This window comes from Mirounga angustirostris, unplaced genomic scaffold, assembly GCF_029215605.1.
Source record: "Mirounga angustirostris isolate CCGP_5_RB_7025 unplaced genomic scaffold, mMirAng1.0.hap1 SCAF_11, whole genome shotgun sequence".
NCBI lineage: Eukaryota > Metazoa > Chordata > Mammalia > Carnivora > Phocidae > Mirounga > Mirounga angustirostris.
This window is the reverse complement of record NW_026991719.1, coordinates 54,353,159-55,506,591: the sequence shown is the minus strand read 5'-3', so window position 1 is coordinate 55,506,591 and position 1,153,433 is coordinate 54,353,159. Positions and strand designations below refer to the sequence as shown.

The 1,153,433-nt window shown below is 40.0% G+C and overlaps 5 protein-coding genes and 3 pseudogenes across 28 annotated transcripts; 2 read left to right on the top strand and 6 right to left on the bottom strand.

Annotated features, from left to right (window-relative positions):
• Window positions 1–25,652: 25,652 nt before the first annotated feature.
• EFNB1 (ephrin B1) lies at window positions 25,653–38,732 on the bottom strand. The gene is made up of 5 exons (XM_045879228.3): window positions 37,823–38,732; window positions 29,021–29,298; window positions 28,132–28,224; window positions 27,798–27,926; window positions 25,653–27,492 (listed from the first exon to the last, which is right to left on the bottom strand). Exons 1-5 carry the CDS (start codon window positions 37,948–37,950, stop codon window positions 27,080–27,082), a joined length of 1,041 nt encoding a protein of 346 aa, XP_045735184.1. The 5' UTR covers window positions 37,951–38,732; the 3' UTR covers window positions 25,653–27,079.
• An 85,773-nt stretch (window positions 38,733–124,505) lies between these two features.
• Window positions 124,506–202,976, bottom strand: STARD8 (StAR related lipid transfer domain containing 8). 20 transcript variants are annotated; one of them, XM_064574178.1, is made up of 17 exons: window positions 157,609–157,810; window positions 156,691–156,789; window positions 156,182–156,291; window positions 154,904–155,029; window positions 137,734–137,805; window positions 135,628–135,709; window positions 134,593–134,656; window positions 131,691–133,117; window positions 130,911–131,084; window positions 129,762–129,921; window positions 129,105–129,303; window positions 128,486–128,696; window positions 128,103–128,217; window positions 127,622–127,846; window positions 126,426–126,643; window positions 126,147–126,323; window positions 124,506–125,996 (listed from the first exon to the last, which is right to left on the bottom strand). In XM_064574178.1, exons 3-17 carry the CDS (start codon window positions 156,192–156,194, stop codon window positions 125,879–125,881), a joined length of 3,381 nt encoding a protein of 1,126 aa, XP_064430248.1. In that variant the 5' UTR covers window positions 156,195–156,291; window positions 156,691–156,789; window positions 157,609–157,810; the 3' UTR covers window positions 124,506–125,878. The 20 variants fall into 20 exon arrangements, 17 of the variants coding, with proteins under 17 accessions (XP_064430248.1, XP_064430252.1, XP_064430246.1 ...); XM_064574182.1 differs by lacking the exons at window positions 154,904–155,029; window positions 156,182–156,291; window positions 156,691–156,789; window positions 157,609–157,810 and adding exons at window positions 184,760–184,793; window positions 193,475–193,545; window positions 202,715–202,973; XM_064574176.1 differs by lacking the exons at window positions 154,904–155,029; window positions 156,182–156,291; window positions 156,691–156,789; window positions 157,609–157,810 and adding exons at window positions 165,029–165,202; window positions 184,760–184,793; window positions 202,715–202,973.
• A 59,121-nt stretch (window positions 202,977–262,097) lies between these two features.
• On the bottom strand, window positions 262,098–289,725 carry YIPF6 (Yip1 domain family member 6). Of its 2 annotated transcripts, none has more exons than XM_045879200.2 (7): window positions 289,267–289,725; window positions 276,991–277,119; window positions 275,602–275,680; window positions 271,752–271,794; window positions 269,143–269,268; window positions 268,352–268,509; window positions 262,098–266,639 (listed from the first exon to the last, which is right to left on the bottom strand). In XM_045879200.2, the coding sequence occupies exons 2-7, from the start codon at window positions 277,051–277,053 to the stop codon at window positions 266,521–266,523; spliced, it is 588 nt and encodes a 195-aa protein (XP_045735156.1). In that variant the 5' UTR covers window positions 277,054–277,119; window positions 289,267–289,725; the 3' UTR covers window positions 262,098–266,520. The 2 variants fall into 2 exon arrangements, with proteins under 2 accessions (XP_045735156.1, XP_045735152.1); XM_045879196.3 differs by having other exon boundaries at window positions 289,301–289,725.
• Window positions 289,726–332,103: 42,378 nt separating this feature from the next.
• On the top strand, window positions 332,104–1,061,927 carry OPHN1 (oligophrenin 1). Of its 4 annotated transcripts, XM_064574171.1 has the most exons (26): window positions 332,104–332,421; window positions 332,949–333,119; window positions 508,872–508,967; window positions 543,537–543,598; window positions 549,440–549,511; window positions 550,944–551,006; window positions 616,854–616,955; window positions 642,800–642,910; window positions 645,438–645,542; window positions 647,316–647,445; window positions 650,036–650,136; window positions 654,368–654,459; window positions 660,299–660,377; window positions 661,892–661,925; window positions 662,458–662,520; window positions 663,798–663,872; window positions 723,835–723,919; window positions 729,061–729,119; window positions 730,269–730,374; window positions 745,024–745,183; window positions 785,139–785,286; window positions 801,868–802,194; window positions 820,350–820,515; window positions 821,555–821,605; window positions 829,778–829,819; window positions 831,055–847,862. In XM_064574171.1, the coding sequence occupies exons 2-25, from the start codon at window positions 332,966–332,968 to the stop codon at window positions 829,809–829,811; spliced, it is 2,475 nt and encodes an 824-aa protein (XP_064430241.1). In that variant the 5' UTR covers window positions 332,104–332,421; window positions 332,949–332,965; the 3' UTR covers window positions 829,812–829,819; window positions 831,055–847,862. The 4 variants fall into 4 exon arrangements, with proteins under 4 accessions (XP_064430241.1, XP_064430244.1, XP_064430242.1 ...); XM_064574172.1 differs by lacking the exons at window positions 550,944–551,006; window positions 829,778–829,819; window positions 831,055–847,862 and adding exons at window positions 933,766–933,845; window positions 1,061,798–1,061,924 and having other exon boundaries at window positions 332,106–332,421; XM_064574173.1 differs by lacking the exon at window positions 550,944–551,006 and having other exon boundaries at window positions 332,106–332,421.
• LOC123851838 (U2 spliceosomal RNA) lies at window positions 483,795–483,925 on the bottom strand (annotated as a pseudogene).
• Window positions 602,519–607,092, bottom strand: LOC123843189 (small ribosomal subunit protein uS2B-like; annotated as a pseudogene).
• On the bottom strand, window positions 1,012,880–1,013,319 carry LOC123857778 (transcription factor BTF3-like). The gene has a single exon (XM_064574832.1). It carries the CDS (start codon window positions 1,013,255–1,013,257, stop codon window positions 1,012,958–1,012,960), a length of 300 nt encoding a protein of 99 aa, XP_064430902.1. The 5' UTR covers window positions 1,013,258–1,013,319; the 3' UTR covers window positions 1,012,880–1,012,957.
• On the top strand, window positions 1,017,725–1,024,106 carry LOC123848566 (shugoshin 1-like; annotated as a pseudogene).
• Window positions 1,061,928–1,153,433: the final 91,506 nt, after the last annotated feature.

Sequence of the window (1,153,433 nt, the reverse complement as noted above, 5' to 3'; positions counted from 1 at the left end):
CTCACCTCTGATGCCACCAACCTCCTCCTTGCTGAGCCCTCCAACATGACAAAGCTCTTAGAACGTAGTGAGCACTCAGAAGATGTTAGGTGGTGGGTAAGAAAGAAAGAGAAGAAAGGTGGACGGGGCAGGGAGGAAAGAGGGGGGGAGGAGGATCACTGGAAACTCAGATACAGCAGTTCACTGACATCACAGACTCCAGCCTGGAGGAGCTCAGAGTCGGTCTCCTCTTCAGCACTCATCTCTCCTTCCTGAGGCGACAGGACTCCCCTTCCTGGTCCAGCCTCATATGCCCAATCTTCCTCTGTCAGGGGAGACAGTTGAGGCCAAAGGAATAGATGAGTCTCCCACGGTAAGATATTAGAGGAAGAGAAGGAATCCAAGGGAAAGCATGCAGAATCCTGAGGAGGACTAGGAGAGAGAAAGGAGGATTCAGAGAGCACAGTCCCATAGAAAGCCGGGAAAGGACGACAGCAAGGAGAGGCTGGACAACGGTGTCAAAACTGAACGGGTGTTGTCGAGGCCAAGTTGGGAGGAGATGACCTCGAGTCCTGCAGACATCAATGGCTTTTGCAGTGAGAGTAGAGTGGAAGGCCGTCCAGGCCAGGAAACAGTGCAGGTAGATGCTTGGCTATGACCGGGTAGACAAGCAGGAGCGTGGGAGCTTGAGGGGGTATATAGCATGGAGGAGAGCATATTTTCAGGTGGGAAAAACTGGAATGTATTTGCAGGCTGGGGGGCAGGGAACCAGCAGAGGGGAGAAAATGACTGGAGCATGGTCCCCTAAGGGATGGGTTAGTCGGACTTCGGAGGAGAAGGGCCAGTCCTTTCTTTGAGGAGGGTAGGGTGAGGAACGGAGGAGGGCCACTGAGAAGAGGGAAGAGGGGAAAGAGGAATCAAGCCCGTGACCATCGGCCTCCTGCTTTGTTTCCCTGTTCTGCTATGTCTTACCCACCAAGGACAATGTCAGCAGCTCTTCCTCAGCTCTGGCCTTCACATTTAAGGGATGACTTGGGGGTGCAGGCGGGAAGAACAATGAAATGGGGTTTTGCAGCCACCCCTTTGATCTGCCCTGGGGCCTATGGGAGCCTCCCAACATTGGGCTCAGGTGAACGGGACAAGTGGAGCTCATACCTGGTATGGCCTCTCTCCCTGGCTCCCTTGCCAGGTTTCCTCAAGACCCAGACCAGCTCCCTCAATGACCAATTCCCACGCCTACCACCTGAACTCACACTCCAGCCTCAATGTGCAAGGGGAGCTAAGCACGGCGGGACTGGGACCACTGTCAGCGATGCTACCTTGAGGCCCAGCCCAATGGCCTCACGCTGCTCTCAGCCCACAGGCTCTGGGTCAGGACTTCGGTACACATGGGCACCCACGGTTAATGCCTCCAAAGATCTTCTGAGGAAGGTAGTTTTATTATGCCCTCTTTACAGTTGAGGAGATGAAGCGTAAAGAGATGCCGAGATGCCATCAAATTGCCTAAGGCTGCCCAGAGCCATGGGCCAAGGGAAAAATTCCACAGGAATTGTCAGCGCTGGGATCTTATAGCATCTGTCCAAAGGCAAGAACAGTGACTGAAGCAGGAAAGACCCTCTGAGCCCATCACAGGGCATCCAGTCCCAGTATAAATGGGAAAACAAAGGATCTGGCAGGGACAGTGGCAAGGTCACATGGGGAATGTCAGGTTCTGTGTCTTCTGGCTCCCTGGCTTGTCAAGCTACCAAAGTGAACTGCCGATGCAAGGGTTGGCCACCTGCCTCTCGGAGCCATGAAGAAGGCAACCTATGTGAAGTCATGGAGAAGTATGGCTAAGAATGCACTAGATTCCATGGTCTTGGGGGGCAAGGACCTATCTGCCTGATCAATGTCCTGACAAAATCCCTGGCAACAAGAGGCAAGGCTCAGTGAATAAGTGTTGAATGGATGGATGGAAGAATGGCTAGGTGGACACATGTTTGGAGCAAACCCAGAAGGAGGCCCAGGCAGGATACCCAACACTGGTCCTAAATTCTCTCCCAGATCCAGGACCTCACTCCTTACCCCAGCCACCTGGAGGCTGGGCCCTGGGGACCTGACTCCTGCTGGGGCAGAGAAGAGTGGAGAAGAAACTCTGCCAAAATTGGCCTGGGTCTCTTATTGAAAGCTGAAGCCCCAAACCCATAGAGGCACCATCAATCAGCCTCTCATTCTCTTCCCCAACCCTCACTCCAGGAATGTCCCCTGAAGCCCCCCTTGACCATGCTAACGAAACTCCTGCTCTTTGTACAAACACACATGCACACAATCTCTTGCCCTCCTGAGTCGGAGACACTAAGGGAGCAAACTCCTTCTCGGTTCCCAGGGCCCGCAGAGAACAGCTTTGTGGCTGGGGCTTGCTTCCAGGGCCCAGAGCCTGCTCAGTTCCCTGGGGCCTGCTCTCCTTTCCATGCTTCCCATTTCCCTCTTACCCGCCTTCGCTGTTGCGCTTGCCCTTTGGCACGCGCTCGGGAAGGGCTTGTTTTTGTTCAGAAGCAGGGAGTGGTAGGAACAAGGACTGTCACCCATGGGCACCATCCCACATCCTGCTCTCTCTCTCACACACACACCCTGGTTATGGACACTCACGCACATGGCACTATTACACACTGGTACATGTAGACACGCACACACAGAGATGTGTGCCAGAGATAGACCCGATTACACGGAGGCACACATCTCTCCTGCCAGGGCCAGTCTCTGAGGTCTCTTTGCTGGGCGGACCTGTCTTTGCTGAGGTGGGACTGGTAAGAAAAGGTGGAGGGGCGCCTGGGTGGCTCAGTCGTTAAGCGTCTGCCTTTGGCTCAGGTCCTGATCCCAGGCTCCTGGGATCGAGCCCCGCGTCGGGCTCCCTGCTCGGCGGGAAGTCTGCTTCTCCCTCTCCCACTCCCCCTGCTTGTGTTCCCTCTCTCGCTGTCTCTCTCTGTCAAATAAATAAAATCTTAAAAAAGAAAAGAAAAGAAAAGAAAAGAAAAGGTGGAGGCTAAGCCGGCCAGTGAATGCAATTGTGTCTCTTTTATGTGGAAAAGGGTCTAGGGTCCAAAGAACATGAGCCAGGGTTTGGACCTCATTCCCCCAGGCCCCCCAGGCCCCAACCTCCCTGTTGTACTTCTTCCCAAAACTCAGCCCTCTGCCCAGTGACCAGCCTGGTGGTCTGGCCTGGCGAGTCCTCTGGGTGCCAAATACGTGGCCAGGGCTCAAGTAACAGGCCTCGTCTTGCCCAACCTGGGAAGCTGCTGAGTGGTGGAAGAGGGCCCCCTGGGCCAGAGGTTATCTACTGCTCCCACTCCTCTGAGGGAATGCAGCCCAGGTCCTCTGAGGCCTTCTCCAAAGAGAAGGCAGGAGGCTTCCTCAGAGGGGAAGCCATCTTTCTCAGTATTGACAGGCCTGGCATGGATCCTGCTAAGAGGAAGTGGGAAAAGAAGAGGGCGCTGGGGCCATCAGAGCTTCGGGTAAGGGGGAGGCAGCCCTTCCTGACTCCTGCTCTGCTGAGCCCCCATGAGGAATTTCCCCAAGCCCTTCACTGCCCACTGTCCCCACCCCTTCTTGTCTCCCCCATCCTGCCTCTCCTCTCTGCACCATCCTTCTCCTGATCCCCTCATGAAAAATGGATAGAGCTTTTATTAAACTGTTTTCTCTTCAAAGGAGCTTTCAATTTTTAATGCTTTGCTGGGGTTGGGGAGACAGACTGGCCCAGACAGACTGTCAGGGAGGGGGCTAAAGAGGTCTTCCCTGGACTGGGGGAGGGGGCAGGGAGAAGAGGGGCTCTAGACCTGCCTGAGGGTCAAGGGAGCTGAAGGCAAGAGAAGAGATAGCTGCCTAGACAGGTCGTTAGTCTTTGGGGTGGAAATACTTTCCTGTCTTAAATGGTGCAGTCCTATCCCAACTGGGTTTCAGTTTACTATGTGTCCCCTTATATTAATCACTTCACTCCCCTGGTGACAGAGACCTGAGTACCCTACCTCCTTCCTTGGCTCTCTTGGCAGATGAAGCCACCGTGGAGGTTTGAGAGGAGCCCAGTTACTAGCTGAGAGAGTAAGCCTCCAGTAGGACCAGTCGGCACAGGACAGGGACCCACAGTCCCAATCCCAAAGTACCCATCACAGTGTTTGGTACATGGTTTGGTTCTGCACTTTGAACATGTGCGTTCAGCTTCTTATTGTGGGATTTATGTTTGTTCGTTACAAAAGTAATACATGGTCATTGTAGGAAATTCAGAAAACACAGAAAAACCCGTTAAAAAAAGGAAGAAATCTACTTTGAATCCGTACTAGCTATAGGGTTGATTTAACCTCAATTTGTCCACATGCATCTCTTTGAATTCTGAGGCCAGAGGATCTACTTCAAGACAGATATTGCAGTGCAAGAGTGTAGAAAAAGGAGGCATGAGGCCCAACTGAATGCAATTCAAGCATGGGCCCAGTGGTGCTCTAGGCAACTCCAGAGAGAACGAGATGAGGACTTTTGTTCCAACCCGTCTGGTCTGGTTCCAAGTGAAATGATGAAAAAAAAAAATTAGTTCTGAACGATAAACTAGAGAAAAAAAGATCATACTCCTTTAGTGATTGTTTTTCCAGTTATTGGTCATTTTGACATACTGTGCAATGCTTCAGCAAATTTTCTGACAATTTTGAGAATTTTTAGGGCATTGTTCACTTCAAAGGGAGGGGCTCGTTCTTTACTTGTGGGGCATTCTTTCTAATTCACTGAAACTCCCATTCTTCCTGGTCAGATGCACTGAAGGGTATTTGTTTCATTTCGGTGGAAGGATCAACACGTGCAAGGCCAGTGGGGCAACCACTCCGAGCCTAGACTCCGCTCTGCTGCTACCCGGGAGAGGGGCCCAGCTCAGTTTTTGAGGGAGAGCCAGGGTTGGGAGCACCGAGGCTCAGACAATGTGCATCAACACTGAGGCAGCGGTACGTGGGCCGCAATGAACCCCACGCCCTGATCCTTTTCACTGCCTTCCGATGCTTCCCTCACCTCACACCCCGCCTGGTGTGCTGTGTGTGTGGACAATGTGCCCGCTGGCATTTTCCTTGCCAATACTTTCAAGCACCATTAACACCAACAAAGCTCAGCCCAAGTCTGTCCCTGTCCCAGAAACCATACAGCACTTCAATCCTGACAGCAAGCAGCATTCCCAGTGGGAACAAATGATTGCCGTGGCGCAGTTGAAAAGATGCTAAGCAAAAGCCGCTTAGGTTGAAAAGGGGTGTATGTTGAAACCGGTGAGAGCGTAGGTTAAAGATAAAGAACGTGGGCATCACCTGTTAAAAAAAAAAAAAATTCAATTCGCAAAACTTAAAGGCAAATCACTTGAAAAGCAGATTGTGTTGCATTGAAAGGTTGTATATTCATCCTAGCTTACACAAACTTCTGGAAGCTGGGACTAGCAGATGGAAACATTTCAGTTTCAACTTACTTGCTTTTGGGGCGATTTATTTAGAATCTGAGGTACAATTTCAAAGTTTGTGCAAATCTTGTTGAACGACCAGAGCAGGAAGAATGAGTTGAAAATGAATCCCCGAATTACTCTCCCCTGAAAAATAAAAACTGAAAAATTCAGAAAATAGGCCAACACACTCCAAGTGCAAAAAAACAAAAAACAAACAAACAAACAAAAACTTCCCCATAGTGCCTGGAAATTATTATTACATGGAAAACCTTTGGCTAGACAGATCTATTTTCAACCAATTTATGATCTTAATGAATTTGCGGTCGCCACTGGTTTTTTACTCGTTTGTTTCTGACATGCCACCAGATCCACAAAGATCTCACCGTCTCGGGTCTCCGATGGGACAGCCTAAGGCTAGTGAGCAGATACTACATCAGGAAGCAGACCGAATAGTTCCTAGCTTCATACCCTGGGGCCCAACCGTTCCCCCTCTCTGAGCCGCAGATTCCTCTTCTGTGAAATGGGGAGAAATGACCCACCCAGGCCCATTTCCAGGGCTGTTACCACAAGGATCACATGAGACAGGGTAAGGTTAAGAAACTGTGCCCAGGAATCGGCCCGCCTGGCTCTGCCACCTAGAAGCAGTTTACTTAACCTTTCGGGATCTCATTTTCCGCATCTACAAAAGGGGGCCACAGCTTCTTCAATGACATCTCAACATCTTATAGGTAAAGAAGTACCTGGCATATCGTAAATGTTCGGTAAGTGTCTGCCGGCCAGAGGGATGGGAGAGTCCGCTTGGAAGAGTTGGAGGCATTGCCGTGATCTTTGCACCTGCCTCCTCAGACCGTGCTGGAGCAGGGAGAAAGCAGGGGCTACATTTGGCCCATCCGTGTGTGCCTCACAGAATGGAGACACCATAGTCACCGTGGCATGAAAATTTGAGTCCTACTTCTCCCCCGTTTGTCCTCTGGCTGGCCGCATCTCTTGAAGAGATCCAAATGGCCATGCAGGTCCCACGAACAGAAGGAGGACCAGACGAATCTTAATGGAACTATCTGAGGCACACACTTCTGCCACCCTGCCTGCCCCTGCCATGGCCTGAGCCACCACCCTACAAGTGTGACAGGAAGAGTTCTGGGCCAGGTTGTGGTCTCAGCCCCGCTCCTGACTTCCTGCAAGACTTCAAGCAAGTGCTCAGCCCTCCATAGGCCTCAGTGTCCTCACCTGAAACATGAAGGGGCTGAACCAAATCAGTGCTTCTCAGCCATGGAGTGGAATCCACAGCTCTTCCCCTTATTGGATGAACATTCCAGCAGAACCAGCCCCTGAAATGATATCTTTGAACAGCTACAACTCCCACCCCCAGATCTGCATGTCCCTCATTTGAGAAATGTCTTCAGAATTGAACAGAGGCTATGAAAATGTCTTCCAGTGTGAATTATAGCTGTTGTTGTAAGTGTAAGAAAAATCATGTTTAGATTACCATCAAAACAAGAATATAAAAGTTCGATTCTCAAAGAACTCGTGACCCCTGAGAGTAGACCACCACCTCCCCCCTCCTCCCAGAAATCACGCAAATCACAGGCTGAGAATCACTGGGCCAGATGTTTGCCAACATGCTCTGGACCTATGCCTACTTTTATGGTCTCTTGGCTGTGTATATACCTTAATTCCATGGACCCAGACATGCCCCCTCTCTCCGTCTCTTCTTGTTACCCCCAGCCCCTCTGGCAGACTAGATAGACTTCTCACTTTCCTGCCAGGGCCCCCAGAGCAGTCGTGTGGTCAGAATGGGAGATGGGCCTGGGCAGAAATCAGCTCGAGGCCCCACCTTTCACCCTCCACTGGGGCTGGGCCAGCTCCAGTGGAGCTCCCATATCCAGAGGAAGAAATGGAGAGCAGACTCTGAGCCCAAACTTTTCTGCTGCCCCCAGATCCACTTTTAGGTACCCCCTAGAAAATAGCCGCTGGGCCCTGGAGCCCCTTTTACTTCTGTGGACACTGTTCTTCCTTGTCAGGTCAAGTCACCTGTGTAAGAGGGAACTTGTTCTATAGGTGCTGCTGACAAGAGGAAGAGGGGGTGGGGCGGGGTGGGCAGAAAGCCAAGGTCGACCATCTCTCTGCTCTCTTTCCTCTGGGAGGTTGCTGTGGGCAGGAAGAGCCCTGGACCAGCATGGGGGGCAAGGGTAGGAGGATCCAAGACTGGCCCTGGGCGAAAGGAGAAGACTGCCATGCTTGGCATCCATCAAGGACTTGCTGCTGCATGACCTCACCTCCCTGGAAGTCAGTTTACTCATCTGGGAAGTGGGCGGGATCCCCGTTGTTAAGAGGATTGGAGGAAGTTATAGGTGAGAAGGCCCTTGGTAAACTGTAAAGTGCTGGGCCCTGGGCACGTGTGTACATGTACATGGAAGCATGCATCCCAGCAGGCTTTGGGCCCCTCCCGCCTGTATCTAATGCTTACACTTAGGCTGCATCAGAATCACCTGGAGGGCTTATTAAAACACAGATTGCTGGGCCCCACCCCGAGTCTCTGATTCAGTAGGACTGGGGTAGTGCCCAGGAATTTGCATTTCTTTTTTTTTTTTAAGAGTTTATTTATTTATTTATTTATTTAATTTTAAAGATTTTATTTCTTTATTTGTCAGAGAGAGAGAGAGAGGGAACACAAGCAGGGGGAGCAGCAGGCAGAGGGAGAAGCAGGCTCCCCGTTGAGCAGGGAGCCCAATGCGGGACTCGATCCCAGGACCCTGGGATCATGACCTGAGCCGAAGGCAGACGCTTAACCAACTGAGCCACCCAGGTGATCCAGATTTTATTTATTTATTTGAGAGAGAGAGAGCAGGAGGGAGAGGGAGAGAGAGAACCCGAAGCAGACTCCATGCTGAGAGCAGAGCCCAATGCAGAGCTCGATCCCACCATGGCAAGATCATGACCCGAGCTGAAACCGAGAGTCAGATGCTTAACCGACCGAGCCACTCAGGCGCCCCAGGAATTAACATTTCTGACAAGTTCCCAGGTGATGCTGATGCTGCTGGTCCGGGGACCACAGTTTGGAGAACCGCATGCAAGTGGTTTCACATCCACCATGGTATCTGTGCATGTTCTTGCTAATGTGTGCTGCTCTTATAACAGAGGGTTAGGGGACCCAGACGTCAGGTCACAGCTCTTTTGAACCACAGGCCCCCAACCCCCAGGCTTGGTTTGCCCTGTGCGGCAGACAGCCCCTGTGCAGAGCATGACAGAGCAATTGGGAGTTAGCCAAGAACTCCTCCCAACTCACAACCAACCACACACAACCATTATGTGCACGCACACACACACATACACACACACGCACACACACACAAAATCATCATGCACACACACTCATCTCACACCTGTATACCTAGTGGCCAAGTACAAAGACTCATAAACACAAACGCCAAAATTGTTCAGCTCCCCCATTTCTTTTTTTTTAGATTTTATTTATTTATTTGAGAGAGAGAGAGAGAGAACAAGCGGGGCAAGGGGCAGAGGGAGAAGCAGACTCCCCGCTAAGCAGAGAGCCCCATGTGGGACTCGATCCCAGGACCCCGGGATCATGACCTGAGCCGAAGGCAGACGCTTAACCGACTGAGCCACCCAGCTCCCCCACTTCTAACTTGTAACCTTGGACAAGTCACTCAACTGCTCTGAGCTTTGGCTTCCTCACCAATAAAAATAGGGTTAATACTACTTCATAGGGTTATTGACTCAGTGAGATCATGAATGGAAATCTCTTGGAAGAATGCTAAATGTTAGCTATTCTTCTAATTTTTAGCAGTGGGCTCCAGGTCCCCAAAGGAAGCCTCAGTAGAAGAAAAAAAGAAAAAAAAAAAAAAGCAGGGGCAGGCCCTCACTATGAACAAATTCACTCAGGTCACAGGAGCCTCCCAGCTCAGTCATGACCCACTTGGGAGGCAGGAGATCTAGAGCCCAGCTCCAGGTGTTTCTGACTTACTCACCGTGTGCCCGTGGGTCAGTCCCTTGCCGGCCCTGGGCTCAGCACCCCCATCTATCCCGTAGGGGCTGAGCTGGATTGGTCGGCAGGGCTTTCTTCCAGCTCTGCCACATGGCGGGTTCATGCCCAGTGGTGCATGGCCCAGCCCGTGGCCCAGTTCATCCTGACTGGAGCTGAGAGAAGCGGCTCCCCCTCCCCTGAGCAAGAGGCTGTCAGCAAGTCTCCCACGGCCTTCTCCCTCACTGGCTCCTCAGGCGCAAAGAGCCTTGGAGCTGCCAGAGGCCTGGAAAGGGATGCCAGAGAAGATTCGTAATAACCCCTTTACCCTGGGCTCTGCCTGTCAGATTAGAAAGCACCGTTGTGTTCAGGCTCTTCCCACAGCCTCACGAGGCAGGATGCACAGGAGAAATAGAGGCTCGGAGGGGCGGTTTCCTGCCCAAGGTGCTAGGACTTGAACCCAGGCGTCTCAGATCCCAAGTCCACTGGCCTGGGCTGCGAACGTCTATAGGAACCAGACATGGAAAGAGTCCTTCATACGGCCTCTGCTTTCTTCACATTTTTGACTTAAATGTCACCTTCCCGAAAAGGTCTCAGGCCAGCCCCGACCTCACAATTCCAATTCTCCATATTGTGCTCTATTTTGTCTTTTTCTGTAGCTCTTCCTCACCTTCTCACGTCATATAGAAATTTCCTGTTTATTACGTCTATTCTTTATTGTGTGTCCCCGAGGGCAAGGAGCTTGGTCCATGTTGTTTCTTGCCGTGTCTCCAGTGCCGACCACCGTGCCTGGTGCTTAACAGTTGCTCAATAGATACTTGTTGAAGCAGGGACATATACGGTAGCAGGCTCAGAACTGGGTGGCAGAAACTGTCTCTTACCTGGTCTCCTTGCCTCCACACTCCACGCTGCTCTGACTACGTGGCTGACTTCTCAAACCCAGGTCCCTGCCCTGCCTTTGACATTGCCAGGACTCCCCATCTGCTGTATGATGAACTCCAAATGCCTTTAGCCCGTCAGGAATTGGCGTCCTTACCCGTCCAGCTTCATCTCTTAGGCCACCCAACACATCCCCTGCCTTTCAACCAGAACAGATTATTTGCAGCTTCTCCAACGTGCCCCGGTCTCCCCCGCCTTTGTGCTTTTGCCCATGTGATTCCGCCTGTCCTCCGCCGGCAGCCTAGCAAACCCGTAATCGTCCTCTACTCTTTGCTCAACTCCCCCTCTTGGAAGCATTTCCCAATGAGATGATGACTTAAAGCATTTCCTGATCCTCGCTGACCTTCTGCTCCCCACCCCTGGCTGCCTCTGTGTTTCCCAAACACCCTGAAGAGGCCCAAGTTCCAGCATCTGCACTGTGATCTCTAGTCTTCATGCATGTCTCACTCAGTGAGTCAGGAGCCCCTCGAGGGTGGGGACACATCATGTCTTAGTTATCTCTGTGTCCCCCGTGCCCAGCCACATAGTAATTGCATGATGGATGAATGCATGAATGAATAGGGGTCCACAAAGGCATTAATGAACATCCACAAGGCTCTCAATTTTCAAAAGCCCTAAGGGAAAATGAACATTTCTTTATGGTAGGATTGTTCAAGCTAAGGCATCAAGTTCTTTCGCCTTGGGCTAGAATTCTATCACCCCGACGAGGCAACTCTGCTTATCTTACGGAAAAACCAATCATATCTTTCATCTCACTGTCCGTCTGCCATCTATGCCTATCATATCTGCCTACATCTATTTATCTAATCTGCCATCTATATACACGTATCCCCTAGATACCCACCTGTGTACCTACCTTCCATTTATCAGAGGCACACTGCAGAGTGAGGGTACAGCTCTCGAGTCAGATGGCACGGGTCCCTACCCAGATCTACCAAGCCATATGACCTGGCGTGAGTAACTTAGCCTTTCGGAACCTTAACTGCCTCGTCTGTAAAAGTTGAATAATAATAACAGCCCCTGGGGTGCCTGGGTGGCTCAGTCAGTTAAGCGGTTAAGCGGCTGCCTTCAGCTCAGGTCATGATCCCAGGGTCCTGGGATCGAGTCCCACATGGGGTTCCCTGCTCAGCGGGGTGTCTGCTTCTCCCTCTGCCCCTCACCCTGCTCATGCTCTCTCTCTCCTCTCTCTCTCGATCTCTCTCTCAAATAAATAAAGAAAAATATTTAAAAAAATAATAACAACCCCTTTCTCATATGGTTGTTGTGTGATTAAATAGGCTAATTCATGGTGGCTCTTACAACAGTCATTTATATCACAAGTTAGTCATTAAAGGATTTGGGACAACTGAACAAATGCTATAAAATATAAAATGATAAACTAGGTACTTGAGCGAAATCAAGATAAAGAAAAACAAGGTCAGGAAAATAATAAAGCCAGAAGATTCACACACACACACACACACACACACGCACACACAAGGCCTTCTCTAAAGTTCTATACCGATATCGGAGCCTGCTCCTCTGATAGCCTCATAAAAGAGGGAAACATCATCAGTTTTAAGCTTCATGGCATCCGTAACATAAAGATAAAGCAAGTATTCCAGAGAAGCATGGCTTTCCCTGGTCAGAAAAGAAAGCACATCTTTTCCTTGGCCCTTCACAAAGAGGACCCCGGGAGAGATGACCACACAATGTCTTCGACATCCCTGCAGCCAGTGAATTCCAGGCTGACTTTCTCACAATGTTCCCTCTAGCCACCTACCACAAGGACCCAAAGCAATTTTCCCCAGGATAACAATAAATAACGACTGCCACCATTTACTACGTGCCAGGGATTGAATCCCCCCAAATAAATTCAGGAGGTGAGCAATGTTATTATGCCCATTTTACAGATGAGGCAACTGAGAGTCAGGTGAAATCATTTGTTCAAGGGCACACAGGCAGGACGGTGGGAGGGCTAGACACAAACCCAGACCAGTCTGTCGCCGGAACCCAGATTCGTAATCGCTATACTCTCCTGCCTTCAGAAGGAGATAGGCTGGACACTCCGCTCTGCGGACTGCCCACCATAAATATTGGTTCTCCCAACTGAGCTCTTGATAAGGCTGGGGCATTAGGGGCTTCAAGGCTGAGTTATCTGGAGGAAGATCCTGGCGTGTCACAACTGTGAGGATAGTATGAGAGCCCCACGCTTGGCTGGAGAGCTAGGCAGAGGGGAGGGCTTACATGGATCAAAAGGGCCTAGGAGCGATTCTCACAGAGAGGCCTGGAGGGGTACCCATGTGCAAGGGCAATGTTCTCCTGAAAACAGTTCTGAATCCCCTCCAACGTGCAAAGTTCTCTGCCATCGAGCCAGGCCTGTAGCCATTTCTGTCTGGAATGCTTTCAAAGCAGGCGTTACCAATTGCCACTGTGGCCATTTAAAAACTCAATAAAACACCCCTAGAACATCTAATTTAGGCAATATAGCTTCCTGGTGAACCCTCCAAGATGAATTGGTTGCAAATTGCACCCCCAGGTAACTAAATGATTTGACCTGCTGTATTAAATTGTTGGAGAGAAACCAGCTGAATGCTGGGGGCTGTCTGCCAACGCTGATGATCTGGGTTTTCGGCTAGTTGATCTTAAGGTCTGCTTTCTGATAATAACTGGGCAGTCGGATCAATTGTCTGTTGCAGTCAGTCCTACAGCATGACAATAAAGCCGTATCAACAGCAGAGCGAAAAATACTGATCTTTCTATTCTCATTTGCAGGGGGCCCAGCCCCGGCCCCGGCTTTGCCCGGAACTCACATGGACTCATTCAAACTCAAGTTCAGAAGAAGCGGGGTGTGTGGAGAAGGCAAAACCCATACACCTCTCAAAGGTAGTATCTGATTTCCCGGGAGACCTGCCTTCCCCAACCCTGCTTTATATTTTTTAAATGCAGAGGGTTTGGTAGACAAGACCCTTCAAAGCTGTGGTATTGAGGGCAAGGAGAAGAGAGGCGTGGGGAAGACGAATTCCAAAGGACAGCCCTAGGTGGTGAAATGGTTAAGGACCACAGGCACTGAGCACCCTATATAGCTTCGGGAGGGTGGTCACACCTGAAGTGTCCCTCTAAGTCTCCCCTCCCCCACCCAAAATACTTCCCCAAACCCTGCCTCTCCGGGTGCTTGCTTTGAACCATTAGCTTTGGAGATGGGTTCAGAATAAATACCTGGAAAGACAGGGTTTGTGTTCGTATATGCATGGATCTTTTGCGTGTGTGTGTGGAGGGTGGGGAGAGGGTCATTCCAAGCTGAAGAAACTGACTAAACCAGGGCTGGCAAGCAGGTAAGTGCCCTTGATGTTCTGGAAGCAGTCACTTTGAACCACTCAGCTACTTTCCCTCCCTAGAAACAGTGTATGACTCCCCAGTACCGACAGGATAAAGTCTCAATTCTTTAAGTGGCCACTTAATGCTCTCTTACCCCTCCTTCTCCTCACACCACGGATCACCTATAGGTACTGGGGAGTCATAGACTGTTTCTAGGGAGGGAAGATAGCTGAGTGGTTAAGAGGCCAAACTCTGGAGTCAAACGATGTGGATTCCAATGCTTGATCAGCAGGTTAGTGGCAGCGTGAGGTTTGGCAAGTTGCACAATATTGCTGTGCCTCAGTATACCCATCTGTGAAATGGGAACGATAGCGGGGATTCCATGTAAAACTGTCGTGGAGATTAAAGAAACCATCACACAGGGAAGCACTTAGAACAGTGCCTGGCACACAGTAACCACTCAGCTGGTGTTAGGCTTCGTCATTATTAGCAGAAGAGATGACAATACGGGGTGCTCCCTCTTCCTCCGGGCATGGAGCTAAGTGCTTTACATCATGCTCTCAGTTCATCCCCACGACCCCAAGAGCTAGGTCTGCTTTTTATCCCCACTTCACAGAGGAGGAAGCTGGGGCCTAGCAAAGGAGAGCACATAACCTGGACCTGGAGTTTAAGAAGGTCAGCCTGGCTTCAGTGTGCAGAAGGTGAATTAGAGGGGCCATGGGAAGGCAAAGTGGGACAAGGAAGGATGTGGGGCAGGGGCTCAAGTGAGAGGCTGTGGGGCCGGGGTGACACAAGCAGGAGCAGGAAGACAACATAGGGATGAGGGAGACCTGGGCCTCTGCACCCCAGGCAGGGATCAAGATCCCACAAGACCTGTGCAGACCTCCATCTTGAGGTAGTTGGGTGCCAGAAGCCTCATGGCTTCCTACAAAGCCCAGTGGGTCTCAGACCTCACCAAAGGGCAGAACACAAGGACTGAGCAGCCCCAGGTTTTAGCCCTTTGGCCAGGACCATCCTAGCCATGAAAGGGCAGGCGTGGGAAGAGCCATTGGAGCCCGGGCCACTGACGGAGTCAAGCCTTAGTCAGTCCCCTCATCTGGGGCCCTCAGTTGACCCAACTGTGAAGTAAGGAGGTGGTTCCAGGGTGTTTCCGAATAACGTTGGGCAAAGGAGCACACAAAGGAGGAACGAGCAGGGTGAGAGGCCAAGGCAAGTGCCAGGTGAGAGTGGGAGGGATGGGAGGCACACTCCACGGCCCTGCCCTTCCTTAGCACAATCAAACTGCTGTCTGGCCGTGGGCACTCACAGAGCCTGTGTGCACCCCGCCACTGAGGGGGGAGGGAGAACAGGGGAGAACTGTGCCCCTGACACGCGAGGGCCTGCCCCTTCTTCTGGCTACTAAGAATCCTGGTGGGAAAGGAGGGGGCAGCCGCCAGAGGGGCACACGGCCTAGGGGAGAGCTGGTGGAAAGCAACTCCTTTCTGCCCTTCAGTGGCGACCACATCCCCTTGTCCTGTGCTCCTACCGCACTCCAAGCAGAGACTGCTTTCTGCCCAGGCTCGTTGGTGAAGACCGAACAAACACAAGCAGCTATGCCCTTGTCTGGGAGTGTGGGGGTCAGGTCAGAGGATGCTGGCATCTGGGAAACCTCTCTCTCGGAGCCCCCCACAAGACGGCAAATGGAAGGGGCTTTCATCCGCATGTTAGAAGACCTGGGGCCAAGTCCCATATTTACCACACCCTCCCCGCACGAATGAGGGCGAGTCTTTTCTCCTGTCTGGCCTGTGGAATTCGACTGCAAGGTCTCAGCTCATTGTTTCCTGAAAATCCAACTCGAATCCAATGGAAGCCTGGGGGTCTGGTGTCCCGGGCACTGACTCTGTGTCATGTCAGTGGGTCCCATCTTAATCCAAGCATCCAGAGACTGCAACCATCCTCAGCAGATCAGGGCGGGGACTGCAGGGAGAAGAGGAGCCTTGGAAGCAGAAAGCTCTGAGGTTGAAGTCTCAGCTCTGTCAGGTACCGCCTGTGTGATGTGGGCAAGTCCAGAGGCTTCTCAGAGGCACTGTGCCCCTGGCAATAAGCAGGGATAATGTGACTGCCTTGTAGAAGATGGTAATGAGGGTTCGATGACATGAGACATTCAGAGCACCCACGATCACTCAGAAATTGCCCTCCCCGCTCAGCCTGCCACACCCAGCATAAGATGCTCCCTGGCCAAAGAGCCAGACTAGCAAAGCAGGGGTCGATAATGACCAGGGGGCCTGCCCAAGGCTGGGAAGGTGACTTCCGCCTCCACAGAGGGCAGAGGGCAAAGCAGGGAACTTGGATGGGGTTGGAGAGGGGCAGAAAAGGGCTGGGGAAGGGGAGGTAGAAGAAAAGGGGAGCCTCTGAATGGGAAGAAAGGGAAAGGGGGGCAGGATAAAGGAAGTTTATTATTCTTCTTGCAGACCAATCATGGGGCTCCTGGAGTGTCGAATTCCAACTCCTGCAGCCAGATGTGACCTGTTCCTGTTATCATGGAATATTAATCAGAGGGGCCCTTGGGTAATTGGGGAGTTTTGATTAGAGAAATAGCCCTTACAATAATAAGCAGGCAGGAGCCTAGGGAAACCCACCCCCACTCCTGGTTGCCCACCTCTTAAGCTCCATACTTCTGAGGCTCGGAAAGCTGGACTGAAGGGTTGGGGAGCATGGAGAGGGGGATGGTACCAAAGCTGGCATGGGGACCAGGGTCAAACCTGGGTGGGGGTGGGTGCAGGGAGAGATGGCTACAAATGGGACTAGAGACTGGGCGTTGCAAGGGCCTGGTGCTGGCCTGGCTTCACTCACCTCCCCATCAATCATCACATTAGCTGTTCCAGGGCCTTCCCCCTTGCTGGGCCCCTCCCAGCCAGCCCTCTGCCTGCACCACTGCCTCAGGCTCTGGCCCTGCTGGGACCCCAGCTCTGTTGCAGGCTGCACATGGCCCCTGGGCTCTGTATATTTAGACGGTTAATGAATCTTCCTGTTTGGCTGGGCCAGGCTAGAGCCTGAGAGAGAGAAATGAGGGCAAGAATGGGGAGGAGAGTCAGCACAACTGCCCCCAGCCTTGGAGACTCTCAACATAGGCTCCCGGACCCAAAGCATCGAAAGGGCCTGGGCAGCTCAGCTCGAGGAATCCAGAAGTTTGCTCCCAACCCCCAGCCTCACCCCCAAATCCCCAGCACACCACAATCTGTGGACAGAAGACCCAAGTTCTAGGCCTAACCCTTGACTCGCCCCCTCCTTGGGCCTCAGCTGCCTCTTCTGCACGTTGAGGCCACGGGACTAAATTTCTTCTCTCATCAAACTCCCTCAGCGCCTACTCTGTGCCACACTCCATACGGGCCCTGTAGATTCAGAGAGTAAAAAGAGATGTAGTATAGTCTTCACCCTCAAAGACATCGTGGTGTAACTGACAGAGGGAGTCATGCAACTATCTCACAATGAGATAGTAATCGTCATACTAAAATGAATTGAGTGATGATGGCCCTGCGTTGAGGGCTTGACATGGCATCTCTTTAACAACCCAACACTTTTAGTGGTATCAGCAGTCCCATTTTACAGATGAGAAAACGGAATTACTGAGGGGCAAGGAACTCAGTAATTGTGATCCAACGTGTTAGATCCCAGGGACACCCACAGAGCTCAGAAAAAGAACCTGGAAGGTTTCTTAATGGAGACGACAGCTAATATATGCTACCTCAAACCATTTGCATCATTACCAGAGGGTGTGTGTGTGTGTGTGTGTGTGTGTAGATGATGAAAACTTACCAGAGAAGGTGGCTTTTGAAGTTTCTCCAATTTTCCGATTTTAGAAAAACCCTAAAACTATGTACAATTGCAACAAAAATCCTGTACACAGGCCCTTAATCCACAGTGGAATTGCTAGGTCAGAGGCTCTGCACCTTTTGGGGGGCTTTTGATATGTATATTATTATCTAAGTGACCTCCAGAAAGACTGCACTGGCTTACACTTCACCAGCTGAGTAAGTATAGAAAGAAGCCATCTAGCGTAGCGGCTTTCTTTTCAAGGGTACCCGGAAGCTCCAGTGACCCTGCTGAGGAAGGGAACAAGAAAGTCTCTGGATGTCAGGTTTTGGTCAGTGCGCTTCTCCTGAATAGGGCAGCCCATGCTTCTTGATTTCCCAGAAGCACTGCAGACCACTACCGGAGGAGCACTCCTGCTTTGGAGCTGGACCTCTGGCTGCTGGAGCCTGGTGGGGGGTGGGCACGGAGAGACACTCGCTTACTTATTCATTCATCAGCCCTTTGCTGACTGCCAGGTTCACTGGCCCAAAGGAACCCACATTCTTTTTTTTTTTTTAAGATTTTATTTATTTATTTGAGAGAGAGAGAGCACAAGTGGGGGAGTGGGAGAAGCAGGCTCCCCGCTGAGCAGGGAGCTGGATCCGGAACTCGATCCCAGGACCCCGGAATCATGACCTGAGCCGAGGGCAGCTGCCCAACCAACTGAGCCACCCAGGTGCCCCAGAAACCCACATTCTGGTGAGAAGTGGTGGCTCCTTACATCGAAGTTCAGTGGATGCTTTTTACCAAGCAGTTTTGCTTACACCATTCCTTTCCCAACCAATGATGAAGAAAGCCAGGCCCCAAGAGATAAATTATTCAAGTATTAGTGGCAGAGTCAGGCCTCAAACGCAGGCCTCCCAACGCTGAGTCCCAGCTCGGGGGCGGGGGGTGGGGCACAACAGACTGGATGTTCTTTCGTCTGGGCCTGAAGTAGCCGGCAGCCTACCACCGCTGGACTCCCACCGGAACCATAGTGACCCAGGCTGAGGCTGAGGCCAGAGATTCTCTGGCTGCTGAGGCCCTGATTCCAGTGGCCACACAGAGACCAGCCTGGAGCAGACCTGGCGGCCTACAGCGGGGTGAGAAGCACCAAAGGCCGCTCCGGGACTCCGGGGCTAGTAAACGGCACGCACCGAGCAGTTACCAGGGCGCTGTTCCCAGGGCTTGTTAGGCGGGCCTTCGCGTAATCCTCGCTGCAATCTCATGAGGACGGCCGCTACTCTCAGCCCCATCTTCCAGAGCCAAAACCAAAGGCACAGAGGGGTTTCAGGAACTTGCTAGAGAATTCAGAGCCAGAAAGCGGTAGAGCTGGGGTGCCAACCCTGGCAGCCTGACTCCGGAGTCTGGGCTCTGAACTACCACCGGCAACCGGCCTCTGAGGCCACGTGGCTGAACATCAACAGCGCAGGCTGCGGGGCCCAGCTTCTCCCTCTCCCCTGGCCGGCACTACCCCCTCACCTCAGCACCGCGGCAAAGTGCCTAAGCATTTGGACTCTGGAGTCAGGCCTCTGGAGTTCAAATCCTTGCTCTGCCACTTCCTAGCCACGTGCTCGCGGACAAGGTACTTTCCCTTTCTGAGCCTCCGCTTCCGTACCTGGGGCACAGCGTTAATCATAGCCCTACCTCAGATAAGGCCCCCTCTGGAACCTCACTGAGACCTGAGTTGTCAAAGGAGGAATGCGCGTCAAGTGTTGAGCACAGTGCCTGGCCCATACATAGTAAGGGTTCAGTCAATGTTCTCTGTTATTGTAGGGTAATATAATAACATGTCGGCGCTCCAGATTGGCTGGACAGTAATGTAAGCAGGTAGAGGGGCAGGGACAGGGCCCTGGGATGACTGTCCCAGCCCATCCAAGCCCCTTCAATTCGACAAACATTTCAAAAGGGTACTGACACTGCCTCTGTACTAAACTCTGTTCTGGGCCTCAATCTAGGTGAGATACGGAGATGAACTAGACAGGGTTTCCGGCCTCCGGAAGCTCACAGTCTAGTGGGGGAAACAGACACAGGCCACGTAGCGTGAGCAGAAGCGCTGTGAGAGCTGAGAAGAGAACCCTACCCTGGCCTGGATTTGCGGATGAGAACGTTCATGAAGGAGTAATAGGAGTTTGCCAGGCCAAGGGCAAGTGGGTGTGCATTTCTGGCCAATGTTAGGGTATCCAGAAAGGCTCAGAGGCTTAAGGGTGCCTGTCCCGGTCAGGGACCAGAGATTAGGTTTGTGTCGTTAAGGTGAGTATGGCGTGGAAGAATGAAAGGTTCAAAGCTTAAAATACAGGCAGGGATCAGATCACCCAGGGCGCCGATACCCATGCTGAGGAGTTGTGGATGATTGACACATTTGAAAGGTAAACAGAGATTGGCCATATCAGGATTGAGTTTGGGCAAGATCATTTTGGCTGCTGTTTTGCAAGAGAGGGGGACGGGATGGAAGCAGGGAGACCAGGTGGGAGGCTATTGCCATCGTCCAGGCAGGAGATGAAAGGCAGCTTGAACCAGAGCGGTGGTGTTAGGGGTGGTCAGCAATGGGCAGAGTCAAGAGCTGTTTCAGAGGCAGAGACTACAGGATTAATCCTATAGTTTCTAGCTTAGGCCCATCTGTGGCAAGACCACGGCTAAGGTGGGAGCAGACACCTGTGCTCTGTAAACTGGTCTCTTTTTCCCCTTTGGTGTTTATTTTTGTTTCCTTGTAAAGTTCATTGCAGAAAATTCTGATCTTGTTTCAGCTGAACTGAAAGAAAGGGAGATTTTTCCATCCCGCAGCTGGGACCTGGGCTCCCGCACCTCCTAGGGCCCGGGTCTTACTGGTGGCAACTCCAGCAGAGTGATTATACACAAAGCTAGAAAGATCTGGTGAGGCTAGGGCCCAGGAGAAGGTTTGGCGTGGTTTGGCAGGCCTGCTGGGGCGGATGGGGGGGTAGCCGGGGTGGGGGGTAGGGGGTAGGGTAGTGAGAGCAGTTTGGCCTGGATCAGGGGATGGGGTGGGGCGGGGTGCTGTGTAGAGCGAGAAATGTACAAATCCTGCCTACTGGCTTTTTCAAAGGAGAATGGCTCCCTTCCCTGGGCAATGTCCGTAGGTCATAGATACCTCTGGCCTTTTCTTCTCTGGATTTGACCCTCCCAGGCCCTACTGGGAGGTGCCTCAGTTGAGCATCTGTGCTAGAGGGAGGGATCCCAGAGTACACAGTAAACAACCCGTGGCAGGGGGGTGGGGTGGGGGCGGGGGTATTGGGAGGCTGTGTGGTGGTTTGAAGAGGCAATGGGCTGGAAGTCAGAAGACCTGGGTGAAGGCCAGTCGTGGTGAACTTTGTGTGTGACTCTGGGCAGTTCCTTCTTCCCCTCCCTGGGCCTCAGTTTTCCCATCCATCCAACAAGGGGGCTGGACTAGAAGGTCTCTAACGCCCTAACAACTTGAAAGATTCCATTCTCTTCTCTGAATCTGCCCAGGGGGAGGCCTTGGGGGCTGGGGCGCCGGCAGGGGCTGAGAATTCCATAGCAATTTGCATGTGAAAGCATGTTACTGCCATGGCTATTAGTGTGTGCAGGGGGGCTGAAGACAGGGCAAGGACAGCTAACTGTCAGGCTGGCCTGAGAGGCCCAGGCTGGCTGCCTGGGTGGGGGAGTGAGGGAGGAAGGGAGGAAGGTCCCGGAGGTGTGCACAGGAGGCTGGACCACCTCACTTGTCTCCCTTTAAGGCCCCGCCCAACGGAGATGCCCAGTTCTGGGTCCGGGCCATGAACCAGCGGGTCTGGCCTCCACAGTCGCTCCTAATCTATTGTACCTAGTGACTTCGGAGCTGTGTGAGGTGCCACAGGAGAGGGGCGGACCCAGGGAACGGGGCAAACTATGAGTGCATTTTCCAAGTCGGCTGTGACCAGGCCTAAACCTCCCAGGGCCATGTTTCCCTCAGGGTTATATATAATGTGTCGTTTTGGTAATTACCTTGTGTAAACTTACATAGTTTGTCAATATAAATACTGTGTATATATGGATTTGTTTGGTTCACTCACAGGCACAGACTTCTGGGGATTCTGAGAGATCAACAATGTGTAAGAAAGAGCAGGCGACTGTGGCCTGTGAGGCAAAGGAGCTGGTTCTGAGGCCTGGCTCGGCCGGTCCTCCCTGTGTGTCCTTGGGTAATAAGTCCCTTCTTGTGTCTGGGCCTCAGTTTCCCCCTAAGGGGCTTGGTCTGGAAAGGAGCTCTCGGGAAAGTCCTAGCTCTACCATTTCCGGGCCTCTGGCCTCTCAGATTCTACTGAACAGGCCTGAGGGCAGCCAGGGAAATCTGGCTCATCCCCCTGAGAGCGAGGGCTCTGCCCAGTAGAATCCAGCCGGCGTGAAATCCCCGTGATGCAGGGTGGATTCCAGGATCTCCTTGGCTTCTCCTGGTCATCTGGAAGCTAAGGAGCCACCTGGAGCCTCTCCCTAGGGCCCTGGCCAGAGAAAAGGGGCAGCTCCTCTCTCAGAAGCCAGTTCCTCAAGCGCTGCCTCTAGGGAGGCTGGGAGAGACGAACCCATGGAGCCACAGGGGTAGCAAGGGCTATGGACACACATCTCTTCTACTTTGGCTTTGGAAGAGTTTATTATGGGTATATTGTGCCCAGCCCCCAGCCCAGGAACCTGGGACTGCGGCTAAGGGAGGCAGCCTGGAGACTGGAGCCTCAGGGTAACTTCTGATGGGGATGTTCAGGAACTTTACAAAAGGCCAGCTTTGGTCAGTGATGATGGGAACAGCCAGGGGCTTGGGGTCCCCAAGAAGCCCAGCCGAACTGCCCATTCCCCGCCTCACGAGAAAAGCAACAGGTACCATTTATTGGTGCTTACTACGTGCCCAGCATTCGACAATTCATGGGGAAAAAAATGGATGAACGAATGCATGAAAGGCTAACTTTAGAACCCAAGTTTCTAATCTGTGTACCTTCTATTCTGCCTCTCACATTCCCACGACCCATCACCACACAAACCCTTAAGAGCTAACCAGGCACTTAAGGGCCTTTCTAGAATGTGAGGTCCCTGGTAGCAGGGACCTTGTCTATTCTGTGCATCACTGTACCCTAGTGCCCAGACCACCAGCTGGTATATGGGAGGTGCTCAGTAAATAGTTTCTGAATAGATGACGAAATCTTGTTCTACTCCTCATTACCCAGACAGGGAAACTGAGGCCCAAAGCAATGGGGGCCTGCCTGCCTCTGGTCAAAAAGAGTCAGGCTGGAGCTGGGATGGGTCCTCAGTCTGGAGCCTCTCGGGGCTCTTTCCCCTTTATCAAAGGGCCCTCCGGCAAACTCCTCCCATCCTCCCCTATCCCTTCACACATTCCTTATTCCCCCCGCCCCCCAGCTTTTCCTCTTTTCTTTCTCTTTGCCAGCTGGGTAATTAACCATTGGAAACAGAACCTATAATTACTGTCTCCCCCATGCCCTTACATTGCTTTCAGTTTGGGATCCGTGACCCCTGTCCTGGGTGGAGGTTGGTCTCCCCCTCAGCAGCCAACCTAACAAACACCAGCTGGGGCTCCAGGCCCCCCACCCCAGGTCTAATGGCCAGCTGTACAGGAGACCAGCAGCAGATGGGCAAGGAGGGTCCCCAGGCCGGCTGAGGCTGACTCAGCTGGGGTGTCAGAGGGCCTGTGATGTGCCTGGGCAGGACAGGAGGGGAGGCAGGCAAGGCTGGATTTCGGAGAGCGAATGGTGCCGCGTGGCCAAAGGGCCGCTGGCTCAGCAGGGGCAAAGCTAGGATGGTCCCAGTGGGGCCCGTATCTCTCCTTGGGTTCTTTGGCCCACCCTCAGGCCCCTGCCTAGAGTGCGCCAGGCCATCCCCATCTGCGGGGAGGCCTCCTGTGAGCATAAAATGGACCAGAGCAATACATCACCAGAGCCCCGGTTTTCCAGCTCCGCGAGGCCCGTCCCTTCAAGGGAAACTGAGGCCTGGTTAGCACCTGCCCAGCTTGCCTCATTGGTGATCTGGGCTCAGCCTGCAGAGGAAGCCAGGCAGCCGCACCCTCACCTGGAAAGCATCCTCTATCCCTGACTCACCGGGAGCTTGGGCCCAGCTGGGACAGGAAGGAGAGCTGAGGGTGGGGCTGGTCTGGGCCCTACCACGGGAGGCTCACACCTCCTGCCTCCACCTAGCTCAGCTTGGTCTCTCTCTGACCCACACCGGTGGGAAGGCAGGGTTGGGGAGGCCTCCTGTTCTTGAAGGTCCCTAAGGAAGCACGCTTGCTCGGTCTCACGGGAGACAGGGCAAGGGGCAAGGGGGTGGGGAGAAGGAGAATCACCTTCAAGGAACTTCCATTTGCTCACGGCGTAGAAAAAGGCCTGGGCTCCAATCCTAGTGCTCTGGATCCCTTGCTATGTGTTCCTGGGGCAAGTCACTGCCCCTGATAGGGTCTCAGCTTCCTCATCTCAAATATGAGGCAAATGATTGCCCACCGTCCACCCTCACAGGAAGGTTTATGAGACGCCGTGACAACAATGTGCGTAAGGTAAGTGTTTGAAGCAAGCGGCAGGCACTGTCCAAGCGAAGGACACTCTGCCACAGGGAGCTACTGAGCACCACTGTGGGGCCAGCCCAGCTTGGGCACTGAGCCCAAACCAGCACTAGCCGCGGCACCCGGGCCAGGGCAAGTGGGAACGGCCAGTCCCAGATCTGGGCTGTTGGAGAGATGGCCCCACACTTTCCCCTGCTCTCTCCCGCAGATTTTACTTCACACCCCCATAGCTACCCCCAAGGGGCCCCCAGGATCTCGACCCCCCCACCGGTAGGGTGAGGGCAGCTGATGTCATGGGCTGGGCGGGGGACCACCCAAGGACACTGAGTTGCAGAAGTGCATGAAGGGCTCACCCAACCCGGGTCAGGCTCCACCTCAGTTAGAGACATCAACCTGGCCTGAATCAGCCCTGGTTAAAGACCCCCCGACCCAGGCTGGGGGCCCCACTCTGGGCAGGCAGTCAAGTAGCAGAGGCCCCATCTGATCCAGGCACTTCCTTTGGTTAATGAGAAACCAAATAAACAGCCTCTGCCCCAGCTGGCTCCAGAAGCACCCCAGCCGGGCCCAGCCCTGCTCCAGCCCTGCTCCAGCCCAGCCTCCCTTCCCTTCACCCTACAGGTCCCGTGGCTCTCCTCCCCCTTCCTTCTCCCAGCGCTTCCCACTTCCCTACAGCCCTGCCTGCCCCTTGGCTGGTTCTCTGAAGCTTCCTGCTCTGGATCACTAGCTAGCCCTCCCCTTCCTTCCTCCTCCTTCTTTCCTCTAGTGCCTTCTTACCCATTTCTAGCTACTGGGATCTCATTCGCCTCCTCTCCTGACATCTGCCTTGGCCGTCTCTACAGGGAGCTCCCCACCCCCAGACAGGAGCAGGAAGGCCCCGGGCCCTTGCCAGTCTGCCTCTCTGTTGTGGGATTGAGGCCAGACCCTCTTCAGGGCCCCCTGCCACCCTCCTGGACCATCGGCCTGTGGGAGGGAGACCGGGTGCTCACGGCTGCTCACGGCTGCCTAGCTCTAGGGCTTCGCCTGCCAGCCAGAAGCCCCTAAGTATGCCCTGGTGAGGACTCTGGTGTGGCCCACCTCTGAAGACAAGAGAGGCTAAGAAGTGAACTGGGCGGCCTGAGGCAACCGCAGTACCCAGTGGGCCACAGCTGAGGCCCAGCTCTCGGAAAGTTATTTCTATCCACCTTTAGGTGTCTTGAGGCAGGGCAGGGCCGGGCCTGCCGGCAGGTCCCAGACGTAGCTCCAGCCAGGTGGTGGCAGTGCTGGCGGACACACCCAGGGCCCCATGGGAACACCCCCTCCCCCATCAACTCTCTCTAGCAGAGCCTGATGGCAGACTGGGCAGATGCTCATGGCCTGTGCCACTGAGGTGACAAGATGGGCAGGGAGAAAGGGTCACAGGCTCCAGCAGAACAAGAGAGCAGAGGCACTTGGGGGCGGGGGGAGAGAAGAGGACAGGCATAGAACACCCAGAAACATCTTGCTCCACTAGGAAAGCCACCCTCTTCCCATACTTGCCCAGATCTTCAGTGATTTGGGCACAGGAAATCTCTCTCTCTCTCTCTCTCTCTCTCTCTCACACACACACACACATACTCACACCTCATTCCCCAACATCATGACACCATTTTACACCCATTTCTCCATGTGGTTAATTTTTTTTTTAGTTCTCATTTTTTTTTCTAAGAAAAAAGCAACAAGAAAATAATTCAGAGTTTATACAAAACATCTTTACATTATTTCTTCCAAAAAAGACTAGTATTTACACAAATGGCAACAGAAACAAAACCAAAAAACCCTTCCGACTGCCACCTGGAAGGGGCTGGCTGTTTGGCTCCCTCTCCCACCTGGCACTGGGGTGGGCAGCGGGCCAGGAGCCAGTGTGGAGGTGGGGGGCATAAAGGCCCAGCTCCTTCCACGGCCACTCTGGGAGCGCCTGCAAAGCACACTCAAGTGGCCGTCTGTACGCAGCCGTGCTGGCAAGGAGCCGGGGTCAAAGTGCACGGCGTGCTGGCCCAGCCCTGGGCAGCCTCTTCCTCTTTCCAGGCCCCGGCCCAAGACTGGAGGGGCCAGCGGAAGCTGGGTTGAAGGGGCACCCACCTGTGCTAGAGCCCAGAAAAGGAGCAGGCCGCCTGGCCTTATACCCGCTTAGGTCTCTGCCCTGGGCCTCCGTTTCCCCACCAGGCCAAAGGATGCCAAAGGTGAGGAGAGAACAGGGCGGGGAGGGGGAGGGGCAACTCCCAGCTCTGCAGGGCAAATAGCCACCTGGGCACCTCACCTCCCTCCACCCCCATGAGGTCATCTGCCTGCAGCAGCTCTCCTGTTCCCCAGGCAACAGCCAATTAAGACGTTAATTACCGTGAGAGTGAGGGAGGCAGGAGATGCCCAAGAATCCCACAAGGAAGAGATTTTTTTTTTTTTCTGTTTGTTTGGTGGAAGGGTGGCAGCCACTACCCCATTGCCAAGATCAGCTTTGTAGAAGGAGGGTCAGGAGGGCAGGGCGAGACACTTTGCCCAACGGCCCTCCCGTCTTCCCTCCTGGGCAGGAACAGCTCTGGCCTGCCACCCCTCCCCCAAATACCAAGGCGTTTATAAAAGAAATGCCATCCTATGCTTCCTGGCTGGCCACATCCTGCCCCAGTTCCCTTAAACCGGGCTAGGCCAGGCTCAGAAAGCCGAAGGAGGGGCTGCCTTTTACATTTTTCCATTTTTCTTTAAAAAACAGATGAAAATGAGGTGACAGCTAAAAAATGAACACAAAAACATTAAAAACAGTGATGATAGCGGACAAACAGTCCTGGGGGGGGGGAGGGGGGAGGGGGGCAGGGCCAGGGGAGCATCTTCCTGCCTGCTGTCCATCAGCGTCCAACCCTGCCCTCCAAGAAGGGGCGCCCCTGCAGAGCCCAGAGGCCTGGCCAGAGGGGGAAGGCACAAGAGCATGGGGGCTGGGGGCACAAGCACCCCCTCCGAAGCCCAGGGGGCAGGGCAAAAGGGGGGTTATAAAAGCCAAGAAACTACAAAACTAAATACAAAGGTGGGCACAGCTGGTCAGGGGAGGGAGCGTAGGGGAGAAAGGAGAGGTGCAGTCCTGGCCGACTGTCCCTCGGGGGCCCGAGGCCGCGCTGGGCCCTCAGACCTTGTAGTAGATGTTCGCTGGGCTCTGGGGCGGCATCTCCTGGACGATGTAGACGGGGTGCCCGTAGTCCCCACTCACCTTCTCGTAGTGGGGGCAGTAGTTGTTCTCTGTAGTCCGTAAGGGGATGATGATGTCGCTGGGCTCGGTGCCCGCCGTGCCACTGCCCCCCTTGGGACTGGCCAGGGTACTGAGCGAGAGGGCGGGCGCCCGCTGCTGGGTGTGCTTCCGGTGCCGCTTGCGCAGCTTGAGCAGCAGAACTGTCAGGAAGATGATGATGAGCAGGAAGATGACACAGCCAGCGCCGACAGCCGCGAACAACGCCACCTTGGAGTTGAAGAAGCTGTCGGGGTCCCCACTGCCACCTCCGCTTGCCCCTGGGCCACTTTTCTCTTCCTGGTTCACAGTCTCTGAGGACAGAGGAGGGAGGGAGACGAGGTCGGCCACAGGTCCCAGGGACACGCTGCCCGCTTCAGGCTGGGCCCTGTGCCGCCGCCCTTCAGAGACCAGGGCCTGAAAAGGCAGCGAGTGCTGGCAAGGAGCCGGGGTCAGCAGAAGCTGGCTTGGGGGGGCACCCACCTGTGCTAGAGCCCAGAAAAGGAGCAGGCCGCCTGGCCTTATACCTGCTTAGGTCTCTGCCCTGGGCCTCCGTTTCCCCACCAGGCCAAAGGATGCCAATGGCTTCCGCCCTTCGGGAGACACCTATAGCACTCACCATGCTTGCCATCGGAGTCACCCAGGGAGCCCCGGCCGCTGGGGGCCTGCGTGGCCATCTTGATGGTGTTGCCTGCCTCCTTGCTGGGCCGGCTGGTGGTCAGCTGCTCAGGTGTCACAGCATTGGGGTCTGGGGGCGGGGAGAGGACAGGTGAGCGGGGGAGCCCACGAGCATAGGTGCCTCAGTCATCTAGCATGAGCCAACAGTGACCTGTAAGTCAGACCCCAGACACTCTGACCCTCTTGCCCCTCCCCTACTCCCAAGCGCAGCCATACCCAGCCAGGGACATCTGTTGCAAAGGCTCAACTGGGGAGCCCCCACACCGGGCACTCACCTTGCCCAACCTTCATGACGATCTTCATGGTGCGTGTGCGGCACACGCCTCCCTCCCGGTTTTCCAGGCCCTCCAGGCTCCCATTGGATGTAGCTGTATAGCAAGAGGCCAGAGAAATCAGGGGGAGAGACAGGTCTGCCCACACTACCTAGACATCCTAGTGCTGTCTCAGCCCGTAGGAACAGACCTGGGAGCTGGGGCGAGGGGGTGACAAGCAGCTCCCGCCTACCTGCAAACCTTTCCGCTTGGCGGCTCCCTCGTGCTGGGAAGAGAGTAGCCGGCCGGGCCCAGCCCACGTCGGAAACTAGCGCTTCCCCCAAGGGGGCCGCTCCCTTATCATGACCGGGCCTTAGCCCTTCTTTCTCAGTGGACACTGAGGTATCTTCTCTCTGGGCGATGCTGCTCAGAGGCCAAACAATTAGAAGTGGAATCATGGGGGAGGCTCCTATACAGACTGGAAGGAAGCCAGTCAGGTAAACTGGGCTGCAGTCCCAGTGCTATTCCCGGCTCCCCGAGTGACATGGGGCTGGAAGTTCCTTCACCTCTTGGGGCCAGTTTCCCACAAAGAGAAAGGCCCAACAGCCAGCTGAGGCCAAAGGGTTCTGCCAACTCTGCCATTCCCGAGATTAGACCCGAGGTAGGCCAAGAAAATGAGAGAGGGCACCGCGAATTGGAGTCTCCTCCCACCCAACTCCTAGAGCCAAGGTGAGCGGGCAGCCAGCCCCTTGGCGAACGTTAGGGCCAGAAATCCCAGGCCAGGCTGGAAAGAGAGCATGCCAGTCTTCAGAGGGGACCGGATCAGGACAGGCCGTGTGCGGTGTCAGCGTACTACTTAGAAGCTCCTGCTGCTACCAGATAAGAGAGAGCCCTACGATGGGAAGGGACTCACAGGTAATGTAGTAATCGTGGTGCTTCTTAAACTCCAGGCCCATGTAGTTGGGGCTGAACTCCTGGAACTTAATGGTGAAGCGGATCTCGTGCTCCGGCCGATTGCAGGTGACCAGCACGTTGGGGTCCAGCACAGTGCTGCAAGCGGCCGCCTGCTCAGGCCGCACCAGGTATAGCTTGTAGTACTCGTAGGGCCGCCCTGCTTCTGCTCGGGGGCAGATGATGTCCAGCTTGTCGCCGATCTTCGGGTAGATCACCAGGCCCTTCCCACGCAGGAACCTGCCCAGGACGGAAGACACGGTCAGCCTCGGGGGCGGGCGTCCTGGGCCATCCCCCGGATCAGGGGCGCACGCGATGAGGGCCACAGGCTGAGCCTACTGGGGGCAGATGGCAAGGACAGGCATTCTGTCCTTCCTCCATCCTCAGGCTGGCGCTGAGGAGAGCCGATCACACTGCCAGCAGGGCGTGGAAGGGGTGGCCCATGGGCAACGCTGCCAGGCTTTGACTGCTCGGCAGGGTGGGGCACTGCCTAGCTGGGGGAGCCCGTTGTCCTAATGTGGCATTTCCGCAGGCGGGCTGACATGGCCAATGGTGTCAGGCTTGGGCTGCCTGGAGGTGGCAGCCCTGTTCTCCTCCCACCCCCATCACACTCACGTTCCTTCAGAGCCACTGCTGCCATCTCCCCAGCACACATGCGTGTGTGTGTGTGCACACCTGCACCCAAATACATGGTGCGCGTGCGCACATACACACACACCAAGCCCACACATGCCTTAGCCACCACCCCTGTGGCTCCCAGGCTACAACTGGGGAAGCTCAACCTATCTGGGACCCAAGCCTTCTCTCCCATCCTTGCTAATCTTGGGCAGGATGGGGAGATAGGAATAGGCATCGCCTGGAACCAAGGGGTAATGGACACAGTCTCTGGCCAGCTGCGACTCCACACGGCTCTCCCCACTCCCCACACCCACAGCACAGTGTCTTAGAGGGGGGACCCATCCAACCCCCATAACGTGAGAACCTGAGTCCCTAAACTTGACCAGGCTCAGTCCTAAAAAGAGCAGAGGGAGGGGAGAAGGGGCCCAAACACGGACAACAGATCATGTAAGACAGGGCCCCAGGAACCTCACACATCTGTGTTCTAATCCTCCCACCTCCACATCTGCCTCTGTTCCAGATCCTGAGGGAGACGGGCAAATGCCTTCTGAGCCAGGTTCATCTTCTAATCTTGAAGGCCAGACACAGGGAATAGCAGAGGGAGGGCAGCTGCCCAAGCCCATCTATTCATATCACTCTGTCCTTACCTAGGCACACAGTAAAACAGTGCTGCTATCTTGGCCATTTCTGAGCCTGCGCAGGCTGGAGCCAGGAGCAAGGCAATAGCACGGAGGAAGGAGAAAGCAGACAGACTTTGGAACCAGACAGACACGGCCCTTCCTAGCTCCGTGACCTTGGATGAGCTGCCTGATCTCCCTGAGTCTCAGTTGCCTCACTTACAAACAGGCAGTGGTAAGAGCCCTGCGCCCCCGGGATTGGGGACGGGGTGCAATGGCGCATGCAGAGTGCCTAGCGCGCAGTAGGCACTCCCCATGTTTGACTCTCACTTAGAAACAGTCTAGTCTGCCAAAGAGGCAAGACACTAACAGCAAGTACCTACGAGGCCAGTCTTGGGGGGTTTTGGCGGGGGCGGGGAGGTGGCTGGCTAGGAAGAGAAGCTATGGCCCCATCCTCGAGGATTTTACTGTCTGCTGTGGGTCAGAAAAGTAAAAATGGTCCGTGCTTTAGCAACAGACAGTACCAGGCTATCTGTAGGTTATGTGGGAGGACGGTGGTTCAAGCCGCAAGGGCTGGAGGCCGTGAGAGGAAGGAGAGAATTCATCTGACAGGAGATGGTTCCTCAGAAGGAGCAGAATGAAAGTGAGTCCCGGGGGGCAGCGGATAAGAAGTTAACACAGAGCAAGAGTGGACAGGAGTGGCTGGAACACAAACCCCAGGCCAGTGACTGGCCCCAAAACTGGTAGAGAGAAGCAGAAGAAGAGGTGGAAAAGCTCAGCTGGGGCCGGACCAAAAGGCCTCAACAAGCAGGGTGGCTTTCGTCCCACTGGGGAAAGACCTTCTAGCAAGGACAACGAAGGGTTGAAAGCAGTGCTTCAGGAGAACAGAGCTGACAGCAGAAGAGCATGGCTCCACTTCCCGGGGGCCCGTTGCGCACTGGGGACCACAAGGTACAAGAGCCTACCGGGAGCTCAGGGCCCTCACTCGAGGGAGGCAAATGATACCCCAGGAGGTGAGTCTAGACCAAGTAGATGAAGAAAGGCAGCCCTCCCTCCATGTTAAATGAGGCTTCAACAAGCTGAGACCTGCCATCTTTCTGTACAGGAGGGTAAAAACCACAAGAGGGTCTTTCCCTTAGTACCTAGCTTTACTGCACTCCAGAGGGCCATGGGATGAAGGTCCCTACAAACATTTGAGAGCGAACACCCTCACCCCATGCCCCCCATGATTCCCAAGGCAGTTTTCACTTCCCCAGCCTCACACTGGGTCCACCCAGACAGCAGGATTAGATGACTTATAACTTCTTAGAGCCAGAGGAACCTTCGAGACCCACTGAGTCCAGGCCCCTCATGTGAGGGAGGGAGGGATCAGAGAACATTTCCTATGGAAGAGAGGTGCTCAAAGCCAACTGGAGGAGGCTACCCTCACCCAGGACGTTAACCCCTAGGGGTCTAAGAAGCCTTGGCTGAATCCTTGCACAGCTGCACTTCAACGAGACCCTCCCTGGAGGGGACGGCAGGGTACACAGAGGGCATGCGAAGGGGCACAGGCCAGCTCACCCCTCGAACCACTCGGCCTGGGCTTCCTCACCGGGGAGGCTTGGCTGTTCTGAGCACATCTACGGCCACTCAGGCTCTGGAGCTCCGGAACTGAAACACAGGGCTTCCAGCTACTGGGGGCTCTACCTTGAATCCAGAGACATCCAGAAAACATATGTCTACACAGTGGATGGAGGAGGGGGAAGAAAAGAGGACTATTGCCCCTAACACCCCTCAGCCTCTCTTCAACCTCGGCGATGACTTCATAAATATTCATCAGTTCATTTGCATAGCAGCTGGCAGAGGGAAACTCACCTTCCCCTAAAGTGCAGAAGGGAGAGGAGCCTGATGAGACCTGCCTCCCCTGACCCTGATCCCCCATAATGGTGCCTCCTCAGCATCTTCTCCAACATCAGGAGAACTGCTTCTTGGCCTATGAGAAGCCCAGGAAAGTGGCAAGGGGACAGAAGGGGCAGGTGTGTAGCCAGTGAGAGTGAAGCCTGAAGCCAGGTACAACACTGGTCGTACTATACAGGGGGGACCCTGCAGGTAGGTCTTCCCTCATACATGTCAGGTTAGGAGTAGGGGCAAGAGAGGAGGAGGAAGAGATTGTCCCCAAGTTAAACTCTTTATCCCCCACTTTTCAAAAACTACCACTCCCCCATTATGAAGCCAAGCTTTCTTGCCTGGGGCCACCCCCAGACAAAGCCCTTTTCTGGAAAATAAGGGGATTGACAAGGCCCAGCAGGAAGCCTGAAGCAGGTCGCCATGGTAACCCCTGAGGCCTTCCCTCCTTAGCCTCTGATAGCCCCAGGACCCCAGTGAGCCACCCCAGGGAGTAAAGGGACTTGCGGCAACCGCAGCAGCCGGAGCATTCCAGCTCCTTCTTATGGCCTGCCTCTTCCCTTCCACCCTAGCCCAAGTCTCTCCCTCAGCCTTTCTACTGAGTCAAGAAGTGCCACCATGACTGCTAGTAAGAATCCTGGGACACAAGAAGCCTGAAGGGTCTGGGGCAGTAGCCCAGTCAGAGGCCAACTGCCCGCCTGCTTCTGGCGTCCAGCTGAGCCCCTCTCCGCCCAAACACCTACAATCTGCAGGGGGGCCAGCTTGCAGCTGTAGGGGTCATGCCCAGAAAGGTGCCCACACTTGCTTCCCTCTCGCCCTTCCCACAGGCTCTGGGAACCTGTGGTCAGAGAGCGGCTGAAGGGACAGCCCGGTCCCAGGCCGTGCCGGGCCAAGCTTGGCAGAAGACTCCAGCCATGGCCTCGACTCGGGGACCCTGGTGGCACTGCACCTGCACCCACGGAGTGGCAGGACGAGTGGAGGACAGACCCCAAGCCAGAGCTCAAGTCTGCTCTCATCCCAGCAAGGGTGGGGAGCCCCCAAATTAAAGGCTCCTCTTTCATTCGCCCAGCTCCACCCAGCCCCCGAGGCAGCAGGAGCAGGCCTGGCGTGTCCCAGCAGTGCCCGCCCAGGCGTGGGTGGGCAGGAACAGCAGCTGGGTCCTGGCGCACACACACACACACACACACACAGCACTGTCGGAGACAGGGAAGCCAGGAGAGTCCCAGAGGAAGTCACCCTCCCCACATACACTGAACTCTGCCCTCCCCTCTGCCCCACCAGGCTCATACTTGGGTCCACTGGGGGGCCTAACACCCCTTTTCTTGTTGTCTGCTTTCTGTGGGATCCCTGAGAGGAAGTGAGGTTCCTGGCCTAGAGAGGAACCAAAGGTGCTGTTCAGAGCTTGGGAGGGAGAGTGCCAGGCAGTGAGCTGACTACCTCTAGTTCAGGTCACCCAAGCAGGCAGACCTAGCAAAATCGAACAAGGAAGCCAGGGCACTGCTCATCCCACACAGGCAGGGCCTGAGTCACAAGGACAGATGCGCACACACCTGTGAGGTAAGAGGGGAACCCAGGAACAGGGAGCCGGCACCTTTTTCCAAACCCCACCTTGAATTCCTCTCTCTCCTAGATTCCAAGGTAGCAGGATGGCGTGGAAAGAATGGCACAGAGCAAGCTCTACCCCCTGTGAGCTGAGTCTAGACAAGTCACTTCCCTCTTCCAGGCACAGGCCTTCTCATCTGGAAATGGGGGGAATTCCTACTCCCTGGGGCTGTTGGGAACCAGCAATGAACTTACAGATGAGGATGCTTTGTAAGTAGCAAGGTGCCGCCTGATTGTTAAGGTAGCCTGCCAAACACAGTACCATTTAGAAGTAAGACACTTCAGGAGCTTCCACGCCTGGCTGCAGGCATCCCCACGCCCCGAAATGACCACTACGAGAACACACACAGGAGGGGCCGCTATGGTGCCCAGGGCCAGGAGCCCAGGATGTGGCTGGTGAGCATCCCCCCACCTCAGCTCCCCTAATAATCACAGAGTGGACCCTCCCCCAAACCTGGTGTTCTCTTGGCAACAAGCAGCCTCCCGGCTGGCCCACCCCTCCCACACTCCCAACCCCAGAAAACAGTGGTATCCAGGGCCTGCCCATCCCCATCCACCTGAGCTGATGAGGCAGTGGAGAACCTGAGGGGAAACAGGGAACCCTCCAGTTAGCCCCCACCCCAGCCTCACAGGCCCTTCTTGCCCCGGGGCCCCGGCTGCCTGGGGTGGGGGTGGGGAGGGAGGGGAATGGGAAACTTTAGGAGCCCCTGGGTTCCCATCACTCTCAAGCCCCCACCTGTGGCCAATCAGCCACAGAGTAGAAGAGGTCAGGTCCCTAGCCGCCCCGGAAAGGGGCCCCCTGAGCTGGCCTCCCCAGGACTGTGAGCTGGAACAGCTGTGAGGGGGCTGGGACCAACGTTTTCGGCTTGTAGCGGGCAAGCCTGGGTTGGGGTCTGCAGCTGCCCCCACCCATGCTGGATGGAGTCAAGGGTCCTGGACACCAAGCCGAACCCCCCACCCCCACCCCCTTATAGGGAAGATGTAATGTGATCTCAGGCACATTCCCACTCCCTGGAGGTGGGGGAACCTGAGTGGGGGGCAGGAAGGGGTCAGAATGGGACTGAGAGACTGAACTGCAGCAGCTGGACTTGGCTGAGGACTCAAGTGTGAGGCCTGCCGGCTGCCCCAAGCTCTCTGGGGAAGAGGCTGGGGGAGGGGGCCGCTCTGGGACCTTCCATCACAGCCCCCAACCCACCCAAGCACATGCATACACTCTGGTTGCTCCCAACCTGGAGTGGGACTGAACCTGCTTCCCCACCCCCTGCTCATCAGGCAAATCTGACGAGAGGGGCGAAGGAGAGGCAGAAGCTCTCGCCACCCAGGGACTTCCACGCTGAAAGACCCCCTGCACCAATTCGGGAAAGAGCCTGGAAGTCTTTAAGTTGGCCCTTCCTGCTCTCCTCTTCCAGTCAGGGCTAGGGCTGCACGCACCCTGGAACCTGGAAACATACCCCCAGCCCCACCACTTCTTTATTTTGATTTTTTTTCCCCCAAGAAGGAAGCAATTAAGCAAGGTTTATGGGCACTGGGAGATTTGACCGGGGGGGGAGGGGGGTGCCGGTTCCTGACAAGGTTGAGGAAAGACACCAAAAGCAGGGAGGAAGAGGGGAGGGAAAAGAAAATGAGCCTGTGAGGGAGAGCACGGGCATGTGCGAGAAACAAAAGGACTTGAGAAAAAGAGGCAGAGAGTGACTAAGAGTGAGAGGGAGTGTGAGAAAGAGGGAGAGCAGGCGAGCCTAGCTGGAGAGGGGAGGTGAGCGCAGCTCACAGAGGGTGTGAGAGGGCGAACCGACACAGACCTGAGAGGGAGAACTCGGGCAGGAGGCAGAGAGGGAGAGACAGACAGAGAGACACTGTTTATTTGAAAGGCTGGGGCAGCCTGAGGGTTGGGCGCGGTGGTAGAGGCAGCCCCCAGAGCTCTAGCGGAGCTGAGGGCAGGGCCTCCCTCCTGTCCTCCTGCCCACCCCCCATGCACCAACACACACAGACCCTTGGGCGGGGATGGAACTGGGGTGGGGGGTGGTGTGCAGGGGCACCAGGATCAGTCCCCCACCACTCTCAGGATCTGCTCAATTACAGGGCAGAATTCGTGCGGGTGCTACTGAGTCCTGCTGAGTCCTCCCCCGCCCCCCGTGCCGGATGCCTGCCCCCTCAGCCTGAAGTGGATGGTGGGGTGGGTAGAACTCAAAAACCTGTAAACTGGTCCAGAGCACTAAAGGCTCAAAACACAAAAAGGGAGAAGCTCAGAGAGATCTTGTTTCTCCCAGCCCCCCCCCAACTCTGCAGGAGGGCTCCTTTCCAGCTGTGGAGCTGCCTGCTATCTCTGGTTAGAGACCCGAGAGAGCAATTAGGTCACTCCCATGAGCCCCTATAATGGGCTACCCCAGGCGGATTTCAGCTATCCTGGCTCAAGAGAGAGCATTTCCAGCCTCCACCTCCCCTGTAAGCAGGGGGTGGAGGGGAGGAACTGGGCTCTTCACAACCTTTCCCCTTGAGCTAAGCAGCTCAGGGCCCCCAGACTATCTTGACTCCCTGCTGTTAGGAGAGCGCTGCACCCAGTTTAGCTTCTGGGTGGGGGAGAAATTCTCGTCAATCCCTTTCCTTGTACCTTGTTCCCTTTCCGGAACCCTCTACACTGACCTTGTTTTAGGCCATCCCACAAACCAGTAAATATGACCCTACCTTAACCCAAGGAGAATAGAACTAGAGAAGGTGCCTTCTCCCCACTCCAGGGCTGAGAGATGCACTGTCCCTGGAACCTAAGAGGCCAAGGCAGGCAGGAGCCCGGGAAGTTAGCCGGGGAGCCCAGGAGAGTGGAGAGAAAGAGATTCCAGATACAAAAAATCAGAGAGCACAGAGGGCAGGCCAAAGCCCCCCAGTTTCCCACTAAGTAGGGGTATCCGCATATTGCCAGGACCTCCACAAAACAGGAAGAGCAATCTTGACCCTGGATTCCAACCCCAGTCCCGAATGCCAAAAGAGTAAAAGGTCCAGAGGTCACTACACAGCCCCAGCGACTCTTCACTAACAGCCTCCCAGAAACCACTGAGCCACCGCCCTAAAAGGTGTGCGTGTTGTTTGGGGGTGGGGGGGGATTGTGAAGGGAAAGGAGGAGGAAGAAAAGAAAGGATCTCCTCTATGTAGCTACATCCCCAACCCCTTGGGAAAAGCAAAGCATAGATAGCTCCCCAATCTGAGGGACAGAGGGTGGGGGGGGGCACTGGGACCCGCCTGGGCAGGAATCCTTCGACCCCAACCCACCTCCCTCGCCAGCTCGGACGCCACTCTCTGCCTGGGCTGACCCTCGAAGCTCTGCCGCCGGCTCCATTGGACCCCCGACGGGCGCCGGATCGAACCCCCCCTTCGCCAACAAATCCCTCTCCCACTCCGCCCCTCTCCACCGGCCGCCTTTGTGAGCCTGGGAGCGGCGCCCGCCCTTCCACGGCCCCCGCAGGGAGAAAAGAGGGGCCAGAAGAGACGGCAAAGCGAAAAGCTGGGGAGGCAAAGAGGGAAGAAAGAGAAATGGAAATAGGAGAAGCCCGAATGGGGATACAGGCGCTGCCCCCCGCCCGAAGCGCGGAGTCCCGAGCCGTGGTCCCTTCCCAGCTGAACAAACGAGAAACCTGTGTTCCGGCCTCGTCCCCCGCCCAGGTCAAGCTCGCCCCTCGAGCGGCTCTCGGAGAAAACCGCCACGTTCCCAGGGGCCCCACAGGGGAATGCGTTCTCTCCCCCACCCAGCTCTCGGGTGCGCCCTCGAGCGCCCGGACTCCCAGCTCCGCCAGGCGCGACCATCCCGACTTGAACCGGGACGTGAGGAGGAGAGGGCGGGGAAGCCAAGGGGTCACAACCCAGCCGAGTGCCCCCCACCCCACCCCGCCGCACCCTGCCCCGCCCGCCCGCAGGAAAACACACTCGAAAACGCCCGAGACAAAATGGGGCGCCGCTCCTCCTCGAAACACCTCCCCGCACGCACTCGGGGGCGCGTGGCCTCACCTGCAGGAGTGCCTCCCACCCCCAGGGACCAGAGCCAATAAGTTACTCACTTGGGGTTGAGGGAGCTCCAGGACACGGGCTCCAGGTTCTTGGCCAGCGGCGTGGCGAGCCGGCACAGTGCCAATACGACCATCGCCACAAGCCACTTGCCGAGCCAACGCTGCCCAGGCCGGGCCATCTTCCCGGGAGCAGGCTGCACTTGGGATCCCCTGGCGCCTCCTCAGCAAACTGGCCTCGCCTTCCCGTGCTGCGCTGCGCTCTGAACCGCTCAGGCGCCCATCCTCCGCAGTCGCCGGCCTTGAAGTGCTCCCCTCCCGCCGGCTTCGGTGTCGCTCTTCTCCGCCCGGCGGGCCAGGAGGACTCACTGGGCAGCCGTCCCCAACCCGGGCATGGGCCGCGGCCTCCGAGGACTCGCTCCCCTGGTCTCTCCGCCGCACGAGGCGCGACGGGGGCTCTGCGCCCCCGGGTGATCCGGCCCGATTCCGCTTGGCTCCCCGAGACTGTTCGGGACTGCGCGCCCTCTCCCTGACTGGGTCTCCCCACTGAGGACTCGGCGGCCGCCCCGACGCCTCGGCCGTCCCGGGATCGACGCCCCTCGGAAGAAGTGGGAGTCTCCCCCCAACGCGAGCTCAGTCCGGGGGCTCCCGGCTGGGTCGCCCTGGCACGGTCTCCGTTCCTCCAGGCCACACTGGGACTCTGGGCTGTGCGCCCCCCGACAGCTTCTACTTCAGCGGGGGCCCCGTTCAGTGTACTCAGAAGAGCGGGAAGGCGCTGCCGAGCGAGCTAGTCCCATCAGTTTGCGCTTCTGGAGCCTCGGCCCGGTAGCCCCGCAGCCCCGTCGCCGAGTCCTAGCTCCCCCGCGATTGCGCCCGAAGGTCTGCGGCCAGTGCGAGCCTCGCACACCTCCCACGGCTGTCCAGCGCGCATAGACTCCCTCCGCCGCCGCTGAGCTGTCTACTCCCCTGCTCAGGCGAACGCAAGGCCAACCCTACTCCTCTTAGCCAATAGTAAGCTCCGTCTCGGGGTCCTTGTCCCGTGCCACGCCCCCAGAACAGGAAGGGGGCGGGGCTTCTGGGAGCTCTTAAGGACGCCGTGCTCGCGATGGCACCAATCTGAGAGTGCGGCTCGTGCGGTTAGGGGTGGGTCCGGTTTAGTCCCGTTCCCAGAGCGCTCAGCCCGTGGGAAGTTGGCGCTCCTCTAGGTCTGTCGGCCTGCTCTCCTCCCGCGCGCCTAGTCAACACTCTGGCCCACTGACCGGGGCCAGACAGGCCCTGTCACAAGTACCCCGGGAAAGTACTTCCATTCTCTTTACACAGGAGCCCCGAAGTCCTGCTCTGTGGCAAAAGTAGCCGCTTTGCTCCCCGTCCCATCTCACGTAGGGCTCTGGTGGGCCTTCCTCCTTCTTACCTCGCAGCGCAGTGTCTGCTTGCACATGGACCTGGAGTCCTAAACATACGGATAGCGGTAAGGTGATGGAGACTCAGAGAGGTCAAGTACGGGATGGAGGTGGATGGGAGGTGCGTTCTTTGCCCCTGGGGACCAGGCCTTCGGATTCTCAGCTTCGGGGGAGAGCCTTGTGGGACCCGGGAGCCCAAACTTAGAGTCTTGTCCTGTCTGAAGGGGCAGGCAAGGCCCCAGAATAGGCCAGCGGGAATGAGAGGGCACCTCGATAAAGAAACACACCTCGAGGGCAAAGAGGAAAAGGCGCAGGCAGAGGCCTTTTGAAAAAGCAAAAGCGGGCGTTCTGGCCCCAAGACGCCAGACTCTAGCCCCTCCCGGCCTCGCCATCTGGGTCTTTGTCTCCCAGCCCGGGCCCATTCTCCCCGCCCCTCCTCGCTTCCTTGCTTATAACTTTGGCTCCATCCCATAGCTCAGACCCTCCCGGTCCGGCCCGCTCTCCTGGTCGGACCCCAACAGGCATACCCACGTGCTAATGTCTCCCCCTACTGGTCTTCCGTAGCACTGCGGGAGCCCCGGACAAATGGGAAGCTCCCACCCAGGAGCCTGGCCCACAGAAACCTAGCGCTTGACTTGAACACGAGACTTGGGACTGGCGTGGTGGCCTTGGCAAGAACCGCGGCCCAGTATGGAGGTGGGGATAAGGGAAAGCACTAGGAGGAAGATCTGGGTTTGGGGTTGGCTTTGGGATATAGTCTCGCCGCGTCTTGATGGAGACAATTAGGTGAGCAACATTCCCAAAGGGCTCTACCATTTGCACAGGTCCGTGTCCTCATCGCACTCAAGTAGGAGTTTCTCACTATGATGATCTCTTTGGCTGTAGAGTGGACCTGGATTTGGGGGGCGGAATAAGAAAGGAGAAGCTAGGCCCCTCCTCCTTTTAGGGACAGGGCCTGGAGGGTGAGAGGGATCTGGGTGGACAGGGACCAGGAGGAGCTATGTCCGGTCTCTCAGCCGACAGCTGGACCCCTTATTGGGGTGTGAACAAGGAGAGATGAGAACAAGGGCACACCAATAGTCCAGCTTGGGGACTAGGATCCCTTGAAGTGTGTGCATGGCACCTGAGTATGGAAAGAAGCCTGCTGCTTACTGAGTGCCGAGTCCGTGCCAAGAACCGAGTTAGATGGGTTTCCTCTCGGAGTCCCTTGAGCTAAGTTCCACTCCCCCCCTTTCACATAAGAGGGAAGATAAGGCTCAGGGAAGAGGAGTCGCTCTGCTGAGGTCACTGGGCTAATCGATGGTAGAAGCAGGACGTTCCCCCAGGCTTATCTGTCGCCAAAGCCTATACCAATTGCAAAGCCCGTACCATACCGACTTGCCACATGTTCAGCCCCTTCTCGCCTACTTGCTTATTTAATTCGTTCCTGGCCAAAAGCTGGCTCAAGCTTGGAAGGCAGCAGCGGTCCGGATAGCCAGGACTTTACTCTTCATTCACAGGTTACTAGGCCTGGGAAAGTTCGGCCACATCTCGACGTTCCCACCTAAAATCACCACCAACCCCAGAACCAGCCTCAGATTCTGCTGCCAACATGCTCCCAGGGCCCTTTGGGAGGCAAGCCCAAGACCAGGTGGGGGATGGGGGAGAAGAGGCTATGGTGCCAGACTTGGGAACCCTGAGCGACTCCTGAGTGTGCGTTGGCACACCCTAATTCTGGGTGGGGAGGGCAGCAGAGGAAAGAGGAGAAGACTCCTTATGTCGAGGCCCGCTTTACATGATGGGCACCCTGGTCACAGCACAACCTTTCTGCCTCAACCTGCCCACTCCAGCCCTAGGGGCCTCAGTAGCAGGACCGGGCCCACTCTCGGCCACAGCCAGGGCCAGTGACTCCAGGCCCCCACTGCCTGTGCCACCCTAGAGGGGCCTCAGATGTAACGATTCAGGCCCCTGGGGTAGAGAGAAATTACTCCGCAGGGGAGCCTGAGAAGAAGTTGGGATCTGTGCGGCAGGCGGGCCCTCTCTTATCCAAGCCCTCCCTACTCCAGTAGCAGTCACACCCCTCCCCAAGCCTCCCAGATCAGCGTCATCACACACACACACACACACACACACACACACCCATCAGGGTTCAAGTCCACCAGAGTTTCCTGAGCACTGATGCTGTGCTAACCTCTGAGCTGGGCCTATCCTGGTGACCCAAACAAGAGCCCCGCCAAGCCCTGCCTTTGAGGAGCTCCAAGCACACCGAAGTCAGCATGTGGGGACCTCCCAGGCCAGGGATCATGCAGCCCCCGGAGAACTACAGAGAAGTTCCTTCTGAGCTCAGCTTCCCACACCCATGGGAGGCAGGGAGATAGAAATTTCCGAGTCCCAGACTTCACCGCTTATCAGCTCTGTCTCCTCGGGCAAGCTACTTTGCTTCTGGGTGTGCATCTATAATCTGGAGATCATCCCTCCTTCCCAGAGCTGTGGTGAGGGGTGAATGAGATAATGTACAACAGGGCCTTTCGCATTATGCCTGGCCCACCATGGTGCTCACTATACAGAACCTCATTCTTCCAGAGACACCCTCAATCCTAGTCATACAGGTTCTCGCTTTTGCCTGTTCACACGTTTCGTGTGCACATGCACAGTTTTTAGCCCCTCTTGTATTTTCACATACAGGTGCATAGTCACACAAGAACACTTGGTGTCTCTCACCTATCGATTCATGCAGCCCCACGTGGCAGGCTTGGTTCCCACTCCTGTGGAACCTAGAGTCTAGCCTCCACATTTTTCTCTTGTCACTGTTACATACACATGCACGAACACACACATACGCACACACAATTTCTGTGGCCCTTGTCCTCGACCTGTCCTTGCCTGCCTGGAACTCTGAGACAAGAGAGGTGAATTAGTTTACCTAAGGCCACACAGCCAGGAAGTAGGAAAGTCACAATCTTAACCTAGGCTACTGAGCTACACAACTTGTGTTGTAACCGATGACTCTCATGAGTCTACACTGATATCCCAAGGCTCTGGAAAGGAGTGTGTGCCAAGGGGTGAGCCTTGCATACCAAAGGGTAAGAGCACAGGAAGCCTACCCCGGGGCCCAGGGCAATGTAAGCTGGGAGAGCCCAGTGAGGCTAGCAACCCTCTATTGTACCTACAGTCATCCCCAGCCTGCCCTAGGTCTCCTGTCTGTGCCCTCAAAGGCGCACACAGCCATTCCCTTCAGGGAGAGGGAGAGCTTCGTTTCTTGAACACCCACTGTATGCCGGGCACTTACCTGGGTACTTTCACTTTGGCTGCTGCGTTATCTGAGTTTAATTCTCTCAACATCCCGGAGGTAGACATTGATAGGCCTACTCTAGAGATGAGAAAAACTGAGGCCCCAGACTCAAACGGTCTGCATCCCCTGCCCCCAACCTCCGCTTGTGAGGCCCTCTCTTGCCGGCTGGCTCATTCCGGCTGTCCATTTCTCTCCTGTTCTTCCCTCTGCCCTCAGGGCCCTCCTAGCTGAGATTTGCTGGGGTCTATGTTGGGCCCAGACTGTCCTCCCTCCCCCACAAATACCTGGTTTTTCCCAAATCACTCTCTCTCTCTGGGTTAGTCTCAGGGCAAACCCAGGGTGGGGCTGGAGCCCTCCCGTTCTTCCTCCTCCCCTTTCCTGGATGCACCGCACCCCAGCACTAGGTCAGATGGAGCTCCAGGGAGGTAGACCTTGCAAGTCTAGTTCCACTGCAGCCATGACAATTTTCAGTGGCTGGTGAAGGAGGGGTTGGTCCCAAACGCCCAAGGTTCAACCAGACTCTCAACCCCCGGTCCCTGCCCCAGCTTCACGCCTGGTTTACAGGTGTTTGTGGTGAGATCACCTTGATCTTCCAGGTGTCAGCCTGGCCCCTGCTCAAGCTGTCGGCAGGATACTGGGGATAGGAGGAGCCCGTCTTCTTGAGATGGTCCTGCCCCCTCCCTCTCTCTTAATCCCCTCCTTATTCCACTTTACCCTACCCTGGACTTCTAGAAGTCTGTCCCAAACCCTCAGGCCCCATACAGGCAAATGACCTGCCCCCGTCCCTGAAAAGAGCCTGGAACAGGACATCTGAAAGACAGAGTACGGCTCGGTGTGGCAGACTAGGTGGTACAAGGCTCTGAACTGCAGCTGGAACCTTGGGTTCCTTAGAAGCCTCATCTTTGGACGTCCCTGCCCTCCTGTCCCCTCTAGCAGTCCCTCCTGTCCCCTCTAGCAGTCCCTCCTGTCTTGCGCTCTCTAGCCCAGCAGGGGGCAGTCTTGGTGGGGGGGGGGAAGTCCCACAGCACTCTGGCCCAGCCCTCCCATTGTTCTCTCACTCCCCCGTGACTTGGAGAGTATGCAAAGCAGGACTGGGCCATTCATCACGGTCAAGGTCTCAGGAATTTGGGGAAGTGGAAGTGGTAGCTGTCCCCACCTGTCACTGGCCCCAGCCTAGCTCCCCATCTCAGACGGCCAGTAGGCCTGGGGGAGGATGATGCTGGCTAAAGAAATAACATCTTTGTCCAGTCCTGCTCCTGGCTCCTTAGAGAACACACTGGACATGTCAGGCCCCATAAACACAGGGAATAATGTTCCCCTGGAGGAACACCCCAAGCAGAGCAAGCATCTGGACAACCCAAGGAGCGCAGGGAAGGGTAGCTGCTTCCTCATCTCTCCAGCCCTTCTAGATCTGACTTCTTACCAGCCTATGAGCTAACTTCCTACATCCAATCCTGCCATGAAGGCTAAAGGGTCAGGTCCTGGGCTTCCTTGACTGATAAACCGAGGCCTACTGGTAGAGAGGTCATGAGCCTCTGGGGGCATCCTGAGGAGAGACAAAGGACTGAACCCAGCTGGCCAGATACCCACTGGCAGATAGATATATGGCACCCAGGCTCACCAGCCTCCAGCTGCCCCTAAACCAACCCAGCCAGGATCTCTGATATTGAAACCTCCTGTCCCCACTCACAACATAGTCCAGCTTGGTTTCCAGACCTTCCGTCCTACCTTCAGGCAGGAGGGCCCCAGTGCTCCCTCCTGGGCTCAGTGTACCTCCCAGTGAGAGCCCAGTTTCCTTCTAAGCCATTAGTCTCCTCACCTAGCCTCTCCCATCCTGCCCCCACCACCTCTATTTGGGGTTGGGGTAAGACCTCCATTAAGGAACCACCCAGCATCTTCCTTATGGGAAGCCAGCTCCTCAGGGGAACAGAAATTTCCTTGGCCTGGCTGGTTTTTCTTTCCTAGACCCTCTCCAGGACACAAAGTAGAGCCCCCAACCTCAGGAGGAATTTTCCTCCTTGGACTGGTGTCCTGGGAAGGAGTGGGGAAGTCAAGAAGCTGGGGGCTTCTGAACTAAGAGCACCATAGGGCATTAAGGCTCTGAAGACATGGGAGGGAGGAGGTGGGATTTCAGCGGTGGGGAAATGAGGCATTAGGTATGTTGTTGAATCAAAGCGGTAGAGTCCCCAAGGAAATCCCCCCCTCTCCCCGTAGCCTCCCTATTCCTCAATCTCTGTCGACCCCCAGTGGCCAGCCCAGTACTTGCATTCCCAAAGCTGACCTAGCCCTAAACCTGGCCACTGACAGCCAGCAGGAAGTAGGGGACACTGCCAGCTCTGGGTGCTGGCCTGGGCTGGGCTAAGCCAAGAACATCCTTCCTTCTCCTCCCCATCCTCCCTCCCGGTACTATCAATCCAATCTATCCAGGCCCACATTAGAATCCACCTCCTCTGGGCAGCCTTACTGGCAGGTCCTAGAAACTTTCCTTCCTTTGAGCTCCATATCATGACTGTACTGTCTGTGATTGGCACTTGAATTTTCATTATTTGTGTACATCCTAGCTCTCCCACTACATACTAACCTGGCGCAGAAATCACTGACTGCTTCTCCTTTACCCTCTGCGTCAAGGCCAAGCATAAGACTGGACATACAATAAATGTTAATGGTGATGATGATGGTGGTGACAGCTGCCATCTACTGAGCACCTATGACATCCCACGTACTTCGTATGCATTTTCTCATTCAAAAGTCGTTTTATGTACAGACCAGGGAACTAATGTTATCAGAAGTCAGTTGATCTAAGTAACACTTCACATGTAGTAAGTGGCAGACTCCGAGGCTTGATGCGGGTTTCTCTGGCTCCAAGCTATAGGTATCTCCATCTCCTACGGGCCAATACACTGCCTTTACCACTGGAAGGGATGTGGGGATGACTACGACTCAGGCCCTGACGACGAGGCATGGTGTGGGCCACGGCAAAGACGATATGCTCCATAGAGCATGGAGGAACTGGCTCCACATCCTTCCAAGTTTTCTCTAGTTTGCTCTTTGACAGAGCAGATTGCCAAGCCCAGATGCAAGTCTCCCGGGTCCCATCACACAAGGAGACTGGGGCCAACAAGAAGACTTCTATGGACAATGAGTGCTTAAAAGAGTCAAGAATCCAGTGCCACAGAGGACGAGTCCATCAGAGATTGCTCTCAGTGGGATACCCAGACCCTCCCGAGAACCAACATGGGTCAGTTCAGTTCACCAGGCTCTGGGAGCCTGACAGGAGCTGGAATCTGAGGTTTAAAGAGATGAGCGAGATGAGCCAGTTACTTCCCCTTTCTCCATGCTGTGCCCAGTTAGCTAACAGTCTCAGGCCAGTAAGCACCAGTGAGTAGAGCACGCACTGATCTGAACCTTACTCTTGTCCATGACTTCCCTGAACCATTTTGCCTTTTTCCAACCTGGTGACCTAAGAGGAAACTGAGTCATCTCACGCCTGCCCTCCCTCCTTTCCCAAGTAAAGCATTCACCTGAGATTCTTTCCGTCACTCCATTCTTACTAGTCCTTGGTGCAAAGAGTACCTGCTTGGGCTGAAAAGGAAAAGAGCCCATTGTGGGTGTCTGAGGTGGTTCAAGCTCCCCCTCCCGTGCCTGCCCCCACCACAAAGGTCCCAACAAGGCTTTGGCTTAGAGTTGACAACCCTGGAAAGCAGGAAGCTCAGTTCCCCAGGCACATGCTACAAGGAGCAGACCTTTCAGGTTTCGGGTTGGACTTTCCACGGACAGTTCACTAAGGGCTTTTTTTGTTTTTTTGTTTTTGTTTTTGTTTTTGTTTTTGTTTTTGTTTTGTTTTGTTTTTTGTTTTTTTGCCGAAGTGGATGAGTGGTAACACCCACTTTTGTTTTTGTTTTTTGTTTTTTTAATATTCATTTATTTATTTTAAGGTACTGTTCAATGATTCCTTAGTTGGGTATAACACCCAGTGCTCATCACAACACGTAACACCTGCTTTTGAAAATGTCCAATCTGAGACGCCTGGGTGGCTCAGTCAGTTGAGTGTCTGACTTTGGCTCAGGTCATGATCTCAGAGTCCTGGGATCGAGTCCCATGTCTGGCTTTGCGTTCCAGTGTGGAGTCTGCTTGTCTCTCCCCCTCTCCTTCTGCCTCTCCTCTCTCTTGTGCTTTGTCTCTCTCTCAAATAAATAACTAACTAAAATCTTTTAAAAAATAAGAAGTCCAGTCTGAAATGACCAGGCACAAGCCTCTGACTCTGGAACCCGTTTTTGTTTTTTGGTTTTTTTCTCACATGGGTACAAAACAGAACTGCTTCCCATAGGAAATCTCAGCCCTGCTAGCAGGGCCTCTCAGGGCCACTGCTGGGCAGAAGCATAGTGATCTTCCTCTAGGAGCGAACGTGCCCTCACCGGGCAACCCACCTTCCATTAGCAGCGAACAACCTCACTCCCAGCCTAGCTGATTGCTAAGACTGATGGGTGTGCACGTACCCTGCCACAAAGAATATTTGCACTCCAGGAGTTCATTAGGGAAGTTGGGCTCACACACTGCCATCTAGCACTTAGCAAAACGTGTACGTTCAGAAATAATGACTCCAGGAGCCTTGTCTGAAGGCGTGCAGCCCAGCAAGCTCTCCTGACACCCTAAATCATCCCAGGGATGAAATCAGATGCCCGGGGTCAGTGGCCCTCAGATGGAGATTGTGGGGGCACACATCCCTGCACACAAGTCAGCAGACCACTGTGGATGGGGCAGGTGTGTCACACAGTATTGGGTAGCCTGGTGGCATTCACTGTGAGGGGCTGGGGGTCTATTTCATAGAGTTGTTGGGAGGGTTAAATGGGTAATATATGTGAAGCATTTATGTAGCATGTACCATGGATGTGGTAGCCCTTATTAACTGTCTTTTTGCCCTCTTCAAATATTTATTAGCCAATTTGTATTTCTTCTCAGCTTTACATATTCCTCTCATTTGCCTTTGCGTTTTTTTATTAACACGTAAGAACAATTTATCTGTTAAGAATATTAATTATTTGTCGAAACTCTCTTGAACTTGGAGCCCAAATTATTTTATTATGTTTTTGCTTTTCAGATTATCCCTGATAACAGCTTTATTGAGATATAATTTACATACCATAAAATTCACCCCTTTAAAATGTACAAGTCAGTAGGTTTTAGTATGTTTGCATAGTTGCACGAACATCATTATTATCTAATTTCAGAATATTTCATCATGCCCCACAATGCCATATCCATTAGCATCCACTCCCCACTCCCCATTCCTTTCTCCCCCCAGCTCCCAGCAACTGCTAATAGACTTTCTGTCTTGGTGGATTTGCCTATTCTAAACATTTCATATAAATGGAATCATACAACACATACATCTTTTGTGATTGGCTCCTTTCACGTAGCATAGTGTTTTTGAGGTTCATCCATGTTGTAGTACATGTCAGTAGCTTTCCTGTTTTTATTGCCACACAATATGTCATTGCATGGATATACCACACAATTTTTAGGCGTTCATCAGTTGATGGACATTTGGGTTGTTTCTACTTCTTAGATATTATGAATAATGTTGCTATGAACATGGATGCACAGATTTTTGTGTGGACGTATATTTACATTTTTCTTGGTTACATATACCTGGGAGTGGATTTGCTGGGTCATGTGGTAATTCTATCTGTAACTTTTTTTAGGAACTGCCATATTGTTTTCCAAAGCAGCTGTACCATTTTACATTCTCACCAGCAATGTACGAGGGTTTCAATTTCTCCACATCCTCCCCGACATCTATTTCCTTTCTTTTTGATTATAGTTATCCTAGCGGGTGTGAAGTGGCATCTCACTGCGGTTTTGGTGTGCATTTCCCTGATAACTGGTAATCTTGAGAACATTTTCATGTGCTTATTGGACGTTTGCACATCTTCTTTGGAGAAATGTCTATTCAGATACTTCACTCATTTTTACTTGGGTTATCTGTCTTTTTAATGTTGAGTCCTAAGTACACTTTATATATTTTGGACACAAGTCCCTTACCAGGTATATGATCTGCAAATATTTTCTCCTATTCTGTGGGTTGTCATTTCGCTTTCTTGATATGGTCTTTAATGCACATTGTTTTCTTTTGTTGCTTATGTTTCTGGCATCACATCAAGAAACCACTGCATAACCCAAGGTCTCAAAGATTTACTCCTAAGGTACTTCTAAGAGTTTTATAGTTGTAGCTCTTACATCTAGATCTTTGATCCATTTTGAGTTCATTTTAGTGTCTGGTGTGTGGTAGGGGTCCAACCTCATTTCTTTCTTTCTTTCTTTTCTTTTTTTTTTTTTTTTTTTGCAAGGGGATATTCAGGTATCCTAGCACTTTTGTTGAAAAGACTTTTCTGTCCCCATTGAATTGTCCTGGCACCCTTGCTGAAAATCAATTGACTATATGTGGGAATATTTATTTGGGGGCTCTCAGTCATATTCCATTGATCTACATATCTATTCTTATGCCCATATGGTACTGTCTTGATTAGTAATGTACTAACTTTGTAGTACACTTTGAAATTGGAAAGTGTGAATCCTCTAACTTTGTTTCTCTCTTTCAAAATTGTTTTGCCTTTTTAGGGTCCCTTGCCTTCCATATATGAATTTTAGGATCTGCCTGTCAAATCTGCAAAACAAAGCCAGCTGGGATTTTCATGGGAATTGCACTGAAACTATAGATCAATTTAAGAATGAAATTTAAAATATTAAGTATTCCATTTCATGAACACAGAGTATGACTTTCCACATATTTAGATCTTCTTTAATTTCTGACAATAACACTTCGTAGTTTTCCGATTACAAGTCTTGTACTTCTTTTGTTAACTTGATTCCTAAGTATTTTATTCTTTTGATGTTATCATACATGAGACTGTTTTCTTAATTTTATTTCAGATTATTCATTGTTAGTATAGAGAAATACACATTTTTGTACATTGATCTTGTATCCTGAAACTTTGCTAAATTCATTTGTTATTTTTATAGGCTTTTAGTAGATTTGTTATGCTTTTCTATACATAAGATTATGTATTCTATAAGTAGAGATAAATATTTACTTTTTCTTTCATTATCTGGATACCTTTTATTTATTTTTTCTTGCTATATTGCCCTGGCTAGAGCCTCCAGTAAAAATGTTGAAAAGAAGTGGCAAAAACAGACATCCTTGTCTTACTCCTGAACTTAGGGAAGAAGAACTCAGTCTTTCCCCATTTAGTAAGATGTTAGCTGTGAGTTTTTTTGGTAAATGCTCTTTATCTGGTTGAAGAAGTTCCTTCTCATTCTAGTTTGTTGAGTTTGGGGGATTTCATTTATCACGAAAGAATGACAAATTTTACCAAGCACTTCTGTGTCTAACGAGAAGATTGTGCAGGTTTTGTCCTTAATTAATATGGGTGTTAAATAAACCTTTTATTCCAGGGATAAATTCCACTGATTGATAGAGCTTAATCGTTTTTATTTATATGTTACTGGATATGGTTTGGTCTGTAGTTTTCTTATGATGTCTTTGTCTAGCTTTAGTATCAGTAATATTTACTTCATTTGAATGAGTTGAAAAAGGATTCTCTCCTTGTATTAGGATTTTCCAAAGAAATAGAACCAATAGTATATATATGAATTGGCTTATTCACTTCTGCAATAATGGAGGCTGGCAAGGCCAAAATCTGTAGAGCTGGGGTGCCAGTTCAAGTCGGGAGGTTGATAGCTGCTGTAGAACCAGGAAGAGCTAATGTCCCAGTTCAAAGGCCTTCAGGCAGGAAGAGCTGATGTTCTAGCTTGAAGGTTGGCAGGCAGGAAAATTGTTTGGGGCAAAATCAAGTAAGATTGGGGGGATCAACCCTTTTATTCTATTCAGGTCTTCAACTGATTGGGTGAGGCCCATCCATATTATGGAAGGCAATCGGCTTTACTCAGTCTGCCGATTTAAATGTTAATCTCATCCAAAAAACACCTTCACAGACATTCCCAGAATAATGTTTGACCAAATATCTAGGCACCCCATGACCCCATAAAGCTGGCACATAAAATTATCTATCACAAGTCCACCCCTTATCAACTTGACACCCATATCCATCTCCTTAAACCATACTTAATCTCCAAATAAAGACTGTAACAAGGTTATAATTCCACCAACATGATGCAATTATCCTGCCTACAACCAAAAGCACACTAACCCCTTTCCCAGACCAAGCGGTAAAGTCCTTGAGTGATGTTTACTCTCCCCATGATATCCCCATAACTTAAATAATATGATGTACAGTTAACAATACTTGAATACTGATACTCAAATCTTCCTGTGCCTTTCTGTTGTAAGAACACTTGTCACTGAATTTAGAATGCACCCAGATAATCCAGGATGATCTCCTCATGTCGAGCTCATTAACTTAATCATACCTGCAGAGATAGATCCTTTTTCCAAATAAGATAACATTCGTAGTTTACATAGTATTAGGGCGTGGGCATATATTTTTGGTGGCTACCATTCAGGGAATGGGGTGAGGATCAAGTGCAGAGAGGGTATAAAAAGGGGCTGTCATGTTGTGTTTGTCTCAGTCACCATCATCACCATCACAAACATTTATTGAGTGATAACCATGTGTCAAGCTCCATGCTAAGCCCTTTATGTACATTATCTCATTAAAGTGGCCCAACCCTCTGAGTTGTTACTATTATTACCCCTATTTGCCAGTGAGGAAGCTGTGGTACAGAGAAGTTAAGCAACTTGACCACACTCACATAGCCAGGAAATGGTGTGTCTGCTTACTAACTAGCTGCCTGACTTCACATCCAGTATCCCTAACCACAACTCTCAGCTTCCCCCTCACACAGGCCTGGGGATTGGCATTCAAGGCATTGGCAGTGGTTTTAGAAGCATCCTGATGTGATTTTGGGGATCCTGGGCTCTGAGTCAAACAGGCTTAGGTTCCCATTCTGTCTATGCCTCTTATTACTTGTGTGATCTCCCTGAGCTTCTGTTTGCCCTATGATAAACTGGGGAGAAATCATTTATTCATTCATTAAATGCCTACTATCTGCCAATAAAATAACACTTACCCATCAGCAAGCTGTGCAGATTGAATGAGTATGTAAATATCCCGGCACATACTACAGGTTTAACAAATAGTGGCTATTTTTATTACTTTATAGTTACAGCTGAGAGAGAGAGAGAGCGAGAAAGAGGGGGAAATGACCGGAAGGACTTACATTTGGAGTGAGACCAGATGGAGTCCCCAAGACCTAGGCTGATTCAAATGCCAAGAAGGCAATGGTACAAACAGGCAGAGATAGCCTAGGACCCTTGGCTAGGCCCTGGAGAAAGAAAACTCTCCCAGGAGGGTTACAGGTTGTCATCTCAGCCTGAATTTATATGAGGTGAACACACGAGGGCGTGTGATTCTCACAACAGGCTGGCTCAGAGACTCCCAGAGAAGCCCCGGGTTCATTCTCCCTTGTTTCTACCTCTAGGGCAGCAGGCCCAGGCCCTGTGACTGAGAAAGAGGCTGATGGAGGGAGGGAGGGGGCCGGAGATTAACAGGGTCCTCTCTGGGCCACAAAAGATACCTTATGTCAACCCACGGAAGGGAGTAAAAGGGAAAGTAGAACTGGCTCAGCACATTTAGGGTTTGAGCGGGGAGGGAAGAAGTCACAATACAAGGGACTGAAATGACCTCATAGCCTCCAGGCTAGGCAAGTAAACAACATTAGTGTATTACACACACACACACACACACACACACGAGAGAGAGAGAAATTACGAGGGAGTGCCAGATTTCTGGAAGGGAACATGAGTGAGGCATGAGAATGTCCAGTTGGGAGCATTTGGGGTCATACTACATCTCAGTCTTCATGTTATGATTATAAAAAATAAAGGCAGCAAAGCTTCATGTCTCTATAGGGTTAGTATGTGGAACAGCTTAGTGAGAAATCAAGCCTGTTTTGAGGTTAGAAATCTCAAAGAACTTTTAGCCTGAGCAGGATGGTTGAAACTTCAGAATTAAAGGAGCAAGGAATGGTAGCAAGATGCACCAGATTTGGAGTCAGGCACGTTCACTGCACACTTGCTGGCTGTGTGGCCTTGGGCAAGTTTATAAGCTCTCTGATTTGGTCAATCTTTCAAATGGGCATAATAATAGTAATAGTACTACTAGGTAAGAGTCAAGCAAGATACTGGGTATGGAAGTGTCTGGTACACAGCAGGTACCTAGAAAATGCTCAATCTGCAGCTATCCATGAGGGAATCTTGAGAAACAACCTCAGTGTGAAACTTTGGGGACCCTGAGGCAGGTTGTCTTACTTGGGAGCAGTAACCTACTGTTGGAAGATAAAACCCATGTAGGACTGGACCTTCTCCAGATAATCTTTAGGAACATTCCACTCCTGAGACAAGGAATTATGGGAGGTGCAGAAAGATATCTAGTTCTCATCAGCCAAATCTCAGCTCAATTGCCACCTCCTTGGAGAACCTTCTCCAACCATCCAGACTAAGTTAGTGCCGCTTCCCCAACCCTAGCCATTGCCTAAGCAATTATCTTGTTTATTTCTTCATAACAGTTATCACAGTCTAAAATTACCATTTTCTTTATTGGCTTACTCTCTGGCATGCACACACACACACACACACACACAAGCCCAGTAAAATTTGTTGCTGTGATGTATAAGAAACGGACCCTAGCATCAAAGGACTTATGATACAGGTGTAAAAGTAGTTCAGGGCTCATGTGTCAAGGTCAGGAGCTCACTTCCAGCCAAGGGGTATGAGTTCTGGGAGTTATTGGGGTCTTGAGCAAGGCTTTGAAGGATGAATAGCATTTGAAAAAGTGGAGGTAAGTGAAGAGAGAGGAGTCAATGAATGACAACAGCAACAGCAGTTCTTATTTTCTGAACACCACCATGACAACAGACCTGGTTCTCAGCCCTGCAGCAGAGCAGTGAACAAGCCAGAGGAGACCCTGGCTCTGGAAAGGCATTCAAACTGCAGTTGAGAGGAGACAGGACCCTTTCAAATAGTAATCAATACAATGTGGAGGATAATGCAGGGTAATGGGGTGGAAGGAGATGGACATAGATGTGGGTGGGGTTCCTATAGAGGTAGGTAATCAAGGGGTCTTTGAAGAGGCCATGTCTGAGCTAAGATCAGAATGATAAAAAAAAAAAAAAAAGCCAGGCACCCAGATTCCAGTCCACTGTTCTACACACAAGGCTCATTTCCCCTGCATTCAGCCCTTGCCACCTCTTCTCTTTGTCCTCTGATCTTTCCCCAGAGCCTTTCTTTGCTTCCTCTGGCCACTCTCTACTCCTTTTACTGTAAATCACTCTAGCCTTTCAAAGCCTCTTTCGATTTTCCTTTATTTAGTACCAATTCAACAAACCAAAAGGCCCCAAATCCAGCCAGAAAACCCAAGAAGCTTCTTAGAAAGGGAAAAAGACTGGGAGAAGACAATGAATCCTCATGCCTCATTTTTTCCTGTCACACTGGTGAACTCAAAATAAAAACAGTAACCTGACAGGGATGCTGTGGGAATTGTCCCACCTAGCACATAGTAGGTACTCAAGACATGTTAATTCCCTTCTCTCCCCCACTCCTTGATATTTTCAAATGCAAAGTGTCTGTTTTTAATGTTATGTGTTCATCATAGAAGAAATGAAAGACACCATGAAGAAGAAAAGAAAAGAATAGCAATCACCCTCATAAATTTCTCAGGACTCAGAAGTAACAACCAAGTAACCTTTCGGTGTATTTTTTTATTAAAAAAAAAAAAAACAGATTCATTGAGATATAATTTGACTACCATAAAGTCCACCTCTTTGAAGTGTATAATTTCTTATCATATTCCCAAAGTTGTGTGATAATCATCACTATCTAATTTTGGAACATTTCATCACTCCGAAGAGAAACTTGGTACTCATTAGCAGTCACTCCTATTTACCCCCACCTCATGTCCAGCCCTAACTAAACCATTACTTTATTTTCTGTTTCTACAGACCTGCCTATCCTGAACATTTTATAAAAATGAAGTATTTTGTGTCTGGCTTCACTTAGCATGATTTCAAGGTTCATCCATGTTGTAGTACATATTGGTAATTCATTCCTTATGAATTCCTTATTCCAACAAATAACATTTTGTTGTATGGATATGCCACATTTTGTTTATACAGTCTTCAGTTGATAGACATTTGGGTTATTTCCATTTTTTACTATTATGAATAATGCTACTATTCATTTTTTATGTGGACATGTATTTTCTTTTTTCTTGAATATTGTATATACCTAGAAGTGGACTTGCCAGATCATATGGTAACTGTTTAACATTTTGAGGAACTACCAGACTATCAATGTTTCTTTCTTCATGTTATGGTGATGCTGTAATACAATCACCTGTACTAGCTTTCTGAGACTTTATTTTTTCTCCTAGTTTCTTAGTAAAACTTATTTTTTCAAGCTTCCTTTTAAAAATGCATTTGAGTCAATAAGGCATGGACTAAGCCCTGGGAATACAAACATAAATAAAAGCTGGTCCTTGCTGTCAATGAGCCCACAATCTAGCAGGGAAAGCAAACACATCAAGTTCAATTCCATGTGGTCTGTGCTATAGTAGAGAGAGATTTACAAACTGCTGAGAGAGCTTGGACGAAGAGACCAAAACTCTTCCCGTGGGGTGGTAGGGAAGGCTTCCTGGGGGAGGTGACATTTGCCGAGTCTGAAAAGATGAGTATGGGTTCATCAGGTTGATGAGGAAGGAGGGGAGGAGGAGAGGGAGGAGGAGGAGAAGAATGCCAAGCAGAGGCAATAAAATGTGAAAAAGCATGTAAACACGAACAAAAATGGCACCCAAGATGCTACAAATAAACTGGTGTGGTCAGAGTCCCACCGAGTTGTGATACTGGTAATGTAGGTCAGGGCCAGATTTTGAAGGGCTTTGAATGACACGTAAAGAATTCATAATTTAACCTGTATCTCTGGAGAGCTTTAGAAAGATTTAAGGCTAGGAGTTGGCATGGTTAAAATTACAGAATTTAAAAAGTAATTGTAGGGGTGCCTGGATGGCTCAGTTGGTTAAGCACCTGCCTTCGGCTCAGGTCATGATCTCAGGGTCCTGGGATCGAGCCCGAGCCCTGGGTTGGGCTCCGCTCCCTGCTCAGCGGGGAGTCTGCGTCTCTCCCTCTCCCTCTGCCCCTCCCCCCCACTCATGCTCTCTCTCGAATAAATAAATAAATAAATAATATTTTTAAAGAGTATTTTTATTTTTTTTAATGATTTTTATTTATTTATTTGAGAGAGAGAGAATGAGAGAGAGCAAGCACATGAGAGGGGGGAGGGTCAGAAGGAGAAGCAGGCTCCCCGCCGAGCAGGGAGCCCGATGCGGGACTTGATCCAGGGACTCTAGGATCATGACCTGAGCCGAAGGCAGTCGCTTAACCAACTGAGGCACCCAGGCGCCCCAGAGTATTTTTAAATCAAAATAGTATACATGTATATGGTTAAAAATCAAGGACCAGAAGTGTTTATTATAACAACCAGCAGTCTCTTACTCCATTTGTCCCACGTCAGACCCTCTCCTCTTTTGTTTCTCCTGACAATTAGTTCCTTTATTTATTCCTACTAATATACATAAGCAGCTATTTCTCGACCTATCAGTTTAAGACACAACCTCCTTATTTTTATCTTTGCAATATACACCGTATCTTTGTATATCGTACTCCTATCTATGTACTCCCATCTTTCAATGGACACCACACCATTTTACATTCCCATCAGCAATGTATAAGAGTTTCAATCACCCCCTTGCTTTTCTGTGTAGCTTTAGACAATATACTTGTATCTGTATTTCTTGTTTTATCAACACTAAATATCTCTTGACCCTCCATTCTGTGAGATAAGGATATTAGTGGCCCTGCTTTTCCCTAATGCTCTTCTCTCCTTTCTACATCCCATTTTCTGTCACCTGTATTTTTAACTTTGCATTGTCAAGACTGATGATATTTGCATTCTGTTCTATAAGCATAATTAACTCTTCCATGTTTTCTCTATACGTTGATTCAAAATAAACAATGGTTGCATTAATTATTGTGACTTGTACATTTTGTCCCTTTTATAGCCAAGTACTTTAGTGCCCCCATTTCCCTTTCTTATATAGCTTTTTGTGTATTCTGCTGCTGCTGGGTGGAGGATTCTGTATATGTCTGTTAGGTCTAGTTGGCTTATAGTGTCATTTAAGGTCTCTATCTCCTTATTGATCTTTTATCTGGTTGTTCTATCCATTATTGAAGGTGGGATATTAGAGTCTCCAAAAATTATTGTAAAATCATTATTCCTCCCTTTAATTCTGTCAGTTTTTGCTTCATATATTTGGGGATCTGAGTTCAGTCACAAATGCCATTCAGATGGTCTCAACACCACATTACTATCTCAAGGCTATACCCTTGGGACAGCTTCTAGGAGCAGGAAAGGCAAGCAGAATGCACATTCCAAGGACAGAGGAGTGGGTGAGGAGCTTCTGATTGCCCTGGTCCAGCTCACCAGTCAGTTGGTGGTCATGTCCTCTCCATGACATCCCTTAACCTCGGATTTGGCAATGGGTTCTCACATACGACACCAAAACACAAGAAAAACAATTCAAATAGACAAATTTGAATTTGAATTCATCAAAATGAAAAACTTTTATGACATAAAGGGCTATCAAGAAAGTGAAAAAACAATCCCCAGTATGGGAGAAATATTTGCAGATCACAAACTCTTAAAACTCCATAATAGATGATCCAATTTTTAAAAATGGGCAAAGTATCTGCGTAGACATTTCTCCAAAGAAGATATACAAATGTCCAATAAGTACATGGAAAGATTCTCAAAATCATTAGTCAATCGTCAAAACCACAATGAGATACCACTTCACATCTACTAGGCTGGCTACAATCAAAAACAGATAATAACAAGTGTTGGTGAAGATGTGGAGAAATCAGAACCCTCATATATTGATGGAGGGAATGTAAAATAGTGCAGCCACTTTGGAAAGCAGTCTGGCAGTTCCTCAAATGGTTAAACATTAAGCTACCATATGACCCAGCCATTTCGATCCTAGGCATACACTCAAAAAAATAATAATAATAAAAACACACATTCACAGAAAAACTTGTTTATGAATGCTTATAGCAGCATTATTCATAATAGCCAAAAGGTGGAAACAACTCAAATATCTATCAACTGATGAATAGATAAATTAAATATGCTCTATCTGTATAGTGAAAATTTATTTCACAATTCAAAGACATAAAATTCAGACACATGCTACAACACAGGTAAACTTGGAAAACATTACATTAAGTGAAAGGAGCCAGTCACAGAAGGAAATGTATTATATGATTCTAATTATATGAAATGTCTGTAATAGGCAAGTCCACAGATACTCCCGGTTGTCAGGAGTTGGAGAAAAGGAGGAAGGGGGGATGACTGCTAATACAGGTACAGGATTTCTTTTTGAGGTGATGAAAATGTCCTAAAGTTGACTGTGGTGGTAGTTGCACATACACTAAAAACCATTGCATTGTATACTCAGTAATGGATGAATTGTATAGTATGTGAATTACATCTCAATAAAGCTGTTCTTAAAAAAAAAAAAAAAAAAGCTCCACTTGGACCATTAAAAAAAAAAAAAGAAGAAGAAGCTGTGATGCATTCAGACCTGCTCAGTTAGAGGAGGTTTCATGTACAAAGCAATAAGGAAATAAATATGGGACTTGAAGAGACAGAACCTTAAAATGATCTGGCCTCATGGAGACTGGAACTGGATTCTAAGCTACTCCAGAGATCCCAGCAGCAGGAGTTTAAAATACTCACTCTTAGCCTCTCTTTTCATCTTTCAGATCCAACTTTCAGTGCTGACTGCTTGATGATTTTCTCTAGTTCCTGTATCAGAATTCCTTTTGCATAGAGTTTTCTGCCAGACCACCTTTAAGGTACCACCAAGTGGGCTGCCCTTTGGTCAAATAACCAACTTGATTCAACTAACCATGCTCACCTCTACTCTACCTCACCAGATTCAATTACTTCCTCTTCTCTTCCTTGCTCCCACAGCACTCTGAGCCTCTCCCTATTATAGTCCTCAGCCTCTTGGATTCTTCAAATGTAAGTATACATTTCTCTCCCAGAAACCTGGCCCAATTCTTCCCTGCTTCTCCCAGGGCATGTGGCACAGTCAGGCACAATATAGGTACTAAGTCAAAATGCATTCAACACTAATGATAATAGCATTTATCAAGCGCTTAGAATATAGCAGGCATTGAGACCTTTTCATGCATTAACTTAGTTAATCCTCACATCAACCTTATAGGGTAAATACTATTATATTCTGATAATACTGATGAGGAAACTGTGACTTTAAAGAAGTTAAATAGCTTGCCCAAGATCACACAGCTAATAAGTGGTAGAGCTAAGAATTAAACACAGCAGCCTAGCTCTTGAGACTTTGCAAATTGCATGAAATCCAGAGGACTAGTAGTGATGACAGTGAATCAAGCATCAGAGAGTTCTTTGCAGGCTGGAATAATGAGCTGAGAAGGACAAGGTGAAACATTAAAGTGCCAAATGTAACCTGTAACTAGCCCCACGCCTCACCCCTCAGTCCAACTGCACGAGTCTAAGAAAGGGAAGGTGGGTCGTAGCAGCAGTGAATTTGGAAGCCCTTTGAACTTGCCCCTTTCCCTTTATTCCCTCTAATCAACCATTTGCCAAGTAAGGCTGCAGTCATTTCCACCCATGCCCTGCTCTCCATTCTCACTCATTCTGCCTTAGTTTAAGACACTAACATCCCTTCCCTAGACCACAGCAAAAGTCTCTTAGATGACCTTGCCTCCAGCCACCCCTTCCTCACACCTAAGGTGAATCTAAAACCCTACCTGGCAGACTTCCCCTTCAAGACTCCCGATCTCTCCCCCCTTACTAAAATGTGAGCCCTTGAGATAGAGGTCAGACCTTGTTTATCTTTCTATTTCTCCCTACCATCACACACACACACACACACACACACACACACACACTGTGCTCAGTGCAGTTCCTGGTGTGACAAATGCTTCTTAAATATCCTGGGTCTACCAAAGAGAAATTTCAATTTCTTCACTAAAGATAGTATGCAAGTGAGGAGAAAGGCCTATATCACCGCCACCCTCGCATACTTCTGTGCCCCTGGGCTACCATGACCCTGGGCACTCTCCATTACCAGCTGATGAAGCAGTATCCTTTCCTTCCTTGCCATCGGCCACCAGCAGCTCTTTCTGGCATATATAGACCCATCTGATCATCAATTAAGTGAAACCACCCAAAGGTTTATCCAAGGTCCAGGCATGTGTGGATAGCTAGAGGAGCTTGGACATCTCTACCTCTCAGCAAAGAGTGAATGAGGGTGGCATCCACCAAAGATTTTTATATCTTGCCTTAAGATTTTCACATCATTTTCATCCTTAAGTATCCTGCAAAGGAGGTAGGACAGGAGTTTCATATTTCAGATGGGGAAACTGAGACTCAGAGAAGGAACAGGAACTTCCCAGGGTCACTGAGGCTGCACATGAAATTCCAACTCCAACACGCACACATAGTACCCAGAGCACATTGTGGATACATAAGTGGTGGTGTCTTACTCATATTCATTCCTGCCATCCTGATAAATACAAGGATCTGAGATAGCACGTACAGTCTGCATTGGTTAATCAGACTTGTTAGTCACACTGTCAGGGTTTCAGTTTCAGATGAAAGGAAGTAGCCACCAAGAATCAGTTCTGGGGGCGCCTGGGTGGCTCAGTTGGTTAAGCGACTGCCTTCGGCTCAGGTCATGATCCTGGAGTCCCTGGATTGAGTCCCGCATCGGGCTCCCTGCTCAGCAGGGAGTCTGCTTCTTCCTCTGACCCTCTTCCCTCTCGTGCTCTCTGTCTCTCATTCTATCTCAAATAAATAAATAAAATCTTAAAAAAAAAAAAGAATCCGTTCTGGACTGTGAGGGTTGAGGTGCTATTACTCTGTGTATGTGTGGTGAGGCAGGGTGGAGATAGGGGGTGATGTAGTGGGAAACGAGAAGAAATTAGAATGCAGGCACCATGAAATTCCAGGCTCACACCAGTCTCTAGGGAGCCCACTTAGGTCTCTGGCTCCTCACTGTGACTTCCACTTATAGGCCTGGTAGTGAGCTCACCTCTCCCTGGCCTTGCCCTTCCCCTGTTCAACATCCCCCTGCAGGAGAGGCTTCTCAGTTTCTGCAGGCCTTTGACCTCCCTACTTATAAATAAAACATACACCTCTGCTAGCAACTTCTTAGATCCCTTTGATCCTTACTTTTTCTTCTAACATTCTATACATTTTTATTTATTTTGTTTGTCTGTCTCCCTTCACAAATGTGAGCTCCACAAGGGAAGGGATTTTTATATGTTTTTGCCTCTCGTAGTCACTGCTGTGTTCCTCAGTGTCAAGAACAGTACCTGGCATATCATGGGTGCTCAGCAAATATTTGTGGGATGGATGGCGTCTCACAGTACAAATCTTCCACTGTCAGCCATCCAGACTATAAAACAGCACTGTGTGCACGACATGCTACAAGCCCATGAAGTATGGAATGGGGAGTGTAGTTACAGAGACTCCTTGGTCCCCTTGGAGGGCTAAAGCTGGTATCTTTCCTTCTGGTTTCCATGTCATGGCATGTACCTCATACCCACCCACCCAGCCCTGCAGCCTGGACAGACTTCCCCTTCTCTCAACTTACCTAGTCCTTCCTAGCAGAAACATCAGATGTTAGCCAAAACTCTGTCTGACTACCTCAGATTCAATCCCAGTCCTATCCCCTTTCATCGACATCTACATCTACCACCTCTTCCCCGGGTAGTAATTCAATCCAATAAACATTGGTTTACGGTGCACAAGATACCAGGCTGTTTCCAGAATGTTCATTCAACACACAATTATTAAGCACCTACAAGGTGCCATATGAGGACAAATAAGACTTGGTTCCTGTCCTCAAATTGATCCCAGTAGAGTAAAGGAGTCTGAAATGTAACTAGATTCATACTAATTAGTGTAATTAATTTTGTGACAAAGAGAAGCGAGGGGTTGTGGGAGCCCAGAAGGGGAACCTCCAACCCAGACTGGCTTTCAAAAAAAGAAGTTGGGCAAGCTGAGGCTAAAAGGATGAGGAGTTTGCCAAGTGATGAAGTAGGAAAGAAGATGTTTCAGGCGGAGGAAGAAGTGTGTGCCAAAATCTGGAGATGGGCAAGAGTGATTTGTAAGATAGAAGTGTTGCCATCTACTAGGAAGTGAAAGAGATGAAGCTGGGAAGAAAGCATATATCAGACTATGGGGGGCCTTGTAGGCCAAGGTGAGGAGTTTGGATTTTACCTAAAGAGCAATGGGGAACCAGTGAAGGGTATTTCAGGGATGTGGAGAATGGTTTGGAGAGGCAAGAGTGAACTCAAGGAAATCAGTTAGGAGGCACTCTGGTATTCCAGGTGGTAAAAGATGATGATGACCTTGTGTAGATATGGAGGACAAGGCAGATTCAAACTTGAGATGTAAGGAGGAGACAAAAATCAAGAACAAAAACAAAAACCGACAACACTGGACTTGGAGACTGGTTCACTGGAGGATCTGATTTGGGAGGAGAGAGATGCTGAGTTGGGTTAGGGCCAACAAAAGCCATTGTGGCTTTGAGTTGTTGGTGGGACTTCCGAGGGAAGATGTCCGGTAGGCAGATAAACTTATAAGTGCTGACATTTTTCTCAAATAGCTCAGTCTTGCCCATCTTTGGATTCTCCATTCTCTTTATTATTTTCATCCAGTGCCTTGTCATTTTTACTAGATTTCTATGTACATACCTCTCTTCAATCTTCTTTCTGAGGCCATCAGTTTGCCCACCTCCATCCCATTATGTTCTTCTCTGTTCCATCCCAACTAAATATCTCTAAGTACATCTGAGTATAACTGCATATATCCAAATAATACATTATTCTATTTTCCATCAGTCAATTTTTTCCCCATAGTGAATTTTTAATTGCAGACATGTACATTAACTCTTGACATAGCATCATCTGATCAGAGGCTTTTGAGCTACTAAATAGAAATACCCTTAGAATGTGAATCCCAGAGAGAGGAAGTGAGTTGTCAAGAAGATCACACAGTGAGTTCATAGTTGAAAGGGGACCAGAACCTAGTACTTCTGCACCCCAAGCTGGTGCTTGAGTGCATACAGTGGGTTCTTCTTAGCATGAAAAGGGCTGTTTAATATATTGAGCAAACAGAGAGGGTGCTTACTTGCCATGAAGACATAAAGAGGAGCTATGAAATTTCCTCTTCCAAACTCTCTCAGCAGAAAGCTGCTATTCAACTGACTGGCTTTTCTGCTTCAAAACAGGCATTTTACTAGGCTGACCTCTGCCTCGTATACATTCTCACTGGGTCAAATACCACCTAACAAGTATTAAGTAAGTTATTGGGACCAGCCCATGGGGAGAGAATGGAGACAGGTATTTCTACTCCAAGTACCCTGTTACAGCAGGGATGTAGGTGCCTTATCGGCCAATCCAGAAATCATCCAGGGATGACACACTTGTTCAAACAGTGGCTTCTGAGAGCTGGGAGCCCAATGGAGAACAATAAATGTAAATTACCCACAAGGACTGGGGTCCATCTCTTCCAGACCTTCCTTAGGGAGAAGGAAAACATCACAATGGGGGTAAGTGAACTTCTGAGGCCTCCAACCCACTTGGTGGCCTCTCTGAGACCTGAAATCTGTGCCAGCATCCATCCAACTGACCCAGAATGACCTATAATTATCACTGAGGGGCAGGAGACCTAAAATCCAATCTACTCCACTACTTAGTAGCTGTGTGATCTTAAGCAAGTTACTTAATCTCTCTGAGCTCCAACTGCTAATTCTGTAAAATAGAGGTAATTAGTATCCACCTCACAGTGTTGTGAGATGCTTACAGAAGAGTGTGAATATGAAAGAACTCTATAAACTGTAAACCAGTGCACAAATGGGAGGAAGTTTTATTGCCAGGAATTCTTCCTGCTGTCTGACCGGCAGTCCCACCTCTAGCATGGTCTCCTCTTGCTGTAGTGTCAGCCCATGCCCTCTTATGAGTCCTTATTCTTCAAAGGTGCATGAGGTCGCTTCCAAAGACTACAACTGCTTTCCTGAATCTTGTGTAGCCCCCACTCTCATTTTACTGAAAAGTAGAGACTCAGGGGTACATGATCTCTGACTTCAGACCTCAGAGGTATTGTCACAAGCAGAGGTTGTAGATGGGATCTGGGTGGCCCCCAGGGTGGGAGAGATTAGGACCCATGCTCAAAATTTGCTCCTTCCCTTCCCCTAGCAGCCCTTCTTCCAATAGCAGATGACAAGCCCCACGAAGCCACCTGAGAAATCTGCATTTTTAACATACACCTCAGATGATTCCAGTGAAGAGTTCCCCAGACCAGACAGCTACCTTAATTAATCTACATGGACAGGGCCAATAGCCTTCCTAGGTTCCTCGCAAAGCAATACCTTATCTTAAATGATGGCAGTGAGACATTGTGAGTGACAGGTGGGAGTGACATTTGGGGTCCAGCCTCTCCACTTCTCTCAGATGGTACCTCATGAGTGTGACCACGGGGTCCCATAAGGTGCAAATATGCTTTGATCTTCCCATGTTTGAGCCAAACAAGCTTTGTTTGTCCCCAGCCTCTGCTACAATTCAGCCTGGGGGGCTGTGAACACCACAGGAACCACAAATAATGGAGAGGCACAAAGCCAATTTTTGTGAGTCTGGGAAGAATACACACAGTGGCTTGATGGAGGAAGACAGAAGGAGGCCCCTTTCAAAGAGGACATAAGAGGAAAGGAGACAGAGCAACTGAGGGATTTGGTCAGAGCCCAGGATGCATGTTCTAGGAGGTGTCTTTGAGGGAAATCCAATGACAGCATGGGGCAGAGGACTGTGTGGAGGTAGGGATGATATGATTTCCAAGCAGCTTGAGAAGAAAGTCCCCCAGCTCCTTTTCTCCATGGCTATATCACTAACAGCAGAAACTGGTGCCCTGCATTTTGTTAGTGTCATAAAACACACACCAGACAAGGAAGCAGGAATCCCAGGTCTGAGTGCCACCCCTAATACAGATGCACGAGGAGTGGGGAGAGAGGAAGTATCTATGGACAGGTTGCAGCTCTGCATCTGCTACTAGTACTAGGACCCCCAGAAGTTCCGGACAGCACTTGACAAGGATGCTGCACAGAAAGCCCCAACACAAAATAAGGGAGGAACCAGAAAACTGTGAAGTCTCTGTCATCCCTAATTGTCTGTTTCTTTATCTCTCTACTTAATCCAATCAAGATGAAGAGATTTTCCAGGTGGAGATCATAGTAATAAAGCTAACATTGATTAGATGCTTTATTATATGTCCCAGACTGTTCTAAGCCCTTATGTATCACCCACGTAATCCTTATAGAAGATGGGGATTTTTATGACTCTAATTTTACAGATGAGGAAACTGAGGTGCAGGGAGGTTAAGTAACTTGCCCATAATTCCGTTTTGGGCAATACAGGCCAGGTTATGCTGCATTAATAAACATCACTTAAATCTCAGGGACTTAAAAAGAAATCTTACTCTCACTCATCTTATATGTTCATTGTGGGTCAACAGGAGGGTTCTAGGACCCAGGCTAGGGGAGCAATCACCATCTTATGACAGTGACACCACCATCTCAGCCTGGGCTTCTACCATTGTCAAAATTATGGAAGACAAAGGTGGACAGCTGAAGATGTGCCATTAAATGTTTAGATCCAGATGTGACCCTTGTCAGTTCTGTCCTCACTTCTTTGGCCAGAACTAGTCATATGTCCACATCTGACTTCAAGCCAGTGGGGACATATAATCCTCTGTGTACCTAGAAATGCAAACCAGAGCCTACTATTGATGAATGTCAGTGATGCCTATCACAGTCCCACACCTGGCCCAGATTTAACCTCTGGCTGCCTAGTTCTCAAGCCTCCACTCTCTACTACAGAGCTTGACTTCTCTCCTCCTGTGCCCCCCAGGAAGAATGACTGACACTCTTCCTGTGAGAGAGCTAGCAATTGATATGGTTTGGGGGCGGGGGGGGAGACGTGGGCCTCTCTCTGCCTGTTCAGTTTCTGTCTGTGACTCTTGCCACCAAATCCCTCAGGATCCCAGGGTGTTTTCTACCTGCACTCCTGGAATAAGTCCAAGTCCAGTATCCCCTTCTATTCTCTGATCTTGGAGGGTTAGGAGTGCATAGGCTTCTGGTGAACCTTATCACACCTCCCCCCTTCCACTAGCTCAGGCTCACATAAATACTTTCTTGTTGAGTTTTGGGTGCTGGGAGATAGAACAGTGGAGACAGAAAAGCCAGAGGGAAATTGGAAGTCCTCATCCCGGTGAGCAGAGAACAGTAACAGAAGTTTAACTTGATGGCTGAAGCTTCTACCACAGCCTACCAAGGTGATGTTAGGAAACTGAGGGGAGGCTCGTATAAAGGAATCTGGGGTGGCATCATCACAGAATGCAGCAGGAGAGATTAAAGTTAGCTACTGAAGACTTCCTGATGATAAATGTAATTGTTTCTGTATGCCTGTCTCCCCATTCATTGAGGGAGAAACTATTAAGTTCATCTCTAGATCCTCAGCACCCAGCATAGGCCTGGAACAGTGCAAGCACTCAGAAAATATTTGGGGCGGGGGCACTAGAAGCAGACATTTAAGAAGGTAGAGATAGCCAGGCTGGCTTAGGCCCCTTCCAGGTTAAAGAATGCCGCCACTAAGCCTTCCTATACCATGCTGGGTTGCTTGATGAAAGGCAAAACTGGGCTCAGGCCTGGGGAAGCTTAACAGACTACTGTTTCCACAGGAACTGAGCAACCAGTTTCCTCCACAGGCCTCATTCCTCCTTTCAAGTGGGGCCCACAGTCCCTGACCCTTGGGTACCTGGAAGGGGATTAAGAAGGAACAAACCCCACAGGGTGGCTCAACCTCTTTGCCCCAGTCATACCAGTCTCCTTCTAATTCTTTAAGCAATCTGATATCTTCCCCATTTTGAGGCCCTAGCTTAAAGTAGTCCCTTGACTCTTGATTTGGCACTTCCTACTCACCCTTTAGTTCTCATTTTAGGGCCTTTTCCTCATAGGGGATTTCTTTGACACTCCCCTCCCCACCAGTCTGAATTTTGCTTCCCTTGCTATATACTCTCAAAGCCTCTCTATTTTTTTTTCAGAACATTTATCACACTTTGTAATTTGGAATCAATTGGGGGAATGATTTGCTTTATGTCTGTTTCTCCCAGTAGACTGTAGTTTCATGAGGTCAGAGATCATGTTTTTTCACTGTATAACCCCAGTATTTAGCATGATGCCTGATGCATAGTAGGTTCAATAAATGTCTGTTAAATAAATGGATAAAATTATGAATGAATGTTGGGGCACCTGGGTGGCTCAGTCGTTGGGCGTCTGCCTTCGGCTCAGGTCATGGTCCCACGGTCCTGGGATCGAGCCCCGCATCGGGCTCCCTGCTCAGCGGGAAGCCTGCTTCTCCCTCTCCCTCTGCCCCTGCTTGTGTTCCCTCTTCTCGCTGTGTCTCTCTCTGTCAAATAAATAAAATCTAAAAAAAAAATTATGAATGAATGTCTAACTCTAAAGTCTTTGCTCTTTCCGTTAAACCATGTTTCCTTTGGTGTCTATTATGGCACCTGGACCATAAGTGAAGTTCGATTAAAGTTTCTTCTCTCCCTCCTCCTTCCCTTCCTCCCTCTGTCCCTCCCTCCCCTCCTCCTTTCTTCCTTCCTTCTCTCACTAGTCCTTTCCCTGGGAAACTCCTGCCTAGATATAGATCTTCTACTGAGAACTTCAGACGCTAAGACTCCAGATGGGTCAGCAGGAGTGAGGAACATGGCTGAGCCACACCATGCTCAGAGTAAGCATGCATTAGGAGGCAGAAAACACGCTACCTGATCCCCAGCATCTCCCATCTCCAGGCAGATGCCAAACCACAGTGGGACCTGGGTTTGGTGTCCAAGGCCCACCTGTTACCTAGCAACTAAGATTACATTGAGGTGGGGACTCAAGTGCAGGGGGAAAATAAGAAGAATGGCAGGGATACCAAGGGGTCTCTCAGAGACTACTCACTAGCCCCAGGGGAACTTTGTTGACCTGGCTGGGTAACTGCACCCCACTATCTGTCTATGGCAGAACTCTATGGGGTCATCTCTGGAAAACAACTGGGCAGAATCTCCAAATTTCGGCTCTCAAAGCAGGAAAAGATATGGAAGTCTACCTGGTTCCACTCCATGCCCACTGCCATTGGCCCCTGATGCCCCATGCTGTAGCATCCCCAGCAGGTGTTCTCAGAGCTTCTGCTTGCACATTCCCAGTCACAGGGAGCTTACTACTCCTGAAAGAGGAAAAACCGGAACCCTCTGCTATATCATTTGGGTACCCCCATCCACTGGATTGTGCTGTCATAGCTCAGATCCCATCTCAAGGGGATGGTATTGGTCCAGGGGAATGGTCCGTCGCTCAGTCTGGGAACATAGAGGTATGGGGGGCTAGAATCCTCTGTCAGGCCTCCAAAAGTCCTAGGGACCCTGCTTAGCATGCTCATATACAGTCCATGCCAGAGACTGTGCGGAGCAGCCTGTACAAGCAGCTAACCTGATGGTCAAGGTGCTCACAGGCAAAAGAGCTTCTTCTTGAGGGTGGGGATCACATCTCTCTGGTTTACCGCTTCTGTCACATGGCTGTTGCCCAGTAAAGGATAAGGACTGAGCTGTATTCATCTTCGTGACCAGCACAGTTCCTGACCTTGTTCATCAAGTGAATAGGTGGATGGGTTCTCCTCCCTGCGTAAGTTACTTCACTTCTCTGAGCCTCATTTTCCTTTTGCTTCAAATGAGCCCCATGACCCTTGCCCTCTCTAGCTCCTAATGACAGTTGTTGGGAAGGGGAAGGCAATATCAGTTGGTATACTTTGGAAAGAGTGTGAGAAATCATTGGTATTCTCAGTTTTTGTTTCCACCTTTTATTTCCACCTTGCAGAGGACCATCCACCTCTCCTGACTGGTTCTCCAGTCTCTGCCTCCCCCAAGTTTTCTCCACCAGAAGCTCACAGGGCTGCCCCACTCATGAACAAAAGACTCCACAGGTTAGGCCACCCACTTCACAGGCACCCTTCATGCCTTCAGACGTTCTTGTCCCTATAGTCCCTGGCTTCAATTGTCCCCACCCTTCTCCCACTTCTAGAAAGATCTTGGTTGCTCTAGTTGCCCACTGGACCCTGGAAGATACCCTTAAAGGTAACTTTGTGGGCCCTGGCAAAGACTGCTTCTTGGCAGCTGCCACAGTGGGTGGATAAGCCAGGAATAGGGATTTATCACCAAGAAGGCCAAAGCTATAAGCAGCCTGGATTTGGTTGAAGAGCCACTTGAGAACTTGGAGGAATAGTGTGTCAGTTCAGAGAGCAAACAAAAATAATCCAAACTATTGCTGAAATAAATTTCCCAGGGAGAACAGAAAAGAAGACATTCCCTCAGAGAGGGTATTTAGCACAAGAGGAACTTTAAGAGTACATCTCAGCCATTCCCCTGCCTCTGTTCTGGGCTACCCTGAAGCCATCTCACACTAAAGAGACTTTCTTTCTTTCTTTCTTTCTTTTTTAAAGATTTTATTTATTTGACAGAGAGAGACAGAGCGAGAGAGAGAACACAAGCAGGGGGAGTGGGAGAGGGAGAAGCAGACTTCCCGCCGAGCAGGGAGCCTGATGTGGGGCTCGATCCCAGGACCCTGGGATCATGACCTGAGCCGAAGGCAGACGCTTAATGACTGAGCCACCCAGGTGCCCCCTAAGGAGACTTTCTACACTGTTTAAAACTTGGCAGTTTAAGATAAATTGGAAACACCCTAAACGCCCAACAATAGGGAATTATTTAAATAAATTACAGCTCACCCACAGGATGCAATATATATATATATGAAAATATGCACAATTTGCATATATTTTTAAAATATACATATATAAAAAATGCTTAAATTATACGTAGATATAGATATAGATAAAAGATTGGAAAGAAATACACTAAAATGTGTACACTGATTACTCTGGGTGGCAGAGTTATATATGATTTTTATCTTCTTCACTGTACTGTCATTTCTTACCAAATTTTATCCATTAAATAAATGTAATACTAAAGTACTGATCAAGGCTACAACATGAATGTACCTTGAAAACAGCATTTGAGGAAGTGGCTTTCCCCAAGCTACAAGGTGAATACTCAGCAAATCTTAACTTGACACCTGGGACTGAAGTAAATTATGAATTCTGTGCCCCAGTGGAGCTTGGAAAGAAAGATAGAAAGCCTAGTGGGTAGAGGAATGGGTCTAGTCCCAGCTCTGCCTTCAGCTCACTGACTGACCTCTGGGACAAAGCACTTGAAAACCCAAAACTCTCAGAACTGGAATGAGCTCTTAAATACCCTCTAATCCAAAGAGGGTAAATGGGTGGCCTGTATGCTACCGCCCCCTTCTCCCTCATCCATGGCAGACACCGCTGATTCATTCTTTCTCCTTTAGCCCAGATGTCCTCGGTCTAACTCCAGGTAGTGATCCAAGTAGCCACTGCTTATTGTGCAAATTTATATTCCCAATTTGATCTGATCCCTCCATTTTATAGTTAAGGAGAAAAGTGTCCTAAGGCCATAAAATGAGTAAGCAGCCATGCCAGGACTTGCACCTGGGACTCCTGCATCCCTGTCCAGTGTGCATTCCACTTACCATCTATCTCCCTCTCAGGATACCTCTTTGTATATTTGGAGGGGTCAAATAAGATAATTTATGTGCAAGCACTTTCCAAACTGTTAAATGCAGTACATACATGTGGGCGAGGGATGACTGTTATAGACATTGGGTAATTTATCAGTCCATATATATTTCAAGTGCCCAGGCTGTGTGAGGTTTGCTGGAGGAGAAGAGAGGAGCACACAAAAGAACACATTATTCTAGGAAAGAAGCTAGTAAGCCCAGGTGCCAGTGAGAACAGACTCCAGACATGCAATAAGCACCAGTCCACAGGTCCAGGATCTGAAAGAAATCAGGTAGTAGATGGGAATTTGTCCCCCCCGCCCCATTTGGTTTCTTCTTTGCATTCTGTTCCAGCTTTTCATGGTCACAGCTGCCACAGGCTAGAGTTCTAGAAATATCTGCTACAGGAAGTAAAAACTTACAAATTATATACAAATTAGAAGCTGGAGAATGTGGATAGGGCCAAAGAGATGAATACTTGGCCAACCGTGCTGTTCGTAGCGGCTCACACTTTGGGCCTTACATCCAAGGCCAACCCCATTTATCCTGAGCTGGATGTACTATTCTTGTATAAATAGTTTTGAAATATCTTTATGGTTTGTGAATATCTGACTGCATGGAGAGCTTTGCTGATATCATGGGTGGTCTCCTCTAGGGAGGGTTTGATAAATGGCTGAATTCAAGGGGGTGCTTCAAAGACATGTGCAGTCTACAGAGCAAAGCTCACCAGACACAGTGGGTACCACCATCTATGGCTGGCAGAAGGTGCTTCTTCTAAACCAAGACTCTGGAAAGCAGGAAGGACTGGACCTTTCTGTGGCTATAAAACAGCTTTTCCCACAGCGCACTAAGGCCTGTTCTTCAGAGCAAGGGCCTGAGCCTCAGGCTGGCCTGTTTTCTGTTCTCACTTCTTTTTATAAGGCCTTGGCATTGTCATCTGTGACAAGAGGATAATGACAGTGCCCCAAGGGTAGCCATCAAAATGCAGAAGAGAACATAAAGAGCATAGAACACAGGGCTGCACGTGGAGGGGCCATAGTAATCCACCACTTCACTTCGTTTCTTCAGGAAGAACCATTCAAAGAAGGGCCTTTGCCTCCCCAACCTGCAGCCCAACTCTCTGCGAGAGCAGACCAAAGAACATGATAAGGAGGCCAGCCAGCCAAGAGATTCTACTTCCACTGTCAGAGGTCTCGTTTTTATTCATGGCCTCACTTAACGTCTCCAGCCACCTTAGAAGCTCTAAATTATCATTAGTTCTGTATTAGGGATGAGGAAACAGGCTGCTTAGCAAGACGAGGGGACTTGCCCAAGGTCACAACTTTCACAGTGAGGTCTGTCTGTCTTGGAAGACTAGGCTTTGTTTATGATGCTGCATAAGAGTCAAGAGAGCTCCTGCTCACAGAGCTGCAATGTTCAAGGCACTATGAATGGAGAGGATCAAGAAAGCCTTCCCATGAGACAATGGATCCCATAGAATTTCAGCTAAATCAAACAAGGGAAAGGAAGGAAAAAAGACAATCCAAAGATGCTAGCATAGAGGGTACAAACTGAGTAAAGCATCAGTTAGGGATAGAGGCTACAACTCTGTCTCTTATAGCTGTGTAACCATGGAAATTTTACCTTACTTCTCTGGGCCTCAGTTTTCTCATCTGTAACATGAAAATAGTTACAGGACCTTCTGTATAAGGATATTATGAGAATTTGACGAGATAATACATGTAGAGCTCTTAAAATAACATCCAACTCATAGTAGACATCTCAATAAATAGAAATTAGTACTACTATTTAGTAGAAGGGGGGAGATGAACTTGGGGAGGTAGGTTTGAGCCAGTTTCTAGACAATGATGGATGTCTACACGCTAAATTTTGGACTTTTTCCTACAGGTAATGGGGAGCCATTGGTAGTTCTCGAGTCAAGGAGTGTCATGAGCTAGAGCTGTGTTCTAGGAAGATCAGGTTAACAAAGTCATAGGCCAGACTCTCCTAGAAAAGACTGAGAATTCTGGAATTTTCCTCATGTCCAGTAGATATGTGAACAATTAGTACTTTGGAGATTTGGTGGGAAGGAAACCGTGGTAGCCTGAGTACTTGAAACTTAGCGCTGGGATTTGGTCTCCTAGAAGTGTGACAGCCTGTGACTGGAGGCTCTCTTGTGCTCTGTTCCTTAATCCTATCACACATTCCCCGACCATCCATTATTCAAGGAGGCTTATCCTGGGATGGGCTGCTGGAAATGTCATGATGTTTGAGTGCAGGGAGTTGCAAGCAATGACTCAGTCCACCTAGCTCAGGCCACCAGAACATTCTTTACCTCGGTGGTGGTGATACCAGCCTTTTTATGTCTGTCATTTGTCAGTTTATATTCAGATCTTGTCTCTGGCCCTTCCTTCCCTCTGTTCTATGTTGGGTTTGGCCAATTTGAGGCACTGGAGGAAGACTAGAAGGCAAGGGGAAGTAAGTCTTTCTTCATCTCTGGTCCTGCTTTGGGGACTGGCTCTGGAAGCAGCTGTGTCTCCTCTGTGCTCCATCTCTCACCAGCAACTCTCTGTGGTTCTAGTTCCCCCTGAATTACCCAGCATCTGTGCTCCAGCAACACCACCTCTTCCTATCGTTCCTCCAGTCTAAGGGTGACAGCGGCCTCCTGCTGCTGCTAAACTGTGGGCTGCCTCACCATCCTCTGTTTGGCCTCTCAGATCAAAAATATTTGTTGGATGAAAAGAATGACCTCCTACCTCCAACTCTCCTAGTGAGGTCAGGCTGGGGAGGGCAGGGCCAGGGGATAGCTGAGCCAGATAAGCCCTTTCCAGCTATTTGACTTTGCCCTGCCTGCTGAGGCCTGGGGAAGACAGAGGGAGTGCCTGGCACCTGAGAGCAGGAAAGCCCTCTAATGCCTCTTTCTCCCTCTCAGAAGTAACTATTTCCTGACTTTCCAGGAAGCATAAGCTGGCAGTGTCCTGGGGTTCAGCTGAGACTGTTGGGCCATAGCCAGGCCTGACATCCCAAGTTCTTCTCCAAAGCTGGAGAGGTAGATGTCCTACCTGAAGGAGGACAAAGGAAGAAAGCTGGGCTTTTAGAGCAATTCAGACAGGGCTGCTGAGTGTGTGCGTGTGTGTGTGTGTGTGTGTGTGTGTGTGACAGAGAAATCGTGATTGTGAGTCTATGTGTGAGCCCCTGTGTGTCTCTGTGTGAATCCTTGTGTTTCTGAGGGTCAAGGATGAGGCTGAAGGGAAAAGGAGTATGTGCCATCTGGTGTTGGCAGCTGCATGTGAATGTGTATATGTGAGTGCCAGTGCGTGGCAGGAGCCAAACTGTGTGTGTGTGTGTGTGTGTGTGTGAGAGAGAGAGAGAGAGAGAGAGAGAGAGAGAGATACTATGTGAATGAGTACATGTGTGACTATGTGAGACCAAGGGGGTTAGGAGGGAGGGAGGTGGGCAGGAGAGTAAGGGAGAAGGAAGGAGGGGAGAGAGGGAGAAAAGAGAGAGCCGAGTCTACCCCAGCCAGTCAAGGGCCCTCAGAGATGAGCAACTTCTGCCAGAGATTTCCTTCTCCCTATGCTCCCAACAACCTCAAGAACACCTCCTGTCTGCTCATAGCCCTCTTCTAAGCCTTTACCAATAAGTGCCTGCTTGTTCCCTTCTGCTTTCCTTCCCCCCAGGGGAGCAGAGAGTGGTTTCCTTAGTCCACAACTGGATGAGAGGCTGACCTGTTTGCTGTCCTAGAGAGTTCGAGTCATAGAAAGGTGGCCACCAACAGGAGGGGTAGTTCTATCAGAAGAAGGTGCTACCACAGGGGGGAAGTAGAGAAGAACCATCTTGATTTCTCTCCATTCCCCCCCTCAACCCTTGCAGGTGCCTCCCATTGACTGAATCCAATGGGAAGCTAGAGGGCAAGGGAAGCCAAGTGATTCTGTCCCTAAGGGCCAACTGCCTCCTGCCCACCTGGGGTAAAGAGCAGGGTAAAAGGGGGGAAAGAATGAAGCTGGGGGAGGGGGTGAGGAGCAAAATGGAGCTAATCAAGGAAGGCTCTCTGGAAGAAGTGGGCTTCAAGGGAGAGGTTAGGGAGCCCAGCCTCTGAGGCCTAGCAGTTGGGTTCAGGTTGGGTGGGCTGAACAGAAACTGAAGGGTGTGGGCCTCTGGCTTAGTTCTGGGCAAGGTTGCCTAGAGGTCAATAAATGGGACAGTGAAGTTATATCTTTCTTGAGGAAAGTTCTGGTCACTTTGCTGAATGGGGGACATCCAGGAAGGTAGGTGGAGCTGTGAAATTGGGTGGGCAGCTCCTTCTATCAGGGTAGGTTGGGTCTCGACTTTTCCTGAGAAATGAACATTCTGGAGTCATCAGACCATATCATCTGAGTGGGGAATGCTGAGCTCCATAGGAGCTCTCTCTCTCTCTCTCTCTGAATAAAAACATCTAGAGGTCTTAGCAAACCCCTGGAATGCCAGCCAGAGAGGGGAGCACATGGTGGGATACAGATGCAGCAAGTACATTCATTTTCTCTTTGCTGCCCTGGCACTGAAGTCATTTCTGGAGCACTCCATTCTCCTCTCCATCTACTTCTTCCTTCTATACCTTCAGGGGAAACCCTGGGCCTCTCTTGGCAAAACACTCTGAAATCTCAGATGTTACATGGTGACAGAACCAGAAGAGCTGGACTGCATATGCCAGCTACAGAGATTGGGATCAGACATTAAAAAAAGGTGAGGGAGGGCACCTGGGTGGCTCAGTCGGTTAAGCGACTGCCTTCGGCTCAGGTCATGATCCTGGAGTCCCGGGATCGAGTCCCGCATCGGGCTCCCTGCTCGGCGGGGAGTCTGCTTCTCCCTCTGACCCTCCCCCCTCTCATGTGCTTGCTCTCTCTCATTCTTTCTCTCTCAAATAAATAAATAAATAAAAATCTTAAAAAAAAAAAAAAGGTGAGGGATATTCAAACACTAAACCAGTTGCCCATGAGAAGGTATAGGAGCCTATGCCTGGAGGGGGTGGCCTGGTGCTATGGAGGAAACCTGGCTTCTAGTACTCGTTTTGCCACTAACTCTCGTCTTCAGAAAGTACATTCTGGCCTTTGAGCCTCAGCTTTCCCATTTATAACAGTGAAATCACCAGGTGGGCCTCAAATGGGTTTTATAAAGAAGAAAGCATAAGGCGAATGAGGAAGTATTTCTAAAACTATAAGTCACCAGGTAAACCTGAAGTATGGTAAAATACAGTAATAATGCTGACAGGCGCTCCCAGGGTGTCCCTTGGCAGGGAAACATGTCTGTTGACTAGACGAATGGACGTCTTTATACAGACACACATTTCCATGTGTACCTAAACTTGAAGTCTGCAGAAGCTTGAACATTCTATCGGGAACATTTTGATCCAGAACATACATATATCTGAGTTCCTGGGTGTAAGGATCTATGAAGGCTGTAGTGTCTGGGTGGAAAACAGCCTGGAGGAATGATACACAGCTTGCTTACTGCCAGCCCCAAAGATACACACTTGTGCTCACTTTTACTGAAAACTCAGTTCCTCTGGACAAAGTCAAGCTCTAGGCAGGGCCTCACAGCCAATTCCATCTTGCCATAGCCACTCTTCTTCCAGCTTGCCTTTGAGTCTGTCCGAGAAATACATTATTCACTGTGATTTGAAGCTTCGCCTGGGTTTGGGGGAGAGGAGTTAGATGGGAGAGTGAATGAGATTTCATAATCAAAAGAGCACTGGACTGGGAGACAGAAATTCCCTTCTATTCCTGGTCGGCCATGAGACCTGGGGTAAGTTCCTTGCCCTCTTTGGGCACCTGCATCTGAAGCCAGGGGGAAGTGTCTAAAGGCCAAGTGAGCTAAAATCCACTGTAGGCTCTCGAAGGGGCCTTTCTATCCTGGCAAAGAACATTTTGGAGAAAGAGGAAATTCTGCCAGAGGAAACCAGGAGCTTTAGCCAACTGTCTTATGAACTGCAGGCATTCTGCCTGAGATATATACTTCAGAAGCAGTGGTTGGAGAATAGCACTGTGCACAATATGCTCTTTCCTTTCAGAGGGTTGAATGATATCAGAGGCCTCCTGAGAGGAGGTATGAAGAAGGGCAGGGAGCTGCTTGCAGGATGAGTCTCAGGCCATATGAGCCCACTGACACCTCGTGAGAGGGAGGGCAGTGTTCAGCTCCTTGCTCTGGGCTGCAGCTAGGTTGGAACTGGGGTTTTGTCCATTTTAGAGATGGGAAGACTGAGGCACAGTAAAGTGAGGCCCTTCAGCTACTGGGCAACAGAACCAGAATATGAACTCAGATAGTACGGTTCCAGAGCCTGTGTGCTCACTTCCACACCTCTTGCCATCACACTGGACAGCCATGCTAAGGGCTCTCAGCAAAGAGGTAATCCAGCTTCTGCTCGGTGCCAGGCGCTGCTCTAAGCAGTGAACAAGACAAAATCCCTGCCCTGATGGGCTTCAAGTCTAGTGCAGGGAGACGGACAGTAAACCAGCAAAAGGTTAACACTGTGTTAAGTTGTGATAAGTGCTTTGATAAAAGGTGAAGCAGGGTCATGTGCCGAGAGTGATGGGTGTGCTGTTTTAAACAGGATGGTCCCAGATGGTCTCATGAAGAGCTGATATTTTTATCTTTTTTCTGTGAGGTATAATTTACATAGAATACAGGTACACCAATCCCCCATACAGACAGCCAATTGCTCCAAGCACCATTTACTGAAAAGATTGTCCTTTCCTCCATTGAATCACAGTGAGGGCCTTTTTTGTAAGTCAGTGACCATGTTTGTGTGAGTCCATTTCTGGCGTGAGCTGAAACGTGAATGAAGTAAGGAAGCCAGCCACGGTGCTAAGCAGGATAGAACATCCCAGGGCCTGAACTAGGGTGAGGCAGTTGCCTTGGGCTGAAATTTAAGGGGTCACCGAAAAATCTTGGTAATTTTTATGTATTTTACCGTAATATTTTTAAAAATCAGAATGAATGCAAGAAATCCACGATAAAAATATATCAGAACTGTACAAGCAGGCAGACTGGGTATTGCTGATTTTTCCTTTTGTCTCCGGCTCCGGTGGGGTTTGACATTGCCCTGCTGCGTACAGTGCTGAAGGCGGGGTAGGGGAGCAGCCCAAAGTGCCTAAGCAGTTGGGCCTGAATTGAGGGAGGTGCATATCAGAGAAGGCCTCCCAGAAGAGGTGATATTTGACTTAGTCTTGAAGGAAAACTAGGAGTTTCTAGGCAGAGTCTGGGGTAGGAGTACAGCACAGGCAGAGTACAGTGGGAGCAAAGAGATGCTGGCCTGAAAAAGCCTGGAATTTGAGAGAAATCAAGAGGTAATCTGATGTGGCTGGGTTCGGCCCACAGTGGGGAAGGAGAGAGGGTGAGGGAGAAGGCTGGAAAGATATGCTGAGACCAGATGGCGAAGGGCCCATAACTCCAGCTAAGTATGGGCTTGGTTTTGAAGGTGAAGGGAAGCCATAGATGCATTTTTTTGGTTGGGGGTAGTTAGCACATGCAGTGCTTAGGAAGAGGTTAGCCTCCACAGAGGTCTTCCCTCTGCCTGGGTGCTTGTCTGCTGGAGGTGTGGACATCAGGGCGTGGGCTTCATTAAAGGATAAGAGTTCCAGGGGATGGAGCCCAGAGCAAAAAACCACCAGACTCCCACATTAGCCTTTACTTCCCTTGGGGACTTCATTCGAGTCACTGATCACTCCAGACATTGGGCTTTCAAGCTGGATATTTGGACTCTGCCTGTGCACAGGCAGGCATCATTGCCGCCCTCCTCCTCCACCCTCTGGCAGGTGGCTCACTCCACTTCAACATACGGTCTTCCCAGAGAGGCCTGTTCCTGTCCCCCTGCAGGGTCCTCTCCCCTCCATGAGGAGCCTTCTCAGCTGCACACAGTCTCTATGCCATAGAATTTAGGGCTGAAACGCAGTTCACAGACCATCTAAGACAGTGGTTCTCAGCTCTGCCTACACATTGGAATCACCTGGAAAACATTAAAAAATACCAATGCTTGGGTTTTGTCCCCAGAGACTCTGATGTAATTGGTCTGGGGTGTGGCCTGGACATCTGGTGACTGGCTCACAGCCAAGTCTGACAACTACCAATTCAGGGTTTCTTAAACATCCCTGATGGTAAGAATCACCTGGGGTACTTGTTAAACCTACACATTTCTGGGCTCTACCTAAAAATCTAGACAGGCTTCTTTCTGACTGCCCTTAGGTCCAGGGTTCCCAGCATGTGGATAACTCCTTCCTGCTCCTTCTCTTCTTACCCACAGAGATGAGCCTCAGGGAAAATGGTATGCAGGTTGTGGGTGAAGAGTTGGAGTTAGGGGCCTCTCACAGAGCCATTTGCCCTGGAGTATTATATGTTAGCATGTTTATTGAGCAGCAAGCAGATTCTCAAAGCTTCAGCAACCCTAAGTGTAGATGAGGCCTCAACTCTAGGGGATGCTCCCCCCCCCCTTTTTTTAGCGGCTGTAAATTCCAGGATGATCTGGGCAGAAAAATAGGACAAGGAAGCTGGAATAGAGTTCCCAATAATAGCTTTCCCCTCCTGCCTTGGAAGAGATAGTGTTGGGCAGATAAGCAAGAGATTGGGTGTGGAGGGAGAGGAGCAAAAAATAGGGAGCAGGAAGAGAAGGGGTAGGTTCAAGGTACTGAGTGGGCAATGGAGAATGCCCCCACAGGGCAGGCATCAGAGACACAGAGCCCGGGGCACAAAAGCCAGTGCCTGAACCTATAACATATCCCTTTATTACCCAATGTCACAGACAACTGCAGAGTGGAAACTTTAAGCTTAGCCATAGTAGACTCTCAAAAGATATTTGTTCAATAAATGAGTAACGTCAAGCTTTCAGGTTCTAAGAACATGCCTCTAGAGCAGCCATTGAGGGGCAAACTGGCTGAGCTAAGTGGATACTCTTCACCAGAGCCAGCCCGCTTTTACTTGTTTCATATTTTTTTTTCTGAGTTAGATTTCACTGGAACATAGAATTTTTAAAGTATTTTTAAGTGCGGAAACCACAGATGTGTTCCAATGTTTTCATATTACAGATAAAAAGGAAACTGAGGCTTGAAAGAAAGAAGGGACTCACCTTGGTCACATGCAGTCAGTGACAGAATAGGAACTTAGGCCATGGCTATCTGAGGCCTAGGATTCAGCCTTCCCCAAACTGTCTGAAGGTCATTTTCATTAGATCAGGCTTCCCTCACCTCAGATCTCTATTTCTCCATCTCTATTTAAATGACCTGGAAATTGGGCGGGGGGTGGGGGAGTGAGGGAAGGAAAGGAAAGGGATGGAGGAGGAAGGGAAGGAAATAATAAAGGAGAGAAAAGAGGAAGGTAAGGAAGAAAAGAAGAGCTTGCTGCACTGTGTGTTCTAAAAGAAGAGGATTGGGAGAGCAGGGAGTATTAAAAAACCAGGGATTTCTTGAAGATTAACATTTCTCTGGATAGAACTTGACTGGACTAGAGAGTGAAGCAAGGTGAGACTGAGGGAAAAAAATCAAACTTAAAAAAATATATATCTAATTTAGTTCCTGAAGGGGGCCCGGGATGAACTCTGCAATGGTTTGGGCACTTGGAGATACCTCTCTTGTGATGCATGAGAGTCAGGAGGCCTGAGCGTCTGTGGACAAATAAATCATCTGTGGACAGATAAATTGGACTTCATCAAAATTTAAAACCTTCGTGCATCAAAGAACACTATCAAGTAAATTAAAAGATACTTTATAGAATGGGAGAAAATATTTGCAAATCATATATCTGAGAAGGGTTTAATATTTAGAATAGACCTGTTACAACTCTTATTACTCAATGACAGAAAGTCACACAGCCCAATTCAAAAATGGGCAAAGGACTTGAACAGATATTTCCCCAAAGAAGAGATATAAATGGCCAAGAAGCACGTGAAAAGATAGTCAACATAATTGACCATTAAGGAAATGCAAATGAAAACCACAATGAGACATAACTTTGTGCCCACTAGGATGGCTATAAATTATATATACATATATATTTAAATATATAATATGTATATTTATATATTTAAAAAAGAAAACAACAAGTGTTGACAAGGATGTGGAGAAATAAGAACCCTTGTACAGTGTTGGTGGGAATGTAAAACAGTATGCCCTCTGTAGAAAACATTTTGGTACTTCCTCAAAAAGTTAAATAGAGTTAACGTATGACCCAGCAAATCCACTGCAAATATATACCCAGAAGAATAAAAATGAGTACTCAAACTCTTGTTCACAAATGTTCATAGAAACACTACTAATAGCCAAAAGGTGGAAACAACCCAAATGTCTATCAACAGATGAATGGATAAACAAATTGTGGTTTATCCATACATCAAATAAGATTCAGCCATAGACAAGAAATGAAATACTGATAATATCAATAGGGAGAGATTTGGATGAACCTCAAAAACATAAGCTAAGTGAAAGAAGCCAGACACAAAATCACATAATATATGATTCCTTTTATATGAAATATCCAGAATAGGCAAATCCATAGGAACAAAAAGCAGATTAATGGTTGCCAGGGAATGGAGGAGGGGTGATTGAGGAGTGACTGCTTAATGCATATGGGGTATACTTCTGGGGGTGTGAAAAAGTTTGACACTAGGGAGAGGTAGTGGTTGCACAACATTGTGAACGCACTAAATGCCACTGAATTGTATACTTCAAAATGGTTAATTGTATGTTGTGTGAATTTCACCTCAATAAAAAAATCATGAGAGATCACAGTTGCCATCATTAAATAGAAGACATGCCACCTGAACAGTCAGCTCCTCAGAGCTAGAATCATGTGGCCTTCTGTACCATGAGCAACACATTTTCTATACATTCAAAGCTTAGCTTGATAACCTATAGCAGCTCAAAGATGCAAATAGTGTCCCCTAGTTAATCAATCTGGTTATAGCCAACTCAAAGTATGAAAACTAGAGCTTCCCCATGCTTTTCTCTTTCTTACTGGAACCCTGATTTTATTCAGGTAATCACCCTCCTCTGCAAGGTCATGTGATTCAAGAGATGGGTCCTGATTGGTTTAAAACTATTGTAGAACCATTGACCCCTGGCCTGTGATTGTCTTAGGCATGGGTATGTGACACAGTTCAGACTAATGAGATACTTGGAGAGGCTTACTGGGGGACCTTCTGGGAAAGCTTCCCTTGCTTTATAACAAAACTACATAGGAAGAGATGATCTCTCCCATCTTTTGTGAGATGTTATTGGGCTGGAAAGGATATCCAGAGCAGTGGCAGCCATCTTGGAACCAGACTCAGATTGAAGCCACCATACGGATCAGAGAGGAGCCATAGGCGGGTAAATCCTGCAATCATCTTGACACACATCTTCATCCCTTATAGTAATGGCTACCCACAGGTATCAAGTCCTAATCATTAGAAAAGGGGTCTTTGCATATGAACTCAGAGGCTATGTATTTGCATATGTAATTAAGTTAAGGGATTTGAGATGAGGCAATTACCCTGGCTTATCCAGGTAGGCTGTAAATGCAATCACATGTATAAGAGAAAGGTTTTGAGAGATACACAGAGGAGAAGACAATGTGAAGACAGAGGCAGAGATTGAACTGATGCCAACTACAAGCCAAGGAATGGCAACAATTGTTGAGAAATCACCAGAAGCTAGGATAGAGCCATGGAACAATTCTCCCCTAGAGCCTCAAGAGAGAGTGTGGCACTGCCAACACTTTGATTTCGGACTTCTTCCCTCCAGAGAATAAATCCTGTTGGTTTAAGCAACCCAGTTTGTAGTAATTTATTACAGCAGCCCTAAGAAACTAATATACATCCCCCATATACTCTGTGCTTCCCTTGGGCAGATTTCCTGCTGATCCATTCCAGTTTCAGTGGCAATACCCCCCATCAGCCCTGTTTCCTGGGCCAATTTTCCTGCGGCTGCCTCCCCCAGCTCCTATGCTGCAGTAATGGGCTGGTGTGTGACAACTGGTGCTGATGAGGAGGGTCACGGTGAATCCTATCTGCCCATTTCCCCACCCTTAGCCAACTCACCCACCCCAGAAGCCCCTGGTAGCCCCACTCGAAGCATTCAAGCATACTTAGCTCTTGGTCTTCCATGGCCTCCCATTAGCTTCCTGGCACCTGACCCATAGGCTATCCTTATTCCTTCCCAGAGGACTGTGCCTCCATTCTCAACCTCTCCCCACCCCAAAAGCTGCCTTCCCAGAGACATATCTCATCACATCCCAAGAACTGATCCTGTCTACCAATCAGGAAGGGCTATAGATAAGAAGTGGGTTCTGAGGCTAGGGGGAGAAGTAGGAGCAGTCTCCCTTCACCACACAAATCCACCACCTCCCTTTTCAGGATCCCTGGCTCCTCATCAGTCACATGACAGTTTCCGGAGTCAGGCAGATATGGAGTTTAAATCCCACTTCCCCCACTTAGCAGCTATATAATTGCAGGCCAGTTCCCTAATCCCTCTAAAACTGGGGATAACAATATTGAAAAGATTTTTATCTATAATAGCTGATCCTTCACTTTCTGCATTAATAATATTTCCAAAGTTTGGAATGTTTACCCCAAGACAGCAATTTTTTAAAGGTACATGAAAAAGTGTATTTATATATGCATAATTTCCGTTAACCATGAAGACAAATACATAACTTGTCACTGTTATAACTAAATATGTATTACCAGTGAGACTGTCATTGTGGTATTACTAGGCTCAGGTGACATCCACACCATTCTGTCCATATTGCATGAATTGGGTCACTGTGACCTCAACCAACATTATACACCTTCATCTTATGATGAGCTGTGGTGCTCAGTAAATCATCATTGTGTTATTATGGTGTTGTTTCTTAAGAAAAATTGATGTCCATTTAAAACATCCCTTATAACAATTCCTTTGCTATTCAGATGCCTTGGGTGTTTAGGTTCCAAATGAGTGACTTTCTACTGGGTTTCCTTCTGTCATCAGCTAGACCCAAGACCTGACCTTTACTGCCCATCTGCTTGCAACTGCTGACCTTTGTCCCACATTTTTCCTTAAGCTCTTCTTTCCAGCTTATCTCTTAACTCAGGCAAATGGAAACCCAAACCACCCCTCAAGCAAGAGCAACTGCCCTGACAAGACCTCCAGCCAACCCAGACCACCCAGACCAGTTTGAGTGTAATCCTCAACTAACACTTAGACAAATGGACCATGGACTGACCTCTAGAATGACTGACAACTACCTTTAACTCATTATAATACCAAAATCTCCACCCAAGGAGGAGCACAAGCCTTATTTACATAACATACAAAGTATGTATAGGCATGTTTCCTTAAGGCACATATAAGACCTTATGCCCGCTTCTACATAAGATAACAAGTCTTCCCTATTCACCTAACCCTAAATAAAAGGAGCCTATTCACCCTTGCTCGGGAAGTCATGGCTTTGGAAGTTATTCCCTGTGAGCTCCTTATTTGCGGCAAATAAAGTGTACTTTGGCCGACAACTCCACCTGGTGTATCTGTGACTCACCAGGGAGCAAACTCATGTTGGTTCGGTTCCACTTCCTCCCAGGGTGGTATTAAGAGAGAATATTCAAATTCCTGTCCACAAAGTCCCCAGTCAAATGCCAGGTCCATGGAGCCTCTTGGCACATGGGAACCCTTACAGTGAGGAGGCAAGGAGGATCTGCTTGGGGGCTGTCCATTCCCCTCGCCCCAGCTGTCCTCTTTCCTGTCTCCTTCTCAGTGAACATTAGTGGATGGGTCCAGCTTTTGGACTTGATCAGAAAGTGAAACAAGTGTGAAAGTGGGTTAAAGAGGACCAGCCATGAAGTGAGTAGCTCTCAACAGGAAGGCTCATCTTCACCCTCTCCCTGGGTGTGATAGCTAGTGTTATGTGTCAACCTGACTGAGACATGGGGTGCCCAGATATTTGATCAAACATTACTCTGGGTGTATCTGTAGGGGTGTTTTTAGATAAGATTAACATTTGAATAGGAGACTGAACAAAGAAGATTGCCCTCCCTGATGTGGGAAAGCCTCATCCAATCAGGTGAAGGCCTGAATAGAACAAAAAGGCTGACCTTCCCAGGAGTAAGAGGGAACTCCTGCTTGACTATGTAAGCTGGGACATCCGTCTTTTCCAGCCTTCATATTTCAACTGAAACATTGGCTCGTCTTGAGTCTCAAGCCTGCCAACTTTTAGATTGGAACTTATAAGATCAGCTCTTCTGGTTCTCAGGCCTTTAAACTTGAACTAGAACTACACATGGGCTCTCCTGGGTCTCCAGCTTGCTGATGGTAGATCTTGGGACTTATCAGCCTCCATAATTGTGTGAGCTAATTCCTCATAATTAATGGATCTATTTATCTGTTTATCCTATTGGTTCTATTTCTCTGGAGAACCCTAATACCCTAATAACCTGTCATCCATTTCTTCCAAGACATAGAGCTCCTTACACATTGAATTTGAAATCAGGAGACCTGGGTTCAGATCCTGACACTACCACTAATCTGCTTGGGTAACTCATTCACTGTTCATTGCTGGTCTCAGTAGATTGGTTTGTAAAGATGGAAAATAATACCTGCTCTGCCATCTTGCTGGACTGTTGATGCATCCAGCCATGAGGCAATGGTAGATCCATAATAATTGAAAGCCTCCACCCCACCACCCTCACATTTTCATCAAGAGAGACTTTTTCCCCCCTGGCAGAGCAAAAAAGTTTTGAAGAAGGAAGGCACCTAGAATCCTGGCATCTGGATCCTCCTCTATTACTATCTCACTGAGTAGCCTGGGTTGGGTCAATTGCCCAGCGAGTACAGCAAGGAGAGTGGCCAAGGAAAATTGGACCATTCTAGGAACCTAAGAGACATTGACCCACAGAAAGGAAAGAGCCATTTCCACAGTAGATTCAAAGGTGCCCTCTATGAAACCATCTACCAAGGACTGGGTCCCAGATCTTTTAAGTCCAGCTTCCAGGACATGGTTCTATTTGGGGTTTGATAAGCAGGCAGCTCTGTTCTCCAAGTCAGTCCATCAATCTCTCTTTCTCTTCTCTCCTCTTTCTTCCCCACCCCATCACTAAAGTTTTCAGAGATTTGCTCAGCCCAGTCATCCAGAATCAGGTAGGCAGTCCAGCCTCTTGATTTGACTCACAAACCTCTGAATGGAGAGAATTTCCAGGCAACCTAATGCAAGGTTGTTATTAGCTTCTGATTGCCAAGACTTCTTCTGTGGTGTTTCTTATTAAAGAGACATTAGTTGTTTAATACCCAGATCCCAGGATCTGGGTTTCAGGAGTTTTGGAGGTATTTCTAACACTCCACTCTTCTCCTTCACTTTCTCTCCATCTTTCTCCCCTTTTCTCTTTTTTCCTGGGTCTTCTCCTCTGTCCTTAGTAAAAGCCCTTCTTGGCATCCTTTTTTTAAATTGTGGTTTTAATATGCAGTGCTTCAGTTACACAAGATACAGAACAGTTCCATCATCCCCCAAATGCTCCCTTGTAGTCAGGCCCCTCCCTCAACCTCTAAACCCTGTGGGTCAGTGGCTTGAGTAGCATTCTAGAGAGTGGAGACTGCTGTGTGTTTTCTTTCTGGTGCCAGCGTACTATTCCATCAGGTGCCTGGACTCTGGGCTTCCATAAGGCTTTAATGGCAGAGGAGAGTGCAGAGCTACCCCTGGAAATCTGAGGATGACCACTGCATAACCATAAGCCAGAACTGCTCTGAGGTGTTGAATTCATTCTTAGTGAATTTATGCAAACTTTGATGTCGACTTTCAAATGTATCCTTGTTTATTAATTTAAAAATGACCAGTGATCTCTTTCTCACCTCCCCTTTCCCCATTATATGAAGCTGTACTTTATCTGTGGCTTCATAGTAGCCCTTTCATGGAGCTGGGTACTATTTTATTTCTGAGGCAGGGACCCTTTCCAGAGCTTCCAAGACCTGGTGTGAAAATGGAATCCTATACAATACAATTAGGAAGTAATTTTGTTCCAGGGAGGGGCTTACTATGGGATTCCTTGGCGTCAAATGCCACTTCATCCCTCCTCACTCCTGCACTTGAAGCATAAGTGGGTGTGCCAATGTTTGATTTGCATGCTGGTTTTTTTTAGCATCACATCTGTTATTCAAGCCCAGGAATACCTAGACTCATTAAACAACCTGAGTTATTTGGGCACTTCTTGGAGGCCAGCTATGGCAAGATTCAACATTACCTCAAGGTCACTGAATCTCTTAGACATTTTGTTTATGGGAGAATGACATTATTTCTCTCTTGAAATCCCTGGATGCTGCAAAATCATAGGACAAAAGTATTTTAGAGCTGAATGGGTTGTGTGTGGCAGGTTAGTAATCCAGTCCAGCCATTTCACATTCTTAAAATATTTTATCATTTTATTTTATTTCATCATGGTAAGTGTACTCTTTAATCTTCATCCCCTATTTCACCCATCCCCCACCCACCTCCCCTCTGGTAGCCATCAGTTTGTTCTCTATAGTTAAGATCTGTTTCTTGGTTTCTCTCTCCCTCTCTCTCCCTCTCTCTCTTCTTTCCTATGCTCATTTGTTTTGTTTCTTAAGTTCCACATATGAGTGAGATCATATGGTATTTGTCTTTCTCTGACTAACTTATTTCGCTTAGCATTATACTCTCGACCTCTATCCATGTGGCTGCAAAAGGCAAGATTTCATTCTTTTTTTTTTTTTAAGATTTTATTTATTTGACAGAGAGAGACACAGCGAGAGAGGGAACACAAGCAGGGGGAGTGGGAGAGGGAGAAGCAGGCTTCCCACAGAGCAGGGAGCCAGATGCGGGGCTCGATCCCAGGACCCTGGGATCATGACTTGAGCCGAAGGCAGACGCTTAACGACTGAGCCACCCAGGCGCCCCAAGATTTCATTCTTTCTGATAGCTAAGTAATATTCCATTGTATATATACACAACACATCTTCTTTATCCTTTCCTCTATTGAGGGAAACTTGGAGTGCTTCCAAAGTTTGGCTATTGTAGAGAATGCTACAATAAACATAAGGGTGAGGGTAGCCCTTTGAATTAGTGGTTTTGTATTTTTTGGATAGTGCGATTACTGGATTGTAGGATTGTTCTATTTTTAATTTTTTGAGGAACTTCCATACTGTACCACAGTGGGTGCACCAATCTGCATTCCCACCAACAGTGCAAGAGGGTTCCTTTTTTTCCACATCCTTGTCAACACTTGTTGTTTCTTGTCTTTTCGATTTTAGCCATTCTGACAAGTGTAAGGTATTATCTCATTTTTATTTGCATTTCCCTGATGATAAGTGATGATGAACATCTTTTGATGTGTCTGTTGGCCATCTGTATGTCTTCTTTGGAGAAATGTTAGCTCATGTCTTCTGCCCATTTTTAAATGGACTATTTGTTTTCCGGGGGTTATTGAATTATATCAGTTCTTTATAGTTCTTGGATACTAATCCTTTATCAGATATGACATTTGCAAATATCTATTCCCATTATATACATTTCCTTTTAGGCTTGTTGATTGTTTCCTTTGCTGTGCAGAGATGTTTTATTTTGATGTAGTCCCAATAGTTTATTTTTGCTTTTATTTCCCTTGCCTCAGGAGACATATCTAGAAAAATTTTGCTACAGCTGATGTGAAGATTACTGCCTGTGCTCTCTTCAAGGATTTTTAGGGTTTCAGATCTCACATTTAGGCCTTTAATCCATTTTGAGTTTATTTTTGTGTATGGTGAAAGAAAGTGGTCCAGTTTCATTTTTTTGAATATGGCTGTCCAGTTTTCCCAACACCATTTGTTGAAGAGACTTTTTCCCATTTCATATTCTTTCCTCCTTTGTCGAAGATTAATTGACCAGATAATTGTGGGTTTATTTCTGGGTTTTCTGTTCTATTTCACTGAACTATGTGTCTTTTTTTATGCTAGGACCATACTGTTTTAATTACTATTGCTTTATAATATAACTTGGAATCTGGAATTGTGATGCTTCCAGTTTTGTTTTTCTTTTTCAAGATTACTTTGCCTATTCATGGTCTTTTTGGTTCCATACAAATTTTAGGGTTCTTTGTTCTAATTCTGTAAAAAAATGTTAGTATTTTGATAGGGATTGCATTAAATCCATAGATTGCTTTAGGTAGTATAGACATTTTAGAAATATTTGTTCTTCCAACCCATGAGCATGTAATGTCTTTCCATTTCTTTGCATCATCTTGAATTTCTTTCATCAGTGGTTTATAGTTTTCAGAGTATAGGTCTTTCACTTCTTTGGTTAAGTTTATTCCTAGATATTTTATTGTTTTTTGTGCAATTATAAATGGGATTGTTTTCTTAATTTCATTTTCTGCTGCTTCATTATTAGCATATAAGAATGCAACAGATTCCTGTACATTGATTTTGTATCCTGCAACATTACTGAATTCATTTATTAGTTTTAGAAGTTTTTTGATAGAGTCCTTATGTTTTTCTATATACAGTATCCTATCACCTGCAAAGAGTAAGAGTTTTACTTCTTCCTTACAAATTTGGATGTCTTTTATTTCTTTTTCTTGTCTGATTGCTATGGCTAGAACTTCCAGTACTATGTTGAATAAAAGTGGTGAGTGGACATCCTTGTCTTCTTCCTGATCTTAGGAGGAAAGCTCTAAGTTTTTCACCAGTGAGTATGATGTTGGCTGTGCGTTTTTCATATAAGTCCTATATTATGTTGAGGTATGTTTCCTCTAGACCTACTTTGCAGAGGGTTTTTAGAATGAATGGATGTTGTACTTTGTCAAATGCCTTTTCTTTATCTATTGAAATGATCATATGATTTTTATCCTTTCTCTTATTGATGTGATGTATCACATTGATTGTTTTCAAATATTGAACAACCTTTGCATCCCAGGAATAAATCCCACTTGATCATAGTGTATGATCTTTTGGTTTTTATTTTTATTTTTTTGAGTAGGCTCCATGCCCAATGTGGGGCTTGAACTCACGATCCTGAGATCAAGAGTCACATGTTACATTGATGAGCCAGCAAGGTGCCCGAATGTGTGATTTTTAAATGTATTGTTGGATTTGGTATGCTAATATCTTGTTGAGGATATTTGCATCTATATTCATGACAGATATTGGCCTGTAGTTCTCTTTTTTTTGTGGTGTCTTTATCTGGTTTTAGTATCAAGGTGACACTGGCTTCATAGAATGAATATGGAAGTTTTCCTTCCTCTTGTATTTTTTGGAATAGTTTGAGAAGAATCAATATGAACTCTTCTTTAAATGTTTGGTAGAATTCACCTGTGAAGCCATCTGGTCCTGGACTTTTGTTTGTTGGGAGTTTTTTGATTGCTAATTCAATTTCATTGCTGGTAATTAGTCTGTGCAAATTTTCTGTGTCTTCCTGATTTACTTTTAGTAAATTATATGTTTCTAGGAATTTATCCATTTCTTTGAAGTTGTCCAATTTGTTGGATTGGAGGTTTTCATAATATTCTGTTACAATTGTTTGCTTTTCTGTGGTGTTGGTTGTTATTTTTCCTCTTTCATTAAAGATTTTGTTTATTTGGCTTCTCTTTCGCTCTCTCTCTCTCTCTCGATGAGTCTTGCTAGAGGTTTATCTATTTTCTTGATCTTTTCAAAAACTATCTCCTGGTTTCATTGATTTGTTCTATTCATTTTTCAGTTTCTATATCATTTATTTCTTCTCAAATCTTTATTATTTCCTTTCTTCTGCTAATTTTAGGTTTTGTTTGCTCTTTTTCTAGCTTTTAAGGTGCAAGGTTAGGTTGTTTATTTGAGATTTTTCTTGCTTCTTGAGGTAGGCCTGTATTACTTTAAACTTCCCTCTTAGAACTTTTGCTGCAAAAAAAAAAAAAAAGAACTTTTGCTGCAACCCAAATGTTTTGGACCATTGTGTTTTCATTTTCATTTGCTTTCACGTACTTTTTAATTTCTTCTTTGCTTTCCTGGTTGATCCATTCATTGCTTAGTAGCATGTTATTTAACCTCCACGTACTTGTGCACTTTTAGACGTGTGTGTGTGTGTGTGTGTGTGTGTGTGACTGACTTTCTAGTTTCATAGTGTTGTGGTCAGAAAAGATACATGGTATGACTTCGATTTTTTTTTAATTTTTTGAGGCTTATTTTGTGGCCTAATATGTGATCTATTCAGGAGAATGTTCCATGTGCACTTGAAAAGAATATGTATTCTGCTGTTTTAGAATAGAATGTTCTGAATATAGCTGTTAAATCTATCTGTTCCAGTGTGTCATTCAAAACCAGTGTTTCCTTGTTGATTTTCTGTTTGAATGATCTGTCCATTGATGTAAGTGGGGCGTTAAAGTCCCCTACTACTATTGTATTAGCTATCACATGTTTCCTTTCTGTTATTAACTAATTTATGTTGAGTGCATAAATATTTACAGTTGTCATGTCTTGTTGGATTGTTCCTTTTATCATTATATAGTGTCCTTCTTTGTCTCTCCTTAGTCTTTGTTTTAAAATCTATTTTGTCATGGGGTGCCTGGGTGACCTAGTCTGTTAAGTGTCCAATTCTTGATCTCAGCTCAGGTCACAGTCTCAGGGTTCTGAATTCAAGCCCCATGTTGGGCTCCAGACTAGGCATGGAGCCTACATTTTTAAAAAATCTATTATGTCCAATATAAGTATGGCTACCCTGGCTTTCTTTTAACATCCATTTACATGATAAATGCTTCTCCATCCCCTCACTTTCAATCTGCAAGTGTCTTCCAGTCTGAAAAGAGTTTCTTATAGGCAGCATAAAGATATGTCTTGGTTTTTTTAAGGTTTTATTTAAATTCCAGTTAGTTAACATACAGTGTTATATTAGTTTCAGGCGTATAGATGGGTCTTATTTTTTTAATTTTATTTTATTATGTTATGTTAGTCACCATACAATACATCATTAGTTTTTGATGTAGTGAGCCACGATTCATTGTTTGCATATAACACCCAGTGCTCCATGCAGTACGTGCCCTCCTTAATACCCATCACCGGGATAACCCATCCCCCCACCCCCTCCCCTCTAAAACCCTCAGATTGTTTCTCAGAGTCCATAGTCTCTCATGGTTTATCTCTCCCTCCGATTCCCCACCTTCATTTTCCCCTTCCTTCTCCTAATGTCCTCCATGCTATTCCTTATGTTCCACAAATAAGCGAAACCATATGATAATTGATTTTCTCTGATTGACTTATTTCACTTAGCATAATCTCCTCCAGTCCCATCCACATTGATGTAAAAGTTGGGTAGTCATCCTTTCTGATGGCTGAGTAATATTCCATTGTATATATGGACCACATCTTCTTTATCCATTCATCTGTTGAAGGGCATCTCGGCTCTTTCCACAGTTTGGCTATTGTGGACATTGCTACTATGAACATTGGGGTGCATATGGCCCTTTTTTTCACTACATCTGTGTCTTTGGGGTAAATACCCAGGAGTGCAAATGTTGGGTCATAGGGTAGCTCTATTTTTAGTTTTTTGAGGCACCTCCACACTGTTTTCCAAAGTGGCTGCACCAACTTGCATTCCCACCAACAGTCTAAGAGGGTTCCCCTTTCTCCACAATCTCACCAACATTTGCTGTTTCTTGCCTTGTCAATTTTTGCCATTCTAACTGGTGTAAGGTCATATCTCAGTGTGATTTTGATCTGAATTTCCCTGATGGCTAATGATGGTGAACATTTTTTCATACGTCTGTTAGCCATTTGTATGTCTTCTTTAGAGAAGTGTCTGTTCATGTCTTCTGCCCATTTTTTGACTTATTTTTTTGGGGTGGTGTTGAGTTTGAGAAGTTCTTTATAGATCTTGGATACCAGCCCGTTATCTGTAGTGTCATTTGCAAATATCTTCTCCCATTCCGTGGGTTGCTCTTTGTTTTGTTGACTGTTTCCTTTGCTGTGCAGAAGCTTTTTATCTTGATGAAGTCCCAAAAGTTCATTTTTGCTTTTCTTTCACTAAACTTTGGAGATGTACCTTGAAAGAAGTTGCTGTGGCTGATGTCAAAGAAGTCACTGCCTGTGTTCTCCTCTAGGATTTTGATGGGTTCCTATCTCACATTGAGGTCTTTCATCCATTTTGAGTTTATCTTTGTGTAGGGTGTTAGAGAATGGTCAAGTTTCATTCTTCTAGGCTGTCCAATTTTTGCAGCACCATTTATTTATTTATTTATTTTTAAAGATTTTATTTATTTATTTGAGAGAGAGACTGAGAGAGAGAGAGCATGAGAGGGGGAAGGGTCGGGAGGGTCAGAGGGAGAAGCAGACTCCCCGCTGAGCAGGGAGCATGATGCGGGACTCGATCCAAGGACTCCAGGATCATGACCTGAGCCGAAGGCAGTCGCTTAACCAACTGAGCCACCCAGGCGCCCTGCAGCACCATTTATTGAAGAGACTTTTTCCCATTGCATGTTTTTTCCTGCCTCCTCGAAGATTATTAGACCATAGAGTTGAGGGTCCATATCTGCGCTCTCTATTCTGTTCCATTGGTCTATATGTCTGTTTTTGTGCCAGTGCCATGCTGTCTCGGTGATCACTGCTTTGTAATATAGCTTGAAATAAGGTAACGTGATGCCCCCAGCTTTGTTTTTCTTTTTCAACATTTCCTTGGTGAATCGGGGTCTTTTCTGATTCCATACAAATTTTAGGATTTTTTGTTCCAGCACTTTGAAAAATGTCATTGGAATTTTGATTGGGATGGCATTGAAGGTATAGATTGCTCCGGGTAGCATAGACATTTTAACAATGTTTATTCTTCCAATCCATGTTGCTACCCCTTTTTTCCATCCTTTTGTGTCTTCTTCAACTTCTTTCATGAGTGTTCTGTAGTTCCTAGAGTATAGATCCGTTACTTCTTTGGTTAGGTTTATTCCAAGTATCTGATGGTTTTTGGTGTTATTGTAAATGGAATCGTTTCTCTAATTTCTCTTTCTACAGTTGCATTGTTAGTATATAAGAAAGCAACTGATTTCTGTGCATTGATTTTGTATCCTGCCACATTACTGAATTGCTGGGTGAGTTCTAGTAATGTGGGGGTGGAGTCTTTTGGGTTTTCCACATAAAGTATCATGTCGTCTGTGAAAAGAGAAAGTTTGACTTCTTCTTTGCCAATTTGAATACCTTTTATTTCTTTTTGTTGTCTGATTGCTGTTGCTAGGACTTCTAGTACTATGTTGAACAATAGTGGTGAGAGAGGGCATCCTTGACGTGTTCCTGATCTTAAAGGAAAGGCTCTCAGCTTTTCCCCATTGAGGATGATATTCACTGTGGGTTTTTCATAGATGGATTTTATGAACTTGAGAAATGTTCCTTCTATCCCTATACTCTGAAGAGTTTTAATCAGGAAACGACACTGTATTTTGTCAAATGCTTTTTCTGCATCAAGTGAGAGACCATATGGTTCTTCTCTCTCTTCTTATTAATGTGTTCTATCACACTGATTGATGTGCGAATGTTGAACCACCCTTGCATCCTGGGGATAAATCCCACTTGGTTGTGGTGGATGATCCTTTTAATGTATGGTTGGATCCTATTAGCTAGGATTTTGTTGAGGATTTTGGAATCCATATTCATCAGGGATTTTGGTCTGAAATTCTCCTTTTGGATTGGGTCTTTGCCTGGTTTGGGGATCAAGGTAATGCTGGCCTCATAGAATGAATCTGGAACCTTTCCTTCTGTTTCTATTTTTTGAAACAGCTTCAGGAGAATAGGTATTATTTCTTCTTTGAATGTTTGATAGAATTCCCCAGGGAATCCATCAGGCCCTGGGCTCTTGTTTTTTTGGGAGGTTTTTGATCACTGCTTCAATCTCATTACTGGTCATTGGCCTATTCAGGTTGTCAATTTCTTCCTGTTTCAGTCTTGGGAGTTTATAGGTTTCCAGGAAGGCATCCATTTCATCCAGATTGCTCAGTTTATTGGCATATAGTTGTTGATAATAATTTCTAATAATTGTTTCTATTTCCTTGGTTTTAGTCGTGATCTCTCCCCTTTCACTGATAATTTTATTAATTTGGGTCCTTTCTCTTTTCTCTTGGATAAGTCAGGCTGGTGGTTTATTGATCTTATTAATTCTTTCAAAGAACCAGCTTCTAGTTTCATTGATCTGATCTACTGCGTTTCTGTTTTCTAATTCATTGATCTCTGCTCTAATCTTAATTATTTCTCTTCTAATGCATGGCTTAGGCATCGTTTGTTGCTTTTTCTCTAGTTCTTTAAGGTGTAAAGTTAGTTGGTGAATTCGGGATTTTTCTATTTTTTTGAGTGAGGCTTGGATGACTATGTATTTCCCCCTTAGGACCGCCTTTGCAGTATGCCATAGGTTTTGGACTGATGTGTTTTCGTTCTCATTGGTTTCCATGAATTGTTTAAGTTCTTCTTTGATTTCCTGGTTGACCCAAACATTCTTGAGCAGAGTGGTCCTTAGCTTCCAAGTGTTTGAATTTCTTCCAATTTTTTTCTTGTGATTGAGTTCCAGTTTTAAAGCATTATGATTTGAGAATATGCAGGGAATAATCTCAGTCTTTTGGTATCGGTTGAGACCTGATTGGTGACCCAGTATGTGGTCTATTCTGGAGAAAGTTCTGTGTGTGCTCAAGAAGAATGAGTATTCTGTTGTTTTAGGGTGGAATGTTCTCTATATATCTATGAGGTCCATCTGGTCCAGTGTGTCATTCAAAACTCTTGTTTCTTTGTTGATTTTCTGCTTAGATGATCTGTCTATTGCTGAGAGTGGAGTATTGAGGTCTCCTACAATTAACATATTGTTATCAATATGACACTTTATTTTGGTTAACAGTTAGCTTATGTAGATGGCTGCTCCCATGTTTGGGGTGTAGATATTTACAATTGTTAGATCTTCTTGTTGGATAGACCCTTTAAGAATGATATAGTGTCCTTCTGTGTCTCTAACTACAGTCTTTAGTTTAAAATCTAATTTGTCTGATACAAAAATTGCTACCCCAGCTTTCTTTTGAGTTCTTTTGAGGCATGGAAGATGGGTCTCCATCCCTTCACTTTCAGTCTGGATGTATCTTTGGGTTCAAAATGAGTCTCTTGTAGAGAGCATATGGATGGGTCCTGTCTTTTTATCCAATCTGCAATCCTGTGCCGTTTTATGGGAGCATTTAGGCCATTCATGTTGAGAGTGATTATTGAAAGATATGAATTTATTTTCATCATGTTGCCAGTGAAGACCTTGTTTTTTATAGATTGTCCCTGTAAATTTCTGTTCTGTACCACCCTTGGGGTCTTTCTCCTTTTATATAGAACCCCCCCCTTAATATTTCTTGCAGGGCTGGCTTAGTGGTCACATATTCTTTCAGTTTCTGCCAGTCTTGGAAGCTCTGCATCTCTCCATCCATTCTAAATGACAGCCTTGCCAGATAAAGTATTCTTGGCTGCATGTTCTTCTCATTTAGTACCCTGAATATGTCTTGCCAGCCCTCTATCTGGCTTGCCAGGTCTTGGTGGATTGGTCTGCCATTATTCTGATATTCCTCCCTCTGTATGTAAGGAATCTCTTCCCCCTAACTGCCCTTAAGATGGTTTCCTTGGTTCTGAGATTTGCAAGTTTTACTATTACATGCTGGGGTGTTGGCCTGTTTTCCTTGATCTTGGGAGGGGTCCTCTCTGCCTCTAGGACATGAATGTTTGTTTCATTCCCCAGATTAGGGAAGTTCTCAGCTACGATTTGCTCAAATATATCTTCTAGTCCTCTCTCTCTCTCTACCCCCTCAGGGATTCCAATAATTCTAACATTGGAATGTTTCATGGTGTCACTTATTTCTCTGATTCTATTTTCATGGATTCTGAGTTGTTTTTCCCTGGCCTCTTCTTTTCCCTTTTTATCTATTAATTGGTCTTCTAGGTCACTGATTCTTCTGCCTCGCTTACCCTAGCTGTTAGATTATCTAGATTAGATTGAATCTCATTGATAGCATTTTTAAGTTCTGCCAATTCAGCTTTCATTTCTGCCCTTAGAGACTCTATGTTGCCATTAATTGATTTCTCCATTCTAGCTATTGTCTTCACAATTGCTAGCCTGAATTCCATCTCCAACATTTTGATTATATCTGAATCCATTTGTAAATCTGTGGCATAAATCATAGTGTCTGAGTCTTTCCTATTTGGGGAGTTCCTCCTCCTAGTCATTCTGTTGATGGGTGGTTGAGGGAATGTATAGAGTCCAAATTATTGACCAGAACCCAAGCAAGATGTACGTGTTTTCTAGGGACCTTAGGGTTGCTGGCCTCTTGTTTTCCCAGGCTGTCTTCTGGGGGAGGGGTCTGCCACACTATTACTCAGGCAACCCTGTTTGGGCAGAGTTGCCGTGCCCCCTGTGGCGGGGGATGGGCTCATTGAAAACCATTGTTTTAGGGCTTTTGTTCTCTGGCTGCTTTCCACGTCTTTCTCTTTCCAGAAGAGACCATTTCCAACCCTCTGCCTCAGAGCAGAGAGATTGCAGTCTGTTCTTCAGTGAGCTGTCCAGGCCACACTATTTCCATTTCTGTCTGTACTGCTATAAATTGCAGCATCCTGGGTTGTGCACCCCTCCACAGCACTCCCAATCCTGCCTCCAGGTCGGGGCACATCTCTGCCCTTTTTGCTTCTAAAACTGCCCCCAGTTTGCACACATGACCTCACTGCTCCAGGTTTCCATCCTGGGGGCTGCCCTAAAGTCCCTTCCCCACCGCTACCAGTCTGCGAGTCTGTGCCCGGTCCCCAGCTCGGGAGGCTATTGCTCACTGGAGGTGTAGGATCCCCCACCACCAGGCTCCCTCCTGCTGCCGTTTATCCTCCAATATCTGCCCGCAGAATCTCAGCTCCCCGCTTCATACCTCAAAACCAACGGCCTGCGATATTCTGTTTGTAGAGATCCAGATCTATCTTCTTACATCTCAGGCTGATTTCATGGGTGTTCAGAGTGGTCTGGTAGATATCCAACTTAATTCTGGGGACCAGTTGGAATAAGGTCCCCTACTCCTCTGCCATCTTTTCCCCCTCCGGGTCTTTTTTTTTTTTTTTTTTAGTCCACTCTGTCACCCTATGTCTTTTGATTGGAGCATTTAGTCCATTTACATTCAAAGTAATTATTGCTAGATAGGTTTTGTTACTTGTTTTTTTTTTTGGTTCTTTACTTAGATTTTCTCTGATCCTTTCTTTTCTTGCTCTCTTTCATGGTTCATTGGCTTTCTTTAGTGATATACTTGGATTTCTTTCTCTTTATTCTTTGCCTATCTATTAGTGGTTTTTGACTTGTACTTACCATTAGGTTTGTATATAGCATCTTCTGCATATAGCAGTCTACATTAAGTTGAGGATGCTTAAATTTAAACCCACATTTTAGGTATATGACATCATATCTTTCATCCTTTTATTTTATGAATCTCTTGACTGATTTTTACAGAAATATTTATTTTTACTGCTTTTGTGTTTTTTACTTTTCATACTCTCACTTGTGATCTTTCCTTTCCACTAAAAGAGTCCCCTTTAATATTTCTTGTAGGGCTGATTTAATGGTCATGAACTCCTTTAGTTTTTGTTTGTCTGAGAAACTCTTTATCTCTCCTTCTATTCAGAATGATAGCCTTGCTGGATAGAGTATTCTTGGCTGCAGATTTTTCCCATTCAGCACTTTGACTATATCATGCCATTCTCTTCTGGCTTACCAAGTCTCTGCTGAAAAATATGCTGATTGCCTTATGGAGTTTCCCTTGTATGAAACTGTCTTCTTTTCTCTTGCTGCTTTTAAAATGTTTAAAAATATTTATCACTATTTTTTGTCATTTTAATTACCATGTATCTTGTTGTGGACCTCCTTGAATTTTTGTTGGGATCTGTGCCTCCTGGAGGTAGATATCTCTTTCCTTCCCCAGATTAGGGAAGTTTTCAGCTATTATTTCTTTAAATAAATTTTCTGACCCCTTTTCTCTTTCTCCTTCTTCTGAGATCCCTATACTGTGAATGTTATCATGCTTGATGGAGTCACTGAGTTCCCTGAGACTATTCTCAATTTGCATAATTTTCTTTTTTTTAAAAAGATTTCATTTATTTATTTGAGAAAGAAAGACAGAGATAGGGACAGATAGCAAGAGAGCATGAGCAGAGAGGAGAGGGAGAAGCAGGGTCCCTGCTGAGCAGGGAGCCCAACATGAAGCTCGATCCCAGGGTCCTGGAATCATGACCTGAGCCGAGGGCAGACGCTTAACTAACTGAAGCACCCAGGTGCCCCTCAATTTGCATAATTTTCTTTCCTCTCTTTCCTTCAGCTTGTTTACTTCCTATTACTCTTTCAGGTTATTAATTCATTCCTCTACTTCATCTAGTCTGCTATTTATTCCATCAGGTGTATTTTTAATTTCATTTGTTGTGTTCTTGATCTGTAATTGGTTCTTTTTTATTTCTGTGTTAAGGGTCTCACTGGTGTCCTCCACTCTTCTCAAGTACAGTGAGTATCTTTATGATCATTAAATTCTCTATCCATGCATATTACGTATATCCATTTCACTTAGGTCTCTTACTGTGGTTTGGTCCTGTTCTTTCATTTGGGACATATTTCCCTGTCTCTTCATTTTATCTGACTTTCTGTGTCTGTTTCTCTGTGTTAGGAATGTCAGCTACTTCTCTTGCTCTTAATGATAATAGCCTTACAAAGAAAAGGCCCTGTAGTGCCCTGAAGTGAGTGTCCCTTGATCCCCAGGACCTGGCAGTTCTGGGAGTGTCTGCTATGTGTGTTGTGTATGTTCTGATATTGAGTCCTGGCCTCTTTATCCTTTAGTCCAGTTGTCTGCAGAGGCTCTTTTTGCCTATTGTGGGCAATGTTTGGTGCCCAGCAGGGGTGGGGTGTGTTTTAACAAGGTGTGTGGTGATATGCTTGCCAAATGAGACCTGCCCCCCCACCCCCGGCTGCATCCTTGGCATTCTTAATAAAAGACAGCTTAACTGGCCCATGGTTAACAGTGGAGGGAGACTCAACTTGGGGACCTCTCACTAATTACTGCTACTTCCTTATCCCCAACTCCATACAAACATTGGCAGGACCCATTTAATGTTTTTGGCCTAGGGGAGGACCTCGGGCATTTCTCTTCATTCCCTGCCCTCAGTGTGGAATTGTATAGCCAAAGCTTTCCTATAGGTGCTTGGATAATAGCAGGGCAATGACATAAAACTACATCATCCAGCTTACAACAGAACCCATCCCTGAGGCCCATGCCAGTCCCACCTCAGCTTCTAGCCTACTACCACAATGCAGGTACCACCCAGAAACCCATGTCTAGCCCAATATTCCAACAGGCTAAAGAGGTTCTGTCTTGTCAAATGGCCACTTCTCACAGTTTGGGTTTCTGTATCAGGATCTGCCTCTTCCCCAAGTCAGTGTCTCCTCTCTAGGAGAAAGCCCACCCACACACGGAGTGCCAAAATGCAGCACAATAACCAACCATTCATACCCACAAGAATATCTACTTGGTAGATGGAAGAGATGTCCTTACCTTTCTTTCCTTTATCTCCCTTGTTTGTCCCTCTCCTCATTGTCACCTCTATCCTCAATATCTACTTTGTTTCTTTGTTTCTTACTTTCCACCCACAAGCACAACATCATTTCTACTTGTGTGTTCTGGTAGTCTTTCCAATGCTGGGGTCTCAAAGCTTTCCCTAGTGTCTTTCCCTGCCCTCAATGGACAGCCCAGGTCAAATGGTTGGTTTGTACCCCTTCCTCCAGGGTCACATCTCTGCCTTGTTCAGATGATATTCCCAGTCTTTGCTCAAAAGCACAGACTAAGCTCTACTCAGGCCAAGTCCAAGCAAAGTGCTAGGGACTTTGAGGAACTGAGTCATATTTCTTGCCTTCCAATGATTCACAGTTAGTTGAGATGAGAACACACAAACAGGCAATTAAAATGCAGTATTGCCAGTGTCATGTAAAGTAAATACAGGGGCATCTATTCCACACTGGGATTGAGGAGGAAGACCAAGGAAAGTTTGCAAGAAGACGTGAAATCTGACTTGAGACCTGAAGAAGGAATTAGAGTTAACCAAAGGAAAAGAAATGGCATTCCAGACAAAGGAAACTGCATGTTCAAAGTCTAGGAAGAAATGAAAGCATGACATATTCCAGTAACTGCAAGAGATTGAATGTGGCCAGAGCAAAGAATGTAAAGGAATTTAGTGATGAAGGATAAAGTACAAGGGCAGGGCTGTGTTATGGAGAGCCTGGTATGTCATGTCAGGAATCTGAGATTTTATCCTGAAGGCTTGAGGGAGTCATTGAAGACCCAACCTCATGGGCCTTTAACTTTGGTCCCCAAGCAGAGAGGGTGAGTGGTACAACCAGCCCTGTGCCCTTGAGAGTTGCACACCCAGCTCACTTGGCAGAATGGCTTAGAGATGAAACACCTGGGCTCTGGAGCCAGACTGCCTGGGTTGGAAATTCTGTTCTGCCCCTGGATGCAAGTGACTTCAGATAAGTTTCTAGACCTCTCTAGACCTCAGTTTCTTTATCTATAAAATGGGGATAATTATAGTACCAATCTTGGAGTGTAGTTATGAGGATTAAATAAAATAATACATGTAAAGTATCAGGCACCTACAAAGTACTTGATACATAGTAACTGTTATGTCTTATTTATTACAGGCATAAAGCTCTCACTATATGTAAGGCACTGTTCTAATTAGTAACTAAGTATTAACTCATTTAACCGTAACAACAACTCTATGATGGCTGGATAGAAGGAGCTACATAAACCTCTTAATTAAGACTGACAAGGCCAGCAATCAGCCCAAACCTGGACAGAGTTCCCATAAGCATGGGGGGGTGGGGTCGGGGCAGTGTGACACTCCCCTCAAAACACAAGTTTCTGGCTGGACTGATGTGATTGATATGTGTGTGTGTGTGTGTGTGTGTTCAGAGGAATGAGACACAGTGCCTGTACCGGGCCAATCCCCTGCAGCTGCAGAGCCAGCTTGGCTTGTGAGAAGAGTGGCTATGGAATGGTCTTGTATGAAGACTTTTGGGCTCCAGGAAGAGACCCCTCCCCACATAATCTGGGTGGGCCTGGCCTGAATGAGGGGTAAATGCTTACCCCTGGCCCTGTCCCCTGCTAATGTGGTCTGTTTAGAAGGCCTGGCCCAGGAGCTGTCTGGACCAACACCTCATTTCAGCCTGGAGATACTGCCCTACTAACTTTTCTTCTCCACAGCCCCCAGTTGATTAGAGGATCAGACTCCCTCCCTTCTCTCTCCCAGACAGGCTGCCATCTTTCTGTACAAGGCAAGTGCCTAGGACAAAGACATTCCCAGGACACTGCAAGGGACATACAGAGCAACACCCCCACATATGCACTCCTGTTGACGGGGCTGACCACGTGTGTGATTCACCCCTGGGGGAGGACAATAGGGCGGTCAATGGCTGCAACCAGTCTTGGATCTCCAGCCCTCCTTCAGCCCCACCAGCTCCTGGATAAGCAGTTCATCTAATACTCACATTTTGAAGGGCTACAAGTGCCTGCATGCCTCTGCCCTTGTCCTATGACTGGTGTGCCCACCACACACCCTGATTGCAGCAGAGGTTGTGTCACCAAGACACAATACAACCCAGAGTTGCATAAATAAGTAAACGAGAAGGGGAAATGATGTGCGTTAGAGACTCCTGTGTGTTTGTGCAGGCACCTGTGTGTCTTTGTGCCTGGGATTGTTCTTTTGTGCCACTGTGTACACATGTGCCTGTGTGCCCTGCATCCCCATGCATCCCCATAGTCAGCACATCCTGACACAGAATATTTTGAGGGCATTCTACTGGAGCCATTAACACACTATACCCAGATGACTGGGTTACAACATAAAATCACCATGATTTTATTACCACCAGGTAATGGACTTCTGCAACATCCTTGAGCCTCCCTTCACCTGTGAATTCCTCTATCAATCCCCATCAGAGCCAGGGTCACCAATAGAGTGAGGTGAAGTGGTGAGGTGAGCATGTCCTTTTCTTTTTCTTTTTAGAAAATAAACCACTAATCTGATTTATTTCTTATTTCTTTATTGTAGGGCCAAGACTTATTTGATTTTATGCATCATCTTTTGGTGCATAAAATGCCTCCATAATGAATCTTTTATCATTTTCAGTTTTGGTCTCTTTTCTTTTTTGCCCAGAGTTATTGAGAAAAAATTGACAAAAATCACTGTATAAGTTTAAGATGTACAGCATGATGGTTTGATTTACATATATTGTGAACTGATTAGCACAATAGGTCCAGTTAGCATCCATCATCTCATATAGATACAATAAAAAGAAGAGAAAAAAGAAAAAAATGTTTTTCCCTTGTAAAGAGAACTCTTAGGATTAACTCTCTTAACAAATTTCCTGTATATCATAGAGCAGTGTTAGCTATAGCCAGCATATTACTTCTTATAACTGGAAGTTTGTGCATTTTGACCACCTTCTTCCACTTCCCCCTCTCCCACCCCACCTCTGGTAACTGCAAGTCTGATCTCCTTTTCTATGAGTTCTATTTTTTTAGATTTCTACATATAAATGAGATTATACAATATTTGTCTTTCTCGTCTGACATACTTCACTTAGCATAATGCCTTCAAAGTCTGTTCATGTTGTCATAAATGATAGGATTTCATTTTTTATGGCTGAATGATGTTCTATTGTAGCTATATATACACCACACCTTCTTTATCCATTCATCCATTGATGAACACTTAGATTGTTTCCATATCTTGGCTGTTGTAAATAATGCTGTCATGAACATGGGGTGCAGATACCTTTTTGAGTTAGTATTTTTATTTCCTTTAGATATATTCCCAGAAGTGGAATTGATGGATGATATGGTAGTTCTATTTTTAATTTTTGAGGAACTTTCATACTATTTTCCATAGTGACTGTACCAATTTGCATTCCCATCAATAGCTTACAATGGTTCCCATTTCTCGATATCTATGCCAGCTCTTGTTATCTCTTGTCTTTTTGATGATGACTGTTCTAACAAGCATGAGGTGATATGTCACTGTGGTTGTAATTTGCATTTCCCTAATGACTAGTGATGTTGAGCATTGTTTTCATGTACCTGTTAGCCTATCTTATGTCTTCTTTGAAAAAATATTTGGGGTGCCTGGGTGGTTCAGTCGTTAAGCGTCTGCCTTCAGCTCAGGTCCTGATCCTAAGGTTCTGGGATTGAGCCCCTCGTCGGGCTCCCTGCTCCACGGGAAGCCTGCTTTTCCCTCTCCCACTCCCCCTGCTTGTGCTCCCTCTCTCGCTGGGTCTCTTTCTGTCAAATAAGTAAATAAAATCTTAAAAAAAAAAAAGAAAAAATGTTCAGATCCATTGCCCAGTGTTTAGTTGGTTAGTTTGTTTAACTACTGAGTTGTATGAGTTCTTTATGTTTTTAGTTTAATTTTTAAAATTTTAATTCCAGTATAGTTAACATACAGTGTTACACTATTTTGAGGTGTACAATATAGTGATTCAACAATTCTATACATTATTATACATTATTCAGTGCTCTGTATGAGTCTATATATTTTGGATATTAACCCCTTATCAGATATATGGTTTGCAAATTTTTTTTTCCATTCCATAGGTTGTCTTTTTACTTTGTTGATGGTTTCTTTTGCTGTGCAGAAACTTTTTAGTTTGATGTAGTCCCATGTGTTTATTTTTTATTCTGTTTTTTGTGCTTTAGGTGTCATATCCAAAAAATCATCACCAAGACCCATGTCAAGGAGCCTTAAATTTTCTTCTAGGACTTTCATGGTTTCAGATCTTACATTTAAGTCTTATTTTTTCTTTTAAAGATTTTATTTATTTATTTGACAGAGAGGGAGACAGTGAGAGAGGGAACACAAGCAGGAGGAGAGGAAGAGGCAGGCTTCCCGCTGAGCAGGGAGCCTGATGCGGGACTCGATCCCAGGACCCTGGGATCATGACCTGAGCCGAAGGCAGAAGCTTAATGACTGAGCCACCCAGGCGCCCCAGTCTTTAATCCATTTCAAGTTAATTTTTATGAGTGGTGTAAGATAAGGGTCCAGTTTCATTTTTTTACATATGAATATCCAATTATCAGAACACCATTTATTGAAAAGACTTTCTTGGGGCGCCTGGGTGGCTCAGTCATTAAGTGTCTGCCTTCATCACTTACATATAAAACCCAGTGCTCCAATGAATCATTGAACACTACATCAAAAACTACTGATGTACTGGGGTGCCTGGGTGGCTCAGTCGTTAAGTGTCTGCCTTTGGCTCAGGTCATGATCCCAGGGTCCTGGGATTGAGCCCCACATCGGGCTCCCTGCTTGGCCAGAAGCCTGCTTCTCCCTCTCCCACTCCCCCTGCTTGTGTTCCCTCTCTAGCTGTGTCTCTCTCTGTCAAATAAATAAATAAAGTCTTTAAAAAAACAAAAAGAAAAGACTTTCTTTTCTCCATTGAGTATTCTTGGTTCTCTTGTCAAGTATTAGTTGGCTGTGCATACTTGGGTTTATTTCTGGCATCTTGATTCTGTTCCATTGGTCCATTTGTTTGTTTTTATGGTAGTACCACACTGTTTTGATGAGTATAGCTTTAAATCAGGAAATGCTATGTCTCTAGCTTTGTTTTGCTTTCTTAGGATTTTTTCGATTTGGGGGGTCTTTTGTGGCTCCATATAAATCTTAGGAGTGTTGTTATACCTATGTAAAAAATGCCATTGAACACTTGATAGAAATTGCATTGAATCTATAGATGGCTTTTGGTAGTATTGACATTTTAACAATATTAATTCTTCCATCCCATGAACACAGGATATCTTTCCATTTATTTGTGTTTTCTTTGATTTCTTTCATCAGTGTCTTGTAGTTTTCAGAGTAGAGATCTTTCACCTCCTTGGTTGAATTTATTTCTAAGTATATTATGGTTTTTGATGCTCTTGTAAATAGGGTCAATTTTTTTCACTTTTAGAAATTTTGTTGTTAGTGTATAGAAATGCTACTGATTTTTGTAGTTAATTTTGTATCCTATGACTGTATTGAATTCATTGATTAGATCTAACAGTTTGTGGGTTATTTTGGTTAAGTCTTAAAGGATTTTCTATATTTAAAAGTATGTCATCTGCAAATAGAGACAATGTCACTTCTTCCTTTCCTATTCTGATACTTTTAATTTCTTTTTCTTGGCTGATTGCTGTAGCTAGGACTTTCAGTACTATGTTGAATAGGAGTGGTGAGAGTGAGCACCTTTGTCGTATACCTGATCTTAGAAGAAAAGCTTTCAAACTTTCACCATTGAGAATGAATTAGCTGTGGGCTTGTCACATATGGCCTTTATTATGTTGAGATATGTTCCTTCCATGACTAATTTGTGAAGAGTTTTATATGAATGGATGTTGAATTTTGTCAAATGCTTTTTCTGTATCTACTGAGATGATCTTATGATTCTTTTATTCTATTAATGTGATTGATTAACATATGTTGCATCCCAGGGATAAATCCAAGTTGACCACGGTGAATGTTTCTTTTAATGTGTGCTAAATTCAGTTTGCTAGTATTTTGTTGAGAATTTTTGCATCTATACTCATTAGGGATATAGACCTGTAATTGTTTTTTGTTTGTTTGTTTTGTTTCTTATTGTTTTGTTGTTGGTTTTTTTTCTAGTAGTTTTCTCTTCTGGTTTTGGAATCAGGGTAATGCTGGCCTTATAAAATGAATTTGGGAGAGTTTCCTCCTCTTAGATTTTTGCAAGAGTTTGAGAAGATTTGGTGTTAATTCTTCTTTAAATGTTTGTAAAATTCACCAGTGAAGCCACCTGGTCCTGGGCTTCTTTTTGTTGGGAGATTTTTTATTACTGATTCAATCTCCTTACTAGTAATTGGCCTATTCTGATTTTCTATTTCTTCATGATTCAGTCTTGGTAAGTTGTATGTTTCTAAGAATTTTTTCATTTCTTCTAGGTTTTCCAGTTTGTTGACATATATTTGTCCATAGTATTCTCTTATAATCCATTGTATTTCTGTGGTATCAGTTATGTGTCCTTTTCCATTTATGATTTTGTTGATTTGGATTTTTCTCTCTTTTTCCCTTGGTTAGTCAAGAGTTTGTCAATTCTGTTTATCTTTTCAAAGAACCAGCTCTTAGCTTGTTTAATCTTCTTGATTGTTTTTTTGTTCTCTATTTATTTATTTTTGTTCTAATCTTTATTATTTTCATTTTTCTCTTAACTTTGGGCTCAGTTTTTTTGATTTCCTTAACATATAGAGTTAGGTTGTTTTGGGGGGCTCTTTCTTGCTTCTTAATGAGGTGTTGAGGCTCTGAACTAACCCTTGGAACTGCTTTTGCTACTTCCCGTAAGTTCTGGTATGTTGTATCTCCATTTTCATTTGTCTCAAGAAACTTTTATTTCCCCTTTAATTTCTTTTTTGGTCCATTGGTTGTTCAGAAGAGTGTTGTTTAATTTTCATGTGTTCATAAATTTTCTAGTTTTCCTCGTGTTATTGATTCCTTGTTTTGTGCCATTGTGGTCAGAGAAGATACTTGGTATGATTCCTATCTTTTTGAGTTTATTAAGACTTGTTTGTTTTGTGGCCTAATGTATGGTCCCATGTGCACTTGAGAAGAATGTGTATTCTGCCATTTCTGTATAGAATGTTTTGTATAGATCTGTTAGGCCCATATATTCTATAGTGTGTCAAATCCACTGTTTCCTTATTAATTCTTTGTCTGGATGACCTATCCATTGTTGGGAGTGTGATATTAAAGTCTCCAACTATTATTGTTTTAGTGTTTATTTCTCCTTTTAGCTCTGTTAGTTTTTGCTTTATATATTTAGATGCTCCAATGTTGGATTCATAAATATTTATAATTGTTTTATGTTCTTGATGTATTAATCCCTTTTTTATTACATAATGGCCTTCTTTCCTCTTTTCATTATTTTTAAAGTTCATTTTTTTCTGATATATCTACCTCTGTTTTGATTTTGTTGTTGTTGTTGTTGTTGTAACCTTTTCCTTGAAAAGACTTTTCCCATCTATTCACTATGTGTGTCTTTAAGGCAAAAGTGAGTTTCTTGTCAGCAGTACCTCTTTAGGTCTTTTTAAAGAATCTATCCAACCTTTCTGTGTCTTTCAGTAGGAGGTTCTCCTGTCTTTTTTCATGTTTTGATGTCTTTTGGTGTTAGTATGCTTTGACTTCTTTATCATGTTCTTTTGTGTAATTGCTACAGGTTTTTCCCTTGTGGTTACCATGAGGCTTACATAAAATATCTTAAAATTATAACACCTTATTATTTTTTTTTATTTGACAGAGAGAGACAGCGAGAGAGGGAACACAAGCAGGCAGAGTGGGAGAGGGAGAAGCAGGCTTCCCGCTGAGCAGGGAGCCCGATGTGGGCCTCGATCCCAGGACCCTGGGATATGACCTGAGCCGAAGGCAGACACTTAACGACTGAGCCACCCAGGCGCCCTATAACACCTTATTTTAAGCTGATAACAACTTAACTTAATAGAACTTCTGAACTTTAAACTTTTATTTCTCTTCCCCTCACATTTTGGTTATTGCTGTTAAAAGTTACATGTTTTTATATTGTGTAACTAGTAACAGATTATTATGGTTATAGTTATTTTTATTACACTCATTTTTTAACTTTTAAACTACAGTTTAAGCGAATTATTCACCACCATTACCAAATTACAGGATCTACCTTGAGATGTCCTTTTCAAATAGCACTTGATAATAATAATCATTTTTTTTTAAAGCTGAAAGTTTACTGGTTTAATTTTAGGCCTTTTAAAAAGATCTATCAAATCCACCACATTAAAACAGTCAGAACAAAGTGTTCCTGGTGTCCAAATGGATGCATCAAAGCAACCAGGTCAAAATGCCATGTACCCGTGTGTGTGTGTGTGTGTGTGTGTGTGTGTGTGTGTGAGAGAGAGAGAGAGAGAGAGAGAGAGAGAGAGAAAGAGAGAAAGAGAGAGAGAGAGCGCCTCTGTGTGAGTAAATAAGGGTCACTGGCTACATGTTTCCTTTTTTGAACACTTGGGGCAGCCCAAGTACCTATAGGCCTGGGGGCCTTGTTCGGTGTACATAGTGTGTGTCCACATGGGCAAAGGTGCTTATCACCATTACCCACAGAAATAGTCTGTCAGAGTGTTTCCTTCTGCGATCTTGAAATTGCATTTGGCTGGGGTGAGGAAGTAAGGCTGATCCATGGGGTGAAGAGCTGTTATTTGCACCCCCCTCCTCACTCTTTCATTGCTTCCACCAGTCTAGCCAGCCTTCTCAATAAAGTCCCTCCAGTGGAAAGTCTTAAAATGCTTCATAAAATAGAAGGGAGCTTGGTGCCAGGTCTGCTCAGGCTGCGAATCCCATTAGGGAGAAATGGAATTGAGGAGTATAGGCCTTGTGAGACCTCAGCCTTTTAAGGTTTTAAGGTGGAAAGAAGCTAGGAATCCAACCTTCGTAAGTGCCAGCACACTGGTATCCTTGGCAGTTGGGAGGAGTCGGGGCTGGGAGGGTGACTGGGGCTGGGTGGGGAGTGCAGACAGACTTACAGTGAGACTAGGCTGGCTGAGGGGGGCTCAGTATTAGTCTGTGAGCAAGCTTTAGGGCACATGGACTGCACCAAATTCAAAGATGATACAGGCTTCAATGCCATCCGTCACCCCTGCTGCATCCTTGCTATGGATGGAACTCTCGATTCTTTTGCCTGGGTGATTGCAGTGGTCTCTTCTGATCTCCTTGCAGTTTCTCCCTCTCTAGTCCATGACCCACTCAGTGTCCAGAGTGAGCCTTCTAAAACAGGCTCAATCTCATCACTCCCAGACTGAAACCCTCTGCTCGTTCCCTAATGTTTATGGCAGCATTTCTCAAACTCTGTGGCCTGGGATGATCACTGGGATCTTGTGACAAAGGGGGCTCCAAAGGTAAATAAGTTAAGAGGATACTGGGTTCAACAAAGTAAAACAGGTGTCTTTACTGCAGGACAGATCAGCACCTCTACTATAATAACGTGTACTGAGACTCACCAAAACCCTCCTCTCTACCAACTTTCTCACAGGACATTGTGTTCATCAGAACACAGTTTGAGGAACACTGGCTGGACAGGTCTCTGGAACCTAGTGCTTGCCTGCACCTCCAGCTCCCGTATGTTCACTAATGCTGTCCTCTCAACTCATATGCCTTCCTTGGCCCTCCCATTGCCTAATTCGTACTTAATCTTTGAGGACTCTTATACTTGTGCCTCCTCCAGGAAACTTACTATGGCTACCCCCACCCCTTACTCATCACTCACTCTCCCGGCTGTGCCTGTCTCTGCCTTGTCAGTAATGGCCATGTATTGAAATGATTTCTATATTTGTCTCTTGCATGAGATTTTTAGCTCCTTGTAGGCAGGGTCTCAGCTTTATTCAACTCTGGGCCCAGAGCCCAGCACAGGACTTGCCAGTTCTCAGTGAATGCTGGATGGAAAGATGGGACAGAAAGAACAGCAGAGAAGGAGAAAGAGATTTTAAGAAAGAGAAGGATAGAAAGAAAGAGGAATGAAGGAGCAACAGCAAGTACAGTTAACCCTTGAACAACCCTTCAAACCCCTGGGTTTGAACTGCATGGGTCCACTTATATGTGGATTTTTAAAAAAGATTTTATTTATTTATTTGAGAGGGAGAGAGAGAGAGGGAGAGAGAGCTCAAGAGCAGGGGGAGGGAGAAGCAGACTCCCCGCTGAGCAGGGAACCCAAAATAGGACTCGACCCCGGGACGTTGGGATCATGACCTGAGCCAAAGGCAGACGCTTAACTGACTGAGCCACCCTGGTCCCCCGTATGCAGATTTTTTTTACAGTACAATACTGTGAGTGTATTTTCTCTTCCTTATGATTTTTAATAACATTTTCTTTTCACTAGCTTACTTTATTATAAGAATACAGTTTATAGTATATAATACATACAACATACAAAATATGTTAACTGTTTATGTTATCAGCAAGGCTTCCACTCAACAGTAGGCTATTAGTAAAGTTTTGGGGGAGTCAAAAGTTATACATGAATTTTCGACTATGTGGGGAATCAATGCCCCTAATCCCCATATGTTCAAGTGTCAACTATATGGAAGCTTTTGTTAGGAAACCCTCAGAATGCTCCAGGTTCTGTGTGTCAAACAAACGGACTTGAAATTGAACAGCAGACATTATATAAGATACTATATGCTGCTTTAGTAAGAATGGCTGATCATTCTTAGCTTATTGGCATCCAGTAATGCTGTAGCCCACACACAGTAGTGAGGCCAATACACTGGGCAAGTCCATCCTACTAATTCAGCACTGTTCACTAATTTGAAAAAAAAAAAAAAAAACAATGTCTGCTAAGAAGCTCAGGTGGCCCCCATTTGGCCCACAGGCAGCGTGTGTCAGTGTCAGGTTCTACTCCACTGGGGCCTTACCCATAAGCTGCTGTAGTGCCTCTATGGAAGGAAAAACCTGAGGACTCACCCATCTCCACAGAAGGGCACTGGGGCATCCTGGCCACCACGCAGGTGATGCATCTCTTGTCTCTCTGGGCCCATTTCCCTCTCCTTCCTTCTGAGTCTCAGAGTGAAGTGTGGAAAAGAAAGACACTAGAAAGACTAGAAAGAAAGGCCAAAGTTAAGGTTTGTATGGGCTTCCTTGTGGGCAGAACCCTAGCCTTCCTAGAATCTGATATAAAATAAGTACTCAAGGAATCTTTGTTAAATGAGTGAATGTAGGTCAAGAGATATGAGCTTGGGGCTGGAGTGAAATTCAAGGAGTACCTCAAACCTCACTTTTTCCAAGAGTCATTCTTTGAGGTGGCTGCAGGGCCTGAGTTTCCACCCTTGGGGTTGAAACATTGTGTTTTGAGAGGTCTCCTTTGAAATGCAAACATATTACCAAAGAGGAGAAACCACTTTTTAGTCACTTCATATTTGCCTATCAACTTGCCCTAGTATCTGTTCATTGATCAAACACTGGGTACATACAAAGTGCCAGGTCCTGCATCAGGTGGGCATAGTCCTTGCTCTGATGGACTCACAACCCATGTTGAAGATGCTTCAACCTGGGCACCAATCCAACTGAAGAAGGGTAGGGTTTCCCAGCTTGACTTGAAGGGTTTCACTGCTAATCATTCAATGCTTATTCATTGAGTGTGTACTAACTACTGCCCTGATTCTGGTGATACAGCAGAGACCAAACCTATCAAACATCTCTGCCCTTAGTGGGGCTTCTGCTGAGTGGGGAGGGACAGGCAATATATGAAATTCATCAGTGACATAGTATGTCAGATGGTGTTAAAGTAGAAAAATCACATAGGGAGTGCTGGGCCATGGATGGGCTATACATTGCCATCTCAAATATGTGGCCACAGAAAGCTTCACTGATGCGGTGTCTGGGTGGCTCAGTTGGTTAAACGTCTGCCTTCAGCTCAGGTCATGATCTCAGGGTCCTGGGATCGAGCCCCACATCGGGCTCCCTGCTCAGAGGGGAGCCTTCTTCTCCCTCTCCTTCTGCCCCTGCTCGTGTGCTCTCTCTCACTCACTCTATCTCTCAAATAAATAAACAAAATATTTTTAAAAAAAGAAAGCTTCACTGATATTTGAGTAATAACTCCAAGGAGGTAAGAGAGAAAGCTTTGCCAGTATCTGGGGAGTTAGGCAATGCAAGGACACCAAGGCAGGAGTAGGCCTGACAAGGGAGAACAAGGTGGTCAGTGTGGCCAATGCAGATAAAATGAGGGGGAAGTAGCAGACGTGGTTAGAAAGGTAACAAGGGGCAAACTTGGGCAGGGCCTTGTAGACCATCACAAAGACTTGAGCAAATCAGAAACCATTGGAGTTTTGAGCAAATGGTCTTTCTGGTTTCTATATTGAGAATGAATTGTGTAGGAGGCTAGGGTGGAAATAGGAAGGCCAGTTGAGAGGCTCCTGCAATCACCCAGGGGAGAGATGATGTTAGCAAGGACTAGGGTGGGATCAGTGGGTGTGGTAAGGGAGCAGGAAGTTTCTGGATGGATTTTGAAAGGAGAACCAACAGAACTTGGATTGAATGTGGGGTATGCAAGAAAGATAGGCTTTTGGCCTGAGCAACTGGAAAGATGGAGCTGCCAATTATTGATAGTTGCTGCAGATAATCAAACCAATTTTCAGGGCATGGTGAAAGTAGACCAAGTTCCTGCAAAGCCCATTTACCTTCCTCAGTGCAGGCCCCACTGCAGATCCTGCTTGACTTAGTGAAGCCCCATGTGTTTTGCTGGAAGGAAGGGAATGAGATATCTGGCAGGCCCAGATAGAAATACTGGAATCTGGGAGAGTCAATGGAACCAGAGACAACACATGGGGATCTGGTTCCTCCCTTGAGCCCTGGGCTTCTCTGGGGCACGGAAAGCATTGGATATTATAAGGTACCCCAGCACCTTTCTTTGCTTAACAGCTTTTTTTTTGACAACTCAGTCCACCCTATTACACCCAAGGCTTTCAAAGGTTTGTCAGAACTGAGAAAGGTGTGAGTGCTGGGTTTCCTGGTTGGAGCCTGGTTGTTAGGGAGTAGGGATCGGGTAAGGCTTTGGGAGCTAGAGAAAGGTGGAAATGTTCAGCTGTTTGGCTGGGTACGAGGGGAGATTGGGAACCCAGCCCAGAAAGAAACTTGAGCTTGGGGTGGCCTTGGTATTGTTTGGAGCCCACGTTTACTGGCCACTGGTTATTAGCCTTTGGCAGAGGCCAGAAGAAAGGGAAGTGTGTTCAGCCCTCAGTTATAAGTGACCTTATACCCGGGACACCTGGGTGGCTCAGTGGTTAAGCAACTGCCTTTGGCTCAGGTCATGATCCCAGGGTCCTGGGATCGAGTCCCGCATTGGGCTCCCTGCTCAGCAATGAGTCTGTTTCTCCCTCTTCCTCTGACCCTCTCTGCCTGTTTCTGCTCACTCTCTCTCTCTCTCAAATAAAGAGAATTAAAAAAAAAAAGAAAGAAAGAAAGAAAAAAAAATAAGTGACCTTGTACCCGAGAATTACACTTGTCTCTGATCCTAGGGATTACTGGTCAGGTCTGAAGGGACATCTGTTACTGCTTTCTGTCCCAGACCTTACCAAGTCCTTCCTTAACAAAGATGACCAAGACTTTAGTCCTCACTCTTGGTCTAAGACCAAAAGAACCATCACCACTCCCATTTGTTCCCTTGGCAACCCTGGGCATTTGGTGGGCTGACTGGCCCCTTTGGAGAAGTGGTTGTTATAAGGAGGCAATACCCTTAGGGCAAAAGTAACTTTTAGAAAAATTAATCCTCCATGGGAAGACTCACCAGAGAAAAAGGTCTGTGTCTTTCATGGCCAACTAGGAATTTGCCATGTATTTCTCACTTAAATTAGATTTGCTCTTTTTAACTCAAGCCAGTCCTCCTTGACCCTTGAGCACACCCACTGCCCAGGTAAGCCCCATGCCCAGTCCTGCCCTTGTCCTAGACTCTGCTCTGTCTTTTGGGGCCCTTGTGGTGCCCTCTCCCTGGCTCTTTCAGGCCCTTTCCCTGGAGTGTCTGTGAGTAGCTTCTTTCCTTATGGGAGTGGGAAGGAGATGGAAAGGAGTCCAGAAAAGCCTCAGTGACTGTTGGGAAAGGCAGTCTCCTACAGTCTTCCACCCCTCACCCTCCATTTCCCCCTACCTCCACTGGGCCTTGGGCCTAGAACATTGTGCTGGGCTTCTAGCCTTGTGAGGGACTATCTCTCCCTGTTCTGGGCTTGATGCCTACTCATGTGTTCTGCTTAAGCTCCCACATCAGTGGCCCTCAAGCCTGCCCCCAGCTTTCTGTATTTCAGACCCCACAGGGGATAGGATCAAGTCCTTCCACCAAAGCATGAAGTGGGGCACCTGCAGTCATGCTGCCAGCTATAAAACAGATCCTCTGGCATGGGGGATCCAACACTCTGCAAGGGGCTGGGTATTGTGCACTTTCTCCTCTCTTGCTGCAAGTAAGAGTCATGCCACTTGAGTCTGGTGTGTGTGTTGTCTATTCTCAATGACCTCAAATCGTGTATGGGTCTCTTCCCTGGGTGGCACATGTCACCTTGACTGTATAGCCTCAGCACCCCATGAACAGTAAAATAGTGAGACCAATTCATGCTTTGGTTGCTGGCAGTCACCTCTTGTGTTTGGATAAACCAGAACAAAGCAAGGCTGAGGGCCTCGCAAGGCCCACCCTTGGAAGGAGACTTCACCTCAGATGTTCAAAAAATTCTTTGGCCCCACTATGAGGGCAACTCCATGATGCTTTCCTCGAGGCTGTCCAGGATAAGGACAGCAATTCAGGGAAAGGCTGATTGGAGACCACACCTCTGTACCCCATCTTGGAGATAGGCCTCCTGCCCGGGCAGTGCCCACGTGCTGTACCCGCTTGCTGAGGCTTGCCTCCCGCAGGATGTTAGATGGCAATAACCTCATCCAGCTGCTCCTGGATACCTTTCTGAGCTGAGTTTCTTCTAAGGAACTCACCTTTCTGTAAATTCTTAATCCTGTCCTCCTTTTTCCCCACATTTGCTCCAGCCAGGGAGCAAAGAATCTGGTGACTGTGTGTGTGCACACATGAGCATGTGTGTATAGTACACATGTCTGTAAGCGTGTGTGTGTAAGCATAGACCTACCTGCAACCAAGAGAGGGACAGGAGCTTCATCCCAGAGAACAGGGGCCCAGAAGTCCCCAAGTCCATCCCCTGGAAGTGGTGGGGGTGTGGAGGACAGACCCTGCTTTAGGTCCCTAGACCATGTCTCTACTTACACTGGGTGGGCTTAGAGGAAACACTGAGCGGTGGGGCGGGGGGGGGGGGGGGGGTCTTGCTCAAGGTCACATAGTTCAGAAGTCACAGAGCTGTGACAGACTCCATGGCTCCTGATTCTCAGAGCAGTGTTTTTTCTACTTCCCCAGAGCAGAGAGAAGAATCTCCATCCTGCCAGTCCCGTGGAGCACCTGTGAAGCTTGCAGGAACCCGTGCACAGAGCAATGCTTAGTTGGGTGTCAAGGGCCATGTGGCTGTGAGAGGTGACTCTTAGGCGTTGGGTCTCCCGGGGCGTCTGGTAGAGTCCTGAGTCCCTGGCGAGCACTCAGTCCTGCCTATTTGCTTGTCACCTTCTAGCTTCCTGCTGCACAATTCTCTCAGCTACTACATGCCCACTTCATCTCTGTACCTAGAGACCCAAGCTGGGGGCCCCTCCTTCAGAGCTCTGGGAGTAGGGCTGGGGGGCTCACAGTCAACTCTCCGCAGCCATTCCTTTCCTCTTCCTTTATCTTCTCAACCTTGATTTTCTGGATTTACAGACGTCGGTACCAGTGGCCTTAGCCAGTCAACCCAAATGGCAACCGGAAGGATTTGAGTTAGACCAGCATTTCCCAACCTTGGCACTACTGACATTCTGGGCTGGGAAATTCTTGGCTGTGGAGTCTGTCCTATGGCCTGAGCAGCAGCATCCTTAGCCTCTGTATGGCGTTTGAGGTGCCAGGACCACATTTCTCCCCACTGTACCCTAGTTGTGACAACAAAAAACATGTCTAGACATTGTCAAATGTCCCCTGGAAAGAAAAATTGCTTTCAGTTGAGAACCACTGGGTTAAGCTGAAGGCGGCTACTCTGGTTCTGCCTCCCTTTCCTGAGAAGGCTGTGGTGTGGGCGGTGAACTAAACCAGCTCCAATGCTCCCCGTACCTCCCTGAGGCCCTCTTCCTGCCAGGCCCCTTGCCTGCTTGCGGCTAAGACCCAGAACTCCAGGAACCAACGCTTGTGAGCTAGGCCCAAGCACTCCCAGCCATACAAACTAGGAGGACTTGGAAGTAGATTGGGATGAGAGCCGGTAGGGCGGGAAGGGGACAGGGATTAGGGGAGGACACTGGGCCTTGCCTTTGTATTAACAGTGAAATGGCATTTGTTTGCAAGGCCAAGTCCTAGGGCAATGTGCCACTTTCCTTCTAGAGCCCAGCTGGGTCTTTTGAAGACCTTGCCTGTCCCGCTAGGTGCTCACCATGGCCGAGCATCATAACTCCTTGGTTTTCTCCTCTCTAAGAAATCTGTCATCACCATGGGGTGCCTGGACAAAGGCAGTGCCACCAGGGGTGTCCCTGGGCTCAACGCTCCAACTCCTCTACCCTGCGGGTCCTAGAGTGTGACACTCTCAATGGTCTGAGCACCTCCATGTGTCAGGGCTGTAGGGCCTTCATTGTGTTGTAAGTGACTCCATTCTCTGCACACTTGCCCGTAATGCCTCTGCTTAACCACCCCTCAGGCACCCTCCCCTTTTCAGTCTTGTGGCCCACGTGGCAGGAGTAACCAAGGTTTTGAGTTGGTTCCTCCAGGAACTCTTGGAGGGAACTTGGCAAGTTAGAGCTACAGGATGTCTTGGCTCTAGGACCCTTGGAGAACCAAAGCCCAAACCACTGTGCAGATCAGAGCCCTGAGGCCAAGAGAAGAGGGATAAGGACTCAGTGGCTGTATGGGGTCTAGAACTGACACCTCTTGGCTCCCAGTCCATGACCTTTAACTTCTCGTTCCAGGAGTCTTAGAAACAGCTTTCTCCTTGGGTTTCGTGCACCCCTTCTAACCTCACCCCACCATGCTGCCAGATTTATCTTCCTTAAGCATAGCTTTCATTACACTCCTCTCCTGCTCAAAAACTTTCAGTGGCTCCCTGTGGCCTAGGCCCTAGGGAATTCCATTCAAAGTCACCCTCTGGGGAGCTTCTTCTCCAGACCCATCCCCCTTCTCTCCCTGCCTCCACTGCACTTACCTGCCAGCCCGGTTCCTTAAGTTCCCTAGGTGAGACCTGTGCTCTCCCAGCTGCCAACTCTAGCTCACACTCTTCTCTCCTCCATGAGATCTCTTCCTCCCATCCTCCCCAAATCATCCTACTCTTCTAGCTTCTCTCAAATGCTACCTTAAAATGATGCTCCCCCTGCACTATACCATTAGAATGAAATCTTGCCTCCTTTAAACCTCTGCCCCTTGGCATATCTTCCATGCTTCCTCTCACATTCTAGCACTCCCCGAGTCTCAGTTTCCCTGGCCTGTAAAATGAGTCTCTAAGCCTTTATCACATGGACCTGCTGTGGAATTCAGATCGAAGCAGCCTATGCAGCCTGAAGGTGTTTGACAGTGCTGTCCTGCTGCCCTTCCTCGCCGTGCCATCCCTAGTGACCCGAGGCCTCAGCTGGTGGTGCACTTAACTCAATGATGCTGCCCTGCACACTGTCCTCCAGCTCCCCATCTTGTGGGAGCACGGGGCGGGGGGCAAAGCCTTCTGAGAGGCTGGGCCTCTAATCCTCAGAGTAGGAAGGAAGTTTGCCGCTCAGATGTAAATAATCAAATATGCAGCCAGATCCAAACCTGGCCTGGGAGGGGGCAGGTGGTGGAAGAAATCTGGTGCTTGGGGCTCAGGCTCATTTCTGTTCCTCCCACCTGTCCCTGGGACCTGGTCTCCAGAAAGGAACTCAGCCCTGCTGTTTGCCAGATCATCCTTGCCTGTCCTCCCCAAATTCTGGTGCAACCTCCAGGCCTCATGGGAGTCATTTTAGACAGCCTCTGTCTCCAGGTAAGATGCTGCCAGGTAAGCGGTGCTTTAGTGAGCCACAGAATGAGGAAGTGCTCCTTACCATCCAATGCCCAGTGTTTCCAGTCGTTCCCCTAGACCTACTTCCTCTCTTTCCTCCATGGACAAGGAAACCACTTGTCACCACCCTTTGGATGAAGAGTGTCTCGGTCATGTGTTGCTTCTTCTCTGGCTGGGCTCCATTTTCAGCCCCCTCACTCTGCCAACCTTATCCCACTGGGTCTAATGCCCACTGCCGTGCCCAAACACTGCCTTTCTTTGGTCTTCAGAGTCTGACAGCCCAAGCTTCCAATTCAGGCTCCCCCACTTGCTAGCTCTGTGACCTCAGGTAGGTCCCTTCACCTCTCAGGGTTGCAGGTGTTCTCATCCATAAAGTGGGGCTATTAATCATAGGGTTGTTGTGAAAAGTGAATGATCTCATGCATATAAAGTGCTCAACACTGCTTAGCACCATAATTGCACACTAAGCATTAGGGGAGGAAAGGCATGTAAACTGTGTAAGCAGTGCTTGGATATAGTAGGCACTGAATAAATGTTAGCTACCCTTATGCTGATACCCACCTGAAGGTCTTTTGGAAGCAAATCGAGTGTACTTTACAGGAGGCAGTAAGGCGACTGACCGGGCCCCCCAGACAAGTGAAACCACGAGAAAAGGCAGTCTTGCCTCACTCATTCTCCCCACCCACCTCGCTGACTAATCTTTTCCCACCCACCCAACACTGAGTCACACAGACCCAATTTGTTCAAATCTAGCTCCAGTACTAAGTAGCTGAGTAGAACGTTGGGCAAGTAGCTTCCGTCACCTCTCTGAGCCTTAGTTTTTGCACCTCTAAAATGGGGCTCAAAATTATCCCTACCTTCAGGGTTTTGTGAGTAATGAGAAAACAGGAATGTGAGCTGTGTCAACCACACTGGAGACAGGCTGATTTTCATTTCTGTGGTTCCTCCTCCGTTGCATAGGCCCTGGGCCCTGCCTCCTTTCTTAGCACCCTGCCCCCTTAGCCTCCATCTCACCTTCCTCCCACCTCCTCTTCCTCCTCTCCTCATAAAGCAGTCACAGGCCAGGACATGGCCATTTACTCTGCACTTGTTTATGCCGGCGTTTTTTGGTGACCTGGACAATGTGTCCCACTCCACGGACAAACTGAAGCCACTGACTCAGCTGCTGATTCAGAGGAAAGAAGGCCGGGAACCCCAGGAGCTCTGCCTCCCAGTCATGAGCCCTGGGCTATATTGCTCTCATTTGACAGCGAAGAACTTGTCCAAGGCCACAGAAGCCAGTTAGAGGCCCTGGCAGAAACCTGCTTGCCTCCCTGGACTAGGAAGCATAGCTGGAGTGGAGTTAGAAAATGAGAAGAGGTGTCTACACTCCAACAAGGGAGGCCAGAAGTGCCCTTACAAGTCGCACATGCTAGATCACAGGAAGTGTAGAGTCAGGCATCCAGCGGCCCAGGCCTGAGTACCTCTCTTCCCCCTGAGCAGCAACGTTTTAACTTTAATACGGGCTCTGTGCTGCCCTCTGCCAGGGCCACCTTATCATTAGGCATATTAGGACTGGCATCTAGGGCCCATAAAAATGTTTTCATCCTAATTTATTTTAACATCAGAAGAGAAAAGGAGTATAATAGCAGCACATATATAATGAATAGGGCAGCCCAAATAATGTTTACCTTTATACCGATGCAGTTGTAAAATATAATTTTAAATATTTTTTCTAGAGGAAGGACGCATGGAAGTCCAGATGCAGCCTTGGTCTCTGCTCAATCCCAGGCCCTCCCCGTTGATTGAGGCATCATCTGCTTGTCTTAGAGGTACGGCAGCAGCCCAAGGCCACCTTAGGGCCCTCTGGAGCACTGCTAGAATCCAGGAGGCAGGGCAGGGCAAAGCAGGCCAACTCCCAGTAGGCTGTGAGGGCAGACGAGGGCAGTCTCTACATCACTGTGCATCCTACCATCCCTGGCCCTCTTCCCTCTCTCCTGGCCAGACTACTCTTCAGCCAGCATTCCTCAAACACATTTCCTCCTTTGTTCAACAGCTCTCATACCTACCACTCCCAGTTCACTCCCCACTGCCCCCCCCACCCCCCAACACACACACACTGAAGCCAGCAGTGGGAGGTAGGAGTGTCCTCTCCCTTTGCACTGGGCTCCGGTGGAAAGAAGACAGGCTTAGGAGTCTGGGCAGAAGTCCCCATTCAGTCCCTTACTTGTTGTGTACTCCAGGGCAAGTCGCCTTGTTTCTCAGACTCTGAAATCTCCATCCAGAAGGGGGGGTGCTAACACCTCACAGGGGACTTTTGAGGTTGAAAGGACATCGTGTGAGGGAAAATGCATGGCATGGTGCCTGCCATACAGCAGACAGTTCAGTATCCATCCGTTCCCTCGTAGGCAGGAGAAGGGTTTGATGCAGTTCTCACCCACTCTACCAGGCTCCTTTGGGCTCCTGTGCACCCACCCGCACACTCCCTGCCTCATGCTCTCTCATGTCTCCCTGCTGCTACATCCAAATACGTAACTGCATTCAGCACACACTTCCTGAGACCCTGTGCTGGACACTGGGGCCACAGAGATGACTCTTACTGGGTCCCTGTCCTTGATGTCACAGCCTAGGCCAAGAGACAGCCTTGTCCATTTGAGGTTAGTTTTGTGCGACAAAAAGTGCTTTTTGAGTGATCCACTCAAAAAGTGCTTCAGGAGGTCGGGGGTGGATTGGTTAAGAAAGGCTGGCTGGGGCTGGAAGGGTGTGAACAGCTGGTGGAGATAAAGGAGAGCAAGCCAAGTAGAGGGAACCTTGTAGAGCAAGGGCTTGGAGTGAACAAGGCCACATAATCAATGGTGACGAAACACTCCCTTTAGGCCTATCAGTGTACTAGGCACTGTGCTAGGCGCCTGGGCTCCTCTCAACACCCACTTTACAGATGAGAATGCTGAAGCTCAGAGAGCAAAGGGGCTTGCTCGAGATCACACTGCTAAGAAGTGGCAGAGCCAGGACTTGAACCCACCTCTGTATATCTCCAGATGCCCTCCACCAGGCCTCCCTGCCTCTCTGGGCTGGGCACTATGAAGGACTCAGAGATGATCCTCACTAGGATCCTGATCCCAGGTGCTCCCAGGCTAATGGGGGTCATGTGACTGGTACCCAAAGAACACTAAGAGGAGACATAAGCAGGATGGAAGCTTGGAAACAGATGCAAAGGGCAATGAGGACTCAGAAGAGGGAATCAAGAAACCTTGCTGGAAGCTTCAGGAACAGCTTCATGGTGGGGATAAACTGGCATTGGGCATTGCCAGACTGATGAAGTCCGGGGGTAATAACACTTTGTAATAATTGACCTACGTTGCTAAGTAACCTGCACATCTCTCCAAGCCTCATTTTATGTATGGGGAAACTGGGCTCCCAAAAGTTTCAATAACTTGCCCACAGCCCCACAGCTAAGAAGTGGCAGAGCTGAGACTTGAACCTGGGTCTTCCAAATCCAAGACAGTTCTATGTCTGCTCATGGCAGAGGAAATGGAAGGAGCATGTCGGGCACATGGCCGAAGAAGGGAAGTGAAAAGAAGAAACTTGGTGGACAAGGTCAAGGCCACATCACGGGGTCCTGAATGCCACAGTCTGAAAAACATAGGCTGATACCTGACTTTTTGACTTTTGAATGATTCACCTGGTACTAAGTATAGGTGGAAATGGGCAGGATAAGAGAGAAAGGAGGTGAGTGCCCCTTCCTAATGTCTCGGTGGAAAGGCATGCAATATGAACAGGGTGCCCTAGACACTGGGTCGAAGCTGGATACAGGAGACACGGCCGGGGTAGATCTGACAGCATGTGTGGCTAGCTCCCCTTTAGGCCCACAGGATCCAGGCCTCTACTTACCTCTCCCACGCCCTCTCCTTCTACCCTCCCTTTGCTCCTGCATTCCAGCCATGCTAAACAGCTGCTCACCCCCAGAAAACGCCAACTTTGCCTCCACCCCAGGTCCATTGTATCTGCTATTTCTTCTGCCCAGAACTCCTCCCCTTAGATCTTTGCCTGGCTGATTCATTCTCCGCCCTCAGGTCTTGGCTTACGTATCACCTCCTCAGAGAGGCCTTCCCTGATCATCCTATGGACGTAAGTGCTCAGTCACCACTGCCTTACCCTGCTTGATTGGCTTCATCACCCTTATAGCTGAAGTTAGCTTGTGTATGTGTTTATCGTCTACCTCCCTCCACTTGTCCAACTGCTAGGATGGCTGCTAAAGGCATGGGGGAACCTTGTTGGTCTTGGTCACTGCTGTATTCTCGGTGCCTCGAGTCTGGCTTATATGCCGGCATTCTGCGACTACCTGTTGAATGGCAGAAGGTATGAGGGTTTGGACTGATGGATGGATGCCTGTATGCATTGGTTACGTGGGAAGGTGAGAGGGAGGGAGGAGTTCTGGCTGATTTGGAGAGCTGAGCCAGGAAGACAACAGTGCTAACAGAGATAGAGCAGGTGGTGGGGAGCACACTATGTGTGGGAAGATGGTGAGTTTGGCTTGGGCCTGGTGAGTCTGATATGCAGGTGGGGCCTCCAGGTCGAGAGGCCCACTCATACAGCGGGAAATACCGGCCTGAGCTCAAGGAAGTGATGAGGCTCTGGGAGTGAGGGGGGCATCTGCACGGAAGTATAAACTGAAACCATGGACGCCAGCGAGGTCCCTGGTGAGAAAGGTGAAGCAGGGTGGTGGAAAAGGAAGAACTTGGAGGAATGACCGAGGTTGAGGTGGGACAGAGGGAGAAGAGAAGTGAAAGGGGCAAGGAAAGAGGGTCAGAAGCCGTGGTCAAAGAAATGGGAAGAGCTCCCCTTGTGCAGAGGAAGGAGGGAAGATAGGGCCAGGGAGCCAAATTCTCAAGGCGGAAGTGGTGTGAAAACCAGTCGGTAGTTAGGATACAAAAAGGTCACTGGGATGTTTTGAGCCTGATGAGGTGTGTCCAGCATGGTGGCAGCTGAGGCCATGGGGGTCTGAGAGCCAAGGAGGTAGGCAGGGCCTCGATGCCAAGCAGAGCATAAGGTGCATACCCACCCATCCCCCCAAGCCCAAGCCCTCTGCACAGAGGCTGACTGGCGAGGGGGAGGCAGGTAGGAGGCAGGGTAGGGGAGCCTACCATTTATTCGTGTCCACCATGTGCTGGGCACTGTGCAGCCACATTCATAGCCATTGGCTCATTCGACCCTAATGACAACACTGCAGTATACAAGTAATTATTAGCCTTATCTTCTGTGAGGAAAAAGAAGTCAGATAGGTTAAATGTGTCACTTAAGGTCACAGCCAGGAAATGATGGAGCTAATTCTGAACCCGGGTCTACCATCTACTCTCAGCCACTCTGGCAACGAATGCCAGAGATGGGTACCCACACTGGGCAGCTGGTCCAGGGCTAGGGTCCAGAGCTGAAAGGTTGGAGGAATTCTCTGGCTCTTCCAAGAATCTCCCTCATACACGACTATTTGTCTCCTAGCGACCATCACCGGGGCAGTCATTTTCATCTCACCCATTGACAGCATGCTCAACCCTATACTCTGTCCCATCGCCCCAGCCTCCTTCCACGAGCAGGTCAGGCGGCTGCCTGCCTCAGAACACTAGCTGGAGCTTCCCCCTGGTGTCCCTTAAGACCAGCCCTGCTTGAGCCATCTCCCATCACCCATACCCACATGTGGGGGTCTCCACTGTTCTCCCACAGGCGAAGGGCTGACAGGACCTCTGTTCCACCATGCTCCCTCCTAAGGCTAGGTGAGGTCCCCAGGCAGCAGCAGTGAAGAAAGGCCAAAGGCACGTAGGGACAGCTGAACCCAAAAGAAGAGAATGAAAGGTAACAGAGAAGTGGGACTTGACAGATGCCCCAACCTGTCCAGGCCGAGCGGGGCAGGCCAAACTGAAGGCTTGCTGAGCCGGGCTTGTGCCGAGATGTCACTGGCCTGTTTGGCCCACGAGGAGGCAGATGTTCAAATAGAGGGAGAGCAGTAGGACTTGTTTGCCCCAGGCGGCCCAACGGCACTCAATGGGTACAAACATAGATTGGATCGCAAAGCCTGCGCTTCCTCTCTAGCTGCCCCTAGGAGCTTGGGAGCTTTATGGCTACGGCAGTGCGGCAAAGAGAGCCTTTTCCTGTGGGGAAGTAAAGACGAGGGGGCCTTTCTAGCCACCCCCCCGGGGCTTTGCTGGCCACTGGAGCCAGACCAGGGGCTGCCTTCAGGCACTCCGACCTCTCTTAGGCTGGATTATGGGGAAAACAGGGTCTCCAAGCCTCCAGGGGCTGGGTTTCCAAGCCTCCAGGGGCTGGGTTTCCACTCTTCATCCTGAAGCCTGGGTTGTGCGTGACAGGTGAAGGAAGGAAAGCAGAGCCGGGAGCATCTCTCCCTAGGGCTACTGTCAGGATGCCTGAGGTCATCCTTGTGCGCCACTCCGATTGGGGGCCCTGGCCAGATCAGGGGACAGGGGGTCTGCAGCTTCTGCCCAAGCCCTGGCTTCCTGGAGTGGCACCTTCCCCACCCCCAAATCACCTCCCACAGAGAAGAGCTGAGGCCCTCCCATTCCTACTGTGGCCTCCCCCCAAATCCTACACCGGTAATGTTCACAATTTCTGACGCTAACGCTAAGCCCACATTGTAACCTGCCCTCAGTCCCCAGCCTATCATCTCAGGGAAGACAGTCACACAACCAGAGTCCATCTCTAGCAATGCTTTATTGTTCTGCCGAGGGGTCACATGGTTCCTGCCCTCCACCTCCCTCATCCCTGCTCCCTCGGGCTTTCCAGACCCCTGCTCGCACCCACAGATTATAATATACTCACGATAGAATATGTGTGCATATATAGATGTGCATATGTATGTATCTATATATATATATACACAAATACATATATATATTCTGACTGTACAGTATTTATAGGTACAAATAAAATAGGCTTAAAAATTACAACATTGGCTGGGACCCATCCCACTCCAGTTTACTGAGCTGAAAGAAAAATAGAGCACCAGTTGGCATCTGAACGTCATTTGGAATTCCACGTAAGCCAAGATGGCTGCTGGGTGGGATGGATCAGGTTTGGTCAAGCCCCAGCCGGCTGAGGTGAGACTCAGCCCTTCCACCTGGCTGGCCAGCTGCCGGAAGCAGGGGCCAGGTCTCTGCTTGATGACGGTGCTCTTATGTCAGCCTGTCACCATAGGCAGGAAGAGCAGGGAGAAGGGACACAGACACAGATATGTGTCTCTTCACTACCATCTGTTTTTGCTTGGCCTGTGTGGTGGCAGTGAGCCCGTTTGCTCTCCAGACATAAGAGCGTGTGACCAAGGGCCGCACAGAACACCAGGGAGTGGCAGATCAATTAGGGGGCCCGAGCCGGGGAGACTGAGTCACTGGTCTCCTGAGACCTGAGAAAGGAAGCCCCCTGCCCCCCACTAGCATGTCCCAGGCTGCCCCAAACTGCCCTGTTGCCTGCTGGTAGTGCCCACTCTTTAAATCAGCCTCATGAGAATCGGCATCGCATTTACACCAATAAAACAGCTCATGGCGGTTGGGGCTGCCCCGTGCTCATCCTCTCTAGTCCGCTTTCTCTGGCTGAGCCGGTTCAGGGCCAATATTAGGCCCCGAGGCAGGACCAGAGCCTCCTGCCAACCTCAAAGGGACCCGAGCACCAAAAAGGACGGCCTGGCCTCTCGGAGTGGCAGAGAGCCGGATGCACACACTGCTCGCTAGCTCCTTCCCCCTGCAGGGGGGGTGCTGGCAAGGCTTCAGACTGATGGTGCCTTGGTGGGCCTGGAGGGCCGCAGCAGGCTTCTGCTTCTGAAAATGACTCCTCTCTCTTGGGAGGACAGACCACAGGCTGGTGGCTGCAGGTGGAGTAGAGATGGGACACTGAAATCCTCTCCTCCTCCCCTGTATGCGTGGAGGAGCTTCAGGAAGCCAAGGGGACAGCAGGCTGCTGGATCGGCAGGGGCCTGGCTCTGCCCCTGGAAGCAACACGTGGGGGCTGCTCTCCTCTCCTTACCCCCTTACTCCCTTGGTGCCGAGGGGCCTGGGTGGTGCCAGCCTGGCGCCAAGCTGAGGCTCACAACTTTGTCTCGGGGCCAGCTGCCTGCAGGGTGGGGAAGGAGTCCCGGATCTTTGCCACTTCCATGGCACACAGGTGCCCAAAGACTTTGTTGTACCAGTCAGGAGAACGGCCCCTGGGGAGGTAGAAGCAGGCAGGCATGAGTCATGGGTTCTGCCCTGGAGCCCTGGGCAGGAGGGAGGAAGGAAGGCCTCGCCCCAGCCCCCAGGGATCGATGGCGCAGGGCAGAGGTGGGGAGAGTGCCGCGGCCGAAGGGGCCTGGTACCTGAGATCAGCGCGGCAGATGTGAGTGAGCCGGGAGCGGCCCAGGCCGCAAGGCTCCATGAGGTACTGGGAAGTGAGCACCAGGGCCCGCACCCCTGACTCTGGCACGGGCTGCTCCGGATCCAGGGACTGGGAGACTAGCAGGCAGCCGCCGCGGGGCAGGTCGGAGCGCCACATCCTGTGGGGAAGGGACACACACACGGTCAGGTTCCCGGCGTCCACTCCCAGTCCACCTCCCTGGTCCTGCGCGCACGGCAGGCCGACAGCCAGAAGCCCTCACCGGAGCACCACAAAGTCGCGGCAGGGATGGGGCGCCATGCTGTCGGTGACATAGTGGTACAGCTCCACGCCCGGCGTCAGGGCTTCCAACACCTGGGCCCGCAGCAGGTCCTCGTCCCAGAGGGCCCTCTCCCGCAGCACACGGTGTAGCACCACGGCTGGAGGGGCCGCCACCTCAGTGGACGCCTTCCACACACGCAGGGGGTGCCCGTCTGGCGCCTGCGAGCCACGGGAGTGGGGACGGGGGACAGCCATCAGAGCTGGAGAACACCCACCCCGCCCCTCCCAGCTCCAGCCTGCCCTCGCTTCAGCCCCTGACAAGGGAAGGCTGCAGGGGTCCAGCAGGCTGACTGCTAACCCTAGCCAGATCCGGACAGGCCGTCCCTGTGCTCCCTGTCCTCTCTCTCCTTTCTGGATGTCTGCTTCTCCACCTAGTCAAAAGCACAGAGAGATGGCGAGACACAAGTCCTCTGGGGCTTACCAGGCTCTACCATGAAAGGGACACGGGGCTTGGAATTTCTGGAAGTGAACAGGAAGAGAAGATGGTGATCATCCTCAAGGAACCCGCCATCTAGCACAGGCGGGAGGACAGGGGCACAGCTGCCACTCGGCGGGTCTTCCGTATGTGCCAGGCGCCGTGCCAGCCTCTCATCCCGATCCCAGGAGGGAAGTTTCACCATGACTGGTGTATACACAGCAAACCTCGGCCTCGCGGTCTTACTTGGTGTGGGAATCCAAGAAAGAGGATGGCTAGCGCCAAGAGAAGGACAGAGAAGTCACCTCCGGTCCAGGACATGACAGGAGGCTCTGACCGAAGGAGAGGGCATATCAAGTTGAGGCTTCCTGTGGCTTGGGACATGTAATGCTCGGGGCAGGTCAGCCGGGGCCGGAGCACAAAGGTGCAAGTGTGAGCACTCCGCACGGCCGTGGTGCAGAAAGATACGGGAGGTGAGGCTCTGCACGCACGGAGCTGACGTGTCTGCAGTGGGGCTTTGGTACAGGAATTCCGGCCGGCGATGCCCAACAGAGAGCCCCTGGTCTCATCGGGTTCTCGGGTCCTGAAGGTCCTTGGCTCTGCCGGCTGACACCGTCCAAGATCAAGCCGAGGCACGGTGCGACTGACGGGACTCTGGACCTCCCTGCCTGCCCTGCGAACTCTCCCAGCTCCGCGGCAGCCACGGGCAGTGTGCTACTCACCTTCCTGCAAGCCAGCTCCGTGTGCTGGGGCCCTGGCATACTCATCCAGCCCTTGAAGCGCTCGGCAGCGTCACGGAGCAGCTCCTGGACGCTCTCCTCCATGTAGAGGCTCAGGCTCCTGCCGGCAGCTTGGGCCTGCCGCAGCTCAGCCAGGCCCGGTCCGGGAGGGCTGAGCTCAGCCGCGCTGTAGGAGCCACATAGTTGCAGCACCATGTCCTGGGGGACCTGGGAGAGCACACATGCACTAGGGCCGTGGGGAGCAACAGAAGGTCAGGGGCCATCAGTCCCAGAACCCATGGGATCTCTCGGGTCCATGTTCAGGGGCAGAGAGGCCTGGCCACGGCAGTGAGGTAGATGAGAAAGCTTGTAAGGCAAGAGTTGGAAGTTGAGGGGGTATGTGTCAAGTTGGGCCCTGTCCCTGACTGTGGGTGCAAACCTCTGGCCTGGTGGTTCCCCTGGATCTGGGCCTAGAGTTACTCACTTGGAAAAGTTTCTTGCAGTCACTGATCATGTGTGATAGGCCCTGGGTGGCAGCCATGTTCTCACTCAGGTCCCTAGGGCCCGGCCGGCCAGCCAGGCTGCGTTTGCTCCTGATCCTGGAGGGAAGGGGAGGAGAGGATGGCGCACGGGCACAAGACAAGATGGATGACCAGCTGGCTTCTAGCTCCCCCGAACACAAAACAACCCGCTGCCCTTTAGAAGGCCCTGCTTCCAAAAACATCCAACCGGTCCCAGACCCCCGAAGAGTCAGGCTGACCCCTTGTGGTGACGCCTGGGAACTGCAGGGCCAGCCCTCAAGGGTCCGCAGCCCAAGGGGGCCCAGACCCTCCCCGCCTGGCCCTGCCACATCCTGCCCTGTTTCACCTGGGTGAGGGGCTATCCTTCTTGGAGACGTTGAGATGGAAGATGGAAGGTGCCAGGCACACTGCTAGGTTGCCGGCTGTCATCTGGTTTTCTTCAGCAGAGGCGATGTCACTTAGGAAATAGAGCAGGGTCTGTAGGACCTCGCGGTTCTCATCGGGGAGCAGCAAGGTGGCGGCCTGCGCTGCTGCCAACCACTGATCCTTGGGGAGGACTGTGAGGAAGGAATGGCAGAACGGCTTTCTTATTCCCCTAGAAGCTTCCGGCAACAAGTCTCCTGCTTCTAGGAACGCAGAGGGCACAGTGGTCCCAAAGGAGGTCAGTGAGAGGAAAGGGTAAAGATGGGCTCTGGGAGGTCTCTGCGTACTAGATCAAGCCCCACTCTAATGTACAATGTAACCTTAGGGAAGCCCCTGCCTTTCCTCGGGGCCTCAGTCCAGGTCTCCATATGAGGGGTTTGGGGAATAGAGTGTGGTCTCCCTCCAAGGGCCTTCCAAGCTCTGGATAGCAGATCTTCCAACGAGCTCATTCATGCCCACACCGGGTTCATCTCCCACAAGCCCCAGGATTCAGGGAGATCGAGAACGGGGCAGGATGCTGGGGACAGGTGCAGGTGACTCACGCTGGTAGATCTGCAGGAAAGTGGTGGTGAGCTTGCTGGTGAAGATAGGCTCTGGTAGGTCCCGGAAATACTGCTTCAGCAAGTCGGCCACATCGTAGGCCGACTGGCCGTCATAGCAAACATTGTCTGGCGAGGTCTCATTCATTTGGCGCAGGTTCTGGATCCTGGACTTCACCCCCGACTTGCGGAAGATGCCCACCTGGTCCATGCAGGGAAGGGAGGGAGGGAGACATGCAGGGCAGGGGTGGGGTGGGGAGGAAGGTTATGAGGCCAGCCCTGGACCCGGTGTCAGGAGCGTAGGCCACCCCAGAGACTTCCAAGCCTGCCGGGCAGGCTTCCTGCTGGGCAGGGTAGGAGAAAAATGGCAAAACCAAAGAGAAGGTTTTTATAGCCTCAGGGTCAAGGAGAAAGATGGCTGTAGCAGGAATGAGTAGGAAAAGAGGGGCCGAGGCTAAGGCAGGCTCCTACAGATGGGGCGTACAGTGCCCGGGCCAGAAAGAAGCTGGCAGAGAGCCGGGCAGAGGGGGGCTTCAGCTTAGGAAGGCCCAGAAGGGTCTCTAGTGGGCCAGAAAGGCCCGAGCGGCTCCCCTCCCCCACTCGTCAGCCTTGGCTTTCCTCCCCAGCGCCATCTCTCTGCAGGCCCCCCGCAGGGCTCACCTGGTCCAGGCACTGGCTGCGCAGGTAGCGCATGGCTTGCTGAATGCTCTGTGGCAGCGGCTGGCCGGTGCGCTGCACGTGGATGAGGGGGGGCACCCCGAACACGTGCTGGCCCCGGTAGTCCGGGGTCTTGTGCCTTTTCATGAACTTGGGCACTGACCTGTTTGGGGGAGTGGCAAGAGGTCCGTGAGGGGTGTGGGGTCGGCCCAGACACAGCTTGGAGACTCCGCAGTCTCAGGGGGCTTGGGCAGGGATGCGGGGCTGAGAGACACACCACGTCCCCAGGGTCAACACTGCCTGAGCACGTGCTCGGGGCCCGGCCCTAGGGAGTCACAGAGGCATCCAGGGAGCTCTCGGTCTGCTTAAGGGGATAATTGTGTCAACAGGCAGGGACAGTTTACATGGTCAGGAGTGGAACAAGCAAGAACTTAGGGGAAGACCCACAAGGAAGGAGAACTATACCTAGCGGATCAGAGAAGGCCTCAGGGAGGATGTGGAAATTCAGCAGGCTCTCGAGGGATAGGTAGGTGTTGTCCCAGAGGAGAAATGGGGAAAAGGCATTCCAGGCGGAGAGAACAGCATGGAGAGAGGCAAAGAGGCAGGAAGAAGAGGACGGCCCACTCAGGGAAGGACAACGAGCCCACTAGCCTACATGGTGGCATTGCTTGAGGGCGGCAGGCTAAGAACCCCAGCAGCTGGGGCAGGGCCAGAACACGAAAGGGTCAGGATGGCAAGGAAGCTGGACCTTCCCTGGCACCAGGGGGCGGAGGGGGGCGGGGCATGGAAGGGTGTTTATCAGGAGAGCAGCAACCAAAGCTGCCTTTCAGGACAATCTCACTGGCGGCAGCCTGGAGGCTGGGATGGAGGTACGGCTGGAGGACCTGGGGTCCCCGGCCCCCACTCCTCCTCGCACATGGCACACATACACACGCACGTCCCACGAGCATCCCCCACAGACCACATGCAAGCCATGCCACGGCCCCTCCAGCTTTCTGGCACAACCTACCACTGCTGGCTTCTGGGCTCCTCCCGCTTGCACCCACCTTCTGGGGCTGACCCTCCCAGGGTCCTGGAGCGGGGACAGGGAGGGAGCCAGGGCGTGGGTGAGCAGCTCCCCCCGCCTCCCCACCGCGGCCCGGGAGCACTCACCAGACCCATCCCGGCTTGTGCGGCACGGTGTACTTCTCCATGAAGGCGGTGAGCCGCAGCAGCGAGCCCTTGTGCAGGAGGTGGATCTGGCCGGCAAACTGCCGATTAATCTCCAGGGACTCTGAGTTGAGGCTGGGCCGGTGGGAGTTCTGGAAGCTGTGCCAACGGAGCTTCCTGGTGAAAGATGAGGGGGGCAGGGAAGGTCAGGGAAGCAGGTCTGGATGAATCTTAAGGAAGGCTGAGTTCTTCTGGTCCCTTTATTCTCCCCAAAGAGAGCAGATGCGGGGAGACGCGACTGCTGTTAGTGCTGCTACTGGGTCCCAGGGTGGAAAAACTGAATCTTAGTTTCCAGGGCTGCCCAGTGGCCAAGATGCTGTCAGGGAGGGTGGCACCGAGCTGAGGCCCATCTAGAGCCACCAAGCAGTACCATCATCCCCTTACCCTTCCAAGACTGCAGCAGAGGGCCTGCTCTAAGAACCCAGGATGGCAAAGCTGGGGACCAGAGACCATCTCCTCTAATACCTTTGATTTGCACATGGGGAAACCAAGGGCCAGAGAGGAGCTAGAATTTGCTCAAGGCCATAGCAGAGGCAGGCCCAGAACTTAACCGGGAGGGAACGGAGACCCTGCCCCTGGGCCTTGGGACTAAGAAATTGGCTTGAGGGAGAGTTGTGTGGCAGAGAGAGGGGCAGGAAGAGAGAGAAGAGAAAGGGCGGGGAGGGGGAGAGACAGAGAGACACAATAGAGTCCTCTGTCACCAGCCCTGCTCAAACCTCCCACCTGCAGGGTCTGGTAAGTGAGGCCCCAACGCCTGAATCTCGTCGTTCCCGTGGTGCTGATGCCTGAGGCCCAGCCAGCGAGCCTGCGGCCTCGGGCTCATTCACCGACTTTCCACTACGGTCCAGTTCACTGGAGGAGGCCACAGTGTCAGCAACGGAGTGCCTGTCTTCGACCATCAGGCTGGGGGCAGAGGTGGGCTCCCCGCCTGAATTTGCCTCCTGCCCATTATGTTGGGCTGGACTCCGGGCCTGAGCCCCGGCCTCGGCCTGTGCCTGTGCCAGGGGCTCAGCCTGCGCCCGACCCTGAACCTGAGCTGGGACCACTGACGGAACATCAGCCTGGCCCAGGGCCGAGGACCCTCCGTGGGCCAGGGCCTCCATCTGGGCCAGAGCCTCAGCCTGCCCCTCGACCTCAACTGTGGCCATCTCTAGTGATGAAGTGACCTCCTCCTCCCCTTCGTCCTCCTCCTCTTCTTCCTCTTCCTTATCTCCAGTCTGCAGGTCTGGGTAGATGGCCCGGGACCAGAGCTCTACCCGTTGCTGCAGCCCCCACACGTGCTGGAGGATATCGTCCAGGTGGGCGTAGCCGCCCCTGCCCTCGTCCTCTTCGGCTGCAGCCCCGGCCAGTAGCGGCTCCGCTGGGTACAGCTCAGGCATGTTGTCATAGATGCTGGCATGGCTGCCCGTGGAGCCGCAGGAGCCCCGGCGCCCTTCGTAGCCCCGGGGCCGACCTGGCTGCCAATCTGCCAGGCGCTGTCCATCCTCAGGAAGCAGGCTCTCGATGGACAGGGAGCGAGGGAATGTGCCTGGCTTGTGGTCCCCGGGCACGTGCACAAGGCAGTCCCCCCGGTGCACCCGCTGCGGATGCCGAAACGTGGCCACAGGCCAGGCCTCCCAGGCCCTCTGAGTCGCAGGGCCGCAATCACCAGCGGAGGTGGCTGCTCTGTTCTTGGCCCTGTAGAATCCAGCTGAGAGGAAGCCACGGCGACTGCAGAAAGAGGAGGCTTTTGTGGCCTTCTCTAAGGTGGCTGGGCCACGCGCGGGCTCCGCTTGCTGACCGCCACCCTTTTCCTTCCGCCTCAGAGAATCGAGGTGCTTAAGGAAGCTACGAGAACGGTGCTTCTTGGCTTTGTCCCGGGGACCCTCTTGGCCCTGGGTGGGGCTAAGGAGGAGCTGGTTACTCAGGCTGGGGACACGGCAGGGTGAGGGCAGGTCCGTTGGCTCCGGCGATAGGCTCACGGTGATGGCTGGTAGGGAAGTGGCGCTGAGCTCTGTGAGGACGCTCTCACAGCTGGAGGTCCCCGGCAGGCCAGGGCTCGGGGGGGCCAGCAGGTCAGAGGAGCCCCCACGAGACCAGCATTTACTTTCTCGCTGGAAAGCCCAGTGGTTGCTGATGCTACATTGCTCTTCTTCTTCTGAGTCTTCATTCTGGGGAAGGAGCCACGGGGTCAAGGTCAGAGAAGTCTAGTCCCCAAGCCCTTGTTTGTACCCCCACGCTCTGCCTCCAAACTCTTGGGGGACTTTGAGGTAAAGGGCCCCGCTTTCTGATGGAGGACATGTCCTAGATGGGGAGCTGGCTCTGGGAGCACCAGAATAAGCCAGGGCTCAGAGACGGAGCCCAGATGGATGGTAACGGTCATCTCATTAATCTAATCCCTCCTCATTTTACAGACAGGGAAACCCAGACCCACAAATGAGAAGCTACTTGCCTAAGGTCATACAATGGCATGCAGTAAGTCAGTGAGAGAGCCGGGGTTAGAATCCAGGTGTCCCGGGATGCCTGGGTGGCTCAGTCAGTTAAGCGTCTACCTTCGGCTCAGGTCATGATCCCAGGGTCCTGGGATCGAGTCCCACATCAGACTCCTTACTCAGTGGGGAAGCCTGCTTCTCCCTCTGCCTGCTGCTCCCCCTGCTTGTGCTCTCTCTCTCTCTCTCTCTCTGACAAATAGATAAATAAAATCTTTAAAAACAAACAAAAAAAGAATCCAGGTGTCTTGACCTCCTGTCCTCAGCAGCCTCCCAAGTCTCTAGGCTATAGTCTTAGATTAGAACCACAGAGTGCCAGAACTGGAAGGAGATTTTAGATTTTCTAATTTTCTATTTTGCAATATGGGGAAATCAAGGCCCAGAGAGGGGAAGAGGCTTGCTCAAGGCCACTGACCAGTCAGTGGCAGAGCCAGGACCAGGCTCCAGGGGTTTCCTGCTTCCCAGGCCAGGCCTCTGGCAGCTTAGCTGGCCCTCCTGGCTCCAGACCTCTGGTGGAGAAAGCCCCAGAAGAAACCCACAAAGCCCGACCCTGTGGAAGGACAAGGTCATCAGGCTAGCATTCCAGGGCTCCATGCGGACTAAGAATCCGTTTCTGCAATTCCAGATTGGCAGAGTCAGAAAGGCTTCTTGAGGCTATTAATGCCCCCCTCCAGTTCGGCGTAGAGATGGGGAACATGAGGCTCAGGGGTGTAAGACCTCATGGGGACATAGTTGGGGATCTTGACTTCTCAGATCATATAGGCCATGATTTTTCCACCACATTATTCTGTCTCTGCTCCCTGTCAAGGAATTCTTGCCGTCACAAAGCAGGTAGAGGAGGCAAAGAGATTTCTCTGAGGAAGGGCCATCACTAGACCAAGTTATGAGTAAACTCAGTGGGGAGAGGTGTGCCGAAGTGGGTGGGTGAGGCCATGGGCCAGGGTACTTGTTCTCAGACGCCAACCTCTAGGCCACGCTTGCCAAAACCCAGCAGGCTCATAGAACCCCTTATACTTCACTCCCAGGCTGGAGCAAGGCACCTCTCTGTCCATCCCAGACTCCCAGGACACTGGAGCTAGTTTTGCAAGTGCCCTGTGTATGTCCTGGGTTCCCTGTGGTGCCACAAGGCCCCAGGCTCCACCCTTGCCATGACTCACCTGCTTGCTTTGAAAGTGAACTTCCAGTTTCATCGAGGCACAGTTGTTCAAGGTCATCAGCCTCCTGTAAGGAAAGAAAGCAAGCGCTCACCCAAGGGTCCCAACCAAAGGCTGCGGGGCATGACCCACCAAGACAGTCCCAAGATGCCATCCACTACTTTACATGCCCGAGCCATCAAAACATCTCCCAAGACCCAGTGTTCGTGAAGGTTTCAGTGCCAGACACAATGCTCGGGAGATTGCGGCTTCTGTCCTCTGGGAGCTTATATATGCGGAATAAACCACTACAGAGATGGGGCAAGTTCAAGAACAGGGTAGACCGAGGCACAGCAGGCACACAGAGGGTGGGACAAGGAACTTCCATGAAGGGGGATTAGGCAGTCAGAGAAGGCTTCCCGGAGGACAGGGGTGGGATTCTGAAGGGGAAAGAAAACAGGGACTTCTATCCCAGGCTTCCACAAGAGGCTGTGACAAGGGAGGGAAACAGTCAGTAAACAGACCAGCGCTGGTGTGACAGGGGAGACTGAGGCTGATACGGTTGGTCAGAGCCAGATTGCAAAGGTGCCTCATGCTAAAAAAGCGTTGCTTTCTTCTGCAGGCAGTTGCACACCCCAAGCAGAGGGGAGCCTGCTTGGAAGTGGCGTCTGGTGGCCGTAAAGGGGCTAGATCAGGGCGAGGAGGGGAATGGCAGGCAGGCCAGTTAGTAGGCTACTGAAGCAGATCCAGAAAGCCGTGGTTTGGCCTGAAAGAAGGCCCAAACCCGTGTAGGTAGAGAGGGGCCAAAGCAGAGGAATGTCTGGGGAATCGAACTGAAGGGAGAAGACGAATCACGGCCAGATCTTGGCTCTCTAGCTAGAGGGCCTGAGCGCTGCGGCATCACAGACAGAAGACAGAGTGAGCGGTACGACCGCGGCAGAGGGGTGCTGTCACAGGCTGGCCTCCTCCTCTGTTGGAGGGGACACAGACTGTTTCTTTCCCCGGGGAAGCCCCAAGCCAGGCCCTGACCTCCCAGGCCTGGCCCTTAGTGCCCCCTACCTGCACAGGGCCCCCAAAGAGTCCTCGTCCAGAAAACTGTGGTCCTTCTTCACAGAGCCAATATCCAGGGGAAACAGACCTTCTGTACGGCGGAGAAAAGCCAAGATGAGTCGAGGGCAGTAAGTCAGAAACTCAGTGCCAGTAGCCCTTGAGGTGGGAAGGGGAGGCCAGGGAAGAGAGGAGGCAGGAAGGCAAAAAGCCGAGCCGAAGGAGCAAACCTGGGGTAAGGGAGGGGCCCAGGGAGTTTGGGTTGACCATCAGAGGCAAGTTCAGGGTTGAGGGAAAGGAGGGTTGAGCTGGATGAGAGGACCAACAATAAGACAGGTCCCCAGGAGATGGCAGGCCCGAGGCCTTGGGTGGCTGCCAAGAGCGAAGCTCACCCTCCCACCCCAGGGCTACTCAGACAGGGAACCTCCTCCCCGGCCCAAGGTAAACTGGGGGGAGCAGGGAAAGAGTGAGGACAGAGAGGACAGTATGCAGCCAAACAATGCCTCATTTCCTCCTACTGGTCCAGACAGGGGAGCCCACTCCCTGGGATGTAGGAAGGGGAGGGGAGAGAGGAAGGAGTGGGATCAGAGGACAGAGCATCCAGGAAATCCCACACCTCTCTGCCTGACTGCTAAAAGAAACCCATTTTCTCATTTAACTAACATTACTTGAGCACCTACTTGATGCCAGGCACTGGGGATACAACAGCGAACGAGATAAAAATGATCCCTGCCTTCGCGGAGAGACTGTATGTGGAACAAGATAATACAGTTCTAGGGGTGCCTGGGTGGCTCAGTCGTTAAGCGTCTGCCTTCGGCTCAGGTCATGATCCCAGGGTCCTGTCGTCGAGCCCCGCATCGGGCTCCCTGCTCGGCGGGAAGCCTGCTTCTCCCTCTCCCACTCCCCCTGCTTGTGTTCCCTCTCTCGCTGTGTCTCTGTCAAATAGGTGAAATCTTAAAAAAAAAAAAGAAAGAAAGATAATACAGTTCTAAATGCCATGAAAGACATTAGCCAGGGTGATAGGGTAAAGAGAGGCTGGCAGGGTGGGGGCCACTCGGAGAGAGGTGACTTCCGAGACGAGTCCTGAAGAATAAGAGGGGGTTGGCCGGGCCAAGAGCCTGGGAAGAGGATTCCAGGCAGGACTAACATTAAGGCTCTGAGGAAGGAAAGGTGTGAGCGAGTGGCAGGAAGGAGCCTGGAATGAGGATGATTCCTGGATGACTCCTGGCAGTGGGGCTTGAGTGGACGGTGGTGCCCTCGGGAGGTGGAATTTAGACCTGTTCAATCTGAGATGCCTATCAGACAGATGAGGAGAGACTGAATTGGTGGAATGGATGAATCTGGAGCTCGGGAATGAGGTCTGACAGAGATATTTGGGAATCACCAGAAAATGCACGGTACTTGGAGAAGGATCTCCTGGGAAAGAAATGTGGAGAGGGAAGAGGGGCCAAGATTGAGCTCTGGGACACCCCAACATTTCGATATCCGTTAGAGAAAGCAGAGTCTGGTATAAGAAGACTGACAGTGGCATCTAGAGAGGCAGCCAAGAGAGGCGAGGGTTCCAGAAGCTGAAGTGAGTGGCCAACTTCCCTGAATGCTGTTGAGAGATTAAGACTGGGAAGGGACCGCTGAATTTGACCACGTGGGAGTCCCTGGTGACCTGGACAAGGATTGTTTGGCTGGCAAAGCGGGAGTGAAGGCAGGGTATGGTGGGGAGTGTGGGAAGAAGAGGGAAAGTGGAAACAGCAAATATAAATAACTCTAAAGAAAAAAAAAAAAACAGAAAAATGAAGGGAAACAGCAATCGAGGCCGTGCGGGAGCTGAGATGAGGTCAGGGACCCCAGGATGCATCTCTGCAAATGGCATCCTCAGAAGTGCTACAGTGCAGGGGCCCTGGTCAAGACAAGGTACTTTAACACACTGGTGACACCAGAGCTTAGGAGAGCCAATCAGAGTGACCCACTAGAGATGACGCTGTCGTGACAGGAGCAGGACCAAAGAACACAGCTTCTTGTGTGGTTGGAGAAAGGTTCCGATTGGCCTCCTTTTGCAGATGAAAAACAGAGGGATATGGCAAGCTTTGCGGTAGGGAAGGGGGAGCAACTGAGTAACCTTACCTTCAAAAAGCTGAGCATACTGAGGGAATCCTGTTGCTCGAAGCCACTTGCATGCTCTCTTGGCTTCAACTTCTAAAACGGAACAGAGGGACACAAATAGGCAGAGAAATGGGGTTAGCTGGGGGCTGGCACTGAGCCACCCCGGGTGTACGTTGCCTCACCTTCCGCGGACAAGCACCTCCAGTCCTCGGGATCTGGAAATGGCAAGGAAGGCACGGAGGGACCTGGCATATTCGCTGCGTGTCTCAGCCAGCTGGGATTTACCTTCAGTGCCCCATACCCTACCCTCTGTATGTCCTGGCGCACCTTTCTTGAGCCTCACTCCCTGCCCGTGCCAATACCCCTGTCACTCTCCCACCCCTGCCCAAGAACAGAACCCACCAGCAGCAACTCCCAGGAAAGCGTGGAGTCAGCCACAAAATGTTCAACGATTATCATTCTCTTTCCCACGCTTATTATACCTAACATTCCCCAGCACTTTGAGAACCAAATCTCACTTAACACACACAATATGCTGGGAAGAAGGTCTTACTCTCTCTGTTTTATGGATCTCCAGACAGGCTCAGGAAGGAAGGGACTCATCCACAGTTTCACAGTTGACCAAGGTAGCAGTGCTGGGGCCAGAGTTCAAGCTCAGTCTGACTCTCACTCAGGGCTCCTACCCTTCTGAGGCGGCAGCTTCCCCAGTGCTCACCCTCCCCGACCACACATCGATTTCCAGCCCTCCCTCCCCAGGGAGCCTCCCAGGACTGCTCCAGCTCTCCCCGGTGGCTAGGCCTATGTGGTATAATCCAGTGCTGATTGTCATGGTGACACAGTGTGGGCCTGTGAGAATCTTGGAGGACACTGGTTGGGTTAGCCTCCCACCTCTGCTCTGGGAAGGCCCAGCACCCCTCCCAGCCTCAGTGGAGACATGCACCTGGACTAAAGGAGGCCAGGGTGGGCTGAATGCCGTTAGCAAAGCCCTGGGACTGCCCAGGCAGCAATGTGTTTCCTACCCAAGTGCTGCCAAGGAGCAGTGGGGTTGGGACTATGGGACCAGGCACTGTGGGGCTGGGGGATGGAGGAGGCTGCTGGCTCGGCAGAGCTGCTCTGGCCACAGAGCATGCACCCAACATCTCCTTGATTTCCTTAACGCCCATGACCAGGGGACTCCAAGGCGACTGGTGAGGTTTCTCTGAGACGGGAAGAGCTCTTTCTCTCCAGTGCTCTCCCACAGGGAAATCCAGGATGAGGTCCTGGCAGCTGGGACTGAGAAGTTAAAAGACAAAAAGGTACTTGAGAGGATGCCGGGTGGGGACACAAGGGAGGGAAGAGGGCAGAAAGGTGGAAGTCGGTCAGAAAAAACAACAGGCTTCTCAAGGGTCACACACTGATGAGGATTTGGGGAGGGAGAAGAGAAGGCTCTGGAGCCCCCAAGGGTTTTGGGGGCAAACAGGAGTGGGGCGGGGATGAACATCTGCGCGTTTCGCAGAGTGAGGGCCACCCCAGCATCTGCCTCTGCACGCAGGTGTAGCCAAGTCTGCTCATGTCCGCGATCCGTGAAGACTGGTGTGGGATGGCGCACCCGTACGCACACGCGGACAGGCCCCTCAGTCTGTGTGTGCACCCGAATCTGTATGTGCACATGTTTTTTGTGACTGCAACTTTCTAACCTATGATAAAGATCTAGGGGTCATCAGGACTTCTGAGAGGTCCTGGAAAGCGTTTGTTCCCATAGAGCTCAGCCAACAGCACTGCAGACCCTCTGGCAGGGGGCAATGCAGGCCTGGGAGAGGATGCAGGTCTCTAGGCAACAGGCCGCCTGGGAGAATCGTGCTAAGAGCTGCTGGAAGGGACTTCACATCAGCCCAGGAAGCATTAGAGGACATGGTTTTGCTGTTAGGACAGCTGAGCCAGCTGCCATAACCACCTCCCTGTCTCCTGATCCTACCACATCCCCAGAAGAAGGCCCTTCTCCATCGTCAGAGCCCCTCCCAGCAGCCAGCTCTGCTATCCCATCATTAGGACAAAGAGAAGGTACCGAAGGAGGGACCTGGTAGGAGTTTCCAGAAAGGCAGGCACAGAAGGAAACAGTGATCCCTAAAGGGCCACGAGTCTGGTATGGCCACCCCGGGCAGGGCAGCCAATCCCCAGGGATAGGCCTGCATGCTAAGAACACACCCTCAAGGTCCACTGCGGCCCTCAGTCCTTCGTGACTAGAGGCAGAACAAAGAGCAGAGGGAAGGAGAGAGGCACCTGCCTGCCCGTTACTCCTGAGCTCCCTCCTAAGCCTGAAGGAGGTGGGAGAGTGCAGTAATAAAGTCCTACATCTTAAATATCTGCACCATCTACCCGAGCCACGGAGGCAGAGCCCATAGGAGAGTGGTGAGGCCCCTGCCCCTCTCATGCTAGGCATCAGCCCTAGCCAGGGTTGTCGGGAAGGAAACAAGCTCACGTGGATGGGCACCAAGTTCTTTCACTGCTACCTAGAGCCCTCTAGCCCCTTGCTATTCCAAGTGTGATCCCTGGACCTGCAGCATCAGCATCACCAGGGACCTTGTTAGAAATGCAGAATCCCAGGGGCGCCTGGGTGGCTCGGTCGTTGAGCGTCTGCCTTCAGCTCAGGCCATGATCCCGGGGTCCTGGGATCGAGCCCCAAATCGGGCTCCCTGCTCCGCGGGAAGCCTGCTTCTCCCTCTCCCACTCCCCCTGCTTGTGTTCCCTCTCTGGCTGTGTCTCTCTCTGTCAAATCAACCAATCAATCAATCTTAAAAAAAAAAAAAGAAATGCAGAATCCCAGACCTACTGAATCAGAATTTACATTTATTTAACTAGATCCTGAGTTGATTTGCATGCACATTAAAGTTTGAGAAGCACTGGCCTATATCACCTAGTACAAGGATTCTCACCCTTGGATGCACATTAAAATCAGCTAGGAAGCTTAAAAAATACCAATTTCCTGGGGCCCCAGCCTCAGAGGCTGATGTAATTGGTCTGTGGTGAGGTTCTACAAATCAGCACTTTAAAAAAGCTACAGTATGGGGCATACTGAGGCCCAAGGGACTTCTCCAACTCCCACAGAGTTACATGTCACAGCTGAGACCATGACCCTGATCTTTTATTTTTCTTTAAGTTTTTGTTTCAATTCCAGTTACTTAACATACAGTGTTATTTTAGTTTCAGGTATACAATATAGTGATTCAACATTTCCATGCATCACCCAGTGCTCATTACGACAAGTGCCCAAGTCCTTAATCCCCATCACTGATTATACCCATCCCCCCAGCCACCTCCCCTCTGGTAACCATCAGTGTGTTCTCTATGGTTGAGCACCCGTTTCTTGCTTGCTTGCTCTCTCTCTTTCCCCTTGCTCATTTGTTTTGTTTCCTAAATTGTCTTTCTCTGACTTATTTCGCTGAGCATAAACTCTCTAGCTCCATCCACGTCGGTGCAAACAGCAAGATTTCATTCTTATTTATGGCTGAGTGATATTATATATATATATATATATATACCACATCTTCTTTATCCATTCATCAATTGATAGACACGTGGGCTGCTTCCATATCTTCCCTATTGTAAATAATGCTGCAAAAGACATAGGGGGTATGTGTATCCCTTTGAACTAGTGTTTTTGTATCCTTTGGGGTAAATACCAAGTAGTGCAATTGCTGGGTCATAGGGTAGCTCTATTTTTAACTTTTTGAGGAAACTCCATAGTGTTTACTGGAGTGGCTGCACCAGCTTGCATTCCCACTAACAGTGCAAAAGTGTTCCCCTTTCTCCACGTCCCCTCCAACACCTGTTGTTTCTTGTGTTGTTGATTTTAGCCATCCTAACAGGTGTGAAGTGATATCGAACTGTAGTTTCGGTTTGCATTTCCCTGATGGTAAGTGATGCTGAGCATCTTTTCATGCAGCTGCTGGCCATCTGGATGTCTTCTTTGGAGAAATGTCTGTTCATGTGTGACCCTGATCTTTTCATTTCCTGTCCAGCTCTCTCTTTTCCAGTGAGTTATGCCACTTGCCCTCAGATGCCAGGTAAACAAAGGGTTTAGACTCCAAGGAACCAACTCCAGGTCCCCCCAGTTTTTTCCACCCTTCTGATATAGTGGAGTTACAAGCCTGAGTTGAAATCCTGGTGCTGCCAGTCACGAGCTCTCTGACTTTGGGCAAGTTATTTAAACTCTTTTAAGACTCAGTTTCCCCCTCTGTAAAATGGAAGTAATAGAGTCTACTTGGAATAACTACTGAGGGCATTAAGTAAAATACCGGAGAGGAAAAAAACAAACAAAACCCTGGCACATAGTACAAGCACTCCCCACTAACTGAAGGGTCCCAGGAAAAAAGAACAAACAGAAGAAAGAGGCCCAGCTGGCATCTCCTTTCGGGTCTGGAAAGTGGCTGCCTCCACATTCCTGTCAAAATTGCAGCCAAATGGCTCTGGGAAGTGCGGTTAGTTAGGAGGCAGACATTTCAAAGAGGCCACAATAGCTCCAAAAAAACAAAGGAGCCAAGGAGTTTGAAGCAGGGCTACGGACTGAATCCCCAGCAAGTACTCCCTGGCAGGAATCTGGAGAATGTAATGGGCCATTACCCAACAGGATGTCAGGGACACTGGCTCCCAACAATACACCACCTCATGGAGGCCTGGGAGGCCCTGAGGCTCCCTCCCAGATGGAGCAGTCAGAGACATATGTCTTGGTGATTAAGGACCGAGCTAAAGCGCTTTGCGTTCATCCCTCCCACCCGTCCCAGCCTGCCCAGGCTGGGCCCAGAAATGACCAGCCACCCCCAGGAGAGTCCACTCACCTGAGGTTGGGGCCCCAGTGTCGCAGACTAAGGATGGCCTTATGTGCCCGGCGGGGAGAGTGACACCGGGCAGGCTGAGGCGAGTGATGAAGGAATGTCTGTAACCCCTAGTCCTGCTTCTATGTCCAGATGTGCAGATTTCAGCAGTTTCAACCGCTATATTCTGGAGGCCATGCTCTGGCCAAGGCTAGGATGATATGCTGGGGCAGGTCAGGAATGGCACTCAGCTGGCACAAGCTGGATTCCACAGAGATTTAAGCCCGGACTCTCTCCCTGGGGAGAGTCCCAGCTGATCTGAGCCATAAGAATTGGGGAAAAGGGCATACTCAAAAGCTCCAGGGTCAAATCAGGTCTCAAGGCCATGCGCACAGGTTTCCTGGAGGGAATGTCCAGGAAAAATGGCTGAACAGCAGCAGATGATTTCAGACAGCAATCTGCACCTACACTTACGTAGGCCACATACCAGGATCCTCTTAGCACAGAGCTTTTTTCTATTCAGAGGAGGATGGAATGAGGAGAAAAGCAGGGCTTCTGTTCCTGAGAAACACTATATGAACAAGGGTAGTTTATGTACTCAGGAAAGGGGCAGCAACATCTCCCATGGAGGAAATGCAATAATGCTCAAAGATGATAGAACTGAGTTGAAGAAAGAGCTTTTTCCAGTCAAGCTAGCTCCCCTACTCGCTGCCTAAGTCATTTTAGCCAATTTGCTTCATCCCCTAAGCTTTGGATTTTGATCTATGTAGTGAGGACCAACAGCTTTCCTGCCTACCTCCATGGTTACTGTGTGGAATGGGTCAGGTTTTGCCTGGTTTTGAAAGTGGCTGTATGAAAGTTATCATTAGAGAGCACTACTTTTGTTAAGACTACCTGAACTTGGTGTCTCTCTCTCTCTCCTGGAACTAGTATTACACTGTACGCTAAGTGAAATTTAAATAAAAAATTTTTAAAAAGAGTATTTGACCTTGGTGTACACACATTCACAGTCTTTAAGGCTCAGTTCAGAGTGTGTCCTACTTGTAAAAAAGTGAGCATGAGCCAGGAGGAAAAGAAAAGGTAACCGGCAACTAAGTTGACTGGGAGGTCAGGCCTCACCCAGCCAAGATCACCAACCCCACCCTCTTCATGCCACACTCAGGGGACTTGAGTCCTTCCGTCTTATGGTCACTCAGTGGACTATGAGAGAGCTGCCCAGACCCCACTTCTGCCTACTCTTTCCCAACCCAAAACCCAGCTCAGGCATAGGTACCAGGTAAGACCCAGGGCCCAAGACAAGTAATGAGTGGATGTCACAGAGGCCCAGATCAACGGGCTCTTTGTTACTGTCAAAAGAGTAACCTCTCAACTCAAACTGCACATTATAATCTGAGAGCTTTTAAAAATTCCAGGGCCTAGGGAGGCGCCTGGGTGGCTCAGTCGATTAAGCGTCTGCCTTCGGCTCAGGTCATGATCCCAGGGTCCTGGGATCGAGCCCTGGTGGCGGCATCATCACCATCATCAGGCTCCCTGCTCAGCGGGGAGTCTGCTTTCCCCTCTGCCCCTCCCCCCCAACTCATGCTTGCAAGCACACGTGCACTCTCTCTCTCTCTCTCTCTCAAATAAATAAAATCTTTTTAAAAATTCCAGTGCCTGGGCCCCAGTCATGACCAATTAAATTAGAATCTCTGGGAAAGTTTTCATTTGTTTTTGAGAGCTTTCCACATGATTCTCAGTACAGGCAAGGTAGAGAACCACTGCCCTGAACAAACACGGCCAGCTAAAAAGTCACAGCGTAGGTCTCTGGAAAGATTCTAGCCAGAGGCTATACTCAGGTCCATTCTGGTCACTGGTCCATGTTCTCTCTAGGCCCAAGTGAAGGAGCAAGAGAGCAATGAGCAGTAATACGAATGCATATGGTGGGACAGGGGAGGGTGAGTCTGTGGGTGTTTGCGAAAGTAATTTATTCAAACAGTTAGCTGACCTACTCCATAAGGAAGTTTTGAGCAAATGTGCTGACTTCCTTTGCCTTACTTTGCTTTCTATTTGGAAAGACATCTCCTTCATGGCCCTCGCTCTAGGATGAATGTCTCCCAAACGAGGTCTGGGATCAGCATGGTCTCTCCCACCTTTAGTGAGCCCAGGAGGAAAAGCCAGCGTTCTGAGGGAGCAGAGAAAGACCTGGAATGCCACTGTCTGTGTGACAACCCAAGTTTCCAAGGTGGGCTTTGCAAGGCCGAGCTGGTATTCCAGGTAGGCAGAAGGGCCCCCCACCACTCCAGGCCCTGCCGCTATAGCTGGGAAATGCTAGGTCCTGGCAAACAGATCGTCAGCTCATTTCTCTTGGTGGATGCAAAGCCCTTTGCCTTTGCCCACCTTCACTCCCAGAGAGGGATCCTTTAAGGAAGAGATGTGGGCTTCCTGGCAGGGGCTTGTATGTCACTTGGCCCCAAGTGGTTATTAGCAGCTCCCTTCACCCTCCCATAAGGATATATCTAAGGAACCTAGGCCACAGGAAGTGTGCCCACCCGACCTTGAGCCTTGGATCCCTCAGAGGCGGCGCATCATTCAAATTTACACAAAAGCTGCAACACGTGACTGCCTGGCTATGCCCCCCCACCCCGGAGGGACAGAGCGAGAGGAGCCCTCACAAGGGCTCATACTAACAGCTGTCATGACTTCTACGGCTGCCAAGACTGTAATCACAATTCTTACTAGATTCCTACGGGGCAGGGGGCAAAGGGGGGAAAGAGGCAAGACCGAAATAGCTCTCATCCCACATTCCAAACCCCACGGTAGGGCTGTTGGATTTCAAGCAGCCAGCTTGGCGGTGCTAGCCACTGGCTGGCCTCTAGCTTGTTAGGTCGCAAGGCAGGACTTGGGGCCCCTGCTGCACCTGTTGGGGTGCCAGTCTTGATCTCAGCCAGAGCTACAGCTGGACGCCAAGCTCCCGGGCCCGTACGAGCAACGCTTCCGGAGTCTCCCTGTCAGAACTGCGGCACCACCAAGGCACACAGCCCAGGAAGGGACAGTACCATGCGACTGGGTGGCAACGCAGTGAAGCCACTGAATCTTCCTGCTGGCTAGTGGCAGGTTGATATGTGTGGTCCCTGTTCTAACCCCCCTCTCTCCTTAACGCTCCACGTCCACACCAAAGCCAAAGGGAGTCAGGGAGTCTCAGGGAGTCTCAGCCAGGGATAATGTTATGCCCCAGGGACCTCTGGCAATGTCTAGAAACATTTGTGGTCATCGCAGCTGGAGAGGGATGCTATTAGCACCTAGTGAGTAGAGGCCAGGGATGCTGTTCAGCATGCTGCACTATCCGGGACAATGCCCCCAACAAAAGAAAGGCTGACTCCAGACCCGAAGGGTGACACTGAGGTCGGCCTCCACCTTCCCTGGGGGCCTCAGGCACCCCCTCCTTGAAGATGTCCTGAGGGATGAAGCAAAGACTGGATGCCCGATTCAGTGGAGGTCCCTTGTCTCTGGACACTGTCAATCCCTTGCAGCCAGGGTCAGGTCAGCCAGGGACAGGTGGCAGTTCGAGTTTAGAGTTTTTATACAAGAACCCCCCCCCACTCCCGCCAACCGGGCCCCTCTCCCCCACGAAGCTGTAGCCTGAGATCTGGTATGCAGCTTCAAGTGAGGGAGGCTCAAGAGGGCCCTGTGGCTAAACCAGGCCTCTGGCTTCCTGGGGCTGCTTGAAAATTGGGGCCCAGAGTCCAGCCTGTGGTCTCCGAGGCTGGTACTTGATACTGCAGGGTTAAAGCACGCACCTGACATTCTTGCCCAGCCCGTGAAGGTCAAAACTGCCACCTACTCTGCTGCAGTCACTCCATTAGCTTTCTTGCCCTCAGGGGATCCTGCCCCCAACCCAGTCCCAAGTGCTCTGACAAGGTCATGGTTACAAGGAAGGACTGGTGTTTTGGTAAGTCATGCACTACTCCATCACCTCCAGTCGCCAGCCTGGAGGCAAGAGATGCCAGCCTAACTGGTCTGGGGCAGATGTTAGACCAGTGGTAACGGCTCTCCACTACGGCACAGGTGGAAAGATTACTGGACTGAAGGTCAGGAGAAATACATTCTAGCCTTAACTGTACTAGGAACTTGTTGGATGACCGTGGGCAAGCCACCAACTCTGTCTGGGCCTCAGTTTTTCCGTCTCCTAGTGGCCACTCACCAAAATCTAGACCCAGAGCAGGGGGATGTGTGATTCACACTGGCTGATTCAGTAGAGGGAGCTATCCTCCTCCTGCACATTCTCTTCTGGGAGACTCCAGTGAGGGTGGTCAGCGGGGATCAAGACCAAACCCATCTTCCCTTCCCACTCTGGCTCTCCTGCTTTCCTGCCTCCCAAGGCACCCGAACACCCAGGCTTAAACCACTAGTCATCCTGTTCTGTCCTCTCTCGACTCATGTATTTAGTCACCAGGTTCTATCGACTTTTCCATCAAGCGGTCACGGTTTCCCAAGCCCAACCGTGCTCTAGGCTGGCATGCCTGGATTACTTAAGCCCTCCAATTTCCCGGCCTCTAGTCTCTCCTTTCAACAGGTTGTCCTGCCAGCTTCTTCTCACAAGAGCCCAGCTCTGACCTGGCCACTCTCCTACTCTGCAGCCTAGCAGGCTCCCCACTGCCCACAGCCCAGAGCAGACACCAGCCTGCTTTCCACCTGGCACTCGAGGCCTCCTACACCCTAGACCCAGCCTGACTTGAAGCTGCAAACCCCCATTATTCATCAAGATGGAGGTCATACCCCGCCCCCCATGAAATCTTCCTCCCCTGACCTCTCACTAACCCCCTACCACCCAACGGCTCATTCAGATTAAGTGACCCCCTACACATTCCCATTACCTTCTCAGTGGCACATGAGACTGTCTACCCCATTCAACTGGAGTCCCACGGCATTGGATCCTATTGGTCTCAGTATCCCTACTGCAGTGTGGTAAGGGCTACAGAATGTTCTGGCAACACCTAGACGGGAAGTCCTGCTTTCCAGCTAAACAGTGCACAGGCCTCTGACTCCACCCATTCCTCTGGCATCACTACAGCAAAGACACGGAACTGAGGAGACACGCTTGCAACTCGGCCAACTAGATAGCCGGCAGAACACCTTGCCCCAGGGCAGAAACCACGGGGCCAGGAACCAAGGCCCAGAGGTGTAAAAAGGGAAAATAATCTCTGCCTGAGGGTGAAGGCATTCTGGCCTCAAGGAACCCTCAGCTCTTTCTTCCCAAGCTCCTGTGAGGGCACACGAGAAGGGACATGCGCCATCTCCTGCTTCCTCTCTTGGCCTGCAAAGTCTTGGCACTCACCCATTTTGACCCTGTGCCACCACTTTTACATCCCACACCCCCCCCCCTTGCCTACTTCCTTTTCCTTTTGCTGAGGCCAAATATAAACTCCTGGGCAGGAAATGCCTTGAAGGAGCCTGGCCCCACCCTGAGATTCCAGAAAAAAAATTGTCTCTTACTGAAAGAAAATGGGCCCGAGAGAAGTAGCCTCTTCACAGGGTCTGTTCCCCCTCTGGAAGCCAGTGGACACAAGCCTCCCCTGAGCCCTGCAGCCAAAGGGAGGGCTGTGATTCTGGGCAGAAAGGGGAGGGCAGGGGCCTTCCTTGGCTTTATGGGCAGGGTGTGGCAACATGCATGCTTAGGCCATGTGGGGTGAAGGGAAGGAGAATCCAAAATGGTGACCTAACAGCTGTGTAATATCTAGAAACAGAGGTTTTCGGGTACAGTGGGAAGACTAACAGGCTAACAATCTGAGAATGTGGCTTTTAGTCGTGGCTCTGCTACTTCTCAGCTGTGGTTGTGTTCCTTATTGATAACAATACTTATGATACTGAATGTATTTATTAAGAATAATTAAGATTAAACACTAATACTTACTGAGTACTCACTACGTGCCAGGCCCTGAGCTAAGAACTTTACACAGATTACACTGGGCAAGACTTAACTTCTCTGTGCTTTGGTGTCCTTATCCGTAAAATAGCGATATGATTATATCACTGACAATAGGAGGTTTTTGCAAGTATAAAATGAGATAATAACAACAACAACCAAAGGGTTCTGAGTCATTATTGTGTCCCAGGCATAGGTACTTTTTATATGGTTTATATCACTGAATCTTGACAACAACCCTCTGGGGGTAAGTGCTATGAAATTTCTATTTGACAGATGAGAAAACTAAGGCCCAGAGAGATCGAGTAACTTGCCCCAAATCAGCAGCTAGGAAGTGGTGGGTCAAGGTGCAAATCCAGGCAGTCTAGATCCAGAGTCCTCCAAGTCCACCCAGTTAGAATACTCTTCATTAAATAGGAGAAGTCACCTTGGCCGTAGACACAAGAAACATACACCAGGAGTTTTGCAGCATGAACCCTTAGTCTGAAGTAACCTCCCATCAGTGGAGAAAACACTTGACCATCCCACATCTCATGTGCTCCCTATGACAGCCCTGTCCAAAGCAGACCTACTGCACAAATGGGGAAACTGAGGCTACAGAAGGTCAAGTGGTTTCCACTGGAATACGGACGGGGGCCAGGAGCCTGCCGAAATGCCCATTGCCATCCTGTCAATCTGTTCCCATGTTGTCTCCCTAGGATCTCCCCTCCAAATCCACTCCTACTTGGTGCCAGGCCCCGTGCTAGGCACCAAGGTCTGAAACTGAACAAAAGCCAAACTCTCCTAGAATACCTGACCAGACCTGCTACCAGGCCCATGCTTCCCAGGGAGGCAGAAGCTAAGATGGGCTGTCCTCTGAAGCACTCTCTGGCCTCTGTTGGGAGACAAGATCACAGAGAATGAGCTCGAAAGCAATGGAGCTGACAGCTGGTACAGCCTATGGGAAGGAAGTTTGTAGCCCCCCGAGGGCCCTGAGGTGGGAACATTGTGGGGAGGGCTACAGCTTCTGGACAAAAGCTTACCCCTCCCCATGCCCAATACCAGCATGGGTCACACCAGCTGGAGGGGTCACGCAAGTTAATCCAGCCAAACTCCTGCCTGCCCCTAACCACCCACACCTTCTAAATAACGAAATCTGGTTGTCAGGAAAGATCATTATAACGTCTCTTCTTCCCTGATACCAGCCAGCACCCTGTTTTCCACCCCTAGTGCTAGAAGGTGCTAATTAGGCAGGCCTGCCGCTGTCAGAACGACCTCCCCAGCCTCCTCCTGCACACCCTCCCCCAACAGTGCAGCTCTGCTTTAGAGCCTTGATACCCAGCCCTTTGATTCTTCTCTCCTCTCCATCTGTCCACCTTGGTGGGGAGAGGGCAGGCAAGGGCCTAGGGACTGTGTGCCCAGGAGTGACTGATCACTGGTGGGTAAAATAAGCAGTCAGGGGCAGAAGGGAGACCCAAGCCCGAGCTCTGGCCTCCTGGCCGGGCACCCGAGAAAGGGAGAAGAAGAGGCATGGCACAGTTGCTAAGGGTGTGGGCGGTGGACTCAGCCTGCCTGGGTCCTGATCCCAGTTCCATCATTCCCTAGCCAAGTGACCTTGAGTATGTTCTTCCTTTAGACTCTCCCTGCCTATTTCTTCATATGTAAAATGCGGATAAGGATAGTAGTTCTTACCTTACAGAATTACCATGGGAGCTAAATAAGTTCAAATGTGTCAAGAATTTAGAAGAGTTTCCTATGATTATTGTCATTATCATGGTCAAAAATATCACTCGAGGAGGCCAGAAGGATCCCTCCCTACAGGGTGGGCGTGGCCAAGGAATGCTTTTTGGGAGGAAGTAGAAGCTGAAAGACAGAGAAGTCCAGACCTAAGGCCTAGCGGGCAGCATGTTTGAGCACCGCACAGCCCCAGGTCAGTGAAAAACAGCAAAGAGGCAAGGTGGCAGAAAGTACCCCTAAATAACAATAATAGTGAGAAATCTGTTCATATTATCGGATTTACTACTCACCAGGTAGGTAGGTACATATAGCTCCATTTTATAGCTGACAAAACGGAGGCTCACAGAGGTTAAGTAATTTGCCCAAAGTCACCCAGTGCTGTTTATCCCAGAGCCCCTGCTCCCCACCATGACACTTTCCTGCCCCAAGCTCTGTGTATACAACTCAGCATGCCTTTGGCTTCATCTCTATTCTGGCCCGTTTCCCACACGCCCCTCTTTGCTTTTCCCATTTAGAAAGGCCTGCTCAGGTGGGGGGCTGCTCAGGCCAGATGTCTGGGGCCAAGCACTTCCCAAGCTGCCTGCTGGTAGCCCCAGCCTGACTTGACCTTGGCCTGGAGCAGAAAAGCTGGCTGCAAGTGCGTGTCTCACACCTCAGACAGGCCAGCCTTTGGCCAGCCCAGATAAAGGACAGGAAATCCTTGGCCACCTCCCCTGGAGATTGCTCCCTCTACCATGGGAACAGAGTTGCAGCCTGGGCAGAGGTTCCTCTGTAGTGAGGAAGCTGCCGAGTCAGCCCCAGCTGCCTTGGCTGCCGGGTGTGGTTTGGGGGAAATAGGCAGGGCTGAGCATCAGGAGACTTGGGCTCCAAATTCTCCCTCCTCGGAGACCAGGCCCTTCCCCTATCTGGGCCCCAGGTGGGCATCAGCAAGGATCACACTGCTTATCTTACCAGGCTACTCTGAGAACAGAATGGAATCGTGGAAGTGAAAGTGCCTTGGAAATGGAAAGAAATAGGAAGACTCATCGTGGTCATCATCATCAACTGCAGGGGAGGAATGGCTGAGTTGGTGTTTCTCCCCGTCTGATTCACCCTTCTAGGCCCCACTGTGGGCATGGCTCATACTCATTTCCGGCTTCGATGCTCCTCAAAATATCCCCTTCCCCCCACCTACACCAGCTCAAGGGAAGAAAGCAAGTGGCAGGAAAACAGGATATACTGGCAGCCCCCACAGGGTACACTGCAGTCAACTCGTCAAAAGTGAGCACCTCCTCTCACCAGACTTGCCCTCTGCTATGAGGGCCCCAAGAAGAACGCCCTTGCCTCCAAGGGCTCCCCAGTCATGAGAGCTGACCGGGCCTGACCAACAAACAAATCAGAGAGTTGCATGAGGTGTTTGGACCCAGGACTCTGGGGGTTCAAAAGGCACCTGCTGGAATCACCAGGAAAAGATAATGGAGAAGTCTTGTAGAAAAGTTCAGGCTAGGGGCTCCTGGGTGAGCCGTCTGCCTTCGGCTCGGGTCATGATCCCAGGGTCCTGGGATCGAGCACCGCATCGGGCTCCTTGCTCAGCGGGGAGTCTGCTTCTCCCTCTCCCTCTGCCTGCCACGCCCCCTGCTTGTGCTCTCCCTCCCTCCCTCTCTCTCCACTCTCTCTCTCTCTCTCTCTCAAATAAATAAATAAAATCTTAAAAAGAAAGAAAAGTTCAGGCTAGAAATAAACAGAGGAGAGTGAGGGACTTCCAGAGCCCCATTTCCCATTCCCAGGGCCACCAATAGTAGCGTGTGCAAAAGACAGTAACGAGGCTGGGAAGGGGACTGGTCCCAGGTCCCTTGAGAAATACTTGGAGGAACTGAGACTGTTTGGCATACAGAAGAAGCAGGGGGACTTGGGTTCTGTCCTCAGACCTCTGGAAATCAGAGAGAACAGACACTGGCTAGGTGGTCCCAGGGGGCAGAGCTGGGACCCAGGGTTGTAGAAGCCATGGGGATATGGCATTCAGTTCAACATAAACAAACGCTTCTGGACGTCCCAGGAATGAAAGCAACTGCTTTGAAACATTGTGCTCCCAGGTACTGAAGATGGGGACACAAGAGCTGTACACATACCTGGTGGAAAGATCTAGGTTCACAAGGAGAGTTGGACCGAGTGTCCTCTAAAGGCCCTTCTCCCCGGAGCTCTGTCTGCTTCCTACCTCTGGGGTATTGTGGGAGAAAGCATAAAGGTGACTGGGGCTGGCTGAGCCCTTGGCCACTTCCCACAGAGACCTGGGATCCCAAGAGCACCTCGGGCTGCTACTACCCAGGGAGAGCAGGTGACTCATTAACTTGTGGCTGAATGGGTCAGAGGGTGGCCACTTGGGACACACACAAACATGGGGAGGGGGCTGGAAAGCAAACTGCACAAAAGCCCATGGCTCAAGGAAAACCCAAGCTGTGGCAGTTCAAGGCCTTTTCAGCCCAAACTGACCAGCCAACTGGCGAAATTTAGTGACCGGGCCTGGCAGAATTTAAAGCCAACTGACCTTTGCCTTGTGGACAAGCAAAAGGCTTTGGTTGGGAATGCATAATCTTTGGCTGGAATGGAACCTGAGAGACCACTGAGTGCACGCCACCTGCCCTGCCAGTTTTAAAATCGTGGAAACTGAGGCCCAGAAAAAGCAAATGTCACTCATGCAGAGGCAGCTACAGAGAGGCACAACCAGAAGCCAGGCTTCCTGACTCTGTCCCTAAATGTTGGTTCCTTCTTCTTCTCACTGAAATTGCAGAAAACCGCTTGGGGTCCAGAGCTTTCCCAATGGGACCTGGCCTGACCCTTCCCAATTCCCACTGCTTGTCAAGATACAGGCTCTTGCAGGAGGCCTCAGCCTTACAGTGGTGGCTGCGATGTGGCTGACAGCCCAGGCCCCTGCCTAGTGTGGAGGAGGGACCCACAGCTGCACTGAAAACGGACACACGCGCAGCCCCACTAATGGCAGATCCTTTGGGTGGGTATTTCTCGCTCTTTCAGACTGACCTGAGTGGGGGGGTCAAGTGCTCCCGGAAACCCCCAGCGCCTTCTGACTCTGATGCCTAAAGATCCCCCTTACCCCACTGGCCATCTGAATCCCTATCAACCCAACTCCCTGACCCTCTCAGTAACTACCCAAACGAACGTGTGTCCTTCAGCAATGTGAGGAACGGCTTCCGTCTGCCCAAACGAGGACAGAGGGGCAGATATTTAATTGGCCCCGGAAGTTCCCGTGAAGGAATGTTTGTTAGTGTCCCCTTGGGGGAGGCGAGGGTTAAGATGGGACCCCCTTAAGGCCTGGGGTGAACAGGGAGTTAGTTAATGGCCATCCCCCAGAGGTGACTTTTCAAGGTGGTTATTATGTGGCTCAATCATTAACCAAGCAGTGGCAGGACCCCAGGCTTGTTGGAAAGGAGCCACTCCTTTCCCAAGGACAGCCCAAGAGCAGGAGGCTGCAGCCAGGGAGAGCACTCGTGGGGTCTTGCCGTCCTCTCACAGCCTGCTCTGGAGCAGTGGGAAGAGAGGCCCGGATGAGGGAAGCTCTCCCTCAGCTCCACATGGGGGTGGAGGAGGGCTGGCCCGGATGTGGAGGAAGTCAGCACACCCTTACTGAAGCGGAGGGAAAAGGGAGACAGTGAGGGTTTTTATCATGAATGAGAGAGGAAGCTCCAAGCTGGGCCTTGGTGATTAGATGACAAGCTGGGAAAGACGCTCATCCTGAATGCATCCTGTTTTGCTCCAAAGTGGCCTCAGGGACCAGGGGAGGGGCTAGGAGGAGAGGAGCCTCCCAGGAATTCTCCCAGGCCTGCTGACCTCAAGCTCCTGGGTGGCCCTGGAACTGGGGAGGCAAGTGGGAGAGGTTACCCCATTTACTGTTAGAGGAGCAAGGCACAAAGTTTCTTGTGCCTCTGGAGCGGCAGTCCCAGAGACTGCGGCTAATGCTGTAAAATGAGGGGCTGGGGCACCCTAATCGCTCCAGCTCTGACTCCGCCCGGGCCTCTCTTCAGAGGTTCAGCTCAAATGTTACCACCTCGCCTCTGTCAGTCACCTTCCCCTTAGTCAAAAGCAAGGGCTCCCTAGTCAGGCCTACCTGGGCAAAACAGCTCCCTTGCCAATTGGAAATATCAACACTGTCAGGATATCTGATGATATTAAGGGGCTATTCTAGGTGTGCTAATGGTACAGTAGCTATTTTTTATGAATCCTTATCTATCTATCTACCTATAGAACTACTTATAGATAAATTGGTAAGATGTCTGGGATTTGTTTCAAAACAAGAAAGAAGGTGAAGTAGATGGAAGTATTAATAGGCAGGTTATAGCCATGGGCTGTTGAAGTTGGGTGATGAGTACAGAGGGCCCAATTACACCCATCGTCTCTACTTTTATACATGTTTGAAAGTCTTCATAATCATTTTTTTAAAAAGCCCTCACTGAGGTAAAGACTTAGTATGCCATGAATTATTTACGCCACAAACCCCCAAACTAGATTCCCTGAAGATGGGGGTTACACTCTGTGTCCTCCGCAAGACCTAGCCAAGCCTGAACTTAATGACTAATCATTTGTACGGTACTTGCTAGTTTACAAAGCACTTAGCCATGGATCCCCTCGTTTAATCCAGTGAAGTGGAAACAGTGGGGAGAAACTAAGAGTCTGAGAGGTCACAAGGGGAGCAGCGGGGCCTGGATTTAAACCTGCCATATGTCCAGCTCCCAGGCCCCTGTCCTTCGCCCCCCACCACCCTGGATTCCTGAGGAACTTAACGTCCGCTTACCTGTACCAGTTCCCTGAGGGTCGGAGTAAACAGGGACAGCAATAGGCGACATGTGAGTTCCCAAAGTGGAGGGTTGGGCAAGAGCAGACTCAACACACAAACACAGCATTTCAGACCTGTGACAGACTGATTCGAAGACTATTAGTACCCCCTCGTCACATACACACGAACCAAGAACGCGCGCGGGTCACAGATGAAAAGAGCCTTAATAAACACTGGACAGCAATAACTGTGGGCCCAGGTCTGTGCTCAACTACTTTGTTTAGGGTTGCAGGATGGGGGAGATCACACTTCCCATCCTAGAGCCCTTGTATTTTTGAGATCGTTTATCTCTATTTTATCTGATAATAGCCTCCCAAGGGCCCAGGGCCCAAGGCCAAGGCACTTGATCTTACCCAAACCTGAAGCCCAAAGAAAAAGTTCTATTTTATTCAAGCCAGAGGCAATTCCTTCTTCCAGCCAAAGACCCCTTGCCCCACCTTCTCCAAAAAGGTGAGGGCACAGTCTGCTTTTGTTAAGCCTGCCATCCACGGAACCTGAACATTCCGTGGCTGGAACAGAGAACTCCAAGAGGGTCCTAGCAGAAAAGCGCCAGCAGCTGCAACAGCATCCAGATTAGAGACTCCTTCCTCTCCCCCCTTTGGAACCTTCTTGCTTTTGTGTTGCTGCGGGTATCCCTGTAGCTGGCTCCAGGGGTTCTCTGCTCCCTCTCCAATCCCTAGCCCTAAGGGCAGAATTTTAAAACTTCAGGAAGGCAGAGAGGGTCAAAGTTCAGGCCTCTTTGTGCCACTTTCTCGGCTCCTGTGCTCAAACTCAGGAGCCGTGCTTTAATAAGGAAGGCCCTTCCATCCCCCCTGCACAACTCATGCCCCACTCCTCAGCACTCACACAAGCTACACAGCGCCTTTGTGCACCTTCTGTCCCTCTTCTTGCTCTAAACACCTCCAGGTATCTCTCAACCGTGTCTCCTCTCCCAATGGGGGAGGGGAGCTGCGGATGCACCGCGAGGTTTAGCATACTTCTCTAACAGTTGCTTAAGAGATGGACAGAAGGCCAGTGAAGATGGGAAACGGGATTCTGTCCATGTGGTGTTTTCTAGCCCTAATGACAGAGGTCCAGGGAACAGAAATTCCAAACCCCAAATCCAGAACAAAACTGGACAGAGGTCATATGCTGCAAATGAGGACCAAACCCAGAATGTCCAGTGATAGGGCAGCTGTAGCTTTAGGGCGAATGAATCCCCAACCCCCAACACCATCATTCCCATCACACTCTTACCCAGTTGCTCCATCAACCATCCATAAACCACCTGCAGCCGTGCCTCTTTCTCTGTGCCCTTGGGCTGGCTGCCTTCCCATCCCCAGATAGAAATTGTCTCTCCTTTATTCCTGGCAGATGGAAATGAGGGGAAATTTCAGAGAGAGAGCAGTCAGAAAAGATGGTGGGTGGAGACAGCAACCCTCAGAGTGAGGGTGGGCACGGGTCCCACAGTAGGAGTCCGGGTTTGAAAATAGCCCTGGGTGTGATTCATCACCCTCTCCTCCTACGTGGGCAGACCTCGGGGCTCCAAGGGGGACAGAGACAAGCCAGGCTTCTCCAGCCCGACCTCTGGGGTCCCAGGCTCTGAGTTGGCCCCACTCCTCCCCACCTTCAGTCTGGCTGCTGTCCTGCTCACCCTTCCCGCCACTACTAGTTTTCCAGCTTGCTTGGCGGCATAATCACCACAAAGCTTTCCATCTGCATAGCTTCTGTCGCCCCAAGGATCTCAAAGACAACCTTTTACCTACCAGGGAGGAGCCTGAACCCGTGTGACAGGTCAAAATGTCATGGAAGAGACTGGCCCTTTAGATACTGAAATCCAGCCCAGCACCTGAAGTTGAGTACAGCTGAAAGTGAACAAGTGCAGTTGAAAACACTGTGGCCCGCAGAAGTAGCATGACTCACGTGTAAGGTCACATGAATTAGTGGCTGAACCCCAGTTTCCTGAGTCCTAATTCGGTGCTCCACTTTAAAGAGTGTTGGAAGAAGAGAAATGGAGAGACCCCCAGACTACCTAATTTGGAAATCCCAAAAACTTCCACTAAAAGGAAACCTTTCCTCAGAGCTTCTGTAATCCAAACCCATTTGGGACTTCATGGGGCAACTGAGCCCTGAAAGATGCGACTTATCCAAAGGTTTTCACTTGATCCCCACAGCTGCCTTAATACCAGGAAAGTCCGGAGCGTTTCTCAGAAGGGAGGACAATGGCCAAGGGGAAAGCCCATAGGGCCCGACCGGGGATTCCTGGAAATACCCTCAAAAGCAGAGGAAGGAAAAGGGTAGGCGAGGTGGCACCGAGCCCGAAGGGCCGCCCCCCCTGCCCAGTACCAGTCCCCCTCCAAAGCCCCACAGCTCTGGCTCCAGAATTCCGGCCAAGCCCGGGATAACGGGCGGAAAGCCTTCTTCTACCACCCGACTCGCGGGGCTTCCCTGGGGAGAAGCGCTGCCAGCGGGCTCAGGGAGCCCCCCAGTTTCGGCGACTCCGACCCCAAAGCCCCGGGGGCGAAGGTGGCTCGGCCTGCGTCCTCTGCGTCTCCTGCGCGCGCTGCCCTGCCGAACCGCTAAGAGCGGGGGCGGGCCAGAGCGCGCCGGGGACTAGGCCGGGCCAGGGGGCCCAGGAGGCCCCGTTGGTCCGGATTTTTGCCTGACGTCGCCCCAACTCCTACCTGGAGGCCGCGCCCACCACTCGGGGTTCGAGACCCTGACACGGCGGCCAGTGGGCAGGAGGTGAGTGCAGGAAGGACTGCTCCCGTCCGGGGCACGCGCGGAGCCTGGGGTCGGGCGGGGGTAAGGGTGCCAGCCAGAGGAGCAGCTGCCGCGGCTGCTTAGCTGTTGTCAACCCGAGGCCACTTTCGGCGCAGGTGGGGAGGGAACGGGCGGCGAGTGGGGCGGTAGGGACGCCCCGCCCACCTACAGGACCCTCGACCAATGAGGGCGCAGTCCGGCCCACCGGCCTCCCCAGAAAGTCGCCCAAATTGTGGTGGGCGGGGCCCTGCCTCCTAGCTCCTCCAATATCCGCGCGGCTGCCTCTTGCTCAAGTCACACCGCTGGTGGGGAGGGGGTAGGCGGGGAGAAGGCACCGCCGGAGCTCGCGACGGAGGGTGAAAGAGCGAGCAGCCGGCCAGGCGCACAGACTATTGGGCTCTGAATGTGCCTGGCACCGTATGGGGGATTTAAATACATGTGCCATGTGCACGTGAAGGTTCAGTGGCTTGCTGCGGGTAATTTACGGGGAGTTCAGAAGACAGCTTCAGTGAGATCTCCGATTAGTGGGGACAACCAAGAGACAATCTTGGGCATTAACAATTTGAGCAGGAAGTTGCCATTCCCACCTTGCTCAGGCCCCAGCATTCTGCAACTTGCCCACTACCCCCAGCTCTCTGCCTCAAGTCCAAACTCTACCTCCGCGGAGAACGCATGGAAAACTTGGGGCATATGCATTAATCATGACAGGCGAGGGCTCCCAAGAGTGTGACGTCAGAAAGCTGGCTTAAATTCTATAAGAAACAGAGTTTTAAGATTTGATTTCTCTCTTGCCTTTCCTCACAAGGGTCCAATACAAGTTCACAGCCATGACTTCACTGTTGAATTGAGGACTCCCATTAGTGGGGACTGGGAGTACTGGGAGTACTCGAGACACCCAGTTCTTTAAAAAAAAGTAATCAAACCAGACAACCGAAAAAGGGAAAACTACAGAAAGTACAAAAACTACAAAAGAGCAATTGCTGGTGCCTGGGTGGCTCAGATGGTTAAGCGTCTGCCTTCGGCTCAGGTCATGATCCCAGGGTCCTGGGATCGAGTCCCACATCGGGCTCCCGGCTCAGCGGGGAGCCTGCTTCTCCCTCTGACCCTCTCCCCTCTCATGCTGTTTCTCGCTCGCTCGCTCTCTAAAAAATAAATAAAATCTTAAAAAAAAAAAAGAGCAATTGCTATAAATAAGTAGAACAAGAACTTCACAGCGCCTGGCATAGAGTACGTACTCAATAAAAACATCTTTTGAATGACTAAGTGAACACAATAGTCAGGAAAAGCTACAATCCTAATATTTGCCATGCACACTGTGACATTTTTAAAATGGCCAAGCCAAAAAAAATAATAATAAAATAAAATAAAATAGCCCAAGCAATGTCCAGGCTATTTCTTTGGGTCTTTCTTGATCTTCTCTTAACCCATGAGCTTTAGAAAGGCAAGAACTCAGCCTCTTTAGAAGGAGATAGCTCGTTCCCTTCAATTCTTGCTCCCTGATCTACCCCCCAGGCCCTGACCTAAGTCAGAGCCTTGCGTGGAACAGATACATAGTAATGGTGCCTGGAACAGATGAGGAAATGGTACCTTTTCACAGTCTCCTTTCTGGGCTGCATCTCGAGTGGCTCTGGTGATAACTGGAGCCTTTAGGTCCTCGGTGTCCCTTTTCCCACAAGCCCCCACTATTGCCTGTGTGTCCTGCAGTGCTGTTACCGGTGCTACCCTGGACGCCAGCTCGGCCATTAAGGGGGGAAACGTAGAGTGCAGGAGAGCAGGCTGAGGGCGGGCGGAAAAGCCTTGGGGTGCACGTATGCATTTCTATGCCCTAGACATGGGGCTTCCCTCTGTCTGCCCCTACCAAAGCCCAGTTGGGTCATACAAAGAGCAGTATGATGGATTCTGGAGCCGGACAGCCCAAGCACAAAGCCCAACTCTGCTACTTACTAGCCATGTGACCTTAGGCCAATTACTTTCCACCTTTCTGTGCCTCAGTTTCCTCACCTGTAAAGTGCGGATCATCACAGTCCTGACCTTATATGGCTGTTAGGTAGATCCACTGGGCTAAATAGCACTTGGAATGGTGGCTAGCTCACAGTACATGCTCCTAAGTGTTAGATATGGTGACAGAGGCACTGGGCAATGAAGTAAAAGACTTGGGTACTACTCCAGTTCTACCACTTTCTGGCTGTGTCACCGAGGGGAAGGCATTGTGCCACTCCAAGCATCAGCGTCTCCACCGGTGAAATGAGGATAGAGCATAATCCCTAGCAGGCAAAATTAAGACAGTGGATGTGAGGATGTGCTGTAAAGGGTGGTGGCAGGTGACGGGATGGCCAAGCAAGGTGTTGGACAGCTCAGCTTCTTTCCAAGGCCAATCAGCTCTTTTCTTCTAGGAGGTGGCAGAGAGAAACTCCAGATGCTGTTACTGTGAGCCACACTCCAAGACACTTGGGTCCCAATAAGTGCCTATCTGGACTTCTGACGGCCCCCACAGCCCTCCCTGTCTAGGAATGGGGATTCTTCCGACTGTTGCAGGCAGACCCATAGCCCCACTCTGGAATGGCTGAGGGTAATGAAACAGGTGCTTCCACTACTCTTTTTCCATGGAGCAAAAGGATCAACAGCAAATAATTCCAGGGAACCCAGCTGAGAAGAGAGAAGGCGGGTAGGAACCACGAGGGGGAAATGAATTACACTTGGACCAGCCCTCACACTTGCACACACGTTCCCGCCTACCTCATCAAGAGCCCACCAGTCAAGCCTGGGACGGGAAAGGCCTGCTCTTCGAAGGTTCAGGGGCCCCCACCCAGCTTCATGAAAGGGGGCTACTGATCAGATCTCCACAACATGAGACAGTTACAGCTCATTAAAAAAAAAAAAAAAAAAAAGGCCTCAGGAGCCATGCCATGGCAGGGGAGCTTGCACTAAGAGGGGCAGCCAGAACAGGACCAATGTAGGAAGAAAGGGATTTGGTAGTGGGAGGGGCTTGAAAAGGTGAGGGGTGACAGGCACCTCGCTGTGCATTGCTGAGTGGGAGTGGGGGATGGAGCTAAGCCCTGGGAGGAGCACAAAGACCACCTCACCTCTCAGCCCACAGCCCAGGAGACCACTATGGCCGTGCCCACCCCACACCCAAGAGTACCCTGAAAGGGGGGGGCTCCATGCTGGGTTGACTGTGAGGAAAGCTGGAGTACTGGCTGAGCCAGGCACAGGCCAGGGGAGTTTCAGGGATCGCTTACTCTCCCAGGACACCCTCCCCCCGAACTCCAAGCTAGGACACAGATGCATTTATTCCCTCTCACCTGCCTCCTGGAACTATTGAAAGGAATGTTTGGGGCAGCTCAGGATGAACCTCCAGGCACTTGGACTAGGCAGCTGGAGAGGGAGAACCCAGGCCCCCTCAGTCTCTGCCTCCCACTCTTCCCCAGACACCCAAGAGCCTGCCCCCATCTTACCAACAGATGCCAGGCAAAGTGTCAGCTGCTGGAGAGCCGGCCCCCAGCATCCGCACAACAGACCCACTGAGCCATGACAGTGTGGCGGGCCCCATTTCACACCCAGGATGGGCCCCTGGCCTGGCTTTACTGGCTCCTTTGAGACTGGCCAGTGAGATGGTGAGATGAGCAAAAGCAAGTCAACTTCTAACACGAACACCCTCATCCTGCCCCACTCCACCCTCATGCACAGCTACAAGCAGCTGAGACCAGAGGAACCCTCCCTGTGCCCCCCAACAATGTTCCCCTCTGCCTGACTTAGTTTCAGCCATTGAGCTCGCTCCTTCCTGGCCAGGTTCAGTTTCCTCACCTGGAAAAACAGAGCTGGGTCCTGGGTTCTTGGATACCTTCTTTCTTTTATTTTCTTTATTTTCTTTTTCTTTCTTTTTTTTTTTTTTTGAGAGAGAGGGGGAGGGGAGGGGAGGGCAGAGGGAGGGGCAGAGGGCCCAGAGCCCAACGAGGGGCTCAATCTCACAACCCTGAGATCATGACCTGAGCAAAATCAACAGTCGGATGCTTAACCGGCTGAGCCACCCAGACGCCCCTGGTACCTTCTTTCCATTACATTCTCTGCTTCTGTGAGCTTCTCTGTGTGTTCGTTCCCGTGGGGGTGAGGCTCCCAGAAACCCAACATCCCTGGAGCTTCTGCAGAGGAAGGGAGTACTTGGGGTTGTAAGAGTCCTCTGAGGATGAAGAGAAAGAGCAGAGGAAAGTGAGAAAAAGGAAGGAGGAAGGCTGAGTTCAAAGGCAGAGAAAGAGGCGGGGCGGGTGCTGAGGTCAAACCAGCCTAGAAGTCTAGAGACCTGGCCCCTGCCTCCAGCACTGCTTCTAGCTCACCCGGTGGCAAAGGACACACAGAGCCTCTGAACAGAGCTCAGGATCCCGCCCCCTTGCCTGGGACCTTTCCACTTGTCCCTCAAGGGAAGCAGCTCCTGGGACAAAACAGAAAGGGTGAGGAGGAGATGGAGGAGGAAGAAAGAGTGGGCTCTTCCTTCCCACCCAACAGGCTGCCCCGTCAGTCCACTATGGTCTGACCTCATGCTGCAACCAGATACAGCGCCCACAAAGTTGGAGGGCTGCGGGTGGGAGGTGGGAGCGGGGGATTCGCTTTCACAGGCCTGCCCAGAGTCTGGCCCAGTCCAACCCTGAGATTATGGGTCTCTAGGGCTTGGTATTCTCAATTCAAGCAGACAGAACCATGCCCTGGCCACCCACCCTGTCTATTTCCCCTGAAGAATAGTCCGCAGAGGCCCCTGGGTGACATCAGAGAGGGCACAGGATGTGTGGTGACGCTCGAGGGCCACTCAACTAAGGGTCTGGGCTCTTGAAGCGCCTCTCAGTGTGCCCTTCTCCAAACATAGCTACCCCCTCCACACCCCTCCACACACACACACACACACACACACATTCTCACTAAATAAAAATTCTGAGCTGATCTACAGCCAGGGCCCTGGTTTTCCTATACATATGTATCAACCCATCAGTCAACATGGGCACCCAGGCACTGGGCGTGGAGGGGGGGTGGCGGCGGTTGGAGCAGAGAACAAGGCAGGTAGGCCCAACAGCCAGGGCCTCTGCCTTATGGAACTCCCATGCCAGTGGAAGAGTCAACAGAAGCCCCCAGATAGAGAAGACCCAACCCAGGCAGGTGGGCAGCCAGATCAGGTCCCAGAGGACAGGGAGAGAGGGGACAGCAAGGCCCCCAGGTTTGGACACTTGATATCTCTGGATCAACAGACCCCCAGGAAACACCAGGAAAGTGACTCCTGGATCAGGGGCCAGGACACTGCAACTCTGGCTTCTCCTCCTTTTACCACTGAGGAGCTGTGTGACCTGGCTGAGAGTCTTGCCCTCTCTGGGCCTCGGGGTCCACATATGTACAATCAGAGAGTCTGTTCTGAGGATTTCTGCGGGCCCTGTCCTTTAAGTGTGTTCGTGTTCCATGACAAACCCACGTTGAGAAAGCCAACCCAGTTTGCTATGTCCTCCCTGCCATTTGGGCAGGAGCAAGGGAGAATTTACTGGGGAAAAGGAAGCGGCTGAGCCTGGAAATTTTTTTAAGTGCTCCGAGAAATATATACTTTTTCCAAAGTACCGGGTAGTCTGGGAGACCCGCTAGAGTGGAAACAGGCCTTGGAAATGGAGCTTTTAGGCAATTCAAGGTGACTAAAAACGTGCTGCTAGGGTGGCTGGGCCATGTCAGGCAACTAGGGGACAGAGTGAGGCAGTAAATGTCCCCTGGAGCGATAGGGGCTGCATGGAGCTACTGGCTAGGTAGTAAGACCCAAGGATACAGAGACAAAAAGAGGGATAGAAGGACAGACGGTGGGATGAAGTCAAAACATAAGCGGAGGGCCAGACATAGAGCGGGACAGGAAGACAGACGGGAGGGTGGAAGTGTGAGGCCAGAGGCAGGGACAAAGAAACTGCTGGAGCACTAGGGGGTAAGGGACATACTGTTTGTTAAAGGCCTACTATGTGTTAACAACCAAAATGTCGCTCTTTTTTGAGGGGAGGATGAAGGCAGAGGGAGAGAGGCGGGACGGACGAAGCCAGAGGGACAGCTGGGATGAAAGGATGGGGGCGCCTTGAGAAAGCCCAAGAGCTGGCTAAGAATTAGAAGAATTCTTAGGAGTGCGGGGATGGAAGGTCTGAAAAAAGGAGAGCGCCGGCCAGGGGTGGGATTCAGACAAACGGACAGAGGACTAGTAGATGAAAGCGGGACTGGAAGCAAAGACGCGGAGGCGAGAGGGACTCAAGTTTTGCCTAGCCAGCCGGCAGCGCCGAGGCTCCCAGCGACGTGCGAGCCTAAGCCCTGACCTCCCGCCGGGGTCCGCCCAGCTCTGTTCACCTGGCTTCCAGCGCGGCGGGTCCCACCGAGCGCCCGTCACACCCCGCGGCTTCCACGGCACCCACGTCCGGGGCTTTGGGAGCCACAAGGCTGGCCCCCCGCCCGGCGCTTCAGCCATGAGTCCACCGGCGACTCCCAAGCGGAGCGCTGGCGCCTCGGGTGGTCGCGCCGGGCCTGAGCCGCAGGCGAGGACGGAGCCCAGGGAGCGAGGGAGGGGCTGAGGGAACGACGGCCCCGGTTGCCCGGCCCCCCAGAAAAGTTCCACGCCCCCACCTTGAGCAGGAAGCCCCCCTTCTCGATCCTGCACTGGCCTCAAGTCATTTCTTTAGCTCGGCTCCTCTGCCTCGCGCCTCGCCACTGCGCCTCCTCTACTGGGTTGCGGTGGCCCTCCGGCCTTTTGCATACTGGCCCCCTATGTGAGGGGTGTCTCACCACCGATCCGACTCCTCTTTTGCTGTCCTATGCCAGTGCGAGATAGTGAGGGTCAGCCCCTCCACCTCCCGTCTCCCCCAGATCTCGTCGCCAGGTCAGCCCCTCCACGGGCCGTCTCCCCCAAACCTCGCCAACCACGTTACATGGCAGGAGCCCTTGTGCCACAGCCAGCTGGAGTGGGGAGCAGCGGCTCCAGCCCACTTGGTGGACTGACTCACTCACTCACTCCCTCAGCCTCCTCCACGCCCTGCTTCTTACCACCCTCCCAGCCCCATGTTCTGTCTGTCTGACCAGAGCAACGGGACCCCGGCTTCCAACGAGGATGCCTTGAAGTCCTTCTAGCACCGACAATATCCGGGACCTTGGGAGCAGAAGCGTTCCTTTCTTATAGACTCTCTTACATTAGAGAAGCAAAACCGAGGCCCAAGAATGCAAATGGCCTGGTGGTCATCTCAGTGGGACAATTATCTGTGTTGCAGTGCTGTTGTGAGGCTCCATCGCAGCTCAGGATGGTGCCTGGCACAGCGTGCAGTCTCCATAAAGAAAGATTAACTCCTGGGGCACCTGGGTGGCTCAGTCGTTGGGCGTCTGCCTTCGGCTCCGGTAGTGGTCCCGGGGTCCTGGGATCGAGCCCCGCATCCGGCTCCCTGCTGGGCGGAAGGCCTGCTTCTCTCTCTCCCACTCCCCCTGCTTGTGTTCCCTCTCTCTCTCTGTCTCTCTCTGTCAAATAAATAAAACCTTAAAACAAAAAGAAAGAAAGAAAGAAAGAAAGAAAGAAAGAAAGAAAGAAAGAAAGAAAGAAAGAAAGAAAGAAAGAAAGAAAGAAAAAGAAAGATTAACTTCTATTCGCAAAGATATCAGCACTGAGGATCTGCCACGAAGAAAGCCTGGACCAGGACCCTAAATTACATGACTCTTTCCCTGACCCCTAACCTCCACCCACGGCAAGCAAACTTGCATGCCCTGATTTGGGGATGGTGGGGAGTTCTGTCCGCCTTTGTTTACAGTGGAGGAAAGGCAGAAAGTCGCCAGCTCTCAGACCTGGGTACTTCCACTCCGCTTCTGGTGGTGGCCAGTAAGGAGGCAAGATTCTAATCGTGGCTCTGCCCGAACTCGGCAAAGCCTGGGCGGTTTTGCCTCTTGCGCCTCCACTTCCTTGTCTGTAACATGAGGATAATAATCCCATGACTTAATCAGAATAATGGTTAAAGGGATACACAGGTGAAGGTCACAGCCCCTCCTTTGACCATCCCCATACCTTGTGCCGCTAGACTAGGCCCAAACAGCGCCGTTTGTGAGGGACAGGCTAGGAAGAGGAAGAGGGGTTTGTGAATTCGTATGTGCTTATTTGCGCGAGATTTGCACTCGCTTTTCATAGATGCCACGTGCAGAGCTGGAGAGGAACGAGAAAGAAAGATGTTGATCTCCGAGCCGGTCACCCTTTGCCCCAGGGCGGTGTTGGCACACAGTAGGCGCTCACCGAGTATTGCCCGAACGTATGCTTCCCACGGGGAAGAAAACTTGCCCAAAGTGACACAGTGAGTCTGTCTCACAGTCAAGACAATCTCCTGTCTACTCCTCCTTCTACTAGGCCATGCTACTTGACGGAATTTCTTCTCCCCCATATGATCATAAATCAGTGGGGAGCTCATTCCTCTCCCCCGGAACCCTCTGGCCTATCAGCAACCCCCATTCCTGACGAGCTCAGCCAGGAGAAGCAGCCACGGGGAGGCCCCTGTCTGTGCCCAGCTTGGGACCGCCAAGCCTTTGACCTCTGAGTTTCTCGCAGCGCCTGCACTGCCTCTGCCCCCCAGGGGCAAGTTCCTCTCTGAGGAACAGGAGGCCCCGGCTTCCTCCAAGCCCAGGAGTTTCCCTTTTGCTCTCTGGTGGGGTGGGAGTGCGGGACACAGCCTCTCGGAGCAGTAGGCTCGAAGGAAGGGCGGCGGCAGCCATTTCCTACCCTGCTAAGGCATCTCCCTCCCTAGCTAGTCCCTCCCGTTTCCTGAGTTCCGCCGCTTCAGCCCCAGCCAGAACAGTGGCATGAAAGGGGCTCCAAAGTTTGCCTTGAATCACAGAACCTTGGAACTGGAAAGGACCTCAGAGCCCATTTATTCCCACCTCCTCCCTACCACCGGGAATGCCCTCTGGTAGCAGAGAGGAGGCAGGCATGTGATCTAACCTCTTCCAGCTTTCATTGCCTCCTTCATAAAATGGGCGGGATGACACCTACCTGCCAGCGTTGTTGTGGGACGGAATGTGAGAACAGATTTAGCAAAAGCTATTGTGCCCTGAGCACTAACTCTATGCCCTGCCTTGGTCCAAGTGCTTTTTGGGTATTCGTCTATTTAATTTTCACCACAACCCTCTAAAGTAGGTTACTGTTATTATTGTCATCATCATCACCGTCACCCTCTTTGCACAGATGGAGAAACTGAGGGATGACAAAGGTAACGCGACTTGCTAGGTTCACACAGCTAAGAAGTGACATGTGTCTGTGTGGCTGGAACTTTTGTACCCAATGCGCCTGACGGCTGAGGGGGAAGAATGCATAGAAACCCTGGGGGAGCCGAAGACATAACGGGAAGCTTCGGCTCCATGCAGAGGATGTCTTTGAAGTCCCCGCTCTTATCTTAAACACCTACTTGGATTTCCTGGTTAAATCTGGTGTACATCCATGTCGTTTTCTGAGAAAAATGGGGGCTTTTCTCCTTTAAGCCTTTGAGGAAAGTTGACACTCCAGGAAGACAGGCTACACTGGTCCTGTGCATTTGGGTGCTCCAGGCCACCGCCTTTGCCCCCAGGGGTACCACACGCCTGGTACAGGGTGGGCCCTTAGTCACTGAGACGAGCTAACGTTAATGAAGTGCTTTTGTATGAACCAACATTCCCCAACACTTTCCACATATGATTTAATCATCGTGACAATTCTATGAGGAGGTAAAATGATTATCGTTGCCTTTATTTTCTAGTGGGAAAACTGCAGCACAGAGAGGTTAAGCAACTAGCCCCAGGTCACACAGTCTGTAAGTGACCACTAGGCTTTAAACCCCCCCAGCCTGAGTGTCAGCCTTGGCTTGTAATGGCTCTATGGACTGCCCCTCAGGCCACAACAGAGCCTCTCATCCTCACCCGTCTCCACCACTTCCTACCAGGATGATGAGTTGATTCTTGGCAGAAGCAGGACTGAGTCCCATTAGAGGAGCAGCTCCTTGAGGGCGGATACATAGTGTCTCCCCCACCGACCCACCCTTTCCCAGATGATGCTGAGCCAGGCTCTGGGCTGTGCATAGGGCTTGTCCTCCATTCGTGTGGGGCAACTGACTGCTCTCTGGCCTGTGGCAGTCTCTGGGACCTAGCACCCACTGGGCTGCTTTCACACAGGAATCCTCTGCCACTCTGTGCGGCAATGATCCAGCTTCGGAAATGGCTGCCCATCATCCACAGGGGACAAGTTCATGCCTCTAACATGGACATTCAAAGCACTGCGCAAGCTCACCCAGCCAAATCGGCCGGCATTCCCAGAACACTCTATACCTCATTAACCTTCCAAATGTGTTACATGGGATCTCCTCTCTCGCAAAAATGCTCATTCTGATTTCTTTTGACTTTTTTTTTTACAAACACTTATGTGGTGCTTTCTGTGGGCCTGGCACTGTTCTCAGCTGTTCGCATATTTTAACTCAAGGACTCCTTACAGAAACGCTGCAGGTATTGTTACTCTCCCATTCTACAAGTGAGAGAACTGAGGTACAAAGAGGCTAAGTTATTTGCCCTATCTCCTGCACCTGGCAAAGTCCTGCATGTTCCTGCAGCCCTTCCTATGAATACCATAAGCCATTCCCTATCTGGGCGTTCCCCCAGCTCATTTGTATCGGCACTCATTCTATGTTGAGTTTAGTTATCTCTGTGTCTTCCTGCCCAATAAGAGTGTGAATTCTCTGAGGGCCAGGACTGTGTTTTATTACTTTTGGCCTATCCGTTGCTCGGGAAGGAGTTTGGCATTGAGTTGGCACTTAGGGGATATTGGCTAAAAGACTGATGACAGTTGAGAGAATGAATGACTGGCCCCAAAGGAGCCTTGACCAAACCAAATGGTGGCTGAGAAATTTGGGGTTTTCTTTCCCCAATGTCATTGGGATAGTGGATCGTAAAGATGACCAAGCACGAAATGCAACCACAGGTAGGGATAGGGGAAGAGAGAGAACGAACCCCCCCGCCCCGGCCCCGACCACCACTATCCTGCCATTTGTGTGGCTGGACCGCACCTGGCACACAAGGCCATTTGGGTTGACGGGGCATCTAGTAAGCCTCAGAAGCTGGCAGCTCTGGGGTCTGCTCTGGAGAACTGAGCTCACTGGATTCTGCGTTTCTCCCTCAGAGGCCCCAGGACTGCCTCTTCAATTCAGAGGTTCATATGGAAAAGAGCAAAGGGCTGAACTGTCACACCCAAGGGGTTGGAGTTTGCTGCTTTTGGTCTCAAACGCTATGCTTCAGTGAACTTTGTCTTGCTGGCCAAATGCACTTTGTGGGAAAGCAGAGGGGGGTCTGGCCCAACTCTGGTCTCAAGTCCTGGTTCCGCCATGCAGTAGCTGTGTGACCTTTGGCAAGTTACTGAACCTAGAAAAATGGAAATAATTTTTTCTGCCCTGCAAACAAAACTTGAGATAATGGATCTGAGAGCCTTTGTAAGGGGAAAATGACCAGATGCAGAGAAAATGGCAGCGGGAGGGCTCCTTCTAGCAGCGTTCTGCAGCTTTCCAGTTGAAGGCAGCTAGGTGAGGGACCTGAGCCTCAGCCTCTCCCCTCTCTCGCCCTGCCTGAGTATGACTCCGGTACAATCATCAGCCTTTTCTGGGCCTTTGTACAACGGGAAGGATAATTCCTAGGCCCTTGCAGCCAAGTCGCAGCGGGGTTGCTGGATGGGAAGCAACAGCATATCCATGTATGGATTTTATCAGCTCCAGAGAAGGGGATCCCTGAGCACTGCACTGCAACTCTCAAAGCACCCTTGGGTTTGAACACCAGCTTTTTTTTTTTTTTTTAAGATTTTATTTATTTGAGAGAGAGCATGCATGAGTGGGAGGGGGGAGCACAGGGAGAGAAAGAAGCAGGCTCCCAGCTGAGCAGGGAGCCCGACACGGGGCTCGATTCCAGGACCCCGGGGATCACGACCTGAGCTGAAGGCAGATGCTTAACGACTGAGCCACCCAGGCACCCCTGAATGCCAGCCTTAACACTTACTTGAGGACATGTCATATCACCTCTCTGGGCCCCCATTTCCTCACTTGTTCAGTGGAGACAATAACACCTGCCTCCCTCAAATGTTATGTGGATCAAAAGTGAAAGGGTCAGTGAGATACCTTTATCAATGACAGGATGGCCCCTTAGCCCTTCACCCTGCTTCATGTCTTTCTTCCTGCCCTTGATTCATGTAGGCTGCAGAGTTGGAACCTTCACTGATTCTTTCTGCCTTTATCTGGGTCCACCCCCAGCCACCCCCCACCCCCGGTCCCCAACCTTAGTCCCTATTCCTTTGCCCTGGTCAAAACTCGCAGAGTCCCTTCCTCCTCTTCCCATCATCTGGCGGGGTGCACCACCAACCCCACAGGAATGCATACCTTGCACTATGGCTCAGGGGTTCCGGGCTCTGTCCATTTGAGCAACTGGCCTTGCCATAAGCAAAAGCTGCTTTTATGCCAAAGGAGTAGTTTGCAAGTTAGGGATCGTTATTCTGCCTCCTGCATCCTCACCCTCTTGTGCCTGGTCCAACGGGCCAGCAAACCATGGCAGGGGGCAGGCTTTTTTGCATCCGTCACCTGGTATGCTCCCCTGGGATTCTAGACCAGCGCATGAGAGAGCACCCAAGTGGTGGGGGGCTTCCACAAAGGACCAGCCTGGAGCTGGTGGGCCCTCAGAGCACATCTGCTCCACTCCTTCATGGTCCAGATGAAGATCTTGAGGCCTACCCAGGGAGGGGCAAGCAACTCAGGGCCCCGCACCCTGGATTTGCCCTCCAGTATTTGCCTCTGGAAGATTCAGTCTTCTAGAGCTCTCATGGGGCCTGAGTTGCTCAAGTGATTAGGTCAGAAGAAGGGATTCCAGAGAAGTCCCAAGGTTCTCTGGGAGGAACTTCTCCTGTAATTTCTCCTCCATGGGGTGTCCTCGGGTAACCCACGCTGAAGTCTGGAAATAGAAGTTGGCAGCACACAGGTTCTCAGATTAAAGAGCAGCACACCTGGAACAAATAGGCGCACCCAGGTGCACAGCTGTAAAAGGGGCGGAGCATCGGGCCACTCCCCCGCACTTTCCTGACAGCAATGGGTTGGAAGCCAGGCTGCCTTCCCAGAAGCCTGGAGGCGAAGGAGCCGTATAAAAATGCCCAGCTAAGGCCAAGAGCCCAGCCAGAAGGGCGGAATTTAGCCCCAGGTCAGATGCACCCCACAGACTAGAGACCTCAGGGACAGGGAACTACATCCCTTGTCAAAACAGAACCCCAAACCCTGTGCAGTGAGAGGCCCCATGACGGTAGGGCACTGTCGTATTGTCTTGAAGTCTAGGGTGGCTCCAGTAGGATAAGAGGGTTCACAGGGTCTGCTCACACCCAGGACTCAGGGGCAGGGCCTCTGGCTCAGCCTCCCCTTTCCGCCTGCTCACCTTCCTTTCCTAGCTGTTCTCTGCCCAAGCCTTCTGTGTTCTGGCTTAACCAAGGAGGCTTTTCTCCTCGACTAACTTATTGCCCTCCATGCCCCGTGGTGCCACCTGTGCCCCCCTCTAGCTGTGCAACCTTGGGCACGTGACCCGCCCTTTCAGGGTTCATGATACCTTCATCTGAGCATGAAAAGGTGGGACGGACTACATCAGCGGGCCATTTACCTTCCGAGTGATCATTATACACCACGATACAAGTAGAACATTTAGAGCAGTGCCCAGCACATAATGATGATGTCAGTTGTAGCCACCATTTGTGGAAAACTATGTGCCAGGAATTGTGCCAAGGCTGTACCTGGGTCAACTCAACTGATCCTTACAGATCGTCTCAAGAAGGTATTATTATCATCCTCACTTTACAGATAAGCACACTGAGGCACAGAGATGTTAAGCAACTTGTCCACGATCACACCGCTGACGAGAGGCACAACGGGGATTCGAATACAAGCGGTTGGGCTCTGGGGCCCTCATTGTTCATCAGCGCCAGCTATGGGTTCTCAATAACTACGTAGCTATCTGTATCGTTCTTTGGGTTATTATTTTCATTGGCAAATGACATTACCCCTCGTCTGGAAAAGGGGCTGAGTTCACCTCACAATGTGACTCTGTGCCTAAAATCGGATCGTGGCTGCAGAGTGAGTGGCATTCCCACTCTGACGACCAGTCCAGACTGTATGGATGGTGACCTCGCGTGCCAAATCTGAGGCCAAACCTACAGTCTGGGGCCACTTCTGCAAACAGTGCTATGGAAAACTGCTGCATCTGCTAAGAAAATAAGGACTGGCTTGCACGTTCAGAGTCTAAAAGAAACCGAGCAGCCGAGCTGGTGGGAACTTAGAAGGCGGCTAGATGGGCCTGTGTGCAACAAAACACTACTAGACTCGCTACGTTCAGCCCTTACTGAGCCTACTACTCCCAATATTCTCCATCTGCCTGGGTTAGCCTTCCTTCTTCTCCTTTTTTTTTCCCCTTTTCTGCCCCCCTCTATTTTTCTCTTCCTCTCTCCTCCTTCCCCTTGCTCAGCAAGACTCCTAAGAACTTGCTAAACCACAACCCTCATGTTTCTTATATTTCCACTTTCCAGGGGAATTTGGCAGATGGCCCCAACTGCTTCTCCTGATTGATGCCCCCTCTCTGCCCACATTCATCTCTTTTTGGGCACCACCCACTCTCTCCAGGCCAGTTTCCTTAACTTGAGGGCCCTCAGCCCAGAGGCTTGCCTTTTCCCTCCATAACTTGGCTGTCAGAGCCACTAGCTTCCTGGGATAATCCCTTCCCTTTTCTGGGTCTCAGTTTCCCCAGCTGGTACAGGCTAGAGAGTGATTGGACTAAATGATACCTGAGGATCTTTCCAGCTCTCGTTTCCATTTACAGCTAGTCCATTTAAAAAATTGAATCTTCTTAGCCACCTCTCTCTCTCTCTCCTATATTTGTATCTATATGTACATCCACAGCACACGCACAGGGAACACCAAAAGCATTAGCTGGGCCAGAATCTGAGGAACTGGGACCTGAGGGAGGTAGAGGCTGAAATACCAGTTGCAGGATTTTCAAAGCCGAGCGTCATTTGAAAAGCCAAGTAACTTTAGAAAATAACGGTCCTCTCGGCTGGGTTTGTCTCCAAAGGAAGGTCAAGAACTCTGTGCCCAGAAGCAGGACAGGAACAAAGCACCAACCCCTCTAGGTATATAGCACACCCTCTGGGATTGAGTTCCGTATCTCCTATCATTTGCCACCTGCCTGTTCTAGACAGGTCATCTGGGCTGAGGGCAATGGAAACTCGGCCCCAGAGGGACCAAGGGTTCTGTTCTCAAGGTGCTTACGTTCAAGCTGCGGACACAAGCATGGAGAGAAATAGAACACCCCTTACAGTTTCCAAAAATGCTTGTATTTCTTTTGTCTCATTTGATCTCTACAACAGTCCTGTGAGATAGCAGGAAAGGAATTGTTATCCCATTTTACAGAGCAGAGGACTGCGAATCAAAGAGGGGACTGGGGCGCCTGGGTGGCTCAGATGGTTGAGTGTCTGCCTTCGGCTCAAGTCATGATCTCAGGGTCCTGGGATCGAGTCCCACATCGGGTTCCCTGCTCAGTGCAGAGCCTGCTTCTCCCTCTCCCCCTGCCACTCCCTCTGCTTGTGCTCTTCTGTCTATCTCTCTGTCAAATAAATAAATAAAATCTTTAAAAAAAAAAAAAAAAGAGGGGACTGAATTCACCCAAGCTGATCTGACCAGCAAATGGAGAGCTGAGGCACAAACCCAAGTGTTTAGTCTCCAGAGCCAGGACTCTGTCCAAAGCATCATGCTTTGGCCTTTTCAATAGCTTTGACAGTAGGAGGCTTCCGGGAAGCTGCGAGGAAACCTCCAAACAGTGGTTAGTTACAGAAAGTGGGAATGAGGGATTATAGGACTTTGGTTCTCCATTTTATATCCAGATATACAGGTTGAAATTTTTCCTTGGAGAACATATTTTATTTCTAATCTACATGTGAAAGGAAATAGCTCCAACATGAGGCAGAGTATGATCCGTGCTAGAAGACAGACACACAGTATGCTGGGGATTTGAAGGTGGAGGCAACAGTATTTGAAATGAACTTTGAAGAATGGCAAAGGTCTAAACAGGCTGAGATGGGGGTGGGGAGTCCCAGAATCCCAGAGACAGCAGCAGTCAGCTTTCCAGCTCAGCAGCTGTTGCTGACTTCTGAGACAACGCGCCAGCCTAGAAGGAATTCTTCCTGAACAATTAGGTGCATATAGTGGACAGGATTTCCTGTTTTCTTCCCTTTCCTCATTTTATATTGTGAGGTACCTGGGTCAGAGCCCAGGGCTTGGGAAACACCTGCTTCATCCACCCCTCACCTGGACTGTGATCCCAGATTGCCAATCCAGCCAGACACAGGCACAAGGACCAGCAGATTTAGAAATGGAAGGGGGTTCCAGCAAGGCCTCCCCACACCACTTTCCACTGTCTTTTGTTTTTGTTTGGTTGGTTTTTTGGGTTGTTTTTGTTTTTGTTTTTACTGGGGTCCAGTATCAAACTATCAGGTGATCAGATTGATCACTTTTTTTTTTTGGAAAATCAAGGTCAAACACCTTTTCAGTTAAGGGTCACATAACCATAGTGTGTAGGAGATCGAGGGCCTTAGAGCCCCACCCTCTCCAATCTCCTCATTTTTTTTAAAGATTTTATTTATTTATCTGACAGAGACACAGCTAGAGAGGGAACACAGCAGGGGGAGTGAGAGAGGGAGAAGCAGGCTTCCCGCCGAGCAGAGAGCCCGATGTGGGGCTCGATCCCAGGACTCCAGGATCATGACCTGAGCCGAAGGCAGACGCTTAACGACTGAGCCACCCAGGCACCCCTCCAATCTCCTCATTTTAATGATGAAGAAGTCCAGGCCCAGAAGGAGAACATACCTGCCCAAGGTCACAGAGTTTGTTAGCAGTCAAATCATCATGCCTGGTTATACTTTAGCTCCTACTGACAAATGACCCTTGCTGTGAGCTGGGCCACCTAGGAGCTCATCGGCAGACATGAGAAAGCAAGCACATCTGGTCTTTGGAGACCTGAGGTGTATCGGGCACATCTGATCCTTCCATCACTCCAGGGGAAGAAGCTGCCCTCTGGCCTGCACACTGCTTCCCTGAAGTGGGGGTGGGGCTCTAGAGCCATGATTCAACATGGGCCTTCCCCATCCCAGAGGCCCAGGGGCTCATTCCTGAGGCCTCAGCTCCTGCTTTCTTAATCTCATATCAGACTTCTGGGCTGCAGAAAACATCTCTCCCATCCCTTACCCTCCTGCCTGGGCTAGTCATGGCGGTCATTTTATAATCTTAATAACTATGTTTTGCATATTGCCTGGGAGTTTATAGAGCACTCTTATACCCACTACCACACTAAGTTCCCACAACAACCCAGGAGATGGGTATTTTGATCTTCATTTTAAAACTGAGGCTCAGAGAGGTAATCACATAGCTAATAAGTGACAGAGTCATAATTCAACACAGAGCTGTCTGAATTCTCCAGAAACTGAGTTCTTTCCACCATTTTAAGGCTACCTTTTTTTGTTTGTCCCTTGACGAGGACAAATAGGCAGATGGCTGGATGGAAAGATGAAACAAACAGTTCTTGAGCACACCCTGTCTGTGGCTTGCTCTGTATTGGGCATGAAGATACAGAGAGCAGTGAGACGAAGTTTCTACCCTCAGGAAGCCCACCATTTCAGTGAGTGCTTCTCAGACTTTTGCACCAAAGTAACAAATGGTTGAACAGAATGAACTCATTTCCCACACAGCCCCAAGGAGCTGGAGAAGCCCATGTAGTCAGCCACAAGTGTGAAATTTCCTTGAAGTCTCCACTTTTAGCTCACAAATTCATGTGAATTTTGCATGCTATTCCATAACATATATCTGCGCTTGTTTTAATATAAAAGTAATGCTCCCCCCACCTGGATCTTTTAAGGAGAATGAGCCATTCCAATCAGATGCTCTTGGAAGCATCTTCCAGGAAGAGGCTCTGCTTACCCCTGGCCCAAGGGGACACATAGTTCCCTTTGAGAAGGAAGAGACAGTAGTACATTTTTGTGTTTTGAAGGAGCTGTTACTCTGCAAAACTAAGATTTTTGGTAAAGATGCTGTGTGTGTGTGTGCACATGTACATGCATGTAACACATGATCATGTGCCTATAGAAGTTCCAGAGGTGACCAGAGCTGTTCCTTTGTGGGACCATGTTCTTTTGGCACCCAGATGATCCACACTTTTACCCTGCCAACTACCTGAGAACTAATCATGTTCCTCAATGCAAAAACCAGAACTGGAAAGGACCTAAGGGGTTCTGGAAGGTTTTTTCCTTTTTCTTTTTCCTTTTTTTAAAATATTTTATTTTATTTTATTTATTTATTTGAGAGAGAGAGAGAGTGAAAGAGCACAAGATGGGGGAAGGTCAGAGGGAGAAGCAGACTCCCCAATGAGCAGGGAGCCCAATGTGGTCCTCGATCCCGGGACTCCAGGATCATGACCTGAACCGAAGGCAGTCACTTAACCAACTGAGCCAACCCGGTGCCCTTCTTTTTCTTTTTAATCTTATTTTTTTACATTCAATTGATTAACATATAATGTATTCTTAGTTTCAGAGGTAGAGGTCAGTGATTCATCAGTCTTATATAACACCCAGTGCTCATTACATCACATGCCCTCCTTAATGCCCATCACCCAGTTACCCCATCCCCTCCCCCCCAGCAACCCTGATTTTGTTTCCTATGGTTAAGAGTCTCTTATGGTTTGTTTCCCTCTCTGATTTTGTCTTGTTTTTATATATACAATGGAATATTATTACTCAGCCATCAAAAAATGAACTCTTGCCATTTGCACCAACATGGATGGAGCTAGAGAGTATTATCCTAAGTGAAATAAGTCAGTCAGAGAAAGACAATTATCAGATGATTTCACTCATATGTGGAATTTAAGAATCAAACCAGAGAAGCAGAGAGGAAAGGTGGAAGGTTTTTTATAAAAGACCTTTTGCATTGACTCTTTTGGTAATTGTGGTTAGGAAAAAAGATGGAACCCACCTCCCAACGACAGAGAGCTGAGAGAGGAGAAAGCCAGGCAAACTTACAGCAGCTCATGTGGGGCAATGAAGTAGTTATCCTGAGAGATATTTGGGGACTGGCAAAGTGCTTCCCTCCTTTTGTAGGCTTTAAGACAAGAGGCATTTACTTTGTGAAGCCTGAATGCTGTTCTGCCGTTTGTGGGTTCTGTAATTAATTTATGTCTGCTTTTTCTTGGTTTTAAAGGAAGGTTCTGAGTGACAGCCTACTTTGATGATACTCAGATAAACAAGAAAGGAGGCTTGGACCTTCTTCTGGGCCATAGGTTAAAGGGAGCAGGGGATCTCTGGGGGCCAGATGTGGTGATAACAGCAGTAAGATCAAAGTACGACAGCTCCAAGTTGTGGATAGGGGAGAAGGGTTGGAGATTCTGAAATAGCTGCCCCTCCCCTCCTTAAGAGTCTCCTTTGGCCTTTTTCTCTTTCCAAACCTTAAAGGGCTTTGTGTTTTGTTTTTAATAAGGAGGCCGTTCCCTTCTCTTGTGGAATGTATTCTCTGAAATATCCTGTTCCAGGGGCACATGGACACAGAGTTGGAAGCCTCTGTTCTCAGGAGCCCCACTTCCTATGTTTTCATTTTTCTTCTCAAAATGTAAACCAAACCAGCTCTTCCTGTTTCTGGGTTTGGGATGTGGAAGGTCACACAGCAGGGACCCTCTAGCAAACAGGTCAGTAGGGGCCTCTGAAAGCTGCCCCTTGGCTGCCCTGCCATGGGAGGAGCACTGTTTGAATGGAATTTAGTCCTATGGAAAGAGGAGGAGGAGGAGAACAGCCTCCAGGCTGTGGTGAGGGAACAGTTCTGTTTTTGATGCCAGTTTGCTTTCCTTTGCCTTTGCCCTTACCCCAGGCCAATGAAAACCCGGGTGCCATAAAGCTTTCACCAGCTGAGCTGCTGATCTTCAGCCACTGGTTACTGTCAATCAAGAGTAAATTTAGGGAATAGTCATCAGGATTGTGAGGAATCATTTTAGGAGTTGGAGCGATTTACCCTGGGGAAAGACAGATTCAGGGGAGGACGTTATAGATGAGTGGGAACTTGGCTTCTAGTCTCAGTTTTACCACTGATGAGCTGCCTGCTGTTGTGCAGATCATCTGCCTTCTCTGGGCTTTGGGCTCCTCAACTACAATGAAGGCATTGGACTGTATGAACTACAAAGTCACTTCCATCTATGACTTTTGGAAATTCTAAATGCCAGTAGATAGGTCATAGGGAAGAAGGAACAACTTCCATGAGACTCCAAGGGGTGAAAATGAGACAGCTGGGTGAAAGTTGTAAGGCAGATTCTGGTTCTATATAAATAAGAATTTTCAACTGAGTACAGAATGTAGAGGGATATTTGACCATACCTGGAGAGTTTGGTCCAAACCCAAGTGGATACATAGCAGGCATGATATAAAAGGGAGGCCATTAGCTGTTAAGCACTGGACTAGAGCAGTGGTCTCCAACATCTACTTTTATGTGGTCAACTCCAGTCTCCAAATGAAATCTTCATGAAATCTCCAAAAGGTAAAATAGAGTTGGTTGAATGAAGCACCCCTCAACTCTGTCTTCCTTTCACATACCCCAGTGAATCTCTGGGAACTCTAGAGTTCCTCAGTATTTCGTTTGAAAACCACTGGTTAGTAAGGTCCTTAAGTGCCCTTCCAGCCTTGAGATGTAAGGCAACCTCAAAGTTTCCAGGGTTTGGTGGAAATGTGTTTTACATGGATCTGCACCATTAGCTGGAACTACAGGAACTTCAAGACCCCATCTCAAGACAATTTGTCATCTGGAGACAGTGGGGTCTGTGTGTCAATTTAGAATAGCAAGTGCAGAGCTGAAATGATAGAGAAGAAAGTCTGCTGAGAGGAAGAAGTCACTAGCCTGATTACCAGCAGTTCTTTTGCTATGCCATCAAAAATAAAAGACAGTCTTTGCCAGATTCATTGTTTATGTGAGGCCCTGTGTTTAGTTCTGGGACTACAGGAGTCAGTCAGATAGAGCTCTCGTACACGCATGGTCTGTGGGAGATATAGGAAAGAAAGGAGGTAAATGAGGAACAATATGTTCTGTTATAATAGAGATGTGGAACTGATGGAAAGGGAATCTAGAGGATGGCTTAACAGGCCAAGTGGAGGGGGGTTGTTGGTAAAGACACCCCCAGTGAAGAGTCCAATATGAGAGTTCATTGTATGTATAGGAAATAGGGAGTTGTCCCATGGAGCTCAGAAATGTGAGGATGTGGCAGTAGATGAAAGAAAGATAGGTTGTTTAAGTTGTGAAAGACCTTGAATGCCAATGCAAAGAATTTGGACTTTGACCAAAGGTAAGGAACAATCAAAAGTTTTTGAGTATGACCAAATTGTTCTCTTAAAGAGTGAACTCTGGGGGCGCCTGGGTGGCTCAGTTGTTAAGCGTCTGCCTTAGGCTCAGGTCATGATCCCAGGATGCTGGGATCAAGCCCCGCATCGGGCTCCCTCCTCCGCGGGGAGCCTGCTTCTCCCTCTCCAACCCCCCCCCACCCGCTTGTGTTCCTTCTCTCGCTATGTCTCTGTCAAATAAATAAATAAAATATTTAAAATAAATAAATAAATAAATAAATAAATAAATAAATAAATAAATAAATAAAGAGTGAACTCTGGCAGCAGTATGGGAAATGGACTGGAAGGGAAAGCATGGTGGCAGGGATACCAGTTAAGAAGCCATAGCAACCATCCTTGCCAGAGCTGCTAAGGTCTGAGATGGAAGGCTATCTTAGTGTGGATGAAAAAGAAGAGGCAGAAGTAGGAAACATTACAAAGAAGTTTCTTGGCCATGATTTGGCGAGTGGATGACAGCAAATGAGAGAGACAGAGGAGTCCAGATGATTCCCAGGATTCTTGCTTGACTGGGTGGATGATGGTGCATTAACCAAGAAAGAGAGTCCTGTAGAAGGAGAAGGTTTCCAGGAATATGATGATGAATAATGATGTTTAGTGTTGAGTTTGAAGGATTTATGGGATGTTCTGGTAGAAGTGTCCAATAACACTTCCCAGATCTTTTCCAGACCTGTCATTCCTCCTGCAGTTCTCATTCCCTTCCTAGCCCCCGGGTAGTTATCCCATGCCATCCAGGCCTTGCTCTGATATTCTGGATTGGTCCAGGCTATGAAAATGTCCCACTAGGCTGTGCCTCAGGACATTTGCCTGACCTGCATCTGTAAACCTGGGTCTGACTTACTGTTTTGCACTCCTGAAAACAGGCGTTGGGAACCCAGCCCCTTTTGACCCAAAAGGAAGCTGTTACACTCCTCCACAGGTCTGGAAATCCTTCTCCAATCCCAAAGAACATCTTGAAATTGCCCTTTCCACTGACCCTATCTCCACCTCTCCCTCCTTTCACTCTGACTCTGGCAGGGGTGGAGGGTCAAGGATGACACAGAATCTGAGTACAAAGGACGTTGGGACCTTCTATTTCAACCTTTTTATTTTCCAGATGAGAAAATTGAGGTCCAGGGAAAGGAAAAAACTAAGTCAAAGTCACAGAAGGAGTTAATGTCAGACCTGGGACCAGATCTTAGAATTCTCAACTCACAGTCCAGTATTTTTGCATTGGCTGAATTCATTATAGATCATGGTTGAAAGATTTCCTGTCTCAAATGATAATCAATTCCAGATACCCCCTAACTAAATAGATCTTTATACTATTCCAAGTTGCTGGATAAACTATTTGTCAAATGCTAGATAAGTTATACCCTGCAAATATTCTTCAAGAAATAGCAAGTGTTAAATGGCCAAATCTGTCAAGAATTAGTTACAAGAATGATTTGGTCATTTTCAAAAGAAAGAAAGTTAATTGAATTATTATTATTGATTTTCTTTGGCTCGTTATTTCAGTCTCCTGCCCTCCTGAGCCTTGGAAGTGATACCCAACAGCAGCTTAAATAAATGCACTTAAATTAATGTATTTGTTTCTATTTTTTCCCCTTTAAACTGGTCTCCCTGCCCCCTTAGAGCTGGAGAGAGGGGTCTGGGGCAGCTGATACACAGAGTCTGGTGCTAAGGCCAAGCTTGCAGCCAGGCCAGAGCCAGTTGGGTTGGGGAGCCAGGCTCTTGTTACAGGCCAGCTATTACCCCCCACGTCACCTCAGCCACTTCTGCAGGAGCCTGGAGAGAAGCCCTGAATGGCTTCAGGCAACAAAAGGAGTTTTGTGCACTGGGGACAAGGGGCCTCAGGGAGGATTTAGTACAGAGGTTGCAGGAGGTCAGCTCAGCAGCCTCCCACCTCTACAAGCTGCTGGAAGCCAATGGGTTAAGCAGAAGTGTGAGGTCTACAAGTGAAGGAGTCATTGAATTTCAGAGCAGCAGGATACCCTTGAGGCCATTAGACCAAATTAGTCATTTTATAGTTGGGGACACTAAGGCCCAGAGAGGGAATGGGACAGGCCCCAGGTCACACAGCTGGAAAATGGCAGAGCCATTTCCAATCAGGCAGCCACCTCCACTGACGTCCTGGAACCTAGATCTTCTGGTTCCCTAGTCAAGTGTTCTCACTTCAGTATCTGTGAGGCCATTGAGAAGTGTGGATTTTGTTTAGAAGGAGGGAGCTCCGTTTAGGCCCCAGAACCTATTTCCATCTCAGGAGCAATTCGTGCTTGCATAACATGATATGAGGACTTGGAAGGAGTATGTAGTGTTTCAGGGAGCCCAAGAGCACTTAGTGAGTCTTGGAGTGGGCCCTGAAGGCCTGAACCTCCTTCTGACCTGCTGGTTTGTGTTACTGCTACCTCTGTGTTTTCCAGTATTTGTATATATGCACAGGATGAGTTGGAGTGATACACTGACATTTTGAATCAGGATAGATATATATTGAATTCAGTATTTACTAGGAAAGATGTAACTGGTAGCGCAAACACTAATTTCATAGATATTATGGCTTCGAGTAAGGTTATTGTTTAAAATCAGATTGATGTGAAGAAAAAAAATAAGTACGAACTGGCACGGGATGAAGTGATGGCAAAAACTGTGAAGTTGATTCACAAATATGTAAAATCTGGGAAACACTGTGCTGGTGGATTCTTGGACCATTATAGCACAGCTGTCAGAGGTCCTTCAGCCCATCCTCTTGGGCCTGGGCAGCACTACATATGTTGAAGCAAGTTGGACATTCCTAATGTCCTCCTGTGAAGACCGTGCCAAAGGTTTCCTCTGTCAGTGAGACCACCAGGACAAAAGCAGTAGCATGTCAGAGAACCCTTCAGCTGACTGATCTTAATATGAAGAAGATGACATATGTAAATCATATTCAATTGTCAGCTTTGAATCAATTCCTTGGCTTTTTTTTCTCTACAATGTCCCTGGTTGGTCCTCTCCTCCATCATATCTGTTCAACTCTGGTGGAAATTGTCAGAATGGCATATGAGAGCACAACAGTTTTAATGTGCAGATGGAACACTGAGGGTCAGAGAGCGGAAGGTTCTTAAGATAATTCAACTGTGAGTGGAACAGTCAAGACTGGATCCCAGGCCTCCCGATATCCAAACTCGGGCTTCTTCCACCACTGCCCCACATTTCCCGCTCCACAATTCCTTCTCCATTGCCTTTCCCACACATTCTCCTCAGCAGGACGCCCCCCCACTCCAAATCAGGCAGCCACCTCCACTGACGTCCTGTCTAGCAAACTCACTTCAGACCTTTAAACTCATCAAGGGCCCGGGAAGCTGGTAACACTGGTCACCTCCAAGAGGATTGCTGGGTGCTTGAGAGACAGAGGTGGGAAGAATTTTTATTTTCGTATCTCTTGAAGTTTGAGACATGTGAAGGTATTACATATTCCAAAAATAAATGAATAAAAAACCAAAGAGTTCTGCTCCTTCCCTGAGCTAGATCTCAGAAATAATATTTGTTCAGCATTTTGACATCTTAATGCACTATCTTGTATGATGCATACAAGAGCTCCATGCAATAAGTTCCATTTTATAGATATGGACACTGGTCCAGAGATAGGGAGTTCCTTATTTGGGCTCATACAGTGAGCTGGTAATAAAATTTGGACTAAAATCTAGGTCCTTTGATTCCCAGTGCCTTGTTGCTTCGGTTGCCACATACACATAAAGTCATAATTTGTGCCAGATGGTCCTTGGATAGGCCTGAGACAATGTGTTCACGTTTGCCCTTAAATAGACATTTTCAAACTTTAACCTAAAGAAGTAGGACAAAAACTAGTCAAAGCTCGGGGTGCCTGGGTGGCTCAGTTGGATAAGCGACTGCCTTCAGCTCAGGTCATGATCCCAGGGTCCTGGGATCGAGTCCCGCATCGGGCTCCCCGCTCTGCGGGGAGCCTGCTTCTCCCTCTCCCACTCCCCCTGCTTGTGTTCCCTCTCTCGCTGTGTCTCTCTCTGTCAAATAAATAAATAAAATCTTTAAAAAAAAAAAAACTAGTCCAAGCTCAGCTTTGCACGTGGCAACTTCTTCTGCCTGGGCCCACCCCCTAAAAGACACTCTCTTTCCTCAGGAAGCCACAGACCTCTCAGCCACCTGGGGCCCACCCTTCCAGGATTCAGCCCTGTTGACTGAGCTTGGCACAGACATTCTAATGAGGCAACTTGGCAGCTGCAAGTAACATTCATCTGAGGGGGTCACTATTTCAGAGTCTGAAGGGTTTCTTTTTAGCCTCTGCAGCTGGTGTCTCTGAAATGGAGAAGTTTGTTCTTCTCCCAGGATGGGCAGCCCACAGATCTTGTGTCCCCGGAAGTCGCTTTTGCAAAGCAGGAACTGTGCTCAGCAAGAAGTGCTGGAATGGTGATGGGGGAGGAGGTGGGGAGTGGAAGAGCAGATGTATGCTGTATGCTGATCGACGCAGTGTTCCTGCTTCAAAATAGGTCCCCTCTCATCTGCTGTCATGGCAGTGCAAATAAACACCTCGCCCTGACAACTCTTCTTTTTTTCTAGCAGCCACCACCCAAGAACTCAAGATCTTAAGGTGGGAAAGTACTTGAGAGGTCACCAGATACCCTCTCTGCCTTCAGGTAAAACTGTGCCCAAACTGGCTCCAACTACTGGGGGAGGTCTTCAGGAGCAAGAGATCAGGTCATCTCTTCCAATTGCTCCCTAAGCTGCCTCACACAGGCTCTTAGCCTGCCACTTGATCATTGATGCCTTTCTGTTTCTGTGACCCTCAGCCCTAGCTGCCACCTAGAAACCATGTTCAATCAAGTCATGAGCTCATCCTGAAGAAACACTGTAGCCAATGGGAATGGCTGAGGTCGGGCTAGAGCCAGGAGGATGGCCTACATGGCCTCAGCAAATCTGAGCCAATGCCAGGAGTTCGGACTCGGGCAGCAAATTCATTCCTGGCCAGTATCCTTCTTTCTCTTCCTCTCCAAACAGGGTATCCCCTCCAGACAGCTGTGTCCTCCTCAATGAAAGAGAATTGTTCCCAGAATGCCACTAACTTGCCCACCCCCAAGTAGGACACCAGGGGCAGAAGGCAAAGAAACTTGTTAGAAAAAGGAGAGAATTTTTCCCTTCAAGGCTATATGTTTTCCCTCAGTCCTAACTCACCCGATCAGAAGCCTTTCAGATAAAACAAGTGTTGGTACTATCACAGACATGAATCCGAAGTGTCATGTCTCTCTCCTTTACCTTCCGTTTACTTATTCCTTTTCCCAGCATACCTCCCACCCCTAATATACTTCCTGGGGGAGAGTAGGCACCTGAGAACAAGGGAAGCATATGGATGGCTGCCACTTGCTGATAGTTCTTTAGGGAAATCCTCCCCTGGCTCCCTGACCAGAGAAAACCCTCCATCTGAGAAATAAAGAAGTTCTGCATGCTCACTCCCTCCCAGAAGGAAAGACTGGAGGAGGTCAGGAAATGCCCACTGGAGGGAGACAGAGGATGTTTCCAGATTTTGCGTCTCAGCCATTGATAGGTCAGGAACCAGATCAGCCAGCTCATGAGTACCACTGAGAAGCTCAGCCCCATGCATGACACCTGTGACCCCCACCTCACACACTTACCGGTGTTCTTCCTCCTCTGCAGCAATGGGAAGCACTGCAAAGGAAACAGAGAAAAAATCAACACATTGCAGAGACCCATGCAATGTCAGAACTGGAAGGAATCTCTGAAGTCAGAAAGTTCCATCTACTCATTTTGCAGAAAGACACACTGAGGCTTACAGAAAAGGAAAATGAAGTACAATAGAAGCCAAGTCGAGCCTAGAAACCCGGACTCCTGCTGCCTGATCCATAGTACTTTCTCCCACTCCACTGACTGACTCCTCTGGTTCACTTCACTCTCATGGATTGGGGAGTGTCCCTAAGTCGGGAGTTGGAGACAGTCTGCACAGCTCACAGTGCTGTTCCAAGAACCGACGGTAAGGATTATCAAAGAATCAGTTAACATTTGCTTGGCAACATACCGTCATTAGTTAGAAGCAAAGTATGTTGGTGGGAAGAGCAGTATTTAGAATTGGAAAACTCAAGTTCAGGGCTACCTTATTATGTAACACTGGACATACCTTCTTGAGCCTCAGTTTCTGCATCCCTAAGACTACGATGGTAATAATCCCAACCTCACAGGCTTTGTGAGACATTAATTTACATGAAAGCACTTTTTAAAATAAAACACATTATAGGGGCGCCTGGGCGGCTCAGTTGGTTGGGCGACTGCCTTCGGCTCAGGTCATGATCCTGGAGTCCCTGGATCGGGTCCCGCATAGGGCTCTCTGCTCGGCGGGGAGTCTGCTTCTCCCTCTGACCCTCCCCCCTCTCATGTGCTCTCTCATTCTCTCTCTGTCAAATAAATAAATAAAATCTTAAAAAATTAAAATAAAATAAAACACATTATAAAGTCTTTCATTCAATAAATATTTTTAGAGCACCAGTACCCTATAGAGCACTATGCATTATGCTAAAGCTCTAGCAGTCATCTAGACAGATAAGGTCCCTGTTCTCATAGAGCAGGGACAAACAATGAATAGGTAAACAAATAAATAAGGAACTTTCAGACATCACTAAGAACCAAGAAGGAGAAACTAAAAAAACAGGATGAGGGGGCGCCTGGGTGGCTCAGTTGGTTGGGTGACTGCCTTCAGCTCAGGTCATGATCCTGGAGTCCCTGGATCGAGTCCCGCATCAGGCTCCCTGCTCGGCAGGGAGTCTGCTTCTCCCTCTGACCCTCCCCCCTCTCATGTGCTCTCTCTCTCTCATTCTCTCTGTCTCAGATAAATAAATAAAATCTTTAAATAAATAAATAAATAAATAAATAAATAAATAAATAAATAAATAAATAAACAAACAGGATGAGGTAGGGAGTAATAGGGTAGGAAAAATAGGGATAATTGCTTTAGAAAAGGTGGTCAGAGAGGGTGTCTTAGAGGAGCTGAAATTTTTTTTAAGTTTTTAGTTTCATCCTAATTAGTGAACATATTAGTTTCATGTGTACAATATAGCGATTCAACAATGCCATATTATCAACCAGTGCTCGTCACCACGAGTGCACTCCTTAATCCCCATCATCACCCCTATCCCCCTCCCCTCTGGTAACCATCAGTGTGTTCTCTATAATTAAGAGTCTGTTTCTTGGTTCTCTCTCTTTTTTTCCCCCTCTGCTTATTTATTTTGTTTCTTAAATTCCACATATGAGTAAAATCACATGGTATTTGTCTTTCTCTAACTGACTTATTTCATTTAGCATAATACTCTCTAGCTCCATCCATGTCATTGCAAATGGCAAGATTTCATTCTTATCTATGGCTGAGTAATATTCTATTATATATATAATATATATTATATATACCATATCTTACGTTGTGTGTGTGTATGTGTGTATATATATATATATATATATATATACCATATATTCTTTATCCATTCATAAGTCAATGGATACTTGGGCTGCTTCCATAATTTGGCAATTGTAAATAATGTTGCTATGAACATAAGGTTGCATGTATCCTTTTGAGTTAGTCTTTTTGTATTCTTTGGGTAAATACTGAGCAGTGTAATTGCTAGATCATAGGGTAGTTCTATTTTTACTTTTTGAGAAACCTCCTTACTGTTTTCCAGAGTGGTTGCACCAGTTTACATTCCCACCAACAGTGTGTGAGGGTTCCTTTTTCTCCACATCCTCACCAACACCTGTTGTTTCTTGTGTTGTTCATTTGAGCCATTCTGTCAGGTGTGAGGTGATATCTCACTGTAGTGTTGGTTAGCATTTCCCTGATGATAAGTGATGATGAACATCTTTTCATGTGTCTGTTGGCCATCTGTATGTCTTCTTTGGAGAAATGGCTGTTCATGTCTTCTGCCCATATTTTTTGAATTATTTGTTTTATGGGTGTTGAGTTTCATAAGTTCTTTATATTTTTTTGGATACTAACCCTTTATCAGATATGTCATTTGCAGTGTCTTCTCCTATTCTGTAGGTTGCCTTTTAGTTTTGTTGATTGCTTCCTTTGCTGTGCAGAAACGTTTTGTTTTGATGTAGTCCCAATAGTTCATTTTTGCTTTTGTTTCCCCTGCCTCAGGAGACATATCTACAAAGTTCCTATAGCCAACGTCAAAGAGGTTACTGCCTGTGCTCTCTTCTAGGATTTTGATGGTTTCTAGTCTCACATTTAGGTCTTTAATCCACTCTGAATTTATTTTTGTGTATGGTGTAAGAAAATGGTCCAGTTTCATTCTTTTGCATGTTGCTCTCCAGTTTTCCCAAAACCATTTGTTGAACAGACTTTTTCCCATTGGATATTCTTTCCTGTTTTGTCAAAGATTAATTGATCATATAGTTGTGGGTTTATTTCTGGGTTTTATATTCTGTTCTATTGATCTATGTGTCTATTTTTGTGCCAGTACCATACTGTTTTGATTACTGCAGCTTTGTAATATAACTTGAAGTCCAGAATTGTGATGCCTCCAGCTGTGCTTTTCTTTTTGAAGATTGCTTTGGCTATTTGGGGGTCTTTGTGGTTCTATACAAATTTTAGGATTGTTTGTTCTAGTTACATGAAAAATGCTGGTGGTATTTTGATAGGGATTGCATTAAATGTGTAGATTACTTTGGGTAGTATAGACATGTTAAAAATATTTGTTCTTTCAATCCATGAGCACGGGATGTCTTTCCACGCCTGTCATCTTCAATTTCTTTCATCAATGTTTTATAGTTTTCAGAGTACAGGTCTTTCACCCCTTTAGTTAGGTTTATTCCTATTCATTATGTTAGGTGCAACTGTACAAGGGATTGTTTTCTTAATTTCTTCCTCTGCTGCTTCATTATTGGTATATAGAAAGGCAACAGATTTCTGTACATTGACTTTCTATCCTGTGACTTTACTGAATTCGCATATCAGCTCTTGCAAGTTTTGGGTGGAGTGTCTCATATGTTTTATGTAGAGTATCACGTCATCTGCAAATAGTGAAAGTTTTACTTCTTCCTTACTGATTTGGATGCCTTTTATTTCTTTTTGTTGTCTCATTGCTGTGGTTAGGGCTTCCAGTATTACGTTAAATAAATGTGGTGGGAATGGAAATCCTTGTCTTGTTCATGATCCTAGGGAGAGAACTCTGTTTTTGCCCATTAAGGATGATGTTAGCTGTGGGTTTTTCATAGATGGCCTTTATTATGTTGAGGTATGTTCCCTCTAGCCCTACTTTGTTGAAGGTTTTCATCATGAATGGTTGCTGTACTTTGTCAAATGTTTTTTCTGCGTCTATTGAAATGATCACATGGTTTTTATCCTTTATTTCATTGATGTGATGTATCACATTGATTGATTTGCAAATATTGAACCACCCTTGCAACCCAGGAATAAATCCCACTTGATTTTGGTGATTGATCTTTTTCGATGTATTGTTGGATTTGGTTTGATAGTATTTTGTTGAGAATTTTTGCATCCATGTTCATCAGGGATATTGGCCTGTAGTTCTCTTTTTTAGTGGAGCCCTTATCTGGTTTTGGTATCTTGGTATCAGGGTAATGCTGGCCTCATAGAATAAATTTGGAAATTTTCCTTCCTTTTTATTTTTTGGAATAGTTTAAGAAGAATAGGTATTAACTCTTCTTTAAGTGTTTGGTAGAATTGGCCTGTGAAGCCATCTGGCCCTGGACTTTGGTTTGTTGGGAGTTTTTTGATTACTGATTCAATTTCTTTGCTGGTTATTGGTCTGCTCAAATTTTCTATTTTTTCCTGTTTCAGTTTTGGTAGTTTATATGTTTCCAGGAATTTATCCATTTCTTCTAGTTTTTCCAATTTGTTGGCATATACTTTTTAATAATATTCTCTTAAAATTGTTTGTATTTTCATGGTTCTGGTTGTTATTTCTCCTCTCTCATTTGTGATTTTGTTTGTTTGAATCTTTTCTCTCTGCTTTTCTTTATAAGTCTGGATAGACTTTTATCAATTTTACTGATTTTTTTTTTTTCAAAGAACCAGCTCCTGATTTCATTGATCTGTTCTACTGTGGGTTTTTTTTTTTTTTTTTTTGGTTTGTTTTTTAGTTTCTATATCATTTATTTCTGCTCTAGTCTTTATTATTTCCTTCCTTCTGCTAATTTTAGGTTTTGTTTGTTGTTCTTTTTCCAGCTCCTTTAGGTATATGGTTAGGTTGTTTATTTGAGATTTTTCTTGCTTCTTGAGGTAAGCCTGTATTGCTATATACTACCCTCTTACAGATGCATTTGCTGCATCCCAAAATCTTTGGACGGTTGTGTCTTCATTTTCATTTGTTTCCATACGCTTTTATTTCTTCCTTTTTGCTTAGTAGCATGTTATTTAATCTGCATGTATTTGTGGTCTTTCCAGATATTTTTTTGTGGTTGACTTCTAGTTTCATAGCGTTATGATCAGAAAAAATGCATGGTATGACTTTGATCTTCTTGACATTATTGATGATTGTTTTGTGGACTAATATGTGATCTATTCTGGAGAATGATCCATGTGCACTTGAAAAGAATATGTGTTTTGCTGTTTTAGGATGGAATGTTCTGAATATATCTGTCAAATCCATCTGTTCCAATGTGTCATTCAAAGCCATTGTTTCCTTGTTGATTTTCTGTTTAGATGATCTGTCCATTGATGTAAGTGGGGTGTTCAAGTCCCCTACTATTACTGTATCATTGTTGATAAGTTCCTTTATGTTTGTTTTTAACTGTTTTATGTATTTGATGGTCCTATGATGGGTGCATAAATATTTACAATTGTTATATCTTCTTGTCGAATTGTCCCCTTTATTATTATACAGAGGACCTGAACTTTGAACCAGAGGCCTGCATGATAAGACAGAGCCAGTAATGTGACAACCTGGGTGCAGAATATTCCAGACAGAGGTTGAAGAGAGAAGCAAGGGCTTTTGAGGGCCAGGGGAATAATTGGGGCTTTGATTTAAATTACATTAGGAAGCCATTGGAGGGTGTAGAGGAGAATGACAGTATCTGATTTTCACTTTAAAAAGATCATTCTCTGGCTGCTGTGTGGGAAATGCATTGCGGAGCTAGAGTGAAAGCAGGGAGACCTTTTAGGAGGCTTTTGCAGTAGTTCAGGAAAGCAATGTCGAGATGTTACTTCGAAAGAAGGGTTTCTCTTATGCAGCCAATCAAAAGCTTATGCGGAAAGGAGTTGTCATAGTATTTGTCATCTCTCTTATCCCCTGAACAATGATTGCCACACCAGGTGCAGACACTTGACTACAGTGATTTCTAGTCTTAGGAGATTAGTCTCAGCCCTAGATCACTTTAAAATGGCTAAAGTTCAGCTCCACCCTGGTAGACCACAAGACAACCTGGTGAACCTTCAACCCACAACTGGCCACAGAAGACAGGAGGGGTGGGAGGTGTTCCCCTAAGGGTTCATTGACAAGAACCTTGAGGGATGCTAGTATGAGAGAGATGGCAAATTATAGAATGAGATAGGTGTAAAAAGAGGAGAAAGACCAACCAAGAGGGACGGATATGGTATTCTCCTACAAGCTACAAAGGGACCAATGATTAACAAGTCAATATAATTCTCAGTGGTGGACAGAAGGGGAGTAAAAGAAAAGGATAAGGGAGTGGGAGAGAAGGAGGAAGTAGTCCCCTATGAGGTCCTAAATGTGACCATTCTGGGAAATTAGGAGATGAACTGATGGGTGGAAAAGACTGTAACTCTGCAGTCCTGTTCTATTCACATTAAATTCCCTCTTCTCCCACCCTATCCCCCAACCCATCATGGGTGCAACAGATTAAAGATAGATCAAGAGCTAATTAAGCTTTAATTTTACACGGAATTTACAGTTTACAAATAAGTGACCTTGTTCGTCACACACATTCCACATGGTAGGTTTTTTATCCTCATGTAGCACATGAGGAAAATGAGGTCCAGAGAAGTGAAATGACTTACCCAAGGTCACACAGCTAGTAAATATCAGAACCAAGTTTATACTTTAGGCCTATGGAGCTTCCAATTTTATTGTATCCTATTCTTTTCTCCCTGGGGTCCAGAATAACCTGAACTGGGCCAGGGCTATGAGTTCCACTCTGCTTTGGACCCTGATCTTAGTAGCTGAGAACCTTACAGGGAAAGGTGAGGCATAAACTTCTATATCAGAGAGTTCTGCTGTAGAGTGGAGGCTCTTTTTGTTTCCTGTTGCAGAACATATTCCTCACACTTGGGGCTGTTCTGAACCCAGGAGTCTAGCAGTTACAGAGACAGCCACTCTGGAAGAGACCAGGATTAGTGGTGACAGTGTTCCCATCATTCATTCATTCATTCATTCACTCCCCACAAGCTTCTTCAGGGCCAGCCCTGTGCTAGGTATTCAGGGATTCAGACAAATCAGGCACATTCCCTGCCATTGAGTAATTCACAGCCAAGTGGGTGGGAGGGGAAGCCACATGCACATATCATCACAATTCCATGTAAGTGCTATTGGAAAGTATAAAACCTTGTGGATCTGAGCAAATGGAGTAATTGGTTGCTGGTAGTGCGGATGCATTGTCACGAGGGCCTTCATGAAGGAAGCAGCATTTAGAACAGGTCTTAAAGTTGTTCATGAGGAAGACAAGAGGGCAAAGAGCACGGCAGGTAGAAAGAAGAGCATAGAAAGGGGCAAGGAGGTATAAAAGCATGTGGTTTGTGGAAGTGTATAGTCTGGCTGGAGAGCAGAGTAAGAAATGAGTCTGGAACAGGGGTAGGGACCAGGTTATGGACCTTGTAGGTCATGTGAAGGAACTTGAACTTTATCCAGAGCCCAGTGGGGAGCCATTGAAGGGGCTTACAGAGAAGGGTACTGTAGTCAGATTTATACTTCAAAATGTTATTTTACCTGTTGAGTGAAAAAATAGATTGGGAATGGGACTGGAGGAGGTTAGAGAAAACTAGAGACAGAGAGGCCAGAGCAGATTGGAGCAGTGGTCTTTGGGACAGAAAAGGAAAGGACCAATATATGAACTATTTATATGAGGATGAATCCAAAGTTTCTGGCCTATGCAACTGGGTGGATAACAGGGCTATTAACTGAGGTCAGGAATGGAGGAACCAGCATGGTTGGGGGTAGAGGGAAAGAGAGTCTTCCTTTTGTAATGAATCACAGTTTTGAACTTGTTGGATTTGAGGGGTCTGTGGAGAATCTGTTCAGAGCTGTCCAGAAGGCAATGTGGTAGACCTACAGAAGCAAAGTCACACAGAAGCAGGTATGGTCCCTGCCCTTGAGGATCTTGCAGTCTAGTGGGCAATAGAGTCGCCAGCATAAAAAGACAAATCAGGAGTTTTTGAGAGAAACAGGGAATCATGTTGAAAGTGTGAAAAAGAGAGAACACAAGCTAAAAAGGGGATGGGAGCAGAAACCTGGTTGCTGGGTGAGAAGGTGGGAGGTCTAAGCGGGGTGGTTTTGGAGGCAAGCTGCAAAGGCAGACCTTGTCCAAACCTGAGGAGTCCTCAGCAGTAAGTGGCCAGGATGGACCTCACTCTCTCCAGCAACCTCTCTGTTGGGCCTGCAAGTGCTATGACCAGCCCTTGCCCTGCTATCTGAGGGCAAGCCTGGAGACTTTTCAAACTTTCTTTGCCTAGTTTCTCTGCTCCCCCTCATCCCCTGGCCAGCCCTATGCCACAGGCCCAAGCCTGAGGCCAGTCATGAGAGCACGTTCTTCACATTCCAGCCTCCCCCAGCCCTATCAGCTAGGACACACAGAGCCTTATTCACAGCCTGACCCTCCCAGCCTCCAGAGTGGGCCCTCACCACCTCCACGTGGAGCCCCAGCTGGGGTTTTGCCAACACAGACTGTGGCCACTGTGGGAAGCAGGCTTTTCTGATTCCTCAAGAGCTTATTTCTCTGCATCTTAGGGTTTCTATGCTGGGATGGGGTGCAGTGGGTCCAGCCACTAGTATGTGCATGAGTATACATGTATGTCCTATACACTCAGCCAACTTCCTCTAGGCTAGGCCTAGAATAGGGGCTGTGTGGGGCTGGACACGTGTGGATAAGACACAGGCTGGGTCCTTAGAGGAGCTCACAGTCCAGTATGGAGACATCTGGATAATGAAGGGCATTGTGCGGGCTGAGTCTGGAATCATCCTGTCACCAGGTCCTAAATTGGAGCATTGGTGTCATGATGCCACTTTTAAACCCCATCCTGGAGGCCTGGGAACATGTGTGTCATGTTCAGGGTGTGATGTCTGCTGGGAGGGGGTGCTACAGCCCTGAGGAATGCCAGTCTTTTTCCTGGAAAGGAGAAAGGAGACCTGATTTAGAGTAAGACTCACCCACACAGGCATTCTGGGCCTGACCATGTGACTTTGACCAATTCTTTGCTGGTCCTCCAATTCTTTGTTGCCTATAATGATAAGAGAGTCCTTGACAATTCTCATCCTCCCATCACAGGGAGGAGGGTAAGGGACAACCCCAGCTGGGAAAGGGCAATGGAAGACATGATTTCTAGAAGGTCTTTGTAGAACACAGAGTCTGGGACAGCCTTGTGAGGAATCCCCAGAGGGTCTACTTCCTTTGTCCCCTCTCTGAAGGTACAAGCTGTCCCATGCTAGCTAGGAGTGTGGCCCCAGAAAGCCTGACTGTCCTTTCCTAGCCACCAGGACTATGGTGGTCTCATATCTACTCACCAACCTCCCAAAAAGAGTACCTGACCTGTAGCCTCGGGAATGCTGAACTACATATCATTTTATAACTCCTCCCATGACAAAGTCCTGCTGCCTTGAACTCTTTTCACCTTAGTTCCTTCCTGCCCGTTGTGGAAGGGTCTCATTTCCTCCTCTCTCACTCCCCACTTCTCACCTGGCCAGCAGGGTTGTTCCAGGCCCAGCCCTTTGCCTTTGGGCCTCTTTCCCCCAGCCTTCTGTCCTTCCTTACTGTCCTTCCACCTCCACAGCAGGCGAGAGAGCTCGAGCCAGGGAGAAGAGTGAGCAGCTGCAACCCCCAGGGGTTCTCTGGATAATCTCAGGAATGTCATATCCCTAAATCTTGACTTTCCCACCAACCAACAGAGACCCTCCTTCCTGCCCAGAGCTTGAGAGTCCTTCCAGGAGGGGGGCCTTGGATGGTGTGAGTGCAGGGAAAGACTGAAGGGGAGAGACACAGTGGTTCCAGGGTGGAGCAAAGCCTCTTTTCTAGACTCTGCAACTAGTTCAACAAGGGGTGGGAGAAGGGGTGGGGAGAAAAGAGGGGAATCCACCTAAACAGCCCACTTCCTGAGCCTCAGGGTAGTAACACCAGGTTTCCTACTGTCTTTTTACTTCCAGAGGATGTTCCCAAGTCCAGGCTCTCCTCAGGCAGGTAAATCTTATTTTTCAGATGAGGAAACTCAGAGCACAAACCGTGGGCCCAGGATCACCTAGAGCAACCAATCAACTATCTTCAAATTTAACTCAGATTTACTGAGCACCTACTCTGTGGCAGGCCCTTTCATATATGTCATCGTTGCAATCAATTATGAAGTAGAGAATATTCTCCCCATGTTGTACATGAGGAAACTGGGGCTCAGAGAGGGGAAGTAGAGGCTGACCCTGGGCTAGCAGATTGGTGTCCTATTTCCAGCAGCTACTGGATTATATCATTATACCATATTCTTCTCCCAAGGTCCAAGGGTGATGCAGCCCCAGGCAGAGGAGAGTCCAGGGAAAGTCAGCCCACACCAATTTCCAGGACCTCAAACCCCATTCCCCAAGTTCAGGGCTTCCTTTCCTCTAACCCTTGGCAACCCCAGCCTTGGAACTGCCAGTTGAACTGGACTCCAAGGTCCCTGGTTGCAGCAACAGCAGCTTCAAGGGTGGGCCAGAAAGGTGGGGGTCAAGGAGCTCCATTCCTCCACCCCTTTGTGAAACCTCTGACCCCATATCCCAGCATAGGCCACTTAAGCTCTGCTCCCTGTTATTGTTCCTAGTGACTTGGAAATGCAGGCCAGGCCCTGGCTCCCAGAGCTTGCCAAGCCTCCAGCTGTCCTCAGGCCCTACTGGCTGCTGGGAGGACCAACCTCCATGGCAGGCTCATTCTCCTGCGCCTGAGCTCCCTTCCCCTTCCCCAGGGACCTTGAGTAGAAATCACTGACATTTGGGGAGCAGATTTTTTTTTCCACTTTGCTTGGAAGTTCAAAGAACTATATATGAAAAATGATGAGAGTGGCAGAGCTAGAAAGACTCTCAGAGATAAATCAGTCTAACATAGTCATTTTATAGGTGGAGAAACTGAGCAGAGATTATATAAACACAGTGGATAGAATATGGACTTTGGACCTGGATTACATGGGTTTAAAATCCCAATAATGGCTGTGTGACCTTGGGTAAGTTTCCTAACTTTTTTTTCTGTGTTTCAGTAAAATGAGGATGATGGGAATAATAGCCTTGCAGTTATTGTGATGATAAACTGAGTTAATATATGTGAAGGGTATGGAACAGTGTCTACCACATAATGTGTGCTCTATAAATGTTAGCAATTAATATTAGTTTTAACTTGCTGTAGTGCTTTGGAGGGAAAAAAACAAACCTGGCATTGCCAATCCGCAACATTTTCCAGTTACTTCAGCCTTCACCAGCCATATTGTCAGATATGTCTTCCACCCCCCCCACCAGCCCCCACTCATACTCCTTTTGGTGCCAATGAAACTAAAGGTAAAGTAGGAATTAGTGTCCGAGACATAAGTCAGACACTCCCCTTCTCACCTCCGCAGTGCCCATCTCCATCTCTCCTAGTTCCCAGAACAAATACTGTCCAATCTCGTGAAGACTTGATCAAACAGTACCAATTGTGCTGAAATGGGGCAACTGGGAGAGAGGGACAAGGGCTAGGAGTTCAGATCAGGCAAATTCTGGAGGTCCCCATCTCCATCTCCAGGCTGGGCCCACTTTTAAGATTGTTCTGGCCATGCTGTTGCAGGAAGTACCGGGGACTCCAGTTTAGCCATTCGTTTGCCTTGAAGACTAGGTGGGAATTGCCATGCACTGTTGCTAGATAGACTAAAATTGTTAAGCAAACAGTTTCATGCCCTGGCATTTTCTGGACTGAATCAGTCATACCCACCAACAGGGCACTTGGGGGTTGTGAGTATGAAAAACTCTCATTTTACATCCACTAGACAGTAAGTTCCATGAGGTTAAAGACCCACAGCTATTTTATTAACCATTGTCTATCCCCTCAGGGCCTGATGCATAGTAGGCCCTGAATAAATATTGCTTGTTAATGACTGAAGGAATGAATTCCTCAAGGCTATTCCCAGCTTAAGGAAACCTCCCATTTTCTTCAAGATAACAATAAATAAACATGTCAACAGTCCTTGCCGTCATTATTTCATGCGTTCCTCACTACAACCTTGTGAGGTAGGAATTATGATTTTCCCCAGTGTACAAATAATAAAAACGGCTAATACTCACTAACTGGGTGCCAGGTGTTTTATACATGTCAACTCAGTTAAGCCTCATAACAACGTTATGAAGTGGGTACTATTATTAGCTCCATTTCACAGAGCAGGAAACTAAAGCTCAAAGGGCTGAAGTACTTTTCTCAAAGTCACACAGCTAGAAAGTTGTGGCTCAGAGAGTGAAGGGCTTGACTCCATGTTTTGTTACTCTAGGGACCCTGGTTTTTTCACTGCATCAGGAGAACCCTCAGTAAAGTTGAACTCCCACACACAAATTTGCAAGTTTCTCATTTTGACTCTTGCTCCCATAACTGTACACACCCAATTTCTACATCCAGGGCAAGTCCCCTGGCTCTCTGTGCCTCCTCTTTCTCTTGTCTCCAACCTTACTCCTCCTTGAAGAAGCCTCCCTCTTTTTCTCCATAGATCATCTCTTCAGATTCTGATCCAATTGTGCATCTACCATGTGTTGGGCTTGTAAATACATTATTTCCTTGGCAATTCCACTAAGTCTTATCCACTGAGGAAAGATGGCTTGCCCAAGACCACTCAGCTTAGATGTGGCAGAGGTGGGCACTACATCCAAGCCAGTCTGACTCCATGTCCAGTGTTCTTTCTGCCACACCAAGCTGCCTTCTGTTCTGAGCCAGGAAACTCCTCACAGAAAGCTTTCTAGATCACCCAGAAACCAACTCACAACTCTCTTTAAGTCCATGTGTGTCAATAACATTAGCACACCTGTTCTTTTACTTCATCCCATTGACCTGGGCCTCACAAATATGTAACATAGGCCAGCATCTAGGCAATTTACAATTAGCCACACAGGGACAAGCCAGAGTGTGGATTTTTCACCCATGTCAGGAGGCAGTACCCACCACTCAATCTGACTAAGCTGTGGAACTGCAAAGAGAGGTCCTGAGGGTGAAGACTCCTTCTATGGGGTATAAGGCCTTGCCCTCTCCTCTCTAAGTGGTTTTCCCATGACCTGGGAGAGTATATCATAATTCCTTTCTTTGGGTCCAGTAATTGAGAGGGGACTATATGTACAAGTCTCAGATGTACAAGTATACACCTACCACTTACACACACACACACACACACTGGTTAAGGCAGTGTCCTCAGACAAAACAGGCTATTTGAGGGGTGCCTGGGTGGTGCAGTTAGTTAAGCATCTGTCTTTTGGTTTTCACTCAGGTCATGATCTTGGAGCTGTGAGATTAAGCCTCATGTTGTGCTCCATGCTCAGTGGGGAGTCAGCTTGGGACTCTGTCTCTCTCTCTCTCTCCCTCTGCCCCCCTTTTCTTTCTCTCAAATAAATAAATAAATCTTAAAAAAAAAAAAAAGAAACAGGCTATTGGAGGAGGTGGTGAGCTCTACATCCCTGGAGGTATGCAACAATGTCTAGCCATCCTTTTGGCAAGATGTGATAAGACTCCTACATGGAATGTGGAAATGGCATCCAGATGCATTTAACAGTTTCTATACACTCATATGCTCTCCTGAATTCTCTACACTCCTTCCTGCCCCTCCCACAATGAATACACTCTGCATGTGGAAAATGGGTCTTGCTTGAGACAATAAGGGCCAAGGCCTGGAAAAGTAGAGACATCCTGGAGGCTGGGAGTACAACTGCTGAATCACCCAGTTACCATCACACTTTCACCCTATATCCTGCCAGGCTGATTCTGGACAAAGACTGGGAAATTGTGAGTTGGCCTGGGGACAGAAAGAGCCCCAGGGGTGAAGAAGCACACATGAGTATGTGCGCTCACATGAGTGTATATATGTACATAAATATGAGCGGGCAGAGGGAGAGTGAAAGTACACACCCATATGAACAGGCGCCTAGGAGCCACGTATAAGAACAGCCACATACAAGTCCCATGCACACTGTGGCAGTGAATTCATAGGAGAGGATGCTTGAGAATATGTCCTTGTGCACCTATGCACTTATATGCATGACTAAGTATGTGAGTATAGAGACTGGGGAAAAGTGTGGTGTCCCTTGTTGGACCATGACTGGATGGTTAAACTCTCTGAGGCTTCCCAGTTTACAAAGGACTTTTCTGTCCATAATTTGCTTTGCCTCCCATAGAAGCTCTGCAGGTAAGTGAGACAGGGGTATTACCATGTGTGGTTCTATGTGACACGTGTGTTAAAGTCCCACCTGGTATTGCCCTTAGATTCTACCGCAGACAAGTTGTGTTTGGATTTTGCCACAGAGGAAGGAAGGAGATTATGGTCTATTACATAGACCATGTGTGGACCCGGCTGTGTCCTGACTGCCCTACCTGTGACCTTGGGCACATCTCTTTCCGTCTTTGGGCCCCATCCATAGTTTAGAGGGAGGGAAGGGGGAGGAACGGGTGACCTCTATGGACCTTTCAATCTCTGATATTGTATCACTATCTGTTATAGGAGAAAACAGTTGAAAGACAGCAGGGAATACTGACCCTCTCAAAGTCACCTAGAGGTCATGGCTTAGATAGAGTTCCAGCCAGATTCTCCACCTTCCAGGTCAATGCCCTCCAGGAATAGATATGCCCACCTGATACAAAGAGAGTTCCATGAGAGAGGATCCAAATTCTGGTCACTTGTTACGTGCATTAACACCATGCTAAGTGCTGGTGTGTGTGCATGTTTGAGTGTGAGGCTGGAGTGGGGACCCATATGCATGCTTGGTTGTGGTTAAGAGCCCACTGATACCTTTCTGGCCCCTGCCGGCCTGTGGGGAAAACACATCAGACACATACGAAACTATTTATACTGGGTTCATCTCACATCCAAAGGTCTTATCCCTTGGCTGCCCCTAACCCCAGTGCAGCTCAAGCAGTCCTGGGCCCTGGCCTGGCATCTTGCTACCTTCTCAGTATCCCTGGCTTCTGAAGTAGCACTTTTCAGCACCCAAATGGGTTGCTTCTGGTCCTAGATTCACGCAGGGCCAGAGCATAGAGTGCTGAAGGGAAGTTGTGGCTAAGGAGCAGATAAGACCTGAGCTCTTAACCCTGGAGTTTCCAAATACAGAATAATCCTTGTTCTTTGCCTCGTGCCCCCTGTGTGTCATTTGGAAACCTGCTTCCAGCAAGTCATGTGTTGACCACCTACCTACTCCATGCCAAGCACCTTAAAGACACAAACTCCTCAAATCCTCATGGCATCTCTGTGAGGCAGGCACTGATTAGTATCATTTTTTTTAGATAAGAAAACGGAGGCTCAGAGAGGACTTGCTCAAAGGCACACAGCTAGTGTGTGTGTGTGTGTGTGTGTCTTTCTGTCTGTGCGTGTGTGTGTGTGTATCGGGGGGTGGAATTCAAACCTAAGTTTCTCTGCTTCCCCCCCTTCACACCTCTTCAGCTGATGGAGAGCACCATATGGTATGGGATGGTAGGGGGCTCGGTTTCTCCATTAGGACCACAAGAAGGTTGAATGAGATGATCTAAAAGATCCCTTTCAGCTATGGCAGACTCTGCTACAACCTGCCCCTCTCTGCACTCAGCTCTCCCACAGTCAGGCAACTGCTCACAAGGGGGCCTGGCTCAGAAAGGGAGGGTGGCTCAGAGCAGCCCATGCCCTTGACTGGGCTTATAAGGCCAGAAGGCTGCCTCTCTGACCGGGACCTCAAAGCAGTAGCATTGGAAAAGTAGCATGTATGTGGGTCTGGCAGGCTGCCTCTTAGCCCTGAGACATAACCATGTGTTGATTCACATCTGCCACAGCCCTGTGTGTGGGTGTGCATGCATACGTACCTTTGTGCCATGTGCATGATTTTGTATGTCTACGTGATTTTGTGTATGTGCCTAGGTCTGGGTGTGTCTGCATGCTTGTGCATGGGAGGGTATCTATTTGTGTACACGTGTGCCTGTCTGTGTATGTGCATGCAGGCATACGTGCGTGAGGTTACATGATAGTGGATGTGCACCGTCTGCATGTGGATGTGCATGTGCATGGGTTTGTCCTGATACGCATGTGTGTGCACATGTGAATGGTGTGTCTATGCACATGAGTGTGTAACTATAAACATATACACATGTGTACATCCTGTGTTTGTGGAAATGCATGAGAGAATGTGTCTGTGTGTGTGTATGTCAGTGTCTGGGACTGGGATAGAGGTCTCCAAGCCTTCTGGGGTGTGGGGGGGATTCTCCTGCCCTAACAATTTCTAAGAGCCTGACATGGGCAGGGAGTGTTTTCGGGGAGTCTAAGAGACTGAGGTAATGAATGCGAAGTGATTCCAATCCCTGCCAAGCACCCAGAATGGTTAGCCAGAGTAGAGGACAGTGGTACCAATCAGGTGTCAAATCTCACAGATACTTTTGCTTCCCTGCTGCCTTGTCCTTATTAGATCCATCTCCCATCCTCTCCTCCCCACCCAGCCTCATTGCCATCGCAGCCACCTTCCTAGCCTCAGCATCACCACTTGGGCCCTTCCACACCGGCGTGGAAGGCTGCTGCAGTGTATTTCTTAACAGTGTCCATTGAATTATATCCCTACTTCACTGAAATCCCCCTGATCCCCTAAAACAACAGTCTCTGGACTTTGGAATTTCATAGATGAGAAAGACAATTTTTAAATAAATAAATAAGGGAACAGAGCATTGCAAACTTTTTATTTTGCTGAGGACAGATATTTTTAAAGTCTCTTACTCTTGAACCCCACCTCATTGGAAAGCCGTAATAATCTCCAAATAAAGAATAGTCTTTTGAATTGACTTAATTTAGCTTTCTGAAAATTGTACTACATTATTCCCACTTTTCTCCCATTTCACCGCAGATGGGTGAGAATCTCATTTAGGACCCCCGCTAGGTAAAGACCACAGCCCCATGGATCAATTGCAAACCCTATGGGTGGCAGCCCCATTCCCCCCTCTCTAGCGTCTCTTCCCTCAGACCCTGTACTTGAGGCAACCCATGAAACCAGCCCCCCCAACTCACCACCACTTGACTGCCTCCAGACTCTTGCTCCCAAAGTTCCCTCTGCCAGGCATGCCTGGAATGCCCTTCCCCACTTTTTGGACTGACAAAGTCTTCCTTCAAGCCTCAGGCCCAGCCCAAATGTGACCTCCGGTGAAACCTTTCCAAGTCCCTTCTGGTGGAAGTGATTTTTCCCTCCAAGGGTCCCAGCCTTCTCTTCATCCTATTTTACAGCCAGGCTAGTTATTTAAAAGTTTCCCTACTGAATTAAACTGTGGGACGCCACATAGTGTCAAGAGAGGTATGGACTTAGGAGTTCAGATCCCAACTCTGCCAGGCATATCTGAGTGACCTTCCTTAATCTTTTACAGTGTCCCTTCTGCATCTATAAAAACAGGAAAACAATGGGTTTTGGTAAAGATTACCACCACAGTTAATGAACTGAAAGTGCCTCTGTCCGATACATAGCAGATGCTAAATAAATATCAATTTCTGGGATCTTGAGAGCAGAAATTATGCCCTGCACATCCTTGTGGGTCCTGTTGTGCTCATGTATTCCCCATGTCCAGGATATAGTAGGCATTCAACAAATATTTACTGACCGACTATCTAGCATAGTATCTAGTATATAGTAGGTGCTTGATAAAGATCTGTCACTTTTCCTACCTCCTCTTTGAGGACAGAAGCCATGTCCCTTTTTGTCTTCATGTAACTCCTATGGTGCCTAGCACAGAGCTTGATATATGTTGATGGAAACTAGTAATAGTAATCATAATAATAGTTACTGTTACTCAGATGGATGCTCTATGCAAAGCATCACGCTAGGAACTTAACACACATTATCTCTTTTATTTGCAAACACTTAGTATGGAAACAAAAATACCAACCTCATCGCCTTATTGAGGTTGGTACCACCACTGTCTTCATTTTAAAGCTGAGGAAACTGGGGCTCAAAGGGGCTAAGAATCTTGCCTTTGTGGCAAGGCCTGGGAAGCAATGGAGGCAAGTTTTATGATAGGCAGCTAGCCTACTTATTTTTATGGGAAAGCAGCAGACATTTACAGAGCTGGTTAAGTGACAAAAGCAAGACTTGAATCCAATTCTTTCTAGCTCCAAGGTAGTCTCAGAAGCCCATCTGCCTTCCAGCTGGCACACAGTGGTCCCCGGCTGCCTCCGTCCCCTCTGAGCCCTTCTGAGTGGAGCGGGCTGGGTCTGGGCAGCCACTTACCTTCACTTTCCTGAAGCAAGCCCAGAAAACGTCCAGCAGAGGCATGGTGGGGTGCAGGGAGCTGGCAGGGTCCAGCAGAGTTCTGCCGGGCACAGGCCTCTTTCTCTCTAGGGACTAGACTAGAGAGGATGCGGGCCTCTGTGAGAATCAGCCCTGGCCCTGTGCTCCATCAGCCGCCCCAGCACACCAGCGAGGGGAGACGCACAGAGCAGCCTGGTCTGAGCTCAGCTTGCCTCCTCTTCAGGCGCCTCCCAGAGGGCCCCAAGGAGGGAAGTAGGGAGGGAGGGAGGGAAGGAAGGAGGGAGAGAGAGGCTAGCTAAGGAGGAGGGACCAGGAGGCGGGTCACTGATTCAAACTCGGCACCGTTAACCAGTTGGCTGGGAGTGGAGAGCAATGCCAGTTGAAATTCCTTGAACATTACAGTTCCCAGGCTTGGAGTGTCCAGCCCGCCTGCCGGCTCACCCGTCACTCTGCCGCCGGCACTCTGGCATGCATGCCTTCTTGCCTCCTGCTGAATGACACACCAGCTCTCCCCAGGGGCCACTGGGGACAACCAAGACCACACAGGGGCTGTGGAAAGAGCCCAGGGAGGGGAACATTCAACCCAGGCAGGACCTAGGCCAAATGTGAAGGCGGTTGGTGGAAGCAGAAAAGCTATGAGCCTGGGGAACTTTCTCAGACATGAGACTCTGGGCCCTTGGTCACTGGGTCATTCTCCAACCCCCACTTTAAAGTTAAGAATCATGAATCACTCTGGCACCCTGGGGAGGCACTTTCCTTTCTGGACCTCAGTTTTCCTGGCTGTGCAATGAGAGGCAGGGTCACAGGTGTCTATGTCTCAAGTATGTATGACACCCGTTTGGGGTTAGGTACAGGGCAAAGTCTAGAAGAAACTGCATTCTGGACAACAATTACAGCGCCTCTCGGAACTCCTGTGCGGCCCATAAGCGGTCAGGTAACGTTCCAAAGCCAATCTGTGCCCACAAAGGCCATTTCATTGATCTGCCTGCCTCAGGGCATCATAACTCTCGCCCGCCTCAGATAACCCGGGTGGATGCCCTTTTCTGAACATCTGAGGAGATGATAGCTTTCCTCCTTTATCTAGTCCCATGCTCAGAAACCTGAGCATTCCAGGCTGAACTTCTGGATCTGTTCAGTCCGGAATGCTCAGGTTTCTGTTCAGCCTGGAATCTGAACTTGAACCTCCTGGAAACACTGAAGTCAGTTCTTCCAGCAAAAATAAAGTTAACGCTAGGCAGTTCTAGAGGTTTTATGGGCACGAAGCCACTAAGAAGCAGTGATTCTCCCCTCCCCCAAGCCTCAGCAGGCAGGGTGCTGTGGCTGGCAGCCAGAAGCCTCCTAGGAACCCCATGGCAAAGGGCCAGGCGTGAGTCTCTGGGGGCATGTGTCATCACAAGGCCCAGAATAACTTACTCCCCCCTGGCCTCACTTCCCTTTCAGAGACCCCAGCTGGTCAGGCAAAGGACCAAATCCTGGGACCCTTTGAGGACGCCTCTGCTTCTTTGAGGACTTTCTTCATTACTGGTTTGGCCCAGAGGTTTGTCCCTAGAGTCCGTGAGAATCTTTCCAGATCTGCTTACAATTTACTCTGTGGCCCTCTGTTTCCCCATTTGTCTCCTGGGGAGCTTACGATAACCGATCTCTCATCTTCTCTCTAGCCCTGACCTCTGGGGTGCCTCAGATGTCTGTTCTGTTGGGCCCTGTCAGGATGACAGTCAGCCATAGACAAGACAAGTGGCTCCTTCCCACTCACCTCCAGCTGGACACAGACTTATAAGGCAAAGCCCCCTGTATGGGGCGGGAGGGTAACATGAAGACCCAGAGCAGAGTAGTGCTCCCTCCTTTGAGTATATGCCCTCTTCCCCCACAGCCAGAGACCTGAGGATGGAGAACCATGAAACAACTGTTGGAGGAGAGGCTGTATGGCAGAACAGACCTCCTAGGATGGCCCCATGACTTCTTGCTCCCTGGAGTCCATCTCCCTCTTTAGATTCAGGCCACTGGGAGGAGGTGGCTTTGGCCATTCACTCTAGAGGTGAGAGTGCACAATACACAGACCGGAGAGACCAGGAGAATGGTTTCAGTTCCAGGCTTCTCACACCAGTTTAGCCTTGAGGATATTAGAAAACAGTATTAAGCCCATGAACTCCGGAGGTAGACTGCCTGGATTCAAATCCCAGCTTTGTTACTTTCTAAATGGGTGACCTCGGGCTTGCTATGGCCTTAGTTTTCCCATCTGTAAAATGGGGAATAATAATAGCACCCACCTAGTTTGGAGGTTTAAATTAAATGAGTTAAAGCATTTAGTATAGGTTTAGTATCGTGCCTGGCATAAAGTAAATTCTCAATAGATGTTATTTGTTATTATAGAAGAAGCTAAGGCTTTGGGACCAGACAGACTTAGATTTGAACGCTGGTTCTGTTACCTTTTAGCAGGGTTCCCTTAGGAAACGCACTTCACTTCTCGAAGCCTGGTGCCTCATCTGTAAACTGTGGATTCACTGTTTACATAAAGGGACCACTGCTGGGAGTCAATGAGGTAACATCCACTTATACTTAGCATGCTCGGCACATAGTAAGTGTTCAGTAGATATTAGTTCCCTTGTTCTCTCTTCCTGTCCTGGGTATTCCTGACTCTCCCTGCTTCTGGTAAAGCAGAAGGAGCATTGATCTGGCATCATCCAGACCTGAGTTCAGATCCAAGCCCAGGCGCTTTTTGACTGTGTAACTACCTAAGGCAAGTCACTTTATCTCTAGGACTCTGTTTCCCTGGCTGTAACATGGGAAAGAGGATAAAGATATTTACTCACCTCCCAGCCTTGTCATTAAGGAAGTAGGGACATGAAGAACCTGACATGTAGTGGGTTCTCTCAGTTAACATGAATTCTCCCACCTCTCTTTCTTCCTTCTGCCTCCTATGCTCCATAAGGACTCTGAATCTATGAGTGCCTCCCTTGCTTCACACCGAATACCTCCCAAGATCAGTATAACAGACATGAAGCCTGCTTTCTTTGATGGTGGGTAGGGGATGGTGGTTGGGAGGAAGTCAGGGAAGGGGGCTGGCGGTATAGAAAGTGCAGCACTTAGGGCAGGGGAACAAGCAGGTGTGTGTGTGGGGGGGGGCTATCTATCACATTAACATTCACCAGACCAGTTGCTTTATTTCCTTACCCAGGAACTGGCACTGCCTGTGATAGGGTGTCTTGTTTAAGGCCAGAATCACCAGTCCATGCCAAGGAACCCAGGTAAAGGAGAAGAAGAGTCTTGGTATGGTTGAGACCTGTGAGTTAGGAAGAATGGCCTTCCTCTCGGGGTAACTGTGTCCATCCTTCTGCCAGATATTGAGCAGATCACAGTTGGAACCACTGGAAGGAGAAGCCTGTACCAAATGAAGACAGGAAGTCAGAGACATACCAGAACAGCGGTTCTCAAGACACTTTTCCACCATTAAAAGTTATTAAAGACCAGAAATTGTATTTGTGTGGATATTTATGGATATTTATCATATTAGAAATTAAAACTGAGACATTTAATGAATATTCTTTGATTTTATTCATTCAAAAAACATGTTTACAATTTAGACATGTTAACATAAATGACATATTTTAGAACATGTCTGTATTTTATTTCATTTTAGTTTAGTTTAATTCCAGTTAGTTAACATACAGTGTTATATTAGTTTCAGGTGTACAATATAGTGATTCAACACTTCCATACATCACCCAGTGCTCATCACAAGTGCTCTCCTCCTCCATCCCATCACCTATTTCCCCCAGCCCCCACCCCCTCCCCTCTGGCAACCATCAGTTTATGCCCTATAGGTAAGAGTCTGTTTCTTGGTTTGTCTCTTTCTCTCTTCTTTTTTCCTTTTGTTCATTTGTCTCATTTCTTAAATTCCACATATGAGTGAAATCATATGGTATTTGTCTTTCTCTGACTGACTTATTTTGCTTAGCATTATACTCTAGCTCTATCCATGTCCTTGTATATGGCAATATTTCATTATTTTTAATGGCTGAATAGTATTCCATTGTATATATATGCCCCTTCTTTATCCATTCATCAATTAATGGACACTTGAGCTGCTTCCACATCTTGACTATTGTAAATAATGCTGCTATAAACATAGGGGTTCAGGTATCTCTTTAAATTAGTATTTTTGTATTCCTTGGGTAAATAAATACCCAGGGGTGTGACTGCTGGATCATAGGGTAATTCTATTTTTCCCCTTTTGAGGAAGCTCCATACTGTTTTGCAGAGTGGCTGCACCACTTTGCATTCTAACAGTACAAGAGGGTTCCCCTTTCTCCACATCCTCGCCAATACCTGTTGTTTCTTGTGTTGTTCATTTTAGCCATTCTGACAGGTGTGAGGTGATATTGCACTGTAGTTTTGATTTGCATCTCCCTGATGATGAGTGATGTTGAGCATTGTTTCATGTGGCTGTTGGCCATCTGGATGTCTTCTTTGGGAAATGTCTGTTCATTTCTTCTGCCCATTTTAATTGGATTATTTGTTTCTTGGGTGTTGATTTGTATAAGTTCCTTATATATTTTCGATACTAACCCTTTATTATTGGATATGCCATTTACAAATATCTTCTCTCATTCTGCAGTTTGCCTTTTAGTTTTGATGATTGCCTTCTATGCTGTGCAGTTTATTTTTGCTCTTATTTCCCTTGCTCAGGAGACATATCTAAAAAAAAAAAATGCTGCTATGGCTGATGTCAGAGACCTTATTGCCTATGCTCTCTCTAGGATTTTTATGGTTTCAGGTGTCACATTTAGGTCTTTAACCCACTTTGAATTTATTTTTATCTATGGTGTAAGAAAGCTGTCTAGCTTCATTCTTTTGCATGTTGCTGTCCAGTTTGCCCAAAACCATTTGTTGAACAGACTGTCTTCCCATTGGATATTCTTTCCTGTTCTGTCGAAGATTAATTGATCATATAGTTGTAGGTTCATTTCTGGGTTTTCTATTCTGTTCTATTGGTCTATGTGTCTATTTTTTGTGCCAGAACCATACTGTTTCGATTATTACAGCTTTGTAATATGACTTGAAGTCCAGAATTGTGATGCCTCCAGCTCTGCTTTTCTTTTTTGAGATTGCTTTGGCTATTCAGGGTCTTTTGTGGTTCCATAGAAATTTTAGGATTGTTTGTTCTAGCTCTGTGAAAAATGCTGTTGATATTTTGATAAAGACTGTCTTAAATATGTAGATTGCTTTGGGTAGTATAGACATTTTAAACATATTTGTTCTTTCAAATCATGAGCATGGAATGCTGTTCCATTTCTTTGTGTCATCTTCAATGTCTTTCATTAGTGTTTTATAATTATCGGAGTACAGGTCTTTCAACTCTTTAGTTAGGTTTATTCCCAGCTATCTTATTGTTTTTCGTGTAATTGTAAATGGGATTGAATCCTTAATTTCTCTTTCTGCTGCTTCATTATTGGTGTATGGAAATGCAACAGATTTCTGTACGTTGATTTTGTATCTTGTGACGTTATTGAATTTGTGTATCAGTTCTAGTAATTTTTTTTTTTTTTTTACTTTTAGTTCTAGTAATTTTTAGATGGAGTCTTTTGGCTTTTCTATATATAGTATCATGTCATCTGCAAATAGTGAGTTTCACTTCTTCCTTGCTGATTTGGATGCCTTTTCTTTCTTTTTGTTCTATGATTGCTGTGGCTAGAACTTCCAGTACTCTGTTGAATAAATGTGGTGAGAGTAGACATCCTTGTTTTGTTCCTGACCTGATGTTAGGTGTGGGTTTTTCATAGATGGCCTTTATTATGTTGTGGATGTTCCCTCTAAACCTACTTTGTTAAGAGTTTTTATCATGAATCAATGTTGTACTTGAGTGCTTTTTCTGTATATATTGAAGTGATCATAGGGTTTTTATCCTTTCTCTTATTAATGTGATTGATTTGCAAATATTGAAGGACACTTGCAACCCAGGAATAAATCCCACTCGATTCTGGTGAATATTTTTTTAATGTATTCTTGGATTAAGTTTGGTGGTATTCTGTTGAGGATTTTTGCATCTATGTTCATCAGAGATATTGGCCTATAGTCTTTTTTGTGTGTGGTGTCTTTATCTGGTTTTGGTATCATGGTAATGTTGGCCTCATCAAATGATATTGGAAGTCTTCCCTCCTTTTTTTAGTTTTTGGAATAGTTTGAGAAGAATAGGTATTAACTCTTCTTTAAATGTTTGGTAGAATTGGCCTGTGAAGACATCTGGCCCTGGACTTTGGTTTGTTGGGAGATTTTTGATTACTGATTCCATTTCTTTGCTGGTTATCCATCAATTCAAGTTTTCTATTTCTCCCTGTTTCAGTTTTGGTAGTTTATATGTTTCTAGGAATTTATCCATTTCTTCCACATTGTCCAATTTGTTAGCATATAGTTTTTCATAATATTCTCTTAGAATTGTTTGTATTTCTGTGCTGTTGGCTATTATTTCTCCTCCCTCATTTGTGATTTTCTTTATTAGGGTCCTTTTTCTTTTCTTTTTGGTAAGTCTGGCTAGAGGTTTATCAATTTTCTTAATTTTTTCAAAGAACCAGTTCCCAGTTTCATTGATCTGTTCAGCTGCTTGTTTTTTAGTTTCTATATCATTTCTGCTCTAATCTTTACTATTCCCTTCCTTCTGCAGACTTTAGGCTTCATTTGTTGTTGTTTTTCTCCTTTAGGTGTAAGGTTAGGTTGAGATTTTTCTTGCTTCTTGAGGTATGTGTGTATTGCTATATACTTCCCTCTTAGGACCGCTTTTGCTGCATCCCGGAAGTTTTGGACCATCGTGTTTTCATTTTCATTTCTTCCCATGTATTTTTTGTTTGTTCCTATATTTCCTGGTTCACCCATTCATTGTTTAGTAGCATGTTATTTAACCTGCATGTATCTGTGGTCTTTCCATATTTTTTCTGGTGATTGACTCCTAGTTTCATAGCGTTATGGTCAGAAAAGATGCATGGTATGACTTTTCTGTTTGTTGAGGCCTTTTTTGTGGCCTAATATGTGGTCTATTCTGGAGAATGTTTCATGTGCTCTTGAAAAGAATGTGTATTCTGCTGTTTTAGGATGAAATGTTCTGAATATATTTGTTAAGTCCATCTGTTCCAGTGTGTCATTGAAAGCCTTTGTTTCTTTCTTGATTTTCTATTCAGATGATCTGTCCATTGATTTCAATGGGGTCTTAAAGTCCCCTACTGTTATTGTTCTGTTATCAATTTAGTTCTTTTATGTTTCTTATTAATTGTTTTATATATTTGGGTGCTCCCACATTGGGTGCATAAATATTTATAACTGTTGTATCTTCTTGTTGGATTGTCCCCTTTATTACTATATACTGCCCTTCTTTGTCTTTTGTCACAGTCTTTGTTTTAAAGTCTAGTTTGGGGTGCCTGGGTGGCTCAGTTGGTTAAGCAACTGCCTTTGGCTCAGGTCATGATCCTGGAGTCCCTGGGTCGAGTCCCGCATCGGCCTCCCTGCTCGGCAGGGAGTCTCCTTCTCCCTCTGACCCTCCCGCTCTCATGTGCTCTCTCTCTCATAGATAAATAAAATCTTTAAAAAAAATTAAAAATTAAAGTCTAGTTTGTCTGATATAAGTATTGCTACTCTGGCTTTCTTTTGACATCCATTTGCATGATAAATGTTTCACCATCCCCTCACTTTCAATCTTCAGGTGTCTTTTTGTCTAAAATGAGTCTGTTGTGGGCTTGTTTTTTAATCTATTCTGCCACCCTATGTGTTTTGATTAGAGCATTTAGTCAATTTATATTCAGAGTAATTATTCATATATTTAATGCCATTTTGCTACTGGTTTTGTTGTTGTTTCTGGAGATTTTCTCTGATCCTTTCTTGTTTTTCTTTCATGTTTTGCTGATTTTCTTTAGTGATATATTTGGATTTCTTTCTCTTTATTCTTTGCATGTTTATTAGTGGTTTTTGATATATGGTTACCATTAGGTTTGTATTTGACCTTTTTGCAAATAGCGGTCTATTAAGTTGATGGTCATTTAAGTTTGAACCCATTTTTTATGCCTCTCCTCCTCATGTTTTAGGTATATATATTATATTTTATATCTTTTTTTGTGAGTTCCTTGACTGATTTTTTACAGAAATATTTATTTTTACTGCTTTTGTGTTTCCTGCCTTTATACTCTCACTTTTGGTCTCTTCTTTGCTCTTAAAGTGTCCCCTTTAATATTTCTTGCAGGGCTGGTTTGTGGTCATAAACTCCTCTAGTTTTTGTTTGGGAAACTCTTTACCTCTCCTATTCTGAATGATAGCCTTGCTGGATAGAGTATTCTTGGCTGCAAATTTTTTCTTTTTAGCACTTTGAATATATCATGTCACTCTCTTCTGTGTTGGAAAGTTTCTGCAGAAAATCCCCTTCTGGGATTTCTCTTATAAGTTAATGACTTCTTTTGTCTTGCTGCTTTTAAGACTGTCTTTATTGCTATATCTTGCCAATTTAATTGCAATATGTCTTTATGTGGATTTGCTTTTTGTTGATTTTGATGAGAATTCTCTCTGATGTCTGTTTCCTTCCCCCAAATTAGGGAAGTTTTCAGCTATTATTTCCTCAAATAAATTTTCTTCCCTCTTTTCTCTCTCTTCTTCTGGGACTCCTACAATAGGAATATGACTATATTTGGTGAAGTCACTGAGCTCCCTAAGTCTATTCTTGTGTACTATAATTCTTCTTTCTCTCTTTTGTTCAGCTTCATTGTTTTCTGTTACTGTGTCTTCCAGATCATTAATTTGTTCCTTTACTTCTTCCCACCTGTTATTCATTCCATTGAGCATATTTCTAATCTCCTTAATTGCACTCTTCATCTTTGATTCTTTTTAACTCTTTAATTTCTTTGGTAAGGGTCTTACTGATGTTTTCAATTCTTTTCTCAAGCCCTGTGAGTATCCTTATGATTGCTGCTTTAAATAGTCCATCAGGCATGTTACTTTATCTGTTTCACTTAGATACCTGGCCGTGGCCTTATCCTGTTCTTTCATTTAGGATAAATTCCTCCATCTTCACATTTTGTCTAAGTCTCTGCCTTCTCTGTTTTAGAAAAGCCAGTTATGTCTCCTGCCCCTGAAAGTACTGGCCTTAGGAAGAAAGGTCATGTAGTGCCCAGGACTTGATGCTTCAGTACGTGTCTCCAATGTGGTTGTGTGTGCTCTGCTGTTGTGTTTTGGCTGCTCTGTGCTTCAGGACAGTCATCTGAAGAGGCTCTCCTTGCCTGCAGTGGGAAGTGTTTGGTCCCTGGTCTGAATGTGGTTGAGTTTTAACTAGGTGTGCTCAGGTCCGCTTGTGAAATGAGACCTGTCACCACCTCCACTGGAACTAGGCCCTCCCAAACTCTGTTTTGGGGAGATGTGGTATGGACAAGGGTTTGTGTTGGTCTTCTCGGGGAGGGGCCCACCTCACTGAAACTGAGTCAAGTTTGACTAAGACGGGGAGAATGCAGGGAGGGGTGGAGCTTGGTGCAAGCAAGTTAGGCAGCCACTGTCCACGCTGAGCTGCTTCCTGCAGGTGGCTCTGTGTTTATGTTGAGAGGTGGGGGGATGGAAATGTTGCCAGCCAGCTCCTTTGTTCCTGGAGTGGTGTCTCTGTGAATGCTGACTCTCATGGACTCCCTCTGAGAAGAGCAAATACTCTCCCCGCTGTGTACCCCAGGCAGTCTTCAGATCACTGTTTCCACACTGTCTATCCCTGGTTTGTTTGCCTGCCTTCTCTCCAAGAGCAGCACAGTGGTCTCTGGGCTCTATCCCAGCCAAGCCCACTGACTTTTAAAACTCCAGGCTTTAAGCCCCACTGGCTGCAAGAACTTACAAGATTCAGCCACTCTCATTTTCCAAGCCAGTGGCTATGGGAAAATGTTCTCTTTGTGGGATCCCCTGCATGCTCCTCTTTCTCCCTTGCCCTTTTCCACCACCTCCCTCTCCTCTGTAGCAGCCAGGATCCATTTCTCCCCTAAATCACATCTCCAACACTTCCTACCTTCTTAGATGTGGCTTTTTCTCTCTTTAGTTGTGGAGTTTGTTCTGTCAGTCTTCAGGTTGATTTCTGGGGTATTTAGGATGATTTGTTAGTTATCTAGCTGTATTCATGGGACGAGGCAAGCCTCGGGTCCTCCTACTCCACCACCACCTTCCTCCCTGTCTCTAGAACATGCTTTTAGTATAGTTTATAAATAATAATATTTTCTATAGCTAAGATAAATTGACTGAGAAGAGGGACATGGTTTCACATTTTTTGATATTCTCTTTAATGTCTGTCTTAATAGAAGAGAACTGCACTCTCATAGATGCTCCTACATTCAGTCTGCTGTGACATGCTGTTTTGGTTGAAGTATATGAAAATAATACTTCCTCCCACAGATATATAGTTTGAAAAGGGAGACCTCACTGAACCTTGGAAAGGGTGTCAGTTATCCGTAGGGACTCTTGGGCCACACTTTGAGAACCACTGTATTATGAGATCTTGATTAGACCTCATTACAGGATCCTAGAACATGTGAGCTGGAAGAATCTAGCAGATCATCCAGTTTGAGACTGTCATTGTGCAAAAAGGGAATCTGAGGGCCACATAAGGAAAGGGATTATCCAATTATACACAGTAAGTCAATGGCAGAGCTCAGATGTGGACCCAGGTCACCTGCTACTTAGGAAAGTTCTTTTCCCAACACCTCTGAATAAATATAGCTTTATAATTCTAAGGGTAGTACAATGGAGAGTACCCTAGTCTGATTTATAGAGAGGTTTGGGTTCTAGTACCGATCTGTCATTGATGCAGCAGTCAGAGATTTTCAGAGCATTCAAAGATCATAGAATAGATAAGAACATAGCAACAATTATAAAGTAGTGAGCCCCCTATCACTAGACATATACAAAGGAAAAGTTGGCCCAACTAACCTCTCATGTTCCTATTGGCCTCAAGAGCTTACTGGAGGTGACTATAAATGGCACTTGCACCAAAGTTCAGGCAGGGTTCTTGTGGCAGGGCCTGATGGGTCACTTTTCCAGGTTGAACTGGGAACGTGATAGGCACCTACTATATATCAAGCAATATACTGAGTGTCTTGTTCCAACAAAAGCCATAAGTGATTTCAGATGATAATAATACATATCACTGCACTAGAAAACCATCTATCTCACTTCCTTTTGTTTCAAGTTCTATCTGTTTATTTTATGCTCATTTTAATAAATGCCATGGACCCAATGAACCCTCAAATTGTTGGGGGTGGCAATGGTGAGGAATCAGAAAAGTGAACCTCAACAAAACATGGCATTTCTATCTCATCTTTCTCCCCCTTGATTTCCAAGTATTTGCCAATCTTTCAATCAATGACTTTCACTGTAACAAAGGGAGAGAGCAAAGCCCAGTGGAAATAAAGTTTCTTGGCAGTCCATAGGAAGGTAAGGATAGAGTGAAAGGCACAAGTCTAGATTTTCATTTCCAGTAATTATTGTAGAGACTAGAAGCATAGAAGAGACAAACTGTGGAATAATCTCCAAACAACAATTTATACCCCCAGAGAGGAATATGGTATTATATACAGCTCCTCAAGGGCAGAAACTTTCTCCTGGGGGAACATGGTTTTCCATGCACATGTATTTTCAATGCAAAGCTGTTCACATTGGCATCTAGCATTGTCAGTAGGGCACAGGATCTTATATTCAGGCCTCTTACTTTTATTCGTGTATTCATGTATTCCTTCATTTATTCATTGAGTAGATTTTACTGATAACTACTCTGTGCTTCACCCTGAGGTTACAGAGATGGTGATTTATAACAAAAGCTAACATATATTGAGCACTTTCTGTATACTAGCTCTGTTCTAAGTGCTCTCAAAGCTTCATCTCATTTAGTTTTCACAGCAACCCTATGTAGAAATTACTCTTAAAATTCCCATTTTACAGATGAAGAAACTGAATACCAAAAAGATGAAAAATCTTGCCCAAGGTCATATAGCTGGTACGTGGCAGAGCTGAAATTCAAGCAAAACCCATCTGACTCCAGAGCTTATGTGTTTACGCATTACTCTCTATTCAAATATGGTCCCTGCTGTGACAGAGGGCTGGTGTATGATCCACAGGAGAGTTAAGACAAGTAGATAAAGAACTCTCATTCAAGACAGAGCATGAAGAGGGGAAGAAGAGAGACAAGGAGGCTAGATGAAGATCAGCTCAAAAAATAAGAAAGCTTAAGAGAGGATGTGGCATTAAGGTTGAAGAATGGGCAGGATTTGGGAAAATAATGGGATGAATATTCCAGACAGAGAGAACAGCATAAGCAAAGGCCTAGAAGAAAATTTTCAGAAATTACATCTGGCACATATGACAAAGTTCGTTCAGGTGGTCTATGGTGTAGGGTGCTTAGAGTTGCCAGACTGAGCTAATATGAGTACAGGATGCTCAGTTAAATTAAATTTAAATTTCAGATAAACAGTGAATAATCTTTTTAGTATAAGTATGTCTGAAATTAAAATTTAACTGGCATCCTGAATATTATATAGCAACCATAAGGGTGTATAAATGAAATGCTAGAATGAGAAAAGATAAATTAGAACTGATCATAGAGGGCCTTCAATGTCAGGTTAGGTAGTTGCCATATGACCTTGAAAATATGCCTCTCTGAGCCTCAGTTCTCCCATCTGTAATGTGAGTGCACTGGGCTAGACCAGTACTTCCTGAACCTGGCTGCACATCTATATTTAAAAATATAGATTGTCAGGCCCCTCCCTAGATATTCTTAGTCAGAACCTTAAGAGGTAGGGCCTGGATCTCTGGTGATTCTGATGAATAGCTGGGTTTGGAAACCAATGGGCTGGGTGGTTCTAAGGGTCCTTCTAGCTCCCATGTTCTTTGTGACGAATCCAAGAATTGATTATACTGGAGAAGCAGGATATACCTTTATGCTTTTAAATCCCTGAGCCCCTTCTGTCCCCCAGGTTTCCTCACCAGGAGGCCTAACACAAAAGACTTCAGAATTCCCATTCTATTCCTCTCCCAGTGGCAGAAGGCTACCATTTTAAATGCCCACACTATGGGGAGTTCTGGCAGATGGGAAGGAGCTAATCATTTCTTTGCTGAAAAATGATCCTTGTCTTGGCAGGAATTTCTTACTGCCAAGGCAAGGGACCAGGGATGGCTGGAGGATGGGATGTAGACTAGAGTTCTGTGTGTCACAGGACCATCAGGGTAAGCAGCCAGAGACTGAGGCAGGCCAAAAGGTGATGCCCAGAAAAGACATTAAATGCCCCTTGGGGAAGTGAATCCCTGGGGTGGGAAATACTGACTCTCCAGCTCAGGAACACAGTATCTCTGCACACCGCCACAGTGGCTCTGCCCATAAGTAGGTCAGCTCAGCACCTCCTACCTCCTGTTGCCCTTACCTCAACCAGCCTGGTATGCTGAGAGTTAAAGGGCAGGGGACATGATCCCTAAGGACCAAGTTCTGGGACCTAGCCAGGCCCAGCAACCCACACCTTAAGCCACTTTACTCTGTCTCTCTGGGGAGGCCTTGGGCTCCTTTCTTTCTTCTTCTTTTTTTTTTTTTTCAAGTATGATTAACATACAATGTTACATTAGTTTCAGGTATACAATATGATTTAGCAATTCTATGCATTTCATCAAAATAAATGTACTCTTAATTTCCTTCATCTGTCTTACCTATCCTCCTTTCCACCTCCCCTCTGGCAACCACCAGCTTGTTCTCTGTATTTAGGATTCTGCTGTTTTGTTTGTCTCTTATTTTCTTTGTTTATTCATTTGTTTCATTTCTTAAATTCTACATATGAGTGAAATCATATGGTATTTGTCTTACTCTGACTTATTTCACTTAACATTATACCCTCTAGGTCCATTCATGTTGCAAATGGCAAGATCTCATTATTTTTTATGGCTGAGTAATATGAAGTATTTTATATATATATGAAGATTATATAGTGTGTGTATATATATATCTCCACTCATCTATCGATCGACACCTGGGTTGTTTCCGTATCTTGACTATTGGAATAAACATAGAAGTGCATATATCTTTTTGAATTGGTGTTTCTGTTTTCTTTGGGTAAATACCCAGTAGTGGAATTACTGGATCATATGGTAATTTTATTTTTAATTTTATATTTAATTTTCTGAGGAATCGCCATACTGCTTTTCACAGTGGCTGCACTAACAATTTGCACTCCCACCAACAGTGCAAAAAGGATTCCTTTTTCTCCACATCATCAGCAACATTTGTTATTTCCTGTTTTTTATTTTAGCCATTTTGACAGATGTAAAGTGTATCTCATTATGGTTTTATTTTGCATTTCCCTGATGATTAGTTATGTTGAGCATCTTTTCATGAGCCTGTTGGCCTGTTGGCCATCTGTATGTCTTCTTTGGGAAAATGTCCATTCATGTCTTCTGCCCATTTTAATAAGATTGTTTGGGGGTTTTTTGGTGTTGACTTGTGTAAGTTCTTTATATATTTTGGTTACTAACCCTTTATCAGATATGTCATTTGCAAATATCTTCTCCCATTCAGTAGGTTGCCTTCTTGTTTTGTTAATGGTTTCCTTCACTGTGCAGAAGCTTTTTATCTTGGTGTAGTCCCAATAGTTTTTGGTTTTGTTTTCCCTGTCTCAGGAGACATATCTAGTAAAATGTTACTAGGGCCAACTTTGAAGAAATAATTGCCTGTGTTTTCTTCTAGGAATTTGATGATTTCAGGTCTCACATTTTGGTCTTTCATCCATTTAATCCATTTTGTGTATGATGTAAGAAAGTGGTCCAGTTTCATTCTTTTGCATGTACCTGTCCAGTTTTCCTAGCACCGTTTGTTGAAGAGATTGTCTTTTAGCCATTGTATATTCTTGCTTCCTTTGTCATAGACTAATTGACCATATAAGTATGGGTTTATTTCTGGGCTTTCTATCTTGTTCCATTGATCTATGTATGTATGTATGTATGTATGTATGTATTTATTTATTGCCAGCATCATACTCTTTTGATTACTACAACTTTGTAGTGTATTTTCAAATCTGGGATTGTTATACCTCCAGCGTTGTTCTCTTTCACAAGATTGTTTTGGCTGTTTGGAGTCTTCTGTGGTTCCATACAAATTTTAGTACTGTTTGTTCTAGTTCTATGAAATATGCTATTGGTGTTTTGATAGGGATTGTGTTAAATCTATAAGTTTCTTTGAGTAGTGTAGACATTTTAACAATATTCGTTCTTCTAATCCATGAGCATAGAGTATCTTTCCATTTGTTTGTGTCGTCTTTGTACTCTTTCATCAGCATTTTATAGTTTTCAGAGTAGAGGTCTTTCACCTCCTTGCTTAAGTTTATTCCTAGGTATTTTATTATTTTTGGTCTTGGGTTCCATTCTCAAAGTTGAGGGCTCCTCAGGGCCACAGCTAGCTTGGCAGGGCCTCACAAGAAGTGATGACAACTGAGAGCTGAATCCCATGAGCATCTGATTATCAGCAGAATTGTTGGTCATTATCAGTCCAGCACATGAGCAATCTTCTGCATGAAGTGGTGGCTTCATGTTCTGGCAGAGGGGCTACTGCCTTGGTTCTCACGAGTCAGATAAAACCTGGCCTCGCTAAGTGGGAGCACTGGCCAGCAAGGGAAGAGAATAAAGTCTAGTCCAGTGACACAGCAGAGGATGTCTCCTTAGACCACAAGATGGTACATGGGCATGTCTCAGGGGCTCAGGGGAGACCCTGGGTTAGTGGCATTTGATGCTTGAGAATTTCTTTGTCAAACTTAGTGGGTGCAGTCAAATTCCTTGTCATGGGATCATGGACTCAGTTTGCTGAAGCAAACCTGGATGCCCTGACATATGACAAGACCTAAGAGGCAGTATGGGATAGGCCTTCTTACCCCTGCAGTAAGGCAGGCAGAACAGGCTCTCTGGGGAGCTGAGGTGACAGCTGGAAATGGGATACCTCGGGGCGGCGGGGGGAGGCAGTGGAGGTCTTCAGTCTCACACATCTCAGCAGAAAACATGGCAACTGACAAGTAGTCTGGGGGTAGGTGATGCCAAACACTCTAGGAGGCAGCTGGGATGTTACAGCTGGAGGGTGTCTGTCTACACACAGCAGGATTCCAGCACAGGAAAAGTACCAGATTTCAGTCTGTGAGAGGACCAGCAAAAGCAAGGCAGGGTTCAGCTTTCAAACCATCAAGGATGGAACCAGGGATCAGAACTGGTGTGGGTAAAATGGAGACTTGGTCACATTACCAGTCAGAGCCTAGTGACTCAAACTAGGGCACAGGTCCAGGTACAAGCCATAGCAAGGCTCTGATGTTGAAGCCGGTAGGTGGGCTTAGGGTTGCCCAGTATCAGGATGGGTACCAAGGATTGGGTTAGGCCTGCAGCTGGGATCAAAAGGTCTCAACTATGGGAGATGGAGACCAGCAGTGGCTGGGTCTCAGGCAACATTTAGATAATAGATGCCCCACAGTGCTAAGTCCAGCCCAGAAGCATCTGCCTCCCTGTGCTTGATATCGTTCAGCTTGCACAGTGTGACTCAGACCCTACCTTAGTGGCAAGAAGATTTCCCAAGAGGCCCAAACTCAGCAAAAGCAAGCCCTCAGCTGGGAAGGTGTGGCCTTCTTGGTGACTTGGTGAACTATGAAACCTGGGACAAACCACTACTGAGCTTCTGTGCCTCCATTTTCCCATCTACCATCAATACCTAGGGCTGGAGGAAGAAAAGTGCATAGAATATATGGAATGAAAAATAAGGCAAAATAAGAGAAATAATAACAATGATGAGGATGGTGAAATAAAATAAATAACAGTAGAACAATAAAGTATTGTTGAAAACAGTATAATGGGTTCTAGCAAAATAATGACAATCATGGCTAACACGCATCAAGCACTTACTTTATGCCAGACACCTCTCCAAACACTTTTCTTGGATTGCTTCATTTAACCCTCACAATAACTCTATCTGGTAGGTAAAGATGAGGAAACGGAGGTGGTTAGGAGATGTTTGCCTGAAGTCATACAGTCGGTAAGTGGTAGAGCCAGCTTCCTAATCTTGGCAGGCTGGCTCTTGAGCCTGTATATGTAACTCTCAAGCTCACCAGCCTTCCACAAAAAAGGGAATAATAAAAAACAACCCCCAGGCACCCCTGCTAGCCCATCCACAGTTAGTAGGGGTCCCTCCACCAGTGGGCATGGGCATAGTCATCCACACTCTCACCCAGTTCCCTGGACCACTGAGGGGATGCTGTCTGGCCAGGCCCAGGGGCTTAGCTTATGGCTAACGCCAGAGCTTTCCTTCATATAAGGCAAATGGCCATTTGCAAGATGGTGACTACCACTGGCCCTGACCACCAAGTCCAATGTTCCTCTTCTAGTGTCCTAGCCACCAAATCAACAGAGTGGTTTTAGTGCAGCAGTTATGACTCCATGGAAATAAAGAGAGCACTGTCCTGAGAGTCAAGGGAAAGAAGGACATGGGATCTTGTCCTGTCTGAAACAGGGACTACCTGTGTGATTTGAGACAAAGCTGTTCCACTTTGTGGAGCTTGATTTCCCCATTTATAGATTTCCTTTTTGATTAAACAAATATTTACTTAGCTGTCATCATATTGCCAAATGCTCTTCTAACCACAGGAACTTCAACAGTGAATGAGATGACTATAGTCCCTGCCCTCCTGAAGCTTACCTTCTAGTTGGGAAGACAAATAATAAATAAATTAACAAGTAAATATGCAATAAAAGTAAAATAAAATGCCAGCTAGTGATAAGGGCTATAAAATATAGCAGAGGAAGAAGATGAAAAATGATGGGGTTAGAGGAAGTGCTATTTTATCTAGGATGGTCAAGAAAGCAGGGTCTTTAGACCTAGGGATAATGGCCCTTACCTCCAAGGGCTATTGTTGAGGTTCAAAATACAAAGTGGTCAATGACTGTGAAAGTATTTTGGAAATTGTAAAAATGCCCAAATGGGAGGAGTTATTCCTATTGTTATTCTTAGTAGGAGGGTTTATTTATTGCCTTTTACCTTTTGTCACAACAAAGAACCCTTCTCTCAGCTCCTGTCTCATGGATGTTTCCCTTCTCCCTGCCAGTCCCATGATTGTCCCTTCTAAGATGCTGCTGAAAGTCTCCATCATACAAAGGACATTTTCCAGGGAAGAAGGCAAAGCAGATACCAGGGGCCTGAGGTGTGCTGTCCATGGGCAAGGGAAGTGGCACTTCTGGAGCCCTGTGGCTTCCACCTCAGCAAGGTCGGAGAGCCAAGGTGTGAGAAGGGAGGACAGTGGGGAAAGAACCTTTCCCCAGATAGCCAGTGTGACTCCTGGGAGTAGAGTAAGACAACGGCTTGGAGGTATGGATGCTCAGGAGATGTCCTGTGAGCCCCCTTGCCTAGGACTGCCTGTGAAGAGGTAGGGGCCACATGCTGGCAGGGCTCTTAGCAACAACACAGCCCAGCAGTTCTCAAATGGAGGATGCGTAAATAGAATCAGCTGGGAAGCTGTCGCCAAAGACACAATCACAGTTCCCACCTCCTGGAGATTCTGCTTCAGTAGATTTAGAGTGAGGTCTTGGGACTTGTGTATTTTGAAAAAAAACTCTTCAAATTATGCTGATCAGCAGGTCTGTTTATGAACTAACACTCTGGTTTAACCTGCCATGTAATAGGGAGACTGAGAACCAGAGGGTAAAATGTGTCTGCCTGAAATCACACAGCAGGTCAAAGCACCAGGGCTGGAACTGGAGCCTCAGTGTCTCTATGCTAATCCAGGCTTCCTTTCACTGTCCTACTCTGTCTCCTCACCTTCCAGCCCTCATCTCACCACCCCCCACCAAAAGCCCTGGATTCTGTCACATCCTATCAAGGCGAGGGCTCAGTGCATGTGGTGGACTGGTTCTTCCCATGGGCAATGGGAGTCCCCTCACTAGCCATTAGGAACAGAAGCTCAAGGTTACCTTTGTCTTTCTCTCTCCTTCCTGCTGCCCTGGGCTCTGGGCCCATGAGCAATAGTGCTGACCCCTGGTGGCAAGGCCAAGCAATGCATAGAGAGGTTAATTTCCTCATAAATTCTGGAACTCACTAGCAGAGAGCCCCTCAGCTTTCAGAAGCAGGTGAATCTGGGCCTCATTCGCTGAATCAGGCAGTCACCAATTTTTTCAAGCATCAGCCATGTGGGTTTACCCAAAATAAATAAGGTACAATCCTTTCCTCAAAGAGCTTGCAATCTAGTCTCAGGAACAGAACAGACATTTGTTTTGTTTGTTTGTTTGTTTGTTTGTTTTTAAAGATTTTATTTATTTATTTGACAGAGAAAGACACAGTGAGAGAGGGAACACAAACGGGGAGTGGGAGAAGGAGAAGCAGACTCCCTGCCGAGCAGGGAGCCTGATGCGGGACTCGATCCAGGGACTCCAGGATCATGACCTGAGCCGAAGGCAGTCGCTTAACCAACTGAGCCACCCAGGCGCCCCCAGAACAGACATTTGTATTGGAAGGGAAGGCCTAGGCTCAGAGGCAGTAGGTATACCTTGTAATCCCAGCTCAGTCCCTTATAGCTGAGTAATCTTGGGAAAACCTCTGCATGACTCCATGCTTCAGTTTCCCCTTCTGAAAAAATCTGGATAATAATCTCTGTCCTGTCCACCTGCTAGAAATATTTTTTTTTAATTTTTTTTTATTTATTTGACAGAGAGAGAGAGAGAGAGCACAAGCAGAGGGAGAGGGAGAAGCAGGCTTCCCCGGCTGAGCAGGGAGCCCAATGTGGGGTTCGATCCCAGGGCCCTGGCATCAGACCTGAGCTGAAGGCAGATGCTTAACAACTGAGCCACCCAGGCACCCCTAGAAATATTTTTAAGATCAAATGATATGATGGATGTGAAAGTTATTGGAGATCTATATAAAGTGCCATGCAAATAGAGGGAGATATTTACCCTTAGCCTGAACAGCTAAGCTGGCAATGGCATATAGGTTAACTGAGACAAGGACAGGGTTGTACTGTTCAACACATTTATACTTATTTCCATAAAAATGAAACTCTAAAAGCAGCTTGGCTTTAACATCAACCTCTACTAAGTTAAATATTTAAATCAATGCAAAACTCACATATGATTTTAAAGTATACAAACGGATACAATTCCATTATGCATGAGAAATTTTTTTTTTTTTATAAATTGGAAAATACTATGGAAATGTGTCATTACTATCAAATGTAGACTCCATCACATTTCCTTCTAGAATCCTCTAATTTGGAATTAGGCAGTCCAGTAGGGCCTAATTGTCTGGCAAGTCCGGTCATTTTGGCATCAAAGGTGAGTGCATCTGTCACAGTGGTAGGATGAGATGGGTTCCTTGGGCCCAGCTGAGGTCCAGTGAGAAGGACACCAAGCTGCAGTAGGGTGGGCCATAGTGGGGAGGGGGACTGATGGCTTCCCCACAGAGAAAGAAGCCCTCAGGAGGAGAGAGACTTGATCTGGAAGCATCAAAAATATCAGCCATTCAGTCCCCTTCCTTGGCATTTGGAGTATAGGGACCAACGGGTACAGGGATTAGGATAGGACTATCAGGCTTTAGAGATACCACATGGCCTCCCGTGTCCATGTTTGTGTGCAGACTTGGCTCCATTGGGAAAAAAGAAAATGTAGAGGGAAACATGTGAAAATCTCAGGAGCTGAAAGGCTTCAGGGACCCCTCACTAATCTCTCATGCTCAGTTGCTTTGTCTGCTCAGCAATTTTCCCCCTTCCGTGAAATGTCCTACTCTCCATTTCTTAATGGAACTTGTCATATTCTTAGATACCCAGTACTACCATTCCCTTCTAAAACATAGTTCCTGACAGTAGCTTATTGATCCAGAGATGAATCTAGGAATGGCTGGCTGACTTAAGTATGAACCAGCAAATTCTTCCCTTTAGCTTTTCAAACTGGAGCTTGGAAAAGGGATTGTCACTCTCTGGTTATACAAGGCACAGAGGCCATGCTATCATGTGAAGAAGGCCAGTATGCATTTGGAGATAATGAAGATGACACGTAGAGATAAACTTATTAGTGAGATACAGCTAGGTTCGAGTCTTGGTGGTGTTCAAGGACTTGGTCCCAGTTGTTCCTGAGGCCCAACTGTATCCCTGCCTATCCTAAGGTTTGGTTGTTCAACCCTATATTACACTTTTTCACCTATGCTACTTTTAATTGAATTTTGGGGGTCAATTTCTAAGAAAATGAGTCCTGAAAATTCTCTGTCCTTCGTTTTTCATCTTCAAATCTTTCACAGCCAGCACTGTCAAGGGGCCCTGAGAGAGAAACCAAAGAAACTCACCTTTTATTCATTTTCTTATTTGACATCTCCACTGAATTTAACTATTGATTACTTTATCTTCTTGAAACACTTCTCTTCCATTGAAGACTCCACATTTTCCTTATTCTCCTCTTCTGCTTCTGGTTCATCCTTCCCCATGTCCTTCAGGGCGACATCCTTTTCTGCCTATTCCCTAACGACTGCTTTTCTCTAAAGTTCTATCCTAGGATCACTCTACTCTCCCTGGATAATCTCACTTAATCCCAAGGTTTCACCATTTATATCCTGATGATTTCCAATCTTTGTTTTCAGGTCAGACCTCTCCCTGAGCTTCAGACCATGCCTACTCAACATATCTGCCTGAATCTGTGACAGGCACCTCAAATGCAACACATCCAACATTGAACTCATAATTTTGCCCTTTCCTATATTCTTCATCTTAATGAATAGCATCCCTACACACTCAGTAACATAAGCCAGAAACCTGGGAATCCTCCAAGCTTCCTCTCTCTCTTATTCTAATATCAAACCACTGTATTTCATCAGTTCTGCCTGCAAAATAACTCTTAGTTTGTCATTTATTTTTCCTTTCCCCGATGTTAAATGGTAAGAGTTATTTGTAGCAAATTAGAAATGGCCCAAAATATGCCCCTTCTTATTGACAAAACTGTAACAGTTTGTAATTAGCTATCTGAGTTATTATCATGACTGGTCTGACAAACATACTACACACACCTAACTCTTGAATCTTCTCAGCCTCCCCATCCCTACCATCCTTGGCCTAGGCCAGGCCTCAGCTTCTATTTGGGGGCATTCAAAGTATTCTGAGAAGTATATCAAGCCACCATGAGGGGAGAGGGAGAGCATCAGAAACTAGGGCTCTAGACCCCATTCCTGCTTCAACCAGAGCACTGCTGATTGATTGACTCCTTGATTCCTTGATTTATATACTGGGGATCCAGGAAAATTTCATTGAAATAAAGGGTTCCAACTGGCAAAAGAAAGAGAAAGAGAGAGGGAGGAAAGGAAAGAATGGTGGGGGGGAGGGAGGGAAGAAGGGAGTGAAAAGAAAAAAAATGAAAACCATTGAATTAAATATTTCAATACCTTCCTAATTGGTCTCCTTGCCTCTAGTCTCCACCCTTCCAATTTGCTTTCCAACAAATGCTTATGAATTTTGGTTTATGAAATAATATTTTAAACATTTTTTAAGATTTATTTATTTGAGAGAAAGTGTGAGGGGGAGATGCAGAGGGAGAGAGAATCTTCAGACTCCTCACTGAACGCAGCCTGACGTAGGGCTCGATCCCAGGACCCTGAGATCATGACCTGAGCTGAAATCAAGAGTCAGCCATTTAACTGAATGAACCACCCAGGTGCCCCTAAACATTTTTAGAACATAAGTACTATACAAATATAGGTTAGCAGTAAAAATCCAAATAATAAATCTATGACCATAGTCTTTCAACCTTGGCACTATTGACATTTTGGACTGGATTCTTCTTTGTTGTGGGAGTTGTCCCATGCCTTGTAGAATGTTTAGCAACATCCTCGGCCTCTTACCACTAATTTCCCATAGCACTTTCCTACCCATGACTACAAAAAAACCATGTGGAGACACTGTCACATGTCCCCTGCAGACAAAATCTTCCCCTGTTGAGAACCACTGCTAAAGAGTAAAATGTGCATGTTCCCCTTCACTTCTGCCAATCCCGCTCCCCTCTTCAGAGATAATCATCAGTATCAGTTGACATCTATCATTCCAGATCCTTTCTATGCACTTACATAACAATATGATCTTGATCTTCCAAAATGCAGATTTGATTATATTACTCTTCTGATCCAATTTATCTCAAATAGTCTGTAGGAGAAAATGAAAAATTCTTAGGCATTTGAGGCCTTCAGAACCTGGCTTCTTCAGGCTCTTTACCTGCCATCCCTTCCTGGTGGTAGAGCCTCTCATTGTAAAGGCTAAAAATGCCATATACTCACTTTCCAGGCCTCCCTTGCATTGAGGGCAAGGGCAGAGGACTGGAATAGATGTCTGATGGAGAGCTTTAGTGAAAGGTTTTCCTGCCTAATAAAGGGACGTATGTAGAATTAAGTGGTCCTCTTGTTCTTCACTGGATGTGGTTGTGCCCGCATGTGACACAATAATCATCTTACAATCCAGAAGACATTGAAAAAACAAGGGTAATAAAGCAGAAGGATAAGAAAGCCTCTGGGACCTTGATGACAACATTGAACCACTGAACCTGCCTGGGAACTAACTTCCTTTGGACTTTTTGTCATGTGAGATAACAAATTAATTATTGTTCATGTGTTCATGATACTTTTGGTTGGATATCCACTTAGCTGCAATTGAAAGCATCCTAACTAAGACACGCCATATTCAGCAATTGATAGTTGCCTCAATACACCAGTACATGCCTTTGTGCATGTTCATTCCTCTGCCTGGAGTGCAGTCACCACCATATCTGCATGACAAATACTCATACACCAAGTCCCATTTTAAGTGTCACCTTCTTCTCTATGAAGTCTTTCTAACCATCAACCTATACCCAGAACATCCCTCCTTCATGAATCTGTCTCATCTTGCTCACATTTTATTATAAAATGTATCACACTAAATTGCAATTTTTAAATGTGTCTATCTTTTCCATTAGATGTGAGTCCCTTGAGGGATGAGGCTATATCTGAAGCACATTCTGAATGAATGTGCTCATCACAAGGCTTGGCACAGAGAAGGGACTTAGTAAATGCTTACTGAGTGAATTGATTGTTAGATGGATTGGTGAATCAATGAGGACACAAATGAACTAACCAAGCCAGCTGGGCAAGTGAGATGGTAATGAGTCTACTCTCAAAGTCCTGCCTCAGCTCATGCTGGTTGGGACCCTCAAAAATTAGGAAAGGTGAGGGTTCTATGGGTAGGAAATGTCCTTATATGACCCAGTCCATTTATGCTATAGTTCTGCCACCACTTCCCTGACCAGAGTAGGGCCCTGTGCCCTTTCTTTTCACTACCAGGCTCTAACTTTGAATTGAAGTAGAGAAACAAAGTATGCAGTCAGCCCCTTGTCCCAGAGAAGAGTAATCATCTCCAGGGTAATTATTGGTTGAAAACATTGTCTCTCATAATTACTTCAAGGTATTGCTTCATTGTCTTCTAGAATGCAAAACTTTTTTATAAGAATTCTAAGGTTACTCTGGTTCTTATTCCTTTGTATGTGACCTATATGTGATTTATACTCTGAAAGCTTTTAGGATCTCCACTTCCTCCTTAATGTTCTGAAATTTTGACATACTGTGGTTAGGCATGGGGCTTCTTTTCATTCCTTGGGAGGACATTCACTGTACTCTTTCAATTTAGAGACTCACGTCCTGTGCCTCTGAGAAAATCTTTTGAATTATTTCTCTGATGATTTTTTGACTACACCTTCTCTCCTCTTTTTTATAGTATCACCCTTATTTAAATAATGAGTCTCTTGGATCATTTCCCTTATGTCCCTTATCTTTTTAATTCCTCCTGTGTTTTCTTTATCTTTGTCTTTTGGTTCTCCTTTTGGGGGATTTTCTTGCCTTGTCCACCAATTCCTCCATTGATTTTTTTGAAATTTAAAAACATTTTAAATTCCAGGAACTCTCTTTCATTCTTTACTTTTTTCTTATTAATATGCTTTTCTATTCTAAATATATTTTTAATGACTCTGAAGAGACAGAGTTTAATTTCACTTTTATTTCCTGAATTTTTTACTGTTTCTTCTAGAATAATCTATTTATCTGTCCTGTACATTTACTGTTGGAAATATTGATCGTGTGTCTGGGGATCCTTGATTTTCCATTCATATTTTATTATGGGGCATTAAGAATCTCATTAGGAATAAATAAAATCAAAAAGGATAAAGGAAAGCCAAAAATGACAAACAGAAACAAATAAACCCAACTATATTTCAAATGAATAACATAATCTCACTGAAGAAGGAAATAAAGAACTACCTAAGTAACTTTAAACACAGCATTTTTACTGTATATCTTCTGGCTATAGACAAAAAAAGAAATATAAGCAAGTATTAAACTGTAGTTAGTTGGTTTGTTTTTTACAGTGGTATGATTTATTATTTCCAAAACTACTTTATATGTGTTCTAGGATTCAGCACAGTAGTAAATACATTGTGGAAAATGGGAGCCAAAATTTTCACTATTAAAGAAGGGAGTTATAATATGGAAAGGAAGATGATTACAATTAACCATATGGTGTTAAGTTGGAATTGGAAGTAACAGTAGGATTTTTAATAGATGTCTATATATGCACCTATTCTAGCTCATCCTCTGAGAACTTCATCTGTATTTATTTCATTGTCCATTAAAAATGAAGAAATGCACAAAAGACCTGAATAGCTAAAGCAACCTTGAAAAAGAAAAGCAAAGCTGGAGGTATCACAGTTCCGGACTTCAAGTTATATTACAAAGCTGTAGTGATCAAAACAGTATGGTACTGGCACAAAAACAGACACACAGATCAGTAGAACAGAATACAAAACCCAGAAATAAACCCACAACTATATGGTCAATTAATCTTCAACAAAGCAGGAAAGAATATGGGAAAAAGACAGTCTCTGTGGTGTTGGGAAAAATTAGACATCAACAAACAAAAGAATGAAACTCAACCACTTTCTTATACCATATACAAAAATAAATTCAAAATAAATTAAAGACTTAAATGTGAGACCTGAAACCATAAAAATTCTAGAGAAGAACACAGGCAGTAACCTCTTTGACATAGGCCATAGCAACTTCTTTCTAGATATGTCTCTTGAGGCAAGGGAAACAAAAGCAAAAATAAACTACTGGGACCTCAAGACAAAAAGCTTCTGAACAGCAAAGGAAACAATCCCCAAAACTAAAAGGCAACCTACAGAATGGGAGAAGAGAATTGCAAATGACATATCTGATAAAGCATTAGTATCCAAAATATAGAAAGAACTTATAAAACTGAACACCCCCAAAACAAATAATCCAATTAAAAATGAGCAGAAGACATGAATAGATTTTTTCCAAAGAAGACATACAGATAGCCAACAGACATATGAAATGATACCCAACAGCACCTATCATCAGGAAAATACAAATCAAAACTACAATACAAAACTATCACCCCACACCTGTCAGAATGGCTAAAATCTGTTGAACAAGGGGAAAGACAGGCAAACCAAGAAAGAGACTCTTAACTATACAGAACAAACTAATGGTTACCAGTGGGGAGGTGGGTGGGGAGATAGGTGAAATAGGTGATGGGCATTAAGGAGTGCACTTGTTGTGAACACCAGGTACTGTATAGTTGTATGGGAGTGTTGAATCTCTATATTGTATACCTGAAACTAATATCACACTGTATGTTAACTAACCGGAATTTTTTTCAAAAAATTTTTAAATTCTTGTTAGTTAACATACAGTGCAATATTGGTTTCAGGAGTAGAATTCAGTGGTTCATCACTTACATACAACACCCGGTGATACCCATCACCCATCTAGCCCATCCCACCCACCTCCCTCCATAAACCCTCAGATTATTCTCTATCATTAAGAGTCTCTTCTGGTTTGGGGGCTCCTGAGTGGCTCACATGGTTAAGTGCCTGCCTTTGGCTCAGGTCACAATCTCCAGGTCCTTGGATCGAGCCCCGTGTTGGGCTCGCAGCTCAGAGGGGAGTCTGCTCCCTCTCCCTCTCCCTTTGCCTCTCCCCCTGCTTGTGCTCTCTGTCTCTTTCTCTCTCTCAAATAAATAAATAAAATCTTTTTAAAAAGAGTCTCTTATGGTTTATTTCCCTCCTCCTTTTTTCCCCTCTCCCATATGTTCATCTGTTTTGTTTCTTAAATTCCACATATGAATGAAATCATATGGTATTTGTCTTTCTCTGATTTATTTTACTTAGCATAATACACCTCTACCTCCATACATATCATTGCAATTGGCAAGATTTCATTCTTTTTGATGGCCGAGTAATATTCCATTGTATATATAGACCACATCTTCTTTATCCATTCATCAGTTGATGGACATTTGGGTTCTTTCCATGGTTTGGATCATTGATAATGCTGCTATAAACACCAGGGTGCACGTACCCCTTCGAATTTGTATTTTTGTATCCTTTGGGTAAATAGTAGTGCTATTGCTGGATAGTAGGGTAGTTCTATTTTTAAATTTTTGAGGAACCTCCATACTGTTCTCCAGAGTGGTTGCACCACTTTGCATTTCCACCAAAATTGTAAGAGGGTTCCCCTTTTTCCACATCCTCGACAACACCTGTTGTTTTCTGTGTTGTTAATTTTAGCCATTCTGACATGTGGGAGGTGGTATCTCATTGTGGTTTTCATCTGTATTTGCCTGATGATGAGTGATGTTGAGCAACTGTTCATGTGTCTGTTATCCACCTGGATATCTTCTTTGGAAAAATGTCTATTCTTGTCTTCTGCTCATTTCTTAACTGGATTATTTGATTTTTGGGGGTGTTGAGTTTGATAAGTTCTTTCTATATTTTGGATATTAACCCTTTATCAGATATGTCATTTGCAAATATCTTCTCCCATTCTTTAGGCCACATTATAGTTTTGTTGATTGTTTCCTTCACTATGCAGAAGATTTTTATCTTGATGAAGTTCCAATAGTTCATTTTTGCTTTTGTTTCCCTTGCCTCTGGAGACGTGTCTAGTAAGAACTTGCTACAGCTGAGGTCAAAGAGGTTGCTGCCTGTGTTCTCCTCTAGGATTTTTATGGTTTCCTGTCTCACACTTAGGTCTTTCATCCATCTTGAATTTATGTTTGTGTATGGTGTAAGAAGATGGTCCAGTTTCATTCTGTATGTTGCTGTCCACTTTTCCCAATACCATTTGTTGAAGAGACTATGTTTTTCCCATTGGATATTCTTTCCTGCTTTGTCAAAGATTAGTTGAGCATATACTTGTGGGTCCATTTCTGGGTTTTCTATTCTGTTCCATTGATCTATGTGTCTGTTTTTGTGCCAGTACCATACTGTCTTGATGACTACAGCTTTGTAATATAGCTTGAAGTCCAGAATCGTGATGCCTTCAGCTTCGTTTTTCTTTTTCAGGGTTGCTGTGGCTATTCAGGGTCTTTTGTGGTTCTATACAAATTTTAGGATTGTTTGTTCTAGCTCTGAGAAAAATGCTGATAGTATTTTGGTAGGAACTGCGTTAAATATGTAGATTGCTTTGGGCAGTATATACATTTTAACAATATTTGTTCTTCCAATTGATGAGCATGGAATGTTTTTCCATTTCTTTGTGTCTTCTTCAATTTCTTTCGTAAGTGTTCTATAGTTTTCAGAGTACAGATCATTGACTTCTTAGGTTTATCCCTAGGTATCTTATGGTTTTTGTTGCAATTGTAAATGGGATCGATTCTTTGATTTTTCTTTCTGCTGCTTCCTTATTGGTGTATAGAAATGCAACAGGTTTCTGTACATTCATTTTATATCCTGCGACTTGGCTGAATTCATATATTTAGTTCCAGCAATTTTTTGGTGGAGTCTTTTGGGTTTTCTACATAGAGTATCATGTTTTCTGCAAATAGTGCAAGATTGACTTCTTCCTTGCTGATTTGGATGCCTTTTATTTCTTTTCAATGTCTGATTGCTGAGGCTGACTTCCAGTACTATGTTAAATATTAATGGTGAGAGTGGACAACCCTGCCTTGTTTCTGACAGTAGAGGAAGAGCTCTCAGTTTTTCCCCACTGAGGATGAAATTAGCTGTGAGTCTTTCATATATGGCCTTTATGATGTTGAAGTATAACTAACTGGAATTTAAATAAAAACTCTGAAAAAATGAAGACATGGCTGGTTTCAGAGCTGGAACAAAGAAAATACAAAATGAGCCTGAAATATCTTGGTGTGCCAAAAACTAAGGATATGCTCAAAGAATGTTGGAGACATGTCAAAAGGACACAGGAGCCAGTTTGAAGGGGGCTCCTATAGGACAAATCTGAGACAATTTGAGTATCAAAATAAATAATGAAAGTATAGAATATAACCCATAAAATATATGAGAATCCACAAATCCATGCTGATATAAATAAATTAATGCATAAATGGAGATGGAAAAGCTTTTCTTTATACTAGAATGCCAACTAATAAATGTAAGAGAAATACTGGAATTAGAAAAATGTTATTTGACAACCACTATAGTAATGATTGTTTTAGGCAAGAATCATCATTGGAGGGGGCAGAGCAAGATGGCAGAGGAGTAGGAGACCTGGATTTCGTCTGGTCTCAGGAATTCAGCTGGATGGGGATCAAACCATTCTGAACACCTACGAACTCAACAGGAGATTGAAGAAAAGAAGATCAACAACTCTCTGAACAGAAAAGCGACCACTTTCTGGAAGGTAGGACGTGAGGAGAAGTGAATCCGAGGTGATATTCGGGAGGATAGACGGCGGGGGAGAGGGCCTCCGTCGGCCACTTCTGGCAAGTGATAGAGCCACGGAGCACAAAATCGGAACTTTTAGAAGTCTGCTCCACTGAGGGACGTCGCTCCAGTGGCTAAGCGGGGGGTGGAACCCTCGTGGGACAGTGTGGTCTCAGGACCCTCGGGGTCACAGAAAGACCGGGGGTGCCTGAGTGCGGCAGAGCTCCCAGGTATCAGAGCGGGGAAGCCGGCTGCAGAGATGGAGCCGAGGAGCGGGCTCTCAGCTCGGGGTTGCCATAAAGCGTGATCTGCAGCACAGTTGGGCCACTGCTCCTCCAGCAGGGACCCAACAAGCAGCAGATCTGGGGAGACTCCCCTTCCTCCCCTGGGAGGAGTGGGGTGGGAGTGCACCGCAGGGATCTGCTGGGTTTGGAGACTCCACACCGACTCAGGTGCCAGAGATAGAAATGCTCAGTCACAGGCCGGGTGAGCATGGAGTGTGGCCAGAGACTGGGGAGATGGGAGTGACTGACTGCTTTTCTCTGGGGGTGCATTGAGGAGCGGGCCCGAGTTCTCGGCTCCTCCGGGGCAGAGATTGGGAGGCCGCAATTTTCACTCTCGGCCTCCAAAGCTATATGGAAAGCTTGTAGGGAACAAAAGCTCCCGAGAGCAAACCCGAGCAGATTACTTAGCCCGGACCAGCAAGGGTGGGGCAATTCTGCCTCTGGCAAAGACATTTGGGAACCACGGCAACAGACCCCTCCCCCAGAAGATCAGCAAGAACACCCAGCCAAGACCAAGTTTACTGATCAATAAGAACGGCAGAACTCCAGAGCTAGGGGAATACTGCACGTAGAATCCATGGCTTTTTTTTACCATGATTCTTTAGTCTTTCAAAGTTAATTTTTTTTAACTGTCTTTTTTTTTGAATTTTTCTTTTTCCCTTTTTCAACCAACATCTTATCAATCCCGTTTTTAAAAAACATTTTTATTTTTCATTTTTAGAGTCATATTCTATTCCTTCATAGTAGTTACCCTTATTTTTGGCATATATATATGTTGTTCTCTCTTTAAAATTTTGGGATACAGTTTCTTCTAAGAGATCAAAATATACCCTAAATCTCTAGTGTATGGCTTTGTTCTAGTCTCCTGCCTGATCATGTTCTCTCCCTTTTTATTTTTTTCTTTTAAATCCTCTTCTTTCTTTTTTCAAACAACTTCTTATCAATTCCTTTTATAAAATTTTTTATAATTTTCATCTTTACAGTCATATTCCATCCCTTCATCGTATCAACCCATATTTTTGTACATATATAAGTTTTTCTTTCTTTAAAATTTTGGGAGGCACTTTCTTCTAACAGACCAAAATACACCCAAAATCTAGTGTATGGCACTGATCTATGCACCAGCCTGATCATATTTGATCATATTTTTTTTTCTTCTGTTTTTGTTTGTTTTTGTCTTTTTCTTTTTTCTTTCTTTCCCTTTCTTTTCCCCCAGCTTCAGGTCTTTTCTGATTTGTTTAGAGTATATTTTCTGGGGACATTGTTACCCTGTTAGCATTTTATTCTCTCATTCATCTATTCTCTGGACAAAATGACAAGATGGAAAAAATCACCTCAACAAAAAGAACAAGAGGTAGTACCGACTGCCAGGGACCTACTCAATACGGACATTACTATGATGTCGGACCTAGAGTTCAGAATCATGATTTTAAAGATACTAGCTGGGCTTGAAAAAAGCATGGAAGTTATTAGAGAAACCCTTTCTGGAGAACTAAAAGAACTAAAATCTAACCAAGTCGAAATCAAAAAGGCCATTAATGAGGTGCAATAAAAAATGGGGGCGCTAACTGCTAGGATAAATGAGGCAGAAGAGAGAATCAGTGATATAGAAGACCAAATTATGGAAAATAAAGAAGCTGAGAAAAAGAGAGATAAACAACTACTGGATCACGAGGGCAGAATTCAAGAGATAAGCGATACCATAAGATGAAACAACATTAGAATAATTGGGATCCCAGAAGAAGAAGAAAGAGAGAGAGGGGCAGAAGGTATATTGGAGCAAATTATAGCAGAGAACTTCCCTAATTTGGGGAAGGAAACAGGCATCAAAATCCAGGAGGCACAGAGAACCCCTCTCAAAATCAATAAAAATAGGTCAACACCCCGACATCTAATAGTAAAACTTATGAGTCTCAGAGACAAAGAGAAAACCCTGAAAGCAGCTCAGGACAAGAGATCTGTAACCTACAGTGGTAGAAACATTAGATTGGCAACAGACCTATCCACAGAGACCTGGCAGGCCAGAAAGGACTGGCATGATATATTCAGAGCACTAAATGAGAAAAATATGCAGCCAAGAATACTCTATCCAGCTAGGCTGTCACTGAAAATAGAAGGAGAGATAAAAATCTTCCAGGACAAACAAAAACTAAAGGAATTTGCAAACACAAAACCAGCCATACAAGAAATCTTGAAAGGGGTCCTCTAAGCAAAGAGAGAGCCTAAAAGCAACGTAGACCAGAAAGGAACACAGACAATATACAGTAACAGTCACCTTACAGGCAATACAATGGCACTAAATTCATATCTTTCAATAGTTACCCTAAATGTAAATGGGTTAAATGCCCCAATCAAAAGACACAGGCTATCAGACTGGATTAAAAAACAAGACCCATTGATATGCTGTCTGCAAAAGACTCATTTTACACCCAAAGACACCCCCAGATTGAAAGTGAGGGGGTGGAAAACCATTTACCATGCTAATGGACACCAAAAGAAAGCTGGGGTGGCAATCCTTATATCAGACAAATTAGATTTTAAACCAAAGACTATAATAAGAGATGAGGACGGACACTATATCCTACTTAAAGGGTCTATCCAACAAGAAGATCTAACAATTGTAAATATCTATGCCCCTAACATGGGAGCAGCCAATTATATAAGGCAATTAATAACAAAAGCAAAGAAACACATCGACAACTATACAATAATAGTGGGGGACTTTAACACCCCCCTCACTGAAATGGACAGATCATCTAAGCAAAAGATTAACAAGGAAATAAAGACTTTAAATGACACACTGGACCAAATGGACTTCACAGACATATTCGGAACATTTCATCCCAAAGCAACGGAATACACATTCTTCTCTAGTGCCCATGGAACATTCTCCAGAATAGATCACATCCTAGGTCACAAATCAGGTTTCAACCAGTACCAAAAGATTGGGATTATTCCCTGCATATTTTCAGACCACAATGCTTTGAAACTAGAACTCAATCACAAGAGGAAAGTTGGAAAGAACTCAAATACATGGAGGCTAAAGAGCATCCTACTAAAGAATGAATGGGTCAACTAGGAAATTAAAGAAGAATGAAAAAATTCATGGAAACCAATGAAAATGAAAACACAACTGTTCAAAATCTTTGGGATGCAGCAAAGGCAGTCCTAAGAGGAAAGTATATAGCAATACAAGCCTTTCTCAAGAAACAAGAAAGGTCTCAAGTACACAACCTAACCCTACACCTAAAGGAGCTAGAGAAAAAACAGCAAATAAAGCCTAAACCCAGCAGGAGAAGAGAAATAATAAAGATCAGAGCAAAAATCAATGAAATAGAAACCAAAAGAACAGTAGAACAGATCAACGAAACTAGGAGCTGGTTCTTTGAAAGATTTCACAAGATTGATAAACCTCTGGCCAGACTTATCAAAAAGAAAAGAGAAAAGACCCAAATCAACAAAATCATGAATGAAAGAGGAGAGATCACAACCAACACCAAAGAAATACAAACAATTATAAGAATATATTATGAGCAACTATATGCCAGCAAATTAAATAATCTGGAAGAAATGGATGCATTCCTAGAGATGTATCAACTACCAAAAGTTTACCAGGAAGAAATAGAAAACCTGAACAGACCTATAACCACTAAGGAAATTGAAGCAGTAATCAGAAATCTCCCAACAAACAAAAGCCCAGGGCCAGATGACTTCCCAGAGGAATTCTACCAAACATTTAAAGAAGAATTAATACCTATTCTGAAACTGTTCCAAAAAATAGAAATGGAAGGAAAACTTCCAAACTCATTTTATGAGGCCAGCATTACCTTGATCCCCAAACCAGACAAAGACCCCATCAAAAAGGAGAATTACAGACCAATATCCTTGATGAACTGGATGCAAAAATACCCAGAGGAATGTTGGAAAAGAAAAGCAAAGCTGGCGGTGTCACAGTTCCAGACTTCAAGCTCTATTACAAAGCTGTCATCATCAAGACAATGTGGTACTGGCACAAAAACAGACACATAGATCCATGGAACAGAATAGAGAGCCCAGAAATGGACCTTCAACTCTATGGTCAACTAATCTTTGACAAAGCAGGAAAGAATGTCCACTGGAAAAAAGACAGTCTCTTCAACAAATGGTGTTGGGAAAATTGGACAGCCACATACAGAAGAATGAAACTGGACCATTTCCTTACACCACACCCAAATATAGACTCCAAATGGTTGAAAGACCTAAATGTGAGACAGGAGTCCATCAAAATCCTAAAGGAGAACACAGGCAGCAACCTCTTGGACCTCAGCTGCAGCAACTTCTTCCTAGAAACATCGCCAAAGGCAAGGGAAGCGAGGGCAAAAATGAACTATTGGGACTTCATCAAGATAAAAAGCTTTTGCACAGCAAAAGAAACAGTCAACAAAACCAAAAGACAACCAACAGAATGGGAGAAGATATTTGCAAATGACATATCAGATAAAGGGCTGGTATCCAAAATCTATAAAGAACTTATCAAACTCAACACCCAAAGAACAAATAATCCAATCAAGAAATGGGGAGAGGGGCGCCTGGGTGGCTCAGTTGGTTAAGCGACTGCCTTCGGCTCAGGTCATGATCCTGGAGTCCCTGGATCGAGTCCCGCGTCGGGCTCCCTGCTCGGCAGGGAGTCTGCTTTGTCCTCTGACCCTATCCCCCCTCATGTGTTCTCTCTCTCTCAAATAAATAAATAAAATCTTTAAAAAAAAAAAAAAAAGAAATGGGGAGAAGACATGAACAGACCTTTCTGCAAAGAAGACATCCAAATGGCCAACAGACACATGAAAAAGTGCTCAACATCGCTCGGCATCAGGGAAATCCAAATCAAAACCTCAATGAGATACCACCTCACACCAGTCAGAATGGCTAAAATTAACAAGTCAGGAAATGACAGATGTTAGCAGGGATGCAGAGAAAGGGGAACCCTCCTACACTGTTGGTGGGAATGCAAGCTGGTGCAGCCACTCTGGGAAACAGTATGGAGTTTCCTCAAAAAGTTGAAAATAGAGCTACCATACGACCCAGCAATTGCACTACTGGGTATTTACCCTAAAGATACAAATGTAGGGATCCGAAGGGGTACGTGCACCCCGATGTTTATAGCAGCAATGTCCACAATAGCCAAACTGTGGAAAGAGCCGAGATGTCCATCGACAGATGAATGGATAAAGAAGATGTGGTATATATATACAATGGAATATTATGCAGCCATCAAAAGGAATGAGATCTTGCCATTTGCAATGATGACGTGGATGGAACTGGAGGGTGTTATGCTGAGTGAAATAAGTCAATCAGAGAAAGACATGTATCATATGAACTCACTGATATGAGGAATTCTTAATCTCAGGAAACAAACTGAGGGTTGCTGGAGTGGTTGGGTATGGGAGGGATGGGGTGGCTGGGTGATAGACATTGGGGAGGGTATGTGCTATGGTGAGTGCTGCAAATTGTGCAAGACTATTGAATCACAGATCTGTACCTCTGAAACAAATAATGAAATATATATTAAGGGAAAAAAAAGAAGAAGAAGATAGCCGGAGGGGAAGAATGAAGGGGGGGAAATCGGAGGGGTATACGAACCATGAGAGACGATGGACTCTGAAAAACAAACTGAGGGTTCTAGAGGGGAGGGGGGGTGGGAGGATGGGTTAGCCTGGTGATGGGTATTAAAGAGGGCACGTTCTGCATGGAGCACTGGGTGTTATGCACAAACAATGAATCATGGAACACTACATCAAAAACTAATGATGTAATGTATGGTGAATAACATAATAAAAAATTTTTTAAAAACTAAAAAAAATAGTTTAAAGAATAAGCATCTTTACCATTGCTAATAAAATATACCAGTTTATTTACCAAAATAAACCAGTTTAACAAAACACTAAAAAAAAAAAAAAAGAGGGCGCCTGGGTGGCTCAGTTGGTTGAGCGACTGCCTTCGGCTCAGGTCATGATCCTGGAGTCCCGGGATCGAGTCCCACATCAGGCTCCCTGCTCAGCGGGGAGTCTGCTTCTCCCTCTGACCCTCCCCCTTTTAATGTGCTCTCTCATTCTCTCTCAAATAAATAAATCTTAAAAAAAAAAATTAAAAAAAAAAAAAGAATCATCATTGGATGCTAAAACTAGTAGGTAAAAATGCGATAAAAAGGGCACCTGGGTGACTCAGATGGTTAAGCGTCTGCCTTCGGCTCAGGTCATGATCCCAGGGTCCTGGGATCGAGTCCCGCATCGGGTTCTCTGCTCCTTGGGAGCCTTCTTCTCCCTCTGCCTCTCTCTCTCTCTCTCTCTCTGTCTCTCATGAATAAATAAATAAAATCTTTTAAAAAAATGTGATAAAAAAACCCCAGGATATTTACATAACCCAAAGTATCTCCCCAGAACCTCGTTATTAACTACAAAGAGAAATGTAGTAACTTTATAGTGGACAGACTTGGCAAACACCACCTTAAAACAAACATTAAAGTGAACATTACCAGTAATGAGACAGACATTATATACCTGTTGATATGATGCACTGGGAAAGATAAAACATCACCTCTGCAAAATGCTTGATAAAAATGCATAACCCAGATCTAATCTTGAGGAAACATCAACAAACTGAAAATGAGGAATATTCATTTCACAAAATAAATAGCCTATATGCTCCAAAATTTTGAAGGTCATGTTAAGAAAGATGGGGGAACTGATCCCAATTAAAGGGGACTAGATCGGATCCTGGATCAGAAAAAAATTTTATTTTTATTCTGCTATAAGTATATTAGTGAGTCAGTGGAAACTGAATACAGTTTATAGATTAGATAATAGTATTACATCAATGTTCATTTCATGATTTTGATAATTCTACAGCAGTTATATGGAGAATGTCTTTTTTCTTAGGAAACTGGCACTGAAGTATTTAGGAGTAAAGTGGTATCATGCCTGCCACTTCCTCTCAAATGGTTTAAAATTATATATGTAAAATTTTAGGCAGATAAATGTAAATGCAGATAGATAGAAGACAAAGCAAATATGGTAAAATGTTAACACTCTGGGGAATGTGAGTGAAGAGTATACAGGAATTCTTTTAGCATTTTTGCAACTTTTCTGTAAATATGAAGTAATTTAAAAATAAAATAAAGAAGCATTTAAAAAATCTGGTTCGGAGCTAGTGGGAGGGACAAGCTTCATTTTAGGATGACTGGGGTGAGCTGGACAGTTACTAGGGAACCCCAAATGTCAGAAAATGAAGGTACTTACTTTTTCTGGAGTTTGTCGATTCTTTAGAGAACAATCATCCAATTTTTTGGAAATGCTGACTGCTTAGAATGGGAATGAATAAGTTGTTAGACTGCTTAGCTGACTGCTAAGAATGGGAGTGAAGAAGTTGTTAGAAGGTAATAGGGTGATAGGGCTGAAATCTTAGTACCTGTGTTCTCTGCCTAATATCTGAACTATTCGAGAAATTGACAAAGGAGACAATTGAGATAAAAAAGAAAAGGATATGCACAACAAAATATCATCTTTATACCCATAAATCTGAAATTATATGAGGCTAAATTGGTTTCCTAACACTGAAGCCTAGAATTAGAGCGTTTCACCCACTCAGTTGTCTGCAATGCTGGACCATCCACCCCACGCCTCCCCATACAGGCAAGGTTTGTTCTGCTAAGGTGGCTGCATGGTGGAGATCCATTGAGAGTATGCTTTCTCTGTGGGCAGGACCCTCCCTAGAAGAAGCAGAGAGGAAGGGCCTAGACTCACCTGCTTGCTTTCACCTCCCAAACTCACCAATTAGAGTTGTGGGAAGAGAAAAGAAATGTTTAGGAAATTCCTTCTCCTGGAAACCAGGAATGGAGAGTTACTCCCTACAAAGAGGGGTTAGCTCTTCTAGAGTATACAGACTCTCAACACCCATGTCTTCAGCCTCACTTTCCACATCTACCCAGCATCAAAACTGGCATTTTTAAACAACTACTCTGAGGGTCAGCAAGAGAAGATCCTAAAGAATACAGAGAAGGCATAAGCAGAGAAGTGGAACAAAAGCTCACTTATATGAAGCTGTGTCATGTAGCTCACAGCAGAATCAAGAGCCAAGAAAGAAGGGATTGTCAACAATGTTATATCAATAAAAGGCTGCACTAAGATGAATATTGGAGAAAAGCCTCTGGATTGTAATTCTAAACTGGAGCATCAGTGATATATACGGAGAAAGGTGATGGCAGAAGCTCTACTGCCAGGGGTCAAAGGGGATTGAACATTTCCCTCCTTGTGTCTTCCTTCGTTACCTTACAAAGCATCCTACACATGACCTGCCTCTCCCACTAAGGATACAGACTTTATTATCTTGGCCATCACACTGTTTAGCTCTCCTGTCAATTCTGGCTCTGACTCTGTTCAGCAGTGTGATGATGCAGAGAAAGGATGTAGTAAGAGTGTCTTGTGCTAGCAGGCTGGCTCTCACCTCAGTGCTGGTCATATGTCAGCTTTGCGCAGTCAGTACTTTTCCCAACCTGGGTGCTGAGAAAAACTAAGAACTGCTTTGCCCAGGCCAGAACAGAATTTCTCCCACTCCCAGAGAGTCAAATTTGACTTCATAAGGACCTGCAGTCAACCCACCTGAGAGAGGTCATGTAGAAGCAGAATGGCAGAGAGGAATAAACATTAGCTCTGTAATCAGATATGGGTTCAAAACATACCTCTGCTATTTACCACATGAATGACATTGGGTAAGTTACTTAACTTTTCTGAGCTTTAGTTGCCTCAACTATATAGTGGGGATAGCATCCATGCACACACAAATATTTACTGGGCATCTACTAAGTGACTAAAACTGTGAGCAACATAGGCACAACCTCCCAGAGCTTATAGTCTAATAGGAAAGCAGACATTGCCAAAATAATCACAACACATGTTAAGTGCTAATGGAGTGGACAGAGGGGGAAAGGACTTATTAATCTATGTGGAGTTAACCAGATGAAAATGGGGTAAAGAGAGCACACCAGAAATGGGGGGGGGGGGGATTCAGTGTGCAAAAGCTCAGAAATAAAAGAGAATGTAATACTTCAAAGAAAAGAAAATAATTTCAGCATTGTCTGAGAATAGAGTGCAAAGGAGTGAGAAATGAAGCTGGAAAGATAAGAACGAGCCAGATCTTAGTGGGCCTTGAGGTAAAGTTAAAGATTTTGAACTATTTTTCCTTAGTGCAGTGGAGAGAGCAAGATAAAATATTTTTAAAGCAAGGCCACTAAGAGTAATGTCATCCATAATAGCAGAGTAAGGGACACCAGAAATTATTTCCTCCATGAAATCAACAAGAATACTAGCAGAAATGATCAGAATTAACTTTTTTTCAAATCTTTGGAAACGAACTAGAATTTTTCAATAGTTAGAGGAGTGTTTATTCAAGAAGGCTGAATCTCACTAACAACAACATATTTTGTGGCATTTTAAGTTGCCCTATTGCCATATACCCTTTCCAGCTCTACATGGCCCACAATCACAGTGAAATTGGAAGCCTTGTAGGCAAAGAGGCAGAACAGAGTTGGAGCTCTATTCTATAAAAGTGTAACATTTTCCTATACTATTGAAATTAAGTAGATATTAATCTAAAGTAGATTGTTTTAAATTAAGTTGTGAATTGTAATCCCCAGGACAAAAAGTAAGAAAATAATTCAAAAGCATAGTAAAAGAGAAGAAAAGGAAATTAAAAATTATACACTGAAAATACCAATTTAACATAAAAGAAGGCAGTAATGGAGGACTAGATAAACAAAAAAGACATAAAATGCACACAGAACAAAGCAAAATGGCAGATGTAAATTGTACCTTATTAATACAGTAAATACACATGGTTTAAACACTTTAATCAAAAGCAGAGATTTGCAGAATGGATAGAGAAACATGATGCAACTCTGTGCTGTTTATAACAGACATACTTTACATTAAAAAACACAAATAAGGGGCGCCTGGGTGGCTCAGTCGTTAAGCGTCTGCCTTCGGCTCAGGTCATGGTCCCAGGGTCCTGGCATCGAGCCCCACATCGGGCTCTCTGCTCAGCGGGAAGCCTGCTTCTCCCTCTCCCACTCCCCCTGCTTGTGTTCCCTCTCTCGCTGTGTCTCTCTCTGTCAAATAAATAAAATCTTAAAAAAAACCCACACAAATAAGTTGAAAGTAAAATGATCAAAAGATATGCCATGCAAACACTAATCAAAAGAGAACTGGGTTGGTTATATTAATATCAAACAAAATAGATAAGTCAAAGATTGTTAATAATGATAAAAAAGGATATTTAATAATGATAAAAGAGTCAATCCATCACGAAGATATGACCATTTTAAACATATACACATTTAAAAATGAAGCCCCAAAATACATGAAACATAAACTGACAGAATGGAAGAAACAGACAAGCAAACAATATTAACTGGAGACTTTGATACCCCACTTTTACTTACGTATAGAACAACTAGATAGAAGATCAACAAGGAAATAGAAGATGTGAACAATACTATATACCAACTATAACTTCTAGAAAACTCCACACAACAAAAGGAGAATATATATTTATCTCAAATAAATATGAAGCATTTAATAAAATTAGTAATTAATAACAGAAGGAACTTTGGGAAATTCACAAATATGTGTAATTAAATAACACAGTTCTAAATAACCAATGGGCCAAAGAATAAATCATAACAGAAATGAGAAAAGAAACTTTGATATGCATGAAAACAAAAACATAAAACACAAAACTTGTGAGATGTCCTCTCTGGGGTTTCTTTTCTAAGAACACTAGTTGCATTCAGGAGGGCTTCACCCTCATGACTTAATCGCCTCCCCCAAAGCTCCACATCCCAGTACCATCACATCAGGGGTTAGGCTTCAATATATGCATTTTGGGAAACGCAAATATTCAGTTCATAGCATGGGAGGAAGCTAAAGCAATGCTTAGAGGGAAATTTATAGATATACAAGCCTATATATATTTTTTAAAAATTCAAATCATTAATCTAAATTTCCACCTTAGGAAGCTAGTAAAAGAAAAGCAAACTAACCTCTAGCAAGCAGAGGGAAAGAAATAATAAAGATTAGATGGGAAATAAATGAAATGGAGACTAGAAAAAGAATAGAGAACATGAAAGAAACCAAAAGTTGATTCTTAGAGAGCACCAGAAATATTGGCATACATTTGACCAGACAGAAAAGGGGTTGGGGGAGAGAAAACTGAAATCACTAGAATTAGAAATTAAAAGGGGGACATTACTACCAATTTTAAGGGAAAAAAGGATTATAAGGAAATGCTATGAACAGTTGTATGCCAAAGATAACAGATGAAATAGACAAATTTCTAAAAACACACATACTACTAAAAACAACTGAAGAAGAAATAGAAAATCTGAATAGACCTAGAACAAGCAAAGTGATTGTATTAGTAATTAAAAAAAAAAATTCTTATGAAGAAAATCCCAGGGCTAAAATGATTTCACTGATTAGTTTTACCAAATATTTAATAAGAAATTAACACCAATCATTAAAATATGTTTCCAGTAAATGAAAGAAGTAGGAATGCTTCCCAATTCATACTATGAGGACAGTATGACCTTGATACCCAAACCAGAAAAAAGACATCATAGGACAATAAATTACAGTCAATATCTCTTATGAATATAGACACAGAAATTCTCAACACAGCACACTAGCAAACTTAGCAACATATAAAAAGGATTTTTAAGCATGAGTAAGTGGTATTTATGTGAGAAATGCCAGGTTGGTTCACCATATGAAAATCAATTAGTGTAACACACCATGGCAATAGAATAAAAAACAAGCACCACATAATCATTTTAAAAATAAAGTATTTGACAAAATCCAGCAACCTCAACAAATTAGGATTAGAGGGGAACTTTCTCAACCTGATAAAGGATATCTATGAAAATCTTATAGCTAACATCATGCTTAAAAGGGAAACACTATTTTCTACCTAAAAGCAGGATGAAAACAAGATATCTGCTTTTGTCACTTCTGTTTTGTTTTGTTTTGTTTTAAGATTTTATTTATTTGAGAGAGAGAGAGTAAGCGAGAGAGAGCAGATCACAAGCCAGGGGAGGGGCAGAGGGAAGAGGGAGGAACAAACTCCCCACTGAGCAGGGAGCCCGATGTGGGACTCAATCCCAGGACCCTGGGATGATCTGAGCTGAAGGCAGATGCTTAACCAACTGAGCCAACCAGGCACCCCTGCTTTTGTCATTTCTATTTAACATTGTAATGGCAGTATTAATCAGAGAAATTAGGCAAGAAAAAGAAATTAAAAGGTATCCAGTTTGGAAAGAAAGAGTAAAACAATCTCTAGTTGCACAAAACATGATCTTTTATATATAAAACCACAAAAATCTATTTGAACTAATAAATGAGTTCAGTAAGGTTGTCCAAGATCAATACACAAAATCAATCATATTTCCATATAATAGCAATGAGCAATCTCAAAATTAAATTAAGGAAACAATTCCATTTACATCACTCTTGAAAAACAATGAAATACTTAGGAATACATTTTATTTTTAAATTTTTTTACCAAAAGAATTCTCATGATGCCTAAACTTTCAACTTTATATTGAGATATAATCGATTGACATACATTATATTAGTCTCAGGTTACAATATAATGATTTGATATTTGTACATATTGCGAAATAAGTCTCGCTAACACAAATCACCATACAAGCTTACAGAATGTTTTTTTATGTGATGGGAACATTTGAATTTACTCTCAGCAACTTTCACATATGTGATACTGTATTAATTAACTATAGTCAACAGGCTGTACATTTCATTCCCAAGACTGATTTATTTTTTAATTGGATTTTTGTGCCATTTTACATCTTTCACACATTTGGCCCTCCCCCAAACCCCCAACTCTGGCAACCACCAATCTGTTCTGTGTATCTGTGAGTTGTTTTTATTTTTTATTTCTTACTGAGTTTTTTAATTTTAATTCCAGTATAGTTAACATACAGTGTTATATTAGTTTCAGGTGTATAATATAGATTTAACAATTCTATGCATTCTTCAGTGCTCATCATGATAAGTGTACTCTATTTTTTTTAAAGATTGATTTATTTGAGAGAGAGAGAGCACACGCATGAGTGGGGGGAGGGGCAGAGGGAGACAGAGAATCCTGAAGCAGACTCCATGCTGAGCATGGAGCCCGACCCAGGACTCTGAGTTCATGACCTAAGCCAAAATCAAGAGTGGGTCACTTATCCGACTGAGCCACCCATGTGCCCCACTAAGTGTACTCTTTAATCCAAATCACCTATTTCACCCATCCCCCCACCCACCTCACCTCTGGTAAACATCAGTTTGTTCTTTACAGTTAAAAGTCTGTTTCTTGGTTTGTCTCTCTCTTTTTTTTTTCTAATGCAAGTTTGTTTTGTTTCCTAAATTCCACATGAGTGGAAATCATGGTATTTGTCTTTCTCTGACTTATTTTGCTTAGACTTATGCTCTCTAGCTCCAACCATTTTGTAGCAAATGGCAAGATTGCAGTTCTGCATGGCTGCATAATATTCCATTATATATTTTATTTTATATATATATATATATATATATATATATATATATATATATATATATATATGTATATATACACAATACCCTATCTTTATCCATTCATCTATCAATGGACACTTGGGCTGCTTCCATAATGTGGCTACTGTAAATAATGCTGCTATAAACATAGGGGTGCATGTATCCTTTTGAATTAGTGTTTTTGTATTTTTTGGGTAAATACCCAGTAGTGCAATTACTGGATCATAGAGTAGTTCTATTTTTAAATTTTTGAGGAAACTCCATACTGTTCCCCAAAGTGGCTGCACCACTTTGCATTCCCACCAACATTGTAAGAGGGTTCCCCTTTCTCCACATCCTCACCAACACCTGCTGTTTCTTGTGTGTTTTTTTTTTTTTATTCTATCCATTCTGACAGGTGTGAATTGATATCTCATTGTGGTTTTGATTTGTATTTCCCTGATGACGAGTGATGTTTAGCATCTTTTCATGTGTCTATTGGCCATCTGTATACCTTCTTTGGAGAAATGTGTATTCATGTCTTCTGCCCATTTTTAATTGGATTGTTTGTTTTTTGGAGTGTTGTGTTGCAGAAGTTCTTTATATATTTTGGATACTAACCCTTTATCAGATATGTCAATTGCAAATTTCTTCTCCTGTTCCGTAGGTTGCCTTTTAGTTTTGCTGACTGTTTCCTTTGCTGTGCAGAAGGTTTTTATTTTAATGTAGTCCCAATAATTTATTTTTGTTTTTATTAACCCTGCCTCAGGAGACAAATCCAGAAAAATGTTGCTAGGGTCAATTTCAGAGAAATTACTGCCTTTGTGCTCTTCTAGGATTTTTATGGTTTCAGGTCTCACATTTAGGTCTTTAATCCATTTTGAGTTCATTTTTATGTATGGTGAAAGAAAGTGGTCCAGTTTCATTCTCTGCAGGCAGATTTCCAGTTTTCCCAGCACCATTTGTTGAGTAGACAGTCTTTTTCCCATTGTATATTCTTGCCTCCTTTGTTGTAGACTAATCATATAATTGTGGATTTATTTCTGGGTTTTCTATTCTCTTTATTGATCTATGTGCCTATTTTTATGCCAGTATCATACTGTTTTGATTACTACAGTTTTGTGATATAACTTAAAGTCTGGAATTGTGATACCTCTACTTTTGTTTTTCTTTTTCAAGATAGATTTGGCTATTTGGGCTCTTTTGTGGCTCCATACTAATTTTAAGATTGTTTGTTCCAGTTCTGTGAAAAATGCTGGTGGTATTTTGATAGGTATTGCATTAAATATATATCTTGCTTTGAGTACTACATTTTTTTAAAATTTATTTTGTTCGGTTAATCACCATACATTACAGACATTTTTAACGATATTTGTTCTTCCAATCCATGAGCATGGAATGTCTCTCCATTTCTTTGTGTCATCTTCAATTTCTTTCATCAGCATTTTATAGTTTTCAGAGTACAGGTCTTTCACCTCTTTTGTTAGGTTTATTCCTAGGTATCTTATTGTTTAGGTGCAATTAGAAATGGGATTAATTCCTTAATTTCTCCTTCTGCTGCTTCATTATTTGTATATAGAAATGCAACAGATTTCTGTATGTTGATTTTGTATCCTGTGATATTACTGAATTTGTTTATCAATTCTAGCAGTTTTTTGGTGGAGTCTTTCAGGTTTTCCCTATATAGTATGACATCAGGTGAAAATAGTGAAAGTTTTACTTCTTCCTTACCAATCTGGATGCCTTTTCTCTCTTTTTTTATTTTTATTTTTATTTATTTTTAAATTACTTTATTATTTTTTTAATTTAAATATTAGGTAGTTAACATACAGTGCAATATTGGTTTCTGGAGTAGGATTCAATGATTCATCACTTACATACAATACCGAGCGTTGTGTTTTTCTTTTAATACAAGTGCCCTCCTTAATACCCATCACCCATCTAGCTGATCTCCCACCCACTTCCCTCCATCAACCCCGAGTTTGTTCTCTATTGTTAAGAATCTCTTATGTCTTCTTTCCCTCTCTCCTTTTTTTCTTTTCCCCCTTCCCATATGTTCATCTCTTTTCTTTCTTAAATTCCACATATGAGTGAGATCATATGGTATCTGTCTTTCTCTGACTGACTTATTTCACTTAGCACAATCTACTCTAGCTCCATCCACGTCATTTCAAATGGCAAGATTTCATTCTTTTCTACAACTAATATTCCATTCTGTGTGTGTGTGTGCGTGTGTGTGTGTGTGTGTCTGTACACCACATCTTTATCCATTCATCAGTCGGTGGACATTTGGGCTCTTTCCATAGTTTGGTTATTGTTGATAATGCTGCTATAAACATCGGGGTGCATGTACCTCTTCGAATCTATATTTATATCCTTTGGGTAAATACTTACTAGTGCAATTCCTGGATGGTAGGTTAGTTCTATTTTTACATTTTTGAGGAAACTCCATACTGTTCTCCAGAGTGGCTGCACCACTTTGCCTTTCCACCAAAAGTGTAAGAGGGTTCCCTTTTCTCTGCATCCTTGCAACACATGTTGTTTCTTGTATTAATTTTAGCCATTCTGACATGTGGGAGGTGGTGTCTCATCGTGGTTTTCATTTGTATTTCCCTGATGATGGGTGATGTTGAGCAACTGTTCACATGTCTGTTAGCCACCTGGATGTCTTCTTTGGAAAAATGTCTATTCGTGTCTTCTGCCCATTTCTTAACTGGATTATTTGTTTTTTTGTGTATTGAGTTTGATAAGTTCTTTATAAATTTTGGATACTAACCCTTTATTAGATATGTCATTTGCAAATATCTTCTCCCATTCTGTAGGTTGCCTTTTAGTTTTGTTGATTGTTTCCTTTGCTGTGCAGAAACTTTTTACCTTGATGAAGTCCAAATAGTTCATTTTTTTCCCTTTGCTTATGGTGATATGTCTAGTAAGAAGTTGCTATAGCTGAGGTCAAAGAGGTTGCTGCCTGTGTTCTCCTCTAGGATTTTTATGGTTTCCTATCTCATATTTAGGTCTTCATCCATTCTGAATTATTTTTGTATATGGTGTAAGAAGGTGGTCCAGTTTCATTCTTTTGCATGTTGCTGTCCAGTTTTCCCAACACCATTTGTTGAAGAGACTGTCTTTTTTTCCCATTGGATATTCTTTCCTGCTTTGTCAAAGATTAGTTGACCATATAGTTGTGGGTCCATTTCTGAGTTCTCTATTCTGTTCCATTGATCTGTGTGTCTGTTTCTGTGACTACAGCTTTCATTCAAAATAGAAGGATAAATAGAGTTTTCCAGACAAACAAAAACTAAAGAAATTTGTGACCACTAAACCAGTCCTGCAAGAAATGTTAAGGGGGACACTGAGTGGAGAAAAAAAAGGCCAAAAGCAACAAAAACTAGAAAGGACCAGAAAACATCACCAGAAACACCAACTCTACAGGTAACACAAAGGCACTAAATTCATATCTCTCAATAATCACTCTGAATGTAAATGGACTAAATGCACCAATCAAAAGACATGGTTATCAGATTATCATGATTATCAGAATGGATAAGAAAACAAGATCCATCTACATGCTGCCTACAAGACACTCATTTGAAACCTAAAGACACCTGCAGATTGAAAGTGAGGGGATGGAGAACCATCTATCATGCTAATGGAAGTCAAAAGAAAGTCGGAGTAGCCATACTTATATCAGACAAACTAGATTTTAAAAATAAAGACTGTAACAAGAGATGAAGATAGGCATTATATCATGATTAAGGGGTCTACCCATCAAGAAGATCTAACAATTGTAAATATTTATACCCCCAACTTGGGAGCACCCAAATATATAAATCAGTTAATAACAAACAAAGAAACTCATTGATAATAATACAATAATAGTAGGGGGCAACTAACATCACTTCTACAGCAACGGAAAGATCATCTAAGCAGAAAATCAAAAAGGAAACAATGGCTTTGAATGACACACTGGACTGGATGTCCTTAACAGATATACTCAGAACATTTCATCCTAAAGCAGCAGAATATACATTCTTCTCAAGTGCACATGGAACATTCTCCAGAATAGATCACATATTGGATCACAAATCAGCCCTCAACAAGTACAAAAAGACTGAGATCATACCATGCATATTTTCAGACCACAACACTATGAAACTGGAAGTCAACCGCAAGAAAAAATTAGGAAAGACCTCAAATACATGGATGTTAAAGAACATCCTAATAAGGAATGAATGGATTAACCAGGAAATTAAAGAAAAATTTTAGAAATACATGGAAGCAAATGAAAACAAAAGCACAACAGACCAAAACCTTTGGGATGCAGCAAAAGCAGTCCTAAGAGGGAAGTACAGTGCAGTACAGGCCACAAGAAGCAAGAAAAGTCTCAAATACACAACCTAACCTTACACCTAAAGGAGCTAGGAAAGGAACAGCAAATAAAACCTAAAGCCAGCATATGAAGGGAAATAATAAAGATTAGAGCAGAAATAAATGATATAGAAACAAAAAAAAATAGTAGAAGGGATTCGTGAAACTAAGAGCTGGTTCTTCAAAAGAATAAAATTGATAAACACCAAGCCAAACTTATCAAAAAGAAAAGAGAAAGGACGGACCCAAAAAGATAAAAGCACGAATGCAAGAGGAGAGATCACAACCAACACCACAAAAATACAAACAATTATAAGAGAATACTATGAAAAATTACATGCCAACAAACTGGGCAACCTGGAAGAAATGGACAAATTCCTAGAACCTTATAAACTACCAAAACTGAAACAGGAAGAAATAGAAAATTTGAGCAGACCCCTCACCAGCAAAAAAAAATGAATCAGTAATAAAAAATCTCCCAACAAACAAAAGTCCTGAGCCAGATGGCTTCCAAGGGGAATTCTGCCAGACATTTAAAGAAGAGTTAATACCTCCTCTTCTCAAACAGTTCCAAAATATAGAAATGGAAGGAATACTTCCAAACTCATTCTACGAAGCCAACATTACCTTGATCTCAAAAGCAAAGACCCCACTAAAAAGGAAAATTACAGGCCAATATCCCTGATGAACATGGCTGCAAAAATTCTCAATAAAATAGTAGCAGGGGCGCCTGGGTGGCTCAGTCGTTAAGCATCTGCCTTCAGCTCAGGTCATGATCCCAGGGTCCTGGGATCAAGCCCCGCTTCCGGCTCCCTGATCTGCAGGAGGCCTGCTTCTCCCTCTCCCACTCCCCCTGCTTGTGTTCCCTCTCTCACTGTGTCTCTCTCTGTCAAATAAATAAATAAAATCTTTAAAATAAATAATAAAATAAAATACTAGCAAATAGAATTCAACAGTACATTAAAAAAATTATTCACCACGATCAAGTGGGATTTTTTCCTGGGCTTCAGGGGTGGTTCAATATTCACAAATCAATTAACATAATACACCATATCAATAAAAGAAAGGATAAGAACTATATGATCCTGTCAATAGATGCAGAAAAAGCTTTTGACAAAATACAGCATCCTTTTCTGATAAAAACCCTCAACAAAGTAGGAAGAGAGGGAACATACCTCAATATCATAAAGGCCATGTACAAAAGACCCACAGCTAATATCATTCTCAATGGGGAAAAACTGAGAGCTTTTCCTCTATGGTCAGGAACAAGACAGGGATGACCACTCTCACCATTTTGATTTAAAATGGTACTGGAAGTCCTAGCCTCAGCAATCAGACAACAAAAAGAAATAAAAGGTATCCAAATCAGCAAAGAAGAAGTCAAACTTTCACTATGTACAGATAACATGATAATCTATGCAGAAAACCCAAAAGACTCCAAAAAATTGCTAGAACTCATACATGAATTCAGCAGTCACAGGACATAAAATCAATGCACTTCTATATACTAATAACGAAGCAGCAGAAAAAGAAATCAAGGAATCAATCCCATTTGCAACTGCACCAAAAACAGTAAGATTCCTAGGAATAAATCTAACTAAAGAAGTAAAAGATCTATACTCTGAACACTATAGAACATTTAAGAAAGAAATTGAAGAGGACACAAATAAATGGAAAAGCATTCCATGCTCATGAATTCAAAGAACAAACACTGTTAAAATGTCTATACTACCCAAAGCCATCTACACATTTAATGCAATCCCCATCAAAATACTACCGGCATTTTTCACAGAGCTAGAACCAGCAATCCTAAAATTTGTACAGAACCACAAAAGACCCTGAATAGCCAAAGCAATTCTGAAAAAGAAAAATAAAATGGGAGGCATCAAAATTCTGGATTTCAAGTTATATTACAAAGGATGCCTTTCATTTCTTGATTGTTGTGGGTAGGAGTCCCAGTACTGTGTTGATTAAAAGTCATGAAAGTGGACATCCTTGTCTTGTTCCTGACCTTAAAGGAAATCTTCAGTTTTTCCCCATTAAGGATGATGTTAGCTGTGTGTTTTTCACATATGGGCTTTATTATGTTGAGGTATGTTCCCTCTAAACCTACATTGTTGAGGGGTTTCATCATGAATGGATGTTGTACTTTGTCAAATGCTTTTTGTGTGTCTACTGAAATAATCATAAGGTTCTTATCCTTTCCTTATTGATATGATGTGTCACAAGGATTGTTTTGCCAATATTGAGCCACTCTTGCACCCCAGGAATAAATCCCACTTGATCGAGGTGAATGCCTTTTTTCATGTATTGTTGAATTTGGTCTGCTAGTATTTTATTGAGAATTTTTGCATCCATGTTCATCGGGGTATTGGCCTGTAGTTCTCTTTTTTAGTGGAGTCTTTATCTGGTTTTGGTATCAGGGTAATGCTGGACTCATAAAATGAATTTGGAGGTATTCCTTCCTTTTCTAATTTTTGGAGTACTTTGAGAATAAGTATTAACTCTTCTACCAAACATACAATTGGCCTGTGAAGCCAATCTGGTCCTGGACCTTTCTTTGGTGGGAGTTTTTTATTACTGTTTCAATTTCTTTGCTGGTTATCAGTCTGTTCAAGTTTTCTATTTCTTCCTGTTTCAGTTTTGGTAGTTCATATGTTTCTAGGAATTTATCCATTTCTTCCAGGTTGTCTAGTTTTTTGCCATATAGTCTTTCATAATATTATCTTAAAATTGTTTGTATTTCTGTGGTGTTGATTGTGATTTCTCCTCTCTCATTCGTGATTTTATTTGTGATCTTTCTCTTTTCTTTTTGATAAGTCTGACTAGATGCAATTTTATTAATTTTTTCAGAGAATCAGCTCCTGGTTTCACTGATCGGTTCTACTGGTTTTTAAGTTTCTGTATCATTAATTTTTGCTCTAATCTTCATTATGTTCTTCCTTTTGCTGGCTTTAGCCCTTGTTTGTTGTTCTTTTTCCAGCTCCTGTAGGTGTAAGATTAGTTTATTTGAGATTTTCTTGCTTCTTAAGGTAGGCCTGTAGTGCTGTATACTTCCCTCTTAGGACTGCATTTTCTGCATCCCTAAGTTTTGGACCATTGTGTTTTCATTTTCATTTGTTTCCATGTGTTTTCTTTTTTTTTTTTTTTTATTTCAAGTTTTTACTTGAATTCCAGTTAGTTAACATATAACATAATATTAGTTTCAGGAGTAGAATTTAGTGATTCATTACTTACATACAACACCCAGTGCTCATCACAACACGTGCCCTTCTCAATACCCATCACCCATTTAACCCATCCTTCTGCCCATCTCCCCTCCAGCAACCCTCTGTTTGTTCTCTATAGTTAAAAGTCTGTTATTTTGATTTCCTGTTTGACCCATTTATTGTTTAGTAGCATGTTGCTTAACCTCCATGTATTTGTGGTCTTTCCAATTTTTTTCTTGTGGTTGACTTCTAGTTTCTTAGTGTTGTGGTGAAAAAGGATGCATGGTATGATTTCAATCTTTTCTATGTGTTGCGGGCTGATATGTGACTTAATATGTGATCTATTCTGGAGAATGATCATGTGCACTTGAAAAGAATGTGCATTCTGCTGTTTTAGGATGGAATGTTCTGAATATATCTGTTAAGTCCATCTGGTCCAGTGGGTCATTCAAAGCCATTCTTTCCTTGTTGATTTTTTGCTTAGATGATCTATTCCATTGATGTAAGTGGGGTGTTAAAGTCCTATTATTATTGTTTTATTATCAATGACTTTTTATGTTTGTTATTATTTTATATATTTGTGTGTTCCCATCGTGGGTGTATAAATATTTACAATTGTTGTATCTTCTTGTTGGATTGTAGCCTTTATTATGATATAATGCCCTTCTTTATCTCTTATTACAGTCTTTGTTGTAAAGTCTCATTTTTCTGATATAAGTATTGCTGGCCCAGCTTTCTTTTGACATCCATTTGCCTCATAAATGATTCCCCATCCCCTCACTTTCAACATGCAGGTGTATGTAGATCTAAAATGAGTCTCTTGGGGTGCTTGGGTGGCTAAGTTGGTTGAGTATCTGACTCTTGGTTTTGGCTCAGGTCATGATGTCAGGGTGGTGGGATAAAGCCCCACGTTGGGCTCCACACTCAGCGGGGAGCCTGCTTGAGATTCTCTCCCTCTCCCTCTGCCCCTCCCCCTGCTTGTGCTCTCTCCCTAAAATAAATATTTTTTAAAAATAAAATAAAATAAGTCTCTTATAAGCAGAATATAGAGAGGCCCGGGTTTTTTTGGTTTTTTTTTTCCCATTCTGACACCCTATGTATTCTGATTTTTTTAGTCCCTTTACATTCAGAGTAATTTTTTTTTTAAGACTTATCCATCCATTTTGAGAGAGAGAGAGCAAGCACAGAGGGTTGGGGCAGAGGGAGAGGGATAGAGAGTCTTAAAGTAGACTCGGTGCAGAGTGGGGAGCCTGATGCAGAGCTCAATCTCATGACCCCAAGACCACAACCTGAGCTGAAACCAAGAGTCAGATGCTTAACCAACTGCCCCACCGAGGTGCCCCTACATTCAGAGTAATTATTGACAGATATATTTTTAGTGCCACTTTATTACTTGTTTTGTCATTATTTCTGGAGATTCTCTCTGATCCTTTCTTGTCTTTGTCATTCTTGGTCTTTCCTTTCCAATCAAAGAGTCCCTTTTAATATTTTTTCCATGGCTGGCTTAGTGGTCACAAATTCCTTTAGTTTTTCTTTGTCTGGGAAACTATCTCTCCTACTATTCTGAATGATAGCCCTGCTGGATAGAGTGTTCTTGGCTGCAGATTTTTGCATTCAGCACTTTGAATATATTATGCCACTCCCTTCTGGTTTGCCAAGTTTCTATTGAGAGAGCTGCAGATAGCTTTATGGGTCTTCCTTTGTAAGTCAAGGACTTCTTTTGTCTTGCTGCTTTTAAGATTTTTTTCTTTATGAATATATTTAGCAAATTTAATTATAATATGTCTTGGTGTTGGCCTGCTTTGTTTGATTTTGATGGGAGTTCTCTGTGCCTCTTGAATCTGGATGTCTGTTTCCTTCCCCAGATTAGGAAGTTTTTAGCTATTATTTCCTCAAATAAATTTTCCGTCCCCTTTTTCCTCTCTTCTTCTTCTGGGACTCCTATCATACAAATGTTATTACATTTGATGAAATCACTGAGTTCCTCAGTTCTATTCCTGTGTTCATAATTCTTCTTCTTCTCTTTTGTTCAGCTTCATTATTTTTCTTTCTTTTTCTTCTTCTTTTTTTTTTAGAGAGAGTGCGCACGAGTTGGAGGGAGGTGCCGAGGGACAGGAAGAGAGAATCTTAAGCAGGCTCCATGTCCAGTGTGGAGCCTGATGTGGGGCTTGATCTCATGACCCTGACTGAGATCATGACCTGAGCCAAAATCAAAAGTCAGATGCTTAACTGGCTGAGCAGCCCAGGCACCCCCGGCTAATTGTTTTTCATTATTTTGTCTTTTTTTAAAGATTTATTTATTTATTTGGGAGAGAGAGAGAGTGCAGGGGGAAGGAGCAGATGGAGAGGGAGAGAGACACTTAAACAGATTCTATGCTGAGCACAGAGCCCAACATGGGGGCTGATCTCATGACCCCGAGATCACGACCTGTGCCAAAACCAAGAGTTGGACGTGCCACTGACTGTGCCACCCAGGTGCCCCATATATTTTGTCTTTTACATCACTAATTCATTCCCTTGCTTTTTCCAGCCTACTGTTCATTGCATCGAGGCTGTTTCCAATCTTATTTATTGCACTCTTCATCTCTGATTCTTTTTTAACCCTTTTATCTCTATTAAGGGTCTCCCTGATGTCCTCTATTCTTTTCTCAAGCCCGGTGAGTATCCTTATGATTGTCGATTTAAATTATCCATCAGGCATGTTGCTTATATCTGTTTTGCTTAGATCTCTAGGCAAGTCCTTATCTTGTTCTTTCATTTGGGATAAATTCCTCCATCTTGGTATTTTGTCTAACTCTCCGCCTTCTTCTCTGTGTTAGGAACACCAATTATGTTTCCTGCTTCTGAAAGTAATAGCTTTACGAAGAAGCGGTCATATAGCGCCCAGGGCTGGCGCTTCACACAGTGTCTGTTCCACGCACTCTGCTGTTGTGCTATGGCTGCTCCATCCTTCAGGCCAGTTGCCTGTAGAGGATCTCCTTGCCTGCAGTGGGCAGTATTTTGTCCTTGGACTGAATGTCGCAAGGTTTAACTATGTGTGCTCTGGTCCGCTTGTGAAAGGGGACCCCATACTTCTTCCAGCAGAATGGGGCCCTGCAGAACTCTCTGATCAGGAGATGTGGTGTGGGCAGGGGTTTGTGCTGGTCTTCTGGGGGAGGGGCTTGCCGTGCTGGGACTGAGGCTAGCATGTCTGAGAAGGGCAGTTCCACCAGACAGCAGGGGTTTGGGGCTTGGTGTATGCAAGTTAGGCAGCCCGTGTATGCAGTGTGCTGCTTCCAGCAGGTGGCTCTGTGTTTATGCTGAGGGGTGGAGGAGAGAAATGGTGCCAGCCAGCTCCTTTGTTTTCCAAGAGGTGTCTGGGTGAAAGCTGCCTCTCAGGGACAGGCTCCAAGCAGAGCAAATAATCTCCCCACTGTGTGCCCCAGGCATTCCTTAGATCACTGTTTCCATGCTATCTGCCCCTGGGTTGTTTGCCTTCTCTCCAGGAGCAGGGCAGTGCCCACCAGGCACTATCCCAGCCAAGTCTGCTGACCTTTAAAACTCCCAAGAACTCACAAAATCCAGCCCCTCTGTTTTCCCAGCCAAAACCTTTGGGGAAACGTTCTCCTTTTGTGTTCCCCTGTGTGCCCCCGTCTCTCGTCCTTCTCTGTGACCATGACTCCCTCCCCTCTGCAGCACCCATGATCCATTTCTCCCCTAAACCATGTCCACAGGTCTTAAGTTCCTTGATGTGGCCTCTTTTCTCCCTTTAGCTGTGGAGTTTATTTTGTCAGTCTTCAGGTAAATTTGTGGGGTATTTAGGATGATTTGATAGTTATCTGTGTTTGTGGGACGAGATGAGCCCAGTGCCCTCTTACTCCACTGCGAGGAGTACTTGGGAGGACACTAGCCTTGCTTGGCAGACTATGTAAGCCATGAGCTGTGCTCTCTTTTCAAGTGCTATTATATATAGGGTTGTTGAATGGGCTATGCAACTTCCTGTGTGCTCTGGTTAGGTTCCCTGGTAGGATGGGCTGAGGGCTGTATTCGGCGGTAAGTAGGGCTATGAATTAGAGTCCCTGCCCTGGCACAGCAGGAGAAGCACCTCTAAAGGCAAAAGCTCTTTGTTGTCTTAAGTCACGTCAACCTACACCCCAATTCCCTGACTGAACAAGGCCACTGTCTTTCCTCTGAAAATTATTGGCTTTGCCTACCTCTTGGCTCAAGTGCTGCTGAGCCACACAGCTTCCAGGAGTTGTCTCCAGCTTTTCTGGTCTGATGAGACCAGAAGACACTCTTCACAGCAAGTGGGCCTAGGTCTCAGCTCCCTGACCTGGCTGGGGGTAGGGGCACTCTAGGCTACTCTCAACTTCTCAGTCTCTTGGATTGGAAGGGGCTAGGAGCTATCCTCAGCTTTGGCTATGAATTAATCCCCCTGCCTGTGCATAACACAGGAATGCTCCATGCCCAATACTGGCTTTGCTCAGGGGGTGGTCAGTCCTGCTTTCCTGCATCTCAGTTCAAGCTCCACTGGGCCAGCACAGCTTCCAGGAATTGTTGCCAGCCCTTCTGGTCAGATGGGGCTGGAAGACCCTCCACGGTGGGTGGAGCTGGGATTCAGCTCCTTGCCTCTGCATAGGCAACATGGGTTCTAGGGCCAGCATATCTCATTTGAGGATCTGAATCAGGCACACCTGCACCCCACCAAGTTCCCTAGGCAGGGTGTGCCTCCAACTTGGTTCTGTAGGTGAGCAAAACTGCTAGGTGGGATTACTACACAGGTATTGTAGATATGAATTTGGTCTGCCAAGATCCATGTGCTGGTTGTTGCAAGCTTCTCCCTTCTCCATCAGATTCCAAGTGGTTGAGCCCCATAAATTTCCCTACAATCCCAATGGTGTGAGATCAGAGCAGGGGCTCCTGCAGAGCAACCCACAATGATGGAGGGGCTGGTTGTCCCCCTTGGGCTATCTTGTCCCACTGGAGGAACCGGAAGCTTAGGGGAGACCTCTCCCCATGGTGTTGTGCTGGCCTGAGGGAGGAGCAATGTCGTCAACATGCAGGTACTTCTTTTGCCCTTCTAATTCCATCTGTCTTGGTCTCTGTGGTATAGGGGGATGCTTCAGCTTCACCCCTATGTTCTAGGGTTCTCCCAGTGGTGTCTTGTTCTTGAATAGTTGTTAGTTTTCTTCTTGTGAGGGGGGAGCAAAGTTAGGAGTAATCTATGCCACCATCTTGGTGATATCACTACCCTGAGGCATTTCTGAATCCTCAATATCTAGCATAATGTAATGGTCAACCAGTTTGTTGAATGTGTGAACATTTAATCACCCATGCATCTAATCACTCATTCTTCCCTTTCACCTGACAAGAGATTTCTCTACTTTCTCCAAGGCTAAATCTACCAATTCTATTCAGAATCCTTTTCATCTCCTTTGGGTAGTTACTCCCTTAATAAACCCTTTTACTTGGAGCCTATCACTATTTCTCATGAGCTTCTTCCTTTTCCACTGTTATATATGCACATATCCACTGACAAAGTGTTGGTGACTTTTTTTTTTTTTTTTTTTTTTGCATTAGGTTATGGCCCTTTCAGCTACTCTACTGTGTTATGTTATATAAAGAGCAGTGGACTGGAAATGAAAACTGTTTTATTCTGGTTCCTTTCAATAGTGTTGAGTAAGTAACCTTCCCTCTCTCTGGCCCTCAGCTTTTCATTTTATAAAATGAGCAAATGGAATTAATTATCTCTAAAATTCCTTTCATCTCTAATGTTCTGTGCCTGATATGACTCTACAAATAAGAAACCAATACTCAGTGCCTCCATCTCCTAATAACTTCAGAAACATCAAAAAATTCTTTTAAAGAATGGCTTCTGTATCCAGTTCTCTATTGCCACTATAATGCTGCATACCGAACCACTCAAAATTCAGTAGATTAAAACAATAAGCATTTATCAAGTCCTTGAGTCTGCAGATTGGCAACTTAGGTTGGGTACAGCTGGGAAGTTCTTCTAGTCTTAGAGGACTCACTCATTTATCTGTCAGTTGGTGTTGGGCTAATCTAGAATAGCTACGGCTGGAATGACTGGGCTATGTTCCATATGTCCAGCAGGCAAACTCAGGCATGTTCTCACAGATATGGCCGAGAAATCAGAGACAAATAAAAAACACACAAAGTCTCAGGTATTCAGGGTCAGAACTGGCACACCATTACTTTTGCCAGATTTTATTAGGCAAAGCAGGCTACAAAGACCACCTAGAAAGAAGGGGTAGAGAACAGGTTCTGCCTTTTACTGAGAGGAACTCCAAAGTCACATGGCAAAGGGCAGGGATTCAGAGAGGAGTAAAATACTGGGACACTAATGCAATCAATTTACCATAGCCTTCTAGCCAAATATATTTTCTCAATTCTTGCTTCTCATCATGCCTCCACACTCAGCATGTAGTACCTATTTACTGCCTACTTTTCTTCTAACTAATTCAACACATTTCCTGAACACCTACTTTGTGCAAGGCAGTCGTTCTTAGGCTGTCCGCGTACAAAACTTTCTATAAGGGTAGCAGAGCATAGCAGAAAGTGCATAGGCTTTTGAGTTAAGACAGAGCTGTGTTCACATTCTGCCTTTGCCACTGACCAAAGCCAAACTGCTTCCTCCTCTAAAAATGAAGGAAACTACCTCAAAAGGTTAATGTAAGATAAAGGTAGCATGTAGAAATCCACAGCACATAAATAAGTTTCATTCCTTCCTTCTCATCTTTGATTCTTATCCAGTCCTGCCCTTTAGCAACTATACCTGTCAACAAGACTGAAACAATACATTCTCTCAACATGCATCGCATCTGCAAGCTCAAATTTACATTTCTGGCTATGATTTTTACTACACTTCAGACTCTTATTTCCAGTTGTCTTAGGATATGGCCACTTTGATAGCCAAACTCAGCACTTCCCCAACTATTCTCAGAAACACACCATTCTTCCAGGCCCATGGTTAGAAATATATTGGCACTCCTTTCTTCTCTCTACCCTACTTGGATTCCAATTTTTCAATATGTCCTCATTTATTCCTTTATAAGTAATTTTCTTCAAGATATTCCCCTGCTCCAGAACTTTTGAAAACATCCTATTTCCTACCACAGTACTCACTATTCCTACCACACCTACTCACAATTTCCTACTTTTCAATACCTACCCTCAGTAACTTGGTCTCATCTTATCCACCAACTTTATTTCCCATAGTTGAATTCATTTCAGTATGCAAGCTATCATTAGAAAAGGATCAATATTAACATGAAGAACAACTTTCCAATTGTGTTCCTGAAACTGGCTTCATCACCCAAGGCATATTACTTCACTTATCTGAGCCTACTTCCTTAGCTATAAGCTTAGAAGTTTTACCTACCTTGCAAAGTGAAATAAAATATATAAAGGCAGCTAGAAAATTTCACAAAATTTTGACTATGTACAGGACAACAACGTGACACTTGCACATGTGCAGATAGATGGCTTCAGACTTGCCTGCTCCCTCTCACCTTTGTTCTTAAATATTCTCTACCATCTGGAATGTCCCCCTTCTCCTCTTGGATGATACAAATTCTCCCAATATTTCAAAGACTTTTTCCTGTACTCACTGACCATCCTGAGGGCTTATGTGGTACCAAAAATAAGAACCACAATGCATTTCAACTATTAGTGTGTACAGATGGTGCGGAACTTGGTTTCTCCAAGTAGATCGTAAACTGAAGGCAGAAATTAGTACAGTCCCCAGCAGATGGGTGAAAACCCAGTTTCCCACCATATTATTAAGCTACCTGATTGATGTGGCTTAGGTTAAGTAGGTAGATATGATTTTAGTTTGGCAAGGAACTAATATAGAAGACTATGGAGTCATAAAACCTGAGTTTGAACCCTGGTTGCACCACTCACTGTGACTCTGGGCAATTTATTTAACCTCCCCCAATTTCCAGGTTCCAAAACTTTGAAATAAGGATAATACCAAAACTTTAAAAGGCTGCTGTGATTAGAGGAGATACTGTTATAAAGTAGCTAACATAACACCTGGTATATATTACTTGCTCAGTAAATGTGATTTCCCTTTTTACTTGCTGCCTGTGCAATCCTACACAGCATTCAGTATTGTCTGATCACAATATATTACATCTGAAAACAGTATGCAGGAAATATGTCTGCGTCTTTCAGCTCAAGAATAGGCACGTACACAATCTCCTTTTCCAGTGTTTTTATTTGCACATTTAACATTCACAAATCATTTTACAGATTTATTCTTTCCACAGGTTCATTATTTACAGGAAAGATCAGGATTAAAATGGAGTATTGAAGAGAACCAAGAAATTACCAGCAGTGATAGCATAGAGTACAAAGGCTCTGAAATAAACACAACAGAGTGGACAAGAGCAGCGTGTGGCCACTTCCTACCAGGCGGAATCACTGACTTCATTAAGGCAAAGCCTTTACTCTGTTATTTCCCCCACCTAGTTTAACCCAAGTAAAAAAGGGATTTTATTCTCACACTACTGCTCTCTGAGGTCTTAGAAATATAACTGGTATTATAAGTGACTAGATGCATCCCCTGACTATAAACACCTGAATAAACAGGTTAAATTTTGATGCATTAACCATCCCTCTGGGAGAATAAAAATGAAAGAGGCAGAAGTCGCTTGACTCTTAAGACTTTGGGAAAAAGGAGAGGAGAGAGAGAGAGAGAGAGAGAGTGTGTGTGTGTGTGTGTGTTGGGTGGGGGGAAAGGAGAGAAAAGGGGCTCAAGGTGGGAGAGGGCAGCAAACCTAACTCTTTCCAATGTACAACTGCTCTTGTGTTTTCCGCAGATGCTAATATAGTGTTCTATTACTCAGGGAAAAAAAAAAAAGAATGAGAGTTATCTATCTCCAGTCAGTTGTAGGGTGTAATGGCTAATGACAGGGAGCATACCCTGGGAAAGGGGTACATTCATTTCATGTATATAACAATGCAATTCAAAACTGTCTTACTATGCTCCCATCTACAGTGTTTTCCTATTTTAAATCAATTTACTGTGTGACCTTGGGCAATTTACTGAACCCTTCTGTGACTCAATTTTCTACTTGTAAAATGAGAATTATAGCACTTTATGTTAAGGAGTAGAGGAGATACATAAAAAGCACTTAAGAATAGTGCCTGGCCAAATCAACAGAGACAGAAAGCAGATTGGTGGTTGCCAGAGGCTGGGGAGAAGGGGAAAAGGAAGTGATGCTACAGGATATGGGATTTTATTGTGATGTGATGAAAATGTTTTAAAATGAACTAGTGGTGATAATTACACAATTATGTGAATATACTGAAAAATTACTTAATTGTACATCACTTTAAAAGGGTGAATTTTATGGTAAAAGTATATCTCAATAAAGCAGTTATAAAAATTCTTAAAAAAATAGAATATTGCCTGGCACAATGTAAGTGCCCAATAAATGTTAAGCCATTATTAGTAGTAATATTATTGTCATTATTATTACTTGGCCTTCCTATGGCCTGAGTAAATCCCTAGAAATCCTTTATTTTCAATAAAAGCCCACAGAATCTAGAAAAGTATTTCTAATTTACATACACGAATTAACATTCACACATTTATTTCTATTCAAATTGTCTCAGAAATTAACAGTCTAAGAATAACAATTTCAGTGTTTTACTCTGGAATAAAACAGCTCATGCAATGGATGTCTGATCATATCATTATAGCATTTAAATAAATTTCAATGACTTGATGTCACCCTAGGATTTGAAATGACCGAAGATTTTCATTTTCATCTTCAGGAAAAAACAGGAAGTCCAGGTACAGTAAGTAGTTAGATTATAAGAAGTATACAATTAAATCTTCAAATACAGGCTTGCTAGCCTTCTAATCACATCCGGCGGATACTTCATAAAAAGACAAATATAGTAAAGAGCAAAATGCAGACTGGTCCTATGCCCTGTGACAAGCCCACCTTGCCCAACAACAGAAAAAAACCCATCACAATAAAAAGATCCTATTCAACTCATGTAATAAGACTCCTAAGAGGCAAAAGACTTGACAGTTAATGGTTGACATTTAAGACTACACTGCACATTCAAATATGTTTGCATCAGTTTTTATAATCTGAACAGCAATTACATCCAGTCTTCACCTTTCCTATTGCTAAAGAATGTGACAACAGAGGCTCAATCTCAGAAGTAGGAGCAGCAAATGACAAGCCATGACAGTGATATACCACATTTGGTAATGATGCTCACACACTTGAGTTCCATCTAAAGCATGAAACTTCCCAATTCCTGGAACAGGGTTTCCTTTGTTAAAATCCCCTTCTCCTCTAGTCTTTCTTTCTAAAATTAGCCATGTGCCTTTGCAGCAAACCAGGGAAAGCTGTGTTGAGGGTTACAACTTCCAGATAATCAGGTCTTCTTGCCACAGAGAGCAATGCACTTTTTTTTTTTGCATATATTAAGAAAATAATCATTTATACCATAAAACTGACCATTCATTTTCAGAAAGATAATCTCCATTTTACATCTTCATTTAAATCAAATGAAACCACTCCTTAAGTCACCCGAGAGCAACAGATTAACACACAGAACAAGCTGCCTTAATACCCAATGAGATAACCCCCTCTCCCCTCCCTCTACCCACACAACCCCCACCCCTGTTGTAGCCTTAAAAATTTCTGACCAAAATATTTAGCCTGAGTACAATTCAGTAGGCAATTCCCTTTTGAGAAACATGATCATTTCTTTAATTTTTACATTATAACCATTGGGACAGATTATGAAATAACTTCGGAAGAGAGATGTTTTTAGTAAAGGTTAGGAAATTTCAGACAATGGAAATGGATGGTAACTTAAGGACCAATTTCAAATCAAAACCAGTTTCAAAATATTGTCTTTACCAATTCAAGATTGAAAAATCGGCTTTGTGCTCACCAGGTTTATTTTAATTAGAAGGGAAACTGAAATGAATATAAATATATAACCAAAACCTCTGGACAAGGCTGGGACAGAAGGGACCAACTTTGTAATGCTCACTAATTTAGTATCACTCCAAGAACTCATTTGCCCTAGTAGTGTTCTTAGTTAATCTGGGAATGGAGAAAATATGTTTTTAAAATTATATATCTATGTGTAGATAGTCTTTAGATAGAAAATGAATAAATATTTAGAGTCCATGATAAAGAAAGACCGTGGAATAAATTCCTATCTTTGTAAGTAACTGTATATACAATGAATGTTTTCTGCCTGACTCCTAATCTTTTGTCTATTAAGAGTTCTTCAATGTGCAATTTATAGAAGGCAGTAGCTCGTATTACCTTAAAGGAGCCCTGTTTAGCTTAGAATCAGCCTTTCCAGACACTCTGCTCCCTGAAGAGCCTTCACACTTGTGTGTATAAATAGCTGAGGATACAAGTAGAGGTGCACATGTGCAAAAAAAGTACTTGTCTAAAGAAAAGCTAAGTAGCTTTACAAATAAAGTCTAAAACCAAGAAAACAAATTGCTATTCCCCAACCCAAAAAGCACATCTAATGAAAAAACTGCTAAGCCCACTATGGAGAGGTGGCAGCTGTAAACGCACGTCACCCAACGTCATGCTCTAAGCATCTAGCTGTTCTGTGAACCAGCCAGCAGAACACTGAATCCCTCCATGTGCACATGGTTAAATGCAGGCTTCAGATTTAGCTTTACTTTCTAGTTAGAGGCCAGATTACACAGAATAATGAAGAATTCCTTAGAGCTATGCTGTATCCAAACTGCCTCATTCTACCCTGAAGAAGAAACAAGTGCCCAAATGATAATATGCATTAAGGACCAACCAATCTAAATTTCTGAGGTCTTCCACTCGGGTAAGTTCAAGCACTGGTCCACTGAGAACTTTAATGAAAGGAAAATTACATCTTGACTGCTAACAGCTTACATATTCAGAGCTAGGGAGTAAGATTAAAAACTAGAGTATCAATGCGGGGCTGTTAATAAGCATGGCAGAAAAGGGACTATACAGAACAACTAAAGAAGCTGATTCTTTAGATGTCCTTCGCTTTTTTAAAAAGCTACGAGTGCAGAATTTTCTCCGGTCAAAATCTGAATACTGGTTAATGCATGTTTTCTCCTCCCCAATTATGAAGCCCCTTCCCAACGTCTGTCATTGCCTTTTTAAGCCTAAGAAAGAAAGAAAACAACATGGAGAGACCACCCATTCCTATTTATGAAAAGAGAGGCATATTCTAATAGTCATAAGGCAATGTGTTTAAGAGCTGCACCTGAACTGGTATTCTCAAAACTGAAAATACAGTTGCTAAGTCCACTCAACTTGCAGGATGTATATCCATGTGCTTCCCAAATCATTGGCTGTCACTCACTGTCACACAGTGATCCTATCATGCCTTGAGGCAGTATACTGCATATACTACGCATTTTGAAGAAATAACATCAGGAGGCAAAGGACAGCCTTTCAAACATCGGTTCCTTACATAAGCAGTGACGGTGCTTTATGGCTCCCTTTTAAATCTCCTCACATACCAAATACCTCCAAAATTAGACAAAAGAGGGCCAGAGGCAAAGCTCCATGGTGAATTGCATCTTTCAGATGAGCTTTCAATTCACTGGTTTTTAGTTTCCATTTCCTGATTTACTGAGGAGTGAATGTGAGAATCATCCAACTGATGACAAAATAGAACAAGAAAACGGGATAAATGGCCAGGGCTTTGCGGTTTGGAGGCTGGCTATCGGCAAGAAAAGCTGTAGAGGCTAAACAAAACAAACAAAACAAAATGGAATCTTTAATATAGTAAGATTGTCACAACTGCTAACATTTACTATACTTTAATGTGCTTGGCATAGTCTGGAACACAGAATTACACAAAAAGCTCAGTTATATTTGTGATCTTCAGAGAAAAAGGCATTCTGCAGCATAGTTTTCCAGACAGTTGACAGCTACTTGTTTCCAATACTAAACTTTGAAAGTTTTTGACCATTTTACATGAGAATCTTTCTAAAAGGAGCTTCCTACCCTTTTCTGAGAAGTTACTGACCTGTGCCGAATACACTGAGAAAGACGTATTGGCTCTTTTAGATGCCATTCTTCTTGTCCACCCAGGAAATGAGACTCATCCTTTTACTCATCAGTGATCACCCTTCATGGGCAGTCTTTCCTGAACACCCATCCTGTATCCCACCATCCCAGGCGGAACTGCCCACTTACCTCCTGTGTGTCCCTACCATACCCTGCATAGACTTCCAGCTCCCACCTGGGATGCCTATTGCCCTTAAGTGTTTCCCTGTCTGGCTGTTCCACTAAGTTCTGAACTCTGAGGTTAGAGACCATGCCTAGCAAAATGCCTGACACATAGTTTGTGCTCAAGAAATATTTGCTGAGTTAAAAAATGGAATGCCTTTCTCTCTCTTCTAAAATTCTACTTTCTGAACTGCCATGAGCCTGGACACTGGATATTTAGAACTACAAGTATGGTAAATTATCAGACTCTAAGTGAGGGAATGAGGGGGTTCTCCCATGGGTAAAGCACTGGAGCTTAACACACAGTCTTCATAATATCAATTGTGGCATTCTCAGACCTTATTTTTGGGTTACTTCTTGGATTTTAACCATGTTCCAGAGCAAAGATATGTTAATGCACTTAAAAATATTAGGCAGTCTGTCTGCCCCATGAAGTAAGAAGCCAGTGAACAGTTCTAGTTGAAGGTAGAATTTTAAGAGAATTTTAGGAATGCAACAACAACGAGCACATAGCATTCACTGCCACCACTATAGGCTCTTCCTAATCTTTGGCAGAATTTTCTACTGAAGCAGCAAAGTAGTGTAGATGATATACCTAACAACCTATACTGGGAGGTAGTATAATACAGTTCTAAACAGGTGTGTCACCTGCTTGGGTTTGAAACTTCATTCCGTATTCACTAGTTATGTGTCCTAGGGCAAGTTGCTTAACCTCACTGGGTCTGTTCCTCATCTGTAAAAATGGGACTAATAATACTAGTTTTTATTTCTTAGAGTTGTGAGGGTTAAGTGAGATAATGCATATAAAGCACTCACAACAGTGCTTGCCTAGAATAAGCAATCTGTAAATGCTGGCTACTATTCTCATCATGATTAATTTGTCAGGAAAAAGCCCAAGTCATTTCTCAAGTCACCTATGCCTCATCCTATATGCTAGGCTCTGAGCTAGGTCTAGTGTAATCTCCTTTCCCGACCCTATCCATTATTTAAGAATAAAAAAGAAAGGATATGACTGTCCACATCTCAGAAGTCCAGATATCCAACTCAGATAAGGTGGACAGCATCCCTATCATTGCCTACTCAGAGAAGAGGGTTCTATGGATGATACTGGCAAGAATCCTACCACTCACATATGACTCAGGAGTTACACTGCACCTCATCCGGTCTTCATCTCTAACTCATGTTTTTGTCTGCTTTGCTACCGTAGAGATAAGTACATTCTTACCTACTATAGACCAGGCAAACATGACGATCACCACAAAGAGCCGGACCATGAAGTTTATAGGTCCTGGCTCAGCCAAAAGCACCAACCGGCAAACCAGCATTGCCACTGTCAAGGGAAGTATACAGTAACCCAGCACACAGAGGCTCTGAAAAAAAGATCTAAAAAATAACATACATCTGTAAAGATCATAAATATAGTTGATCTGTATCATGATACAGTTTATTACACAGATTTCTATATATCATGGATTGTTACCTTCCTTCAAATACATAATACCTATACCCTAACATTGATTTTATGAGGAGAGGCTTCTGTATTAAGCATATGCTTTAATTTTTCTCTCCCCGTACTCTTCCTCCTTTCCTCTCAAACTCCTTGAGAGTCAACCATCTAAGGTACCAGATGATCTACTCTAATTCCTAGAGACTTCCTTCTCCCACTGAACCTCTAAGACAGTTGTTCTTAATCTTTTCTAGTTTAAAGACCTACTTGAGAATTTGTTGAAAGCTACAGACCATCTCTTCCGCAAAATGGACATAATCTTCTAACACAAAAAAAGTCTCCATATGATTTCAGGAGTTGGAGAGAGCATCTGAAGCTTATCATAGGACCCTAGATAATTTAAGGTAAGTTAAACTAGGTTATCTCTGTTCAGTGGGTTTAAGAGAACTTTCTCTTTAGCCCTCATTTATTTTCATTTTTCTTTTAAAAAAATACCTAACTAGCCAGACTTCCTTAAAAATCTGATATGCTACCTGGCAAGGGAAAAAGTACATTTTAATAATACTCACATGTTTCCTCCAAGAAGTTTTGAGTTGAGGGTGATAGTAACTGCACCAAACCAGACAATGACAAACACTTCTGCAAACTGGGGCCCTCCATCCTTTTCACTATCTATAGAGCTTCTTTGAAGCATTCTGTGACAAGGAAATGACATGAGAATTGCTTCATCTTTTATTTAGAGCAATAAAGTTAAGGCAAACTTTGAATCAGGCAGCTGTCCTAAACCTTACCTGAAGATCTGTAACATACAGGTTGTACGAAAGTAAAATGCCAGAAATATTTGGCAAGGCTCCCTTACTTCCAATTCCAAATGCCTCAGGACTACAAGGGTCACCTCACTTGGCCTTGTTGGGATGTGTAAATGGATTACTGAAGACCTTTTTGGTTAAGCAGAGGTTATAAATTGAAGGGTCAAATGTGACTCACAGACATGAGGTTGTCAGTCCGTACAAGACTTAAAATGGGTTTAAGTTCAAGTGACAGTTTTTAAAATTGGGAGGTTTCACCTAAAAATATGTATTTCTGGATTTTCCTGAAAAACCTGAAGACTTTCTAACAGTGGGCTTACATTCCTACATGGCAACAACTGGGAGCAGTTGACTGACATAGAAGCAGGTCCCTTCACAAGGGGCTTCAGGTCACCAAATCATGCACACATTTAAGTTACTTCTCTAGCCCCTAGACACATTGCATTTGTAATCCTTTGGTTAAGGCTTTAGTTCTGACATTTATTATTTTTTTAAGATTTTATTTGAGAGAGAGAGAGCAGAGCAAAAGAGAAAGTATGAGCGGGGGGCGGGGGAGAGCACAGGGAGAGGAAGAAACAGGCTCCCCACTGAGCAGGGAGCACGACATGGGGCTGGATCCCAGGACCCCAGGATCATGACCTGAGCCCAAGGCAGACACTTAACTGACTGAGCCACCCAGGTGCCCCTAGTTCTGACATTTCAAAATGGAAACAGTCTATAAACCTATTTAGGTGATTTTTTTGAATCAAAACACAGATTATTACTAAAAGACTTTGCTTTAAAATGGAGTAGTTGAACAGTCACTGAAATATTTTCTTTGTCTAAGAATTTTACAGACATAAACTGTTTTGAATTGTGGACTAGAACACTTGGACTGAGTGTCATTTTTTCCCCCAGAAAAATAGTAACACCAAGCTCCCAGTCTCTTTTTATTACATAGTATAGAGGAATCACATAGTAAGTCTCGCCCTGCTATGCTGTTTGCCGGGACAGGCTTCTGTATTCTACAGTTGTATGTACTCCGTTCTGGTCCTGACAATCCGATGCAAGGAATGCTGGTACTCATCACTTGTTGTCTAGAATCTCTACTGCTTCAGCATGGTATCATGGGAGAACATTAATGGGCCTCGAAGGCAGGAGATCCAGAAAGTGACCCTAGTTCTGTCACTAGGTGTATAAACTAGAGTAAATCACTTGATGTCTTGGGACTCCAGTTGTCCTCTCTGCAAATAAATTGGGTTAAACTACATAATCTCTAATGTTAACCTTTTAAAACTAAAAAAGTATATGCTCAGTGATTCTACTATAAACCTGTCCGTCAAGGCACTGAGTATTGCCCTTGATGTGGTTATTAAAGGCATAAGAAATAGCACTCTATGTTATTACCTAAATTACCACATTAAATATGGGCAGAGAAGTCATTAGAAATTTGCTGAATTTAGAATCATCAAAGGTCAAGCCTGCAAGGGATCCTTAGCCATTTCCTTTTATAGATATGGAAGAGGAGACCGAGAGGGGTTAGGTGGGAAGAGACGTATAATAATCACAGAGGAAGAAAATGGGCAATCAAGGAAATCTGAGGTTGAATCCCAGGTCTACCACTGATTGTAGTGATCTCGGTTCAGTCCCCAATCTCTTTGAACCTAAGCTTGTTTGTCGAAAAAAGAAAATAATATTCTTGCTATGAGGATAAAATAAAGAGAAGGTATTTAAAAGTTTTCTGTAAACCGGGAAAAATCATTATACACATTTTAGGGTTCTAAGTATCCCAAAATCGCTTTGCTGATAGCACAGTCAGGATGAGAACCCAGAACTGAATCCTAATGCAGTATTTTTTTCCATGCTACCAATGGTTATATTCCCCTTTCCAATGGAACTTCGCTCTTCTGTCTTCTCCCTTTAAGTACAATGTGTATGGAAAGCCTAACACTTTGAAACATGATCTTGCTTTGAACTCTACCAGTTCTACTCTAATTTATTCTCATTCTCATCTTTATTATTATTAAGATTTAAAAAGAACTATGTTCACAAATAAACAGTGCTTAAACCTATAGATATTTAATTCACTTAGTTTAATGATGGGGAGGTGCATGAGAATAAACAAATAAATGTCAGTTCAACAGAAATGGCTAAAACAGGCTAAGAATTTATTGGTAAACAGAGAGGAGCGCAATTTTCATACCTTTAATTCCATCACTCTTTGAATTGATCTGGAAACCTGCTTCATGTTTTAGATTTAAATCATAAGGAGTACAGTATGTCATAGAAGTCCTAAATTAAATATTCAAAATTCCCCTCAATTTTGAAACTCCACACAAAAAAAGTATAGTCTATCTCAAATGACAAAGGAAGGAAATGTAAGTACTTACAATGCAAGTGTCACACAAAGGATCAAAGGGCCCCACAGATCCCCTATGAGGCAAGAAAAAACAGAAGACTATTAAGAAACAACTATGTAGTATTTTCTAACTTTATTCCAATTATCTACCTCTCCCACTCTTGGAATTCAGACATCAAGGCTCCTTCTGCCTGCCCAAGCGTTCCCACTTCTCCTACCCCTCTACCTGCCCTCCCTGCTCCCCAATTCTGAATGCCCTTCTTCATATATCCTTTAAATTTTGTTGACTTCTTAGACCACAAATCACCTCTCTCTACCACCTACTAAGCCACATTCCAGCATGCTGTAAAGACCAAGGGGCCGGGAGTCAAAAGACTTAGGTGCCCCACCCTCAGAAAGACTAGAGCCAAGTCACTCCACCAAACTGAGACTACATTAGACAAGGCAAGTATAATCAGGCTCACCTCAAGAATATGAGAAATGGAGCTTAGAAGGAAGTGACTTCCCCAAGTTTATATAAATAGTTAGGTATGGAGGGGGAACCAGACCCTTGGTCTTCTGAGTCCTACTCCAAAGTTCTTTCCACTCTGCCACACTGCTTCCCTTCTATAATCATTACACTGAACTAGTATGGAATTGCTGTTCTTATAGGTGAAAAAACAGGCCAATACTGGTAATTTCATAAGGTCAAACCTTAGCAAATAACATGAAAGCTTTTGGAAAAGTATAAACGGCTCTGCCAACATCAGGTCTAAGCACAGCGGTTCTCAATTAATAGCTGTTAGGTAAATTAATCAGCCAACAGTTCAGTTACATACAGCCTACAGCAAAATTACCTTCCTCCACTAATATGAAAAAAGATACATATACCATTTCTAACTTTAACCTCTTATGTACATAACTTTAAAGAAGTATGCATATGTACATACTTATATTGGGTTTTTTTTTTTCACATTATATATGTAATTTTGACACCACTGAGGAAAGTTTGGAAAAGGTATAAAGAAAAATTATAATCCTACCACTCTGATAAAATATTGTTTTTCTTGTTAAATTTTTGAACTTATCAACTAAAAAAGTGAATTCAAGTACAACTGACATTAATACACTGGCTTTTAAAAAAATACACTTAAGTTTTTTTTTAATTCATAAAAAATCTGTAACAGTATTTTAGAACATTTTCTTATTTTAGCAGAATATATATATATTTTTAGTAGAATATATTCTATTTTTAGTAGAATATATTCTACTTAGTAGAATATATATATATATATTCTATTAAGGAATTTACCATTTTAGTCACTTTTAAGTGTACAGGCTTTGGGTACATTCATTGTTGTACAACCTTTTTTTTTTTTTTTTCATTGTTGTACAACCTTTGTATCATCCATCTCCAGAACTTTTTCATCTTCCCAAACTAAAACTCCAACCCTGAAATAATAACTCCCATTCCCCACTTAGCCTCCAGCAATCATCATTTTACTTTCTATCAATTCAACTACTCTAGGAACCAAATGTAAGTGAAAAAACGTATGTCCTTTTGTGACTGGCTTATTTTACTTAGCACAATGTCTTCACGGCTCATCCATGTTGTAGCATGGATCAGAATTTCACTCCTTTTTAAAACTGAGTCATAGGGGTGCCTGGGTGGCTCAGATGTTAAGCGTCTGCCTTCGGCTCAGGTTGTGATCCCAGGGTCCTGGGATCGAGCCCCGCATCAGGCTGCCTGCTCAGTGGGAAGCCTGCTTCTCCCTCTCCCACTCCCCCTGCTTGTGTTCCCTCTCTCACTGTGTCTCTGTCAAATAAATAAATAAAATCTAAAAAAAAAAAAAAGAAAACTGAGTCATAGTCTATTAGTATATAGTATATGTCATGGTGTACATACCACAATTTGTCTATCCATCCGTCCACCTTTTGGCTATTGTGAATAAGGTTGCTATGGACATGGGTGCACAAATATCTGCTTGAGTTCCTGCTTTCAATTTTTGGGTATATACCTAGAAGTAGAATTGCTGGATCATATAGTAATTCTATGCTTAATTTTCTGAGGAACCACCATGCTATTTTGCACAGCGACTGCACCATTTTACATTCCCACTAGCAATGCGCAAGGGTTCCAATTTCTCCACATCCTCACCAATACTTGTGATTTCTGTTTCTTTGATAATGGCCATCCTATTGGGTGTGAAGTGATATCACATTGTGGTTTGTTTTTTTTTTAATTTATTTTTAAGTCGTGAATTTTTTCCTTGCCACTTTGCCAAGGGTTATGCTAACAGGGCAGGGCAGAAGTGCAAATTTGGGCCATGACTGACTTACCCTTTGTGCCAGCCTATGTGTTTATCCCCACAAGGTCTGGGAATGGACCTTAACACATGACATAGCTAATCATCATCACTAATCGGCAAGATAACACACTGGTTCTGCATTGTCACTGAAGCAAACTTGTTTTGGACTGAGCCACAGCAGCAGTTGAAGGGGTATCCTCACATCTGGGATAGCAGTGGTAGAATGGAAAGGGCAATGAACTTGAAAACTGGGTGCTAGTCCTGCCTGTGTCATCCTGACCAGACATTCAGCTTCTCTGAGACTCATTCTCTTCATCTGTAAAACAGGAGCAATAACTCCTACTTCACAAGGTTGTTGTAAGGATTAAAAAAGAAGTGTGTGTAGGGGGAGGGCAAGGCACTAGAGTAACAGCTACCATTTATGGGGTGCCTACGAAATGTCAGATGCTGTGCGAGGTGGCTGATATGCATTATTTCTAAGCCTCACCAGCAGATACACGGTATTATCTCCACTTTAACAGAGGAAGAAACTTGAGCCTCAGAAAAGTTAACTGTCTTATCCAAGATCACATAGGTAGTGATGGAACCACTATTCAAACCCGGATCTGTCCATGGTCTTTCCACTACATACCTGCAGTAGCAAATCATGTCAGCTCCAACCCACAGTGTACTATGTTAAAAAAGATTCTGACACTGCATCCATGTGCCACATATTTGACATCCCTACATTACAGCTGAAATGCTGCCAAAATAGAAGGTACACTCATGTGCAACATCATTGTTACTACTCTCAAACAACTGATTCAATTTTTCTGATAAAGGGTACTATGAAAGCAAAAATAAAAGGTCTAACAATTTTAATAATAAATTCTAAATAAAGGGCGCCTGGGTGGCTCAGTTGGTTAAGCGACTGCCTTCAGCTCAGGTCATGATCCCAGGGTCCTGGGATCGAGTCCCACATCGGGCTCCCTGCTCGGCGGGAGGCCTGCTTCTCCCTCTCCCACTCCCCCTGCTTGTGTTCCTGCTCTCGCTGTCTCTGTCTCTGTCAAATAAATAAATAAAATCTTTAAAAAATAAAAAATAAAAATAAATAAATTCTAAATAAGAGCATAATTTATTGCAAACACTGTTTTGATAGACCTCGTGGACAAAAAAAAGCAGTCATCAGACTAAGTAATAGTTCTGCAAATAGAAATGTCAATAAAGGTATTAATTTGCTAATCCTTAATGGGTATTAGCTGTTACTCTAATTTAATATTCAGACATTTTGCCTTTCCCTTGGAGACTGTCAGCTCTGTGGTTGAATAAAGTCCCTATGTGTTTGCACCTTCCAGAAATATTTTTTTCAGTGGCAGGTGAAGATATACAGTCTATATTTATTGATGAAGACAATATATTAAGCAAAATCTTCCAATCTCTGAAATTCCATTCTAAATGTTTAAATTCTTCAGAATGTTCATTTGCATGTTCATTTATATATTTTTTCATTCTGCAAAATGTCAGTTTTCTTATCACAGAAATTTAGCCATATAAAAGTATTTACGATAAGGTACGCTGAAAAATAGCAAATCCTCAAAAAACTCATATACTTACAATCTCTCAAAAGAGTATTACTTTTCCTTGGGTACAAAACATGCATGAATTTTTTCCCAACAGCTTTTAGATCACGCATCTGAAAGACAGAAACAACTTGTTGTATTGTCATGACCAAGGTTACCAAGTAGTTCCCTCACTTAGTTTGCTCAAATTTCTTTTATTTTAACCTCTTGGGTTCATTGAATTTGGGAGCTACAATTCCAGTTTAACTCCTTCACTATACAAACAAACAGAAAGATAGTGCGTTTCTTATTAACTTTTTTCTTTTTTTAATTTATTTAAATTCACTTAACTAACATATAATGTATAATTGGTTTCAGAGGTAGAGGTCAATGATTCATCAGTCTTATATACTACCCAGTGCTCTATTAACTTTTTTATTAACTCTTTAAGCCAACATTTAACTCTTTACCACACCCACCAGCTCTGTTTTTTTAAAGCTCTGTAAAAGAGAAATATAGCTGTCCCAATATGTTACTTAAAGAAACTAAAATAATATAACTATTAAAATCTACTCTGCAACACATGGCATCTGACTTTCAGTTCATAACTGATGAAAGTCCTAAGGGCCAATTAGCCTGCTTCCCAGCTACCACATTATATACAATATAAAACAAATTAATCTCCAACATTCCCAATTTAACTGGTAAGTGAATCCTAAAAGCCAGATTTTTAAAAATCAAGACAGTTGAGGGGCATCTGGGTGGCTCAGGTCACAATCTCACAGTCCTGGGATGGAGCCCCCTGTTGGGCTCCCTGCTCAGCAGGGAGTCTGCTTCTCCTTCTCACTCTCCCCCTGCCTCCACCCCATTCATTTTCCCTCTCTCTCAAATAAATAAAAAAACCTTTAAAAAAAATCATGACATTTGAGGAAGAGTACAGTAATACAAATATAACCTGTCAAAATATAGTTGAGATAATTCTGTCCTGACTTTTTTACCTAGAAATTTCTTCATGTCATTAACAGTTCTTTGTAAATACATTTTTAATGGTTGTTTAGTATTCCATTACATAGATGTAACATAATTTACTTAACTGATATCCCCTCTGTTGTTCAATTTCTCCTTATCATAAGGAATGTTGTAATAAACATCTTTGTATATTAATATTCTTCTGTATTTTGAAAAATATTTTTTAAAAAAATTCCATATACTGTATGTGGAGCAGAATTATCAGCTTAAAAATATTCGAACATTATAAGATTCTTAATACTCATTATAGCCAAACTGCTCTCCAAAAAGCCTGTACCAAATTATTCTCTAGGGGAAAATCTTAAATTTCAATAAATAAGATATACTGAAAATCAGTTAGCCAAATAAAAATAATTACTATAGTTATTTAGTCCCATGATACTGAATAGAAGTTCTCTCAGCTAGTCTCACTTACAATGGTATTCTGAACAGATTCATTTAATGTGGAGCTGTCAAATTCCCGAATGTGAGATCTCATAGGAATGGTGATTTCTCCTTCCACGGGGATGTCTTGTGAGATTGATATATCGGAAAGGCCTGCAAACTGAGAAGAGTTGGGGAAAAAAAAGTAAAGTCTATAATCAACTGCAGCATTCCTCAAAGACATCATTTCCTAGTGAGTAGGGACTATGTCTTTTTGTAGGGTTTTATACAGTTTTTCAAGTAACGTATTAGTTTACCAGACATTAAACAATATGGTCAACTAAAATTCTCAAATGCTTATTTCTTTTAACTTAAAGAAGGAGATCGCATATGATGGAAAAAATTGCGAAGTAAATGGCATAGACACTTTCTTGCCCTCAAATATTTGCTTTCTTTCAAGCATGAAACCTTCACATGGCACAAGCTAACAAGACTGCAAAGCTATTTGAAAGCGACCTTTCGGCAATCACATCTTCACACAGCCACAATTCTGTAGCTCTTCTGCTCCTTGGTAGGCTCCGGTGGCCTCTGCTGGCTAGAAAGGAGCATTAGGTGAAGCCTAATGGGAAACTGGGAAGAACAGGGAAATAGCAAAATAAATCTTGATTTCTACTCTTTTTACCAGGTTACCTAGCAAAACAGATCAAATAACATTTCCAAAGTGAATTATGAGATTGCAAGCTTATAAACTCTTATGTTCATCTGCCAAATTTTATTATTCTAACTAAAACTCTGAAATCTTCAAGTTCCTAAGAAAACAAAAGCAATCCCTTCTCACATGGATTTTGGCCCAACAGGCACAATATTTAGAGCGTAGCAGTTGTAGGTAAACCAAGTACAAGACAGTATACTGAAATTTTAGGAAGAATAAAGTTGCTTAAAGAACTTATGAAAAACAAATTCTCAAACACACTTTTAATAAGAAATGCAAATTAAAGTTACTTGTAATAAAAATTTTTCCCTGTTAAGACTGGCAAAAATCCAACAGTTTGACAACATACTCTGCAGGTGAAGCATTCACACACATCTGGTACTACAGTCTACTGAAGATGAATCTGGCAATATCTAGCAAATTTATATATGGATTGCCCATTGACTAAGCAATGCCACTTTTAGGAGTCTAAAGACAAAGTGGCAAAAACACAAAAGGACATATAAACAAAACTACTCATTAGAACACTACTTGTAAAAGCAAAATCCTGAGAATAATCCATATGCCCATCAACGGAGGACTACTTGAATAAAGTATGGGATATGCACATAACAGAGTTCTATGCAGCTGTAAAAGGAATGGGAGTATCTCCAAAGAACTATTTATGGAGTGTTAAATAAAAAAGCAATGTGGAGAAAAGTTTGTATAATATGCTACCATTTATCTAAGAAAGGAGGGAATACAAATAAGACACTCTCGCACCTGAATGTTATCTTTTAAATGTAAGAAATGTGTAAGAGATAAATCATGCAGTGTGATGTAAGTCGTATGTAAGAAGTAAGTCATATGGGGCGCCTGGGTGGCTCAGTTGGTTAAGCGACTGCCTTTGGCTCAGGTCATGATCCTGGAGTCCCGGGATCGAGTCCCACGTCGGGCTTCCTGCTCATCAGGGAGTCTGCCTCTCTCTCTGACCCTCCCCCCTCTCATGCTCTCTATCTCATTCTCTCTCTCAAATAAATAAATAAAATCTTAAAAAAAAAAAAAAAAGAAGTAAGTCATATGATTTTTTTTTTTAAAGAGACTTCCTATTAAGGAAAGTGGGGAATAAGGTAGAGGAGACAGGGAGAGAAGTTAGGCTTCTTCAAATACAAGCTGTTCTATATATATGACTTGAGAGCTTGAAATCATATAAATAGTTGCAATAATTATGAAACAAAATTAAAACTTAAAAGAAGTCCTTAAGACAAAGAAAAATGAAACAAATGAACCTACTGTATGTTGAATTAAATGCACAACCACACAGCAACTATTTCAAGTGACTTTAATACACTGTAATTCGACTTGTGATTAGAATGTAGAAAGCTGGAAAGAATACCCCTCCCACTAGAACAATGAGAAAAAGTTAGATAAACTACAAAATCATAACTTTCCTCGAACCCATCAGAGAGTTGAGGCCTACAGCAACCAAGCAGCCTGATTAAAATCTAAGAAAAGAGAGGTACTTCCAGGAAAACATGGGACATGAGCACCACTTTGCACATTGTATCATAACACAGAGAATGACACTAGGCATCACACAGATGCTTAAGAATTCTGCTAAAATTTAGAATTAATTGCTAAAGGCCAAGCATGGACTAGTACGAGGGTACAGAGCCCCTGGAAGCATCAGACACAAGGGGAGTTCACACCCACTTGCAGAGTCTTCTCCACCGACTTCCACTGGGTGTGGGTTTTGGGGAAGGGAGGAGCTGCCAACTCTGAGAAAAGCAAAGAGCCCTGCTCAGACCCTTCTCCCCTACAGAACAAGAGCCTTAGGGCTACTGGGAGAACTCTGTTGTCTCCAGGGCACAGGCGAAGACCCGCTGTGGCTGGGGAAAGGGAAAAGACAAATCTCTCTACTCCTGGGGGAGGGATAGGAAAACATCCTGAGGCCAGACCACGACAGTCTCCTTCAGCTGGGGGGAGAAACAGAATCACTGAGCAAGTCCCACTCAGGAGACACAGGGATACACGGTTTGCCTAAGGCTGAGGCTGGACCAACACAGCAAAGAATCCCCCCTCCCTTGCTAGCCCCACCGCCCAGGCTAGCAAGTATGGAGTCAAAACCAACAGCAGTCTACTGCTAGGGGAGGGCCTAGAGATTGGAGAGAGAACCACGATCTTATGCAAGGGCAAAGGGAAAATGCAGAGAGCTGAGAATAGAACAGGAACGTTAGTAAAAACACAGGGATGATCTAGCACTCACCCCAAGCACAATGTAATGGAAGAGGAATTTGAAGCTGGGGACACACTGAAGGTTCCCATAGCAAGGATAAAACCCAAGCACAGTTCAACTCCTGACCAGACTGATTTAATCCCCACAGGAAAACCTTGGCAGAAAAGATGTGCCACTTCCAGGCAGTCTCTACTGTTCTATACATGATGGCCAGCATTCAATAAAAAAAATTACTCCCCCCACAATGAAGAAACAACCCACTATGATGAGACATAGCAATCAATAAAACCAGAGAGACTCTGAGAGGCCCCAGATGTTAGAATTACCCGAGGAAAATTAATAGGACTATGATTAATATGTTAAAGGCTCTAGTAGAAAAGGCATATGCACAAACAATGGTGAATTTCTGCAAAGAGATGGAAACTGTAAAAGTCAAATGGTAATCCCAGAAATAAATGAACACAGTAACAGATGAAGAATGCCTTTGACAGCTTTATCTGTAGATTCAACACAGCCAAAAAAAGAAATCAGTGATAGGTCAGTCAAAATTATCCAGACTAAAACAAAAAGAGAAAATTTTAAGGAGAAAAAAATATATCAAATCATTGTTGTACACCTTAAACTTATACAGTGTTATTATGTCAATTATATCTCAATAAAACTAGAAAAAACAAACAAAACCCAAAACAGAATAAGCATCCAAGAGCTGTGGGTCAATATTAAATGGTCTAATATAGATATAATTGGAATCCCAGAAGAGTGAGAAAATGTGTCTGAAGAAATATTTGGAAAAAGAATGCTGAATATTTTCCAAAATTAATGACACACATCAAATGACAGATCCAAGCCCAGAGAACCTCACTCAAGATAAATACCTAAAGACAAAACAAAACCAAAAATCCACAAACCTGGACACAATCAAACTACTGAAAACCAAAAATAAAGAAAATCCTGAAGGCCGCCAGAGAAAGACACTGCATTCAGAGGGACAAAGATAAATAACAGACATTTCACCCACAACTACCCAAGCTAGAAGAAAATGGAAATACCTTTAGAATGCTGCAAAAAACTGTCAACCCAGAATTCTAAACCCAGGAAAAATAGCTATCAAAAATGAAGGCAAATACTTTTTTCAGACAAGCAAAAGCTGAGACACACACTACAAGAAATGTTAAAGAAAGATCTTCAAGAATGTGATACCAGAATGAAACCTGGACTAACACAGAAAAAGAAGATCTCCAGAAGTGGTTAAAATGAAGATAATTATAAAAAATATTTTTTCTTGTTTTAAATTATTCTAAAAGATGATTGCCTAGAGCAAGGGTCACAAAACTTTTTCTGTAAAGGGCGCCAAAAGTAAGTGTTTCAGGCTCTGAGAGCCATGTAGATTCTGTTGCAACTACTCAACTCTGCTGCTGTAGCATGAAAGCAGTCCAAGACAAGACATAAACAATTAATAAAACCTTATTTATAAAAATAGGTAGTGGGCCAGATTTTAAATCATAAAAATATGACATTTAGGAGATAACTGGAAATGTGAACACTGACAAGATATTTGATATTAGGGAATTACTAATTTTTTGGATGTACTAATGATACTGTTATGTTCTTTAAAAACAGACTCCTTTTCTTTTAGAGATACATGTTAAATATTTACTAAAGTAATGATGCCTAAGATGTGCTTCAAAATAGTATAGAAGGGAAATGGACAGGGCTATAGAAAAAAGAAGACTTGCCATAAATTGGTAAGTACTGAAGGTTAGGTACATAAGGGTATATTTTACCATTGTTCTTTTGTATACCTCTTAAACTTTTCTTAATAAACAGTTAAAAAAACAAACATTCCGACGAACCATGAGAGACGATGGACTCTGAAAAACAAACGAGGGTTCTAGAGGGGAGGGGGTGGGGGGATGGGTTGGCCTGGTGGTGGGTATTAAAGAGGGCATGTATTGAATGGAGCACTGGGTGTTATACACAAACAATGAATCATGGAACACTACATCTAGAACTAATGATGTAATGTATGGGGATTAACATAACAATAAAAAATTAAAAAAATTAAAGGATTAAAAAAAAAAACATTCCTAATTTTAGGGGCTATCTGAGTTCTTTTTATTCTTGCCCCTCCTCCAACCGAAATGAACCTGAACACAATCAAGCCTCTATATCTTAGAGTTAACAGGAAATATGTGGATAGAGGAACATACTAAATTCTCAGAGAATACCAATCAGCCAAATACAGAAAATGAAGAGTTCAACAAGACAAATGACTGAATTTAAACAAATAAAGTACATTAAAAACAGGAGAATGTTTAATAGTAAAAGAGACTTATGAGACTTATTATCCAAATGCAATTTGTTGACTTTGGATCCTCATATGGACAAACTATAAAAACACACGTTTTTAGAAAATTGTGAGATGATGAGCAGAGATTAGATGATACTGAGAAATTATTAGTCTTGTTATTGTGATAACAAAGAAAACGTCCTTCCCTGTTAGAGAAACACACTGACGTATTTACAGGTGAAGTGATATGTCTAGGATTTGCTTTTAAACACTCAGAAAAGATCATGAAAGACAATGAAAGACCATTAAAGACTGAAGGGAACTAAGGAAAAACAACAACTCAAAGCAATGTGAGATCCTGGATAAGATCCTGAAACATTAGTAGAAATGTGGTATAATTCAAGTAAGATCTGTGATTTAGTTAATAGTATTGTGTCAATGTTAATTTGCTGATTCTGCTCATTGTACTATAGTTATGTACAATGTTAACATTAGAGGAAACTGGGTAAGGGCTATATAGGAACTCTCTGTTGCAACTTTTCTGTAGGTATAAAATTAGTTAAAAATAAACAGGTTAAAACTCATACTCCAAAGAAAAAGGAACCTTTGTGCATTGTTGGTGGGAATGCAAGCTGGTGCAAGCCACTGTGGAAAACAGTATGGAGGTTCCTCAGAAAATTAAAAAGAGAATTACCATAGGATCCAGTAATTCCACTACTGGGTATTTACCCAAAGAAAACAAAAACACTAATTTGAAAAGATATATGCACCCTATGTTTACTGCAGCATTATTTACAATAGCCTAGATATGGAAGCATACCAAGTGTCCTTTGATAGATGATTGGATAAAGATATATGCACAATGGAATATTATTCAGCCATAAAAAAGATTGAGATCTTTCCATTTGCAGCAACATGGATGGATCTAGGGGCGCCTGGGTGGCTCAATCGTTAAGCGTCTGCCTTCGGCTCAGGTCATGATCTCAGGGTCCTGGGATCGAGCCCCACATCGGGCTCCCTGCTCGGCGGGAAGCCTGCTTCTCCCTCTTCCACTCCCCCTGCTTGTGTTCCCTCTCTCGCTGTGTCTCTCTCTGTCAAATAAATAAAATATAAAACAAACAAACGGATGGATCTAGAGGGTAAGTAATGCTAAGTAAAATAAGTCAGAGAAAGACAAGTACCATATGATTTCACTCATAAGTGGAGTTTAGGAAACAAAAACAAATGAGCAAAGAAAAAAAGAGACCAAAAAACCAGACTCTTAAACATAGAGAACAAACCTGTCGTTGCAAGATGGGAGGCTGACTGGGGGGATGAGTGAAAAAGATAAAGGGGATTAAGAGTACACTTATTGTGATGAGCAGCACTGAGATGTGTATAGAATTGTTGAATCATTATATTGTACACCTGAAACTATTATAACACTGTATGTTATACATACGTGAACTTAAAAAATAAACAACAAAAAAAGATTAAACAAAAAAATAAAATCGTATTCCAGAAAAAAAATGTGGTGGGGAGATGAAATAAGAACAGCAGAATTTTGATAGGTACCTGGGTTCATTATACCACTCTTTATTTTATTTATATACTTAAAAACTTCTGTAATAGAGGGGCACCTGGGTGGCTCAGTCGTTAAGCGTCTGCCTTCGGCTCAGGTCATGATCCCAGGGTCCTGGGATCGAGCCCCGATTCGGGCTCCCTGCTTGGCGGGAAGCCTGCTTCTCCCTCTCTCACTCCCCCTGCTTGTGTTCCTGCTGTTGCTATCTCTGTCAAATAAATAAATAAAATCTTTAAAAAAAAAACAAAAAACTTCTGTAATAGAATTCTTAAATACATCATTTCCTTGTTTCTGCCATTCCCTCAAACTACTCTCCTTCCCCTCCTCCTCCCTGATCAAACTGCTCTGCACTTGCCCACTCCCTTAATCCTTTGTAACTTGGCACTTGACCTTCCCACAACTTTACTTTCCCCACGGCTCTGTAACAGTGATCTCATAACCAAGAAGTACAAGGATCCCTTCGCCCTCTGAATATTCTTCAGCACTTAATATGTCAATCACCCCTTTTGAAGCTGTATTCTCTCACTACTATGACACTGACCTTTCAAGCTCCAGGATTGCTGTTTTGACTTTTCATGCTGCCTGCAACTGCTAGGAAAGGCAAAGCAGTACAGAAGGAACGAGCTTCAAAGACAAATTGGGCTCTGCCCTCACTTGGAGACAACACCATCGTAAGAATTAGGTAACACCAGCATTGCACCTAGCACACGGTCAATGCTCAACATACGATATTTGGAGCGTATTGGTTAAGTGTGCTGCTGGAAGCCATTCAGCTCTATCATTTACTACCTATGTGACACTGAGCAGGTTCCTTAACCTCTCCATACCTCAGTTCCTCATCTATAAAATTGAGAATAGTATCATCATCACAGGGTTGTTGTGACGAAGAAATGCATTACTGTGTGTAAAGCACTTAGTAAGAGGCTCACAGCAGGGGCTAGATACAGGTTAGCTCTAGTTCAAGATTCCCAGGGGGTCAATTCCAGTTCTGTCCCTTGTATAAAATGGGGAATTTGGCTGGCCTTTGTCTCCTGTTCCTGCAAGGTAGCCTCTAAACCCTTGGAATTTCCTAAATGATAGTGTTATTTTTGTTATTCATGGTGGGCCCTAACAGTTTAGCTAACAGGTGAGTCATGGTAGGCCCCTAGACAGTTTATGCTAATGAGATGACTCAGCATGGGGGCAAACCATTCCAGACAGACAAAACACAGTATTAGAGGGTTGAAGCTTTGACTCCTGTGACATAAACCTGGCCTCTGGGAAGGCAGCTATGCTCACCACTATACCACCAACGCAGATAAACCTGGCCTCTGGGGAGGGGAGGAGTCAATGATCTAGTCAATCATGCCTGCATAAAGAAACACTAATAAAGACTCTAGATACATGACTGCACTTCACTGGTGGGCAATATTCTGCCTATTGTCACAGATTGATGTATCAAGGGGTTAACAGGGTCCTGACTCCACAGGGAGAAGACAAGGAAGCTTTGTGTTAGGGGGACCCTCCCAAATCTCACCCTATACATCTCCCCCTTTTGCTGGTTTGGAGTGTATCCTTTTGCTATAATAAAACTGTAATTTTAAGTATAGTGCTGTCCTGAATTCTATGAACCATTCTAATGAAGTATGGAGCTTGAGGGGATCATGGGAACCCCTGAATTTGCAGCCAGTAGGTTAGAAGTAAGGGTGGTCCTGGGAACATTCAAACCTGTGGCTGGTGTCTGAAGTAAGGGCAGTCTTGTGGAAGACTGCCCTTAACCTGTGAAGTTTGGCCTAAGTCCAGCTAATTGGTTTTGGAAGTCACTGCAGTCACTAAAGTGTCATGTGATTCCTATCCTATTCCCCCATCCCAACATTTCCTTAATATCTCTTCTCAGGAGAATCAGTGATATGGTTCAGAGAGCTGAGACAGGATCTGTGGACTTCAAGCCCCACATATGACAAACAGGACTGCTAGGCCCTCAGCTAGTCAGGTCTAGTGGGCACTATTCTTGCTCTCTGACTAGCAATATCCTTGCTCTCTGACTAACCTCTCAGGGGGGATGAAAGGTGCCTTGGGACACAATGTCTCTTCCCTTCTCCCTCTGCAGGTAGGCTCATGCACACATATGCACACGTGTGCACAGAAACCCATGTGTACACTCTGCTGCCTGGCTTGGGCCAAGGAGGGGAGCAGGTAGAGGCAGGGCCAAAAAGATACAGTAGAAGCAGGGACTGCAGACTTAAGAAAGCAGCTGGGACCAGATGGGTTATACTACTGACCAAAATCCTGGAGCAAAGAGTCAACAAGTTGGGGGGTGGGGGGCATCAAGCAGAAACCAGCTCAGTCCAAGAGGCCTGGCTCCAAGAAGTGGGGAGGGGTGACTAATGGTGTGGTCTCCAGCTAGCCCCTTTACCTGAGGCCAACATCCCTCCAGCCCTCAGGCTAAAGCCATTATTATAACTCTTTTTCCTGCTCCCTAAACAGACAAACAATAGATAAGCATTACCAAAGACTGTCTTCTCAACTCTATGCAAATGACTCCTAATTAAACCTAGTCCTGACTTCTGAGCCCTGAAGTCCAGGTTTTAGACAAACTGCCTGCTGGGTATCTACTGGATGGTCTGCCAATATCTCAAACTAAACATGTCCCAAAGTGAATTAATCAACTTTTAGGGTCCTCATCCTCCTCTTACGTATTTCTGTTCAGGGCATCAGTATCTTGCTTTTCAAAATGTGGTACCGGGGGACACCTGGGTGGCTCAGTTGTTAAGCGTATGCCTTCAGCTCAGGTCATGATCCCAGGGTCCTGGAATTGAGCCCCACATCGGGCTCCCTGCTTGGCCAGAAGCCTGCTTCTCCCTCTCCCACTCCCCCTGCTTGTGTTCCCTCTCTCACTGTCTCTCTCTCTGTGTCAAAATAAATAAGTAAAATCTTTAAAAATAAATAAAATAAATAAAATAAAATGCGGTACTGGGAGCAGCAGCGGCAGCAGTATCACCTGGGAGCTTGTCAGAAATGCAGAATCGCAGGTGTCCTCTCAGACCTACCAAATCAGAATCTGCCATTTAACAAGATTCCCCAGGTGACTGCTATGCACGTTACAGTTCGAAAAACTCTGATCCAAGACACAGTCTCCCCAGCACTCCAAACCCTCAAGGAGCCTGCCTGTGTCCAGTCTTCATGGCTCCCACCACTGCTATAGTCCAGGTAGCAATCACTTGTTCCTAGAACTACTGGTTTTGCTAGTCTAGCTTCCAAACATTCCTCATGGTAACTCTCCCTCAATTATGTTGTCAAATTCATGACTTTAAACCCTTCCCTCCTCAAAAATTTCCACTGGCTCCTCATTGCCTATTAAACCTCCAAGCTTAGTAGTCAAGAAGAAGAAATATTGTATGATCATTATTAGTATTGTATGATCATTACGTGCCAGGCACTCTACCAAGTATTTTACATGTCTTAACTCATTTAATCCACCTAACAACCCTATGAGCTAATTATTACTGTATCTTCATTCTACAGATGGGGAAACGGAGGCATGGAGAGGTTAAATGACAGCTGGGAATCAAACCTAGGCAATTTGACCCCAATGCACAAATTCCTAACCACTGTTTCATACTGCTCCCTAATTCAGTGGCCTTATTTTTTTTTAAGGCTTACCTCCTAAGACTTCCCTGTACTTTAGCCAAAGTGATCTACCTGTTGTTCTATAAATACATTAACACTTCCCAACTTCTGAGAGGTTGTGCAGTCTTAATGGAAATAATCTGGGCTTCAGAAGCAGACATAGTTTCAAGTTTTAGGCCTGGCGACTAACTGGTTCTAAGACCCTAGGGAGATGATCAAACCTCTCTGAGTCTCCTCTTCTCATCTGCAAGTAAAACACAATTTAAAAACCACCTAACTGAAATGGTTGCTGTGAAGTTTAGAAAATATGCAGAGGATGTCTAGTACAATCTTGGCACATAGCAGGTGCTCAATCATTGATAGCTCTTATGCTCACCTGAAATTTCAAATCTTACCCACCCTTTGACACCCTCTCAAATATAACTTCTACTGTGTAGCTTGCTTTGTCACCCCAAATGGACATGATAGCATCTTCCTTTAAATTTTGTTAATATTTTATGTGTAACTGTCTCTGATTTACCTTATTTTAGCATTGTACTTGTGTCGTATTAGACTTTAAGCACCATAAGGGCAAGCCCTAAAACAGCTAGCATAATGCATTGCACATTTGTGGGAGTTCAATAAACATTACAGAGTAGAAGTGGATTGGACATTGAGTTACGAATGACCAGAACCACTAAAATTAATTGGGGAAAACTTCATAAAAAAAGAGGTGGAACAGGAACTAAAAACAGCTAAGCACCTGTAACTATGTCACACGAGGCACTGTGTGTATAATAGCTCATTAGTACTCTCAATAAGTCTGTGATGAGTTACTATCCCATTTTCCAAATGAGGAAACTGGGGTTGAGAGTGACTTCCTCAAGGTCACAATTGTTCCATGAGAACTTGGAGCCACTCACTCTCTTTCACTGCTGTATCCCCAGTGCCTAAAGGAGTGCCAGGAACACAGTAGATGCTCAATAAATATTTGTTGAGTGAATGAAGAGATGAAAAAATTGTGCTAGTAAGCAGAACCAGGACTAGAAGCAATTTCACCTGACTCCCAGTTCAGTCCTCTGCTGTTAATTTGCCAATTTAAAACAGAGGAAAGGGATGTACCATTTATTAAACAACTGCTATAAAACTGAACACCGTTTGGGAAGAGGGATCTTAGGGCAGAATGTTGAATAATTACACTCCTCAGTTCATGACACTGATTGTGTTTGACACTTTACATAAATTATATCATTTCATCTTCCTAAAAACTCTTTGAGGCGGCTATTTTTATATCCATTTTACGGATGAAGAAACACTCTCCATGAAATGATTTGCCCAAACTCTCATAAGAGGCAGAGCGGGTGATTCCAGCCCAGATAGGTTTAACTCCAAAACCTGTGTTCTTAAATACTTGTCCAGGCTTTGGGCTTGTACTTGCAATGGAAATCGTACCCCCTGTAGAGACAGGAGCAAGACAGCATCATGAAGAGCAGGGCATCACGAAGAGCACTGCAAGGAACTGCAACAGGGAGGGCAGGGATTAAATCAAGACTACTGAGGTCACTGAACAAATCAATAATCAAGTTGTAACGTCCTTTGGGAAGCAATCTCATGAATCCAAGAATACTGCTACTCCAACAAGAACTAGTGACAGAACTTGATAACATGAAGGACAGCAGAAGCAAAGGTACTTAAGAAATCACCTAAAGCTTGGCATTTAACACAATGTACGGGAGGAGGACAGGCCCTGAGAGTATGGGACAGGAAAATGAATAGGAGTTTCACAAGAAGGCGTGGAAGGAACGAGGAGGACAAGGGGAAAGCGGTTAGCCCAAAGAGCAGCTGCAGTGTTGAGACTGGTTCTGGCATCGGGTATAGGAAGGGCCTACCGGGAGGAAGGAGTTCCGGCCTTCTCAGGCCAGGAGCCCGTCACCCGACTTCCTTAAGGGCACTGTGCCTCACCCTCAGTCCCTTCTGCCGCAGAACCCAAGCTCACCAGGGGCCTGGGCGATGTTGTCCCCGGGTCTCCTGAAGACTCGGCCGCTTTCGCCATCTTGGCCCTCCTTCTCCCCGGTCGCTCCCACAGGCCTTTGCGGAACCTGAGACGTGGAGGCCGCCGCTGGTCAGCGCGTCATCGCGCGGCGGGTGCGTCACCGAAAGGCGCCCGGTACGGGCTGTCGGTCCCGTCGCTCGTTGCTGTCCCTGTCCTCCGGGTGTCCGGGAGCGGTCCGAGTCGCCGCGCCTCGCTTCGCTTCTTAGGGACCGTAGGTCCCTTTAGACATGCTCCCCCTTTCATACTCAACCCCGATCCTGAGACCGCTCCACGGCTGCCTTGTTTTAATCCATCGCACCCGCGCACCCGTTTCTCGCTCTCAGGGCGGGTCCGCAGAGCTAGCACTTCACGGAAAAAGCCTGCGCCTCCCCGGGCCGCAGAAGAAATTCGCGTTTCCGTGCTCCTGAATAAAGAGATCAAGGCCGCCTGACCCACTGCTTCCTCCGCCGTCGCTGCTGCCTTGCGCTCCCCGCCCCCCCCCCCCCCGCTACCAGCCGCTTTCCACTTCTCAGCTTTTATAAACTGTACAAGATTACTTTTCTTTCTCCCTCGCCCCCTTTGAGGGGGGGCGAAGCTAGCTTCTCTATATACGGTGGCCAAAATGTTAATCTCACTACAACTTCTAAAATTGCTAAGTGATGTGGAGCAAGTACTAAAGATGTTTAAGGTCCAAAAGAGGGTGATTATTGTAGTAATAACTTCAAAAAAAAAAAAAAAAAAACCCTGCATGTCCCAACCTCTTTTCCCTACCTAATTCCGGGTCTTTCTCACTCCACTTTACCTCGGCCCCAGGTTAAAATGCGATCAGGTAATACAATCATTTTTGATGCAAGGAGGATTCAGGATACCTGAGTGTCTTTCGGTGGTATGAATATCAGGTTTCCGCTTTTAACAAACAGGGTAGAGATGGGTGTGTAATAAAGTGCTTTATATTTTCGGATAGGCAATCCAGAAAGAAATCAAGTCTTAAATTTAAGAAGAAAGAATGTGGAATATGGTGGGACGAAATTCTCAAATGTTGGGGTGGGGGGTGTAGGGGGCTTGTGTGGGGTGTTTTGTTTATTCTCAATTCTTCAGCTCAAGCACATTTTCAGTACTTGCTCAAGTACTGATGGGAGTGATATTAAAATTGAGGCCAATAGATATGAAACATCTTTTGAAACATTTTTTTAAAAAGATTTTACTTATTTGAGGTAGAGCGAGAGAGCAGGAGCAGGGAGAGGAGAGGGAGAGGGAGAAGCAGGCTCCCCGCTGAGCAGGGAGCCCCACGTGGGGCTGATCCCAGGACAGCGGCATCATGACCTGAGCGGAAGGCAGACACTTCATGACTGAGCCAGCCAGGAGTCCCTGAAACATTTTTTTTTTTTTTTTTACAAGAGAATATTAGGTAAATTCCCCAGCCCAGCTTCGCCACCCACTCTACCCCTCCCGCTTCCACCCCAGTCCAGATTTCCGGCACTTGTTATCGGCTTACCAAGTCCCTTCCCATTTTCCTGAGGCCGTTGATAATCTCTTCTATTTCCTTGCCAACCTCCAAAATTAAGTTCTCTCTCCCTAACCCCAAGCTCCAACTTCTGCCACCTAACCTCATCTCTTGGTCTCTTTGCTACTGGTTTCAAGATGGCTCTGATGCTGGGTTAAGAAGAGGACAGGCCATAAAACAATTGTTCAGTCAGTGTTCAGTTCGGGTTCCCTAGGGATTAATTAGTTCCGGCTAACATGTCAGTTTTCCTCATTTAACTAATAGGGTACAGGTTGAATATGAGGTAATATGCTGTGAAGAAAAAAACTCAGGACAGTTGTAGAGGAGGCAGGTGGCACAGGGACATGCTCCTAAAATAGGAATTATTTTATGTTTTTATTTTTTTTTTAAGATTTTATTTATTCATTTGAGAGAGAGAGAGTACAAGCAGGGGGAGCAGCACACAGAGGGAGAAGCAGGCTTCCCGCCGAGCAGGGAGCCCGATATGGGACTTGATCCTAGGACCCTGGGATAATGACCTGAGCTGAAGGCAGCCGCTTAACGACTGAGCCACCCAGGCGCCCCAGAATTATTTTATGTTTTTAGTTGCAAATATATCTTACAAAATTGCCAAGCTCGGTATTCTTTAACACACTTTCAGTCATTACCCTCTGTTAGACTATGAACATTTACAGTGCAGCAGGACTCAACATGACTTGCCCAAAGTTGCCCAGAAACTTTGTAAGTGGTGGAAGTGAGATTAATATTTAGGCCAATAGGTATGGAGAACTTTTTTAGTTGTTCTAAATTACAGAACAATACAAAGCGCAACTCTAAGAAAACAACTAGAAAATATTGAGGAAACAGGCAGTTTCCTAGAAAAATGGTCAAAATTAATTCAAAAAGGAAGTAGGGAATTTCATTGGGATAAAATTTTGGAAATGAAAAATCAAATATATAAAAAGCAAAGTACAGAACAGTTTGTATGGTATGCTACCATCTGGGGAAAAAGTAAGGGGGAGGGAATATATATTCATATACTTGAATTTTCACTGACTATGTCCCAATGGCTACACAAGAGATTGGTAACAGTGGTTGCCTCAGGAGACAAACGGAGGGACTGGCAGTAAGAGGTGGGAGGGGCTACTTAATGACTTTCAAGGGAGGACTGTTTGTTGTATAACCTTTCATGCAGTTTGAAATTTTTACCATAGACATGTATTATTTTAACATAAAGTTGCCAAAATCTATCCTTCCCTCCCACCCACAAAGTGCTGGATGGTTTCACAGGCTATTCATTCAAGCCTTCAAGGAGCAGATCATTTCTACATTACATAATTTTTTCCAGAGAGAGGGAAAAAGAAAATTTACGAGTTTATTCTAGGGACCCAGTATAAACATGGTATCAATCCTGACAAAGAGTAAAAGAGAAAACTGTATCAGTCTCACTATCAATATTAGGTACAAACATCTTTACACTAGCAAATCAAATCTGGCAAAATAATACAATAATAATATCCCATGACCAAGTAAAGTTTTTCTCAGAAATGTAAAGTTCATTCAGAAACAGGAAATGCAATAGTGATAACTGACCATTTTAACATGTCAAAGAAGAGAACCATCATCTCGAGGCTGAAAATTCAAACTTCATTCCTGAAAATACATTATTAATAATAACTATACAATAACTACATTAGGATACCTAATTTCATAAAGAAATCTGTCTCAAACCAAAAGTCAGCATCTTGCTATACCTGGCCTTCTATTTAAGCCAAGACCAAGAGAAGAATGCTTATTATCACCACTATCATTTGACACTGTCCTGGAAGTGCCAGGCCGTGCAATTAGACTCTTCCTCCACTGGGGGCCGGGGGTAGCCTTGCTCATTCTCTTTGAGGCCATTGGTCCCCCTGGATATTCTCACCCATAAACCCCACCTTAACCCTCTCTCTCTAATACACAAGCAAACTTCTAACCCTAGAAACTCCAAGTCTGTTTCCCACTTCCAGTATTTTCTTTTCTTGGCACTTGCCTCTCCCGAAGTATAGCACTTCTCTGTGTAAACACTCCACCCTTCCTGGTGTAAACATAGTTTCTTCCCTCTCCTATTGTAAAGAATTACTGATAACTCCCCTCCCTAACCTATCTGCCTCCACCTCTTTCCCAGTTGCTGCCTTGGCCCAGCCCTTCCCTTACCCCATTCTCCTCCAGTCCTTTTCCACTTTCAGAGGCTTTAAAAAAAAAAAAAAAAGATTTTATTTATTTACTTGAGTGAGTGAGAGAGCAAGCGAGAGGAAGAGCATGAGCGGGGGAGGGGGCAGAGAGAGAGGGAGAAGCAGACGCCCCGCTGAGCGGGGAGCCCGATGCTGGGCTCGATCCCAGGACCCCAGGACCCCAGGACCTCAAGACCATGACCTGAGCTGAAGGCAGATGCTTAACTGACTGAGCCACCCAGGTGCCCCAACTGAGGCTTCTTATACCTTTTATTTTCACACCTATCTCCAAACTAGGTTATTTCTCTGATTCCTCTACCATGTACCTCATCCCTGGGCTTTCTCAGCGCTTCTGACTCAGGATTGCCTTGCCCCTGGGCTAGGAGGAGGTCAGGCTATGAAGTAATTGTAGATTCAGTCAGTATTAAGGTTACCTGGGTGCCCTTTCAGGCTACACATACCCGTTCCCTCTTTACCAAATAAGGTAGGAGATTGGTATGAGATGAAGTAGAGTGCTGTGTATTTTTGGATAGGCACTCCACAAAATTTCAGAGTCGCTCTAAAAGTGAAAAGATGTAAAGGACAGAAACAACTCACAGAATAGGAATTGCCATCGCATTTTTTTCTGTTACAGGCATATCCAGCAACATTTATGATTGTGTATACCTACATTAATTATTCTTTTTAAAAACATGGATATTTTCTGGGGCGGCTGAGAGGCTCAGTCGTTAAGCGTCTGCCTTTGGCTCAGGTCATGATCCCAGGGTCCTGGGATCGAGCCCCGCGTCGGGTCCATTGCTCTGCGGGAAGCCTGCTTCTCCCTCTCCCACTCCCCCTGCTTGTGTTCCCTCTCTCACTGTCTCTCTCTCTCTCTGTCAAATAAATAAATAAAATCTTTTAAAAAAAATGGATGTTTTCAATAGAGCAGTTGACATATGATTTTTTTAATCCATAAAATTACATTCATACCCTTAACATGTGACAAATTATAATTTTGTAGCAAAAGAAATAATTTTACAATTTATTTTTAATATTTGTACATTTGTCCATATTTTTCAATTTGATTCATACTTCCCCAAAATTTTGCTATGAAAATATCCAAATATATCCAAATATCCAAATATATAGAAAAATTGAAAGAATAGTACAGTGAGCCCCCACCTAGATTTCTACAATTCACATTTCACTATTTCTGCCATCATACGTGGATACATCTCTATCCATCTGTCCATCCAACAAATCTCTTCATGCATCATTCATTTCATTCTTTATACATTTCAAAGCAAAGACATTAGTATACCTCATGCTTAAACACTTAAGCATGCATTGTTTGGAAAAGGAAAAATAGGTCTTTGTGTATTGACATATGAAGATATCCGTGATATATTAAAAGAAAAAAAGCAGCATATAAAAAACATAATTTGTGTTAAGTAGAGAGGTTAATGCAGACAGGAATTTAATTGCCTCAACAATATCCATTTTTCCCTTATTCCTTCTTGATAGACCCCACTTTTGTTCAGTTTGGCAATGTGTCCAGACCCAAGTATTGAATCATGATCAATTCAAGTCAATCATGGCAATCTTTCCAACTTCCTTTGCTGACATGGATGACCATATGATCCAGTTTTGGCTAATGAGAACAAAAAGAAGTCATCCAGGGAGGCTTCTGGGAAAGCATTTGCTTTGTAAGATAGAAGAAACAGATTCAGCTTGCATGGCTTGCAGCTTCCCCCAGTCCTCCTTCCCTGAATGCAGGTATGATGTCTGGAGGTGTAGCAGCTAACTTGCAACTAAGAGAAGACAAAGATATGGACAAATTGTCATGGGCTGAGAACGGTCTTTTCATATTCTATGTAATTTTTTTTTTAAAGAATCATCACATGTTATTGCAATATATGAATAAGTAAATATGAAAATGGAGATATACTATCAACACTTAATTCAAACTAAATTTTGGAGGCTTAAATGAGAAAGTAGCAAAGTGTGAACAATAAAGTTAAAGTTAAAGTTAAATATATTCTATTGGAAGAGTAGTCTGTCTTACCCTGCATTTCCTTCAGAAAGCAGAGCCTGAGACAAGGACTTTTATATACATGTTGATGTTGGGAAGTGATCCCAGGCAACAGTAGGAACTGGGAAGAGTGAAGCAGAAATGGAAGGAAGTTCATTAGAAGGGTACATTTTCAAGCTGCAAAACTGGGGATAGATACCACTGGGGAGCCATGGAGAATGTGCTTTACAATTGTCCCTGGAGAGACAGAAGAGGGAACTATTTCTCTACAGCTCCCACATCCCGTTGTCAAAGGTCGCTATGTGGAGTGTTAAGTCTCTTGCACCTCCAAACATGCACGCACTTCAGAATGGCAGAAGAGATTTCCATAGGCCTTCGACAGAAGGTGAGATACAGCACAGCATAGACAAGTGCTTTTCGGTTCGGCCTGGCAGAATGGAGGGCTAAGAGGATGTGAGGCTGGGCCTGAGCGGCAGATGCCTAGTCTAAACACAAGATGATGGACATCTGAAAAATAGTGGTGGCAGTAGGAATGCCAAAGGAGCAATTTTGTTTTCCTTTTTTCTTTATTTTTATACTTGCATTTATAAAAAGAGAGGCAACTTAGTGAAGTGAAGAAGAACATAAACTCTGGAACCAGAACACTTGGGTATGAAACTCAGCTCCACCATTTACTCATTTACTTTTTAGTTGACTTTTGTCAAGTTACTAAACCTCTCTGTGCCTCAGACTCATCATCTGTAAAATGGAGACAATAACAATAGCTGACTTTTAGAGTTGTAAGGACTATGAGTTAAACGTTAGCTATTAATACTGACGATGAAAATACATGTTTGTTGTGAGGAATCAAAATACATACGTATATAAAACACAAAGTGTCCTGTATCTGTTAGAAAGCTTTTGTTTTCAAGTGAAAGAAAAGCAAACCACCCTGCCAGGGAGGGATTGGACACGGATGGGATATTGAGATAGGAAGTCTCGGGCTTAGGCAATTGGAAGGTGACACAAAATATTCTGTCAGCAATGTCAGGTCAGGTCAAGTGTTGAGGGAAACTGAGGAGTGGAAAGCAAAGCAGGTAAATTGAGTGGTGAGTGTTAGTATCTAGCTAGCCAAGGAGGAGTATTCCTCCCCTTACCTCCTTTGGTTATTCCTTCTGCCTATTTTTCTCGTCCTTCAGTATCTTGCTTGTTAGCAGCAATGCCCTTCGCTTCTGTAGCTAGGAAGAAGTAGGACATGGGACTACTGTGGGAGAATTTCTTGGCTCAGTGGACCACAAGAACTAAAAATGTAGAATGTCTGGTCAATGTTTGTTCTGAATAAGTTCATCTGAAAAGTGTACTTTTCAAAAGTGAACAAAACCTTTGCAATTAGACTTTCATTGAAATTACACACAGAGCAAAGAGAAATGTGTCTGCTGGACTACACATTTCTTCTTCCCACCCTTCCCCAACATCTCTTTTTCAAAAAGGGAGGTTGTAAATAAGGAGAGCAGGGGGAAGGATAGGAAAGGAAAGAACACTCTGAGGAGTATGGAACAGCTTCACTTCCCTTTCTTTAAGTAAACTGCAATATGAAAACACCATTTGGAATCATTTTGAAGTAGGTTTCCTCTATAAGAAGGTTGGGAAAGGAAAATGGTGTGAGTGGGCATGACAAAGTGAGGCTGAGGCCACTGATTTTCCTAGATCTTGCAGTCCCTAAGGAAGCATACATAATCCACTAATATCTGAACTACTTGTATGAGAACTTAAAATATAGTTAATTCTTTAGTTCAGCCCACCAAATTATTTCCTACCTCTGTTTATGTGTGAATTCTTAGAAAAGCCCACTGCTTTAGTGTATGTGAGATGAGCAAGAAACAAGCTCAGGGAGAAACAAAACCACCTCACTCCTTCTATTCTTTGATTTCATTGGGACTTAAAATTAATTGATCTACTGATATTTCACTGTCCCACATCCCGCTGATGTCTTCTCTTCCCTACTTATACGGCTCAAACTCCATTAATGATCACTATACTCACTCCCTTGCAAAACTCTCAACTCCTTTGGCCCTGTTTTGCTTCATCATATCTATGTGGCAAAAGTCTAGCCCTGGTTGAACGCAACACCAGATCTCCTTGGTGCCTGCCACAGTCAGCTAAGTGTGATTGGAGTAAAGCATGCAACTGTGCTGACTGGTCTCACTTAAAATGACCACAAAGCTTTATGGACTGGTTAATGCTGCCTGGTGATCACACATATTTTGTAAGTCCAGTCACTCACCCAATCGCTTAGACGAGTATTTTATTATACCTCTGTCTCCTCAACATTTTCTCTCTAGTCCTAAATTTCACATGACAACTTTGCCTTCAACTTGACTAACATAAAAGCAATAAAAAGAGAACTTCTACAGACTTTTACCACCACAACTACCCACTTATAAACATCTGTAACCACACTCTCTGCCCTTGCTCCTGACAAATATCATTATTATATAAGGCTAACCCCCTTCACTCGTGTACTAGATCCAATCCCTTATCTTCCCACTCAAAGGTAACATGTCAAAGTTAAAAGGAAAAGTCTACATAAATGAAATGAGTTGGTTAAAATAACAAATAACCTAGCAGGTTAAAAATAACAACTAGCCTCAACTTGGGCTCAACTATTTTAGAAACCAATTTCACATACATTATTGCATCTTATCCTCACAAAAATTCTGTGAGGTAAGTTTTATTATTCTTCCCATTTTAGGAGACTATGAGACTAAAACAAGATAAGTGATTTGTTCCAAATTGCTCAGAAATTTTGTAGTGATAAAAGTGGGCTTAAGGGGCACCTGGGTGGCTCAGAGGTTAAGCGTCTGCCTTCGGCTCAGGTCATGATCCCAGGGTCCTGGGATTGAGCCTTGCATTGGGCTCCCTGCTCAGCGGGAAGCCTGCTTCTCCCTCTCCCACTCCCCCTGCTTGTGTTCCCTCTCTCGCTGTGTCTCTCTCTGTCAAATAAATAAAAATCTTAAAAAAAAAGTGGGCTTAAAATTAAGGCCAAGAGTAATAATGAAGTTTTTTTTTTAATTTATATAAGAGTACTATATACATATCCATGCAAACAAGTTTAAAAACATCAAAGAGATGGATAGATTCTTAGGAAAATATAAATCAAAACTGCCCCAGGAGGATTTAAAAAACCTTGTCAGAACAATACCTTTGTAATAACATATTGTATTTTTTAAAAATATTTTACTTGAGTATGGCTGACACACAGTATTACATTAGTTTCTGTTGTACAACATAGTGATTCAACTTCTCTATATGTTATGCTGTGCTTACCACAAGGGTAGCTACCATCTGTCACCATACAATGCTATTACAATATCATTGACTATATTTCTTATGGTGTGCTATTTTATTCCTGTGATTTATTTATTCCGTAACTGGAAACCTATATCTCCCATTCTCCTTCACCCATTTTGTACAATCCACTCTCCTCCTTCCCTCTGACAACCACCAATACTCTGTATTTGCAGGTCTGATTCTGTTTTTTGTTTGTTTATTCGTTTTGTTTTTTAGATTCCACATATGAATGAAATCACGTGACATTTGTCCTTCCCAGTCTGACTTATTTCACGTAGCATAATACCCTCTAGGTCCAAGCATGATGTTGCAAATTGCAAGAACTCATCCTTTTTATGGCTGTGTGACATTGCACTATATTTATCTCAATGGACACTTAGGTTACTTCAATATCTTGGCTACTAAATAATGCTGCAGTAAGCATAGAGGTGCATATATCTTTTCAAATTAGTGTTTTCATTTTCTTTTGGTAAATACCCAGTAGTGGAATAACTGGATTGTATGGTATTTCTATGTTCAATTTATTGAGGGACCTCCACAAATCTTACCACAGTGGCTGCACTACTTTACATTCCTACCAACAGTGCATGAGCGTTCCTTTTTCTCCATATCCTTGCCAACACTTGTTTCTTGTCTTTTTGATATTAGCCATTCTGACAGGTGTGAGGTGATATCTCATTATGGTTTTAATTTGCATTTCTCTGATGATTAATGATGTGAAACATCTTTTCATACATCTGTTGGCCAACTCTATGTCCTCTTTACAAAATATCTATTCAAGTGTCTGCCATTTTTAAATCAGATTATTTGTGAGGTTTTTTGGTTCTGAGTTTATTAAATTTTTATATATTTTGGATATTAAGCCTTTATTGAATACATCATTTGCAAATATCTTCTCCCATTCAGTAGGTTGCCTTTTTGTTTTGTTGGTTTCCTTTGCTGTGAAAAAGGTTATTTTGATGTATTCCCAATAGTTTATTTTTGGTTTTGTTTTCCTTGCCTTAGGAAACATGCCTAGAAAAATGTTGCTACAGCCGATGTCAGGGAAATTACTGCCTGTGTTCTCTTCTAGGACTTTTATGATTTCAGGTCTCACATTTAGGTCTTTAATGATTTGTAGTTTATTTTTGTGTATGGTGTAAGTAGTCCAGTTTCATTCTTTGTATGTCACTGTCCAATTTTCCCATTGGATATTCTTGCCTCCTTTGTTGTAGATTGAAAATATAAGCATGGGGGTGCCTGGGTGGCTCAGTCGTTAAGCATGTGCCTTCGACTCAGGTCATGATCCTGGGGTCCTGGGACCGAGCCCCGCATCGGGCTCTCTGCTCCGCGGGAAGCCTGCTTCTCCCTCTCCCACTCCCCCTGCCTGTACTCCCTCTCTCACTGTGTCTCTCTCTGTCAAATAAATAAATAAAACCTTAAAAAAAAAAAGAAAATATAAGCATGGGTTTATTTCTGGGCTCTCTACTCTGTTCTGTTGATCTATGTGTCTATTTTTGTGCCAGTACAATACTGTTTTGATTACTACAGCTTTGTAGTATATCTTGAAATCCAGGATGACAATACCTCCAGCTTTGTTCTTCTAGGACCATTTGTTCTAGTTCTGTGAAAGATATTGTTGGTATTTTGATAGGGATTGCATTAGATCTGTGGATTGCTTTGGGTAGTATGGACATTTTAACAATAGTAATTCTTCCAATCCATGAGCATAGATATCTTTCCATTTGTTTGTGTCATCTTCAATTTCTTTCACTGATGCTTTATAGTTTTCAGAGTATAAGTCTTTCACCTCCCTGGTTAGGTTTATTCCTGGCTATTTTCCTCTGTTTGGTACATTATGAATGGAATTGTTTTCTTAATTTCCCTTTCTGCTACTTCATTATTAGTGCCTAGAAGTGCTACCAATTTCTGGGTATTAATTTTGTATCCTGCAACTTTCCTGAATTTATTTATTACTTCTAATAATTTTTTTGGTAAAGTATTTAGGGTTTTCTATGTATAGTATCATGTCATCTGCAAATAATGACAGTTTCCTTAGCTACATGGATGCCTCATTTCTTTTTCTTGTTTAATTAAAGTGTCTGGGACTTCCGTACTATGTTGAATAAAAGGGGTGAGAGTGAATATCCTTGTCTTTTTCCTGATCTTAGAGGAAAAGGTCTCAGTTTTTCACCATTGAATATGATGTTAACTGTGGGTTTTTCATATGTGGTCTTTATGATATTGAGGTATTTTCCCTCTAAACCCACTTTGTTGAGAGGTTTTTTTTTTATCATGAACAGATGTTGAATTTTGTCAAATAACCTTTTCTGCATTTATTGAGATGATCATATGATTTTTATCCTTTGTTTTGTTGATGTGATGTATCACAATGATTGATTTGCAGGTAGTGAATAATCCTTGCATCCTTAGAATAAATTCCATTTGTGATGTTTTTGGTTTTGGTGTCAGGGTAATGTTGGCCTTGCAGAATGTATTTGGAGATTTCCTTCCCTTTCTCTGTCTTGGAATAATTTGAGGAGAATAGGTATTAACTCTTTTTTAAATGTTGGGCAGAATTCATCTTGAATCCATCTGGTCCTGGACTTCTAAGTTTTTGGTTTTGTTTTTATTACTGATTCAATTTAGTTGTTACTAGTTGGTTTGTTCAGATTTTATATTTATTCCTGATTCAGTTTTGGAAAATTATGTGTTTCTAGGAATTTATCCATTTATTCTAGGTTGTCCAATATACTGACATATATTTTTTTGTAGTATTCTCTTATAATTCTTTATTTTTCTGTAGTGTCTGTTTTTACTTCTTTTCTTTCTTTTTTGATTTTATTTATTTCGGTCCTTTTTCTTTTTTTCTTAATGAGTCTACCTAAGGATTTATCAATTTTATTTATCATTTCAAAGAAGCAGCTCTTGGTTTCATTGATTTTTTTTATTTTTATTTTTTTTACTCTATGTGATTTATTTCTGCTCTGATCTTTATTATTTCTTTCCTTCTACTCACCTTGGGCCTTTTTTGTTCTTCTTTTTCTAGTTCCTTTAGGTGGAAAATTAGATTGTTTATTCGAGATTTTTCTTGTTTCTTGAGGTAGACCTGTATTGCTATTTATTTTCCTCTTAGAACTGCTTTCATCCCATTCCAAAGATTTAGAACATTTGTGTTTTCATTTCATTTTTCTCCATGTATTTTTTAATTTCTTCTTTAATTTCCTCATTTACACATTGGTTTTTTTATTAACATGTTACTTAATGTCCATGTGTTTGTGTTTTTTTCCAGTTTTTTTCTTGTGATTGATTTATAGTTTCATATCATTGTGGTTGAAAATGATGCATGGTATAATTTTAGTCTCCTTAAATTTATTGAAACTTGTTTTGTTGCCTAACATATGATCTATTCTAGAGAATGTTCCATGTGCACTTAAAAAAAATATGTATTGTGTTGTTTTTGGATAGAATGTTCTATATAAATCTGTTATGTCCATCTGGTCTAATGTGTCATTCAAAGACACTGTTAATTTATTGAATATCTGCCTGAATATCCATTGATGGAAGTGGAATGTTAAACTGTCCTACTATTATTTTATTATCATTCATGTCTCTGTATGTCCATTAGAATTGCTTTATGTAGTCACATGCTCCAATGTTGGCTGCATAGACATTTACAGTTGTTATATTCTCTTGTTGGATTAATCTCTTTATCTTTATGTAATGCCCTTCTTTGTCTCTTGTTACAGTTTTTTTTAATTGCTAATTTTATGTATTTTGTGCACACATGTAGGTAACATGCGGTTTTGAGTGATGGGATGACAGATCACTTTTTCACTCTGAATCCAACCAAATCCCATTTTAATCCCATGAATATTGTGAACTTAAACTGATGTCACTTTATCAACTTTAAATATTTGGAAATTTTAAAATATTATTTTTGTTTACTTTTTCACTTTGTTTTCTAACAGACATTTTTAAGAGTGACTTTTAAAAAGTATTTTATTTATTTATTTATTTATTTATTTATTTATTTATTTATTTATTTATTTATTTAAGAGAGAGCAAGCGAGCACATGAGTGAGGGTGGGGGAGAGGGAGAGGGCGAAGCAGACTCCCTGCTGAGCTGCAAGCCTGATGTATGGCTCCATCCCAGAACCCCAAGATCACATCCTGAGCCCAAGTCAGATGCTTAACAGACTGAGCCACCCAGGCACCCCTAAAGGTGATTTTTTTTAAAAAGAATTTTTTTTGTTTTTATTTTGAAATGAGTATAGACTTACAGAAAGTTGCAAAGTACAAAAGAGTGCTAGGTAATTCTGACCCCAGAGTGGTATCTTATATACTTGTAGTACAATGTCAAAACCAGAAAATTGACATCAGAGAACTAGACTACCAACAACTAGAGAACTAGACTACAGACCTTAGTAAATTTTCACCTTTTTAAAACCTACATTTGTGTGTGTGTATGTGTGTGTGTGTGTGATTCATTACAGTCTTTATTTTAAAGTCTATTTTGTATGATTTAAGTATTGGTCCCCAGTTTTTTAAAAAACATATTTTAAATAGTCAGAGAATCAGTTCTATAAATCAGAGGTTGAAAAATATTATTTGTAAAAGGACAGATAGTAAATGTTTTTGGCTTTGAAGACCTATTGGTTCTCTCGCATATTCTTTTTGTTTTATTTTGAATTTTTACAGCTCTTTAAAAATGTAGTGTCTTAGCCTGTTTGAATGGCTACAACAAAATACCACAGACTGGGTTCCTTATAAACAATAGAAATATATTTTTCACAGTTCTGGATGCTAGAAGTCCAAGATCTAAGCACTGGCACCAAGGCCCTCTTTCTGGTCATAGTTGGCACATTTTCACTATGTCCTCATATAGTGGAATGGGCTAGAGGGCTCTGTGGGTTTTTTGTTTTGTTTTGTTTTGTTTTTAGCAGAGAACATGCTTTATTGAGGAGTAGATATAGAACAGCATATTCTACCACATGTGGGGAAGGGTTAGCTTTGGGAAAAGACCTTTACCCCTTAAGAAAACCCCCAGTGAAGTTGCTTTTGGATAAACATTAACAGTGACACTGAAACTGGAGGGGGGCTGCCACTGACGTGCTGAAAAGGGGCTCCCCCCAGCCCACAGTGAGTATAAGTAGTGTACAGAGAGGACAAGAGAACTGTGGATTCTCTTTTATAAAAGTGCTTAATCCCATTTGTGAGGGCTCTACCCTTATGACCTAATCAGCTCCTCAAAGCTCCACCTACTAATACCATCCCCTTTGGGGTTAGAATTTCAACATATGAATCCGAGGGAGGGGACACAAACTTATAGACCATAGCACACAAAAACCATTTTTGACTTAAGCGGCAGCACAAAAACAGTCTGCAGGCTGGATTTTGTTTACAGGCTGTAGTTTGCCAATTCCTGCTTTAGATCTAGCTACCTGTTTACAAGATATACAGAAGGCAGAGGAACATGTTCAATGCTACCATAGGGATGCAATCAGCAAAATCTGAACTTAGGGAAACTCTAGTCTACAAACAACCTGTTTGTGGTGTATCCTCAAAAGCTCAACATCTCTTCAGTCCCAACTTTGAAAATAAATTCAAAAGCAAAAATCAATTGCTATGCGTGAATTTTACTTGGATCGTGATTCAAAAAAACAAACAGTTAAAAAAAAAACACCATTTGAGACAATCTGGATAATTTTCAATACTGATGATATTTTTGATGAGATTAAGGAATGGTTTTATTTTGTTTTGTTTAATTTTGGTATGATAACAGCTTGTCTATATCTACCAAAAATCCTGTTGGGATTTCAATTGGAATTGCAATTAATTTATACGTCAACTTGGGGAGGACTGACATTTTTAACAGTATTGAGGCTTCAAACACATGAATATAGAATATATCTATTTATTGGGTGCCTGGGTGGCTCAGTTGGTTGAGCGACTGCCTTTAGCTCAGGTCATGATCCTGGAGTCCCGGGATCGAGTCCCACATCGGGCTCCCTGCTCAGCAGGGAATCTGATTCTCCCTCTGACCCTCCCCCCTCTCATGTGCTCTCTCTCTCTCTCTCAAATAAATAAATAAAATCTTTAAAAAAAAACACCTTTAAAAAAAGAATATATCTATTTATTTACATCTTTGATTTCTTTCATCAATATTTTTTAGTTTTCAGCAAAATGCGTACATATTTTTGTTAAATTTATTCTTAAGCATTTCATTTCCAGCATTATTGTAAATGGTATTTTTAAAATATCAAATTCTACCTGTTCATTGCCAGTATTTATATTGACTTTTTATCCTGTAATCCTGCTAAACTCATTTGTTAGTTTTAGGAGATTTTTGTAGATTTATTTAGATTTCTGGGTGAACAATCATGTCATCTGTGAATAAGGACAATTTTATTTCTTCCTTTCCAATCTAGATGCCTCATTTCTTTTTCTTGTCTTTTTGCACATAATAGGACTTCCTGTATGACATTGGGCAGGAGTGGTGAGAGAGGACATCCTTGCTTTCCTCATAAATTAATTAAGTATGACATTAGAGTAGATTTTTCACTGATGCCTTTTAGTAGATTACGAAAGTTCCTGTCTATTTATGGTTTGCTGAGAGTTTTTATCAGGAACAGGTGTTGAGTTCTGTTGAATATTTTTTCTGCATCGATTACAGAAAATGCATACCATATGACATGATCGTGTGGTTTTTCTTACTTAGTCTGTTAAAATGGTGAATTACATTGATTGATTTCTCAAGTGTTGAACCAGTCTTGCTATCCTAAGATGAAACCTACCTAGTGGTATTGTATTATCCATTTTACATATTGCTGGATTTGATGTTAGTGTTTTGTGAAGATTTTGTTGAAGAAAGGATTTTGATCTGCAGTTTTCTTTTAATATTTATGCTTCGGTATTAAAGGAATGCTGACCTCATAAAATGAGATAGGGTGTGCAATATCCTATTTTCTGTAGGGAAGTGTTTAGAATGGGTATAATTTCCTTGTCAATATTTGGTAGAATTCATCAGCGAAATTATTTGGGCCTGAATTTTCTTTTTTGGAGGTTTTTTTAAAAAGATTTTTTAAAAAAGATTTTTATTTATTTAATTGAGAGAGAAAGAGCACAATTGAGAGAGAAAGAGCACAATTGAGAGAGAAAGAGCACAAGTGAGAGAGAGAGCAGAAGCAGAGCAGCAGAAGGAGAGGGAGAAGCAGGATCCCTGCTGTGGGGCTCCATCCCTGAGCTGAAAGCAGGCACTTAACCTATTGAGCCACCCAGGTGCCCCAAGATATCATTTTTTTGATATCCGATAGAAGGGGTTTTTTTAAACTGTAAATTCAATTTATTTAATAAACACAGGACTATTTAGGCTATTTCTTCTTGAGTGATTTTTGATGGTTGAGCTCTTCTAAGGAATTGGTCCATTTTATCTAAGTTGTTAAATTATGGGCATAGAGTTGTTTGTAGTAATTTTTCTTTATTATCCTTTTAATATCTGTGCAATCAGTAGAGATCTCTTTCATTTCTGATGTTGGTAATTTGTGTCTTTTTTTTCTTATTCAGATTTGCTTGAGGTTTATCAATTGTATTGATCTTTTGAAAGAACCATCTATTGGTTTCATTTATTTCCACTATTATTTTTCTATTTTTGGCTTCATGCATTTCTCCTCCAATCTATATTATTTTCTTCCTTCTGCTTGCTTTAGGTTCAATTCTCTTCTGCTCTTTTTTTTTCTAATTTTATAAATTAGAGGCTTAAGTTACCACCGTAAGGTCTTTCTTCTTTTCTAATGTAAGAATTTAATGCTATAATTTTCTTTCTAAGCACTGTGATAGCTGCATCCTACAAAAAATGATATGTTTTATTTTCATTTTCATTTAGTTCAAAATATATATATATATTTTTTAGATTTTATTTGAGAGAGAGAATGAGAGAGAGAGCACATGAGAGGGGGGAGGGTCAGAGGGAGAAGCAGACCCCCCGCTGAGCAGGGAGCCCGATGCGGGACTCGATCCCGGGACTCCAGGATCATGACCTGAGCCGAAGGCAGTCGCTTAACCAACTGAGCCACCCAGGCGCCCCTAGTTCAAAATATTTTAAATTTCCCTGATTCTTCCTTTTGATGTGCCAGATATTTAGAAGTGTGTTGTTTAATTTACAAATATTTGGGAATTTCTCAAGATATTTTGTTATTAATCTTATTTAATTACATTATAGTTTGAGAACATATTTTGCATGATTTGTATCCTTTTAAAATTTAATTTTTGTTTTATTACTTAGAATATGGTCTATGTTGGTGATTGCTTCAAGTGTACTTGGAAAGAATGTCTATTCTGCTTTTGTTGAGTGGAGTGCTCTATAAATATTAGTTAGGTCAAGCCGAATGATTATGTTGTTCATGTAATCTATATTCTTTAATATTTTCTGCCTACTTGTTCTATCAATTACTAAGAAAGGCGTGTTGAAGTCTTCAATTATACTTGTGAATTTATTTATCACTCTTTTCAGATTTATCAGTTTTTGCCTTATATATTTTGAAAGTTCATACACATTTAGGATTTTTATGTCTTCCTGGAGAACTGACAGTTTTACCATTATGTAATATCTTTCTTTATTCCTGATAGTATTCCTGGTTCTAAAGTCTAGTTTTTCTGAGGTTAGTAGAGGTACTCCAGCTTTCTTTTGGTTAGTGTTTGCATGGTATTTTTTGCTATCTTTTTACTTTTAACATATAGATTTTTATATTCAAAGTAATTTTCTTTTAAATAGCATACAGCTGGATCTTACTTTTTTACCTAATCAGACAATCTTTGTATTGTAATGGATATATTTAGATCATTTCCATTATTGATATATATGGTGGTATATATACCATCTTGCAATTTGTTTTTTATTTGTTCCATTTGATTTTTGTTTCTCTCTTCTTCTTTTTCTGATTTCTTTCTCATTAATTCACTGTTTTTTATCATTCCATTTTTTATCCTTTTTTTGGATGGATAGCTATAATTTTTTGCTCTATTAGTTCAGTGGTTGCTTTAAGGTTTATATTAAATATCTTTAATAGGATGGCGGAGGAGTAGGAGACCTGGATTTCGTCTCCTCTCAGGAATTCAGCTGGATAGGGATCAAACCATTCTGAACACCTACAAACTCAACAGGAGATCGAAGAAAAGAAGAGCAACAACTCTCTCATCAGAAAAGCGACCACTTTCTGGAAGGTAGGACGTGCGGAGAAGTGAATCCGAGGCGATATTCGGGAGGATAGACGGCGGGGGAGGGGCCTCCGTCGGCCGCTTCTGGCAAGTGATAGAGCCGCGGAGCACAAAATCGGAACTTTTAAAAGTCTGCTCCGCTGAGGGACGTCACTCTGGTGGCTAAGCAGGGGGTGGAACCCTCCGGGACAGTGTGGTCTCAGGACCCTCGGGGTCACAGAAAGACCGGGGGTGCCTGAGGGCGGCAGAGCTCCCAGGTATGGGAGCAGGGAAGCCGGCTGCAGAGGCGGAGCCCAGGCGCGGGCCCTCAGCTCGGGGTTGCCATAAACCGTGATCCGCGGCCCAGTCGGGCCCCTGCTCCTCCAGCAGGGACCCAACAAGCGGCAGATCCGGGGAGACTCACCTTCCTCCCCCGGGAGGAGCCGCGCGGGAGTGCACAGCAGGGATCTGCTGGGTTTGGAGACTCCAGACCGGGTCGGGTACCGGAGATAGAAACGCGTGGTCACAGGCCGGTTGAGCACGGAGTGCAGCTGCAGACCGGGGAGACGGGAGTGACTGGCGGCTTTTCTCTGGGGGCTCACTGAGGAGCGGGCCCTGAGTTCTCGGCTCCTCCGGGGCGGAGATTGGGAAGCCGCCATCTTCACTCTCCGCCTCCAAAGCTGTACGGAAAGCTTGCAGGGAACAAAAGCCCCGGAGAGCAAACCCGAGCAGATCACTTAGCCGGGAGGGGGCAAGGGCGGGGCTATTCCGCCTCCGGCAGAGACATTTGGAAACCACGGCAACAGGCCCCTCCCCAGAAGATCAGCGAGAACAGCCCGCCAAGACCAAGTTTACCGATCAATGAGAACAGCAGAACTCCACCGCTAAGGGACTACTGCACATAGAATTCATGGCTTTTTTACCATGATTCCTTAGTCTTTTAAAGTTAATTTTTTTTTTGAACTGTCTTTTTGTCTTTTTATTTCTTTTTGAATTTTTCTTTTTCCCTTTTTCAAACAACATCTTATCAATCCCTTTTTTAAAAAAAAAACATTTCTATTTTTCATTTTTAGAGTCATATTCTATCCCTTCATAGTAGTTTCCCGTATTTTTGGCTTATATATATAAGTTGTTCTCTCTTTAAAATTTTGAGATAGTTTCTTCTAACAGATTAAAATATACCCTAAATCTCTAGTATATGGTGTTTTCTATTCCCCTGCCTGATCCATCCTCTCCCTTTTTTTTTCTTTTTCCTTTTTCTTTTTTAAATCCTCTTCTTTCTTTTTTCAAACAACTTCTTATCAATTCCTTTTATAAAATTTTTTATAATTTCCATTTTTACAGTCATTTTCCATCCCTTCATCATATCAACCCTTATTTTTGTACATATATAAGTTTTTCTTTCTTTAAAATTTTGGGAGACACTTTCTTCTAAAAGACCAAAATACACCCCAAATCTAGTGTGTGGCACTGATCTATATACCATATAGATCATATTTGATCACATTCTGGTTTTTCTTTTGTTGTTGTTGTTTTGTTTTGTTTGTTTTTGTTTTTATCTTTATCTTTTTCTTTTTTTTTTCTTTTTCTTTTTTCTCTCTTTCCCCTTCTTATCCCACTGCTTCAGGTGTTTTCTGATTTGTTTAGAGTATATTTTCTGGGGACGTGGTTACTCTGCTAGCATTTTGTTCTCTCATTAATCTATTCTCCTCTGCACAAAATGACAAGACGGAAAAAATCACCTCAACAAAAAGAACAAGAGGCAGTACCGACTGCCAGGGACCTACTCAATACGGACATTACTACGATGTCAGATCTAGAGTTCAGAATCATCACTTTAAAGATACTAGCTGGGCTTGAAAAAAATATGGAAGTTATTAGAGAAACCCTTTCTGGAGAAGTAAAAGAGCTAAAATCCAACCCAGTAGAAATCAAAAAGGCTATTAATGAGGTGCAATCAAAAATGGGGGCGCTAACTGCTAGAATAAATGAGGCAGAAGAGAGAATCAGTAATATAGAAGATGAAATGATGGAAAATAAAGAAGCTGAGAAAAAGAGAGATAAACAACTACTGGATCATGAGGGCAGAATTCGAGAGATAAGCGATACCATAAGACGAAACAACATTAGAATAATTGGGATCCCAGAAGAAGAAGAAAGAGAGAGAGGGGCAGAAGGTATAATGGAGCAAATTATAGCAGAGAACTTCCCTAATTTGGGGAAAGAAACAGGCATGAAAATCCAGGAAGCACAGAGAACCCCTCTCAAAATCAATAAAAATAGGTCAACTCCCCGACATCTAATAGTAAAACTTACGAGTCTCATAGACAAAGAGAAAATCCTGAAAGCAGCTCGGGAGAAGAGATATGTAACCTACAATGGTAGAAACATTAGATTGGCAACAGACCTATCCACAGAGACCTGGCAGGCCAGAAAGGACTGGCAGGATATATTCAGAGCACTAAATGAGAAAAATATGCAGCCAAGAATACTCTATCCAGCTAGGCAGTCATTGAAAATTGAAGGAGAGATAAAAAGCTTCCAGGACAAACAAAAACTAAAGGAATTTGCAAACACAAAACCAGCCCTACAGGAAATCTTGAAAGGGGTCCTCTAAGCAAAGAGAGACCCTAAAAGCAACATAGACCAGAAAGGAACACAGACAATATACGGTAACAGTCACCTTACAGGCAATACAATGGCACTAAATTCCTATCTTTCAATAGTTACCTTGAATGTAAATGGGCTAAATGCCCCAATCAAAAGACACAGGCTAACAGACTGGATTAAAAAACAAGATCCATCGATATGCTGTCTGCAAGAGACTCATTTTAGACCCAAAGACACCCCCAGATTGAAAGTGAGGGGGTGGAAAACCATTTACCATGCTAATGGACACCAAAAGAAAGCTGGGGTGGCAATCCTTATATCAGACAAATTAGATTTTAAACCAAAGACTGTAATAAGAGATGAGGAAGGACACTATATCCTACTTAAAGGATCTATCCAACAAGAAGATCTAACAATTGTAAATATCTATGCCCCTAACATGGGAGCAGCCAATTATATAAGGCAATTAATAACAAAAGCAAAGAAACACATCGACAACAATACAATAATAGTGGGGGACTTTAACATCCCCCTCACTGAAATGGACAGATCATCTAAGCAAAAGATCAACAAGGAAATAAAGACTTTAAATGACACACTGGACCAAATGGACTTCACAGACATATTCAGAACATTCCACCCCAAAGCAACGGAATACACATTCTTCTCTAGTTCCCATGGAACATTCTCCAGAATCGATCACATCCTAGGTCATAAATCAGGTCTCAACCGGTACCAAAAGATTGGGATCATTCCCTGCCTATTTTCAGACCACAATGCTTTGAAACTAGAACTCAATCACAAGAGGAAAGTCGGAAAGAACTCAAATACATGGAGGCTAAAGAGCATCCTACTGAAGAATGAATGGGTCAACCAGGAAATTAAAGAAGAATTAAAAAAATACATGGAAACCAATGAAAATGAAAACACAACTGTTCAAAATCTTTGGGATGCAGCAAAGGCAGTCCTAAGAGGAAAGTATATAGCAATACAAGCCTTTCTCAAGAAACAAGAAAGGTCTCAAGTACACAACCTAACCCTACACCTAAAGGAGCTGGAGAAAGAACAGCAAATAAAGCCTAAACCCAGCAGGAGAAGAGAAATCATAAAGATCAGAGCAGAAATCAATGAAATAGAAACTAAAAGAACAGTAGAACAGATCAACGAAACTAGGAGCTGGTTCTTTGAAAGAATTAACAAGATTGATAAACCCCTGGCCAGACTTATCAAAAAGAAAAGAGAAATGACCCAAATCAACAAAATCATGAATGAAAGAGGAGAGATCACAACCAACACCAAAGAAATACAAACAATTATAAGAACATATTATGAGCAACTCTATGCCAGCAAATTAGATAACCTGGAAGAGATGGATGCATTCCTAGAGATGTATCAACTACCAAAACTGAACCAGGAAGAAATAGAAAACCTGAACAGACCTATAACCACTAAGGAAATTGAAGCAGTCATCAAAAATCTCCCAAAAAACAAAAGCCCAGGGCCAGATGGCTTCCCAGGGGAATTCTACCAAACATTTCAAGAAGAATTAATACCTATTCTTCTGAAACTGTTCCAAAAAATAGAAATGGAAGGAAAACTTCCAAACTCATTTTATGAGGCCAGCATTACTTTGATCCCAAAACCAGACAAAGACCCCATCAAAAAGGAGAATTACAGACCAATATCCCTGATGAACATGGATGCAAAAATTCTCACCAAAATACTAGCCAATAGGATCCAACAGTACATTAAAAGGATTATTCACCATGACCAAGTGGGATTTATCCCTGGGCTGCAAGGTTGGTTCAACATCCACAAATCAATCAATGTGATACAGTACATTAACAAAGGAAAGAACAAGAATCATATGATCCTCTCAATAGATGCAGAAAAAGCATTTGACAAAGTACAGCATCCTTTCTTGATCAAAACTCTTCAGAGTATAGGGATAGAGGGTACATACCTCAATATCATAAAAGCCATCTATGAAAAACCTACAGCAAATATTATTCTCAATGGGGAAAAACTGAGAGCTTTCCCCCTAAGGTCAGGAACGCGGCAGGGATGTCCACTATCACCACTGCTATTCAACATAGTATTGGAAGTCCTAGCCACAGCAATCAGACAACAAAAAGAAATCAAAGGTATCCAAATTGGAAAAGAAGAAGTCAAACTCTCACTCTTTGCAGATGATATGATACTTTATGTGGAAAACCCAAAAGACTCCACCCCAAAACTGCTAGAACTCATACAGGAATTCAGTCAAGTGGCAGGATATAAAATCAATGCACAGAAGTCAGTGGCTTTCCTATACACCAACAACAAGACAGAAGAAAGAGAAATTAAGGAGTCGATCCCATTTACAATTGCACCCAAAACCATAAGATACCTAGGAATAAATCTAACCAAAGAGACAAAGGATCTGTACTCAGAAAACTATAAAATACTCATGAAAGAAATGGAGGAAGACACAAAGAAATGGAAAAACGTTCCATGCTCATGGATTGGAAGAACAAATACTGTGAAGATGTCAATGCTACCTAGAGCAATCTACACATTCAATGCAATCCCCATCAAAATACCATCCACTTTTTTCAAAGAAATGGAACAAATAATCCTAAAATTTGTATGGAACCAGAAAAGACCCCGCATAGCCAGAGGAATATTGAAAAAGAAAAGCAAAGCCGGTGGCATCACAATTCCGGACTTCAAGCTCTATTACAAAGCTGTCATCATCAAGACAGCATGGTACTGGCACAAAAACAGACACATAGATCAATGGAACAGAATAGAGAGCCCAGAAATGGACCCTCAACTCTATGGTCAACTAATCTTCGACAAAGCAGGAAAGAATGTCCAATGGAACAAAGACAGTCTCTTCAACAAATGGTGTTGGGAAAATTGGACAGCCACATGCAGAAGAATGAAACTGGACCACTTCCTTACACCACACACAAAAATAGACTCCAAATGGTTGAAAGACCTCAATGTGAGACAGGAGTCCATCAAAATCCTAAAGGAGAACACAGGCAGCAACCTCTTTGACCTCAGCCGAAGCAACTTCTTCCTAGAAACATCGCCAAAGGCAAGGGAAGCAAGGGCAAAAATGAACTATTGGGACTTCATCAAGATAAAAAGCTTTTGCAAAGCAAAGGAAACAGTGAACAAAACCAAAAGACAACCGACAGAATGGGAGAAGATATTTGCAAATGACATATCAGATAAAGGGCTAGTATCCAAAATCTATAAAGAACTCATCAAACTCAACACCCAAAGAACAAAGAATCCAATCAAGAAATGGGCAGAAGACATGAACAGACATTTTTCCAAAGAAGACATCCAAATGGCCAACAGACACATGAAAAAGTGCTCAATATCGCTCGGCATCAGGGAAATCCAAATCAAAACCTCCATGAGATACCACCTCACACCAGTCAGAATGGCTAAAATGAACAAGTCAGGAAAGGACAGATGTTGGCGGGGATGCGGAGAAAGGGGAACCCTCCTACACTGTTGGTGGGAATGCAAACTGGTGCAGCCACTCTGGAAAACTGTATGGAGGTTCCTCAAAAAGTTGAAAATAGAGCTACCATATGATCCAGCAATTGCACTACTGGGTATTTACCCCAAAGATACAAAAGTAGGGATCCGAAGGGGTACGTGCACCCCGATGTTTATAGCAGCAATGTCCACAATAGCCAAACTGTGGAAAGAGCCAAGATGTCCATCGACAGATGAATGGATAAAGAAGATGTGGTATATATACACAATGGAATATTATGCAGCCATCAAAAGGAATGAGATCTTGCCATTTGCAACGACGTGGATGGAACTGGAGGGTATTATGTTGAGTGAAATAAGTCAAACAGAGAAAGACATGTATCATATGATCTCACTGATATGAGGAATTCTTAATCGCAGGAAACAAACTGAGTGTTGTTGGAGTGGGGGTTGGGGTGGGAGGGATGGGGGGACTGGGTGATAGACACTGGGGAAGGTATGTGCTCTGGTAAGCGCTGTGAATTGTGCAAGACTGTTGAATCTCAGATCTGTACCTCTGAAACAAATAATGCAATATATGTTAAGGAAAAAAAAAAGAAGAAGAAGAAGGTAGCGGGAGGGGAAGAATGAAGCGGGGCAAATAGGAGGGGTAGACGAACCATGAGAGACGATGGACTCTGAAAAACAAACAGGGTTCTAGAGGGGAGGGGTGTGGGAGGATGGGTTAGCCTGGTGGTGGGTATTGAGGAGGGCACATTCTGCATGGAGCACTGGGTGTTATGCACAAACAATGAATCATGGAACACTTCATCTAAAACTAATGTTGTAATGTATGGGGATTAACATAAGAATAAAAAAAATGAAAAAAAAATAAATATCTTTAATATATCACAGTCAGGTGATATATTCAAGTAATTTATACTGCTTCATTTACAGTATGAGAATCTTATAACACTTCCATTTCTCTCTTCCTGGCCTTTGTGCCCTTGCTTTCATATATTTTACTTCTACATATATTATAAACTCTGTCATACATGGTTGTTTTTCTTTAAACAGCCAATAATCCTTTAAACATATTTAAATAACAAGAAAGGAATTATTTATATTCATACATATATTTACCCTTTCTGCCTTTCTGGTGTTCTTCATTTCTTTGTGTAGCCCAAGGTTTCCCACTGGTATCATTTGTCTACCATTTGAAGGAATTCCTTTAATATTTCTTGTAGTGTAGGCCTACTAGTGATAAATTATTTCATCTATTTTATGTCTGAAATTATCTTTATTAAAACCTCAAGGGTTGGGCGCCTGGGTGGCTCAGTTGGTTAAGCAACTGCCTTCGGCTCAGGTCATGATCCTGGAGTCCCGGGATCAAGTCCCACATCGGGCTCCCTGCTCAGCAGGGAGTCTGCTTCTCCCTCTGACCCTCCTCCCTCTCATGCTCTCTGTCTCTCATTCTCTCTCTCGCAAATAAATAAAATCTTAAAAAAAAATTGAAAAAAAAAACCTCAAGGGTTTTTGTAACAGCTCTATTGAGATATAATTCACATATCATATAATTCACCCATTTGAAGTATATAATTCAATGACTTTTAGTATATTCACAGAGTTATGCATCCATCACCACAATCAATTTTACAAACTTTCATCACCCCAAACAGAAATCATGTATCCTGTAGCCATTACCTGTCAATTTCCCATTGCCCACTCCCAGCCCTAAGCAACCACTAACCTAATTTCTCTCTAGAGATTCTCCTTTTCTGGACATTTCATATAAATGGAATCATACAATATGTGGGCTTCTTTCACTTAGCATATGTTTTCAAGTTTCATCCGTGTTGAGGTATGTATCAGTATTTCATTCTTTTTTATGGCTGAGTAATATTATATTGTATAGATAAGCCACATTTTGTTTATCCACTCATCAGTTCATGGACATTGGGATTATTTCCATTTCTTTTGGCTATTATGAATAATGTTGCTGTGTACTTTTGCATGAAAGCTTTTATGTGGACATAAGTTTTATATACCTAAAAGTAGAGTTGCTGGGTCATATGGTAATTTTATGTTTAACATTTTAAGGAACTACCACCCTGTTCACCAATATGGCTGCACAATTTTATGTTCCCAACAGCAGTTTATGAGGGTTTAAATTTTTCCACATTCTTGCAGACACTTGTTATTTTATATACTTTTTGTATATGTATTATAGTCATCTAGTGGGTGTGAAGTGATATTTAATTGTGGATTTGATTTGCATTTTCATAAAGACTACTGGTGTTGAACATCTTTCACTTCCTTTTTGGCATTTTACCCATGTTCTTTGAAGGAATTTCTATTCAAACTTTTGGCCCATTTAAAAATTATTGTATTTTTTATTGTTGAGTTATTAAGAGTAATTTACATATTATATATACATTTTTCCTGTAAGATATATAATTTACAAATATTTTCTCCCATACTATGTGTTTTCTTTTCACTTTCTTGATAGTTTTGTTTGATGAACAATAGCTTTAAATTTCAATGAAGTCCAATGTTTTGTTGCTGTCCCTTTGCTGTCATAGCTAACTCAAAGTCACAAAGATTTGCCTCTATATTTTCTTCTAATAATTTTATAGTTTTCAGCTCTTTTATGTCTATGATCTATTTTCAGCTAATTGTGCATGATGTAGATACTCATTTTTTCCACATTTAATTCTCATTGATTAAAAACCATTTGTTAAATTCTGCCTTTTCCCATTGATTCACCTTGCACCTTGTAAAAATTCATTGATAAAAGATGTCTGGATCTATTTCTGTGCTGTCTGTTTCATTCTATTATCTATGTGTCTATTTTTTGTCATCAATACCAACTCCTTTGTTACCGTAGCTGTACATTCAATCTTGAAATCAGATAAGGTAAGTCCTTTAACTTTGTCCCTTTTAAAAATGTCTTTGGTTGTAGGTGCTTAGCATTTTCATATAAATTTTATTTCCTTTTTTATCATTTTATTTTTTTGTTTCATCACGATAAGCATACTTTTTAATTCCCATCACATATTTCACCCATCCCCCATATAAATTTTAGAATTAGCTTTTTAACTTATATTTTTAAAGCCAGTGGAAATTTTTATTGGGATTGCATTAAATCTATAGATCAATTTGGGGAAAATTACCATCTTAACAATATTAAATAATTAAACATTTTTCAATCATGAATATAGTATAGCTTTTAGATTATTTAGATCTTCTTTAATTTATCTTAGCAATATTTTTGAAGATTATAATGTACAGATCTTAGATATTTTTTAAAAATTTATTTCTTGCCACTTATATTTACTGTATTTGGATTTGTAAAAAAATTTTCACATTTCTTTTGCTAGTATGTAAACATATCAATGTTCTTATTAACCTTGTGTTCTATGACCTTGTTAAATCCATTGACTGTAAATTATTATTCTAACTGTTGTTTTGTTTTTGTTAGACCTTTTCATTTTAGCCACTCTTGGAAGTGTGTATCAGTACGTCACTGAAACTTTAATTTGCATTTTTTATAACCAATGGTGTTGTGCATTATTTTCAGGTTAATTTACCTTTCTAAAAATTGAGATTTACTTCGCACAAAATGTTACATTAGTTTCAGGTGTATAACATAGTGATTCATCAACTCTATATGTTATGTTATGCTAGCCACAAGTGGAGCTGCCATCTGTCACCATACTATTACAATACCATTGACAATATTCCCTTTGCTGTACCATCCATCCTTAGGACTTATTTGTTCCATTACTGAAAGCCTGTACTTCACTTCCCTTCACCCATTTTGCCCATCCCCCACTCTCCTTCTCCTGGCAAGTACCAGTTTCTTCTCTGTATTCATGGGTCTGCTTCTGCTTTGTTTGCTTAATCATTTGTTTTATTTCTTAACTTCCACAAATGAGTGAAATTATATGGTATTTGTCTTTCTCTGACTGGCTTATTTCACTTAGCATTATACCCTCTAGATCCATCCATGTTGTTGCAAATGGCAAGATCTCATTCTTTTTATGACTGGGTAATAGTCCATGGTGTGTGTGGGGTGGGGGGGAGGTGTGTGTGTGTGTGCCACATCTTCTTTATCCATAATTTGGCTATTGTAAATAATGCTGCAATAAACATAGGGGTGCATATATCTTTTCAAATTAGTGTTTTCATATTCTTTGAGTAAATAGTAGTGGAATTACTGGATCATATGGTAATTTTTTTTTTTTGTAATTTTTTTTTTTTAAGATTTTATTTATTTGAGAGAGAGATTGAGATATATATAGAGAGAGAACACATGAGGGGGGGGTCAGAGGGAGAAGCAGACTCCCTGCTGAGCAGGGAGCCCGATGCGGGACTCGATCCAGGGACTCCAGGATCATGACCTGAGCCGAAGGCAGTCGCTTAACCAACTGAGCCACCCAGGCGCCCCGATCATATGGTAATTCTATTTTTAATTTTCTGAGGAACCTCCACACTGTTTTCCATGGTAGCTGCACCAGTTTGCAATCCCATTAACAGCACATGAAAATTTCTTTTTCTCCACATCCTTACCCAACACTTGTATTTCTTCTGTTTTTGATTTAACCATTTTGACAGGTGTGAGGTGATATCTCATTGTGGTTTTGATTTGCATTTCCCTGATGATCAGTGATGTTGAGCACTTTTTCATGTGTGTGTTGGCCATCTGTATGTCTTCTTTGGAGAAATGTCTGTTCATGTCTTCTGCCAATTTTTAAATTGGATTATTTGGGTTTTTTGGTGTTGACTTGTGTAAATTCTTTATATATTTTGTATACTAATCCCTTATCAGATATGTCATTTGCAGATATCTTCTCCCATTCAGTAGTTGTCTTTTAGGTTTGTTAATTGTTTCCTTTGCTGTGCAGAAAATTTTTATTTTGATCAAGTCCTATTAGTTTCTTTGTGTTTTTGTTTCCCTTGCCTTATGAGGTATAACTAGAAAAATGTTGCCATAGCCAATACCAAAAAGAGTACTGCCTGTGCTCTCTTCCAGGACTTTTATGGTTTTAGGTCTCACATGTTGGTCTTTAATCCATTTTGAGTTTTTTTCTTAAAGGTTTAGTTGCATTCTTTTGCATGTAGATGTCCAGTTTTCCCAACACCATGTTTGAAGAGAATGTCTTTTTCCCATTTCACTTTCTTTCCTCCTTTGTTGAAGATTAATTGACCAATATACTTGTGGGTTTCTTCCTGGGCTCCCTATCTTGGTCCATGGATCTATGTGTCTAATTTTGTGCCAGTACCAAACTGTTTTGATTACTACAGGTTTGTAATATAACTTGAAATTTGGGATTATGATACCTCCAGTTTTGTTCTTTTTCAAGATTGCATTGGCTATTCTGGGTCTTTGTGGTTTCACAGAAATTTTAGTATTATTTTTTCTAGTTCTTTGAAAAATGCTGTTAGTATTTTGATAGAGATCACATTACATCTGTTGATTGCTTTGGATAGTATGGACATTTCAATAATATTTGTTCTTCCAATTCATGAGTATGGAATATCTCTTCATTTTTTTGTGTCATCTTCAATTTCTTTCATCAATGTTGTATAGTTTTCAGAGTATAGGCCTTTCACGTCCTTAATTAAGTTTATTCCTAAGTATTTTATTATTTTTGGTGAAATTGTATATGGAATTATTTTCTTTTTTTAAGTTTTTATTTTAATTCCAGTTAGTTAATATACAGTGTTATATTAGTTTCAGGTGTACAGTATAGTGATTCAACATTCCACACATCACCCTGAGTTTATCATGACAAGTGCACTCCTTCATCCCTATCACCTGTTTAGCTCACCTCCACCCCTCTGGTAAACATCAGTTTGTTCTCTATAATTAAGAGTCTGTTTCTTGATTTGTCTCTATCTTTCCCCTTTTTCCCTTTACTCTTTATTTTATTTCTTAAATTCCACCTATAAGTGAAATCATATGGTATTTGTCTTTCTCTGACTTATTTATTTCACTTAGCATTATACTTTCTAGCTCCATTCATATCATTGCAAATGACAAATTTTCATTCTTTTTTGTGGCTGAATAATATTCCATTGTATATGTATATACCACATCTTCTTTATCCATTCATCAATCAATGGACACTTGGGTTGCTTCCATATCCTGGTTATTGTAAATAATGCTGCTATAAACATAGGGGTGCATGTATCCCTTTAAATTAGTGTTTTTTAATTCTTTGGGTAAATACCCAGTAGTGTGATTGCTGGATCATACAGTAGTTCTATTTTTAACTTTTTGAGGAACCTCCATACTGTTTTCCACAGTGGCTGCACCAGCTTACATTACCACTAACAGTGCATGAAGGTTCCTTTTTCTCCATATTCTCACCAATACTTGCTGTTTCTTTTGATTTCAGCCATTCTGACAGGTGTGAGGTGGCATCTCATTGTGATTTTTTTTAAGATTTTATTTATTTATTTGAGAGAGAATGAGATAGAGAGAGAGCATGAGAAGGGGGAGGGTCAGAGGGAGAAGCAGACTCCCTGCCGAGCAGGGAACCCAATGCGGGACTCGATCCTGGGACTCCAGGATCATGACCTGAGCCGAAGGCAGTCGCCTAACCAACTGAGCCATCCAGGTGCCCCTCTCATTGTAATTTTGATTTGCATTTCCCTGACGATGAGTGATGTCTGTTTGTGTGTCTGTTTGCCATCTGTATATCTTCTTTGGAGAAATGTTTTTAAACAATTAGTTTTGCCCAAGTTCTATCTTATGAATCTTTTTAAGGGAGCAATTCATTTTGTAAATCTTCTCTGTTGTTTTTTCTCTTCTCTATTTCATTATTTCCCTTATCCTTATTATTCTTTTCTAGTATTTTCTCTATGCACTTCTTCCCAATTTATGATTTGAATGTTCAACTTTTTTTGTTTTTAATCTTTCTGGTTTCCTGTTCAAGTTATTTAATGTCATAAATTTTGGCCTGTATACTTATATAGCTTTTTTCAGGTATGGCACCCAAATTTTGACATGCATAGTTTTATTATTCTATTCTAACATTTCTTAATTGCCTTTATGCTTTTTTTTTAGCTAAAGGATTATTTATTAATATGTAATTTTATTTCCAAATATATGTGATCTGGTACTTATCCTTTGTTATTAATGTCTAGTTTTATTGCATGAATTTTTATAGTAACATTATTTATAATAGCCCCAAAGTGGAAAGAATCAAAATGATCAATTGATGAATGGATAAACAAAATGTGATATATTTATACAATAGATTTTTATTCAGCAATTAAAAGGAATGAAGTACTGATTCACATTAAAACTGATAAGTGAAAGAAGCCAGGCAGTAAAGGTCCCATGTTATATAATTCCTTTCATATAACATGTCCAGAATAGGCAAATCTGTAGAGACAGAAGGCAGAATAATGGTTGGTAGAGCCTGGTTGCTAGAGGTGGGTTTGTGGGGAAATGGGGAGTGATTCCTAATACGTTTTTATTTATTTATTAATTTTGAGGTAATGAAAAATTTATAAAATTTATTGTCATGGTTGTTCAATTTTGTGACTATGCAAAAAAGCATTCAATTGTACATTTTAAATCTGTGGATTTGGTATGTGAACTATATTATCAATAAAATTGTTAACTAAAAAAAGATGTCTAGGGCTGTTGCAGCAAAGTATTGATTAGGCATGAGAGTGACTGAAGTTTTCGGTTCTCCCAGAATGGTTATTTCAAGAACTATGCACTGTTTCATATTTGTTTAAAATTTAAATAGTGCCAATGTACTCTTTATTGATAAAAGCATGTTAAAAATGTAAAATAGAGGGACGCCTGGGTGGCTCAGTCAGTTAAGCGTCTGCCTTCGGCTCGGGTCGTGATCCCAGGGTCCTGGGATCGAGTCCCGCATCTGGCTCCCTGCTCCGCGGGGAGCCTGCTTCTCCCTCTGCCTCTGCCTCTCCCTCTCTCTGTCTCTCATGAATGAATAAAAATGTAAAATAGCTTGTATTTTCTCCTCAGTGTTCTATTTATTTAATTTTGTTTTACCTATATAGTTTAACAAGGCAGTTTTACATAAGCTCACATGAACCACAAAAAGTAAGCATTTTCTTAACCACATGATGTACAATTTTAAATTGGGTCCCACATTAAATAATCTAATGCCTCACTTAAATTTTTTGGTGAACCAAACTCTCCCCACATCTTTGGGTTCGGTGGGGCTTTTAAAAAATGTGTTATTGCTGCCTACAAGAAAGCTTGGCTTTACTTTGCACAATCTCAGAATAAGTAAATCAGGAATATGATTTTATGGATTATATGAATATTCATTATATGAATAGGGGAAATAAGAATTTGGGTATGTGAACTGGTAGTACACTGGGAAGAAAACAAAAAAAGTCGTGTTAAAACAAATGAGCAACAAGGGCACCAGGGTGGCTCAGTCGGTAAAGCGTCTGCCTTCCGTTCAGGTCATGATCCCAGGGTCCTGGGATGTAGCCCCGCAGCAGGCTACCTGCTCAGCGGGGACGTCTGTCTCTCCCTCTCCATCTGCCTCTCTCCCCCACTCATGCTCTCTCTCGCATTCTCTCTCTCTCTCTCAAATAAATAAATAAAATCTTAAAAAAAAAAACAACAAGCAACAGAAACAACTTTTTTTGGCTCCTTAGTGAATTAGATCAGGTCACACTACAGGTAGCTGAGTCAAAAAGTATTACTGCCAAACAGGGAACCCAATTCAGTAAAGTCTAGGTAGCTTTTGGGATATGAGACTGGGAATGGGAAGAATGGGATAAGTCCCTTAAACTGAAAAGATCTGAGACTGCATCTGTGCTATTTTAGGAAAGCAGTGTCTTTTGTTAATTAGGCTGGGAATATCTGGGTTTGTGGTTTAGGTAAGCACTAGGATGGCTGGACATGGTCTGTTGTGTAAATTAGGGCTACCTCCTAGTTTTATCTAGTTGGGCCTATACCCATGTCTGCAGGACAAGTCAGGATTTACTTTGGGATATGAGATCACTTTAGTGGGTAGTAATCAAAGTTTTTTTTAAAAAAATGAAATAGAGTAGAATATAATAGGATAGAAGATAGTAGAGCACATACTATGTAGTATTCTGTGAAACTTATTTTAGTTATAGATATAGATATAGATACATATATATGTTCTGGTCTATGATGTAAAATGTATTACTTACTATGTATTGCTTGCTATGTTCATTGTCAAAAAAATTCAAATGGTACTGAATTAAGTGATGCTCCTTGAGTTTTTGGTTTTGAGGATTTTTTTGAGTTTTTTTGGTCTTAATTTTATTTTTAATAAGATATAATAAAAACTCAAACTGTCTAGGAGGGTGTAAAATGAAAGCCCCCCCCCATCGCATTTCCACTCCCTCAAATCAGGACCCTTAAAATTACTTGTGAATAAATACATATATACATACACACAGTCCTATTTTATTTAGATACAACTTAAAAATGTTATAAATTATAATATATGATATAAAACACAAAATTTGTCATGCTCTAGATACTAGTGTAAAACTAGTTTTCAACTAGTTTGTTTCACTTACATACCTTGGGTGAATTTTTGTACTAAGTTGTTCTCTTTATGTGTGCATAATCTCCTACTGCATGGATGTATATCATTTACATATCTAGTTCCATAATGGCCATATCAGGGGTTTCCAGTTTGGCTACTACAAAAAAATGCTGTAGTACACATAGTCGTCCATATCTTTGAATTCTTCTGCGATGAAATATATAGCACAAATTCCTAAAAGTAAAACTGTTGGGTCAAGGGGAATATGCATTTAAAATTTTGATATATATTACCAAATTGCCTTCCAAAGTGTTTACACCAGTTTACATTCCCATAATCCGTCTATGAGGGTTCCTGTTTCTCCTTGTCAACGTCAGTTTTTAGAAACATTTTAAGCTTGTCCAATTTGATGCAAATAATATCACCAGCACATAGGCAGGCTAGCATAGAAATTAAGAATGAAATCCTGGGGTCCCAGCAGCTGGATTTGATTCCCAGCTCAAACACTCCCAAGTTGTGTGACTTTGGTCGAATTACTTCATCTATTTAAGTTTCAGTTTCCTCATCTGGGGAATGGCAATGATATTCCTAGGTACCTCGGACGCAGTAAATGTTAGTATTTATTTACCTTTTGGTATTTAACATTATTAACCTAAAATTCAATGTTGTTTTTGAGAATAGAAAGTAGAGTAACTTAGTGGTCTAATCAAGCTTTTTGAAGGTTGAAATGCAAATTCACCCACAATTCATTTTTAGTAAAGTTCTGAAACCAGTTTCCTTCCTGCGGTAATGTTGGTTTAACAATGAGAAAGAGAAAGCATGATTGGCAGGTACTGGCCCCTTGCTACCTTGCCAGAGCATTGCCACTGCACTGTTCCCTTCTTTAGACAACCATCTTGATGTTCGTGGTGTGATGTTTCCATTTATAAAGTTGCTAGTATAAAATTACTGCAAATTTGTGGGTAACGGTCCAATTTATATTGCTCTAGAATTATTAAAATGCTTCATTCTATATCTTAATATTTTACTTGAAGTATAAATACATATCCATTTGCAGTCAGTGACATGTTCCTCTTTACATTTGTCTACTGCTTGTTTTACTCTGAAAAAAGGAAGAGATTTAAAGAAAGAATCATATGTTTTATCTTGTATTGTTTTACTTTAAGAGAAACTAAAATAACTTGCTAGCCTCAATTGTCTGAAGGCTTCCTCATGTCTTATCATCCTCAGAGCCAGAAACCTGTTGGAAAATATCTCAGTTGTTTTATTTTTCTCAAGTTATTCTAGTAATTCTGTTAAAAAAGGAGGTAATGTGCTATGTGATATGAGTAAAAATGAGTATGCGGTGTATGACCGCATACAAAACGTTAAACAAATGCCACAGTTATTGAATCACATTTATTTAATTATTAGCTTAGAGTGTAAGATGAACTGCCACGGAAGTCAGAAAGTCTAACTTTTGCCAAAATGAGGAGTGGAAACTTTCACTCATGTTATTAATCAAAACCACTGTTGTAGGAGGAATGTCATGTCTAAACCAGTTTTTAATAGATAAAACCCTATGTTAATGACTGGATGACAGGACTGTGGACCCCCTCCAACAAAACCACATGTTGGTACTTGTTTAAAATTAAGATTTCCCAAGAACTTACCTAGGTCTCCTCTCCCTCCATTTTTTGGATTCCTTGTAATTTTTGGGCCTCAATTCATATTATTTGGCCTCAACCCATACCTGAATCCATATTATACTATCAGACTCTGGGAGAGGGATTCAGGAAAGTCTTCATTTTCAACAAACACCCTGGGTGATTCTTATGTGAATCAAAGTTCAAGAAACATTAGTTGAACATCATGACTTAGGTTCCACTATTTAGTAGGACTCTTTAGACATTTTTGGAAAGTTTCTGGCCCTTCAGTAGATCATACTACCTTCTAAGATGTTAGAAAATGGAGTAGGCAAGCAGGCTGTACTGGAATGGTGGGTATTGGTATCTTTCTGGGAGTTTTAAAAAATATTTTATTTGTTTATTTTAGAGAGAGAGAGCACATGTGTCTGAGCAGGGAGGGGCAGAAGGAGAAAGAATCTGAAGCAGACTCCGCACTAAAGCAGGGCTCGATCTTATGACAGCAAGATCATGACCACGATATCATGACCTGAGCCAAAACCAAGAGTCAGATGCTTAACAGACTGAGCCACCCAGGCACCCCTTTCTGGGAGTTTAAATGTAAACAGCCATGCCTTCATCATCCTTAGAATGTCTCTCAGAATTGAAATAGGCTCTGTTTGGATTTTTTTTGGAACTGTGGCTAGTTAAGAATCAAAATGGACACATAAACGGCCACAAGGAGACCATCCTCAGATCTTTACCAATAGACAGCTTTGACATAGTCCTGCTGATATGAAAGTGTGATGAAAATGCTAAATTCTAGGAATAAAGAATTTTGGTGGATAGTAAATCACATGGATTAAATAGATTACAATTTTAAAGCTATAAGTTGATGGTTTTTTTCACCAAGAAACATCATAAGGGGAGACTTGAAGAGGGAAGTTAAGTGGAGCGTTGGATATCTGGATAACTATGGAAAAGGATTTTCCCTTCCTTCAACCGTTTGCCACTTATAGCTACTAAAATCTTGGCCTAGGCTAAGGAAAGAAACTAGGCCAAGTCTAGTCAAAACAGCGAATGGGCCAGAGCCAAGGCTGGGGCTTGGGAATGGTGCCAACAATAATACAGGATTTAGGCTAGGCTAGAACTAGGAGCAAGCTAGCCATGCGGTGGGGCTGGGAAGCTGATATGCACTTGTCTTATGTTCCATGCAGTTCAAGTCTGGAAAATGTAGAAGGTTGGGCATATGTAACATGGGAGCCAGATTTGTCAGCTGTCTTCAAAGAAGTTCACCATAAAAACTTCGTTAATATTAAAACTAGGATAATTTCAAATTATTTGCTGCAGTTACCAACAAATGACCTTGAATTATTTTTTTCTGTGTTACAGTACTAAGTACACCCAGTCACATAAACAGGAGGGAATGGAGATTAGATATTGATGTATTAGACTGGAAAGCATTGTAATGCAATGGCAAAAAAATGGCTTCAGATTCAGACATGGATTTAAATCTCTGGTACATCATTTAATGTCTTGGCCAAGTAGCTTAACTCCTCTGAGTTTTAGTTTCCTCATATGCAAAATGAAGGTGACGATAGAACCTTTCTCACGGAGTTGTCATGCAAAGTAAATGAGAATATTTATGTAAAGTGCCTGGTGTAAGAGAAGTCATCAACCCGTGCTGCCCCCTAGCCCTCCACTTACTCCTGCTTCCCCTCTAGTTTCTCGTTACTGATACAGCCCAGTTAACTTCTGTATCTTTTCTATGTTTTTGTGAAAGAAGAACTGTAACATTTTAGAACAAACACCTTTAAGATTTTTTATAAGAAGCAGAAGGATTATAAAATATTACTTTATATCTTCAAGATAGAACTCTCTTAAAACACATCTCATAAGTTACTGGAGCTTAAAATGTCATTTGGAAAATTACCTTTTTTTCCAGGCGCCCAGAGCATTAAAAACAAAAACAAAAAACCTTCCTTACATATATTTTCACATGTGGATAAGAGCAAATGGTTACCAAGCACTGTATTGAAATATTTTAATGAAGCCAGCTGTGATCCCAGATGGGAGAGATGAAGTAGAAGTTGGCATATTAAGTTAATTATGGATATTTATTTGATTTTCTCAGGGAGGTATATTGCCTTTCCTAAAAATCTATGACATATGGTTTCTTTACTTTCCCACTCCTTATATCTTGCAAATTGTGAAATCAATTTTAAATTTACAAGAGGCTGATCTGCTTCATTGGGTTAAAGGGTTATGGCTCTGATTCCAACATGAGGGACAGACAGACAGACACATCAAGTTGATAAGCTCCTATCCTGGAGGACCTGAGCTGAACAGTGTCGAGACTAATAGCTGTCCTGCAACTCCACCTTAGAGTAATCCACTCAAATGATTAACTCCTGGGGATTTCAGGTTCTGGTTCTTAAAACCTGAAAGGGAGTCTTGGCCTTGTTATGCTGTGGACTGAGTGTCCTGAAAGTTGAGGAAGCATATTTAACCAGACCACAAACCAAGATATAGTTTCTGTATTAGTTGAAATGTAAATTTCTCTGAGCATGTTTTTTTGTTTTCCTATAATGATAATGAACAGGGATCAGGTTGTGTTGTTATATAAATAGTAATGTTTTTCTAGGAATATCATTGTAAGCAATCTGACTCTCTCTGCCTCTGATGCTGTCCATCAGACCAAGAACAATGAAAAAGCTTTGGGCTCAACCAACATTTATTGAGGAGTTATTATATGCCAGGTACTTCCACATATATTATCTATAGTTAATCCTTAGAAAAACTTTTGGGGGTGCCTGGGTGGCTCAATCGTTAAGCGTCTGCCTTCGGCTCAGGACCCAGCCCCGCATCGGGCTCCCTGCTCCGCGGGAAGCCTGCTTCTCCCTCTCCCACTCCCCCTGCTTGTGTTCCCTCTCGCGCTGTGTCTTTCTCTGTCAAATAAATAAATAAAATTAAAAAAAAAAACTTTTGAAGAAGATATTATTCCAAAGAGAGTTTACATGACTTACTCAGGTCACTGAGATTCTAAGGGGTGGAGCTAGACCATATTTCAGCTCTGTATGACCAATATTGTTCCAGCTCTGTGTTCTTTCCACAGCATCACAGCTAAAATAGAGTGACTGCTTAGGAAAGAGATACTGTCCTGCATTAAGACTGTAGAGGTGGTGTTACCTTTACATACAGGAAATAGGGGAAATGGGATTTGTTTCCCCCAACATTTTTTAAAAACTTTATTTTTAGATCAATATTAAGGTCACAGCAAAATTGAGAGGGAGGTACAGAGATTTCGCATATACCCTCCACCCCCCCACATGCACAGCTTCCCTTGTTATCAACATCTCCCACCAGAGTGGCACATTTGTTACAGTTAATGACCCTACATTGACACATCATAATTACCCAAAGTCCACAGTTTACATTAGGGTTCACTCTTGGTGCTGTACAAATGTATAATGATACGTATCCACCATTGTAGCATCATACGTAGTATTTTCAATGCCCTAAAAATCCTGTTTTACTCCACCTATTCATTTCTCTCCTTCCTTTCCATATCCTCTAGCACAACCTGTCTTTTTACTGTCTTCATAGTTTTGCCTTTTCCAGAATGTCATAATGTTGGCATCATACAGTAGGTACCCTTTTCAGATTGGTTTATTTCACTAATAGGCATTTAAGTTTCCTCCATGTCTTTTCTTGTCTTGATAGCTCCTATCTTATTAGCACTGAATGATATTCCATTGTACGGATGTACCATAGCATATTTATACATTTGCCTACAGAAAGACATCTTAGCTCCTTCCAGGTTTTGGTAATTATGAATAAAGCTGAAAGGGGACCAATTTCCAAATCCTCAACTTTCTTTAGTACTACTTCCTAAAAAAACTTATTTGCCTTCTCTCACCTTCTCTTTGCCTTTCCTACTTCCCTTTCCAAGTCTCTAAAAATGAAAGCATACCTTTCAAAGGTCAAAAATCTTACTAAGGTACATTGACTCAGGGTGTAAAAACCCTTGGTGCTAAGCAAGGCAACAATTTCAAAAATTGATGTCCAGGAATTTTCTTTAAGTCAAGGCCCTGTGCTACCCCTTCCCCATCCATCTCACTAAGAGCTGCATTTCCAATAAAGTTTATGTTTTAAGTTTAATAATGATAAATACCATAGGCTTTCACTCATATGTGGAATTTAAGAAACAAAACAACCAAGCAAAAGGAAAAAAAAAGAGAGAGGCAAACCAAGAAATGGACTCTTAATTACAGAGAACAAACCCATGGTTATCAGAGGGGAGGTGGGTGGGGGGATGGATTAAATAGGTGATAGGGATTAAGGAGTACACTTGTGATGAGCCCTGGGTGTTGTACGGACATTTTGAATCACCATATTGTATACCTGAAACTAATATTATACTGTATGCTAACTAACTGGAATTTACATAAAAACTTAAAAAGAGAAAAACCTCTGAATGACACTTAGGCTTTCCCAGTCAAACAATATCATTAATTGACTCAAATCTTTGATCCGTGGAACAAGATATCCTAGGGATAGCAGCACAATCCTATTACATGGTTCATATTGATAGGATGGTTTATGACCTTGATGTTGGATCTCAGGTTACCCTGATTGTGTAATGGCTATTTGAGGCATGTTGTTACAAATAAAGTTTATGAGATCTGAAAAAAATAATAATCACAATATATAAGAGTTTCATGCTGTTTTTATCTATTGTGTTTGCATCACAATTGCAATTGTAACTGAATCCAGAAGATTTTTTATACTTGGAGGCTATGATCACAAAGAAATAAAAATAATTCAATTTCTATTTATGGACAAATCTTTGTTGCAGAGAAATTCAATATGGTGATCAATAGAAGACTTTCAAGTATAAAAATCTATTATGATGGAATACAATTCTGTGGGGAGAATGCAATGGATACTTGATTTCAAGGAGAAGAAAGGAATGATGCAAATTTTCTGAAGGTTAAAGGAAAGTTTACACTTTTGTGTTTAATGTTTGATAGTGGGCATCAAATTGCTCTGGTATTTAGAATCCAATGAAAATCTTTAAAAGCATAATATAAAAGTTTTATTTTAAGTTGTCAATATGTATAGTATACTGGATATTTTACCTTTTGCAACTATTTAAACATGATGAAAAATTTAGATGTCAACCTAAAAATATGTGAGGGAGTACATAGCTTCTCAAAATTCTTCTAGGGGTTATGTGAATAAAAGTTTGAAGATCCCAATCCTATAGGGTTGTTGTGAGGGTGAGGTATAATGTGTGCAAAGCATCTAGGATAATGCTCAGTTAACGCAGCTATTATTTGAGGACTGAGTTCTCATTTTAATCCTCTTTCTTCTTTGGTATTTGATCCGGGGCATTTGATTTCCTCTGCACTTTAGCCTCATTGTCTAGATAAAGGATAAAACAGATGATTGTAAAAACACTTTGGGTATAGGAAGTTAGACAAGTAAGAGTGTACCTAACATCAATAATGTCAGTGGTAGTATTCGTAGTGATGAAAACAGGTATAGACTATAAGTCAAGGCCTATAGCAGATATGCAATAAATGCTTGTCAAATTAGTGAATGAATGCTATAAGGAACCTTGCTAGAATGAAAGACCATATACCCATTTATTGGGCACCTTCTCTAGTACCTGCATCGGTGTTTTAAAAGCCCAATTTGGACATTTTCTCATAAAGATAAAAGGAGTAGGCAATAAAATCCTTCCCTGGGACGTGGCTACTCATTAATTTTCTGAAGGCGTTTCTTCACTGGATTCTTTACCAAACTGCAGTATAGTGTAGTGGTTAAGAGCAGTGCCTCTAGAACCAGCCAGGTTAGGCTCAAGTTCAAACACAGCCACTTAAGTAGCTGTGTGTCTTTGGGCAAGTCATTTAACTTCTGTTCAACTCAGGTATCTTTACATGGGTATAGTAAGAATACTAACCTCATAGGATTGTTTTGAGGGTTAGTGAAATGGGTTTATAGAATTATAGGTTGTGTGGAGGGTGGAAGAATGTTGCCCCCAAATATGTCCATGTCCTAATCCCTGGTACCTGTGAATATATTACTTTATGTGACAAACAAAATAATCGCAGCTGTGATTAAGTTAAGGATCTTGAGACAGGGAGATTATCCTGAGTTAGTTGGTGGGTTCTTATGAGTGAAAGTGGGCAGGAGAGTCAGCGTCAGAGCAATGCAGTGGGAGAGACTTGATCAGGCATTACTGGCTTTGAAGATGAAGGAAGAGGGCTATGAGGCAAGGGATGTGGATAGCTTTTAGAAGCTGGAAAAGGCAAGGAAGTGGATTCTCCCCTGGAGCCTCCAGAAAAGAACACAGCCCTCTGACATCTTGGTTTTGACCCGGTGAGGTCCATTTCGGATTTCTGACTTCCAGAACTCTAAGATAATAAATTCATGTTGTTTTAAGTCACCAAGTTTGTGGTAATTTTTTACAGCAGAAATAGGACACCCATGCAGGTGGGTTAGCCATTATTACCCTATTTACAACCCCCTTCAGTTCTGGCTTTTCTTGGCTTTCTTCACAGGGCCATGTAATCTAAACACTTCTCCACAATAAAAATGGATCCTTCTGCCCACGTACACACGATTTTCCACCGCGAAGCTGCTCTTAATCTCAAGGCATCCACCTGTAAGAGTAACCCCAGTTCTCCCACCTTGGACAACGAACAAAAGGTCTCTTAGCCAAGCTGCAAGACAATTTATAACATCCTCTTCTTAGGTTTTCCACTTACACATGGAAAATCATGTGCTTTAATGAACAACCTATGCAATGAGTTGAATCACAAAAACCATGCTCTGAGGTCCTATTCAGAATAAAGTGAATTCCTAATTATGGCCTCCCTTCCTTTGGCGGGGGGTTCTGAGCCTAACATTGAGATCCTAGAGTAGGCGTCAACCCTTGAGGTTGTCCAGGTCGAGGGCCCATGGGAATTCAAACACGGGGATCAGGACAAATGGGCAAGGGAAGGGAAAAGGAAGTTGCTCCCTCAGAGGGAAGCTGGAAAGAGAGTAAGGAAAAAAAAAAAAAAAAAAAAAAAAAGAAAGAAAAAAAAAGACAGCCAAGTAATGGGAAGTGAGAGATGGCCTCCCACAACCGACGCCTCCCGGGTTCTCTCGCTCGTTTCGGAAACTTTTCCTCTTAGGCTCCAGTGCGGCGCACCTGCCCCTCGAGGCTGGGCCTGGGGAGCGAGCCTGGGGCAGGCTGGGAAAGTCTTGCTAGGAGAGCCTCCGCCCTGGCGGGGTGGTGGGGAGATCGCAGGGAGGAGTCATGGGGCGAGAAACGGAAAGACTACATCTCCCAGGCCGCCACGCTTTCCAGCTGGAGTCCTAGGGCGCCGACTGCTCCCCAGTTTCCGTAGGCAAGCGCCAGGCTACCGCAGCTATTGTGCGCAGCGATATCGCCCTCCTCTTCCCTCTCGGGTGTCTCGGGAGGAAGGCTACGTCTCAATTGCCGCCGGGGCTTAACCCCTCCGACGCCTAACAGGACAGCAGGCCGGCTCCCTTGGACCAGGAAGAACTCTTGGGAGCGAGAACACTCTGGTCACGCAATCCCAGGGTGCGAGGAAGACAGCCGAAGAAGGAGCCCGAGGGCTGGGGCTCGGCACAAAGGTTCGCTGGGGCGGGGCGGCAGCTCTGGCTTTAAGAAGGGGGAGGGGATAGTGCAATCAGGGTTGCCCGCGGAGTTCGGCAAAGGAAATCTTCGGCTAGCTCGGGAACGAGGAGCGAGGAGAGCAGGCTTCCAGGACCAGCGCCCACCCCAGCCTCCACCCCGGGCGGGCCGAAGTGTCACGTTTGCAGTGGCTCAGGAAGGACTCCCGCTGGTCTCCGGAGGCAGGCTGGGCTGCCTGTCGGGGGAGGCAATGCCTTGGGGGCATGCTGCTTGCTAGGCAGAACCCCTCCGGGGTCGGGCTGCATTAGTTAGCTTTCTGTGTCATCTGAAGCAATTGCCGGCCGCCCGCTTCTGGCACAGACCAGCCAGCTTTACCCAGGAATCTCCACGGAACAGGTACCTGTCCTCCAAAGGGAGGGAGGCTACGAGTTTCCCAGGCGGGTCCCGCGCTCAGTTCCTCCCATCTGCTCCCCCCTACTGTGCCGCTGATGCTCTTGGTCTTTGTGTCTTTCCTCTCTCCTTTCAGCCCTCGCCATCAGAACCATGGGGCATCCCCCGCTGGAGTTCAGCGACTGCTACCTGGACAGCCCCGATTTCCGCGAGAGGCTCAAGTGTTACGAGCAGGAGCTGGAGAGAACCAATAAATTCATTAAGGACGTCATCAAGGATGGCAACGCGCTTATCAGCGCAATGAGAAGTAAGTGGAAGGTTTCGATGGATGAGCTGTTTCCCTGAGCTAGTGGCTCTGGCCTTTAAGCTCTTCCACACCGCAGGGGAAGGGAGGATTCACGGTGCTTCCCAATCCAGTTCTCTGGGGCGAGTGGGTTTCTGAACACTTCGGAAGCGGGGTCAGTTGAAGTGGAAGGTGGTGGTTGTAACTAGAACTTTGGTGGCCTTGACTTTGTAAGACTTGATCTGTACCTGTGCCAAGGACCCTCTTGCTCTCCGACTATCCTTACTTGGCAGATTGGTGTTCGGAAGGGATAATTTGCCTGTACTGTTGCTCATGTTTAGTACTCATGTCTTGGGTAAGGAGACATTCAAGCTGACCAAGGAACTGCCCTATGCCCTAGCACCTCCTAAAGAAGAGAGGTTTGAAGCCAGCAGCTGGAGTAATGGTTTTGTCCTGGCTTCTGGTTGCTAACGGAGGATGGTGGGGGCAGTTAAAAAAAAAAAAATTACCTGTATCAACCTGTTTTCTAAGGAAAGCACCTTTGCCCCAGTGACTTTTTTCCTTTAAGGTCCTGAGCTATGGTTTTGGTCAGAGTCAGTCTAAGCCCAGAATTATTGGATGGCCTCACGTGCCCCTGAATTCTGCTTGGGGTGAAACTGAGACCTGCCTGGTACCTGGCATAAGGAGCCCAGCCCCCAGGGAGCATACTTCAGGGCCAGGGTTAAGGGCCACTGGTCCGAAGGAACCTCATCTAGCTTGGCTTTCCCAGTGGTCACAGCTGACAGCTGTGGGACCCTACCCCCCTTCCCCACTGTGTGGAGTTTTTATTTCTGCTAGTTGGCAGAAGGCTTGGAGTAAGAGAAAGAATAATAAATATTCCCAACAAGAGTGCAGGCAAGCCAGCCCATTGTGCCAAAGTACATATACCCAGAAGAATGGAGGATAGCGATTGGGTGGAGTGATAGGTTTTTCTCTTCTTGGCTGAAAAGTCGTTGCAAAAAATAAAGTCACTGGTCAGAGTCACTGGTAAATATGTCCTGTCTGCTTATAACTTTGTTCTGAATGGGCTTATCCCCGAAAAACTGTGTCCAGAGTCCAGTGTTGGGGACCTTCTCAAGGCAGATGGAGCCGATGAAGAGCAGGGAGAAAGGCTTGGGAGTGCAGTGGTAACAGCTACCAGCTGGTATTTGTGTGCAGCTCTTTTGCTCCTGGGAATCTGTGCTTTCACTGCCAGTGTTGTCTGCCCACTTTGGTGAGAGTATATCAATTGCCCAAGTTCCTGCTGGTCATTTGATTGAGTTTGATTATTTAATTTTTTTTGTCGTATTGTGGTCGAAACAAGAGCACACTCTTGGCAGCACCTTCAAGATGGGGTATTTGAAATGCTGATCCTTAGAGACGTATAGGCTAGGCTTTGGGGTGTGTTGCCACTTAATAGAACTCACTGAGGGGTTAAAGATATGCAAGTTATGCCACAAAAGTAGTTAGAGAGATTGAGGGTTCATTGAAAGGAAAAGGGGAGAATGTTCGGATTTTTAAAAATTTTTACTCATGATAAACTGCTTGGTGTAGTATCTACAGTCAAATGTAGCTCATCATAAGCCCCAGGAAGGGAATGGTTTTGTGAAGTGTATGGTAAGCTGAAATTGTTTGTGCTAAAAAGTGACCAGCTACAGAGAGATTAAGATTAACATTAACGTTTGAGGAAGGGCAGATTTTTGTATGCTAGGGGCAAGTAGTGGTTCTTATACTCTTTCCTTCTTCTCTGAGACTGAGACTGGTAAGAGTCAACAGTTATGCAGGCCTAAACCTTTGCAGATGGGTGGAAGATCCAAGAAATAGTTTGGCCCATGGTGTTTCTTGATATTCAGGGTGGTTTTCTGTTTCCGAATATACATAGAAAGCCAAAATAGGGCAGGGAGGAAATAAAACCCAGCAGCTAACCCACACTCCATTTCTTTTCCTTTAAGTTGTATGATTCTAAAAACATGATTAGATAGAGGCAAAGGCGGGATGTTTCCCACTGTCTTGACCACAGTAATGTTTATACTCCCACTCTACTTCCTCACACTGTGCTAGCTTTTTGAGAATAAGTGGGGAAGCAAAACAAAGGTATGCTTTTGCTTTGTGTGGAGGAAACAGGAAAAGAGAACCCTGGAACTGGAGTTAGAAGACGTGGCTTGGCTTCGCCATCTTGGAATAAGATGGCACAGATTGCTGACTTCATCTGTTAAATAGGGGTGATTATACCCATCTCACAGGGTGGTTGTGAGACTCAAAGGAGTTAATGGATTATGAAAGTGCTTTTTGAATGGAAACAGCTAAACATAGAACGTTGTTGATAATATGTCTTTAGGCTAATAATGTAGCTGCTGGTGAGTGTGTATTTTTCAGTAGGTTTCTGAAGGGAAATGAATAAGCAGAAGTAGTTGGAAACATATTTTTTGCTGTCATCTTATTGGAAAATGTCACTCCCTACATTGGCATGTCTCAGCGATTAATTTTGTATTCACGTGTGGGGATTCATTTTGGCATTTGGAGCTTGGCATTAACGTCAGAAAGAATGACACCTTTCCATTTAACTCACTAAATTGACTAGCAAATCAAATGGCTAGTGTTTCTAGGAACCAATGAAACTTGGTGCATTGTGCTGCAAAAACTAGCTGCAGTTTTTGTTAAAGTTGCTAGCCTAGGTGGAACTGGATTTCTACATTTATCCTACTTGTGTCTGATTTTGTACAGAGCTCCAGATAAGGTTTAAGTCACAACTTCGTGTCATGATTTAGTCATTAAACATAGGTCCCTTTTGAATATTTAGATTTACTTACATCTGTACTCAGAGGTAATTGATGTTATGAACAATACTCAACATGTCTCCCTTGGGGAAGTGGTTGATTTCCCCCCTTTAAATGTGATTTATTTATAATCGTTGGGGTACAAGATGATGATTATAACTTAAACTAGTGGAAAATAAAAGCACCATGACTCTGAAAGGTGAACATATTGCCCGCTTTTCTGTTTGTCCTTTGTTTTTATGTTGGCAGTTTTGGTCCCTGGTGGTGTTTGAATATTTTCTAAGCACTCAGGCTAGGAATTACTCAGAACAAGTGACGTGGCTCCTGCTTATATCACAAGGCAACATGATACACCTAATAAATGATATATATAGTTCAGTGAACACATACCATTCATTCAGTAAATACTTGTGCACATACTATATTCAAGCCACTGTGTTCAGGGCTGTCACAGATGTGGCAGGCTTAGTCATACATGGGTCCTGCCCTCAGAGAGTTCCTAGACTAGTAGGAGAGAAAAGACATGGGTAGAGATCACTATCCTGTAAGGCAGTAGATATGGATCAGAGCCATAAGAATGAAACAGGTGGGGCGCCTGGGTGGCTCAGATGGTTAAGCGTCTGCCTTCGGCTCAGGTCATGATCCCGGGGTCCTGGGATCGAGTCCCGCGTCGGGCTCCCTGCTCCTTGGGAGCCTGCTTCTCCCTCTGCCTCTCTCTCTCTCTCTGTCTCTCATGAATAAATAAATAAAATCTTAAAAAAAAAATTATTTCAAGAATGAAACAGGTGGATATCAGGGCACAGGACACCAGCAGGAGAGCTCATTTCTTGGTGGGAGGGCAAGGAAAAGGAAAGGAGGAAATGGCATTGGAATTTGACAGAATTCATACTTACTGCTTGTTTAACTGTTCCCAGTGCCAGGCATTAAAATATTTTAATAGCCTTATGAGATAAGGATTATTATTCCCATTGTATAGATGAGAAAACTGAAGTTCAGAGGTGCTAAGTAACTTCCTCAACAAATAAGGGCGAGAGTCTGAATTAGAACCCAGACCTGACTCTAAAGGCCCTGCTTATACTTTACTGTGTTGCACTGTATTCGGGATGAGGCATTTCATGTAGTAGGAATGACTTAGAAGATATAAAGGGACAGCAGATAATTGAAGTCATCTGCAGTGGATAGGTTGCAGGAAGGACGTTTTGGGAGATGAGGTTGGACTGGAAGGTTGAGGCCTTAATTGTGCAGGGACCTGTTAAATACTTCAGATTTTTCTTTATAGATAGAGGGAATATTAAAAATGTTTTTCGTTAGGAGAGAGGCATGGTGGCAACTGCCTTCGGCTCAGGTCATGATCCCAGGGTCCTGGGATCGAGCCCCGAATCGGGCTCCCTGCTCTGCGGGAAGCCCGCTTCTCCCTCTCCCACTCCCCCTGCTTGTGTTCCCTCTCTCGCTGTGTCTCTCTCTGTCAAATAAATAAATAAAATCTTTAAAAATTTTTTCATATGTCATAAAATATTCTTCTGCTTTTGAATTTTTCAACTGTTTAAAAACATAAAAACCATTCCCACCTCAGCTAGGGGAGGGAGACATGCAAAAATAGGCAGAGGGTTGGGTTTGTCTGTCTGGTAGTAGTTGGCAGACCTCTGATATAACTAGTCAACCTAAAAAACCCTAATTGGATTTTTATTGGTAAGGCAATGAAAATAGCTAATGGTAGAATATAATGCCATATTTCACATTTCCATCAACTAGGTTTCCTTTGCTGTGCTGTTAATTGTGCCTGATCCGGATTCGGGGATCACAGGTTCAAGTGCTGTCAGAGGCCAAGGAGAAAACAGAAAAGTATAAAGCTGTTGGAAATGGGTTAATAGGGCTGGAATGATTGGGGCAAAATACAGCAGCCTCACCCCATTCAAATGGCCTTTACTTTTTTTTTTTTTTTTAATGTGCCAACTAAATAAAATACATTCAGAGCCTATATTTAATCAGATTGCAACTCCTGAGCTAGATGATCTAACTCTATTAGTCTATGAGTCTTGGATGCTTATATGCTAGGGAAATGAAAGGCAATAGTCTCCAGATAGAGATTTCTCTGGGGAAGCACTACTGGGCACTGTTTCCATATGAGCAGAGACAGAATGATAGTATAATGGGGAACAATCTCTAGACATGACGATTAGATACCTGGGTATGGTTCTGTTACTAATGGGATCTGTGACCTTCGTAAGTCATTTTTTTGGGGCCCCAGGTCTGCAGCTTTATAAAGGTAGGGGCTGGGCAGGAGATCTGTAAGCTCACTTTCAGCTCTAACATTCCATGGCTTTTGTTTTGTTTTGTTTTGTATTGCATATTGTGGTTTAATCATTTGGGAAAGAAATGACTAACCCAATTATAGGAACTTATTTTATGCCTACATAAATTTTCACATTATTGTAGTGTACATGTCAGTATTTAGTTAAATAGAAACATTTAAACAAAAATTTTAGTCTTTCAAAAACCAAGGATAGCATACATTATGTATGTTTGTATATATAAAGCAGATGTCAGAAAAAAAGAATTATATCACTAAGCCTACCCATGTACATGTACAGTCACACATACATAGGCTGTCTGGGACTAATGAAAACTTATGTTTTAAAAGAATACAAAAGAGGGGTGTCTGGCTGGCTTAGTCAGTAGAGCATGGGGCTCTCGATCTTGGGGTCATGAGTTCGAGCTCCATGTTAGGTGTACGGATTACTTACATAAATAAACTTCAAAACATTAAGAAAATAAAAATATAAAAGATGCATTCTGTACTAAAAATGTACATGAAGTTGATAAAGTAGAAATCATATAATTTCTATAGCTTTTATAACCTAGTCTTAAATTCTTTAAAAATGTCCACTTTCTTATATTCTGTACTTTTAAAGACAAGAGTTTTAGATGTTTACATTAAGGTGACCTTTTGGGGTATCTGTTCACCTCTTGCTTTGGCAACTGGGGCACCTGTCTGGTAAGTGCTTTCTTGGAAGGACGGATTGATTCCTTCTGTGAGGCAAATTTGATCTTGAATATCAATGGGGAGCCATCTCTAGCTTGACACAGAGAGTACCTGGTTGCTAGTTCCAACTCCTGTCACTAGCTTGCTGTATGACATTGAATAAGTCTTTAGCTTTGTGAGCCCGAGTTTTCCCATTTGTAAAATTAGAGTTTTGGTCAGTAAGCCTTAGCATTCCTCCTGGCTTTATCATTCTCTGTTTTCTGGGCTGCAACTGTCTTGCTCATAGTCAAGCAGCCTAAATTGATTCTGTTATAAACTTTAGAGCCAATTCACCTTTACTCTGGAAGAGTAGGCAAGGGGAAAATCAAACTGATATGTCTAGCATAAGTAGATGACTTGACTCGTGCTAACTTATCTGATTATCTTCTTGATGAATGCTTCCTGAAAGGTGTTGCCTGATGGCCTTTCATTCTGTCCTGAATAGCTCTCTAGTGAGAGAACCCAAAGCTTTTAATTCCTTTGGGGTAGGTATAGTGTCATGGTGTGCAGGGAGGAGTTGGTGATGTAATATACATTCTCAGCAGATATCCTGTCATTACCTTGGTGATATTTAATTAGTGCCTTAGAACACATGGGGTTATTTTAGATATTCTCTGAAGTCAGACCAATGTAATGAGTATGTCATATGGTACAGTTGTTAGTAAGTGTTAACCGGTGTCGAATGGAATTTGGTGGAGGCATTACTGCCATGTTCATTGAAGGCCCTCAGGAAACCAGATTCCAAAGTCTAAAGTAGTTGCACTAGTAGTGCTGTAGGGACTTGGGAGGAAAAGGGAACCAAACCAGCCTTTCAGTATGACCATTTATAAGAAGTTTTTTGTTGGGGGGAATGGGGGGTGGTGTTGGGATGGGGTAGGGAATGTTGTGGCTTAACCTGCTTGTTAAGAGAAGTTTTTCAGAGTTAATAGTGATGAAGGGAAGTTACTTTTCAGCTTAATTTTTATAGCCTCACTTGTTAAAGCATAGCCACAGTCTTGTTTATTCTGGTATCTGTTTCTCTAATCATTTACTATAGGAATTTTCTAAAGCCCATGAAGATCTAGAAGGAAATATGGGTTTCCAGGGGAGTACCCTGGAAATCTTGAGCTGATTTTTTTTGCTAGTGGGGTAGAGAGCCCACATGATGCTTTATTGGACTTGCATCAAGTGCTAAAGCCTTGCACAATGTAAAGGCATTTCAATTTAATTCAACATGGATTTGCTAAGCACTTATATGTGTCAGGTACTATCCTGGAAATTGGGGGAATAATGGTGAATAAGGCTGCTATGGGCTCTCCCTCTTGGAGCATACATAAAACATCTGATTGCTCATTTAAATAATTTAATTACAATTGTAAGCATAGCAGTGAAAAGTTCAGGGTATGATGTATATTCTATCACATGTCACAAGGAGGATCTTTGTGGGGGAGAAAAGGGAGTTAGACTATGGGGATGTAACTGTCCATAGGAAAAAGAATGAACTGAAAAAGGAAGAGTTCGTAAGTCAAAGCTACCTGTCTTACTACCCTTCCCTTGGTAGTTAATGGTCCTGGCTAATGGTAGTTAATAGATACTTCAAATGAGTGGAAATTTTCTCAGAAACAGACAGGGTGTAGTACATTTCATGGGGTCTTCAGCGAAAATCTAAAGTACCTACTATCTCCTTTTATAAGTATATTACAGTTTTTTTTTTTTTGATTGGTAACACATGAGCATGGTACAAAATTCAAAAGGTACAAAAGGCTAAACCTTCTGCCTCCTCTTATGTCCCAGTTCCCCAGTTCTCCAGCCTAGCAGCAACGGCGGGTAGCTGTTTGTTTATTCTTTAAAAAGAGTTTACCCCATTGCTTCTTTTAACTTCTGTTTCCTCAGGAGTGTGTTTCATTGTAGGCAAATTTCCAGCCACACTGGGGCAAGATTTCTTTAAAATTGTGTTTGGAGGGAATGGTAGATTAAATACCTCAGAAAATCAACTCTGTAAAAGCAAAAAGGACACTGGCAAAAATTATCAAAATTAATTTTTTCAGAACTCTGGAAATTAACCAAAAGGCTTGCAACAATCTAGAGTGTTTACTGATGAAAAGATGTTGAACCTTTGTAGCAGCAGGGTTTGTGGCATTTTAACTTAACCTGTCTCATTTTCCCTTCTCCATAGTTTTGGGGTAACCTTGAAAACCAACAGCCTCATAACCACTTTAGCTGTGGAAACCAGCCCTTTTAGCATCTGAGGGGGAAGACTGGGTTTGTAGCTCCTCAAGAACTCACATACCCAGAGTCTTGTCGCTATTTAACCTGTCTCAAAGCTACCTAGAAAAGCCCATTTATAGGACTTCTCTTTACTTCACCTGACTTAGGGCTAGCTCAGTGAGAAAAGTTCTATCCCTAGGGTGTTTAACATTACAGCTGCGTGAGACTGCAATACCAGTAGGGCAAGCAAGAGCCTGGCCAAAAACATGAAAGGAAGAAATAGGGAATGAGATACCCACTGGGGGCTTTGGAAAGCTCTGACATATTCTTGGAGATCTAGAAGGCCATGTGCATGCCCAGGACTATGCATGTGCCTAGAAAAGACCTCAGAGGGCTCTAATTTCTCCCCTATGTCCGAACTTGAGGCAGAGTTGTGAAGTACCTGGCTGAGTGTTGAGGGAATGTCCCGACATACACACAGAACCCCTTGGCAAAAGGTGGCAGTCTTAATGGTTCAAGACATTTAAGAAGGTCTCTGAAAAGTCACTAGCTGGCCACTAAGCTAACCAAGCAGAGATGTCAGTGGCAAGGAATACAAGGAATACAAACATTACAGAAATAGTCCAAGAAAGACACTAAACAAAGCAACAACAACAACAACAATAGCAACAAGACCTGGGTGGGAGTCAGGATCTGATTTCCAGAGGTACCACATTATATATATATATATATTTTTAAGATTTTATTTATTTATTTGACAGAGAGAGATGGAACACAAGCAGGGGGAGTGGGAGAGGGAGAAGCAGGCTTCCCGCAGAGCAGGGAGCCCGATGCGGGGCTTTATCCCAGGACCCCGGGATCATGACCTGAGCTGAAGGCAGATGCTTAATGACTGAGCCACCCAGGCGCCCCCACATTATATTGTTTAAAATGCCCAATTTTCAAAAAAAATAATCAGGCATACCAAAAAAATATGACCTCTATGTAGGAAAAAAAGCAGTCAGTAGAGACTGTCCCTGATGTGGCCTAAATGTTGGAATTTAGACAAAAAATTTAAATCACCTAATATAAATATAATCAAAGAAATAAAGGAAACCATGTCTAAAGATTTAAAGGAATTCATGAGAACAATGTATCAACAAAGAGACACTACAAACAAATAAATATTATAAAGAAGAACAAGAGAAATTCTGGAGTTGAAAAGTAAAATAGCTGAAATGAAAAATTCACTAGAGAAGTTCAGTAGCAGAATTGAGCTTGCAGAAGGAAGAGTAAGGAACTTGAAGATTGAGATTATCTAGTTTGAGCAAAAGAAAGAAAAAAAAAATGAAGAAAAATGAACAGAGCCCCAGAAACTGTGGGACACCATCAGGTATATAAGATATGCATAATGGAAGTCCCAGGAGAAAATAGATTGAAAGGAGCAGAAAGAATATTTGAAAAAATAATGGCCTAAAATTTCCCAAATTTGATGAACAACACTAATCTCCAGGTTCAGGAAGCTCAAAAAGCTCCACATAGGAGAAACTAAAGGAGAGCCATACCTAGATAGGTTATAGTTAAACAGTTAAAAACCAAAGACAGAGAGAATCTTGAAAGAAGCAAGAGAAAAGTAACTCACCAGGTAAATGGGATCCTTAAAAGATTAAAGGTAACTTATCAAGAACCATGGAGACCAGGAGGCAGTGCTGCTGAAATTCAAAGTGCTGAAAGAAAAATAATGACAACCAAGAATTCTGTATTCATGAAAACCATCCTTCCTCCTTCAAAAACAAAGGAGAAATTAAGACATTCTCAGGTAAACAGAACCAAAAACTGAGAATTTGTCACTAGCAGACCTGCCCTATAAGAAATACTAATGGGAATCCTTCAGGATGAAATGAAAGAATGATGAATGGTAACTCAAATCTGTACAAAATATGAAGAGTACAAGTAAATATAACTATATATGAAGACATAAAGACAGTATAACTGTCTTTTAGTAATTCTTTTTTTCCCTCCCTGATTTAAATGACAGCTGCATAACGCAGTATTTACAAAGCTATGTTGATGAGCTTATGATATATAAAGATGCCATACATATGACAATACAGCACAAAGCAGGGGAGAGGAAACAATTATACTGGCACCATTGTTTCTGTATGCTTTCTAAATTAGGTTAAAATTAATCTGAACCAGATTGTCTTAAATTAAGATGGTAATTGTAATCCCGAGGTCAGCCACTAATAAAACAACTAAAAAATATATAGTGAAAGAAACAAGGGAATTAAAACAGTACACTAGACAATATTTAACACAGAAGAAGGTAGTAATGGAGGAATAGAGGAAACAAGATTAAGATATATCAAAAATAAATGATAGACATAAATCCTGCCTATCTGTAATTATATCAGGTGTGAATGGAATACACACTGCAGTAGAAAGGCAGGAATTAGCAAAATGGATAAATTGATTAAAATATATACTGTCTTTAAGAGACACATTTTAGATTCAGAGACATAAATGGTTGAGAATAAAAGGATGGAAAAATATGCCAAGCAAACAGTAACCAAAGAGAGTTGTGGTGGCTATACTAATATCAGACAATGTAGATTTTTTTATTTTTTATTTTTTTTTAAAGATTTTATTTATTTATTTGACAGAGAGAGACACAGTGAGAGAGGGAACACAAGCAGGGGGAGTGGGAGAGGGAGAGAAGCAGGCTTCCCACGGAGCAGGGAGCCTGATGCGGGGCTTGATCCCAGGACCCTGGGATCATGACCCGAGTGGAAGGCAGATGCTTAATGACTGAGCCACCCAGGCGCCCCAATGTAGATTTTTTTAAAAAAGATTTTGTTTATTTATCTGAGAGAGAGCGAGCAGAGAGAGCAGCAGAGGGAGAGGGACAAGCAGATTCTGTGCTGAGTGTGGAGCCCGAAGCAGGGCCCAATCTCATGACCCTTGAGATCATGACCTGAGCTAAAACCAAGAGTCAGATGCCTAACTGACTGAGCTACCCAGGTGCCCCCAGACAACATAGATTTTAAGACAAAATATTTTTGACATACAAAGAAAAATATTTTATAATGGTAAACACAGTCCATGTATCAGGAAGATATAAAATTATAAACATATGCACCTAACAACAGAGCCTCATAATACATGAAGCACAAGTGACAGAATTGAAGGGAGAAATAGATACTCTAAAAATAGTAGTTGGAGACTTCAGTATTCCACTTTCAATAAGGAATAGATTAACTAGACAGAGATCAGCAAGTAATAGAAGACTTGAACAATACTATAAACCAACTAGACCTCTTACAGGTATTTGTAGAACACTCTACATGACAACAGCAGATACACATTCTTCTCAAGTGCACATGGAACATTTTTCAGGATAAACCTTCTGCTAGGCCACAAAACATGTATTTATTCACATGAATCATATTCTCTAGCTACCGTGGAATTAAATTACAAATCAATAACAAAAGGATACTTAGGCAGTTCACAAATATGTGGAAATTAGTTATCAGACTCCTAAGTGTCTTTTGGGCCAAAGAAATCATAAGGGCAATTAGCAAATACTTTGGAATGAATAAAAATGAAAAATGCCAGAAATTATGGGATGCAGGAAAAGCAGTGCTTAGAGGAAAATTTATAGCTTTAAACACCAACATCAGAAAAGAAGGGAGATCACATTTCAGTAATCTAACCTTCCACATCAAGATACTAGAAAAAGAACAAACTAATCCAAAAAAAAGTAGAAGGCAAGAAGAGATAAATATAAAGTGGAATTAAATGAAATAAGGAATAGGAGAGCCATAGAGAAAATTTAAAAAAATCAAAAGTTGGTTTTTAAAAAGACCAACAACATTGAGAAATCATTAGCTAGACTGGCAAAGAGAAAAGATAGAAGATTGAATTATTAAAAGCAGGAATGAAGGAGGGGACACTACCAACCCTATAAAAATTAAAAACAAAAAAAAGAAAGGGAATACTATGAATAACTTAATGCCAATAAATTATGTAATTTAGATGAGATGGTCAAATTTCTAGGAAGACACAGACTACCAAAATTGACTCCACAATAAATGGAGAATCTGTATAGACTTACAACAAGTAAAGATATTGAATTAGTAATCAAAATACTACCCACAAAGAAAAGCCCAGGCCTAGCTGGTTTCATTGGTGAATTCTTCCAAACATTTAAATAAAAATTAATACCCATCCTTTGCAAACGAGAGAGAGAACACTTCTTAACATATTCTCTGAGGCCAGTAGTAGCCTGATAGCAAAACTAGACAGCACAAGAAAATAAAACTATAGACCATAATCAAGTGGAATTTATCTCAGGAATCTGAAGTTAGTTTAACATCTGAAAATCGATCAATGTAATAATGCACCAAATAATTGAAATAAGAGAAGAAAACATATAATAGATACAGATATATTTTTTTAAAGATTTTTATTTATTAGAGAGAGAGCATGCTCAAGCACGAACTGGGGGAGGGGCAGTGGGAGAGGGAGAAGCAGACTCCCCACTGAGCAGGGAGCCATGATGCAGGCCTCCATCCCAGGAACTTGGGGTCATGACCTGAGCTGAAGGCAGACACTTAACCGACTGAGCCACCCTGGTGCCCCCATATGATACAGATATTTTAAAAACCTTATTATGTTAAAAACATTAAAACTAGGTATATCAGGTTAGTGGTTGTTTAGGACTGGGGGAGAGGGTCGTGATGTATTATGACTGTTAATAGGCGAAGGATTTCTGTTTGGGGTTGTGAAAATCTTCTAAAATTAGATTGTGATGATAGTTGTACAACTCTGTGACTATACTAAAACCCACTTAATTGTACATTTTAATGAGTGAATTTTGTGATATGTGAGTTATATCTTAAAGCCATTTTTTTTTCACATTGTGCATGTGAAACAGAGGTGCTTGGCTTATAGTCCTACTTTTTCCTTTGGTTCTTATAGAATAACAGACCTGGAAGGTTGTTTAGGAAACTTTACATCCACTCTGTTGAGTTTATGTCTAGGGAAAAGGAAGCCAAGAGAACTGACTCCTTCAGGGACCTAGAGCTGGCATCCAGATTGGGACCAGAATCAGATTTCCTGGTTTTTAATTCTAAGGTTCTTTTTATACTGTACTCTAAAGCGGGTATCTTGCATTAAAACTGCCTGGATATTTTTTATTGGGACTGGGGGTACTTTTGTTTGAAATGACCCAGTTGGCAGTAAAGAACTGGACCAGTAGTAAGTTTCCTTTCATTCCCTCCCCTCATCATGGCTGGGATTAGGGGTTTCCCTGTTAAGCAGTCTAGCCTCAATTTAATTAGGATCTGGTTGTGTTTTCTGTCCTTTGTCATAGAAGAACGGCTATACATTCTGATGGTGTGACACCGTCCTCATTGTTTCCTTCCCTAAGAGCCTACACCAGCTGGTTAGGCAGTTCCAGAGGCCTCCTCTCTTCTCTGCTCATTTGTTGATGTCTTTTGGCAAAAGCAGCTGCTTTTCTTGTAGTGGGTAGTGTCTAATTGGGAAATGTGTGGCATTACTAAAGGGTGACAAAGTCCTCCCCCCCTATTATTTTTATCGTAAGGCAGCATGAAATTTCTCCTCTAAGTGACAAGCAGTAGGCCCCACACTATAGTACCATATTAGGAACTTAAAGGCAGTTCTTTGCAAAAGGTTTTCATTAAGGACTTCCCAGAAATAGGAGGGCCACGTTTCAGCTTCCAACTCTCTTTCCAGAGCCAGGCTGTCGTGGAAAAGCCTTTCCATGTGATTGGAAAAATATGTATTTTGCATGTGGCAGTTGACAGCTGGGGACTAATCCTGAATTCATCCGTCCTGAATTCATTAGGTGGAGGGAGGGTGGTGAGTAACAAGCCATCAAGGTGTTTTATAGCTGCCCCTTACAACTTTTGTCTAGAGCAGGAGAAAAACTCCAAAGGGAGTTGTAGAGAGAATGTCCTTGTCACCATTGTCACCATGCTGAATTTCTCTTGCTCTGAACATGGTAAATATTGATAGCTCTCCATGTCTGGTTTGTCTGGAGAGATCTCTCTTCTAGAATCCCCGACCATGCCCAGTGTTTCAGGGTTTATGGGAATGATTATTCTGTTATGGCACTAAATAGGAAAGCAAAAGGTTATCAGTGTGCTAATTGGGTAACAGCTCAGCCAGGGATTGTATGGCTGCACTAGCAGAAAGGAAGGGGAGGGAAAGCTGGGACTTCTTGGCATTTTGTTTGCTTTTCCTTTGTGAAAAGCAGTTGCTGTTAATTTCCTTTTCTTTTTGACTAATGGGCCCAATCTTGCTGGAAATGGACGCATAGAGTTCCAAGGGCCCTTCAGAGAACATTTAACTCTTTCATATTTCAGATGAAGAAGCAAACTTAAGAGGGGATGTTCCTTGTCTAAGATCATGGAGCCAGTTAGTCAGAGAGTCAGTACTGGAACTCAGTAACCAGTCCCCTCTCCTGGGCTCTGTGCAATATCACTGTGCCTCACAAAACACTCTACTCTTCACAGCCTCTGCTGAGCCTATGATTTTTTTCAGAATCACTTTCAGATTGTGAAAGAAAAGACTTCTTTTCTCTTTACTGCCTCTTGCCAAGAATGCACCTCCAGTGTTGGCCTAAAGACAGCCGTGCATTTCACAGACCTGCGGGAATGGAGTAGGGGAAGGAAGGTTCAGGAAGGCTGAAGTTACTGCTGTACTTTTTCTAGTTGGCTCTTGCCTAGCTTGATGAAGCAGATCAGGAGAACGATCTTTTATAATAGAATTCCCCTCCAGATATGTGGAATTTAGAGAATCCAATTATGCATGAGGAAGAAGTAATTCTAATACAAATTGAGTTGTGTTTCAGGTATGGTGAAGTTTGTGCTGGGCAACAGCAAGGCTGGGATCTGTGAACGTGATCTTACTCGGGTTGACCAATTACCTGGATGTGGATATAGATATAGGCATAAACTGTGGATATAGATATGGGTATAAATTAACATTTGCAAAGCACTTTATGGTATACAAGGCACTTTCACATACGTTATGTAACTTAATCTGGGAAGGAAAATGTTCTCTCCATTTTATAGATGAGGAAACTAAGGCTTAGAGAGCTTAAGTACTTTCCCACTGCTGGTCAGTAGTAGGACTAAGCCTTAGATTTTCTGAGTAATCTTTCCGCTGTTCCACATTGCTTTTTTTCCCTTTAACGATGAAAGAGAATATAAGTGCTATTCAGAGGAACAGATAGTTTAGAAAGAACAGATATGAAAAAGAGATAAGTCGCCTTCTGTAGAGAAACAGGAGTAGCCACCAGTATGCGTGTATAGGGGAAGTGGCCATTAAGAAAGGTTTGAAAGCTGGAGAACAGCAGTAAAGAAGTGGGTAGCTGGGACGCCTGGGTGGCTCAGTCGTTAAGCGTCTGCCTTCGGCTCAGGTCATGATCCCAGGGTCCTAGGATCAAGTCCCACATCAGGCTCCCTGCTCGGCAGGAAGCCTGCTTCTCCCTCTCCCACTCCCGCTTGCTTGTGCTCCTGCTCTCGCTATCTCTGTCTCTGTCAAATAAATAAATAATAAAAATCTAAAAAAAAAAAAAAAAGAAGTGGGTAGCTGGCAGGGCGGATAGCCCAGAGCTCGTGGTAGAGTTTCTGGCATCATCAATCTACTGTGTGCTATTCTGGGAAGGCTGCTGTGAAGAAGACAGTCCAGACCAGTGTAGAGGTCTTTAAAGGAGAATTCTCCGAAGCCAATGGAGGTGGTGAAAAAGAATTGAAGAAGCTTCATATTGATGATGGGTGATGAGGGGGTTGGCCCTGGGCAACGTTCATTACAGATTTGGGATGTAAAATGAAGCTTAAAATAGTACATTAGCTAATAAGGAAGTAAAATAGGTGGGTATTTTAATAGGCCACTTAGTTTTCTATTCTAGAGGTTTCATTGGTGGTGCAGACATTTTTTAGTCCAAGTTATGTGAATGTTGACTTTTAGGGCTAATGCATATCTTGTTTGAAACCAGTTTCATCCTTAGATGGAGTTGTGTGTTTGCACTGATATCATACATAATAATACGTCATAAAAATAATGGAAGTAAAACATCTGTCTTAGTATTTTTCAGTTCGCCTGTTTTACCTACTATTTTAATTTGATCTTTACACCAACCCTAAGAGCTAATCAGGCAGGGTATTATTAGTGTTCCTCTTTATACAGGTGAAGTGACCAGGGGCAACTAATGGTCTCCCAGTATTACGGATGAGGAAGTTGAAATTCAGAGAAGTTAAGTGATTTGCTCAGTTATTCAGCTAATGTGTGGCAAATTGGGGTCCAAACCCGGATTTTCTGGCTCTCAAGGGCTTCAGATTTTATTCTTATTCTAATGTATTCTCTGTAGAATGGGGTCAGTAGTTATGCCTTACAGGGTGGGTTTGGGAAGTCTGTGTCTCTGGCTTTCTTGTATAGTCTCTTGCCATGGTAGGTACCTGATTCTCCCTGATGTGTGTCCCAGCTCTGGCCTGGCTTTGCACTCAGTCCTCTTCTGCTCCTTGAGCCTGCCCTGCTAACACCATTTTCTTATATATCTCACTATCTGTTAAACTCTTACTATTCAGTCTTCTCACTGTTGCCCATTGCCAGATGCCATCTCCTACCTTCTGGATCCTAGGAAGCCCTCTCAGAAACCTTGCCTTTCTGTGCCTTGTTTTTATGCCTAGCCATCTCTTTCTGCTCTGATGACTTACCTGCTACCCTGCGAATTGTGATTTAAAGTCTTTGGACCCCTCCTTCAATCCATGTGTTAGACAGCCCCTATTCAAAGGAGCTCATAAATATTAGGTGTGCCATGGTATTTAGGACCAATCCTTTGCTTCTCTCTTACCCCTGTGCCTTTAATCAGCTTCTGCTTCCCTGGTAATATGAGAATAATTGGCATGTTTCCTGGGCAAAGCCCATTATATAGATTTCCTTTGCAGCAAGCTGTTTTGCCCTGACCCATGTCTGGCATTATTACCAAAGCTATTGCTGGTGTTTTGTCAGGTCTAACAAGTCCAGCAGGATCTGGCTGATTAAAGCATTGAACCAGTCACTGGGCAAGGAGGCACTTGCTTGGCAAGTCTTCTTTCTAGGGAGGATTCTTTTCTCTCAGTAGCAGTCTCATCCTGAAGGAGTAAGTAGTCCTCTTTAGGACTGGCTTTCCCAAAGTGTGGCCCTCCAGGAGCTTCTGGGTGTTCGTGAAGGCTGCTGGACAATTGTGGCTTTGATGTTTCCTAGGGGATACTGTCTGAGTTTCTCCATCAGGCAAGAATTAATAATGTGATGTTTAATAAAAAAAAAATGTATCATTCCATTGGCATATCAGAGAATGTCACTCTGGTCTCTTTTGGATCAGCAAAGACTTTTGTTTTCTAATGGTGACAAGTAGAAGTTGATGGAATGGATACTCACAGGCATCGTATACTTCGAAGTGTTTTGTAGGCTCTGACTTTAAGAATAAGTGATTGAGGGAAACTTTCTAGCCTTGCGCCTTTGCTCTTTGCTCCTTCTTAGAAGTCCTGGGCTGAAGGGAGAGGGGATAAGGAGTTACTTGATTTCTCAAAGAGGTCTCCTTGCTCTGTTTGCACCAAAGCAAGGGTCCGCATACTATGGCTCATGGACCAAATCCTGCCCACCAACTATTTTGTAAATAATGTCTGTTTTTGTAAATAACATTTTATTGGCACAGAGCCACACCCACTTGTTTATATATTGTCTAAGGCTGCTTTTGCACTAAAATGGCAGAGTTAAGTAGTTTCAGCAGAGACAATATAGCCCTTGATGACTAAAATAGTCTGTGTAACACTAATTGGCTATTGTTGGGTAGGGCAAGATACGGAGTTTCTTGAACGTTCCTTGGGCCCTTTAGTTTTTGTCCAGCTTCATCTGGGTTTGTGTAGAGAGGTATATAAGGAAGTGGTTTTAGAAATAGCCTACTTCCTAATACACAATGAAGGCTTAGAATCCATATGGTACTACTAGGTGTTTTTGTTTCTGTTGTTGTTGTTGTTTGAATGGGTAAAAGCCTCCATCATCAGTGATGCATCCCTAATGCCTAGCCCAGGGCCTGACTCAGTCTCCGCTCTGGTCTCAAGAAGCTATCATCCAGGGTTTTTGCTTTCCCCAGTGACCAGTCAGAAGCACATTGCTTCTCCAGTGCAAAAATTGATCATCTTTCAGTATTTGGCCATGAACCCCTGTTTCCTCTTTCCCATTAGAGACCATCATTGGGTAAAAGATCATTGGAATCTTTTACAAATCCCCTGAAGAGTTTGTATGCATTTGTTGATTTTTTTTTAAAGATTTTATTTATTTATTTGAGAGAGAGAATGAGATACAGAGAGAGAGCATGAGAGGGGGGAGGGTCAGAGGGAGAAGCAGACTCCCTGCTGAGCAGGGAGCCCGATGCGGGACTCGATCTCCGGACTCCAGGATCATGACCTGAGCCAAAGGCAGTCGCCCAACCAACTGAGCCACCCAGGCGCCCCCATTTGTTGATTTTGAATTTTGAACTGGTATATTAAGCCCTAAGGTGTAATCTATGGCTTTGCTAGAAGGGAAACGCATGATTTCTGTTGTATGATTTGTCATAAAATAACAAGAATCTTTTCTTCTCCTTGACCAATTTGGGAACTTCTGGTTCATTAAAGGGGCCAGATAGCAGTTCCCTTGAGAGTTAACAATGAAGGTGACAGGACAGGAACCACAAAAGTCACAACTGGGCATGCTGCCCAGTCAGGCTTTCTCCAACTGGTCAGATATTATTTCAGAGGTCCAAAGAAATGGAATGTTATGAACAGGAGTACCTCTCAGCATTCCTGGTGTTTATTTATTCCTTGTGATTAATTGGTATGATTTTGGCATTTTGGTATGATTTAATATAAATTTTAAAAGCATGGCAATTGCTAGATGTGATTTCATGTTATTTGTGGTACCTCTACTAAAATGGAACAGTCTGACCTCTAAAACCTAGTTTTAGAGAATAACCACAAGTTCCCCTATATAAGTAAGGCAATCAGAATTACAGTGTTAGAAGGGGTCTGGGAGGTCATGGAGTCAACAACAGCTCTGTTTACCAGGCACCTACATCAGCCAAAATAGATGAGAACTAGAAAAGGTATGGGTTTAGATTGTGGCCTTAGGGATGTTTTCCATCATTAACTTCTGTCCTTTTGGGAGCACTGGGTACTAGTTTGTTAGGGAAAATATAACTTTTGGATCCCAGGGCTTTAATTAAGTCTTCTATTTTTTTTTTTCTTCAATCTTACCTAAAGGACACTTGGGACTAAAGTAGTTAAAGATACGCTCTTGGTTGAGGTTATGTTACTGAGCTTAGGTTTCAGCATATTCTCTGTCTAGGAAGTAAGAGTTTATCAGCAAAGAATGACATGGCGAGGCTTAGCACAGTAGCTTGATGTTTTGTGTATTCTAGGCACATAGATCTGGGTTAAAATTCCATATTTGCCTTTGACGGCATTTGGCAAGCTACCAGCCTCTTAAAGTCTCAGTTTCCTCAACTATAAATGGAGATAGTAATACCAACCTTGGTCATTGAGTGTATTAATGAAATAAGATATTTAAAAGTAACATGCTCTTCATAATTGTTAGGATCTCCTAAGTATTTTTTAAAAACATATTTGTGGCAAATGCTTGTGCCATAAATAAAGTTAAATTGTAGTAATCAACAACTTGGTTGGAGTTTGGATATGGGCCATTGAGAATTCAAGAATATGTTTTACAAAGAGAAGAGCAAAGGAACATGAGTCATAGTGCTTTCTGTCAGACAGCCCTGCAGAGATGCCCCAATGAAGAGTAAGTAAGGTAGGGACTGATCAGAAAGCCTTCTGATATAGCATATAAAAGAATTTCACTCACAAGGAAGGTATCAGTGTGCCTGATCTTGGTCTCCTTTTCTATAATAATAATTTGAGAAAGATTAGTATTGCTATTTGCAGTTGAGTGTCATATTTTTGCTGCAGTTCTTCTGGCACTGAGCAAGGGAACACTCTTTAGGTCTGGTCAAAATGCCTAACATAGTGCCTGACCCTCAGTATTCTCTAAGTATTCTATTCGAATGAATAATGAGAGCCATTTTACAACAGGTAAATTGAGAAAAAGAACAGTTAAGTGGCTTATCCAAGGAATAACACAGAAATTGTGGCCTTGTCCCTAATGGGACCTGGTCTCCTACTTTGGTTTTTTAACACAAATCCTTCCCTTTCCAGTCTCTCTTTCCTCTTGCCCCATGCATATCATGCAGTATAATGTAAAGGGACTTCCTTCCCCCTCACCAGCTGGTGATCAGCGTCTACCTAAATTAGGAGAGTGGGTTAAAAATGCAGTGAGAATGCTATATGGCAATTCAAAGTACAGTGTTTTAGCTAGGATTTCATAGTTGTTGACATTGCAACAAATAGGGAGGGCCCTTTTTTGTCTCTATAATCAGAGAAGAGGTTGAACAGAGGGGCCTAGGTGGGAGTATGGGGAAGGATGGGTGTCATGGCATGGATTTTATAGGTGTTGACTTTGAAGAAAAGCAGAGTAACAGTGATGTGTGGATATGGGTATAGAGGGTATATCTCATTCTACAGCCTTGGCTCCTTGGATCTGACTACATTCCTCAGGGAGGTGGCATTGATTAAAGTGAGTTATTCTGATAGAGCCACAGGGTAGGGCTAATGTACATTAATAAAACTGTGTATAGAAGTCCTCTCTCTGAATATACAGACACCCTCTGTCTCTAGAAAGCTGGCCCCTTTTTGAACTCCTCACTGTGCCCCAATTGTTGCAGAAGTAATTTGGAAACCCCAGCGGAAATACATAAACAGGGTCTGTTACACAGTGGACCTAAACAAGTTGGAGAGGTATAATTTCACATTCGATGGCAGGCTATTTGACTGTTTTTGTCTTTTCCTCTTCCTTTGCTTCCTGTCTGCTTTTGAGTCACTGCAGCAGCTCTTTTTTTCCTTTTTTTTTTTTTTCCTTTTTAAAGTCTTTTTTTTAAATTGAAGTACAGTGGACACACAATGTTACATTAGTTTCGGTTGTACAGCATAGTGATTCAACTTCTCTATATGTTATGCTGTGCTCATCACAAGTGTAGCTACCACCTGTCACCATACAATGCTATTACGATATCATTGACTAGATTCCCTATCCTGTACCATCCATCCATAACTAGAAGCCTATATCTTCCACTCCCCTTCACCCATTTTGACCAAACCCCACCCACCTACCCTCTGGCAACCATTACTTTGTTCTCCATATTTATAGGTCTGATTCTGCTTTTTTAAAAATTGGTTTTGCTTTTTAGATTCCACATATGAGTGAAATCATACAGTATTTGTCTTTCTATGACTAACTTTCTTTCACTTAGCATAATACCTTCCAGGTCCAGCCATGTTGTTGCAAATGGCAAGATCTCATCCTTTTTATGGCTATGTAATATTCCATTGCAAATATATACCACATCTTCTTTATCCATTCATCTATCAGTGGACCTTTAGGTTATTTCCATATATTGGCTGTTGTAAGTAATGCTGCAGAGAACATGTGGGTGCATATATTATTGTGAATTAGTATTTTCATTTTCTTCTGGTATATACCCAGAAATGGAATTGCTGGATAAAATGCAGTTCTATTTTTGGCTTCTTGAGGAACCTCCATTTGTTTTCCATAGTGGCTGCACGAAATTGCATTTTTACTAGCAGTGTATGAGGATTCATTTTTTCCCACATCCTTGCCAACACTTGTTATTTCTCATCTTTTTGATAATAGTCACTCTGACAGGTGTAAGGTGATATCTCATTGTGGCTTTGATTTGCATTTCCTTGATGAATAGTGATATTTAGAATCTTTTTATGTGCCTGTTGGCCATCTGATGTCTTTGGAAAAATCTCTATTCAGAGCCTCTATTTTTATTTATTTATTTATTTATAAAAGATTTATTTATTTATGTATTTGTTAGTTTATTTATTTACTTAGAGTGAGAGTGGGGGGAGGGGCAGAAGGAGAGGGAGAAAGAATCTGAAGCAGACTTCCCATTGAGCATGGAGCCTGACATGGGGCTCAATCTCATGACCCTGAGATCATGACCTGAGCTGGAATCAAGAGTTGGATGCTTACCTGACTGAGCCACCTAGGTGCTCTAAGATCCTCTATTTTTAAATAAAAAAAATTGTTTTTTTGCTACTGAGTTATATGAATTCATTATATATTTTGGATATTAACCCCTTATTGGATATATCATTTGCAAATACCTTCTTGTATTCCGTAGGCTGCTTTTTTTTGTTGTTGATGTTTTTCTTTTGTGTGCCAAAGCTTTTTGTTTTTCATGTAGTCCTAATAGTTTTTATTTGCTTTTGTTTCCCTTGCCTTAGGAGATGTATCTAGAAAATTATTGCCAGGGCTGATGTCAGGGAAATCACTGCCTGGGTTCTTTTTATTTTTTTTATTTTTTTATTTTATTTTATTTTTTTAAAAGATTTTATTTATTTTTATTTGAGAGAGAGAGAATGAGAGCGAGGGAGTACATGAGAGGGGGGAGGGTCAGAGGGAGAAGCAGACTCCCTGCTGAGCAGGGAGCCCGATGCGGGACTCGATCCAGGGACTCCAGGATCACGACCTGAGCCGAAGGCAGCCGCCTAACCAACTGAGCCACCCAGGCGCCCCTGCCTGGGTTCTTTTTAAGGATTTTTATGGTTTTGGGTTTCACATTTAGGTCTTTAATCCATTGTGAGTTTATTTTTGTTGATGGTGTTAAAAGATGGTCCAGTTTCATTCTTTAACCTGTAGCTGTTCAGTTTTCCCAGCACCTTTTATTGAAGAGACTGTCTTTTCCCCCTTGTTTATTCTTCCCTCCTTTGTCATAGATTAATTGACCCCATAATCACGGTTTATTTCTGGGCTCTGTATTCTGCTCTGTTATCTATGTGTCTGTTTTGTGCCAGTACCATACTGTTTTGATCATTATAGCTTTGTAATATAACATAAAGTCTAGAATTGTGATGTCTCCAACCTTGTTTTTCTTTTTCAAGATTGCTTTGGCTATTTGGGGTCTTTTGTGGTTCCATACAAATTTTGGTATTTTTTCTAGTTGTGTGAAAAATGTTGTTGCTATTTTGATAGGGATTGCATTAAATCTGTAGATTGCTTTTGGTAGTATGGAAATTTTAACAACATCTGTTCTACTAATCCATAAGCATGGGATATCTTTCCATTTATTTGTGTCATTTTCAATTTCTTTCATCAGTGTTTTATAGTTTTTAGAGTCCAGGCATTTGACCTCTTTGGTTAAGGTTTTGTTTAGGTATTTTATTCCTTCTGGGATAATTGTAAATGGTACTGTTTTCTTAATTTCTCTTTTTGCTACTTTGTTATTAGTGTGCAGAAATGCTACAGATTTCTGGGTATTAATTTTTTATCCTGCAACTTTACTTGATTCATCTATTACTTTTAGTAGTTTTTTGGTGGAGTCTTTAGGATTTTCTACATATAGTATCTTGTCTGCAAATAGTGAAAATTTTATTTCTTCCTTGCCAATTTGGATGCCTTTTTATTTCTTTTTCTTATCTGATTGCTATGGCTAGAGCTTCCAGTACTGTGTTAATGGTAAGTGGGGAGAGTGGACACCCTAGTCTTATTCCTGATCTTTTAAGGGAAAAGCTCTTAGTTTTTCACCATTGAGTATGATGTTAGCTGTGGACCTTCCTCATATGGCTTTTATTATGTTGAGGTATGTTCCCTCTACACCTAGTTTGTTGAGAGATTTTATCATGAATGGAGGTTGTACTTTGTGAAATGCTTTTTCTGCATTTACTGGGATGATCATATGACTTTTATCCTTTCTCTTGTTAATATGGTGTATCATGTGTATTGATTTTGTGATTATGGAACCACTCTTGTATCCCCAGAATAAATCCAACTTGATCATGGTTAATGATTTTCCTAATGTATTGTTGGATTTGGTTTGCAAATACTTTGTTGAGGATTTTTACATCTATGTTCATCAGAGGTATTAGCCTATAGTTTTCTCTTTTTGTAGTGTCTTTATCTGGTTTTGTTATGCGGGTAATGCTGGCCTTATAGAATGTATTTGGAAGCTTTTCTTCCTCTTCTCTTTTTTGGAATAGTTTGAGAAAAATTGGAATTAACTATTCTTGAAATGTTTGGTCAAATTCACCTGTGAAGTTATGTGGTCCTAGACTTTTGTTTGTTGGGAAGTTTTTGATTATTGATTCAATTTCATTACCAGTAATTGATCTGTTCAACTTTTTTATTTCTTCCTGATCAGTTTTGGAAGGTTATATGTTTCTGGGAATTTACCCATTTCTTCTAGGTTATCCAATTTGTTGGCATGTAATTTTTCATGGTATTCTCTTATAATCCTTTGTATTTCTGTGGTATTGGTTGTTATTTCTCCTCCTTAATTTCTGATTTTATTTATTTGAGTCCTCTCTTTTTTTTTTTTTCTTGATGAGTCCGGCTAAGATTAATCAATTATGCTGATCTTTTCAAAGAGCCAGCTCCTGGTTTCATTGATCTATTCTATTGTTTTTTTAGTCTCTATTTCATTTATTTCTGCTCTAATCTTTATCATTTCCTTCTTTCTACTGGCTTTGGGCTTTCTTTGTTTTAATATGACTCTTTAATTTTTCTTTAAACTGATTCATTGAAATTTCAAGATGATGCCTACTTAAGTTTTGGTTTTTCAGATTTCCTAAAAAACAAAAACAGAAAACCCCATGTATTAACATCTCCTTACCTTGTGTGACTTTGCCAGTTTCTATTTTCAGTTATCAGTCCTCATCTTTTCAGATAAAGTAATTGTAGTTGTTCCATTAGCATTTCATTTTAAAACACATCAGTTGCTTGGCCAGCATTTTGTCCTCTATTTCTGGATCATGTCCAGGTCTTCTATGACATTCTGAACATTGTCATCAGCATTCCAGGGCAATGCTGAAGCCAAGGGAGGCGATTTCAGTCTGCAAGGTGTATAATTCCCTGCCTAGTGATAATCACCATTTTGTTGGGCTTGTAATTTTTGGAAACAGTCCACACCTCCTCCCTTTGAGGACTGTAGCTGATAAAATGCTCTTCAGAGTTGCTGTACTTATGGAGATGCTTTGGTGTGTTCATGAGTGTCAGTGTGGTCTAGTACCAGGAAGACTGGCCTAGCATTCCTAGAACCAGGAGTCAAGTCCTAAATCTTTGCTACCCACATATTAGGTACAGTTTATCTTTTAGAGCCTTAGTTTCTGTATATGTGAGATGGAATCAAGAACACCTGCCCTGTTTACCCAGGTTCCTGAGATCAAGCCCTGTATTGGGTTCCCTACTCAGCAGGGAGTCTGCTTCTCCTTCTCCCTCTACTCCTCCCCAACCCCTCCCTGCCCGTGCTCTCTCATTCTCGCTCTCTCTCTCAAATAAATAAATAAATAAATAAATCTTTAAAAAAAAAAAAGGAATACCTGTCTTGTTTACCCCTTAAGATTATTCTGAGAATCAAGTGAAATTATAGAAGTTAGATTACTTTTTCATTAAGTGCTGTACACTGGTGGGAAATGTTGATTGATTGAGACTTAAAGATTATAGGATGTATCAAATAATTTTGCTTCCCTGACTTATTTATAAGCCATTGGACCAGTTGCTAATTAGGGTAACTAACCTAACGTGCATAAAAATGCTCTTACTGCCTCATTGCAGTAATAGCACTATGTATTTGAAGGTCAGTTTTCTTATCTCAATATCCAGAATAAAACTGGGAGTCTAAAGGTTGGCCTTAAATGGTCTTAAATAGCTAAAGTGGTTTTCACTGGACATTCTACTCCATGAAAGAGCATGTGGTTTCCTACCCCTCAGAAATTTAGAGGCAAAAACTAAGGAAGTGAAGATGAAGTAAGAAGGGGTCTAGAAACAGAACTTTGATATAAAGAATAAGTGATCAAATTTAATTGAATTAAGGTTAGGGAGGAAACTCAAAATATCTGAAAAACAGGTATAAAGTCTATAAAACATTTTGTTTGGGCTTATTTTGTGGAGGGATAAACAGTTCCATGTACCTGAACATTTGTTGAGTATATGATAGTCTTAGATTGATTGATGGTATCATGATGATGAAATTGAGTCATCCAAAATCTCTTTAGAAGGAAGTATTAAATGAAAGCTTTCCATTAAAATGGTTAAAATGAAGAAAATCAATGCTTAAAGGGTTAAGCCTCATTCAAATTAAAAATTAACTTTCTTTAATGATGCATTATCCAATAATGCTGAATAAATAGGACATTATTATATTAATATTTTAGTGATCATCATAAAATTATTTTTATTTATTTATTTTTTATTTGTTTTTAAGATTTATTTATTTATTTATTTGACAGAGAGAGAGAGAGAGAGACAGCGAGAGAGGGAATACAAGCAGGGGGAGTGGGAGAGGGAGAAGCAGGCTTCCCGCGGAGCAGGGAGCCCGATGCAGGGCTTGATCCCAGGACCCTGGGATCATGACCTGAGCCGAAGGCAGAGGCTTAATGACTGAGCCACCCAGGCACCCCTAAAATTATTTTTATTTTTCACAGCTGGATACTTTAGTATTATTACACCTAATGTATAGTAGAGGGCCTTAACAGGGTACTGTTATGCCAGATTTGTGGCATCATCTGGAGAGAAACACATGGTTCTTATCTTTTCTGGTATGTTACCTACAAATATAAATAAAGGACTTTCCTATAGGCATTGTCTCATTTTACAAACTGCACAGTGATCCATTGAGGTACATATTGTTACTCCCATTTTACAGATGAGAATACTGAGGCTTCAGGTAGGATCCATGCAATCTATTCATATACGTGGTTTGCATCTTGTCTCTAGACTGTAAAGCTTTTGTTTTGTTTCAAGTCTTCCACATAGTTAGCATTGTTATGCTCTGCATTTTAGAACAGTTCTGAAAAGTAGGTAGGGCATATAGGTATCATTGCTTCCATTTTACTATCTGAAGAAATTGAACTGAAAGGTGCCAAGTAACTTTCCCAAGGGTCACATGATGGCTAGAACAAAATGGGAATATGGACACCCTCTTTCCTTTGCACTCATCTCAAGTTGCTTGCACCTTTTGTGAAACCTCACCTACCACCCAGGACTGTTGAAGATAGAGATCACTTATTCGGCAGCAGCTTCTGCTTTCAACAAGGCAAGGGCCTGGGCATCTTCCAGCTTTCCTGTTGACATCTAGGAAATCCCAGTCATGTACAGGTCTGATGTCAGTTGTATTACAGGAATGTGGCTGTGCCAAAATAGAGGAAAAATAAAATAATTTCAGGGACTGTAATGAGTAGAATAGGGGATATAGATGATGAACAAGAAATGTTGTACTATATAAATATGTAGGACTTTATTATTTCAAATGAATATGCATTACTTTAATGAACCTGTTTGCATCTCATACAAATTATTTGAAATAGGGTTGTTGTCATTAACCCTGTAGTGCAGATAAAGAAGCAAAATAACTCAAATATACAAAGTCACACAGTGGTAAAGCTGAGACTTGAATCCAGGTCATCTTACTCTGCATTCTGTATCTCATTTCCTCCTTTTTTACTTCCCTGCTTATGCCATCCCTCCAGAGCTCCTCAGACGTGATTGTGGTACTTCTATTTTAGAATTTTTCTTTTTTTTTTTTTTTTTTTTAAAGATTTTATTTATTTATTTGAGACAGAATGAGAGAGAGAGAGAGCACATGAGAGGGGGGAAGGTCAGAGGGAGAAGCAGACTCCCTGCCGAGCAGGGAGCCCGATGCGGGACTCGATCCAGGGACTCCAGGATCATGACCTGAGCCGAAGGCAGTCGCTTAACCAACTGAGCCACCCAGGCGCCCCTATTTTAGAATTTTTCTTGAGCCTGTGTGGTATAGATGTCCCGTTGCTCAAGTAATGTCCCAGCCATCAAACAGTGTGTCTGGTGTAGTACCTGACTTGGAGTTCAGAATGCTGCCTCAGGTGAGACTCATCACTGCTCCTTTGCCTTGTGCTCTTGAGCTCAGGATCACACACAAGGAAGTAGCCAACTGTCACAGCTCTGTGAGTCTCTATGGCATTAGGTCATTGATAGGGAATTTTCCTTTTTAGAGTTGAAAGGCACAGTTAGTCTTTGATTTAGTTGCTGAGCACTGACCCCCTCCCCCTTAGATTTCTCCTGATTTAAAGCAGGTATTATTTCAACATCAACACTTCCAAAAATAACACATGCTTGCACACATGTGAAAAGGTTGTTCATCTGTAGGGAAGAGAAGCAGTTCTAAAAAAAAAAAGGCATATGATTTTTATATTTCAGTTGTAGCACATTATTACCCTTCTCTCTAGGAATACTTCCTACCACAAGTTGTGTCTCCCTGATTTGAGTTTTTAAATTTGGTTTTCAATTTATTTGGTGTCTTTTTCTTCTTCCATAGGAATCATCTTAGTATTCTCTTTTGCTAAAGTGAAAGGCATTTGATACTGGTTCTTTGGGCTCTGACGTTAGTGGTGTGAAACTCCTAAGACCAAGCTCCCTAAGCCATAGATTGCTAAATAAACAGTGTCCTTCTGGAATCTGCAGACTTGAAACATTTGGTGTTCGTGTTCCTATTCCTATTCAGCACACAGGGACAGTTGGCAGCAGGGACTGTATCTTAATTCTCTGTCTTTGGCTTTGTTTCTTTATCATCTTCCCATCTTACCTGCTTATGATTTAGTGCTGGCTTGTTCAAGTTCCGTCAAGGACACTATCATTCTTTCTAGGCAGGCTATCAAAATGTTGAATATTTACTTCAACTACTCCTATATAATTATAACTCTATTAGGAGTTTTGTGGAAGCACCCCCCCACTTTTATTTATTTTTCATTTTTATTGAAGTATAGCTAAAATACAGTGTTATGGTAGCTTTAGGTGTACAACATAATGATTCAACACTTCTATACATTACTCAGTGCTCATCACAGTAAGTGTGCTCTTCAGCCCCTTTATCTGTTTCACCCAATCCTCCCACACACCTCCTCTGGCAACCACCTGTTTGTTCTATTTAAGAGTCTGTTTTTTTGTCTCTTTTTTCTTTGTTTGTTCATTAGTTTTGTTTCTTAAATTCCATGTATGACTGAAATCAGAAGGTATTTGTCTTTCTCTGAGTTATTTCACTAAGCATTATACCCTCTAGGTCCATCCAACATCCCCTCCCCACAATTCTATATTTTAATGTGTATGTACTAAGGTATGTTTTTCTCAGGGAGCAAGTCCATAGTGTTTGGTGAATTTCCAAAGAATGAAAACTGCTGGCCATATGTGGGACCTATCTTGGCCCTTTTCATTATGAAAATACGTTGCAAACCTAATCTTATAAGCACTCATCTGAATATCTTACCAGGGATTATTTCTTTGGTTTCTAGTTCTTGGTGTAGCACTATCTCTAACTCTTACTGAACTGTTTGAAGAGAACATATCTTAAGGCCTGTCAACATAAGGTATGCAGCAGGGTTTATTTATACCTGGGGTTTAATAATTTGATTTACTTTGTCTTTGTTTTGAGTCAAAACCCAGCTAAGCCTTTTCCCCACATCCTGCTGACTTCCTTATTTTGGTTCATGGTATCCCCAGCTGGCCAGTTGGCCAGACTTGAGACCTCAAAGACAACTTTTCTTTCTTTTTTTCCTCCCATGGCCCTAAAATCCAATAAATGGCCAAGTCTGGTAGGTTTATCTCTGGCAGTGTCTTTCGTATTTAACTCTACCTTTCCCTTGCTCTTCTTCTGGGTGCATTTCAAACTGTTACCACTTTTTACTGAGCAAAAACTGGTCCTCAACTGTTTATCTTTTTTCCCCTTTAGTTTGTCCTATACTGATTCTAGATGAACTGTTCCAAATCAAAGCACCCATCATGCCACTTCCTGTTCAGAAACATTAAATGGCTTCTCATACTGTGAACTTCCTTAAAAAAAAAAAAAAAAAGAATGTTTGGTCTGACCTTCAAGATTTTCCAGATTAGGCACCCAAGTGTCTTCTCCAGACTCATTTCCTGCTACACCCATTTGTATCCTTTGTTTTCAAGCTAAATTGGACTCCACACTGTTTTCCAAACCTATGCTTAGCTCTGTACCACCTTAGTCCTTTTTGCCCTAGACATTCTTTTGCTTTTGTCTCCCATCATCTCTCTCTGTTGTAATCCTTCCATCTTACAAGGCCCATGTCAAATCTCACCTTCTTCCTTCTTTCCAGATCCTCCCAACTGAATGTGATTTCTTCCTTATTTGAACTCTCATGGGCCCATCTATGTCTCATGAGGCTTGTATGATTCTTGATATTACAGATATTTATGTACTCATCTTCACTGCTTCATTGGATATTGTCCTTCAAAGACAGCAGTTGTTTCTTAATAATCTTTATATTACTGAATAATATGAGGCCTAGAGCTTTGCATATAACTGGCTTTCCAAAATTATTTGTGAAACTGAATAGAGTTCTCTTTAGTTATCTTTATTGTTTCAGTAGTTTATCTGACATTTTTGTAGGCCAGGCTCACATGCCACCTTCTCAATTAGAACTAGCACTACGTCCACTGATGATCATTTATATGTTATTTATACTGTATTTACAGGCATCTATCTTGTTATTAAGTTAGCTAAATTTGTGAATATCTCCCTTCCCTTCCTGGGAGAGGGATTGGCTCTGATTCATCTTTGTATATCTCCTGACATTAAGCACAGTGCCTAGCTCATAGAAAGATATTCAGTGACTATTAGTTGAATTGAGTAACTATAATTATCCTAAAGTTTATATTTTTTCATCTTCTTTTCAAAAAAGCTGTTCTTATGCTCAGCCACATTCATAGAGTGATTAGTATATAGAACAACTTTTCTCCCAATTATTTGAGATCCACTCTAAGAACCTTTCCTTTTCTTTTTTTTTTTTAAGATTTTATTTATTTATTTGACAGAGAGAGAGATAGCGAGAGCAGGAACACAAGCAGGGGGAGTGGGAGAGGGAGAAGCAGGCCTCCCGCTGAGCAGGGAGCTCGATGCGGGGCTCGATCCCAGGACCCTGGGATCATGACCTGAGCCGAAGGCAGATGCGTAATGACTGAGCCACCCAGGCGTCCCAGAACCTTTCCTTTTCAAGGTCATGAATGGTGAAGTTCCAATATCCACTAGGAAGTAGAGGCTATATGAACACGTCTGGGGTTGATGTTGTGTGTAAGAATAGAAGGTTATGACAAAAAAAAAATCTGTGAGTGTAATACTAAAAATCAGTGGTAAGATATATCGTGAGGATGGTCTACCTCATGCTGCAGTACCAAACAACCTACAAAAAAATCAATGGCTTATAATAACAAAGGTTTATATCTTTATCATGGTGCATATCCATGGAAGTTTGTCTGGGTGCCCTGTTTATCATAGATACGCATGGACTGAGGCTGATGGAGCTTCATTTTTTTTTTTTTTGCTTGTTTCAATTTTGTATTTAAATTCCAGTTAACATATAGTTTAACGTGGTTTCAGAGGTAGAATTTAGTGATTCATCACTAACATATAACACCTAGTGCTCATCACAAGTGCCCTCCTTAATGCCCATCACCCATTTAGCCCATCCCCATCCACCTCCCCCTAGCAACCCTCAGTTTGTTCTCTGTAGTTAAGAGTCTCTTATTGTTTGCCTCCCTCTCCTTTTTCCCCTCCTTCCCCTATGTTCATCAGTTTTGTCTCTTAAATTCCACATGAGTGAAATCATATGGTATTTCTCTTTCTCTGACTGACTCATTTTGCTTAGCATAATACTCTAGCTCCATCCATGTTGTTGCAAATGGTAAGATTTCATTCTTTTTGATGTCTGAGTAAGATTCCATTACATACCACATCTTTATCCATTCATCGGTTGATGGACATTTGGGCTCTTTCCATAATTTGACTATTGTTGATAATGCTGCTGTAAACATCGGGGTGCATACATCCCTTTGAATCAGTATTTTTATATTCTTTGGGTAAATACCTAGTAGTACAATTGCTGTATCATAGGGTAGTTCTATTTTTAACTTTCTGAGGAACCTCCATATTGGTTTGGAGAGTGGCTGCACCAATTTGTATTCCCACCAATAGTATAAGAGGGTTTCTCTTTCTCCACATCCTTGCCAACACCTGTTGTTTCCTGTGTTGTTAATTTTAGCCATTCTGACAGGTGTGAGGTGGTATCTTATCGTGGTTTTGATTTGTATCTCCCTGATGATGAGTGATGTAGAGCATCTTTTCATGTGTCTGGAGCTCCATTTTCATATATGCTTTTCATAATGACTGGGGCAAAGAAAAAAAATGAGGGTCTCCTCCATGGCTCTTAGAGCTTCTACTTGAAATGATACACATCACTTCTGCTTATATTACACTGGCCAAAGTAAGTCATATGGTCAAAGCTGCCTTTAGAGAAGATGGGAAAGTGCAACCCTACCAGCTGCCTTGAAGTGGGAATCAGCAATATTTGATGTACAACACTAATATCTACCATACATAGTAAAGGCTTCATGAAAACCATATTGTAAAAACTTAATCCAGGATGCTTAGGGAGGGCAGGGGAGAAGGATAAGGAAGTGTTCAGCTCAATTAGAATTTAAGTCCTTCAGCAGTACTTATTGAGCACCTTTTTTTTTTTTTTAAAGATTTTATTTATTTGACAGAGAGAGACACAGCGAGAGAGGGAACACAAGCAGGGGGAGTGGGAGAGGGAGAAGCAGGCCTCCTGCGGAGCAGGGAGCCTGATGCGGGGCTTGATCCCAGGACCCTGAGATCATGACCTGAGCTGAAGGCAGACGCTTAACGACTGAGCCACCCAGGCGCCCCTTGAGCACCTTTTGTATATTAGGCACTGGGATAGGGTGATGAACAAGACTAATATGGTCTCTGCTTTCAGGGAACTAACATTCCAGAGGCAGGCAAAAAATAAGTAAGCAGACCAATATTGTGGTAAAAATTGTGATGGGACTACACAAAGGTTGAGAGAATAATGAAGGGAGACTTTCTTTTGGTAGCATGGTCAGGGAAGGCTTCTTAGAAAGGGTGGCATTTAATTTGGAACTGAATGATAAGAAGGCACCAACCACACAAAGGGATTAGGAGAACATTGCAGGCAGAGGGAACAGTGCATGCAAAGACTCTGAGGTTGCAAAGAGCTTCCTTTTTTCCCCTTTAAGATACTAAAAGAAGAGCAATGTGGTTAGAAGGTATTGAGTAATTGCCTATTCACTCAGAGCTTATCGGGCAGGTAGGGATATAAAATGTAAACCCATTAGAGAGTTTAAAACAGGAAGATTCAAGTGATGTAATTTATATTTTCAACTTACTCGGGTTGCACCATGGATAATGAATTCAAGGTGGGCAAGAGTGCACAAGGGGAGACTGTTTAGGTGGTAGGTGCAGTAGGTACATGTGAAATGATGATGGCTTAGATTGGGGGGAGTCAGAGAAAAGTATATTAGAGAGATATTTAGGAGTTTAAATCAATGGTTTTGGTGACAGATTAGATATGGAAAGTGAGGGAGAGGGAAATATCACAGATACCTGGTGTCTAGATGGATGTTGGAGCCATTATCTGTGATGGGGAATCCTGGACAAACAAAAACTGTTTTGGGGAAGATTGAGCATTAGATTACATATATATTGAAGAGCCTTCCTGACACACAGTCCAGGCATACTGCCTGTAGGTTAGGGCCGGCTCTCTGATACTGTATAAATGTGCTCCTCATTTGAGGCATGGGGACCAGGGTAAAGTGACTTCTTTATGAGCCTGAGAGCCCTGTATGGTTTCCTTTTCACCATTAAATGCATCATCACTGCAGGAATGGAACACATAGAAGGGGCTGCAGAACATTTTAGCAGGTTTGAAAATTTCAAGTGAAAAATGTGTTGGCTTGAAATATTTGGCAGCCATTCCATAGGGTTATTATAGCTGCAGCTGAAATCAATTAATGGAGCAGTAGATGAAAATACAAAACATCCAAAGATCATTCAAGTATTGGGGCACTATGGAAGAGGGTGATCTTTAGGTGGACCTTTCTCTTATTGGACAGAGGGTAAGTTGAGGAAAATGCACACAGATGCAGTCATGAACAACTATAAAAGTGTCTCCTAAAAATACTAGCAAATAAAAGCTAGTAAATGGAGGTACAGAGAAAAGACAGGAGGCAACATAAGATTGAAGTCAGTTCCAGGTTCTTTGCAGTCCTTTGTGTCCCAATCTGGTAGTTTTCCTGTAGATATTCTGGTCTGGAATAGCTGGCCTCTTAGTCTTTCTTTGACTCACTTCCCAACGCCAAGGAAGATCATTAAGTTACCTTTTTATAAATGTTAGAGGATGGAAGTAGCCTGATTTGGGAAGAAAAAGTAGCAAGCAAGAGCAGTGCCAAACGAAAGATGGTGGTGATAAAAACAAAAAACAAAAACAAAACCCAAACAACTCAGGGAATTAAGAAGGGTTAACTAGTTAATCTAATAGAGAAAAAAAAAAAGCCAAAAGAAACAGACAAGCTGTGTTGAGGCCACAGTGTGGAAATGAATTCAGCTACCTGAGAAACTGCAGGCTTGTAGTGAAATGTAATTGGCTTCACTGATAAAAGGCCTGGGGCAAGGTTTGGGGGGAGAGGGGGCATGGGGGTGGGGAAGCCTCTTTTGTAAACTGGCTGGTAATCCTGTGGCAAATGCATATGGTCCCCAGTTAACAGCAAATTTTAAGTTAGAGGTTAAAAAAAAAAAAGAGGAAAAGGTTGTTAACCTTGCTGTGATTTTATCTAAATGGAACTTCCATTACAGGCTTAGAGAAGATTAAAAGAAATCGGAGTGAACTGTACTGGAGGCTGTTTCAACATAACTCTTGTTAAACAGCCCTGGGACTGCTCCCAAGGCAAGAGCTGCTCACAATGGGGACATAATTTTCATTAGCCACCCAGAGAAGATTAACAACAGGATCCAGTTATTTGCAGTTTCCTCAAGCCCCACAGTCCAGACAGAATCACATGCTTCTGGGAGCAAGTTCCCCTAGGAAGGCAGGAAGTGATGGGTAAAGTTGTAGCCAGTTACTACTGACCAGGGGCTCAACCTGCAAGACAAGTATTCAGAGTTAGTAACTCCCTGGTAGTCCTTCCTATAAAACCTTAAGCCATAGACATGGGGAGAAGGCATGTGGATTCACCTAGCCTTCATATTCTTGATGCTTACTGCCTATACAGGGAGATCCTGCCTTGTTCTGTCTCAGGGAGGAATGGTTTGAGGATCCTAACAGCCAGCTTCCAACCTCAGTAATCTATTGATCTGAATCTTTGCTATGCATTCAAAGAAAGGACCCCAGATTCCTCAGGAATCCTGAAATTGCCTTCATGTGAAGTAGTAAAATTAGAATATATAATGAAAGGAAAGACTTCATTTATTTATTTTATTTAATTTTTAATTTTTTAATTTTTTTTTAAGATTTCATTTATTTGTCAGAGAGAGAGAGAGAGAGAGCACAAGCAGGGGAAGCGGCAGGCAGAGGCAGAGGGAGAAGCAGGCTCCCCGCCGAGCAAGGAGCCCAATGTGGGGCTTGATCCCAGGACCCTGGGATCATGACCTGAGCCGAAGGCAGACGCCCAACCGACTGGGCCACCCAAGTGTCCCTATTTTATTTTAAATTCCAGTAAACTTAACAGTGTTATATTAGTTTCAGGTGTGCAATATAGTGATTCAACAGTTCTGTACATTACTCGGTGCTCATCAAGGTAAGTGTACTCTTAATCCCCTTTGTCTTTTTCACCTATCACTCCACCCATCTGTCCTCTGGCAACCACCAGTTTGTTCTCTATATTCAAGTATCTGTTAGGAGGGATCACTTTATCATGATGAGCACTGAGTAATGTACAGAACTGTTGAATTGCTCTATTGTACACCTGAAACTAATATGACACAGTATGTTAACTATTATGGAATTAAAATAAAAGTCTCTTTTTTTTCATTTGTCTCTTTTTTTCTTTGTTCATTTGTTTTGTTTCCTAAATTCCACATATGAGTGAAATCATATGGTGTTTGTCTTTGTCTGAATGACTTAATTTCACTTAACATTATGCCCTCTAAGTACATCTATGTTGTTACAAGTGGCAAGATTTCATTCTATTTTAAGGCTAAATAATATTCCGTTATATCTATCTATCTATCTATCATCTATCTATCTCACATCTTCTTTATGCATTTAATGATGGATAGTCACGTGGTGGTTTGATTCTGTATCTTGGCTATTGTAAATAATGCTGCAAGAAACATAAGGGGTTTTGAATTCGTGTTTTGGTTTTCCTCACTAGTGGAATTACTGGATTATATGGCAATTCTATGTTAACTATTTGAGGACTTTCCATACTATTTTCTTTTTTTCCCATACTGTTTTCTACAGTGGGTGCACCAGTTTGCATTCCCCACCAACAGTGCACGAGGGTTCCTTTTCACCCACATCCTTGTCAGCACTTGTTATTTCTTGTGTTTTTGATTTTAGCCATTCTGACAGGTGTAAAATGATATCTTATTGTGGCTTTGATTTGCATTTCCCTGATGATTAGTGCAATGTTGAGCATCTTTTAATGCACCTATTGGCCATCTGTATGTCTTCTTTGGAAAAATGTCTGTTCTGGTTTTCTGCCCATTATTTTTTATTTTTATTTTTATTTTTATTTATTCATTTGAGAGAGCATGAGATAGAGAGAGCATGAGAGGGGGGAGGGTCAGAGGGAGAAGCAGACTCCCTGACGAGCAGGGAGCCCGATGCGGGACTCGATCCTGGGACTCCAGGATCATGACCTGAGCCGAAGGCAGTCGCTTAACCAACTGAGCCACCCAGGCGCCCTCTGCCCATTATTTAATCAGATTATGTGGGGTTTTTTTGGTGTTGGTTTGCATAAGCACTTTATATATTTTGGATATTAACCCCTTATCAGATATATCATTTGCAAATGTCTTCTTGCATTCGGCAGACTGCTTCTTTTGTTTTGTTGATGGTTTTCTTTTCTGTGCCAAAGCTTTTTGTTTTTCATGTAGTCCTAATAGTTTTTATTTGCTTTTGTTTCCATTGCCTTAGGAGATGTATCTAGAAAATTACTGCCAGGGCTGATGTCAGGGAAATCACTGCCTGGGTTCTTTTTGAGGATTTTTATGGTTTTGGGTTTCACATTTAGGTCTTTAATCCATTGTGAGTTTATTTTTGTTGATGGTGTTAAAAGATGGTCCAGTTGCATTCTTTAACCTGTAGCTGTTCAGTTTTCCCAGCACCATTTGTTGAAGAAACTGTCTTTCCCCCCATTGTTTATTCTTGCTTCCTTTGTCATAGATTAATTGACCCCATAATCATGGTTTATTTCTGGGCTCTGTATTCTGTTCTGTTTATCTATGTGTCTCTTTTTGTGCCAGTACCATACTGTTTTGATTATTACAGCTTTTTTTTTTTTTTTAAAGATTTTATTTATTTGAGAGAGAGAGAATGAGAGAGAAAGAGCACATGAGAGGGGGGAGGGTCAGAGGGAGAAGCAGACTCCCTGCCGAGCAGGGAGCCCGATGCAGGACTTGATCCAGTGACTCCAGGATCATGACCTGAGCCGAAGGCAGTCGCTTAACCGACTGAGCCACCCAGGTGCCCTGATTATTACAGCTTTCTAATATAACCTAAAGCCCGGAATTGTGATGTCTCCAGCTTTGTTTTTCTTTTTCAAGATGGCTTTGGCTATTTGGGGTCTTTTGTGGTTCCATACATATTTTGGTATTTTTTTCTAGTTGTGTGAAACATGTTGGTATTTGGTAGCAATTGCATTAAATCTGTAGTAGGTTTTGGGCTTTGTTTGTTCTTTCACTAGCTTCTTTATATGTGAAGTTTGGTTGTTTATTTTAGATTTTTCTTGCTTTTTGCAGTAGCAAAAATTATATTGGCATAATATTCCCTCTTAAACAGCTTTTGCTGTACCCAAGAGATTTTGGAATGTTGTGTTTCATTTTCAGTTGTCTCCATGTATTTTTTTGATTTCCTCTTTGATTTCTTGGTTGACCCATTCATTGTTCAGTAGCATGCTATGTAGCCTCCATGTATTTGTCTTCTTTCTAGAATTTTTTCTAGTGGTTGATTTTTTTAGTTACTTATTGTTGTGGTCAGAAAGGATGCATAAAATGATTTCAATCTTTTTGCATTTATTGAGGCTCGTTTTGTGTCCTAATGTGTAACCTATTTTGGAGAATGTTCCATGTACACTTGAAAAGAATGTGTATTTTGCTTTTTTCAGATGAAATGTTCTGACTATATTTGTTAGGTCCATCTGTTCCAATATGTCATTTGAAACCATTTGGTGATTTTCTGTCTGGATGATCTGTCCATTGATACAAGTGGGGTGTTGAAGTCTCCTACTATTGTTTTATTACTGTCAATTTCTTCCTTTATGCCTGTGAATAGTTGCTTTATGTATTTAGGTGCTCCCATGTTGGGTGCATAAATATTTACAATTGTTATATTCACTTATGGGATTCTTCCCTTTATCATTATGTAGTGACCTTCTTTGTCACTGTTACAGTCTTTGTTTTGAAGTCTAGTTTGTCTGATACAAGTACTGCTACCTGAGCTTTCTTCTTGCTTCCATTTGAATGGTAAATATTTTTCCATCCTGTTACCCTTTCAATCTGTGTGTATGTTTAGGTCTGAAGTGAATCTCTTTTTTTTTTTTTTTTTTTTTTTTTTTTTTTTTAAAGATTTTATTTATTTATTTGAGAGAGAGAGAATGAGAGACAGAGAGCAGGAGAGGGAGGAGGGTCAGAGGGAGAAGCAGACCCCCCGCTGAGCAGGGAGCCCGATGCGGGACTTGATCCCGGGACTCCAGGATCATGACCTGAGCCGAAGGCAGTCGCTTAACCAACTGAGCCACCCAGGCGCCCTGAAGTGAATCTCTTGTAGGCAGCATATAGATTGGTCTTCCTTTGTTGTCTATTCAGTCACCCCGTTTCTTTTAATTGGAGCCTTTAGTTCATTTAAATTAAAAGTAGTTGTTGATAGGTATGTACCTATTGCTGTTTTGTTACTTCTTTTACAGTTATTTTTTGCAGTTATTCTCTGTTCTTTTCTTCTCTTGCTCTCTTCCCTTGTGGTTTAATGGCTTTCTTTAGTGATATGCTTGGATTCCTTTCTCTTTATTTTTAGTGTACCCATTACTTATTTTTGATTTGTGGTTACTATTACGTTCATATATAACATCTTATGCATATAGTGGTCTATATTAAGTTGATGGTTGCTTAAGTTTGAACCCATTCCAAAAGCATTAAATTTTTTGTCCCTAACACCTATTATGTGTATGATGTCATACTTTACATCCTTTTAGTTTGTGAATCCCTTGATTGGTTTTTATAGATATAATTGATTTTACTGCATTTGTGCTTTAACCTCTGTACTGGTTTTATAAGTGATTAATCTACCACATTTATTATGTTTGTATGGAAGTGTATAATTTTTTCCTCTCCTAATTTTCTTACTTCTGATTGTGGTCTTCTCTTTCCATTCAAAGAATTATCTTTAATGTTTCTCATAAGGCTGGGTCAGTGGTGACAAACTTCCTTAGCTTTTGTTTTTCTGGGAAATGCTATGTGTCCTTCTATTCTAAATGATAGCCTTGCTGGAGAGATTATACTTGGTTACAGGTTTTTTCCTTGCAGCAATTTGAATATATCATGCCACACTCTTCTGGTTTGTAAAGTTTCTGCTGCAAAATCTGCTGATAGCCTAATGGGATTTCCCTTGTATGTAACTGTTTTCTTTTCTCCGGCTGCTTTTAAAATTCTGTCTGTGTCACTGGGGCGCCTGAGTGGCTTAGTCAGTTAAGTGTCTGCCTTTGGCTCAGGTCATGATCCCAGAGTGCTGGGATCGAGCCCCACATCAGGATCCCTGCTTAGTGGGGAGTCTGCTTCTCCCTCTCCCTTTGCACCTCCCCCTGCTCATGCTCTCTCTCACTCAAATAAAAATCGTTACAAAAATTCTCTTTGGGGGCGCCTGGGTGGCTCAGTTGGTTAAGCGACTGCCTTCGGCTCAGGTCATGATCCTTGAGTCCCGGGATCGAGTCCCGCATCGGGCTCCCTGCTCAGCGGGGAGTCTGCTTCTCCCTCTGACCCTCCTCCCTCTCATGCTCTCTGTCTTTCATTCTCTCTCTCTCAAATAAATAAATAAAATCTTAAAAAAAAAAATTCTCTTTGTATCACTACTTTTTGCCACTTTAATTATTACATGTCTTGGTGTACCTCCTTGGGTTCATTATTCTGGGGTCTCTCTGTGCCTCCTGGATCTGGATGTCTGTTTCCTTTCCTAGATTAAGGTTGTTTTCAGCTATTATTTCTTCAAATAAATTTTTACCCCCTTTCTCTCTTGTCTTCTGGGATCCCTGTAATGTGAATGTTACTGTTTGAGGCTGTCAGTGAGTTCCCTTAACCTGTTCTCATCTTTTATTAACTTTTTTTTTTTTCATTTGCTGTTCAGCCTCGGTTGCTTTCCATTACTATCTTCCAGTTTGCTGGCCCATTATTTTGCCTTTTCTAATCTATTGATTCCCTCTAGTACATTTTTAAAACATTTATTTGAGAGAGAGCGGGAGGGAGGGGCAGAAGGAGAGGGAGAGAGAATCTCAAGCAGACTTCCCAGTGAGCACGGAGCCCAATGCGGGGCTTGATCTCACAACCCTGAGATCATGACCTAAGCTGAAACCAAGAGTTGGACACTTAACCGACTGAGTCACCCAGGTGCCCTGGTTCCTTCAAATATATATATATATATATATTTTAAAGATTTTATTTATTTATTTGACAGAGAAAGACACAGCGAGAGAGGGAACACAAACGGGGAGTGGGAGAGGGAGAAGCAGACTCTCTGCCGAGCAGGGAGCCCGATGCGGGACTCGATCCAGGGACTCCAGGATCATGACCTGAGCCGAAGGCAGTCGCTTAACCAACTGAGCCACCCAGGCGCCCCGTTTCAAATATATTTTTAATTTTAGTTACTGAGTTCTTCATCTCTGATTGGTTCTTTAAAAATTTTCTGTTTGTTGAAGGTCTTACTGAGATCCTCTGCTCTTTTGTCAAGCCCAAAGAGTGTCTTTATGACCCTTCCTTTAAATTCTTAATCAGGCATATTGCTTATCTCCATTAAATTTAGTTCTTCTGTTGTTTTGCTGTTCTTTTACTTGGGACATATTCCATTGCCTCTCATTTTTTTTTTTTTTAAGATTTTATTTATTTATTTATTTGAGAGAGAGCGCGAGAAACAGCATGAGAGGGGATAGGGTCAGAGGGAGAAGCAGGCTCCCTGCTGAGCAGGGAGCCCGATGCGGGACTCGATCCCGGGACTCCAGGATCATGACCTGAGCCGAAGGCAGTCGCTTAACCAACTGAGCCACCCAGGCGCCCCATTGCCTCTCATTTTGTCCAACTCTCTATTTTTTTCTATGTATTAGGAAAATCAGCTAAATCTCTTGATCTTGAAAATAGTGAACTTATGAAGAAGAGGTCCTGCAGTGCACTGTTGCACAATGCCCCCTATTTACCAGAAATAGGCACTTCAGGGGCATCTCTTATGTATATTGTGTGTGCCCTCCTATTGTGGCTGATCTGTGTTTGCCTTCAGTCCAGTTGGCTGCAGTCACCCACTGTGCCTGTTGTGGGCAAGAGTTTGGTCCCTGTGTTGTTAAGGGGCCAGTCTGCAGCTGCCATAGGCTTATAGTTGGGCAGTATCAGCAGTCAGACCAGATGCCTGTTCTCATCCTGTTTGCCGAGGCTGCAATACCACTAAACTGCAGGGCGCTCTCCCTGTGTTGTGTTCTGAGATACTTTTGTTGGTAGATGGGTCCTGCAGTCCAACCTGATGCCTGTCCCTAGTTCATTTTTGGAGCTATAATAGCACTGACTTGCAGGGTGCTCTTCCTGCCTTGTCCCTTGAGAGAATTTTGTTGGTGGGTGAGGCTGGCAGTCAGACTGGGTGCTTGTCTCCGGTCTGTCTGCTGGGGCCACAGTGACCTTGAACTACAGGGTTCTCTCCCTGTGCTGCCTCCCTGAGAGATTTTTGTTGGTGGGTAGGGAGAGAAGTCAGATCAGATATCTGCCTCTAGTCCATCTGCTGGGGCTGCAGTTGAACTGGTGTATGTGGTTATCTTCCCCTCTCTCTAACGCACTTTAGAGTGGCTTTAGTCCCTGCTGGGGCTGCTTACAGGATGAGACATGGCAGGAACCACTTTAGAGGGACTCTTGCTGAGTGTGGTGAGTTGGATGGGGTGGATGTCCCAGAGAACCTGGAAGTGGGGCAGGGGATGTTAGCAAGTTAGGTGGTGGGTGTTAGTGCTGGTTCCTGCAAGTGTCCAGCTATCTAGGCTGGTGGAGGGGGTGGTGAGAAACGGTGCCTGCTAGCTCTTTTGTTCTTGAAGTCTCCTAAAGATCCCTGCCCTTCCAGAACATGTTCTGAGATTAGTAAGTGAATCTCCTTCACATGTACCCCAGGCACTTTTCAAACTGTTGCTTCTATGCCATATCTCAGCAGGGTTGTGTGTTAGGCTGGCTCCTTAAGGGCTGGGGCTGTTCATATCATCCTCTAGCTTTCCCAGAGCTAAGCCTGCTGATTTTTAAAGTACTGGGTTTTAAGCCCTACACATTGTAAAAACTCCTGAAGTTAAGCCCCACTGGTTTTCAAAGCCAAATGTTATTGGGACTTGTCTTTCCACTGCAGGTACCCCTTGTCTGGTGTGACTGGTGTGGGTTCTGTTCCTCTCCCTTTTCTGTGCTTCTGGTGTCCCTCCCATTTGTGGTTAGTGCCCCTGGGAGTTTGGTTCCTGACTGCATGTCCGCCTCTCTTATCGTTTTTGATGTGGCCCCCTCTCTATGATTAACTGTGGAAAGTCTATTCTGCCAGTCTTTGGGTCATTTTCTGGGTTAGTTGCCGTGATGTGTCTGCTATCTAGGTGTGTTCATGGGGTGAGGTGAGCATCAGATCCTCCTGATCTGCTATCTTCCCAGAAGTCTCCAGAAAGACCACATTTAAATAGTAATAGAAAAGAGAAAATATCGGGTGCCTGGGTGGCTCAGTTGGTTAAGCGACTGCCTTCAGCTCAGGTCATGATCCTGGAGTCCCGGGATCGAGTCCTGCATCGGGCTCCCTGCTCAGCGGGGGGTCTGCTTCTCCGTCTGACCCTCTTCCCTCTCATGCTGTCTCTCATTCTCTCTCTCAAATAAATAAATAAAATCTTAAAAAAAAAAAGAAAAGAGAAAATATCTAAAAGTAGACTTAATAAACAATATGTAAGTTCTACATGAATGAAAAAATAAATTTACTGAGGAACATAAAAGAATATTTAGACTAATAGAAAGGCATGGCATATTCTTAAATGGAAAAATAATATAAAATATATTAATTTACTCAAGACTTAAGTAAATAGTAAGATAAATTAAACTCAGTTCAAGTAAAGATACATTTTTTTGTTAAGCTGGATGTAAAAATCATATGTGAAAACAAGCATGAAAACCCGGAGAAATTTGGAAAAGGGGAATAGTTAAGGGAGATAAGTTTTATCAGAGATTAAAAATGACATCTTTAAGCTACAGTAGTTAAAGCAGTGTGGTACTGCTACATGATTTTATGGACAAATCAATGAAACAGACTAGAAAGTCTAGAAATAGATTGAAATTGGATAGAAATTTAACATCTGATAAAGGTGGCATTTTAGATAAGTGAGAAAAAGATGAATTACTTAAGGGTCACCTTGGTAGCCATTTGGGAAAATGAGTAGCATCCATACCTCATACTTAACCACAGTTAGATCAAAGATTTAAATGTAAAATATTGGGCCATAAAACTAATAGGAAATATGAGAGTGTTTAAAAATTAAGTTTGGAGTAGGTATTTCTAAATTGTGATACAAAATTAGGAAGCAATAAGAGGAAAAGATGCATGAAACTCAAACCTCTGGAAAAAGAGCATCATGGTAAAGTCAAATGAGTTACACTCATACATTACTGCAGTAGAGATTGGTACGTTCGGCATGTAGGAAGTTTGGCAGTTTAAGTCAAAATGAAAAATTATATACTTCAACCCAGGAATTCTAATTCTTTGGGTTTATTCTATTGCTATATCCAGTATATCCATACATGTGCAAAAAGATACATGTCCAAAGATGATCTACATTGCCACTGTAACACATGACCACAAATTTAGTGGCTTAAAACAATACAAATTTATTCTCTAACAGTTCTGGGGGTCCTAAGTCTAAAATCAGTTTCACTGAGCAAGTCAAGGCATGAATAGGGCTGGTTCTTTTTGGAGGCTCTGAGGGGAAAATTTGTTTTCTTGCCTTTTTCAGCTTCTAGTGGGTGCCTCAATTCTGTGGTCTGTGGGTCTTCCCTCCATTTTTAAAGTATATCTCTCCAATCTTTGCTTCTGTTGTCACTTAGCTGTTTTCTCCCCCCTTAGCCCTAATTCCTGCCTCTCTCTTATAAGGATCCCTGTCCTTATATAGGGCTTATCCAGACAGTTGGTCATAATCACCCCATCTCAAAATCCTTAATCATATCTGCAAAGTCCCTTTTGCCAGTAAGGTAATATATTAACAGGTTCTGGGGATTAAGACATGAACATCTTTGAGGGGCCATTAATTAGCCTACCATGGACATGTTCTTGCATATCCTCTCTCTGGAAGAAGAAGAAACCGCTAATGATAATTGCCTCTAGAGAGAGGAACCTGGGGGCTGAGGGACAAGGGTGTGACAAAGACAATTTACTGTATGCCCTTTGAACTTTTTGTGTTTGTATGTCTGTATTGTCTCTTTAAAAAAAGTGACATATGCTCATTGTAGAGCTTTTGGAAGTTGCAAAAGAGTAAAACTTAATCCGACCATCCAGACTCAACACTGTTAATATTTTTTCTATATTTCCTTTTATTTTTTTAAATTCAAAGTTATGTCTGTAGTAGACAGAATAAAGGACTCTCAAAGATTTCCAAGCCCTAATCCACAGAACCTGTGAATATACTATACCACACATGGCAAAAGAAACTTTATAAATATGATTAAGCATTCTGAGATAGGGAGATATTCTGGATTATCTGGGTTGAGTAATGCATCTAGGAGCCAGAGAATGTCTACAGCCTTGATCAGCCGAGAAAGGGAAGGACTGAATTCTTGGACTTCTGAGCTCTGGAGCTGTAAGAAAATAAATTTATGTCATTTTAAAATACAGAATTTTTGGTAATTTGTTACACTGGCATTAGAAAACTAATGCAAGGTCTTTAAATGATAAGCATTTTCCCACATGCTTTAACTTTTTTTTGTGAACACTGTAATGGCCCTTTACTTTAATATTATCACTGTTTGTTTGCTTTATTTTCTAGACTGTAAGTTGTACAAGGGTAGGGACTATTTATGTATTTTTTTCACAGTTTTATTGAGATGTTATTGACATATCTGCACATTTAAGATGTGATGATTTGATACATGCATATATTGTACAATAATTACCACAATAAGGTTAGTTAGCACCTCCATCTCCTCACATAATTACCTTTTTTTTTTTGGTGTGTGGTGATAACATTTTAGATCTATTTTCTTGACTTTCAAGTATATAATACAGTACTGTTAATTATAGTCACCATTCTGTACATTATATCTTCAGAACTTACGCATCTTAAAGCTGGAAGTTTGTAGCCTTTAACCAAAATCTACTCATTTCCTCCAACCCTCAACCCCTGGTGACCACCAGTCTGCTCTCTGAGTTCAGCTTTTTTAGATTAATGAAAGCATACAGTTTTGTCTTTCTGTGACTAATTTCACTTAGCACAGTGCCCTCAAGGTTCATCCATATTGCAAAAGGCTGGATTCCCTTTTTTATGGCTGAATAATATTTCATATATTAATATTCTGTATGTAAGTATATATATATACATACCACATTTATATTTATACTACATTTTCTTTATCCATGCAATGCTTAGGTTGTTTCCATGTCTTGGCTATTGTGAATGCAACAAACCTGGGGGTACAGATATCTCTTTGAGATAGTGATTTCATTTCCTTTGGATATATCCCCAGAAGTGGGATGCTAGATCGTATGGCAGCTCTATTTTTAATTTTCTGAGGAACCTCCATACCGTTTTCTATTTTGGCTCCACTAATTTCCATTCCCATCAACAGTTCACAAGGTTTCCCTTTTCTCCACATCCTTGCCAACACTTGTCCTTTTTCTTTTTGATAATAGCTGTCTTAAAAGTTGTGAGGTGATATTTTATTGTGGTTTTCATTATTGTGGTATTGCTCCAGTGATTAGTGATATTGAGCATATTTTTCATAAATATGTTGGGCATTTGTATATCTTCTTGGTCAAATGTCTATTTGGGTTCTTTGCCTATGTTTTAATCAGATTACTTGGGTTTTTTTGCTATTGAGTTGTTTGAATTCCTTATATATTTTGGATATTAACTTATTAAATGTATGGATTGCAAATATTTTCTCACGTTCTATAGTTGTCTCTTCACTCTCTTGATTGTCGCCTTTGCTGTGCAGAAGCTCTTTAGTTTCATGCACTTATATTTGTCTATTTTACTTTTGTGGCTTGTACTTTTGGTGTCACATCCAAAAAATTGTTGCTAAGACAAATGTCAAAAACTTTTACTTCTATGTTTTCTTCTAGTAGTTTTATAGTTTTGGGTCCTACATTTAAGTGTTTAATCCATTTTGAGTTAATTTCTGTGAATGGTGTAAGATAGGGGTCCAATTTCATGCCTTTGGATGTGTATATCCAGTTTTTTCCAAAACCATTTATTGAAGAGACTGTTGTTTTCCTATTGATTATTCTTGGCTCCCTTGTTCAAATATTAGTTGGCCATATATATGTGTGGATTGATCTATGGGCTCTCAATTCTGTTTCCTTGGTCTATGTGTCTGTTTTTATGCCAGTACCATAATATTTTGATTACTATAGCTATGCAATGAAGTTTGAAATTAGGTATTGTGATGCCTCCAGCTTTGTTCTTCTATCTCAGGATTGCTTTGGTTATTGGTCTTTTGTTGTTTCATGTGAATTTTAGGATTGCTTTTTCTATATCTGTAAAAATGCCATTAGAATTGTGATAGGGATTGCATTGCCAAATGGCTTTGGGTAGTATGGACATTTTCGCACTATTAATTCTTCCAATCCATGAACATGAGCTGTCTTTCCATTGTTTTGTATGTTCATCAATTTTTTATCAATGTATATGATTTTCAGTGTACAAATATTTTATCTTCTTAGTTAAATTTACTCCTAAGTATTTTATTATTTTCGATGCTATTGTAAATGGGATTGTTTTCTTTATTTCTTTTTCAGATTATTATTAGTGTATGGAAACAGCTGATTTTTGTATCGTGGTGAGCATAGCTACCTTCTGTTTATGTCTTGATCACCATTATATTTCCAGTGTCTTTTCCACAGTGGCCCCTTAATAACTATTTAGTAAATTAATGAATATGCCATCATTTATCTTACTAGTATTTCATTTAGCTATTAAGTTTTTTCCAATGTTTTGCTTTTTCCCAAAAGGAGCTCTTGCCATACATAGCTGATAATAATATTAATGATAATAAAATAATAATAATCTCTTAAGTGCTTTACATACATGGTCTCAATGTAATCCTTATAAAAATCCCATGAGGGATAGATGCTATTATTGTCACCCTTGCCCAAGATCACACAGTTTGTAAGTGGCAGAAGCCCCGATCTGTCAGCCTCCAGATCTAATACTCTTAACCACTATGTTCTACAGCCTGCTCAATAATCGGCTCATACTGTATATGCTGATTTTGATAACTTGCTTTTTTACCAAATCACACATCATAAGCATCTTCCCATATCATTACAGATTTTTTACTGTCATTTAAACATGTTGCTTAATATTCCATTAGATATATCTACTATAATTTATAGGACCGAGATCGTATTAGCACTTCCTTTGTAAACTTAATTGAATTTGTTCCCAGTTTTAATTTGGAAAATTTCGAATATACACAAAAGTAGAGAGGAATATAAAGAACACCTGTGTACCCGTCATGCAGCTTCATAAATTATTAACATATGGACTATCTTTTTTATCTGTAACCCTCACCTGATACCTTACCCCTGGGCTGGATTTCTTTGAAGCAAATTTTCAGACATATAATTTTATCTGTAAATACCTTAGCATTAAACACAATTTTTATACTATTCAGTTGTAGCAACTGTATCCTAGTAGCTTAGTAATTCAAGTTAGTGTAGAAATTAGTATTCAGAGACAACCTGGAAAATGGGTAGAGCCAATGACCTCACTTTGGTTGGGAAAAGCACAGTTGGGCATCCATCATCAGTGATGTGCAAGTGATAATTGAGTGTGCCCCAAGAGAGGAAAAAGTCCAGAGTTATGGTTCTCAATCTTGGCTGAACATTGGAAGTACTCCAGGTACTTTAAAAATACTGATGCCAAGACTACTTCCAGAGATTCTGATGTGATTGATCTAGGATAAGTGTGGGACACTGAGGTTTTATTTTATTGTGGTAAAATATACACAATGTAAAATTTATCATTTTAACCATACTTAAATGTACAATTCAGTTGCATTTAGCACATTCATAATTTTATGCAACCATCGCCACTGTACATTTCCAGAACATTTTCATTATCTCAAACAAAAACCCTGTACCCACGGAATAATAATTCTGTTACTCCATCCCCTCAGCCCCTGGCAATCATCATTTTACTTTTTGTCTATGAGTCTGCTTATTCCAGGTACGTAATATAGAGTAGAATTATATAGTATCTGTCCTTTTGTGTCAGGCTTATTTCCCTTAGCATAATAGTTTCAAGATTTATCCATGTTGTAACATGTATCAGATTTTCATTCCTTTTTAAGGTTGAATAATATTCCATTGTATGTATTACTACATTTTGTATCTGTTGTTTCTGTCTTTTGGCTATTGTGAATAGTGTTGTTATGAATATTGGTGTGCAGTTATCTGCTTGAGTCAATTCTTTTGGTTATAAACCCAGAGGTAGAACTGTTGGATCATATGGTAATTCTGTTTAATTTTTTGTGGTACTACCATACTGTTTACTGCAGTGGCTGCACCATTTTATTTTCCTTCCAGCAGTGTACAAGGGTTCTAGTTTCTCCACATCCCTATCATAGTGCTTATTTTTTTAAAAAAATAATCGACATCTTAATGAGTGTGAGGTGGTATCTCATTGTGGTTTTGTTTTCATTTCTTTATTTTTCTTTAAAGGTTTTATTTATTTATTTGAGAGAGAGAGAGTAATTGAGAGAGAGAGAAAAGGAGCAGGGGGAGGGTCAGAGGGAGAGGGAGAAGCAGACTCTCTGTTGAGTGGGGAGCCCAACGTGGGGCTCAATCCCGGGACTCCGGGATCATGACCTGAGCCAAAGACAGATGCTTAGCAGACTGAGCCACCCAGGCACCGCTGATTTGCATTTCTTTAAATGGCTAGTGATGTTGAAAATTATTTCGTGTGGTTATTGTCTAATTCTATATCATGTTTTGAGAAATAACTTTTCAAGTCCTGTGCCCAGCTTTGAATTGTATTTTTTGTCTTTTGTTGTTCAGTTGTAAGAGTTCTTTATATATTCTGGATATTAATCACTTAACAAATGAATGATTTGCAGTTTCTTTCATTCCATGGGTTGCTTTTTCAATCTCTTGATAGTATCTTTTAATTAACAAAAGTTTTTTAATTTTGATGAAGTCCATTTTTGTCTATTTCATTCTTTTGTAACCTATACTTTTGGTGTCATATCCAAGAAATCATTGCAAAATCAAATGCTATGAAGATTCTCCCCTATGTTTTCCTCTAAGAGTTTTACATGTTTACCTCTTACATTTAAGTCTTTGACCCATGTGAAGTTAATTTTTGTATGTAGTGTAAAGATAAGGGGCTATCTTCATTCTTTGTATGTGGACAGTTTACCCAGCACCACATGTTGAAAAGACTTCTTTCCCCATTGAATGGTGTTGACATCTCTATTGAAAATCAATTGACCATATATGCAAGGATTTATTTCTGGATTTCTCTTCTATTCCATTTGTTTATATGTCTGTTCTTATGTTCAGTTCAGTATGTTTTTTTCTTATTATAGAACCTTTGTAGTAAGTTTTGAAATAGAGAAGTATGAGTCCTCTAACTTTGTTCTTCCTTTTCAAGATTGATGTGGCCATTCAAGGTCCCTTGAGATTGTGTATGAATTTTAGGATGGGTTTTTGTATTTCTGTAAAAAATGCTGTTGAGATTTTGACAGAGCTTGCATTGAATCTGTTGATTGCTTTGGGTAGTATTATCATCTTAGCAATATTAAGTCTTCAATTTATGAACACAGAATGTCTTTCCATGTATTGTGTCTTCTTTAATTTCTTTCAGTGATGTTTTGGAGTTTTCACTATAGAAGGCTTTCACCTCTTTGGTTAGGTTTATTCCTAAGTATTTTATTCTTTTTGATGCTAGTGAATAGAATTTCATTTTTTAAAATTTCCTTTTCATATTGTTCATCACTGCTGTTTAAAAATGCATTAATTTTTTATTTCTTTGCTTTTTGATTTTAGCCATTCTGACAGGCATAAGGTGATATCTCATTGTGGTTTTGATTTGCATTTCCTTGATGATGAGTGATGTTGAGCATCTTTCATTGTGTCTTTTGGCCATGTGTATGTCTTTGGGAAAAGGTCTATTTAGTTCCTCTACCCATTTTTTAATTGGATTGTTTGTGTTCTTTTTGGTGTTGAGTTACCTAAGTTCTTTCGTATTTTGGATATTAACCCCCTTATCAGATATATCATTTGCAAATATCTTCTTCCACTCAATAGGTTGTCTTTTTGTTTTATTGATGGTTTCCTTCACTGTACAAAAGCTTTTTCTTTAGATGTAATTCTAATAGTTTCTTTTTTGCTTTTGTTTCCCTTGACTTAAGAGCCATATCTGGAAAAATGAGTGATTGCCTGTGTCAGAGAAATTATTGCCTGTGTTCTCTTCTAGGGTTTTATGGTTTCAGGTCTTATATTTAGCTCTTTAATCCAATTGGAATTTATTTTTGTGTGTGGTATTAGAAAGTGGTCATTTCATTCTTTTGCATGTAGCTGTCCAGTTTTCCCAGCACCATGTATTGAAGAGACTATCTTTTCCCCCTTGTATATTCTTGTCTGCTTTGTCATAGATTAATTGACCACATGATGATGGGTTTATTTCTGGGGTCTCTGTTGTGTTTCATTGATCAATGTGTCTATTTTTGTGTCAGTACTGTACAAAAAAGGGAAAACTACATCTCTGATGAACATAGAGGCAGAAATACTCATCAAAATATTAGCAAATTGCACTCAACAAAACATTAAAATAATCATTCACCATAATCAAGTGGGTTATATTCTGGGGATGCAAGGGTGGTTCAATATTCACAAATCAATAAGTGTGATACAACACATCAACAAAACAAAAGATAAAAATTATATGATCTTTTCAACAGAGAGAGAAAAAGCATTTGACAAAATTTAACATCTATTCATAATAAAAACTCTCAACCAAGTGTGTTTAGAGGGAACAAACCTCAACAATATATGAAAAACCCACAGGCAATATCATACTTCATGGTGAAAAACTGAGAGCTTTTCCCCTAAGGTCAGGAACAAGACAAAAATGTCCACACTCACTATTTTTATTCAACATATTACTGGAAGTTCTAGTCACAGCAATCACAGAAGAAAAAGAAATAAGAGCCACCTATATTGATAAGGAAGAAGTTAAACTGTTACTAGTTGTAGATGGCATGATACTATACACAGAATATCCTAAAGACTCCACCAGACACTACTAAAAGTAAAAGATGAATCCAGTAACGTTGCAGGATATAAAAGTATTATCCAGAAATTGGTAGTGTTTCTATACACAATAAAGTAGCAGAAAGTGAAGTACAAAGAAAAATTCCATTAACAGTTGCACCAAAAAGAATAAAATACCTAGGAATAAACTTACCCTAGGAAGTAAAAGGCCTATACTTGGAAAACTATAAAACACTGATGAAAGAAACTGAAGGCAACACAAACAAATAGAAAGATATCCCATCCAATGGATTGGAAGAATATATTGTTAAAATGTCCAAACTATCCAAAGCAATCTATGGATTTGATGCAGTCCTTGCCAAAATATCAACATTACTCAAAGAACTAGAACAAAGAATACTAAAATTTTAAGGAACCACAAAAGACCTCAAATAAGCAAAGCAATCTTGAGAAAGAAGAACAGTGCTGAAGCTATCTCAATTCTAGATTTTTTTTTTTAAAGATTTTATTTATTTATTTGACAGAATGAGAGAGAGAGCACATGAGAGGGGGGAGGGTCAGAGGGAGAAGCAGACTCCCTGCCAAGCAGGGAGCCCCATGCGGGACTCGATCCCGGGACTCCAGGATCATGACCTGAGCTGAAGGCAGTCGCTTAACCAACTGAGCCACCCAGGCGCCCTCAATTCTAGATTTTAAGAGATACCACAGAGAGAGGAAGATGGCAGCAGATTAAGGAGGATCCTAGGCTCATCTCCTCCCACAAATAAAACTAGATGAATATGAAATCATCCTAAGTACCCTAGAAATTGCCCTGAAGACTGACAGAACACAACTAAAGGGAGAGAAGAGGCCATATAGAAGAAGATAGGAAGTGTGGAGACATGGTTTAGGGAAGAAATGGATTGCAGGTGCTGTGGAGGGAAGGGAGCCATGGTCACAGAGAAGGGTGAGAGAGAATCACACAGGAATGCACAGGGAAAACATTTCCTCAACGTCATTGGCTTGGAAAATGAGAGGGGCTGAATTTTGTTAGTTCTTGCAACCAGTGGGGCTTAAAGCGTGAAGGTTTGAAGATCAGCGGGCTTGGCTGGGATAGAGCCTGGAGGGCACTGCACTGTTCCTGGAGTGAAGTCAGGCAAACAGCCCGTGGAGAAGACCCCATGGGAGCAGCGATCTGAAGAAATCCTAGGTCATGTATGGGGAGATCATTTACTCTTCTTGGAGCATGTGTTTGACGGGCAGCTTTCATGGAGATGCCTCTCTGGGAACAAAGGAGCTGTCTGGTAGTATTTTCCTCCTCTGCCTCTCAGCATAAGCACCATAGTTGTGGACACTGGTTCCCTTACTTACTCCAAGCCCTATTCCCCTGTGCTCTGGCAGGGCTGCCCTTCTCAGTTAAGTTTGTATCAGTCCCGGTGCAGCAGACCCATTCTACAGAAGACCAGCACCAACCCCTGTCCACAGCACATCTCTGGACCAGAGAGCTCTGTAGGGCCTCAGTTTTGGTGGAGTTGGTGTCAGGTTTCATTTCACAAATAGATCAGAGCACACCTAGTTAAAACTGTCCACATTCTGGCCAAGCACCAAGCACTGCCCACTCCAGGCAAGGAGAACCTCTGCAGATGACTGGCCTGAAGGATACAATAGGCAAAACAGAACAGCAGAGCACACAGCACACACCAGAGACACTCCCTGAAGCACCAGGCCCTGGACACTATATGGTCTCTTCTTAATAAAGCCATTACTCTCAGGAGCAGTTAACATAGTGGGCTGTTACAACACCCAGAAGAAGAACAGAGACAGACAAAATGCCAAGTTGGAGGAATTCATCCCAAATGAAACAAGATAAGGTCATGGCCAGAGATCTAAGTGAAACAAATATAAGTAACATGCCTGATGGAGAACTGAAAGCAAAAATCATAAGGATACTCACTGGGCTTGAGAAAAGAATGGAAGACTTCATGGAGGCCCTTACCACAGAGATAAAAGAGTTAAAAAGCAATCAGAAATGAAACACTTAATAATGAAGATTCAAAACAGGCTTGATTCAATGAACACGAGGATGGAAGAAACAGAGGAATGAATAAGTAATATAGAAGATAAAATAATGGAAAATAATGAAGCTGAAAAAAAAAAAGAGGAAAAAAAGAATTATGGAACATGGGAATAAACTTAGGGAACTCAGTGACTCCATCAAATGTAGTAACACTCATATTATAGGAGTCCCAGAAAAGGAAGAGAGAAAAGGGGGCAGAACATTTATTTGAAGAAATAATAGGGGAAATTGGGGAAGGAAAGAAGACATCCAGATCCAGGAGGCACAGAGAACTCCCATCAAAATCCACAAAAGTAGGCCAACACTAAGACATATTGTAATTAAATTGGCGAAACATAGTGATAACATAGTGATAGAGAACCAGTCTTAAAAGCAGCAAGACACAAAAGAAGACAGTAACATACAAGGGAAATCCCATAAAGTGATCAGCCTATTTCTCAACAGAAACTTGACAAGCCACAAGGGAGTGGCCTGATATATTCAGTGTGCTGAATGTGAAGAATCTGCAGCCAAGAATACTCTGTCCAGCAAGGCTGTCATTTAGAATAGAAAGAGAGATAAAGAGTTTCCCAGACAAAAATTAAAGAAGTTTGTGACCAGTAAACCAGCTCTGCAAGAAATATTAGAGGCTCTTTGAGTGCAAAGGAGACACCAGCATTGAAAATGTCAAGAAAGTTTCAGAAAATCTCCAAAAGCAAATACAAAACAAATAATAAAATGGCACAAAATACATATTTGTCAGTAATTACTTAGAATCTAAATGGATAAAATGCTCCAGTCAAAACACATAGGGTGTCAGAGTGGATAAAAATAAAAGATATATCTATATGCTGCCTACAAGAGACTCATTTTAGACCTAAAGACACCTGGAGATTGAAAGTGAGGGAATGCGGAAATATTTTTTGTTCAAATGGACATCAGAAGAAAGCCAGTGTAGCAATACTTATATTAGACAAACTACACTTTATGATTATATAGTGCCATTCTTTGACCCTTGTTAAAATCTTTGTAAAGGGGAAAATCCAAGGAGAAGATCTAACAATGGTAAATGTTTATGCAACCAATGTGGGAACACCCAAATATATAAAAATAGTAAAGGTAAAGGAATTAATTGATAATAATACATTAATATTAAGGGACCTTAACACCCCACTTATCAACTGACTGAGCCACCCAGGTGCCCAACACTACTTACATCAATGGATAGATCATCTAAACAGAAAATCAACAAGGAAGCAATGACTTTGAATGACACACTGGACCAAATGGACTTAACAGATATATTCAGAACATTCCATCCTAAAACAGCAGAATGCACATTCTTTTCAAGTGTACATGGATCATTCTCCAGAATAGATCACATATTAGGTCACATATGAGGCCTCAACAAATAGAAAAAGTCTGAAATTATACCATGCATCTTTTCTCACCACAACTCTATGAAACTAGAAGTCAACCATAAGAAAAAAAAATGGAAATACCACAAATACATGGAGGTTAAACAACATGCTACTAAACAATGAATGGGTCAACTAGGAAATCAAATAATAAATAAGAAAATATCCATATGCTGTCTACAAGAGACTCATTTTAGACCAAAGACACCTCCAGATTGAAAGTGAGGGGGTGGAGAACCATTTATCATGCTAATGAACATCAAAAGAAACCTGGGGTAGCAATCCCTATATCAGACAAATTAGATTTTAAACCAAAGAGTATAGTAAGGGATGAAGAGGGACAGTATATCATACTTAAAGGGTCTATCCAACAAGAAGATCTAACAATTATAAATATTCATGCTCCTAGCGTGGGATCAGTCAATTATATAAACCAATTAATAACAAAGGAACAGATTGATAATAATACAATAATAGTAGGGGACTTTAACAACCCACTCACAGCAATGGACAGATCATCTAAGAAGAAGATAAACAATGGAACAATGGCTATGAATGACACACTGGACCAGATGGACTTCACAAATATATACAGAGCATTCCATCCTAAAGCAGCAGAATACACATTTTTCTCGAGTGCACATGGAACATTTTCCAGAATAGATCACATACTGGGTCACAAATCAGGTCTCAAGTGGTGCCATAAGATTGGGATTATTCCCTCCATATTTTCAGACCACAGTGCTTTGAAACTTGAACTCAATTGCAAGAGAAAATTTGGAAGGAGCTCAAATACTCGGAGGTTAAATAGTATCCTACTAAAGAATGAATGTGTCAACCAGGAAATTAAAGAAGACAAAAAATTTCATGGAAACACATGAAGATGAAAACACAAATGTTCAAAACCTTTGGGATGCAGCAAAGGCGGTCCTAAGAGGGAAGTACACAGCAATACAAGCCTTTTTTTTTTTTTAAAGATTTTATTTATTTATTTGAGAGAGAGAATGAGATAGAGAGAGCATGAGAGGGAGGAGGGTCAGAGGGAGAAGCAGACTCCCTGCTGAGCAGGGAGCCCGATGTGGGACTCGATCCCGGGACTCCAGGATCATGACCTGAGCCGAAGGCAGTCACTCAACCAACTGAGCCACCCAGGCGCCCAGCAATACAAGCCTTTCTAAAGAAACTAGACAAGTCTCAAATACACAAGCTAACCTTACACCTAAAGGAGCTGGAGAAAGAACAGCAAATAAAACCTAAACCAAGCAGGAGAAGAGAAATAATAAAGATTAGAACAGAAATCAATGAAGTAGAAACCAAAAGAACAATAGAACAGATCAATGAAACTAGGAGCTGGTTCTTTGAAAGAATTAATAAGATTGATAAACCCTAAGCCAGACTTATCAAAAAGAAAAGAGAAAGGATGCAAATTAATAAAATCATGAATGAAAGAGGAGTGATCACAACCAACACCAAACAATTTTAAGAACATATTATGAGCAACTATATGTCAACAAATTAGGCAATCTGGAAGAAATGGATGCATTCCTAGAAATTTATAAACTATCAAACCTGAACCAGGAAGAAATAGAAAATCTGAACAGACCCATAACCAGCAAGGAAATTGAAGCAGTAATCAAAAATCTCCCAACAAACAAGAGTCCATGGCCGGACGACTTCTCAAGGGAATTCTAGGAAACATTTAAAGAAGAATTAATACCTATTCTTCTGAAGTTGTTTCAAAAAATAGAAATGGAAGGAAAATTTCCAAACCTGTTCTATGAGGCCAACATTACCTTGATCCCAAAACCAGACAAAGACCCCACCAAAAAGGAGAATTACAGACCAATATCCATGATGTACATGGATGCCAAAATTCTCACCAAAATACTAGCCAGTAGTATCCAACAGTACATTAAAGGATTATTCACCATGCCCATGTGGGGTTTATTCCTGGGCTGCGAGGGTGGTTCAACATTTGCAAATGAATCAGTGTGATACATCATATTAATAAAAGAAAGGACAAGAGCCATGTGATCCTCTCAATCGATGCAGAAAAAGTATTTGACAACATACAGCATCCTTTCTTGATTAAAACTCCTCACAGTGTAGGGATACAGGGAACATACCACAATGTCATAAAAGCCATCTATGAAAAGCCCATAGTGAATATCATTCTCATTGGGGAAAAACTGAGGACTTTTCCCCTAAGGTTAGGAACATGACAGGGATGCCCAGTCTCACCACCTTTGTTCAATATAGTATTAGAAGTCCTAGTCTCAGCAATCAGACATCAGAACGATATAAAGGGCATTCAAATTGGCAAAGAAGTCAAACTCTTACTCTTCGCAGATGACATGATAACTTTATGTGGAAAACCTAAAAGACTCCACCTCAGAATTGCTAGGACTCATACAGGAATTCAGCAACGTGTCAGGATATAAAAGCAATGCACAGAAATAAGTTGCATTTCTATACATTAGCAATGAGACAGAAGAAAGAGAAATTAAGGAATTGATCCGATTTACAATTGCACCAAAAACTTTAAGATACCTAGGAATAAACCTAACCAAAGATTTAAAGGATCTGTACTCTAAAAACTACAGAACATTTACTAAAGAAATTGAGGAAGACACAAAGAAATGGAAAACCATTCCATGCTCATGGATTATAAGAATAAATATTGTTAAAATGTCTATGCTCCCCAGAGCAATCTACACATTCAGTGTAATCCTTATCAAAATACCATTGACATTTTTCAAAGAGCTGGGAGAAATAATCCTAAAATCTGTATGGAACCAGAAAAGGCCCCAAAGAGCCAGAGGAAATCAAAGCTGGTGGCATCACCATGCTGGACTTCAAGCTATATTACAAAGCTGTGATTATCAAGATATCATGGTACTGGCACAAAAACAGACACATAGATCCATAGAATAGAATAGAGAACCCAGAAATGGACCCTCAACATTATGGTCAACTAATCTTCAACAAAGCATGAATATATATCCAATGGAAAAATGATAGTCTCAATAAATGGTGTTGGGAAAATTGGACAGCCACATATAGAAGAATGAAACTTGACCATTGTTTTACACCATATACAAAGATAAACTCAAAATAGATGAAAGACCTAAATGTGTGACAGGAATCTACCAAAAACTTAGAGGAGAAGAAAGGCAGCACCGTCTTTGACCCCCACCATAGCAACTTCTTGCTAGACACGTCTCCAAAGGCAAGGGAAACAAAAGCAAAATGATCTATTGGGACTTTGTCAAGATTAAAAATTTCTGCAAAGCAAAGGAAACAGTCAACAAAACTAAAAGGCAACCTATGGAATGGGAGAAGATATTTGCAAATTACATATCAGGTAAAGGGCTAGTATCCAAAATCTATGAAGAACTCATCAAACTCACCACCCATAAAACAAATAATCCAGTTAAGAAATGGGCAGAAAACATCAACAGGCATGTCCCCAAAGAACACATAAAAAGGGCCAACAGACACATGAAAAAATGCTCCACATCACTTGGCATCAGGGAAATACAAATCAAAACCACAATGAGATACCACCTCACATCAGTCAAAATGGCTAAATTTAACAAGACAGGAAACAACAAATGTTCGGGAGGATGCAGAGAAAGGCACACTTACACTGTTGGTGGGAATGCATGCTGGTACAGCCACTCTGGAAAACAATATGGAGGTTCCTCAAGAAGCTTAAAATAGAGGTACCCTACGACCCAGCAATTTCACTTGTAGGTATTTACCCCAAAGATTCCAATGTAATGATTTGAAGAGGCACATGTATCCCAATTTTTATAGCAGCAATATCCACAATAGCCAAACTATGGAAAGAGCCAAGATGTCCATTGACAGATAAATGGATAAAGAAGATGTGGTGTATATATATACAATGGAATATTACTCAGCCATCAGAAAGGATGAATACTTAACATTTACATTGCTTTGGATGGAACAGGAGGATATTACGCCAAGTGAAATAAGTCAATCAGAGAAAGAAAATTATCATATGGTTTCATTCATGTGGAATATAAGAAACAGTGCAGAGGATCATAGGGGAGGGAAAACTGAATGGGAAGTCATCAGAGAGAGATACAGACCATGAGAGACTCTTAACTATGGAAAACATGCTGAGGGTTGCTTCAGGGATGGTGGGTAGGGGGATGGGTTAATTGGGCAATGGGTATTAAGGAGGGCATGTAATATGGTGCACACTGGGTGTTGTAAGCAGCTGATGGATTGTTGAGCTCTACATCTGGAGCTGGTGATGTATTATATGTTGGCTAATTCAATTTAAATCAAACAAAGATGATTTCTACGCAGAAAAATAAGAAATAAGAAAATAACAGACTCTTAACTGTAGAAAACAAAGTACCAGTTGCTGGAGGGGAGGTGTGCAAGGGGATGGGTCAAATGGGGATGGGTATTAAGGAGGGCACTTGCTCTGATGAGCTCTGGGTGTTGTATGTAAGTGATGAATCACTAAATTCTCCTCCTGAAACTAATATTACACTATATGTTAACTAACTGTAATTGAAGTAAAAACTTGAAATAAAAAAATAAGGAAGTACATGGAAAGAAATGAAAATGAAAACACAGCGGTCCAAAACTTAGGGATGCAGCAAAACCGTCCTAAGAGGGAAGTATACAACACTACAGGCTTACCTTAAGAAGCAAGACAAATCTCAAATAAAGAACCTAACCTTATACCTAAAGGAGCTAGAAAAAGAAAAAACAAATGAAGCCTAAAGCCAGGAAAAGAAGCATGTTATAAACATTAGAGCAGAAATAAATGATTTAGTAACTAAAAAAATCCCAATAGAACAATTCAATGAAACCAGGAGCTGTTTCTTTGCAAAAATAAGAAAATCTCTAAACTTCTGGCCAGACTTATGAAAAAGGAGAGAGGACCCAAATAAATAATATCACAAATGAGAGTGGTGAAATAATAATCAACACGACAGAAATAACTGATAATTAAATGACAATATTATAGGAAAGTATATGCCAATAAATTGGACAACCTGAAGAAATGGATAAACTCCTGGAAATATATAAACTACCAAACATGAAACAGGAAGAAAACGAAAACTTGAACAGGCTGATAATCAACAAGAAATATTGAATCAGTAAGTGACAATCTCCCACCAAAGGAAAGTCCAGGACCAGATGGCTTCACCAATGAATTTTACCAAAGATTTAAGAAGAGTTAATAGCTATTCTTCCCCAACTATTTGAAAACTAGAAAAGGAAGGAAAACTTCCAAATTCATTCTATGTGGCCTGCATTAATGTGATACCAAAACCAGATGAGGACTCCACTAAAAAAGGAAACTACTGGCCAATATACCTGATGAACATGGATGCAAAAATTGTGAATAAAATACTAGCAAACCTAATCCAACAATACATTGGAAAAGCATCATTCACAACCATCAAGTGGGATTTATTCCTGGGTTGCAAGGGAAGTTCAATATTTGTAAATGAATCAATGTGATACATTACATCAATAAGTGGAAAGATAAGAACCACATTATCATTTCAATAGATGCAGAAAAAGCATTTGTCCAAGCACAACATCCACTTATGATGACATCCCTTAACAAAGTTGGTTTGGAGGCAAAATACCTCAGAATAATAAAGGCCAGCTACGAAGAACCGATCATCTTATATGGGAAAAAACTGAGGTCTTTTCCTCTAGAGTTAAGGAACAAGACAAGGATGTTCACTCTCACCACCTATATTTAACATAGTAATGCAAGTCCCAGCCACATCAATCAGACAATAAAAAGAAATAAATGGCATCCAAATCGGCAAGGAAGAATTAAAACTTTCATGATTTCCGGATGACATGATACTCTATATATAAAACTGAGACTCCACCAAAAAATCTGCTAGAACTGATAAACAAATTCCGTGAAGTTGCAGGATACAAAATCAACATATAGAAATCTGTTGCATTTCTAAACACCAATAATGAAGCAGCAGAAAAAGAAATTAAGGAATCAGTTCCATTTACAGTTTCACCCAAAACAATAAGATAGCTAGGAATAAACCTAACCAAAGAGGTGAAAGACCTATATTCTGAAAACTATAAAACACTGAGGAAAGAAATTCAAGGCAACATGAAGAAATGGAAAGACATTCCATGCTCCTGGATTGGAAGAACAAATATTGTTAAAATGAATACTACCCAGGGCAACCTACACATTTAATTCAATTTCTATGAAAATACTACCAACAGCATTTCTCATGGAACTAGAACAAACAATCCTAAAATTTGTATAGAATCACAAAATACCCTAAATAGGGATAGCAGTCTTGAGAAAGAAAAATAAAGCTGGAAGCATCACAATTCTGGACTTCAGATTATATTACAAAGCTATAGTAATCAAAACAGTATGGTACTGGCAGAAAAAGAAACACATTAGATTAATGGAACAGAACAGAATATTCAGAAATTAACCCACAACCATAAGGTCAATTAATCTTTGACAAAGCAGGAAAGAATATCTAATTCAAAAAGACAGTCTCATCAACAAATGGTGTTGGGAAAACTGGGCAACAACATGCAAAACAGTGAAATTGGACCACTTTGTTACACCATATGCAAATATAAATTTAAAATGGATCAGAGGCCTAAATGGAAGACCATAAAAATCCTAGAGGAGAACATAGGCAGTAACCTCTTTTGCTTTGGCTGTAGCAACTTCTTCCTAGATAGGTCTCGTGAGGCAAGGGAAGAAGAAGCAAAAATAAATTGTTGGGACTAATAAAAATAAAACCCTTCTAAGCGAAGTGAAGGAAACAACACAACTAAAAGGCAACCTACTGAATTAGAGAAGATATCTGCAAATGACATATCCAATAAAGGTTAGTGTCCAAAATATATAAAGAACTTATAGAAACCTCAACAGCCCCCCCCCCAAAATAATCCAATTAAAAAATGGTCAGAAGATATGAATAGATATTTTCCAAAGAAGACATACAGATGGCTAACAGACACATGGAAAGATGCTGAACATCACTGTTCATCAGGGAAATGCAAATCAAAACTACAATGAGGTATCATTTCATACCTGTCAGAATGGCTAAAATCAAGTACACAAGAAACAACAGGTGTTGGCAAGGATGTGGAGAAAGGGGAACCCTCTTGCACTTTTGCTGGGAGTGTAAACTGGTGTAATCGCTGTGGCAAACAACATGGGATTTCCTCAAAAATTTAAAAATAGTATTGCCCTATAATCCAACAATTGTACTACTAGTTACTTATGCAAAGCATACAAAAATACTAATTCAAAGGGAAATATGCACCTCGATGTTAGCAGCATTATCAAGTGTAGCCAAATTATGGAAAGAGCTCAATTGTTCATTGACTGATGAATTCATATGGAAGATGTGGTGTAAATATACATAATGGAATATTACTCAGCTGTAAAAAAGAATGAAATCTTGCCTTTTGCAGATTTGTGAATGTAGCTAGAGTGTATAATGCCAAGCAAAATAAATCAGTCAGAGAAAGATAAATACCATATGATTTCACTCATAAGTGGAATTTAAGAAACAAAACAAGGAAGCAAAAGGGAAGAAAAGAGAGAGGGGGTAATGCAAGAAGCCGATTCTTAACCATAGAGAATAAACTGCCAGTTACCAGAGGGAAGGTGGTGGTGGGGAAGCTGAGTAAAATAGGTGGTGGGGATTAAGGAGTGCACTTCCTGAGATGAACACCGGTTGTTGTATGGAAGTGTTGAATCGGTATATTGTACACTTGAAACTACTATTACTCTGTATGTTAAGTAACTGGAATTCAAATAAAAACGCTTTTTAAAAAATTGAAGAGTAAAAAAATATAGTGCAAAGCTGTAGTAATCAAAGCAGTATGGTATTGGTAGCATCTTTTAATTTTTCTGCCTCCCTTTAGTTTATTCCAAATGTTGGTATACTCTTGGCCTTACTGCCTAGGTTATCTTCCTTAAAAACAAATCTGTCCAGACACTTAAACATTTGTTGAATGGATGAATGTTTTTCACTCTTTACTTGCACTTGACTCCTCCCTGTGTATAGGAATTAATACCAAACTTCTTAAAAAAGCATGTTCATTTATTATCTGAATGCCGCCCACCTCTTCAAGCTTCCTTTCCTAGCTTTTCCTCCCATATATATTCTCCATTCTAGCCACCAAACTACTTAATTTTTCCTGACCGTTGTTGTCATTCTCATGCCCCATATCCTTGCTTACAACTCCATTCTCAGGCTGTGTTGTTCCCTTTGCCTGTCATACACATTGCACATTTTCTCAGTCTGGAAAATGTATGCATTCTTCAAGCCTCCAGCACATCAACAGAAGAAGGGCCAACAGTTAAATAGGATCTTTTGAAAAAATAGCTTTGAGGAAAAAAATAGGTTTTCTGATTTTTCTGGACACAAACTATAATAACCCCATCCGTACCCATTACTCATCAAAGCCAGATTTAACCCCTTCCTGAAACCAGCCAAGAGATTACAGCAAATAAATCCAGCAAATAATCTTCTGCTCACATTTATTCTCTTCTGTGCAGCTTTCTGCATCTCACCAAGTCAGATGACCCCCTGTTTTATTTTTCCAGGTCCTCTGATTTATACTTTTATTGTTGCATTCATGACATTGTATTATAATTATTTAATGTCTATATCCCTCATATGAACTCTTCCAGGTCAGGGACCATGTCTTCTTTGTCTCCATCACCTATCGTCCTTAGCACCATTTTGTAAAGTAAGTGCTCCCTAAAAGTTTGTTCAATAATCATTCATTCATTCATTCTGCATGTTTACTGAACATCTCCTGTATGCCATGAAATGATCTAAGTGTTACAGATTCAGTGGTGAAAGAGACCAAGTCCTTTCTCTTATGGAGGTTGAATTTTAATGAGGTAAAACATAAAATGTAGTAAATAATTAAATAAGGTATTTTGTTTTTTAAAAGTTTTTATTTTAACTCTAGTTATTTAGCATATAGTGTTATATTAGTTTCAGGTATATAATACAATTACATACATCACCCAGTGCTCATCAGGATAGGTGCCCTCCTTAATCCCCATCACCCATTTCACCCAGCCCCCCAATCCTTCCCTTCTGATAACCATCAATTTGTTCTCTATAATAAGATATTTCTTGATAGTTATTAGTTCTATGAAAAAATACAACAGGATAATGGGATAGAGAATATCATATGTATTATATTTTTAAGAGTTACTTGTAGCTTTTGTAAGTTTAATGAATTATAGGAGTAAGAGTTGGAAGCAGGAAAATCATTTAAAGGGCTATTACACTAATCTGGCTAAGAGATGATGGTGGCCTGGACTGAAGTAGTGGTGGAGGTGGTGGAAGTGCACAGGGATTCAAGATATTTAGAAACTGGAACCACTGAGGCACCTGGGTGGCTCAGTTGGTTAAGTGTCTGACTCTTGATCTCAGTTCAGGTCTTGATCTCAGGGTCGTGAGTTCAGGCCCTGAGATGGGCTCCATGCTGGGCATGGGGCTGACTTAAAAAAAGACAAAACTGGAGCCATCATTATTTATTACTTGCCAATGAATTGGTTGAGAGATATAGAAGGGAAGGGAGAGGGAGGGAAAGAGAGGAAGAGAGAGATCAAGGATGAGTCACAAGTGTTCTTGGCTTGAGAACTGGATGGTGTGTGTGTGTGTGTGTGTGTGTGAGAGAGAGAGAGAGAGAGAGAGAGCGAGCGCGAGAGAGCACAGAAGAGTGAGTGTGAGAGAGAAGAGTTTTATTTGGACATAATAAAATTTGAGATGCCTATTTGAAATGAATAAAACAAGGATAGTTTTTGTCAGTCTAGAATTTTTATCAGCTGGATAGCATAAGCAAAACTTCATTCCCCTATCCTTACTTCTTTGATTTGTGAGAGCAGAGATGAGAGAAGGAAGCATTTTGACAGTTGACAGTTGGCTTCCTTAGGCATTAACATTACTAGAGTTTATGTAGGTTTTTCTTATATTTCACCTTTTGCAAAGGTTAGATGGAGATAAGATGTTTGCCCCTCCCTTTCCTTATTCAGTTTTCAAAAAACCTGACCCACACAACTGGCCCTTTAGAAGGGCCATATTGGTCTTTGAAAGTTAATAACAGTTGTGGATAGATTGGCTAGAAGTCAACTGGTGGGTGGCAGGGAAAATAATTGATTAGTCAGAGCCAAATATAGATATTAGTTCTTCAGTATAGATGAGAATTTGTTGGGAGCAAAATATTCTTAGAAGACACTACTAAACAGTAAGGATGATTGTTCAGTATTGGGTTTGGCTTATTTTGAAACATTAGACCCTAGAGTTTGGATACCAGCCCAGTGAGGCCAGTGGTAAAAACTGCTAGCGCAGATTCAGGATTTTTAAATTTCTGGAACTCTAGGCTATATTCTAGGAGACTGCTGCCAAGGTGGGGTTTGCCATAGAGATCTGCTTTTTCTGCCACAGAAAATAACTGCTTTTTGAAATACATCCTTAAAAGGAAAGGATTTATTTGCTGTAATCTCTTGGCTGGTTTCAGGAAGGGATTAAATCTGGCTTTGATGAGTAATGGGTATGGATGGGGTTATTGTAGTTTGTGTCCAGAAAAATCAGAAAACCTATTTTTTTCCTCAAAGCTATTTTTTCAAAAGATCCTATTTAACTGTTGGCCCTTCTTCTGTTGATGTGCTGGAGGCTTTTATGTTCTTCCTCTGGCTGCTGGTATTGTATCAGTGAGTTAATTATCAGTTTATAACAGTTTGTGGTTAAGACCCTGGAGTTAAAATTTTATTCCAATTGATTTACCTTCAGATTGATAAGTAGCAGATACAAAGTAGCTCATTGTTTCTGATCCATAAGGCAGAGTACTTATGTTGGATTTGTGGGAAGAATTTCAGAGCAGGAATTAAAAATAGTAAATTATATTAAGTAAAACCTCTTGACTCTTGGGTTACAGTTAATACACAGCCACTCATGTTTTTTTATTGGCCTGAAACACATGGATCCAGCAGAGTAAATATTTTGCTGTTCTATGAACACTTTTTCAACTCCTTTTCTTACTTGCTGCTAACTCAGTTTCACTTGGATTTCAAATGTGAACAGCAAAGTCTAATGGAATTTATTGTTTGTGTTTTTTTAAACAAATGGTCCTTAGGAACATCTGGTTGCAGTTAATAGTTCTCTGTGTGTGTGTCTAATGTCTTCATTCGTAAGGTTCATTTCCAGATTCAGATCTGTTCTAAAAGAGATTTTGTTAATTACATGTTTTATAGCATGAAATGCAGAGTAATTTCTTTATTTTTCTTTTCTCCTCATTTACCGAGCCAAATATGACTGAAGTTTCCCCACTGTTCAGTCTTAATAGAGCAAACACAGTATTGCAGTATTCTTTGTTAAATTTGCCTATGGCAAAGGATTTTAGAGGTTGACAAGATCTTATTTTGTCCATTTATTTCTGGGTAGGAGAGATTAATATGCTCTTGACATTTTAGACAGGATAGTTCTTTAATTTTTATTTTTTAAAGATTTTACTCATTTATTTGTCAGATAGAGAGAGATCACAAGCAGGAGAAGCAGCAGGCAGAGGCAGAGGGAGAAGCAGGCTCCCCGCCGAGCAAGAAGCCTCATGTGGGACTCAGTCCCAGGACCCTGGGATCATGACCTGAGCCAAAGGCAGACACTTAAACCACTGAGCCACCCAGGTGTCCCACAGGATAGTTCTTCATTGTGTTTGTCTGTTCTGGGCATTGCTAGCTGTCCAGTATTTTAGCTGTCCCTCCCTATCTTGCAATAAATGCCAGTAGTTCTCCTCGAGTCATTGTGCCAACCAAAATCACCTCCACATATTTCCAAGTGTCCCCTGGCTACATATTACTGCCTTGAGATTGAGAACTATTGATATATTTTAAACTCCTCATATTTTAGAGGGGTGACTGAGGACTAGAGAGACCTGCTGAAGGTTACACAACTAGTGACAAAACTGGACTAAAATTCAGCTCTCCTGAAATTCGCCTAGTGTCCTTTCTTGCCAGATATTTTGAAGGGTTCATTTAATTACTTTTAGGTTGATGTCTTTTGTACTTTTAGGGGGTTTTGACTGGTGAGAAGGTATTCCCAGGCATACATATGGTCAAAAGGTAGTAGAATCTGGAATTTAATTAAAGAATATTATGTTCAGTTTTTACTTAGACAAGAAATTTAGCTCATGTCTGCTGTGTGACAGTTTGAAAAAAATGGTACTTCTCATGAGCCTCTACTTTTGAAATAATATACATGGGAAGAGGTGGTGATATGAAAAAAATTACTTAAGGCTCTGGAAAGAAGTCTTTTTTTAAGTTGAATGCAATGAAGTATTTGCAACCCATTCTCTCCTTTCCTCTCCATAGCTGCTTCCCAGTATTCACTAAAAATCAGGTATGATCACCAGCTGCTTTATTTTTTCTTCAGTCACTCTTCCCCCGTAAGTTGTAGATGACATATAAACTTGCTTTCTGGTTATTTAACCCAGGTCAGAGTGTGAGCTCATAAGGTACCTGGCAAATGTTCCTGCTTGGGGAAATGAGTCTGAACTTATTCTCATGTCAAGTGGTGGCATCTCGCTCAGTCTTACCTTTTTCACCAGTGACAATGAGGCAAATAAATAAACACAGAACTGTCTTCTCTGCCGTGGGGTTTCTGCCTGAGATTACTAAATATGATTAGCTCTCTCATGGATAAGAGAAAGAATTGAAAGAATGCGTTGGAGCTGTCTGAGGATCTCTGAGGATCCCTGAGGGCTTGTCCTCTTCTGGACTGCCCATTGTTTTCCATTTATTTTTCCCTTGTTTTCAACGTTGAGCTTCCCTTTAGAGGATTTTCCTCCAACTGCCTGTTTAATTCCATTTTGATCATGCCAAAATGTTTTACAAGTAGACTTAGGCAGTCTATAGTTGGTCTGAGATGAAAAGTGATGTTTTTCTACCCCTTTATCTCTGATTTCAACTCAGTAGCATTTTTAATGTAATCTGTATGCTTAGCATGGTGACCCTCACCCCTCCTCCTAGGTGGGCCACAACTACAAAGATCTTGCCAGATCTTGCAAATACCCAGAAAAGAAAGTAAACCTTGGTATTCTACAGGCTTCGGACAAATAGTGTTAATAATATGCTTTTGGGCAGAGATCCTTTTATGTTCTACCTCCTGTTCCAATTAATGAATAGATCCAAGGCCTATTTTGTTTTGGGGGTTATTTTTAAAACACCATACAGTTCACCCATTCATACTGTACCATTCACTGGTTTTTAGTACATTCATAGAGTTGTACAACCATTACCACAGTCAATTTTAGAATATTTTCATCACTCCAAAAAGAAACCTTATACCCATTAGAAAGGCCTACTATTAAGCCTAGGTCAATGTCAATCATAATGGCTAATGTTTGTTGAGAGTGTACTCTGTGCCCTGGGCATGTATTATCTCATTTAATACTTGTCACAACCCTGTAAGCTTTGGACTGATACTGTCCCCATTTTACAAATGAGGAAACTGAGGCATGGAGACATTTAAAACTTGTTCAGAATCAAACAGGTTTTAAGTGGTGAAGCCTGGATTCAAATGCAGACTGTTTGACTCCATAGCATTTTTTAAGTTTCTAATTACAGTTAATAAACATACAGTTAATAAACATATATAATTACAGTTATATATATATTATATATAATAATATAACATACAGTGTTATATTAGGTTCAGATGTACAACATACTAATTCCGTACTTCCATACATCACCCTGTGCTCATCACAAGTGCACTCCTTAATCCCCATTGCCTATTTAAACCACCCCCAACCCCCTCTCCTCTGGTAACCAAGAGTTGTTCTCTATAGTTAACAGTCTGTTCTTGGTTTGTCTCTCTGTCTCTCTGTCTTTTTTCCCTTTGCTCATTTGTTTTGTGCCTTAAATTCCACTTACGAGTGAAATCATATGGTATTGCTCTTTCTCTGATTGACTAATTTTGCTTGGCATTATACTATCTGGCTCCATCCATGTCATTACAAAAGGCAAAATTTCATTCCTTTTTATGGCTGAATAATATTCCATTGTATGTATATTCCACATCTTCTTTATCCATTCATCAATCAACGGACACTGCTGCTTCCATAACTTGGCTATTGTAAATAATGCTGCTGTAAACATAGCGGTGCATGAATTAGTATTTTTGTATTCCTAGGGTAAATACCCAGCAGTGCAATTAATTGCTGGATTGTAGGGTAGTTCTATTTTTAACTTTTTGAGGAACCTCCATACTGTTTTCCACAGTGGCTGCACCAGTTTGCATTCCCACCAGCCGTGTAAAAGGGTTCTCCTTTCTCCACATCCTCGCCAACACCTCCTATTTCTTGTGTTGTTGATTTCAGCCATTTTGACAGATGTAAGGTGATATCTCATTGTAGTTTTGATTTGCATTTCCCTGATGGTAAGTGATGCTGAGCATCTTTTCATGTGTCTGTTGGCCATCTATATGTCTTCTTTGGAAAAATATCTATTTGTGACTTCTGCCCATTTTTAAAGTAGATTATTTGTTTTTTGGGTGTTGAGTTTTGTAAGTTTTTTATATATTTTGGATACGAGCCCTTTGTTGGATATGTCATTTGCAAATATCTCTTCCCATTCTGTAAGTTGCCTTTCAGTTTTGTTGATTGTTTCTGTGCTGTGCAGAAGCTTTTTTTTTTTTTTTTAATGTAGTCCCAATAGTTTATTTTTGCTTTTATTTCCCTTGCCTCAGGAGAGCTATCTAGAAAAACATTGCTACCACCAATGTCAGAGTATTTATTGCCTATATTCTCTTCTAGGATTTTTATGATTTTAGGTGTTTTATTTAGGCCTCTGATCCATTTTGAATTTATTTTTGTGTATGGTGTAAGAGAATGGTTCAGTTTCATTCTTTTACATTGCTATCCAGTTTTCCCAACACCATTTGTTGAAGAGACTGTCTTTTTTCCGTTGGTTATTCTTTCCTGCTTTGTGGAAAAAAAACTGACCATATAATTGTGGATTTATTTCTCGATTTTCTATTCTGTTCTATTGCTCTTTGTGTCTGTTTTTGTACATGTACCATGCTGTTTTGATTACTACAGCTTTGTAATATAACTTGAAGTCCAGAATTGTGATGCCTCTAGCTTTGCTTTTCTTTGTCAAGATTGTTTTGGTTATTTGGGGTCTTTTGTAGTTCCATACAAATTTTAGGATTGTTTGTTCTAGTTCTGTGAAAAACGCTGTGGGTATTTTGATAGGGATTGCATTAAATGTGTAGATGGCTTTGGGTAGTATAGACATTTTAACAATATTTGTTCTTCCAATCCAGAAGCATGGAATGCCTTTCCATTTCTTTGTGTCATCTTGAATTTCTTTCCTCACTGTTTTATAGTTTCCAAAGTATAGGTCTTTCATGTCTTTAGTTAGTTTTTTTTACTAGGTATCTTATTTTTTTCTTGCAATTGTAAATGGGATTGTTTATGCAATTTCTCCTTCTACTGCTTCATTATTGGTGTATAGAAATAAAATAGATTTCTATATGTTGATGTTGTATCCTATAAATTGACTGAATTTGTTTATCAGTTCTAGCAGTTTTTTTTCATGGAGTCTTTAGCGTTTTCTACATATAGTGTCATGTCATCTGCAAATAGTGGAAGTTTTATTTCTTCCTTACCAATTTGGATGCCTTTTATTTCTTTTTGTTGTCTGATTGCTGTGGCTAGGACCTTCAGTACTATTTTGAATAGAAGTATTGAGAGTGGACATCCTTGTCTTGTTCCTGACCTTAGGGGAATGGCTCTCAGTTTTTCCCATTGAGGATGATGTTCACTGTGTGATTTTCATAGATGGCCTTTATTATGCTGACATCTGTTCCCTCTAAACCTACTTTGTTGAGGGTTTTTTATCATGAATGGATGTTATACCTTGTAAAATGCTTTTTCTGCATCTATTGAAATGATCATATGGTTATCCTTTCTCTTATTGATCTGGTGTATCACGTTGACTGATTAGTGAATATTGAACCACCCTTGCATCCCAGGAATAAAACCTACTTGATCTTTTGTTTATGATTCTCTTATGTATTATTGGATTTGGGTTACTAGTATTTTGTTGAGGATTTTTGCATCTGTGTTTATCAGAGATATTGGTCTTTAGTTCCTTTTTTCTTTGTTGGGTCTTTGTCTGGTTTTGTTATCAGGGTAATGCTGACCTCATAGAATGAATTTGGAAGTTTTCCTTTTATTTTTTGGAATAGTTTGAGAAGAATAGGTATTAACTCTTTAAATATTTGGTAGAATTTGCCTCTGAAGCCATCTGGCCCTGGACTTTTGCTTGTCGGGAGTTTTTGATTACTTACCAATTTCTTTGCTGATAATTGGTCTGTTCAAATTTTCTATTTCTTCCTGGTTCAATTTTGGTAATTTATATATTTCTAGGAATTTATCCATTTTTTTCTAGGTTGTCCAATTTGTTGCCATATAGTTTTTCATAATATTCTCTTAGAATTGTTTGTATTTCTGTGCTGCTGGTTGTTATTTCTCCTCTTTCACTTGTGATTTCTTTTCTTTTAGTCCTTTCTTTTTTTCTTGATAAGTCAGTCTAGAGGTTTGTCAATTTTATTGTTTTTTTCAAAGAACCAGCTCTTGGTTTCATGTGTGTGTTCTATTTTTTTTTTCTTTTAGTTTCTCTATCATTTGTTTTTGCTCTAATATTTATTATTCCTTCCTTCTGGTGGTTTTAGGTTTTGTTTGTTGTTCTTTTTAGTTCCTTTAGGCATAAGGTTAGGTTGTTTATTTGAGATTTTTCTTGCTTCTTGAGGTAGGCCTGTATTGCTAGAAACTTCCCTTTTGGAACCACTTTTGCTGTATCCCAAAGGTTTTGAGCCATTGTGTTTTAATTTTCATTTGTGTCAATGTACTTTATTTCTTCTTTTATTTCCTGGTTGGCCTGTTCATTGTTTAGTAGCATGTTGTTTAAGCTCCATATATTTGTGGTCTTTCCAGAAATTTTCTTGTGGTTAACTTCTAGTTTCATAGCATTGTGGTTAGAAATGGTTCTTGATACCACTTCCATTTTCTTGAATTTGTTGAGGCTTGTTTTATGGGCTAATATGTGATCTATTCTGGGGAATGATCTGTGTGCACTTAAAAAGACTGTGTATTCTGCTGTTTTAGGATTGAACGTTCTGAATATATCTTTTTTTTTTAAAGATTTTATTTATTTGACAGAAAGAGACACAGCGAGAGAGGGAACACAAGCAGGGGGGGTGGGAGAGGGAGAAGCAGGCTTCCTGCGAGCAGGGAGCCTGATGCGGGGCTCGATCCCAGGACCCTGGGATCATGACCTGAGCCGAAGGCAGACGCTTAACAACTGAGCCACCCAGGTGCCCCCTGAATATATCTCTTAAATCCATGTGTTCCAGTGTGTCGTTCAGTCATTGTTTCCTTGTTTATTTTCTGTTTAGATGGTCAGTCTATTGATATAAGTGGGGTGTTAAAGTTCCCTACGGTTACTGTATTATTATTGATTTTATTGATCATGTTTATTATTAACTCTTATATGTATTTGGGTGCTCCCATTTGGTGTGCATAAATATTTACAGTTGTTACATCTTCTTGTTAGATTGTCCCCTTGTTATAGTCTTTGTTTTAATGTCTGTTTTGGCAGATATAAGCATTGTTACTCTGACTTTCTCTTGCATTATCTATGTTTCTCCGTCCCCTCACTTTCAATCTGAAGGTGTCTTTAGATCTAAAATGGGTGTCTTTTAGGCAGCATATAGATGGGACTTTTTTGTAATTATCCATTCTGCCACCCTTAATGTCTTTTGATTGGAGCATTTAGTCCATTTACACTGAGTTATTATTGACAGATATGTATGCATTACTATTTTATTACTTGTTTTGTAGTTGTTTCTGAAGATTTTCTCTGAACCTTTTTTGCCTTTCTCTCTTTCATGGTTTGCTGGTTTTCTTTTGTGATATATTTGCATTTCTTCCTCTTTATTCCTTGCATATTTATTGGTCGTTTTTGATTTGTTATTACCATGAGGTTTATATATAGCATCTGCTTATAGCAGTCTATAGTAAGTTGATGATTCTTTTAGTTTGAACTCATTCTTTACTCCTCTCCTCCCTACATTTTAGGTGTATGGTGTCATATTTTACATCTTTTTATTTTGTGAGTTCCTTAACTTAGTTTTTACATAAATATTCACTTTTACAGCTTTTGTGTTTCCTGCCTTGATACTGTCACTTTTGATCTTTAATATTTCTCTCAGGTTTTGACTAATGGTCATGAACACCTTTAGTTTTTGTTTTTCTGGAAAACTCTACTTCTACTTCTATTCTGAATGATAGCCTTGTTGGATACAGTTTTCTTGGCTGCAGATTTTTCCCATCTAGCACTTTGAAAAAATCATGCCACTCCTTTCAGGCTTGGAAAGTTTCTGCTGAATAATTGGCTGCTCACCTTATGGGGTTTCCCTTGCATGTTACTATCTTCTTTTGTCTTGCCGCTTTTAATATTTTTTCTTTATCACTGTATTTGGCAGTTTCATTACAATATGTCTTGTGTTTTGTTGATTTTGTTGGAGGTTTTTCCATGTCTCCTGGATCTGGGTATCTGTTTCTTTCCCCAGATTAGGGAAGTTTTCAGCTATTTCTTCAAATAAATTTTTGCCCTCTTTTCTCTGTCTTATTCTTCTGGGACTCCTATAATATGAATATTATGTTTGATGGAGTCACTGAGTTCCCTAACTCTGTTCTTGTTTTACATAATTCTTTTTTTCTCTTTTTTGTTGAGTTTGGTTACTTTCCATTACTCTGTTTTCTAGGTCAGTAATTAATTTTTCTGCTTCTTCCAGCCTGCTGTTTATTGCATCAAGCATGTTTCTAATCTCAGTTTTTGCACTCTTCATCTCTGATTGGTTCTTTTTTTTATCACTGTGTTAAGGGTCTCTCTGATGTCTTCTACTCTTTCCTCAAGTCCTGTGAGTATCCTCATGATCATTGCTTTAATTACTCCATCAGGCAAATTACTTATATCTATTTTGCTTAGATCTCCAGTCATGACCTTGTCCTATTTTTTCATTTGGTACAGATATCTCTGTTTTCTCATTTCGTCTCTCCTTGTTCCTGTTTGTTAGGAAGTCAGCTATATCTCCTGTTCTTGAGGGTAATGGTGTTATGAAGAAGAGGTCTTATTTTGCTGTTCCATGTAGTGTCCCCTGTTCCTCAGGGCTTGGCAGTTCTGGGAGTGTCTCCAATGTGTGCTCTGTGTGCACTGCATTTGTGTCCTGGCTGCTTTATCCTTCCAGTCACTTGTCTGCAGAGGCTCTCTTTGTATGGTGTGGGCAATATTTGGTTCCTGGCCTGAATCTGGCAAGTTTTTATTAGGTATGCTCTGGTCTGCTTGTCACATGAGACCTGTTGCCACTCTGCAAAACTACTGGGTCAGCAGACATGGTGTGAGGTGGGGTTTGGGCCCGTCTTCTGGGGGAGGTTGCTTGCCATGTCAAGTGTGACTGGGAAGGGTGGTTTCACCACAGTGTGGGCGGGCAGGGCTTGGTGTAAGCAAGTTAAGTAGCATGTGTCATTCCTGTGCTGGTTCCCATAGGAGGCTCTCTGTTTATGCTGAGAGATGGCAGAATGAAATGGCATCTACCAGCTTCTTTGTTCCCAGAGAGGTCTTTCCATGAATGCTGTGTCTCTGGGACATGCTCCTAAATGAGCAAATATCCTCTGCAGTATGTGCCCACGTGTTCTTCAGATCGCTGTTTCACTGCTGAATGTCTAGGGGTTGTTTGCCTTCCTTCTTTCCAAAGTAGCACAATGCCTTTCAGGCTGTATCTGTGCCAAGCCCACTGCCCTTTAAAACTCCAGGCTTGAAGCCTTGCTGGTTGCAAGAATTCATGAAATTCAGCCCCTCTCACCTTATAAACCAATTGCTATGGGAATTCATTTTTCCCGTGTTTGGTGCTCCTGTTTGCTAGTCTGTCTCTTGCCCTTCTCTGTGTTGCAGGTACCTCCCCACTGCAATGGCCATGATCTTTTTTTCTCCCAGTCCCTATCTTTGCACTCCCTATCGTCTTTGATGTGGCCTATTCTCTACCTTTAGTTGTGGAGTTTGTTCTGCCAGTATTTAGGTCAATTTCTGGGCTACTTAGGATGATTTGATAATTATCTAGTTGTGTTCATGAGAAGAGGTGATCCTAGGGTCCTTGTAGAGTGCCACCATCTTTCCCTCCTCTTCCTTGACTCCATAGCTTTTAACAAATCATCACCCCATCACACTTTGGTCATGTGATAGGAATAAGCACAGTCTTCCCTCCTTTTTGTCAATGTGAACCATGATTTGAGATGTTCTATCATAAACTGGTGAGTGAACACACAGAGTAACTGAGTTGCCAGAGGGAAGAGGGGGTGGGAGGATGGGCGAAATGGGTGAAGAGTGGTAGGAGATAACAGACTTCCAGTTATAGAATGAATAAGTCATGGGAATGAAAGGCACAGCATAAAGAATATAGTCAAATATAACATAATAGCATTGTATGGTGAGAGGTGGTAGCTACACTTGTGATGAACATAGCATAATGTTTAAGCTTGTCATATCACCATGTCATACACATGAAACTAATGTAACATTGTGTGTCAACTAACCCAAATAAAATAAAAATAAAGGAAGTAAGTCCATATTTATTGATTACTTGCTACATATCAGGTACTGGTGCAGAAGCAAAGTGGCATGTGAGAGGACTGAAACAGAGATCATTTCCTTAAAAAGTTTCCAATCTAGTTGGTTGCTGGTTTATAGTGTAGCACCACACTTTAGAAATGCCGTACACTTTCCACAGATGGTTGATACTGTTAAGCCTAGTGGAAGGTGAGATTAATGTGGGCTGGTGTGATTAAAGAAGACTTCCAGAAAGAAGTAGGTTTTACCTAAATGTAGATAGGAATAACATCAAAGGCATAGGGTTGGGAAGGCCTGGAAACATATCAGGAGGATCTTGAGATAGGTTGGAGATCGGAAGATGGTGAGGGAGACCATTGTGCAAGTCAGACTGTGAAGGGCCTTCATATCAGACAAAAGAGTACATTCATTCATTTAATGGATGTTTATTGAGCAATTGCTATGCACTAGCACTCGTGTAGATATTCAGGTGGAGCAGTAGGCAGAAGACAAAAGTCCCTGTCCTTAAAGAAACTTAAATTCTGTTTGAGGAAGTAGATGACAAATAAGTCAGTTATATAATCAGATTGTATGACTGATTAAGTAGGGGATAGGGTGTGTCAGGTGTAGGAGGTAGTGGCTATAAATGTATAATTTTAACTTTTCATGTCGATAGCAGAGAGCTGTTAACAGACTTCTCATACTTTGTTTTGGCGGAACATTTATCCTTGGGATTGCCTAAGAGAGAGGATTTGGAAGTGAGAAGTTAGGTGTGGAGAAGCATAGAGGCAGGTAGGAAGGTCAAGGGCAAGTCAGAGTTGGGTCTAGCTTGTTATTCTGAGTCTAGCTGCTGTGGTATTGTGGAAACATCACTGGATTTGAATCCATATGGTTTGGACTCTGCCAGTAACCTTAGGTCACTTCAATTCTCTAAGCTTTGTTTTCTCTTCTGTAGAAATATCTAACAAGAGTTTTTTCTGGATTACTTGGCATAATATGAATAAAAATTTTATTAGTTGTGTAGTACTGTACAAGGTGGAGAGTTATTATTATGGACAGTGCCTGTGAAAATTGCATTTCCATTCCTTTTGGTCTGTCTACAGTTCTGATAGTAGTAATTTTTTGTGTCAACGAAGTCATAAAGTACAACTTTAAATCACAAAGTGCAACTAATACAAGACACTCTATAAGAGGTACTATCCTAGATACTGGGAGTGCACTGGTGACCAATACTGCTTATACTCCAGGAAGTTTTCTTTTTTGTTCAAGGCTGCCAGCATGAAAGAAGGGAAATTTGGTTGTGGAGTAGGTAGTATATTCCATACTGGCCACACTCCTTCTGCAACCTTGCCCTGTCTAGCAACCAGCCTTCCCACCACACTGAACCATATTATCACTGATATTTCTCTTTGTCTCTTAGTCTCTTTGTCTTTCTGTCTGTCTATCATTCGTTCATTTGCAGCTACATTTCCTTCTGCATGAAGCACCCTTCCCTGCCATATTTTTTTTTAGCAGTCTCTAATTTCACATCCTCAACTCATGTATCCCCCCCTTCAGGACGCCTTCTCTGATATTTTTCCCGCTGTCAGAGTTATTCTGCTGAATTGCACTTGTTCCATGTGAGTCACCATCACCAGAATGAGCTCCTCGAAAGCAGGATTGTCCTTTGTCTCTCTTTGGGTCTCTGGTACTTAGTGCTGGAATTGGTATTAAGGAAATGCTTGCTGACTGAAGGAATCATAACTATACAGGTCCCTATGTGTTATCTAAGAAAATTTTCAACAGTCCTGTATTTGTGAATCTTTAATGAACCTAAACATAAACCAAAGGCTTAGTGACTGAAGAGTGTATCATAGACAGACTATAGAATATAGTAATAAGGCTTTATAACAATTATGAGAATATAATTCTAGATCCAGATTACATTGTAGCTCCTTCTGTTCCTGGAGATGGGGCCTGGAAGCAAGTCCTTTAATCTCTCTGTGACCCACTTTTCTCATCTGTAAGATGAGGATCATAGTCATCTCTACCTCATAGGGTTGTTTTGAGAATTACATGAATTAATATATGTATGTGTGTGTGTATGTATAATATTTGATGCTTCTTAGTACATAGTAGGTACTCTATAAATGTTAGCTTTTCTTACCTAAATCAACTAGTTACCCAGCATATTTATGGACAAGGCAGTTTGAGAGAAGTCTAGTGAGCTCTTTAATTTCAACATTACTGAAAACAGATATTTTCTGAGTGTCTGCTATGATCTAGGTACTAAGGCAGAGTTGGATAAAATTTGGTGTCTGCTGCCGTCAGGAATCTTTGCTTCTTGTTTTGAAAGATTTTCCTGCAGAAAGTCTTTGACATTCTAAGATTTTAGTCACACATAATATTAGCATTTGTCATAAGAGTTTCTTGAAAAAATTTCAGTTGTTCACCATGTGATTATTCAACAAAGAATTCCTGTTATCTCTGCACATATAGCTACTGGCATATTTCTCAAAGATGTCTGCAGGTTTTCCTAAGGTCTCAATTTTGAATTCTTTTACCTCAGGCAACCATTGATCTGTTTCTGTCTCTATAGTTTTGTCATTTCGAGAATATTTATTAAATGGAATCCTATAGAATGTGAACTTTTGAGACTGGCATTTTTTTTTACTCAGCATGATGCCCTTGTGATCCATCTGAGTGTTCCATTGTATGGATGTACTAATTTTTTATCCATTCACCAGTTGAAGGACATTTGGATTGTTTGTAGTTTTTGGTGATTACAAATACAGCCGCGTTAAACATTGTCATACAGGTTTTCATGTGAATGCAAGTTTTCATTTCTAGAGGATAAATGCCCAGAAATGGGATTGTGGGCTCATATATGTACATGTTTGATGTTGTAAGAAACTGACTAGCCCTTTTTCAGAGTGGCTAAACCAATTTATATTCCCACTAGCAATGTATGATAATTTCATTTTCTCTGTATCCTTGCCAGCACTTGGTATTGTCACTATATTTTATCGTAGCCATGCTAATAGGTGTGTAGTGATATCTCATCTGGGCCTTAATTTGCTGTTCCTTTGTGGCTGATGATTCATGTGCTTATTTGCCATCTGTGTATTTTGTTTCACTAAGTATCTGCTCAAGTGTTTTGCCCATTATCTCATTGGGTTGTTTGTTTTCTTACCTTTGGGTTTAGTAAATCATTTATATATTCTGGATATGAGTTCTTTGTAAAATATGTAATTTACAAATATTTTCTTCTAGTCTGTGGCTTACTTTTTTGAACATTTTCTCATTAGGGTCTTCAACAGAACAAGTTTTTAGTTTTGGTGAAGCCCAGTGTATTTACTTTTTCTTTATGTATTGTGCTTATGGTGTCCAAGAACATGTCACATAACCCTAGGTTACTAAAATTTTATCTTATGGTTTCTTGTAGAGGTGTCACAAGTTTAGGTTTTACATTTAGATCTATGGTCTATTTTGAGTTCATTTTTGTATAAGGTGCAAGGCTTAGGTTGAAGTGGTTGATTTGTTTTTGCCTATGGATATCCAATTGCTCCACAACATTTGTTGAAAAATCTCTGCCACTTCTTAACTGTGACACCTTGGGAAATTATTTAACCTCTCATGGCCTTCTTTTCCTTTCCTCAAAAATGGGGATAATAATAGGACCTAACTTCTAAGGTTGAAGTGAGGATTCTAGACTATATGTGTAAACACCTGGTAGTAGTCATTATTATTATACTTACAGAGTTTCACATTTTGGTATTTTATTTTATGATTTACAAAACTTGATCACATACATTGTCTCTTTTAATCCTTTCCAAGGATGTTGGGGAACATGGATCAGTGCTAATGCAGGGTTCTGGCAGATGGATTCTGTTGAGATGATGACTGAAAGTACTTGTAGTGAGGAAGTGACAGCAATTCCCATTGGGAAGAGGAGCTGAGGCCAAGGCCAGTTCAATACAAGTCAAGAGTAGGTGTAGCCAAAAACGGGAAATAAAAAATGAAGTCAAATGTTATGGAAGAGAGAATTCAAGAAATTTTTTCTGAATAGGTCAGGGCAAATGGGGTTCTGGACTTTGTGTATAGAGCAAAATATTGAGATACACTCTTATTGAGTTGTGGCCTCATAGCCTTTTTTAAAGGTCTTAGACTTGGCGTTTCACTTCAGGATGCTCTTTACTAGCTGTGTGGGGAGTCTTTTGCCCTCTCTTCTCTAAGTGAATTTAGTCCAAGACCTTGTTTTGCTGTGAGCACTTCTGCTCTGATGCCAATAGTGTGGTGATGTGCCAGGTGCCCTCTGGGAAGTCTTTCTAAAACATACCGCTTAATAAAGCTGTAAAGGCTGAAGAACCTTCTCAGAAAGCTGATTGTGCCTGTGGTAGGTCTTGGTCTGGAAGCCATTTCAAAAACTGGATACCATTGCCACTTTGTTGATCCCCATTATGCTCTCTGGCACTGCATATCTTGTTGGCTGCCTAGGAACTCTCCTTAGTCTCCCTGAGAAGGAACTGGAAGCTTCAATTTTTTTGTTTGTTTGTTTACTTTTTTGTTTGGTTTTTACTCCCTCTTTGGTCTGTGTTCTGAGATCCTACATGAATTAATCTTTTCTGATAAGCACGTGTAGTCACAACCATTCTGACCAGAGATTCCTATCAGTCTGGTCAAGTGTGAAGTTTTACTTAGGGTAGTGTCATTGGAAACCGATAGTACAATTGAAATTGCCTCTGAGCTGCAAGAAATAGCAAAACAAATATGTTTTATTGCACAGTACTGAAGATCAACTTATTGTGGTGGTTTATGTGTAAATCTCCAAGATGATAATGGTACCTGACTTCAGTCCTTTGTAGTTTAGAAAGCCCTGTGATGTGCCCTATTTAATTTGACAAGAGAGGCAGGGCAGGGATTATTATTCATATTTTATAGATATGCAAGCTGTCAGGGACTTGGAACTGGAGGGGGCTGGGTTATCACCCATAGTGTTCAAGAGCATAGTCTCTGAGGTGGATTGCCTACTTTTTTTTTGATTTTTGGATTTTGGTAAAATATATATAACATAAAATTTGTGATTTTGAACATTTACAAATGTACACTTTAGTGGCATTACATTCGTAATGGTGTATAACCATTACCACTGTTTCTAAAATGTTTTCATCACCCCAAACAAAAACTCTGTAACCATTAAATAACTCCCCATTAGCCCTCATCAGCCCCTGCTAACCTCTAATCTACCGTCTGTATGAATTTCCCTATTCTAGATATTTCATGTAAATGGAATAATATAGTATTTGTCCTTTTATAGCTGGCTTATTTCACTTAGCATAATGTTTTCAAGGTTCATTCATGTTGTAGCACACATCGCTGTCATTTCTTCCTATTGGCAAGTAATGAATATTCTGTGGTTTGTGTGTATATGTGATATATATATCACATATTACTTATCCATTCATCTGTTGATAGGCATTTAGGTTGCTTCCACATGTTGACCACTGTGAATTGTGCTCTATGAACATTTGTGAACAAGTTTTTGTTTGAATACCTGTTTTAATTGTTTTGGGTTATACCTAGGAGTAGATTTGCTGGGTCATATGGTAATTCTTTTTTTTTTTATTTTTAAAGATTTTATTTATTTATTTGAGAGAGAGTGAGAGAGAGAGCATGAGTGGGCAGAAGGGCAGAGGGAGAGAGAGAATCTCAAGCAGACTCTGTGCTGAGTGAGAGCCCGACGCATGGGGCTCAATCTCACCACCCTGAGATCAAGACATGAGCCAAAATCAAGAGTCGGATGCTTAAACAACTGAGCCATCCAGATGCCCCCATATGGTAATTCTGTATTTAGCTTTTTTTTTTTTTTTAAGATTTTACTTATTTATTTGAGAGAGAGAATGAGACAGAGAGAGAGAGCACGAGATGGGGGAGGGTCAGAGGGAGAAGCAGACTCCCTGCCGAGCAGGGAGCCCGATGCAGGACTCGATCCAGGGACTCCAGGATCATGACCTGAGCCGAAGGCAGTCGCTTAACCAACTGAGCCACCCAGGCGCCCCTGTATTTAGCTTTTTGAGGAACTTTCAAACTTTCCTACAGCAGTGGTACCACTTTACACTCCCACTGGCAAAGTACAAGAGTTCCAACTTCTTCGTATCTTCACCAACACTTCCTAGTTATTTTTTTTAAACTACATCCTAGTAGGTGTGAAGGAGATATATTATTATTGATTTTATTTTCATTTCTCTAATGACTAAGAATGAGCATCTTTTCATATGCTTATTTTCCATCTGTATATCTTCTTTGGAGAAATGTCTATTCAAGTCCTTTGCCCATTTTTAAACTGGGTTATTTATCTTTTTGTTGCTGATCTGTAGTTCTGTATGTCCTGGCTATTAGCCCTTATCAGATATATGACTTCCAAATATTTTCTCCCATTTTGTAGGCTTTCACTTTCTTGATGATGTCCTTTGTTGCACAACAGTTTTAAATTTTGATGAAATCCAATTTTTCTATTTTTCTTTCTTGTTCATGATTTTGTTATTATATCTAAATTCATTGTCAAGTCCGTGGTCATGAAGATTTACTCCCATGTTTTCTTCTAAGAGTTTTATGCTTTTAGCTCTTATTTTAGGTTTTACTCACTTGAGTAAATTTTGGATGTGATGTGCTGTAAAGGTCCAAATTTATTATTTTGCCTGTGGAAATACACTTGTCCCAGCCACATTTGTTGAACACACTGTTCTTTTTCCATTGAATGGATTTGACATCCTTGTCAGTTTCTAACTTAAAGTCTATTTTGTGTTTTATTAGTATATCCACCTCAACTCTCTTTTGGTTCCTGTTTGCAAATAGTCTCTTTTTATGGCTGAATAGTATTCCATTGTATATATCTGTATATGTATACATACACACCACATCTTTATCTATTCATCCATCAATGGACATTATTGTTTCTATATCTTAGCTATTGTTAATAATGCTGCAATGAACATAAGGGTGCAGATTTCTTTTTGAGTTAGGTTTTTCATTTTCTTCAGATAAATACCCAGAAGTGGAATTACTAGATCCTATGGTAGTTCTATTTTTAATTTTTTTGGGAAACCTCCATACTATTTTCCATAGTGACTGTACCATTTTATGTCCCTACCAGCATTCACAAGGATTTCCATTTTTTTCCACATCCTTGCCAACACTTATTTCTTGTCCTTTAGGTATTAGCATTCTAACAGGTATGAGGTGATAACTCGTTGTGGTTTCAATATGCATTTCCCTAACGATTAGTGATGTTGAGCATCTTTTCACGTGTCTGTTGGCCATCTGTAGGTTTTCTTTGGAAAAGTGTCTATTCAGTGGCTAAAATTAACTCAGGAAACAACGGATGTTGGTGAGGATGTGGAGAAAGGGGAACCCTCTTATACTGTTGGTAAGAATGCAAACTGGTGCAGCCACCCTGGAGAACAGTATGGAAGTTCCTCAAAAAGTTAAAAATAGAACTACGACCCAGGAATTGCACTACTAGGTATTTATCCAAAGGATACAAAAACAGTGATTTAAAGGGGCGCATGCATCCCAATGTTTATAGCAGCAATGTCCACAAGTGTCAAAATATGGAAAGAGCCCAGATGTCCATGACGGATGAATAGCTAAAGAGGATGTGGTATGTGTGTGTGTGTAATGGAATATGTATATATATTTCATTCCAGTCAGAGAAAGACAAATACCACATGATTTTACTCATATGTGGAATTTAAGAAATGAAACAGATGAACATAGGGGAAGGGAAGGAAAAATAAGATAAAAATAGAGAGGCAAGCCATAAGAGACTCTTAATTATAGGGAAGAAACTGAGGGTTGCTGGAGGGGAGGTAGGTGGGGGGATGGGGTAATTGGGTGACAGGTATTAGGGAGGGCATTTGATGTAATGAGCACTAGGTGTTATATGCAACTGATGAATCACTAAACTCTACCCTGAACCTAATAATACACTATATGTCAACTAACTTGAGTTTAAATTAAAAAATAAAAAAAAAGTCTATTCAGATTCTCTGCCCATTTTTAAATCAGATGTATTTTTTGTTTTTGTTTTGTTTTCTATTTAGTTATATGGGTTCTTTACTTTTTTGGATATTAACCCCTTACCAGATACATGATTTGCAAATATTTCCTCCCATTCAGTAGGTTGCCTTTTCATTTTGTTGATGATTTTTTTTTTTTTTTTTTTTGCTGTTCAGAAGGGTTTTTGTTTTAAAGATTTTTATTTATTTGACAGAGAGAGATACTGCGAGAGAGGGAACACAAGCAGGGGAGTGGGAGAGGGAGAAGCAGGCTCCTTGCTGAGCAGGGAGCCTGATGCGGGGCTTGATCCCAGGACCCTGGGATCATGACCTGAGCTGAAGACAGTTGTTAATGACTTAGCCACCCAGGCACCCCAGCTGTTCAGAAGTTTTTTAGTATGATGTAGTCCCACTTGTTTATCTTTGCTTTTGTTGCCTTTGCTTTTGGAGTCAGATCCAAAAATCCTTGCCAAGACTGATGTCAGGGAGTTTACCATCTATATTTTCTTCTAGGGGTTTAATGATTTCAGGTCTTACATTCAAGTCTTTAATCCATTTTGAGTTAATTTTGTGTATGATGTAAGATAGTAGTCTCATTCCATTCTTTTGCATGTAGCTGTTTAGTTTTCCCAGTACCATTTATTGAAGATACTTTTCTTTCCCCATTGTATATTCTTGCCTTCTTTGTCATAAAATAATTGACCATATACGTGTGGGGTTTTTCTGGGCTCTCTATTCTGTACCATTGATCTGTGTGTCTGTTTTTATGCCAGTGCCATACTGTTTTGATTACTATTTGTATGGAATAATTTTTTCCATCCTTTATTTCTTTGGATGTATTTCTGTCTTTGGATCTAAAGTGAGTCTGTTGTAGATACCATGTAGTTGAATCCTGTTTCTTAATCCATTCTATGGATTAAATTCTATGTAATTATTTAATTGTATGGATCCATTCTATGGATTCTGCCTTTTTATTGGAGTGTTTAATCTATTTACATTTAAAGTAATTATTGGTAGGTAAGAACTTACTTCTGCCATTTTGCTATTTGTTTTCTGTGTGTCCTCTACTATTTTTGTCCCTCATTTTCTTGTACTGCCTTCTTTTGTGTTTAGTTGAATTTTTTGTAGTGAGACATTTTTATTCCCATCTCATTTACGTATGTTTTTAAAATATTTTATTTGCGGATACCTTGGGGATTACATTTAACATCCTTAATTTATAACAAGCAAGTTTGAATTGATACCAACTTAGCTCCAATAGCATACAAATCTCTGCTTCTTCACAGCTCTGACCCTCCCCTGTGTATTGTTTTCACAAATCACATCTGTATTCACTGTGTGTCCAGGAACATAGACATGTAATTATTTGTATGCATTTGTCTTTTAAATCATGTAGGAAATTAAAAAGTGGTGTTATAAACCAAAAATACAATAATGCTAGCTTTTATATTTGCATATATAGTTACCTTTACAGGAGATCTTTATCTTTTCATATGGTTTTGAGTTACTTTCTAGTGTCCTTTTATTTCGACCTAAAGGAGTCCATTTAGCATGTTTTGTAAGGGAAGTATAGTGGTAATGAACTCCCTCAGCTTTTGTTTATCTGGGAATGTCTTATTTTCTCCCTCATTTTGAAGGACAGTTTTGGCCTCCATGGCTTCTAATGGGAAATTGGCTGTTAATCATAAATGAGGATCCCTTCTACATGACAAGTCACTTTTCTCTTTCAAGATCCTTCCTTTATCTTTGGCTTTGTGGCAGTTTAATTACAGTGTGTCTGTGTGGGTCTCTTTGAGTTTGTTCTCCTTGAAGTTTGTTGAGCTTCTTGGATGTATAGATTTTTATCTTTCATCAAATTTGGCATGTTTGGGGCCATTATTTCTTCAGATATTCTTTCTGCCCCTTTTACTGTCTGTCCACTTTCTGGCAGTCCTATAGTGTATATTCTTGTCCGCTTGATGGTGTCCCACAGGTCTCTTAGATTCTGTTCACTCTTTAATATCTATATATTTAATGATTCTCATTTTATTTATGTATCATATTCCTAATTTTTATTTGCTGTTTTCCTTTAGCTCTTTTAGCATATTTTAAAAAGTTACTGTTCTGAAATCGTTGCCTGGTAAATATGATATGTGGACATCCTAAGTTTCTGACTATTTTGTTCCTTTGAACAGTACTTTCCTGTTTCTTCATATGCTTTGTGATTTTTTTGTTGTTGAAAAGTAAACATTTGAATATTATAAAGTGGTAACTCTGGAAATTAGATTCTCTCCCTTCCACAGGATTTTCTTTCTTTTTTCTTTAAACTGTTTTGGCAAAGACTATATCCTTTGGCCTTGTCCTGTGGGGTCACTAATGTCTCTGATACTTAGCTTGTGTTCAACTAGAATTTTGACACAGATTTTCTTGAATGCCAAAAGCTGAAAACAAATATACAAACCAATAAACAAATAACTCTCCCAGTCTTTCCTGATTGGCCCTGTGCTTGTGTCATCCTTTAACAATTAGCCAGGCTTGCACTGACTAGGGATTGGCCCAAGGTGAAGGTTTAGGGTCTTCTCAGGTATTTTCTGAGTATGCATCTTGCTCTGGGCATGAATGTGGTTTTGTTTGATTCCCCATATACACAGTTGCTTTTAAATATTCTAATTTTCCAGGGAAACTCTCCCTTAGCTTTTGCTCCCATGCCGTAGTCAGTGTATTGTTTGTTTCAACATAATCTCCTGCCTTAGGCATCAGAGGGTTGTTAGGTCAGCTGGCAGTATTTTCGAGAATTGCCCAACTACTTTCCCAGCTTGAGTTTTGAGTTACATGAAACAAACACAAGCACCTGTCCTCAGTCTTTCAGGTATCCACCAGACAGGTTCAAACAGGTATACATGATGATTTGTGAAAAAGATCTGACCTGCACCTTCTAGAACCAAGGGCTAAGGTCACACACTAGGAACACAGGCTGCCACCATTTTAAGACCACAAATGCCATTGCATCAGAGATGGGGTGGATAAAAGGCAAGTTAAAAATCCCACAAATCTTCCTACTATCGTGAGGTTGCCTTATTTTTGATTCAGCATTTTTTTGGTGAGTGTAAACTTTTGACTGATTTCCAGAGTTCTGATGAAGTTGGTTCTGACATTTTCTACTTGCTTTCTGATGTTTCTGGATGAGGGAATGGGGCGAGAGCTTGGAGCTGCTGCCATTTTGCTAATGTTATTTCCTGACTACACTTTTTAAAAATTTTAATTCCAGTTAACACAGTGTAATATTAGTTTCAGCTGTACGATACAGTGTTTCAGCAAGTTCCATACATCACCCAGTGCTCATTACAAGTGTACTCCTTAAGCCCCATCACCTGTTTCACCCATCCCCTTGCCATCCTCCCCTCAGGTAACCATCACTTTTCTCTCTGTAGTTAAAAGTCTGTTTCTTGGTTTGTCTCTCTTTTTAGTCCCCTTTGCTCATTTGTTTTGTTTCTTAAATTCCACATATAAATGAAACCATAGAGTATTTGTCTTTCTCTGACTTATTTTGCTTAGCATTATACTCTCTAGCTCCATCCACATCATTTCAAATGGCAAGATTCCATTTTTTTAATGGCTGAATAATACTCAGTTGTGTGCATATGTATGTGTATATAGATACATACTCCCTTCTTTATCCATTCATCAATTTGATGGACACTTGGGCTACTTTCATAATTTGACTGTTGTAAATAATGCTGCTATAGACTTTGGGGTGCATGTATCCCTTCAAATTAGTATTTTTATATTCTTATGGTAAATATTTAGTAGTGCAATTGCTAGATCATAGGTAGTTCTATTTTTAACTTTTTGAGGAATGCCCATACTGTTTTCCACAGTGGCTGCACCAGTTTGCATTCCCACAAACAGTACATGAGTGTTCATTTTTCTCCGTGTCCTTACCAACACCTGCTGTTTCTTGTGTTGTTGATCTTAACCATTCTGACAGGTGCGAGGTGATAACTCACTGTACTTTTGATTTGCATTACCCTGATGGTAAGTGATGTGGAGCATTTTTTTCATGTGTCTCTTGGCCATCTGTATGTCTTCTTTGGAAAAATGTCTGTTCATGTCTTCTGCCTGTTTTTTACTGGATTATTTGTTCTTTTGGGTGTTGAGATTTATAAGTTCTTTATATATTTTGGATACTAATCCTTTATCAGATATGTCATTTGCAAATATCTTCTCCCATTCAGTAGATTTCCTTTAAGTTTTGTTGATTGTTTCCTTTGCTGTGCAGAAGCTTTTTATTTTGATGTACTCCCAATAGTTTATTTTTGCATTTGTTTGCCTTGCCTCAGGGGAACTATCTTGGAAAAAGTTGCTACAACCAATGTCAAAGAAATTGTAAAGGGGATTGTTTTCCTAATTTCTCTTTCTGTTGCTTCATTATTGGTGTATAGGAATGCAACAGATTTCTGTACATTGGTTTTTTTATCCTGTGAATTTACTGAATTCATTTAGTAGTTCTAGCAGTTTTTCATGGAGTCTTTAGGTTTTTCTGTATATAGTATTCTGTCATCTGTAATTAGTGAAAGTTTTACTTCTCCCTACCAATTTGGGTACCCTTTATTCCTTTTTGTTGTCTGATGGCTGTGGCTAGGACTTCCAGTACTATGTTGAATAATGGTGGTGACATCCTTGTCTTGTTCCTGACCTTAGGGGAACAGTTCTCAGTTTTTCTCCATTGAGGATGGTGTTAACTGTGGGTTTTTCATAAATAACTTTTATTATGTTGAGGTGTGTACCCTATGAACATACTTTGTTGAAGGTTTTTATAATGAATGGTTGTTTACTTTGTCAAATCCATTTTTTTTGCATCTATTGAAATGATCCTATGGTTCTTATCCTTTCTCTTATTGATGTGTTGTATCACATTGATCGATTTGTGAATATTGAACCACCCTTGCAACCCAGGAATAAATCCCACTTGATCTTTTTGAATGATTTTTTTAATGTATTGTTGCATTAATTTTACAGTACTTTTTGTGGATTTTTGCATCTGTGTTTATCAGAGATACTGGCCTGTGGTTCTCTTTTTTGTGGTGTCTTTTTCTTGTTTTGTTATCAGGGTATTGCTGGCCTCATAGAATAAATTTGGAAGTTTTCCTTCTTCCATTTCTTAGAATAGTTTCAGAAGTATAGGTATTAACTTTTAAAACTCACATAGGTATTAATTCTTCTTTAAATATTTGGTATAGTTTGCCTATGAAGCCATGTATTACTGGGCTGTACTTGGTTGGAAGTTTTTGATTACTGATTGAATTTATTTGCTGGGAATCAATCAGTTCAAATTTCCATTTCTTCCTGGTTCAGTTTTGGTAGTTTATATATTTCTCAGAATTTATCCATTTCTTCTAGGTTGTTCAATTTGTTGCCATATAGTTTTTCATAATATTCTTTTAGAATTATTTGCATTTCTGTGGTGTTGGTTGTTATTGGCTGTGATTTTATTTATTTGAGTCCTTTCTCTTTTTTTCCTGATAAGTCTGGCTAGAGGTTTATCAATTTTATTGATTTTTTTCAGTCAGCTCCTGGTTTCATTGATCTGTTCTGTTGTTTTTTCAATTTCTATATCGTTTATTTTTGCTCTAATATTTATTATTTCCTTCCTTCTGCTGGTTTTAGGTTTTGTTTGTTTTTCTTTTTCTAGCTCCTTTAGGTGTAATGGTGGGTTTTTTGTTTGAGATTTTTCCTGCTTATTGAAGTAGGCCTATATTGCTATGTACATCCTTCTTAGAACTGCTTTTGCTGCATCCCAAAAGTTTTGGACCACTGTGTTTTCATTTTCATTTGTTTCCATTTAATTTCTTCCTGATTTCCTGGTTGACCCATTCATTGTTTAGTAGCATGTTATTTAACCTCCATATATTTTTGGGCTTTCCAGAAATTTTCTTGTGGTTGACTTCTAGTTTCATAGTGTGTTCAGAAAAATTTTGTGGTATGACTTCCATCTTCTTGAATTTGTTGAGACTTGTTTTGTGGGCTAATATGTCACCTATTCTGGAGAATGTTCCTTGTGCACTTGAAAAGAATGTGTATTGTGTTGTTTTAGGATTAAATGTTCTGAATATATCTATTAAAATCCTTCTGGTGCAGTGTGTCATTCAAAGCCGTTGTTTCCTTGTTGACTTTATGTTTATACGATCTGTCCATTGATGTAAGTGGAGACGTAAAGTCCCCTACAATTATTGTATTATTATCAATTAGTTCTTTTATGTTTGTTATTAACACTTATGTATTTGGGTACTCCTATGTTGGGTGTATAAAAATCTACAATAGTTATATCTTCTTGTTGGATTGTCCCTTTATTATTGTATAGTATCCTACTTTGTCTTTTATTACAGTCTTTTTTTAAAAGTCTATTTTGTTTGATGTAAGTTTTGCTACTCTGACTTTCTTTTGACATCCATTTGCATGATAGATCTTTCTCCATCCCCTCACTTTCAATCTGCAGGTGTCTTTAGGTCTAAAGTGAATTTCTTGTAGGCAGCAGATAGATGGGTCCTGTTTTTTAATTCATTCCGTCACCCTGTATATTTTGTTTGGAGCATTTAGTCCATTTACATTCAAAGTAATTATTGATAGATATGTGTATATTGCTATTCTATTACTTGTTTTGTGTTTCTGAATATTTTCTCACTACTTCTAAGTAGAGGGTGAAATGATATTACTTTTAAGTATTGATTGGTAGATGGTAGATTTCCACTAATTGGTAGTTTTCTTTGCTACTTCTTGGAGAGAAGTTTGTTCACTGACATTTTCCCATCTCCGCTCAGACCTTGTATATGATTATATTATTGTGTAAAATTAGAGTAGCATTATTCTCTTCAGTGAATTTGCAGATGAGGGAAAAGGTAATAGCTATAATTGGTCAGAGAGACATTCCTAATGCTGAGTGGGAAGACAGCTGCTTATGGAAAATGAACAAAAAATGGTCATTACTTCATGTCAGCTTGTACATTATGAGATTTTTGCTTCCTGTTGGTGTTTTCTTATATTAACCATGTAACGGTGTCCTTACTAAATTAACCAAGTCCCCATCTACTTGCCATACTGATCTTCTACCAGTTTTTTCAGCATGCTAGGTCCTTTTGTAAGCAATTTGTTAGTATTATCAAGACTTAGTGTTAAGGCTGTATAAATTGGAAAAATTGTTATTGGGAATAAATATTCTTAGCCATTACTTTAAAATCCATCTTTTTACCATATTAACTATACAGCACAAAAATGAAACATTGCAGCAGATGTTGGGGGGGATGTTATTGCTCTGGCTGAAACACAAACATATAAAAGTAATTATTCCAATGGAAGTTTAAAATCACAGAAATACTACTGCCTTAAGCATCTCATCAAAGACAACTGGTATTGGGCTAAAGGAACAGGAGATTATGAAAACCACCCAGTGAGCAAAGTTGTTGCTGACATGACAAGAGGTCCTAGAAAAAAATCCATGACAGACTCTTCTTGTGAATGGATATTAGAGATTGAGGAAGAATGCATTTTTATTAATTACTGAGAAAACCCAGCTTCCCCACACAGAACATACATTGAGTAAGGGTGGACATATTACAGGCTATAGAATCAAAGAAACTTAGGGCTAGAAGGAAACTTTGAACTCATTTGGTATTTCAGTGCACACATATTTAAAAAATTTATTACAGAAAATCTTAAACATACCAAAACCAGAGTCTGGTATAATGAACCGCATGTATCCATCACTTAACATTTTGTCGATGTTATTTCATGTATTTCCTCCCCCCACCCCACCAACACACACACACACACACACACACACAGTTTTTTTTCTGGATTATTTTAATACAAATCCCAAGTATGTCATTACAACCACAAATATTTCAATATGTATCTCTGATAAGGACTTTTTAAGTATATGTAACCACTACAGATCATCATATTCAATAAAAATTGCCAGTAATTTGTTAATATCATCTACTACCCAGTCTAAGTTTACATTTTTTGATTGCCTCAAACTGTATCTTTTTATTAGATTTAATTTTTTAGAGCAGTTTTATTTCATAGAAGCATTGAGTTGAAAGTACAGAGTTTTCATATGCTCCCTAACTACACCCCCACCTTTCCCATATTATTAAAATCTTGCATAGTTTACATAAGTGTTTACTCTTTATGTTGTACATGACCTGGGTTTTAACAAATGTATAATGATATATATCCACCATTACAGTAGCATACAGAATAGTTGTTGTATGCTAAACATCCCCTGTGTGCCACTTATTCATTCTTATGTACCACCCCCTACTGAGTCCTTGGCAACCATTGATCTTTTTACTGTCTCCATAGTTTTGTCTTTCTCAGAATGTCATGTAGTTGGAATCATATGGTAGGACCCTTTTCAGATTGGCTACTTTCACTTAGCAATATGCATTTAGAGTTTCTCCATGTTACTTCATGGCTTGATAGCATTTTTTTTTTTTTTTTTTGCTGAGTAATATTTTATTATCTGGATATACCATAGTTTATCCATTCACCTACTGAATGATATACTGGTTGCTCCCAAGTTTTGGCAATTATGAATAAAGCTATGTAAACATATGTGTGCAGGCTTTTGTGGGGACAAAAATGTTTAACTCATTTGGGTAAATACCAAGGATGGTGTTTGCCAGATTGTATGATGAAAAGTATGTTTACTTTTGTAAGAAACTGCCAAACTGTATTCCAAAGTGAGTGTAGTATTTTCATTTTCATTAGCAATAAATGTTTTTTTTTTAAAGATTTTATTTATTTGAGAGAGAGAGAGAGCACACAAGCAGGGAGAGGGGCAGCGGGAGAGGGAGGAGCAGACTTCCTGCTAAGCAGGGAGCCTGACGCAGGGCTTGATCCAAGGGCCCTGGGATCATGACCTGAGCTGAAGGCAGACATTTAACTAACTGAGCCACCCAGGCACCCCCTCCTTTACTTTTGAAGTATAATTTTGCATTTGCACATAATTCTAGGCTGGTGGATTTTTTTTTTCGCCTCAGCATGATAAATATTTTACTCCATTGTTTTCTTGCTTGCATGGTTTCTTTTCTTTTCTTTATTTATTTTTGCTTGCATGGTTTCTAAGGAGAATTTGGATATAATTCTTATCTTTGCTCCTCCATAAGTAAGGTGTTTTTTCCTCTGTCTTCTTTCTTTTTTTTTTCTCCCTTTATTTTGATTTTCTGCAGTTTGAATATGATATACATGAAGGTAGGACTTTTTGGTATTTACCATGCTTCGTATTCATTGAGCCCCCTAGATCTGTGGTTTGGTGTCTGAAAATAATTGGAAGGAGATTCTCAGTCATTATTGCTTCAACTATTTCTTTTCTTTTCTTTCTTCTTTTCGTGGTAATTTCATTATGCATATGTCACACTGTTTTTAATTGCCCTACCATTTTTGGATATTCTGTCTGTCTTTCAGTTATTTTTTTCTCTTTGTATTTCAGTTTTCGAAGTTTCTGTTGACTTATCTTCAAGCTCACACTTATCTTTCCTTGGCCTATTCCAGTCATTTGATGAGCCCATAAAAGGCTTTCTTCATTTTTGTTCTTGGTTCCTAGCATTTCCTTTTGATTCTTTTCTGTAGTTTACATCTTTTTGTTTACATTACTCATCTGTTCTTGCATGTTGTTCACTTTTTTTCATTAGAGCCCTTAGCATATTAGTCATATTTTAAAAAAATTCCTGATTTAATAATTACAACACTTGTGAAATATCTGAGTCTAGTTTTGAAGCTTGCTGTGTCTCTTGAAATTGTGTTGTTTTTTAGTATGGTTTGTAAATTTTGTTAAATGTCAGGCATGATGTACTAGATAAAAGGAGTTGTGGTAAATATACCTTTACTATGAGACTTTATGTTTATCTGGCTAAGACTTGGGTTGTATTGCTGTTTGCTATTTCTGGAGGTGTCAGAAACTAAAATTTCCTTTGGTATCCTTGTTTTTGTCTCCTTTTTTGTCTTTGGGTTTCCCTAGTGATTTCTTCTTAAATAAGGTTTGAAAGGTACAGTACTTTCAGTTGTATTTTCATCATATTATACATAAACCCTTTTGATATTCTGCTAAATTTTGGGGGGAGGGCAAGATGAGAAGCACTCAGTAGTCATGTGTTTAGAATTTAGTGTTTTAGTGATCCTGTGCCCCTGGGCTGTGACCTTTGCAAGTGCTTCTCAGTTCTCTTACCTTAGGTTATGAGAGGAATGCTGGTGGGGCCTAGAGTTGGTATTTTCTTTTTCCTGCATGGAAAAGTAGAGGTCGCTGGAGTTGAGTACTTTCATTTCTCTATGTGAATGGTGAAATTTTGCTTGAGTTGGGAATTTTCCTTTCTTCACATTGATTAGGCTTTGATAAAACCCTAGTCAATTAGGCTCTCATAAAATAATTTCCCTTGAGTTTAGGTCTTTTTAAGAAGAATAGAATGCTCTGGGTGTATTTCAGAATGGTTATTTCCTCCCCTCCTCTTGCTGGAAACATAAGGGTGTTTTTCTCTGATCTTCATTGTGAGAACCTGGTAGGGCTCCTGGTGCTAAAACTCACAGAATTGTTGGGGGACTCCCTAAGACTGCCCCACACCAGAGCTTTTAAATCTCAGACTTGTCCACACTGATCCTCCAGAAATTTAAACAATTATAATTTTGTTTTCATACCCTGGTACTGTCTCCAATGAGGGTTTGTACTCCTGAGCTTCTGCTCCACCAAGGTATGACTTTTTGTATTCACTTGTTTGTCCCTCCAAATTTGAGGCCCAGGTTTGTCCTGTGACCTCAATTATCTGATGAATTTAAGAACTATTGATTTGCAGTTTGTTCACCTTATTTTTGTAGTGATGTCTTCCATGCTCCTTATATACCTGACTGGAAACCAGGAGGTTCTTTCAAACTTTATAGCTTAAGCCACTTGTTTTAAGAGATTTATCTAATGTCACCCAAGTAGTTTGTAAATTACAAGCACTTATTATATGCCAGGCACTCTTACAAGTACTTTAGAAAACGTATAACATTAGTGTGCTAATATCATGCTCATTTTACAGAACAGGAAGCTGAGGAACAGAGACGTTAAGTAACTTGCCTAAGGCCGCAAAGTACCTTTCAGAGTAGAGATTTTAACTTAGGCAATCAGGCTCTTCTCTTCTAGATGATTCCTAACAAGTGATGAGTATTACTACTGAATGTAGGATGGGTGTGAATATGCCTTTTTTGGGGCCTATTTGTAATATGCTCTAGGAAGCTCATGTTTCAGGGGAGTTTCCTTTTTAATCATCTCTAATATTTTCCTTCCATGATCTCTTGTGCTTCCTCACAAAAATAGAAACTACTCATTTCCCATTCCAGTCATTCTGTTTCATAAAAGCCATAGGTCCTATGGATATGAGACCACTGGAGGCTTGTGTTTATTATAAAGCATCAATAAATCCATACGTACCCCTTAATATTTTCCTTCTGTGATCTCTTGTGCTTCCTCACAAAAATAGAAACTACTCATTTCCCATTCCAGTCATTCTGTTTCATAAAAGCCATAGGTCCTATGGATATGAGACCACTGGAGGCTTGTGTTTATTAAAAGCATCAATAAATCCATACGTACCCCTTAATATTTTCCTTCTGTGATCTCTTGTGCTTCCTCACAAAAATAGAAACTACTCATTTCCCAGTCCAGTCATTCTGTTTCATAAAAGCCATAGGTGCTATGGATATGAGACCACTGGAGGCTTGTGTTTATTATAAAGCATCAATAAATCCATACGTACCCCAAACCTTACCTGTAGAATAATAGTGTGAACACTATTTTTAAAGTTTATATATAATAAATATCACTGCACTTGTGTTTTCTTATTTGGTGGATATTATAAATTACAATTACAATCACATGAGAAGGTCCAAAATTTGGGAGGGGCATGCATCAAAAATGTTTTTTTCATATTTGAATGGGGTAACCATTGCTAAAGAGAATATGAATGAAATAATAGAGCAAAGATGAGTAGAAAACAAAACCTTTGGTTAGAAAGGGAAACCTTAGCTTCAGTTTTCCAAACTGACCAGGGCTGTCATTTTGGGAGAATAGGAAAAGAAGACATACGTGAGGTGGTACTAAGAATATTAACCCGAGGGGTTTTTGGCATTGATATTCTTAGATTGGAATCACATTTCCACTGTTTAATAGTTGTTTGATTTGGGACAAGTTACTCTCTCTGAGTATCAGCTTCCTTATCTGAAAATGGAATTCTTAATATGCAAAGTAAATCACAGAATACATAAGGCAGCAAATAAGGTGGCTAGGAACTCAGGTTCTGGGAGCATGAAGTCAAATGGACTGGGATTCAAATCCTGGCTCTGTCACTAACCTTGAGGAAGTTACTTAACCTCTTTCAGCTACATTTCCTCAACTGGAACTAAGAGTGGTTCCTATCACAATATAGTTATGAGTAGTAAAGTAAAGAATCCTTGTAAGCCATTTGGCTTAGTGCTTGATATATCATATGTTTTCAGGAAAATGATGGTTCTAGTCTTGATAATTATTATACTAACACAAATGAAACTTGCCTAACATGTATTTGTAGTTCAGTAACTAAAGTTGAGAAGAGATGGTGGTTTGTGGGTTTTTTTTTTTTTTTTTTTTTTTGTAGACAGATGATTTATTTCTATACTTATATACCTCAGTTATGTCCTTCTTTGACTCTGGGCTACCTCTAGCATGGGTTTTAGACTCCTTTTTGCTTTTAACTGTGGACTAAGGTTTTATTGTGGAGAGCACCTCTTGTCTTCACCAAACTCTCCTTATGGCAGATCCTTTTCTTCTTTCTGGAAAAGGAGAATATTTCTTCTGTGTCTCTTCTTCCTGGGAGAGATTTTTTTTTTTTTACCGTCAACTGGTCTTCTTGCCAAAGATTGATGGCTCTTTGAATAAGCCTCCTGAGAGCAGTAGTTCTTTTATTTTTTTTTAAAAAAGATTTGATTTATTTATTTGAGATAGAGAGCAAGAGAGAGAGTGAGAGCAGGAGTTGGGGAGCAGACGGAGAGGGAGAAGCAGACTCCCCACTGAGCAGGGAGCCTGATGCAGGGCTCAATCCCAGGACCCAGGATCATGATCTGAGCTGAAAGCAGAGGCTTAACTGACAGCCACCCAGGTGCCCCTGAGAGCAAGGGAGTTAAAAACCTGATGCCTGGGATCCACAGCTAGAAATTCTGATTTAATTGGTCAGAGGTGCATTCTGTGCACTGGAAATTTTAAAGCTCCTGTCATTCTAGTGTGTAACCAGGGTTGAGAACATTTGCCCTAAAACATCCCTTGCCAGAACCTTCAGTGACTCTATTATGTACTCAAAAAATATGGACATCTGAGCCTGGTTTTCAAGCACCTCCATGAACTGGCCTGTCCTGGTCAGCTTTTCTGAGTGTTATCTTTCATTACTTCCCAGTGTGAACCTGCTCTTGTTAATCTAGAAGACATATTACTCTTTGAAGGTGCACTTTCTTACATCCATTCTTTGGCTAATATATATATTTTTGCTTGGTATGCCCTCCCCATTTTTTAGCTGTTGAAATAAAGATCTGTATAAGATCTTTAAAGCCCAGTTAAAAAAAACACTTCCTCAGAGAAGCCTCTTGTGATTTACCCCGTGGAAACAATTCTTCCTTTCTCTGCCTAAACTTTGGCAGCATGCATATTGCACTTACCGAGCACTGCCTTGTATTTGGACTAAATTTAATAAAATTTTGCAACAATATACAATAGAATAAAATGCATTCTACAGTAGTTTATTTTATGAAGCTTAGAGAGTAAAGAGTAATAATTATTATTTTAGTTATAATAACAACTCAGTAAATAGTAGGCACTATTATATTCCAGGTCCTTTATTAAGTATTTTTATAATATTAATTTAATCCTCAAGACAATTTTATGAGGTAGGTATAATTATCATCATTTGGTAGATGAGGAAACTGAGGCAAAGACAAATTAAAGAGTTTGTTTTGAAGTTAAAAAGCCTGTAATGGATAGAGCTGGAACCCAGGCAGGCTGTTTCCAGAATCTATGCTCTTTATTATTTTTTTAATATTTTATTTATTTGACAGAGAGAGAGAGAGAGAGCACAAGTAGGCAGAGAGGCAGGCAGAGGGAGAGAGGGAGAAGCAGGCTCCCTGCTGAGCAAGGAGCCCGATGCGGGGCTCGATTCCAGGACCCCGGGATCATGACCTGAGACGAAGGCAGATGCTTAACCATCTGAGCCACCCAGGCGCCCCCAGAATCTATGCTCTTAAGTAGTACATTTTACTACCTTTCTGAAGACAGTCTAAAGATGGTTTAAGCGAAGTCCACTAGGTGACAATTTAGTCTTTGGCACAGTGGTAGAGTGGGATTTGTACCCAGGCAGTCCGCATATTGTTATGTCTAGAACTACCTTGTGTACTATGGTGGGCACTGACCACATGTGCCTACTGAGCAGTTGAAGTGTGGCTAGTCTGAATTGAGATGTACTGTAAGTGTAAAATATATATTGGATTTCAAAGACTTGGCATGATAAAGTAGGAAATCTCATTTTTACATCTGTAGATACAGAATATCATCTTTTTTTTTTTAAAGCTTTTTTTTTTTTTTTTAAAGCTTTTATTTATTTGACAGAGAGAGACACAGCGAGAGAGGGAACACAAGCAGGGGGAGTGGGAGAGGGAGAAGCAGGCTTCCCGCCGAACAGGGAGCCCGATGCGGGGCTTGATCCTAGGACCCTGGGATCATGACCTGAGCCGAAGGCAGATGCTTAACCGACTGAGCCACCCAGGCCCCCTTTAAGATTTTATTTATTTATTCATGAGAGACAGACAGAGAGAGAGAGAGAGGCAGAGGGAGAAGCAGGCTCCCCAAGGAGCAGGGAGCCCGATGTGGGACTCGATCCCAGGACCCTGGGACCAGGACCTGAGCCGAAGGCAGACGCTTAACGACTGAGCCACCCAGGCGCCCCCAGAATATCGTCTTTTATATTGATTACATATTGAAATTATATTTTGGGTAAATTGAGTTAAATAACATCAAAATTAATTTCTTTTTACCTTTTCAATGTGACTACTAGAAAATTTAAAATTATATACGTGTTTGCATTTGTGGCACACATCATTTTCTATTGGACGTCACTGATGTAGAAAGTATTTTCATGGAAGAGGTCATTTTAATTCTTATGACAGAATCATAAAGCAACAAAACAGATGCTTTTATCCTCATTTTAATTTTTTTATAGACAAGGAAACTGAGGCTTATAAAGATTTATGAATTGACTAAGGTCACACATCTGGAAGGTGCTGGTGATGGGACTTAAATGGTCATCTTCCTAATCCTGGATGCTAAATACTGTTTTAATTCCATTTTATGCCATAATTCTTCATTATGCAACTATTTAGTATATTATGGGATATACTTATTTGGATCTTGTGAACTTGGTTACTGATCACAATTTCAAATGGCTTTCAAGACTCTAACAAATTACTGTTGTATTTGGTAGGCAGAGATATTTCAATCTGCAATATTAGTCTTTCTTATATCACCACCATCTTATCAAACCAGCTTTCGATTGAGAATGAGTTTTTCAGGTCCATTTTTTCATTGTGTCCAATAATGCAACAAGCTCTATTATAAAGTTTCATCCAGATCTCTGCTGTGTGAACTTTATTCTGATGATGAGAACTCATAGCTGAGCCTTAGTTTTCTCATTTGTAAAATAGGATGATATCAACTTTCACATAGGGTTGTTAGGATGATATGAGATGATATAAAGTACCCAGGGCAGTACCTAATACATGATAGGAAATTAGTTAACAGTAGTTTCTTTCCTTCCTCCACATGGGTCACCATCAGGAAACCTTTTACAAGCTCCCTAAACCAAGTTCATTATTCTTTTCCTAGGTACTACCACAAAACAACTCTGTTATAGCTCTGATTTCATTCAGGATCGTGGTAGTTTCTGCTCTCCTTTTCTCCACTTTATGTACTGTAAACTTCCCAATGGCTAGAATCACATTTTATTCATCTTGTAATACTATAACTTCTGGTACTGTGCTATACCCAGAGTAGGTGCTCATGACCAGCCCAGAAGTTAGAAATGGAGCTTATGACCTGGTGGTTAGAATGGGAGTCTAGGGTGACTTTTTTGTTGATTATTATAATAGATACCTGCTTGAAAATGAAAATGTTAAAATATTTATCATATATAAAATTTAGAAAAGATTATGCAACACACACACACACACACACACATTGTAGGGGACTTCCCCTCTGGAAATACAGAGTAGATGCCCTTTTTTTCTATCCCTCCTGTAGTGTACAAATAAGAACCATGGGCATTATATATAAAACAGATATAGTACAAGAAGACTATGAGTAGAAACAAGCAGACAAACTGTCTAGGAACCTTGACCTGAGGAAGTACATGGTGGTGAATTCCCTGGGTGTTCTTTTGGTCTCATATACCCAGTCTGGGAGCTGTAGAAGCTGGCAACCAGATAATGCCAATAGGCAGAAGCAAAAATAAAAAACAAAAACCCAAGCAACTTCTGCTCTCTTTCTAGGGGCAACCTAGCCAGACAGAAGACTTTTAGATAATAACTGTTCTTGTCAAGTCAAATACCACAGAAAACTGTATGGCTCTACCTCCATCGCTGCCACCAAAGACCAACTAAGGGATCTACACCATCCTTGCCTGATTGAAATGAATGAAGCACCCTAACCACTTCTTCCAGCTAGGGTAGTATCAGTGGAAGCCTATTGAGGTGCTGAGGAACCTGAACTCCCACTCCTATGTAGTAGTAAGGAGAAACCCTTCCTCTTCTAGGTATCAATGAAGGCCAAGATCCTCGATTTTCCCCAGGACCTGACAATAATGGTACTTCCCTTCACCCATCAGAGAGGTGTCAGAGGAGGCTCACTAAAACACAAGATTTAATGAGATCAGGGATTTCATAACAGAATACCTTAAATGCCCAGGTTATAAGAAAAAATCTGTTATACCAAGAATCATTAAATGTTTAACGTCTGTCATAAAATTGCTTTAATCAGCAGTTGTTAATATGCTTGAAATAAATGAAGAAATAGAAATCTTAGCAAAATATAGACAATAGAAAGAAGAATAAAATGAAAATTTAAAATTGAAAAGTAACTGAAATTAGAAACTCAGTGGATAAAGCCAACAACAGAATGGAGAGGAAAGAAGAAAGAATCTGTGAATTTAAAGATAAAACAATAGAAACTCACCAATCTAAACATAAGGGAGAAAAAATAGATGAAAAAATGAACTGAGCCTAAGGGACCATTGTGATTATAATAAAATGTCTAATATTTGTGTCATTAGAGTAGAGAAAAAAAAGGAAAAAGAAGGTGGGGCTGAAAAGTGGAATATATACCAGTAAAACCTGAATATTGCCCTGGCATTTGAATATTTGAGTTTCTAGCTCATCAATGTGACTTAATCCCTCCCCCCTCCCTTCCCCTCCCCTTCCCTCCCTTCCCCTCCCCTTCCCTTCTTTCTTTCTTTCTTTCCTTCCTTCCTTCCTTCCTTCCTTCCACTTAGCATAATATTTTTTTTTTTTAAGATTTTATTTATTTATTTGAGAGAGAATGAGAGACAGAGAGCATGAGAGGGAAGAGGGTCAGAGGGAGAAGCAGACCCCCGCTGAGCAGGGAGCCCGATGTGGGACTCGATCCCGGGACTCCAGGATCATGACCTGAGCCGAAGGCAGTCGCTCAACCAACTGAGCCACCCAGGCGCCCCATAATATTTTCAAGGTTCAGACACATTGTGGAGCCTGTTCTTAAAAGCTCTGCATTTGGAGGTGAGATTCTGCTGTATTAGTCAGGGTTCTCCAGAGAAACAGAAGCAATAAGATGTGTATATGTATAGAAAGGTATTTATTTTAAGGAATTGACTCACACAATTGTGGAGGCTTGCCAAATTCAAAATCTGATCAGGGAGGCCAGCAGGTTGGAGAAGTAGGAAAGAGTTGCAGTTCTAGTGCAAAGGCAGTCTGCAGTAGAACCAGTGTCTTAGTCCATTTGGGCTTCTATATAACAAAAATACCATAAACTGGGAAGCTTATAAACCATGGAAATTTATTTCTCCCAGTTTTGGAGGCTGGGAAGACCGAGATCATGGTGCCGGCAGATTCAGTATTTGGGGAGGGCCTGATTTCTAGTTCATAGATTGTGTCTTTTTGCTGTAACCCCACGTGGCAGAAGGGGACAAGTGAGCTCTCTAGGACTTCTTTTATAAGAGCACAAATCCCACTCATGAAGGCTTTGTCCTCAAGACGTAAGCACCCCCTCAAAGGCCCTACCTCCTGACAGCATTACAACTGGGTATTAGGTTTCAAAATATGAATTTTGGAGGGACACAAACATTAAATCTATAGCAACCAGGAAGAGCCAATAGTGAAAATAAAGTCCAAAGGCAGTTGTGTGTGTGGAGAAAGTCTGGTCATTTAGGCTAGTTCCCCAAAATGTGCCTAAGATATGTGTGCCCATGTCATTTGAAGGAGTGTTTGGCCTAGAGGTATGGAATATTAGGGGTAAGGACAGCCTTACGTAAGGTCACAAAGACAGTAAGAACTATGGCCAGAATTTGAACTACAAAGCCAGTGTTCTTTTTACTTCATCATGGCGTTTCAAATACTATTCAACAGTGTCTTGTCCAGAGGCATTATTAATGGCTAAAATCATTTCAGTGCTGTTTTGTCAAAATAGATACTGATTTTATATGAATAATTGTGAATTCAAATGTATATCTGAGTCAGAAGCCTCGTTCTTTGAAATAATGTACTTTTTGTAACTTTTTGGATTTGAACATCCATTTTGAGAAGTCTTCACTATGATCTGGGATGTTGAATTGATAGCATTGAAAGATCTGGCTACCTATTTTGCTTCACTGCTAACTTTTTACAGGATTATATCTTAGCAAGAAAAAAGGACTTGCTGCATGCTTTGTTGTATAGCTACATTGAGTATATGTTAAAAAAGTTATGGTCTTTGCAATGAAGAAATTACGCAGTGAAAATTATTAGAGTAGAATGGAATCTTACAAATGATTTCACTTAAGGGAGAATGATAAGGAATTATCATTTTTTTGACATTATTTGAAGATGCCATGCTTTAATGTTCTAAAAAGGGCATAGTTTGTTTTTTAAATTATTTTTTTATTTTTTAAAGATTTTATTATTTATTTGACAGAGAGAGAGAGACAGTGAGAGAGGGAACACAAGCAGGGGGAGTGGGAGAAGGAGAAGCAGGCTTCCCGCGGAGCAGGGAACCCGATGCGGGACTCGATCCCGGGACTCCAGGATCATGACCCCAGCCGAAGGCTGACGCTTAACGACTGAGCCACCCAGGCGCCCCAAGAGTGTAGTGTTTTATTTTTATTTTATTTTATTTTATTTTATTTTATTTTATTATTTATTTGACAGAGAGAGACACAGCAAGAGAGGGAACACAAGCAGGGGGAGTGGGAGGGAGAAGCAGGCCTCCCACGGAGCAGGGAGCCCGATGTGGGGCTCGATCCCAGGACTCCGGGATCATGACCCAAGCCGAAGGCAGACACCCAATGACTTAGCCAATCAGGCTCCCCTGTAGTTTGTTTTTAAGTAGGAAATAAAAAACAACATAAATTTACCTTTTACACTTTAAATGGGTGAATTTTATGATATATGAAGTATATCTCAATAAAGGTATTTAAAAAAAAACTTCACTTAATCTCCCCATTATTCTGATTTGTTATGTCTTTCTTTTTTAATTTAATTTAATTTAATTTAATTATATTCTGTTAGTCACCATACAGTACATCATTAGTTTTTGATATAGTGATCCATGATTCATTGTTTTCGTATAACACCCAGTGTTCCATGCAGTATGTGCCCTCCTTAATACCCATCACCGGGCTAACCAATCCCCCCACCCCCTGCCCCTCTAAAACTTGCAGTTTGTTTCTCCAAGTCCATAGTCTCTCATGGTTCATCTCCCTCTCTCATTTCCCCCGCCTTCATTTTTCCCTTCCTTCTCCTAATGTCCTCCATGCTATTCCTTATGTTCCACAAATAAGTGAAACCATATGATAAATGACTTACTCTGCTTCACGTATTTCACTTAGCATAATCTCCTCCAGTCATATCCATGTTGACGTAAAAGTTGGGTATTCATCCTTTCTGATGGCTGAGTCATATTCCATTGTATATATGGACCACATCTTCTTGATCCATTCATCTGTTGAAGGGCATCTCAGTTCTTTCCACAGTTTGGCTATTGCAGACATTGCTGCTATGAACATTGGGGTGCATGTGCCCCTTCTTTTCACTACATCTGTATCTTTGGGGTCAATACCCAGTAGTGCAATTGCTGGGTCATAGGGTAGCTCTACTTTTAATTTTTTGAGGCACCTCCACACTGTTTTCCAAAGTGGCTGCACCAACTTGCATTCCCACCAACAGTCTAAGAGGGTTCCCCTTTTTCCACAGCCTCTCCAACATTTGTGTCTTTCTAATGCAGAAACTTTTCTTTTCCTTTGTCAACAACATTCTTTTTCCTTATCCCAAAGCATTGAAAAGCTCCTCTGCCCTTGGATGCTGCTCTTTCCTGTAACTAGTTTTAGAGCATACTTTTTCTCTTCCTAATTTGTATCAAAGCCCTATCTAATTCTGACATTGAAATGACTTTATGAAAGGTTTTGTGTTTTAGTTTCATCAAAATCCCCAATGAAACCCAAGTTGCTTTCCATTCTAAGCCTTGCGTTTATTTTAATAAGGAATTGTTTTCCCATAGCTGAGGTAAGTGCCTAGGCCTCGTCCTCATCTTTCTGCCCATAAATACTCACATTGTAATTGTAGCTCTGGTGATATTATTCCTTTACATAGAGGTTAAAGCTTATGAGAAAAGTGTACATAGCAAGTCAGTGGGCTCTGCTGGTAATTTACTTCTTACTAACAGTAATGTGCTTTGGAGAGGGCTTGTTTCTCTCCCCCCCCATTTCTTTTGTGAATTAATATGAAATTTAAAAAAAAAAAACTTCTAAAGGATTTTTCTAGGAACAAACTACTGAATCTTAAGAGGAAAAACTTTTAGGAATGAAATGAATGTTCTGTGGCAAATTTTACGAAGTTTAAGACTCTTTTTTTTTTTTTTTAAAGATTTTATTTATTTATCTGAGAGAGAGAATGGGAGACAGAGAGCATGAGAGGGGGAGGATCAGAGGGAGAAGCAGACTCCCCGCTGAGCAGGGAGCCCGATGCGGGACTCGATCCCAGGACTCCAGGATCATGACCTGAGCCGAAGGCAGTTGCTTAACCAGCTGAGCCACCCAGGCGCCCCAAAGTTTAAGACTCTTAAGAGGGTTTTACCCACTGGATGCCGTGAGGCTACCATGAAGTTCTGTGCTAGGCCTAGGAGATAGAGAGATGAAGTAAACACAGTGCCAACGTATAGGTAGCACATGGCCTAATGGGAAAGATAGGCATATTTACAACTAGCCATACTATGGTCACCATTCTTAGTGAACCCAAATTTGAAATATATGCTCTTTATTAATAGGACTGTACTTACGTGCTTAAGGTAACAACAGGATAGAATATTTTAAATTAGTGCTGTTCCTTATTTTCTGAGACACTTCGTACTAATAACAGACAAATGAGAATTTTGTAATTCTCTCTTGAGAGCACCCCTGAACTTACAGACTGGGGTGAGAAGAGAGGAAATAATCCTACTGAATTTCTTGCCTCTTTCTTCCCCCTCCCCTGACATTTTCATGTTGTTGAAATCTGGTTGAGGGAATGCCATAAGAATTTCTGATAAAGAAGCCACTAAAAGATAATGTGTAAAAGATAAGAAAATATGGCAGAGGCAGTCTTATATTTTGGAAACACTTGGCATGCTAAAAAGCTCTTTTTTACCATGTAAATATGATTTGGTTATTCTTTGGTTCATAAAAGCTTTTGTAGGTTGAAATTTAAACTTTTTAAAAAAAATTTAAACTTTGTATCACATAACAAAACTCTTCATAGTTGTTCTTCTATTTATAAGACTTTTCCAGATTTATTTTCTACTGTTCTTGCCCATAACTCTACTTGCCAACTGCATGAGGTTCTTAGAGTATTTCTATTTTTTTCCATATTCATTATCTCTTTATCGGCTATTTCTTTTGCCCAGAATTTTCTCATGCCTTCTCACCTGGGTAAATGTCTCTTTATTTCTCTAGTCACAACCAAATATATATTACTCTTTTTTATGAAGTCTTTCCTACATCAAAACAGTTGCTCTTTTGTTTGTCTTTGTGGCTCTAGTGTCTGCCATAGTTCGGACACAGAATAGATACTGAGTAAACATTTTACATGAGATTTATCCTCTTTCTCACTAAAATGATAATTTCAATATATGCTTGCTAAGAAAATTTGGGAAATACGGAAGATATAAATAAGCAAGTAACAATCATGCACAGTCCCCAGTAACCACTTTTTTTGACAAGTGTTCTTTCAGTATTTTTCTCTAAGCGTATCTTATATTCTTTAGATAGTTTTGCGTTTTTTGGTAAATGTTTAATAAGCTCCCTTTATTAATTCTTTTTAATCTCATGTTTCATTATTTCCCTAGTTTATTTGTTTGTTGTTTGTTTGTTTGCTCTGTTCATGTTCATATAGCTGCTATCTTCTCTCTTTTCTCCATTTTCTGCTTTCATATTTAGTAGTTTCCTCCTGAAAACTTAATTATATGGTATTCTGTCTGTCAGCTATGCCTGCCACCTTCACTGATCTTGTTTTCCTTTCAAGCCTGTTATAAAATCAAAATTCCAAATACATTTTGCATGATTCAATCCACCTACTTTTCTACCTTGTTCTTTAAACACCAATGGAGATTAAATTTGGATGTTTAAGCTGGAAGATATCTTGGGGGAGATAGTCCTCCGTTATTATTTTCAGATCAACTCATGTGCCTGGCATGTAATAGGTACTCAGTGAATATTAGTGTCCTTCCTGCTCCCAGACTCTTGTTCCTATTAAGGTCACACACTGGTAATTGGCACATTAGGACTGATTACAGGTCTACTGATTCTCAGGCCAGCATGTCTTCTTTTTTTTTTTTTTTTTTTAAAGATTTTATTTATTTATTCATGAGAGACAGAGAGAGAGAGGAGCAGAGGGAGAAGCAGGCTCCCAAGGAGCAGGGAGCCCGATGTGGGACTCGATCCCAGGACCCTGGGATCATGACCTGAGCCGAAGGCAGACACTTAACGACTGAGCCACTCAGGCGCCCCTCATATGTGGAATTTAATAAACAAAACAAACAAGCAAAGGGAAAAGAGAGAGAGAAAATAAGAAACAAGACTCTTAACTATAGAGAACAACTGATGGTTACCAGAAGGGAGGTGGGTGGGGGAATGGGTTAACTACGTGATGGGGATTAAAGAATGCACTTGTCATGATGAGCACAAGGCAATGTATGAAAGTGTTGAATTACTATGTTGTACCCCTGAAACTAATTAATAGCATTGTACTTGAACTATACAGGAATTGAAATTTTTAAAAAAGTGTGAGAAATGTTAACATGTGAAGAACCTAGGTTAAGAGTCTCATGCTCTACCGACTGAGCTAGCCGGGCAGGCATAAGAACCTAGGTTAAGAGTAAAAAGTTTATATAGAAATTCCTTGTACTATTTTGTAACTATTCTATAAATTTAAAAATATAAAGTTAATGAGAAACCTCAAAATTGTATTTATACAATAACTAAATGTATTTTTAAAAAACTGGAATGATAGACTTTTTTTTCAGTTTGTACCTTTCAACCACCTCCACCCAATTCTCACACCCCTCAACTCTGTTTCTGGCAAACACCAATCTGTTCTCTGTTTTTATGAGTTCAGGTTTTTAGATTTCCACATATAAATGAAGTCATACAGTATTTTTTCTCTGACTTATTTTACATAACATAATGCCCTAACATTATAGTCATGCTATCACAAATAACAGGATATCCTTCTTTTTATGGCTGAATAATATTCCATTGTACATATATACCACAACTACTTCATCAATTCATCCACCATTGGACATTTAGGTTATTTCCATGTCTTGGCTATTATAAATAATGCTGCTATGAACATGGGGGTGCAAATATCTATTCGAGATAGTGATCTTGTTTTCTTCAGATATATTATACACCCAGACATGGAATGCTGGATCATATGGTGGTTCTAGTTTTTAATTTTTTGAGGAACCTCCATACTATTTTCCATAGTTGCTACACCAATTTACATTCCCACCAACAGTGCAAGAGGGTTCCCCTTTCTCTACACGCTTCCCTTTCCTCCACATCTCTTGTCTTTCTGATAAAAGCAATTCTAACAGGTACAAGGTGATATCTCATCATGGTTTGGATTCTCATTTCCCTGATAATTAGTGATGTTGAGCATCTGTTCATGTACCTGTTAGCCATCTGTATGTCTTCACTGGAAAAAACATCTATTCAGATCTTCTACCCACTTTTTAATTGGACTGCTTGATTTTGTATACTGTTGTATTAATAGTGGTTGAACCAGAGTGGTGGATCCTGAAGTGATTGGTTTTCCTCTTCTTATTTTCCAAATATTTTTTATGCAGTTACATTACCTTTATACTGAAAAAGATTATTCAAAAACATGCATAAAATATATATGGATAAAATGGGACAAGAACATAGAAATACTTAAAAGCTAAGCTTACGGATAAAAAATTTTTCAATATTGTTAAAGTAATATTTTGATAGTAAATAAATACCCTTTTTAAAGAAAGCACAGAGACTATTAGCAGAGATACAAACTGCATGGCCTTGAGATACACATACTGTTATATCTGGTGGTGTTCCAGCTAAAATAATATATCAGTGGAGTCCTCTGAGCACTGAATGGTTGTCAGAACTGATGAGCTGAGGAGAGAAGTGACAAAGAAGACAAACCTCTATTAATAGGAGAACAATAGAGTCTGGTGAGAAATGAACAAGCAAAGAAACAACTGTGAAATTCAAGAGAAAACAAAGGGATCTACAGAAATGACAAATGCAGCATGCCCGTTAGTCTGTAGCATGAAACAATCTAATTAGGCAATAGGGAGAGAATCGGGGCCTCTCCTGGAATGCAGCAGATGGCTAGAAGGAGTGGCTGCTTCAGCAGAATGCTAAAAATGCCTTTGGAACCTAGGATATCAACACAAGAAGATTCACAAGAGGAACCAATATAACCTCCGATCTTACAAAAGGGGAACCGAAGGCCCAGAGAGCAGGGGAAGGGTCTTATGTAAAGTCCACAGTGAATTCTGGGAGTGCTAGGACTGAATCCCAGACCAGAACTCTTTCCACCAACATCAGCTGCTTTCCCCAAAGTGTGTATGCTGAGAATGTTACTATTTTTACGAAGGGAATCTAAAACTCCCAAACAATCATGCAGTTGACCCTTGAACAACACAGGTTTGAACTGCATGGATCCACTTACACACAGGTTTGTTTGTTTGTTTTTCATAAATATGGTACAGTACTCTAAATGTATTTTCTCCTATTTTATTAATAACATTTTCTTTTCTTTAGCTTACTTTATTGTAAGAATACAGTATATAATACATAAAACATTATAAAATATTTGTTAATCAACTATTTTATGTTAACAGTAAAGCTTCTGGTCAACAGTAGGCTATTAATAAAGTTTTGGGGGAGTCAAAAGTTATGTGTGGATTTTTTACTGCACAGGGGAGAGGGATCAGTGCCCCTAATCCTCACATTGTTCAAGGGTCAACTGTACTCCAAATTAGGTTCATCATAAAAACGGGGCAATGTAATCTCAATTTCTCTACAGAGAATTTCTCTGAGAAAGCAATCCAATTTCTTTAACTTGAGACAATTGCTCCTGTGTATTTACAACACAGGACTAAGGTGTAGGAAGCAAATGCATTTTTGTGGACCATTTCACATTTGTAAATATGATCATTGCTGTATGTCACAGGAAAGACACATATCCAAAGCCCATCTCTTTCACCTACTCTCTGGCTTCTGCCTAGACATATTCTCTAGTGTCTTCAGTACAAATGGCAGGAGGCCTGAGCTCCTAGTGGTGTCTGCCATTGTACAGCTAAGTGATCCTTAGCTCCATTTCCTTCGTCAATAAAGTAGGGAGCTCTACAGGATGACTTCAACGGTCTCTCCCAGTTCTAACACCCTATGATTCTGTGAACCTAAGTTAACACTGCTATCATCAGACTTTCAAAACCTCCATATTAAATCTGTATTTCTTTAGGAGAAAATTAGGAACTCTCCTCAGAGAAACCAGTGGGCCCTAATGGCCTAAATTCAAAATCTAGGAGCTGAAGCTATGAATTATATTCCCAGCTCTAATAAGAAGTTCTCTAGGTGAGCCTGGGAGAAGTCCCGAAGCAAGGAACCATTCTACCTTGGGTCATTTAGTCAGTCAAACTAACATCTCAGGAACACTAATTCTGCAAGAATTTTGATGAGAAAAGACTTACGGATTTTGGAGATAAAAGGTATCTTCAACAACCGAACAACACTTGAACAGAGTAGCCAATCAAGAAGACATGCTGGGGGCGCCTGGGTGGCTCAGTTGATGTACACTTGGGCTGTTTCCATATCTTGGCTATTAGAAATAATGCTGCTGTGAACATGGGGGTGCATGTATCCCTTTGAATTAGTGTTCTTGTATTCTTCGGGTAAATACCCAGTAGTGTACCTGCTGGATTGTAGGGTAGCTCTATTTTTAACTTCTTGAGGAAGCTCCATACTATTTTCCAGAGTGACTGCACCAGTTTGCATTCCTACCAATAGTGAATGAATGTTCCTTTTTTACCACATCCCTGCCAACACCTGTTGTTTCTTGTGTTGTTGATTTTAGCCATTCTGACAGGTATGAGGTGATATCTCATTGTAGTTTTGATTTCCATTTCCCTGATGATCAGTGATAATGAGGATCTTTTCATGTGTCTGTTGGTTGTGGCACTGCTTTTGATGGGCTCCAGCCAAGGGTGTACTGGTGGGGGCAGTTCTGCAGGAGAACATGGGGCTGAATGCCTCCTATTAGCAAGGGTTGCTCAAGACTGCTGTAGAGGGGACTTGAAGCTGAGGCTTGGCTGGAGAGGGTGTGTCCACAGGAGAATATGGGGCAGGGCGTACTGTGAGCAAGCTAGGTAGTGCTTTTTGTGCTTCACTCTTCTCTGCAGTGTTGTTTATCTAGGCTGGGTGAAGGGAAGGGAAATGGTGCTTCTCAGCTCTTTTGTTCTTGGAGAAATCTCCCAAAGATCCCTGCCCCTCCAGCACAGCTTTGAGATTAGTAAACAAATCTCCCTCTTGTATATCCCAAGTGTTTTTCAAACTGCTGGTTCTATGCTGTGTCTTCCCAGGGCTGTTTGTTGTGCTGTCTCTTTAAGGGTGGAGACTCACTTTCCTTTTGCACTCCTGTCCTTCCCAGAGTCCTGCCTGCTGATTTTTAAAGTTCTAGGTGTTAAGCTCTGCTGATTGTAAGAACTTGTGAACTTGGGCCCTTTTGGTTTTCAAAGCCAATGTTATGGAGATTCATCTTCCCTGTGCAGGTTCCCTGTGCCTGGGTTACCTGGTGTAACAGTCTCCCCTCTCAATGCCTGTGGCATCCCTCCGTCCCTCGGACAGCCCTCTGGGTCAGTTTAGCTCTAGACCACGCATCTCTGCTTTTCCTACTTTCTTAGATGTGACTTCTTCTTTACATTTAGCTGTGGAGTCTGTTCTGTCAGTCTTTGGGGTGTTTTCTGGGTTATTTGCACTGATGTGGGTGTTATCTAGTTGTATCCATTGGATGAGGTAAGCTTAGGGTCTTCCTATTTCACCATCTTTCCCAGAAATCAGATTTTTTAGTATCCTTTGTAATAAATTGGTCATCTCTTAAGTCAATGGGTTTCCTGAGTTTTGTGAGCTGCTCTAGCAAGTTAATCAAACCCTAGATGGGGGTCCTGGGAACTTCTTGACTTCCAATTGACCTCTGAAGTAGAGGGCAGTCTTGTGGGACTGATTCCTTAACCCATGGAATCTGATTCTATCTCCAGGTAGATAGTGTCATAATTAAATTCTTCTTTGTATGGGAATCTGCCCCATGCAACATACACATTGAAATTGGGTTCAGAATCTTTTACTATTGTAAATGGTTTTCTTAATTTCATTTTTGGATTGTTCATTGCTAGTATATAGAAACATGATTTGTTTTTATATATTTATTTTGTAACTTACAACCTTGCTAAATTTGTTTATTAGTTCTAATTGGTATTTTTACTGATTCCATTTGAGTGTATACAAGATCATGTCATCTGCAAATATAGTTTTTCCTTTTCTCCCTTTTTTAAGATTTTATTTATTCATTTGGGAAAGAGAGAGAGACAGAGAGAGAGCAAGAGAGAGCACGAACATGGGGCTTGATCCCAGGACCTGGAGATCACGACCTGAGCCAAAGGCAGATGCTTAACCATCTGAGCCACCCAGGTGCCCCGAATATAGTTTTTCTACTTCCTTTCCAATCTGGATACCTTTTATTTCTTTTTTATTGTGTGTGTCTGTGTGTGTGTGTGTGTGTGTGTGTGTATGCCATGGCTAGAATCTCCAGTATAATGTTGACTAGAACTGGTGAGAGTGGACGTCCTTGTCTCATTCTTGAATTAGGGGGAAATTATTCAATCTTCACTACTAAGTATGAAGTGAACTGTATGTTTTTCATAGAAGCTCTATACCAGGTTGAGGAAATTTCCTCTATTCCTAGTTCGTCAAATGTTTTAATAAGGAAAATTGTTGGATTTTGTCAAATGCTTCATTTCTATCAACTGAGATGACTATGTGATTTTTCTCCTTTATTCTATTTTTGGTTGGGGGGGGTGGCAAGGGGCAGAAGGAGGAGAGAGATTATCTTAAGCAGACTCCTTGCCCAGCACAAAGACGATGGACCCTGAGATCGTGACCTGAGTTGAAATCAAGAATCGGGCATTAACCAACTAAGCTATCCAGGTGCCCCACTCTCCTTTATTCTATTGATGTAATGCATGACATTGATTTTCATGTTGAACCATCCATGCATTTATTTTTTTTTAAGATTTTATTTATTTATTTGAGAGAGAGAGAGAGTAAGCCAGAGAGAGAGAACATGAGCAGGGGCAGAGGGAGAGGGAGAGGGAGAAACAAGCTCCCCTGAGCAGGGAGCCTGATGTGGGGCTTGATCCCAGGGATCATGACCTGAGCTGAAGGCAGAGCCTTAACTGACTGAACCACCCAGATGCCCCCACTCATGCATTTCTGAAGTAAATCCCACTTGGCCATAATGCATAATCCATTTTATATGTTGCTTTAATATTTTCTTGCTTATACTTTATTTTTATTTTGTTCTTCTCTTGCCAGTATCTTAAGAGGAAAGGTTAACAATTTGACATCTTAAATATAAGTATTTGTAGCTATAAATTTTACAGTAAGCACTGCTTTAGCTACATGCCCTATGTTTTTGTGTATTGTGTCTTCATTTTCAATCATCTCTAAGTATTTTCTAATTTCCCTTGTGATTTCTCATTTTACCCATTTACTACTTAGTAGTGTGTTTATTTTCTGCATACTTGTGAATTTCCCAACTTTATTTCCATTAGTAACTTCTAATATCATTCCATGTGGTCATAGAACATATTCTATGATTTCAGTTCTTTCAAATTTATTGAGGATTGTTTTATGGACTAGCACATAGTCTAAGTGGGAGAATATTCTATGTCCACCTGAGAAGAATGTGTTTTCTGCTATAGTTGGGTGGAACGTTCTATAGAGGTATGTTAGGTCTAATTAGTTCATGATGTGTCCAAGTCTTATATTTCCTTACTGATTTTCTGTCTAGTCCTTTTTTTAAAAAAGATTTTATTTATTTATTTGACAGAGAGAGAGAGACACACAGTGAGAGAGGGAACACAAGCAGGGGAAGTGGGAGAGGGAGAAACAGGAAGTGGGAGAGGGAGAAACAGAGGGAGAAACAGGGAGAAACAGGGAGCAGGGAGCCTGATGCAGGGCTTGATCCCAGGACCCTGGGATCATGACCTGAGCTGAAGGCAGGCGCTAAATGGCTGAGCCACCCAGGTGCCCCAATTTTCTGTCTAGTTCTAACCATTATTGAAAATAGGTTATTGGATTCTCCAACTATTATTGTTGAATTGTTTATTGTTTATTTCTCCTTTCAATTTTGTCATTGTTTGTGTTACATGTACTTTGGGGGCTCTATTGTTAGATACATATATGTTTATAATTGTTATACCTTCCTGATGAATTGGCCTTTTTATCATTATAAAATGTCCTTCATCATTTCCAGTATCATTTTTTGCTCTGAAATACATTTTATCTGATGCATATATAACCACTAAAGCATCTGTGTCAGGCTCTGTGCTGGGCATGGAGCCTGCTTAAGATATTCTTTCTCCCTCTCCCTCTGCCCCTCACCCCCACTCTAAAACATAGAATAAAGGAGAAAATTCACATAGTCATCTCAGTTGATAGAAATGAAGCATTTGACAAAATCCAACAATTTTCCTTATTAAAACACTCAACAAACTAGGAATAGAGGAAATTTCCTCAACCTGGTATAGAACATCTATGGAAAACATACAGTTCTTTTCATACTTAGTAGTGAAGACTGAATAATTTCCCCCTAATTCAAGAATGAGACAAGGACGTCCACTCTCACCAGTTCTAGTCAACATTATACTAGACATTCTAGCCATGTTTTTCATCTTTTTACTTTTGACTTAGTTGTGGCTTGAATGTAGTATGTGTCTCCTATAGGTAGTATACTGTTGAGTTGTTTTTTTTTTTTTTTTTTAAATCCAGTTTGCATTCAGTCTTTTGATTAGGTTATTTGATGAATTCGCATGTAATGTTTTTCTTGATGTAGTGGATTTATGTCTGCCATTTTACTTTTTTTTTTTTTAAAGATTTTATTTATTTATTTGAGAGAGAGAATGAGATAGAGAGAGCATGAGAGGGGGGAGGGTCAGAGGGAGAAGCAGACTCCCTGCTGAGCAGGGAGCCCGATGCAGGACTTGATCCCGGGACTCCAGGATCATGACCTGAGCCGAAGGCAGTCGCTTAACCAACTGAGCCTCATGCCTATTTTGTTCATATATTCCTTTGCTGCTTTCTTTTGTATTAAATGTTATCATAGTTATTATTGTTATACATACTACATCTTTTAAAAATCCAGTAATAGATTGTTATAATAATTATCTTATGAAGCTTTGTCTTTTAAAGAAGTTGAGAGAAGAAGGAGAATAGGCATATATTTATAGAGTTTGTTATATTAACCTTCTTGGGTGCAGTTTTTGGTTATCTTTATTTGCTTTTCTGGATTTAAGATATCATTTTTTATCATTTACTTACTGTATTATAGCTTTGCTTTTACCTTCTTTGTGATTTTATTATAAAATATGTTTCCTTATGGTACAGACCCCAAAATGCAATTATATACATATTGTTTCACACAATTGCTTTTTACATCAGTTAGAAGAACAAGGAAGAAATATGCATTTATACTGTCTTTTATAACTAAATAATTACTTTGTAAGAGATCTGAATTTTTCATATGAATTTGAATTACTGTCTGTGTTCAGTTGCTTTCAGCCTGAAAAAGTCCTTTAGTATTATTAGTTGTTGTTGTAAGATGAACATGAATCTTATCCTGTGCAATTTAAATCATCTTTGAGGGTGGAGCCAGGCAAAATTGATTAAAAAATATCATACCGTGTTATTTTAATAATAAACCAGGGGCTATAACCACTGGACTAGGGTTTTCCGAGGTCCCTTGTGGTTCTGACATCTGTGATACCATAGGCAAGAGTGATGTTATCCCTGAGATTCTTTTTTTTATGTTATGTTAATCACCATACATTACATCATTAGTTTTTGATTTAGAGTTACAGGATTCAATGTTTGTGTGTAACACCTAGTGCTCCATTCAATACGTGCCCTCTTTAATACGCATCACCAGGCTAACCCATCCCCCCACCCGCCCTCCCCTCTAGAACCCTCAGTTTGTTTTTCAGAGTTCATGGCCTCTCATGGTTGGTCTCCCCCACCGATTTCCCCCCCTTCATTTTTCCTTTCCTACTGTCTTCTTCTTTTTTTAAATTTTATTTATTTTATTTATTTTTAAAGATTTTATTTATTTATTTGAGAGAGAGAGAATGAGAGACAGAGAGCATGAGAGGGAGGAGGGTCAGAGGGAGAAGCAGACTCCCTGCCGAGCAGGGAGCCCGATGCGGGACTCGATCCCGGGACTCCAGGATCACGACCTGAGCCAAAGGCAGTCGCTTAACCAACTGAGCCACCCAGGCACCACTGGTCTTCTTTTTTTTTTTTTTAACATATAATGTATTATTTCTTTCAGAGGTACAGGTCTGTGATTCAACAGTCTTACACAATTCACAGCGCTCACCATAGCACATACTCTCCCCAATGTCTATCACCCAGCCACCCCATCCCTCCCACACACAACAACTCCAGCAACCCTCAGTTTGTTTCCTGAGATTAAGAATTCCTCATATCAGTGAGATCATATGATACATGTCTTTCTCTAATTGACTTATTTCACTCAGCATAATAGCCTCCAGTTCCATCCACGTCATTGCAAATGACAAGATTTCATTCATTTGATGGCTGCATAATATTCCATTGTATATACATACCACATCTTCTTTATCCATTCATCTATCGATGGACATCTTGGCTCTTTCCATAGCTGGCTATTGTGGACATTGCTGATATAAACATCAGGGTGCACGTACACCTTCGGATCCCTATATTTGTATCTTTGGGGTAAATACCCAGACAATTGCTGGGTCATATGGTAGCTCTATTTTCAACTTTTTGAGAAAACTCCATACTGTTTTCCAGAGTGGCTGCACCAGCTTGCATTCCCACCAGCAGTGTAGGAGGGTTCCCCTTTCTCCGCATCCTCGCCAACATCTATCATTTCCTGACTTGTTAATTTTAGCCATTCTGACTGGTATGAGGTGGTATCTCATTGAAGTTTTCATTTGGATTTCCCTGTTGCTGAGCGATGTTGAGGACTTTTTCTTGTGTCTCTTGGCCATTTGAATGTCTTCTATGGAAAAATGTCTGTTCATGTCTTCTCCCCATGTCTTGATTGGATCATTTGTTCTTTGGGTGTTGAGTTTGATAAGTTCGTTATAGATTTTGGATAGTAACCCTTTATCTGATATGTCATTTGCAAATATCTTCTCCCATTCTGTCGGTTGTCTTTTGGTTTTGTTGACTGTTTCTTTTGCTGTGCAAAAGCTTTTTATCTTGATGAAGTCCCAATAGTTCATTTTTGCCCTCGCTTCCCTTGCCTTTGGCGATGTTTCTAGGAAGAAGTTGCTGCAGCTGAGGTCGAAGAGGTTGCTGTCTGTGTTCTCCTTTAGGATTTTGATGGACTCCTGTCTCACAGTGAGGTCTTTCAACCATTTGGAGTCTATTTTTGTGTGTGGTGTAAGGAAATGGTCCAGTTTCATTCTTCTGCATGTGGCCGTCCAATTTTCCCAACACCATTTGTTGAAGAGACTGTCTTTTTTCCAGTGGACATTCTTTCCTGCTTTGTCGAAGATTATTTGACCATAGATTTGAGGTTCCATTTCTGGGCTCTCTATTCTGTTCCATTGATCTATGTGTCTGTTTTTGTGCCAGTACCATATTGTCTTGATGATTACAGCTTCGTGATAGAGCTTGACGTCCGGAATTGTGATGCCGCCAGCTTTGCTTTTCTTTTTCAACAATCCTCTGGCTATTCGGGGTCTTTTCTGGTTCCATACAAATTTTAGAATTATTTGTTCCATTTCTTTGAAAAAAGTGGATGGTATTTTGATAGGGATTGCATTGAATGTGTAGATTGCTCTAGGTAGCATTGACATCTTCATGATATTTGTTTTTCCAATCCATGAGCATGGAACATTTTTCCATTACCTTGTGTCTTCCTCAATTTCTTTCATGAGTATTTTATATTTTTCTGAGTACAGATCCTTTGCCTCTTTGGTTAGATTTATTCCTAAGTATCTTATGGTTTGGGGTGCAATTGTAAATGGGATCCACTCCGTAATTTCTCCTTCTTCTATCTTGTTGTTGATGTATAGGAATGCCACTGATTTCTGTGCATTGATTTTATATCCTGCCACTTTACTGAATTCCTGTATGAGTTCTAGCAGTTTTGGGGTGGAGTCTTTTGGGTTTTCCACATAAAGTATCATATCATCTGCAAAGAGTGAGAGTTTGACTTCTTTGCCAATTTGGATGCCTCTGATTTCTTTTTGTTGTCTGATTGCTGAGGCTAGGACTTCCAATACTATGTTGAATAGCAGTGGTGATAGTGAACATCCCTGCTGTGCTCCTGACATTAGGGGGAAAGCTCTCAGTTTTTCCCCATTGAGAATGATATTTGCTGTGGGTTTTTCATAGATGGCTTTTATTTTATTTTATTTTATTTTTAAAGATTTTATTTTATTTTTTTTAAAGATTTTATTATTATTTTTTTAAATTTTATTATGTTATGTTAGTCACCATACAATACATCATTAGTTTTTGATGTAGTGATCCACGAGCCATTGTTTTCATATAACACCCAGTGCTCCATGCAGTTCGTGCCCTCCTCAATACCCATCACTGGGCTAACCAATCCCCCTTCCCCCCGCCCCTCTAAAACCCTGTTTATTTCTCAGGTCCATAGTCTCTCATGGTTCATCTCTCCCTCCAATTGCCCCCCCCCCCATTTTTCCCTTCCTTCTCCTAATGTCCTCCATGTTATTCCTTATGTTCCACAAATAAGTGAAACCATATGATAATTGACTTTCTCTGCTTGAGTTATTTCACTTAGCATAATCTCCTCCAGTCCCATCCATGTTGATGTAAAAGTTGGATATTCATCTTTTCTGATGGCTGAGTCATATTCCATTGTATATATGGACCACATCTTCTTTATCCATTCATCTGTTGAAGGGCATCTCGGCGCTTTCCACAGTTTGGCTATTGCGGACATTGCTGCTATGAACATTGGGGTGCATATGGCCCTTCTTTGCTGTGTAGACACAGACACTACATCTGCGTCTTTGGGGTAAATACCCAGGAGTGCAATTGCTGGGTCATAGGGTAGCTCTATTTTGAAATTTTTGAGGCACCTCCACACTGTTTTCCAAAGTGGCTGTACCAACTTGCATTCCCACCAACAGTGTAAGAGGGTTCCCTTTCTCCACAACCTCTCCAACATTTGTTGTTTCTTTCCCTTTTCATTTTGGCCATTCTAACTAGTGTAAGGTGGTATCTCAGTGTGGTTTTGATTTGGATTTCCCTGATGGCTAATAATGATGAACATTTGTTCATGTGTCTGTTAGCCATTTGTATGTCTTCTTCAGAGAAGTGTCTGTTCATCTCTTCTGCCCACTTTTTGACTTGATTATTTGTTTTTTGGGTGTTGAGTTTGAGAAGTTCTTTATAGATCTTGGATACCAGCCCTTTATCTGTAGTGTCATTTGCAAACATCTTCTCCTATTCTGTGGGTTGCCTCTTTGTTTTGTTGACTGTTTCCTTTGCTGTGCAGAAGCTTTTTCTCTTGATGAAGTCCCAAAAGTTCATTTTTGCTTTTGTTTCACTAGGTTTTGGAGATGTATCTTGAAAGAAGTTGCTGTGGACGATGTCAGAGAGGTTACTGCCTGTGTTCTCTGATAGGATTTTGATGGATTCCTGTCTCACATTGAGGTCTTTCATCCATTTTGAGTTTATCTTTGTGAATGGTGTTAGAGAATGGTCAAGTTTCATTCTTCTGCATGTGGCTGTCCAATTTTCCCAGCACCATTTATTGAAGAGACTGTCTTTTTTCCATTGCATGTTTTTTCCTGCTTTGTCAAAGATTATTTGACCATAGAGTTGAGGGTCCATATCTGGGTTCTCTATTGTGTTCCGTTGGTCTGTTCCGTTGTGCCAGTACCATGCTGTCTTGGTGATCACTGATTTGTAATATAGTTTGAAATCGGGCAGCATGATGCCCCCAGCTTTGTTTTTCTTTTTCAACATTTCCTTGGTGATTCGGGGTCTTTTCTGATTCCATACAAATTTTAGAATTGTTTGTTCCAGCACTTTGAAAAATGTCATTGGAATTTTGATCGGGATGGCATTGAAGGTACAGATTGCTCTGGGTAGCATAGACATTTTAACAATGTTTATTCTTCCGATCCGTGAGCATGGAATATTTTTCCATCTTTTTGTGTTTTCTTCAATTTCTTTCATGAGTGTTTTGTAGTTCCTAGAGTATAGATACTTTACCTCTTTGGTTAGGTTTATTCCAAGGTATCTTATGGTTTTTGGTGCTATTGTAAATGGAATCGTTTCTTTAATTTCTCTTTCTACAGTTGCGTTGTTAGTGTATAAGAAAGCAACTGATTTCTGTGCATTGATTTTGTATCCTGCCACATTACTGAATTGCTGGATGAGTTCTAGTAATTTGGGGGTGGAGTCTTTTGGGTTTTCCACATAAAGTATCCTGTCGTCTGCAAAAAGAGAGAGTTTGACTTCTTCTTTGCCAATTTGCATACCTTTTATTTCTTTTTGTTGTCTGATTGCTGTTGCTAGGATTTCTAGTACTATTTTGAACAATAGTGGTGAGAGTGGGCACCCTTGACGTGTTCCTGATCTTAAGGGAAAGGCTCTCAGCTTTTCCCCATTGAGGATGATATTCGCTGTGGGTTTTTCATCGATGGATTTTATGAACTTGAGGAATGTTCCCCCTATCCCTATACTCTGGAGAGTTTTAATCAGGAAAGAATGTTGTATTTTGTCAAATGGTTTTTCTGCATCAAGTGAGAGGACCATATGGTTCTTCTCCCTCCTCTTATTAATGTGTTCTATCACACTGACTGATTTGCGAATGTTGAACCACCCTTGCATCCTGGGGAGAAATCCCACTTGGTCGTGGTGGATGATCCTTTTAATGTATTGTTGGATCCTATTAGCTAGGATTTTGTTGAGGATTTTGGAATCCATATTCATCAGGGATATCGGTGTGAAATTCTCCTTTTTGATGGGGTCTTTGCCTGGTTTGGGGATTAAGGTAATGCTGGCCTCATAGAATGAGTTTGGAAGTTTTCCTTCTGTTTCTATTTTTTGAAACAGCTTCAGGAGAATAGGTATTATTTCTTCTTTGAATGTTTGGTAGAATTTCCCAGGGAATCCATCGGGCCCTGGACTCTTTTGTTTTTTGGGAGGTTTTTGATCACTGCTTCAATCTCGTTACTGGTTATTGGCCTATTCAGGTTGTCAATTTCTTCTTGTTTCAGTCTTGGCAGCTTATAGGTTTCCAGGAAGGCCTCCATTTCATCCAGATTGCTCAGTTTATTGGCATATAGTTGTTGATAATAATTTCTAATAATTGTTTCTATTTCCTTGGTGTTAGTCGTGATCTCTCCCCTTTCATTCATCATTTTATTAATTTGGGTCCTTTATCTCTTCTTTTGGATAAGTCTGGCCAGTGGTTTATAATCTTATTAATTCTTTCAAAGAATCAGCTTCTAGTTTCATTGATCTGATCTACTGTGTTTCTGGTTTCTAATTCATTGATTTCTGCTCTAATTTTAATTATTTCTCTTCTAATGTGTGGCTTAGGTGTCGTTTGTTGCTTTTTCTCTAGTTGTTTAAGGTGTAGAGTTAGTTGGTGAATTCGAGATTTTTCTGTTTTTTTGAGTGAGGCTTGGATGCCTATGTATTTCCCCCTCAGGACCGCCTTTGCAGTATCCCATAGGTTTTGGACTGATGTCTTTTCATTCTCATTGATTTCCATGAATTGTTTAAGTTCTTCTTTGATTTCTTGGTTGACCCAAACATTTTTGAGCAGACTGGTCTTTAGCTTCCAAGTGTTTGCTTTTCTGCCAAATTTTTTCTTGTGATTGAGTTCCAGTTTTAGAGCATTGTGGTCTGAGAATATGCTGGGAATAATGTCAATCTTTTGGTATTGGTTCAGACCTGATTTGTGACCTAGTATGTGGTCTATTCTGGAGAAAGTTCCATGTGCGCTCGAGAAGAATGAGTATTCTGTCGTTTTAGGGTGGAATGTTCTGTAAATATATATGAGGTCCATCTGGTCCAATGTATCATTCAAAGCTCTTGTTTCCTTGTTGATTTTCTGCTTAGATGATCTGTCCGTCCTTGAGAGTGGAGTATTGAGGTCTCCTACAATTAACGTATTGTTATCAATATGACTCTTTATTTTGGTTAACAGTTGGCTTATATAGATGGCTGCTTCCATGTTGGGGGCATAGATATTTACAATTGTTAGATCTTCTTGTTGGATAGACTCTTTAAGAATGATATAGTGTCCTTCTGTGTCTCTTATTACAGACTTTAGTTTAAAATCTAATTTGTCTGATATAAGAATTGCTACCCCAGCTTTCTTTTGAGGTCCGCTGGCATGGACGATAGATCTCCATTCCTTCACTTTCAGTCTGGATGTATCTTTAGGTTCAAAATGAGTCTCTTGTAGACATCATATGGCTGGGTCTTGTCTTTTTATCCAGTCTGCAACCCTGTGCCTTTTTATGGGAGCGTTTAGGCCATTCACGTTGAGAGTGATTATTGAAAGATATGAATTAATTGTCATCATATTGCCTGTGAAGACGTTGTTTTTATAGATTGTCCCTGTAAATTTCTGTTGTAGATCACTCTTGGGGTCTTTCTCCTTTTATAGAATCCCCCTTAATATTTCTTGCAGGGCCACCTTAGTGGTCACATATTCTTTCAACTTCTGCCGGTCGTGGAAGCTCTGCATCTCTCCATCCATTCTAAATGAAAGCCTTGCCGGATAAAGTATTCTTGGCTGCATGGTCTTGTCATTTAGTACCCTGAATATGTCTTGCCAGGTCTCTGTGGATAGGTCTGACGTTATTCTGATGTTCCTCCCTCTGTACTTAAAGAATTTCTTCCCCCTAACTGCCCTTAAGATGTTTAAGATTTGCAAGTTTTACTATTACATGCCGGGTTGTTGGCCTGTTTTCCTTGATCTTAGGAGGGGTCCTCTCTGCCTCTAGGACTCGAATGTTTGTTTCATTCCCCAGATTAGGGAAGTTCTCAGCTACGATTTGCTCAAATACATGTTCTAGTCCTCTCTCTCTCCACTCCCTCCGGGATTCTAATTATTCTGACATTGGAACTTTTCATGGTGTAACTTATTTCTCTGATTCTATTTTCATGGATTCTGAGTTGTTTTTCCTTGGCCTCCTCTTTTCCCTCTTTATCTCTTATATTGTCTTCCAGGTCTCTTGTCTCTTCTGCCTTGCTTACCCTCGCTGTTTGATTATCTAGATGAGATTGGATCTCATTGATAGAATTTTTAAGTTCTGCCAATTCAGCTTTCATTTCTGCCCTTAGAGACTCTATTTTGCCATTAATTGATTTCTCCATTCTAGCCATTGTCTTCACAATTGCTAGCCTGAATTCCATCTCCGACATCTTGGTTATATCTGCATCCATTTGTAAATCTGCAGCATAAGTCATAATCTCTGAGTGTTTTCTGTTTTGGGGGCTCCTCCTACTAGTCATTCTGTTGATGGGTGTTTGAGGGAATGTATAGAGTCCAAATTATTGACCAGAACCCAAGCAAGATGCACCTGTTTTCTTGGGACCTTAGGGTTGCTGGCCTCTTGTTTTCCCAGCCTGTCTTCTGTGGGAGGGGCCTGCCGTGCTGTTACTCACACAACCCTGTTTGGGCGGAGTTGCCCTGCACCCCTGTGGAGGGGGATGGGCTCAGCGGGAATTAGTCTTTGGGGCTTTTGTTCTCTGGCGCATTTCCCTGGTGGCTTTCCGGGTCTCTTCCGTGAGTCAGAGCAGAAGAGACCGTTTCCAACCCTCTGCCTCAGAGCAGAGAGACCTCAGTCTGTTCTTCAGTCAGCTCTCCAGGCCACACTGTCTCTGTTTCTGTCCGTGCTGGTATAAACTGCAGCGTCCTGGGTTCTGCGCCCCTCCGCAGCACTCCCAGTTCTGCCTCCAGGTCAGGGCACGTCTCTGGCCTTTGTGCTTCTAAAACCACCAGGCGCTCCCAGTTCACGTGCGCTACTCTGCCACTTGGGGTTTACACCCCGAGGCTTGCAGTTCACCAGTGGGACCTGGGCGCACCGGGTTTCCGTCTCGGAGGCTGCGGTTTGCGTGCGCGGGACCGTCGCTCAGGTTTCTGTCCGAGGGGGCTGCAGTTCGCGTGCGCGCGACCCCGCCAGTCTGGTTTTCCACCCTGGGGGCTGCCCTAAAGTCCTTTCCCGTCGCTGTTGGTCTGCGAGTCTGTGCCCCGTCCGCAGCGTACGAGGCTGTCAGCGAACGAGGCGGTGTAGTTTCCCCACGTCCAGGCACCCTCCTGCCGCTGTTTATCTTCCGATATCTGCCTGCAGGATCATGGCTCTCCGCTTCCTACCTCAGAACCAACTGCCTGCGATATTCTGTTTGTAGAGATGCAGATATTCTTACATCTCAGGCTGGTTTCGTGGGTGCTCAGAGTGGTCTGGTAGATATCCAGCTCAATTCTGGGGACCAGTTGAAATAGGGTCCCTTACTCCTCTGCCATCTTTTCCCCCTCTCCCATAGATGGCTTTTATTATATATTCAGAACATTCCATCGCAAAGCAACAGAATACACATTCTTCTCTAGTGCCCATGGAACATTCTCCAGAATAGATCACATCCTAGGTCACAAATCAGGTCTCAACTGGTAATGAAAGATTGGGATCGTTCCCTGCATATTTTCGGACCACAATGCTTTGAAACTAGAACTCAATCACAAGAGGAAAGTTGGAAAGAACTCAAATATATGGAGGTTAAAGATCATCCTAGTAAAGAATGAATGGGTCAACCAGGAAATTAAAGAAGAATTTAAAAAATTCATGGAAATAAATGAAAATGAAAACAGAACTGTTCAAAATCTTTGGGATGCAACGAGGGCAGTCGTAAGAGGAAAGTATATAGTAATACAAGCCTTTCTCAAGAAACAAGAAAGGTCTCAAGTACACAAGCTAACCCTACACCTAAAGGAGCTGGAGAAAGAACAGCAAATAAAGCCTAAACCCAGCAGGAGAAGAGAAATAATAAAGATCAGAGCAGAAAGCAATGAAATAGAAACTAAGAGAACAGTAGAACAGATCAACAAAACTAGGAGCTGGTTCTTTGAAAGAATTAAGAAGATTGATAAAGCCCTGGCCAGACTGATCAAAAAGAAAAGAGAAATGACCCAAATAAATAAAATCATGAATGAAAGAGGAGAGATCACAATCAACACCAAAGAAATACAAACAATTATAAGATCATATTATGAGCAACTATATGTCAACAAATTAGGCAATCTGGAAGAAATGGACGCATTCCTAGAGATGTATAAACTACCAAAACTGAACCAGGAAGAAATAGAAAACCTGAACAGACCTATAACCACTAAGGAAATTGAAGCAGTCATCAAAAATCTCCCAACAAACAAGAGCCCAGGGACAGATGGCTTCCCAGGGGAATTCTACCAAACATTTCAAGAATTAATACCTATTCTTCTGAAACTGTTCCCAAAAATAGAAATGGAAAGAAAACTTCCAAACTCGTGTTATGAGGCCACCATTACCTTGATCCCCAAACCAGAGAAAGACCCCATCAAAAAGTTGAATTACAGACCAATATCCTTGATGAACATGGATGCCAAAATTCTCACCGAAATACTAGAAAATGGGATCCAACAGTACATTAAAAGGATTATTCAGCATGACCAAGTGGGATTTATTCCTGGGCTGCAAGGTTGGTTCAACATCCGCGAATGAATCTATGTGATATAATACCATGAAGAAAGAACAAGAACCCTATGATCCTCTCAATAGATGCAGAAAAAGTATTTGACAAAGTACAGCATCCTTTCTTGATCAACTCTTCAGAGTATAGGGATAGAGGGTACATACCTCAATATCCCTGAGATTCTTAACCCATATTAGACTGCATATTCCTGACTTGTCAGTGTGGCATAGATCTGTAGTTGTCAAAGCGTGTTCCCTAGACCAGCAGCATTAGCATCACTGGGCACAACGTTAGAAATGCAAATTCTCAGTTCATATTCCATACGTACTAATTCAGAAACTGTAGGAGTTGGTGCACAGTAGACTGTGTTTTAACAAGCTTCATCTCTCCTTTTGGTTTTGATGCACTTTGAAATTTGAGAACTGCTGACATAGGGAAAGAACATTGTGGGCTTTGTGGTAGGAAGACTTCCAGTGAGTTTTGGAGCTTTCACTGGCCAGCTCTCGGGTGTTGCTGGGCAACTTATCTCCTTTGAGACACTTTCACCTTTTTTTCTAAGGAGAAGAATGGTTGTTCTATATAACTCACATAGTTGTGAGACTAATCAGAGACAAACAAGCTCCTTTGTAAACTATTAAGCCTGTATGCACATGTGGGCCATCATTATTGACAAAGGAAAGTAAAATTTACTGAGTATCTTTTCTAGGCCAGGAACTCTGTATATGTTATCTCATTTAGTGCCTAGCCACTTTACAAGTAGTGTTAGAATTATTTAGCAGTTCAGTGTAGTTTTCCAACTGTATTAAAATCTAATCATTGAAATCCAAGATTAAAATCCAATTACATCAAAATCCAACTAAATCAAAATGCATCTATATCAAAATATAGCTACATAAAAATCCAGTTATATCAAAATTCAGGATAGAGAGCTAGAGAGGGAATGCTGTTTATTAAAATACTAAGAGAATTTTGTTGCATTTTGTCACTTCCTCACCAAGAAAAGCACATCATTTTTTGTCCTCTCAGTAGTTAGAGCATGCTAATAGTTAGCTCTGACACTACAGTAATTACTTCTGTGCTATAGAGGAAATCATGTTTCCTCCTTTGACTTCAATCTTTCTCATTTTAAAATAAGCAGTTTTGCAAAAAATCCCCTTTAGTGATCTTTTCCACTTTAGTCTGTTAAAGATGTGTGGTTACGTGTGAAATTTAGTGATTGTTAAAAGGTATAAAAACTGCTTTCCTTTTGAACTTTAAGAATTAGAGAAGGAGGTATCTTTTTGGATTTGAGTAACTATCAATGTCATATTAGAACTGATTGGATTGTATTGGACCTTATTAGAAAATACTAGTTGAATTAGCTAAAATTTCCCTGTCAATATTGGTCCTTAGGAGTGTGATTAGAGACTCTTAAAACTCAGGGGTGGGGGTTCTCATATTAATGACACATTTATTTCCTGATAGGTACTCACTGTTAATATGAACATAAAATTCAGCTATTTTGCCACAGCCCTCTCATATATGGGGATGTGTGTGTGTGTGTTTTTGTGCACAGTATATTTGCTTTAAAGTACCAATCTTATTGGCTGCATATTGTTACATTATATCACATTTACATTCATTTCTTTGTTACGTTATATGTACTGTCATCGTGATTTATCGGGGGCCAGAATGTCAGCTTAAATTTGTAGCATTTTGGTTCCTTTCTCTAAGTTTGACTGGACCTAGAAGCTAGCCAGTGATAGAGTAGTCAGTCTCTGAAGAATTTTGTTTTCCTGTGCTAAAGAAAGAAATTTGCCCCAAAATGACATTTGCTATTGTTTCTACACCCAGATAGCAGAATTTGTTTTGCTTTACCTCCTGTAGGTCTCTCTACAGGCATAACAGCAGCCTATATTCTTATGATTTGAAGGCTTTAAGCTCTCTGCTTTTTAAACAATTTCCACAAATGACCAATTAGAATAGGAGAAATTGTGGGGAGCTTATAAAGATTTTCTCTCAGTCCTTTTTGGCCTAGAAGTCTCCTTTTTTGTTCTCTCAAAGGCTGAGTCTTTTGCAGAGGCTTTGCCAAGGGGGGAAAAAATTGGAGTTTTCCCTTGGGAATCAGAGAATGGCCCAGTACTCAGTAAATCTGAAAAAAGACAAGCTTTTCAGATGTTAATAAGACTAAGCAGGACCCTGCAGTATGGAGGGCAAATTAAATACCCAAGCAATATAACCTTTCCCTGGCCTATGGCCAGATCCTTAACTATTGGTGATAACTTTAAGAAGGGATCTCAAAGGTAGAATTCCACCAGAAGGCATTTCACTGACTTTGGAATTTCATATACCTCGCAAAGGTCACAACAAGCCAAAAAGCACTGGTGCCTATTTGGGTGCCAGGTTTTCACATTTTCTCTGGGTTTCTCTCTGTGTCCCTAACACCGCTGCTAGTGAGCGCTAAACTGCCAGTTGCTGCCCCAAGCACGGAGGAATCTTGGACAAAAAAGTTACCTGCTCTGGGGGTGCCTGGGTGGCTCAGTCGTTAAGTGTCTGCCTTCAGCTCGGGTCATGATCCCAGGATCCTGGGATCGAGCCCCGCATGGGGCTCTCTGCTCAGCAGGGAGTCTGCTTCTCCCTGTCCCACTCTGCCTGCTTGTGTTCCCTCTCTCACTGTCTCTCTCTGTCAAATAAATAAATAAAATCTTAAAAAAACAACAAAAAAAGTTACCTGCTCTGGAAAGAGAACAGCAGACACAGGCAAAGCCAACCATACTTCTTCTGCTGCTGCTTCTTCTAGTAGTAGTACTATTATTAATGAAAATTAAAAAGTACAGAGAGTCGTATAATAAACATTGTTGCATCCATTTCCTGAAGATGAACATTTGTCATGTTAGTTTTATTGCTCTCTTTTTGTGCTTTTTATTGCTCTCTTTTTCTAAATAAAACGTTACAGAGATAGTGAGGTCTGCTTTTAATTCTCTCTAGTCCTCAACACAGGCAACCACAATGCTGAATTGGGTGTATATCCTTCTTGGCCATACTCTTTCTGTATGTATGTATCTCTGTCTGTATCCATATATCTCAGAGATATTTGATATGTTTATAAAACATATTTATAAATATGTTTATAAAATCTTTATATATATTTATTTAAATTTTTTCACAAATGAAATCATACTACATGTACCACTGAAATTACTTTTTTACTCAGAATTATTCCTTTTATTTTTTTATTTTTTTTATTTTTAAAGATTTTATTTATTTATTTGCGAGAGAGAATGAGAGACAGAGAGCACGAGAGGGAGGAGGGTCAGAGGGAGAAGCAGACTCCCCGCTGAGCAGGGAGCCCGATGCGGGACTCGATCCCGGGACTCCAGAATCATGACCTGAGCCAAAGGCAGTCGCTTAACCGACTGAGCCACCCAGGCGCCCCAGAATTATTCCTTTTAGATGCTTTGATATTTCCATGTTGAGATTTTATATATATAATATAATATGTAGTATATAATATATGTAATATATTGTATATGATATATGTAATATATATGTAATATAATATATAATATATGTAATATATATATAATTTATCCACTTTTAATACTGAATAGTATACTTCTGTTATGTATATTGTTGGGGAAATTAAAAATAAAATCTGCTAATCCAGGAAATCATTTTTGTGAATATAGAATAGAACGAAAACTGTTTTATTATTGAATAAACATTAAAATAAACTGGGATGTAAATCCACTACTAAGATTGCAAGGAGAGAAAGAAATCTCACCCTTTTGTGTAGCCAAACAGATACAATCCATTATGTACATGTTCTAAGCTAAACTATAACTTGTCCTCAAGTCAAGTGACTTGACAGCACTGTTAGATATACATAGATCATCCAAAATTCACCTGGTAATTGAAATGCTATGCATTTAAGTTGCCTTTATCAAAAGGGAAAAAAATAAAACTCTTCTTATCTCTTATGACTAGCAGGCAATTAAAACTTGAAGCAAGGCACCTAAAGTAAACTTCCAGGGTAACAGGGAGATAAGGACTTAATCTTCCTTTATGTTAATATTTCAAAGAGATTGCTCCTAGGAGTTTAAGAAAAATAATCCTGGGTCATTTTGCTTATATAGCTTTGACAAATATTTACATATATATCAAAGGGACAGAAGGTAGCTTTACAATTAAATTTTCTCAAGGAAATGAACTAAGAAAAGGGAGAGGGGAAAAGGTCTTTCCTTCGTGGCAACCAGGAACATTCAATCCCACAATATAACACATATTTATCTATTAATTTCTCTATTAATGGGCTTATAGGCTGTTTCTAATTTTTCATTATTGCTAATAATATGCCAATGAACATCCTCATATATGCCTTCCTGGAAAATGTGCAAGAGTTTCTCAGGTAATGAACATTTTTGGCATTACCAGATATTTCCAAATTATACTTCTGAGTGGTTATATCCATTTATACTTCTACCAACAAATATGGGATTCTCCATTTATCCACATCCTCAATGCTTGATATTGTACCTGAAAAATTTTGCCAATATGATGACTCTGAAATGGAATCTCATTATTGCTTGATTTTTATTTTCCTATTTTTTAAAATTTGAGTATAGTTGACACACAATGCTACATTAGTTTCAGGTGTACAATGCAGTGATTCAACTTTATTGTATGTTATCCTGTGCTCACCACAAATGTAGCTACCATCCATCACCATATAATACTATTACAATATCATTGAATATATTTCTTATGCTGTATCTTTTATTCCTATGACTTGTTCAATTCCATAACTGGAAGCCTGTATCTCCTACTCCCCTTCACTCAATTTTTCCATTGCCCCCACCCCTCTCCTCTCTGCTAACCATTAGTTTGTTATCTGCATTTATAGGCCTGATTCTGCTTTTTCTTTATATATTCATTCATTTGTTTTGTAGATTCCGTGTATAATTGTGAAATCATATGGTGTTTGTCTTCTCAGTCTGACTTCATAATACCCTCTAGATCCATCCATGTCGTTCCAAATGGCATGATCTCAACCTTTTTTATGGCTGCATAATATTCCTGTGTGTGTGTGCGCGCACACTTGTATATGTATACATCACATCTTCCTTATCCATTCATGTGTTCATGGACACTTAGTTTGCTTCCATATCTTGGCTATTGTAAATATAATGCTGTGATACACATAGGGTGCCTATACCTTTTCAAATTAGTGTTTTGGTTTTCTTTGGGTAAATACCCAAATAGTGGAATTATTAAATCATATGGTATTTCTCATTATTTTTCACTGTTTTCAACAGTGACTGTACTAATTTATGTTTTCACCAACAGTGGACAGGTGTTCCTTTTTCTCTACATGCTTGCCAACACTTGTTATTTCTTGTCTTTTTGATTTCAGCCATTCAAACAGGTGATATCTCATTGTGGTTTTAATTTCCATTTTTCTGATTATTGGTGATATTGAGCGTCTTCTTATGTATCTATTGGGCATCTGTATGTGTTCTCTGGAAAAATGTCTTTATAGGTCCTCTGCCCATTTTTAAATCAGATTTTTTTTTTGATGTTGAGTTGTATAAGTTCTTTATATATTTTGGATTTATATAAGCCCTTTATATATTTAACCTCTTATTAGATATATCATTTGCAAATACCTTTTCATATTCAGTAGATTGCCTTTTCGTTCTGTTGATGGTTTCCTTCCCTGTGCAAAACTTTTTTTATTTTGATGATGTCCCAATATTTTTTTCTGTTTGTTTTGTTTTTGTTTCTCTTGCCCTAGGAGACATATTTATAATAATGTTGCCAGGGCTGATGTCAGAGAAATTACTACTTGTGTTCTCTTGTAATATTTTTATGGTTTCTGGTCTCACATTTAGATCTGTAATCCGTTTATTTTTTGTGTGGTGTTAAAAAGCAGTCCAGTTTTTACTTTTACATGTAGCAGCCCAGTTTTCCGTGCACCATCTTTTGAAGAGACTGTCTTTTCCCCATTGTATATTCTTGCCTCCTTTGTCATAGATTAATAGACCACATAATGATGGGTTTGTTTCTGGGCTCTCTATCCTGTTGCATTGGTTTATGTGTCTGTTTTTGTGCCAGTACCATACTGTTTAGATTACTACAACTTTGTAATATATCTTGAAATCTGGAATTATAATACCTCTAGCTTTGTTCTTCTTTCTCCAGATTGCTTTGCCTACTTAGGTCTTTTGTGGTTCTATACAAATTTTAGGATTATTTGTTCCAGTTTTTTGAACAATGCTGTTGGTATTTTGATATGGATGGCATTAAATCTGTAGACTGCTTTGTGTGGTATGGACATTTTAGCAATGTTGGTTCTTGTAATCCATGAGCATGGAGTATCTTTCCATTAATTTGTGTCATCTTCTGTTTCTTTTATCAATGTTTTATAGTTTTCAGAGTACAAGTCTTTTACCTCTGGTTAAATTCATTCCTAGGTAATTTTTTTGATGCAATTATAAGTGGTGGTGTTTTCTTAATTTTGCTCCCTTGTTATTAGTATCGCATCATCTGCAAATAGTGCCAGTTTAACTTCTTCTTTATGAATGTGAATACCTCTTATTTATTTTTTCTTATCTGATTACTGTGTCTAGGACTTCCAGTACTATGTTGAATAAAAGTGGTAAGAGTGGACGTCCTTGTCTTTTTCCTGATGTTAGAGGAAAAGCTCTTAGCTTTTCACAATTGTGTATGATGGAAGCTGTGGGTTTTTCATAGATGGGCTTTACTAAGATGAGGTATATTCCCTCTAAACCTACTTTGTTGAGAGTTTTTATCGTGAATGTATATTGTACTTTGTCAGATTCTTTTTCTGCATTTATTGAGATGATCATATAGTTTTTATCCTTTCCCTTGTTGATGTGATATATCATGTTGATTGATTTGTGAATATTGAACCATCCTTGCATCCCTGGAATAAATCCTACTTGATAATGGTGAATGACATTTTAATTATTTTGTGTTCTGGTGTGGACTTCCTTTGGCTTCACCTTGTTTGTAACTCCTTGGTCTTCTTGGACTTGTATGTTTATTTTTTTCCCCTAGGTTAGGGAAGTTTTCAGCTATTATTTAAATAAATTTTCTACCCCCTTTTCTCCCTCATTTTTCTTTTTTTTTAATTGTTATGTTAATCCCCATACATTACATCATTAGTTTTAGATGAAGTGTTCCATGATTCATTGTTTGTGTATCACCCAGTGCTCCATGCAGAATGTGCCCTCCTCAATACCCACCACCAGGCTAACCCATCCTCCCACCCCCCTCCCCTCTAGAACCCTGTTTGTTTTTCAGAGTCCATCGTCTCTCATGGTTCGTCTACCCCTCCGATTTCCCCCGCTTCATTCTTCCCCTCCCGCTACCTTTTTCTTCTTTTTTTTTTCTTAACATATATTGCATTATTTGTTTCAGAGGTACAGATCTGAGATTCAACAGTCTTGCACAATTCACAGCGCTTACCAGAGCACATACCCTCCCCAGTGTCTATCACCCAGTCACCCCATCCCTCCCACCCCACCCCCCACTGCAACAACACTCAGTTTGTTTCCTGCGATTAAGAATTCCTCATATCAGTGAGATCATATGATACATGTCGTTCTAGGTTTGACTTATTTCACTCAACATAATACCCTCCAGTTCCATCCACGTCATTGCAAATGGCAAGATCTCATTCCTTTTGATGGCTGCATAATATTCCATTGTATATATATACCACCTCTTCTTTATCCATTCATCTGTCGATGGACATCTTGGCTCTTTCCACAGTTTGGCTATTGTGGACATTGCTGCTATAAACATCGGGGTGCACGTACCCCTTCGGATCCCTACTTTTGTATCTTTGGGGTAAATACCCAGTAGTGCAATTGCTGGATCATAGGGTAGCTCTATTTTCAACTTTTTGAGGAACCTCCATACAGTTTTCCAGAGTGGCTGCACCAACTTGCATTCCCACCAACAGTGTAGAAGGGTTCCCCTTTCTCCGCATCCCCGCCAACATCTGTCGTTTCCTGACTTGTTCATTTTAGCCATTCTGACTGGTGTGAGGTGGTATCTCATTGAGGTTTTGATTTGGATTTCCCTGATGCCGAGCGATATTGAGCACTTTTTCATGTGTCTGTTGGCCATTTGGATGTCTTCTTTGGAAAAATGTCTGTTCATGTCTTCTGCCCATTTCTTGATTGGATTCTTTGTTCTTTGGGTGTTGAGTTTGATGAGTTCTTTATAGATTTTGGATACTAGCCCTTTATCTGATATGTCATTTGCAAATATCTTCTCCCATTCTGTCGGTTGTCTTTTGGTTTTGTTGACTGTTTCCTTTGCTGTGCAAAAGCTTTTTATCTTGATGAAGTCCCAATAGTTCATTTTTGCCCTTGCTTCCCTTGCCTTTGGCGATGTTTCTAGTTAGAAGTTGCTTCGGCTGAGGTCCAAGAGGTTGCTGCCTGTGTTCTCCTTTAGGATGTTGATGGACTCCTGTCTCACAGTGAGGTCTTTCAACCATTTGGAGTCTATTTTTGTGTGTGGTGTAAGGAAATGGTCCAGTTTCATTCTTCTGCATGTGGCTATCCAATTTTCCCAACACCATTTGTTGAAGAGACTGTCTTTGTTCCATTGGACATTCTTTCCTGCTTTGTCGAAGATTAGTTGACCATAGATTTGAGGTTCCATTTCTGGGCTCTCTATTCTGTTCCATTGATTTATGTGTCTGTTTTTGTGCCAGTACCATGCTGTCTTGATGATGACAGCTTTGTAATAGAGCTGGAAGTCCGGAATTGTGATTCTGCCGGCTTTGCTTTTCTTTTTCAACATTCCTCTGGCTATGCGGGGTCTTTTCTGGTTCCATACAAATTTTAGGATTATTTGTTCCATTTCTTGGAAAAAAGTGGATGGTATTTTGATGGGGATTGCATTGAATGTGTAGATTGCTCTAGGTAGCATTGACATCTTCACAATATTTGTTCTTCCAATCCATGAGCATGGAACATTTTTCCATTTCTTTGTGTCTTCCTCAATTTCTTTCATGAGTATTTTATAGTTTTCTGAGTACAGATCCTTTGTCTCTTTGGTTAGATTTATTCCTAGGTATCTTATGGTTTTGGGTGCAATTGTAAATGGGATCGACTCCTTAATTTCTCTTTCTTCTGTGTTGTTGTTGGTATATAGGAATGCCACTGACTTCTGTGCATCGATTTTATATCCTGCCACTTTACTGAATTCCTGTATGAGTTCTAGCAGTTTTGGGGTGGAGTCTTTTGGGTTTTCCACATAAAGTATCATATATCTGCAAAGAGTGAGAGTTTGACTTCTTCTTTGCCAATTTGGATGCCTTTGATTTCTTTTTGTTGTCTGATTGCTGTGGCTAGGACTTCCAATACTATGTTGAATAGCAGTGGTGATAGTGGACATCCCTGCCGCGTTCCTGACCTTAGGGGGAAAGCTCTCAGTTTTTCCCCATTGAGAATAATATTTGCTGTAGGTTTTTCATAGATGGCTTTTATGATATTGAGGTATGTACCCTCGATCCCTATACTCTGAAGAGTTTTGATCAAGAAAGGATGCTGTACTTTGTCAAAAGCTTTTTCTGCATCTATTGAGAAGATCATATGATTCTTGTTCTTTATTTTGTTAATGTATTGTATCACATTGATTGATTTGCGGATGTTGAACCAACCTTGCAGCCCAGGGATAAATCCCACTTGGTCGTGGTGAATAATCCTTTTAATGTACTGTTGGATCCTATTGGCTAGTATTTTGGTGAGAATTTTTGCATCCATGTTCATCAGGGATATTGGTCTGTAATTCTCCTTTTTGATGGGGTCTTTGTCTGGTTTGGGGATCAAGGTAATGCTGGCCTCATAAAATGAGTTTGGAAGTTTTCCTTCCGTTTCTATTTTTTGGAACAGTTTCAGAAGAATAGGTATTAATTCTTCTTGAAAGGTTTGGTAGAATTCCCCTGGGAAGCCATCTGGCCCTGGGCTTTTGTTTTTTGGGAGATTTTTGATGACTGCTTCAATTTCCTTAGTGGTTATAGGTCTGTTCAGGTTTTCTATTTCATCCTGGTTCAGTTTTGGTAGTTGATACATCTCTAGGAATGCATCCATCTCTTCCAGGTTATCTAATTTGCTGGCATAGAGTTGCTCATAATATGTTCTCATAATTGTTTGTATTTCTTTGGTGTTGGTTGTGATCTCTCCTCTTTCATTCATGATTTTGTTGATTTGGGTCATTTCTCTTCTCTTTTTGATAAGTCTGGCCAGGGGTTTATCAATCTTGTTAATTCTTTCAAAGAACCAGCTCCTAGTTTCGTTGATCTGTTCTACTCTTCTTTTAGTTTCTATTTCATTGATTTCTGCTCTGATCTTTATTATTTCTCTTCTCCTGCTGGGTTTAGGCTTTATTTGCTGTTCTTTCTCCAGCTCCTTTAGGTGTAGGGTTAGGTTGTGTACTTGAGACCTTTCTTGTTTCTTGAGAAAGGCTTGTATTGCTTATATACTTTCCTGTTAGGACGGCCTTTGCTGCATCCCAAAGATTTTGAACAGTTGTGTTTTCATTTTCATTGGTTTCCATGTATTTTTTTAATTCTTTAATTTCCTGGTTGACCCATTCATTCTTCAGTAGGATGCTCTTTAGCCTCCATGTATTTGAGTTCTTTCCGACTTTCCTCTTGTGATTGAGTTCTAGTTTCAAAGCACTGTGGTCTGAAAATAGGCAGGGAATGATCCCAATCTTTTGGTACCGGTTGAGACCTGATTTATGACCTAGGATGTGATCTATTCTGGAGAATGTTCCATGGGCACTAGAGAAGAATGTGTATTCCATTGCTTTGGGGTGGAATGTTCTGAATATGTCTGTGAAGTCCATTTGGTCCAGTGTGTCATTTAAAGTCTTTATTTCCTTGTTGATCTTTTGCTTAGATGATCTGTCCATTTCAGTGAGGGGGATGTTAAAGTCCCCCACTATTATTGTATTGTTGTCGATGTGTTTCTTTGCTTTTGTTATTAATTGCCTTATATAATTGGCTGCTCCCATGTTAGGGACATAGATATTTACAATTGTTAGATCTTCTTGTTGGATAGATCCTTTAAGTATGATATAGTGTCCTTCCTCATCTCTTATTACAGTCTTTGGTTTAAAATCTAATTTGTCTGATATAAGGATTGCCACCCCAGCTTTCTTTTGGTGTCCATTAGCATGGTAAATGGTTTTCCACCCCCTTACTTTCAATCTGGGGGTGTCTTTGGTTCTAAAATGAGTCTCTTGCAGACAGCATATCGATGGGTCTTGTTTTTTAATCCAGTCTGTTAGCCTGTGTCTTTTGATTGGGGCATTTAGCCCATTTACATTCAGGGCAACTATTGAAAGATAGGAATTTAGTGCCATTGTATTGCCTGTAAGGTGACTGTTACTGTATATTGTCTGTGTTCCTTTCTGGTCTATGTTGCTTTTAGGCTCTCTCTTTGCTTAGAGGACCCCTTTCAAGATTTCCTGTAGGGCTGGTTTTGTGTTTGCAAATTCCTTTAGTTTTTGTTTGTCCTGGAAGCTTTTTATCTCTCCTTCAATTTTCAATGACAGCCTAGCTGGATATAGTATTCTTGGCTGCATATTTTTCTCATTTAGTGCTCTGAATATATCCTGCCAGTCCTTTCTGGCCTGCCAGGTCTCTGTGGATAGGTCTGTTGCCAAGCTAATGTTTCTACCCTTGTAGGTTACATATCTCTTCTCCCGAGCTGCTTTCAGGATTTTCTCTTTGTCTATGAGACTCGTAAGTTTTACTATTAGATGTCGGGCTGTTGACCTGTTTTTATTGATTTTGAGAGGGGTTCTCTGTGCTTCCTGGATTTTCATGCCTGTTTCCTTCCCAAATTAGGGAAGTTCTCTGCTATAATTTGCTCCATTATACCTTCTGCCGCTCTCTCTCTTTCTTCTTCTTCTGGGATCCCAATTATTCTAATGTTGTTTCGTCTTATGGTATCGCTTATCTCTCGAATTCTGCCCTCGTGATCCAGTAGTTGTTTATCTCTCTTTTTCTCAGCTTCTTTATTTTCCATCATTTCATTTTCTATATTACTGATTCTCTCTTCTGCCTCATTTATTCTAGCAGTTAGCGCCCCCATTTTTGATTGCACCTCATTAATAGCCTTTTTGATTTCTACTTGGTTGGATTTTAGCTCTTTTACTTCTCCAGAAAGGGTTTCTCTAATAACTTCCATATTTTTTTCAAGCCCAGCTAGCATCTTTAAAGTGATGATTCTGAACTCTAGATCTGACATCGTACTAATGTCTGTATTGAGTAGGTCCCTTGCAGTCAGTACTACCTCTTGTTCTTTTTGTTGAGGTGATTTTTTCCGTCTTGTCATTTTGTGCAGAGGAGAGTAGATTAATGAGAGAACAAAATGCTAGCAGAGTAACCACGTCCCCAGAAAATATACTCTAAACAAATCAGAAAAGACCTGAAGCAGTGGGAAAAGAAAGGGAAAGAGAGAAAAAATTAAAAGAAAAAAAAGAAAAAGAAAAAGATAAAGATAAAAACATAAACAAACAAAACAAAACAACAACAACAACAAAAAACCCAATGTGATCAAATATGATCAGGCTGGTATATAGATCAGTGCCACACACTAGATTTGGGGTGTATTTTGGTCTTTTAGAAGAAAGTGCCTCCCAAAATTTTAAAGAAAGAAAAACTTATATATGTATAAAAATAAGGGTTGATATGATGAAGAGATGGAATATGACTGTAAAAATGGAAATTATAAAAAATTTTAGAAAAGGAATTGATAAGAAGTTGTTTGAAAAAAGAAAGAAGAGGATTTAAAAAAAGAAAAAAGAAAAAAAGGGAGAGGATGTGATCAGGCAGGGGAATAGAAAACACCATATACTAGAGATTTAGGGTATATTTTAATCTGTTAGAAGAAACTATCTCAAAATTTTAAAGAGAGAACAACTTATATGTATAAGCCAAAAATATGGGTAACTACTATGAAGGGATAGAATATGACTCTAAAAATGAAAAATAAAAATGTTTTTTTTTTTTTTTAAAGGGATTGATAAGATGTTGGTTGAAAAAGGGAAAAAGAAAAATTCAAAAAGAAATAAAAAGACAAAATGACAGTTAAAAAAATTAACTTTAAAAGACTAAAGAATCATGGTAAAAAAGCCGTGAATTCTATGTGCAGTATTCCCCTAGCGCTGGAGTTCTGCCATTCTCATTGATTCTCATTGATCGGTAAACTTGGTCTTGGCGGGCTGTTCTCGCTGATCTTCTGGGGAGGGGCCTGTTGCCGTGGTTTCCAAATGTCTCTGCCGGAGGCGGAATTGCCCCGCCCTTGCCCCCTCCCGGCTGAGTAATCTGCTCGGGTTTGCTCTCCGGGGCTTTTGTTCCCTGCGAGCTTTCCGTACAGCTTTGGAGGCGGAGAGTGAAAATGGTGGCCTCCCAATCTCTGCCCCGGAGGAGCCGAGAACTCGGGGCCGCTTCTCAGTGAGCCCCCAGAGAAAAGCCGTCAGTCACTCTCGTCTCCCCGGTCTCCGGCTGTACTCCGTGCTCACCCGGCCTGTGACCGCGCGTTTCTATCTCTGGCACCCGACCCCGGGTGGAGTCTCCAAACCCAGCAGATCCCTGTGGTGTGCTCCTGCGCGGGTCCTCCCGGGTGAGGAAGGGGAGTCTCCCTGGATCTGCCGCTTGTTGGGTCCCTGCTGGAGGAGCAGTGGCCCGACTGTGCCGCGGATCACGGTTTATGGCACCCCCGAGCTGAGAGCCTGCGCCTGGGCTCCGCCTCTTACCTGGGAGCTCTGCTGCACTCAGGCACCCCCGGTCTTTCTGTGACCCCGAGGGTCCTGAGACCACACTGTCCCGGAGGGTTCCACCCCCCGCTTAGCCACCCGAGTGACGTCCCTCAGTGGAGCAGACTTTTAAAAGTTCCGATTTTGTGCTCCGCGGCTCTATCACTTGCCAGAAGCGGCCGACGGAGGCCCCTCCCCCGCCGTCTATCCTCCCGAATATCGCCGCAGATTCACTTCTCCGCACGTCCTACCTTCCAGTAAATGGTCGCTTTTCTGTTCAGAGAGTTGTTGGTATTCCTTTCTTCGATCTCCTGTTGAGTTTGTAGGTGTTCAGAATGGTTTGATCCTATCCAGCTGAATTCCTGAGAGGAGACAAAATCCAGGTCTCCTACTCCTCCACCATCTTGCTCCGCCCCTCCTCTCCCTCTTTTTTCTTCAGGGACTCCTATATTGTGAATATTTGTTCACTTGTTGTTGTCCAAGTGATCCCTTAAACTATCCCCATTTGTATTTTATTCTTTGTCTTCTTTTGCTGTTTAACATGGGTACTTTCCCTTACCCTGTCTTCCAGATTGCTGATATATTCTGCATGTGCTAATCTATTATTGATTCTCTCTAGTGTATTTTTTATTTCAGTTGTATTCTTCAACTCTGATTGGTTCTTTTTTTATATTTTCTATCTATTTATTAAAGGTCTCACTGAGTTCTTCTGCTCTTCATTCCAGCCTAGTGAGCACCTTTTAAGATCATTACTTTAAATTCTTTATCAGACATACTATGTATCTCCATTTTATGTAGTTATTTTTCTGAGGTTTTTTTTTCTTGTTCCTCTTTTTGGAGCATATTTCTGTCTCCCCATTTTGCTTGACTTTCTATATTTGTTTCTATGATTTGGTAGACCAGCTACCTCTCCTAAACTTGAAAGAATGGTCTTGTGTATGATTGTCCTGTGTATATAGACTGTGTGGGTAGGGTAACTTTTCCTCGTTGAGTGGGAGCTATGGCTGGCAGGAGCTGGGAATTATGGGGTTTTTCACATAGTGGATGCCCTGTCAGGACAGCTGAAGCTGAAATGGGTGCAGGCTGTATTATCCCAAGGTGTTTATCATGGTGGGGGAGGGTCCCTGAATGGTTTAGAGCTGATGCCAGTGCAGGCAGGTGTGTTCCAGGATGCTCCATGTAGGGGAGCCCTGGTGAAGTGGCTGTAATCAGTGCAGACATAGGCTTGGGGTTCCCAGAGATCTCCACATGGGGTCACCCTGGCTGGGTGACTGAATCTGTGGCTGACATCAGTCAAGAGGTTCTAGAGCATTCTGCACCAAGGCTGCCTTTGTAAGTTGTCTGAAATCAAAGTGGTGTGGGCCTGGAGTGTTTGTGGTACTTTGCATCCATGTCACCCAGACATGAAGGCTGGGGCTGTAGTGAGTGCTAACCAGTGGTGTCCCAGTGTGCATCGCCCATGACCACCTTCACTGGATGGCTGTGGCTAGAGGCCTGGGGATTCACTGAGGCAGCAGGCCAGTTAGGGTGTCCAGACTGTGCACTGGTCTGTGCTTTCAAAGTGGAAGGGTAGTGTAGACGATGTCTGTTGGCCCTGCCCACCTGGAAAATGTTACAGTAGCTACGCAACTGTTGTTTGGTGAAGTTCTAGGGCTGAGGCTTTTATATAACAACAGTTTTTTTTTTTTTTTTAAATTAAGTCTTTTTAAAGAATACAAGGAAAAAAGAAAAAAAGGAGTAAAAAGAAAGGAAAGAAGAAAGAAACAAGAAAAAAGGAAAAGATAAAACAAAAAAAACGTGAGAGTGAAGCAGGACGCTAAGCTTGCCTCATCTCACACATACAACTAGATAACACATCAGGGTAAATAATGCAGAAAATGACACAAAGACTGGCAGAACAAACTCCACAACTAAAGGTAGAGAAGAGGCCGCATCAAAGAAGGTAGAAAGAGCAGAGACACAGTTTGAGAGTGAAACATACTGTGGCCATCTGTGGGTGGGAGGGAGCCAGTGGTGCAGAAAAGGGTGAGAAACAGACTGTCATGCTGGGAAACCTATATGGGGAAGACAAAGCCCCATATTTGGCTTTGAAAGTGAGATGGGCCAAATTTCATGAGTCCTTACAACCAGTGAGACTTAAAGCTTGGAATTTTAAAAAATTAATAGTCTCAGCTCTGGGAGAGCCTGGAGGATACTAGGAATCTGAGTCCCCACTTTTAAAGAGATAGCATGACAAACAACCCATGGAGATACAGTGTAGAACAACCAGTTTGAAAACCTATGGGGCATATGGGAGGGGGAGTTATTTACTCATTTCAGAGCATGTACCAGAGAAAAGGATACCAGGGAGACCCCTCCAGGAACCAAGGAGCTGACAGGTGCCATTTCCCTCTGTGCCCCACCCCCAGCATAACCACACTGACACCTGCAGGAACCAGTATAATGCTGACATTTGCTACCTAACTGGTTTGTACCAAGACCTGCCCCCATGTGCTTTGGCATATCTGCCCTTCCAAGTCATGCTTGTCTCAGTCCACAACACTGTGGGTCCACTCCCCCAGAAGACCAGTACAAATGCTACCAACACCACATCTCTGACCTGTGCATTTTGCATAGCCATAGGTCTGGTGTCAGTGTGGCAGGTCTTACTTGTCAAGAACACCAGCATGCATCTTGTTAAAACACACTCCACCCTGGCTGGGACAAAATGCTGCCCATAACAGGCAAAGAGCCTCTGTAGATGACTGCACTGGCGGAAAAAGCAGGACGCAACAGGAGGGCATAGGCAACATATATAGTCAACACTTTCTGACATGGCAGGTCCTGGGGAACAGGGGACACTGCATTGCAGGGAATTGCAGGACCTCTTCTTCCTAAGGCCATTACCTTTAAGAACAGAAGACATAGCAGACTTTCATAATACACCAAAACAAACACAGAGAGACAATAGGAGACAGAGGGGCATGTTCTAAATGAAAGAACAGTACAAAACCACAGCACGAGACCTAAGTGATATGCCTGACAGAGAATTTAAAGAATGATTTAAAAAAGGTAAAAAAAAAAATTATCATAAAGATACTCAGTGGACTTGAGAAAAAGAAGTAGAGGACATAAGTGAGGCCCTTAAAAAAGAGATGAAAAAAGAAACAATCAGAGATGAAGAACACAATCTATAGATTTAATGCAATCCCTATCAAAATAACGACAGTATTTCGTACAGAACTAGAACGAACAATCCTAAAATTTGTATAGAACCACAAAAGACCCAAATAGCCAAAACAATCTTGAAAAAGAAAACCAAAACTGGAGGTATCACAACTCTATACTTCAGGTTATATTACACAGCTGTAGTAATCAAAACAGTCTGGTACTGGCAGAAAAACAGACACATAGATCAGTGGAAGAGAATAGAGCACCCAGAAATGAACCCACAATTATATGGTCATTTAAACTTCGACAAAGGTGTAAAGAAAGTGCAATGGAAAAAAGACATTCTCTTGAACAAATGGTATTGGGAAAACTGGACAGCTACATGCAAAAGAATGAAACTGAACCACTTTCTTAAACTATACACAAAATGAAACTGAAAATGGATTCAAGACTTAAATATGAGAGCTGAAACCTTAAAAATCCTACAAGAATGCACAGGTATTAATTTCTCTGACATCAGCCATAGCAACATTTTTTCTAGATATGTCTTTTGAGGAAAGGGAAATAAAAGCACAAATAAAATTTTGGGAGCTATATCAAAATATAAAGCTTCTGCACAGCAAAGGAAACAATCAACAAAACTAAAAGACAACCTATGGAATGGGAAAAGATATTTGCTAGTGACATATCTGATAAAGGGTTAGTATGGCATGTGATGTGATGAGCACTGGGTGTTATATGCAAGTAATGAATCATTGAACATTATATCAAAAACTAATGATGTGCTATACATTGGCTAATTGAATTTAAGTAAAAAAACCAAAATGTACAAAGAACTGATACAAATCAACACCCCCAAAACAAATAATCCAATTAAAAATGGGCAAAAGACATGAACAAACATTTCTCCAAAGAAAATAGAGGATGGCAAATAGGCACATGAAAAGATGCTCAAAATCAGTTATCATTAGGGAAATGCAAATCAAAACTATAATGAGATATCACCTCAAACCTAACAGAATGGCTAAAATCAGGAACACAAGAAACAACAATGTCAAGAAAAAGGAGCATTCATGCACTGTTGGTGAGAATGGAAGCTGGTATAGCCATTGTGGAAACAGTATGGAGGCCCTCATAAAGTTAAAAATAGAAGTGCCTTCTGATCCAGTTATTGCACTACTGGATATGCAAAAATAGTAATTCAAAGGGATAATGATTAATAACTGAATTCTACTCCAGAAACCAGTATTGCACTGTATGTTCACCAACTAAAATTTAAATAAAAAAAAAAAAGCCAAAAAATAAATCCAAAGGGGTACATGCACTGCTATGTTTATCGCAGCATTATTTACAATGGCCAAGTGATGGAAGCAGTTGAATTGTGCATTGATAGATGAATGGATAAAGAAGAGGTGATATATATGTACGTGTGTGTATACACACACACACACACAGAGGAATATTATTCAGTCATAAAAAAAATGAAATCTTGCCATTTGTAAGGATATGGATGGAGCTAGTGTGTATAATGCTAAGTGAAATAAGTCAGTAGGAGAAAGACAAATAACATATGGTTTCACTCATATGTGGGATTTAAGAAATAAAAAAAATGACCAAATGAAAATAAAAGAGAGACAAATCAAGAAACAGACTCTGTAGAGAACAAACTGATAGGAGAGGGGAGGTGGGAAGGTGGATGTGTTAAATCGGTGATGTGGATTAAGTAGTACATTTATGATGAGCACTGGGTGATGTAATAGAATTGTTGAATCACTATATTGTATACCTGACACTAATATAATATTATATGTTAACAATACTGGAATTACAATGAAAGCCAATAAAAAAGAAAAAAAGGGGATGACTGGATGGCTTACTCGGTTGGGGATCCAACTCTTGATTTTGGCTCAGGTCATGATCAGGGTCCTGTGATCGAGTCCTGCACTGGGCGTGGAGCCTGCTTGGGATTCTCTTTCTCCTTCTCCCTCTGCCCCTCCCCACCCCATTTGTGATCTCTTTCTCTCTCTAAAAAAAATTAATTAATTAAAAAATTTAAATAGGTAATTTAAAGAAAAAAGAGAAAAAAAGAAAGATAGGAAAGAAAACCTCTTGGCTTATTTTCTGTGCCCCAGCATAACCAGGGCTGTTGTGGGCTTGTGGATTCTGAACTCACTCAGTCAGCAAGCTCACTGTGTGCACTGGACTCTGTTTTTATCTGGGTTTTAATTTTTTTTATTTATTATTATTATTTTTTAATAAATTGTTTCTTATTTTATTTTTTAAATATTTATTTATTTGCTAGAGAGAGAGAGAGTACAAGCAAGGGGAGCACAGAGGCAGAGGGAGAAGCAGGCTCCCTGCTGAGCAAGGAGCCCCATGTGGGACTTGATCCCAGGACCCTGGGATCCTGACCCGAGCCAAAGGCAGACACTCAACCGACTGAGCCACCCTGGTGTCCGTATCTGGGCTTTTAATGTGAAAGTGGAGACAGCATTTGCGTAGCTCCTTGGTCCTTTTAAATTGCGACTTTTTTTTTTTTTTTTCTGTGCCTCAATGTGCCCTGGCCTGGTGTGGGCTTACAGACCTGGAACGTTTTTGAAGCATCAAGCTCACTGTGTGGACCAAACCCTCTGGATATTTTGTCTTGACCCAGTTCTGGTCTGGGCTTTTTAAGTTAGAGGGAGAATGTAAACTGTGTAGATCTCCAGTCTCTGACTCAGAGAGGGTTGCTGAAGCTCTTCTATCATTTGTCAGAGTTCTAGTGTTGTCTGTGATGAACTAGTTGCTCTTTTAAACCATGCCTTTTCTCTGTGGCCTGGCACAGAGGAATCTGTTCCTGGTCCTTTAGTATCCCTCTCCACTGCCATTCTCAGCATCAGGGTGGGGTTTCCTTTTGTCACCATGTTTCCCCCTCTCTTGGTGTTCTCTTTTGCTGTCCTCTATTGTGCAGATTCTGTTCAGTTGGCCCTCAGTTCTTCAGGAGGAATTGTTCTATATATAGGTGTAATTTGGTGTTTTCCACAGAGCTGGTGAGTTCAGGGTCTTCCTACCTCACCACCTTGGACCAGACTTTATATTTTTTAAACTATTAATTGAGCATTTTATAATATGTTTATTGGCCATTCATATTTCAACTTTTGTGAATTGCTTGTTTTTGTATTATTTACCCATTTTGTCTTTTGGTTTGCTGGCTCTTATTATGGGCTTATAAGTGTTATTTGTATATTCCAGAAGTTAATTCTGTTAAATATGTTACAAATAACTTTTCTCTCTTCCTTAGTCTTTTCCATTGCCAAAGGCAAACACTGTTCACCTTCTCTCCCTTTTTATCTTGTTTATGATGCCTTTTGTCATAAAGAAGTTTTTAACTGTTAAATATATTCATATTTTCCTTTATTATTTGCACATTTAGTATTTTTAAAAATTGTTACACTAAAGTTAGAAAGATATTTTGTTTTCTTCTGTAAGTTTTAAAGATTTGATATTCACATTTAGGTTATAATGCATCTAGGCTTATCTTATATCTAGCCTATTGATAGGGTGAGTTTTACCAACTTGTTATTCATTACTTTCCTTACTATTCTTGGACTGGCACTTTTCTTTTGAAAGATTGAGTTTACCAAGTTCCATAAAAAATCCTACTGATTAGAATTGCATTGAATTTATAGATTGAGAACTAACCCCTTATGATAATTCGTTTTTCCATGTATGGAAATGGATGATTGCGATATTGATATGGGGACATTTGTGTCTTTCAACATTGTTTAAAAATTTTTTACATAAAATTCATGCACTTCTTAGATTTACTTCAAGGTAGCTTATTCTTTTAGTTGCTATAATGAATCCCTTTAAGCTATATTTTCTAATTATTTTTGACATATAAGAATTCTATTATTTTTTATATGTTGATCTTGTATCTAGGAACCTTGATGAAATCTCATTAGTTCTAATGATTTGCCTGTAGGTTTGCTTGGATTGGCTAAGTAGTAAATTATGTCACCTATAATTTTAAGACTTTCTTTCCAGGCTTTATACTTCATATTTCTTTTTCTTATCTAACTGCAATGGCTGGAATTCCACATAATGTTTGTTAGTAAGAGTTATAGGGGTTTCCTGGATTTGGTCTATACTTTAATGGGAATGCTTCTAAAAATTCACCATGACATCTGGTGTTTGATGGTTTTGGTAGATAGTAGTTGTCAGGTTAAGGAAGCCCCTTTCTTGTCTTAGGCTGTTCTTCTTTTTGTTTTTGGTAATAATGAATATGAATGAATGTGGTACTTTTATCAAGTGCTTTTTTGTATCCTCATTTTATAAATATGGTAAATTAATAGATTTTTAAATATTGGATTATCCTTGAATTCTTAGAATAAACCTTACTTGAACATGCTATATAGTGACTTTTTTCAGTTTTATTGAAATATATTTGACATACAGCACTGCATAAATTTAAGATGTGTAGCACAATGACTTGATTTACCTATATTACAAAAAGAATACCACAATAAGTTTACATAACATCCATTTCCTTGTATGTATAAAAAAGAGAAAAAATGTTTTTTCCTTGTGATAAGAACTTTTAGGATCTACTCTCTTAGCAACTTTTAAATATACCATACAGCCCTGTTAACTATAGTCTCTTGTGTTGTACATTGCCTCCCAAGTACTTATTGGTCTTAAAACTGGAAGTTTGTATCTTTTGACCACCTTCATCTAATTCCCCCAGGCTCCCACCCCCTACTCCCTGCCTCTGGAAAACACAAGTCTGATCTCCTTTTCTGAGGTTTTTTTTTTTTTTAGATTCTCCATGTAAGTGAGATCGTAAGTATTTGTCTTTCTCTGTCTGACTTATTTCACTTAACATAAAGTAATAATGTGAAAGTGGAGACAGCATTTGCGCAGCTCCTTGGTCCTCCTTGGTCCATTGCCCTCAGTGTCCATCCATATTGTTGTATGTGGCAGGATTTCCTTCTTACAGTGACTTTTTTTATGCATTGCTTATACACCAATATTTTGTTTAGGATTTTTGCATCTATCTTCATAAATGAGTTTGGTCTAGAATTTTCTTTCCATGTACATTTTATCATTCACTCATTCAACACGTATTTATAATTTCATATTGTGTTCCATGTATTGTTTTAATAAATGTGGAGATAGTAATGAATAAAGTGGGTAAAAATCCTTGCTTTCATTAAACTTTATATTCTACTAGGAAGAAGACAGATCATAAACAAGATAATTAAATATATAGTATGTTAAATATTGACAAATGCTAATGATAAAAAATAAGCAGGAATGGGGATAGAGTTTATATATATGTGTGTGTAGGGTATATGCGATCTTAGATAAGAATTCATAAGGAAGGCTCTCTGGTAAAGTGACATTTCAGTAAAGATATCTGGGGGAAATTTTAATGGCCCTGAAGGGTGCATGTTTCTGGTAAGTTCAAGGAACAGAAAGAAAGCCACTGTGGCTAAACCTGGTTTTGCTATCAGGCCAATAAATAATTGGATAGCTTTCTCAGTTTTTAAAAAATAGATTTTTTGAAATAATTATAGAATCACTGGAAATTAGGGTGCCTGGGTGGCGCAGTCAGTTAAGCAACCGACTCTTGGTTTTAGCTCGGGTTGTGATTTCAGGATCGTGAGATTGAGTCCTGAGCCATGCTCCTGTGTTGTGCTCTGCGCTTAGCAGGGAGTCTCCTTGGGACTCTCTCCTTTCCCTCTGCCCCTCCCCTCTGCTGTCTCTCAAATAAATAAATAAATCTTTAAAAAAAGGAATCATAGAGAATTACAAAGAAAGTATAAAAATGTTCCTTTTACTTTTCATTGAGTTTATCATAATGGCTACTTCTTAAATAACTATTATACGATATCAAAACCAGGAAACTGATACGGGTTTAGTGTGTATGTAAAGTCCTATGCATTTCATCACACTTGTGGATTTGTGTGACTATAACTTCAATCAAGATATATAACTAGCCCATTACCACAAAGATCTCCTTCATGCTACCCCTTTGTGTTTGCACTTACCCATCCTTATCCCCTGGCAACCAAGAATATGTTATCCATCTCTATATTTCTTGTCATTTTGAGGATGCTATACAAATGGAATCATATAGAATATGATTTATTGAGACTGGCTTTTTTTTTTTCCCACTCAGAACAATTTTTTGGAAAATCTTTCAAGTTGTTGTGTGTATCAATAGTTTGTCCCTTTTTATTGCCGAATAGCATTCCTTGGTATGTACATATCATAGTTTGTTTAACCATTCACCTGGTGAAAGATATCTGGGTTGTCTCCAGGTTTTGACTACTAATAAAGCTGCTATAAATATTTGTGTAGAGGATTTGGGGCAGGCATATATTTTCATTTCTATGGAGTAACTGCCCCAGAATACAGTTGCTGGGTTTTATTGTGTTTTTTAAGAAAATTTCAAACTGTTTTCCATAGTGGTTTTACAGTTTCACATTTGCAGCAGTAGTGTATGAGATTCAGTTTTTCTGCATCCTTGTCAGCTTTTGATATTGTCACTATTTTCAGTTTTAGACTTTTTGATAAGTATATAGCAATATCTCATTGTTGCCTTAATTTGCACTTCCCAAATAGCTAATGATGTTGAGTATCATATCTTGTACTGATTTGCAATCCATATGTCCTTTTCAGTGAAATATTTCTTCATATCTGTTGCCCAGTTTCTGATTGGATTGTTTGTATTTAGTTTTCAATTTTGGTTATTCTTTATATATCTCTATTCTGTGAAGCTTTTCTGATATATGTGGTTTGTAAATATTTTCTCCCAGTCTATAACTTGTCTTTTCATCCTCTTTAACAGAGTCCTTTGCAGAGTAAAATTTTAAAATTTTGGTGAAATTCGATTTATAGATATATTTCTTTTATAGATAATGCTTTTAGTATCAAGTCTAAGAACCCTTTAACAAGGACTATGACCTAAAGATTTTCTCCAAGTTTTCTTCTAAAAATTTATTGTTTTAGGTTTAGGGCTATGGTCTATATTGAGTTAATTTTTGTATTTTTTATACCTCATGTTTAATGACTCGAGGACTTTATGTTGAAAAAGCTATCCTTCTTTCAATCAATAGTTTTTACACTTTAGATAAAAATCAGTTGGGCAATAATTTATGTAGATATTCTGCACTCTAGGAGGTGGAGCATAACTCCTGTCTGAGTGTGGGCTGTACACAGTGTTTTCCGTCCAAAGATACAGTATAGAATAAAGGAAAGAAACACTAATTTTAGTGTGGACAATCTTGAGAAACACTGCTTCATCCAGGTAAACAATGTCAACATTAGCAATGATAAGTCATGTTGATAGTGTGTGTCCATGATATGATGTGATAAGAATGGCACTTTTGTGTTTTGCTTCCCAAAATATTTAACCCTAGGTTATGAGAGAAATATCAGAACATTCTGATTGGATGGTATTTTACAAAATACCTGACTAGTGCTCTTTAAAATTGTCAAGGTCATTAATATAAGAAAAGACTGAGTAACTGTCACAGCTAAAAGGAACCTAGGGAGACATGACTACTAAATGTAATGTATGATCTTCCAGTTATAAAATAAGTAAGATAAGGGGATGTAATTTACAATACAGAGCATATGGTAAATAATGTTGTAACTACTTTGTATTGTGATATATGGTAATGGCTTATTGTGGTGACCATTACATAATATTTATAAATATCAAATCACTGTGTTCTACAGCAGAAACTAATAAAATATTGTATGTCTCTTTTTTTGTTGTCAGCCAAGAAAAGAGGAAGTACTGAAATAAAAGCATTTATTTGGGGGTCTTAGAATTGCAGTTCAGGGAGTATAGATTCAGGTAGCATCACAAATGTGTCCTGTTGAAGAGTAAAAGTCAGGGGTCTTCATTATTAAATTGTGGAGTTATTAGGAAATGCATGGAAGTTGTTTTCCAAAGATTATAATTGGAAGATATAATTACATTTTACTACACTTGATCTTAGCCAAAAGGCTGAGAAGCGATTATAATTACATTTTACACTCACTGGTTTTCTGGGTACCCTATGTCTGTTACTAGGAAAATATATGTGCAGAGTGTCTAATTTTTTTCAAGAATGTTGGTGTAACAGTCTTGTGTTCAGTCATATACTTCTGCCCACTTCAATAGTTCAGTGTAGTCCCTATTTCAAAAAAGCAGGATGAAGTTTTTAGTCCTAAAATAAAGTCTCATGTTCAGAGGTTTTAAACAGATTTACATGTCCCCCTTTTGATTGAGATATCTCCTCTGTAAAACATCACAGGTCAACGTTTGACCCCTCATTGCCAGAGTGGTCTTCAATACCTGCTCTGGTTTCCTCCTATACCTTGGATGGGAACATTAGTGATCCTGTTCTGGTATCCTAGGTTAGAAGGTAGATTCATATGGGTTGTCCACTTTGTGAATTTTAGTAATGCCAAGCATGGTCATGTGGCAAATCATAAAGCATGTGACTGAGCTGGGTACAGCAGAAAGAATAAGTTTGGATATGCATTTAAGAATCATTAAATTAGAGTAGTATAAAAAACATAATGAAACCAGTTTAGTGTGTAATGACTGGAAACCATTGAGGTCACATTTAAGTAACAACGAAGGGTAGTAGAGAGAACATTCATGTACTTCCCATCTAAAGTATATATCTTATCAAGGTCATAAGCATTGGAGATCATCTCAAAACACTGAACTACCATCATCCTATTTAGTGCATTATTTTTGCAGAAATTTGACAGGCAATAGGTACAAATTTTAAAATAATTATATAAAAAAGGATTGAAAGTACTATGATAAGTACAGTTTATATGATAATTCTAAACCAAGTGCCCAGACCTGAAGGTAACCAGTTAAATAGATTAAAAGACCTGGGGTTTTTAGGTGAAATTCACTGCAGCCAATGTGCTTGTTTTCTGATTTTATGCAATTACGTTTCTGCTTTCCCAGAGAAATTTATCCATGTGCAGCAGGTGGTATTACTATTAAATACATGCCTACATGCCTCCTTGTTCAGTAAGTAATCAATGGCTAGGTGCATTGGGCATCCTGTTACAAGGAGAACAGACTTGTATTGAACTTATGCAAATATACACATTGTCATGGAAAATAAGAATATTTAGAAGAGTTTCAGAATTCTAGAGGGATAAGGTAGGGAGAAAAAGATAAAGACTTCAACCTTTGTTGTAAAGATATGCTTTACCAAGTTGTAAGTTATAAATAGCTTAAAGGAGAGGAGAAAATGGGGTCCTATAAATCTGGAAAACAAAACATTGAAGAAATCTGTTTCCATTTAGAGTTTGAGAAATTCTTACCCGCTTCAGTGTTAGGATCTTAAATTTATCAAAACCTGTGTTTTAGATTATAAATCTCTTTGAAGATAAAGCACTTAAAACCATAACTGTCCATAAATGACAAAAGACTTAAAAAAATAGAGATCTGAAGCGAGTTCATTATGATGCAAGTGACAAGCAGATTCGGTGATTTCTGTGGCGCACCATTTCATGATAATAACTAGAATTATCTTTATACCAGGACATATCAGGATTTTAGGAATATTACATTATTTCTAGAACACTTAGAATATATTCCTGTACAAATAGAACATTAAAGAAGTATTACTTTTTGAAATGCTTCCTATGTAAATTAACATATTAGGTAATCATAATTATTGTAACATCTCATTTTTTTATAAGGAGAGGGAACAAATCTTTTGAGAAGTTCCAGGGGCCATCTAAAACTCACAAAGTTATGGGGGTGGGGGTTGGGCAAAATGGGTGAAGAAATGTGGGAGAGACAGACTTCCAGTTATGGAATGAATAAATAATGGGAATAAAAGGCACAACATCAGGAATATAGTCAATGATATTGTAATAGCTATGTATGGAGATTGATGGTAGCTACGCTTGTGGTGAACAAAGCGTAATTATGTATAAACTTGTTGAATCACTATGTACACCTGAAACTAATGTAATATGTGTGTCAAGTATACTCAAATTAAAAAAAAAAAATTACAAAAAAAGTATACTAGGGCGCCTGGGTGGCTCAGTTGTTAAGCGTCTGCCTTCGGCTCAGGTCATGATCCCAGGCCCAGGGTCCTGGGATCGAGTCCCACATCGGGCTCCTTGCTCCACGGGAAGCCTGCTTCTCCCTCTCCCACTTCCCCTGCTTGTGTTCCCTCTCAGGCTGTGTCTCTCTCTGTCAAATAAATAAATAAATTCTTAAAAAAAAAAAAGTATACTAGAATTTGATTTGGGGAAGTTTGTTAAAAATATCAAAATTTTTGGAATACTTGACCAAATAGGATCACAGATCATTATGAAACAGTATTTAATTATCTATTTGACCACTGTGACAATAGAAGATTTCAAAGACAAGGGCGCCACTTTGGGCTTCTCCTTCAGCATGGACTCTGCTTGAGATTCTCTCTCCATCTCCTTCTGCCCTTCCCAGTCATGCTCACTTGCTCTCTCTCTCTAAAATAAATAAATCTTTAAAGAAGAGAAAAAAAGATTTCAAGGACAAATATAAGGGTTACATAGTTGTACAGGAAATTATTTTGATAAAATACAAAATCTTTTTAAAATATATTAGTTTGAAAGATAAAGAAAACCTTTCACGATATCTTATCAAAGCAACTCAGTACTCCAAGAAAGCTTTGTCCTTTTAACAGGTAAAAGATAATTTTTAGTTTTACATAAATATGTTATGGGTATTAAGACTTAATTTTATTTTTAATTTTTTTAAAAGATTTTTATTTTTATTTATTTGACAGAGAGAGAGTGAGAGAGGGAACACAAGCAGGGGAGTAGGAGAGGGAGAAGCAGGCTTCCCGCCGAGCAGGGAGCCCGATGCAGGGCTCAATCCCAGGACTCTGGGATCATGACCTGAGCCAAAGGCAGATGCTTAACGACTGAGCCACCCAGGCGCCCCAAGGCTTAATTTTAAAACCCTTATAATAACAATTCAATCTGTAGCCAACTTGATCATACATATAATTCTTTTCACCAAGTTTCTTTTCCATGAACATTTTACAGCTTTCTATATCTATTTAGGTTTGTCCTATCTTTTTCCTGGAACAATTATTTTATTTTTTTTTTAAAGATTTTATTTATTTATTTGACAGAGAGAGACACAGCGAGAGAGGGAACACAAGCAGGGGGAGTGGGAGAGGGAGAAGCAGGCTTCCTACTGAGCAGGGAGCCCGATGCAGGGCTCGATCCCAGGACCCTGGGATCATGACCTGAGCCGAAGGCAGACGCTTAATGACTGAGCCACCCAGGCGCCCCTGGAACAATTATTTTACTTTAGTAGGACAAAATTACATTCTTTTTTCCTTTGCCAACTTCACTACCATGTCCTTTTTATCTTTCCTTATCTAAAAAATACATTCTGTTTTCCTTACTTTTCATATACAGTCACTACCTTTCACCCTTATTATTTCTAATAGATTTGTAAAAAAAAACAAACTCATTTTTTGACAGTTTCAACTTTATTAGTTTAAATGTTATTTTCTCAATTTCAAAAAAATTGCAAATCTTATCTAGAAAAGAAATTATGTGAGACAGTTATTACAGAATAGTTACAGATTTACTCTTAAGAGGATAGCATAATTGCTTGTGCATTACATTAAATGCATATAAACTCTTTCCATATTATATAGTTAAAACATACCATACACATTTTGGACATTATAGTATGACATTTATTTGCATTTTAAATTATCCTGACATTGCTCTGCTAGACTGGTAATGATAGAACAGGCAGGGGCAAGAGGGTCACCAAATTGTTGCTGAAGAGGGTTATTCTAAGTTGACTAGGAAGAATAAAGGTTTTTAAAAATGGTACAATTTCTAGACTGATAGGAGAGCAATGTCTGGGAAGCTATCACCAGAATTCCCAGATAGTTACTAGCAAGTAGTTATAAGAAATGGGAAGAGTTCTTTTAAATAAAGAGTGCTGCCTGCCTGCGTATCTAAAAAACAAGGCAACAAAGTATGAGCCTATTAAAGAGTGATAACATTTTGGCCTTGAGGAGCTAACACTATGTGTGTACTGGACAGAGAGGGTGATGGTTCTTGTATTGGCCTTTCTAGCTTTCTGCACAGACCCTTTTGTTGCTCAGTTTATTGTGGTATGAGTAGTAGCCATAGGGAGAGGAGCAACTCAGGTGGCTGTATAGTAGGAGGACACTAGACTCCTCTATTCCCTTGAACACAAGTAGATAATTATCAAATCATTCTGAATACCCAAGCAGTCAGCCTGAAGACTGACTCCACACTAGAGGTAGAGAAGAGGCCACATGGAGGAAGGTAGGAAGTGCAGAGAGGTGCTTTGGAGGAGAAAGGGATCGCAGGTACTACAGAGGGGAGGGAGACCTGGTTGTGGAGAAAGGCAAGGGAGAGAGGAGCACACAGGGGAATGTATAAGGAGAACACTTCCCCAGAGCCATTGCCTGGGAAAATGAGAGGGGCTGATTTTTCTGAGGTTTTGCACTCAGGGGTGCTTTGAAGCATGGAGTTTTAAAGGTTAGTGGGCTTGGCTGGGATAGAGCCCTTAGGGCACTAGACTACTCAGGGAGAGAAGGCAGGCAAATAAGCCAGAGACAGATTGAAGGGGAACAGTGATTTGAGGAATGCCTCAGGCACACAGTGGGGAGATATTCACTCTTCTTGGAGCACTTGCCTGAGAGGTAGCATTCACAGGGACGTATCTCCAGGGACAAAGGAGATAGCAGGCAACATTTCCCTCCCCCACGCCTCAGACTATACCGAGAGCCACCTGCAAAGGGCAGTTTGGCCCCTACTTTGGCTGCCTAGCCTGCTTGCTCCAAGTTCTATGGCCCTGCACTCTGGCATGATTGCCCTTCTCCATAAAACTTCCCTCAGTCCTGGCATGGCAAGACTCTACCCCAGAAGATGAAGGCAGGTCCCTGCCCACACCAATTCCCTAAAGCCTAGAGTTGTAAAAGTCAGCAGGCTTGGCTGGGATAAAGCCCAAAGGGAACTGCGCTGCTCTTGGAGAAAAGGAAAGCAAACAACCCAGAGGCAGACAGCATGGAATCAGTGATGTGAAAAATGCCTTGGACACACAGAGGGAGATTACTGGCTCTTCTTGGAATGCTTCCCTGAGTGGCAGTATTCACTGATATGCCTCTCTAGGGACAAAGGAGATGGTTAGTGCCATTCTCCCTACCCCCACCCCTCATCATAAACACAGAGCCACCCACACTGGCTATCTGACCCACTTACACCAGGTCACACACCCCTGTGCTTTGCTGGTAGTGCCCTTTTTGGACAAGTTTGCCTCAGGCCCAGCATGGCAGGCCCCTCTCCCAGAAGTCCAGCAGATACCTCTGCCCACACCATATCTCCCGACCAGAGAGTTCTGCAAGGCTTCAGTTCTAGGGGAAGTAGTATCAAGTTTCATTTAACAAGCAAACCACAGTACACCTAGTTAAACTCTCCACCCTCTGGCCAAGGACCAAATACTGCCCACTGCAGGCAAGGAGAGCCTCTGTAAATAACTGGCCTGAAGGACAGAGCAGCCAAAACACAACACAGAGTGCATGCAGGACATACCAGAGACAATTCCTCAAGGGCCAGGCCCTGGACAGTATATGACCTCTTTTTCATAAAGCCATTACTCTGAGGAGCAGGAAACAGAACAGGCTTTTCTAACACAAAGAAGTCAGAGATTTAGACAAAATGTCAAGATGGGGAAATTCATCCCAAATGAAACAACAAGATAAAGTCATGGCCAGAGATCTAATTGAAACAGATATAATCAATATGCATGAAGGAGAATTTAAAGCAAAAAATCCTAAGAATATTCACTGGGCTTGAGAAAAGAATGGAAGATTTCAGAGAGGCCCTTATTGCAGAGATAAAAGAGTTAAAAATCAGTCAGAAATGAAAAATGCAGTAATCTGATTTAGATCAGACTGGTTGTAATGAACACAAGGATGGTAGAAGCAAAAGGACAAATAAATGATATGGAGGATAAAATAATGGAAAATAATGAAACTGAAAAAAGAATTATGGAACATGAGAATGGACTTAGGGAACTCAGTGACTACATCAAACATAATAACATATGTATTATAGGAGCCCCAGAAGAAGCAGATAGAGAAAAGGTGACAGAAAATTTATCTGAAGAAATAATAGCTGAAAAATTCAGCTCACAGAGAACTCCCATCAAGCACCAAGACATATTGCAATTAAATTAGCAAAATATAGTGATGAAGAAAAAAATCCTAAAAGCAGCAAGACAAAAGAAGTCCCTAACTTACAAGGAAAGACAAATAAGGCTAGTTGCACCTCTCTCCACAGAAGCTTTGCAAGCCAGAAGGGAGTGGCATGATATATGCAACCTGCTGAATGGAAAAATCTGCAGCCAAGAATATTCTGTCCAGCAAGGCTATCATTCAAAATAGAAGGAGAGATAAAGAGTTTCCCAGACAAACAAAAACTAAAGGAGTTTGTGATCAGTAAAGTATCTCTGCAAGAAATATTAAGGGGAACTCTTTGAATGGAAAGGAAAGACCAAAAGTTATAAAGATAAAGGATTATAGAAAATCTCCAGAAATAATGACAAAACAAGTAATAAAATGGCACTAAAAACATATCTATCAATAAATACTCTGACTGTAAATGGACTAATGTACCAATCAAAAGAATAAAGGGTATCAGAATGAATTTAAAAAAAAAAAGGCACCTCTATATGCTGCCTACAAGACACTCATTTGAGACCTAAAGACAACTGGAGATTGAAAGTGAGTGGATGCGAAAAACATTTATCATGCATATGGACATCAAAAGAAAGCCAGAGTAGCAATAATTATTTTGGATAAACTAGACTTTAAACTGAAGATTGAAACAACAGATGAAAAAGGGTACTATATCATAAAAAAGGGACAATTCAACAAGAAGATCTTACAGTTGTGAATATTTATACACCCAACATGGGAGCACCCAAATATATAAAACAATTAAAAACAAACATAAAGGAAATCATTGATAATGATACAAAAATAGTTGGGGACTTTAACACCCCACTTACAACAATGGACAGATCATTTAAGCAGAAAATCAACAAGGAAAAATGGCTTTGAATGACACACTGGACCAGATGGACTTAACAGATATATTTAGAGCATTCCATCCTAAAGCAGCAGAATATACATTCTTTTCAAGTGCACATGGGACATTCTCCAGAATACATCATATACTGGGTCACAAATCAGGCCTCCACAGGTACAGAAAAGATTGAGATTGTACCAGGCATATTTTCTGACCACAATTCTATGAAACTAGAAGTCAACCACAAGAAAGTTTGGAAGGATCATAATAAATACATGGAGGTTAATCAACATGCTACTAAAGAAGGAATTGGGCAACCAGGAAATTAAAGAAGAAATTTAAAAATACATAAAAAAAATGAAAATGAAAACACAATGGTCCAAAATCTTTGAGATGCACCAAAAATAGTCCTAAGATGGAAAGATACAGCAATTCATGCATACCTCAAGAGGCAAGAAAGATTTCAAATAAAGAACCTAACCTTACACCTAGAGGAGGTAGAAAAAGAACAACAAATGGAGTCTAAAACTGGCAGAAGGAAAAGAATAATACAGATTAAAGCAGAAATAAATGATATACAGACTAAAAAACAATGGAACAGATCAATGAAACCAGAAGCTGATTCTTTGAAAAAACTAATAAAATTGTTAAGTGTCTATCAGACTTACAAAAAGAAAAGAGAAAGGACCCCAATAAATAAAATCACAAAGGAGAGAGGATAAATAACAACCAACACCACAGAAATACAATTAGAATATTATGAAAACTATATGGCAACAAATTGGACAAACCGGAAAAAATGGATAAATTCTTACAAACATATTAACTACCAAAACAAAAGAGGAACAAATAGAAAACTTGAAAAGACTGATAACCAGCAAAATAATTGAATCAGTAATAAAAAATCCTAGCAAACAAATGTCCAGGACAAGATGGCTTCACAGGTGAATTCTACCAAACATTTAAAGAAGACCTAATGTCTATTCCTCGCCAACTATTCCAAAAAATAAAAAAAGGAAAGAAAACTTCCAAGTTCATTCTATGAGGTCAACATTATCCATACACTAACACCAACTAAAGACTCCACTAAAAAGAGAAGTATAAGCCTATATCCATGATGAATAGGTATGCAAAAATTCTCAATAAAATACTAGCAAACAGAATCCAAACAATATATTAAAAGAATCAATCATCCTGATCAAGTGGGATTTGTTCCTGGGTTGCAAGTGTGGTTCAATATTTGCTAATCAATCACTGTGATACACCACATTAATAAAAGAAAGCATAAGGACCATTTCAATAGATGCAGAAAAAGCATTAGACAAAGTACAACATCCATTCATGATAAAAACCTCCAGCAAAGTAAGGTTAGAGGGAACAATAAAGGCCATACATGAAAAACTCACAGCTAATATCTTCAGTGAGGAACAACTGAGAACTTTTCCTCTATGGTCAGAAACAAGACCAATGTTATTCAACATAGTACTGGAAGTCCTAGCCACAGCAATCAGACAACAAAAAGAAATAAAAGGCATCCAAATCAGCAAGGAAGAGGTAAAACTTTCTCCATTTGCACTATGACATGATACTGTATATGAAAAACGAAAGACTCCACCAAAAAACTGCTAGAACGGTTTCCCTTTCCTCAGGAGACATATCTAGAAAGATCTTGCTAGGGCCGATGTCAAAGAGGTTACTGCCTGTGTTCTCTATGATTTTGATGGTTTCCCATCTCACGTTTAGGTCTTTCATACATTTTGAATTTGTTTTTGTGTGTGGTGTACAAAAGTGGTCCAGTTCCATTCTTTTGCATGTTGCTGTCCAGTTTTCCCAACACCATTTCTTGAAGAGATTGTCATTTTCCCATTGGATATTCTTTCCTGCTTTGTCAAGGATTAACTGACCATATAATTTTGGGTTAATTTCTGGCTTTTCTATTCTGTTCCCTTAATTTATGTGTGTATTATTATGCCAGTATCATAGTGTCTTGATCCCTATAGCTTTGTAATAGAACTTGAAGTCCGGAATTGTGATGCTTCCAGCTTTGCTTTCCTTTTACAAGATTGCTTTGGCTTTTCAGGGTCTTTTGTGGTTGCATACAAATCTTGGGAATGTTTGTTCTAGCTCTGTGAAAAATGATGGTGGTATTTTGATAGGGATTGCATTAAATGTGTAGATTGCTTTGGGTACTAGAGACATTTTAACAATATTTGTACTTGCAACCAGTGAGCATGGAATGCTTTTCCATATCTTTGTGTCATCTTCAATCTCTTTCGTCAGTGTTTTATCATTTTCGGAGTACAGATCCTTCACCTCTTTGGTTGGGTTTATTCTTGTGTATCTTATGGTTTCTGGTATAGTTGTAAATGGGATTGGTTCCTTAATTTCTCTTTCTGCTGCTTCATTATTGGTGTTTAGAAATATAACAGATTTTTGTATGTTAATTTTGTACCCTGTAACTTCACTGAATTCTGTATCAGTTCTAGCAAGTTTTTGGTGGAGTCTTTTGGGTTTTCTATGTGGTGTATCATGTCATCTGCATATAGTGAATGTTTTCCTTTTTCCTTGTCGATTTGGATGCCTTTTCTTTTTGTTGTCTGCTTGCTGTGTCTAGGACTTCCAGTTCAATGTAAATGACAGTGGTGATAGTGGATATACTTGTCCTGCTCCTGACTGTAGGAGAAAAGCTCTCAGGTTTTCCCCATTGAGGATGATACTACCTGTGGGTTTTAGTATATGGTCTTTATCATGTTGCAGTTTATTCCCTCCAAACTTACTTTGTTGAGGGTTTTTATCATGAATGGATGTTGTACTTTGTCAAATGCTTTTTCTGCTTCTATTGAAATGATCATATGGTTCTTATCTTTCCTTTTATTCATGTCAGGTATCACAGTGATTGATAAGCAAATACTGAACCACACTTGCAACACAGGAATAAATTCCACTTGACCGTGGTGAACGATTCTTTTAATATATTGTTTGATGCTCTTTGCTAGTATTTGATAGAGAATTTTTGCATCTATGTTCATCAGGGATCTTGCCTTGTAGTTCTCTTTTTTAGTGGAATCTTTATGTGGTTTTGGTATCAGGATAATTCTTGCTTTTTAGTATGAATTTGGAAGTTTCACTTCCTTTTCTATTTTTTGGATTGGTTTGAGAAGAATAGGTGTTATGAAGCCACCTGGCCCTGGACTTTTGTTTGCTGGGAGATTTTTTTATTGCTGATTTAATTTCTTTGCTGGTTATCAGTCTGTTCAAGTTTTCTGTTTTTTCCTGTTTCAGTTTTGGTAATTTTTATGTTTCTAGGAATTTATCCATTTTTTCCAAATTGTCCAATTAGTTGTCATATAGTTCTTCATAATATTCTATTATAATTGTTTTTATTTCCATGGTGTTCTTATTTGTCCTCTTTCATTTGTGATTTTACTTATTTGGGGCCTTTGTTTTTTTGTTAAGTGTGGCTGGAGGTTTATCAACTTTTTTTCTTTAAAGATTTTATTTATTTATTTATTTGACAGAGACACAGCGAGAGAGGGAACACAAGCAAGGGGGAGCAGGAGAGGGAGAAGCAGGCTTCCCACGGAGCAGGGAGCCCGATGTGGGGTTGGATCCCAGGACCCTGGGATTATGACCTGACCCGAAGGCAGACACTTAATGACTGAGCCACCCAGGCGCCCCTGGAGGTTTATCAACTTTTAAAATTTTTTTGAAAAACAGGTCCTGGTTTCATTGATGTTTTCTGCTGTGTTTTTAGTTTCTCTATAGAAACACATATAGAACACATTTCTTTGTGTTCTGATCTTTATTACGTCTTTCTGTCTGCTGGTTTAGGCTTCATTTGTTCTTTTTTCTAGCTCCTTTAGGTATGAAATTAGGCTGTTTATTTGAAATTTTTCTTAGCTCTTGAGGTAGGCATGTCATGTATTACTATATCCTTACCTCTTAGGGCTGCTTTTGCTGCATACCAAAGGTTTTGGACCGTTGTGTGTTTATTTTCATTTGTTTCCATATTTTTTTTTTGTTTATTTCTTCTTTGATTTCCTGGTTGACCCATTTATTGTATGGCATTATGTTGTCTAACTTCCATGTAATTGTGATATTTCCAAATTTTTTCTTGTGGATCTCTTTAAGTTTCATAGTGTTGTGGTCAGAAAAAAATGCGTGGTGTGAGTCAATCTTTTTATATGTATTGTGTATTGTTTTGTGACCTAATATGCAATTTGTTCTGGAGAATGACCCATGTGCACTTGAAAAGAATGTGTATTCTGCTGCTTTAGGTTGGAATATTCTGAATATATCTGTTAAGTCCATCTGGTCCAGCCCGTCATTCAAAGCTATTATGTCCTTTTTGATTTTCTCTTTAGGTGATCTGTCCATTGATGTAAGTGGGGTGTTAATGTCCTCTACTATAATTGTATTATGGTGAATGAGTTCCTTTATGTTTGTTACTAATTGTATTATATATTTGGGTGCTCCCATGTTGGGTGCATAAACACAATTGTTAGATTTTCCCTTTTATGATTATATAGTGCCATTCTTTGTCTCTTGTTACGGTCTTTGTTTTAAAGTCTAGTTTGTACGATATATGTATTGCTACAGTGGCTTTCTTTTGATGTCTATTTGTATGATGAATGTTTCTTCATCCCCTTGCTTTTAATCTTCAGGCATCTTTAGGTCTCAAATGATAAGCCACATATAGGGTCTTTTTTTTTTCCATTCTGAAGACACCTTATATCTTTTGAGTGAAACATTTTGTCTATTTACATTCAGAGTAATTATTGATAGATATGTATTTAGTGCTGTTTTACTTGTTTTGTCATTGTTTCTGGAGATTTTTGTGATCCTTTCTTGTCTTTGTCAGTTTTGGCCTGTCATTTCCACTCAAAGAGTCCCCTTTAATTTCAGGGCTGGCTTAGTGACCATGAAATCCTTTAGTTTTTGTTTGGGAAATTCTTTAACTCTTCCTATTCTGAATGATAGCTTTGCTGGATAGACTATTCTTGGCTATAGATTTTTTTTCCATTCTGCTCATTGAATTTATCATGCCACTGCCTTCTGGCTTGCCAAGTTTCTGTTGAGAGGGCTGAAGCTAGCCTTATGCCTCTTATTTTGTAAGTTAGGTACTTCCTTTGTCTTGCTGCTTTTAGGAGTTTTTTTCTTTATTACTATATTTACTTATAACATGTCTTGGTGTTGGCCTGCTTTTGTTGATTGTGATGGGAGTTCTCTCTGCCTCGTGGATCTGGATGTCTCTTTCCTTCCCTAAATTAGGGAAGTTTTCACCTATTACTTCCTCAAATAAATATTCTGCCTCCCTTTTCCTCTCTTCTTCTTCTGGGACTCCTGTAATATGAATGTTACTACATTTGATGGAATCATTGAGTTCCCCAAGTCTATTCTTGTGTTTCATAATTCTTCTTTCAGCCTTCTGTTCATTGCATTAAGTTTGTTTCCAGTCTCAGTTATTGCATTGTTTATCTCTGAGGTAAAATTCTCCTTGTTGCCTTCCATTCTTTTCTCAAGTCCAGTGAGTATCCTTATGATTGTTGCTTTAAATTCTCTAGTAGTCTTGTTACTTATATACGCCTTGCTTAGAACTCTGGCCAAGGCCTCATCTTATTCTTTCATTTGCAATAAATTACTCCATGTTAGCATTTTGTCTAAGTCTTTGTCTTCTTTTCTATGTTAGAAAAGCCTGTTCTGTTTCCTGTTCTTGAGAGTAATGGCTTTATGAAGCAGTGATCACGTAGTGTCCATGGCTTGGCACTTCAGGGTGTCTTTCTGGTGTGTGCTCCTGTGCTCTGTTGTTACGTTTTGTCTGCTCTATCCTTCAGACCAGTCATCAGTAAATCTCTCCTTGCCTGCAGTGGGCAGTGTTTGGTCCTTGGTCAGAGTGTGGCAAGTCTTAACTAGGTTTGCTGTGGTCTGCTCTTGCAAAGAGAGTGGATCCTACTTTATCTAGAACTGAAGCATTTGGAGCTCTGGTCAGGGGACATGGCGTGGGCAGGGGTTTCTGCTGATCTTCTGGGGAAAGGGCCCACCATGCTGGGACTGAGTCAAACTTGATGGAGAAGGGCAGTCCCACCAAAGTGCCGGGGTCTGAGAGTTGGTATAAGCAAGTTAGGCAGCTGTGTCAGCCCTGAGCTCTTTCCTGCAAGGGTCTCTGCATTTGTGCTGGAGGGGGAAGGGAAATGGCTCTAGCCAGCTTCTTTGTTCCTGAAAAGGTATCTCTGAAGGCTACCTCTTAGAGAAGCACTCTGAGAAGAGTGAATAGTCTTCCCCCTTTGTGGCCCAGGGGTTTTTGAGATTTCTGTTTCCAAGTTGTCCTCCTCAAGGTTTTTTGACTGACTTCTCACCAAGAGCAGCACAGTGACCTTTGGGCTCTAATTCTGCCAAGCCTGCTGACCTTTAATACTCCATGCTTTAGAGATGGAGTGTGGGTAGGGGATTGTGCTGGACTTTTGGGGGAGGATCCTGCTGTGCCGGGACTGAGGCAATCTTGACTGACCAGGGTTGTCCTGCCAGAGCACAGAGGTGTGAGAATTGTAATCAAGTCAGGCAGCCTGTGTAGGCCCTGTGCTGCTTCCTGCAGGTGGCTCTGTGTTTATGCTCTGGGGGGGGGGAGTGAAATGGGATCAGCCAGTTGTTTTGTCCCCAGAGAAACATCTCTGTGAGCACTGTCTCTCAGGGAAGCACTCACAATAGAATGAATTATCTCCCCTCTGTGTGTCCCAGGCATTTTTCAGATTGCTGTTTCCAGGCTGTCCGTCTCCCCCTTTTTTGCCTGTCTTCTTCTCTCCAGGAGCAGGGAAGTTCCCTCCAGGCTCATACCTGCCAAGCCTGCTGACATTTAAAACTCCAGACTTTAAGCCCTGCTGGTTGCAAAAACTCAGGAAACTCAGCCCTCTTGTTTTCCCAGTCAGTGGCTTTGGGAAAACATTCTCCTTCTGTGTTCCTCTGTCTCTCACCCTTCTCTGCAGCTCCCATGATCCATTTCTCCCCCAACCATGTCTCCCCACTTCTTACTTTCTTCAATGGGGCTTTTTCTCTCCCTTTAGTTGTGGAGTTTGTTCTGTTGGTCTTCAGGTTGATTTCTTGGGTATTTAGGATGATTTGATAGTTATCTCATTGTATTCATGGGACTAGACCAACCTAGGGTCTCTTTGTTCTGACACTATCTTCCCACATCCTGGTTTATTTTTCTTTGATTTTACCCTGGTAGACTCTGTTTACTATTTATTATAAAGCAGATTTGCTAGCAACTAATTCAGTTTTTGTTTATCTGGGAATATCTTCCTTTTTGAAGGTTAATTTTGCTAGATGTAGAATATTATTGTAGGGTTGTAGGGTTTTTGTCTCACAGAGTGGAACAATGAATCTCCTGGACACAAAAGGGTGAAGTGAAGTCAAAGTTTATTAAGTGAAGTCGAGAAGAGAAAGGAGAGGAGGGGAGGGAAGGGAAGGCGAGGGGAGGGGACAGGGGAGGAGGGCAGGGGAGAGGAGGGGAGAGGAGAGAGGAAAGGAAAGGAGCTCTCTAGAGTGAGAGGGGTCCTGAATGGGTTGCCACTGAGGGCTTTTATGGTTAATCTTTTGTAGAAAACCATCAGGGAACTTGGCAAATTTCTTGTCAATAACAGGTAAAAACAAACGTGGTGTGTTTGTAAATATCATGAGAATATCCTGTCTATATTTAGAACAACATGGTGGATTTGTAAATATCATGAGACTATACTGTCAACATTTAGAACGAAGATAGTGGATTTGTTACCTTCCCTTCTTTCTGTTTAATATCTCATCTATAACATTTCTTCACATCTGGGATTTCTGTGAGCCTAGTCATATAGCTCCCTACCTGTCTTTCTCTTCCTAGCCTCTCCTGTCCCTTACTCATTATCTTGATAGTTCCCTCCACCCCAGCATTTTGAATATGCTACTTTGTCTGATCCTTCATGATTCCTGATGAAAAATTCCACTGTTAATCTTATTGAGGATTCCTTGTTCATGATGAGTCTTTTTCTTTTGCCTTTTTCAAAGATTTTGTCCCCTTTCTTTATCTTTCAGCAGTTGACTGTGATATTTTTAGGTATGTATATCTGAGTTTATCTTCCTTTAGGTGTGTATTGAGCTTGTTGGGAGTTAAGATGATTTTTATTTTTATCAAGTGTGGCAGATACTCTTTCTTCATCTTCCTCTCCTATTCTAGGATTCCCATCTTGTGTGTTGTTATGTTTATGGTGCCTCATAGATCTCTGAGAATCTGTTGATTTTTCTTAATTCTTTTTTCTTTCTGTTACATAGATTTGGTAATCTCAGTTGACCTGTCTTTAGCTTCACTGATTCTTCTGTCTGCCCAGTTCTAATCTTGAGCTTGTGTAGTAAATTTTCCATGTTTATTATTGTATTTTTTAATGACAGAATTTTTGTTGATTCTTTTAAAATATTCTCCAACTCATTATTGGTATTCTGTATTTGGTGAGACATTGTTCTCATTCTGTCCTTTAGTTTTTTTAGATATGGTTCTTTTTTAATTCTTTGAATATATTTAGAATAGCTAATTTAAAATCTTTGTGTAGTAAGTCCAATGTCTGGGCTTTCTCATGGACGGTTTCTGTTGATTACATTTTTTTTTAGTATATAAAGCCAGTGTTTCCTGTTTCTGTGTGTCTCCTAATTTCTTGTTGAAACGTTTACATTTAATATCATATAATGTGACAGTTCTTGAAATGAGAACCTCTTTCCCCATGGTTTGTGTGTGTGTTGTTTCCTTGTTTATTGACTTCTTGAACTAATTCTGTATTAAAGTCTATTTTTTGTTGTGTGTAGCCCCTGAAGTCTTTGGTAGGTTAGCTTAGTGATCACCTACTGACTGGACAAGGATTCCATGGAATATCTTGAATCAGCAAGTTTCCCAGCCTTTGGTGAAGGGCTTTGTTGGTGTATGTTATGGCATGCCCCCAACATTCAGCCAGTCAGTTCACAACTCTGCCTACCATTTTCTCTTCTTGTTCAGGGCCTCAAGGTCAGATAGAAGTGAGAGATTAGGGCCATCTCAAGTCTTTCATGGACATAGACACACACAGTCTGAGGTGTGCACACATTCCTTCACATGCACATGTCTTTCTAGATTCTTAGGGATAGGTTGTAGCTTTGCATAGGGCCTGTGCACATGTCATTCTCCAAATTGTCATTCTCTAATTTTTTTATGAAGCATTTTGTGATCTTGGACCCAATTCCAATGTATTTTTGGGAGTAGATTCCCTACACTAACAAGCAATTTTCTGAATACCAGCTAGATGTCCTACCATTCAACTGAACTATGACACTATCTCCCTGGAAACCAGATTATGCAGGTTAAGGTTTCAGTTGTACAAGACTGCGCTACCACTTTCAGATGTCTATCACAAGTCCAGTGCTTCTGACCAATTGGCTATAAACTAGAGGTTCCCACAATGTCCTTAGGTTTGATTAATTTGCTAAAATGACTCGCAGAATTCAATGAAATATTTTACTTACTAGATTACAGGCTTATTATGAAAGGATATAACATAAGAACAGCCATATAGAAGGTATGTATAGGGCATATTATGGGAAAAGGGTGTGGAGCTTCCATGCACTGTCTGAGCATACAATTCTCCCCACTTCTCTACATGTTTACTAACCTGGAAGTTCCTTTTAGGTTTTTATGGAGGCTTCATTGCATAGGCATGATTGACTAAATCAGTGGCCATTGGTGGTTGATTCAACCTCTAGTCTCTCTCTCCTCCACAGAGGTCAGGGGAGTGAGAATGAGAGTTCCAGTGCTCTAATCACATGGTTAGTTCTCCTGGCAACCAGTCCCCATTTTTAGGTGTGGTCCAAAATCATGCGATTAACCTAACAAAAGACAATTTTATGGCTCTCATCAGAGAAAATTTCAAGGGTTTTGGGAGCTGTGAGCTGGGAATGGTGGATGAAGACCTACTATATATGAGAAATGCATTCTGGTCATCTGAATGATCAAATATATATTTCTTATAAATCATAATATCACAGTAAATATTTTGGTCAACCTCTTGATAACTCCAACTTTTACATTGCCTTGGGCTACCACAATTTTTTAAAAATTTGAGATGATTGTTTTTCACAAATGCCCCCAAAACAGCACTGTTTACAAAGAATGAGCTTTGTTAGAACAGAGACTAGACTTAAGAATGGAACGTTAAGGACCTGTTAAAATAGAAAAATAGTGATAGTTCTGTAAGAGTGCAGCCTTGTAAAACTCCAACCCCATTCTGCCCTAGCTGGTGGCTGCGAACCTGTTGGTTTTCGCAGCTATCATAGTTGTGAAACTGTTGGTTTTCAGTGCTACAGCAGAGCTAGGGAGAGAGTGATTTGATTAGGTTTACTTAATACACAACAAAGTACACTGGTATTATCAAGATTCAATATTTTATCTTAAACAGAGAATCCTTAGATTGTTAAGGCTTTAATTTATTAGAGACTATTAGGTATATTATATAATCTATCATACATATATATTATATAATCTGTTATATATAACATATATGACAGAAAAATTTGTGTCCAGGATATATAAAGAAATCTTATAGCTCAATAACTCAACAATAAGAACACAAAAACCCAAGTATAAAACTGGCTAGAGGGGCGCCTGGGTGGCTCAGTCGTTAAGCGTCTGCCTTCGGCTCAGGTCATGATCCCAGGGTCCTAGGATCGAGCCCCGCATCAGGCTCCCTGCTCCGCGGGAAGCCTGCTTCTCCCTCTCCCACTCCCCCTGCTTGTGCTCCCTCTCTCACTGTGTCTCTCTCTGTCAAATAAATAAATAAAATCTTTAAAAAGAAAAAAAAAAAACTGGCTAGAGTCTTAACAGACCCTTCATGAAAAAAAGATATTGTAAATGCCCAATAAGTTCATGATAAACTACTTAGCACCATTAGTCATCAAGAAAATGCAAATTAAAACTATAGTGAGATACCACCACACATCCATTGGAATGGTTAAAATTAAAATAAAAAGTCATTTACCAGATTTTTATTGTAGCTTTATTCACAATAGACAATATATGGAAGGAACCCAAGTGTCCGTCGATAGATGAATGAATAAATAAGATGTGGTGTGTGTGTGTATACATATATATATACGTATGTATACATATATATTAATTATTAGCTATCAGGGAAATAAAGCTATCAGGGAAATCAGGAAAATATTTCCCTGATACACACACACACACACACGCACACACAAACTGGTGGTTGCCAGAGGGGAAGTGAGTAGGGGAATGGGCAAAATGAGTGAAGGAGTGAAGGAGAATGGGAGTTACAGGCTTGTAGCTATGGAATGAGTAAATCATCAGGAAGAAAGGTACGGCATAGGAATATAGTCAGTGGCATTTTAATAGCATTGTATGGTGACAGAGGGTAGCTATGCTTGTGGTGAGCATAGCATAATGTATAGAGTTGTTGAATCACTATGTTGTATACCTGAAACTAATATAACATTGTATCTCAGAAATGCTTTACTAAAAAGATTTTATTTTTTTAATTTAATTTAATTTTATTAGGTAATGCTGGTCACCATACAATACATCATTAGTTTTTGATGTAGTGATCCATGCTTCACTGTTTTCTTATAACACCCAGTGCTCCATGCAGTATGTGCCCTCCTTAATACCCATCACCAGGCTAATGCATCCCCCCACCCCCTTCCCCTCTAAAACACTCAGTTTGTTTCTCAGAGTCCAGAGTCTCTCATGGTTCATCTCTCTCTCCAATTTCCCCCTCTTCATTTTTCCCTTCCTTCTCCTAATGTCCTCCATGCTATTCCTTATGTTCCACAAATAAGTGAAACCCTATGATAATTGACTTTCTTTGCTTGACTTATTTCACTTAGCATAATCTCCAGTCCCATCCATGTTGATGTAAAAAAGTTGGGTATTCATCCTTTCTGATGGCTGAGTCATATTCCATTGTATATATGGACCACATGTTCTTGATCCATTCATCTGTTGAAGGGCATCTCGGCTCTTTCTACCATTTGGATATTGCGGACATTGCTGCTATGAACATTGGGGGGCATATGGCCCTTCTTTTCACTACGTCTGTATCTTTGTGGTAAATACCCAGGAGTGCAATTGCTGGGTCATAGGGTAGCTCTATTTTTAAATTTTTGAGGCACCTCCACACTGTTTTCCAAAGTGGCTGTACCAACGTGCATTCCCACCGACAGTGTAAGGGGGTTCCCCTTACTCCACAACCTCTCCAACATTTGTTGTTTCTTGCCTTGTCAATTTTTGCCATTCTTACTGGTCTAAGGTGGTATCTCAGTGTGGTTTTGATTTGAAATGCCCTGATGACTAATGATGATGAACACTTTTTCATGTGTCTGTTAGCCATCTGTATGTCTTCTTTGGAGAAGTATCTGTTCGTGTCTTCTGCCCATTTTTTGACTTATTTGTTTTTTGGGTGTTGAGTTTGAGAAGTTCTTTATAGGTCTTGGAAATCAGCCCTTTGTAGTGTCATTTGCAAATATCTTCTCCCATTCTGTGGGTTGCCTCTTTGTTTTGTTGACTGTTTCCTTTGCTGTGCAGAAGCTTTTTCTCTTGATGAAGCCCCAAAGTTCATTTTTGCTTTTGTTTCACTAGGTTTTGGAGATGTATCTTGAAAGAAGTTGCTGTGCGCAATTTCAACGAAGTTACTGCCTTTGTTCTCGAACTCTAGGATTTTGATGGATTTCTGTCTCACGCTGAGGTCTTTCATCCACTTTGAGTTTATCTTTGTGAATGGTGTTAGAGAATGGTCGAGATTCATTCTTCTGCATGTGGCTGTCCAATTTTCCCAGCACCATTTATTGAAGAGACTGTCTTTTTTCCATTGCATGTTTTTTCCTGCTTTGTCAAAGATTATTTGACCATAGAGTTGAGGGTCCATATCTGGGCTCTGTGTTCTCTTCCATTGGTCTGTATGTCTGTTTTTGTGCCAGTACCATGCTGTTTTGCTGATCACAGCTTTGTAGTTTAGGTTGAAATCAGGCAACGTGATGCCCTCAGCTTTGTTTTGCTTTTTCAACATTTCCTTGGCGATTCCAGGTCTTTTCTGATTCCATACAAATTTTAGGTTGGTTTGTTCCAGCACGTTGAAAAATGTCATTGGAATTTTGATCGGGATGGCATTGAAGGTATAGATTGCTCCGGGTAGCTTAGACATTTTAACAGTGTTTATTCTTCCGATCCATGAGCATGGAATATTTTTCCATCTTTTTGTGTCTTCTTCAATTTCTTTCATGAGTGTTCTGTAGTTCTTAGAGTATAGATTCTTTACCTCTTTGTTTAGGTTTATTCTGAGGTATCTTATGGTTTTTGGTGCTATTGTAAATTGACTCATTTCTCTAATTACTCTTTCTACAGTTGCATTGTTAGTGTATAAGAAAGCAACTGATTTCTGTGCTGTCATTTTGTGTCCTGCCACATTACTGAATTGCTGTATGAGTTCTAGTAATTTGGTGGTGGAGTCTTTTGGGTTTTCCACATAAAGTATCATGTCGTTGCGAAAAGAGAGAGTTTGACTTCTTCTTTGTCAATTTGAATACCTTTTATTTCTTTTTGTTGTCTGATTGCTGTTGCTAGGACTTCTAGTACTATGTTGAACAATAGTGACGAGAGTCCACATCTTTGATGTGTTTCTGATCTTCAGGGAAAGGCTCTTACCTTTTCCCCATTGAGGATGATATTCACTGTGGGTTTTTCATAGATGGATTTTATGAACTTGAGGAATGTTTCCTCTATCCCTGTACTCTGCAGAGTTTTAATCAGGAAAGAATGTTGTATTTTGTCAAATGCTTTTTCTGCATCAAGTGAGAGGACCATATGGTTCTTCTCCCTCCTCTTGTTAATGTGTTTTATCACTCTGATTGATTTGCGAATGTTGAACCACCCTTGCATCCCGGGGATAAATCCCACTTGGTCGTGGTGGATGAACCTTTTAATGTATTGTTGGATCCTATTAGCTAGGATTTTGTTGAGGATTTTGGAATCCATATTCATCAGGGATATCGGTCTGAAATGTTCTCCTTTTTGATGGGGTCTTTGCCTGGTTTGGGGATTAAGGTAATGCTGGCCTCATAGAATGAGTTTGGAAGTTTTCCTTCTGTTTCTATTTTTTGAAACAGCTTCAGTAGAATAGGTATTATTTCTTCTTTGAATGTTTGGTAGAATTCCCCCAAGAAATCCATCAGGCCCTGGACTCTTGTTTTTTGGGAGGTTTTTGATCACTGCTTCAATCTCATTGCTGGTTATTGGCCTATTCAGGTTGTCAGTTTCTTCCTGTTTCAGTGTTGGCAGTTTATAGGTTTCCAGGAAGGCCTCCATGTCATCCAGATTGCTCAGTTTATTGGCATAGGGTTGTTGATAATATTTTCTAATAATTGTTTCTATTCCCTTGGTGTTAGTCATGATCTCTCCCCTGTCATTCATCATTTTATTAATTTGGGTCCTTTCTCTTTTCTTTTGGATAAGTCTGGCCAGTGGTTTATCCATCTTATTAATTCTTTCAAAGAACCACCTTCCGGTTTCGTTGATCTGATCTACTGTGTTTCTGGTTTCTAATTCATTGATTTCTGCTCTAATTTTAATTATTTCTCTTCTAATGTGTGTCTTAGGCATCGTTTGTTGCTTTTTCTCTAGTTCTGTAAGGTGTAGAGTTAGTTGGTAATTTGACCATTTTTTGTACGTTTTAAGGTTCACTTTCAACTAATCCTGTAACCCATAACCATGTAAAAACCATTACGTATTTACCCAAGGTAAATGAAAATACATGTCTTAGAAAGATTGATATATGAATGTTTAATGTTCTTCACAATAGTGAAAAACTGGAAACAGCACAATGTCCATAAATAGGTGAATGAATGAATTATGGTATATTTATATAATGGAATCTACTCAGCAAAAAAAAAAAATGAATTACAGGTCAATTAATTTCTAAGATTTTGTGAAGACCAAAGTAATTTGGATATAAGAGTATGTTCCATATGATTCCATAGACAATAATAGTGATAATAAGTAAATTGGTTTCTATACAACATTAATTACCTGACTAGTCTTGTTTTAATTTACCTTTTTCCCAGAAAGCTTCAGTTGCGTAAGAAATACTATCCTGCTACACTGTAGAATGAGTGAGTGAAAAACACTATAAAAGACAGATGAATATGAATGTGGTGTAGAGATAACCCTCAAAGATAGCTTGAACACCTATGAGATAGAGGCTTGGTCGAAAGGGATGCAGAAGTATTAGGAAAGATAAAATAACGATGCAATAGAGTGATGCAGTAAATTTTATTTTGATTAGGAAATAAGTGCCCCATAGATAACAAGGATTGCTATGTTATCTATTGATTCTTTGGAGTCCAAAAGTTACCCAACTCATTTATCTGAAATATAGGACTCATTCCTGACACTCTTCTTATTAGTACAGAGGCCATTTATATGAGACCTTCTTTTGATCAAGAGCTGCAAATTTATGCTTGTTCATATTTGTGAATGTGATTTGTTTGCATTGTCTTATTTTTTATTTGTTTATTTATAAGGTAAGTATAGGAATGCCTATCTTTGTGTATTCAAGAGGAGTAAATGAGAGTGCTTATGGAAAGTCCTTCGTAAACTTTTTCAAGCTCTGTGCAAATGTAAAGTAGTGTTTTCAATCAGGCCTGAGGTCTGGAGAAGTTGGTGCAAATAATGAAAATGGGAATGAATGCAACTTCTTTCTTACCCCATGCTTTTACTTACAAAATAATATAAATGTAAAAAATCATAATATTTGTGGTTTCTGAAATGTTCAAATAGTTCTAAAAGAGGAGTGATTATTAAGTGTACCTTGTTTGTATTAAGAAAAAACTGAAGGAATCCAGGTATTTGTGAAAGGTCAATATAATGAATATTCTTATTTAATTTCCCTGAGTGACACAGAAAGCACATGGGGGAATTCTGAGCTTGTCCTTTTCTGCTACTGGCCAAGGAGGCCAGAGGAAAGTGATTGTTTTCCAGCCATGGAGCCAGTTTTGTGTTCTCTTTATGATGACATATGGAAAACAGGGTGTGCATGTTCTTCTTACATTTATGTGTACCAGATTTGATGTAGAAAATGTTACTCCAAAGTGTGGAAATTTGAGAAGGCATGGTAAGTTGGTCTGTAGTCCCTACTCTTTGTCAAACCTTTCTTCTTCTTTTTTAAAAGATTTATTTGAGAGAGTGTGAGCGAGTGGGGGGAGGAGCTGAGAGAGACAGAGATTCTCAAGCTGACTCCCCGCTGAGCACGGATCCTGACACAGGGCTCAATCCCAGTACCCATGAGATCATGACCCGGGGCAAAATCATGAGTCAGATGCCTAACTAGCTGCGCCACTGCTCCTCTCCTCTTCTTCTTTCTCCTCCTTCTCCTCTTCCTCCTCCCCCTTCTCTTCCTCCTCCTTCTCTTCTGCTTCTCCTCCTCCTCTCCCTGGCTCCTCCTCACCAGTGATGTGTTTAAAGGGTCAAGGATCTAAATACTGAAAATAAGCTCTTCTGTAAATGTGATGTAGGCAAGAGGACAATAAAATTCTAGGCAGGTTAATCTTTTCCAACCCAATGTCTGAACATGTTCTGTTGTGTTTGTGCCTAACCGTCTTAGCTTTTTATTGAAAGGAATAGATGTTATTGTTTGCATTGTCTCCCTTTCTGTTAGTCTGAGAGTAAAAACTCTCATAAGGCTATGTATCTGATAGATGTGAAAGTGGAGGAGGATGAAGATATGGAGTTAAAGAAGAAATAGGAAAAGGGAAGCAAAAATAACCAAAAGTTTGAGCGTCCCTAGAAGATAGTCTAATGTGTTACTTTAGTTAGTGGGAGGAGTGCCCCTTAAACTTTAAAGGACGTATGAAGTATATGAAAATGCAGTTTCTGATTCTGTAAGTCTGCAGTTTGACCTGGGAATGTGTATTTCCGTAAAGCTCCCTGGTGATGATGATTCTGCTCTGAGAACCACTCAGAGTAGCAAGGCTGGAGAGTTTGGCTGTACCTTTTGGTGAAGGTCATATTTTAAAAATTTCACTAAAGATAATTTGTCAAAAGGCTAGCTAAATGTGATTTAGTTTTATACGTTCATTAGACTTTCATATAATAAAATTCAAAATTATTCACCAAAAATAAAAGCATTTGTCTGGGCATACCACCCTGAAGTTTTTCATTAATTGCCTCCCTAGTTCAGGTCCCTTGCTGAAAACTATGTGAACAATTTGTTCTCCTGCCAGATAGTATCCTAACCCAGGCTGCCATATGGTTAATGTGTAAAATGTCTAGGTTGTGCCTGTGTTGCCATGGAAAAGGCCCTGGAGAAACAGACAGACCATCTGGCTTCTACTTTTGATACTGCTGACTAGCTCAGGGACTTTGAGTACCATAGCTCTAAAATTCAGCTATTTTTTTCCTTTGTGGAATGATTGTGGGTATTTGTTTGGTGAGAGGTGAGAAAGCATTTAGTTAGTGCCCGTAATTGGTGCTCAATTAATGCTTAAAGAGCCTCTTTAGGAGTAAAACTAAGTAATTTTAAGTCTTACAGGCTTTGGGTAGGAGGGGTCAGAGAGGACAGGAATTGAGATTAAAACATGTCCTATAACTTAAAAGAAGGACTTCACCATGCTGCTCTCCTTCCTCTTTAATGGTTTTAGTTGCTTAAATCTTGTACTGAAGTTCTGATCTTTTGTTTAACTTTATTAAATGCAAGTTGCTAACTACTGGGAGAACTTCCTTTTGCTTTTCTTCTATCAGCCTTATCTGAAATGAGTAAATCCGTTAAAGGACAGCAGTCTTGACCATTTCTTCTGTTGCTCTTACTTTGCAGATTATTCTTCAGCTGTTCAGAAATTTTCTCAGACACTTCAGTCCTTTCAGTTTGATTTTATTGGAGACACTCTGACTGATGACGAGATTAACATTGGTAAGTCTTCAGCTACATGTGGCCTTGTGCCTCTGAAGGCAGTTCTGAAACTCCTCGGTTTTTGGATACAGGGAACCTGGGCATCTTCATCCTCTGTGGTCTAGTGTCAAGATCATAGGAGGCTGCTTAAGAAGGGTAAAGAAACATTGTCTCCCAGTCCCCTTCCCCTCTCAAACCAAAGCAACAGGAAGATAGCCCTTAAGCCTCCACTGAGGCCTTTGACTTAGTCAATCTGTAGGGAACTTTTTCTTTAAAGAATCTAATACATGAAAATAGATATTTTTGTAAAATATCAATTAAAGAGTGATTTTTTTAAAAAAAATTCCAAAATGATTTAGAGTAACAGTCCTCCAAGGAATAATCTCCTCTAGAATGTTTAAAAGTAACATCTATATATGTCCAGCTTTTCAGACAACAGGACATTTGACATCTCTCTTGGGAACTGAATTTAACAAGTCACTCTATGAGCTGTGTGATCTCGGACAGATACTTCCTTTTTCTGAGCCTTAGTCTTATCATCTATAAAATGTGTTTAATATTAATATCAAGAATGTTACCAGGAAGAGATTGAATAGTGGACGTTAAAGAACTTTGTATTAGTTGTTATGAAGTTATAGTAGTGTCAGCAAACTATGGCCCTTGGGCCAAATCTTGCCTGCCACCTTTTTTTGGTAAAGTTTTGTTGGAACACAGCCACATATATTCGTTTAAATATGGTCTAAGGGAAAAAAATATTGTCTAAGGGTACTTTTGTTGTAGGACAACAACATTGAGTAGAAGTGGCAGAGACTGGATGGCTTTCAAAGCCTAAAATACCTGCTCTGGTCATTTAAGAAAAAGTTCAGTAACCAGTGAGCTAAAGAATTAGTGTAAAGCATTTGCTAGACAAGAACACTGAATCACAGAACTATTGTGAATAATTTAATGTCAGTGAAACAAGTTAGTTACAAGGTTGTATTTATGAACCCCGGCATTAAAATATGAAAATGTATTATTATTTAATGGTCATTGTAGTAAATATGAATAATATATAAAAGTATAAAATTACCTATGATAGTAAGATATTCCATCACAGAAACAATGTATTAGATGGTATTAGCATGTTATATTTTAGCTGTCTTTTGTACATGTATCTCTTATGTGTATGCAATTTAGTTCATGCAAAATACATAATTTTATCTTTTTAACCTAACAGTTTATCATCATCAGCTTCTGATATCATTTAAAATTCTTTGTAAGTTTCATGGGGGAGCAAGGACATTGTTTTTATTCACTGTTATTTCCCCAACATGTAGAGGGTGCCTAGCATATAGTAGATACTCAGCACATGTTTGTTGAGTAAATAAATAATGGATGAATTCAGATCTCTTTATTATAGGAGCCATAGTTTATATGATATTCAACTGTTTAGCTTATTTCCAATTTTTCACTCTTATAAATAATACTGCAATGAATACTTCTATGAGACTAAGATTGATGACTGTTTTGGTAAATGTGGTAGTTTAACTAATGAGGCACACATTTGCATTTAGATTATTTATTCACTCCACTTCGTTTTAATTTTACAGATCTATTTTTGTTTAAGGGCATGACTTATTTAAAAGTTAATATCATGAGCTCTAGAGTCAGATAGCCCAAATTTGAACTCCAGCTTTGGAACTTATTATCTATGTAATCTGGGGAGGTGGCTTTCCCTTTTTTGAGTGTTAATTTTTCTCATCTTTGAAATAGGGTTGAGATGATCAATGCCAAGTGTGCACAGTGCCTAAATATATGTTAACTGTTTAGTCATTGTTAATATAAGACTTGATTTCTTTGTACTCTGCAATGGACTAAGTGTTTCTGTGTCCCTCCCAAAATTCATATGTTGAAATTCTAACCCCTGATATGATGGTATCAAGAGCTGGAGTCTTTGGGAGGTAATTAGGTCATGAAAGTGGAACCCCTCATGGATGGGATTAGTGCCCTCATAAAAGAGACACCAGAGGACTCTTTTACCCTCCTTCCATCACGTGAGGATACACAAGAAGTTGTCAGTCTAGAACCTTGAAGAGCGCTCACCAGAACCTAACTATGCTGACACTCTGATCTCAGACTTCAGCCTCCAGAACTGTGAGAAATAAATTTCTGTGGTTTATAAGCCACCCAGTCTATAGTATTTTGTTATAGCATCCTAAACTTAGTAAGACAGAAAGAAATTGGTACTGAGAAGTCGGGGTGTTCTGTACCAAATACCTAAAAATGTGGAAGTAGCTTTGGAACTGAGTAATGGGAAGAAGCTGCAAAAGTTTGGAGGTGCATGCTAAGAAAAGCCTAGATTGTCATGAATGGAATTTTTTTTTTAAAGATTTATTTATTTATTTGAGAGAGCGAGAATGAGAGAGAGTACATGAGAGGGGGGAGGGTCAGAGGGAGAAGCAGGCTCCTCGCTGAGCAGGGAGCCCGATGCGGGACTCGATCCCGGGACTCCAGGATCATGACCTGAGCCGAAGGCAGTTGCTTAACCAACTGAGCCACCCAGGCGCCCTGTCTTGAATGGAATTTTAAAGGCAATTGTGGTGAGAGCTCAGAAAGAAAAAAGGCGAGCCATAGAGAAAGTTTCCATGAAGAACATGTTATTAGACAATGGAGAAAAGCAATCCTTGTTATAAAGTAGGCAAAGAACTTGGCTGAACTGTGTTTGCATTCTAGTGTTCTGTAGGAGGTAGTGCTTTCTGACTGAAAAAATTGAATATTTGGCTGAGGAAATTTCTAAGCAAAGTGTTAAAAGAATGGCTTGGTTCCCCCTGTTTCTACCAAAAGCTGAGAGGAGAAAAATGAAGATGGAATTATTAAACAAAATGGAACCAGAACTTCAAGATTTGGACACTTCTCTGCCTGTCCACGTTACAAAAAATGACAGTGTGTTTGGAAGAGAACACCAAGGGTGTGGTGGACTGACCATTGCATAAGGAGATCAATGTGGGTGTGAACCATGGAACAGAAGCCAGGAATAGAGATGGGATTATATGAGCAGAAACACTACCAGCTGGGACTATAGGAAACAAAAATGGGACAAAATGAAGGAAGACTGACTTCTTAGACCCTATTAGACCAGACCATATAGCTATTTGGCTATGAACATGCACTATTTTTCAAAGACAAGAGAAGAAGGACTCTGAAGCCAATGCTGAGATCATCAGGGCTGCCACTTCCATCACATGCGTAGAGTGCAGAGGCCCTGGAGCCTCCCCCTAGATTTGAAAGGGTGAGACCAATGCCCAAGGAGCTGTAAGGGGTGGGCCCACTGAGGGTACAACACCCATCTTACCGTAAATGTCAACAAGTGCTGTTTAGGAAAAAGGTGTGTGAGTTTGAGCGTGATGGCTTATAAACAAAAATAAAAATAGCGCCGCCCCCTCCACCCCCCCCACCCCCCCCGCTATTGATGCCAGGTTCTTGTGGGTGTTTGTGAACTCCATTTAAGCTGCTTGCTGTGACACAGCTTCTTAATGTATGCTTTACAACAACACTTTAACTCAGTTGCCATTTGCCTACCATCTCCAGAAACTCATAGTTACCATCTGATCATTGCCTTTAGGGATGATGACTTATGAATTGACCTTTCTTGATGGGGACTGAAAAAAGATTTTGAGGTGTTAATTGGCCTGTCATAGTCATTGTCCTTGTTGAATGTGTCATTTTGAGAACTGGGATTTGTGGTGGTAGTGAGAAGAACAACCAGTGCTCCAGCAGTTTAAGGTAAGGCTCTTTAGAGGCTTTGAGAGGAAATATTAGACACCCTACTGGGAGGGCATTGTTGGGAAACATTTCCTTTGGAAGCTGAGACAGGAGAGTGTGCCATACCCTCCAATTGCCAAGATTACTGGCCCAGAGTAGGTAGATCTTCTGTTTAACTGGAAAAATTGGTAAAAGTACAGTTATGATAGAATTTTGGGTTGAGATTTAGATTTCACATTATATGTGAAGAGAGCCTTGCAGTTCTTTTCATAATGCATTTTTCATGATGGCTGCAAAATGTGACTCAGTACCATTAACCCCCTTGTAGATACCAGTTGTCTAAACAGAGATGGTAGTGATTCCTAGAGGATGTGAGTCAAAACCTGAGGCTTCTTTGGAGAGCCCCTTCCCTTGATCATCAGTGCTAGTAACTAACTTGTGTAGTCTGTGTCTAATCGGGACAAGTGGGAGAAAGTGTCTTACTGCCCTGATGATGACATTTGTCCCTGCTCTAGACCAAGACATCTGTGCCTTCAATTGGCATTGCCTGGCTTTTTCTCTACCTCTGTAGCTCAGTAACCAAAGGAAATCTCAGGAGTTTGGGTAGTTTTGTGTATACTTCAGATTTATTAGCTATGGGATCTTAGCAACATTACCTAAGCTTTTTGGGCCTCTGTTTTCCTCCTCTGTAAAGCAGTAAGTATAATCTATTTCATAAGACTGTGAGGGGTAAATCAGATAAATACATACACCAGAGGGTATATGTAAATCATTAGGCTCAGTGTCTGACTTATGATTGGTGCTCAGTATTTCATAGTTGTTACCAGAAAGGTGGTAGAACCTAAGTTTTGGAAAATTTCAGTTTGAAATTATACTTCCTGAATAACTGCAAAAGAAAGTGTAAAATAAACTGTTAATATTCTAGGAACCTTAAAGAGTATCTAGCTTAGTTATTCCTAATATATGTCACAGTGATCTGAAGCTCTTATTGATCCAGAGTCTCAGGACCTCTCTTAGATCAAATGAATCAGAATCTCTGTAGTGGAGCCCAGGGCCCTGATTTCTACACAGTCATCATAAAATCCGTGAGCATTTTGGAACCCCATGTCAGTTTTCAGGGTTTTTCAAACTGTTCCTTGGATCCTCAATTTCTCCTATCCACCAATGCTCAAATGAAGCATGTAAGAACTTACTTGAAAAATTGAATTTCCAGATTAAAAAATAAGCTGGTACTTTCACAGGTGCTTACCAAGTACCAGGTCTTTAAGCACTTTACATAAACTGATGAGAGAGGAGCAGGGAGACAGTGACAGAGAGAGGTGTGTGCGCGTGCACACACACACACACACACATAGCAAGAGAGGGAGGGAGGGAGGGAGAAAATGAGAATATACTAAGCTAGTTTACCAACCTCTCCACCACCACTCCTGCCAATTCTACAGATAGGGAAACTGATGTCCAGAGTTGGGCTAGTGATTGTTGAAGGTAGTGCCAGATTTATTGCTAGAACCAAGGTCTCCTAAAGCCCAATTGATTTATTGAACTAATTTTTATTGAGCACCTGCCATGAACCCTGCCCTCATGGAGCTTCCATTCAGGTAAGTTTTAGGAAGAAGTATAGGCAAATAACTTCCTATATCATTGCAGTACCAGGAGCAAGAAAGATGGGTGCTTCCCACGTAGGCTTCAGAGAACCTCCTTACTCTTTTCTTAGGAACCCTGCTATTGTATTTGTTCATTAGTAAATAGGTAGAAAGTGTCCATTAAGTGCCATAGACTGGGGATTCAGAGACACAATGAATCTCCCTGCCCTTGAGGATCTCATAGTCTATTAAAGGAGGCAGATGAGTATACAGACAATTGCAAGACAATATAAAAAGTGCTATGATAGAGGTAGGCACACAGTAGCTCCTATTCCACACTGGTGAGGGGGGGTGGAGAGAGAGAGACAGACAGATGGGGAGAATAAACAAGGAAGGCTTCTCAGAGAAATGATACCTAAGTTAGATGCAGGGCTAGGGTGAGGCAAGCGAGGATGCTAGGGCTGCAATTTAAGAAAGCACTTATTCTCAGGTTCATGCAAAGTGCAGGTGGGCACCAGAGCGTGAGTGCCCCCTAAATTTTGCACCATAAGTGCCTCACTTGCCTCTCTCCTGTCCTGGTCCTGATCTGAGTTGAATTTCTAAAGGATGAATGAGAATTAAGAAAAGACAACAGAGAAAACAAATATACAAATTGAGGGGAGTAAGATTATCTTTCTTGAAACTGGAAGTCACTGATTGTGACTGGAAAAAGTGGGGAAGGAGTCAGAGATTAAGACCTGAGAGGTTGCATAAAGGCTAAATTAGAGTCTTGGCAGGTGATGAAAATGAGCAAAGCAGACTGTATATAGGATGACAATTGATATTCTATCTCTGTTACTTGGTAATGAGAGGTAGAGCTTGTGACAAACAGAAAAAGACATGCTCCATCTAAGAGCAGCATCCTTGAATGGGCTCCAGTGATTGTTGCTATCTAAAAATATGGGCCTATATTGCCAGAATCTCCTATTTTTTCCCAGAAAGTGATACCCAGATACTTTATGCACAGTATTAAGTGTCAGCAGTTAAGTCAAAAACACTATGCGAACCAAACAAAACATACCTGTTGGCCAAATACAGTACATGGGTTCGTGATGCTGATGCCTGGGTTAGACAGTGAGGGGCCTGGAATACCTCATGAAATATTTTGGATTGTATCCTGAAGTTTATGGGGAGTAATACACAAATGGGAAAAGATCAGGAAGGGGAGACCTAGGCAGATTCCCAAAAGTTTTGACTTAATCTTAAAAACTCTGGTGGACCTCACTGGAGAACCTTATATATACATATATTTTTCTTTTCGAGTTTTTATTTAAATTCCATTTAACATACAGTGTACTATTAGTTTCAGGTATGGAATTTAGTGATTCATCACTTACAGATAACACCCAGTGCTCATTGCAAGTGCCCTCTGTAATATCCATCACCCATCTAACCCATCCCCCTGCCCATCTCCCCTCCAGCAACCCTCAGTTTTTTCTCTATAGTTAAGAGTCTGTTTTCTGGTTTGCCTCTCTCTCTTTTTTTCCCTGTGTTTATCTCTTTTGTTTCTTAAATTCCACATATGAGTGAAATCATACGCTATTTGTCTTTTTCTGACTGACTTATTTCGCTTAGCATAACACACTCTAGCTCTATCCACATCATTGCAAATGTCAAGATTTCATTCTTTTTAGAGCCAAGTAATATTCCATTGTGTGAGTGTGAGTGTGTGTGTGTGTGTATGGGGTATATGATGTTTTCTTGTTCTTTCTTTTGGGATGAATTCTTTTGTCTTGGCATTTTGTCTAGGTTGGCTTTATGAAGATGAGGTTGTGTAATGTCCAGGGCCTGGTGCTTCCGGCTCTAGTGTGTACTGTGTGCATTTTGCTGTTGTGTTTTGGCTGCTCTATCCCTTAGATCAGTCTTCTACAGCGGTTCTCCTTGTCGGCAGTGGGCAGTGTTTGGTTCTTGGCCAGAGTGCGGCAAATTTTAAGTTAGGTGTGTTCTGTTCTGCTTTTTATTTATTTATTTATTTTTAAGATTTTTATTTATTTATTTGACAGAGAGAGCTAGCGAGAGCAGGAACACAAGCAGGGGGAGTGGGAGAGGAGGAAGCAGGCTTCCCGCCGAGCAGGGAGCCCGATGCGGGGCTCGATCCCGGGACTCCGGGATCATGACCTGAGCCGAAGGCAGACGCTTAACGACTGAGCCACCCAGGTGCCCTGTTCTGCTTTTTAAATGAGACCTGATGCTATTTCCTCTAGAACTGAAGCTTTGCAGAACTCAGTGGTCACTAGACATGGTGCATTTGGAGATGTGTGCTTTTCTTCTTGGGCCTGCTGTGCTGGTCCTTAGGCACGCTTTCCTGAGAAAAGCAGTACGAGCCGAGTGCAGGGGGGTGAGGCTTGATGTAAGCAGGTTAGGCAGCCAGTGCTGGTGTTGTGCTGTTTACTGACGTTCCTTTATGCCGAGGAGCAGGGGAGGGAAATGGCACCAGCCAGTTCCTTTGTCTCTAGAGAGTGGAGTCTTTGCTTGCTACTATCAGCAAAGCCCTCCCAAAAGAGCGAATAATTTCCCCTCATGTGTCCCAGGTGTTTTTCAAATTGTTTTTACACTGTGTCTGGGTTGTTTGCCTGCCTGGACCAGCACAGTTCACTTTGGGCTCTATCCCAGTCAAGCCAGCTGACTTTTAAGACTCTATACTTTGGGGACCTGGTGTGGCAGGGATCAGCATTGGTCTTCTGCGCTGGTCTTCTGGGGTCCTGCCATGCCGGGACTGATGCAGTTTTGACCCAGAAGGGCAGTCATGACAGAGCACGGGGGCATGGGACTTGGAGCAAAGCAGGCTAAACGGCCAGTGTCTAGGTTAGGCACCTTTAGTAGGTGTGTCTGCACCTCTGCTGAGCGGTGGGGAAGTGAAATGGCGCCAGCTGGCTCTTTTGTTCCTGGAGAGGCAATGCCACCTCTCACAGATGCGCTTCAAAAAGAGGGAACAGTCCCTTCCAACGTGTCTTAGGTGATCCTCAGGTCATGCCATCTGACCCCAGGTTACCTGCCTGCCATCTGTCTAGGAGTAGGGCAGCACCCTCAGGGCTCTATCCCAGCCATACTGTGGAGCTCTAAAACTCCAGTCGTGGAGCCCCACTGGTTGCCAAATCTGACAAAAATGTCAGCTCCTCTCGATTTCCCAGCCATTTGCTTTGAGGAAGTGCTCTCCTTGTGTGATCCCCTGTGCATTCCTCTCTTGCCTTTTTCCGCATTTGGGTCTCCATCCCCTTTGTAGCACCTGAGATCTGTTTCTCCCCCAAACCATGTCTCTGCCAAGAACCTTATATTTTAACCCTGAGTTTCAGTCTTGTCATCACTAAGCGGGGTATCCATTGGGTGAACCTTGGTAGCATAGTCCTCTTTTGTGCACCTGGCTTGTTACCTCTTTCCCAGAAGATGGCACCTATTAAGTTTTAGCAGGTTTGTTTATGCCTAGAGAAACAAAAAACAGTGTTGTAAAATCGCAGACTACAAATTACATTTCCACTCTAGTCATCCTAACATTTTTGAAGAAACTCCTTTGTGGACCAGGCAGATTGACTTAAGGTCAAACTTGCAGGTAGAAAATTCCATCAACCACCAATTACTGCTTTCTGGGAGCAGATAGCTCAGATAAAGTTCAACATTGTCATTCCCCCCTCCTCAGCCCCCGTACGTTTAATCAACATGGATATTATTCATTGCTGAAAACTCACAGCCAGTCATAAATCACCCGATTAGAAAGGAATTAGTGTCTTGAGGACTTTTCTTGATTTTTTTTTTCTGTAAAACTGATTGGATCATTTTTTGAGAGGGGGGTGGCAAAAGTCAGTTTTTTTTAGCGTCAGGCATCTTAAAAGAAGAGGGATACCTAAAGTGAAAAAGAGAAATACTAATATCAAAGTGTATATTAAAGAAAAGAGCCAGGAGTTAAACCCTGAAGTTCCAGTGGTTTCTAAGAGGTCAGTGGGGAAAAATCTATCAACTGTACTGTACCACTCCTGGAGTTTCTTGAGGATACCAAGCTGGGTGTCAGTGCTTTAGATGACATTGTCCACAGACTTGGCTACCATGCATATAAGGGCATACATAAACTGAACATTTCACCAGGCTTTCTTAATCCAGACAGTGTCTTCTCCAGGGAGAGTCTAGCTCAATGCATGGTCTCCTGTTGTGGTGAGCCCTTAGAAGTTTATACCAAGTTATCAGGCTTTATTTCACAGGTCTTCAGATCTTGGGGAAAGGGCCAGTTGTAAGGCAACCTGGAATCTTTATAGGAAACTGGGCTGTCAGGTTTTAGTTCTTCATGAGTCTGAGTCATATGAGAGGGGGAAAATTGGAATTGTTAGTTTGGAGGATTATAACTAGATATTAAAGGAAATGGAAAGGATTGAAAATTTGGTATTTACAAACTGGGCAAGATAGCAGGATCCAATCTGATTTACAGATAGGTACCAAAACAGTTTTTTTGACAGAGAAGGGGAGAAAGCCAATGAAATCTTAACCAGGCAAGATAGAATTTGCATGCTCATAAATTACCCACAGTTAACAAGAGATGCAAAAGCTCAACTAACTCAAAGACAAAAAACAGGGCAAAACCGATAATCCATAAGGGTGTGCTATGCATCGTTATCCATTAAAACAAAATTTCTCTCTTTTGATCAAAGTTCATCTCAAAGATTAATTTTTTTCAAAAATAAATTACTCTTTTTTTTTTCAAAGATAAATTACTCTTGATCAAAAAATAAGGCTAGTCTTACTAGATTTGGCCTAATTATTTATATAGTTGCAACCAAGTTGGTAATTTGCCATATGGGTCTATTTGAGTTTGCTTTGCCAGAAGTTTTCATAAAGAATCTCAGGTGGATTTTTAGAAGTCTCTTGAGGCTAAGAAGTCAATCTAAGTATTAAATCTACCAGATTTCACCTGTACTACCTATAAATTTGGGTGAATTCCTTTCTTCTCTAGATCCCTACAAATATCCAAAAGTGTTTGGGCCTGCCAGGAAGAGACTTTCCTACTCACTTATAAGGCTGGAAACTATGTAATCAGGTATCAGCCTGGTTTCCCCAAGAGGGCTTTGTATGCATTGGCTCTATAAAGTCAACCTTTCCTCCTTAAACATATCTGGTCCCATATATCTGATTCAATGACCATCATGTTCAGTTATGTCATTTCAGGCAAGGCTTTGGTTGCATAACCAGTGTTTTCAATCCTGTCCTGATAACAAAGAGTTCAGACTGTCATTAAACCTATGCAAATAATTATATTTTCTTGGAAATAAGAATATTTAATATGAATTTCTGAATCATGCAGAGATTTTGGAAGAGAGAATAAGATATTTAGAAATTTCATTTTTATAAAAGCATAATCCACTGATTGTTATGACTTATAGATAGCTTATGAAATAAGAGAAATGTGTTCCTTATATTTCCAAAAATAGAATATTATATCATCAATAATATTCTGAACAAAACCCTCAGTCATCCTTCATCAGTTTACTTAGTCCTAAGAAATTAATTCTTGTTCCATTTGACTGTGCATTAACAGCCACATTAACTCACCTGATTCTTGATTAGAGTTCTTGAAATCCTGACTCAGTTCACTGGTATAACCTCAAAGTTCTTTAAAAAATGCTATCAGAAGCATGTACATAGAAGTACTGGTACAGCCCTTTTCCAGGGGGTTCTGAGAAAATTCTTCTTTGTTAACAGTGAAGTATCCTGGCCTGTAGCCCACTGCCAGTGTTTTCTTGGATGCATCAATTTAAAATATAAAATATTATAGATGAGAAAAAGATTTAAATGGCTGTAGCTTACTACTAATCATTTTCAAAAGTGAAAGATCTGATGAGAGTTCATTACAAGAAATATAATGCAACTGACAAAGACAGGGTTGTCTCTGTGACATTCAAAACAAGATAAAAGTCAATCTAAGAAAAGTTTTTACACAAAATACAAACATAATGGTTTCTATTTTCAAGGAGTGGGTATTACATGTCATTTATAAAAATGAATGAATACAATCTTTACAAGGGAAAAAATCTCCAGATATAATGTAATAATACTGACATAATATACCAATCATATAGTTAGAATATACCAAGAATAAATCAAGAATATCAGGTAAAGAGAATTAATAATCTGGAATAGGTCCTTAACATCTGTATATTGATAAGGTAGCATAGATAAGTGATGTAAGTCTTCAGTTGAAACCACTGACTTGACAATGCTGATTTCATATTGTAGAAGTAATGTGGCAATCAAATTAACATTAACAAAGAAGTTAAAACTAGTAACACTATACTGTTGTCTAATATCAGGGAAGGCAGCGCCAGGACTCCGATAAATAGAAACAAATCGTGGACAGGGAGGGCATTGGCAGTTCTCTAGGAACTTTCTGTTCATTATACAATATGTGAAGCATGTATATTGTAACATTTAATGCATACAAATTTAAATTAGGGAAGGCTAAGCATTTCTTCAGTTTTGACAGTGCTTTCTGTGCAACACCGATGATAAAACCAAAAGCACTGAAGCTGTGCACTGGACAGTTAAAGATGTGGTGTATTCAGATTATTGCCACAGGGAGAAACTTTGTTAATAAGGAGCATTTCAAAGAAAGGAAACGTGGGGGATTATAGGGGTAAGTAAACAAGGGAGCCATCTGTGAGTCTTATGGGAGTCACGAGGAAGGACGAAGATGGGTCTTATGTTTGAAGACAAGATGGTCCTTTTCTAGTTTAGCTGTTTTACAGAATACGAAAGGGTGAGGCATGTCTTAACAGTTGCTGCTTTCCTGGAGCCCAGGGCTCAGATAAAGTTCAACATTTACCTGAATGTTGACATTTAACTTCTCTATGTTAAGACAGAATATGAATAGCTGTCATTTGCTGAGTAGCTACTATGTGCAAAATGCTTTGCTTGCATTATCTAATTTTCAGAGCAATTCTAAGGAGATAGACAGGCTAATGGAGGTTAAAAAACTTGCCCAGGATAATATAGCTAATAATTAGCTTAAGTGGGATTTAAAATCAGTTCTTGATTTGCAAGTTTATACATATATGCTTTCCACTCAACACATCACAATTATTTTGATGTATAAACCAATCCTTTTCTTTGGTCTAAGCATAATTTTCTATTCATAGTTATGATCATATTTTATGTACACTTTTTATGTACTATTTTTGTATTCTTTTTTCATATAGTGTTTCACCTTAAGCGTTTTGTCATGTTTATAAAATGTGTACTGCTCCCTTTTAATGGCTGTAGTAATAGTCCATTAAGTAGATGTACTTAATCATTCCTCAGTCATTGGACATTTCGTTTACAGTTGTTCATTATCATTAATAATGTTGAATGCCTACCTTTGGGCATCAAGGTTTCTTTCTCTGTATTCAGGATTAGTTTTTAGGTGTGGTTTCCTAGAAATGAATTTACTGGCTAAAAGAGTATAAACAGTTTTAAGCCTTTTGATCCATATTGTCAGCCTTCATTGGAAATTTACAACCCTTTTGGATGACAGGATATAATAGTTAGGAAATTCACTTGACCTTGCTAAACCTCAGTTTTCTTATTAATAAAAAGGTTATCATGAATAAGACATGAGAAGCATCTAGCATAATGTCTTTCCTTTCCTTTCCCTTAACTTTTTGCTCTTTCTCCCTTGAAATTTTCTAGGGATAATTTTTTCTGGACTCTCATTTTATTTTATTTTATTTTATTTCTTTATTTCTTTATTTTTTAAAGATTTTATTTATTTATTTGAGACAGAGAGAATGAGAGACAGAGAGCATGAGAGGGAGGAGGGTCAGAGGGAGAAGCAGACTCCCTGCCGAGCAGGGAGCCCGATGTGGGACTCGATCCCGGGACTCCAGGATCATGACCTGAGCCGAAGGCAGTCGCCCAACCAACTGAGCCACCCAGGCGCCCTGGACTCTCATTTTAATACTCTGGGACCAGCAGACATTACTGAAGAGTATTTGTTGGGGGAGGTCATCGAGAAGGTGTGACCTCTGCACCCATGAGCTGGATCCTGGCAGTTGGAGGCTTGTGTCCCCCACCCCTGTCCTACTTGCCTTCTCTGCTCCCTGAGGCTGCCAAAAGGATATGGCCTTAAGATAGTGAAGGGGTTGCTAAGACCATTTAGATGGTATATGTGATTGAACCAAGTTAAGATCTCTATAAAAACTTTTAAGATGTGGTAGGTGGGTGCAGATATCTACTCATCTTACTGTCACCCAAGACAAACCTTGCATGTACGTTTCCTTTGCCTATTTAAACTATCACCTACTAATCTTTCTTCAGTCTGTCCCTGACCTCTGCTTATGGGGACCAATTTCATATTACACCTGGGAGGCTCCCTAGGAATTTGCAAGCCAACAATATTGCAGTCAATTTTCTAAGCTATTTTTTGTAGTGAGGAGGGCAGGGGATATTGTTGACAGTGGTGGTGGTGACACTGGTGGTTATGCAGGTCTGTCTTCTTTTTCCAGCCAGTTCTGTTTTATTATTGAAGTATACTTGACACGAATGTTATATTAGTTTCATGTTTACAACATAGTGATTCAACAACTCTATATGTTATGCTATGCTCATCTCAAGTATGATGACCACCATACAACACGATTACAGTATCACTGACTGTATTTCCTATGCTGTACTTTTATTCCCATGCCTTATTCCCCTTCACCCATTTTGTCTATGCTCTCACCCCCATCCCCTCAGCCAATAGTTTGTCCTCTGTAATTATGGGTCTGATTCTGCTCTTTTGCTTATTAGTTTGTCTTATTCTTTTAGATTGCACATATAAGTGAAATCATATGGTATTTGTCTTTCTTTGTCTTAGTTCACTTAGCATAATATCCTCTAGATTATCCTCTAGATCCATCCATGTTGTTGCAAATGGCAAGAGCTCATTCTTTTTTATAATTGAGTAATATCCGTGTGTGTGTGTGTGTGTGTGTGTGTGTGTATGTATCACATCTTCTTTATCCATTCATCTATCAGTGGACACTTGGGTTGCTTCCATATCTTGACTATTGTAAATAATGCTGCAATAAACACAGGGGTGCATATATCTTTTCATATTAGTGTTTTTGTTTTCTTTTGGTAAATACCCAGTAGGGGAATTACTGGATCATTTGGTATTTCTATTTTTTTTAATTTAAATTTTAATTTAATTTAAAAATTTTTTTTATTGTTATGTTAATCCCCATACATTACATCATTAGTTTTAGATGAAGTGTTGCATGATTCATTGTTTGTGCATAACACCCAGTGCTCCATACAGAACGTGCCCTCCTCAATACCCATCACCAGGCTAACCCATCCTCCCACCACCCTCCCCTCTAGAACCCTCAGTTTGTTTTTCAGAGTCCATCATCTCTCATGGTTCGTCTACCCCTCCGATTTCCCCCCCTTCATTCTTCCCCTTCTGCTACATTCTTCTTTTTTTTTCCTTTCTTAACATATATTGCATTATTTGTTTCAGAGGTACAGATCTGAGATTCAACAGTCTTGCACAATTCACAGTGCTTACCAGAGCACATACCCTCCCCAGTGTCCATCACCCAGTCACCCCATCCCTCCCCCCCCACCCCCCACTCCAGCAACCCTCAGTTTGTTTCCTGAGATCAAGAATTCCTCATATCAGTGAGGTCACATGATACATGTCTTTCTTTCTTTCTTTTTTTTTTTTTAAAGATTTTATTTATTTATTTATTTGAGAGAGAGAGAGAGAGAGAGAGAGAAACAGCATGAGAGGGGATAGGGTCAGAGGGAGAAGCAGGCTCCCTGCTGAGCCGGGAGCCCGATGTGGGACTCGATCCCAGGACTCCGGGATCATGACCTGAGCCGAAGGCAGTCGCTTAACCAACTGAGCCACCCACGCGCCCGATACATGTCTTTCTCTGTTTGACTTATTTCGCTCAGCATAATACCCTCCAGTTCCATCCACGTCGTTGCAAATGGCAAGATCTCATTTCTTTTGATGGCTGCATAATATTCCATTGTATATATATACACCACACCTTCTTTATCCATTCATCTGTCCATGGACATCTTGGCTCTTTCCACAGTTTGGCTATTGTGGACGTTGCTGCTATAAACATGTAGCAGGAGGAGAAGAATGAAGGGGGGGAAATCGGAGGGGTAGACGAACCATGAGAGATGATGGACTCTGAAAAACAAACTGAGGGTTCTAGAGGGGAGGGTGGTGGGAGGATGGGTTAGCCTGGTGATGGGTATTGAGGAGGGCACGTTCTGCATGGAGCACTGGTTTTGATTTGGATTTCCCTGATGCCGAGTGATATTGAGCACTTTTGGAGTCCATCAAAATCCTAAAGGAGAACACAGGCAGCAACCTCTTCGACCTCAGCTGCATGTCCCCCTTCTCTTGATGTCCAAGAGATTAAGGCTTATGTTTGTTTTTTTTTTTTAGGTATTTTTATGGTTTTAATTCTCACATTTAGGTCTTTAATTCATTTTGAGTTTATTTTTGTATATGGTGTAATAAAGTTTCTTTCTTTTGCATGTAGCTGTCCAGTTTTCCCAACACTATTTATTGAAAAGACTATCTTTCCCCATTGTATATTGTTGCCTCCTTCCTTGTAGATTAACTGACCATGTAATTATGGGTTTACTTTTGGGCTGTCTATCCTGTTCCATTGATCTATGTTCTATTTTTGTGTCCACACTATATTGTTCTGGGTACTATAGCTTTGTAATAATATATCTTGAAATCTGGGAGTGTGATACCTCTATCTTTGTCCTTCTTTCTTAAGATTGATTTGTCTATTTGGTCTTTTGTGGTTCCATATGAATTTTAGGATTGTTGTAGTTCTGTAAAAAATGCTGTTGGTATTTTGATGGGGATTGCGTTGAATCTGTAGATTGCTTTGAGTAGAATGGGCATTTTATTTTATTTTATTTATTTATTTTTAAAAGATTTTATTTATTTGAGAGCGAGAATGAGAGAGAGAGAGAGAGCATGAGAGGGGGAGGGTCAGAGGGAGAAGCAGACTCCCTGCCGAGCAGGGAGCCCGATGTGGGACTCGATCCTGGGACTCCAGGATCATGACCTGAGCCGAAGGCAGTTGCTTAACCAACTGAGCCACCCAGGCGCCCCAGAATGGGCATTTTATTAGTATTAATTTTTCCAGTGTATGAGAATGGTGTATCTTTTCCTTTGTGTCATCTTCAATTTCTTTGATCAGTGTCTTGTAGTTTTCAGAGTATAGGTCTTTCACCTCCTTGGTTAAGTTTATTCCTAGGCATGTATTCTTTTTGGTGCAATTGCAAATGAAATTGTTTTCTTAATTTCTCTTTCTGCTACTTTGTTATATGTATTGAGAAATAAAACTGATTTCTGTATATTAATTTAACTAATTTCTTTATCCTGCAACTTTACTGAAATCATTCATTAGTTCTAACAGTTTTTTGGTGGAGCCTTTAGAGTTTTCTGTATACTGTCATGTCACCTGCAAATAGTGACACTTTACTTCTTCCTTTCCAGTTTAGATGCCTTTTATTTCTTTGTCTTGTAAGACTTCCAACACTATGTGAATGAAAGTGGTCAGTGGCCATCCTTGTTTCTGGTCTTAGAAGGAAAGTTTCAGTTTTTTGTCATCGAGTGTGATATTAGCTAAGGGTTTGTCATATATGGCCTTTATTATGTTGAGGTATGTTTTCTCTAAACCTCCTTTGTTGAAAGTTATATGATGAATGGATGTTGTATTTTTTCAACTGCTTTTTCTGTATCCATTGAGATGATTATATGGTTTTCATCCTAGGTATCACATTTATTGATTTGTGAAAGTTGAGCATCCTTGCATCCGTGGAATAAATTCCATTTGATGTTAATAATCCTTTTAATGTATTGTTGAATTTGTTCAACAAGCTAATATATTTTTTTAAGATTTTATTTATTTGAGAGAGAGACTGTGTGTACAAGTTAATATTTTGTTAAGGATCTTTGCATCTATGTTCATCAGGGATATTGCCCTGTAGTTTTCTTTTTTTCATAATGCCATTGTTTGGTTTTGATATCAAGGTAATGCTGACCTTGTGGAATGAATTTGGAAACTTTCCTTCCAATCTCTTTTTTTGGAATAGTTTGAAAAGAATGAGTATTATCTCTTATTTTACTGTTTGTTAGAATTAATCTGTGAAAACTTCTGGTCCTGGATTTTTGTTTGTTGGGAGTTTTTTGATTAGCGATTCAGTTTTGTTCCTAGTAATCGGTTTATTCAAGTGTTCTTTTTAAAAAATTATTCTTAACATATATTGTATTTGTTACAGGGGTACAGGTCTGTGATTCATCAGTCTTACGCAACACACAGCACTCACCACAACACATAGCCTCCCCAGGGTCCATCACCCAGCCGCCCCATCCCCCCCACCCCCCTCCCCTCCAGCAACCCTCAGTTTGTTTCCTGAGATTAAGAGTCTCTTATGGTTTGTCTCCCTCTCTGGTTATTCAGGTGTTCTATGTTTTAATTGACTTTTGGAAGATTGTATGTTTTTAGGAATTTATCCATTTCTTGGTTGTCCAGTCCAGACCAGTTTATTGGTATATAATTTTTCATAATATTGTCTTATAATCCTTTTTATATTTCTTTTTTTAAAGATTTTATTTATTTACTTGACAATGAGAGAGAGAGAAAGCGCACAAGTAGGCAGAGAGGCAGGCAGGGGGAGAGGAAGAAGTAGGCTCCCCGCTGAGCAGAGAGCCAGATGGATGCTCCCAGGACCCTGGGATCATGACCTGAGCTGAAGGCAGATGCTTAACCAACTGAGCCACCCAGGCACCCCCTTTTTATATTTCTGATTTCAGTTGTATTTCTCCTCTTTCGTTCCTGATTTTATTAATTTGAGTCTTATTTTTTCTTTTTTTTTAAAAGATTTTGTTTATTTATTTGAGAGAGAGAATGAGATAGAGAGCGTGAGAGGGGGGAGGGTCAGAGGGAGAAGCAGACTCCCCACTGAGCAGAGAGCCCGATGCGGGACTCAATCCCAGGACTCCAGGATCATGACCTGAGCCAAAGGCAGTCGCTTAACCAACTGAGCCACCCAGGCGCCCCATCTCTTATCAATTTTGTTCATCTTTTCAAAGAAGCAGTTCTTGGTTTCATTGATCTTTTAAGTTTTTTTAGCCTCTATTTCATTTATTTCTACTCCAAGCTTTATTATTTCCTTTCTTCTAGTAACTTTGTGCTTTGCTTGTTCTTGTCCTCATTCCCTTAGGTGTAAGGTTAGATTGTTTATTTGAGGTTTGTCTTTTTGAGGTAGGCTTGTATCACTATAAACATCTAAAGTAATTATAGGTATATACTTGTTGTCATTTTATTAATTTATTAATTTCTTTCTGATTGTTTTTGTAGTTTCCTCTGTTCCCTCTGTTCTTCTTTTGCTCCCTCCCCTTGTGGCTTGATGGCTTTCTTTGGTGTTATGGTTGGATTCCTTTCTGTTTATTTTTTGTGTATCTATTGTAGGTTTTTTTAATTTGTGCCATTTCTGCTGAAAATTCAGTTGATGGCCTTTTGGGGGTTTCCCTTGTATATAGCTGTTTGCTTTTCTCTTGTTGCTTTTAAGATTCTGTCTTTATCTTTAATCTTTGACATTTTAAGTATTGTGGATAATCCCATCTTACTGTGACTTTAAAAAAAAAAATAACCCTAAACAGCCATTTGCAGGGTTAGCTATTAGAAGATACTCTAATGACCCATAATATTTGGTTAAAAATGTATCAGTAAGAGGTCTTATAGAACTTCATATCTCAATGCCAGAAATAACCATTGCCTGGACCTCCTGTTTTAGTTCTTGAAGGATTTTTCAACTCAGTATAGACATGAGCAAAGAATAGTGAATATGAGACCTTTTGAAGAACTGAAAACATCATTTGGGGTGGCAATTACACAGAGAAAAGTATGTGACATGGATATTTCGGCTGTGACAGGAGTCACATTATTATCTTACAGTGATTAGAGCATTGAATTCATGATCCCTCTGACTGGGCAGCTAACTGTGTGACCTTGACAGTTCCCATCTTTGGACTCTAGTCTCCTTATGACTCAATCAAGGTAGTTGGACTAAAATAGTTAATATGTAAAGTCTGAGCCTTTCCCATAGTAGGTGACCAGAATGCAAAAAATATCTTTACTTTTTGCTTGTTGACATATACCTCGGTGGACTTTAAAAGTCTTCTGGTCACCTAATAAATAAATTTATAAGATCTTTTAGAGGCCAGCAATTGAACAAATGGTTTTCCTCGATTCAATTACTGAATTTTAAATTGATTCAACAATCACAGAATTCTTTTTAATTGAAAGTAAGGATCAGAAAGCTCTGACCTGGTTACCTCCGTGGGAATGGTTGAGAAATGACCTCTGAAAAGCTGCTCTTTCATAAAAGCAATAAAAACAATGACAAACATTTCCAAAATCAACTTTTTAAGAACTCTGGAAATTAACCAAAATTTGAAATAATAGAAGGTGTGCTTGTTCAAGACAAACAGCTGAATAATTAAAAGATCAGTGAGCTTTGTGGTGTTTTGCCCTATGTTCTATGTTCCACGGTAGCTTTGAAAACTAACAGCTGGATAGTTAAGGCTGTGAAAACCATCATTTTAGCAGCCACTGGAGAGGGCAGAATGAGATTGTAGCTCCCCTAAAGCTGAAAAACATTACTCGTAGGGGTTTCCATATTTGAATTGACTCAGAGTTGGCTTACTACAAGTGGGTTTTTCCTCAGAGCATTTGTCAAAGCAATTAATTTGTAGTAATTTCTTAATACTGCAGCTCTCTTAGGCAGCATAAAGTGTGATAGCAAACAAGAAGCCCAACAATAAACTTAAAAAGAAAACCTGGAGAATGAGATGTCTATAGAGAACTTTGAAAAGTTGAAACATATTCCTAGAAATATAGAAGATCATGTACATGTGTAGGGCTTTGCTCATATGCACGTTCTGTGCCTATCTAGAAAAGACTTGAGAAAGCTTTATTCTCTTACTTCTAGCTGAATTTGAAGCTCTGGGCAGGAAGATTAAGAGTTATAAACTATCTGGCTGAGTGTTGAAGGCACTCACCAACACACACAAGAGCCCTTTAACAAGGGCTGGGAGACTTAATGTTTCAAAGCATTTAAATAAATCTCTGTTTAATCATTAGCTGACCACTAAGTTACCTGACTAGAGATGTCAGTGGCTTCATATGATAAAGAATACAGACTTTATAGAATTAGTCACTAAACAAACAGCAACAACAAGAACAACAAGCTTGGGAAAAAGGGGGGTTTTGATTTCCCAAGTTGTCACAATACGTAGTTTAAAATGTTCTCTTTTCAACAAAAATTATGAGACATGTAAAGAAATAAGAAAATTTCCCATGAACAAGGAAAAAAAAAAAAACCCAAAATCAATATAAACTGTCCCTGAGGAAGACAAATCATTGGACTTCCTAGAAAAAGACTTCCAATGAGCTGTTTTAAATATTATAAACATACTTATATGTGAATAAAATTGTAATTTATTTATTTAATAAAAAAGAATGAATTATTTAAAATTGTGTAGTTGAAAAATATAATAACTGAAATGAAAAATTCACAAGGGCTTCACCTCAAATTTGTACTAGAAGAAGATAGAATTAAATATAAAGACAGATGAATTGAGATTATTCCATCTGAGGGACAAATAAATTAAAAAATGAAAAGAACTTCAGAGACCCATAATAGAATATACATAATGGTAGTCTTAGAAGAAGAGAATAGAGAGAAAAGGCAGAACAGATATTTGAAGAAACAAAGTCCAAAATCTTGCCAAATTTGATGAATAACTTTAATCTGCTCATACAATAAGTTCAACAAAAGTCAAGGGAAGGAAAACTTGTAAATACATGCTTAAACATTTTACAGACAAATTTGGAAGCAAGGGAATAGAAGACTGAAATAATACCTTAAATCAACTATACCTAACAGACGTTTTTGAAACACTCTACCCAAGAACAGTAGATTATATTTTTTTCATGTGCACATGGAATATTCTCCAGGAGAAACCATAGGTTAGGCCATAAAACAAGATTCAATAAATTTAAAAGAATCAAAACCATACAAAATATGTTTGGTGAATATAATGGAATGAATTAAGAAATTAATAACAGAAAGTTGGAAAAGTCATAAATATGTGGAAATTAAAGAGCATACTCTTAAATAATCAATGGATTAAGTTTAGAGGTAATCACAAAGGAAATGATAAAATACTTTGTAATTAATAACAACAAAAACACAGTTTACCAAAGCATGTGGAATACAGCTAATGCAATGACTGGAGAGAACTTTGTAGCTTCAAATTTCCAACATTAAGAAAGAACAAATGTCTGAAATCAATAACCTAAGGTTCTACCTTAGGTCACTGAGAAAAAGGAGCAAAGTAAGTCCAACACAAACAGAATGAAGAAAATAACAGAGAAGAAATCAATGAAATAGAGAATAGAAAAACAATAGAGTAACAACAAAATGAAATATTGGCTTATTGAAAAGTTAAACAACATTGACAAACCCTTAGCTAGACTGTCCAAGAGCATTACTAAATTACTAAAATCAGGAATGAAATAGGGGCCATTACTATTGACCTTACAGAAGCAAAACTGATTATAAGGAAATAGTATAAACATTTCTATGTCTACAAATTAGATAATCTTAGTGAAATCAACACATTCCCTGAAAGATACAAACTACTAAAACTAATGAAATAGAAAATGTTACTGGACCTATAACAAATAAAGAGATTGAAATTTTAATTAAAAAAAAATCCTACCAACTCATTTTGTAGGGCCAGCATTACCCTGCTACAAAAACCAAAGGTACCCCCATGTTCATGTGTCAGAAAACTTAATATTGTTAAGTTGGCAGTAATCCCCATATCCATCTACACATTTAGTGTAGTACCTATCAAAATCTCAGCTGCTGTTTTTTTCAGAAATTGTCAAGGTGACACTAAAATTCATAAGGAAATTCAAGGGACCTAGAATAGCCAAACCATCTTGAAAAAGAACAATGTTGGAGGACGCATACTTCCCCATTTCAAAACTCATCACAAAGGAACTGTTATCACAAATGTGTGGTACTGGCATAAAAACAGACACAGAGATCAGTGGAATAAAACTAAGAGTCCAGTAATCCCATATTTTATGGTCAGTTGGTTTTTGACAAGACTGCCAAGATCATTAATTGGGGGAAAAAAATCTTTTTGATAAATGGTGCTGGGATAACTGGATAAACATGTGAAAAAATGAAGTTGGACCATTACCTTACAGCATATATAAAAGTTAACTCGAAATGGATCAAGGAGTTAAATTAAAAGCCAAAACCGTAAATCTCTTAGAAGAAAAAAAAAGATATTCACAACCTTGACTAAGCAGTGGTTTCTTATATAAGACCACAAAAAGTACATACAATAAAAGAAAAAGTAGATAAGTTGGATTTTAACAAAATTTTAAACATTTTTTCTTTAAAGGAGACTATAATGAAAGTGAAAGAAACCCTAAGAAGGCAGGAAAATTTTGCAAATTATCTGTCTGATAAGGGATTTTTATCTAGAGTATATAAAGTACTCTTAAAACGCTATAATAAAAACAAGTAGCCTAATTACAAAATGGGCAAAATAATGGAATAAACATTTATCCAAGGAAGATAATTAAATGGCCAATAAGCACATGCAAAGATTCTCAATACCATTATGAATTAGGGTAAAACAAAACCAGAATGAGATACCAGTTCAAACCCACTAAGTCTGTGGGTAACACAAAGACAGGTAATAACAAATATTGTCAAGGATGTGGAGAAAATTGGAACCCTCATACTTTGCTTTTGTTCATATAAAATTGTGTAGATGATTTGGAAAACAGTTTTGGCAATTCTTCAAAAAGTTAAACATACAGTTACCATATGATTCAGCAATTCCCTCCCTAGGTATATACCAAAATAATGGAAAACATCCACATAAAATATGTACACACATGTTCATGGATGCATTATTCATAATAGCCAATAAATGCTTCAGTTGATGAGTGGTCAAGCAAATGTGATACAGCCATACAATGGAGCATTATGTAGTAATAAAAAAAAATACTGATTTACAACATGGAATAACCTTGAAAATATTATACTAAGTGGAAGAAAGTCATAAAAGACCACATATTATATGATTTCATATATGTATATATATGAAATGTCTAGAGTAGGCAAATCCATGGAGATAGGAAGTAGATGAGTGGCTGCCTGAATGTAGGGGGAAAATGGAAATGGCAAGTGATGCTAATGAGTTTGTGGTTTCTTTTAGGGGTTATAAAAATGATCTGTAATTATATAGCAGTGATGGTTGCACAACTTTGAGAATATACTAAAAACCACTGAGTTGGATACTTTAAAATGGTACATTTTATGGTATGTAAGTAATATCTCAAAAAAAGTGATGTTACTGTTTAGCTAAAGCTAAATATTGTCAGATTTTTCATTTTTTTCCTCATGAATGATGAAGCCTGGCTAATTTTAAAAACCTACCTCCTGGTTGTAGTAGCTTCCCTCATCTCTTTTATAATCTATTCAGATGGTATTTAGTAACCGAATCTTTGGTTATCTCTACCTGGAGAGTTGTGGGCAGTGTGACAGTGGAAAGACCTTAGCTCTGGCAGCAAGACAGGTCAGAATTCAATATGTAGAATTGTCATTTACTTCCTGTGTGACCTTGAACAAGTTGCTTATGTTCTGTGAGCCTTCGTATACTCATGTTCAATTTAGGGATAATTACATGTCCCTAATACAGTTTTTATGAGTATTAAGCTGTCAGCCAAAGGGCTTTATCCATTTATGTTTCAGGAAATTAACCTTTTCCTTTCAATGTTCCAATATGATATGCATCTCATTTCTTTTAGAGGCACACTGATCTTGCCTGGAAAAATGCTAGAATAAGAAAAAAAAAAAAAAAAAAAAAACAACCTCCCTGACTCCTTTTGTAGTATTAACCTTAAAAATAAAAGTCAGTTATTTTACCAGCAAAAATGGATTTATTTGGGAATAAGAGAGAATTACAATTCAGGACAAGTATGTTATGGCAAAACCATAGGCAAGTTCAACAAGCAAAGGAAAGAAACATTATTTTATGGAGAAGGAGGAAGTTGAGAGGGGTTGTTGAAGTCCACTGGAAAAAAGCAAGAGTTTAGGGTGATGATTGTTTCTCCTTGGCTGAGTTGCAGGGGTAGTTGATATTAGTAGGAGATGCAATGTACATCTTTCCCTGTTGAGGCCTGTAATTGATGATTCTTTCCTGCTGAGGATTCTTCTCTTAGGGGTCTGTAACTGACGACTTATCCCTTAATTGACATTGAGTGGTATGCTTCCCCCTTCCAGCCCTTCCTTCTAGCATCCCGAGTTCACTTTAGTTACGTTTCCTTTTATTAATTTTCACAGTAGCATACAGTATTTGGGGACAGGAGGTCAGAGAACATTTCCATTTTTTTTCCTATTTACTCTTCCTGATTAGGGTATTTTTTTTTCTCTATGTTGAGCTTGACCTTTTAATTTGCAGTGTTTCCAAAGGTGACCTCACTGGATATGTGGAGCAACTTGATCCTCAGAAGAAAAGAATGTCACTGGTGTCCTATATTGACCCAGAACATAGTTTCTTTGGTACTAGGAGTTCTGGATTAGTTGTCCAGTTCTCTTGGGAAGGGGAACCTATTTTTTATTAAAAATATTAATATGTTTGGGGTGCCTGGGTGGTTCAGTCGGTTGAGCGGCTGAGCCTTCAGCTCTGGTCATGATCCTGGGGTCTTGGGATCGAGCCCTGCATCCGGCTCCCTGCTCGGTGGGGAGCCTGCTTCTCCCTCTCCATCTGCCTGCCACTCTGCCTACTTGTGCTCTCTCTCTCTCTGTCAAATAAATAAATAAAATCTTTAAAAAATATATTAATATGTTTCCCTTCCTTCTCCTAATGTCCTCCATGCTATTCCTTATGTTCCACAAATAAGTGAAACCATATGATAATTGACTTTCTCTGCTTGACCTATTTCACTTAGCATAATCTCCTCCAGTCCCATTCATGTTGATGCAAAAGTTGGGTATTCACGCTTTCTGATGGCTGAGTAATATTCCATTGTATATATGGACCACATCTTCTTGATCCATTCATCTGTTGAAGGGCATCTCAGCTCTTTCCACAGTTTGGCTATTGTGGACATTGCTGCTATGAACATTGGGGTGTGTATGGCCCTTCTTTTCACTACATCTGTGTCTTTGGGAAAAATGAACGGGGGGGAATTGGACAGAGAGATGAACCATGAGGGACTATGGACTCTGAGAAACAAACTGAGGGTTTTAGAGGGAAGGGGCTGGGGGGGATGGGTTAGCCCGGTGATGATTATTAAGGAGGGCACCTACTGCATGGAGCACTGGGTGTTATACAAAAACAATGAATCGTGGATCACTACATCAAAAACTAATGACGTATTGTATGGTGACTAACATAACATAATAAAATAAAATTTAAAAAATAAAATAAAAATATTAATATTAATATGAATATATTTATTTTCTAGGCTTTCAGTGTGTTTTCTTTAATTCAGATACCATTTGAGAATATACTTCCTGTTTCTGGTGAGAAGTTGTGAACTTTAAAATAATAGTTATCAGAATTTGAAGGGACACTAAAGACTATTTTACTCATCTTTCTTTTTATATGTGAAGACCATGAAGTCCAAGAAGGAGAAGTTACTTGCCCAGGCACCTTGCCAGTAGGTGGCAGAATTGGCAGTAGAAGAGTAGAAAGTTGAGATGGGGGAGAAGGGGTTAGGTTTATTGCCTACTGTGTGTTGGCACTTGACATTTATCTTCTGATTTAGTTTTTATAACAACACTCTCAGATAGATATATTATGCCTCTTTGACAAGTGAGGCAACTGAAACTCAGTTAAGTCACTTATCAAAAGTTGTATAGCAAGAAGATGATAAAATATGGCTGCAAGTCCAGCTCTCTCTTTCTCTCTCTCTAAGTCATGCTTTTTTTTATTTCACTAAGCTGTCCCCTTAACTACAATCCTCTTTATCACCCTAATAATAGATGTTTCTATCATGTCACATGCCCTTCTTATCTATAACCCCACAAAAACTCTTCAGGAATCTGAGGAAAAACAAAATTAGAATACAGGGAGATGGAATTTATCTTAAAATTAAGGAAGGAGATTTAAATAAAGACATCCTGAAAACAAGGAATGGCCTGCCTTAGGAGAGAGTGAGCCCTGTTATTTAGTTGACTTACAGTACTGGGCAGACTAAGACTTTGGGTTTTCCTGGAATAAAGGGCTTCTAGTTTTATAACTGTGACAGTCCTGGGCATAATAAGACAAGTTGGTCTTCACTACTGTCACTGGATGTGTGTCAGCATAGATTGAATAGTTCCTCAGGTTTTGAAGCACTGCATGAAGAGTTGGGTAAGACCATCTGAGTTCCTTCTGTTACTGTGGAACAAGATGTTTACCTTGTTTTTGGAGCTAACGTCCAAATTCTGATAAAATTAGGTCAGATGGCTGGTAGTTAAACATAATAATTAACACCAACACAAAATAGAAACAAAAGAGTACCTGGGTCTTACTGCTGTCTGTACTACACAACATAGTTTTATTATTGTTATTTTGTTTTGTTCATTCATTTTTGTTTTATTTCAATATAAGAATATACTCTTGGGTAGTTAAGCTTTATTTTCTGACTCAGCCTCTGAGTGTTCACCACTGCAATTGTATTGTACCAATGAAGCTATCTGACACTTAGCAAGTGAATCTGGGCTTAAGTGGTCTGGGAAGGGGGGCAGGTGGCATTAGTATCTAAACTTCCCAGATGATTTTAATGTGTAGCCAGTGCCAAGTATCACTGCCTTAAATCAAAGAAGGAACAGAACTAACATTTATTGAATCACTATCATGTGTTCTGGGAGCTATACTTGATGTTATCTTGTTTAATCATCAAATAACCCTGTGAGATAGGAATTATTATTTCTAGGCAAGGGAAGTTGGTCTCAGAGAATCTGAGTAACTTGTCAAAGGTTATAGCTAGTAAGTCATATGTGCTTTTTACTCAGCCATAGTGCTTCTAAAAACAAGAAAAAACACTCAAACTTTATAAAATCTGTTGGCAACTCATTATTCAATTATATCTCCGTAACTACTCTGAGTAACAATTACTAATATCCTCATTTTACAGATGGAGAAATTGAGGCATAGAAGGGCCAAATTGAGAAATTTTTCTAGGTTGGTAAGTAGTGGAGCAGGGATTCAAACTCAAGTCTCAAGATTTTAGCTCAGCTTTTTTGTTTTTTTAATACAGCAAACCCGTCGCCCCTCCCCTAATCATTTTGCTTGTCTATGAAATGAGAGAAGTCCTAACTACTCCTAAGGATGCCTGTGAGGATTAAATTAAATATTAGCTATGAAAGAACTCATGGAAAACCACATGCCAATATTCCTGATGAATACAGGTGTAAAAATTCTCAACAAAATATTAGAAAACAGAATTCAGAAGCACATTGGAAGAAACATATACCAGGATCAGGTAGGATTCATCCCTGGGGTGCAAAGATGTTTCAACAAATGCAGATCAATAAATTTGATACATTATATTAATAGAATGAAAGGTAAAAATCAATGATCATTTCAATTGATGCAGAAAAACCATTTGACAACTCTCAAAAGCCAGAGGCCAGGACTGGAATTCATAGGTTAATTCTATCTAATATTTAAAGAAGAGCTAAGGCCTGTTCTTCTCAAACTATTCCAAAAAATGCAAGAGGAAGAAAAACTTCATTCTATGAGGCCAGTATCACCCTGATACCAAAACTAGATAAAGGTATCACAAAAAAGAGAACTATAGGCCAATATGTCTCATGAATATAGATGCAAAAGTCCTCAACAAAATATTAGCAAACCAAATCAAACAATATATTAAAAAAAATCATACACCATGATTAAGTGGGATTTATTTCTGGGATGGAAGGTGGTTCAATATTTGTAAATCAATCAGTGTGATACATCACATCAATAATAAGAGAAAGGGTAAGAACAATATGATCATTTCAATAGATACAGAAAAAACATTTGATAGAGTACAATATCCATTCATGATAAAATCCCTTTGCAGGGTAGGTCTAGAGGGAACATACCTCAACATAATGAATGCCTTATATGAAAAACACACAGCCAATATCATACTCGATGGTGAAAAACTGAGAACTTTTCCCCTAAGGTCAGGAAGAAGACAAGGATGTCCACTCACCACTTGTGTTCAACATGGTACTGAAGTCCTAGCCATAGCAATTAGAAAACATAAAGAAATAAAAGGCATCCAAATTGGTAAGGAAGAAGTAAAAATGTCACTATTTCAGATGACATGATACTCTATATGGAAGACCCTAAAGACTTCACCAAAAATCTACTAAAACTGAGAAGTGAATTCAGTAAAGTTGCAGGATACAAAATCAATGTACAGAAATCTGTTGCATTCCTAAAAATTAATAATGGAACAGCAGAAAGAGAAATGAAGGAATCAATCCCATTCACAGTTGCACCAAAACAATAAAATATCAAGGAATAAACGTAACCAAAGAGGTGAAAGACCTGTACTCTGAAAACTATAAAACACTGATGAAAGAAATTGAAGACAACAGAAATAAATGGAAAGACATTTCATGCTGATGGGTTTGAAGAACAAATATTGTTAAAATGTCTGTAGAACACAAAGCAATCTACAGATTTAATGCAGTCCTTATCAAAATACCAATAACATTTTTTGCAGAACTAGAACAAGCAATCTTAAAATTTCTATGGAATCACAAAAGACCTCAAATAGCCAAAGCAATCTTGAAAAAGAAAAAAACTGGAGGTATCAGAATTTCAGATTTCAAGTTATATTACAAAGCGGTAGTAATCAAAACAGTATGATACTGGCATAAAAATAGACACATAGGTCAGTGGAACAGAACAGAAAACCCCCAAATTAACCAATTATTATATGGTCATTAATCTTTGACAAAAGAGGAAAGTATCCAATCAGAAAAAAGACAGTGTCTTCAACAAATTGTGTTTGGGAAAACTGGGCAGCAACGTGTAAAAGAATGAAACTGGATCCATATATACAATGGAATATTACTCAGCCATCAGAAAGGATGAATACCCATTTGTATCAACATGGATGGAACTGGAGGAGATTATGCTAAGTGAAATAAGTCAAGCAGAGAAAGACAATTATCATATGGTTTCACTTATTTGTGGAACATAAGGAATAGCATGGGGGACATTAGGAGAAGGAAGGGAAAAATGAAGGGGGGGAAACCAGAGGGGGAGATGAACCATGAGAGACTATGGACTCCGGGAAACAATCTGAGGGTTTTAGAGGGGAGGGGGGTGGGGGAATGGGTTAGCCCCGTGATAGGTATTAAGGAGGGCACGTATTGCATGGAACACTAGGTGTTATATGCCAACAATGAACCACAGAACACTACATCAAAAACTAATGATGTACTGTATGGGGACTAACATAACATAAAAAAAAAGAATGAAACTGGACTACTTTCTTTCACTATACACAAAAATAAACTCAAATTGGATTAAAGACCTAAATGTAAGACCTGAAACCATAAAAACCATTAAAGAGAGCACAGACAGCAATGTCTTTGACATCAGCTGTAGCAGCATTTTTCTAGATATGTCTCCTGAGGCAAGGTAAATAAAAGCAAAAATAAACTATTGAGACTACATTAAAATAAGTTTCTGCACAGCAAAGGAAATAATCAACAAAACTAAAAGACAACCCACCAAATGGGAGAGGATATTTGCAAATGGCATTTCCAATAAATGGTTAGTATCCAAAATATATAAAGGACTGCTACAACTCAATACCCAAAGAACAAATAATCCAATCAAAATGGGCAGAAGACATGAACATTTTTCCAAAGAAGACATAAATATGGCCAACAAACACATGAAAAGTTGCTCAACATCACTCATTATCATGAACATGTGGTGGGGGGTGGGAGGGATGGGGTGGCTGGGTGATAGACATTGGGGAGGGTATGTGCTATGGTGAGCACTGTGAATTGTATAAGACTGTTGAATCACAGACCTGTACCTCTGAAACAAATAATACATTGTATGTTAAAAAAAAAAAAAAGAAGATAGCAGGAAGGGAAGAATGAAGGGGGGGAAATCAGAGGGGGAGACGAACCATGAAAGACTATGGACTCTGAGAAACAAATGGAGGGTTCTAGAGGGGAGGGGGTGGGGGGATGGGTTAGCCTGGTGATGGGTATTAAAGAAGGCACGTACTGCATGGAACACTGGGTGTTATATGCAAACAATGAATCATGGAACACTACATCAAAAACTAATGATGTAATGTATGGTGATTAACACAACATAATTAAAAAAAAAAAGAACATCCAAATCAAAACTACAATGAGATATCACCTCACTCCTGTCAGAATGGCTAAAATAAAAAACACAAGAAGTAAGTGTTTATGAAGGTGTGGAGAAAGAGGAATCCTTTTGCACTGTTGGTGGGAATGCATATTGGTACAACCACTGTAGAAAACAGTATGGAAGTTCCCCCAAAAATTAAAAATAGAACTACCCTACAATCCAGTAATTGCACTACTGGATATCTACCCCTAAAATACAAAAACACTAATTCAAAGGGTTATATGCACTCCTGTGTTTATAGCAGCATTATTTACCATCGCCAAATTATGGAAGCAGCCCAAGTGTCCATTGATAAATGAATAGATAAAGAAGATATGGTGTGTATGTATTAATATTTTATATCTATCTATCTATCTATCTATCTATCTATCTATCTATCTAACTATCTAGATATATATAATGGGATATTATTCAGTCATAAAAAGGAAATCTTGCCAATTGCAATGATGTGGGTATAGCTAGAGAGTATATTCCTAAATGAAATAAGTCTGAAGACAAATACCACATGATCTTGCTCATATGTATGGAATTTAAGAAAGAAAACAAATGAGCAAAGGAAAAAAAAGAGTGACAAACCAAGAAACAGACTATTAATTATAGAGAACAAACTGATGGTTACCAGAGGGGGTAGTGTGGGGGGATTGGTGAAATAGGGCTTGGGATTAAAGAATACACCTATCATGATGAATATAAAGTAATATGAAATAATATGTTCAAAATGGTGGGGTAAAGAGATTAGTTTCAAAATAACTGCACTGCAGGACCTGAATGTTGGACTTAGGTAATCAATACTACATAAAGGCCAGGCATCATCTCATTGTTACAGTTCAATTGTAAGTCAGGGCTATGGGAGCACCTTACTCAACAAAACAGATGTATTTTGGAAAGTTGGAAAGTTTGGAAAGTTTTACGAATCGAATATTTACATTTTAAATATGTTAGGAAAGTTTAGTAATTAAAGGTATCCTGAAATGAATCTTTCATAATGTTAATGCAAACAAAACAAATATAAACTAATTATATTATGATTAACCACCAATAAAAATAATAGGTAAAGAAACACATTTGAGGGCGCCTGGGTGGCTCAGTCGGTTAAGCGACTGCCTTCGGCTCAGGTCATGATCCTGGAGTCCTGGGATCAAGTCCCGCATCGGGCTCCCTGCTCAGCGGGGAGTCTGCTTCTCCCTCTGACCCTCCTCCCTCTCATGCTCTCTGTCTCTCATTCTCTCTCGCAAATAAATAAATAAAATCTTAAAAAAAAAAAAACACATTTGACAAAATTCAACATCTGTTCATGATAAAAACTCTCAACAAATTAGGTACAGAAGAAATGTACCTCAACATAATTAAGGCAATATGTGATAGCCCACAGCTAAGATCGTACTCAGTGGTGAAAGTTCCAAAGCTTTCCTTCTAAAATCAAGAACAAGACAAATGTGCTCACTCACTACTGTTATTTAGTATTGTACTGGAATCCCTAGCCAGATTAATTAGGTAAGAAAAAGAAATAAAAGGCATCAGAATCAGAAAGAAAGTAGTAGAATCATCTCTGTTTGATTTTATATAGAGAAAATCCTAAAGACTTCATCAGAAAAATGTGGGGTAAGGGGTAAAAGAAATAGGTGAAGGGGATAAACAGTTAAAAAAAACCAAAAAGATTATCTGAAAAAGAAATAAAGAAAATGATTTTATTTACAAGAGCATCATAACCAAAATATTTAGGAATAAAATTAACCAAGATGGTCAAAGACTTATACTCTGAAAACTATAAGGCATTGATGAAAGAAATTGAAGATTACACAAATAAATGGAAAGATATAGTTCTCATGGATTGGAAGAATTAATATTGTTAAAATGTCCATACTACCCAAGGCAGTCTACAAATTGAATGCAATCCCTATCAAAATACCATCAGCATCTTTCACAGACTAGAACAAATAATCTTAAAATTTGTATGAAATCACAAAAGACCTCGAATAGTCAAAGGAGTCTTGAGAAAGAAGAACAAAGCTAGACGCATCATGCTCCCTGATTCCAAATTATACTACAAAGATGTAGTAATCAAAACAGTATGGTACTGGCATAAAAACAGATATATCGATCAGTGGAATAGAATAGCACGCCCAGAAATAAACCCAGGCTTATATTGTTAATTAATCTAAGATAAAGGAGGCAAGAATATACAGTAGGGATAAGACCGTCTGGACCTGGGAAAGCTAGACATTCACATGTAAAAGGATGATAGTAGATTCCAGTCTTACACTATTCACAAAAGTTAACTTGAAATGGATTAGACTTAAATGTAAGACCTGAAACCATAAAATTCCTAGAAGAAAACATAAAGAAAAAGCTTCTTGATAGGGTCTTGGCAATTTTTTTGCTATGACACCAAAGGACAAGCAACAACATAAAAAAATCAACAAGAGGGACTATATCAAACTAAAATTCTTGTGCACAGCCAAAGAAACAATCAACAAAATGAAAAGGCAACCTATGCAATGGGAGGGAATATTTGCAAATCATGTATCTGGTAAGGGGTTAATAGCCAAAACATATAAACAACTCTGACAACTCAATAGCAAAGCAAACAAACAAAAACCCCCAAATAATCCAATTAAAAATAGGCAAATCTTGAATCAACATTTTTCCAAAGATGGTATTAAAATAGCCAAGAGGTACATGAAACTTGCTTAACATCACTAACCATAAGGGAAATGCAATTAAAACCACAATGAGATATTCCCTCAGTTAGAATGGCTTTCATAAAAAAGACAAGATGACAAATGCTGACAAGGATGTGGAGAGAAAGGAACTTTTGTACACTGTTGGTAAGAATGTAAATTGGTGCCAGCTACTGTGGAAAATAGAATGGAGGTCCCTCAAAAAATTAAAAATAGAATTACCTTATGATCCAGCAATTCCACATCTGGGAATTAATTATCCAAAGGAAATTAAACCACTGTGTTGAAGAGATATCTGCACTCCTGTGTTCATTGCAGCATTATATATAATAGCCAAGACATGGAAACAACTTAAGTGTCCATTGGTAGATGAATGGATAAAAAAGTTGTGGTATATATATGGTACACACACACATATACACATATATACATACATACTGGGATACTATTCAGCCATAAAATATAAGGATATTCTGCCATTTGTAAGAACGTGAATGGATCTTTATGGTATTATGCTAAGTGAAATAAATCAAACAAAGACATACTGTATGATCTCACTTATATGTGGAACCTAAAAAACAAATTCCTAGAAAAAGTAATCGGATTTGTGGGGGCTGGGGTAATTGAATGAAGGTAATCAAAAGGTACAAACTCCCAGTTACAAGATAAATAAAAACTGAGGACATAATGTACAATATGATGACTGTAATTAGCATTGCTATGTGGTATATTTGAAAGTCGCCAAGAGAATAGATCCTGTCCTTAAACTCACATAGTGTTGTATGTCAATTATATCTCAGTAAAACTGAAGGGAAAAAATCTCTTGGGTGGTGGAATTGGAAAAAGAAAAAAGAAAAGAAAAGAAAGAAAGAAAGAAAGAACAAAAAAAGAGAAATATTCAACAAGCACTGAACACATTCTCCTATTGGCCTTAGGTTTGATGCCTTCCTCTAGTGTCCAGGCTGGCTTGGAGCACCGGTCCCTAACTTATATCACTCAGATCTCTGCCCACTTCCCTATCAAGTACTCTGATTAATTTGGTTTATCTTTTATTCTGTCTTTCTAGCTGAATCCTTCAAGGAATTTGCTGAATTGCTCAACGAAGTAGAAAATGAGAGGATGATGATGGTAGGTCACTAACACTGGGCCTTGAACTGATATCTTGGGATTTTTCTGTCCTCGTTCATTAGATTGATAGTCTGTTGTTTCAGTTTCTGTCTCATGGCTGTTTAGAACAGTAAAGATATTTAGGAAGTAGATCTGGTTATTCTATTTCAAGCTTTTACCCTGGGAGTTTCACATTAGGTAGAGAAATTAGTGTGGAAATTCCATTTCTATTCATATCAGCAAGAAGCGGTTTCAGAGGACATTAAACCGGGCTATTGAACATGTGGAAAGAAATTGTGGCCCTTGTTGTCCTTAAATTATTCATTTATTTATCTGTTTCTCTGCTTATAGAAATAAATAATATAGACTTTATATTTGACATATAATTGTTTTATTTAAATCTCTGTGAAGACTTCTCCTTATATTTAAAGTCTATTTCTTAAAATAATAGACTTATTTTTTAGAGCAGTTTTAGTTTTATGAAAACACTGAGTGGAAAGTACAGAGAGATTTCACATAACCCCTTTCTTCTGTTTTGATTACTGTAGCTTTGTAGTAAGACTTAATTTTAGGTATGAAATTTAGAATCAATTTGTCAGTACCCACAAAATAAATTGCTGGGATTTTGATCAGGATTATATTGAATCTATAGAACAAGTTGGGATAAACTGAAATCCTGAGAATATTGCCTTCCTATTCATGAACATGGATTATCTCTCCATTTATTAAACCCTTCTTTGATTTCTTTCATCAGAGTTTTGTAGTTTCCTTACACAGATCTTGTATTTCTTTTTTTTTTTTTTGGTGAACTCTATTTTAGCAGCTTAAAAAATAATCTTTTTGTGTGGTCCCTAGATCTGCTGCACCAATGTCTCCTAGGAAATTGTTAGAAATGCAGGTCCTCGGCCCCACCCCAGACCTATTTGGACTTAAATGTAGAAGTACCTAAGTTGGTCAATATTTATTTTTATTAGGGGTGTGAGGGTAATGTTGGAACTTCGTAGAGGGTGATGAGAGGTCTACCTTCCCTTTCTTGATAGGATGATTTCCTGTGGGCAGTTCAGTTTTGTTAAGTCTGTTTATTCAATAACCAGAGTTCTTTAATCTGTCATTACTCATCCTTTTCAACAGTGTGATACTGGCTTCTGAGAATACTGCTACCATTTCATCTAGGCTCCTAGAGAAGTAGGATTGAAGGCAGGACGTGGACGTAGGGAAAGTAGAGACTTAGATTCTAATAATGGCAGTGCTACTAATTGTTGATTTCAAACAAATCATGGTATTTCGCTGTCTTTCTTTTTTCATATGTATAATGAGGAAAATAATCCCACCTCCCAAGGTTGTTGTAAGAACTCCAGATGATATAATGAATATGAAAGTGTTCTATAAATAGCAAAAAAAAAAAAACAAACCACTTACTAAGTGAGTGTTGTTTGTAGTTAACTTTTGTTACTCCCAAGATTCTGCTTATGGAAATTTGACTTGGGAATTTTCTTAGTTTAAGAGACTTGCTTCTAAGGATATTAAGGAGAGACCAATATGGGTAGTTTCTCTGGAGTCTGGTAGATGGCCCCCCTAGCTAATCTACACTCTACTAAATGTTTTCCTCTGCCTGAAGAATTTGTGGACAACTGCCAATGTTGATCTCAAAGGCATTCAACTCCATTTCATTCATATACCACTAGAAAGCTCAGCTGTACTTCTCTTCAGCCCTAGTTGTTTCTTTTTTTTCCCCTTAAGATCATGAGTGACTTTAATCAAGAAAGCATTTCTTTTTTCTATTATTGTGTTATGTTAATCACCATACATTACATCATTAGTTTTTGATGTAGTGTTCCGTGATTCATTGTTTGCATATAACACCCAGTGCTCCATGCAGAACGTGCCCTCCTTAATACCCATCACCAGGCTAACCATCCCCCCACCCCCTCCCCTCTAGAGCCCTCAGTTTGTTTTTCAGAGTCCATAGTCTCTCATGGTTCGTCTCCCCCTCTGATTCCCCCCTTCATTCTTCTGCTCCAGTCACAGACCTGTAACTCTGTATCTAGTTGTTTCTTGATTTTATTTACCCAATTACAAAGCTCTAAAATATTAAAGTAGGACTCATCTTTTGAGACATTGTTTTTCTCATCCTTCTTGCTGGCTTTTTTCCACAGGAGTGACTCATTTTCTTCTGTCTCTCATTATGTTGTGCCTCTTTGTCCCCACAACTCTTCAATCATGTATTGAGTGTTTGGCTCCCCATTTCCCGTTTAATTTTAGGAATGCTGTGAAGGTTAGGCTCAATGAGGGCCTTTCACAACATGCCAGGAATTCATTGCTTCACTGCACCTCTCCCTTTTCCTAGAACTGTGGTAAAAGGACTTCTTACCCCACTATAGATAATCTGGGAGGTGTTAAACAGCTTCTTTTCCTTTCTATAAGAAGAGGCCAAAAGAAGCTTTAGAAAAGGAAGTTCACAGCTCTAGCCTGTGATAATTGCAAATGTCTAGTCATTCTTGTAAATGAACTTAAATTGTGGAAGGAATTATGGAGGAAAGAATTGAAGAGGGGCATTCCAACTGTGATGTTCTTAACTAGTACCCTGTGGGATATTGTATTACCTCAGAAGTTGGCCTTGAAAATCTGGATAACAGACTTCCTGTATGATTAACGTTTGGCTTGCCTAGGTGCCTTTCTGACTCTGAAGGCCACCCTATTAGCAATGTGCAAGGTCTGTCTTTGAGGACTGCGAAGAATGACCTGAAGAGACCCATACTATTTCAAGCAGTATATCCTCAATGACTTCTTTTGGTAATTAGTTATCCATCAAAGATTCATGAACAATCCTACACTGCTGGATTGAGTACCATCTCTAATCTGCTAAATTCCCTACCTAGTGTTAATTGGGATTCATATAATAGGGACCTGATTAGCTAAACTCACTAATGTGTTGTTCAGAGTGTCACTTATCATGCTGGGGGTTCTACCCTGGGATAGCAGGTAGGAACTTTTCTGCTAGAGAGCTTATGAAATGGGTGTAGTGATCCGAAAGGGGAATAAAGATCATGTTTAATTAAAAGGGCTTTTTTGAGTAGTTGCTAGACTTCTAAGAGATTTGAGGACAAAACAAAATGAAAAAAAAAAAAAAAGAGTCAAGCTTCAGTGTGATCTTTTCCTACATCTCTAGCTCTGTGTTCTGGCAGAAAGTATTATAATAACCAATGAGTGTCAAAGAGAGGAAATGCTCAGAGTATTTATTTGTGTTGTAGGAGACTGGTAGCAGTATTATAATCAATGTGATCAAGTGAGAACTATGGCCTCCAATTTCAGTGAATCATGTGCTAGTTTTCTCGACAGAGACAGGGCCAAACATACTAAAAGCAGTGGCCTTGTGGACCCTGTGTAAGAAGTTGCTGGCACACTTGCTTATACAAGAAAATCCCCTTTGAAGCATAAAAACTGGCAACTGTGCCATCCTTGGGTTGCTTATGTATGCAAGGGCTCAGCTGAAAGTCCATATAGAAGTTTGACACATACTACTCTCCTTAGAAATGGCATGTTCACTTCAAAGGCAAACTTCTTCAGTGTGTCCCAGGTAACCACTTTTTTGTGTGTTACCTTTGTGAAAGTGGAAATGGTTTTTCTAATTATCTGTTGCTGCATAACAACCTATTCCAAAATGTAGTGGCTTAAACTAAAACCATTTAATTTTATCTCATTATGTTGTAGGTCAGGAATTCAGGTAGGCGTCAGCTGGGTAATTTTTCTGCTTCATGTGGTAGTAGTCACCTGGGAGGTGGGTTGAGGTGGAGAGTCCAAAGCAGTCCAAAGCTTTGCTCACCTATCAAGCACCTCAGTGGAATGGCTGGGAGGCTGGGCTCAGCTGGACTTTTGATCAGAAAGTATGTATTTGGCCTCTCTAGGTTGGTAGTCTCAGGATAGTCCAGCTTCCTATAGGGTGGCTCAGGGCACCCCAGGGGGAGTGTTCCAAGAGAACCAGGTGGAAGTTGCTGGCCTTTTATGACCTAGTCTGAGAAGTCACATAGTGTCACTTCTGCTATACTCTGTTAGTTCAGAGCAGTAATAAACCCACTCATATTAAAGGTAGAGGGGACAGAGACCTCACCTCTCAATGGGGAAAGTGTCACAAAATTTGTGGCCATGTTTTAAAACTTGCACAAAAGGAGAGAAGAAAAATGACTCTCTGTACTGGATCTAGGACACTAATGACATAATTTGTTTCCAGGTATGTACACAAAGTTGATTATCACATATCTCACAGTCTATAGAACTATAGAGTGTGTTGAGTAAGAGAGATGTGCTAATACTTTTTTTAAAATTTAAATTCTGTTAGCCAGCATAGAGTACATCATCAGTTTCTGATGTCATGTTCAATGATTCATCAGTTGTATATAACACCCAGTGCTCATCCCATCATGTGCCCCCCTTAACTGAGCTAGTACTTTTAATAAAAGAATTCTTATTTTTGATCAAGGAGAATCACTGATGTCCTTATTTTTGGTACTAGGGCTTCTGGTAGAGCTTGATTGGATGAGAGTTTGCCCATTTAGTTGAACTCTGAATCATACCTGGACACAAAACAGGAGACCCAAAGTGCCTGCAGGACACAGATTAAAAAATATGTACTAATGCCCCGACTGCCCATGCATTTTGCTGGTAGTTTAAAAACTGCTTCTTGGGACGCCTGGGTGGCTCAGTCATTAAGTGTCTGCTTTCGGCTCAGGTCATGATCCCAGGGTCCTGGGATCGAGCTCCGCATCAGGCTCCCTGCTCTGCGGGAAGCCTGCTTCTCCCTCTCCTACTCCCCCTGCTTGTGTTCCCTCTCTCGCTGTGTCTCTCTCTCTGTCAAATAAATAAATAAATAAAATCTTTAAAAACTGCCTCTTAATCTGGAGAATACAGGACTGGTCAAAACTGGCTTTCTACTGTTTTTTCTACTTTTGTTATGAAGATATATCTTGTCTTACTTACACTTTATGTCTCATTTGACAAGGAAGGCAGTACCTCATTTCCCTGTCTTAGATCAAAATTAGTGCATTGGATCCTAAAATCCAGCCCTTCAGATGTATTCTCTTAGGTCCTCCATTAATATACAGCTGATTCACACCACTGAAGAAAACAAACCCCCCTTGTTGCCTTGGACAGATGCAATCTTTCAGGAGGTTTATATGAACACAAAGCTTTGTATATCTCTGCCTGTCCACTGAGCAAGGGGTCCAGTTTGCAAATGGTGTTTTTATATCTCTAGAACCATATTAATGTCAATATTTTTCATTCTTGGACAGGCTGTTTTTATCAGCTTTGGAGCTGATACCTACATTTGTAGGTAATTTGAAGGCCTGATCCAGTGCTCTCTGTGATGCTGTAATATACTCGTAAGTTCTGAAGAAAATGTTCTGATTTTATGACACACCCTGGCAGGACCGGAAACACTTTATCCTGGGATTTATCCTGATGCTATTACTGCTAACTCATTTGCCTCCCATGAAATGGTTTGCACTTGGTGCAATTGGTATTTTCATACATTTTCCATTCTCTTTCTCTTTTCCACATATACCTCAGGCCCCCTGTATCTGTTTCTGGACATGACTGTAGATATTGATTAAAAACTCAGATCAGACTACCAGTAAGTTACAGAGAAATGCCCCTAATGTCCCTTCTCTCATTTCTTCTCAAAACATTTGATTTTAAGAGACCAGTATGGGAAAAAAAGACAGTGACAACAATGAAAAAAACCTGCAAATCAATTTACATTTTGCAGGTTGATGTATTACAGGGTAATTCCTTAATAACAAGGAAACTTGAATCTGAACCTTTCTAATCTGAAAGTTGTTTTGTGTGTTCTTTCTTTTTTTCTAGGTACACAATGCTAGTGATTTGCTGATTAAACCCCTGGAAAATTTTCGGAAGGAGCAAATAGGCTTTACCAAGGTACATTTTCTCCAAATGTATAACATATTTTTTATAGCTGAGTAGTTTGGGCTACCACTCTTCACTCTTTAGGGGTGAGGAGGGTTCATATATATAAGAAAATTCATTCAAAAAAGTGAGAAAATCTGGAATTGGCTCCTGGCTATGTTTCCAACCAGCTGTGCAACTGTGGACAAGTCTCTTTTTGGAGCTTCAGTTTCTTCATCTGGAAAATGAGCAGCTTGACAATAGGCATTATTTAAAGGGCACTTACTATGTGCTTGCTAAGCACTGGGCTACATGCTTTACCTTCATTCTCTAATCACAACAATTGTGTGAGGTTCTGGTATTTTCCACATTTTACAAATGAGGCAGCTGAGGTTTGGGCAAGATAAAAAAAACCTGACCAAAGTTATATAGTTAGGGACAGTAGCCAGCATTTAGACTTTAGGATTTCTTTTAGCTTCAAATCCCACATGCTTTCCATTAAGCCATACAATGTAGATATTTGCTGTCCAATATGGTATCCATAGCTATATAAATAAAATAAAATTAACAACTCAGTTTCTCAGTCATGCTAGTCACATTTCAAGTGCTTGGTACCTACATGTGGCTAGTAGCTCCTGTGTTGGATTGTACAGACACAGAACAGTTCCATCATTGTGGAAATTTCCACTGGACAGCATTGTACCAGATAATCTCAGATTATTTCCACCTTGATCACTCATGGATCTGGTTCCCCAGTGTCTCATAAAGAGGTATGAAAAATTGTTAAATTTATTCTTGTCAGCTAAGAATAGACCTATTTTTTGAACTCCAGTCTGTATGCAACATGTAACCTAGATGGTCTTCCAGAACTAAATGTAGCATCTTGACTAAGCATCTGGTCCTAAAAAGGATTGAGAACACACCATCTGGTTATTATCTGGAATATTGTGACAAGCAGTTTGGATTGAAGATGGCAAGTTGAGAGAGGAAAGAGGAAAGACGAGATTAGTGGATGTGATGTCACTGCTGGATGTCATCAGTCAGGTTGACCTGGGTATTGTTTGAGTGATTGACATTCAGGCTAAATGAGTTAATCTGGATAGCCCAGCAATTCTGGATTCCACTTGATATCTCTGGAACCTCATTAACATAAGTACTTAATTGGGAAAATATATAATTGAAGGAGGGAAGAACCTTTAAAATCATAAGTATGGTATGAAAATACTTAAGTGACATGACAGTTGTTACGTAACAATGAATCTTTATGAAGGACAGATAATGTGAAAATCTTCACAGAGTCTACTTTCACTCCTGGATGAGATTAGGAAAAAGGAAATTAAGAATATGCTGCAGTGGTTGACCTCATGTCATCTGAGGGAAAGGAAACAGATATCTGTTATATATTTCCTATGTCCCCGGCCTGTGCTGAGGATTTTACATATGTTGTCTTCCTTAATTCTTACAGGAAACCTATGAAGTAGGATGTATAATATCCATTTTCTCAATGAAGAAACTGAGACTCAGAAAGGTTATATTCTTATATTCCTATCGGTCTTTTTTTTTCTCCTTCTTTACCGTAGGGTCAACTTGCACACCTAAAAGGAGAGTGACCAACTCTCAGTGTGAGGGCTGCTTTCAAGAAACTATCTAGAATTATCCTGGTAGTAAGTAAAATTTAGGGTAATAGAAAGAGCAGTGAACTAAGGACTAGAAAATGCAGCTTTTGGTCTACCCCTGTGTGTTTTCAAATTATTGCCTATCAGTTCCAACACTTCTCAATAACTATTCTGTGAAAATGGACGGAATTCCATTAAGCATCTCTCCTTTACAATGATCAAGCTGTTAAGCTTTCTCAGGAGATGGTGCTGGAGGGATATTGCAGGAAGAAGGGGCTCTCCTGAAGTTTCCAACTGCTGCAAAGTGGGGGTCAGTAGAGAGGGAGTGAGCTATCTGGTGGGGGCTCTGACCCAGCCACACATCTAGAATACATGGCCCCTCAGTGCCTTTGAAGCCTCTGCCTGGCCTGGCAATAACTTATCTGCAGGTCTCTCAATTTAGGTCTCTCCCTGAAGGCCTGCCACTCATTCTGTCCCCCAGCTTCCCTCTGTAGGCCCCACACCTCTCCCACCTGCTGACTGAAGGTTTGTAACAGAGCTGCTGCTCCCAGCTTCCTCTGCCAGCCCCCATACAGCCTGCTGGCTCCTTAGGGGGTTCCTACTGAGGCAGGCTGGTCCTGCAAAGCTTATTGGTAACCTAAACGGTTCCCATTCTCTATTCCTACTCCACTAGTTGCTGCTTGCTCCCCACCTGCACTCTGGAGAGTTGTCTCCTGCTTACCTAGTGACTCTAGAACACCAGGCCAAACCAATTTAAGCTAACTTCTCTGCTTGAGTTACACCCTTTCCAGTGAGTTTGGAGCCCCTTCCAAATTTGCCCTTCCATGGGTACCTTCCCTCAGCCTCAGGGTACTGTAAAGAATTTCCTTATATATTATAGTTAGTTTTTTTTTTTTTTTTGTTTTTGTTTTTTTTTTTAGTTTAATACGTTTGGAGTTTAATAAATCTATATAGTGGTTTTTATCTTTGGATTGGGCCCAGACTGATACACTCAGCACTGCTGCTAGTTGGCTCTGTGACTTAACTGGTAGTGGAATATGCTTTGCTAGGCCCTTACAAATATAGATGTATGTTCTCATTTGAACCTTGTAAAGTAGAACTTAATTGTCCTTTTTTTTACTGATGAGGACACTAAGATTCAGGGAGGTGTAGTGTTTAAAGTCATTCAACCAGGGAGTGGCAGAGCTTGGAATTGAATTCATTTCTCTCGATTGTAAGTCTGGCGGGGGCGGGGGGGGGAGCCTTGAATCCCAGGTCACAGGTCCAGATGGAGCTGCTGCAGGTACATATCTTGGTAATACTCCATGGAAAAATTTAATGGTTAAAATGAAGGGTTCCTTGGGGCACCTGGCTGGCTCTGTTGGTAGAGCATGTGACCCTCGATCTTGAGGTCATGATTTCAAGCCCCATGTTGGACATAGAAATTACTTTAAAAAAAGGCGGGGGAGGAATTCCCTGTTACCCATCCACTAAGCATGGTCTGCTAAGAGGGACAATGCTAAGTTGATCTCTTCTGCTTTTAGAGGCAACATACACCACAACTGCATGTACTACTTCAATTTGCCAAGTAACCCAAAAGCTTTGAGCCTAGAGGAAAAACAAAACAAAAACCTTTGCAGCAGGGTCCAACTCAGTCTGCCTGCATGTTCTGAGAAATAACTCCAATTTTTTAGGCTCCAATTCAAGGAGTCACCTTTTCTAATAAAGGCAAACTCACATGTCCAGTATTTCATAAAAAATGATGCAATTCTCCATGTAAATATGGTTAGCAGAAATTATACAAGTAGTATGAAAAGTAGGCCATTATTTTTCTCCACAAGGATCCCAAGGGGAAAAAAAAGTCTTTATGAAAGATAGCACTTCTCTCTTGGCCTCAGTTTTCTCATATGTACAACAAAAACAATGGACAAATTCTTAATCTAATCTGTGTGAGATTCTAAGGGTAATTAACTAAAAGTGCATCTATTCAGTAGTAGAAATTGGCTAGTCAGAATTTACTGTGCTGTAAATGTAAAATATGTGCTAGATTTTGAAGATGGTGTGAAAAAATGTAAAATATCATTAATATTTTATATCGATCACATGTTGAATGGTATTTTCGATATAGTGGGTAAAATAAGATAGATCATTGAAATTAAATTCACCTGTTTCTTTTTCCTTTTCTTAATATGATTGCTAGAAAGGTAAAAATTATAGCTATGGGTTGCATTAAATTTCTATTTGGTAACACCGAACTGAACAAAGTAATTACAGTTGAATTATTTGTTTAATAACTAGAGGTTTGTACTTCTTGATTCCCTTTATCCATTTTACCCATCCCCCCCACCCAGCTCCCCTCTGGCAGCAACCAGTTTGTTCTCTGTATTTAAGAGTTTCTTTTTGGGTTGGTTAGTTTGTTTCTTCGTTTGATCATTTGTTTTGTTTTTTAGATTGCACATGTAAGTGAAATCATATGGTATTTGTGTTTGTCTGACCTTATTTCACATAATACCCTCTATGTCCATCTATGTTGTCACAAATGGCAAGATCTCATTCTTTTTTATTGCTGAGTAATATATATCACATCTTATTTACCCATTCATCTATCAGTGGACACTGGGTTGCTTTCATATCTTGGTTATTATAAATAATGCTGTTGTAAATATAGGGCTGCATATATCTTCTTGAATTAGTGCTCTTTTTTCCTTTGGGTAAACACCCAGTAGTGGGATTACTGGATCATATGTTATCTCTATTTTTGATTTTTTGAGGAACCTCCATACTGTTTTCCACAGTGGCTGTACCAGCTTACATTCCCAGCAGCAATGCAAGAGGGTTCCCCTTTCTTTCTCTGCATCCTTGCCAACACCTGTTGTTCCCTGTGTTGCTGATTTTAGCCTTCCTGACAGGTGTGAGGTGGTATCTCATCCTGGTTTTGATTTGCATTTCCCTGATGATGAGTGATGTTAAGCATCTTTTCTGGTTACTATTGGCCAACTAGATGTCTTCTTTGGAAAAATGTCTGTTCAGGTCCTCTGTCCATTTTTTAACTGGATATTTGCTTGTTGATATTGAGTTGTACATGTTCTGTATATATTTTGAATACTAACTCCTTATCAGATATACCATTTGCAAATATCTTCTCTCATTCAGTAGGTTGTCTTTCATTTTGTTGATAGTTTCCTTTGTTGTGCAGTTTTTTATTTTCGTGTAGTCCCAATATTTTATTTTATTTTATTTTTTAGTGTTCAGTAATTTATCAGTTGTGCATAACACCCAGTGCTCATCACAACACGTGCCCTCCTTAATGCTCATCACCCAATTACCCCATCCCCCCACCCACCTCCCCTCCAGCAATCCTCAGTTTGTTTCCCAGAGTTAAGAGTCTTTCATGGTTTGTCTCCCTCTCTGATGACTTCCCATTCAGTTTTCCTGCCCTTCCCCTATGATCCTCTGCACTGTGTCTTACATTCCAAATATGAGTGAAACCATATCATAATTGTCTTTCTCTTATTGACTTACCTTGCTCAGCATAATACCCTCCAGTTCATCCACATTGATGTAAATTCTGATGGCTGAGTAATATTCCATTGTGTGTGTGTATATATATACACACACCACATCTTCTTTTTCTTTTTTTCTTAAGTTCAATTAGCCAACATATAGTACATCATTAGTTTTTGATGTAGTGTTCAATGATTCATTAGTTGTATATAACACCCAGTGCTCATCGGATCACGTGCCCTCCTTAATGTCCATCACCCAGTTACCCATCGCCCCACCCCCCTTCCCTTCTGCAACCCTGAATTTATTTCCCAGAGTCCAGAGTTTCTCATGGTTCGTCTCCCTCTCTGATTTCTTCCCATTCAGGTTTCTCTCCCTTCCCCTATGGTCCTCTGTGCTATTCCTTATATTCCACATATGAGTGAAACCATATAATAATTGTCTTTCTCTGCTTGGCTTATTTCACTTAGCATAATACCCTCCAGTTCCATCCATGTTGATGCAAATGGTAGGTATTCATCCTTTCTGATGGCTGAGTAATATTCCATTGTATATATGAACCACATCTTTATCCATTCATCTGTCGATGGACATCTTGGCTCTTTCCACAATTTGGCTATTGTGGAAAGCCATTGGACATTGCTGCTATGAACATTGGGGTGCAGATGCCCCCTCAGATCACTACATTTGTATCTTTGGGGTAAATACCTAGTAGTGTAATTGCTGGGTCATAGGGTAGCTCTATTTTTAACCTTTTTTTTTTTTTTAAGATTTTATTTTTTATTTGTTTGACACAGAGAGACACAGCTAGAGAGGGAACACAAGCAGGGGGAGTGGGAGAGGGAGAAGCAGGCCTCCCCACTGAGCAGGGAGCCTGATGCGGGACTTGATCCCAGGACCCCAGGATCATGACCTGAGCCGAAGGCAGACACTTAACTGACTGAGCCACCCAGGCGCCCCTCTATTTTTAACTTGTTGAGGAACCTCCATACTGTTTTCCAGAGTGGCTATACCAGCTTCCCTTCCCACCAACAGTATAAGAGGGTTCCCTTTTCTCCACATCCTCGCCAACATTTGTTGTTTCCTGTCTTGTTAATTTTAGCCATTCTGACTGGTGTGAGGTGGTATCTCATTGTGGTTTTGATTTGTATTTCCCTGATGCCAAGTAATGTGGAACATTTTTCATGTGTCTGTTGGCCATTTGTATGTCTTCTTTGGAAAAATGTCTGTGCATGTTTTCTGCCCATTTCTTCACTGGATTATTTGGTTTTTTGGGTGTTGAGTTTGATACGTTCTTTACAGATCTTGGATACTAGCCCTTTATCTGATATGTCATTTGCAAATATCTTCTCTCATTCCATAGGTTGCCTTTTAGTTTTGTTGACTGTTTCCTTTGCTGTGCAGAAACTTTTTATCTTGATGAAGTCCCAGTAGTTCATTTTTGCTTTTGTTTCCCCACACACAGAGCAGTCACCTGGTCCTGCACGTACCCGCGATGCCCCTCCTGGGGGAAGGCGGAGGGTTGCTGGGTCTCTGCCCCTTTCAGGGCCCTGCATGGAGAGTGGTTGCCCGATAGTGCCGCACTTTGGGGTTTATGGTGAATGGAGCTGAGAGTCCCCTCTTGGGCTCGCTGACTGCAACCAGTTTCCGTGCTTGGGAACTCTGCCGGCTCAGGTACCCCTGTTCTTTCTGTGACTCCTGGGTTCCTGAGACCACACTCACAGTGTCCCGGCTAGCATTCCTCCCTGTTTCTCCACTTGAGCACCTTTCAGGAAGGGACGTCTCTCACTGGAGCAGACTTGTAAAGGTTCGGATTTTGCGCTCCTGGTCTATATCACTTTCCAGTAGCTGGCTTACAGAGGCTCCCTCCCCCCACCATTTATTTTCCGATATATCCCCTCAGATTCACTTCTCTGCACCTCTTACCTTGCAAAAAGTGGTCACTTTTCTGTTTGTAGAATTCCAGCAATTCTTTTCTTACATTTCAGGCTGAATTCATGGGTGTTCAGAATGGTTTGATAGTTATCTAGCTAAATTCTAGGGACCAGATGAAAGGAGTTCCCCTACTCTTCCACCATCTTGCCTCCCTCCCCCAGTAGTTTAATTTTGCTTTTGTTTTCCTTGCCCAAGGTGACATATCTAGGAAAATGTTGGCTGATGTCAAAGAGGTTACTGCCTATATTGTCTTCTAGGAGACTTTTGGTTTCAGGTCTCACATTTAGGTCCAAGTATTTACTTTTGGTAGAAAGCTTCTGCCATTTCATGGGTTCTCTGGATTCAGAATCAACAGGAAGGCAGCATGTGATGAAAATTCATATACACATAGATATAGAATTAATTAAATTAGTTAACATATATAACATATATATATAACATATATAAAATTATTCGAATAGCACCTGGCACGTATACATGTTAGTATTGTTGTTATCATCATCCTCATCATTATCATTGTTATTGGCAGTAAAACAGGGAGAATAGAACACTTTCCATGAAATTGTCCAATTGGTGATAGTCTTACTCTGATTAAAAATTCACAAGGAGAAAAGTTAATGAGTGAGACAGGAAGAGAAATACAGTGGCAATGAATGTTTCCCGCCTGACTACTGGTACCTGGAGAGGTTTCATGTCACTGGATCTCCAGATTCGTGTCTCTGGCTCTGCAGGGTGTTTGAGAAGTCTTTTTGTCATAGGAAGTTAAAAAAAGGGGAGGGGCAAATAATTGAGAGTGCTGGGAACTAAGAGGGGACATATTTGGAATAAACTTATCTTGTTGTTCAAAGAGGATTAGCCTCTTCAAATGATGCTGATGATAGTACCTCTTGAAATAATGAATGTCTTATGTGAAATCTGTGGAAAGTGTTGGAGCATGCATGGTGGGGATTGATGTGTAATATTCAAATGATACTCTTCTCCTGTGACTCCTGTAATAGATTTTGAGCTATTGGTTAGGGAATTTGCTGGGTAATGCAAGTTACAATGTTTGCAGAGTCCATTTGCAGACCAATGAACTCTGTTGTCAGTTCAACTTCGCTGACTCAGTCCCAGTCGACAGGCTCTTTCAATAATCAGAATCTCAAAAGGCCATTTTGTAACAGATATTTCACAAAGACAACAGTTTCTCTATCTGATCAGCCATTCTGTGATGTCTTGGACACTAGCTTTTTTATACAATAGCTTCTAAATACCTCAGATGGTTGGGTTCCCAAGCATAGAATCATGGGCCAGATGATTTCACAGGTATCCTCTCCATAAGAGGATTTTTTTTCCCAGGGGAAACTGTGCTGGTAGGGCTCCTAACTCCCTACTTTAGCCGGAGCAGTTTCTCTTGGATCTGTTTTATATACTGAACTTTTGGGGTAATATTTGTTTTAGAATTGGACCTCTATTGGCTAAAAAGTTTGCAAACCACCTCTTTATGCTAAAACTCTATTGGTCTCTCTTTTCCAATTAAATAGGATATGTCTTCTAATCTCTGTATGGTAGTTGGGATACTTATGCAATTAGATGGATGTTTGTTTTCTTCAAATTTTAGTGTGTAATCTGCAATGTAATCAGACTAATCCCATTTTACAACCCTTGAATTTTGAGAAAAAAAGTGTTTATTTTTTCCACTGTAAAAATTAAACTTATATACAACACACACTTGCACAATAATTTAAAATAAAATAATACAATAAGATCTGTTAAAAAACTCAACAGTTTTCATTCTTTCCCCACTCCTCAAAGTCATATATTTTTAACCATTCATATTCTTTTGGTAGTTACTTTCATATTTAAAAAAATGCTTTTATTGCTACTGCATTATCCACTTGAGAAATTATTTATTTTGTCTTGCTGTGAATAGAGGAAGTCATTGCTCAACACCTCTCTCTTTCCCTCCCCTTCTGTTGCTGGGTGGACTGGGGAGATCCCCAGACCCTGACGCCCCCTCCCAGCCTATCTTTGGTTTGTTGCCAGAGGCTCTTTGTTTCTTCGCAAGAAAGAATTCAAGGATGGATCAGACACAGTGGTTGAGTGGTACAAGTGGACGAGTTTATTAAAGTGAGAGTACACTCTTGAGATCTGAGAGCTGGTGAGCTCAAGTGAGAGTTGTGCCTAGCATTTGGGGTCTCTATCTTTTATTAACAGTTATTAACTAAGGGGTAGAATATTTGTTATTTGTGGAGGGGATTTCTTGGGGAGCAGGGTTTCATGCCTTTTCTCCCTTACTTGGTCAGGCTCTCTGGCCTTCTTTGTCTAGGGCCTGTCTGGTGTGATCCGGCTTCCTTTGGCTTTGATTTTGGAATACTGCCAAGACAGGTTTCTAACTTTCTTGATAATGGGCCGTGACTCCCACTTTACTGGCCTCCAGACATCCTGTTAAAGCCTAACTGTCTGTTCTAACACTTCTAAGTTCTGATAACTATAACATCCTTTTACTTACCTCTGTTACTTTAAATAATATACTTAATCCCTATTTCTTACTTCGTTACTCACTTTTGACTGTGGCTCTGTAAGATGAAGATATTAACACTTCTGTTTTCCTTTACTACCTTTAAACCCTCGACTCCTATCAGCCACACCTTCACTTTTCACTGGTAGGGTTGATCACATTACTATTGGTTGATCACACTACTATTCTAGTCTGGAACCTTAATTAAATCTTGTTGGTGGTTATTATTAAGCTCATTTTATAGTGACAAATGCAAGTGACAAATTCAGGATTTGAACTCAAGTTTCTTGGCTCTGAGTCCATGAATTTTCACATTTTTTTTTAAAGATTTTATTTATTTATTTGACAGAGGGAGACACAGCGAGAGAGGGAACACAAGCAGGGGGAGTGGGAAAGGGAGAAGCAGGCTTCCCATGGAGTGGGGAGCCAGATGCGGGGCTCGATCCCAGGATCATGACCTGAGCCAAAGGCAGACACTTAACAACTGAGCCACCCAGGCTCCCCAATTTTCACATTTCTTATACTGGATTAATATGAGTATTAATTTCTGGTGGCTAGGATAGATCAAGGATGATCCCCTTCTTTACCCTTTTCTCCTAATTTCTTGTCTACTTGGCTTAGAGATTTTTTTGTCTACCTACTCTAGACTCCTATTTGGTTAACTCGTTCTATTCCTCTCACCTCTCAAAAGTCCCGGCACATGCAAATCTTGTGAGTAATTTCCCATGTGTATATTTTAGCTATCACTTGATTAGCAGAACCCTTCCCACCCCTATTCCCCTTCTCACCACCATTCAACCCCCCCAAACCCCCTGCACCAAGGTCAAGGAAGGACAAACCAAACTCAGTCCAGTTCTGTTCATAATGGTTCTTTCATCCTGCAGTGTAGAATGTTGGGCTGTCCATTGGAGATGGCAGAATAAAGACTTAGTCATCCACCATAGACACATGACAGAGAAAGTATTTGTACCCTTTGATTCATATTTTTTGGGGCTTGTCAGAATTGCCCACAGTATTATGTTTTCAGTTCTTTTTCAAGGATGCTCTTGCCAAAGAACAGTCACTGAATTGAGCCTTTGTGTATTCTCTGGTGAGAATAAGGGCCAAATGGCCTAAGACATCTGAATCTGCATTTAACCCACTTTCTGAAGAGTTGGAGCGTGTGTGGAAGCTATGATATAGTGTGTTCTCACCCAACAGATGTCAGGCAAGTAGGCATTGACAGTAATGTATGGGTTTGCCAGTCTTACTGTTACTTCTTCTCCATGAACAGAGATCACAGAAAGAACTTTAGGAAAAGGGCTTGTTCTGGAGTTAGATAATGTTGAAAAAAATAAAGAAGATGGAACAAATGAACCCTGATAGAGTAGGTGAGGCTAAGGGTATTAGTCTGCCCTGGATTCCAAATGTGAGTGCATACCCTGGGACAGAGAGGAAGGAAGCAGGAGCAAATAACCATGAAAAGCTACAATTTGAATTTCAGGTCACCTCATCCCTTGTTTGAGTCTTAGTGGCCCATAATGTATTAGCTAGAAGAGTCAAGTACTCAACATGCTCAAGAGCTAAGCTGTGTGACAGTAATCCATAAGTGATTTTCAAGCCAACATCAAATACTTTACATGCTTTAAAATAATAATTACCACATAGTAGGTGCTTGTTGTTTGTTATCTCAATTAAGCATTATTTTCCACTTCCTACAGATGAGGAAGTCAAGACCCATAATGGTCAAATAACTTGTCCACGGACAGAAAGTTATTAACAGAAGCAAGCTTCAACCAGATATTTGTTAACTCCAGAAATTGTACTCTTTCCATTTCATGTACTCTGAAACCAGCTTTGTGGGGTTGTTATGAAAAAATTTATAGAGATAGATTAATAATGCATACTGACAATTTAATGGGTAAATACATTGTGACAAAATCACACTATTTTACAGTAATAAGAATGAATGAACTAGACCTGTTGTATACAACAACATGGATGAATCTGACAAATATAAGGTCAAGGGGAAAAAAGCTAGTCACAAAAGATTGCCTACTATATGTACATATTTGTATAAAGTTCAAAAACAGGCAAAAATAAATTACGGTGTTAGAAGCCAGGATACTGGTTACCCAAGAGTGGGGGTATAAGTGAGAAAGTCAGATGTATTCTGTTTGTGAATATTTATTGAGAATAGTGCAGAGTATTTTTCAGATTATATGTTACATTTTTTTACTAAGTTTTAAATTTTAATTCCAGTATAGTTAACATACAGTGTTGTATTAATTTCAGGTGTACAATAAGTGACTCAAAAATTCCATCACAAGTGCACTCCTTAATTCCCATCACTATTTAATACATCACCCCCTCCCCTCTGGTAACCATTAGTTTGTTCTCTATAATTAAGTGTATGTTTCTTGCTTTCTCACTCTTTTTCCATTTGCTTGTTTGTTTTGTTTCCTAAATTCCACATATGAGTGAATGAAACCATATGATATTTGTCTTTCCTGACTGACTGATTTCGCTTAACATTATACTCTCTAGCTCTATCCATGTTTTTACAGATGTCAAGATTTCATTCCTCTTTATGGCTGAATAATATTCCTGTGTGTGTGTGTGTATGTGTGTGTACACACCACACCTTCTTTGTCCATTCATCAGTTGATGGACATTTGGGCTCCTTCCATAATTTGGCTATTGTAGATAATGCAGCTATCAACATTATGGGGCATATATCCCTTTGAATTAGTTTTTCTGTATTCTTTGGGTAAATACCTAGTAGTGCAATTGCTGGATCATAGGGTAGTTCTATTTTTAACTTTTTGAGGAACCTCCATATTGTTTTTCCAGAGTGGCTGTGCCACTTTGCATTTCCACTAACAGTGCAAGATGGTTCCCTTTTCTTTCTCTGCATCCATGCCAATACCCGTTGTTTCTGGTGTTGTTGATTTTAACCATTCTGACAGGTGTGAGATGATATCTCATTGTAGTTTTTTTTTTTTTAAGATTTTATTTATTTATTTAACACAGAGAGACACAGCGACAGAGGGAACACAAGCAGGGGAAATGGGAGAGGGAGAATCAGGCTTCCTGTGGAGCAGGGAGCCCGATGTGGGGCTCCATCCAGGACCCTGGGATCATGACCTGAGCCAAAGGCAGACACTTAATGACTGAGCCACCCAGGCACCCTTCATTGTAGTTTTGATTTGCATTTCCCTGATAATGAGAGATGTTGAAAATTTTTTCATGTGTCTGTTGGACATTATGAAGTCTTATCTGGAGAAAAGTTTATTCATGTTTTCTGCCTAATTTTTAAATTGGATTATTTGTTTTTTGGATGTTGAGTTGTGTGAGTTCTTTATTTATTTTGGATACTAACCCTTTATTGGATATGTCATTTGCAAATATCTTCTCCCATTCAGTACATTGCCTTTTAGTTTTGTTGACTGTTTCTTTCACTGTGCAGAACCTTTTTATTTTGATGTAATCTCAATAGTTTATTTTAGCTTTTATTTCTCTTGCCTCAGGAGACATAACTAGATAAATGTTGATATGGCTGATGTCAGAGAAATTACTGCCTGTGCTCTCTAGGACTTTTATGGTTTTAGGTCTCATATTTAGGTCTTTCATCCATCTTGAGTTTATTTTTGTATATGATGAAAGAAAGTGGTCCAGTTTCATTCTTTTGCATGTTGCTGTTCAGTTTTCCCAGCCCCAATTGTTGAAGAGACTGCATTTTTCCCATTGCATATCCATTCCTCTTTTGTCAAAGATCAATTAACCATATTATTGTGGGTATATTCCTGTGTTTTCTATTCTGTTACATTGATCTATGAGTCTGTTTTTATGCCAGTACCATACTGTTTTGATTGCTACAGCTCTGTAACATAACTTGAAGTCTGGAATTGTAAAAATTCCATTTTTGTTTTTCTTTTCTTTTTTTTTTTAAATTATGTTTTTTTAGTCACCATACAGGTCATCATTAGTTTTTGATATAGTGTTCCATGATTCATTGTTTACATATGACACCCAGTGCTCCATGCACTACATGCCCTCCTTAATACCCATCACCGGGCTAACCCATCCTTCTACTCACCTCCCCTCTAAAACCCTCAGATTGTTTCTCAGAGTCCTTAGAGTCTCAGAGTCCATAGTCCATAGTCCCCCTCTGATTTTCCTCCCTTCATTTTTCCCTTTCTTCTCCTAATGTCCTCTATGCTATTCCTTATGTTTCACAAGTAAGTGAAACCATATGAAAATTGACTTTCTCTACTTGACTTACTTCACGTAGCATAATCTCCTCCAGTTCCATCCATGTTGATGCATATGGTAGGTATTCATCCTTTCTGATGGCTGAGTAATATTCCATTGTATATATGGGCCACATCTTCTTTATCCATTCATCTGTTGAAGGGTATCTAGGCTCTTTCCACAGTTTGGCTATTGTGGACATTACTGTTATGAACATTAGGGTGCACGTGGCCCTTCTTTTCACTACATCTGTATCTTTGGGGTAAATACCAGTAGTGCAATTGCTGGGTCATAGGGTAGCTCTATGAAAAGCCCACAGCAAATATCATTCTCAGTGGGCAAAAGCTGTGAGCCTTTCCATTAAGATCAGGAACACAATGAGGATGCCCACTTTAGCGACTGTTGTTCAACATAGTACCAGAAGTCCTAGCAACAGCAATCAGACAACAAAAAGAAATAAAAGGTATTCAGATTGGCAAAGAAGAAGTCAAACTCTCTCTCATCGCAGATGACATGATACTTTATGTGGAAATCCCAAAATACTCCACCCCTAAATTCCTAGAACTCATAGAGCAATTCAGTAATGTGGCAGGATACAAAATCAAAGCACAGAAATCAGTTGCTTTCCTATACACTAACAATGTAACTGTAGAAAGAGAAATTAGGGAATCAATTCCATTTACAATAGCACCAAAAACCATAAGATACCTTGGAATAAACCTAACCAATGAGGTGAAGGATCTATACTCTAGAAACTACAGAACACTTATGAAAGAAATTGAAGAAGACACAAAAGGATGGAAAAACATTCTATGCTCATGGATCACAAGAATAAACATTGTTAAAATGTCTATGCTGCCCAGAGCAATCTATACTTTTAATGCCATCCCGATCAAAATACCAATGGCATTTTTCAAAGTGTTGAACAAACAAACCTAAAATTTATATGGAACCAGAAAAGACCCTAAATCGTCAAGGAAATGTCGAAAAAGAAAAACAAAGCTGGGGCATCATTTTGCCCAATTTCAAGCTATATTACAAAGCAGTGATCACCAAGACAGCATGGTATTCGCACAAAAACAGACACATAGATCAGTGGAACAGAATAGAGAGCCCAGATATGGACCCTCAACTCTATGGTCAACTAATCTTTGACAAAGCAGGAAAAAATATGCAATGGAAAAAAGACAGTCTCTTCAATAAATGGTGCTGGGAAAATTGGACAGCTATATACAGAAGAATGAAACTTGACCATTCGCTTACACCATACACAAAGATGAACTCAAAATGGATGAAAGACCTCAATGTGAGACACGAATCCATGGAAGCCCTAGAGGAGATCATAGGCAATAACCTCTTCGACATTGGCTACAGCAACTTCTTTCAAGACACGTCTCCAAAGGCAAAGGAAACAAAAGCAAAAATGAACTTTTGGGACTTCATCAATATAAAAAGCTTCTTCACAGCAAAGGAAACGGTCAACAACAGAAAGAGATAACCCACGGAATGGGAGAAGATATTTGCAAATGACACTACAGACCAAGGGCTGATATCCAAGATCTATAAAGAACTTCTCAAACTCAACACCCAAAAACCAAATAATCAAGTCAAAAAATGGGCAGAAGACGTGAACAGACACTTCTCCAAAGAAGACATACAAATGGCTAACAGACACATGAAAAAATGTTCATCATCATTAGCTATCAGGGAAATTCAAATCAAAACCACATTGAGATACCACCTTAGACAAGTTGGAATGGCAAAAATTAACAAGGCAAGAAGTAACAACTGTTGGAGAGGTTGTGGAGAAAGGAGAACCCTCTTAACACTGTTGGTGGGAATGCAAGGTGGTACAGCCACTTTGGAAAACAGTGTGGAGGTTCCTCAAAACATTAAAAATAGAGCTACCCTATGGTTCAGTATTTTTGTTTTTCTTTTTCAAGCTTGTTTTCACTGTTTTGGGTCTTTTGTGGTTCCATACAAATTTTAGGATTGTTTTCTCTACTTTTGTGAAAAATGCTGTTGGTATTTTTTTTTATAAGATTTATTTATTTATTTGAGAGAGAGAGAGCACACAAGTGGGGGGAGGGGCAGAGGGAAAGATAAAGAAGCAGACTCCCCACTGAGCATTGAGACCCAACGCAGGGCTCCATCTCATAACTGTGAGGTCATGACCTGAACTGAAACCAAGAGTCAGGACGCTTAACCACCTGAGCCACCCAGGCACCCCATGTTGACATTTTGATAGCATTACATTAAATTTGTAGATTGTTTTGGCTAGTATAGACATTTTAACAATATTCTTTTAACCTCCGAACACAGAATGACTTTACATTTCTTTGTGTTGTCTTCAATTTCATTCATCAGTGGTTTAGGGTTTTCAGAGTATAGGTTTTTTCACCTCTTTTGTTAAGTTTATTTCTATATATTTTACTGTTCTTGGTGCAGTTGTAAATGGGATACTTTTCTTAATTTCTCTTTCTGCTGCTTTATTATTAGTGTCTAGGAGTGCAACAGATTTCTGCACATTGATTTTGTATCCTGCAACTTTACTGAATTCATTTATTTTAGTAGTTTTTTGGTGTAATCTTCAGGGTTTTCTATATATAGTATATCATCAGCAAATAGTGACATTTTTACTTCTTCCTTACCAATTTGAAGGCCTTTTATTACTTTTTATTGTCTAAGTGCTGTGGCTAGGACTTCCAGTATTATGTTGAATAGAAGTGGTAAGAGTGGACATCCTTGTTTTGTTCTGTTCTTTATCTTAGGGGAAAAGCTCTCAGGTTTTCCCAATTTAGTATGATGTTCACTCTGGGGTTTTCATATAAGGCTTTCATTATGTTGAGGTATGTTTTTTGTAGAACTACTTTGTTGAAGTTTTTTTTTTTTTATCATGAATGGATGTTGTACTTTATCAAATGCTTTTTTATATCTGTTGAAATAATCATATTTTTTATCCTTTCTCTTATTGATGTGATATCCTGTTGATTGATTTGCAAATATTGAACCACCCTTGCATCCCAGGATTAAATCACATAGACTGTGGTTTATAATATTTTAAAATGTATTGTTGGATTTGGTTTACTAGTGTTTTTTTGAGGATTTTTGCAGTTGTGTGTGTGTGTGTGTGTGTGTGTGTGTGTGTGTGGAGTCTTTATCTGGTCTTGTTTTCAGGGTAATGCTGGCCTCAAATAATGCATTTATAAGTTTTCCTTCCTTTTCTGTTGTTTGGAATAGTTTGAGGGGAACAGGTATTAATTTAAATGTTTGGTAGAATTCACCTGTGAAGCCATCTGACCTGGGACTTTCATTTTTTGGGAGTTTTTTGATTACTGATTCAATTTCTTTGCTGGTTATTGGTCTGTTCAAGTTTTCTATTTCTTCCTGTTTCAGTTTTGGTAGTTTATATGTTTCTAGTAATTTATCCATTTCTTCCAGGTTGTACAATTTGTTTACACATGATTTTTCATCATACTGTCTTACAATTGTTTGCATTTCTGTGGTGTTGTTTGTTATTTCTCTTCTCTCTTTTGTGATTTTGTTTGAGTATTTTTTTTTTTTATGAAACTGGTTAGAGATTTACAAATTCTGTTGATCTTTCATGGATCCATCTCTTGGTTTCATTGGTCTTTTATATTGCTCTTTTAGTTTTTTTATTTTTATTTCTGTTCTGTTATTTTTTCCTTCTTTTTGCTGGCTTGAAATTTTCTTTTTTGTTCTTCTTCCAGCTCCTTTAGGTATAAGATTAGATTGTTTAGTTGAGATTTTTCCTGAGTCTTTAGGTAGGCCTGTATTTCTATAAACTTCCCTCTTACAATGCTTTAACTATATTCTGAATATTTTGGATCATTGTGTTTTCATTTTCCTTTGTTTCCATGTACTTTTTGATTTCTTCTTTGACTTCTTGATTGACCCATTCATTGTTTAGTAGCATATTATTTGACTTCCATATATTTGTATTCTTTCCATTTTTTCTCTTGTGGCTAATTCCACGTTTCGTAGCATTGTGATCAGAAAGGATGCATGGTAAGACTTTTATCTTTTTGAATTTGCTGAGCCCTGTTTTGTGTCTTAATATGTGATCTGTGCTGGAGAATATTCAATGTGCACCTTGACAGAAATGTGTATTGTGCTATTTTAGAATGAATGTTCTGAATATATTTTTTAATATCTCTCTGTTCCAGTGTTGTACTCAAAGCCACTCTTTCCTTGTTGATTTTCTGTTTGGATGATCTGTCCACTGATGTGTATGTTGTTTTAAAGTCCTGTACTATTATTTTATTACTGTTGATTTTTCTTTGTTTGTTATTGACTATTTTATGTATTTGAGTGCTCCCATGTTGGATGAATAAATATAATTTTTATGTCTTCTTGTTGGTTTGTCCCTTTGTTATATAGTGTTCTTCTTTGTCTCTAGTTATAGACTTTGTTGTAAAGTCTATTTTGTGTGATACAGGTATTGCTACTCTGGCTTTCTTCTAACAGCCATTATGATAAATATTTCTCCATCCCCTCTCTTTTAATATGCAGGTGTCTTTAAGTTTGAAATGAGTCTCTTATAGGCACTGTATGGATGGGTCTTTTGTTTTTTTTATCTAGTGTGTCACAGAATGTCTTTTGAGTGGGGCATTTAGTTCATTCACATTCAAAGTAATAATTGATAAGTATGTATTTATTGCCATTTTTGTGTTTGTTATGTGGTTGTTTTTATAATTTTTCTCTGACCTTGTCTTTTTCTCTTTAATGGTTTGCTGGTTTTATTTAGTGGTAAACTTGGGTTGCTTTCTCTTCATTCTTTGTGTATTTATAAATGATTTTTGATTTGAAGTTAGTAGATTTATATATAACATCTTCTGCATATAGCAGTCTATATATATATATATTTTAAAGATTGTATTTATTTGACAGAGAAAGACACAGTGAGAGAGGGAACCCAAGCAGGAGGAGAGGGAGAGGGAGAAGCAGGATTCCTGCGGATCAGGGAGCCCGATGCAGGGCTTGATCCCAGGACCCTGGGGTCATGACCTGAGCCAAAGGCAGACTCTTAACCGACTGAGCCACCCAGGCGCCCCTAGCAGTCTATTTTGTTGATGGTTACTTATCAACACTGTCTTACTCCTCTTCCTCCCCACATCATCTTTTAGGTGTATGTTGTCATATTTTGCATCCTTTTATTTTGTGATTTCCTTGACTGATTTGCTGATATACTTATTTTTATTGCCCCTGTGATTACTTCTTTTCGAACTGTCACTTATGGCCTCTCCTTTCCATTCAAAGATTCCCTTTAACATTTCATTTCAAGCTGGCTTAATGGTAATATATGCCTTTAGTTTTTGTATTAGAAAGTCTTCATCTCTCCTATTTTGAATGGTACCTTTGCTGGATAGAGGATTTTTGGATGTACTTTCACTTTCAGTACTTTGAATATATCATGCTACTCCCTTCTGGCTTGCAAAGTTTCTGCTGAAAAATCTGCTCATTGCCTAATGGGTTTTCCTTTTTTTTTTTTTTTTTCCTCCCTCTTGCTTATTTAAAAATTTTTTTGTTATTGCTACTTTTTTCCATTTTAAATTCTATTTGTCTTGGTGCAAGCCTCCTTTGGTTGTTTTCTTTTTTTTTTTTTTTTAAGATTTTATTTATTTATTTGACAGAGAGAGAGAGAGTGAGAGCAGGAACACAAGCCGGGGGAGTGGGAGAGGGATCAGCAGACTCCTTGTGGAGCAGGGAGCCTGATGCGGGGCTCGATACCAGGATCCTGGGATCATGACCTGAGCTGAAGGCAGACGCTTAACGACTGAGCCACCCAGGCACCCCTGGTTGGTTTTGTTAAGGGATCTCTGTGCCTCCTGGATTTGGATATCTGTTTCCTTCTCAAGATTAGGGAAGTTTTCTGCTATTATTTCTTCAAGTAAATGTCTCGTCCCCTTTTCCTTGTCTTCTCCTTCTGGGATCCCTATAATGCTAGTGTTATTTCCCTTGATGGAGTCTCTGATTTCCCTAAGTGTTTTCTAGTTTTGCACAATTCTTTTTTCTCTCATGTGTTCATCTTGATTACTTTCCATTACTTTGTCTTCTAGGTCATTAATTCATTACGCTGTTTCTTCCATCCTGCTATTTATTCCATCAATTGTATTCTTAATTTCGTTTATTGTGTTCTTCATCTCCAGTGGGTAATATCTCTGTGTTAAGGGTCTCACTGATGTCCTCCACTCATTTCTTAAGTCCAGTTAGTGTTTTTATGATCATTAGTTTAAATTCTCTATGAGGGATATTAATTATATCTCTTTTGCTTGGGTCTCTTGTCATGGTTTGGTGCCATTCTTTCATTTGGGCACATGTCTCAGTGTTTTGTTTTGTTTTTTTTTTTTTGTCTAACTCTTTGTGTATGTTTCTGTGGGTTTGGAAAGGCTATGTCTCCTGCTGTTCGTGGTAGTGGCCTTATGAAGAATAAGCCCCATAGTGCCCTGCAGTACAGTGTTCCTTTTCCCCCAGTACATTGTGCTTCATGTAGTGTCTCCTATGTGTTTTCTGTGTGTGCTCTGCTTTTGAATGCTGGTCTTTTTCTTCCTTCTGTCCAGTTGTCTTCTGAGCCTGTCTTTGTCTCTTGTGGGCAGTCTTTGGTCTCCAGCAGGGGTGGCACTCATTTTAACAATGGAGCTGGTCTGCTTGGAAAATGAGACCTTCCAGTATGGCCATCCTTGGAACTGAGGTCCCCCCAAACACTCAGGTCGGTAGATGGGGTGTTGTTACGGTTTGTGCCAGCCTGGAGGTGAGGTCCTGTTGTGTCAGAACTGAGGCGAGTGTGACTAAGAAGGGCAGATCTTGCCAAAGTGTGGTGGGATGGGACTTGGTGTAAGGAAGTTAGGTAGTAGGTATGGGCACCATGCTGGTTCCCACTAGTGGCCCTGTGTTTATGTTGGAGGTCAAGGGAGGGAGATGACACTTGTAGCTCCTTTGTTTTTGGACTGGTTTCCCTGTGATCCCTACCCCTCCAGGACATGCTCTGAAATGAGTAAGTCACTCTCACTCCCGTCTATCCCCAGCAGTTTTCTTTTTTTTTTTTAAAGATTTATTTATTTATTTGGGAGAGTGTACATGAGAGGGGGGAGGGCCAGAGGGAGAAGCAGGCTCCCCGCTGAGCAGGGAGCCCGATGCGGGACTCGATCCCGGGACTCCAGGATCATGACCTGATCCGAAGGCAGTTGCTTAACCAACTGAGCCACCCAGGCGCCCCCCCCCCAGCAGTTTTCAAATTGCTCTTTCTTTGTTGCATCTGCACATGCTGTTTTTGGTACTATTCTTTTAAGGGCAGGTTCTCAGCTTCCTAATGCCCTTAGGACTCTACCAGAGCCGAGCCTACTGATTTTCAAATTTCCAAATTTCACTGATTGTAGGAACTCACAAAATTCAGACCCTCTTACCTTCAAAGACAAATGTTATGGGGATTCATTTTTCCTCTGTGGGATCCCTGGTGTGAAAGTCTGTTTTTTGTCCTTCTCCATACCACCAGCTCCCTCCCCACTGCAGACTGCCAAGGTCTGTTTTGTTTCCAGACTGCATCTTCACATTTCATACTGTCTTCTAGGTGTTCTCTTCTTTGCCTTTAGTTTAGAGTTTTTTCTACCAGGTTTTAGATTGTTTTCTAGGATATTTTTGCTTATTTGAGTGTTATCTAGTTGTGTCTGTGGCACAAGGGATACTTAGGGTCCTCCTACTCACCCCACAATCATTCCAAGCTTCTTTATATGTTACAATTTTGCAAAAATTCATAAAAGAACATTAAAATATTAATATTTCCTTATATCTTTTGCTGAAAGTCTTTTGTGTATGCACATACAGGGAGTCAGTGTTTGAGGCAAAATCTGTGGGTTTATTTTCCTGAATATCTTTACTAAGGAGCTTCCTCCGCTATTATGACTTTCCCCTCCCTTTCCCCCATATGCAACTTTCCCTAAGCAATACATAGTATTGTTTTGCATAGTATAGTAGTCAAACCATGGATTGTGGAGCCAGACTACCTGATTTTGCATCCTGGCTCATCAACTTACTATCTTTTGAACTTAGGCAAGCCACTTAACTTCTTTGGGCTTAATTTTCTTATCTATCATGGGATAAATAATGGTACTGAACTTAAAGAGTTTTTGTGAGGAATAAAAGTTTTAATTTGTATATAGTGTTTAGAACAGTGTCTGATACCTAATAAGCATTTTGTGTGTTTGTTATTAATGCTTTTCCTGTTTATATAAGAGAAATAATTATTCATTTATTCTTTTTGTAATTTGTTTTTTTGACTCAATATTATATATGTGAAATTCATTTGTGTTCATATATTTAACACAAATTCTTTCATTTTTATTGCTATATGGTACTCCATTGTGAGAATATACTGTCATTTCTTTAAACATTCTTTTATCGATTGATGAAAAAGTTACTTCATGCTAGTGCAAACATTACTCCCATGAAAGTGTTGTACGTGTCTTTTGCACATTTGGAATTTTTTCCAGGGTATATACCTAGAAATAGAATTTTTGGGTTGTAGGGCATGCACATCTTTAGTGGCTATTACCAATTTGTGTCATTACCAGGAGTGTGAATGAATTTTCTTTGCTCCACATCCAAGGAAAACAGAAGCTGATTCAGAAACATGTAAGAAAGTTTCATTCAGCAAATGTTTATTGTGTCTGTATCCCATGAACAGAATAAAAGCAGTTATACTGGAGTGCAAATCTGCTGTCTTGCAAACACAAAGAACTCTACTTAATACCAAATGAGATCACACATGTAAAGTACCTGCCATACAGTAGTCACCTTTCCTCAATAAATTTAGGAATGTACTCACTCAGGCTAATATGGTAATGTTATTGATAAAAACTTTTTATGAGGTAATCTATCCCCCCAAAATAGAAAAGTATCTGCATTTAGCTTGAAGAGGAGATGGTTAAAGGGGAATATCATCCCAATTGTCTGTGATGTTGAAAGGACTATGTTTTAGAAGGAGATCACATCTGTTTTTCATCTTCCTTGCCATCCTTCAAAAGAGCTGAAGGAAATTGCATCATAAAACAGAGTGACACCAAAAGATTTAGCCTTCATTTTGTGATAAAAAAATGAGTGTTATCTGCCCATAATCTCTACCTTAGTGACCTTTCTACTTGAACTATTTAAAAGCATGTTTGTAATTACAAGCGGGACTGTGTTCAAATGAGTGGGACCCACGTGAGCTTGTAACTTTGTTTCTGATAGCAGCTGGCTTCAAACTCACCTCTGGAGAGGATAAGAAATGAGGAAAATCAAGAGCACATAACCTTTGAATTAGATTGTAATATTCAGATTCAAGAAATTAAAGGAGAAATTAAAAAGTACATGGAAGCAAATGAAAATGAAACATAATGTTCCAAAACTTTTGGGATGCAGGAAAAGTGGTTCTAAGGGGAGTTTATAGCAATTCAGACCTATGTTGTGAAGCAAGAAACCTCTAATAAATAACCTAACTTTAAACCTAAAGGAGCTAGAAAAGAAAAACAGACAAAACTGTAAACCAGCAGAAGGAGGGAAATAGTAAAGATTACAGCAGAAATGAATGATGTAGGAACTGAAAAACTAAACTAATATATATATTACAGTTTAGTATATTAGTATTAGTATATATATAAAATAGTATGTATTTTATATATATATTAATGTATATAATAATGTTTAACATAACATATAACATATAATATATATATGTTTTATATATACGTGTGTGTGTGTGTGTGTGTGTGTGTGTATATAAAACCGATCAAAGAAACCAGGAGCTGGTTCTTTGAAATTATCAACAGAATTGGTAAACCTCTAAACAGACTCATCAGAAAAAAAAAAGGACCAAATAAATGAAATCACAAAGGAAAGAGGTGAAATTACAACCAACACAATTATAACAAATAATTGTAATATTATGAAAAACTATATGCCAACAAATTAGACAACCTAGAAGAAATGGATAAATTTCTGGAAACATGTAACCTACCAAAACTGATGCAGGAAGAAATAGAAAATTTGAATAGGCTGATTAGCAGCAAGGAAATAGAATCAGTAATCACGAAACTCCCACGAACCAAAAGTCCAGGACCAGACGGCCTCACAGACAAATTCTATAAAACATTTGAAGAAGAGTTAATACCTATTCTACTCAAAGTATTCCAGAAAATATAAGAAGGAAAACTTTCAAATTCATTCTATGATGTGAGTATAACCCTGATACCAAAATCAGAGGAAGATACCACAAAAAGAAAAGAACTACCAGCCAGTATCTCTGATGAATATAGATACAAAAATCCTCAACAAAATACTAGGATACCATAATCCCACAATACATTAAAAATATTCACCACGATCAAGTGTGATTTAGTCCTGGGATGCAAGAGTGGTCCAATATTTGCAACTCAATCAATGTGATACATCACATTAATGAAAGAAAGCATAAAGTCCATATGATCATCTCAATAGATGCAGAAAAAAGCATTTGACAAAATATAACATCCATTCATGATAAAAAGCCCTCAATATACCTCATCATAATAAAGAGTATATATGAAAAACCCACAACTAACATCATACTCAGTGGGGAAAAACTGAGAGCTTTTCCCCTAAGGTCAGGAACAAGCTAAGGATGTCCATTCCCATCACGTTTATTCAACATAGTACTGGCTGTCCTAGACACAGCAAACAGACAGGAAAAAGAAATAAAAGGCATCCAGGTGGGTAAAGAAGATGTCAAACTTGCAGTATTTGCAGCTAACATGATACTATATGTAGAAAACCTGAAAGACTCCACCAAAAAACTACAAGAACTGATAAATGAACTCAGTAAAGGTGCAGGATACAAAATCAATGTACAGAAATCTGCTGCATTTCTATGTGTTAATAATGAAAGAGCAGAAAGAGAAATTAAGGAATCAATCCCATTTACAACTGCACCAAAAACAATAAGATACCTAGGAATAAATCTAACCAAAGAGGTAAAAGGCCTGTACTCTGAAAACTATGAAACACTGATGAAAGAAAATGAAGATGACACAAACAAATGGAAAAATATTCTGTGCTCATGGAGTAGAAGAATAAATATTGTTAGAATGTCTATACTACCCAAAGGAATCTACATATTTAATGCAATCCCTGTCAAAATACCAACAGCATTTTTCATAGAACTAGAACAAGCAATCTAAAATTTCTGTGAACCACAAAACACCCCAAATAGCCAAAGCAACCTTGAAAATTACAAAGAAAACTTTAAGTAACACAATTCCAGACTTCAAGTTATATTACAAAGCCGTAGTAACCTAAACAGTGTGGTTCTGGCACAAATATAGGCACAAAGATCCATGAACAGAACAGAAAACCCAGAAATGAAGGCACAGTTATATGGTCAATTAATATTTGACATAGCAGGAAAGAAAGCATAATGGATAAATGACAGTCTCTTGAACAAACTGTGTTGGGAAAATTGTTGAGCTACATGCAAAAGAATGAAACTGGACCACTTTCTTACACCATACAGAAGAATAAATTCAAAATGGATTGAAGACATAAATGTGAGACCTTAAACCATAAAAATCCTAGAGGACCACATAGCAATAATGTGTCTGAAATCAGCTGTAGCAGCATTTTTCTAGATATGTGTCCTGAGGAAGGGAAATAAAAACAAAAGTAAGCTATTGGGATTTCATCAAAAAAAGATTCTTCACACCCAAGGAAACAACCAACAAAACTAATAGGAATCCTACTGATTTGGATAACATATTTGCAAATTCCTTGTCTGATAAAAGGTTAGTATCCAAAATATATAAATAACTTATACAACTCGGCACTCCCAAAACAAATAATCCAATTAAAAAATGGCCAGAAGACTTAGACATTTCTCCAGAGAAAATATACAGAGGGCCAAGAGACATGTGAAAAGATGCTCACCATCAGTAGTCATCAAGGAAATGCAAATCAAATGTATGATAAGATATCATCTTTCAGTTAGTATGACTAAAATAAAAAGCACAAGAAACCACACATACTGCTGAGGATAGGTAGAAAAATGAACCCTCATGCACTGTTGGTGGGAATGCAAACTGGTTTAGCCACTGTGGAAAATAGTATGGAGGTTTCTCAAAAAATTAAACATAGAAATACCATTTGATACAGTAATTTCACTACTGGGTATTTACCCAAAGAAAATGAAAACACCGATACAAAAATATATATGTATTCTAGTGTTTATTGCAGCATAATTTGCATTAGCCAACATAAGTTAGTGTCCATCAATAGATGAATGGACAAAGAAGATGTGGTATATATATACAGTGGAACATTACTCATCCTTAGAAAGAATGAACTTTTGCCATTGGTGACAACATTGATGGGCCTAGAGTATATTGTGATAAGTGAAATTAGAGAAAGGCAAATACCATATGATTTCACTTATATGTGGAATCTAAAAAATAATATAAAGAAATAAACAAAGAAATCAGAAACAAACCCATAAATACAGAGAGCAAACTGGTGGTTGCTAGATGGGAGGGGGTAGGAGGAAGGGTAAAATGTGTGATAGGGAATGTGAGGTATTGGCTTCCAGTTATAGAATGCAATCATATGAATGAAGTGTACAGCATAGGAAATGTAGTCAATGGCATTGTAATAGTGTTGTATGGTGACAGATGCTAGCCACACTTGTGGTGAGCATAGCATAATATATAATAGATTCATTAAATCACTGAGTTCTACACCTGAAATTAATGTAACACTATATTTCAACTATACTTCAATATAAAAAAATATTTTGTATGTAAGGGTAGGTAGGGGAGCTAACATTTGTTCAGTACTTACTATGTATTGCAGTCTATACTGGCATTTAGTTCTCACAATACCTGTGAAGACAATATCATCCCTATTTTGCAGATGAAGAATCCAAGGATCAGAGAGGGTAAGGACTTGTCCAAGGTCACACAGGTACAAAATAGTAGAGCTAAGATTATACTCTGGTCTGTCTGGTCTCTCCAATTCCAAAGTCATTCTTTTCATCTTGTATAGTTTGGGTACAATTTTGATCTTGCTGTTTGGCTCTAGCTATTAACCAGGAAAGCTTAAAATTCAATGTCCTATAACACAGGTAATTGCAAATTCTTAACTGCTAATTTGCTTTAACAAATTAATTTGTTGATACTTTGGATTCCAAGGGCTTTGATGATGATTTTCTTTAGTAAGATGTTCAGGAGGAATAATAAGTAGCCAGGAATAAAGTGACTGAGTCAGTTGGACTTCTTGTTAACTTGAAGCAAAAAAATCATTCCTGGAGAAGCTAAATGGTGGAGTAATGAGTGGACCCTAGGCTTGCCTCATCCCTCGAACACAGGTAGATAAATATCAAATCATTCTGAATACCCCAGAAATCAATCTGAGGACTGACAGAACAAACTGCACAACTAGACGGAGAGAGGAGGCCACATCGCGGAAGGTAGGTGGTGCAGAGATATGATTTGGGGGAGAAACTGATCTTGGGTGCTGCAGAGGGGAGGGGGAGCCCTGGTCATGGAGAGAGAGGAGTGCACAGGGGATAACATAAGGAAAACACTTCCCCAAAACCATTAACTTGGAAAATAAGAGGGGCAGATTTTCATGAGTTTTTGCAACCATCAAGAATCAAAAACTGGAGTTTTAGAGGTCTGTGGTTTGGATGGTATAATGCTCTGAGGGCACTGCGGTGCTCCTGTAGAGAAGGCAGGCAGGTAATCTGGGGGCAAAGAGCACAACCTGTGGATCACCTAAGATGTACTGGGAGAGACAGTTCCACCTTCCTGGAGTGCATCTGAGAGAGGTGGCATGACAGGCACCATTTCCCTCTCCTGCCCCTCAGCATAGGCACAGAGACACCTGCTGAGGGTAGCTACCCAGAACACTGGCTCTTTACTACTCTTTGCTCCAAACCCGTTGCTCCTGTGCCCTGGTGTGACTGCCCTTCTGAGTCAAGCCTGCATCAATCCCAGTGTGATGAGACCCTTCCCCAGAGGACCAGCGCTGGTCCCCACCACACCAGGTCCCTAAAGTTTGGACTTTTAAACCTCAGTTGGCCTGGCTGGAATAGAGCCCGAAGTGCACTGTGCTGGTCCAGGTCGGCAAGCAACCCAGACGTAGACAGTGGGAAAACAGTGATCTGAAAAACAACTACAGCACATGAATGGAAATTATTTGCAATTCTGGGAGGGCTTCTCTGACAGCAACGAGCCAGACTCTCCTCTGCTGGGACAAAGGAGCTGACTAGCAATATGTCCCTCTCCTTTTCCGCAGCATAAACTAACGTCAGCAAACAGCACAGTGCCAATACTGGCTCTCTCACCTGCTTACACCAACTCCCCCTCCCCTTCATTCTGCTGGTACTGCTTTTCATGGGCAAGTGTGCCTAAGAACCAGCACAGGCGGCCCCTTCCCCAGAAGACCAGTGCAAACCCCTGAACACATTATGTCTACTGATAATAGAGTTCTTCAGAGCTTCAGTTCTAGTGGAAATACCATCGGGTCTTTTCTAACAAGCAGACCAGAGCACACCTAATTAAAATTTGCCACGCTCTGGCCAAGGTCCAAACACTCCCCACTACAGACAAGGAGAACCTCTGTGGAAGACTGTCCTGAAGGATAGAGCAGCCATAACAGAAGCAAGAGTGTATGCAACATACACCAGAGACACTTCTTGAAGCATCAGGCCCTGGACATTATATGACATCTTCTTCATAAAGCCATTACTCTCAGGAGCAGGAAACATACAGGCTTTCCCTAAAACACAGAAGAAATCTTGACAAAATGCAAATGTGGAGGAATTCATCCCAAAAGAAAGAACAAGTAAAGGTCACAGCCAGGAACTCTAATTGAAATGGATATAGTTAGTATGCCTAAGTCAGAATTTAAAGCAACAATCATAAAGATACTAGCTGGGTTTGAGAAAATCATAGATGACACCAGGGATTCTCTTACTGCAGCATTAAAAGAGCTTAAAACCAATCAGGCCAAAATGAAAAATGCAAAACGAAGATTTTAAACTGACTGGATGTAATGACCACAAGGATGGAAGAAGCAGAGTAACAAATAAGTGATATACAAAATAGAATTTTGGAAAATAATGAAGCCGTTTAAAAAAGGGAAACAAAAATCTTGGATCATGAAACTGGATTTCATGAACTCAGTGACTCAATGAAGTCCCAGAAGAAGAAGAGAGAGTAAGAGCGGCAGAAGGTTTATTAAAAGAAATTATAGCTGAAAATTTTCCTAATCTGGGGAAGGAAACAGACATCCAAATCCGGGAAGCACAGAGAACTCCTATCAAAATCAACAAAACCAGGCCACCAACCATCTCTATATTGCAAAATATAGAGATAAAGAAAAAAACCCTAAAAGCAGGAAGACAAAAGAAAGTCCCTAACTTACAAGGGAAGACACATAAGGTTAGCAGCACATCTCTCCACAGAAATTTGGCAGGCCAGAAGACAGTGCAATGATATATTCAACATGCTGAATGGGAAAAATATGCTGCCAAGAATATTCTATCCAGCAAGGCTATCATTCAGAATAGGAGAGAGAAAGTGTTCCCCAGATAAACAAAAACTAAAGGAGTTCATGTCCACTAAACCAGCCTTGCAAGAAATACTAAAGGGGAGTCTTTGGTAAAAAGACTAGAAAGGAACAGAGAAAACCTCCAGAAACAACAACAAAAGAAACAATAAAATGGTACTAAATTCATATCTATAAATAATTACTCCAAATGTAAGGGGACTAAATGCTTCAATCAAAAGCCATAGGGTATCAGAATGGATAAAAAACAAGACCCATCTATATGCTGCCCAAAAGAGACTCATTTTAGATACCTGCAGGTTAAAAGTGAGGGCATGGAGAAACATTTGTCATGCAAATGGATGTCAAAAGAAAGCCAGAGTAGCAGTACTTATATCAGACAAACTAGATTTTAATTTAAAGACTGTATGTAACAAGAGACGAAGAAGGGCACTACATCATAACAAAGGGGTCTGCCCATCAAGGAGATCTGTTATAAAAACAGACACATAGATCAATGAACAGAATAGAAAACCCAGAAATACACCCACAAGTATATGATCAACTAATCTTCCACAAAGAAGGAAAGCATATCCAATGGAAAAAGGACAGTCTCTTCAGCAAATGGTGTTGGGAAACCTGGACAGCAACATGCAAAAGAATGAAACTGGACCACTTTCTTACACCATTCAGAAAAACAAATTCAAAATGCATTAAACACCTAAAATGTGAGACCTGAAATCATCAAAGTCCTTGAAAGAACATAAGCGGTAAGTAACCTCTTGACATTGGCCCTAGCAACTTCTAACTCGATACATCTTCTGAGGCAAGGGAAACAAAAGCAAAAATAAACTATTGGGATTTCATCAAGATAAAAATTTTCTGCACAGTGAAGGAAACAACAAAAGTAAAAGCAGTCTTCAGAATGTGAGAAGATATTTGCAAATGACATAACTGATAAAGGGTTCTTATCCAAAATCTATAAAGAACTTATAAAATTTAACACCCAAAAAGCGAATTATCCAGTTAAAAAGTGGGCAGAATAATATTCCATTGTATATATGGACCACATCTTCTTTATCCATTCGTCTGTTGAAGGGCATCTCGGCTCCTTCCACAGTTTGGCTAATATGGACATTGCTGCTATGAACATTGAAGTGTATATGGCCCTTCTTTTGACTACGTCTGTATCTTTGGGGGAAAAAAAGGTGGGCAGGAGACATGAATAGACATTTTTCCACAGAAGACATACAGATGCCTAACAGACACATGAAAAGATGCTCAGCATCACTCATCATCAGGAAAATACAAATCAGAACTACAATGTGATATCACCACTCTCACACCTGTCAATGGCTAAAATTAGGAACACAGGAAACAACAGGTTTTGGTGAGGATACAGAAGAAAGGGTAACTTCTTACCCTGTTGGTGGGAATGCAAACTGGTGCAGCCACTCTTTTTTTTTTTTAATTTATTTAAATTCAACTAGCCAATCATCATTAGTTTTTGGTGTAGTGTTCAATTAGTTGCGTATAACACACAGTGCTCATCACTCTTGAAAACAGTATGGAAGTTCCTCAAAAAGTTAAAAATAGAACTACCCTACAATCCAACAATTGCACTCCTAGGTATTTGCCTAAAGGATATAACAATACTGATTTGAAGGGATACATGCACCCCAATGTTTATAGCAGCATTATTAACAATAGCCAAATTATGGAGAGAGCCCAAATGCCCATCGACTAATGAATGGATAAAGAAGATGTGGTGTATATATACAGTGGAATGTTACTCAGCTATAAAAAAAGAATGAAATCTTGCCTTTTGCAATAACATGCATGGAGCTAGAGAGTATTATGCTAAGTGAAATAAGTCAGAGAAAGACAAATACCATATGATTTCACTCATATGGAGAATTTAAGAAATAAAATAGGTGAACATAGTGGGAAAAAGAGAGGTAAATGAAGAAACAAACTTAAATATAGAGAATAAACTGAGTGCTGCTAGAGGGGAGGTAGGTGGAGGGATGGATTAAATGGGTGAAGGGTATTAAGGAGGGCATTCTTGATGAGCACTGGATGTTGTATGGAAGTGATGAATCACTAAACCCTACACGTGAAACTAATATTACACTGTTAACTAACTGTAGTTTATGTAAAACTTGGAAGAAGAAAAAAGATATACTTGTTTCTAAACCTAAAGAAAAAAAAATCATTCCCAAAATTGGATCATGTGTCAGTCAGTATTCTCATAAGAAACAGAACAGAGAAATAGAAGCAATAGGATGTTTGTATCTGTGTGTGTGTATGTATTTGTATCCATATATATGTACAGAGAGATTTATATTAAGAATTGGTACATGTGAGGGGCGCCTGGGTGGCTCAGTCGGTTAAGTGTCTGACTCTTGGTTTTGGTTCAGGTCATGATCTCAGGGTTGTGAGATTGAGCTCTGCATTGTGCTCCACTCTGGGTATGGAGCCTGCTTGGGATCATCGCTCTCCCTCTGCCCCTCCCCCCCCACATGCTCTCTCTCTCTTAAAAAAAAAAGAAGAAAGAGAGAGAGAGAAAGAAAGAAAGAGAGAGAGAGAAGGAGAGAGAGAAGAAAGAAAGAAAGAAAGAAAGAAAGAAAGAAAGAAAGAAAGAAAGAAAGAAAGAAAAAAAAGAAAGAAAGAGAAAGAAAAAGAAAGAAAGAAAAAGAATAGGTTCATGTGATTGTTCAGGCAGGTAAGTCCAAAATCTGTAGGGCAAGACAGCAGCCTGGAGAAGAAGCAGAGAATTGATACTGCTGCTCGAGCCTGAAGGCATTCCCTCTTCCTTGGGGAATCTCAGTCTGTTTTTCTTCTAAGGGCTTTAACTAATTGAATGAAATCCATCCGCATTACAAGGTGTAATCTGCTTTACTTAAAATCTACTGATTTAGATGTTAACTGCATCTAAAGATTACCTTCATAGCAACATCTAGACTAGTGGGTTTTTTTTTAAGATTTTATATTTATTTAGGAGTGAGAGAGAGCATGAGCCGTGGGGAGGGGCAGAGGGAGAGGGAGAAGCAGACTCCCCACTGAGCAGGGAGCCTGACACGGGGAGTCGAAGGCAGATGCTTAACCAACTGAGCCATCTAGACACCCCTAGATTAGTGTTTGACCAAAAGTCTAGGTACCATAGCCTAGCCAAGTTGACACATAAAATTAATCATCATAACATTATAACATCATTTGTTATTGATTTAAGAACTCTGGAGTTAGGCAGTTCTAAGTTGCAATCAGTGGCCTCTAGATATTTTCTCTATGATTCTCTTCGACTTTGCATTAAGGTCATAACATGATTGTCACCGCTCAACACATCACACCCTCACATATTTGCATCTTAATCAGGAAGGAAATAAAAGGGCTTTTTTCATATGACCTATTCTGTCTTTTATCCAGAGAGAAAAATGTCTTCCTAAAGCCACCTTCGGATTTCCCCTTTTATCTCATTGGCAAGAACAGAGTCATAGGTCAAATTTTAGGCAATAATTGAAAAAGAGAAACTGAAGTACTAAGATTTCCCCTTGGTCTTGCTTTCCCAGAGAACATTGCTACCTGCCTGATATCCGAAGAAACACTAAGGAATAAGAAGGATGGCTGTTAGGTCGGCAATAAAAAGTGACTGCCATAATGGCCTTTTAAATATAGAGATTTTGGACCCTAACCAAAAACCTCTGGAATATGCACAAAGGTCAGGAAATAGTAAAATTCTGGTTATCTGCCTGCAGTAGTTTTCATGTAATAACCACAGAAGAGGTTTTTTTCATATCTTGTCTTCCGAGGAGAGAGGGAGAGCCAAAGAGGGAAAGTGACTCCTCCAATGTCTCATAGTAAGCTAGTGGCAGAGCTAGAATTAGAACCCATATTCTTTTGATTCATGCTCTTTGTATCACATTTGGTCCTGGATTCAGAATATCTTAATCACTTTAAAAATTATATGGATGGGCACCTGGGTGGCTCAGTTGGTGTGTCTGCCTTCGGCTCGGGTCATGATCCAGGGTCCTGGAATCAAGCCCTGTGTTGGACTCCCTGCTCGGTGGGGAGCCTGCTTCTCCCTCTCCCACTCCCCTTGCTTGTGCTCTCCCTCTCTCTCTCTGTCAAATAAATAAACAAATAAATAAAATCTTTAAAAAAATTATATGGAAATTTTTCCTACCTATATAACATAGCCATGTTGTGGTTTTCCAGTTAAAAATTTAACATAATTTGACTTACTGTTTTCCATTCATATTGTAGTTTATATTTGGTAGTAGAAGGGACTTTCAAAGGTATAAGTCTAATGTCACTTTACAAATGAGGAAACAGAGGCTTACATGACTGACCCTAGAGGCAAAGCTTGTTAGTGGGGGAAATGGGACCAGAACCCAGGTCATCCTACTCCTATTCAGGTGTAATTATACTTCCCTTCAAAGGTATTCCATAATTATGATATATTAGACAGAGCTCAGCTTTACTGTGTATACTCTAATCACTTATAATATTATTGACATCCTTGAAAATTCAAGTAGGGCAGTACTGCTGTGTTAACTTTGTAGGCTCAAAGTCATGCCTCTTCTTTAACCCTTCCCTACTTCAGTCATTTCCCTTCAGACAGAACCAGGTGCACCTATGTGCACCACAGTTTCCTTATTTGGAAAAAAAAAATTAGGGGAATGAGTGACATAGTTCAGACATTTTACTTCTGAAGTTCTATAAACCATACAAACAAGATTGGAACCAATAGCTGGGTCTATAGATTGCCTGTCTGAAAATCAAGGAGTCCCTTTTTAATTTAAGCCAATATCTATCCAGACAACTTAATTAATAGAACTTTTTGTTTCCTCGCCTGTTTTAACCAAAACAGGTATCTAAGGATTCTGTCTTTTAACTGGCATTATGTCATCAGTCCTAACAGGCACAACAGTCCTTGAGGAGGTCTACATTCCAAAGCCAGATTTCCCCTGAAAAGGCTCTCCAGGAAATGAGTCTCCACACAGTAGAGTATACTTTCCCAAGATGGCATGTCCAAAGATTTTTTCTTTTGCTTAGTTATTTGTGTAGCTTTTGTGTGTGAGAGAGGAAATGTACTGAGCTGCTTCTTACATACTTCTCTCTTATATATAAGCAGTTGACATTATTAGGCAGTAACAGTGAAAAAACAACTTTAAGCCCAAACTACAGTTTTCTACATTGTCTCTTTTCAGCTTTGCAATAACTCTATGATATAGGTACTATTATTATCTTCATTTTGCATATGAGGAAATTGAGAGGCAGGGAAATAAGAACCTTAAGTAAGCTGGTACTTGATTCAAGGGTAAATTCTCATACTGGGAAATAAAGGGAAATTGTTGCTAGATGAAGTTACCTGCTGAAATGAATGACAATTTAATTTGGCCTCCAATTTTTATTCCCTGGAGAAATGTATCATGGCCACAAAATACTTTTCTGGGAACTCTAGAAAACCTTCTGTATTCGTTAGCTATTGCATTAAGAATTCTGCATAACAAAATACTCCCAACCTCAGTGGAATACAACATTAAGCATTTATTTCTAGCTCACACATCTATGTGTTGATTGTGGTAGCTCTGTTGACCTCAAATGGGTTTAAATGGCTTGGCTAAGACCATAAGTGCTATTTAGTTCTGCTCCATGTGGCTATTTTTCAAAGACTGGGGGTACTGGGGCATATTCTTCTCATGATGAGGGCAGAAGTCCATAGTGGGTAAGCAGAGAAATGTGAGGTCTTTTAAAGTTTTAAAACTCTCACACTGTTACTTTCTCATCAATTCCACTGGCCAAAACAAGCTGTATAGCCTAACATCAGTTCAGCAGTACAGTAATTTCTGCCTCTAGTGGGAGGACTGCAAAGTTACATGACTAAGTAGAATGGCACAGGGAAGGGGGAAGATTTGGGAACAGTAATTCAATCTACCATGACCTGGCTAAGCATTAGTGGTGATAGAGTCAGAAGGTGAGAGTTAGAAAAGATCTTTTGATGGAAACAAAGAGATGTAGTAAGAAGAGCCTTGGGGTCAGGATATTTGGGTTTGAGTACTAACCTTGACACTACTTGGTAGGACTTTGATGAAGTCATTTTTTTCTTACGATATTTCAACATTAAGAGTTTATGAAGCCTCTTTATTAAGTATTTCATTTTCTAGATAAATTGCTGAAACAAGAGGGGTGAAGTCATTAGCCTGATTTCAAATAGCTAGGTAGAAGCAGAGCCATGACTAAAACCTAGGGTTCTATTTTATTCCTATGTATTCATCACTACAGAAAAGGAAATATTTGGAGGTGGTGTGAAGAGAGTTTTCAGCCCCCCTCCTTTCCTCATGAAATTGAAGTTGTTTTACTGTGATTCCATTTCCCACAGTGCAACGCTCATGTTTTCCATTTCTTCCAAGGGCTGAACAAGAGGAAGTAGTCCGAAGTCATAATAGGAGGGATTGGAGTTGAAGCTGAGATGGTTACTTCCTAAATGAACAGCATTTAAATGCTGTATGTTAGGGAAACTGTTAACATTGCTTTCCTCAAAGATCTTTCAGAAAGGCATCTGCTGCTATGTGATATGTTAAGGGGAGTTACTGTCAAAGCAGCAAAGTGGGGTAGATATGATTCATGACCTCTTGTAATTTTGTGGTACTACAACTCTGTATGTATAGTTGTTTAATCGTTAAACATTTACATAGTGCTTATTTTGTGCCAGATACTCTTCTAAGTACTCTACAGGTATTAAAGTACTTAATTCTCAAAACTAGCCTATGAGGTAGAGACATTTATTCCTCTTTTAAAGATTAAAATAAACATTTGCTACAACATCGATGGGCCTAGAGGGTATAATGCCAAGTGAAATAAGTCAGTCAGAGAAAGAAAAATATCATATGGTTTCACTCATATGTGGAATTTAAAAAAACAAAAGAAAAGAACAAACTAACAAAAGAAGACAAACAAGAAAAGACTTAAATACAGAGAACAAACTGGTGGCTGCCAGAGGGGAGGTGGGAGGGTGATGGGTGAAATAGATAAAGGGAGTTAAGAGTACACTTATCTTGATGAGCACTGAGTAGTGTATAGAGTTGTTGAATTATTGTACACCTGAAATTAATATAACACTATGTTAATTATACTTTAATAAAAAAGGAAAAATAAACAGTAACAAAACAAGCAGAAACAAAAGTATAAGGCACAGGGAGGTTACATAACTCTCACAGTCATGTACTGGAAAGGAACAGAACTGGTACTTGAACCCAGGTAGTGTGGTTCCATGGTCCATGTCCTTAACTACTGTGCTATGCAGTACCAAGAATCAAGGCACAGGGCAGTATCAAGGCACACAGAACTCACAACTGAACAGACCATCTCTGCTATTTTCACTGGTTCTGTGAGATGAGAAATTCTTTCACCACTCTGAGCCTCAGTTTCATCTGTAATACGTAGATGATAATTATACACTACCTCACAGGGTTGTTGTGAGCATTAAATGAGATAGTGTATAAAACATGCTTGGGACTGAAACATTAGTTCAATTTTAGTGAATTACTTCTATCAGTTTTAAAATGTCTTTCTAAGTATTCTTTTTCTTTTTTAAAGATTTTATTTATTTATTTGAGAGAGAGAGAGAGAGAGAAAGAGCACAAGAGGGGGGAGTGGGAGAGGGAGAAGCAGACTCTCTGCTGAGCAGGTAGCCTGATGCGGGACTCGATCCCGGGACTCCAGGATCATGACCTGAGCCAAAGGCAGTCGCTTAACCAACTGAGCCACCCAGGCGCCCGTCTTTCTAAGTATTCTTTTCAACCCTTTATAACCTTAGTTTGTTTGATTTATCCACATGATTTATTCTTTAGCAGCTCTGTAAGATGATTTGGTATTGCCATCTCCGTTTGACACAAGGCAAAAACAATGAGGCAATTTCCCTCGGGGAAGAGATTAGAAGCCAGTGATCCCATATGTCTTGGCTGTCTGAAAAGTTGCTGAGCTGTGCCATCTCCTTTTTCCTAGGTTATCTTTACCTTAAAAATGGTACCGAATATGAATTTTATCTGTAGTGTTGAGAATAAATCTTATATTATGGTTTTGAGTTTGCTAATTTATGTTCATTATTTCTTCTCTGAACCCCCAACAAGAAATTATTAAATCGTTTCTGGTGCCCTTGTGAAGAAGGGCCTGAGTATGTTGCTAAATACCAGAGTCCCATATCTGTAGACAGGAGCACCATCCTCCTATACAAAGAATAATACACTATCTACAAAAAGCTCACATCCCAGCATGTGCTGCATGCTGGGGTCCCCAGGGAATGTGCAAGTGGGTGGAGGAGTTATATAAGCTCATATCCCCTTCCAAGAGGAAGGAAGAGAAGGACAACAGCTGTCCACTCCATAGCTGGTCTTGCCAGCCCAAATGATCCCAGCTTCATTAGGCCAGAGAAGGAGCCTCCTCAGCACATTAGAAGGGAGATTTCCTGAACCAGATCCAATGTCTTAAACCTTTGGCAATTTATGTTAACTTCCTCTAGCTAGGACAGAAGTTTGTTGGCTCAGGCTGTCTGGACATAGTGTTCTCTAGGCATTTTGTATGGTCTTCATCTAGTTGCTCATCTATAGGAAGCTCTCATGGTGGAAGAGTTCAAAGCCTACATTACACTCAGACTTTTGGTTGGACAGTTGCTCTTGCCTCAGTGTCAACTTCAATCCACTAGACTAAAAGTATATAAATAAGAAAATCTGCAAGGACACATAAGAAGCAGCAATCTTTGTTAAGTGATTTGTTCTTAACTTACTCCAATTCTCTTTATTTGTGGAAGATGTTGTCACCACATTAATTAACTTCAGCATTTCTTTTTACAACTGAAAGGAATATTGGACTTTTGGGGGTACATCTCTTGTCCTTGCTGGACTTATGAGGGTCTTGAAGGCTGGCTTACTCTTCAAAATTCCCTCTGAGCTGAGCCCATGCTTTGTACAAACTCAGCTACTATATTTATAGCTAGAACAGATAAAATAATTTTATGACTGGAATGTTGAAATTATACTTAAGAAACAAAACTGGAGAAGAAAAGGAAAACTGTTTGCCTATGGACTTAATTCTTACGATGATTTATTCTCATAATGTTCTTCTATAACAATTTTACTGTGTGTAAATGGTATTATAGCATCTTCATATTAAAATGGTACAGTGACAGTATTTCTAATTATTGGATGTACTAGAATGACTAAAATATTAATATAATATATATAATTCTGTTCATAACAAATCCTTCTTCCTTCCTTTTGTTTGTCCATCTCCTTTTCTTTTTCCCATTCTTTTTTTATTCTCACATCTCTTTCTCACTCAGCATTTACTGAGTGCCTGCTCTTTACCACACACTGCAATTTATTTATCTCGGGGAGTACAGAGATAAATAAAATATAGTTCCTGCTCTCAAAGATCTCACAGTGTAGACCAGCAAACAGACAATTACAGTACACTCTGTTCAGTTCTGTTACTATGTACACAGTGCTGAGGGAGCACAGGAGGAACCCCAAACCCAGACTAGGACATGAGGCATGGAGGAAGGCTTAGAAAAGACGCCTTGGAGGGGCGCCTGGGTGGCTCAGTTGGTTAAGCATCCAACTCTTGATTTCAGCTCAGATCATGATCTCAGCGTTGTGAGATCAAGCCCCACATGAGGCTCTGTGCTGGGTGTGGAGCCTGCTTAAGATTCTCTCTCCCTGTGCCCCCCCCTCGTCAAAAAAGAAAAAAGAGGGGCACCTTGGTGGCTCAGTCGTTAAGCATCTGCCTTTGGCTCAGGTCATGATCCCAGGGTCCTGGGATTGAGCCTCGCATCAGGCTCCCTGCTTAGCGGGAAGCCTGCTTCTACCTCTCCCACTCCCCCTGCTTGTGTTCCCTCTCTCACTGTGTCTCTCTCTGTCAAATAAATAAATAAAATCTTTTTTTTTTTAAAAAGATACTATGGAGAACATGATACAGGAATGGAATCATGAAGGATGAAGTAGAGTTAGCGAGTGAATGGAGTGTGAGGAAAGAACATGCTAGGTGTTGGTCACAAGTTATGCAAAGATAGAAGACTGTCAAGGTACACATTGATCATCTCACAAAGGAGCTTGTATGTCCTGTCAAGGTGTATAAACATGCGACCAATACTGAAAGCTTTTAAGGAGGGGAATGGGGTAGATTTTACATAGTTCCTTCCATTTCTTATTGGCTGTGTGGCCTTGGGCAAGCCATTTAACTTCTCTGAAATTTGGTTTCTTCATTTGTAAAACAACCATCATCATGTTTATTGTAAGGTAACTCTGATGATTACATGGGGTTCACATGTCCAGACAATGTGTGATGTATTAGAGGTACTAAGAAATTATTTGATTCTCTTTCTTTGTACTCATCTGTGATTTCTTGCATTACATGGTAGGTTAACAAGTATATCTTGAGTACCTATTATGTGCCAGTTTCAATTCTAAGCCCTAGGAATATAGTTAAATAAGACAGTCCTTGACTTCAAGGAGCTCTGAAGTATGTACCTAACTACAATAATCACAAGACCATGGTTTCCTGTCTCCTCTATGCCATTAGGAAACCATAAACCCACTCATTTTCTAGCCCTCTTTAAACTTCTCTCTATCCCCATCCATCTTTACCTTCTTCCCTCCCCTGTCAGACAGCATCTTGGCCCTTCTCCTACCCATTGTCTTTCCATATGAGCTTTGTATCCTATCCTCTTCACTTGTCTTTTCTTATTTGTTCCCTCTATATAGAAACATACTTAAATCTTTCCTGCATTAAACACAGTGCCCCATCCTTATCCCTAGGGTCTGGAGAGACCACAGCATAACAGTGTTGGTCCAGCCAGTGTTAGTCAAAGCACTGTAGCAACAGGAACTCAGGAGTCAGCATTATTTAGAAATGGAGATAGATGGTTTACAGATAGTCTGTTAGCAGGGTGAAAGGTGACTAGTTCAGTGGTAGGAGTGTGGGAGTGGTGGGAGTAATCAGTGTTGTCCAGAATCAGAAAGGATCTAGTTCTAGAGAACCTGATTACCAATGTAGGGACTAGGGCATAGGAAATCAGTATGGGACTCAACTGAGATGCAGGGTGAACCAGGTGGAAATCCTGATGTCTCAAATAAGACACAAAGTCAAAGTCAGGCTAGTAACCACATTGACATAGTGGTGAGTCCAGTGTGTGGGTCCACAGTTGTCAATATATCTTGCCCCATGGTAGGCCTATTCTTAGTAACTAGAGCCAACTAGACCTTTATGAGCATGTCAAATAGCCTCCACTCTTGGGAAGAGAAGGAACTGGCTGGCTAAGGTCTCACAATTTCAATAAGGAGATGTTGGAGAAAGAGCATTCATTCTAAGTAGATAAAATAACATGACAAAAGCACAGTATGAAAAGTATGGCATATTTCAAGAACATAGAATACTCTGATATGGCTAGAACATGAGTGGTTCATACAAGGAGTGCAGGATATGAGACTAGACAGTATATTGGGATGAGACTGAGGGCCTTGAATGCCAGACTAAAGAGCTTGTACTTGGTACTGAATTAAGTCTACTACTGCTATCCCATAACTGGGGTCTTGGGATCTGGTTCAGTGGTTTGCTATGTGTCCTTAAAGCATTTCCTTGATTGTTTTTTCTTATAAAATATATGATAGTTTCTTCACAAGATTGTCTTTTTTCACATTGGGAAATTGATGGCCAGAAAGTGTTTTGTTTAAGGTAACATAAGTAATAAATGGAAAAGGTGGAATTTAAACCTGGTTTAGTGCCCTTAACATAATCTAGTATAGTATTGGAGTTAGAAGCAAAGGCTTAAAGCAGCATTATCAACAATAGCCAAATTATGGAAAGAGCCCAAATATCCATCAACTGATGAATGGTAAAGAAGATGTGGTATATATATAAATGGAATATTACTCAGCCATAATAAGGAATGAAATCTTGCCATTTGCAATGACATGGATGGAGCTAGAGAGTATTATGCTAAGTGAAATAAGTCAGAGACAAATACCATATGATTTCATTCATATGTGAAATTTAAGAAACAAAACAAATGAGCAAAGGGGAAAAAAGGAAAACCCAAGAAACAGACTTTTCACTATAGAAAACAAACTGATGGTTACTGGAGGGGAGGTGGGTAGGGGATGGGCTAAATAGGTGATGGGGATTAAGAAGTGCACTTGTGATGAGCACCAGGTGTTGAATGTAAGTTTTGAATCACTAAATTGTACACATGAAACTAATATTACACTGCATATTAGCTAACTGGAATTTAAATAAACACTTAAAAAAAAAAGAAGCAAGGACTTTAGAGTCACATCTGGGTTTAAATCTTATCTCCTCCATTTCTAGCTGTGCAACCTGAAGGAAGTTAGTTCTCTGAGCCTCAGGCTCATTCTTCATCTATAAAATGGGGATAAAAATAGTAACACTCAGAGGCTTTTGTCAGGATTTAAAGAAGTAATGCACGTAAAATGCATAATATAACAACTGGCAAATGATCCTCAGTAAATGGTAACTTTATAGTATTATATATAATTTAGATAAAAATGTGATTTGCAACTATTTGCAAACGTTGCCCAGAATAGACTAAAAGGAGTTGATGTAATATACTTATGGGCAGGTAGTTCACATTAGTATTTCTAATTCAACCCAGCAGTTTGACGCTGTGGTTATATTTGGATCCAAACATAATGCTTGTTCTGCAGCTGAGGTTGCAGGTCCGTTTCATTTATTCATTCAACAGATATTTATTTGGTTCCACCATATACAAGAGACTGTTTCATATACAGTGACCCAGAAAGATGAAGTCTGTGCCCATGTGAAGCTTACATTATAATGGTGTGGCAGGGGGTGGGAGGCTGATAATTAGATAAATTATTTACTATTAGGTAAACAATTAGATAAATAATTTTAGATAGTGATAAATGCTATAAAGATAATAAAATGGATAATTTGGTAATTTGACTGGTGGGGGTAGAGATACTGGGCAACTTTAAAGGGGTTTATGCTAGAAAGCTTCTAAAAAGGTGACATTTTAGGTGTGACCCAAATGTTAAAAAAGAGCCAGCCTTGGGAAGAGCTGGAGAAAGAATATTTTAGTCATGAAAGCAGTTAGTACCAGGCTCTGAGATAAGAGAAGCTTCATTGTATGTTTAGGAAACTTGAAAGAAGTTCATTTTGGCTGGGGTGAACACTGGGGAGAGAGTGGTAGAAGATGTAGTTGGAGAAGAAGACAGGGATCAGATCATGCAGGGTTTTGTAGGTCATAGTAAGAAATGTGGATTTAATCCTAAGGGCAAGAGAACTCTTGAAGGTTTTAAGGTGAAGGAAGTGATGTGACTGATTTCTATTTTTGATAATAATAGCTTTTGTATATTAGATATAGTGATAAGGACATTACATGTATTTGGCTCATTTTAATCCTCAAATAACCCAAATGCAATAGGATACTATGTTATTTTTGTGATTATTTTGAAGAATATGACATCTGAAGTTTAGGGAGGTTAACTTTTCAAAAGTCATAAAATTCTTAATATAACCAGAATTTGAGTTTGGGTCTGTCTGATCCCTGCACCTACTATTTTTTTTATTGTGGTCTAAAAGAAAATATATTTCTATAACAGAATTTGCCATTTTAATCATTTTTAAGTGCACAGTTGAGTGATATTGATTACATTAAAAATTATGTGCACCCAACACCACTACATAATTCTAAAACCCTTTCATCATTCCACATACAAACTCTGTAGCCAATTAACACCTTTCTGTCCTCTCTTCAGCTCCTAATAAACTCTAAACTACTTTGTATCTCTATGAACTCTATAAACTTTTGTATTCTACATACTTCATATAAGTGGAATCATACAATACTTGTCTTTTTGTCTGACTTACTTCACTTAGCATAATGTTTTCAAGGTTCATCCATGTTGTAGCATGTATCAGAATTTCATTCATTTTTATGGTTGAATATTACATTGTATGTATATACCACATTTTGTTTATTCAGTCATCCATGGTTGAACACTTGGGTGGTTTCCAGCTTTTGGCTATTGTGAATAATTCTATAATAAACAATGGCAACCAAGTATCTGTTTGAGTCCCTGTTTTCAGTTCTTTCAGATATATACTCAGGAGGGGCCATACATTATTAATTGTATGTTTAAATTTTTGAGGAAATGACAAAATGTTTTCCAAGGTGACTCTACCACTTTACATTCCTTTTGGCAGTGCACAAGGTTTCCAATTTCTCCACATTCTTGCCGACACTTGTTATTTTCCATAATTTTTAAAAATTATAGCTATCCAGGTAGGTATAAAGTGGTATCTTGTGGTTTTGATTTGCATTTTTAATGACTAATGATGATGAGCATCGTTTCTTGTATTTATTGCCATTTGTGTATCTGGAGACATGGAGAAAAGTTTATTCAAGTTGTGCCCATATATTTTTGCTCATATTTTTTAAATAATTGAGTTATATGTCTGAGTGTTGTTCAGTGCAAGAATTCTTTATATATTCTAGATACTGGACCTTTATCAGATGTATAATTTGCAGATTTTTTTTTCATTCTGTAGATTGTCTTTTTACCTTCCTGACAATATCCTTTGATGCACAAAAGTTTTTAATTTTTATGAAATCTAATTAATATTTCTTTTGTTGCTCATGATTTTGGGGTTACATCTAATAATCCATTGCAAAATCCAAGGTCATGAAAATGTAGCTCTATATTTTCTTCTAAGAGTTTCATGATTTTGGCTATTATATTTAGGTTGTTGATTCATTTTGAATTAATTTTTGTATAAGGCATGAGGCAGGGGTCCAAGTTTTTTCTTTTGCATATGGAAATCCAGTTGTCCTAGCACCATTTGTTGAAGACACTATTTATTTCCCCATTGAATGATATTGATATCCTTGTCAAAAATCATTTGGCCACATATATATGAGTTTACTTCTAGATTCTCATTTCTATTCCCTTGCCAGTACCACATTGTTTGGATTACAGTAGTTTCATAGTAACTTTTGAAACTGGAAAGTGTAAGTCCTCCAATTTTGTTCTTTTTCAAAAATATTTTGGCTGTTCAAGGCCCCTTACAATTTCATATAAATATGAGGATCACTTTTTACATTTCTTCAATAACTGTTGGATTTTGATAGAGATTGCATTGAATCTGCAGATCAATTTTGGTAGTACTGTCATCCTAACAATATGATCCAAGAACACAGGGTATCTTCCCATCTATTTGGGTCTTCTTCAGTTTCTTTCATCAATATTTTGAGGATTTAAGTGTAAAAGTCTTTCAACTCCTTTGTTAAATTTATTTCTAGGTAATTTAATCTTTTGGATACTATTGTAAATGGAATTGTTTATTAATTTTCTTTTTCAGATTGTTCATTGCTGGTGTATTGAAACACAACTGATTATGTACCCTGCAACTTTGCTGAATTCATTTATTAGCTCTTGTAGATTTCCTGTGGATTTTTAAAAATAAATTTGTAAATATAGAATCATGTCATTTCTGAAGAGACATCATTTCACTTCTTCCTTTCCAATATGGATGCATTTTCTTTCTTTCTTTCTTCCTTTCTTTTTTTCTTTCTTTTCTTTCTTTTTCTTTCTTTCTCTTTCTCTCTTTCTCTCTTTCTTTCTTTCTTTCTTTCTTTCTTTCTTTCTTTCTTTCTTTCTTTCTTTCTTTCTTTCTTTCTTTCTTTCTTCTTTCTTTCTTTCTTTCTTTCCTCTCTCTCTCTTTCTTTCTTTTTCTTTCTTGCCTCATTGCCCTGCTTAGAACTTCCAGTACAATGTTGAATAGCAGTTGTGAAAGAAGGAGTTCTTATCTTGTTTCTTGACCTTAGGGGGAAAGCTTTCAGCCTTTTGATATTTAATATGATGCTACCTGTGCAGTTTTAATAAATGCCCTTTATTATGTTGAGGAAGTTCCCTTCCATTCCTAAATTTCTGGGTGTTTTTATTATCAAAGGTTTTTGAATTTTGTCAGATGACTTTTTTGCATCAATTCAAACGATCATGTGTTTTTTTCATTCTATTAATATGGTGTATTAGATTGATTTTCTATTTTTATTGAAGTATAATTGACATATATTAATTTCAGTTGTACAACATAGTGATTTGACATTTATATACATTATGAAATGATCATCATGATAAGTCTACTTACCATCTGTCACCATACAGTATTATTTACAGTATCATTGTCTATATTGTCTATAGTGTACTTTACATGCTTGTGATTTATTTACTTTATAAGTGGAGGTTTGTACTTAATCTCCTTCACCTATTTTGTCCATTCTCCCAACACTTCCCCTATGGCAACCGTCAGTTCTCTATGTTTATGAGTCTTTTTCTGTTTTGTTTTGTTTCTGTTTGTTTTGTTTTTTAGATTCTACATATAAGTGAAATCACACAGTATTTGTCTTTCTCTGACTTATTTTACTTAACATAATACCATCTAGGTATGTCATGTCACAAATGCTAATATTTAATTCTTTTTATGGCTGAGTAATATTCCTGTGTGTGTGTGCGTGTGTGTGTGTGTTGTGTGTGTTGTGTGTGTGTAAAACCTCTTTGTTATCCATTCATTTACCAATGGACGCTTGGGTTGCTTCTATATCTTGGCTGTTGTAAATAATGCTACAATGAAGATAGGGGTGCATGTATCTTTTTATGTTTTAATTTTTTTTTTGGATAAATACTTTGGAAGTAGAGTTGCTGTATCATAATACAGTTCTATTTTTGATTTTTTGAGGAAACTCTGTAATGTTTTCCACAATGGCTGCACCCTTTTACGTTCCCAACAACTGTGCACAAGGGTTCCTTTTCCTCTACATCCTTGCCAACAGTTGTTATTTCTTCTCTTTTTGATTAATAGCCATTCTGACTGGTGTGAAGTGATACCTCATTGTGGTTTTGATTTGTATTTCCCTGATAATGAGTGATGTTGAGCATCTTTTCATGTGTCTTTTGGACATCTGTGTGTCTTCTTTGGAAAAATGTCTGTTCAAGCCCTCTTTCCATTTTTAATCAGATTATTGTGGTTTTTTTTTTTTTTTTTTTTTAGGTTGAATTGTATGAGTTCTTTATTTTGGGTATTAACCCTTTATATAAGATACATAGTTTATCAGATATATAATTTATAAATTTCTTCTCCAACGCAGTTGGTTGCTTTTTGTTTTGTAGACAGTTCCTTTACTGTGTGAAAGCTTTTTAGTTTGTTATAGTCCCAATAGTTTATTTTTGCTTTCATTACCCTTGCCTGAGGAGGCAGATCCAAAAAAATATATCACTAAGACTGATATCCAAGAGCTTACTATCTATGTTTTCTTTATCATATTTAGGTATTTAATCCATTTTGAGTTTATTTTTGTATATGGTGTAAGAAAGTTGTCCAGTTTTATTTTTCTGCAGTAACCTTACAGTTTCCTCAACACCATCTAATGAAGAGACAGTCTTTTCCTCATTGTAAATTTTTGTCTATTTTGCCATAGATTAACTGACCATATAAATGTGAGTTTATTTTTGGGCTCTCTATTCTTTTTTTTTAAAAAGATTTTATTTATTTATTTATTTATTTGAGAGAGAGAGAGAGAGAGAGAGAGACAGAGCTAGCAGGAGCAGGGGGGAGGGGCAGAGGGAGAGGAAGAAACAGACTCCCTGCTGAGCAGGGAGCCCTATGCAGGACTTGATCTCAGGACCCTAGGATCATGACCTGAGCCAAAGGCAGATGCTTAACCAACTGAACCAGTCAGGTGCCCTGGGCTCTCTATTCTGTTTCATGGATCTATATGACTGTTTTTGTGCCAGTACCACACTGTTTTGATTACTGTAGCTTTGTATATCTTGAAATGTGGGATTGTGATATCTCCAGTTTTGTTCTTCTTTTTCAAGATTGCTTTTGCTATTCAGGAACTTGTGTGGTTTCATATGAGTTTTAAGATTATTTGTTCTAGTTCTGTGAAAAATGTTAGTATTTTGATAGGGATTGCATTATATGTATAGATTGCCTTGGGTAGTAGGGACATTTTAACAATATTAATTTATCTAATCCATGAGCACAGTATATCTTTCATCAATGCATTATAGTTTTCAGAGTATAAGTCTTTCAACTCTTTGGTTAAATTTGTTCCTAGGTTTTTTTTTTTAATTTAATTGTAAATGGGATTGTTTCCTGCTAATTCATTATTAATACATAGAAGTACAACAGATTTCTGTATATTAATTTTGTATCTTGCAACTTTACCTAATTCACTTATTACTTCTAATAGATTTTTTGTAGAGTCCTTAGGGTTTTCTATATATAGTATCATATCATCTGCAAACAGTGAGTTTTACTTCTTTTCAATCTTGATGCCGTTTACTTCTTTTTCTTGTCTAATTGCTGTGGCTAGGACTTACAGTACTATGTTTTATAAAAGTGATGAGAATGAACATCCTTGTCTTGCTCCTGATCATACAGGAAAAGTTTTCAGCTTTTCACCATTGCATACAGTGTTAGCTGTGACTTTGTAATGTATGACCTTTATTATGTTGAGATATGTTCCCTCTATAGCCACTTTGTTAAAAGTTTTAAATTTTAAATAGATGTTGAATTTTATTGAATGCTTCTTCTGCATCTGTTGAGATCACATGATATTTAGCTTTCATTTTGTTAATGTTTTATATCATGTTGATTGGTTTGCAGATATTGAACCACCCTTGCATCCCAGAAATAAATCCCACTTGATCATAGTATATGATGATTTTAATGTGTTATTTAATTCAGCTTGCTAATATTTTGTTCAGGATTATTTGCATCTATGTTCATCAGGGATATGGACTTCTAAATTTTTTTTCATCTCTCTCTGGTTTTGTTATCAAGGTAATGTTGGCCTCATAGAATAATTTTGAAAGCATTCTTGACTTTTCAATTTTTTTTTTTAATTTGAGAAGAATAGGTATTTACTCTTAATTAAATGGTAAAATTCATCTGTGAAGGCATCTAGTTCTTGACTTTTGTTTGTTGGGAGTTTTTTGATAACTGATTCAGTTTTACTACTAGTAATCAGTCTTTTCAGATTTTCTATTTTTTCCTGAGTCATTCTTGGAAGATGTATATTTCTAGGAATTTATTCATTTTTTTATAGGTTGTCCAATTTGTTGGCATATGATTTTTCCTAATAGTCTATTTTTTTTTTGTATTTCTATGATGTCTGCTTCAACTTCTTTCATTTTGAATTTTATTTATTGGAGCCCTCTTTCTGTTTTCCTTGATGATTCTGGCTAAAGGTTTATAAGTTTCATTTATCTTTTTAATGAACCAGCTTTTAGTTCCATTGGTCTTCTTTATTGTGTTTTTAATTTCTATTTTATTTATTTTCACTCTGTGCTTTATTATTTCCTTCCTTCCACTAACTTTGGGCTTCAGTTGCTTTTCTTTTTTTTAGTTACTTTGGGTGCAAGGTGAGGTTATTTATTTGAGATTTTTCTTATTTCTTGAGGTAGGCCTGTTTCACTATAAACTTCCCTCTTGGGATGTTTTGCAGCATCCCATAGATTTTGTAATGCTGCATTATCATTTTCATTTGTCTCACAAGGCATTTTTTGATTTCCTCTTTGATTTCTTCCTTGACCAATTGTCTAGTATCGTGTTGTGTATCCTTCATGTGTTTTTGTTTTTTCCAGTTTTTCCCTTGTAATTGATTTCTATTATCATACCATTGTGGCTACAAAAGTTGCTTGATATGATTTCAGTCTTTTTAAATTTATTGAGACTTATTTTGTGGCCTAACGTGATCTATCCTGGAGAATGTTCCATGTGAACTTGAAAAGAATGTGTATACTGTTATTTTTGCATGGAATGTTCTCTATACATGTATTGGTCCATTTGGTCTAATGTGTTATTTAATACCAAGATTTCCTTATTGATTTTTTATCTGGATGGTCTATACATTGATTTAAGTGGGATATTAAAATCCCCCTTTATTAATGTATTGCTGTCAGTTTCTCCCTTTAGGTCTGTTAATATTTTCCTTATATATTTACTGCCCCTTTTTGTGTGCATGTCTATTTATAAATGTTATATCTTCTTGCTGAATTGACCCCTTTATCACTATGTAGTGCCCTTCTTTTTTTAAATTCCAGTCGTTGTTTTAAAGTATGTTTTCTCTGATATGAGTATAGATAGCTACACCAGCTTTCTTTTTGTATGCATTTGCATGGAAGATCTTTTTTCATCCCTTCACTTTCAGTCTGTGTGTGTCTTTATATCTGAAGTGAATCTCTTGTAGGTAGCATATAAATGGATCTTGCTTTTTTATCCATTCAGCCACCCTGTGTCTTTTGGTTGGAACATTTAGTCAATTTTTATTTAAAATAATTATTAATATGTATGTACTTACTGCCATTTTGTTCATTATTTTCTGGTTGTTTTTGTAGTTCTTCCTTGATCCTTTCTTCTCTTGCTCTCTTCCTTTGTGATTAAATGATTTTTTTAGTGCTGTGTTTGTATTCCTTTCTCTTGTGTGTGTGTGTGTGTGTGTGTGTATTATAGGTCTTGGGGTTTTGGCTACCATGATGTTTATATATAACAATCTATGTATACAACAGTCCATTTGATGTTGATGGTCGCTTAAGTTTGAATGCGTTCTAAAAGCACCACAGTTTTACTCCCTCCCCCACTGAGACTGTGTTTTTCTAACCATATTTTAAATCTTTATTTTGTGTATCTATAAACTAATTATTGCAGAGATAGTTGGTTTTGCTACTTATGTCTTTTGACCTTCATACTAGCTTATAAATGGTTGTCATTACCTATATGTTTGCTTTTAAAAGTGGGATATTTTTTTCTTTCATAATTTTCTTCTAGCAATAGCCTTTTTTTTGCACTTCAAGAAGTCTTTTTAACATTTCTTCTAAGGCTAGTTTAATGTTGCTGAAGTTCTTTAACTTTTGTTTTTCTAGGAAACTATTTTTCCTTTAATTTAAAATGACAGTCTTGCTGGGTAGAATATTCTTGGTTTTAGGTTTTTTCCTTTCTCCACTTTGAATTGATGATCATTCCACTCTCTCTAGCCTGCAAGGTTTAATGCTGACAAATTAGCTGATAGTTTTATGGGGATTCCCTTATACATAACTAGTTACTTTTGCTGCTTTTAAGGTTCTCTTTCAGTTTTGACATTTTAATTGTAATGTGTCTTGATGTGGACCTCTGTGGCTTCATCTTGTTTGGGGCTCTCCATGTTCGTGGACCTGGATGTCTGTTTCCTTCCACATATAGGTAAGTTTTCAAGAACATTTCTTCTAATATATGTTCTTCCCCCTTTTTTCTCTATTCTGCTTCTTGGACCCCCAAATGTGAATGTCAGTATACTTAGTGTTGTCTCAGAGGTCCCTTAAGCTATTCTCATTTTTTAAAATTCTTTTTTTATTTTTACTATTCCATTTGGGTGACTTCTACTAACCTGTCTTCCAGATTGCTGATCTATTCTTCTGCATCATCTAACCTGGTATCGATTCCCTCTAGTATATATATATTTTCATTTCAATTATTGTACTCTTCAGCTCTGATTTTTTTTCTTATATAACTTCTGCCTCTTTGTTGAAGTTCTCACTGTATTTATCCATTCTTCTCCTGAGTTCCCTTCACATCTTTATGACCATTATTTTGACCTCTTTAGCAGGTTGATTAATAATCTCTGTTTCATTTAGTTTTTTTCTGAGCTTTTGTCTTGTTCTTTTGTTTGGAACATATTATTCTGTCTTCTCATTTTGCCTGACTCTCTTTGTTTCTATGAATTAGGTAGATCAACTGTATCTCCCAGTCTTGAAGGAGTATGCATATTTACAATGTGTCCTGAACATCACAGAAGTGCAATCTCCCCCCGTCACAAGAACCAGGCACTCCAGAGGTGTTCCCTTTGTGGGCTCCATACACTCTTCTCTTGTACTGGGCTATGATTAGTGTGGGTGTGCTGGTGGGCAGGACTGGCCCCCAAACTGGCTGGCTGCAATACCTGCTATGGCTGTGATTGCGCTGGTAGGTGGGGCTGGATTCCAATGAGGCTAGCTAAGAGGCCTGGCTGTGGTTGCTGAGGTCATAGTTTTGGGTGGGGTTAGCCCTCCACCACAGCTGGCTGCATGGCCTGGCCATGACTGTTGCAGGCATGCTGGTGGGTGGGGTTGATACCCCTCAGTGATGGGAATGTTTTCGGATGTTGTGGTTCTAGGTGGTGGCCCCTTACCTGGTATGGTAGGCCAGGAGCTTCTTTGGGAGAATATTGTTCATGACCAAGTCCACCTGCTGTGTTTGGCAGCATGAGAGGCACTTTGAGGAGACCCCAGTTTCAGTTGTGACCTCCTGCCTGGTTTGGTGGGTCAGGAGCCACTTTGCAGGAGTTGCTAGTTCCAGCCAAGCTTTCCCACAGGGTGTGGTATAGCAGGAGCAGCTTTGGAGGTACATCTGCCAGGGCAGGCAGGTGGAGTGTGGTGGGTTCACAGGGGAATGTTGGGGCAGGGCAAATGATGCTAACAAAATAAATGGAGACTTTCAGGAATGGCACCCTCCAGTGCTGGGCCAGGTAGGTAGAAAGAAAGTTTAAAAAAAAAAAAAAAAAAAGAGACATCTGCCCACAGTTTTGTTCCTGGAAAAAGTTCCTACAGATCCCTGCCCCTCCAGCACACATCCTAAAATTAGACAGTAAATCTCCTTCATGTATGACCAGGCACTTTTCAAATTGCTACCTCTGTGCTTCATGTCCAAGCAAGTGTGTTTGTGTGAGAGCCCTGTAAGAGCAGAGTCTTCATTTCATATAGCCCTCTGGCTCTTCCAGTGTTAAACCTCACTGATTTTCTAAGCTCCCAGAGCTAAGCACCACTGGTATTCAAAGCCAGGCGTTATTGTCTTCCTGGTGTAGGTCCTCAGGGCTGGGGTGATCAAGGTGGGACTTAAAACCCTTGATGCTTAGGGAGGAACTCTGCATTTGTGATATCCCTCCTGATTATGGTTTGCCATGCTGGGGTGTGGGTCCTAACTAGACCTCATCTCTACTCCTTCTGTGTGTTTTAATGTGGCTTTTTCTTCTTATCTGTAGTTGTGAAAGAGCTGTTCTTCTAGTCATTATGTCATTCTTAGATAGTTGTTCTCTATGTGGTTGTAGTTTTGGTGTGTCTATGAGAGGAGATGAGCTCAAGATCTTCCTGCTCCACCATCTTTATAGAGACTGCTACATTGATTTTCTTATGAGCACCTTTTCATTACTGGGGAAAAAACCCACTTGGTCATAGTCTACAATCCTTTTAATATTTTCTTAGATTCTGTTAGTATATTGTTGAAGATTTTTACATCTGTATTCATAACTTATGTTGGTTTATAATTTTATTTTCTTACGATTTTGTTTGCCTTTTTGTTTTTGCTTTTTTTTTTTAGAAACTTTCTCTTCTTTTTTAAAGATTTTATTTATTTACTTGAGAGAGAGAGAGAGAGTGAGAGAGAGAGCACAAGGAGGGGGAGCTGCAGGCAGAGGGAGAAGCAGGCTCCCCACTGAGCAAGGAATCCGATGTGGTACTCGATCCCAGGACTCTGGGATTATGACCTGAGCCGAAGGCAGTTGCTTCACCAACTGAGACACCCAGGTTCCCGAAACTTTATTTTCTATCAACCTTATTTTCATTTTGTGTGCCTTTGTGGAAGAGCGGCTTAAGATCACTCAGTGGTTGTTCCTATGCATTCAGTGGCCTGAGCAGTGGGAGCTACAGACCAGTGTTTGGTTGCAAGCTGAGCACTTCAATCCTTAGTAGGAAACTGCTGAATAGGCACAGAGGGCACTTGCATGCCTTCAGACCAGTCTGTGACTTCAAGTTGAGTAGCAGTGAACTCAGGAGCTGGAGCCATCCATTCACCCTGAAATTCCTCCTGGTTCACAGCCTTTTCAGCAGCAACCTGCTCTTCTTTTTCAGTCTTTTCAGGATCTCTGTAGAAGTAGAGATCAGGCATGACCTCCCATGGGTACTTACAGGAAATGATGCTATGCATGCACAGAACTTCCTGGGCCAGTATCCACCACATCACGCCCATTGAGTGAGTTCCCTTATTGCTGCAAGGGATGGTAATGTCCTCATAGTGCAGAGAAGAGTGTGTGTTATACTGAGCAATGGTAAGCAGGTTAACATAAGATGCCTCAGTGAGAGGCTGGTGGTCAGCCCTGTGATCAGTAACCACCAGAAATCTTGGCTCCCAGAAGGCTGCCTGGTTCTGGTTAGTGAAGGTTCCAGGAATGAAGTGGCCAGCAATAGGAGTGGCTCTAGTAGCAGCAGCAAACTTCAGCACAGCTCACTGGCCAGTATTCCTGGATTATATGACACTGACATCAGCTGGGGTTTTTTTTTTTTTAACCTATTTAGCAGTTTAATTTAGATCATTAAAAATCTTGTAAGTTCTCTTACAGCAGTTTCTAACTAACAATACATTATAAATGAGGAATGTGTTATTTCTTCCACATGCCATTAAGATGTTTGCTAACTCCATCCTGTTACTCATAATGTATATGAAAAGCAGAAATGTACAATATATTCTGTTTATTTTGTAATAAAATGAGAAATTAACAATATGAGTTATAATCAGAAAAACTACCCTTTGGAAATTGAACAATGCTATCCTAAATAATTTTTCAATCAAAGAATAATACAAATCTATAATTAGAGACCAGGAGAAAAATTACGAGAATATAACATACTCTATCATTCTTTTTTTTTTTTAAAGATTTTATTTATTTGACAGAGAGATAGCAGGAGCAGGAACACAAGCAGGGGGAGTGGGAAAGGGAGAAGCAGGCTTCCCGCTGAGCAGGGAGCCCGATGTGGGACTCGATCCCAGGACGCTGGGATCATGACCTGAGCCGAAGGCAGACGCTTAACGACTGAGCCACCCAGGTGCCCACATACTCCATCATTCTTAAGGATATAGTCAAAATCAGCAAAAAATCAGTAAAAGAAAATCATAGCTGTAAATTCAGCTGGGTTTTCAATGGCAACAATGGCACAAGTTCCCAGCAGAAGCTTTTCCCAGGTTCTCTTCAGATCTATGATGTAGATGCTGTCACTTTTCATCTAGTAGATATACTGACCCATTTGGAAATCAAGGTTGGTGCCACCTAAGTGGGTTCCTGCTGCAAGGAATTTGAGTACATCCTCTTTCTTCATTTGCAGGACATCAAGGGCTCTGGAGTTGTGAAAGTTTCCCTTTAAGTTATGACAGAAACACAAACTGCCATATGGACACCTCTCTGGGTAGCATGGAAAGCTATTTTCTTGTGATGTTTTTATCTGTCTTTGGTATCAGAGTAATGCTGGCCTCACAGAATGAAGTAAAATTCACTAGTGAAGTCATCTGTTCCTGGAATTTTCTTTGTTGGGAGGTTTTTGATTACTGATTCAATCTTTTGTACTTTTTAAAGGTGTGTTTAAAATTTCTATTTCTCCTTGAGCCAGTTTAAGTAATTTTGAGTACTTTCAGAATTTCTCCATTTCAGCTAGGTTGCTCAATTTGTTGACATACAATTTTCTGTAGTATTCTCTTATAATCCTTTTTTTATTTCTGGAAGGTTGATAGTAATGTTCTCACTTTCATTTCTGATTTTGACTCCCTCTCCTCTTTTTTGTTAGTTTAGCTAAAAACTTGTCAATTTTTAAAATCTTTTTGAAGAACCAACTTTTGGTTTTGTTGATTCTATTTTTCTATTCTGTTTCATTTACCTTTGCTCTAATCTTTATTTTCTACATTCTGATGGCTTTAGATTTAGTTTGCTTTTCTTGTTCTAATTCCTCAAGGTGTATATGAAGGTTATTTGTTTTACCTCTTTATTCTTTTTTAATATAAGCATTCACATCTATAAATCTTCCTCCGAACATTGCCTTGGCTACATCTCATAAGTTTCAGTATGTTGCATTTTCTTTTTATTTATCTTTAAGTATTTTCTAATTTCTCTCGTGATTTCTTCTTTATCCCTTTGATTGTTTAAGAGAGTTTTATTTAATTTCCACATATTCATGAATTTTCCAGTTTTCCCTTCTGTGATTGAGTTTGAGCTTTATTTTGTTGTGGTTGGAAAACATACTTAAGTAATGTCAAATTTTCAAAATGTATTAAGACTTGGTTTTTGGCCTAATATATTGTCTATCCTAGAAAATATTCTATGTATAGTTGAGAAGAATGTGTTTCCTGCTCTTGTTAGGTAGGGTATTTAATATATGTCTGTTAGGTATCAATAGCTTATGGTGTTGTTTATTTTGTATTTCCTTATTGATCTTCTGTCTACACATTTTATCCATTATTGAAAGTGGGTATTGATGTCTTCACCTATTGTAAAATTACATAATTCTTCCTTTATGTTTTTAGTTGTCAATGAGTTTATTTTTTTTAAGTTTTTATTTAAATTCCAGTTAGTTAACATACCATGTAATATTAATTTCACATGTATAATATAGTGATTTAACAATTCCATACATCACCCAGTGCTCATCATGACAAGTGCATTCCGTATTTCCCATCACCTACCTTTATTGTATTATTATCAATTAGTTCCTTTATGTTTGTTATTAACTGTTTTATGTATTGGGGTGCTCCCATGTTAGATGTATAAATATTTACAATTATTATATCTTCTTGTTGAGTTTTCCCATTTATGACTATATAGTGTCCTTCATTTCTTGCTATACTCTTTGTTTTAAAAGTCTATTTTGTCCAATATAATATTGCTGCTCTGGCTTTCTTTTGACATCCATTTGCATGATAGATGTTTCTCCATCCCCTCACTTCACTCTGCTGGTGTCTAGGTCTAAAATGAGTCTCTTGATTGGCAGCATATAGATGGGTCTATTTTTTTTATTCATTCTGTCACCTTGTGCCTTTTGTTTGAGCGTTTAGTCCATTCACATTCAAAGTAATTATTGATAGATATGCATTTATTGTCATTTTATTGTTTTTTGCTTATTTCTGAAGATTTTCTCTAATCTTTTCTTGTCTTTCATTTAAGGTTTCCTGATTTTCTTTGGTGATATATTTGGATTTCTTTCTTTTTACTCCTTGCATATTTGTTAGTGGATTTTGATATATGGTTAACATTAGATTTGTATATAACCTCTTCTGCATATAGCAGTCTATATTATGTTGATGGTTGTTTAAGTTTGAACCCATTCTTTTTTTCTTCAAAGATTTTATTTATTTATTTGAGAGAGAGAGGGAGCAAGGAAGGGAGATGGAGATGGAGAGGCATGGAATTCCAAGCAGACTCCATACTGAGCATGGGGCCTGATGTGGGGTTTGCAACCCTGAGATCATGACCTGATTCGAAACCAAGAGCTGGACACTTATTTGAACCACTCAGGCACCCATGAACCCATTCTTTACTCCTCCCCACGTTTTAGGTATGTGTTGTCATATTTTACATACTTTTATTTTGTGATTTCCTTGACTGATTTTTTACAGAAATTCATTTTTACTGCTTTTGTGTTTCCTACCTTTATACTGTCAGTTTGGGCCTCTCCTTTCCACTCCAAAGAGTCCTGTTAATATTTTTTGCAGGCCTGGTTTAGTAATCATGAACTCCTTCAGTTTTTGTTCATCTGGAAAACTCTTTATCTCTCCTTCTGTTCTGAATGATAGCCTTGCCTGATACAGTATTCCTGGCTTCAGATTTTTTCCATTCAACACTTTGAATATATCATGCCACTCCCTTCTGACTTTGAAAGTTTCTGCTAAAAAATCAGCTTATAGCCTTATGGGGTTTTCCTTGTAACTTACTGTCTTCTTTGGTCTTGCTGCTTTTAAAATTTGTTGTTTATCACTATACTTTGCCAATTTAATTACAATATTTCTTGCTATGAATCTGTTTTTGTTGATTTTGATGAAAGTTCTCTGTGCCTCCTAGATCTGGATATCTGTTTCCTTCCCCAGTTTAGGGAAGTTTTCAACTGTTATTTCTTCAAATAAATATTCTGCCCCCCTTTCTAAGTCATCTTCTTCTGGGACCCCTGTGATACAAATGTTATTATATTCGATGGAGGCACTGAGTTCCTTAAGTCTCTTCTCATTTTATATAATTCTTCTTTTCCTCTTTTGTTTAGCTTACTTTCCATTACTCTGTCTTCTAGGTCATTAATTCCTTCCTCAGCTTCTTCCAGCCCGCTGTTCATTCTATCAAGCATGTTTCTCATTTCATTTATTGAGTCATTTATCTCTCCTATGTTATTTCTCATCCATGTTTTAAGGGTCTCACTCATGTCTTCCTCTCTTTTCTCAAGTACTATGATTATCCTTATAATCTTTAAATTATCTATCAGGCATGTTATTTATATCTCTTTCACTTAGATCTCTGGCCATGGCCTTGTCCTGTTCTTTCATTTGGGATAAATTTCTGTCTTCTCATTTTGTCTGTGTCTCTGTGCCTGTTTCTCTGTGTTAGGAAAGTCATATACATCTTCTGTTTTTGAGGTTAATGGCCTTATGAAGAAGAGGTCTTGTGGTGTCCTGCCATGTAGTGTCCCCTGTTCCCCAGGGCCTGGCACTTTCAGTAGTGTTTCCAATGTGTGCTGCATGTGTTCTGCTGTTTTGTCCTATCTACTTTATCCTTTAAGTCAGTCGTCTGCCAGGGTTTTCTTTGCCTGTTGTGGGCAGTGTTTAGTCCCTGGCCTGAATGTGGTGCATTTTAACAAGATGTGCTCTGGTCTGATTGTGAAATGATACCTATCACACCCGCTTCCAGAACTGAGTCTCTGCAAAACTCTCGTGTTGGGAGACATGGTATGAGCCGAGATTTGGGCCACTCTTCTCGGGGAGAGTCCCACCACACTAGGACTGAGTCAGACATGACTGGGAAGGGTGGTTTCACCAGAGCATGGGAGATAGAAGACCTGGTGTAAGCATGTGAGGTAGGGAGGGTCAGTGCTGCACTGGTTCCTGCATGTGGCCCTTTGCTTATGCAGAGGTGTAGGAGGATGGAAATGTCACTGGCCAGGTCCTTTGTTTCCAGAGGTGTTTCACCTTGAATGCTATCTCTCTGGGACATGCTCTGAGATGAGTGAATAACCTCCCCAGTGTGTGCCCCAGGGTCTTCAGATTGCTCCTTCCATTCTGTTTGTCCCCAGATTGTTTGTCTGCCTTCTCTCCAAGAGCAGTGCAAAGCCTTCCAGGCTCTATCCCAGCCAAGCCTGCTTACCTTTAAAACTCCAGATTTTAAACTTGCTGATAGTAAGAACTCAAGAAATTTGGCCCCTCTTGTTTTCCAAGTCAGTTGCTATAGGGATTCATTTTCCCTGTGAGCTCACCTGTATGCTAGTGTGTCTCACACCCTTGTCTGTGACTGCAGCAGGCATGATCTCTTTCTCTTCCAAAGCACATCTCCATTCTTCCGACTTTCTTTCATGTGGCCTCTTCTGTATTTTTTTTGTGTGTGTGTGGAGTTTATTCTCCTGTGTTTAAGTCAATTTCTAGGGTATTTAGGATGATTTGATCGTTATCTAATTGTGCAGGAAGGTAACATTAATAATATATATGTAAGCTATAAGTAATATTTATTTATTTATTTATTTATTTTTAAAGATTTTATTTATTTATTTGAGAGAGAGAAAGAGAGAGAGCACATGAGAGGGGGGAGGGTCAGAGGGAGAAGCAGACTCCCCGCTGAGCAGGGAGCCCGACGCGGGACTCGATCCCGGGACTCCAGGATCATGACCTGAGCCGAAGGCAGTCGCTTAACCAACTGAGCCACCCAGGCGCCCTATAAGTAATATATAGATTGTCATAAAAATGTAATTACTGACTATAAGTCAAAGAAAAATTGCATTAAAAGTATATTGGGAGTATCAGGAAATGGTTTTGGGTTGGAGACAAAGGAGATGGTAGTGGTAATGAGATAGGGAGAAGAAAGAGTTAAAGCCTCATCTTTATTTGAAAGTTAATGGATAATGCACAAAATTTAAAAATTCATAATAGCAATTTAAATTTATTTTGAGATATTAGAAATATGGAAGTAAATACTAGAATAATTGGCTTAGAGACAAAAGAGGTTATTTCTAGAGAAGAGGAAATAGGAGAAAGGTGACTGGGTATAGCTGCTTGTCTTAACCTACTGCATGGAACTAGATGATAATTTGAATTAAAAAAACTTTAATAAAAGTCTTAAACATGAATGCTTCTGATGTGGTCACTTGGGCATTATGAGTGTAATGCTGCAATCAAATTTCCTGGGTCTGTTTTCTCTATTCAGTCTCTGATTCTGTATAAATTTCTATTAAATAAGAAAATTTGTAAAAGTTAAACCTGGCATTCAGAGTTGGTAGTTGGTATACAATAAAGAACCTCACATCCTGCTTGGCAAAGGTATATTCTCAATGTATAGGAGTTCCTTTCCTTCCTCATCAGTCTAACAACTGTCTTAATGCAGCCATTTAACTTGAGGATGGACAGTGAGTGACTCTTGATCAGAGCCCCTGCTACATTTGGCTTTGTAGTCAAATTGTCCCTGATATGAAAGTTCTTTTTAACCAATATTGGAATGTCCCAGAAGAAGTAGGCTGATGTCACTGATTGTTGACATTAGTGGAATTAAATGTAAGTGAATTCCAGAAGAAATAGAAAATCTTAATAGACTTATAGAAAGAAAAGCCCGGGACCAAGATTTAGTTGTTGTTGTTGTTTTTGATGGCTGCATAATATTCCACTGTATATATATACCACATCTTTATCCATCTGTTGATGGACATCTTGGCTCTTTCCATAGTTTGGCTGTTGCTTGCCATTTGCAATGAAGTGGATGCAACTAGAGGGTATTATGCTAAGCGAAATAAGTCAATCAGAGAAAGACATGTATTATATGATCTCGCTGATATGAGGAATTCTTAATCTCAGGAAACAAACTGAAGGTTGCTGGCGTGGTGGGGAGTGGGAGGGATGGGGTGGCTGGGTGATAGACATTGGGGAAGATTTGTGCTATGGTTAGTGCTGTGAATTGTGTAAGACTGTTGAATCACAGACCTGTACCTTTGAAACAAGTAATAGATTATATGTTAAAAAAAAAAAAAGAAGATAGCAGGAAGGGAAAAATGAATGGGGGTAAATTGGAGGGGGAGACGAACCATGAGAGACTATGGACTCTGAGAAACAAACTGAGGGTTCTAGAGGTGAGGGGTTGGGGGGATGGGTTAGCCTGGTGATGGGTATTAAAGAGGGCACATATTGAATGGGACACTGGGTGTTATACGCAAACAATGAGTCATGGAACACTACATCAAAAACTAATGATTTAATGTATGGTGATTAACATAACATAATAAAATAAAATTAAAAAAAAAAGAAAAGGAAAGCCCGGGACCAACTGGACCCACTGGGATTTCTACCTAATGTTTAAAGAATTAACACTTATCTTTTACAAACTCTTCGAAAAGTAGAAGAGGAGGAAATACCTCTCAACTCATTCTATAAGGCAGATATTATCCTGATAGCAAAACCAAAGGCATAACAAGAAAACAAAACTACAGGCTACTATGGCTCATGAATAGAGTAGTTCCCCCTTATCTATGAGGAATACATTCTAAGACCCCCCCCCAGTGGATGCCTGAAACCATGGATAGTACCAAGCCAATATATATATTATATATATATATAATTTTAGTACCAAGCTGTATGTGTGTGTATGTATGTGTATATATATTTTTTTCCTATACATATATACATATGATAATATTTATAAATTAGGTACAGTAAGAGATTAACAACAATAGCTAAAAATAAAAAAGAACAATTATAACAGTATACTATAATAAAAGTTATAACAATGTGGTTTCTCTTTCTCTCAAAATATCTTTTTGTACTCTACTTATCCTTCTTGTGATAATGTGAAATGATAAAATTCCTGTGTGGTCAGATGAAGTGACATGAATGACATAAGCATTGTGACATATCTTTAGGCTACTATTGACCTTCTGATATTACATCAGAAAGAGGATCTTCTTGTAGACTTTGGTGCACCTTAGTAACTGAAACTGTGGAAAGCAAAACTGTGGATAAGAGTGTACTACTCTACAGATGTAAAGGTTCTCATCAAAATACAAGCAAACCAAATCCAGCAGCATATAAAAATAAGTATATACCATAACCAAGTGAGATTTGTCCCTGGAATGCATGGTTGGTTTAACATCCAAAAAATCAATCAATACTGTATACTATATTAATAGATTATATGACAAAAGTATATGAACATCTCAGCACAAAGAAGGCTTTTGACAAAATCCAACACCCTACCATGATAAAAATACTTTATAAACTAGGAATGGAAGGGAACTTTCTCAACCTGATAATTGAGAAATATAAAAAACCCATTACTAACATCACATACATAATAGTGAAAGACTATAACCCTTCCCTCTAATCTCAAGAAATCAAGGATGTCCATTCTTGGCACTTCTATTTAACATTATGCTGGGGGTTCTAGCCAGGATAATTAGCCACGATTGGAAAGGAAGAAGTAAAACTATCTGTATTTGCTGATTACTTCATCTTAAATATAGAATCCTAAGGTACAAACACACACACACACACACACACACGCTATTGGAATTAGTAAAGGGGTTCATCAAGGTTGCAGGATACAAAATCAATATACAAAAATAAATTGTATTTCTATACACTATTAATAAGTTATCTGAAAATTAAATTAAGAAATTCCCATTTGCTATAGCATCAAAATATTAAAGTACTGAGGTATAAATTAACAAAAAAATTGCAAGACTTATACATTGAAAAGTACAAAACATTAATGGAATAAATTAACTAAGACCTAAATAAATAGAAGGATAAATAGAAACACATCTTGTGTTCATGAATCAGACTTCATATTGTTAAGATAGTATAGTCACAGAATTGATCTACAGATTCAGTGTCATCTGTACCAAAATTTCAGCTGGCCATTTTTCACAGATTGATAAGGTGACCCAAAATCCACACAGAAGACCAGAATAGAAAAAGAAATAATGAAAAAAAAAAGAGTCACAGTCTTTAATTTCAGAACTTACTACAAAGCTATAGTAATCAAGACAGTGTGGTTGTGACATGAAGATAGACATATAAATTAATAGAATAGAACTGAGAGTCCGGAAATAAACCTATACATTTATGGCTGATTGATATTTTCTGAGAATGCCAAAACAATTCATTAAGCAAAGAATAATCTTTAGAACAAATGGTTCTGAGATTACTGGTTATCCATATGCAAAAGAATGAAGTTGGAGCCCTATATCACACTGCATTCAAAAATTAAAACCAAACAATATAAAGTTATTGGAAGAAAACATAGCTATAAATCTTCATGACCTTTGATCAGGCAACATTTTCTGAGATATGATACCACAAACACAAGAAATTGAAGAAAATAGGCTTATTGGACCTCACAAAATTAAAAATGTTCATGCTTCAAAGGACACTACCAATAAAGTGCCACAACAACCCAGAGAATGGGAGAAAATACACCACAGCTAGTATTCAGAGTTATATAACAAATTCTTGTAACTTGAAAATATAAAGATAAAAAAAAATTTACAAATGGACAAAATAATTTAATAAATATTTCATTGAAGAATATATATATGTGTGTATATACATGTATACACAAAGGTTCAATAAACACATGATAAGACATCCTTAGTCATTTAGGAAATGCAAGTCAAACTACAGTGAATGCAAGTTAACACCCACTAGGTTATTTGTAACCAAAAAGACACATAAGGGTTGGTAAGGATGTTCAGAAATTGGAACTCTCATTCATTGCTGTTGACAATGTAAAATGATACACCTGCTTTGGAAAACAGTTTGGCAGTTCCTTAGATAGTTAAACATAGAGTTGTCCTATCACTCAGCAGTTCCACTGCTTGTATATATATGCCCAAATGAATTGAAAACATGGCCACAGAAAATCTTGTACATGAATGTTCACAGCAGCATTATTCCTAATTGCTGAGGAAATGGAAATAACCCAAATGTCCATCAACGTGAATTTATAAAGAAAATGTTGTATATCAGATATTATTCAGCCATAAAGGAATGAAGTACTGATACATGCTACAACATGAATTAATCTTGAAAACATGTTAAGTGTAACAAGACAGGCACAAATGGTCACATATTATATGACTAGAATTATATGAAACCTCTAGAGTATACAAATCCACAGAGACAAAAATTAAATTTTGGCTTCTTGAGGGGAGTATTAGGAGAAGGGGGGGGATGACTACTAATAGGTATAGGGTTTTTCTTAGGTGATGGAAATATTCTGGAATTAGACAGCAGTGATGGTTGCACAGTTTTGTAAATACACTAAAAACCTTGAATTGTTCACTTTAAAGGATGAATTTTATATGTGAATTACATTTCATAGTTTTTATTTTAAAAATTGAATTGGAGGAGGAATTGACCAACAGAACTTTATCTGTTCTTAGAGAATTCACTGACATTTTCTGGCCCTAATGCTTTCTTCAAAGAATTGCTACTTTAAATAGATTCACTAGCTGGAAGAACGGTGTGTCTTACCTATGTTTTGTGTGAAAATTTCTATCTCATGTGATTTGGTATGAGTTTGGGCTAGGGCTAGAGACCTACTTGAGTTTTATTCACAAGTTTTCCTGGTTATTTACAGGCCTCCTGAGTGTAATTCCTCTCATGATCATCTGGGCTCTATTTGACTATATGGAAGAAATCCAAATAGGTCTATATATTGTGTGACCTTGGACAAGATAGTTCACTTTTTTGAACCTTAAGTTCCTTTACAATATCTACTTCTCAGGGTTGTGAAGACTAAATGAAATAATGGATTATAAGTACCTACTTCACTGCCTGACCTGATGTGGGCCTCAGTTAATGTTAGTTTCGTCTCTACTTCTTTTTTTTTTTTTAAGATTTTTTATTTATTTATTTGACAGATTGATAGAGAAAGAGCCCAAGTAGGCAGAGCAGCAGGGAGAGGGAGAAGCAGGCTCTCAACTGAGCAGGGAGCCTGATGTGGGGCTCGATCCCAGGACCCTGGGATCATGACCTGAGCTGAAGGCAGTCGCTTAACCAACTGAGCCACCCAAGTGCCCTCCTCTCTACTTCTTTATCTTTGGTAAAAAACACTTTCCTTCCAGGTCAGAGGTCACTGAGCTCTGTCTTGGCTTCCTGCCCAGGAACAGATTGCCTCTAGAAATAAATCATTTGTGAGGTGTTTTTTTTTTTTCTTTTTGCCTGTGTGTCTTTTGCTGTGCCTCTTCTAGTAAATGGCACTCTGTAGGTGCTCAGTGAATTTGGATTTACTATGACACAACACAGGCCTTTTACATGAATTTCCCAGCATGGTGTTGAGAGGATTGCAAAGTGTTAGCATTAGTGTGTGACAAATGAGCATTGTTAATGCTCCTTTGGAGCTGTGTGACTTCCAGTTGTGCTGAGGCAGAGAACTTAATTAAATTTCATACTTAAGGAGAGTGACGGCTGAGTCCTCCATCCTCCATAAAGCTTTTTGTCTCTTGCTTTGTGGCTACACTTTCCAGGATTGTTTCCTCATTTGTAACATCATCTTTTAATAGGGCAGTTGTAAAATGCTTAAATAGTATCAAAGAACTCATCATTTATAAAGGCAGTCCAAGGTTCCTATTGCCTTGGAAAAGTTTTACTTAGTATTAGTCTGTCTAAATGCATTGTATATGACTTTTATTTTTTAAATTTTATTTTATTATGTTATATTAGTCATCATACAATACATCATTAGTTTCTAATGTAGAGATCCACACTTCATTGTTTTCATATAACACCCAGTGATCCATGCAGTATATGCCCTTCTTAATACCCATCACCAGGCTAACATATCCCCCCACCTCCTTCCCCTCTAAAACCCTCAGTTTGTTTCTCAGAGTCCAGAGTCTCATGGTTCGTCTCCCCCTCCAGTCCTCCCCCCTTCATTTTTCCCTTCCTTCTCCTAATGTCATCCATGCTATTCCTTAGTTCCACAAATAAGTGAAACCTTATCTGCTTGACTTATTTCACTTAGCATAATCTTCTCCAGTCTCATCCCTGTTGATATAAAAGTTGGGTATTCAGGGGATTTGGAAAAGATGGCGGAGGAGTAGGGGACCCTATTCCACTGGTCCCCGGAATTGAGCTGGATATTTACCAGACCACTCTGAGCACCCACGAAATCAGACTGAGATGTAAGAAGATAGATCTGGATCTCTACAAACAAAAGATTGCAGGTGGTTGGTTTTGAGGTTCGAAGTGGGGAGCCATGATTTCACAGACAGATATCAGAGTATAAACAGCAGCTGGAAGGACACTGGCCATGGGGATCCTACACCACCGGTGAGCGATAACCTCTCACGCTGGGGACGTGGCACAGACTCGCAAACCGGTATGGGCGGGGAAAGGACTTTAGGTCAGCCCTCTGTATGGAAACCAAAGCGGTGGGGTCGCACGTGCAAACTGGGAGTGGCTGTCAGTTTTAGAAGCACAAAGGGCAGAGACATGCCCTGACCTGGAGGCAGGACTGGGAGTGCTGTGGAGAGGCACACAACCTAGGATGCTGCAGTTTATAGCAGCACAGACAGAAACGGAGAAACTGTGGCCTGGAGAGCTCACTAAAAAAGAGACTGCAATCTCTGCTCTGAGGCAGAGGGTTGGAAATGGTCTCTTCTGCTCTGACTCTCCGAAGAGACGCGGAAAGTCGCCAGAGAAAGGCGCCAGAGAACAAAAGCCCCAAAACCGGTTCCCACTGAGCACGTGCCCCACCACAGGGGGGCAGGGCAACTCTGCCCAAACAGGGTTGCCTGAGTAACAGTGTGGCAGGCCCCTCTCCCAGAAGACAGGCAGGGAAAACAAGAGGCCAGCAACCCTAAGGTCCCAAGAAAACAGGTGCATCTTGCTTGGGTTGTGCTCAATAATTTGGACTCTATACATTCCCTCAACCACCCCTCAACAGAATGACTAGAAGGAGGAACCCCCAAAATAGGAAAGACTCAGAGACTATGACTTATGTCACAGATTTACAAATGGATTTAGATATAACCAAGATGTCGGAGATGGAATTCAGGCTAGCAGTTGTGAAGACAATAGCTAGAATGGAGAAATCGATTAATGGCAACATAGAGTCTCTAAGGGCAGAAATGAAAGCTGAATTGGCAGAACTTAAAAATGCAATCAGTGAGATCCGATCCAATCTAGATAATCTAACAGCTAGGGTAAGTGAGGCAGAAGAACGAATTAGTGATCTAGAAGACCAATTAATAGACAAAGAAAAGAGGAGGCAAGGTGCTCAGTCCTCAGCATGGGAGGCTGTCCCTCACCGGTGGTGTAGGATCCCCACGGCTCGACTCCCTCCCCCTTCTGTTTATCCTCTGATATTTGCCTGCGGAATCACGGTTTCCTGCTTCCTACCTCCAAACCAGATGCCAGCGATATTTTGTTTGTAGAGATCCAGATCTGTCTTCTTACATCTCAGGCTTATTTCATGGTGTTCAGAGTGGTCTGGTAGATATCCAGCTCAATTCTGAGGACTGGTTGGAATAGGGTCCCCTACTCCTCCACCATCTTTTCCCTCAATCTGTATATGACTTTTAAAGGCATATATTGAATCCACCACTGTGTTCCTTCTTTCTCCTTTGAAAAAAATGAGTAAGTAGTTAATGCATGTGAAAAAAATAAGAAAAATACTGGGAAGAAGAAAAAGTAACAAGTGTACAGGCCCATTTTAAGTGTCATTTTCTGAGCAGCATCTCACAGAGCCTTCAGGTATACTAATAGGAATTGCCGTTTGTGTAGGCGGAATGATTCAGAGTTATATTTGAGGAAATTGAAACTGCTGAGACCCATGCTAAAGCAAATTCTTTCTGTGTTCTTCCCAGAGGCTAGAGAGATTGGTAACCTGATAGATGAATCCTGACACTGCATCCTTCATTCTTAATTCTGAGCAGAGTGAATTAAAAATTTATATAGATATCTTAATGTATGCTTTTTCTCCCTGATGTAGGAGCGGAAAAAAAAATTTGAAAAGGATGGTGAGAGATTTTATTCCTTGCTGGATCGGCACTTACATCTATCTTCCAAAAAGAAAGAATCTCAGTTACAAGAGGTATGTTCAAAAAGCCTGTTCCCATCTTCCTTTGCCGGCTGTGTCTTGGTAACATTGGCATTTTCCTATTCCAAGGCTCTTTTCATGCACTGCCTCAGCAGGGATCCACTATAATAGTAGTACTTACAGTTAAAATCTTTGCCTGGAACTCAGGAGCCTTGAGTTCTCAAAGCAGGTCCTCCACTAACTCACTGTGTGACATTTTTGTTGTTGTTTTTTTTTTTGGACATTAGAATAAATAATTTAATACATAAATCGTCTTTATGTAAGCAATAAAATGCAAGTTTGAGAAAATAAAATTTCACCATACAAGACTATTAAAATATTATTGACTATATTCCTGATGCTGTGCCTTTTATTCCTGTGACTTACTCATCCCATAACTAGAAGTCTGTATCTCTCACTCTCTTTCACATATTTTGTCCACCCCCATCAGTTTTTTTCTCTGTATTTATAGTCTCATTCCACTTTTTTTGTTTGTTTATTCATTTGTTTTGCTTCTTAGATTCTACATATTAGTAAAATTATATGGTATTAATCTTTCTCAGTTTGACTTACTTCACCTAGCATAATACCTTCTAGGGCCATCCATATTATCACAAACGGTAAGAGCTCATCATTTTTCATGCCTGTCTAATATTCCAATATCTACATCTTCCTTATCCATTCATCTGTCGATGAATATTTAAGTTGCTTCCATATCTTAGCTGTTGTAAATGCTGCAATAAAGATAGGAGTGCATATATCTTTTTGAATTAGTGTTTTCATTTTCTTTGTATAAATACCCAGTAGTAGAATTACTGGGTCATATCGTAATTCTAATTTGGAGTTTTTGAGGAACCTCCATACTGTTTTCCATATTAGCTGCCCAAGTTTACATTCCCACCAACAGTACATGAGGGTTCCTTTTTCTTCACATCCTCAACAACACTTGTTATTTCTTATCTTTCATGGTGTGACTTTGGAGAACATATTTTTTTCTTGGCCTCATTTTCCCTTTCTGCCAAAGGAAGAGTGGCACTTAGTGATCTCCAGAGTCCCTTTCAGTTCTGTGTTTCTGATTCCAGAATCCACATGAGGTTAAAGTTGAACTAGTGTTGTATTTGGTAGATCAGGAGCAGATCTTCTACATTTTTCCCAAGATATTCCAACATTACCTTTTTTTTAATGGACTTTCAGTGACTTCAGTTCAAATAAGCCACTATTCCATGAGTGCATACCACATGCCAGGCACTATGCTGGGTGTAACAGGACTACAAAGTCAATGAGACATCCTTCCTGTCCTTCGGCAGCTTATAATTGGAATGCTAAAATAAGAATACACATGACACTTAAATAAGAATTTTTACATACTGTAACATGAATGTGTATGTGGTGTCCTTGTAGGGGTGGGAAGGTGTCTGGAGAATAAAAACCTTATATCTGGATGTGGAGATTTGCCCTGGCACCATAGTGGTGCCCATTTAACAAAAGGTAACGTCTTTGACAGAAATGGAGAAATGGACCTCTCACGTGGATGGGAATGGTCCCAAGAATAGAAAACATGGAGTACGTTTGGGGACATTTGACCAGAATTTTCATTGCTATTGGAGAGTAGTGAAAGACAAGATAGGATTAGGCAAGTTGAGGTCATATTATAGAGTAATAGGTTCAGAGTTTGTATTGAATTCTCTTGGGCCTGGGAGGATCATTGAGCACTTTTGGTAGTACTAGCTATATGAATGGAATTCTGTTTGAAGAATCTCTGTCTGAGGTTGTAAGATGAATTAGACCTGAGACAGAGTGGAAGCAAGAAAACCAGTTTAGGGAACTATTGCAATGACCTAGGGGAGAGGGTCTAATCACAAGAGTGGCACTGGAGAAGGAAGAGAAGGAATTAACTGATTTTAAACTGTTTTCAATGGCAGGGCACCTGGGTGGCTCCGTCAGTTAAGCATCAGACTCTTGATTTCAGCTCAGATCATGATCTTAGGGTCATGGGATTGAGCTCTGCACTGGGCAAGGAGCATCCTTCAGATTCTCTCTCTTCCTCTCCCTCTGCCCATCCCCCCAGTCACATGGGTTCTCTCTCTCTTTCTAAAATAAATAAAACCTTAAAAAAATACAATTTTTTAATGGATAGATCCTTGTGTTGGATAATAGATCCAGTACAAGATGGAGATATTTTAGATTCAAGTATAAAACGAGACACTCAAATGAATAAGATCTTTGACATGAGCTAGGAAAGTTCTTAGAAATCATCTTCTCCAAGGTTACACAGATTGTTACAAAACTGAAGCTTATCTCCTGATACGTGTTTTGGTGAATATCCATTACCTCATGTGAGGTGTTTCAAATTGATGAGTCAGGAACCTCAGTGGTGAATACACTTAGTATTGAAAAGGTGAAGGACTACTTTTCTTCCATAAACTGGAATAGTCTGGGGTCTTCTGTCATTTTCCTTCTACATTCTTTTGTTTCCTTCCTTTTGCATCTATTCTGGGTCAGGTTCCTAAGCAGAAAAGAGTTAACATAATAGGCCGAGTCTACTATGAATAGAAAAATCTGACTATAAGATTAGCTCTTGGCTTGTATCTGGGAACTTGGCTAGTGAACAGTTCCTTACACAGATATAAAATTTTCCCTAAATGGTAAGAGTGACTCTCTGTGCCTAGATTGCCTGTACAAACAATGTGGTTTATGTTGAACATCTTATTTTCTTCTGGGAGTCTGGAATTTTGGTATATGCTTAGTAGTGGGTGCCTCTGTACAGCCCCCAATAAAAACCTAGGGCACTGAGTCTCAAGAGGTTCCATGGTAGACAAAATTTCACATGTGTTGTTATAACTTCTTGCTGGAGGAATTAGTTGTGTCCTGTGTGACTCTTCTAAGGGAGAACTCTTGTAAGCTTTCACTTAGTTTTCTCTAGACTTCATCCCATGTATTTTTTCCCTTTGCAGATTTTGCTTTATATTCTTTCACTAAAGTAAATACTAGCCATGAGTATGACTATATGCTGAGTCCTTTAAGTCCCTCTATAGAATTACCAAACCTGGGGATTTGTAACCCTGGACATAGTCCAAACTTTATTCTTTTGGAGGATTTTACAATGAAAGCTTCTGGAATGTCCTAGAAGTTTGGTGTTTTATGTAGATGTTCCCAGTGACTTTCCTAAAGAGCAAGGATGCAGCCTTTGTACTTCTTTAATTAAAAATAATCTGGGGGACCCTGGGTCACTTTTTTATATTAAGAGACTTTCTTTTTAGAGCAGTTTCAGGTTTAAAGAAAAATTGAATATGTGTACAGAGTTCCCATATATCCCTAATTTGCCAGCATACAGTTTCCTCTACTATTAACATTTGCATTAGTGAGATACACTGATATGATTGGTGAGCCAATGCATTGTGCATTCTGTGGGTTTTGACAAATGTATAATGACATGAATCCATCATTACACTATCATGCAGAATAGTGTCACTGCCAGAAAAGTCTGTGGGCACCACCTGTTCATCTCTCCATCATCCTTTCACACCCTGTAAACTCCTAGCAACTATTGATCTTTTTATGGTCTCCATATTTTTGCCTATTCCAGAATGTTTTATTGTTGATATTATACAGCATGTAGCATTTTAAGATTGGCTTCTTTCATTTAGCAGTATGCATTTAAGGTTCTTTTGTGGCCTTTCATGATGGGATAGCTCACTTATTTTTAGTGCTGAATAAGATTCCACTGTGTGGATTTACCACAGCTTTTTTATCTTTTCACCTATTGAAGGATATCTTGGCTTCCTCCCTACCTTGTCAATTATTTTTTTAAGATTTTTTTTTTTATTTGAGAGAGAGAGAGCACGAATGTGGGAAGGGCAAAGGGAGAGGGAGAAGCAGACTCCCCGTTGAGCAGGGAGCCTGACTCAGGGCTTGATTCCTGGACCCTGGGATCAGGACCTGAGCTGAAGGCAGACATTTAAGTGACTGAGTCACCCAGGTGTCCCCCAACTTTGTCAATTATTAATGATGGTGCTATAAACATTTGAGAGCAGGTTTTGTGTACGTAACTTTTCAAATAATTTGGGCAATTACCAAAAAGCACAATGGGTAGATTACATGATAAGAGTAAATTTAGTTTTGTAAGAAACTATCAAATTGTCTTTCAAAGTGACTGTACCATTTTTTAAAATTTGTATCATCAATGAATGAGAGCTCTTGTTCTTGTTGCTCTCTTTGCCAGCATTTGGTGCTGTCTGTGTTTTGGATTTTAGCCATTCTAATAGGTCTGCACTGTGATTGCATTTCTATTATTAATTTTAATTTCCTGGGCAACCTTCTCAGGTACCCTCCCTCTTCACGTGCTTTGTACTATTGCTCAGTACTCTTGCTCAATAAACTTTGCTTTACTGCCCACCAAAAAAAAAAAAAATCATTTCCCTAATGATATATGATGTTGAACATCTTTTCATATTCTTTTTTGCCATGTATAGATCTCTTGGTGAGGTGTCTGTTCAAATATTTTGCCCTTTTCCATTGGATTGTTTTCCTATTATTGCATTTTAAGAGCTGTTTGTCTATTTTATTTTTCTTTCTTTCTTTTTTATTTTTATTTTTTAAGATGTATTTGAAAGACAGAGAGCACAAGCATGGGGGTTGAGTGGAGGGGCAGACAGGCAAAAGGAGAAGGAAAAGCAGACTCCCCGCTGAGCGGGAAGACCGATGTGGGACTTGATCCCAGGCAGGACCCCAGGATCATGATCTGAGCCGAAGGCAGAGGCTTAACCAACTGAGCCACCCAGGTGCCTCAGTATTTTTTTATTTTTTTAAAAGAATATCCTACTCCTTCTCTCCCCCCCCCCCCCGGGTAAAAGATATTTATTTCAACTTTCTAAGAGTAAAAATAAAATTTTAACTTGGATTTTTGTTTTAAGTTTTTATTTAAATTCTAGTTAGTTAACATATATTGTAATATTGGTTTCAGGAGCAGAATTTAGTGATTCTTCACTTACATATAACACCCAGTGTTCATCACTAGGGCCCTCCTTAATACCCATCACCCATTTAGCCCATCCACCTGCCCACCTGCCCTCCAGCAACCACAGTTAGTGCTCTATAGTTAAGAATCTGTTTTTGGTTTGCCCCTCTCTAATTTATGTCCCCCTATAGTCATCTGTTTTTTTTTCTTAAATTCCACATATGAGTAAAATCATATGGTATTTGTCTTTCTCTGACTGATTTATTTCACTTAGCATAATATACTCTAGCTCCATCCACATTATTGCAAATGGCAAGATTTCATTCTTTTTGATGGCCGAGTAATATTCCATTGTATGTATATACCACACTTCTTTACACATTCATCAGTTGATGGACATTTGGTCTCTTTCCATAATTTTGCTATTATTGATATTGATGCTTGTTTGTCTATTTTAGATACCAGCCCTGTATCAGTTAAGTGTTTTGCATAGATTTTCTTCCAGTCTATGGCTTGTCTTTTCATTCACTTAACCAAGTTTTTCATAAAGCAGAAATAATTTTTAATTTTAATGAAACACAACTTACCAGTTTTTTCTTTTGTGGATTATGCTTTTGATGTTATATCTAAGAATTTGTCACCAGAGGAGTAGGAGGACCCTGAGAGCTTGTCTCATCCCTCAAACACAGCTAGATAGTTACCAAATTATTCTGAACAACCAAGAAGTCAATTGGAGGCCTGAGAGAATAAAAACTGCAAGTCTACAAGTAGAAATGTCACCACCTTTTAGTAGGTAGAAGGTGTGGAAGTTCACTTGGGGGAGACATAGCTGTGGATGTGGTGGAAGGGAGGAAGCCTGCTAATGGAGGCTACCCCAAAGTATTAGAAGCAGTGGAGTGCAAAATCTGAACTTTTAAGTTTGCTACCATGGAGGACATGCCTGGATTAAAGATGCTAAGGTGGTGAAGAGGGGCAGAATCCCAGGATTGACAGGGTGGTCTGAGGATCTCCTGGGTCCCAGGAAGAACAGGTGGCACCAAGGTGCTGCACTGTTCCCAGGCATAGGAGCTGGGAAGGTGACAGAGAGCAGCCGGTCTTGGTGCCAGGTTTTGGCTATAAACTGAACCACTGCATGGTCCTATGACCCTTTTCCTGGGATGGGCTGGTAAAGATAGTTAAAACTTCTCTTGGAGGAACAGTGCGGTTCCGCACCATGGGTGTCCCTGAAATTTGGAGTTTTGAAACTCAGTCACATGCTGGAGATAAATAGGCTTGGACAGGGGCAGGGTGAATGCAGGTTCCAGATGGAAACTGGGGAAACAAATAGGGTGATTGATTGTTTTTCTGTGTGGGCTCACTGATGCGTAGCGGGCATGAACCTTCAGCTCCAATGCTAGAGAGCAGGGCGCCGCCATTTTAGTCCCACCCATCAGTGCTGAAAGCCTTCAGGGAGCAAAATAGTGGCACCTACTGGAGACAAGAGCCAGTTACACCAAGGCCCGCCCTCCCTGTGATCTGGAGAAGCATTTCCACTGAAACAAGTCAGCCTGGGAATCAGCACAGCACTCTCCCCCAGAAGACCAGTACAAACACCTAGCTCTCATCATGTTTATTAATCATAGAATGCTGCAAAACTACAGCTCTAAGGGAAGTAGGATTGAACTTCCTTTTTACTTTTATTCTTTATTTCTTTTATTTTTATTATTTTTTCATTTACTTTCTTGTGTTTTCCAATATTTATTTCAAATTTTTATTATTTTTAAAATTTTATATATGTATACTTTCATATGTATGCATATTTTTGTCTACTTTCCATTTATTTTATTATTTTTTACAATTTTGGGATCTAGGGGTGCCTGGGTGGCTCAGTTGTTAAGTGTCTGCCTTTGGTTCAGGTCATGATCTCAGGGTCGTGGGATCGAGCCCCATATCAGGCTCCCTGCTCGGCAGGAAGCCTGCTTCTCCTTCTCCTATTTCCCCTGCTTGTGTTCCTGCTCTCACTGTGTCTCTCTCTGTCAAATAAATAAATAAAATCTTAAAAAAAAAATTTTAGGATCTAGATTATTTTAACAAGTAGTCCAAAACACACCCAGGGTCTAGGTTTTTTTGGTTGTCTTGTTTTGTTTTTTTATTTTTCTTGTTTTTTTTTCCTTTTTCTTTGGTTTTTGCTTTTTTGTTTTGTTGTTTGTTATTTGTTATTTGTTGTTTTTGTTGGTGGTGTTGTTGTTTCTCTTACTTCTTTCCTTTCTTTAACAAAATGACTAGATGGAAGAATTCACCCCCAAGGAAGAACATGAGGTAGAACTCATGACCAGGGATTTAGTCAATACAGATATAAGTAAGATGTCTGAAGTAGAATTTAAAACAATGATTATAAGGATATTAGTTGGGCTTGACAAAAGCATAGAAGACACTAAAGAATCCCTTACTACAGAGATAAAAGAAGTAAAATCTAGTCAGGCTGAAATTACAAATCTATAACTGAGATACAAACACAAATGGAGGTCATGAAAATGAGGATGGATGAAGCAGAGGACTGAATCAGTGATACAGAAGACAAAATTATGGAAAACAATGAAGCCAAAAGGAAGTGGAAAAGAAAATTAATGGACTATGAAGGAAGACTTAGAGAACTCGGCAAATTAGTGAAATATAATAACATTCGTATTATAGGAGTCTCAGAAGATGAAGAGAGAGATAAACGGGCAGAAGCTTTATTCGAACAAATTATAGCTGAAAACTTCCCCAATCTGGGGAAGGAAAGAGACATCAAAATCCAAGAAGCACAGAGAACTCCCATTATATTCAACAAAAGCTGGTCATTGCCAAAGCATATCATAGTCAAATTCACAAAATACACAGATAAGGAAAGAATCCTGAAAGCAGCAAGGGAAAAAAAGGTTCTTAACCTACAAAGGAAGACATGTCAGGTTTGCAGTGGATCAGTCCACAGAGATTTGGCAGGGCAGAAAACAGTGGAAGGCAATATTCAATGTGCTGAATGGGAAAAATATGCAGCCAATAATTCTTTATCCAGCAAGGCTGTCATTCAAAATAGGAGACTTAAAGAGTTTTCAAGATAAACAAAAACTAAAGGAGTTTGTGAGCACTAAATCAGCCCTGCAAGAAATATTAAGAGGGACTCTTAGAGTGGGGAGGAGGGGGGAAAGACCAAAAGTAACAAAAACTGGAAAGAACCAGAGAACATCACCAGAAACTGCAAGTCTATAGGTAACACAATGGAACTAAATTCGTATCTCTAAATAATCACCCTGAATGTAAAAAAAACACCAATCAAAAGACATAGAGTATCAGAATTGATAAGAAAACAAGATCCATCTATATGCTACCTACAAGACACTCACTTTAGATCTAAAGACACCTGCAGATTGAACGTGAGGGGATGGAGAACAATCTATCATGCTAATGGATGTCAAAGGAAAGCTAGAATAGACATACTTACAGCAGAGAAACTAGATTTTAAAATAAAGACTGTAAGAAGAGATGAAGGAAGGCATTATATCATAATTAAGTGATCTATAAATGAAAGCACAACAACCCAAAACCTTTGGGATGCAGCAAAAGCAGTCCTAAGAGGGAAGTACAGTGCAGGACAGGCCTACCTCAAGAAGCAAGAAAAGTCTCAAATACACAACCTAATCTTAAAACCTAAAGGATCAGGGCACCTGGGTGGCTCAGTTGTTAAGTGTCTGCCTTCAGCTCAGGTCATGGTCCCAGAGTCCTGGGATCGAGTCCTGCATGGGGCTCCCTGCTCAGCGGGAGGCCTGCTTCTCCCTCTCCTACTCCCCCTGCTTGAGTTCCCTCTCTTGCTGTGTCTCTCTCTGTCAAATAAGTAAATAAAATCTTGGGGCGCCTGGGTGGCTCATTCGTTAAGCATCTGCCTTCGGCTCAGGTCATGATCCCAGGGTCCTGGGATCGAGCCCTGCATCAGGCTCCCTGCTCCGTGGGAAGCCTGCTTCTCCCTCTCACACTCCCCTTGCTTGTGTTCCCTCTCTCTGTGTGTCTCTCTCTGTCAAATAAATAAATTAAAAAATCTTAAAAATAAATAAATAAATAAATAAATAAATAAATAAATAAATAAATAAATAAATAAATAAAATCTTTTTAAAAAACCTAATGGAGCTAGAAAAGGAACCGCAAATAAAACCTAAAGTCAGGAGAAGAGAAATAATAAAGATTACAGCAGAAATTTATGATATAGAATAAAAACCAGTAGAATGGATTAATGAAACTAAGAGGTAGTTCTTCAAAAGAATTAATAAAATTGATAAACTCCTAGCCAGACTTATCAAAAAGAAAAGAGAAAGGACCAAAATAGATAAAATCATGAATGAAAGAGGAGAGATCACAACCAACACCACAGAAAAACAAACAATTGTAAGAGAACACTATGAAAAATTATGTGCCAACAAACTGGGAAACCTGGAAGAAATGGAGAAATTCCTAGAAACTTACAAACTACCAAAACTGAAACAGGAAGAAATAGAAAATTTGAGCAGACCCCCCCCAGCAAAGAAATTGAATCATTAATCAAAAATCTCCCAGGAAACAAAGTCCTGAGCCAGATCGCTTCCCAGGGGAATTCTACCAGACATTTAGAGAAGAGTTAACACCTATTCTTCTCAAACTATTCCAAAAAATAGAAATGGAAGGGAAGTTTCCAAACTCATTCTATGAGGCCACTATTACCTTAATTCCAAAACCAGACAAAGCCCTCAGTATAAAGGAAAATTATAGGCCAATATCCATGATGAACATTGATGCAAAAATTCTCTATAAAATACTAGCAAATCAAATTCCACAGTACATTAAAAGAGTTATTCACCACAATCAAGTGGGATTTATTCTTGGACTGTAGGGACTGGGTCAATATGTGTAAATCAATCAACATGATACACCATATTAATAAAAGAAAAAATAAGAACCATATGATCCTTTCAATAGGTGCAGAAAAAGCATTTGAGAAAATACAGCACCGTTTCCTGATAAAAATGCTCAACAAAGTAGGGATAGATGGACCAAACCTCAACCTCATAAAGGCCATATACAAAAGACCCACAGCTAATATCATCTCCAGTGGAGAAAAACTGAGAACCTTTCCCCTATGGTCAGGAATAAGACACGGATGGATGTCCACTCTCACCATTACTATTTAACATACCTCTGGATATCTTAGCCTGAGCAATCAGACAACAAGAAGGAAAAAAAAGGCATGCAAATTGGCATGAAAGACATCAGACTTTCACTATGTGCAGACAACATGATACTCTATGTAAAATACCCAAGAGACTGCCAAAAAATTGCTAGAATGAATACATGAATTCAGCAAATTTGCAGGATATAAAATCAATGTGCAGAAATCTGTTGTATTTCTATACACCAATAACTAAGCAGAAGACAAATAAATCAAGGAATTGATTTCATTTGCAATTGTACCAACAACAATAAGATACCTGGTATAAATCTAACTAAAGAAATAAAAGATCTAGACTGGAGAAAAGGTGGCAGAGGAGTACGGGACCCTATTCCAACTGTTCCCTGGAATTGAGCTGGATATCTACCAGACCACTCTGAGCACCCACGAAATCAACCTGGGACATAAGAAAATAGATCCAGATCTCTACAAACAGAATATTGCAGGTGGCTGGTTTCAAGGTTCGAAGCAGGGAGCCGTGATTCTGCGGGCAGATATCGGAGGATAAACGGCAGTGGGAGGCAGCCTGGCCATGGGGATCCTACACCACCGGTGAGCAACAGCCTCGTGCACTGGGGATGGGGCACAGACTCGCAGACCGGTAGTGTCGGGGAAAGGACTTTAGGAAGCCCCCAGGATGGAAACCCGGAGTGATGGGGTCGTGCATGCGAACTGGGAGCGGCTGGCACTTGCAGAAGCACTAAGGGCAGAGACGTACCCCAACCTGGAGGCAGGACTGGGAGTGCTGCAGAGGAATGCACAACCCAGGACACTGCAGTTTATAGCAGCACAGACAGAGAAGGAAATAGTGTGGCCTGGAGAGCTCACTAAAGAACAGACTGCAATCTCTCTGCTCTGAGGCAGAGGTTTGGAAACAGTCTCTTCTGCTCTTATTCAGAAGAGACGTGGAAAGCCGCCAGGGAAAGCCACCGGAGAACAAAAGCCCCCAAAATCTGGTTCTCACTGAGCCCATCCCCTGCCACAGGGGGGCAGGAAACTCTGCCCAAACAGGGTTGCCTGAGTAACAGTGCGGCAGGCCCCTCCCCCAGAAGACAGGCTAGGAAAACAAGAGGCCAGCAACCCTAAAGTCCCTAGAAAACAGGTGCATCTTGCTTGGGTTCTGGTCAATAATTTGGACTCTATACATTCCCTCAACCACCCCTCAACAGAATGACCAGGAGGAGGAACTCCCAAAACAGAAAAGACTCAGAGTTTATGACTTATGCCGCAGATTTACAAATGGATTTAGATATAACCAAGATGTCGGAGATGGAATTCAGGCTAGCAATTGTGAAGACAATGGCTAGAATGGAGAAATCAATTCATGGCAACATAGAGTCTCTAAGGGCAGAAATGAAAGCTGAATTGGCAGAACTTAAAAATGCTATCCATGAGATCCAATGTAATCTAGATAATCTAACAGTTAGGGTAAGCAAGGCAGAAGAACGAATAAGTGACCTGGAAGGCAATTTAATAGATAAAAAGGGAAAAGAGGAGGCCAGGGAAAAACAACTCAGAATCCATGAAAATAGAATCAGAGAAATAAGTGACACCATGAAGCGTTCCAATGTAAGAATTATTGGAATCCCAGACGGAGTGGAGAGAGAGAGAGGACTAGAAAATATATTTGAGCAAATCGTAGCTGAGAACTTCCCTAATCTGGGGAATGAAACAAACATTCGTGTCCTAGAGGCAGAGAGGACCCTCCCAAGATCAAGGAAAACAGGCCAACACCCCGTCATGTAATAGTAAAACTTGCAAATCTTAGAACCAAGGAAACCATCTTTTTTTTAATTAGGGTTTTATTTATTTATTTATTTATTATGTTTTTTATTCTTATATTAATCCCCATACATTACATCATTAGTTTTAGATGAAGTATTCCATGATTCATTGTTTGTGCATAACACCCAGTGCTCCATGCAGAATGTGCCCTCCTCAATACCCACCACCAGGCTAACCCATCCTCCCACCCCCTCCCCTCTAGAACCCTGTTTGTTTTTCAGAGTCCATCATCTCTCATGGTTCGTCCACCCCTCTGATTTCCCCCGCTTCATTCTTCCCCTCCCGCTACCTTCTTCTTCTTTTTTTTTCTTAACATATATTGCATTATTTGTTTCAGAGGTACAGATCTGAGATTCAACAGTCTTGCACAATTCACAGCGCTCACCATAGCACATACCCTCCCCAATGTCTTATCACCCAGTCACCCCATCCCTCCCACCCTACCCCCCACTCCAACAACACTCAGTTTGTTTCCTGCGATTAAGAATTCCTCATATCAGTGAGATCATATGATACATGTCTTTCTCTGTTTGACTTATTTCACTCAACATAATACCCTCCAGTTCCATCCACGTCGTTGCAAATGGCAAGATCTCATTCCTTTTGATGGCTGCATAATATTCCATTGTATATATATACCACATCTTCTTTATCCATTCATCTATCGATGGACATCTTGGCTCTTTCCACAGTTTGGCTATTGTGGACATTGCTGCTATAAACATTGGGGTGCACGTACCCCTTCGGATCCCTACTTTTGTATCTTTGGGGTAAATACCCAGTAGTGCAATTGCTGGATCATATGGTAGCTCTATTTTCAACTTTTTGAGGAACCTCCATATAGTTTTCCAGAGTGGCTGCACCAGCTTGCATTCCCACCAACAGTGGAGGAGGGTTCCCCTTTCTCCGCATCCCCGCCAACATCTGTCGTTTCCTGACTTGTTAATTTTAGCCATTCTGACTGGTGTGAGGTGGTATCTCATTGAGGTTTTGATTTGGATTTCCCTGATGCCGAGCGATATTGAGCACTTTTTCATGTGTCTGTTGGCCATTTGGATGTCTTCTTTGGAAAAATGTCTGTTCATGTCTTCTGCCCATTTCTTGATTGGATTCTTTGTTCTTTGGGTGTTGAGTTTGATGAGTTCTTTATAGATTTTGGATACTAGCCCTTTATCTGATATGTCATTTGCAAATATCTTCTCCCATTCTGTCGGTTGTCTTTTGGTTTTGTTGACTGTTTCCTTTGCTGTGCAAAAGCTTTTTATCTTGATGAAGTCCCAATAGTTCATTTTTGCCCTTGCTTCCCTTGCCTTTGGCGATGTTTCTAGGAAGAAGTTGCTTCAGCTGAGGTCAAAGAGGTTGCTGCCTGTGTTCTCCTTTAGGATGTTGATGGACTCGTGTCTCACAGTGAGGTCTTTCAACCATTTGGAGTCTATTTTTGTGTGTGGTGTAAGGAAATGGTCCAGTTTCATTCTTCTGCATGTGGCTATCCAATTTTCCCAACACCATTTGTTGAAGAGACTGTCTTTGTTCCATTGGACATTCTTTCCTGCTTTGTCGAAGATTAGTTGACCATAGATTTGAGGGTCCATTTCTGGGCTCTCTCTTCTGTTCCATTGATCTATGTGTCTGTTTTTGTGCCAGTACCATGCTGTCTTGATGATGACAGCTTTGTAATAGAGCTGGAAGTCCGGAATTGTGATGCCGCCGGCTTTGCTTTTCTTTTTCAACATTCCTCTGGCTATGCGGTGTCTTTTCTGGTTCGATACAAATTTTAGGGTTATTTGTTCCATTTCTTGGAAAAAAGTGGATGGTATTTTGATGGGGATTGCATTGAATGTGTAGATTGCTCTAGGTAGCCTTGACATCTTCACAATATTTGTTCTTCCAATCCATGAGCATGGAACGTTTTTCCATTTCTTTGTGTCTTCCTCAATTTCTTTCATGAGTATTTTATAGTTTTCTGAGTACAGATCCTTTGCCTCTTTGGTTAGATTTATTCCTAGGTATCTTATGGTTTTGGGTGCAATTGTAAATGGGATCGACTCCTTAATTTCTCTTTCTTCTGTCTTGTTGTTGGTGTATAGGAATGCCACTGACTTCTGTGCATTGATTTTATATCCTGCCACTTTACTGAATTCCCAAGGAAACCATCTTAAGGGTAGTTAGGGGGAAGAGATTCCTTACGTACAGTGGGAGGAACATCGGAATAATGTCAGACCTATCCACAGAGACCTGGCAAGCCAGAAAGGCCTGGCAAGACCTATTCAGGGTAGTAAACGAGAAGAATATGCAGCCAAGAATACTTTATCCGGCAAGGCTCTCATTTAGAATGGATGGAGAGGTGCAGAGCTTCCAAGACCAGCAGAAACTGAAAGAATATTTGACCACTAAGCCGGCCCTGCAAGAAATATTAAGGGGGGGTTGTAAAAAGGAGAAGGACCCCAAGGATGATATACAACAGAAATTTACAGGGACAATCTATAAAAACAACGTCTTCACAGGCAACATGACAATTAATTCATATCTTTCAATAATCACTCTCAACGTGTATGGCCTAAATGTTCCCAGAAAACGGCACAGGGTTGCAGATTGGATAAAAAGACAGGACCCATCCATATGCTGTTTACAAGAGACTCATTTCGAACCTAAAGTTACATTGAGACTGAAAGTGAAAGGATGGAGATCCATCTTCCATGCCAGCGGACCTCAAAAGAAAGCTGGGGTAGCAATTCTTATATCAGACAAATTAGATTTTAAACTAAAGTGTGTAGTTAGAGACAGAGAAGGACAGTATATCATTTTTAAAGGGTCTATCCAACAAGAAGATCTAACAATTGTAAATATCTATGCCCCCAGCATGGGAGCAGCCATCTACATAAGCCAACTGTTCACCAAAATAAAGAGTCATATTGATAACAATACATTAATTGTAGGAGACCTCAATACTCCATTCTCAGCAATGGACAGATCATTTAAGCAGAAAATCAACAAAGAAACAAGACCTTTTAAGGATACACTGGACCAGATGGACCTCATAGATATTTACAGAACATTCCACCCTAAAACAACAGAATACTCATTCTTCTCGAGCACACACGGAACTTTCTCCAGAATAGACCACGTACTGGATCACAAATCAGGTCTCAACTGATACGAAAAGATTGAGATTTTTCCCTGCATATTCTCAGACCACAATGCTTTAAAACTGGAACTCAACGAAAAGAAAAATTTGGCAGAAATTCAAACATTTGGAAACTAAAGACCACTCTGCTCAAGAATGTTTGGGTCAACCAGGAGATCAAAGAAGAACTTAAAAGAATTCATGGAAACCAATGAGAACGAAAACACATAGGTCCAAAGCCTATGGGATATTGTAAAGGCAGTCCTAAGGGGGAAATACATAGCCGTCCAAGCCTCACTCAAAAAAATAGAAAAATCCCGAAATCACGAACTAACTCTACACCTTAAAGAACTAGAGAAAAAGCAACAAACGATGCCTAAGCCATGCATTAGAAGAGAAATAATTCAGATTAGAGCAGAGATCAATGAATTAGAAACCAGAAACACAGTAGATCAGATCAATGAAACTAAAAGCTGGTTCATTGGAAGAATTAATAAGATTGATAAACCACTGGCCAGACTCATCCAAAAGAAAAGAGAAAGGACCCAAATCAATAAAATGATGAATGAAAGGGGTAGATCACGAATAACACCAAGGAAATACAAACAATTATTAGAAATTATTATCAACAACTATATGCCAATAATCTGAGCAATCTGGATGAAATGGATCCCTTCCTGGAATCCTATAAGCTGCCATGGCTGAAACAGGAAGAAATTGACAACCTGAATAGGCCAATAACCAGTAATGAGATTGAAGCAGTGATCAAAAACCTCCCAAAAAACAAGAGTCCAGGGCCTGGTGGATTCCCTGGGGAATTCTACCAAACATTGAAAAAGAAATAATACGTGTTATCCTGAAACTGTTTCAAGAAATAGAAACAGAAGGAAAGCTTCCGGAGTCATTTTATGAAGCCAGCATTTCCTTAATCCCCAAACCAGGCAAAGACCCCATCAAAAAGGAGAATTTCAGACCGATATCCCTGATGAATATGGATTCCAAAATCCTCAACAAAATCCTAGCTAATAGGATCCAACAATGCATTAAAAGGATCATCCGCCACGACCAAGTGGGATTTATCCCTGGATGCTTGGGTGGTTCAACATTTGCAAATCAATCAGTGTGATAGAACACATTAATAAGAGGAGGGAGAAGAACCATATGGTCCTTTCAGTTGATGCAGAAAAAGCATTTGACAAAATACAACATCCTTTCCTGATTAAAACTCTTCAGAGTATAGGGAAAGAGAAATATTCCTTAAGTTCATAAAATCCATCTATGAAAATCCCACAGCGAATATCATCCTCAGTGAGGAAAAGCTGAGAGTCTTTCCATTAAGATCAGGAGCCCGTCAAGTTGCCCTCTCTTGCCATTATTGTTCAACATAGTGCTAGAAGTCCCAGTACCAACAATCAGACAACAAAAAGAAATAAAAGGTATTCAAATTGGCAAAGAAGAAGTCAATCTCCCTCTTTTCCCAGATGACATGATACTTTATGTGGAAAATCCAAAAGACTCCACCCCCAAATTACTAGAACTCATCCAGCAATTCAGTAATATGGCAGGATACAAAATCAATGCCCAGAAATGAGTTGCTTTCTTATACACTAACAACGCCACTGTAGAAAGAGAAATTAGAGAATTGATTCCATTTACAATAGCACCAAAAAGCATAAGATACCTCGGAATAAACCTAACCAAAGAGGTAAAGGATGTGTACTCTAGGAACTACAGAATACTCATGAAAGAAAATGAAGAAGGCATAAAAAGATGGAAAAATATTCCATGCTCATGGATTGGAAGAATAAACACTGTTAAATTGTCTATGCTACCCAGAGCAATCTATATCTTCAGTGCCATCTCGATCAAAATTCCAATGACATTTTTCAAAGTGCTGGAACAAACAATCCTAAAATTTGTATGGAATCAGAAAAGACCCCGAATCGCCAAGGAGATGTTGAAAAAGAAAAATAAAGCTGGGGGCATCACGTTGCCTGATTTCAAGCTATATTACAAAGCTGTGATTGCCAAGATAGCATGGTAATGGCACAAAATCAGACATATAGACCAATGGTACAGAATAGAGAACCCAGATATGGACCTTCAACTCTGTCGTCAAATAATCTTTGACAAAGCAGGAAAAAACATGCAATAGAAAAAAGACAGTCTCTTCAATAAATGGTGCTGGGAAAATTTACCACCCCATACAGAAGAATGAAACTCGACCATTCTCTAACACCATACACAAAAGTCAAAATGGATGATAGACCACAGTGTGAGACAGGAATCCATCAAAATCCTAGAGGAGAACATAGGCAGTACCCTCTTTGACATCGGCCACAGCAACTTCTTTCAAGATACATCTCCAAACGCTAGTGAAACAAAAGCAAAAATGAACTTTTGGGACTTCATCATGATAAAAAGCTTCTGCACAGGAAAGGAAATAGTCAACAAAACAAAGAGGCAACCCACAGAATTGGAGAAGATATTTGCAAATGGCGCTACAAATAAATTGCTGGTATCCAAAATTTATATATAACGAACTTCTCAAACTCAACACCCAAAAACCAAATAATCATGTCAGAAAATGGGCAGAAGACATGAAAAGACACTTCTCTGAAGAAGACATACTAATGGCTAACAGACACATGAAAAAATGTTCATCATCATTAGCCATCAGGGAAATTCAAATCAAAACCACATTGAGATACCACCTTACACCAGTTAGAATGGCCAAAATGGACAGGGAAAGAATCAACAAATGTTGGAGAGGTTGTGGAGAAAGGGGAACCTTCTTACACTGTTGGTGGGAATGCAAGTTGGTACAGCCACTTTGGTAAACAGTGTGGAGGTTCCTCAAAATTTTAAAAATAGAGCTACCCTATGACCCAGCAATTGCACTCCTGGGTATTTACCCCAAAGACACAGATGTAGTGAAAAGAAGGGCCATATGCACCCCAATGTTCATAGCAGTAATGTCTGCAATAGCCAAACTGTGGAAAGAGCTGAGATGCCCTTCAACGGATGAATGGATCAAGAAGATGTGGTCCATATATACAATGGAATATTACTCAGCCATCTGAAAGGATGACTACCCAACTTTTACATCAACATGGATGGGACTGGAGGAGATTATGCTAAGTGAAATAAGTCAAGCAGAGAAAGTCAATTATCATATGGTTTCACTTATTTGTGGAACATAAGGAATAGCATGGAGAGCATTAGGAGAAGAACCGGAGAAATGTAGGGGGGAGATTCAGAGGGAGAGATGAACCATGAGAGACTCTGGACTCTGAGAAACAAATAGGGTTTTATAGGGGAGGTGGTAGGGGGGATTGTTTAGCCGGGTGGTGGGTATTAGGGAGGGCACGAACTGCATGGAGCACTGGGTGTTAAACAAAAACAATGGATCATGGATCACCACATCAAAAACTAATGATGTATTATATGGTGACTAACATAACATAATAAAATTTAAAAAAATAAAAATAAATAAAAAAAATAATTCATCAATTAAAAAAAAGAAAAGATCTATAGTCTCAAAACTATAGAGCAGTTATGAAAGAATTTGAAGAGGACACAGAGAAGTGTAAAAGCATTCCAAGCTCATGGATTGAAAGAAGAAACATTGTTAAAATGTCTATACTATCCCGTGCAGTTTACACATTTAATGTGATTCCCATCAAAATACTACCATCATTTTACCCAGAACTAGAATCAACAAATCTAAAATTTGTATGGAACACAAAAAAACCCAAATAGCGAAAACAATTCTGAAACACACATACAAAACTGGAGGCATCAGAATTCCAGATTTCCAGCTATATTACAAAGCTGTAGTCATCAAGACAGTGTAGTATTGGCACAAAGACATACACATAGATCAATGGTACAGAATAGAGAATTTAGAATTGGACCCACATTTCTATGGTCACGAAGTCTTCAACAAAGCAGGAAAGTCTATCCAATGTAAAAAAGACTGTCTCTTCAACAAATTGTGTTGGGATAACTGGACAGCAGCATGTTTGATGAATGAATGTGGACCACTGTCTGACACTGTCCAAAAAATAAATTCAAAATGGATGAAAGACCTTAATGGGAGACAGGAAACCATCAAAATCCTATAGGATAACACACACAGAAACCTCTTTGACCTTGACCATAGCAACTTCTTACTAGACACGTCACAACAGGCAGGGAAACAAAAGCAAAAATGAATTGTTGGGGCTTCTTCAAGATAAAAACCTCTTCACTGCAAAGGAAACAATCAACAAAACTAAAAGGCAGCCTATAGAATGGGAGAAGACATTTGCAAATGACATAGCTGGTATAGGGTTAGGATCCAATATCCACAAAGAACTTATCAAACTCAATACCCCAATAACAAATAACCCAGTTAAGAAATGGGTAGAAGACATGAATAGACACTTTTCTCAAAAAGACATCCAGAAAGCTAACAGACACATGAAACGATGCTCAATATCATTCATCATCAGGGAAATACAAATGAAAAACCATGATGAGATACCATCTCACACCTGTCAGGATGGCTAAAATTAATAAAACAAGAAAGAACAGGTGTTGGAGAGGATTTGGAGAAAGGGGAGCCCTCTTGCACCATTGGTGGGAATGCAAAGTGGTGTAGCCACTCTGGAGAACAGTATGGAGGTTCCTTATAGGGTTAAAAATAGAACTACCCTAAAATCCAGCTATTGCACTAATAAGCATTTCCCCAAAGGATACAAAATACATATTTAAAAGGGGTGCATGCACCCCAATGTTTATAGCACCATTATCAACTATAGCCAAACGATGGAGAAAGCCCACATCTCCATCAACTGAAGAATGGATAAAGAATATTTGGTATATATACAAAATGGAATATTACTCAGCCATAAAAAGGATGAAATATTGCCATTTGCAATGATGTGCATGGAGCTAGAATGTATTCTGCTAAGTGAAATAAGTCAGTCAGAGAATGACAAATACCATATGATCTCACTCATTTGGAACTTAAGAAAGAAAATACATGTACACGTGTGAAAGGGGAATATAAAAGCAGGAGAGAGGGAAGCAAGTCTTACGAGACTCTTAATGATAGAGAACAAATTCAGTATTGATGGGGGGATGTGAGTGGGGGTCAGCTAGATGGGTGATGGTTATTAAATTGGGTACTTTTTCTAATGAGCACTGGGTGTTTTATGTAATTGATGAATCACTGAATTCTACTCCAGAAACCAATATTACCCGTATGTTAACTACGTGATATTTAGATTAAATTTTTTTAATTAATTTAATAAAAATTAAGAAAAAACTTATCACCAAGTCCAAGGTAACCTAAGTTTTCTCTTCAGTAATCTTAGAGTATTAGAGTTTTGCTTTTTACAATTAGTTCTGTGGTTTATTTGGGGTTAATTGTTGGAAAAAAATGTCTTTCTAGATTCATTTTTTTTTTTGCATGAGGATGTGCAGTTGTACCAGCACAATTTGTTGACAAGACTATCTTTGCTTTTCTTGAATTGCCTTTGCTCCATTGTCAGAGATTGACTGACTATATTTATGTATAAATATACCTTTCAGGTTTTCTATTCTGTTCCTTTGATCTATTTGTCTATTCTTTCACCAGTGGCACATTGTTTTGATTACTATAGCTTTACAGGAAATTTGAAGCCAGATAATGTCAATACTTTAATTTGTTTTTCTCTCCCAATATTGGGTTGGGTTTTCTAGATTTTTTTTTCCCTCTCTGTATAAACTTCAGCGTAACTTTGTTGATATACAGAAAATAGCTTGCACTGATTTTGAATTGGATTGCACTGAATGTATAGATCAAGTTGTGAAGAAATGACATCTTCATAATATTTTCTTTCTATGCCTATACATGTAATATCTCTTGATTAATGTAGATCTTTGATTTCCTTTATTAGTTTTATATTTTTCTTTATATAGACCTTATGCATATTTTATATGCCAAAGTATTTCAAATTTTCTTCTAATGCAAGTTGTTTTGTGTTTTTCACTTCAGATTCCAATTGTCCACTGTTAATATGTAGGAATTGACTTTTGTACATCAACTTTGTATCCTGCAGTTGTACTATGTAGTTACTGATTAGTTCCAACAGATTTTTGTTGATTCTTTTGGGACTTTTCTACACACACAATTGTGTCTTGTGTGAACAAAGATAGTTTTACTACTTCCTTCCCAATGTATATATCTTTTATCTCCTTTTCTTATTGCACTAGCTTGGAATTCCAGTATGATTTGAATAGGAGTTGTTACTGATCTTAGAGGGAAAGCATCTAGTTTCTCACCATCAAATATGATGTTAGCTGTAGGTTTTTTGCAGATGTTCTTTATCAAATTAAGGAAGTTCCCATATAATTTTAGGTTTTTGAATGTTTTTCTCATAAATGGATGGATGTTGGATTTTGTCAAATATTTTTTCTATATCTGTTGGTATGATCATATGATTTTTAGTCTTTGGGTTGTTGATGTGATGATCTACATCAATTGATTTTTGAATGTTTCACCAGCCTAGCATATGTGGAATAAATCCCATGTGGTCTTGTATATTTTTTAAATATAATTTATATATAATTTTTTAGACCTTGTTGGATTTGATTTGCTAATATTTTGTTTAGAATTTTTTCATCTATGTTTATGAGATATACTGATTTGTACATTTCCTTTATTGTAATGTTTTTGTCTGGTTTTAGTGTCAGGGTAATGCTGGCCTCAGAGAATTAGTTAGGAAATATTCCCTCTGATTCTATTTTCTGGGAGAGAGTGTAGAACTTTGGGATCATTTCTTCTTTAAAATATCTAGTAAAATTCACCAGTGAACCCACCATGGCCTAGTGCTTTCTTTTTTGGAAGGCTTTTAATTATTTATTTAATTCCTTTAATAAATATCAATCCTTCAGTTTGTGTGATTTCACGGTTTGTGAGTTTTGTGAGATTGTGTCTTTCAAGGAATTGGTTTATTTCTTTTAGGTTATCAAATTTTAGGCCATAGAGTTGTTATAAATACTCCCTCATTATCCTTTTAATATCCATGAGATCAGTAGTGATGACCCCTCTTTCATTTCTGACATTTTAAATTTAGGTCTTCTCTTTCTTCCTTAAGCTGGCTATAGGCTTATCAATTTTCTTGATGTTTTGAATTGACCAGCTTTTGAGTTTGTTGATTTTTTCTATGATTTCCTGTTAATTTTATTGGTTTCCTTAAATATTGTTATTATTTATTTTCTTCTGTTTATTCTGGTTGTAATTTGCTCTTCTTTTTCTGGTTTACTAAGGCAGAATCTTAAATTACTGATTTTAGATTTCTTCTAATATATGCCTTTCATGCTATAAACATTTCTGTAAGCATTGCCTTCACTGCATCCACAAATACTAAGTTGCAGTTTCTTTGTCATTTAGTTCAAAATATTTTTTGTTTTCTCTTACGAATTCTTCTTTGACCTATGTATCAGTTAGAAATGTGCTGTTTAATCTCTTAAGTATTTTGGCAGGTTCCAGTCATTGCTTGTTATTGACTTCTAGTTTAATTTAATTGTGGTCTGAGAGCATACTTTGTATGATTACTATTCTTCTGAATTTATTCAGGTGTATTGTATGTCCCAGAATGTGGTTGATCATGGTGCTTGTTCTATGTGAACTTGAAATAAGGTGTGTTCTGCTGTTGTTAGATAAAGTGTTCTGCAGATGTTAATTAGATCCTGTTGGTTGATGGTGCTGTTCAATTCAGTTATGTGTTTACTGATTTTCTGCCTCAATTACTGAGAGAGGAATGTTGAAATTTCCAACTCTAATTGTGGATTCATTTATTTTTACCAGTTTTTGGCCTCACATGTTTTGATTTTCTATTATACATAATAAGGGTTGTTATATCTTCTTAGAGAATTGACCCATTTATCATTATGTTATGCCCCTCTTTTCCCCTGACAGGTTTTGTTGCTCTGAAGTCTCCTTTTTCTGAAATTAATATAGCTACTCCAGCTTTCTTTTGATATCTGTCAGCATGGAATATCTTTCCATACCTTTGCTTTTAGTCTCTCTCTGTCATTTATATTTCAAGTGATGTCTTATGCATAACATATATTTGGCTCTTATTTTTTATGCACTTTGACAGTCTCTGAGTTTTAATTGGTGTGTTTAGGCCATTAACCTTTAAAGTGATTAATATAGTTGAACAGATATCTACCGTGTTTGTTGTTTGCTACCCTTTGTTTATTTTTTTGTCCTCTTAAGTTTTTTCCTGCCTTCTCTTTTTTTAACTTAAAGTTTTATATGATTCCATTTTTTGTCCTCTCCTAGCATATGAATTATACTTTTTAAAAAACTTTTAGTGGTTAATCTTTTTTGCCATATGCATTTACAATTAATCCATGTGTACTTTCAAATAACATACTGCTGTGGCACAGGAACCTTATAACAATACTTTCAATTTCTCCCTTCAGTCCCATATAATATTTATGTCATTCATTTTACTTTTTAATAACGTATAATTACCAAATACATTGTTACAATTACTATTTTGGACAAACTCTAATCTGTAAGATTAGTTAAAAATAAGAAAAAATGTTGGCGCCTGGGTGGCTCAGTCATTAAGCATCTGCCTTTTGCTTAGGTCATGATCCCAGGGTCCTGGGATCGAGCCCCGCATTGGGCTCCCTGCTCAGCGGAAAGCCTGCTTCTCCCTCTCCCACTCCCCTGCTTGTGATCCCTCTCTCACTGTGTCTGTCTGTCAAATAAATAAACAAAATCTTAAAAAAAAAAAGAAAAAATGTGATTTTATTTTACCTTCCTTTATTCCTTCTCTAGTGCTCTTCTTTTCTTTATGTTGGTATGCATTTCTCACTTACATAGTTTTCCCTCTGTTTGAAGAAATTCTTGTAACATTTTTTTTTTTACAGATTTTTTTTTACAGGTTTTCTTTTTTTTCCTACAGATGCGGGGCTCGATCCCAGGATTCTGGGATCATGACCTGAGCTGAAGGCAGACACTTAACGACTGAGCCACCCAGGCACCCCTCTTATAACATTTCTTGGGTCATAATTCTACTGGCAACACATTCCTTCAATTTTTTTTTTGTTTGAGAAAATCTTTAATTTTTCTTCAGTTTTGAAAAATAACATCACTGGATACAGAATTCTAAATTTGTGATTTTTCTTTCAGTATCTTAAATATCTCACTCTACTCTCTTCTTTTTGCATGGTCTCCTAAGAGAAATTTTATTCTTGCCCCGCTTTAGGTAAGGTGTTTCCTCTTGAAGATTTTCTTTCAAGATTTTTTCTGTGTCTTTAACTTTGTGCTGTTTGAATATGATATGCCTACATATAGATTTTTTTGTATTTATACTGCTGTTGTTCTCTGAGCTTTCTCTATCTTTTGTTTGGTACCTAATTTTGGAAAATTTTTAGTCATCACTTTAAGTATTTCTTATGTTTCTCCTTTTCTTCTCCATTTGGCATTCCTAGTATGCATAACTTACACCTTTTATAATTGCCCAACACTTCTTAAATATTTGACTCTATCTTTTTTATTCTTTTTTCTCTTTGCATTTCAGTTTTTGAAGTTTATATTAACATATCTTCAAGTTCAGTGATTCTTTTTACAGCTTTGTTCAGTCTGTTGATAAGCCCATTCAATTCTTCATTTCTGCTATTGTTTTTGATTTCTAGCATTTCCTTTTGATTATTTCTTCAAGTTTTCACATATCCACATATATTACTCATGTGTTTTTGTGTATTCTCTTTTTCAATTAAAGCCCTTACTGTAATTTCTGGTGTAATAATTCCACCATCCACTATCTCTGCCTTATCTAAGTTTGGTTTTGATGTTTGTTGTTTATATTCAAACTGGTTTTTGTTGTTGTTGTTGCCCTTTTGAATGCCTTGTACTATTTTGTTGTAAGCCAGGCATGATGTTCCAGGTAAAAGGAACTAAGATAAATAGACTTTTTGCATGAGGCTTTATGTTTATGTAACTAGGAGTTAAGCTGTGCTTAGTTTGCTGTTAGACTATGCTTGGTTTATTCTAGCTATTGTTCTCAGAAGCCAGAATTTCCTCTGGTATTTTTCTTTCTGTTTTCCCCGTTGTCTTTGGATTTCCTTAGAGAGGTATTCTTTTTAAAAAAATATTTGAGAGAGAGAGAGAGAGAGAGAGAGAGAGAGAGAGAGAGAGATGAGTGTGGGGTGTGGCAGGGGCTGAGGAAGAGAGAGACTCTCAAGCAGACTCTCCGCTGAGCTTGGATCCTGATGTGGGGCTCGATATCACAGCCCTGAGCTGAAAGCAAGGGTCAGATGCTTAACTGAGTGAGCCACCCAAGGGCCCTGAGAATTATTCTTAAATAACTGATAGTCTGATATTGTCTGCAGTAACAGGTTTCTGCTTCTGGGCTTCTGCTCTGGTAAGCTCCGATTCTCCATTTTCAACTCTCTATCCAATATTTGAGACAACTGTTTTCCCTCTGACTTCAGTTTTCTGTTGTTTCCAAGGGGAGTTGTTCATTTTCAACTTGTTTATCATTTATCTTGTGAGGATGGGTGAGATAACTTTCAAGCTTTTTAATCGTTGGACCAGAAACCAGAAGTTTCACATTGATCACTTTTTATTTCTTGATTTATAATTCTATGTGTGTAAAATAAAAGAATTAAGATCATTACTTGATGGCTAAATTCTCCCCTAGCTCTAGCATTCTGTTGAGTCCCTAAGCAGTGACTTGCATAAATGATTATGCTGTTATGTGACATTTGCCACTCTTCTTCTACAGGCAGACCTCCAGGTGGACAAGGAGAGGCACAATTTCTTTGAGTCCTCCCTTGATTATGTTTATCAAATCCAGGAAGTTCAGGAGTCCAAGAAGTTCAACATTGTGGAGCCAGTAAGTTCTATCTGTTGATGAATAGTCTAAAAATATTTACCAAATGCCAGGTTAATGTAGATTACTTTGACCATAAAATTGAAATTTCAAAGATGGTGAAGGATATTTAATGCCTAATAATGAATATCAAGAAAATAAACACACTAGCTTGGGTTACTCTTGCTCTCTTACTAATAATATTTTATCTCTCTTCCTTACCTCCCCTCCCCCACCTTTTTTCCTCTCCCATTTTCTTTCCCCCAGCTATGATTTTTCTTTCCTTCTCTTTTTTTGCTTCCTTTCTCCTTTTCTCCCTCCTTTGATTTCTCTGTCACCCTTCCTTTTACCTTGTTCTCTTCCCTTCCTTGCTCTCATGCTTTCATAAATCTTCTAAAGTGCCTATCATATGCCAGTCAGTGTTCTAGGAGCTCATGTCCCTTGTACTCAATGACTTCCTATTGTACTATTTTTACTTCTATCTTCTTTATTTTTTTCTACTTACATCTCCTTGACTATAAAAGAGGTATGCTTTGATTTGACAACTATGTTGAATTTTAACTCTTGGTGCAGAAAAGCTAGAAAACAATTATAAGAAAAACAAAAATAACAAATTCCCCATACAGAGATAATCACTGTTAATATTTTGGCATTTTCCTTCCAGATTTTCTGTGTATCTATTATATTTCTTTCTCTATTTATATGTGTCTTTGTACTTGTAGATGTGGGTGTATGTACACCTGTGTGCAGGTCTGTGTACACATGTATATGTTTTGCACATGAGCATGTATACCTTTGTACATGTGTATCTGTCCTCACATTTTTATATATCTGTATATATATGTGTGTGCAGCCAAGTGTTTATTCATTTATACAAAAAATAATTGAGCTTCTGTTATATGTCAGGCACTGTGCTAAACACTGGGTATTCTACAGTGAATAAGACAGACTCTGTTTCTGTCTTTATGAAGACTACACTCTTACTGGGTAGACAGAAGGGAAAGAAGGATACACATAAATAAAACTAATTGTAAGTTATGATAAGGGCTAAAACAAATAACAAGAATGGGCAACTACTTTAGATGAAGTGGTCAAAGAGGAACTCTGAAAGTATCACTTAAGTTCTGAAGAAAGAGAGGATGAGGCCACATGAATAATGGGGAAATAATATTAAAACACAGAAAAACACATGTGCATGGTCCTTAAGTTAGGAAAGAATGTATGCCTGAGGGATGAAAAGATTAGTGCCTTTAGATACAGGCGATAGAAAAGTGTATGATAGGAAGGCATAGGACTTGTAATCACAGTAAAGAGTTTGGATATTAGTCTAAGTGTAGTGGGAAACTACTGATAAGTGTTAAGCTAGATATGACATGAGCTGATTTTGTTGTGTGGACAATGGCTTGGAAAAGAACAGAAGTGGAAGTAAGGAAACCAAATAGGAGGCTACTACAGCAGTCTAGGCAAGAAAAGATGTTGGTTTGGGTTAGGGTGGTGAAAGTGGAAACAGAAAAGAATGTCTGGATTAGAAATATATTTTGGTGGAAAAACTGATAGGATTTGGATTGATATGTGAGTGGAAGAGAAATCAAGGATGATTCTTTACTTTCTGGCTTGATTGAGTGGGTGGTAGTGTCATTTCCTGAGATGAGAAAGCTTGGAGGAGAAACAGAAAGATTTTGTATATGATAATATATGTGGTACACACACCCACCTGTGTGTGTGTATATATATATACACACAGACACATATATATACTTGTGTGTATGTACATAGTTGTTACATGTTTATATATATATACATATATATAGTTTGTGTTTATATTTATAATATATGCATGTGTATATGCATATGGTATATCTGTGTGCATATTTACATATACCTACCTGCTTATTTTCTAAAAAGAATAGAGCAGTTATTACTACTTCCTATTATTACACTTCACTATTGCCAGAATTGAGCATTATTGTTTAAAGGTTTGTATTTCATAGATTAAATCATATTTTCATTGTTTTTATTTCTGTGTATTTAATTATTAATGAGGTTGAATATTTGGAACATTAAAAAAATTTTATTGATCATTTGTATGTCTTATTCTGGAACCACTCTGAAACATTTCTAATTTGAAAATGGGCTCACACTCTTTGAATCTTTTAGCATTAGGGCAGTCTTCATTAAGGTACAGAATCTTACTTTACTCATTTATTCACTTATCTATTTATTCAACAAATACTGAGTACCTACTCTGTGCCAATTCTGAGGATATAGAGAGAAAATACAGTCTATTCCCATATGGTCCAAACTATGAATGGTTTTGTATGCTATCTGGAAAGGATCTCAATGAATACATTTTTAGTAGTTCTTATAGTCTGGAACTAAGTTCCATGTAAATGTTTAATAAAAGAATAGCTATGTGTAGACCTGTTTGTGTTTTCACGATTACTTTTAACACTGTGCTCGGTATGTGGAATTTCTTTTCCATGTTTCTTTTTCCTTTATTTGGTAATGAGAAGGTACTGGTGATAAAGTTATTTTTACACATTTTCCCTAGGTGTTGGCCTTTCTTCATAGTCTCTTCATTTCCAACAGCTTGACTGTGGAGCTCACACAGGATTTTCTCCCATACAAACAGCAGCTCCAGCTCAGTTTGCAGAATGTGAGTTTGCATGTGGGTTTCTTCACCTGTCCCTGCATTCCAATTGTATTTCAGTCCCAATGACCTTGACCTTGAAATCCCAGCTTATTGCATTCTAGCCAATTTGTCAGGACATTCTTGTGTGGATCATAAATATTTTAGTGTGCTTGCTCTTCCGGTTTCAACTCTTACCAGTTTTTGAGGCTTATTGTTGTTCAAACCTACCCTTCCACCCACTGACACCTCTGTTTATCCAATAAATATTAAATGTTGCTAATTTACTGCATCCCTCTCAGATCAGAACCCAGCTATGGGCTTGTTTAAGCACAGATCTTATGCTACTTCTATGTTGGTCAGTCAAGGCACTTGTGAGTTTTATGACCATGAATGCCCATTTTCCCCTCTCTTCCTTTTCTCATTAATTACTAGAGTTAAATAAATTATATATAAAGGTTTTATTCATCTTCTTGCCCATGCTGGTTTTTGTAGATGGCCATAGGCACCACCTTCCCATCTTTGTAACATATATATTTTTTCTCATTTGTTTATTTAACCCACATTTAATGAATGGTTATGGATATAATATATACTCTGTGCCAGACATGGACATACCATAATGAAGTATGTTAGTTTTTCTTTCCTCAGGGAACAGGAAAGAGACATAAACACTGGAACACATCATAATTCCTTGTGATAAGCGTTTCGATAGTGTTAAGACCAAAAATTTGAAGGAAGCACAGAAAGTGGAACATTTGACTGCTTGGCACAGTTAGAGAAGGTATCACTGAGATAGTGACTGTGGACTAGTTGTTGCATTGCATAAAATCTGTATTTTTATATGAAAAAGGCTGGTAATAAGGTTGCTAGTGGAAGTAAACCTCACCTGGTTGTTTAGGAGGATCCTGACTTAGAGTTGTTTTGTTTCTCTCTTTCTGGGTACTCACCTTCACCAGAATGTGAGAGCCCCTGACTTCTATGGATTTATAAAATATTCCTATTACCAGGTTAATCATTTGAATCTTCCTCCAAATAGAACTTGAAAAGTATGAATTTAATAACAATGCTTTGTATCTGTGTATATGATGAACTCATTCACAGGATAATCAATAGAGTGGGCCCAACAAGATAAGGTAGTTCAGATCACCTTTTTGACTGATGTAACAGTCTTGAGGCTGGACACTAAGGACCTATCTCTAGTGATTTTCATACTCACATTTCAAACAGTGTTTTGCTGTTGTGTTTTAGTTGTGTAGTTTTAAATAGATTTCTTCTCACCATTAGCTTTTGTTATTCATGAAAATGAAAACATAACTTTTCTATTGACCTGTCTTCAAAGATAGCACCTTGTCATGTATTTTATCCTAATAGCCTGAATTTGATTCAGAGTCAAGTAGGCAGTAACTTTACTTGAGGCAGAGCTTAGAAGTTGCCATGATAATATTATCTTTGGAAACCTTCTTTACAGTTTCCCATCCTGTAAAGCAGAGTTCAGTCTAGTGCTCAGAATTCTAAGAACTCTTATTTATTGGCTTATGTGATTCCCTAGAATAAAAATTCTCCCAGATGTGTTTTTATGTTTATATTGCTATTTGTTTCTGTTTCCCTTTTAGTCTTTAGCACTGTTAGACTCCATAAAATTGTTTTCTAGTCACTATGTTATTCTACATTTTTTTTTTGCTATGTTGTAACATAATATGCAAACCAAGAAAATTCTGCACTGGATCTGTGACCAATAAGTGCTTTTTAATAATGATGGTGATAATGATAATAATGACAATGATAATATCTTCACAGACAAGAAATCATTTCTCCAGTACCCGGGAAGAGATGGAAGAACTTAAGAAAAGGATGAAGGAAGCTCCCCAGACATGCAAACTTCCAGGACAGCCTACCATCGAAGGCTATCTCTATACACAAGAGAAATGTGTGTGGGAATACAAGGATACCCACTGGGTTTCAGTAGGCTAGCACCTACTGCCACTTGGCTTCTCCAAACTCCAGGCACCCATATTGTTTACAGACCCCTGACAACTACACCTCTTTGGAGAAGAGTCTGGGAATAGTGAAAAAAAGAAAAGGAAGGAGAAATTGGAGGGGGAGGTTAAGGATTTGTCTTCCAAAGACTTTGGGTTGATAAGATCTAAGGTTTTTCTCTGTGATTCAAAATGGGGATTGTTAATTGTTTAATCCTTCTGATGACTGTGACTGGGGAAAAAAAGGAGGTAGGGGAAAGGAGGCAGAAAAATAATATTTATTACACCTACTATGTACCAGGCATGGTGCTAAGTGCTTTAAATATACTATCTCATTTAGTCTTTAAAAGCGCTTATCATACCCATTTTCCTTGAGGCCATGGAGGCTTAGAGAGATCACTAGTTGAAAGTTACCCAACTATATGTTGGCTAATTGAACATAATAAAAAAAAAAGGCAAAAAAAAAGAGAAAGTTACCCAACTGTCAAGTAGCAAGCCTAAGAGTAAACTCAGTTCTGTGAAATGCCAAAACCTTTGCTTCTGTCACTACACCCTATACCTTCCACTGTCTTAGGAGCACATGTTTGCTCTTAAAGCACTAAACAACAACCATTGTGATTTCAGTGAGCAAGACAGTTGTTCATTGCTAACCAAGGACCACGGGTTAACTTATCCATTCACTGAATATTGCAGAGCATTTAAGCCTTCCTGCTTCCTAAATTACATTATGAAAATCTGTATGTGCTCTTTGATTTTCCTTATGAACTATGACCCAGTGCTCCCAAAGCCTGTGATTTCGGCTCTGCCCAGAATTATTATACCTGAGAAGAAGAGGCAAAAGAGGCTATTCAGATGTTACCAGTGGCAAAAACTACCGCAATTCACAAAGCATGGCATTTAAGCAATGATATTATCATCTTTTCTTCTCTTAGAGAAATTAACTTTTGGTGGTTTTCAAAGATATGTTCTTCCACCTTTCAGGTTTATCTCTTCAACTCTGCATTGCAGAATTTCTCAATCTCAGTGCAACTGACATTTTGGGCTGGGGGATCATGTACATTATAGGGTATTTAGCAGCATCTATGGCCTGTCCTCACTTTATTCTAATAGCACTCTATAGGTGTGACAATCTAAAATGTCTCCAGACATTGCCAAATATCTCTTTGGCAAAATTGCCCTTGGTTGAGAACTACTACTGTATTATAAAAGATGTGGGAATAATGATTTTGTAATCTTGGCTGTAATATCAACTAGCTACATGGTCCTCCTGTGCCCCAGTTTTCTAATTTGTCAAATGGATATGACGTTGCTATTCAGTTGAATGTTTATCGAGCATACTTTTTGCCAGACAATATGCAGTGCATTGGGGATTTTAAAAAAATGAACCGATCTTGGTTTTGCCTCCAAGAAGTTCATAGTCTGATGAGGAAGGCAGACAACTATATCAAGAATTATAAGGAAATGTGTTGAGTACTGCATTTGGGGCATGTATCTAAGGGCTTCACTGAGGAAGCAATGTTTGAATTAGGACTTGAATTATGAGTGGAAGTTTGATAGGCAAAAAAAGGGGGAAAGAAAAACTCCAGTTATACACCATTGCATGCTACTCAGGCACAAAGGTGTGTGAGGATGTAGTTTATTTGTAGGGTCTTAGTTTGCCAAGAATAGCCCCGGTTTACACTTGTCATCCTGATGTAATTATTAATAGTGACCCATTCACTCTTAAGTATGTATTGAATTTGGACTAAAAATATATGGCCACCTATTTATTTGGTAAGTGAAAGTAATTCAATGAGACAGGATCATAGAGGGTGGCAAAAGACAAAGTAGGAAAGGTAAATATGATCATATTATGAAGGGTCTTGTGGGCCAACCTGAGTTTAGAGACAGTGGGAAAGCCATGCATGATTTATAAGAAAAATTATATAAAGAGAAATAAATATTTTTAAAAAATTCCTTTAACTAAAGAATGGAGAATGGACTAGAAAGGAGTGATCAGAAATGGGGGAAATCAGAGAGAAGGCCACTGTCATAATTAATTAGTGAAATGGTGAATTTTTATTTTGTTTGAAGTAGATCATAAAACATTACAAGTAATTCAGCAATAGGGCCCTGAACTAATTCAGTTCTAAAAGGGATGGAGAGGAGGAAGCAGCTGAAGGAGAGACATGTGGGGAAAAGAATGAGCAGAACCCAACCACCAATCAAATGGGACAGGTTACAGGGAAGAAGAAGCAGAAGATTACAGATCTTTCCAACTCATACAATAGGATGAACAGTAGAAGCATTTAGAAGGGACATGGCAAGAAAAGCTATTTGGAGCAAGCTAGAGCAAATGTGGAAAGCATTTGATGAGGATTAGGATCTCTATATGTGCTGTGGGTCGATAGCCCACAGGGTTGGAGTTCAGGGGAAGGTTAGAGCTAGATCTGAAGCCCTATGACTATGAAGAGCAGACTATAGCACTTCCATCTTAGGAGTGTATTGACCATATAGCCCAATGGATATAGTCTGTCAGCTGACTTTTGCCTATCATTGTAGGGGCTTTGGGAATATCCTGGGTGAAATATTACTGCCAGTATGAGAAGGAGACCAAAACGCTCACCATGACACCTATGGAGCAGAAGCCAGGTGCTAAACAGGTCAGTTCTTTTGTGTGCCATATTTTTTTGAAATGCATCTGTGACTGCATCTCAGAAAAGAGTATATTTTGACTTAGTGTCAAAGAATCAAGTCCATCACTGTCATGTGAAGCCATGACTCTGTGTGTTCCTCTTGACCTAAGTTTGCATTGGGCCAGATACTACTCAGTTGAGTGAAATATATCTATTAATTATGTCAAGCCTTCTGAAAGTGCTTGTACTTTCTCAGATCATTGAATTATTACAAGTGCTTGTCCATTGTACAAGAAAATTTGCAAGAATATGGATGAATTGCAGGAAGATAGTGTGACCTGCTTTTAAGAAGTCCTACTTCTTAGGATTCTTAGGATTCCTTTAAATAGCTAGTGTTTAAAATATCATTTTCCAAAATTCCTTTTTTAGAAAAGTATGTCTGTTTCCTAAAGTTGGAATAACCTATACCCCATATTCTATGTAATGTTCGGATATATTTAAGCAGGTAATACTTCTTCTGTCCTCCAAACCTTCCCTATCCCCTAAAATGTCAAGATGAGTTTAACACACTAAGAAGATACTTACCTGGAAGAACCTAATCTTATATATTACATACTATACTGTACTTACTGTACTATACTATATATATGACCACACAGCCAAAAAATGTTATTCTGTCAATCTCACTTTCGCCTATCTTTGTAGAGGCTTTGGAAATTCTCTCTCTCTCTCAAGGGTTTATTAAGATAAAAGCTGATAGATAGACTGTTCATATTCTAAAAGTAGTTTAGTGTGTACCTTAAATTGTCTCTCAGACTGGGTCTTAAGGCATGATTTTAAGGATTTCTATTATTTACAAATTGTTTACAAGTCCAACAGGGTTCATTTGTTAGCACTGAACCTTGGTGGTGCGAGAAGACCCAATTTGGTAGGCAGAAATTTGGAGAAAAATTGGACCAATTTGTCTCCATTGCTGGTGCTTTCCATGGAAGATCTCTTTTGTGTGGCTTGTTCACAGAGAATTAGAGAGGACTGAAATTTGGTGTCAGGCTATAGAAAACTGCCTTTTTTGTCTTTAGCCAAAAATTTTGTCACTCGGCTTTTAACGTGTATTGGAGATGGAATGCACCTCTAATGAAGTGTACCAAATGGCGTCTCCAGAACCCTCATCCATGCTTCTCTATGGGTTTACTCATTCCTGACTCCAAAACTCTTATTAGTTTCCAGTCTGTTAATTGCCAAAGTACCTTTCAATGTGGTTTCAATAAATTTATCCTGTGCTCTATTACAGAATTTTTTCCATTTCTGTCAGAACTTAGCTATGTATTTTACTGGCTAGTGCTTATAAGCACTGTCCTGTAGTTTCTTCCTTTTCTTCTCCTACACACATTACTTTCCCAGTCCCAGACTTTAAAGTAAGCTGATTTAGGCCCTTTCTCTCCTGCTCAGGCACCTACTACAAAGCTCAAGACAGAAGCAGACATACTACTTTCATATCCTCCTACGAGATGAGCACAAGCTCTCCTTTTAGTTTTTCTTTCCTTCTTCCCTTTTCATTGAGTGGCTGCTTGTAAAGTTGCAATAGTGTCAGCCTAAGCGGTTTTAATATGGGATTCCTTATGGAGTGGAAAGAGGAACTTGTTTCTCTATTTAGAAGGAAGGGAAGGTAAAGTAGTAACTTGAATTTCCCTAAAATGAAGTTGGAAATAATTTCTTCTTGTCAGTTCTCTCAGTTCCTATTACTGGTTTGCATTTTAGAAAGGTAAATTAATACAAGTAAGTGTGACTATAACAACACCATAAAATCCACTATGTATTGAACATCTACTGTGTACCAGGCACTGAGCTGGACACTTTTTGGCATGTGCCTCATTTACTTTCCCAGTAGCCCTGTCAAGTATTAATAGTTCAATTTGAAGGTGGCGGAATTAGCCCTCTCTCTGACTATGGTACTTACCAGTGTTACCTACTAGTTCAGCCTATCAACTTCCACTTGTGTTGTGCTGCTCATTTTACAGATTAGCTTCCCAAATTATGTTTTAGAAGATCCCCATCATCTCCCTGTCAGGCAGTTGTGGTAAGAGGAAAGAGTGCTGTATTTTTATGGACTTTCAACAGCTGGGTTTAAATCCTAGCTCTGTGGCCTAGTAGCTTTTTGACCCCAAGTAAATTATGTAATGTTACTCAGTATCATTTTCCTCATCAGAAAAATGGCAAGAATGATATTGTAGTTCATAAAAATTTCTTGGGCACTAACTCTTTCCTAGACCCTAGAGATATAAAGATAAATAAGATGCTGCCCACGCCCTTGAGTTCTCAGTCAATTGGGGAAATAAGGCATGAAACCAGGAAGTTTTAATAGAATGCACAAAACACATAGTGAGCAGTGTATGGGATTGGGGAAGAATATTGGAGGAAATGAAAGCTGAACTGCAATTTGTAGAACAATTAAGAGTTTAGCCAGACCAAGAATATAGATAAAGTCATTGCAGGTGGAGGAAACATTATTTACAGTTATGGAATCATGAGAGTTATGACATGTGTGAAATGAGAGCACTTTTGCATGGATGAAGCATAAAACAGATGGGGGTGGCTAGAGGTAACCTGGAGTAATAGACAGGGCCTAGGCCCCTGAGCTATGATGCCTTTGACTCTGAGGGAGTTGAGAGTTTAAAGAGGGGGGGTGAGTATATAATGCTGTTAGTTACTGTCTTCTTGAAAGCCTAGTAATTCTTGATACCCTCAGTATTGGGGTAAAGAAGGCAGATTGAAGGATGAAATTAGAGTTGAGTTTTTATACTGTAGGAACAGCAAAAGGATAGGCCTGAAGGGGGGTTGAGTGTGCCAATAAGAAAGAAGTATTGTGTGCAACTAATGAATTGTTGAACACTGCATCAAAAACTAATGATGTATTATATATTGGCTAATTGAACATAATAAAAAAATAAAATGTAAAAAGAAGTATTGTTTGATCAGTTGGATCAACTGTATGGACCAGTTTGGATGGCATAGTACTTAGACCCAGACCTGGCACTTGGGAAGTGTTTCTGAATTTCTGGCAGCTAGGTGGTTAGCATTTTCCCCATTTAATAGATTGTGAAGTTAAGATTCAGAGAGGAAAACGGTTTGCCCTGGATTGTAAGCTAGTAAATGGCATAACTGAGACAAAGCCCAGGTTTTAAACTTCCTAGTTTATTACTATATCTACTGTACCGACTCGGGTGACTTTGGGTAAGCCATTTTACCTCTCTGAGCTTCACTTCTTTCTAAGGGTTGTTATGAAGAAAGTTGATTTAAAGATACCTAGCAAGGGCGCCTGGGTGGCTCAGTTGGTTAGGCGACTGCCTTTGGCTCAGGTCATGATCCTGGAGTCCCTGGATCAAGTCCCACATCGGGCTCCCTGCTCGGCAGGGAGTCTGCTTCTCCCTCTGACCCTCCCCCCTCTCATGTGTTCTCTCTCATTCTCTCTCTCTCAAATAAATAAATAAAATCTTAAAAAAAAATAAATAAAGATACCTAGCATAATGTGTGGCAAATAGTAGGTAATTGATCAATCTTACTTCTCTTTCCTATACCACATTGTCTCTGTTGAGATAATAGAGGGAAACTGAACAATGTGGGATTTGGAAATTTTAATCTGTGGACACAGTGGACTTCAGTGGCCTTATTAAGTGCCCATAAGACTAAGGTGGGCTACACTGTTCTGCATATATGAAATATCAAATGGAACTTTGAGTAATATATAAATTTGCTCATTTTCTCTACTCCTGCCCTATCTTTGGAGAGATTGCTTTTGTGATTCCTGTCTTCCTGAAGAGTCTGGAGGTGGGGAATGAAAATGTTTCTCTCCCGTCCTCCATCTGCCAATTTAATAGAAGGAGGGTCGCATAAAGCCACTCCCAACCTGGAAGTTTTATGAAAATTTTATTCAATACACTTAATGCCATTTGGTCAACCCATTTGTCCTACATTCCCCTTATATTATGTATAATGAGCTTCCTATTTAATCTACCGTGCTTGGAAAACAGTACTGACCTACCCTGAGCATTTTGTCCTGGTCTCAACCATTAATTATTGGAGCAAGAAGAAACCATCTGCTGCAAATACTGTTTGAAGGGACAAGATTCTCAGTGAGGCTAAACATTACTTCTGCTGCCCTGACAGATGCCTTCCAAGTGGCTGAGGCTACTGCAGGAGGCAGAAGAAGCTTCTGTGCATTTTCTTTTCAAATTGGCTATTAATCCTTCTCTTGTATCAGGGGCCTTTGGACTTAACCCTGAAGTACTGCGTGAGGAGGAAGACAGAGTCTATCGACAAAAGGTTCTGTTTTGATATAGAAACTAATGAAAGGTAAGCTGTGCTGGTATGAACTGGTAATGTTCTCATGTGCCAGGTGCTGAGCCTGAGTAGATCTTTTATTTTCCTCTGTCCTCTCTTGTGATGAAAATGAGCAAATCTGTTCTTGACATCATTGTTTCGGCTCTTCTGGCTGCTAGTCACAGGAATCCCTGTTAGACCTGGCCCAGAGCTGGTTTTCCCTGTGGGAACTTCAGCCAGCTTTGCCTCACCTGCTCTAGGCAGAATAAGTCATTCCTAGGATTTAATTTGCTATCAGATATGCTGCAACGGTCAACGTTTGGTGATGCTGCAAAGACAGCATAACAAAACTCATTCTTTTTTTTTCTTTTTTTTTTTTTGGTATCAAGTTTTTATTTATTTATTTATTTATTTATTTTTTAATTTTTTTATTCTTATGTTAATCCCCTTACATTACAACATTAGTTTTAGATGAAGTGTTCCATGATTCATTGTTTGTGCACAACACCCAGTGCTCCATGCAGAATGTGCCCTCCTAAATACCCACCACCAGGCTAACCCATCCTCCCACCCCCCTCCCCTCTAGAACCCTGTTTGTTTTTCAGAGTCCATCGTCTCTCATGGTTCGTCTACCCCTCCGATTTCCCCCGCTTCATTCTTCCCCTCCCGCTACCTTCTTCTTCTTCTTTTTTTTTTTTTCTTAACATATATTGCATTATTTGTTTCAGAGGTACAGATCTGAGATTCAACAGTCTTGCACAATTCACAGCGCTTACCAGAGCACATACACTCCCCAGTGTCTATCACCCAGTCCCCCCATCCCTCCCACCCCACCCCCCACTCCAACAACACTCAGTTTGTTTCCTGCGATTAAGAATTCCTCATATCAGTGAGATCATATGATACATGTCTTTCTCTGTTTGACTTATTTCACTCAACATAATACCCCAAGTTTTTATTTAAATTCCAGTTAGTTAACATATAGTATGATATTAGTTTCAGGAGTCGAATTTAGTGATTCATCACTTACATACAACACCCAGAGCTCATCATCACAAGTGCCCTCCTTAATGCCCATCACCCATTTAACCCACCCCCCACCACCCCACCAGCAACCCCAGTTTGTTCTCTATAGTTAAGAGTCTGTTTCCTGGTTTGCCTCTCTTTTTTTCCCCTATGTTCAATAGCTTTGCTTCTTAAATTCCACATGAGTGAAATCATATGGTATTTGTCTTTCTCTGACTGAATTATTTCACTTAGCATAATATATTCTAGCTCAATCCACGTTGTTGCAGATGGCAAGGTCTCATTCTTTTTCATGGCCGGGTAATATTCCTCTCTGTGTGTGTGTGTGTGTGTGTGTACACTAGATCTTCTTTATCCATTCATCAGTCGATGAACACTTGGGCTCTTTCCATAATTTGGCTATTGTTGATAATGCTGCTATAAACACGAGGGTGCATGTATTCCTTCACATTGGTATTTTTGTATCCTTTGGGTAAATACCTAGGAGTATAATTGCTGGATCATAGGGTAGCTCTATTTTTAACTTTTTGAGGAACCTTCATACTGTTTTCCAGAGTGGCTGCATCAATTTGCATTCCCACCAGCAATGTAAGAGGGTTCCCCTTTCTCGACATCCTTGCCAATACATGTTGTTTCCTGTGTTGTTAATTTTAGCCATTCTGACAGGTGTGAGGTGGTATTTCATTGTGGGTTTGATTTACATTTCCCTGATGATAGTGATGTTGAGCATCTTTTCATGTGTCTGTTGGCCATCTGTATATATGTCTTCGATGGAAAAATGTCTATTCAGGTCTTCTGCCCATTTCTTAACTGGATTATTTGGTTTTTGGGTGTTGAGTTTGATGAGTTCTTTATGGATTTTGGATACTAGCCCTTTATCCGTGATGTCATTTGCAAGTATCTTCTCCCATTCAGCAAAACTCATTCTTTTATCTCCTAATATAACATACAAGAACAAGTGAATTAAAACACATTTTTAAGGGGAGATAGAAAGGATGGAAGATGGTAGTGGTATTGGGGAGTCTTTTTTTCCCCACTTGGTGGAAACATGATACAGACTTCCCCTACTTTGCAGGTATACTGGAAATAGTTTGATTATCAACTTTCTGATTTCAGCTAAGGCTTTCAAACTTTGTACTTTGTTGTATTTGTTTCTCTCCAGTACCCTCTTTTTGTTTTCTGGAACTGGGCACTTTTATCAGAGGTGAATTTAACCTTGAAATTTTAAAATGAGAGCATTTGGGGTTACTTTGGAGAAACGCATATTGTGTAGTTGAGAGGTTGATCCAAAATTCAGTGAATGAATATTCCTATATGTTATTTCGGTCTATTATTTCTATGTGTTAGGTACCACATAGTAGAATAGAATTTAACAAAACAGTCAGATTCCTAGAAAGGGACTTAAAGGTTGAATTACAATATCATATGAACTAAACTATCAATGACTGGAATCATAAAGATTATACTAAGAGATGAGGGCTTTTATTTATTTATTTTTTAGTCTGGAAATAAGTAAAAAGTCCTTTTCCCCATTTGAAATTCTGTTTGTTAATCCACTTTGTTAGAAATGGATGGTCCTGACCAAAGATGGTTGTGATGGTAAACATTGTTACTGGTAACCATGCAGCTGTCCCTCATTTTTCCAACAGCTTCAGGCCTAGTTGGAAGGGGGAACTATACTCCTGTTTACTGCAAAAAATGACTATTGGCTGTGGCTTCTCTTTCATGAACCTTTATTGTCTCTCGCTCTGCAGCATCACAGTGCTTAAAAGAAATTAAAATTTTCTGTGTCTAGTTTCATTGTGGTTCCCTTTTCAGCTTAAATTTGCAAGCTATTTGCAAATAATATCCCCGTAGACTTAAAGCAGTTGCAGACAATTTGGCCCTGAGATTATGTGCTGGGACCCGTTTATCATCATATATCTTGCACCTAGTGCTATACATGGCTCATGATAGGTACTGAATTTGGTGTTTATTTTTAAATGTATTTTCCCACCCCATAACACTGAGGAATTCTGAGACTAGAACCCAGGAATTAAAGTTTTGGTGTGTCTGTAATTTTAGTTACCACATATTAGGCTCTTAAAAAACATTCACTTACTTAATCCCCCTCCCCCATTTTACTGGTGCGGGGACTGAGATTTGAATATGTTAAGTTACTTGCCCAAAGTCATACAGTGGCAAGGCTGAGCACAAACACTCGTTTGTAGGTCTCCAAAGTCCATGTTGTTGTTTTTTTTTTAATTTTGTTCCATTGTCTTATAAGGAGAATAAACATGCTGTGAAATAAAGGGTCAAGTATAATAATGAACAGGTGCTGAGGTACCTCTGTGCACATGAGGTTTTCTGAGGAGTGTGGCATCTGCTTTCCTGGCTAGTAAATCTGATAGAAGAAACAAAGTCAGCATTCCCAGCAAGCATCAGTCACCCATACTCATGTCCCTGCAGCACAGAGAGCTAAGGACTCTTTGAGTCCCTTTTACTCTCTCAGGAATCGAGGGTAACTATTTTTTTTAATTAGTTTTGCTGCCATGGTGCCTCAGTGGCTCAATTGGTTAAGCCTCTGCCTTTGGCTCGGGTCATGATCCTGGGGTCCTGGGATCGAGCCCCGCATTGGGCTCCTCGCTCAGCAGGAAGCCTGCTTCTCCTTCTCCCTCTGCCTGCCGCTCCCCCTGCTTGTGCTCTCTCTATTTTATAAAATAGATAAAATCTTTAAAAAAGTAAATAATTAGATTTGCTGCCAATATTTGAAACCACAGGCTTATAGCTCATAGAACTTGAAGTGCAATAATAATAATAATAATAATAATAATAATAATAATAACCTAACAACAACTGCTAACATTGGCCTATGTACCAGGCACTATTCTCAGCCCTTGAAGAGTATAATTTCCTTTAATCCTCACTCAGTTCCCTGAGGTATGGGGTGTTATCCCAATTTCACAAAGGAAGACAAGGAGACAGAGAGAAATTAAGCAACTTAGGTAACATAGCAAATGGTAGAGCCAGGATCCAAATCCAGGAATTCTAGTCTTCAAACCCACACTCTTAACCATTGCACTGTACTGCACATATGCAATATATGTCTTTTTGTTCTGGATGAGTGACTGGGGCCTCAGGAAGGGCAGAGATTTGCCTAAGGTCATAAAGATAGTCAACGGAAGATCCTGGACTAGAAGTCAATGTTCTTTCTACTTTGTCATCCAGTTCTTATAAATATTATTCTGTGAATTTGACTTTCTGTGGCACCCAAGAATCTTCAAATGCTTCTTGAATAGTCACTTATTCATTCTTTCGGCCTCTCTGTAGGGTTAAGAGAGGACACGCACTGGATTTTTCATTTCCTAGATAGGGAAGTTCCAGAATGTGTTTAATGTCATATCTGGTCTGTACTGTCTGCTTTTATATCTGTTGCCCATTTCCTTGTTCTTCCTCTGGCTTCAGGATTCAGCTGGCTAGCTGTCTTTACAAAGATTTCTAGACTTTCTAGCCCCATGTGATATATCCAAAAAGTTGGTTATTTGTTAGAGTAAACTTGAAAGAATCCAGTGCCCAAAGCCAAGTCCTGGTTTTCAGTTGATTTTGTCTTAACGATCATTTGGGGGTTTTCCTTTTTAAGATGTACTTTAATGGAGTAAAAGATGGAAAGTCAAATAGGCATCCCATGGTATCAAAACTGGAAGGGACCTCCCAGCTCATCTGGTCCAACACTGTTATGGATAAAGAAACTGAGGCCCATAGAGACCCAGTTACTTTTCCAGGCTCTCTGAACTCTCTTGTCATTGTTCTTACCATTCCATGACTCTGAGAGAGGTCTTAACAGAAGGAGTTAAGAGGAACCAGTTTCTCATAATGGTGCAGATATACAGATAATGCAAGGAGACTTTATATCTGCAATAATATGGTCAATCTGAAAATTCTCAGTTTGGTTGTGAAAGTCTAAAAAGACCATACAGAGTATACCAACTTGGAGTATCTCTGGCTATAGGTAGCCTACAAGTAAATAGAAAAAAAAAATGGGTTTGAGGCCATCTCTGATGGAGAAAAGGCCTTGTAGCATGGTGGTTAAGAAAGAACATGGCTGTTGGACCAGAATTCCTAAAGTTAAATCCTGGCTCTCTACTTACCCACTGTGTGAACTTAGGGAACAACTCGGTGCCTCAGTTCCCCTTCTGTAAAATAGGGATTCCTATATGGTACCTGCTTTATAGGTTCCTGGGTAGATTACATGAATTTATACCTATAAAGTACTTAGAACAGAACCTGGTACCTAATGAGCATTCAGTAACTGTTATTATTTAGTCATAAGATTGCTTAAGTCAGCCAAAAGGCCTCCTCCCTGTGCTGAGCCAGCGTGCATGTTGTTGAATTCTCTCCAGCTGGAAATACTCTTTGGACATCATAGATGGGGGAGGTAGGAAAGCCATTTTTTGGGGGGGGGGCAGGGATGGATGAATGTGCCCATGCTGAACATGCTTACTCCTAGAGCCAAGACCAAACTGCTGGCTTCCAAGAGAGAAAGGCAAAGAAAGCCACAGTTTGTCTCAAGTACAATGGAGCCAATTTAAGTGTGTATTATGGTGAGGTGTCTTGGCATCTACCTTCCTATTTCCTTGCCTGACCCTGGCATGAGGCTGCCAAGATACCATCTCCCCTAGGGTTCCCAAAGTTACTGCTCTCTAAATGTTTCATTGTTTTTTTGAGTAAAAGAGATTTTGAAAAATTGGAATTCTCTATGTGCCTGCTCAGTGTGACACCTCCCAGGGCTGAGAGGGACCCTAGATCACAAGACTTCATTTTCTCAGGTGAGTTTTCTACTTTTAACTTGTCCTCTTTTTCCCCTTAGGCCAGGAACCATCACTTTGCAGGCCCTTTCAGAAGCTAACAGAAGGCTATGGATGGAGGCTATGGATGGAAAAGAACCCGTAAGTTACCTCAGGAAACTAGAGAAACCTCAGCACCATAATCCAGTGTGAGTGCCCTGAGTGGTACCAGTGGGTCTAGGACAATTAAATAGATTGTCAGACTCAAAATTTTAGAGCTAGAAGGAATTGTTGACTTGATATTTCTTGCTTAAAAAGCAAGGCAATTTGAGTTCCAGAGGGTGAGGGACTTCTCTGGGCTTACTCTCAGAAAAGGCATAACAGCTGGGCCTAGAATCCAGGTTTCTCAGCTTCTTGCTGCAGTGTTAGATGATGCAGCTGTGCCCACAAGATCCTCTTAAGAAAGAAAATTAAGCCTTTTTTCAGTTTATACAGCATATGTGTTCATATAGAAAGATGGAAAATAATTGTCATAACTGAATAAGCCTCAGTTTCCTTTTATTTTTATTAATTTTTTAAAGGTTTTATTTATTTATTTGACACAGAGAGAGAGAGAACAAGCAGAGGGAGCTGCAGAGGGAGAGGGAGAAGCAGGCTTCCCACTGAGCAGGGAGCCCGATGCGGGGCTTGATCCCAGGATCCTGGGATCATGACCTGAGCCAAAGGCAGACGCTTAACGACTGAGCCACCCAGACGCCCCCAAAAATACCTTGTTTATAAAATTGGCAGCAAGGGCTGGTCAGCATAGAAATCTCCCTCATTGAAATATCCCTGGGCATACACACAGATGCAGATAATTTTCTTTTAAAAGGAGAGATTGTTAAAGCAGACTAACAGGTGCCATATAGAAGGCTTATTTCCTGCAGTTTCACATTATTATTGTTGCTGCTTCACTAAACACCCCAATTCACTAATCTTATACATAGTATACATGCCTTTGTTTAAAGTGTCAAAGAAGATCAGGACTTCAAGGGACATCTACTCCAATCCTGATCATTTTAGAGATCTGAATTTTGAAGTGTAGAGAATGAAAAGGACATGCCTGAGATTTCATAATGAGGTAGAGGTGGAGCCTGGACTAGACTTCGTCAAGGATCTCCTCTTTGGTTTCTCACACAGCTATCATAGTGTGTACTTCAATATGACTCAGACAAATCTTGATCAATGCATGGATCTCTTTCAGTTGGACACTTGCTTTTCTACAGAGAAACACCCATTAGTTAGCCTTTGGGGTAGGAGGTTGGTATTGGGAACATTTACATTTTACCATCAATGCCCATTAGCCATATATCCATTAGAAAACTATTTCTTTTCTCTCATGCTCTCTTGCTCCATCAGAAAAATTCTCCAAGCTTTACATAAGTAAATCTCTAAGATGGGTAGGCTGCAGTGAGCTACTTGGAATCTGCTGTAGTCTTCAGAGATTGTTAATCCAAGTGTTTTCTAGGGACCTAGGCAAAGATCATTCTGTTTAGCCCACTTTTCATCTTATTAAAGCTTTAGAGTCGCTAATGGTTTTGATGGACTATCTGGGGAAAGAGATTTAGTATTATTCGCCATACTTACCTATAGTGATTCCCAATAGCCATGGCTTTTTCTTTCTCTTTTTTTTGTAGATCTACCACAGCCCCATAACAAAACAGGAAGAAAGTGAGTCAAATTTATGATCTATTGACATTACAAACTGCTAGCTGTCCTAATCACAGTTAATACTATCATCAATAATATGTAATATTGATGCAAGTGTGTTTATTGATTCCTCTGTGGAATAAAATTCAGACCTATTTTTTTAATATGTCTACTTATTGAAATAAGGAAGTCACTTTATCTTAGCTTATGGTGTGGATAGTAATAGTAATATAGAGAAGAACATTATATCTTTCTTGTTCTAAACACATGATAGAAATTATGTGCATTTCCACCCTAACATTTCATGTTTGATGTTGCTCATGTCTAAAACAAACATAATACAATGGAATCACTAAAAGCATTTTGTGTTGTAAGAGTAAAAACTCTATTTTTCCTCTAAAAAAAAAAAAAGATCTTTCTATTTAAGGGTATTGGAGATGAAAAACCATACCCCTTATTCTCTCACTGCAGTCTCTTAGCATGATCAATAAATGTTTGGTAGGTAAAGCTTGTTATAGCAGGATCTAACTCTGTTTTCCTTTGTTTGAAACAGTGGAGCTGAATGAAGTGGGGTTCAAGTTTGTTAGGAAGTGCATCAATGTCATTGAGACCAAAGGTAAGACATGAACCAGAGTGTTGGCGGTGTTTGAATTTGGTCACTCTGAATTTATTCTGGGGCAATTTCTCTAAAGTAGCAATGATGTCATTTGTTGGTCAGGACTCGTTTTAGCAATGAAGACTATTTATGAACCTTGAACATGAGACACAAATTTCTAAAATTCCAGCAAATTCCAAGCCAGTGGTATCCAAGCATATTGGGATAATTTGCGGTTCCCTGCTTTTAAAGAGAAAGAGCTTAATTAATCAAATGGTATAAAATTCTAAGTTATGCAAGATAATTATGTCCTAGAGATCTGCTGTACAGCATAAAGCTGTAGTTAACAATACTGTATTGCAGACTTAAAAATGTTCTAAGATGGTAGATCTTGTGTTAATAGTTCTTATCACAAAAAAAAATAATAATGAATAAAGAGGGCCACAGAAAAGTTTTAGAGGTGATGGATGTGTTTCTGCATAGACTGTGGTGATGGTTTCATTTATCTCCAAACTCACCAAGTTGTATATATTAAATATGTACAGCCTCTTGTATTTAAAAAAAAAATAAAGAGAAAGAGCTTCAAACAGCTTATAAAGTATTCTAAAATACTACTGGGCACTCCTCAAATAGTGTTATGACAGTTCCATTGCAAATAAATAAGAGTTCCATTTCTGCCACAATACATATCGGTTTAAAAATTGATGGGGTGCAAAGCTGAACTCAGACAAATATGGAATCAGTGTTTTCCCAGGTTAATGATACTTCTAGTTTCTCTCTGAGAATATTTAGAATGTGGGCAAGTAGTATATGAGCCAAGCCTCTTTATTCTTTGAAATGTTGCTAGAATTTCTCTATATGCAAAATGGCCTTTTTGTTTCACATATGCCATATTCCATCCCTTTCTTCCTTTATATCACTGTTCACAAGCAACTCGGAGGTTGATATTTCCTCCTTTTTCAATTAAACCCTAGCTCCCTTTTTCAATTAAACCCTATTCTCAGCCACCTGCTGCTACCCACCTAAGCATATTTTTCTATTTACTATAGAGTATATTCTCTTCTGTTCACATTAATGAAATCTTGGTATAATCCAAATGAAAGTATGGAGAGAATAATTTGGAGAGAGGCTTCAAAACAGTTCCCCTATTGCAGGGGAAGGCTGGGGAGCTTGCAGAGGGTAGGGAGACACTTTCCTATTTGAACTGACACCAGGGTATAAGTACCTACTTTCTCAACCCTGAGGAAAGTGAAAGCTCTAGCTATGGAAACAAAACTGACCTCAATTTCTTTCCCTAGGGATCAAGACAGAGGGATTATACCGTACTGTGGGCAGCAACATTCAGGTTCAGAAGCTGCTGAATGCCTTTTTTGGTAACAATTTTAATTTCATAATTCTTATTGGAAATTGTGTATTAAAAATAAATGTCTATAAGAGAAAGGAGACATTGCTAAAAAAGGTTGTAGAATGTTTAAGAAATATTTTCAAAGGAAAAATGTATGCATATTTGCCTACCCAGGCTCAGAGACAATCTTGCCTTGAAACAACTAGCATCTCTCCTTCTCCACATCATATTGACATCTCAGAACCTTTGCAATCTGGCTTCTACCCCAACCTCTCCACTAGAACTACTTTTGCCAGGCTTAGAAGGTATCTTCTGTGAAATCCAGTGGACGATTTTCAGACTCTGTCTTGCTGGATCTCCTTGTTGACTGTTCCCTCCTTTTTGAAACTTTCTCCCTAATGTGACTTCTTGTGACTCAACATCTTGTGACTTTTCTAAAATCTTGTATTAAACCTTTCAAGTGACTCTTGTCAGATCCTTTTTCTTCTTCTCATCTTCTAAATCTTGGCTGGGTATTTTCCAGCATTCCATCTTTGCCACCCTTTGCTTCTTCCTCTACATATATTCCTAATGAATAAATATTAACTTGGTAATGCATGACATTTTTTTCCCTTTTTACATGTCTAGTGATTTTTAAAGTTTTTATTCAAATTCCAGTTAGTTAACGTACAGTGTAATAGTAGTTCCACATGTATAATATAGTGATTCAGCACTTCCGTATAACACCAATTGCTCATCACAAATATAATCCTTAATCCCCGTCACCTGTTTAACCTATCCCCCTACCCACCTCCCCTCTGATAACCATCACTTTGTTCACTACAGTTGAGTCTATTCTTGGTTTGCCTCTCTCTTTTTTTCCCCCTATGCTCACTTGTTTGGTTTCTTAAATTACACAAATGAGTGAAATCATATGGTATTTGTCTTTCTCTGACTGACTTATTTGGCTTAGCATAATGCTCCCTAGCTCCATGCATGCAGTTACAGATGGCAAGATTTCATTCCTTTTTGATGGCTGAGTAATATTCCATTATGTATATAGACCACATCTTCTTTATCTATTCAACAGTCAATGGACATTTGGGCTCCTTCCATATTTTGACTTATATTCATAGTACTGCTATAAACATTGGGGTGCTTATACTTTGAATTAGTATTTTTTGGGTAAATACCCAGTAGCACAATTGCTAGATCATAGGGTAGTTCTATTTTAAACTTTTTGAGGAACCTCCGCATGGTTTTCCAGAGTGGTTGTACCTCTTTGCATTCCCACCAACACTGCAAGAGGGTTCCCCTTTATCTACATCCTTGTCAATACCTGTTGTTTCTTGTGTTGTTAATTTTAGCCATTCCGGCTAGTGTGAAGTGATATCTCATTGTAGTTTTGATTTGTATTTCCCTGATGATGAGTGATGTTGAGCATCTTTTCATGTGTCTGTTGGCCATCTATTTGTCTTTTTTGGAAAAATTTCTACTCATGTCTTCTGCCCTTTTTTTTAAACAATTATTTGTTTTTTGAGTGTTCAGTTTTATAAGATCTTTATAGATTTTGGATACTAACCCTTTATCAGATATGTCATTTGCAAATACCTTCTCCCATTCCATAGGCTGCCTGTTAGTTTTATTGATCATTTACTTTGCTGTGCAGAAGCTTTTTATTTTGGTGAAGTCCCAATAGTTTATTTTTGCTTTTATTTCCCTTACCTCAGGGAAACATATCTAGTAAGAAGTTGCCACGGCTGATATAAAAGAGGTTACTGCCTGTGTTCTTCTCTAGGATTTTGATGGTTTCCTGTCTCACATTTAGGCCTTTACTCCATTTTTATTTTTGTGAATGGTGTAAGAAAGCATTCCAGTTTCATTCTTTTTCATGTAGATTACCAGTTTTCGCAATACCATTTGTTGAAGACACCGTCTTTTTTCCATTGATTTTCTTTCCTGCTTTATTGAAGATTAACTAACCATACAGTTGTGGGTACATTTCTAAGTTTTCTATTCTGTTCCATTGATCTGTGTGTCCATTTTTGTGCCAGTACCATACTGTCTTGATCCCTACAGCTTTGTTATATAACTTGAAGTCCAAAATTGTGATGACTTCAGCTTTGCTTTGCTTTTTTGGGATTGCTTTGGCTATTCAGGGTCTTTTTGATCCCATACAAATTTTAAGATTCTTTGTTCTAGCTGTGTGAAAAATGACGTTGGTAATTTGATAGGGGCTGCTTTGGGTACTATAGACATTTTCATAATATTTATTCTTCAAATCCATGAGCATGGGATCTTTTTCCATTTCTTTGTGTCATCTTCAATTTCTTTCATCAGTGTTTTCTAGTTTTCAGAGTACACATCATTTACCTCTTCAGTTAGGTTTATTCCTAGGTATGTTATGCTTTTTGGTGCAGTTGCAAATGGGATCAATTCCTTGATTTCTCTTCCTGCTGCTTCATTATTGGTGCATAGAAATAAAACAGATTTCTGTACATTGTTTTTGTATCCTGCGACTTTACTGAATTCATTTATCATTTCTAGCAAGTTTTTGGTGTAGTCTTTCAGGGTTTCTAAATACAGTCTCATGTCATTGGCAGATAGTGAACATTTGACTTCTTCCTTGCCAATTTGGATGCCTTTTATTTTTCTCTTGTTGTCTGATTGCTGTGGCTAAGACTTCCAGTACTATGTTATTAGTGGTGAGAGTGGGCATTCCTGTGTTGTTCCTCACTGTAGAAGAAAAGCTATCAGTTTTTCCCCATTGAGGATATTAGCTGTGGGTTTTTCATATATGGCCTTTATTTTGCTTAGGTATTCCCTTTAATCCTACCTTTTTGAGGATTGTTATGAATGGATGTTGTACTTTGTCAAATGCATTTTCTGCATCTATTGAAAGGATCATATGGTCTTATCCTTTCTTTTATTAATGTGGTCTATCATGTTGATTGATTTGTGAATATTGAAGCACTTGCAGCCCAGGAATAAATCCCACTTGATCATGCCAAATGGTTCTTTTAGTGTACTGTTAAGGATTCAATTTGCTAGTATCTTGTTGAGAATTTTTACATCCATGTTCATCAAGGATATTTGCCTATAGTTCTCTCTTTCAGTGGAGTCTTTATCTGCTTTTGGTATCAGGAAGATGCTGGCCTCAAGAATGAATTTGGAAGTTTTCCTTCCTCTTCTAGTTTTTGGAATAGTTTGAGAAGAATAAGTATTAACTCTTCTCTAAATGTTTGGTGGAATTCCCTTGTGAAGCCATCTGGCCCTGGACTTCTGTTTGTTGGGAGATTTTTGATTACTGACTCAATTTTTTAGTGGTTTTCAGTCTGTTCAAGTTTTCTATTTCTTCCTGTTTCAGTTCTGGTAATTTATATGTTTCTGGAAATTTATCCACTTCTTCAAGGTTGTCCACTTTGTTGGCATATATTTTTTTCATAATGTTCTCTTATAATTGTCTTTCTGTGGTATTGGTTGTTATTTCTTCTTTCTCATTTTTGATTTTATTTATTTGGGTGATTTCTCTTTTCTTTTTAATAAGCCTGGCTAGGAGTTCATCAATTTTATTTATTTTTTCAAAGAAACAGCTTCTGGTTTCATTGTTCTGTTCTATTGGTTTCTTTTGCTTCTATATCATTTCTTCTGCTCTAATCTTTGTTATTTCTCTTCTTCTGCTGGTTTTAGGCTTCATTTATTCCTCTTTTTCTGGCTCCTTTAGGTGTAACGTTAGGTTGTATATTTGAGATTTTTCTTGCTTCTTGAAGTAGGCCTAATGTATTGGTATATACTTCCCTCTTAAGAGTATGTCTAGCAATTTTGATTAGATCCTGAAAATCATGGGTATTGCATGTCTTGATTTTGTTGACTTCTGTTAAAGAGTATTGAAATTTGTTTTTTAGGTAGTTATTTGTAGATCAACTTCGTCCATTTGAGGCTTCTTTTTAAGCTTGTTAGGACAAATATAAGGTAACTTTTACTGGCAAGGTTAATCCTACTACTAAAGTCTGCTTTCTTTTTTCTCCTCATTCTTACTGGTTGGAACTTAAACATCTCCCAGCTCTGCATCGCTTCTTGGAATTGTTCAGCTTAAAATTCCCTGATATTTCATTGGCTAACCTCATAGACTTTCTTTTAAAGATTATTTATTTATTTTTAATTTATTTTAGAGAGAGAGAGAGAGAGAGCACAGGCCGGGGGACGAGCAGAGGGGGAGGCAGAGGGAGAGGGAAAGAAACTCAAGCAGACTCTGTACTGAGTGCAGAGCCCAATGTGGGGCTCAATCCCATGACTCTGAGATCATGACCTGAGCCAAAATGAAGAGTCAGATGCTCAACTGACTGAGCCACCCAGGTGCCCTAGCTCATACATTTTTATCTTGGCCACTCATGGCTTAGTATTCAATGGACAGACTCAAGGAGACTCATAGAAAATTTTTTTTTTTTTTTTAGTTCTTCCTCTATACAACTCTCTCTTTTCTGGTACACTGCCCTGCAAATTCTAGCTGCCTCAGCCTCTCTAAACTCCAGTGTTTGTCTCTTCCACCTGAGCAAGACTTCCATGCTCAGCAAGACTTCCAAGCTCCCTATGCTACCATTCAGAATGTGCTTTCAGGTAGCAAGTGGTGACAATGGTAGGACTTATTTTATTTGTTTCCCTTTTTTTCAGAGTCATTGTCAAACAGCTCTTTCTTTTATTTTGTCCAATTTTCTAATTGTTACAACAGGAGAGCAAGTATAGTACCAGTTACTCCAACATGGCCTGGAGTAGAAGTCCCTCTGTGGGGTTTTACTAGCACCCCAAAATCTCTAGCCTAGACATCATCTCCTGAGTTCTAACTGCGATGTATCTAGTTTCTCACTGGACCTGTGCTTCCCAAACATATTTAGATCATGGTACATTGTAATGATCATATCTGTATAGCATACTCTGTTATATGAACAAAACTGATCATGGCACAAGTATTAAGCTCCAAGGGCCGAAGGAATCAGAATTGGAATTGTCGCAGACTCTCTCTCTACATACATGTTTCACAGATACATATATTTGACATGTCCAGAACTAAACTTAATTGTTTTTATCTTTCCGCAAACCTGCTGTTCTTCCTTTTGTGAATGGTAGTGAACTATCTGATAATCTCAGTTTTCATAAAGCATCAGAAAACAAATTGACTGTGGAGAGCTGCACTTTGAATAAAGCACATATTTTTGGTCTTTTCTGTGATGCATAGCTTACCTTCCATAACCCTGTAGGCCTGACAACCTAACCCTGTTAGTATTTGAGGATGCTACAGCATGTAATAATGGCAGGTATAGAGTTTTTGTATTATAGAGTACATCATTATTGCCTCAGCATTTGTTTGCATTTATCACTTTATATTCTTGACTTAAAAATTCACATTGTCCTATTCCAGGCCATTTACATTACATTTTATAAGCTATAGGACACTTTTTTATTTATGAAAGGGCTTAAAGCATGGCCCAGAATAAATCTCTGAAAAATTATTGAAATCAGATTAACTGTTTAGAATTCTCTGTCTAGTATCACTACATTCTTCTACCTAATATATAATAAGCTAAAACATGTGTCATGCTCAATATCCTACTGATTCTTTTACAGGCTTCAATAGGACTGAAATGGTTCCCTCAAATCATACATGGCAATACAATTTGATTTATATATCAAAGAAAATGACAGGGTTGGCATATTGCATCTATTCAACATCAAGTTCCAAATATCATTACTTACATGAATATCTGAAAAGTAGACCAAGAATTTCTGGATATAAATATTTATACATATAATATAAAACAGTGTCAGTTTTACTTATTTATGCATAAAAGTGGTAAACTCTGATCCTTTCCCCAATTCTAATTCTATATTTGGTGATCCTTATTCATTTAGCAAATAATTTGAGTATCTAACTAAGGGTCAGGCATTTTGCTCAAGGATGTAGATTAGAGTGAACATATCACTTGCATTTACTACCTTCGTGGGGCCTACATTTTATAGGAAAGACTGTCTTTCTGCTAACTTAAAATTTGTATTTGTATGGGGTGATTTCCTTTCTAAGCTTCTTGTATATTATGTCTTCTGGGGGTGCTCACTGGGATCCTCAAAGTATTCTTGCTTCTTTTCACCCTACCCTGATCTATTTCCACGCCATTAGGGGCCAGCTGCCTTGGCTCCATATAGGCTCATCATGATTTATCCTGGGAAGAAGAGTATTCCTTTCCTTTTGCTAGCACAGCATGTTTTTATCTCTTTCCTTAAGTCTCATGCTCTATGCAAGTCAAAGGTACACTTCCAGCTATGTTTTTTAACTTAAACAACCCTTAGACTACTTTCTTTATAGCACCTCCTATAACACATGACTGGGGGCTTTTTTTTGTTCTTCACTAAAAGCTTCTATTCTTTGCCCAACTGAAAATCTGTCTTTTTGCCAAATAAAATATAACACAGACCACAAAGTCAATGGGAGGGGGAAACACATCCACAATCAATAATTATTTTTCTTTTTTTTTTTTTTTTAAAGATTTATTTATTTATTTGAGACAGAGAGAATGAGAGAGAGAGAGCACATGAGAGGGGGGAGGGTCGTCTACGGCCATACCACCCTGAACGCGCCCGATCTCGTCTGATCTCGGAAGCTAAGCAGGGTCGGGCCTGGTTAGTACTTGGATGGGAGAGGGGGGAGGGTCAGAGGCAGAAGCAGGCTCCCTGCCGAGCAGGGAGCCCGATGCGGGACTCGATCCAGGGACTCCAGGATCATGACCTGAGCCGAAGGCAGTCGCTCAACCAACTGAGCCACCCAGGCGCCCTCAGTAATTATTTTTCATTCAGTCCATCATTGGGTTAGTCACATTCCTCCCCCACCCAAGATTGTTGCATTATGCTCTATGTTTTTTTTATTATGTTCAGTTAGCCACTGCATAGTACATCATTAGTTTTTGATGTAGTGTTCAATGATTCATTAGTTGTGTATAACACCCAGTGCTCATCACGGCATGTGCCCTCCTCAATACCCATTATGCTCTATGTTAACAGATCCTACAAAATGAAGGGGTAGCATCTTCACTCATGCTGAATCCATCATAAACTAAACACAGAGAAGCTAATCTGATTACCTCAGAAACAGCTAGGTACTGCATCTAAGTGTTCTGCTTCTCCACCCCTTATCAAGTCCTAGTCATCTTATTAATGATAATGCATATTATAATAATTACATATATTTGTATTATAATCTTGATAATCATAATCATGCACATGATAATACCACTGTACCTAGCACATTACAGGTAGTGTTCCTTCAGTGGGACTCTAAAATCTTGTGCTCCAGAGAGTATTTCACAATGACTGGAACAGAGGGGTGAGATAGAGCAGTGAGACTGGATGTATGGATATGTGTCCTTTATGAAGTTGATTCTAGCTAGGAAGCCATACATGGAAGAACATTATTCCCACAATACTGTTACCTAATGCCAGAGGCCTGCTGAACTAAACAGAGGAGAAATGAACATAGTGAGTAAAGTAGCATATAATTGGTAAGATGTTAATTATTTAGGTTTTAAAATTTCTCCTTTTATCTTTATGCTATTAAAAAATACATTTAATTTTCAGAAACTAAATGGAACACCTAATATAATCGTATGTAGACAGTTAAATGCAATAGAAATTATAGTGATATTTTTTTCCAAAAAAATCATACTTGGAGAGGAAAAAAAGGTGGTAGAGGAATAGGGGACCCTATTCCAACCAGTCCCCTGAATTGACCTGGATACCTACCAGACCACTCTGAACACCCACGAAATCAGCCTGAGATGTAAGAAGATATATCTGGATCTCTACAAACAGAATATTGCAGACAGTTGGTTTTGAGGTATGAAGCGGGGGGCTGTGATTCCGTGGGGACTTACCAGAAGATAAATGGAAGGGGGAGGGAGCCTTTGGGATCTTGCACCACTGGTGAGCAAAAGCCTCCCGTGCTGGGGATGGGGCACAGACTCGCAGACAGGTAGCAATGGGGAAAGGACTTTAGGGCAGTCCCCCAGACTAAAACCAGAGTGGCGGGGCAATGCATGCGACCTGGGGGCAGCTGGCGATTTTAGAAGCATAAAGGGTAGAGATGTGCCCTGACCTGCAGGCAAGGACTGGAGCGCTGCTGAGGGGCCCACAGCCCAGGACGCTGTAGTTTATAGCAGTGCTGACAGAAACGGACATAGTGTGGCCTGGAGAACTCACTGAAGAACAGATGGTGATCTCTCTGCTCTGAGGCAGGTGGTTGGAATTGGTCTATTCTGCTCTGACTCTTGGAAGAAACGTGGAAAGCCACCAGAGAACAAAAGCCCCCCAAAACCAGTTTTCACTGAGCCCATCCCCCCCACAGGGATCATGGCAAATCTGCCCAAACAGGGTTACCTGAGTAACAGTGTGGCAGGCCCCTTCCCGAGAAGACAGGATGGGAGAACAAGAGGCTGACAACCCTAAGGTCCCTATAAAACCAGTGCATCATGCTTGGGTTGTGGTAAATAATTTGGACTCTGTACATTCTCTCAACCAACCCTCAACAGAATGACTAGGAGGAGGAGCCCCCAAAATAGGAAAGACTCAGAGACTGTGACTTCTGCCACAGATTTACAAATGGATACAGATAATAACCAAGATGTCAGAAATGGAATTCAGGGTAGCAATTGTGAAGACAATGGCTAGAATGGAGAAATTGATTAACGGCAACATAGAGTCTCTAAGGGCAGAAATGAAAGCTGAATTGGCAGAACTTAAAAATGCTATCAATGAGATCCAATCTAGGTACTCTTACAGCTAGGATAAATGAGGCAGAAAAACGAATTAGTGATCTAGAAGACCAACTGATAGAGAAGAAGTAAAAAAAGGAGGCCTGGGAAAAACAGCTCAAAACCCATGAAAACAGAATTAGAGAAGTAAGTGACGCCATGAAACGTTCCAAGGTCAGAATTATTGGGATCCCTGAGGGGGTGGAGAAAGAGAGAGGACGAGAAGATATATTTGAGCAAATCGTAGCTGAGAACTTCCCTAATCTGGGGAATGAAACAAACATTCACGTCCTAGAAGCAGAGAGGACCCCTCCCAAGATCAAGGAAAACAGGCCAACACCCCGGCATGTAATAGTAAAACTCGCAAATCTTAGAACCAAGGAAACCATCTTAAGGGCAGTTAGGGGGAAGAGATTCCTTAGGTACAGAGGGAGAAGCATCAGAATAATGTCAGACCTATCCACAGAGACCTAGCAAGCCAGAAGGGGCTGGCAAGACATATTCAGGGTACTAAATGAGAAGAACATGCAGCCAAGAATACCTTATCTGGCAAGGCTTTCATTTAGAATGGATGGAGAGATGCAGAGCTTCCACGACTGGCAGAAACTGAAAGAATATGTGACCACTAAGTCAGCCCTGTAAGAAATATTAAGGGGGGTTCTATAAAAGGAGAAAGACCCCAAGAGAGATATACAACAGAAATTTACAGAAAAAATCTATAGAAATAGGACTTCACAGGCAGCATGATGACAAATTCATATCTTTCAATAATCACTCTCAACATGAATGGCCTAAATGCTCCCATAAAATGGCACAGGGTCGCAGACTGGATAAAAAGACAGGACCCATCCATATGCTGTCTACAAGAGACTCATTCTGAACCTAAAGATATATCGAGACTGAAAGCATGGTACTGGCACAAAACAGACATATAGACCGGTGGAACAGAATAGAGAGCCCAAATATGGACCCTCAACTCTATGGTCAAATAATCTTCGACAAAGCAGGAAAAAATATGCAATGGAAAAAAACAGTGTCTTTAATAAATGGTGCTGGGAAAATTGGAGAGCTATACACAGAAGAATGAAACTCGACCATTCTCTAACACCATACACAGAGATAAACTCAGAATGGTTGAAAGATCTCAATGTGAGACAGGAATCCATCAACATCCTAGTGGAGAACATAGGCAGTAATGTCTTTGACATCAGCCGCATCAACTTCTTTGAAGATTACTAGAAATCTCCAAAGGGAAGTTAAACAAAAGGGAAAATGAACTTTTGGGACTCTATCAAGATAAAAAGCTTCTGCACAGCAAAAGAAACAGTCAACAAAACAAAGAGGCAACCCACAGAATGGGAGAAGATATTTGCAAATGACACTATAGACAAAGGGCTGATATCTGAGATCTATAAAGAACTTCTCAAACTCAGCACCCAGAAAACAAATAATCAACTCAAAGAATGGGCAGAAGATCTGAACAGACACTTTTCAAAAGAAGACATACAAATGGCTAACAGACACATGAAAAAATCTTCATCATCATTAGCCATCAAGGAAATTCAAAGCAAAGCAACATTGAGATACCACCTTACACCAGTTAGAATGTCAAAAATTGACAAGGGAAGAAACAACAAATGTTGGAGAGGTTGTTGAGAAAGGGGAACCTCTTAACACTGTTGGTGGGAATGCAAGTTGGTACAGCCACTTTGGTAAACAGTGTGGAGGTTCCTCAAAAAATTAAAAATAGAGCTACCCTATGACCCCGCAATTGCAGTCCTGGGTATTTACCCCAAAGATACAGATGTAGTGAAAAGAAGGGCCACATGCCCCCCAATGTTTATAGCAGCAATGTCTGTAATAGCCAAACTGTGGAAAGAGCCGAGATGCCCTTCAACAGATGAATGGATAGCGAAGACGTAGTCCCTATATACAATGGAATATGACTCAGCCATCAGAAAGGATGAATACCCAACTTTTACATCAACATGGATGGGACTGGAGGAGATGAAATAAGTCAAGCAGAGAAAGTCAATTATCACAGGGTTTCACTTATTTGTGGAACATAAGGAATAGCATGGAGGACATTAGGAGAAGGAAGGGAAAAATGAAGGGGGGGATCAGAGGGCAAGATGAACCATGAGAGACTATGGAGTCCGAGAAACAAACAGGGTTTTAGAGGGTAGGGGAGAAGGGGGATGGGTTAGCCCAGTGATGGGTATTAAGGAGGGCACATATTGCGTGGAACACTGGGTGTTACGTGAAAACAATGAATCATGGAACACTACATCAAAAACTAATGTTCTACTATATGGTGACTAACATAACATAATAAAATTAAAAAAAAATCATAACTATTCAGCATCTAAAGACTTACATTTAGTATTAAACTCACATGTATCTAGACAAATAGATAATAAATATATATTGAAAAGAAGCAACTTCAAAGTATATGAGGTTTTTGAGTAACAGAGACATAATACCCCTAGGAAATTAAACAAAACCATATCACACTCCACTTTAGGAGCTGCATAAGTTGAACTCTGTGCATTTATGTGTAAAGCAACTCTGTAGGTTAATAACCTTTATTATACTCAAGTATAGTGGGGAGTTTTACCTTTCAATACATATGAAGGCATTTTTATTCCTAAGGTCAGGTGTGTGTGTGTGTGTGTGTGTGTGCATGTATTTAAGAACTTATATAGGTTCAGTACCTTAATCACAAATATACTTAGTAACCTAAATAGGTACGTTGAATATTCTCAGATCACGTGTGCTTTGAACCAGTGACATTAAGAGGCTGGAATAATTTGTAAATAGTTATTTAACGTTGTCCTGTTTTAAATTCTTTATTTGCCTTCAGTTTTGAAGCTGGAAATAAAGTCTGTGCTGTGAATATTTGTTTTTTCAATTGTTTTCTTAAAATCTGAATAATGGATACCAAATTCATCTTCAGTTCCCAACCAACATATTGCCCTTTCTAGCATTCTTGTCAATGTGTGAAAAGTGGGAAAGAAATATTTGTGTCAGGCATATCTTATCTTACAAAAAAGTTAAAGTTTTGACATAACAAACTGGTAACCTCCTTACCCTACGTGCTACCTGCTGCTGGGTTTCTCATTTGGAGAGTCTATCCGCTATCTCACCATGAATAAGGAACCAGGGAACTTTTTGCACTGATGTCCTATTGCTACTTTCACCAGTCAGTCTTATGGAGTTAAAATCAAGGTATTGGTGGGGTTGCATTCACTCTGGGGGCTCTAAAGGATAATCTGTTCCTTTGCCTTTTGTAGCTTCTAGGAGCTGACTACTGTCCTTGTTTCCTATGTGCCAGGCACTGTATCAGGTGGTAGTTATATAGCAGTGAACAGACAGACAGAAATCCCATTCCTCATGAAGCATAGAGTCTAGCAGCAGCCATATTGTTCATGGATATAGTCCTACATTTTCCTCCCAGAATAAACTCTGGAATATCCCCAATCCAGGGTTCTGTTGATTTCCACCTGACAGTACAGGCAATTGGAAAAGAGAAATCACAGTTCCATTTTGAAAGAACAGCCTGCTTCTTGAACCAAGGTCTTTCATACTATTTATATGAATTATGTAAGAAGAATATATTAACTTTGGGATAATGTAAAAGTATTCTTCTTTTCTGATACAGAGTGTATGTGTCGTTTTCTCTTTCTGAACTCCACTGGTTCTCATTTTCCTCCTAGTCTTATTGCTTATCTTCTGCCTCCTCCTGTCTTGATTTATGAACCCCTTTCTACTTTCCTTAGACCAGTCTTACAGTTCACGCCATTTCATCTATTGATTCATTCAGTGTTTATTGAATGTCTACTATATGATAGACACTAGTGTTTATGGCTGCTCTTTACCTCTCTTTATCTTTTATTTTTCTCTCATGCTTCACATATCCCTTGCCTTCCATTCTGATATACTGTCAATTTACTTTCATAAAATGTCTCCCATTAGCTCACATTGGAGACCCTTTCAGATACAAGTAACTAGTCAATTCAATCAGAAATAAAAGACTAGTCTTCTCTAGATCAAATCTAGTTGTCATCTGGGAAAATTGCATTTACAGAATTCTCAGGTAGGTAGTACATACTCTAGCATTCCTCAGTCTATTTTTTTTTTTCCACAAGATGCTTGGATCTCTAGGAATCTAATATCCAGCACAATGGCCGACATAAGAAATATTTGTGGAATGAATGAGTGCTGTAATGATAATTCCAAAAGTCACAATACTTATGACACAGTGCTGGCTACAGCAAAATCCAGCTATTGTTCCATATTCATTTATTTCTCATGTACTTTTAATAATGGTACAAGTCATTAATTGCCAGTTATATTTAACAATTTTTCACATACTTTTTCAAATAAAAGCTGACATTAGAAATCAGTAAAATTTGGGGCACCTGGGTGGCTCAGTTGGTTAAGCGACTGCCTTTGGCTCAGGTCATGATCCTGGAGTCCCTGGATCGAGTCCCGCATCAGGCTCCCTGCTCGGCGAGGAGCCTGCTTCTCCCTCTGACCCTCCCCCCTCTCATGTACTCTCTCTCTCTCTCTCATTCTTGCTCTCTCAAATAAATAAATAAATCTTAAAAAAAAAGAAATCAGCAAAATTTGTAGAATAAGAATGCTCAGCAAGTCCCATTGAAGTGTGAGTATACATTCTAAACGGATTTCACAGATTGATCAGTCTATACTTGCACTCAAAATTTTACATTCCTTGGTAGGTACATGTACTGCTAAAACATAAACTGAGGCATATTAAAAATTTTAAGAGCTAATTTGAGGATAAATCCATTTGAATTGGGCAGCATTCTGTCTAGCAGATAGAAAAGAGCTGCAAGGCTCTGTAGAAAATGAAAGACCTTTTTTTCCTTTAAAAATTTTTTATTGTCATAGAATATATACAACATAAAATTGCCATTTTAGACAGTTAAGTGTACAGTTTTGTGACATTAATTACATTCACAGTGTTGTACAAACATTACCACTATTTATTTCCAAAACTTTTTCATCATCCCAAACAGAAATTCTATAGCAATTAAGCAATAACTCCCCATGCCCCGCCTCCAACGTTTTTTGTTATGCTATGTTAGTCCCCATACAGTACATCATTAGTTTTTGATGTAGTGTTCCAAGATTCATTATTTGCGTATAATACCCAGTGCTCATTATAGCACGTGCCCTCCTTAATATCCATCACTGGGCTAACCCATCCCCCAACCCCCCCTCCCCTCTGAAACCCTCAGATTGTTTCCCAGAGTCCATAGTCTCTCATGGTCCATCTCCCCCTGATTTCCCCCAGTTCAGGTTTTCCTTCCTTTCCCTAATGTCCTCCATGCTATCCCTTATGTTTGACATATGAGTGAAACCATATCTATAAAGAACTTCTCAAACTCAACACCCCAAAAATAAATAAATCAAAAAATGGGCAGAAGACATGCATAGACACTTTTCCAAAGAAGACATCAAATGATAAGAGACACATGAAAAAATAAATGTTCAACATCATTAGCCATCAGGGAAATTCAAATCAAAATTACATTGAGATACCACCTTAAAGCAGTTAGAGTGGCAAAAATTAACAAAGCAGAAAACAACAAATGTTGGTGAGGATGTGGAGAAAGGGGAACCCTCTTACCCCGTCGGTGGGAATGCAAGCTGGTGCAGCCACTCTGGAAAACAGTATGGAGGTTCCTCAAAAAGTTAAAAATAGAGCTACCCTATGATCCAGCAATTGCACTACTAGGTATTTACCCCCAAAATACAAACACAGTGCAAAGAAGGGGCACCTGCACCCCAATGCTCATAGCAGCAATGTCCACAATATCCAAACTGTGGAAGGAGCCGAGATGCCCTTCAACAGAGGAATGGATAAAGATGTGGTTCATATATACAATGGAATATTACTCAGCCATCAGAAAGGGTGAATACCCACCATTTGCAAAGACATGGATGGAACTGGAGGGGATTATGCTAAGTGAAATAAGTCAAGCAGAGAAAATGAAAGACTTTTATAGGCAGATGGGAGCAGCAACAGGAAGTTATATTAGGAGGAAGGGTAGGTTGCTTATTACAAGATTACTTTCCTTTAGGGAATGACAGGGGTCTTTTGGACATATCATCTAACTAGTGCTGATTAAGTGATTTCTGATGGACTGGTTTAAAATTCCTTTTCTGGGAAAAACAAAATAATAATTAAGTCTCAGTTTGGGCAATGTGGGGCTTACCATAAATGACTTCATTTTGGGCCTGTTTTCTTATTTTTTTAAGAAGTGCACCTCTTTTGAACAGAATCTCAGCCTAATTGGAAGATGTGATCAAAATTTAAGGCTCTAGTGCTACTTCCAGCTACTGCACTGGGGTGCTCACAGGTTTTTTTTGTTTTTTTTTTCTTTTCTGAATCTGTGTGGTATTCATATGTCATGACATCAGGTTCACATTCTTTAAGTTGGCCATTCTCTTTGCTCCTTTTCTGACATTCTAATCTCAGGGAGGTCATTTTCTTGATGATTAGCAGCTGTGAGCATGCATTTAAAGATTTTAAGAGAACACAGTGTCCCAGGGAGACTGCTATGATTATTATTTTTTTTAAAGATTTTTCTTTATTTATTTGACAGAGAGAGACAGAGCGAGAGAAGGAACACAAGCAGGGGGAGTGGGAGAGGGAGAAGCAGGCTTCCCGAGGAGCCAAGGAGCACGGAGCCCGATGCAGGGCTCAATCCCAGGACCGTGAGATCATGAGCTGAGCCGAAGGCAGATGCTTAACCACTGAGCCACCCAGGTGCCCCAAGACTGCTATGATTATTATAAGCAAGATAATTCCACATGTCTGGAGTGTACTTTGGAGCCATGGTTCCCAAGACCCAAACCAATCAGAATCAAAGTCAAAGACCCCATTGAAGTTGCTTTCTTAATCCAAGTGAGTTGTTCAGTAATCTTATGTAGCTGAGTCTCAACTTCCCCAGAAGTGTCGGTCCAAGTGAGCATTTGGTATTATCCATAGCACAAACACCTGTCTTCTCAGCTGAAAGATAAGCAAGGGCTATCCAACTTTGTTCAGAAAGTCTAGGGATTTTTTTGGGCAATTATTGTTTGAGTAGTAGATTCAGGTATAGTCACCTGAGTTAAGGAGCATTGTTTTCCTGTGTATTAACAGAGAGGAAAAGCAAGTAGTGAAAGGCAAAAGGAAAGGCTTCCTTTTGGATATGAAAATCCTGATCTACAATTTTGGGGGAGCTCTTCACCTCAAGATGCCATCTTCTTCTGGGGAGGAACCTCCCTAGTGAATAATAATTTTAGATCTCTAACTGGTGTAGAGCTCCAAGAGTCTGAAGGAGCTTTTTTAAATTGAGAGTTGTGGACCTAAGGTTCAAGTTCCAGAAGTTTGACTCCTGTCTGGGTAGTGAGGGGGACCTGGTATAGTCCCTTTCAAGGAGGTTCAAGAGCACTCTTTATTTTAATAATTCCTAAATAGAAGGGTGGGGGAAAATTGGACGTATTAGTTTGGAAAATTATAGCTTGTAGCCTGGTTAACTGAGGAAAGTAGCAGAATTTAGAATCCACTCCAGTGTGGAGTTATATAACAAAATCTCAGTGACAATAAATAGGACTAGAATTTGATATTTCAGAGTTGTGTTATAATTTTCTACAGAAACATTCATTTTTTCTACAATCACGCTCATTTCTATCAAAGATAATCCCAGTGAGACTAATTTGTTTGCAAAATAAGTCTAGTCCATTACAGTGGCCTGATTATTTATATGAGTGTAGCAAAAATAGTGATTGACCATACAGGCCCTTTTAAAATCTGCTTTGCTGTAACTTTTCATATGTAATCTTAGAGTGGACTTTTAAAACCCTCTCCAGGCTAAGAAACCAAGCCAAAGACTCACCATCAGACTTCTGGAATACCTTTAGATTTGGATGAATTCCTCTCTTCATGAGGTCCCCAACATATTCTGAGGTCCCTAGGCCTGCCAGGAAGTGACCTCCTTTATTCACCTGGTTAGGCTGCTAGGAATGCTGTAAGCAAGGTATGAGGCTTGTTTTTCCAAGGGGCTTTATTGAGTCCATAAAGTCAACCTTAGTTCTTTAAAGATGTCTCTTCATATTTGATTCTATGCATATTCTCAAATACAACATTCCAGTCAAAGCATTGGTAACATAACCATTGTTTCCAGTTGTGTCTAAGGAGAACAGATTCTTACTGAACTTATTCAAATAACTATATTGCCTTGAAAGTAAGAAAACTCAGTAAGTTTCCAAATTCTGGAGAAATCAGGTAAAGAGAAAAAGTAAATGGTTATGTTCTGGTTAATTAGTTATACTTTACAAAATTGCTATAATTCATAGATAGCTTAGGAGAGAAAAGTTTCCTTAAATCTGGATAAAAGAAAACATTAAGGAACCAGCAATGTTTCAAAGAAGATGTTTTGAAAAATATAATTATCCTCATTAGTTCATTCATCTTCATGTTGTTGTTCTGCTTGAATCCAGTTTTTCCATTAGTTCTGGACATTCTTGCTCAGTTCAGTTTTATAATGGTAAAGTTATCAGAAACCTGTATTCTAGAGTAATTGTCAGATTCTTTTCGTGAGTCTTTCCAAAGATGAAGTGCTTTTGCAAAAACAATAGAGTAAATAATAACTGTCTGTAAATGGCAAAAGACTTACAAATGTCCATGGTTAAAGATCTGATGATAGTTCGCTATAATAGAATTGTCAACAAAATTTGGTTATTTCTGTGACATATAACATTTTATGGTAATTACTGGAATTATGACTGATGATATTATACCAAGATGTATTTTTAGGAATTTCACATGATTTCTAGATCACTTATATCCATAATATACATCCATACAATATAACCTAAGAAAGTTTATCATCATTTACCTAATAATATTCCCCATGTAATTTAACATACCAAATAAGCCTAATTAGTTTAACATTTCTCTTTTACAAGGTGAGAGACAAATCCTTTGAGATTTTTCAAGGACCTTCTGAGAAATCTCAGTTAGTTTGAGGTAAAAAAGATGCCATTTAGATTTGATTTTGAGAAAGTGTCAAAGGTTTGAACATTTGATTAAAAAGGATCAAAGATCATTATGAAATAATACTTTATATATTTAACCAAAGTGACAAAGAAGATGGTAAAGGCAAACACATAAGGTTACATAGTTCTGAACAAAACTTAGCTCTCTTAATATTGAGAAGACTGGGTTTTCTTAATTAATTAAAGACCTGATAAAGACAATGTGAAGTATAGTAAATTATTTTGGTCAGACACAAAATCTTTGCTTTCCATGTAGATTATTAAAAGGCAAAGAAAAACCTTTCATAATTTTTTTAAATTTATTTTTATTTTTTTATTTTTTTTTCCTTTCATAATTTCTTATCAAGAGCAGACCAATAATCCAGAAAAATTTTGTCCTTTTAGCATATGAAAGAAAATTTTTAGCTTTAGTTTTACATAAGTACACTATTGATATGATAGCTTGTTTTTAGAACCCTTATTATTTCTAGTAGTTTTAATTACATATATTAATTTGAATTCTTAACCCTTAGAATCCTTAATTTCTAGTAAAAACCAAGAAGTAAACAATATTAGACTGGAAAATTTATAAGTACATTTCATAATTTTTAGAAGTATATTCTTCCTCATAGTGAATTTTCCAGAGTGGCACAAAATATGTTTAATTATAGACTTAGATATCTGTCCCTCTATAAAAGGAAGCCAAAGGTAGATAAACCTATGTTTAATAATTAATATTTCAGTGTTTTATCTTATTTGAAAATGATCTAGATATTCAATGAATATCCATCATCTAGCTTTTCTCAGTATAACTTTAATGTTTTATCTTATCAAAAAGATTTAGGAAACTATTTTTAAATAGATATACCATAAAGTATAATTATTGTTAAAATGTTTACTTTTAATTTTCTGAGGATACTTGATTTTCAGTGTTACATTAGATTCAGATGTCCAACATAGTGATTCCACATCTCTATACATTATCCTATGCTCACCATAAGTATAGCTACCATCTTTCACCATATAACACTCTTACAATATCATTGAGTATATTCCCTGTGTTGTGCCTTTTATTCCTATGACTTATTCATTCCATAGCTGGAAACCTGTTTATAAACATTTACTTACATCTGTTTAACTTACTTATTCTTAACAATTATGTTTAAATTAGTCATGAAAATTTTATGAGATATTATATAGCTAACCATTATATTAAGTTCTCTTTCTTGCTGATAAATTCTATAACAGAGATAACATGAACTTATTTGACTTTTAGTAAACCTAGATAGAATAAAAGTATATTTACATACATTAAAGTGCATGCACTTTAATTTTTTTTTAAAGACTTTATTTATTTATTTGAGAGAGAGAGAATGAGAGAGAGCACAGAGAGAGGGGAGGGTCAGAGGGAGAAGCAGACTCCCTGCCGAGCAGGGAGCCCGATGCGGGACTCGATCCCGGGACTCCAGGATCATGACCTGAGCCGAAGGCAGTCGCTTAACCAACTGAGCCACCCAGGCGCCCTAGAATAAAAGTATATTTAATACTGATAACTTTAAAGACATGCCTGTTTTAATTAAACCAACAAACAAATGAGCTTTTATTTACTGAAGATTATCCTAGTTCACATGAACTTGAAAAACATTTGGGTTGGTTTCTATACTTCTGAGGGTATACTTGATTTATATAAATTCTTGTTTGTCTTTAAGCCAATTAAATAGAGCTGTTTATAAATTAAGTTTGGCAATATCATCTGGAGGGTAGAAAAATATCACACATCTATAACATACATGTATAGACATTCACAAAAGATCTTACGTCTTTCATTTTAGCTTAGGGAAGAAGTCCTAAAAAAACCTTTCTGTCAGGCTTTGAATATAAACTTCCAATTTAGCCAACTTCTGAACATAGAGTTACCTTAAAAAAATCCTTTCAAGTATCTTGTCAGGATTCAACTGGGACAAATAATAAATATCCCTGGCAATACTGAACAACCCTTTGGATGCAAGAGTTGTCCCGAAAGAGGGTACAGAAGATGCTACCCCCTAAGATCCAGAACTGAAAAAAATAGCCAAAAGAAAGAAAGATGTAGGCAATTCCCCTGAGAGTAGGCAATAGTTGGTAGGACACTAGATGCAAATCGAATGTGCCTTGCATTTCTGTTCAGCCATAGCTAGCCCTAAATGGGGTATAGCCCACATTTCTCTCTGGCTAAATTTGGGAGACTACCCAACCTGCGAATTGCCAAACCAAGCTCTCAGGACACAAAACAAGACAAAGAAGAAGGCAATGGCTGTCCACGGTAAAGACCAACAACCGATGACAAAGTATCTGAAAGCAAAGTCATGAATCACAGTTCAAAAATTTAATTCTTGCAGAAGTTTAATTCTGCAAATCTGAATTTGATAAGGAAGGGACACTGTAAAAGTTTACCTTTCTCTCTCTACCAGGCACTACAGGTATCTGTGAGAGCTGACTTTGGTAAGAATGCTCACCATTTGCTGGCTTCTGCCCATTTTTCTGGGATCCCATATGTAGGCTCTAGAGCACATGGGTTGTCCCAGTGGGTATGATCATAGTCATCAGAGACTGTAGAGGAGGAAAAATAATATTCTCTCTTCATTTTATGGTGAGTGCTTGGCTGAGGACCATTTATCTCTAGAAGATCTCCAAAATGGATAAGCGTACTTAGGTTAAAAGTTCTCCATTGTAGCCATTGTAATTCAAGATTATTTTAGTAAGGTTAATGTGCTTGTTCATCCTTAAAATTTCATTCATCTGAGGCCTCACACTGGAGCCAGTCCAGCTTAAGTCAGTCTCAGTCTGACCCCACCCAGTCTGGTTTCTAAATCAGTCTGTCTGATGCTGGTCCACATCAGACTCAGTCCAGAAAAATAAATGCTCAAATAAAGTCTGAAAACTCATAATGCAAGGGCTGCAGAGCTAGGATCCAAGAAGGACTTACTCACAACCTCCAGAGTCAGCAAGAAAGCAGCAGGCTCAAGGGGCTCAACTGGTACCCTTGTGTGGTTGCTTGTTGTTCTTGGAGGCCTTTGGGAGTGGGTTTCTCCTTCAGATCCCATTTGTGACATCAGAACTGTTAAAAGATAAAGTAAGGCATATTAAAAACTTTAAGTATATTTGAGCAAAAATCAATTCGAATCAGACATCATCCAGTCTAGCAGATAGAAAAGAGTTCAGAGGAGCTGTACAAAATGAAAGACTTTTATGGGCAGAAGGGAGCAGGAACAAGGAAGTTATACTAGCAAAAAAGCATGTTGGTTATTGCAAGCTTACTTCCTTTATAAAGGATGGCAGTGTTTTATTAGGCAGATTACCTAACTAGTGCTGTAACGGTAATTCCTGATTGTTTAAAAATTCCATTTTTCTTTTTATTATTATTATTATTATTATTATTATTATTTTAATTATTTTCTTGAGAGCCAAAACTGTAATTCTCACTTTGGTAACATGGACTTAGCATAAGTGACTCCATTCTGGGCCTGTTGTCTTATTTTTTAATAACTCAAAATTCTATAGAATACAGAGAAGAGAACTAATAAATCATGACTAAAAGCATGAAACCCACAAATAATGGACAAATTTAACAATAAGGATTTTTATTGTTCAGAATTAAAGTACAATAATAAATGTTTCACTCTCCTGTACTAACTCCATATCTTGAACACATTTTTTTTTGTTTGTTTTACCTATCACCTATCATGTTGTATTGAAATTATTTTTTGATGCGTATTTGTCCAGGAGAATTTGTTTCTCAAAAAAGGAACCATTCTATACATGACTGTACTTCATACCATCACATAGAATTCCTACCATATATAGTTTTATAAAATATGGTTTCTGTGAATCTCTACAGATAGTACCACCAAGTTATCTAAACTGACATATAGTTAATATTTGGAAATAACGGCCACCTGGGTGGCTCAGTCGGTTAAACATCTGCCTCCAGCTCAGGTCATGACCCAGGGCCCTGGGATCGAGCCCCCCATCGGGCTACCTGCTCAGTAGGGAGCCTGCTTCCCCCTCTCCCTCTGCCTGCTGCTCCCCCTGCTTGAGCTCTCTCTCTCTCTCTGTCAGATAAATAAAATCTTTAAAAAATATATTTGGAAAGAAATAGTAACTAACAAGTTAGTAATATTTTTACATGGGAAGCCAGAATTCTCAAAGATGCCTAAATCCCCATCAGAGGCTATCCCTCATTTAAACTATGTAGATTAGAATTGGCAAAGGGAAATAACAGCTTTTTTTCTCTGTTGGAGGGCATCTTTTATTTGTTTTTCATATTGTCCTCATCTTTCCCTCACTGTTGTTCCTTTGCTGGCCAGATGATCACATCCAGCCTTTCTATAGGCTGTTCTTATCTGGTTAGTTAGTTCAGTTTTGATTATTCTTCCCACCCAATTCATCTTTTTAATTTTTTTAGAGCATATTGTGGTCTCCCTCTAGTGGGGAACCTGTCAACTCGAAAAAGAAAAAAAAATTATGTGCATTCTAAAGCCAAGCAGTCTGGCCATACTTCCATATTTGTCTACCTTGTGAATTTTTATTCACCTATTAGACTTCTGTTCTGTATCCACAAAAGCCAAACCACATCTTACCCAAAATAGTTAATCACTTCCTTTTCTCTACTAGTTCTGTACTTTGCACAATTTCTATTATTGTGCATTTCCTACTATGATGTAATTACTTCTAGGCTTATCTGACCTGCTTCACTGTGTCTTAAGGAGAGAGACTACTTTTTAATCTTGGTTGAGCATCATGTATATATGCATATCAAGAATTTCTAGAATCTTAATTTAATGGAATATGACTGTGGGCCTTTGAAATCTTTCACTTCCATCTGGAGTTCCTGGAGATATCTGGAATTTGTGACAGACACTGTTACCACAAATTTCCTGAATATTTAGGAATGATATGTAAGCAGAAGGGGCTACAAAGCTTCTTGGACAGGACCTCTATTTTCAACATTAACCTCAGTCCTTTCAAGGACCCCTTAGGCCAATCTATTATCTGTTGCACAGTCCCAGCTAGATGCTTTATCTCTGGGTATTTTTGGATATCAACTGCTCACCTGTTAGATTTCAAAAAGGTCAGAGATGATTCTGCTGTTTCTCTTCTCTGCTCCTTATGAGTCTCTCTACCTCTCCCACCCTTTTCTCTTCCCCTCCCCCTCCTCTTTTTTTTTTTCCTCCTCTCGCCCAACTTCTCTTTATCTATTTTAACCTTTTCCTACAGGAGTCCTTGTAGGAAGCCTCTATTTTCCAAGCAATCAGTTGCTCCAGGGCCCTTCATGTCTCTAAGAGTTGTCAAGTTAGGACCCACTCAGTGTATATTGATAGTTTGCACATATGTAGACACCCCCTCCTGAAGAAACTATCACCCTAGGGAAAGAAGCTACAGAGCTTCTTACTAAGTAAGTCCTAAGATTTTATCAGACTGTAATTGCTTGCACATCTCTTGTCTATTCTTCACTCTGGTGCCCATTGTGTGGCCACTCTCCTATATCTGTGTGCACCCCCCCGCATTCTGGGAGATCATCCCACTCTTGAGCCCAAATGCTCAGTTAGTTAATTGCCTCCTGCAGAGACTAATAACCTGCCTTACTGGCTCCAGCCAGCCAGCCTCTGCCCAATGTTCAACACATGGGATCTGGGTACTCCATGGATAAATATTCAGAATTGACATCTATGTGGAAAGTGACCCTAAGATAAAGATGGAGTAAGGTTGCCAAGTTTGAATTTTAAAATTTTAATTTTAGATAAACAGATTTGGGATACACTTATACAAAAACAAAACAAACAAAAACAAAAAAGCCCTGACTGTTGTTTATATGAAATTCAAATGAAACTGGGCATCCTGTATTTTATCTGGCAACCTTAATCTGGGGTCAGGTGCAATAGGAACTTATAAGTCATGTTAAGATTTTATTCCTTAACATAAGAAAAATGAAAAATGACAATGTTTTAAAACAAGTTTTATGAATCAAGTTTGTATTTTATTGACCGATGAGTCCATGAGGACACCAGAATTGTCCACTGATCAAGCAAATCCAAGTTTGTTGCACTGTTGTAAGGAAGGCCACAACCATGACAACACTGTCTTAGCATCTTCTCAGAACATGAAAATAAAAGAAGGGAGTGCATATTATGAGGTTTTTGGAATCTGTTTTGAGGCAGGTCTTTCATTATTGGTGCCTACATGATTTAGATTGGGCAAAGTTCAGAACACACAGATGCCATGCACCCCAAGTTGCCACAACTGTGGCTGTGCACTGTGCCCCTGGCAGCCACTGGATTGTGGGAGATCTGGCCTATGACTAGTGGCTCAGTGCAAATTTTGCCAACACTGCCAGTCTGATCCCTTCTGCAGTCAGGCTCCCTCAGAGCCAGCCCGCCTGGGTCTCACTAACATCACAGAGAGAAAGCAAAGCACCCAACAGGCAAAGAATCAGTTCAGATGTCTGGACTGAAAGGACAAGTGACTCAGACACAATAGCAGGACACAGGCACCACACACACATAGGAGAATCCCATGAAGTGCCATGTTCTGGTGAACAGGGGACACTGCACTGCAGGGTATTACAGGTCCTCTTCTTCATGGAGCCACTACTTTCAAGAGCAGAAGACATAGCTGACTTTCCTAACAAAAAGAAATAGACACAAAACAGTAGACAAAATGAGGAGACAGAGAAATATATCTCAATGAAAGAAAAGGACAAAATCACAGCAGGAGATTGAAGAAAAAGAGAAATAGATAATATGCCTGATAGAGAATTTAAAGAAATAACCATAAGATACTCACTGGACTTCAGAGAAGCATGGAGGACATCATTGAAAAACAGGACAAGGAGATAAAAAAAATAACATCAGAAATCAATAACTCAATAAATGAAATTAAAATAAAATAGATGGAACAAATAGCAGGCTACAAGAATCACGAGAATATATCAGTGACCTGGAGGATAGAGTAATGGAAAGCAATCAGTCTCAGCTGAACAGAAGAGAGACACATATTGCATAATGAGAATAGACGTAGAGAGATCAGTGACTCAATCAAGCATAATAACATTTGCGTTATAGGGATCCCAGAAAGAAAAGAGAAAGAAGGGGGGCAGAAAATGTATTTGAAGAAATAATAGTTAAAAATTCCTGAATCTAGGGAGGGAAACAGATCCAGGTTCAGGAGGCATAGAGATCCCCAAAAAAATTCAACCCAAGGAGGTCCACACCAAGGTACATAGTAATTAAAATGGCAAAAATAGTACAAAGGAAGAATTTTTAAGGTTACAAGAGAAAACAATATAGTTACATAGAAAGAAAACCACATAAGGCTTTCAGCTTATTTTTCAGCAGAAACTTTGCAAGCCAGAAGGGAGGGGCATGAGATGTATACAACGTGCTGAAAGGAAAAACTCTGTAGCCAAGAATACTCTATCCATCGAGGCTATCATTCAGAATAGAGGAGAGATAAAGTGTTCCCCAGACAAACAAAAGTTAAAAGAATTCATGACCAGTAAACCATCTCTGTAGGATACTGTCTTAGTATCCTCTCAGAAGAGGAAAATCAAAGGGAGTGCATACTTACAAGTTTTTTGGAATCTGGTTTGAGGCAGGTTTTTCATTATTGGTGCTTGCATGATTGAGTTTGGACAAAGTTCCCTGTTCACAGATGCAGAATGTTAAGGGGGACTCTGTGAGTGGAAAACAAAATCCATAAGTAAGAGTATGAAAAATAAGCACAAAAGCAAAAAAATAAGTATATCTGTAAAAATCAGTCAAGCACAAAATAAAAGGATGCAAAATATGAACCAAATACAGGAAATGTGGAGGTGAGAGGAGTAAAGAATGAGTTTAAAATTAATATAGACTACAATATGCAGATGTTACTTGTAGAATGAATGGTAACCACAAAGGAAAAAATAGGAATAGATATGCAAAAAATAGAGTAAGGAATTCAAGTATATCACTAAAGAAAACCAGCAAACCATTAAAGAGAGAAAAAGAAGAAAGGATATGAAAAAAACAACAACCATGAAACAAGTAACAAAATGGCAATAAATACATATCTATTAATACTTGCTTTGAATGTAAATAGACTTAATGCTCCAATCAAAAGACATAGGGAGACAGAGTGGATAAAGAAACAAGACCCATGCATATGCTGTTTATAAGAGGCTCATTTCTGACCTGAAGACACTTGCAGATTGAAAGTGAGGGGATGGGGAAATATATATCATGCAAATGAATGTCAAAAGAAAGGCAGACTAGCAATATCATTATTGGACAAAATACACTTTAAAATGAAGACTGTAGCAAAAGAGAAAAGAAGGATAACATATAATAATAAAGGGAATGATCTAACATTTTCAAGTGCACATGGAACATTCTCCAGAATAGATCACATATTAGCTCACAAAACCAGCCTCAACAAATTAAAAAAAACCGAAGTCATACCATGCATCTTTTCTGGCCACAATGCTATGAACTAGAAGTCAACCAACCATGAAAAAAAATCTGTAAAGACCACAAAGGCATGATGTTAAACAACATGCCACTAAACAATGAATGGGTCAACCAAGAAATCAAAGAAGAAATCAAAAAGTACATGGAAATAAAAATGAAAACACAATGGTCCAAATCCTTCTGGATGCAACAAAAGCAGTTTTGTTTTGTTTTGTTTTGCCTATCACAATAAAGTTTATTATAAAAACAGGCTGGTGTGGGGACAAGGGGACAGACAAGTACATTTAGGTTGGGTGGTTCAGGTGAAGTAGTGTGGCTTCTTCACATTGATGCCATACTCATTGAGGGCAGGGGAAAAGCAGTTTTAAGAGAGAAGTTTCTGGCAATACAGGCCTAACTCAAGAAGGAAGAAAAATCTCAAAACCCTCACCTTGTACCTAAAGGAGCCAAACAACAACAACAACAACAACAACAAACAACCATAACCTAAACAGCAGAAGGAAAGAAATAATAAAGACAAGCATAGAAATAAATGATATCAAAACTAAAAAATAATAGAACAGATCAATGAAACCAGGAGTTCTTTCTTTGAAAATTTCAACAAAATTATTAAGCCAATAGCCAGACTCATTTAAAGGAGAGAGAGAGAGAGAGAGAGAGAGAGAGAAAGGACTCAAATAAAGAAAATCATCAGTGAAAGAGGAGAAATAACCAACACCACAGATACACAAACAATTATAAGAGAATATTATGAAAAACTATATGGTAACAAATTAGACAACCTAGAAGAAATGGATAGATTCCTAGAAACATATAACCCACCAAAACTGTACCAGGAAGAAATAGAAAATTTTAACAGACCGATTACTGGCAAAAACATTGACTCAGTAATCAAAAAACTCCTAGCAAATAAAATTCCAGGACCAGGTGGCTACACAGGCAAATTCTTACATATTTTTCTCAAATCATTCCAAACAAAAAAAAATGAAATCTTCCAAATTCATTCTGTGAGGTGAATATAACCCTGATACCCACCAAAACCAGAGATAGACACCACAAAAAAAAAAAAAAAAAAAAAAGGAGAACTATAGGCCAGTATCTCTGAGGAACATAGATGCAAAAATCCTCAACAAAATGCTAGCAAACCAAATCCAACAGTACATTTAAAAAAATCATTCAACACAGTAAAGTGTAATTTATTCCTGGGACATGAGGTGGTTTAGTATTCACAAATTTATCAACATGATGTATCACATCAATAAGAGAAAGGATAAGAACCATAAGATCATTTGAGGCGATGCAGAGAAAGCATTTGGCCAAGTACACTTCCATTTATGATAAGACTCCTACAATAGCTGTAGACGGAATGTACCTCAACATAATAAAGGATATATATGAAAAACTCATAGCTAATATCACACCTGATGGGGGAAAAACTGAGAGCTTTCCCCTTAAAGTCAGGAAGAAGACATGGATGTCCACTGTCACCACTATTATTCAACATAGTACTGGACGTCCTAGCCATGGCAATCAGACTACACAAAGAAATAAAAGCATCCAAATCCATAGGGAAGAAGTAAAAATTTGACTATCTGTAGATGACAAGATACTAGATGAAAAGACAAAAGACCACCAAAAAACTAGTAGAACTGATAGGTGAGTTCATAAAATTCCCAGGATACAAAATCGGTGTGCAGAAGTGTATTGCATTTCTATACACCAATAATGATGCAGCAGAAAGAGAAATTAAGGAAACAGTTCCATTTACGATTGCACCAAAAATAGTAAGATACCAAAGAATAAACCTAACCAAAGAGGTGAAAGACCTGTACTCTGAAAACTATAAAACACTGATGAAAGAAATTGAAGAGGACACAAAGAAATGGAAATATAGTCCAAACTCCTGGATCGGAAGAACAAATATTGTTAACATGTATATACTACCCAAAGCAATATACACATTTAATGTAATCCCTGTCAAAATGCCAACAGCATTTTTCACAGAGTAGACCAAAAAATCCTAAAATTTCTACAGAAGCACAAAAGATCCCGAATAGCCAAAGCAATCTTGAAAAAGAAATGTAAAGCTGGAGATATCACAATTCCAGACTTCAAGTTATATTACAACCCTGTAGTGATAAAAAAATATATGGTACTGGCATGAAAATAGACACATAGATCAATAGAAAAGAACAGAAAACCCAGAAATGAACCCACAACTATATGGTCAATTAATATTAGACAAAGCAGGAAAGAATATCCACTGGGAAAAAGACAGTGTCTTCAACAGGTGGTGTTGGCAAACTGGACAGCAACATGCAAAAGAATAAAACCAGACCACTTTCTTACACCATACACAAAAATTAATTAAAAAATGGATTAAAGACCTAAATATGAGACCTGAAACCATAAAAATCCTAGAGGAGAACACAGGGAGTAACCTGTTTGTTAATTATTTCTCCTCTCACTTGTGATTTTATTTATTTGGGCCCTTTCACAATTCTTTTTGGTATGTCTGGTTAGAGGTTTATCAATTTCGTTTATCTTAAAAAAAATAAAAAACAGCTCCTGATTCATTTATTTGTTCTATTGTTTTTGGTTTTGTTGTTATTGTTTGTTTGTTTTTAGTTTCTATATCATTTATTTCTGTTTGAATCTTTATTATTTCTTTCCTTCCACTGGATTTAGAATTCATTTGTTTTTCTTTTTCTAGCTCCTTTAGTTGTAAGGGTGGGTTGAGATTTTTCTTGCTTCTTGAGGTAGTCTTGTATTGCTTTACTCTTCCATTTTAGGACTGCTTTTGTTGCATCCCAAAGGTTTTGGACAGTTGTGTTTTCATTTTCATTTGTGTTCCATGTATTATTTCTTTAAAAAATTTTTTTCTTTCTTTCTTTCTTTTTTTTTTTTTTTTTTAGAGAGAGAGCTTGCATGCAAGTCGGGGGTGGGTGGAGGGTAGGAGGGGCAGAAGGAGAGAGAGAATCTTAAGCAGGCTCCATGACCAACACTGAGCACAAGGTAGGGCTGAATCTCATAACCCTGGGATCATGACCTGAGCCAAAATCAAGAGTAGGACACTGAACCAACTGAGCCATCCAGGCACCCCTGTATTTTCTTCTTTCTTATTTGATTTCTTGGTTGACCCATTCATTATTTAGTAGCATGTTTAACCTCCATGTATTTGTGGTGTTTCCAAAATGTTCTTGTGGTTGACTTCTAGTTTCATAGTGTTGGGGTCAGAAAAGGAGTATGGTATGATTTCAGTCTTTTTGTATTTGCCAAAACTTGTTTCATGACATAATATGTGATCTATTGTGGACAGTGTTCTATGTGCACTTGAATGTGTATTCTGCTGTTTTAGGATAGAATGTTTGGAATATATCTGTTAAGTCCATTTAGTGCACTGTGTCATACAAAGCCATTGTTTCCTTGTTGATTTTCTGCTTAGATGATCTGTCCATTGCTGTGAGTGGGATCTTAAAGTCCCCTACTGTTATTGTATTATTATCAGTGAGTTTCTTTATGTTTGCTATTAATTGTTTTATGTATTCGTGAGGTCAATTGTTGGGTGCATAAATATTTACAGTTGTTATATCTTGGTGAATTTTCCCTGTTATGATTTTATAGTACCCTGTCTCATTACAGTCTTTGTTTTAAAGTCTATTTTGTCTGATTAAGTATTGCTACTCTGACTTAATTTTGACATTCTTTTGCATGAGAAATATTTCTCCATCCCCTCATTTTCAGTCTGCAGGTATCTTTAGAGATAAATTGAGTCTCTTATAGTCAGCATATAGATGGCTCTTTTTTTTAATCCATTCTGATACTCTCTGTCTTTTGATTGGAGAGCTTAGTCCATTAACTAATTCAAAGTAATTCTTGATAGATATGTATTTTTTGCCATTTTATTACTTGTTTTGTAATTAGATCTGGAGATTTCTCTGAATCTTTCTTGTCTTTGTCACTTTTGGTCTCTTCTTTGCACTCAAGGAATCCCCTTTAATATTTCTTGCAGGGCTGGTTTGGTGGTCAGGAACTCATTTAGTTTTTGTTTTGTTTTGTCTGGGGAACTCTTTATCTCTCCTTCTGTTCTAAATGATAGCCTTGCTGGATAGAGTATTCTTGGCTGCAGATTTTTCCATTCAGTAGTTTACATATATCATGGCCCTCTCTTCTGGCTTGCCAAATTTCTGTTGAGAGAGCTGCAGCTACCATATTGGTCTTCCCTTATATATTAGGGACTTCTTTTGTCTTTCTGCTTTTTAAATTTTTTTCTTCATCACTCTATTTTGCAAATTTAATTACAATCTATCTTGGTATTGGCCTACTTTTGTGGATATTGATGGGAGTTGTCTGTGCCTCCTGGATCTGGATGTCTGTTTCCCCAGATTAGGGAAGTTTTCGGCTATGATTTCCTCAAAATTTCTGACCCCTTTTCAGTCTCTTCTTCTTGGACTGCTAAAATACAGATGTTATTACATTTGATGGAGTCACTGAGTTCCTTAAGTCTATTCTTGTGTTCCATAATTCCTCTTTCTTTTGTTCAGCTTCATTATGTTCCATTTCTTTGGCCTGTATATCCCTTATTTGTTCTTCTGCTTCTTCCAGTGTTGTGTTCATTGCATTGTCTGTTTCCAATTTCAGTTACTGCATTTTTCATTTCTGACTGATTCTTCTTTAACTCTTTTATCTTTGTGGTAAAGTTCTCCCTGAAGTCTTCCATTCTTTTCTCAAGTCCAGTGAGTATCCTTATGATTGTTCCTTTAAATTCTCCATCAGATGTGTTACTTATACTTGTTCCACTTAGATCTCTAGCCTCAACCTTATCTTGTTTCATTTGGAATAAATCCCTCCGGCTTCACATTTTGTCTCTCTGCCTTCTTCTGTGTGTAAGCAAGGCCTGTTATTTTTCCTGTTCCTACAAGAAATGATTTTATGAAGAAGAGGTCATATAGTGTTCATGGCCTGGCACTTCACAGAGTGTCTACCGTGTGTTCTGTGTGTGCTCTGATGTTGTAACTGCTCTATCCTTCAGGCCAGTCATCTGCAGAGGCTCTCCTTGCCTACAGTGGGCAGTGTTTGGTTTGGATGTGGCCAGTGTTAACTAGGTGTGCTATGGTCAGCTTGTGTCATGAAATCTGACACCACTTCTATTAGAACTGAAGCCCTGTTGCACTCTCTGATCCAGAGTCATGCTGTGGGCAGGGTTTTGTACTGATCTGGGGGAGGTGCCCCACAGTGCTGGAACTAAAGGAAGCATGACTGAGAAGGGCAGTTCCACTGGAGCACAGGGGAGTGATGTTTGATGTAAGCTAGTTAGGCAGCTAGTGTTGGTGCTGTACTGCTTCCCACAGGTGGCTCTGTGTTTATGCTGAGGTTCAGGGAAGGGAAATGGTGCTGGCATTCCCCTGTCTCAGGATAGGCATTTCTGTGAATGCTGCCTATCAGAGATGTGCTGAGAATAATCTCCTTCCTGTATACCCAGAATTCTTCAGATCACTGTTTCCTTGCTCTCTGCCCCCAGGTTGTTTGCCTGCCTTCTCTCCAAGAGCAGGACAGTGCCCTCCAGGCTCACATCAGCAAAACCCACTGTCCTTTAAAATTCCAGGCTTTACATCAAAAGGAATGAGATCTTGCCATTTGCAACGATGTGGATGGAACTGGAGGGTATTATGCTGAGCGAAATAAGTCAAACAGAGAAAGACATGTATCATATGACCTCACTGATATGAGGAATTCTTAATCTCAGGAAACAAACTGAGGGTTGCTGGAGTGGGGGGTGGGGTGGGAGGGATGGGGTGACTGGGTGATAGACACTGGGGAGGGTATGTGCTCTGGTAAGCACTGTGAATTGTGCAAGACTGTTGAATCTCAGATCTGTACCTCTGAAACAGATAATGCAATATATGTTAAGGGAAAAAAAAAGGAGAAGAAGAAGAAAAAGATAGCAGGAGGGCAAGAATGAAGGGGGGGAAATCGGAGGGGTAGACGAACCATGAGAGACGATGGACTCTGAAAAACAAACTGAGGGCTCTAGAGGGGAGGGGGGTGGGAGGATGGGTTAGCTTGGTGATGGGTATTGAGGAGGGCACGTGCTGCATGGAGCACTGGGTGTTATGCACAAACAATGAATCATGGAACACTACATCTAAAACTAATGATGTAATGTATGGGGATTAACATAACAATAAAAAAACAAACAAAAAATCCTCCAGGCTTTAAGCTCCACTGGTGGCAAGAACTCAGAAACTTCATCTCCTCTCATTGTCCAAGCCAATGACTTTGGAGAAATGTTCTACTTGTGCATTCCTGGGTGCTCTCTCTCACTTGCTCTGCTCTGCAACCATGGCTCCCTCCCTTCCAGAGTGCCTGTGATCACTTTTCTCCCTAAGCCATGTTTCTGCACTTCCTACCTTCTTTGGTGTGGCCTCTTTTCTCCCTTCAGTTGTAGAGTTTGTTCTGTCAGTCTTCAGGTCAAGTTCTGGGTTATTTAGGATGATTTGATAATTGTCTACTTGTATTCATGGATAGTTGGGAGCCTAGGGTCCTCCTATTCTGTTGCCATTTTACTCTGTCTCCAGGTACATTTTAAATTCATCTGTCTTTGCTATGTCTCAGGCAGAGTTATTTAGGGTGCTGTCTTTTTAAGGGTGTGGTCTTGGTTTCCCGTAGCCCTCTGTCTCTCTGAGTTAAGGCCCACTGATTTCTAACGTTCCTGCACTAAGCCCCACTAAGTATCAAAGCCACACATTTTGGGGACTCATCTTCCCATTGTAGGTCCCCAGGCCTGGGGATGCCTAGTGTGTTTGATACCCTCCCTTCTCTGTGCTTTTCATGCCCCTCCTGTTTGTGGCTAATCATGCTGGGAGTTTGGTTCCCAACCTTTTCTACAGCCCTCCTACCCTTTTTGGTGTGGCCTTCTCTTTACAACTAGCTGTGGAAAATCTGTTCTGCTAGTCTTCAGGTTATTTTCAGAGTTAGGTGAAATGTAGTTCTTGCCTCAGTGACTCTGTGGGATGAAGTGAGCTCACGATCCTCCTACTCTACCATATACCCTGCACTCTCATTTTCTTCTTCTTTTTTTAATCTTCTATAAGTATTTTCTTTGTGGTTACCATGAGGCTTTTATAAAACATCTTAAAGTTTTAAAAGTGTACTTGAAGCTGAAAATAAAAATCAATCCATAGGGCGCCTGGGTGGCTCAGTTGGTTAAGCGACTGCCTTCGGCTCAGGTCATGGTCCTGGAGTCCTGGGATCGAGTCCCACATCGGGCTCCCGGCTCGGCAGGGAGCCTGCTTCTCCCTCTGACCCTCTCCCCTCTCATGCTGTTTCTCTCTCTCTCTCTCAAATAAATAAATAAATGAAATCTTAAAAAAAAAAACAATCCATAAAAAACTTTATACTTTTGCTTCTTTACCCCACAGTTTGTTATTGATATGACAACTGACATCTTTTTATATTGTATATCATTAATAAATTTTTTAATTATAGTGTTTCTTAATTTTTTGTCTTTTAACTTTTATACTAAAAAGTTAGACACCACCAATAAAGTATTATGGAATTCTTTTTTTCTTTATTGAGGCTGAGAAGTATCTTTTTTTCATTTTTATTTAAATAGTAGTTCTGTAATATATGGTGCAATATTGGTTTCAGTAGTAGAATTCAGTGATTTATCACTTCCATACTACACCCAGTGCTCATCACAACAAGTGTCCTCTTTAATACCCATCACCCATCTAGCCCTTCCCCCACCCATATCCCTCCATCACCCCTCAGTTTATTCTATGTCATTAAGAGTCTCTTAGGGTTTGTTTCCCTCTCTCTCTTTTTTTCTTTTTCCCCCTTCCCATATATTCATCTGTTTTGTTTCTTAAAGTCCACATATGGCATTTATCTTTCTCTGACTGACTTATTTTGCTTAGCATAATACACTCTAGCTCCAGCCACGTCATTGCAAATGGCAAGATTTCGTTCTTTTTTATGACTGAGTAATATTCCACTATATATAATATATACCACTTCTTCTTTATCCATTTATCAACTGATAGACATTTGGGCTCTCTACATAGTTTGGCTATTGTTGATAATGCTGCTATAAACATTGTGGTGCGTGTACCCCTTTGAATCTGTATTTTTGTATCCTTTGGGTATCCCTAGTAGTACAATTGTTTGATCATATGGTAGTTCTACTTATAACATTTAAGGAATCTCCATATTGTTCTCCAGAGTAGCGGTACCAGTTTGCATTCCCACCAACAGTGTAAGAGTGTTCCCCTTTCTCTGCATCCTTGTCAACACATGTTGTTTCTTATGTTGTTGATTTTAGCCATTCTGACAGGTGTGAGGTGATATTTCATTGTAGTTTTGATTTGTATTTCCCTTATGATGAGTGATGTTGAGCGTCTTTTCATGTCTGTTACCCATCTAGAAGTCTTCTTGGAAAAAAATGTCTATTCATATCTTCTGCCTATTTTTTTAACTGTATTATTTGTTTTTGGGGGGTTGAGTTTGATAAGTTATTTAGAGATTTTAGATACTAACCCTTTATCAGATATGTCATCTGCAAATATTTTCTCCCATCCCATAGGCTGCTTTATAGTTTTCTTGATTGTTTCCTTCACTGTGCAAAATCTTTTTATCTTGATGAAATCCCAATATTTCATTTTTGCTTTTGTTTCCCTTGCCTCTGGCGGTGTGTCTAGTAAGAAGTTGCTACAGCTGAGGTCAAAGAGATTGCTGCCTGTGTCATCCTCTAGGATGATGGATTCCTGTCTCACATTTAGGTTTTTCATCCATTTTGAGTTTATTTTTGTGTATAGTGTAAGAAAGTGGTCCAGTTGCATTCCTTTGTGTGTCGCTGTCCAGTTTTCCCAACACCATTTGTTGAAGAGTCTCGCTTTTGCCCACCAGATATTCTTTCTTGCTTTCTCAAAGATTAATTGACCATATAGTTGTGGGTTTTGTGCCAGTACTATTCTGTCTTGATGAGTACAGCTTCATAATATAATTTGAATTTCGGAATTGTGACACCTCCAGCTTGCTTTTCTTTTTCAAGATCGCTTTGGCTAATTGGGGTCTTTTGTGGTTCCATACACATTTTAAGATGGTTTATTCTAGTTATGTGAATAATGCTGTTATTTTGATAGGGATTGCATTAAATGTATAGCTCATTTTGGGTAATATAGATTTTTCACAATATTTGTTCTTCCAGTCCATGAGCATGGAATGTTTTTCCCTTTCTTTGTTTCATCTTCAGTTTCTTTCATCAGTGTTTTATAGTTTTCAGAGTACCGATCTTTTACCCCTTAGGTTAGGTTTCTTCCTAGGTATCTTATGGGTTTTGGTGCAATTGTAAATGGGATTAATTCCTTGATTTCTCTTTCAGCTGTTTCATTATTGGTGTGTAGAAATGCAAGAAATTTCTGTACACTGATTTTGTATCCTGCATCTTCACTGAATTCATGTGTCACTTCTATCAATTTTTTGGTGGTCTTTCAAGTCTTTTATATAAAGTATCATATCATCTGCAAATAGTGAACCTTTTTGCCAATTGTAATGCCTTTTATTTCTTTTTGTTGTCTGAATGCTGAGACTGAGACTTCCAGTACTATGTTAAATAGAAATGGTGAGAGTGGACATCCTTGTCTTATTCCTGACTATACGGGAAAGGTTCTCACTTTTGCCCCATTTAGGATGATATTAGCTGTGAGTTTTTTTGTAGATGGCCTTTATGATGTTGAGGTTTGTTCCATCTATCCCTACATTGTTGAGGGTTTTTATCAAGAATGGATGCTGTATTTTGTCAAATGCTTTTTCTGCATCTATTTAAAGGTTCAAATGGTTCTCATCCTTTCTTTTATTAATGTGGTGTAACATGTTGGGAATTGATTTGCAAATATTGAACCAGCCTTGTAGCTCAGGAATAAATCCCACTTGATCATGGTGAATAATTCTTTTAATGTACTGTTGGATTCGATTTGCTAGTGTCTTGTTGAGAACTTTTTACATCCATGTTCATTGGGGATATTGGCCTGTAGTTCTTTTCAGCTGGGTCTTTGTTTTTGAAATCAAAGTAATGATGACTTCATAGAATGAGTTTGGACGTTTTCCTTCCATTTCTATTTTTTGGAACAGTTTGAGAATAGGTGTTACTCTTCATTAAATCTCTGGTAGAATTTCCCTAAGAAGGCATGTGGCCCTGGACTTTTGTTTGTCGGGAGATTTTTGATCACTGATTCAATTTCTTTGTTGGTTATGGGTCTGTTAAAGTTTCTATTTCTTCCTGTTTCAGTTTTGGTAGGTTGTATGTTTCTAGGAATTTGTCCATTTCTTCCAGAGTGCCCAGTTTGTTGGCATATATTTTTTCATAATACTCTCTTATAATTGTTTGTATTTCTGTGGTGTTGGTTCTGATCTCTCCTCTGTCTTTCATGATTTTATTTGGGTCCTTTCTCTTTTGTTTTTGATACATCTGGCTATGTGTTTATCAATCCTGTTAATTTTTTCAAAGAACCAGCTTTCAGTTTCATTGATCTATTTTACTGGGGGTTTTTGTTTGTTTGTTTGTTTCTGTATCATTTATTTCTGCTCTAATATTTACTACTTCCCTTCTTCTGTTGGCTTTAAGCTTTATTTGCTCTTCCTTTTCTAGCTCCTTTAGGTGTAAGGTTAGGTTGTGTATTTGAGACTTCACTTACCTCTTGAGGTAGGCCTTTATTGCAATATACTTCTCTCTTAGGACTGCCTTTGCTGCATCACAAAGGTTTTGGACTGTCATGTTTTCATTTTCATTTGCTTCCATGTACTTTTTTATTTTTTCTTTAATTTCATGATTAACCCATTGATTCTTTAGTACAATGTTCTTTAACCTCCATGTATTTGTAGTCTCTTCGTATTTTTTCTTTTGGTTGACTTCAGGTTTCATAGCGTTGTGGCCTGAAAATATGCATGGTATGATTTCTACCTTTTTGTGTTTGTTGATGGTGGTTTTGTAACTCAGTATGTCATCTATTCTGGAGAATGTTCCATGTGCACTCAAAAAGAATGTGTGTTTTGCTGCTTTCTGAGGAAATGCTCTGAATATATTCTTCAAGTCCATCTGGTCCAGTGTGTCATTCAAAGCCATTGTTTCCTTGTTGATTTTCTGCTTCAAAGATCTGTCCATTGCTGTAAGTGAGGTATTCAAGTCCTCTACTAATATTGTATTATTGTCAGTGAGTTTCTTTATGTTTGTTATTAATTGATTTACATATTTGTGTGCTCCCTTGTTAGAGGCATAAATATTTACAATTGTTAGATCTTCTGGAAGGATAGACCCCTTCATTATGATATAATGCCCTTCTTCATCTGTTGTTACAGTCTTTATTTTTAAAAAGTGCAGAAATTTGTTTTAAAATCGAGTATGTCCAGTAGAAATATGGCTACTCTGGCTTTCTTTTGACATCCATTAGCATGATTGATGGTTCTCCATCTCCTCACTTTCAATCTGCGGGTGTCTTTAGGTCTAAAATGTGTCTCTTGTAGGCAGCTTATAGATGGATCTTGTTCATTATTTTTTCCATTTTGAATCCCTATTTCTTTTGATTGGAGCATTTAGTCCATTTACATTCAAAGTGATTATTGTAAGCTATGAATTTAGTGCCATTGTGTTACCTGTAAAGTTGGTGTTTCTGGTGATGTTCTCTCTCCCTTTATAGTCTTTGTTGCTTTTGGGTTTTTATTCCCCCACTTAAAGAATCCCCCTTAATATTTCTTGCAGGACTAGTTTAGTGGTCACAAATTCCTTTAGTTTTTGTTTGTCTGGGAAACTCTTTATCTCTCATTCTATTCTGAATGACAGCCTTGTTGGATGAAGTCTTCTTGGCTGAATATTTCTCCCAATCAGCACATTGAATATATCCTGCCATTCTCTTTTGGCCTGCCAAGTTTCTGTGGAGAGATCTGCTGCAAACCTGATTTGTCTTCCCTTGTAGGTTAAGGACTTTTTCCCCTTGTTGCATTCAGGATTCCTTCCTTGTCTGTGCATTTTGTGAATTTGACTATGATATACTTTGGCAATGGCTCACCTTTTTTGAATTTAATCGGAATTTTTGTGTTTCTTGGATTTTGATGTCTGTTTCCTTCCCCAGATTAGGAAAGTTTTCAGCTATAATTTGCTAGAATAAACCTTCTACCCCTTTATATCTCTCTTCATCTTCTGGGACTCCAGAATGCAATGGAATATTATTCCATTTTAATAAGTTGCTAAGTTCCCTAAGTCTGTACCTTCCTGATCCATTACCTTTGTTTCCCTCTTCTTTTTAGCTTCATCTTTTTTTCACAATTTTATCTTTTATATCACTGAGTCATTCCTCTGCTTTGTCCATCCTCATTGTTCTGACATCCATTCAGGTTTGCATCCAGGTTATAGCCTTTTTAATTTCAACCTGACTAGATTTAACTCCTTTATCTCTGCAGTAAGGGATTCTCTAGTGTCCTCTATGTTTTTTTCAAGCCCAGGTAGTATCCTTATAATTGTTGTTTTAAATTGTAGTTCAGACATCTTACTTAATCTGTATTGATTAAAGCTATGGCTATCATTCTTCCTGTTCTTTCTTTTGGGGTGAATTCTCCATCTTGTCATTTTGGAAGTCAAAAAGAAGTAAAATAAAATAAAATTAAAACTAAAACATAAATAAATAAGGGCTCCTGGTTGGCACAGTCAGTTAGGTGTCCAACTCTTGATTTAAGATCAGGTCATGATCTCAGTGTGGTGAGATTGAGCCCTGCCTCAGACTCCATGCTCAGGGGTATGTCTGCTTGAGATTCTCTCCCTCTGCCCCTCCCCCTGGTTGCACTTTATCTCTCTCTCAAATCATTAAATAAATCTTTAAAAATGAAGGAAGGAAGGAAGGAAAGGAAGGAAGGAAGCTAGGTCTTAGAAGTGTTTGGTCTGCTTGTTAAGAGGACACTTGATAGAAAATGAAAAAAGCACATAAAATATTGAAAATAAAAAAAATAATTTACTCTTTTTGCATCCAACAAAAAAACAAAGACAAAAACAAAACCAAAAAGCAAACAAATGAAAATACCCAAAGGAAGCTAGATCTTGTTTCACCTAGAACTGAAACTTTGCAGCTCTCTTTGATCCGTAGACTTTATGCCTGAGAGGGGTTTGTGCTGTTCTTCTGAGGGAGGGACCTGCTGCTCTGATTCTCAGTTGGACTTGCCCTAGTGGAGATGTGACTGCAGGGTGCAGGGGGGTGGGGCTTGGAGTTAGCAGCTCTGACTTCCACTTGGTGGTGCTGTTTTCTCTCACTGAGGTAGATCGTTGCTGGTGGGCAAGGGGTGAAAATGGCTCCCCGTTTTCTGGTCTGTGGAGTGGGGAGCTTGTGCCCACCACTCTTCAGGAAGCCCTCACAGACATGCAAAAAAATCACCCCTCCTGTGTCCCTGGCTTCCAGATCACAAGTAGTCAGAGTGGCAGGCAGAGGGAGAGGGAGAAGCAGGCTCCCTGCCGAGCAGAGAGCCAGGGGACTCAGTCCCAGGACCCTGGGATCATGACCTGAACCAAAAGCAGATGCTTAACCAACTGAGCCATGTAAACACCCCTTAAAGTTTTATTTTATGACTGTTTGGTTATAAAGGCAAATATTATAGAAAATGAACTATATTAATATTTTCTTTTGATTTTAAAAAAATATTTTTTAAGCCTCTGAAATTATCATGGGCCCTAGGCATTGTGCTTACTCTGCACAGTGGATGGTAGTCCTGGGTATTTGGACACATTCCCTCATGATATCATATAGCCCTTTGTGATTTTTATTGTCATTGGCATATGAGTTCTTAACAGTTACAGTGATTACTCTCTAATAAAAATGTGCTCTTTACAACTACTTTGAAATATCTAATATAACTCAGATCATGTTAAACTTGACTTTTTGCTTCAATTTCATCACGGACTCAAAACCACTTTGCAGTTTCAGCTTCTTCCATTTTATTTTTATTTTCTACTCATACCCTGCTTGGTACCATTTGAACTCTCAGCTGTTGGAAAGCCTTTCTCAGATAAGGCCTTTGGCTCGGCATAGCAGTTTTTGGCTCAATATGTTTCAGAAGGTTGAGTTCAGTGTCCATTTGATCTCCACTTGTAGCATTGAGGAGACGACAACACAGGTAGACGGGAAAAGAAAAATGCACACAAGTGAGGCTTTAAATAGTGAAAAAATTGAATAAATAAAAATGTTTATCTGTGTGTTATACATTCACACAATGAAGTGCTCCACAAGAATTACAATGAATTAACTATTAGAAGAGTTGGTAAACTCTTTCTGTAAAGGGCCAGATAATAGTTGAGGCGTTGAGAGCCACATTATCTATCTCAACTCTGTTGCTGTTGTGAGAAAGCCGCCATAGACAATATGTCATCTAATGAGAGTGTTCCAGTAGCTGTGTTCTAATAAAACTTTATTTATAAAAACAGGCCGCAGGTTGGTTTTGGACCAAGTAGGATATATCACCATGAATAAATATCAGAAACAATTTGAATAAACAAAGTAGAAGGATTCATACATTCTATTAACATTTAGATAAAGTTTAAAGACCCAAAAAAGAATGTACTACTTCTGGATATGTGTGTGTGTGTGTGTGTGTGTCAGTGCACATGCACACACATGTATTCATGATAGTGGTTATTTCTGAAGAGGGAGGGATGGGTACACAGAGTGAGTCAATTTAATTACCGTGTTTAACTTCTTTATAAAAATGATCTGATCAATAAATGGCATAATATTACGATATGATTAGTACATGGATTTTTGCTCTATTTTTTCTCTTTTTGTCTTTATGTTTGAAATATTTTACAATAAAAGACACTGTGTAAGCCAATCAAAACATGTTTGAAAGCTAAATTTGACTCAGATGCCATCACTTTGCCACCTCTGCTGTTGATGTGTGCAAGAATTCTAAGGAATATTAGCATGGTGGCAAATGAAGAGTCCTTATGTTAGCAGATTGGAATCTACTACATTTATGTCTGGAGGCTTTTAATGCAATAACAGTTTATGATAGATGATTTGAATATTAATCAAGATGTAAGCTCTTTTTTGTCAACATATAACATTTCCTTCTTTCTCTTTATAAAATTGTTGCATAATTTCTTGACAGTATACACACATTACAATTACTTTTTATGACCTTATTCTCTAGCATACTTCATATTAGCTTTGCATTTTCTCTGTGGTTTTGTGGACCCTTAAAAAGACTCAGCTTGTTCCAATTAGATCTAATTAGTTAATAATCTAATTGACTACCTCTCCTCATCATGGAGGCTTTTTGTGTGACTTGCCTCTGGCCACTCCAGAAGTATCCTAGAAAACCTGGTAAACATTGTGCCTTTTTTTTTTTGTTTTAAGGATTTTATTATTGTTCCTTGTTGAAGGAAGGAAAGAATTTGAGGTGACCTTAGAAGATCAGTAGAATTTGAATAAGCTAAATATGGGAGGAATGTTTCAAGCAGAAAGGATAGTGAGCAAAATCTTAACAGCAGAGGGCGCCTGGGTGGCTCAGTCGGTTAAGCGACTGCCTTCGGCTCAGGTCATGATCCTGGAGTCCCGGGATCGAGTCCCGCATCGGGCTCCCTGCTCGGCGGGGAGCCTGCTTCTCCCTCTGACCCTCCCCCCTCTCATGGGCTCTCTCTCAAATAAATAAATAAAATCTTTAAAAAAAAAATCTTAACAGCAGGAATAATACTCTTTGAAGGCCAGTGACAAATAAACACATCACAGCATTAAAACTTGATAATTACTAAAACCCAAAAGCAAAAAACCCTTGATAATTCCTTGATATCCATCAAGTGTCCCATCTCCTCCTAGAAGCCTTCCTTGTTGACATCCTTAAGATACTGTGTCCTTCCTATGTTTCTTACTGTCCCCCAAAATAGCTTGGTATTGAACTATATTCAGTTTGGAAGAACAGTATTGTGCCTTTTTAATAATATGACGCTCCATAACCATTGCTTTTCTTGTTCCAAGATGAAGGCTGGCATTCTTTTCTATTGACCTTGAACTCATTTGGTGAAGAGTTATGAAATGAACCATATATTGAGCTCCATGAGGACAGAAATTTTGTCTTATCTACTGCTATGTTCTTAGAACCTTGAAATAGTGTTTGGCACAGAAAAATTACTTCAGAAACATGTGTTGAATAAATAAATGAATGATGTTATTCATTTCAGAGGGCATAGTTCTACATGGCTTCTAGTGAGATGTGGGGTTATTCCAAAGGCAATTTTAGATAACACAGTGGAAGATGGAAACTCAAAGCTCCGAGTTTGACTGATTAACTTGGAGTTTCACCCCAGTTCCCTTTTTATTTCTTTAGTATAATTTTACTTTTGACATCTTGTTTCCTTTTCTTTTTTCATATGCAGTATGCATATATCAGATTCTATGTAATATGCTATTTATTACCTCACCCAATTTCATGTGTTAAAAATGTTTTATAAACCTTAATATTTAAATGCCAATTTTTGGTTTCTTTACTTAATTGAAACTTGTGTGACTCTGCAAACTTTTTTTTACATTTGATGCTTTTATCTGTGCCGTTATTATTTCAGTGTTGTTTCAGTTCATTACTCTCTATAATTGTCACTCTTTATGGTACAGTGCGCACGCATAGCCATTGTCAGTTGAGTTACAAAAAGACGAAAAAGGAAATTGTTTCTACTGAGGCCCAGCAGTATGGTTATATGCCAGAGATAGGGTATGATTCCAAAAAGTATCAACATATCTTCTTATTTACTGTAAGCACCCTGGGGGTCTTCAAGAATCCTCTTTGAGAACCCACATTTCCTTACCAAAAGAGGAGGTTTTGAAGTCTGAATCCAGAATAAAGGAACTCACAGAGAAGGCTTGTTCTGTAAGGGTTAACATAGCAGGTAAGAGACCACAAATCATGTCCATCTATTAATCTGAGCAATTGAAATTAGACATGACAAAAAGGTCCTTGCAGGATAATATATACCAAGAACAGTGCTTAATGCTTATCCAGGTTTTTAAAGCTATGTAATTTCCTATTTTTTTCTTTTTTGTGATTATGTTATGTTAATCACCATACATTAAGTCATTAGTTTTTGATGTAGTGTTCCATGATTCATTGTTTGCGTATAACACCCAGTGCTCCATTCAGTACATGCCCTCTTTAATACTCATCACCAGGCTAACCCATCCCCCCACCCCATTATTTGTGGAATAAATCTGATCATAGACTTTTATCAAAGAAAAAGAAGCTTAGCCACAATTCAAGTACTGAACATAATCCATCATAACAAGCAAAATTTTCACACACATAGAACATTTCAGATATCCTAAATATTGTTACAAATAATTCCTAATCACTTTTGTCAACATCCCAGAAGTTAAATCAAACAAAAGCAGAGGATAGGGAGGTGTATAAAGTAAAATCTTTTATTTGATAAGTCCTACTGAGAGTGGTTGCCAGGTCCAGATTTTCACATAATTTTACCACTCCATATTGTTCCCTAGTTTTATATTTTTTCACCACAAATTATCAAGCAGAGAATGGATAATTTATCTCAAGATTTTATATAATAAATGTATAAAATAATGATTCTGTTTACCAATAAAATATCCATCCTTCCCCAAATTAAAGCCATCTGGGAAAAATGTTTCATTCCTTTTAACTACTAATTATATACTTACCCTATTCCACTGTATTTTAATACTTTATCTTCATGTATGTTCTTAAGACTTTGAATAATCCTTTAGCATCTACATTTTTATAACACCTATGTCATCATGCTCTTACAAGAATTCCCAAGGGTGGGGCGCCTGGGTGGCTCAGATGGTTAAGCGTCTGCCTTCGGCTCAGGTCATGATCCCAGGGTCCTGGGATCGAGTCCCACATCAGGCTCCCTGCTCCTTGGGAGCCTGCTTCTCCCTCTGCCTCTCTCTCTCTCTCTCTGTCTCTCATGAATAAATAAATAAAATCTTTAAAAAAAAAAAAAGAATTCCCAAGGGTATGATGTCCTAGAATATTGTTTGTGTCCTAAGTCCTGTGTCAGCACCATCTAAAACATGGAATAGGCATTCTTATAGTTCCGTCAGCTTGATAGATGCTTCATCAACATTTGGGAAACCGTGTAGGAACATTTGGAACAGGACCGAGGGGCTGTTTGCCGGGGGCCCAATTGTAGACATCATCTCAAAGACTGTCCAGATCAATAGGCAACTTTCTTCATTTGTAACTCTTGCAAGCTGAGCCCTTGACTCTCCAATTCCTTTTCTCTTATCAACACCATGTTTTCTGCTATTAAATCATAACTATCTTCATTTTCTCTCCCTCTTTCGACTTTTCTTTTCCTGGTCACAATACACTTCTGGTTTCTTTTAGGGCCTCTCTTGCCCATAAGTCTCAGCCACTGGACCCTCTTTATGAGTAGCTATACCCACACTGGGAAAGAGCCAGTCCCAGCAACCATAAATATCATATTTCCTTGATTCTAAGACTCACACATTTTTCACATTTTCACATTTATTAAATTGAGATTTATCTCATAAATGATGGTATGTCACAGTATAATTGACAGTTTTTTTCTCACTAATACAAAAATAATGGTAGAAATTACATTTAAAGGTATTTTAGGTTTGAAGTAGCAGTAATTTAAGAAAGTATACAAAGTCATATTGGTAACCTTCACACACAGAAATTTTGTTTACATCTAGTCCCTTGTTTCTGCCCTGACCTTACCACATTGCTTTATGCTGGCCTATTAAATCAACATGACAGAGATTCTTCATGCTGCCCTTATGACTGTTTCCTGTTATATGGGCCTATCTTAAGTCCTTCTGTTGAATTTGTATTGAATAAATACTAAGTGTCAAACATGGTGATAAATGCAAAGGATAAAAATATGAGCAAAACCAGTCATAGTCTTTGCTTTTTTTCATTAAAGACTCTTTTAAGATAGTGTTATCCATTAGCATTATCAATTATTCTGATCATCGGTCAGATCATGCAGTTGTTCCTCTGGTATCTAGGTTCGTCAATCTTTTTTCCTCAGTCTTCTTCTCTTCCATAAGGAAGGAACTATTCTGGGCGATTATTTGACTATGTCCAATGAACCTGTAAAGATATGGCTACAGTTTGGGGTGGCTGCTTCAAGCTGATCCATCTCTTTCATGTCCTCATCATTTATTGCTGAGGCTTTCTTTCTAGTGTGTGGATCTAATATGTTGTGTCTGTCATTGTTACACTTCTAAAGGAACTATACCAAGTCCAATGGAATTGCCTAAGAGTTTAGTTTTTCTCTTTACACATAGTCTTTATATAGCTCAAGGAAAGTTCCCACTGAGAATGTGTCAGCAGGCACTTGCTAGGTCTAAAAGGAAGCTGTTATTTCTTCTCTTGAGTTAAATTATCCTCAAAAGGTTGGTGTTTGGATAGAGACTTCTGAGTGCCCTACCTGATTTCTTAGTGTTCTCTGCTCAAATCTGTAACCACCTCCTCTTGGGACATCAAGTATCCAACATGCAATCTCTTGGTAGGGCCTTGCTTATGATGAGGTTTTGTCTTTCTTTTTTCTTTTTTTTTTTTTTTTAAAGATTTTTTAAAATTTATTTATTTGACAGAGAGATAGCACAAGTAGGCAGAGCGGCAGGCAGAGGGAAAGGGAGAAGTAGGCTCTCCGCTGAGCAGGGAGCCCGATGTGGGGCTTGATCCCAGGACCCTGGGATCATGACCTGAGCCGAAGGCAGACGCTTAACTGACTGAGCCACCCAGGCGCCCCTCTTTTTTCTTTTTTTAATTGAAATATAATGGACATATAACAGTGTATACATTTAAGGTATACAGTGGTTGGTTTCATACATTTATATATTGTGATATTATTGCTATAGTAGCATTAGCTAACACCTTTATCATGTTACACATTTATCATTTCTTTTTTGTTAAGAACTGTTAAGAATTAGTCTCTTAGCAACTTTAAAGTTTATAACATGGTATTGTTGACTATACTCACTTGGTGTGCATAAAAGCTCCAAAACTTATTTATCTGCTAGTTGTAAGATTTTACCCTTAAACAACACTTCCCCAATTCTGTCAACCCCAGCCCATGGTAAATCACCATTCTCTCTATGTTTATGAGTTCAGTTTTTTAAGAATCCTGTTAGGATGGCTTTTATCAAAAATACAAGATAACAAGTGTTGGTAAGGATGTGGAGAAAAAGGGATCCCTTGTTCCCTGTTAGTGGGAATGTAAATCAGTGCAACTACTGTGGAAAACAGGATAAAGGCTTCTCAAAAATTTAAAAATGGAAATACATATGATCCGGTACTTCACCTACTGGGTATTTACCCAAAGAAAATGAAAACACCAAGTAGAAAAGATAAATGCATAAATGCATCCCTATATTTATTGCATTATGTACAATAGCCAAGATATGAAAGTAACCCAACTGTCATTGATAGGTAAATAGATAAAGAAGTTGTGGCATATACATACAATGGAATATTACTCAGCCATAAAAAATGAGACTACCATTTGTGATGACATGGGTGGATCTAGAGGATATTATGCTAAGTGAAGTAAGCCAACAGAGAAGCACAAATACCGTACAATTCCATTTATATTTGGAATCTAAAAAGCAAACAAAATAAAAGAGCAAACAAATAAATCAAAAGGCAGAAGCAGACCTATAAATATAGAGAATAAACTGGTGATTTCTAGAGGGGAGAGGAGTAGGGAGATGGGCAAAAAGTGGTGAAGAGGAGTGGAAGATACGGGCTTCCAGTTATGGAATAAATAAGTCATGAGGATAAAAATTAGAGCATAGGGAATATAGTCAGTGGTATTATTTTGTTTTTTGTTTTTTTTTTTAAAGATTTTATTTATTTATTTGAGAGAGCATGAGCAAGAGAGGGGCAGAGGGAGAGGGACAAGCAGAGTCCCCACTGATCACAGAGCCCGATACAGGGCTTGGCATGGGGCTTGTTCCCAGGACCCCAAGATCATGACCTGAGCTGAAGTCAGACGTTAAACCGACTGAGCCACCCAGGCATCGCTATGGTCAGTGGTATTGTAATAGCATTGTGTACTGACAGATGTTAGCTATACTTGTAAATATAGCATAATGTATGAACTTGTTGAATCCCTATTTTGTACACCCGAAACTAATATAACATTATGTGTCAACAATGCTTCAATTAAACAACAACAACAAAAGAAAGAGCTGGATAGTAGAGAAAATGGTAACTGGTTGCTTCCTGGGTTGGGAACTGGACAATTAGGGACCAGGGGTGGGAGGAGACTTCTTTTACATAGCATATCTTCTATACTTTCAAAATGTTGTTCCAAACATATACATAACCTGTATAAAATTAAATTAAAAGAAAAAGAACTTCACTTTTTTCTGGATTCCACATATAAGTGGTATCATAAAATATTTGTCCTTCTCTGTCTGGTTTACCTCATTTAGCATAATGCCTTCAAGGTCCATCCATGTTGTCACAATTCACAAATGGCAGTATTTCCTTCTTTCTCATGGCTGAATAATATTCTATTATATATATATGATATATATATATATCATATCTTATTTATATATTCATCTGTTGAAGGACACTTAAGGCACAAGACTGTTTCCAAGTCTTGGCTGTTGTAAATAGTGCTGCAATGAACATGAGGGTTGCAGATATCTCTTCGAGATACTGATTTCAATTTTTTTGGATATATATACAGGAGTAAGATTGCTATTCTTACCTTTTTGATACTAGCCATTCAGACAGATGTAAGGTGGTATCTTATTGTGTTTTTAATTTGCATTTCCGTGATTATTAGTGATACTGAGCATCTTTTCCTGTGTCTGTTGGCCATTGGTATATCTTCTTTGGGAAAAATGTCTATTCAGGTCCTCAGCCCATTTTTTGTTGTGGCTTTTTGGTGTTGAGTTGCATACATTCTTTATATATCTTGAATATTATCATATATAGCATTTGCAAATGTTCTCTCCCATTCAGTAGGTTACGTTTTCATTTCCTTGGTGGTTTCCCTCACTACGCAAAAGTTTTTTTTTTTAATTTTTATGCCGTCCCAATAATTTATTTTAGCTTTTATTTACCATGGCTGAAAAGACCTATCTAGAAAATGTTGCTAAGGCTAATGTCAAAAAGATTACTGCCTGTGTATTCTGCTGGTTTCATGGTTGCCTGTCTCACATACAGGTCTTTAATGCATTTTGAGTTTATTTTTGTGTGTGGTGGAAGAAAGTGGTCCAGTTTCATTCTTTTCATGTAGCTGTCCAGTTTTCTTAGCACCATTTATAAGAGATTGTCTTTTCATCATTGTATATTCTAGGTACTTTGTCATAGATTAATTGACTGTGTAAGTGTAGGTTTATTTCCAGGTTCTCTATTATGTTCCATTGATCTATATGTCTGCTTTTGTGCTAATAACATTGCTGTTTTTATTACTGTAGCTTTGTAGTATATCTTGAAATCTGAGTTTGTAATACCTCCAGCATTGTACTTTTCTCAATATTGCTTTGGCTATTTGGGTTCTTTTGTAGTTCCACACAAATTTTAGTATTTTTTGTTATATTTCTGTGAAAAATGTCATTGGTATTTTGATAGAGATTGCGTTGAATCTATAGATTGCTTTGGGTAGTATGGACATTTTAACATTAATTCTTCTAATTTGAGTATGGTATATCTTTCCATTTGTTTCTGTTGTCTTCAATTAGTTTCACTGATGTTTTATAGTTTCAGAGTACATGTCTTTTACCTCCTTGGTTAATTTTATTCCTAGAGAGTTTATTTTTTTGGTGCAATTGTAAATTGAATTATTTTCTTAATTTCTCTTCTTACTGCTTCATGATTAGTACATAGAAATGCAGCAGATTTCTGTATATTAAGTTTGTATCCTGCACTTTACTGAATTCATTTATCAGTTCTAGTACTAGCACTTTTTTTTTTTTTGGAGTCTTTACGCTTTTTTATGTATAGTATCATGTCATCTACAAATAGTGATAGTTTTACTTCTTCCTTACTTATTTGGATGCCTTTTATTTCTTTTTGTTGTCTTAATATTATGGCTATGATTTCCAGTACTATATTGAATAAAAGCGGCAACAGTGGACATCCTTGTCTTGTTCCTGATCTTAGAGGAAAAGCTCTCATTTTTTCCATTGAGTATGATGTTAGTTGTGTGTTTGTCACATATAGCTTTTATTATAATAAGTTATGTTCCCTCTAAACTTAGTTGCTGAGAGTTATCCTGAGCAGATAATATATTTTGTCAAATGTTCTTTCTGCATCTATTCAGATGATCATATGATTTTTATCTGTCATTTTGTTGATGTGGTGTACCATGTTGATTTGCACATGTTGAATAGTCCTTGCATCCCTAAATTAAACCCCACTACACTGTGGTGAATGATCTTTTTAAAATATTGTTGAATTTGGATTGCTTATATTTTCATAATGATTTTTTATCTATGTTCATCAGAGATACTGGCCCTTCGTTTTCTTTTTTTATAGTGTCTTTGTTGGGATTTGGTATCAGGGTAATGCTGATTTCATAGAATGTAGTTGGTAGCTTTCCTTTCTATTATATTTTTTGGAGTAGTTTGAGGAAAATAGATATTAACCCTCTTTTTTAAAAAGACTTAAGCAATTTCTCCACCCAAGGTGGGGCTCAAACCCACAACCCTGAGATCAAGAGTCACACACTCCACTGAATGAGCTGGCCAGGCACCCCCTAACTCTTCCTTAAATATTTGGTAGAATTCACATGTCAAGCCATCTTTTCCTGGACTTTTGTTTGTTGGGAGTTTTTGATTACTGATTCAGTTTTGTTACTAGTCATTGGTAACAAAATGTCTATTTCCTCCTAATTCAATTATGTAATATATATTTCTAGAAATATATTCATTTCTTCTATGCTGCTCAATTATTTGACATATAATTTCTTATAGTAGTCTGTTATAATCATTTGTATTTCTATAGTATTGGTTGTTATTTCTCTTTCATATTTCATTTATTTGGGCTTTCTCTTCTTTTTTCTTGATGAGTCTGTCTGAATGTTTATTGATGTAGTTTCCCTTTTCAAGGAATCAACTTTTGGTTTCACTGATCTTTTCTATTGTTTCTTTAGTCTCATTTCATTTATTTCCACTCTGATCTTTATTATTTCCTACCATCTACTAACTTTGGGCTTTGGTTTATTTTTCTTTTTCTAGTTCCTTTAGAGGTAATGTTAGAATGTTATTTGTGATTTTTCTTGTTTCTTGACATAGTCCTGTATTGATATAAATTATCCTCTTACAACTGCTTTTGCTGTGTCCCAAAGATTTTGGACCATTGTGTTTTTATTTTCATTTGTCTCCATATATATATATTTTTTAATTTCTTCTTTGATTTCTTTATTGAACTATCGGTTGTTTAGTAGCATGTAGTTTAGCCTTCACATGTTTTTGTTTTGTCCAGTTTCTATTCTTACTATTGCTTTTGAAGAAGTTTTTCTTTTAATCCCAGTTAGTTATCATAGTATTATTATTAGTTTCAGGTGTACAATATAGTAATTCAACATTTACCCATGTCACCTGGTGCTCGTTACAAGTGCACTTCTTAATCACTATCACCTATTTAACCCATCCCCCCACCCACTCCCCTCTGGTAACCATCTATTTGTTCTCTATATTTAACAGTGTGTTTCTTGGTTTGTCTCTCTCTCTCTCCCCTTTTTTCCCTTTACTCATTTGTTTTGTTTATTAAATTCAACATATGAGTGAAATAATATGGTATTTCTCTTTTTCTCACTGACTTATGTCATTTATTTATTTATTTTTATTTTATTTTATTTTTTTTAAGATTTTATTTATTTATTTGACAGAGAGAGAGTGAGAGAACACAAGCAGGGGGAGGGGAGAGGGAGAAGCAGGCTTCCCGCCGAGCAGGGAGCCCGATGCGGGGCTCGATCCCAGGACCCTGGGATCATGACCTGAGCCGAAGGCAGACGCTTAATGACTGAGCCACCCAGGCGCCCCTGACTTATGTCATTTAGCGTTGTACTCTCTAGCTCCACCCATATCATTGCAAATGGCAAGATTTCATTCTTTTTTATGGCAGGATAATATTCCATTGTGTATATATACCACATCTTCTTTATCCATTCATCTATCAATAGATACTTGGGCAGATTCCATAATTTGGCTATTGTAATTAATGCTGCTATAAACCTAAGGGTGCATGTATCCTTTTGAAGTAGTGCTTTTGTTTTTTGGGGGGGTAAATACCTCATAATACCTAGTCCCATTTTTAATTTTTTGAGGGACATCCATACTGTTTTCAAGAGTGGCTACACCAGTTTGCTTTCCCACCAAAAAGACAAGAGTGTTCCATTTTCACCATATTCTTGCCAACACCTGTTACTTCTTGGTTTTCTTTTCTTTTTTTTTTTTTTAATATTCTGACAGGTGTGAAGTGATATCTCATTGTACTTTTGATTTAGATTTCCCTGATGTTGAATGATGTTGAGCATCTTTCTGTTGGTCATCTCTATGCCTTTGTTGGAGAAATGTCTGTTCATATCTTCTGCCCATTTCTAATTGGATTATTTGTTTTTTGCATGTTGAGTTTTATAAGTTCTGTATATATTTTGGATATTAACCCTTTATCAGATATGTCATTTGCAAATATCTTCTTCAATGCCATAGGTTGCTTTTAGGTTTGTTGATTGTTTCCTTTGCTGTGCAGAAGCTTTTTATTTTGTTGTAATCCCAATAGTTTATTTTTGCTTTTATTTCCCTTGACTCAGGAGACATATTTAGGAAAAATATTAATACAGAGAGATTACTGCCTGTGCTGTCTTCTAGTATTTTTATGGTTTCAGGTCTCACATTTGGGTCTTTCATCCATTTTGACTTTATTTTTGTGTATATTGGAAGAAAGTGGTCCAGTTTCATTCTTTTGCATGTAGCTGTCCAGTTCTCCCGATACAATTTGTGAAACAGACTGTCTTTTTCCCATTAGATATTCTTTCCTCCTTTGTTGAAGATTAATTGACCATATAATTGTGGGTTTGTTCCTGGGTTATCTATTCTATTACACTGATCTATGCATCTATTTTTGTGTCAATACCATAATGTTTTTACTAGTACAGCTTTGTAATATAACTTGAAGTCTGGAATTATGATGCCTCCAGCTTTGCTATTATTTCTCAAGATTGTTTTGGCTATTAAAGGTCTTTTCTGGTTCCATATAAATTTTAGGATTTTTGTACTGGCTCTGTGAACAGTGCTGTTGGCATTTTGACAGGGATTGCTTTGAATGTGTAGATTGCTTTGGGTAGTATAGATATTTTAACAATATTTGTTCTTCCAGTCGATGAACATGGAATGTCTTTCCATTTCTTTGTATCATCTTCAGTTTCTTTCACCAGTGTTTTATAGTTTTCAGAGTATAGGTCTTTGACCTCTTTGGTTAGGTTTAACCCTAGGTATCTTATTATTTTTGGTGCAATTGTAAATGAGATTTTTCTCTAAATTTCTCTTTCTGCTGTTTCATTGTTAGTGTATAGAAATGCTATACATTTCTGCACATTGATTTTGTATCCTGTGACTTTACTGAATTCATTTATCACTTCTAGTGGTTTTTTGGTGGGTCTGTAGGGATTTCTATAGAAAGTATCATGTCATCTGCAAATAATGAAAGTTTTACATCTTCCTTACTAATTCGGATGCATTTTGTTTCTTTGTGTTGTCTGGTTGCTGTTGCTAGGACTTCCAGTACTATGTTGAATATAAGTGGTGAGAGTGGACATCCTTGTCTTCTTTCTGACCTTAGGGGAATAGCTCTCAGTTTTTCTCCATTGAGTGTGATGTTTGCTGTGGGTTTTTCATATATGCCCTTTTTTATGTTGAGGCATGTTCCCTCTAAACCTACTTTGTTGAGGGTTTTTATCATGAATGTATGCTGTACTTTGTCAAATGCTTTTTCTGCATCTATTGAAATGATTATATGGTTTTATCCTTTTTCTTATTGATGTGATGCATCATGTTGATTGATTTGCAAATACTGAATCACCCTTGCGTTCTGGGAATAAATCCCACTTGATCGTGGCAAATGATTTTTTTAATGTATTGTTGGATTCTTTTTGGTAGTATCTTGTTGAGGAATTTTCCATCTGTGTTCATCAAAGATATTGGCCTATAGTTCTCTTTTTTGTTTTTGTCTTTATTCAGGTTTTTGCATCAGGGTAATGCTGGCCTCATAGAATGAATTTGAAAGTTTTCTTTCCTCTTCTATATTTTGGAATAGTTTGAGAAGAATAGGTATTAACTCTTCTTTAAATGTTTGGTAGAATTCAACTGTAATGCCATCTGGTTCTGGACTTTTGTTTGTCAGGAGTTTTTTTTTTTTTTTAAGATTTTCTATTTATTTATTTGACAGAGAAAGGCACAGCGAGAGAGGGAACACAAGCAGGGGGAGTGGGAGAGGGAGAAGCAGGCTTCCTGCAGAGCAGGGAGCCCGATGCGGGGCTCGATCCCAGAACCCTGGGATCATGACCCGAGCCGAAGGCAGGTGCTTAACGACTGAGCCACCCAGGAGCCCCCAGGAGTTTTTTTTTTTTTTTTAAGATTTTATTTATTTATTTGACAGAGAGAGACACAGCGAGAGAGGGAACACAAGCAGGGGGAGTGGGAGAAGGAGAAGCAGGCTCCCTGCAGAGCAGGGAGCCCGATGTGGGACTCGATCCCAGGACCCTGGGATCATGACCTGAGCTGAAGGCAGTCGCTTAACCAACTGAGCTACCCAGGCGCCCAGGAGTTTTTTTTAATTAATGATTTGATCTCCTTGCTGGTATCAGTCTGTTCAATTTTCTATTTCTTCTTGCTTCACTTTTGGTGGTGAAGTGTTTCTAGGAATTTATCCATTTCCTGTATGTTTTTCAATTTGTTGGAATAGAGTTTTTCATAATAATTTCTTACAATTGTTTGTATTTCTGTGGTTTTGGAAGTTATTTCTCCTCCCTTCTATGTAATTTTATTTATTTTGGTCCTTTCATTCTCTCTCTCTCTCTTTTGATGAGTCTAGCCAGAGGTTTATGAATTTTATGTATCTTTTCACAGAATCGGCTCCTGATTCATTGATAAGTTCTGTTGTTTTTTTTAGTTTCTGTATCATTTATTTCTTCTATAATCTTTATAGTTTCTTTCTTTCTGCTGGTTTGGGGTTTTGTTTTTCTTTTCCTAGCTCCTTTAGGTGTAATGGAGTTGTTTATTTGAGATTTTTCTTGTCTCTTGAGGTAGACTTGTATTGCTTTTCTGCATCCGAAAGGTTTTGGACCACTGTGTTTTCAATTTCATTTTTTCCATGTATTTTTTTTTATTTCTTCTTTGATTTCCTGGTTGACCCATTCATTTTTTAGTAGCATGTTGTTTAACCTCTATGTATTTGTGGTCTTTCCTAAATTTTCTTGTTGACTTCTAGTTTCATAACATTGTGATCAGAAAAGGTGCATGGCATGATTTCAGTCATTTTATATTTGTTGAGGTCTGTTTTGTGAGCTAATATTTGATCTATTCTGGAGAATGTTTCATGTGCACTTGAAAAGAATGTGTACTCTGCTGTTTTAGGAAGGAATGTTCTGAATATATCTGTTAAGTCCATCTGGTCCAGTGTGTCATTCAAAGCCACTATTTCCTTCCTTAAGCCAAACAGTTTGGCTGATCTCTCCATTGATGTAATTGGGTTTTAAATTCCCCTGCAATTACTGTATTACTACTGATTAGTTCCTTTAGGTTTATCATTAACTGTTTTATGTATGTGGGTGGTCCTATGTTGGGTGCATAAATACTTACAATGGTTATATCTTCCTGTTGGATTTTCCCCTTTATTATTATATAGTTTCCTTCATTGTCTCTTTTTATAGATTTTGTTTTAAAGTCTATTTTGTCTCATAGAAGTATTGCTACTATGTCTTTCATGGTTTCTTGGTTTTCTTTAGTGATAAACTTGGATTTCTTTCTCTTTATTCTTTGCATATCTACTAATGGTTCTGATTCATGGTTACCATTAGGTTTGTATATAACATCTTCTGCCTATAGCAGTCTATATTTAGTTGATGGTTGCTTACATTTCAAACCTTCTTTACTCATCACTCTCCCCCCACCCATTTTAGGTATATGTTGTTATATTTCACATCCTTTTATTTTGTGACTCCCTTTAGTATTTTTTTTTACAGAATTACTTATTTTTACTGCTTTTGTGTTTCCTTCTTTAATACTCTCACTTTTCATCTTTCCTTTCCACTCAAAGAGTCCCTTTTCATATTTCTTGTAGGGCTGGGTCAGTAGTCAAAAACTCCTTTAGTTTTTGTCTAAGAAACTCTACCTCTCCTTCTACTTTGAATAATAGCCTTGCTGGATAGGGTATTCTTGGCTATAGATTTTTTCCTTTTAACACTTTGAATATATCATGCCACTCTCTTCTGGCTTGTAAAGTTTCTGTTGAAAAATTTGTTCATGGCCTTATGCAGTTACCTTTTTATATAACTGTCTTCTTTTCTCTTGCTGATTTAATTTTTTTTTTCTTTATCACTACTTTTTTTTATTTTGATTACTGTGTGTCTTGGTGGATCTTTATGTATCCTGAATTTGGATATCCTTTTCCTTCCCCAGATTAGGGATGTTTTCAGGTATTATTTTTTGAAATAAATATCCTGCCCCCTTTTCTCTGTCTTCTCCTTCTAGGATGCCTATAATGTGAATGTTATTATGCTTGATAGAGTGACTGATTTCCCTAAGTGTATTTTCAGTTTGCATAATTCTTTTTTCTCTCATTTGTTCATCTTTATTTACTTTCCATTACTCTGTCTTCTAGGTCATTCATTCATTCTTCTGCATCTTCTTGCCTGCTATTTATTCCATCAGTTGTATTCCTAATTTCATTTATTGTCCTCTTTATCTTTAATTGTTTTTTTTGGTCTCTGTATTAAGGATATCACTGATGTCCTCCACTCTTAAGTTGAGCGAGTATCTTTATGATCATTATTTCAAATTCCCTATCAGGAATGTTACTTAGATCCTTTTTGCTTTGGTCTCTTGCAGTGGTTTTGCCCTGTTCTTTCATTTGTGATATATTCTTCTGTCTCTTCATTTTGCCTACCTCTCTGTGTCTGTTTCTGTGTTTTAGGAAAGTCAGCTATATCTATTGCTCTTGAAAGTAGTGGTCAGAGTGTGCACTTTTAACTAGATGCACTTGTCTTCCACCACAGGGGATGCTCAGCCACTGTGGAGACTGAAACTGGCCAAGGCCACTGCACAAAACTTGAGTGGACTGATGGGGGTGCAGTGCCATAAACTGTTCACACTGGCCCTCCTCCACTGGGGATGCACATCTGCCACAGAGACTGGAGCTGGCTGCTCCATACAGCATGGTGGGCAGCAGGTGCAGTTTTAACAAGTTGTGTACATCCTCTCTGAGAGATTGACAGATCCAGGGTTGGCAAGGTTTGCATGTGTCTTCTTGGGGAGGGGATCCGTAGCACTGGGACTGAGGGAGGTCTGGCTGGGGACATGTGCTGTGGTGTAAGCAAGTTAGGTAATGAGTACTGGTGCTGCACTAGTTCCCACAGGTGGCTGTGCATTTATGAATTTAGACTGGGAAGGGAAATGTCACCTGCCAGCTCCTTCGTTCCTGGAGAAGTCCCTCAAGTGAACTCTGAGATTAGTAACTAATTCTCCCTCCTGTAAGCCCCAGGTGTCTTTCAAACTGCTGCTTCCAAGCTGTATCTCCATGAGCTGTTTGCTGTGCTATCTCTAAGGATAGGGGCTCAGCTTCCTATTGCCTTCTCAGAGCCAAGCCTGCTGATTTTTATAGTTCCAGGCTTTAAGTCCTGCTGGCCATAAGCACTAGCAAAATTCTGCCCCTCTGATTTTCAAAGCCAAATTCTATGGGGATTTCTTTTCTCTTTGTAGGCTCCCCAGTGTGCTAGTCTATTTCTTGCTCCTCTCTGAGCCTGCAGCTCCCTCCTTCCAGCATTCAGACCCACAGGGTTTAGGTTCCCACTGAATCCTTGCCCTTCCTACCCTCTTCAATGTGGCCTCTTCTCTACATTTAGTTATTCTGCCAGTCATTGGGTCCTTTTCTGGGTTGTTTGCACTGTGTAAGTGTTATCTAGTTGTATCCTTGGGAGAGGTGAGTTTAGAGTCCTCCTTCTCCTCCATCTCCCCTGGAAGTCCCTATTGATAATTTTTTATATTCTGTATTTTTGTTTTATAAAGTTGGTTGCCATGTTATTTGATATGCAGATACTCATAGCTGTTTTGCTTTCATTTTGAGTAAGGCTTTTAGCATTAAAAGTGTTCTTTGTCTCATTTAGTGCTTTTGGGCTTGAAATCTACTTTGCCTGATATTGATTGCTTTTGCCTGGTAGATATTTGCCCATTCCTAAATTTTCCTCTTTTGCTTCACTTCCCTTTGGCTGATGTCTTTCCATTATGTTTTGCCCTTTCCTTTCCTAGGAGCAATACCTTCCATGACTTCTTTTTGAAGATCACTTAGAACACTCTTCCACAAGTGCTCTGGTTTACCCTATTTTTCAGTATTTTTATACTTTGTTTAGACTTTGTCTTTCTGGTGCTGGTTTTAGATTAATCTTAGCCCTCCAAACCCCTTATTTTCTTATGAATGAACTTTTCCCAGCATTTCGCTTGCTCCCTGCAAATGTTTGTGGAGAAGGAATATTAGTGATAGCTCCCTGGGATTTAGTGTTTATATTCCTACTTTCAAGTGATTTGGAATTTGGGTGTTCTCTATGTTTTTATTATGTGGAGGGCATGGCTTTGTGTAGCCCTGTTTTTCTGGTGGTTCCATGTTGTTTTCTGGAGGATGTGTAGACAGACTTAGACTTACATGGCCAAAATTACCTTGACATATGCATTTCACATATGGTTAAAAATACTTTGTAAATATTTCAATGGCTATAATATTATGGTAAATAAAAGGACCAATATTTATCAGATTACTTCCTTATTGTTTAGCATTTAACTTTTTTCCTTTTCTGTGATGACATATTTGTAGATGAGTCTATTCTAATGTATACTTTGGGTAGATTCACTGACAGAACTATTGCTTCAGGGTTATAAATGTCATTAATAATCTTGATGTAATTTGAATCCAGGGAGAACCAGTTGGCCACAGATGGATTTACTTTAAGCTGCTAAAGTAGTTTCTACCCTTTTATAAGGTCACATCCCTCTTCCCTATGTATATAACAGGATCCAGGTCTGAAATAGCTGGGACCACCAGCGTGGCTATTTCTGGTGAAGAGTGAGAGTTTGACTTCTTCTTTGCTGATTTGGATGCCTTTTATTTCTTCTTCTTCTTTTTTAAGATTTTTATTTATTTATTTGAGAGAGAGAATGAGAGAGAGAGAGAGAGCACATGAGAGGGGCGAGGGTCAGAGGGAGAAGCAGACTCCCCACTGAGCAGGAAGCCCGATGAGGGACTCAATCCTGGGACTCCAGGATCATGACCTGAGCTGAAGGCAGTCGCTCAACCAACTGAGCCACCCAGGCACCCATGGATGCCTTTTATTTCTTTTTGTTGTCTGATTGCTGAGGCTGGGACTTCTAGTACTATGTTGAACAACAGTGGTGAGAGTGGACATCCCTGTTGTGTTCCTGACTTTAGAGGAAAAGCTCTCAGTTTTTCTCCATTGAGAATGATTCACTGTGGGTTTTTACTATATGGTTTTTATGATATTGAGGTATGATCCTTCTGTCCCTACACTGCAGAGTTTTTATCAAGAAAGGATGCTATATTTTGTCAAATGCTTTTTCTGCATCTATTGAGAGGATCGTATGGTTCTTATCCTCTCTTTTATTAAAAAGAAGCACAGAAACATGAGTGAATTTTTCTCAGATCTTCACTGTGAGAACCTGATAGGGCTCCTGGAAGTAAAATTCACAAAAGTGTGCAGGTCCCCCTAGGACCAAGCCCCCTTAGAATTTTTAACTCTCAAACTTGTCCACACTGAGCCTCTATCAAATCAATTCCAGGTTAGGTTTTCCTAACGCTGTACTGGTTCCCAAGGAGTTTTCTGCTCCTGGGCTTCTGTTCTAGTAAGTTTTGATTTTCCAGATCTGCAGGCCTCTCTCTTCAGTTTTAAGGACAGTAGTTTGTTATATGACCTCAATTCTCTGATGGATCTAAGAGGAGTTGATTTTCAGTTTGTTACACTTTTTTTCTTGTGTGGATGGAAGACATGACTTCCAGGCTTCTTACATGCCTGAATGGAATGCAAGGGAATTTTTAAGACATCAAAGACATGGTTGTTGTACAAAGTTTTCATCTCTTGAAAACTGGGTAGAGTGACTATCTTTTAATGTAATGTATTTTCTTTTTCTTTTTCTTCTTTAAAGATTTTATTTACTTTAGAGAGAGAGAAAGTCGGGGGAGGGGCAGAGAGAGAGACAGGGAGATAGAGTCTCAAGCAGACTCTGCACTGAGCACGGAGCCCAACCTGGCTCTCTATCCCACCACCCTGAGATCATGACCCAAGCAGAAACCAAGAGTCTGATGCTTAACCAACTGTGCCACCTAGGCTACCCACTTTATTTTTCTTTTAAAGAGGTAAAAAGTAAGAACTTTTAGAACATTAACTTTTTTTTTTTTCCTCATATAGATCCTAAATGCCCAGGAGATGTTGATTTTCATAATAGTGATTGGGACATTAAGACAATCACCAGCTCCTTGAAATTCTACCTCAGGTATGCCTGATACAATTTGGGACTTTGTTTTTCATATTTGATGAAATTTGTCTAGGTGGAGATTGGAGCTTATGTGGTCACAGTTTCAGGAGGTTGGAGTTGCTAAAGAAAAAAAGAGTGAAAAGGATTTCCATCAAAAAAGAATGTGTATTATAAAACTTTTTTTTTTAAAGATTTTATTTATTTATTTGAGACAGAGAGAATGAGAGACAGAGAGCATGAGAGGGAGGAGGGTCAGAGGGAGAAGCAGACTCCCTGCCGAGCAGGGAGCCCGATGCGGGACTCGATCCCGGGACTCCAGGATCATGACCTGAGCCGAAGGCAGTCGCTTAACCAACTGAGCCACCCAGGCGCCCCTGTATTATAAAACTTTTAACCTGGGAATTTAGGCAAGTAAGGCATCAGAATAATAGAATTATTATTGAAAAATGGCTTTTCCTTAAAGTAATGGAAATTTTGCCATTGTTCATAGATAGAGTGATGTCTCAATGTACTCATGAATAATATGAGGATTTATGACAATTCAAGGTTGTTAACATGTTTTGTTGAATAATAACTCTTTTGAAACATTAAATTGCATTTGCACAAACATAATATTTGTTTGTGTGTTATGCGTCATATTTCTTGCTTTCATCCATATAATAGAAATAAAAAGAACAAGAAAATGTAGTCATACAAATGTTAGAACTGAATGAATTGAGAACAATAGGAAAACAAAATTTACCTTATCAGCAAAATTTGGTGATGCACAGTGGTGATGAATATATCATTTAGTTGATTGGCATAAATTTATATTATGTAAAAATATTTGGGACATATACTTTTTTTGAGGGGGGACATATACTTTTTAAACTCATTCATTTCTTACTGTTCTTTATGTCCAATAGTATGTACCATACATTATTTACTAAATGTCTTTTTTTCAATTATTGTACTCTTTAGGCATTTAGGATAGATGTTTCAATATCATTAATCCAAAATAAATTGGGTCCCAGATATTGCTGTTAAATGACCTTCTGCTGTAGTATCATTTTAGAACTTTATATAAACATGAATGCTCTTTCCAGGAGTATTTCTCTGGCATTTGCCAAAGAAGAAATGTATTGTTGTTAGAGGGTTTATTCTGTACTAAGCAGTGTTCTAGTTGTTTACATTGATAATATCATTGGGTTTTTGGGGGTTTTTTTTACAATAATACTGTTAGGTAAGTGGTATCATACTAATTTTACAGATGAGGAAATTGAAAGGCACCTCCTTTCCTGTTAAGTAATATCCATGCTCACAGCTCATATTATTTGAACCTAAGTATCTCTGACATATAGGCCACTGGTATTGGAACATCTTCTTCCCATTTCCCACCCTCAGGGGCTATGACCTTCCTGGATTTGCTTGGGTAATTTTAGTGAAGACAGAGCAATCTACTATGCATACTTTTAGAAGACTGGTGGTGATAATAGTGAGAGTAAATGATTCTATGTCTCTAGCCTTTTTCAAAGCAGTCAATTTTTTTCAAAGATTTATATAGGTTAAGTACCTCCCCACATTACATCTTTCCCAACTCATCCCATAATAAGCAGTGTAGCCCTTTTGAAAGATGGGAAGTTCAAGCCTGAAAGCCTGAATGAGCAATACCTCCAATGAAAGATTTGTCCTTAAGACTTAATGTATGGGCATTTAATATGCACTAGCCAGTTAACACCCTTTAGGTTTCTCAAATACTTTAGACTAATTTTCAGAGAGGGACTCTTCATCTGTGTTATACATACCTAACTCACCCCTTATTCCAACATTTCCAGAAAAGTACCCTAAAAACTATCCTTTCTCTCTCTAATATCTTTAATCTCTCTTATTCAACTGGCTTTTTCCTCTCAGCATATAAATATGCTCCTGTAAAGCACATCTCTTTGACCTTGTGTCTTTTTTCATAAATGAATAAATTCATTCTACCATTTACTAAATTATTCAATAAACATTTCCTGAGTATTTAGTCTATGTCTAGCATGGTACCAGGCAGTAGGCATACAATTGTGAATAGACGTAGTCTCTAAATTTAAAAAAGTTATAGTCCAGTTAGGAGAGCAGAAAAAAACAAATAATCATACAAATATAACAAACCATAATAAGTGCTCTGAAGAAAAGGTGCAAGGTATTATGAAGGCATATAATAGGAAGACCTGGTTTATTCTGGTTGTTTTTTGAACTGAGGTTTGAATTATAACTTAGAGTCAGCTGAGAGGAGGCAGTTCCAGACAGACAGAACTATATACGCAAAGGCCTTGAAGCACAAGAGAGAATGACCTCTTCTACATGTACCAGTATAAATGGAGTGTTGTAGTATAGAGAGGGAGGGAGAGATATTAGGAGCCCCATCATGCAAGGTCGTATGGGACATTTTAAGAATTGGGGTCTGGGTTTATTTTAAAAGGAGTGGGAATAAACTAAGAGATTTTAAGCAGTAGGTTACATGATGAGATTTGCATTTTGAAAAAATCATATAGAGATCAGATTAGAGGGATTCAATAGGTAGGTAGAGATAGAAACCAATTAGTAGGCTATTGCTGTGGTCCATGAAAGAGATGATGCTTCTGCTTGAACTAGGGAGTAACAGTGTAGATTGGTAGAAATAAGCATATTTAAGAAATTTAGGGAGTAAATTTATATATGAGAATGGGGGAGATGGAGATAAACGAATGACTTCCATGTTTATGGCCCATACAACGAAATGGTGGCCATATATTTACTGATTTAAGAAACAAGACAAAAACTAGATGTAGGGGAGATGACAAGTTGGGCTTTAGATATGTCAAATTTATGTGTCTGAAGAAATCAGGGCAAGATATTAAGTGAGCAATTGCATATATGGGAATGAACTCAGAGAAGAATTCTGAGCTTGAGCTAAAAATTTGTGAATCATTGAAAATATATATGGTAATTGGGAGGTAGGAGCTTGGATGAGATTGCCTAATAAGAGAGATACTTCATGCCTTCCTATCCAAGCTTCAGTATATGAAGTAATCTACACGCAGTGTCTCTACTTTTTTTTTTTTTTTAGATTTTTAAAATTTATTTATTTGTCAGAGAGAGAGAGAGTGCGCGGACAAGCAGGGGGAGCAACAGGCAGAGGGAGAAGCAGGTTCCCTGCTGTGCAAGGAGCCCGATGCTTGACTTGATCCCAGGATCCTGGGATCATGACCTGAGCCAAAGGCAGACACTCAACCCACTGAGCCATCCAGGTGTCCCAGTGTCTACTTCTTAACCGCCCAGTTTGCTCGTTAACCCATTGCAGTCTCCCTCCCAACACCTCTGCTCCACTGCAGCTGCTCTTGCCAAGGTCACTAGTGACTCCCTCAGTGCTAAACACAATGTACAATTGTCAGTCTTTACTTTACTTGATTTCTTTGTAGCATTTGAAGCTGTTAATGAGCCCTCCTTGACACTTTCTCCTCTTTTGGATTCTAATATATCACTTGCTTTTTTGGCTTTCCTCGTACCTTTTTTGACCATTTTTAGCAGTCCCCTTTATCTACCTGATATTTTCCAGGATTCTCCTCTCTTTTTCCTATAATGGAAGGATGGAAAATTCAAATATCCACAGGGGCCAGGACACGAAAATGAATGAAGCAGACTACTTCCATATTAAAACATTGCATATTGAACCTGTATTTGCATAGTGATCCCTTTGTTTATATATAATCAGCAATAATATTTACTTCCACAAGTAACCATATGGGCCCAATATAGCCAGATCTTTCCATTTTTCAGTAGAGGTAGAAAATATGGATCTTTTGTGAAATATCTCAAATTTTTATATTCTGATAACTAATACAATTCCATGTCTTTTTTATACACTATTCTGGACAAATAATAAATGGAAGGCCCCGTGTAGCTGTTGGCTGAGTTGGCCATCTCTCCTTGAGCTGTGGTATCTGTTCTTGTGGTTTTAACCACTCACCTATGTTCATGGTTTTAACCACTCACCTAGGTTTATGATTTTCATATTTACTTCTCAGATCTAGAAGGGCATTCCATCCATCTGCCTGATAGACATCTCCCTTTGGCTATCCCAAAAGTCCCTCAGGCTTATTTCTATCCAGTCTCATAAACCAGATGACTTTCTCCCTCACCAGTATACCCATTCTGTCTTTAATGTCTTTTAAATAATTCTCCTCATTATTTCTTTCTATCCTTGATGCTACTATTTTTGTTTAGGCCTTTATTATCTCTCAACTGGACTACTACATAATAATAGTGGCAGGCAGTATAATAGTGATTAAGAACATAGACTCAGGACAGACTGCCTAGTTCTACCACTTACTGGCTGTGCATGGTCTTGGATGAATTATTTAACTTTTCTGAACTTCAGTTTCCCCATTTATAAAATGGATATAATAACAATATCTACCTTACAGGGTTGTCATGAGGATTAAATTAGTAAATATATGCAAATCACTTAGAACAGTGAAGCATTTACTATTATTATTATAAGTGAATTATTTTTTCTGAGCTACCCACCACCTATCTTTTCTTTATCATCACACTGGTCCTTTTACATTGTAAATTTTGTATATGGCACTCTTCTCAACTAGACTATTAGTTCCTTGGAGGTTTGGGGTCTGTCTTACTCATCTTTGGAGCCCCAATATCTGGCACAATGTCAGGTACCTGTAGGTGCTCAGCCAATATTTTTTTACTAAATAAAGAAATCTATTGGGCCTCAATTTTCTCCTCCATTAAACTGGGATTTGAATAACTGCTCCATCTCACAGGATCATTGAAAGGATCAGATGGGAGGACAGATATGAAAGCACTTTGAAAACTAAGGAACTATCAAACTGCAAGGACTTTATAGCGGCATTCAGAGTGGGTCCACTTTGGAATTTTTCAGTACTGGTCTGTGACTCCTTTCACTTTTGGGAACTAATTAGAGACCCTGCAGGACTAATTGGCTTATACTTTTGCAGGTATTCTATTGAATTACCAGTAAGTAGCATTCCTCTGACAACGTTTCAGGTGAAGAGAGAAATGTATGTAGTCACACTAAGCTATAGGGATTAGAAACAAGCCTTGCTGCCCACAGAACTGAAAATCTAAGACCCGGCTATTCCCTCCCCAAAGGAACTTACAGTCTTCATTAATTTCAGGAATCTTTCTGAACCTGTCATGACCTATAGACTTCACAAAGAGCTGGTCTCGGCTGCCAGTAAGTATTTATGTTACTAGTTAATTGTGTTGTCTTGGCTTCTTAATAATGTTCATAGCAATAAACCTAGAAAAATGAGAGAAAGTGAGGGGAAAAAACAAAACATATACATAGATTTTTGTCCACTGCCAAATGAGAGTATTCTTGCTTGCTGTCTAACTCGAGTGTTATATTACTTTTCATAATCAATGTAAGTTGAGTAGGTTGGAGACAACTGAGTAACATGAGGATGTGACAGGTGTGAGGGCTTTATTGACTGAATGTGCCTCTTCAATCAGAACAAGAGCATTAGTTCACATAACCAGGGGGCACCAAAATGGTTCCATTATAGTTGCTGTTTTAGACTTTTTTCATAACTTTGCCTTTTCAAATGCTTTTCATTTGTGCTATGAATTATTACTCCTAATCTGTTAGTGCTAGAATCACATTTCCTAGATGATAAAACTGAGGGTGAAAGTGAAGCATTACATGGGAAATACGGCATATAGAATCACCCCAAAACGTGGCAGCTGAAGAAGTATTAAAAGTTTTGGCTGAGGCCACTATATGAGTATCCCTCCCTATCTCTACATGACCCTTCTCCTGCTCTGTGCTCTCTGTGGTGTGCAGGAAAAAGATTGAGAAGACTTGACCTCATAATGAATTTTTGTTGAGGCAAGAGACCTTTGATCTTTACTCTGAGCTCTCTCAGTGATTTTCACATAAACCCAGAGGTAGCAGTATACCTCCCAGCACCACAAAAAGATGGGTGGGCAAGGGTTTCCTGTGGAAGTTTACATGTGGAACTTTAGGAACAACCTGCTATACCTAGAACTCTGACTTCCTCAGAGATGGTCTTATATTCTCATCTTTCTTTTCTCTCTTCTTTTTTTTTTTATTTTTCTAGGCCTATTTCTTTGTTTTTATCTCTCTTTTTGTCTTATCTCTCTTTTGGTCTCTTTGTCTTTCTGTCTCTCTCTGTCTCAATGTTTTTTCTTCTTGATCTCTCTTTGCCTGTTTATCTCTCTGTCTCTTTTCATCTCTCAGTGTTTCTGATTGTGTGTGTGTGTGTGTGTGTGTGTGTGAGAGAGAGAGAGAGAGAGAGAGAGAGAGAGTTTGCTTGATCCAGTTGCCCAAAAGGCAAAACTATTTCTCTTTGTTCTCTCTTAGAGTCTGACAACCTGGATTACCGGCTGGGAGCTATTCACTCCCTGGTATATAAGCTACCCGAAAAGAACCGAGAGATGCTGGAACTTCTTATAAGACACTTGGTCAAGTAAGTAACTTCTGGGTTTTCAGGAAGAGTTTCTACTAGAGGACTGGCCCACAGGGTAGCATTGCAGAGAAACTGTCATCTCCTTAAGTCCCAGTCACCAACTGTTTCATCCTGGACAGGCTGAGTGCTCTATGAAGAAGGTGATTTTGCCTTGGCCCTTGTATATATCCTCCCAGAGTCATCATGCATCTCAATTGAAGAGTAATACCTGATAAAATGGGCTGAACACAGGCTTTGCAGTCAGATAAACTTGGTTTTAAATCCCAGCTGTACCACTTACTTAGCTGTATAATCTCTTAGCCTGTTTAATCATCTGTAAAATGAGAATAGTATTGCCCACCACACAGGACTGTTCTGTGAGTGAACATATAGCACATAGGAGATTCTCAAGAAATGGGAGTTATTTTGAAGATTGTGGCCAACGTTTTGATTGGGTATGGCAGGCAGGAAAGACAGTATTATAGAGAGTAGGCTTTGTGATGAGCTCCAAGATGGTGCATTTAAGTGGCATGGGTGGTGCTTTCTGGCCAGAGGGTTCAATGTTGTGGATAAAGATGAATTTTCTTGACTTGTAAAAGGCCAACCACTGGCTCTTAACAAAGCATTATGGTGCAGCAGAAAGCACTCTGACTACAGGTCAGCAAATCTGGGTTCTGGTGTCAGTTCTGCTACTAGCTTTCTTGACAATCATGGGCAGGTCACTCTTGAGGCTTCTCCTGGTACATTAAAAAGTACAGAAATGAGACAACAAGCTTAGAAAAATTGCAATGCATTTTATATGTGTTTGTTTTTCAAAATAAAGCTATCATCACACTCGTAAAAATGCAGTAATCATACGTTTTTAACCTCATTTGGAAAAGATCTCAAATACCTAAACTTGAAGCCCTCAGTGAAGGTGAGGCTCCAGGCTAAATGGCCCTCTTGGTCTCCCCCTGTGATAAATTCTGCATCTCTGGATCTCAGGTTTCCCTGTGACATAATGAGATATCACCAAGATTCAGTGCAGCTCTGACATTCTATGTTTTTCTTATACTTTTATAACAAATGAGCATTATAGACACTAATATAGATAAATAGGCAGAATTAACAAGAGGATGCCTTTTATATTTTTTGCCAATATTTGTAATTTGGGCTAATCGAGGACATTAAGAGGCAGTTTCTTCCCAAAAAGTTGTTTGTGATAATCTCAATGAAAGTATAACAATCAGCACATAAATCATTTGCATATTAATTTAAGTTGCCCTGGGGGAAAGAGAAATTGGGTTCAAGTTCCACGTTACCACTGATTTTCTGTGTGAACTAAAGAAAGTCCCTCCCACTCTCTGGGCCTCCATTTATTCATCTATAATATGAGGGGACTGAACTAGCTAATCTGAAATAGTTATTCCTGCTCTGATTTTCTAAGATTCTTAGTATGTGACAGGAGCCAAGGACTGAGCTAATCCTGCTAGCAGTTAGTGAGAAGCACCTGCTTCCATCTACCCAAAGGCTGGCTTCTGCCTTATTTCAAGAATCTTGGTCCTCAAAAAGCCTAGAACAAAAGGAGCAAAAGACACAAACACACAAGACACAGAAATAGATAAACAAATACTCTTAAATACATGAGAAACTGCTCATTTCCTCAAAGAAGAAAAATGCAAATTAAATCTGCTCTGAGATACCATTTATTGGCAAAACCTAATGCATGACCACATTCTCTGTTGATGAGACTTTGGGGCAAATAAATACTCTACTACATTGCTGGCATTAATGCAATACAAAACTAGAGGAGGAGAATTTGACAAGATCTAACAAGTCTGCATATTCACTTACCCTGTGCCTAGAAATTCTACTTTTAGACATATACCCTGAAGACACACCTCCACAAGTACCAAACAACATATGCACAAGGTTAAACACTGCAGCACAATTTTTTAATACCAAAAGGTTGGAAATACAAAAGTATCCAACAATAGGGGACTAGTTGAGTAAATAATGGTATATTCAAACAATGTAGTATTATATAGTCAAAAAAGAATTAGGAAAATATCTACAAACTTTTTTTGTAGTGATTTCTAGAATGCATTACGAATTTCAGGGTGTATAACAGAGAACAACAGCTAAAATAAAAGCAAAAAACTCAAAGTTAAAAACAAGGTATATGAGTATGCTACCCTTTTTATAAGAACAAAAGAGGGAAATAAGGATATATAAGAATATTAAACACATATTTTCTTACTTTTGTCAAATTAAGCACACAATAAGAAAATGAAAAACTAATGACTTGGGCGCCTGGGTGGCTCAGTCGTTAATCGTCTGCCTTCGGCTCAGGTCATGATCCCAGGGTCCTGGGATCGAGTCCCACATCGGGCTCCCTGCTCTGTGGGAAGCCTGCTTCTCCCTCTTCCACTCCCCCTGCTTGTGTTCCTGCTCTCGCTCTGTCTCTCTCTGTCAAAAAAATAAATAAAATCTTTAAAAAACAAAAACAAAAACAAAAAACTAATGACTCAAAAAGTTAAACCAAATGACCCAGCAATTCTACTCTTAGGTATATAATAAGGAGAAATGAGAACATATGTTCATTCAAAAACATATACACAAATATCCACAGGACCATTATTCATAGTTGCCCAAAGATGGAAACAACTCAAATGACCAGCAACCGATAAATAAAAAAATAAAATGTGGTATAAATACACAATGAATTATTATTCAGTGAAAAAAAAAATGAAGCCCTGGGGCACCTGGGTGGCTCAGTCGGTTAAGCATGTGCCTTCGGTTGAGGTCATAATCCCAGTGTCCTGGGATCCAGTCCCTCCTCTGGTTCCCTGTTCAGTGGGGAATCTGCTTCTCCCTCTCCCTCTACCCCTCTCCCCACTCATGCTCTCTCCCTGTGCTCCTCCTCTTGCTTATGCTCTCTCGCTAGTGCTGTCTCTCTCAAATAAATAAATAAAATCTTAAAAAAAAGAAATGAAGCACTGACACATGCTACAGCAAGGATGAACTTTGAAAATATTATGCTAAGTAAAAGAAGCCAGACACAAAATACCACATATGACTCCATTTATATAAAATGTTCAGAACAGACAAATCTATAAAGACTGAAAGTAGATTAGTGGTTGCCTAGGGCTGGGATGTGGGGACATGGGAGGAAATGGGGAGTGATTACTATGGGGTTTCTTTTTGGAGTGGTGAAAATACCCTAAAATTAGATAGTGATGATGGTTACACAACTCTGTGAATATACTAAAACAATTGAAAAAACATTAAAAGGGTGAATTGTATTGTATGTGGAAATGTATTTCAATAAAGCTGTTATAAAAACAAACTAATAAGTATGGTAAAGGAAACCATCAACAAAACAAAAAGGGAACCTATCAAATGGAAGAAGATATTAATCTGATAAGAAGTTAATATCCAAAATACATAAATCATACAACCTAACACCAAAAATTCCCAAACCATCTGATTTAAAAATGGGTAAAAGATATGAATAGACATTTTTCCAATTTCCAAAGAATACATACAGATGGCTAACAGACACGTGAAAAGATGCTCAACATCACTTAGTTTCAGGGAAATACAAATCAAAACCATAATCAGATATCACCTGCCAAATGTCTAGTATCAAAAAGACAAGAAATAACAAGTGTTGGTGAGGATGTGGAGAGAAAGGAACCCTCATGCATTGTTGGTAGGAATGTAAATTGGTGCAACCACTGTGGAAAAGAGTATGGAGGTTCCTCAAAATATTAAAAACTAGAATTACCATATGATCCAGTAATTCCACTACTGGATTTACCCAAGCAATATGAAAACACTGACTCAGAAAGATATATACACCCCTATGTTTATTGCAGCATTATTTACAATATTATTTACAATAGCCAAGATAATGAAGCAACCCAAGTGCCCATCCATAGATGAACGGATAAAGAAGATGTGATAATAATGCATATATTATATATAATAATGCATATATTATATATAATATATATTATATATAATGGATATATAAAATATATATAATGGATGTGTGTATGTGTGAAATAAATCAGACAGAGAAAGACAAATACTATGGAACCTAAAAAACAAAACAAACAAAAACAAATAAAACAGACTCTTAAATTCAGAGAACAAACTGGTGTTTGTCAGAGAGGAGGTGGGGGGAGATGGATGAAGGGGATTAAGAGGTACAAATATCCAAAAGACAAAAAAAAAATCCTAATGAAAATGATTACTAAAGGGGGTAGTTGGTGAATAGGGTAGAAGGGATAAAGATGAGAGCCACATTCCTCTAAATCCACCTCCTTGTATGGTTTTGACTTTTGAACCATACTTATGTTTTATATATCCAAAAAGTAAAATTCAATCAAGGATATAAGCCCCGAGACGGAAGATAAAAAAGTAAATGAGGGACTCCTGGGTAACTAAGTCATTTAAGCCTCTGCCTTTGGTTCAGGTCATGATCTCCAGGTCCTGGGATAAAGCCCCGTGTCGGGCTCCCTCCCTGCTCTGGGGGAGTTAGCTTCTCCCTCTTTTTCTGCCCCTCCCCCTGCTCATGTGCTCTCTCTCTCTCTCAAATAAATAAATATTTTAAAAAAGCAAATGAGTCTAAATGGTTATCAAATTGATAACATAGTCCCACAAAGGAAATAGCTATTGCAAATAATTTATAAACCCAGTCCTCTGACTCATCCTTAATGAGATAATATTTTAAAAACAGGAAAAGCTACAAAAAAGTAGTAAGCATCACCCAGTAGGTTTAGTAATAGTAATAATATTATAATTAAATTTGAAACTATTTTATATTTATATATCACAAGGATAAAGAAAAAAGTAAATATATTAGTATTATCAGATGACAAGATTTATGTTGTAAGAAAAAGAGATAAGGATATAAAATGTAAGATATAACGAAAAAAATCTATAATGGTAAAGTTGAATTTAGAAAGCCAATATGAACTCATGATTTATTTTTTTTAATATTTTTTCTTTTTTTAAGATTTTATTTATTTTATTTGTCAGAGAGAGACAGCGAGAGAGGGAACGCAAGCAGGGGGAGTGGGAGAGGGAGAAGCAGGCTCCCCACTGAGCAGGGAGCCTGATGTGGGGCTTGATCCCAGGACCCTGGGATCATGACCTGAGCCGAAGACAGACGCTTAACCGACTGAGCCACCCAGGTGCCCCTGAACTCATGATTTAAAAATGAAACAACAATGGATCTAGAGTGTATTATGCTAAGCTGAATAAGTCAGTCCGAGAAAAACAAATACTGTATGATTTCATTCATTTGTGGAATTTAAGAAACAAAACTGATGAACGTAGGGGAAGGGAAAGAAAAATAAATAAGGTAAAAATAGGGAGACAAACCATAAAAGACTCTTAAAACCCTCAAACTGAGGGTTGCTGGAGGGGAGGTAGGTGGGGGGATGGGGTAATTGGGTGATGGGCATTAAGGAGGGCACTTGATGTAATGAGCACTGGGTGTTATATGCAACTGATGAATCACTAAATTCTACCCCGAAATTAATGATATGCTAACTAACTTGAATTTAAATAAAATAAAACCAAAAACAACCCCAACAAAACAACAAAACTTCTATTCATTGAACCAGTCTTGAAGTGATTCTACCCCCCAAAAGAAGCAATGAACATACATAATGCCAAGATCTTTGTTTCTAAATAACATTCACTTCTTAGAGAAATGGCTGATTACAGGTCTGAGGCAAGGAAAATACCAGGTGAACCTAGGATAAAGTGTACCTTTGTGAGCAAATAAGAGCTCAAGTACTAATACAATCATGTCACGAGGACACAGGAACCTGCTTGAAAAGGCTGACACTGATTGCATTTGGAGTCAAGATAAACATCAAAACCAAAAATACTGTATTTGAGTATAACTCTTTGAATAAATAAAAATTTATGGGAGATAAGTAGAATAAGGAAAGCTCTTCCTTACAGAAGAATGCCAGCTAATAGATGTGGGAGAAATAATAGAATTAGACAAACCAGTAGTTTATAACCTCAGTACCCTGTTTCAAGCCTGTATCAAAACCATTGGGTAAAAGATTGTTCAGGAACAAGATATTCACATAATTTCAATGTATCACCCACAGATTACTTACTAATTACAAATGAAAAAAATGTATCTTTACAATCAAGCTATCTGGCAAACACCACCATTAATTGATCAAACTTAGCATCACTAATAATAATACAAACTGGCCTTATGTGCCTCTTGATAGGATACAGAAAGAATTACACAATATAATTTAAATAATTTTGCCAAAAAGGTTTAACCTGAATCAAATTAAACCTTTCCAGTTTACAAAAAAATAGAGGGTATAGAAAAATACAGACTACTTGACATTCTATTAAGAAACTAGCTTGGACTTTTCCCTGGCCTGGGAAACAGAGGTAGGGGTACTGTTCTACATTAAGAGACTAAAGAAACATAAACAAATACAGTGCATGAACTCTGGATCTAGGTTTGAAAAAGCCCAACTATAAATTTTTTTTTTGCATGACATTTGAGAAAATCTGAATATGGACCACTAATTGGATGATGTGGCACTGTAAATTTTCTTGGGTATGAAAATGTTTTGTGATTTTGTAGAACAGCATGCTTTTTCTTTTTTTTTTTCTTTTTAAATTTTTATTTAACTTCCAGACAGTTAACAAATAGTGTAATCTTAGTTTCAGTGCTAGAATGTAGTGATTCATCAGTTCCATACAATGACCAGTGCTCATCACAAGTGCCCTCCTTAATATCCATCCCCCACCCACCTCCCCTACAGTAACCCTCAGCTTGTACTCTGTAGTTAAGAGTATTTCCTGATTTGCTTCTCTTTTTTTCCTCTATGTTCATTTGTTTTGTTTCTTAAATTCCACATTTGAATGAAATCATATGGTATTTGTCTTTCTCTGACTGATTTATTTCCCTTAGCATAACACAGTCTAGCTCTATCCACATGACAAATGGCAAGATTTCATTCTTTTTGATGGCTGAGTAATATTCCATTGTATTTATAGACCACATCTTCTTTATCCATTCATCAGTCGATGGACATTTGGGCTCTTTCTATAATTTGGCCATTGTTCATAATGCTGCTATAAACATTGGGGTGCATGTATTCCTTCGGATCAATATTTTTTGTATCCTTTGAGTAAATACCTACTAATACAATGGCTGGGTTGTAGGGCAGTTCTATTTTTAATGTTTTGAGGAATGTCCATACTGTATTCCAGACTGGCTGGACCAGGTTGCATTCCCACCAACAGTGTAAGAGGTTCCCCTTTCTCTGCATCCTCACCAACACCTGTTGTTTCCTGTGCTGTTAATTTTAGCCATTCTGACAGGTGTGAGGTGATATCTCATTCTAGTTTAGATTTGTATTACCCTCATGCTGAGTGACGTTGAGCATCTTTTCGTGTGTCTGTTGGCCATCTGGTTATCTTCTTTGAAAAAATGTCCATTCATGTCTTCTGCCCATTTTTTTTTAAAGATTTTATTTATTTATTTGAGAGAGAGAATGAGAGAGAGCACATGAGAGCGGGGAGGGTAAGAGGGAGAAGCAGACTCTCTGCTCAGCAGGGAGCCTGATGTGGGACTCAATCCCAGGACTCCAGGATCATGACCTGAGCCGAAGGCAGTCGCTTAACCAACTGAGCCACCCAGGTGCCCCTGCCCATTTTTTTTTTTAACAATTATTTGTTTTTTGGGTGTTCAGTTTTATAAGATCTTTATAGATTTTGGATACTAACCCTTTATCAGATATGTCATTTGCTAATATTTTTTCCCATTCTGAAGGTTGCCTTTTAGTTTTGTTGATTGTTTCCTTCACTGTGCAGAAGCTTTTTATCTTGATGAAGTCCAGTAGTTCGTTTTTGCTGTTTTCCCCTTGCCTCAGGAGACATATCTAGTAACAAGTTGCTATGGCCGATATCAAAGAGGTTGCTGCCTGTGTTCTCCTCTAGGATTTTGATGGTTTCCTGTCTCACATTTAGGTCTTTCATCCATTTTGAATTTACATTTGTCTATGGTATAAGAAAGTGGCCCAGTTTGTTTCCAACAAACTGAGGGTTCTGGAGGGGAGGGGTATGGGAGGATGGGTTAGCCTGGTGATGGGTATTAAAGAGGGCACGTTCTGCATGGAGCACTGAGTGTTATACGCAAACAATGAATCATGGAACACTGCATCAAAAACTAATGATGTAATGTATGGGGATTAACATAACATAATAAAAATAAATAAATAAAGCTAAGTCCAAAAAAAAAAAAAAGAAAAGAACATGTTTACTGATAATTGTGTTTCCTTAATAAAGAGTTTAAGATGGAAAAAAAAAAAGAAAGTGGTCCAGTTTCATTCTTTTGCATGTTGCTATCCACTTTTCCCAACACCATTTGTTGAAGAGACTGTCTTCCTTCTCTAAGATACTCTTTCCTGCTTTGTTGAAGATTGGTTGACAGTATAGTTAGGGGTCCATTTAACGATTCTCTGTTGTGTTCCACTGATTCATGTGTCTGTTTTTGTGCTAAAACCATACTGTCTTGATCACTTCAGCTTTTTAATATAACTTGAAGTCCAGAATTGTGATTCCTCCAGCTGTGCTTTTCTTTTTCAAGCTTGCTTTGCTATTTGGGGTCTTTTGTGGTTCCATACAAATTTTAGGATTATCTCTTCTAGCTCTGTGGAAAATGCTGGAGGTATTTGATAGGGATTGCATTAAATGTGTAGATTGCTTTGGGTAGCATAGACATTTTAGCAGTATTTTGTTCTTCCAATCCATGAGCATGGGATGTTTTTCCATTCCTTTGTGTCATCTTCAGTTTCTTTCATAAATATTCTGTTCTTTTTGGAGTATGGATCTTTTACCACTTTGGTTAGGTTTATTCCTAGGTATCTTATGGTTTTTGGTATAATTTTAAATGGGATCAATTATTTGAGTTCTCTTTCTGCAGCTTCTTTAAAATTCTAGAGATTTCTGTACATTAATTTTGCATCCTGTGACTCCTGAATTTGTGTTTCAGTTCTGGCAATTTTTTGGTGGAGTCTTTCAGGTTTTCTACAGAGTATCATGTCGTCAGTGAATATTGAAAGTTTCACTTCTTCACTGCTGATTTAGATGCCTTTTATTTCTTTTTTTGTCTGATTGCTAATGCTAGGGCTTCCAGGACTATGTTAAATAACAGTAGTGAGATTGGATATCCCTGTCTTGTTCCTGACCATAGAGGAAAAGCTGTCAGTTTTTCCCCATTGAGGGTGATATTTGTGTGGGTCTTTCATATGTGACCTTATGATATTGAGATATGTTCCCTCTATTCCTACTTTGTTGAGGGTTTTATCAAGAATGGATGCTGTAACTTGTCAAATGCTTTTTCTGCTTCTATTGAGAGAATCATATGGTTCTTATTCTTTCTTTTATTAGTGTGTTCTGTCACACTGATTGATTTGCAAATATTGAACCACCCCTGAAGCCCAGAAATAAATCCCACTTGGTCCTGGTGAATAATCCTTTTAAGGTACTGTTGGAGTCAGTTAGCTACTATCTTCTAAGAGTTTTTGCATCAATGTTTATCAAGGATATTGGTCTGCAATTCTTTTTATGGCGTCTTTGTCTGGTTTTGGAATCAAGGTAATGCTGGCCTCGTAGAATGGGTTTGAAAGTTTTCCTTCCATTTCTGTTTTTTGGAACAGTGTGAGAAGAATAGGTATTTACTGTTTAAATGTTTGGTAGAATTCTCCTGGGAGCTGTCTGGCCCTGGACTTTTATTTCTTGGGAAATTTTTGATTACTGATTCCATTTCATTGTGGGTTATCAGTCTGTTAAAGTTTTCTATTACTTCCTATTTCAGTTTTGGTGAAATATGTTTATATGTTTCTAGGAATTTATCCATTTCTTCCAGATAGCCCAATTTGTTGGCATATACTTTTTCATATTCTCTTATAGTTGTATTTCTTTGGTGTTGGTTGTGATCTCTCCTCTGTCATTCATGATTTTATTTATTTGGGTTCCTTTTCTTTTCTTTTTTTATTTTACTTTTACTTTAAAATTTTTATTTAAATTCAATTAGCCAACATATATTGTATCATTAGTTTCAGATGTAGAGTTCAGTAATTAATCAGTTGCATATAACACCCAGTGCTCATCACATCAGGTGCCCTCCTTAATGCCTGTCACTTAGTTACCCCACCCCCCCACCCACCTTCCCTCCAGCACCCTTCAGTTTCTTTTTTTTAAACCTCAGTTTCTTTTCCATAGTTATATCTAGGGGTTTGTCAATTTAAAAAAAAATATTTTATTTAAATTCAATTTAATTAACATATAGTGTATTATTATTAGTTTCAGGGGTAGAATTGAGTGATTCATCAGTGTCATATAACACAGACACCTCATTACATCAACTGCCCTCCTTAATGCTGATCATCCAGTTACCCCATCCCCCTCACCCACCTCCCCTCCAGCAACCCTTAATTTGTTTCCTGTACTTAAGAGTCTCTTATGATTTGTCTCCCTCTCTATTTCATCCTATTTTATTTTTCCTTCCCTTCCCATAATTCATCTGTTTTGTTTCTTAAATTCCACATACGAGTGAAATCATCTGATATTTGTCTTTCTCTGACTGACTTATTTCACTTAGCATAATACCCTCTAGTTCCATCCATATTGCTGCAAATGGCAACATTTCATTCTTTTTCATGGCTAAGTAATATTCCATTGTATATATATATACCACTTCTTTAACCATTCATCTGTCGATGGACATTAGGACTCTTTCCATATTTTGACTATTGTGGACATTGGTGCTATAAACATTGGGGTGCATGTGCCCATTTGAATAACTATGTTTGTATCCTTTGGATATATACCTAGTAGTACAATTGCTGGGTTATAGGGTGGCTCTATTTTTAATTTTTGAGGAACCTCTATAGTGTTTTCCTGAGTGGCTGTACCAGTTTATATTCCCCCAACAGTGTAAGGGGGTTCCCCTTTCTCTGCATCCTTGCCAACATCTGTTGTTTCCTGGGTTGTTATTTTAGGCATTTTGACTGGTGTGATTTGGTATCTCATTGTATTGATTTGTATTTCCCTGATACTGAGTGATGTTGAGCATTTTTTCATGTGTGTCTTGGCTAGTTGTGTGTCTTCTTTGGAGAAATACCTGTTTTTGTCCTGCCCATTTCTTGACTGGATTTTTTGTTTTTTGGGTGTTGAGTTTGAAAAGTTCTTTATACATTTTGGATACTAGCCAATTTTCTGATAAGACATTTGCAAATAAAAAGAGAGTTTTATTTGAGCCCAAGTTAGGACAACTGCCCAGGAAACATGGTCTTTACAAGGAAGAAAGTGCTCCAGAAAAATGAACATTTTTTACAGGATTATATACTTTTTTACATCTTGTAAAGGCTCAAAATATAGATTAGCACATAGGCAGGAATCACGAGTTTTATCATTCAGGAATGCAGGTGATGTGGGGTCTCTGAGCAAAAAAGGTCAAGAAAGAATTCTTGACATGTTTTCAGTGCAAAAAGGTGTTTTTATTAAAGCATGGAACAGGACCCATGGGCAAAATTGCTGCACTGTGACTGTGTGGAGAAATTGACTATATACTTTCAAGTTGGGGGGCAGAGATAAGGGAAGTCACTAAAGGGATTTCCATATGTTAAAGAAAACTTATAGGATCCTGGAGGTCTGGCTGTTGTCAAGCTAAGGTTGCTTTTAGTCTCTAGCAAAACATCAACATTAAGGCAGCCATGAGTTCCTTGAGGAATGTCACACTCTGCATGTCTCACGTATTTCTCAATGGGCTGCAAATTGTAAGGAAATTTAATTGTATCTACATTTCTTTTGCCTTTCTTCTCATCATAGGGAGTGGGAATATTGACTGATTTCTCAAGGACATGATGGTTTTCCTTGAGGCTACTCATTCACAAAGCAGGTGTACAGCATGTTGAGCCATAAATCAGGCTTTTGATTTAAACAACGTTTATGTACAGTAATGCTAACTAAAAAAGAAACCTAAAATGGCTTCCCTTGTGTATCAGGCCTTGAGAGAGTTTTTCTCTCATCAGGATATATACCCAGAAGTGGGATTCCTGGATCATAAGGTAGTTCTATTTTATAGACATTTTAGTTTATGACCTCTGAGCTAAACCATCTAATCAAAATTATTTTTCTAAACCAGAGGCTTTTTACAGCCTCCCTCTGATAGTCATTTTTTATTTTAAATTTTGATGTTCCAGAAGTTGTACCCATTGTCGTGAGTCCACGTGGACTAGAGAATTTAAGATTTGTTTGCCATCAAGTCATATCACAAACTCCTACCTAATTCACTACTCACGATGCTCTTATTTTTGGTTTTATTTCTCTTAATAACCCACAATTTGGGGTGTGACTTATGCCTCTTAATGATAATGTATAATAAAAAGAGAGATGTCAAATGCAAAGAAATGTCCCCCTAAAATAGGTCACCTTCCAAATCTCATAAGAAGGCCAAGAAGAAAAAGAATGTCCTAAACGGGATACCAGGAACCTCCCTTAGAAAAATAGAAGGTGGCTTTAGCTTAAAGAAAGCCCCACAAGGGTTTTGATTTCTTAACAGGAATTAGATAAGCAAGCAGTGGGATGCAATAGGATGACTGTTAGACTTGTGGCCCAACAAATATGGGTTTGAATCCTTGTCATGTAGTCACAAACTGTGTGGCCTTGATTAAGTGCTTTACCTTCTGTGAACCTAGGTTTCAGAGATAAAACACTCTGCCTATTTTGGAGTTGGGAGTATTAAGTGAGCTCTGGCACCTTCACCAGAAGTCCATTCCTGTCAAAGTTCACAGAAGGAGATAAGCATTCACAGGTGTTGGAGGCTGTTGTCTCACGGGTGTCCTTGCCTTGCTACTAGTGGTTTAGCCACTTGGTGGTGGTATGGAGTTGCTTTTCCGTTTTAACATCTCAAAAAAATTGTCATTAAATAATAAGGGTTAATTGTCGAAATATTTAAACTGTTAAAAGGGAGCCATCACCAGCCCAGCAATAATAAATGCCTGTGAATGGTTGCTGTTCATTATCATGTGAATGGCACCCAGCCTTTTTCAGGGGCTTAACAGACTTCATCAGGATTTGTCTAAGGATTCTGTCTCTGTCAGTTACCCAGTTAGTAAAAAGAGCCTGCCTGTTGATAGGGTCAGTCTCTCAGGGGCCTTTACTTAGGAGGGTTTTGAAAATTAGTGTTTGAGGTGGGTGGTCTCACTGCCTCACCTCCCCACCCCCACAGCCAAACTAACCAAACAGCTGCCCATATTTTATTTGCTTTCTCCAGTACTATTTGAAAGAGCAGTAGAGGCACTTAGTTCCATTCAAAATAATTAATTGGTACGTGCTTTGTACGAGTCACACACACTTGAAAGTTGTTTACCACCTAGTAACGGAGGCAGATAAGAAGCAGAAAATTGTAACATATTTGCTTGCCAGTGGTGTCAGTCAAGAAGAGGACAGTGGGCTGTGATAGCCCTGAAGGAGATGTCACCTAAAGTGAATCTCAAAGGATAAATAGACATTCTTTATATCCAGAAGGAAGGAGACATTCTAAGCAGAAGGAGTGGCATGAAACAATATGGTATAGCCAGAAAAGCTAATCTAAGCAGTATAGTGAATCAAGAGTGTCAAAGGTCAGCAGTATTTAGATGGAGAGGTAATAATAATAGCAGATCTTTCTAATGCAGTATTTCCAGGATACCATGTAAAAGCAATTTAGTTCTATGTAACAGCCCTGTGAGGTGGGTACTATTTTTGCACGTGGGAAAACTGAAGCCCAGAGAGCTTATGTCACTAACACGGTTGCACAATTGAGTGGTACCGTTAGGATTCAAACCCACGTCAGCTTCAGAGTCCAACCTTTACATTGGGATTAGAAACAGGCTATAAGTTGCAACTTTGAAGAGAGTTGGCCCTATCCTATAAGTGCTACAAAGCCCCCAAAGAGAATTTTAGCAAGGAGAGTGATTAGGGATCAGAATATTGGTGATTACAGGCTCTACTCTGATGAGACTGACTGTGATTTCAAGGAAATCCCTTTCCTTCTTTGGACCTTTGTTTTTTTGTTTTGTTTTTGTTTTGGTGTGTGTGTGTGTGTGTGTGTGTGATTTCATCTATAAAATGAGGACCGTGATGATAAAGGGCTAATTTTAAGGATCTCTTCCAGCTCTTTGAGTTTTTTACTTTCAAACTAGGGTTGGGGGAGGGGCTACATTCCTAACTGGTGTCAGACTGGTGAGACTGGTAGGTACTTCTCTATGTGCTTTGTTCTTTTTTATATGTGCTTTATACATGCTGTACTTATAGCCTGGAATGTTGTCTTGCTTCTTTCCTGTCTTTCTAAATACTTTCTAACTATAGCTGCCTACCCCCCTTCTCTTAACTCCTACAGTGCTAAGTAACTAAGTAACTCCTAAGTAACTAAGTTAGCTGTGTCTCACTTAGGCCCCTAAAAATATACTATCTTTTATTCTTTGCTACCTGTTTCCTTTGTAGTCTTCTCATATATATTTTGGACTCTCCTTTTTTCCTACTTTTTAGTTTCTCTTGCCCCCTATATCATCTAACACAGTCTTGGTTACAAGGGGGTCTTGGAGAAAATCTTGTTAATCATTTTTTTTTCTCTTTTGGCAGTGTATGTGAGCACAGCAAAGAGAATCTTATGACCCCCTCCAACATGGGCGTGATCTTTGGGCCCACTCTGATGAGAGCTCAGGAGGACACTGTCGCTGCCATGATGAACATCAAATTCCAGAACATTGTGGTGGAAATCCTAATTGAGCACTTCGTCAAGGTATGTATTCCCTGTTCTCACCATCACTTCTCCAAGCATGTGACACTTTCCCCTAGCCATCTTTTAGAGTCGTGTCTCCCTCCCTTGTTCAAGTTGATAATGGAGGGAAATTCCATTATGACACAATGGCATTTAATACCATTTCTGACACTGTGAAATTCATTCATTTAGCAAATATTGTTCAGTTCTATAACTGTTTTATTATCAGGCATCAGGCTAGATGGTATAGAAGAAGAAAAAAAACCGTTGTTCATGCCTGTACAGAGTTAATAGTAGAGTATGAAGATAGCCATATATACAAATGAAAATGATAGATATAAAAGTGGTGTGTGTACAGTGAAACCATAAAGAAAGCAATAGCTATACTTATTTAAACCTCATCCTATTTCAAAAAGAAATTAAGGTGGTATATTTTATATGGTATATAAAATACAAGGGACTATACTATCCATTATAATTAGGTCAAATGAAAAAGGAAAAATAAGGATAGAGACAGAAAATGAACCCAGAATGAGGCTAGACAAATAATTATTGACAAGTCCTGTGCACTTGCTACAGATGGCCTTTTATCTGGCTCTAAGCTTTCTAGCAGCCAGTACCATCCTGGCAAGGTATAATTCAATAAAAACTTTTCTGCAGGGGGAGGCGGCTAATGACACTGTCTAGATGGCATCGACGGTTCAAACCCAAGCTCTACCACTTACCAGCTATATTTGGTGGCATACAGGTTAGGCTTCGAAGACTCCACATACAAACACAGTGGCTTCCACAAAAGAGCCATTTATTACTTGCTTGTGGAATAGTCCAGTGAGGTGTTCCAGTGCTGATATGGTGCTTGACAGGGGCAAGAACCCAGTTTCCTTCTTTCTTGTTGTTCTGCCATCTCTAAGGGCTGCTTCACTGCATGACCAACTATCTCCTATATCATATCAGTTGAGAAGGATGAAAGAAAGGAAAATGAAAGATACAACCCTGTCCTTTAAGGCCAGGACCTGAGAGTCACATATATTACTTCTATTTATATACCATTTCAGAATTTACTCCTGTGGTCACATCTGGCAGATGAGTTAGGGAAGTATAGTTTTTATTTGGGGCCCTCCTGTGCCCAGATAAATCTTTAGTTCTTTTTCTAAAAGAAAAATGAGAGAGTGTATATTGGATCACAACTGGCATTCTCTGCTATATTATCTGTGTTACATCAAACAACTTCTCTGATAGTCATTTTTTTAGCTAAAATGGGAAGATGATAATAAACCTGTACTATGTGATGTACTATGTAAATGTCCAAGGCCACTTAGCTAGTAACAGAGCTGGGGTTTAAATCCAAGTAGCCTGGCTCAGAGTTGAAGTACTTAATCACTAGGAAGTGCTGCCTCATCAATCATTTTTGAATGGTGATATTATTGGGCATAGAGGACACTTTGGATTATCAAGGATGGGTACTTGCAGAGAAGTACAATTTATGTCAGTACTGAAGGTGGAAATTAAGGAAAATAGGGAAAGGAAATTTCAAGGAGATGACCCAGCATGAACAAAGGCCCAAAGACCTAAAGCTTCAAGTAATTTGGTATTGTTGGAACATGAAATAAAAATAGCCATGGTCAGAGATGTGATTGGAGGCAGACAAGGGCCAGGTCCTAAAAGGACTAAACTCTGTCTAGTTGAAGAGTTTGGAATGTTTGGCACTGTTCCTACAGGCTTGGGAAAGCATTGCTTAAAAGTAGAGTAGTATGATGGATAGACTTACATTCAGGAGGCATTCTCTGGTCTGTGGTGTGAAGGATAGATTACAGGGAGAGAGGCTAGTGACATTGTCGGAGCAATAAGTAACTGTAGTCTGAGTCAGGGTGGTGGGAAGAGGAACAGGGAGGGAAAAGCGTAGGACTTAGTGATTGGAAGTGGAAAATGTGGGAGAGGAAGATGTCTGAATTCTGTATTTCTGACTTGGCTGACTGGATGGATGGGGCTGTCCTTCATAAATATAAGAAATACAGAATGGAAAAGTTTGGGAGAAGATGGAAAGAAACTTGATTTGCTGCAGGTTGGACTTCAGATTCCTGAAGGATATCCAGAAAGCAGCATCTATGAACTAGTTGGAGTAAAGTAAGGAGTAGCAAACGTTACTCAAAGAAAATATTTATGGTAAATGTTTTAGGCTGTGCAGGTCATAGAAATCTTGCACAACTATTCAACTCCACCTTTGTATTGGGAAAGCAGCCATAGACAACATGTAAACAAATGAATATTCCAGTAAAACTCTGTTAACAAAACAGGGAGCAGGCCTATGGGCTGCAATTTCTTGACTCTTGGTCTAAAACGCAAATTTCATTTATTAATTAATTGATTGATTGATATTCAGTCAACCAGTATGTATTGAGTACCCACTATTTGCCAGGTACTATTTTAGGTCCTGGAGATAGAGCCCTCATGGAATTTACATTCTAAAAGAAGTAGAAAAACAATATTCAAAATAAGTAAAATACATAGTATGTTAGATGGTAATGAGCATTAAGAAGAAAAATAAAGCAGAGAAGGGGAATAGGAAGGGTTGGAAAGTGGTTTTGCAATTTTAAAATACAGTAAGTCCTCACTGAAAGGACAAATTTTGAGCAGAGATCTATAGGAAATAAAGGAGTGATTTCATTCAGCTATCTGAGGGAAAAGCATTCTAGGCTGAGAAAATGGTAAGCACTATATCCCTGAAGTAGAAGTGTGTCTATCGTGTTCAAAGTACAAAAAGGAGGCCACATTAGCTAAAAAGGATTAAACAAACAAACAAAAAAGAAATATAAGAAGATGGATTCAGAAAGAAAATAGAGAAAGCTGAGTAGATTCTATAGGTCCTTAGAATCCATTGGAAAGACTTGACTTTGCTGTATCTGAGTAAGATAAAAGGGAGGTTTTTAAGAGAAATAACACAATTTGATTTATGTTTAACAGGAGTATTCTGGATGCTGTGTAGAAATAAGGGTAGAAGGAAGGAGACTAATTAGGAAGCTGTTTTAATAATGCAATCAAAAAATGGTTGTACCTTGGATGAGGGTAGTAATAGTGGAGATGGTAAGAAGTGGTCAGATTCTAAATGTATTTTGAAATCAGAGCCAACAGTATTTGCTGACAAATCACAGGTGGAATGTAGAAGAGAGGAGTCATGGGTAACTTCAAGGTTTTTGTTTTTGTTTTTTATCTGAGCAACTGGAAGGATGAAGTTGCGATTTACTGAGATATGTAAGAATGAGGGAGGAGCAGATTTGAAAGAAAAAAAGAGCAGAAGTTCAGCCTATGAGACATCTGAAATCAGAGAAGAAAACAGGATTAGAGAAGTAGAGTTGGCCTTCAACAGCATAGAGATGGTGTTTAAGACAATGTGAATGAATATTCTGGCCTAAGGAATACTTGTGTGAGAGAATAAATGTTAGACCAAGAATTGAAAACTAGGGAGTGCCAGTGTTTGAAGGGCCAATGGAAGAGATGACAAAACAGATTGAGAGGGATTGATCAATGACCTAAAACTTCAAGTAATTTGGTATTGTTGGAACATGAAATAAAAATAGCCGTGGTCAGAGATGTGATTGGAGGCAGACAGGGGCCAGGTCCTAAAAGGACTAAACTCTGTCTAGTTGAAGAGTTTGGAATGTTTGGCATTGTTCCTACAGGCTTGGGAAAGCAGAGCTAGGAGATAGGGGAGCCACAGAGCCCTGGAAATGAGAGAGTCTTAGGAAGGAAAGAGTGGACAGTAGTTTCAATTTCTCAAGATGTGTTATGTTGGACAAGCACTGAAAAGTACCTACTGCTTTACATAGTAATTTTTTAAAAATATAAGCAATATGTGTACATGGCAATAAATACAAACCATAAAGAATAAAACACATTTCTATCCTTTACCTGTGTTCAACTCCTAATTCCAATCCTCATTTCAAGAATTTCTTGTCATTTTGGCAAAGAAAAAAAGTACATATATACACATATATGCATATAAAATATTTGACATATTTTATATGCATATATTATTCTTCTACTTAGTACAGCTAAAATCTCTGGACATTATATATAAAAATAACACAAGAGGACTCTGAAATATGGAAGGAAGAAGGTGGACCAGACTGGCTAAGGACCTTAGGACCTGAGGAATGACATGGCCACAAGTCACCTGGATTTTGTTTTTGCCTCATCTCCCAGATTGGGTGCGGTCAAAAAAGGTATCAACAAAAGGCTACTCTCTCTAGCCAAAGGACCTGGAAAGGAACAGCCCTACAACACAGAAAAATTTTAGATAGTAACCTCTCTACTCCAGCAAAATAGCACAGAAAAAAATGCAGCCCCACCCCCACCCCTTCCAGCAAATACTGAGTGGAGAAGCTAGATTTTTACCTTTGCCAGGCTGTAACAAGCACCTGAGCCTCTCTCCCCCCACTTCATGCAGTGTTGTCAAGAAGGCCAAGTGGGGAGCCAGACTTTCATCCTCACCTGGTGGTAATGAGACACCATCTTCCACACTCAATGGTGTCAGTGGAGACCACCTGAAGTGCCTGGACACCCAAGCCTATTTGGCATTGGAGTAGCATCAGAGGAGGCTTGGTAGAAATACAGGACTTTCACCACCACTCAGTGGTAATAAGGCTAGCATACTGTAGTGTCAGTGGAGAGGAGACCATTTGGGGAACAGTAACGAGACGCCCCTCCCCCTCTGGCCACAGTGGTATCATCAGAGGCATAGTGAGAAATCTGAAATCCTACTCCTGTCTAGCAGTAACAAGAAGTTCTTACCTTCCACTGAGATGTCAATGGAGGCCAAGTGGAAAACCTGGACTTCCACTCCATCCTGGCAGAAATGAGGCGGTGCTCCTCCTACCTTATAGTGGCGGTGCCAGAGAAGGCCTGCTATAATAGAAGATACAAGTAAGAACAAGACTCACATAGTACCCAAAATATGCAGGCTTCAGTTGAAAATCATTTGTCAAAATCATACCAAGATGATTCATCACAACACGAATGAGAAAAGATCATCAATAGAAATCAACACCAAGATGACACAGATGTTAATGATCTGACAAGAATTTTAAAGTAGCCATTATAAAAATGCTTTAATGAGCTATTAGAAATACATTCAAAAGAAAAAAAATAGAGAATCTCAGCAAAGTAATAGAAAGTTTCTGCAAAGAAATACAGATTTGGCAAATAAATAGAACATATAAAGAAGAACCAAGTAAAAATTATAGAACTGCAAAATGCAATAAATGAAACTTAAAAATCCAATGGATGGGCTCGACAATAGAATGGAGAGGACAGGGGAAAGAGACTGAACTTTTAGAATAACAGAAATTATGCAATCCAAACAACAGAAAACTAAGAGAAATTGTTGCCAGCAGACCTCTCCTAAAAGAATGGCTAAAGTAAGTTCTCTAAACAAAAAAGACACAATAAAAGAAGGAATCTTGGAATATTGGGAAGGAAAAATGAACAAATAGAAAAAGCAAAATATATGGGTAAATTTAATAGACTTTCCTTTTCCTCTTGAGTTTTCTCTCAGTGATGTTTGATGGTTAAAGCAAATTGTTTTTTAGCTTTATTGAGATAAAACAAAATTTACAGTGTGATCTGATGTGATTCTCAATGTATGTGAAAGAAATATTTAAGACAATTATATTATAAAAGAGGGAGCATAAAGAACATTAGAAGGAGGTAAGGTTTGTGCATTTCAGCAAACAGGTAAAATGTTGAAACCAGTAGCCTGTGATGAGTTATATATGTACAATGTAATACCTAAAACAACCACTAAAAATCTATACAAAGGGATACACTCAGAAGCACTATAGATAAATCAAACTGGAATTATAAAAAGTGCTCAAGAAGACATAGAAATCCTAAATGTTTATATAATAAACAACAAAACTTCAAAAGACATGAAACAAAAATTTGTGGAGCTGAAAGGAAAAATAGAAAAATCCACAGTTATACTCAAAGGCTTTAACAGCCCTCTCTCAGAACCTTCTTACACTGTTGATGGGAATGCAAGCTGGTGCAGCCACTCTAGAAAACAGTATGGAGGTTCCTCAAAAAGTTAAAAATAGGGGCAACTTGGTGGCTCAGTGGGTTAAGCATCTGCCTTTGGCTCAGGTCATGATCTCAGGGTCCTGGGATCGAGCCCTGTGTCAGGCTTCCTGTTCAGCAGGGAGTCTGCTTCCCCCTCTTCCTTTTCCCCTCTCCCCTGCTCATGTTCTCTCTCTCTCTCTCTCTCTCTCTCTTATGCTCTCTTTCTCATGCTCTCTCTCTGTGCTGTCTCTCTCAAATGAATAAATAAATTTTTTTTAAATGTTAAAAATAGAACTACCTTAGGACCCAGCAATTGCACTACTAGGTATATACCCAAAGGATACAAAAACACAGATTCAAAGGGGCAATCCTCCTAGAGCACTGAGAAAGAAAACCAGAGAGTAGACATAAATTGTCAATATGAGGAAAAAGTAGAGGAAAAGTAGTATCATACTAATCCTGTGGATCTGAAAATGATAATAAGGGAATAATATAAACAATTCTATGTACACAAATTTGACAACTAAGATGAAACAGGCCAGTTCTTTAAAAAGTACAGACTACCAAAACTCACCCAACATGAAATAGATTATTTGAATAGCCCTAAAACTATTAAGAATATTCAGTTCATAATTAAATAGCATCTGAGGAAGAAATCTTTAGACCCAGGTGATTGTACTAGAGAATTCTACCAACTGTTTAAAGAAAATTTAAGACCAATTCTAACCATTCTCTTTTAGAAAACAGAATAGGAGGAAACACCTTCCAACTCATTGTATGAAGGCAGTATTTCCCTGATACCAAAACCAGAAAAAAGTACAAAAAAAGAGAAAACTATACACCAATATCCCTCGTAATTTAAGTGCGAAAATCATACAAAATGTTACAGATAGATATATATGTATATATATTATAGTTTTACATTTAAATGTATAATCATTTTGAGCTAATTTTTATATAATATGTGAAGTTTAGGTTATATATATATTTTTTATAATATGTGAGGGTAAGGTTTTATATGAATATATATTTATATAAATATTATATTATTTTATATATATACATATGTATGTATATGTATTATGCTCAAGTGGGATTTATTCCAGGAATGTAAGGTGGCTGAATTGATTTGAAAATCAATCAATATAATCTACCATATTAACAGGGTAAGAAGCAAAATCATATGATCATGCCTATTTATGCAGAATAAGTATTTGAAGAAATCAACATATATTCATAAAAAACAAACTAAAACTCAGCAAATTAGAGATAAGGGATAATTATCCCAACTCGGTAAAGAACATCTACAAAAATAAATAGATGAATAAATAAAACCTGTAGCTAACATCAGACTTTATGGTGAGATATTGAATGCTTTCCTTTTAAGATTGAGAATAACACAAGAATGCTTCTTCTCACCACTGCTATACACCATAGTAATAGAATTTCTATCCTGTGCAATTTGGCAAGAAAAGAAGATAAAACACATACAGGTCAGAATGGAAGAAATATAAATATAACTTTCTCTATTTGCTGATGGCATGATTGTCTACATAGAAAATCATAAAGAATCTATTAAGAAAACTTCCTACAACTAATAAAGGAGTTTATCAAGGTTACAGCATTCAAGGCCAACATGCAAAGCTCAACTGCATTTTTATATACTAGCAATGAATGTGTGGAAAATGAATTAAAATAGAATACAATTTACAAACTCTCAAAAATAAGTGAAATATGTAGCTCGAAGTCTAATAAAACATTTATAGGATTTATATGCTGAAAATACAAAATGCTGATGAAAGAAGTAAAAGAAGTTGCAAGTAAATTGAGAGACATCTTGTGCTCATGGAGTGGAAGACTCAATGTAATGAAGATGTCAGTTCTTTCCAAACTGATACATAAGTTTAAGGTAATTGATATCAAAATCTCAGCAAAATATTTATATGTATGGAAAAACAAAGGAACTAGCAGAGCTAACACAGTTTTGAAAATAAAGAATAAATTAGGAGGTATTACTAATATTAATTCTTACTGTATTGCCGCAGTAAGCAAGACAGTGTGAGACTGGCAGATGGATAAACACAAGGATCAATGGAAGAGAATGGAGAATCCACAAATAGCCTCACAAAGTACATCCAAATTGTTTTTGAAAAAGGTACAAAAGTATATCAAAGGAGGAAGGATGGTCTTTTCAACAAATGGTTTCAATTGCATATCTATAGGCAACAAAAGTAAACTTCACCCTAAACCTCACATATTATATAAAAATTAGCTCAAAATGATTATACATTTAAATGTAAAACTATAAAACTTTTAGAAGATACATGGGAGAAAATCTTTGGAGCCTATTGAAGAGTCTTACTAAAGAGCTTTTAGACATGACGACAAAAGCACAAACCATTAAAGAAATCAATAAATTGGACTTCATCAAAATTAAAAAATTTTGCTCCATGAATGACCTTATTAAAAAGATGAAAAAACAAGCTACCAATGTAGAGAAAATATTTGCAAACCATGTATTTGATAAAGGACTCATATCTAGAACATATAAAGAACTTTCAAAACTCAATAGTAAAAATCAAACAATCCAATTAGAAAATGAGCAAAAGACATGAAAAAGATGTGTGGTTGACAAATAAGCACATGAAAAGATGTTTAAGATCACGAGGCATTGGGGAAATGTAAATTAAGATCACAATGAGATATCACTGCATACCTATTAGATCAAAAATAGTGATAACACCAAATGCTGATCAGAGTACACAGAAATTAGATTTCTCATATACTTCTGGTGGGAACATAAAATGGTATAGCTACTCTAAAAAAGTTTTGCAAGTTCTTAAAAAGAAACTTAAACATGTACTTATTATATAAATCATCATTTACACTCCTGAGCATTTATCCCGGAGAAATAATAACATGTCCACACAAAATCTCTATAGGTATTTTAATAGCAGCCTTATTTGTAAACAATAGCCAAAGAATGAATACAACTTAGATGTCCTTCAATGGGTGAATGGTTAAACAAATTGCAGTAATTAATACAATAGAATACTACTCAGCAATAAAAAGGAATGAATTATTGGAATAGACACCAACATCGAATGGGTCTCAAGGGCATTATGCTGGTGAAAAAGCCTATGTCAAAGGTTACATACTGTATAATTCCATTTGTATAATATTCTCAAAATGCCAAAATTATGGAGATGAAAACGTATTAGTGGTTGCCAGTGTTTAGTGATGGTGGGGACAAAGAGTGGTGGGTGTGTCTATACAGGGTAGCATTAGGCAGATCTTTGAGATGATGAAATAGTATCTTGATTGTGATTTTGGTGACATGTGATAAGATGGCATAGCATTATATACACATTTTGCTAATATTCTCCAGTTTTGATATTATACTGTAGTTATGTAAAATGTCACCTTGTTGGGAGAAACTGGGTAAGAGGTATGTGCAACGTCTCTGTCTTTGCAGCATCCTGTGAACCTGTAATTATTTCAAAATAAAAAGTTAGAAAATGTAAACCAGTTCAAATTTTTCTTATTGGTTACATGTGGGAATAATATTTTGGACATAAGTGGTTTAATAATATATATTATACAAATTTTTTAAATGAGGAAGATCTCAATATGCTCATATGGAATTATTTCCATTATATACTTTTAAATTAAAACAGCCTAGTGCAAAAATGTGTCTATAATATACTACCCTTTAAGTAAGAAAGAAGGAGATGTAAGAAAATAGAAATGTGTCTTCACATTGTGTAAAGTTTTACAGGACAGGTAAACCAGAACCTAATGAATTGGTTACCTGTAGGCATTTGGTGAGTATATGTTGGTAAGAATGGGATAATGACAATGGTTTGGTAGGGACGAGAGAGGAGCAACTATTTGAGCATACTTTTTTTTTTCTTTTTGCATAGGTCTGATTTATAGAATCATAGTAACATTTCATGTACTCAAACTAACTAAATAAATAAAATCAACCAGGTTGGGGGAAGAACCTAAAGTGAAGTACACACAGTAACAAATTAACCTTATATTACAAATCTATAATAGCCATATTGAAGAGGATGGGACAAAAAAAACTAACAACAGTAATTTGGAAAACAGTATTTTTAGTCTGCATTTTAAGACTAAAGACAAAAAGAACTGTACACAGGGGCATCTGGGTGGCTCAGTTGTTAAGCGTCTGCCTTCGGCTCAGGTCATGATCCCAGGGTCCTGGGATCGAGCCCCGCATCGGGCTCCCTGCTCCGCGGGAAGCCTGCTTCTCCCTCTCCCACTCCCCCTGCTTGTGTTCCCTCTCTTGCTGTGTCTCTCTCTGTCAAATAAATCTTAAAAAAAAAAAAAAGAACTATACACAAACAGCATACTCTAGTTGGTAAATTTATTGCTCACAGTTGGTATGGGCTAGCAATTCTGAAACTAATGTACTTATATTCTAGGATTAAATAAATATGTTATGAATAGGGAAGCCTGGGTGGCTCAGTCAGTTCAGCATCTGCCTTCGGCTCAGGTCGTGACCCCAGAGTCCTGGGATCAAGTCCCACATCAGGCTCCCTGCTCAGCAGGGAGTCTGCTTCTCCCTCTGCCTCTGCCTGCAGCTCTCCCTGCTTGTGCACTTGCTCTCTCTCTCTCTCTCTCCCCCTCTGACAAATAAATAAATAAAATCTTTTTTTAAAAAGTATGTTATGAATATTGAAAATTAAATTTATTGCTACTGGAGATGGACATTAAAAATAAACAAAGGGGGGAGGTTACAATGATTACTGTGGTATTTGATTAGAATGGAAAGAATCAATGTGAACTCATTTTTAAAAAATATACAGAGAGATACAGAAGTAAATATGGATTAGTATGTATCCATGTCTGTCTGCTGAGAGGGCCTAGAAGCAGTGCCACTCTAGTACCAGTGAGCACACTTAACAGCCAGATCTTGGTTTCTAAATACCATTCGCCAATAAAATAACCAGGACTTCTTAGAGAAATAGCTGATTCCAGATTTGGAGCAGGGAAAATACAAGATACGATTAGAATGTCTTGTGATGCCAGAAAGTAAGGAAAAGCTAAAAAATAATTACAAGGACATGATGAAAGGACGCAGGAGCCAACATGAAATTGATCCCAATGGTCAAAGTGAGAATATTTGAGCAACGAAATAATGTTATTATTGAATTACAAGCCATAGAATAAAGTAAATACATATGATTTCATACTGATATAAACAAACACACAGGGAGAATTAACAGCTCTTTCTTACCATAGAATTTTATATAGCAAATTAGAATGAATAAGAAAAATAGAAAATCACTATAGTAAATAGCACAGTATTTGCAGGAAAGAACCATTAACAGAACTAAAATTGGTGGATAAAATTATGGCCAGAATCAGGATATCTGCATGTGATGTGGGAAAGACGTTAGGGTTCGAAGCCGACGGCCAAGAAAGAATTCTTGAGAGGTCTTTGGTGCAAAAAGGTGGTTTTATTAAAGCACAGGGACAGGACCCGTGGGCAGAAAGAGCTGCAATGGGGTCATGAGGAATGGCCCATTATATACTTTCAAGTTGGGAGGGGGTTAGGGATAGTGTAAGTCTCTAAGGAATTTTGGAAGCAAGGTTTCCAGGACTTTGAGGGGGCTAGCTATTGTTGGGAAAAGGTCATTTATTACCGTCTAATAAAACCTCAGTCATGAGACCCTTCAGATGTATCTTGGTGGGCCATAGGCTTGGGGGATGATTGCCAACGCGTAACTTGGGGGGGGGTTTGAGATAAAGGAAGTTTCCAAAGGAATTTTTATACATGAAAGTAGACTTACAGGATCCTGGGGGGCAGGGATGGGGGCGGTCAGGCTAGGATTGCCTTTAGCCCTTAGCAAAGTATTAACATTGAGGCAGTTGAGTCCCTAGAGGAATGTCACTCTGCCTGTCTCAAGGACTTGTCAGTGGGCTGTAGGTAGTAAGGAAATTTAATAATTTTTCTTCGGCCTCTGTTTCCCACATCACATGATCTCAAAATATCTCTCTGCAAGATATTTATTAACGAGAAGTGGGGAAATAGTATTTTTATGGTGGAAAATCTGGTATCACCTGTAATAAGATATATTAACATCTTGTATCATTAATATGATGCACTGAGAGGGGTACAGCATCACTTCCTCTCTAAAAATGCATAGCCTAAATCTAATCATGAGACAATATCATAAAATCCCACATTGCCTGAATCCTACAAAATAACTGCCCAGTTGTACACACTTTTTCCATGTAAGGTGACCTATTTACAGGTTCTGAGGATTAGGATGTGGACATTTTGGGGGGTCATTATTCTGTCTGCTACAGTTCGCCCTCTGGCCCCAAAAGATTTACATCCATCCCACATACAAAATACATCCAAACTATTCCAAGTTCCCCCCAAATCTCAACTGATAATGGCATCAATGCAAGTCCAAAACCTCATCTAATTATTATCTGCTCAAAAGTCACAAATTTCATCATCTAAATTATCTAAACTACATATGGGTGAGTCTCTTGTTATAATTCATCCTAGGGTGAAATTTCTTACCATCTGTTCACCTATGAATCTAGAAAACAAGTAATTTGCTCTCAGAATATAGTGGTAGGACAGATACAAGATAACAGTTACAGATACTCCCATTAAAAAGGGGGAGAAAATGAAAGGAAAAATGAGCCACCAATACCAAGCAATTTTGAAATCCAACTGGGCAAATTTTTTTTTTTTTTAAGGTTTCAAGGCCTGTAATAATCCTCTGTGAATGTGGCTCAATCCTTTGTGCTTACAGCTCCACCCTCTGAGTCATCCTTCCTTTTTCATGAAAAGTAGCATATGTTTGAAGCTGAGTAGTTTCATTAGCCTATTTCCTGCTTGTAGAATTTTGAGGGTCTGAGCCTTCTTTCATTTCATCTACTCTCTGTCCCTTTGAGGCCAAGCTGGCAGTGTTTATGTTGGTATAAGTATCCTCAAAATCTTGTGGGTCCCCCAGGTATGTCGTTGAGATTCATCCTACTAGACAAGAAGTTTCTCCACAATTCTTTCCTAAATAATCCCTTTAGCCATACCAACTCTAATTTTGGCTTTTACTGAGATAGCTAAGGGGATTTGTGAGTCATATGCATAATCTCTTTAAAGAGCCCCCTGTGTAACTACTATGCTCTTTTGATCCTTCTGAGTCACTAGCAAAAGGCTATCTAGCCATATCCTTGGCTTTCTCTCCAGAACATGCTTTTCTGACAGTGTATGTCCTAATTTTAGAATCTTTTGCAATCTGCACAGGCTGTGAATTTCCTACATTATCTGGTCCTAGAAGACCTACTCCCCTTTTGCTTAACAGTTCTTTTCTTAATTTATGTCTTTGCTCTCATGTTTTAGTATAAACAGCAAGAAGAAACCGGGCTACGTCTTTGATACTTTGCTTGCAAAACTCTTCAGCTAAATAACTAAGTTCACTGTTTGCAAGTTCTGCTTCCCACCTTACTGTAGGACACAACTCAGCTAAGTTTTCTGCCACTGTATAGCAATAATCCCTTTTCCTCCAGTTTCTAATAACATGTTTGTCATTTCCTTCTGAACCCTCAGCAGCAGCATCTTCAACATCCATAATTTTACCAGTAGTCTGTTTATAACAATTTCAGTGTTCTCTAAGACAATATACATTTTCTCTATTGTGCTCCTCACTTCCTTCTGAGCCTTCACTAGCAGAATTGTTAATATGCACATTTCTAACAATTTGTTCAAGACAGTCTAAGCTGTTTCTATCATTCTGATCACTGCCCAATTACAAAGCCACTTCCACAATTTTATTAAAATTTAAACTTCCACAATTTTTAAGTATTTTGTGTACAGCACACCACTTCCAGGTACCAAAATTTATATTAATTTCCTATTGTTGCTGTAAAAAATTACCACAAACTTTGTGGCTTAAAACAAATCAAATGTATTATCTTAGCAAGTATGGAAGCCAGAAGCATAAAATCAGTTGGCAATGCTACATCTCTCTCTGTTAGCCCTTTCCAGCTTCTAGAAGCCTCCTGCATTCCTTGGTTTGTGCTCCTTCCTTCATCTTCAAAGTATAGTATCTTCAACTTAATCAGTCAATCTCTCTCTGTCTCTTTGTCTCTCTTTCTCACTCCCTTACTCACCAACTCACCTTTGCTTCTGTTATCACATCACCTTATCTCTCTGACCCTCCTGCCTCCCACTTATAAGGACCCTTGTGATTATAGTGGTTTTACCCAGATAATCCAAGATAATCTTCCCATCTCAAAATCCTTACCTTAATCATATCTGCAAAGTCTCTTTTGCCATGTAGGGTAACATAATAACAGGATCTGGGGATTAACACATGAACATCTTGGGTATCATTATTCTGTCACACCAGTACTCTTCAAAAGTGTTATGGTCATGAAAGACAAAGAAAGATTAAGGAATTATCACAGACTGGAGGAGACTAAAGTGACATGACAATTTAATGCTACATGGGATGCTGGACTGCATCTTAAACCAGAAAAAAAAAGACATTAATGTGAAGACTGACAAAAGTCAAACAAAATTTGTGATTAGTTAATATTATTGGTCAATATTAGTTTTCTTATTTTGATAATTGCATTATGATTATATAAGATGTTAGGGGAATCTGCGTGAAAGTTATATAGAAACTCTGTTCTATTTTTGCAATGTTCCTGTAAGTCTAAAATCACTCCAAAATAAAAAGAAAAACACTTTTATTGATATATACTGGCACCATCATTATTTGGTCTATTCACATTCTTAATAAACTAGGATATTACTGAATGTTTTAATGCTATCCAGATTGTAAATGAATAATTATATTTCATTGTTTTCAATAAATTTTTGAAATTATGAATGAGATTGGTTATCTTTTCTTTAAAGATTTTTTATTTTATTTTATTTATTTGAGAGAGAGAGAATGAGAGAGAGCACATGAGAGGGGGGAGGGTCAGAGGGAGAAGCAGACTCCCTGCTGAGCAGGGAGCCCGATGCGGGACTCGATCCAGGGACTCCAGGATCATGACCTGAGCCGAAGGCAATCGCTTAACCAACTGAGCCACCCAGGCGCCCTGAGATTGGTTATCTTTTCATATGTTTATTGGTTATATTAATTTGCTAGGACTATAATGACAAAATGCCACATACTGAGTGGCTTAAACAACAGAAATTCCATCTTGAAGATGGAAGTCCAAAATCAAGGTGCTGGCAGGGTGGTTTCTTCTGAGACCTTTCTCCTTGGCTTGCAAATGGTAGTCTTCTCACTCATGTAGCCTTTTATCTGTGTGTGTGCCTCCTTGGAGTCTCTTCCTCTTCTTATAAAACCACCAGTAATATTGGATTAGGGCTCCACCTTTATGACCTCATTTAACCCTAATTATCTTTTAAAGGCCCTATCTCCAAATACAGTCACAGTGGGGATAAAGTCTTCAAAATATGAATGGGAGGTCACATTTCAGTCCGTAACAGCTATCTATTTTAGTTGAGAGATGGGGATGGCAGATTGTTTTTACTGGGTTGAAATTTGGATGTGTGCCTATTATTCTTGTACACCCATTTAATCTTTAGTCACTAAAAACTTCACTTCAGGATAGTGGTTACTTCTGTGAGAAGAAAGGCAGTGCAGTTGATGAGGATTATTAATCTTAAAATGAGTGGTAGTTACACAGGTTTTTGTTATAATATTTTTAATCTCATATCTATCTGGAATATTTCATAATAAATTATATTAAATATTTAGTGGGAGGTGAGGAAATGAACATTAAGTAACTTAATTGTAAAAGGAAAAAAATTGGAGACAGTGGCTAAAGAGACATTGATTCAAGAGATAATCTTTTTAAAACTGATAAACCTGTACATGTTTATAAACCAGGGTGAGTAGAATTAGTATGATAGAAGCGATTAAAGATCCAAGTGAGAGAGAGGGTAATTGATGGAGGGAGGTCCCTAAGGAGCTTTGAGCAAATGGCCTCCAGGTTACTGCAAGAAGGATTGCTTTGGATGACCTTTTAGGAAGGCAGGGATTATGAGAAAGCAGTGTCTGTGAAAACTGAGGAAGATAATGATTGCTGTACTCCATTTTCTCAAATAAAATGTAAGTTTATCTTATCTGCTGAGAGTAAGGGAAAATGGGTGTAGGGCTGGAGGCTTGAAGTGAGTAAGAGAAGGTTTAGAACAGTCTATGAAGGGAATGGAGAAAGCTGGCCAAAGACGTGTTACAGGGTTGTTAGGAAATTGCACACCATAAATCTAGAGTGGTACCATCCTTGGTGGGGCTTTACTTTCCCACCCAGCACTGCTCAAAAGCCAGTGTGTACAATTAGAAAAGACTATGTGCTTTATGCTGTTTTATGTGCTGCCTTCAAGTGTTTTTAAGGAAGTGCAGAAAATGAACAAAGACCAAAAATGCTGAGGTAGTTATTTATTATTCCACCATTTAGACCAATCTGAGAAGGACGGGAAGGAATTGAGGGATTTGGTAAACTGACCAAGAATAGAGAGAGCGAAAGCATGAGATTGCTAGAAGGATAAGAAGTTGTCATCAAAGGTGGATACTAGCATTTATTTTTCTTTTCTTTTTTTCTTTCTTTCTTTTTTTTTTTTTTGAGCTCTATGTACAAATTTAATGTAAGGTTTCCATTCAGGTTCAATAAGGTTATTTACTCAATATACTTAACAAAGGTGTGAGTGCTAGTATAAATTAGATAGATATAAGGAATGCACTAATTTTATGAGCAAATTTATCATTCCTTTTTTTGTGTTTTGATTTTTATGTGTGGGAAATTATATTGACTGATTTCAGGTGATTTGTGCTTCATTTCAAGTTTTTATTTAAATTCTAGTTAGCTTAACATACAGGGTAATATTGGCTTCAGGAATAAAATTCAGTGATTCATCACTTACATATAATATCCAGTGCTCATCACAACAAGTGCCCTCCTTAATACTTATGATCCATTTATCCCATCCCCCACCTACCTCTCTCCATCAACCCTCAGTTTGTTCTCTATAGTTAAGAGTCTCTTATGGTTTGCTTCCCTCTCTTCTTTTTTAATCCCCTCCCCTATGTTCATCTGTTTTGTTTCTTAAATTCCACATAAGTGAAATCATATGGTATTTGTCTTTCTCTGACTGACTTACTTCGTTTAGCATAATACACTCTAGCTCCATCCATGTCATTGCAAATGGCAAGATTTCATTCTTTTTGATGGCTGAGTAATATTCCTGTGTGTGTGTACACACATCCTCTTTATCCATTCATCAGTCAATGGACATTTGTGTGCTTTCCATAATTTGACTATTGTTGATAACGCTGCTAAAAACATCAGCGTGCATGTGCCCCTTTGAATCAATATTTTTATATCCTTTGGATAAATACCTAGTAGTTCAATTGCTGCATTGTAGGGGTAGTTCTATTTTTAACTTTTTGAGAAACCTCCATACTGTTTTCCAGAGTGGCTATACCAGTTTGCATTCCCACCAACAGTGTAAGAGGGTTCCCCTTTCTCTGCATCCTCACCAACACCTGCTGTTTCCTGTGTTGTTCATTTTAGCCATTCTGACAGGTGTGAGGTGGTACCTCATCATGGTTTGGATTTGTATTTCCCTGATGATGAGTGATAGTGAGCTATCTTTTCATGTACCTGTTAGCCATCTAGTTGTCTTCTTTGGAAAAAGTGCCCATTCATGTCCTCTGCCTATTTCTTAACTGGATTATTTGGGGTTTTTTGGGTGTTGAGTTTGATGAGTTCTTTATAGATTTTGGATACTAACCCTTTATCAGATATGTCATTTGCCAATATCTTCTCCCATTCTGTAAGTTGTCTTTTAGTTTTGTTGATTGTTTTCTTTGCTGTACAGAAGCTTTTAACTTGATGAAGTCCCAATAGTTCATTTTTGCTTTTGTTTCCCTTGCCTCCAGAAATGCTAGTATTTTAAATGTCAAAGATGAAGCAAGTTTCCAGGTGATGACAAAAAAGTATTAGCTGATACGTATAAGGTCCTTACTATGTGCCAAACACTGTTTGAAGCACTTTACATGTGTTAGGAAATTTACACCTAATTTCACATAAGAAAAATACAAGGCACAGAGCAGTTGTCCAGGGTCACAGAGCGAGTAAGTACTGGAGATCAGATTTGGAACCAAGCAGTTCAGATCTTTACTCTACTACTTCAAGATCTTTGTTACATTCACAAAAATAGGTGACTGAAATGGAGGTGAAGGTCATTGGTGATGAAAAGACCACGGAACTTTGAGTCAACAGTTGCTGAAGAGTCACCTACATAGACCATGACAAGTTGCATTAGAAGATATTCTTCTAATTTTAGCATTTGGTGGTCAGATCATGCATTTTGTATGCTTGGCTAAGTGGTCAGGTCTTTTATTTTGAAGGTAATAGGGAGACATGGAAGCTCATTGCATGATTCATTGCATTTTAAATGTTCTAATTCATTAACAAGTGGATAGAAGATTGACACAGTGTGCTCGGTCTCTCTTTATTAATCTAACAAAATATAAGGGCTTTTGTATTGCTTTTTTTTTTTAAGATTTTATTTATTTATTTGACAGAGAGAGAGATAGCGAGAGCGGGAACACAAACAGGGGGAGTGGGAGAGGGAGAAGCAGGCTTCCGCAGAGCAGGGAGCCCGATGCGGGGCTCGATTCCAGGACCCTGGGATCATGACCTGAGCCGAAGGCAGACGTTTAATGACTGAGCCACCCAGGCGCCCCTGTATTGTTATTCTATATAAATATTAGGGAAAATGCCAACTTCAATTTACCAGAAATCCTTTTTTTAGTGAATAACCTCAACCCCCACTGAGTTTATTAGTGTGATTTTGCTCTGCTTTTGGCCAGGATATCAAAAGTGTATTCTGTGGAGTGATTAAAGTGTTGGTAATCTGTTATCCCCGAGATCAAGTTGTTATACCTTGTAACCTGTAAATATGTGTTAAATGACTGAAGTTCTGACCTTTGTGTGATACCAGAGATGTACTCTGACCATGTTTTCCAAACAAAGACATGGTAACCCAAGGATCTTTCCTGACTTATAAATGTATTTCACATGAAATATCTTTCATGGAGCTATGAAATGAAGTCCCAGTTTATTATACATTTATATTGAATTGCCTTTTTTAAAAAAGAGCAAAATGATGTGTGGGTGAGATTGTTTCAGAAATTCTGGACCTTATGTAGGTGTGATCTCATAGGATAGTTGCAAGGATTAAAAGAGATAATATATATGAGAACTGATGCTGCTCTACAAGTATCAGGGATTATATGTTCCTGCCAAGTTGTTCTGTTAATGGGATATGTTTTTTCAGTTGACATATTATAATTTCAGTAATGTGTTTTTTCCATTTATACTTGCTCTTAAATAGAAAAGGGCTTAATCACGTTGGTTTTAAATTTCTCTGTCATTCCCTTCCTTCAGCCTCTCTTTTAAGAATATCCAGGTTTTGTAAATAAAATTTAAATGCATCAAAAGAATTAATACTTAAGGAGTCCATTCCTAAGTCTTTTTTAAAGACTTTTTAAAACAATTTGAATCATTTTTTCTAAATTATTTTCTAAGTTGGTAGGTAAGTAAATGATTGGGGAAGATCTGCCTCTACTCTGATCCCTAGAACAACATCAGTCATTCTTAAGTTCTGTCTCTTCCCACTTCATTGAGCAGTATATGTCAGGGTGCCCAAACCTGATGCTGCTGCCTTGAGACACAGAGGCAATTTGGACTGATAGAGGAAGACTGACTTCAGTTTTCTGAACATTTTGTCTTAGGAAACTTTCAGGAAATACAGTGGAAGGGAGGTCAGTTCTTAGCAATTTAGTTTTGAGGACAGCAAGTTATTTCACTTCAGAGGACAAAATATAGGATAGATCCATTTGAATATTAGTACTGGGATGAGCCAAGACCTTCTGGTCTTGGCTCATCATTTAAATTAAGTCCCTTTATGCATGCTGCAATCGTGGTAACAAATTTGCATTTCTCCAACTCCATTCCCAATCATCTACTCTTTGGAACTTTAGCCCACCCTCACCCACCTACCTCCACAGTTCTTCCCAACTAGTTTATAAAAGAACTCTGGTACCAGCCCCGAAGTCTTACCAGTTGTCTCACTTGTGCTTTGCAAATTCATCTTCTCAGTTATACAAGCTAGCATTTCCCTTTTACTACTCCTGAGATCATTATATTGGAGCTAGGAACCAGCAAGTTTGTCTCTTTAGATTTAGATTTGTATTCAAGGAACATGAAATCAGGCTATGTGACCAGTGTGGGGCAATTACTTTTTATCTCACTTATTCCTTATTGTAACTGTGAATGATGGGTATTAGTATTTTCATTTTTTTGGATTAGGCACTGAGTGTGGTCAGTGGCAAAGCTGAGACCTAAATCTAGATCTGTTAGTGTAAGGCTGGGCCTCAGGGAATGTGGATCCCTTTATGTGAGATGTTAAAAACAACAGCGAGTTTTGGTACTTATCTTTTGCATCACTGATGTTGACTTAGCTTTTCTAACCTCCCTTGAGCTCTATCCACATTGCCAGTCTTTTCCTTTTACTGGGTGAGAAGCTGCCTTTTAATCCTACAGAATCTTGCTTTACTGCTTTAAGTGCAGTGTTCTGGGAAAATAATCAGTTATTTTCAAGATAATTAGAAAATCTATTATCAGTATATGTGAAAATGGATTTTATTCTTATTTCTAAATATGGTTAGAAGCCATGGTTGAGGAAACTAAACAGTACAGTCTTTGCTACAGATCTATATGGCTGAGGGCAGTTCTTTCTGTAAATTGGCCAGAGAAAGCTGGGTTGTTCTTAGTGCAATTTGGGGGAACTCAGTTGCTGCCTAGTTACCAAATGGCCAAGTGGGACCTGTCCAGGAAAAACTCAACATCGTAGCAATATAATGGATTTGGGAAAGCAAACAAGAGTCCCTTTTAAGGAACAACTCTGATTTATGTATCTTTTAGACACCCATTTAGCAACTCAGAGGACACAAGACCCTTCTAGTTCTAGTCTGTTCCTCCTTTCTTTCTGAAATGTGGCTTCTGTGAATTTTGGTCTATCACCAGAGGGCAGCAAGAGAATAGATGAATGTTTCCCTCTACCTCCGCTTTCTGGAATAATAGGTAGATACATGTTTTAAAATATAAATAAATATACATATAGATTTATGTTTTATCTATTTTAAAATATATCTCTATGTGCCTAACTACATATATACCTATATGTGTACACACACACATATATGTGTATGGAGAGAACAAGAGAATCTAATTAAGCCAGGTCTGTACTTCATTGTCATTAATTTCTGAAATGATTAAGTTAACCTAAAAGTCATTAAAAATAACATTTTCTTAGCTTGTATGTGTGAAGACATTTTCAGTCTAATATGTAGTTAGCTGGGGATTTGGCGAACATTTTCAAATGAATCTTCAGAAAAAACATCTTTAGTGATTATTAAGAGCAAACTGTAACCTGAAGGAAAACATCTTTGAACAGAGAATTACTGAGAAATTCAGATGTGTTCATTAGTCATAGTGAATATTTGAAAACATAACTTCAAGTTTTCAATTCTGGCTAAATCAAGAAGATCTTCACACACTTTCCAAAAGCCTAGTTGTCTTAGCTTTGAAGTGAAGTCGAGACGTGTTTGAAATGAATAAACATGTCCAAGTCTGATGAGATAGTGTGATAAGTGTAGAATGCAGCTGTGAGCTAGGGTTTACCCTTCAACCTTCAGAGAGCTGTAACATTCCCCACGAGTCACCCTTTTGATTCTTGCCACCCTAAGAATTATTCAAGATTCAGCAAAAGGTGGAAATGCCTTCTCCTTCCTTTTTCTCTCTTCAGCTGGCACTGAAACAATAACTGCAACAACAAAAATGATAGCATTTATTGAGAACTTGCTATGTGCCATGTACTATGCTAAGCAGTTGACATTCAACATCTCATTGAATCCTTCCAACTTTTATGAGGTATTCCCTCCTTTTACTTGAGGTAAACTGAGACCTATAGGGGCTAAATTTGTTGCAGAATACCAAAATCAAATATTTGTTTTTATTGTATTTTTGTAATTTGCTTGCATATGTTTGTGCATGTGTGTGCTTGTTGAGAGAGAGAGAATGAGAGAGAGAGAGAGAATTCGAGACTTTTGAGAATTTAAAAAGATCTCCATATACTTTTGCCTTTACTATTGTCCTTTGAGTGGTCTGAGTCTCAGGTTTGAAAATCAGAGCCTAAATAATACAGTAAGACTGGGGCCAGTGTGCTAGAGGGCCAGATGTGTACTTCAGCAGTTAGACTTGAAGCAGATTGAAGTTCCTAAGTCTGGTGGTACTGCCTATAGAAACTTCAAAAACCAGGAATCAGTGGAGGACCATTGGTGGACTTTTTCTTTGTTCTGAGATTTTGGAACTGATGGCTGGGTCACTGCTACTTTCTTGGATTAAAACTTCTTAAAATAACCCTGAAAATGCCAAGGCCAACTCTGTAGGCTTGCCAAATATCACTGAAGGTAAGTATATGATGGAAAGAATGGAAAAAATGCTTTGGAACCAGATGGCCCTGAGGTTGAATCCCAGCTCCATCCTTTGCTAGGTGGGTGGGTGGTCTTCAACAAGCTAGTCTACCTTCCTGAGCCCAGTTACCCTTACTTTAAAAATGGGGCTAATAATTAGACCTCCCTCACTCTGTTGTTGGGAGGATTCAATGAGATAAATATGTCAAGTACTTTGTAGATAGTATTGCCCACCAAATTTTAATACCTCCATTTGCCATATACTACTATCCCATTACTATATTGACAGGAAATTAACTTTATCTTAGTGATGACCTTCTTCCATAATCCTTTTCCCTTGGTATCTATTAAGTCTTTGTAGTGAAATGGGCTTTCCTCAGTTGTTGTTAGACCATTGTTAATTATTGGTTGTTAAATGATACAAAAACTTCACTTCCCCAGCCTAAAAGCATCCTAAATAGGTCTAAAGGAAAACTTCATTTGAAATATGCCATCTCATTCTTAGTAGAAAATATAACCCATGCCAAGTAGATGGAGGTGTCCTTAGCAGAATCTGACTTTATTGTTTCTCTCCCTCAGTACTCTCTTCCCAAGTCAACTAGACAGGGGAATGAACTGACAGACAGAACATAGATTATAGACCTATTAGATATAATCAGTGGGAGTATAAAAAAACTGTTTTATATAGAAAGTACTATGTTTTAATGGGATAGGGTACCAGATTGAGGATTAGAATTGTTGGGTTCTTGTCTCACTTCTACCACCTACTAGCTTTGGAGCCTTGGGCAAATCACTTCCCCTGTTTGGACATTAGTTTTCACATAAGTATGATGTATGGGTAAGACTAGATAGGATTCTAGAATGTTACATCTAGATGGGCCTTAAAGACTACATGTTGAAGAGACCAAATACAGAGCTGGTGACAGCCCTCTTTAAAAAAATTGGCTCTTGGTAACAAAAGACACGATATTTTCAAATTTCTGTGCATACTCTAAGAAAACGTGGTGACGCACTTGATGTTTAAGGTGATCTCTGCCAAATGCTAAGAGCTCATTATTTTAACCCCATCACCACCTTTTTTCTAATGAAGTTCAGAGTACAGCTTTTGCTAATATAACCAAGCCCCAGAAAGCCCAACACAGCCTCAGCTAGAATATAAATGGAGACTCAGTAGAAAGCTGGATTTCATCAAGGCCAAGTCTTGTAGCCTTGATTTATAGAAAGGCAAGATGCTTTTTGTACAAGCTGGTATTTGTAGCCCTGAAGCAGCATCTGGGAAGAATCTGGATAGTTGGTCAGTTCTGCCAAAATTTCCAAGAGTTTGAATGAATGTGGACCTCATGACAGTTAGCAATTGAAAAATGATTGTCTTGTGTTAAATTTCTTCTCTATTTCACACCTAAAAACACGAAAGAGAAGAAACCAGAAGAGGGTTAATATGTGACCAGTCAGGCAAGAAGTTCATGAACCCCATTCCCTGTGTAGATCCTTCTCTGGGTGTCCCTCAAAGCTCAACAAATTTTATCATCCAGTGTTACCCCTCAGGAGCCTTCAGAAGAACTCCCAGGAGTTGGACTCCTGACTACAACCCCAGGCAATGGCCAAGGCCCAACAGAGTGAAATAGTATTCCTTGAATATTGAGTTTTTTAGACCAGGCCTTTAGAATTCAACTCAGCTAGGGGTGTGCCTGGGTGGCTCAGATGGTTAAGCGTCTGCCTTCAGCTTGGGTCATGATCCCAGCGTCCTGGGATCAAGCCCCACATCGGGCTCCTGGCTCAGCGGGAAGCCTGCTTCTCCCTCTCCCTCTGCCTCTCTCCCTGCTCATGTTCTCTCTCTCTCTCTGTATCTCTGTGTCTCAAATGAATAAATAAAATCTTTTTTAAAAATTTAAAAAAAAATAGAATTCAACTCAGCTAGCATTCACTCAATGCCAACCATGTACCCAGCAAACAAATAAGCACTGGTTTACCCCCAGACTCTGCTCTGGCTACCCTCTGGGATTTTTCTTGAAGTCACTATCAAAGACTACAAAACGCTAAGTGTTCCTAACCAGTCCACAGAAAGCCAGATCAGTCTGTTCTCTATCTGGAGTTTTGGAGGGTGGGTAAATAAGTTTTGCCTAATACTCTTTCCACCCAAGGAATTATTTTTTAAACTTAAAATGTTTCCTTCTATGCTATATAGTAGAAAAAATGTTAACTTTAAAGTCAAATACATCAGTTCATATCATGGTCCTGCCACTTATGATCAGGGTACTTTGGAAAATGCACACTCTTTATTCCTAGCCAACTTTTTAGCCTCAAATCCCCTCTCTAGTCTTCCCTCTAGTGAATTGACCTAGTCTGTCTAAAATTTAAGAATACCAGCTTGATTTTTCACCTCTAGAAGAGCTACTCCAGTGACCAAAGTGAGAGAAAGTAAGGGCTTATTTCCTGTCAAGTTTTAGTGATAATTTATTCAACTTTCCATTTATGTTGCCAATTATTCTCCTGTTCTTAATCCTATGAAAAAGGGTGGATAGAGGGATTTATTCTGTGGTTACCCTAATGTGCTAGTTGATCAACCATGTCCTTTTGCCCTAAATTCCCTTTGGAAGTTCAAAGAAAGGAATTTGTGAACAATCAGTAAATGAATTAATATATGTGGAATATTTTAAACTATGCTTGATACATAGTAAACACTGTATAGGAGCTGATCATTAAAAACAGCTCTGACCTATGGCTTGAACTTGGAAAAAGTTTGTTCCACCAAAGCCATTTTTTAGTCAGTCTTCTAGGTCAGCAGCTGGTCCCACCATTTAGGTCCCACCATTAGGTCCCACCAATGGTCCCACCATTCTAGGTCAGCATGGTCCCACCATGTCACTTCCCCTTTGCAATGATTGCATGAGACACAGAGGAGCTATTTTTGTATCCTGTGCCGTCTGGTATTTGTCCCCATCCATCCCTAGGAGAGCCCCATGCACTATGAGTTTCCCATTCCTTTAGGATTTGTTTCTTCTACCTTCAAAGGGTATACTGTTATTCCTTTCTCAGAGCATGGTTAGGATGTCTTTTCATGGATACTCAAGAAGTTGATAGGGAATTGAGTAGAGCAGACTGGGTTTCCCTTCTTGTGCCTTTCTGAACTCCCTTCATCTCTAAAAGTTTTCCCCTCATTAAAAATGGACTGTCAAAAGTAAGTCCAGAGATCATGGGCCCATCATCTCTACTTTCTCCTCTCATAAGAGAAACTATGGAGATTTTCACAGGATTTCCTTCCGAGGGCTACTAGTTAATCTGTAGTTTATAGTTCTATTTTCAAAGAGCTAATGATATCTGTTAAATATTTACTAAATTCTTATTATATATACCTGTAAACAAAACAAAGGATCTTATATTCTATCTACTTGGGTGAGACAAATGATAAACAATTTGATATATTTGCCAGGTGGTCATAAGTGCTCTGAAGAAAAATAAAACAAGGTAAGGGATTGTCATCTTATAGAAGATGATATTAATACAACATCATATCATATCATATCATATTTAGTCAAAAAAGTAAATAAATTAAGGGTGCAGGCCATGGTGGATATCTTGGGGAAGAACTGCTCCAAGAATATTGAACAGCAAAGGCCCTGAGGCAGAAGTTTTTTGACATGTTGAACAGCAAAGAGGCCAAAGTGGCCAGGGTTGAATGAGCAAGCAGGACCATTTACTCCATTTCTTTTCTCAAAGGGAATAGCAGTAACACATAGGTTAAGCTCATTTAAAAAGAGATGTGAAATGAGACCGTTGGAGGGCCCACAGAACAGAGAGAGGTAGTGGATTCTTCCTACCACAGTAATTGCCAATATTTCCACATTAAAGCCTGTCTTCAAGGTTTGCATCTGTAGGCCAGCTTTGGGGAAGATGTTGCAATCCGTGTTGACTATAGGTTTATAAAGGCCATGTTTTAATTTTGGAGAGGATGCACAACAGGAAGTGTCCTCTCTGTTTTTCTAGACTTTTCTCATTTAGAGAGAGTGTGAATTTAAGCCTAACAAGCATCTTCTCTGAGCTCTGCCTACTGGCACATTGGCAGAGCTGGTCTCAAAAGGCTCCCAGCCAGTGCCTTAGTCTATTTGGTGGAGACAGGGACTATAGACCGCATCCTGTCCAGGTAAATTTGGAAGTTCTCATTACAAACCCTACAGGTTGGTGAGCCCATACCCATCTTGGGGCCTGGGTAATTCCTTAAAGAGCAGGCTGTGAGGAAGAAGCTTTGTAAATGATAAATGAATAATTTGTGTAACTGGAAGAGGGAAATAAAATCATTTAATCTGGCAGAGACCTTAAAGAGCCAACAAGTTCACATCCCCTGATTTGCATAGCACATAACCACTTCACCCCTTATTGTTCTGATCTCCACTTCCCTCCTGCCCCAGCTCCTTATCACCCTTATCCAAGGAAATATGGGTTTAAGTCCTTTTTAGGATTGCTAATAGAATAGTTATCATTTATTGAGTGTTTAATATGTTGAAACTATGCTCTTTACATATATTTTCTTATTTATCATTACAACAACCCTATGAAGTAGATGGTATTATTATCCTCATTTTGCAACTGTTTGCAAAATGCAAACTGAGCCTCAAGTGTCAGGCTCATATAGTTTAAGTACCTTGCCTGAGGTTGCTTAGCTAGTAAGTGGTAAAGCCCCAACACAACTGATTCTGACTCAAAGCTGACTCTGATCTCTATGTTATGCTTTCTTTTCCCAATTACAGTTGGAGAAAGAATAAGTGAGAATGGGCTCTATTATTTAATGGCCTTGAGGGGCCTGGCAGCCAAGATTCATTTATTAATTCTGAAAACTGCCAGTGAGCCGCTACCTTTTGTCTGGTGCCCTAGTAGAGCTCTTGCTTCTAAAGATGAATGAGACAAAAATCTTTACCGTCAGGAAACTCATGATACTGGCAGAGAATTTGGACCAACTAACACTCAGGATATAGTATAATAACTACTATGATGAAGATTATATATATATATATATATATAAAATTAGATGCTATGGGAGCACGTGGAAGGGGAATATATCTTTGGGAGTCAGAGAAGGCTTCATACACTGGGTAATGAATGATTTGAGTCCTGAAAGTTAAAGAGTGGATTAATTAAGGTATAGGCCAACATCCTGTAACAAAGAGGACCACAAATTCAGTGACATATATAACATAGAGAAAAGTTCATTTCTCTCATGGAGAAGACCAGAGGTAAACAGTCCAAAATTTGTGGGGCAGCTCTGTTATCCTCACCACTTGGCCTCAATCTCTGGGTCCTAGACATTGTACTACCCAAAGAGAGGGGGAAAAGGAGACAGAATGGAACAAAGACAATTTCTTTATAAAAACATGATCCAGAAGTTTACATACATCATTTTCACTTGTATTCTATTACCTAAAACTTAAGTACATGGTCTTACCTAGTTGCAAGGGAGGCTAGAAAATGTAGGCATGGGTACCCAGCTAAAACTCAGTGACTTCTATAAGTAAAAGCAAGAAGAGAGGATAGACACTAAGAAGCAATTAGCAGTCTCTGCCATAAGGAGGAAAGGTGTTATAAGCACAGAGAATTCTGTATACATGAAGGAGTGAGAACACATGATATGTAAAGAACTATAATAATTCAGTATGGCTGTAGTAGAGTATGAATATAGAAATAGTGGAAGATGAGACTGGAGATTGCAGGCAGTGACCAGATTATGGAACACCTTGTCTGCTAAGGAATTTAGAATTTATCCCAAAGATAGTGTGGGGTCACTGAAATATTTTAAGCAGAGGAGTAGCATGATTATATTTTGAATTTATACAGGTCCCTCAATCCATACTTTGTAGACATATTAAAGGAAGAAGTGACAGGAGGCATAGAGAAACAGGAGACCATTGTAGTAATATTAGAGAGACATGATGAGACATGAAACCAAGGCAATGGCAGTGAACAGAGAGGACATATTAGATTAAAGAAGTATAACTGATAGAACTTGGTGATTAAATGGATGTGGGGTGTGAGAGAGAGGGAGGATACAAGGATAATAACGTCCAGATTTCTGGCTTGGATATTAGCATTGTTTTTGAGTAATAAACAGTTATAAGGAAAGAATTAAATGTGTTTAATTTTCAGAATATTGAGGTTGAGATATCCAAATGGCATCTTTTGAGCAGGCAATTAGATATACTGGTATAGAAATTATTAGAGAAAACTAGTAGCTCAAACCATGAGAGTGAATTGAAGTGTGGAGAGAGAGAGAGAATGAGTCTAGATAAGTGAGATCATTAGAGGACTGAAAACATAATTTGGGGGAAGATCAACATTTAGGAAGAGCCAGTGAAAGAGACTGGGCAGTATTCGGAGAGGTATGTTTATTCAGAAAGGTAAAGTTTACCCATTTTAGGCTACATTTTTAGAACAGGAATGTCAACTCTGTCAAATGCTGAAGCAAAGTCAAAATAAGAATTGAAAAGGGACCATTGGATTTGGCAGTTAGGAGGTTAGTGGTAATCATTGTGAAAACAGTTACAAGAGTGGTATGGGCAGAGACCAGGTTGAGGAACAAATGGGATATGAAAAAGTGGAGGCCAGGGGATTGTGGAATGACATCAGCTAGATGGCAGTATAGGAATTTCTAGCACCAGTCCGTTCCCAGCAGCATAAATTTGAACAGTTTTCTACATGCAAAAATATCTTCACAAGAGCTAAGGAATCCTGGTGAGGGATTACAACACCTGGGTGAAGCACAGAAATAAGAAAAGACACGCCAAGGAGGAAAGATAGTCACATTATCCCTGTCACCCCTCCCCCAATCCTTGACAGCCCAATGCAGAGATAGAAACCCTCCCCGTGGGGAGAGTAAAGTGAGCACCTGACTTCACCATGGACCCAACTGCTGGCCCTCCCCAGGACCAGGTCAGTTCCTGCAGGTCTGGGTGTTTTCCATAGCCCTAGTGTCCTGGTGGGCTCCTGAAAACCCAGTCCCCTGCCCCACCCAGGTGTCCTCCAGCTTCTGTGGTCCCAGGCAGCTCTTGTAGCCCCAGAAAGTTCCCACAGCATCAGGCCCAGCAGGTTCTTATGAACCCAAGTCCTCAAGCCACACCAGCATCACCCAGATCCCATGCCCTTAGGGAGCTCCCAAGGCATCAGGCTAAGGGTGGGCTGCCACAAACCAGGCTTCTGGCCCACCCCGCTGTCAGCCAGCCCCCATGTCACCAGGCTCCTGGTGGGCTCCAGTGTGCACAGACTCTTGGCTGATTCCAGAACTGGCCAGCTTCCACAGAACTAGTCTTTAGACCAGGTCCCACAGACCCAGACTCCTGGCCTGTTTCAACACCAGGATTGCCCCTGTGGCTCAGGCTCCATGTAGGCTCCTGTGGACCCCGCTTCCTGGTCTACCTCAGTGCTAGGCCAACACCTGCAGCTTCAGCCTATAGGCTAACTCTCATGGACCCAGGCTCCTTGTCTGCCCAGACCAGGCCAGACCTCATAGACCCAATCTCCAGGCTGGCCCCCAAGGCCCCAGGTTACAGGTCAACTTCCATGGCCCTAGGCTCCAGGCTTACTTTAGTAGCAGGCCAGCCCCCATGGCCCTAGCCTCCAGGCCAGTTCCTATGAAACCAGGCTCTTAGCCCACCCAGTATCATGCCAGTTCCTGTGGACCAAGATGCCAGACCCACCCCAGTAATCTCCTGAGCCTAGTGAGCCCCCATGGACCCAGGTCCAGGTTTAGGTTCACCCACACAAACTCAGATTACAGGTCCATCACCACAGACTCAAACACCAGGCCCACACCAGTGAATCCAAGCTCCGCCCCCTTGGGCATCAGGCCTGCTCATCTACTCACCCAGGCACCAGACATACCTGTCCAGGAACTCCAGTCACAAGCCTCCCCAAAGACACCACCAGATGGCCCACTCAGAATCTCAGAATGAGCTAATTGCTGAAGGCTTCTGCCTGCTGAAGCCAGTTTATAAAGACTGGAACAGATGCCTACTTGGACACATGCACAGACACAAATGGGCAAGGACACAAGGATCATGAATAATGAAGGAAACATGACACCATCAAAGGAAACTAATAAAGCTCCAATAACTGACCCTAAAGAAATGAAGATCCAGGAATTGTTGATAAGGAATTGAGAATAATCATCTTAAAGAAATTAGGTGAACTATAAGAAAACACAGATAGACAACTAAATGAAATTAGAGGAAAAATACATGAACAAAATGAGAAGTTCAACAAAGAAATAAAAACCATTAAAAAAAAAGCAAATTCTAGAGTTCAAGAAACAGTGACTGAAGAATTCAATAGAGAGCTTCAGCATTATACTTGACCAAACAGAAGAAAGATTTAGTGAATTAGAAGACAGGCCATTTATGAGAAAATTGGACAGCCACATACAGAAGAATGAAACTGGACCATTTTCTTACACCACACACAAAACAAACTCAAAATGGATGAAAGACCCAAATGTGAGATAGGAGTCCATCAAAATCCTAGAGGAGAACACAGGTAGCAACCTCTTCGACCTCAGCCACAGCAACTTCTTCCTAGAAACATTGCCAAAGGCAAGGGAAGCAAGGGCAAAAATGACTTATTGGGACGTCATCAAGATAAAAAGCTTTTGCACAGCAAAGGAAACAGTCAACAAAACCAACAGAATGGGAGAAGATATTTGCAAATGACATACCAGATAAAGGGCTAGTATCCAAAATCTATAAAGAACTTACCAAACTCAACACCCAAAGAACAAATGATCCAATCAAGAAATGGGCAGAAGACATGAACAGACATTTTTCCAAAGAAGACATCCAAATGACCAAAAGACACACAAAAAAGTGCTCCACATCGCTCGGCATCAGGAAAATCCAAATCAAAACTTCAGTGAGATACCACCTCACACCAGTCAGAATGGCTAAAATTAACAAGTCAGGAAATGACAGATGTTGGCGGGGATGTGGAGAAAGGGGAATCCTCCTACACTGTTGGTGGGAATGCAAGCTGGTGCAGCCACTCTGGAAAACAGTATGGAGGTTCCTCAAAAAGTTTAAAATAGATCTACCCTATGACCCAGCAATTGCACTACTATTTACCCCAAAGATACAAATGTAGTGATCTGAAGGGGTATGTGCACCCCAATGTTTATAGCAGCAATGTCCACAATAGCCAAACTATGGAAAGAGCCAAGATGTCCACCACCAGATGAATGGATAAAGAAGAGGTGGTATATATATATATATATGTATATATCTATATACACATATATACATATACACAATGGAATATTATGCAGCCATCAAAAAACCCCGAAATTTTGCCATTTGCAACAATGTGGATGGAAGTAGAGGGTATTATGCTGAGCGAAATAAGTCAGTCAGAGAAAGACATGTATCATATGACCTCACAGATATGAGGAATTCTTAATCTCAGGAAACAAATTGAGGGTTGCTGGAGTGGGGGGGTGGGAGGGATGGAGTGGCTGGGTGATAGACATTGGGGAGGGTATGTGCTATGGTGAGCGCTGTGAATTGTGTAAGACTGAAGAATCACAGACCTGTACCTCTGAAACAAATAATACATTATATGTTAAAAAAAATAAAGAAGATAGTAGGAAGGGAAAAATGAAGGGGGGAACATCGGAGGGGGAGACAAACCATGAGAGACTATGGACTCTGGGAAACAAACTGAGGGTTCTCGAGGGGAGGGGGGGAGGGGGATGGGTTAGCCTGGTGATGGGTATTAAAGAGGGCACGTATTGAATGGAGCACTGGGTGTTATACGCAAACAATGAATCATGGAACAATACATCAAAAACTAATGTATGGTGATTAACATAACATAATAAAATAAAAAAAGACAGGCCATTTAAAATCATACATTTAGGGGCGCCTGGGTGGCTCAGTTGGTTAAGCGACTGCCTTCGGCTCAGGTCATGATTCTGGAGTCCCTGGATCGAGTCCCGCATCAGGCTCCTTGCTCAGCGAGGAGTCTGCTTCTCCCTCTGACCCTCCTCCCTCTCATGCTCTCTCTCTCTCAAATAAATAAATAAAATCTTTAAAAAAAAATAAAATAAAAATAAAATCATACATTTAGAGGAACAAAAAGAAAATAAAATGAAAAAGAATAAAGATATGATAAAGATTTTTGTGATCCATTAAAAGAAACAATCTGTGAATTATTGAAGTCCTAGAAATCCCAGAAAGAGAAGATTAGGAGAAACCTTATTTAAAGAAATAATGGCTGAATATCCAAAGGCAAAAAGACTGTCTCTTCAAAAAATTGTATCGGGAAAAGTGGTCAGCTGCATGGAAAAGAATGAAACTGGACCACTTTCTTACACCATGCACAAAAATGAACTCAAAATGGATTAAAGACCTAAATATGAGACCTGAAACCCTAAAAATCCTAGAAGAGAGCACATGCAGTAATGTCTCTGACATCAGCCATAGCAACATTTTTCTAGATATGTCTCCTGTTACAAGGGAAATAAAAGCAAAAATAAACTATTGAGACTACATCAAAAAAGAATAAAAGAAAAAAACTTCTGCACAGCTGAGGATACAAACAACAAAACTAAAAGGCAACCTACTGAATGGGAGAAAATATTTGCAAATGACATATCTGTTTAAGGGTTAGTATCCAAAATATATAAGGAACTGATGCAACTCACACCCCAAAATAAATCCAATTAAAAATGGGTATAAACATGAACAGACATTTCTACAAAGAAGATATCCAGATGGCCAACAGACACATGAAAAGATGCTCATCATCAGAGAAATGCAAATCAAAATTACAAGGAGATATCACCTCACACCTGTCAGAGTGACTAAAATCAAAAACACAAGAATCAGCAAGTGTTGGTGAGGATGTGGAGAAAAAAGAACACATGTGAACTGTTGGTAGGAATGCAAACCTGTGCAGCCACTATGGAAAACAGTATGGAGTTTCCTCTAAAACTTAAAAGTAGAACTACCCTATGATCCAGTAATCTCACCACTGGGTATTTACCCAGAAATACAAAGCACTAATTCAAAGGGCTACATGCACCCCTATGTTTATAGCATTATTTACCATAGCGAAATTATGGAAGCAGCCCAAGTGTCCATTGGTAGATGAATGGATAAAGAAGATGTGGTATATAAATGGAATTGAGTATTGTTCAGCCATAAAAAAGAAATGAAATCTTCCCATTTGCAATGACAAGGATGGAGCTAGGGAGTATAATGCTAAGCGAAATAAGTCAGTCAGAAAAAGGCAAATGCTGGGGCGCCTGGGTGGCTCAGTCATTGAGCGTCTGCCTTTGGCTCAGGTCATGGTCCTAGGGTTCTGGGATTGAGCCCCGCATCAGGCTCCCTGCTCCATGGGAAGCCTGCTTCTTCCTCCCCCACTCCCCCTGCTTGTGTTCCCTTTCTCACTGTGTCTCTCTCTGTCAAAATAAAAATCTAAAAAAAAAAAAAGACAAATGCCATTATTTCACTCATATGTGGAACTTAAGAAACAAAACAAATGAGTGAAGGAAAAAAAGAGAGAGAGATACGCACAAACCAAGCAACAGACTCTTAACTATAGAGAACAAACTGATGATTACTAGAAGGGAGGTGAGTGGAGGTGGGTGAGATAAGTGATGGGGATTAAGGAGGGCACTTCTCATGATCAGCACTGGGTGATGTATGGAATTGTTGAATCACTATATTGTACACCTCAAACTAATATAACAGTGTATGTTAAGTATACTGGAATTAAAATTAAAAAAAAAAAAAAGGACTGAGAACTTCTCAAATCTGGGGAGATATTTATGAAGCTAGCAAGTGCTTCAAAATTTCAACCTGAAACAGTCTTCTCCAAGACATCATGTAAAATGAAAAAAAGAATTTTCAAAGCACTAAGAGGGAAAGAAAAAAATACATATAAGGGAACTTTATAAGGCTATTGGCAGATTTCCCACAGATGTCTTTCAGGCTAAGAGAGTGTTGGTTGATATATGCAAAATGTGGAAGGAATAAAACTGCCAACCAAGAATATTTTACCTGGAAAAGTCATCTTTACAGAATGGGTGAAGATATTTGCAAATGACATACCAGATAAAGGGCTAGTATCCAGGATCTATAAAGAGCTTACCAAACTCAACACCCAAAGAACAAATAATCCAATCAAGAAATGGGCAGAAAACATGAACAGACATTTTTCCAAAGAAGACATACAAATGCCTAGCAGACACATGAAAAAATGCTCCACATCACTCGGCATCAGGGAAATCCAAATCAAAACCACATTGAGATACCACCTCACACCAGTCAGAATGGCTAAAATTAACAAGTCAGAAAATGACAGATGTTGGCGAGGATGCGGAGAAATGGGTACCCTCCTACACTGTTGGGAATGCAAGCTGCTACAGCCACTCTGGAAAACAGTATGGAGGTTCCTCAAGAAGTTAAAAATAGAGTTACCCTATGACCCAACAATTGTACTACTAGGTATTTACCCCAAAGATACAGATGTAGTGATCCAAAGGGGCACCTGCACCCCAATGTTCATAGCAGCAATGTCCACAATAGCCAAATTGTGGAAGGAACCAAGATGTCCTTCCCATAGATAAATGGAGTAAGAAGATGTGCTAATGATGTTATATATTCGGCTAAATGAACATAATAAAAATAATAAAATAAAAATAAAATAAGATGTGGTTCATATATACAATGGGATATTACTCAGCCATCAGAAAGGATGAATACCTACCATTTACAACAATGTGGATGGAACTGGTGGGAATTATGCTAAGTGAAATAAGTCAATCAGAGAAAGATAATTGTCATATGCTTTCACTCATAATGTGGAATATAAGAAATAGTGCAGAGGATCATAGGGGAAGGAAGGGAAAACTGAATGGGAGTAAATCAGAGAGGGAGAGAAACCATGAGAGACTCTTGCCTCTGGGAAACAAACTGAGGGTTGTGGAAGGGGAAGTGGGTGGGGGGGATGGGGCAACTGGGGGATGGGCATTAGGGAGGGCGTGTGATAGGATGAGCATTTGTTGTTACACACAACTGATGAATTATCGAGCACTACATCTAAAACTAATGATGTACTATATGTTGTCTAATTGAATTTAAATTTAAAAAAGAAGAAGATGGGTTTATATATATAATGGAATATTACTCAGCCATCAAGAAGGATGAATACCTACCATTTACATCGACGTGGATGTAACTGGAGGGTATTATGCTGAGTAAAATAAGTCAATCAGAGAAAGACAATTATCACATGGTTTCACTCATATGTGAAATATAAGAAACAGGGCAGAGGATCATAGGTATGGGAGGGAATAAATGAATGGGAAGTCATCAGAGAGGGAGAAAAACCATGAGAGACAGATGGAGGGTTGCTGGAGGGGAGGTGGGTGGGAGAATGGGGTAATTGAGTGATGGGCATTAAGGAGGGCACATGATATGATGAGCACTGGGTATTATACACAACTGATGAATGATTGAATACTACATCTGAAACCAATGATATACTGTATGTTGGCTAATTGAATTTAAATAAAATTTTAAAAAGGCTAAAAAAAAGAAAAGTCATCTTTCAGAAATGAAGGAGAGTTAAAGACTTTACCAAACAAACAAAAGCTGTGGGAGTTCAGCAACTCTAGACCTGCTTTACGGGAAATACTGAAAGGAATTCTTCAAGCTGAAATGAAATGCCACTAATTAGTAATATAAAAATATATGAAAATGTAAAATCTACTAGTAAAGGTAAGTATATACTCAAATTCAGAATACTCTAATACTGTAATATGGTAGTATGTTAACTATGTAACCCTAGTGTAAATGTTAAAGTACAAAAGTGTTAAAAAAAAAACTAGGTACAATAATTTTTTAATAGGTACGCAATATAAAAAGAGGTAAATTTTGACATCAAAAACAAAATATGGGAAGAGGTGTAAAATGGTAGAGGTTTTGTGTGTGATCAAAGGTAAGTTGTTATCAACTTAAAAGATATTTTTGTTTATGGAAGCCTCATGGTAACCACAAAGAAAAAACAAAGTAGATACACAAAAGATAAAGAGAAAGGAATCAAAACATACCAGTACAGAAATGATCACTTCACTAGAAGAAAGACAGCAGAGAAGAGGAAAGGAACAGTAGAATTGCAAAAGAGCCAGAAAACAATTATTAAGATAGAATTAGTAAATCTTTACCTATCAATAATTATGTAAATGTAAATGTATTAAAATTTTCAATCAAAAGGCATAGAGTGCCAAATAGATTAAAAATAAGACCCAGTAATATGCTGCCTAAGAGTGACTCAGCTCAGCTTTAAGGGCACACATAGGCTCAAAATAAAGGGATGGAAAAAGATAATACCATGCAAATGGAAACCAAAAGAAAGCAGGAATAGTTTACTTATATGAGACAAAGTAAACTTTAAGCCAAAGACTGTAACAAGAGACAAAGAAGGTCATTATATAATGATAAAGTAGTCTAGTTTTCAAGAGGATGTAACAATTGTAAGAATATATGCACCCAACATTAGAGCACTAAAATAAAGTAAATAAATTAAGATCTGAAGGGAGAAATAGACAACAAAAAATAATAGTAGGGGAATTTGATACCCCACATTCAACAATGCATCCAGACAGAAAATCAATAAAGAAATATTGGACTTGAACTAAACCTCAGACCAAATGAACCTAACAAACATTTATAGAACACTGCATCCAACAGCAACAGAATGCACATTCTTCTCAAGTGCGCGTGGAACTTTCTAAAACATAGATCATATGCTAGGTCACAAAACAAGCCTTAGCAAATGTATGAAGATTGAAATCATACCAAGTATCTTTTTTGACCAGAATGATATGAAACTAGGCATTAATAACAGGAGGAAAACTGGAAATTCACAAATATGTGGTAGTTAAACAACACACTCTTGAACAACCAGTGGGTCGAAGAAGAAATCAAAAGGGAAATAAAGAAATATTTTGAAATAAATGAAAATGGAAAAACAGTGTATCAAACTTATGGGATGCAGCACAGCAGTTTTAAGAGGGAATTTTATACTGATAAACACCCACTTTAAGACAAAAGAAAGATGACACCCAAGTCTCAACTCAGCCTTCATGCTGCTGGAGCTGGCCAGCTGCCTGCATGCTCCACATGTGCAGTGCCCACCACCCACGCACTTAATTATTTGATTTTCCACTGTGGCTGGTGAAACAGGAACTCTTCTAGGCACTGTATGATCTTAGGTAATTAATCCCTTTAATTCAGTTTTGTGGTTCCTTCCTCACACGTAAGTATTAATCACTACTCAGCTAAAGTGTTAAAGAGGACCCCCCTGCAGTTCTCCAGAGCCCTTTGTGCAGCTATCTTCTCTCTGATATTTTGCCCTGAAAAATTATCTTTCTTGCCCTCTCCATACCTGCAACTCAGTATCTTCAACTTAAGCAGACTGATGGGCTCCCCCTGAGCTTCCCTCCATATATTATGGCTTGCAGACTCTCTCCACACTGTAAGCTGGGAATATCATGAGGCTCACCTCATTTCTTTTTCCTGTCTCTCATAGATCACTGTCTTTCATTACCAGATTTCCAGTGCCTTGAAACCCATTGTTATGTGTATTTTTTCTAGTTTTTAAATTATTACTTGCAGAAGATGTAAACCTAATACCTTTAGTCCTATCTTGGCTAGAAGTGGAAGTAGCTATTATAATCTTTTCAGAGGACAGTTTGGCCTTTTATGTCAGTATTTTAAATGTGTTTTTCTTTGACCCAGCAATTCCAGTCAGTCTTCTAGTTGCTGGAGATATAGCAGTGAACATGATAATGTACTTCCATATAGCTTACAATAGATTAGAGCGGCTGACACAAAAACAGAAAAATAAATAATTACAATATGTCTTGTTAGGAAGTAATAAGAAATGCTAAGGAGAAAAAAAAGGAAGGGGGATAGGAGGCATTGCATACAGGGAGGTATGTAAAAATTTTAGATACATTCACTTGGAAGACTCACTGAGAGGAATATATTTGATCATAGCCTACTGAAATTAAGAGAGCAAACTATATGGATATCTGGAGGAAGAGCACTCCAGGTAGATGAAACACTCAGTGCATAGGCCCTGATGTGTTTGATAAATAGCAAGGGATATTCTTAACTCCTATAGTGCATAAACATATACTCACAAAGTGGTAGTTATTTAGAATATTATTACTATAGGTTGTGAAACTGTATGGCCTTAGCTGACAGCTACTATGTCATATTCTCTCTTTTCTATGCCATGAGACATTGAGACATGCCCTGCTTTCTATCATTGTTCAGCTTTTACAGAAGGTTTCCTTGTGTTCCCAGTCATGTAATTTTTGTGACTTTGCAGCCTGATATTGGTCTCTGGCATTTCTCTTTGCACTAATCATCAGGGTTGATTTCATTTTTGCACTACACAGTTGTCCCCTTCTTCCCTCACCATGTGTGTGTCCTCCCAAAATGTGTGCACTCTGGCCAACAGCTGAATCTCCCCCAGAGACAAGAAAGATTTTCAAATACATATGACACTATATAAAAATTGTAATCATTAGGAGTACCTGGTTGGCTCAGTCAGTTAGGTATCTGACTCTTGATCTCGGTTTGGGTCTTGATCTCAGGGTCGTGAGTTCAAACCCCATGTTGGGCTCTGTGCTGAGCATGGACGCTGCCTAAAAAAATTTTGTAATGATAGCTTCTCCCTCATTTGTCCAGCACTTTTTACAATGATAAGACATTTTCTTTTCGCCCTTTCTTTTTTGAATAAGTAATGCTACATGGTATGAAATTTTAGAAGATCAAAATGATATAGGAGTGAGAAATAAGTTTCCTCCATCCTTTCCTCAGCCACTCATTATTCCTGTCTTGAAGCAAACAATTTAACCAATTTCTTTGGTATCCTTTCAGAAACATTGGGTGCATTTTAGTAACCCTCCACACCCCACCCCTACCCATACAGTGTACCTTGACTACCTTTTTACTTGATTCTCATCACACCCTCTGAGGTACATGGTGCTCTCCCCATATTACAGATGAGGAATCTAAAGCTCAGAGATAGGAGGTGACTTGCCTAAGGTTTTACAGGCAGTAAGTGGAAATCCAGGACTGTGCAGTTTTTGTCTGCATTCTTTCCTCCACGCTGTGAAGTGCCAGATCCTGTGTCTTAAACATGATAGGCGACTTCTAAACACTTGCTGGTAGCTAGAGTGATTTTAAAAATCCCAATTCCTTTAGTCATATTAGAATTGCTCTGTCAGACTCTAGGCAGGTAGGCATCAACTGGTAGTTCGCATTAGGGAGACAAAAACTCGATCTTTCTAATTGTTTCCTGAAAATATTCTCCTTTTACAGATCTATTCAGGTCCACCTGAGGAAAGTGCTACACCCCCAGTGCCTCCACCTCGAGTGACAGCAAGAAGGCACAAACCAATCACAATTTCAAAACGCTTGCTGCGGGAAAGAACAGTTTTTTATACTTCTTCCCTGGATGAAAGTGAAGGTCAGTACTGAGGTATATCCTTAGCTTCTTAATAGAATTAGAAGTGACTAGATTGCTGCAATCTGATGAGAAAACTTCACAGATGAGGAGTTGCTTCTTATGGATGAGCAAAGAAAGTGGTTTCTTTTTTTTTTTTTTTTGAGCTTTCTTAAGTCTTTATTATTGTATCACATTAATATTTAGGTATTTTGACTTTTTTTGTTATGTTAAACACCATACATTACATCATTAGTTTTTGATGTAGTGTTCCATGATTCATTGTTTGCATATAACACCCAGTGCTCCATGCAGAATGTGCCCTCCTCAATACCCACCACCAGGCTAACCCATCCTCCCACCCCCTCCCCTCTAGAACCCTGTTTGTTTTTCAGAGTCCACCGTCTCTCATGGTTCGTCTCCCCCTCTGATTTCCCCCCTTCATTCTTCCCCTCCTGCTATCTTCTTCTTCTTTTTTTTTTTAAATATTAAGAGACGAACCATGAGAGACGGTGGACTCTGAAAAACAAACAGGGTTCTAGAGGGGAGGGGGTGGGAGGATGGGTTAGCCTGGTGGTGGGTATTGAGGAGGGCACATTCTGCATGGAGCACTGGGTGTTATATGCAAACAATGAATCATGGAACACTACATCAAAAACTAATGATGTAATGTATGGTGTTTAACATAAGAATAAAAAATATATATATAATGTATTATTTGCTTCAGAGGTACAGATCTATGATTCAACAATCTTGTACACTTCACAGCACTCACCATAGCACATACCCTCCCCAATGTCTATGACCCAGCCACCCCATCCCTCCCAACCCCCACCACTCCAGCAACCCTCAGTTTGTTTCCTGAGATTAAGAATTCCTCATATCAGTGAGGTCATATGATACATGTCTTTCTCTGATTGACTTATTTCACTCAGCATAATCCCCTCCAGTTCCATCCATGTTGTTGCAAATGGCAAAATTTCATTCTTCTTGATGGCTGCATAATATTCCATTGTATATATATACCACACCTTCTTTATCCATTCATCTGTTGATGGACATCTTGGCTCTTTCCATAGTTTGGCTATTGTGGACATTGCTGCTATAAACATTGGAGTGCACGTACCCCTTTGGATCCCTACATTTGTATCTTTGGGGTAAATAACCAGTAGTGCAATTGCTGGATCATATGGTAGCTCTATTTTCACCTTTTTGAAGAACCTCCGTACTGTTTTCCAGAGTGGCTGCACCAGCTTGCATTCCCACCAAAGTGGAGGAGGATTCCCCTTTCTCCGCATCCTCGCCAACATCTGTCGTTTCCTGACTTGTTAATTTTAGCCATTCTGACTGGTGTGAGGTGATATCTCATTGAGGTTTTCATTTGGATTTCCCTGTTGCCAAGCGATGTTGAGCATTCATGTGTCTGTTGGCCATGTGGATGTCTTCTTTGGAAAAATGTCTGTTCATGTATTCTGCCCATTTCTTGATTGGATTATTTGTTCTTTGGGTGTTGAGTTTGATAAGTTCTTTATAGATTTTGGATACTAGCCCATTATCTGATATGTCATTTGCAAATATCTCCTCCCATTCTGTCGGTTGTTTTTTGGTTTTGTTGACTGTTTCTTTTGCTGTGCAAAAGCTTTTTATCTTGATGAAGTCATTGGACATTCTTTCCTGCTTTGTCGAAGATTAGTTGACCATAGAGTTCAGGGTCCATTTCTAGGCTCTCTATTCTGTTCCATTGATCTATGTGTCTGTTTTTGTGCCAGTACCACACTGTCTTGATGATGACAGCTTTGTAATAGAGCTTGAAGTCCAGAATTGTGATGCCACCAGCTTTGATTTGCATTCCTCTGGCTATTCAGGGTCTTTTCCAGTTCCATACAAATTTTAGGATTTTTTGTTGCATTTCTTTGAAAAAAGTGGATGGTATTTTGATAGGGATTGCTTTAATTGTGTAGATTGCTCTAGGTAGCATTGACATCTTCACAATATTTGTTCTTCCAATCCATGAGCATGGAACGTTTTTCCATTTCTTTGTGTCTTCCTCAATTTCTTTCATGAGTATTTTATAGTTTTCTGAGTACAGATTCTTTGCCTCTTTGGTTAGATTTATTCCTAGGTATCTTATGGTTTTGGGTGCATTTGTAAATGGGATTGACTCCTTAATTTCTCTTTCTTCTGTCTTGTTGGTGGTGTATAGGAATGCCACTGATTTCTGTGCATTGATTTTATGTCCTGCCACTATACTGAATTCCTGTATGAGTTCTAGCAGTTTTGGGGTGGAGTCTTTTGGGTTTTCCACATAAAGTATCATATCATCTGCAAAGAGTGAGAGTTTGACTACTTCTTTGCCATCTTGGATGCCTTTTATTTCTTTTTGTTGTCTGGTTGCTGTGGCTAGGACTTCTAGTATTATGTTGAATAGCAGTGGTGATAGTGGACATCCCTACCATGTTCCTGACCTTAGGGGGAAAGCTCTCAGTTTTTCCCCATTGAGAATGATATTCACCGTGGGTTTTTCATAGATGGCTTTTATGATATTGAGGAATGTACCCTCTATCCCTATACTCTGAAGAGTTTTGATCAAGAAATGATGCTGTTTTTTGTCAAATGCTTTTTCTGCATCGATTGAGAGGATCATATGGTTCTTGTTCTTTCTTTTATTAATGTATTGTATCACATGGATTGATTTGTGGATGTTGAACCGACCTTGTAGTCCAGGGATAAATCCCACTTGGTGGTGGTGAATAATCCTTTTCATGTACTGTTGGATCCTATTGGCTAGTATTTTGGTGAGAATTTTTGCATCCATGTTCATCAGGGATATTGGTCTGTAATTCTCCTTTTTGATGGGGTCTTTGTCTGGCTTTGGGATCAAGGTAATGGTGGCCTCATTAAACAAGTTTGGAAGTTTTACTTCCATTTCTATATTTTGGAACAGTTTCAGAAGAATGGGTATTAATTCTTCTTTTAAATGTTTGGTAGAATTCCCCTGGGAAGCCATCTGGCCCAGGGCTCTTTGTTGAGAGATTTTTGATAACTGCTTCCATTACCTTAGTGGTTATAGGTCTGTTCAGGTTTTCTATTTCTTCCTGGTTCAGTTTTGGTAGTTGATACAGCTCTAGGAATGCATCCATTTCTTCCAGGTTATCTCATTTGCTGGCATATAGTTGCTCATAGTATGTTCTTATAATTGCTTGTATTTCTTTGGTGTTCGTCGTGATCTCTCCTCTTTCATTCATGATTTTATTTATTTGGGTCCTTTCTCTTTAAGGACCCGTGGCCAGGGGTTTATCAATCTTATTAATTCTTTCAAAGAACCAGCTCCTCGTTTCGTTGATCTGTTCTACTCTTCTTTTGATTTCTATTTCATTGATTTCTGCTCTGATCTTTATTATTTCTCTTCTCTTGCTGGGCTTAGGCTTTATTTGCTGTTCTTTCTCCAGCTCTTTAGGTGTAGGGTTAGGTTGTGTATTTGAGACCTTTCTTGTTTCTTGAGAAAGGCTTGTATTGCTATATACTTTCCTCTTAGGACTGTCTTTGCTGCATCCCAAAGATCTTGAACAGTTGTGTTTTCATTTTCATTGGTTTCCATGAATTTTTTTAAATTCTTCTTTAATTTCCTGGTTGACCCATTCATTCTCTAGTAGGATGCTCTTTAGCCTCCATGTATTTGAGTTTTTTCCGACTTTCCTCTTGTGATTGAGTTCAGTTTCAAAGCACTGTGGTCTGAAAATAGGCAGGGAATGATCCCAATCTTTTGGTACTGGTTGAGACCTGATTTGTGACCTAGGATGTAATCTATTCTGGAGAATGTTCCATGGGCACTAGAGAAGAATGTGTATTCTGTTGCTTTGGGATGGAATGTTCTGAATAGATCTGTGAAGTCCATTTGGTCCAGTGTGTCATTTAAAGTCTTTATTTCCTTGTTGATCTTTTGCTTAGATGATCTATCCATTTCTGTGAGGTGAGTGTTAAAGTCCGCTACTATTATTGTATTGTTGTTGATGTGTTTCTTTGCTTTTGTTTTTAATTGGCTTATATAATTGGCTGCTCCCATGTTAGGGGCATAGATATTTACAACTGTTAGATCTTGTTGGATAGACCGTTTAAGTATGATATAGTGTCCTTCCTCATCTCTTATTACAGCCTTTGTTTAAAATCTAATTTGTCTGATGTAAGGATTGCCACCCCAGCTTTCTTTTGGTGTCCATTAGCATGGTAAATGGTTTTCCACCCCCTCACTTTCAATCTGGAGGTGTCTGTGGGTTTATAATGAGTCTCTTGCAGACAGCATATTGATGGGTCTTGTTTTTTCATCCAGTCTGATACCCTATGTCTTTTGATTGGGGCATTTAGCCCACTTACATTCAGGGTAACTATTGAAAGATATGAATTTAGTGCCATTGTATTGCCTGTAAGTTGACTGTTACTGTATATTGTCTGCATTCCTTTCTGGTCTATGTTGCTTTTAGGCTCTCTCTTTGCTTAGAGGACCCCTTTCAAGATTTCCTGTAGGGCTGGTTTTGTGTTTGCAAATTCCTTTAGTTTTTGTTTGTCCTGGAAGCTTTTTTTTTTTTTTTAAAGATTTTATTTATTTATTTGAGACAGAGAGAATGAGAGACAGAGAGCATGAGAGGGAGGAGGGTCAGAGGGAGAAGCAGACTCCCTGCTGAGCAGGGAGCCCGATGCGGGACTCGATCCCGGGACTCCAGGATCATGACCTGAGCCGAAGGCAGTCGCTTAACCAACTGAGCCACCCAGGCGCCCCATCCTGGAAGCTTTTTATCTCTCCTTCTACTTTCAATGATATCCTAGCTGGATATGGTATTCTTGGCTGCATATTTTTCTCAGTTAGTGCTCTGAATATATCATGCCAGTCCTTTCTGGCCTGCCAGCTCTCTGTGGATAGGTCTGTTGCCAATCCAATGTTTCTACCATTGTAGGCTACAGATCTCTTCTCCCAAGCTGCTTTCAGGATTTTCTCTTTGTCTCTGAGACTCATAAGTTTTAGTATTAGATGGCGGGGTGTTGACCTATTTTTATTGATTTTGAGGGCAGTTCTCTGTGCCTCCTGGATTTTGATGCCTGTTTCCTTCCCCAAATTAGGGAAGTTCTCTGCTATAATTTCCTCCAATATACCTTCTGCCCCTCTCTCTCTTTCTTTTTCTTCTGGGATCCCAATTATTCTAATGTTGTTTCGTCTTATGGTATCATTTATCTCTCGAATTCTGTCCTTGTGATCTGTAGTTTTTTTCTCTCTCTTTTTCTCAGCTTCTTCATTTTCCATCATTTGGTCTTCTATATCACTAATTCTTTCTTCTGCCTCATTTATCCTAGCAGTTAGAGCCTCCATTTTTGATTGCACCTCATTAATAGCCTTTTTGATTTCGAGTTGGTTAGATTTTAGTTCTTTTATTTCTCCAGAAAGGGTTTCTCTAATATCTTCCATGCTTTTTTCAAGCCCAGCTTGAAAAAATCATCATTCTGAACTCTAGTTCTGACATTTTACTAATGTCCGTATTGATTAGGTCCCTTGCAGTCAGTACTTCCACTTGTTCTTTTTGTTGAGGTGATTTTTTCCATCTTGTCATTTTGTCCAGAGGAGAATAGATGAATGAGAGAACAACATGCTAACAGGGTAACAACGTCCCCAGAAAAATATACACTAAATAAATCAGAAGAGACCTGAAACTGGGGGAAAAGAAAGGGAAAGAAAGAAAGAAAAAAGAAAAAGATAAAGATAAAAAGCAAACAAACAAAACAAAACAAAACAAAACAGAATATGATCAGATATGATCAGGCTGGTGCATAGATCAGTGCCACAGACTAGATTTTGGGCATATTTTGGTCTGTTAGAAGAAAGTGCCTCCCAAAATTTTAAAGAAAGAAAAGCTTATATATGTACAAAAATAAGGGTAAATACAATTAAGGGATGGAATGTTACTGTAAAGATGAAAATTATAAAAGATTTTATAAAAGGAATTGATAAGATAAGAAGTTGGTTGAAAAAAGAAAGAAGAGGATTTAAAAAAAAAATGTAGAGTATATTATCAGGCAGGAGACTAGAACAAAGCCATACACTAGAGATTTAGGTTATATTTTGGTCTGTTAGAAGGAACTGTATCCCAAAATTTTAAAGAGAGAACAACTTATATATATATACCTAAAATAAGGTTAACTACTATGAAGGGATAGAATATGACTCTAAAAATTAAAAATAAAAAATATTTTTAAAAAAAGGGATTGAGGGATGGGAAAGATGGCAGAGGAGTAGGGGACCCTATTTCAACTGGTCCCCGGAATTGAGCTGGATAACTACCAGACCACTCTGAGCACACACGAAACCAGCCTGAGATGTAAGAAGATCTGGATCTCTACAAACAGAATATCGCAGGCGGTTGGTTTTCAGGTACGAAGTGGAGAGCCGTGATCCTGCAGGCAGATATCGGAGGATAAATGCCGGCGGGAGGGTGCCTGGACGTGGGGATCCTACACCACCGGTGAGTGACAGCCTGGCGCGCTGCAGACGGGGCACAGACTCGAGACTAGTAGCATCGGGAAAGAACTTTAGGGCAGCCCACGGGGTGGAAAACCAGACCAGTGGGGTCGTGCGCACATGAAGTGCAGCCCCCCGGACAGAAACCGGAGCGACGGTCACGCGCACGCGAACTGCAACCTCCGAGACAGAAACCCGGTGCGCCGGAGTCCTGCCGGTGAACTGCAACCCCCAGGGGTGGAAACCCCAAGCGGCGGAGTTGCGTGTGCGTGAATTGGGAGTGGCTGGCGGTTTCAGAAGCACAAAGCACAGAGACATGCCCTGAACTGGAGGGAGGACTGGGAGCGCTGCGGAGGGGCACACAACCAGGACGCTGCAGTTTATAGCAGCATGGACAGAAACGGAGACAGTGTGGCCTGGAGAGCTCACTGAAGAACAGACTGAGGTCTCTCTGCACGGAGGCAGAGGGTTGGAAACGGTCTCTTCTGCTCTGACTCGCGGAAGAGACGCAGAAAGCCGCCAGGGAAAGGCACCAGAGAACAAAAGCCCCAAAGACTGATTCCCACTGAGCCCATGTCCCGCCACAGGGGCGCAGGGCAACTCCACCCAAACAGGGTTGCCTGAGTAACAGCTCGGCAGGCCCCTCCCGCAGAAGACAGGCTGGGAAAACAAGAGGCCAGCAACCCTAAGGTCCCAAGAAAACAGGTGCATCTTGTTTGGGCTCTGGTCAATAATTTGGACTTTATACATTCCCTCAAACACCCATCAACAGAATGACTAGGAGGAGGAGCCCCCAAAACAGAAAAGTCTCAGAGATTATGACTTATGCTGCAGATTTACAAATGGATGCAGACATAACCAAGATGTCAGAGATGGAATTCAGGCTAGCAATTGTGAAGACAGTGGCTAGAATGGAGAAATCAATTAATGGCAACATAGAGTCTCTAAGGGCAGAAATAAAAGGTGAATGGCAGAACTTAAAAATGCTGTCAATGAGATCCAATCCAATCTAGATAATCTAACAGCTAGGGTAACTGAGACAGAAGAGAGAATAAGCAATCTGGAACACAGTATAATAGATAAAAAGGGAAAAGAGGAGGCCAGGGAAAAACAACTCAGAATCCATGAAAATAGAATCAGAGAAATAAGTGACACCATGAGGCATTCCAATGTCAGAATAATTGGAATCCCAGAGGGAGTGGAGAGAGAGAGAGGGCTAGAAGATGTATTTGAGCAAATTGTAGCTGAGAACTTCCCTAATCTGGGGAATGAAACAAATATTCGAGTCCTAGAGGCAGAGAGGACCTCTCCTAAGATCAAGGAAAACAGGCCAACAACCCAGCATGTGATAGTAAAACTTGCAAATCTTAGAACCAAGGAAACCATCTTAAGGGCAGTTAGGGGGAAGAGATTCCTTACGTACAGAGGGAGGAACATCAGAATAACGTCAGACCTATCCACAGAGATCTGGCAAGCCAGAAAGGCCTGGAAAGACATATTCAGGGTACTAAATGAGAAGAACATGCACCAAGAATACTTTATCCGGCAAGGCTTTCATTTAGAATGGATGGAGAGATGCAGAGCTTCCACGACCAGCAGAAGTTGAAAGAATATGTGACCTCTAAGCCGGCCCTGCAAGAAATATTAAGGGGGGTTCTATAAAAGGAGAAAGACCCCAAAAGTGATCTACAACAGAAATCTACAGGGACAATCTATAAAACAACGTCTTCACAGGCAACATGATAACAATTAATTCATATCTTTCAATAATCACTCTCAACGTGAATGGCCTAAACGCTCCCATAAAACGGCACAGGGTTCCAGATTGGATAAAAAGACAGGACCCATCCATATGCTGTCTACAAGAGACTCATTTTGAACCTAAAGATACATCCAGACTGAAAGTGAAGGGATGGAGATCCATCTTCCATGCCAGCGGACCTCAAAAGAAAGCTGGGGTAGCAATTCTTATATCAGACAAATTAGATTTTAAACTGAAGTCTATAATAAGAGACACAGAAGGACACTATATCATTCTTAAAGGGTCTATCCAACAAGAAGATCTAACAATTGTAAATATCTATGCCCCCAACATGGGAGCAGCCATCTACATAAGCCAACTGTTTACCAAAATAGTCATATTGATAACAATACATTAATTGTAGGAGACCTCAATACTCCACTCTCAGCAATGGACAGATCATCTAAGCAGAAAATCAACAAGGAAACAAGAGCTTTGAATGATACATTGGACCAGATGAACCTCATAGATATTTACAGAACATTCCACCCTAAAAAAACAGAATACTCATTCTTCTCGAGCGCACATGGAACTTTCTCCAGAATAGACCATATACTGGGTCACAAATCAGGTCTCAACTGTTACCAAAAGATTGAGATTATTCCCTGCATATTCTCAGACCACAATGCTCTAAAACTGGAACTCAATCACAAGAAAAAATTTGGCAGAAATTCAAACACTTGGAAGCTAAAGACCACTCTGCTCAAGAATGTTTGGGTCAACCAAGAAATCAAAGAAGAACTTAAAGAATTCATGGAAATCAATGAGAACGAAAACACATTGGTCCAAAACCTATGGGATACTGCAAAGGCGGTCCTAAGGGGGAAATACATAGCCATCCAAGCCTCACTCAAAAAAATAGAAAAATCCCAAATTCACCAACTAACTCTACACCTTAAAGAACTAGAGAAAAAGCAACAAACGACGCCTAAGCCATGCATTAGAAGAGAAATAATTAAAATTAGAGCAGAAATCAATGAATTAGAAACCAGAAACACAGTAGATCAGATCAACAAAACTAGAAGTTGGTTCTTTGAAAGAATTAATAAGATTGATAAACCACTGGCCAGACTCATCCAAAAGAAAAGAGAAAGGACCCAAATCAATAAAATGATGAATGAAAGGGATAGATCACGAATAACACCAAGGAAATAGAAACAAGTATTAGAAATTATTATCAACAACTATATGCCAATAAACTGAGCAATCTGGATGAAATGGAGGCCTTCCTGGAAACCTATAAGCTGCCAAGGCTGAAACAGGAAGAAATTGACAACCTGAATAGGTCAATAACCAGTAACGAGATTGAAGCAGTGATCAAAAACCTCCCAAAAAACAAGAGTCCAGGGCCTGATGGATTCCCTGGGGAATTCTACCAAACATTGAAAAAGAAATAATACCTATTCTCCTGAAGCTGTTTCAAAAAATAGAAATAGTAGGAGAGCTTCCAGACTCATTCTATGAAGCCAGCATTACCTTAATCCCCAAACCAGGCAAAGACCCCATCAAAAAGGAGAATTTCAGACCAATATCCCTGATGAATATGGATTCCAAAATCCTCAACAAAATCCTAGCTAATAGGATCCAACAATACATTAAAAGGATCACCCACCACGACCAAGTGGGATTTATCCCTGGGATGCAAGGGTGGTTCAACATTCGCAAATCAATCAGTGTGGTAGAACACATTAATAAGAGGAGGGAGAAGAACCATATGGTCCTCTCACTTGATGCAGAAAAGCATTGGACAAAATACAACATCCTTTCCTGATTAAAACTCTCCAGAGTATAGAGATAGAGGGAACATTCCTCAAGCTCATAAAATCCATCTATGAAAAACCCACAGCGAATATCATCCTCAATGGGGAAAAGCTGAGAGCCTTTCCCTTAAGATCAGGAACACGTCAAGGGTGCTCACTCTCACCACTCTTGTTCAACATAGTACTAGAAGTCCTAGCAAGAGCAACACAATCAGACAACAAAAAGAAAAGGTATTCAATTTGGCAAAGAAGAAGTCAAACTCTCTTTTCGCAGATGACATGATACTTTATGTGGAAAACCCAAAGGACTCCACCCCCAAATTACTAGAACTCATCTAGCAATTCAGTAATGTGGCTGGATACAAAATCAATGCACAGAAATCAGTTGCTTTCTTATACACTAACAATGCAACTGTAGAAAGAGAAATTAAAGAAACGATTCCATTTACAATAGCACCAAAAACCGTATGATACCTTGGAATAAACCTAACCAAAGAGGTAAAGGATCTATACTCTAGGAACTACAAAACACTCATGAAAGAAATTGAAGAAGACACAAAAAGATGGAAAAATATTCCATGCTCATGGATCGGAAGAATAAACATTGTTAAAATGTCTATGCTACCCAGAGCAATCTGTACCTTCAATGCCATCCCGATCAAAATTCCAATGACATTTTTCAAAGTGCTGGAACAAACAATCCTAAAATTTGTATGGAATTAGAAAAGACCCCGAATCGCCAAGGAGATGTTGAAAAAGAAAAACAAAGCTGGGGGCATCATGTTGCCCGATTTCAAGCTATATTATAAAGCAGTGATCACCAAGACAGCATGGTACTGGCACAAAAACAGACATACAGACCAGTGGAACAGAATAGAGAACCCAGATATGGACCCTCAACTCTATGGTCAAATAATCTTTGACAAAGCAGGAAAAAACATGCAATTGAAAAAAGACAGTCTCTTCAATAAATGGTGCTGGGAAAATTGGACAGCCACATGCAGAAGAATGAAACTCGACCATTCTCTAACACCACTCACAAAGATAAACTCAAAGTGGATGAAAGACCTCAATGTGAGACAGGAATCCATCAAAATCCTAGAGGAGAACATAGGCAGTAACCTCTTTGACATCGGCCACAGCAACTTCTTTCAAGATACATCTCCAAAAGCTAGTGAAACAAAAGCAAAAATGAACTTTTGGGACTTCATCAAGATAAAAAGCTGCACAGCAAAGGAAACAGTCAACAAAGAGGCAACCCACAGAATGGGAGAAGATATTTGCAAATGACACTACAGATAAAGGGCTGGTATCCAAAATCTATAAAGAACTTCTCAAACTCAACACCCAAAAAACAAATAATCAAGTCAAAAAGTGGGCAGAAGATATGAACAGACACTTCTCCGAAGAAGACATACAAATGGCTAACAGATACATGAACAAATGTTTATCATCATTAGCCATCAGGGAAATCCAAATCAAAACCACACTGAGATACCACCTTACACCAGTTAGAATGGCCAAAATGGACAGGGAAAGAAACAACAAATGTTGGAGAGGTTGTGGAGAAAGGGAACCCTCTTACACTGTTGTTGGGAATGCAAGTTGGTACAGCCACTTTGGAAAACAGTGTGGAGGTTGCTCAAAAATTTAAAAATAGAGCTACCCTATGACCCAGCAATTGTTCTCCTGGGTATTTACCCCAAAGACACAGATTTAGTGAAAAGAAGGGCCATATGCACCTCAGTGTTCATAGCAGCAATGTCCGCAATAGCCAAACTGTGGAAAGAGCCGAGATGCCCTTCAACAGATGAATGGATAAAGAAGGTGTGGTCCATATATACAATGGAATATGACTCAGCCATCAGAAAAGATGAATACCCAACTTTTACATCAACATGGATGGGACTGGAGGAGATTATGCTAAGTGAAATAAGTCAAGCAGAGAAAGTCAATTATCATATGGTTTCTCTTATTTGTGGAACATAAGGAATAACATGGAGGACATTAGGAGAAGGAAGGGAAAAATGGGGGGGGGCAATTGGAGGGAGAGATGAACCATGAGAGACTATGGACCTGAGGAACAAACAGGGTTCTAGAGGGGAGGGGGAAGGGGGGATTGGTTAGCCTGGTGATGGGTATTAAGGAGGGCACGTACTGCATGGAGCACTGGGTGTTATACGAAAACAATGGATCGTGGATCACTACATCAAAAACTAATGATGTATGATGACTAACATAATATAATAAAATTAAATATTAGAAAAAAAGGGGGATTGATAAGATGTTGATTGAAAAAGGGAAAAAGAAAAAATCAAAAAAAAAAGAAAAAGAAAATTTAAAAAATTAACTCTGAAAGACTAAAGAATCATGGGAAAAAAGCCATGGATTCTATGTGTAGTATTCCCCTAGTGCTGGAGTCCTGCCGTTCTCATTGATCGGTAAACTTGGTCTTGTCTGACTGTTCTTCCTGATCTTCTGGGGGTGGAGCCTGTTGCAGTGGTTCTCAAATGTCTTTGCCAGAGGCGGAATTGCCCTGCCCTTGTTGGGGGCCAGGCTAAGTAATCTGCTGGGGTTTGCTCTCGGGAGTTTTTGTTCCCTGCAATGTTTCCGTACAGCTTTGGAGGATGAGAGTGAAAATGGCAGCCTCCCAGTCTCCTCCCCAGAGGAGACGAGAGCTCGGGGCCCCAATCCTCACTGCGCCCCCAGAGAAAAGCAGTCAGTCACTCCTACCTCCCCAGTCTGCGGCCGCACTCCCTGCTCACCCGGCCTGTGACCGAGCATTTCTATCTCTGGCACCCGACCCCGTGTGGAGTCTTCAAACCCAGCAGATCCCTGAGGTGCACTCCCGCGCCGCTCCTCCCCAGGGGGAGGAAGGGGAGTCTCCTCGGATCTACCGCTTGTTGGGTCCCTGCTGGAGGAGCAGTGGCCCAACTGTGCCGCGGATCATGGTTTATGGCAACCGCAAGCTGAGACCCCTGCCTTGGTTCCGTCTCTGCAGCCGGCTTCCCCGCTCCGATACCTGGGAGCTCTGCCGCACTCAGGCACCCCTGGTCTTTCTGAGACCCCGAGGGTCCTGAGACCACACTGTCCCAGAGAGGGTTCCACCTCCCGTTTAGCCACTGGAGCGACATCCTTTAGCAGAACCGACTTCTAAAATTTCCAATTTTGTGCTCTGCTGCTCTATCACTTGCCGGTAGCTGCTGACGGAGGCCCCCTCCCCGCCGTCTATCCTCCCGAATACCGCCTCGGATTCACTTCTCCGCATGTCCTACCTTCCAGAAAGTGGTCGCTTTTCTGTTCATGGAGTTGCTGCTATTCTTTTCTTCGATCTCTTGTTGAGTTTGTAGGTGTTCAGAATGGTTTGATCACTAGCTAGCTGAATTCCTGGGACCAGACCAAATTTAGGTCTCCTACTCCTCTGCTGTCTTGCTCCTCCCCCCTCCCACTTTTTATAATCTTTTGTAATCCTTCAAGGCCCAGCTCAAATCTTACCTCTTTTACAAGATCTTCTTCAGCCCCTCCAGACAGAATTAGCACTGTCCTCCTCATAACATTTATTTGTATGATTCTACTTGTATCATAATAATTGATATTTTTCTCCTGCTGCACTAGTATGTTACATCTCAAAGCTTCTCCCCACCACTTACCCACACATAGAAGAGAGGCCCACAGTGGGCTACTTGCCTATTTGTGAGGCCTTCCTGTCAATCCTGATTGATTCCCAGTTTTCTGCAGTTTCTGAAGCTGGTCTATGTGTTTTCCTGTGGAAATGGATGGCTGATTAAAGAAAGAGAATGATAACTAAGCTCTTGTTACCTGACCAGAGGGATAAACTCTCTCTTCAGAAAGCGTGGACTCTGGAAACAGACTTCAGACTTTGAAAACTGGCTCTACCACATTAGTTTTGTGACACTGAGCTTGTTTCAGTGCCTTAGATTCCTTATCTTTAAAATGGGACTAATAAGAGTTCACTAATTTATAGAGCAGTTTTGAAGATAATGATGAGATAATCCTTGTGAAGCACTTAGAAGAACAGGGCCTGGCACAGATAAAGCGCTCAAATAATGGTATCTGTTACCATTATCATCCTTGTCATTATTATCATTACCATTTTCTCATTTTGTCAATAATAATTCAGCATATTCCAGAACCTAGAAATAGTTTCTCTTGGCATAGGGTCTAGTTCAGAGTCCCCATTGCTGCTATCATTCCATCCCCTATTTCCTTGCATCAGGAAATGGTTCTTCCCCATGTGGAAGGTAGTGACCTCTTTGAGACTGTGTATGTGTATCATCTTTATGAGATTGGACCTCCCTAAATGTATTGAGATGGTAACAATGCTGTTATGGCCTGAAGGCACAGCCAACCCCTGTGGTGTCTTCTAAAGTAGAGCAGGGATAAAATTTCCTAGGGTCTTTTTTTTTTTTTAAGATTTTATTTATTTATTTGAGACAGAGAGAATGAGAAAGAGAGAGCACATGAGAGGGGGGAGGGTCAGAGGGAGAAGCAGGCTCCCTGCCGAGCAGGGAACCCGATGCGGGACTCGATCCAGGGACTCCAGGATCATGACCTGAGCCGAAAGCAGTCGCTTAACCAACTGAGCCACCCAGGCGCCCTCCTAGGGTCTTTCTACTGGAAGAAAGTATTCAAATAGAAACATATAACTGAGATGTTGGGCCGAAAGCATGTGCGAGAAGAAATTCATGTCACTGTTCATTTCATTGTTCTGAGAGGGTAAATGTGCTTCAGGTTACTCCTAAATGCAAGAGGTTTACAGGTGGCCTCTGCCATAAGCATGTCCTGGAAGCATGTGATCTAGTTACGTGGTTCCTTTGTGCTTATGCCCCTACTATTATTTGTGAGCCTTTGGTAAATTTTTGTTTGAATGTTCTAGTCTTACGGCAGTTGTGGGAGGGTTAATAAAAGCAGGGCTATATACCTACCTTGCTACAGAGTAGGGAAACTATAGAGGGAATCCTTTTGGCCCTGATCCCTATAATGGTGGCAGCACTGATTGGTGACAGGTTCTCAAGGAGAAGAAAGTTCTCTGGGGAAAAAAGTCTTCACAGCAAAACTTAGCCCTTCCTTCCCACATAAAAACTCTTGCCTCACTGCCCTCTTAGAGCATAATAGCATAAGTAATAACTAACAATTACAGAGTGTTTATTATGTCCCAGGCACTGAAATAAGTATACCATCTCATGTAACCCTCACTACAACCTCATGAAGTAGGTACTATTATTATTCCCATTTTATTGAGGAGAAAACTTGACGTATAGAGAGATGATGAATTTGCTCAAGGTCCTACAGTTGATAAGAAGCAGAACTGAGATTCAGACCTGGCTATCTGACTCCAAAACCTGCATTTCTTTTAACATTTTACTATGGAGAGTTTCAGACATAAACCAAAGTTAAAAAAACAAAACAAAACAGTATAATGTACTCCCCATGTGCCTATCACCCAGCTTCAACATTTACCACCCGTTATGTCCGTTCTTGTTTCATCAGTACCCCTACCCACATCCCCAACCAAGACACATGTATGTCATTTCATCCATAAATGTTTCAGTATACATCTCTAAAAGATAAGGACTTTAAAGCCAAATTACAATACCATAATCATACCTGAAAGAAAACAAAACAAACAGTAATTCCTTAAGATCACTATCTAGACAATATTTAAATTCTCCGTCATTTTTTTAAAAATCAGGATCCAACAAGATATATGTATTACAACTGCTCAACATGTTTCTCAAGTCTCATTTGGCCAAACAGAACCTCTTTTCTTAATCACTACACTCTGATCTAGGTTTTCTATTATGAAGAAAGGTGACAGTTTCCTTACAGCAGGAGTTCTCAATCAAGGATTAACAACTTTAAGGGACTCTATGAATCTCTTAAATTTCGTTTTTAAAATTTTTCATGTATTTGTGTGGGTTAATTTGTCTAGGGAGAGTATCCTTGGCTCTCCTCTAAGAGTCTCAAAGCTTTAAGTAAAACTCAGAACAACTGAAAAGTAGGTCCTATTGTCACAGAAAATTGTGGACCACAAAAGCTAAGGGAAGAACATGGCTAGTTGGAAGTTTCTTTATGAGGATGGAGAATGAAGTTAAATTCTGTTAAGTTTATTAACTTAAAATTTGAGAGATTTTAACAAATTACTTTTGAGAGAAATAGAAATAGTTAAGGATTAACTGATGTCTCTTTAAAAAGAGCAGAATTATAATTGGGGACTCTTAAGTCCCTTTTAAATTAAATATCCCTTTGAATAAAGCATCTTGGTATATTATGGTTTTACTAAATTGTGGTGGTGAAAATCAAACTCCCATCCTGAACTGAATTCCCTATTTTATGGGATCTGTGACTCCACATGAATTGGGCTAGATAGAGACTGATTTTGCGAGATATCAGTGATTAGTTCCACAATAATAGCTCCATTGAAAATGTGTAAAATTTTTCAATATTATGTGTACATGTATAAAAATGAAATGGTAATGAAGTTAGCTTTAATCTTCCCTCTTTGCACCACCTTTTCCTAGATGAAATCCAACATCAAACACCCAATGGTATTATCGCCAGCAGTATGGAACCCCCCAAGCTGCCACAATACCCCAAACTGCCTATTCAGAGGAGTGGAGAAGCTGACACTGGGAGGAAGTCTCCAAGTAGCAGGCCTGTTTCAGATGGCAAGTTGGAGTCCTGTCCTGAAGTGGATGTGGGGAAGCTGGTGTCTAGGCTGCAGGATGGAGGGACCAAGGCCATACCAAAGGCCACCAATGGACCTGTGCCAGGCTCTGGGCCCACCAAAGCCCCCTCTTTCCACATAAAGAGACCAGCTCCTCGACCCCTGGCTCACCACAAGGAGGGTAAGTGCTTGGGAATCCAATTGGAATCAGAATTGAAACCAACTATTTTGCACCCTAAGATCTTTCTGAGGTTGGAGATATTTAAGTAGGGATCTGTTCCCAATTTACTACCACTAATATTGGAATGGTGGGTAAGAACATAAAAGCCATTCACAATAATCACTAGAGTGTAAACCATTTTAATGAGGGCGGGGATTTGGGGCCTGTTTTATTTACCTCTATATCCCAAGTGCTTAGAACAATGCTTGACTGTCCCAAGGTAAGCAGTCATTGTAGAATAAATTAATAATAATGATGTTTTTATCAATATTATTATTGCTGCTGTTGCCATTAAGTATCTGCTGTGTCCCTGGCACTGTACTAGGTACTGACAAATTATTTTCGATCCTCACAACCTTACTGTGAAGAATGTATTACTGTTTTGTTTTGTTTTTTCTACTAGAAAACTGGGGATCCTAGAGCTAAGTGACTTGCCAAAGGTTCACAGTTACTAACTAGCAGAGCTGGGGTCTCAATCTTATCAAGTCTGGCAGGTAACAAAGCCTGTGTTATTTCCAGTAAGGCAGAACTATCACTTTTCCTTTGTATAAGAAGCTTTGAAATTGGTGAACTGATGGTTTCTCATTCTCACTTTTCAGATTAGTCAAGATAGGGACAAAGGGACACAACTTCTGCAAAACTCTGGACTTTTTAAATTACAAATTCAAGATGTGGCTGACTTTGGTATATTTAATTGGAGACTCATGTTTGGAGGTTGGGGCTAATCCAGAGGGTATCTGGAGGGCGGTACATAATTCTATGAAGATAATATGATATAATGGACAGAATATGGACTTTGATATCAGAAAGGCTCAGACCCAAATTGTGGCTCTTTTACTTTCTAGCTAGATGCCCTTCTAAAAATGTGCCTTGTTTTTTATCCTGTCCTGTTCCAGAAAGGAATTAAGGCTTTCACAATATAGAAAATACAGGAACTTAAAAATAGTAAGAATAATTTATTCAACAAGTATTTATTGAATACTTGTTGTGTGCCTGGCCCCATTCTAGGCATTAAGGACATAAGAATGAATAAGACATACAAGGTCCCTACTCTCTTGAGGCTTATATCAAGGCTTAGCGAACTATGGCCTTAACTGAAAAATATCAAAAGAAAAATAATATGTCATGACTCATGAGAATTATATGAAATTAAAATTTCTGTACCCATCAACAGAAACACACCACCTCATTTACACATTGTCTAAAGCTACTTTCACACTAAAACAGCAGAATTAAGTAGTAGCAACAGAGATCTTATGGCCTACAAGTCCTAAAATATTAGCTATCTGATACTTTACAGAAAATGCTTGCTGACTTCTGCCTTAGATTCTAGAGAGTACAGGTGAGAAAAAAATGAAGCCAAGAGAGGGAAAAAAGGTAGGATAGTAGGGATATGGAAAGAATGGAGTTAGTACACAAAATGTTTGCTATGAAGCCTTACACGCTTGCTGGAACGGTGTCACAGATTTGGCTCCAAACTTTCTACAGAAAATGAAAAGAGAAAGAACTTAATAGTCATGTAAATCCATGCTCTTAAGGTAACAACAATCAAGCTGTTCAAAAAAGCACAACTCATCCATTTTTGAAGCCAGAGAATATTTCTAAGCAACATTTTCTCTTAAGGACTGTTGCGTATAAAAACCTCAATATCGGCTGATTGCATTGTCTCAGAGCACAATTCAGTGAAAGCTATTCTATGGGAGTCTGATAAGATTTCCACTAAGTAACTGACTCTGTGAATTCTTTGGCTTGACCCAGTGATGCATCTGTCTGTATGATTAATAGTTAAGTTATTTAAGATCTGCACACCTTGGTTTCTATATCTATGAATAGGAGAAACAGCTCATCCCACAGAATTATTGCTAAGGTTAAAAAAATAACAAAATATCTGCCATGTAATCAATATTCAAAATATGTTATTAATTCCCTTTCTCTGCCCTTCCCCTTCCTAAGATTTGCCTATTCAAGGGAATAGCCAATTAAGACCAGACTTCTATGTAGACACAGCTTCAATTTATAAGTCATGTGTTGACCTTCACATCAATCTGTTAGAGAGTTGGGTAACTCAAGTTATATTCATCACAGTGAAGTTTGTCTTGCCTGCTACCAAGTCTTGAGGTCAGCCAGATCCTATAAGTTTAGCATACACAGTAACTTAGCCCTCCCTAACCATCATCTACTGCAAAGTTAAATTCCAGAGGCATTCCCCCTTCCCCTTCCTCCACAGTCCTGCTCCAGACTTCTGGCAGCAACTAACAGTTTCAGTCAATGTAAGTACTGATCTTACTGTCCAGTATCAGCCAGCCTATCTAAGTTTGGGCCACATCATTGCCTGCTTTTGCTTTCTATCTTAAAACAGTCAGCAAGAGGCTGGTGTGATGCAGCATTTTTCAAAGCCCCATGCCTCCAGCCTTAGCCACAGAAAACAGAACTGAGGTAGTGGTTCTGGCCTTGGTGGAAAATCAGCCAAACTTCTGCCTCTTTGCTGTTTTTTTTTTTCAAGTTTTTATTTAAATTCCAGTTAGTTAACATACAGTGTAACATTCATTTTAGGAGTAGCATTTAGTGATTCATCACTTAAATATAACACTCAGTGCTCAACACAAGTGCCCTCCGTAATATCCATCACCCATTTAGCCCATCCCTCCACTACCTGCCCTGCAGCAACCCTCAATTTGTCCTCTATAGTTAAGAATCTGTTTTATGGTTTGCCTCTCTGTTTCCCCATATGTTCATCTGTTTTGTTTCTTAAATTCCACATAATGAGTGAAATCATATGGTATTTGTCTTTGACTGACTGACTTATTTCGGTTAGCATAATACACTCTAGCTCCATCCACATCATTGAAATGGCAGGATTTCATTTTTTTGATAGCTGAGTAATATTCCATTGTATATATATACCATGACTTCGTTATCCATTCATCAGTCAATGGACATTTGGGCTCTTTCCATAATTTGGCTACTGTTTATAATGCTGCCATAACCATCAAAATCCTAGAGGAAAACACAGGCAGAAACCTCTTTGACATTAGCCGTAGCAACTTCTTACTTACTGTGCCACTCTCATGTCTCCCATCTCCATCCCTTGTATCAATCCAACATTTGAGTGGACTTGATGTTCTTTACATTTTTCCTTAGCAATTAAAAATAGCACACACAAGGTGCATGTTAAATTGCATTGTTCCATGGCAATCAACTTACAATAAAAATGATATTGTTTGCTGATATAATTTAGTCAAGGACTCTTTTCTTTTCCAGACATAGAACTAACTGGATGCTTTCTCTTTTTCTATTGTATTCTATTGTGATAGACCTATGAGATAGGTTTTCCCCCTCATTTCACGTTTATTTCCCCATTAAGGAAAAACTGAGGCTCAGAGAAGTGAAACAACTTCTCAGAGTCACCCACATTGTAAGATATGGAGACAGAGCTTGAACCTTGGCTTCTTTTGCGTATCACATTTTTATTTCTTAAACAGCTTTAGCTACCTTCTCCTTTCTATTTTCTAAGAAGCATTAGCTTTTAGGAGAGCAAAATTATACAAGCCAATGTCCTGTCCTCCTTTGATAGCACTGCTTCTAACCAGGCCTGGCTTTGGAGAGGGCTTTTGTGTAGTTTCTACAAAGGGACTTAGGACGTTCCTTTTGAGAGTAGGGTGGGGAAGAGATCTACTTACATGCATTTGTTCATTTATTCAGGCATAGTGCTATGCAGTGGGAGAGAAAAGGATGAAAGGCCATGCATGGTCCCTGCCCTCCAAAGGTTCGTGGTGAGGCTGGCATGTAAGCAACCAGTCCCAGTCCCATATGACCCATGTTCTGATGGGGGTGAGAATAAATTCCTGTTGGAGCATGGGGCAAGGAGCCCTTCACTCTGCCTTGGGTTCTGAGATAAAGGTGAAGGATATATCCACACTGGAAACCTATAATATATGTGTTTAGGAGCCCTTCTTAACTCTTTCCTCTGTCTTGACCAGAGAGAAAAGACTGCATTCTGATGGTGTGTTCTAGGGCTTGGAGAAAGAGTGCTTGTAAGGCCTTGCTCAGCTACAGGGCCATCAATTCTCCACTGGGTTAACTATTGCAGTGAGTAGCATTTGTGTCAGCTCTAGAAGCATTAGAAGCAGACCTGTCCTTGAAATAATTGGCTGTGCTGGCCGTTACCCACATTTGCTTGTTTGGATTCATTATGCTTTAGTAATCTACTGTGTTTGGTTTTCATTCTCTGCCTTTCCTGGAGCCTAACTCCCAAGTGATCCAAAAGAGTAATTAGTGGCTACAGGAGAAGAGAGGCTTTCAGGTGAGCATGGCAGAATTTCATAGAAAGTAAGAGATGATTCTGGAAAACTGGGGGAATGTACAAGGAGAAAGAACCTCCCCTTATTGTGCTCTCAGATTTGGTGTAGATGGATATAAGAAAAGGTGGGAGAAAGTTGCTTAAGGTTGAAGACTGATGGCCATGAGGTACTAAGAAATCAACAAGTGCTAAGATTGGCTATAGTCATTTTACAGAGAACGGGGAGGGAGAGAAGAGGTTGGGATGGAGAGGGAGGTCAAATTTGTAGTAAAAGTCAGGTGTGGACCAAAGTTAAAAAGAAATTAAGAGGAAGTACAGTTTGGTAGAAAGATCATAGGCTCAGAAGGCTTAGTGAGGTCTCAGATGTGACAAGCTTCAGTCTCCCAGATAGGATTTTGAATCCTAGCTCTGCCTCAGAGCTGTGGGACCTTTGGCAAGCCACAACCTCTCTGAGTCTTAGTTTTCTTATTTGTAAAATGAAGATAATAATTATGCCCATAGGATTGTTACAACAATGGAATGAGGTATCCATTTGCTTGGCACATAATGAGTACTCAGTAAGTGGTAGCAATTGTTTTGCTTTTATAGGAAGCTAAGTACTAGCTACATAATCTTAGATAAACTTAACTTCTTTGAGCCAGTTTTAATAACTGTAAATGGGGACAATGCCTACATTGTAGGAAACATTTTTTTTGTGGGTATAAAGTAAGACTAGGTATACAAAACATTTATACAATAGTACAATAGAAGTTCAAAAAGTGATATTGCTACTGGATGGGCAACAACCTCTCAGGAAACTGGCAGCCAAAGAAGATGGTACATGTTTATTCTTTTGTATTTTGGAGCCTATGAGAAGCCTCAAGCCTCAAACATAGATGACATCTAAGAGCTCAGAGCTACTCTTTCCACCCTCAAACTTTTTCTGACCTTGCCAAACACTGAAAAAGAGGAGGACCATTGTTGAGGGGAAGGGACAAGGAAGGATTTTTAGCCATCCCTCAAGGTCCACCTCAAGTCCTATTCCTTCCATGAAGCTTCCTGACAGTTCTGCCTCAGGGAACTCTACCTTACCTCATTTCTTCTGACATTCAAGTTTGACCGTTTAATGTGGATGCTGAGTTAGAGTATTCACAATTGTTTCCTAAATGTATGACTTCATTGTCCAATTCTGTTTTAAGCCCCTGGAGGACAAGGTCTATGTCATACCATTTGTAAGAGCATAAGGCTGGGCACAAAAGCCCTCAAGAAACACAGCATATTGAAAACCTTTCAATTTAGGTTCCAGAATAGCCCTGAAATTTGGCCATATCATGTTTCTGTATGTGTCAAAGGTGTCACAACTGGGAACTTAAAAAAGAAAATCTCTTTATGTTGTCTTCTAATGGGCTGAACTACATTTTTCTTTACTCAGTAAATATTTATTGAATACTAGTTATGTGCAAAGCAATTTACTTGGGCTTTTGGTGACTACAGAGATGAATCCCACCTGGATCTTGCTATCATGTTGCTTCCATTCTAATAGGGGACATAGAGCCACCAAAACAAAGAGCCCTGATTCAAAGTACAAGATGATTAGTGCCTTAGGAGTCAGAGAAAAGAATTTGGAGCATCTTAGGCTTGGAGCACTAAAGCTGAATCTTGATAGATGATGTAAATTTAGGCGTGTGGGAATAGGGTAAAGGGAATCTGGGGAAAATATGATCAATTATGAAACATGTATATGGAACAACAAATAATACTATTTGTGTGGACTGTAGCATATGTGAAGAGAAATGGTGGAAAGCGAGGTCAGAAAGATCAGTTGAAGCCAAGTGGAAGAGGATAGTGACTTCCAGGTTAAAAATGATTGAGTTTATTCTGAAGGCAACACTGAACTATGGAGTCTAAATCTAAATCTATGTATCGAGATTTTTTTTCAAGCTGGTTAAGTACATGATCAGAACTGGCTTCTAAAATACTCCAAAAGCAGCATTTAAAAGTCAGCAGGGAGAGATATAGGTCTATAGACTTATATCATGAGCCCATTGATCTATAAAACAGTCCAAGTCCACGTTGCACAGCTATTGAAGTGATCTTGTCAAGGTTACACAGCAAGTTAGTTTTAGTATTAAGACTGGAATCTAGGTCTCTTGACTCCCAGTTATTTTACTCTTCCATCTCTGCCTCCTCAGTTTGATATTGTGGTTTTACTGTGGCAAATTAGAGATAAGAGAGAACATCACTGGGGTGTTTCAACCAAGAAATCCCTTTGCTGTGACTTCAAAGTTTGACTTGTAATGAATCATCAATAAAGAGCCTCATGTTTGTTTTCCAAGGCCTTGGGTTGATGTCCATTTGGATTTGGCTGTAAGTTGGAAAAAAATGGGATTCATATTTTAGGAGGCATCATCTAGTTCTCTTACCAAGAAAAGCAATAGCCCTAAGGCGGACCCAGGTTTGGGTGGAAGTATTTTCTGGCTTTGACCATAGCATACTCTTCCTGTCCAACACGCCCTCCACCATGCAGTTGAAATGGAACAGCATTATCAGCTTTGGTCATTTTGATCTGCAGTGACCAAGTTAGCGTCATGTGGCCTAGTGGTTCCTAACTCTGGCTACACATAGCATCACCTGGGGAACTTTTTTGTTTTTGTTTTTGTTTTAAGATTTATTTATTTATTTTAGAGAAAGAGTGCAGGGGAGGAGGGGCAGAGGGAGAGAGAAACTCAAGCAGAGTACACACCCAGAGCAGAGTCCGACGCAGGGCTTGATCTCACAACCCAGAGATCACAACCTGAGCTGAAACCAAGATTTGGATGCTCAACCAACTGCACCACCCAGGCGTCCCACCTGGGGAGCTTTTAAACATACCCATACCCAAGTCCTACCCTAATCAATTAAACTAGGATCTCTGGGGACTGGGTCCAGATACTATATGATTTTAATGTTCCCAGTGTATAGCCAAGGTTGAAAACCACTGGCACTTGGGACTACATGGACTTCAGAAATCAGATGTATCTGAATCTATTGCCAATTACCTATGAGGTTACTTCTTATCTCTGTGTCTCTGTTTTCACAACTGTAGAATAGGAATAATACTTTCTAGCTTGGAAGGTTATAACCCATGTTAAATGAGAATATATGTATAAAATCCTGAGTATAGTATCCCAACATCTAGAATAGAGCAGGTGTTCAATAAAAGCCAAAATTTTTACCAGCTATTTTATTACCATTACTATTATTTTTACCATTTATAATTTTTATATGACTAATAATATAACAAAACAGCAGGCACTAGGAAAAACAGTGGATGCAGAAACAAGAGATAGGAGTTTCAACCCTCACTCTATCACTTAACCTAACTACATGACTTGAATTAGTCTTTCTGAACCTCAGTTTTGTTCTCTATGAAATGAAGAAGATAAGACCCATCACTGTTTCTCTCCCAAGATTATTGTCAACATAAAATAGTTATCTGGAAGAGTGCTTTGAATGGTATAAAGTGTGTTAGAAAAATCAGATTATTATTATAATTTTGGTCATTTCTTAGCTGCAATTCTGTGTACCCAGCCTGGTGCTAAGGGGAATGTCATGTTCAGAAATACAAGATACAGTCTAGATGGGGAGACAGAATTTGTATGTGTATACACAGATAATTTCTCCATTAGAATATCAATCACACTGTATTATCATTATCTCTTTTCATATCTGTGTCCCTCACCAGAAGGGCTGGCTAGCTGGAGGAATTAAAAAAACCCACAAGGCAATATATGAGTACTTCATGCGTGTTTATATGGATGGAAATCACCTATGTCACGAGAACTGTTCAGGGGGTGAAATCTGAGCTGTTTTGAGGGTTGGTTACAGTACAGATAAGACATGAGAACTGGGGCATATATCAGGCAGGAAGCAAAACAGAGTCTAACACTTACTTACTCCTACTATATGCTAGGCACTCTCAATAGGCTCATTTAGTCCTTACAATCACCTGGTGGGGAGAGGTTATTATACCCACTTCCTGGATGAAGACATTGATGGTCAAAAAGGGGAAATAACTGCCCGGAGTCCAATAGCTTGGAAGTAGCAGAACAAGGCCTCAAAATCAGGACTACCCAACTCCAAACTTTCAGTACTTTCCACTATACCATATCAGCTCACCTAGAAGCAAGAATCAAGGGCTGCCAGGGTGCCTGGGTGTCTCAGTCGGTAAGCATCTGCCTTTGACTCAGGTCATGATCCCAGGGTCCTGGGATCAAATCCCACAGCGGGCTCCCTGCTCAGCAGGGAGTCTGCTTCTCCTTCTGCCTCTGCCCTCTCCCCTGCTCGTGCTCTTTCTCTCAAATAAATAAATAAAATCTTAAAAAAAAAAATCAAGGGCTTGCTTGATAGGGCAATTAGGAGACCAGTTTGACTAGAGTAGAGCTGGAAGATAAAGTCCAGATTTGCTGCCTGGGATTATAATTTGGGAGCAGCTCATAGAGGGCCTTGAATTTATAGTAAAGAAATTAAACTTTATCCTATACACTTTTTTTTTTAGAGTATGAAATCCTTTTTTAAAAATTTTTTTAATTTTATTATGTTAGTCACCATACAATACATCATTAGTTTTTGATGTGGTGATCCACAATATCCTATACATTTTATAGCTACTGTATGATCTTTAAGAAGAAAAACGATGTTAAAATACTTAGGGTAAACCTTATAACAGTATAGATTAAAGTTAATATTTTTTATATTTACTTTAAAATTTTATAGAAGAAAAATTGAGAATATAAAGATTACTAAACAAAAAATCAAGAAATATCAAAATCACCAACAATATTTTTCTCCTCTATTTTTTAAATTTTTTTTAATATTCCAGTTAGTTAACATACAGTATAATATTTGTTTCAGGTGAACAATTTTAGTGATTCAACACTTACATATGACACCCTGTGCTCATCACAACAAGCGCACTCCAGGGGTGCCTGGGTGGCTCAGTTGCTAAGCGTCTGCCTTTGACTCAGGTCATGATCCCAGGGTCCTGGGATCGAGCCCCGCATCAGGCACCCTGCTCGGCAGGGAGCCTGCTTCTCCCTCTGCTCCTCCCCCAGCTTGTGCTCTCTGACTCTGTCAAATAAATAAATAAAATCTTAAAAAAACCCACAAGGGCACTCCTTAATCCCCACCACCTATTCCCCCCCCCACCTTCCCTCTGGTAACCATCAGTTCTCTATAGTTAAGAGTCTGTTTCTTGGTGTGCAACTCACATTTTTCCCCTATGATCATTTGTTTTGTTTCTTAAATTCCATATATTAGTGAAATCATGGTACTTGCCTTTCTCTGACAGACTTATTTTGCTTACCATAGTACTCTGTAGCTCCATTCACATCATTGAAAAGAGCAAGATTTAATTCTTTATTATGGATGAGTAATATTCCATTGTGTGTGTGTGTGTGTGTATATAAAATATTGTATATATATGTATACATATATATTCCATTGTGTATATATACAATATAATACAATATATACAATATTCCATTGGGTGTGTGTGTGTATATATCTGTATATATACACACATATACATATCACATCTTTTTTTTCCAAGTTTTTAAATTCCAGTTAATATACAGCATAATACTAGTTTCAGGTGTACAATTTAGTGATTCAGCACTTACATAGGACACCCTCTGCTCATCACAACAAGTGCACAACTTAATCCCCATCACCAATTTAACATATCCCCCCACCCACCTCTCCTCTGACAACCATCATTTGGTCTCTGTAAATTAAGAGTCTGTTTCCTGGTTTTCCTCTCTTTTCCCCCACTCATATTTATTTGTTTTGTTTCTTAAATTCCACATATGAGTGAAATTATATGGTATTTCTCTAGCTCTGACTGGCTTATTTCCCTTAGCATAATACTCTCTATCTCCAAGTAGTTGCAAATGGTAAGATTTCATTCTTTTTAATGACTAATATGTCATTGTGTGTGTGTGTGTATACACACACAATGTCTTCTTCATCCATTCATCAGTCAGAAATGGGCTGTTTCCATATTTTAGCTATTGTAGATAATGCTGCTATAAACATCGGGGTGCAGGTATCCCTTTGAATTAGTATTTTTGTATTCTTTCAGTAAATACCTAGTGCTGCAATTGCTGGATCAGAGTGAAGTTCTATTTTTACCTTTTTTATTAAGATTTTATTTATTTATTTGACAGAGAGAGAGCGAGAGCAGCAACACAAGCAAGGGGAGTGGGAGAGGGAGAAGCAGGCTTCCCACTGAGCAGGGAGCCCGATGTGGGGCTCGATCCCAGGACCCTGGGATCATGACCTGAGCCGAAGGCAGACTCTTAACGACTGAGCCACCCAGGCGCCCCTATTTATACCTTTTCAAGGAACCTCCATACTGTTTTCCAGCATGTCTGACCCAGTTTGCATTCCCACCAACAGTGCAAGAGGGTTCCCCTCTCTCCACATCTTCACCAACGTCTGTTGTTTCTTGTGTTGTTGATTTTAGCCATTCTGACATATGGGAGATGGTATCTCATTGTAGTTTTGATTTCCATTTCCCTGATGAGTGATGTTGAGCATCTTTTCTTGTGTCTGTTGGCCATCTGGATGTCTTCTTTGGAAAAATGACTATTCATGTCTTTTGCCCATTTTTTTAACTGGATTATTTGTTTTTGGGGCGTTGAGTTTTATACGTTCTTTATATACATTGGATACTAACCCTTAATTGGATATGTCATTTGCAAATATCTTCTCCCATTCCGTAGGTTGCTTTTCAGTTTTGTCGATTTTTTTTTTTTACAGATTTTATTTATTTATTTGAGAGAGAGAGAGAATGAGAGACAGAGAGCATGAGAGGAGGAGGGTCAGAGGGAGAAGCAGACTCCCTGCCAAGCAGGGAGCCCGATGCGGGACTCAATCCTGGGACTCCAGGATCATGACCTGAGCCGAAGGCAGTCGCTTAACCAACTGAGCTACCCCGGCGCCCGAGTTTTGTCGATTATATCTTTCACTGTGCAGAAGCGTTTCATCTTGATGAAGTCCCAAAATTTATTTTTGCTTTTGTTTCCCTTGCCTCCCAGGAGACATATCTAGTAAGAAGTTGCTACGGCCAATGTCAAAGGGGTTACTGCTTGTGTTCTCTAGAATGTCAGTGCTTCCCTGTATCACAAATTTAGGTCTTTCATCCATTTTGAATTTATTTTTGTGTATGGTGTAAGAAAGTGGTCCAGTTTCATACTTTTGCATGTGGCTGTCCACTTTTCCCAACACCAGTTGTTGAAGAGACTGTCTTTTTTCACATTGAATATTCTTTCCTGCTTTGTCTAAGATTAATTGACCATACAGTTGTGGGTTCATTTCTGGGATTTCTATTCTCTTCCATTGATCTATGTGTCTATTTTTGTGCCAGTACCATACTGTTTTGATCAATACAGATTTGTAATATAACTTGAAGTCCAGAATTGTGATGCCACCAGCTTGGCTTTTCTTTTTCAAGGTTGCTTTGGCTATTTGGGGTCTTTTGCGGTTCCATACAAATTTTAGGATTGTTTATTCTAGCTCTGTGAAAAATGCTGTTGTTATTTTGATAGGGATTGCATTAAATGTGTAGATTGCTTTGGGCAATATAGATTTTTCACAAAATTTGTTCTTCCAATCCATGAGCATGGAACGTTTTGCCATTTCTTTGTGTCTTCCTCAATTTCTTTCATCAGTGTTTTGTAGTTTTCAGAGTACAGATCTTTTACCTCTTTGGTTAGGTTTCTTCCTAGGTATCTTATGGTTTTGGTGCAATTGTGAATGGGATCAATTCCTTGATTTCTCTTTCTTCTGCCTCATTGCTAGTGTATAGAAATGCAACTGACATCTGTGCATTGATTTTATATCCTGCCACTTTGCTGAATTCCTGTATGAGTTCTAGCAATTTGGGGGTGGAGCCTTTCGAGTTTTCTATATAGAGTGTCATGTCATCTGCAAACAGTGAACGTTTCACTTCTTCCTGGCGTTTTGGATGCCTTTTATTTCTTTTTGTTGTATGCTTCCTGTGGCTCGGCCTTCCAGTGCTATGTTGAGTAACAATGGTGAGAGTGGACATCCCTTGACTTGTTCCTGACCATAGAGGAAAAGCTCTGTTTTTCCCCATAGAGGATGGTATTAGCTATGGGCTCTTCATATATGGCCTTTATTATGTTGAGGTATGTTAGAGGGTCCCTCTAACCCTACTTTGTTGAGGGTTTTTTTTTTTTATCATGAATGGATGTTGTACATTGTCACATGTTCTTTCTGCATCTATTGAAAGGATCATATGGTTCTTTACCTTTCTTTTATTGATGTGGTATATCACGTAGATTGGTTGTTGAATATTGAGCCACCTTGCAGCCCAGGAATAGATCCCAGTTGATCCTGGTGAACGATTCTTTTAATGTACTGTTGGATTTGGTTTGCTAGTATTTGAATGAGAGTTTTTACATTCGTATTCATCAGGGATATTGGCCTCTCATTCTCTTTTTTAATGGAGTCTTCATCTGGTTTTGGTATCAGGGTAATGCTGGCCTCATAGAATGAATTTAGAAGTTTTTCTTCCGTTTCTATTTTTTGGAATAGTTTGAGAAGAATAGGTATTAACTGTTCTTTAAATGTTTGGTAGAATTCCCCTGGGAAGCCATGTGGCCATGGACTTTTATTTGTTGGGAGATTTTTGATTACTGATTCTATTTCTTTGCTGGTTATTGGTTTGTTGAAGCTTTCTATTTCTTCCTCTTTCAGTTTTCATCATTTATATGTTTCTAGGAATGTATCCATTTCTTCCAGGTTGTCCAATTTGCTGGTGTATAGTTTTCCATAATATTCTAGTTGTTTGTATTTCTGCGGTGTTGGTTGTTATTTCTCCTTTCTCATTTGTGATTTTATTTATTTGGGTCCTTTCTCTTTTCTTTTTGGTAAGTCTGGCTAGAGGTTTATCAATTTTGTTAATCTTTTCAAAGACCCAGCTCCTGCTTTCATTGATCTGTTTTATTGGCTGTTTTTTAGGTTCTGTTTCATTTATTTCTGCTTTAGCCTTTATTATTTCCTTCCTTCTTCCTGGCTTTAGGCTTTGTTTGTTGTTGTTTCTCTAGCTCCTTTAATTTTAATGTTAGGTAGTTAATTGAGATTTTTCTTGCCTCTTGCGTTAAGCCTGTATTCCTATGACTACTTCCTTCTTAGGACCACTTTTGCTGTATCCCAAAGGTTTTGGACCATCATGTTTTCATTTTCATTTCATTTCATTTCATTGCATTTGTTTCCATGTATTTTTTAAATTTATTCTTTGATTTCCTGGTTGACCCATTCACTGTTCAATAGCATGTTGTTTAACCTCCATGTGGTCTTTCCAAATTTTTTCTTGTGGTTGACTTCAAGTTTCATAGCTTTGTGGTCAGAAAAGATGCATGGCATGATCTCAGTCTTTTTGTACTTGTTGAGGCCTTATTTGTGACCTAGTATGTGATCTGTTTTGGAGAATGTCCCATGTGCACCTGAAAAGAATGCGTATTATGCTGTTTTAGGATGGAATGTTCTGAATATATCTGTTAAATCCATCTGGTCCAAGGTGTCATTCAAAGCCATTGTTTTCTTGTTGATTTTCTTGTTGATTTTCTGCTTAGATGAGGTGTACATTGATGTAAGTGGGGGTGTTCAAGTCTCCTATTATAGTATTACTCTCAGTGAGTTCCTTTATGTTTGTTATTAATTGTTTTATATATTTCAGTGCTCTCATGTTGTGGGCATAAATATTTACAATTGTTAGATCTTCTTGTTGGTTTGCCCCCTTTATCATGATATAGGTTCCTTCTCTATCTCTTGTTACAGTCTTTGTTTTTTTTTTTTTTTTTTAAGATTTTATTTATTTATTTAACAGAGAGAGAGATAGCGAGAGCAGGAACACAAGCAGGGGGAGTGGCAGGGGGAGAAGCAGGCTTCCCGCGGAGCAGGGGGCCCGATGCGGGACTCGATCCCAGGACCCTGGGATCATGACCCGAGCCGAAGGCAGACGCTTAATGACTGAGCCACCCAGGCGCCCCTCAGTCTTTGTTTAAACTCTAGTTTGTCCAATATAAGTATTGCTAATCTGGCTTTCTTTTGACATCCTTTTGCAAGATAAAAGTTTCTCCATCCCCTCCTTTTCAATCTGCAGGTGTCTTTCAGTCTAAAATGAGTCTCTTGTAGGCAGCATATAGATGGGTTTATTATTTTATCCATTCTGACACCTTATATCTTTTGATTGGAGCATTTAGTCCGTTTACATTCAGAGTAATTAGTGATAGATATGTATTTAGTGCCATTTCATTATTTGTTTGTTGTTTCTGGAGATATTCTCTGTTCCTTTCTTGTCCCTGTCAGTTTTGGTCTTTCCACTCAAAGAGTCACCTTTAATATTTCTTGTAGGGATGTTTTAGTGGTCACAAACTCCTTTATTTTTCACTTGTCTGGGAAACTCTTTATCTCCCCTTCTATTCTGAATGACAACTTGCCAGATAGAGTATTCTTGGCTGCAGATTGTTCCCATTCAGCACTTTGAGTACATCATGCCACTCCCTTCTGTCTTGCCGTGTTTCTGTTGAGAAATCTGCAGCTGGCCTTATGAGTCTTCCCCATAAGTTAGGGATTTCTTTTGTCTTTCTGCTTTAAGATTTTTTCTATATCATTATATTTTGAAAATTTAATTACAGTATGTTTTGGTGTTGGCCTGATGTTGTTGATTTTGTTGTGAGTTTTCTGTATATCCCAGATCTGAATAACTGTTTCCTTCTCCAGATAGGGAAGTTTTTAGCTATGATTTGCTTAAGTAAATTTTCTGCCCCCCCTTTCTCTTCTTCTGGGACTGCTAAAATATGAATGTTACTACATTTGATGGAGTCACTGAGTTCCCTAAATTTATTCTCGTGTTCCATAATTTCTCTTTCTCTCTTTTGTTAAGCTTCATTATTTTCCATTATTTTGTCCTTTACATCACTTACTCATTTTTCTGCTTCTTCCAGCCTTATGTTCATTCCATCAAGTCTGTTTCCAATTTCAGTTATTGCAGTTTTCATTTCTGACTGATTCTTTTTTAACTCTTTTGTCTCTGTGGTAAGGGCCTCCCTGAAGTCTTCCATTCTTTTCTCAAGCCCAGCAAGTATCCTTATGATTGTTGCTTTAAATTCTCCATCAGGCATGTTACTTATATATTTTTCACTTGGATCTCTAGCTGTGACCTAATCTTGTTGTTTCATTTGGGATAAATCCCCCTGTCTTCGCATTTTTTTCTAAGTCTCTGTCTTCTTCTCTGTGTTAGAAAAGCCAGTAATATTTTTTGTTCCTGAGTGTAATGGCTTTATGAAGAAGAGGCCATACAGTATCCATGGCCTAGAGCTTCAGGGAGTGTCTCTGGTGTGTGTTGCCTGTGCTCTGCTGTTGTGCTGTGGCTGCTCTGTCCTTCAGGTCAGTCGTCCTCAGAGGTTCTCCTTGCCTGCAGTGGGCAGTGTTTGGTTCTTGGCCAAAACGTGGCAACTTTTAACTATGTGTGCTCTGGTCTGCTTGTGAAATGAGAACTAATACTTCCACTAGAACTGAAGCACTGCAGAGCTTTCTATTCAGATGTGGTGTGAGCAGGGGTTTCTTTGGTCTTCTACAGAAGGGGCCCACCACACTGTGACTGATGCAAGCTCGACTGAGAAGGGCAGTACCACCAGAGAGCAGTGGTGTGGGACCTGGTATAAGCAGACTAGGCAGCTTGTGTTGGTGCCGTAGTGCTTCCTGCAGGTGGCTCTTTGTTTATGCTGAGGGGCTTGGGCGGGGGAGTGGTGCCAGCTAGCTTGTCCCTGGAGGGGTGCCTCCATGCACACTGCCTCTCAGGGAAGCACTCCAAGAAGAGCAAGTAACCTCCTCACCATATGTCCCAGGGGTTTTTCGGATTGCTGTTTCCACACTATTTGACTCCGCGTTGTATACTGCCTTCTCTTCAGGAGCAGCACAGTGCTCTCCGGGCTCTATCCCAGTGAAGCCTGCTCACTTTATTTTCTTTTTAAGAGCAACAGCCGTATCTTATTCATCTTTGCACCCTCTAAGGCACCCAGCACAGTGCCTGGAGAAAATGGAGCTAAGTGTTTTTTTTAATAAACTCTGTTTCCATATTTGGGTTTCTCTAGTTTCTTCAATTCAGATCATTTACATAAGTTTCTCCAAAGGGATCTATATGGGAAGTCATTGACTTCCTCATTTCCAGATAAATTTTATATGTAATAGCATTAATGAAAATTGTGAAAGAAAAAGGGATCTATGTACAATACCACTGTATTATGTCCAGTGTATGTATAACTACCTTGTGGCAAGGTGCTCATCAAGAAACATCGATTGGTGAGACAGTTCTTCCTTGTATGGACTATCCAGCATATTGACCTATCCTTTCAAATGCCAGCAGGTCCCTCCATCATTTTGGCAAATCAAAAAGGCCAGTATAGTTAATTTTTCCAAATATTAACCACAAATGCATCTTCCAAATGAAAAATAAAAGTTCATTAGGTGCTTATTTGTTTTTTAATTTTTTATTTAAATTCAATTTAATTAACATATTCTGTATTTTTAGTTTCAGAGGTAGAATTTAGTGATTCATCAGTTGCTTGTAACACCAAATGCTCATTACTTCAAGTCTGCTGACTTTTAAAACTCTAGGGTTTAGGAATGTGATGTGGGCAGGGGCCTGTGCTGGTCTGGGGAAGAGGCCCACCATGCTGGAATTGAGGTGAGCTTGACAGAGAAGAGCAGTTGTGCCAGAGCACAAGAGTGTGGGACTTGCCCTCCCCAACATCCCCCCCCCACCCACTAACAACCTTGCATAGTTGTACATATGCCAATTTCCATATCGTGTTCATCAGGCCATGAGTACTTTTTGTGTGTGGATTTTTTCCACTTAAATGCACATATTTTTTTTGACCCGGCCCAAATCCTTGTCAGTTCATGTATAATATGTGTTGGTTAAGTACTTGTACAAAATGGTTTGCTTAGTCTTTGTGGTTGGGCCCAAGTTTCTTCTATTAAGAAGAATGTTTTTGTGTCAATTGTTTTTCCTATTTTTTGGTGGTTAATTCCTTTGGCCTGTTCCCCAAAATGGATCCATTGGATCAACAAATATGAACTATCTCATATGTATGCTTTTGCATTTCATCAACATTTTTCCAGAATTCTTTATGGCTATGTAAATAGAGTAAGCCCAGTGTCCAGTGCTACCAGCAATGTGTAAGTGCATCAGTGTCTCTCCTGCCAAAACTCCCGCTAAATCCACTTCATAAAAAATTATATATATTTACTTTATATTGACTGACCTGGAAACCAGAGACATAGAAGCAGGGAGGCAAGTTAGGGGACTGCTGCAATAGTCAATGTCTAAGTAAAAAGAGCCTGAGTTTGGGTAATTATGAATTTAATAAATTCAAATTCATCATCAGATATTGCCTAAATACCTACTATGTGCCAGGCTCATACTAAACATGTTAGTACCTAATTGAAATTTTAATATCTTTGTAAGATAATGTATTATTGGTCTTCATTATATAGATGAGGTAACTTAAGACTTAGCAGATTGATATGACATACCCTAGGTCACACAAATAGAAGTTCTAAAGCTGGGTTTCAAACATAGTCTTTCTGAAGGATTAAGCTGCTGGAAGAATTAAAAAAAAAAAAATGGAAAAGAAATCCAGAGTTGTTATGACCAAAAATAAGTGGGCCCTAAGGGAGGTAGCCCAGATAACTCCAATATTGGGTGCCTGTTCATGAATAGTGTTCCATTGGGCTAACCATTCTACTACATTTTCTCTTTCAGGAGACTCTGACAGTTTCAGCAAAGTGCGGCCTCCGGGAGAAAAGCCTACCATCGTCCGTCCCCCAGTGAGGCCTCCAGACCCTCCGTGCCGGGCAGCTACTCCCCAAAAGCCAGAACCAAAGCCAGATATTGTGGTTAGCAATGCAGGGGAAATCCCATCATCTGTGTAAGTAGAGTTTTTCCTCAACCTTGGCCTAAGGCTCATCTTAGGCCACCAGGAGTTCTTTCCAGGATCACCATAATGGTTGTGAAGGGTATACAGTGCACAACCCCAGGGTATCATTCACTTCATAGTCTAGGGAAATGTCACAGACAAGCCCTGTTTGGAGTGTTCCACTCAGCACCCAAGGCTGAGAGATTTCACTAACACTGCCCTGATTTCTGTAGGGTGATAAGATTAACTTCTGTTTTCATGCTCCCTTGGCTCTGGAAATTTTTCATATTTTCTTATTATTGCTACTGTTTTTAAAAGAAATTTAATGAACAGATTTGTTCATTGTACTTGTGCCTTCCGGCTTTCTTTTTAAATCAATGGTATGATTTTTTTTTTAATCTCCTAAAATGACTCAGATTCTCCAGAGAGCCTCTTGCAGGGTAAGAACTGAGCTAATGGCCAGCACGTTTTCCTGAGGTAGGACTGGAAGCCAAGGAACCAGGTATAAAGTAGCGAAGGCAGGGCCACAGCAGCTCTCAAGGACCAGCCTTGTATGGTCATAACTAGCCTGACTGGTCTCTCTTTAGCCAGTGCTTGGGACCCCTCTCATATACTGCCTCCTAGTATTCCTTTTTCTTGTGTCTCTTGTTTTCCATAATTGTAAAATGGGCGAAATAAGAAAAACAAAGCCTCTATCATGTTGATTAAGTAGCTAAGTGTATTTATGAAAATGTCAAAAATTTATACATTGAAGCCAAGGACTTGTTTCACTTATTTCTCATAAGAATAGCCTGAACAAACAACATACTTAGACCACTCTGAACCAAGGGAAAGCAAAGGGCGTTAGACATAGCCTTGGGGGTGCTTATGGTCTCTGAGTCATTTCACATTCTGATATTTGGTTTCTCCTTAGACCCAGGTCCTTTGCAAGCTAGGGAAGACCTTCAGTTGGTGGCCTGTCTGGTTTATACTTTTTGTCTTGTCCATTGTCTGTTGGTTCTCATATGTATTCCAGAGCAACTCATGGGACTTGATTGGCTTCTGTTTGCAGGGTGGCTTCCAGGACCAGGTTCTTTGAAACAGCTTCCCGAAAAACAGGAAGGTAAGACACATAGATGACAGAAGAGACACCAAGTTACTTTTTAATAAATGGATCATGAACATCACAGTTGCTGTCTTACATTCTCTTCTTCTGTTTCTATGCAGTTCCATCTCTGTCTCTCTGTTTGTCCCTTTCTCTCCCCTAGTTCTGTCTCTCTGTTTCCTGTTCTCTCACCCTATACATCTGTTTTTGTCTCTGTCCTTGTTATTCTATTTGTCTCTCTCATACTCTTTCTTTCTCTGTGTCTTTGTCATTCTCAGTCTCTTTCTGTCTCTCTTTGTGTTTTTCTGCTTATATCTCTGTTTCTGTGTCTCTCTGTCTCCCTATTTGTTTGTTTTACTCTTTTTCTGTCTCTCTCTCCCCTGTCCCTTTCTTTTTTTTTTTAATCTCCTAAAATGACTCAGATTCTCCAGAGAGCCTCTTGCAGGGTAAGAACTGAGCTAATGGCCAGCACGTTTTCCTGAGGTAGGACTGGAAGCCAAGGAACCACATGCTAAGTAATATTGCAAAAAAACATGACATTCAATGTAGGTCTTATTTTTTTGTTAGTTTACTTATTTAGACTCTATTATATTCTAAAAGGGCAGCTGATAAGAATATATAGAATGCAACACTCACATAAACAGCCTTAGAATAAACATAGGTAAACATTAGGTGGTATGATATAAATCACCTGGAAACACCTGAGGGAACAAAAACATAAACAGATTTGCTTTCCACCCTAGACCCACTAAAACAAAATCTCCAGGAGTGGGGCCTGGGAATCTATTTTTTTGTTTTATTTCCTTCCTTCCTACCTTCATTCCAGTTTGTTTGTTTTTAAAACTTCTAAGGTATTGGTACAAATTGTCCAAAGCCTGGCATTTGGGACTCTTTAGACTAGAATACCTAAAGAAATGGTTGCTCAGCCTTTAGGGACTCTTTTGTGATTTTGCTCCATGTTGCTTTTTAGAGAGTTTGAAATTGTGTTTCCTGATGGGTGATAAGAGTATAACTCTTCTAGGTGGTCAGTTAAAAGAACAATGTGCCTTTACCAGCAGTGGAGCTAGGGTGAGTTTAACATCATCTAGTCAAAACTGTGAGACCTAACTCACCAGGACATGATACTGCACAGCAAGTCACCCTAGTTCTGCTTGGCAGTCAGCCATTAAACCAGGTCCAGTTCTCCTTAGACAATAATTTGCTATTTATTCTACCATAACAGATAAAAATCAGGTCAAGCTCCCAGATTTCTCTTACCAATACAGTAAAGTTTTTGCCTAGGATGTTTTTAAATCAGGCTTAGTCAAATGTCCCTCTTGAGAAAAAAAATGAAAGAGAGAGACAGAGAGACTCTTTAATACTCTTAATATAGTACCCACTTTTGAGCAGGACCACTTCCTATTTCCCGGTGATCCTTCCTCCCTCCCTAGAATAAGCCATATGAGAAATAAGTTCCAAGGAGATGGGATGAAGTAAACTAGAATTAACAGAGTGAACTGGGTATATCTATAAGAACACTCTTTTAGAGGAAGTGATATCTAATTTGGGGCTTAAAAATGAGTAGAAATACACCAAAAATTATGAGGAATTCATCTGTATCCTTGGACAGGGAACCAATGTATTGAGAGAGAATATGTAAGAGGCATCAACAAAGTCCAGTAGAATCTTTAAGGCAGGTCAACTTCTAATAGGAAAACTATAGCCAAACTGATGTTGAGAGTATGGAAAGATTGGTAACTGCTGTCTGAGCTTTGTCACCTACTGCTCAGGGAATTCTTGGACCAACTCACAAAATAAGGGGGGGGGGCTATAGCCAAACCAGGCACTTCAGACTAAAGCACCACTCTACTTATCCTATGTTTAGGCCTCTGGAACCTAGATTTAATCCTGTTCCTTATCCCCAGATTCCATCTTGCCAGGAGTGTGGGCAAGACTGAAGTGGATACACCTGTCTTCCAGTGTGTCATGAGCCATAAAGCCATACAGGTTCCTCCCATTTAGTATCCACATAGGAAAAAAACTACCACTTTTGTCTATACTCCCACCTTGTGACCACCACTTACATCAGTACATCTACATGCTGGCCACTGGTCAAGATCCTCAGACTAGCCACATCAGTACCATCTATAGACATTGTTGGCAAGCTCTTCTCTCTGATGAAAATAATGATCTGTTTAACTTTTGTTCTGCTCCTTTTTGCTTTCCATTTGTACCCGACTGTAGCCTGACATTTGAAACACTTTACTTCCTCATTCATCTCTCTTCCACAACCAATAAAAAATTTAAAACTTAAATGAAAATGGGAAGTGGCCCATCAAGAAGAGAAGGAAGGGGTTCAGCAAGGCAGAACAGCTTATGCAAGACAGGTTCAGTAAGTGATTAGTGTTGCACTTTGGCTACAATGTGGGGGTGAAAAGAGGGAAGCTTATCTGGAGGTGAGGCCAGAAAGATAGACTGGGTCCAGATTGTAAAACCTTATATGACATACTAAAGAATTTGATCTTTATACTTTAGTCCATGGGGAATCATGTTAACTTCTAAGCATGACAATGCATACTCTGAGATGACTGAGTTGTGAAACAAAACAAAACAAAACCTCATTCTGTTAGTAATGGGAAAGATAGATGGGAGAGTAAAGACTGGAGACAGAGACCAATTAGGAGGCTAATCATCATGGCAACAATTGATGAGGCCCTAACCTATGGCATTGCCAGTGAAATGGAATAGAAGGACAGATATGAGATAGGCACAAGGAGACCTGGCTGACCTTTCAAACATGGAATTGGATGGACAAGTAGGTGGCTCAGTTGGTTAAGTGTCTGCCTTCGGCTCAGGTCATGAACCCAGGGTCCTGGGATTGAGCCCCAGAGTGGACTCCCTGCTCAGTAGGGAGTCTGCATCTCCCTCTCCCTCTGCCCCTCCCCACCACTTCTGCTCTTGATCTCTCTCTCTCTCTCTCTCTCTCTCTCTCTAATAAATAAATAAAATCTTTTAAAAAAACAGGGAACAATGGAGAAGGATTAAGAGGGAAAAAAAGTCTAACTTGGAAAATTAAGTGGATGGTAACAATAATTAATCATAGAAGAACAGGTTTTGTGGGAAAGTTGCTCTAATTTTGGACACAGTGTTTTTGAAGACCCTGTGGAATATCCAGATAGAAATGCCCAGTGCAGGTTGAGAGGAAGATGGTGGTGGAGTAGGAGGACCCTAGACTTGCCTCATCCAACAAACACAACTAGATAACTAAAAATCATCCTAAATATCCCAGAAATAGACATGAAGACTGTCAGAAAAAACTCCTCAAATAAAGGGAGAGAAGAGGCCCCATTGAAGAAGGTAGGAAGTGTGAAGAGTGGGCTTAGGGGAGAAAGGAATCTCAAGTGCAGTGGAGGGGAGGGAGCTGAGGTTGCAGAGAAGGGCAAGAGGGAGACCAGCACACAGAGGAATGCCCAAGGAGAACATTTCCCTAAAGCCATTGGCTTGGAAAATGAGAGTGGTTGAATTTTCTGAATTCTTGCACCAAGTGGGGCTTAAAGCCTGCAGTTTTTTTTTTTTAATTATTATTCATTCGAGACACAGAGATACACAGAGAGAGAGAGAGCATGAGCAGGGGGAGAAGCAGAGGGAGAGGGAAAAGCATAAAGGAGAATGGGTTTTGCTGAGATAGAGGCCTGGAGGTGCTGTGCTGCTCCCGGAAAGAAGGAAGGCAAACAATCCAGGGAGAGACAGCATGGAAAATGATCTGAAGAACACCTGCAGAACACAGAGGAGAGACTGTTCACTCTTCTCAGAGTGCATCTCTGAGAGACAGTGTTCACGGAGATACCTCCAGGAACAGGGGAGCTGGCTGGTGCCATTTCACTCCCCACCCCTCAGCATAAACACAAAGCCACCTGCAGGAAGCACAACAAACAAAGCCTAAAGCCAGGAAGAAGGAAGGAAATAATAAAGGCTAAAGCAGAAATAAATGAAACAGAACCTAAAAAACAGCCAATAAAACAGATCAATGAAAGCAGGAGCTGGGTCTTTGAAAAGATTAACAAAATTGATAAACCTCTAGCCAGATTTACCAAAAAGAAAAGAGAAAGGACCCAAATAAATAAAATCACAAATGAGAAAGAAATAACAACCAACACTGCAGAAATACAAACAACTAGAATATTATGGAAAACTATACGCCAGCAAATTGGACAACCTGGAAGAAATGGATACATTCCTAGAAACATATAAATGATGAAAACTGAAAGAGGAAGAAATAGAAAGCTTCAACAAACCAATAACCAGCAAAGAAATAGAATCAGTAATCAAAAATCTCCCAACAAATAAAAGTCCATGGCCACATGGCTTCCCAGGGGAATTCTACCAAACATTTAAAGAACAGTTAATACCTATTCTTCTCAAACTATTCCAAAAAATAGAAACGGAAGAAAAACTTCTAAATTCATTCTATGAGGCCAGCATTACCCTGATACCAAAACCAGATGAAGACTCCATTAAAAAAGAGAATGAGAGGCCAATATCCCTGATGAATACGAATGTAAAAACTCTCATTCAAATACTAGCAAACCAAATCCAACAGTACATTAAAAGAATCGTTCACCAGGATCAACTGGGATCTATTCCTGGGCTGCAAGGTGGCTCAATATTCAACAACCAATCTACGTGATATACCACATCAATAAAAGAAAGGTAAAGAACCATATGATCCTTTCAATAGATGCAGAAAGAACATGTGACAATGTACAACATCCATTCATGATAAAAAAAAAAAACCCTCAACAAAGTAGGGTTAGAGGGACCCTCTAACATACCTCAACATAATAAAGGCCATATATGAAGAGCCCATAGCTAATACCATCCTCTATGGGGAAAAACAGAGCTTTTCCTCTATGGTCAGGAACAAGTCAAGGGATGTCCACTCTCACCATTGTTACTCAACATAGCACTGGAAGGCCGAGCCACAGGAAGCATACAACAAAAAGAAATAAAAGGCATCCAAAACGCCAGGAAGAAGTGAAACGTTCACTGTTTGCAGATGACATGACACTCTATATAGAAAACTCGAAAGGCTCCACCCCCAAATTGCTAGAACTCATACAGGAATTCAGCAAAGTGGCAGGATATAAAATCAATGCACAGATGTCAGTTGCATTTCTATACACTAGCAATGAGGCAGAAGAAAGAGAAATCAAGGAATTGATCCCATTCACAATTGCACCAAAACCATAAGATACCTAGGAAGAAACCTAACCAAAGAGGTAAAAGATCTGTACTCTGAAAACTACAAAACACTGATGAAAGAAATTGAGGAAGACACAAAGAAATGGCAAAACGTTCCATGCTCATGGATTGGAAGAACAAATTTTGTGAAAAATCTATATTGCCCAAAGCAATCTACACATTTAATGCAATCCCTATCAAAATAACAACAGCATTTTTCACAGAGCTAGAATAAACAATCCTAAAATTTGTATGGAACCGCAAAAGACCCCAAATAGCCAAAGCAACCTTGAAAAAGAAAAGCCAAGCTGGTGGCATCACAATTCTGGACTTCAAGTTATATTACAAATCTGTATTGATCAAAACAGTATGGTACTGGCACAAAAATAGACACATAGATCAATGGAAGAGAATAGAAATCCCAGAAATGAACCCACAACTGTATGGTCAATTAATCTTAGACAAAGCAGGAAAGAATATTCAATGTGAAAAAAGACAGTCTCTTCAACAACTGGTGTTGGGAAAAGTGGACAGCCACATGCAAAAGTATGAAACTGGACCACTTTCTTACACCATACACAAAAATAAATTCAAAATGGATGAAAGACCTAAATTTGTGATACAGGGAAGCACTGACATTCTAGAGAACACAAGCAGTAACCCCTTTGACATTGGCCGTAGCAACTTCTTACTAGATATGTCTCCTGGGAGGCAAGGGAAACAAAAGCAAAAATAAATTTTGGGACTTCATCAAGATGAAACGCTTCTGCACAGTGAAAGAAATAATCGACAAAACTCGGGCGCCGGGGTGGCTCAGTTGGTTAAGCGACTGCCTTCGGCTCAGGTCATGATCCTGGAGTCCCAGGATTGAGTCCCGCATCGGGCTCCCTGCTTGGCAGGGAGTCTGCTTCTCCCTCTGACCCTCCTCCTCTCATGCTCTCTGTCTCTCATTCTCTCTCTCTCTCAAATAAATAAATAAAATCTGTAAAAAAAAAAAATCGACAAAACTGAAAAGCAACCTACGGAATGGGAGAAGATATTTGCAAATGACATATCCAATTAAGGGTTAGTATCCAATGTATATAAAGAACGTATAAAACTCAACGCCCCAAAAACAAATAATCCAGTTAAAAAAATGGGCAAAAGACATGAATAGTCATTTTTCCAAAGAAGACATCCAGATGGCCAACAGACACAAGAAAAGATGCTCAACATCACTCATCAGGGAAATGGAAATCAAAACTACAATGAGATACCATCTCCCATATGTCAGAATGGCTAAAATCAACAACACAAGAAACAACAGACGTTGGTGAAGATGTGGAGAGAGGGGAACCCTCTTGCACTGTTGGTGGGAATGCAAACTGGGTCAGACATGCTGGAAAACAGTATGGAGGTTCCTTGAAAAGGTATAAATAGGGGCGCCTGGGTGGCTCAGTCGTTAAGAGTCTGCCTTCGGCTCAGGTCATGATCCCAGGGTCCTGGGATCGAGCCCCACATCGGGCTCCCTGCTCAGTGGGAAGCCTGCTTCTCCCTCTCCCACTCCCCTTGCTTGTGTTGCTGCTCTCGCTCTCTCTCTGTCAAATAAATAAATAAAATCTTAATAAAAAAGGTAAAAATAGAACTTCACTCTGATCCAGCAATTGCAGCACTAGGTATTTACTGAAAGAATACAAAAATACTAATTCAAAGGGATACCTGCACCCCGATGTTTATAGCAGCATTATCTACAATAGCTAAAATATGGAAACAGCCCATTTCTGACTGATGAATGGATGAAGAAGACATTGTGTGTGTATACACACACACACACACACACACAATGACATATTAGTCATTAAAAAGAATGAAATCTTACCATTTGCAACTACTTGGAGATAGAGAGTATTATGCTAAGGGGAATATGTCAGTCAGAGCAAGACAAATGCCTTATAGTTTCACTCAAGTGGAATTTATGAAACAAAACAAATGAGCAAAGGGGAAAAAATGGAGAGAGAGACAAACCAAGAAACAGACTCTTAATTATAGAGAACAAACATGTTTACCGAAAGTGAAGGAGGTGGGAATGGGATAAATATGTGGTGGGCATAGGGAGGGCACTTGTGATGAGCACCGGGTATTGTATGGAAGTGTCCAATTACTCTATTGTACACCTGAAACTATTATTACATTGTATGTTAGCTAACTGGAATTTAAATAAAACTTAAATAAAAAAAGAAATGTCCAGTAGGTAACTGCAACTTAGAATAGTAGTTGGGGTTGAACCCACAGAGATTTAATTTAAGGGTAGAACTGTTGAGTACAGCCACTGTGCAACTTCATGGGACATTTACATTTACCACAATATGAATAGTGGCCCTTTGGTGGGTTCTCAATATTTGGTGGTGATTTAAACCATGAATGGGAATAAGATCACTCAGGAAGTAAGTATAAATAGACTTAGGAAAGAAGTGAAAAACAATGCTACAGAAATAGCCCTGGGACCAGCTATTTTCTGGGATATTCTGGCAACACTATATAGGGCTTCATTCTTTAGGATTGTCTCTTCCCTCCAGCTATTCCCAGACAAGGCTAATTTAGTACTGATATAAGCACATCAAGAGGCTGGGGAAAGTTGGTTTGATCTTCAAGGCAAAGGATGATTCTTGTTTTGCATGACATTTGCCCTTCCTTCCACCTTGCCCTTCTACCTATTAGAAATAATCACAGAATATAGTCTTCGGGCCAGTTTCTCTGACACCTGAGAGATTTCTTTGTATCTCGGTTACTGGGCTTGCTAAATCTGCCAGAGAGGTAGCCCAACTTATAAGCATAGATCTAGATGTTCTGAAACATTTGGATGGAATCATTTCCCATTTTTCAAATGGACTCTTTGGCACTGGCCTGGAAGGGTCACCCATCCCCTTGCTTTGCCTTTTCAGTTCTGATTTCTAGAGGTTTAGTGAAATATTTTTCCTCCTTTACCCACAGTTCTCAAGGCAGAGTTCCTGGAGATGAGAGTTGAGGCCTCCGGTATGTAGTCTCCACTCCTGATTACAGAACCTTGTAACATGTAAGCCTTCTTTATGGGATCTGAGCTTTTGAGGACTAAAATATCTTGTGGTTCCAGAGGATAGGAACACATTCCATGTCTCAGTTCATTAACCTGTAATTATGTGACCCTTAAACTTACTACCTTCCAATTCTGAGGTTCCCTGTGTTTTTAAGTCTCCTTCCTCTTTCCTTTCTTTCTCCCCCCCAACCGAATTACAGTGTAGTTTTACAAGTTGCCTTTGGATAAAGTTCATTAGGAATCCTAGACTGTGACATGTGGCAAGTACATTTTGTTCTCTTAGCCTCAATTTCCCAATCTGTAAAATTAAAAGTTTGGAACCCTGTAACTCTGACATCCCTTGGGTCTATAAGAAAATCGGTAACCTCTCTTTTGGTATTATAGCAAGTACCATGAGTCCACTTAAGTATCATATAGGGACTTCACACCTTCAGACCAAATCACTATTTAAGTCTTTTCCCCCGAACCTCTATCCTTAGTCTTGTATATTTGTTTAATGAAAAGTACTTTCACTTCCATTATTTCATTAGATCCATACCAGATGCCAGAATAAAGAGGATAATATATATTTTAACTTGCAGATAAAGGAACTGAGGTTCAGAGGGGATAAATTAACTTGCTAAGGTCGCAGGAGCTACAGAGATCATAGAATTTATTTTTCTCTACCTAGGAGTTCTAATTGTTTGGCTATCAGATTTCTGGCATGACATTAACCAATATACTTATAAATGAGATCTGGGTATCTGGAGAAGAGCTTTCCATTTGTTCCCCAGCCTCCCTTTACTTCCTATCACTGCCAGTCCTCAGGGGTCCATAGGCTGATAAGCTTTTCCTTATTATCCCTCATGGAAGTGAAATCCCAAAAAAGAAATTTGGAGTCAGTATAGGGCCGTAAAGGCAGTGTCTATGTTGTAGGTGGGTAGTCTCAAAGGTATCAGGCTTCATCTTCTGTAGACTTCTGGGGGATTACAATTGAGGTCAAATGCACAGTTTCCAGCCCTGATTATAGCACCATCTTAGGCCTGTTTCATGGGATCTAAGTTGTAAGGGCCTTTTCCTAGCCAGCCTCTGTTGCTCAGAAGATTAGCTACCAATTATGTATTTACCTACCTACCAAGATAGGCCTCACTTCTCAGTGGCTGTTAAGTACTTGACCAGTCCTAGCTAATTACCTACTCTCTTCTTTCCTTTTCAGGTTTTAAAATCCTTGGCCTCAGGGGACCCTTCACTGTTCTGGAAGGGTCTTCTTCAAACTCTTCTGTGCTGAGTCATTTTGTGCTGAAGAGAGCAGCTCCTTCCTGGCCCTGGACCTTCAGGCTCTAGGATGCTATAAAATAAGGGGCACATGTCTTAGACACAGGTTTATTTCTCTTATGTTTTCTGTCTTTGTTCCCTCAGAAGGTCTATGTTGAGCTCCTATATGATTGTGAATGGCTGAACTCCCTCAAGCCAGACTGCAGAAACCAAGCTATCTACTGACCTGAGTTGAAGAAAGGAGCTTAGTTTTCAACTCTTCTCTGAATTTCCTGTCTCCTCAAAAGACCATCAAACTCTGAAATACTTGGGACTAAAGACTGATCTCAGAGGTCTTACCCTGAAGTAAAAGCTACTTGAGTTGGGGCCACTGCTTGCCTTGGAAGTAGAAGAGTAGGAATGTTTGCCAAACATTGGTGAATCTTGATATGTCTCTTACTGAGGATAATGACCCTGGCACCAGGTTGGAGCTCTGGCACTGCAGTATATTGCCAAGAACCTGTCTGTTCCTATTGGGCCAAACAGCATATGGGTGATATCAACCACAACTTCATGTGAACTCAGGACGGTGGCCTTTCTGTTTTTGCATAAAACCACTTAGGACAAATCTGCAAAGAATATTTTGCATGTTGAAGCCTTAGGTCTGTTTGAATTATTTTTCCTCCTATTTTTTTCCTGACAGCTTAATTTCTAAACAATCAAGAAAGAAACAAAAACTGAAAACAATTCTTTAAAAAAGCAGACTGTATCTGTCCTGCAGAAGTTCCACTTCTGGGTCAAATACTGGGAAAAATTGTTAAAATGGATTGAGGTGAGGCAGCTGGCACTGTTGCTTCATGTTTGCCTTCTGCAGATAAGCTTTTATCTCCAGCAAGAAGCAACTCCTAACCCAGTGTCCATGGATTCAGAAACTCCATGAAGCTTCTGAAATGGTATGCAGAATTCCATGACAATGTACCTTTTCTGGGGAGATGGTCCATAACATTCTACTGAATTTCAGATGGGCCTGTGACCCAATAAGGGTTAAGAACCATAACACTTGAGATAAAAGACTCTTTACAACCCATAAAGTATTTGATTGGAAGGCCTTCCAAAATTATTTAGTCTAATTGCCTAGTTTACTATTGGAGAAACTGAGGCAGAGCAAGTTATCAGCCATGCCTAAACAAGTACCCAGGTCCCTGGGCTCCTGTACAAGTTTCTTTCCATTATACGACACTTGTCTAACAAGGGGCCTTATGATTGGTGGCGTTAGTGGTCATCATTTTGAGTGTTGGGCTTTTACCCTCTTTCTTGAGCCTCCCATATTTGTTAGCAAGTGGAAAACTTTCAGACACAAGCTCCTGGTGTTACATTTGCCATTTCAGTCATTAGAAAGGAACTAAAACACAACCTGTGTAGTGACTCAGAAATCTGAATAGACATTTCTGATGCTTGTTTATTGATGGGAAGCTGCTGGAGAAAGTGTCACTGTTTGTGTTCCCATGCTCTCAGGCCATAACCTGTCTTTAGGGTCTGTGTAATTATAATATGGCCAAGTGTGAGAAAAAGGGCTTTCCTACTTGAACCCTTCTAGCAATACCTTCACTATGGAACTGAGAGAGAAGCATAGACATGGGTGAAGGGAGGAGAAGAAGAGAAGAAAGGAGAGGGAGATGGAGGAAGGGGAAGAGAGAGAGAGAATACACACATGCCCAAACCAACTCTGAGATGCCTTTGAAACAATGTTACTGAAAGATGATAACCACTTTCAAAACTGAACTCAACATGATCCATTCGTGAATTAGTAACATGTAGGCCTTTGTGGAAGTAATCGAGCAGAAACTTGATGCTATTCCCAATAAAGACATGCCCAGGTGGCCACGTAAAACTCTCTCAGCTCTACCTAGTCTCAAAGGCCAAGTTAACAAGAACCAGGAACAAGTGAGCCAAGTGATCACCATTCTACCTGAGGCTCACCCCCAAAGGAAGTTGCTGTGAGACTCCTGGCCTCACCCAGGAAGTACTTGTTGAGCCCCATTCTCAGAGCTGTGGCCTCTCTGCTTGCTTTGCCCCATTAGATAACTAACTAAAGCAAGTAGGTATGTAGATTTTGGCCACAGAAGCAGTGGCCAGTGGGGCTTCAGTACATTTGAAGATGGTAGGGCCATCATTTCACTTTTGTTTTCTTGGGGTGGGGGAATACCAAAATCACCACTACAAATACTGAAAGATTATTGAGAACCAGAGAAAGCCACTGCAGTCCCAGTTGAATAGATGTCCCAGAAATGTGACCATGAGATTACTGTGTGTTTTCTGGGACATAGATCAAGAGCCTGGCCTAGAAAGTTGGGACTACCAGGCTGGCTGGAGACCGGGAAGCAGTAGCTGGATAGCTCTGCCCCTGCCCTAGGCTATACCTGAAGAAGGCCCAAAAATGAACCTCAGTGCCTCCCCCTTTTACGTTCTAATTTAAAGAGCAAAAGCTTCTGTGGTGAGGCTCACTGTCATGGAATGAAACTGGCTTGGCCCAGGCTTGATGGATGAATAGTCATTCAGAAGAGGCTATGGGAATGGGGTGATAATTGAAGAGTGGCAACTATAGGAAATTATCTGCATACCTTGGCCAGCAGGTTAGAGAAACTGGCAATGGATGAACCATAAACCTTGAACTGACAGTGATAACATTTATTAAGCACCTACTAAGTTCTAAGTGCTTCATATACATAATCTCCTTTGTCCTTAAAACAATGATGCAAGTAGATGCTAGTCCCTCATTTTACAGAAAAAAGAATTGTGGCCCAGAAGGCTAAAGTAACTGGCTCAAGGTCTCACAGAAAGTAAATAACAGGACTGTGACTCGAATCCAGGCCTCTCCGACTCTGTACCCCATGCTGTTTTTCTCTTTACCACACAGAGGCTACATTACTGGAACTGGATGACTGACTTTCTCTGCCTAATAAAATATTAAAAAGCAAGCATTTGAAGGGAAGTAGGGCAGGTCTAGTTTACAGGGGAACAAAAACTGGACTGGAAGAGATTTCTGAGTTGGGCTTTCTCCTAACCTTCCATATACCCATTTGGTAATGTTTTAAAAAGATCATTCAATTTTACCTTGTGAAATGAATTTACTTTTTAGTTCGTAGTTACTAAGTCTTTGGCTTAGCTGTTTTTCAAAGAAAAAAGGGTCCTTGTATATGTCTATGTACTTTACCATGGTTGTAGCATGTTTATTTTCAGTCCAAGAGACTGAAGACATCCACACATACAGTTCGAGAAGGACAAAACATATTGGTGCCTCTCTGGTACTTAATGCCTTGGGGTCAAATCCTTACAAGGTTTTCTGTGGTGATAACAAAAGTTAAGAGAGAATTTAGAATAAGAAATATCATTGAAGTTTTTGCTTTAAAAAAGGTGGGGAGGTTGTCCAGCCACAGGGTGGGGGTGTGAAACTCAGCACCCGACTTCAGTAATAAAACAGCATCATATAGAAATACTCTAGTATTTCTAAAATAATTGTTTTAGGATACTTCCCTTATTTAGAAGTTCCTTGATTATGTAATAACTAGAATAAAGTAGTAGAGGAAGATGTGTCTCTGTGACCAGAAAAAAATCGCTTTCAAAAGAATGTAGATCAATGATACTAGTTTTAACATAGCTGCAAGCAAATAGCCTTGACACACTACAAGCCCAAAAAGCTTTAGGAGCACTTAAAAATTGCAGAGAGAAGCAACATACCTTGAAGAGATGTTTTTGATGACGAAAAGTCTTCATTTTCACAGGGAAAAGAAGCACTTGATACCAAGGGCATTAATAGATGCTAGAAAGACTGCCTATGGGAAATATATATGTGACATCAGACAAAAGAAAGAGATCCTGGGGCCCATTCATGTGACTTTCAATAAAATATGCAGACTGTCCAGTATTGATGGTGTCCATCTGCAGTTTTTTTTTTAATTTTATGTAAATTCAAGTTAACATGTAGTGTATTAGAAGTTTCAGAGGTAGAATTTAGTGATTTATCAGTTGCATATATCTAGTGGCAGTTTTTTCATGGAAACAGTCTTTGAGCATATTAGACATGATGATGCAGCCACCATGCACTGCTCATGTCATCTTTTGCAATTCTAAGGAAACCCAGGCTTTGGTTTTTATAACCAGGATTCCTTTTATAACCTTTTATAACCAGGATTTTCAATCTACAGTCTACTTTGCACCAAACCCTTGTCATTCCCTCAGGCCTCACAACATCACTGCATGATGGGTAATAGCCCCATTTTACAGATAAGGAAAGTTGAGGTTCAGGGAGATGAGAAATGACTGCTCAAGATCACACAGCTAAGGATTGATAAAAATTCAGGACTGGAAGCTACAGAGGCCTTACTGTTTCTAATACATCACACTACCCCCCTTAGTAGTAAAGGAATCCTGGTGGTAAATAGAGAAGATGTTTAGAAATGAGACTGATGGAAACAACATCTATAAGTCTTGCTACTCCAAATGTGGTCCATCATCCCCCTCAGCATCATCATTACCTGGGAGCTTGTTAGAAGCAGATTCTTGAGCAGCACGACAGACATTTGTAATCAAAACCTTTATTTTAATAAGAGCTCTATATTTCTATGCTCATTAAAGTTTGAGAAGCACTGATATAAGGCATTTGAAACAGAAAAGCAGGTTGAGGAAGGAGAACTTTGGGTGAGCCAAAGACCAAAAATGGTGGATAAGGCTAATCTGGTTATGTTGGGAGTGTTTAGAAAGATTGTGTCCATAGCTGACGACTACTTAGAGTGCTTTGTATATGGCCTCATACTTAGATGACATGTAAATGAAGTTTCTCCACTTCAAAGAATAGTGAAACCAGCCTAGGGAAAAAGACTGAAAAATCACTTGATTTTCCAGTCTCTGACCACTAAAGGCAGTGGAAAGGCAACATGCAGCAGTGGAAGGAACTCCTTTCAGAAGCCCTGGGGGTTCCAGATTTGCCTCTGTCACTGATTCTCTTTAATGCTCAGCAAGTACCTCCCTCTCTGTAGGTCTCAAATTGTCCTTATTATTTTTTTTAATTCAATTAGCCAACATATAGTACCTCATTAGTTTTTGATGTAGAGTTCAATGAATCATTAGTTGCATATAACACCCAGTGCTCATCACATCACGTGCCCTCCTTAATGCCCATCACCCAGTTACCCCATCCCCCCACCCACCTCCCTTTCCACAACCCTCAGTTTGTTTCCCAGAGTCAAGAGTCTCTCATAGTTTGTCTCCCTCTCTGATTTCTTCCCATTCAGTTTTCCCTCCCTTCCCCTATGATCCTCTGCACTATTCCTTATATTCCACATGTGAGTGTCTTTAAACAGGATAGTCTTAAAGTGCCTTTTAAGTTTTGATGTTCTGTTATTCTCAACTGTGGGTTTTGCTACAGATTACATTTAATTAAAACATGGACAAATCTATAGGCTTTTGTCTGGCCCTAGTTTAACATCCTCAGTTCACATAAGAAGGGGTATTCTGGGAGGAAATCTCACAGTCACAACAAAGCAACATTAATGGGAATTGCAAGGAACTGGGAGGGGCATGACTCTAGTTAACCAGCTTGAAATGGGCTAGGAAAAATTTAAATTAGAAAACTTTGAAATTTGAGTGGCGCCTGGGTGGCTCAGTCGTTAAGCATCTGCCTTCGGCTCAGGTCATGATCCCAGGGTCCTGGGATTAAGCCCCGCATTGGGCTCCCTGCTCGGCAGGAAGCCTGCTTCTCCCTCTCCCACTCCCCCCACTTGTGTTCTCTCTCTCGCTCTGTCTCTCTCTGTCAAATAAATAAATAAAATCTTTAAAAAAAAAAACTTTGAAATTTGAGAATCAATTGCTTCAAACCACATACTTGGGATTCAAATCCTATATCCTAAATAGGGCTTACTTTGCATGATTTAATAAAGTAAACTGCTCTGACTTGAGCTTTTAGGGGATAGTTTATTGGGGGTAGGAGGGGCATATAAAAAGGAGAGAACTTCTACTTATCCGCCATCTGCCACTCATCTCTCCAAGTGATTCTGATGCCTATTAGGTGAAGACAATTGGCTATAATATAACCTCTTAAAATGGAAAAACAGATTCAGAGAGGAGAAGGGACTTGTCTAAGGCCACATACCAGAGACAATGGCAGAAAACAGGTGATCAAAGTTCAACTCTCTTTGGGTGACTAGTTTATCCAAATCATATCTGCTTCCAACATCAGAGCACACACTGGGGAGGACTGATAAACGTTCCATCTGGGTATTTTGTCCCCATCACATGTTTACAGTCATTGTTTCAGTCAAGCCTCACACAACCATATCATCTAGGCAGAGCAGAGATCATTACCCTCATTTTACTGAGGCTCAGAGAGGTGACACAACATGACTAAGGACATGCAAGTAGAAAATAAACTTGGACCTAGGTTTTCTGATTTCATCTATACTGTGCTGCTTCCCTAGGAGAGGAGAAGCAGCCCTCCAAACCCTCAGCACTTCTGGGAAATATCAACTCTAAGATTTTTTTTCCTAAGATTTGAGAGAGAGAGAGAGAAAGAGCAGGAGGAGGGGCAGAGGGAGAGGGAAGCAGATGCCCTGTTGAGGAGGGAGCCCGATGTGGGGCTCGATCCCAGGATCCTGGGATCTTGACCCGAGCCGAAGGCAGATGCTTAACCAACTGAGCCATCCAGACACCCCACAGCTCTAAGCTTTTAATTGCTTCAATCCAATTGCTTCAAAACAGATGGACTCTTTTTTTCCCTGTTGGAAAATATCCTAACAGTTTTATAACTTGAAACTGCAGAGCCCTCTTAGATCCATCATTTTGTCCTCACAACAACCCAAAAGGTAGGCAAGATAAGGCATTTTGCTCCATTTGACAGATATATAAATTGAGGCTCAGAGCATTGTATTATTTCTCTGTTGCTGCTGTAACAAATGACTACAAATTGAGCAGCTTATAACAACATCCATTTATTCTCTCACAGTTTCTGTAGGTCACAAATTCAGCATAGTGTGGCTGGATTCTCTTCTTAGGGTCTCAGTGAACTAAAATCAAGATATCAGCTGGGGTTGTGGTTGTCATTTGGGGCTCAGAATCTTCTTCCAAGCTGGTTATTGGCAGAATTCAGTTCCTTGTTGTTATGTGACTGAGGTCATCATTTTTTTGACAAGTGCCCCTCTCCATATTCAAGCTAACAATGGCATGTCAAATCCTGCTTCCCCTTTTGCATCTCTCTGACTTCCTCTTTTGCCTCTGCTGTTAAGGGCTTACTCTTTTATTGGAGTGATTTCATTGGGCCCACACAGATAATCCAGGATAGTCTCCCTATTTTAAAGTCAGTAGTAACCTTAATCACATTTCAGCATCTCTTTTGCCATATAATTACAGTTCTAATGATTAGGACATAAAATATTCTTGAGGGTCGGGGCACCTGGGTGGCTCAGTCGTTAGGCGTCTGCCTTCGGCTCAGGTCATGATCCCGGGATCCTGGGATCGAGCCCCGCATCGGGCTCCCTGCTCAGCGGGAAGCCTGCTTCTCCCTCTCCCACTCCCCCTGCTTGTGTTCCCTCTCTCTCTGTCTCTCTGTCAAATAAATAAATAAAATCTTTAAAAAATATATTCTTGAGGGTCATAATGTTGCTTAACATTGAAGCAGCTACCTACAGAAACCCTGCCTTTCACTGTAAAGACACATGGTTGTCAAGATCTTTATCCTGGGGAAGAAAATAATTACCATGTGCATCCCACTTACATGAGCAGTTGGAAACTCTGATGCTGTTCAACTTCTCCCATCTCTCAAATTCACTCAGAGACAGTTGGGCAACACACCAAAGAAAGTGGTAGCTGGAGTGCAAGGGGGGCTCTTTGGAAGCTGATGGTATTCCAAGATGGCACCTTGATGCTGGTGACCAATTCCGTAACTATGTCTCATTCTATCTAGGACAGGGAGAAGCAGCTTCCCCAAAGGCCCAAGGTAGGATAGGTATTCCCCATATAACTTGACCAGGGGTGCTAACACTTGTATAGCATATACTGTATACCAAATATGTCTTTATGTGCTTTTGAATGGGTTTATTGAATTTGTCCTGATATTTCTATGAGGTGAGTAATGGTAATAACTCTGTTTCATAGATGAGAAAACTGAGGCACAGAATAGTTATGCCATTTGCCCAAGTTCTCAGAGCCAGGAAATGGTAAATTCCTCTATGGCTAATCCTCTGTGCCTTCCACCAGATTGAGATAATTTTCCTAGAGGAGACACTGAGGCCAAATTGATTTAAAAGTCCCTTGCACCTTTGATTCTCTAAGCTTGCCCTCAGGGTCCTGCAATTCTGGAAACCCAAGTGAGCACAACTGAACTTTCTGAAAGAGTATGTTGAATTTAGACTTTTAGTGGGTTTTACAGAGCCAGCGGACTACAAAGTGAAGGTGCCCAATCTTTTCTCAGAGGCTGGAAGAAAAGGAGACTGTCAGTTCATGTGAATGGGGTCAAGATGGGTTGGCCCCAGGAATGCTCTCTCCAGAGTAGACTTTCCACTTGGTAGCCTCCACATGAGACAGGAGATCTCCCTGTTTTAGTGTGCTTTGAAGTTGTACTACTTTCTCTGTGTGTGAAGCCCATTTCCTGAAGGCCCAAGCCCTCAGAACGCCCAAAAAAGGTACCTAAAATTAAGCCTGCAAAAGAGGGCTGTAGAACAAAGCTAGGCAGTCGTCTTCTCTATGCTGGCCTTTTCCCAGCCCTTGGCAAGCTTGTGGGAACTGAGTTTATACAAGTATTGTCAGACCTGGATTTACTCCTCTGGCTTCTGCTTCCTCAGCTACTCCCATCTAGTCCCATGATGCTACCAACCTATTGTAGTTCCCAGAGCCATTAAAATATGAGGTAGGTAGGGTATGAACAACCTCAGTCCAAACTGTAGCTCACCTTTTCTCCACCCCTACTATCATCCTGCAGGACTCAGAATTCTGTCTCCCTTATGGAGCTAAGATCTACAAGGACTCAGTAAAGACTGATTTTCTCTGTTGCTCCCTGTGTCTTCTTTGCTAGCCATTGCAGATCAGACCCTGGCCTCTAATTCCTATGGAAGGAATTTAAAACACTATTATCTATATTCATGTCTCAATCACCATTGGCAAGTTATTTCACCCTAATAACTGTGGTTGGCCCTTAATAAATTCTCAATTAATATTAACCAGTCATAGTCATAGAAGTAGTAACCAGAAGTAGTCACAGAAGAAGTGGCGGTGACGGTGGTGGTAGAAGCAGCTGCTTCAGTTGCTATCCAGGAATAGAATCTTCCCTACACCCCTTCAGAGCTGGTAGATCATGCTCTGTCATTCAAGATCTTCCCAAATGTTATCTTCCACTTGATTCTTAGATTTTTCAATGCAGTGTAACCTGTTATGTCCTTTGTCCTTGTAACTAGCCATCCTGACCCCTACTACCCTATCTATGTTGTTCCCATAACTGGCTCAGTTCCCCCCATACTTGGTCTCATACAGGAGTTTATGCCAAAAACAGTCCCAACTACTCTGTGCACTTGCCAACAGTCAGGTCTGGAGGATTCCTATGCCTTGAGGTCTGACAGGTACTTTTTCTTCCTATGACAAACTCCTGATGATGTGGCTAGGGTACCTCCACCTTTTTGAGCACCCCTTAGGATATTTTGGGGAACAGCTGTCTTTCCCACTCTCCCTTACTTTCTTTTACTCTTTTAATATAGTTACTCCTATATTTTTTAATCCTAATGTCATTATAATTGTGCTTATGGTTCTTCCTCAAATGCACTCAGTGAAAGGGTGGACAAATCCTACAGGGGAGATAGAAAGAAGCCCTATCCTGCTACTGGCTGATTTCATGCTTAATTGTAAATTAATCCTGGGTTAGCTGTCCAGGGTGTATTTATGTCCAGCAAAATATCACATTATTTTCCCTGTAATGAATAAGACATCACAAAATGTGTTAGGAAATGGTCTTTAAATAAATTTGAAGAGCTCTGGGAAAGAAGCACAGTCAGCCAAGTAGCCAGGCCAATCCCGCTGTGACAAAGGGAGAAAGGGGCTCAGCCCTGACCACAAATATATAGGTTATGAGAATCAGATCTGGAGCCTTTGTACAATTTGTGCTTCTAGAATTCAGGTCATTGGGAGTTGAAACAAGGCCCACAATGGAGTTGGGGTCCCCTGAGACTAAGGGAAGGAAATAAACATTGTGGAGTATCTATCATGAGCCAAGCATGAGGTGGGAGGGGCCTGAATCCTTGGGTCTTTCCAGGAGATCTAGCATAAGAGTTAGGGTGGTAATTGGGTGAGAAAAAAAAAAAAAAAACCAGTACTACCACCTGGAAGGCACATTACATACACTGTATGTACATTGTCTCATTTGAGCCTCTCCAATACCTCATTTTAGTCCCATTTTACAGATAAAAAGACTGAGATCCAGAAATATCATTACTTGCTCAAAGTCACATAGAGATTAAATGGTAGAAGCCAAGATAGGAATGGAGACCTGTGGGAGTCCTGAGCCTGTAAAAAGATGGCATATTTTCATTACTGAAAACTTTTTTAACACTGAGGGCCCCCAAACTCAGTTGAACTGCCATCTCTAAAAGAAACTTTTCATTATGGTGCTGCAAGAGGTGGGGCAAGGGGGAAGTAATAAGTATACAGCCAGTGCCTGAAGCAAGTTGGGGATAGGGAAGTACAGGACTACTTCTAGTTCATTTTTTATTTCTTAAAGATGTTATTTATTTGAGAGAGAGAAAGAGAGACAGAGCATGAGTGGGGGAGAGGGGCAGAGAGAGAGGGAGATAGAGAATCCTTGAGCAGATTCCTCACTGAGCAAGGAGCCTGAGGCAGGGCTGCATCCTAGGACCCCGGGATCATGACCTGAGCCAAAGGCAGACACCAGTGGACTGAGCCACCCAGGTGCCCCAGGACTACCTCTGGTTTATATGGAGGCTTTGTGTGAATTAGAAAACACCCATTGCTCAAGACACATTATAGCCATCTGCCAGAAAGATTTAATAAGCAGACAAATCTCTGATTGAAAGGTGAGATGTGGCCATCACAACCACATTCTGTGGCCCTGGAAAGGTGCCCAGAAGTGCAAAGGAGGTGAAACAATCATGAAACAACTGAGGCATTAATGAGCATGCCTCAGATCTATCTAAGGACTAGAAGATTATTCTACATATCAAGGCCTACATGGTTCTAAGGGAAAAGGAATTGTGGAAGCTAAGTTAGAGAGAAAGAAGGACTTTGAACTTACATTATTAACATATTTTTGAAGATCTTAAAGCTTTACAAAGCTGACTGGTAGTTAAGGGAAAAAATTAAGCAATGGAAGAGGTAAAGGCCCTCTGCTAGGTTCTTATACACTACATTTCTCATTTATTTCTCATAATAGCTCTGGGAGAGATAGTGCACTAATTTGAGATATGTAGAAACTGAAGCTCTACAAGTTTTTTTTTTTCCCAAGTCTTTTTTTTTAACTCCAATATAGTTAACATACAGTGTGATATTAGTTTCAGGTGTATGATATAGTGATTCAACAATTCCATACATCACCCAGTACTCATTACAACAACAAGTATACTCCTTACCATCTGCCCCCAACCTCCCCTCTGGTAATCATTAGTTTGTGCTCTATAGTTAAGTGTTCTTTCTTGGTTTCTCTCTGTCTCTCCCTTACTTTTTGCTTTTGCTCATTTATTTTGTTTCTTAAATTCCACATATGAGTGAAATCATGGCATTTGTTTTCTTTGATGTATTTCACTTAGCACAATACTCTCTACTTCCATCCACGTCATTGCAAATGGTAAAATTTCATTTCTTTTTCTGGCTGAATAATATTCCATTGTGTATATATACCATTTCTTCTTTTTTATTTAAAATCAATTATTTAACATATAGTGTATTATTAGTTTCAGAGGTAGAGTTTAGTGACTCATCAGTTGCGCAAAACACCCAGTGCTCATTACATGAAGTGCCCTCCTTAATGCCCATAACCCAGTTACCCCATCCCCCACCCACTTCCCCTCCAGCAACCCTTCCTTTGTTTCCTATAGTTAAGAGTCTCTTATGCTTTTTCTCCCTCTCTGATTTTGTCTTCTTTTATTTTTCCTTCCCTTTCCGTATGTTCATCTATTTTGTTTCTTAAATTCCACATATAAATGAAATCATTTGAGATTTGTCTTTCTCTGATGGACTTATTTTACTTAGCATAATGTCCTCTAGTTCCATCCATGTTGTTGCAAATGGCAAGATTTCATTCTTCTTGATGGCTGAGTAATATTCCATTATGTATATATACACCACCTCTTCTTTATCAATTCATCTGTCAATGAATTGACAGATGGGATCTTTCCATATTTTGGCTATTGTGGACATTGGTGCTATATACATATATATATATATATATATATATACTTTGAATCACTATGTATCCTTTGGTTAAATACTTAGTAGAGCATTTGCTGGGTCATAGGGTATTTCTATTTTTAACTATTTGAGAAACTTCCATAATGTTTTCCAGAGTGGATGTACCAGTTTGCATTCCCACCAATAGTGCAAGATGGTTCGCCTTTCCCACATCCTCACCAACATCTGTTGTTTCCTGAGTTGTTAATTTTAGCCATTCTGACTGCTGTGAGGTGGTATCATTGTGGTTTTGATTTGTATTTTCCTGATGTTGAGTGATGTGGAGCATTTTTTCACGTGTCTGTTGGCCATTCGTATGTCTTCTTTGGAGAAATATCTGTTCATGTCTTCTACCCATTGCTTGACTGGATTTTTTGTGTTTTGGGGGTTGAGTTTAATAAATTCTTTATAGATCTTGGATACTAGCCCTTTCTCTCAGAAGACATTTGCAAATATCTTCTCCCATTCTGTAGGTTGTTATTTAGTTTTGTCAACTGTTTCCTTTGTTGTGCAAAAGCTTTTTATCTTGATGAAATCCCAAAAGTTTATTTTTGTTTTTGTTTCTCTTGCCTTTGAAGACATGTCTAGCAAGAAGTTGCTGCAGCCAAGGTCAAAGAGGTTGCTGCTTGTGTTCTCATCTAGGATTTTGATGGATTCCTGTCTCACATTTAGGTCTTTCATCCATTTTGAGTTTATTTTCATGTAAGGTATAAGAAAGTGGTCTAGTTTCATTCTTCTGCATGTGACTGTCCCATTTTCCCAACACCATTTGTTAAAGTGACATTTTTTCCATTGGATATTCTTTCCTGCGTTGTCAAAGATTAGTTGACCATAGAGTTGAGGATCCATTTCTGGGCTCTCTATTCTGTTCCATTGATCTATGTGTCTGTTTTTATGCCAGTACCATACTATCTTGATGATTACAGCTTTGTAAAGAGCTTGAAGTCCAGAATTCTGATGCCACCAGCTTTGGTTTTCTTTTTCAACATTCCTTTGGCTATTTGGGGTCTTTTCTGATTCCATACAGATTTTAGGATTATTTATTCCAGCTCTGTGAAAATGTCAATCATATTTTAATAGGGATTGTGTTGAATGTGTAGATTGCTTTGGGTAGCATAGACATTTTAACTGTATTTGTTCTTCCAATCCATGAGCATGGAACGTTTTTCCATTTCTTTGCATCTTCCTGAATTTCTGTCATAAGTGTTCTATAGTTTTCAGAGTACAGATCCTTTACCTCTTTGGTTAGGTTTATTCCTAGGTATCTTATGGTTTTTGGTGCAATTATAAATGGGATCGATTCCTCGATTTCTCTTTCTTATGCCTCATTGCTAGTGTATAGAAATGCAGCTGAATTATGTGGATTGATTTCATATCCTGCCACTTTGCTGAATTCCTGTATGAGTTCTAGCAATTTGGGGGTGGACTCATGAATTTTCAACATAGAGTGTCATGTCCTCTGTGAAGAGTGAAAGTTTGACTTCTTTTTTATTTTATTATTTTATTTTATTTTATGTAATTGTATTTTATTTATTTAGTTGACAGAGAGAGAGATAGCGAGAGCAGGAACAGAAGCAGGGGGAGTGGGAGAGGGAGAAGCAGGCTTCCCACCGAGCAGGGAGCCCAATGTGGGACTCAATCCCAGGACTCTGGGATCATGACCTGAGCCGAAGGCAGATGCTTAACGACTGAGCCACCCAGGCACCAGAAAGTTTGACTTCTTTTTTGCTGATTTATATGCCTTTTATTTTTGTTGTCTGACTGCTGAGGCTGGGACTTCCAGTACTGTGTTGAACAGCAGTGGTGAGAGTGGACATTCCTGCTATGTTCCTGACCTAAGGGGAAAAGCTCTCAGTTTTTCCTCAATGAAGATGGTGTTCACTGTGGGTTTTTCCTATATGGCTTTTATGATATTAAGCTATGTTCCCTCTATCACTACACTGCAGAGAGTTTTAATTGAGAAAGGATGCTGTAGGGGACACCTGGGGGGCTCAGTCGGGTAAGCATCTGCCTTCAGCTCAGGTCATGGTCCCAGGGTCCGGGGATCAAGTCCCGTGTCAGGCTCCCTGCTCAGCGGAGAGTCTGTTTCTACCTCTCTCTCTCTCTGCCCCTCCCCCATTCATGCTTTTTTTCCCTCTCTCTCTCTGTCTCTCTCAAATAAATAAGTAAAATCTTAAAAAAAAGAAAGGATGCTGTATTTTCTCAAATGCTTTTTCTGTATCTATTGAGAGGATCATATGGTTCTTGTCCTTTCTTTTATTCATGTGGTGTATCACATTGATTGATTTACAGATGTTGAACCACCCTTGCAGCCCAGGAATAAATCCCACTTGATCATGGTGAACAATCAGTTTAATATACTGTTGGATCCTATTAGCTAGTATCTTGGTAAGAATTTTTGCATCCATGTTCATCAGGGATATTTGTCTGTAATTCTTTTCTGTGGGGGGTTTTTCTGGTTTTGGGATCAAGCTAATGCTGGCCTCATAGAATGAGTTTGGAATTTTCCTTCCATTTCTATTTTTTGAAACAGCCTCAGAAAAATAGGTATTGAGTCTTCTTTAAATGTTTGGTAGAATTCAGCTGGGAGACCATCTGGCCCTGGACTCTTGTTTGTTGGGAGATTTTTGATCAGTGCTTCAATTTCCTTGCTGGTTATGGGTCTGTTTAGGTTTTCTATTTCTTCCTGGTTCAGTTTTGGTAGTTTATATGTTTCTAGGAATGCAACGGTTTCTTCAAGATTGCCTAATTAGTTGGTGTATAATTACTCATAATATGCTCTTATAATTGTTTGTATTTCTTCAGTGTTGGTTGTGATCTCTCCTCTTTCATTTATGATCCTATTTATTTGGTTCCTTTCCCTGTTCTTTTTGATAAGTCTGGCTAGGGGTTTATCAATCTTATTCTTTCAAAGAACCAACTTCTAGTTTCATTGATCTGTTCTACTGTTCTTTTGATTTCTATTTCATTGATTTCTGCTCTAATCTTTATTATTTCCTTTCTCCTGCTATATTTAGGCTTTATTTGCTGTTCTTTTTCCAGCTCTTTTAGGTATAAGGTTCGGTTGTGTACTGGAGACTTTTCTTGCTTCTTGAGGAAGTCCTGTACTGCTATATACTTCCCTCTTAGGACTGCCTTTCCTGCATCCCAAAGGTTCTGAATTGTCATGTTTTCATTTTCATTTGTTTCCATGTGTGTTTTTTTTTAATTCTTCTGTAATTTCCTGGTTGACCCATTAATCTTCAGTAGGATGCTCTTTAACTCCCATGTATTGTGTTCCTTCCAAATTTTCTCCTGTGACTGAGTTCAGTTTTTTTAATTCTTTTTTTATGTTATGTTAATCACCATACATTACATCGTTAGTTTTTGATGTAGTGTTCCATGATTCATTGTTTGCGTATAACACCCAGTGCTCCATGCAGAACATGCCCTATTTAATACCCATCACCAGGCTAACCCATCCTCCCACCCCTCTCCCCTCTAGAACCAACCCTCAGTTTGTTTTTCAGAGTCCATTGTCTTTCATGGTTCATCTCCGCCTCCGATTCCTCCCCCTTCAATCTTCCCCTCCTGCTATCTTCTTTTTTTTTAAACATATAATGTATTATTTGTTTCAGAGGTACAGATCTGTGATTCAACGGTCTTGCACAATTCACAGCGCTCACCATAACACATACTCTCCCCAATGTCTATCACCCAGCCACCCCATCTCTCCCACCCCCAACCACTCCAGCAACCCTCAGTTTGTTTCCTGAGATTAAGAATTCCTCCTATCAGTGAGGTCATATGATACATATCTTTCTCTGATTGACTTATTTTGCTCAGCATAACACTCTGCAGTTCCATCCATGTCGTTGCAAATGGCAAGATTTTGCTCCTTCTGATGGCTGCATAATATTCCATTGTATATATATACCACCTATTCTTTATCCATTCATCTGTTGATGGACAACTTGGCTCTTTCCACAGTTTTGCTATTGTAGACATTGCTGCTATAAACATCGGGGTGCATGTACCCCTTTGGATCCCTACGTTTGTATCTTTGGGGTAAATACCCAGTAGTGCAATTGCTGGGTCATATGGTAGCTCTATTTTCAACTTTTTGAGGAACCTCCATACTGTTTTCGAGTGGCTGCACCAGCTTGCATTCCCACCAACAGTGTAGGAGGGTTCACCTTTCTCCACATCCCTGCCAACATCTGTCATTTCCGGACTTGTTAATTTTAGCCATTCTGACTGGTGTGAGGTGATATCTCATTGAGGTTTTGATTTGGATTTCCCTGATGCCAAGCGATGTTGAACACTTTTTCTTGTGTCTGTTGGCGATTTTGATGTCTTCTTTGGAAAAATGTCTGTTCATGTCTTCTGCCCATTTCTTGATTGGATCATTTGTTCTTTGGGTGTTGAGTTTGATAAGTTCTTTATAGATTTTGGATACTAGCCCTTTATCTGATACGTCATTTGCAAATATCTTCTCCCATTCTGTTGGTTGTCCTTTGGTTTTGTTGACTGTTTCTTTTGCTGTGCAAAAGCTTTTTATCTTGATGAGGTCCCAATAGTTCATTTTTGCCCTTGCTTCCCTTGCCTTTGGCGATGTTACTAGGAAGAAGTTGCTGCGGCTGAGGTCAAAGAGGTTGCTGCCTGTGTTCTCCTTTAGGATTTTGATGGACTCCTGTCTCACATTGAGTTCTTTCAACCATTTGGAGTCTATTTTTGTGTGTGGTGTAAGGAAATGGTCCAGTTTCATTCTTTTGCATGTGGCTGTCCAATTTTCCCAACACCATTTGTTGAAGAGACTGTCTTTTTTCCACTGGACATTCTTTCTTGCTTTGTCAAAGATTAGTTGACCATAGAGTTGAGGGTCCATTTCTGGGCTCTCTATTCTGTTCCACGGATCTATGTGTCTGTTTTTGTGCCAGTACCATACTGTCTTGATGATGACAGCTTTGTATTAGAGCTTGAAGTCTGGAATTGTGATGCCGCCAGCTTTACTTTTCTTTTTCACCATTCCTCTGGATATTCGGGGTCTTTTCCAGTTCCATACATATTTTAGGATTATTTGTTCCATTTCTTTGAAAAAAATGGATGGTATTTTGATGGGGATTGCATTGAATGTGTAGATTGCTCTAGGTAGCATTGACATCTTCACAATATTTGTTCTTCCAATCCATGAGCATGGAACGTTTTTCCATTTCTTTGTGTCTTCCTCAATTTCTTTCATGAGTATTTTATAGTTTTCTGAGTACAGATTCTTTGCCTCTTTGGTTAGATTTATTCCTAGGTATCTTATGGTTTTGGGTGCATTTGTAAATGGGATTGACTCCTTAATTTCTCTTTCTTCTCTCTTGTTGGTGGTGTATAGGAATGCCACTGATTTCTGTGCATTGATTTTATGTCCTGCCACTATACTGAATTCCTGTATGAGTTCTAGCAGTTTTGGGGTGGAGTCTTTTGGGTTTTCCACATAAAGTATCATATCATCTGCAAAAAGTGAGAGTTTGACTTCTTCTTTGCCAATTTGGATACCTTTTATTTCTTTTTGTTGTCTTATTGCTGTGGCTAGAATTTCTAGTACTATGTTGAATAGCAGTGGTTATAGTGGACATCCCTGCCGTGTTCCTGACCTTAAGGGGAAAACTCTCAGTTTCTCCCCATTGAGAATGATATTCGCTGTGCGTTTTTCATAGATGGCTTTTATGATATTGAGGTATGTACCCTCTATCCCTATACTCTGAAGAGTTTTGATCAAGAAATGATGCTGTACTTTGTCAAATGCTTTTTCTGCATCGATTGAGAGGATCATATGGTTCTTGTTCTTTCTTTCATTAATGTATTGTATCACATGGATTGATTTGCGGATGTTGAACCAAACTTGCAGCCCAGGAATAAATCCCACTTGGTCGTGGTGAATAATCCTTTTCATGTACTGTTGGATCCTATTGGCTAGTATTTTGGTGAGAATTTTTGCATCCATGTTCATCAGGGATATTGGTCTGTAATTCTCCTTTTTGATGGGGTCTTTGTCTGGTTTTGGGATCAAGGTAATGGTGGCTTCACAAAACAAGTTTGGAAGTTTTCCTTCCATTTCTATTTTTTGGAACATTTTCAGAAGGATAGGTACTAATTCTTCTTTTAAATGTTTGGCCCTGAGCTTTTGTTTGTTGGGAGATTTTCGATTACTGCTTCAATTTCCTTAGTGGTTATAGGTCTGTTCAGCTTTTCTATTTCTTCCTGGTTCAGTTTTGGTAGTTGATACAGCTCTGGGAATGCATCCATTTCTTCCAGGTTATCTAATTTGCTGGCATAGAGTTGTTCATAATATGTTCTTATAATTGTTTGTATTTCCTTGGTGTTGGTTGTGATCTCTCCTCTTTCATTCATGATTTTGTTTATTTGGGTCATTTCTCTTTTCTTTTTGATAAGTCTGGCCAGAGGTTTATCAATCTTGTGAAATCTTTCAAAGAACCAGCTCCTAGTTTCATTGATCTGTCCTACTGTTCTTTTGATTTCTATTTCATTGATTTCTGCTCTGATCTTTATTATTTCTCTTCTACTGCTGGGTCTAGGCTTTATTTGCTGTTCTTTCTCCAGCTCTTTAGGTGTAGGGTTAGGTTGTGTATTTGAGACCTTTCTTGTTTCTTGAGAAAGGCTTGTATTGCTATATACTTTCCTCTTAGGACTGTCTTTGCTGCATCCCAAAGATCTTGAACAGTTGTGTTTTCATAGTCATTTGTTTCCATGAATTTTTTAAATTCTTCTTTAATTTCCTGATTGACCCATTCATTCCCTAGTAGGATGCTCTTTAGCCTCTATGTATTTGAGCTCTTTCTGACTTTCCTCTTGTGATTGAGTTCTAGTTTCAAAGCATTGTGGTCTGAAAATAGGCAGGGAATGATCCCATCTTTTGGTACCAGTTGAGACTTGATTTGTGACCTAGGATGTGATCTATTCTGGAGAATGTTCCATGGGCACTAGAGAAGAATGGTTATTCCGTTGCTTTGGGATGGAATGTTCTGAATATATCTGTGAAGTCCCTTTGGTCCAGTGTGTCATTTAAAGTCTTTATTTCCTTGTTGATCTTTTGCTTAGCTGATCTGTCCATTTCAGTGAGGGGGGTGTTAAAGTCCCCCACTCTTATTGTACTGTTTTCAATGTGTTTCTTTGCTTTTGTTATTAATTGCCTTATATAATTGGCTGCTCCTATGTTAGGGGCATAGATATTTATAATTGTTAGATCTTCTTGTTGGATAGACCCTTTAAGTATGATATAGTGTCCTTCCTCATCTCTTATTATAGTCTTTCATTTAAAATCTAATTTGTCTGATATAAGGATTGCCACCCCAGCTTTCTTTTGGTCTCCATTAGCATGGTAAATGGTTTTCCACCCCCTCACTTTCAATCTGAGGGTGTCTTTGGGTCTAAAATGAGTCTCTTGCAGACAGCATATTGATGGGTCTTGTTTTTTTATCCAATCTGATAGCTTGTGTCTTTTGATTGGGCCATTTAGCCCACTTACATTCAGGGTAACTATTGAAAGATATGAATTTAGTGCCATTGTATTGCCTGTAAGGTGACTGTTATTGTATATTGTCTGCATTCCTTTCTGGTCTATGCTGCTTTTAGGCTCTCTCTTTGCTTAGAAGACCCCTTTCAATGTTTCTTGTAGGGCTGGTTTTGTGTTTGCAAATTCCTTTAGTTTTTGTTTGTCCTGGAAGCTTTTTATCTCTCCTTCTACTTTCAATGATAGCCTAGCTGGATATAGTATTCTTGGCTGCATATTTTTCTCATTTAGTGCTCTGAGGATATCATGCCAGTCCTTTCTGGCCTGCCAGGTCTCTGTGGATAAGGCTGTTGCCAATCCAATGTTTCTACCATTGTAGGTTACATATCTCTTCTTCTGAGCTGCTTTCAGGATTTTCTCTTTGTCTCTGAGACTCGTAAGTTTTACTATTAGATGTCGGGGTGTTGACCTATTTTTATTGATTTTGAGAGGGGTTCTCTGTGCGTCCTGGAATTTGATGCCTGTTTCCTTCCCCAAATTAAGGAAGTTCTCTGCTATACTTTGCTCCAATATACCTTCTGCCCCCCTCTCTCTTTCTCTTCTTCTGGGATCCCAATTATTCTAATGTTGTTTTGTCTTATGGTATCGCTTATCTCTCAAATTCTGCCCTCATGATCCAGTAGTTTTTTTTATCTCTCTTTTTCTCAGCTTCTTTACTTTCGATCATTTGGTCTTCTATATCACTAATTCTTTCTTCTGCCTCATTTATCTTAGCAGTTAGAGCCTCCATTTTTTATTGCACCTCATTAATAGCCTTTTTGATTTCGACTTGGTTATTGTTTAGTTCTTTTATTTCTCCAGAAAGGGTTTCTCTAATAACTTCCATGCTTTTTTCAAGCCCAGCTATTGTCTTTAAAATCATCATTCTGAACTGTAGTTCTGACATCGTACTAATGTCCATATTGATTAGGCCGCTGGCAGTCAGTACTGCCTCTTTTTCTTTTTGTTGAGGCGATTTTTTCTGTCTTGTCATTTTGCCCAGAGGAGAATAGTTGAATAATAGAACAAAATGCTAACAGGGTAACAACGTCCCCAGAAAATATACACTAAACAAATCAGAAAAGACCTGAATCCGGGGGAAAAGAATGGGAAAGAACGAAAAAAGAAAAAGAAAATAAAAGAAAAAGAAAAAGATAAAAACAAACAAAAAGAAAACAAAACAAAACAAAACAGAATATGATCAAATATGATCAGGCTGGTGCATAGATCATTGCCACACACTAGATTTTGGGTGTATTTTGGTCTGTTATAAGGAAGTGCTTCCCAAAATTTTGAAGGAAGAAAAACTTATATATGTACAAAAATAAGGGTTAATACGATGAAGGGATGTTATATGAATGTAAAGATGAACATTATAAGAGATTTTATAAAAGGATTTGATAAGAAGTTGTTTGAAAAAAGAAAGAAGAGGATTTAAAAATAAAGGGGGAGAGAATGTGATCAGGCAGGAGACTAGAACAAAGCCATGCACTAGAGATTTAGTTTATGTTTTGTTCTGTTAGAAGAAAGTGTATCTCAAAATTTTAAAGAGAGAACAACTTATATATATATATACCAAAAATAAGGGTAACTACTATGAAGGGATAGAATATGACTCTAAAAATGAAAAATAAAAAATATTTTTTAAAGAAGGGATTGATAAGATGTTGGTTGAAAAAGGGAAAAAGAAAAATTCAAAAAAAAAAAAGACAGTTAAAAAAAATTAACTTTGAAAGACTAAAGAATCATGGTAAAAAAGCCATGAATTCTATGTGCAGTATTCCCCTAGCGCTGGAGTTCTGCTGTTCTCATTGATCGGTAAACTTGGTCTTGGCTCGCTGTTCTTGCTGATCTTCTGGGGGAGGGGACTGTTGCTGTGGTTCCCAAATGTCTTTGCCAGGGGTGGAATTGCCCCACCCTTGCTGGTCTGGGCTAAGTAATCTGCTCGGGTTTGCTCTCGGGAGCTTTTGTTCCCTACAAGCTTTCCATATAGCTTTGGAGGCCAAGAGTGAAAATGGCGGCCTCCCATTCTCTGCCCCGGAGGAGCCGAGAACTCGGGGCCCCGCTCCTCAGTGAGTCCCCATAGAAAAGCAGTCAGTCACTCCCATCTCCCCGGTCTCTGGCCACACTCTGTGCTCCCTCAGCCTGTGACCGAGCGTTTCTATCTCTGGCACATGACCCCTTTTGGAGTTTCCAAACCTAGGAGATTCCCACGGTGCACTCCCATGCCGCTCCTCCCGGGGGAGGAAGGAGAGTCTCCCTGGATCTGCCGCTTGTTGGGTCCCTGCTGGAAGAGCAGTGGCCCGACTGTGCCGTGGATCACAGTTTATGGCAACCCTGAGCTGAAAGCCCGCTCCTCGGCTCTGTCTCTGCAACCGGCTTCCCTGCTCCGATACCTGGGAACTCTGCCACACTCAGGCACCCCCTGTCTTCCTGTGACCCTGAGGGTCCTGAGACCACACTGTCCCAGCGAGGGTTCCATCCCCCACTTAGCCACTGGAGCATCGTCCCTCAGAGGAGCAGACTTCTAAAAGTTCTGATTTTGTGCTCCACGGCTCTATCACTTGCCAGAAGCAGCTGATGGAGGTCCCCTCCCCCGCCATCTATCTTCCCGGATATCACCTCAGATTCACTTCTCCGCACGTCCTACCTTCCAGAAAGTGGTCGCTTTTCTGTTCAGAGAGTTGCTGCTATTCTTTTCTTCGATCTCCTGTTGGGTTCGTAGGTGTTCAGAATGGTTTGATGCCTATCCAGCTGAATTCCTGGGACCAGACAAAATCCAGGTCTCCTACTCCTCCACCATCTTGCTCCGCCCCCTGAGTTCAAGTTTTAAAGCATTGTGGTCTGAAAATATGCATCATATAATCTCAATCTTTTGGTACTGGTTGAGACCTAATTTGTGACCCAGTATGTGATCTATTCTGGGGAATGTTCTGTGTGCACTTGAAAAGAATGTGTATTCTCTTGCCTTAGGATGAAATGCTCTGAATTTATCTGTGAAGTCCATCTGGTCCAGTGTGTCATTCAAAGCCTTTGTTTCCTTGTTGATCTGCTTAGATGATCTGTCCATTGTTGTGAGTGGGGTGTTAAAGTCCCGTAGTATTATTGTATTATTATCAATGTATTTCTTTAATTTTGTTGTTAATTGCCTTATATAATTGGCTGCTCCCAAGTTAGGGGCATAAATATTTACAATTGTTAGATCTTCTTGCTGGACAGACCTTCTTATTATGATATAATGGCCTTCTTCATCTCTTAATACAATTTTTGGTTTAAAATCTAGTTTGTCTCATATAAGGATTGCTACTCCAGTTTTCTTTTGATGTCCATTAGCATGATAAATGGTTCTTCACCCCCCACTTTCAATCTGGAGGTGCCTTTGGGTCTAAAATGAGTCTCTTGTAGACAGCATATCAATGGGTCTTTTTTTTTTAAATCCAATCTGATACCCTGTGTCTTTTGATTGGAGTATCTAATCCATTTACATTCAGAGTAACTGTGATAGATGTGAATGTAGTGCCAATGTATTACCTATAAAGTCACTGTTTCTGTAGATGGTCTCTGTTCCTTTCTCATCTTTGTTACTTTTGGGCTCTTTCTTTGCTCAAAGGATCCCTTTAATATTTCTTGCAAGTCTGGTTTAGTGTTCACAAATTCCTTTACTTTTTGTTTCCTGAAAACTCTTATCTCTCCTTCTATACTGAATGACAGCCTTGCTGGATAAAGTATTCTTGGCTGCATATGTTTCCCATTTTGCACATTGAATATATCATGCCAGTCCTTTCTGGCCTGCCAGGTATCTGTGGACAGGTCTGCTGCCAGCCTTATGTTTCTACCCTTGTAGGTTAAGGACCTCTTGTCCCGACCTGCTTTCAGGATTTTCTCTTTATCTCTGAAATTTGCAAGCTTCACTATTATATGTTGAGTTGTTGACCTATTTTTATTGATGTTGATGGCAGTTCTCTGTGCCTCCTATACTTGAATGACTGTTTTTTTCCCTAGATTAGGGAAGTTCTCAGCTATAATTTGTTCAAATAAACCTTCTACCCCTCTGTCTCTTGCCTTCTTTTCTGGAACCCCTATTATTCTAATATTATTTCACTTTATACTATCGTTGATTTCTCGAATTCTTCCTTGGTGATCCAAAAATTGTTTTTCTCTATTTTTCTCAGCTTCTTTATTCTCCATCATTTTCTTTTCTATATCACTGACTCTTTCTTCTGCCTCATTTATCCTAGCAGTTAGAGCCTCCATTTTTTACTGCATCTCAGTAAGAGCTTTTTAAATTTGGGGCTGATTAGATTTTAGTTCTTTTAATTCTCCAGTAAGGAATTCTCCACTTCTATGTTTTTTTCAAGTCCAGCTAGTATCTTTATAATTGTTCTTTTGAATTCTAGTTCCAACATCTTACTGATAGCCATATTGATTAAATCCTTGGCAGAGGGTACTGCCTCCTGATTTCTTTTGGAGTGAATTTTTACATCTCATTATTATGTCCAGAAAAGAATAGATGAAAGAGAGAGGAAAGATAAAAATAGCAACAACAAGAGAAAAATACAAACAAACCAGAAGAAAACAAAATAAGAAAAAAAAAATCATTCAACAAATAAAACAGAACAAAACAATAAACTATATCCTGGGTGTATTTTGGTCTGTTTCTTAAAAGAAACTAGATCCCAAAATAGGAAAGAAAGAAAAACTTATATATATACAAAAATAAAATAAAATATAAAGACAGGAAACCAAATATATATATATATGAAAAATTTTTTTAAAATGAATTGATAAAATAAGAAAATAGCTGAAAGAAAATAAAACTGAGAGACTACAGAATGAGTAAACCCCCCCCCACACACACGAATGCTCTATACCATTTTCCCCAAAAGCTGAAGTTTTGCAGTTCTCTATGATCCATAAATTTGGTGCTAAGGAGTTCTTCCTGCTGGTCCTTTGGAGGGGCCTGTTGTGCTTATTCTTTGCCCTCTTGGAATTGCCCCTCCTTTGCCAGGGGTACGGGCTCAGTGTTAGCGGCTCTGGATTGCACTATGTGGTGCTATTTTGCTCCCTGGAGGCTTTCAGCATTGATAGGGAGCATGAGAATGGGGAAGCCCCGATCTCTAGCCCCAGAGCTCAAAGGTTTTGCTCCTCACTCTTCAGTGAGCCCTCACAGACAAGTAGTCAATCACTTTTGTCTCCCTGGTTTCCTTCCACACTCTGTTCACCCGGCCTGTGATCCAGCATTTTTATGTTAGGCATGGGACCCAGTTTCAAGTCTCCAAACATTATGGACTCCTGTGGCATGGACCTGGGCCGTTTCTCCCATGTGCGGGAGAGCTGTCTTGCCATGCTTCTGCCTTTTGTTGGGCTCCTGCCTGGAGTGTGGTGGTGCAACTGTGCAGCAGTTTGCAGTTTATGGCAACACTGAGCAGAAAGCTGGCACCTAGACTTGGGATTTTCAGCCAGCTTCCCCGCTCTGATGCCTGGGAACTCTCCTGCACTCAGGCACCACTGTTCTTGTGACCCCGGGAATCCTGAGACCATGCTGTCCCACCTGGAATTCTGCCCTGCTTCACCACCTGAGCACCTTTAAGCCAGTGATGTTCCCAGTCACTGTAGCAGACTTCTAAATGTTCTGATTTTGCACTCAGCTTCTTATAGTACTTTGCAGTAGCCTCCTTGAGCAGGCTCCTCCCCACGGGGTATCCTCTGATATTTCACCCCAGATTCACATCTCTGCACCTTCTACCATGCAAAAAGTGGACTCTTCTATTTGTAGAATTCCAGCAACTCTTTTCTCCAATCTCCAATTGATTTCTCACGTGTTCAGAATGATTTGATATCTATTTCATTCTTTTGCATGTAGCTGTCCAGTTTTCTCAACACCATTTGTTGAAAATACTGTCTTTTCCCCATTAAATATTCTTGCTTCCTTTGTCATAGATTAATTGACCATAAAAGCATGGGCTTATTTCTGGATTCTCTATTCTGCTCCATTGATCTATGTGTCTATTTTTGGCAGTACTATTCTGTTTTCATTACTATAACTCTGTAGTTACCTTAAAATCTGGAATTGTGATACATCCATCTTTGTTCTTCTTTTTCAAGATTGCTTTGGCTAATCGGGGTCTTTTGCGGTTCTATACAAATTTTAGGATTATTTGTTCCGGTTCTGTAAGAAATGCTGTTGGTATTTCAATAGGGATTTCATTAAATCTGTAGATTGCTTTGGGTAATATTGCCTTTAAGAATATTTGTTCTTCCAATACATGAACATTTAATACCTTTCCATTTGTTTGGTTATCTTTAATTTCTTTCATCAATGTTTTATAGTTTTCAGAGTACAGGTCTTTCACCTCCTTGGTTAAGTTTATTCCTAGGTATTTTATTATTTTTGGTACAATTATAAATGGGATTGTTTTCTTAATTTCTCCCTTTGCTACTTCATTATTAGTATATACAAATGCAAGAAATTTCTGTGTATTAATTTTGTATCCTGCAACTTTACTGAATTCATTTATCAGTTCTAATGGTATTTTGGTGGAGTATTTAGGGTTTTCTATATATAGTATCATGTCATCTGCAAATAATGAGAATTTTACTTTTTCCTTACCAATTTGGATGCCTTTGTTTCTTTTTGAGGAGGAGATGTCTAACTGCTGTGGTTAGAACATCCAGTACCATGTTGAATAAAAGTTGTGAAAGTGGACACATTTGTCTTCTTCTTCACCTTAGAGGAAAAGCTCTCAGATTTTCCCCATTGAATATGATGTTAGCTGTGGTTTTTCATATATGGCCTTTATTATGTTGAGGTTTGCTACCTCTAAACCTACTTTGAATGTTTTTTTTTTTTTTTATCATGAATGGATGTTGTACTTTGTCAAATGCTTTGAAATGATCATATAGTTTTTATCCTTTCTCTTATTGATGTGATGTATCACATTAATTGATTTGCAAATATTGAACCACCCTTGCATTAGGGAATAAATCCCACTTGATAATGGTGAATGATTTTTTTACTGTCTTTTTGTATTCAATTTGCTAGTGTTTTGTTGAGGATTGTTGCATCTATGTTCATCAGAAATACTAGCCTGTAGTTTTATTTTTTGGTAGTGTCTTTATCTGGTTTTGGTATCAGGGTAACATTGACCTTATAGAATGATTTTTTTTTATAGAATGATTTCAAAAGCTTTTCTAATTTTTTGAATCATTTGAGAAGAATAGGCATTAACTCTTCTGTAATATTTGGTGGAATTGACCTGTGAAACCATCTGGTTCTGTACTTGTCTTTGTTGGGAGGTTTTTTTGTTTTTGTTTTTTTAATTACTAACTCCACTTCATTGCCAATAATCAGTGTGTTCAAATATTCTATCTCTTCCTTATTCAGTTTTGGGAGGTTACATGTTTCTAGGAATTTGGAAGGTTGTATGTTTCTAGGAATTTATCCATTTCTTCTAGGTTGTCCAATTTGTTGGCATATAACTTTCATAATATTCTCTCATAATTCTTTTTGTTTCTGTGGTGTTGATTGTTATTTCTCCTTCCTGATTTTATTTATATGAATCTTCTCTTTTCTGTTTTTGATGAGTCCAGTTAAAGGCTTATCGATTTTGTCAATCTTTTTTTTTTTTAAGATTTTATTTATTTATTTGACAGAGACAGATACAGTGAGAGAGGGAGAGCACAAGCAGGGGCAGAGGGAGAAGCAGGATTCCTGCTGAGCAGGGAGCCTGATGCAGGGCTCGATCCCAGGACCCTGGGATCATGACCTGAGCCGAAGGCAAATGCTTAATGACTGAGCTACCCAGGCACCCTGATTTTGTCAATCTTTTTAAAAACTAGCTTCTGGTTTCATCGATCTGTTCTATCATTTTTGTTGCTATTTCATTTATTTCTGCTCTAATCTTTATTATTTCCTTCCTTTTACTGACTTTGAGCTTTGTTTCTTTGTGTTTTTTTTTTTTTAAGCTCCTTTAGGTATAAGGTTATGTCATTAATTTGAGATTTCTCTTCTAGAGGTAGGCCTGTATTGCCATAATCTTCCCTCTTAGAATAGTTTTGCGGCATCCTCAAAATTTTGGACCACAGTGTTTTCATTTTCACATGTCTCCATGAATTTTTTATTTCCTTTATTTTGTGACTGATCCACTCATTGTTTAGTAGCATGTTATTTACCTCCATGTATTTGTGTTCTCTCCAGTTTTTTTCTTGTAGTTGGTTTCTAGTTTCATATTGTTGTGGTTGAAAAAGATGTATATGATTTCCACTTTTTTTTTTTTTTTGCATTTATTGACGCTGGTTTTGTGTCCTAACATGATCTATTCTGGGCATTGCTCCATGTGCACTTGAAAAGAATGTGTATCCACTGTTTTTAGATTGAATGTTTTGAATATAACTTTTAGGTGCATCTGGTTCAATACTTCATTCAAAACTGTTGTTTCCTTGTTGATTTTAAGTCTGGATGATCTATCTGTTGATGTAAGTGGGGTGTTAGAGTCCCCTACTATTATTATATTGCTGTCAATTTCTGCCTTTATGTCTGTGAATACTTGCTTTATGTATATAGGATTGTTGGCTGCATAAATATAATTGTCAAATTTTTTTGTGTTATATTGTTCCCTTTATCATTATGTAGTGTCAATTATTTTTGTATTGTTACAGTCTTTGTTTTAAAGGCTATTTTATTCACTTGGGATAAGAGTAAAGATGTCAGAGAAGTAGGAGGACCCTAGACTTGCTTAGTCCCTCAAACACAGCTAGATAAATATCAAATCATTCTGAATACCCAAGAAAATGATGTGAGGACTGACAGAACAAACTGCACTACTACAGTCGGTGAAGTAGCCACACCAAGGAAGGTAGGAAGTACAGAAACGTACTTTGGGGGAGAAATGGATCATGGGTGCTGAGGAGGGGCCAGAGGCCTGGTCGTGCATAAAGGCAAGAGAGAGGAGCACACAAAGGATCACAGAAGGAGAACCCTTCCCCAAAGCCATTGATTGGGAAAATGAGAGGGCCTGATTTTCCTGAGTTTTTGCAACCAGTGGGGCTCAAAGACTGGGGTTTTAGAGGTCCACAGCATGGCTGGTATAGAGCCCTGAGGATGCTGCAGTGCTCCTGGTGAGAAGGCAGGCAGGTAACCTGGGGACAAATGGTGCAATCTGAAGATTGCCTAAGAAACACTGGGAGAGACTGTTCCCTTTTCATGTAGTGCATCTGAGAAAGGTGGCATTGCCTCTCGGGGGACAAAAGAGCCAGTGGGTGCCATTTACTTCCCCTGCCCCTCAGCATAGGTGCAGAGACACATGCTGAGGGTGGCTAACCCAGACACTGGCTGTTTAGTGTGCTTTGTTCCAAATCCCATACTCCTGCACTCTGGTGCCACTGCCCTTCTGGGTCAAACTTGAATCAATCCCAGCACAGTGAGACTGTAACCCAGAAGATCAGACCAGATCCCCACCACACCAGGTCCCTAAAGTTTGGAGTTTGTTTTTTTTTTTATTAAAGATTTTATTTATTTATTTGAGAGAGAGAGAATGAGAGACAGAGAGCATGAGAGAGAGGAGGGTCAGAGGGAGAAGCAGACTCCCTGCCAAGCAGGGAGCCCGATGCAGGACTTGATCCCGGGACTCCAGGATCATGACCTGAGCCAAAGGCAGTCACTTAACCAACTGAGCCACCCAGGCATGATTTCTTTTTTTTTTTTTAAGATTTTATTTATTTATTTGAGAGAGAGAGAATGAGAGACAGCATGAGAGGGAGGAGGGTCAGAGGGAGAAACAGACTCCCTGCCAAGCAGGGAGCCTGATAAAGTTTGGAGTTTTAAAACTTAACAGGCCTGGCTGGGATAGAGTCCAAAGTGCACTACACTGCTCCAGGCAGGAAAGCAACCCAGACACAGACAGTGTGTAAGCAGCAAGCTGAAAAAACAAAAAACAAAAAAACAATGATGCATGAGGGGACATTATTCACTTTTTGGGGGGGCTTCCCTGACAGCAGCAAGCATGAACTCCTCTCTCCAGGGGCAAAGAAGCTGACTGGCACCATTTCCCTCTCCTTACCCTCAGCATAAACCAACTTCAGTAAATAACACAGCACCAACACTGGCTGCTTAACCTGCTTACATCAAGTACCATCCCGCTGTGCTCTGCTGGTACTGCTTTACTCAGGCAAGTGTGCCTAAGAACCGGTGCTGCAGGCCCCTCCCCCAGAAGACCAACACAAACCCCCACATGCACCATGTCTACTAACCATAGAGTTATGAGAACTTCAGTACTAGAGGAAATAGCATCAGATCTCATTTAACAAACAAGCCAGAGCACACCTGGTTAAAACTTGCCACACTCTGGCCAAGGTTCAAACACTCCCCACTATGTGCAAGGAGGAAATCTGCAGAAAACTGTCTTGAGGGATAGAGCAGCAAAAACACAGCAGCAGAGTGCATATAGCACAAACATGTGACACTTCCCAAAGCACCAGACCCTGGACATTCTATGACCTCTTCTTCACAAAGCCATCACTCTCAGGAACAGGAAACATAAGAGGCTTTCTTAACACAGAGAAGTCAGAGTCCTAGACAAAATGCCAACACAGAGGAATTCATCCCAAAAGAGAGAACAAGAAAAGGTCACAGCTAATTGAAACAAATATAAGTAATATGCATGATCCAAAATTTAAAGCAACAGCCATAAGGATACTAGAGAGCTTGAGAAAAGCATAGAAGACATCAGGGAAACCCTTACCACAGAGATAAAAGAGCTAAAAACAGATCAGGTCAAATTGAAAAATGCAATAACTTAGGTTCAAAACCAGCTGAATATAATGACCTCAGGGATGGAAGACATAAAGGAACAAAAAAGTGATACAAAAGATAGAATTATGGGAAATAATGAAGGTGAACAAAAGAGGGGAAAAAATCTTGGATCACAAAAGTAGACTTAGGGAACTCAGTGACTCCATCAAACATAACATCCATGTCATATGAGTTATAGAAGAAGAATAGAGAGAAAAAGGAGAAGGTTTATTTGAGGAAATTATACCTGAAAAATTCCCTAATCTGGGGAAGGAAATGACATCCAGATTCAGGGGGCACAGAGAACTACTATCAAAGTTAACAAAAACAGGCCAACAGCAAGACATATTGTAACTAAATTTGCAGAATATAAAGAAAAAGTCCTAAAATCAGCAAGACAATGGAAGACCAATAAGATTAGCAGCAAAACTCCACAGAAACTTGGCAGGCCAGAAGAGAGTGGCATATTATATTTAAGCATGGAATGGGAACAATCTGCAGCCAAGAATACTCTATCTAGCAAGGCTATCATTCAGAATAGGAGAGATAAACAGTTCCCCACACAAACAAAAACTAAAGGAGTTTGTGACCACTAAAACAGCCCTGTATGAAATATTAAAGGGATTCTTTGAGTGGGAAAGAAAGACCAAAAGTGACAAAGACTAGAAAGGAAGAAAGAAAGTCTTCAGAAATATTGACAAAACAACTAATAAAATGGAACTAAATTCGTATCTATCAATAATTACTTTGAATGTAAATGGACTAAGTGCTCTAATCAAAAGACATAAAGTATCAGAAAGAATATAAAAACAAGACCCAGCTATATGCTGACTACAAGAGACTCATTTTAGACCCAAACACCTGAAGATTGAAAGTGAGGGGATGGAGAAACATTTATCATGCTAATGGACATCAAAAGAAAGCCAGAGTAGCCATACTTAGACAAATTAGATTTTATTTATTTATTTTTTACAAACTAGATTTTAAACCAAAGACTGTAACAAGAGATGAAGAAGGGCACTATATCATAATAAAGGGGTCTACTCAGCAAGAAGATCTAACAATTGTAAATATTGATGCCCCCAATTTGGGAGCACCCAAATATATAAAACAACAAGAATAAAGGAACTCATTGATTATAATACAATCATAGTAGGGGACTTGAACACCCCACTTACATCAATGGATAGATCATCTAAGCAAAAAATCAACAAGGAAACAATGGCTTTAAATGACACACTGGACCAGATGCACTTAACAGATATATTCAGAACATTTCATCCTAAAGCAGCAGAACACATATTCTTTTCAAGTGCACATGGGACATTCTCCAGAAGAGGTCACAAACTGGGTCACAAGTCAACCCTCAACAAAGATAAAAGATTGAGATCATACCATGCATATTTTCAGGCCACAATGCTAAAAACTTGAAGTCAACCACAAAAAAAAAATTTTTTTTTGGCTATACCACAAATATATGGAGGTTAAGGAACATCCTACTAAAGAATGAATGGGTTAACCAGGAAATTAAGGGAGAAATTTTAAACAGTACATAGTAGCAAATGAAAATGAAAACATGGCAGTCCAAACCTTTGGGATGCAGCAAAGGTGGTCCTAAGAGGGAAGTATATAGCAACAGGCTTACTTAAAGAAGCAAGCAAAGTCTCAAATACACAACTTAACATTACATCTAACGGAGCTAGAAAAGGAACAACAAATAAAGCCTAAGACCAACCAAAGAAGGGAAATAGTAAAGATTAGAGCAGAAATAAATGATAAAGAAGGGTGCATGAGTGGCTCAGTTTCTTAAGTATTCTGCTCTTGATTTCAGCTCAGGTCATGATCTCAGGGTTGTGAGATCAAGCCCCATGTTAGGCTCCACATGGAGCCTGGTTAAGATTCCCTCTCTCCCTCTCCCTCTGCTTCTACCAACACCCTCTCCCTCTCCTATGGTGCACCCTCTCTAAAAGAAAGAAAGAAATGATATAAAAACAAACAAACAAACAAAACAGTAGAACAAATCAGTGAAAACAGGAGCTGATTCCTTGAAAAATTAATAGAATTGATGAACACCTAGCCAGACTTATCAAAAGGAAAAGAGAAAGGAGCCAAATAAATAAAATCACGTATAAAAAAGGAGACATCACAACCAACACCACAGAAATACAAACAATTCTAAGAAAATACTATGGAAAATCATATGCCAACAAATTGGATGATTTGGAAGAAATGGATAAATTCCTAGAAACATATAACTACAAAAACTGAAACAGAAAGAAATAGAAAACTTGAACAGACTGATAACCAGCAAAGAAATTGAATCAGTAATCAAAAATCTCCCAACAAACAAAATTCCTGGGACAGATGGCTTCCCACGGGAATTCTACCAGACATTTAAAGGGGAATATCTACGTGAACCGCAGCCCCACCCCCGACAGAAACCTGGAGCGACTGTCGCGCGCACGTGAACTGCAGCCTCCGAGATGGAAACCCGGTGTGCCGGGGTCGTGCGGGTGAACTGCAACCCCCCGGGGTGGAAACCCCGAGCGCTGGAGTTGCGCGTACATGAAATGGGAGCAGCTGGCGGATTGAGAAGCACAGAGGGCAGAGACGTGCCCCGACCTGGAGGCAGGACAGGGAGCCCTGCGGAGGGGCGCACAACTCAGGACGCTGCAGTTTATAGCAGCATGGACAGAAATGGAGACAGTGTGGCCTGGAGAGCTCACTGAAGAACAGACTGAGGTCTCTCTGCTCGGAGGCAGAGGGTTGGAAATGGTCTCTTCTGTTCTGACTCGCGGAAGAGACGCAGAAAGCTGCCAGGGAAAGGTGCCAGAGAACAAAAGCCCCAAAGACTGATTCCCGCTGAGCCCATCCCCCACCACAGGGGTGCAGGGCAACTCTGCCCAAACAGGGTTGCCTGCGTAACAGTGCGGCAGGCCCCTCCCGCAGAAGACAGGCTGGGAAAACAAGAGGCCAGCAACCCTAAGGTCCCAAGAAAACAGGTGCACCTTGCTTGGGTTCTGGTCAATAATTTGGACTCTATACATTCCCTCAAACACCCATCAACAGAATGACTAGGAGGAGGAGCCCCCAAAACAGAAAAGACTCAGAGATTATGACTTATGCTGCAGATTTACAAATGGATGCAGATATAACCAAGATGTCAGAGATGGAATTCAGGCTAGCAAATGTGAAGACAATGGCTAGAATGGAGAAATCAATTAATGGCAACATAGAGTCTCTAAGGGCAGAAATAAAAGGTGAATTGGCAGAACTTAAAAATGCTATCAATGAGATCCAATCCAATCTAGATAATCTAACAGCTAGGGTAACTGAGACAGAAGAGAGAATAAGTGATCTGGAAGACAGTATAATAGATAAAAAGGGAAAAGAGGAGGCCAGGGAAAAACAACTCAGAATCCATGAAAATAGAATCAGAGAAATAAGTGACACCATGAGGCATTCCAATGTCAGAATAATTGGAATCCCAGAGGGAGTGGAGAGAGAGAGAGGGCTAGAAGATGTATTTGAGCAAATCGTAGCTGAGAACATCCCTAATCTGGGGAATGAAACAAACATTCGAGTCCTAGAGGCAGAGAGGACCCCTCCTAAGATCAAGGAAAACAGGCCGACACCCCGGCATGTAATAGTAAAACTTGCAAATCTTAGAACCAAGGAAACCATCTTAAGGGCAGTTAGGGGGAAGAGATTCCTTACGTACAGAGGGAGGAACATCAGAATAACGTCAGACCTATCCACAGAGACCTGGCAAGCCAGAAAGGCCTGGAAAGACATATTCAGGGTACTAAATGAGAAGAACATGCACCAAGAATACTTTATCCGGCAAGGCTTTCATTTACAATGGATGGAGAGATGCAGAGCTTCCATGACCGGCAGAAGTTGAAAGAATATGTGACCGCTAAGCCGGCCCTGCAAGAAATATTAAGGGGGGTTCTATAAAAGGAGAAAGACCCCAAGAGTGATCTACAACAGAAATTTACAGGGACAATCTATAAAAACAACGTCTTCACAGGCAACATGATGACAATTAATTCATATCTTTCAATAATCACTCTCAACATGAATGGCCTAAACGCTCCCATAAAATGGCACAGGGTTCCAGATTGGATAAAAAGACAGGACCCATCCATATGCTGTCTACAAGAGACTCATTTTGAACCTAAAGATACATCCAGACTGAAAGTGAAGGGATGGAGATCTATCTTCCATGCCAGCAGACCTTAAAAGAAAGCTGGGGTAGCAATTCTTAGACAAATTAGATTTTAAACTAAGTCTGTAATAAGAGACACAGAAGGACACTATATCATTCTTAAAGGGTCTATCCAACAAGAAGATCTAAAAATTGTAAATATCTATGCCCCCAACAAGGGAGCAGCCATCTACATAAGCCAACTGTTAACCAAAATAAAGAGTCATATTGATAACAATACGTTAATTGTAGGAGACCTCAATACTCCACTCTCAGCAATGGACAGATCATCTAAGCAGAAAATCAACAAGGAAACAAGAGCTTTAAATGATACATTGGACCAGATGGACCTCATAGATATTTACAGAACATTCCACCCTAAAAAAACAGAATACTCATTCTTCTCGAACGCACATGGAACTTTCTCCAGAATAGACCATATAGTGGGTCACAAATCAGGTCTCAACTGATACCAAAATATTGAGATTATTCCCTGCATACTCTCAGACCACAATGCTCTAAAACTGGAACTCAATCACAAGAAAAAATTTGGCAGAAATTCAAACACTTGGAAGCTAAAGACCACTCTGCTCAAGAATGTTTGGGTCAACCAAGAAATCAAAGAAGAACTTAAAGAATTCATGGAAATCAATGAGAATGAAAACACATCAGTCCAAAACCTATGGGATACTGCAAAGGCGGTCCTAAGGGGGAAATACATAGCCATCCAAGCCTCACTCAAAAAAATAGAAAAATCCCAAATTCACCAACTAACTCTACACCTTAAAGAACTAGAGAAAAAGCAACAAACGATGCCTAAGCCATGCATTAGAAGAGAAATAATTAAAATTAGAGCAGAAAGCAATGAATTAGAAACCAGAAACACAGTAGATCAGATCAACGAAACTAGAAGTTGGTTCTTTGAAAGAATTAATAAGATTGATAAACCACTGGCCAGACTTATCCAAAAGAAGAGATAAAGGACCCAAATTAATAAAATGATGAATGAAAGGGGAGAGATCACGACTAACACCAAGGAAATAGAAACAAGTATTAGAAATTATTATCAACAACTATATGCCAATAAACTGAGCAATCTGGATGAAATGGAGGCCTTCCTGGAAACCTATAAGTTGCCAAGGCTGAAACAGGAAGAAATTGACAACCTGAATAGGCCAATAACCAGTAACGAGATTGAAGCAGTGATCAAAAACCTCCCAAAATACAAGAGTCCAGGGCCTGATGGATTCCCTGGGGAATTCTACCAAACATTCAAAGAAGAAATAATACCTATTCTACTGAAGCTGTTTCAAAAAATAGAAACAGAAGGAAAACTTCCAAACTCATTCTATGAGGCCAGCATTACCTTAATCCCCAAACCAGGCAAAGACCCCATCAAAAAGGAGAATTTCAGACCGATATCCCTGAAGAATATGGATTCCAAAATCCTCAACAAAATCCTAGCTAATAGGATCCAACAATACATTAAAAGGATCACCCACCATGACCAAGTAGGATTTATCCCCGGGATGCAAGGGTGGTTCAACATTTGCAAATCAATCAGTGTGATAGAACACATTAATAAGAGGAGGGAGAAGAACCATATGGTCCTCTCACTTGATGCAGAAAAAGCATTGGACAAAATACAACATCCTTTCCTGATTAAAACTCTCCAGAGTATAGGGATAGAGGGAACATTCCTCAAGCTCATAAAATCCATCTATGAAAAACCCACAGCGAATATCATCCTCAATGGGGAAAAGCTGAGAGCCTTTCCCTTAAGATCAGGAACATGTCAAGGGTGCCCACTCTCACCACTGTTGTTCAACATAGTACTAGAAGTCCTAGCAACAGCAATCAGACAACAAAAAGAGATAAAAGGTATTCAAATTGGCAAAGAAGAAGTCAAACTCTCTCTTTTCGCAGACGACATGATACTTTATGTGGAAAACCCAAAAGACTCCACCCCCAAATTACTAGAACTCATCTAGCAATTCAGTAATGTGGCAGGATACAAAATCAATGCACAGAAATCAGTTGCTTTCTTATACACTAACAACGCAACTGTAGAAAGAGAAATTAAAGAAACGATTCCATTTACAATAGCACCAAAAACCATAAGATACCTCGGAATAAACCTAACCAAAGTGGTAAAGGACCTATACTCTAGGAACTACAAAACACTCATGAAAGAAATTGAAGAAGACACAAAAAGATGGAAAAATATTCCATGCTCATGGATCAGAAGAATAAACATTGTTAAAATGTTTATGCTACCCAGAGCAATCTATACCTTCAATGCCATCCCGATCAAAATTCCAATGACGTTTTTCAAAGTGCTGGGAAAAACAATCCTAAAATTTGTATGGAATCAGAAAAGACCCCAAATCACCAAGGAGATGTTGAAAAAGAAAAACAAAGCTGGGGGCATCACGTTGCCCAATTTCAAGCTATATTACAAATCAGTGATCACCAAGACAGCATGGTACTGGCACAAAAACAGACATACAGACCAATGGAACAGAATAGAGACCCCAGATATGGACCCTCAACTCTATGGTCAAATAATCTTTGACAAAGCAGGAAAAAACATGCAATGGAAAAAAGAGAATCTCTTCAATAAATGGTGCTGGGGAAATTGGACAGCCACTTGCAGAAAAATGAAACTCGACCATTCTCTAACACCATTCAGAAAGATAAACTCAAAGTGCTGAAAGACCTCAATGTGAGACAGGAATCCATCAAAATCCTAGAGGAGAACATAGGCAGTAACCTCTTTGACATCAGCCACAGCAACTTCTTTCAAGATACATCTCCAAAAGCTAGTAAAAGAAAAGCAAAAATGAACCTTTGGGACTTCATCAAGAGAAAGAGCTTCTGCACAGCAAAGGAAACAGTCAACAAAACAAAGGGGCAACCCACAGAATGGGAGAAGATATTTGCAAATGACACTACAGATAAAGGGCTGGTATCCAAAATCTATAAAGAACTCCAACTCAACACCAAAAAACAAATAATCAAGTCAAAAAGTGGGCAGAAGAGATGAACAGACACTTCTCTGAAGAAGACATACAAATGGCTAACAGACACATGAACAAATGTTCATCATGATTAGCCATCAGGGAAATTCAAATCAAAACCACATTGAGATACCACCTTACACCAGTTAGAATGGCCAAAATGGACAGGGAAAGAAACAACAAATGTTGGAGAGGTTGTGGAGAAAGGGAACCCTCTTACACTGTTGGTGGGAATGCAAGTTGGTACAGCCACTTTGGAAAACAGTGTGGAGGTTGCTCAAAAATTTAAAAATAGAGCTACCCTATGACCCAGCAGTTGTACTCCTGGGTATTTACCCCAAAGACACAGATTTAGTGAAAAGAAGGGCCATATGCACCCCAATGTTCATAGCAGCAATGTCCGCAATAGCCAAACTGTGGAAAGAGCCGAGATGCCCTTCAACAGATGAATGGATAAAGAAGATGTGGTCCATATATACAATGGAATATGACTCAGCCATCAGAAAAGATGAATACCCAACTTTTACATCAACATGGATGGGACTGGAGGAGATTATGCTAAGTGAAATAACTCAAGCAGAGAAAGTCAATTATCATATGGTTTCATTTATTTGTGGAACATAAGGAATATCATGGAGGACATTAGGAGAAGGAAAGGAAAAATGGGCGGGGGGAATTGGAGGGAGAGATGAACCATGAGAGACTATGGACCTGAGAAACAAACAGAGTTTTAGAGGGGCGGGGGGAGGGGGGATTGGTTAGCCCAGTGATGGGTATTAAGGAGGGCATGTACTGCATGGAGCACTGGGTGTTATACGAAAACAATGGATCGTGGATCACTACATCAAAAACTAATGATGTATTGTATGGTGACTAACATAACATAATAAAATTAAAAAAAAAAAAAAAGAAATTCTACCAAATCAAATCCAACAGTATGTTAAAAGAATCATTCACCATAATCAACTGGGATTTCCTCCTGGGTTGCAAGGGTGGTTCAATATTCACAAATCAACGTGATACATCACATTAATAAAAGAAAGGATAAGAACCATATGATTCTCTCAATAGACACAGCAAAAGCATTTGACAAAGTGAGTAACATCCATTCTTGATAAAAACACTCAACAAAGTAGGGTTAGAGGAAATATACCTCAACATAATAAAGGCCATATATGAAAAACCCACAGCTAATATCCTTCATGGTGAAAAACTGAGAAGTTTTCCTCTAAAGTCAGGAAGAAGACAGGGATGTCCACTCTCGTCACTGTTATTTAACATAGTACTGGACATCCTAGCCTCAGCAATCAGACAACAAAAAGAAATAAAAGGCATTCAAATCAGCAAGGAAAAAGTCAAACTTTCACTATTTGCAGACAACATGAAACTCTATGTAGAAAATCCAAAAGACACCACCAAAAAATTGCTAGAAGTGACACGAATTCAGTAAAGTCACAAAATCAATGAACAGAAGTCTGTTGCATTTCTATACACAAATAATGCAGCAGCAGAAAGAGAAATCAAGGAATTGATCCCATTTACAACTGCACCAAAAACCGTAAGATACCTAGCAATACACCTAACTAAAGAGGTAAAAATCTGTACTCTGAAAACCATAAAACACTGGTGAAAGAAACTGAAAAGGACACAATGTAATGGAAAAACATTCCATGCTCATGGGTTGGAAAACAAATATTGTTAATATGTTTATACTACCAAAAACAACCTATATATTTAATGAAATTCCTATCAAAATACTACCAACCTTTTTCACAGAGCTAAAACAAACAATCCTAAAATTTGTAAGGAAGCACAAAAGACCCCAAATAGGCAAAGCAATCTTGAAAAGGAACAGTAAAGCTGGAGGCATCATAATTCTGGACTTCAAGATATACTACAAAGTTATAGTGATCAAGACAGTATGGTATTGGCACAAAAACAGACACATAGATCAATGGAGCAGAATAGAAAATGCAGAAATGGATCCACAACTATATGGTCAACTAATTTCAGAGAAAGCAGGAAAGAATATTCAAGGAAAAAAGACAGTCTCTTCAACAAATGGTGTTGGTAACACTGGACAGCAACATTCAAAAGAATGAAACTGGACCCCTTTCATACCCCATACACAAAAATAAACTCAAAATGGATGAAGGACCTAAATATGAGACAGGAAACCATCAAAATCCTAGAGGAGAACACAGGAAGTAACCTCTTTGACATCAGCCATAGTAACTTCTTACTAGATATGTCTTGTGAGGCAAGGGAAACAAAAGCAAAAATAAATTTTGGGACTTCATCAAGATAAAAAGCTTCTGCACAGCAAAAGTAACAATCAACACAAGTAAAAGGCAACTGTTGGAATTGGGAGAAGATATTTGCAAATGACATATCTGATAAATGGTTAGTATAAAGAACTTTTCAAATTCAATACCCCCCAAAAAACAAATAATCCAGTTAAGAAATGGCCAGAAGACATGAATATATATTTTTCTAAAGAAGCCATACAGATGGTTAACAGACACGAAAAATGCTAAATATTATTCACCATCAGGGGAATGCAAATCAAAACTATATTGAGACATCACCCGACACCTGCCAGAATGGCTAAAATAACCAATACAGGAAACAGCAGATGTTGGCAAGGATGTGGATAAAGGGGAACCCGCTTGCACTGTTGGTGGGAATGCAAACTAGTGCAGCCACTCTGGAAAATGGAAGGTATTAAAAAAGTTAAAAATAGAACTACCCTACAATCTAGCAATTGCACTCATAGGTATTTACCCAAAGGATACAAAAACACTGATTATAAGGGATACATGCACACTTATGTTTATAGCAGCATTATCAACAGTAGCCAAATTATGGAAAAAGCCCAAATATTCATCAACTGATGAATGAATAAAGAAGATATTGGTATATATATATATATATATATATATATATATATATATATATATATATATATATATATATATAGTATATAAATACACAATGTAAATAAATACACAAATATATATATTTTTTTGTCTGGTAATGTCTGGTAGATATTCCCCTTTAAATGTCTGGTAGAATTCCTGTGGGAAGCCATCTGGCGAGGAATTTTGTTTTTTGGGGGATTTTTGATTACTGATTCAATTTCTTTGCTGATTATCAGTCTGTTCAAGTTTTCTATTTCTTTCTGTTTCAGTTTTTGTAGTTATATGTTTCTAGGAATTTATCCATTTCTTCCAAATCATCCAATTTGTTGGATATATATATATGCATATATATGGATATATATGGATATATATATATATATATGCAATGGAATATTATTCAGCCATAAAAAGGAATGAAATCTTGCAAGAACATTGATGGATCTAGAGAGTATTATGCTAAGTAAAATAAGTCACTCAGAGAAAGACAAATACCATATGATTTCACTCATATGTGGAATTTAAGATCAAAACTGATGAACATAGGGGAAAATTAGGAACAGATTGGCAAGCCAGAAAACAGACTCTTAACTATAGGGAACAAACTGAGGGTTGCTGGAGGGGAGGTGGGCAGGGGAGATGTGTTAAACGGGTGATGGTATTAAGGAGGGCACTCGCAAGGGCACTTGGGTGTTGAATTTAAGTGATGAATCACTAAATTCTACACCTGAAATTAATATTACATTGTATGTTAACTAGCTGGAATTTATATAAAAGCTTGAAAGTAGAAAAAAATAACGTCTGTTTTCTTCTATGTGAATATTGCTACTCCAGCTTTTTTTTGCTTCCATCTGCATGGTAAATATTTTTCCATCCCTTCACTTTCAATCTGTCTGTGTTTGTAGGACTGAAGTGAATGTCTTACAGGCAGTATATAGATGGTTCTTCTTTTTTTATCCATTTAGTCACTGTATGTCTTTTGATCAAAGTATTTTGTCCATTTGCATTCAAAGTAATCACTGATAGGTAGGTACTTATTGCCATTTTGTTACTTGTTTTACAGTTGTTTTTATAGTTCTTCTCTATTATTTTCTTCTCTTGCTCTCTTCTGTTGTGGTGTGATAACTTTCTTTTGTGATATGTTTGTATTCATTTCTCTTTATTTTTTTGCGTATCTGTTACAGATTTTTTTTAGGATTCTAGGGAATTTTATTTTATTTTATTTTTATTATGTTCAGTTAGCCAACATATAGTACATCACCAGTTTTTGAAGATTTTTTATTTGTGGTTACCATTAGGCTCATATATAACATCTTATGCATATAGCAGTCTATATTAAGTTGATGGTCACTTAAATTTGAGCACTATATTTTTACTCCCCCTTGTATGTGTATGGTGTTATGCTTTACATTCCTTTGTTTTGTTAAACCCTTGACTAATTTTAATAGATATAATTTATTTTAGTGTTGGGGTGCCTGGGTGGCTCAGTTGGTTAAGTGTCTGCCTTCAGCTCAGGTCATGATCCCAGGGTCCTGGGATGGAGCCCTGAATTGGGCTCCCTGCTCAGCCGGGAGTCTGACTCTCCCTCGGTCCCTCCCCCTGCTTGTGCTCTCTCTCTCTCGTTCTCTCTCTCTCTCAAATAAGTAAATAAAATCTTTAAAAAAAATAATTGATTTCAGTTCTTTTGTGCTTTAAACTCTGTATTAGTTTTATAAGTGATTAATCTACCACATTTATTATGTTTGTATGTACCTGTGTAATTTTTTCCTTATTTTTTTTACTCCTGATTATAGCCTTTTCCTTCCACCCAAAGAATTATTTTTAACATTTCTTGTAAGGCTGGTTTAGTGGTGATAACATCTTCAACTTGTATTTGAGAAACTATCTCTTCTTATATTCTAAATGCTAGCCCTGCTGAAGAGTATTCTTGGTTGTTGATTTTTTTCCTTTCAGCACTTTGAATATATCATGCCACTCCCTTCTGACTTGGAATGTTTCTGCTGAAAAATTAGCTCTTAGCCTTATGGGGTTTCCCTTGTATGTGACATTCTTCTTTTGTCTGGCTGCTTTTAAAATTCTATTGTTGTCACTACTTTTTGCAATTTTAATTATTATGTGTCTTGGTGTGGAGCTCGTTGGGTTGATTGTGTTGGGGAATCTCTGTGCCTCCTGGATATGGATGTCTGTTTCCTTCCCCAGATTGGGTATGGTTTCAGCTATTATTTATTCACATAAATTCTCTGCCCCCTTTTCTCTCTTTGTCTTCTGTGATCCTTATAATGCAAATGTTATTATGCATGATGATGTCACTGAGTTCTCTTAACCCATCTCATCTTTTTATTATTCTCTTCTCCTTTTCTGTTCAGCTTGGTTGCTTTCCCTTACTCTGATTTCCAGCTCACTGACCCATTCTTCTGCCTTTTGTAATCTGCAATTGATTTCCTCTAGTGTATTTTTTATTTCAGTTATTGACTTATTCACTTTTGATTGGTTCTTTTTTTATATTTTCTGTCTCTTTGTTGAAGGTCTCACTGAAATGCTCCACACTTTTCTCAAGTCCAGTATCTTTAAGACCATTACTTTGAATTGTCTATCAGGCATTTTGCCTATCTCTGTTTCATTTAGCTCTTCTGCTGTAGTGTTGCCCTGTTCATTCATTTGGAACATATTCCTCTGTCTCCCTATTTTGTCTGTCTCTATTTCTATGTATTAGGAAATTAAGTTATATCTTCTGATCTTCCAAGTAGTGGCCCTATGAAGAAGAGGTCTTGTGCTGCCCTATAACACAATGTTCCCTGTTCAACTGAACTAGGCACTTCAGGAGTGTCTCCTATTTGTGTTGTGTGTGGCCAAATGTTGTGGCTGAATCTCATTTGCTTTCAGTCCAGTCTGCTGCAATGGCCCACTTTGCCTGTTGTGGGCAGAATTTTGTCCTTTTGTTGATAAGGGGCCTGTCTGCGTCTTCCATGGGCTTGTAGTTGTGTCACACCAAATGCTTGTCCTCAGCCTGGTTGTCAGGCCTGTTGTTGCACCTAACTGCAAGGCTCTCTCCCTGCATCATCCCCTGAGAGACTTTTGTTGGTGGATGGGTCTGACAATCAGATCAGAGACCTGTCCCCAATCAGTCTGACCTGGCTGTAGACATACCAACTGTCAGGGCACTCTCTCCACACTTCCAGTTATGAGTTTTGACTGCTGAGACTGCACTCAAGCTGGTGTGTCTTATTATTTTCCCTTCTCCCCAGGGCAGAAGTGACTTTGGAGTTGTGCCAGTCCCTGCTGGGGCTGCTTGGAAAATAAGAGGTAACAGGAGCTGCTTTGGAAGGACTGCTGTTTGGTGGGACAGTTTGGACGAAGTGACTTTGGAGTTGTGCCAGTGCCTGCTGGGGCTGCTTGGAAAATGAGAGGTGACAGGAGCTGCTTTGGAAGGACTGCTGTTTGGTGGGACAGTTTGGATGGTGCACATCCACAGGAGAACATGATGGCGGGGTACACAATATTAGCAAGGTAGATGGAGGGTGTTCACACTGATTCCCACAGTGTCCAGTTATCTACACTGGGGAGAGGGGGGGAGAAAGAGCACCTGTCCGCTCTTTTGTTCTTGGAGAAATCTCCAAAAGATCCCTGCCCCTCCAGCACATGTTCTGAGATTAATAATAAATCTCCTTCACATATACTCCAGGCACTTTTCAAAGTGCTACTTGTATACTGTATCTCAATGGGATTGTCTCTTTAAGGGTGAGGCTCAGTTTCTTATCACACAATTGCTCATGCCAAAAGACCTGGGCATAATTTATATGCCTCCTTCTCTCTCATTCACCACTCCAGAGCATCAGTAAGTCCTGTCATTTTTACATGCAAAATATATCAAAAAACTATGCACTCTTTTTTCTCCATGACCATCACTTAGGACTAAGCCATCACCATCTCACCTGGACTACTTTAATATCCTTCTAATTGGTCTCCATATTTCCTCTCATCTCATTCTATAATAAAAGTATCACATGAATACCAGACTGATCTTTTTAAGATGTAAATCAGATCATGCCACAGCCCTGCTATAAGTGGTTTCCCATTTTACTTGACACCCAAATCCTTGCTATGCCCTACAAGTCTCTGCATTATCCCCCAAGAATACTTCTCCAGCTCATCTCACAGTATTTTTCCCTCCATGCTCACTCCTCCAGATACACTGGCCTATTTTCTTTTCTTCAAACATACCATTCTCCTCATTTTCTGTCTCAGGGCCTAGACACATACTTTTTCTTTGGACTTGGACAATTTCTCTCCATTTATTTACATGAGTTAATGTCTTATCTTTCAGCCTAGCTAGCTAGTTAAATGTTAATACCTTAGAAAATTTTGCTTTGAGCCCCCAAACTAAGCCAGACAATTTCCCTGTCATGATCTATTATCCTATTCTTTACTCTTCCTTAATAGCACTTTTCATATTCTATAATTATGCATTTATTTTGTGATTATTTAAGAGCTGTCTTCCTCCAAGTGCTGTGAGGAAAGCTCCACCCACCAAGGGAGATGACCCTCATGGAAGTTTCTTCAGGCTCTCCTTCAAGTCTCTGCTTCTTACAGAATCTCCAAAATCTTTGCTTTCTATTCCTATAGAGAACCATGTCTACCTTATACTATCCACCCACCCTTGCCCCTGCCAACTAATTCTCAACTGGAACAGAACATTTACAATTACTTTGGGTCTCAGAAATGCCAACACTCTTGTCTCAGTTACCAGATGGCTGAGACAGGACTCTTGGATTTTGAAAATTCAATAGTCAGAGCTTCAAATGTGACCCTAAAAAATTAAAACATGCAGTCATTTGTCAATTGTCAATGAAGAAATTAAATCAAATGTGGTGTGTTGGAATGAATTACTAATGAGCAGTCCCATCATCTGTATCTCAGCTTGGCTCTGCAGTTTGCTACTCATTGGCAGTATGATATCATGGTTAAGTGTGTGGTATCTGGAGGCAGACTGCCTTTTCTCTTTTTTTATTGAAATATATCATATATACAGAAAAGCACAAAAATTATATGTGTACAGATCACTGAATGTCACAGAATGAATACATCTATGCAACAACACTCAGATCAAGAGACAGAACATTACCAGCACCCTAGAAGTACCATTCCTCCCATTCCCTTGTAGTAACTCCACACCCCACCAGTGGAAACCATTAAACTTGCTTCTAACACAATAGGTTAGTTTTGCCTGTTTTTGTAATTTACATAAATGGAATCATACCATATTTACTCTTCTTCTCTAGCTTCTTTTTCTCAATGTTATGTTTGTGATATTCAACCATATTGCTCTAATAGATGTAGTTGTTTCACTTTCACTGCTTTATAGTATTTCATTGTGTGAATGTACAGCAATATATTTATCTAGATCATTCTGCTATCCACGGCCATTAAGTAGTTTCTAATTATTGACAATTATAAATAGTGCTGCTATAAACATTTCTATACATGCCTTCTGGTGAACATGTATGCATTTCTGATGGGTATATGCCTAGGTATGGAATGGATGGGTCATTATGTGTGCATACATTCAGTTTTTGTAGATGTTGCCATTTTTCCAAAGTGGTTGTACTATTTTGTATTTCCATCAGCAGTATGTGAGTTTTAGTTGCTCTGAATCCTCATCAAAACTTAGGGCTTTTGTATTTTTTATTTTAATCATTCTGGTTATTGTGGAGTAACATCTCATTATGGTTTCCTTTTGCATTTCCCTGATAACTAATAATATTGAGCACCTTTTCTATAGATTTATTGGCCATTTGTATATCTGCTTTTCTGAAGTGCCTATTCAAGTCCTTTCTTATTTTTCTACTGGTCTGCCTTTTCTCATTAATTTGTAGGGGATATGTCTATATATATCTATATCATCTATATCATCTATCTATATCTGGATATACATCTGTTGTCAAATACATGCATTGAAACATCTTCCTCTAATCTGTGGCTAGAGTAGTTTTCTTCTTTCTTATTTATGTCTTTTGATGAACAGAAGTTCTTAATCTTAATATACTCTATTTTTAAATGATTAACACTTTATTCTGTTTAAAAAATCATTGTCTCCTCCAAGACTGCCTGGGTTTGAATACTGGCTTCACCACTTTTTACCTATATGACTTTGGGCAAATTACTTAACCTCTTTATCCTTCGGTTTTTCTCATTAGAAAATTGCTTCATAGGGTTCTTATGAAGATTAAAGGAGGAAATGCATGTGAAATAGTTTAACACCACACAGGGCACATAGCAAGTAATCAATGAATGTTTATTATTTTTTATCTTAGATTACATTTCCTATTAGTATTTATAATTTGGAAGTTCATACACTTTTGGGTGCATTTATCTCTTAAATATTAAGATCTTCTTTACTTACATTACACAGCAGTTTAGAAATCAGACTGTTACCACTACAGGTAATATTTGCTTTTCAGCATCTTAATTTTTTAGAATCAAAACAATAAAAAAAATTTGAGCCAAAATAAATTTCAGACTATAGCACACCATGTCTTCAATGATAACTGATGGTATCTCACTGATCTAGGTTGTAAGAGGTACATATGTGCCAGCATAGAGACATGGGATTCCTAAGCAAAGATATGTAAGCAAGGATTCTAAAGAATAGTGGATAAGGTAATGGCTTGACAATTGTTGAATTTATACATCCAGGTGGAGTTAATGGGTAGGCAGGAGAAAAATCTTGTTAAAAAATAGAAATTTTGAAAGCATTCACATATACATAGTAGTTGAAGTCCTAGGAGCAAATTAATCCTCCTGGGGATAGTGTATACCTTTATGGATTTCCAATATTTAAAAATGGACTAAGAAGAGAAGGCAGTTTACAGACAAATATCCCTTATGAACATGGATGCAAAGTTTCTCAACAAGATACTAGCTAATAGAACCTAACAGTACATTAAAATGATTATTCACAAGGACCAAGTGGAATTTATTCCTGGGCTGCAAGGCTGGTTCAACATCTGCAAATCAATCAACGTGATACACCACATTAATAAAAGAAAGGATAAAAACCATATGATCCTCTCAATAGATGCAGAAAAAGCACTTGACAAAATATAGCATCCTTGCCTGATAAAAACCCCCAAGAAAGTAGGAATAGAAGGAACATACCTCAACATCATGAAGGCCATCTACAAAAGAACCCCACTTAATATCATCTGAAATTGGGAAAAACTGAGAGCTTTCCCCTGAGGTCAGGAACATAGCAGGAATGTCTACCTTCACCACTGTTGTTCAACATAGTACTGAAAGTCCTAGCCTCAGCAATCAGACAACAAAAAGAAGTAAAGGCATCCAAGTCAGCAAGGAAAACGTCAAACTTTCACTATTTGCAGACAACATGATACTCTATATAGAAAACCCAAAAGATTCCACCAAAAAATTGCTAGAACTGATACAAGAATTCAGCAAATTCACAGCATATAAAATCAATGCACAGAAGTCTGTTGCATTTCTATACACGAATAATGAAGCAGCAGAAAGAGAAATCAAAGAATTGATCCCATTTACAATTGCACCAAAACCATAAGATACTTAGGAATAAACCTAACCAAAGAGTTATCAGGGAAACACAAATCAAAACTACAACTCACACCAATCAGAATGGCTAAAATTAACAACTTAGGAAACAACAGATGTTGGCAAGGATGCAGAGAATGGGCAACCCTTTGCACTGTTGATGGGAATGCAAACTGGTGCAGCCACTCTGGAAAACAGTATGGAGGTTCCTCAAAAAGTTAAAAATAGAAACCCTATAATCCAGCAATTGCAGTACTGGGTATTTACTCAAAGGATACAAAAATAGTGATTCAAAGGGGCACACACACTGCAGTGTTTATAGCAGCAATGTCCACAATAGCTAAAACATGGAAAGAGTCCAAATGTCCATCAACTGATGAATGGATAAAGAAGAGGTGATTTTATATATATTATTCAGCCATCAAAAAGAATGAAATCTTGCCATTTGCAACAACGTGGATGGAACTAGAGTGTATTATGCTAAGCAAAATAAGTCAGTCAGAGAAAGACAAATACCATATGATTTCACTCTTATGTGGAATTTAAGAAACAAAACTGATTAACATAGGGGAAGGGAAGAAAAAATAGAATAAGATAAAAACAGAAGGAGGCAAACCATAAGAGACTCTTAACTATAGGGTCCAAACTGAGGGTTGCTGGAGGAGAGGTGGGTGGGGGGTGATGGTCATTAAGGAGGGCACTTGATGTAATGAGTACTGAGTGTTATATGCAACTGATGAATCACTAAATTCTACTCCTGAAACTAATACAGTATATGTTAGCTAACTTGAATTTAAATAAAATATAGAAGGAGGAGGAGGAGAAGTAGAAGAAGGAGAGAAAGCAGTGAAGAAATTAGAAAGGTAGGAGAAAAACTAGGAGAGGCTACCTTCAATATTGGTGGTAAGGAAGGTGACAGAGTAGTCAAGTGTGTGAAGGGCTACAATCAGTTGAAGAGGATTTAATATGAGAAAAACCACTGGATTTGGCAATTCGAATGTCATCCTGTATACAAGTTGGAAAAGGAGGCATACTGTATGAGTCATTCATTTAGCAAATATTCATTGAACACATTCTATGTGATGTTAATGACCTTTAAGCAAAGGCCATCAGGAGCACAGCTGTAGTTAAACAAATTGGATTTTATTTCTTCTTGGAGTTAGACAAGATACACTCTGTGGGGAACCATGGTGTTCCTCTCAGTAAGAGGGTGCTAGAAAGAACCTATTATAAAATTTGGGCTGTGTTGCATAATTTTCAGAAGGAAGTGGGGGTTTTCTCAAGATTAGATGCAGTCAGAAAGTGGAGACAGCTTCATGATGTTGTTTTAGTCTGTGCTTAGAAAAAATTAACTGGCCTTGTTTTGTTTTGTTTTATTTCATTGTACTCTCAGTGTAATGTAGTCTGAGGTTGTGTTCTTTGAGATTGTTTATGTCCAACAGTGGGACAAAATGACCTGGGTTTGAAGTCTAGTTGTGAATGCCAGATCAGTTCTGGAGGTAAGAGTCTGATTATTTTAATTTTTAGTTCCCTCCTTATGGCCAAAGACACACAATGTCATGTTGCAGGACATTAACCCATGATTGATATCCAGATTTTTTCACCCTTATCAGTATTTTCTTGATTAAGATCAGAAGAATGTCCATTGAATGCCATCTGTAGTTGAACTGGGGTTAATTTCTCTTATCCTTCTGTTATAGGATAAGTTTTTGAACCATCAGACATGACTATGGCTGCTTGGTAGCATATAAGACTCCAGACAAAATATATCAGCCAACTATAACACAGTCAGTTGTCAGAAACAATATGACTATTAGTCCTTCTAACAGGTCTTGAAGCCGGGGACCTAGATTATGAAACCCAGGCAATAAAAATATGTCCCAGAATTCATCTGGATCTGTTTCAGAGAGCCAGGTACTTTTCATTTCACTTTAGTCACAGACTGTTCTACTTGTTCTTAGTATTTATATAGATGCAATGAGAAGTATTTGCTATAACACAAACTCCTTTGGCTAGCTAAGAGGAAATCAAAGGCTATATCACTGTCCATGATAACTCTAGTTAATGAATTTAGAATTTGTTGGCCTTTAGAGGAGAAATACTATCATTTAATGACTTCTGGTAAAGTCAGAGACAAGTTTTGAACCAGCTTTAGTAGTTGTATTATCCCGAATGTGGAAATTATAACTCACATGAGGAAGAAATCAATAATCCCCCTGGAAGTTTTCTAGAATAATCTGTGATTATTTTAATTTGGAGAACTCTGGCCAACATATCAAAAGAAACATCATTTGCTGGAACAATGATAGTTTTAAATATCTGGAAATCTCTAACAATTACAACTAATACACAGAATTAATAAGTGTGCAGTCGACAGTTATAAGCCCGATGTCCATGTAAGAAATAGTAGCCTAGTGGAGCACAGTTTGTATTAAGAGCATAAATATTATTTACTATAATAGGAGTGAGTGAATTTTGTGTCCCTTGAGGTACACAGACTTTTTGAGTGGAATCAAACCATTTCTGTAAAGCAAGCTGAAGTACCTCTGAAGATAAACAAATTATTGTAACCAGAGTAACACCCAATATATGACACTATTTTTTCTTTTTTAAATTAAAATACAATTAATCTACAGTGTTATGTTAATTTCAGGTGTACAATAAAATGATGCAACAATTTTACATATTACTCAGTGCTCATCAAAATAAGTGTACTCTTCCTGAAACTAATATTACACTGTATGCCAACTAACTGAAATTCAACTAAAAGCCTTAAAAAAAGGATAAATGTACTCTTGATACCCTTTATCTATTTTGCCCCACCTACCTCCCCTCTGGCAACCACCAGCACATTCTCTCTGTTTGAGTCTGTTCTATTGTTTTTTTCCTCTTTTTTCTTTGTTTATTCATTTGCCTTATTTCTTAAATTCTACATATGAGTGAAATTATATGGCATTTGTCTTTCTCTGACAGACTTATTTCACTTAGCATTATACCCTCTATGTCGATCCATGTTGTTGCAAATGGCAAGATCTCATTCACTCCTTTTTTTTTTTAAGATCTCATTCTTGTTGATGGCTGAGTAATATTCATATATATATACCATGGATAGACACCTGGATTGGTTTCATATCTTGACTATTGTAAATAATGCTGCAATAAACATAGGGGTGCAGATATCTTTTTCAATTGGTGTTTTCATTTTCATTGGGTAGATACCCAGTAGTAGAATTACTGGATCATATGATAATTCTATTTTTATTTTTTAAGGAACCTCTATACAATTTCCACAGTGCCTACACCAATTTGCATTCCCACTGATGAAAGAAATTAAAGATGACACAAACAAATGGAAAAAATATTACACACTCATGGATTGAAAAAACAAATATTTAAAAAATATCCTTACTACCCAAAGCAATCCACAGATTTAATGCAATCCCTATCAAAATATCAGCAACATTTTTCATAGAACTAGAAGAAATAATCCTACAATTTGCATGGAACTACAAAAGACCCAAAATAGCCAAAACAATCTTCAGAAAGAAGACAAGGCAGGACATATCACAATCCCAGGTTTTGAGATACACTACAAAGCTGTAATAATCAAAAGAATATGGCACTGGCATAAAAATAGACACATAGGTCAATGAAACAGTATAGAGAATCCAGAAAAAAACCCATGCTTATATGGTCAATTAATCTATGACAAAGGAGACAAGAACATACAATGGGGAAAAGACTGTCTCTTTAACAAATGTTGTTGGGAAAACTGGGCAGCTACATGCAACAGAATGAAATTGGACCACTTTCTTACACCATACACAAACTCAAAATTAAAGATCTAAATGTGAGACTTGAAACCATAAAATTCCTAGAAGAAAACAGAGACAGTAATTTTTTAACATTGCCTATAGATACATCTTCTAAGGCAAGGGAAACAGAAGGAAAATTAAACTTTTGGGACTACACTAAAACATAAAGCTTCTGCACAGTGAAGGAAACCATCAACAAAAGAAAACAATCTACTGAATGGGAGAAAATATTTGTAAATTATATATCTGATAAGGGGTTAATATTAAGAACTTATATAAGTCAACAACAGAAAAACCCACAAACAATTCAATTAAAAAATGCTCAAAGGGCATGAATGGACATTTTTCTAAAGAAGACAAACAGATGGTCAAGGACACATGAAAGTATGTTCAACATCACTAATCTATCAGGGAAATGCAAATCAAAAGCACAATGAGAAATCACTTTACACCTGTCAGAATGGCTAAATCCAAAACATAAGTCATATGAGCCTATTTTTTATTGTCTAGGTCTTGCTGATAGGATTGTAGTGACCGCAGCATTTTGTTGATGTGAGGTCAAACTTTAATTTTTATGTGATGGAAGGAGGATTAATGATGTGAAAGAAACTTAAGGATCAGATGGGCTTGTTAAAGGGAAATTGTCTTTTGAAAGACTTCAAGAAAAGACTATTAAACTTTCATCAGGTGAGGTGCAAAAGGGTCAGCAACCTGTTAGATTTAGAGCAGTAACTATCAGTGGGAGAAAATGTGTAAGAGAGTTTTGCTCTCTCCTAAATAATAGGAAACCATAAAGGTCAGAAATAATAAGGTGAAGGTAAGAAAGATCATCTTAGTGTTTTAAACGTTATAAAAGTGGAATAATAGGACAAATTTGTAATAAAATAAAAGGACAGGAAAGAGTGTTGAAGAATCAAAAAACTAATATTGTTCCATTGGCTTGGATAGAAGCTGTCCCTCTCTGAAGTCAATAGATTCTGGGGAATTTCTGAGACTCCTGTTTATTATTTCTAGGTAGAATGGATGTTAAGTAGTCAGGAGGAAAGGATGTAGCTATTTTGAACTGGCAAACATGAATGTAAGAATCTATATCTTAGTTTTGTTGCTGTGCCAATTATTAATAGCATCTGATAAGGTCCTTTTCATCAAGTCTCAAGGGCATTTTTTTTCCTAGTGTCTTTTTCAAGATTAAATCTCAAGGTTGCCGATTATGTGGAGGATGCTTAAGTGTGAGTTTTGGAAACAGAGTCCCATACTTGCTAATGATAAACCTGGAGGTATCACACGAGTCCCTTGAAGTAATTAATGATATCTGCTTGTAATATCAAATGCATGAGGTGGTCTATTATTTTATAAGGAGATCTTCTATATATTATAGCTAATGGAAATAATTTAGGACATGAGAGTTCAAGGGTTTCTAAGAGTGTTTTTAATTTTAGTTTCAGAATTCCAACAGTCCTCTCTATTTTTTTTCCCTAAGGACTGTGGATGAAAAATCTATTGACATGTCTGGGTAAAAGATAAAAATTTAGAGTCCCCTAATAGCATTACTAGCAAAATGAATATCTGTTGTTAGAGAAATAAATGGGCATTCTTTTGGTTGGAAAAAAGAAACCAAGCAGGTTTGCTGTGGGAGAAGGGGAATTTACAGGGTCATGGCTCTCCAGTAAGGAAAAGCTTTAACTTCCTCTGAGAATAAACAAACAATAACCATCACATATTCATAGCCTATTGCAGAGAACATGAATGCAGAGAATGTATGAAGTCCATTTGGAAGTGTTTAAAGGTCCCTTAAGCTTTTGGTTTCTATACATGGCCCACTTTTGCAGTTTTACCAAGATTAAGTTGTTGGCAGGTTTGGATATATTTTAGGTCACCCTTGGCAGTACCTCTAACATTGCCCCATCAATGATTGTTGAATATTGTTGCCAGTTTATCTCTGCTATTATATGTAATTTCATGAAGCAATTCACTAAATTCCATTTTAAATTATTTGGTGCTTTCAAATGACCATCTTTAAAATGGCAAATACTATCTTTATGCAATAAGCAACCTAACTTTTCCCATTTTCTTTTCTCTAAATCAGGGACTTGTCTCTGACTGTTAATAAAAAGCTTCTCTCTTCTCTGTGTGATTACAGGAGCAATTATATTGGTTAATGCTGCTTGTTTAGCTTCCCATTCCTCTGAAGCATTACCATGAAATTCTGGGTCTTTGTACCTCACGTGACCTTTTATTTTTATTAAAGCTATGTCCTTAGGTAATAGCAAAACAACTAAAAGTTCAATTTGTCATCATTTTTCCCTTAGATTTTTATCAAGGTTAAAAACCTCTTCATTTCCAAAGCATTCCAAATTGGTGGATTACCCCAAAAGCACATCTATCAGTAGAAATATTTGCTTTTACTTTCTTCCAGCTGGTAGGCTCAGGTAAGGGCAAATATTTTAGTCAAATGAGATCATTTAATTTCTTGGAGTGGTTTATATTTTAAGAGAGAATTTAGGTCTCTGATAGCATTTTGAAAAATGAACAAATAAAACTAGGTCAAGGCTATTCAAGGCATTCTTTAACAAAATGATTTAAGACCATACTAAAAACACCAAGACTTAACAGAATAATTTGGTCATAAAATGGAACCTCTACTAATGTGGGCATTTTTTTAAAAAAGATTTTATTTATTTATTTGAGAGAGAGAGAATGAGAGAGAGCACATGAGAGGGGGGAGGGTCAGAGGGAGAAGCAGACTCCCTGCCAAGCAGGGAGCCCGATGTGGGACTCGATCCAGGGACTCCAGGATCATGACCTGAGCCGAAGGCAGTCACTTAACCAACTGAGCCACCCAGGCGCCCAATGTGGGCATTTTATAAGAAAAAACAGAATTTTAATTTTCTTCCTTTGATACATTATTTAACAAATTGTATTAAAGGCTCTATGAATGTACCTTTGTTTATATTTATTTAAACATACACAGATATAAAAACATACAAATAAGTTATAATGTATAGTTTTAAGTCAAGCTTTAAAATATAACAGTGGGTATATTAAAAGTAATACATATCATATTACATTTATTATTTGAATGAATAGCTTTTAAAATAAACAAAATCACATCTATTATCCTGTTCACATACCTATAATTCTCTGCAATTCCTATACCTGCTACAATCAATTATTTACATTAATTATCTTTAATTTTTCTTATTTGAGTATAGTTGACACACAATGTTGCATTCATTTCAGGTGTACAATATAGTGATTCAGCTTCTCATTACGCTATGCTCACCACAAGTGTAACTACCATCTGTCACCATAAATGGTATTAGAATATCATTGACTGGGGCACCTGGGTGGCTCAGTTGTTAAGCGTCTGCCCTTGGCTCAGGTCATGGTCCCTGGGTCCTGGGATCGAGCCCCACACTGGGCTCCCCACTAGGCAGGAAGCCTGCTTCTCCCTGTCCCACTCCCCCTGCTTGTGTTCCCTCTCTCGCTGTGTCTCTCTCTGTCAAATAAATAAATAAAATCCTTAAAAAAAAAAAAAGAATATCATTGACTATATTCCCCATGCTGTGCTTTTTATTCCTGTGGCTAATTTATTCTACAACTGGAAATCTGTATCTTCCACTCACCTTCACCCATTTTTCCCATCCCTTCCCATTTGGCAACCATCAGTTTGTTTAGTTTGTTCTCTGTATTTATAGGTCTGATTATGTTTTTTTGTTTGTTTATTCACTTGCTATGTTTTTTAGAGTCCATATATGAGTAAAATCATATAATATTTGTTTCTCTCAGTTAGGTTTATTTTGCTTGGCATAGTATCCTCTAGGCCCATCTGTGTTGCTGCAAACAGCAAGATCACATCCTTTTTTTTACAGTTGCATAACATCTATATATATATAGAGAGAGAGAGATAGATATATACATTCATATATATATTCACATATATATACACACCATGTCTTTATCCATTTGTCTATCAATAGACACTTGGGGGGCTTCCATATCTTGGCTATTGTAAATAATGCAGTAATGAACATAGCCTTGCATATATCTTTTTAAAATAGTATTTTCATTTTCCTTGGGTAAATGCCCACCAGTGGAATTATTGGATCATATGCTATTTCTATTTTTAATTTTTTAAGGAAACTCCATACTGTTTTCCACAGTGGTTGTACAAATTTACATTACCAACAATGAACAAGTGTTCTTTTTTTCTCCATATTCTCACCAAAACTTGTTGTTTCTTGTGTTTTGATTTTAGTCATTCTGACATGTGTAACGTGGTATTTTATTGTGGTTTTGATTTGCATTTCCCTGGTGATTAGTGATGTTGAGCATTTTTTCATGTATATGTTGGCCATCTTTATGTCTTCTTTGGAAAATATCTATTCAGATCCTCTGCCCCTTTTTTAAATCAGATTTTTTTCTATTTTGCTGTTGAATTATATAAGTTCTTTATATATTTTGGATATTAACCCTTATCTGATATATCATTTGCAAATATAGTCTACCATTCAGTAGGTTGCCTTTTTGTAGCTTTAATTAAAGTAACTAATTTGTTCTTTTTTTCTGGACACAAAAAACTCCAGAGGACAAAAATAAAAAATTATCCAGTTACTTTCTCCAACTACATTTATCTTATATGATTTTTTTTTATTTGAGAGGGCAATAAAAGACATATATGTATTATTATCCAAAAGCATATGCATTATCATTAATCCACTGATATTTTAAGAAATGAAAACAAATAAAAATTATGTTTAATACTCGTGTTTTTGTATATATGTGTTTTTTAGAAACTGTACAGGCATTTAAAAATTATTTATTAATTAACTTAGGTCTAACTAAAGTTAATCTAGCAATTATAATTTAGTTAATACATTAAATCTGTACACATTGTAACATTTAAAAAATTAAACCCTTAGTTTTTCTAAGATGGCAGTGAAGTAGGAGGACCTGAGGATTTTCTCGTCCCTTGAACACAACTAGATAACTATCAAATCATTCTAAATACCCCAGGAATAACCTAATGACTGAAAGAACAAACTCCACAGCTAAAGGGAGCAAAGAAGCCACATTGAGGAAGGAAGGATGTGTGGAGACATGGTTTGTGTGGGAAAACCAGATGGCTGGTGCTGCAGAGGGAAGTGAGCCATGGACTTAGAGAATGGCGGGGGGGGGGGTAGGCACAAGGGAATGCATAAGGGGAACAATTCCCCAAAGCCATTGGCTGAGTAAATGAGAGAGGCTGATGTTTGTCAGTTCTTGCAGCCAGCAGGGCTTAAAGACTGGCATTTTAAAGGTTGGATGGCTGGGCTTGGATAGAACCCTGAGGGGATTGTCCTACTCCTGAAGAGAAGGCAAATGAATACCTGAGGGCAGACTGCATAGAAACAGCAATCTGAAGAGCACCTGGGACACACAGGAAGGAGATTATTTGTCCTTCTTGAGTGCAACCCAGAGATGCAGTGTGCACAGAGTCTCTTTTCTGGGGACAAGGGAGCTAGCTGCTGCCATTTTCCTCCCCCACCCTTCAGCATAAACACAGAGCCACCTGTGGTAAGCAGCACCGTGCCAATACCTGACTGCCAAACCTGCTTACACCAGGTTCCACACTCCTGTGTTCTTGTAATACTGCTCTTCTTAGTCAAGCTTGTCCCAGTCCCAGTGTGGCAGGCCATTTCCCAAAAAGACCAGCAGAAACCCCTGCCCATACCACATCTCCTAACCAGAGAGTTATGTAGAACTTCAGTTCTAGTGGAAGAAGAATCAGGTCTAATTTAACAAGCAGACCAGAGCACAGCTCATTAAAACTGGACACATTCTGGCCAAGGACCAAACACTGCCCACTCCAAGAAAGGAGAGCTTCTGCAGACAGCTGGCCTGAAGTATACAATAGGCTCATCACAACAACAGAGCACTTGCAGCACACACCAGAGATACTCCCAGAAGCACCAGGCCCTGGACATTATATGACCTCTTCTTCATAAATCCATTATTCTCAAGAGCAGGAAACACAATGGGCTTTTCTAACACAAAGAAGAAGACAGAGACTTGGACAAAATGCCAGAACGAACAAACTCATTTCAATTGAAACAACAAGATGAGATCATGGCCAGAGATCTAAGTGAAACAGATAAAAGTAACATGCCTGGTGGAGAATTTAAAGCAAAAATCATAAGGATACTCACTAGATTTGAGAAAAGAATGGAAGACTTCAGGGAGGCCCTTAGCACAAAGATAAAAGATTTTAAAAAGAATCAGTCAGAAATGAAAAATGCAATAACTGAAATTGGAAACAGATTTATAATGAATACAAGGCTGGAAGAAGCAGAAGAATGAATAAGTGATATAGAAGATAAAATAATGGAAAATATGAAGCTGAACAAAAGAGAAAGAAGAATCATGGAACATGAGAATAGACTTAGGGATTTCAATGACTCCATCAAACATAACATTTGTATTTTAGCAGTCCCAAAAGAAGAAGTGTATGCAGGCAGAAAATTTATTTGAGGATTTCATAGCTGAAAACTTCCCTAATCTGGGGAGGGAAACAGACATCCAGATCCAGGAGGCATAGAGAACTCCCATTACATTCAAAAAAAGCAGGCCAACACCAAAACATATTGTAATTTTCAAAATATACTGATAAAGGAAAACTCTTAAAAGCAGCAAGACAAAAGAAGTCCCTAACTTACAAAAGAAGACCCATAAGAAAAGCTGCAGATTTCTCAACAGAAACTTGGCAAGCTAGAAGGGAGGGGCATGATGTATTCAAAGTGCTGAATGGAAACAATCTGCAGCCAAGAATACTCTATCCAGCAAGCTTATCATTCAGAATAAAGGGACAGGTAAAGAGTTTCTCAGACAAAAACTAATGAAATTCATGACCACTAAGCCAACCCTGCAAGATACGTATTAAAGGGGACTCTCCAAGTGGAAAGGAAAGACCAAAAGTGACAGAGACAAGAAAGGAAAGAGAAAATCAGAAACAATGACAAAACAAGCAATAAAATGGCACTAAATATGTATCTATCAGTAATTACTCTGAATGTAAATGGATAATGCTCCAATCAAAAGACATAGGGTGTCAGAATTGATAAAAAAAAAAAAGACTCATCTACATACTTCCCACAAGAGCCTCATTTTAGACCAAAAGACACCTGCAGATTGCAAGTGAGGGGATGGTGGTGCCTGGGTGGTGCAGTCGGTTAGGCGTCTGACTCTTGGTTTCTGCTCACATCATGGTCTCAGGGTCCTGGGATTGAATCCACATTGGGCTCCACACTCAATGGAGAGTCTACTTGGGGATTCTCTCTACCTCTCCTTCTGCCCCTCCCACTTGTGCTCACACTCTCTTTCTCAAATAAATAAATCTTAAAAAAAAGGAAAGTGAGGGGATGGAGAAACATTTATCTTGCAAATGTATGTCAAAAGAAAGCCAGAGCAACAATACTTACATTGGGCAAACTAGACATTGAGTCAAAGACTGTAACAAGAGGTGAAGAAGGGCACTATATCATAATAAAAGGAACCCAACAAATCTAACAATTGTAAATATTTATGCCCCCAACATGAGAACACTCAAATATATAAAACAATTAATGACAAACATAAAGGAATCATTGAAAATAATACAATAATAGTAGGGAGCATTAACACCACATTTACATCAATGGACAGATCATCTACACAGAAAATCAACAAGGAAAGAAGGGCTTTGAAACCCTGGGCCAGATGGACTTAACACATATATTCAGAACATTCCATCCTAAAACAACAGAATACACATTCCTTTCAAGTGCACATGGAAACTTTCCAGAATATGTCACATATCCAGAATACTTCTCAAATCAGACCTCAACAAGCATAAAAAGATCGAGATTATGCCATGCATCTTTTCTGACCATAACGTAATGAAGCTTGACATCAACCACAAGAAAAAATTTGGAAAGACCACAGATATATGGAGGTTAAACAATATGATACTAAACAAGGTCAACCAAGAAATCAAATAATAAATAAAAAAATACATGGGAACAAATGAAAATGAAAACACAATGGCCCAAAACCTTTTGGATGCAGCAAAAGCAGCCCTAAGAGGGAAGGATATAGGAATAAAGGCCTACTTCAAGAGGCAAGAAAAATCTAAACAGCCTAAACTTACACCTAAAGGAGCTAAAGAAAGAACAATAAACAAAGCCTAAAACCAGGAGAAGGGAAGAGATAATAAAGACTAAAGAAAGAATAAATGATATAGAAACAAACAGACAAAAAACAATAGAACAGATAAATGAAAGGAGGAACTGGTTCTTTGAAAAAATTAATAAAATTGATGAACACCTAGTCAGACTTATCAAAAGGAAAAGAGAAAGGATCCAAATAAATAAAATCACAGATGAAATAGGAGTAATAACAACCAACATCACAGAAATACAAATAATTCTAAGAGCTTATGAAAAATTGTATGCCAACAAATTGCACAATTTGGAAGAAATGGATAAATTCCTAGAAACATATAACTATAAAAACTGAAACAGGAAGAAATAGAAAACCTGAACAGACTGATAACCGTAAACAAATTGAATAAATAATAAAAAATTTCCCAACAAACAAAAGTTCAGGGCCCGATGGCTTCACATGGAAATTCTATCAAACATTTAAAGAGTTAATACCAATTCTTCTCAAACTATTCCAAAAAAACAGAAATGGAAGTAAAACTTCCACATTCATTCTATGAGGGCAACATTACCCTGATACCAAAACCAGACAAAGACTCCATTAAAAATAAGAACTATAGGCCTATATCCCTGATAAACATGGATGTAAAATTCTCAATAAAATACTAGCAAATCAAATCCAACAGTACATTAAAAGAATAATTCACCACCATCAACTGGGATCTATTCCTGAGCTACAAGGGTGGATCAGTATTTGCAAATCAATCAACATGATACACCACATTAATAAAAGAAAGGTTAAGAACCATACAATCCTTTCAATAGATACAGAAAAAGCATTTGACAATGTAAAATATCTATTCTTGGTAAAAACCCTCCACAAAGTAGGGTTAGAGGGAACATAACTCAACATAATAAAGACCATACACAAAAAAACCCATAGCTCATATCATCCTCTATGGGGAAAAACTGAGAGATTTTCCTCTAAGGTCAGGAAGAAGACAAGGATGTCTACTCTTACCACTCTCACCACTCTTATTTAACAGTACTGGAAGTCTTAACCACAACAATGAGACAACAAAAAGAAATAAAAGGCATCCAAACTGGCAAGAAAGAAGTAAAGCTTTCATGATTTGCAGATGACATGATATTCTATATAAAAAACCTGAAAGACCGCACCAAAAACTTGCTAGAACTGATACATGAATTCAGTAAAGTCTCCAGATACAAAATCAATGTACAGAAATCTGTTGCATTTCTATACACCAATAACGAAGTAGTAGAAAGAGAAATCAAAAAATAATACCTAGGAATAAACCTAACCAAAGAGGCAAACCATCTACTCTGGAAACTACAAAACACTGATGAAAGAAATTGAAGATGACACAAACAAATTGAAAGACATTCCATGAACATGGATTGGGAGAACCAATATTGAGAAAATGCCCATACTCTCCAAAGCAATCTGAACATTTAATGCAATTCCTATGAAACTACCAACTACCAACAGCATTTTTCACAGAGCTAGAACAAAGAATCCTAAAATTTGTATGAAACCACAAAAGACCCCAAATAGCCAAAGCAACCTTGAAAAAAAAAAAAAAAAAAGCAAAGCTGGAGGCATTACAATCCCATATTTTAAGATATACTACAAAGCTGTAGTAATCAAAACAGTATAGTACTGGTACAAAAATAGACACATAGATCAATGGAACAGTATAGAGAGTCCAGAAATAAAACCACACTTTTCTGGTCAATTAATCTATGACAAAGGAGGCAAGAATATACAATGGGAAAGACAGTCTCTTCAACAAATGGTATTGGGGAAACTGAAGAGCTACATGCAAAAGAATGAAACTGGACCACTTTCTTACACCATACACAAAAGTAAATTCAAAATGGATTAAAGACCTAAATGTGAGATAGGATACCATTAAAATCCTAGAGAAGAACACAGGCAGTAACCTCTTTGATATTGGCCTTAGCAACTTCTTACTAGATATGTCTCCTGAGGCAAGGGAAACAAAATCGAAAATCAACTATTTGGTCCATCAACAGATGGATGGCTAAAGAAGATGTGGTATATATATACAAGAGAGAGAGGAGGGGCAAAGACGGCAGAAGAGTAGGGGACCCTATTAAAACTGGTACCCTGAATTGAGCTGGATATCTACCAGACCACTCTGAACACCCACGAAATCAGCCTGAGATGTAAGAAAATATATCTGGATCTCTACAAACAGAATATTGCTGGCGGTCAGTTTTGAGGTGTGAAGCAGGAAGCTATGATTCCGAGGGCAGATATCAGAAGATAAATGGAAGCTGGAAGAAGCCTCCAGGATCCTGCACCGCTAGAGCTCAAAAGCCTCCTTCACTGGAGACCAGGCACAGACTTGCAGACTGATAGCGGCAGGGAAAGGACTTTAGGGCAGCCCACCGGACTGAAACCTGGAGCTGTGGGGGTGGGCGTGGGAACTGGGGGCAGCTGGCAGTTTTAGAAGCACAAAGGGCAGAGATGTGCATGGACCTAGAAGCGAGGGCTGGGAGTGCTGCTGTGGGGTGCACAACCCAGGATGCTGTGGTTTTAGCAGCACAGACAGAAACGGAGACAGTGTAGCCTGGAGAGCTCACTGAAGAACAGACTTCAATCTCTCTGTTCTGAGGCAGAGGGTTGGAAACAGTCACTTCTGCTCTGACTCTCAGAAGAGACACAGAAAGCCACCAGGGAAAGCTACCAGAGAACAAAAGCCCCCCCAAAATGGTTTTCACTGAGCCCACTCCCCCCACAGGGGGAAGGGCAACTCTGCCCAAATAGGGTTGCCTGAGTAACAGTGTGGCAGGCCCCTCCCCCAGAAGACAGGCTGGGAGAACAAGAGGCTGACAACCCTAAGGTCCCTATAAAACAGGTGCATCTTGCTTGGGTTGTGATCAATAATTTGGACTCTGTACATTCCCTCAACCACCCAGAATAACTAAGAGGAGGAACCCCCAACAGGAAAGACTCAGAGAATGTGATTTCTGCCACAGATTTACAAATGGATATAGATATAAGCAAGATGTCAGAGATAGACTTCAGGGTAATAGTTACGAAGATGATAGGTAGAATGGAGAAATTGATTAATAGCAACATAGAATCTCTAAGGGCAGAAATGAGAGAGGAACTGGCAGAACTTAAAAATGCTATCAGTGAGATCCAATCTAATCTGAAGACTCTAACAGCTAGGGTAAATGGGCAGAAGAACGAATTAGTGATCTAGAAGACGGAAAACGAGGAGGCCTGGGAGAAAGAGCTCAAAATCCATGAAAACAGAATGAGAGAAATAAGTGACCATGAAACAATGTCAGAATTATTGGGATCCCTGAGGGGGTGGAGAGAGAGAGGACTAAAAGATATATATATACAATGGAATATTACACAACAATCAAAAAATGAAATCTTGCCATTTGCAATGATGTGGATGGAACTAGAGGGTATTATGCTAAGTGAAATAAGTCAATCAGAGAAAGACAATTATCATATGATCTCACTGATATGTGGAATTTGGGACTACATCAAATAAAAAAGATCTTGCACAGCAAAGGGAACCACCAACAAAACAAGAAGGTAACCTACTGAATAAGAGAAGATAGTTACAAATGATATATCTGATAAAGGGTTAATACCCAAAACTTAGCTTTTGAAGTCACAGAATATCACATCCACTAAGGCTCAGAGTCTTCTTCCAAGCTCATGGAGGATATTGGCAGAATTTATTTCCTTGTGATTATGGAACTGAGTACCTATTTTTTTTTTTTGACTGTCAACTGGGCAGAAAGCAATCTTTCTCTCCTTCTAGAGGCCACCCACAATTCCAAGCCACATGGCCCTTCCATGGCATGACAGCTCATTCTTAAAGGCTAGAAGTAGAATCAATTTACAGTATGCTATATCAAAGTCTTATAAAACATAACATAATCATGGGACTGACTATCCCATCAATTTTGCCATATAGCATAACCTAACCAAGAGTGTCTATCCCATCATATTCACATATCCGGTTCGCATGCTAGAAGAAGGCATATACACCAAGGGTTGGGAATCTTGGGGGTTATTTTAGAATTTTGTCTATTAAAATGGGCAAAGGGCATGAACAGGGAAACCTTAAGAAATCCAAACACATGGGAAATTATATTAATAAAATATAAAATAATTATATTAATAAAATAAATGTAATTAAAACAAGTTACTATTTTCTCATTGTCAAATTGGTGAAGAGTTAAAAAGATTGATAGCATAGTATTATGCAAAACGTGGGGATTTTGTCTTTTTCTACATTTCTACTTTCCATGACTGTATAAATCAATACAATCTTTTGGAAGGATAATTTGGAGCTTAAAAATAATCATCATTTGTATTTTTATAGTTTGCTTTTCTACTTCCAGATGTTTTCACTAAGGGATTATCTTAAGTGTGGCAAAAATTTAACTACAGGAATGTTCATTGAAGACATTCATAATAGCAAAACAACCAGAAACCATCTAAATGTACAATAATGTGTGATTAATTAATTAAAACAGCGTTACAAATAGGTAGACTCTGCAGCCACATTTAATTATTTAGGGAATTCTCATACAAAAGCAGATAAAAGTGACCAGAATATCCCATTTTTAAAGTAAGTTTTTCCATGCACTGATGTTAAGGGCTCCTTGGAGTGGTCAGACACAAAGATATTTCATTTCACATAAAAAGCAACTCCTCCACACTTCAATCACTTTCTGAATCTAAGGTTACATGAGGTGTACTTGAGGAATTTTGAGTGGAATGATAGTGATAGGTTTTATGCCATATAAAACCAGACATATGTGATGATTAGAGGGAACTCAGAACTGTACTAGCCTTCTACATTGAGAAGTAATGTGGAACATCAGAAAAAGTATGGGATTAGGACTAAGAAGACCCATATTTTAGATTATTTTAATCATTTACTATGACATAGTTGACAATTCTTTCAATTTGTGAGCCTCAGTGTGCTCACCTATACAATAAAAATTGCACTTTATCAGTGCTTATTAACCCTGACTGCACATTAGAATTACCATGGGACTTGTTTCAGTATTAAATTTTTTATTTTAATTCCAATATAGATAACATACAGTGTGATGTTAGTTTCAGGTGTACAATATAGTGATTCAATAATTCTTTGCATTACTCAGTGCTCTTCATGATGTGTCCTCCTTAATCCCCATCACCTATTTCACCTATCCCCCCAATCCACCACCCCTCTGGTAACCATCAGTTTGTACTCTATAATTAAGCTTTTTTTTCTTGGTTTGTCTCTTTTTCTTTTTTTTCCTTTGCTACTATTCTTTGTTTCTTAAATTCCACCTATAAATGAAATTATATGGTATTTGTCTTTCTAAAACTGACTTATTTCACTTATTATTATACTCCTGGCTCCATCCAAAATGTTGCAAATGGCAAGATTTCATTCCTTTTTATGACCAAATAATATTCCTTTGTATATGTATACCACATATTCTTTATCCATTCATTAATCAATGGACACTTTGACTGTTTCCATAATCTGGCTATTGTTAATAATATTGCTATAAACATCAGGGAGCATGTATCCTTTGAATTAGTAGTTTTGCATTCTTTGGGTAAATACATAGTAGTGTGATTGCTAGGTCATAGGGTAGTTCTATTTTTAACTTTTTGAGCAACCTCCATATTGTTTTCCATAGTGGCTGCATCAGTTTGCATTTCCACCAACAGAGCAAGAAGCTTCCCCTTTTACCACATCCTCACCAACACCTGCTGTTTCTTGTGTTGTTGACTGTACCTGTTCTGAGGGGTATGAGGTGATATCTTACTGTAGTTTTGATTTACATTTCCCTTATGATGAGTGATGTTGAACATATTTTCATGTGTCTGTTGGCCATCTGTATGTCTTCTTTGGAAAAATATCTATTCATGTCTTCTGCCCAATTTTTACTTGGATTATTCATTTTCAGGGAGTTGAATTTTATAAGTTCTTTATATTTTAGATACTAACCCTTAATTGGATGTCATTTGCAAATATCTTCTCTCATTCCATAGGTTGTCCTTTAGTTTTGTTTATTGTTTCCTTCACTGTGCAAAAGCTTCTTATTTTGATGAAGTTCCAATAGTTCATTTTTGCTTTTGTTTCCCTTGCCTCAGCAAACCTACCTAGAAAAAATTTGCTATGGTCAATGTCAGTAATTACTGTCTGTGCTTTCTTCAAGGATTTTTATGGTTTTGGGTATCACATTTAGGTCTTTAATTGACTTTGAGTATTTTTGTGTATGGTGAAAGAAAATGGTCGTTTCCTTTTTTGTATGATGCCATCCAGTTTTCCAAAGACCATTTGTTGAAGAGACTGTCTTTTACTCATTGCATATTTTTTTCCTGCTTTGTCAAAGATTAATTGATCATATAATTGTCTATTCTGTATTGATGTAGCTGTATATTTTTGTGCCAGTACTATACTTTTTTGATTACTACACCTTTGTAATATAACTTGAAGTGTGGAATTGTGAGGCCTCCACCTTTGCTTTTATTTTTTAAGGTTACTTTGGCTATTTGGGGTCTTTTATGTTCCATACAAATTTTAGGATTGCTTGTTCTATTTCTGTGAAAAATGCTGTTAGTATTTTGATAGGGATTGCATGAAATGTGTAGATTACTTTCAGTAGTATAGATATTTAGTAATAATTTGTCTTCCAATCCATGAACATGGAATATCTTTCCATTTCTTTGTGTCCTCTTTAATAACTTTCACCAGTGTTTTATAGTTTTCAAAGTACAGGTCTTTCAACTCTTGGGATAAGTTTATTCCTAGATATCTTATTATTTTTGTTGCAATTATAAATGGGATTGTTTTCTTAGTTTCTCTTTCTACTGCTTCATTATTGATGTATAGATATGCAACATATTTGTGTACATTGATTTTGTATCCTACGACTTTACTGAATTTGTTTATCAGTTCTAGCAGTTTTTTGGTGGAGTCTTTTGGATTTTCCATATAGAGTATCATGCCATCTGCAAATAAAGTATTACTTTTTCCTTACCTATGTGGATACCTTTTATTTCTTTTTGTTGTCTGATTGCTGAGACTGGGACTTCCAGGACCATAGCAAATTTTTTCTAGGTAGGTTTGCTGAGGCAAGGGAAACAAGGGAATTCATTTGGTCCCATGTGTCATTTCCTTGTAAATAAAAGTGGTGAGAGTGGACATCCTTGTTTTCTTCCTGACCTTAGGGGAAAAGTTCTCAGTTGCTTCCCATTGAGGATGATGTTAGCTGTTGGATTTTCCTAGATGTTCTTTATTATGTTGAGTTATGTTCCCTCTGAACCTACTTTTTTGATGGTTTTTATCATGAATGGATGTTGTACTTTGTTGAATACCTTTTCTGTGTCTATTGAAATGATGATATAGTTCTTATCCTTTGTCTTATTGTATCAAACTGATTGATTTGCTAACATTGAACCACCCTTGCAACCCTGGAATAAATCCCATTTGATCATGGTGAATGAGTTTTTTTAATGTATTGTTGGATTTACTTTGCTTGTATTTTGTTGAGGATTTTGGCATTTATGTTGATCAAGAATATTGGCCTGTAGTTCTTTTTCTGTAATGTCTTTATCTGGTTTTGGTATCATGGTAATTGTGGAGCCACAGAATAAGTTTTGAAGTATTCTTTCCTTTTCTAGTTTTTTGAATAGTTTGAAAGGAATAAGTATTAAATCTTCATTAAGTGTTTGGTAGAATTCGCCTGCGAAGTCATCTGGTCCCTGGCTTTTGTTTCTTGGGAGTGTTTTGATTAGTGATTCAATTTATTTGCTGGTTGTCAGTCTTTTTGAATTTTCTGTTTCTTTTTGTTTCCGTTTTGGTAATTTATGTGTTTCTAGGAATTTATCAAATTTTCTAGGTTGTCTAATTTTTTGGCTTATTTATTCCTAATCTCTTACAACTGTTTGTATTTCTGTGGTGTTGGTTGTTATTTCTCCTCTCATTTGTGATTTTGTTTATTTGAGTCCTTTTGCCTTTTTTCTTGATAAGTCTGGCTACAGGTTTATCAATTTTATTGATTTTTTCAAGGAATCATTTGCTGGCTTCATTGTCCTGTTCTTTTTTTAAGAGATTATTTTTATTTATTTACTTATTTAAGAGATGGGGGAGGGACAGAGAAAGAAAGGAGAGAGACAATCCCAAGCAGACTCCCCACTGAGTGTGGAGCCTGATATAGGGCTTGATCTCACAACCCTGAGATCATGACCTGAGCCGAGATCAAGAACTGAATGCTTAACTGACTGAGCCACCCAGGTGTCCCTATCTCATTTACTTCTTCTCTAATATTCACTATTTCCTTCCTTCTTCTAGTTTTAGGTTTTGTTTGTTTTTCTTTTTCTAGCTCCTTTAGGTGTAAGGTTAGATTGTTTATTTGAGATTGTTCTTACTTCTTGAGGTATGCCTGTATTTCTATATACTTCCCTCTTAGGACCACTTTTGCTGCATTCCAAAGATTTTGGATCATTGTGCTTTCATTTTCATGTACTTTTTGATTTCTCCTTCATTTCCTGGCTTACCCATTCATTGTTTAGTAGCATGTTATTTACCTCCACTTATTAGTGGTCTTTCCAGATTTTTTCTTGTGGTTGACCTAGATTCATAGTTTTGTGGTCCAAAAAGATACATGGTAGGACTTTGGTCTTTTTGAATTTGTTGAGGTTGTTTATTCACCCAATATGTGGTCTATTGTGAGAATGCTCCATGTGTACTTGAAAATAATGTGTATTCTTTTGTTTTAAGATGGAATATTCTGAATATATCTGTTGAATTCATTTGGTCCCATGTGTCATTTCCTTGTTGATTTTAAGTATTTACAATTATTAGATCTTCTTTTTGGATTGTCCCCTTTATTATTTTTTTAAAAGATTTTATTTCTTTATTTGAAAGAGAGTGAGGGAGAGAGCACAAGTGGGGGGAGGGGCAGAGGGAGAAGGAGAAACAGATTCCCCACTGAGTGAAGAACCCATGGGGCCTGATCCCAGGACCTTGAGATCATGACCTGAGCCGAAGTCAGATGCTTAACCAACTGAGCCACCCAGTTGCTCCTGTCCCCTTTATTATAATATAATGCCTTTCTTCATCTCTTGTTATAGTCTTAGTTTTAAAGTCTATTTCATCCAATCTAAGTATTACTGCTTTGGATTTCTTTTGACATCCATTTGTATGATAGATATTTCTTCATCCCCTCACTTTCCATCTGCTGCTGTCTGTAGGTCTGAAATGAATCTCTTGTAGGCAGCATATAGATGGGTCCTGTTTTTGCATCCATTTTACTACACCATGTCTTTTGATTGGAGCATTTAATGCACTTACATTCAAAATAACTATTCATAGATAAGTATTTGTCACCATCTTCTTACTTGTTTTATAGTTGTTTCTGAAGATTTTCTCTGATACTTTTTTGTCTCTCTCTCATGGTTTGCTGGATTTCTTTAGTGATGTATTTGGGTTTCTTTCTCTTTATTTTTTTCACATTTATTTGTGGTTTTTGATTTGCAGTTACCGTTAGATTTGTATACACCATTTTCTGCATTTAGCAGTTATATTAAGTTGATGGTCATATAAGTTTGAATGCATTCTTTACTCCTCTCCTCCCCATGTGTTAGGTATATGGTATCAGATTTTATATTCTTTCATTTTGTGAGTTCCTTTACTGATTTTTCACAGAAATATCCGTTTTTATTACTTTTGTGTTTCCTACCTTCATATGGCTACTGTTGGTCTCTCCTTTCCACTCAAAATATGCCCTTTAATATTTCTTGCAAGGCTGGTTTAGTGGTCGTGAATTCCTTTAGTTTTTCTTTGTCTAGAAAACTCTATCTCTCCTTCTATTCTGAATGATAACCTTGCTGGCTAGAGTATTCTTGGCTGCAGATTTTTGCCATTCAGCACATCGAATATATCATTCCACATTATTTTGGCTTGAAAATTTTCTGGTGAAAAACCCTGATAGCCTTATGGGGTTTCCCTTCTGTGTTACTGTCTTCTTTCATTTTGCTGCTTTAAAATTTTTTTCTTTTTCACTACATTTGCCCAATTTGATTACAATATGTCTTGGTGTGGATCTGCTTTTGTTGATTTTGCTGAGGTTTCTCTGTTCTTCTTGGATCTGGATATATTTTTCTTTTCCTAGATTAGGCAAGTTTTCAGGTATTATTTCTTCAAATAAATTTTCTGTGCTCTTTCTTTCTTTCTCCTTCTTTTTCTTCTTTCTTCTCCTGGGACTACTATAATATGAATGTTATTACATTTGATGGAGTCACTGAATTTCCTAACTCTATTCTCATTTTGCATAATTCTTTTCTCTCTCTTTTCTTCAGATTTATTACTTTTGATTATTCTGCCTTCTAGGTCATTAATTCATTCCTTTGCTTCTTTTAGCCTGCTGTTCATTGCATCAAGCATTTTTCTCATCTTGTTTATTGCATTCTTCATCTCTGATTGTTTTTTTTTTTTTTTTTATTTCTGGGTTAAAGGTTTCACTGATGTTTTCCACTCTTTCTCAAGTCCAGTGAGTATCTTTGTGATCATTACTTTACTCCATCAAGCATGTTTCTTATATCTGTTTCACCTAGATCTCTGGCTGTGACCTGGTCCTGTATTATCATTTGGGACAAGTTTCTCTGTCTTCTCATTTTGTCTAAGTCTCTGTGTCTGTTTATCTGTGTTAGGAAAGTCAGCTAAGTTTCCTGTCTTGAAGGTATTTGTCTTATGAAGATAAGGTCCTGTAGTGCCCTGCTGTGTAGTGTGTCCTGTTCCCTAGGGCCTGGTGCTTCCAGGAGGGTTTCTAATGCATTTTGTGTGTGCTCTGCTATTTCACCCTGGCCACTTTATCCTTCATGTCAATCTTCTGCATAGGCTCTCTTTGCCTTTTGTGGGCACTGCTTGGTCTCTGGCCTGAATGTAGTGCATTTTAACTAGATGTGCTCTGGTCTGCTTGAGAAATGAAACTGGCACCACAAAATTCCCAAGTTGGAAGATGCAGCATGAGCAGGGGTTTGGCCAGTCTTCTGGGGGATGAGAGCCACTGTGCTGTGACTGAGGCAAATATCACTGGGAAGGGTAATTCCACTGGAATTTGGGAGGGTGGGGCTTGGTGTAAGCAAGTCAGGCAGTGAGTGTTAGTGTTAGGCTGGTTGCTGCTGGTGGCCCTGTGCTTATCCCGAAGAGAAGGAGTAGAAAATGGCACCTGCCAGTTCCTCTGTTCCAGTGGTGTCTCTCCATGAATGCTACCTCTCTGGGACACTCTCTGAAATGAACAAATAACGTTCCCCTCCCCCCACGGTGTGCCCCAGGTGCTCTTCAGTTCACAGTTTCCATGCTTTGTGTCTGTGGGCTGCTTTCCTTGCCTGCTCTCCAAGAACAGCCCCAATGCCTCTGGGCTCTCTTCAAGCCAAGCCTGCTGGCCTTTGAAACTTCAGGATCTAAGCTCCACTCATTGTAAGAACTCAGGAAATTTTGCCCCTCTTGCTTTCCAAGCCAATTGCTATAGGGATTACTTTTCTTCATGCATTCCCCTGTGTACTACTCTGTCTTTCACCCTTCTCTGTGACTGAGGCTCCCTCCCCACCACAGTGGCCTATCTGTTTCTCTCCCAAACCATGTCCCGACACTTCCTACCTTCTTGATGTGGCCTTTTCTCTACCTTTAGTTGTAGAGTTTGTTCTGCCAATCAATTACTGGGGTATTTAGAATCATTTCATAGTTATCTAGTTGTATTTGTTCTGGACGAGGCAAGCCTAGGTCCCCCTACCCTGCTGCCATCTTCCCTTCCTCCCTTATTTTGTTTCTTAAATGAGTGAGATCATATGATAATTTCTCTTTCTCTGATTGACTTATTTCACTTAGCATTATACCCTCTAAATCCATCCATGTTGTTACAAATGGCAAGATCTCATTCTTTTTTATAGCTTTGTAATATTTTATATATATGTTGGCTATTGAAAATAATGCTGCAATAAATAAAGAGGTGCATGTATTTTTTCAATTAGTGTTTTCATTTTCATTGTGTAAATACCCAGTGTGGAATTACTAGATTATATGGTAGTTCTATTTTTAACTTTTTAAAGAACCTCCATACTGTTTTCCAGAGTGACTACAACAATTTACATACCCAGCAACAGTGTACAAGGGTTTCTTTTCTCCACATCTCCAATACTTGTTATTTCTTGTGTTTTTGATTTTAGTCAATCGTTCAATTTTAGACAAACACAAAGTGATAACTCTTTTTTGTTTTAATTTGCATTTCCCTGATGATTAATGATGTTGAGCATCTTTTCATTGTGTAAAGAAACTCACTTTAGATTGAACGAAACAGAGAGGTTTAAAGTGAAAAGATCAAAAAAGTTATTCTATGCAAATAGTAACCAAAAGAGAGTTAGGTAGCTGTGCTAATATCCAATAAAATAGACTTTAAGTCAAAGAATGTTACAAGAGACAAAAAGGGCATTATATGTTCATAGAAAGATGAATACATTATGATAATTTAACAACTTTAAGCATATACAGAACAAAACAGTTTCTAAGTATGGACAGAATTAAAAGAAAAAAATAGTTTTGCGATAGTAGTGAAGACTTTAATACTCTAATCTCTATAATGGAGAAAAACTTTAGAAAGAAGACAAAAAGGAAATAGTGTGCTTGAACAGCATTCTGTACCAACCAGACCAAGCAGACATATATGCAACATTCTAACCAAAAGAGCAGGGCACACATTTTTCTCAAGTGCGCATGGAACATTTTCCAGGATAAAAGTATATATTAAGCTGTAAAACTAGTCTAAAATTTTAAAAGATTGACATCATAGCAAATATCTTTCCTGACCACAATGAAATGAAACTGGAAATCACCAGGAAGGAAAACTGGAAGATTTGAAAGAAAGCTTAAACTCCAGAAGGAAAATGGAATATGCACAGATATGTTGAAATTATACAACATACTCTTAACAACCAATGGTCAAAGAAAAAAATCAAATGAGAAAGTAGAAATTATCTGGAAACAAATGAAAATAAAAACATAACATATAAGGGGGAGGAGCAAGATGGTGGAGGAGCAGGAGACCTAAATTTCGTCTGGTCCCAAGAATTCAGCTAGACAGGGATCAAACCATTCTGAACACCTACGAACTCAACAGGAAATCAAAGAAAAGAATAGCAGCAACTCTCTGAACAGAAAAGCGACCACTTTCTGGAAGGTAGGACGTGTGGAGAAGTGAATCCGAGGTAATATTTGGGAAGATAGACCATGGGGGGAGGGGGCCTCCATCAACCTCTACTGGCAAGTGATAAAGCAATGGAGAACAAAATTGGAAATTTTAGAAGTCTGCTCCACTGAGGGATGTCGCTCCAGTGGCTAAGCAGGGGGTGGAACCCTCGCAGGACAGTGTGGTCTCAGGACCCTCGGGGTCACAGAAAGACTGGGCGTGCCTGAGTGCAGCAGAGCTCCCAGGTATCAGAACAGGGAAGCCGGCTGCAAAGACGGAGCTGAGGCACGGGCTCTCAGCTCGGGGTTGCCATAAACCATGATCTGGGGCACAGTCAGGCCACTGCTCTTCCAGCAGGGACCCAACAAGTGGCAGATCTGGGGAAACTCCCCTTCCTCCCCCGGGAGGGGTGGCATGGGAGTGCACTGCAGGAATCTGCAGGATTTGGAGACTCTACACGGGGTCATGTGCCAGAGCTAGAAATGCTTGGTCATAGGCCGGGTGAGCATGGAGTGCAGCTGGAGATGGGGGAGATGGGAGTGACTGACTGCTTTTCTCTGGGGGCTCACTGAAGAGTGGGGCCCCACATTCTTGGCTCCTCTGGGGTGGAGACTGGGAGGCCACCATTTACAGTCTCGTCCTCCAAAGCTGTACGGAAACCTTGCAGGGAACAAAAACTCCCGAGAGCAAACCCGAACAGATTACTTAGCCCAGCCCCCAGCAAGGGCAGGGCAATTCCGCCTCTGGCAAAGACATTTGAGAACCACTGCAACAGGCCCCTCCCCCAGAAGATCAACAAGAACAGCCAGCTAAGAAGAAGGTTACCCATCAATGAGAAGAAGGACAGAATGCCAGCACTAGGGGAATACAGCACATAGAATTCATGGCTTTCCCCCCTGATTCTTTAGTCTTTCAAAGTTAATTTTTTTAATTTTCTTTTTTTCTTTTGAATTTTTCTTTTTCCCTTTTTCAACCAACATCTTATCCCTTTTTTAAAAATCTTTTTTATTTTTAATTTTCAGAGACATATTCTATCCCTTTATAGTAGTTAACCTTATTTTTGATATATATATATATAAAAGTTGTTCTCTCTTTAAAATTTTGGGATACAGTTTCTTCAAACAGACCAAAATATACCCTAAATCTCTAGTGTATGGCTTTGTTTTAGTCTCCTGCTTGATCAAATTCTCTCCCTTTTTTTTTTAAATTCCTCTTTTCTTTTTTCAACCAATTTCTTTTTTTTTTAAGATTTTATTTATTTATTTGACAGAGAGAGACACAGCGAGAGAGGGAACACAAGCAGGGGGAGTGGGAGAGGGAGAAGCAGGCTTCCTACTGAGCAGGGAGCCTGATGCAGGTCTCAATCCTAGGACTCTGGGATCATGATGCTTAACAATTGAGCCACCCAGGCACCCTCAACCAACTTATTATCATCAATTCCTTTTATAAAACATTTTTATAATTTTCATCTTTACAGTCATATTCCATCCCTTCATTGTATTTACCCTTATTTTGTACATATATAAGTTTTTATATCTTTAAAATTTTGGGAGGCACTTTCTTCTAACAGACCAAAATACACCCATAATCTAGTGTGTGGCATTGACATATGCACCAGCCTGATCATATTTGATCATATTCTTTTTATTTTCATCTTTTTCTTTTTTCATTTTTTTCTTTTTTCTTTCTTTCCCCTTCTTTCCCCCAGTTTCAGGTTTCTTCTGATTTATTTAGTGTATATTTTTCTGGGGACGTTGTTACCCTGTTAGCATTTTGTTCTCTCATTCATCTATTCTCCCCTGGACTAAATGACAAGATGGAAAAAATCACCTCAAAAAAAAAAAAAGAAAGAAAGAAAAAGAGGCAGTACCGACTGCCAGGGACATAATCAATACAGACATTAGTAAGATGTCAGAACTAGAGTTCAGAATGACAATTTTAAACATACTAGCTGGGCTTGAAAAAAGCATGGAAGATATTAGAGAAACCCTTTCTGAAGAAATAAAAGAACTAAAATCTAACCAAGTCAAAATCAAAAAGGCTATTAATGAGGTGCAATCAAAAATGGAGGTTCTAACTGCTAGGATAAATGAAGCAGAAGAGAGAATTAGTGATATAGAAGACCAAATGATGGAAGATGAAGAAGCTGAGAAAAAGAGAGATAAACAACTACTGGATCACGAGGGCAGAATTCGAGAGATAAGTGATACCATACGACGAGACAATATTAGAATAATTGGGATCCCAGAAGAAGAAGAAAGAGGGAGAGGGGCAGAAGGTATATTGGAGCAAATTAAGAGTCTCATGCTCTACTAACTGAGCTAGCCGGATGCCTAATTGGGGCAAATTATAGCAGAGAACGTCCCTAATTTGGGGAAGGAAACAGGGATCAGAGAACTGCCCTCAAAATCAATAAAAATAGGTCAACACTCCGACAACAAATAGTAAAACTTACGAGTCTCAGAGACAAAGAGAAAATCCTGAAAGCAGCTTGGGAGAAGAGATATGTAACCTACAAGGGTAGAAACATTAGATTGACAACAGACCTATCCACAGAGACCTGGCAGGCCAGAAAGGACTGGCAGGATATATTCAGAGCACTAAATGAGAAAAATATGCAGCCAAGAATACTCTATCCAGCTAGGCTGTCATTGAAAATTCAAGGAGAGATAAAAAGCTTCCAGGACAAACAAAAACTAAAGGAATTTGCAAACACAAAACCAGCCCTACAAGAAATATTGAAAGGGGTCCTCTAAGCAAAGAGAGAGCCTAAAAGTAACATAGACCAGAAAGGAATGCAGACAATATACAGTAACAGTCACCTTACAGGTAATACAATGGCACTAAATTTGTATCTTTCAATAGTTACCCTGAATGTAAATGGACTAAATGCCCCAATCAAAAGACACAGGCTATCAGATTGGATGAAAAAAACAAGACCCATAGATATGCTGTCTGCAAGAGACACATTTTAGACCCAAAGACACCTCCAGATTGAAAGTGAGGGGGTGGAAAACCATTTACCATGCTAATGGACACCAAAAGAAAGCTGGAGTGGCAATCCTTATATCAGACAAATTAGATTTTAAACCAAAGACTGTAATAAGAGATGAAGAAGGACACTATATCATACTTAAAGGGTTTATGCAACAAGATCTAAATATCTTCATAAATATCTATGCCCCTAACATGGGAGCAGCTGATTATATAAGCTAATTAATAACAAAAGCAAAGAAACACATCAACAACAATACAATAATAGTAGGCGACTTTAGCACTGACCTCACAGAAATGGACAGATCATCCAAGCAAAAGATCAACAAGGAAATAAAGACTTTAAATGACACACTCGACCAAATGGACTTCACAGATCTATTCAGAACATTCCGTCCCAAAGCAACAGAATACACATTCTTCTCTAGTGCCCATGGAACATTCTCCAGAATAGATCACATCCTAGGTCACAAATCAGGTCTCAAACCAGTACCAAAAGATTGGGATCATTCCCGGCATATTTTCAGACCACAATGCTTTGAAACTAGAACTCAATCACAAGAGGAAAGTCGGAAAGAACTCAAATACATGGAGGGTAAAGAGCATCCTACTAAAGAATGAATGGGTCAACCAGGAAATTAAAGAAGAATTAAAAAAAAATTCATGGAAACCAATGAAAATGAAAACACAACTGTTCAAGATCTTTGGGATGCAGCAAAGGCAGTCCTAAGAAGAAAGTATATAGCAATACAAGCCTTTCTCAAGAAACAAGAGAGGTCTTAAATACACAACCTAACTCTACACCTAAAGAGCTGGAGAAAGAACAGCAAATAAAGCCTAAACCCAGCAGGAGAAGAGAAATAAGAAAGATCAGAGCAGAAATCAATGAAATAGAAATCAAAAGAACAGTAGAACAGATCAATGAAACGAGGAGCTGGTTCTTTGAAAGAATTAATAAGATTGATAAACCCCTGACCACATTTATCAAAAAGAAAAGAGAAAGGACCCAAATAAACAAAATCATGAATGAAAGAGGAGAGATCACAACCAACACCAAAGAAATACAAGCAATTATAAGAACATACTATGAGCAACTATATGCCAGCAAATTAGACAATCTGGAAGAAATGGATGCATTCCTAGAGATGTATCAACTACCAAAACTGAACCAGGAAGAAAAAGAAAACCTGAACAGACCTACAACCACTAAGGAAAATGAAGCAGTAATCAAAAATCTCACAAAAAACAAAAGCCCAGGGCCAGATAGTTTCCCAGGGGAATTTTACCAAAACTTTAAAGAAGAATTAATACCTATTCTTCTGAAAATGTTCCAAAAAATAGAAATGGTAGGAAAACTTCCAAACTCGTTTTATGACACCACCATTACCTTGATCCCCAAACCAGACAAAGACCCCATCAAAAAGGAGAATTATAGACCAATATCCTTGATGAACATGGATGAAAAAATTCTCATCAAAATACTAGCCAATAGGATCCAACAGTACATTAAAAGGATTATTCACCATGACCAAGTAGGATTTATTCCTGGGCTGCAAGGTCGGTTCAACATCCACAAATCAACCCATGTGATACAATACATTAATAAATGAAAGAACAAGGACCATATGATCCTCTCAATTGATGCAGAAAAAGCATTTGACAAAGTACAGCATCCTTTCTTGATCAAAACTCTTCAGAGTAGAGGGATAGAGGGTACATTCCTCAATATCATAAAAGCCATCTATGAAAAACCCACAGTGAATATCATTCTCAATGGGGAAAAACTGAGAGCTTTCCCCTTAAGGTCAGGAACGCAGCAGGGATGTCCACTATCACCACTGCTATTCAACATAGTATTAGAAGTTCTAGCCACAGCAATCAGAAAACAAAACGAAACAAAAGGCATACAAATCAGCAAAGGAGTCAAACTCTCACTCTTTGCAGATGATATGATACTTTATGTGGAAAACCCAAGAGACTCCACCCCAAAACTGCTAGAACTCATATAGGAATTCAGTAAAGTGGCAGGATATAAAATCAATGCACAGAAATCAGTGGCATTCCTATACACCAACAACAAGACAGAAGAAAGAGAAATTAAGGAATTGATCCCATTTACAAATGCACCCAAAACCATAAGACACCTAGGAATAAATCTAACCAAAGAGACAAAGGATCTTTACTCAGAAAACTATAAAATACTCATGAAAGAAATTGAGGAAGACACAAAGAAATGGAAAAACATTCCATGTTCATGGATTGGAGGAACAAATATTGTGAAGATGTCAATGCTACCTAGAGCAATCTACACATTCAATGTAATCCCTATCAAAATACCTTCCATTTTTTTCAAGGAAATGGGACAAATAATCCTAAAATTTGTATGGAAACAGAAAAGACCCTGAATAGCCAGAGAAATGTTGAAAAAGCAAATCAAAGCTGGTGGCATCACAATTCCGGACTTCAAGCTCTATTACAAAGCTGTCATCATCAAGACAGTATGGTACTGGCACAAAAACTGACACAGAGATCAGTGGAACAGAATAGAGAGCCCAGAAATGGACCCTCAACTCTATGGTCAACTAATCTTCAACAAAGCAGGAAAGAATGTCCAATGGAAAAAAGACAGTCTCTTCAACAAATGGTGTTGGGAAAATTGGACAGCCACATGCAGAAGAATGAAACTGGACCATTTCCTTACACCACACACAAAAATAGACCCAAATGGTTGAAAGACCTCAATGTGAGACAGGAGTCCATCAAAATCCTAAAGGAGAACACAGGCAGCAACCTCTTCGACCTCAGCCACAGCATCTTCTTCCTAGAAACATCGCCAAAAGCAAGGGAAGCAAGGACAAAAATGAATTATTGGGATTTCATCAAGATAAGAACCTTTTGCACAGCAAAAGAAACAGTCAACAAAACCAAAAGACAACCAACAGAATGGGAGAAGATATTTGCAAATGACATATCAGATAAAGGGCTAGTATCCAAAATCTATAAAGAACTTATCAAACTCAACACCCAAAGAACAAATGATCCAATCAAGAAATGGGCAGAAGACATGAACAGACATTTTTCCAAAGAAGACATCCAAATGGCCAATAGACACATGAAAAAGTGCTCAAAATCACTCAGCGTCAGGGAAATCCAAATCAAAACGTCAATGAGATATTACCTCACACCAGTCAGAATGGCTAAAATTAACAAGTCAGGAAATGATACATGTTGGCAGGGATGTGAAGAAAGGGGAACCCTCCTACACTGTTGGTGGGAATGTAAGCTGGTGCAGCCACTCTGGAAAACAGTATGGAGGTTCTTCAAAAAGTTGAAAATAGAGCTATCATATTACTCAGCAATTGCACTACTGGGTATTTACCCCAAAGATACAAATGTAGTGATCCAAAGCTGTGTGTGCACCCCAATGTTTATAGGAGCAATGTCCACCATAGCCAAACTATGGAAAGAGCCAAGGTGTCCATTGACAGATGAATGGATAAAGAAGAAGTGGTATATATATAATGGAATATTATTCAGCCATCAAAAGGAATGAAATCTTGCCATTTGCAATGACGTGGATGGAACTGGAGGGTATTATGCTGAGCAAAATAAGTCAATCAGAGAAAGACATGTATAATATGATCTCAATAATATGAGGAATTCTTAATTGCAGGAAACAAACTGAGGGTTGCTGGAGTGGTGGTGTGTGGGAGGGTTGGGGTGGCTGGGTGATAGATGTTGGGGAGGGCATGTGCTATGGTGACTGCTGTGAATTCTGTAAGACTGTTGGATCACAGACCTGTACCTCTGAAACAAATAATACATTATATTTAAAAAAAAAAAAAAGAAGAAGAAGATAGTAGGAAGGGAAAAATGAAGGGGGGGTGGAATTGGAGGTGGAGACAAACCATGAAAGACTATGGACTCTGAGAATCAAACTGAGGGTTCTAGAGGGGAGGGTGGTGGGGGAATGGGTTAGCCTGGTGATTGGTATTAAAGAGGGCATGTATTGAATGGAGCACTGGGTGTTATACCCAAACAATGAATCATGGAACACTACATCAAAAACTAATGATGTAATGTATGGTGATTAACATAACATAATAAAATAAAATAAAATAACATATCAGAATTTATGGGATGCAGCAAAAGCAGTAGTAAAAATTAAGTTTATGACAGAAATGTGTATGTTTTTAAAAAAGAAATATCTCAAATAAACAATCCAATGTTAAACATCATGTAACTAGTAAAAGAAGAAATCATTCAACCCCAGGCAGGAATAAATAAAAAAGAGAATTGAAAAACAATAGAAAACAGCAAGAAAAAATAAATTTATTTTTGGGAAAGATAAAAAAATCAACACATCTTTAAGTAGAGTTAGAAAAAAGAAGACTCAAAAATAAAATTGAAAGATGAAATTTTACATTATGTTTGATTTTAGATATAGAAAGTATTATAAGAGATTACTACCAACATAACCTTTAAAAATGGATAAATTCCTGGAACCATAAACTTACCAAGACTGAATCATGAAGAAACAGAAAACTTGAACAGACCCATAACTAGTAAGGAATAATCAGTAATCAGTAATCAAAATCTTCCCAACAAAGAAAACCAGAGACCAGATGGCTTTACTGTGAATTCTACCAAACATTTAGAGAAGAATTGAGGTCTATTCTACCCAAATTCTTCCTAAAACTTGAAAAGGAAGGAATACTTTCCAACTCTTTTTATGAGGTCAGTATCACCCTGGTACCAAAGCCAGGCAAAGGCACTGTAAGAAAACTATAAGCCATTCCTAATGAATATAAATGTAAAAATCTTCAGCAAAGTAATAGCAAAACAAATTCAATAGCACATTAAATAGATCATATACCATGACCAAGTGGGATTTATCCCTGAGATGTGAAAATGGTTTAACATTTAATAAAATCAAATTAATGTAATACACCAAATTAATGGAATGAAGGATAAAAAAATCTAGAGATCTGTGTTACAAAAATGTGTATATTGTTAACAATACTGTAGGGTACACTTAAAATTTTATTAAGTTGGTAGATCTCATTTTATGTGTTTTTTTAACCACAATAATTAGAAAATACTTTACACCAAGGAACTGGAATAAAAATATGTGACTATCAAGTCTCTCCACTTTTAATCTTAAAATTTTACAATTATACAGTTAAGAAAATTAGTATTTAAAAATTAAAGAGCCATGTTCATATTAAAATTCTTTTTTATATGGCTCAGTTGGTTAAGCATTGGCCTTCAGCTCAGGTCATGATCTTGGGGTCCTGGGATCGAGCCCCATGTCAGTCTCCACACTCAGCGGGGAGTCTGCTTCCCCCTCTCTCTCGCCCCTCCCCCTGCTCTCTCTCAAATAAATGAATTTAAAAATCTTTAAAAATCTCTACTGGGGGACGCCGGGGTGGCTCAGTTGTTAAGCGATTGCCTTCAGCTCAGGTCATGATCCCAGGGTCCTGGAAATGAGCCCTTCATCGGGCTCCCTGCTCAGCAGGAAACCTGCTTGTCCCTCTCCCACTTCCCCTGCTTGTGTTCCCTCTCTCACTCTCTCTCTCTCCCTGTCAAATAAATAAATAAATTATAAAAAATAAATAAATAAAAATCTCTATCTGGGATGCTTGGGTGGCTCGGTCAGTTAAGTGGCTGCCTTTGGCTCAAGTCATGATCCCAGAGTCCTGGGATGGAGCCCTTTGTTGTCAGGCTCCCTGCTTCTCCCTCTGCCTGCTATTCCCCCTGCTTGTGCTCTCTCTCTCTCTGGCAAATAAATAAATAAAATCTTTTAAAATGTAAAAAATAAAAAACTCTATCTACATATCAGTTTTATTATATAAATTTAAACATTTCTGAAAGAAAGAAAATAAATGTGCTAAAATAAAACGACATGATTATGGAAAAAATAAACCTAATGGAATTGGAGAACTGCCAAGGCAGCCATGACTTGAATGGATAAGATACTGGAGAGACAGAAAAGTAAGCCTGACACACAGAGAAGTAAATCTAACATTTGTATCCCCTTTTCCCCCTTCATGGTCTTTACTCATTTATTCCTAGCACAAAGCTTAGAGGTTGAAAAGCTCAGCAGAAAGCATAACTACAAGTTTGAAAAGATAAACAGAGCTAAAACAGTCTCACAGAGCAGGAAATAGAAATATTTTACCTCAATAACCTATTAAGTTTGAGAGGCCTTGATGAATATCTCAGACTTTATGATGTGACACTTGAAGGACTAGTCCCTAGGAGTAAATTCAACTGAAAATAGACCAGTTCTCATAAAGACTAAAACACAACTTTAAATCAGCTCAATCCCAGACTAGATTAAATTGTCCATCCTTTACTTTACCTGTCTAATAGACACAAAAGTAATATCATTCATAGCCTCTATAATTTTTTAATGTCCAGTATTTAATAAAAATAGCCAACACACAGGAGACAGGATTAAGAAGGAAAAATGCAATAAAAAGCATACCTACAATTGATCCATATTTTTCAATTATTACAGTTGTACTTTAAAATAATTTCTCATTAAACAAAATAGATAAAAACATAAAATTTCAGTGGAGAAATGAAATCTATAGAAACGAGTTAAAATAGATATTTTAGAACTAAAGTTACAATAATACAACTCAAATCAATAGATGGATTTAACAGCAGACTAGGCATGGCTAATGAGAGCATTAGTGAAATTTAAGATAGGTCAGCACATAATATTCAAAATAAAAATATGGATAAAGAAGGGAATAGCAAAACGAGAATAAGAGATGTATAAGAAACTGTAAAAAGGACTAACATGGGTCTAAATGGATTTCCTGAAAAAGAGGGGAGTAAAAAGGGAGCAGAAGCATTATGTGAAAAGTAATGGCTGAGAATCTTAGGATACTACTGTAAGACATAAAGCCATAGTTTTCAGAAATGAGTATTACACTGTATGTTAAATAACGGGAATTTAAATGAAACTTGAAAAAGAGAAAAAAAATTCTTCCAGGAAAATTACTGAAATTTTAGAACTCTATTCTTAGTAGAACTCTTTTTCAACTGTGAAGGGTGAATAAATAAACTTTCTGGTTTTTTTCCTTCCAAGATTTTATTTAAACTCAAGTTAGTTAGCATAAAGTAGTATTGGGTTTAGGAGTAGAATTTATGATTCATCACTTACATATAACACCCAGTGCTCATCACAAGTGACCTCTTTAATGCCCATCACCCATAGCCCATCCCCATATCCACCTCCCCTTCAGAAACCCTCAGTTTTTTCTGTATAGTTAAGAGTCTCTTATGGTTTGCCTCCTTCTCTGTTTTTATCTTATTTTGTGTTTCTTGGCCTTCTCCTATGTTCATCAGTTATTGTTTCTTAAATTCTACATATGAGTGAAATCAAATTGTATTTGTTTTACTCTAACTTATTTTGCTTAGCACAATACCCTCTAGCTCCATCCACATCATTGCAAATGGCAAGATTTCATTCTTTTTGATGGCTAAGTAATATTCCATTTTGTATATATACCACATCTTGTTTATCCATTCATCAGTTGATAGACATTTGGGCTATTTCCATAATTTTCTTATTGATACTACTACTATAAACATTGGGGTGCTGGTGCCCCTTCAAATCACTATTTTTGTAACCTTTGGATAAATGCATGATAGTGCAATTCCTGCATTGTAGGGTAGTTCTCTTATTAACTTTTTGAGGAACCTCCACAATGCTTTCCAGATTGGCTGCACCACTTTGCATTCCCACAAGCAGTATAAGAGTGTTACCCTTTCTCCAAAACCTACCCAAACTCTCTGTTTCCTGACTGGTTAATTTTAGCCATTCTGACTGGTGTAATGGGGTAACATTGTGGTTTTGATTTGTATTTCCCTTATGGTGAGTGATGTTGAACATTTTTTCATGTGTCTGTTAGCCACTTGCGTATATTCTTTGGAGAAATGTCTATTATGTCTACTGCCCAATTCTTAACTGGATTACTTATTTTGAGCTGTTAAATTTGATAAGTTCTTTATAGATTTTGATTAGTAGCCCTTTATCCAAAATCACTTGCAAATATCTTCTCCCATTCTGAAGGCTGCCTTTTAGTTTCCTTGATTATTTCCTTCACCATGCAGAAGCTTTTTATCATGATGAAGTCCCAATAGTTCATTCTTGCTTTTGTCTCCCTTGCCTCCTGAGATAAGTCTAGTAAGAAGTTGCTATGCCCAAGGTCAAAAAGGTTGCTATCTGTGTTCTCTAGCATTTTGATGGTTTCCTGTCTCACACTGAGGTCTTTCATCCATTTTCAGTTTATTTTTGTGTATGGTCTAAGAAAGCCATCTAGTTTCATTCTTCTACATGTTGCTGTCCAGTTTTCCCAATACCATTTGTTGAAGAGACTTTTTTTTCCATTGGATATTCTCTCCTGCTTTGTCGAAGATCAGTTGACCATAGAGTTGTAGGTATATTTCTGGGTTGTCTATTCTGTTCCATTGCTCTACGTGTCTGTATTTGTGCCAGTACCATACTGTCTTGATGATTACAGCTTTGTAATACAGCTTGAAATACAGAATTGTGATGCTTCCAGCTTTGGTTTTCTTTTTCAGAATTGCTTTAGCTATTCAGAGTCTTTTCTGGTTCCATAGACATTTTAGAATTGTTTGTTCTAGCTCTGTGAAAAATGCTATTGGTATTTTGATAGGAATTGCATTGAATGCGTAGATTGCTTTGGGTAGTATAGACATTTTAACTGTATTTGTTCTTCCAATCCATGAGCATGGAATGCTTTTCTATTCCTTTGCATCTTTTTCAATTTCTCTCATAAGCGTTCTATAGTTTTCAGAGTACAGTTCTTTTATCTCTTTGGTTAAGTTTATTAGGTATCTTATAGTTTTTGGTGCAATTGTAAATGGGATGGATTCCTTGATTTCTCTTTCTGTTGCTTCATTATTGGTATATAGAAATGCAACAGATTTCTATACATTTATTGTAATTCCTGTGACTTACTTGAATTCATAAATCAGTTCTAGCAAATTTGGATGGAGTCTTTCAGGTTTTCTACATAGAGTATCATGTTGTCTGTGAAGAGTGAAAATTTGACTTCTTCTCTGCTGATTTGGATGCCTTCTATTTCTTTTTGTTGTCTGATTGCTGACAACAGTAGTGACAGTGGACATTCCTGTCATGTTCCTGACCTTAGAGGAAAGTCTCTCAGTTTTTCCCCATTGAGGATGGTATTAGCTGTGCATCTTTCATATATGTCCTTTATGATTTTGAGGTATGTTCCTTCTATCCCTACTTTCCTGAGGGTTTTCATAAAGAAAGGAAGCTGTATTTTGTCAAATGATTTTTCTGCATCTATTGAAAGGATCATATGCTTTCTTTAATTAATATGGTGTATCACATTGATTGATTTGCAGATATTGCATCACCCCTGCAGCCAGGATAAATCCCACTTGACTGTGGTGAATGATCCTTTTTAATGTACTGTTGGATTCAATTTGCTAATATTTTGTTGAGAATTTTTACATCCATATTTATCAAGGATATTGGTCTATAATTCTCCTTTTTAGTGGGTTCTCTGTCTGGTTTTGGAATTAAGGAAATGCTGACCTCATGGAATGAGTTTGGACGTTTCCCTTCCATTTCTATTTTTTGCAATATTTTCAGAAGAATAGGCATTAATTCTTCCTTAAATGTCTGGTAGAATTCCTCTGGGAAACCATCTGGCACTGGACTTTTGTTTGTTGGGAGGTTTTTGATTAGTGATTCAATTTCTTTGCTGGTTATCAGTCTGTTCAAGTTTTCTATTTCTTCCTGTATTAGTTTTGGTTGTTTGTATGTTTCTATGAATTTGTCCATTTCTTCCAAATTGTCCAATTTTTGGCATATAATATTTTATAATATTCTCTTAGAATTGTTTCTATTTCTGTGGTGTTGGTTGAGATTTCTCCTCTCTCATTAGTGATTTTATTTATTCACGTCCTTTCTCTTTTCTTTTTGATAAGTCTGGCTAGGGGTTTATCAATTTTGTTAATTCTTTCAAAGAATCAGCTCCTAGTTTCATTGATCTGTTCTACTGTTTTGGTTTCTATATCATTTATTTCTGTTGTAATCTTAATTATTTCCTTTCTTCTGCTAGTTTTAGGCCTTATTTGCTGTTCTTTTTTGGGCTTTTTTAGGTGTGAGGTTAAGTTGTGTATTTGAGACTTTTCTTGCTTCTTGAATAAAGACAGTATTGCTATATACTTCTCTTTTAAGGCTGGATTTGCTGCATCCCAAAGGTTTTAGACTGTCTTACTTTCATTTTCATTAGCTTCCATGTATTTTTTTATTTCTTCTTTAATTTCCTGCTTAACCCATTCATTCTTTAGTAGGATGTATTTGTAGTCTTTACAATTTTTTTTCTTGTGGTTGACTTCAAGTTTCATAGCATTGTGGTCTGAAAATATGCATGGTATGATCTAAGTTTTTTGTACTGTTTGAAGCCTGATTTGTGACTCAGTATGTGATCTCTTCTGGAGAATGTCCCATTTGCCCTTGAAAAGAATGTATTCTGATGCTTTAGGATGAAATGTTCTGAATATATCTGTTAAGTCCATGTGGTCCAGTGTGTCATTCAAAACCATTGTTTCCTTGTTGGTTTTCTGCTTAGATGATCTGTCCATTGTTATAAGTACAATGTTAAAGTCCCCTACTGTTATTGTATTATTATCAATGAATTTCTCTAAGTTTGTCATTAGTTGATCTATATATTTGACTATGTTGTAGTTGGGTGCATATATATTTACAATTATTAGATCTTCTTGTTGGATGATATATTTTATGATATAGTGCCCTTCTTCATCTCTTATTACAATCTTTAGTTTAAAATCTAGTTTGTCTGATAGAAGTATGGCTATTCCAACTTTCTTTTGATGTCCATTAACATGATATTGTTCTCCACCTCCTCATTTTCAATCTGGAAGTGTCCTTGGGTCTACAATGAGTTTCTCATAAGCAGCATATTGATGGTTTTTTTTTTTTAAATCCATTCTGATACCCTATGTCTTTTAATTGGAGCACTTAGTCCATTTACATGCATAATAGTTATTGATAGATATGAATTTAATGCCATTGTGTTACCTGTAAAGTCACAATTCCTATAAATTACCTCTGTTCCTTTCTAGTCTTTGTTGCTTTTGGTTTCTCCTTCCTGCTCAAAGGGTCACCTTTAGTATTTCTTGCAGAGCTCATTTAGTGTTCACAAACTCTTTTAGTTTTTGCTTATCTTGGACATTCTTTATCTCTCCTTCTATTCTGAATGACAGCCTTGCTGGATAAAGTATTCTTGGCTGCATATTTTTCCCAGTTAACACATTTAATATATCATGCCACTCTCTTCTGGCCTACCCAGTTTCTGTAGACAGATCTGCTGCTAATCTTATGTGTCTACCCTTCTAGGTTAAGGATCTTTTGTCCTTAGCTGCTTTCAGAATTCTCTATTATCTTTGTATTTTGCAAGTTTCACTATGATATGTAATGGTTTTAACTTATTTTTGTTGATTTTGAGGGGAGTTCTCTGTGCCTCTTGAACTTGATTGCCTGTTTCCTTCCCCAGATTAGGGCAGTTCTCAGCTATAATTTGTTCAAATAAACTTTCTGCCTCTTTTTCCTGCTCTTCTTCTTCTGGGAGTGCTATGATATGGATATTATTGCACTTTGTGGAATCTCTGAGTTCCCTAAGTCTATATTCATGATCTATTTTCTTTCCCTCATCTTTTCAGCTGTGTTATTCCCCATAATTTCATTCCTCTGCTTCTTCAATCCTTGTTGTACTACATCCAGTTGGTTTTCCAAATCAGTTACAGCAGTTTTTGGACTAAATTCTAAATTCTTGTTCAGATATATTGCTTATGTCCTGTTTTGAGCAAATCCTTGACTGTGATTTCTTCTTGATCTTTCTTTTGAGAAGAATTCCTCCATCATCTTGTCTAGGTTTCTGTTTTTTACATGTTATGAAAGCTTATTATGTTCCTGCTTCTGAGAGCAATGCTATAATGGGTTATACACTGTCTAGGGCATGGTACTTCAGGAAGTGCTTCTCTTGTGTGCTGTGTGGACTCTTCTGTTGGGTTTTGGCTCCTTTTCCACACAGGTCGGTCTTCAGAGTTCTTCCTTGCTTGCAGTGGGGAGTGTTTGGACATTTAACTAGGTGTGCTTTGATTTGTTTGTTAAAATAAACCTGTCATGTTCTCTACCTTTAATTGTGCAAATTATTCTCTTAATCTTAAAATCAATTTCCTAGTTGTTCAAAATGGTTTGATGTTGATCAAGCTGTGTTTGAGGGATGAGGCAAGGCCAAAGTCCCTCTACTACTCTGACATTTTAAGTCCTCCTCCAAATAAATTTTCTGTTTTTAAAAAAAGCGAGGAAATGATTACCAGCAGATCCTCCCTAAAAATATACTGAAGTAAGTCCTCTAGGCAACAAGAAAGTTATTCCAGAGGGCAAAACTTATCACTCTATCAAAAGCAACATAAATGGTGAACATTAGCAATAATCTAGATTAATGTTTTCTGTAAACAATAATAAATAATAATGTCTTCAATGGTTTAAAATTCTGTACAAATAAAATGCTTGTAAACAAATCACAAAAGCCAGCAGTGAATAAATGTAGTTTAAGTGTTCTGTGGTCCTTATATTGTCCAAATAGTGAAAAAGGGCTAATTTTTATTAGGCTCTAAAAAGTCAAAGAATCATTGTATTATCAAGGGTAATGACAAAGAATTGTTAAAAAAAAGTGTAACAAAGAAATGGAATTACAAATGTTATTTATGCATGAAGTGTAAAGAAAAAAAGAAAAAGGGACAAATAATAGGATGTATATATAGGACACAAATACTTATATAGCATATTTAAAGGCAAATATAACAGTAATTTCATTAATAGTAAAAAAATGAAATATTAGACTTAAAAAATGAAAATTGTCACATTGCATTAATAATTATAAATTAAAAATTAAATAAACACTGCTTACAAGAAGCACCCTTTAAGTATAAAGATACAGACTGTTTTACATCCTCACCAACACCTGTTGTTTCTTGTGTTGTTGACTTTAGCCATTCGACAAGTGTGAGGTGATATCTCATTGTAGTTTTTTTTATTCTTATGTTAATCCCCATACATTACATCATTAGTTTTAGATGAAGTGTTCCATGATTCATTGTTTGTGCATAACACCCAGTGCTCCATGCAGAATGTGCCCTCCTCAATACCCACCACCAGGCTAACCCATCCTCCCACCCACCCCCTCTAGAACCCTCTTTGTTTTTCAGAGTCCATCATTTCTCATGGTTCGTCTACCCCTCCGATTTGCCCCGCTTCATTCTTCCCCTCCCGCTACCTTCTTCTTCTTCTTCTTCTTTTTCTTAACATATATTGCATTATTTGTTTCAGAGGTACAGATCTGAGATTCAACAACCTTGCACAATTCACAGCGCTTACCAGAGCACATATCCTCCCCAGTGTCTATCACCCAGTCACCCCATCCCACCCACCCCACCCCCACTCCAGCAACCCTCAGTTTGTTTCCTGCAATTAAGAATTCCTCATATCAGTGAGATCATATGATACATGTCTTTCTCTGTTTGACTTATTTCACTCAACATAATACCCTCCAGTTCCATCCACGTAGTTGCAAATGGCAAGATCTCATTCCTTTTGATGGCTGCATAATATTCCATTGTATATATATACCACATCTTCTTTATCCATTCATCTGTCGATGGACATCTTGGCTCTTTCCACAGTTTGGCTATTGTGGACATTGCTGCTATAAACATTCGGGTGCACGTACCCCTTCGGATCCCTACTTTTGTATCTTTGGGGTAAATACCCAGTAGTGCAATTGCTGGATCATATGGTAGCTCTATTTTCAACTTTTTGAGGAACCTCCATACAGTTTTCCAGAGTGGCTGCACCAGCTTGCATTCCCACCAACAGTGTAGGAGGGTTCCCCTTTCTCCGCATCCCCGCCAACATCTGTCGTTTCCTGACTTGTTAATTTTAGCCATTCTGACTGGTGTGAGGTGATATCTCATTGAGGTTTTGATTTGGATTTCTCTGATGCTGAGCGATATTGAACACTTTTTCATGCGTCTGTTGGCCATTTGGATGTCTTCTTTGGAAAAATGTCTGTTCATGTCTTCTGCCCATTTCTTGATTGGATCCTTTGTTCTTTGGGTGTTGAGTTTGATGAGTTCTTTATAGATTTTGGATACTAGCCCTTTATCTGATATGTCATTTGCAAATATCTTCTCCCATTCTGTTGGTTGTCTTTTGGTTTTGTTGACTGTTTCCTTTGCTTTGCAAAAGCTTTTTATCTTGATGAAGGCCCAATAGTTCATTTTTGCCTTTGCTTCCCTTGCCTTTGGCGAAGTTTCTAGGAAGAAGTTGTTTCACCTGAGGTCAAAGAGGTTGCTGCCTGTGTTCTCCTTTAGGATTTTGATGGACTCCTATCTCACATTGAGGTCTTTCAACCATCTGGAGTCTATTTTTGTGTGTGGTGTAAGGAAATGGTCCAGTTTCATTCTTCTGCATGTGGCTATCCAATTTTCCCAACACCATCTGTTGAAGAGACTGTCTTTTTTCCATTGGACATTCTTTCCTGCTTTGTTGAAGATTAGTTGACCATAGAGTTGAGGGTCCATTTCTGGGCTCTCTATTCTGTTCCACTGATCTCTGTGTCAGTTTTTGTGCCAGTACCATACTGTCTTGATGATGACAGCTTTGTAATAGAGCTTGAAGTCCGGAATTGTGATGCCACCAGCTTTGATTTGCTTTTTCAACATTTCTCTGGCTATTCAGGGTCTTTTCTGTTTCCATACAAATTTTAGGATTATTTGTCCCATTTCCTTGAAAAAAATGGAAGGTATTTTGATAGGGATTACATTGAATGTGTAGATTGCTCTAGGTAGCATTGACATCTTCACAATATTTGTTCCTCCAATCCATGAACATGGAATATTTTTCCATTTCTTTGTGTCTTCCTCAATTTCTTTCATGAGTATTTTATAGTTTTCTGAGTAAAGATCCTTTGTCTCTTTGGTTAGATTTATTCCTAGGTATCTTATGATTTTGGGTGCAATTGTAAATGGGATCGACTCCTTAATTTCTCTTTCTTCTGTCTTGTTGTTGGTGTATAGGAATGCCACTGACTTCTGTGCATTGATTTTATATCCTGCCACTTTACTGAATTCCTGTATGAGTTCTAGCAGTTTTGGGGTGGAGTCTTTTGGGTTTTCCACATAAAGTATCATATCATCTGCAAAGAGTGAGAGTTTGACTTCTTCTTTGCCAATTTGGATGCCTTTGATTTCTTTTTGTTGTCTGATTGCTGTGGCTAGGACTTCCAATAATATGTTGAATAGCAGTGGTGAGAGTGGACATCCCTGCCGCGTTCCTGACCTTAGGGGGAAAGCTCTCAGTTTTTCCCCATTGAGAATGATATTCGCTGTAGGTTTTTCATAGATGGCTTTTATTATATTGAGGTATGTACCCTCGATCCCTATACTCTGAAGAGTTTTGATCAAGAAAGGATGCTGTACTTTGCCAAAAGCTTTTTCTGCATCTATTGAGAGGATCATATGATTCTTGTTCTTTCTTTTGTTAATGTATTGTATCGGATTGATTGATTTGCGGATGTTGAACCAACCTTGCAGCCCAGGGATAAATCCCACTTGGTCATGGTGAATAATCCTTTTCATGTACTGTTGGATCCTATTGGCTAGTATTTTGGTGAGAATTTTTGCATCCATGTTTATCAGGGATATTGGTCTGTAATTCTCCTTTTTGATGGGGTCTTTGTCTGGTTTGGGGATCAAGGTAATGGTGGCCTCATAAAATGAGTTTGGAAGTTTTCCTTCCATTTCTATTTTTTGGAACAGTTTCAGAAGAATAGGTATTAGTTCTTCTTGAAATGTTTGGTAGAATTCCCCTGGGAAGCCATCTGGCCCTGGGCTTTTGTTTTTTGTGAGATTTTTGATGACTGCTTCAATTTCCTTAGTGGTTATAGGTCTGTTCAGGTTTTCTATTTCTTCCTGGTTCAGTTTTGGTAGTTGATACGTCTCTAGGAATGCCTCCATTTCTTCCAGGTTATCTAATTTGCTGGCATAGAGTTGCTCATAATATGTTCTTATAATTGTTTGTATTTCTTTGGTGTTGGTTGTGATCTCTCCTCTTTCATTCATGATTTTGTTGATTTGGGTCATTTCTCTTTTCTTTTTGATCAGTCTGGCCAGGGGTTTATCAATCTTGTTAATTCTTTCAAAGAACCAGCTCCTAGTTTCGTTGATCTGTTCTACTCTTCTTTTAGTTTCTATTTCATTGATTTCTGCTCTGATCTTTATTATTTGTCTTCTACTGCTGGGTTTAGGCTTTATTTGCTGTTCTTTCTCCAGCTCCTTTAGGTGTAGGGTTAGGTTGTGTACTTGAGACCTTTCTTGTTTCTTGAGAAAGGCTTGTATTGCTATATACTTTCCTCTTAGGACTGCCTTTGCTGCATCCCACAGATTTTGAATAGTTGTGTTTTCATTTTCATTGGTTTCCATGTATTTTTTTAATTCTTCTTTAGTTTCCTGGTTGACCCATTCATTCTTCAGTAGGATGCTCTTTAGCCTCCATGTATTTGAGTTCTTTCTGACTTTCCTCTTGTGATTGAGTTCTAGTTTCAAAGTATTGTGGTCTGAAAATAGGCAGGGAATGATCCCAATCTTTTGGTACCGGTTGAGGCCTGATTTATGACCTAGGATGTGATCTATTCTGGAGAATGTTCCATGGGCACTAGAGAAGAATGTGTATTCCGTTGCTTTGGGGTGGAATGTTCTGAATATGTCTGTGAAGTCCATTTGGTCCAGTGTATCATTTAAAGTCTTTATTTCCTTGTTGATCTTTTGCTTAGACGATCTGTTCATTTCAGTAAGGGGGGTGTTAAAGTCCCCCACTATTATTGTATTGTTGTCGATGTGTTTCTTTGCTTTTGTTATTAATTGCCTTATATAATTGGCTGCTCCCATGTTAGGGGTATAGATATGTACAATTGTTAGATCTTCTTTTTGGATAGATCCTTTAAGTAGGATATAATGTCCTTCCTCATCTCTTATTACAGTCTTTGGTTTAAAATCTAATCTGTCTGATATAACGATTGCCACCCCAGCTTTCTTTTGGTGTCCATTAGCATGGTAAATGGTTTTCCACCCCCTCACTTTCAATCTGGGGGTGTCTTTGGGTCTAAAATGTGTCTCTTGCAGACAGCATATCGATGGGTCTTGTTTTTTTCATCCAATCTGATAGCCTGTGTCTTTTGATTGGGGCATTTAGCCCATTTACATTCAGGGTAACTATTGAAAGATAGGAATTTAGTGCCATTGTATTGCCTGTAAGGTGACTGTTACCATATATTGTCTGTGTTCCTTTCTGGTCTAGGTTGCTTTTAGGCTCTCTCTTTGCTTAGAGGACCCCTTTCAAGATTTCCTGTAGGGCTGGTTTTGTGTTTGCAAATTCCTTTAGTTTTTGTTTGTCCTGGAAGCTTTTTATCTCTCCTTGAATTTTCAATGACAGCCTAGCTGGATAGAGTATTCTTGGCTGCATATTTTTCTCATTTAGTGCTCTGAATATATCCTGCCTGTCCTTTCTGGCCTGCCAGGTCTCTGTGGATAGGTCTGTTGCCAATCTAATGTTTCTACCCTTGTAGGTTACATATCTCTTCTCCCAAGCTGCTTTCAGAATTTTCTCTTTGTCTATGGGACTCGTAAGTTTTACTATTAGATGTCGGGGTGTTGACCTATTTTTATTGATTTTGAGAGGGGTTCTCTGTGCTTCCTGGATTTTCATGCCTGTTTCCTTCCCCAAATTAGGGAAGTTCTCTGCTATAATTTGCTCCATTATACCTTCTGCCCCTCTCTCTCTTTCTTCTTCTTCTGGGATCCCAATTATGCTAATGTTTCGTCTTATGGTATCGCTTATCTCTCGAATCCTGCCCTCGTGATCCAGTAGTTGTTTATCTCTCTTTTTCTCAGCTTCTTTATTTTCCATCATTTCATCTTCTATATTACTGATTCTCTCTTCTGCCTCATTTATTCTAGCAGTTAGTGCCCCCATTTTTGATTGCACCTCATTAATAGCCTTTTTGATATCTACTTGGTTGGATTTTAGTTCTTTTACTTCTCCAGAAAGGGTTTCTCTAGTAACTTCCATATTTTTTTCAAGCCCAGCTAGTATCTTTAAAGTGATGATTCTGAACTCTAGATCTGACATCGTACTAATGTCCATATTGAGTAGGTCCCTGGCAGTCGGTACTACCTCTTGTTCTTTTTGTTGAGGTGATTTTTTCGGTCTTATCATTTTGTGCAGAGGAGAATAGATTAATGAGAGAACAAAATGCTAGCAGAGTAACAACGTCCCCAGAAAATATACTCTAAACAAATCAGAAAAGACCTGAAGCCGTGGGAAAAGAAAGGGAAAGAGAGAAAAAAGAGAAAGAAAAAAAAGAAAAAGAAAAAGATAAAGATAAAAACAAACAAAACAACAACAACAACAACAACAACAAAAACAGAATGTGATCAAATATGATCCGGCTGGTATATAGTTCAGTGCCACACACTAGATTTGTGGTGTATTTTGGTCTTTTAGAAGAAAGTGCCTCCTAAAATTTTAAAGAAAGAAAAACTTATATATGTACAAAAATAAGGGTTGATATGATGAAGGGATGGAATATGAGTGTAAAGATGGAAATTATAAAAAATTTTATAAAAGGAATTGATAAGAAGTTGTTTGAAAAAAGAAAGAAGAGGATTTAAAAAAAGAAAAAAGAAAAAAAAAGGGAGAGGATGTGATCAGGCAGGGGAATAGAAAACACCATATACTAGAGATTTAGGGTATATTTTAATCTGTTAGAAGAAACTATCTCAAAATTTTAAAGAGAGAACAACTTATATATATAAGCCAAAAATACGGGTAACTACTATGAAGGGATAGAATATGACTCTAAAAATGAAAAATAAAAATGTTTTTTTTTTAAAAAAGGGATTGATAAGATGTTGGTTGAAAAAGGGAAAAAGAAAAATTCAAAAAGAAAAAAAAAGAAAAAAAGACAGTTAAAAAAAAAATTAACTTTGAAAGACTAAAGAATCATGGTAAAAAAGCCATGAATTCTATGTGCAGTATTCCCCTAGCACTGGAGTTCTGCCGTTCTCATTGATCAATAAACTTGGTCTTGGCTGGCTGTTCTTGCTGATCTTCTGGGGAGGGGCCTGTTGCCGTGGTTTCCAAATGTCTCTGCCGGAGGCGGAATTGCCCCGCCCTTGCCCCCTCCCGGCTAAGTAATCTGCTCGGGTTTGCTCTCCGGGGCTTTTGTTCCCTGCGAGCTTTCCGTACAGCTTTGGAGGCAGAGAGTGAAAATGGCGGCCTCCCAATTTCCGCCCCGGAGGAGCCGAGAACTCGGGGCCACTTCTCAGTGAGCCCCCAGAGAAAAGCCATCAGTCACTCTCGTCTCCCCGGTCTCTGGTTGCACTCCGTGCTCACCCGGCCTGTGACTGCGCGTTTCTATCTCTGGCACCTGACCCCGGGTGGAGTCTCCAAACCCAGCAAATCCCTGCGGTGCACTCCCACGCGGCTCCTCCCAGGGGAGGAAGGTGAGTCTCCCCGGATCTGCCGCTTGTTGGGTCCCTGCTGGAGGAGCAGTGGCCCGACTGTGCTGCGGATCACGGTTTATGGCCACCCGAGCTGAGAGCCCGCGCCTGGGCTCCGCCTCTGCAGCCGGCTTCCCGCTCCGTTACCTGGGAGCTCTGCCACACTCAGGCACCCCCGGTCTTTCTGTGACCCCGAGGGTCCTGAGACCACACTGTCCCGGAGGGTTCCACCCCCCGCTTAGCCACCAGAGTGACGTCCCTCAGCGGAGCAGACTTTTAAAAGTTCCAATTTTGTGCTCCGTGGTTCTATCACTTGCCAGAAGCGGCCAACGGAGGCCCCTCCCCCGCCGTCTATCCTCCCGAATATCGCCTCGGATTCACTTCTCCGCACGTCCTACCTTCCAGAAAGTGGTCGCTTTTCTGATGAGAGAGTTGTTGCTCTTCTTTTCTTCGATCTCCTTTTGAGTTTGTAGGTGTTCAGAATGGTTTGATCCCTATCCAGCTGAATTCCTGAGAGGAGACGAAATCCAGGTCTCCTACTCCTCCGCCATCTTGCTCCGCCCCCCTCATTGTAGTTTTGACTTGTATTTCCATGATAATCAATGATGTTGAGCATCTTTTCATGTGTCCATTGGCCATCTGTATGTCTGCTTTGGAAAAATATCTATTCATGTCTTCTGCCCATTTTTAAATGGTGTATAGGTTTTTTGGGTGTTGAGTTTTATAAGCACTTTATATGCAAACTGGTGAAGCCACTCTGGGAAACAGTATGGAGTTTCCTCAAAAAGTTAAAAATAGAATCACTCTATGATCCAGCAATTGCACTACTAGATATTTAACCCAAAGAATACAAAAAATACTAATTCATGTGGATACATTCACCCTGATGTTTATAGCAGAATTATCTATCATGGCCAAATTATGGAAATATCCAATGTCCATCAACTGATGAATGGATAAAGAATAGGTGTCTACCTATTATATTATATAGATAAAATGGCATATTATTCAGCCATTAAAAAAGAAGAAAATCTTGCCATTTGCAACATGGATGGAGCTAAGGAGTATTATGCTAAATTGAAGTAAGTCAGAGAAAGACAAATACCATATGTTTTCACTCATATGTAGAATTTAAGAATAAAAAAACAAATGAACAAAAGGGGAAAAAGAGAGAGGTAAACCAAAAAACAGACTTTTAACTATAGAGAACAAGCTAATGGTTACCAGAGGGTAGGTGGGTGGGGGAATGGGTTAAATAGGTGATGGGGATTAAGGAGTGCACTTATGATGAGCAGCAGGTGTTGTATGGAAGTGTTGAATCACTACATTTTACTCTTGAAACTAATACTACACACTGTATGTTACTAACTGGAATTTAAATAAAAACTTTACAAAGAGTTTTTTCTCAGAATAATAGAATTTTGTTTCATATGAGTAATGTCATTCATGACATAGCATTCATGAAATAATGTGTATAGCACATATGCTGCATTTAATACATCTGTAAGGCACAGAACTAAAAAATTTAAGAATAATAACTGAATAAGCACAGTGTTATTTGATTAAAATAATATGTCCACATAGTGGTACATGGAAAAGACTATACAAAGGCACATGTATAGAAGATGATGCTAAGAATACTAGCTGTAGGGAGCCTGGGTGGCTCAGTTGGTTAAGGGACTGCCTCCGGCTCAGTTCATGATCCTGGAGTCCCGGGATTGAGTCCCATATCGGGCTCCCTGCTCAGTGGGGGAGGGAGGTCTGCTTCTCCCTCTCACCCTCTTCCCTCTTGTGCTCTCTGTCTCTCATTCTCTCTCTCAAATAAATAAAATCTTAAAAAAAAAAGAATACTAGCTGTATCTGTGAATAAATATAGTGTTAATAGTGTTAGAATGTGTTTACTACTGTGGTACATGGAATGCACTATATTTAGTCACATAAATAGATGATTTACTATGTGCAATATAATTTTGTTGCATCAAGCAAGAATGTTATTTAGTGAAAAAATGTGTTCAATACAAGGGCTGTATTTAATACACTCTGTAAAGGCTCAATTACAAAGTTGTTTATAATAAATCTAGTTTTATTTGTGAACAAATAGTGTTATTAAAGTAAAAAAATATAAAGATACAGAAATGTTGAGATAAAATGTAAGATTAATAGCATCACAAAAAAGGAACAAATCCACAATCATATTGGGAAATGTTAAAACACCTCTGTTTGTAATTTATAGGATATGTTACAAAAATATCAGTAAGAAGATTGAAAATCTGAACTGAGGACTATTAAATAGGTATAGAACACTGCCTCACAAAACTGAAGAATGATCATAATTTTCAAGTGTATGCGAAAAATTTACCAAAAATTAGCACTATGCTGAACCATAAAGCAAGTCTCAGCAAATTTCAGAGAGTTGAAATAAAATAAACTATATTTTCTGACCATAATAGAATTTACTTTGAAATCAATAACATAAAGATAAGTAGAAAATCTCAAACTGCCTGAAAATTAAGAAGGAAACTCTGAAATAATCCATAAGTCAAGGCAGAAATTATTGTGGAAATTAGAAAAATATATTGAACTGAGTGATAATAAAAATATGACATGCCAAAAGTTATGCAAAGCACATAATGACATAATTGGAGGGCAGTAAATGCATAAGAAAGCATAGCATTCAATACATTAAATATAACAAAGCAATGCATGTATAGATAAGAAAGAAGACTGAAGATCAATGATCTGTGAATCCATCTCAAGAAAGTAGAAAGCTAGAATGAAATCAAACCCCCGAAATAAGAGAAATGAAATAATAAAGATAAAAGCAAAAATTACTTCAATTAAAACAAACCTGTTTTCAAACAATGGAAAAATTTATCAAAGTTGAAGTTGGTGTCTTAAAACATCTAGTAAAATTGATAATTCTCTGACAGGAAATAATCAGTGTAATTCACCCACCATGTTACCAGACAAAAGAGAAAAATCACTTGACCATGTCAATTAATACAGGAAAAGCATTTGACAAAATCAATACTCATTCATGACCAAAAATCTTGGAAAACTAGGAGAAAAGAGGAACTTCCTCAACTTGATAAAGAATATCAACATAAAACCTACAGTTAGTATCAAATTCAATGGCAAAAGAAAATACAAGAATGTGCACTCATTACTCTTAACATAGAACCGGAATTCCTATCCGGCTCTATAAAGCAATAAAATAAAAAGGCATACAAAGCTTAAGAAATAAATGAAACTGTTCCAATTTGTATTTGATATGAAGGTCTCCACAGGAAATCTCAAGAATCTACCAAAACCCCCAAAACCTCCAGAACCAAAATTTGCAAAGTTCTGATCTTGCAAGATACAAGATCAACATAAAATTTGATTATGCTTCTATATTGCAATAGCGACATGGAAACTGAAATTTAAAATATAATACCATATGGAATTCAAGAAGCAAAACAAAGAAAAAAGAGACAAAGAAACAGAATTTTTTGTACAGGGAACAACTGGTGGTTTCCAGAAGGGAGGTGGGATGGATGGGTGAAATAGATAAAGGGGATTAAGAGGCACTTGTCTTGATGAGCACTGGGAAATGTATAGAATTGATGAGTCATTATATTGTACACCTGAAACTATTGTATGTTAATTATACTTCAATAAAAAAGTACAATACCACTTATAATCACTCAAAAATTCACTGCTTAGGTATAAAAGTAAAAACTATTCAGTGGTGGAAAGATAGTATTTCAACAAATGATGTTGAAATAATTGGATAACCAGAGGCCAAAAAAATGTATCTCAGTGTAAATCTTACACCATATACAAACAAAACAAAACAAAAACTTCATCAAATAAATCACAATATATTGTATTTTTATATTTATTTTATTTTAATTCCAGTGTAGTTAACATAGTTTCAGGTGTACAATAGAGTGATTCAACAATTCTATATATCACTCAGTGCTCATCAAGATAAGTGTACCTTTAATCACTTTCACCTATTTAACCCATCTTCCCATTGACCTCCCTTCTGGTAACAATCTGTTTGTTCTCTGTAGTTAAGAGTCTTTTTTAGTTTCCCTCTTTTTCTTTTCCTTTTCTTTTTAAGATTTTATTTATTTATTTGACAGAGAGAGAGCGCCCAGGCAGGGGGAGCAGCAGAGGGAGAGGGAGAAGCAGGACCCCCACTGAGCAGGGAGCCCGACTACTCGGGACTAGATCCCAGGACCCTGGCACCATGACCTGAGCTGAAGGCAGATGCTCAACTGACTGAGCAACCCGGGTACCCCAGTTTCCCTTTTTTTTCTTTTGTTCATCTGTTTTGTTTCTTAAATTCCAAATATAAGTAAAACCAAATGGCATTTGTCTTTCATTCTTTATCTTATTTTGCTTAATATTATACTCTCAGATCCATTTATGCTGTTGCAAATGGCAAGATTTCATTCTTTTTTTTATAGCTGAATAATATCCCATTGTATTTTTATATGCCACTTCTTTATCCATTCATCTGTTGATGGACACTTGGGCTACTTCCATAATTTGGTTATTGTAGATAATACTGGTAGGAACATTGGGGTGCATGTATCCCATTGAATGAGTATTTTTGCATTCCTTGGATAAATACCTAGTAGTTCAATTGCTGATAGTAGCTCAATTTTTAACTTTTTGAGGAACTTCCATACTGTTTTCCAGAGTGGCTGCACCAGTCTGCATTCCCACCAACAGTGTAAGAGGGTTCCCCTTTCTCCACATCTTCACCTATACCTGTTGTTGATTTTAGCCATTCTGTCAGGTGCGAGGTGATATCTCATTGTAGTTTTAATTTGTGTTTCCTTGATAATGAGTGATGTTGAGCATCTTTTCATGTGTCTGTTGGCCATCTGGATGTCTTCTTTGGAAAAAAAAAATGTCTATATCTTCTGCCCATTTTTAAATTGGATTATTCATTTTTTTGGATGTTGAGTTTTATAAGTTCTTTGCATATTTTGGATACTAACCCTTTATCAGATATGTCATTTGCAAACATCTTCTCCCATTCTGTAGGTTGCCTTTCAAGTTTTGTTGATTGTTTCCTTTGCTCTGCAGAAGCTTTGTATCTTGATGAAGTCCCAATAGTTTTATTTTTGCTTTTGTTGTCCTTGCCTCAGGAAACATATCTAGAAAGCTATTGCAATAGGCAATGTTAGAGAAATTACTGCCTGTGCTCTCTTCTAGGATTTTTATGGTTTCAGTTCTCAAGTTTAGTTCTTTAATCCATTTTGAGTTTATTTTTGTGTATGGTGTTAGAAAGTAGTTCAGTTTCATTCTCAAATAAACCACAATTTAAATGTGATTAAGGCTGTAATATTTGTTGAAAAAGAAAACTTAGGAGCAAATAATTGTTACATAGGACTTGGTGAACTTTTCTTAAGCATGATACCAATAGCATGACCCATAAAATTAAAATTTGAAAAATTGTTATTAATTCCTTCATTGAAATTAAAATGTTTATAATCTGCCAAAAACCCTATTAAGATTTTGAAAATACAAGCTACAGACATGGGAGAAAATCTGAGAAACTAATCATGTGTAGACTATATAAAAACTCACAAAACCCAACAGTAAAAAATAAATGATCCAATTAGAGAGGTACATGAACAGACATTTCACTGTAAAGGACAAGTAGTTTGCAAATAATCATATTAAAAGACATTTATCACATCCAGTCATTAGTAAAAATGTAAATTTAATCCACAAAGCTTTTGCACAGTGAAGGAAACCATCAAGAATACAAAAAAGCAACTTACTGAATGGGAAAAGATATTTGCAAATGATATATCTGTTAAAGGGTTAATATTCAAAATATATAAAGAACTTATGCAAGTCAACATGAAAAAAATAATCCACTGTAAAAATGGGCAGAGGACACGAATAGACATTTTTCCAAAGAATATAAATGGCCCACAGACACATGAAAAGATGCTTGACATCACTAATCATTGGGGAAACGCAAATGAAAAGTACAATAAGATATCATTTTATGCCTGTAAGAAGGGCTAAAATAAAAAACATAAGAAATAACAACTGTTGGAGAGGATGCAGAAAAAAAGGAACCCTCATGCACTGTTGATGGAAATGCAAATTGATGCAGCCACTCTGGAAAACAATATGAATGTTGGTCAGAAGATTAAAAATAGAATTACTATATAATCCAGTAATTGTACTGCTAGATATTTACCCAAAGAAAACGAAAACACTATTTCAAAAACGTTTATTAACCTCTATGTCTATTGCAGCATTATTTACAATTGCCATGATATAGAAGCAACCCAGGTGTCCAAGAATGGAAGAATAAAACAAATGTGGTAGCCATAAGGTAAATATATATTACTTAACCATATAATAAATATTACCTAGCCATAAAAAAATAATGAAATCATGTCATTTGTAACAACATGGATGGATCTAGAGGATATAATTGCTAAGTGAAATAAATCAGTCAGAGAAAGGCAAATACCATATGATTTCACTCATATGTGGAATTTAATAAATAAATGAACAAAGGAAAAAGAGACAACTAAAAAACCAGACTCTTAAATACAGAGAACAAACTGGGAGTTTCCAGAAGGGAGGGGGTGGGAGGATGGGTGAAATAGATAAAAGGGATTAAGAATACACTTACTGTGATGAGTGCTGAGAAATGCATAGATTTTTTTAATCATTATATTGTAAACCTGAAACTAATATAATGTATGTTAATTATATTTTAATTTACAATTTAAAAAGAAACAAGGAGGTATCATTACATATCTATTAGAAGAGTTGAAGTAAAAAATAGTGAATACATCAAATGTTGGTGATGATTCATAGAATTGCTTTCTCATACATTAGTTTTGGGAATGTAAAATGATATAGCCATTCTGGGAAACAGTTTGGAAGTTCTTAGAAGAATAAACATATGCTTACCATACAATCCAGCTATTGTATTTCTCAACGTTTATCCCAGAGAAATAAATATTTATACACACATAAAAACTGGTACATGAATATTTAAAGCAGCTTTGGTCATAGTAGCCTTAAAACTTAAAGCCCAAATATCCTTTCATAAGTGAAAGAAATGGTGATACATTCATGCCATAAAATCTACTCAGCAATGAAAAGAAATAACTATTGACACACCAAACAACTTGGATGAATCTTCAGGGAATTACTCTCAGTGAAATAACCACTTCCAAATGTCACATTCTGTATGCTTTCCTTTATATAACATTCTTGAAATGGTACAAGTATAGAAATGGCAAAAAGAGTAGAGGTTTTTGAAATATTGATCTCATAAAATGAGTTGATATGTGCTCCCTCCTTTTCCATTTTCTGGAAAGACTGTAGAATTGATGTCAATTTTTTTTTCAGATGTTTCTTATAATTCTCCAGTGAAGCCATCTGGGCCTAGAGATTATTTTTCAGGAATTTTAAAATTATGAAGTCAATTTATTTAATAGTTATAGAGCTTTTAAAACTATTTAATATTGTTTGAGTCATGGTGGTTTGTTGTTTGCAATGAATTGGTCCTTTTTACTTAACTTACAAATTTATGTGTGGATTACTTTATAGTATACCCTTATTATATTTACAACATCTACCAACATCTACAGTGATATCCTGTTTCATTTCTGCTATTGGTAAATCATATATTTGCTTTTGTTTTCATTGTCAGTCTTGGTAGATGTATGCCAACTTTTTAAAAGATTTATTTATTTATTTGAGAAAGAGAGTGGGGGAGGGAAGAGGGAGAGGGAGAGAGAGAATCTCAAGCAGACTCCCCGTTGAGCATGGAGCCCAATTTGGGGCTTGATCTCATGACACTGAGGTCATGACCTGAGCCAAAATCAAAAGTTAGATGCTCAACCAACTGAGCCACCCAAGTGCCCCAATATATGACAATTTTTAAAAAAATCCAGCTTTTTTTTCATTGGTTTTCTCTATCCCAGAGTTGTTTCTGTACAGAAATCTGCCACATTTCTATACACAAATAATGAAGCAGCAGGAAGAAAAATTAAGGAATCACTCCCATTTACAACTGCACCGAAAACAATAAGATGCCTAGGAATAAAACTAACCAAAGTGGTGAAAGACCAGTACTCAGAAAACTATAAAATACTGATGATGAAATTAAAGACGACACAAAGAAATGGAAAGACATTCTATGCTCATGGATTGAAAGAACAAATATTGTTAAATGCTTCCTCTCAGGGACATGTCCCAAGTAGAGGGAATAATCTTCCCACTATGTGCCCCAGGAATTCTCCAGATCAGTTTCCACCCTGCATCATGACAACATCCATTCATGATTTAAAAAAAACCCAAAAAACAAAACCCTCAACAAAGTAGGCTTAGAGGGAACATACCTCAACATTGATTTTGTATCATACTGTGACTTCATTGAATTCCTTTATCAGTTCTAGTAGTTTTTTGGTGGAGTCTTTTGGGTTTTCTATATATAGTATCATGTCATTTGCAAACGGTGAGTTTCATTCTTTTTTGTTAATTTGGATGACTCATTTCTTTTTGTTGTCTGATTGCTGTGGCTAGGACTTCCAGTACTATGTTAAATACCAGTGGTGAGAGTTGACATCCCTATCTTGTTCCTGATCATAAAGAAAAAGCTCTAAGTTTTTTCCTGTGGAAATTTAGACTCATCACTAGGCCTCCAATAAAATCACTGGTTGAGAAGGAGAGTAGTATCTCAAAATTGCTCCCCCCATGGCTTCCACTGAAGTTGTGATGGAATGGGGCATTTCTTTACAACTAGATGAAGTTACCATTATGGAATGGTGAAATTTCTGGTTCTCCACGAGGTACCACTCAAGTGGAATGGGAGGAGCTCCTTGTTATCACTAGGTAGGGGAGACAGTACAGGTTCTCCATGCAGTCTCCACTAACACAAGCTGTGGGCATTGTGGCCACCAGATGGGAATCAAAGTTCCAGATTCCTATTCCGTGTTCTATTATGCCACCCCTGTAGGGTGAGGTGAGGAAGGATGTTTCATTACAGCTCAGTGAAAGTGGATGTCTAAGTGTCCTGCTTAGCTTTGCTGGTGAAGATGAGGTGGAGCCACATGTTTTTACATATTGTTTGGCTGCAGTAGGAAGGAGATTATCATCTAGAAGCTTTCTGTCATGAGTGGCTGTCTCCATTTCGTGGTTATTTGAGTATAGAGAACTGATATTTCTTCTTCTTCTTCTTCTTCTTCTTCTTCTTCTTCTTCTTCTTCTTCTTCTTCTTCTTCGTTGTCATCATCTTTGTCTTTATCTTAATCTTTGTCTTTATCTTAATCTTTGTCTTTGTCTTCATCTTCTTTGATCTGAATCTTGTCATTTCTGATGCCAGTTTCTACAGCTCCCAGTCCTGGAGCAAAAAGAAATCCAAGGAATTCAGAAGCAAAAAGAATTCAGAGAAATTCACTACCACATTGACAATAGGGTGTCAAGGTACTAAGGTCAACTTCCTTCTTTTTCCAACTTTCAGAACCTTCCTTATTTATTTACATTTAATTTTTAGTATTTTAAGATGAGCTTACACAAAGAATAAAAAGAAGTGCATATACTACATTTCATTTAAAATTGGATGTCAAGGAGGAGAGGAAGATGGTGGTGGAGTAGGAGGACACTGGGGTCACCTCATCCCATGAATAGAACTAGATAAGTATCAAATCATCCTAAATATCCAGATATCAACCTGAAGCCTAACAGATAAACTCCACAACTAAAGGGAGAGAAGAGGCCACATTGAAGAAGGTAGGATGTAGAGGTGAGATATAGGGGAGAAAGGGTTTGTGGCTAGTGTGGAGGGCAGGGAGGCTTAGTCATGAAAAAGAGTGACAGAGAGAGAAGCACACAGAGGAATGCACAAGGAGAACATTTCCCTAAACCATTGATTGGAAAATGAGAAGGACTCATTTCATGAGTTCTTGCAACCAGTGAAGCTTAAAGCCTAGATACATTAAAAGTCAGTGGGCTTGGTTGAGGTAGAACTCAGAGGGCACTGCACTGCTCATAGAGAGAAGGCAGGAAAACAACCTAGGGAATAAAGGAGATGGATGGCACCATTTTCCTCCCCTACCCCTCAGTATAAATGCAGAACCACCTGTGGAAAGCAGTGCAGCACCACCACTGGTTGCCTAACTGGCATACAACAAGCTCCACCCCTAGTGCTCTCACAGGACTGCCCTTCTCAGTCAAGCTTGCCTCAGTCCCAGCATGACTGTCCAATCCATCAGAAGACCAACACAACCCCCTGTCCACACCACATCTCCTGGCCAGATAATTCGAAAGGGCCTCAATTCTGGTGGAGGGAGTGTCAGGGCTCATTTCACAAACAGACCAGAGTACACCAAGTTAAAACTCACCACATTCAGGACAGGGACCAAACACAGCCCACAGCAGGCAAGGAGAACTTCTGCAGATGACTGCCCTGAAGTATAGAGCGGCCAAAACACAACAGCAGAGCACATGAAGCACATATCAGACACGTTCCCTGAAGTGCCATGCTCTGGGCACTACATGACCTCTTCTTCATAAGGCCACTACTTTCAGGAGCAGGAGACATAATTGGCTTTGCAAACACACAGAAGAAGACAGAGAGTTAGACAAAATAAAAGAGGCTGAGAAATTTATTCCAAATGAAAAAAACAACAACAAACAAAACAAAACAAAAACACAAAAAAGCAGAACAAAGCCACAGCCAGAAATCTAAGTGAAAGAGATATAATCTTCCAAGAGACTGGAAACAGACTTGAGACGATGAACAGCAGGCTAGAAGAAGCAGAAGAATGAATTAGTGACCTAGAAGATAAGAAATGGAAATAATGAAGCTGGACAAAAGAGAGAGGAATTATGCACATGAGAATAGACTTTAAAGAACTCAGTGACTCCATCAAATGTAATTATGTTCAATTTATAAGAGTCCTAGAAAATGAAGATAGAGAAAAGGGAGCAGAACATTTATTTGAAGAAATAATAGCTGAAAAGTTCCCCAGTCCAGGGAAGGAAACAGATATCCAGATCCAGGAGGCACAGAAACCACCATCAAAATCACCAAAAGCAGGCCAACACCAAGACATATTGTAATCAAATTCATAGAATATCGTGACAAAGAAATGATCTTAAAAGCAGCAAGACTAAAGAAGTCCTTAACTTACAAGGGAAAACTCATAAGGCTAGCTGGTGATTTCTCAAGAAATCTTGGCAAGCCAGATGGGAGTGGCATGATATATTCATGATATATGGTATATATATATATATATATATATATATATATATATATATATATATATATATATATACCATGCTATATGATATATGATATGTTGATTTTATATATATAACATGATATTTGATATATGCTGAATGGGAACAATCTGCAGCCAAAAATACTCTGTCCAGTGAGGCTATCACTCAGGATAGAAGGAGAGTAAAGAGTTTCCCAAACAAAACGTAAAGGAGTTTGTGACCACTAAATCAGCCCTGTAAGAAATATTGAAGGGGAATTTTTCAGTGCAAAGTAGAGACCAAAAGTGGCAAACACAAGAAAGGATCAGAGAAAAGCTCCAGAAACAATGACAAAATAAGTAATAAAATTGTACTCAATACATATCTATCAATAATTACCTTGAATATAATTAAACCAAACACTCTAATCAAACGATATGGGGTGTCAGATGTAGAGAACAAAACACCCATCTATACGCTGCCTAAAAGAGATTCATTTAAAGACACCTGCAGATTGAAAGGGAGGTATGGAAAAATATTTATCACACAAGTGGATGTCAAAATAAGGCCCAAGTAGAAATACTCATATTGAGCAAACTAAACTTGAAAACAGACTGTAACAGGAGACAAAGAAGGGCACTATATAATCATAAAAGGGACAAACCACCAAGAAGATATAACAATTGTGATTATTTATGAACCCAACATGGGAGCACCCAAATATGTAAAACAATTAATAACAAACATAAAGGAACTCATTGATAATAATAAAACAATAATAGTAGGGAGGTTTAACACCCCACTTACATCAATGGACAGATCATCTACATAGAAAATCAACAAGGAAACAATGGCTTTGAATGACACCCTGGACCAGAAGGACTTAATACATATATTCAAAACATTTCATCCTAAAGCAGCAGAATACATATTGTTTTCAAGTGCACAAAGAACCTTCTCCAGACTAGATGACAAAAAAAAACAGGCTTAAACAAATACAAAAAGATTGAAGTCATACTATGCACCTTTTCTGACCAGAACACTGTTAAAGTAGAAGTCAGTCACAACAAAATTTTGGAAGGACCACAAATACATGGAGGTTAAATAATATGCTATTAAACAATGAATGTCTCAACCAAGAAGCCAAGGAAGACATTTTAAAAATACATGGAAACAAATAAAAATGAAAATATAATGATCCAAAATGATGGGATGTAGCAAAAGCAGTCCTAAGATGGAAGGATATAGCAATACAGGCCTATTTCAAGAAGAAAGAAAAATCTCAAATTAACAAGCTAACCATACACCTAAAGGAGACAGAAAAAGAACAACAAACAAACTCTAAAGCCAGCAGAAGGAAGGAAATAATAAAGATTTAGCAGAAATAAATGATATACAAATTAAAATAAACAATAGAAAAGATCAGTGATACCAGGAGCTGGTTCTTTGAAAAAATTAATACAATTGATAAACCTTTAGCCAAATTTATCAAAAAGAATAGAGAAAGGACCCAAATAAGAAAAAATAAGGAGGGCACATGATGTGATGAGCACTGGGTGTTATACGCAACTAATGAATCATTGAGCACTACATCAAAAACTAATGATGTGCTATATGTTGGCTAATTGCATTGAAATTAAAAAAAAAAAAGAAAGAAGAGAAATAGCAACCAGCACCACAGAAATGCAAACAGTTATAAGAGAATATTATAAAAAATTATATGCCAAAAAATTGGACAGCCTGGAAGAAATGAATAATTTCCTGGGAACATATAAACTACCAAAACTGAAAGAAAAACAAATATAAAACTTTAACAGACTGATAACCAGCAATGATTGAATCTATAATAAAAAAAAATCCCAAGAAACAAAAGTCCAAGACCAGAATGCTCCACACACAATTTCTACCACATTTAAAGAATTAATACCTATTCTTCTCAAACTCTTCCAAATACAGAAATGGAAGGAAAACTTTCAAATTCATTCTGAGGCCAGCATTACCTTGATACCATAACCAGATAAAGACTCCACTAAAAAAGAGAACAAGAGGCCAATATCCCTGATGAACATGGAGGCAAAAAATTATCAATAAAATACTAGCAAATCTAATCCAATAGTACATTAAAAGAATCATTCACCACGATCAACTGGGATCTATCCCTGGGTTGCAAGGGTGGTTCTATATTCACAAATCAATCAACATGGTACACCACATTAATATAAAAAAGGAAAAAAAACATATGATCCTTTGAATAGATGCAGAAAAACCATTTGCAAAGTACAACATTCATTCATGATAAAAGCCCTCACCAAAATAGGGTTAGAGGGAACATTCCTCAACATAATAAAGGCTATATACAAAAAACCCATACCTAATGTCATCCTCTAAGGTGAAAAACTGAAAGCTTTTCCTCTACAGTCTGAAAGAAGACATGGATTCCACCCTCACCACTGTTATTTAAATTAGTACTGGAAGTTCCAGCCTCAGCAATCAGACAACAAAAGAAATAAAAGGCAACTACATCCACAAGGAAGAAGTCAATCTTTCAATATTTATAGACGACATGCTACTCTACGTAGAAAACCCAAAAGACTCCACCAGAAAATGGCTAATATGGATACATGAATTCAGTAAATTCACAGGATACAAAATCAATGTACAGAAATCTGTTGCATTTCTATACAACAATAATGAAGCAGCAGAAAGAGAAATCAAGGAATTGATCTAATTTACAATTGCACCAAAACCAATAACATACCTAGGAATAAGCCCAACCAAAGAGATCAAAGATCTGTACTCTGAAAACTATAGAACACTTATGAAAGAAATTGAAGATGACAGAAAGAAATGGAAAAATATTCCATACTCATGGGCTGGAAGAACAAACATTGTTAAAATGTTTATACTACACAAGGCAATCTGCACACTTAATGGAATCCCTATCAAATTACCACCAGCATTTAACACAGAGGTATAGCAAACAATCCTAAAATTTGTATGGATCCATAAAAGAATCCAAATAGCCAAAGTAATGTTGAAAAAGAAAACCAAAACTAGAGGTCTCACAATTCCAGACTTCAAGCCATTTAACAAAGCTGTAGTCATCAAGACAGTATCATACTGGCACAAATACAAACACACAGATGAATGACACAGAATAAAAATCCCAGAAATGAATCCACAACTATATATTTATCTTTAACAAAGCAGGAAAGAATACCCAAGAGAAAAAAGACAGTCTCTTCAACAAATGATGTTGGGAAAAGTGGACAATATGCAGAGGAATGAAACTGGACCACTTTCTTACACCATACAGAAAAATAAATTCAAAATGGATTAAAGACCTAAATGTGAGACAGGAACCATCAAAATCTTAGAGGAGAACACAGGCAGTAATCTCTTTGACATTGTCCATAGCAAGTTCTTACTAGGTATGTCTCCTGAGGCAAGGGAAACAAAGGCAAAAATAAACTATTGAGACTTCTTCAACATAAAAATTTACTGCACAGTAAAGGAAACAATCAAGAAAACTAAAAGGCAATCTACAGAATGGGGGATGGTAATTGCAAATTATATATTTGATAAAGCATTAGTATCAAAAATATATAAAGAACTTATCAAACTCAACACCCCAAAATAAAAAAAAAATCCAGTTTAAAAATGGGTAGAAGACTTGCATAGACACTTTTCCAAAGAAGACATCCAGATGCCTTATAGACACATGAAAAGATGCTCAGCATCACTGATTATCAGGGAAATACAAATCAAAACTACAATGAGATATCACCTCACACCTGTCAGAATGGCTAAAATCAACAACACAGGAAGCAGCAGATGTTGGTGAGTGAGGAAAAAGGGGAACCCCCTTGCACTCTTGGTGGGAATGCAAACTGGTGTAGCCATTCTGAAAAACAGTATGGAGGTTCTTCAGAAAGTTAAAAATAGAACTATCCCACAACCCAGTTATTGCATTACTAGGTATTTACCAAAAGAATATAGAAATACTGATTCAAAGGGAAACATGCAACCCAAAGTTTATAGCAGCATTATAGCCAATAGCCAAATTATGGAAAGAGCCCAAATGTCCACTGACTGATGAATGGATAAAGAAGATGTGGTATACGATGGAATATTACCCAGCCATAAAAAGAATGAAATCTTGTCATTTGTAGTGACATGGTTTTAGCTAGAGAGTATTACACTAAGCAACATACATCAGTCAGATAAAGAGAAATACCATGATTTCACTCATATGTGGAATTTAAGAAAGAAAACAAATGGATATGGGGGGAAAAGAGAGACAAACCAAGAAACAGACTCTTAACTAGAGAAAACAAACTGATGGTTGCTTGAGGGAAGATAGGTGGGGGATGGGTTAAAATGGGTGGTGGTATTAGGAAGGGCACTTGTGGTGAACATTGGGTGTTGTATGTAAGTGATGAATCCTAAATTGTACACCTGAAACTAATATTACACTGTATGATAAGTTACTGGAATTTAAATAAAAACTTAAAAAAAATACATTCTTTATCGCTCCTTCATTGATGAATGATAATGTTGCTGGGTGGTGTTTTTTGTTGTAGTTTTATTTTTTAAGATTTATTTATTTAGAGAGAGAGAGAGTGAGAATATGAGCAGGAAGAGGGGCAGAGTTAGAATCCAGAAGCAGACTCCCTGCTAAGTGTGAAGCCCAATGCAGGGCTTGATCCCAGGACCCTGAGATCATGACCTGAGCTGAGATCAAGGGTCTGCTGCTCAACCAACTGAGCCACACAGGTGCCCCTTGTTGTAGGTTTTGAATATATCATGCCACTTTCTTCTGGCCTTCTAAGCTTCTGCTGAAAAATCAGCTGATAGCTTTATAGGTTTTCCTTTGTACTTTAGTCACTGCTCTCTTGTGCTTTTAAGAATCTCTATTTTTAAATTTGCCATTTTAATTATTACTTGTCTTGGTGTGGACCTCCTTGGGTTCTTATTTGGGACTCTCTCTGATTACTGGACCTGGATGTCTGTTTCCTTCTCCAGGTTCAGAAATTTTCAGCTATTATTTCTTCAAATAAAATTCCTGATTCTTTGTCTTTCTTGTCTCTTTAGAGACCTGTAAAATGTAAATATTAGTATGTTTGATGTTGTCCCAGATGTCCCTGATTCTATCCTCTTTTTAACTTTTTTTTTCTTTTGCTGTTTAGCTTGTGTGCTAAACCCTTTCTTCCAGATTGCTGATTTGTTCTTCTTCATCTTTTAATCTGATGTTGATTCCTTCTAGTTTCTTTTATTTTTCCGTTATTGTGTTCTTCAACTTTGATTGGTTCTTTTTAATATTTTTGACCTGTTGGTTGAAATTCTGTCTGAGTTCATCCACTTTTCTCTCAAGTTTGTGAGCATTTTTATTATCATTACTTTGAACTCTTCATCAGGTTGATTGCTTATGTTCATTTCAGTTCTTTCTATTTCTCAAGTTTTGTCTTGTTCTTTCTTTTGGAGCATATTACTCTTTCTCCTCATTTTTTTTTTTTTTTTGATGTCCTGTGTTTGTTTCTATGTATTAGGGTACAAACTACCTCTCTCAGTGTTGAAGAACTGGTTTTGTGAAAAACGTCTCCTGGGTAGACTGTGTGTGCCTGGTGGGTTTTGCTGGTTGATTGGAGCCATAGTGCATGCTTCCTGGAGTTTTCTGGGTACTTTATGTTGGGACCATTCTGGTGGGATGACTGGAGTTGAAGTGGGCAGCAGATAGGGGGTCCCAGTGTGCTCTATTGCAGGGGGCACCCTGTTGAAATAGCTGTATTTTAAGAAGGCACAAGTGTGGACTAGGGGTTTCCGGGCCATTTGAACCTGAGAGTGCCCTGAGGGATATCTGGAGCTGAAGTGGATATGGACCAGGTGGTCCTGGGGTACTCCAAATAGGAGATACCCTGGCAAATTGGCTGAAGTTGCAATGGGTGTGGGCCTGCAGTTTACTGAATTGCTTTGTACCTGTGTCACCTTGTGAGATGTCTGGATTTGTAGTAGTTGCAGTCTGAGGATGTCCCAGTATGCACCACACTGAAGTCACCTTAGTGGGATGGCTGGAGCTCTGGCAGATATGAGTGTGAGGGCCACTTTAAGGGGAGAGCTGGGGCTGGGAAAGACCAGGGTCCTTGTGCTCACTGAAGCAACAGGCTGGCTAGACACCCAGATCCTGCTCCTGTCTGTGCTATAAATGTGGAGGGGAAATGTAAACAATGGCGCTTGTCAGCACCTTTAATCTTGGAAAGATTTCTAGCAGTTCCCCCACCATTTGGCAGATCCTTTACAGTTAGTTCAATTCTAGTCTAGCTGCTTTTTATATCACGGATTTTTTATTCTGTGCCCCAGTGTGCCTGGGACTGGTGTGGGCTAGGGGTCTGGGGATTGCTGAGGCAGCAGGCCAGCTAGAGCACCTGGACCCTACTCCTTTCTGCGCTATCAAGGTGGAGGGGAACATAAATAATGACACTTGCCAGCACAGACAGCACTGGAGACATTACAGCGTTTTCCCACCATTTGGCAGACACTCTAGGATTAGTTCACTTGTAGTATAGTTGTCCTTTAAACTGTGGCTTTTTTTCTGTGCCCCAGGGCAAACAAACCTGCTGAGTCCTTCAGTACTATCCTTCCCCACTGCAGTTCACAGCATTGGGAGTGGGCTTCCCATCATTACTCCGTCTCCATTTCTCCTGCCATTCTTTATGTGGTCCCTCTATCCTTTGTTGTGCCAAAGTTTTCAATCAGCCCTCAGTTCTTTAGGAGGAATTGCTTTATATGTAGGTATACATTCAGTGTGTCATGTGAGAATGTGAGTTCAAGATCTTCCTATCCTGCTGCCCTGGACCCTCCCTCAAAATGTGGTATGTATTTATACAAGGGAATACTATTCAACCATAAGAAAGAAGGAAATCCTCCCATTTGTGACTACATGCATGGACCTTGAGGTGATTATGCTAATTGAGATAAGTCAGAAAAAAACCAAATACTGTTTGGTATTACTTATATGTGGAAACTAGAAAAGCCAACTTTTAAAAACAAAGTAAATTGTACTTATCAGGGGCTGCGGAGTAGATGAATTAGGAGATGTTGTTCAAAGGGTGCAAACTCCCAACTAGAAGATGAATAAGTTCTGGAGATCTAACACACAGCATAGTGATTTAGGTAAACAGTACTGTATTGTATACTTTAAAGTTGTTAAGAAACTAGATCTTAAATGCTGTGACCACAAAAAAGGAGATGATAATTATGTGATGTGATAGAGGTGTTAGATAATCCTACAGTGGTAATCATATTAAAATGTATACATGTATCAAATAAAAATACTCATGTTGAATTTAAGAAAGAAAACAAATAAATATAGGGGAAAAAAAAGAGAGAGGCAAGCCAAAGAATGTTGTACACCTTGAAGTTACACAATGTTATATGTGAATTGTATCATAGGTAAATAAAAAAAATAAATACTTCCAAACTCCAGCATAGACCTACTGGTATATGTACTTTTAAAATACCTTTATTGAGGTATTTTTGATTTTTAAAAAATAGAGTGGGCACATTTAATGTATACAATGTGAATAAACTTGGAGATATGTATACATCCATGAAACCATCGTCACAATCAAAATAATAATATATCCATTACCTCCAAAAAAAATGAAATATAAAACGGAAAAACAAGAAAGAAAATCATTGAAACAAAAAGGTGATTATTTGAAAATATCAATAACATTGAGAAACATCTAGTAAAACCGACAAAGAAAGAGAGAAGGCATAAATTACCAATATCAGGAATGAAATAGGGCATATAAAACTACAGATATTGCTGTCATTAAAGTGAAAAAAAGGGAATATGAGAAAGAACTCTATGCATATAAATTCAACAACTTAGATTAATGAACCAATTTCTCATAATCCACAAATTACTAATATACATCCAGTAAAAAATAGGTAAGTTAACCATGAGAGACTATGGACTCTGAGAAACAAACTGAGGGTTCTAGGGGGGTGGGGGATGGGTTAGCCTGGTGATGGGTATTAAAGAGGGCACGTACTGCATGGAGCACTGGGTGTTATACGCAAACAATGAATCATGGAACGCTACATCAAAAACTAATGATGTAATGTATGGTGAATAACATAACAATAAAAAAATACGTTAAAAAAAAAAGAGTCCTAGAAAACTGAGTCCAAAATTTGAAAGTATGTGAAAAAAAGAAATCTTCAGGTTCACATGGTTTCACTATAATATTATACAAAATGTTTAGGGAGGAATTTGTACTAATTCTATATGGAATGTGGAAGACATTGCTTTTGCACTCTTGAAGTTTATAACAAAGCATGGAAATTAAATAATAAATAATTATAAGTGTAATTAGTACTAGGAATTTTCCATACAGTTCCATTGCACCATGTACTTCTAAATACTCATGCATCTATAGTATAATAAAATCCAACATTTCCTGAGTGAAAATGGGAGCAGCATGAGGCTAGGGTGTAAATATAGGGTAGATGTTCCTAAGGAATGATACATAAATTGATATCTTAAGGATAAGTAGGAATTGACTAGGTAAAAAAAGAGGGGAGAATATTCAGTTGTAAAGAATATCATGTTTGCAGCTTTAAGATGGAGGAGGGCTTGGCATGTTGAAGGAACTGAGAGGTCTAATGTGGCTGGAGTGGAAATAGAAAGGTTGCAAGTGGAGATAGATAAAGCTGGGAAACTAAATTTAACTTTGTATGTCAAGTTAAGTATTTGGGGCTTTCTCCAATGGGCATTTGAAAGGCACTGAAGCAGAGATGAGATACAATCAAATGCTCATTTTTAAAAGATCACTTTGGCTAATGTGTGAAGGATTGAAGGGGCATAAGAACAGTTATGTTGATTGATTAAGAGACTATTTCATTAGGCCAGTCTAGAGGTGAGAGTGGACTAGCCTGGATTCACAGCTGAATGTATGGAGGGAAGAAGATGGAATAAAAATATTTTAAAGATATAATAAGAGGATTTACTGATAGGTTGTCTGTGGAGGGTGATGGCAAGGGAGGAAGACAAGATGGCTTTTACAATCCTCTCTTTGTCTGCGAAGTTGGTGTTGCCACCAATGAGAATATTCCCAGTATATATAATATGCCTGGCACAGCACCTGGTACATAGAAGGTGCTCTGGAAATGTGAATTCCCTTATACTTCAGTAATAATATAAACAAAACAAAACCTAAAGCCCAGTTCTCCCATTGCTTAGATAGCATTTGCTTCACTGAAGGGAACCTTGGGAGACAATCAACCTCTGAGGCTTCCCTCTCAGGAGGAGGATTGGCCTAAAGCAGATGGCAAATTGATGACTATGCTATGATGAAACCTCTAGGGGCCTCTGGAATACTCTGATATTTGCAAATTTTTTAAAGGAAGTGACCCGAGAACCCAGTCTTGACGGTCCTTATGATCTTCTCAGCAAAAGGGTCCCTATGCCTCATGAAGATTATTTGGCCAGAGGCTTGCCCTATGCCAGGATAAACCACCACCCTTTCCTTCTTGGACTGCTGCCCCCACACAAAAAAGAAAATGGCTTGGAAGTGGTCCAGAGTAGGGAAAGCTGAGAAAGGAATGCATGAAAAAAAGCTGCCTGCAAAGAAGGATAAAAGCAAGGAATGCAATGACCTGCCTGAGGGGCAAGGAAGGAAGCTAAGTAATAGAATAAACAGACTTCAAGGAGAAAAAGAGTGAGAGTAAACACAGATGGGGAAGAAAAATAACTTATCTTTAGAGATTCACTTTTGATTGTCTAAGTTGGAGTTCTGAGAGTCACAGCCAAAAGGGACCTATGAAGCCTAAGGATAAGCATTTTCTCTGGTGTGACAGATATATTGGCTATCTGTGTGATCTTGGAAACATCTTACCACTCTAAACTTCAATTTCCCAAAAGCAACATGAGAGGTTGGGACTAGAATAAACTCTACCAGCATGTGATTTTAGATGAATATGAAAAATCAAGTGGGCATTACAGGTAAATGAAGTGACTTAGTTATTAGACAGTTAACCCTGGCAGTGGAGGGTAGAAGGGTGCAGAAGATTGGGACCTCTTTCAAAAGATACCATGCATAAAGCACATGCCACAAACTCTGTCAAATAAATGTAAGACTTACATAGTCACCCACCAGTGGACTCCTGGGTTTTCTCTGAGTACATCTAAAACCTGGGATTTGGCTCTGGCTACAGAATGCCTGTCCTGATGCCTTGCAACATATTTATCATCTCTGGCAGGTCTGAAAATTTTGCTTATTTAAATGATAGCTAATGTCCTCATTAGAAGAATACACAAAAAAAGATAATTTTGAAAATCTCAATAATTTGTCCAAGACAACCAAAAAGTAAAATGTAAGCCTAATACATCACTTTAATGGCATTATCTAATTAGAAGAGGGACAAGATCTATAGGTGGGAGCTTGATAAAACAGATTTGAGTTTAATATAAGAAAGAACATTGTAGGGGCACCTGGGTGGCTCAGTCGGTTAAGCGTCTGCCTTCAGCTCAGGTCATGATCTCAGGGTCCTGGGATAGAGCCCCATGTCGGGCTCTCTGCTCAGCAGAGAGCCTGCTTCTCCCTCTCCCTGCCACTCCCCCTGCTTATACTCTCTCTCTTTGTGTCAAATAAATAAATAAAATCTTAAAAAAGAAAGAACATTGTAGCTGCCTCAGGGTGGGGATGAGGCCCATTACCATAGGTGACCACAGAATAAGTTTTGGAAGCTAAATGTATCTTTCATAATACCTGATCTCCTTTTATGTTAAAGTTATTAGGAAGTTTTAAGTTGCAAGGAAAATGAGTACCTGGATTAGCTAAGAACAGATCATGTTATACAGAGGTGTCTTGGGGGATATGGAGGCCATGGTGGTGAGATGGAATTGTGTGACCTCAGGGAGAATGAGAATAATGACTCAGCATCATTCAAGATATAACCACAGTTCCAATGGCTCAGATATCTTTTTGATCCTCCATAAAGAAGAACACCATTTCTCCCTAGGTCTTTCTTTATTTAAATGCCATGGTTATACTATCAAAGTGAGAAGGAAGCTCTGATTGATTTTATTTGTCACTGAGCATTACATAGGCATTGTCACATAGGTTTCTTCTCCTTTTCATACAGTCTTTGCATCAGAAAATCTTGAGGCCCAAGGATATCTCCAGGAAGTCCACAGACTCCCTAAAATTCTTGGCAAAGTATAATCAAAGTGCAGTTTTACTTTCACTGTTTATAGATGACATGATAGTCTATGTAGAAAACTCGAAAGACTCAACCAAAAATTTACTAGAACTAATAGGTGAATTCAGCAAAGTCATAGGATATAAAATCAACACACAGAAGTCTGTTATATTTCTATACACCAATAATGAGGCAGCAGAAAAAGAAATCAAAGAAATGATCCCATTTGCAATTGCACCAAAAATAATAAGATACCTAGGAATAAACCTAACTAAAGAGGTAAAAGATCCAATTAAGAAATGGGGAGAAGACATCAATAGACAATTTTCCAAAGAAGACATCCAGTTGGCTTACAGACACATGAAAAGATGCTCAATATCATTCATCATCAGGGAAATACAAATCAAAACCACAATGAGATACCATCTCACACCTGTCAGAATGGTTAAAATTAACAACACAAGAAACAACAGGTGTTGGTGAGGATGCGGAGAAAGAAGAACACTTTTGCACTGTTGGTGGGAATAAAAACTGGTGCAGTCACTCTGGAAAACAGTTCAGAGGTTCTTCAAAAAGTTAAAAGTAGAACTACCCTATGATCTAGCAATTAAATAGGTATTTACCCAAAGGATACAAAAATACAGATTTGAAGCGGTACATGCACCTGGATGTTTATAGCAGCATTATCAATAATAGCCAAACTATGGAAAGAGTCCAAATGCCCAATGACTGATGAATGCATAAAGAAGATGCAGTATATACATATACAATGGAATATTACTCAGCCATAAAAAATGGAAATCTTGCCATTTGCAACAATATGGATGGAGCTAGAATGTATTATGCTAAGTGAAATAAGTCACTCAGAGAGAGACAAATACCATATGATCTCACTCACATGTGGAATTTAAGACATAAAACAGATGTACATAAGAGAAGGAAAAGAAAAAAAAAAGGAGAGAGGGAAACAGGCCAGAAGAGACTCTTAATGATAGAGAACAAATTGAATGAAGGTTGATGGAGGGAGGTGGGTGGGGGATGGGCTACATGGGTGATGGGTATTAAAGAGGACACTTATTGTGATGAGCCCTCGGTGTTGTGTGTAAGTGCTGAATCACTGAATTCTACTCCAGAAACCCATATTGCTCTGTATGTTAACTAAGTAAAATTTAAAATTAAAAAAAAAGAAAAAAATGTGCAGTTTTATCAGGAGGAAAGAATTTTATTATCCCTAATAGGTTAAGAAACACTGTTGGAGAATTTTTTTTAGATTTGACAGGATCCTTGATTCAATTATGTGTGGACTGACTATTAGGGTCCCATACCACATGGCATAATAATCTTATTGAGAAACAATTGCTTAAGGCTGCTTGTCCAGAAGGAGTCAGTGTAAGAAGCAAGCATGTAGAGCTTCTTGTAATATACATTTGCTAAACAGTTTCTGTTTAATCCTCATATCTAAAATTATAAATAATCATTATTATTGCTCTTTATTGGGTATTTACTATGAAACTAATACACTGACATCCTCTGAGACAGGCAATGTTAAGGAAATGTGAGGAAACTGAGGCTTGGAGAGGTTAAATAACTCATTCATTATCACACAGCTAGGTATTAGTATAGCTAAGATTTGAATCTATGTAGTTTCTAACTTCAGAGCTGGGCCTCTTAAATACCAAGTTTTAATTGTCTAAAAATATGTCTATAAATATCATTTATATGCATAACAATTTGTATTGAAAACAGGACTATCAAAATAACAGCTCATTAAATTGAAACAAGGCATGAATAAGAACCTGAAATGAAATACTCCCCACTTCTTATGCCAGGGCAGCTCCTTAATGGAAGGTACTACAGTTGGGTTCATTGTCTGGAAAATACACCATCATATCAAAGATCTTAAAATGTGCATACCATTTGTTCAGCAAATATATCTCTAAGAACATTTTTAAGCAAATATTAAGGATGACTATAAAAACTTGGCTATGATGGTTTCCCCAACATTATATTTTAAATTATTATTTAAAAAAATATTGATACATTAAAATTTACTCTTTTGGTATAGCGTTCTATGACTCTTGTAATCACCAGCACAATCAATATGTGAAGTTCTTTGACTGAAAAAATTTTGCACTGCCACAGTCACACCTTCTGCCCATTTCCAACCACTGAAAACCATTCCTATAGTTTTGCTTTCTCCAGAATGTTATATAAATGGAATTATAAAGTATTTAGTCTTTGTGTATGGCTCCTTTTGCTTAACAGGATGCATTTAAGTTAATCTACATTTTTGCATGTTTTATTGTTGAGTAGTATTACATTATATGAATGTACCAGTTTATTTATCCATTATCATCAGTTGAAGTTCTTTGGATTGCGTCAAATTTTTCGTGATTATATATAAAGCCACTATAAATACCCACTTTACAGTTATTTTTGTGAAAATAAGTTTTCATTTATCTTAGGTAAGTGCAAAGTGGTATCTTGGTGTGATTTTAATTGTAATTCTCTAATGACTAATGATATCTTATTTTTTAATACAAGTAAAGAAATTCAAATGTGAATTTAAATATTGACAGGTCTTTTGAAAAATAGCTTTATTGAGATATAATTTACATACAATAAACTGAACATATTTAAAGAATACAATTTAATATGCATGTAACTATGAATTTAAAATTTTTATCTTTTACCATATTTGGGCAGGTTTTGAACATAATTTCTTCAAAAATTTTTTGTGCCAATATCTTTTTTCTCCTTTTTTGAGAATCCAATGACCTAAATGTCACACACTCTGATGTTATTCCATAGGCCTCTGATACTCAGTTTATTTTTAATATTTTTCTCTGTTCCAAAGATTTGATAATTTTTATTGATATTTGTCATATTTATAATGACATTGATCCTGTCCAGTGATTCATTTTTTTTCATTTTCTACATTTATATATTATAATATGATTGCCACTGTAGAGATAATTAGCCCCACTATCCAACACATAATTATCATTTCTTTTCAGTAGTTGGAATAATTAAGTTCTAGTTTCTTAGCAACTTCGATGATTATAATAAAATATTGCTGTCTATATTTGCTATCCTGGAAATTAAATCTCTAGGACTTGGTTACTACTTGTTGCAAGTTTGTACTCTTAAAAACCATCTGTCCACATCCCCTCTTTCTTTTTACGAGTTTTGGCTTTTTTTGAATCCACATATAAGTGATTTTTTTGCCTTTGAGTATAGTTGGCACACAATGTTACAGTAGTTTCAAGTATACAGCATAGTGATTCAACAGTTCTATACATTATGCTATGCTAACCACAGGTGTAGCTACCATCTGTCACCATGCAACACTATTATAACAGCATTATAATACCATTGAATATATTTCCTAGCATTTGTTTTTCACACTCTGAAGTATTTGACTTAGCATAATGCCCTCAAAGTGTATCCATGTTGTTACAAATGGCAGGATGTCTTTGTTTCTCATGGCTGAATAATATTCATATATATATTATTCATACCCCCACATCTATTTGTTCATCCACTGATAAGCACTTAAGTTGTTTCCATAGTTTGGCTCTTGTGAATAATGCTACAATAAACATGGGAGTTAATATATCCCTTCAATATCCTGTATTCATTTCCTTTGGTATATACCCAGGAGTGGAATTGCTGAATCATTTGGTTGACCTATATTTGTACACCAACAGTGTACAAAAGTTCTCTTTTTTTCCCCCACATCCTCACAAACACTTCTTATCTCTTGTCTCCTTGATAATAACCATTCTAACATGTGAGATTTGTGTACCTGTTGGCCCTTTGGATGTCTTTGGGAAAATGTCTATTTAGTTCCTCATTTTTTAATTAGATTTTTTTGTTATTGACTTATATGAGTTATTTATATATTTTGGATATTAACCCCTTATCCAATATAAGTTTGCAAAATGTTCCAATTCTATAGATTTTCTTTTTTGTTAATTGCTTCTTTTGCTGTTAAGAACTCTTAAGTTTGATGCAGTATCATTTGTTGATTTTTGTTTTTGTTGTTTGTGCTTTTGGTGTCAATCAAAAAATCATTGCCAAGACCAATGTCAAGGAGCTTCTTCCCTATGTTTTCTTCTAGGAAATTTATTGTTTCAGGTCTTATGTTTAAGTCTTTGCTCCATTTCAAGTTAATTATTGTGAGTTGGTAAGATATGGGTCCAATTTCATTTATTCTGCATGTGTTTATCCAGTTTTCCCAGCACCATTTGTTGAAGAGACGATCTTTCCCTATTGTGTTTTCTTGGCTCCCTCGTCAGATATTAGTTGACCATATATGCAGGGCTTTAGTTTTGGTCTCTGTATTCTGTTCCATTGGTCTATGTGTCTCTTTGTATGCCAATACTATACTGATTTTATTACTATAGCTTCATAGTATAGTTTGGAATCAGGAAGTGTGATACCTCCAGTATTGTTCTTTTTTGTCAATATTTCTTTAGTTATTTGTGGCCTTTTGTAATTCCATACTAATTATAGGATTGTTTCATTCTATTTCTATAAAGAATGTTTCTGGTATTTTGTTGGGGATTGCACTGACTCTATAGATGATGTTTGGTGGAATAAACATTTTAATATTAATTCTTGCAGTGCATAAACATGGCATGTCTTTCCATTTATGTGTCTTAGATTTCTTTCAACAAAGTCTTGGTTTTTACTGTACAAATATTTCACCTCCTTGGTTAAATTTATTCCTAGACATTTTATTGTTTTTAATGTTATTGTGAGTGGAATAGTTTTCTTCATTTCTTTCTCAGATATTTCATTGTTAGTGCATAGAATTGCAACTGAATTCTGTATCAATCTTATATTCTGCAACTTGACTGAAATTTGTTGATTAGTTCTAATAGTTTTTTGGTTTGACTCTTTGGGATTTTCTGTATGCAAAATTGCATCATCTGCAGATAATTACAATTTTTTACTTTTTCCTTTCTAATTTGGATGTCTTTTACTTCTTTGTCTTGCTTAATTGCCCTAGCTAGGATTTCTGGTACTATCTGGAGTAAGACTGGTGAGAGTGGCAATTCTTGTTTTGTTCTTAGAGGAAAAGATTTCAATTCTTTACTATTGTGTCTAATATTACCTGTGGATTTGTTGTGTATGTACAGCCTTTAATATGTTGAAGTATATTCTTTCTATAACCAATCTGTTAAGGGTTTTTAACATGAAAGGGTGTTGTACTTTCTCAAATGCTTCTTCTGTATCTATTGCAATGGTAATGTGTTTTTTCTCTCATTTATTAATGTGATGTATTACATTTATTGTTTTGCATATGTTGAAACATCCTTGCATCCCAGAGATAAAATCCATGTGTTCATGGCCTTTAAATGTGTTCTTGAATTCAGTTTGCTATTTTTTGTTCATAATTTTTGCGTCCATATTCATCAAGGTAGTGGCCTATAGTCTTCTTTTCTTGTAGTGTCCTCATCTGGCTTTGCTATCATGGTAATGCTGACCTTGTAGAATGATTTTGGGAGTGTTCCCTCCTCTTCAATTTTTTGGAAGAGTCTGAAAATGATTGATATTAATTCTTTACATTTTTGGTATAATATACCAGGAAAGCCATCTGGTCCTGAAGATGTCTGTGTTGGGAAATTTTTGGTTACTGATTCAATCTCTTTGCATGTTATTGGTCTATTTAGATTTTCTATTTTTTCCTCATTCGGTCTTGGTAAGTTATGTCTTTTTAGGAATTCATCCATTTCTTTTAGATTATCTAATTCTGTTGACATGTACTTGTTCATAGTTGCCTCATAATCCTACGTATTTCATAGTATCAGTGTGATATCTCCTTTTTCAAATCTCATTTTATTTATTTGAGTCTTCTCTCTTTTTTATAGTTACTCTAGCTAAAGTTCTGTCAATTTCATTTATCTCCAAAAAACCAGCTCTTAGTTTTATTGATCCTTTCTGTTTTTTTTCTAGTCCCTATTTCATTTTTTCTGCTCTGATTTTTTATTTCTTTTCTTCAGCTAACTTTGGACTTCATTTGTTCTTTTTCTATTTTTTTGAGGTGTAAAGTTGGGTTGCTTATTTTAGATCTTTCTAATTTATTTTTTTATTTTATAAATTTATTTTTATTTCAAGTATAATTAACATACAGTGTTATATTAGTTTCAGGTGTATAATATAGTAATTCAACAATTCTATACATTTCACAGGGGTCAACACCCTAAGTGTACTTTTAATCCCCTTCACCTATTTCACCCATCCCCCCATGCAGGCCCCCTCAGGCAACCACCAGTTTGTTCTTTATAGATATATGGACACTTGGGTTGCTTTCATGTCTTGGCTTTTGTAAATGATGCTGCAACAAACATAAGGGTAAATATATCTTTTTGAATTAGTGTTTTCATTTCTTTGGGTAATTACCCAGTTGTGGAATTACTGGATCATATAATAATTCTTGTTTTGATTATATGATAATTCTATTTTTAATTTCTTGAGAAACCCTCATACTGTTTCAACAATGGCTGCATCCACTTGCATTCCCACCAAGAGTGCATGAGAGTTCCTTTTTCATCATATCCTCACCAACACTTGCTGTTTCTTGTGTTTTTAAAATTTGTATTTATCTTTTAAATTCCAGTATAATTAACATATGGTGAAATAGTTGAAGGGGATAGAGTGCACTCACTGTGATGAGCACTGAGTATTGTATAGAATTGTTGAATCACTATATTGTACACCAGAAACTAATATAACACTGTATAATTCTTGTGCTTTTCATTTTAGCTATTCTGACAGGTGTGAGATCATATCTCATTGTGGTTTTGATTTGTATTTACCTAATAATTAGTAATGTTGAGCATCTTTTCATGTGTCTGTGGCCATCTGTATCTGTCTGGGAAAATGTCTATTTATGTCTTCTGCCCATTTTTTAAATTGGATTATTTGTTTTTATGATGTTGAGTTGTATAAGTTCTTTATATATTTTGAAGATTAACTTCTTATTGCATATATCATTTGCAAATATCTTCTTCCATTTCATAAGCTTTCTGTTTTGTTGATGTTTCCTTTGCTGTGCAAAAGAAAGATATTCATTATAGTGTAGTCCCAATAGTTTATTTATTTATTTATTTGTTTCCCTTGCTTTAGGAGACATAGCTAGAAAAAAGTTGATACAGCCAATGTTAAAGAAATTACTATCTCTGTTTTCTACTAGGAATTTTATGGTTTTGAGTCTCACATTTAGGTTCTCAATCCCTCTTGAGTTTGTTTTTGCATGTGGTGAAAGAAAGTGGTTCAGTTTCATTATTTTGCATGTAGTTGTCCAGTTTCCCCAATACCATTTGTTGAAGAGACTGTCCTTTCCCCATTGTATATTCTTACATCTTTTGTCATAGATTAACTGACCATAAAATCCTGGGTGTATTCTAGGGCTTTCTATTCTGTTCCATTGATCTATATGTCTGTTTTTGTGCCAATATTATACAGCTTTGATTACTACAACTTTGTAATATATCTTGAAATCTGGGATTGTGATGCCTTCAGTTTTGTCTTTGTTTTTCAAAATTGCTTTGGCTATTCAGGATCTTTTGTGGTTTAATACAAATTTCAGTATTATTTGTTCTAGTCTATGAAAAATGCTGCAGGTATTTTGATAAGAATTACACCAAATGTGTAGATTGCTTTGGATAGTATAGACATTTTAATAATATTTGTTCTTCCAGTCCATGAGCATGGAATGTTTTCCATTTCTTTGTGTCATCTTCACTTTCTTGCATCAATACTTTACAGTTTTCAGAATATAGGTCTTTCACCTTCTTGGTTAAGTTATTCCAATATTACTCAGTGATCAGAAAGGATGAATATCTACCATTTACATTGACATAGGTGGAACAGGAGGATATTATGCTAATTGAAATAAGTCAATCAGAGAAAGACAACTATTATATGGTTTTACTCATATCTGGAACAGAAGGAATAGTGCAGAGGACAACAGGGGTGGGGGGAACTGAATGGGAAGAAATCAGAGAGCGAGACAAACCATATGAGACTCTTGACTCTGGGAAACAAACTGAGGGGTGCAGAAAGGGAGAGGGAATGGGGGGATGGGGTAACTGGGTGATGGGCACTAAGGAGGGCACGTGATGTGATGAGCATTGTGTGTTATACACAACTAATAAATCACTGAACATTATATCAAAAACTAATGATGTACTATACATTGACTAATTGAATTTAAATAAGAAATAATAACTATTGATAGGTTTGTTCTTATTGCAATTTTGTTACTTATTTTATCATTGTTTTTGTGGTTCCTTTCTGTTCCTTTCTTCTCTTGCGCTTTTCCCTTCTGGTTTAGTGGTTTCTTTTAGTGATATTTTTGGATTCTTTCCTCTTTGTCTTTTGCTTGTCTATTACATATTTTTGATTTGTGGTTACCATTAGGTTTAAATAGCAGACTTTATTAGGTTGACAGTTAAGTTGGAACATTATTGCAAAAGCACTCAATTTTTACTCCCTTTCCCTCTTTTTATGTATATGATGTCATATTTGTAGATTTTTATTTTGACAATGCCTTCACATTTTTATAGATATAATTGATTTTACTGCTTTTGTGGTTTATCGTTTTGTACTGGTTTTATAGGTGATTAATACACTATTTTGATTATGTTTGTATGCATCTGTGCATTGTTTTCCTTTGCTGGCCTTTCCTTTCCACTCAAAGAATTCCCTTTAACATTTCTTACAAGGCTGATTTATTAGTAATGAATTCCTTTAACTTTTGTTTGTATGAGACACTTTTTATCTCTCATTCTATTTTGAATGATTGCCTTAATGGGTACAGTGTTGTTAGTTGTAAGGTTTTTTTCCTTTCAGCACTTTGAATATATCATGCCCCTCTCTTCTGACATGCAAAATTTCTGCTGAAAAATTAGCTGATAGACTTAAGGGGTTTCCTTTATATGTAACCGTTTTCTTTTCTCTTGCTTTCAAAATTATCTCTTTATCTCTACTTCTTGTCATTTTCATTATTATGTGCCTTGGCCTGGTCATCCTTGGGTTGATTTTGGGGTGGATATCTGTGCCTCCTGGATCTGGATTTCTGTTTCCTTTCCCAGATTAGGGAAGTTTTCAGCTACTATTTCTTCAAATAAATATTCTGTCCCTCTTTTTTTCTCTTATTCTTCTAGGATCCTTGTAATGCAAATTTTATTATGCTTAATGGTGTTGCTGAGTTTCCTTAACCTATTCTCTTTTGTTATTCTTTTTTTTCTATTTTCTGTTCTGCTTGATTTCTTTCCATCACTCTGTCTTCCATATCACTGATCTATTCTTCTGCTTCCTCTAGTCTACCATTTTTTCCCTCTAGTTTATTTTTCCTGCTAGTGTATTTTTAATAACAGTTACTGAATTTTTCATCTCTCATGGTTCTTTTTCATATTTTTTAATTCTTGGTTGAAAGTCTCACTAAGATTCTCCACTCTTTTCTCAAGTCCAAAAATTATCCTTATGATCATCACTTTGAATTCCCTATCAGGAATATTGCTTATCTCCATTTTATTTAGCTCTTTTGCTGTGATTTTGTCATGTTCTTTCATATGGGAAATATTCTTTGGTCTCCTCATTTTGTCTAACTCTCTGGATCTATATCCGTGTATTAGGAAAGTCAGCTATATCTCCTGATATTGGAAGTAGTGGCCTCATGAAAAAGAGATCCTGTAGTGCTCTGTAGTGCAATTTCCCCTGTTTATCAGAACCTGACTTCAGGTGTGTCTCCTATGTGTGCTACATGTGTTCTACTATTGTGGTTGAGTCATGTTTGCCTTACGTCTATTCAGTTGAAATAAACATAAACTTTGCCTGTTGTGGAAAGGATTTTGTCACTGTGCTGTTAAGGGGTCAGTCTTGAGCCTCCTTGGGCTTGGGTTGGGTCAAACCCTTAGTCCATTTGCCCAAACTGTAGTCACACCAAAAAGACGGTGCTCTCCCTGTGTTGTTTCCTGTGAGGCTTTCATTGGTGGGTGGGGCCTTTAGTCAGACCAGATATCTGCCTCCTGTCTGTCTGTTGGAGTTCCTGTGATTCTGAGCTACAGATTTCTCTGTTTGTGCTGCCCCATGTGAGGTTTCCATTGGTGGAAGAAACGAGCAGTCAGATTAGATGCCTGCCCCCAGCCTACTGCTGGGGCTATAGTCTCACTGGTGTATGCAGTTGACTCCACCCACCCTTCCTGGGCCTAATGTCACTTTGGGGTGCTCCTGGCTACTGTTAGGGCCAACTGTATAATGAGACATGTCTGGTGTAGCTTTGGCTAGACTCCTGCCAAGTGATGCTGGTTAGATGGAGCAGTCCACTGGAGCATGGCGGCAGAGTGTGTGGTATTAGAAAAGTATACACTATTCGGCTTGCAAGCTGGGACCTGAAGCCACTTTGGAAAGACTCCTGCTGAGTGGGGTAAGTTAGATGGGACAAGTCTCTAGGAGAACGTGGAGGTGGGATTCACAGTATTATTAAGCCAAGAAGTAAGTGTTGGCAATGGTTCCTGCAGGTGTCTGTGTATCTGACTGGTGGGAGAGGAACAGAAATGGTGCCCGCCAGCTCTTTTGTTCTTGAAGAAGCCTCCTAAAGGTCCCTGCCCCTCCAGCATATGTCCTGAGATTATTTAATAAATCTAGCTTCTTTTCTTCAGGGTAGGAGTTAAGATGGTGAGGAATAGGGGGACCCGAAGCTTGTTTCATCCCTCAAACACAGCTAGGTAAATATCAAATTATTATTATTCCTTTTAAACAATCTTTTTTATTATGTTACATTAATCACCATACATTACATCATTAGTTTTTGATGTAGTGTTCCATGATTCATTGTTTGCCTATAACACCCAGTGCTCCATTCAGTATGTGCCCTCCTTAATACCCATCACCAGGCTAACCCATCACCCACCCCCCTCCCCTCTAGAACCCTCAGTTTATTTCTCAAAGTCCATAGTCTCTCATGGTTCCCCTTCCCCTCCAATTTCCCCCCTTCATTTTTCCCTTCCTGCTATCTTCTTCATTTTTTTTTAACATATAATGTATTATTTGTTTCAGAGGTACAGGTCTTTGATTCAACAGTCTTACACAATTCACAGCGCTCACCATAGCACATAACCTCCCCAATGTCTATCACCCAGCAACCCCATCCCTCCCACCCCCCACCACTCCAGCAACACTCAGTTTGTTTCCTGAGACTAAGAATTCCTCATATCAGTGAGGTCATATGATACACATCTTTCTCTGCTTGACTTATTTCGCTCAGCATAACATCCTCCAGTTCCATCCACGTCGTTGCAAATGGCAACATTCATTCCTTTTGATGGCTACATAATATTCCATTGTATATATATACCACCTCTTCTTTATCCATTCATCTGTCGATGGACAACTTGGCTCTTTCCACAGTTTGGCTATTGTGGACATGGCTGCTATAAACATTGGGGTGATGTACCCCTTCGGGTCCCTAATTTGTGTCTTTGGGGTAAATACCCAGTAGTGCAATTGCTGGGTCATAGGGTAGCTCTATTTTCAACTTTTTGAGGAACCTCCATACTGTTTTCCAGAGTGGCTGCACCAGCTTGCATTCTCACCAACAGTGTAGAAGGGTTCCTCTTTCTTTACATCCCTGCCAAAATCTATCATTTCCTGACTTGTTAATTTTAGTCATTCTGGCTGGTGTGAGATGGTATCTCATTGAGGTTTTCATTTGGATTTCCCTGATGCCAAGCGATGTTGAGCACTTTTTCATGTGTCTGTTGGCCATTTGGATGTCTTCTTTGGAAAAATGTCTGTTCATGTCTTCTGCCTATTTTTTGATTGGATCATTTGTTCTTTGGCTTTTGAGTTTGTTAAGTTCTTTATATATTTTGGATACTAGCCCTTTATCTGATATGTCATTTGCAAATATCTTCTCCCATTCTGTCAGTTGTCTTTTGGTTTTGTTGACTGTTTCTTTTGTTGTGCAAAAGCTTTTTATCTTGATGAGGTCCCAATAGTTCATTTTTGCCCTTGCTTTTGGTGATGTTTTTAGGAAGAAGATGCTGTGGCTGAGGTCGAAGAGATTGCTGCTTGTGTTCTCCTTTAGGATTTTGATGGACTCCTGTCTCACATTTAGGTCTTTCAACAATTTGGAGTCTATTTTTGTGTGTGGTGTAAGGAAATGGTCCAGTTTCATTCTTCTGCATGTGGCTGTCCAATTTTCCCAACACCATTTGTTGAAGAGACTGTCTTTTCCATTGGACATTCTTTCTTGCTTTGTCAAGGATTAGTTGACCATAGAGTTGAGGGTCCATTTCTGGGCTCTTTATTCTGTTCCATTGATCTATGTGTCTGTTTTTGTGCCAGTACCATACTGTCTTGATGATTACAGCTTTGTAATAGAGCTTGAAGTCTGGAATTGTGATGCCACCAGCTTTGTTTTTCTTTTTCAACATTCCACTGGCTATTCGGGGTCTTTTCTCATTCCATACAAATTTTAGGATTATTTGTTCCATTTCTTTGAAAAAAATGGATGGCATTTTGATGGGGATTGCATTGAATGTGTAGATTGCTCTAGGTAGCATTGACATCTTCACCATATTTGTTCCTCCAATCCATGAGCATGGAATGTTTTTCCATTTCTTTGTGTCTTCCTCAATTTCTTTCATGAGTATTTTATAGTTTTCTGAGTACAGATTTTTTTGCCTCTTTGGTTAAATTTATTCCTAGGTATCTTATCGTTTTGGGTGCAATTGTAAATGGGATCAACTCCTTAATTTCTCTTTCTTCTGTCTTGTTGTTGGTGTATAGGAATGCCACTGATTTCTGTGCATTGATTTTATATCCTGCCACTTCACTGAATTTCTGTATGAGTTTTAGCAATTTGGGAGTGGAGTCTTTTGGGTTTTCCACATAAAGTATCATATCATCTGCAAAGAGTGAGAGTTTGACTTCTTCTTTGCCAATTTGGATGCCTTTTATTTCGTTTTGTTGTCTGATTGCTGAGGCTAGGACTTCTAATACTATGTTGAATAGCAGTGGTGAGAGTGGACATCCCTGCTGTGTTCCTGACCTTAGGGGGAATGCTCTCAGTTTTTCCCCCATTGAGAATGATATTTGCTGTGGGTTTTTCATAGATGGCTTTTATGATATTGAGGTATGTACTCTCTATCCCTATACTCTGAAGAGTTTTGATCAAGAAAGGATGCTGTACTTTGTCAAATGCTTTTTCTGCATCTATTGAGAGGATCATATGGTTCTTGTTCTTTCTTTTATTAATGTATTGTATCACATGGATTGATTTGCAGATGATGAACCAACCTTTCAGCCCAGGGATAAATCCCACTTGGTCGTGGTGAATAATCCTTTTCATGTACTGTTGGATCCTATTGGCTAGTATTTTGGTGAGAATTTTTGCATCCATGTTCATCAGGGATATTGGTCTGTAATTCTCCTTTTTGATGGGGTCTTTGTCTGGTTTTGGGATCAAGGTAATGGTGGCCTCATAAAATGAGTTTGGAAGTTTTCCTTCCATTTCTGTTTTTTGGAACATTTTCAGGGTAGGTATTAATTCTTCTTTTAAATGTTTGGTAGAATTCCCCTGGGAAGCCATCTGGCCCTGGGCTTTTGTTTGTTGGGAGATTTTTGATGACTGCTTCAATTTCCTTAGTGGTTATAGGTCTGTTCAGGTTTTCTATTTCTTCCTGGTTCAGTTTTGGTAGTTGGTACATCGATAGGAATGCATCCATTTCTTCCAGATTATCTAATTTGCTCGCATATATTTGCTCATAATATGTTCTTATAATTGTTTGTATTCCTTTGGTATTGCTTGTGATCTCTCCTCTTTCATTCATGATTTTGTTTATTTGGGTCCTTTCTCTTTTCTTTTTGGTAAGTCAGGCCAGGGGTTTATCAATCTTGTTAATTGTTTCAAAGAACCAGCTCCTAGTTTCGTTGATCTGTTCTACTCTTCTTTTGGTTTCTGTTTCATTGATTTCTGCTCTGATCTTTCTTATTTCTCTTCTCCTGCTGGGTTTAGGCTTTATTTGCTGTTCTTTCTCCAGCTCCTTTAGGTGTAGGGTTAGGTTGTGTATTTGAGACCTTTCTTGTTTCTTGCAAAAAGCTTGTATTGCTATATACTTTCCTCTTAGGACTGTCTTTGCTGCATCCCAAAGACCTTGAACAATTGTGTTTTCATAGTCATTTGTTTCCATGAATTTTCTTAATTCTTCTTTAATTTCCTAGTTGACCCATTCACTCTTTAGTAGGATGCTCTTTAGCCTCCATGTATTTGATTTTTTTCTGACCTTCCTCTTGTGAATGAGTTCTAGTTTCAAAGCATTGTAGTCTGAAAATAGGCAGGGAATGATCCCAATCTTTTGGTACCAGTTGAGACTTGATTTGTGACCTAGGATGTGATCTATTCTGGAGAATGTTTCATGGGCACTAGAGAAGAATGCGTATTCTGTTGCTTTGAGATGGAATGTTCTGAATATATCTGTGAAGTCCATTTGGTCGAGTGTGTCATTTAAAGTCTTTATTTCCTTGTTGATCTTTGGCTTAGATGACCTGTCCATTTCAGTGAGGGGGGGGGTCTTAAAGTCCCCCACTACTGTTGTATTGTTGTTGATGTGTTACTTTGCTTTTGTTATTATTTGGCTTATATAATCAGCTGCTCCCATGTTAGGGGCATAGATATTTACAGTTGTCAGATCTTGTTGGATAGACCCTTTAAGTATGTTATAGTGTCCTTCCTCAGCTCTTATTATAGTCTTTCGTTTAAAATCTAATTTGTCTGATATAAGGATTGCCACCCCAGCTTTCTTTTGGTGTCCATTAGCATGGTAAATGGTTTTCCACCCCCTCACTTTCAATCTGGGGGTGTCTTTGGGTCTAAAATGAGTCTCTTGCAGAAAGCATATCGATGAGTCTTGTTTTTTCATCCAACCTGATAGCCTGTGTCTTTTGATTGGGGCATTTAGCCCATTTATATTCAGGGTAAGTATTGAAAGATATGAATTTAGTGCCATTGTATTGCCTCTAAGGTGACTGTTACTGTATATTGTCTGTGTTCCTTTCTGGTCTAGGTTGCTTTTAGGCTCTCTCTTTGCTTAGAGGACCCTTTTCAATATTTCTTGTAGGGCTGGTTTCCTGTTTGCAAATTCCTTTAGTTTTTGTTTGTCCTTGAAGCTTTTTATCTCTCCTTCTATTTTCAATGACAGCCTAGCTGGATATAGGATTCTTGGCTGCATATTTTTCTCATTTAGTGCTCTGAATATATCCTGCCAGTCCTTTCTGGCCTGCCAGGTCTCTGTGAATAGGTCTGTTGCCAATCCAATGTTTCTACCATTGTAGGTTACATATCTCTTCTTCTGAGCTGCTTTCAGGATTTTCTCTTTGCTCTGAGACTCCTAAGTTTTACTATTAGATGTTGGGGTGTTCACCTCTTTTAATTGATTTTGAGGGGTGTTTTCTGTGCCTCCTGGATTTTGATGCCTGTTTCCTTCCCCAAATTAGGAGAGTTCTCTGCTATAATTTGCTCCAATATACCTTCTGCCCCTCTCTCTCTTTCTTCTTCTTCTTCTGGGATCCTAATTATTATAATATTGTTTCATCTTGTGGTATCACCTATCTCTCGAATTCTACCCCCGTGATCCAGTAGTTGTTTCTCTCTCTTTTTCTCAGCTTCTTTATTTCCATCATTTCGTCTTCTATATCACTGATTCTCTCTTCTGCCTCATTTATCCTAGCAGTTAGAGCCGCCATTTTTGATTGCACCTCATAAATAGCCTTTTTGATTTCGACTTGGTTAGATTTTAGTTCTTTTAGTTCTCCAGAAAGGGTTTCTCTAATATATTCCATGCTTTTTTCAAGCCCAGCTAGTATCTTTAAAATAATCATTCTGAACTCTAGTTCTGACATCTTAGTAATGTCTGTATTGATTAGGTCCCTGGCAGTCGGTACTGCCTCTTGTTCTTTTTATTGAGGTGATTTTTTCCATCTTGTCATTTTGTCCTGAGGAGAAGAGATGAATGAGAGAACAAAATGCTAACAGGGTAACAATGACCCCAGAAAAATATACACTAAACAAATCAGAAGAGACCTGAAACTGGGGGAAAAGAAAGGGAAAGGAACAGAAAGAGAAATAAAAGAAAAAGATAAAAAAAAGCAAAATATGATCAAATATGATCAGGCTGGTGCATAGATCAGTGCCACACACTAGTTGCGTGTATTTTGGTCTGTTAGAAGAAAGTGCCTCCCAAATTTTTAAAGAAAGAAAAATATATGTGCAAAAATAAGGGTAAATATGATGAAAAGATGGAATATGATTGTAAAGAAGAAAATTATAAACAATTTTATAAAAGGAATTGATAAGAAGTTGGTTGAAAAAAGAAAGAAGAGGATTTTTTTTTTTTTAAAAAAAGGAAAGAATGTGATCAGGTAGGAGACTAGAACAAAGCCATACACTAGATATTTAGGATATATTTTGGTCTGTTAGAAGAAACTGTATCCCAAAATTTTAAAGAGAGAACAACTTAGATATATATATATACCAAAAATAAGGTTAACTACTATGAAGGGATAGAATGTGAGTCTAAAAATGAAAAATAAAAAAGATTTTTAAAAAAGGGATTGATAAGATGTTGGCTGAAACAGGGAAAAAGAAAAATTTAAAAAAAAAAAAGAAAAGAAAAAGAAAATTAAAAATAATTAACTTTGAAAGACTAAAGAATCATGGGGAAAAAGCCATGAATTCTATGTGTAGTATTCCCTTAGCACTGGAGTTCTGCCATTCCCATTGATCGGTAAACCTGGTCTTGGCTGGCTGTTCTTGCTGATCTTCTCAGGGAGGGGCCTGTTGCCGTGGTTCTCAAATGTCTTTGCTGGATGCAGAATTGCCCCGCCCTTGCCGGTCGGGCTAAGTAATCTGCTTGGGTTTGTTCTTGGGAGCTTTTGTTCCCTGCAAGCTTTCCATACAGCTTTGGAGGATGAGAGTGAAAATGATGGCCTCCCAATCTCCGTCCTGGAGGAGCCAGGAGCTCAGGGCCCCACTCCTCAGTGAGCCCCCAGAGAAAAGCAGTCAATCACTCCTATCTCCCCAGTCTCCTGACGCATTCTGTGCTCACCCGGCCTGTGACCAAGCATTTCTATCTCTGGCACATGACCCCATGTGTAGTCTCCAAACCCAGCAGATTGCTGTGGTGCACCCCCACCCCCAAAAACAAATAATCCAGTTAAGAAAGTGGCAGAAGACATTAATAGACATTTATCCAAAGAAGATATCCAGATGGCTAACAGACCCATGAAAAGATGCTCAACATCACGCATCATCAGGGAAATACAAATCAAAACTATGATGAAATACCACCTCACACCTGTCAGAATGGCTAAAATTAACAACACAGGAAACAGCAGATATTGGTGAGGATGCAGAGAAAAGGGAATCTTCTTGCACTGTTGGTGGGAATGGAAACTGGTGCAGCCACTCTGGAAAACAGTATGGAGCTTCCTCAATAAGTTAAAAATAGAACTACCCAGTGATCCCACAATTGCACTACTAGGTATTTACCCAAAGGATACAAAAATATAGATTGGAAGAGTATATCCACCCTTATGTTTATAGCAGCATTATCAACAATAGCTGAACTATGGGAAGAGCTTGACTGATGAATGGATAAAGAAGATGTGTGATTATTATTATATATATAATATTATATTATATATATTACTCAGACATCAAAAAGAATGAAATCTTTCCTTTTGCAAAAACGTGGATGGAGGTAGACAGTGTTATGCTAAGCAAAATATGTCCGAGAAAGACAAATACCATATGATTTCACTCATATGTGGAATTAAGGAAGCAAAACAAATGAACATATGGGAATGAGAAAAAAAAAGAGGGGGAAGCAAACCATAAGAGACTCTAGAGAAGAAACTGAGGAGTGATGGAGGGAGGTGGCTGAGGGATGGGCCAAACGGGTGATAGGTATTAAGGAGGGCACTTGTTATGATGAGCACTGGGTGTTATATGTAAGTGATGAATCACCAAATTCTACTCCTGAAACCAATATTACACTATGTGTTAACTAAGTAGAATTTAAATAAAAGTTTGGAAGAAAAAAAGTAAATAAATCTCCTTCCAGCATACCCCAGGCACTTTTCAAACTGCTGCTTCTATGATGTATCTCAACAGGGCTATTTGTTATGCTGGGTCTTTAAAGGCTGAGACTGTTTCCTATAGCCCGCAGCTATCCCAGAGCCAACCTTACTGCTTTTAACGTTCCAGCTGCTAAACCTCACTGAGTGTAAAAAGCTCATGACTTTATGCCCCTCTAGTTTTCAAAGCCAAATGTTATGGGTACTCATCTTCTCAGTGCAGGTCCCCTATGTTTGGGGTGCCTAGTGGGTCTGTTCCTCTCCCTTCTCTGTGCTTGTGGTGTCTCTCCCATTTGTGATTAGTCTCACAGTTTAGTTTTGTTGCCAAGTACCTCTCCACCTTCTTACTATTTTTGATATGGCCTTCTTTCTAAGATTAACTGTGGAGAGTCTGTTCTGCCAGGCTTTAGTTCATTTTCTGGGTTAGTTACTCTGATGTGGCTCTTACCCAGTTGTATCTGTGCTTAAGGTTCTCCTACTTTGTCATCTTCCCAGGCTCCCTTTTATTTCTTAATATATGTATTTACTGCTATAAATTTCCTTTCAGAACTGATTTGCAGCATCCCACAATATTTGGTATATTGTGTTTCCACTTTCATTTGTTTTAAAATGTTTTTATTTCCCTTTTGATTTCTCATTTACCCATAGGTTGTTCAAAAATGTGTTGTTTACTTTCCTATAGATCTTGCAAATCTATTTACCTATAGATTTTTCACCTGTCCTATCTTTGTTGATTTTAATATTCATACCATTGTGTCAGAAGAGATATTGGTATGATTTTAACCTTCTTAAGTCTTCTAAGACTTGTTTTGTGTCCTATTATATAATCTATCTTGGAAAATATACTGTGTGCACTTGAGAAAAATGTTTATTCTGCTGCTATTGGTTGGAATGTTTTATATATACATCTAGTAAGTCCAGTTGTTCTAAAGTGTGCTTCAATTTTAACATTTTATTGTTGATTTTCTGTGTGGATGATCTATCTATTGCAGAAAGTGGAATATCATAGTCCTCTACTATTATTTTACTGTTTATTTTTCCCTTCAGATTGGTTAGTATTTGCTTAATATATGTAGGTGCTCTGATGATGGGTGTTCATATATTTATGATTGTTACATTTTCCTTTTTTATTGAAGTATAGTTGACATAGTGTTATATTAATTTCAGGCATACAATATAATTATTCAACAATTCTATACATTATTCAGTGCTCATCACAGTAAGGATACTCTTAATCCCCTTTATCTATTTCACCCATTCTCCCACCTACCTCCTCTCTGGAAACCACCAGTTTATTCTCTGTATTGAAGAGTCTGTTTCATTTGTCTCTTTTTTTCTTTATTAATTTGTTTTCTTTCTTAAATTCCACATATGTCTTCTTGATGTATTAGCTCCTTTATTATTATTCAATGACTTTCTTTGTCTCTTGTTACTGGTTTTGCCTCTAAGTCTAATTTGTCTAAGTATAGCTACTTCCACTTCTGTTTTCCACTTGCTTGAAATATCTTCTTCCATCCCTTCACTTTGAGCCTGTATGTCTCCTTAGAGCTGAAATGAATCTCTTGTAGGCACCATACATTTGGGTCTTTTAAAAATATTTTCTGCTATCATGTGCTTTTTGATTAGTGAATTCAATCTGTTTACATTTAGGGTGATTATTGATATGTAAGGACCTATGACTACCATCATGTTTTTTGCCTTCTAGTAATTTTGTATCTTCATTTTTTCTTTTTCCTTCTGTTTCTGCCTATTTTTGTAAATTGGTGCTTTTCCATGGTGGTATGCTCTGTCTCCCTACCCTCCCCCATTTTTGCTGCATCAATCTACTCTAGATTTTTGCTTTGTCATTACCATAGGGCTTACCTTAAACATCTCATAAATAAAACAATAAATTTTATGTTGATAGCAACCTATCTTTATTTTTGTATAATCTCTACCCTTTCCTCCTCCATTTTTATTTTTTGATGTCACAATCTACCTCTTTTTATCCTCTGTATTTGTTAATAAATTATAGTAGCCATAATTCTTTTTTAAAGATTTATTTATTTATTTATTTATTTGAGAGAAAGCATGAGTGGGGGTAGGGGCAGAGGGAGAGAATCTTTAAGCAGACTCCCCACTGAGTGCAGAGCCTGATGCTGGTCTGAATCCCATGACCCACGAGATTATGACCTAAGCCAAAACCAAGAGTCAGACATGAATGAGCCACCCAGGCACCCAGCTGTAGTTATTTTTAATACTCTTTTCCTTTAACTTTTCTACTATAGTTAAGTGGTTAACATTCCATTCTAATATAGAGTTACAGTTTTCTAATGTCTATTGACTGTCTATTTTTCACTCACTAAAGTGTTGTGTACTTTCATATGTTTTCATGCCACTGATTAGCATCTTTTCTTTTCAGCTTGAAGAACCTCTTCTAGCATTTCTTATAAGGCAGGTCTACTGGTGGTGAGCTCTCTCAGCTTTTGTTTCTCTGGGAACGTCTTTTTTTCTCCTGCATATCTGAGGGATAACTTTGCCAGATAAAGTACTCTTGGTTGGTAACTTTTTGGTCTTTCAACACATTGAGTATGTCATTCCATTTTCTCCTGGCCTATAGAGTTTCTGTTGAGAAATCTGCCGATAATCTAATGGGAGTTCCTTTGTAGGTTACCTCCTTTTTTCTCTGGTTGCCTTTGAGATTCTTTATCAATGATTTTTGACAGATTCATTATAATATGTCTTAGAGAAAGTCTCTTCTTATTGAGATAATAGAGGGTTATATTAGCTTCATGTATTTGTGTGTCCAAGTTCTTTTCCAAGTCTGGGAAATTCTCAGCTATTATTTCTTTTAATAAACTCTCTGCCACTTTCTCCCTCTTTTCTCTTTCTGGAATCCCAATTATTCTAATATTTTCCTTTCTGATAGAAACTGTTAGCTCTCATAGGGTTTCTTCACTTTTAGAAATCTTAGTTCTTTCTTCTAACTGAATTATTTCTATATTACTATCCTCTAGTTCACTTATTCCATATGGCCTTCTCTATTACCAATGCACTCTATTGAATTCTTCTCATTTCTTGAATTCTATATAATTTAATAATTATATATTATATAATATATATTTTATACATTTTATACATGATATATATAAAATATATATTATATAAATTATACATATAATTTAAAATCTCTTTGGTAAAGAACTTCTGTTTATTGATTTTATTCTTGAGTTCATTGAATTATGTTCTGAGGTTTCTAATAGCTTGGATTATGTGCAAAGACTATTTTGAATTCTTTATTGGTTAGTTCACAATATTTTGTGTCTTTGAGTTCAGTAGTTGGGGAATTACTGTTTTCTTTTTTCAATTCAATATTTGTTTGATTTTTTCATGGTGTTTGTAGGTTTGTGCTTCTGCTTTCACATTTGATGTAGCAGACACCTCCTTAACTAAAGTTTTATGTCTTCTACAGTTCTTACAATTCAATAGGCTGGTTATTTGAAACTTTTTTTAATATTCCAGAAAGTGACACTATAGCTTGTTTGTAGTTTCTCTCTGGCCCACTGACCTTGGCCTATTATCTGAGGACCCTGTTTTTACCAGAGCTTACTCTCACAGATGCACTCTGGAGTACTTACAAGGAAATGGCAGCAGAGTTGGGAAAGGTGTGGATTTAGCAGTTGGGGCTTGGATGGTGTCCACAGACCTGGTGGGGACATCCTCAAGTGGTGTACTCCCAGAGGTTTATGGACAGACTTCCTGCTGAAGTCCTGAAGTAGACAACAAGAAACATGTTAATTTAACGTCCTTTGATGTTTTTACTGTTTCCTTCAGGTTCTTCTTTTTCTCCCTCCCCCCAGTCATGGAGGTCCTCACTCAGTAATCCAGATGCTTCTGGAGAGAAATGGGTTTCTCAAGTTGCAACCTACACAATTGGGGTAGGCAGGCAATCACTCATTACTTTTGCCTTTATGTTTTCCTGGAAAATGTTACCACTTTCCATCTCCTCTGCTGGAGAGACTGCTGCTATTGCTGCCAAAAGCCTAGCCCCTTGAAGTGTCATCCTAGGGAGGGGGTTACCTTGACAAGTTTTTCCCTCTCTTCTGTATTCAAACTGGTCACTGTTCCATTCCAGTGGTGTGCTTGAATCTCTCCTTAGGCAGGCTGTACTTCCACCAATTCTCCTGTTCATGGGTATCTGCTAAGCTTTGTACTCTTTAGGTTTCTACCCTCATGGGGGGGTAGGGCAGATATGCCTACTGCCTTGGATTTACAATCCTTACCAAGGTATTGTTTGTTTATTTCAGATACACATGTGGGCTAGAAACCTCCCAGGTCCCCTGATATAATGTGTAGAGGAGTTTTTGTTTGGTTATGGATGCCTAATTAGTTGTTTAAAAAGGGGGAGAGAAAAGAGGAATGAGATACACCATCATGATGCTGACATCCCCAATGATTCTTTTATCAGATATTATATTTTTGTTCTAAAATCTTCATTTACTCCAAGGAGGAGTTAAGATGGTGTAGAAGTAGGGGGACCCTGGGCATTCTTTGTCCCTTGAACACAGCTGTATTGAGGTCAAATCACTTGAAACACCCAGGGAATCGATCTGAGGGTTGGAAGAAGGATCTCCACAGTTGGAAGGAAACAGTGTGGCAGGTGGAAGGTGCATGGAAGTAAATTGGGGGAGAGAAAAACTGCCCTGCTGCTGAGGAGAGGGAACTTTTTTGCAGGGAGAGAAAAGGGAGAGAGGGAGAGAAAGGTTAAGGGGGTGCAGCATTGAGTTCAAACAAAAAACAAACCTCTCAGACCACAGACTGGGGAGCCAGGTGGGGCAGGAACTGAGTGGCACAGGTATTTTGCAAACAGTAACTGGAGCTCAAGCTCTGAGATTTTGGAAGGAGAGAAGGAGTGTTCTGGTCCAGGAGTGAGCACAAAGTGGTGTAGGGCTCTCCAGGGTCACACTGGGAGAGATCATTCCTCTTCCTGGAATACATTTGGAAGAGGGTATATTGCCTCTCCAAAGACAAAGGATCTTGCAGGCTCCAGCAAAATGTCTTTCCTAGGCAGGGGACAAAGGCATGTGCAGAGGGTAGTTAACCTTGTTACTCATTTTTTTGTGGTGACATACCACAGATTCTGTGCACTGCACAGGCAGGGGACTGTTTTTCTGTGACAAAGGGCACTAGTCAGAGTGCAGCAAGCTTCTAATGTGGAGAAAGAGCAGATCTGAGCAGTGCCAGCTCTTTAAGATTTGGAGTTTTGAATCCCAGTCACCTGCCAAAGATAAAATGCAGGAGATTTGGCGTTTTGAATCCTAGTTGTGCCAAAGATAAAACTTAGGAGAGCTGGCTGTGGGGCGCAATGAGGGCCCCTGCTTTTCTGTGAGGGCTTCCTGAACAGCAGGGGGTGTGAGATCCCCTTGTCCAGGGACAAAAGAGTTAGGTGCCGCCATTTTACCACCACTACCAAAACGGCTGGACATCAGAGAACAACACAGCGGCCCCTAGTGTTTGTAGGAGCCACTTACATCAAACCCTGCCCCACTGTGCATGGCAAGTGCTTTTTTTACTGGTCAGGATTGACTCTGAGCCACCACAGCAGGCCTCTCCCCCAGAAGAGCAAAACAGGCAGTATGCCACATGCACCAAGTCTACTGACCATACAGTGCTTCAAAGCATCCCCTTCAGTTCTGGTGGAAATAGGACCAGGCTTTTTTTTTTTTCTTTCTTTCTTTCTTTCTTTCTTTCTTTCTTTCTTTCTTTCTTTCTTTCTTTCTTTCTTTCTTTCTTTCTTTCTTCTTTCTTATTCTTTCTTTCTCTTGTGCAATCAGGGTTATGGTTTTTGTTTGTTTTTTCATTTCCTTTTCTTTCTTTGTTTTTGGAATCAGGCTTCTTTTTTTTTAAGATTTTATTTATTTATTCATGAGAGACAGAGAGAGAGAGAGAGGCAGAGGGAGAAGCAGGCTCCCAAGGAGCAGGGAGCCTGATGTGGGACTCGATCTCAGGACCCTGAGATCATGACCTGAGCCGAAGGCAGACACTTAACCATCTGAGCCACCCAGGCGCCCCAGGCTTCTTTTATTTCTTTTTCCTTTCCTTTTTCTTTTGGAATCAGGTTTATAGTTTTTGTGATTGTCTGTTTTGTTTTGTTTTGTTTTGTTTTGTTTTCTGATTCCCTTTCTTTTCTCTTTTGTTTGCATCAGGCTTTTTATCTCTTTTTTCTTTTTCTTTTCTTCCTTTTTTTCTAGGCTTTATTCAACAAACAAATCAAAGCACACCTAGATGAAGGTTCAAGCACACCACATTGCAAGCAAGGAGGAATGCTGAGGAGGACTGATCAGTAGGAAAGAGCAGCCAAAACATAACAGCCGAGTGCACACAACATAAACCAGGAACACTTCCTGAAGTGCCAGACCCTGGACAGTGTATGACCTGTTTTTAATATAACATTATTCTGAAGTGCAGGAAATATAACAAGCTTTCATAATACACAAAAGATAGACACTTAGCCAAAATGTTAAGATGGAGGAATTCTCCCCAAAAGAAAGGTCAGGAAGATATCACAGCCAGAGACTTGCTGAAAACAGATAAGCAATATATCTAACAAGAATTTAGATCTACAATCATAAGACTACCAGTTGGACATGAAAAAAAAAACATAGAAGACACCAGAGAAACACTTGCTGCAGAGATAAAAGACGTAAAAAACTAGTCAGGCTGAAATAAAAAAAAATGCTATAAGTGATGCAAAACAGATTGGACATAAAAACAATGATGATTAAAGAAGCAGAGGGAGGATAGGTGATATAGAAGGCAAAATTATGGAAAATAATGAAGCTGAAAAGAAGAGAGAAAGAAAATTATTAGATCATGAGTATAGACTTAAGAAACTCAGAGATGCCACAAAGGACAATAATATCCATATCTTAGCAGTCCCAGAAGAAGAAGAGCAGGGAAAAGTGGCAGGTTTATTTGAACAAATTAAATCTGAGAACTTCCCTAATCTGGGGAAGGACACAGGCATTCAAGTCCAAGAGGCACAGAGAACTCCCTCCAAAATCAACAAAAACAGGTCAACACCAAGATATATCATAGTGAAACTTGCAAAATACAAAGATAAAGAGAGAATTCTGAAAACAGCTAGGGAAAAAGGTCCTTAACCTATAAGGGCAGACACATAAGGCTAACAGCAGATCTGTCCACAGATACCTGGCAGGCCAGAAAGGACTGCCATGATATATTCAATGTGCTAAATGGGAAAAAATATGCATCCAAGAATACTTTATCCAACATGGCTGTCATTCAGAATAGAAAGAGAGATAAAGAGTTTCCAAGATAAGCAAAAACTAAAGGAGTTTGTGAACACCAAACCAGCTCTGCAAGAAATATTAAAGGGGACACTTTTTTTTTTAAGAGTTTATTTTATTTGACAGAGAGAGACACAGCGAGAGCAGGAACACAAGCAGGGGGAGTGGGAGAGGGAGAGGCAGGCTTCCTGCAGAGTGGGGAACCCAATGCAGGGCTCGATCCCAGGACCCTGGGATCATGACCTGAGCTGAAGACAGACGCTTAACAACTGAGCCATCCAGGCGCCCCAAAGGGGACACTTTGAGTAGGAAAGAGAGACCAAAAGCAACAAAGACTAGAATGCAACAGAGGCAGTCTACAGGAATAGCAACATTGGAGGTAATACAATGAAACTAAATTCATATATTTCAATAATTACTCTGAAAGGAAGAAGACAATATGCTTCAATCAAAAGACATAGGGTATTAGAATGGATTAAAAAATAAACAAACCCATTGATATGCTCCTTACAAGAGACTCATTTTAGATCCAAAGACACTTCCATTTTGAAAGTGAGGAGGTAGAGAATCATTTATCATGCTAATGGACATCAAAAAGAAAGCTGGAGTAGACAAACTTGTATCAGAAAACCTAGATTTTAAACCAAAGTCTGTAATAAGACATGAGGAAGGACACTATATCATAATAAAGGGGCCTATCCAATAAAAAGAGTTAACAATTATAAATATTTATGTATCTAACTTGAGAGCACCCAAATATATAAACCAATTAATAACAAACTTAAAGAAACTCATTGATAATAACACAAAAAGAGTCAGGGATTATAACATTCCACTCACAGCAATGGGCAGATCATTTAAGCAGAAGATCAACAAGAAAACAAGGGCTTTGAATGACACACTGGACCAGATGGACTTCACAGATATATTCAGAGCATTTCATCCTAAAGCAGCAGGATATACATTTTTTTGAGTACACATGGAACATTCTCCTGAATAGATCACATTTGGGTTCACAAATCAGGCCTCAACCAGAAGAAAAACATTGAAATGATACCATGCATATTTTCAGACCACAATGTTATGAAACTTGAAGTCAACCACAAGAAAATGTTTGGAAGGACCACAAATACATGGAGGTTAAAGAACATCTTACTAAAGAATGAATGGGTCAACCAGGAAATTAAAGAAGAATTAAAAAAATACATGGAAGCAAATGAAAATGAAAACAGACAGTTCAGAATGTTTGGGATGCAGCAAAGGCAGTCTTAAGAGGGAAGTATATAGCAATACAGGCCTTCCTAAAAAAGCAAGAAAACTCTCCAATATACAACCCAACTTTACTCCTAAAGGAGCTAGAAAAAGAAGAGCAAATAAGCATAAATCCAGCAGGATAAGGGAAATAATAAAGATTAGAGCAGAAATTAAAAAAAAAAAAACAGTAGAAAAGATCAATAAAACTAGGAGCTGGTTCTCTGAAAGAATTAATGATATTGATAAACCAGACTTACCAAAAAGAAAAAAGAAAGGATATTAATAAATAAAATTACTAATGAGAGAGGAGAAATCACAACCAACACCACGGAAATACCAACAATTATAAGAGAATGTAATGAAAATTATATGCCAAAAAAGTGTGCAATCTGGAAGAAATGGATAAATTCCTAGAAACATATAAACTACCCAAAGTGAAACAGGAAGAAATAGAAAATTTGAACAGACTGATAACCACCAAAGAAATTGAATCAGTAATCAAAAATCTCCCAAAAAACAGAAGTTGAAAGCCAGATGGCTTCCCAGGGGAATTTTCCCAAATGTTTAAAGAAGAGTTAACACCTATTCTTCTCAAACTGTTCCAAAAAATAGAAGTGGAAAGAAAACTTCCAAACTCATTCTACAAGGCCAGCTTTAATTTGATATCAAAACCAAAGATCCCACTAAAAAGGAGAATCACAGGTCAATATCCCTGATGAACATGGATGCAAAAAATTCTCAACAAGACACTAGTGAATTGAAACCAAGAGTACATTAAAAGAATTATTTACCATGATCAAGTGGAATTCATTCCTGAGCTGCAAGGGTGGTTCAGTATTTGCAAATCAATCAACGTGATAAGCCACATTAATAAAAGAAAAGATAGGAACCATATGATCCTCTTAATAAATGCAGAAAAAGCATTTGACAAAATATAGCATCTTTTCTTGATAAAAGTCCCTTAAGAAAGTACGGATAGAAGGAACAAAACTCAACATCATATAGACCATATACAAAAGACTCACAGCCAATATCATCCTCAATGGGGAAAAAACTGAAAGCTTTTCCCCTAAGGTCAAGAACATGACAGGGATGTCTACTGTCACCACTGTTGTTTAACATAGTACTGAGTGTCCTAGTCTCAGCAATCAGAATACGAAAAAGAAATAAAAGGGATCCACATAACATAATAAAATAAAATTTAAATAAAAGAAATAAAAGCGATCCAAATCAGCAAGGAATAAGTGAAATTTTCACTATTTGCAGAGTACATGATACTCTATGTAGAAAACCTAAAAGACTCCACCAAAAAATTGCCAAAACTGATACAGGAATTCAGAAAATTCACAGGATATAAAATCAATTCACAGAAGCCTGTTGCATTTCTATACACCAATAATGAAGTAGCAAAAAGAGAAATCAAGGAATCGATTTCATTTACAATTGCACTCCAAACCATAAGATACCTAGGAATAAACCTAATCCAAGAGGTAAAGGATCTGTATTCTGAAAACTATAGAACACTTATGAGAGAAATTAAGGAAGACACACAAAAAATGGAAAAACATTCCATGTTCATGGATTGGAAGAACAAATATTTTTAAAATGACACCCCAAAACAATCTATACATTCAATGCAATCCCTATCAAAATACCACTAGAATTTTTCACAGAGCTGGAACAAATACTTCAGAAATTTGCATGGAACTGGAAAAGACCCTAAATTGTCAGGGGAATGTTGAAAAAGAATACCAAAGTTGGAGGCATCACAATTCTGGACTTCAAGCTGTATTACAAAGCTGTACTCATCAAGACAGTATGGTACTGTCATAAAAACAGAAACATTGATCAATGGAACAGATTGAATACCCAGAAATGAATCCAAAACTCTATGGTCAATTAATTTTTGACAAAACAGGAAAGAATATCCAATGGAAAAAAGAGTCTCTTCAATAAATGGTGTTGGGAAAAACTGGACAGCAACAAGCAGAAGACTGAAACTTGACCACTTTCTTACACCATACACAAAAATAAATTCAAAATGGATGAAAAACCTAAATGTGAGACAGGAATCCATCAAAATCCTAGAGGAGAACACAGGCAGCAACCTTTTTGACCTCGGCTGCAGCAACTTCTTACTAGACACGTCTCCAGAGGCAAGGGAAACAAAAGCAAAAATGAACTATTGGGACTTCATCAAGATAAAAAGCCTCTGCACAGCAAAGGAAACAATCAACAAAACTAAAAGGCAACCTACAGAATGGGAGAGGATATTTGTAAATGACATATCAGATAAAGGGCTAGTATCCAAAATCTATAAAGAACTTATCAAACTCAACACCCCCCAAACCCCCAAATAATCCAGTCAAGAAGTGAGCAGAAGACATGAATAGATATTTCTCCAAAGAAGACATACAAATGGCTAACAGACACATGAAAAAATGCTCAACATCACTTGACATCAGGGAAATACAAATAAAAACCACAATGAGATACCACCTCACACCGGTCAGAATGGCTAAAATTAACCCATCAGGAGAAACAGATGTTGGGAAGGATGTGGAGCAAGAGGAACTCTCTTACACTGTTGGTGGGAATGCAAACTGGTGCAGGGACTCTAGTTCAAGAGTTAAAAATAGAACTACCTTACAACCTGGCAATTGCTCTACTAGGTATTTATCCAAAGGATACAAAAATAGTGACTTGAAGGGGCACATGCACCTCAATATTTATAGCAGTAATGTCCACAGTAGCCAAAATATGGAAAGAGCCCAGATGTCCAATGATGGATTAATGGATAAAGAAGATGTAGTGTGTATATACACAATGGAATATTATCCAGCCATGAAAAAGAATGAAATATTACCATTTGCAATGACATGGATGGAAATAAAGTGTATTATGCTAAGTGACATAAGTCAGTCAGAGAAAGACAAATACCACATGATTTTACTCATATGTGGAATTTAAGAAACAAAAGTGATGAACATAAGGGAAATGAAGGAAAAATAAAATAAGATAAAAACAGAGAGGGAGGCAAACCATAAGAAACTCTTAACTATAGGGAACAAACTGAGGGTTGCTGGAGGGGAGGTCAGTGGGGGAATGGGGGAAAGCGGTGGTGGGCATTAAGGAGGGCACTTGATGTAATGAGCACTGGGTGTTATATGCAACTGATGAATCACTAAATTCTACCCCTGAGACTAATAATACACTATATGTTAACTAACTTTAATTTAAATAAAATCTTAAAAGAAAATCTTAAGAAAAAAATATTTACTCCATTTTATACTTCCCATTTATCCACTGAGAATCTTTCTGTTAACTTCAAAGTTTTCATCTGTACTTCATAAAATATGGTTATAATAGTGGCTTTAATATTTGTTTGATAATTCCTACATCTGGATCATCTTGTAGGCAGCATCTATTGATTGTCTTTTTCCTTGAGAATTAGTCACATGTTCCTAGTTCTTTGTATGTTGAATAATTTCGGGTTATATTCTGCACATTTTGAATATTATGTCATAAGACTCTGGGTCTTGTTAAAAGTCTCTTGGTAATATTGATTTGTTTCTTTGTTTTAGCTGGAGTTCAACCTGAGTAGGTTCAGACTGAAAATTCTCTCTTGTCTTTTGTTGCTGATTATTCCAATGTCAGTTAATTTTAAAAAGACTTTCTTATACTGTTTTTGATCTCTCTCATCTTTGTGTCACTTAGCAGCTAGTCAGGGACTTAGGTGGTGGCTCTTATCAGTAGTAAAAGCCTTTGCTATGTTGCTTTGGGTCTCTACCTCACATACACAGCTCAGGTGTGCACCTGGGAATTTTGTTAATTCATACACAGAGTTAGGGAATCACCTAACCAGATTTTTCTTTGTGATTTCTCTTACACTGCCTTGATCCTAGGAGCCTCTTTCCTCTATACTCTTGTTAGAAAGATGTGTTTTCTCTCAAAGATTTTGCCATTCAGTGCCATGCAGTTATGTACATCTGAGGCCATCCTAAGAGGGAATCAGTGAGAGAAAAAGATGTAAAAACAATATAAAAGAAAATTATATACACATTTTTTGAACAACAGGTCCCCCTTTCCTCATTAAGAAATATGGATTTTCTCTTGTGGTTTAGATAAATGTACCACTGCTGCTGCAGTAGAGCCCCGTGAGTGGGGCCACTTCAAGGCAAGGCCTAGAAAGAAAAAGAGAAAAAAATAAATGCAAAGATTACTCCAACATTCAGGGGCTACAAGTGGTCTTCTTTCCCAATATTCTTGCTAGCAAGACAAGGTTTCTCTCAGTTTTCACTGTCCCTGCTTGTTGTGCAGTTCTGCACTAGAACTGCCCTAGAGTCAAAGCCAAGAAACAAAAATGGGGGAAATCTCCAATAAACCATAAGAATTATTCTTCAAGTTTTGATTTCCTACTGAATCTGCTTACTATTGTTAAGTTTTCAGAATCCTCAGACAGTTGCTTTTTGTATTTTTGTCAAGAGATTTTAGTTGAAATCAATAAGTGAGATAGACTATGCTGGGCCCATCAAAATTTTTTCTAGAATTATTTTTTAATTGAAATTTCAATTGAGATCACTGTAGGATTACCTACAATTGTACAAAATAGTACAGAGAAATCTCTTGTGCATTTTGCCTAGGTTCCCCCAATGGTAACATTTGCAAAACTACAGTATATTATTAGAACAAAGATGCTGACATTGATATAATCCATAAATCTTATTCATATTTCCTCAGGTTTTTACTCATTTGTGTGTGTATATTATACAATTTATAAAATTGTATCACCTGTGAAAATTCCTGCACCTGCACCACAGTCAAGTTACTGATTAGTCCCAACATCTCTGTTTGCACCACAGTCCAGTTACTGATCCAGTTCTGAGGATCCATCATATTGCCATTTTATAACCACACCTACCATCCTCTTGCATCCCTCTTCCACTTCTAACCTCTGGAAAACAATAATCTGTCCTACATTTATAATTTTATTATTTCAAAAATAAATAAGTCATGTATAAATGAATCACACAGTATGTAACCATTTGTGACTGGCTTTTTTTTTTTTCCCACTAAGCATAATTCCTTGGATATTCATCGAAGTGGTTGCCTTCATCAGTAATTTGTTACTTCTTATTACAGAGTAGTACTGCACACTATGTATTTATCATGGATTCTTTTTAAAAATATTTATTTATTTTATGGAAAGAGAGAGAGAGAGAAAGAGAGAGAGAGGAGAGTAGGGGCAGAGGGAGAAGGAGAGGGAATTCAGGCAGACTCTGCACTGAGTGCTGAGCCTGACTCAGGCGTTGATCTCATGAACCCGAGATCACGACCTGGGCCAAAAGCAAAAGTCGGATGCTCAACGGACTTTGCCATAGGGGGAACCCAGACACCCCTATCATTGATTCTTTTTTAAAAGATTTTATTTGTTTGTTTGTTTGTTTATTTATTTATTTATTTATTTAAGAGGGAGAGAGTGAAAAAGCACAAGCAGGTGAGCAGCAGAGGGAGAGGGAGAAGCAGGTTCTCTGCTGAGCAGGGAGCCCAATGTGGGGCTCTATCCCAGGACCCTGCGATCATGGCCTGAGCCAAAGGCAGATGCTTAACCAACTGAGCCACCCAGGCACACCCCTATCATGGATTCTTTTTTAAAATTTTAATTCCAGTGTGGTTAACATACAGTGTTATATTAGTTCCATATAGTAATTCAATTCCATACATCACTCAGTGCTCATCATGACAAGTGCCCTCCTTAATCCGCATCACCTTTTTCACCCATCCCCCCACCCACCTTCCCTCTGGCAGCCATCAGTTTGTTCTCAATAGTTAAGAGTCTGCTTCTTGGCTTCTCTCTCTCTCTCTCTCTTTTCCCCCTTTGAACATTTGTTTTTTTTTCTTAAATTCCACATGAGTTAAATCACATGGTATTTGTCTTTCTCTTGAATGACTTATTTCACTTAGCTTTATAGTCTCCAGCTTCATCCATGTCCTTGCAAATGACAAGATTTCATTTTTTATGGCTTTCCATCTCCTGGTTTTGGTTTTTATTTCTTCTTTTTATAGTTTCTGTAAGTGTAAGGTTAGTTTTTTTTTTTTTTTTGAGATTTTTCTTGCTTCTTGAGGTAGAGCTGTATTGCTATAAACTTTCTTCTTAGAACAGATTTTGATGCATCCCAAAGGTTTTGAGCCATTGTGTTTTCATTTTCATTTGTTTCCATGTATTTTTTAAATTTCTTCTGTTATTTCCTGGTTGACCCATTCTTGTTTATTAGCATGTTCTTTAACCTCCATGTATTTGTGGTATTTCCAGATTTTTTTTTTTTTTGTGGTTGACTTCTAGTTTCACAGCACTGTATTCAGAAAAGCAACATGGTATGACTTCAATATTTTTGTATTTGTTGAGGTTTGTTTTGTGGCCTAACGTGATATTTTCTGGAGAATGTTCTATGTGCACATGGAAAGAATGTGTATTCTGCTGTTTTAGGATGGAATGTTCTAAATATATCTTTTAAATCCATCTGCTCTTGTGTGTCATTCAAAGCCATTGTTTCCTTGTTGATTTTCTGTTTAGATGATCTGTCCATTCATTTGAATGGGATGTTAAAGACCCCTGCTACTATTGTATTATTATCGATTCATTCCTTTATTTTTGTTATTAACTGTTTTATGTATTAGGGTGATCCATGTTGGGTGCATAAATACTTAAATTTGTTATATCTTCTTGTTGGATTGTCCCTTTCATTATTACATAGTGCCCTTCTTTGTCTCTCATTACAGTCCTTGTTTTAAAGTCTATTTTGTCCAATATTAGAATTGCTACTCCAGCTTTCTTTCGACATCCATTTGCATGATAGATATTTCTCCATCCCTTACTTTTAATCTTCAGGAGTCTGTGTGTCTCAGTTGAGTCTCTTGTAGGCAGCATGCAGATAGTTCTTGGTTTTTTTTTTTTAACCATTCTATCACCCTATGTCTTTTTATTGGAGCATTTGTTCCATTTACATTCAAATAATTATTGATATGTATTTATTGTGATATTATTACTTCTTTTGTTGTTGTTTATGAATATTTTTTCTGATCCTTTCTTGTCTTTTTCTTTTTCATGGCTTGCTAGTTTTATTTATTGATATACTTGGATTTCTTCCTCTTTAGTCTTTGCATATTTATAGATGGTTTTTGTTTTGTGGTTACCGTTAGGTTTGTATATATCATATTCAGTATTTAGCAGTCCATATTAAGTTGATGATTGCTTGAACGAATTCTTTACTTCTCTACCCAGCATGTTTTAGGTATATGGTGTCATATTTTACATCCTTTCATTTTGTGGGTTCCTTTACTAATTTTATACAGAAATATTCATTTTTACTGCATTTGTGTTTCCTATCTTCATAATATCACTTTTTATCTTTCCTTTCCACTCAGAGTCCCCTTTAATATTTCTCTCAGGGCTGATTTAGAGGTCATGAACTCCTTTAGTTTTTGTTTGTCCAGAAAACTCTATCTCTCCTTCTATTCTGAATGATAGCCTTCCTGGATAGAGTATTCTAGGCTATAGATTTTTCACATTCTGCACTTTGGATATATCATCCCAGTCCCTTCTGACTTGGAAAGTTTCTGCTGAAAAATCCACTGATACCCTAATGGAGTTTCTCTTGTATGTAACTGTCTTATTTTGTATTGTTGCCTTCAAGATTTTTTCTTTATCACTATATTTTACCATTTTAATTACAATATGGGTTGGTGTGGATCTAATTTTGTTGATGTTGGGGGTATTTATGTGCCTCTTGGATCTGGATATCTGTTCCCTTACTCAGATTAGGGAAGTTTTCAGCTATTCTTTCTTCAAATGAATTTTCTATAAATTTTTCTCTCTCTTCTTCTTTTGGGACTCTTATAAATATGAACGTTATTACATTTGATGGAGTCACTGAGTTCCCTAAGTCTATTCTCATTTCTCTTTTGTTCAGAATGATTACTTTCTATTATGGTCTTCTAGGTCATTAATTCATTTCTCTACTTCTTCCAGTCTGCTGTTCATTGCATCAAGTGTGTTTCTTATTTCAATTATTGTATCTTCATCTCTGATATGTTATTCCTTATCTCTGTGTTAAGGTTCTCACTGATGTCTTCCACTCTTTCTCAAGTCCAGTGAGTATCTTCATATCATTTCTTTAAATTTTCTTCAGGCATGTTAATATCTATTTCACTTAGGTCTCTGGCTGTGGCCTTGTCCTATTTTTTAATTTGGGGCAAATTCACCTATCTTCTCACTTTGTCTAAGTGTCTGTGCCTGTTGACTATGGGTTAGGAAAGTCAGCTATGTCCCCTGTTCTTGAGGGTAAGGGCATTATGAAGAAGAGGTCCTATAGTGCCCTGCTGTGCAGTGTTCCATGTTCCCCCAGGCCTGGCTCTTCAAGGATTATCTCCAATATGTGCTGCATGCTCTCTGCTGTTGTGTCCTGGCTGCTTTATCCTTCAGGCCAGTTATCTGCAGTGACTCTCTTTGCCTGTTGTGGGCAATGTTTTTTCACTGGCCTGAATTGAATGTGGCCAGGTTTAACTCAGTGTGCTCTTGTCTGCTTGTGAAATGAGACCTATTGCCACTGCTGCTGGAACTAAGGCCCTGCAAAACTCCCAGTTCAAGAGATGTGGTGTTGGCAGGGGTTGGGGTTGGTCTTCCGGGAGAGGGGGCCTGCCACAATGGGACTGAGGCAAGTGTGACTGGAAAGGGCAATTCCACCTGAATGCAGGGGGTCAGGGCTTGTTGTAAGCAAGTTAGGTAGCAAGTGTTGGTGTGTGCTGTACTGGTTCCCACAGGTTGCCCTGTGCTTATGCTGAGGGGTGGGAGAGGGAAATGGTGCTGGTCAGTTCCTTTGTTCTGGAGGGGTGTTTCCATGAATGCTTCCTCTCTGGGACATGCTCCTAAAAAAGTAAATAACCTCCCCACTGTGTGCCCCAGGCACTCTTCAGATTGCTATTTGCCAGCTATATGTCTGTGGGCTGTTTTCCCTGCCTTCTCTCCAAGAGCTGTGCAATGCCCTCTAGGCTTTCCCTGAGCCAAGACTGCTGACTTTTAAAACACGCTTTAAGCACCACTGGTTGCAAGAACTCACAAAATTTGTTCTCTCTTTCCAAAACATTTTCTATGGGGAATTGTCGTCCCCTTGTGGGCACTTTGAAGGGATGCCTGTGGAGTAGGAAGGGTTGGATGCAGTGAACTTCAAAGGAACATGGGGGCAGGGCATGAGGTGCTAGCAAGATAGGTGGAAAGTGCTAGCACTGGCTTGTGTAAGTGTCTGGCTATCTAGGCTCAGGTTGGGGGCTGAGATACATGACACCCACTAGTACTTTTCTTCTTGGTGAAGTCTCCCAAAGATCCCTTCCCCCGAAGCATGTGTTGAGACTAGTGAATAAATTTCCTTCACTATACTCCAGGTGCTTTTCAACCTGCTGTTTCTATGCAGTGTCTGGGCCAGGTTATTTGTTATGCTGGCTCTTTAAAGGTGGGGACTCTGTTTCCTATTGCCCTCTGGCCCTCCTCAAACTAAGGTGACTGATTTGAATTTACCTGGAGTTAAGCCTCTGTGATTGTAAAAACTCACAATGTTAAGTCCCACTGGTTTTCAAAGCCAAATGATATGAGGACTTGTCTTCCTAGTACATGCCCCAGTGCCTGTGGTGCCTGCTGTGGGGTCTGATCTTGTTGCTTCTCCATGCTTGTGATGCCCTTTCCATTTGTAGTTAGTGTCACTGGGAATTTGGTGCCTGAGTCTCTGCCCCTCCTACCCTTTTCAGTGTTGCCTCCTCTCTTTGATTAACTCTGAAAACTCTGTACTAGTAGTCTTTAGTTCATTTAAGAGTTAGTTTCTCTGGGTGCCTGGGTGGCTCAGTCAGTTAAGTGTCTGCCTTGGGCTCAGGTCATGGTCCTGGAGACCTGGGATCGAGCCCCATATTGGGCTCCTTGCTCAGCAGGGAACCTGCTTCTCCCTCTCTCTCTGCTCCACTGCCCCTGCTTTCTCTCTATCTCAAATAAATAAAATCTTTTTAAAAAAAGGAGTTAGTTTCTCTGATGTAGCTATTTTCTCAGTGTGTCTTTGGGTAGAGGTGAGCTCAGGATCCTCATACTCTGACATCTTTCCAGAAGTCTGGATTCCCTTAATTTTTATCTGAAAAGTCTTTATTTTGCCTTATTTTGCCTAAAATTCTTGTTTGACAAGTGTTTTTCCTTGAGAACTTTGAATATGTTATCCTACTGCCTCTGGCCTCCATTGTTTCTGCTGAGACATCAGCTATTGATCTTATTGGGGTTCCCTTATAAATGACATACAATTTTTTTCCTTGCAGCTTTCAAGACATTTCTCCTTGTTTATTTTCAGCATTTTTTTTTTTTTTTTACTATGATGTGCCTGTGAATGTCTTTGAGTTTATCCTACTTGGACTTCATTGAACTACCTTGACATGTATGTTGTCATTTTAAAAATACATTTTAAACAGTTTTGGCTACTATATCTTTGAATATTTATCTTCTTCTTTCTGTCCTACTGACACTCCCATTATGTGCATTTTGGCATTCTCAATGATGTCCCAATTTTTCTGAAGCTATGTTAATTTTTCTTCATTCTTTTTTCTGTCTGTTCTTCAGTTTGCATAATGTCTATTAATTTATGTTTGTTTGTTAATTATTTTTCTGCCTGATAAATCTACTCCTGAGGGACTTCTAATAAGTATTTTAATTCAGTTATTGTGTTTTTCAAGTCCAGAATTTGCATTTGATTCATTTAAAATTTTGGGTTTAAAAAGAATTCTAAATTATTATCTTTTTTAAAATTTTACTTTATTACATTAGTCACCATACAATACATCATTAGTTTTTGATGTAGTGATCCACGCTTCACTGCTTTCGTATAACACCCAGTGCTCTATGCAGTACGTGCCCTCCTTAATACCCATCACTGGGCTAACCCATCCTCCCATCCCACTCCCCTCTAAAACCCTCAGTTTGTTTCTCCAAGTCCATAGTCTCTCATGGTTCATCTCCCACTCCGATTTCCCCCCCTTCATTTTTCCCTTCCTTCTCCTAATGTCCTCCATGCTATTCCTTATGTTCCACAAATAAGTGAAACCCTGTGATAATTGACTTTCTCTGCTTGACTTATTTCATCTCCTCCAGTCCCATCCATGTTGATGTAAAAGTTGGGTATTCATCCTTTCTAATGGCTGAGTAATGTTCCATTGTATATATGGACCACATCTTTTCCATTCGTCTGTTGAAGGGCATCTCGGCTCTTTCCACAGTTTGACTATTGTGGACATTGCTGCTATGAACATTGGAGTGCATATGGCCCTTCTTTTCACTACATCTGTGTCTTTGGGGTAAATACCCAGTAGTGTAATTGCTGGGTCATAGGGTAGCTCTATTTTTAACTTTTTGAGGAACCTCCACACTGTTTTCCAAAGTGGCTGTACCAACTTGCATTCCCACCAACAGTGTAAGAGAGTTCTCCTTTCTCCACAACCTCTCCAACATTTGTTGTTTCTTGCCTTGTCAAATTTTGCCATTCTAACTGGGGTAAGGTGGTATCTCAATGTGCTTTTGATTTGGATTTCCCTGATGGTTAATGATGATGAATATTTTTTCATGTGTCTATTAGCCATTTGTAAGTCTTCTTTGGAGAAGTGTCTGTTCATGTCTTCTGCCCTTTTTTTGACTTGACTATTTGTTTCTTGGGTGTTGAGATTGAGAAGTTCTTTATAGATCTTGGAAATCAGTGCTTTGTCTGTAGTGTCATTTGCAAAAATCTTCTCCCATTCCGTGGGTTGCCTCTTTATTTTGTTGACTGTTTCCTTTGTTATGCAGAAGCTTTTTATCTTGATGAAGTCCCAAAAGTTTGTTTTCACTTTTGTTTCCCTTGCCTTTGGAGATGTATCTTGAAAGAAGTTGCCATGGCCGTTGTTGAAGAGGTTACTGCCTATGTTCTCCTCTAAGATGTTGATGGATTCCTGTCTCACATTGAGGTCTTTCATCCATTTAGAGTTTATCTTTGTGTATGATGTAGGAAAATGGTCAAGTTTCATTCTTCTGTATACAGCTGTCCAATTTTCCCAGCAGCATTTATTGAAAAGACTATATTTTTTCCATTTTATATTTTTTCCTGCTTTGTTGAAGATTATTTGACCATAGAGTTGAGGGTCCATATCTGGGTTCTCTATTCTGTTCCATTGGTCTATGTGTCTGTTTTTGTGCCAGTACCATGCTGTCTTGGTGATCACAGCTTTGTAATATAGCTTGAAATTAGGCAACGTGATGCCCCAAGCGTTGTTTTTCTTTTTCAACATTTCCTTGGCGATTTAGGGTCTTTTCTGATTCCATACGAATTTTAGGAGTGTTTGTTCCAGCACTTTGAAAAATGCCATTGGTATTTTAATTGGGATGGCATTGAAGGTATAGATTGCTCTGGGTAGCATAGACATTTTAACAATGTTTATTCTTCCAATCCCTGAGCATGGAATGTTTTTCCATCTTTTTGTGTCTTCTTCAATTTCTTTCATGAGTGTTCTGTAGTTCTTAGAGTATAGATCCTTTACATCTTTGGTTAGGTTCATTCCTAGGTATCTTATCGTTTTTCATGCTATTGTAAATGGAATCAATTCTCTAATTTCTCTTTCTACAGTTACATTGTTAGTGTATAAAAAGCAACTGATTTCTGTGCATTGATTTTGTATCCTGCCACATTACTAAATTGCTGTATGAGTTCTAGTAATTTGGGGTTTTCCACATAAAGAATCACATCATCTGTGAAGAGAGTGAGTTTGACTTCTTCTTTGCCAATTTGAATACTTTTATTTCTTTTTGTCTGATTGCTGTTGCTAGGACTTCTAGTACTATGTTGAACAATAGTGTTGAGAGTGGGCATCCTTGTCGTGTTCCTGATCTTGAGGCTCTCAGCATTTCCCCATTGAGAATGACATTTGCTGTGGGGTTTTCATGGATGGATTTTACGAAATTGAGGAATGTTCCCTCTATCCTTATACTCTGAAGAGTTTTAATCAGGAAAGGATGCTATATTTTGTCAAATGTTTTTCTGTATCAATTGAGAGGACCATATTGTTCTTCTGTCTCCTCTTATTAATGTGTTCTATCACATTGATTGATTTGTGAATGTTGCACCACCCTTGCATCCCAGGGATACAACCTACTTGGTCGTGGTGGATGATCCTTTTAATGTACTGCTGGATCCTATTAGCTAGGATTTTGTTGAGAATTTTGGAATCCATATTCATCAGGGATATCAGTCTAAAATTCTTTTTGATGGGGTCTTTGCCTGGTTTGTGGATCAAGGTAATGCTGGCCTCATAGAATGAGTCTGGAAGCTTTCCTTCTGTTTCTATTTTTTGAGACAGCTTCAGGAGAATAGGTATTACTTCTTCTTTGAATGTTTGGTAGAACTCCCCAGGGAATCCATCAGGCCCTGGACTCTTGTTTTTCAGGAAATTTTTGATCACTGCTTCAATCTTGTTACTGGTTATTGGTCTATTCAGGTTGTCAATTTCTTCCTGTTTCAGTCTTGGGAGTTTATAGGTTTCCTGGAAGGCATTCATTTTTCCCAGGTTGCTTAATTATTGGCATATAGTTGTTGATAATAATTTCTAATACTTGTTTCTATTTCCTTGGTGTTAGTCATGATCTCTCCGCTTTCATTCATAATTTTATTAATTTGGGTCCTTTCTCTTTTCTTTTGGATAAGTCTGGCCAGTGGTTTGTCGATCTTAATAATTCTCTCAAAGAACCAGCTTTTAGTTTCTTTGATCTGCTCTACTGTATTTCTGGTTTCTAATTCATTGATCTCTGCTCTAATCTTAATTATTTCTCTTCTAATGTGTGGTTTAGGCATCATTTGTTGCTTTTTCTCCAGTTCTTTAAGGTGAAAAGTTAGTTGGTGAATTTGGGATTTCTCTATTTTTTTGAGTGAGGCTTGGATGGGTATGTATTTCCCCTTAGGACCGCATTTGCAGTATCTCATAGGTTTTGGACCAATGTATTTTCATTCTCATTGGTTTCCATGAATTGTTTGAATTCTTTGATTTCCTGGTTGACCCAAACATTCTTAAGCAGAGTGGTCTTTAGCTTCCAAGTGTTTGAATTTCTTCCAATTTTTTTCTTGTGATTGAGTTCCAGTTTTAAAGCATTATGGTCTGAGAATATGCAGGGAATAATCTCAATCTTTTGGTATTGGTTGAGACCTGATTTGTGACCCAGTATGTGGTCTATTCTGGAGAAAGTTCCATGTGTGCTCGAGAAGAATGTGTATTCTGTTGGTTTAGGTTGGAATGTTCTGTATATATCTATGAGGTCTATCTGGTCCAGTTTGTCATTCAAAGCTCTTGTTTCTTTGTTGATTTTCTGCTTAGATGATTTGTCTATTATTGAGAGTGGAGTATTGAGGTCTCCTACAATTAACATATTATTATCAGTATGACTCTTTATTTTGGTTAACAGTTGGCTTATGTAGTTGGCTGCTCCTATGTTGGGGGCATAGATATTTACAATTTTTAGATCTTCTTGTTTGATAGACCCTTTAAGAATGATACAGTGTCCTTCTGTGTCTCTAACTACAGTCTTTAGCTTAAAATCTAATTTGTTTTATATGAGAATTGCTACCCCAGGTTTCTTTTGAGGTCCGCTGGCATGGAAGATGGATCTCCATCCCTTCACTTTCAGTCTGGATGTATCTTTAGGTTGAAAATGAGTCTCTTATAGACAACATATTGATGGGTCTTGTCTTTTTATCCAATCTGCAACCCTGTGCTGTTTTATGGGAGCATTTAGGCCTTTCACGTTGAGAGTGATTATTGAAAGATATGAATTTATTGTCATCATGTTGCCTGTGAAGTCCTTTTTTCTATAGATTGTCTCTATAAATTTCTGTTCTATATCACTCTTGGGGTCTTTTTCCTTTTATAGAACCCCCCCTTAATATTGCATGGCTGGCTTAGTGGTCACATATTCTTTCAGTTTCTGCTGGTCCTGGAATCTCTACATCTCTCCATCCATTCTAAATGACAGCCTTGCCAGATAAAGTGTTCTTAGTTGTATGTTCTTCTCATTTAGTACCCTGAATATGTCTTGCCAGGCCTTTCTGGCTTGCTAGGTCTCTGTGGATAGGTCTGACGTTATTCTGATGTTCCTCCCTCTGTTTGTAGGGAATCTCTTCCCTCTAACTGCCCTTAAGATGGTTTCCTTGGTTCTAAGATTTGTGAGTTTTACTCTTACATGCTGGGGTGTTGGTCTGTTATCCTTGATCTTGGGAGGGGTCCTCTCTGCCCTAGGGCACGAATGTTTGTTTTATTCCCCAGATTAGGGAAGTTCTCAGGTACAATTTGCTCAAATATATCTTCTAGTCCTCTCTCTCTCTCCACCCCCTCAACGATCCCAATAATTCTGACATTAGAACATTTCATGACATCACATTTCTCTCATTCTGTTTTCATGGATTTTAAGCTGTTTCTTCCAGGCCTCTTCATTTTCCTTCTTTTGTATCAGTTTGTTTTCTAGATCACTAATTCGTTCTTCTGTCTCATTTACCCTAGCTGTTAGAGTCTCTAGATTAGATTGGATCTCATGGATAGCATTTTTAAGTTCTGCCAGATCAGCTCTGATTTCTGCTCTTAGAGACTCTATGTTGCCATTAATTGATTTCTCCATTCTAGCTATCATCTTCATAACTGTTACCCTGAAGTCTATTTCCAACATCTTGCTTATATCTATATCCATTTGTTAATCTATGGCAGAAGTCACAGTCTCTGAATCTTTCCTATTTTGGGCATTCCTCCTCTTAGTCATTCTGTTGAGGGGTGAATGAGGGAATGTACACAGTCCAAATGATTGATCACAACCCAAGCAAGATGCACCTGTTTTATAGGGACCTTAGTGTTGTCAGCCTCTTGTTCTTTCAGCCTGTCTTCTGGGGGAGGGGCCTCCCACACAGTTACTCAGGCAACCCTATTTGGGCAAAGTTGCCCTTCCCCCTGTGGGGGGATGGGTTCAGTAAAAACCATTTGGGGGGGGCTTTTTTTCCTCGGGCAGCTTTCCTTGGTGGCTTTCTGTGTCTCTTCCAAGAGTCAGAGCAGAAGTGACTTTTTCCAACCCTATGCCTCAGAACAGAGAGATCACAGTCTGTTCTTCAGTGAGCTCTCCAGGCTACACCATCTCCGTTACTGTCTATGCTGCTAAAACCTCAGTGTCCTGGGTTGTATGTCTCACAGCAGCACTTCCAGTCCTCGCTTCCAGATCCAGTTACGTCTCCACCTTTTGTGCTTCTAAAACTGCCAGCCACCCCCAGTTCACACGCACGCCCCGACAGCTCCAGGTTTCAGTCTGGGGGGCTGCCCTAAAGTCCTTTTCCCACCACTACCAGTCTGCGAGTCTGTGCCCAGTCCCCAGCGTGGGAGGCTTTCGAGCTCCGGTGGTGCAGAATCATCGAGGCTCCCTCCCTCTTCCATTTATCTTCCGATATCTGCCCTTGGAATCATGACTCCCTGCTTCATACCTTGAAACTGACCGCCGGCAATATTCCGTTTGTAGAGATCCATATATATCTTCTTACATCTCAGGCTGATTTCGTGGGTGTTCTGAGTGATCTGATAGATATCCAGATCAATTCAGGGGACCGGTTGTAATAGGGTCCCCTACTCCTCTGCCATCTTTGCCCCCTCTCTAATTTATTATCTTTTGATCAACAATGTCATATCTTCTTTTACTTCTCTATTCAAGTGTTTTTGTGTTTTTCTAGTTATATGAACATATTTATAATGGATACTTTGAAATATTATCCTCTTAAACTTGACATCTTGTCACTCTTACAGGTGCATGTGTCATACTTTCTTGTTTCTTTCCTTTCCTTATAATTTATTTTTTTGGGGGGGAACTGGATATTTTAGAAAATATATTGTAGCAATTCTGTATACTAGTCCTCCCACCCCTGGTGTTTTTTCTTAATAGTGACTTGTTTACTTCTTCAGTGAATGACTGCATTTTTTTAATAACGTCTACTTTCTTCCAACCCCCCACAGTCTTAAATCTCTGATGTTGTTTTTCTGGATGATGAAACTTTGGGAGTGTCCACAGCTACCAGGGGATGACAGTGATAATAGTAAGGTTCTCTCCCACTCTTTCTCTGACCATACTCAGCTGCTAAGCTTCACTAATTTCTTCCCTATTTCTCTATCATTTACAACAGTGTGGTGCAGCATAAAATTCATCTACAAACCAATCTAAACAAATTGTGGCTCCTTTTATGGAATGGTTTCAGTGGTCAGTGTTTCATATTTGTTCTGACATTAGCAGAGCTCCTCCCAGCTGTCTCATTCCCTAGTTCTCTCCTTCAAACTAGCCAGTCTACAGTTTAGGCTGTATCTTCATTAGATATATAAATCTTTTATCAATTCCCTTCACCATAATGTCACTGGTTTTGAGAGAACTTTTCATTTTAAACTTCTTCATGCTCTTACAAATGAAGTCAGTTCCTTTGAGAAGAGATTAAGAGCTATCTGTTTTATGTCCTGCAGCTCCACCCAAACAAAATGTTTAAACTAGGGCTCAGGAGGTCAGGGGCAATGACAAGTATCTCTCTGAATGACACTGTCATTCTAGGAGCTGAATGCTCAGTGATGGTGGGGAAGCTGGGCAGTAGCCTGAAGTCCTCTCATCTTGCTTCTCCTGGTATTTAACCACCATCTGAAATTATGGGTGAAAAGCCCCATCACTCAGTATTCTCAACACATCATACCCAGGGCAAGGTCACCCTTTCAGAAGTGGAGGTTAGGCAGAAGAAAAAAGCCCGCTGGTCCCAAATCTAGACTGAGCTTCCTATTTATTGAGCCTCAGGAACAGATATCTGAAGGCAATGTGAAAAATGCTGAATTCCTGTTTCTCTAGGGAAGAATGCCCTCTGACTGGTAGCTGAGGGAAGAGGGAACACTGTGTTTTTGGCTTCAGCTGTTTGGAGTGGAGTATTTACCTTGTTAATCTGGGAGCAGAATGGGAGGGAGTGGTTTTGGTTCAAATACCACATACTCTACTTTCTTACCTAATCTTTGCGTATTTTTCTTGAATACTTGTTGCTTCATTTGCTGTTTTCCTTCAGGACAACTTCCAGAGCTTTTAAATGGTTGTTTTAAAATAATGTTCAAGAGTTTCACCAGGGAGTGGGACCATGGAGTTCCTCACACTGGCATGTCATATATGTATATGTACCTTTTCTTGGATATGTGCTTTGAAAATCTTTTCTCCTAGGCTTCAATTTGTCTTTCCATCCTTTTCTCATGGGCTTTTACAGAACAAATTTTTTTTTATAATTTTGATGAGGTTCAGTTAATCAAATTTGCTTTTGATGGATCATGCTTTGGCAACAAATTAAAGAACTCTTTTCTTAGTCTCAGATACCAAAGATTTTGTCCTTTTTTTCTAAAAGTTTTAGAGTTTTATGTTTTACATTAAAGTCTGTGATACATTTTGAGTTGTTTTGTGTAAAGGAATTCAAGTCAAATTTCATATTTTTTGCCCATGAATATCCAATTGCTCCTGCACCATTTGTTGAAAAGGCTAACCCTCTTGCATTGAATTGCTTTGTACCCTCCTCAAAAATCAGTTGAACATATTTGTGTGGGTCTATTTCTGGTTTCTCCATTTTTTTCTATTCAACTATATGTCTGTCCCTCAATACTATAGTCTTGATTATTGCAGCTATATATGAACAGTTCATATCTGAGTTATTCCTCCCACTTTATACTTCTTTTTCAGAACTGTTGTAGATGTTCTAGTTTCTTTGCCTTTTCATCCACATTTTAGAATTATCTATTCTGCATATACAAAAAATATTGCTGAGATTTTTATAGCAATTATGTTAAACTTATATAAATTTGGGGAGAATTGACATTTTTTACTGTGCTGATTCTCCCAACCTATGACCATCATATTTCTTTCCATTTATTTATGTCTTCTTTGATCTCTTATATCAGAATTTTTAAATTTTCAGCATACAGATTCTATAGCCAGGGAAAAAAAGAAATGCTTATATGTTCAATTATAGGGAATTGTTTAAATGAATACGAAACATCTTTGCAATGAGATACCCTGTAGCTGGTTAAGTGACAAGATAGAAATATAGTTATTGACATAGATCTTCACTGTTAGATATCAGAATACCATTTACCTTTTTTGTTCTCCATTTTTCTGGCAAATGGAAAGCACACAAGAAGATAATTACTCAAAAGGAAAACAAGTGTTAATTGTATTCACTTGGGCAAGATGTTTATACCCCCAGTGTAGAGCTATAGTTTAGAGAAAGTAGTGTAGGTTTGAGGCTGAATTGCTGCATTTTACACTCTCTTGAATCTGCAAAACTGGTCTGGGTACATTTACCCAACAAGTTCTATAGATGAAGATTAGAGTTTGCCATATACATCAATTGCAAGCAGAATAAAGTGAGTTGGGAGGATAACTAAAAGGCAAGTTTGTGTTTTTTACCTAGTGCCCTTACCTTATAGTGTCCAGAATGTGGAGGAGGGCCAGAAATGCATAAGTATTGCAAATGAAAGGAAAGAAGGATGCTACTTTTTAACTATTGAAACCTTGCCCATCAATACATATGTCCACTCCAAATTTTTCTGAATTAATAACTACTATAAGAGCTTGGGAAGATGGCAGTGTAGGAGGACCCTGTGTTCAACCCATCCCATGTTTACAACTAGATATCATCCACATTCAAGTCAATAAGCCAGAGAGTGATCTGAAGACTGCAAGAACAAACACCACAACTAAATATAGGGAAGAAGTTCCATCTGAAAAGTTAGGAAGGTCAAAAAGCCTGAGGGAGGCTGCCCTCAGGAGGGAGGATGCTATAAGCATGGAGAGGACAAAGAAATGGGCCCTTTCACCAGGGAGCTCACATGGGGAAGACTAATCCCCATAATATTTGGCTTTACAAACCAGAGGGACTGAATTCCATGAGTTTGTATAACCAGTGGTATTTGGAGCCTGAAGCTTTAAAAGTCAGTTGACTCAGCACTAGGCTAGCAGGGATGGTGACTGATAACTGGGTTGCTGTCCTTAGCAGCCTGTGTTGAGAGGCAACATTAAAATGGCAGTTTACATAATGCAAAGGGCAAATGGGAGATAAATCTGTTCATATTGATTTTGGAGCATGTTGGAGGACTTCTCTGAAAGCAAAGGAGCTGGAAGGCTCCACATTCCTCCCCCATCCCCCTGCAAAAACACAGAACCATCTGCATGAGGTGGTGCTGCACAGACACTTGCTACCTAACTTGCTAGCAGTGCACCACAGCCATGAGTTCTGTAAAATGGCCCATTCCAAGATGGCTAGCCTCAGGCCTGGGCTGAGGGCAAATTCTGGCAAAGCCCAATGTGCACTACACCCAGCAACCATGCCCAGCTACACTCTCCAGCCAGCATCCTGCACTGGGCCATACTGAACCCAGGCATCATCAAATACTATGCTAAGCCTCATGTCCCCAGCTACACTGACATGCAGCCCCCAGCCACTGTAGTACTTCATGGGTTCTGGCATAAGACTACTGGCCTGGTACAAATTTTGCTAACACCTCTGCCCTACTCCTAAGTTCTCCAGAGGCATGCACCCCCAGAACTGCCCTGCCTGGGTCCCACTAATACAACAGAGAGCAAGCACAGCCCATAAAAGGCAGAGAGTCAGTGCATATGACTTCACTGTAAGGAAAAGTGACTCAGACAAAAGAGCAGAGCATAAGCAACACACATAGGATACTCTCCTGAAGTGCCAGGTTCTGGTGAACAAGGGACACCTCCCTACAGGGCCCTCGAGGACCTCCTCTTCATAAAGGCACTACTTTCAAGAGCAGAACATAGATGACTTTCTTAACACAATGAGGCAAACAAAATGAGAAAGAGAATTTTATCTCAAATGAAAGAACCAAGGCCATGGCCAGAGATCTAAGTGAAACAGATATAAATAACATACCTGATAGAGGATTTAAAGCAATGATCATAAGGATACTTACCTGACTTGAGAAAACAGTGGAAGACATGAGTGAAACCCTTAACACAGAGATAAGGAATAACATAACAGAGATAACGTGCTCAATAAACTAAATGAGAAACACGCATGATGGAATGAACAGCAGGATGGAGGAAACAGGAACAGATTAGTCACCTAGACAACAGAGTAATGGAAAGTAATTATGAAGAAATGAGAGAAAAAAGAATTATGTAAAACGAGAATAGACTAAGGGAACTCAGTGACTCCATCAAACATAATAGCATTTATATTGTAGGAGTACCAAAAGAAGAGAGAAAAAAAGGGACAGAAAATTTATTTGAAGAAATAATAGCTGAAAACTTCCCTAATCTGGTGAAGGAAATAGATATCCAGATCCAGGATGCACAGAGAATTCCCATCAAAATCAACAAAAGTGGATCCACACCAAGACGTTGTAATTAAATTGGCAAAATATAGTGACAAAATATAGTGGCAAAGAAACAAATATTTAATAAAGCAGCAAGGCAAAAAAAGTCAGTAACTTACAAAGGAAACCCCATAAGGCTAGCAGGAGATTTTTCACCAGAAACTCTGCAAACCAGAAAAGAGTGGCATGATATATTCAAAGTGCTGAACATGAAAAATCTGCAGCCAAGAATACTCTGTCCAATAAGGCTATCATTCAGAACAGAAAGATATAATTTCCCAGACAAACAAAAACTAAAGGAGTTCATGAACAATAAGACAGCCTTGCAAGGAATATTAAAGGGGACTCTGTGAATGGAAAGGAGAGACCAAAAGTGACTGTATGAAGGTAAGAAATAGAAAACCAGTAAGAATGAATAGTTCTGTAAAAAATCAGTCAAGGAAATAAAAAATGATATAAAATATAATAATATATACCTAAAATGTGGGGAGGAGAGAAAAAAATAGATTCAAACTTAAACAACCATCAACTTAATACTGACTGCTGTATGCAGAAGAGGTTATATACAAACCTAATGGTAATCATATATGAATAACCACTAATAAATATGCAAAGAATAAAGGGAAAGAATTCCAAATATACTAAAGAAAATCAGCAAAACATGAAATAAAGACAAGAAAGTATCAGAGAAAATATTCAGAAACAATGACAAAACGAGTAATAAAATGGCAATAGGTACATGTCTATTAATAATTACTTTGAATGTAAATGGACTAAACGCTCCAATCAGAAGACATAGGGTGAAAGAATGAATAAAAAAACAAGACCCATCTATATGCTGCCTTCAAGAGACTCATTATAAACCTAAAGACACCTGTAGATTGATAATGAGATGAAGAAACATCTATCATGGACATGGATGTCAAAAGAAAGCTGGAGTAGCAATATTTATATTGAACAAAATAGACTTTTACAACTGTAACAGGAGACAAACATAAAGAAACTAATTAGTAATAATATAATAATAGTAGGGGATTTTCACACCCCACGTACATAAAAGGACAAATCATCTGAACAGAATATCAACAAGGAAACAAGGGCTTTGAATGACACATTGGACCAGATGGACTAAGCATATATATTGAGAGCATTCCATCCTAAAACAGCAGAATACACATTCTTTCCAAGTGCACATGGAACATTCTCCAGAATGGATCACATATTAGACCACAAAACAAGCCTCAAAAATTTCAAGAAGTTTGAAAGTATACCATGGATCTTTTCTGACAACAATGTTATGAAATTAAAAGTCAAACACAAGAAAAAAAAAAAGGAAAAACCACAAAGACATGGTGGTTAAATAACATACTACTAAACAATGAATGGGTCAGTTGAGAAATGAAAGAAGAAATAAAAATTATGTGGAAGCAAAAGACAATGAAAATACAGTGGTCCAAACTTTTGGGATGTAGCAGAAGCTGTTCTAAGAAAGAGGTTTATTGCAAAGCAGCCTACCTCAGGAAGCAAGGAAAGTCTCAAATAAATGACCTAACCTTGCACCTAAAGGAGCTAGGAAAAGAACAACAAATGAAGCCTAAAGCCAGCAGAAGGAAGAAAATAGTAAATATTAGAGCAGATATAAATAATATAGAAAGTAAAATAACAATAGAACAGTTCAATGAAACCAGGAGTTCATTCTTTGAAAAATCAATGAAATTGATAAACCTCTACTCAGATTTATCAACAAAAAAAGAGAAAGGACTCAAATAAATAAAATCACAAATGAGAAAGGAGAAGTAACAACCAACACCACAGAAATACAATTAAAAGAGAATATGATGAAAAACTGTATGCCAACAAATTGGACAACTTAGAAACTACCAAAACTGAAACAGAAAGAAATAGTAAAATTGAACAGACTGATAAACAAATAAATAAAAGTAAATAAATTGAATGAGTGATTAAAAACTCCCAACAGGGGTTCCTGGGTGGCTCAGTTAGTTAAGTGTCTGCCTTTGGCTCAGGTCATGATCCCAGAGTCCTGGGAGAGAGCCCCACATTGCGCTCCCTGCTCAGCAGGGAGTCTGCTTCTCTCTCACTCTCTGCCTCTCCCTCCACTTCTGTCTCTCTTTCTCACTCAATCTCTCTCTCTCAAATAAATAAATAAAATCTTTAAAAGAATAAAAAATAAAAATTAATAAAATAAAAATTAAAAACTCCCAACAAACACAAGTCCAGCCCTGGATGGCTTTACACATGAATTCTAACAAACATTTAAAGAAGAGTTAATACCTATTCTTCTCAAACTATTCCAAAAAACAGAAAAGGAAGAAAAACTTCCAAATTCGTTCTATGAGGTCAGTAATACCTTGATAGCAAAAACAGATAAAGACATCACTAAAATAGACAACTACAGGCCAATATCCCTCATGAACATAGATGCAAAAATCCTCAATAAAATACTAGTAAATGCATTTCAACAATATGTTAAAAAAATTATTCACCACAATTAAGTGGGCTTTATTTCTGGGTTTCAAGCATGGTTCAATATTCACAAATCAATCAACGTGATACATCACATCAATAAGAAAAGGATAAGAACCATATGATCACTTCAATAGACACATAAAAAGCATTTGACAAAGTACAACATCCATTCATGGTATAAACTCAACAAAGTAGGTTTTACAGGGAAAATACCACAACATAATAAAGGCCATATATGAAAAACCCACAGACAATATCATCCTCAAGGGGGAAAAACTGAGAGATTTTCCCCTAAGGTCAACACAAGACAAGGTAGCCCACTCTCACTACTTTTATTGCACAAAGTATTAGTATTAGCCACAGCTTTCAGACAACAAAGAGATATAAAAGGCATCCAAATTGATAAGGAAGAAGTAAAACTTTCACTATTTGCATGACATGATACTTTATATAGAAAACCTGAAAGACTCCACCAAAAAACTGCTAGAACCTTTACATGAATTCAGTAGTCACAGGACACAAAAATCAACACACAGAAATCTATTGCATTTCTGTACACAATAATGAAGCAGCAGAAAGATAAGTTAAGGAATCAATCTCATTTATAATTGCACCAAAAATCATGCCATACCTAAGAATAAATCTATCCAAAAAGGTGAAAGACCTGTACTCTAATACTATAAAACTCTGATGAAAGAAATTAAAAATGACACAAAGAAATATAAAGACATTCCGTGCTCATGGATTGAAAGAACAAATATTGTTAAAATATCTATACTACCCAAAGGAATCTACATACACTTTTAATGTGATACCTATCAAAATGCACACATTTTTCACAGAGCTAGAACAAACAATCTGGAAATTTGTATGAAACCACAAAAGAACCCTGAATAGCCAAAGTAATCTTGAAAAAGCAAAGCAAAGCTGGGACATCACAATTCTGGATTTCACATTATTATTGCAAAGCTGTAGTAACCAAAACAGTATGGCACTGGCACAAAAATGGACACATAGATCAATGTAACAGAATAAGAAAACCAGAAATGAACCCATAGCTATATGGTCAATTAATCTTCAACAAAACAAGAAAGAGTATCCCATGGAAAAAAGAGTCTCTTCAACAAATGGTGTCAGGAAAACTGTACAGCAGCATGCAGAATGAAACTGGACCATTTTCTTACACCATACACAAAAATAAATTCAAAATGGATTAGAGACCTATATGTGAGACCTGAAGCCATAAAAATCCTAGAAGAGTACATAGGCAGTAACTTCTTTGACAGCGGCTATAACATTTTTTTCTAGAAATGTCTCCCCAGGCAAGGGAAACAAAAGCAAAAATAAGTTATTGGGACTTCATCAAAATAAAAAGCTTCTGCACAGTGAAGGAAACAATCACCAAAGTAAAAGACAACCTGATGAGTGGGAGAAGATATTTGCAAATTACATATCCAAAACTGTGTCAGTATCCAAAAAATATAAAGAAGATATTTGCAAATTATGTATCCAATAATGGGTCAGTATCCAAAATATATGAAGAACTTAAAAACTCAACATCCAAAACACAAATAATCCAATTAAAAAATGGGTGGAAGATTTGAACAGACATTTCTCCAAAGAATAATAATAGAAGGCCAAAAGACACATGAAAAGATTTTCATCATCACATACCATCAGGGAAGTGCAAATCAAAACTACAATGAGATATCACCTCACACCTATCAGAATGGCTAAAATCAAAACACAAGAAACATGGCTAAAATTAACAACTTAGGAAATGACAGGTATTGGCAAGGATTTCTAGAAAGGGGAACGAACCCTCTTACACTGTTGGTGGGAATGCAAGCTGGTGCAGCCACTCTGGAAAACAGTATGGAGATTACCCAAAAAGTTGAAAATAGAGCTACCCTACAACCCAGCAATTGCACTACTGGATATTCACCCCAAAGATACAAATATAATGATCCAAAGGGTCACCTGTACCCCAATATTTATAGTAACAATGTCCACAATAGCCAAACTATGGAAAGAGCCCAGATGTCCAACAGATGAATGGATAAAGAAGAGGTAGTGTATATATACAATGGAATATTACATAGCCATCAAAAAATGAAATCTTGCCATTTGCAACGATATGGATGGAACTAGAGGGTATTATGCTAAGTGAAATACAAGTCAGCCAGAGAAAGCAATTATCATATGATCTCACTGATATGAAGGAACTTGAGAAACAAGACAAAGGATCATAGGGGAAGGGAGGGAAAAATGAAACAAGACAAAACCAGAGAGGGAGACAATCCATAAAAGACTCTTAATCTTAAGAAACAAACTGAGGGTTGCTGGAGGGGAGGGGAGGGGTGGGGTGAGGGGATGGGTTGGCTGTGTGATGGACACTGGGGAGGGTATGTGTTGTGGTGAGCACTGGCTGTTGTGTAAGACCAATGAATCACAGACCTGTACCCCTGAAACAAATAGTACATTATATGTTAATTAAAAAATAAAGAAAGAAAAACAAAAAAAAACCCACAAATATTTGGAGGAAAGTAAAAAAATAAATAAATATTTTTTTTTCTACAAAAAAAAAAGAAAGAAAGAAACAGGGTGTTGGCAAGGATGTGGAGGAAAAGAAACCCTCTTGCACTGTTGTTGGAAATGCAAACTGATGCAGCCACCATGGAAAATAGTATGGAGGTGCTTCAAAATTTAAAAATAGAACGTTTCTATCATCCAGCAATTGCACTACTGGATATTTACTCAAAGAATACAAAAATACTAATTCAAGGGGATATATACACCCCTATGTTTATAGCAGCTTGTGTGCAATAGCCAAACAATGGAAGCAGTCCATGTGTACATGGATTGATGAATGGATAAAGAGGGCATTATATATATATATATATCCAAATAGTATTCCATGGTATATATATATAGTATTTCATGGAATATATATTCCGTTGAATACTATTTTGCCATAAAATGATGAAATCTTGCCATTTGCAACAACGTGGATGGAGCTAGAGAGTATTATGCTAAGTGAAATGTCAGAGAAAGACAAATACAATACAACTTCACTCATATGTGGAATTTAACAAAACAAAGGAGCATAGGGTAAAAAGAAAAAGAGAATGAGGCAAGCCAAGAAACAGACTCTTAACAATAGAGAACAAGCTGGTGGTTACCAGAAGGCAGGTGGTTGAGGTGATGGATTAAATAGGTGATGAGGATTAAGGAGTGCACATTGTGAAGAGCACTGGGTGTTGTATGGAATTGTTGAATCACTATGTTGTACACCTGAACTGGTATAACACTGTATGTTAATTAATGGAATTAAAATAAAAACTTAAAAAAGTAACTACTGTGAAGGAGCAAATAAGGAATTAGTGAGATTGTGACAAGAGGGGTAAATAATCCCTCTCTACCTTATACCTGTATAAAGAGAGAGAACAGAGATCTCCTATGTTTCAAATCCACAACATGAAGAGAGTGGCATAAATTTTCCATCTCTGCACAATATTCATTATGCATTGTGAATTGAAAAAAAGTAGATTACAAAATAGTAGTCTGTATGGTATGAATCTATTTTTAAAAAAAGGAAAGTACAAACTCAATATATAAGCATAGATAAAGGTGCATAGAAAATGTTCAGAAGGGTATATACCTCTCAATTTTAATTGTAGTTATCTCGAAGAAATGAAATTCTAATTTATTTTTCTTTTTCTTTGTTGTTTATATTTTTTTATTATTGTGCAGTGACCTTGTAATACTTGTGTAATATTTTTAAATTAAAATAAACTATATTAAAAATTCTTAAATCTGTATGAGAGTATGAAGAGGCCAAAGGAGACTGTCAGAAATAGAAAGGCCCCTAGATACTAGTTAATCTACTTCTTGGTGTTCTCATGTGGAAAAAAATGCCCAAAAAAGTAGACACTTGGCTAGGATTAGAATTTTGATGTCCTGACTTCTAGCCCCCTGATCTCTCTTACTACCTCATTTAATTAAACATCTTAGTTTAAACATAGTCAGGAATAGACAGCAACCACCTGGAATGTCTATACTCACCAATTCCAAGAAGCAGGGTAAATATTTATGTTATATTGCAAAATCAAGTGTGAGCTAATCCTGATCCTTCAGCACCCTGCACTGGAAGAATGGAGAGCATCTTCTCCCCCCTGAGGTAACAGAGACTTCAGTGACTACTCAGAATTCACAAAGCAAGTGAAAAGCCCATTCAGGGTCTGAACCTGGCTAGAACACCATCTTCCAGACATTTAGGTGCAAGCAGTCACATAGCTCTCTAGCTTAGGCCCCAGGTCATAAACTTGCCGAGACTAGGTTGTTTCTTATTTCACTTACAAAATGAAGTTATTGGAAATCTCTCCCTATTGCATCCCTCCCTGTGAGTCAGGCACATTATCAATCACTCCTAATGAATTATTAAATGCTTTAAAAGTGATAAAAAGAAATAAGCCAGTCTGAAAGCCAGCAGGAACTGCACCCCTTGTGAGCCTGCTAAAAAGAGGAGCCCTCATCTTTGTTCATCATGCATGCAGGATAAGCCCAAGTCATTTTGCCGCTGCTCCTTACTTCCTCCTCACCAAGTTTCTCTCATGGACTTGAAAGTTGAGCACCCTAAACCTTGACTAAAGGGAAGAAGGAAGTGAACCAGAATAAGAAACTTTTCCTTGGGGCGCCTGGGTGGCTCAGTTGGTTAAGCGACTGCTTTCAGCTCAGGTCATGATCCTGGAGTCCCTGGATCGAGTCCCACATCGGGCTCCCTGCTTCGCAGGGAGCCTGCTTCTCCCTCTGACCCTCCCCTCTCTCATGTGCTCTCTCTCTCTCATTCTCTCTCTCTCAAATAAATAAATAAAATCTTTTAAAAAAATTAAAAAAAATATTAAAAAAAAAAAGAAACTTTTCCTTGAGGGCACCTAGCATGGCAGTGTGGTACAGTGGAGAGATTACCAGGTCTGAGAACACACAGACTGAGTTAAAATCCCACCACTGTCAAGTATTGATATTAGAACCTCTACTAGGTCCTTTCATCTTTCTGAGACTCACTGTTCCCTCATCTGGAAAATGGTGTAAAGTGGGTTTCAATGAAGTGCTTTCCCACTTGCTTCCATATCTTGAGTTTCTAAGTACATCTTCCCTGTCTTCTTCCAGGAATCTGGCACGGGAAATGTTTCCCTTTCTTAAAGTGTGGGCACACTCAAACATTCTCATGCTTTTAAGCCCCATGCCAATGTTCTGGGGTTTGCAGTCTGCAAATGCAAAGCAGATTTTGACTACACACTCACATACCACAGAGCTTTGCGTGTCTCCAGCAGTTCAGACAGAACACTCCCTAATGGCGTGGACTGGAGGGTGTGGCTTGTCACCAATCACTAAAAGCTTCATCCACTGGAGACCAGATGGGCTTTAAGGCCTCCAGCTCCTTGGCTGTGGTAAAAGGGGCTTGTTAAGAGAAGGCTGATCCCACTGTGGGTGTAAACTACCCTGATTCAGAGGCCCATGGTAGAGCAGAAAGAACATTAGAGGGGGAATTACGTAGTCATACAATGTGTCCTTGCACAAGTCAAAGCCCCTCTCTGGAACATGGTTTTTTTCTTTTGAAAGTGGGGATAATAACCTCTGATCTACTTATTTCACAGGGAAGGATTAAAATAAATCATGGGCATGCGTGCTTTAAAAGCTTTACTGCTCTATTTACACATGTGTTATTATTATGTCATAGGGTTTAATCTGCACATCCACCCTTGGAATTTTGAGCTAGTAGAGCCTAAGACCAGGAGAATTGGTTCAACCAGGCAGGGCCCAAGCCCTCCTGATAAACACAGTGAGACAACTTTGTAACTGAATATAAACTCTGGAACAAAAAGAGAGGACAAAAAGTGAGCCGATTTAGTTAAGAGGGAAACCATTGCTCCAGGAGAAGTATAATGCTCACCCTGAGAAAAGAGGGAAACAAACAAACACGTACCCATTCTTAGAACCATGAGTTATTTATCGTGTGAAAGATGTTTGGGCCATAACAAAAGATGGTGGTCTGTCCCTAAGGAGTTTCTTCTGACAAGTTTCTGAAAAAATTTGAAGCCTTTTGGGGGCCTCCAAATAACTGGTCTTATAAAGAGGGATTTCCAAAAGCTAGCATTGAGAACTGAAGTCCGTTCAAGAAGGCAACCTTCTGAGAAGTTGAACAGATTCTGTTTTCCAGAATTAGCCTCGGAGGTTGAAAACAATGAGAAATCAACATCAATAGACCCCAAAGAAACTGAAGGAACCAAACATATAAAACAGCCTTTTAGCAAGGGCCAAATAGTGCAGCACCCAATTCAGGGATTTTGAAGAAAATTTTAAAATACTAAGTCACAGGTCATAGTCCAGTGAAGGAAGGCTAAGAGGTAGGGATAGAATGTTTAAACTCCTAGTAACTAGGACTAAACTAAACATACTAGAAACCTATAGTCCTCTCTTCTTGTTTTCTTTCTTCTCTCTATAGCCCCAATGTCACAGTTCTCTGATCTGACTTTCACCTCTGCCTACATTCCGCAGAGGCCTGTGTCCACAAGATTCCTGTGAGACAGCACTGTTGAGGTACTCCTACCTAGGCTGAGCCAGCAATCCTAACAATTTTGTCCTTGACTCTCTCAGCCTTAGTTACCTTCCACAGAGCTTCTGTATCCACCCTCTCTGTATCAGCTGATTTTTGAAAGCCACAATTCTGCACTCCATTCTTAATCCTTTTGCCTTTGTCTTGATCCCCATTTACCACATCACTGCCTTTCCATCCACATTCTCCCTTTCTACCCAGTCCTAGAGTGAAACATGAATAACATTGCATGTACTAACTAATAAATTGTGACTGTGTTGTGTACCATTTTGGAAAGGATTGTGTGGCTCTATCTGGGCTTGGTGGGAGAGAGTACCATGACTGTATACCATGAGAGTGTAGGTTGATGAGGGACTGTGAGTGGCAGTATGCAGTCTGTATATTTGTTGACAGAGATGAGCCCCTTTGGATAAATGGTTTCAGAGTGTACTTGGCTTTATTTTTGGCTTATTTAAAATACTGACTTTTGGATCAAGCTCAACCATCACCATCACTCTTACTTGTCCCACTCACTTTGGGACAGCCTGTGTTCTTGAGTACTGAGTAATTTCTGAGGACTTCTTGACCCAGTCAGTAGTAGGACTTTGGGCTTCTGTCTAGGAGGCATATGTTGGGGGGAACAGAGAGTAAGTGCAGAGTGCAGAGTGCAGAGGATAGGAAAGCTACAACCATTATGCATTTAATAGTGTGTGTGTGTCCAGTCCAGTATCAGAACAGAACTGATAGGATAAAGGGAACACCAACTCACTGCTTTATGCAAATTCTGCTTACATGCCCAGGCTCAAATATCTCTTGGGCTATTATCAGAACTCCTAATTCCAGCGATAACCTTTTCCTTGCTAGGCATTTTAGAGGGAAGTAAACTCCTAGGAAATAAATTATTGTAGTTTTTTCACAACTAGGCCTGGTAACTCCTCTAATTTTCAAATAGGGTTTTCACATTCTTCAGGAAAATCTATTTTTACCAAGTGCCCCCCAAAATATATGGATTTCTTGCCCTGGCAATGATGGTCCCCCCACAAAGAGGCTTGTCCATAGTTTTATAAATTAAGCATTGTCTTTACCTGTGAATAACAGAAAATTCCAAACAGTTGTTGTTATTAGGGATTTTATTTTTTTCACAGGAGAATTCCAGAGGTAGGTGGCTTTATGATGCCCTGAGATATCTAAGCCTATTCTGGTCTTCTATTCAATCGGGACTGCAACATGTGGTTTTAACAATTTTCACTGTCCAGTGGTGCTCAATAAGGGGGTAAGTGAAAGAAGAAATTAACCTTGTGTTTAGAAGTAACACCTTCTCTTTCTCATGACAAAGCTATATGGTTTGGCTATGGTTAACCATGTCTTCTCAAGACAAAAAATAGCTACTCTACTTCCTGTATCACATACATATAATAGATAAGAAGGAAAAAAAGGGCAGAGAACAAAAGAAATACACAAGATGAGTCATCCTGACCGTAAGAGCTTTTCTAGAAGTTCAATCTGGAGATTTCTATTACATCTCAATGACTGAACTCTGTCACATGCCCACTCCTAATTACATAGAAGGCTGGGAAATGTATATCTTCTTTTAAACTGAGAAAATTGTTACACACAAAAATCATAATTCTCTTAATATGAAAGACAAGTCGACTAATGCATTGATGGAATATATTTCCCACAACAATTGTAAGATTCATTCATTCAAAAATATTTTGAGGGAGCTACTATATGCCAGGTACTATTCTAGACAATGGGGACACAACGGTGAGCAGGACAGGCATGTTCTCTACATTAGGGCAACTCACCTAAACTCTATGGACCTAATTTTTCAAACCTAACAGTGATAGTGCCTACCTTGCATGATTGTTGTAAAATACGTCCAATTTTTACAGATATATATGTGTATATGTGTGTACAAATAATGATAATACAAATATAAATAATGATAAATTGTATTAGTACCATTTGTAAGTAATCTATAGTTTTCCTATTGATTTGAAAAGCTGTCTTAATTCTACACTGAATTATAAATATTCTTTTTTCTTTTTTCCAGTTTTATTAAAATATAATTGACATATAACATCATATAAGTTTAAGGTATACACCATAGTGGATTGAATATATGAATATATTGCAAAATGATTACCATGATACCTTTGGTTAATATCTATCACCTCACATAGTTACATTTTTTTCTAGTGACAAGAACTTTTAGGGCTACTCTCTTAAAAACTTTCAAATATACAATACTGTATTGCTGGCTATAGTCATCATGCTGTACAGTACACCCTCATAACTTCTTATGACTGGATGTTCATACGTTTTCACCACCTCCACCCATTTTTCTCACCCCATCCATCCATGCTGGCAACTACTAATCTGTTTCTATAAGTTTAGTATTTCTGGTCCTACTTATAAATGAGATCATGCAGAATTTGTCTTTCTCTGACATTTCACTTAGCATCACACCCTCAAGATTCATTCCTGTCATCTTTTCTGGCTGAATAATATTCCATATATATATGGAATATATATGGAATAACATTGCATGTACTAACTAATTAATTGTGACTGTGTTGTGTACCATTTTGGAAAGGACTGTGTGGCTCTATCTGGGCTTGGTGGGAGAGAGTACCATGACTGTGTACCATGAGAGTGTAGGTTGATGAGGGATATATATATATATCCCACATTATCCACACATTATCTGCCAACGAACACTTAGGTTTTCATGACTTGGCTATTTTAAATAATGCTGCAATGAGGGGCGCCTGGGTGGCTCAGTTGTTATGCGTCTGCCTTCGGCTTGGGTCATGATCCCGGGTTCCTGGGATTGAGCCCCGCATCAGGCTCCCTGCTGGGCGGGAAGCCTGCTTCTCTCTCTCCCACTCCCCCTGCTTGTGTTCCCTCTCTTGCTGTGTCTCTCTCTGTCCTATAAATAAATAAATAAAATCTTAAAATAAATAAATAAATAAATAAATAAATAAATAAATAAATAAATAAATAAATAAATAAATAATGCTGCAAAGAGAATAGGGATGCAAATATCATGTTGGGATAGCGATTTAATTTCCTTTGGATATACACCCAGAAGTAGAATTGCTGGATCATATGATAACTTGATTTTTAATTTTTCAAAGCCCTCTATACTGTTTTCCATGGTGCCTGCACAAATTTACATGCGTAGTATGAGTGTACAAGGGTTCCCTCTTCATTTCCTTGCCAGTGTTTGTTATTTTTTGTCTTTTTCATAAGCTATTCTAATAGGTGTGAAGTGATATCTCATTGTATTTTTCATTTGCATTTCCCTCATGATTAGTGATATTAGCACCTTTTCATGTCTGATGGCCATTTGAATACTTTATTTAGAAAAATGACTACTCAGGACCTATGTCTATTTCTAAATTAGATTATCTCAGTTTTTTGTTTATTATTTGTTTTTCCTGTTAAATTTCATGAATATTTTATGTATTGTGGATATTAACCCCTTATCAGATATGTGGTTTGCAAATATTTTCTCCCATTCCATAGGTTCCCTTTTCTATTCCATTGATTTTTTCCCTTTTTTTGTCACCTTTTTATTGTTATCTTTTTAAAAAATTTTTATTTAAATTCAATTTCATTAACATATAGTGTATTATTAGTTTTAGGGGTAGAATTTAATGATTCATCAGTTGCTTATTACCTCATGTGCCCTCCTTAATGCCCATCACCCAATTACCCAATCCCCACGACCTACCTCCCCTCCAACAACCTTGTTTCTGTCCTATAGTTAAGAGTCTCTTATGGTTTACCTCCTTCTCTGTTTTTATCTTATTTTATTTTTCCATCCCTTCCCCTATGTTCATCTATTTTGTTTCTTAAATTCCACATATGAGTGAAGTCATATGGTATCTGTCTTTTTCTGACTGACTTATTTCACTTAGCATAATACCCTGTAGTTCCATCCACATCATTGCAAATGGCAAGATTTCATTCTTTTTCATGGTTGAGTAGTATTCCATTGTATATATATACACCACATCTTCTTTATCCATTCATCTGTCAACGGACATCTGGGCTCTTTCCATAGTTTGCCTATTGTGGACATTACTGTTATAAACATTGGGGTGTATGTACCCCTTTGAATCACTATTTTTGTATCCTTTGGATAAATACCCAGTAGTGCAATTACTGGATCATAGGGCAGTTCTATTTTTAACTTTTTGAGGAACCTCTACACTGTTTTCCAGAGTGGCTGCACCAGTTTGCATTCCCACCAGCGGTGTAAGAGGGTTCCGCTTTCTCTGCATCCTCGCCAACATTTGTTGTTTCCTGAGTTGTTAATTTTAGTCATTCTGACTGGTGTGAGGTGGTATCCCATTGTGGTTTTGATTTGTATTTCCCTGATGCCAAGTGATGTTGAGCATTTTTTCATGTGTCTGTTGGCCATTTGTATGTCTTCTTTGGAGAAATGTCTGTTCATGGCTTTTGCCCATTTCTTGACTGGATTTTTGGGGAGGGGTGAGTTTGATAAGTTCTTTATAGATTTTGGGGCGCCTGGGTGGCTCAGTCCCTGGGATCAAGCCCTGCATTGGGATCCCTGCTCCGTGGGAAGCCTGCTTCTCCCTCTCCCACTCCCCCTGCTTGTGTTCCTTCTCTCCCTGTGTCTCTCTCTGTCAAATAAATAAATAAAATCTTTTAAAAAAATTCTTTATAGATTTTGGATACTAGCCTTTTGTCTGATAAGACATTTGCAAATATCTTCCCCCCATTCTGTAGATTGCCTTTTAGTTTTGTTAGCTGTTTCCTTTGCTGTGCAGAAGCTTTTTATCTTGATGAAGTCCCAAGAGTTCATTTTCACTTTTGTTTCCCTTGCCTCTGGAGACATGTCTAGCAAGAAGTTGCTGCAGCTGAGGTCAAGGAGGTTACTGCCTGTGTTCTCCTCTAGGAATTTGATGGATTCTTGTCTCACATCTAGGTCTTTAATCCATTTTGAATTTGTTTTTGTGTATGGTGTAAGAAAATGGTCCCATTTCATTCTTATGCATATTGTTGTCCACTTTTCCCAACACCAATTGCTGAAGAGACTGTCTTTTTCACATTGGATATTCTTTCCTGCTTTGTTTGAGATTAATTTGCCATATAGTTCTATGTTCATTTCTGGATTTTCTATTCTGCTCTATCAATCTATGTGTCTATTTTTGTGCCAGTACCATACTGTTCTGATTGCTACAGCTTTATCATATAACTTGAAGTCAGGAATTGTGATGCCTCCTTCTACTTTTCTTTTTCAAGGTTGCTTTGGTTATTTGGAGTCTTTTGGGGTTTCATACAAGTTTCAGGATTGTCTGTTCTAGTTCTGTGAAAAATGCTTTTAGAATTTTTTTTTATATATTATATGGCCATTTAAAATCTTTAATCAAATTTCATCAAAGATTACCAGCCATATTATATGCCATGATTAGCTTTCTATAAACAACTTTGCTTTCTGTGTACAAATCAATGTCAATGAAATAAAAAATAAAACCATATCCTAGGCAAAGAACTTTATTAACCTTTTTTCAAACTTTATTTCCAGGCTTCTTCAGCTTAATTAGCTGCAAAGAATGAATTGTGTATAAGCAAAACCTGAAAAGAGCTGCAATGTCCAAGGGGCTTGGGCTTAAAAATATTAGAGATCTAGAATTTATCAGATCCATGAATAAAATTGTAAAAAGCAATCATAATATAAAATAGCAGTTCCCAGTAACTTCTTCAAGTTTTATCTTCTTCAGAAGTTGACTCAATTCAGTTTGCTTCATTCTTGGAAGCTTCATCAAAATTCTCCACAAGATCTGGAACTTCATCATCATCATCTTCTCCAGTAGCAAGTGGTGCTTTTCCATCCACAGATTGTTTGGGCAGAGCTTCAGCCAGTCTTCTTAAACTAGTCAGACTGTCTGCACCAAGTTGGTTTAAGATACTGGATAGCATTTCTGTCAGCTGCTTTATCTCAGCATGGCCTGTAATGGTGAAAGTGTTTGCTGCCAGCAATGCCTGAACTTTGGGGTTGTTAAAGTGGATCACTGTTCCTTGGTCTGTGAACATACTCACTTCTTCAATACCAGAGAAGTTGTTTACCCCTAACTTCTTTAAGGAGAACTAAAGTTTTTTATCATCTGATGTAGCCATTCTATGAACTACCTTCTTCTTTCAGGGAGCAGTTCTTTTCCCACCAATGCACACTTGTGCTTGCAATTTGGTGAGTTTCTCCCGGTTCATGATAGTTTTTCTTTCATCTTGGAGCGGAAATTGGATGGCACGGAGGAATAGGGTTGGTGTTCAGGGCGTCTCCTGTGGACCAGCTGAGATTAGGTGCATACACGCAGGGATGCAAGATGGCAGCTAGAGGCACTGTTAGTATTTTGATAGGGATTGCATTAAATGTGTAGATTGTTTTTGGTAGAATAGACATTTTAAAACTATTTGTCTTTCTAATCCATGAGCATGGAATGTGTTTCCACTTCTTTGTGTCCTCTTCAATTTCTCTCATCAGTGTTTTATAGTTTTCAAAATACAAGTCTTTCACCTCTTTGGTTAGGTTTATTCCTTGGTATGTTATTGTTTTGGGTGCAATTGTAAATGGGACTGATTCCTTAATTTCTCTTTCTGTTGCATCATTACTAGTGTATAGAAATGCAACAGATTTATGTATGCTAATTTTCTTATCTGCAAATTTACTGAATTCATGCATCAGTTCTAGCAATTTTTTGTGGAGTCTTTTGGGTTTTCTATATAGAATATCATGTCAAAGTATTACTTCTTCCTTGCTGATTTGGATATCTTCTAATTCTTCTTGTTGTCTATTTGCTGAGTCTGGGACTTCTAGTACTGTTAAATAACAGTGGTGAGAGTGACATGCCTGTCTTGTTCATGACTAAAGAGGAAATGCTCTTAGTGTTTCCCCATTTATGATGATATTAGCTGTGTTTTTTTTTTCATATAAGGCCTTTATTATGTTGAGGTACATTCCCTGTAAACCTACTTTGTTGAGGGTTTTTATTATGAATCATTGTTGCACTTTGTCAATGCTTTTTCTGCATCTACTGAAACATCATATGGCTCTTATACTTAGTTTTATTAATCTGGTGTATCATGTTGATTGATTTGTGAATATTGAACCACCATTGCAAACCAGGAACAAATCCCACTTTGTTGTGGTGAATGATTTTTTAAATATATTTTAGATTCTGTTTGCAAGTATTTTATCGAGAAATTTTGCATCCATGCTCATCAGGGATATTGGCTTGTAGTTCTCTTTTTTAGTGAAGTCTTTATATGGTTTTGCTATCAGGGTAATGCTGGCCTCATAGAATGAGTTTGGAAGTTTTCTTTCCTTTTCTATTTTTGGAATAATTTGAGAAGAATCAGTATTATCTCTTCTTTAAATATTTGGTAGAATTCATGTGTGAAGCATTCTGGCCCTGAATTTTTGTTTTTGAGAGTTTTTTGATTAATGATTCAATTTTTTTGCTGGTTATCAGTCTGTTCAAGTTTTCTATTTCTTCTTGTTTCAATTTTGCTAGTTTATATATTTCTAGGAATTTATCCATTTTTTGCAGGTTTTCCTATTTGTTGGCATATAGTTTTTCAAAATATTGTCTGATAATTCTTTGTATTTCTGTGGTTTTGGTTGTTATTTCTCCTCTCTCATTTGTGATTTGATTTATTTGGGTCCTTTCTCTTTTCTTTTGGATGAGCCTGGCAAAAGGCTTATCAATTTTCTTAATTTTTTCAAAGAACCAGCTTCTGGTTTCACTGATCATTTATATTGTTTTTGTTTTGTTTTGTTTTGTTTTGTTTCTTTCTTTCTTTTTTTTTTAGATTTAGTTATTTGAGAGAGAGCGTGTGTGTGCATACATGCAGGGGGAGGGCAAAGGGAGAGGGAGAGAGAGAATCCTCAAGCAGACTCCCCACTGAGGACTGATCCCCTCTTAGGGCTCAATCCCAGGACCCTGAGATCATGACCTGAGCTGAAATCAAGAGTTAGACACTTACCCAACTGAGCCACCCATATTCCCCTACTGTTTTTTAGTTTCTATATCATTTGTTTTTGCTCTAATCTTTATTATTTACTTACTTTCTGTTTTGGCTTCAGGCTTAATTTGTTTTTCTTTTTCTAGCTCCTTTAGGTGTAAGTTTAGGTTGTTCATTTGAGATTTTTCTTGCATCTTGTTGTAGGCCATTATTGCTCTGTCCTTCCCTCCTAGGATGGCTTTCATTGAATCCCAAAGGTTTTGGACAGTTTTGTTTTCATTTTCATTTTTCCCATGTATTTTTTATTACTTCTTTGATTTCCTGGTTGACCTATTCATTGTTTGTTAGCATTTTGTTTAACCTCCATGTACTTGTGGTCTTTCCAGATTTTTTCTTATGGTTGACTTCAAGTTTCATAGCAATATTGTCAGAAAAGATGCATAGTGTAATTTCAATCTTTTTGTATTTGTTGAGGCCTGATTTGTGACCTAGTATGTCATCTATTCTGGAGAATACCCCATGTGCACTTGAAAAGAATGTGTATTCTGCTGCTTTAGAATGAAATGTTCTGAATATATCTGTTAAGTCCATCTGGTCCAGAGTGTCATTTAAAGCCATTGTTTCCTTGTTGATTTTCTCCTTAGATAATCTGTCCATTGATGTAAGTGGGGTGTTCAAGTCCCCTACTATTATTGTATTATTATCAAGGAGTTCCTTTTTTATTTGTTATTAATTGTTTTATATATTTGGGTGCTCTCATGTTGGGTGCATAAATATTTACATTTGTTAGATATTCTTGTTGGATTATCTCCTTTATTCTATATAGTGTTCTTCTTTGTCTCTTGTTATAATCTTTGTTTTAAAGTCTAGTTTGTGTGATATAAGTATGGCTGCTCTGGCTTTTTTTTTTTTTAAGATTTCATTTATTTGCGAGAGAGAGAATGAGAGACAGCAATGAGAGGGAGGAGGGTCAGAGGGAGAAGCAGACTCCCTGCCGAGCAGGGAGCCCGATGTGGGACTCAATCCCGGGACTCCAGGATCATGCCCTGAGCCGAAGATAGTCGCTTAACCAACTGAGCCACCCAGGCGCCCTTGGCTTTCTTTTTTTTTTTTTTTTAAAGATTTTTATTTATTTATTTGAGAGAGAGAATGAGGTAGAGAGCATGAGAGGGGGGAGGGTCAGAGAGAGAAGCAGACTCCCTGCTGAGCAGGGAGCCCGACGTGGGACTCGATCCCGGGACTCCAGGATCATGACCTGAGCCGAAGGCAGTCGCTTAACCAACTGAGCCACCCAGGTGCCCCGCCCTTGGCTTTCTTTTGATATCCTTTTGCATGATAAATATTTCTCCATCTTTTCACTTTCAATCTGCCATGTCTTTATGTCTAAAGTGACTCTCTTGTAGGCATCATATAGATGGGTCTAGTTTTTTTAATTTTCTTTTTAATCCATTCATGCAACCTATGTCTTTTGATTTGAGCATTTAGTCCATTTGTGTTCAGAGTAATTATTGGCAGATATGTATTTTAGTGCCATTTTATTACTTGTTTTGTTGTTGTTTCTGGAGATTTTCTTTGATCTTTTCTTGTCTTTGTCATTTTTGGTCTTTCCTTTCCACTCAGAATCCCCTTTAATATTTCTTGCAGAGATGGCTTCAAGAACACCTTTAGTTTTTGTTTGTTTGGGAAACTCTATCTCTCCTTCTATTCTGAATGGTAGCCTTGCTGGATAGAGTATTGTAGGCTGTAGATTTTTCGTATTCAGCACTTTGAATATATCATGTCACTCTCTTCTGGTTTGCAAAGATTCTGTTGAGAAATCTGCAGCTAGCCTTATGGGTCTTCCTTGTAAGTGAATGACTTTTTCTTGCTGCTTTTAAGATTTTTTCTTTATCAGTATATTTTGCAAATTTAATTACAATATGTCTTGGTGTTGGCCTGCTTTTGTTGATTTTGATGGGAGTTCTCTGTGCCTCTTGGATCTGGATGTCTGTTTCCTGCCTCAGATTAGGGAAGATTTCAACTATCATTTCCTCAAATAAATTTTCTGCACACTTTCCTCTCTCTTCTTCTTCTGGGACTCCTATAATATGATTGTCATTATGTTTGATGGAGTCACTGAGTTCCCTAAGTCTATTCTCGTATTCCATAAGTCTTCTTTCTCTCTTTTGTTCAGCTTCATTATTTTCCACTATTTTGTGTTTTATATCACTAATTCATTCCTCTGCTTCTTCCAGCCTGCTGTTATTGCATCAAACCTGTTTACAATCTCATTTGTTGCTTTCTTCATTTCTGATCGATTTTTTTTAACTCTTTTATCTCTGTGGTAAGGATCTTTTTGATCTTCTATTCTCATCTCAAGCCCAGTGAATATCCTCATGATTTTTCCTTTAAATTCTCCATCAGGTGTGTTACTTATATCTGTTTCACTTAGATCTCTGGCTATAGCCTTAACTTGTTCTTTCATTTGGGATAAATTTCTTTTCCTGGCATTTTGTCTAAATCTCTGCCTTCTTCTTTCATGTATTAGAAAAGCCAGTTATGCTTCTGCTCCTGAAGGTAATGGCTTTATGAAGAGGCTATGTAGTGTCCAGAACCTGGTGCTTCATAGAGACTCTGGTGTGTGCTGCCTGTGCTCTGCTGTTGTGTTTTGGCTGCTCTGTCCCTCAGGCCAGTCGTCTGCAGAGGCTCTCCTTGCCTGCTGCGGGCAGTGTTTGTTTCTTGGTCAGAATGTGGCAAGTTTTAACTAGCTGTACTCTGGTTTGCTTGTGAAATGAGACCTGATACTAGTTCCACTATAACTGAGGCATTGCAGATCTCTGGTTGGGAGATGTGGTGTGGGTTGGATTTTGTGCTGGTTCTGGGGGAGGGGCCTGCCATGCTGGAACTGAAGCAAGCTTGACTGAGAAGGGCAGCTCCACCAGAGAGCAGGGTGTGTGGCTTGGTGTAAGCAAGTTAGGCAGTCAGTGTGAGCTCTGTGCTGCTACTAGCAAGTGCCTCTGTGTGTATGCTGAGGGGTGGGAGTGGGGGGAATGGCACTGACCAGATCCTTTCTCCATGGAGAAGCACGTCCTTGAATGCTGCCACTCAGGGAAGCACTCCCAGAGGTGTGAATAAACCCCTTGCCCCCCACTACATGAACTCCAGGCATTATTCAGATTGCTGTTTCCATGCTGTTTGCCTCCAGGTTTTTGCCTGCTTTCTCTCCAGGAGCAGCGCAGTGCCTTCCTGGTTTTATCCCAGGCAAGCCTGCTGACCTTTAAAACTCCAGGGTTTAGGGAAGTGGTTTGGGCAGGGGCCTGTGCTGGTCTTCTGGAGGAGTGGCCTGCAGCACTGGTACTGAGGTGAGCTTGAGAGAGAAGAGCGATCACACCAGAGCACATGGGTGTGGGGCTTGATGTAACCAAGTTAGGCGGCCTGTATCAGCCCTGAGCTGATTCCCCCAGGTGGCTCTGTGTTTATGCTGAGGGGAGGGGGAGGGAAATGGCACCGGTCAACTTCTTTGTTCCTGGAGAGGAGTCTCCCCGAATGCTGCCTTTCAGGGAAGCACTTTGAGTGAATAATCTCCTCCCAGTGTGCCCCAGGCATTCTTCAGATCACTGTTTCCACTTTGTCTGCCCCCCAGTTTGCCTGCCTTCTCTCCAGGAGCCGCACAGTGCCCGCCAGGCTAATACCAGCCAAGCCCACTGTGCTTTAAAACTCTTAAGCCCTGCTGGTTGTTAAGGATTCAGATAATTCAGCTCCTTTCACTTTCCAAACCAATTGCTTTGGGGAAATGTTCTCCTTATACATTTCCCAGTATGCTCCTCTCTCTCTTGCCCTTCTCCTCACCCACTGCTCCCTCTCCTCTGTATCACCTGCAGTCCCTGTATGTCTTACCTTCTTCCACATGGCCTCTTCTCTCCCTTACATTATGGAGTTTCTTCTGTCAGTGTTCAGATTGATTTTTGGGGTATTTAGGATGAGTTTATAGTTATTTAGTTGAGTTCATGGAAAAGATGGGCCTAGGGTCCTCCTACTTCACTACCACCTCCTTGAATCTGATTATTTTCTTTCACTATCTAAAAAACCTTCTCATTTTGACATAATCCCACTTAATTATTTGTGCTTTTATTGCTTGTCCTTTAGGTGTCATGTCCAAAAATAATTTCCAAGACCAATGTCAAGGATGTGTTCGCCTTTGTTTTTGTTGTTGTTGTTAGAAATTTTATGATTTCAGGTCACACATATAGTCTTTAATATATTTCAGGTTAATTTTTGTGAATGGTGTAAATAGTGGTCCAATTTCATTCTTTTGCATGTAAACATCCAATTTTCCCAGTACCATTTACTGAAGAAATGATCTTTTCACCATTAAATATTCTTGAACCCCTTGTCAAATATTAGTTGAACAGATGTGCATGGGTTTATTTATGGGCTCTTGATTCTCTTCCATATATCTATTTTCATGCAAATAGTATACTGTTTTGATTACTATAGATTTGTAATATAGTTTAAAATCAGGAAGCATAATGTCTTCTGCTTTGTTCTTCTTTCTCAATCTTCTGTTCACAACCTTCTGTGGTTTCACATAAATTTTAGGATTTTTTTTCTATTTTTATAAAAATTCCACTTGAATCTTACAAAGATTACATTCAATGTACAGATGACTTTGGGTAGTAGGGATATTTTAACAATATTAATTCTATAAGCCATGAACATGATATTTCCTTTATTTATGTCTTATTCAAAATTTTCACCAATGTCACAGTTTTCAGTGTAGAGATTTTTCACCTCCTTGGTTAAATTTATTCCTAAAGTGTTTTTTTGAAGCTTTTATAAATGGGATTGTTCACTTTATTTCTTTTTAATATATTTTGTTGTTAGTGTATGGAAACAGTATTGATTTTTTAATGTTGATTTTATATCCTGCAACTTTATGGCATTTATTGATTAGATCTAAAAGTTTTTTGGTGGAATCTGTAGGATTTTCAATATATAAATCATGTCATCTGCAAACAAAGATAATTTTACTTCTTCCTTTGTGATTTAGATGCTTTTTATTTCTTGTTTTTATCTGATTGCTCTGGCTAGGACATTCAGTACTAAGATAATTAAGAGTGGTTCGAGTGGTCATTCCATATCTTGTTCCTGATCTCTTAAGCGGAAAATTTTTCAACTTTTCACCATTAAGTATTATGTTAGCTGCGGGTTTGTCATATTTAGCCTTCATTTAAGATACATTCCTTCTATACTCAACTTATTGAGAGTTTTAGTAAGAACGCATGCTGAATTTTGTCAAATGCTCTTTCTTCATTTGTATAGGTGGTAATTTGATTTTTTTTAACCCTGACCTGAATTTTTTTTTAATTGAAGTATAATTGACATATAATATTATATTAGTTTCAGGTATACAACATAATGATTCAATATCTGCCTACACTGCTAAATGATCACCACAATAAGCCTAGTTATCATTTTTCACCATACAAAGTTATAATTTTTTTGTGATGAGAACTTTTAGGATTTACTTTCTTGGCAACTTTCAAATATGTACTACAGTGTTATTGGCTATAGTCTCTGTGCTGTACATTACATCTCCATAACATGTATTTTATATTTGAAACTTTTTACTTCTTGACCCCCTTTAGCCATTTCACCCAGCCCAAAGCCGCCTCCACTCTAGCACTTACAGTTCTGTTCTCTGTATCAATGAATTTTGTTTTGGTTTTAGATTCCACATATAAGTGAAATATAGTATTTGTTTTTCTCTGTCTGACTTATTTCATTTACCATAATTCCCCCAAGGTCCATCAGTGTTGTCACAAATGGCGATATTTCATTCTTTTTTAATGGCTGGGTAGTATTACATTGCATTTATATACCACATCTTTGTTATCCATTCATCCACTGATAGACACTTAGGTATTTCCATATCTTGGATATTGTAAATAATACTGCAATGAACATAGGGGTGGACATATCTTTTAGAAGTAGTGCTTTCATTTTATTTTTCCAGATAAAAACATTGTAGTGGAATTGTTGGATAAGATGGTAGTTTCATTTTTCATTTTGGGAAGAAATCATATTGTTTTAAATAGTGGTTGCACCAATTTAAATTCCCACCAACAGTGCATGAGAGTCCCCTTTTCTCCACATATTAGCCAACACTCATTATTTCTGGTCTTTTTGATACTAGCCATTCTAACAGATGTGAGGTGGTATCTTGTTGTGAATTTGTTTTGCATTTCCCTGATAATTAGTGATGTTGAGCATCTTTTCATAGGCCTATTGGCCACTATATGTCTTATTTGCAAAAAAGAAGTCTATTCAGGTCCTCTGACAACTTTTCAATCAGATTTTTTTTGCTGTTGAGTTCTATGAGTTCTTTATATATTATGGATATTAATCCTTTACCAGATATGACTTGCAAATATTTTCTTTCATTCAGTAGGTTTCTTTTTTTTAAAAAAGATTTTTAATTTATTTAAGCAAGAAAGAACAAGCAGGGGGAGTGGCAGAGGGAGAGGGAGAATCAGGCTCCCTGCTCATGTGGGGCTTTATGCAGGGCTTGATGGTGGGTTCAATCCCAGGATCCTGGGATCACGACCCGAGCCAGAGGCAGATGCTTAACCAACTAAGCCACCCAGGTACCCCATCATTCAGTAGGTTTCTTTATCATTTTCTTGGTTTCCTTTGCTGAGCAGAAGTTTTTCAGTTTGATATAGTCCCATTTACTTATTTTTGTTTTTGTTCTTTTTTTTTTTTTTTTTTACCTTTCTTTTATGGTCAGGTACAAGATCATTGCCAGAACCAATGTCAAGGAACTTATTGTGTGTGTTTTATTCTAGGAGTTTTATGTTTTTAGGTCTTCCTTTTAAGTCTAAAACATTTGAGTTCATTGTGTACGGTGTAAGGTAATAGTCTAGTTTCATTCTTTTGCATGAGGCTGTCCAGTTTCCCCAACACCATTTACTGAAGAGATTATACTTTCCCCATTGTACATACATAGATTCTTTGTCATAAAATTCAGGTGGGTTTATTTGTGAGCTTTCTATTTTGTTCCATTGATTTGTGTGTCTGTTTCTTGACAATATCATACTGTTTTAATTGCTATACCCTGTAATACACTTATAAATAAAGAATGTGATGTCTCCATCTTTGTTCTTCTTTCTCAACATTGTTTTGGGTATTCATGATGTTTAGCAGATACATACAAATTTTAAGATTGTCTGCTATTTCTGTGAAAAATGCCATTGAAATTTTGATAGGGGATAGTAGATGGAACCTAGACCCAGAGGGTCCAAAGTGTGGGATACACCAGCTGGACAGCCTCATGGAACCTTAGAATGTAAGAAGGAGGGCGACAGCTGTGGCAGAAGTGGTGGCCAAGGAAAGGTGCCTTAAAGAGTCCTTTCAAGACAATCTTGAAGACATAAAGGAATGGATGAAAGAGAAAAGGAATAAAAATTTGGCAGAGATTGGCAAACAAAATTCTTTTATAACTGCACCATGCCAAATAATCTCCAACACTTCTATACTGCTAAAAAACTACCATGACAACAACAGAATGTTAGTTTTAGCTTTGGAAAATGAAAAATCCAAAGTGAGAAAAGCCCAAGATACCATCCTCCAACTTAGAAAAGAATGTTACTACCTCACGTGTCAGCTATATGCATTGAAAGAAAAACTGACTTCACAACAAACAGAAGAAACTTCTCAGAACCAGAAAATATGTCCCTCTGGAATGAACTCCAATAGTGACAACAACTCTGGGAATTTATTTGTGAAGGATATAACACAAGTTCCTCTTCAGGAAGCTCACCTTTCAAGACAAGGAGAATCATTCCAAATAGAAGAGCAAATACCTATTTCTCAAGATAGACTGGGATTTGATTTGGATTCAGATGAAGATAAATCTGTTGATAATGTCTTACCTAGAACTGTATCTGTCCACTGAAGTTTAAAGAAACATTTTATCAATCTATGTCAGTTCAATACCTTGGATGATTTTGAAATCAGTCATTTCTCAGTGCAGCCCTTTGAATCCAAAAGAATTAGATGTGTAGACCCTGAAAACATAGAACAAAGTGTTTGTCAATAAAATAAGGATCAAATTAACTTATCACCAAAGTTGATTGACCCAAGAAGACCTACTAAAACAAAAGAAAACATTTTAGAATATAAACTTGAACAAACTAAAAGTAAGCATAGAGGTGCACAAGGAAGAAAAGGAGAAAAGAAAAGCTAACAGGAGAAAATCAAAATCTGTATCAAAGTATGAAGGGAGCAAAAGTGAAAATTAAAAAAAAAAAAACTGCTTCCAAAAAAAAAAAAGTTGGATGAATCTGTCACTTCCAGTGATGCTTACAATTTTAATTTGGAAGAGGGTATTCATCTCACTCCTTTCCAACAAAAAATGAGCAACGATTCTAACAGAGAAGAAAACAATGAATTTGAAGTGAGCATCTGTGAATCAAGTAGTTCAGGAGATGATTCTGACGACCTCCATTTGCTCACTTGCAAGTAGAGTCAAGATCTCTCCAGTGAATCAGATAGGAGCCCAGTCACCAGGTCTCAACCTAAAAAAGCACTAAAATATGGAGATGAAAAAGAGATGGAAGATTCTAAGCTTACAAAAACAACTATCAGTGCACTACCTAAAACTCACTGCTCACTTCATTTTAGCCTGAAGGATATCACCAATGTCCCCTTGTATCCTGTAGTGAAAATCAGTAAACTTTCTTGTTCTCCAAAAAAGAAAGAAAACCCAGCAGTGTCTCTGCCTAAGCACAGGTGTGCAGTCAGTATGAATTACAAGGAACACACACTCGCTTCAAAACTGAGAAGATATCATTTTACATATTTATGTTTCTTGAATTCTCTGATTTTCAAATAGAAAAGGGATTCCAGAAGCAGTTCCAAAAAAAAAAAAAAAGTATGAAGCAAATACAGTGAAGTGTTTGTTGGATACTGTTTAAATTCATCCTACTACACCTCCTTCTATCTCTCCAAGAGAGAATCTCTAAGATAGTACACAATAGGATGGGACTGTTGCCATGGAATATTCTCTGACTGAACTGTAGATCACAAAAATTTCTTCACAACTATACTTCAAATGTGATGCTTTTTTCCACACCATTAACAAATTTGGTTTATTTTTTCTTTTAAATATAAATAACTGGACCTAAGCCTTATTTCTTTTTTTAAGATTTTATTTTATTTATTTGACAGAGAGAGAGACAGCAAGAGAGGGAACACAAGCAGGGGGAGCAGGAGAGGGAGAAGCAGGCTTCCCATGGAGCAGGGAGCCCAATGTGGGGCTAGATCCCAGGATCCCGGGATCATGACCTGAGCAGAAGGCAGATGCTTAACGACTGAGCCATCCAGGTGTCCCATAAGCCCTATTTCTTAAACTGCCTAAAACTCTTAATTTTACTCAGAATGTATCTTCTACAAAAATTTTAGAAATGAATAATCAAATTAAGATGTTTTAATTATAAAGTTCTGGTGTCTTTATTTTTCCCTTAAGAGGAAAATACTAGAATGAATGATTTTTGAAGACAGCCCAAGGATCTTTTGAAACTCTTTATATAATATTTGAATAAATAAGTCCTTGACACACACAGTAGGGTGTACCCTAAGTTATTTGTGGATCTGTTATACCACTGTTGTATTTAAAATTTCAAATAAAATCTGAGATCATTATTAAAGAATTAATGGTTGCTTAGGTTCAGGGAATAGGTAAGTGACTAGCTCTGAATACCAAGCTCTACGTGTACATTGTTCAGTGATACCTCAGCAAAATCACAAATTGTTGTCTTGGACTTTCAGGATAGTTCCCTAATTAGTGGTTGCCATGTTGGGGTTAATGCAGCTATAAAACATTTCCATCACCACAGAAAGCTCTCTATTGGGTGATTGCAAATTTGGTGTCTTTATACTTTTAATATTTCTGTATTCTTGCTGTAGTGATTATCCATAGATTGTTAAGAATTGCTTTATATTTTAACATTTTACATGAATGTTATATTGTATATATTTTCTTGCAAATGACTTTTAATTCACCATTGCTTTTGAGATTTATCCATGTAGGCAGATGTAGATTATTTTCATCAGTATTTTATTATATAAATAAACTGAACTTATTCTTTTGAGAGATTAAAAAAAGAAATTTTTATAGGGATTGCAACGAATCTGTTGATTGTTTTTGGTGGTATGGAAATTGTAACAATGTTAATTTTCCCAATCCATGAGCATGGAATACCTTCCTATTCATTTGTGTCTTTTATTTCTTTCATTTATGTTTTGTTTTCAATATACAGGTCTTTAACCACCTTCACTGAATTTATTTTTAAGTATTTCATTCTTTTTGATGCAATTATAAATGGGATTGAGCTGGGTGCCTGGGTGGCTCAGTTGGTTAAGCGACTGCCTTCAGCTCAGGTCATGATCCTGGAGTCCCAGGATCGAGTCCTGCATCGGGCTCCCTGCTCGGCGGGGAGTCTGCTTCTCCCTCTGACCCTCTTCCCTCTCATGCTCTCTGTCTCTCATTCTCTCTCTCTCAAATAAAATAAATAAAATCTTTAAAAAAATAAAAATAAAAATAAATGGGATTGTTTTATTAATTTCTCTTTTGATATTTCATTATTAGATGTTTGTATATTTATTTTATAACCTGAAACTTTATTAAATTCAAATACTAATTATATGTGTTCTTTTTTTTATCACATGACCTCACTGATATGAGGAATTCTTTTTTTTAAATTTTTTATTGTTATGTTACTCACCATACATTACATCATTAGTTTTTGATGTAGTGTTCCATGATTCATTGTTTGTGCATAACACCCAGTGCTCCATGCAGAACGTGCCCTCTTTAATACCCATCACCAGGCTAACCCATCCTCCCACCCCTCTCCACTCTAGAAACCCCAGTCTGTTTTTCAGAGTCCATTGTCTTCTCATGGTTCATCTCCCCCTCTGATTTCCACCCCTTCATTCTTTCCTTCCTGCTATCTTCTTCTTCTTTTTTTTTTAAAACATATATTGTATTATTTGTTTCAGAGGTACAGATCTGTGATTTAACAGTCTTGTACAATTCATAGCACTCACCATAGCACATACCCTCCCCAATGTCTATCACCCAGCCACCCCATCCCTCCCACCCCCCACCACTCCAGCAACCCTCAGTTTGTTTCCTGAGATTAAGAATTCCTCATATCACTGAGGTCATATGATACATGTCTTTCTCTGACTTATTTCGCTCAGCATAACACCCTCCAGTTCCATCCATGTCATTGCAAATGGCAAGATCTCATTCCTTTTGATGGGTGCATAACATTCCATTGTATATATATATTACTTCTTCTTTATCCATTCATCTGTCAATGGACATCTTGGCTCTTTCCACAGTTTGGCTATTGTGGACATTGCTGCTATAAACATCAGGGTGCACGTACCCCTTCAGATCCCTACATTTCTATCTTTGGGGTAAATACCCAGTAGTGCAATTGCTGGATCATAGGGTAGCTCTATTTTCAACTTTTTTTTAGTAAAGATTTTATTTATTTATTTGAGAGAGAAAGAATGAGAGATAGAGAGCATGACAGGGAGGAGGATCAGAGGGAGAAGCAGACTCCCTGCTGAGGAGGGAGCCTGATGTGGGACTCGATCCTGGGACTCCAGGATCATGACCTGAGCTGAAGGCAGTTGCTTAACCAACTGAGCCACCCAGGCGCCCTATTTTCAACTTTTTGAGGAACCTCCATACTGTTTTCCAGAGTGGCTACACCAGCTTGCATTCCCACCAACAGTGTAAGAGGGTTCCCCTTTCTCTGCATCCCCGCCAGCATCTGTCGTTCCATGACTTGTTAATTTTAGCCGTTCTGACTGGTGTGAGGTGGTATCTCATTGAGGTTTTCATTTGGATTTCCCTGATGCCGAGTGATGTTGAGCACTTTTTCATGTGTCTGTTGGCCATTTGGATGTCTTCTTTGGAAAAATGTCTGTTCATGTCTTCTGCCCATTTCTTGATTGGATCATTTGTTCTTTGGGTGTTGAGTTTGAGAAGTTTTTTATAGATTTTGGATACTAACCCTTTATCTGATATGTCATTTGCAAATATCTTCTCCCATTTTGTCGGTTGTCTTTTGGTTTTGTTGACTGTTTCTTTTGTTGTGCAAAAGCTTCTTATCTTGATGAAGTCCCAATAGTTCATTTTTGCCCTTGCTTCCCTTGCCTTTGGTGATGTTTCTAAGAAGTTGCTGCAGCTGAGGTTGAGGAGGTTGCTGCTTGTGTTCTCCTTTAGGATTTTGATGGACTCCTGTCTCACATTGAGATCTTTCAACCATTTGGAGTCTATTTTTGTGTGTGGTGTAAGGAAATGGTCCAGTTTCATTCTTCTGCATGTGGCTGTCCAATTTTCCCAACACCATTTGTTGAAGAGACTGTCTTTTTTCCATTAGACATTCTTTCTTGCTTTGTCGAAGATTAGTTGACCATAGAGTTGAGGGTCCATTTCTGGGCTCTCTATTCTGTTCCATGGATCTATGTGTCTGTTTTTGTGCCAGTACCATACTGTCTTGATGATGACAGCTTCGTAATAGAGCTGGAAGTCTGGAATTATGATGCCGCCAGCTTTGCTTTTCTTTTTCAACATTCCTCTGGCTATTCGGGGTCTTTTCTGGTTCTATACAAATTTTAGGATCATTTGTTCCATTTCTTTGAGAAAAGTGGATGGTATTTTGATGGGGATTGCATTGAATGTGTAGATTGCTCTAGGTAGCATTGACATCTTCACAATATTTGTTCTTCCGATCCATGAGCATGGAATGTTTTCCCATTTCTTTGTGTCTTCCTCAATTTCTTTCATGAGTATTTTATAGTTTTCTGAGTACAGATCCTTTGTCTCTTTGGTTAGATTCATTCCTAGGTATCTTATGGTTTTGGGTGCAATTGTAAATGGGATCAACTCCTTAATTTCTCTTTCTTCTGTCTTGTTGTTGGTGTATAGGAATGCCACTGATTTCTGTGCATTGATTTTATATCCTGCCACTTTACTGAATTCCTGTATGAGTTCTAGCAGTTTTGGGGTGGAGTCTTTGGGGTTTTCCACATAAAGTATCATATCATCTGCAAAGAGTGAGAGTTTGACTTCTTCTTTGCCAATTTGGATGCCTTTTATTTCTTTTTTTTTTTTAAGATTTTATTTATTTATTTGACAGAGAGAGAGCACAAGTAGGCATAGAGGCAGGCAGAGGGAGAGGGAGAAGTAGGCTCTCCACTGAGTGGGGAGCCCGAAATGGGGCTTGATCCCAGGACTCTGGGATCATGACCTGAGCCAAAGGCAGCTGCTTAACTGACTGAGCAACCCAGGCGCCCCGCCTTTTATTTCTTTTTTTTATCTCATTGCTGAGGCTAGGAATTTCAGTACTACATTGAACAACAGTGGTGAGAGTGGACATTCCTGCTATGTTCCTGACCTCAAGGGAAAGCTCTCAGGTTTTCCCCATTGAGAATGATATTCGCTGTGGGTTTTCATAGATGGCTTTTATGATATTGAGGTATGTACCCTTTATCCCTACGATGTGAGGAGTTTTAATCAAGAAAGAATGCTGTTTTTTTTGCCAAATGCTTTTTCTGCATCTATTGAGAGGATCATATGGTTCTTGTTCTTTCTTTTATTAATGTATTGTATCACATGGATTGATTTGCAGATGTTGAACCAAACTTGCAGCCCAAGAATAAATCCCACTTGGTCGTGGTGAATAATCCTTTTAATGTACTGTTGGATCCTATTGGCTAGTATTTTGGTGAGAATTTTTGCATCCATGTTCATCAAGGATATTGGTCTGTAATTCTCCCTTTTGATGAGGTCTTTGTCTGGTTTTGGGATCAAGGTAATGATGTCCTCATAAAATGAGTTTGGAAGTTTTCTTTCCATTTCTATTTTTTGGAACAGTTTCAGAAGAATAGGTATTAATTCTTCTTTAAATGTTTGGTAGAATTCCCCTGGGAAGCCATCTGGCCCTGGGCTCTTGTTTGTTGGTAGAATTTTGATTACTGTTTCAATTTCCTTACTTGTTAGGGTCTGTTCATGTTTTCTATTTCTTCCTGGTTCAGTTTTGGTAGTTTATACATACCTAGGAATGCATCCATTTCTACCATATTGTCTAATTTGCTGGCATATATTGGCTCATAATATGTTCTTATAATTGTTTGTATTTCTTTGGTGTTGGTTGTTGATCTCTCCTCTTTCATTCATTATTTTATTTATTTGGGTCCTTTCTCTCTTTTTTTTTTTATAAGTCTGGCCAGGGGTTTATCAATCTTATTAATTCTTTCGAAGAACCAGCTCCTAGTTTTGTTGATCTGGTCTACTGTTCTTCTGGTTCCTAATTCATTGATTTCTGCTCTGATATTCATTATTTCTCTTGTCCTGCTGGGTTTAGGCTTTATTTGTTGTTCTTTCTCCAGCTCCTTTAGTTGTAGGGTTAGGTTGTGTATTTGAGACCTTTCTTGTTTCTTGAGAAAGGCTTGTATTGCTATGTACTTTCTTCTTAGGACCGCCTTTGCTGCATCCCAAAGATTTTAAACAGTTGTGTTTTCATTTTCATTTGTTTCCATGAATTTTTAAAATTCTTTTTTAATTTCCTGCTTGACCCATTCATTCTTTAGTAGGATGCTCTTTAGCCTCCATGTATTTGAGTTCTTTCCAACTTTCCTTTTGTGACTGAGTTCTAGTTTCAAAGCACTGTGGTCCGAAAATATGCAAGTAATGATCCCAATCTTTTGGTACTGTTTGAGATCTGATTTGTGACCCAGGATGTGATCTATTACCATGCTAATGGACACCAAAAGAAAGCTGGGGTGGCAATCCTTGTAGGGCTGGTTTCGTGTTTGCAAATTCTTTTAGTTTTTGTTTGTCCTGGAAGCTTTTTATCTCTCCTTCTATTTTCAGCCTAGCTGGATATAGTATTCTTGGCTGCATATTTTTCTTGTTTAGTACCCTGATTATATCATGCCAGTGTCCTTTCTGGGCTGCCAGGTCTCTGTGGATAGGTTTGCTTCCAGTCTAATGTTTCTACCATTGTAGGTTACAGACCTCTTGTCCTGAGCTGCTTTCAGGATTTTCTCTTTGTCTCTGAGACTTGTGAGTTTTACTATTAGATGTTGGGGTGTTGACCTATTTTTATTGATTTTGAGGGGGGTTTTCTGTGTCTCCTGGATTTTGATGCCTGTTTCTTTCCCCAAATTAGGGAAGTTTTCCTCTATAATTTGCACCTTCTGCCCTCTCTCTTCTTCTTCTGAGATCCAAATTATTTTAATATTGTTTTGTCCTTTGGTATCACTTATCTCTTGAATTCTGCCCTTGTGATCCAGTAGTTGTTTATCTCTCTTTTTCTCAGCTTCTTTATTCTCCATCATTTGGTCCTCTATATCACTAATTCTTTCTTCTGCTTCATTTATCCTAGCAGTTAGAGCCTCCATTTTTGATTGCACCTCATTAATAGCCTTTTTTATTTCGACTTGGTTAGATTTTAGTTCTTTTATTTCTCCAGAAATGGATTCTCTTGTATCTTCTATGCTTTTCTCAAGCCCAGCTAGTATCTTTATAATCGTCATAATATATATGTACATTTTTATAATTTTATAATTTTATAATTTTATAATGTACATTCTGTAGTCTAGTTCCGACATCTTACTAATGTAAGATGTAAAAAAGAAAGAATATGATCAGGCTGGTGAATAGACCAGAGCGACCCACTAGATTTTGAGTGTATTTTGGTCTGTTAGAAGAAACTGACTCACAAAATTTTAAAAAAAGAAAACATATATATACAAAAACATATACAAAACATATATATACAAAAATAAGGGTAAATATGATGAAGGAATGGAATATGACTGTGAAGATGAAAATTAAAAACGATTTTTAAAAAGGAACTGATAAGAAGGTTGAAAAAAGAAAGAAAAAAATTAAAAAGAAAAAAAGGAGAGAATATGATCAGGTGCGAGACTAGAACAAAGCCATACACTAGATTTAGGATATATTGTGGTCTGCTAGAAGAAACTGTATCCGAAAATTTTAAAGTTAGGAAAACTTAGGAATAGAATATGACCATAGAAATGAAAATTTAAAAAGTTTTTAAAAAAGGAATTGATAAGGTAATATGTTGGTTGAAAAAAGAAAGAATAAAAATTTAAAAAAATAGAAAAAGAAAAAATACAGAAAATTAAAAACATTAACTTTGAAAGACTAAAGAATCATGGGGGGCCGTCTGGGTGGCTCAGTTGGTTAAGCAACTGCCTTCGGCTCAGGTCATGATCTCAGAGTCCCAGGATCGAGTCCCGTATCAGGCTCCCTGCTCAGCAGGGAGTCTGCTTCTCCCTCTGACCCTCCTCCCTCTCATGCTCTCTGTCTCTCATTCTCTCTCTCGCAAAAAAAAAAAAATTGAATTAAAAAAAAAGAATCATGGGGGAAAAAGCCATGAATTATATGTGCTGTATTCCCCTAGCGCTGGGTTTTGAAGTTCTTATTGATTGGTAAACTTGGTCTTGGCTGGATGTTCTTACTAATCTTCTGGGGGAGGGGCCTGTTGCAGTGGTTCTCAAATGTCTTTCCCCAAGGTGGAATTGCACCGCCCTTGCCAGGGGCTAGGCTAAGTAATCTGCTTGGGTTTGCTATCGGTAGCTTTTGTTCCCTGAAAGCTTTCCATAGAGCTTTGGAGGACAAGAATGAAAATGGTGACTTCCCAATCTCTCACCCTGGAGGAGCTGTGAACCTGGAGTCCCACTTCTCAGTAAGCCCTCAGAGAAAAGCAGTCAATCACTCCCATTTCCCTGGTCTCCAGCCACTCACCATGCTCACTCGGCCTGTGACTGATCATTTCTATCTCTGGCACACAACCCCGTTCGGAGTCTCTAAACCCAGCAGATTCCTGAGGTGCACTCCCGTGCCACTCCTCCCAGGGGAGGAAGGAGAGTCTCCCTGGATTTGCCACTTGTTGGATCCCTGCTCAAAGAGTAGTGGCCCAACTGTGCCAAGAATCACAGTTTATGGCAACTTCGAGCTGAGAGCCCACTCTTTGGCTCTGTCTTTGCAGCTGGTTTCCCTGCTCCAATACCTGGGAGGTCTGCCACACTCAGGCACCCCAGTCTTTCTGTGACCCCGAGGGTCCTGAGACCACACTGTCCCAGCAAGAGTTCCACCCCCCGCTTAGCCGCTGGAGTGATGTCACTTGCTGTATCACTTTCTGGTAGCTGGCTGACAGAGGCTCCCTCCCCTTGCAGTCTGTCTTCCCAAATATCACCTCAGATTCACGTCTCTGCACACCCTACCTTCCAGAAAGTGGTTGCTTTTCTGTTCACAGAATTGCTATTATTCTTTCCTTTGATCTCCTGTTGAGTTTGTAGGTGTTCAGAATGGTTTGATAACTATCTAGCTGAATTCCTGGGACCAGACTAAATTTAGGTCTCCTACTCCTCTGCCATCTTGCTCCTCTCCCTTTGATTCAACAATTCTGTACATTACTCAGTGCTTATCATGACAAGTATATTCTTAATCTTCTTCACCTATTTCACCCATCCTCCTACCCACTTCCACTCAGTAACCATCATTTTTTTCTCAATAATTAAGAGTCTGTGTTTTGGTTTGTCTCTTACTTTGTTCATTTGTTTTGTTTTTAAATTCCACATATGAGTGAAATCATATCATATTTGTCTTTCCCTGACTGACTTATTTCACTTAGCATTTTAGTGTCTCTATCCATCATGTTGCACAATATAGGATTTCATTCTTTTATATGTCTCAGTAATATTCCATTAAATATATATAATATATAATATATAACACACACACACACAATATATCACATCTTCTTTATCCATTCATCTATCAGTGGACACGAGATGCTACCATAATTTGGCTACAGTAAATAATGCTGTAATAAACATAAGGGTGCCTGTAGCCTTTTGAATTAGTGTGTGTGTGTGTGTGTGTGTGTGTGTGTGTGTGTGTGTGGTTTTTGTTTTTGCTTTTGCTTTTTGTTTTTTAGTAAATACCTAGTAGTGTGATTACTGGATCATAGGGTACTTCTATTTTTAACTTTCTGAGGAAATTCTACAGTTTTCCACAGTGGCTGCACCAGTTTGCCTTCCCACCAACAGAGCAAGGGGGATCATTTTTCTCCACATCCTTTCCAACACTTGCTTCTTCTGTTTTTTATTTTAAACATTCTGATGAATGTGAGGTGATATCTATTGTGGTTTTGATTTTGATTTCTATTTCCCTGATGCTGAGTGATGTTGAACATTTTTTCATGTGTCTGTTGGCCTTCTGGATGTCTTCTTTGGAGAAATGACTGCTCATGTCTTCTGCCCATTTTTAAATTGGATTATTTGTTTTGTGGGTATTGAGTTTTATATGTTATTTATATATTTTGGATACTAACCTATTATTAAACTTGCCATTTATAAATATCTTCTTCCATTTGGTAGGTTATCTTTTAGCTTTATTGATTGTTTCCTTTGTTATGCAGAAACTATTTATTTTCATGTAGTCCCAAGTTTATTTTTGCTTTGGTTACTTTGCCTCAGGAGACCTATCTAGAAAACTGTTGCTATAACCTATCCCAGAGAAACTACTGTGTGTCCTTTCTTCTAGGATTTTTGTGGTTTCAGCTCTCACACTTAGGTCTTTAATCTATTGAATTTGTTTATGTGTTTGGTGTAAGAAAGTGGTCCAGTTTCATTCTTTTGCATGAAGATGTCCAGTTTTCTGAACACAATTTGTTGAAGAGACCATCTTTTCCCCATTGGATATTCTTCCTTCCTTAGTCAAAGATTAATTTACCATATAATTGTAAGTTTAATTCTGGGTTTTCTATTCTGTTCTATTTTATCTGCATCTATTTTTGTGTTAGTACAATACTGTTTTGATTACTACCATTTTGTAGTATAACTTGAAATCTGGAATACCTCCAGTTTTGCTTTTCTTTTTCAAGATTGCTTTGGCTGTTTGGGGGTTTATTGTGGTTCCTTAAAACTTTAGGATTGTTTGTTCTAGTTCTGTTAAAAATGCTGTTGGTATTTTGAAAGAAATTGCATTAAATGTGTAGATTGCTTTGGGTGGTATGTGTATTTAAAAAAATATTTGTTCTTCCATTCCATGAGCATGGAGTTATCTTTCCATTTGCTTCTGTTGTCTTCAATCTCTTTCACCAGTGTTTTATACTTTTCAGAGTACAGGACCTTCACCTCCTTGCTTAAGGTTATTCCTAGGTATTTTATTTTTTTGGTGCAGTTGTAAAAGGGATTATTTCCTTAATTTCTTTTTCTGCTCCTTCGTTATTACTGTAAAGAAATGCAACAGATTTTCCCCATTTAGGATGATATGAGCTGTGGGTTTTTCATATATGACCTTATTATTTTGAAGTACATTCCATATAAAACTACTTTATTGAGGGATTTTATCATAAATGAATATTGACCTTTGTCAATTGCTTTTTCTGCTTCTATTAAAATGATCATATGTTTCTTATCCTTTCTTTTATTAATGTGATTGATTTACAAATATTGAATCACCCTTGCAATGCAGGAATAAATCCTATATGATCATGGTGAATGATTTTTTTAAATGTACTATTGGGATAAGTTTGGTAGTATTTCATTCAGAATTTCTGCATACATGTTCATCAGGGATATTGGCTTGTAGTTCTCTTTTTTAGTAGAGTCTTTATCTGGTTTTGGTATTAGGGTAATGCTGGCCTCATAGAATTAATTTGGAAATTTTCCTTCCATTTCTTTCTTTCTCTCTCTCTCTTTTTTTTTGGAATAGGTTGACAATAGGTATTAACTCTTCTTTAAATGTTTGGTAGAATTCATGTGTAAAGCATTCTGGCCCTGGACTTTTGTTTCAAGGAAGTGTTTTGATTACTGATTTAATTTCTTTGCTAGTTATTGGTCTGTTCCAGTTTTATATTTCTTCCTGTTTCACTTTTGGTAATTTATATGTTTGTAGCAAGTTATCCATTTCTTCCAGATTGTCCAATTTGTTGGCATATAGTTTGTCCTAATATTCTCTTATAATTGTTTGTACTTCTGTGGTGCTGCTTGTTATTTCTCCTCTTTCATTTGTTATTTTATTTACTTGGGTCTTTTCTCTTTTCTTTTTGATGAATCTGGTGAGGGCTCTATCAAATTTACTATTTTTTTCAAAGATCCATCTCCTGGTTTCATTGATATTTTCTGTTTTTGTTTTTGTTTTAGTTTCCATATAATTTATTTCTGTCTAATTTTCCTTATTTCCTTCCTTCTGCTGGCATTAGGCTTTGTTTGTTGTTATTTTTCTAGCTCTTTAGGTGTAAGGTTAGGTTGTTTAATTGAGAATTTTCATGCTTGTTGAGGTAGGCCTGTATAGCTAGGAGCCCATTTGCTCTATCCCAGTGGTTTTTAACCATATATGAAAAAGCCCACAGGTAATATCATCCTAAATAGAGAAAAAGTGAGAGCATTTCCTCAATAGTCAGGAACAAGTCAGGGATTCCAATCTTGTCACTGTTATTTAACATAGAACTGGAAGTTTTAGCCCCAGCAATTACACAACAGAAAGAAATAAAAAGCATCAAAATCAACAAGGAAGAAGTAAAACTTCCACTATTTGCAAATGACATGATACTCTATATAGAAACCCTAAGAAGTCCATCAAAAAACTGATAGAACTGATACATGAATTCAGTAACATCACAGGTACAAAATCAATGTACAGAAATCTGTTGTATTTCTATATACCAATAATGAGGCAGTGGAAAAATAAATCAAGGAATCAATCCAATTTACAATTAGAGCAAAACCTATAAGATACCTAGGAATAAACCTAACCAAAGGTGGTAAAATACCTGTACTCTGAAAGCTATAAAATTCTGATGAAAGAAATTGAAGATGACACAAAGAAATGGGAAAACATTCCATAATCATGGATTGGAAGAACAAATGTTGTTAAAATGTCTATACTACCTAAAGCAATCTACGTATTTAATGCAATCCCTATAAAATACCACTAGCATTTTTCGCAGAACTAGAACAAACAATCTTAAAATTTGCATGGAACCACAAAAGACCTTGAAGAGCCAAAGCAATCCTGAAAAAGAAAAGCAAAGCTAGAGGCATCAAAATTCCGGACATCAAGCTATATTACAAAGCTGTGATCATCAAGACAGTATGGTACTGGCACAAAAATAGACACAGAGATCAATGGAACAGAATAGAAAACCCAGAAATGAAAGCACAACTATATGGTCACCTAATCTTCAACAAAGCAGGAAAGAATATCTGAATGGATAAAGACAGTCTCTTAAATGTTTAGTGCTGGGAAAACTGGACAGCAGCATGCACAAGAATGAAACTTGACCATTTTCTCTTTTTTTTTTTAAGATTTTATTTCATAGAGAGAGAGCACAAGCAGGGGGAGCAGCAGGCGGAGGGAGAGGGAGAAGCAGGCTCCCTGCTTGTGAGCCTGATGCAGGGCTCAATCCCAGGACTCTGAGCTGAAGGCAGACACTTAACCGACTGAGCCACCCAGACATCCCATGATGAATGATTTTTTTAAACTTCTAGGAAGTTATCTTTTTCTTCTAGTTTATCCAATTTGTTGGCATATAATTTTTCATAATATTATCTTCTATTCCTTTGTATTTCTGTGGTGTCAGTTTTTAATTTCTCCTTCATTTCTGATTTTGTTTATTTGAATCTTCTCTCTCTCTCTCTCTCTCTCAAGTCTGCTAAAGGTTTTTCAATTTTGTTGATCTTTTCAAAGAACATACTCCTGGTTTCAGTGATCTCTTCTATTGTGTTTATTAAAATTTTGTATATCATTTATTTCTGCTCTACTTTTTATTATTTCCTTCCCTCTCTTTTGTTGTTGATCCTCTTTTTCTAGCTCCTTTAGGTGTAAGGTTAGATTGTTTATCTGAGATTTTTCTTTTATCTTCAGGTAGGCCTGTATTGCTATTATCTTCCCTGTTATTTTTTTGTCTTCTCCAAATTTTTATTTAAATTCCAGTTAGTCAACATAGAGTGTAATATTAGTACCAGGTGTAGAATTTAGTGATTCAACATGTTCACACAATACCTGGTACTCATCATAAGTGCCCCCTGCTATACCCATTACCTGTTCAACTTATCCCCCATCCACCTCCCCTCCAGTAACCATCAGTTTGTTTTCCATAGTAAAGAGTCTGTTTCTTAGTTGGCTGCTCTTCCCCCCGCCATGTTCATTTCTTTTGTCTCTTAAATTCCATGTATGAGTGAAATCATATGGTATTTGTCTTTCTCTGACTGACTTATTTCACTTACCATAATACTCTCTAGCTCCATCCATGTCATTGCATATGGCAAGACTTCATTCTTTTTTATAGCTGAGTAATATTTCATTACCTATATATCACTTTTTTATCCATTCATCAGTCCATGAACACTTGGGCTCTTTCTATAATTTTACTATTATTAATAACGCTGCTATAGACATCAGGGTGCATGTATCCCTTTGAATCAGTATTTTTGTATCCTTTGGATAAATACCTAGGAGTGCAATTGCTGGGTTGTAAGGTAGTTCTATTTTCAACTCCATACTGTTTTCCATAGTGGCTGCACCAGTTTGCATTCCCATCAATAGTGTGAGAGGATTCCCCTTTCTCTGCATCCTCACCAACAACTGTTGTTTCTTGTGTCATTTATTTTAGCCATTCTGCCTAGTGCGAGGTGATGTCTCATTATAGTTTTGATTTGTATTTCCTAGATGATGAGTGATGTTGAACATCTTTTCATGTGTCTGTTGGCCATCACTGTGTCTTCTATGGCAAAATGTCTATTCAAGTCTTCTGCCCATTTTTTGACTGAATTATTTTTTGTTGGGTGTTCTTTATAGATTTTTGACGCGAACCCTTTATCAGATATGTCATTGGCAAATGTCTTCTCCCATTCTGAAGGTTTCCTTTTAGTTTTTGATTGTTTGCTTCACTGTGCAGAAGATTTTATTGTGATGGAGTCCCAATAGTTCATTTTTGCTTTTGTTTCCCTTGCCTCCAGAGACGTATCTAGTAAGAAGTTGCTACGACCAATGTCAAAGAGATTGCAGCCTGTGTTCTCCTTTAGAATTTTGATGGTTTCCTATCTCACATTTAGGTCTTTCATGCATTTTGAATTTATTTTTGTGTATGGTGTAAGAAAGTGGTCCAGTTTCATTCTTCTGCATGTGGCTGTCCAGTTTACCCAATATCATTTGTTAAAGAGACTGTGTTTTTTCCATTGGATATTCTTTACTGCTTTATTGAAGATTAATTGACCATGTAATTGTGGGTTTATTTCTGAGTTTCCTATCCTGTTCCATTCATCTATGTGTCTGTCTTTGTGCCAGTACCATACTGTCTTTATCACTGCAGCTTTGTAATATAACTTGAAGTCCAGAATTGTGATGCCACCAGCTTTGCTTTTCTTTTTCAGGATTACTTTTGCTATTCTGGGTCTGTTGTGGTTCCATGCAAATTTTAGGATGGTTTCTTGTAGTTCTGTGATAGGGATTGCATTAAATGTGCAGATTGCTTTGGGTAATAGAGTTGTTTTCACAATCTTTGTACTCCCAGTACTATGCTAAATAATAGTGATGAGAGTGGACTTCCCTGTTCCCTCCATCCCTACTTTGTTGAGGGTGTTTTTTTTTTTAATCATGAATGGATGTTGTACTTTATCAAATGCTTTTTCTACATCTATTGAATGGATCATATGGTTCATATCCTCTCTTTTATTAATGTGGTATATCATGTTGATTGATTTGTGAATACTGAACCACACTTGCAATCCAGGAATTAAGCCCACTTGATCATGGTAAATGATTCTTTTAAAGTATTTTGGGGTTCGATTTTTTAGTATCATGAAAAGTTTTTCATCCATATCTATCAACAATATTGGACTGTAGTTCTTTTTATTGGAGTCTTTGTCTGGTTTTGGAATCAGGGTAATGCTGGCCTCATGGAACGAATTTGGAAGTTTCTTTCCATTTCTTTTTTTTTTTTTTAATTTGAGAGGAATAAGTATTAAGTCTTCTTTAAATGTTTGGTAGAATTCATGTGTGAAGCATTCTGGCCTGGACTTTTGTTGGGAGATTTTTTATTACTGATTCAGTTTCTTTGGTTATCAGTCTGTTCAAGTTTTCTATTTCTTCCTGTTTCACTTTTCTAGTGTATAAATTTTTAGGAATTTATCACTTTTTCTAGGTTCTCCTACTTGTTGGCATATAATTTTTCATCATATTCTCTTATAATTGTATGTATTTCTGTGGTATTGGTTGCTATTTCTCCTCTCTGTGATTTTATTTATTCTGGTCCTTTCTCTTTTCTTGTTGGTAAGTCTGGCTAGGGGGTTATCAATTTTTTTTCAAAGATCCAGTTCCTGCTTTCATTGATGTTTTCTTTTAAATTTCTATATCCTTTATTTCTGCTCTCATTTTTATCATTTCCCATCATGTACTGGCTTCAGTCTTTGTTTGTTGTTCTTTTCCTAGTGCCTTTAGGTATAGTTATGTTTTTTATTTGAGATTTTTCTTGCTTATCGAAGTAAGCTTGTATTTCTATATACTTCCCTCTTATCACTGCTTTTGCCACATCCCGAATGTTTTGGACTGTTGTGGTTTCATTTGCATTTATTTTATGTATTTTCACTTTCTTCTTTGATTTCCTGGTTGACCCGTTTGTTCTTTAGTAGCATATTGTTTAACCTCAATGTATTTGTGGTGTTTCCAAACTTTTTCTTGTGGTTTACTTCAAGTTTCATAGTGTTCTGGTGAGTAAATATGCATGGTATGATCTCATTCTTTCATGCTTGTTGAGGCCTGATTTGTGACCTAGTATGTGATCTATTCTGGAGAATGTCCCATGTGCACTTGAAAAGAATGTGTATTCTGCTGCTTTGGGATGAAATGTTCTGAATATGTCTGTTAAGCCCATCTGGAACAGAGTGTCATTCAATGCCATTTTTTCCTTGTTGATTTTCAGCTTAGATAATGTGTCCATTGATGTAAGTGGGGTGTTCAAGTCCCCTACTATTATTGTATTATTATCAATGAGTTCTCTTATGTTTCTTATTGTTTTATATATTTGCGTGCTCCCATGTTGGGGGCATAAATATATACAATTGTTAGATATTCTTGTTGGATAGCCCCCTTTATGATGATATAGATATTTTCTTTATCTCTTGTGCAGTCTTTGTCTTAAAATCTAATTTGGGGGGAAATCGGAGGGGTAGACGAACTATGAGAGATGATGGACTCTGAAAAACAAACAGGGTTCTGGGGGGGGTGGGAGGATGGGTTAGCCTGGTGATGGGTATTGAGGAGGGCACGTTCTGCATGGAGCACTGGGTGTTATGCACAAACAGTGAATCATGGAACACTACATCTAACTAATGACGTAATGTATGGGGATTAACATAACAATAAAAAAAGATGCACAAAAAAAATCTAATTTGTTTCTGGATACCTGGCTTGCTCTGTCTATAGAGCATGCAACTCTTGATCTCAAGGTCATGAGTTCAAGTCCCATGTAGTGTCTGGAGCCTACTTAAGAAAAAAAAAATCTAGTTTGTCTTATATAATTATTGCTACACTGGGTTTCTTTTGTCTTCCATTTGCATGAAAAGTGTTTCTCCATCCCTTGGTTTCTATCTGCAGGTGTCTTTAGGTGTAAAACGAGTCTTTTTAGGCAGCATATAGATGGGTCTTGTTTTTTAATCTATTTTGACACCCTATGTCATTTGATTAGAGCATTTAGTCCATTTACATTCACAGTAATTATTGATTGATATGTATTTATTGCCATTTTATTACTTGTTTTGTCATTGTTTCTGGAGATTTTCTCTGATCCTTCCTTGTCTTTGTCACTTTGGTCTATCCTTCCCACTTGAAGAGTCTCCTTTAATATTTCTTGCAGGGTTGGTTTAGTGGTCACAAACTCCTTTAGATTTTGTTTGTCTGGGAAACTATCTCTCCTTCTATTCTGAATGATAGATAGCCTTACTAGATAGAGTATTCTTGGCTGCAGATTGTTCCCACTCAGCACTTTGAATATATCAATCCACTCGTTCTGGCTTGCCAAGTTTCTGTGGAAACATGTTCAGCTACCTTTATGGTTCTTCTCTTGTAAGTTAGGGTCTTCTTTTGCTGCTTTTAGGATTTTTTCTTTATCAGTATATTTTGCAAATTTATCTACAATATGTCTTGGTGTTGGCCTGCTTTTGTTGAACTCCTTAATGGGAGTTCTCTGTGCCTCCTGGATCTGGATGTCTATTTCCTTCCCCAGATTTGGGAGGTTTTCAGCAATTATTTCCTCAAATAAACCTTCTGTCCTGTCTTGTCTTCATCTGGGACTCCTATGATATGAATATTATGTTCCATGAAGTCAATGAGTTCCTTACATCTGTTCTCATGATCCATAATTTCTCTATTTTGTTCAGCTTCATTATTTTCCATTATTCTATCTTCTATATCATTTATTTATTCCTGTGCTTTTTGCATCCCTGTGGTAATTACATCTACCCTGTTTTGAATCTCAGTTATTGTGTTGCTCTTTTTTGTATTGCTCATTTTTGTATTGTATTGCCCATGATTATTTTTTTTAGTTCTTTTGTCTCTGTGGTAAGGGTCTCCCTGATGTCTTCTATGCTTTTCTCAAGCTCAGCAAGTATCCTTATAATTGTTGCTTTAAATCTCCATCAGGTATATTAATTATATCTGTTTTGAATAGATCTCTCGTTGTGACCTTTTACTGTTTTTTGTTTTGGGATAAGTTCCTCCATCTTGGCATTTTGTCTAAGTCTCTGTCTTCTTCTGTGTGTAATCAAAGTCTATTATGTTTCCTGCTTCTGAGAGAAAGGCTTTATAAAGAACATTTCATATAGTGTCCAGAGCCTAGCTCTTCAGGGACTGTCTCTGGTGTGTGTTGCACATATTCTGCTGCTGTGTTTTTCTGACTTATCCTTCAGGCCATTTGTCTGCAGAAGCTCTCCTTGTCTGCAGTGGGCAGTGTTTGGACCTTGGTCAGAGTGTGGGGAGTTTTAACTAGGTGTGCTCTGGTCTGTTTGTTAAATGAGACCTGATGCCACACTGGGACTGAGGCAAGCATAACTAGAAAGGGCAGTTCTACCTGAATGTGAGGGGTCAGGGCTTGGTGTAAGCAAGTTAGGTAGTGAGTGTTGGTGCTGCAGTGGTTCCCACACATGGCCCTGTGGTTATACTGAGGGGCAGGGGCGAGAAAGGGTTCCAGCCAGTTCCTTTGTCCCTGGAGAGTGATCTCCATGCTTGCTGCTCTCAGGGAAGCACTCCCAGTAGAGCAAATAACTTCCCCTTGTGTGTCCCAGGCATTTTTCAGATCACCATTTTCATGCTGTCTGTTCTTGTTGCTTGTCTGCCTGGAGCAGTGTAGTGCACTTTGGGCTCTATCCCAGCCAAGCCTACTGACTTTTAAAACTCCATACTTTAGGGTCATGCTGTGGCAGGGGCCTGCACTGGTCTTCTGGGGGACGGACTCACCACATTCAGACAGATGCAGGTTTGACTGAGAAGGGCAGTCACACCAGAGTGCAGGGTTGTGGGATTTGGAGCAAGTAGGCTAAACAGCCAGCGTTAGGGTTAGCTGCCCTCAGCAGGTATCTCTGCACCTATGCTGAGGGTCAGAGGAAGGAAATGGCTCCCACCAGCTATTCTGTCCCAAGAGAGACATCTGTGAACACCACCTCTCACAGATGGACTCCAAGAAGTAGGAACAGTCTTTCCCCCATGTGCTTTGGGTGATCCTCAGATCATGCTGTCTTCCCACGGATTGTTTGCCTGCCTTTTCTCCAGAAGTAGGGGAATGCCCTTAGGGCTCTATCTCAGCCAAGCCCACCTACATTTAAAACTCCATTCTTTGAGCCCCACTGGTTGCAAAAACTCATGAAAAAGCCCCTCTCGTTTTCCCAGCCAACGGCTTTGGAGTAGTGTTCTCCTTGTGCATTTGCCTATGAACTCCTCTCTCTCACCTTTCTCCCTCCCATTGGCAGCACCAACAATCAGATTCTCCCCCAAACCTCATCTCTGCACTTACTACCTTCTTCAGTGTGGTTTCTTCTCTTCTCTAGCTGTGCAGTTTGTTCTGTCAGTCCTCAGATCAATTTCTTTGGTATTCAGAATGATTTGATGGTATCCAGTTGTGTTGGAGGGTGGAGACAAGCCTAAGGTTCTCCTACTATGCCATCATCTTAGCTCCTCCCCTATACAGTGTTAATTTTCCCTCTTAAATCAACTTTTGGTGAACTCAAGTTTTTGAACTATTGTGTTTTCATTTTTTCTCCATGTATTTTTAAATTTCTCTTTGATTTCTTAGTTCACTCATTCATTATTTTACCTCCATTTATTTGTTTTCTTTTCAGATTTTTTTCATGTACTTAATTTCTAGTTTCATAGTGGTGTGGTTGGAACAGATTCAGGGTATGACTTTGACCTTTTCGAATTTGTTGAGACTTGTTTTGTGACCTAATATAAGCACAACGCTTCCATGTGCACTTGAAATAATTTATATTCTGCTGTTTTAGGATGGAATGTTCTCAACATATCTGTTAGATCCATCATGCCAATATGTCATTCAAAGCCACTGTTTCCTTGTTGATTTTCTATTTGGATCATCTATTTGTTGATGTAAGTGGGGTGTTAAAGTCTCCTACTATTATTGTATTAATATCAATTACTTCTTTATGTTTGTTACTAGCTCCTTTATGTTTTTGGGTGCTCCTATGTTGAGTACATAAATATGTACAATTGTTTTATCTTCTTGTATTGTTCCTTTTATTATTAGTGTCCTCTTTTTTTCTTGTTATGATCTTTTTTATAAAGTTTATTTTATCTGATATAAACATTGTTACCCTGGCTTTCTTTTCACACCTATTTGCATGATGTTTTCCCATACCTTTCCTTTTACTTTGTATGTGTCTGTAGGTGTGAATTGAGTTCCTTGTAGGCAGCATATAGATGGGTCTTGCGTTTTTATCCATTCCATCACACTATGTCTTTTAATTGGAATGTTTAGTCCATTTTCATTCAATATAATTATTGGTAGGTGTGTACTTATTGCCATCTTGGTTGTTTTTGTATGGTTGTTTTATGGTTGTTTTTGTAGTTCTTCTCTCTTCCTTTCTTCTCTTGCTCTCTTTTCTCACAGTTTGCTGGTTTCTTTAGCAATGTACTGGGATACATTTCTCTGTATATTTTGCTTATCTATTATTAGCTTTTGATTTGTGATTACCATTAAGTTTGTATATAACATATTATGCATATATAAGTCTATATTATGTTGATGGCAACTAAAGTTTGAACACATTTTTACTCCTCTCCTCTACATATTTTATGTATATGGTGTTATACATTACATACCTTTAGTTCATGATTCCCTTGGATGATTTTTATAAACATATTTATTTTTATTGCTTTTCTGTTTCCTACTTTTCTTATTCCAACATATGGTCTTTTCTTTCCACCCAAATAAGCCCTTTAACATTTCTGATCGGGATGCTGGTGGTCATGAATTTCTTTAACTTTTGTTTGAGAAACTCTTTATTGTTCCTTTTATTTTGAATGGTAGCCTTCCTTGATAGTATGTTTTTGGTTCCAAGTTTTTTTTCTTTCAGCACTTTGAATAGATCATGACTCAACCTTCTAGCCTGCAAAGTTTCTCCTAAAAGCCACCTTGTACCCTTATGGGGTTTCCTTTATATGTAACTGCTTTCTTTTCATGTGTTGCTTTTTTTTTTTTTTAAGATTTTATTTATTTATTTGACAGAGAGAGACACAGCAAGAGAGGGAACACAAGCAGGGGGAGTGGGAGAGGGAGAAGCAGGCTTCCCGTGGAGCAGGGACCCCGATGCGGGGCTCGATCCCAGGACCCCGGGATCATGACCTGAGCTGAAGGCAGACGCTTAATGACTGAGCCACCCAGGCGCCCCTTCATGTGTTGCTTTTAAAATTCCCTCTTTATCATGAGGTTTTGCCACTTTTATTACTATATATTTTGGTGTGGACCTCGTTTGGTCAGGTTTTCTGGGGGCTCTCTGTGCCTCCTGGATCTGGATTTCTGTTTCCTTCCCCAGATATGGGAAGTTTTCAGCTCTTATTTCTTTAAATATTTCTTTAAATATTTTCTCTCTCTTCTTCTGGGATTCTTATAATGCAAATATTATGGTCAATGGTAACAATGAGTTCCCCAAGTGTATTTTCATTTTTAAAATTTTTTTTCTCTCTCCTGTTCAGCTTCATTACTTTCCATTAGTCTGTCTTCCATGTTGCTGATCCATTCTTCTGCCTCCTGTAAGCTACAGTCTATTCCATCTGGTGTATTTTAACGTCACTTATTGAGTTCCTCATCTCTAATTGGTTCTTTTTTGTTTTCTATCTTTTCGTTTAGGGTCTCACTCAGGTCCTCCACTTTTTTCTCAAGTCCAGTAAGCATCTTCATGACCACTACTTTAAATTCTATATCAGGCATATTACTTATCTCCCTTTTACTTAGGTTGCTTGCTGTGATTTTGCCCTGTTCTTTCACTTGGGACATATTCCTCTGTCTCCTCCTTTTGTGTAACTCTCTGTTACTGTTTCTGCATGCAGGAAAGTCAGCTGTGTCTCCCACCCTTGAGAGTAGTGGCTTTATGATGAAAAGTTCCTGTAGTGCCCTGCAGTACACTGTCCCCTGTTCACCAGACCCTGGCTCTTTAGGGGTGCCTTCCATGTGTTGCATGTGTCCTGTTTTGAGGCTGAACAGCTTTTGTCTTTAGTCCAGTTCTCTATAATGTCTGCCCTGTGAGCAGAGTTTGGTCCCTCTGTATATAGTGGCCCAGTCTGGGGCCACCTTGTGTTTGAGTTAAGTCAGACCAGCCATTTGCCAGAAATGCAATACCACTGAAGTAGCAGGCACTTTTCCTGTGTTGTCACCTGAGAAGCTTTTGTTGGTGGGTAGGGCCTTCTGTTAGACCAGCTGTCTGTGCCCAGCCTACTAATGTGGCCTTTTCTCTACATTTAGCTGTAGAGAGTCTGTTTTGCCAGTCTTTGGGTCATTTTCTGGGTTATTTACACTGATGTGGGTGTTATCTAGTTGTATTCACTGGACATGGTAAGTTTAGCATCCTCCTACTCTGCCATCTTCCCTAGAATTTTACCATACTGTTTCGATTACTACAGATTTGTAGTGTATTTTGAACTCTTGCATTGATACCTCCAGCTTTGTTTTTCTTTCTCAAGATTGCTTTGGCTATTCAGGGTCATTTGTGGCTCTATACAAATTTAGTATTATTTGTTCTAGTATTATGAAAAATGCTACTGGTGTTTTTACAGAGATTGTATTGGATCAGTAGATTGCTTTGTGTAATATGGACATTTTAACAATATTAATTTTTCCAATCCCTGAGCATGATATATATTTTCATTTGTTTGTTTCATCTTCAATTCCTTTAATGAATATTTTATAGCTTTCAGAGCACAGTTCTTTTACCCCTTTGGTTAAGTTTATTCCTAGCTATTTTATTGTTTTTTTTGGTGCATTTGTAACCATTGAAACCACCTGGCCATGGCATTTTCCCTGATGGGAAGTTTATGATTAGTGATTCAATATCCTTGCACTTTATTCATCTGTTCAGAGTTTCAATTTCATGGCTCATTTTTGGCAGGTTGAATGTTCTAGGAATTTATTTCTTCTAGGTTTTCTATTTTGTAAGTATATAGTTATTCAAAGTACTTATTTTTGATTCTTTGTACTTCTGTGATATGTTTTAATTACTCCTTTCTTTTCTGTTTTTATTTATTTACATGTTCTCTTTTCCTTAGTCAAGCTAAATTTTTAAAATTTTGTTTATCCTTTCAAAAAACACAACTCTTACTTGGATCAATCTTTATTAATTTTCTGTTTCTATTTCACTTACTTCACTTATCTTTGCTATTTTCTTGTGTCTACTAGCTCTATGCTAAATTTCTTCTTTTTCTAGTTCTTGAGGAATATAGTTAAATTGTTTATTTGAGATCTTTTTTTTTCTTGATGTATGCATTTATTGCTATAAAATTCCTCTTCCATTATCACCTGGAGGGGAACTTGCACACACATCTTGTGCCCTTGTTTTTATATCTGGTACTTTGGTTTTTATGTATACCACCCAGTAGATGTCCCTTGATCTCATGCTCAGTGATGAATAAGGATTCTGCTCATGTGTTCCATCGGAGTTTAACAGATGGAGAGGCATTTCATGGCCACCTATTAGCACAAACAGCAGACTGAAATGCACACCTGCTCTTTATGTGAAAAATGCCTATTTTCTGAATTTGGAGCTTTGACCTAAAAGGCAGGATACTAGATTGGCACACATCCAGGACCCTCCTGAGGGGGTCTTTCTTGGGAAAGTGGTTGGTAGATACCATCTTTTTCTATCCTTCTGCCTCATTTAAGACCCCTGGTATCTTCTGAAAAAGAACTTCTAACTTTATCTTGCACCCTGATTTTTGTGGCTACTGCCTAGGGGACAACTCTACAATACCAGATATGGTGGCCAGTGGGGCTTATGCTCAAATCCCACAGGAGTATATATATTTGTATACTTTGGGAAACCAGACAACTTACATGCTAAGAAATAACTGGACCACTTCTTATGCCTTATGCAAAATTACATTTACAAAACCATAAAAATCCTACAAGAAAACAAAGGGAGTAGGTAAACCTTGACATTAGTCTTGGAGATGATTTTTTTTTTTTATTTGACACCAAAACCAAAGGCAATAAAAACAAAAATAAATAAGTGGAATTATATGAACCTAAAAAGCTTTTTCTCCCCCTGATTAAAAACAGGGCAGAGGAACTGAATGGACATTTTCTATCAAGAAGATGTACAAATGGCAAAGAGACATATGAAAAGATGTTCAACATCACTAATCATTAGGGAAATGCAAATCAAAACCACAATGAGATATCACCTCACACTAGAATGGCCAGAATAAAAAAGACAAGAAATAACAAGTGTTGGTGAGGACATGGAGAAAAAGGAACCCTCAGGCACTGTTGGTGCAAATGAAAATTTATGCAGTCATCATGGAAAACAGTATGGTGTTTCCTCAAAAAATTAAAAATAGAATTACTGTAAGATCTAGTAATTTTACTATTGGGTATTTACCCAAAGAAAATGAAAACACTAATTCAAAAACATATTTGTATCCTTATGTTTATTGCAGCACTATTTATAATAGCCAACATAAAGAAGCAAACCTAGTGTCCATCCATAGATAACTGGATAAATATGTTTTATATATATAAATATATTTATATTTTTAATATATATACTCATTATATATCTTATATGTATATAATGAAATATTACTCAGCCATAAAAAAGAATGTGATGTTCCCATTTGCAACAACATGGATGGACCTAGAGGATACAATGCCTAGTGAAATAAGTCAGAGAAAGAGAAAAACATTATTTCACTCATATGTGGAATTTAAGAAACAAAACAAATGAACAAGGGAAAAAGCAACAAACAAAAACTCCAGACTGAAATATAAAGAACAAACTGGTGGTTGCCAGAGGGGAAGTGGGTTGGGGAATGAGCAAAATAAAGAGGATTAAGAGTGCACTTATCCTGATGAGCACTAAATAATGTGTAAAATTGGTGAATCATTATTTATACAACTGAAACTATTATAACACCATATTTTAATTGTCTTTCAATTGAAAAAAGCTAAAATACTTACGCATAGCAAAGGAACCCATCAGTAATATTCAAAGGCCACCTACAGAATGGGAGAAAATATCTGATAATCATTTATCTGTTTGGGGTTAATATCCAAAATATGTAAAGAACTCATACAACTCAACAATAAGAAATAAAAATAAATAGAAAATAAAAACAATCCAATTAAAGTATAAGCAAAGAATCAGAAGTTTTCCCAAAAAGACATAAAGATGTCCAACAGGTACATAAAAAGTTGCACAGCATTACTAATAAAGGAATTGTGAATCAGAACCACAGTGAAATATCACCTCAGACCTCTTTGAATACCTATTATTAATAAGACAAGAAGTAACAAGTGTTGGTGAGTCTGTGGAGAAAACAGACCCTTTGTGCAGCAGTGGAGGAAATGTTAATTAGTACAGCCATTATAGAAAACAGTATGGAGATATCTCAAAAAAATCAAAACTAGAACTCGCATATGCTACAGCAATTCTTTTTTTATTTTTTTAAAAGATTTTATTTATCTTTGTGTGTGTGTGTGTGTGTGTGTGTGAGAGAGAGAGAGCATGAGTGGGGGGAGGGGCAGAGGGAGAAGCAGACCCCCCTCCCCAAGCAGGGAGTCCCACAAAGGATCCATCCCAGGACCCTGGTATCATGACCTAAGCTGAAGGCAGACGCTTAACCACCTGAGCCACCCAGGTGCCTCCTTTTTTTTTTTTTTTTTTTTTTAAGATTTTCAGCAATTCTATACCCATTTTCTGAAGGGATGGAAAATGCTGACTCAAAAATATATATGTACCAACATATTCATGGTAGCTTTATTTATAATAGCAAAGACATAGAGGCAAATTAAGTGTGCATCACCAAATGAATAGTTAATGGAAATGTAGTATATATACCATGGAACACTATTCATACAGTAAAAGGAAGGAAATCTTGCCATTTATGACAACATGGATAGACATGGAGGGTATTATAAGTGAAATAAGTAAAAAAAAAAAAAGACAAATACATTATGATATCACTTATTTGTAGAATTAATTTTTTAAATTAGAATATCTCATTCTTTTTATGGTTGAGTAATATTCCAGTGTGTCTGCATGTGTGTGTGTGCGTGTGTGTGTATCTTCTTTATTCACTCATCTATCAATGGATATTTGCAACAACATGGATTCATCTGGAGAGTATAATGCTAAGTGAAATAAGTCAGAGAACTACAAATCCCATATGATTTCATTCATATGTGCAATTTAAGAAACAAAAAATTAACAAAGGAGAAAAGACAAACAAGAAAACCTTGATCTCCTTTTTAAACTTATTTTTTAATTTTTTTCAAATTTTATTTAAATTCTACTTCTTTAACATATAGTGCAATACTGTTTTCAGAAGTAGAATTTAGTGATTCATCACTTACATATAACAATGCCCATTGCTCATTATAACAACTGCCCTCCTTAATACCCATCACCTATTTAGCCCATACTCCACCCACATCCCTCCATCAACCTTCAGTTTGTTTTCTATCAGTGTCTCTTATGGTTTGCTTCCCTCTTTCTCTTTTTTCTCCTCTCCATATGTTCATGCTTTGTTTCTTATATTACACATATGAGTAAAATCATATGGGATTTGTAGTTCTCTGACTTATTTCACTTAACATAACACACTCTGGTTCCATCCACCTCATTGCAAATGGCAAGATTTCATTCTTTTTGATAGCTGAGTAATATCCCATTATATATATAATACACACATGTATATATAGACACAAAATATCTTTATGCATTCATCAGTTGATGGACATTTGGGCTCTTTCCATAGCTTGGGTATTGTTGATAATGGTACATGTACCCATCTGAATCTGTATTTTTGTATCCGTTGGGTAAATACCTAGTAGTGCAATTGCTGGGTCATAGGATAGTTCTATTTTAAACTTTTTGAGAAACCTCTGTACTGTTTTCCAGAGTGGCTGCACCAGTTTGCATTCCCACCAAAATTGTAAGAAGGTTCCTCTTTTTCTGAATTCTCACCAATATTTGTTGTTTCCTGTGTTGGTAATTTTAGCCTTTCTGACTGGTGGGGGTGGCATCTCATTGTGATTTTGATTTGTATTTCCCTCATGATGAGTGATGTTGAGCATCTTTTCATGTATCAGTTAGGAATGTATCCATTTCTTCCAGATTGCCTAATTTGTTAGCATACAATTACTCATAATAGTCTCTTATTATTTGTATTTCTTCAGTGATGGTTGTAATCTCTCCTCTTTCATGGGTCTTTTTTCTTTTTGATAAGTCTGACTAGGGATTTATTGATCTTATTAATTCATTCAAAGAACCAGCTCCTAGTTTTGTTGATTTGTTCTACTGATTTTTTATTTCTATATCATTGATTTATGCTCTAATCTTTATTATTTCTTTTCTCCTGCTGGGTTTAGGCTTTATTTGCTGTTCTTTTTCCAGTTCCTTTAGGTGTAAGACTAGGTTGTGTATTTGAGACTTTACTTGTTTATTGAGAAATACATGTATTGCTATATACTTCCCTCTTAGGACCATCTTTGCTTCATCCCAAAGGTTCTGAAGATCTGTGTTTTCATTTTCATTTGCTTCCATGAATTTTTTAAATTCTTCTTTAATTTACTGGTTGACCCATTCATTCTTTAGTAGGATGATCTTTAACATCCATGTATTTGTGTTCCTTCCAATTTTTTCTTGTGATTGAGTTCAGGTTTTAAAGCATTCTATTCTGAAAATATACATGATACAATCTCAATCTTTGAAGAAAATAGCAGGAGGGGAAGGATGAAGGGGGGAAATTGGAAGGGGAGATGAACCATGAGAGACGATGGACTCTGAAAAACAAACTGAGGGTTCTAGAGGGGAGGGGGGGTGGGAGGATGGGTTAGCCTGGTGATGGGTATTAAAGAGGGCACGTTCTGCATGGAGCACTGGGTGTTATACATAAACAATGAATCATGGAACACGATATCAAAAACTAATGATGTAATGTATGGTGATTAACATGACAATAAAAAATTAAAAAAAAACCCTTATGACAATAAAACTATATGCTGGATAATAAAAAAAAAAATCTCAGTCTTTTTGTATTGGTTGAAACCTGATTTGTGACCTAGTATGTGATCTAGTCTGGACAATGTTCCATGTGCTCTCAAGAAGATTGTGTATCAAGAAGATTGTGTATTCTGTTGCTTTTGGATGAAATGCTCTGAATATATGTGTGAAGTCCATCTGGTCCAGTGTGTCATTCAAAGCCCTTGTTTCCTTCTTGATCAGCTTTAATGATCTGTCCATTGCTGTGAGTGGGGTGCTAACATCCCCTACTATTATTGTATTATTATCATTGAGTTTCTTTAAGTTTGTTATTAATTGGCTTATATATTTGGCTGCCCCCAAGTTAGGGGCATAAATATTTGCAGCTGTTAGATCTTCTTGTTGGACAGACCCTTTTATTATGATATACTGTCCTTCTTCATCTCTTATTACAGTTGTTGGTTTAAAATCTAGTTTTCCTGATATAAGGATTGCTACTCCAGCTTTCCTTTGATGTTTATTACCTTGAAAAATGGTACTCCACCCCCTCAGTTTCAATCTGGAGGTGCCTTGGGGTCTAAAATAAGTCTCTTGTAAAAAATAAAATAAAATAAAATAAAATAAAATTAAATTAAATTAAATTAAATTAAATTAAATTAAAAAGTCTCTTGTAAATAGTGTATTGATGGGTCTTTTTTTTTAAGCATTCTGATACCCTTTGTCTTTTGATTAAAGCATTTAGTTCATTTTCATTCAGTGTAATTATTGAAAGATATTAATTTAGTGCCATTGTATTACCTGTAAAGTCACTGTTTCTGTAGATTGTCTTTGTTCCTTTGTTCCTTTCTGGTCTTTGTTACTTTTGGTCTCTCCACTCAATGGATCCCCTTTAATATTTCTTGCAGGGCTGGTTTAGTGTTCACAAATTCCCTTTTTTTTTTTTCTTGGAAACTCCTTATTTCTCCTTCTACTCTGAATGACAGCCTTGCTGGATAAAGTATTCTTGGCTACATATTTTCCCATCTAGCCCATTGAATATATTATGCCAGTCCTTTCTGGCCTGCCAGGTCTCTGTGGATAGGCCTGCTGCCAGCCTTATGTTTCTACCTTTGTAGGTTAAAGACCTCTTGTCCCATGCTGCTTTCAGGATTTTCTCTTTATTTTTGAAATTTGCAAGCTTCACTATTATATGTTAAGGTGCTGACCTATTTTTATTGATTTTGAGGGGTGTTCTCTGTTCCTCCTGGACTTGAATGCCTGTTTCCTTTCCCAGATTAGGGAAGTTCTCAGCTATAATTTGTTCAAATAAACCTCCTGCCCCTCTCTCCCTCTGTTTATCTTCTGGGACCCCAATTATCCAGATACTATTTTGCTTTATGGAATTGCTGAGTTGTCGAAGTCTCCCTTTGTGATTCAGTAGTTGTCTTTTTTCTCTTCTTTTCAGCTTCCTTATTTCCATCATTTTATCTTATATATCACTGACTCTCACTTCTGCCTCATTTATCCTCTCTTTTAGAGCCTCCATTTGGGACTGCATCTCAGTAATAACATTTTTTAATTTTGGCCCAAGTAGATTTTAGTTCTTTTATTTCTACAGTAAGGATTCTCTAGTGCCTTCTATGCTTTTTTCAAGGCCACCTAGTATCTTTATAATCATTTAAATTATAGTTCAGACATCTTACTTATATCTGTATTAATTCAATACCTAGCACTGAGTACTACTCTGTCTTGTTCTTTCTTTTTGGGTGAATTCCTCCATTTTGTCATTTTGTCCAGAAATGAAAAGAAGAAAGAAAGAGAAAAGACAACAATCACAACAACAGTAACAAGAAAAAAAAAACCCAAAACAAACCAGAAAAAAACAAAAACTAAACAAAATAAGAAAAATCAAACAAGAAACAAAACAGAACAAAACAAAAAACTAGATTCTGTGTGTGTTTCAGTCTGCTTGTTAAAACAAACTAGATCCCAAAAGAAGAAAGAAAGAAAAACATATTTACAAAAATAAAATAAAATAAAATGAAAGGAAACCAAAAATAAAACTATATGTATATCTGATATATCTATATATATCATATATATAAAAATAAAAATTTTAAAAAGAATAAAATATTGAAAAAATAAGACAATAACTGAAAAAATAAATCTGAAAGACTAAATAATAATAATAATAACCCCCCCCCCCCACAAATGCTATATACTCTTTTCCCCGGGAACTGAAACTTTGCAGTTCTCTATGGTCAGTAAACTTTGTGTTGTTCTTTGAGAGGGGTCTGTTGTGCTGATTCTCAGTTGCCCTTGCCCTTGTGGAAATGTGCCTCCCTTGCCAGGGGGCCAGGATCAGTGTAACTGGCCCTTGATTCCACTATGTGGTGCTGTTTTGCTCCCTAAAGGCATTCAGCATGGATAGGCAGGGTTGAAATGGCAGGCCCCCCGTTCTTTAGCCCTGGAACTGATAGTTCATGCCCCCCACTCTTTAGTGAGTCCTCACAGAAAAGCAGTCATTCACTCTTGTATCCCTGGTTTCCATCCAAACTCTGTTCACCTAGCCTGTGATGGAGCTTTTTTATCTCAAACATGGAACTGAGTTTCAAGTCTCCAAATTTTATGGACTCCTGCAGCAAGGACCCATACCAATTCTCCTGGGGGGAGGAGGGGGATCTCGCCATGCTTCCGCCTTTTGCTGGTCTCCTGACCTGAAAGCAGTTGCATGACTGTGCAGCAGTTTGCAGTTTATGGCAATACAGAGCATAAAGCCAGCACCTATACTCACTGTTTTCAGCCGGCTTTCCTGCTCCAATGCGTGAGAACTCTGCCACACTCAGGCACCCCCATTCTTCTTATGACTCTGGGGATCCTGAGTCCGTGCTGTCCCACCTCAGATTCTGCCCTGCTTTGCCACTTGAGCAACTTTAAGCCAGGGACATCCCCCACTGTAACAGATTTCTAAAAGTTCCAATTTTGCACTCTGCTGCTTATAATACTTTGTGGTAGCCTTCTTAAGCTGGCTCCCTAACCTCCTCTTCCCCCATATCCTCAGATATATCAACCTGGATTCAAGTTTCTGCAGTTCCTACCTTCCAAAAGTGGTTGCTTTTCTATTTGTAGAATTGCAACATTTCTTTTCTCAGATCTCGGATTGATTTCACAGGTGTTCAGAATAATTTGATAACTATCTAGCTGAATTCCAGGGACCAAACTTAGGGTCCCTTACTCCTCCACCATCTTAACTGAAAATAGTTCTTATAGGCTACAAACTCTGGTTGCAAAGGATGATATTATTTTCTAGATCAAAATCCCATCAAATTAGGGTTGCTTTTTTTTTTTTTTTCCAGTTAAGTCCAAAGTAATTTAAGGTTATTTTTCTCCCATCTTTCCTGGGTTGTTTTTAAGTTCCAGGAAATTAACAACATGGTCCATTTCATGTCGGAGGAACTACCTAGTCCATAGTGGTTGACATCTATGCCAACTGACTTCTACTGAAAAGTGTGGAACATCAACCAACATCTTTTCATTGGTCTGAACAAATCTCTGGAGTTCTCAGCCTGACCATAATACCTCTAAGCCTTACCTCAATTTTACTGTATCTAATATAAACTTTTTATCCTTGAACACAGAGGATAGGCTCCATGAGCCTAACATAGGCCCATTTGTACTAAGCTCCCCATTCCACCAACTCTATTCTCTCATTCACCTCCTAAGAAAGCAGTGAGAAGCAAGATAAAGATATAATTTTCTCATCTGCACAAAACCATCTAGAGGTTTCCGATGCTCCATTTCTTAGAGGGATGAGATTGACACTTTTTTCAGTGACCCTCACTAGTCTGTACCTCTTACTTCCCTCTCTCTATCTCCATCTCTAGATGGATAACTCCCACCACTAGAGTGGGATAACTAACTCTTATGTCTTCATTCATTCTTCCTAATCTATAAACTATTGAATATATCTTGACTGTTAGTATTCAAAAGCATATTTTGAAAATCAGAATCCAAAAATGAACTCTTGTCATTTGTTATTCTTCTGTGGCCTCCTTTTCAAAGAGTAAACTAATATTTCACAAACATTATCTAAAAAGGAGAGAGGGTGTAGGACAACAGGAATTAAAGGGACTAAAACTGACTTGTCTAATATTAAAATATTGCCATAATATGAATACTCAGAAAAAAAATGGAAGATTCCCCCTTTACTACTCTCACCTTATTCTTTTCTCCTACCAGAGATAACCAGTATTAACTATTTTGGTATATTTCTGATACTTTCCTATGCCTTTTAACATATATATGGATACATGGTTTTCTTACTATAAATGGAAAAATACAATACATACGCTTCTGAAACATGATTTTTACTTAGTAGTATATGAGTCATTTTTGCATGCTAGTTCATGTAGGCTGATACCATACTATTTAATGGCTCCTTATGCATAATGTGGATGTACTGCAATTTAGCCATTTGCATATTGAGGGATATTTAATTAATTCCAGATTTTTATAATCCAAACAATAGTGCTGTCTAATAAGGATCCTGGAAGGTTGTGGCTTCAGGGCACATCTCCCCTGTAATTTTTAAAAAATTTTATTTATTTATTTATTTATTTATTTATTTATTTATTTATTTGACAGAGAGATAGTGAGAGAGGGAGCACAAGCAGGGGGGGAGTGGGAGAAGCAGGCTCCCCGTGGAGCAGGGACCCCGATGTGGGGCTCAATCCCAGGACCCTGGGATCATGACCTGAGCCTAAGGCAGATGCTTAATGACTGAGCCACCCAGGCGCCCCTCCCCTGTAATTTTTTATCTGCACTAGCACAACAACCAATTGACATGCTTTCTGGTCCTGTAGTACACATTTGAGGCTATAGGTTCTTCTGAGATTTACAGAAGAAAGGGCTGGCATGGGATTTAATCTTCTATGCTACCAAAAGAGAGACAGTATTCTAGAAGCGGAAAAGAAAGACATCTCCAACAGTGCCTGTAAGGTAATCGATAAGGGAGAACCTCCCAGAAAGAAAAGCCAGGCAATAAGAAAGTCAATGCACAAGGGAATGAATGCCTCCAAGATTAAAGAAACATGGGCTCACCAAGATTACTTCACAATTAAGAAAGAGAATTGTTACAATTTCTACTCAGTAAGATCTTATAATTTTTATGGACCTTTTTTTTTTTTTCCACATTGGTGTTTTAATGCAGGCATATTGTCTCTTTTCCTCCATTGTATATTGTGTGTGTACAGATAACTTGTCTATTAGTGTATTGGTCACTGCTACAGGAAGCCACATCCAGACAAGATGGCAATAACTTCTCATCATTCAGATACTTTGAGCTTGATGCAAGTGTGTCTCTTGAGGACAGGGGTGAACATATTGATATGTGGGAGGAAGGGTACACATTTAGATGGTCAATAGGGTAGAATGTTGAAAAAAACTACAAATCGCCCAATATCCATTTTAACCTTCTTTCTTAGTAGTTAAACAGCAATAAAACTAAATTGTGACTAATTTGGTGGGAATGGAGGTAACTTGTGCAAAATATGGGTCATACACTTAGAGGGAAGAAACAAGCCCTCCCCTCTTCTACTCTGCCTTCCTGTTGCCTGGACTCTAAATATGATAGTGATAGCTATTGATTCCAACTTGTACATGAGATGTAAGCCATGTTTTGAGAATGAAGGAGCAATAAAATACAAGAAGCATGGGTCTCTTCCACTGTTGAATTGACATACCTACATTAGATTACCTACCTTGACTTTAATATGAAAGAAAAATAAACTTACATCTTATTTAAATAACTCTTTGTATGTTCCCTTTGTTGCAGAAACCTAATCTGTTTCCTAACTAATACACACAGAAAGCCAGAAGACAGTGAAACAATCAATATATGTAGATGATTAAGAGAAAAAGAGCAATGAATCCTGAAATAAGCTAAAGTATCATTCATCTGATGGGGAAAAGGAAAAAAAATGTGTACATATATAGCATGAGATACAGTGCCACTTACTTTCCTCTATTTGAGGAAAATATTTAAGGAAGTGCCCTAAACAAATGTAAATGGAATGTTAACAGTGTTCTTAAGCTAACTTATGATGAAAAGTATAAGAAAAGAGTAGTTAGGGGTGCCTGGGTGGCTCAGTCCTTAAGCGTCTGACTTCGGTTCGGGTCATGATCCCAGCGTCCTGGGATCAAGCCCCGCATCAGGTTCCCTGCTCGGAGGGGAGCCTGCTTCTCCCTCTCCAGCTCCCCCATGCTTGTGTTCCCTATCCCTCTCTGTCAAATAAATAAATAAAATCTTAAAAAAAAAGAGTAGTTAGCAATTAATCTTGTAATGTGTGTGTATATAATTAATGTTAAGTGAGTAATGATACTATACTGCCAAAAATATTTAAATGTTAATTAAAGATTGTTGAAACAGAAGAGTCATGAAAATGATATAAGGAAAACATAATGATTACCTGGAATTAAAACGTCTAAAAGTCTTTGCAATCACTGTAGTAGTTAATTTTGTTTTTCTTGTTGCTATTGGTAGTTGATGTGGCTGATGGGAGTTTGTGTCAGAGTGCAGAGAAAGATGAATCTTGGGTAATAGGGAAGTTTAAGTGAGCAAAGGTCCCAATTTAGTCTATGGGTGAGAAGAGGGTTATGGGTAAGTAAAGCATCCTGGCAAAAATACAGTTATTAAATATCAATTAATAGTAATAGAGAAAATTAAGGTTGTGAGATTAAATGAAGCCATTATCAAAATTGAATTTAAAAAACTAGTAGAACTTTCAAAATAACATTGGGGAAAATGGGAATAAATGAAAGCTGACAAAACCAGAAAAATTAAGGAAAGGGGAAAAGTGAGTCAGCCAAAGAAAGAAAGTCAGAGAAGAGGAAATGACAATAAGGTATAATAAATATTTAAAAAGATAGAAGTATTAACCAAGTCTCAGTTATCAACATAAATGTAAACAAACAGGGCACCTGGGTGGCTTAGTCTGTTAAGTGTCTGTCTTTGGCTCAGGTCATGATCTTGGAGTCCTAGGATCGAGACCCGCATAGGGCTCCCCGCTCAGTGGGAAGCTTGCTTCTCCCTCTGTCTGCCACTCCCCCTACTTGTGCATGCTCTCTCTCTGTCAAATAAATAAATATGTTTTTTAAAAAATTTAAAGAACTGAATTCTCCAAGCAAAAGAGAATCTGTAATATTGGATTAAGACACAAACTATGATGCTTATGAGAAACACTTTAAAAAAAAAAAAAGGTGAAAAGGAGAATTAAAAAAAAATGTTTTGACATACTAAAGGAGAAATGTTATTGTTGGAAAAAGTGGAGTTAAAGGATAAAACCATTACGTAGGACAAAGGGGTATAATATTGCTCTGGTTATCTATTGCTACTTAACAAGCCACCCCAAAACTTAGTGACTTCAAACAACCATTTTTATTATATTTCATGATTTTCTAGGTCAGGAATTTGGTAAGGACTTTGGTTAGGTAGTTTCTGATCTACCTGATGCCTGCTATGATACCTGAGACTGGAAGATCCCTTCCAAGAAAACTTCTTCACTTATGTGTGGCACCTCATTACTCCTTGGCCTCACTATTTTTCATACTTTCATATTTCTCAGTAGCCTGATTTATTCTTGATAGGTCTCACTTGTTGAGGTTATGCCAAAACCTGTCAGTGTTCCAAAGGGAGGGATAACAGCATGTAATTTCAGGCTGATTTCAAGCAGACTCACCAGCAGCAGCTTGTAAAGTATGCAAACATATACAGTCCTTTGGGACAATTATAACCCCTGCTGGTCTTCAGACCAGGTAATTTAAAGGTGGCCCTTGGGCAACAGTTGCAACAACTGGGGCTCCAGATGAGTTTATAAGCTCCTTTCTGAGCAGTACCAGCAAGCTGTAGGGAGGCCTAGGGAGAATGCAAAACAGGTGTCCCTTGGCCTATATTCTCTAAAAGCTCCTCTGTAACATCTAGACTTGATTAACCTGAAATCTGCCCCTCAGGCTGAGCTCTAGGACAAGTAAATAGGCCCTTTTCACAGGAGGACTGGGGATGTGTTTCAGTCTGCTGTGTTGTGCCCTGGGTGGTTAGCCTGCCAAGAACTACTTTGCCAATTGTTTCAGTCCCCTGGTGCTCAGCAATGTAAGTGCTCCTGGTCACCAGAGCCAGGTGTTTAAGTGGTGTCCCCTTTGTGGAATGCACAAGTCTGCTGGCTTCTGCATAGGCTTTTGGGAGCCTAGGGCTGGAGCAGGCCTGTCAGCTTCAGCAGGAGCACCAAGGAGCTTGGGGTCAGGGCAGGCCAAGCTTCAGCAGAGCCATGGGGGAGCCTGAGTCCAGGCAAGGCTGCTGGCTTTCGGTGGAACTATGGGGGTGCCCAGGGCAAGAGAGTCCTGCTGGCTATGGCAAAGCTATGGGAGCATGTGGGAGCAGGCCAACACAGCCAGCTTCAGCAGGGCTTTGGGCTTTGAGGGAGCCTGGGCTCAGGTGCAAGCCCACTGGCTGCAGCAGGGTGACAAGGAAGCCTGGGCCAGGGTGAGCATGTGAGTTACCGCAGGACTAAAGGTATGCCTGGGGGTGGGGCAGTTCCACTGGCTTCAGGGGGCCTGTGGGAGATCACAGGGGCAGAGCAAGTCTTCAGACTTTATCTACTTGATCAGGGCTGGGTGAAATCTTGGCTGTGGGACACTAGCAAGGTAGATGGAGAACAAAAATTGCACCCACCAATGAGTGCATCCTTCCTTGGAGAAACTCCAAACAGAGCCCCTCCTCTTCCTGAAGATTGGTGGGTTGGGCCAAAAGTTCAAACCCTCTAATTATCACAGCACTCTAGCTGGTCTTAAGGGCTAACTTACTTAAAGTTAACATACTCCTTGCTTGCTTGCTGACTGACTTAAGGTCTTTCATCTGTAACAGAACTAATTTACTTTCTTTGAGACTTGAAGACCACTGTGCCTTGGGGAATAAAGGACCAGAACATCCCCAGGCCACAGAGGAGAGCAAGTCTATTTGAAGCCCACTTAGCTTTCTGATTAGCCAAGCAATCTTTTAGCAAAATGTTTTTCTTTTTTACGGCCACACAAATGACTTTACTGACATACCTTTGCACATCTGTAGACTTTGTCCTACTTTGCAGAAAGAACAGAGTACTCTTGCACAACCCATGGGTACCAAGGAACCTGACCTTCTTGCACAACTCCCCTGGGCACCAAAGAGCTAGAACTTCTTGCACAACCTCTGAGCATGGAGATAATTCTATAGCTGACATCACTGAGTCTACATGTAATCAAGAAATGTCACAGGGTGCTTGGGTGGCTCAGTGGGTTAAGCGGCTGCCTTGGGCTCTGGTCATGATCTCAGGGTCCTGGGATCGAGTCCTGCATTGGGCTCCCTGCTCAGTGGGGAGTCTGCTTCTCTTTCTACCCTCCCCCTTGCTTGTGATCTCTCTCTCTCTCTCTGACAAATAAATAAAATGTTTTTTTAAAAAAGGTATGTCACAGACCACTGCACGCTCTTTTTTTAAAAAATTTTTTTATTCTTATATTATCCTCATACATTGCATCATTAGTTTTAGATGTAGTGTTCCATGATTCATTGTTTGTGCATAACACCCAGTGCTCCATGCAGAATGTGCCCTCCTTAATACCCATCACCAGGCTAACCCATCCCCCCACCCCCTCCCCTCTAGAACCCTCAGTTTGTTTTTCAGAGTCCATCGTCTCTCATGGTTCGTTTACCCCTCCGATTTCCCCCCCTTCATTCTTCCCCTCCTGCTACCTTCTTCTTCTTCTTTTTTTTCTTAACATATATTGCATTATTTGTTTCAGAGGTACAGATCTGAGATTCAACAGTCTTGCACAATTCACAGCGCTTACCGGAGCACATACCCTCTGAAGGGTAGGACAAAAATTTAAAATTAAAATTTAAAATTTACCATGTGTGATCATTTTTAAGAAATATTCCATGTGGTCTTGAAAAGAATGCATATTCAGCAATTATATATATATGTAATTATAGATGTGTGTATAAAAATATACACATATACATTAAATATATAAAAATATACATAAACATATATATAGGTGGACATAAATATATACACTGTTTTATATGTAGATGTAGGTATAAATAAATTGGTATGTTTATCTTTTTGCATATGCTTGTCAATTATGTTGATCAAAACCTTCATATCATTGCTGATATTTTACCTGCTTATTCTGTGTTATTGTGAGAGAAGTTAAAATCACTCACAGTCATGATGGGTTTATTATTCTTTATATTTGTCAATGTTTATTGTAAATGTTTTGATACAAAATTTGATACAAATTTAAAACAAATTTAAAAGTTTTACCTTATTTCATCTATTCTAAGATTTACAATTCTTCCTTATTTTCACATTTCTGAAATCAATATGTGTCTTATAATTGATGGTGTCTTACAATAATAATTAGCTATATTCTTTTAATTTAGCACATACCTATGTATCCTACAATTTATGTAACTCTTGATTTGATGAAATATGGTGTGTCATCACAGTGAGCTAAAACTTCTTTCAGTATAAAGTCATCTTTATGTTCAGTAATGCTTCTGTTTATTTTTTGTTTGCTATGACTATAGCTATACAATATTCTTGTTGGTTAACATTTGTCTGGAATGTATTTTTTCCTTATGTTGTATATATGTATCTTATAATTAGTCTTAAAATTTAATCTGAGCTTTTTTGTCTTTTATTTTTTATTTTATTTTTTAGTTTTTTTATTATTATGTTACATTAATCACCATACATTGCATCATTAGTTTTTGATGTAGTGTTCCATGATTCATTGTTTGCGTATAACACCCAGTGCTCCATGCATAACGTGCCCTCTTTAATACCCATAACCAGGCTAACCCATCCTCCCACCCCCCTCCCCTCTAGAACCCTCAGTTTGTTTTTCCGAGTCCATCATCTCTCATGGTTCATCTCCCCCTCCGATTCCCCCCCTTCATTCTTCCCTTCCTGCTATCTTCTTTTTTTTTTTTTAACATATAATGTATTATTTGTTTCAGAGGTACAGATCTGTGATTCAAAAGTCTTGCACAATTCACAGCGTTCACCATAGCACATACCCTCCCCAATGCTATCACCCAGCCACCCCAACCCTCCCACCCCCCACCACTCCAGCAACCCTCAGTTTGTTTCCTGAGATTAAGAATTCCTCATATCAGTGAGTTCATATGATACATGTCTTTCTCTGATTGACTTATTTCACTCAGCATAACACCCTCCAGTTCCATCCATGTAGGTGCAAATGGCAAGATCTCATTCCTTTTGATGGCTGCATAATATTCCATTGTATATATACACCACATCCTCTTTATCCATTCATTTGTGGAAAGAGCCAAGATGTCCATTGACAGATTTTTTTGTCTTTTAAATTACATGGAGTACTAAGTCATTTTTTATTGTAATACTGATATTTTTGGATTTTCCACAGCTTATTTTATGCTTTCTAATTGTTTTACTTTTTCAGTTTCTTTTTGTTGTTGTTTTTTTTAGGTTATTATACATGTTTCTCTTTGCATTTTCTCACTCTACTAGGAAGTTAAATTCTCTATCTCTATTTCTTTCACTGCTATACTAGAGAGTTTTATTTTATTTTACTTTTTTAAAGATTTTATTTATTTACTTGACAGAGAGAGACAAAACGAGAGAAGGAACACAAGCAGGGGGAGTGAGAGAGGGAGAAGCAGGCCTCCCGCTGAGCAGAGATCAATATGTGGGGCTCGATCCCAGGATGCTGGGATCATGACCTGAGTTGAAGGCAGACGCTTAACGACTGAGCCACCCAGGTGCCCTTATACTAGAGAATTTTAAAGCTAGTCTTGACTGTTAAAAGATTAATCATTAAAAAGTAAAAAAATAAGAAGAAAGATAAAAAGATTAGTCATTATCTTTACCATTCACCTGAAAGATATGAGGACCTTAGAGCACCATAGTTTTATGGCCCACTACTGACATATTTGAATTTTGTCACGTATGTTAGATTTGTCTCTCTTTTAAACACACAAGATGTTGTTGTTGTTATCACTGTTATTATGGTGTGTTTTTATGGTGTTATTATGGTAGTTTTATATAATTATTATTCATTTTGATTTATCAATATATTTATAACTTCTTTCATTCTCATTTTTTATTGTTTCTCAGACATTCTACCTGGGATTATTTTACTTATGCTGGAAGAACATTCTCTACATCTTCCTTTAGTATGGATCTTTTGGTGACAAACTTTCATTTTTTGTTTGCTAAAAATACGTTTATTCTGATTTTCAAAGATTGCTAGATATAAAATCCTGAGTTGATGGATTTTGTTTGTTTTCTTTCATTGTTCTCTTAGCACAACAAAGATATAAATCCATTCTCACCTTGTTGTTGAAAAGCTAGCTAGAGGGAAGCAAGATGGCAGAGGAGTAGGGGACCCCATTTCACCTAGTCCCCTGAATTTAGCTGGATATCTATCAAATCATTTTGAAAACCCACAAAATCAGCCTGAGATGTAAGAATATATATCTGGATCTCTACAAGCAGAAAAGTGACTGCTTTTTGCAAGGTAGGATGTGCAGAGTCATGAATCTGAGGGGAGATATCGGAAGATAAACAGAAGGGGGAGAGAGCTTCCATAAGCTGGCTCCTGGAAAGTGATATAACACTGGAGCATAAAATCAGAACCCTTAGAAATCTGCTCTAGTGAGAGACATCCCTCTCTGAAAGGGGCTCTGGAAATGAAAATGAAGAATTCTAGGTAGGGCATTGTGGTCTCAGGATATGAAAAGCCACAGAGCATAAGGGGCTTCCTGGGCTGGCAGAGTGCCTGAGCAGTGGAGCCAGGAAGCAGGTTATGGTCAGTGAGCCCAGGAAGGGACTCACAGCTCAGAATGCCATAAACTGCAAGCCAGGCCTGTCAGTAACCTCTCTTTTCCTGGGCAGCCTGAAAAAGCCTGGAACCTGCACCTGACTGAACAAAAACTCACAGGGTGGTAGCAGCCCAAAAAGGGCTTTAGAGGGGCACCTGGACATGATACAGAGCTTCAGGTGCCAGCACGAGCCCGTGGCCACTCATGGTTTTAGAATCAAAAAGGGCAGTGGCACTCCCCAGCCCCTGGGACTACCTTTTAAAGGGTTGCAGTGGGCACGCACCATGGGAGGCTGCAGTTTTCCACGGGGCATACAGAAGTGGAGACTGTTTGTCCTGGAAGGCTTATTAAAGAGAGCAGACTGAGGGGCGCCTGGGTGGCTCAGTCGTTGAGCGTCTGCCTTCGGCTCAGGTCATGATCCCAGGGTCCTGGGATCGAGTCCTGCATCAGGCTCCTTGCTCGGCAGGAAGCCTGCTTCTCCCTCTCCCACTCCCCCTGCTTGTGTTCCTGCTCTCGCTATCTCTCTCTCTCTCTGTCAAATAAAGAAAAAAATCTTTAAAGAAAAAAAAAAAAAAGAGAGAGCAGACTGAGATTTTTCTGCTCTCGGCCAGAGGTTTGGGTGTGGCCATTTTTGCTCTGATCCTCTGAAGAGGAACAGAAACCCTCCAGGGAACAAAAGCCACACAGAAGACTGGTTTCTACTAAGCCCACCCCCCTGACAGGGGGTGGGGAAACTCCAGCAGGCAAGGTTACCTGAGAAACAGCATGGCAGGCCCCTCCCCCAGAAGACAGGCTGGAAGAACAGGTGAATGACAACCCTATGGATACCATAAGACTTTAAATCCCAGCGTCAGGGGAAAGCCTCATGACTTGTTTATTTTTCAGATAAAACACTCCTTTACTTTTTTTTTCTTTTTCTTATGCTTTTTCTCTGTTTTTTTTTTTTAACCTTTTCCTCATTTCAACTAGATATTTATTATATCAACTTATATTTCATAGTCACTTTTTAGCTTGTATTTTTTCACACCTATATTTTTATAGTTATATGCCTCATTTTAGCCCTTTTTTCACTCTATTCAATTTTACCTTTATATATATGTAAGTTTTACTTTCCTTGTAATTTTAGGATGTAGTGTCCTCTAACACACAGACCAAAATACACCCAGGAACAACTGGAACATCCAGCTTTGTCCACACTGAGAGATTATAGTCCCCCTTCCCCTCACCCTTTTCTTCTTTTTCATTTTTTTAATTTAATTTTTAAATTTTATTCTTGTGTTTCATTTTGGCTTTGTTTTTCAGTGGTGGCTTCTGACCACTCCAGATTTTGCCAGGTGCATCTTGCTTGGGTCATGGTTGATATTTTGGACTCTGCTCATTCACTCAACCATCCTTCAACAGAATGACTAGGAGGAGGAACTCTCAACAACAAAAAAAGAACCAGAGACAATGTCCTCTGCCACAGAACTAATGGAATGGATATAAACAAGATGTTAGAGATAGAATTCAGGATAGCAGTCATAAAATCAATAGCTAGGCTTGAAAAAAAAGCATTAGTGACATATAGAATCTCTAAGGGCAGAAATGAGATCTAATCAGGCTGAACTAAAGATGCTATGAATCAGATGCAGTCTAAACTGGATACTCTAACAACCAGGGTAGATGAGGCAGAAGAATGAATCAGTCATCTAGAAGATAAGCTGATGGAAAGGAAAGAAGCTGAGGAAAACAGAGATAGGCAGGAAGTAGCACATGAAAAAAGGTTTGGAGAGATTAATGATGCCATGAAATGTTCCAATGTCAGAATTATTTGGATCCCCAAGGGGTTGGAGTGAGAGAGAGATCTAGAAGGTATATTTGAGCAAATTATAGCTGAGAACTTCCCTAATCTGGGGAAGGAAACAAGCATTTGTGTCCAAGAGGCAGAGAGGACCCCTCCCCAAAATCAATAAAAATAGATCAATACCCAATATATAATATTGAAGCTGGCAAATCTTACAGCCAAGGAAACTATTCTAGGAATAGCTAGGGAGAGCAGTTTCCTTACATATTGAAAGAGGAACTTCAGAATAACATCAGACCTGTCCACAGAAACCTGGCAGGCCAGAAAGGGCTGGCAAGACATATTCAGGGTACTAAATGAAAAGAACATGCAGCCAAGAATACTTTATCTAGTAAGGCTGTCATTCAGAACAGACAGAAAGATAAAGAACTTCCAGGACAGGCAGAAACTGAAAGAATATGTAACCACCAAGCCAGCCCTACAAGAAATATTAAGGGGGATTCTGTAAGCAAAGAGAGACCCCAAGAATCTAACAGACCAGAAAGAAACAGAGACAATCTACAGAAACAGGGACTTTGCAGAGAATACAATGACAATATCTTTCAATAGTTACTCTGAATGTAAATGGGCTGAATATTCCCATAAAAGACACAGGGTTTCATACTGGATAAAAAGCAGGATCCATCCATATGCTGTCTACAAGAAACTCATTATGAAACTGAAGACACCTCCAGATTGAAAGTGAGGGGATGGAGAACTATTTACCACACTAATGGACCTCAAAAGAAAGCTGGGGTAGCAATCCTCATATCAGACAAATTAGATTTTAAACCAAAGAACATAGGAAGAGATGTAGAGGGACATTATATCATACTTAAAGCGTCTATCCAACAAGAAGATCTAACAATTGTAAATATCTATGCCCCCAACATGGGAGCCGCCAGTTACATAAACCAATTAATTACCAAAATAAAGAAACAAATGGATAATAATACATTAAGAGTAGAAGACTTCAACACTCCTCTCTCAGCAATAGACAGATCATCTAAGCAGAAGATCAACAAAGAAACAAGAGCTTTTTTTTTTTATGTTATGTTAGTCACCATACAATACATCATTAGCTTTTGATGTAGTGATCCACGATCCATTTTTTTCGTATAACACCCAGTGCTCTATGCAATACGTGCCCTCCTTAATACCCATCACGGGGCTAACCCATGTCCCCACCCCCCTCCCCTCTAAAACCCTGTTTGTTTCTCAGAGTCCATAGTCTCTCATGGTTCAACTCTCCCTCCGATTTCCCTCCCTTCTTTTTCCCTTCCTTCTCCTAATGTCCTCCATGCTATTCCTTATGTTCCACAAATAAGTGAAACCATATGATAATTGACTTTCTCTGCTTGACTTATTTCACTTAGCATAATCTCTTCCTGTCCCATCCATGTTGATGTAAAAGTTGGGTATTCATCCTTTCTGATAGCTGAGTAATATTCCATTGTATATATGGACCACATCTTCTTTACCCATTCATCTGTTGAAGGGCATCTTGGGTCTTTCCACAGTTTGGCTATTGCAGACATTGCTGCTATGAACATTGGGGTACATATGGCCCTTCTTTTCACTACATCTGTGTCTTTGGGGTAAATACCCAGGAGTGCAATTGCTGGGTCATAGGGTAGCTCTATTTTTAAATTTTTGAGGCACCTCCACACTGTTTTCCAAAGTGGCTGTACCAACATGCATTCCCACCAATAGTGTAAGAGGGTTCCCCTTTCTCCACGACCTCTCCAACATTTATTGTTTCTTTCCCTGTCCATTTTTACCATTCTAACTGGTGTAAGGTGGTATCTCAATGTGGTTTTGATTTGAATTTCCCTGATGGCTAATGATGATGAACATTTTCTCATGTGTCTGTTAGCCATTTGTATGTCTTCATCAGGGAAGTGTCTTTTCATATCTTCTGCCCACTTTTTGACTTGATTATTTGTTTTGGGGGTGTTGAGTTTGAGAAGTTCTTTATAGATCTTGGATACCAGCCCTTTATCTGTACTGTCATTTGCAAATATCTTCTCTCATTCCGTGGGTTGCCTCTTTGTTTTGTTGACTGTTTCCTTTGCTGTGCAGAAGATTTTTCTCTTGATGAAGTCCCAAAAGTTCATTTTTGCTTTTATTTCACTAGCTTTTGGAGATGTATCTTGAAAGAAGTTGCTGTAGGCGATGCTGAAGAGGTTACTGCCTATGTTCTCCTCTAGGATTTTGATGGATTCCTGTCTCACATTGAGGTCTTTCATCCATTTTGAGTTTATCTTTGTGTATGGTGTTAGAGAATGGTCGATTTTCATTCTTCTGCATGTGGCTGTCCAATTTTCCCACCACCATTTATTGAAGAGACTGTCTTTTTTCCATTCTATGTCTTTTCTTGCTTTGTCAAAGATTATTTAACCATAGAGTTGAGGGTCCATATCTGGGTTCTCTATTCTGTGCTATTGGTCTATGTGTCTGTTTTTGTGCCAGTACCATGCTGTCTTGGTGATCACAGCTTTGTAATATAGCTTGAGGTCAGGCATTGGGATGTCCCCAGCTTTGTTTTTCTTTTTCAACATTTCCTTGGTGATTCGGGGTCTTTTCTGATTCCATACAAATTTTAGGATTGTTTGTTCCAGCACTTTGAAAAATGTCATTGGAATTTTTATCGGGATGGCATTGAAGGTACAGATTGCTCTGGGTAGCATAGACATTTTAACAATGTTTATTCTTCCGATCCATGAGCATGGAATGTTTTTCCATCTTTCTGTGTCTTCTTCAATCTCTTTCATGAGTGTTCTGTAGTTCCTAGAGTATAGATCCTTTACCTCTTTGGTTAGGTTTATTCCGAGGTATCTTATGGTTTTTGGTGCTATTGTAAATGGAATCGTTCCTCTAATTTCTCTTTCTACAGTTGCATTGTTAGTGTATAAGAAAGCAACTGATTTCTGTGCATTGATTTTGTATCCTGCCACATTACTGAATTGCTGGATGAGTTCTAGTAATTTGGGGGTGGAGTCTTTTGGGTTTTCCACATAAAGTATCTTGTCATCTGCGAAAAGAGAGAGTTTGACTTCTTTGCCAATTTGAATACCTTTTATTTCTTTTTGTTGTCTGATTGCTGTTGCTAGGACTTCTAGTACTATGTTGAACAACAGTGGTGAGAGTGGGCATCCTTGATGTGTTCCTGATCTTAAGGGAAAGGCTCTCAGCTTTTCCCCATTGAGGATGATATTCACTGTGGGTTTTTCATAGATGGATTTTATGAACTTGAGAAATGTTCCCTCTATCCCTATACTCTGAAGAGTTTTAATCAGGAAAGGATGCTGTATTTAGTCAAATGCTTTTTCTGCATCAATTGAGAGGACTATATGATTCTTCTGTCTCCTCTTATTAATGCGTTCTATCACATTGATTGATTTGTGAATGTTGCACCACCCTTGCATCCTGGGGATAACTCCCACTTGGTCATGGTGGATGATCCTTTTAATGTATTGTTGGATCCTATTAGCTAGGATTTTGTTGAGGATTTTGGAATCCATATTCTTCAGGGATATGGGTCTGAAATTCTTCTTTTTGATGGGATCTTTGCCAGGTTTGTGGATCAAGGTAATGCTGGCCTCATAGAATGAGTTTGGAAGTTTTCCTTCTGTTTCTATTTTTTGGAACAGCTTCAGTAGAATAGGTATTATTTCTTTGAATGTTTGGTAGAATTCTCCAGGGACTCCATCAGTCCCTGGACTCTTGTTTTTTGAGAGGTTTTTGATCACCGCTTCAATTGCGTTACTGGTTATTGGCCTATTCAGGTTGTCAATTTCTTCCTGTTTCAGCCTTGGCAGCTTATAGGTTTCCAGGAAGGCCTCCATTTCCTCCAGATTGCTCAGTTTATTGGCATATAGTTGTTGATAATAATTTCTAATACTTGTTTCTATTTCCTTGGTGTTAGTCATGATCTCTCCCCTTTCATTCATCATTTATTAATTTGGGTCCTTTCTCTTTTCTTTTGGATAATTCTGGCCAGTGGTTTATCGATCTTATTAATTCTTTCAAAAAACCAGCTTCTAGTTTCCTTGATCTGATCTACTGTGTTTCTGGTTTCTAATTCATTGATTTCTGCTCTAATCTGAATTATTTCTCTTCTAATGCATGGCTTAGGCATTGTTTGTTGCTTTTTCTCCAGTTCTTTAAGGTGTAGAGTTAGTTGGTGAATTTCGGATATTTCTATTTTTTTGAGTGAGGCTTGGATGGCTATGTATTTCCCCCTTAGGACCGCCTTTGCAGTATCCCATAGGTTTTTGGACCGATATGTTTTTGTTCTCATTGATTTCCATGAATTGTTTAAGTTCTTTGATTTCCTGGTTGACCCAAACATTCTTGAGCAGAGTGGTTTTTAGTTTCCAAGTGTTTGAATTTCTGCCAATTTTTTTCTTGCGATTGAGTTCCAGTTTTAAAGCATTGTGGTCTGAGAATATGCAGGAAATAATCTCAATCTTTTGGTATCGGTTGAGACCTGATTTGTGACCCAGTATGTGGTCTATTCTGGAGAAAGTTCCATGTGTGCTCAAGAAGAATTAGTATTCTGTTGTTTTAGGGTCGAATGTTCTGTATATATCTATGAGGTCCATCTGGTCCAGTGTGTCATTCAAAGCTCGTGTTTCCTTGTTGATTTTCTGCTTAGATGATCTGTCCATTGCTGAGAGTGGAGTATTGAGGTCTCCTACAATTAACGTATTGTTATCAACATGACTCTTTATTTTGGTTAACAGTTGACTTATGTAGATGGCTGCTCCCATGTTGGGGGCATATATATTTACAATTGTTAGGTCTTCTTGTTGGATAGACCCTTTAAGAATGATAACTCAAACACTTGGAAGTTAAAGTGCATACTGCTAAAGAACAATTGGGTCAACTGGGAAATTAAAGAAGAAGTTAGACAATTCATTGAAACTAATGAGAATGAAAATACATCGGTTCAAAACCTATGGGATACTGCAAAGGCAGTCCTAAGAGGGAAATACATAGGCATCCAAGACTCTCTCAAAAAATTTGAAAAATCCCAAATGCACAAGCTAACCTTACACCTAAGGGACCTGGAGAAAGAACAAAAATAAAACCTAAACCAAACAAGAGAAGAAAATAATAAAGATTAGAGCTAAATCAATGAAATAGAAACCATAAAACAGTAGAACAGATCAATGAAACTAGAAGCTGGTTCTTTGAAAAAATTAATAAGATCAATAAACCTCTGGCCAGACTTATCCAAAAGAAAAGAGAAAGGACTCAAATTAATAAAATCATGAATGAAAAGGGAGAGATAATGACTAATACCAAGGAAATAGAAATAATTATTAGAAATTTTTATGAGCAAGGACACCAGGGTGGCTCAGTTGGTTAAGAGGATGCCTTCAGCTCAGATCATGATCCTAAGGTCCTGGGACTCAGTCCTGTATTGGGTTCCTTGCTCAGCATGGAGCCTGCTCTCTCACTGCCTGCCACTCCCCCTGCTTGTGCTCTGTCTGTCTCTCTCTCTCTGACAAATAAATAAATGAAATAAAAAAAAGAAATTATTACCAGCAACTATATGCCAATATATTAAGCAATCTGGAAGAAATGGATGCATTCTTGGAAACTTATAAACTACCAAGACTGAAATAGGGAGAAATAGACAATCTGAACAGAACAATAACCAGTAAGGAAATTGAATTAGTAATCACAAACCTCCCAAAAAACAAGAATCCAGGGCTTCCCAGGGCAATTCTACCAAACATTTAAAGAAGAAATAATACTTATACCTATTCTACTGAAACTATTTCAAAAAATAGAAATAAAAGGAAAATTTCCAAACTTGTTCTATGAGGCCAGCATTACCCTGATCCCAAAACCAGACAAAGACCCCATCAAAATGAGAATTACAGACCAATCTCCCTGATGAACATGGATTCCAAAATATTCAACAAGATCTTAGCTAATAGGATCCAACAGTACCTTTAAAGGATTATTCACCATGGCCAGGTGGGATTTATTCCTTGTATGCAAGGGTGGTTCAACATTCACAAATCAATCAACATGATAGAGCACATTAATAAAAGAAAAAACAAGAACCATATGATTCTCTCAACTGATGCAGAAAAAGCATTTGACAAAACACAGCATCCTTTCCTGATTAAAACTCTTCAAAGTATAGGGATGGAGGGAACATACCTCAGTATCACAAAAGCCATCTATGAAAAGCCCACAGCGAATATCATTCTCAATGGGGAAAAAGTGAGAGCTTTTCCCTTAAGGTCAGGAAAATGAGAGGGATACCCACTCTCACCATTACTGTTCAACATAGTACTAGAAGTCCTAGCCTCAGCAACCAGACAACAAAAAGAAATAAAAGGCACTCAAATTGGCAAAGAAGAAGTCAAAATCTCTCTCTTTACAGATGACATGATATTTTATGTGGAAATCCCAAAAGACTCCACCCCCAAATCACTAGAACTCATACAGAAATTCAACAATGCGGCAGGATACAAAATCAATGCACAAAAATCTGTTGCATTTCTATACACTAACAATGTACTGAAGAAAGAAATTAAGGAATCTATTCCATTTACAATAGCACCAAAAACCATAAGGAATAACCTGGGAATAAACCTAACCAAAGAGATAATGGATCTATACTCTAGAAACTACAAAACACTTACAAAAGAAATTGAGGATTGTTAAAATGTCTATGCTACCCAGAGCAATCTATACCTTCAACACCATCCCAATCAAAGTTCCAATGATGTTTTTCAAAGTGCTGGAAAAAACAATCCTAAAATTTGTATGGAATCAGAAAAGACCCCGAATCACCAAGGAAATGTTGAAAAATAAAAACAATGCTGGGGGCATCACGTTGCTGGGTTTCAAGCTATATTACAAAGCAGTGATCACCAAGACAGCATGGTAGTGGAACAAAAACAGACATATAGACCAATGGAACTGAATAGAGAGCCCAGATATGGACCCTCAACTCTATGGTTACATAATCTTGAAACAAGCAGGAAAAAATATGCAGTGGGAAAAAGACAGTCTCTTCAATAAATGGTGCTGGGAAAACTGGACAGCCACATGCAGAAGACTGAAAATAGACCATTCTCTAACACCATACACACAGATAAACTTAAATGGATGAAAGACCTCAATGTGAGACAGGAACCCATCAAAATCCTAGAGGAGAACATAGGCAGTAACCTCTTCAAGATCGGCCACAGCAACTTCTTTCAAGGTACATCTGCAAAGGCAAGGGAAGCAAAAGTGAAAATGAACTTTTGGGACTTCATTAAGATAAAAAACTTCTGCACGGCAAAGGAAAGAGTCAACAAAACAAAGAAGCATCCCACAGAATGGGGGAAGATATTTGCAAATGACACTACAGATAAAGGGCTTGTATCCAAGATCTATAAAGTACTTCTCAAACTCAACACCCAAAAAACAAATAAACAAGTAAAAAAATGGGCAGAAGACATGAACAGACACTTCTCCAAAGAAGACATACAAATGGCTAACAAACACATGAAAAGATGTTCATTATCATTAGCCATCAGGGAAATTCAAATCAAAACCACATTGAGATACCACCTTACACCAGTTAGAATAGCAAAAATTGACAAGGCAAGAAAGAACAAATGTTGGAGAGGTTGTGGAGAAAGGGGAACCCTCTTACACCGTTGGTGGGAATGCAAGCTGGTACAGCCACTTTGGAAAACAGTGTGGAGGTGCCTCAAAAATTTAAAAATAGAGCTACCTTATGACCCAGCACTTGCACTACTCGGTATTGACCCCAAAGACGCAGATGTAGTGAAAAGAAGGGCCATATGTACCCCAATGTTCATAGCAGCAATGTCTGCAATAGCCAAACTGTGGAAAGAGCGGAGATGCACTTCAACAGACGAATGGATAAAGAAGATGTAGTCCACATATACAATGGAATATTACTCAGCCATCAGAAAAGATGAATACCCAACTTTTACATCAACATGGATAGAACTGGAAGAGATTATGCTAAGTGAAATAAGTCAAGCAGAGAAAGTCAATTATCATATGGTTTCACTTATTTATGGAACATAAGGAATAGCATGGAGGACATTAGGAGAAGGATGGGAAAAATGAAGGGGGGAAACTGGAGGGGGAGGCGAATCATGAGAGACTATGGACTCCAAGAAACAAACTGAGGGTTTTTTGGGGGGAGGTAGGGATGGGTTAGCCCAGTGATGGGTATTAAGCAGGGCATGTACTGCATGGAACACTGGGTGTTATATGAAAACAGTGAATCGTGGATCACTACATCAAAAACAAATGATATATTGTATGGTGACTAACATAACATAATAAAATAAAATTTAAAAAAAAGAAAGAAATTGAGGAAGACACAAAGAGATGGAAAAACATTCCATGCTCATGGATTGGAAGAATAAACATCGTTAAAATGTCTATGCTGCCCAGAACAATCTACACTTTCAGTGCAAACCCTATCAAAATATCATTGACATTTTTCACAGAACTGGAACAAATAATCCTAAAACTTGTATGAAACCAGAAAAGACCCCAAATCGCCAAGGATATGTTGAAAAAGAAAAACAAAGCTGGGGGCATCCCAATGCCTGACCTCAAGCTATATTACAAAGCTTTGATCATCAAGACAGCATGGTATTGGCACAAAAACAGACACATAGATCAATGGAACAGAATAGAGACCCCAGAAATGGACCCTCAACTGTATGGTCAACTAATCTTCGACAAATCAGGAAAGACTATCCAGTGGAAAAAAAGACACTCTCTTCAATAAATGGTGCTGGGAAAATTGGAAAGTCACATGCAGAAGAATGAAAATCAACCAGTCTCTTACACCATACACAAAGATAAATTCAAAATGGATGAAAGACCTCAATGTGAGAGAGGAATCCATAAAAATCCTAGAGGAGAACATAGGCAGTAACCTCTTCGACATCAGCCACAGAGACTTCTTTCAAGACATGTCTGTAAAGGCAGGGGAAACAAAAGCAAAACATGAACTTTGGGGACTTCATCAAGATAAAAAGCTTCTGCACAGCAAAGGAAACAGCCAACAGATCTAAAAGGCAACCTACAGAATGGGAGAAGATATTTGCAAATGACATTACAGATAAAGGGGATAAAGGGCTGGTATCCAAGATCTATAAAGTACTTCTCAACCTCAGCACCCAAAAAAACAAATAATCCAGTCAAGATATGTGCAGAAGACATGAACAGACACTTCTCCAAAGAAGACATACAAGTGGCTAACAAACACATGAAAAAATGTTCATCATCATTAGCCATCAGGGAATTTCAAATCAAAACCACATTGAGATACCACCTTACACCAGTCGGAATGGCAAAAATTAACAAGACAGGAAGCAACAAATGTTGGTGAGGATGTGAAGAAAGGGGAACCCTCTTACACTGTTGGTAGGAATGCAAGCTGGTACAGCCAGTCTGGAATCCAGTATGGAGGTTCCTCAAGACGTCAAAAATAGAGCTACCCTACGGCCCAGCAATTGCACTACTAGGTATTTACCCCAAAGATACACATGTAGTGAAAAGAAGGGGCACATGCACCCCAATGTTCATAGCAGCAATGTCCATAATACCCAAACTGTGGATGGAGCTGAGATGTCCTTCAACAGATGAATTGATAAAGAAGATGTGGTCCACATATACAATGGAATATTACTCAGCCATCAGAAAGGATGAATACCCACCATTTGCATCAACATGGATGGAACTAGAGGTGATTATGCTAAGTGAAATAAGTCACACAGAGAAAGAGAATTATCATATGATTTCATTCATATGTGGAACATAAGGAATAGTGCAGAGGACCATAAGGGAAGGGAGAGAAAACTGAATGGGAAGAAATCCGAGAGGGAGACAAACCATCAGAGACTCTGGACTCTGGGAATCAAACTGAGGGCTATAGAAGGGAGGGGGTTGGGGGATGGGATAACCAGGTGGTGGGTATTAAGGAGGGCAGGTGTTGTGATGAGCACTGGGTGTTACATGCAACTTATCAGTCACTGAACACTATATCAAAAACTAATGATGTACTCTGTTGGCTAACTGAACATAATAATAAATAAAGAAAAGAAAAGTTAGCTATCTTTGAAGTGATAATTTTTCTAAGAACAATTGGTATATATTTTTTTCTGATTGCTTTTAACATTTTTTATTTATTTTATTTGCTAGAAGTGATACGACTTGGTGAAGATTTCATTGCATTTATCCTGCTTTATATTCCTTGGTCTTTTAATATATAAATTTGCCTTCATAAAAGTTTTGAAAATTTGTAGCCATTATTTCTATATATTGATCCTGTCCATTTTTTTCCTCCTCCCTTATGGGACTCTAATTGGATCTATGTTGGTCCTTCTTAATTTACTTCTTAAGCTTTAAAAGAAATTCCATCTCTCTATCTTGGATACTTTTCCCAAGAAGACATACAGATGGCCTACAGACACATGTAAAGTACTCAGCATCACTCATCATAAGGGAAATACAAATCAAAACTACAATGAGATATCATCTCACACCTGTCAGAATGGCTAAAATCAACAGCACAAGAAACAACAGGTGTTAGTGAGGATGCAGAGAAAGGGGAACTCTCTCACACTGTTGGTTGGAATGAAACTGGTGCAGCCACTATGGAAAATAGTATGGAAGTTCCTCGAAACATTAAAAATAGAACTACCTTATAATCCAGCAATTGCACTCCTAGGTATTTACCCAAAGGATACAAAAATACTGATTCAAAGTGATACATGTACCTTGATGTCTATAGAAGCATTATCAACAATAGCCAAATTATGGAAAGAGCCCAAGTGTCCATGGACTAATGAACAGATAAGGAAGAAGTGGTATATATATATGCAATGGCATATTACTCAGCCATAAAAATGAATGAAATCTTGCCACAGTTCCACTGCACAGTGACATTGATGGAGCTAGAGAATATTATGGTAAGCGAAATAAGTCAGTCAGAGAAAGACAAAAACCATATGATTTTACTCATATGTGGAATTTAAGAAACAATACATGAATATAGGGGTAGAAAAATGAAAGGCAAACAGACTCTTCACTATAGAAAACAAACTGAGGGTTACTGGAGGGGAGGTGGGTGGGGGATGGGCTAAATGAGTGATGGGTATTAAGGAAGGCACTTCTGATGAGCACTGGCTGTTTTATGGACGTGATGAATCACTAGATTCTACACCTGAAACTAAAGTTACACTGTATATTAACTAACTGGAATTTAAATAAAAACTTGAAAGATGAAAAAAAAAAGGAAAATATGCTTGATATCATTTTAGTTTTCTTAAATTTATAATATTTGTTGTGTCTCTTTTTATGTGATTTAACTAGGGAATTTTTCTGTGTGTACTTGAGGAAAATGCGTGTTCTCTTTTTCTTGGATGGAATGTTTTATATATATGTCTTTTAGAACCATGTATTCTGAAGTGGGCTTCAAGTAATAAATGTTCTTTTTGATTTTGCAGGTGGATAATGAAATTTGTTGAAAATAAAAAAATAAATTAAAAAATGTTAATCAAATATATAATTTAGTGAAGAATAATTTACATGAAATACATTTTTCTTTTAATATAGCTAAGACAATGTTTGAACTCTTTAAATTAAAGGAAATATAGTAAAAAAATAAGGATTCTGTGATTGTTAGGCAGCATTAGTATGGCAGAAGCTGACTGCTAGACACCTCAACTCAATATTACCCAGATTCTGTTCATTCTACTGACTAAATATCTTTCCTATCTTTTCCACTGACTCACTTCTGACCTTCAGAATGTTCTAAGTGGTCTCCCTGTTTCTAGTCCTCCCTTTTTCCAGCCAATTCTTCACATTGCTTCCATAATTATCATCTAAAAGAAAATAAAACAAAAAAACCTATAATCCTCTTACTCCCCTGCTTAAAATTCTTTGATGACTCTCCATTGTATCCAAGATAAGATCCAAACCCCTTAGCCTGGCATTGCAGGCTTCTTTTCTTTTCTTTTTCTTTTTTTAAAATTTTTGTATTGTTAACATACAATGTTACATTAGTTTCAGGTATACAATATAGTGATTCAACACCTCTATACATTATTCTATGTTCACCACAAATGTAGCTAACATCTGTCACCATGCAATACTATTGCAGTATCATTGACTATATTCCCTATGTTGTACCTTTTATTCCCATGACTTATTCATTCTATAACTGGAAGCCTACATATCCCACTCCCCTTCTCCCATTTTGCCCAACCTCCTACCCTTTTCCCCCTGGAAACCATCAGTTTGTGACCTTGGGTTGATGGTTTCTCCTCTCTAGGCCTTTGGGTCCCCATTTATAGCATGAGGGAGATTTGATAATAGATTTTACAAAGGTTTGGTTTGAGGACACTGTGCATCTATGATTCCATAACTATCAGGTGTGTTTGTAAGTGTGTATATATATGTATGAATTTGGATGTTGCTCTGTCCCTTGGGCTTCAGTTAACTTATAAAATGAGGATTTTGATCTAGATAATCTCTTTAAGGTCCTTCTAGTTTTTAAATGTCATAATCCAACAATTCTGTAGCCCAAGCCTTTTTCCAAAATCAGATACTAGGGTTTCTCCTCATATCTTTTTTGGGGGGTATCTTTATTATCCTCCTATACATTTTCTCATAGTCCAAGGATGCTCCCCCTCTTGGAACTCCCAGAAAAAAATACAAAGTGTTCCAGGCCTTGCCTCGGAGTTTGGGAGTTGAGTTCCCCTCTGGCCACACTCCTTTCAGCTCCAAAGAGCTATAAAAAAAAATGCCAGCTGCTTGGAATTATCTCCCATTACTAATAGGGTTTTTTTTTTGTTTGTTTTTTTTTAGTTATCTTGAGAAACTAAATTATTCTCCAAATAAGCTCCTGTCAGGTTTATAATAAATGTGGTTTAAGTGAGAAAATCATCACCCTCTCAGGCTGGGAAAACCACTCCAATCTTTCCAGGGAAGAAATACCTTCATTAACCAGGGCCTCTCCCAGAATCTTCAATGCAAGAGTCTTACCTTGGGGAGGCACTCAGAAATAAAAGGCTATGGAGTGAACACACAATTATCCCCAGCTCTCTTGGGGAACCTAGACATTCAAGGCCTACTGAGCTCTCAAGAGGACCATCTTCAACAAGCTCCCTGCCTTCACGCTGGGCAGCCTCTCTTTCAAGCCCGACAGATGAAATCTCTCCTGTTTGTAAAGGTCTATGGATATCTCATTCCACTATTTATGCCACAATTTAAAAGATCTTTAAGGATTCTTAAAGATCATCAGTCAGGTCTAACTGCCTTATTGAAGAGATGGGGAGCCAGAGGCCTAGAAAAGGAAAAGGACCTACCAAGTTCACATGGTGAGTCAGTGGCAAAACCAGTCTTTGCAGCCTGTGGAGGAGTAGCAACCACATTGTAGTCTGATTTTGCAAATTTTCTCTGCCTCATATTTTGCCCTTTATCACCCAGTGCTCTAGTCATCCTGAAAGTTTTTGTTTTTGTGTGAGTACCCAGTTTTTGGATACAAAGGGAACTATCAGAGAGGGACCTATCCCTTTCTTCAGTCTGGTTCAAAGCACTTACCAGCTACACCTGATTCTTCTTGGGACCTTGGTTATCTAACAGCATAAGCCTATAATAAGCCCTGGTATGTTTTTTATGACTGCTCTGGCTGAGGTCTCAGCCTATTTAACTGTAATCAGGGACAGATTTCCACAAACAGGAGCTGCTTTAGGCCCTGAAAGCTTCATCTCTCCCCCAAAAAACACCTCTAAGAGCATGCCTCATGGAAAAAGAATGGAATAGAATAAAACATCTCTGGAGATCTTGGTGACTTAGTGCTCTTCTTACCCAACTCTTGTCCTCCCCATCACCCACCATCACCACCAGTCCCTTCTGCTGACAGCTAGCCCAGTGCATTCTCACACCACACATTGACATGAACAAAATGGTAGACTTAGAAATACATTTTAAAACAATATGAAAGAAGGACTTATAAACTCTGTCATTGAGAAACTTAGGGCACAGGGAGAATATGGTTTTCATTGCTGCATTCCTTATTCATTCATCACTCATTCATTCATTCATTCATTCATTCATTCATTCATTCATTCATTCATTCCTAAACAGTCATCAAGTGTCTATTGTGGGTTAAGACCTGTGTGAGATTCTGGGGATAAAGAAATAAGGCACTAACCACTGCCCTCAAGGAGTGCCCAGATTAGTGGAAGCAGATCTGACAGTGTTATAATACACAGTGATCAGTGTAAGATTAGGGTTTACATACAAAATTTGGGTTAGGGGACTCAAGCAACACTTCACAAAAAAATTGTTTTTTAGTGATTTTGGAAGAACAAATAGGATTTCGCCATCAGAAATGGGAAAGGGGGATCTAAGCAGAGGGACAACCATGTCAAATCCTGTGACTGAATTATAATAGTTAATATTTATTGAGAATCTACTATGTGTCAGGTATTTTATGCCAAATTCATTTAATCCTGACAAAAACCCAATGAAGTAAATAATATTATTACCCCATTTACAGATGGGTAACTGAGGCACAGAGAGGTTAAATGACTTGCCCAAGGCTATTTTAACTGGGGAATAGGGAAGGCATTATTTTACCCAAGCAGTTGGACTTCAGAGCTGATGCTCTTAACTACTACATGGTATTGCCTCTTTCAGATGCTAGTGAGAGACATCTTGACTAGTCTGTAAAGATGGAGGGGTGGAGATGCAGAAGGTGAAAATGGCAAGGAGCAAGTTGAAAAGATCATAATCAAAGAGGTATGTGGAGAAACAATGAGGATCCTTTAAAATGGAGGAGGCTTTTGCATTAGGTATGACTCTTAGACAAAAAATCATGTCTATGTGGAATACCCTATTTGCTCACCTCTATATAAGACATTATTGCCACATCCCAGGTTGACGCCAGAATCCAGGAGGCTTATGCAGTGTGCAGATAAATGGAAGAAGAACTTCTAATCTCCAGGTTCTTATGGCCTCTGCTGACACCCTTGTTATCCAAGCCCAACCAATGGGCTATGAAGAAGCAAGGTGAAAATTACCTGACGAAATAAGGCCCCAGGCAAACACTGCCTTTGGCCTTTGTTTGGAAAGAGCTTGTGAGGTCCAAGAGAGGTGGTATTTGTTTTTTTTTTTTTTAATTCTTATGTTAATCCCCATACATTACATCATTAGTTTTAGATGAAGTGTTCCATGATTCATTGTTTGTGCATAACACCCAGTGCTCCATGCAGAATGTGCCCTCCTCAATACCCACCACCAGGCCAACCCATCCTCCCACCCCCCTCCCCTCTAGAACCCTGTTTGTTTTTCAGAGTCCATCGTCTCTCATGGTTCGTCGAGAGGTGGTATTTGAAGGAAACTGGGGGCAGAGATGTAGTTTCTTGAGAGGTGAGGATATTTGTGTTCTGGTCACAAAACCCTTCTTTGGAAATGTAACCACATTAATAAGGGTTTCTTTTCTCATCATTCTTTCTGCCTTTAATCTTTTTTTAGTAGTTAGTTTTGTGTCTGTGAAATGTCAGTAATTTTCAGTTGTGCTGCAAAGAAGCAGAAAATATGTGTTGCAGACATAGCTTGTCCTCACCCAATATCCATTCTCTTCTTCCTGTCTAATGGAACTCTGATTTTGTTTGGGGCAAAAATAGTCCCAGATAAACAAGCAAACAGACAAATACAAAACTGCATGTTTCAGCCTTCCTAGCCTCCCAGAAGGTTTCTGGGCCAATGACATGTAAGCAGAAGTCACTGTGTGGAGATTCTAGGAAAGTATTTTTTAAAAGGGGTAGACTCAGTGGAAGCATAACTTTTGCTTTTTTCTCTCCTTTCTTCCTGCAATGCAGAAGTCTGGTGCTATAAGAACTATCTATCTTATAGATAGAATTCTGTATCCCAAGAATCACACCACAGGTAAGAATAGTAGAACATAAAGACACAGTGATCTGGATACCCAGTGGGTCTAGAATCCCTATTAATTTCTTATTATATGAGAAAAATAAATCCCTTATATATTTAAACCTCTGGGTTTTTTGTATGCTTGTTTTCTTTTATTATTTGTGGCCATATGCAATCCCAAATTGGTGTAATCTGCAACCTTCTTCAAGTGGAGTTTGAAGAGTGGTGGGGCAATGGGGTCTACTGAGGAAGAGGTGATCCTGAGGGGTAAGCTGTTGGCAGCTGCTCCTTCCCTCTTCAAAGCCTTTCTTCCGAAGCTCCCCTTTGCCCAAACCTGGGAATTTTTCTGTTGTAATTAAATCAGGAAAGCACTTCCCTTACAAGAGTTGGCAGTGAGAACCAGAGACTTTAAAGAAAAGTGAAGCCCAGGAGATAAAATATGGACATCTGATAAAAGCTGTACTTTACCTCCTATATCTGTTTTTTGAAACTTTTCTCTAGCGAAATCTAGGATGTTTCCTATTCTGTTATTTTTTAAATATATAAATGTAATGATTTAATAAGTAAAACATAGTGATAGAATTGTGCTTCTTTTACAGACTGGTGACAATGATTATGTTTAGCTACAATTTTCACATTGAAACTTAAAACAATATTCACAATGAATAAAAAACTTCACAAAAAAACTCATGGATAATGAAGACATACAAAGTTTGACATAAATCAAAAACATAAACCAAAATTGTTGGAGTTACTCATATTTTAAATTCAATATATTTGTTGTATTTAAAATTAATACCTATAGATCACAATAATTTGCTTTTATTTTTAGATATTACAGAGAAGGTATACTCCATTGTTTATAACTTTTTTAAAGTTTTCATTTTAATTCCAGTATATTTAGCATACAGTGTTATAATAGTGTCAGGTGTGCAGTATAATGATGCAACAATTCCATACATCACCCAGTGCTCATCATGACAAGTGCCCTCCTAAATCCTTATCACCTATTTCACACATGTGCCCACCCACCTCCCCTCTGGCAACCATCTGTTTGTTCTCTATAGTTAAGCATCTGCTTCTTGGTTTGCCTCTCTCTCTTTTGTTTCCCTTTGATCATTTGTTTTGTTTCCTAAATTCCACATATGAGGGAAATCATATGGTATTTTTTTTCGCTGACTTTTTTCACTTCACATTACTCACTAGCTCCAGCCATGTCATTGCCAATGGCAAGATTTCATTATTTTTCACAGCTGAATACTATTCCATTGTATATCCCACAACTTGTTTATCCATTCTTCAGTCAATGGACACTTGGACTGCCTCCATATCTTTGCTCTTGTTAATAATGCTACTATAAACACAGGAGTGTATGTATCCCTTTGAATTGGTGTTTTTGTATTCTTTAGGTAAATACTCAGTAGCATGATTCCTGGATTATAGGGTACTTTTATTTTTAACTTTTTGAGGAAGCTTCATACTGTTTTCCAAGTAGCTGTACCAGTTTGCATTCCCACCAACAGTGCAAGAGGGTTACTTTTTCTCCACATCCTCACCAACACCTGTTGCTTCTTGTGTTGTTGATTTTAGCCATTCTGACAGGTGTGAGGTGGTATCTCATCATGGTTTTGACTTATGTTTCTTTGATGATGAGTGATGTTGAGCATCTTTTCATGTGTCTGTTGGCCCTCTGGATATATTTTTTTAAAGATTTTATTTATTTATTTGACAGAGAGAGCGAGAGAGCACAAGCAGGGGCAACAGTGGAGGGAGAGGGAGAAGCAGGCTCCCCACCAAGTAGGGAGCCCAATGCGGGGCTCAATCCCAGGACCCTGGGATCATGACCTGAGCTGAAGGCAGACACTCAACCATCTGAGCCACCCAGGTGCCCCAGGATGTCTTTTTAGAAAAATGTCTATTCATGCCTTCTGCCCATTTTTAATTGGATTATTCATTTTGGGGGTGTTGAGTTTTATAAGTTCTTCATATATTTTGAATACTAACTCTTTATTGGATATGTCATTTTCAAATATCTTCTCAAATTCCATAGGTTGCCTTTTAGTTTTGTTGATTGTTTCCTTCACTGTGCAGCTTTTTATTCTGATGTAGTCCCAAAAGCTTATTTTTGCTTTTGTTTCCCTTGCCTCCATGGACACATCTAGAAAGAAGTTGCTATGGCTGGTGTCAAAGAGGATAATGCCTGTGTTCTCCTCTAGGATTTTTATGGTTTCAGGTCTCACATTTAGGTGTTTTATCCATTTTTAGTTTATTTTGGTGTATGGTGTAATAAAGTGATCCAGTTTCTTTCTTTTGCAAGTTGCTGTCCAGTTTCCCCAAAACCATTTGTTGAAGATTTCTTTTTCCCACCAGATATTCTTTCCTGCTTTGCTGAATATTAGTTGACCAATAGTTGTGGGCTCATTTTTAGGTCTTCTATTCTATACCATTGATCTATGTGTGTGTGTTTGTGCCAGTACCGTACTGTTTTGATCACTACAGCTCTGGAATTGTATGCCTCTAGCTTTCAAAGGGATACAAGCACTCTGATGTTTACATCAGTATTATCAACAATAGCCAAATTATGGGAAGAGCTCAAATGTCCATCGACTGATGAATGGATAAAGAAGAGGTGATACACACACACACACACACACACAGAGAGAAATATTACTCAGCCATCAAAAAGAATGAAATCTTGCCATTTGCAACTACATGAATGGAGCTAGACAATATAATGCTAACTGAAATAAGTCAGTCAGAGAAAGACAAATACTATGTGATTTCACTCATATGTCGAATTTAAGAAACAAAACAAATGAACAAAGGGGAAAAAAAGAAAAAGAGGGAAACCAAGAAACATACTCTTAACTATAGATGTTTACCAGAGGGAAGGTGTGTGGGGGAATGGGTTAAATAGGTGATGGGGATTAAGGAGTGCATTTGTTGTGATGAGTATTGGGTGTTATATGGAAGTGTTACATCACTATATTGTACATCTGAAAGTAATATCACACTGTATGTTTGCTAACTGGAATTTAAATAAAAAACTTTTTAAAAAGTAAAAACAAAAAGTTAAAAAAATGAAAAGAAAATATTTACAAACCATATATGCAATAAGGAATTAATAGCCAAAACCCAATATCAAAAAAACAAATAATCTAATTATAAAATGGACAGAATTCCTGAATAGACATTTGTCCAAAGGAGACACATACAGATGGTGAAAATGTACATGAAAAGATACTCGGCATCACTAATCATCAAAGAAATGAAAATCAAAACTATGATGAGATACCACCACACACATGATGGAATGGCTATTACAAAGATACAAGAGATAACAAAGGCTGGTGAGGGTGTGAAGAAAAGGGAGCACTTGTGTACTACCGGTACTAATGTAAACTGGTACAGACACTATAAAATAATATATATTATATATACTATAAGGAAAGGTAGTATAGAAGTTTCTCAAAAAAGTAAAAGTAGAACTACCATAGATCCATCAATCCCACTTTGGGATATTATTCTGAAGGATATGAAATTACTGTGTTGAAGAGATATCTGCACTCTCATGATCATTGCAGCTGTATTCACAATAAGATGTGAAAAAAACGTAAATGTCAATCAAAAAATGAATGGAGAAAGAAAATATGGTATATTTGTGCAATGGAATATTATTCAGTAATAAAAAGATGGAAATACTGTCTTTTGCAACAACATGGAAAATACTTGGGTGCATCATGTTAATGAAAGAAGTCAGACATAGACATACTGTATGATCTCACTTATATGTAGAATCTCAAGAAGCAGAAACCATAGAAACAAAGTAGATTGGTGGTTGCCATAGGCTGTGCAGTGGGGGAAATTGGGAGATGTTGGTCAAAGTGTTCAAACTTTCAGTTATTAAGAGGCTTAAGTTCTGTGGATCTAATATATAGCATGGTGACTCTAACAATATTCTTTTATATACTGGAAAGTTGCTAATAGAGTAGGTTTTAAATGTTCTCACCATATCAACAACAACAATGGATATTATGTGAGGTGAAGTGTGTGTTAACTGTTACTGTAGTAAACATTTTGCAATATACACAAGCATATATTATCACATTGTACACTTTAAGCTTACACAATGTTTTATGTCAATTTTATGTCAATTATATATCAATAAAGTTGGGGGGGGGGAAGGGGGGAAATTTCCAAAGATAGTCTGAACAGTATAATGAACAAGAGTAGATAGAGAAGACAATCAGTGATCTAGAAGATCAATAGACATTACCCAGTTTGAACAATAGAGAGAAAATAGACTGAAAAAATAGTAAGGAAAGCCTATGAGAAATATGAGATTATAACAACAGATCTAACAATTATATCACTGGAATCCCAAAAAGGAGAGAATGTAAACCAGAGAAAATATTCAAAGAAATAATGGCTGAAATTTTCAAAAATTTGGCAAAAACCATAAGATTCAAGAAGCTTCTCATGAGAAAACACCAAACAAGACAAGTCCAAGAAATGCATGCCAAGACACATCAGAATAAAATTTATAAAAGGTAAATACAAGAAAATACTCTTGAAAGGCATGAGAAATAACACTTGATCAAATGGAGAAAAACAATAGAATGACAAGAGATTTGTCATCAGAAACCATGGAAGACAGAAAGATGAGGCATAATATATTTTTAAGTACTGAAAGAAAAAACCCCAGATATTTATTATACCCATTGAAATATCTTTCAGAGAAGGTGAGGAAATAAAGACATTCTCAGATAAAGGACTAAGAATTTGTCACAAAAAGATGTGAGGAAGTTCTCTAAAAAGAAAGAAATTAATAAAATAAGGATAATTGGAACATCAGTAAGGAATAAAGAACAGAAGAATAGAGTAAGCAAAATATAGGTAAGTACAATAAGCTTTATTTCCTTGAGTTTTCTAAATGATGTGTGACAGAGCAAAATTTTTACCATTATCTGATGTGGTTTGTAATGTATGTACAGGAATTTTTTAAAAGATTTTATTCATTTATTTGAGGGAGAGAGAGACAGAGATAGTGAAAGAGAAGAGTGTGAAAAGCAGGCTCCCAGCTGAGCAGGGAGCCCTACACGGGGCTCGATCAGTGTTTAAAATATATCATCCAACTGTCTTCTGGCCTGCAAGGTTTCTGCTGACAAATGTGTTGGGAATCTTGTTGAGGATCCTTTGCCCATGAAAAGTCACTTTTCTACCAATGCTTTTAAGATTTTGATAGATTATAATGTATCTTAGTGTGGGTCTCTGAGTTTATCATATTCAGAATTCATTGAGCATCTTGGATTTATGGATCCATGTATTTCCTCAAATTTGTGAAGTTTTCAGCCATTATTTATTTAAAAAATCTCTCTGCCCCTTTCCCTATCTCTCTTTTTGGGACTCTTATAATATATATAGTTTCCATTTGATCCTGTCCTATAAGACCCTTTGCCTCCAATCACGTTTCTTTATTCTTTTTTCTCCACCTCAGACTTGACTATTTTAATTGTTCTATCTTTAAGGTTACTAATTTTTTTATCTGCCTGCTCAAATCTGCTGTAAAACCTCTCTAGTGAATTTATTATTTCAATTATTTCACATGTCATTGCCTTCTGCAGCCTTTCACAGCTTGAGATCCAAATTATGCCACTTTTCACAGTCTGAGCTCCAAATCAGGCAAAACAGAAACACAGAAATAAGTTCTATCCTGCTCTTTCAGTCCCAAGAAATGAAACCAGGAAGTGGGCTGCCTCCTCCTGACCTTACTGTGCTAGGGAAAGTGTAGGACAAGGGCAAGTAAAAATGCCATAAAACTTTTTATCATTTTAGCGGTGCCTGGTGGCTCCCTGCTGAGCAAGGAGCCTGATGCAAGGCTCAATCCCAGGACAAAACTTTCAACTTTTATTTAAATTCCAGTTAGCAAACCTGTAGGGAAATTCCAGTTAGCAAAACTGTAGGGGAAATTAAGACATTCCTATGTAACCCAGTCGGTTAAATGCCTGCCTTCAGTTCAGGTCATGATTCCAGGGTCCTGGGATTGAGCCCCTTGTCCAGCTCCCTGCTCAGTGGGGATTCTGCTTCTCCCTCTCCCCCTGCTCATGCTCTCTCTCTCACTCTCTCTCAAATAAATAAATTAAATCAAAAAAAAACCTTTTTATCATTTTGAATGTGGCTTTTTCATGATTAGGTATTTTCTTGATTGCTATAGACCTTTGATAGATTTCCATAGCTCCTATAAAGTTATTTTAAACAATCTTTAGTCAGGATTTTAATCTTTCCAAGGGGGATCAAGGGCATGCAGCTTCCTACTTTGCCATTTTGCTGATGTTACTCACATTATTCATTCTGTTCTATAAATACTGTATTTAAAAATTTCATTAATTTTCATTTAATATATATTAGGGCTTAAGTTTGCTTTTTATTTTTGTTTTTGATTTTTCACTAGGTATTTTGTTTCTCTGTGTTCCTTTTTATATCTGCCTATGAATTACTTGAACATTTTGCAGAATTTCATTTAGACTTATTTCTATTATTTTTGTCTGTGTCTTTTCTGTATTGTCTTTTAAGTGGTTGACCTAGATATTACATTTACATTATATTTGTATTATCAATAATTTGTCTTATGTTCTTTCTTTGTCATTTTGCTAGAATATATATTATATAGGATATATTATTATATATTATATATTATACTATATATTATGTTATATATATTTTATATAATGTGGAAGGAAAGAAAGAGACTATATATATAACCACCATCTAATGATATTGCTTTTTCCCAGTTCTCATGAAGTATACAAATTTTACCTCCCTTTAACTCCCCTGGTTTTAAGACAACTGTTTAAAATATTTCCTGTACAGAGGCACCTGGGTGGCTCAGTCAGTTAATCATCTCAGGTCATGATCCTGGGGTCCTGGGATTGAGCCTTGCATCAGGCTCCTTGCTCAGCAGGGAGTCTGCTTCTCCTTCTCCCTCGGCCTGCTTCTCCCCATTTATGCTCTCTCTCTCGTGATCTCTCTCTCTCTCTGTCAAATAAATAAATAAAATCTTTAAAAAAAAATAAAGCACTGAAGAAAAAAAAACTGTCCACCCAAAATCCTATATTCTTCATATCTGTTCTTTAAAACTGTAGGGAAAATTAAGACATTCCTATATAAACAAAAGTTGAGAGAATTTATTATTACTAAACCTATCCTACAAGGACTGTGATAGGTAATTCTCCAAACTGAAATAAAAGAGAGAGAGGCAAACCAAGAAAGAGACTATTAATTATAGAGAAAAACTGATGGTTACCAGGGTGAGGTGGTTCGGGGGATGGGTTATATAGGTGATGGGGATTAAGGAGTGCACTTGTTCTGATGAGCACCAGGTGCTGTATGGAAATGTTGCATCACTATATTGTATACCTGAAACTAATGTTATGCTGTTGTTAACTAACGGGAATTTAAATAAAAACAAAAAAAGGAGATAGTAACTTGAGCCATGCAAATACATAAAGCCCATCAAGAAATGCAAATACATGGACAAATATAAAAATCAGTATGATTGTGGGGCACCTGGGTGGCTCAGTCGGTTAAGCATCTCCCTTCAGCTCAGGTCATGATCCCAGGGTCCTAGGATTGAGCCCCTCATCGGGCTCCCTGCTCAGTGGGGAGTTTGCTTCTTCCTCTCCTTCTGCCTGCTGCTCCCTCTGCTTGTACTCTCTCTTCCTCTCTGTCAAATAAATAAAATCTTAATAAAATATTTTTAAAAACTATTATGATTGTAATTTTGGTTTGTAACTCTACTTTTTCTTCAGGTTTTGAGAGACAAATAATTATAAATCTATGTAAAGAGGTACACAATATATTATGACATTAATAACAGTGTGGGGAAGGGTAGAGCATTAATAGAGTAGTGTTTTGTATGTGATTGAGGTTAAGTTGATATCAGTTTAAAATAGATTATTATCACTTTAGGACATGATATGTAATTTCCATGGAAATCAAAAGGTAAATGTATTGAGAATATACACAAAAGGAAATACAAAAGGAATCAAAACTGTCGCTATAAAAAAGTCAACTAATCACAAAGGAAAGCAATAATGCAGAAAATGAGACACAAAGAAGCTATAACACTGGGGTGCCTGGGTGGCTCAGTCAGTTAAGCATCTGCCTTTGGCTCAGGTCATGATCCCATGATCCCTTGTCTTTAAGTCTGTGAACATCATTGCACAAAAACTTGATGTGTATCACTGCTGTAGCTATCTTTTGACCATAAAAGAAGTAGCTGACATGCTGAGGACAATACAGCAGACAGATGGAAACGACTTGAATCCTTGATATTATTGAGCCACTGAATTGACCAACATCATAACTGACTATCTCCAGGGCATTTGTTAAAGACAATAAATTTTTATACATTTTATACATTTATCGTAATTTAATCTATTTTACTTAAGTTTCTGTTACCTGCAGTTCAAAGCCTCCTAAGTGATAGAAATAGGTTAGGAAAGGAAAGTGAGGAGTTAAGTTGGGATACGGTGATTTGGGGAAAAAATCTGTGGCACATCTAGGTATATGATGCCCAACAGGCAGTTCACTACATAGGTTTGAGCCCAAAAGAAAATACAAGATTAGTCTTGATACTTGGGAAGGAGCCCTGGTCTTCATTTGTAGTTAGAGGCTATTCATTGACCACTCCCTACTTTCTCACACCTAATATACTGGCAGAGTCATAATAGGGGAACTCTACTTCAAGGTTCCAAGGAAAGAATAACAAGAATCTGTAAAAGAGGGGGCTCACTAGAGTGAGTAATGATGCCTCCAAGATCAAAAGTTAGTACTTGCTTAGCCTAACCTCAGAATGTTCTGGTAGTACTGTCCCCAGCTCTCACTCCCCACAGCCCACATTCTGAGATTGTCTTATAGCAGTAGCTCTGGAAAAAAATCCAAGCACCTTGTGGGACTTTCCTTCGGTTTGCTACCAGCTGGTCACTGTCGCAGTAAACTGCCATTAAAGCTTAGGGCATCCAGCAAAGTCTATGTACGTGTTCACAGCCACCAGAGGACAGCACAGTCTGGACAAGCCTTCCCAGCCAGCAATGCAAGCCAGACTTCCTGGGGTCATTTTCTGCCTGGACCAGAGGTCCACCTCCTACTGCCTTTAATTTTAGGCTGGGACCCAAGGGGTCCTAGAAAGGGAGCTCAGAGGCACTGGGTTTTAAACAGACTCTAGCACCTTGCCTTTGTCTTTGCGACTCAGTTTCAGGCCTTGTGGGGGGAAACAAGAACTCCCCGTAGCCACAGAGTGTCATGGTTTAAAGCCAAAAGCAACTGGATGCTCAGTCCAAAGGATATATTTAGAAGGTGGATTCCTCTTCTGCTTCCTCCGGAAGGGGCAAGCAGACCTTGGCATTATGTCCAGATCACATAACCACAGACTGAGAGCTGAGAAAGCCCTTAGCTATTAGGCAAGAATTCTTAGCCTAGGGGGTCTATGAGTCACCTGAAATGATATGTAAAATTGTACCACCTGCATTCACAGATTTCATCAGTTTCTCAGAAGTCTATGATCCCAGAAAAAGTTAAGCATTACAAAACCTTTAAGTTACAGATGAGTTCCTGAGAAGAGGGTCAGGGGAACTAGCCCAAAGCCACAGAGTAAGTCAGGAACAAAGCTGGGACTAGAACTCAGGGCTTTGACACAAAAGCAGATACCCTTTGTACATGCAATAATTTAAAAGCTTTCTCTTCAAACTGTTAGTTTCCTGGGCATAGCAAGGAAGGGGGGCAGAAGATGATGAGAGTGGTGAACTAGAACTGGGCCACCTGTACAGCCCACACTACATTTGTAGGTTAGTACGATGAGCTGGAAAGGAGAATGTGAAGAGAATATGATCAGGGAATCCAAGAGTCTGCTGGCGGAAGTTTCCGGAGTGCCTTATCCCTGTCTGGCTGAGGCCTCCTCTTCCTCTTTTCCTCTGGCTCGAGGATTGTATCTGCTTCCTTCTCTTTACATTCACTGACTCAGTTCTCTTGGGTTCCATCCCCATATGACCAGTTGCATTTTTACTGTGGATTTGAACACAATCTCCTTCATTTCTTCCCCTTTTTTGCCTTCTTCAAAAGTGAGCATCCAGGAACTTGAGGTATTGGTGCTACTCACTTCTAGGCCATGGCAGAACCACAATAAGTAAGGAATCTTACAGAATTTTTGAGTAACTAGCTTCATTCTGTTACTAAGCTGAGTGACCAATAGAATATCAGATGGGGAAGGCATCTTAAAAACTTCCTAAAGTCCAAATCTGATTACACAAAAGGGGTTCTGTGACCCAGAGAGGAAAATGTATGGACCTCTCATCACAAGAACTTAGGAAGCTAGAACTGCATAGCAAGTATATGTGATTCCTAGCTCTCTTTAGCAAGCTACTTTTTTGTCTTCTCTGGTGTGCTGCTGGAAGTTTCATTTTGAAGGTCTGGCCAGCAGGCAAAACTGTCAGCCTGGTGGGTTTCTTAGGCCCTACCAGAGTCTTCTTCCTAATCTTGTGCCTCATACAGGACACCTCCCACCCTTGCTACCAGGTCAGCCTTCTGGATCTCAACTTCAGTTTTGTATCTTTGAATGCAGTATGGCAAAACAGAAAAAGTCCCACACTCTGGGTTTCAATACCAGATGCAACACTTGCCAGTTTGGTGACCTTAGGTAAATCACCTCTCTTCTCAAAGCTCAGGCATTTTATCTGTAAAATGGGGACACTACCTCACTTGGCACTCTTAATTCCCTTTATCCAGCTTTACCTTTTTTTAAATAACATTTCTCACTTTTTTGCATACTTTATAATTTCTTTGCTTATTGTTTTCCCAACTCCCCATTGGAACATCAGCTCAATTTATAGCAGGGATGATCTTTGGCTGCTTCATTCACTTTTTTATGCCACCACCTAGAACAGTGCTTGATATATAGTGTGTTTTCATTTTTTTTAAAAAGATTTTATTTATTTATTTGACAGAGAGAGACACAGCGAGAGAGGGAACACAAGCAGTGGAGTGGGAGAGGGAGAAGCAGGCTTCCCGCTGAGCAGGGAGCCCGATGCGGGGCTCGATCCCAGGAACCTGAGACCATGACCTGAGCCGAAGGCAGACGCTTAACAACTGAGCCACCCAGGTGCCCCGTGTGTTTTCATTTTTTAAAAAGATTTTATTTATTTATTTGACAGAGAGAGAGAGAGCACAAGCAGGGGGAGCAGCAGAGGGAGAGGGAGAAGCAGATTCCCTGTTGAGCAGGAATCCCAATGTGGGGCTTGATCCCAGGACTCTGGGATCATGACCTGAGCCAAAGGCAGACGCTTAACAACTGAGCCACCCAAGCTCCCCTATAGTGTGTTTTCAATGGAAATCTGTTGAATGAATGAATGAGAATTACATAAGAGAGTAAGTTGGAGTGTCCAGTTTACAGAAAATTCTTACCTTCAGTATTCTCTTGGTCTTTTTACGTGCTGAGCTTGGCAAATGTGTGGGGTAATTGAATACCTGTTCCTCTCATTGGCCTGCCTTCCCAACTGCTGCCTGTTCCCCCCCCACCCCATGCCAAGGAGAGGTAGTGGCATTTCTAGTTGCAAAGTTGGTAGCCATGTCCAAGGGTTGGTCTTGGAACTGGTACAGGAGGTCAGGAGGCTATCTCAGTCTAGACCTGTATCTGCCTTCCCTGGATAGTGAGATCCCTGCATGGGTGGAGGTGAGGGGGGGTTGCTGTGTTCTCTCCTTGTGTTAAAAAAACCTTAATCACCAAGAAGCATACATGGCAGATATACTGGCAATTTAGCACCCTTTCGTGGGATGAATTTAGAAGTAATCAGTATTTATGAAGCTCTTAGAAAATCAGAAGTTAAATACTAAGCATACAATGGTGAGAGCTTTGTCATTGTAATGAAAGTCCAATTAACACACATTTTAAGCAGCCTGGCCTCTTCTGTTCTCTTTCCATCCCTCTTCTCATCTGCCTCACCGCCCCCTTCAGGTTGTGTGTGTCTTTTTTTTTTTTTTTAAGATCTTATTTATTTATTTTTTATTTGATTGAGGAGAGAGAGAGAGCGCACAAGCAGGGGAAGAAGTGGAGAGGGAAAAGCAGACTCCACACTGAGCATAGAGCCAGACATGGGGCTCGATCCCATGACCCTAAGATTACAACCTGAGCCGAAACCAAGAATCAGACACTTAATCAACTGAGCCACCCAGGCACCCCCTGGTTGTGTGTGTCTTTGTCTGCCTGTCCCCCAGCCCACCCCATGTGTTTCCTCTCAACCTGCCCTTTCTGGGTGACCTGATCATAACATTTGTCTAATTCTTTTTGTCTTTCTCTGATTCTCAGCCCTCATCCTAAGAAACGGTTTGTAGACTTTTTGTTTGTTTGTTTGTTTGTTTGTTTTGTTTTTTAAATTAGGAATGGCAAAGCAGCTTAAACAGTAAATAAGTCAGCACATAAGCTTCTGAAGTCCCAGGGGAAAGGCTGGGGAGTGTGCCACAGAATTTCCTGAGGGAGAAGTTAGTATCTAAGTTTCTATGAGCTGCTAGACACCACCACAGAGGCTATGCCTGGGCCTGTACAAAGGGAATTCTCAGCTGAGCAGAGCCCAGAAAACTAGACATATATGGCTGGGGGAAGGCTAAGAGGCCACTTAGACTACTTTCATGCCTGTTAGCTGACACACTTCTTCTCTGCAACATCTAGAAAAAGCACTTATTTAAGCCCTTCCTGAACATCTTCCATGAAAAGGAGCTCACTCCATATGATGACAACTTGTTCCATTTATATCCCTTTCAGTTAGAAAGTTCTTCCTTCTTTTGAGCTAAAATCTTCCACCTATGGGTATGAGCTCTGCTCTCTGAGGCCTCCTGACCCCATCTGCTCCCTCTGACCATGACAGCTCCTTAGAGGTATGAATGCAGAGACAATGACCCTTAAATATTCTCTTCTCCAGCATGAACAGCCACAGTTCTAACTCTTTCAGCTCCCTTTCCTGACTGCTCACTTCCTTCTGGACTCATTTCACATATGACCCCTTAATGTATGAAACTCAGAGCTGGGTACAGCTAGTCAATAAGAGTCAGTCTAACCAGGGCAGAGTGAAAAGGGATTGCTACTTCATTTGATCTGGACACTTATGCTTGTATTAATGCAGCCTAAGTCCTCATTAAATTTTTTGGCCTTAGCATCCTAATGGTGATGCCTATTAGGCAAAGTCTCAATTCCCTTTCCTATAAACTGTTGTACAGGGCAGTCTCTTCCATCCTGTGTATAGCCAGTTGGTTTTCTGCATCAAGCTCAGGACTTTCCATTTGTAACTGTCAGTAATATGGTCAGGTTCAACTACTTATTTCAGTCTGTTGACATCTTTTTGGAGCCTAACTCTGTGGCTTGAAATGTACTCCATCTCCCTTTCAGCCTTCAAATTTTAGCAGTATATGTAAGCCTGTTTTGCTATTTTGTTGGGACATCCAGTCCCTCATTCATTCCTTTAGGAGGGTGGGGCCACTTTCTCTAGGTGTTCCAGGGGACAATTCTCAAAGCCTATATAGTATGGGAATGGCCTTGATCAGTGAGTACCAGCATATTAGCTGAAAAAGCAGTTCTGTCCTCCTGCCTAGCTGGGTCTCCGTCAGGAAGAACTCCATACATTAACTGCTTCATTCAGCCATTCCAGCTGGCTGCCAGGGATTAGGTTCTGGAATTTCAAGCGAGGCAAGAGCAGACCAACACAACAACAGGACTCTTGTGATGGCTCAAAAGTTGAGGTCCAATGGGCCTCCAATCAGCTAAATTTAGGACCCCTTCTCTATCCCAAAAGAGTTGGCCTAGCTCTAGTCTTGGCCTTGAGCACTCAGGTTGATTTCTCCCCCTCTTTAAAACTGGGCCTATGGGCGCCTGGGTGGCTCAGTTGATTAAGCGACTGCCTTCGGCTCAGGTCATGATCCTGGAGTCCTGGGATCGAGTCTCGCATCGGGCTCCTTGCTCAGCGAGGAGTCTGCTTCTCTCTCTGACCCTCCCCACCTCATGCTTTCTCTCTCTCTCAAATAAATAAATAAAATCTTTAAAAAACAAAACAAAACTGGGCCTATGACCTCTAGGACAAAAAAACTGACTGCAGCAAAGGATGTGGTATCTTCCACCATTTTTTTATTAGCTACTTAAATAGTTTATTTCATTTTATGTTAATACATTAATTAATTAATTTTGACTTTTTTGAGATATATTTGAAATATAACATTGTGTAGATTTAAGGTATACATGTTAATTTAATACATTTATATATTATAATATGACTATACCTCTTATCAGTTATGTAATTATCATTTCTTTTTAGTGGTTGGTCTCTTAGCATGTTTGATGGTTATAATCAATATTGTTTTCTGTATTAACTACACTGTGCATTAGATCTCTGGGACTTACTATTTTTTGTAAATTTGTACCCTGAAACAACATCTGTCCTATCCTCCCACCCTGACTCCCATCTCCTGGTAACCACCATTTTACTCTCTGTTTTATGAGTTTGGCTTTTTAATTTAATTTAATTTTATTTTATTTACTTATTTATTTATTATTATTATTTTTTAAGTAGGCTCCACACCTAATCTAGGCCTTGAGCTTATAACCCCAAGACCCTGAGATCAAGAGTCGCACGTTCTACTAACTGAGCCAGCCTGGTGCCCTGGAGTTTGGCTTTTTTAGAGTCCACATATAAATGATATTATACAGGATGTGTCTTCTGTCTGACTTATCTCACTTTAGCCTGATCTGTTCAAGGTCCATCCATGTTGTTGCAAATGACAAGATGTCCTTTTTTCTTATGGCTGAATAATATTCCTGTGTGTGTGTGTGCATGAGTGTGTGTGTGTGTGTATGTATCTATCTCTATCAATCTATCTATCTATGCTACATTTTCTTTATTGATTCATCCTTTAATGGGCACTTAGGCTGTTTCCCTATCTTGGCTATAGTGAATAATGGGTAATAACTAGAAGGGTGCAAATATCTCTTCAATATCCTGTTTTCATTTCATTTAGTTATATACCCAGAAATGGGATTGCTGGATCATATGGTAGAACAAATTTTAATGTTTTGAGGAATCTTTATATTATTTCCCACAGTGGCTACACCAATTTACATTCCCACTAACAGTATATGAGGGTTCTCTTTTCTCCACATCCTCACCAACACCTGTTATCTCTTGTCTTCTTGATGATAGCTATATAACAGGTGTGAAGTGATACCTCGTGGTTTTGCTTTGTATTTTCCTGATGATTAGTGATGTTGAAGACACTCTTTGGGTGTCTTATTTTTAAAAATGTCTATTTAGTTCCTCTGCCCATTTTTTAACTGGGTTGTTTTTTGTTATTGAGTTATATGAGTTCTTTATGTATTTTTTGTTTTTTGTATTTTGTTGTTTTTTTTAATTCCAGTAGTTAACATACAGTGTTATATTAATTTCAGGTGTACAATATTATGATTCAACAATTCAACAATTCCATACATCACCCAGTGCTCATCACAGCAAGTGCGCTCCTTAATCCCCATCATCTATTTCACTCATCTCCCACCCACCTCTCCTCTGGTAACCATCAGTTTGTTCTCTATAGTTAAGAGTCTGTTTCTTGGTTTGCCTCTCTCTCTCTTTTATTTTCCCTTTGAACATGTATTTTGTTTCTTAAATTCCACATATGAGTGAAATCAAATGGTATCTGACTCACTTTGTTTAGCATTATACTCTCTAGCTCCATCCATGTCTTTGCAAATGGCAAGATTTCATTCTTTTTGATGGCTGAGTCATATTCCATTGCATATATAATCATATCTTATTTATTCATTCATCAATTGGTGGATACTTGGGCTACTTTCATAATTTGGCTAATGTAAATAATGCTGCTAGAAATGTGGGGGTGCATGTATCCCTTTGAATTAGTGTTTTTGTATTTTTTGAGTAAATACTCAGTAGTGCAATTACTGGATCATAGGGTTGTTCTATTTTTAACATTTTGAGGAACCTCCATACTGTTTTCCACAGTAGCTGCACCAGTTGGTCTTCTCCCCAGCAGTGCACGAGGGTTCCTTTTTCTCCACATCCTTGCCAACACTTTTTGTTTCTTGAGTTTTTTATTTTAGCCATTCTGACAAGTCTGAGGGGATAGATATCTCATTGTAGTTTTCATTTGCATTTCCCTGATGATGAGTAATGTTTGTTAATATTTTGGATATTAACCCTTTATCTGATATATAGTTTGCAAAAATGTTCTCCCATTATGTAGGTTGCCTTTTCATTTGTTAATTGTTTCCATTGCTGTGCAGAATATTTCAATTTTGAAGCAGTCTAATTTATTGATTTTTACTTTTGTTGTTTTTGCTTTTGGTATCATATCAGAAAATTGCTGCCAAAACCAAAGTCTAGGAGTTCTTCCTTGCGTGTTTTTCTAGGAGTTTCATGGAGTCAGGTCTTATGTTGAAGTCTTTGATCCATTTCAAGTTAATTATTGTGAGTGGTATAAGTTGTATAAGATAGGGACCCAATTTCACTGTTCCTTATGTGTTTAACCAGTTTTCCTGACACCATTTGTTGAAGAGACTATCATTTCCTCATTGGGTATTTTCACCTCCTTGCCAAATATTAGTTGGCCATACATCAGTAGTTTAATTCTGGGCTTTCTATTCTGTTCCATTGGTCTATGTGTCTATTTTTATGCAAATACCGTACTGTTTTTGTTACTACAGCTTTGTAGTATAGTTTTAAATCAGGAAATGTGATACCTTCAGCTTTGTTCTTTTTTTTTTTTTTTGTAGTATTGCTTTGGCTGTTTGTGGTCTTTTGTATCTCCCCACAAACTATGAGACTGCTTTTTCTATTTCTGTGAAGAATGTCATGGTATTTTGATGAAGATTGCATTGAATCTATAGATGGCTTTGGGTAATATGGGCATTTTAACAATATTAGTTCTTCTGATCTATGAACATGGGATGTCTTTCCATTTGTCTTATGTGATTTCTTTCCACAAAGTCTGGTAGTTTTCATTGTACAGATCTTTCACCTACTTGGATAAATATTTTCCTAGACATTTTATTATTTTTGATGTTACTGTAAATGAGTTTTATTTATTTAAATTTCACTTGTTTTATTTTTAGTGTATAGAAATGCAACTGATTTCTGTATATTGATTTTATATCCTGCAACTTTACTTGAATTCATTGATTAGTTACAACAGTTTTTTGGTTAAGTCTTTGAGATTTTGTATATACAAAAACATATTGCCTGAAAATAGTGACAAGTTTACTTCTTCCTTTTTTATTTGAATGTCTTTTATGTTTTTGTCTTGTCTAACTGCATTAGCCAGGATTCCATGTACTTTATTAAATAAGAGTAGTGAGAGTGAGATTCTTGTCTTGATGATCTTAGAGGAAAAGCTTTTAATTTTTCACCATTGAGTATAATGTTAGCTGTGGGTTAATTTCTCATTTTAAAAGAATACATTATAAAACACTTAAAAAGGAAAGTTCAAAATTCTTATAATCCTACCATTCAGACATAACCCACTACTTGACATTTTGTTGAAAATATAGACAGAAATGTACAGATACACACATAGAATATTTTTTATGAAATGGATCATGTTATACATGCTTTTTAGTCTACTCCTTTTAAGCAGTATTATATAAATTGATATATTATATATAATATATATATTCAACCTATATGTTTTGTACATATATATGTGCAAAAATTTATAGTTCTAAAGCACCACTGCTAATCACTACATGGTATTCCACAGGTACCACTCTCTGGAGGATATTTAGGTAGCTTTTAATTTTTCAATAGTATAAACATCATAATTAATATCTTTGTGCATAAAATACATGTTTTCTAGCTTTTATTTATTCAACAGTTTATTGTTGATTGAATGCTTACAGATACTTATCATGCTAAGTAGGAAAATGGTGAACGAAACGGCCCTAGTTCCTGCCATCTTGAAGCTGTAGTCTAATAGTCTGTCTCTTTAGGTTCAGTTTCTAGAGATAAAACTGCTGAATCATGACTGCTTTCCAAAAATGATGTAGCAATTTACACTCTTTCCAACACAATACTAATAGTGCTCATTTTTCCATACTCTCATCAACCCTAGGTTTCCTTTTGAGCTTTTGGTGGTTTCTTAATAATTTAATCAGGAAATTGGAAGTGAGTAAGCATTAAAACAAGAGTTGGGAGGGCATATGGTGTCTAGAATCTTACCATGATTTTTTAGTTTTGGGTTTTGGCCTCTAGCCCCTGATATTATTTGTTAGTTAATTCTAAGAAATAGTTTTCTTTCCTCCTCTTGTATTCTAGAGTATGAACAACTTCATTTATTAGTTTATTCATTCATTCATCCATTTCTCATTCATCTCCTGATAAGTGCTTATTTTGTGCCATGGCCTTATCAAATTTTTAGGAATACAAAGATGGATAAGATAAGATGTCTCCCTTCAAAAACTCCCACGCTACTCCTCACAGGTCCTGGGGCACAGCAGTCTCTGACACTATATGATGAACTTAAGTGCTTTACTGTTGCAGCTCCTTAGGTCTATGAGAATCCTGTGTGATTGGGACATCAGTGTTAAAAGCCAGAAGGTGTATGTGTATGTGGAGGATTTTTGCCTCCCTGTAGACAAGTTAAGAAAATATCTAAGACCAATATAAAGACTATCTCAGGCAGGTTGTGCCTGGAGTGACTGAATGAGTGCATTCATACAACATTTGGGAATAGAGTAGAGTCCTTCCAAATGATATCATTAGTAGTTTGCAGCAAGGCATTCCTTCCCTGGCTCTACTTTAATATCCTGCCCGATAATTTCACCAGTTCCCTTGTTGAGGAACCAGTGAACATGCCAATCAAAATCACAAATGTTAAGAAGCTGGGAAAGGGTGGAGTCAGGAGACAAGAGCCCAAGAGCACATCCACAGCCCAAGGACATTGTGTGTGAACTGGAACCTTGGGCCACAGCTAACAACATGCATTTATCTTATTCAAGTGCAAAGTCCTGCACCTCAGCTACATACAAAACCTACCTGTAAAAGTCAATTAAACAGTAAATGCTGACACAATGCAAACCTTGTAGGAAGCTCTAGAATTAGTGGGGGAGACAGGGAGAAAATTATAGTGCAGTGTGATAAGTGCTACCAAAGGGACAAATGCAGGACACTGCATTGAGATGGGGAAGATTATATCCAGATGGGAAGGTTGAGGGAGTGTCAAGGATATGGCAGTAAACAATAGACAGAAATCACTGCTTTCATGTAACTTACATTCCAGTAGAGGGAGACAGATAATAAACACAAAAATAGTAGGTATTAAACGCTATGGTGGAAAATAAAGCAGGGGAAAAGATGAGATATATGAAGATAAGGAATGTAATTTCATATAGGGTGTTATCATTGAGAAGGTAATATGTAAATAAAAACCTGAAAAAAGTTAAGGAGTGAGCCACATGAATATCTGGGTATAGAGAGCTCCAGACAGAGGAAATGACAAGTACAAAAGTCCTAAAGTGGGAACACACTTTTCATGTTCAAGGAATAAGTAGGGCAACTGGTATACTTGAAACAGAATGAGGTAGGGTAAATAGTTGGGCATGAGGTCAAAGAGATTAGGATTATAAAGCAGGGGAAGGGGCAGAACATGTAGGGTCTTACAGGTGACCATAAGGATTTTGACTTTTACTCTGAATGAGGTGGGAAGTCACTGGAGGGTTTAACTAAACCCTATAAGGACTTAAATACTGTATTCAGAGTTGAACTTTATTCTATACATAATGGGAACTTCTCAAGGGTTTTGAGAAAGGGAGTGACATGTAGATCTCTGTTACAAAAATCACACTTGTGGCTGGTAGAGGATAGGTTGAAGGGGAGCACCTGGAAGTAGGAAAACTAGTTAGGAGAGCATGTCCCTTCTCCATAAAGTGCCTGTGATGGAGCAGTAATTATCTCTCATCTCAGTTCTTTCACTGTTATTCTTGCCTACTCCATATCCCTGAGGGTGCTGGAGAACAGTTGGTCCTTCTCTCAGAGTCTGGAAACCTCAAAGCCAGCGGAATGAAGGGAGTCTAGAATGGTGGCAAGGATACTGGTTAGGAGACTTTGCAATTACCTCAGTGTGAGATAATAAGGACCCAGCAAAAAGGGTAAGATTTGCTAGAGGATAAAAGTATAGGTACAATTACAAGATGGAAAGTCAAGACCCGGTAGCAGCACTTGTGAAAATGAGGTAGGGATTTTATATTTTCTTTCTCCAAATTTTTATTGATTGATTGATTGATTTATCTATCACTGATGCTCTGTTCATTTTATTTTATTTTATTTTTTATTTAAATTTAATTAGTCAATATATAGTACATCATTAGTTTCAGATTAGCGTTCAAGAATTCATCAATTGCATATAAAAATCTTTATTTAAAGATTTTATTTTATTTATTTATTTGAGACAGAGAGAATGAGAGACAGAGAGCACGAGAGGGAGGAAGGTCAGAGGGAGAAGCAGACTCCCTGCCGAGCAGGGAGCCCGATGCGGGACTCGATCCCGGGACTCCAGGATCATGACCTGAGCCGAAGGCAGTGGTTTAACCAACTGAGCCACCCAGGCGCCCCTAAAAATTTTTATTTAAATTCCAATTAGTTAACATACAGTGTAATATTAGTTTCAGGTATAGAATTTAGTGATTCATCACTTCCATACAACACTCAGTGCTCATCACAACATGCTTTCTTCCTTAATACCCATCACCTATTTAACCCATCTCTCTGCCCACCTCCCTTCCAGCAACCCTCAGTTTGTTCTTTATAGTTTATAGAGTCTGTTTCTTGGTTTGCCGAAAATGAGGTAGGGATTTTAATTGGGAGTGACTTCCTTGGCTCATAGTAAAAGACTCTTAAAGAATTGAGTAGGCACTCAATTATCACTTTGAGCATTGGAATAAATGAATAAATGAATGAGTGAGTAACAGAAAATGCCAGCCTTTTAAATAAAGTGCTTGATGATATTTATTACTATCTAATATAAATATGTAAGCCTCATATATATTTTTAAATGTTCTAGTGACCATATTTTCTTAAAGGTAAAAAAAGTAAAATTAATTTTAATACTATATTTGCAATGACATGGCGGGAGCTAGAGGGTACTATGCTAAGTGGAATAAGTCTGTCAGAGAAAGACAGCATATGATTTCACTCATATGTGGAATTTAAGAAATAAAACAAATGAAGAAAGGGGAGAAAAGAGAGAAAAGCAAGAAAACAGACTCTTAATTATAGAGAACAAACCTTTGGATATTGGGGGGGAGGTGGGTGAAATAGGTGATGGGGATTAAGGAGTGCACTTGTTGGGATGAGCACAGGGTGTCCTATGTAAGTGCCAAATCATTAAATTGTATGTACACTTGAAACTAATATAACACTGTATGTTAACTGAACTGGAATTTAAATGAAAACTTAAAAAAGGGTTATAATGAAAGGGAAAGTGCATGAGTTTTACAGTCACAATGACCTGCTACTTAACAGCTGTGTGACCTTAAACAAATTACTTAACATCTCTAAACCTCAGTATTGAGGTGCCTGGGTGGTTCAGTGGGTTAAGCATCTATCTGCCTTTGGCTCGGGTCATGATCTCAGGGTCTGGGACTGAGTCCTGAGTCGGGTTCCTTGCTCAACGGGGAGTCTGCTTCTCCCTCTGCCCCTCACTCAACTCATGCTCTCTCTCACTCTCTCTCAAATAAAGTCTTTAAAAAATAAAAATAAATAAATAAACCTCAATTTTCTCATAAATAAAACCTAATGGCTTAAGGTTGTTGAAGGCCTTGTACATAATCTATTGCCATAGTTCATCAAATCTAAGATGCTATTAGTTGAAATCACACCATTATTTTATGTAACACAGGGAAAAAAATACTGTTAATTAAACAACAACACACTACCGAAGACACCATTGATCTCAAGATGTCTGGCAATTTCAAAGGTGTCAAAATGTGAAAAATTTACCACATTGTTCTTCTCATTATTGATTTACAGATAAATATTTGCTGAAACAGTTTAAGTTCATTTTCTTCATTTGACTGTGAGCTACTCAATGACAAAATCTGGGTCTAAATCACTTCTTTCATTCCCAAACAAGGTCTGGCACAGTGTAGTCACTTAATCCACTTTATGTACATTGATTTGACTTCTCTTCCTTCCAACTTGCTCTATGTCAGGTACTGGAGAGACAGAGATGAAGCAGAGTAGGCCCCAGCCCTCTAGGAGCTCCAAGTTTGGTAATAACAACAGCAGCAACAGCAATAGAATAATCATAGCTACTATTCATTGAGCTCTTACTATGTGAAAGCATTTTACCATTACATTCACATGCAAGCATACATTGTTTTATTGCATTTCACTTTATTGCACTTCACAGATAATTGCATTTTTACAAACTGAAGGTTTGTGGCAACCCTGCATCAAGCAGGTCTGTCAAGTCCATTTTTCCAAAAGCATTTGCTCATTTTGTGCTTCTGTGTCACATTTTGGTAATTCTTTTTTAAAAATTTTTCCAGCTTTATTGAAGTATGATTGACAAAAATTTTATATATTTGCGGTTTTAATGCATGTATACATTAGGTAACAATGGCCACAATCAAACTAATTAACATTTTACATACTTCACATATTTCGGCTACTTTCTAAACAAATTCAAATATACAATATATTATTATTAATTATAGTCATCATGCTGTACCTTAGGTCTCCAGAATTTGCTCATCTTATACCTGAAAGTTTGTACTCTCTGACCAATATGTTCCCTTCATCTCTAACCCTCCCAGCTTCTGACCAGTCAGCAGCCATCAACATGGAGGCAAGACCCTCCTCCAGCATAAAGATGGTGACTGGCTGAAAGCTCAGATGATGGTTAGCAATTTTAAGCAATAGGGTATTTTTTTATTATTATGTTATGTTAATCACCATACATTACATCATTAGTTTTTGATGCAGTGTTCCATGATTCATTGTTTGCATATAACACCCAGTGCTCCATGCAGAATGTGCCCTCCTTAATACCCATCACCAGGCCAACCCATCCTCCCACCCCCCTCCCCTCTAGAACCCTCAGTTTGTTTCTCAGAGTCCATCGTCTCTCATGGTTCCTCTCCCCCTCCGATTTCTCCCCCTTCATTCTTAACCTCCTGCTATCTTCTTCTTTTTTTAAAAACATATAATGCATTATTTGTTTCAGAGGTACAGATCTGTGATTCAACGGTCTTGCACAATTCACAGTACTCACCACAGCACATACCCTCCTCAATGTCTATCACCCAGCCACCTCATCCCTCCTAACCCCCACCATTCCAGCAACCCTCAGTTTGTTTCCTGAGATTAAGAATTCCTCATATCAGTGAGGTCATATCATACATGTCTTTCTCTGACTGACTTAACACTCCCCAGTTCCATCCACGTTGTTGCAAATGGCAAGATTTCATTCCTTTTGATGGCTCCATAATATTCCATTGTATATATACCACATCTTCTTTATCCATTCATCTGTCAATGGACATCTTGGCTCTTTCCACAGTTTGGCTATTGTGGACATTGCTGCCATAAACATTGGGGTGCACGTACCCCTGCAGATCCCTACATTTGTATCTTTGGGGTAAATACCCAGTAGTGCAATTGCTGGATCGTACAGAAGCTCTATTTTCAACTTTTTTAGGAAACTCCATATTGTTTTTCCAGAGTGGCTGCACCAGCTTGCATTTCCACCAACAGTGTAGGCGAGTTCCCCTATCTCCACATCCCCACCAATATCTGTCATTTCCTGACTTGTTAATTTTAGCCATTCTGACTGGTGTGAGGTGCTATCTCATTGAGGTTTTGATTTGGATTTCCCTGATGCTGAGCGATGTTGAGCACTTTTTCATGTGTCTCTTGGCCATTTGGATGTCTTCTTTGGAAAAATGTCTGTTCATGTCTTCTGCCCATTTCTTGATTGGATCATTTGTTCTTTGGGTGTTGAGTTTGATGAGTTCTTTATAGATTTTGGATACTAGCCCTTTATCTGATATGTCATTTGCAAATACCTTCTCCCATTCTGTCGGTTGTCTTTTGGTTTTGTTGACTGTTTCCTTTGCTTTGCAAAAGCTTTTTATCTTGATAAGGTCCCAATAATTCATTTTTGCCCTTGCTTCCCTTGCCTTTGGCTATGTTTCTAGGAAGAAGTTGCTGTGGCTGAGGTCGAAGAGGTTGCTGCCTGTGTTCTCCTTTAGGATTTTGATGGACTCCTGTCTCACAGTGAGGTCTTTCAACCATTTGGAGTCTATTTTTGTGTGTGGTGTAAGGAAATGATCCAGTTTCATTCTTCTGCATGTGGCTGTCCAACTTTCCCAACACCATTTGTTGAAAAGACTGTCTTTTTTCCATTGGACATTCTTTCCTGCTTTGTCGAAGATTAGTTGACCATAGAGTTGAGGGTCCATTTCTGGGCCCTCTATTCTGTTCCATGGATCTATGTGTCTGTTTTTGTGCCAGTACCATACTGTCTTGATGATGACAGCTTTGTAATAGAGCTTGAAGTCCAGAATTGTGATGCCACCAGCTTTGCCTTTCTTTTTCAACATTCTTCTGGCTATTTGGGGTCTTTTCTGGTTCCATACAAGTTTTAGGATTATTTGTTCCATTTCTTTGAAAAAAGTGGATGGTATTTTGATGGGAATTGCATTGAATGTGTAGATTGCTCTAGGTAGCATTGACATCTTCACAATATTTGTTCTACCAATCCATGAGCATGGAATGTTTTCCCAATTCTTTGTGTCTTCCTCAATTTCTTTCATGAGTATTTTATAGTTTTCTGAGTACAGATCCTTTGCCTCTTTGGTTAGATTTATTCCTAGGTATCTTATGGTTTTGGGTGCAATTGTAAATGGGATCAACTCCTTAATTTCTCTTTCTTCTGTCTTGTTGTTGGTGTATAGGAATGCCACTGATTTCTGTGCATTGATTTTATATCCTGCCACTTCACTGAATTTCTGTATGAGTTCTAGCAATTTTGGGGTGGAGTCCTTTGGGTTTTCCACATAAAGTATTATATCATCTGCAAAGAGTGAGAGTTTAACTTTTATTTCTTTTTGTTGTCTCATTGCTGTGGCTAGGACTTCTAATACTATGTTGAATAGCAGTGGTGATAGTGGACATCCCTGCCATGTTCCTGACATTAGGGGGAAAGCTCTCAGTTTTTCCCCATTGAGAATGATATTCGCTGTGGGTTTTTCATAGATGGCTTTTATGATATTGAGGTATGTACCTTCTGTCCCTATACTTTGAAGAGTTTTGATCAAGAAAGGATGCTGTACTTTGTCAAATGCTTTTTCTGCATCGATTAAGAGGATCATACGGTCCTTGTTCTTTCTTTTATTAATGTATTGTATCACAAGGATTGATTTGCAGATGTTGAACCAACCTTGCAGCCCAGAGATAAATCCCACTTGGTGGTGGTGAATAATCCTTTTCATGTACTGTTGGATCCTATTGGCTAGGATTTTGGTGAGAAGTTTTGCATCCATGTTCATCAAGGATATTGGTCTGTAATTCTTTTTGATGGGGTCTTTGTCTGGTTTTGGGATCAAGGTAATGGTGGCCTCATAAAACGAGTTTGGAAGTTTTTCTTCCATGTCTATTTTTTGGAACATTTTCAGAAGGATAGGTACTAATTCTTCTTTTAAATGTTTGGTAGAATTCCCCTGGGAAGCCATCTGGCCCTGAGCTTTTGTTTGTTGGGAGATTTCTGATTACAGCTTCAATTTCCTTAGTGGTTATAGGTCTGTTCAGGTTTTCTATTTCTTCCTGGTTCAGTTTTGGTAGTTGGTACATTGATAGGAATGCATCCATTTCTTCCAGATTATCTTATTTGCTGGCATATAGTTGCTAATAATGTGTTCTTATAATTGTTTGTATTTCTTTGGTGTTGGTTGCGATCCCTCCTCTTTCATTCATGATTTTGTTTATTTGGGTCATTTCTCTTTTCTTTTTGATAAGTCAGACCAGGGGTTTATCAATCTTGTTAATTCTTTCAAAGAACCAGCTCCTAGTTTTGTTGATCTGTTCTACTCTTCTATTTCTATTTCATTGATTTCTGCTCTGATCTTCATTATTTCTCTTCTCCTCCTGGGTTTAGGCTTTATTTGCTGTTCTTTCTCCAGCTCCTTTAGATGTAGTGTTAGGTTGTATATTTGAGGCCTTTCTTGTTTCTTGAGAAAGGTTTGTATTGCTATATAATTTCCTCTTAGGACTGCCTTTGCTGTATCCCAAAGATTTTGAACAGTTGTGTTTTCATTTTCATTGGTTTCCATGAATTTTCTTAATTCTTCATTAATTTCCTGGTTGACTCATTCATTCTTTAGTAGGATGCTCTTTAGCCTCCACGTATTTGAGTTCTTTCCGACTTTCCTCTTGTGATTGAGTTCTAGTTCCAAAGCACTGTGGTCTGAAAATATGCAGGGAATGATCCCAGTCTTTTGGTACCAGTTGAGACCTGATTTGTGACCTAGGATGGGATCTATTCTGGAGAATATTCCATGGGCACTAGAGAAGAATGTGTATTCTGTTGCTTTGGGATGGAATGTTCTGAATATATCTGTGAAGTTCATTTGGTCCAGTATGTCATTTAAAGTCTTTATTTCCTTGTTGATCTTTTGCTTAGATGATCTGTCCATTTCAGTGAGGGGTCCCCCGTCTATTACTGTATTGTTGTTGATGTGTTTCTTTGCTTTTGTTATTAATTGCCTTATATAATTGGCTGCTCCCATGTTAGGGGCATAGATATTTACAATTGTTAAATCTTCTTGTTGGATAGACCCTTTAGGTATGATACAGTGTCCTTCCTCATCTCTTATTACAGTCTTTGATAAAATCTAATTTATCTGAAGTAAGGATTGCCACCCCAGTTTTCTTTTGGTGTCCATTAGCATGGTAAATGGTTTTCCACCCCCTCACTTTCAATCCGGGGGTGTCTTTGGGTCTAAAATGTGTCTCTTGCAGACAGCATATCGATGGGTCTTGTTTTTTTCATCCAATCTGATAGCCTGTGTCTTTTGATTGGGGCATTTAGCCCACTTACATTCAGGGTAACTATTGAAAGATAGGAATTTAGTGCCATTGTATTGCCTGTAAGGTGACTGTTACTGTATATTGTCTGTGTTCTTTCTGGTCTATGTTGCTTTTAGGCTCTCTCTTTGCTTAGAGGACCCCTTTCATTATTTTTTGTAGGGCTGGTTTCGTGTTTGCAAATTCTTTTAGTTTTTGTTTGTCCTGGAAGCTTTTTATCTCTCCTTCTATTTTCAATGACAGCCTAGCTGATATAGGAATCTTGGCTGCATATTTTTCTCATTTAGTGCTCTGAAGATATCCTGCCAGTCCTTTCTGGCCTGCCAGGTTTTTGTGGATAGGTCTGTTGCCAATCTAATGTTTCTACCATTGTAGGTTACAGATCTCTTCTCCCGAGCTGCTTTCAGGATTTTCTCTTTGTCTGTGAGACTCCTAAGTTTTACTATTAGATGTCGGGGTGTTGACCTATTTTTATTGATTTTGTGGGTGTTCTCTGTGCCTCCTGGATTTTGATGCCTGTTTCCTTCCCCAAATTAGGGAAGTTCTCTGCTATAATTTGCTCTAATATATCTTCTGCCCCTCTCTCTTTCTTCTTCTTCTTGGATCCCAATTATTCCAGTATTGTTTCATCTTATGGTATCGCTTATCTCTCAAATTCTTCCCTCGTGATCCAGTAGTTGTTTATCTCTCTTTTTCTCAGCTTCTTTATTTTCCATCATTTGGTCTTCTATATCACTAATTCCCTCTTCTGCCTCATTTATCTTAGCAGTTAGAGCCTCCATTTTTGATTGCACCTCATTAATAGCCTTGATTTGGACTTGGTTAGATTTTACTTTTATTTCTCCAGGGGGTTTCTCTAATAACTTCCATGCTTTTTTCAAGCCCAGCTAGTATCTTTAAAATCATCATTCTGAATTCTAGTTCTGACATCATACTAATGTCCGTATTGATTAGGTCCCTGGCAGTCAGTACTGCCTCTTGTTCTTTTTGTTGAGGTGATTTTTTCCATCTTGTCATTTTGTCCAGAGGAGAATAGATGAATAAGAGAACAAAATGCTAACACAGTAACAACGTCCCCAGAAACAAATCAGAAAAGACCTGAAACTGGGGGATATGAAAGGGAAAGAAAGAAAAAAGAAAAAGAAAAAGATAAAAACAAACAAAAACCAAACCAAACAAAAAACCGGAATATGATCAAATATGATCAGGCTGGTGCATAGATCAGTTCCACACACTAGATTTTGGTCTGTTAGTAGAAATAAAAATGTTTTTTTTAAAAAAGGGATTGATAAGATGTTGGTTGAAAAAGGGAAAAAGAAAAGTTAAAAAAAAAAGTTCAAAAAAAATTAACTTTGAAAGACTAAAGAATCATGGTAATAAAGCCATGGATTCTATGTCCAGTATTCCCCTAGCGCTGGAGTTCTGCCGTTCTCATTGATCAGTAAACGTGGCCTTGGCTGGCTGTTCTCGCTCATCTTTTGGGGGAGGGGCCTGTTGCCGTGGTTCCCAAATGTCTTTGCTGGAGGCAGAATTGCCCTGCCCTTGCCATCCGGGCTAAGTAATCTGCTCAGGTTTGCTCTCGGGAGCTTTTGTTCCCTGCAAGCTTTCCGTACAGCTTTGGAGGACGAGAATGAAATGGCGGTCTCCCAGTCTCTGCCCTGGAGGAGCCGAGAACTCGAGGCCCTGCTCCTCAGTGCACTCCCAGAGAAAAGCCGTCAGTCAGTCCCGTCTCTCCGGTCTCCGGCCGCACTCCGTGCTCACCCGGCCTGTGACCGAGCATTTCTATCTCTGGCACCTGACCCCGTTTGGAGTCTCCAAACCCAGCAGATCCCTGCAGGGTGGTCCTGCACCGCTCCTCCCGGGGGAGGAAGTGGAGTCTCCCCGGATCTGCCGCTTGTTGGGTCCTTGCTGGAGGAGCAGTGGCCCAACTGTGCCACGGATCATGGTTTATGGCAACCCCGAGCTGAGAGCCCGTGCCTCGGTTCTGTCTCTGCAGCCGGCTTCCCTGCTCCGATACCTGGGAGCTCTGCTGCACTCAGGCACTCCCGGTCTTTCTGTGACCCTGAGGGTCCTGAGACCACACTGTCCCACGAGGGTTCCACCCTCTGCTTAGCCACTGGAGCGACGTCCCTCAGCGGAGCAGACTTCTAAAAGTTCCGATTCTGTGCTCCCCGGCTCTATCACTTGCCAGAAGCGGCCGATGGAGGCCCCTCCCCCGCCGTCTATCCTCCCGAATATCGCCTCGGATTCACTTCTCCCCACATCCTACCTTCCAGAAAGTGGTCGCTTTTCTGTTCAGAGAGTTGCTGCTCTTCTTTTCTTCGATCTCCTGTTGAGTTTGTAGGTGAGAATGGTTTGATGCCTATCCAGCTGAATTCCTGAGACCAGACGAAAATTAGGTCTCCTACTCCTCTGCCATCCTGCTCCACCAGCAATAGAGTATTTTTAAATTAAGGTATATACATTGCTTATATAATAGACTACAGTATAGTGTAAACATAATTTTTATATGCACTGGGAAACCAAAAAATTTATTTAACTTGCTTTATTGTGATATTTGCTTTATTGTAGTTGTGTAGAACTGAACCTACAACATCTTCAAGGTATGCCTATATTATTTTTCCATCCTTTACTTTTTACACCATCCCATTAATTTTAATTTGAGTCTTTATATTTAAGGTGGGTTTATTTATTTGTTTATTTTTTACCCATTCTGCCTACCTCTGTCTTTTGTTTGGTGTATTTAGACCACATTTACAATGATTATTGATATTAGTTTCAGGTGTACAACATAGTAATGCAACAATTCTATACGTTACTCAGTGCTCATTAAGATAAGTGTACTCTTGATCCCCTTCACCTATTTCATCCATCCCCCCACCCACCCCTCCTCTGGTAACCATCAGTTTGTTCTCTATAGTTAGGAGTCTGTTTTTTGGTTTGTTTCTTTGATGTTAACTATACTGGAATTTAAATTTAATTTTTTCCTAAAAATGATACAGTAAAAAAGTGATTATTGATATACTTGAATATGTGAACATCTCTAATGTTTGTAACTGTTTTCTATTTGTTGTATTTGTTCTTTATTTCCTTTTTTCTTCCCCTCTTTTTTCTGCCTTCTCTGGTTGTAATTGAACATTTTACATTACATTTTATATGATTTAATTTCTTCTCTCTTAAAACATTATTTATCCTTTTAAAAAATAGTGATTTAGACTGTACAACTAAGTCCACTTTCAACCTAATCTATGTTGAATTAATTTACATCTAATCTAAGTCCACTTTCAGATAGCACTATCCCACTGTCATGTAGAAGTTGGTGTACCTTAGAGCATTCCCTCCTCCCTCCCATCCCTTATAACATTGCTGTCATTCATTTCATTTATCCATATGCTAAAATCACACAGTACATTGTTACTAGTATCACTTTAAACAGTTTCAGATTAATTAATAATGATAAATTATTATATTTTACTTTTATTTATTTTCTACAATATTCTTCTTACCTATTTATGTGCATCCAAATTTCTGTCCTATATGGTTTTATTTCTTGAGTAACTTCTTCAAAATTCCTTGCAGAGAAGGTCTGCTGGCAATAAATTCCCTCAGTTTCTTGTGTGTCCAAGAAAGTCTTTATTTTTCCTTTACTTTTGAAAGATAATTTTGCTGGATATAAAAAATTCTATGTTCATGGATTTGTTTTTCTTTTGACCCTCTAAATTGTTCACTCTCTTCTTGATTGCAAGGTGTCTGATGACAAGTCTGCTGTGATTCTTATCCTTGTTCCTGTATAGATAAGATAACTTCTGTATCACACCACCATCACCGCTAGCTTCCTTCAAGATTTTCTCTTTGTCTTTGGTTTTCTACATTTTAAGTATGATATGTTTAGATGTACATTCTTGGGATACTTATTCTGGTTAGATAAGACATTTGTGCTTCTTGGAACTGTGACTCAGTGTTTGTTATTAATTTTGGAAAGTTCTCAGCCATTAATATTTCAAATATTTCTTCTGCCCTGTTTTTTTTCTTATTCTGTTATCTGAGTAAGTGTATCTTACACCTTTTGGCATTACCTCATTGTTTTTGGATATTCTGCTTTTCTTTTTCTTTTTGTGTTTCAATTTGGGAAATTTCTATTGACATATTTTTAAGCTAATTAATTCTTTCCTTGGTTGTGTCCATTCTACTGATTCTTAATTTCTGAGTTTTTATTTAGAGCATTTCTTTTTGTTTCTTTATTAAAGTTTCCATCTTTCTACCTCTGATACTGATCTCTTTTTGAATGTTGTCTACTTTTTTCCTTACAGCCTGTTACATATTAGTCATAGTTATCTTAAATATTCTGCCTAATAATTAAAGAATCTGTGTCATATCTGAGTCTGGTTCTGATGCTTTCTTTGTCTATTCAGACCATGTTTTCTTCCTGCCTTTAATTAGTGTACATTGCAATGTTTTGTTGAAAGCGGGAAATAATGTATCAGATAGCAGCAATGGAGATAAATAGGTCTTCGGTGTGAGGTTTTATGTTTATCTGGCCAGGAGTTGGGCTGCATTTAACATTTTCTGTAGTAGTAGGTGCCAGAGGCTTCAAATTCCTCTTGTCCTTGTGTTTCCCTCTCCTGTTGTCTTTAGGTGTCCCTGAGACTTACTCCTTAAGTAAGCTCTGTGTTTTGCAGTTCTTTCTGTTGTAATCCACTGTTATTATACTGGAGCCCTATTGGTGTAGTGCTAAGGTATGAAGGGGAAGTGTTCTATGGCCTTATGATTACATTTCAGTCTCTTATTGGACCTGTGTTATTGGGATATGACTTTCACAAGCATTGTTTATTTGCTTGTTTTAGCTTTTTAAAAACTCCCTTATGTGAAACAAAGTCTTGAGGGGACTGGAGTTGAATAAATGCCTTACCCCTGCAAGTGGGATAAAGCTCTGGTAAAGTTTTTTCCTCTGAAGAACGGGCCTTTGTTGTGAAAATGCTCTAGGTGCATCTTAAAATGTTTATTTTTCCTCTACCCTGCCAGAGCTGCAAGGGGGATTTTTTTTTGACTTTCCAATATGAGAAAATGATGGAATTCTTGGAGATAAACTTTATAAGATTATGGGTTTCCTTACTAAAACCGATGCTCCAACTCACACTAATACACATTCAGATTCCAGCAATTTGTCAAAATTACCATTTAAGTGTTCTTACAAGTTTATGCTCTAATGATTGCTGCTCTAGATCTAGGTGGTGATTCTGTAGATTCACCTGTTTTTCCAGATTTTGGTGTAGTGGTTTGCCCTGAAATGTCAATTCTCTGATGGCTCCAAGAAAAGTCATTTATATTCAGTTTGGCTTTTTTTGTTGTTAGGACAAGATTGATGTTAGATCTGAAAGTAGAGGTCTGGGAAAATATTTTAAGTGTGTGTGTTGGCCCATAAAACAAACTTATGTGATAAACATTATTGCTATGACAATTTTCTAGATGAAGAAATTGAGGCTCAAAAATGTTAAAGAATTTGTCCAAGATCATTCAGTAAGTAGTGGAGCTTGAATTTGAACTCAGCTCTGACTCTGATAGCTAGGACATAGGCACACGTAGCTAATAAATGAGTCAGAAAGTGATGAGAATCATAAGGGGACAGAGAAAGTATTATGACACTGTGGAGCATGAAGCTGTCACTTCAGGATGGGGGAAGGAAATTTTATTAGATGAGGTAGAAGTTAGGTGGGTTTTGAGGTATTTAAACACAGGGGAGACCAGAACAGAAACTTTGAACTCTGGAGGCAGGGAATGATGATATCCAGACTTTAAGATTACCTTACATGAATATCCCATAATTTCTAGCCTGACCATTGCTTATCCTACTTCTCTGTGATAAGAAACAAGTAAGGTCATTCAGAGCCTGATGGAAGTGAAAGGTTATTGGCCATTCTCCTTCACTGGGCTAAAATTATATGTCAGGCATCTGGGATTTGATTAGTTTTATTATCTTCAGAGGCTCCACCTTGGGAAATTGTTAAGGAGAGTGGAAGACTCAATGCCAGAAAGACCCTATCCTTCTAAGAGTGGCCTATGTCCTCTCAACATGGAAAGGCCAAGAAGAGAAAATGCCAGTGAATTACATCTTGAACGGACTAGAAACTGTAACAACTGCCACTTCTACTCACTCCCCTCAGGATAGCCTTTCATGCCAAAACCTTCTTTATTTTGCTTTCTAACCATGTTCCTGGCACTCCCTAACCTGCAGAAATGCTGATGACAATCCCATCCCATATAATCCTGGAAACAGAATTGATTCTTAGTTCTTTCTTGGGATTGAAAAATTCCCTCTTCTTGTCCAAAAAAGAACCCATGAAAGACTTGTACACTGAAAACTAAAAGACACTGATAAAAAAAAAGTTGAAGAAGACATATAAATAAATAAATAAATACATTAATTAATTAATTAAAATGGAAAGATATTCCATGCCCATGAATTGGAAAATTTAATATTGTTAAAATGGTCATACTACCCAAAGCTACCTACAGATTTAATGCAAGTTCTATCAAAATTACAATGGCAATTTCACAGAAACAGAAAAAAGAATCTTAAAATCTGTGTGGAACCACAAAGACCCAAATAGCCAAAGCAAACTTGAGAAGGAACAAAGCAGGAGGCATCACACTCTCTGATTTTAAGCTATATTACAAAGCTATAATAATCAAAACAATATATTATTGGCATAAAAACAGATACATATATCAATGGAACAGAATAGAGAGCCTAGCAATAAACCCACACATATATGGTTAATTAATTTATGACAAAGGAACCAAGAATATACAAATGGGAAAGGACAGTCTCTTTAATAAATGGTGTTGAGAAAGCTGGACAGCTACATGCAAAAGAATGAAACTGGACCACTATCTTACACCACTCACAAAAAATTAAGTACTTGAATGTAAGGTCTGAAACTATAAAACTCCTAGAAGAAAACATAGGCAGTAAGCTCATTGACCTCAGTCTTGGTAATGCTTTTTTTTTGGATCTGACTCCAAAAGCAAAGGCAACAAAAGAGAAAATAAATGAGACTACATCAAACTAAAAACATTCTGCACAAAAAGAAAATCAACAAAATGAAAAGGCAACCTACAGAATGGGAGAAAATATTTACAAATCATATCTCTGATAAGGAATTAATATTCAAAATATATAAAGAACTCATACAACTCAATAACCAAAAAAATCCAATAAAAACGGGCAATCTGAATAGACATTTTTCCAAAGAAGACATATAGATGGCCAAGAAGTACATGAAAAGATGATCAACATCACTAATCATCAGGGAGATGCAAATCAAAACCACAATGAGCTATTACCTCACACCTGTTAGAATGCCTATTATCAAAAAGAAAGAAAGAAATGAAAGAAAAGAAAGGAAAGGAAAGGAGGGAGAGAGGGAGGGAGGAAAGAAAGAGAGAAAGAAAGAAAGAAAGAAAGAAAGAAAGAAAGAAAGAAAGAAAGAAAGAAAGAAAGAAGGAAGGAAGGAAGGAAGGAAGGAAGGAAGGAAGGAAGGAAGGAAGAAAGAAAGAAAGAAAGAAAGAAAGAAAGAAAGAAAGAAAGAAAGAAAGAAAGAAAGAAAGAAAGAAAGAAGAGAAAGAAAGAGGAAAGAAAGAAAGAGAAAAAGAATTGGGGAGGATGTGGAGAAAGGAAAACCTTGCACACTTAAAAATTCCCTTGTGTTGGTGCTGACATAAATTGTCTCAGCAACTATGGGAAAAAGCACAAAGGTTCTTTGAAAACTTAAAAATAGAATTGCCATGTGATCCAGCAACTTCTCTTCTGGATATTTATCCAAAAAAAATGAAAACACTAACTCAAAAAGATATGTTCACCCCCATGTTTGTTGCAGCATTATTTACAATAGCCAAGATATGGAAACAACCTAAGTGTCCATCAACAGATGAATGGAAAAGCAATACAATGGAATATTATTCAGTCATATAAAGAATGAAATCTTGCCATTTGCATTAACATGGATACACGTCGAGCATTATGCTAAGTAAAATAAGTCAGGCAGAGAAAGACAAATACTGTATGATCTCACTTATATGTGGAATCTAAAAAATAAAAAAAAAAAGCTCATAGATACAGAGAACAAACTGGTGGTTGCCAGAGGCCATGGAGAGGGGAGTCATGAAATTCTTGAAGGCGGTCAAAAGGTACAAACTCCCATTATTAAATAAGTAAGTCATAAGGATGTAATATGCAGCCTGATAAGTATAGTTAATGTATTGCATATTTGAAAGTTGCCAAGACAATAGATCTTTAAAGTCCTCATAACAAGAGAAAAGTTTTATAACTATGTTTGGTGAAGGATACTAACTAGATTTATTGTGATCATTTCACAATATATACAAATATCGAGTCATTATATGGTACACCTGAAACTATTTTAATGTCATATGTCAATATACCTCATTTAGAAAAAAAGAATTTATGCTCTGGGAACCAGGCAGACACAGGAAGTGCTAGAGGGCCCTGTATGGTTTATTCATACTTGTCAATGGCACACCAGGGTGAGTGGAGACTAGAGGCAAACACTGAGGACCAAAGATGGAAACCCCAATTTACCAATCCCAGAAGGCCTTGTTCTTTTCTCCTCTTAGGTGTGTTTCTGAAGAAAAGACTCCCTGAAGAACCTTCTTACACTGTTGGTGGGAATGCAAACTGGTGCAGCCACTCTGGAAAATAGTTGGAGGTTCCTCAGAAAGTTAAAAATAGAGCTACCTTATGACCCAGCAATTGCACTACTAACTATTTATCCTAAGAATACAAACATAGTGATTTGAAGGGGCACCTGCACCCCAATGTTTATAGCAGCAATGTCTACAATAGCCAAAATGTGGAAATAGCCCATATGTCCATTGACAGATGAATGGATAAAGTGGTATATATATATTAGAATATTAGCCATCAAAAAGAATGAAATCTTGCCATTTGCAGGGACATGGATGAACTAGAGGGTATTATGCTAAGCGAAATAAGTCAGTTAGAGAAAGACAAATACCATATGATTTCACTCATATGTGGAATTAAAGAAACAAAACAGGTGAACATAGGAGAAGGGAAGGAAAAATAAAATAAGACAAAAACAGAAAGGGAAACAAACCATAAGAGACTCTTAACTATAGGAAACCAACTGAGGGTTGCTGGAGGGGAGGTGGATCGAGGTGTGGGATGATTGGGTGATGTGCATTTAAAAAGGGCACTTGATGTAATGAGCACTGGGTGTTTATGCAACTGATGAATCAATAAACTCTACCTCTGAAACTAATAATACACTATATGGTAATTAATTGATTTTAAATTAAAAAAAACCTCCCTGAATACACTCATTGTCTTGGTGGGGAGGCTAGGACTACCTAAAATGCACCAGATCTAGTGTACAAATAACATCAGAAGATTCTACAGTTAACAAAGAAGGTTGCTACCTTTATTTGAGAAGTACTGAATCCCAAAAGCCTCTGCTCAAAGTTGTTACCCCCAGTGAACTACCTGTCTCTGGCCATCTCCTCTGTTTAAGGCAGCAGCTTTAAACATTTTTTACCCATTGATCCATAGTAAGGAAGACATTTTATTGTAGGAACCAGTAAATGCTTTCACTTGCATGTGTATTTGTGTGTATATTCATATATATTTTCATGTATATATGGATTATAGTTTTTATATGTCAAAAATTGGTAAACATTGGCAATTTCATATTGTTCAACCAAATATAAAAACAAGTTTCACTAAACAATAAGGATCCTTAGTATGTGAAATCACTGTGATATTTTCTATTTTGTTCTATGTAATTTTCAAGACATGTCAGTTGTTACCCACTAAATTGATTTCATAATTACTAGTTTGTTGTGACTCACAGTTTGAAAAACACTGGTTTAATGTGTTATCTACTAAAGGCTCTTCTTAAAATACAGGAATTTTCCTTGGGATAGATAATGCCATAGGTTAAGGCCAGAGGTTCCTCCAGAGAATGTGCTGATGAGAGAAGGGAGAGAGGGAGAAAAGAGAAAGGAAAGGGTTAGAGGCTCTTGACCTAAAGTCTTGGGCTTCTTCCTGCCAAGAAGAATCGTGGCAATACATGGCTTATTCCCATAGGCATATCTAGCCTAGCCCCATAGGCCAGAACTGGCACTAAGTACTCACAAGGATTTGTGTCCTAGCACATGAGCCAATGGTCAAGATTTAATCAGACTCCTCTTGGATTCTGTAAGTGAGGATCAGCCCTAGTCTGTTTGACATGCCTTGTCATCAGCAACCTATTCTGCTGCTGACAGCTCCTGTCGACAGAACCAGTGTCCGGTTACATGCTCATCCTAGCTAAGACAAGGACAGGGAAGAGGAATGCAGCCCACATGCATAACTGTCCCTCAAGCCAGCTCTCTGGTTTGTACAAGGAAGAGATGGCTTATGGACTAATGGGAGCAGCTATAGACAACAGTCTCTCAGGATTTTTCTTCGTTTTTTTTTTAAAGATTTATTTATCTATTTGAGGGGGGGAGGGGCAGAGGGAGAGAATCTTCAAGCAGACTCCCCCAGCTGAGCAGGGAAGCCAATGAGGGGCTCGATCCCATGACCCATGACATCATCATATGAGCAGAAACCAAGAGGCAGATGCTCAACTGACTGAGCCATCCAGGGTCCCCTCAGGATTTTTCTTATTAGACCCTACCTGGATTCCAATTTCTGCCTCCCTTCTCTAAGAACAGTTAGGACCTTCTGACCTGACCAATAAGCTCAGACTGTTTTGAACTGAGGCTTTAGTACCAGTCCAAAATAAGTGCTACTTGTCTTCCTTTTGTTACTGCTATGATGCTATCTTGGGCCCCCTAATCTGACATTTAATTTCCTGTCTGGGTCACCTACCTTGTGCCTCCAGCCTAGGATCAGGGATCATTCAGTGATTATGAACCTGAGCAGGTAGCAGGTTGCTCAGTGATTATGACCCTGATTAGGCAACATGTTTTTAAGGACTGGATTCAGGGGATCTGAACTCATCTCTGAGTAGCTGGGCTCCTGGGTTGCTATGAAGTTCTCTTACCCAGCCACAGAAGGTTGAGTGAAATAGATAAGCATCTACCGGAGGCTTGGTACTGAGACCTTCAAAGAAGAGCGACTGATCAATCAGGGCTCTTCTGGTGGGTGGTTCTTAGAACAATACCCCAAATCCAACAGTTTCCATTTAACTATTCTGTAATTGCCTCAGGAAAACTTCCCCCTGCTGAAATACCTCAAATACCAAAGCCTGTGGCCTTTAGATATGAACCACGAGATTCTAGGGAAATCTTCCATTTTTCTTCCAGCCAAAGCAAAGGACTTGAAGCCCTATTCCTTGTGTGAGAGTCTAGGTAGCTCTCCTCCAAGAAAGGCTAGACTGGCGCCTGATGAACTTCTCCACCTATACCCATCTTCTTGGTGGTGGTACTCAAGGCCACATTGTAGGGTTGTACCATTTATGCCTTACAATTGTCCTGCTTATCAAATGGCTGCTCATAGTGCTGCACTCACCAGAAGGCACACCGTTGTGTACTGGGTCTGCCCAAAGAAGATTATTTTCTAATTCATACTGCATAGCCTAGGGCAACACTGATGACTCCAGAACTCCTCTTGAAAGAAATATGTAAGAAGTTTCTCTGGACTGGTCAGAGTTCCAAAAAGAGAGGCCTCTGTGAACTAGGTCTTCCCTTCTCACTCACTTTAACCATCTGGTACTCTCTACTTCAAGGCTCCAAGTCTTACCTATATGATGATCTATCCTTAATTCAGTTCTTCAGCCCTAACTTCACTCCTGAACTTCAGACAGGTATGATCTAACTATCTACCTACCATCTCCACCTGGAGAATACACAGACACCTCAGAGTACATTCCAAACCACCTCCCTGTCAATATTCCCTATCTGCACTGGACATTTTCTACTTGCTCGTCCAGATGCACTCTCCATTCTTCCCCTACACTGCTCTGTTTCCTGCAACTCTGACATATACCTCCTTATTGCCTTCCCTGATTCTCCTTTCTTCTCATATGCAGGTCAGAATCCATGATCCTTTTCTCTCAGCTTCCATAGCACTCTGGATATGAGATGAGGAGTTTGTGTATGTGACTGTCTCCTCTGCTAGAAAGTGATCCCTTTGACAGTAGGGATCATGCTATGTTCATTCTGTAGCTCCAGTACCTATCAGAGGGTCTCCCACATAGTAAGTACCCAAATAATTGATTAAAGTTGATTTTTCCCCTATTTTTTCTTTTGTTTTTTGGTATGTATATGTGAGCACATATGTGCTAATAAAGATGGAGGAGTGGGGAATCAGTGTACTGAGGATCACAACAAATGAGGAGAAAAAGTTTAAAGCTAAGGGTACAGAATGAAGAAAGTGCTAAAGAAATAAGAAAAGGGCAGAAAGGAATTGAATTTTAAGGAACACCTATTGTATGCCAGGCTTCTTAGTCTCTGAGAAGTTGAGTTAACTTTCCCAGAATCACAAGACTAATAAGCCCGGGGAGAAAATTGAAGAGAGCAGTAAAGGACACAAAAGGTTTAGGTGAACTATGAAAATACAGAAAGGAAGGAGAGGAGTCAGTGGTTGGAATGGCAAAAAGTACAGTTTTGGGGTTACTTATTTGTAACCCAACAAGTAGTAGGAGCAAGCTGGAGTAGCCAGGTAATTTATTAAACAGTCAAATTACTGGCAACTATTGTCCAACAATCCTGATTCAGTAGCAAAGGATGGAGCTGGGAACATAATATTTTATAGGTGCCTCACATTATGCTAATGCAAAGGATTCATAAACCACACTTTGAGAGACCCTGAGGTAGGCAGCAGGGTCCACTGAAGATTGAGTTTGTTTTTTTAAAGATTTTATTTATTTATTTGACAGAAAGATAAAGAGCATAAGTAGGCAGAGCGTCAGGCAGAGGGAGAGGGAGAGGGAGAAGCAGGCTCTCCGCTGAGCAAGGAACCCGACGTGGGGCTCGATCCCAGGACCCTAGGATCATGACATGAGCCTAAGGCAGACACTTAACCAACTGAGCCACCCAGATGCCCTGAAGATTGAGTTTTTTAAACTTACCAAATAATAAAATCTCAGAGATGAAAGTGGCAAGAATCACTTCTTCAACATCCCTGCCAAAGGGCCTTCTAGTCCCTGTTCTTACACCATAATGTAAGACCATCCCCACATTACAAGGAAGTCTACCCAGTCTATTGCTAGACTGACAACTTAAATCATTAGAAAACTTTCTTTAAAAAAAAAAGAAAATTCTTTCTTAAACTGAATCTAAATTGGCATCTCCAAAGCTCTCACTCATTGGCACTGTCTCTGCTTTTTGAAGTAGTGCACGTCAACTCTCTCTGTCATGGGCTAGATAGGCAGGTAGCCCCAAAGGATAGGTAATGAGGGTACATTGGGAATAGCTGCTGTGGGACTACAGAATTAAACTAAAATTCTCTCTATGAAGTTCCATCCAAAAAGTAGAAATATCTCAAGAAAGCCCAACCATTCTGTAGATTTCATGTGGTAGAAAGAGCTCAGCAGATTTCACATGGTGGAAAAAGTTCAGGGGTCATGGATACATATGTCTGACCCAGTGAATTCTATATGGAAGATAGTATTCCAGGAAAAGGGTGTGATTTTTCTGCTCCCACCTCTAATACCCTAGGCAAACCTATAGGATCTGGTTTACAGGGTTTCCTGGGGGTTGGGTGGGCAGAGATTCTTGGAAAGGAGTATGGGAAGGGGGTTCTCAGAAAGAACTGTTTTATTTTCTTTCCAAGTTTTTATTTAAATTCCTGTTAGTTAACATACAGTGCAATATTAGTTTCAGGGGTAGAATTTAGTGATTCATCACTTACATACAACACCCAGTACTCATCACAACAAGTGCCCTACTTAATCCCCATCACCTATTTAACCCATTCCCCCTCACCCACCTCCCCTCTGGTAACCATCAGTTTGTCTTCTATAGTTAAGAGTATGTTTCTTGGTTTGCCTCTCTTTCCCCTCCATGTTCACTTGTTTTGTTTCTTAAATTCTACATGTAAGTCTCAGAAGGAACTCCTGAGCAGCGCTCTTTCCTGACTTTTGATGCCTCCAAATTTCCCCAAAGAGATCTTTTCATCAGCTGTGATCACAGCATATTGAGTTAGGCAGTTCTATTTAAGATGAATTTTAGCAATATAATAATATATATATTATATACAATGAAAGAAATATAATAATAGCCAACATTTATTAAGCATTTTTTGTGAGCCAAGAGTATTCTACATGCTAAACATGGATGAACCCATTTAATTTTCATATTTATCCAGTGAGTCAGGTATTATTATAGTCCTCATTTACATATGAAGAAACGGGAATAGAGAAAAGCCCAAATTACCAGTTAGGAAGCAGCAGAATGAGCTCTTGTCGAGAATTTAAAGAATTAGAATTAAACCCTAGTTTTTCCCCTAAGTCACTGTGTAATCTTCTCTTTTCCTGATCCCAGGTTCCATATTTGTAATACAATATGTAATGAGATATGGACCAGGGGCTTCAACTAGATTGATCCCAAGTTTCTTCCAGGTCATTCATTCAGTTCATTCAAATATGGTCACTCAATAATCACCTCAACGCCAGGCCCTATGTAATCAAGACACCATCTCTCCCTCACAGAGCTCCCACTTTATCAAGGGCAGGAAGACCACACTAACCTTTCCTGGGTCTCAGGCAGGTGGATAATAATCACTTGGTGTCTGCAAACCATAAGTGTTCCTCAGTCAAGGCTCTTAAAAGGACTCAGGGTAGGGAAGATGGACTGGAGACACCCCTGATGGCACAGCACAGACATAGCTGGGGATTTGGGCAGGAAACAGAATAAGAGAGGTCAGAGAGACAACTGGGGACAGGAAGGAAGAGGTGAGATAAAGGAGGATAGGAGGGAAGAAAGGAAGGAGGGAAAGGAAGAGTAGGGGAGAGAGGGAGGGAAGTCCTCCTAGCTAGTATGTAGGAACTGAGCTGTTCTCCATAGTCATTTTGTTCTTGACACCCACAGGCATGGGGTGAGTTACCTTAGAACATGACATGATCTAAAGGACCAAGGTGAGAATCAACACCAAATCTATTACCTCTCTGTCGTGACTTCTAAAGAGTACGGGGACCCAAGAAAGCCCAGAAAAGCAATGAACATGGCCTACAGATAGGAAGCTTCATTTCTCTTCTATGCCCTGAACTTTCAGCAACCAGTATTATCCTATGTACCACTATCATCAGGTTTGAGCTGCCTGTCAATCAGCTCTTGCTATCAGTCTAGGCCTACTAATGAGACTTTGGTTGCTCCTTTGGCCCCTCCCAGAGGTATAAAACACCAATGGTGGAATTCCAGGCTTTGGGTCAGGTGGTGGGAAGATATACTACAAGATCTTGAATAATAATCATGCAGTAAAAATGCCACCATTCTTCCATTATGTGCTTGAGCACAAATCACTAACTGATCATACCATTGTCTTCTGTACAACTTAAATAAACACTGCCTCAGAACCATCCTCTGTCAGTGGATAAGCACTGGAATAAAAAATTATATCTATTTGCAACCCTGCTTATCCTTATCAGATCATACTAAGTAGGCAACCACCTGCTCCATGCATGCAAAATCCTGTGATTGAAAGCTGCAAGCAGTCTATAGGGGCTCATTCAGTGTATGATCTTCTATTTATACCAAGCACTCTCATGGAAAGAACCAGAAACTACAGCACTGAAAGGGTCCTTAAATATCATTTAGTGTAACTGAGGCACTTACATTGCTTGCACTGAGAAGTTTAGTGCTTGAGCTATAAAAAAAGGGGGGAAATGGTAAGCTATATAATTTCTATATTTGAGAAAAGAAACTGAGTTGTTTTGGAGAACAAAAGTTCTCCTGGAATTTCTAGAGGGGAAGGGGGTGGGGGGATGGGTTAGCCTGGTGATGGGTATTAAGGAGGACACATACTGAATGGAGCACTGGGTGTTATATGCAAACAATGAATCATGGAACACTACACCAAAAACTAATGATGTAATGTATGGTGATTAACATAACATAATAAAATAAAATTTTTAAAAAAAGGTTCTCCTGGATTAAATGGGAAGGGAATTTATGCAGGAAAAGGCTTACTGCATGCTTCTTCTGTTTTGACATTATGGTATGGTAAGAATCTTGATATGAATTATTTCCTTTCAACTTTGTAACAATCCTATAAGATAATAATTATTAATTTTATTTTGAAGATGATGAAATTAAATATTAGGGAGGTAAAGGATCCTGCCTGAGGTCAATAGCTAGTAAGTGATAGAGTCAAGATTTGATCAGTTTGATCAATTTGATTCTAAAGAACTTTTCCAACATACTATGTTGCCTTCCAATGTAACACAGAATGACGTAATGGAATTGTATTCCATTTATTCCACAAATATGTTGTGTCCTATGTGCCAGGCATGGTTCTGGCACTGTAAGGAACACGTAGATGGGGTTCTTGTACTCATGGAATTTATGGCCCAGAGGCCAAGGGGTTAAGGGGGACACTGGCAGTAGTCAAATTATTACTTAAAATGTTATTATCAATTATGGAAATATTAATAAAGGAAAATATGGGGAGCTTGAAAAGCATATCGAGCAGGGGTTTGATGTAGTCTGATAGGTTTGAGTTGAATCTGTAGTTGAAGAATGGTAGGGAGAGTGCTAAATCATCCCAAGCTAACAGAAGAGCTTTGCAAAAATCCTGTAATGAGAAGACCTGAAAAAAGTCCAATGTCAGGAGTACAGAACAGGAGGAGGGGAACAATTGATGAAGAAGACCCTGTAGGCCTCAATGAGGAGTTTAGATTTTATCTTATGAACAAAGGAAAACAGCAATTGGAGAATTTTAAGCAAAGGAGCAAATGTATATTTTGAAAATATATTTTTCCATTATGATATATGTCATATATGCAGAAAACTGCATAAAACTTACTTGTACAATTCAATGACTATTTATGAAGTGAAATGCATATAACCATCACCCAAGTCAATAAATTATACATTGCCAAAACCACAAAAATACTTTCATGTAACCTTCCTTGATTATAATCCATTCCCTTCTCCCAGTGGCAATTTACTAACTTGACTTTTGTGATATCCACGTCTTTTTTTTTTTTTTTGTAAAATTAAACTTCCCATTTTATGGTAATTGTAAATTCAGATGTCGTAAGAAATGATATAGAGATATCCCTGTACCAAGTTTCCCTCAATAATAGCAATTTGCAAGCCACAGTGTCACAACCAGGATATTCAAATTGATATGGTCAAGATACAAAACAGTTCTATCGCTAGAAGGATCCCTCCTGGTGCCCTTTTACGACCATACTTACCTCCTTGTCCCCCTGACCTACCCGTTCCTATACCCTGGCAACCACTAACCTGTTCTCTATGTTCTCCATTTCTATAATTTTTTCCATTTCAAGAATGTTATATAAATGGAATCATACAGTATTTGACTTTTTTGGAATAGCTATTTTCACTCAGCATAATTCCCTGGAGATTCACCCAAATTGCTGAGTGCATCAATAGTTTGTTCCTTTTTATTGGATTCCATGGTATGGATATAGCACAGTTTGCTTAACCATTCACCCATTGAAATATGAGTGGATTATTTCCAGTTGGGGGTTATTAATAATAAATTGATATAGACATATATATATATAGGTTTTTGTATAGGCAGAATTTTACATATTCTATTATATTCTATATATTCTAAGCTGCCTATATATATATATAGGTGGTTTATATATCTAGGTTTTATATGTAGGTTTTCTGTTTATGCACAGAAAACCTACATATATGTTTTTGTGTGAACATAGTTTTCATTTCTTTGGGATAAATGGCCACAAGTGCAATTTCTGCAATGTATGGTAAATACATGTTTAATTTTTTAAGATATTGCCAAACTCTTTTCCAGAGTAGTTGTATCATTTTCATTCTCACCAGAAATGCATGAATTAGCCAGTTTGTTCATATCCTTACCAGAATTTGGTGTTGCCACTGTTTAGTTAAATCATTCTGATGGATGCACAGTGATGTTTCATTGTGGTTTTAGTTTGCATTTTCTAAATGTCTGATTATATTGAACATCTTTTCATGTGCTTATTTGCCATCTGTATATCCTCTTCAGTGAAATACCACCTCATGTCTTTTGCCCATTTTCTAGTTGGATTGTTTGTTTACTGTTGAGCTTTGGGAGTTTGTTATGGATATTATTCTTTGTTGTATGTATATATAATCATTTGGGTTGATTGTATTGTTTAGTTTCTTTTCTGTTTAGTAGTCTATAAAGCTTTGAGAGTAGGGGTTGAAATCTACTACAGTAGTAAATTTGTCTATTCTTTTAGCTTTTTCATTTTTTTGCATCTTGTGTTCTGATGCACAGTTCTTTGATGTATATGCGTTTAGGAGTGTATGCCTTCCTAGTGGACTAATCCTTTTATCATTATCTAATGAACTTTTTTGTTTCTAGTCATTTTTTTATTCTGAACTATATTTTATCTTATATTGAAATACATATTCCTGTTTTCTAAATTAATGTTTGTATAGCATATCTTATCCTTCCTTTGGCTTTCAACTTAGCACTGTCACTGTATTTAAAATGAGTGTCTTATAGAAAGCATTTTGTTGGATCAGTTATTTTTTTCCTACTCTGTGAATCTCTCTTAATTATATTGGGGGCATTTACATTTAAGGTAATTATTGTTATGTTAGTGTGTCATTTTTTTTCCTGTTTGATTTTTCTGTTTCCTATTCTTCTGTTCTTTTCTTACATTCTTCTGGGTGATTTGAACATTTTTTTAGGATTCTATCTTCATCTATTTGTAGTGCTTTTTAGTATATTTCTTTGTATCGTTTTCTTAGTGTTTGCTGTAGATATTACAATACACCTACATAACTTATCTCAGCTTTCTGGTATTGCAGTTTAATTATTTTGATTTAAGTGCAGAAACCTTACTTTCTTTATGTCCCCTTACCCTCCCCACTTAAAAAATATAATTTGTTAAGTATTTCTTCTACATAAATTGGGCACTATATCAGATTTTATAACTTTTAGTTCACTTATCAAATACTGAGTAAGAAACTAATGAGAAGTAAGAGTCTATTATACTCATCCATATTTTCCCCCATTCCATTGTTCTTTCTTTTCTATGGTTTCAACCTTTCTTCCACTAGCATTTACTCTTTATTAAGAGAACTTCTTTTAGCTATTCTTTTAGGGTAGGTCTGCTGATGACAGATTCTCTCAATTTTCCTTTATTTGAGAATTTATTTTTCCTGCATCATGAAGTATAATTTAGGTAGATATAGAAATCTAGGTTGATAGTTCTTTTCTTTCAGTATTCAAAAAATGTATCCCATTGGAGGAGTGAGATGGTGGAGGAGTAGGAGACCTAAATTTTGTCTGGTCCCAGAAATTCAGCTAGATAGGGATCAAACCATTCTGAACACCTATGAACTCAACAGTAGATCAAAGAAAAGAATAGCAGCAACTCTCTGAACAGAAAAACAACCACTTTCTGGAAGGTAGGACGTGCGGAGAAGTGAATCCCAGGTGATATTCGGGAAGATAGATGGCAGGGGAGGGGGCCTCCATCAGGCACTACCAGCAAGTGATAGAGCAGCAGAGCACAAAATCAGAACTTTTAAGAAGTCTGCTCCACTGAGGGACGTCGCTCCAGTGGCTAAGCAAGGGGTGGAACCCTTGCTGGGACTGTGTGGTCTCAGGACCCTTGGGGTCAGAGAAAGACCAGGGGTGCCTGAGTGCAGCAGAACTCCCAGGTACCGGAGAGGGAAGCCAGCTGCAGAGATGGAGCCAAGGAGTGGGCTCTCAGCTCAGGGTTGCCATAAACTGTGATCCACTGCTCTTCCAGCAGGGACCCAACAAGTGGCAGATCCGGGGAGACCCCCCTTCATCCCCCAGGAGGAGCGGCACAGGAGCACACCACAGGGATCTGCTGGGTTTGGAGACTCCAAATGGGGTCGGGTGCCAGAGATAGAAATGCTTGGTCACAGGCTGGGTGAGCACAGAGTGCGGCCGGAGACCGGGGAGACAGGAGTGATTGACTGCTTTTCTCTGGGGGCTCACTGAGGAGTGGGGCCCGAGTTCTCGGCTCCTCTGGGGCAGAGATTGGGCGGCCACCATTTTCACGCTCATCCTCCAAAGCTGTGCAAAAAGCTTGCAGGGAACAAAAGCTCCCAAGAGCAAACCTGAGCAGATGCCTTAGCCCGGACCAGCAAAGGTGGGGCAATTCCATCTTTGGCAAAGACATTTGGGAACCACGGCAACAGGCCCCTCCCCCAGAAGATCAGCAAGAACAGCCAGCCAAGTCCAAGTTTACCGATCAATGCGAACAGCAGAACTCCAGCGCTAGGGGAATACTACACATATAATTCATGGCTTTTTTACCATGATTCTTTAGTCTTTCAAAGTTAATTTTTTTTAACTTTCTTTTTTTTAAATTTTTCTTTTTCCCTTTTTCAACCAACATCTTATCAATCCCTTTTTTAAAAAATCTTTTTTATTTTTCATTTTTAGAGTCATATTCTATCCCTTCATTGTAGTTAGCCTAATTTTTGGTGTATATATATAAGTTGTTCTCTCTTTAAAATACTGGGATACAGTTTCTTCTAACAGACCAAAATATACCCTAAATCTCTAATGTATGGCTTTGTTCTAGTCTCCTGCCTGATCACATTCTCTCCCTTTTTTAAAAAAAAAATCCTCTTCTTTCTTTTTTCAACCAACTTCTTATTTTATCAATTCCTTTTATAAAATCTTTTATAATTTTCATCTTTACAGTCATATTCCATCCCTTCATTCTATTAACCCTTATTTTTGTACATATATAAGTTTTTCTTTCTTTAAAATTTTGGGAGGCCCTTTCTTCTAACAGACCAAAATCTAGCATGTGGAACTGATCTATGCACCAGCCTGATCATATTTGATCATATTCTGTTTTTTTTGTTTCTATTTGTTTGTTTTTATCTTTTTCTTCTTTTTTTTCCTTTTCTCTTTCTTTCTTTTTCTTTTCCCCCAGTTTCAGGTCTCTTCTGATTTGCTTAGTGTATATTTTTCTGGGGATGTTGTTACCCTGTTAGCATTTTGTTCTCTCATTCATCTATTCTCCTCTGGCAAAATGATATGATGGAAAAATCACCTCAAATAAAAAAGAACAAGAGGCAGTACCGACTGCCAGGGACCTAATCAATATGGACATTAGTCAGATGTTGGAACTAGAGTTCAGAATGACAATTTTAAAGATACTAGCTGGGCTTGAAAAAAGCATGGAATATATTAGAGAAACCCTTTCTGGAGAAATAAAAGAACTAAAATCGAACCAAGTCAAAATAAAAAAGGCTATTAATGAGGTGCAATCAAAAATGGAGGCTCTAACTGCTAGGATAAATGAGGCAGAAGAGAGAATTAGTGATATAGAAGACCAAATGATGGAAAATAAAGAAGCTGAGAAAAAGAGAGATAAACAACTACTGGATCACGAGGGAAGAATTCGAGAGATAAGTGATACCATAAGATAAAACAATATTAGAATAATTGGGATCCCAGAAGAAGAAGAAAGAGAGAGAGGGGCAGAAGATATATTGGAGCAAATTATAGCAGAGAACTTCCCTAATTTGGGGAGGGAAACAGGCATCAAAATTCAGGAGGAACAGAGAACCCCCCTCAAAATCAATAAAAATAGGTCAATACGCCAACATCTAATAGTAAAACTTAGGAGTCTCAGAGACAAAGAGAAAATCCTGAAAGCAGCTTGGGAGAAGAGATCTGTAACCTACAATGGTAGAAACATTAGATTGGCAACAGACCTATCCACAAAAACCTGGCAGGCCAGAAAGGACTGGCAGGATATCTTCAGAGCACTAAATGAGAAAAATATGCAGCCAAGAATCCTATATCAGCTAGGCTGTCATTGAAAATAGAAGGAGAGATAAAAAGCTTCCAGGACAAACAAAAACTAAAGGAATTTGCAAACAGGAAACCAGCCCTACAAGAAATATTGAAAGGGGTCCTCTAAGCAAAGAGAGAGCCTAAAAGCAACATAGACCAGAAAGGAACACAGACAATATACAGTAACAGTCATCTTACAGGCAATACAATGGCACTAAATTCCTATCTTTCAATAGTTACCCTGAATGTAAGTGGGCTAAATGCCCCAATCAAAAGATACAGGCTATCAGATTGGATGAAAAAAACAAGACCCATTGATATGCTGTCTGCAAGAGACTCATTTTAGACCCAAAGACACCCCCGGATTGAAAGTGAGGGGGTGGAAAACCATTTACCATGCTAATGGACACCAAAAGAAAGCTGAGGTGGCAATCCTTATATCAGACAAATTAGATTTTAAACCAAAGACTGTAATAAGAGATGAGGAAGGACACTATATCGTACTTAAAGGGTCTATCCAACAAGAAGATTTAACAATTGTAAATATCTATGCCCCTAACATGGGAGCAGCCAATTATATAAGGCAATTAATAACAAAAGCAAAGAAACACATCAACAACAATACAATAATAGTGGGGGACTTTAACACACCCCTCACTGAAATGGACAGATCATCTAAGCAAAAGATCAACAAGGAAATAAAGACTTTAAATGACACATTGGACCAAATGAACTTCACAGATATATTCAGAACATTCCATCCCAAAGCAACAGAATACACATTCTTCTCTAGTTCCCATGGAACATTCTCCAGAATAGATCCCATCCTAGGTCATAAATCAGGTCTCAACTGGTACCAAAAGATTGGGATCATTCCCTGCATATTTTCAGACCACAGTGCTTTGGAACTAGAACTCAATCACAAGAGGAAAGTCGGAAAGAACTCAAATACGTGGAGGCTAAAGAGCATCCTATTAAAGAATGAATGGGTAAACCAGGAAATTAAAGAAGAATTAAGAAAATTCATGGAAACCAATGAAAATGAAAACACAACTGTTCAAAAACCTTGGGATGCAGCAAAGGCAGTCCTAAGAGGAAAGTATATAGCAATAGAAACCTTTCTCAAGAAACAAGAAAGGCCTCAAATACACAACCTAACACTACATCTAAAGGAGCTGGAGAAAGAACAGCAAATAAAGCCTAAACCCAGCAGGAGAAGAGAAATAATAAAGATCAGAGCAGAAATCAATGAAATAGAAACCAAAAGAAGAGTAGAACAGATCAATGAAACTAGGAGCTGGTTCTTTGAAAGAATTAACAAGATTGATAAACCCCTGGTCTGACTGATCAAAAAGAAAAGAGAAATGACCCAAATAAACAAAATCATGAATGAAAGAGGAGAGATCACAACTAACACCAAGGAAATACAAACAGTTATAAGAACATATTATGAGCAACTATATGCGAGCAAATTAGATAATCTGGAAGAAATGGATGCATTCCTAGGGATGTATCAACTACCAAAACTTTACCAGGAAGAAATAGAAAACCTGAACAAACCTATAACCACTAAGGAAATTGAAGCAGTAATCAGAAATCTCCCAAAAAACAAAAGCCCAGGGCCAGATGGCTTCCCAGGGGAGTTCTACCAAACATTTTTTTTTTAAAGATTTTATTTATTTATTTGACAGAGACAGAGATAGCGAGAGCAGGAACACAAACAGCGGGAGTGGGAGAGGGAGAAGCAGGCTTCCCCCCGAGCAGGGAGCCCAATGTGGGACTCGATCTCAGGACCCTGGGATCATGACCTGAGCCGAAGGCAGATGCTTAATGACTGAGCCACCCAGGTGCCCTCTACCAAACATTTAAAAGAAGAATTAGTACCTATCCTTCTGAAAATGTTCCAAAAAATAGAAATGGAAGGAAAACTTCCAAACTCGTTTTATGAAGCCACCATTACCTTGATCCCCAAACCAGACAAAGACCCCATCAAAAAGGAGAATTACAGACCAAAATCCTTGATGAACATGGATGCAAAACTTCTCACCAAAATACTAGCCAATAGGATACAACAGTACATGAAAAGGATTTTTCACCACAACCAAGTGGGATTTATCCCTGGGCTGCAAGTTTGGTTCAACATCTGCAAATCAATCCATGTGATACAATACATTAATAAAAGAAAGAACAAGAACCATATGATCCTCTCAATAGATGCAGAAAAAGCATTTGACAAAGTACAGCATCCTTTCTTGATCAAAACTCTTCAGAGTATAGGGATAAAGGGTACATACCTCAATATCATAAAAGCCACCTATGAAAAACCCACAGCAAATATCATTCTCAATGGGGAAAAACTGAGAGCTTTCCCCCTAAGGTCAGGAACATGGCAGGGATGTCCACTATCACCACTGCTATTCAACATAGTATTAGAAGTCCTAGCCTCAGCAATGAGACAACAAAAAGAAATAAAAGGCATCCGAAGTGGCAAAGAAGAAGTTAAAACTCTCACTCTTTGCAGATGATATGATACTTTATGTGGAAAACCCAAAGGACTCCACCCCAAAACTGCTAGAACTCATACAGGAATTCAGTAAAGTGGCAGGATATAAAATCAATGCACAGAAATCAGTGGCATTCCTATACACCAACAACAAGACAGAAGGAAGAGAAATTAAGGAGTCAATCCCATTGACAATTGCACCCAAAACCATAAGATACCTAGGAATAAATCTAACCAAAGAAGCAAAGATTCTGTACTCAGAAAACTATAAAATACTCATGAAAGAAATTGAGGAAGACACAAAGAATTGGGAAAACATTCCATGCTCATGGATTGGTAGAACAAATATTGTGAAGATGTCAATGCTACCTAGAGCAATCTACACATTCAATGCAATTCCCATCAAAATACCATCCACTTTTTTCAAAGAAATGGAACAAATAATCCTAAAATTTGTATGGGACCAGAAAAGACCCCAAATAGCCAGAAGAATGTTGAAAAAGAAAGGCAAACCTGGTCGCATCACAATTCTGGACTTCAAGCTCTATTACAAAGCTGTCATCATCAAGACAGTATGGTACTGGCACAAAAACAGACACATAGATCCATGGAACAGAATAGAGAGCCCAGAAATGGACCCTCAACTCTATGGTCAACTAATCTTCGACAAAGCAGGAAAGAATGTCCAATGGAAAAGACAGTCTCTTCAGCAAATGGTGTTGGGAAAATTGGACAGCCACATGCAGAAGAATGAAACTGGACCATTTCCTTACACCACACACAAAAATAGACTCCAAATGGTTGAAAGACCTCAATGTGAGACAAGAGTCCATCAAAATCTTAAAGGAGAACACAGGCAGCAACTCTTCGACCTCAGCCACAGCAACTTCTTCCTAGAAACATCGCCAAGGGCAAGGGAAGCAAGGGCAAAAATGAACTATTGGGACCTCATCAAGATAAGAAACTTTTGCACAACAAAAGAAACAGTCAACAAAACCAAAAGACAACCAATAGAATGGGAGAAGATATTTGCAAATATCAGATAAAGGGCTAGTATCCAAAATCTATAAAGAACTTCTCAAACTCAACACCCAAAGAACAAATGATCCAATCAAGAAATGGGCAGAAGACATGAACAGACATTTTTCCAAAGAAGACATCCAAATGGCCAAGAGACACATGAAAAAGTGCTCAACATCGCTCAGCATCAGGGAAATCCAAATCAAAACCTCAATGAGATAGCACCTCACACCAGTCAGAATGGCTAATGACAGATGTTGGCGGGGATGCGGAGAAAGAGGAACCCTCCTACACTGTTGGTGGGAATGCAAGCTGGTGCAGCCACTGTGGAAAATAGTATGGAGTTTCCTCAAAAAGTTGAAAATAGAGCTACCCTATGACCCAGCAATTGCACTACCTGGTGGTCTTCAGTTGGGGCTCTCCATCAGGAGGTCTAAGGTCCATCCTCCTATTGCTAATGCCTAGCTTCCTGCCTAACACTATTACTTTGTAGTATATCATGAAATCTGGGATTGTGATACCTCCAGCTTTGTTCTTTCTCAAGACTGCTTTGGCCTTTTGAGATCTTTTGTGGTTCCACACAAATTTCAGCATTATTTGTTCTAGTTCTGTGAACAAATGTTGTTGGTATTGTGACAGGCATTGCATTAAGTCGGTAGATTGCTTTGGGTAGTATGGCCGTTTTAACAATATTGGTTCTTCCAATCTATGAGCATGGAATATCTTTCCATTTGTTTGTTTCATCTTCAATTTCTTTCATCAATGTCTCCTAGTTTTCAGAGTACAGGTCTTTCACCTCCTTGGTTAAGTTTATTTCTAAGTATTTTATTATTTTGGTCTAATTGTAAATGGAATTTTTTTCTTAATTTCTCTTTCTGCTACTTCATTATTAGTGTAAAGGAATGCAACCAATTTCTTTTTTATTTTTTAAAAGATTTTATTTATTTATTTGAGAGAGAGAGAGAGAGCATGAGCAGGGGTAGGGGCAGAGGGTGAAACAGACTCCCTGCTGAGCAGGGAGCCTGATGCAGGGCTCAATCCCAGTACCCCGAGATCGTGACCTGAGCCCAAGGCAGCTGCTTAACCAACTGAGCCACCCAGGTGCCCCAGAAATGCAACCAATTTCTGTATATTAATTTTGTATCCTGTGACTTTACTGAATTCATTTATCAAGGAACCCTTGTGCACTGTTAATGGGAATGCAAATTGGGCAGCCAGTGTAGAAACAAGATGGAGGTTTCTCAAAACCTTAAAAATAGAGTAACCATACGATACAGTAATTCACTATTGGAATATTTGCCCAAAATAAGCAAAAACACTAATTTAAAGAGATATATGCTCCGCTATGTTTATTGCAGCATTATTTACAATAGTGAAGATATGGAAGCAGTCTGTGTCTGATCATAAAGGAAAGCATAAAGAAGTTGTGTGTGTGTGTATATATGTGTATATATATATATATATATATATATATATATATATATATATATATAATGAAATACTAGCCTTCAAAAAAAAAATGAGCTCTTTTTTTGCAACAACATGGATGGACCTAGAGGGCATAATGCTAAGTGAAATAAGTCAGAGAAAGACAAATACTATATGATTTTACTCATATTTGGAATTTAAAAAACAAAACAAATGAACAAACAAAGAAAAAAAGAGACAGACCAAAAAAAACAAAACAGACTCTAAATAGAAAGAACCACCTGGTGGTTGCCAGAAGAAGGTGGAGGGGGCATGGTGAAATAGATAAAAGGGTTCAAGAGTGCACTTATCCTGATGAACACTGAGTAATGTGTTGAGTTGTTGAATTATTATATTGCATATCTAAAACTAATAAAACAGTGTATATTAATTATACTTCAATAAAAATAAATAAATAAATAAAAGGGGCAAAAAGAAAAATAAAAGATCTTCCCAGGTACAAAGTTAAGCATGCGTTGGAAGGAGTGAGTAGAACATATTTTCAATGGCAATTTTATGGATGATATAGACATACCCATCTTATTTTAGATTGCTATTACAACAAAGGATGTGTTGGGGAAGTGCAACTAAGGAAAGACATTTCAGCAAGTGGAGGAGAAGGTGAAAGTTATGACTAAGAGTGTCCAGGAATTTGTGGCCCTGGGTTCCTAAATTATGAGCGCTGAGGTTCTTTAGCGTACCATAGTAAACAGGGACAATGTGGCATGTTTTAATTTTTTTGAGTGAAGCATCAAGTAGTACTTGATATCTATCAGACATCCTGCAAGCTACTAGCTTCAGGTAGTTTATAGTTTCAACATTATATTGTGCTATATTTCTTTTGATGGTGATGATAAGAATCAAGTACTGTGCGAAAATCCATATGGAACAGGAAATGAGGAAAGTGATGTCCAATCTGATTCAAAGATCTAAGAAGTTATGCACTGCATGAAGTGTGGCTATTTAAGATAAATTAAAATGATGTTTTACTGTTTATTAATATGTATATTAATATTTTTCTTTCTATTTATGTGTATTATTTTGTAATCAGATACTCAATTAAATCTAATTAAGTCTAATTACTAGTTGTAAGAACTTACTGAGTTGTTTGAACTTAACAGCTTAGTAAATGGAACTGTTAGATATTTCTTTTGGCTCAGAGATGTTCTAAAAAATTAATAACTTTTTTCACTAAGGTAAGGGTAACCAAGAAAGTTTGGGAACTTTTGGTATAACCTGATAAACCAAAAGAAGAGATGGGAAGGTGACCTAACTCCTTTCTCTCTTGCCCATCTCCCTGTTCTGTGATATAAGCTGCAAGAGAGCCTAGAGCTTTATTCCACTTTCTCCTTCCCTGTATCAAACTCCTTACTGCTTGGGGGTGCAGGAGGGAGCTTGGACAAGCATTTCTATACCTGACCTATCTGCAGAAGAAATACTGCTTTTGACTGGAACTCCAAGAATCTTATTATAGTCTCTCAATTGGGGGTGAATTTTTCATGGACCGTAATAAAGTAGCTTTATCTTCTCTATATTAGTAATAGTTTCTCATTTGAAGGAGATGTTATTTATATGTTCCTATTACCAATGGACAAAATGAACTCATCAACTTACATTTTGAGCTCATTTTATAAGAAAAAAATGCCCACAAAAGACAGATTACAGTCAGAAGAGGAATTGCTATGTAGTTAATTGATCTTATTCTTCACTGGCATGAGGAATTCTAAATGCTATGCTTAACACAGACAGATAGGTAGGTAGGTAGATAAGCAGATACATAGGTAGGTACATAGATAAAGGTAGAGATAAACATATATTTATAATTATGCCCAGATGAAAATATTAAACTTTTAAATATTCTCATTAAGAAGGGCAGAGAAAAACCTCAGAAGCTAGATAATAGAATGTTGGGGTGGTAGGGCATCTAGAGACCCTTTAGCCACATTACAGATGGGCACACCAAAAATTCAGATTCTGACAGAGTGGGCACAGCATCAGGGCCCAAGTCCTTGTTTGCTAAGGGAGCAAGCATATAACAAAAGTTTTAGAATTACCTTTCCTTTGTCACATGGTCTTGCTTTACATTGCTATCTTTAAGATCTCTTTATCGAAGTCTTAGAAAACAAAATGTTAACATATTATCTATTTTTAAAAATTAGAAAGTTTCCACTTAAGGAGAATATGTTCAGGAGGGGTTGCTATGCTTCTGGGAGATTCTGAGACCAAGAGAGTAAAAAGACTTTTCCAGGACACACAGGACTAGAACCTATGACTCCTGACCGAAAGGCCAAGGCTCTGTCCAGTCAGTCTTAGAGTCCTGTCCTTATGTCCCAGCATGATGGGTCGGGAAAGCTATGATCTGAACTTGTTTTCTGAATTTCTGTAGGCTGGGGAACTCCTTCAGTTGGGGCAGTTTGGCTCCTGCATCTGGTTTCAGGCCCAATGCCGAGCTTGCTGTGCTGGGAAACTTCCCCCACCTGTCTGCCGCGCTTGGTTCCCGTACCTAAGAGCTCAAGGGAAGGGACGAGTGAATCCCTTGGGGTGGCTGAGATTTGCAGCATCTGGGAGGCCTGTCGGAATGCTTGCTCCTAGCTGGCCCTGGAAGGAAATAAGAAAGGAAAGAGGAAGAAATGGGGGAGGGAGGTAAAGAGGCAGAGAGGCAAGGAGGTGGTTTCTCCAAATATCCCTCCCAGCAGGCACTGGCCAGGACCATTAGGCCCAGTGCTTGTGGCCTCAAGGAGGCAAGAATTTGAGGATTGTTTGCTGGCTGGGTTTTCTTCCCCCCTCCTTTTCCCCCTCCTTCTGCTCCTTGGGTTATGGTGACCTGAAATGTGTCTCACAGTGAATTCTGAGGCGGCAGTGTCTGAGAATAGCTCACGGAGCTGCAGCAGTCTCCCCCACCCTCTGAAAAGACAAACACGAGGAAAACTGTAGCACATTCTGCCTGCCCCACCCCTAAGTGATTTGGGGGGCTGAGCACTGGAGGTTGGGGGAATCATGACCTTGTGTTCCTTGATGTTATTTGATGTTGGTTTTGGCTGCATTCAGAGAATTAAAAAGCACATAAAAATGAAGCTAATAAAACTGCAGGAGTAGGGAATGGGCCAGGCACAGGTTGTGGGCTCCCAGAGCAGCTGTGGCCAAGCTTTCAGGCCTGGACGGCTCACCATCTTTTCAAGGTGCAGACTTGGGCCAGACCACAGCCAAATAGCAGAAATTAGTCGACTTTGGTGGCCTATCTTATTAAAAATCCTGATTAACTTTATACAGGGAAAATAATGAGGGGTATAAGATGTGCATCTTTAGGCTCACTTTCTGGCATCCATGGGTACAGGACCGAGGTTGCTTTCCTTCCAGGCAGCATTTACTCTATCCAGGCTGGAACAATCAGGGTGCTTCTGCCAGTCCTCCTACCAGAAGACTCTAGGCTAAGAATAAGGGTAAGAACTGGTCTTACCAGGGAGTAGTGGCATTGGGTTGTGAATAAGAAAGAAGGGGGGTCTGGTCTAGGCCAGGAAGGTACTGTATTCAGGAAGATGCTGAGAGGCTGAGAGAGCCATAGAGTGGCAATGAAAACAGCAGTCATCAGTACTTTTTCCCTGATTACCTGGTATGAGGCATGATAACCAAAAGAATGCCTAGTATGAGTGTGAGTGGAGGTCACTTACACATGTTTCCTCATCTCTACTATACATGGTGGCCTACATATATATAAAACAAGAAGAGGAATCTTTGCCACATAGACTTGATTGAGATAAAGGCAGAGGGTTAGGCTTTCCTAGAGATGTTCATAGCAGCAAGGGCATTGGATTTGGAGACAGAAAGCCAAAGTCCTAACTCTGTTGCTTCTTAACTACGTGATTTTGCATGAGTATATATATAATCTTCCTTTTGGCCTTAGTTTTCTCATCTGTAAAGTGGTTGTAAGACCTTTGCACCGAGTAAATGAGATAACAGATGTAATGTATTTGGCAGTGTATCTAGCATATGCTTAGCACTCAAAAAATTCTAGTCCCTGCTGCCCCCCTTCATTTACTAAAGTCTAGGATAGAAAGACAAGTGAGGAGGTTTGAAGCTATATATCCTCCCTAACATAATCATAAATGTTGGTACAAAGAATGGAAAGCTGGAGGCCTGGCAGAGCCCCACAGAAGATTGTTCCCATAGCTATTCTAATGGGTGAGAGTAGAAGCAGGGAAGTGGAAGGGAGGGAGAAAGGAACAGTGGAGGGATTTGAGCCAAGTGTTAGGAAACCTAAATGATTCAGAGAGGGACAACTCTCACCTGATTGAGATCAAGGACACTTTCTACTTCAGTGTAGGAAATTGTAAAGATGGGGAGTTGGTAATAGGTGACCTCTCAGCTGCATTGGGCATTCTTGTACCTGCCCTCTCCTCTCCACTTCCACTTAAAAATAGTCTACCTTTGATAATTTCCCCATTACCCTGTCATCCATCTTATCCTCAAACTGGCAAGGGTCACTAGACCCTTGCACCACTTGTCTAATGGAAGAGCCAGCTGGCCCATGGCCCAGACCACCCAGCAGCAAAGGGTAAGTGGTGCTATAATCTTGAGATTTACTGTGTCTGCCCTCTCATGGCCAGCAGGAGAGAGTCAGAGCTGCATTAAATTCACTTAGCACTTATTGAGAAACCTCAAGGATAACATAATGAAATTATGTTCAGTTTCCAGAAGGGGAAACTGAGGATCATAGAGATAAGGTGACACATCCATAGTCATCTGGTGATAATTCTGGCATGTCTGATTATGATGCAAATTTCTAGGGGAGTCTTAAAATAGAAGGCTCCATATGGAGATAAAAGGTGAGAAAATCTTCCCCATCCCTCTTCTCTCCTTCCCAAAGCCCTTATTCATAAACTCCTCTTTGACCAGAGTTTTGGTAGGTAAAGTCAGGGCCTCTTGTACCAAGAAGGACAAATTCTTGGTGGGGGGCGTGCCTGGGTGGCTCAGTCAATAAAGCATCCAACTCTTGATTTCGGCTCAGGTCATGATCTCAGAGTTGTGAGATCAAGCCCCGTGGTGGGCTCTGCACTGGACATGGAGCCTGCTTAAGATTCTCTGCTCCTTCTCCCCTCTCTCCCTCTCAAAAAAAAAAAAAAAAAAGCCAGATTCTCTCCTTGTGGTGACCCACATGTATTCACTCTGAAAGAGAATTTAAACCAAACTTCTGGCTATAAAGACAGTAAAGTCTGCTTTCTCATTTCCTCAGTCTTTAGTTCATTGTTGAGGACAGCTCACTCTTCCCCTTTCATCTTCAAAGAAACATGCTTCCTTCTGGGATGTTTGGATGCCAGCACTGGAGTTCTGAGTACAACTGCCCCCCCCCCTCCAAGGCAGCTCTTCCACCTCTGATTTGTACGCTATTCTCTCTAGTCCCCATGACCAGTGTTTCTCTCAATTCATGTCTTTCCCAGACACCTGCCCCACTCTATTTCATATTCTGTTCTCATCTCAATTCTGCTCTAACTAACATCGTCTTTCCCCCTAAGTTCACTTTTCAGCCTTTCTCACCGGAGTTCTCTCTCTAGTTTCCTTCTTGGGATCCCCAGTTTTCTATCCTCAGTTCTGTTGGTGTCAAAACATGTGTGTCCCTCTGCTTGTTGATTTCTCTTCCTTCTAGGCAACATTTACTCCTTATAGGCTGGTATGATCAGGGGGCTTCTGCCAGCCAACCCAGCAGGGGACTCTTGGCTAGGAATAAGGCTTAATAGCTCCATTATATTTGTACACTGAATATACTGAAATATTAAACTTGCATCCAAAAGGGCTCATTATACAAACAATCATGGGGGAAGAGGAAGCCTACTTCTGCTGTCCTGGGACACTGAAAACAGACAAAGCAGGGAGCTGGGTCCTGTGACTGACTCTCAGATCATGATGCAAGTGGGTGGATGGCAATTACTGCAGTAAGAGGTGTGTGTTGGAATTATTATGCTTCAAAATGAAATATTTGTATGACATTTTTCTCTCATTTCCAATAAAATTAAGAGCTTTGGGGTCTAAATGCTATAACCTTCAAAAGATACAGTCTGAGCACTGCAGTGTTTGTCTATGTACCAGAATAAAGCTTATAAATTAGAATCTGTCAGTCAGAGTTCCCCATGGAAAGGTTATGCTGTACCTGAAAAATGTGTACTACCTAATTAATTCCAGTCTGGATTGTGGCTGTAGAAGCAAGATAATGTGATGGGGGAGGAGACCAGGCTCAGGCTTTCATTTTAAAGCTAAACTCTGATTTCTTCATTACTCAGTTACAAGAATTCCAGAGGCCCTAAGACCTTGGTAACATGGGCTTAGTGGAGAGAAAATAGTCTGAGAGAAGACTATCCTGACTGCAATGTTAAGGCCCAGTAGATATAGGTAGCCCATCCAAAGCAGGACAAAGTAGGGAAGAATTGCAGCTACTTTACCACTCACTTGGTTAGTGATGTGAGATTTGGTTATGGGAGGAGTGAGAGGCACAAGAGTGGAACCTGCCCTTAGAGGAGGAAAGCTGAAGTGGGAGGTGACTATGAGCCCCAGGACTAGTGCTACATGAAACAGGATAACCAGGCAGGAAACCAAGCTTATGCACCGGACAAGCATGAGGTGAGGGAACAGAATACTGAAGCTTAAGGGGCTACATAGATGTTTATGTCTCACTCTTAACTCACCAAGTGTCATTCACTTAGCAGCAAAGAAGACTGGGGGAAGCAGTAGACACAATATAGTAACCCAATGCCAGGTACCAGGTCTGAGGAGTGTAACTTCTTTCCAGACTGCACGGACTGAAAGGTATAAAAATTCTAAGATTCTTTCCAACTTGATCAAGACAGGCTCAGGATCTATGGCAGGAAGAGGTCTGAGAAAGAGGTCAAGAGTGTGGCAAATTTGGGTTGGAAAATTGGGCAAGGGGAAAGCTAGGACTTAGAACCACCTGGATATTTTTCTCCCTTCCAGCTCCTTCTCACACCTACCCTCCACTTCTGCTCTCAATTGCAAGCTCTAGAGATAGGTGTTAATCATTCCCAGCCTGGTACAGTGATAATAGCATGAACTTTGGAACCAGAAACAAATCTTAATTCTACATCTTCCTAGTAAGCAATTTTAGTCCTGCCTTCTTTTCTTCCCTGAACCTCAATTTTCTGTTCAATTTCCTCATCTGTAAAATGGGAATAACATCCCCTTCTTTCTTTGCAAAGTTGTGTAGAATCAATAAAATTATGCATAATGAAATCAAGCATAATGTTACATACAATTGGTTGCTATATAAATACTTGTCGAATTGGAATACTTGAGGCAAATTTTGGATCTATTTGATGTACACATTGGCCTTAATACAATTCAAAACTAACTGCATTCTTTGACTTATTTCACTTAGCATTATGCTCTCTAGTTCCATCCATGTTTTTGTAAATGGCAAGATTTCTTCTTTTTTATGGCTGAATAATATTCCATTGTGTATATGTACCACATCTTCTTTATTCATTCCTTTGTCAATGGACACTTGGGCTGCTTCCATAATTTGGCTATTGTAAATAATGCTGCTATATTATGGAAGTGTGGAATGATTATATGGTCCCCCTGAAAATATTATTACACTGTATGTTAACTAACTGGAATTTAATACAAACTTAAAAAATAAATAATGCTGCTATAAACATAGGAGTGCACGTATCCCTTTGATTTAGTGTTTTTGTATTTTGGGGGTAAATACCCAGTAGCGGGATTACTGGATTGTAGGGTAGTTCTGTTTTTTTTTTTTTTCCATAGGATATCACTCATACGTGGAATTTAAGAAATATAAAAAGAAAACGAGGAAAGGGAAAACAAGAGAGAGAAAGAGAAACCAAGAAACAGACTCTTAGCTATAGAGAACAAACTGGTTATCAGAGTGGAGGTGGGTGGGGGGATGGGTAAAATAGGCAATGGGGATTAAGCAGGGCACTTACCATAATGGGCACTGGGTTGTTGAATCACTATATCGTATCCCTGAAACTAATATCACACTGTATGTTAACTATACTGGGATTTAAAATAAACTAAAATAATAATAATAAGAAAACCTAACTGCATTCTTTGCACTGTTTTGCACTGGCACCTAGCAGAAATTAGCCAGGGCTTAAAAGACAGGACCTAGTCTCCTAGTCTCCTAGGTCCAGCTGGTCCTAGCTCCAGCTCTGAGCTGAAGATTAGGGGAAGGGAGAGGGAGAAAGATTGAGATTTGAGAAAATGAAAGGAACTAAACTGGGAGAAAGGAATGGGGCAGTAGAAATGGGAAAGGACAAGAGCATCAAGAGAAGGGAAAGCAATAGAGAGAGAAAGAAAAGATGGATAGAAAGAATAAAGGAAGAAAGAGGAGGGTATGAGGCAGAAAGCAACGGAGAGAGGGGACAGAGATAGGAAGAAAAGAGAGACAGAAAAAATGAGAAAGATAAAGAAAATGAATGAGGGCTTGAAATCAACCAAATTAAGTTACCATTTGGGCACAGTTGCCATGTGACTCAGAAATTCCACTCTGAGTTATCCACCCAAAAGAAATGAAAACAGTTGTCCAGGCAAAATCTTGTGCATGAATGTTGATAGCAGTATTATTCATAATAGCTAAAACATATAAACAACCCAATTGTTCATCAACTGATGGATGGATAAACAAAATATAGTATGTCCATGCAATGGAATATTATTTAGCAATAAAAATAATGACATGCTGACACAGGCGACAACATGGATGAACCTTGAAGACATTAGGCTAAGTGAAAGAAGTCAGTCACAAAGGACAAATATAATTCCGTTTATATGGAATGTCCAGAATAGGCAAATCTGTGAAGACAGAAAGTAAATTAATGGTTGCCTAGGGCTGAAAGAAGTGGATATGGAGAGATTGGAGGGTGATAGTTAAGAGGTATGGGGTTTCCTTTTGGAGTAATTAAAGTGTTTTATAGTTGACTATTAATGGATGCACAACTCAGTAAATACTATAAAAGCTATGGAATTATACTCTTTAAATGAATGAAATGTGTGGTATGTGAATTATATCTCAATAAAGCTATTTAAAAAGGAAAACCAAAATCAGGCAACAGGCTGGATTTTTCCCAAGGGCTATAATTTTTCTGGCTACAGGCCTAGCACATGGACCATTTTCAAAAATGTTTAATATGTGCTTGAAAAGAATATGCATTCTCCAGTATTGGCATACAAAAATGTGTGTTTCTATATACTAACAATGAATTATATGAAAAAGAAATAAAGAAAATGATTCCATTTACAATAGCATCAAAAACAATAAAATACTTAGCAAGAAATTTAACCGAGGGAGTGAAAGATCTCTACATTAAAAACTATGAGACATTAGTGGAAGAAATTTAAGAAGACACAAATGAATGGAAAAGTATCTCATGTTCATGGGTTGGGAGAATTAGTGTTGTTAAAATGTCCATACTACCCAAAGCCATCTATAGATTCAATTCAATGCAATCCCTATCAAGATTTCAATAGCACTTTTTTTTTACAGAAGTAGAAAAAACAATCCTAAAACTTATATGAAATCACAAAAGACCAAAAATAGCCAAAGCAATCCTGAGAAAGAAGAACAATGCACACTTCTTGATTTCAAGCTATATTATAAAGCTATAGTAATCAAAACAGACAGTATTATACTGACATAAAAACAGACACATAGACCAATGGAACAGAATTGAGAGTGCAAAAATAAACCCATGCATATACAGTCGACTGATACTCGACAAAGGAGCCAAGAATACTTAATGGAGAAAAGACAGTCTCTTCAATAAATGGTGCTGGAATAATTAGATATTCACATGTAAAAGAATGAAACTAGACCACTGTCTTACACCACTCACAAAAATTAATGTGAAATGGATTAAAAACTTAAACATAAGACTAAAAACCATAAAACTCCTAGAAGAAAACATAAGGAAAAAGCTCCTTGACATTGTTTATGACAATGATATTTTAGATATGACACCTGAGGCACAAGCAACAAAATAAAAAATAAACAAATGGGACTATATCAAACTAAAAAGCTTTTGCACAGCAAAAGAAATGAGGAACAAAATGAAAAGGCAATTTATGGAATGAAAAAAATACTTTCAAACCATATATCTGATAGGGGGTTAATATTCAAAATGTAAAAAGAACTCATACAACTCCATAGCACCAAATAAACGAACAAAAACCAACCAACCCCCCCCAAATAATCCGTTAAAAATGGGCAAATGACCTGAATAGACATTTTTTTTTTCCAAAGATAATGTACAAATGTCCAACAGGTACATGAAAATGTGCTGAACTCCATTAATCATTAGTATTGTAAAAATAAATGCAAGTCAGAACTACAATGAGGTATCACCTCATTCTAACACCTGTTAGAATAGCCATCATCAAAGACAAGAGAAAACAAATGTTGATAATAATGCAGAGATAAGCGAACCCTTGTGTATTGTTGGTGGGGTTGTAAATTGGTACAGCCACTATCGAAAACAGTATGGGGGTTCTTCAAAAGATTTAAAAATTCAAAATAGAACTAACATATTATGATTGCACTACTGTAACTATATCTGAAGGAAACAAAAATGCTATGTTGAAGAGATATCTGCACCCCCATGTTCATAGCAGCATTATTTATAATACTTAAGGCATGGAAACAACCTAAGTGTCCACTAACAGATTAATGGATAAAATGATGTTGTATACTTACGTGTCTGTATTAGAATATTACTTACCCATAAAAAAGAAAGAGATCCTGCCATTTGTGACAAATGGATGGACCTTGAGGGCATTATGCTAAGTGAAATAAGTCAGACAGAGAAAGACAAATACTGTATGACCTCACTTATATGTGGAAACTAAAAACAAAACAAAAATCATAAAAAAAAAAAAATCAGATTTGTGGTTACCAGAGGTGGTGGGCAAGAGGTGGGGGAATAAGATGGAGGCATTCAAAAGGTACAAAATTCCAATTATAAGATAAATAAGTACTGGGGATGTAATGTACAACATAATCATTCTAGTTACCACTGTGGTATGGTATGTTTGAAAGTTGTTGAGAGTAGACATTAAGAGTTCTCATCACAAAGAAGAAAGCTTTTTTTTTTTCCTTTCTTTTTGTGATCTATACTTGATGATGGATATTAACTAAATTTACTGTGGAAATCATTTCACGGTATTTGAAAGTTGAGTCATTATGCTGTACATCGTATACAATGCTGTATGCTGATTGATTATATTTTAATAAAATGGGGAAAAATAAAACAACTGGACAAAAATAAAGTTAATGAGCATCTTTATCTTCTTCCTCAACAACTTAAGGACTTTGCTTTTTTTTTTTTTTTAACTCTAATGACCCTTTCTCAATATATAAGCTGTTGTCAAATTCTTTCTTCTTATATTCCCACACATTAGACATTATTTTTTAGTCAGTATAGTCAATGTAGTTTTAGATTTATTCACATGTTTAGCAATATCTTTGCTAACTATTGCCTCTTGCATCTCAGACCTTCCATCCAATGTCCTTTACCATTTATCTGAACTGTATCACTTAGAATTTCCTTCATTGAGCATCTGCTTAAAGATATCTTTAACTTGAAAGATAGTTCTGCCAGGTAGAAAATTCTCTCAGTACATCAAGGTTAATATTTGACTGTCTTCTATGCCATTATTATTATCAAGAAGTATAATTGGCTACCTTTGTAGATGATCTGTTTTGTTCCTGTTTTCCCCTCCTCACTGCCTACTTTTATTATATATTTTTTTCTTTGGCGTTCTGAAAAATCACTATGATGTATCTAGATTGGATTTATTTGTCTAGCTTGGGACTTGTCAGGACTCTAGGTCTTAGGAACAAATGTTTTTGAGAAATGGTGAAATGATTCTCAGCTATTGTGTTTTTGAATAATGCCTCTTTCCTAGTGCTCTGGAAGTCTAGTTAGATATATATTAGATCTGTTCTAATTTCCTTTTATTTATTTATTTATTTATTTATTTATTTATTTATTTATTTATTTATTTATTTAACAGAGAGAGACACAGCAAGAGAGGGAACACAAGCAGGGGGAGTGGGAGAGGGAGAAGCAGGCTTCCCGCCTAGCAGGGAGCCCGATGCAGGGCTCAATCCCAGGACCCTGGGATCATGACCTGAGCCAAAGGCAGATGCTTAACGACTGAGCCAGCCAGGCGCCCTACTGTTCTAATTTCCTATCTCTTAACCTCTCATATTCTCCATTTTATTGTCTTTCTGTGTTACATTATGGATAATTTGTTTGCCTATCTCTCGCTTTCCTAATTCTCTCTTCAGTTATATTTAATTCTACTATCTATGTTTTAGTTCTAGTGATTCTATTTTATTCTTTTTCACATTTTGAAAAATTTGGTTAGGTGGTTCTGTATAGTCTCTTGTTCCTGGCTTATATTTCAAGCATTTTATAAATCTCTTTAATCACTTAAATAAAATTAACTTTATATTTTATGTGTGATGATTTTACATTCTTTAGTTTGTGGGTCTGATTCTGATGCTTGTTGTTTCTGTGGGCTTTTCTCAGGGTATCTTGTTTTGTGTGTGTGTGTGTTTTGTAACTTTTGACTGTGAGATGCTCATTTTCTTTGGGCCATTATATATAGGAATTTTTGAGGCTTGGATGCATTCTTCCATAGAGGATTTGCCTTTGCCATCACCTGTGGGAACTGCTGATCTGAAATCCCAGCTTTTAGTTTTTCAGACCTCATACATATGCTGAATTATGACTACAAAAATCTATGAGGACCATCTATGGCTATAAATTCTCCTGAGAGATTTATTTTTCTTCTTCACCCAGTGCCAAGATCAAGCGAGGCAGGTTTTCTTGCTATCTCCTTCTGTGAGACAGATTAATTCTTTACTCTTACATTAAGCGTATAGCCCTTTAGAGTGCCAGCCTTATGTGGATGGCTGCATAATATTCCATTGTATATATACCACATCTTCTTTATCCATTCATCTGCCAATGGACATCTAGGCTCTTTCCGTAGTTTGGCTATTGTGAACATTGCTGCTATAAACATTGGGGTGCCCCTTCGGATGACTACATTTGTATCTTTGGGGTAAATACCCAGTAGTGCAATTGCTGGGTCATAGGGTAACTCTATTTTCAACTTTTTGAGGAACCTCCATACTGTTTTCCAGAGTGGCTGCACCAGCTTGCATTCCCACCAACAGTGTAGGCGGGTTCCCCTTTCTCCGCATCCCCGCCAACATCTGTCGTTTCCTGACTTAATTTTAGCCATTCTGACTGTTGTGAGGTGGTATGTCATTGAGGTTTTGATTTGTATTTCCCTGATGCTGAGTGATGTTGAGCACTTTTCCCTGTGTCTGTTGGCCATTTGGATGTCTTCTTTGCAGAAATGTCTATGCTCATAGATTCTCTGAACACTCAGTAAACTGCTGTAGCCCAGGTACCTCTAAGGAGAGATAGGGAGGGAGACCAAGAGACTTGCCAAGGTACTTGGGAGATAGTAGGGCTGGAGAAGATCATTTTTTCTCCCAACAGGACTGATCTGAAGTTTTGGGAGGAGGCAGTTCTGTGGAAATCATGGGCTCATGTATACCAGAAATCACTGTCACTCTTGGAGTAGTTGCTTGTAAAGACAATTCCATTATGATATAGTATCTTCTTTATTCCTATGTATAATGCTGTGTGATTTGAGTTCTTTGAGCCTCTTTGCAAAGACCTAGAAAATAAACCAACCTTTCCAAAAAAGAAGATACAGTGCAGAGATCAAAATCTTAGGCTTTGGCAACAAGCATACTTTAGCTTGAGTTCAGGCTTTATTACTTAGAAGTAACCTTGGGTCTGAGCCAGAAATCATGTTGGGTCAGAGCCTCAGGTTCTTCATCGATATAATGGGAGTAACTATGCTCAACTGATAGGGTTGATTTGAGGATTATGTAATTCTCAGTATAAGAAGTTTAGCTTTAGCAATTCTTGGCACATAGTAAGTGCTTAGTACATTCTATTATTATTCCCTGAGTCAATCTCTGTGTCACCCTCTATTGTATTCTTATATAATGTTTTAGTATAGCTTCCATCTCCCAAAACTAATTGTTACATTTTTGTTAAAAAAAATCCTTAATTATGTCAAGTGGTGTTCTATAATCAGTTGTGAGTTGTGGCAAAAAAGAAATTGTTGATAATACCTTAAACATTAAAGTTGGTGGATATTTTCTTAAAAAATATACACTAGGAGGTTCACATTTTTCCTTTCGATACTGTCAGTCTTACCTGTATTTGCTTTTGTAAGTGGGAGGGAAGGGCTGAGCAATAACTGTGTGTCAGCAATTGCATGGAACACTGGAAGCTCCCTTGAGAGTATGTCACATGCCGCCTTTAGCTTTCACATATGGCAGCTGAGAATGACCGGCCTACAGAAAAAGTTCCACTTCTTAACAGGATACATGGGCTTTTCATAATGAGCTCTAGCCCAGACTCATCTCTAGCACTTACTCCCCACTAGTTTTTTTTTTTTTTTTTAGATTTTATTTAAATTTAAGTTAGTTAACATATAGTGTATTATTAGTTTCAGGGGTAGAATTCATAAGTTGCATAGAACACCCAGTGCTCATTACATCAAGTGCCCTCCTTCATGCCCATCACCCAGTTACCCCATCCCCCGACCCGCTTCCCCTCTGGCAACTCTCAAGTTTGTTCTCTAGCGTTAAGAGTCTCTTGTGGTTTGCCTCCCTGTCTGTTTTTATCTTATTTCTCCTTACTAGTTCCTATTTGCTTTGTCAAAGCCATACTCTTTCCTGCCTCTTAGATATTTATCTATGCTGTCCCCTCTGCTTTGCTTCTCTGCTCAGCTACGTTTCCCTCCTGTGAAATTTCCTTTCACTGTTCAAGGCCTGAGTCTGGACATACTATCTTCTCTAGAAATGTGGAATGTCCACGGCATTTTTTTCCGAATTCCTGTTTTGATCAATCAGTGATGCCCCGTGCTCACAGAACACCAAGTTGGCTGACTTCCCACAGCCTGCATTACTCTTTAAAATGTTGCTACCACTCTCTGGGATGCCCTGTCTGCTATCTAGGAACCCTATGCCAGTGAGTGTCACCTCAGGAAGACAATGGTAGGTACAGGTGGGATAGTAGACAGCACATACTGTCACCACAGAGACATTTAGACACATTCTAAGAATTGCATCAGGTCCTAAAGTCTTTGATAGATTGGTCTACTCTGGGAAGCCTGAGACTGGAAATCAGGAGATTCAGTTTTTTTCAGTTTATACTTTCGGCCCTTAATTATTCAGGAACAGCCTTGCCAATTATTTACCATATAGAGCCTCAGTTCCCTTATCTGCAAAATGGGTTTGATCTCTGACCTTCCTGCCTCCACCGGATGTGGTGAGATTCAGAAGAGATCTTATGTTCTGGGAATTGAAATGCTGGCAAGGATTTCTACAGTTCCCCTTTAAACTTGGGGTAAAGGCACAAATTCTTTAGGGTGACACGTAGGCCCTCATTGGCTTTGCTTGCGCCTCCTCTCTACCCTCTTCTCTCACAGCTACACCCTTCTTCCAACTTTTCCCTCAGGCTAAACTATTCATAGTTTCCCTAACAAGGCTGCTGTCTCTTGACTGAGGAAGAATGCCTTTTTCTTTACCCTCAGCCCCATCTTGGGTCACAACCTAGACTGCTCTAAGAAGGATTCCGACTAGACCTTCCCACTACTCTATGAGAGGCATTCTTCTTCTGTACCTCAACAGAACCTTGAACTTCCCTCACCATAGTACCTATTACATTATATTACAATTGTCTGTGTTTTTTTCTGTCTCTCCCACTAATACTGGAAGCTCCATGAGGACAGAGACCATGTCTGTCTTGTTCCTGTGTGGGGTACATAATGGTTGCCCAAATAGTTTGTGAATAAATGAAAGAACAAATGAATGAGGGAATAATTGGATATTGAACCCCTGTGAAGAATCCTTGCAGGCTTTAGAGGTGGCGGGGCTCTTTCACAAGTTTCATATCCACTCTTACCACTATGTATAAGCACCAAAAGGCCTTACTTCCTTTGGGGACAAGTGTCACTGCCCAGGTGGCAGGTGATGTGCCTCTCACAGTTATCTGCTGCTCTGCTGGCCTATTTTCTGATCTGAGATTTGAAGTACCCAATGGCGATTGGGAGGGGTGGGGCTATTTGCAGAGTCTGGTTTAAGTCCACTTTCTTGGCACAGTCTTCCTGGTTGGCAGCCAGTCCAAGTTCCCCAAATGGCCTTCTCCTTGCTTGAAGTATCCTGGGGAAGTAGTTGAGGGAAGAATGGAAGTTGTGGTCTGAAGAAATGGTGGCAGGAGAATCTGAGAATGTGAATCATCTGCATCTGCCTGTTAACTAAGAAGCCTACATTGTCATACTTCAGTGTGCTTTTAAATGTTTCTCATTGCTTCTGCAGTTACTTCTCCAGCTTTGTCAATAACTCTCTCCTCCTCTCACCCCACCCCCGGCAGTGGCATGAAGAAAACCTCTTGGGGAGTGGATGGTAGGCGAAGTACGTGTTGTGGTTGGAATAGAGATTCTTGAACTGTGTACATGGGAAAAACAGATGAGAAGCAGAGGCTCTCACACCAGGGTTCTGAACCAATGTGCAAAGGGATGGTAAAGATTCTCAGGTGCCCTGTCACCCTAGCATTTTGCCTGCAGGCATATGAAGGGACTA

Excerpts from the sequence above, each read along its gene's own strand:
- EFNB1 (XM_045879228.3), bottom strand. The coding sequence starts at position 37,950 with ATGGCCCGGCCTGGGCAGCGTTGGCTCGGCAAGTGGCTTGTGGCGATG. Across the intron at positions 27,927-28,131 it reads CGTCATGAAGGTTGGGCAAG|ACCCCAATGCTGTGACACCT; the intron begins GTGAGTGCCCGG and ends CCCCGCCCCCAG. Across the intron at positions 27,493-27,797 it reads TGACTCCGATGGCAAGCATG|AGACTGTGAACCAGGAAGAG; the intron begins GTGAGTGCTATA and ends CTCTGTCCTCAG.
- STARD8 (XM_064574176.1), bottom strand. The coding sequence starts at position 202,759 with ATGCCTCTGCTGGACGTTTTCTGGGCTTGCTTCAGGAAAGTGAAG. Across the intron at positions 126,324-126,425 it reads CGCGACTTTGTGGTGCTCCG|GATGTGGCGCTCCGACCTGC; the intron begins GTGAGGGCTTCT and ends CCTTCCCCACAG. Across the intron at positions 125,997-126,146 it reads ATCTGCCGCGCTGATCTCAG|GGGCCGTTCTCCTGACTGGT; the intron begins GTACCAGGCCCC and ends CTACCTCCCCAG.
- YIPF6 (XM_045879196.3), bottom strand. The coding sequence starts at position 289,357 with ATGGCGAAAGCGGCCGAGTCTTCAGGAGACCCGGGGACAACATCGCCC. Across the intron at positions 268,510-269,142 it reads AAACTTCTTGGAGGAAACAT|ATCTTTTTTTCAGAGCCTCT; the intron begins GTGAGTATTATT and ends GTTATTTTTTAG. Across the intron at positions 266,640-268,351 it reads GTTTGCCTGGTCTATAGTAG|CCTCTACAGCTTTTCTTGCC; the intron begins GTAAGAATGTAC and ends TGTTTTGTTTAG.
- OPHN1 (XM_064574171.1), top strand. The coding sequence starts at position 332,966 with ATGGGGCATCCCCCGCTGGAGTTCAGCGACTGCTACCTGGACAGCCCC. Across the intron at positions 660,378-661,891 it reads CTATGGATGGAAAAGAACCC|ATCTACCACAGCCCCATAAC; the intron begins GTAAGTTACCTC and ends TTTTTTTTGTAG. Across the intron at positions 821,606-829,777 it reads GCTTCCCGAAAAACAGGAAG|TTCTCAAGGCAGAGTTCCTG; the intron begins GTAAGACACATA and ends CTTTACCCACAG.
- LOC123857778 (XM_064574832.1), bottom strand. The coding sequence starts at position 1,013,257 with ATGTTCACAGACCAAGGAACAGTGATCCACTTTAACAACCCCAAAGTT.